Source organism: Rhineura floridana, chromosome 8, assembly GCF_030035675.1.
Source record: "Rhineura floridana isolate rRhiFlo1 chromosome 8, rRhiFlo1.hap2, whole genome shotgun sequence".
Lineage (NCBI taxonomy): Eukaryota > Metazoa > Chordata > Lepidosauria > Squamata > Rhineuridae > Rhineura > Rhineura floridana.
In genome coordinates, this window is record NC_084487.1 from 96,147,197 (window position 1) to 97,300,629 (window position 1,153,433).

The window sequence follows — 1,153,433 nt, forward strand, 5'->3', positions numbered from 1 at the left end:
TCTTAAAACTTATTACTTGTCTGGCTCATTGCGTCAACTGGAATCTAGCCTGTCACTATTCTGTTCTGCATCCTGGGCACCTGCTTGCGCCAGATACAACATCCAACAAGTGGTAGCAGAGGGTGGTTACCTGGTGCTGATGGTTACCTGGTGCTGAGGATTACCTGGAGCGGAGGATTGTAGAAAAGTGGCAGAGAAAAGCCAGGATTGCAGACCAGCGAGAAAAACAGCAGAGAGACGGAGAAACCGAAAGCTGAGCTGAAAGCTGTGAGAGAGCCGTGGGAAAGAAAAAAAAACTAACCGAAGGACAGAGGTGAGAAGCTCTAATTACAAAGGTGGTGAACTGTGAAAAGTGAAAGTATGTCTGTTACGTTATCGGCCGGGATTCCCTTGGGAAGGCTGACAGGGAAAAATTATGGCACTTGGAAACAGAGAATGCAGGCTTTTCTAGTGAAAGAAGACCTGTGGAAAGCTATCGCAGAAGACCCACCCGTCGGGGTGCCTATTCCAGCAGATTGGAGAAGGCTGGATGAGAGGGCAAAGGCGTTAATTGTTCTTGCTATTGATGATTCTCAATTACTGCATGTGCGTGATGCAACAACAGCAAAGGAAACCTGGGAAACTTTAAGAAATATTCATGTGAAAAAGACTGCCAGTTCTAAAATATATCTTGCCAGAAGATTGTATCAGATGCGCTTATCTGGAGATACAACCATGTCAGAGCATTTGTTGGAAATAAACAGACTGTTTACTGAGTTGTCAGAACGTGAAATTGAACATTCTCAAACACAAAAAGTGTATATCACATTAGCTTCACTAGATTCAAGTTATGATAGTCTGGTGAGCTCTTTGGAAGCAATGGACGATGCAAATCTCAATACGGATTATATAGAAGGCAAACTTTTACAAGAATTCCAAAGGAGACAGGAAATGGCAAAGCAGGAAAAGACTGAGTCTAAACACAACGTGGAAAAACAGAACAACAAAGCTGCACAAGAGAGACTGTATGGACAAAAGGCATGTTATTTTTATGGTTCCAAGCAACATCTTCAAAGGAATTGTGAAGCAAGAAGAAGAGAAAGAGGAAGAAAACCATGTGTACAGGTGATCTATGCTAGTAAGAATAAGCAATGTATTAACAATAAGCAGGGAAATAACTGTAAAGATTTATGGGCAATTGACAGTGGGGCAACAAATAGTATAATCAAAGATAAATCTATGTTTCATACATTTTGTGACGTAGAGGATCATGTAATAATGGCTGATGGATCTAAGAAACAGATCAAAAGTAGGGGTACAGTGAAATTAGCAGGTTTTAATACGATTATGACAGATGTGCTGTTTATTCCAGATGTTGAAAGTAACATAATGTCAGTTTCTAAACTTAATGGAATGGGGTTCAATGTGTTGTTTCAAAGGGGCTCATGTCAAGTCATGAAAGGGAACAAAATATTCATGAAAGGGATAGTAAAGAACTCATTGTTCTACCTACACTTGAAACAAACAAATCATGTGCTTATGTGTGCCAATGAGAAACCCCACAATAATTGTGTACATTTATGGCACAGAAAATTGGGACATATAGGATATCAAAATGTGGTGAAAGCAACTGAAAATAGTAAAGATGTGACATTAAGAAATTGTGGTAAATATGTAGCCTGTAACGTGTGACAGCAAACCAAAGCAATTGTGTCAGCAAGAAACACTGAAGCCAAGTCTAGTACAAATGCACCCACAGTACATGACAGAGAAACAGGGGTAAAAGAATACCTTGGTAAAAGTGACAAGCAAATGTTGAGACGTTCTGTAAGGGCAAATGTGAGTGTGCTGCCTGACAGATTTAGGATTGCCACAGTAAAGGGGATTGAAGCACAAACACACAGGGTAATGGATGCTGACACATTATACTTGGAGTGTGTAAAACCCAAAGAGATAAACTGATGATGTTTGTAAAACCTCTGAAAAATAAAGGAACAAAGAAATGTAGAAGTACACTGAACTGAACATGTAAACTGAAAAAAAAGATGATGTATCATGTGGAAGAAAATGATATAAGTAAATGCAGAAATGAATGTAATAAAAATAATGAAACAGAACTGATGTTAATGTAAACAGGATAATATATCATGCAAGAAATGTAAATGTAATGACAAATGGAAGCAAAAATGTGAACAAATGTAAAAGGTGCTGCTTATGGAAAAATAGGTGCGGGGTGTTGGCAAGTAAAAAGTTCCTGAATGTATTTTTCCACAGCAGAGTTACAAGGCCAAGAAGCACAGAGTCCGTGCAGATCTCAAGGACAAGTATCCAAGGCAACCAGCTGGCCTTATCTATAAGACTTAGCAGATCTGGCCAGTCGGTGTGGGGGTCGAGGAGTTTGTACAGAGAGAGAGCTTGTGATATATTCTATTGTCAGTAAAGTGACTCTTAAAACTTATTACTTGTCTGGCTCATTGTGTCAACTGGAATCTAGCCTGTCACTATTCTGTTCTGCATCCTGGGCACCTGCTTGCGCCAGATACAACATCCAACAACATTCACATTTTTGATCCCCCCACCATCTGAAGTGAACCACAAGGAAAAAGGCCAAAGAAAAAGTACCTCCCCTGCCCTTAAAAAATGCAGTATACCTATATACAATGGTCTAGCTTTCCCATTTCATAGTAGCTGACAGATATCAAGAATTTTCCATTCACATAGGAATTTCCACATGATAGTTCTAACTATCAACATTAGACTGGAAATATTTCCCATTATCCACCTTCTACTTCTACCTTCCTGGTTGTTGAATGGTGACAATGTCCCATCTCCATGAAGTTCCTCTGTGTATGTGTTGGAGATGCCACAAGTGTCAAATCTCTGGCTCAAAAGATTACCATACCTGATTGGAGAACCACTCACCCAACAACTCCGGGTTCCACAATATTCAAAATGGAAATTGTTTCCTATGGAAATTTGTCATATTCTGAGCATTATACGTGATTCTTGCTTCCTGGAAGTTTAATATTCTGTTGAGGTACTCACCCCCATTCCTGTGATAAGCTTTAAACCAAATCCTGTTATCTGCCATGCAGGGTGGGGATGGTTGGAGATGGAGCAGAAGTCTCACTCCACCCAGCACAAAATTCTGCTGGCCTCTGCCTGCTGAGTAATGCTGGCATCACTCCATTGGCATGGATCTCCCCTTTCCACTTGCTGAAAGTGAGGGCAGATGGAACTACCACTAGTGGGATTCCCATCAATGGTAGCCCATGAAAAGCCCCAAAACAGGATGTTCAAGTGATGGGGGGGACTGAATTGCCCAGGATCCACTAGATCCCAAGCTCATCCCACTGTCATCTATTATTGTTGTTGTTTCCTGTCATGGCCCCGTCAGAGGACTCCTCCGATGAGGACGACTCAGGAGTAACAGCAGCAGACCCAGGAGCAGCAGACCCAGAACGAGACACGGAGGAGACTCCTGAGAATCCAGCTCCTTCTCCCCCGCAGCTGCAGAGCACCCCAGATACAGCAGAGGCCCTGCAGCCAGACGCAGACAGTGAACAGGATACTCCCCCCTCACCTGCAGAACGTAGACAGCAGAAGGTCAGGCAGAAGAGAGGCAGGCCTGTCCCTTTAAGGCCCAAACGCTGAGGGCTCACACCTGCTGACAAACCTGCTCCTTATAAGGCACACATTGGCCTCAGCTTGTTGCTGACTGCAACGTCAGGCGTGGCTTCATGTATTCCTTGTTTCCTTGCAACGTCTCTTGGACTGACCCCTTGGCACTTGATCCCGGACCTCTACTGACCTCGCTTCTGGACTTCGGACTCGGCAAGTAAGCTTCGGACAGGCCTGGCCCTTATCAGGTTTCCTCCTCATAGACCTGGCAGATTTACGACCAGACTGCCGGCTAAGGACTTTCCTTCCCTGCCAACGACCCAGGAATTTCCAGCCCCCACCGGCACTGCTGACTCAGTGCAGAGCTGACATTTCCCTCCCTTCACCCAAAGGTCTCAAGGCAGGTCACAACAGTTTTAAAACACATAATTAAAAACAGTTAAGAACAACCTAACATCGCAAAAAATAGGATGGGTCCTAAAAATATACATCTCAGGTGTCAAAGGCCAAGGTAAATAGGCAAGTCTTCAGAATTCATCAAAAACGGTACAGTGAAGTTGCCAGGCACACCTTGGTGGGGAGGGAGTTCCACAACTTAGGAGCTGCCACAGAAAATGCCCTCTCCCAGGCCACTACCACCCTGAGCCTCTGAGAGTGGTGGAACTACCGAAAGGGTCCCCTCTACTGATCTCAGCTCCTGATAGGGTCTGAAGGAAAGGAGGCAATCTTTTAGATATTTGGGACCTACTTCATTAAACACTAACTTGAGCACATTAAATTGGGCCTGGAAATGAACTGGTAACCAATACCTTGACACCATCAGGCCCTAGCTAGGCCCAATCTCTGTGCCAGCTCCAGAATTCATTCATTTGTTTAATTAATTTATATTCACCCATCCTCCCAGAAGGAGTCCAGAATGGCATAGCACAGAGCAAAGTTTGCCTCCCTGCCCCATTCTGCCCCAGCTGATATAAGCAGAAGGGCTGGGGATCCAACAGTGATGACCCTACTCCTTCATGCCCCCATGCTGCCTGGCCGGGTTTAGGATTGCTCTGTTAATTGTGTGAAGGAGTCCATGACTTGAACGGGTTAGCAGAGCCCCACTAGTAACTCTACTCTGACATCACACAGATTTCCCAAGGCCATACTCCAATGTGCCCCCAAGACTATGTGAGCTCCCGTGAGACTGTCTTGAGCAGTTGCAGTGTCTTGGAGGACCTCTGGCTGAGGAGATAGCATCACCCACTCCTCTGGAGCTGCTGCACATACTGCAAAAGGCAGCCCCACTGCAGAGGCATGGCAAAGAGCTGCAAGTTCCTGCAAAAGCCTACATGCACAGAAGGACCGGGTGCATAAACTTCCCCTGCTCATACCATGTCAGGAGCACGGAAATTGCATGCCATCATCTGGAGCAGGGGCAGGGGTGCAGACCCACTGCTTCTTTCAATGTGTGTTTGGCCTTTCCCCTCTTATATTAGAGCTTAAGAGGCTTAAGCTGTTTCTTTTATGCTACCTATGTTTTTTTCCTTCTTGCCATTTATCTCCTTCATTGACCATAATAAATCTGGGGTTGATTGAGTCTGTTTGGCACCACAAAGAGCAACATTCTCCCTAAGCCTAGCTTCTGATTTAAACTACAGTTTTAGGATGACAGAAGCTGCCTTGTGGTGACAATGAGTTCTGCATAGGTACACCTAATCCAAATGAGGATGTGAGCTTACTAAACTAAAGTGGACTGTAAGTCCAAATGTTCTCTCTCATAAAAGACCGCTCAATGCAGTGTTTGTTACAGGAAATGAACAGCCACGATGTCTTGTGATGTTTGTGATAAAAGAATCTCTAAATTCAAGCAATTTTCACCAACCCGCATGACATACTTTTGAACTGGAGCAGTGAAGCAAAAAAGCAAATATGTTAATATTACTCATGAATGGAAATGAATACTCACGAACTGAAAAGGCTTGCTTTTGAGCTACCTTGAGTGTTCAGAAATGTCGCTGGAATGAGCCTGAACTGCCTAATTGAATCAGACTTTTGGTCCATCTAGTTTAGTACTCTGCTTTCAACCGCAGCCAGCTCACACAGCTTTCCTGGTGTTTTATCCTCTGAATTTGATGGCTCCAGCTAGCTACTCTAGACTTGCCCTCCACAACTTTGGCTATCCCTTATTAAAGCTTCCTGTGATACTGACCATTGTCTGAGAGAGAGAAACGTAGTGAAAGAAGGATGGCCATGAGCATTCTGACCAACATAGCATACATATTATTAATGGGTTAGGGATTTGGAGAACGGGTGAGTATGGTACTGTCATTCAGGGCACTTGACATGAAGGAGGCAGAGAACAATTCTTTTAGTAGCAGTCAGAGGCAGACTCTCGCACTTTGAGACCTATTGATATATAGACCTATTTGCATGATAGCCATCCGTGCTGTCCATGTACAAACCAGCAAAATTTAGTGACAACTAAATCTCATTCGCTCCCTTCACATGTTAATTGTGTGAAGCAGGAGTTGGAAGACCACATTCCCTCAGTGGTAATCAGGGAACAGGTAAAGCCAGTGGTAAGCTGAAAGTGGTCATTGCCACCACCTGCTCTCTCTCTCTTCCTGACACCCTTCCCTCTCCCTCTCTCTCCCCTTCCAGAAGGTTCCCAGGGGAGGGACAGACTTCTCATGCAAGAAGTCTGAACTGATCACTTGCAGAGCACTATTGCAATCAGGCCAAGGGCTGCAAGCAGCCATAGGACCATCAGTTGCCTACTCCTGGTATAATAGGTGTTCCATGTGATTACTGGGGAGTGAAGACCATACTGTGAGCCCTGTCTCTGGCACTGGGCATGAACCTGGCCGCACCCTTAGATGTCCACATTGCTGTAGATGTCTGCACAGACAAAGCCTACATGTGATCAGCTGCTGTGGATGCACAGCTATGCATAGGTGTCCACGTTTTGGAACTAATGGCAGATCCAGTGGCAAGCCCAGTGCTAAGGCAAGGCAAGCAGCTTGGCTCCTCTCCCAGAGAAGGTTGGGAAGAAATTTGATTTAGTTAACTTTAAAGGCAAATCTACCTAATATGCACTTTCCAAAACAATATGCGAACTGACACACAGCCATCCTTCAAAATCCACACTTCTGCCATGCAATCTCCAGCCAAGTAAGAATGTGAAAATATCATACAAAATACAATGATATCAAGGAAAATTGCTCCACAAAAATGTGCATATTAAGCAAAATTGCATACAAGCATGTGTATGTTAGGAAAGATTCCCACTAAAGTGCTGGTGAATTTTCACGAAGACTTAAAATAAAAACCAGTTTGCAAACTGATGTGGAAATGTGGAGGACTGAACTTAAGAGTAGAAATATGAGAAACCAAAATGGACAGATTTGCACATCCCTACTCCCAGGTAAGCACATGGAGCAAACTTCATGTGATTAACATGTAAAGGGGGCTATTGAAAGCAATAGAATGAGACTGCATTTAGATTCTTATGCTTGACTGAGTGCTCTCCCACATTTCACAGATGTAAAAAAGGACAGTATTACACATAAGGTGGAGTCTGCCAGGTCAACATCTTGCACTCTGGACAATGGCATAACACCACACAACTGACACTCAAATATGCTACCAATGGAAAATGTGCTAATAGTGACCAGAACATGCATTTACCAAGTCTATGTGACTGTAACTGAAGTCACTGTTATTACAATACCTTCACCTTTGGATGCTTCACAGATTTCATTCTCAAGATTACACTGAGCATTTTGTGATGCCTATCCTGAGCTTCAACTATAGCAGCTGTAGGCATTGGCACAATGATGCACCCTCTCCCACTTTGCTTGCAGGTACGGGCAAGTTCCTGCTCCAGAAGAAGGGAGAAGCAAATGTAATTGCTTGCTGAAAACTGGAATATTTAGGGTGTGTGTGTGTTTTTTCCCCCCTATATCAGGCATGTGAAAAGCATGGCCTTCCAGCTTAAAATAGACAGTGGGAGGACAAGGGACTGTCCTTTTCATCTGCTGCTGCTTTATGAGCAAGTCAAGCCACCAAAAAGCTTCTGTTAACCCCACTTGCTCTACCTTCTGCCAAGCCAAGCCAATACTGTGCTATTGCCTGTTGAGATCCAGCTCTCCCAGGAGGGTCAGGGAGGGAGCCAGTTGATCCTCATCTTCCCCAGATGGAGCAGGGAGAGGAATCAGAGGTAGATGAGGTTTTGGGGGACAGTGAGAGAGGGAGTGAAGTTGACAGTCTGCCTGTTCCCATGGGCAGTTCTCCCACCGAAGCAGACCTCACTCCACTTACAGATGCCCCAATAGAGCCTTGGGGGATGACTTGGCATGCGTGCCAGCTCTACCCCCCCGAACTCCTTGCCTGGCACGTCAAATGCTTTCCCACCCCCTGAAGCCGAGCCGGCACCTATCGAGCCTGTACTGTCAGATGAGCCGGCAGAGGCTCGCCCCCCCTTAGCCCCAGGTGAGACACCGCAAGAAGCGGGTCGGTCAGAAGGTGAGACTTCGAAGGAGTCAGAGATTACGAGCAAAGACCTTCCCTACTTAAGGAGGTGCCCCCCTGATTCGGGTGCTGAGTCAACTTTCTCCATACGCTGCAGAGCATGCTTAGTTAGCATAGCTAGCATCAGTAGTGAGACAGACTAGTTAGCTCTATGAAACACGCTGCCTTTGATGTAACAGTGACTCTAATAAAACAGGAATTATTACCAGTCTCACCTCTGTTTCCATTGACGGGCTCTGGGCAGCACATTGCCATGCAGACTATGGTGCAAATCTCAGCTGTGACACACACACACGTACGTAGGAATGTTGACATTGCTGATGCTTTGTTGATATCAGTGTTGTGCGTTTGCCTTGAAGCAATGCTGGATAACATTGTTATGGGTGCTTGATGGCTCCGTAATGGAGCAATTGGCTAGAAAATAGACAGAGGACTTTTTAGAGTGCTCTGAATGAGGGGAGCCATCTGTTCAAGGTTGGTCACTCGTGTTTTCCAATGCCCCGTGACTGGGATGTGGGATATGTGGGTGTGTGCACGCACACCTATGTGAACACAAAAGAGAGAGAGAAGAAACCAAACAAAACTAAGCACTACCCCTGGAACTACTCAGTATTTGGAGAAATGGAAACTGTGTTTCATCATCATCAACAGCATGTTCTTATGACTAATATTACATGTTTTGTAAGATACATTGAGCTTTATGAGAGGGTCTATATATATTCCGTCTCATAAAGATAAACTCTTTATGCATATATGTATCAGTTGATCAAATCAAGCTATTTGCACATAATTTTTTCAACTATAGATTAACAACAACAACAGCCCACCTTTCACCAACAGGTCCCAGGACAGGTTAAAGCAGTCTAAAATTCAGTATCAAAAGCAATTAAAACAAATTACATTCACAAGAATAGGATAGATCTTGAAAAAATACATCTCAAGTGCCAGAAGCCAGGGTAAAGAGGTGCGTTTTTTCTATGCACCAAAAACTGTATAGCCAAAACACACTTGCCACCACACCAAAGAAGACTCATGACACATGAGTGGAATAATGTTATATTTATTAAATATAACATACTAAATCAAATGCAATTCAGCCAATTATGCAAATCTAACATACTTCGGGCAGGTGAGGTTAAACCTAACTGTGAGGGACTACTCCCTCAACTTATACAGGCAATAATTCTCCTCATACTGTAACTCCAGAGTCAAGGGCGTGGGTGAAATCCTCCCTCCTTGCTACTGGAGTCAGTTGTGTGGTTCCAACCTCCACACCATGGCCCCGCTGTACAGGCATTCACCATGATGTGCAAGCCGGTCCCACAAGGACACTCCCCATGTCCCCACCAGACATGAAGTCCGGATGGTTCCCTATGGAGTGCCCCTTTCCAAAATGCCTTAACCGCCTCAATTTAACCCCAATATACCTCACCTGCCCAAATTCCATGACACAGGAGGGGATCAGCTGAAGCTTGGTCCCCTCAACCCACAGAAGAAAACAAACCCCCAAGTCCCTTCATAAGATCCTCCAAAAACCAATCATACCCCTGCTCCGAAAGATGAACACCATCGTCTCGAAACAGGAGTGGGGCATGAAACCTGATCCTATCATGAGGAATAAAAGCCCCACCAAGAGATAAAACCAAAGCCCTAACTTTCCTATTAACCCATTTCCGCGACCTGTCTATCCTATTGGGGTGAAACGCACCCCTCCATACCCGTCTCACAAGCATGTCTGACCACACGAGTATGAGATCAGGGTAAGACTTCATGAGCCACGTGAGATCCCGAATGATCTTGAGCAGCAGATCCATACCGGGCCGCTGCACCAAGTCATTCTCCCCTAAATGAATCAGCAAAATGTGAGGACGACTATCCGAAGACACAAGTCAGCACACTAAAGGCAACAGCGCCTCCCACAACATGCCACGCTGAGCCTCCCAACAAACTGTAGCCCAAGCGGAAAGCTGCAGCTGTGTCCCAGAAACACTTGAAGAAGCCCTTCTGTGAGCCCAAAACAAGATGGAATGGCCACACAAAGCGATCCTCGCGGGGACAGGGAGGCACCGCACACCTGAAGAAAACAAAAAGAAAATCATTTAGTTTAATACCTAACATAAGACTTGAATGCAGAAGAACGCCACCTGCCAATTGCTTGGATATCACCAACGCTCATACCCACGAGGGCTGCGGCCGTGGCCGCTCCAATCCGGAAAGAATGTAGCCCATAGACTCCAGGATCGCGACCACTGGCCAACAAGGCCCACCGAACAACGGCCCAAAATTGAAACTGAGTCAGGGCAGAACCATCCGCATGTATGAACAGGTAACGCAGGCCTACTGGCCGGATAGACAGAAATTGCCGCATGGCATTCACAGGGCATAATTCAGGTACCTGGCAACAGTGTAAAGACACCATAGTGCCACGGCCCCTCTGGTCAGACTTAGAGACTCGTAGGGAAAACCTAACCATATCAGCACCTAACGTGCAATCACCAAAGCATAAGGCCCAAAAGGACACATCACGCTTAAAGGGGACTAATACTTCACCAGGGTGAAAAGCACCATAGAACATCGTCAGAGTTACTGCAGCGAAAAGGTGTGACTCATACCGAGATGAGCACAAAGAAGGAAATAATGCCAGGATCTGGAGGAGGACATCAGGGGTGATTGGCCTCCTCCGGTCAGCGGGCCTGGGAGCGGAACGCAACCAACCCTCAAGGACCTTTCTGACTCTAAAATCTACAGAATGATCCGGCAGTCCCCGTGCCTTGGAAATAAAGGCCAGCGCAGAGAGGTATCCGGCGATAGTAGAAATGGAATTGAGCTGCCCTTTTAAATATAACATGAACTGCAGCAAATGAGGCACGGGAATCGGCCACGCAGGAGGCAGAGCCATACTCTGACGGAAAGCTTCAAACTTCGCAAAAGAACGCTGATACGCCTTTTGAGTACTGGGGGCAAGGGCCGAAACAATAGCAGCCCTGACTTCTAATTGCCAAGGCTCCACAGGAAAGGTGGGATCGGGATCGGATCCGGAGCAGCTCCAAGCACCAGCTCCCGAAAGCGCACCATCTGTAAGCAGGAAAGAGCATCAGCAACGCAATTCTGCAAACCTGGGACATGCCTGGCAATAAAAAGAATATTAAAACGCAAGTATTGCAAAACGAAGGCACGCACCAGGCGCATAACACCGGGCGATTTGGAAGTCTGAGCATTGACTACGCACACTGTGGACAAATTATCACACCAAAAGCGGACGGTGCGATTCCGGAATGCCAACGGCCATATATAAACTGCCACCACAATTGGGAAGAATTCTAAAAATGTCATATCCGAAATAATATCAGAGGCCAGCCAATTGGAAGGCCATTTCTCAGCACACCATTGTGATCTAAATATGACTCCGAAGCCCATGCCCCCAGCTGCATCAGAATGTACCTGTAATTCAGCTTCTAAAATTAATTCTTCGCGCCAAAAGGAGAGGCCGTTAAAACCCTCTAAAAATTCTAGCCACATGTACAAATCTGCTCTCATCCCAGCAGTGACCCTGATTAAATGAAAACAAGATCGAACTCCCTTCATGGCATCACATAGACACCTAAGAAATGCACGGCCTGGGGAAATGACTTTAGAAGCAAAAACTAAATTACCTACAAGTTCCTGCAACTGTGCCAATGTGATTTTTCGCAACACCAATGCGGAACGGAGAAGTCGATGCAGGGTGAGCAACTTATCCTGGGGCAAACTGGAAGACTGAGCCATCGTATCTAAATGAATCCCTAAGTAAATAAGGGAAGTAGAAGGACCCTCGGTCTTTTCCGGAGCTAAAGGAACACCCAATTCGGCAGTTAAAGCAGTGAAAGCCTGCATCAAATGGAGACAATGGGAAGACCCTGCCGGTCCCACGAACAAAAAATCATCCAGATAATGAGCTGAAGAAGAGGAAGAAGCCTTCCTTCGTAAAGCCCATTCAAGGAAAGTACTAAATGCCTCAAAAACAGCACAAGATACAGAACAGCCCATAGGCATTGCTCTATCTACATAAAACTGGCCTTGAAATTTGAAACCAAGCAACTCAACATCGGCAGGGTGTACCGGTAGGAGACGAAATGCGGATTTTATATCGCATTTTGCCATTAAAGCACCCTTACCGGCCCTACAAACAACTCTCACTGCCTCATCAAATGATGTATATCTAACTGATGCATGCAGTGGAGAAATGCCATCATTAACAGATGCGCCTTTGGGGAAAGACAAATTATGGATAAGGCGAAATTCCCCAGGCTGTTTTTTAGGAACAATACCTAACGGGGAAATTCTCAAATTTGGTAAAGGAGGAAAAGGAAATGGGCCGGAGATACGATCAGCAAGTATCTCCTTACTAAGATTAGCTAACACCACCGGGGCCATTTTACTGAGCGAAGGCTGGTTAGCAGAAGACATAGCAACCCTGGGACCTACAAAAGGAATATGAAAACCTTCCGTGAAACCCTGCAGCAAAAAAGAAGCGATTCGCCTATTGGGATAACTCTCCAGCAACACAGCTAAAGGCAGCAAATTAATAGGGCTAGTGGACTTGCGATATACCGCCGCTATTGCCAGTGCCCCGTTTTGGATGTTGGCGTTCACCTGAACCTTGACGAGCCTGTCGGGCACGCTGGCAGGAGGAACTGGGGTGGGTGCCACCGCACAGTCCACAGACTTGTCGGAAGCGACAAGGACACCTGAGGCAGCGGCCTGAACTGTTAAATGTCCAGCAGACTTGCTGGGATTGAACCCAGTGCCCGCCTTGGCTATAGCCAGAGGCGGAAGGCTGAACACGCACTAAAAGATGCCCACTATCGGCCCTATCACCTGGAGTGGGCCTGGCTGGGGTCAGAGAGCGCAACCACAAGCCCGCATGCTCCACATCCCAACGAAGGGTAGGATCCAAAGCCGCCCTTTGCCTGAAATTCTCGTCATACTGCAACCAAGCGGTACCAGAGAATTCACAAAAAGCCCGATGAATAATGTCCTGATATTTTATCATGGACAGGGCCCTAGACGGATACGCCTGAGTCATAACACCCATATAGATTGTATAAGTGTTCAGCCAATTCGGCCACACCCGATCAACCTTCTTTTTTATGACTGCCTCACGCTCCTTTAACTCATGTCCTTCTTTAATTTTTGTCTCATTTTCGCAAAAAAGGAGAGTAAACAAATCAATATACTCCCCACATCAATTTTTTTCCTTTGTTGACGCAATTAAATGATCACCCAATGGAAGGGAAGTATCGCCATGTGGATAAATGCCCTGCGGAAGAGGCAGAACAGCAGAGGATGAGCTAGAGGAAGCCATGGATGGCTGCCAAGGAGACACGGCCGCAGCTGGCCATGGAAGCTGTGTCTGCTGTGGAACTAAAACCCCACCCATGAACACAAAAGGTTGAGCTATATTACCCTGCAACTGAGAACCTGCCGTGTGTGTGGCTTGTGGAATTACACCTTGAGTCTGTGGTTGTGTATCATGCACGTGTGATGCAATTTGCTCACCAGTATAAGCAGCAGGAGAGGCAACCAAAGGCGGTGCCACGAAACCAGGGATATCAGAAGGGAGAGGCAGAATTCCAGATGAAGGGAGCGGAATCTGTCCCTGCAATGGAACAGCAGCAGCCGGGCCCGGGAGCATAGAAGCGGAAATAGATGTCATTGTAGACGATGCAGCTGGAGGTGACAGTGCTGTTGGCGCCTCGGCAGGTGTTGCAGCTTCCAGAACACCAACTCTGGAAACCAAATCAGCAAGAATACTAGACTTAGAACTCTTAGCCGCCAAATGAGCAGATTTCTTACCTGTAGGTGCGGAACTTGGGCCAGCCTCAACATCCTGAGGCTGCCTGCGTTCCCTTTCAAGAGTATCCACCCTAGCCACCAAAGCTCTAATGGTCCCCAAGTCTTCATCTTCATCAGATGACTGGTGCTGCTGTGATGGAGGACGCTTAGAGGCCTGCTTCACCACACGCACCCCTTTTTTTTGCTGTGCTTTCCTGGGCGGCATGATAACACTTTGCTGGACCAAATAACAACAACAAAACAACAACTGTAAAGAACACCAATAATAATTATAAGAGCAACAATGTCAACACAAATTATCAAATTTAATCTCTCCTTCTATTTATTTATTTATTTATTTATTTATTTTTATTTATTTTTATTTTTATTTTTTATTTTTTAACGGGGGGAGAGGGATGGGGGCGGGGTTCCCGGGAGAAAAAGGGGGTGGGGTGGAGTGGGGTTTGGGTTATTATAGAATATAAATAAATTAAATTGCCAAACCTCTATTACCAAGAATTATTCAATAAACAGCAACAAACTGCAATTAATTTAAAATATATGAACAACAAATTTATGGAAAAGCAATGAACTTAATAAATACTTAGAATAAGACAAGAAAAAACATAGAAGCAAATGACAATGACGACGGGACTAAACGAAATCGGAAGCGGGGGGGAATTAAACGGAAACACGGTGAAATGGGGACAAAAGCACAAAATAAAGCCCTGGAATTGGTGCAATAAATAAGAATATCGATACAAGGTTCCCCTCAAAGAAACTGGCTGGGCAAAACCCAAAACAAACGCTACAACACCACAAGGCTCCCCTTATAACTCAATAATAACAACAGCAGGAGAGCCGGTGGGAAGCCGCCTGGCGGGAGGGTGAACGCCCGCAGTCCAGCTGATCAGCGGGGACAACAGCAGCGGGAAATAAGAGAAGCAACAAACGGAATGCAGGAGACAGCAACAGACAATGAATTGGAAATGACCGCAATCCAGACGCCAAAGGAGCCTCTGCCAGGGACGACCAACGGAACGTGCTGCAAGGCAAAAAAGGGAAACGCTGAGGGGAATGAGCACCTTAAATATGCTGCTCAATCCCATTTCTGATTGGCAAATCAATCCCACGTGGCTTACCCTCAAGCTTCGTGAACATTCCCGAGCCTTCTCATAATTAGGGTGATGGCAAACCCGCCCCTTAACAGGAACGCCATTCTGTGGGGAGGAAATTCCACAGCTCAGGGGCTGCTAACAAAGGAGCACCTGGCAGGACTGAACCCTCCATTCACATGTTGATAAGTGGAAGATTGAATCGTGCAGACCCAGCAGGACTGAACTCTGCACCCCACACTGTGATATTACCTGATGGTCAGATAGGCATGATTTTGGGGAATGGCCTCATGGGCCAATCTGGACTCCCTGACAGGCCAAGATTAGCCCACAGGCCAGAGATTCCTCACCCCTGGTCTACACTGACTGGCAGTGGCTCTCCAGGATTTCAGACCAGGTTCTCTCCTAGGCCTACCTACCTGGTGATGCCCAGGATGAACTCAGGACCTTTTGCATGCAAAACAGATGCTCTTCCACTGAGATACAGCCCTGTAGTTTAGTCTCATATTGTTGTCCCAGATACTGTTGCAATTATTTTTCCTAGAATTCAGAAGAATGGATGGTAAGTATGTACATTTTGGGTGACAAAATTGCTTTTATCAAAGATATTGTTTATTGTGTTTGGTTTTGTGAAATAAAAAGATATTGTGCTCACTGACAGCACAGTGAAATGTGACTTCTTAAGCTTGTTTGACCAAGATTTCTAATTAGCCTCATCAGGTAAGGCCTGAGACTAAAATAGAATTCATGTTTGGTTATTGATCTATGTTGAGAACCATACAGTGAACTTTTCTGCATTCCCCAGGTTGCACTGTAATAGCTAAAATACTCATGAATCTGTCAGTTTTGTTTTCTCTCAGTCTCATTTTTCCACTCTTGAATTCAGTTTGTCCCACTTCTGCATACATTTGCAATTTTTAAAAAATTAAACTCTGCTTGAAGGTTTGTATACATTTTCATGTATTTTATGTATTTTTCTATACAATTTTGCCTACCATATGCTTTTTACAATCAATTTCCTCCAGCAGAACATATTTTCCTTTGTTATTTCCACTAAAATACCTATTTTTATATGCATTCAACTACATTGCAAAATTCAGAGAAGTGTCAATTTTGAAGAAGAGTTGTGTTTTGGCTCTCACATTGTCTGCCCACTAATACATTGTGTCAACCTCTCTGCCATTTCCCTCCCCCAGAAAATAACTACACTACCACCACCACTACTCCTACTACTGAAGACCTTCTTTCAATCAGGCTTCTAAGCAGAAACCTTATCCCAGTCCACATCTGTGTTGGAATTGTTTATTAAAGATGTTTTTTAAAAGATGTTTTAAAATATTTTTTTAAATGTTTCATTTTTAAGATGTTTTTAGTATTTTATCACTTGTTTGCCACTCTGGGCACCTTCTGGGAGGAAGGGTAGGATATAGATTTAACAAATAAATAAATGTTATTATTATTACATTTATATCCGACCTTTCTTCAAGGAGCTCAAGGTGGCATACAAACATGGTTCTTCCCTTCCTGATTTTATCCTCCCAACAACTCTGTGGCTGGCCCAAGCTCACCCAGTGAGCTTTATGGTCGAGTGGGGATTTGAACCCTGGCCTCTCAGGTCCCAGTCTGACACTCTCAGCAATATACCACACTGGGAAATGGAAGTATGGCACTGATACATTTCTAACCTCTCACCTGTGTCTCTTTGGAAAGAATTTGCAGAGATTTTGAAAATGGAATGGGACATGTGCTTATCCTACATTCTTCAACTAACCCCTTATAAACCTACCAGACCAGGTTTAAGGTTTTGGCTTGAACCTATAAAGCTCTAAACCAGAATTTCCAAAACTGTTAAAAATCATACAGCATCTAGCATGGCACATTACAATTGCTACAACAGGCTGAAAAATCAGTAAGACATCTGCTAAGACCCTCAGCAATTTTCAAGTGGTCCGTGAGGGGGGGGGAAGCCTGCACTAAACTGTACTAAACAACTTGGGATCAGATGACACAAAATAATTCATCCCTTAGAGCTCTACTCAATCACTAAGATTGGCTGACATGGCTCTCCTACTTCTGTCACAGCCAATTGCACATTAAAAACACATCAATGTTCCCAGGTTTAGATGGGATGTTTAATGGTTAAGTAGGATAGCTTGATTTTAACCCTGCTCTGGGCTTCAGTGGCATTTTATGTCCTGAACGTACAATGCTGACGTCTTTTGAAATTGAAATTGTTGCACACTGCTTTATAATTGCTATGAAAGGAGACACAGAAATGCATTAAAAAAAAGAATAGGGCAACCTTAGCATACAAGATTACAGCTCACCATATTACCAGCCAAGATTCATAGAGAGCTCTCACCTTCCTCCATCCTGGAAGTCATCCTGGTATCTGAAGACAGGTATAATGAATAGAACCCTCCAGAACTGGCAGAGCTGTTAAACCTTTCCTGGTAGTATCTCCCTGTATGAGCCTGCCCGGGCCCTGAGATCCTCAGGAGAGGCCCTTCTCTCAATACCCACATCTTCTCAAGTACGACTAGTGGGGACGCGTGAGAGGGCCTTCTCGGTGGCTGCCCCTAGGCTTTGGAATTCCCTTCCTAGGGAGGTAAGAATGACCCCCTCTTTGCAGTCCTCCCGCCAACAAGCAAGTGCTAGTCTGGCCTCCAAGAGGTTTTCTGTATCTTTAAAAGTTGTGGAGGGGGGAAGGAGAATTCCACATTGTGGTTTTTCCCATTACAGAGTTGCAAGAACACCTGCACTTGGCTGACTTTCTCTTCTCCTAAAGATACAGGATCAGTCTCAGGCCATGGACCTGGCAACCCTACCTGAAAGGGCATTCCAGAGGGTGGGTGCCCCACTGAGAAGGCCTTGTCCCCTGTTACTGCCTGCTAGGGAATCCAGAACAAGGCCTCCGGTGCTGAAAGGAGCAGGCAGAGAGGAACACATGGAAAAGTTGAAAAAGTACCCAGGTTCTGAGCCATTTAGGGCTTTAAACATTAAAAGCAGCATCTTAAATTAGTCTGGAACAAACTGGCAACTAGTTAGATCAAACAAAATGGAGGCCATATGGTTAGGGTTGCCATATTCCAGTTCCACAAATCTGGGCATGTTAATTTGCATATTATGCAAATATTTGCATATTAATATTTGGATTGTCCAGTTGTTTGGGTTTTGTGCCTAGGAATTACCACCAAAAACTGGGGAAAGATGTGAGAAATCTTTTTTTTAAAGCAACATTTTCAGCCTTCAATGCCTAGACTCTAGTTTCCAACACTATGGAGTATTTATTGATTGATTAAGAGAATTTATATCCTGCCCTTTTGCTGTTAAAAACAGAGCTCAGCACAGCTTACAAATATAATAAAAACAATAAAAACACACAATCAATATAAAAACATAATAAAAACACAAAATAGCAACAAACATAAAGTAAGTCAGGGCAGCAGCACGGTTAACCATAACATATACAATATATTTCAGAGATGTGGTGGGTGGAGAAAAACAAGCCAAAATGTTAGGAAAAGGAGTCTTTCACACCACATGCTCAGTTCTAAATACTGTTGCAGCAAGTTTTACAAGTTCCTCCAGTATTCCACTGGTGCAGGCACTCAGACATTCAAAGTATCTGTATGTTTCTTAGGTTTTATAAAAGTTAAGCAAAATTTCTTCTCCCTTTGATCAACCACTTCTACACAGGTTCCATCCTCCATACTCAAAATGAAACTGGGCATGGAAGTGTGCAACAACCCCACACATACCTTGCTAATTAGATTACCAATGCCAGGATGTCTGTCTTATCGACTACTCTCCTGCTCCTCCCCCCCCACCGGGCATCATGAAAGACCCAGTCCTGGGCTCAGAAAGAAAATAAATATCTGGTCCTCTTCAAAGTATTGATAAGCCTCTTGTTTTAATTGAAATAATAATTATAAATTCTTGTTCTTATCACTAATGGGAGTTAATTATCTTGCATATGCTGCTGTTGCTTCTATGGCTGTGAGGTTAAAGATAAGTGAAATGCAAATAGGAAAAAAAACCACAGAAGGCAGTAACACTTTCCTAAATGTAATACCATACCAACCACAACAAGATTCCTATGAGTAAGGCAAAAAACTAAGCATCTCACAACCAGTCAGGATTCCTAACCAAAAACCAAAAATATGATAAATGAAGAAATATGTATATAAGCATGACTATCAAATATATTTATTATTTACACAAACTGTAAAGATTAAAGCTGAGAATCCGGGCCACGTAATGGGCTAGCCGGGCGCTGGGTGGCATGCATAGAATCCGGGTAAAACCCGACTATCCAGGCAATATGGCAACCCTACATATGGTGTTGCTCTCTCACTCCAATCAGCACCCTGGCAGCTACATTTTGCACCTGCTGGAGTTTCTGAAAGCTTTTTGAGGGCATCTCATTGTAGATCTCAGTGCAGTAGTTTAATGTCAAGGTAATAAGGCATGAATAAACAGGCCTGAAATAACTAAAATTATTGTTTTATATTCCAATCTTTTTGCTTCTTATAAATTAGCTCTATGAATATGCTAGCTTAGTTTACAACTTTTAGGTGCCCCCTGACACCAGGGAATTGTTCCTATCCCTATGGCATATATTCTGCAGCTTTGATAAAGATAAAAAGAAAGTAGGAAGACTTTATGATTCAGGGAGCATCCATCAAACCTCTAGCTAAGATCCATTTCTGCAAGCATCAATCATTTTGTTCTAAGACACATTTTGAAAAACTCAGCAGCTGAAAGCCTGCTTTTTATTCTGTGGAAATTTGTATAAATTCATCTCATCCAATCTTTAAAAATATTTCTCTGCAGGTGCTGTGTTTTCATTGATACTGGAAGAATTGTTACATGTAAGTAGCATCAAGCCTTAATTATAAACTCCCATGTGGTCCAACTGGGAGGCGATCATCTACCTGGAAACCTATAATTTCTTTAGATAACTGCAGAAAATTAACCTTTGTGTATGTATAAAATGTCTTTGGAAGATGGGTATATAGGATGTTTCAAAATGATTTGGCTCAGCAGATGCAGCTGTTTGAAAGAATGCATCCTGTTTGTTTTCAACCGTATGCCGGTATCATAAGCAATTCTGAGTTTGAGCTTTGTTGACCCTTCAAAATGGAAAGGAATAACATAATAGGGGAATGAGGTCAGTTACAATATGCGGACTTGTGCCCACAAACAATATGGAATCTACTACAGTTCCTTGAGAGCAGGTGCTACATGTTCTCCCTGGTAAGCTATTGTTATTTGTTCTAGCTGCTGCATTCTGACCCAGATGCTTATGAACAAACTTTGAAGCTGCTGTGATCTTCAACACAGAGTAAATCCATTGACTTCACAGGGATATATCATTAGGGTTTGGTCAATCACTATGTTAAGAACAGAGTATGTCCCCATTTAATGAGAGGACACTCATCCAGCCCTCAGATGGGAGTGGGGACATCCCTACATGGGACGTATGAAGAGGCCAATGGGAGAGAGGATGCCTTAAAAGGAAAGTGCAGCCTCCTCTTCTCCAGAGTGTCTCTCCACCTGCAGAGGCTGAGTAGGGACTTTTTTTTTATGCCACTCACAACTGGCAGACAAGAGCACCTTTATCAACTACATCATGTTGTGGCACTTATGGGGGAGCATCATAATAATTTGGCAGCACATCTTGATCTGGCACAGCTTAGAGATTCAGGATGGGGAGGGGGGGAGGGAGGGACTTAAGCAGCTGTTACCCTGGTGAGAACACAGAGTTCACATCCACACAGTACATTTAAAGGACTCTTATACCACTTTAAGAATTATGTTTTTCCCGAAGAATCTAGGGAACTGTAGTTTGTTAAGGGTGCTTAGAGTTGTTAGGAAACTCTATCACAGAGCTACAATTCCCAGCAAAATGCAAGTGCCAAAGGCATTTGGAGAGGTACACTGTCTATCAGTGTTTAGATGCTAATTCTAGAAAGCTCCATGCCAAGATGGGAGAGCTGGAGTGCCTGGTCTTAGAGAACAGCATTGCTATAGTGGCCATAAAAGGCACCTTGTGGAATGGAGAGAACCAGTGGGACATGGCTATCTCTGGATAGAACCTCTATAGGAAGGGCAAGGATGGCCTTGCTGCAGGTGGTGTCACTGTGTACATCAAAAAGGACAGTGTCCAACAAGCTACAAATCCCAAAAGGAGCAGACTCCTCCACAGAATTGGTGTGAGTGGTAATGCCACAAAAGTAATTTAATATTGGGAATGTGCTATTGTTCTCCTGAGCAAAATCCTCAAGGTGACCTTGTGATGGAGAATGAAATCAAGGAGGATTCCAAAAGGCAAAATGCTTAGTGATTAGGGATTTCAATTACCCTTACATGGGCTGAGTATGTGTGTGTTCCAGTCACAACAAAGAGGAAAATTTTCTAGTTATCCTAAATGACTGTGCCCTAGAACAGTTGATCATAGAAATGACCAGAGATGCTGGACTTAATATGAAGTGCCACCCAGGACCTGGTGCCAGATGCAAGTATTGCTGAATGAAAGACAAAGTCAAGAGGGTCAAATATCTCCAAAATGTTTCGGAGTTGTTTAAAACCACAATATTAGAAGCTCAACTACAATGTACACAGTAGATCAAGAAAGGTACCACCAGGGACAAGAGGATGCCAATATGGTTAACAATCAAGGACAAAGACAGTATTAGAGGCAAGAAAGTTTCCTTTAGGAAATGGAAGTCCAAATGTGGAGAACAAAAAGAAGCACAAACTTTGGCAAATAAATGCAAGAAGACAATAAGGGATGTTTAAAAAAAGAATTTGAGGACCATATTGCTAAAAACATAAAACATGCAACAAAAATTGTTTACATACATTAGTAGCAGGAGACCAGCTAAGGAGGTGGTTGAAACTTTAGTTAGCAAGGGAGTCAGCTGGGGGATAAGAAGATGGCAGAGAAGCTTTACATCTGTTTCCACAGGGAAGATCCCTGTGCCTGAACTAACTTTCAGGAAGAGAGTCTGAGGAACTGAGGTAAATAGTGGTGACAAGAGAAAAAGTTCTAATCCAGATGGCATCCATCTAAGAGTTGTTAAAGAACTCAAATGTGAGATTGCCGGTCTTCTAACAAAAATATGTAACTGGACCATAAGATCAGCCTCCATACCTGAGGACTGGAAAGTGACAAATGTAACATCAATTTTTATGAAGGGATTCTGGGGTGTATCCTGGAAATTATAAGCAGGTCAACTTAACATCTGTTCTGGGAAAAGGTGGAAAGCATTGTTACCGGTAACTTACCTCATTAACTCAAGGTAGTGTGGCTTAATAGATGCATCAGGGTTTTTCAAGAGTTGAAAGTTATTACAGCTGGTGATTAATTAAATTAAGAGGAATCATAAGGCACTGATGGTAGCATTTGTTGAGACAGCAAAAAAAAAGGCTTTGTGCTATCTCAGTTTGAAATAGTGGCTCAAGGCCATAATTTGTGTGATATGCAGCATGTGTGTTATTTATATTGAGCCATTTTCAACTAACTCCTTGCACTAGTGGAAGCCAGCACAAGTAATCCCACTAGTCACTAGTGCAATGGGACATCCCCCCTGCCCTCCCCCATGCCCCCCAATCTGTTCTGGAGGGCTGGGAGAATCCCTAGAACAGAGTATGGGGGGGAAGGATTGCTCTGTCAGGCAAGCAGAAATGCTTGCACTGATGGAATGATCTCCTTAGCGCTACATTGAATACAACCCATCATTTTGATTTATGCCCCAATGGTAATCATAACTGACAAGCTGTGAGCATCAGCTTATTGGTTAATTTTGGTATTAAAGATGATGATCCATTATCTCTCTGTTTTATTGTATTTCAGTCTTTTAGATTCCTAGCAACATGGTTCAAAGGAGCTCTTGAGGAAGTTTTCAACAACCAATTGAATACAAGTATAATTTATTTATGGTTCATTGACAATAAATAAAATGTTACAGAATGTAAAACACACAAGATCATTTGCCTTCTGTTAAACCGGTTCCTGCTACTAAAGATTCACCATCTGCTGTTATATCTTCTGCTCCCAAACAGAGGATAAGCCAAAATCAGAGACAGAAAAAGAAACCTCTCAGGAATACAAAAAACATAAGAAAACCTAAAAACATAACAAATTACAAGTTACCCAGGGGCAAAAAGATGGATTTCCGGAAGCTTTTTAAATTACTGGAGGATCTGTTATCTACTCAACAGTCTAAGAAGAGCTCTGATCAGCCACCTTCGTTGCATGACTCTCCTAAGGTTTCTTTTGTTAAGCAATTACCTCCTGCGCGAGATCAGGTTTCTGTAATTGTATCTCCTACGCCTCCTCTGTCTTTAGACAGGCAGATAGCATCTTCGACTAAGTTTATACAAAATAATATAGACCTCTGGGCTTTACGACTTAGTCAAAATATGGTAGTGCTATCTCATGTTCCATATCCTAGTAGTAATGTACAATATTTAAACTAGAAAATTTATATTTTGAAAGTTCTTCAATCTCTGAATGTAGGCCCAATTAAATTTAGTGATATATTTAAAACTGAAATTCTGACTAAAAGTTTCACTGGCATGTCGATGCTGCTAACTCTCAAATCCTGTGAGTTGGTGACTATGCTGTTATCTAAGAGATCTCTCTTTTTTAGATCGGGTATTTATGTACATAGATATTTTGTTAACTTAGCGAGTCCTCGCCCTCTATGTGTAAAATGTCCCTATGCTTATCTGAGAGCTCAATGTCAGCCATCCACCACTGGGGAATTACCTCAGGAGGATGACATCTCCACCCATTTTGTCACTTCTATGGGTTTGAGAGATGCCCTTAACAATGATTTTACTGTGCTAGACGACTACAGTGCCTCTGCTAGTTCCCTCTCTAGGACTGTTCCATCCCATCTACCATCTACAATTTCCAGTAAAAAAAAAATAGAAAATAAATCATTTATATTGTCTGGTGATGGAACCGAAGAACTATTGGCTAATTTCTCTAGTTTCTTGGATTGTGTCCAGCAAGATATCATTAACGATCTGCACAAACTTCTCGGAACTTTACAGGCCAAGAAATCCTTATATTCTATGGAAGATTCTGATTTAGGTCTTTCTTCTAAAGTTCAGTCAGACTTGATTACTCCCAGACATACACTGTCTTTGGAAGCATTAGTTCATCAACAAGATCCTAACTTGCCTTGACCTCATACAATCCAATCAGGTCTGCCATCTTGTCCACCATTATCAATGTCATGGAAATTAGGTTTGGATCCATTGATGACCTTAGAGGGAAAATCTATAGCAATTATATCTGAAAAAGGGAGATATAATTGGAGAAAACCACTTTACAGCTCCAAAACAAAGGCAGCTCAGCGTTGGTTGTTAACCCCTGTTCGTCTATCCCAGCCAAATAGACAGATATATTCAGAAGACAATGCCCCTGGGTTTCTAGTCCTGCTTTTCAATGCCAGGTCGGTGAATGGCAAGACTGCAATCATCCAAGATCTTATCTTGGAAGAACATGCCGACCTGACATGTATTACTGAGACCTGGTTGGATGAACCCGGTGGGGTTAACCTCACCGGTCTTTGTCCACCTGGTTTCTCTATTCAACAGCAGGCGAGACCCGGAGGTCGGGGAGCGGGAGTTGCAATGGTTTACCGTGATTCTATCTCTCTGACCAGATGCCCTCTCCTACAAACTATTGGATTTGAATGTCTCTATCTAAAATTTAGTGGACGTGATAGAATAGCGATCTTGCTGGTGTACCGCTCTCCCCGCTGCCCATTGGTCTCTTTACCCGGCCTCTCCAAGCTGATTTCAGGGCTGATGTTGGAGTCTCCCAGACTTTTAGTTCTGGGCGACTTCAACATCCATGCCGAATCTTCATGGAGCGGCCTGGGACTTTATGGCTGCCATGACTACCATGGGGCTGTCTCAATTAATTTCAGACCCCACTCATGTTGCAGGGCACACCTTAGATCTTGTTTTTTATGCGGGATTGGATGAGAGCGATCTGGGAGTAGATGATCTGTCAATAATACCATTGTCATGGACAGATCATTATCTGATCAGATTTAAATTATCTATATCTCATGCCCTGCATGGAGAGAAGAGACCTACTAAAATGATCCGTCCCAGGAGATTATTGGAACCTGCCGGTTTTTTATCAGCTCTTGGGGAATTTCCTGTCTCTCGAATAAATGATTCAGTTGAAGCCCTGGTCGATCTATGGAATAATGCAATGTCCAGAGCAGTGGATTCTATCACTCCCAAGCGCCCCCTTGTGTGTTTCCGAACCAGATCAGCTCCATGGTTTTCCAATGAGCTGATGATTATGAAGCGCACTCGCAGAGGTTTAGAGCAACGCTGGCAGAAAACCCGGAGCTTATCTGATAGACTTTGTGTTAAGGAATTTTCTAAGACCTATGCTACAGCTAGGCGTACTGCACAATGAACTTTTTTCTCGGTCTCTATTTCTTCTGCTGACAACCAGCCAGCGGAACTTTATCGGGTGGTCAAAGGTCTGCTTAACCCTGACCATCTTGAGCCCTCCGTCGGTTACTCACCTAGTCGCTGTCAAGAATTTGCCTGGCACTTTGAGAACAAAGTCGCTCAGATTCGTTCCACCTTGGATGCCAATATTGTTGCAGTCTCTAGGGATGTATCTTTGGATTCTGTTTGTCTTATTAAGTTGGATTCTTTTCAGCTTGTTCATCTGGAGGATATAGATAAGCTCCTTGGTGAGATGAGATCTACCACCTGTCTGCTTGATCCTTGTCCTTCTTGGATCATAAAGCAGGCCAGAGGGGGACTAACTAATTGGGTCCGGGGGCATAATTAATGCCTCTTTTCAGCAAGGTTATTTACCTGGATGCTTAAAAGAGGCTATTGTAAGACCGTTGTTGAAAAAACCCTCCCTAGACCCCCTATGTTTAGATAATTTTCGTCCAGTTTCTAATTTGCCATTTTTAAGTAAAATCATCGAACGAGTAGTCGCCACTCAACTCCAATATTTTTTAGAGGATATAGACTACTACGATCCATTCCAGTCCGGCTTCAGGCCTGGCCATGGGACTGAAATGGCTTTGGTCGCCTTGGTTGATGACCTCCGCAGAGAACTAGACAGGGGGAGTGTATCCCTGTTGGTTCTCCTGGACCTCTCGGCGGCTTTTGATACCATCGATCATGGTATCCTTCTGGACCGTCTCTTTGAGATGGGGCTACGAGGCACTGTTTTACAGTGGCTCTGCTCCTTCCTGAAGGGTAGGTCACAGAAGGTTTTACTCGGTGACTTTTGCTCGGACCCTTGGCCCCTAATATGTGGAGTCCCTCAGGGTTCGGTGCTGTCCCCGATGTTATTTAACATCTATATGAAGCCTCTGGGTGAGGTCATCTGGAGGTTTGGAGTTCGATACCATCAATATGCTGATGATACTCAACTTTATTTCTCCTTCCCTCCAGATGCCAGGGAAGCTGTCCGGCCATTAAACCAATGCCTGATTTTGGTAATGGACTGGATGAAGTTGAATAAGCTGAAATTAAATCCAGACAAAACAGAAGTGCTCCTCGTTAGTCGTGGGATTGATCTGGAGATAGGGAATTTACCAAGGTTAGATGGGGTTGCACTCCCCCTGAAGACCCAGGTACGCAGGTTGGGTGTACTTCTGGATTCTGCGTTGAACCTGGAGGCCCAGGTATCAGCGGTTTCCATAAGCGCTTTTGCCCAGTTAAGACTGGTTCGCCAACTACGCCCATTTCTGGAGATATCCAACTTGTTGAAGGTAACACATACCTTAGTTACATCCCGGCTAGACTACTGCAACACGCTCTACGTAGGGCTGCCTCTGAAAGCAGCTCGGAAGCTTAAATTGGTTCAAAGAGCGGCTGCTAGAATGTTAAGAGGAGCGGGCCTACAGGCCCACACAACCCCTTTATTACAACAATTACACTGGTTGCCAATCTGCTTCCGGGCCCAATTTAAGATACTAGATTTAACCTTCAAAGCCTTACACGGCTTGGGCCCTCTTTATTTATCTGATCATATTTCCTTCTATGAACCAGTGATCCTCTTCTTGTAATTCCTTCAACTTTTACAGTTCAGCTGATGGGAACCAGAACAAGGGCTTTTTCCGTGATTGCTCCCATACTCTGGAATTCTTTACCAGTTGAGGTGCGACGGTCTTCCTCTCTTTTAGTTTTTCGACGCCAGGTTAAGATGTTTTTATTTTGTCAAACGTTTAATTTAAGTGATGTATAAAATGTTTTTTAACTTTGATAGGTTTTTATGCTGATTATGTTTAGTTTAATACTGTTTTTTAGTATGTTAATTTTAACTCTCATATCTGATTGCTTTGTTTGCCGCTTTGAGTTCTTTGAAAATAGAGCGGGATATAAATTTTTTAAATAAATAAAATAAAATTTAAAAGAGAGAGAGAAATAAAAAGAAAGCAACCATAGATTATCTATTGCAATGGTGTGAAATTTTGCAACTTGCTTAGTAATTTTAAAAAAACCAGATCCCTTCAATAAAATGAACATTACACACTGAAGATCACCCTGGTAATGGGGATATTAGAATTTCTGTAGCTTTCTGATAATATCTACTGTCATTTTCCCTATTAAGGTACTAAGAATCTTCAGAGCCCCAGACTATCTCTTAAATTCAGAGAGAATTTGGCCCTAATTTCTTGATATAGTATAGCATAAGAAAATAAAAGGCATCACCCTAAGAGAGCAATCCAACTCAGGGGAAGCCGGCAAAATTGGAGCCAGTGGAGGAGGAGCTGGTGGGAAGCTCTACAGCATCCGTTTGCCATTCGGGAGCCACTGGGCTGGCGGAATGTCAGCTCAGCCAGGAGCTGGGTGCATGAACAGAAAAGAAAAAGACAGCTGTCACAAATATCCCTACTGGTGAGTAATTACTCCCCATTAATTTCTATTATAATTATTTTCTTAGACTGACCTGTTTCTTGACTTAACTTTGGCCTGGATCAGGACCCATAGGAGAGCTCTGAACAGGAGTTAGATGTCGTGTATTTTACCCCCTTGGCCCCTTCTCTGACACCCCCCAGAGCACCCCTTTTTCAGGCCTTCTGCTGGCTTCCACCAGCACTCCTTCCACTGGGCTGGGCTTCCCTAGTGGACCCCCAGCTGAGCCAGCAAGTTCCTGGCTATGCCATGGCTGAGCTGGGGCAGGGGGCTTTTGCTGGTGGAGCCCAGCAGAGCTGAGACCCTCCCGGATCAGCTGGGGGTCTGCCACATCCAACTCCCCTCAGCCCAGTGTAAATACGGATTGGATTGCACCCTAAATGTTGAATCTTTATGTTTCTGGGTAAGGAATCTAGTTTTGAAATTTTACATGTTTGCCTGTATACTATTCTCATAAAATTTGGTATATATAAGATATATAAGAACTGGAATGTTTCAATGTTCTTTTAGATTGTGCTTTCTAGAATATGTTTTTGAGTGTGGAGCATTAATTGCTCTCCTTTTAAAATCTGTTGTTGTTATTGTTATTATTATTTATATTTGTATATTGCCCCATAGCCGAAGCTCTCTGGGCAGTTTACAACAATTAAAAACATTAAAAACAAATATGACTTTTATACATACTGTTTATTGAGAAAGTTTTATATAATATATTATTCAGCTCTGTAATTAAAATATGTATTTTAATTGATTTTAGATTTCCCTGAAGAAGGACCAATAGGGTCTGAAATGTGTGGGATGAATAAACATGACTTTTGTGTACCTTATTGTGTTTGCTCCTATTTTCAGTAAATTCAGAGAGAGCCTGAGAGAATCATTAGCACTAGGATTTTAATTCCCTTCTCATCACTGGACCCCTCTCTGTTTTCTGTACTGTACCAGTTCCCTTATCCTGCTCCCACTCTCCTCCATTCTTTTCTCACCAGTGGGATTCTCTCTCTCTCTCTCTCTCTCTCTCTCTCTCTCTGGCTTCCCTTGCAACCACTGCCCCCCTCTCTCTTTTCATCAGCTGTAAATCTTTTTCCTATTCTTTGGTCACTTTGGTCTTTTTCCCCATCTGTGCAATCTGTGCAACCTCTCCTGTAAATTCCCTGGAACCTCCCCCTGACATCCCACCGTCCTACCTTTTATGCAGCTGCTATGATTTCCTGCTCCATGCTCCCAGCAAAGCCTGGGACAGCAGGACATGTTTGTGGCCCGGGATTGAAGTCCTGGCTGCCATTTTGAATTAGGGTGGCAGACCCGGCCATGGCCAGCACTTACGTGCTGTGCTTGGCCACATGGAGGGTGGGGCAACTGAGCTTATTTAAGCCTGCACCACCCATGATCCTCTCTGTTTGGCCTACGACTCTGCATCCCCACAACACTGCATTTATAAAGGACACGTGACACTGATTCCACCTCTTCATTATTACAAGGGCAGAATCTGTTATTCACAGGAACTTTGTTCTATCTACTCTCTAAGAGTTTTGAGGCTAAAGCAGCCTTTCCCAATTAGTGGGCCACCAGATGTTGTTGGACCACAACTCCCATCAGCCTCAGCCAGCATTGCCAATGGTCAGGAAAGATGGGAATTGTGGTCCAACAACATCTGGTGGCCCACTAGCTGGGAAAGGCTGGGCTAAAGCGTGCCTGAGAAAAGACTTTCCTATATTTAGAAAGAGGTAGCTGTTTCAGATAAAGCATCCCAGTCTTAGAACTAGAATGTGGCAAACCCAGCAACCAGGAAGAAAATATGCCCCTGGGCCATGCCATACAGCTCTTGTAGTGTGAGCTCTGTTAGTTCTGTTTGACCATACATTTATTTATTTATTTATATTTTATTTATTAAATTTTTATACCGCCCCATAGCCAAAGCTCTCTGGGCGGTTCACAACATCAAAATATCAACATACAATTTAAAACCATACATTAAGCAATTTTAAAAAAACATGACTCATTGAATTTCCAAAAAACCTATACTAAACTAAAATATTAAAATACTAAAAATACTAAAATGCTAAATGCTACAATACAGAATGCTAAAATGCTAGAATGCCTGGGAGAAGAGGTAGGTCTTAACCTGGCGCCGAAAAGACAACGATGTTGGAGCCAGGCGTACCTCATCAGAGAGATTATTCCACAATTCAGGGGCCACCACTGAGAAGGCCCTTTTTCTTGTTACCATCCTCCGGGCTTCCCTCTGAGTAGGCACCCAGAGAAGGGCCTTCAATGTTGAGCGCAGTGTACGGGTAGGTTCATATCGGGAGAGGCGTTCCATCAAGTATCGTGGTCCCAAGCCGTGTAAGGCTTTATAGGTTAAAACCAGCACCTTGAATCGAGCCCAGAAACCTATAGGCAGCCAATGCAAGCAGGCCAGAACCGGTGTTATATGTTCGGACCGCCTGGTCCGCATTAACAATCTGGCCGCTGCATTTTGCACAAGCTGCAGTTTCCGAACCGTCTTCAAAGGCAGCCCCACGTAGAACTCATTGTAGTAATCAAGTCTAGAGGTTACCAGAGCATGGACAACTGAAGCAAGGTCATCCCTGTCCAGATAGGGGCATAGCTGGGCCACCAACCGAAGTTGGTAGAAAGCACTCCGTGCCACTGAGGCTACTTGAGCCTCAAGTGACAGGGATGGTTCTAAAAGTACTCCCAAGCTATGAACCTGTTCCTTCAGGGGGAGTGCAACCCCATCCAGGACAGGTTGAGCATCCACAATTTGGTCAGAAGAACCACCCACTAACAGCATCTCAGTCTTGTCTGGATTGAGCCTCAGTTTGTTAGCTCTCATCCAGTCCATTGTCGCAGCCAGGCATTGGTTCAGCACATTGACAGCCTCACCTGAAAAAGATGAAAAGGAGAAGTAGAGCTGCGTGTCATCAGCATACTGGTGGCAACGCAAAACTCCTGATGACCGCACCCAGCAGCTTCATGTAGATGTTAAAGAGCATGGGGGACAGAACTGACCCCTGCGGAACTCCATACTGGAGGGTCCAGGGTGTCGAGCAATGCTCCCCAAGCACTACCTTCTGGAGACGACCCGCCAAGTAGGAGGAAAACCACTGCCACGCAGTACCTCTAACTCCCAATTCAGCGAGCCTCCCCAGAAGGATACCATGGTTGACAGGTTCAGTTGTCCATGCTCTGGTAACCTCAAAATTGGACTACTGCAAAATTGGACTACTCTACTTGGGGCTGCCTTTGAAGATGGTTCGGAAGCTGCAGCTCGTGCAAAACGCGGTGGCCAGTTTGTTAACAGGAACTCGGAGATGTGAACATATAACACCGATCCCGGCCCGCTTGTACTGGCTGCCTATACGCTTCTGGGCTCAATTCAAAGTGCTGGTTTTGACTTATAAAGCCTTACACGGCTTGGGACCACAATACCTGATGGAGCGCCTCTCCTGATATGAACCTACCCATACACTACGTTCAACATCAAAGGGTCTCCTTCGGGGACCCACCCAGAGAGAAGCCCGGAAGGTGACAACAAGGAAACGGGCTTTCTCTGTGGTGGCCCCCAAATTATGGAATTCTCTCCCTGATGAGGTACGCCTGGCGCCAACATTGTTCTCCTTTTGGCGCCAGGTAAAAACCTTCTTGTTCTCCCAGGCATTTTAACATTTTAATATCTACTTTTAACACCTACATCTATCACTCACAATCTTAATTTTAGTAATTTTAACATTAACATCTTAAACAGCTTTATATTTTAACTGATTTAATACGTTTTTATACTTAACATTTTAGGATTGTGTCTGTCGTGTCCATGTGTTTAACTATGTTTAGTTATTTTGTTATATTGTTTCAATGTGTTTGATATATGTTTTTAATTGTATACTGGATGTTTTTATGCTGTAAACCGCCCAGAGAGCTTCGGCTATTGGGCGGTATAGAAATATAATTAATAAATAAAATAAATAAAAATAAGATGGTATCAAAAGCCGCTGAGAGATCAAGGAGAATCAACAGAGTTACACTCCCCCTGTCTCTCTCCCAACAAAGGTCATCGTACAGGGTGACCAAGGTTGTCTCCATGCCAAAACCAGGCCTGAAACCAGATTGAAATGGATCCAGATAATCAGTTTCATCCAAGAGTGTCTGGAGCTGGTTCGCAACCACTCGTTCTAGAACCTTGCCCAGAAATGGAACATTTGCTACCGGCCTATAGTTATTTATTTATTTATTTATTATTTCAATTTATATACCTCCCTTAGCAGAATAGCTCTCAGGGCGGTGAACAAACAAGATAAAATAAAATATATCATAGTAAAAAATCGCAAAAACATGTACAAACAAACAACAGAAAGCACAACAAAAACGAAATACAACACAAATTAAGAAGGATACATGTTAAAAGTAGAAAGATTAAGAAAATTAAAAGATTAAAATGCCTGGGAGCATAAAAAGGTCTTTACCTGGCGCCGGAAAGATAGAAGTGTAGGAGCCAGGCATACCTCTTCGGGGAGGCTGTTCCACAACTCAGGGGCCACCACAGAAAAGGCCCTAGATCTAGTAACCACCCTCCGGGCTTCCCGATGAGCTGGTACCCGGAGGAGGGCCTTAGATTCTGAACGAAGTGAATGGGTAGGTTCATAGCGAGAGAGGCGTTCCACAAGGTATTGAGGTCCCACGCCGTGTAAGGCTTTATAGGTCAAAACCAGCACCTTGAATCTCGCCCGGAAGCAAATAGGGAGCCAGTGCAGACGCACCAGAATAGGTGTTATATGCGAAGACTGACTGGTCCTCATCAATAGTCTGGCAGCCACGTTCTGCACCAGCTGAAGCTTCCGAACTGTCTTCAAGGGCAGCCCTACGTAGAGCGCATTACAGTAATCCAATCTTGAAGATACCAGAGCATGAAGAACGGAGGCGAGGTCGTCCCTGTCCAGATAGGGGCGTAGTTGGGCTACCAGACAAAGATGGCAAAATGCATTCCGTGCCACCGAGGCCACTTGGGCCTCGAGAGACAAGGAAGAATCGAAAAGAACCCCCAAACTACGTACCTGTTCTTTCAGGGGGAGTGTAACCCCATCCAGAACAGGGTGAACATCCACCATCTGAGCAGGGAAGGCGTTCACCAGCAGTGTCTCGGTCTTGTCTGGATTGAGTCTCAGTTTATTAGCTCTCATCCAGTCCATTATCGCGGTCAGGCAACGGTTCAGCACATCAACAGACTCACCTGAAGAAGATGAAAAGGAGAAATAGAGCTGCGTGTCATCAGCATATTGATGGCAACGCACTCCAAAACTTCTGATGACCGCACCCAGCGGCTGCATGTAGATGTTGAAAAGCATGGGGGACAAGACCGACCCCTGAGGGACTCCACAATGGAGAGTCCATGGTGTCGAGTGATGTTCCCCAAGCACTACCTTCTGGTGACGGTCCGCGAAGTAGGAGCGGAACCACTGCCAAGCAGTGCCCCCGACACCCAACTCCGCGAGTCTCCCCAGAAGGATAACATGGTCGATGGTATCAAACGCCGCTGAGAGATCAAGGAGAATCAACAGAGTCACACTCCCCCTGTCCCTCTCCTGACAAAGGTCATCATACAGGGCGACCAAGGCTGTTTCGGTGCCAAAACCGGGCCTAAAACCGGATTGAAACGGATCTAGATAATCGGTTTCATCCAAGAGCGCCTGGAGCTGGCCGGCAACCACCCGTTCCAAAACCTTGCCCAAAAAAGGGACATTCGCCACCGGTCTATAGTTGTTCAAGTTATCTGGGTCCAAGGAGGGTTTCTTTAAAAGAGGTCTCACTACTGCCTCCTTGAGGCTACCAGGGACTACTCCCTCCCTCAAGGAGGCATTAACCACTTCCTTGGCCCAACCGGTGGTCCCAGCCCTGCTAGCTTTCACTAGCCAAGATGGGCAAGGATCCAGAACAGACGTGGTTGCCCGAACCATTCCAAGCACCGTGTCCACTTCCTCGAGCTGCACCAACTGAAACTCATCCAATAATGAAGGACAAGGCCGTGCTCCGGACACTTCAATGGATTCATCTGTCACAACATCGGAGTCAAGATCCCTGCGGATACATGCGATCTTATCTTGAAAGTGTCCAGCAATTTCGTTGCAGCGGGCTTCCGATGTTTCCGTAGTATCGTGGGGGCCAGAGTGTAAGAGCCCACGCACAACTTTAAAAAGCTCCGCTGGGTGGCATAGGGATGATCTAATAGAGGCAGCAAAATAAAGCTTCTTTGCTGTCCTTACCGCTTTTGTATACAACTTATTGGTGGCACTTACCAAGGCATGATTGTATCCACTGGGAGTTTTCCTCCATCTGCACTCCAGCCTCCTCCTCTCATGTTTCATCGCTCTCAGCTCCGGGGTATACCACGGAGCTGTATGAGCTCTACAGTGGAGGGGCCGCGCGGGAGCGATCGTGTCAATAGCCCGGGTCATTTCCGTATTCCACAGTGCGACCAGGGCCTCGACAGGAGCACCAGTCCTATCAGCTGGAAAATCTCCCAGAGCCCTCTGAAAACCTGCGGGATCCATCCGGCTCCAGGAGCGGATCAACTTAATAGATCCTCCACCTTTGCAGAGGGAAAGAGCCGCTGTAAGTCTAAATCTCAGCAAGCGATGATCTGTCCATGACAATGGGGTAGATGAAAAACACCCCACCACCAGATCACCATCTCCATGTCCAGTGGCGAAGATCAAATCAAGAGTATGTCCCGACACATGCGTTGGGCCGGTAGAAAATTGAGAAGCCCCATTGTTGTCATGGAGGCAATGAAGTCCTGAGCTGCGCCAGATAAGACAGCCTCGGCATGGACGTTGAAATCCCCCAGTACCAAAAGTCTAGGGGATCTCAAGAGCACCTCCGAGACTATCTCTGTCAGCTCAGCTAAGGAAGCTGTTGGGCAGCAAGGTGGACGGTACACCAACAATATTCCTTGTCTGTCTCCCTGGCCCAATACAAGGTGGAGACATTCCAGACCAGTCGCCATCTGGACAGGGTGCTTGGTGAGAGGGAAAGAACTCCTATAGACCACAGCGACCCCCCCTCCCCGGCCCTCAGATCTACCACAGTGCTGAACCAAATACCCGGGTGGACAAAGCTGGGAAAGAGCAACTCCTCCCTGATCAGCCACCCAGGTTTCGGTTATACATGCCAGGTCGGCACCCTCCACCAGAATTAAATCATGGACAAGTGAGGTTTTATTATGTACCGACCTGGCATTCAAAAGCAGCACTTGGAGATCCGAGAGCTGGCTGATAGGACAACCAACAAACCTGTGGGTATGAGGAGAACCGGAACAAGGCACAGACACAATTTGTCTGGGACGAGTTCCCCTTACCTGGCCTGTTCTCCTCCTAACGCCATACCTCCCATTACCCGTCACTACGTTAATTGGGGCCCCTGAAAGCCCCCCCATGAAGGATGGAATCTTTTCTCCCAGGCACATGTTAAAAAAACACAAACTCACACAGACAAGCAATCATACAATCATTCACCCAACAGTAACGCACACACACACCGAACAAACAACGTTAAAATTAATTAGTCCTCTTCAAACAACAATGGCAGTCTCGGGCCCCCCAGCCAAGAACGAGCCACCAGCGATGGCACCAGGACAGCAACACAGCCCCAAGCAGCGACAACAGCGCCCACACACGAGCAGAGAAGCGGTGAAGGCAGCGGAGCTGCAGTGGTAATATCTTGGGCAGCGGCACGGTTCTCGGCGACGATGAAAACGCCCGCAACCAGCGGCGGCGATGGCGGCAACACGAGCCGCAGCGACGAAGTCCCCGGCAGCAACACGGTCCCAGCAGCGGCGAAAATGCCCCGCGCACAAGCGGGCAAGCGGCGACAACGGCGGTGCGGGCCGCGGCGCAGAGTCCCCCGCAGCGGCACGCCCCACGGCAGCAGTGACAACGCCCGCATGCAAGCGGGCCGACAGCGGCAATGGCAATTTCTGGGTCCAGGGAAGATTTCTTCAGAAGCGGTCTCACTACCGCCTCTTTCAGGCAGTTAGGGACCACTCCCTCTCGCAATGAGGCGTTAATCACTTCCCTGGCCCAGCCGGCAGTTCCATCCCTGCTAGCTTTTATTAGCCAAGAGGGGCAAGGATCCAACACAGAACTGGTTGCACGCAGCTGTCCAAGCACCTTGTCAACGTCCTCAAGCTGCACTAACTGAAACTCATCCAAAAAATCAGGACAAGACTGTGTTCTGGAGACCTCATATGATTCAACTGCTGTAACATTGGAGTCCAAGTCCTGGCGGATGCAAAAGATTTTATCTTGGAAGTGCCTAGCAAATTCATTACAGCGAGCCTTAGTTGGTTCTACCATGTCCATAGGGCCAGAATGTAATAGCCCTCGGACAATTTTAAAGAGCTTTGCTGGGCGGCACATAGATGCTTTAATAGAGGTAGCAAAGTAACACTTTTTTGCCTCCCTCACTGCCCCTAAATACAACTTAGTATAGGCACTTACCAGAGCATAATTGCATCCATCAGGAGTCCGTCTCCATCTGCACTCAAGCCGTCTCCTATATTGTTTCATCACTTTCAGCTCTGGAGTGTACCATGGAGCCGTATGAGCTCTACACAGGAGAGGGCGCGCAGGAGTGATCATGTCAACTGCCCGGGTCATTTCTGTATTCCACAGTTCAACCAGGGTTTCGACAGGAGCGCCAGCCCTATCAGCCGGAAAACTCCCCAGAGCCCTTTGAAAACCATCCGGATTCATTAGTCTCCGAGGGCGGACCATCTTAATGGGTCCCCCACCCTTGCAGAGGGGAGAAGCCATTGTAAGTCTAAACTTCAACAAGCGGTGATCTGTCCATGACAAAGGGACTGATGTAAGACTCCCCACATTCAGATCACCATCTCCATGCCCAGTTGTGAAAACCAAGTCCAGAGTATGCCCTGCTACATGTGTTGGGCCAATAGCATGTTGGGACAGCCCCAAGGTTGTCATGGTGGCCATGAAGTCCTGAGCCGCCCCTGATAAGGTGGCCTCAGCATGAACGTTGACATCCCCCAGCACCAACAGTCTAGGAGCTCCCAACAATATATCCGAGACCACCTCCGTCAGCTCAGTTAGGGAGTCTGTTTGGCAGCGGGGTGGGCGGTACACCAACAGAATCCCCAATCTGTCCCCCTGACCCAACACGAGGTGCAAACACTCTAGACCAGTAGTCACATGGACAGGGTGCTTGGAGAGGGAGATAGAACTCCTATAGACTACAGCGACTCCCCCTCCCCGGCCCTCAGGTCTACCCTGATGCTGAACCAAATATCCAGGCGGGCACAGTTGGGAGAGACTAATTCTTCCCTGCTCACCCACCCAGGTCTCAGTTATACATGCCAGATTGGCCGCCTCATCCACAATTAAATTGTGGATGAGGGAGATCTTATTATGTACCGATCTGGCATTTAAAAGCAGCATCCGGAGATCTGAGAGCTGGCTGATAGGGCAACCAACATACTTGTGGATGCGGGAAGGACCGGAACAAGACACAGTCATTAGCTGCCTGGGTCGAGTTCCCCTCACCTGGCAAGTCCTCCGCACATCATATCTCCCTCTACCTGTCACTACACCAATTGGGGCCCCTCAGATCTTCCCACACAACTCTGAATCCTCTCTCCCAGGCACATGATGCAGACCCACACCCACACACACCACATGCACACACACATACATACACTCACACCACACACACCACACCCCCTACACACAGCACAGCCACTAAACTTGCTGCTGAAATAAAGTGCTGTAACAGAGCTTGGAAAAGTTACTTTTTTGAACTACAACTTCCATCAGCCCAATCCAGTGGTCATGCTGACTGGGGCTGATGGGAGTTGTAGTTCAAAAAAGTAACTTTTCCAAGCTCTGTGCTGTAAGTAGGTGCTGAAAACAATAACAGCAGCCGCTCTTCCTTGCTGGACAGCAACGATGTTCTTCTTCCAGCAGGAAAAGGTCTCCCAAGCCACTCAGCCAGCCAGTCTATACATCCCTCCGAGGAGGAACAGGTGAAAAGATTTAATTATTCAGAGCTGGCTGAGTACCTGGGACCTAATCCTGTAAGATGTCGCTAAGCGGGAGCAGTTCAACAGGAAAGTGCAGTGATGATGACAGCCAAAGTAGAACAGCAGCAGTAATAGCAGACATCAATGGCAGCTCTCGCTCCCTGGCCAGCTGACTTAAAGTGCTATATGTAAAGTGCTGTATGTAGAAACTGCAAATAGCAGTAACAGCTGCTCTCCTCCTTGGGCAGCGGCGATATTCCTCTTCATGCAGGCAGCAGGTCTCCCAAACCATTCAACCAGGAATCCATGTATCTCTCAAAAAGAGGGGCAGATGGAAGACGTCAGCCACAACTGGAAGTTCCTGGGACCTAATCCTGCAGGATGTAACATCAGCCAAGCAACAACAGTTCGACAGTGAAAGATAATGATGCACAAAGCATAGGCGAGGAGGAAAATGCAGGGGAGGACCAGACAAGCCGAAAAAGTCCCCACTCTCCAAAAGTTCCACAGGGAATCACAGCAACAGACCTACGCACTCCAGCAGTTACGCTGGCTGTTTCGCCGATCCCTGGGACGCACCGGAGAGGCGCCAGCAACTGTCGTGCCCATTCCTCTCCTACCACACTCGTCGCCTCTCCGTCGATGTTACCCGTGACTCGAAGAGGTTCTGCTGTAACTCCAATTGGCACAAAAAGTTTTGAGGATACCAAGGCAGACAAGAAAGTAAGTCAGCTCCAACAACCGCTCCTCTTTCCCGGAGCCCACGCTGCAGCGTTCTTTCAGTTTGCCATCTTGAATTTGTTATAGATAACAAATAAGAAGGTGAACACTCAGCTGACACACCTTTTTGCAGCAATTCCTTCATTGCAACAGACTTATAAAAGTCCATCATCGCCTGCAATGCAAAGGAAGGAGGAGCAAGGGAAAGAAAGCAACAAAGCTAAAAGCGAGTGGAATCAATCCAAGCCTAGCAGCACAAAGAATGTAGAGCAGTGTCCAAATTAAGAGCAGCACCAGCAACACATCTAGGCATACCAAATATAAATCTAAGAAAATAGGATTCAACACCTTCTAGAGAAATGTTAAAATGTGGGTGCCAAATAAGTGCTCCAAAAAGAATCTGGGATACACGTTTGGCTTTCAAAACATCCCACTCAGATGACGCTTCAATTTGTAAAAAAAAAAAAAAAAAATGAACTATTGCATTCACATTCTGCTCCACTAGGGCCCTTGTCAAGGTTTTCCCTGGGTTGTCCAGCTGAGCTACTGATGAAACCATATGCCCAAATATTTATATGAGTTCACTTGATCAAGTCTAGGGTTATCCAGCACCCATGAGTATCTGATTTTCCTCTTAGAATATCATAACTTTGGATTTTGAATGATTGATGGTTAAGATTTTTTTAAAAAAACTCACAGCAAATCCAATCAGTAACTGCTTATGACCTAACTGTGTCTGCAAAATTAGAACTGCATCATCTGCATATAGAAGAATAAATATTTTTGTGGAACAGATCTTAGTAGGATGGTAAGATAACATATCCCCAAATAAGGGGAGATATGTCAGGTACAGATTTAATTAAAAGGGGGCAACATTTTATTTTGTTTTTTGTTTTTTGTAACTGCTTGGGCTTTTGTTGATTAAGTGGTATATAAATTTTGTTAAATAAATAAAAATTATTGCCTAATTCCATGAGAAGACAAAATTTCCTCAGAAAGATACTGTAAAATCTAGTGAGAGCAGCTTGAGTGCATTTTTTCCAATTCAGTTTCACAGAGATTTCCCAACTGACCAGCAGATCAACCCATTCCCCATCCAGGAGTGGCTAATGGAAACACGTTAATCTGGCGACTAGTGTGTCAATGATAATACAAAGTCAAGTGATTTGAGACAATCATTAACGTCATAAGTCATCCACAAGGATGACCGTAGCAAACCAGCCCTGAAGTCAGGCTTATTGAGGTCTATTTCATCAGTTTCATCTAGAATTCTTTGGAGCTAGGCCTCCACGGTACCAAGAATCTAGCGTAAGAATGCTAGATTTGAGATTGGCTGATAATTATTCAAGTCCAGCAGATCCAGTGATAGTGCATTTAACAAATGTGTCTCATCCACTTTTCTTGAAAGGAGCCATCTCCTTCAGAAGGACACTCCCCATCCATAGGCCATATTGACCAGTCTTTCTTAGATGGTAAAAACCAGTCAGGATGGGCAAACATGGTTGTCCACACCTTTCCAACAATTCTTTCTCCATCTGCAAGTGAAATCAAGTGGAACTAATCCAAGTATTAGTGGTCAGCAGATGCCATGTATACCTCCTGCACAGGAGTTGTACACCATTGCACATAATTTGTGGTTGCTAATAACTTTATCCACAAAGTGCTTAGCAAACAAGACATTGTGGGATAAACAAATCTGTAGGATGAACTTGTGTATAGTTGAAAATGTAATGTAGAAGGTCATTAACTTCTCAGAAAACATTTTGCTGGATGGTGGGAGTTAAAAAAAGGTAAAACCTCTTTGCCACCATCAGTTACAGAGTAGATCTTTAGATAGTCTGGATCCATTTCAGTCTGGTTTCCAGCCTGGTTACGGGATGGAGATGGCTTTGGTCACCTTGGTAGATAACCTACGCAGAGAGCTGGACAGGGGGAGTGTGTCCCTGTTGGTTCTGCTGGACCTCTCAGCGGCTTTCGATGCCATCAACCATGGTATTCTTCTGGGTCGCCTTGCAGGGATGGGACTTGGGGGCACTGTCTTGCAGTGGCTCTGTTCCTTCCTGGAGGAATGAACCCAGAAGCTGGTGCTGGGGGATTCCTGTTTGACCCCTTGGCCATTGGCCTGCGGAGTCCCTCAGGGTTCAGTTTTGTCCCCTATGCTATTTAACATCTACATGAAACCGCTGGGAGAGGTTGTCCGGGGGTTTGGGGTTCGGTGCCATCAATATGCTGATGGCACCCAACTCTATTTCTCCTTTCCACCTAATTCTAAGGAAGGTGTCTTGGTTTTAAACCAGTGCCTGGCATCAGTGGTGGACTGGTTGAGGGTGAACAAATTGAAGCTTAATCCAAACAAGACAGAGGTGCTTCTGGTCAGTTGTAGGGCGAATCAGGGAATAGGGATACAGCCGGTGCTGGATGGGGTTACACTCCCCCCGAAGACACAGGTTTGCAGTTTGGGTGTGCTCCTGGACTCAGCTTTAAACCTGGAATCCCAGGTTTCAGCGGTGGCTAGGAGTGCTTTTGCACAGTTAAGATTAGTGCACCAACTGCGCCCGTTCCTTGAGCCGTCTGATTTGGCCACGGTGACACATGCCTTAGTTACATCCCGCTTAGATTACTGTAATGTGCTCTACGTGGGGCTGCCTCTGAAGACTGTTCGGAAACTTCAGTTGGTTCAATGTGCTGCAGCCAGAATGTTAACTGGGGCGGGTTACAGGGACCATACAACTCCCCTATTAAAAAAGCGCCACTGGTTGCCAGTCTGTTTCCGAACACAATTCAAAGTGCTGGTGATGACCTATAAAGCCCTATATGGCTTAGGTCCAGGCTATCTATCAGACCGTATCTCCCTGTATGAACCTGCCCCTTCAGGAGACTGGTGGAGACGTGTGATAGGGCCTTCTCGGTGGCTGCCCCTAGGCTTTGGAATTCCCTTCCTAGGGATGTAAGAATGAACCCCTCCTTGCAGTCCTTCCGGCGTCAAGCAAAGACCTTTCTATTCCAACATGCCTTTGGTATTGACAGCTGCTAAAGATAGGGCTTGACAGGAACTGCATTGCTGATGCCTAATTCCTCCATTTTTAAACTGGTTTTTTGATTCTCTTTTAGCTGTAAGTATGAACGGTTTTAATATTGGAATTAGTTTAATTTTATTTTAATCTAGACTCTGTATGTTTTAATTATATGTGTTTTTTAACTGGAAGCCACCTCAAGTTCCAGTTTTGGCAGGATGGCGGGGTATAAATAAAGACAACAACAACAATAGTAGTAGTAGTAGTCTGTCCTTCATGAATTTCCCCCTACATTTTCTGCTAGCCCTCATGGTAGCCATCGTGGTGCATTCCAGATGTTGTTCCCAACAGCCTCAGGCAGTATAACCAATGATCAGGGATGATGGGAGTTGCAGTCCATCAAAATCTGGAGGGTGCCACATTGGCTACCTTCCTGCCAATGTAGCCACTGCACTTTCTGTTTTATTGTCATCAACCGCTTGGAATACAAGGAAGAAAGAAGGACTCTTGCAAGTAAGTCAGAAGTACCATGAAAACCTAAAAAGTCAAATTTGTATTCCAGAAATTGATTAGCAGCTTTGATAGGATTAACAGAGAACAGTATTATCATTGAACTCTGGATCCCTCAATTGACATTCTTCCAAGATTTGGTGCTGGTTTTAACTCTTAGAATATTGGGGGGGGGAATGATGGGCATGGTCTTTAACGGCTGATTGGCTTGTATTAGGATATGGGTAGATAAATATCTGCAGTAGAATGCTTTTTAGCGTCAATGTCATGTGCAAGCTCTGTAAGTATTGTTATAACTTTTAAAAACTATTTTAAAACCTTTTAATTTCATTTTTCACATTTGAGCACAAAGAAATGAAAAAGAAAAGGCACCATTATTATTTTTTTACAAACAGAATTGGATATTTTGCCACCACAAAACAATATTGGCCCTTTACATTTAGACAGCCTATTCTGTCTGTCTGTCTGTCTGTCTGTCTCTCTCTCTCTCTCTCACACACACACACACACACACCAGCAGTATTAGGAAAGGAACCTATTGTATTGTGCTGTGAAGGATTTTCCCCACTAACAAAGTGAAGGAACAATTAATTTCACTACTAATAGCATATTCTAAATTCTGTTCCAGCTGAGCCACTTTGAAATAGCTCATTCTCATCAGGTGTTAAGCGCTCATCCTTCTTGAATTGTCAGCTGGCATATGGTGGGATATGCATCACCGAAATACCTGAATGCTCAGTTGAAAGGCCTCTTTTATCAGGTTCTCATGTGAATATTTTCTTCATGGAAGACTTAAGAAATTCTACTCGCTTGGCCTTTGCTTCTTGGCTCATGTGTTTTCACTAGAATTTTAATTTAGAAACCCACTGTCCAAAGTTGGCTGAGGTGCAAAAAATACCAAATCTTCAATTTGTGTTACATTGACTTTGGCTAGGGCTTCCTATTCTTATGAATTCAAGCATTGTTGCTCAGAAGAATGAGGAAAAGGCAGTCAATGAGGACAGCAGTTTGAAATATAGAGGGGAGAGTTGCAAATAAAGTCAGCAATTCTCTTGCAGTTCATAAAAAATGGGAGAAAAGTCCTCACTTGCCAACTTTCAAAAAATATGTTTCATGGATTAGAATTAATTTCACAGCAAATTTCCATTGTGTCCAGAAATGAAAGAAAAAGTACTGGTAGTAATGACTATTTCAGTGTTGTACCCACTCGGTGGCCATGAAAGGTTATTTGATCCAGCAGAACCTTCAGTCAGTGGAAGAGGGATTGTTGTGACCTTTGATGATTCTTCATCTATCCCGCCCCACTGCAGCCCTCCATACCACCACACGTGCTAATCCAGTGGATCCCCCAACTCTTTGAAGAAGAATTGGGGAGTGATGCAGAAGCCGTAGGTGGGAAGAGAAATCCATTCAATTCCAAAACACAGAGCTAAGCCAAAAGTTCTAAGAAAATATGTCTCTTCCCCCTCCTCCCCCTCAAAATAGAGGGCCACTTTGCAGAATTTCCCCTGAATATTCTCTGCCTTTTTTGTGGTGGCTGCTATTTTCTCCCCTCAATGCCCTGGCATGAAGCTAGGGCTGGGCACTGTGGATGATGCAAAAGAGTGGCCTGCAGTGGAAGGAAGGAAAATAAGAAGGAAGGAAGGAAGCTGTGCTACTGCAGTGGTAATGATCATTCCAAGAAATTGTTGGGATAATTGGCCTTCCCCTGGAGAAATTCTGTGAAATTGTTCTTCACCCTCTTCAATTTTTTATGCGCATAAATGGACTTGAGAGTATTGAGAGGCCATTTGCACATTGATCTAAAGTTGAGCCAAATGATTTTGCCTACAACTGAACATGCAGTTCAAACTGAGACAAAATCAATCTAAACATTTCAATAATTAAGAATAAAATGTGCACTAGATTATATAAATACATCCAATGAATATGAAATGTTTTTTTAAAAAAGAACAGGTTAAAAAGGCATTGCCATAAAAGACATGAGAGTAAGTAGGGAATTCAGCATCTATTAAATTCTCCAATTAATCTGGAAGTCTGCTTAAGTATTTGAAATTTTTCTACAATAGTTCCACTTTGGGTTCTCTGAAGGGAAGATGCAACATGGTCCAACCATAGGGTAAATGTCTACCTTTTAATATCAGGGGTAGCCAATCTGGTGTTCTCTAGATGTTGTTGGACTCCACCTCCCATCAGCCTCTGGTCAATGGTTAGAGATTATAGGAGTCGTAGTCCACCAACATATAGAGGGCACCACATTGGCTATTCCTGTCATACATGAAGTTGCATATATATCATGGGAAGACCCATTGCCCAGAGGTCCAGGAAGCACTTCTACCATTTGTAGCTCCTGGTTTTTTTAAAAAAATATATCTTTATAAAGGAAAAGAAAAATATGAAGAAATAGCTTTTAAAAAAGAAAAGTAAAAAGGAGATTGTTTTTATAATGATACATCTCATACAGCTTATGTATTTGGATGTTTTAATGTATTTGGATGTTTTATTTTGTTCATCGCCCAGAGTGGCTGGATAACCAGCCAGATGGGCAACTAATGAATTCAATAAATAAATAAATAAATGTATAACAAAAAAGCATCTCTCTCTCTCTCTCTCTCTCTCTCTCTCTCTCATATACAGTGTCTTGCAAAAGTATTCAGACCCCTGCCCAATACGCTCATATTACTGAATTACAAGTGGTACACTGTAATTTCATTCTGTATGATATTTTATTTTGAAACACTGAAACTCAAAATCAATTATTGTAAGGTGACATTTGTTTTATATTGGGAAATGTTTGTAAGAAGCATAAAAAACTGAAACATGTTGCTTGCATAAGTATTCAGCCCCTGTGTTGTGTAAGCTCCCAGTTTACACAGATGAAAGAAATTGCCCTATTGAGGACACAATTACCTTACCATTGGCCTCCACCTGTGAACCTTTAAAGTTGGTGTCACATTATCAGGATAAAAACCCCACTGTTGAAGGATAATTGGTCAGGCTGCAGATCTGAAGGAAAATGAAGACCAACGAGCATTCTACTGAAGTGAGAGATAATGTAATACAAATGCATAGATTAGTTTGGATATCCCAGTGAGCACAACTGGATCAATAATCAGGAAGTAGAAGCTGCATCACACCACCCAAGCACAGCCAAGAAAAGGCTGTCCCTCAAAACTCAGTGCTTGAACAAGAAGTAGACTTTTGAGCAGTGCCAGCTTCAAAGGGTGGCCAGATGGGGCCCTGGCCGAGGGCCCCTGGGGCTACAGGGACCCCTGAGGGGCCTCTCCACTCCCTTTCTGCAATTTGTGGCAGGATCACTGCCGTGGATCACAGAGCAGGAGCTTTGGAGCCCCCGCCATTCCCTTGTTCAACCTACCTTTCCCGGCTGTGTTTTGCAGCTGCGCGCACAGGACTGCCCTTAACCAAGATGACGGCCAAGTTTTCCTTAAGGGGCTGAAGCCTCTGCCGCCATCTTGGTTGATGGCATGCATGCTTGCTACACAGCCGCAAAACTCAGCCAAGAAAGGTAGGTTGAGCGAGGGAATGGTGGGGGCCCCAAAGCTCCCGCTCTGCGATCCGCAGCAGCAATCCTGCCATGAATTGCGGAAGGGGAGTGCCAAGGCCTGGGGCAGGGTGGTGCCCAAGGGTCTCGGCATGCCTGGGGCTGGCTCTGCTTGTGAGGGAATCCATAGAGAGGCCAACAATAACTTTGAAGGAGCTACAGAGTTCTGTGGCTGGGGGGCAGTAATGGTGCACCAGTCAACCATATCAAGAGCTCTGCATAACACCGGCCTATATGGGAGGGTGGCAAGAAAGAAGTCATTATTCAAAAAGTACCATCTGAAAGCACATCTAGAATTTACCAGAAAGCATGAGAGTGCCCCAGCCACATCGTGTGAAAAGGTTTTGTGATCAGATGAGACCAAGATAGAGCTTTTTGGCCAAAACTAATGTCACCTTTCAATAACTGATTTTGAGTTTCAGTGTTTCAAAATAAAATATCATACAGAACGAAATTACAAAGTACCATCTGTAATTCAGTAATATGAAAGCATTGGTCAGGGGTCTGATTACTTTTGCAAGGCACTGTATATATGGATAAGTAGCATATTATCAAAACATAAACACAACTACATATATTAGGTAGATCAAAGCAAAGGAAATAATTTGTATGGATACATTCTCCTGATACATTTGTTTCCATCAAATAATAAAAATTGCCCAGTTTTCTATATATTTATTTGCTCATTTTTTCTCTTAAATAATAAGCTACTTTTATCCCAGATCCTGTAAAACCAGTCAAGAATTGATGGTATTTTAAGTAGCTTCCATTGTTTTTCAATTTCAGCTTTTGCTAATGTTAATAGAATTGTAATCATTTCTAAATCTGTTTCCATAATTACAACTTTCAGATAATTTAATAAGATTATGTATGGTTCAAAAGGTAATCTCTATCCAGTTATTTCATGTATGTATCTTAGTATATTTTCCCAATATTTTTGTATTTTTAAACATTGCAAAAAGATATGTAATAATCACCTTTATTATTATTATATCTCCAACATTTGTCAGTATTTGTTTTATATATTTTAGAGATTCTGTGTGGTGTGAGATACCACTGATATTGAAGTTTGAAATGATTTTCTTTTAAAGCTGTAGATATGAGCCTTTGAGGGATTTTTTGTCCATATCCATATCCATTTATCCATTTCTATCTCCTGCTGCAGATCTTTATTCCATTTTTAATAAAGATTTTCTTGATCTTTTCTGCTTCTGTGATTACTTTATAGATTTTTCCTATTAAGTTTTTATTTGTTCCTGTGGATATCAGATATTTAAATTTACTTTTTTTCCCATTAGTGGACCATATTTTCTTAGAAGACTTGAAACTGCTTCATGAATTTGGAAATACTGGAATAGTTGTGGTTGATAGTTCAGTCTATCTGCAACTTCATTATAAGATGTAACCCCTATTTCTGATAGCAAATCTTGTATTATGTCCAAATCTGAAGAACAGCATTCTCCTGAATTTTTTTACAATGAAGAAAGATAGTGAGGAAGGCCACATTCACATCATACATATAGAGTTGTTAGGAGTCCCTATTGTTCTTCCAGAGCTTAAATATCAGAGTGTCAGTCAGTCCCTTTTCCCAGAGAACTCTAAATTGTAGCTCTGTGGGGGGAACAGCAGTCTCCTAACAACTTTCAGCACCCTTCACAAACTACACTTCCCAGGATTCTTTGGGGGAAGCCATGACTGTTTAAAGTGGAATAATAGAGGGGAAAGTCCCAATCTGCTCAACCGAGTGCAGCCTGGGCAGGCAGGGTGTATTTGCGGCCTGGGACTGAAGCCCCGGTTGCCATGTTGGAGGAGGGCAGTAGTCATGCATTGAGTGCACGTGTAACATGCTGCACGACGGAGATGGGGCATCGGAGCTTATTTAAGCCTATGCTGCTTCCCTAATCCTCCTCTTGGTGCGCAGCTGGACAGAGGAGATGAAGCAGCATTCACAGGAGTGGTGGCCATTTTGTGCACCACATGTGGACAGCGCCATTTTGTCAGACGCTGCAGGAATTCATGCCTTTAGCAGTGGCGCGTCCTGGGCCTTCGGATGATCCAAGGGCTTGGGGCAGTCTGGGATTAGGCCTCCCTTAACTGGTGGAGGCTAGGGGGTGAGGTCAACATTTGGGGGGGTGGAGGTGGCCTTTGTACTGGGCATCGCATCTGCTATATAGGTACATTCTTAAACTACAAGGTTTTTTGCCTATTCGTGAATTTCTCTGCTTTTTAATCCGGGAGGTAAGAAATGGGGTCCTGTTCAAGCTTGCCGGGAATGGATTGATCATTTGCATGCTTATTGAGTTCAGTGGGATTTACTCCCCTGCAATCATGTTTACGATAGGTGAAACTGATCACAAGGGAGGAGGGAGGGGAGGAAGGGCAAAGGGGAGGAGGGGGTGGGAGCAGGCAGGAGGGGGAGGGGAAGAGAAGGACAGGTTTGATCATTTCCATGTTTATTGAGTTCAGTGGGATTTACTCCCCTGCAATCATGCTTAGGATAGGGAAAACTGACCGGGAGGGAGGGAGGGATGGCTGGAGTGGGCAGGGAAGGAGGAAGAGGGGAGGGAAGGAGGAAGGGAGAGGAGAGGGGAAGGAGGGGAAAGCCAGGTCTTATCATTTGCATGCTTATTGATTTCAGTGGGATTTACTCCTATGTAATCATGGTTAGGATAGGTAAAACTGACCATGGGGGAAGAGGGGGGGAAGTGGAGAGGAGAGAGAAGGAGAAAGGGAGGGGAGAGGGGAATGGAAGGAGGGGGAGTGGGGAGGAGGGGATTGGAGGGGGGAGCAAAGGGCAGGTTTGATCATTTGCATGCTTATAGAGTTCAATGGTATTTACTTCTGTGCAATCATGCTTAAGATAGGTAAAACTGACCATGGGTAGGGGTAGGGGAGGCGTAGGAGGGGATTGGAGAGGAAGGGGAAGGAAGCGGCAAGATGGAGGAGATAGGAGGGAGGAGAAGGAAGGGTAGGTTTGATCAGTTGCATACTTTTTGAGTTCTATGGGATTTATTTCCATGCAATCATGTTTGAAAATGGAAATGGACTGCCTTCAAGTCGATCCCAACTTATGGCGACTCTATGAATAGGGTTTTCATGGTGAACAGTATTCAGAGGTGGTTTTACCATTGCCTTCCTCTGAGGCTGAGAGGCAGTGACTGGTCCAAGGTCACCCAGTGAGCTTCATGATTGTGTGGGGATTTGAACCCTGGTCTCCCAGGTTGTAGTCCAACACTGACCTGGGGGAGGGGGAGGGAGGAGGAATTGGAGGGGAGGAGATTGGGTGGGTGGGCACTGGGCAGAGGAGAAGCCCCTTTCTTTTCAAAAGGAAAACATTGTGAATAGTATCATTGCTTTTCAGGGTTTCCCCCACCTTTTAATTCTACAGCAGGCATATGTATCCCCCCACCCATATTTAAACCTATTCCCTATTCCCCCTCTGACCCTAGCTTCTGCTCCACCCCAGAAACCCAGGATCGTCATGTTGGCATGAGGCCTAGTAGTTTTCCATCAAGTCTGAAAGTTTTGAAAGTTAAGAGGAGTTATATCTTTGCCCAGTCTGGGAACGGACAGTGAAGGCCGTTGTTATGGTAACCATCAAGATATAGACTGGGAAAGTTCTAACAGAGTCTGTGAGTTGTGTCCTTCTGCATCATGCCTCTGACCTGAGAGGCTGTCTTACTTTTGCTTTCGGAGAGAAATGTACTGTAGAGCTAGGGGGGGGGAACTGCTGAAAAGCCTTAATGTCTTAATAAAGACTCTTAACATGCTCTAATGCTCTGAAGAAGTTTCTTGCTCAACTTAACTCCAACGTAATGTATGCTGTTTCACGCAACAATGCACACACGCCAACAGGGGTTATGGGCCCAGATCCACAGCGCATTACATGGGAGTAAGTTGCTGGTCTGAACGGCAGACGGAGTTCCAGAGAGGGCAGCTTGATTGATTGAACAAGACGGAGGTGAGCAACATGGCTGTAAACCTGTCTGGGGGAGGCTTGCCAATGGAATGGCTTAATGAAAAGAATTATGGCAGCTGGAAGCTGAGGATGCGGGCTTTGCTGATAACAGAGGATGTATGGGACATTATAGATGAACCACCCCCGGCGGTATTGACCGCAGCCTGGAAGCGCAGAGACCAGAGGGCGCAGGCGTTTATAATCTTGGCTCTATCGGATTCTCAACTGATGTGTGTGAGAGATGAGCCGTCGGCAAAACAGATGTGGGACGCGTTGCAGGATTTGTCCCAGGAATGGCAGCGGAGGCAGGAGGCGCAGAGAGCCGAGCTGATGGAAGCTGTCAGGAGGCAAGAGGTGAAAAATGCCGTGCCGAAGGATAATAAACAGGAGCAGCAACAGAGGCTGAAAGCTTGTTTTATTTGCGGAGATCGACGGCATCTACAGCGGGAATGTCCAGTCAAGCGCAACTCCAGGGACGGAGGCTTGAAGCAAGGCAGTGTGAACTTTGTTTGTAAACAGAAGTCTCAAGATTTACGACCTATTGACTGGCTGCTTGACAGTGGGGCAAGCCATATATTAATCAAAGACAGACGTTTATTTTATGTTTCAGAAGAAGTGAAAGACTTTGTTTTACTTGCTGATGGATCACATAAATGGGTGGAAGCCCGTGGACTGGTGAGATTTGATAAACTTGGGATAATGTCAGATTGTTTGTTTGTTCCTGATTTGGCTCATAACATATTGTCAGTCAGCAAACTGGTGAGTTGTAATTATTCAATTTTGTTCCACAAAGACCAATGTTATATAATGAGGGGAGATCAAGTGTGTTTGCAGGGAAGCCTTAATGATTCACAGTATGTAATAAAGAGCAGTCAAGCAGGGTGTGCTGTGTTAAATGCTGAGGCACAGGTACATCAGGGCTGCGTCCATGAATGGCATCAAAGGCTGGGGCATGCAAACCTTGACACGATAAAGAAAACCCCTTTGCACAGTGAAAACATGCGTTTAAAGGATTGTGGACAGTTAATGGATTGTGATGCATGTAATAAAGCTAAAATGACTATTGCACCAATAAACCGGGAGGCTGAGAGAACCACAACAGCTCCCTACCAGCTAGTTCATGTTGATTTATCAGGGCCAATAAATGCTTCACGAGGAGGTGTGAAATTCTTCATGGTACTGGTAGATGATTTTTCAAGATTTTGTCATGTTTTTCTGTTAAAGCATAAAAGTGAAGCTGAGCAGAAGCTGAAACTGTTCATTAAGAGAATCGAAACTCAACACGGCGTCACGGTGGGGGCTATACACTCAGGCCAGGGAGAAGAATTCATGGGTAAAGCATTGCATGAAGTGCTGGCAAGTAAGAAAATAGCACTTAAACCTTCCACCGGGGTTGCAGAGAACAAAAACAGGGTGCTTGAGGAAGCAATGAGAGCCATGCTGATGGATTGCAGTTTAGGGAATTCTTTCTGGGCAGAAGCAATTCTTTATGCGAATTATATTCACAACAGGGTGTTACACAGTGCACTTGGAATGTCTCCTTATGAGAAACTTACTGGCAGAAAGCCTAAAATAGAACACATTCAAAAATTCAGGGCAAGGTGCTGGATCCACATTCCACAGGGAAAAAGGAGGGGCAAGCTTGCGCCCAGAGCACAGCAAGGTTTCGTTTTGGGATTTCAGGATGCATATTTCAGAGTTTGGTGTCCAGAAACACAGCAGTTAATTCTGAGCAGAAGCATTAAAGTCTCAGAAAAGCCTTGGGATCAAAGGCAGACAGTTATTCTTACAGGAACAGATGATGCACAAACACGAACACAATCACAGACATTTACGCCAAATCTTGACATTAAAGTGGAAGGTACACAAATTCCTCTCAGAGATGCTTTGAATGAGCTCATTTGTGGGAAACGCAGTAGAAATGAGAAACGCAAGGCTGAGGAAATAGAATTGGCTGATCAGGCTGTACCAAGTACAAGCAGCTCAGATGGAGGAGCTGAGAGGGCAGAAGTTCCAGCTTTAAGATGCTCTACAAGAGCAAATTTAGGCAAACCGCCTGAAAGATTTACCATGGGATTAATAACAAGTCCTGGAATGAATAAAGTTGTAGATATGGATGCTGAGACACTTTATTTGACATGTGTTCAACCAAAGTTTGAGTGAATAAAGTTTTGAACTGTACTGAGATGTAATTTTGAACTGTACTGAGATGTAATTTTGAACTGTACTGAACTGAAAATGTATGATGCAATGTACTGAAATGTATTGCAAGAGGTATTGTAGAAATGTATTACTGTATGACTATGTATTGTTGAGATTTCTTTGTAATTGACAGACATGATGAGAAAAAGGGGGGCTTGTTGGCATGAGGCCTAGTAGTTTTCCATCAAGTCTGAAAGTTTTGAAAGTTAAGAGGAGTTATGTCTTTGCCCAGTCTGGGAACGGACAGTGAAGGCCGTTGTTATGGTAACCATCAAGATATAGACTGGGAAAGTTCTAACAGAGTCTGTGAGTTGTGTCCTTCTGCATCATGCCTCTGACCTGAGAGGCTGTCTTACTTTTGCTTTCGGAGAGAAATGTACTGTAGAGCTAGGGGGGGGGAACTGCTGAAAAGCCTTAATGTCTTAATAAAGACTCTTAACATGCTCTAATGCTCTGAAGAAGTTTCTTGCTCAACTTAACTCCAACATAATGTATGCTGTTTCATGCAACAACGCACACATGCCAACACGTCATGATCCCTACCAAGATCTGTGGCAGGGAGTTTTAACGAAGGACCATGGGGAAAAGATGCTGATGCTACCATCTAGCATGCCAAGATGGAATTTAGTACTAAACCAATCTAAACTGGTATTAGTCAATTTTCCCAAACCAAAGGGTACAATATCTCAGCACGCACGGAAAAGGCACCTAGCAAAAATACTAAAGGGCATCCCCTCCCTAAGTATAAACGTTCAGGAAATTGCCCTAGTGGAGTACTTATATTACAACGATACGAGAGCTAGGGCTGTGGTCACCTTTGCCTCACCCCAAATAGTGAAACATATATTGGCCCTGAAGGATCAATTGTCCAAATGGGGCATTGTGCTTGCATGGTTCTTTGAAAATAGGGCTGCCCCAGTGGACCTCCTTGCTTGTCATAGACCTAGATCCTTTTCTCGGCAGACCTCTATAAGCGAGAACTTTGGACTGCTTATTGATCTGGAGGACTCAGAGGGCCGCCCAGTGTCTCCAGTGACAGTGACTACACAAGAGAAATCAACAGACATTCAGAGCTTGAGGCAACATCCTGATGGTTGGGCAAATGACCTCCTCGAGGACGAGGAACGAGCCCTGCCCAACTCTTTTGGGGTGCTATCTATGGGAGGTCGGCTCAAAATAATGCATAGACTTGACTACCTAAAAGCTCTTCTTTTAAAAATACATGAGAGGACCTTTTCTGAACCCCCTCCTGTATTGTACCACAAGGACCAATGGGAGAAAAAGGAGGCAGAATTGATCATCATAAAGAAGGGACCCCCAACAGCAATGCAGGGGAATACAAGGGATCAAATCATTACATCAAATCCCAGCCTGATCGCCCTAGTTGAACCCTCTCCATCACGAGCCTCTACACTGGGAATACTTAATAATACTATTTTAAACTTTGCCCCCAAGATAAGGACTTTGGAAGAGTCTTAAAAGGCCCCTACTAAGCGTGCCCATAATCTTAATGGCTCTCCCCCCATTGCCCCCACAATTTTTGGAGAGAAGCAGACCCCCAGCTCTCAAAATGCCCAGAATGTTCCTAAAGTCTTTGAAAGACCACTGGAGAGCTCCAGCGTGGCCCTATAACAAAATCCGTACTCCCTTCTTTATACCCCGAACAAACTGCTGTGTAAGCACTGCTAAGGAACTAGATATGATCAGCCCCGCCTGACAAATATCGATCCTTTCATGGAATATAATGGGTTGGTCGAATAAATACCGTGATGCGGAATTGGACTCCTTTCTGCATGAATCCACGATAGTGTGCTTACAAGAAATGTGGTTGATGCACGCCAACTCACTGTCCCTTAATGGTTACAGAGAATTCTCCATACCAGCCCAGAAGATCAACTCCAAAGGTCATGAAAGCGGTGGCCTTAGCATTTTCATTTCCGTGGACCTCCACGTGGAGATCACCCCCCCGACCCTGAACAGTGATAAATACGTGCAGGTGCTGAGATTATGGGGGGCCTAGTAGGACATCTTATTATTATTAATGTTTATTTTCCACCGAGCATAGCCAAGTCAGTGGGTTCCCTCAGCATCTGGAATGCTCTCTCAGACACCCTGTCACAAATTGAGCATCAATTCCCCGATGTGAGGTTACTCTTATGTGAGGATTTTAATGCTAGAATAGGGAACTCTGAGCCAGTCACGGGTATGTTCTCGAATCATGATGATAGTTTTTATCCCCCCCTAAGGAATAGAGTCTCTCAAGTTCAGTTATCTAATAAACAAGGCCTCAGACTGCTAGAGGTTTTAATGCTGCATCACTTGGAATGTCTGCATGGTTCCTTGCTTGACATATCCAAAGGTGCTTTTACATACCTAACTTAGCACGTGAGCGAGTGTAATAGATCATATATTTGTGACTAACAACCTACTTTCGGAAGTATCAAAATTTGATGTAATTAACAGAGTGGAAAATGACCACTTCCCCCTGCTAATGAAAATGAGGTTATTACACCCTCCCCACTTTTCTCCACAAGTTAATTTGGAAGGCATACAAATCTCTGAGCGGAGAGTTCGATGGTCTACGACCTTGTGGTCTACTGCCTCGGAATTTCTGTATAGTAATCTCCCCGTCTCTATTAGACAAGCAATATTAACACCTGAAACAGATGCTTTGAAGCCATATCAATCAATCGTGTCCATATTGAGACCCATATTGACATCGAATAAACAATTACCGGCATTGGGGCCATCAAATTGCAGGTGGTTTGACCACAAATGCAAAATAGCAAAACGCCATCTAACTAATTATGCCCACCGTGCAGCGAGATGCCCGGAAAATTTCCAGCGTCTACATCTAGTCCATTTGCGTGCTTTGTATAAGGCATTACTAAAAAGGAAAAAAAGACGCATATGCTAGATCCCAATTGCAATTATTAGATCAGGCCATGGGCAAAAAAGACGAATGTCAGTTTTGGGAATTGGTGGCCAAAGGGATGCGCACATCAAGCCCCCTAAACTCTTGGCAGATCCCTGCTGAAGTTTGGCATGCACACTTCAGCAGACTCTATTCACCTCCCATTGGAGCTCCTGAGGTTCTCTTCCAACCAGACTACCCCCTCCCAGTCTGGCCCCCAGTCTTGGTCTCACAAATAAAATCACTCATGTCTACCTTGAGATCGGGCAAAGCCCCTGGAGAGGATATGCTCCCTTCTGAACTTTTTTAAAATTTTCTGGATTGGTGGGCGTCCATCCTTGCCAAATTGTTTACACAAGTAAATAAGACCAGAAGGATGGAAGCAAAGCATTGTCATCCCCATCTATAAGAAAGGGGAAAAACACGATCCTAACAACTATCATCCGATCAGCCTTCTTGATACAGGGGTCAAATTGTACTCTAAATACCTGCTAACTAAAGTTCAAGAGTGGGAAACCACTAACCAGGTTATCTCCCCGGAACAAGCTGGTTTCCGTAAAGGCCAGAGCACTATGGACCGCTGCCTAACTCTTTATGGCAATGCAAGGAAAAGTATCCACGGCCCCACGAAACATCTTTATGCCGCTTTCGTGGATCTGGCGACGGCTTTTGACTGTATAGATAGAGCAAGGCTGTGGGCCAAGTTAGCCAAAACCAATATAGATAAACGGCTTCTCTTTCTTATCAGAGAACTATATTCTGACAACACTGCAAGAGTTAGGGTGGGGCCCACTGGCTCACTTACAGATCCCATAGCCATCAATAAGGGAGTAAAGCAGGGCTGTCTATTGGCCCCTTTTCTTTTCAATTTCTATCTTAACGAAATAACTTCTGAACTGGAGGGCCCTGAATACTCCCCCCCCTGCCCTTGGAAATAGGAAAGTGTCAATACTTTTGTATGCTGACGACATGATTCTATTATCCATTACGCGAATTGGTTTGAGGAGACTCCTTAAGAAATGCAGTATATACTGCGCAAAAGAAAACCTCATGATTAACTATTCTAAAACCAAAGTCATGGTCTTTGGTAAGAGGCCCAGGAACTTCCCTTCGTCCATAGACGGCCACACAATTTTTTTTTTTTTTACAATAATTTTTATTCAAATTTTCATAAAACATACAAAACAAAATCATAAAACATTCAAAGACAAAAAACAAAACAAAACAAAAATATTTTAAAAAAAACAAAAAAAAATATTGACTTCCCATTTGTCACAGATCAAATCAGTTATAGGTCTACAATATATAACAATCCTGTCTCTTAAATCATATTATAAAATCACTTTCCTCCAGTAGTTATCTTAATTAATCATCAAATCTCATAAACATTACTTTATTCTTTCCACAAAAAGTCAAAGAGAGGTTTCAATTCTTTAAGAAATATATCTATCAAATTTTCTCCAAATAAACATGTCAATTAATCCATCTCGTTAATAATTATAATAATCTTATTGTCATAACCATAGTCCAAATAAACATTTCGATTAATCCATCTCATCAAAATCTGTTAGGTTCAATAATTTCAATAGCCATTATTCCATTATCCCTATTAGTTCCATCTTCCATCTTCAATAGTCCTGTTAAGTCCAGTAATTTCAGTGTCCAATCTTCCATTATCAGTATTCCATAATAATCTTGCTGTCGTAGCCATAGTCATATAATAAGAGTCTGATGGGAATTTCCTCTATCCCAAATATTTTCTTGCCATCCATTCTGAATAAGTTGCTGAAATACTGTTGTAAAGTCATATCTCTGTTCTTCTTTTTTACAAAATGCACTGGCTCATCTCTTGAGAGTTTTTCCATTGTCACATGGCTGCAGTTAATTCCATAGATTTTCTCTATATCAAACTCCATCACGTCATTCCAGTCCAAAAGATTATCCAAGCCATTGATAACTTTATCTCTAATATCTTCATTAATTTCTTCAGAGATAACGTTAAATTCCAAACAGTAGATTTTATTTCTAAAATCCATAAACTCCAGATCTTTTTCCAATTCCACATTTGTTCCAATCTCCAGGGCTTGTATCTTCCCTTTATTTTTTCTTTTCTCATCTCTGATCTCATTCTCCTCTCTCACAGGATCCCCTATTTCTTTAAGCTCCTGCGTCATTTTGCTCAGTTCAATTTTCAGCTCCTTACTACCCTGTCGCAGGGTTTGTTTCGTTATCTCAATCTCATCCATTATTTTCTGAAACGTAGTTACTTCCAGATTCTCAGCCACTTTCTTGATTGCCATTTTTTAAAACCACGAAAACAAAGCAAAACAAAAATAAAGAAGAACCACTTCTTATTTCAGCAACAATTGGGTTAATATTCCAGGCTTGATGACATCACAGTATAAACAGAGCAGCCTGCCTTATCTCTCTATGTTCAAGAATGCAAAACAAATTTAGTTCCCAGCATCAAAACAGCTAGTGGCGTCGTGAAGAAGCAGATTCGTCAAAATAAAATAGACCAAAAAGAGAATAGTCCCAGACAATATAATATTCCTCGGAATAGAAATCAGGAATAGAAATCCCTGTTCTGTTTATATCTTTAGAATGCACTTCCAGGACAGCTTTTTGCAACAGAAACAGAGATAAGCTGTTAATTTCGTGAATAACAGAGAAGAGTTATAGTTCACCCAGAAGTTGTCCAAAGCTGATCAATCTGACAAATCTCCTTTGGCTGCAACAATTTAAACCAAGTAAAAAAAAATAATAGAAAGAAGGGTGCTTGCCTGTTAGTCCGTTCTCTCTTTAAAGAAAAGATAAACGTATCGCTTAAACAGATAGAGCTTGTTCAGAAGTCCGTCCGGCATTGTTGGCTGGACCTTATCTCATAAATTAATGAAATCCAGTCCTCCCAACAAAAACAGGCTTTTGAGGTTGATCTCTACGTTTCTCCCTGCCCGGGAGAAATTTCATCAGTCAAAAAAAAAAATGTTCTGACTGATTTATATCTGAATAAGCTTCTTTTGAGGCGGGAGCCCGTCCCAAAAGCAGGCACAAGCGAAGTCACCCTTCCCGGAAGTCACACAATTGAGCAATGCTGTGCCTTTAAGTACCTGGGCATCTATTTCCAGGACAATCTTTCCTGGAATACACATATAAATTATATTAAACTCTCAGCACTAAGATCTTGTGGGGCTATTTTGAGTTTTTATAGAACAGCTGGAGGCAATCTGGTCCTCCCTGCCTTAAAAATTTACATAAATAAAGTTCTCGCCCAGATTTTATATTGGGCACTGGTATGGGGTTGGGAAAGCTCCAATATGCCCAGTCTAGAGGCAATTCAAAATAGTTTCATGAGAAAACTTTTGCGCCTCCCCCAGGGAACTCCAGCGGCCTTTCTTCGAGCAGAGCTTGGTCTCCCTCAACTCAGTGCTCAAGTCCACTATGCCCTGTTTAATTTTTGGGAATCTATAAAGAACACTCCTACTAAACTATGCCATGATATGGCTGCAAGGGATACTTGCTGGAGTGCCAGAATATCGAGCTTATATCACTTGTACCACATAACATCCTCGAACTCAATTGTATTGAACTGAGGTAAATTAAAGGAAGCAATCTTTCAACACAGCAACTGGATTGATTGATTGGCTATCAACATCTCCAAATTCTCAAGGTGGTTTGGTGTAATAAAAATGGATCATCTGAGAGCAAATTATTTGGCCTATTATATTCCACCTAACTTTAAGTATGCATTCACTGCCCTAAGATTCCAAACAATGCTGTCTGCGGTCTTATCAGGCCGGTATAGCCAGATTCCCTGGGATCAATGTGTGTGTATTTGTGGTGCAGACGTGATTGAAGATCTATCTCACTATCTGCTAGAGTGCCCTCTATACTCTCATCCCAGAGCCAAATTTCTTGATACCTTGCTGGTACGGTCGAGTTCACCGCAAGATAATATCATTTATCTTTTATCAGACCAGGACTACTCTGTTACACACAGGGTGGCCCTCTTTGCCCTTGCAGCACAAAAGTTACGGGCGAAGTTTGTCTCAGAAGTACTAAACAAATCTTAGGGGGATTATGGTTATTTATTCCTGTACTACATCCGCTGTATATGGCTAAGGGACATATGGTTCCTATTTTAAAGTTGTTTTAATGCTGTGCTAATGCCGACTGTTTCTGTTGTTTTTAAAATTGTAATTGCAAAGGCCTACGGCTAGGCAATAAAGTTTGACTAAGAATATTTAAACCAAAGCTGTCCCTGGCCGCATCCATACCAGATCTTTATTTCACGTTAGACAGTCATCCCAAAGAATCCTGGGAAGTGTAGTTAGTGAAAGGTGCTGAGAGTTGCTAGGAGATGTCCTGTTCCCCTCCCAGACCTTCAATCAGAGTGGCTGACTGTTAAACCACTCTGGCCACTGGACCTCTGTCAGGAGAATAGCAGTCTCCTCTCAGCACCCTTCACAAACTAGGATTCTCTGAGGGAAGCCATGACTGTCTCACGTGAAATCAAAGTCTGGTGTGTGTGTGTGGCCCCCTGATTAGGCAAGCCCAGTAGCTGTAAGCCTGGCTTTTAGAACACTGACAGTTGGTTCTTACTGAGCATGTCCAACATTATCATATAGTCCAATGCAAAATTTATTAAATTAGTTAAAATTCAGCCAGGCATGCAACTTCTGCAGGGAATAGAAGGTCTAACAGATGATAATGTGGCTTAATTGGAGGATAGGAATAAAGAAGAAAGCCAGATTTACTTAATAGGCTCTTATCCTTATTTGACAGGATCTTAGACTCTTATTGACACAGAGGCTGCCTTTTAAGGTCCAGAGAGAATCTTCCCCCTTTCCTGATGATCTTTACAACAACAACAACAAAACCTTCTTTGTTAGGACTTCTGATATCATTTACCTGAAATCACATATAGCATGCAACTTTTGCATTGGCACATCTATTCTGATATGTGTTGGAAAAACCACAATGAGTGAACTGCTACAGTGGGGCCACATATTAGTGACAGAAGCACATCCTCAGCAACTGTCGCTCTAGGAATTATGATATCATTTACTTGAAATCAATATAGCATGCAAATTTTGCATTTGGAACATCTATTTTAATAGGTGTTTGGAAACCCACAAGGACAAAGCTGCTGCAGTGGGGCCAAATATTGGTGACAGCAACATATCTTCAGCATCTGTGCTTTAGGTGAACTGGGTTAGCTGCAATGAAATAGTAGCTGGTAAAGTGTACTTACTTATTAATGATTTTCTTTCTTTCTTTACAGAAGGATGTGTGAAACAGTGAGATATGAGGCCAGAGTAAGAAGGAGCCCCCAGCAGAAGCTACTCAGGGAAAAGTGTCCCTCCCCAGTTAAGCTTGAGGTACTATGGACCATGCTTGCAGACTGCCCAGTTTATGGGGACGCTCGTTTGTGTTACAGGGTTTTCTTTTTGGTTTCCGGATCCTATGCTCTGGCCCCCAGCTTGCCTTCAGGGTCCGCAATCTTAAATCTGTCTTAGGCGTGGAAGCAATGGTCCAGGGAAAGATTGATAAAGACATACAGTTGGGCAAGGTTCTTGGCTCCTTCCCATCATGCCCTACCCCTGCACTCAGGATGCCCCCCCGGTATAGTGCCCAAAGTGGCAGCTGGCAAATTCCACCTAATTCACCACATGTCATACCCATGGAGTCAGTCAGTAATGGCTTCATACCAGATAGTCTATGAACAGTGCGCCACACTTCATTCGACATGGTGCACGCCTGTGGCAGAGGTGCCTTATGGGCAAGTGTGACATCTAATCTGCCTTTCGTCTCCTGTTGGTACACACGGCGGATTTTGAGCTGCTGGGTTTGGCCTTTTAGGTCAATTCTATGTGGCAGGGCATTTCCTATGGGCTGCTCTGTTTCTCGCATGAACCTCTTCAGCTCCTTCTTGGAGAGGGCAGTCAGGAGATGAGTGGGCTTAGAAGCAGTGGGGCACTATCTGTATGATTTGCTGTTCATAGGTAGGGCAGATTTTGGGGTGCATGTTAGCACCTGATATCACTGTTTATAGCCTGGCTATGTAACTGGGGGTTCCCTTGGCAGCTGGGAAAATGGAGGATCCTGCCCCAATGTTAACCTTCCTGGGTATCAAGATTGACTCTGGGGCCCAGGCCTGCAGGCTGCCTGGGAAAAGCTTGAGCTATTGCAGATCAAGATCCTGGAGTTTTCAGAGGCCAGGAAAGTTTCCCTTTCTGCCCTCCAGGTGTTGGGGGTCTTTTAAGGCAGGTTTATGATGCTATGACAGGGCTTTCACAGCCTTGCTACAGGTTCAGGGTTATGGCTGCCTTATGCGCCAACCGGGCTGTGTAGCCCTCTTTCCTGCGGGGCTTCAATGGTGTTTCATTTTGGTGGGCGGACCAACTCCAGGAGGTAGAATTGCAAGTCCCTTCGGATGTGTCAGGGCATTTGGTTTTGGGGGTTGTCTTTGGGACTTCCGGGTGCAATGGTTGCTGACTGCAGGCCTGCATTCAGGAGGGATTAACTAGGGATTTCACCTTTCATTAACTCTTTCCCAGTGTGTTGGAGGTTAACTTGTGGGCAGAGAGGCTTTGAAACTCTCCTGTCCATTTTTGGTGTGATAGCATGGCCATGGGCCAGGTTTGTAACTCCCTTATATATAGGAACACTAGGGTTATGGACCTTGTCTGTTCCTTTGTTCTCCAGTGTCTATGTTTTAATGTTCTCTTTGGGGTCATGGTACGTGAAGGGTATTGACAATAGTGTCGTTGATGTGCTGTCACGGAATCAGTTGGAGAGGTTTTGACAGTGCTGTGCAAGCCGCACATTGGGAGATCGGGCAGTGGAGTCAGAGAGGGCCTTAAGTCTATCCATTGCCCCAGCATGCTCACCAGCTATCAGAATGCAGGAAGGGACTCCCAGGAGTACAGGGCCAGCAGGGGCTATGTGAAGGTGTGGCCTATTCCTGTGAATCGCATGCTGGAATTCCTCATGGATGGTAGGAGTCAAAGCCTGTCTTTCAGTGCGCTACGAGGTAAGATGGTGGGGCTGTCCTTTAAGGCCAAGGCAGGGGGCTTTCAGGATCATTTAGACAACTTTAGAATATGTCATGTGCTGGCCGGCTGGGCAGGGAAACACCCACATACCCCAGATCCTCACCCCCTTTTTCACCTGACCCGCTACTGTGATTGTTAGTCAGGAGGTGCCCTGTGGTCGTCACCCTTCGAAGCTCAGCAGTTGCATGCAGCAGTCCCAACACTAATTTTGGAGCCTTCTGGATGGGGGAGGGGGTTGCTGGGTCCAGGTCAGACTCTTCCCTATGAGCCTTCCTGTGGTCCAAGGTTAGTTCTGAGGCAGACCAGTGGTGCAAGGGTTGCATCATCATTTTATCCTGCCCCAAGACTGGACACCTGCCCTGTGAGGGCGTTACAGTGTTTCTTGGATAGCTGAGGCTCCAGGTCTGGTTGTCTGTTATTCGTGAGGAGAGATCTCCCCTCACAAAGTTTTGGTTTAGCGCTGCAAAGCCCGAGAGCAGACCCCATAGGGGTTTGGGACATGCTCCTCCAGAATTTGAGTTGCCTACATGGCAGTGGAGTTGCCTACCCAGCACAGTCTATCTTGGGTTTTTGTAAATGTGGGTTTAGGCCATTGGAAGGTGGAATTATGGGGCGTATAGGAAACATTCACCCCTGGGGTGAGACTGGAGGTCCAGGACCCAACTGTTCACAATTGTTTCTGTTTTGGGCAGGTTGCTGGATGGGGATGGAGTGGACGTGCAGCATACTCAACAGCCATGGTATGATTTTATGAGCTGGCCTTGGGGCCACAAACTCATGTTGGTTTGCAGCTGGGCCTCAGACGGTGGGCCACGGTTCAGTGGCTGGGTTGACAGATGTGCTGGGATGGGCTCCTACCCATGTTGTTCCAGCAAGGTTTGGTGCAGATGGTTCCGCATGTGGTGGTCATTCACCTGGGTGGGTTACTTAAGGGCAAAGCCCTCAGTTTGCAGACATGTGAGGACATGCAGTTTGTGAGGCAATAATGGCCTCTGGTCATCTGATCTGGTCAGACATACTCCCTCACAGGATACAGCGTTGCTTGGGGGATCCTAGGGGTAGCGATAGGGCCTGCAAGAGGGTCAACCGGCAGCTTTGGTTGGCCCTTTTGGCACATGAGTGGTTGGCTTTGCATCACCCTGATATAAGGCACACATGGGTTGAACTTTACAGGGCTGATGGAGTTCACCTGACAGATGCAGGGAACACCATCATCCAGATGACCTGTAGAGGTATCTGCTGGATGAGGTTCTCAGCAGTGGGGTGAAGGGGGACTAAGCAGAGATTTGTCCCCCTTTTGTGGCAGCGAGGTGCGGGAAGGGAAGTAGGTAAGGACAGCTAGGTGGCCCCCTTAGGCACCTTTGGAGGTGATTGGTGGCTCCAGAGGCCTGTATGTCAGGGCTTTAAGGCCTGAGGGCAGGATATGGGCTGCTTTTGGGGCCTACTTACCTCATCCACCTGGAGTTGTAGGGCCCCGGGAGGTGGTGACATGGGAAGGCCCCCCTGCTCACCTACAGGTGTTGTGGGGGTAAGGAGTAAGCAGAATGGCTTGCCCTTGCTCCAGCAGGGGCTGATCGTCTGAGAACTGTATGGCAAGCTGCTTGCTTATAGACATTCCCACTAGGGTTGCCAGGTCCATGGCCTGAGACTGATCCTGTATCTTTAGGACAAGAGAAGGTCAGCCAAGTGCAGGTGTTCTTGCAACTCTGTAATGGGAAAAACACAAGGTGGAATTCTCCCTCCCCCCTCCCCAACTTTTAAAGATACAGAAGATCTCTTGGAGGCCAGGCGTGGCAACCAAGAGGTCTTCTGTATCTTTAAAAGTTGTGGAGGGAGGAGGAAGAATTCCACCTGGTGGTTTTTCCCATTACAGGGTTGCAAGAACACCTGCACTTGGCTGACTTTCTCTTCTCCTAAAGATACAGGATCAGTCTCAGGCCAAGAACCTGGCAACCCTAATTCCCACACCTATGTTTTCCCTCTGCAGGTTACTTTAAGGGGTTTTGTTTATAGTTTAATAAAGTGGCCCTTTGTTCAACCCAGCTTGCTGTGTCTGTGTATTATTTCAACCCTCAACCACAAAAGTATGGTGTGAATGTGATCTATTCACACTCAAATGTAGGTTACTGGATCTTTAAATAGGTTGAAAGAGGTTCAAATTGTCAGTTGTTTATGTACTGCAACCAACTTTGATGGTAAAAAGCACATAGACAGTGTTCATCATCAGAACATGAAAGAATCTTGGGCCGAGTCAAAATTTCTCAGAAAATAAGTTTCTGACACATTTTTTTTCAAGGTCCTCCATAGTAGTTGGAAAATTTCAGTCTCACAGTTGAGAATATTCAGCAAAATGCTCTCCCCGATTTTGCCATCCATTCATCTTAGGCAGAACTGTGGATCCAGTTTTAATGTTGTTGAATACTATTTTAATATTGTTGGAGAAAACAATGCACTTGGCCCCAATTCATTCCAGTCCTCCTCTCATATCCCATCACTTCCTTCATTCACCAATATAAACTAACAATCGTTTCAATCCCACATTAAGTGAGCTGAAATCCCTTAGATGAGAGTTTTCTGAGAAACCCTGTTAAAGAATCCTCTTGCCACAAACATTCATTGAAATGTCCACCTCTAAACAGCACAGGAAACTTTGGAAGATCGTTTTTGCTCAGCCCTAGAGGAAAGCAGTTTTACTTTGGTTGAATCACACAGTAATTACATGGCCTGTCCATCACTATGGTTACACTCTCTCCAGTTTTAGAATTGCTTTCTTTTTAGAAATTCCTTTCCTGTAAATAAATCAATCTGAAGACTTTTTTAAAAAGGCATATCAAACTTGTAATGCATGCAAGTCACAGTTAAATGTTTCAACAGCCATCTACTTAAGGAAAGAGTCTTCATAGTCCTTCCATTCCATTCCATGCAAGTGATATAATCCATGCAGACCTTCAGACCCAGGGCTAAAGTCTGTGACTGATAAGTAACACATGCTTTACATCGGTTGATTATGAACGCCAGATTACCTTCCTGATTGTTTTCTTCTTTAATTATATAAAGCCATGAAGACTCAAAAGATGATTATAGAACACTGAATGGAGCAATAATAGTAATTACTAGCATCTGGATTTTAATGTGACATATTTTGAATAATTATTTGCAAAAGCAGTATAAGTGAACTAAGAAGAGCAAGGTTATTTCACTTTTATGTAAATTACAAGTGGATTAGAGAGCTGCAAATGCGCAAATGCAGAGTGGCGAGAGGGGTCTGTTACAGCAGATAGCCTTCCATCCAGCAAGGGGAGCCACAGCAAAAATCTCACCTGATCTCATATCAACTGTTAAGATATAGAACATAGATCAGAAAACTGAGGAAGGATTCAAAAATGTAGAATACCCAGTTTGAAAAGCCTCAATAATGGAAATAAACTTAGATGGAGAACAATCGGGGTTTTAGTAGAGTGATTTGAATAAAGCAGATGGAGTCCAGAGAGAAAAGAAATTACTGGGAAACACTGAACAAGACAGGATATAACTTGAGGAGAAATAAGCAGAAAATTTTGTCTTTCTTACAGGGTTCAAGCCTTGTTCATAGCAGGAAGTTATTCAAACCGCTAAACATAACGGGAAAACTCCCTCAGAACTATACTGCCAATCAGAGCATGTCCTACCTCAATAAACATGCCACCCAGCTTGGTTGCTGGCCAACACCTCCATGCCCCCTTGGTTAACTAGCTAATTGTAAACAGAATTAACCCTTGGGTTACTAACTGAATGATCTCTGCTGTTGTACTTCCAGCAGAAGGCACTGTTAAAATAGGTATGTTAAAAGCCATATGTTGCAATGCTAATTTTGCTGCAGAGAAAGCAAAATCTTAATACAGAATACAACAATACATACAAATACCATGGGATTGATAAAGAACTCACTTGGGATTGATACAGAGCTCACTGGAATCTTCTTACCCTTTTCCAGCTGACTCTCAACTGCACACATCACACCAGTCATCACTTCAATAGGAGACCAATCCATCCATCAGATCCATTTCCCCCACCTGCCCAGTTCCTGGACCACAAGCTAGTCCTGCCAGGAGCTTATAACCTGTAACTACTTCCTCAGTTTCAATTACCTCCCATTGGCCTTTGGCACTTTTTTCAAGAAAGATAAGGCTATCAATGACTACAAGCCATGATGGCTAAGTTCTACCTTCCCTATTGGAGGCAGTATGCCTCTGAATACCATTTGCTGGGAATCGCAGGGAATCTGCTTGTAGGCTTCCCACAGGCATCTGGTTGGCCACTGTGAGAACAGGATGTTGGATTAGATGGGTTTTAGCTTGTTCAGCAGGGCTCTTCTTATGTTTTTAATTACTTTGCTCGAAGAAAATTGCATGCGATTCTAGACCTTCCGGATAAAACTCATCAAGTTCTTCTAGTTCTTTGATTAAAGTCCAACTGTCTATCTGCTCAGATGAACATTTCTCTGAAAGTTCAGCTAAATGTCATTTCATTGTATATTAGAAATATCTTTCATTTCCATCAACATATTTTCAATTAATGTCTGTAGAGATATAAGGCTTATCTTGGCTTTCTATATTTAAGTACATCTTATTAAATTCCCTTGGGAAGTAGAGAATGTCTAATCAACAGATGGTAGACATTAAGATGACACAAAATGCCACCATCATGTACTCTATACTTGAGCAAGCTCAGTTCAGCATTAGCTGTTGTGGAATCAATGTGTCGACTGAATATCTGATCCACTTCCCTAGGCACTACAGCCTTGGCTAATCCACTGAAGGCAGTCCACATATATTTGATCCAGAGCCATTTGGCACAGTCGTATTCATTCAGGGAATAAATTAGGATTCATTTTTCAATAAGCGACTCATATATATTTCATGCATCCTTGGTGTCGTATTTTCTTGTGCATTCAGAATCACTTTTTGTAACTTTCCCCTGTATTATTCTAGTCAGCTAAATTTATCAGCATCACTATTAGAAGTGTCTGATTCATTCTGCTATGCCTAGTCACACAGCAATTATACCTGATAATAGAATTCAATCTTCTCATAGACTTAATAGGTGTGATACGTACATAGTGATACGCACATAGTTCTTTTTGTCAGACCAACTCCTGAGTCAGATTTGATTTATTTTGGGCACTGGGTGCCACTTTGTTCCTCTGCCAGATTAACACATGGAGGAAAATCTCCTTCAAGCTAAGAAATCCAGGTCTTTATCCAAAAGCAATAGATTCTTAGAAAGATGTGATTTGATCATTCTTAGCAAAAACACAACTTATGAATGAACTTTACATTAATTGGTGTTGAACAACATTAATCAATGTTTATTCAGTTGTGTTTGACTGATTATATTAATTCATTTCACAAACACACACCTTTGTGACTAACATACAATCATTTTGCCACTGATGCAAGGATCCCAGCACTCCTAGTCAAAGGAGATCTTTGTTTGGTCCTCCAGTGCCTTGACCTGGCCCTAGTGCAATGCTATATTCAAAGAGGGACAATTTTGTTTTGGAAGAGCTTTCCCATGCAAATGTAATTTGGGTCTTTTAAAGAGAATGAAATGGGGAAACAGGGCAATGAAAATTATCTCATTCTAAGGATGACTAGAGTGACACCATCCAACGAGCACTGCTGCACTCTTGTGCTGGCGAATCACTGTTGCGGTGGGAGGGGGCTGTTCAATGAAAGTGTATCTGGACAGAGCAGGTGTAGCAATGGACCAATCTGTCTCTCTCCAGTCCATGTCACTTTCACACGTGTTCACCCATAAGTCCATTCCATCCTCTTTTCACATTAGTCTGCTATTTTTTTAGAAAAAGCTCTGCATCAAACTCTGCATTAAAATTCATTTTAAATGTATTGTCCTCCAAAATATACATCATTAAATATGCTTTGATATGTTTTTTTAGCCAAAAACTACATCAGAGCATTCAGGACATGTGAAATCCAATGGATAACTAGCCCTGATCTATGCATTGTCCAAGAGGAGCAGAAAGGGTCAGCTTATAATAGAATGTGCACAGATTGAAGCGTTCCTCAGCAGGTGTATAACTCAGCCTAACTGGCCGGATAATGGATATGGTTGGCCCACATCAGTAGTGGCATGTGTGGTGGAGCACAGCCACCAAGCCACCTATCTGACACGTGTGTCACTGTTGCTGAGTGGCTTGTGTGAGGTAGGGTGGGTGAAGTCAGGATCACATGGGTGCACCCTTGGGAGTTCTTGACTGATGGCAGCTATCCCTCCAGTGTACCCACATAACCCTGACCTCACTGCCACCCTGCCCCATCCCAGATATGTTCAGTAAGGAACAGTGACACCAGTCCTGGGAGGGTGGCTCCACGGCACCACCTCACCACAAACTCTACTCCTGGCTACACTGAGCAACCTTGGGCAAATCAATCACTCTCTTCCTAACCTATTATAAGGATAGCGGAGAGCTTAGAAGGACACATTTGTGATGCCAAAAGCCATCTGACAATCACAGCCCTGTCTAGCAGAATACTGGTTTTACATCTTTCAAGCTTCTAAGAGAGAAAGGCAATTGACTATCCCATTATTGTTACTGTTACTAGAAACACCTCACCTGGGATCTACGGCTTTCACACTGCACTTTATTCTGTTATTCCCATGATTTCTTACCTGATAATATGCGTATTATATTTGACCTTTCACACGATGTACAAGCTACTTCTGGAATTCTAGTGGAACATAGTGCAAGTTTAGCATTAATTTTCATCACAAATGATACCAGAAATAATCCATTTGCAAGCCTGAGAACCCGGAAGAATGTGGGAGCTTTCCGCTAGCTACAGCCACTCATGTGAAAGGCATCCTGGCATGCAATGCGTTCCTGCCCTTTAGGCATGCTTTTTTTCCTGACAATTTGTACTGGTATTCCAGCCTAGGCACTAGTAGCAGCATTTACACACCCCTGTTCTTTACAACATCTACAAAATGTCAGATGTTAAAGGAAGGGTTGCATGGTGACGGGATGAGATCTTAGACCTCCTACATAGTGGGGAACTACAATGTGCATTTATATAATGGGTGAGGGACTAAAACAAGACATTGTTCATTGCAGCCATGCGAAAGACATTTGTGCAAAATGCTGGTATGTCATCTGAAAAAGCTACTGCTCCTTCATGCAACAGGTACTGCAGGATGAAAGGAATTTTAGAAATTGGGACAAAGGTGCTTCCATTTTAATCCATTAAACTAATGTAATCAGCCCCATGTGTGAAAGCATCCTAAGAGGCTAGAAGCTTGTTCACATCAGTTTCCATTGGTTCCCACACAAACCTTGAAAGCAAAGGGAATACTTGTAGCTGCACTTAAATGAAGCATTCTTTTTTTAACCATGTGAGGCTAGTATGCATGGCTGCTGTGATTGCCATGACCATGGTGGCAACTTTCTGAGCTATAGTGGTAATGCCCACTGCAATTGCTTTGTGTACAGCCCCCAATGAAGGTGTCATGCCATTTCACACAAACAATGTTTCTGCCTGAGCACCCACTAGCTGTCTAGTGCTCCCACGCAGTTCACGGGCACTTGCATAGTGGGCATCATCAAGTTCAGGAAAATTGCTAGTACTGTGCCAGAAAAGAAAAATCCTGTAGTTTTATTTTCAAACCATTCTCCGTCAGTTCTTGAGAAAAGAAATTGCATTCAAAAATTATCAAAAGGGAGAAATAATTTAGTGAAAATATCAGTGAGATGCAGGTGTTTTGTGGCTAAAGGACATTTGCAAGTGTCTTTTCTTTCATTCAACAAATCATGTTTCCATTAATTTGGATTCTTGTATTTTTATTATTCTTGCATTTTATTATTATTATGAGCTAGCAGTGTCTTACATAGCATTGCTTGGGAATTCAAATAAATAAAAAATTCGGTGCAGTTTTAAAAGAGTCAGTCTAAAATCTTTTTCAAAGTGGCATCCAGCTGTATCCAAGCATAGACAAAAACCTGGTCCTTCATCTCAGGAATCTACAAGCAAAATGTTGTTAAAAACATCTTAAGAGATGCCTAATATGCAAACAAATAATGTGGCAAAATATATAGTAGATTATCAGTGAATTGTTTCATTGTCTTGACTATTTGTTAATATGAGATCTTTTCATTAGCACATTGTTTATATGACTATTTAAATTTGGTTATGTCTTGTAACCATTAGTGAATTAGGTAAAACATTTTGATGTTGTAGGATGATGATGATAGTCTGTGCTCTGCAACCTCTCTGTTGGGCTTCATGTAAATATGGGAAGGCTGAGAAGCGATCTGACAGCTTGTGTGTCTGCGTGCACTTTAACTGAAGGCTTACTTTTAAAGAAATCAGTGTGGAAGACTTATTTATTATAAAGGTAAAAGGAAGGGCTTCCCTTAAAAACAAAATCAGTGAGCACACCAACCTGAGTCAATTTTTAGCTTCCCCTCCTTCAAGTGATTCAGTTAAAACTTGGGGAAGACCGCATGAGCTAACCTCTGTTGTGCTGTGGGGTTATGTTTTTTAGACTGTAGAGCACTAGAAAAATGTTGAATGGAAAGAAAAACACAGTTCTTGGCCAGCTCACAAGGATCAGTTCAATCCCACCAAAACTAAATGAATAAATTCTAAAGCAACTGGAGAACTGGGCAGGAAAACATCTCATTGGAAAAGAAAATGTTTCAGAAGTTGATAGACAATTTTCAGCATAGGCCTAACATGGCTGCCTTATATTGGACAGCCTATTGTCCAAAAAGCCAATATTGTCTACTCTGACTGGCAGCAGCTCTCCAGAATCTTTGGCAGAGATCTTTGCTATCAGCTGTTATCTTATCCTGTTTCAAAGGAGATCCTAGGGATTGAACCTTGATGTATGCAAGTAAACATTGATGCATTCGAATATGTAAACTACCTTGGAGGAATTTAGATTCAGAAAGGTGGCATATAAATGTTTTAAAAATAATAATAAATATTAATATGCTGTGTCACTGAGCTATGGTTCTTCCCTAAGTTTCAACCAGTTCATACTGAAAACCTGATCCAATATAGAGTAAGTCAATTCAATAGGCCAAATTTCACTGACTACAGTGAGTGAGGGAATTATAATCCATTCATATTTAACACTGATTTCTTCCCACATTGCTTTAGATGAATTGTATGTAGCATCTTGAACTGGCGCTCAAGTATTATAGTTCTAGATTGCTGCAATCAAAATAGGACATGATTTGAGTTAAAAACAATTACTTTTTTCTTAATTTCTCCTTCAGTTATGAGATGGCTAATGTGATCACATATCCTCTTCATTGCCCCTTTTGGTGAAAGTTCTCATTCATTACAGAATAAAAATTGAATTTAGTTAATGAAATATGCAAAGTGGTTAGATATTCATTACACACACATGAATTATCAAATAACCTGTCCTACAACTATATTATTATTGAGCTTGCCTTGATTTCCAAATGAGACATTGTACGAATATATCTGCATGACACAGTTTTCTTGAGGTATTACCACTCATCCATTTGAAATGTATCATTTTTATTATTGCTTACACAAATCATTAATAATCACTTTAAAATGAAATACAATCATTCCGAAACAAACATTCATCTTTATAAGCTACCGTGTATAAAGTCAGATCTACGCACTGCAATTCGTAGCAGAGTTAAGCATGCCTAAGCCCATTGATTAAATTGACTGATGATATTTAGCCAGGATTGAGCTGACTGTGTGTATGCACACACACACACACAAGTGCTGTTCTGCATTACAAAGTGGTACATATTATTTTTGTGGGCCTCTATATCTTTGTACCTTCAAAAGCAATAATTTACATATGCAGAGAATTATAGCACTTTGAAATGATGCTTCATTTCCACACTTCTAGAAATGTGCATATAGGAAAATCAAGCAGATGAAAATTCATCACTGTGACTTTCGAAAAATCCTTTTCTGTATTGTTTCTGTTATTTTGCACTCTTTGGGGGACACTTGCCTTCAGACACCATGCCTAAGGCAAATGTCTCCTGTCACTAATGTTAACATGTTCTGAGCCACTTAATGTCTTGTGCCTGTATTAGGAGTGTGCCTTGTCTCTGTGTGGTGGCCAAATAATGATGAGAAATAGGGTGTTGGGGGGTCTTTCACACCCACCTGAGTTGAAGCACAATGTCAATAACCCCTCCCCAGCTGGATCGCCCCCCAAAAAAACCTCAGGTCATTGCTTCTGTCCTTTTCCATTCCATATAGTTCTATGTTGCCCTGTACAGTATATCTCTGTTCCTCTGTGTCCATGGACTTTGTAAGAAATCAGACTGTCCAAAATGTTGCATCTGGAGTACTGAAGAGTTTCAGATTGATTTATTTATTTTGTTAGAAGTAAATTAATTAATAGTATCATTTTTTTAAAAAAATCCAACAATCCAGAACTCTTCATGCAATGTTTTGGACAGCCTCACATGGCAAGGTCTATTGAAGAGCTATAAGGCCTATTGGAGGACATAAGCACAAGAGGGGAAAGTCCAGTGTGAAGCTGCAAAGTGTTTTTTTAAGTACTAACAAGAATGCACAGCACTCACCAACCACTTAATAATTCTAAAGTAAGAAAGAATGAGGACAAAACCCCACCCCCTCCCTTATAAGGGATTATGGAGGAAAGTGAATCCCTTTTACTTCCCAACAAAAAGCCTCTGGACCCATTTGTCTGCAATTTGGCAGATTTAATCTACTCTAGAGGGGGCTCCTGTGCCTGCAAATTTCACCCACTGTGGCCAAGAGGAGAAAAAGTTATAGCCCTATTTAGCTTCTCCATTATAGAGATTGGAACTTTATTTTACATACAGTGGTTCAGAACTCAAAACACACAGAGCACAAATTGGATTTATAAAATGCACAGATACAGATATAAGGTGAATCTTGAGGCTCATTCACACCTCCAGCATATCCCGTGGTGAACCTAGTACTCATTCCGCCATGTTCTCTCATTAGTTTGTGGCTGTGCTGAGTTACTTCCACATTCTTAGCCACATGGGTTTTTCCTTATAAGTTGGCAAACATATATAACTATCTGGACTTACATAGGGTTGCCAAGTCTCTGGTTTTTGTCCAGAGACTCCAGTTTTGGGGGATCCTTTCTGGGTGAGTCACCCCAATCTTTGGGCTCTTAGCTTTCATTTTTGTAAAAAAAAAAGTTTGTAGATGGTCTGGTTCAAGAGATATAGACCAAAATGTCAGCCCCCTGCAACTTCTCTTAGAAGTTGGGGGTTCTAATCCCAGCTCTTTTAGGTTTTCAGCCAATAAGTGAAGTCAGGGTTGTGACTGATGAGAGGTTTGACCAGGCAATAGCTAGAACCCATTGCAAATCCTGAAAACAGTTTCCTTTTTCTGCTTGTCTGCACATCAGAAGTTGAGTGAGTGTATAACTTTCAGCATCAGCAAGATTGCCTTTCTACAATAATATAGCAGGTATTGAGAACTGAAGATCACAGCAGCATCTTGGTAGGCATCCACAGTAAACAATTTCAGTAAATTCAATAAAACTGTACATGCAGATTTTTTAATTACTTGAAAAAATAGCATACATTTTATCTTTCAAATAATTTTTGAACAGAAATTTGAAAAAGTGCTGCAGCTTATGATGCTATTACAATGTGTTATATTTTTATTTATGAAGAGTCAAACCAGTTTAAATTTTACTGGGCTGTTGAAGAGGGCAGTTCATTTGTCTTCAGAGCCTGTTTTGAAAACCTTCCCAATATGAAGCTTTAATGCTATACTCAATTTTCTGGGAGTAAAACTGCAATGCCAATCCCACATACCTGGGAGTAAATCCCATTGAATTCAGCAGGACTTTCTTTAGAGTATACACAATTAGGGTTGTGCTGTAAATCCATGGGACTTTTGAGTGAACATAGCAAAAGATTGTGTTGTAAATCTTTCTCTCCTCTTCCAATTCTTTCTTTAAAGCAATTAGGCAGGGTTTACTTAGATGCCATTGCTTTCATTTGGTAGGAAACTAACACTGATTTTTTAAAAAAAATCTGCAATGACCAACTGGTTTTGACAATAAACTATTATGTACCCTGTGAGGTAGGGTTGGAAACCAAGGCAGCTCACAATAAGAAATAAATCCATTTAAAATCCAATAACCATAAAACAAGTATAAAATAGTTGCAAAACAGCTTAAAATAGCATGATTATGAATTTTGGGTTGGATAAGTGAAGTTTGTTATCACTTGAGATTGCAGTCCTGTGCACACTTCCCTGTTTGAGTAAGCCCCATTGAATACATTGGGACTTGCTTCTGAGTAAACATGCTGTGAACTGCACTATAAATATCTTTACAGGTTGTGTAAATAATAAACATCTTTGACATTCATGCTTATATACATATTTCTTCATACTATGTCTCAAAATGTATCTGATTTTACACTATGATTTTACATTATTATTTCCTATATATTTTAAGTGTGCCCTTCTTCCTTGGAGTGGTCATGGTCCCCCTCTGCTGTTTTCACCCTGGGGGCAGATTAGGCTGAAACATGGTGAGTAGACCATGGTTACCAAATAAATGTTGTATCTCATTTCCATTTTAAAAAATTAATTAAAATGATTTATATGCAGGAAAAGTTTATGAAGTAATGCAGATGCACACAATATGTTTAAAGCATATCCAACTCACATTTAAAGTGCATGACCTCCCCCAAAGAATCCTGGGCAGTGTAGTTTCCCCATCACAGTTGTAGTTCCCATCACTCTTAACAAACCACAGTTCCTATGATTCTGTGGTGGGATATATGTGCTTCAAATGTATATTGAATGTCTTTTAAATGCATGGTGTGGATCTGCCCTAGGTGTGCTGTGCATTCATTAGTGAATTGAAAAGAACAATTTTAAAAGATACTTTTTAATGTATCGTGCTTAATGACATCAACAGGGCCCAACCCGTAACTGTTTGGGATGCTTCTGACCTGGCGACCCTAGACTTACATGACTTACATGGGAGTCATTTCCTGTGACTGATAATTATAGAGTTGCTTGAAGCCCTATGTTATGTCGCAAGCACTTTATTTGGGTGATAGTCCAGTTTTGAAAGGGGAGAAGTTTCCCAAGGCCTACAATGCAAGAGGAAGAAAAGACTCTCGCATCACGCTTCACCTAGAAGAAAACATAACAGTGGAACAGACAGGAAATGAAATGATATGAAGATATCAAGCAGGATGATACAGATCGATCTTATAAGGACTTCTGTAGATAGCCAGCTTCTTCTGCCAGATGACCGTTTATCAGAATAGATTGGCTGAGTTTATAGAGCTCATGCTGAATATCAGGCAATGACACATGGACCAATATACTGAAAAATGAGCCATGCAATCAAAGTTTGACAGGCCCCCTAGGAGCCATGAGATAACATTTGTTTAGCTTTTATCTGTTATTTTGGAAATGTTTTGTCACAAAATCATTTTGAGGAAGATCACTGAGTTTTCAGGTCTTGATTGTGAAGAATAACATTTATTCAGTTGGATTGTCTTGATCTCTTGGTGTAGTCCATCTATTTCAGTTTCTGCCAGGACATGCAGGTCAGCGAAATACATTTTCTCCAGCAGCTTTGCCTTGTAAGCAGTAGCTGATAGACATACACATATCTATTTTATTATTTGCAATGTGAATAACTCAGGAATTCTTCTAAAATATTTGAAAGATGGATGTGGAAAAGCTTTATCAGGGCTAGTACCTTAGAAGCTAGGGAATGGTTTCATGAAAGATCAAGCAAAGAATGAAGAAAGCGACTTGGCAGGTGGTAGGGATAGAAAGATCTGTCAGTTTCAGTTCTCTCAGTTTGTAATTTTCCAGTCTTAAATTTAGTTCTCCACATTTCTGCACCAATTTGGGTTTGTTTGTTTTTTAAAAAAATCCTCATGAAAATTTTCCAGCATTTTAGTGTTAATTTCTCCTAATAAAAACATTTTTGTAGGCGGTTTTGACTAATATACACATTTCTGCAAGCCATTTCTCATCATATAATGCATTTTTGCATATTATTTTCTCTCATATATTCATTTTATGCACACTGTCCCCTGATATCTGAATTTTTGTATACACTGTTTGGTTGGCAAATTGCATCAAAAATTCAAATAAGCATGAATTTCAAAGATGGCTGCATTTCTGTTCTCATACTGTTTCAGAAAGTGCAGATTTGATCAATTCAGCTTGAAATGCAAACTGAATCAAAATTCCCACCTATCCCTAGCAAGTGGAGAAGCATCTCAGTTTGCATGTGAGTGACAGATTGCTCAGACTAAGGAGTCAGGCCAAATTCAACACAGGACCTTAATGGCTCCTTAGGTCCCCTGATCTCTGTTGTCTCAAAGGTGCAATGATAACTTTCTAGTCATCTACAATGGTGGCACAGCAATACAAATGGGATCAGTCGTTTCCACTGCTTGCAAGCAACAATAAGTGGTGCACAGAATAAGGTGTCAGACCCCTGCAGCAATATTCTCTAGTTTGAGAGCTTTAGCATCTTACAAATCTGAGGAAGATCCTAACAGGACAACAGCTAACCACCATGAGGTCCCAACTGGGCTGGAAGGAAAATGGGGAGGTGAAAGATCCAAAGGTCCTCTTTCTGGTGTTATTACTAGATGTCACCCTACCAAGTGATCTGGGTACTTGGTGTTGTTCAGTGAAGCAAGCTATGAGACTCAAAGACAGGGATTTTTAGTGAGAGAAGGAAACCTGCAATAAACGGGTTAAGCAAAGCAGAACAGAGCGCCAGGTTTGCCAAGGTCAGCAGCTGGTGGGCAAGTAGATAAGCAGGAACTTGCAGAAGCTCTGGTGTGGGGGAAAAGGAGTTTTGGAGAGAAAGGACTGTGTTTAGTATTTTGTCAGTAAAGACTCTTACAAGAAACTTGCCTGGCCTGATCTATGCGTCCCTAGAATTTCTTCTTTGTATGATCTCTATACGCACACACCGACACTTGGTTCCACTAGTCTGTGTGAGCATGCCAAAGGTATCTGGCACTCTCATTAAATAAATGAGGGTGTGCATCCTATCAGTCTCTCAATAACGATGTGTGTTTGCACTGAACTAAGGCTAGCCCTTCAATACAGCTGGGTGAATCTACTTACTTCAAGTGGCACATGAGGAAAGGATAGATGAAGGCAGGGACTGATGTCTGAATGGTGCAGCAACTTTTTCCCCCACTGATGGCTCTATACTTGTATTGGTAGTGACGGCACCATTTGGGTTCTGCTTCAGGCAAAATATCTTTGCTGGTCAAGCATCTAATTTATTTTATTTAAAAATATTTCTAGGCCACTTTTCTGGACAATGCCCACCATCCATTTCCTTAACAATACATACGCAAGTAAAACATAGCACGATCAACTCTAGCCTCAGTCCAGCCAGAGAAGGGAATAAAACCAGAATATTCACTCAGTAGAAGGCCAATTGAGACAGGTCTTTAAGGTCTTTTGAATTCCCCAAAATGTGTCTGCTGAAACAAAGGAATCTGCCTTATACTGAGTCAGACCATTGGTTCATCTAGCTCAATATTGCTTGTACTGTGTACTGACTTAGAGACATTCTCCAGGATTTCAGACAGGGATCTCTCCAAACCCTACCAGGGATTGAACCAGAGCTTGGAAAAGTTACTTTTTTGAACTACAACTCCCATCAGCCCCAGCCAGCATTGCCACTGGATTGGACTGATGGGAGTTGTGGTTAAAAAAAAAGTAACTTTTCCAAGCTCTGGATTGAACCCGGGACCTTCTGCATGCAAAGCAGATGCTCTGCCTCTGAGCTATGGCTGTTCCTCTTTGGAAGGGAGATCCAAAGCCATGGCCCAACATGGGAAAAAGTCTGTCTTTGTGACCACCAATGTCACAGGCTTAAGAGGTGGACACTGCAAGAAGGCATCTGATTGAGGTGGCCTTCTAGGTGCAAGCAGTCCAACAGATAGCTCCGGCCCAAAACGTTTAGGGCTTTAAAGTCAAATGCCAGCACTGTAATTGTCCATGCTGTCATCCATTTCACAGTACTAATGCATGCTATATCACAACTTCCTCTCGAAAATCTTGAATTTCAGCTGTCATCACACAGAGTTGTATGGACCTCTAGTCTATGGTCTCATGGGCAACAGCTTCTTTGTGGGCTTCAGAAGAAAGGTACACACCCTACACTTCTGGATGTGAATCACTAACTCAAGAGTTTTCTGCAGCTACTATGCCAACATGCCTCTTGTTGCTTGTTTCCCTTTTCCTTCAGTTAATTATAATTAAAACTAATTAGCTATTAATTACATCTATTAATGAGAACCATATATACTGGGGACTTTATAGCTTCCCTGGCAGATCACTCTTTTTCAGTATCAAACAGAATTCTTTGCTTGCTTCTTTTGGAATATTTTTCACTGATTTGTTTATACAAGACACCAAAAGAGATTGTAATTAACATCATCGCCACTTGTTTTCTTTCATCTTGAACAAATATATGAAAGATGGCCAGTGTAATCAAACTCCAATTTTCCACTTAGGTCTGACTTTTCATCTATGGCCTCCTTTGTTATCTTAGAGACTGAATTTGTTGTTGGTGGTTATGATTTTGTACATATGTTTATTCTGCAGCACACATTTCTTGCGACTCCCATATTGCTGGGGTGAAACATTTAACTATAAGCCATCCCAGCACTATTTTCTTTTTGACATTGCTCATTAAGAAGTTAAAAGACCTCTACACAAACAGTTTGAGCTTGGGGGAATTTAGAAAACGCACATGCATGTGGAGAGGCAAAGCTTGTTTCTTGAGGACTCTCTCATATGCAGATATCTGAATTAACAACAAAGCATGCTTGCACAGCCAGATAGGGAAAAACTAGTTCAAGAACTAGGGATGGGCCAAATTCAGAGAAAATTTACACCATGTGAATATTGGGGGCCATACTCCCGGCTCCAGCAGTAATCCAAGCAGCAGCGGGGACTGGTGGCTCCAATGTCAGTGGGGCAGTGGATCTGCTCTGGGTTTTAGTTTCAGCCTTCAAGAAGAATGCACCCTGGAAAGGAAACAAAAACAATGGGCAGGCATTGAGGTTCAACTTGTGTGGCACTGTCAGGTTCAAGTTGCAGTGGCAGCTCAGTTGCAGCTTGACTTCGGTAAAAAGAAGTTAGAAAGCTAGATCACCCTCATCAGTCATTCACTGTAAGAATCCTCACCTTCCCACCACCAGGAAGGTGCAAGCGCATCTTATTTATTTTAAATTTAATTTGATTGGGAAGGGGCAGTTAATGACTGAATTGAATGGGGGTAATTAAAGGGAAACTGAAACTTTTAGAGCAGGATGTGGAGGTTAAATTAAACAAGAACTGCTTTGGGTGATCTGGGGTACAGGTTTGATGCAAATTAATTAAATTTGGATGGAGATTTGGATGGGAAATAAATTGTCTCATCTTGTGAAATTTAGATTATGTTTAAATGTGCATATATACTTATGAATTAACATATACGAATTCTATGAAAACTGGAGCCTTCTTTTGCCTTTTTTTTCTTGGTGGTAGCCATCCTTTTGGTCAGTGTTTAAGTGGCTACCCTGTCTTAGCGACAGAGCAATTTCCAAACTTGATTTGTTTGTTTGTTTTCAAGCCCCAGATTTTTGGAGTCACCCCACTCCTGGATCCTTTTCAGACTGAACTGAGTCCTCTCCGTTTTGGCTCAGTTCAAAATCTCTTCCCCACTCCACATGCACAGCAATTTCTTGGGAGCTTCCCTACTTCATGTCTCCACCAGTTTTTGAAACTATCATGTCTTCCCAAGAAACCTGGCTTCTTTGTCTTCAGCCAACATTGTCAACATCAACACAGTGAAAACCATTTTAGCATTCTTAAAAAGATGCTGCAATTCTGGGGAATCTGCATACCACAATTCTGTATTATAGTTAAGACTTGCACTGTGTGACAAAATTGTGGCAGTGCACATTCCTAGACCACTAGTTTAAATATATAAAATATTGGCCATTCTCTAACACTAGACCTCATTAAAATGCATATCTGCTGGAAATTGCATTCATATCAAAACCTAGACGTACTGAAGAGCTCAACATCATAATCAGAAAAATTCCCTTCAGCAACAAACACATGGAAGTATTTGAATGACCACATAATTCAATTTAACTTCTGAAAATGCAAATAAAGAATAAGTTTGCTTATATCTAAATATGCTGTGAGAACCAATCTAAAATCTAAAAGAAAAATTATGTCATCTTATTAGATAGAGGGAAATGAAAATAAAATTATTGCAATGTATCAGAAAAACTTGTTGGAAGTGGCTGGGCAAGGGTAAAATAATAGAAACAATATTTACATTTTAAATTGCCATTGTTGCCTGGAGCTTCTTAATGAAACCACTATTCAATTCAGTTCCATCCACAAATAATATATGCAAGTCTCATTTATTATATTCTGCTTGCAACTTGGCAGCCATTCTAAGAACCAATATTTCAGCTTCAATTGGTCATTCCTGACATTTCAAATACATGTGTTCCTTGAAAGCAATAGAAATTCTAGCCATACTATGCATGTCTTCAGACTGAGGGCTTAGCCCTCCACTGAATACATGGATCTGGTTCACAAAGGTCTCATTGTGAAGGGTGCATCCTTCCAGATATTTTTGATTACCTCCCATGTTCCCTGATCCTTGACCAAGCTGGCTGGCTGGAGCTGATGGAATCCAACAACATCTAAAGGGCCACAGGCTCTCCATCCCTGGTCTTGCAAATGGTCAGTGGATCAGTGCTGGCATGGGGATGAACATCTGCTGGTAAAAATGTGCTGGTACTCATACCTTGAACAAAATGCCGTGGGCAGCAGCACAGAACGGTTTCCATGGACAGCAAAAAAAGAGGTAGTGGTACTCCATACCAGTACGTACAGTCACAAAGCATTGTGTGTACACACACATCTGCTGATAACATTAGCAGTGGCACGTGGACAAAAGTATGAAGAAAGGGCCTAGAGAACATAGTCCATGAAGAAATGGAACAAGATATCACTATGGGGTAGAAGTGGCTTAAAAGGTTGCTAAAGATATGAAAATAACAATAGTAACTGGATATAGGTTGCTTAACTTTGGTAAACTCATTGTTGATTAAAATTCACACAATTTTCTGCAGAACTTGCTATATTGGTTTGCTGACATGAATATACTGGTTTACTGACATCGCTGCTTTTGCTTCCAGGACAGTTTAGAGAGTGGGTTGTTTCTCTGGTATACTGGCTTTGCTGAACATAGTATAAAAGGAATAACATTTAAGCAAGAACAGGCTATCACAATTAACTCCAGCCGTACTGATTTATGACAAATGACATTTAGGCTTTCCAAAAGGACTCCTTGACAGGTTATTCCAGAGAGTCCTGCCTGTTCCATTGGAGTGACTAGAAAATATCTAAGTTCAAATTTGGCCAAAGATCAAAGTAATACTTTAGTGAAGGATGACACCCAGCTCAATCTCTGTTCCATCTGAATCAAGAGAGGCAGTTGATATGCTAGATGGGTGTTAGAGGAAGTCATGGGCTGGATGTGGGCCAACAAACTGAAACTGAATCCTGATAAGACAGAGACTGTATTCCAGTTTCGTGAGTCCACAAGTGGGAAGACGGCCTGTTCTGGATGGGGTTGCACTCCCCTGGAAGGGGCAGGTTCGAAGCTTGGGAGTACTCCTTGATCCAACATTGTCACTTGAGACCCAGATGGTCTAACCCATTTCCAGCTCCAGCAGCTTCACCAGCTATGTCCCCTTTCAGAGAGAGATGACTTGGCCACAGTTTTCCACGCCCTGGTAATTTCCAGATTTGATTATTGCAATATGCTCTATGTGGAGCTGCCCTTGAAGATGTCTCAGCAACTGGTCCAAACTGCAGCAGCCAGATTACTGGCTGGGGTTGCTTTAAAAATTCATATAACCTCTGTTCTAAAACAGTTGCATTGGTTGTCAGTTCATTTCTGAGCCCAATTTAAGATGCTCACATTAAAGTCCTAAATGACATAGCCTGCAAATATCTGAAAGACCACCTCCTTCCCTATAGATCCTCTTGGGTGTTGAGATCAGCAGAGGGGGCCCTTCTGGTAGTTCCTCCATCCTCGGAAGCTTGTGGGTTTGTGGCCCAGGACAGGGCATTCTCTGTGGTAGTCTCTTAAGTTGTGGGTTCCCTCCCCACCGAGGTGCATCTGGCCCCTTCACTGTACAGTTTTTGGCAAATGCTAAAGACCGGCTCTTTACCTTGGCCTGTAACATGTGAAAGGTATGTTTTCAGGACCCACCCTATTCCTATGATTGTAATTTGTTTTAATTGTTTTAATATTGAATTTTAAACTGTTGTAATCTATCCTGGGACCTTTGGGTGAAGGGCAGGTAATAAATATAACAACAACAACAAACAACAACAAGCAGTAACGTGTCATTGTCATGCAGTAATATTTCCCAATTGGGCCAGTAACCTAGTGGACAAATTTATTGTAATGAAGCTTTGTTGGTGCAGATATTGTACTGGAATGTAATTGCAATAATTGTGTTGTTCAATAACACTGAGTTGTGTCTTTTCATAGGATGATAAAAAGAGTCCATGGGAAGCCCACAAGCAGGACGTGAGCACAACAGCACTCTCTCCACTCGTGATCCATAACAACTGGTATTCAGAGCCTGGTGATAATAAATCAGATATCTGCAAGCTAATATCTTATCCTCCCTGAATTTGTCCAGTCCCCTTTGATGTTGTTGTTATGTGCCTTCAAGTCGATTACGACTTATGGCGACCCTATGAATCAGCGACCTCCAAGAGCATCTGTCATTGAAAACCACTCAAAATGCTAATCATCACAAACTCTTGCGGCAGTGAATTCCATCTGTATACAGTCTCTTAAATCCTCACACTGGTCTATAGCCCCATCTGCACTATATATTTAAAGCAGGATTATACCACTTCATAAAGAGAATGCTGAGATTTCTTAGGAGACCTCAGTTCGCCTCCCAGAGTCTCAATTCCCAGTTTCCTGGTATGATTATTAAACCACTCTGGGAATTATAGCTCTATGAGGGGAATAGGGGTCTCCTAAGGCCACTTCAAAATGATGAAATTATGTCAATGAATTAAGAACCGAGGCTTCAGCATCCTTCTGTATGTTTGTATAGTAATTTCCAGTACAGTGATCCTAGGCTAACATGGCCTGAAAAATTTGAAAAAAAGCAATCAAACAAACATTTTTTTTAAAAAAAGTTATAAAACAAATCTTTATGGATGAATGCGGTGAATAATGAAATGATTGCTACAGTTTTTGAGTTGCGATTGCTCAGTGAATCATAATTTGTTAAATAAAACAACAAAAAATTGTTTTGATTGGCAAAGATAGGACAGCTTGAGCAACATTGCAAAACTAAAGGAAATAAAGTAATAATTCTGATAGGTGTTTGACCTTACCAACAGGATTACTAACAGGAATGCTGATTTACTCTTCATTACATATCCAAACTATCCATTAATAAGCTACCTACAGGACCATCACCTCAGGGACATTTCTCCCTCACACACACACACACACTTTCTGTCTCACTTCTTATGTGTCAGCAATTAGCAGATTCGCTAAAAAAGACATTGTAAATAAAGAGACGCTCTTGTAATCAGTGCAGCTGCTCTGGAGGAAGGCAGGTGTGACAACCATCATCTTAATGAGCCTAATCTTTTGGTTTGCAAACACTAGACCCCTTTACACATGCCTCACATGAAGAGGGCTATTGTTTTCAGATTGTGAGGTACTTTATGTGTTATTAAAGTAGACCAGTGCAAAATTAAGAAAATGGCATACATTAGAGAAGAAAACAGTATCTTAATTATTCAGGCACCCTGGAGGATTTTCAAGTTTGCCTACAATCCAGATCAAATGTGTGATAGTGCCACATATATGGTATATAAACTAATTTATAAACTTTCAATATAGCAACAGAAATCTATTAGTGCTTCCCAGGTTAATATTTCGGGTGATTATTTTTGTTTTAAATTACAAAGATACACTGCATGCAAACTACTCATATAAAAAATTAATTAGCATTTGATAGCATTCAAAGTGCTTCACAGACATTATCTCTGTAATTCTTCCAAAAACATTGTCGTGCAAGTTAGCATAACTATAGCCATAATTTATACCCATAGGGTGTAAGGCTAACTTGCAACTGTGTGCCTATCAATGGCTTCTAGGATAAAGCAATCAGTAGCTATGAGCCATGATGGCTAAGTCCTGCCTATGCTGCTGGAGGCAGTATGCATTTGAATACCAGTTGCTAGGAATCACAGGTGGGAGGAGTGCTCTTGCACTCAGGTTTTGTTTGTGGACTTCCCATGGGAATTTGGTTGGCCACTGGGAGAACAGAGTGCTGGAATAGATGGGCCTTTGGCCTGACCCAGCAGGGCTCTTCTTGTGTTCTAATGTGGCTACACTGAGAACTCACAAATTACTGAAGGTGCTTTCACCAGAGCTTGGAAAAGTTACTTTTTTGAACTACAACTCCCATCAGCCCCAGCCAGCATGGCCACTGGATTCGGCTGATGGGAGTTGTAGTTCAAAAAAGTAACTTTTCCAAGCTCTGGCTTTCACGCTGCACTTTATTCCGTTATTCTGACGATTTATTTCCTGTTAATTTGCGCATAAAATTTGAGCTTTCACATGATATAACGGGTAGCTCTGGAATTCTGGTGGAACGTAGTGGAAGTTTAGCGTGAAATTCCGCAATAAATGATACCTGAAAAATTCCAATAGCAGGCTGGGAACCTGGAAGATTGCGGGAGTTTTGCGCTACTGCCATCAGCAGAGACTCTTCACATCAATGCTAGAGTAAAAACAAAACTGTTTTCTTACGCTTTTGTATTTGAATGTTATGTTATTAACATTGAAATATGTTATTAATTTGATATGTTTTAATTGATTGATAGCTTGTTTTTTGATGTTTTATGATGATTTTAAATGTTTAGGTAAACAATTGGAGTTATTGTTGGATTGTTATGTTTTGAAATGATTTGAAACAATTGCTATGTTTTTGAATTGATTGCTATTAATGTTGTCATTTGCATTTTTGTATGCCACTTTGAGCATATCTGTATGGAAAAGTGGCATATGAATTCAAGTAATAAATAAATAAATATCTCAACTTATTCACAAACAAAAGTGTGGCTAACCTATGGTGAGATCTACATACAAAAATCAGTTCTCTTAAGCTGAAAAGCACTGGATTCTTTGTGGCAGGCCAAATAAGACACCTGAGATAGAGTATACTACGGTGGAATGTAGCTGCCTTTGATGCTGAACTAGTGCTGGCAAGCAGAGCTAAAGCTCTGCAAAAAGCTACAGAACGCCTGATACAATTGCTTGGAAACTTCAGGTTTTTACCTCCTACAAATCCCTATGTATATATCCCAGGATATCCTTCTTCACGGTCTTTGTTTCTCCAACTATCATTCTAAGTTGTCCAAAGGGTTCATTCTATCTTAGAAGATCCATTCTCTTCTTGCTTCCCTTTATGATTGCAGATCATTTCCAGAGAATCCATGTGGTACCACCCTTCTCTTTTCTTTCCAGCTACTGTTCAGTGCCTATCACTTCAACAAAGATGGCAACTTAACACAAGGCAGTAGTGGTAGGCAGGGGGGAGAGTGGTGGGGTGGCGTTATTCACCTGGATTCCCAACATGGAATGCTGCCAGTGACTAGAAGTGTAGTGACAAATGTAGAAGTGCAGGGTCCCTTCATGTTAGTCACAGCTCCGCCCCCTCCCCCCCTTTTTTGTTGCTGGGCTGAGAATGAGATTCTTGTTAATGCCTTCTCCTGCAACAACAGACATTCCTAGGAGCCCATAAGCGTGAAAGGGGAGAGTGTTAACTACTGAAAAGAGCCTTCTCAGTGGCTGATTTGCCTTCTTTCCAATCAGTAGGAAAGAACAAGAAAGCATGCTAGAAGACTCTTCTCAGTGACTAACACACTCTCTTTTCATGCTGATTGGTTTATAGGATGCTGGAGACATGGGAACCCTGCTGAGACCCTGCTCCCAAAAAAGTAGGGGACTAAGACCCCATGAGACCCAGGACAAAAACAGCCCTGAACATTTCTCTAGAAGGTGTTGAGTCCTATTTGATATGCCTAGATGTGTTGCTGGTGCTGATCTTAATTTGGGCACTGCCAAGAGAGCAATGCTGTCCCCATGCTGCTTCACCCCATCAACCACTACTGACACAGGGGTAGCCAAACTGATGTCTCCCATCAGCCCTAGCCTGTATGGACAATGATCAGGGATGATGGGGGAGCTCAACAACATATTGTTATGAGCATGGGGGTTGGAATGGATGATCCCTGTGGGTCCCCTTTCCAGCCTCTGATTTGGAATCCTATGCCTTGGGGTGAGGGGCTAGCTCTGCTGGAGTTTCTTTTGTTAAGCTAATAGAGTGGCCAGGTAGGAGAATGGGTCTGTCAGTTGCCCAGCAATAATAATAATAATAATAATAATAAAATTTTATTTAGCAGACGCCCATCTGTCCGACTGAACGGACACTCTGGGCGACGTACAATATAAAATACAATATAAAATACAATCTGCTCATATACATAATCATCACATTATTAATATCATAACATCTCATCTGAAGACCATCTTACATTAATACAGTGTAAAACCTAACCCACCCCAGAGATCCCATAGGCGTGCCTGAAGAGCCAGGTCTTCAAGGCTCGGCGAAAAGTCAACAGGGAGGGGGCATGCCGAAGGTCAAAGGGAAGTAAGTTCCAGAGGGTGGGGGCCACGATTGAAAAAGCCCTCTCCCTGGTCCGCACCAACCTAGCTGTCTTAGTCGGTGGGACCGAGAGAAGGTCCTGTGAGGCTGATCTTGTTTGGCGGCATATTTGGTGATACTGGAGGCGCTCCTTCAGATAAACTGGGCCGGAACCGTATAGAGTTTTAAAGGTTAAAACCAACACCTTGAATTGGGCCCGGAATACAACTGGCAACCAGTGTAATTCAATCAACACTGGGGTGATATGATCGCGGCGGTGGGTCTGCTTTATTAAGCGTGCCGCCGCATTTTGTACCAGCTGGAGTTTCCGGACCGTCTTCAAGGGTAACCCCACGTAGAGCGCATTACAGTAGTCTAATCGAGAGGAGATCAGGGCATGTATCACTCGTGGGAGCAGATGTATGGGAAGATAGGGTCGCAGCCTCTGTACTAGATGAAGTTGGTACCAAGCTGCCCGGCTCACAGCAGAAACCTGAGCCTCCATAGACAGCTGGGAGTCCAAGATGACCCCGAGACTGCGGACCTGGTCCTTCAGGGGCAAACTCACCCCATTAAGTATCAGGTCAAAATCACCCAACCTTCCCTTGTCCCCCACTAGTAATACCTCAGTCTTATCGGGGTTCAGCCTCAGCCTGTTCTCTCCCATCCATCCACTTACAGACTCCAGGCACTTGGACAAGGTATCCACAGCCAACTCTGGTGAAGATTTAAATGAGAGATAGAGCTGCGTGTCATCCGCATATTGGTGACACTGCAGCCCCAAACTCCTGATGATGGCTCCCAGCGGTTTCATATAAATGTTAAATAGCATGGGAGAGAGGATAGAACCCCGTGGCACACCACAGTTGAGGGGCCAAGGGTCTGAAACCTCATCCCCCAACACTACTCGTTGATATCTACCGGAGAGATAGGAACGGAACCACTGTAAAACAGTGCCTCCTATTCCCAGTCCCTCCAGGCGACTCAACAGGATACCGTGGTCGACGGTATCGAAAGCCGCTGAGAGGTCCAGGAGGATGAGGAAGGTATGTTCTCCCCTATCCAACGCCCTCCTCATATCATCCACCAGAGCGACCAAGGCTGTTCCAGTTCCGTGTCCAGTCCTGAAGCCCGACTGGAAAGGATCTAAATAATCTGCTTCCTCCAAGTGTGTCTGTAGCTGCTTTGCCACCACACGCTCAATCACCTTGCCCAAGAACGGTAAATTGGAGACTGGGCGAAAGTTGTTTAAATCTTGGGGATCCAAGGAGGGCTTTTTCAGAATAGGTCTTATCACTGCCTCCTTGAGGGGCAATGGCATTACACCCTCCTCTAAGGATGCATTTACCATTGCCTTGATCCCATTGCCCAGTCTCTCTTTACAGCTCATAACGAGCCATGAAGGGCAAGGATCAAGTAAGCAAGTGGTTGGTTTTACAGTAGAGAGCACCTTGTCCACTTCATCAGAGAGAAGAGGCTGAAACCGATCCCAGCAGACCGGATTGCAACTGGCCGCCTCTGGACCCCTACTTGTAACCACGATGTACGGAATCTTGTCGTTTAGGTGCTCGATTTTATCGGCAAAGTGTTTAACAAATGTGTCACAGGAGGCTTTTGATTGTTCCATAGGTTCCTGCGCTACTGGACCGACCAGGCTTCGGACCACTTGGAACAACCTCCTGGGACAGCACTCTGCCGACGCAATAGAGGCAGCAAAGAATTGCCTCTTTGCTGCCTTTGTTGCCCACTGGTAGGCCGCTATTGCCGCTCTAACCAGTGTCCGATCACCTTCAGTGCACGATTTCCGCCATCGGCGCTCTAGTCGTCTCACTTCCTGCCTCAGACTGCGTAACCGTGGTGTATACCAGGGTGCAGTCTGAGTTCTGTTCAGGAGAAGAGGACGTTTCGGTGCCACCCGGTCTATTGCCCTAGTGATCTCCCTATTCCACTCCATCACCAGGGCTTCGACCGGGTGGCCTTCAGTTAGCTCCAGATCACCTGGTGAATGGGCCAGGAAGACCCTTTTGTCATTGAAACTCTTCAGGAGAACCTCCCCCCCCTTCCTGGCGGCTAGCAGAAGTTTGTGCTTTCAGTGTTTTTAGAAGTGTCTAGAGAATGGCTGGGGCTGGAGGCAGGCAGAGAGGCTATCCCTCTGTACCATGGCTTTAGGATGCCTCCTGCAATCCAGATGGAAAAGCTGGATATTGGACTGCTGATGCCTTGAACCCCTCCATCCTAAGCTCAGGATGGAATGTGTGTAAATAAATAAATCATATTTCATAAAGACACCACAGTCTCTGCTGACCTTCTTCCCAAAGGAAACCAAACCTTGGATGAGCGCAGGGACCCCTGAAATCTCACCGCTCAGAGATTGGGGAGGCGCTGAACAATATGAATGCCATCATGTTGGCTACCCCAGCTTAATCCTTACTTACCACCTTCCTTTAAAAAAAATGCCAGTGCTGCCAAAAACTCATGTACAATCATGCATACCTTCTTCTTGTTACCTCATCAACCCAGTCACCATGTCCATCACATTGCATGAACTGTCTACAATATATTTTGGTTCTTGCACAGTGAATGAGTCAATGGATAAAAAGTTGGTCATGGGTCAACTCTCAACAAACCAGGCTCAGATGTTAGCTTTGCCATGGGTTAGCATTAGACAACTCACTATCTGATGTAATAAATTTCTCAATGCATAACTGAAATAATACTGATCTACCATACAAAGTTGATGTGAAGATTGATGTAAAATAAATAAAAATAGTACATTCTGCATAAAGGCAATAACATATCATTAATATCAGCTACCTGAGGGAAAGTTTGAGAGTTGTGAATAAACATTTGGATGTTGGAGTACTGGCAAATCGCTATTCTGTTATATTGTTCATATAATTCTCCCTAGAGTCCACACAGTGAGATAATCTAAATATTTATAAAACTGGGTTTTTGTAACCAAAGACGAGGTTCACCTGCCATCTCCCATAGGAGTTATCCATAAAATATGTCACAAATTTAAAACGTCTTTCACTCCCTCTCCCCATTTTAATCAATACTATATTCCTCTGTTGTCAAGTCATTGCTATTCCCTACATTACCCTCAGTGTGTGTCATGCTATATGGATAGTCCTAGAATAGCAGCAATGGAAGGATGATCTCTTGAGGTAATAGAAAAGTATAAAGTGTCCACAACTGTCCCCTTGAGCATAATGGTACAATCAAAGAAAACAGCAACACACTGAGAACAACTTGACATGACATTACTAATGTATTCCACAAGTGTTCTATGGAATTTCATTCAGTTCACTGGGGAAATGCATTGAAATAACCCCAAAGGCTGCCTGCTGATGTGGTGAATGCATGATTCATGAAATTCTCTTTCCTTTGGAAACATTTTCAGTTCACATAGAAAAATGTGTGCAAATAATTTGGAGCCAATGATGCATCCTGTGGAGTTACAAACATATTATTTTAAGGGCACATCTACATTGCTGGCTTAAGTTGGTTTAATTGTCATTCCCTCTCCCCAGGGAACCATAGGAAAGGATCTCTCCACACCTATGGCAATGTCTGTTAAGGTGTGGGATGCTTACAACAGGGCCAGATGAGGTGACACCATCTCTCTGCCTCCCCAAAAGAAAATAGCAGACTGCTGGAAGAGCAGCTGAATTTGCAATGGCTGGACCAAATGATATTCATTGATTTTCCACAACATTTTATCCACCATATTGCTAAGTGACAAGAGGACAATAATAAATTGCTGGGCTATGTTGATCAAAACACACATTTCTGGCAGACCATATGTAACTATTTTATCTCCACAGATAACAAAAGCAGCTGTTGTTGCTGATTACATTCTGGTCTAGAGATACCACCATGAATATATAAAGAAAGCAACCACTCAGTCCTGTGCTTGCTGTTGATAATAGTTGTGGTCATTTTATAGTAGTCCTCACTGAGCTCTTCATTTTCGGCATTTAATATTTATAGACTGGATTATTAGCAGGAGTACATATCTACCAGAATACTGCCCTGAGCACTGAATTTCCTAGACACATAAAGCTAGCAGATGGTTAATGAAGTACATCCTTGTTATCTTTAATAAATTATGCAGGATTGCTGATCTTAAAATTAAGGCTACTGCTGTTATTTCAAGAGGATGTGTTTGGATCTGAGATATCTGGAGCACATTCTTCAGTCATAATTTTGGAAGCATCCCTCTAACTCCGCAAATGTTGTGACTCACACAGTACACATATTCACACATTTCTGTCTTGCAGAGAGCAGCAGAGAGGCAGCTGCTATTAACACCCATACCATCATAGCTATCTTTGCTGGTGTTCTTATATAAGTCAAATTTATTTGATTCTGTGTTAAGGGGCCATATGTTAGCATGTTAACACACTCAGACTCTGAGGAAATAAGGAATACCTTTCAGTAATATCATGTCATCAGCCTTAATTATTCAGAATAGAGACTGAAGATTTGGGATTCTGAGGAGATGGATCTTGTCAACTCTTGAGTTTTTTATTTTAAAGGAAGCAAAAGCTGAGGTAGCCATACATGTACTCTGGACTTCAGGAAAGCTGATTTTAATAAACTCAGAACAATGGTAAGTAAGGTTGCATTGCAAGCGACCCTAATGAGAAAAGGAGTCCTAAAGGAGTTTCTAAAAAAGGAAATTCTAAAGGCACAATGACCAACAATTCCAACAAGGAAAAAATGGGGGAAGCCAAAGAAGAAGCCAATGTGGCTTCACAAATAGCTTAGAGAAGACCTGAAGAAAAAAAAAGGATGCACACAGAAAGAGGAAGGAAGGCCAGACCACAAAGGAAGAGTATAAATAGTATCACGGAATTGCGAGGATGGCATCAGGGAGGCTAAAGCTGAGAATGAGCTGAGGTTAGCAAGAGAAGCTAAAAACAAACAAACAAAAAGCTTTCTTCAGGTACATCCGTAGTAAAAGACAGAGAAAAGAAATGGTGGTACAGCTACTAAATGAGAATGGCAAAATGATAACAAATGGCAAAGAAAAGGCAGAAGTGCTCAGTTCCTACTTTGGCTCAGCAATCTCCCAGTCATAGACCCTCCTGGGAAATGTGAGGTTGAAGGGGCAGGATTGGAGCTTGAGATTGATAAGACATATGGTCAAGGAATACCTAAGCACTTTGAATGAGTTCAAATCTCCAGGGCCCGATGAACTGCATTCTAGAGTATTGAAGGAACAGGCTGAAGAACTCTTGGAACCACTGTCTATTATCTTTGTGAAATCATGAAGGATAGGTGAAATGCTGGATGACTGGAGGAGGGTGAATATTGTTCCTATCTTTAAAAAGGGCAAAAAGGAGGAACCTGGGAACTACAGAACAGCCATCTTGACATCAATCCCTGGAAAAAATCTGGAGCAGATTATAAAGCAGTCAGTCTGTAAACACCTTGAAAACAATGCAGTGGTTACTAAAAGCCAACATGGATTTACCAAGAACAGATCTTGCCAGACTAATTGTATCTTATTTTTTCATCGGGTAACCTTCCCAGTAGACTGTGGGAATGCTGTGGACCTAATACATCCCAACTTCAGCAAAGCTTTTGACAAAGTGCCCCATGATATTCTGATTAGCAAGCTAGCTAAATGTGGGCTGGATGGAACAACTATCAGGTGGATCCACAGTTGGCTACAGAATCATACTCAAAGAGTGCTTATCAGTGGTTCCTTCTCAAACTGAGGGGAGGTAATGAATGGGGTACCACAGGGCTTGGTCCTGGGAGCAGTGCTGGTCAACATTTTATTAATCACTTGGATGAAGAGGTGCAGGGAATGCTTATCAAATTTAACGATAATGCAAAATTGGGAGGGACAGCTAACACCCTGGAAGACAGGAACAAAATTCAAAGGGATCTTGATAGACTGGAGAATTGGGCTGGAAACAGAATTTAACAGGGATAAGTGCAAAGTTCTACACCTAGGAAAAAGAAACCAAATGCACAGTTATATGATGGAGAATACTTGGCTCAGCAATACTACATGCGAGAGGGATCTTGGAATTGTGGTTGATCACAAACTGAATACGAGCCAACAGTGCGATGTGGCTGCAAAAAAGGCAAATGCTATATTAGGGTGCATTAACAGAAGTTTAGTTTCCAAATTGTGTGATGTACTAATTCCCCTCTATTTGGCACTGGTTAGGCCTCATATTGAGTATTGCATCCAGTTCTGGACATCGCACTTTAGAAGTTTGCAGACAAACTGGAACAGATTCAGAGGAGGGCAACAAGGATGATCAGGGAAATGGAAACAAAGTCCTGTGAGGACAGACTGAAAGAACTGTGCATGTTTAGCCTTGAGAAGAGATATGATAGCACTCTTCAAGTACTTGAAAGGTTGCTACACAGAGGAGGGCCAGTCCATCATCCCAGAGTACAGGATACGAAACAATGTGCTCAAGTTACAGGAAGCCAGTATAGGAAGCTAGATACTTTGGCTCCATCATGTACAACATAGCCATATCACATTCCTACATTTGGGCCATGTTTAATGCCAACCATAAATGTCACTGAACTCTACAACTGTGGAGCAAGTTGTAAATGTGCACTAGATTTGGCCAAGTCTTGAGTCCTAAGAGAAATTGGGCCTATTCAGAGGGATTTGGGCCTTGGCTGAGTTGGACTGAGACAGCCACAGATTGTATGGGTCAGATTAGATGGCCCAGAGCAATCCAAGCCTGTAAGGAGTCAGGGCAACAGGCATGAAGGAGAGGCAAATATCAACCGGGAAAGGGTCAAGACCTACCTGCTCTGTCTTTCTGGGAGAAGTAGGACCAATGCTGCAGCTCTCCTTCGTGCCTGAGCCTTACCTTTTCAGGATCAATGCCTCAACTCAACAGCTGTTGAGCAGTGGCATCAATCCTGTGGGGGTAGGCATTGCCTCCACTCAGCAGCTGTTCAGCAGTAGCAGCAATCCTGTGGGGTACAAGTGCTGCTTTGCAAGTGGCTTTCCTTTAGGAAATAGAAGATTCTAACACTGCCAATCTCCAGAAAACTTGCCAAAAAAACTATTGGTCCTCTAATGAAAATGGGATTGTTAATGTAGAAAAATATATGTATGAATAAGCTTTTGGATTTTGGAATGCAAAGGCAAGCTCTACCATACTAGTATCCCTTATATCATTCAAAATCTTCACGAGTTAGCACCACAAGGTGTCCTACTTCCAGGTATGGTTATATTTTTAATGGCTCAACAGAAAAGAATACCCTACTTGTAGTTTTCCAGACTTTCATAGACCACTCTTGCAGCACTACCCTGATAGTGTGATGTCTTCCATTGTTACTGGCAAGCCTGCAAAAGAGCTAACAGTAAATTGGCCTTGATTTATTGCTAGCTTCAAGTGTTTTGAATGATCAAAAGGCAGTGTTGAGCCACTAAAGATTAGGGGTGTGTGAAATCCCTCCCCCAGAACTTTGATGACTCCTCTTTAACATATTTTAGCTTTCCTTTAAATTCTTAAGGTGAAACTTCTAGGAAATTGTGAGGAAATCAAAGAAGTTCACCTTTTGAATGGATATTATTAACAAAAGTTCTCAACATTTCTCAGGATAGAAGTCCCACAAAATAACATAGCCCTACAAATGTGAACAATGTTAAACCTTTTTTAAAAAAAACACCTGTATTCTGAAAGCTAAGGATAGAAATATGTGTATGATAGTGAAAATGGCATTCTCGCTTTGAGGGGGCGTGTTTGCCAACACCCATATTGAGCAGAAGGCTCGGTAAGGTTCGCGAAGAAGGCAATGGGGATCAGGTGGTGTTTTTAGGACTAATTAGGAGACAGGGATCACCGGGTATATAAGACTGCTCCTCCCTGGAAGACCTGCCTTTTTTGCCTTGGGGCACCCGCCCTCCCGCCCTCTTTCGTCAGTATGGGCTTTGCTAGTTGCCATTGGGGCTGAGTAGGAATTTTGGGGGGGATCCTGATTTCAGAATCCCTTTGGTTTCACCTACTCCGTACTGCTTGGGTTGATTTGATTGGCTTTCTGGGAGTGGTTCAGGTTGTTCTGCTTTGGCTGGCACGGAATTCGGGCAGGTGAGGTATTTGGGGGGAAAGTAAGGAGGCTGAGGCATTTTGGTAAAGGGCGCTTCCTAGGGAAACATCAGTGCTTAATGTCTGGTGCGGATCTGGGGAGTGTCCTAGTGGGACCAGCTTGTGCATCATGGTGAACGCCGGTACGGTGGAGCCAGGATGCGGAAGTTGGAACCACATACCTGACTCCAATAGCAAGGAGGGATGACTTTCCCACATCCTTGGTTGGGAGTTACAGTCCAAGGTGACTGACTTGATTTAAGATTGAGGGAGAATTCCCTACCAGTTAGTCTGCACCTCACCTGCCCGAAGGAGTTAAAAATGGGATTAATTGGATTGAATTTGATTATGGCTTAATATTTGCTATATTTTAATAAATATAACATTATACCATATCTGTGTCCTGATTCTTCTTTGGTGTGGTGGCAATTTGTGTTTTTGCTATGTGTGGATATATCTTCATTGTTAATTCAGCTACTCTAGCCCTAAATCAACAATACTGTGCAGCATATATGCTCTCAGTTTCATTATTATGGATGCAGAAGAGTAAATGTAAAAAGAATTGAGGCTATAAAAAAACCCTGAAGATTTTACTTTCTGAATAGAATAGAAGGTTCTGCCTGTCTCTGGAATGAACACTATCTGTCAAAGTGAGAAGGGAGTCCAAATCAGTGGGAAGCAGAAGCCTAACAACAAGAAATACTGTTGAGGATAAAATAAAGTGAAAACAACTGACCTGTAGTTAATGAAGTCGGGTGTAGGAGAAATAGCAAACAAAGGAAGAAATATCATTACTCCATATACAGAGGCTCAGAAATGAGATGGAAATGTTAAGTCTATTCATCTTTGTGTGCATGATAAACTCGGCATAAACTAATACTAATACTGTAAGACAAAAGAAAAATATCTCCTAATTTCTCCTTAGGGAATGCCATGTATAGCCATTATTTTACACAAAGAGAGAGAAAGAGAGAGAGAGAGGATTTGTGAATAAGTGCCCCAAACAGGTAGCATGTCTGCCAATGTTATCACTGAAATTGCAAACAAACAGAAACTTAATTATGCAATGTATATTATACATGTACAGGTGATGTGTACATCAATAAATCATACCTGGATTAATTTACGCTGCTGCTTGTTCTTCAGCATGGGACATACACTGCACAATTACAGGTAAGAGTCATGTAACGGGCAAATGATTTGGATCTGCTTTGCAGAAATCACATAACTATGTGTTCTGAACATGGGCTGCCAGTGTGCAGGAAAGTGGAAGTACTCATTATAACAAAGTAACCAGTTTTGTGTATTCATGTACAAGAATGGCTTTCCTTGTTAGGTACATTCTGGTTTGTCAAATGTCTGAATTCCAGGTGTCAAATATCCTCACTTCAACGGGTAGATGGCCTTGGGGCAGTATTATCACAAAGTGGATGTATGGAGTCCATCCAGGTGGCTGGCAATGACATCTGCCCCAACAGTTGATATGATCATCTGTTCAACTGGGAGAGAAAAAAGACGGAAACCATCCCCTCCCAGCCTAACTGACAATCATCATCATGTTAGATAGCAGGTGGTGCTGGCACAGTGCTGATCAGTAGGAGATAGCTGCACTGGTTCCAGGTGTCACTTCTCCCAGAATGGATTGTGATCCTCTGCTAGATGGGATGGATGGTACACCATCCTGGGCTCCTTTAGGAGGAAGAGCAGCAGGGCCAGCTCCAGGCATGCCAAGGCCCTTGGGCATCAGCTTGCCCTGGGCCCCGGCATGTGTGTGCACATGCACACGCATGCGGGGCCCCCACCCCCACCTACCTGTCTGCTGTCTTTTACCATTGCCCTTAACAAAGATGGCAGCCATGGTTTCCCTAAAGGGATGACGCCTCCGCTGCCATCTTTGTTGATGGCACGCATACATGCTACGTGCGCATTTCTCTACCATCAACTAAGATGGTGGCAGGGGCTTCAGTACCTTAGGGAAACCGCAGCCACCATCTTCGTTAAGGGCAATGGTAAAAGACAGGATACAGGTAGTTTGGGAGGCGTGGGGGGGCATGGATCACGGAAGGGGAGTGGAGGGGCGGCTGAGGGCCCCCCTGTAGCTCCAGGGGCCATCGGACCAGTGCCCCACCTGGCCGCCCTTTAGAACCGGCCCTGAAGAGCAGGATATAAATTTAATAAAATAAATATCAAGTGATCCACAGGCTATAATGTGATGATATCACTGAAGCTTCCCAGTATCACTGCTTGTACACGGGGCTGTGGTTACCTAGGGAAAGAATCATGAGGAAGGGGAGGCTAGATGTGACCTCTAGCCAACTGGAATGGGGAGGAGCAACCAGTCTTAAAAGGCAAGGATTGCTCTCGTATTGCAGCATTTGACTGGCCACGTGTCTGCCTAGCCTCCACAAAGTCTTGCAATGTGGCTTTAAATTGACTAAAGTCGCTGTTAGGTATCAAGTACAAAGTTTGGAGGCATTGGCCTGAAGAAATAAGGATACTGTATCCTGGTGGGCACTCTGAGCCATCTTATTCGTGAAAGGCCACTTAGCCAACCAACTTCTCATATCCAAAAGGAAATAGGAGAAAGAAGCTACTCTTGCTCCCCGCTGGTAATTTCCTATGTAAAACTGATCAGCCAAATGGTGGGGATGATAAACAGGTGCCCCCTTAGCAAGCCTTCAGGGAAGGGGTGGGGGAACAGCCAGTTCATATTCCCTTGTGGGCGATCTTCTGGGAGCCACATTCCACTGGCAAACAGGGCCAGAGGCAAACATGGGCAAACCAATTAGATGCAATCTTTGCCTTTCCATAGTAGGGTACATTTCAGCCACCCAAAAGCCAGAGGTTGCTACACACACACATTTCATTTTCCTTCATTCAGGAAAGCAAGAAGTATTGTCATAGTTCCAGGACACATTCCAGCCAAGCAAAAGCATTCAAGGAGGGTGCAGGATGGGGCCAATGAAGGGTGTGGCTTGGGCAGACTCCCAAGGGCCAGATAAGCCTGAAGGGTCACATTCACCCCCCAGGCTTGAAGTTTTCCCACCCCTTTTAGCAATTAAATTACAAATCAGTTCACAAGTTTATTTATTTATTTATTTTATTTCATTTTTAAACCGCCCATAGCGAATAGCTCTCTGGGCGGTGTACAAAAGATTAAAAGTACAGAAATACAAAATATCACAATAAATAAACTGAAACAAAGAGATTTAAAATTGTAACATTAAACGCTTTAAAATGCCTGGGAGTATAGCCAGGTCTTAACCTGGCACCGAAAAGATAGAAGCATCGGCGCCAGGCGTATTTCTTCGGGGAGGCTATTCCACAATTCGGGGGCCACTACAGAAAAGGCCCTAGATCAAGTAACTGTCCTCCGGGCTTCCTGATGGGTTGGTACCCGGAGGAGGGCCTTAGACGCTGAGCGAAGTGACCGGGTCGGTTCATAGCGGGAGAGGCGTTCCACAAGATACTGCGGTCCCACGCTGTGTAAGGCTTTATAGGTCAAAACCAGCACCTTGAATCTGGCTCGGAAGCAAATAGGTAGCCAGTGCAAACGGGCCAGAACAGGTGTTATATACGCTGACCGGCTGGTCCTCGTCAGCAGTCTGGCTGCTGCGTTTTGCTCTAGCTGAAGCTTCCGAACTGACTTCAAGGGCAGCCCTACGTAGAGCGCATTACAGTAATCCAACCTAGAAGTTACCAGAGCATGAACAACTGAGGCGAGGTCATCCCTGTCCAGATAGGGGCGTAGCTGGGCTACCAACCGAAGGTGGTAGAATGCATTCCTTGCCACCATGGCCACTTGCGCCTCCAGAGACAAGGAAGGATTGAAAAGAACCCCAAGACTACGAACCTGTTCCTTCAAGGGGAGTGTAACCCCATCTAGAACAGGGTAAGCATCCACCATCTGGGCAGGGAAGGCATTCACCAACAGTGTCTCAGTCTTGTCTGGATTGAGTCTCAGTTTATTAGCTCTCATCCAGTCCATTATCGCGGTCAGGCAGTGATTCAGCACATCCACAGACTCACCTGTAGAAGATGAAAAGGAGAAATAGAGCTGCGTGTCATCAGCGTACTGGTGGCAACGCACTCCAAAACTCCTGATGACGGCACCCAGAGGCTGCATGTAGATGTTAAAAAGCATGGGGGACAAAACCGACCCCTGAGGGACTCCACAATGGAGAGTCCAAGGAGTTGAGCAATGTTCCCCAAGTACTACCTTCTGGTGACGATCTGCCAAGTAGGAGCGGAACCACTGCCAAGCAGTGCCTCCAACTCCCAACTCCCAACTAAGTTAAGGAGGTTGATTAAGAATATGCTCCCTGGAAATCCCAATACATTAATGACATTGCAGTCCTTGTTAATCCCATAACTATCTTGTGTCTTCTTTCTGGGATATGTGTCTCTTTCCCCAGACAACCTTCTCAGGTGTCCTGCTGTGAGATGTGCAGTGCTTTTCAGATGCCTCTTAATAAAGAACACCTAAACTTTCCTTCAAACTGTACCCTTATTTATGTCACAAGAGAGCCCATCAATCTGTTTAAGATATGAAGGAGTCCTGCTACTGTGCCCATAAATTTGTATGTGTTCAGAAAGAAGATTAAGGTTGTCACTCTTCTTTTTACTTCCGAAATGCAAGCTATGGCAAACTTCTCCTGAGCAAATGAAAAGGATGAATAAAATACATGGTCTCAAATACTTATTAACGCTGATTCATATGTACATCACTGGATATCTCATCACTTCTAGTTTAAAGCATGAAGTGCTGCCATTGTCAAGTTTTGCATTTGTGGTGCTATCAGATAATATGAAATATGTATTTCTGGGAATTTCTGTGCCTGACCACAACATTCAGAATGTACCCTAATTAGGCATGTCAGAAAATAGCCCACTTTGATCTGAATGGCTTAAGAAGTGTCCCGTTTAGCTAAGGGTCCGAAGCCAAATCTCATTTCTGCAAAATGAAGTGTCATCCCCCCCCATATTCAATATTAGTCTTTTTAAAAAGAATGTAGAACCTTTTTTCTTTTGACAGAATGGATGAAAATTGCAGACATAGCCAGTTCAGAATGTTTTGTGCAAGGAAATTTGAAATGTTATAGTATCTATGTAAAATGTTTTTATTTTTTGGCAGAAATGAATGAAGTTTGTAGGCAAGATAGTTCCTCCTTCAGAAGGCTAGTAGCAGTAGTATTCCTACAAGAGCATTCTTTACATGCTTTGGCTAATTAAATAAGGATTTGTTTCATCTCCCCTTGTGTTTTGTGGACAATTTGCATTCATGAGAGAGGTGCCCCCAGGTAAGAAACCTGCCCATTATTAACAAATGAGTTCAGAATTTATTTATTTATTGTGTCCTAGGCACCTTTAAAGTTGAGGGCATGCTAAAGGAAAAAATCACTTTCCACCCTGTGGTTTTTGTGGGCAGTGATTCAATGGCATTAAAAGCTATTGTCTTTGGAAGCGTTTGTTAAGGAAATAGGGGCTTTCCATTTTATAGTTCTTTGCATGGACAATAACTCACCTGACAGCATTCTTGGCCATGGCACCCCAATTGTAGAACACCCTCTTTCCAGAGGGTTGGCTGGTACCAACCTTAGTTAACTTTCAATGCCAGCTGAGGTTTTCTCTTTTCCTAGGACTTCTGAATATTATGATAAAGTCACAGAGATTTGCTATAGACAACTATATGGGTTGTTTTGAGGTTTTTAATTGTATATTATTGCTTTATTGTATGTTAAGCTGTTATAACCAACCACACATGATGAAGGGTGGGATATAAATCTTATTAAAAATAAGTAAATATATCTTAAGAACACTTTTTTATATTTGGAAAAAGAATAACTCGGGTATTTCTTTCAAAGTCAGTGCTTCAAGTGATAATGTCAAGCCTCTGATATTACCTCAGTATCCCTTCCCAAATGTACTGCGATTGGAGATCCCTGATAAAATCATTCCTCTGAGTAGAAGCCAGACAGAGTAGAGCAGAAACTCTAGTAGAAGCTGAAAGTGGTTATAGAGTGTTGGAGTAGGACCCGGGAGACTAGAGTTCAAATCCTCACTCAGCTGGGTGACTTTGGGTCAGTCACGGTCTCTCAGCCTAACCTACCTCACAGAGTTGTTGTGAAGATAAAATGGAGAGGAAGAAGAACCATTTATGCCACCTTGAGCTGCTTGGAGCAATGGTGAAATATAAATATAATAAATCAGTCAATCAATAGACCTGTTTATCACAAGAGATAAAGGAACTCTCCATCACCTGCCACCCCATCTTGGCATCCTCTTTAAATGGTAAGCTTTGGGATCAAGTTTTGCTTTTAGCAGACACATTGTCCACAACAGTTTTTTCTAAAAATATATATTTTAGGTACTCCCAAATAGGGCTGGAATGATCTGTCTATTTCAGTTCTCTCAGTTTCTCATTTTTCCAGTCTTAAATTCAGTTCTCCACATTTCTGCAGCATTTTGTGATTTTTTTAAATCCTCATGAAAATTCTACAGCATTTTAGTGCATATTTCTTCTAATAAACACGTTTTTGTAGGCAGTTTTGATTAAGGTACACATTTTTGCAAGCCGTGTCGTATCATATAATGCATTTTTCCATGCCATTTTCACTAATATATTTATTTTATTTATATTTATTTTATAAATATATTAGTGCATTTTTATAAACATTATAAACATTGTTTGGTTGGCGAAGTGCATCGGAACATTCTCATAAATGCAAATTTCGAAGGATGGCTGTGTTTCGGTTCTCATATTGTTTCCAAAAGTGCAAATTTGATAAATTCTGCTTGAAATGTGAACTGAATAGAAATTATTGGCCATCCCTACTCCCAAATAGCTTCAGATGTCCCCACGTTGGTTCAGGATACTTTATAGAGATCTTGCTTCACCTCAGAAGTGCCAAATTTCTCCATATCTTATAAATTACTGTATTCAGAGTTCCATATAAAATAATTCATATTATTATTCTAATTTATATGCACTGAGTGCCTCCCCCATCAAGAAAGGAGACAGGAAACATTACTGGGGTGAATGAGAAACAGCTTTACTGACTTATCTGTATTTGCAACAAGGTCAAAATAGTTAGCAACAAGCACATAGCAATTCACTGTGGGGTTCTGATCTGCAGGTGAAAGCTGGGAAAGCAAACCTCCCATTGTCACCCTATCATAAGCAAATCCATCCTGCCTCTGAGCAGTCCACTGTTCTTCAACCTTGGGTCCCTGGATGTTATCAGACAACAACTCCCATCAACCCCAGTTAGCTTAGCCACTGACCAAGAATGGATAGGAGTTTGTAGTCCAACAACAGCTGGGGACCCAAAGTTGAAGAACAGTGGTCTAATATGTGCTTGTCCTTACCTGCACACCCAACTAGTTTGCTGAGGCAGCCCCAACAGTCCCATGTCACCATGACCGTATTTCCCCTAGATCTGATGAGCTCACCCGTGCCCAAAGGCAACCTCCCTTCCAAATCCTATCTCATTGCTTCAGTAAGCATCCATTCTCCCAGAAGATGCCTCAGACTGGTCATCAAGGGTCTCAGTTTCACTCCCTCCCTGCCTGCACTGATTCTGCCACCTATACCAACAAGAAAGGCAATCAGCCACATTAATTTATTAAATACCCCCCTCCCTGTCAGGACAGCATGAAGTAGGTGGGGAAAGGAGGCATCCTGTTGTCCAAATTCCTACTCAGCCCTAACTATCAGCTGGCTAATCCCATGGCATCACTTGGACAGGTCAGGTAGGTTGCCATTTGGGTTATTGGTAGGGCGGGGCCAGCCTTTAAAGAGTGTTGTTGGCCAGCCCTCATCGGTTGCATTCCTGTTTAACTGGGCAATTTCCCAGCAACTTGTCCTCTTACCTGCATTATGGATAGGTGGAGGCAAACTTACCCCTTGCCTGACAAGGGAGAGCGGAAAACACTGTTCTACTCAAATCGCCTTCCCTTAAAAAAACATTCAGTCCAGTTCTCTAATATATTAAGTTTATCAAAAAGCTTTCTGCATTTTCTAAGTATCTGTATTCTACAAATTGTTAAAGCATGCTCTGCTTTATTTCCCTTGAATCATTCACAATCACATTGTACCCACAACAAACTTTCTCAAAACCTGATGAACAGGTCAGATTATTAATAATTACATTAGTGTGTGGATTTCTGCTATTGTATAATTAAGGCAACAATTTTGGTGTAATGATCCCTCTCTTTGTACAAAGGGTTAGACTAGATGGCACTTGAGGGACATGTCTATAATTCTATGGATAAAAAATGAAGCACGAGTAATCCAACTCAAACATCTTTTAACTTTTTTCTTCATAACAATTTTATTCTGCCTTTTATTTTTTGAAAAATTGATCTTTTCCAATCTCTTGCATCGTTGCAAACTTTGTTGTGAAAATAATTACCATGAATTACTTGAGAAATAAACTGAAAAGCGGGATGTATTTATCAAAAAAGTTGCTTTTGTTATAAAAGAAGCAATTTGAAATTGCTGTCAGCAGCAGGCGTTAATGCTGAAATCCATATGGCTCTAATGCCTCCTGATCTTAGTGATCTTATGTTTGCATCTATGGAGTAGTTCATTTTTTGAGAAAGTGAACAAACCATGTCACCAGATTTATAAGGCTTTAAATAGTGTACATCTGGTTGGGGAAGGGCCGTAGCTCAGTGGTAGAGCATCTGCTTTGTATGCAGAAAGTCCCAAGTTCAATCCCAGCCATCTCCAGGTAAGGCTGCGAAAGACTCCTGTCTGAAAGCCCAGACAGCTGCTGCCAGTCAGTGTAGACAATGCTGAGCTAGATGGACCCAGTGGCATCACTAGTGGGGTGCGGGGAGTGCGGACCGCACCCAGGTGACACCATGAGGGGGGTGACACACAGAGCCGCCCCATTGCGGGGCAGGGCGCCGGCGCCATTGCCCGGCAAAGGAGCCAAGAAGTACTCTGGGTCGGCGTTGGAGCAGCCAACTCCTCCTTGGAGGCAGGCAGGTGGGCAGGTGAGACCAGGAGCAGCGTCGGCGGGGCAAGGGAGGAGCACCGGCATTCCCAGGTCTGCTTCTCTGGCTGGGTGCCCCTCCGGCGTGTGCCCTCCCAGGGGCATGGGTGACTGGCCTTGTGTGCGTGCACGCTCAGCAGGACATTTGGGAGCTCGCCAAGGAGTTACCGCACGGGGTGACACCAACCCTAGTGATGCCACTGGATGGACCAATGGTCAGATTTGGTATAAGGCAGAATCCTGTGTTCCTGTGCTAAGAATATTTGCCCTGGTGGCTGCAGGGGGCAGAGAGAGAATAATACAATTGCTGAGAGAGTTATCTGTTACATGTTTACTCAAGAAAACCACATGATTTTCCTCATTGAGGCTTCCTCGTGGGTAAGTGAATACAGGATTGCAGTTCATACTCAGAGTAGAACTATCTACTCTAATTTTAGTGGGTCTATTTTGAGTATGACTCATGTTAGATATCACCCTGAATCTATTAATCAAAATCACGGATAGCCAATATAGTGCCCCCAGCCAGCATGACCAAGGGTTAGGAATTATGTGAAGGGTAGTCCAACACATCATAAGGGCAACATGTTGGCTACTCCTCATCTAAATAATATGTTCTGGTAAACTTTGCTTCTCTTTTCTGATGGTTCTCCCTTTCTAAATGGCAATCCATGGTGCTCCTCACACACATACAAAGCTATTCTCTAGTTAATTAAGTATAATGGCGATAGTGCTAAGGGTTATTTTAAGCCTTCCCACCTCTCTCTTCCCAGCTTCAGCAATCTCCCAGCTGTAAAATGTGTATAATATAGTCATTCATTCATTCATTCATTCATTGTTTTATTTTTTGATAATGTGTGTTCACCGTGCTAGGATCCTGTGAGATGAGGGTGGTTTATTAATGTAAATAAAAAAATTAAGTATTTATGTCCCACCTTTCTTATGAAAGCTCAAGGTGTCTCAAAACTAAACAGCTACTATTATGAGACCATGGTATTCCTGATCTCTGTGTATGGATGTGAAAGTTGGACAGTGAAAAAAGCAGATAAGAGAAAAATCAACTCATTTGAAATGTGGTGTTGGAGGAGAGCTGTGTGCATACCACAGGCTGTGAAAAAGACAAATAATTGGGTGTTAGAACAAATTAAACCAGAACTTTCACTAGAAGCTAAAATGATGAAACTGAGGTTATCATACCTTGGACACATAATGTGAAGACAGGATTCACTAGAAAAGATAATAATGTTGGGGAAAATAGAAGGGAGTAGAAAAAGAGGAAGACCAAACAAGAGATGGATTGATTCCATAAAGGAAGCCACAGATCTGAACTTACAAGATCTGAACAGGGTGGTTCATGACAGATGCTTTTGGAGATTGCTGATTCATAGGGTCACCATAGTCGTAATAGACCTGAAGGCACATAACAACAAACTATTGTGAAGATGATTCAAAAATATAATAAAATACAAGTAAGACCCAGAGTTATCAAAAAGAAGAGGCTTTACTTTACAAAGCTAGTTATAATACTTCTATCAAACAGAATTCTAGAAGTTTGTTATAAACCTCTGAATTCTAGACTACGTGAACTTTCAAGTTGTGTTCATGTTCAGAGTCCTTTTTTTTAATCTTCAGAGATAGATTTTAAAACTAGCCCAGGAACAGGAAAAGCAATTATCTAAATTCACTAAATGAAACTCAAGGCTATCCAAGTTTGCTACCAAAGCTTCAAGCATGCCAGTTCTTGCTGTGAGTAAATTCAAAATCTCTTGTATGTTTTTTACATTGAAAATGAGATTATGTGGTAATAAGCTTTAGAGAATTATTTACCTCTAGGAAATATTAGAATGAATTTTGTTTCTCAGTGAAACCAACTGTTATAATTTAGAGCAGTTGTTTACAGATTCATTAAAGCCAAAGAAGTCAATGCTGAATAGAAACTTTTTTCTTCAGTCCATATGTATCTAATGAAGTAAGCCAAGGATAGCTTATGAACCAGGGTGGGGAGCCTTGGCCCTCCAGCTGTTGTTGAACTACAACTTCCATCTTCCCTAACTATTGCCCATGCTTGCTGGGGCTTATGGGAGTGGAAGTTCAGCAAGAGCTGGAAGCCAAAGGTCCCCACATAAACAAAGGGTGGACACTTTTTTTAAAATTGAAGTCCACATTGCTCCTATACAAAACTAACAGGGGCTGCAGTTCAAAAGTGGGTGGAGCCAACTCTCTCCCAGAATTATAAGGTCCAGACAGGATTTGTGGGGCCTTGGTAGGGATGAGAGGAGAAATTCAATTCAGCTCACATTTACAGGCAAACCTACCTAATTCACACTTTCCAAAACAATATGTGAACTGAAACACAGTCATCCTACAGAATTTGCATTTTTCTGAATTTTGCAGTGCAGTTCTGCACCCAATAATATGTACATAAATGGATATACTGGGGTAAAGTGTGCATAAAATATGTATATATTATGAAAATAATATAAAAATGCTTTGCAAAAATGTGTATGTTAGGAAAAATTACATACAAAATGGTTATATTAGGAGAAATTTGCACTAAAGTGCTGATGACTTTCACAAGGACTATTTAAAAAAAATGAACTGTTGTGGTTATTTAGAGAACTCAACAAGATGAGTAAAATAGAAAAAGATAATTCACTCACCCCTCGGCCTTGGATCCAGTGTATCATCCACTTGGGCAGAGCTAGTGCCATCAACACAGCAGAACCTTCCCCACCATCAGTGATCCTCTCACCTGATGAAAGGAAGCAAGGAGATGACTGTGCAGCCTACCAGTCCCTCTATCTATCAATATTGAAGAATTAGGGTTGCTCTGTTAATACTGCACAGTCATCAAGTAATAACAACCATTTATGCATTTCCACCACTCTAAGTGTTTTTGGTCTGATAAATAGTTTTTGCAAGAAAATTGACTTGAGTTTGATAAATGGCATCTTTAACAGCCATGTTATAATGGCATTAATTTGTCTGACTTTACAAGTATTATTAATCATAATAATTGGCCTTGCTGGCAATATTTCCATATTTCATTTTTTTCATAAGAGCACTTTGAGGAAGATCACTTTGATTCCCATTTTACAGAAGGGAACAACTTTTTTATTCTTTTTAATTATTTTTTAACAAGTATGCCTGAAGATGAGTAAAAGAACTGCTAGTCTTCACAGTGGAACATATAGGGCAGATCCCTGAATCTGAACTAACATTTGCAGGAAGGGATTCTGAGGAACTGAGACAAATAGTGGTAACAAGAGAGGAAGTTCTAGGCTTAATAGACAATATAAAAACGGACAAATCACTGGGCCCGGATGACACCCGAGAGTTCTCAAAGAACTCAAATGTGAAATTGCTGATCTGCTAACTAAAATATGTAACTTGTCCCTCAGGTCCTCCTCCGTGCCTGAGGACTGGAAAATGAAAAATGTAACACCAATCTTCAAAAAGGGATCCAGGGGGGATCCCGGAAATTACAGGCCAGTTAGCTTAACTTCTGTCCCTGGAAAACTGGTAGAAAGTATTATTAAAGCTAGATTAACTAAGCACATAGAAGAACAAGCCTTGCTGAAGCAGAGCCAGCATGGCTTCTGCAAGGGAAAGTCCTGTCTCAGTAACCTATTAGAATTCTTTGAGAGTGTCAACAAGCATATAGATAGAGGTGATCCAGTGGACATAGTGTACTTAGACTTTCAAAAAGCTTTTGACAAGGTACCTCACCAAAGACTTCTGAGGAAGCTTAGCAGTCATGGAACAAGAGGAGAGGTCCTCTTGTGGATAAGGAATTGGTTAAGAAGCAGAAAGCAGAGAGTAGGAATAAATGGACAGTTCTCCCAATGGAGGCTGTAGAAAGTGGAGTCCCTCAAGGATTGGTATTGGGACCTGTACTTTTGAACTTGTTCATTAATGACCTAGAGTTAGGAGTGAGCAGTGAAGTGGCCAAGTTTGCTGACGATACTAAATTGTTCAGGGTTGTTAAAACAAAAAGGGATTGCGAAGAGCTCCAAAAAGACCTCTCCAAACTGAGTGAATGGGCAGAAAAATGCAAATGCAATTCAATATAAACAAGTGTAAAATTATGCATATTGGAGCAAAAAATCTTAATTTCACATATACGCTCATGGGGTCTGAACTGATGGTGACCGACCAGGAGAGAGACCTCGGGGTTGTAGTGGACAGCACGATGAAAATGTCGACCCAGTGTGCGGCAGCTGTGAAAAAGGCAAATTCCATGCTAGGGATAATTAGGAAAGGTACTGAAAATAAAACAGCTGATATCATAATACCATTGTATAAATCTATGGTGCGACCGCATTTGGAATACTGTGTACAGTTCTGGTCACCTCATCTCAAAAAGGATATTATAGAGTTGGAAAAGGTTCAGAAGAGGGCAACCAGAATGATCAAGGGGATGGAGCGACTCCCTTATGAGGAAAGGTTGCAGCATTTGGGGCTTTTTAGTTTAGAGAAAAGGTGGGTCAGAGGATACATGATAGAAGTGAATAAAATTATGCATGGCATTGAGAAAGTGGATAGAGAAAAGTTCTCCCTCTCTCATAATACTAGAACTCATGGACATTCAAAGAAGCTGAATGTTGGAAGATTCAGAACAGACAAAAGGAAGTACTTCTTTACTCAGCGCATAGTTAAACTATGGAATTTGCTCCCACAAGACACAGTAATGGCCACCAGCTTGGATGGCTTTAAAAGAAGATTAGACAAATTCATGGAGGACAGGGCTATCAATGGCTACTAGCCGTGATGGCTGTGGTCTGCCACCCTAGTCAGAGGCAGCATGCTTCTGAAAACCAGTTGCCGGAAGCCTCAGGAGGGGAGAGTGTTCTTGCACTCGGGTCCTGCTTGCGGGCTTCCCCAGGCACCTGGTTGGCCACTGTGAGAACAGGATGCTGGACTAGATGGGCCACTGGCCTGATCCAGCAGGCTCTTCTTATGTTCTTATGTTCTTTAGAATCAGAATACACCTTTGTCTCAACAGAGAAGAGAGATATACTTTAAAGCTGCTTTTTTAGTTTGGCCTTCCACATGTTCTCTTACTAAAGTAGATACTAGAACATGCATTATTTGAACAGAAGAGCCTGCTCATTCCATACTCTCTGTGCCTGGCTTTTACAAATTTTAGGATATAAATTAAGGACACTGGGTCCATTAAATTAAATGAGAAAAGAAAAATGCCAGAAAGAGTGTATGCCACCATTCATTTTCACAACAGTGTTATATTTTTTAAGGAAATGTTATATTAGGCAATTCTTAACGCCAAGTGATGAATAGGTTTGTGGAGACCCTGTTCCAAAGTCATTTGAACATCCGTCAAGCTGTTTTGTACAGCTGACAGTTAAATTTAGGAAATGAACTTTTGTGCCTCAACCTTGCACCTGAGAATGAGCAGAGCTGTCTTGCATAAGGATTTGGAGTAACACCAACACCACTCCCACCATGTCAATTCAGGGCCTCCTTGTTGGTTAGTCTAAAAGTAGTTTTACTCCACATGTCATCACAAAGTGATTGCAGGGCAGAGGAACAGTGAAAACCAAACATAAAACAAGCAGTCATAAAACAAGCACCAACAACAATCAATCGTACAGCAACCATCATATGAACCACCAGACAAGGTGCTAATTGTTGGAAGTGGTGCAAGAGCAACTGTTTTGTTATTTCGTTTATGTCCCAGAAAGGAGATAGAGCTGTTTCTACTGTCCGCCTCTTGTCTCCTGCATTTGAGTCTTATCCTAGGGAGGTGGGAGGAAAACGTTGATTAAAGCCTAAAACACAGTTTGGACTTCTATAGAAGTATCTGAGTGATTGGGGACCCTTCAGATCTTCCCCCTTCAACCCACCAACAACACACCAAGGTCTTTGGCTTTGTGTGTGACCTTCAACACACTGCGGTCTGCAGGTGAGTGCTGCTGCAGATGCCGTCTCATGGTATCCATTCTGCACAATATAGGAAGTGGACTTTGAGTGTTGTGATCCTACCCTTTGGAATTCACTCCCCTTAAATATTACAAAGGTGTCATTTCCATTCTCTTACATCTACAGCAATGTGAACATTACATGAGAACATTTACATGAATCCAAACATGAACAGTGGCCTAGCATGAACAGTGGCTGCCCTTAGCAATACAGCTTGTTCTTTACACCATAGCTGAAGTCTATTTGTAGTGCATACAAAACATGCCCAGACTTCTCCATATTCATTTAATGTGAGATGTAAAGTATAAATAGATACTAAGACAGGTGCAATGGTATCAATAAACAACCAAAAAAAGTGCACAGTGAACATTTCCTAATAAAACAAAAAGAAACCAGAGACAATTTATATAAGGAAATGGAAAACAGCACTGAAATTTTGGCTTTCCATCAACATTAGTAGTTAGAGAAGGAAATGATCTGTCACTAATTGGCAGAGCTGGCTTAGCTACAGCTGAAATGATCATAAAAAGACCTGATGGGAGAAATTAAAAAGAAACAATTTTTAATATAACTTAATGACAGAACTTCAGACAGAAAAAAAAGACTTATAAGTAGCAGCTTTTGAAAGGCTTCTGTGTTGTGGAGTCTAACTGTGAGCATTCGGAGTCCAATTTTCCACCCCTGCCGTAGGCAGAAGCAGAATAAAGTGCTTCCTGGATGATTCACAAGTGATCTCTCTATACTACCAGGCAAATGACTCTAGGTCCTATTAATGTTGCATGAACAATGTGGGAGCCACTCCCTGTGGTTGCTTCTCACTCACATCTGTCCAGAATAGGGCAGTTCAAATGGAAGGAGCTGACAAAATTGATACAATAGGGCAAACTGACTTAGGAAATAACCTGCAGAAGGTGTTATCCTTCTGCCCACCCCCGCCCCTTGCAAGACACAGCTATACCAGGACATTGTGCTCCATCCAGAGACAACATAGATTGCATTTTAATAGGTGCTACTGAAAATTAAGTGGTAGGCAAGGATAAGAGATGGAGCAGGCATTGGCCCATTGTAGGAGGCAGTTATCGGTGTCTCTTGGTCCCTCTTTGATCTCTCCACATTTATATTGCATCAAAAACATTACCAAAGAATCCAGACTTCCTGGGGACAGGGAGGGCAGCCTTTTTCTTTAAGGAAACGTGTGCTCTGTAATTGTGATCTTTTAATATGGTCTACTATTTTACAGAACTCTTCTGAAATTCGCTTTGTTCCCCTCGTGTGAGAAATCGAGGCAGAGACATGAGGAGGAAGGGGGGAAGGATCTAGACTGGGAACAAATGATCAAAACTGATAACCATTTGAGTCTAATGAGCTCCATGAGTCAAACGGCAGGTTAGAGGTTCGCAAATAGTGTCCATTCCTGCCAGAAGAGTGTAGAGAGAATGCAGATGCAAATGAATAACTCTGTGGCCAATGAGGAGGTGAGCTTCTGCCACTCATTAAGGCAGTTTGAGTATGTGCAGAGGACTGTGGATGCTGCAGATCCAGTGCCCCCCTTGTGGTGGAGAACTAAGAAGAGACAGGAAAGGGGAAAGGACACCTTGCATTTCAGGAGACCCTGTGCTAACAGGACTGTGTAGCTGTTGGGGTAGGTAGTGGTGCAGTTAGGCTATTTTAGACTCTAGAACAGGGGTGGGGGAACCATTTTCAGTCTGAGGGCCACAATCCCTTCTGGGCAACCTCCTGAGGGCCACGTGTCTGGGGTGAGTGGGGTTAGAGGCAAAAGTAGAAGTGACAACAAATGAAGATTTTACTTTTGTACAGTAGACTACTTTCTACAGACATACATACACCCCTCTCCATCCTCTCCCCAGACAAGCAAACCTAAAACTAATTGGTTTGTCAGATAAAGAATTATGAAACTCTTTATGAAAGGGTAATGCATGGAAAACATATTTCTAGTTCCTTCAGCAAGTGAAGAGTTATAGCAATCAACATATGAGCATGTACAAAAAGAGTGGCAACTGACATTTTGTTATGCCGAATGTACATGCACTAAAGTGTTTTGTTTAATATTCTATTTTAAAGACTGTCATTTTATCTTTTGAAGATAAATATATATATATATTTTAAATAGTAATCAAAGACGCTGATTGAGCTAGGAACGCTAAGCTTGTCAGACCTACTTAATACTTAAAGATACACTCGCAGTAGTAAAAGCAAAAGATTTTCAGAAATGGTCCTTACCAGGAAAAACTACAAGGATTTAGGGCTTCAACTTAGCTCTGACTTCCCGCAACCTTGTAGCAAAGTGAAACAGACAAAAATAACCAACTATTACCATACAAGCGAGCGATTTATTTATTTTATTTATTTGTTAAACTTATATACCGCCCAACTAGCAAGCAGCTCTCTGGGCGGTGAACATAAAAACATATACAATAAAATTACAGGATCTGATATAACAAATACATAAAAACCATCTAAAATGAAATTACAACATTTACTTAAATTAACTTAAATTAAAATGCCTCAGAGAAGAGAAAGGTCTTAACTTGGCGCTGAAAGGATAGTAGTGTCGGCGCCAAGAGTACCTCCTCGGGGAGACTGTTCCACAGTTCGGGGGCCACCACTGAGAAGGCCCTTGATCTTGTTATTACCCTCCGGGCCTCCCTGAGGGTCGGGACCCGGAGGAGGGCCTTCGTAGTAGACCGTAGTGTACGAGCCGGTTCGTATCGGGAGAAGCGTTCCAGCAGATATCGTGGTCCTGCGCTGTATAAGGCTTTATAGGTTAGTACCAACACTTTGAATCTAGCCCAGAAGCATATTGGAAGCCAGTGCAGGCAGGCCAGAACAGGTGTTATATGCTCAGACCGCTTGGTTCTTGTTAGCAGTCTGGCCGCCGCATTTTGCACTAGCTGTAGCTTCCGAACCGTCTTCAGAGGTAGCCCTACGTAGAGCGTGTTACAGTAGTCCAAACGTGAGGTTACCAGAGCATGTACCACTGATGTGAGGTCCTCCTTACTCAGATAGGGACGTAGCTGGGCTACCAACCAAAGTTGGTAGAACGCATTCCGTGCCACCGAGGCTACATGAGCCTCAAGTGACAGGGAACAGTCTAAAACGACTCCCAGACTACGAACCTGCTCCTTCAGGGGGAGTGTAGCCCCGTCCAGGACAGGGTATGTATCCACCGTCTGACCAGAGAAACCATGCACCAGCAGCATCTCAGTCTTATCAGGATTGAGTCTCAGCTTGTTAGTTCTCATCCAGTCCATTGTCGCGTCCAGGCAATGGTTCAGCACATCGACCGCCTCACCTGAAGAAGATGAAAAGGAGAAGTAGAGCTGCGTGTCATCAGCGTACTGATGACAACGCACTCCAAAACTCCGGATGACCGCACCCAACGGCTTCATATAGATGTTAAAAAGCATGGGAGACAAAACCGAACGCTGCGGGACCCCATATTCGAGAGCCTACGGCGTCGAACAATGTTCCCCAAGTATTATCTTCTGGAGACGGCCCGCCAAGTAGGAGCGGAACCACTGCCAAGCAGTGCCTCCAACACCCAACTCCGCAAGCCTCTCCAGAAGGATACCATGGTCGATGGTATCAAAAGCCGCTGAGAGATCAAGGAGGATCAACGGAGTTACACTCCCTCTGTCTCTCTCCCAGCATAGGTCATCAAACAGGGCGACCAAGGCCGTCTCGGTGCCAAAACCGGGCCTGAAACCCGATTGAAATGGATCTAGATAATCGGTTTCATCCAATAGTGCCTGGAGCTGGTCAGCAACCACTTGTTCCAAGATCTTGCCCAAGAATGGAACATTCACCACTGGTCTATAGCTGTTAAAGTCCTCTGAGTCCAAGGAAGGTTTTTTCAGGAGGGGTCTCACCGCCGCTTCTTTCAGACAGCCAGGGGCCACTCCCTCTCGCAAAGAGGCATTTATCACTTCCTTGGCGCAGCCAGCTGTTCCATCCTTGCTAGTTTTTATAAGCCAAGAGGGGCAAGGATCCAGTACCAAAGTGGTTGCACGTACCTGTCCAAGCACCTTGTCCACGTCCTCGAACTGAACCGACTGAAACTCATCCAACAAAACATGACTAGACTGTGCTCCAGACACCTCATTAGGACTGACTGTCATACAATGGGGATCTAGGTCCCGACGAATGCATAAGATCTTATGCTGGAAGTGCTCAGCAAACTCATTACAGCAGGCTACCGATGTATCTACCATGTCCTGTGGGCCTGAATAGAGTAGCCCTCGGACGATTCTAAAAAGCTCCGTTGGGCGGGAGAGAGATGACTTAATAGTGGCGGCGAAATGTTGTTTCTTCGCCGCCCTCACCGCTCCTACATACAGCTTGGTAGAAGCACGGACCAGCGCATAATTGCATTCGTCGGGAGTTCGTCTCCAACTCCGCTCAAGCCGTTTCCTATCTTGTTTCATCGCTCTTAGCTCTGGAGTATACCAAGGAGCTATATGAGCTCTACAAAGGAGAGGGCGCGCAGGGGTGATTGTGTCCACTGCCCGGGTCATCTCTGCATTCCACAGATTAGCCAGGGCTTCAACAGGAGCGCCAGTCCTCTCATCCGGAAAATCCCCCAGAGCCCTTTGAAAACCTTCAGGATTCATAGGTCTCCGGGGGTGGACCATTTTAATAGGTCCCCCACCCTTGCAGAGGGAAAAGGCCACTGAAAGTCTAAACTTCAGCAAGCAGTGATCTGTCCATGACAAAGGGAGAGATGTAAGACTCCCCACATCCAGATTACTATCCCCATGTCCAGTAGTAAAAATGAGGTCAAGAGTATGCCCCGATGTATGTGTTGGGCCACTAACATATTGAGACAGCCCCATGGTTGTCATGGCGTCCATGAAGTCCTGAGCTGCCCCCGACAAAGTAGCCTCGGCATGGATGTTGACATCCCCCAGTACTAATAGTCTGGGGGATCTCAACAATACCTCCGAGACCACTTCCGTCAGCTCAGTTAGGGAAGCCATTGGGCAGCAAGGTGGGCGGTACACCAAAAGGATTCCCAGTCTTTCCCTCTGGCCCAACACAAGGTGCAAACACTCCAGACCAGTAATTGCATGGACATGGTGCTTGGTGAGTGAGATGGAACTCTTATAGACCACAGCAACCCCACCTCCCCGACCCTCAGATCTACCATGATGCTGAACCAAATACTCCGGAGGGCAGAGCTGGGAGAGACTAACTCCTCCCTGCTCGCCCACCCAGGTCTCAGTTATGCATGCCAGATCGGCTGCCTCGTCCATAATCAAATCATGGACGAGGGAGGTTTATTTTGTACCGATCTGGCATTAAGAAGCAGCAACTGGAGATCTGAGGGTTGGCTGAGAGGACAACCAACAACCCTGCGGGTATGAGAAGGACCGGAACATGGCACAGCCACTACATGTCTGGGCCGCATTCCCCTTACCTGGCACGTCCTTCTCATAACACCATACCTCCCTCTGCCCGTCACTACAGCAATTGGGGCCCCCTCAAGTCTCCCCGCTTGATAGAAAGGTCTCTTCCCCAGGCACATTGTAAATAATAAATGCAAAAAAAAAATAAATGCAAAAAAAACAAAATAAAAACTCAAAAATAAAAACTCACGTAGATAAAAATACACACTCACTCATAACATACACTCATACAGTCACCCACATATTCAATTCACACTCTCACAACAGACATAGTCCCGCACTCTGTGCGCACAAACGTCAGCTCGGAACCTCTCTTCTTTCAACAAGGAACGCCACCCTCGAACAGTCCAGATGTTAACTATGACAAAGGGGCGTAGGCCGCCAAGGCAAGCACAAACCGCAGCGGCATAGATGGAGCACAAACACAGCAGAGAAGAAGCGCAGCAACAGCAGCAGCAGCAAGGGTACAGCCACGCCCACGATGAAGGACACACCAGCCGCAGCAACGACAGCGGGAAGAAAGCCCACCGCCAGCAATCACCGGCCACAGCTAGGAACGCTAAGCTTGTTGGACCTACTTAATACTTAAAGATACACTCGCAGTAGTAAAAGTAAAAGATTTTCAGAAATGGTCCTTACCAGGAAAAACTACAAGGATTTAGGGCTTCAACTTAGCTCTGACTTCCCGCAACCTTGTAGCAAAGTGAAACAGACAAAAATAACCAACTATTACCATCCAAGCGAGCGATCTAACCCTCTGATGGATAATTCGGACTCGGCAGAGATTTCACATTGTGATGTGCTCAAGATGGATACACATGACTGGACAATAAATAATCAGCCACCCTGGTTGTTGCACAACATAGAGGGGGCTTCACCTAATCTAGGGCAAGAAATAGCAGGTGTTATGGGAGAAGATGCCCCACTAGATTTACTTTACCCAGTGTATGATCTAGAATTGCCATCTCCAAGTCAGCATAGCTCGATGCCCTCTCTGGAGTCCTCAACTTGCTCAGAGGAAGGCTCTACACATGGTCAAAGTAACAACAGGGAACAAAAGACTTGACGACTCCTAACCAACGACCATCTACGGTGAATGAGAATTGGTGTCAAGCGATAACGCAATCTGTCAGCCAATTAGCTAAATTTGTGGAAGAATCAAATTCCTTATTAACAACACTAACAAATCTTATTGTTAGCATGGACTGCCAAATTAGATCTGGCTTAAATAATAAGAAAATACCTATTAACAATACAGTTTCTCAAGGTAGTCAGACTATCCACTTGCTAACCCACCCTCTAGTGGCGAAAACAAAAAAAGACATCGAGCCTATGCCAAAACTTAAAAAAAGAGTAAAAACATCAAAACCTCGAAGATTTGTCAAAAAAATCAGATGAACTTCAACAAACTCTTTAGACTTCTAGATTCACCTACATCGATATCAACTAAGAAGAAAAAGAAAAGGAAAAGGAAAAGAAAAAGGTCCAAGACAAAAGAGATCCCTGAAGTTAGCTTAAAGCAGAGCTCGTCACCCAAGTCTGATTGTGTCCAATCTCATCTAAATAAGGATTACAACCTAGCTGATCGGATTAACAACTATCAAGTGTCTGATATCATTCAGAAGCGACTAACACCAAAACTAACAAAAACCACAAAATTCTCAAACCCTAAGAACAAATCCAACCCATGGGAGCTGATTTTAAATACAAAAAAACTAGCCATTTCTATTTATTTTATTTATTTATTTAATTTAATTTATATACCGCCCTAAGCCAAAAGGGCTCTCTGGGCGGTGTACATAGAGGATAAACAAGAAAATATATGAATAGAACAAATATAAGAAAATCAAAAAGCAAAACAACAAAGAACAAAAACCAAACAACATCAGAATATACCAGTAATGAAATACTGTTGTAAAATACACTACAAAACAATTTTTTTTTAAATACAATATTTAAAAAAAAAAATTAAAATGCCTGGGAGTATAAAAAGGTTTTCACCTGGCGCCGAAAAGATAGCAGCGTCGGCGCCAGGCGTACCTCATCGGGGAGACTATTCCACAATTCGGGGGCCACCACCGAAAAGGCCCTGGACCTAGTCACCGCCCTCCGAGCTTCTCGATGGGATGGCACTCGGAGGAGGGCCTTAGATGTCGAGCACAGTGTACGGGTAGTTTCATATTGGGAGAGGCGTTCCACCAGGTATTGCGGTCCCATGCCGTGTAGGGCTTTATAGGTCAAAACCAGCACTTTGAATTTAGCCCGGAAACAAATAGGAAGCCAGTGCAGACGGGCCAGAACAGGTGTTATATGAGCGGACCGTCTGGTCCGCGTCAATAGTCTGGCCGCTGCATTCTGGACTAACTGTAGTTTCCGAACTATCTTCAAGGGCAGCCCAACATAGAGCGCATTGCAGTAGTCCACCCTATAAGTTACCAGAGCGTGAACAACTGAGGCGAGGTCATCACTGTCCAGATAGGGACGTAGCTGGGCTACCAATCGAAGATGGTAGAAAGCGTTCCTTGCCACCGAGGCCACCTGGGCCTTGAGAGACAAGGAAGGATCGAAAAGAACTCCCAAGCTACGAACCTGTTCCTTCAAGGGGAGTGTAACCCCATCAAGAACAGGATGAACATCCTCCATCTGGGCAGTGAAGGCACTCACCAGCAGTGTCTCGGTCTTGTCTGGATTGAGCTTCAGTTTATTAGCCCCCATCCAGTCCATTATTGCGGTCAGGCAACGGTTTAGTACGTTAACAGCCTCACCTGAAGAGGATGAAAAGGAGAAATAGAGCTGCGTGTCATCAGCATACTGATGACAACGCACCCCAAAACTCCTGATGACCGTACCCAGCGGCTGCATGTAGATGTTGAAAAGTATGGGGGACAGTACCGATCCCTGCGGGACTCCACAACGGAGAGTCCAGGGTGTTGAGCAGTGTTCCCCAAGCACTACCTTCTGGTGACGACCCATCAAGTAGGAGCGGAACCACTGCCAAGCAGTACCCCCAACTCCCAACTCCGTGAGTCTCCCCAGAAGGATACCATGGTCGATGGTATCAAAAGCAGCTGAGAGATCAAGGAGAATCAACAGAGTCACACTCCCCCTGTCCCTCTCCCGACAGAGGTCATCATACAGGGCGACCAAGGCTGTTTCTGTGCCAAAACCGGGCCTAAAACCGGATTGAAATGGATCAAGATAATCAGTGTCATCCAACAGCCCCTGGAGCTGGCCGGCAACCACCCGTTCCAGGTCCTTGCCCAGGAACGGAACATTCGCCACAGGTCTATAGTTGTTCAGGTTATCTGGGTCCAAGGAGGGTTTCTTCAGGAGTGGTCTCACCACCGCCTCTTTTAGGCAGTCAGGGACCACTCCCTCTCTTAAAGAGGCATTTATTACCTCCCTGGCCCAGTCGGCGGTTCCGGATCTGCTAGCTTTCACCAGCCAAGAGGGGCAAGGATCCAGAACAGACGTGGTCGCCCGCACCAGTCCAAGGATCTTGTCAACATCCTCGAGCTGCACCGACTGGAACTCATCCAATAAATGGGGACAAGACCGTGCTCTGGATGCTTCATTAGGACCAACTGCTATAATATTGGAGTCTAAGTCCCGACGAATGCAAGCAATCTTATCTTGAAAATGCCTGGCAAATTCATCACAGCAGGCTACAGATGAATCTATAATGTCCCGAGGGCCAGAGTGTAAAAGCCCTCGTACAATTTTAAAAAGCTCCACTGGGCGGGAGAGTGATGACTTAATAATAGCAAAATATCTCTTTTTTGCTACCCTCACCGCTACTATATACTGTTTTGAACAGGCACTTACCAAGGCATAATTACATTCATTGGGAGTCCGCCTCCATCTGCACTCAAGCCTTCTCCGCTCTTGCTTCATCGCTCTCAGCTCCAAGGTATACCATGGAGCTGTATGAGCTCTGCAACGGAGAGGGCGCATGGGAGCGATCGTGTCAACCGCCCGGGTCATTTCCATATTCTACAAATCAATTTTAAATTATCCAAAGGTAAAAGGGTTCCTTTCTCAAAAGGAAAGAAGCCACCATCTAATGGCAATTGTTTCTAAGATAGGACCCGACCTTATGCATATTGAGGATATTGCTAACATTGAATATTTGTTTTATAATTATATTAATGCTAGAATGATAACATTTCATGAAGAAAGTAAAGCAAAAGCATTCTTTGCATTAAAAGAACAACTCTTAGCCCAGAATCTCTCTGTTACGAGGATCTTTGAAAATGCAGTGGAATCGTCGAAATTAGAAATATATCCAACCAACAACTCGATTCTTGCACACATTCCAAAAGAAAGAACTTATGAGAGCCCAAATCTAAATGATCCTCAGGCTAATTCTAATCGAACAACGGATGCTATTTTAACGCTTGAAAGCCAACAAGAGCTACCTAATATCCAGGAAGTAAGTAACAAGGCAATTATTGAAGAAATTCAATTCTTGCCTGAGGAACGTATGCTCCTTGATACGTTTAATACTCTCTCAGTGGAGATTCAAGATGAAATTATAATCAAATTAAACAAATTAGGGGATACTTTAAAAGAATTGAGAGCCAAAAGAGAAATCAATGTGGCTAGTTCTAAAATCGATTCAGAATTTGAGCCCCTTATGGCTTCCAACGTAAAGGATGCGTATTGGAAAACTGAGCCAAATATCGTTCGACCACAAAAACCCTTGAGTGGTTTTAATCAACAAGGTTTACAAAAAAAATCCACACTCTTGCCGCAAATTAAACCTCCTTATACAAAATCTACTCAATGCTCACCAAATAATAACTGACAAAGATCCAACTCAAGTTCTTGTACCCTAAAGTTCCTCTCCTGGAATGTTGTGGGATGGGGAAATAGAATGACGGATCCCTCATGTGTATCCTTGTTAAAACAATATCATATTCTATTTTTACAAGAAACTTGGTTGACAAATGAGCTTGGGTTAGATGGATTCTCGGCCTATCAGACAATGGCAACCCTTAGTACTAAAGGTGGCCGGCCTAAGGGAGGTATCTGTATACTGATTTCCACCGTGTTGCATGTCTTAATTACTCCCGTCGAGCCTCTATTGGACCTGGCTGTAGCAGTAATTGTAAAATTATCTTCCTACTCTTTACTTCTGGTTAATGTATATTTGCCTCCTACTAAAGATAAACAATCGGGTATCACCAAAATTATTAAATTAGAAAAATACTTACTAAATTTAACATCACAATATCCAGAAGTAAAGCTTGTGCTCCTAGGTGATTTTAATGCTAGAATGGGTTCTTCAGATGAGGAGCATTTTGCTAAATACCACCAGGTGGCCCCCTTTATAGATGGTCCCAGTATCATACCCCCTAGGCAATCTAAAGACCAAGGCATAACATACTCTGGCCTTCGTCTTGCACAAATGATTGCAGAGCTAAATCTAATTCAGCTGAATGGTCGTACTAATGATGATAGAGAGGGGGAATATACGTTCTTGTCAAGTAGAGGAGCATCAGTGATTGACCTGGGAATTGTTTCTCAAGAACTATATCATTCGATCACTAACTTTAAATGTATTGGGAGACCAGAAAGTGATCACTCCCCCATTATGATGATTTTGAACTGTGGTGATTTTCCATTCCAAATAGATAACCAGACCTTCGCTGAGGAGGCATATGAAGCTTGCCCAGGAAGGGTCAAGTGGATTCCTAAACTAGAGACTGAGATAAAGGAAATGTTGAACTCTCCAAATATGCTTGCTTTAAAGAACTCAATAATGACATATTCTCAGGCTGCAACCTCCTTTCATTCTTTTCACCAATTAATGACCCTACTTCATTAATTAATGATATCAAATAGTAAACCTAAATTGAACAAAGGGATGTCCCACTCTAAACCATTGTTTGATAAGGAATGTGTGGAAGGGAAAAATCATTAATATATAAGTTCAAGGTCTATAAAGCAAATCAAAATTCCGGCACGCTCCAAGCATATTGCGAAGAAAGAAAACATTTTAGACATCAGATAACAAAAAAAAAAAAAAGAAATTAGGACTCCTTGATACGCGGCAACGTCTTTTATATGCATCTCATTTAAAAAATTCCAATTTGTTTTGGAAGATTGTCGCATGCAACTGGCCAAAGACTGGTCCCACTATGGGCTGCTATGTTCCACCTAAAGTATGGGAGAATTATTTTACTAAAATATATGAGCGCCCCATCATCCCTGTAGAGCCTATAGATTCCACAAACAATATTCCTGAATGGGACCCTGTGAGTGCAAATGAAATTATAGAAGTTATAAACAAATTAAAAGCCAACAAAGCTCTGGGTTCTGACAACATCCCAGCAGAACTATTTAAAACCAATATGGAATGGTGGGCACCCTTGCTTGCAGCACTATTTACGCACATAGACCATTCAATGCAAATACCCAGTAATTGGGGAATTGCTATAATTGTTCCAATCCATAAAAAGGGTTTATTATATGACCCAGCCAATTTTAGACCCATAAGCTTATTAAACATTGTTAGTAAAATATACTCGGCTCATCTTTGTGATAAATTAATTATATGGATGGAACAAAATGAAATACTCGCCCCAGAGCAAGCTGGCTTTCGCCTTGGGCGTTCGACCATTGATCATGCGTTGGTGCTTCAACATTTTGTCAATAAATATAAGAAAGAAAAGGGGAGTGCACTGTATACAGCATTTATTGACCTAAAAACAGCATTTGACTCTATTTCAAGAGAACGGATCTGGAATAAGCTTGCCAACTCAAACATTGATCCTTGTCTATTGGCCCTAATCCAGGGTCTTTATGAAAATACATTTCTCAGAGTCAGATGCAACAATAAGGGTCAGCTAACTAACCCCATTCCCACCTACAAAGGGGTTAAACAAGGTTGCATTCTTGCACCGCTATTATTCAACATGTATATAAATTCAATTGTTCAAAAGTTATCATTAACTACATCACATCCCCCAAAATTAGTGGAAAGTTCCAGACCTATATTGTTGTATGCAGACAACATCGTACTAATTTCAAGAATTCCTATTGGCTTGAGGCGATTATTATCTACATTAGCCTCATTGATGAATTTTTACTGATAAATTATGAAAAATCTAAAATAATGGTTTTCTCTAATAAAAGAACTAAACATGCTTGGAGGATAAATGATCAGTTAATTGAGCAAGTTAGTGAATTTAAATATCTTGGATTGACTTTTTTTTTTTTTTTTATTTGTTTCATTTTTAAACCGCCCATAGCGAATAGCTCTCTGGGCGGTGTACAAAAAGATTAAAATACAAAATATCGTGATAAAATCAACCAAACAATAATAAACACAACAAGGAACAACAGAAATATAAAAATGAACACATTAAAATGCCTGGGAGCATAGCAAGGTCTTAACCTGGCGCCGAAAAGATAGAAGCGTAGGCGCCAGGCGTATTTCTTCGGGGAGGCTATTCCACAATTTGGGGGGCGCTACAGAAAAGGCCCTAGATCGAGTAACTGTCCTCTTCCTGATGTGTTGGTACCCGGAGGAGGGCCTTAGCTGCTGAGCGAAGTGACCGGGTAGGTTCATAGTGGGAGGGCGTTCCACAAGATATTGCGGTCCCACGCCATGTAAGGCTTTATAGGTCATGACCAGCACCTTGAATCTGGCTCGGAAACAGATGGGTAGCCAGTGCAAATGGGCCAGAACAGGTGTTATATGTGCTGACCGGCTGGTCCTCGTCAGCAGTCTGGCTGCTGCATTTTGCACTAGCTGAAGTTTCCGAACTGTCTTCAATGGCAGCCCTACGTAGAGCGCATTACAGTAATCCAGCCTAGAAGTTACCAGAGCATGAACAACGGAGGCGAGGTCATCCCTGTCAATATAGGGGCGTAGCTGGGCTACCAACCGAAGATGGTAGAACGCATTCCTTGCCACAGAGGCCACTTGCGCCTCAAGAGACAAGGAAGGATCGAAAAGCACCCCGAGACTACGAACCTGTTCCTTCAAGGGGAGTGTAACCCCATCTAGAACAGGGTAAACATCCACCATCTGAACAGGGAAGGCACTCACCAACAGTGTCTCAGTCTTGTCTGGATTGAGTCTCAGTTTATTAGCTCTCATCCAGTCCATTATCGCGGTCAGGCAGTGGTTCAGCACAGACTCACCTGTAGAGAATGAAAAGGAGAAATAGAGCTGTGTGTCATCAGCGTACTGGTGGCAACGCACTCCAAAACTCCTGATGATGGCACCCAGTGGCTGCATGTAGATGTTAAAAAGCATGGGGGACAAAACCGACCCCTGAGGGACTCCACAATGGAGAGTCCATGATGTCGAGCAATGTTCCCCAAGTACTACCTTCTGGCGACGATCCGCCAAGTAGGAGCGGAACCACTGCCAAGCAGTGCCTCCAACTCCCAACTCCGCGAGTCTCCCCAGAAGGATACCATGGTCGATGGTATCAAACGCCGCTGAGAGATCAAGGAGAATCAACAGAGTCACACTCCCTCTGTCCCTCTCCCGACAAAGGTCATCGTACAGGGCGACCAAGGCTGTTTCAGTGCCAAAACCGGGCCTAAAACCGGATTGAAACAGATCCAGATAATCGGTCTCATCCAAGAGCGCCTGGAGCTGACCGGCAACCACCCGCTCCAGAACCTTGCCCAAAAAGGGGACATTCGCCACCGGTCTATAGTTGTTCAGGTTATCTGGGTCTAAGGAAGGTTTCTTTAGAAGAGGTCTTACTACTGCCTCCTTGAGGCTACTAGGGACTACTCCCTCACTCAAGGAGGCATTTATCACTTCCTTAGCCCAGCTGGTGGTACCAGTCCTACTAGCCTTCACTAGCCAAGATGGACAAGGATCTAGTGCAGACGTGGTCGCCCGCACCATTCCAAGCACCTTGTCCACTTCCTCAAGCTGCACCAACTGAAACTCATCCAATAACGAAGGACAAGACCGTGTTCTGGACACTTCAATGGATTCATCTGTGATAACATCAGAGTCTAGGTCCCTACGGATGCATGCGATTTTATTTTGGAAGTGCCCTGCAATGTCGTTACAGCGAGCTTCAGATGTTTCAATGGTATCTTGAGGACCTGAATGTAAAAGTCCTCTTACAACCCTAAAAAGCTCTGCTGGGCGGCAAAGAGATGTCTTAATAGAAGCAGCGAAGTAAGACTTCTTCGCCGCCCTTACCGCTTTTATATACGACTTAGTGGAGGCACTTACCAAAGCATAGTTGCATCCATCTGGAGTTCGCCTCCATCTGCACTCCAGCCTCCTTCTCTCTTGCTTCATCGCTCTCAGCTCCGGGGTATACCACGGAGCTGTATGAGCTCTGCAATGAAGAGGGCGTGTGGGAGCGATCGTGTCAATAGCCCGGGTCATCTCCGTATTCCACAGTTCGACCAAGGCCTCGACAGGAGCGCCAGTACTATCAGCCGGAAAAGCTCCCAGAGCCCTCTGAAAACCAATAGGATCCATGAGTCTCCGGGAGCGGACCAACTTAATAGGTCCTCCACCCTTGCAGAGGGAAAGAGTCGTCGTAAGTCTAAAACTCAACAGGCGATGATCTGTCCATGACAATGGGGTAGATGAAAAACACCCCACCTCCAGATCACCATCTCCATGACCAGTGGCGAAGATCAAATCAAGAGTGTGACCCGACACATGCGTTGGGCCAGTAACAAATTGAGACAGCCCCATGGTTGTCATGGAGGCCATGAAGTCCTGAGCCGCCCCAGATAAGATAGCCTCGGCATGAACGTTGAAGTCCCCCAACACCACAAGTTTGGGGGACCTCAACAACACCTCCAAGACCATCTCTGTCAGCTCAGCTAGGGAAGCTGTTGGGCAGCAAGGTGGACGGTACACCAACAGGATTCCCAGTCTGTCTCCCTGGCCCAGTACAAGGTGGAGGCACTCTAGACCAGTCGCCGTCTAGACAGGATGCCTGGTGAGCGAGAAAGTACTCCTATAGACCACAGCGACCCCGCCTCCCCGGCCCTCAGATCTACCATAGTGCTGCATCGAATACCCAGGTGGGCAAAGCTGAGAGAGGGCAACTCCTCCCTGCTCACCCACCCAGGTCTCGGTTATACATGCCAGGTCAGCACCCTCATCCACAATTAAATCGTGGACAAGAGAAGTTTTATTATGTACCAACCTGGCATTCAAAAGCAGCACCTGGAGATCTAAGGGCAGGCTGATAGAACAACCAGCAGTTCTGTGGCCATGAGGAGAACTGGAACAAGGCACAGACACAACTTGTCTGGGGCGAGTTACCCTTACCTGGCACGTTCTCCTCCTAACGCCATACCTCCCATTACCCATCACTATGCTAATTGGGGCCCCCGAAAGCCCCCCCGTTAAGTGCAAAGTATGCTCTCCCAGGCACATTTTTAAAACACTTAAGCACAAACAATATATTCACGCAACAATAAATAAAAATACACATAAATACATACAAACACATCCACACAATCTCATTAATACACGCAACAACAAAACAAACAAACAATTAAAAACACCCACAGAACAGTAAAAGCAGCCAATCTTCTCCGGTGCCTTCTCTCCACCGCGGTCATTTCCGAGCTGGCTCTCACGGTGCTCTCACCACCACTCACTGCCGGTTCTCCAGGGCCTCTCCGCGGTTCTCACGTCGCCCCCAAGCCGCTCCTTCTACTCCTTCTCGGCACCTCCTCACCACCACCAAGCCAGATCTCCTCAGCGTTCTCCCACCACCACCAGGACTGCTGTCGGGGCTGTCTGTGGCGCTCTCACTGCCACTCACCCCCAGCGACCCGCCGTCCTGCCGTCTGACGCCCACACCTCCGCTCTCATCCAGGCAGCAACGTCCCAAGATTACCAGGACAATGCCGTCCCGGCAGCGGCCTACGCAGAGTCGCAGCTCCAAGCCAGAGGGCGCCGGCGGCCTACACCAAACTACACTGCTATCGAGGCTGGCTCCTATGGCGCTCTCACCACCACCAGGACTGCTGTCGGGGCTGGCTCCTGTGGCGCTCTCACCGCCACTCACCGCCCAAGACCCGCCATCCTGCCGTCCGATGCCCACAGCTCCGCTCTCATCCAGGGAGCAACGCCCCGCCAGCGGCCCGCACCAAACTCGAGTCCAAGTTCTCTAAGCAGGTGAGAAGGAATGGTCCTGTCACTTCATCTGGACTGTTCTGTCGGTTCTAGTGCATCTCTGGACTATGGGCCTTGCATACGAAACAGGCAATTACCAACGCAAAAAGGTCTATGAAGGCTTTATTATCCTTCTATTACAACAAAGGAGGCCAAATTCCCATTGCAGCTATAAAAGTTTTTAAAACAAAAATAATTCCCCAATTGTTATACGATTCTCAAGTATCAACTGATGAGAAATTTGCATCTTTGGAAGTAGTCCAGAATACCTTTCTCAGATCCATATTCGCAGTCCCTTCGTGCGTTCCTAGTTTTATTTTAAGAATGGAAGCGGGACTTCCTTCTATAGAATCTCGGGTCTGGTCTCTCAGAATTAACACTTGGCTCAAGTTGGTATTTAGCCCAATAGGACTGGCGCCTCATATATTACAGGATAACTTCCATTCGTCATGGGAAAGAATGATTACTGATAAAATAGCAAATCTGGGTTTCTCAATACCCATAATTTATTCTATGGGCTACGTAAAAGCCAAAGAGCACATCCTCCTACGAATTAAAGATATAGATCTACAACAACATTTGATGTTGATTAAAAACCACATATATAACACTAACCCACAATTTTCTATGCCATATTTATCTAACTTATCGCTACCTAAACATCGTAGGGCATTTACGTTGGCAAGATTAAATTGCCTACCAACTGCAATTTTGGAAGGTAGATTTAAAAAAATACCTTATGCCGATAGAAAATGTCCTTGTGGTGATGGTGAGATTGAGACAGTAACTCATGTATTATTTCACTGTGCATATTATTCTGAAGCCAGATGCCAACTAATTAAACCCTTAATTACACATCTTCCTGGAAGAAGCGAAACCTTCTATGTTAACTATCTTCTTGCTGATCGATCATCCCATATAACTGAAGCTGTTGCTAAATATTGTGCCATTGTTATTTCCTCTAGAAAAATTTTAACTTCTGCCAATTAAAATGTTAGTAATCATGCTCAATGCTTTTATAAATATATTTTTACTTATATCTGAATATTCTTGTATATATTCATGTTTGGTCATAGACCGCAATAAATATATTGATATAAATATATTGTACATGCACAGAAACTACAAATTAACTCATAATCAATCTCAGTGTATTTGAAGGTATTAAATGTCATGAGAGAGAGAGAGAGAGAGAGAGAGAGAGAGAGAGAGAGAGAGAGAGAGAGATTGAGAGAACGAAAACTAGGCTCGCCACACATCTCGGCACTTTTTTTAACCTAACAGACTTGGCCTGTGAATTGACCAATTTCAATTTTCAGTGGCATTGCTGCTCCCAAAACAAACCACAAATACAGTTGATTACAGAGGCATATACAAATGAATTATTCCTTGGGCAATGGGAAGGTGAGCCTCTGGCACCCACCTTAGGGCTTATCCACATGGGAGCAAAACATCGTATTAAAGACACTGCTTTTACCTCTGTTTTTTGTTTGCATAGTCCACATAGAGGGCTCAAAGCCAGCTGCAAACATGGTGCTTTTCATTCACACTGAAGGGAAAGGATTAATCACACAGCTTCCTAATGACCACACCCTCTTAAGAACAAAAGTTCTGGGTTTCTCTCACCTGAGGAAGGTGAGAGAAACCCAGCAAAACCTACACCTTGCTGCTGTGGCCTCCTGCACAAATCCATCAGCAGGCTTCCTCGGGGGTCAACTGCCACTCCCTGCAAGGCCTTGGGTGCCAGCTGAAGCCAGTTGGGGCTAACAAGGGAGAGAACAACTGCCACGCCCAAAGTGAAGCAGTCAGCTGTGGAACTCCTGTCTATAAGAACTGACATGGAAGTGCTATTGAGAGGTTTACTAAGACAGCAAGTGAAGTTACATAAATTGCGGGGGGCAGGAGAGAGAGAGAAGAGGTGGGAATTAGGTATGCTATTGGGAACTACATAAGAGGTTTTTATTCATTTGTTTAAGTTTTTTTTAAAAAAATTCAGTGTCAGGCTCCTTTCAATATGTGTCGGGGTAGGAGTAGTTGGGGGCTGCCATTGAGGTTATATTAGGCAGGGGACATAATAGCAGTGGGAGGCAGACTGACCGTTACAGGGGAAGGAATACAAGACATCTTCGTACTTGGATCCTTTCTGGTCCCCCTTCCAACCCTTGGGACACTGGTAGCTATGCTCGGAACTCCCTGGATCTTACTGTTCTGCTGATGAATGCAAGGTCAGTGACTAATAAAACCATTTTAATTCAGGATTTAATCCTGGATGAATGCGCTGACCTTGCTTGTATTACTGAAACCTGACTAAATGACCAAGGTGGAGTAGGTTTCTCCCAGCTCTGTCCACCAGGTTTTGTGGCACTCCAGCAGCCTAGATCCAGGGGATGGGGAGGTGGGGTCGCAGTTGTTTGCAGGGAATCTATCTCCCCTCTCAGATACCCTGTCCCTAACACCTCCAGCTTTGAGTGTGTGTGCCTGGCATTGGGTCAGGGAGACAGAGTGGAGATTTTGTTGGCGTACCGTCCACCCCGCTGCCCAACAGTCTCCCTCCCTGAGCTGGTGGACCTGGTCTCGGCATTGGTGTTGAGGTTCACCAGGCTGATTGTCCTGGGTGACTTCAACATACATGCCGAGGTTATACTCACAGACCCGGCTCAGGACTTCATGGCTGCCATGACAACCATGCAGCTGTCTCTAATATCATCTGGACCAACACATGTGGCACAGCACACACTTGATCTTGTGTTTTATTCGGGACAGGAAGAAAGTGAAATGAGGGTGGAGGGGTTCTTAGTGACTCCATCGTCATGGACAGATCACCACCTGACAAGGTTTAGACTTTGTGCCCCCGGTAACCTTCGCAGGGGTGAAGAGCCAATTAAGATGGTCTGCCCCCGGAGACTCATGGATCCAGATGGTTTCCTGAATGCTCTGGACAATATTCCCAGTATGGCTGGTGATACTGCCGAAGCCCTGGTCAATCTTTGCAATACAGAGGTGACCCGGGAGATGGACACTATTGCTCCAAAGCACTCTCTCCCACCAGGGAAGGCCCGTAATATACCTTGGTTTACTCAAACCTTGGGCCTGATGAAACAGCAGAGACACTGGCTAGAGCGACGATGGAGAAAAACTCAATCTGCTTCCGACCGAACACAGACTAGAGCTCATTTTTGAGCCTACAATGTGGCGGTGATGGCAGCAAAGTTCACTTCTCTGCCACCATTGCATCTGCTCAGTGTCATCCGGTGATGCTTTTCCGGGCGGTCTGGGGTCTTTGGGGCTCTGGCCCTACATTAGACTCTGAGCCCTCAGTTGCTCATTGTGACATGTTTGCGAGGCACTTTGCAGACAAAATTGCTTGCATTCGGACTGACTTGGACTTCTCACTAACTACAGTTGTGCCAGATGTCCCTGAGGCTTCCTCTGGTCATTTTTCTATGGATACATTTCAGCTTGTAAAGCCTGAGGATGTGGACAGGATTCTGGAAGAATCGAGGGCTACTACTTGTTCTTCTGACCCTTGCCCATCTTGGTTAATCAAATCTGCCAGAGTGGAAGTGGTTGACTGGTTGGCACATTTAATTAACACCTTCCTAAGGGAAGGTTCTATGCCAACATTGTTGAAGGAGGCTGTGATAAGACCTTTGTTTAAAAAGCCTTTGTTAGATCCTGTGAATCTTAAGAACTTCCGCTCTCTAATCTCCCCTTTGGGGGCAAGGTGATTGAGAGGGTAGTGGCTGCTCAGCTCCAAGTTTTCCTGGATGAATCAGACTATCTAGACTCTTTTCAATCGGGCTTTAGGCCCGGTCATGGGACAGAGATTGCCTTGCTCACCCTGCTTGATGACCTACGCCGGGCATCAGACAAGGGGAGTGCATCCCTGTTGGTGCTGCTGGACCTCTCAGCAGCCTTCGATATGATCGACCATGGTATCCTTCTTGCAGAGCTTGGAAAAGTTACTTTTTTGAACTACAACTCCCATCAGCCCAATCCAGTGGCCATGCTGGCTGGGGCTGATGGGAGTTGTAGTTCAAAAAAGTAACTTTTCCAAGCTCTGCCTTCTTGGCCGTCTAGCTGGGATGGGATTGGATGCACTGTTTTACGGTGGTTCCAGTCCTACCTGATGGACAGGACCCAGAAAGTAGTGCTGGGAAACTACTGCTCGTCCCCCTGGCCATTGGCCTATGGGGTACTGCAGGGTTCCATTCTGTCTCCCATGCTCTTTAACATTTATATGAAACCACTGGGAGAGGTCATATGGAGATTTGGAGTACAATGTCATCAATATGGTGATGACCCTCTCTCTCTCTCCCTACCACCTGATTGCAGGGAGGGAGTGCTCATTCTAAACCGGTGCCTGGAAGCTATGAAGGGCTGGATGTGGGCTAACAAACTGAAACTTAATCCAGACAAGATGGAAGTGTTGTTAGTCAAGGGGAAAACTGCCAGGGATAGGGTTGCAACCTATTCTGGATGGGGTTGCACTCCCCTTGAAGAAGCAGGTCCACAGTTTGGGAGTCCTCCTGGATCCTGCCCTGCTGTTTGAATATCAGGTGGCTGCAGTAGCCAGGAGTGCTTTTAGCCAACTCAAACTGGTCTACCAGCTGCGTCCGTTCCTGGAAGCAGTTGACTTGGCCACAGTGACACATGCATTGGTGACATCAAGGCTTGATTACTGTAACACACTCTATGTGGGGCTGCCTTTGAAAACGGTTCAGAAATTACAGTTGGTTCAAAATGTAGCAGCCAGAATGTTAACTGGAGCATGGTGCAGGGAGCATATCACCCCTGTGCTTTATCAACTCCATTGGCTCCCAATTTGTTTCCAGACTCAATTCAAAGTGTTGATTCTGACCTTTAAAGCCCTAAACAGCCTTGAACCAATGTACCTGAGGAACCGCTTAGGCCCATATGTACCTGCCTGGGATTTAATATCATCTGCCTCGGGTCTCCTCTGTGTGCCTGGAGTAAAAGATGTTAGACTGACAGGCATGTGGGAGAGAGCCTTGTCAGCTGTGGCCCCCAAGCTTTGGAATACCCTACCCCAAGAAGCCCACTCTGCTCCCTCCCTGATGGTTTTCCGGAGACTTCTGAAAATGATCTTGTTCCAGAGAGCCTTTGGGAGGGACTGAAGGTAGAGCCTGACACTGATTTTATGCCTTCTATGTTTATTTTTACCTCAGTAGCCCCTTCAGTTCCACTCCCTATATATGTGTGTATGTGTGTGTATATGTATATATATTATTGTATGTATTTTAATTTATTTTAATGTTTTTGTGATTTTTATTGTGTACAATTTTATTATGTATGGGCTTGATTTTATTGTAAGCCACCCTGAGTGCCCTATTATAGGGTAGAAGGGTGGGATAGAAACATTTTAAATATAAATAAATAAATAAATAAAATTTCACTTTCTCTGGTTACCTTGGCAAGTGGTTCAGTTTGTCCCAGAGTTTCATAAAGTGCAATAATTTGTATTTTCACTGCTACAGTCCAGCTGGAATGCAAATATTTTCTTGAATAGTGTTATGCTTTGGTGCACAAATTAGGGGAGAAAGAAAAATAAAGCACAGTTTGCAACAGGCTTGCACAATGGGAGCCAGCAGCAAAACAGGAAATGAAATGAAAGAAGGGAGGAGGATGAAGAGGGGAACGATTGACACACCGACCTAAAGCATTGGAGTAAAGCTTCTACAAGCACTCAGAGATACAAACTGAAGTTGTTTTTACCTTCCCTTTTCGGATTAAAAGAGGATTGATATACTACGGATCTAGCTGCTGATTGCGTGCAACATCATGTGATTCATGCAAATTAAAAGGGGCTGTGAGTAGCACCAGACCCTCACTAAAGCTATGTGTGAACCAGCCCTAAGGCAGTGTGAGCTTGTGCAGATGACTGTGGGTGCTGTAGACCCAGTGCCCTTCCACAGGTGGAGCAAGAGACTTAAGATATTGGACCAGGAAAGAATAACCACTACAGGACCACCACTCATGGTCTTCTGAGGAGCATCTTTAAAGCTAAAATGGGTCCAACAGTTAAAACCCATCTTGTGGTAACTTTTCCTAAGAAAAGGAAGAGGGTTAGTGGAAAGCAACAGGGCAGTGAAAGGAATACCAAGCAAACTCAGAAAGCAATCTTTTTAAAATAGCAGTCTATGATATGGACTGCATCATATGTGCATGAGGGGAATAACAGGAGAATTAAAGTATCTGAATAAGTTGCAAAGTTTGTATTCTTGAGGGGATAATGAGAAGGTTAAGCAGGGAAAGAATCCTAAATTGGATAGGGGGCATTTTTCTAAATTAGAGAGATAACACTGTAGGGATCCAGCACAATGGAGCACAGATTATTTGCCTCTGAATCCAGCTCATAGATTCAATTGCAAATTACACAAAGGCAGGCAGGACAATGAAAAGGAAGCTGCATATGGAACTATCCGTAACCAGAGGCAGCAGGTGAACAGTGTGCCATTGATAAAAACAGAAATGAGCATTAGCCTGAGCAGTTAGATATAGGACCTAGATTTTAAATACCCAAAGATGGCTTTGGTTGAACATTCTGGCTTGGAGAAAGTACAGTCAATATCTTTCATTCTTGTCCCTTGCTTTTGTTTCTAGACATGCTAGCAAAAATAACTAGATACCTGACAGATTTAGCACTGAATGCAGGAATATTAGTGTAAGATACTGAGGTGAGTGTTGAACCAGACTCTCCAGCAGCAAGTCTTTTGCCCTCCAGCACCAGCACTATGGATTCTCAGGGTGCCAGGCAGGCTAAACCTAATGGTGGCCTTCCCCAACCTGGTACCCTCCAGATGTTTTGGACTACAACTTCTATCAGCCCTAGCTAGCAATGGTGGGGAAAGGGTGCCCTCTAGGTTGCAATTCGATCTTGAAGAGAGTTTGTTGTCCTCCCAGCTTGAATGCTGTGAATTCTCTCTCTCCAACCCAATTGGGACACATCATGCCCTATAATGTTCTTGCAGTCAAAAAAGCTTATTGGTATGAGCTTATCAGTTGTTTATCAGTCTGTGCAACTTGTATTACATGTGATGACCCTGCCTTGTACTCTCTTGTTTCTTCTTCTGCTTCTGTTTCCTTCAACTCTTTAATGCTGCCTTACAGTACCACTTTCTGCCCAGTTTTAACTCTACACTGGCCTCTGGCCTTTTATGCATTCACTGCTTCAACTCTTTCTGTGACCACATCCATCGCCCTTCTGGTCCTCACGTATCTACCTACACCCAAACTGTATCCCAGCTGTAGCCAGGCCAAGGCCTGAAAATTAACAATGGCAAATTGGATAATTTTGATAAGATACAGCATCTTTGACTTCACTTATTCATTCTTCTAAGAGATGTAGTTTCTATGCTACTCTCAGTATGCCTGAAATATTCACCCAAGTGGTTAGGATAGATGGCATTGTTATGTACCATACCACTGACATATCCCCAGAGAGGTGAACATTGCTAGTGTGAGCAACACAATCACAAGGATAGCATTACTTCTATAAAAGTACAACTTTTATAACAAGGAAATGCTGGAAAAATTGTAAACATTGATGCTTCTATATATGTATGTGAATGAGCTGCCCCATGGTCCAGAAATAGTGGTCATAGGTTATGAAACATAAACACAGAGCCAAGCCTTTGGCAGGGTCTAACTCCAAGGACTATTGCTAAATCAGCCAGCGGAAAACAATATGAAAGGGCTTCATCATGGTCCAGCCAGCAGCCACCAAATATTCACATGAATAAGCTGTTCCAACCATATCCACATGAAGAGGCTGTACCATGATTCAGAAATCCTGGACCGACATTATAGGTAATATAAACCATATAACAGGGCCTACCTCAAAGGATTGCTATTAAATTGGCCAGTAGAAAACAATATAGAAGGTCTGCATAGTGACCCCGTCATTAGACACCAAATTGGCTGTAGATAAATAAGGGAAACAACCAAAACCATCATTAAGAATTTGGTGACTGGGCAAGCATTGAGATATAGAAGTTGGAGGAAAGGTAGGAACTTAACACATCAAAAATATACACTGTCTTTATGATGCAGGTGAACCTAACATGCCAAGTTTACACAGTGCTTGTTGGGAAAATTTTGTAAAACTATCAGAGGCAGATGGCTCCCACGTAAGTAAACATCAAAGATATAAATCAATATATATTTACTGAAGCCACACAAAGAACAGAAGACGCACAATAGCAAAATGCCAGCTTGTCTCATGAGACCGTAGGCTGTTATATTATTGTTTAATGTGGGAAGATGGGAAATTGGAAGAAATTAGTTAATAGCAACATAAGAGAAGCAATGGAGTGTAGTGAGTCACTGTGCAAAAATAAAAAGGATTACATATATAAAAACAGTCATCTTTTTCTAGAACCAGGATAAAGGGCCCCTAAAGCCAGGGCCAAAACTGATAATCATTCTGATGTAGTCAAGGAAGGGAAGGAGAAAAGCAAAGGAAGGAAAAGCCCAGTAACATTTGTTCTGCACATACTTACTCTGAGATTTACAAGGTGTATATTTATAACAACTCAAATAATTTTTTTATGTAAAAAAATGAGCTTAGGTGCGAATAATTATTGCTCTGAAAATAGATCATTAGAAAACTGATATGGTAGTTAGATGATGCTGCAGCAGTTTGCTTACCGCTGATTTACATTGTGGGCTGCATCACAGTTAAAAGGTAAAGGTGTCCCCGCACTTGTAGTGCGAGTCGTTTCCTACTCCTAGGGTGACGTCTTGCGACATTTACTAGGCAGACCATATATATGGGGTGGGATTGCCAGTTCCTTCCCCGGCCTTTCTTTACCCCCCAGCGTATGCTGGGTACTCATTTTACCGACCACAGTTAGGAATGGGCAAATCTGTCCATTTTGGTTTCTCATTTTTCCAGTCTTCTATTCTCCACATTTCTACATCACTTTGCATTTTTTAAAAACAATCCTCATGAAAATTCATCAGCATTTTATGATGAATTTCTCTGAACGTACACAAGTTTATATACAATTTTGGCTAATAAACATTTTTGCAAAGTGGTTTTTACCTAATATAATGAATTTTTGTATGTTAGTTTCACTGATATATGTGTGTTGATGCACCAGTATATGCATTTTTGTACACATTACTTGGCTGGAGATCTGCATGGAAAAATTCGGAGCAGTGTGAATTTCAAAGGATGGGGGGCTTCAGTTTTGTGCATTGTTCCAGAAAGGGTGAATTAGTTCCGTTTGCCTTTAAAATTTAAAGTGAATCAAATTTCTAGCCTAATTACAATTTCCACCACATGTAGCCCCACATGTTTCAAATAAATAGATGCAATGATGCTGGTAGTAACTGGATGATATCAAGAACAGGATTTTAAAAAAAAATCAGAGAGAAACACAGATGTGAGGCAAAGATGTATATGACAGAAAAGGTGACCATGAACCCCCTCAGAAATGATTATGTAATCAGCACAGGCTTTGCTTTTAGACATTCAAAGTTCAAAGTAGCAAGTTGCTGCTACCCCAGGAGGTGCATAAATTGGGATATTTATGCAGCTATTAGCCATTTTGGGGGAAATGTGTCAATGAAGGTATTGACCTATTTAAGATCTAGTCCTGTGGGGAAACAGCTGCACTGAAATATTCTGGGATGAGTGTTAAAATAATTAAAATATACTGCTTGTCTCATTTTTTATTGATTTTCTATAGAAAAAAAATGAAGAACTGTAGTCTCTTCTTTCTTGAAAGTGTGAAGACCACAGTGCTAATCCTCAACGATGCTCAATAGCAGGAGAAAGGCCCTGCGGCTTATTTATATGAAAAAGAGAAAAGCTAAGCCAAACCTTTGACATGTCCCTGCTATATTGGGGGCGCTATGAAATACATCATGTCAGATTAAAACATTTCTTGTTTACATATTATGTTAATTATTAATTATTATTTTCTAGGTGCTCAGCAAAATTTTGAAACAACATAGGCCCCACAGGTTTATAGTCTAATCAACAGAACAAAAACAAAGAAAAGGTAAGAAGGAAAACAAAATGTTTCAGGCACCAGTTCTTACATATAATTACATCATTCTTATAATCACCATGTAGAATGACAGTTTTTTGAGGAGAAGAAACGAACCACAGTCCAACCAAGCTAATCGACTGGGCCTTGCTGTCTCACCTCTCCCTCCAATGCAGGTAGCCAGATGGAATGGCTGATAATAGAGACAGTTTACAGCAAAGAGGAGACAAATGACGGTCACTCCCAGCTGACCCAATGGAGTGGGCCTTGCTATTTCACCTCTCTGAAGCAGCCATGTGGAGCAGCAGCCAGTAGTGATTATTATGGGAAAGGAATTCAACTGAGTGGGCCTTACTACTTCCTTTGATTGATTAGCATGTATTGAATCAGATTGCACATGGCTCAACTCATGTCCTGATTATAGACTCTACATATCCTGACAAATCTTCAAAAGCTGGAACACTGAATTATTAGCTGGATGTGTAATGGGGCATGCACAAGACCATCACACACAAAAATACGGAAATATTCAACATGAGTTAAAGCTGTAATGCTCAAGTGTACTAGGCCTTAGAAGGAAGATAATGTCAAAGCAATATGGAGGTAGGTTATTAATACATCATAGTGTTCATTCATAAAAACAGTGCCAAGTTGTTTATAAAAATGTAATGAAAAAGAAAATCAGCCTAGCAACACTTAAGGTAAGAAAAAATGGATCACATATTTCCCAAAACAATATGATGTATTGACTAATCCACCCCATTCTGAGATGTTTGCAAACCTTAAAAAGAACTAAACGCTGCCACTTTCATATTCCTTGACACCTTCTTGAATACAAGTTCCCTTATGATAGGGTAGCCAATGTGGCACCTTCTGTGTTTTTTGGACTACAGGTTCCATCAACCCCAGTCAGCTTCCCTGGTCAGAGATTATCTGAGTTGTAGTCCAAAATGTTTGGAGGGCACCACATTGGCTACTTTGCTTTATACCTCTTTATATAAGAACATAAGAAGAGCCTGCTGGATCAGGCCAGTGGCCCATCTAGTCCAGCATCCTGTTCTCATAGTGGCCAACCAGGTGCCTGGGGGAAGCCCGCAAGCAGGACCCGAGTGCAAGAACACTCTCCCCTCCTGAGGCTTCCGGCAACTGGTTTTCAGAAGCATGCTGCCTCTGACTAGGGTGGCAGAGCACAGCCATCATGGCTAGTAGCCATTGATAGCCCTGTCCTCCATGAATTTGTCTAATCTTCTTTTAAAGCCATCCAAGCTGGTGGCCATTACTGTGTCTTGTGGGAGCAAATTCCATAGTTTAACTATGCGCTGAGTAAAGAAGTACTTCCTTTTGTCTGTTCTGAATCTTCCAACATTCAGCTTCTTTGAATGTCCATGAGTTCTAGTATTATGAGAGAGGGAGAACTTTTCTCTATCCACTTTCTCAATGCCATGCATAATTTTATTCACTTCTATCATGTATCCTCTGACCCACCTTTTCTCTAAACTAAAAAGCCCCAAATGCTGCAACCTTTCCTCATAAGGGAGTCGCTCCATCCCCTTGATCATTCTGGTTGCCCTCTTCTGAACCTTTTCCAACTCTATAATATCCTTTTTGAGATGAGGTGACCAGAACTGTACACAGTATTCCAAATGCGGCCGCACCATAGATTTATACAACGGCATTATGATATCGGCTGTTTTATTTTCAATACCTTTCCTAATTATCCCTAGCATGGAATTTGCCTTTTTCACAGCTGCCGCACACTGGATCGACATTTTCATCGTGCTGTCCACTACAACCCCGAGGTCTCTCTCCTGGTCGGTCACCATCAGTTCAGACCCCATGAGCGTATATGTGAAATTCAGATTTTTTGCTCCAATATGCATAATTTTACACTTGTTTATATTGAATTGCATTTGCCATTTCTCCGCCCATTCATTCAGTTTGGAGAGGTCTTTTTGGAGCTCTTCGCAATCCCTTTTTGTTTTAACAACCCTGAACAATTTAGTGTCGTCAGCAAACTTGGCCACTTCATTGCTCACTCCTAATTCTAAGTCATTAATGAACAAGTTCAAAAGTACAGTATGTTTCAACTGGAACTGTATAGGGTTAGCAGCTGTAACCATAACAGATTATCCTCTGAGCATCAGAAGAGGCAATATTATCACTGTGTTCTGTAAGTTTTACAGTACAGTAGTTAACAGGAAAGGTTAAGCACAAGAATTTAACAAGATTGCGAGCTAACGTCATGTTTATTGTATACCTGCAATATTGTAAAGAATTCTTCCCAAGGCAATGCTAATTGCTGATCTGGAATGGCACACAAGTGACTTAAAAAATAAGAAAATAACATCAGTCAACACAAGTGACCTATACACTGGGAATCTAAAATTTGTGAGGCAAATATTTTTTGCTTCAGCAGGCATTCAGTGTATCACTGAAGGATACCGCCTAGGGCTAGCATGTGCAGCCAACACTTTTGCTGTAAATTCCAATAGCAAAAACAAAAAAACAAAAAAACAAAAACTTATTAGCAAAAACATGTATAACTACCCCATTTAATAATAAAAATAAATATTCATCCTTCTGTCTCCATTGTTGTCCTCCTATGTGGCATTTAATGTATATAAATATTCAATAACAACTTGCTCAAAGAGCAGCAATTGCTTAAGACAATCTGATAATGAAATCCAACATCAAGTTGAACCCTAATCTGCATTTTAATGATTTAGAAATGTGTTCCTCCTCTGAAAGTGGAAGCTGCACATTGCTTATACTGTCCCATTCATTTCATGGTTCTGCAACCCATTATAACTAGCAGTAATAAATCTGGTATACAGAAACATTAAAAGCATTGTGATTAGGTCAAATGCAAGTAAAATGTTGGGCATGCGATGCTAAATTATATCCTAAAGGTTGTCCGTTGCATTCAATTGCTTATTCCAGCTTCAGCCAGTCTTCTTCGTCATGGCCATGATCTAATACTGATTGCAAAGTATTTATATGCAGATCTGTGTGTTTTTCTTTATACAGGGCAACATCCAATGCCATGTACATAGATATCCCCCTTTCATCTGGCAAAGGAATCCATTCCATGAATAGTGTCTATTCTTTAGGTAGGTAGGCATGATTTGATTTCACCCATAGTGTTTCTTATGAATATTTGAGAGGTTCACCATATAAAATATAGCTTTCCAAGGGCAACATTAGCCTAGAAAAAATCTTTTTGATTAACGGATGCTTTAAAAGTCACAGTGTTGGTAATGTCATCTACCCTCTTATTATACAAGCAAACATATCTTTCCATCTGGACTTTTGAACCAAGGAAATACATGTTTACACAATATTAGAATGGGCTAAATTGAGAGCAAAAAAGTCTGTCTGTCCAGAATAAACATATTATAAAAATGTAACAAGAGAATGTGAGCCCATATAACATTCCTTGTGAGATGTAACATCTAACCCCACTTATTTAAAGGCATTTGGGCTCTGAATTAAGACAAAAAATCTTTCCACTGACTTGAATGGGAGACATGCCATTCAGGAAATATGAGGACAAACCCTTCTCAGTAAAATCTTAATGTGTCCTTATATCCTGATTCATGGCCTTAAATAAAAGGTTATAACATAGTTCATTAAATGTGTATGTAGTAGCATATATTTTATTCAAAAGTGGCCCATATTTTCATTACTATATGATTTTGCTGGTGAAAATGTTGGAGGTGTATTAAACTCCAACACACCCTCCCCAGTTCTGCAGCCTAAAATGTGCAACCCAAGCTGTAAGTAGGATAAGCTTTTTAAAAAATGGGAGTGTATTAAGAAACTGGAAGAGAAATCCTGCTTTTCTGTGTTCCCCCAAAACAGCAACTGTTATTGTGAAAAGGTATCCTATTCTTTAATGATCATAGATATACCCACACACATGTTCCTTTTGTTCCAAAAAGTATGTCTACTCAAGAAGATGAAGAACACTGCATGAATATTGCCACAAACATAACATTCATTTATGGAAAGTCCAAAATGTTTCATGGAACTGTCAAGAATAGATCTGTGCATATGAACTTGCATAATACTGAAGACCAATGATGCATGGCTGACTTTTGAAGGGTGTTCCTGCTTTGTTAAAGTTGAATAAATAGACAGAGTGACCATAAAAGATGGAAGGATCTTGGCGTTTTGATTCTCTCTGTTTCTCATTTTTTCTCATCTTAAATTCAGTTCTCATTTTTGCAGCAATTTGCAATTTTTTTAAAAAAAAACCTCATGAAAATTCTTCAACTTTGTAGTGTGAATTTCTCCTGACACATACATTTTTGTATGCAGTTTTGACTGATAATCACATTTTTGCAAGCAATTTCTCAGAATATGATGCATTTTTGTGAGTTATTTTCTCTAAGATATTCATTTTTATGCACCCTTTCCCCTAAAATATGCATTTTTTAAAAACAAAATGGCTGGAGAACTACCTCACAAAATCTGGATACATGCAAATTTTGAAGGAAGCCCATGTTTTGGTTCTCATATTTTTTTGCAAGGTGCAAATTTGGTAAATTCAGCTTTAAGTGCAAACTGAATCAAATTTATCTCCTACCCGAGTAGTCATTCCCATAGGAGGAAGGGCTCCTGTACTTTTAATAGTTGTGATCTGTAGAAAAGAGGGACCTTCACCAAATGCAGCTTTACTCACTGCCAAGACTATTAAAGGTCCAGACGTCTGTCCTTTTTTGCCCTTCCTATTCAGAGCAGGTTCCAGAGCAGGTTTGAGGGATGCTCTGGGAGAAGTAATGGACCTTTTATCTGTCAGTTAGCCCTGGTGGGCTTACGTGACTGTGGCGGTGGCAGCAGTACTCTAAGCAGTACGGGAAGTTAATCTAGACACACTTTAAAATCCTCACAATGCCCCAGAGCAACACTAGGTCAGTAGCACTGTGAAAAATTCAAAGGATGGCTAGATCCAGCTAAATAGCACAGTTTGGGGTGCACGGCCAGGGCAGGGAGAAGATCTTGGTATATATACACTTTCTGTTGGAATTGTGTCTCTGAGGCTACGGCCATAGTAAGATGATAATAACTTTTATGCTTTGGTAATATCATAGTATTAAATGGCAAGCTATTTATTAAGGGATTTATTTTATTATTTTACATTTATCTCTCACTCCATGATCTGGAGCATATAGCAAAGGATTTAAAAAAGCATATAAAATCAGACTAGAATATCCCATTACAGCAGAATAAAATACAATCCAACCAAAATACATTAAACCCCTAGGATAAATCCATATATCATTATATTGTATCCATTTATTGTACAGTTTTTAATAGGCAGTCTGAATTTCACAATGAGAGCAACCAAAACCTTAAACTATTGTGCTGTATCATTGTTTTCCTGTTTCCTGCTTTGTCTCTGTCTAACAATTAGCTGGTGGTGCTTTGATTATAATGTTGAAAAGGGATGTTAAGAAGGAAAGCTGACCCTTCTGAAACAGATTGTACATTCAGCTGATGGGAAAGTAATTCTTTCATTTCTTTATGTGGAAATGACTATGCTCTCTCTGCCCACCACCACCTTAGAGCTAGAAAGTGACTATTGCTCAAAAGACACAAACATGCATCCTGCTAGACTCATTTCTTCACTGTAAAGCCTACACTTTGCTCACTGCATTTGTTCTCTAAATGCTTTTTTAAAGACATTTTTGAATGTAAAGCAGATATGGGGAACCTTTGGCCCCTCAGATATTGTTGAACTACACCTGCCATCAGCCCCAGCAAGCAACATCTGGAGGGCCACGCCTGAGTTATAACAATAAGGCATCACTCACAAGATATTACCTTTACATAAAGGCTCCCCCAAATGTTTTGATGTTATGGCCCCATTACCGTATGTTAGCCAATCACATTCATAGTTAACAAGGTGACTCTTTATATCAGAGGTAGTTAACCTGTGGCCCTCCAGATATTGTTGGACTCCAGCATGGCCAGTGGACAAGGATGATGGGAGTTGTCATCAGCAACATTTGAAGGACCACAGGTTAGCCACACCTGCTCTATGAGATTGGGCTAATCCAATATTATATATCTGTCCAGTTCAGAGCGAGAACCACCAGTCGGAGACAAGGGTGCAATCAATTCTTGTTTTATTAAAGTAATGGATACATCAAAGGCTATGCGCCTCATATAAACCCCTATGCTAACTCACTACAATTCCTAACTGCACTCTAGACATGCTCTGTAACTTGTGAGGAAAGTTGACTCAGCACCCACTTCTGGGTGCGGTAGCCTCAAATAGGAGAGGTCTTGGGGTGTAACCTTTCCCTCCATTGCACACACACACCCTTCTGCCCTGTTCGCTTCTCCCAACGTCGTGAGCGCGGTGAGGGGGAGCGAGCCTCCGAGGGCTCATCGGAAAGCACAGGTTCCTGATCGGCAGGCGGGAGAGCGGAGGGCGGGGAAGCGTTGGGCATTTCTAAGATACTGCTTGGTGAAGGAGGAGTGTCTGCTCTCTCAGGAGCATCCCCCAACAGTCTCGTGGGAGTGCTGGGGGGGCTGAGCGCTGTCCCATTGAGGGGCAGGACCAGCCATGGGAACTGGCAGGGTGGGTGACTCGCTCTCTTCCCCAAGGTTGGGGATAGAGACTCAACAACAGCTGGATCGTCCATGCTCCCTAACAGCTGAGGCTTCTGAAACTCAAGCCTTCCTTCTCCTTCCTCGGGAAGGAGGCTGGGTCCATCTCCCCTGGGCTCAATAATATTCTAACATGGGCTCACCACCATATGGACATGCCTCCCGCTCCTTAAGTATCAGGGCTAGAATGTGAAGATGAACCACAAGTTTGGGCAGCAGGGGCTGCATCTTAATGTCATGGGAAAATCATGGTTTATAAGCTAGCTATGTGTGCACGATTTTTTAATGTGCCGACTTTCTCTGCACTAGGGATGGGATCCGCATTTCAGTGCCCATTTGATTTTCACTGTGTTGAACTTCCTTCCAGTACCACTTTGTCAGGGATCTATGTTCACTATTTGCTGTAAATACTGAATTGGGGTTTCCCCCCACAAAAATATTGATATTAATATTGATTTTTAAATATATATATAATTTTTCATAGATTTTTTTTAGAAAATCAATTTTCATAGATTTTTTTTAAAAAAAGCAATTTTCATAGATTTTTTAAAAAAAATCAATTTTCATAGATTTTTTAAAATATTATTTTAAATGACATATCAATATTTATGTGTTCAGAAGCGCATGTTACCAAATTCTTCCAAGCTACACAGGAAGTGGATTGGACTATGAAAGACCAACCCAAACTGTGTTTCCATTTTTACAAATGTGTAGGGCAGTACAATATTTCAGACAGGAGGTTAGGTCTCCTGCTCCCCTGGTGCATTCACTATAGCTGCCCAAATTCCCTACTTTTTAAAGTTTGATAGAAATATCTGTGGGCTATAAGTACATTCTTAAACTGTTTTTTTGCCTATTTGTTAATATATAAATAACAAGATCTTAAAACTGGCTCAGTGGCTAATAGGCAGTGAACACATCATCCCCAGGTTGCCAGGTTCATGGCCTGAGACTGATCCTATATCTTTAGGAGAAGAGAAAGTCAGCCAAGTGCAGGTGTTCTTGCAACATTGTAATGGGAAAAAACATAAGGTGGAATTCTCCCTTCCCCCTGCACAATTTTTAAAGATACAGAAGACCTCTTGGTTGCCAGGCCCGGCAGTCTCAGGCCATGAACCTGGCAACCCTAATCCCCATTGGGCTGGGCTGCTCAATATGCAATTCTGCTATGGCTTGAAGCCTCTGTGCTTGTTAAAGGAAAGGGTGGAAGTAGAAACGCCTCTGCTACATTGTCCTAAAATTTAGGACCTAAATAATTGCAACTGCACCCACCAGTTGACTGAAAACTAATAGCATTCAGCGAAACCTCAATGTTTTTTACACTTTTTTCCTATTACAATGCTGGTCTTTTTGCCATTCAGGTGTTAAATATAGCACATTTTGGTGCTGGTTCATTTCTCATTTCAATGAACTGTCAGCTGGTTATGGCCATTGTAGTTAGTGCTTCATTATCTTCTGCTGTTTCCTTTTTGTTCTTTTCCACTGGCAAAAAAATTATTGTTTTTGTTTTTTCTCGCAATGGCTTGCCTTTTTTATCATTATTATTATTATTCAGAAGTAAATAAACCAAGTAGTTGTCTGTCAAGTAGGCATCTTGCCTCATGGCTATTGTATGCCCAAGGAACATAGACAGAAGTCTCGTCACACACACACATAATTAAATTAGGCTCATGAAGTTGATTTCCCCTCTAGCTCAGCTATATGATCTAATTTTTAAAGCTGAAAACTGAACCCAATTTATCTTCAAGCCTTAAATGCTGCAGTCTGCTGAGTTCTTGACCTTACAGTTAGCCTGTCTAACAGCTAACCAACTTTTTTGCTTCCTCCTCCCCCCCCCACTCCACACATCGGTCAATTTTTCAGTGTGCTGGTGGTGAGATGTTTTTTTGCCTGCCTGAGGCAACAGACTACTAAAGAACTGTGAGTTTGGCTAAAATCAGAGATTTTTTAAAATGAGATACAAAGGGGAGACAGGTTAAGAATCAAGCAATTAATGTTAATGGCTACCATCTTTGCTCCAATAACACAGAAGTAAAAGGGAAAACATATATCAGCTGTTTGACTGAAGATGTCATTGATAACAATGTCATTATATCCACTACTTTTTTTAAAAAAATCCAGTATCAGGAAAAGCTGTAGAAGCTTGTAGCAAACAAGACGAACCTGCAAAGACAGAGAATGTACAAACCCGGGGTGGGGGGGTAGTCCAATTTACAGTTTGACTTTAGCAAATTTCTCCCCCATCCCTACTCGAGAGTCATGAGCCCAGCTTCTTAACCCTCTCTATCCACAATAAATAAATAAATAAATAAATACCCAAACCCTTAATTCAAGGAGGTTCCATCTTTCTGTACCTCTGTATAGGCTATTTATACATTAAAAGCAACATTTTCCTAATCCAAAGGTTTGTTTCCCAGGGTAATAAATTCCAGAAGTCAATCCTACTTCATAAGCAGCTTAAAATATATTTAAACACTTTCCCGTCTAAATTGTTGATGGTGCACAGTGACCTTGCACCATCTTTTCACTGTGGAATACAGGAGACAATGGCTATGAGCTTTTTGCTCCCTGGTGCCTTAAATGCAGACTGGAGAGGGAGTTGTTACAGCACAGAGCTGTAGTAACTAACCTCCTACCCTTATGTTGTTCTAATTGTAGGCTGCATGGAAAATTAGAAAAATGCATCACATGTTGTCATGTATGCCCCGAAGAGAACTGCAATTCACACAAAACCGATATCCATCAGGTGAATGAACCTGCCTCACTCTAAGGTAACGCTGAGATAAAGGTGTCTGAATTGTTCCCAGCAGATGCTAAATGGCATCTGTCCCGCTCAAAAGGTACCCAATATAGTAATGGTACGATAACCACTAGATTGCATTTGCTGCTAATGCACATTACTTGCACATGTGCAACTCCAGTGTTTAATTCCTAACACAGCAACTTTGATAGCTGAGGCATCTTGGTAACATAATGATCATTTTGCAGTTTGCCAATATAAAAAAGATTAATTGTCAGCAATAACTTTCTGCAGATTGGCAAATCATAAACACCAGGGAAGAAGAACATTAGAACTATGCATTGAGCCATGTAATGTATTTACTAATGTATGGTAGCCGTTGGCAGTGTTTTCTTGTATACATCAGTTACATATGTACTTTATGCCTGGCTTACCTCAAACAAAATCAATATGTAAGAGCAGGTATGCAAATTATCCTTTTAAATAACACATATGATGTGAGTATTTTTATAATTCGTATTGTTGTATTCTCAATCAAATGTAGAGGGGGGAAATCAGCTTTCTTCCCAGTTACTAATACCAATATACCAATGCAATATTTTGTGGCACATTCTCTTGCAGCAACTAAGTAAAGTTTCCTGCAACTTTCCTGAATTCTAGTTTTGTACATTCTCAGAATAACAATTGTCTTTAAGGGTTAACTAGTTTCTGCAGAATCATAAGCCCTCTCTAGCCTCTACTCAGATTAGTAGGAGGCATTATCAGAAGTCAAGTACACATTCCAGCCAGGCAAAAAACAAAACAAAAAACCCTTAGGGTACAAAGCAGGGCCAGGGAGGGGAGTGGCCTGGGGAGAGTTCCAAGGGCCATATAGGGAGGCCTGGAGGGCTGCATTGGACCCCTGGGCCTGAGGTTCCTCACCCCTGGTCTACATGCATCATTGGGTACCCTGCATTTTTCAGGACAACAGATTGCAAGCTGAGTACAGTTTTCTTGAGTACAGCTTCTATGCATGTCAGTGCTTGCATATGGAGTTGATCAACAGGTGAAGACAAGGAACAAGGACAGCGGGGGAAACCTTGATTCTACATATTGTTAGAATATCGAACCAGGATTTCTGTGTCTGGGTACTTCTACTACAGAACCCATTAGGGCTCCCCAGGCATTGTTTTTTCTCAGGTTTGGAAGAGGAATCTGTTCTAAATGGATTTATATATGGAAATTGGTGGTTCTGACCTGATCAAGCTGTACTTGCATTGGACCACCTCCTGCATCGAGCTCCCATTTATGTCTCAGCTGCTTATGTGTTATCATTTAGTGTGTGTTTTTTAAAAAAATCCTAATTATATACACATTTATATGAAAAAAATACTTATAAAGGAATTGAGCCTTAAGCTGTAATATATTTCTGCAGCATAATTTTATAACTAGTATTATTTTATTATTTATTAATTTATTACATTTATACCCCGCCTTTCTTTTCATGAGAGAAACCTAAGGCGGCTTGGCTTACTTATGGTTCCCAGGCGGTCTCCCATCCAGTCACTGACCAGACCCGGACCTTGCTGGCCTCATGTGCCTTCAGACCATAGCCTGGGCAACTATATTTTATATGGTTGAATACATTGCTGCATGCAACTGTTTTATTATTTATTTATTTATTTGACACTTGCTACAAAAAGTTCAACCTTAAAGCGACTTACCATTTTTAAAAAACAATTTTTAAAACCAGTTTATGTACTGGTTACTGTAGGATACCTGGAGTTTATATAATATTTGTATAATATATATACTCTGCTAGACTTGTACAATTTTTTAGCAGAACCAGTGGAAAAAATAACTCCCTTCTCATTCAGATTAAGGAGCAAGATGGGAATTAGAAAAAAAACTGTGCATATAAGTGCAACATCAAACGTTTTAGAAATTTCCATCTCAAAGCTCCAAAAGTGGAATGAAAGTGGTGATTCCTTAATGTTACCTTGAATAAGGTGCTATATATCTGGACACATTCATCCCAGTGGCCACAGTCCTTCTGTAGTATTTACTCAGAAGTGAATCCCGTCAGCAAACATTGACTGCAACTTTATTTAGAAGCGTTTTGCTTGAGCTTTCTCTTCCTAATTGCTTTCTGTTCAGCATAGTCACGACATTACTGACTGGCTTCCCCTTACTTGTCCCTTAGTTATCCAGCTCCTATTCTCTGGAGGGGAGCTTTAATTACGGTATGCTCTTTCTTTGTCTTTAACAGAAAGTCACGTTATAAAGCCCTCCTTATTCTTTGGCAGGATTATTCAGAGACCAATCTATCATGCAGCAAGGGGATATTCTCTCCTTAGGTTGTTTGGTCATCTCCATGGCCACATCATCTAATGTCTATGCAAGGATACAGTAAGTATAAGGGCTGGTGGGAAACTCCTCCCATCATTTGGATAGCATGTGCTAATATCAGTTAGGATGTAACATGGTGTGGCAGCTAGGGATGGGCAAGAATTTTGATTCAGTTCACATTTCAAGCCAAATCTATCAAATTTGCAATTTCCAAAATAATATGAGAACTGAAACAGCCATCCTTCAAAATTTGCACTTATTCAAAGTTTGCAATGCAGTTCGCCAGCCAAACAATGTTTACAAAAATGCATATGTTAGGGGAAAGTGAGCCATAAAAATGAATCCATCAGTTAAAATAACATGCAAAAATACATTATAGGACCAGAAACGGCTTGCAAAAATGTCTACATTAGTCAAAACTGCTTACAAAAATGTGTTTATCAGGAGAAATCTGCAGTAAAATACTGGAGAATTTTCATGAAGATTTTTTTTTTACAAAAACCCTATAAATTGCTGCTGAAATGTGGAGAACTAAATGGGAATCAGAAAGAAAAAAATTGACAGATCTTTCCATCCCTAGTGGCAGCTATTGTGTTCATTTGGTTTCTAAAGATCAGAGAGTGCGGCCAGGAACTGGAAACAAAGTCCCTTCTTGCCTCTATGCTTGTGAATTATACAAACTACCACAACCTAGAATGATTTAACTGTTTAGAAAAGACATATGTACAGCCTTAAAGGGGCTGCTTCACCTGTTACCATTAGAATCTCAATTCATGTTCTAATCTAGCATGTCAGGCACAAAGGTTCAAGCTCTAGTTTCTTTCAGACACATTAGCTCTATGGCAGAACATATGCTTTGCATACGGAAGAACCTGGATTCAGTACCCAGAATCTCCAGTTTAAAAGATTCCCAGTATCAGGATCAGGAAGTACCTCTACGAGAGACCCGGAAGAGATGCTACCAAACAGAGTAGACAATGTGAACCTAGATGGACCAATGATCTGACTGAATAAAAGGCAACTTCATACATTCAAGCAGGAAAACTTTAATCTGGAGGCACATTCAAACACGCAGTCTTCCACACACATTCTTTGTTATTTATATAGCACCATTGGCGCACATGGCATTTCACCACATGCCATAAACGAGCAAACAAATAAATGGGCTCCTGCCTTAAGAAGCTTCCAATATAAATATTCACAGTGGTGGTATAAACCCCATGAAGGATACACAAGAGCTTTCCTTTTTTTTTTTTTTTCAATAATTTTTATTCAGATTTTCATAAAACATACAAGACAAAATCATAAAACATTCAAAGACAAAAAACAAAATCAAAAATAGTTAAACAAAAAGAAAAAAAGAAAAAAGAAAAAAAAACAAAAATAAAAAATAAAGAGTAAAATATTGACTTCCCATTTGTCAAAGATCAAATCAGTTATAAGTCTATAATATATAACAATCCTGTCTCTTAAGTCATATTATAAAATCACTTTCCTCCAGTAGTTATCTTACTTAATCATCAAATCTCATATACATTACTTTATTCTTTCCACAAAAAGTCAAAGAGAGGTTTCAATTCTTTAAGAAATATATCTATCAATTTTTTTTTCCAGATAAGCATATCGATTAATCCATCTCATTACTAATTATGATAATCTTATTGTCATAACCATAGTCAAAATAAACATTTCAATTAATCCATCACATCAGAATCTGTTAGGTTCAGTAATTTCAGTAGCCATTGTTCTATTATCTCTATTAGTTCCATTTTCCGTCTTCCATCTTCAGTAGTCTTGTTAAGTCCAATAATTTCAATATCCAATCTTCCATTATCAGTATTCCATAATAATCTTGCTGTCAAAGCCATAGTCATATAGTAAGAGTCTGATGGGAATTACCTCTATCCCAAATATTTTCTTGCCATCCATTCTGAATAGGTTGCTGAAATACTGCTGTAAAATCATATCTCTGTTCTTTTTTTCAAAATACACTGGGTCATCTCTTAAAAGTTTTTCCATTGTCACATGGCTGCAATTAATTCCATAGATTTTCTCTATATTGGGCTCCATCACATCATTCCAGTCCAGAAGATTATCCATGCCATTGATAACTTTATCTCTAGAATCTTCATTAATTTCTTCAGAGATAACATTGAGTTCCAAACAATAGATTTTATTTCTGAAGTCCATAGACTCCAAATCTTGTTCCTGTTCCACGTTTGTTCCAATCTCCGGGATCTCCTCTCTCACAGGGACCCCTGTTCCAGTCTCCAGGGTCACCTCTCTCACAGGGACCCCTGTTCCAATCTCCGGGGTCTCCTCTCTCACAGGGACCCCTTCCAGGGTCACCTCTCTCACAGGGACCCTTATATCTTTAATCTCCTGCTTCATTTTACTCAATTCAATTTTCATTATCTCAATCTCATCCATTATTTTCTGAAACATAGTTATTTCCAGATTCTCAGCCACTTTCTTAATTGCCATTTTAAAAGAAAAATATAGGAAAACCACTTCTTATTTCAGCAACAATTGGGTTAATACTCCAAACTTGGTGACATCACAGTATAAACAGAGCAGACAGCCTTATCTCTCCATAGTTAAGTAAACAAAATGCAGTTCCCAGGAACGAAACAATTAATGGCAATCGTCAAGAAACAGATTCGTCAAAATAAAATAGACCAAAAAGAGAGTAGTCTCAAAACAGTATAATATTTTCCAAAATAAAAATCTGGAATAGAAATCCCTCTTCTGTGTATATCTTTAGAATGCAAATCCAGGACAGCTTTTTGCAACAAAAACAGAGATAAGCTATTAATTAGTGCGTAGCAGAGAGAAGTTATGGCTCCCCAGTGAGATGTCAAAAACCGATCAATCTGGCAAATCTCTTTTAAACAGCAACAATTTAAGTCAAGTAAAAGAAAAATATAGAAAGAAGGGTGCTTGCCTGTTAGTGCGTTCTCTCTTAGAAGATAAGATGAACGTTCGCTTTAACAGATAGAGCTTGCTGTTGAAAATCCGTCCCACCTTCGTCGGCTGGACCTCGTCCCATAAATTAATGAGATCTGGTCGTCCCAACAAAAATAGGCTTTGAGGTTAATCTCTTCATTTCTCCCTACCCGGGAGAAGTTTAATCAGTCAAAAAAAAAAGAAAAAACTGACTGATATATCTGAATAAGCTTCTTTTGAGGCAGGAGCCCGTCTCAAAAGCAGGCACAGGCTAAGTCACCCTTCCCGGAAGTCCAAGAGCTTTCCAACTCTACATCTTTATCATTAAATCAGCTTCTTATGTTCCTTAGGAGTAAGACCCATTCAAGTCAATGGGACTTACTTTTGAGTAGGCATGTATAGGATAGCATTGTTATTTGCCCAGGAGAACGTCTTGGCCCAAGTTCTGAAGGCTTTAACTACGTTTGAACGGATTCCAACAAATGGACTGAAACTACACTAAGGAATTTCCTTAATAATTGTCACTCTTTCCCACTAGAAAAGAGAACTCTTAAAACACTGGCAGAGTCACATATTAAAAGATACAATTTATATACCAAAAATAAACTTTGATCAATTTGATTTTTTCTTACTTTTCCCATATCTCCCCATGAGTCAATGTCTCCACCCTTCTAACACTTTTATCTGTTTTACACCAAACAATAATTTAGATTTTCCTGCAGACTTTTCTAGTTATCTCTCTTTTGTTTGCCTGGCAGAGATTCAATAAAACACAATATATTATTTTTCTCCTTTTATGCCTGTTGATGTGATTTTTAAGAATAAAAAGAAGGCAACCTTATGCTCACATTTGCACTTTCAAGCAATGTATATTTGCTTTAAATGTTTTCCCACACACAAGAAAAAAGACAGCACTTTTGCATTTTAACTCTCAAACCTAAATATGAAACATTATAATCTCTGATCACTATTACATGCTTGTTAACATAGCTTTCATTTACCAAGAAAACATTCACTGGCCAGAGGAGAAGTACTTCCTGTAGTTCTTGCTGGTGTGATTTCTCAACTTCCCCTTTGGCTATACTTCTAATGTGACCACAAAGAATACTTATAAAGTGAAACTTCAGCTTTTTAGTATTCGGATAAGGCTGTGATCGCTCCAGTGCTCCCTTATCTATCTTAACCAAATTTGTCTCATCAGACAGCTATGCTCAGATACCTTAATACACAAGAAAGGGACAGCTTATTTCGAAACATTCACACCATCTAGGTACTTTCACTAAACCTTGCCTTTTAAAAAGGTGATTCAAGAACTTGTTGAAGTTTACCCCTGAAAACCCCTGATGATGTTTCAGTGAAACCCTGTTCAAGCTGTCCAAGACTCAGATAATTCTGGGATGCCCCATAAATTACATTTTTTCTACACATGACTAAGTTGTCCCATTGGGTTGCATTCAACTAAGTCCTATTCAGAGTTGACCCATTGAAATTAGATTTTATTATTATTGGTTGAGATTTTAATATTTTAATGTAACTATATGTTTTAATTTTGTACGTCGCCCAGAGTGGCTGGATTGCCAGCCAGATGGGCGACTAATAAATTTAATAAATAATAATAAGTAATAATAACCTAAGTTAGTCATGTCTATTAACTTTAATGGTTCTACACTGAGTAGGACTAGCATTGAACACCGCCCATAGATTCAATGGGCCTAAATCAATGTTCTCAATATTTTTCCAATAGCTACCAGAAGGCTTTATGTGTGTGTGACAATACTCACAGTACAGAGTGCCAGCACTTTTTTTTTGCTGCCCATGGGAGCCATTTTGTGCTGGCTCCCACAGCACGTTAATCAAGATATGAGCAATATCACTTCATTTTTTTTTACCAAAAAACCACTGGTTATCAGAGGACCAAATGAGATATAATGTTACTTACGAAGTACACAGCTACCCTTGAAAAAAAGAGTAGAGGAATCTGGCCACTGATAAATGGACAACCATATACTAAAGAATCAATTTAATTGGGAGATCAAAATGTGCCAAGCTGTTCCATTTCAGATGTTTTGGCCTGCAACTCTCATTAGGCCTAACCAGTTTAGGTCCATTGGCCCATAACCAAAAACATCTAGAGGGCAGCACCTTGAGGAATGGTGGTCTACAAAGCCAAGAAAGCCTCAACTATCTTGAAAAACAGATCGTTTTTGCGGGAAAGGTTTATTTAATGTTCCTGTTCTTTCAAAATCATATGATGTGACTAAACATTTTCATCTGTTTTAATATTTTATCTTGAGCGATTTGCTCAGACATTTATTGTGTTGGATAAGTTTAACAGGGTTAATAAGCCTTGGCTTTGCCAGGTTCAGTCTGTGAAGCTGAGTAGCCCTTTTCCTTAGCATCTTAATATCCTGTTGGTACCCAAGGAAAAGTGTTTTTCCAAATGTAATAATTGCTTCCCCGCCCTAACCATCTTTGATGAGAATTTGCAGGTACGAAAAATTTCTGTTTTCTCACCATAAACTCTGCTGAGATTCAGACACAAATATGAATCAGTTTACTCTAAGGAAGGCAGATGGTTTCTGGAAGATGATAGAGTAAGATCACATAGAGGGACGAGTTATTTGGTGATAGGATTAGAACCATCTGCCAGTTTTATTAAGAGCAGATCTGTGCATCTGTGGCAAAGCCTGGTAACTTTGTTACTAGTGAGCTATTAATTTAGTGGTTTTCAAATCCAAAATATTTACTTCATGAAAAATGACCCTTCTGTCTCCAAGGAAAATCCATTTAGAGCATCTGTGATGTGTGGAGCATCAAAACCAGGTGTGCTGGAGAGGGAGCAGAAATGAGGAGATGGAGGCTTTAATAAGAAACCAGCAAAAAAAACAAAAAAGGGTCCAGAGGGATTCTAGCACAGTATGTCATTTCTCTCCTTTGAGGTGGCATATGCTCATTAACTATAGTCAAACAAACTGGGAATTCAGGGCTTACCTTTTAGGGCAATTTGTCAGACACACTGAAAGTAAGATATGATTAGAACAAAACAGAGTGTGCTTTGCTAACAAAAAACCCAGAGGGTGTTTGCACTTCAAACAACTTTTGGGACAAAAAGCAAATATCAAGCAGGAACAATGGGATTATCCCACACCACTAACTAGTAGGGCTAACTGTGGTGACCAGTATCTGTTGATGTGCTCTCTCCCCCCCTCTCTCTCCCCCTCTTTCTCTCTCTCCCCCTCTTTCTCTCTCTCTCTCTCTCTCTCTGTACACCATTGAGCATGGTATCATTCTGCATAGGCTGTCTGGTCTGTGGCTGAGGAGCACCGAATCAGGGGAGATGGTGGATGTGCTAAATTGATCCCTGGTATCAGTAATGGACTGATGAGGGTTAGTAAAACAAAGCTCATCCAGGGAAGAGGAGGTGCTGTTGGTGGTGACTGGGGTGGGGTGTTGACTGCCCACAAAGATAGTGTTCAAATGTCAAACTGTTTTGGACAAAGTTGTGCTCTTCTTAAGGGAGGAAGTTGACAATCTGGTCATGCTCCTTAATCCAGCTTTGTCACTGAAGAGTCTCAAGTGAGCCCTGTGACCCAAAGCACTTTTAACCAACTAAGGCAAGCATGTCTGCTGTGACCCTTCTTGGACAGTGATAGCATGGATATGATGATCCATGTTCCAGACTAGCCTTCGGTAATGCATTATTAGTTCAATTGCCTTGTGAAGACTGTTTGGAAGCTGCAATAAACTCAAATTAGGGTCACTCAGCTGCTAACTGGGACTTTACATTTTCAGACACAACCCAAGGTGCTTCTGCTTACGTGGAAATCAGAGATAGAGACCCTTTTTCAGCCCAAGGGCCATCTTTGCTAACCATCTGAGGGCTGCATGCCAATGGCAGGCAGGGCCAGATGCAAAATGTGGATGGAAGAACAGATGTGGCAGAAGTCAACCATGAAAGAATCTGAGGTTTGTATATACACATCACTCCATCCAGACAAGCAAGAGGCACTATCACAGTTGAAGAATACATTCCAGCCAGGCAAAAGCACTCAGGTAGAGCATGTAGCAGATTCAGTGAGAGGTGCAGCTTTCAGGAGTATGGCCTGGGAGAGACCTAAGGGAAAGCAGCTCAGAGGGCTACCTCTGGCCATTGCATTTGAGGTTCCCTACTGTAAAGCCCACACAACTTGGGCCTTGGTTACCTGATGGTTGAGATCCTCCAACATGAGCCTGCCTATGTAGTTTGATCTTTAGAGGCCTTCCTCTGGGTGCTACTTCTGCTGGAAATGAGGCAAGTGGCAGCTGGAAGGAGGACTTTCTCAGTTGTGGCACTTCATTTAGGGAATCCTCTCCACAAGGGAGGCCTGCCTGGAACCAATTCTGATTTCCTTTCAGTGTCAAGCAAAGATCTGATCTTCATAGGTTTAATTTTGTAAAAATATCTGTGATGGAATTGTTTTAACTTTTGCTTTTATTTTGCTCTCCATTTGTTGTGTTTAATTTTTCTTCTGTTATTTTTACTCTTCTTTTTAATGGGTGTGTGTTTGTAAGCCGCCTGGAAATGTATTTATACTGAAGAACAATGTATATAAATTCCTAAAACTTATATTTATTTCTTTAGGTAATTTATATGCTGCTTCATATTTCAAAATAATCTTTGGGCGCTTTACAACAACCAAAACAAAAGTCAAATACAAGAACCAACAAACTCCCAATATTTTGGAGCAGCACAGAACAATTAGATGACATCCTCTTAAACATCAATATAAACTAAAAATCAATTGCCACCCGTGACTGCTTTGGGAGGAAGGGAAGGATAAACATTGTATAAATAAATAAATAAATAGGAGACCATAATAACAACTAGCAGATCCAAAATAGAGACAACCTGTCCCCACCAAATATACAAGCATGTATGTATAGGTGGCAATAGCACTCTCACTTCAGAGCTTGGAAAAGTTACTTTTTTGAACTACAACTCCCATCAGCCCCAGCCAGCATGCGCTGGCTGGGGCTGATGGGAGTTGTAGTTCAAAAAAGTTACTTTTCCAAGCTCTGCTTCTGAAGACATGTCACAGAGCACTATGTTCTGATGGTTTGACATGTCTGTAGGAATATGTGGAGCCGCCTTTGAGGTTGGTCCAAAAGCTGCAATTGGTGCAAAATGTGGTGGCTCAACTGCTCACTAGAGTAGGATATCACCAAATGTTACCTTGCTGCTGAGAGAATCGCATTGACTGCCAGTTAGCTACGGGTTAAGTTCAAGATGCTGGCTAAAGCACTATACAGCTTGGGAACCCTTGTATACACAGTTGATCACTGCACTGTGCAGGTGAATGCCTCCTGCAGATACTATCTTATCAAGAGGTTCATTGCTTGAGGTGGAACACCAAATGGTGTCCCCTCCCTGCAAAATAAGCTCCATAGTATCCAAAGGCAACCAAGGCTGCAATCCAATACACACTTACCTGGGAGTAAGTCCCATTGAACCTAATGGAGCTTACTTCTGCGTAGCCATGTATTAGATTGCAGCCCAAATTATTTTGGGTCCTGGGACAGAAAATCCCACAAGTGCCTTTCCCTGGGAATAAAACTACAATAATAAATGAAAAAGTAACCATTTCCTGCCCTTTCAAGTCACTCAAAATCAGCTGCCTGGGGTGGCCACTTCACTATATCTAATGGAAGGCCTGGCCATAGCTCAGTTGTTGTTTTTTTAAGAGACTAGTATGAGAAGGGGGTCTAGAAGAATATATTTTCTCGTTACAGAACTCCCTTCACTTGGGAACTTTAAAGCCCAAGTCTTGACTTTTATTTGCCATTTTATTTTTGTATATTTTAGTATAGTTTTAGTGTATAGTGTTGTAGTGCCGTGTATACTCCTAGCCTCTTGGGTTGAAGCAGGCTAGGAATCTAAATAATTGACAGTACATATTCCTGCTTGGCATGAGATCAAGAAGAATAGAGAAAGGACAGAGGACACACATCTCAGGCTAATGCCATTAACAGACACATGTAGTCAGCAGTCTTTGCCCCCCAAATAGTTTGTTTTCTTCTGACACTAGCAGCATAGTGACTGAACTGTACAGGAAAAACACTGTCCTGATGTTGCATTCCTTAAGAATCAAACCTCTGCAAGTTCTGCATAAATGCTTCTGTGCAGATACTGGTGATGGCTCATTCAGTATCAAGCAAATATTCAATGTGGCAAGATTGTGACTTCTCGCCAGCTCACATTTCAGGAATTTTCCACCAGAGATGGTGGAACATCTCTGCTCCCCCTTACACATCTACAACAGACCAGAGCATTGACTTGGCCACAGTGACACATGCATTGGTGACATCCAGGCTTGATTACTGCAACGCACTCTATGTGGGGCTGCCTTTGAAAATGGTTCGGAAATTACAGTTGGTTCAAAATGCAGCAGCCAGAATATTAACTGGAGCACAGCGCAGGGAGCATATCACCCCTGTGCTTTATTGACTCTGCTGGCTCCCAATTTGTTTCTAAGCCCAATTCAAAGTGCTGGTTCTGACCTTTAAAGCCCTAAACAGCCTTGAACCAATGTATCTGAGGGACCACTTACGCCTATATGTACCTGCCCGGGATTTAAGATCATCTGCCTTGAGTCTCCTCTGAGTGCCTGGAGTGAAAGATGTCAGACTGAAAGGCATGTGGGAGAGAGCCTTTTCAGCTGTGGCCCCAAGCTTTGGAATACCCTACCCCAAGAAGCCCGCTCTGCTCCCTCCCTGATGGTTTTCCGGAGACTTCTGAAAATGATCTTGTTCCGGAGAGCCTTTGGGAGGGACTGAGGGTAGAGCTTGACACAGATTTTATGCCTTCTATGTGACTTTTTTACCTCAGTAGTCCCTTCAGTTCCACTCCCTATATATGTACATATGTGTGTATATGTTATTCTATGTATTTTAATTGCATTTTATGTATTTTAATTTATTTTAATGTTTTTGTGATTTTTATTGTGTACAGTTTTATTATGTATGGGCTTGATTTTATTGTAAGCCACCCTGAGTGCCCTATTATAGGGAAGAAGGGCAGGATAAAAATATGTTAAATAAATAAATAAACAATGTGACCAGTCACCATGCCCTCAACACAAAAGTGATGGTGGAAATCTAGAAGTATAATTTTTACTCCAATTTGCATTACAATGCCTACATTACTATGAGAGTCAGAACTTTTGGTTGGCCAACAGAGAGGCCAGTGCTCCAAACTGAATGTGAAACATAACAGCTCCAATACTACTACTGATACCAAGGCATGGATATTGCATATACGTGCCCCGATTTATATATAATATTCACTAATAGGCAAAAAACCTTGTGATTTAAGAATGTATCTATAGCCAACAGATATTTCTATCAAACTTTAAAAAGCAGGGAAATTGGTCAATTATAGGGAATGCACCAGGGGAGCAGGAGACCTCACCTCCTCTCCAAGATATTGTACTTTTCTCTCTCTTTTTACACTTTGAACTCTTGATTCTCTCTGACTGTTTTGTGTATCACCATGAAAATTTAGAGGGTTAAGGAAACATTTCTGAATTCAGGACTATAAGTTTTGTAAGGTTTTGTTTTGAAATAAACTTATGGGAAGCATCAGAATGGCATGGGGGTATTTTTTATTTAACATTGCGGAATGCAAAAAATCCATGCTGAATATACTATACAGCCACTCTCATGGCTGTATAATTATATAAATTCCCAACAGAAACTGGAAACTGCCAGAAACTAGGTACAAATTCTTACAAGTTATTATGCAGAATATACAGTGAATGTATACAGTATTATATGAACTGAGGCACATTATGTAAGATCCATGCTTTGCTGTGCCATGGAAGTTATGATAAAATGTCGGTGATGTTTCACACCCCATTTAAGACATTGCCGTTTTTGTTGGTCAACCAATAGTTCTAACTCTCACAGTAATTTAGACATGATTCTGTTATTCCTACAAGAGACTGAGGAAAAATACATGCTGAACAGTACAACTTTCTAAAACCCATAGGATGTCGGTGTCAGGGGTGTGTTATTGGCAACAGTCTAGGGCAGGGGTGGGGAACAATATGGACAACATTCTGGGCTCACATACCAGTAGTAGGCAAAGCCAGATGCAAAAATGGGCAGAGCATCTTGCCTGTGTACAAGAAGTTATATTCCCATCATGCAAAAGTCAGACGGTTTTACAAACACCACACATCTTTCCATCCTTCTTCCAGGAAAGCAAAAGCAAAAGACATTATCACAATTCAAGGACATATACCAGCCAGGCAAAAGCATCCAGGCCTGTGGAGCACGCAAAGGCCAAATAGAGAGACTTGCAGGGCTGCATTTCGCTCTTGCACCTGAGGTCCCCCGCTCTGGTCTAGGATGAGCCAGGAGACATGGGACTAGCCAGTATTTTGGATCAAAAAGAAAGTCAGGGCTGGAGGACAAATCAGAAGGCAGGACTGAGGAACTAGCCAGCAGTCAAGACCCAAGAGTACAAGAACACATGAGGGCTCAAGAAGACCTTGCTGGTCAAGCAAAGGCTCAATGGGAATAATGACCTATCTCTTTTTATTTTTACACTCCTTTCTCTCCTGAAAGAACCACTGGCCAGCCTGGCTGGATAGAGTCAGTCCATGGCCTGGAGTGCTTCACCATACAGGGAAGCTGTACATAGAGCCCACAGCTCCGGATATTAAGTGTCAGTGGAGTCTAGCCTGGCATTTCTGATACTAAACCAATGTAAACCCAGTCCATTATCTAATTCCCAATAGACCCACTCTGCCATCCATGGGCTATCATGGTCAGTAGTGGCTTTCTGTTCACTACCAGAAGTTCACATATGCACCACTGTTCTTTTTCATAATTGTACTAAGAAGGTGATGACCAACACCAGAAACTGCCTGTCTAGTTCTGAACATAGCACCATCTACTGCTGGAAAAACAATATTGCTCCATTAAAAAGTCCCATTATCCTTTAATGTAATTCTGAATAGGGATGGAAAGATCTGTCAATTTCGATTCTCTCCATTTCTAATTTTTCTAATCTTAAATTTGGTTCTCTACATTTCTGCAGCAATTTGCATTTTTTTTAAAGAAATCCTCATGAAAATTATGCAGCATTTAAATTTCTCCCAATAAACACATTGTGTAGGCAGTTTTGTCATATAATGCATTTTTGTATGTTATTTTCCCTCATATATTCATTTTTATGCACACTTTCCCCTAACATATGCATTTTTGTAAACATTGTTTGGTTGGTGAACTGCATTGCAAACTTTGAATAAGTGCAAATTTTGAAGGATGGCTGTTTCCATTCTCATATTGTTTTGGAAAGTGCCAATTGGAGAGATCTGGCTTGAAATGCAAACTGAATGGAATTTCTTGTCCGTCCCTAATTCTGAACGAATGTTGCTGCTGCAGCTGATCAACTTTAAATCCTAGCCTTAACTCTCTCCTGAAAATTTTATCCTTACCAGTATCTTCACTGAGAACAGAGATCTGGTTCAACACACAAACATTCATTTTCATTCTGTAATATAACTCTAAAAACTTTTAAAAACTACAAAGCATTTGAAATTTGAGTCACATAAGATGAGTCTTTGATCAGTGCATAAGTCTGTCTGGATATAAGGTACAGAAAAATGGCCAATCATGCGCTCTTCAAAATGAAAAGCCAGGTAAGTGAAAAGATGCTCCTTAACATGTCTGGCCAAGTTGTATATAGTTCTCTCAGAAGATCCCTACACTGAAGAATTCCTTTTCATTCTATCAACTGCTTTGATTTCAGTCATTGATTGTGAAAACCTACTTTTACTAGGTTGTATACTATATGTTGTATGTGTTTACTTAGCTGGGGCTTATGGGAGTTGCAGTCCAATATATCTGGAGGGGACCATGTTTGCTCCCCCTGCCTTAAGTGGGCTCATTAAACTGATAGCCTCTCTAAGATCTTCTGGTGAGACTCCATTCTAAAAAAACCCATCCCTCTGAGAATTAAAATCAGTAAGATTTCTCAGTGGGACTTTCTCCACTGTGGCACCCCAGTTGAGGAACTGACTCTTTGGGGAGCCCTACTAAACACGGCTGGCCCTGCCATTGAACAGAGTGAAGTGATCTGCATCAGGCATCACCATGATGTGGGAAAGGACAAAGTGAAGTCATAAATCAGTATCTGAACGGCACAGAAAGGTTTTTTAAAGATTTGGTTCTAGTTGGGTTGAGAACATCATTTGATCTCTGCTTCTGGCAGCAAAATATCTTCAGCCCGCACTGCTGTCAGTGTGCCTCTGAATGACAGTTGCTGGGAATCACAAGAGGGGAGGATGCAGTTGCAGTCAGGTACTGCTTGTGGGCCACTGTGAGAACAGAATGCTGGAACAGATTAACCTTTGTCCAGCAAGGTTCTCCTTATGTTCTTATGCCAGAACCTGCCTTTATTCTTTCACAGAAGCTATTAAATCTTTATTTCTTTCGTTTTATCTTGTTTGAGTTAATTTGATTGGAAGTGATATCAATAGTACCGTCATTTGTCTCGCCATTGTTTTGCTATTTTGAGATCTTTAAACATCATGTCGTTAGCTGCTCTGAGTTTCCATTAAGAAAGAAAGGCGGGGGGGGAATTACTGAATTAAATACAGGAATTTATATCTGAATAAAATCCTGGCTCCCCAACCCCAAGACTAGATGTTATTGCATGATGGTCTTGGAAGAAAATCACGTCATGGAATCAGAATCACCAAATCATTTAGCATAATCATAGATGCCCTAACCAGGCTTTATACAAATCAGGAAAGAGAATATGTAAGCAGGGGTAACAGGGACAAACACACCCCTTCCTGTACCCATTACCTTCCATGCCTCCAGAATTCAAGGACAACTGCTTGAAGTAGGGAACTTCCTTCCACTCCTGAAGGTCCTATATGAAGCAGAACCCTAATTTCCCAGGGTTTACATCACACAAGGTCCCTACATAAGCAGAAATAGTCTTTCCTAATTTGCTATTTTTCATTAAATTAATCCATTTACACCTTTTTGTGTCAGTGATAGTCCATACCCATTATCTTTGTCTACCCTACAGCTTCTAGAAGTATCAGATCACATATTGGAAGGTTTCAGATGTTTCCTTATGAAACCCCCCTTTGCAGCCAGTGCAATCCTATGGACGTCTACTCAGAAATAAGCCCTATGGAGTTCAATGGGACTTAGCCCCTGGTAAATGTGTATAGTGTGGCAGCTTAAAACAGATTTGGTTCTAAAAGAATTGTAACATGACCCTTCATATGTGTGTGTGTGTGTGTGTGCCAAAAATGGGAAAATATTATGGGCCAATAGATGCTCAGTCACATCTAGAAGTATCTAAAATTCAGGGGAAATCGAGAAGATAAATGGCTGTTTTGAAAGCATTACTGGCCATTGCCAGAAAAGTGCCCATTTAGGAAAACTGCTGTTTGCCCAAAACCAATCCAGAAAAATGTTAATTTCTTGTTTGTGCATCAGTGCATTCCAAAAATGGAGTTATAGTTTCTAAAATGACCCATGTACATCCAGATGTGTCCCCACTTCTGGATTAACTTACATAAAGACCTTTTCCCCCCTGTTACCTAGTGTCCCCTTAATGAGAAGTGGTACTTGGCTTAACATCAAGACTGTTATAAGCTTCCACGGCCAGCTGTTGTCCTTCTGTTTGTAAGGGAATTATAGCCAGCATCTGCTACAATTGGTACACATGCTCCCTTTCCATTGTGGGGGTATATCACTGACAAAGCAAAAGATCTGGCCTTAGTCCTCATTCTGCTCAAATACCTAAGCTGAAAGCAATTAGTGATTTTATGCTTCTTAATTAAAAATTATGGCACATACCTTGTGTGCCTGCCAGACAGGTTGAATTAGGAATAATGTATTAATGATCTAACGGTGTATAATTACTGTTATGAAACCAATACACTGTATGAAATGAATGCTGTGGAAAACTCACCCCTTGCCCTCTCCCTTTCCAAAACAAAACAGTACTTATACTGTAGAAATGGCCACCTTTTCTCTCCCACATCTAGATAATAGCAATTCTTCTTTGCTTGTATATTACTTAAGCAAGCAATCTAGAACGTGGCAGGAGAAGGTGGCCTGTGCTTTATAATGAAATAAAGTGCAATTAATCTGCAGAAAGCAGTGTGCTTTACTTTGACTCAGTATACCTTACAATTTCTTATAAGCCAGAAAAGATTGTCATATAGGGCTAATTGTTGGAACAAACTAGAGGAAATCATTGAGAACATACACAGTATGCTGGTTTCTCACTTATGAGAGTCCATGGGATCCCTGAGCAAAATGACAACATCTTAAGCACAGTGTTTAAATAAAGGAGCATGTTTTAACTGAAATACTATATGAGAGCTCTTAATAGCTGCAGGTACAAGCTGTCTGCCATCAGAAAAAGTCTGTGATTTTTTTGATTAAAAAAAATGAGGTGCCAGTACTGTGGATGCTGGCATAAAATGGTTGCCATGGGCAGCTAAGAAAGAGGAGGTCGTACTCCATACTGGTGAGTTCCATCACAAAAAAAGCCCCGGAAAAGGAGACAAATAAATGAACAGGCTAATTCACTTTAACCTGACCTAAATGGTGTTAATATGTCCTGTTCAACAAGTGTACAAACTGTGTACACAAATAGTTGAGAGGTGTACACTCATACAGTTACTTCCATGTTTGTTGTTATATTAAAGAATCTGTGTACCTGTGGTAGGCAAACAGTTGAGCTCTACAAATCAACAAGTGTATCCCCTTGTCACACAAACACTTGTCCATGTGTAGAGACAGCTAATACTTGTGTTCAATGTACCATGTGAACAAGCTTCTATACTTTCAAATAAGATAGGTCCTGAGCTTTTGTTAATATGGAGTATGTTATTGAGTTGCTGTTGCTGCACAGCTGGGTGAAGCAACCTGCCTCAAGAGGCATCATGGGGCAGAGGGTAGCAGAGAATTGCTAAAGTCAAGAATTGATATATGAATGATACAGCAAAACTTTTTCAAAGTGTTGGCTCTAAGGTTGGCCGGAGGACACTTCAAGCAGCAAAATGTCTTGGACTATCTAAAGGTACCTTCAAGGAAAAAACACCATTGCATTGATAATGATTAGGGCTGTGCACTGGATTCAGCAGAGCCCCAAACTGAATTGGGCCAATTCGAAGGGATCCAGGCAGTGTTTGTGTCTGTTTGAGACAGTCACAGATCTCCACGGTAAGGAGACTTAATTTAAAAACGTATTTAAACATTGGCTCCACACCCCTGAACTAATCTGGGACAGGATCCAAGGAGGTAGCACCCAAGTCAGGCTGATTAAGGGACCCTGGATCAGGGCCATGAGGCAGATCAGGGGACTGTTCACAGCCCTAATTATTATCAAATATTTCCTCCTAGCATTAGATACAATATTTGAAGCAAGTAACTGAAGCAAATTGACGTATTCCAGAGGGCAATAACTTGTGCCAACCCAAGGCCTGGAAGTGAAATGGGGCCCAAATGGTGGCCCTCCAACAGGACCAACGCTTTAAGAAATCACCAGTTCCTGCTTTCTTTTAGTCCTCCACTCCCATGGGGCTAGCTAAAGCAAGTTGCTTTTCTCTGTTGCATGGCACGGTGAGCTTTCCTAAAAGGAAGAGCTTGCTGCTTCCAAGTTATGATGGTAGAATCAGACACGGAAAACTAGCAAACTGCAACCTATCTTTCCCTAGTTAATGAGCATAAGGGAAGAGCCATAGAAATTGTGCCACTCAATGCAAATACAAAACTACTACCCAGGTCACAATTCCAGTTGAGGAACAGGGTTCTAGTAAGCAATGCAAAGTCCAGCACAGCACAGGCCAAGTCCAGATAAACAAGGCCAATCAAAGCAGAGGTCAAAGTCTAAGAAGCAAAGAGAATAGCATCCTAGAAGTGCTAATTAGAGCACACTGGTACTCAAAAGCTGGCACTCAAACAAGGCAGACTTGAATATCTCTCTGACAACCAGCAAACTCACTGAGCTTTAAAAAGACCTGCAGCTAGCCCCACTCCCAATGAGTGGATCCTCTACTCTTAAAATGACCAAACCTATTTTAGGACACATGGACTCCAGTGGTATGAGAGAGGCAGTGGCCTCCAAGTGGGCATCCTTAGGGTCAGAAGATGGTAATGTGAGTTCTTCAGGCTGCAGAGGTGCTGGCATAGAGGACATCTCAGGTGATGGAACATCTGAGGAGGCAGGGACATCTAGGGCTGATTCAGAGGGCACATCCTCCTCTTGATCCAAGATGTCCTCTGAATCTATGGCTTCTACCTCCGAGGATGGGAAATCCAAGCCCTGGTTCGTGACCGTTACTGGTATCCTGCATATGTGACATTCTTGAGAATATTCAGAACGTGGATCTGTTCTCTGAAGCTATATATAGCACATGATTAGCCACACAGCAATAATCACTGTCACCTATAGTAAACTGGTACAGTCTAAAGCTGCAGCTGGAATTAATGGAACCTAGAATAGTGAGGCTGGGAGTAAATTCCCTTTCTGTTTATTTATGTTGTTGTTTTGCTTCGACAGATTGCTGGAGGGTGCTGGAGCGGATCAGACTGCTCATTTGTGGGCATAGCATGGTCTTTTGGGCCAGCCAGAGAGCTTCACAAACTGTGATGTGGACCCAGATGGGACTTAGTCAATATGCTAAGGTGCAATTGTTGGGTAGGTGGGACATGAGATGGGATTGGCTCCTGCCTACTTTGTTTGATCCCGTGCTGGTGCAGCACCTTCTGCATGTTTTAGTGGTTCATCTAGAGGGTAATGATTTAGGACTTTTGAAGGGCAACGCCCCGGTCATTCAGGCAAGTATGGATTTTGGGGCCATTAGGCAAAAGTGGCCCCAGGGCCTCCTGGTCTGGTCCGATATGCTTCTCTGGCACGGTTTGGAAGGGAGAAGGGGACCCTAGGTGCCTTAACTGGGCACATAAAAAAATAAATAGGGAGGTCCACCTCGCCCTGTCAGGTTTTCAGGGTGATGTAATTCACCACCCCAAGGTCCTGTCTACACAGGTGGAACTCTACCAGTCGGATGGAGTTCACTTATCTAACTTGAGCAATGATATTTTCTTGACGGAACTGCAGTGTGTCCTGAATGATGTCATTCAGTGCAAGTGGGGGAAGGACTAAGCTGAGGCTTGTCTTCTTCTATGGCAGAAATGTGCGGGAACTGACATAGGTGAGGATATTGGTGAGCACCCTTAGGCACCTTTAAGGTGAAAGGTGAGACCTGAGACTGGCCCATGGGTTTGTGGAGACTTGCGGGATACACATGGTTCACCTTTTTGGCTAACCTGGGCTACCCACTTGGAGTTGTGGGCACCAGGAAGGGGTGAGTCAGGAAGGCCTCCCTAATCACCCTTTTGGGTGGTGCTGGGGAAAAGGGGTGGAGTTAAGGCCACCCCCTTTTCATGCAGCAGGGTGGGTGTCGCCCAAGGATTTAGATTCAATGTTCCCGCATGAACACACTGCAGATTGTTGGTTAGTTTGAACAAAGTTTATTAAAGTTTATTAAGTTATATAAGTTTAATAAATGTAGCCCAAGTTTTCACCCAATTTCAACTGTGTCACGCCTCTTTATTTCCTGGTTATGGGCACAATATTAGCCACACAGCAGTAATCACTGTCACCTATAGTAAACTGGTGCAGTCTAAAGCTTGCTGCCCTGGGCTCCTGCTGGGAGGAAGGGCAGGATATAAATCAAATAATAAATAAATAAAGCTGCAGCTGGAATTAATGGAACCTAGGATAGCTGTATTTCCCACCAGACAGATACTCCACATCTTTAACAGAAGAGAAACTCCATAAAGATACTTTCCCCATTACTGATTCTTCCTGAAAGGTAGGAGTGAAAGATTTTGATTTCCCCCCTATCACACAGTTGTGAAAGGCATGGTAGGGATAGAGGAATCTGTTTCTTGTCTGGGTCACCTCTGCATAGTTTTCTCTAATTCTGTTCTTTTTGCATTAATTTGCCATTTTAAAAAATTCTCTGAAACATGCATTTAAATACATATTTTAATTGGAATTTAAATCTAATCTGCATTTTAATTAATGTACATAGTTAACTGTATTTAACTAGAGATGTTGAAATCTGAACCTGGGACCTTCTGCATGCAAGGCAGATGCTCTACCACTGAGCCACAGCCCTTCTTCTAATTCAGAGCTTTCTATGGAGCTGACCTACAATTTCTGTTGTAATCAAGGGCACTGTCTTTAATGGTTTCTTTAATGTACACCCCATTGGACTTATTTATTTAAAGAAACTTCTATCCTGCTATTAGGACAATTGTCCCACAAAAGGATATATAATCAATGAAATGCATCAAAATGGTTAATACAACAATTCAATCCTTTTCCAGGTAGGGTGGCACTTGTAGAACAAACAAAACTGGTAAAGGGCACTCCTGGCCACCAACACAGCCACTAGGGGTTCCTCCACTGGTGCTAAGTCTAAAAGCCCACACAGGCTGTGAATCTAAGCCATCAAGGACTGACTGAGTTGCACTGTCAGTTTCACCACCCACAGCACTTCTGTCTTATCTGAACTGAGGTTCAGCTTGCTTACCAGCCCAGAACATCCCAGGCACTGGTTCAGAAGTTCAACAGATCCCCTGGGACAACCAGAGGGAAAGGTGAAGTAGGGCTGAATGTCATCCGCTTTCTGGTGACACTTCAGTCCAAACATCTGGATGACTTCTCCAGCAGAGAGAACCTGCTGCCTTATGGAACTGTTTTTCCCCCCATCAATATACCACCATGTCACACTAAACTTCATTCGCACCAGGGGGTGTGAATGAAGACGTCATTGCAGACGTCATTGGCATGAAGACATGGGACAGACGTCATTGGACATATCATCCCTCCATCCTTTATGTGCATGTACACTTCTGTATGCTACAATACTGCCCCAAATTTTGCTCCATGAGGGGTGGTAGCATGATCCCAGGAAAACCACAGGGAAAATAAAACACCAGACTCCCATGATTTTCCAGGCTAAACTGATTTTTTTCTGGAAGCAATTAATACAGGAATGAGTACTAAACTTCCAATTGATTCCACTAGATTTCCAGAAGTGGCTTTTACGTTGTGTGAAAGATCATATAAAATTTAAAATGAACAGTTAAGGAAATGTCAGGACAACAGAATAAAGTGCTGTCTGACTGCAGCCCCAGCGAGCACAGAAGAAGTAGTAATAGTATGTGGATGCTCACAGAATGACTGGTTGCACTGAGGGCAGTTTTAAAATTTTATTTAATTCAGGCTTTTGAACCCTCCTAGATATTTTAGCTGCTGTGAATTTTGTCATTTTATTTTGTTTCAGTGTTTTTACTGTATGCTCAACTGAGGGATAAGAGAGGGATATAAATAACGTTAAATCAATGAATGGATGAATAATTGAATGACAGTCTCTTTATGCAAAGCATATTTACCCGTTGAAATAAATTCAGAAAACTATGAGCTAATTTCAGGGATTCCTAACTATCTGATTAACATAATTTTGTGAGCAATAGGGTGTCACTAATGGTCAACTAACAGTCATCTAATGTGAAGAGAACATGAATTAGAGATACTGCCTATGAGTATGTATATATTCTCCTCTAAGGTTGGCTAATGTGATGGTAATCACACAATTTCTGTCTTTGGCTCTGGCTTAAAAACATGTGTTTCGAATTTTGATCCAATCCATGGAATTTGTTCAAATCCAGCACTATGGTATAACATCCAGTTACATCTTGAATACAAGAGTGTTGAAGGATGGGATTCATCAACCAGAATGGAGAGTGGATCTATCATTTAACTTGTATGTGTCCATGCGCTAATTGGCATCTATTTGGCCACTGTGATAACAGGATGCTGGACTAGATAGGCCATTGGCCTGATCTAGCAGGCTCTTCTTATGTTCTCATGTTTCTAACTGGTGTTGAGCACCTATCTGGTATTTGCAACTAAAGATTAGAAAACATCCCAAGAAGACAAAGAGAAGTACAGAGAAGGCCAAGAGCTGTGCACCAAAACCACTCATTTATGGGATCAAAATCTGACTCACACATGGGACAAATATTTAAAAGCCAAAGATGATGCACAGATCTTTGGATAGACTGTAAATTCTGAGGTTGCTGAGAGGCTCTAATCCCAGGAAGAGCACAAAACTCTTTAGATCTGATTTGCTCAAAAGAGCTCCAGACTCTGCAAGCATATAGATAACAATAACAACTTTGGCCTTGAGGATACCTATATCTAAGGCAGTAGGCATGCAAAATTGGTTTCTGAATTACGCCCCAGTTCTACATTCCACTGACCTTCAAAAAGCTCATCTTTGGACATAGTTCAGTCTCCTTGCATTTGTTTTTCCAGTCCTGTCTTTTGTCTGGGCACTCTCTATAAACAAAAAAGTGACTCTTCAAATAACTGGAAACCAAAATGCCACAGGGGAACAGATGATCTAATATGATGCCCCTCCCAGTCCTAACTATAACATACATACCTCTAACCACGTCCTTAATAACGATATTTGACTAAGATTTTTCTATCTCCTTTATCTATGTGAAGGCTATGTAAATAACTACACACATCCTAAGTATAACTACACACATCCTAAGTATTAGAATATCCAGGGACTGAGTCTTAAATACCAGAATACCATTGCCAATGATGAATGTGTGTATTGGTGTTATTAAAAAAATCAATATTCATTCACTCTCCTTTACACTGCTGTGCACTTAAACATGATTACTGCAAAACAATATTTGTTTCCAGGAAGAACAATACCATGTGAAATAATAGATTCAACATGCACAATCAAGACTTTATCACTGATACAAAAGCATTAAGTCGTCAAGTGTACTGAGAAACAAATGATACAAGGCAGTATGTGTGCATATTCAAAAACACCCAAACTTAAGAAAAGTCGCATTTCCCAGGCGTCTTGACTGAAATGACTCTGTTCTACATTGCTGTGTGACAGGGGATAAGCACATACATGCAGGTGACATTACAGCAGTTCAGCAATAGGTTTATCACAGGGGTGGGGAATCTTTTTCAGCTGCAGTGCTGCATTCCCTTCTAGGAAACCTTCTGAGGGCCACACGCCAATGACGGGTGGGGCAGAAGCAAAACTGAGCAGAGCAAATCATGTAATTTTAACCTTTGTACAGTAGGCTATTTTCTAGGCACATTCACTCACCCCTCTTCATCCACCATCCAGACAAGCAAGAGCCATTGTCAGAGTTGAAGGACACATTCCAGCCAGGCAAAAATGCTTGGGGTGCAAAGCAGGGCCAGTGAGGGGTGTGGCCAGAAGAAAGGGGCTGTGGTTGGGGAAGAGTTCTGAGGGTCATAAGAGAGGACTGGAGGGTCACATTTGACTCCGAGGCATGAGGTTCCCTACCCTTGGTTTATAACATAAGAACCAAGAAGAGCCCTGATAGATCAGACAAAAGGCCTATTTAGTCCAGTATTCTTTTTTCACAATGGCAAATAAGATGCTCAAGGGAAGCCCACAGGCAGGACAGGAGAGCACAAGTAGTCTCCCACTTGTGACCCCCAGCAGCAGCTAAAAACCTGCATTCCGAGACGGACTCAGGCAACCAATTAATGCTCTGTTTGCATGAGAATAAGCTAAGCATGGGTGAAACTTTTTTCATTTGATTCATATCAAAAATACTGTAATCCTCCTTATTAAGCCAGCCATATGGGACCCATAACAGCCTGATCACTTGTCTCTGACACTATATGAGGAGGAACCACAATGAAGGTCCTCCCATGTGGCCCTGGACTTACCTTGTTACCCTGGTGCATGGGAAGAAAATACATCTCAGTAGCTCACACACTGCCAGTGTGGTGAATGAAGGAGAGTCATCAAAGAATAAACAACTATGAAGTCAAGCTACTATGTGATCACAACCAATGGTGTAGTAAAGCAGCAAGGGGGGAGCACAGCTCCAAGACTTTGTTTTAGGCTGGAGCATTACCATCATTTGCTGGATGACAAGGTGATAGCTGATGGACAGGTGTGATTGCAGTCATCTGCAGGAGCACCAGGGTAATTGATGGGCATTCCTTGCTCAGGCAAGTACATGGAGAGAAAATAAAGCTTTCAAATGTTATTATTTGTGACAGATTAGCATAGAAGAAGTCAGAGCATTTTTAAAAAATCAAGCAAAGGGAGGTGCTTCTTTCCTTTGGCTTCAGCAGATACTAGTAACATTTCTTTGCAAAATAAGGCATATTCAGGAGAATGCTCATGGATGGGGGCAGGGATTCACACACAAGTCACGCCCCATCACCTCCATGCTTATCGCTCCACACCCTCAGTTTTTTTAACTTCCTTGGGTTGAATTTCACCATGAGTAAAAGCCCCCTGCGAACCTTCCCCACTCGACATGGGAAAGGTCAGGGTCACAGAGACTGAGTGAGGCACATGGGGATGTTGGAGGCAGGACTAGTGCGTGTCCTCCTGTCTCCCAACCATGAATACAGCATTTGCAAATCCCAGGACACGCCAGTAGTTTGCATTTCTAATTAAAAGCTAAAAGTTGCACTTCAGTGGGCTGATGATCTTTTGTTAAAGGTCAATTTGCTTTACAAGTTGAACCTAAGCAGTCAGAAGTAAGCTAAGTTCAATAAAGCTTACTCCAGATAACTATACTCACTATTCTATGACTGTCAACTGATCCAAATAAATGAGGCGTTCTGCTCTGTACTGCTGTTCTTTAGTATCCCTGTGTTAGAGAGAGAGAGAGGAAGGAAGGAAGGAAGGAAGGAAGGAAGGAAGGAAGGAAGGAAGGAAAACAGCTACCTGCATTTGGGACTTGATTATGAGGGCTGTCATGATGAGCTCCTGCAATTCAAAACTTACCACTACACCACTGATCACAACCAGAGATGGGTGAGATCTCCAAAGCTCAGATACTTTTTCTGAACCAATACAAGGCTTGAAAAAATGGTCTGCCCCATTCATACAGAATGTGCATTGGCTTCAGCATTCATGTCATGGAACACAAGCAATTGCTTAGTTCTTTACCAAGAGTTAACTCATCTAATACACACACATACAGTGCAAATAAAAAAATGTCACGGGGTGATATCCAACTGGTTCCCATGCACAAGTACAAGAGTTTTGATCCAGTGGAAGGGATCTTTTCACATGCCCACAAAATCTGTTCTGAAGAGTCCTCCAACCCTCTAGAACAGATTATCAGGGGGTGCTGAGGGCTGCCATGGGGAGGGAGAATTGGAAAGCATTGCTTCCTCTCCTCTTCCATGAGCAGATGCCTCCAGTGGTGCAATAGTGCTAAGCACACTAATTGGATACCACCAATGGTATTTTTTGTGATAAAGTTTGCCATATGAAAATATGCTCTTAATTGCCCAGAATCAAATGTTTTCAGAATAAGCAGTAAATAATGAGGCACAAACTAATCTCACATGTGTGACTTTGAAATCTGGCACATTTTGTTGTTCTTTTCTTCATTATAATATATTGTAGAGCACTTGGAGGAAACCATATCCTGGTAGCAGCTTGGATAAAACATTGCCATTTCTTTTCTGTCCCTGAAATCACCAAGTGATTAGAGTCTAAAAAGCTTGCAGTGATAATGAGGTGTTGTGGGTTTTTTTTACTTATGTATTTTTTCAGACTGACCCTGGTGAATCACCGAACATTTGGCAGATTTTCAAATCACATATCGACTTGTTTTATCTAAGCATTTCTCTTCCTGTTGTCTGGTGAAAGCCATCTATGAGGCAGCCAGAGCTGTTTGTCAATTATAATATGACACTACTCATTAGAGCATCTGAAAACAGCAGCACAAACTGGGTATATTAAAGGCATCATAAATTAATTAAAAGGAATTCAGGATGGTGGACAATGATATTAGCCCAAAGGCAATAGATTTCTGCAGCAGCTTTTTTATTTGTAGTTTGTTTGCTTTTCAGACAAAGACGGGTAGATGAATGACTTCTGCATTTGGAAATGGAGTCAGATGCCCATCTAATTTACAGTTACAGTTCCTGATAAGTGCTTAGATCTCTTTTTCTGTGTTGAGGAAATTAAACTCTGGTTTTAAGAACTCTTTCAAAAATGCATTCATTCTCAAAAGCCTGCTTAATCATTCTTACTGCTTTTCATCACTGTAATTGGAGCCAGCATCAGAGGGCAGCTAGGTTGGGCACTGGCCAAGGGCCCCTATAGTCCAGAGGGGCCCCTGAAGGGCCCCTCCTTAGGGTGGGAGGGTGGTATTCCTGTTCCGTGATTCATGGCAGCATTGGACCCTACAACCTAACCCTGCTGCGGATCATGGAGAGGGAACTCCCAGGCACCCTCTCAATTAGGGTTGCCATATTGCCCGGTTAGCCAGGTTTTACCCGGATTCTTTGCATGCCACCCGGCGCCCATTTAGCCCCACAGGTGGCCCAGATTCTCAGCTTTAATTTTTTTTAAAAAAAGTTTCTAGGTGGTCTGGTTCTCAAGATATACATAAAAATGTCAGCCGCCCCCCTGACGGTTAAATCTTTCTTTAAACAGTACTGTATAGCACTTCATAGCTTTAACCCTGCCCGTTCAGGATTGCAGCCAATCAGTGAAGCCAGGGTTGCATTTGGTTGACCTGAGGCAGTGTCTAGAAAACCTCATTGCAATGCCAGAAAATGGTAGTTCCCCCCAGTTTATCTGAAAATCTCATATATTGGGTAAGTATATACATTTCAGGGTTTTTTTTCCTATTGTGTGCAGGAGTCAGATCCTGGGCAGTGTTTTGAAAACCTTCCCAATACTTGCTTTTGTAAAAGCAATGCTAATCCCATATGCCCAGAGTAAATCCCATTGAATTCAGTAGCATTTACGTTTGAGTAGACATGGGTTATGAATGTGCTGAAAATCAATGGGACTTTGGAGTGAATGTAAAAAAGAATTGTGTTTGTGTTCTTTCTGTCCCCCTCTCCAGTCCTATTTTAAAGCAAGTAGGCAGGGCTTACTTAGGTATTACAGTTTTTATTCTGTAGGAAACTAATACTGATTTTTAAAAAACTAATAGTGATTTTTCTGCAATGACCAACTGGTTTGACAATAAACTATTATATGGGCTGTATGTATTTATACATCTGCAGTGTGTGTGTGTATGGAGTGTTTCCAACAACCCTATGAGGTAGGGTTGGGAACCAAGGCAGCTCACAACAAGAAATAAAGTCATTTAAAATCCAATAACCATAAAAACAAGTATAAACAGTTGCAAAACAGCATAAAGTGGCATGATTCGGAATTTTGGGTTGTGTGAATGAAGTTGCTTATCACTTGAGGTTGCATGTCTGTCCCTGTTTGAGTAAGTTCCACTGAATACACTGGGACTTGCTTCTGAATAAATAAACCTAGGATTGCACAATAAATATCTTCACAGTTTGTGTAAATAATAAATATATTTGATAGTCATGCTTATATAAATATTTCTTCATTTATCATTTTTTTGGTTTTTGGTTAGGAATCCTGACTGGTTGTGAGATGCTTAGTTTTCTGCCTTACTCATAGGAATCTTGTTGTGGTTGGTATGGTGTTGCATTTAAGAAATCATGTACAAAATGGCCTGAATCAGTATAAGGCAGATTCCTTGGTTCCTAAAAGTGGGAAGAGACTCAAGGGCCACAGTGACTCCAACATTTATTTATGTATTTTTATTTACAACATTTATATACCGCTTTATTGTAAAAAATCTCAAAGCGGTTTACAGAAAGAATTAAAACAATAAAATTATTGGCAAAAGCGTTAAGGACAGATACTTAAAAACATTCAACATAATAAAACCAACAATGAGTTAAAAACAGATTTAAAAACACAATAGCTTCCACATGCCTGGAGAGGCTTGCCTCAAGAAAACTGATTTTAGCAAGTGCTGAAAAGAGGCATCTGCCTAATGTCAATAGGCAAGGAGTTCCAAAGCATAGGTGCTGCCACACAAAAGGACTGATTTCTTACAAGAGCAGAACAAGTACTATGTGGCACCCATAACATGGAAAGCACAACTTGAACTTGGCCTGGTAGCAAATCAGCAACCAATGCAGATTTCAGAGCAGAGATATTATGTGCTGATAGGATCGCACTCATGTCAGCAATTGGGCTGCAGCATTCTGAATTAACTGCAGTCCCCAGGTCAGGTTGTGCTGCACAGGGATTTCTGTGACCTTGGTTGACTGGCTGCTAGGATTTTTTAGTTTGGGTTTTTGGTTAGGAATCCTGACTGGTTGTGGGATGCTGAGTTTTCTGCCTTACTCATAGGAATCTTGTTGTGGTTGGTATGGTATTACATTTAGGAAAGTGTTGCTGCCTTTTGTGTTGTTTTTTTCCTATTTGCATTTCACTTCTCTTTAAGCTCACTTTGTTACAGCCATAGAAGCAACAGCAGCATATGCAAGGTAATTAACTCCCATTAGTGATAACAGCAAGAATTTGTAATTATTATTTTAATTAAAACAAGAGGCTTATGAGTACTTTGAAGAGGACCAGATATTTATTTTCTTTCTGAGCCCAAGACTGGGTCTTTCATGATGCCCGGTTGGGGGGGGGGAGCAGGGCCAGCTCCAGGAATGCCGGGGCCCTTGGGCATCAGCCTGCCCTGTGTCCCTCTGCTCCCCTTCCATGATCCGTGGCATGAGCTGCACCACAGATAGCAAGACAAAAGCTTCCGAGCCACCCGCCACCGCCGCCCACCACCATTCCCCGCCACCATCCCCCTGCTTCACCTACCTTTCTCTGCTGTTCTTTGCGGCTGCACTCACTGTGCATACAGGGTTGCCATCAATCGAGATGGTGGCCGAGGTTTCCCTAAGGGACTGAAGCCTCTGCCACCATCTTGGTGATTTCCTTCTGAAATTCCTTGGTCCGTTCCATTATCCAACGTATGTTTGCAATATGATCTCTGGTGTCTCTTCCCTTGCTAAATCCAGCTTGGACATCTGGCATTTCTCGCTCCATATATGGTAAAGGCCTTTGTTGTAGAATCTTGAGCATTACTTTACTTGCATGGGATATTAAGGCAATAGTTTGATAATTACTGCAGTCCCTGGGATCCCCTTTCTTTGGAATTGGAATACATATTGAACGCTTCCAGTCAGTGGGCCATTGTTCAGTTTTCCATATTTCTTGACAAAGTTTTCTCAAAATTTGGACAGATTCAGTCTCAGTAGCTTGTAGCAACTCTATTGGTATGCCATCTGCTCCTGGTGATTTGTTTCTTCCAAGTATTTTAAGAGCAGCTTTTACCTCACATTCTAAAACTTCTGGTTCTTCATCATATGGTTCCTCCATGAATGAATCTGTCATTCTGGCATCTCTTTTATAGAGTTCTATAAAAGGGTTTAGAATATGTTTTGAGATTCACAAGAGAAGCAACAGAACATTAATTTAGGCATTAGGTTGCCAGAATCTCATCTCTCATTACACACATGCCACTGGGCAGGCAACATCTACCCCTTATCTCAATCAATAAACAAACCAAAATGGATCCTGGGAGAGAAGTTATAGAAAACTTCCCTAACTCTTTTCCCAAGCCTGTAACAAAGATTTCTCATATGTTGCAAAACACCGTTTATATTACTCCCTGCCCATATTTCATCTTTGGTAGCAAGGATAAATAGATTGTAATGTCTCTAAGAACACAGCAACTGCAATCATCGTGGCCATGCATACCGAGGAAGAGTAATTGTAAATGGTCTGGAACTCTTTGAGACACCCTCATAATAGTCTATGTTCATGTGCTCTAAGAATCATTTTATGAATATTGTTTCTTTGTAAACACAGCCCATACTAGATCTCTGTTACATCCTACAGTGAAAGAGCCAATAAAATTGACAAAGCAGGTATTTAGTGCAGAAATAACACCTGCTCCAGCATGGACTTTAAATTTGTTTATGTATCCAGAGAGGAGGCTTAAAAGGCCACCCTAAAGTGTCTGAAATGTCAGACACTTATCTGCATGTCAGACATTCACACCCCGGACAGAGGCACATCATCTCTGTATGCTGTTACCTGCCTGCAGAAACCAGGCTGCTACTTCTAATTACTGCAGGAAAGGACTGCCTTCACCCGCTCATGATGAAGATGCTACAGTTGTGACTGTCATCTGGAAGATTACTAAAAAGCATATTTTATTTTAAAAGGGTTGGCTCATAACAAACTACAATGTAGTTATGGGTTGCAAAACCTGTAATGCAGTTGTCATCATGGCCACCACTGTGACCACATGATGCATTCAGGTAACCTGGACACATTGGGAAATACATTTCATATGGAAGCCAAGTATGACAGATATAGACATACAGTAATAATGTCCGGGGCCTTCAGCACAAGATTTAAGGCAGGGAAGAGGAACCCATGGCCCTCCAGATGTCATGGGACTCTAATTCTCATTAACTCCAGCAAGGGTGGCCAGTGGTCAAAGATGACAGGACTTCTAGTCCATCAAGACTGAGAGGGCCACAGGTTCCCTATCCCTGATAGAAGGATTTAAATAGGGACCTGTCATCCACCCCAGCTACTTCTTGAACAACCAAGTGGGTACCATAGACACTACTGAGTGGGGCAAAAAAGGGTTCCATAGGCTTATAGACCTCTAAGCCTACACATGACCCCATTGATGGCATATGGAGTTCTTGTTGCTCATCATGGAATACATAATGGCTACATGTATGTCCATGCATTTTATCTGTTAATGTCCCCTGCACATTTTTTAAGGAAAGGTGGGCTATGAATGTAATAAATAAATAAATGTGTAACATGGGAATCATCCCTTATTATTATTATTATTTCAATTTATATCCTGCTGTTCCTCCCAAAGGATGCGATCCTGGCAACTGATGGTCAGGTAGGAATTAACAAAGCAGCCAGAGTTTGCCTCGCTGTCTTACAGTTGTTGTTTTTGTTTTGGTCATATTAGCGGAAATTATAATAATAACTTTAAAAATGTATTAGTCACTTTCTTTGCAAATGCAACCCAAAGTGACTTGCAACAACAAAAACACTAAAACCATTTCTAACAAACCATTTAAAAAACAACAACACATAAGTACACATAAAGGCCAGGTCTTGCAAAGCCTGACACACTAAAGAGGCCACCAATACTTGAAGCCTTTCAAATTAAGGGCCAAAAGCCCAGGTAAAAAAGGTTTTTACCTAGCATCTAAAAATAAATAATGATGGCACGAGGCATGCCTTCCTGGAGAGAGCATTCCACAAATGGGGAGCCACCACTGAGAAGATCCATTCTTGTGTTGCCACCCTCCACACCTTCCTCAAAGGGGACACCTATAGAAGGGCCTCAGATGAAGAATGCAGGGTATGGGTCAGTTCAAGCAGGGAGAGATGGTCCTTGAGGTATTGGGGTCCTAAGGTTGTATAGGTCAAAGTAGCTCTTTGAAATGAGCTCAGAAACTAATTGGTAGCCAGTGAAGTCATGCTAGATTTGGTGTTTTGCCACTCATCCGGCCCTAGTCAACAGTCTGACTGCTGCAATTTCCAATCTGTCTTCAAAGATAGCCCTATGTATGATGGCTAATAAATCATATTTGGAGCATACGGCTGAGTCCCCTTACCTGCCCAGTAGGACCTCCCATCTGGTCACCCCCAGTCAGGCTTACCTGTCCTGGGCCTACCTGGGCACCACTCACTCCACCCTGGATTGGTCCCAAATTAGGTCAGGGGCAGGGCTAAGTATACATAGGGCTGGGAGGGTCAGAGGAATGAGACATTGCGTCTCCTTTCATCCCATCCTGACCAAGATTTTGGTTGGTTTCCCTGCAGAGAAGACACTTGCAAAGGAGCACCCAACAACCTGCAAGATCCATTCCTCCACTCAACAGCCATTGCACAGAGGCATCATTTCTGCAGGGTGTTGCTCCAGGGGCAGGGTATCAGACAGGAAGGAGAGTCAGACTGGTCCCAAGTCCTGATCAGTACTATCCAAGGGTGCCTCCAGTCCAGACTGTCAATATTTTGCAGGAGAGATTTAAGTGCATACTAGATATTTAGGTTTGTGCATTTAAATTGGATTAAAGATTTGTGTCACTTTAGCACAACAAATGCACTTAAAAACAACAAAAACAACAACAGACTTTTTGTGGTTTGGAAAGTGACAGAGAAATGCATTGAAATGTGTGCAATGGAAGAATAATTAATGGGAAGATGTGTAAACATCCCACAAGCAAATCAGAAAGAATTCAGGATGAATTTCGTTGCCAGGCCCAGCTTCCAAGAGGTCTTTTGTATCTTTAAAAGTTGTGCAGGGAGGAGGGAGGATTCCACCTTGTGGTTTTTCTCATTACACGGTTGCAAGAACACCTGCGCTTGGCTGACTTTCTTTTCTCCTAAAGATACAGGATCAGTCTCAGGGATTGAACCTGGCAACCCTAGTTCATAAGTAAGGGGGGAAAGAAAAATAGGGCACTGTTGGCAGCAACATAAAAAAGGTTAGCAGAATGGGGGACAGCAGCAGGAAGTTGTTTGTCAGCTTCCAGGAAATAAAATGAATGAAGGAGGGAGTGGGCGTGGAAAGGGACATGATTGACACACCCATCTAAAAGCATCGGAGCACAGCAACTGCAAACACTAGAAATATGGAATGAATAAGTTTTTTCCTTTCCTTTTTGTATTATCAGAAGATTGGGTTAGTACAGATTTACAGGGGGGAAACTGTGTGATAGCTTTTGTTTGCCAGTAACATCATCATTTGAACCATACAAATATAAAGGAGATGTGAGTAGCACTAAACACACACTAAGCCACCGTGTAGATTAGGCCTTTTTCTCAAGAGCAGCAGAACCCAGGTACAGGGGACTTGTACTCAGGTACAGCGTAATGTGAGAACAGCCCCTAAGACAATTTCAAAAGGGAGGTTTTATTACAATGGGGTTGGGGAAATGAGATAATTCAAATACAGTCTAATAAATGCAGTGCAATACATTTACAGGTGCATTCATCTTAATATGCTAATACATTTGCATAGTCCTTAATCTAAAGAAGTAAGAGTCCCTTTCCTATAAGGTAAAACTCAAGCATGAGGCATAAAGAGTCATGCAAAACCCTCAAGCAGACAGGACAGAACGTAAACTTACCTATCCTTTGCCTGGAAAGGCATTTCTGAAGCTGTGTGCATGCATGTAAGGTGAAGTAAGAAGCCAGGATCAGGAACTCTAAACCTTCTGGACTCACAAGCCTGACCTTACAGTCGCTTTGAGTTAGCCAGGGAAAATGAATTTCTTACCTGCAGCCTCTTGATTTGACATTCTGCTGAGATGTCCCTTGAGTGCAAAGAAGAGCTTGTGAAAGGATGGCATGGCTTAGAGTGTGAAGTGCCCAAATCTATTCTTTGATAGGATTCTGGAGCTTATTGGTATGTGAATGTGTGTATAAAAGGAGGGGTGTAGTGATGTGAAAGTAAGAAGGAGTAGTATGGGGTTTTTCCACAATTCTAAGAGGAGGAACAAGTTCACAAGGCTAAGAGATCCCTTCAATATGGGGTGTGTGATTTTGCCATGTTATAACTAAGTCATACTCATACTCAACCCATTGAAATGGACTTAAGTTGGTGATATACATAAATTTCATTGGTTCTTCTCTGAATATGACCCACACCATACATTTAAAGCACATCCAATGCACATTTAAAGCACATGACTTCCACCCCAAAATTCTGGGAATTGTGCTTTCCCTTTCACAGAGCTTCCAATTCCCAGCTCCCTTAACAAACCACAGTTCCATGATTCTTTGGGGTAAGTCATGTGCTTTAAATGTGCATTGGATGTATTTTAACACATAATATTTGGAGACTTTAAAAATGCCAGTTCTCTGCTCTTTGTATATCAGATGGCTCTGATCCAACTGCCATATTCACGTGTAGTACTTACTTCAACTGAAATATTCGCCATGGAACAGTATTTTCTCATACAGAAATAAGATGAAAACACATACCATCATAAATAGCTATTATTTTAAGCTTAAAATGAGCTGCCCTACATGAACTCCGACATACTATATTTTGTGTATATGTGAGCCTCTGGTATAGAAGAGCATGGTAAAATAGAGTTCAGACTCTGCCAGAAAATAATCACAAGTTTTAAATGGTGAGGAATCAGCTCTTTCTAGGCTGATGTATTTGTGATTGCAGACCTCCCAAGTACTTACGGAAACAAAAGAAAATAGTCGGGAGACTATATAGTAAATAAATACTGTATCAAATGGAAATTGACTTTCTAATTTTGAGAGTTATGTCTCCTACGTAATGAGAAGCTGATCTTTATTCATCATTACACAATCACCCACCTACTGCTTCTCTTGAATACAAGAAAAAATTCTGCTTGTAGTTAAAGATTTTGGTTTTCCTTAAGAGCAGCAGAAATACTTAGAAAGCCAGGGCTCTACCAGAGGACCAGTTTATTCAGTAATCATCTTAATCTGCTTGCGCAAAGTTTACATGGTGATTAGACTATATCTGGTCTTTACTGAGCATTTGTTTTTATTTGTTTATGGGGATGTTTTATGACACAACCCTATTGTGAACGAAAACACAACACTGCTCAAACAAAGATTTGTATTTCAGCTGTATTGTGCCAGTGAAAATACAAATAATGGCACTTGCAGGTTATTGGTTTTTTAAAATGGAACTTACTGGTAGAACAAACTGAGCATGCTTGCTTGCTAAGTAACCAGAGGAAGTGGAAATGTTAAATTAGAGACTGTGGTCATTAGGAAACTGCATGATTGATCCTTGCCCTCAGTGTGAATAGAAAACACCATGTTAGCAGCTGGCATTGAGCCCTTACTGTGAACAGTGCAAATATAAAACGGAGGTAAAAACAGCTTCTTTAGTAAAGTTGGTGTGTGCTGGCTCATAGTACAATACTAACTATGTCTACTCAGAAGTAAATCCCAGTAGGACTTATTCCCAGGTAGGTGGAGTTAGTATAGGATTGATTGCACCATCACTTTAATGGAAAGAGAGGAAGAGGGGAAGGTACAATGGTGTAGTGGAGAGGCAGTAATGATAGAAGTGGAGTGGGGGACCTTGAGACTCTGAAGTGGACCTGGGAGGACTCTAGTGGGCTTAGACAAGTGAGAATAGTTTGAGGTAAGGTGAGGAGGCTGGGAACCAGAAAACTAGTGAAGGCGGGGGAGAGACCAGGAATCTGAAGTCACAGTGCAATCCTAACCATGTCTACTCAAAAGTAAGCCCCACTGAGTCCAATGAGGCTTACTCCCAGGTAGGCAGGTATAGGATTTCAGCTTCACAGAAATGAGAACATTATCGGTTTGAGGGGAGATTTGATTTTTTTAAAAGCTAGAGGCATAAAATAGCAGGCATTAGTCTGAAGTTCAGGGCTAAGGAGAGGTCTTCTGTAGCTGCTAGTAGGCAGGGGCATAAACCTGTACCAGACTAGTAGGCAGAGACTTGGAGGACTGTGTGACTCAGACATTAAGTCCCACTGAGTTTAATGGGGCTTACTCCTGAGCAAGTGAGTATACAATTGCAGCTAAAACTGAATTGCAGCTGAAATTCTGTCCTTTAAAGACTAGATGATTTGTCAATAAATATTATGGTGTTTATAATCTGTCTGTTAAATCTTCAATATGTCATCATGGGACTCTTGTTACTGGTTACAGAGAAGCACAGCTATCCTTCAGGATTGTGCTACAAATAGTTTCAAAAAGTCTGCTTAAAACTTGCACCAAACCTATGTGCCATGTAATGAATAACAGCTGCAGCCACAACTACAAAAATAAAGTAACTTACAGTGTAGTCCAATAAATGTCTACTCAGAAGTAAGCTCCACTGGGTTCAATGGGACTTCCTCCCAGGTAAATATGTATTGGATTGCAGCCTTAATGATGCTTAGAAATGATCATCATCAATAAATATTAGAAGTTTTGGAAAATAGTTATTCCTTGAAGCTGAAATGTGTCAACTACCCTGAATTCCCCCAAGCTCACAGACACCTTGTCCCATGCCCACCCAGTGAGTGGCAGTGCTGCCACTACTGGGAGCACACTGCTGTTAGCATAGTCTTGCAGTAACTGCAGTAAAGACCTTGCTTCTTTCTGCATATGTCCTCATTTCACTATCAGAGCTGAGATTAACCCAGTCTTTCCACACATAGAACCATTCCTAGCTTCTCCAAGTTTATTTATCAAATTTCCAAAGGGATGTGTTATTTTGTTACTATTCTTAAACAACTGGAATTCAGAAACCTTTGCCAATCTACTACAAATTTCCCAGGGATCTACCAATAGATTCCAGTCTACCTTCTGGCCACCCCTACACTAAACGATTTGTATGGACACTGGCCTACCTTGCAGGATTGTTGTACCATCGTCTGAAGGAGTGCATGCAAGAATGAAACTACAGCTGCAGACGTAAGAGGGCTTCAAAACATTGTCAAAGAGGGCATTCCCAGATGTGCAATACATCACCTTTCTACTGTGTACCCAGAAACTGAGAAGAAAACAAGTATGGATTTGCTCATCTCTATGCAGATCTCCCCTTCTCGGTCAAGTGTCATGCAGCAAAACTAAACATACCTGACATCAGACACAAGATAATGGCTGCCTCTATTAGAATCTGCTGCCTGAAGCAATGCATCTTATGTCTTTATAGTAAACCATGTCATTTTAACACAAACCAACCTTGTAGGGTTGTTGCAATACTCACGATGGGTAGACTTGGGTAGGTTTTTCATATCTAGGGTTGCCATGTTCTTGGCCTGAGACTGATCCTGTATCTTTAGGAGAAGACAAAGTCAGCCGTGCAGGTGTTCTTGCAACTCTGTAATGAGAAAAAACACAATGTAGAATTCTCCTTTCCCCCTGCCCAACTTTTAAAGATGCAGAAGACCTCTTGGTTGCCAGGCCCGGGCTCCAACAGGTCTTCTGTATCTTTAAAAGTTGTGGAGGGGGCAGGGTGAATTCCACCTTGTGGTTTTTCCCATTACAGAGTTGCAAGAACACCTGCACTTGGCTAACCTTCTCTTCTCCTAAAGATACAGGATCAGTCTCAGACCATGGACCTGGCAACCCTATCCACTAATTTCTTTATGCATTTATTTACAAAAACCCAAGATCCACCAACCAGACCCAACTGCAATACCCTTAGAATTAAATAATTCTTACCCAGGAATTTATTTTGAGTGCAAGGATCAAACTGAGCCCATAGTCCTTCCATTCCTGATTACCACCACCCCAGTTTTCTTATTTTCAGCAGTATAATTGGAGAGGGGGGGCATTTTGTTGTTGCCAGTGTTTAACAATCCTCACTGATCTTCTGTGAGTCACCAAGAGATCTATCAGTACATCTCAATCTACTTTATGTCCACACTGTATCTAAAGTGCTACACAAAAGCTAAATATTATGACATAGGTAATAAGGAAGATGTAATATTGATACTGAGCTGCAAACATTTCCACTGAAAAACCATTAAAAACACATTCCAGAACTTTCCTGAGTGTTTCCCAAATACCAGGAAAGGCTTTCCAGGCAACAAGGTACAGGCATACCCCGCTTAAAGTAGCTTCACTTAAAGTAGCCTTGCTATAAAGTACATGCTCCATACTCCACCATACCCCTCTTAAAGTACGCACGCTTTGCAGTAATGGACACTTTATTGGCATGACGCCGCTGCCATCTAGTGGTGATTGCGTGCAGTACAAGTGAAGATAATTGCTGCACTTTAAGTACATTTTCACTTAAAGTACACTCTCCGGTCCCATTGCGTATGTTAAAGTGGGGTATGCCTGTATGTTCCAATAGGAGGAGCAGGCTGGAAAGCCCAGCTGCATAAACAACCTTCCCCACATGTATATTTTTAATGCAGTTCTTTGTATTAACCTATACGATATCCTCAAGAATAGGGTTGCCAGGTTCTTGGCCTGATCCTGATCCTGTATCTTTAGGAGAAGAGAAAGTCAGCCAAGTGCAGGTGTTCTTGCAACTCTGTAATGAGAAAAAACACAAGGTGGAATTCTCCCTCCCCCCTCCACAACTTTTAAAGATACAGAAGACCTCTTGGTTGCCAAGTTGATGTTCTAGTTTTAAAAAATTAAGACACTGCAGGAAAAATGAAGAGTAAAACTATATTCCACTGTCTGCCACAACTCTTTCTACTGGATGTAAAGCTGTGGTAAAAAACAGTTTCAGGAAGTATAACAGACCCAGCACGTCTTGTCTTGCTGCAAGTAAAAGGGAATTGCTTCACTGGTGCATTTAATATTGTCATTGAAACCATTTTCTTTTCCTGGCAGCAAATGTGTATATAATGGAGACTGTACACTCATTGAACGTTACATGTGAATAATTATACGAGTGTACAACTCAACTCCTTGTGCACCCAGATTAGGAAAGGGGAAGAATGTCTGCTAAATAGGACTTAGTACTAGATTCCAACTGAATTCTACAGTCTGCTATCTTTCCAGACCAACATTGATTTCTCGTGGCAGTCTGCGGCTGTAATCGGCACGGATTTTGGGGGGGCAAGCCATGCCTGTAATCAGCACAGGGTTTTCCCCCCAGATTTTACCTAATTATCTTTGTAATTTCCTCTAAGTTGATGCATTTGAGACTGTAGGTATGATAAACAGGAAAAAATAAAGCACGTGGAACACCATGATCATTTGCATAAGCATTTATGTTAAAAATTATTCAATTACACAACAAAAAAAAAGCAACAGCAGATCAAATCAACAAGTGCCAAAGCAAGCAGGAACAAAAAAAAGGTGGATTGGGGTCAAATGATGGACTATAGGAATGCAAGCATATCGGAACTAGGCAGCGAACCCCATCCCTAACCCAGGTAAGCAGACTGTACACTCATTGAATGTAATGTGTGAAAAGGGCCTTGATTATGTTATGATTATGAATTCTGGTGTTTAGAACTGTTTACTTCTAAACAGTTTCAGAACAGCACACATTTTGACTCACATAAAAAGATCCATCTCACACATATGCATGTTTTGGGGTTCATGAGTAAATCACCTGTACATGTATATTCCTAGAGAGGCATGTAACATACATGGATAGAATCCAATACGACTTAAGCTGCAATCCAATACATGTCTACTCAGGAGTAAGTTTCTTTGGGTTCAATGGTACTTACTCCTAAGTGTGTATTAGACCACAGCCTTAGTTCGCTAGAATCCTATATACAATCCTATATGTATATGAAATGCTTATATGATCATGCCAACACTAAAATTGCCTAGGCAAATTTCTGGGCACAGCTGTACATGAGTGTGCAGATCCAGTTGTGGAGTTTGCGCAGCTGGCCCTAGTGACGGAGGGAGGAATTCCACTGAACTAGGCTCTTGTGAGATCCTGTGAGATCTCGCAGATGGGTGGTGTCTTGGCCTATAAAAGACCTGGCACAGTGCCAGCCCAGCCTCTTTGGCTACCCTCCCTCACAGACTTCAACCCACCCTCAGGATAGAGCTCCCACTGAGGCTTTATGTGATCTCTGGTTAACAGGGCCAGAAAGCCCCCTTCCCCACAGGAGGATTGGTTTGTTTTTCTCTCAGTGATTAGCTAGAATTACTAGGCATCACTTATAACTTGTCACAACTTTTGTAAGGGGCAGAAATGGCACTGGCCAGGATAGGTTATATAAGGACGACACCCTTAAGGGGTCTGGGAATGACTTTCAGAGTATGACCTTAGCTTGGTATACCCGAACCTAAAGCCACATAACTCTCAGATGCTTGGATAGCATCACACTGGGTTTTTCCTCAGTAGGCGTTCTGAGGCGGTTGTCAAACAACAGACATGTTTTTTGAGGGAACATTGATCCTGTCTCCAATACCATACCCACCTCAATTGCTTGCTATAATCAATGAAGGTTGTGGCCTCTTTCAACCCACACCTGCCTAGGGTCTGTTCATTCCAAACCTCACCCTCCAAAGGGCAGCCCAAGTTGTGTATTCCACATAGCTTCTGATAGTGAGGATGGCTGGATGCACTGAGTAGATGCTAAGTGTCTGTATAATAGCAGAGGGGTAGCAGCATAAACCTTTGATTGCAGCAGAAACCTTTAAAGGAGCCTTGGGGCACCTTAGACTAACAAATTTATTGTGGCTGTTGTGAATTAAAAGGGCTTGAGTCCACAAAAGTACATGTTACATATTTTATGTACAATTCCCCTAAGGCTCTAAGAGGGCACTGAACATAAAATACACAAAATGTACATAAAATACCAAGAATGATGGCATGTTCTCAAGAACCATCAATCCAAATGGGACTTGCTATCTTGATTTCAAAGCCCTGCACAATAGCTAGCCACTCTTGGGTGGTTGAAATTGCTTTTAAAAACAGCAAATGAAAGAAGACAGACAGCCCCCAGACTACCTCGTAAGCATTTGCACCTTGGACCACCTCATACATGCATTTTCCTTAATTTTCACATTAAAAATGTATTGCAGATTTTAAAGGCTTTATACAGCTATGTCCTTATAACCCTGCATGCAGGGCCGGCCACAGACATGCCAGGGCCCTTGGGCACAAGCCTGCCCCAGGCCCCGGAGCTCCCCTGCCATGATTCGTGGCAGGATCGCTGCTGCGGGTCGCAAGCCCTGCCATTCCCTTACTTAACCTACCTTTCTCAGCTGTTCTGCAGCTGCACACACAGCACTGCCCTTAACAAAGATGGCGGCTGAGGTTTCCCTAAGGGGCTGAAGCCTCTGCCGCCATCTTGGCTCATGGCAGGGATGTGAGTGCGCAGCACGCATGCGTGCCATCAGCCAAGATGGCGACAGAGGCTTCAGCCCCTTAGGGAAACCTCGGCCGCCATCTTTGTTAAGGGCAGCACTGTGTGTGTAACCGAAGAACAAGGTAGGTTAAGCAAAGGAATGGCGGAGCCCCGAAGCTCTCGCCATGTGATCCGCGGCACACTTAGGGTTACCATTATTTTGTCATTTCAAAAAGAGTACATTTGGCTTCAATAAGTGAAAAGTAAGAGTATGCTGTTGCACCATCTCAAAAAGAGTACATGTACTCTTAAAAAAGTATGGTTGGTAACCCTAGCGGCAGTGATCCTACTGCGAATCGCGGAAGGGGAGTGTAGCCCCAGGAGCCTTCAGCCAGTACCCTACCTGGCCACCCTTTAGAACCAGCCCTGCCTGCATGGAAACAGAATGGAATGGACTTTAGTCCCATCCCATCATGAACCAGTATGGCACAGAATTTGTCCTGAGACCCATCCCTAACTGCCATTGGCTTGATTTGGAATGAACTCAGTATTTGCAAGCTTTCTCTGTGAGAATTCAGCATAGAGGAATTGTCTATTTTCTGTGAGTCCTCTTCTGGCTTGTAATGTTGTTGGTGTATACATTCTGATGGTGCCATATGCACACACATTAATGTATTGTCCTTTGGGTATTGTAGTTTGGCTTTACCTGCTTTCACCCATGGTGACTGTTATGGAAGAGAACTGCTTGGAAAATCAATATATACCCACAAGCACACACATCCAGAAGAAATTGTAATTTTTTATCTGTCTGGAAAGACAACAATCAAAATAACTAAGTCACATAAACAAGCAAGAGATAAAAGTTTGTTTAGTCTCATAGTTCACCACAATCAATGAGAGTTTCCTTGAAAGTAAGTTGATAAAATTAAGAACCTATATGGCTGCATCTACAAAGGTAGGTTTGTAGTCATCAACAATCAATGACATTTTTACTGGGCATCTGGTCTGGCTGAGTGAACATGTACAAAGCCAGAGAAGAATGTCTGGGAAAAATGGTGCTCAATTTATAATACACCTGAGGATCACAAGTTGACAAAAGTAATCACATGCCATGCCAAGCAATCAGGCAAGAGGGAAAGTACAGAGGATACTATTGTATCATATCTCTCCATGAGATTGCCATATAAAATGAGGACAATAGTTGTGATTTTCCTTCTAACACCCTCTGGAGATTTGAAATTGCTAACCTTTTCCTCCTTCCCGATCTTTATCAGAAGACGCACATAGATCCACATTCTTAATAATGAGCATAAAGTACCTTGCTTAATGATTAAGCAGGCCAATATAAATATAAATGCAAATATAAAAACAAATCTAAATTATTTATCTATTTGCTTATTTTTGCTCCAAAGCATTTATAAACCAATTAATATTTTTAACTATCTCTAAGTGGTGTACAACATAAAAACCATAAATATCATTAAAACAAAAAGACAACATAAAACCAATAAACAGTAGTATAAAATATATCAAAGCAAATGAAAACAGGAATTGAAACAAATAAATGTGAGTGTGAAATTAATAAGGCACAATTATAATGGTCAGAAAGCTTGGATCTGATGCTAAGAGATGTGGAGCAGTAACCATTTTTAAGAAACAAACCACCCATTTTTGGAAGCTTCTGCCCCATGACATTTAGCATACAGCCCCTCCCATACGTATGGATTCTGCAGCTTCTCTCAGCCTATATACCATTGGCAGATTCCAAATGTCAACTCACAGCTCTGCTACTCAAGTGGTCAATCACTCTGCTTACCCAGGGCTGGACAAAATATAGTGCTGTGCTGTTGACCCCTCTCCCAAAGTCTCCCAAGCTTCCTCTGGCCCCAACCCAAACATTCATGTGCATTAGCGTGGATGCCTGCAGGGATACCCCAGCATGTGTAGATGTCTACATATGTAGGCTTCTCAGATTCTGGAGAGGCCTATGCATGTTGCTGTCTACTAGTGTAGGCCTTCCTTCTGCAGCCATTCATGCCTAATAGGTGAATGTTGGAGAAAGGTGTGTGACCTCAAGATGGGGCCAGAAGTATGGTCCTGCTGCCCTTTGATGATCAGAGCACCCGTTTGTGCAAATAATGCTTTTGTCTGTTATCCAAGGCTCTGTGCTTTGCTTGGAAGGATTTTTTTTTTTGACAAATGTTTTGTTCACTGAAGAAGTGGCCTTGAATCTGGACCTAGATGTTGTGGATGCACCAGAATTCAGACAAACCATTTACTTGTAACACAATCAATACTTGCCCTAGTATAAAGTTTGACATTCATACATTTGCTGGACATTCATTTCTCCCAGGGAATCATCTTGCTCTGACAACACTCTATCCATGCAAGTGCATGTCACCATGCAAGCAAACCAAATCTTCTCTTTACCATTTCTTCCAAAGTAATGAGGCAGGCAGGCAGGCAGGCAGGCAGATGGGTAACTTGTCCCATTAGTTACATCATATTGCAGGAAACGGAAACACCAGTGGTTCGGTCTCTAAGTAGTTACAATTTATTGAACAAGCCATTTATATGATGCCAGTGCTGCTTGCTGAATAAGGACAATACTCTTTGGAGAAAATAAAGGAGGGGAGGCTTCTTTGAAAGCAATTGTGTCATCTAAGCCAAGATACCATCAGTGAATTTCAGAGCTAATTCATCCATGCATGTCATCACTCCTTGACTATAATATCAAGTGATCACTTCACTATGTGAATTACTCCAGTCACAAAAAATTAACCACTATAGATACTGTCATCAAATGATAAATGTGCATGCACAAATCTGTCTTTACTATTAGCATCTTGCATCTTGTAGCATAGATGTACAGTCTAAGCCATCACATGCTTCCCAAATCCTTGAAAATACCCATCTCTTGTGAACCATGCCACAGTTTAAACTTTGGATAATTAATTTTTATTTTAAGGCTGCAATCCATACAACACATGCACTGGAATTTGGGCAGTTGAAAGAGTGCTGGGCACAGGGCTGGCCTGATATTTTGCTGCCTGTGGCAAAGGAAAACATGGTGCTGCCCATGTTTCATCTACAAAACCCAACCAAACTGGCAGTTAATTCAACAGTGATGATGGGAGTCTTCCATTGCACTTGAAGGCCTCAGGCTAGTTTGGAGTGTATATGTGAGTGTGTGAGTGCAAGGCAGGCCACATGGTGCTCACCGTTATCTTCATTCAATGCCCTCAGCCTGAGGCAACTACTTCACTTTGCCTAATGGCAGGACTAGCCCTGGCAGGACATGTCTCAAAGGTTCTCAAAGACTCTTACACTACTTGGATGATTCCATTTGCCCCCAATTAATAAAACCCTATGAGGAGAGACTGAAAGAACTGGGCATGTGTAGCCTTGAGAAGAAAAGACTGAGAGGAGATATGGTAGCACTCTTCAAGTCCTTGAAAAGTCGTCACACAGAGGAAAGCCAGGATCTCTTCTCGATTGTCCCAGAGTGCAGGACATGGAATAATGGGCTCAAGTTACAGGAAGCCAAATTTTGACCTAAAAACCTCCTAACTGTTAGAGCGGTACAACAATGGAACCAATGACCTAAGGAGGTGTTGGGCTCTTCAACACTGGAGGCATTCAAGAGGTAGCTGGACAGGCACCTGTCAGGTACACTTTAATTTGGATTCCTGCATTGAGCAAGGAGTTGAACTCAATGGCCTTATAGGCCCTTTCCAACTCTACAATTCTATGATTCTATGAAAGAATGTAAGCATGCATATGGACAGTCTCTCTTTTGTGGGAGGGATTTAAGTGCATTCTGGAAATTTAGGTTTGTGCAATTAAAGGGGATTAAAATTCATCAGTATTTTAGTGTGAATTTCTCCTAAAATACACTGTATGCAATTTTGCCTAATATACACATCTTTCCCAAAGGGCTTTTCCCTAATATAATGCATTTTTTGCATACTGTGAGCATTTTATGCATACTTTGCCCTAGTATACGCATTTTTGTACACATGACTTGGCTGGAGAACTGCATATTAAAATTTGGAGAAGGGTGAATTTCAGAAGATGGTTCGCGTGGTGTTTTGGAAAGCAGGTTCATCTTTTATTGCTAATTGAATCAAATTTCTCCCCCCATCTCTAGACTGGGGACACAAAAATAGTACCACTCATTAAATGAACATTCTTTTTCTTTTAAGATAGCCTTACTTGTCCCCAAAGACAAATCTCCCTATCACTAGTGCACCTAAATATAAGTTCTAAGAAGATGGACAAAATAAATTTACCTGTCTGGAATAGCTAGCCGGTATAAATATGCATGCTGGATACACATTCAATTCACTAAACAATCTAGGTGGAGAAAACTGCAGAAATAGCATAAAGCCAACCCTTTAGAGGTGATAAGCAGCAGCAGTTTCTTCTCCAGTCAGGGCATAGTTGCAAATGTTAGTTTCGCCTGGAGAGATTATGTGATAGGTCACGTACAGACTCAGGCTGCATCTGCAAATGTCAACCTGTTTTAAACTGGTTTTAATTCTTCTACAGAAAGAAGTCTGTGAGACAGCGGGGGATCTGAAACCTGTTCTGCACCCTTATGAAGCTACAATTCACGGGGTTACTTGTGGGAAAGCTGTGAGAGTTAAACTGATTTTAAAACTATTCACAGTTGTGGGACAGATGTAACCTAAGGCAGCACAAGTTACACATAGGTATCATTGATTTCATAAGCCTAATTGTTCATACTGCAGAATAAGAAATATGCAAATGTAACACAATGAAGGTGAAATCACAAATCTATTGACTTAGGTGGGATAATTATCATGCTCCAAGATTGAAAACATAATTACCTTGTATTTTCTTTTTTAATAAGCTACATGCCACTTTGGAATCAAAATTCTTGAATACATATCACGTAACTTGAAGCTGATAAGCAATCTAGTAATCAGTTCCAGGCATGGAAACTCTGATGCACGTAGTATTCTCCATGACGTAGCGGTTTCCCCATCCATCTCAGTGCAGGAAGATGATTCAAATATACACATTTCTTTCTATGCATAGATCTGATCTTTATATCAAACAAATGCCCAAGAGATCAAATGCACATGAGCAATTCAATAGACAAGAAACTTCAGGATGAGAAGTAGGACAGCAATTGTGAATCTAGTCCAAAGCTGTTTCCATGGTACATTTACTTTTGCATTTATAGTATATTCTATGCACTTCAAAATACTCCCCGTTTACCCAAGTGTATGCTCAGAGAAATCCTACTGAAGTAGAAGTATGCAGCATGTTTTCCTGATCCTAAAAATGACCACTCGCATGCCTGTTTGCCAGATATATTCAGTGGGGAGTGCTGTACCATGTCTTTTTATGTTGCTGGGACACTTATTTGCTGGAACAGCTGGTTTAGAAGGTGATGTGTTCTGGAAGCAAATACTGTCATTGTCATTTACCTTGACCAGGTACATGGATGGAAGAATCTCTCCGTTTTGGGTCTCATCAGTTTCTCATTTTTCCAATCTTAAATTTGGTTCTCTACTGTTTCTACAGCAATCTGCACATTTGTTTTTTGAAAAAGAATCCCCATGAAAATTATTCGGCATTTTAGTGCAAATTTCTCCTAATAAATACATTTTTGTTTGCAGTTTTGGCTCATGTACACATTTTTGCGAGCAGTTTGCCCTAACAATAGCCATTTTTGTTTGTTCCTTTTACTAATATATTCGTGCTGTCTGCATACTTTCCCCTAATATATACACAGTTGTAAACATTGTTTAGTTGGAGAACTGCACTGCAAAATTTGGATGAGTGCAAATTTCAAAGGATGACTGTGTTTCGGTTCTGAAAGTGTTTTGCAAATTTGATAGATTCGCTTTTAAATTCAAACTGAATCAACTTTCTTCCCCATTCCTAGTCACGAATATTCCTTGATATTGTTCTGCTCTTTATTTTTTCAGCTGTTTCTGGGTGACAGATAGGCTTACCAGGTTCCTGGCCTGAGACTGATCCCGCATCTTTAGGTGAAGAGAATGTCAGCCAAGTGCAGGTGTTCTTGCAACTCTGTAATGAGAAAAACCACAAGGTGGAATTCTCCCTTCCCCCTGCACGACTAGATACAGAAGACCTCTTGGAGGCCAGGCCTGGCAACCAAGAGGTCTTCTGTATCTTTAAAAGTTGTGCAGGGGGAAGGGAGAATTCCACCTTGTGGTTTTTCTCATTACAGAGTTGCAAGAACACCTGCACTTGGCTGACATTCCCTTCTCCTAAAGATTCAGGATCAGTCTCAGGCCAGGAACCTGGCAACCCTAGGACAGAGAATTGGCCATCATGAATATTTCAATACTGAATACACTACTCTGTTGAAATAATGCTTTCTACGTTTGTCCAACTCTTTTGATTACAATCACTTAAAATATTACTAAGCTCATTAACACAATGCAAAACTCCAGCTTAGTCGAGGGAAGATAGGACTCATAAACACGGAGCCTTAAGATGTCAAGACTGGACAAAACTGAATCCCATGGCCTGTTTTAAGGCAATCCAACATTGTGTGATATGTTGTTTTATTTTTTACAATAAGGCACAGGGTGAATACAATCAATATATAGGATTACTTAATAATATTTAAGATCAGATGATACCCTCACCCAATCCAATTCCCCCCAAACCAAACAAAAAACCCCCCAGTAAACTGCACTGTTGTGGTATATACATGTGGGGTTTTATTTAGGCCCAGGGGCTGAATGTGGCCCTCCAGGCCTCTCTGTCTGGCTTCAGTGAGTCTCCCCAGACCCAACCCTATCCCCAGCTACACCTCTTCTCCCCAAGCCACACCTTTCACTGTTCCTGCTTTAGGTGTATGTGTAAATTGGTTCAAAGGTAATATTTTCATTGATTGCTCTGTTTACATTTGCCTCTGGCCCTGTCTACCACAGGCAATGGCCCCCAGAAGGTGATCCAGAAGAGACTGTGGCCCTCAGGCTGAAAAATGTTCCCTACCTTTGCATTAGGCCATATTTGGACATGTTACCTCATGTCAATGACCAGGGCTAGTGAAAATAAGGCCGATATGTAGGCTGAGCAGCTGGCCTGTAGGCTTGCACTGCCTCTTGCATGATGAGTTGCATCAGGGATAGTATTGTCTGATCTAGACCTCTAATATAAGTAATACAATGTGGAACATCCATACCTGCTTACATCAATATTTTAAGTTAAGACCTATCCCAGTCTGCGTCTGTGTTGGAATTGCTTTTAATATTTTTTAAAAAAAACATTTTTTCCTGAACAATATGCTTTTTAACCCTTTTTATTTAAGATGTTTTTAAAGCTTTTTTAAGAACATAAGAAGAGCCTGCTGGATCAGGCCAGTGGCCCATCTAGTCCAGTATCCTGTTATCCCAGTGGCCAACCAGGTGCCTGGGAGAAGCCCACAAGCAGGACCCGAGTGCAAGAACACTTTCCCCTCCTGAGGCTCCGGCAACTTGTTTTCAGAAGCATGCTGCCTCTGACTAGGGTGGCAGAGCACAGCCATCATGGCTAGTAGCCATTGATAGCCCTGTCCTCCATGAATTTGTCTAATCTTCTTTTAAAGCCATCAAAGCTGGTGGCCATTACTGCGTCTTGTGGGAGCAAATTCCATAGGTGTATGGAATTTGCACATTTTTAAAACATTTAAACATTTTTAAAGACTGTTTTTAAAGTTGTTTTGTTTTAATGTATTTTAAGGTCTGTTTTTATGATGTTTTAAAGTGTTTTTACTGCTTTTGTTTGCCACCCTGGGCTCCCGCTGGGAGGAGGGGTGGGATATAAATAAATAAATAAATAAATAACATAAAATAAAATAAGATGCAAATGGCACAATAATTATTGTAATGAAATATATGAAGCTGGAGGAAAAATATTTGACTCATTTCTACATGACACAGCTTGAATTATACCAGACCAACTTTTTCCTGTATTAACATTGATTCTGATATATTTTCAGTTCAAACACAGCAGATCAGCTGTGCTTACAATCAGCTTGAACTCTGTTCGGAGAGTAATGCAGTCAAGCCTTTGGGCATTCTCTGCACAGCTTTCAGTATAAACTCTTCCTGCTCTTTCACAATAAACAAGGGTGCTATAAAGGTCAAGTTCATTCCTGCGTGCCACACAGAAACATCTCTGATGTTTCTTGTTAAATGCTCACCACAGAACATCTCAATAACAGATCACTAAAGAGTTGTGGAAGATGGAAAGGGGGGAAATTAAATGCTTACCCCCGATTCCATAGCTTCAGAGCTGTGTAGGCAGCTTAAAAATGTGCAAATACGAAGAACAAGTAAAGACTTGGACAATTTGGCTGAAAGAATTTGGCTGAAGGAATTTTGATACCTTCACACAGCCTTCTCATTCACACACAAAGCACTAGAACAGAATATATTCTGTTCCCTTTTTCCCTTTTCCCAAATTAACAGCAGGGATCCATTTGCAAGCTTTAAAACCCAGAAAATTGTGGGAATTTTGCATTAGCTGCAGCCTCTCATGTGACAGGCTGTGATGCAGGCTGCATTCAGACATGGGGTTTATTGGGTTCGCTTAACTGGTTGTAATGGTAGCACTTCTGTCCTGGTTTCTAACATTTCTTTCACACTGTAGTACCTGTTGCATTAAGGGACTGCATCTTTTTGACTGATCAGCACCATGTTGCACTAAATTTCATTTAGAATGCAACAACAAACAACAGATTTGTTGCCATTGCCCATCCGTTATACACATGCACAGTGCATTTCCCTGTATACCAAATACCAGCACAATTTTCATCAGGAGAATCAGCGCAAGCCTATAAGGACAGGAATGCATTGTATGGTAAGATACTTCATCACAACCTGTCACATGAGCGGCTACAGGTAATGAAAAACTCCCATGATTTTCTGGATTTTAAAACTTGCAAACGGATTATTTCTGGAATCATTTATCATGGTAATGAGCGCTAAACTTCCACTATATTCGCCTGGTTTTCTGAAGCTGGCTTTTACATCATGTGAAAGATCAAATAAAATGCGGAAATCATGAGTTAAGGAATCATTGGGGAAACCAAATAAAGTGGAATGTGTGAATGCATCTGCAGTATCCCAGCATGCGATGGGTTCCCACACTTTAGGCTTGCATCAACTCACCTGATGAAAATTGTGCTGGTAATTCAGAATACAGGGAACTGCACTGCACATATGCATAGTGTATGGGCAAAGCTCATAAGTCCATTGTTTGTTGTTGCAGTGTGAATGGACATGGCACTCTATCGGTCAAAAAGCCATGGTTTCTTGATGCAAAAGAAACTACAGAATGAAAGGAATGATAGAAATCAGGACAGAAATGCTACTGTTATAATCAGTTAAACTAACTCAATAAACCCTATTTCTGAATGCAGCCCAGGTCTCAGTTTTGCCCTTGTAGAACTTAGCAGTGAGGAAGATGGGGCAAAAGTAGAATTAGTTGGCTCTGCATATCATTATCTCTGGCTCTACCCACTATTGGCCTCCCTCACTTCTGCCCTCCCATTCCCAATGGGCACCAGCCAACTCTGGGAGCAAGCTAGGCATTATACAACATTTGTATATTAGTTCCCTCAATTTTTAAAGCAAAAACAGCCCCTAGCAGGCTGCCAAGACTGAGCAGCGAAATGATATGTGATGAGATGTTGCTTAATCTCCTTGAAGGAAAATGTCGCTCTTTCCAGTGCACTTTTTCATCAGAGGCAGAAAGGATAAAACACAGCCCAGTTAAATTCTTTACCCTCCTGAAAACATTACCCAAACATTCCATGTTAAGCATAAGCTGGTTTTATGAAAATCAGCTCAGGTTAGTTTAGGTAGATATCATGACTATGGTTTTGCACAGATGACCCTGAGAAGGGTTTTGTGTGGATAGTGTCATTATTATATTATATTATATTATATTATATTATATTATATTATATTATATTATATTATATTATATTATATTATATTATATTATATTATATTATATTATATTATATTATATTATATAAGAGTGTTCTTAGTTGCATCTTGGTGGATTGAGTCAGGAGTTTCCTGAGCCTGATCTGTTCTTATTTGAGAGAGGCAATAATGTCCTTATTACAATGTAGCTTCCTGGAGTGTATTGTCTATTCCAAGGGTGGAGAACCTCAGACCAGGCAGGTTCAACGTGGAAATCTGAACTAGGCCCCCAGGCATTTTTATCCAGGTCTCAGGACTTGCACTCCCAGGCCACACCCCTCTATGATACCTCTTGTTTGCCCGGATGGAGGATTGATAATAGTGTGTGTGTAGTCACACCCGTAACTGGTATGCTGCACCTGGAAGGTTGCCCATGAAGCAATGTGGCCCATGGGCTCAAAAAGGTTCCCTATCCCTGCTCTAAGCCTTCCAATAATAGCTTCCTTCCTGCTGTGTGGAATTAGTGCTCCTGAGACTGAAATGAATGTATACATGCTGAAAAAAATCTGCTAGCTCCAAAGAGGCGGGAGCATAAAAATAGTTCAATAACTCACTTTTATCACCATGGAACCCAGAGGTCTGGCTTGGGCTTTCATGTTGAAACAAACACCTTCCTTGGTGCTTAGGATAAGTACTTTGCTGTTACTACTTGGCTCCATGTTCTCCTTAGTTCTCTCTTCCTGGGAGGTGTTTTGTGACCAAGGAGACCCAAAGGAATTAATTCAAACAGCTTGCCTCTACTTTCATTTCCACTTCTGTACAATTTTTCAGTGCTGTGGAAAATAACCAGAAGATAGTCTTCACCGTTTAACATCCTGCATAGCTCTTCTCATGGCATTCTTGGCACCTTTGTGCCAGTTGAAACTTTGTGTAGAAAGTTTAATCATACACAGCTTGTTTTTGCTTTTTGCTTTCCATGCTGACGTGACAGACTCTGTCAAAAGTTCTTTGAAGTTGTCAATTTTTCTGTCCAATTGTCAGTTGAAGATGACTCTTCTTCATGCCATACTTTCCTCTTGCTTTTCTCAAGAGGAGCATAAAAACACATAGAGGTGGAAGCGCGCCCCACACCCACACACACTTTCATTGCATTGTGCATATTATTTCTACAAACAAACTATATTTCCAAACTGGACATTATTAAATTAACTTGCCCTCTTTTAGAGCTTGGAAAAGTTACTTTTTTGAACTACAACTCCCAACAGCCCAATCCAGTGGCCATGCTGGCTGGGGCTGATGGGAGTTGTAGTTCAAAAAAGTAACTTTTCCAAGCTCTGAGAATTTCCTGTTAGAGATAGGTGTATGCCCTATTCATCCCCACTAGGGATGGTGGAGAAATTTGATTCAGTTCACATTTAAAGCCAACGTTATCAAATTCACACTTTCTGAAAAAATATGAGAACCGAAACACAGCTAGCCTTCAAAATCCAGAAGCATCCAAAGTCTGCCAAAGAAAGAACATTTTAAAAAATGCATATCATTAGGGGAAAGTGTGCATAAACTGATGGTATTAGTGAAAGCAACATACTAAAATGCATTATATTAGGGGAGAGTGCTTGCCAAAATCTGTACATTACTCAAAACAGCGTGCGGAAATGTGGGCATGAGGAAAATCCTGGTGAATTTTCATGAGGATTTAGAAAAGAGAGCTGCTGCAGAAATGTAGAGAACCTAATTTAAGACAGGAAAAATTGGAAATGGACCAAAATGGAAAGATCTGCCATCCGTAACACCACCACAATTACCATCACATGAGAAGAGTGAGGGTGCACCCCTTGGCCCAGCCACCTCTGTTGTGTCACTATCACCACTTCTACCACTCTCCATGTGCTGGGGATTGAACTGCTGCAGCAGGGAACCTTCTCTCCTCATGGAGGCACCCGTGCGGTTTAGAACCCTGGAAGACCAGGGTTCCAAACCACGTGGGAAGCCTACATGAGTAGAAAAAGCTCTCCACTGCAACAAGAGAGTTGGTGGAGGGCTGTGGGAATGGTGACAGAAATATGATGGAGATGGTGCAGCCAGGGAGTGCACCCCAGCTCTTTCCCTCACATGAAGCTGGGGAAGGGCCATGGCTCAATGGCAGAGCATCTGTTTTGCATGCAGAAGGTCCCAGACTCATCTTCAGATAGGGCTTGGAATGTACCCAGTCTGGAAACCTGGACAACTGCTGTCAGTCAGCATAGACAATGCTGAGCTGGATGGACCAGTGGTCTGACATAGCATAAGGCAGTTTATTTATTTATTTATTTGATTTATATCCTGCCATTCCTCCCAGTAGGAGCCCATGTAGGAGTTTTTTATAATGCTAACTGTGTGGGATGAAGAACTCCTAAATAGGGCTACATTACATAAACATAGAATACTACTGGTCAAATCAACTTGCAATTTGTATTTTGCCTGCCATTGCAAATCAACCTCCTCTTTCCGAGGTTAGTTCAAATGTGTGAATGGGAACTCTGCATGCTTCCTTTCAATTCTGTATGGGGGACAGTCTGCTCTTTAGCAGATTTCCAGCCACAGTTATGACACAGACATTTAAAAATTGTGTCTGTGGAGAGGCCACAGGGCCACCTCTCCTCTCCCTGGGCTCAGCAGGAACATTTAAAGGGGGATTCTCAGCACATTCTACTGGAAGCAGTTGCAATTCTTCCCCTGATCAGGAATCCTGTTCAATCAAAAGTTCCCAATTGCAGAGAAGATTGTAGCTATGTTCAGTCAACATAGGAAGGTGAGTTTGGAAGGAGTGGATCCTCATGACCCCTTTACAGATATACTTTCAGAATGCCTGAATAGGCTGATCATGCCTCATGTTACAGGTAAAAGGCATAAAATGCACTATTGTCATATTTTTATAATAATGGATGGCTTATATCTAATGTAGTGTTTACTAACTTGTTCTATTAGTGCACTGATTTACACTTGCTCAATGAAACTTCCCCCCATCTCCTTCTCCCCTCCCTCATAAAAATCTTCTGGAGCAGATTTGGGGAGGATGCATGGCACACTTGGAGGAAGAATGTGCTAGCTTTAGGTGGTAAGACAGCTGCGGCCATTTCTGGACCAGGATAGCCTGGCCACTGTTGTTCATGCACTGGTAATCTCCAGGCTGGATTACTGTAATGCGCTCTATGTGGGGCTGCCCTTGAGGTTCTTTTGGAACCTGCACCTGGTGCAAAATGCGGTGGCGAGACTGCTCATTGGGACAGGGTATTGCCAACATGTCACCCCACTGCTGAATAAATTGCACTGGCTACTTATTAGCTACTGGGCTGAGTTCAAGGTTCTGGTTTTCGTGTACAAAGCCCTATACAGCTTGGGACCAGGAAACCTGACAGACCATTTTACCCCTTATATACGCACTCAACCACTATGTTCTGCAGGTGAGGGCCTCCTGCAGATACCATCTAATCAGGAGGTCCGTTCTGCACAACATAGGAAGTGGACCTTTAGTGTAGTGGCGCCTACCCTTTGGAATCCCCTCCCCTTAATTATTAGATTGGTGCCATCTGTTATCTTTTCAGCACCTACCAAAGACCTTCCTCTTTCAACAAGCCTTTTAAGTGGAGACCTTATCCCAGTCTGCATCTGTGTTGGAATTGCTTTTTAATATATTTTAAGCTTTTTTATTTTTTAAACCTTTTTTTTAAAAAAAAAGATGTTTTAAAGATGTTTTGTTTTAATATGTTTTTAAGGATGTTTTGTTGTAATATATTTTTAAATCTTTTTATGATGTTTTAGAGTGTTTTTAGCGCTTTAGTTTGCCACCCTGGGCTACTCCTAGGAGGAAGGGCAGGATATAAATCTAATAAATAAATAAATGAGTGCATTGGATACCACCCATTGGATAAATCTGCACCAAGCTTCAGCCTTCTCTCTATTATGGAAATATTGTGGCAATACCTCGGTGAGTTTCAAGCATCTCTTGCTTATAATGAGGGCATCCTGTGACTTTATAGAAGCAGGACATAGCACACTGTTGCACACATCCCACTTTCCAAGTTCCATGGACAGTAGGTTTGGTTGGTTTTATTTGGATAAGAGAGCACTTGAGACTTGCGATGCTTTTTTGGTTATATTTGTAATATTATCTGCAACTATGCAAGCAGAGCATAAGCGGAGGCTAAGAGGCACTCTTCCGAGGCGTAAGGTCTGCTAAGCCATATCAGATGCATCAGATGTCTCCTCAAGGTGCCATCAAACATCAGCCAATTCACAACTCTTTACCTCAGTCTCTTCTAAACTGCAAACTGTTTTCCTTACATGTGCACACACACACACACACACACACACAAATATGCTCTCTCTCTGCACTTGTTTGCAGGGCCGGTTCTAAAGGGCGGCCAGGTGGGGCACTGGCCCAATGGCCCCTGGAGCTATAGGGGGCCCCTCAGCCACCCCTCCGTTCCCCTTATGTGATCCGTGGCCCCCACGTATCCCTACGTACATCACCTACCTGTCTGCTGTCTTTTACCATTGCCCTTAACGAAGATGGCGGCCACGGTTTCCCTAAGGTACTGAAGCCCCTGCCACCATCTTAGTTGATGGCAGAGATTTGCGCATGTAGCACGCACGCATGCCATCAACAAAGATGGTGGCAGAGGCGTCATCTCCTTAGGGAAACCGCGGCCGCCATCTTCGTTAAGGGCAATGGTAAAAGACAGCAGACAGGTAGGTGGGGGGCATGAGGGGCTTCGTGCACGTGCACACACATGTGCACACACACGCCGGGGCCCAGGGCAAGCTGATGCCCAAGGGCCCCGGCATTCCTGGAGCCGGCCCTGCTTGTTTGGGTTTGGATTCTCACAGGTGTCCCACCGATTCCCATCAACTGACCATTCTGGGCTATGGATCAGCAATAATTTACCTAACAAAAGCAGAAGCATCTCATCCAGTGGAGCAAAGCCACAGTGCTAGCTTCCTGGTAGCGGCAAGGAAATTGGGACTATGTGGGTACACTTCACTGCGTCACTCCTCCCAGTAAGTGGCAGTCACACCACTGCTAAGAAGCAAGCACTGTGGATCCATGCCACTGGGTGAGCTGCTTCTGGACAAAAAGAATGGTCAGTCAGTAGCCCATAACAAAAATATATTAGCTATATTGCATTCCTGTTGTTGAACTTGTAGTGGAATTAACCATCACCAAATGTCAACAGAGCAGTTATCCCTTCACACATGGTGTCACCCTCCCCACAGACATATTCTGGTGGGTTATACATTCATCTGATCCATTTGAAGGGTTCCAACAAACAATCAAGCAATCAGTTTATATAAAGCGTCACATTTCAACACTATAATTAGTTTTAGTTTTTCCTAAAATGTGACAATTATGCAGTGAGAAATTAAAACCGCATAGCACATTTTAGAAGTACATAAATGTAGGTAAATTTGATATTCATGAGCAAGGAATCACAAAATGATTAGAATCACAACATTTTCCTTGTCTGGGTATCATATATTACCTAGAGTAACTGGCCAATTAACTTTAGCTTTGCTTATCACCAAATACTCTAAACATCAAATGTTTGAGCAGATCAAACCCTCGCAGGTTGTTGTAAGGATAAAAATGGGAATGAGAGGAACCATGTATGTCACCTTGGAGGAAAGGACAGGAGGCAGGCAGGCAGGCAGGCAGGCAGGCAGGCAGGCAGACAGACAGACAGACAGACAGACAGACAGACAGATAGATAGATAGATAGATAGATAGATAGATAGATAGATAGATAGATAGATAGATAGATAGATAGATAGATAGATAGATAGATAGATAGATAGATAGATAGATAGATAGATAGATAGATAGATAGATAGATGAAAGAAACACACACACACAGTCACTGAAGAAGACTTTTGAAAACGTATGACTAGTCATTTCTTGTTATTCTTGCATTCTAAGAGCTAGCTCACACACAAGGTAGCCCTACCAAATTTCCAACACACACTTTTTTGAAGATACAATGCCTAAGATAATTTGGAATAAGCGCTGTGAGAATCAGAAGTACATAAATACATCTTGATGGCACTGCAGTGACTCTCAGTCACAACTTTCTGCTTGGACCCTCTACAGTGGTGAGTACTGCTGCAATCCCGAACATATCATTGCATGAGTATTATTTCAGTTCACACAGTACTTCGACTTCAAGGTACAAGAACCTTAGGATGGCTCAGAGGAAGTTTGATCTGATCACCGGGAGAAATTTGGTGGCAATGATTCACATGTTTAAGTGCACTGACAGTAATGTGGTTATTAAAAAAACAGTCACAAGGAGGATTAATGTTAGGCCTGTTTGGAAACTAACCTGTAAGACAGTGTGGGGAACCTGTGGTCCTCTAGCTGCTGTTGTATTCCAGCTCTCATCAACTTCAGCCAGCAGAGACAATGATCAGGGATGATCAGAATTATAGTCTGGAAGACGGATTCCCCATCCCTGATGTAAGTTCCATGGTGTTTTGTTAACAGTAAACAGGAAGTGACAATGGATCAGGGTGAAATGAAACCCATTAAGGCTTCTTTATGGTTCAAAGCCTATAAGAGTAAGAAAAAAGCAAAGCTAAGAATGAGCCATAGGTGTAAATTTGGAATGGGAGAAATTCAGAGACTGAAACCTTTCCCCCTAAATGATCTGAACCCAAACCATCTCGGAAGTTCAGGCCTGAGTTGCATTGACTTCACGGCCAGTCAGAAATCCATTCCAGTCTCCCCCACCTTCATGAGCTTTTTCATGAATTCTCTGAGAAACCTGGTAAAAATCTCATTGTTACTGCTAAGAGCGTCCCTTCGTTTTCATTTATTTGTCTCTCTTCTGCCAACTTTCGTCTTACCCAAATATTCTGGAGAAGAGGAGATGAGAGTCTTCTCATCTTTCCATTCCCTGTAAGGCCATAGCAAAGAGAAGATGCAGCCTTGTCTGTAATAATTGGTTTTGCTGCAATTTGGCTTGGAGAAACTTCCCTTATAAATAAAGCTGCAAACCTACGCCAACTCAAATGCAGTAACAAAGCTCTCTTGTTAATGATGATTGTTCCTTCAGTAATTGTATGTATAGCTCCTGTAATTAGAACTTTATTTATTATGTTAATTTACTACACTATGCACACTAATTAATTATAAATTTGATCAGAGCACTTTGATATTTTCAGCAACTGATGTAGCAAGAAATGATGTAATCCGTGTTTTAATTAAATTGTGGCATCTTGGCACCCATCCAGTTGGAGATTTTAACTGAAATGAGCTGCTACTTGCCATAAAGGGATCATTTAACCCTCACAACACACATTTTCCCCCAGATTGTGAGATATGAAAATGGCCTTGGAATGGCACTGCCATGTTGATTCTAGAAAATGAAAAGAGAATAAAAGTTGTTAAGGTGGAAGTTACTAGATCCTCCTTTGTTGGTGACAATGCACAACATTTCAAGCTTCATGGTTAAGTACTTTTCTTATCCATCTGATGTAAATGCATCCCCTGTTCTATAAAATATAGTATATGGCTGAGAAGTTGAATGAGTTAGTTTTTTTAAAAAAGCAACATCATTCATGTGCAAATCAAGGCAGTGCTCTCTCTCAGTGGATCTGTCTTTATTTTCTGCAATTACCCACTTGCTCTTTCTCTGCCTCTGGGACCAATCTGCATGAAAGGGCAGTTGAGGAAGTCTGCAGTGCAGCTGCTGTTCTACCCCCATAGCTTTCTAGCCCTCATCTTCTGGGCAAGACAGAATGGGTGATCATGTGGCAATGATGTCATTCTTATTATTCAGTTCATTTGTCACTTGCCACATAAGTCTCTCCAAGCAACTAGAACATAAAATCAGAAACAACAATACATTGCAAATACAAACAAATCCAATAAGCAGACCTAATAATACAGCAAAAAATAGGACATCAATAGACAACAAAATCACCATAATCTATTAGATGCCTGGGAGAGGAGATAAGTTTTGACCTGGCACCAAAAGGCTGCTAATGATGACATCAGGCGGACCTCATTAGGGAGAGCATTCCACAAGCAGTGAGCCACAACTGAAAGGGCCCTCTCCATTGTTGCCCCCCTATTGAACCTCTATCAGAGGAGGCACCCAGAGGAGGGCCTCAAATTAAGATAGGGTTGCAAGGTCTCCAGTTTTTGCCTGGATACTCTGGGTTTTTGGGGTCCTCACTGTGTCTCTGTGTGAGTCACCCCAATCTCCAGACTTTCCTTTTTTTAAAAAATCCTAGATGGTCTGGTTCAAGAGATATACACCAAAACATCAGCCCCCCCAACTACTGTTAAATGAGCTCATAGCTGACTGCTATAACCCTGCCCTTTCAGGTTTGTAGCCAATAAGTGAAGTCAGGTTTGTGACCGGTGCTGGATTTAGGTGTAAGCTAAACAAGCTACAGCTTAGGGCCTCACAATCCACAGGGGCCTCAAAAAATTTCAGAATTTTTGGGGGGGGCTTTTAAAATTTTATGTGTACTGAATATATATATATATATATATATATATATATATATATATATATATGGTGTAATTTTTTAACAAAGGGCCTCCAAGCTTTATATAGCTTAGGGCCTCACCAAGTCTAAATCCGGCACTGGTTGTGACTGACAAGAGACTTGCTGACCTCCAGGCAATAGCTAGAACCTATCTGCAAGTCCAGAAAATTGTTGTTTTTTCCTACTAGTCTGAAGATCTCCTAAAATGAGTAAGCTAAAGTTTCTTTCTCTCTTGTGTGCAGGAGATCTAAATGCCATTACAATGTGTTGTGCTTTTCTAATTATGAGGAGTCAAAAAAGTTTAAATTTTCCTGGACTGTTGAAGAGGGCAGTTCATTTGTCCAATTCATAGCCTATTTTGAAAACCTTCCCAATACAAAGCTTTAATCTAGGGTTGCCAGGTCTCCAGTTTTTGCCCAGAGATGCCAGTTTTTGGGGATCTTCTCTGGGTCTCCAGGTGAGTCACCTTAATCTCTGGACTCTTAGCTTTCATTAAAAAAGTTTCTAGATGGTCTGGTTCAAGAGATATAACCAAAACATCAGACACCCTCCACAATTTAGGATTGATTTCTTATAAGTGCAGAGCAAGTACTATGTGCCACCCACAACATGGAAAGCACACCTTGAAATTGGCAAATCAACAACCAGTGCATATTTCAGAACACAGATATTATTGGCTAGCATGGTCTCACTCATATCACCAATTGTGATGCAGCATTCTGCACTAACTGGAGCCCCCCAAGTTGTGCTGCATGGGGATTTGTGTAACCTGGGCTGACTGGCTGCCAGGTTTTTTTTAGTTTTGGTTTTTGGTTAGGAAGTTGGCTGCTCTAATCCCTGCCCTTGCAGGATTTTAGCCAATAAGTGAAGTCAGGGTTGTGATTGACAAGAGGTTTGCTGATCTGCAAGCAAAAGCTAGCACCCATTGTAAATCTTGAAAAGTTTCCTTTTCCTGTTTGTCTGCACATCAGAAGTTGAGTGAATGTGTATATTATACTTTTCTAATTATAAGGAGCCAAACAAGTTTAAAGTTTACTGGGGTGTTGAAGAGGGCAGTTTATTTGTCTGATTCATAGCCTGTTTCAAAAACCTTCGCAATATGAAACATTAATCTATTACCCACTTTTGTGGGAGTAAAGCGGCAGTGCTAATCCCACATACCTGGCAGTAAACCCCATTGAATTCAGTAGGACTTACATTTGAGTAGACAACATTAGGATTGTGCTGTAAATCAATGAGATTTTTGAGTCAACAAAGCAAAGGATTGTGTTGTAAATCATTCTCTCCCCCTCCAATCCTTTTTTTTTAAAAGCAACAAGGCATGGCTTAGAATTATTATTAGAATTTATTACACGCCCTTCACCCCAAGGTAAAAATGCTTTTATTTGGTAGGAAACTAATTCTGATTTTTTAAAAAACATTCTGCAATGACCAACTGGTTTTGACAATAAACTATTATATAAGATGTATGCATGTTTACATCTTCCGTGTGTGTGCATATGGAATCTTTCCAACAACCGTGTGAGGTAGGATTGGAAACCAAGGCAGCTTACAAGAAGAAATAAATCCATTTAAAATCCAGTAACCATAGAACAAATATACAACAGTTGCAAAACAGCTTAAAGCAGCATGATTCTGAATTTTGGGTTGGGTGAGTGAAGTTCCTTGTCATTTGAGATTGCAGTCCTGTGCACACTTCCCTGTTTGAATACATTGAATACATTGGGATTTGCTTTTGAGTAAACATTCATAGGATTGCACTATAAATACCTTTACAGGTTGTGTAACTAATAAACATCTTTGACATGCATACTTATATAAATGTTTCTTCATGCTATGTCTTGATATGTATCTGATTTCACACCATGGTCGTACATTTTTATTTCCTCTACATTTTAAGTGTGCCCTTCTTGCTTGGAATGGCCATGGTTCCCCTCTGCTGTTTTCACCCTGAGGGGCAGATTAGGCTGAGAGATGGTGAATAGCCCATGGTCACAAAGTAAACTTTGTAGCTGATTTCCATTTATAAAAAATAATTAAAATGATTTATACGCAGGCACAGTTTATGAAGTAGTGCAGATCCACACAATACATTTAAAGCATATCCAACTCACATTTAAAGTGCATGACTTCCCCCAAAGAATCCTGGGAAGTGTAGCTTCCCCCTCACATATAGTTCCCACCACCCTTAGCAAACTACAATTCCCAGGATTCTGTGGTGGGATTCATGTACTTCAAATGTATGTTGAATGTGCTTTAAATTCATCATGTGGATCTGCCCTAGGTATGTTGTGCATTCATTAGTGAACTGAAAACAGCAATTTTAAAAGATAATTTTTAAACAGGAGAAGGGCTGTAGCTCAGTGGTAGGGCACATGCTTTGCATGTAAAGCCCTAAATCCAATCTCTGGAAAAGACTATTGCCTGGAATCCTGAAGAGCCAATGCTAGTCCATGTCATCAGTACTCAGTTAGATAGTACAAAATGGCCTGACTTGGTATAAGGCAGATTCCTTTGTTCCTCAAAAAGGAAAGAGACCCAAGGGCCACAGTGACTCTGAAATTTATTTTTGTGTTTTACTTACAATATTTATATACCACTTTATTATAAAAAACCTCAAAGCGGTTTACAGAAGGAATTAAAACAATAAAGTATTGGCAAAACAGTTAAAAACAGGTGCTTAAAAACATTCAAAGTAATGAAACCAACAATGAGTTAAAAACAGATTAAAAGCATAATAGCTTCTATGTGCCTGGGTAGACTTGCCTAAACAAAAATGTTTTTAGCAGGTGTCAAAAAGAGTACAATGAAGGCACCTGCCCAATGTCAATAGGCAGGGAGTTCCACAGTGTAGGTGCTGCCACACTAAAGAACTGATTTTTTATAAGAGCAGAACAAGTACTATGTGCCACCTGCAACATGGAAAGCACACTGTGAGCTTGACCTGGTAGCAAATTGGCAACCAGTGTAAATTTCAGAGCAGAGATATTATTGGCTAACAGTCTCACTCATATCAGCAATCATGCCGCAGCATTCTGCACTAACTGCAGCCCCCAAGCCAGGTTGTGCTGCATGGGGATTTCTATGACCTTGGCTGACTGGCTGCCAGTTTTTTTCCCCTAGTTTTGGTTTTTGATTAGGAACCCTGACTGGTTGCAGGATGCAGAGGCATAGGAATCTTGTTGTGGTTGGTATGGTATTGCATTTAGGGAATCATCACTGTCATATTTTTCTTTCTATTTGCATTTCATTTACCTCTGACCTCACTTCCTTACAGCCATAAAAGCAACAACAGTGGTTCCATGTGCTCAGCTCAACCCCCTTAAACCCACTGATGATGCGCCTTGTTGTTTGCATGATGGCTTTGTCTTGCCCAATAGAGTTAAAAGGAAATTTACATATTGGGAAGTGTGGCTTCAGTTGCTGTTCTCAATCTACTGACTGTGAATGTAGTCCAAACTATGTGTGTTTCCTCTCTGTCAATTATTACTCATTGGAATTGGATTGACTGTCAAAGTGAGTTTATAGCAGCCCACAGGATAGGCAGGAAACAGTTGAGAGTCTTCTGAACTATTACTCATTTTCCAAACCTCTCTCTGCAGTGAAGAGTGAAGGCTGTAAAGAGATTTGGAGAATCCACATTAAAAGGCAGGCAGGGCATTACAGGCAGGGGGTTGCCAACCCTGCTTTGATATGGATATCTTTGCAGAGGATCCATAGTCAAGCCTTACCAACACCATAATCCTAACCATATCTACTCAGAAGTAAGTTCTGTTGAGTTCTCTGGGGCTTAGTCTCTTAGTAACTGTGTTTAGAATTGCAGGTTTCAGGGGCATCCATCTTTACTCCCGAGTGCTCCCGTGTAACATCTCTACAACACAAGGTTCCTTTTCTCCTACAATGGCCTTCTGGTGACTGGGCTGGCCTGAGGGCACTTCAACCCTTCTTTCCAGAAGTGAGTAGGCTAGATGAAATGTTCCTTACCCAGGCTCCCTAAACAGGTGACAAGGAATGATCCCGTCACTTCAGCTGGACCTGGGAACACCCTCATTTAGCTAAGATTTTTATTTTAATTTCCAATCAGATAATTTTTTTTGTTTGAGTGGTATGCTCCAAGCAATTGTGGTTGATGCTTAACATATCACGCTTCATGACATCACTAGGGCCCACCCCTGAAATCTCAGGGTTTGGAATGCTTTTGACCTGGCAACCCTAAATTAAGATAAGGTAAGAGGAACAGTAACAGCTCTAGCAAAGCCCCCCTGACAAAGTGTAGGACTCAGAAGGTGCCCGGCAAGGTTGATTCCTGGCACCAGCCCTGACTCAGGGTTCTGAGACTACTCCACCTGTTCTACCCCAATTACTGCAAGCATATAGTTTGCATTGATCTTTCACTGAGAACCAGATAAGGGGGTTTTTTCCATTCTTCAAACTGCATGTAAACTGTTTTAAAGAAGGAAAAATAGGGTAGCCATGTAAAATAATAAGAAAACAAGTGGCATCCTTTTTCAGAGAATAACTGATTTTGTCATGGAGGCTTTAATTCAAATATTATCCAGCAGATTCTTAGGAACAGTAATAGAAGACTATCTACTGTTTTTCTTTAAATACTGTAAATATGTTATTGTCTTTCAGAGATCACCTTAAGCCCTTTTTTTCCTGGGCTTCCTGAAATGTTGACACATTCATCCATCGTACGCTATTATCGCTTGAGCATAGTTGCTAACAGCATTTGCTTTTTTAAGGGCTTCATTTTTCACTTTTGAAATAAAGGTACCTGTTAAGACCATCATTCAGAATATGAACTGTGAAAAAAAAACACATTTTAAAGGAACCAGAGAATCGGTTGTGTCTTCTGCCTGCTAGTTTCAGCACATTCTTCAAGCTGTCAGCATTTCGGTGTCCTCTGGAACATTCAGGCAAACCTCAGAAAACAAACTTCTTTGGAAGGGAGAATGAGTTATAAAGAATTTATGCTTTTTGATGCTGAAATATGAAGCCAGTGTTATCCAAATAAATATGTGGATGCATGAAAGCCATTTATCAAGATCAAGGGATAGCTTTTCAGAACCCAGTGAAATGGTCTTCTGAAATCTGCATTCCAAGTTAAATCAGTTTTAAACTCATGGTTATTAAGCAGAATTCAAAGAGCAACTTTTTGCAGGGCTTGTGCTTGCCACTCCAGTTTGTTTCTATGTGCAGGAGATCTCCCATGCCCTGTCATAAATTGATTTTGGAACTTCGCTGCATTTCAACTTCTGTCAGGGATTCATTTGCTTCTGGACCACTTCAGGTGCTAGTTAGATGTTATAAGAGAGGGAGGCAGTTTCCCCTTAATGCAGCTGTAACATTTGGAGGCCTTGCTGCCACGTGGGTGGGTCCAGTCATAGGATAGCTGTTTCACCTCTGCTGTTCAACACTTATGTATGTATGTATGTATTCATTCATTCATTCATTCATTCAGAGCATTTATATCCTGCCCTTTAGCTAGCTTCCTGAGCAGCCTAAATATCATTAACAACAACAATAACAATAATTAGCCCCTGCCCTCAGACTTACAACACAAAAGGAAAAGGGGATTGGGAAGAGAAGAAGAAAACAAGCCAACAGCCATCAAATTGTTAATGTGACAAGGTTCTTATGATAATGACCATCTCGGATAGGAACAGGCTGTTCATACTCCAAATATCAGACCTTGTGAGCCCATTCTTGTCAACTGCACTAATCACAGGGGTCTGTATCACCTAATCGTTGCTTCTTGTCATGGCTGGGCAATGATTGCATGGTGATGGCTCATGAGTGGAGTTTTAATACTATAGCAGCATTGATTTTTTTTAAAAAAAACTGCAGAAACATAACTTCCAGACTCACCCCCCCCCAATATTGCATTTTCATGTTCCATCCTCAAATATGTCTGATGCTGTGGCTATTCATTCAATTGGTTTTCCTGTCCATTTGGTCTGGGCTGCAGGAAAGGTATATTTTGAAACTATAAATACTTCTAGGGAACCTATATCCCTTCCAATGTTGTTGGACTCCAGTTCCCATATCCCCAACTATTAACCATGCTTGCCTGGGGCTGATGGGAGTTGGAGTCCAACAGCGTCTGGAGGGCCACTGGTTCCCCACTGCTGTTGTAAGGGGTTCTGGTTGCACATTTTCTATAGGGACACCCCGTGGTGGAGAAACACCAGACTATAGCCGCAATGATGTTACATGGGATGTTTGTCCAAGTGAACACCACAGACATGTTTAATGAGGTATTTCATGGGGTGCGGGGATTAAGAAAAATAGCAATGGAGCACTAATTAGGACTTGAGAGCATATGCAGTGCAGCCATCTCAAGCTATTTGCATACATACAAACAGCTGGGCCAGACATAAGTAGCCAATTAGTTAATTACTGACCTCAAAATTATCACATAAAAGAGAGGTTGGTCATTTAAGTGTCTGATTACAGTCTATTCTCTTACAGAGCTGAGATATGCAGATGCAGGCTGCCTCTTGAAACATCTCATTTAATTTTATACATGAAATGACACAAAATAAAAGAATGGCGGGAGCATATTGATAAGCAGAGGGAACGGAGGCGTATTAATGATTCTGTTAATGTGCTCAGTAATTTCTTTTAAATTGATACATTCAGCATAATTTATTGCTATCCATGAGTACACATGATAGATAGTTCTTTAGTGATGATGTGTTTTATGTGAGCTTTTTCTTTTTTAGGGTTTTTTTGTTTTGTTTTTCGATTCCACTCCACTGTTGCTAAATGAATTTAAAAATATGTCATTCAAGCAGTACAGTATCCTGTATTACATATATTTTTGAGAGTATTTATTGCATGTCAGTCATCCAAGAAACAATCGCATATTGAAACATTTGACATGGAGCATCTAAGGCTGATGCACATGACTACTTATTGAATTTCTGTTCAGCCTCTGCCAACTTCCCCTTGCTCCTCCATTCCAGCGGAATGAGTGCATGGGGTCAATTCACACATCAGTTGGATGTTGTCGTTCCTTGGTCTCTCTGGCATCAGGTGCTTTTGTCTGCCGTTGGGAGGGAAAGAGGAGGGGAAACAGCTGATGCCAAGAAGTGCAAGGAGAGAATAAAGTCAGAGGTGCAGTCTCCTTTTTTTCTCTAACAAGAGGAAGCAATGTTGTTATCATTTCCACTGAGGGGAAGCAGTTATGTAGCTCTCTCATCTCTGAGAACTTAAAGCAAGAAGGAAAGCTAGAAAGAGAACTCCAGCTATGAGCTCCTGTATTGGCTATAAGCAAGGTATGGGGAACCATGGCCACTGGTCATGTTTGCTGGGGCTGATGGGAGTTGTAGTTCAGCAATATCTGGAGGGCCAAAGGTTCTGCACATCTGCTATAAGTAGTGGTGGCAAGTCCAGGCACTTTAAAGCCCCTGTGCAGGAGACATCTCTCTTAGAGGCAAGCATTTGAACTGACCCACCCCAAACTCCAGCATGCGCCAAGCCTCAGCATGCCACATGGCTATCAATAATGTGTCGGAAATGCTAGCTCAGTAACTTAAAATTCCAACACATCCTGTTAGCAGGAGCCCATTCTCAAACTAAACAGATATTGAATATAAGCCTGAAAGAACAGGTGTCAGGAGATTGTTGTTGTTGTTCTTGTGGTGGATGATGATGATGATGATGACACCCACCCTTCACCCAAAGATCCATGGTGCTTATCAATGGTAGCCATGGAAAGCCAAACACCAGGATATTCCAGGGGTTGGGAGGGGCTGAGTTGCCCCAGGATCCACTAGATCCCAAGCTGGCCCCTGTTGTTGTTGTTATTTTCCCACCCTTCACCCAAAGGTCACAACAGTTTTAAAATACATAATTAAAAACAGTTAAGAACAACCTAACATCACAAAAAATAGGGTGGGTCCTAAAAACATACATCTCAAGTGTCAAAAGCAAAAGTAAATAGGCACATCTTCAGAATTTGCTGAAATGGTACAGGGAAGTTGCCACACATACCTTGGTGGGGAGGGAGTTTCACAACTTAGGAGCTGCCACAAAGAATGCCCTCTCCTTGGCCTCCATGACCTGAACTTCTGAGGGTGGTAGAACTACCAAGAGGACCCTCTCTGCTGATCTCTGCTGTAGGAAAGGAGGTGGTCTTTCAGATATTTCGGACCTAAGTCATTTAGGTCTTTAAACACGAACATGAGCACCTGGAACTGGGCCTGGAAATCAGGGTTGGTGCCAGGAAAACTGGGCCCTTGGGCACCAGCCTGCCCCAGGCCTGTGGCACTGTAGTCCAACAATCCCCCACAGAGGCAGCATGGGGCTAAAAAGTCCACCCATGAGCACCACCTACTTTCATATTGTGTGAATGATGTGCACATGTAACATGCGGGCCTGCCATCAACCATGTTAGTAGTGAGGGCATCAGACCCTTAGGGAAGCCCCTGCTGCCATCTGGGGTGCTGGCAGGCATGTGTGCACAGTATTCACACTGATGGGAGTGGTAGGAGGGACATGAGTGTGGGCTTATTTAAGCTCATGCTGTCTGTATTGGGGGGTGCCTGGGAGCTCCCTCTCCGTGATCCGCGGCAGGGTCAGGTTGCAGGACTGACACTGCTGCAGATCACACAATGGGAGAGCCACCTTCCCAAAGGAGAGGCCCGTCTGGACCACAGGGGCCCTCAGCCAGGGCCCAACTTGGTTGCCTCCTGGAGCTGGTCCTGCTGGAAATGTACCTGCAACCAATGCAGCTGTTTTAAAATAGGGGTTCTATGAGTTCTAAAGGAAACCCCAGCCAGTAATCTGGCTGCTGCATTTTGGACCAGTTGAAGTTTTGAGTCCTCTTCAAGGGCAGCCCCACGTAGAGCGCATTGCAATATAGAAGTTACCAGAACATGGAGCACTGTGGCCAAGTCTTCTCTGTCCAAAAGGGGCTGAAGCTGGCGAACCAAACGGAGCTGGAAACAGACACTCGTAACCACTGAGGCCACCTGAACCTCCAGTGACAGTGTTGGATCGAGGAGTACCCCCAGGTTGTGGACCTGCTTCTTCAAGGAGAGAGATAGTCATACAGTAGCTGGTGTTCATCTGCAAAGAAGATTCTCATTCAAATCCAGTGACCTTGAGCTTTATTTAGTGCATAATTCACTTTGCGTTTTTTATATTTATTTATTTAAAGAATAAATAAGGTAATAAACTGCAGAGCAATCCAAACCTCCTTTGCACCAGACTTAGGTGTCCTATTTCTCTTCACTTCCTGCTGGGTTCTGAGTGACACCAGCATCACTCCACTGGCATGGAGCTTCGCCTTCTGCCCACAGAAGTGCTACTAATTGCTGCTGACAGCACCCTCCCTTCCAAGGTGTAACAACTGGGTGGCCGTACCAAACTCTCAAAGTGGAGCTCGGGAGGTGGGGAAAGTCAGAAACTAGCCCATCAACCAGACCTAGTTTCCTGCCCCTGCTGTAGCCAACACAAGGGAGAAATTCTGCTTGGCTTCATACCGACCAGCTAATCCTATACTGTGACCTAAGGTTGGCGGGAAGGTGTTGAGAAATCCACTGAAGACTGAGCTGAGTGGGATTCTCTAGCCTTGCAAGCTCTGCCCCCCACCGATGATGATGTGATAGGTGTCTGCATCATGATCCCTTGTGTGCTCTATCTTCCCCTGGGCTGGACCAACTGAGAAGGGCTGTAGCTCAGTGGGAGAGCATCTGCCTTGCATGCAGAAGGTCCCAGGTTCAATCCCTGGCATATCCATGAAGGACTGGGAGACACTCCTTGTCTGAAACCCTGTAGAGCTGCTGCCAGTGTAGACAATACTGAACTAGATGGACCGATGTTCTGAGTCAGTATAAGGCAGATTCCTATGTTCCAAATCAGTCCCCACTTCAATGCCATCAAGTTGGGTTTATGGAGGTGAAGTTCTTAGACTATACCATAACAGGGGCCATAACAGCATTTTAGACTTGGTTGAAACTATGGTAGTTTTTTAATTCATCTAACATTATGAGCTGGACAAAATCATATTCTAGACTTCGAAATGGTAGTGTCATGATATTGTTAATAATACAGAGTTAAAATAAAATGATCGTGAAATAATTGGAAAACAGAGTAGATTTTTTACAGTCAAAAAGGAATGTGGATTTATTTATTTATTTATTGCATTTGTATACTACCCCATAGCCAAAGCTCTCTGGGCGGTTTACAACAATTAAAAACATTAAAAACAAATATACAAATTGAAAAACAATTTAAAAACTGATTGAGTTTAGCAGTGATATCCTGAGTGTCAGAAAAGATAAATCACATCCTACTTCTGTAATTGCCTCTGAGAAACTCCGGAAAAGAAAGATTTTTGCTTTAGAATCCCCAGTTTTTTAAAGAAACAAAACAATAATGCACAGCACTATTTTCACCACATTGCGAAAAGAAGAAGAGATGGATGGACTGAAATTTATAGTCATTTCTTAAGGAATATTGTAATTGGTGCCTTCTCCTTTGGTTTCATTAGGGCTACAGGAAGTGAAATCTAATACATTAATCAGAGGTACTCATAAATCTAATCACCTAATAAATTAACTGTAGATATTCATAACAAACACCATTGAACAACTATGGACATAACATAATGATACCAAAGAGGGATCTATGGCAACTATATTTCCTTGAAATAAATTTCAAAGGGAGACCTAAGGGGCAATCCTATGCTTCCCAGGAGGGCAGCTTTGGGGCTGCAGGATGCCATGGAACATCCTCTCCACAGAAAAGTATGTGGTCAGAGAAGGAGGTCCATGTTCCTAGGCTTCCTCATTACAGTGGTGGTTCTGTAGCTAGTGCTCCAATGGCAGTAGAAGCTGAAAAGGGGCATGTTAGAAATAGACTGGAGGAGGCCATGGATCTGCAGAACAACAACAAAACCCTTCCATTTCCTCAACACACTTCCAAACCATCCAAAAACAATACCATCCCTGGAGCTGGTGGAATTAATTTCCCTCTTTTGTGGTTAATAATTAGTATCTGGTTAGTGCTTGTATAAAGAAAAGGCAACCAGAGATACCACCAAGAGAACTTGAGATAGCACATTATTTATAATTACTAATAAGCTGCTACCCCCACCTCCTGTCCATGCCTGCACAAGTTGCCAGGACTTAGAAAAATGGGTGGTTTCTCACAAAAGAATATTTCACTCCCATAGGATTGCTCTGTTAATCTGCAACCCAATACCCATTTTCCAGGGAGTAATCCCCACTGAAATCATTATTTTATTTATTTTTGCTATTTATATACCATTTAATCACCAAAGTTTCTAAGCGGCCAAGTTAATAGTACAGTATATAAACTTAGTATATATATGTATGTTTGTACACAGTTTTGATTTGTAATCAGGTGATATGGTCCATGACACTACTCAGAAGAACAAAGGTCATGTATTGTTTTAATTTTTTGTAAGCCAGTTTATAGATCACGTTGATTGAAAAGCAGTGCTTAAATCTAAAAAAAACCCCATTTATTCTTATTTTAATACATTTCTATACTGCCCCAAGGCAGTTCACATAAAATAAAATAAAATATATTATTTATTTATTTATTTATTAAATTTATATACCGCCCGACTAGCAATAGCTCTCTGGGCGGTGAACATAGAAATACAAAGCATAAAAAATACAATAAATAACACAATATGATACAAAATAACACAATCAAAATCAATGCAGTAACATTTTAAATTTAAATCAATTTAGATTAAAATGCTTCGGAGAATAAAAAGGTTTTAACCTGGCGCCGAAAGGAAAGCAGCGTCGGCGCCAGGCGTACTTCCTCGGGGAGACTGTTCCACAGGTCGGGGGCCACCACCGAGAAGGCCCTAAATCTTGTCATCACCCTCCGGGCATCCCTATGGGTTGGAACACGGAGGAGGGCCTTCGTAGCTGAACGTAGTGTACGGGCGGGTTCATATCGGAAGAGGCGTTCCGCAAGGTAACATGGTCCCGCACCGTATAAGGCTTTATAGGTTAATACCAACACTTTGAATCTAGCCCGGAAACATATTGGCAGCCAGTGCAGGCGGGCCAGGACAGGTGTTATATGCTCAGACCGCTTTGTTCTTGTTAGCAGTCTGGCTGCCACGTTTTGCACTAGCTGTAGTTTCCGAACTGTCTTCAGAGGTAGCCCTACGTAAAGCGCATTACAGTAATCCAAACGTGAGGTTACCAGAGCATGTACCACTGATGTAAGGTCCTCTTTACTCAAATAGGGACGTAGCTGGGCTACCAACCAAAGTTGGTAGAACGCATTCCTTGCCACCGAGGCTACTTGAGCCTCAAGTGAAAGGGAAGAGTCTAGGAGGACTCCCAGACTACGAACCCGTTCCTTTAGGGGGAGTGTAACCCCATCCAGGACAGGGCATATATCCACCATCCAATCAGAGAACCTGTCCACCAACAGCATCTCAGTCTTATCTGGATTGAGCTTCAGTTTGTTAACTCTCATCCAGTCCATTATCGTGGCCAGGCAGGCTTAAAAATCACACACAAGCAGCGATCAGTTTATAATGATTTTTTTTCAGGATAGATTTATCCATCACTACTAGCTTTCTAATATATCTAACTTTTATAAATGATTCTTTGAGGTGCACTCACATTAATAATTAAGAATTAAAGGACACATTCCAGCAGGCAAGAACACTCTTGTAGGGCTAGTGAGGGTGTGCTGAGGAGGGGCTGTAGCCTGGGGAAAGGCCTGAAAGACCATACTTAGCCACTGGGCCTGAGGTTCCCCATCTCTGTCATAAATCTCCCTAATGCAATTCTTGATAATTGAGACCAGACAGAATGTAGAGCTAAATCAGGGATGAGGAACCTGTGGCCCTCCAGATGCTGTTGGACTCCAACTCCCATCATCCCCAGCCAGCACAGCCAATGGTCAAGGATGATGGGAGTTGTAGTCCAATAACAGCCGGAAGACCACAGTTCTCCATGTCTAAGCTAGATGGACTATGATACTGACCCAACACGCCAATTATAATGGGGGGGGGAATCAACTTTTACACAGCCTGTCAATTTTCATGTTGATTTCACGATCTCAAAAACCTGTATATAGAGGCCAGATTATGGTAATAAGGTAGTAGGCAGGTGGTTGTTATTTGCACTCCTGGAGTTTACAAAGGCCTTTCCATTTATCTTCCTTATGCATGCTTATGCTCTTTTCCTATCCCATAGCAAGGATTTTGAAAGAGGAAGGCTGTTATCTTCAAGCTGCTTTAAAAGCCCTCCAAGCTTTCTGCTCTAGTTGAAATCTCTTCAGTGGTACATGACTAAGGTGAAGTGACTGACACAACCTGATGTGGCACATCATAGAATGACTTGACTCACAGGAAATTTAAAATGACAAGAGCCCCAAGACTCTACAGTGAATGAAAATGCACTTTCAGTCCTCGTTGACACATTTTTAGAAGGCAGTAGCTTTCTTCCTTCGTACCTCCACCTGCATATAAATAAATAAGCCATCCATTAACAATTGGGAATGGTTACCAAGAATTCTGTTGTCATCATGGTAGAAAATGCTTCACATCCTTCAGCCCTGGAGTACGTACTGTTCTTCAGTCCACCATTACTGAGAAGCCAGCTTCATGGTAAAATGTGTGCCCAGCAACAGTATGGAGTGCTGCTTTCAGTCATAGCTAAACTTATTCAAAAATGCAATTGCTGGAAAGAAACTGACAAAACATTCCAGTCTAAATTGATGTGATCTGCTACACAGGTGTGGTTAGAGCACAGAAAAATTCCCATAGCAAATGCCGCATAAGCAAAGTGACACCCATGACAATATAGGGCCCACCAAGGATTTCATGCTGTTCCAAGGAACATTGTGTACTGCCACCGTGTGATGAAAAGGGCTTCTTTGTCAAGGAGGGAAGTTGGGTATGTCTTGGGTATTGGATATATTTTTCCCCACAAGCTTCCTAATTTGTTTTGCAAAGGGTTCCAGACTGTAAATTAAATATAACATAGAGTAAGTCAATAACTTGTGCCTTGTGAGTGTCGTCATTGTCTTTGGAAGGAGCTATTCTTAACTCCTTTTATTTTCATTTCCTCTTTTTATTTACATTTCTTTGCCATGAAGCTGGGAAAGTTCTAATTAGCTGTTTGCAAAAACTACAACTATGTTAACAGAAACTACCTTTTAGGTCTGGCATCAGCACTCAGCATCCTAGGGTATCTGCTGGAGCTACAGTGGCCCACCAGGACTAAGGCCTGTCCCACTCCCTCCACAATGGGGCATGGGTCTGTGAGGCTCTGCATTAATTTCCACAGTGCTCTGAGGGAAATTAAAATGGCAGTTCCCAACTAGGGATGGATTAAATTTCTGGTCTATATCAAATTCATACATGTTCATTCATAAATCTGTCATAGCCCATTTCCATAATAATCTGTGATTTGTATGAAAAATCCATACAAAAATTTATTTATATAATTTAAATATGTATTTTATCACAAAATTACCATAAAATATGTGTGTTTGTTGTTGTTCTTATGGTGGTGGTGTTTGTGGTGGTCATTATTTCAATTTCTTACTCTCCCTTCACCATAACAGTCCCAGGGCAGGTTACAACCATTTAAAAACAATTTTACAACAATTTTTAAAACAAATTAAATTCACAAGAATAGGTTGGGTCCTAATAATCTATCTCTAAGGTGTCAAAGGCCAGAGGAAAGAGGTGCCTGTTCAGCATATGATGGAAACTACATAATGAAGATGCCAGATGCGTTTTTGTGGGGAGATAATTCCACAACTTAGGGACTGCCTCAGAAAATGGCCTCTTCTGGGGTGCCACCCCTTCCCCTGAACTTCTGAGGGCAGTGGAACTACCAACCAGGCCCCCTCTGCCAATCTTAACACATAAAAGCATCTGTAGGGAAGTGTCCCCCACAAACCCGCTTGGGTGTTGGCAGAGGAGGCCCTCTTGGTCATTCCACTGCTCTGAGAAGATACATTATGTAAGTCAAGAACAGTAGTTATGTCCCAAGACATGTATTAGCTCTAGAGGTGCAAATTAAGTCATTTCTTTTAAAAATGAGAACCAGATGAAATTCTACCCCATTCCTTTCTCCAATCACCCTTCAAGTGAATCTCAGGAAGCCCACCAGCTTAAGAGGAGCCAATCAGAGGACACTTTGGAAAGCCTTTCCCCCCCTCAAATCTGGAGCTGGTCGTGCTGCTTCTATATGGAATTTGAAGGTGATGGAAGTATGCTTATTGTTATTTGGGAAGTAAACCAAACAAGCAGTTTACTATTGTTTAGACACCAACTATTACAACATGCTCTACATGGGGTTGCCTTGGAAGATGACTCAGAAACTTCAACAGGTCCAAAATGCAGAACCCATATTCCTGGCTGGGGTTCCATTTAGAGAGCACATAACCCCTGTTTGTGAACTGTTGCCAGTTCATTTACTGGTCCAATTCAAGTTACTCACATTAGTGTTCAAAATCCTAAATGAATTAAGACCACTGCCTTCACTACAGACATTTTCAGACATTAAGATCAACCAAGGGCTGTCTTGACAGTTCTACCAATCTCAGAAGTGTGAGGAACGGTAGCTCAGAAAAGGTCTTTTTCTGTGGCAGGCCCTAAATTGTGGAACTCTCGCCTCACAGAGGTATGTCTAGCATCTTTGTTATACAGTTTCCACCATATTCTGAACACACACCTCTTTACCCTGTGCTTTGACAATTAAGATATTTTGTTTTGTGGGACTCGCCTCTTTTGCTAAATTTCTCCTCTTTTCTATTTGGAACGGTTTTACTTTTTAATTTTCTTTTATCATTATAACTGCTTTATTTGTTTTTATAACTGCATATAATATTGTTGTAGCCCCTGCCTGCCCCCGGATCTTATGATGAAGGGCAGGCCAAAAAAAATGCTTATAAATAAATAAACAAATATTTGACATATTTTTGGCTGAGCCATGACAATAAAAACAAGTTCTGGCTTCAGAATGAGGAAAGTGTTTGACAAAAGATGGCTCAAATTGGGGTGGGGTGGGGTGGGGTGGAGGGTAGTGGGGAGAGGACAAGTGCAAAGAGGGTATGAATGTTCAATTGCAAAGCCAATGCACAATTTTGGTGTGAATACCTTCCAGTCTGGGCACTTGTTTTGGCAAGCTAGAATCTGTGAAAGGAAACAAGCAATGGCTCTTGTTCTATGCGTATGCTATTTGCTATTGTTATTGTTTTCCTTGAGTTGTTATGCATTTTAAATATTGAAAGCCACTTTAAGCAAGACTGATAAGAAAGTAGGATGAAAGTAGGATGAAACTAAAATTAACACAGTTATTTTTCTATATATTCCTTTATACTCATTATTAAGTGCTATCAAAGAAAAGCAAAAAAGTATATATCTATATTCAGTTTGGGTTTTCTTTTATTGTTTTAAGTTTGTTAAAGTAAAACTCCAAAACCGCTGGGGTTTTAGCCTGTTTTTTCCTAAGTTTCGACATTAGCCTTTTTTCACTCACAGCTTTTAAATTCACATGTATGTAGGCCACTAAATATTTTTGTAACTTTTCCATTTGCAAGGATTCCCTGCATTATTCAGTATTGTGCTTTTGTCACCTTTTAGCTGGAAAAGGTATAGACACTAGCAAAAACTAGAAAAAAACTAGAAAAGTTGTAGCGAGAGTTGAACCCACAAGTTTGGGAGAGCAGCAAAATGTTCATTTGACCATCGTCCCACTCAATATATTGCATAGTCAATTCAAGCAGATAAAAGCATCCTAGCTGATGAGTGGCAATTTGGGCAGATTTAAACTGGGACAAATAAATAGATCTTGTTGCATGTGCTCTTCCTCCAGGTTATACTACTGTTGTTTTTAATGGCATTACTGCAAATTTATTTCAGTGTAAATCAGAGCTGCTAGTGGACTAAGGTTTCTTGGCATTGTATGTTTTATACCTTTTGAGCAAGAAGACCCTGGAGCTTTCAACTTGAATGAAATGTTTGGCATGACGCCCAGAAAACATCCATGCTAGTCTCATCATATGGGAAATGATATTAAAGGCAAATATTTCTGTTTATTACTATTATCAAAATTGAAAGCCCTTTGTGGGATGGGAGGGGGTTGTCACATCTCCTTTAAAAAATGACTAAATGTTTAGTAGCTTATCTTCCTTCTGTGGAGGTTCACTGAAGAATGTAAGATAAATATATACAAACTGCTGGTTCATATTGCCAGGAATATCTTACTCCAAAGAAGAGTAGGCCAAGTATATGGTTGCCATATTGCCTGGATTAGCCAGGTTTTACACAGATTCTAGCAATGCCACATGGTGCTCACTGAGCACATTAGGTGGCCCTGATTCCCAGCTTTCTTTAAAAAGAAAAAAAAAGAGCAAGTGTCTAGCCTTTGTGGATCCAGAGATACAAGGCAAAATATGGTGGCAGTTTTCTGCCCATTTTGTGAGAAATCAGGCTATTCCTGCCTTCCGTTGTTCTTCACCTATGAGGGATACCACAGCCATCCTGGGAAAATCAATAATTTTTGTCTGCCTGCTGCATATGCAGAATTTAGCAGTTTAGAAAAATGTACATGCTCACTTGATCAACACATGTAGCTGCACCCCTTATCCATAGACCTTCTGGTTCAGTCAGCAAGGAGAAGCAGCCGTTTCCTCATTTGCCTCTGTGTCTCAGGGTACGTGTCTTAAGTGGTGAATGCAATGGGAGGGTCTGTCTACCATCATGGAGGTTGGAATATAGGGGTCTGAATTCACCAAACGGTCCCTCCCCTGAACAAATACAAGACATAAAAGCAAATCTCTCTGTGGAAAAGGCAGCACTATCAGCATTTGCATTTTTCAGCCCTGCCCCCACCTCGTTAAATGGTGCTTACTCCCAAGTAAAGTTGCATTGGAATGCAGCCTCACTCACCCTGTTGCCCAACAGAAACTCTGTTCAGCAATTCAGAAAAGGCTAAAAAGTATTTTTTATACATATCCTTCTTCAGAATGAATGGCAGGCATCTCCCCACCAAAGATCACCCTACTTCATTTCATCCCCAGGAATGGATGGGTGTGTGTGTTCATGTGTCTAGATGCATAAATGTACATATATACATACACACAGAGACTATATATATATATTTCAATGCAGTGGGGGTGTATCTTTTCCCCCCTTAAGACCAACAAGAATGGCTTCCCCCCCCCCTTAAGACCAATAGGAATGGAACAGCTGCCCTGTCTAATGCTAGCACAGCTAGCCAGGTCTCCAGAATTCACTGCATTTTTTATTTTATTTTCTAAATAAGAGGTGCCATCACTCAAGTCTCCATCAAGTTCCAGCCTTTATCACAGAAGGCTGTGTTTCCCCTGTCTCTGATCTGGTATGTGAGAATCAGTGTACTGAAGACACGTCTCACATGCTCAGACACTACTTTCTTTAGATAACATGATTGACTGAACTGATAATATGGAAATCTTTATTTTTATCTGTGTTACAAGTTGTAGTGGTGTGTTCATTTCCCATTTCCTAATTGTTGGTACAGGCAACCTCTCAGTCACAATATTATTTTTAATTGATGCTTTGGTGGCTTTTAGATCCTCCGTGGCGCAGAGTGGTAAGCAGCGGTAACGCAGCCGAAGCTCTGCTCACGGCCAGAGTTCTATTCCAACGGAAGGAGGAAGTAGAATTTCCGGTAAAAGGGGTCAAGGTCCACTCAGCCTTCCATCTATCCTTGGTCAGTAAAATGAGTACCCGGCATATGCTGGGGGGTAAAGAAAGGCGGGGGAAGGAACTGGCAATCCCACCCCATATATATGTTCTGCCTAGTAAACATCGCAAGATGTCACCCTAAGAGTCAGAAACGACTCGCACTATAAGTGCGGGGACACCTTTACCTTTTTGGTGGCTTTTTGATTTATGCTGGATTTTTATTCTGCTGCATTGACTTCTTTTATTTTTTTTCTATTTTGTGTTTTATTTTTGTGTATTTTTATTGTTTTTATTATATTTGTAAACTGCCCTGAGGTCTGTTTTTAACTGTGGAAGGGCAGGATATAAATTCTCTTAATAAATAAATATTTCATAGTGTTGGAAATTAGTCTAGGCATTTAAGACTGAATATGTAAGGTTTTTTTAAAAAAAGGTTCCTCACATCTTCCCCTAGTTTTTGGTACTAATTACTAAGCACAAAAGCAAAACAACTGGACAATGCAACCGTTAAGATGCTTAATTTGCACAATTAGCAAATAATTTGCAAAATATGCAAAGCATCTTGGCCAATTTTGTGGAACTGGAATATGACAACCCTAGTCAAGTAATAACCAAGGGTAATTGTACTTGATACTTGAATACTTGAAAGACAACAAATTTAGTAGAATTGCTGTGAAAATTGACAAAAACTGTTAATTTGTGTGGAGTAGTACAATTCATAATGAAAATAGCAGCCATTCCAAAATTCATTTGGCTTTCAGTGAATTGAATGCATGATCACCATGATTTTTTCCTTGTTGCCTAGCATCAGGGCACCCTGTGTGGTGCCTGCCCTCCAGATGCTGTGGACTCCAACCACATCTGCCTCAGCCAGCATGGCCAATCATCAGGCATGATAGGAGTTGTAGTCCAGAACATTTGGAGGGCTCCACATTTGCTACATCATCTCACATCAAGTAGATATGTGGCCAATTAAACCTCAAGTGACAGTAATGGATCCAGGAGTACCCCCAAGCTATGTACCTGCTTCTTCACAGAGAGTGTAACCTCATCCAAAGCAGGCCATGACCTATCTACCCACTAACAGTGCCTCAGTCCTGTCTGGATTAAGCTTCAGTTTATTCATTGGCTCTCATCCAGTCCATTACAGAGGCAAGACACAAATTGAGCACATCCACTACCACACCTGCAGATGTAAAGGAGAAATAGAGCTATGTGTCATCACCATATAGCTGACAACATCCTCTAAAATTCTGGATGACCCCAACTCAGCAATTTCATATAGATATTAAATAGCATGGGGGATAGAATTGAACTCTGTGGGACCCCACATTGAAGGTTCTACTGGAACGAACAGCATTCTCCAAGCACCACCCTCTGAGAACGACTATCCAAGTAGGACTGGAACCACTGCAAAGCAGTACCCCCCCCACTCCCAAGTCAGACAGCCACTCGAGAAAAATACCATGATCGACAGCACTGAAAGCTGCTGAGAGATCAAGGAGAATTAACAGGGGAATTAACATCCCCCCATCTGTCTCCCGACATAGGTCATCATGCAGGGCAGACAAGGTAGTTTCTGCACCAAAACTGAGCCCAAATCCTGATTGAAGTGGATCCAGAACAGTCAGTTTCATCTAAGAGAATCTGGATCTGCAACCACACACTTAAGAACCTTTCACCAAAAGGGGAGATAGGTAATAGTCAGATATTTTTTTCAAATTTTCGGGGTCCAGGGAGGGTTTCTTAAGGAGTGGTTTAACCACCACCTCCTTTAAATAGACAGGGACCACCCCCTATCATAAGGAGGCATTAATCACCTCCCTGGCCAAGCTCGCTGTCCTCTCTCTGCTAGTTTTTATCAGCAATGAGAGGCAAGGGTCAAGAGCACAACTGGTTGCCCGGAATGAACCAAACACCTTGTCCACATCCTCAAGCCCTACTAACAGAGACTCATCCAGCACAACAGGACAAGACAGTGTTCTTGACACCTCTTGAGACTCTTCTGCTATAACTGTAGAGTCAGGTTGTGGTGGATACAAGCAATTTTGCTCTCAGGATGTCAATAGCTGGGGCCATCTACATATTCCACAATCAGCCAGGACTTCAACAGGAGCACCAGTCATATCAGCTGGAAACTCCCCCAGAGCCATATGGAAACCAACTGGATCCATCAGCCTCCATGGGTGAACTATCCTGATAGGTCCCTTGCCTCTGCAGAGGCAAAAAGATGCAGAAAGCCAAAAACTCAGCAGGAGGTGATCTAACCATGACAAGGTTAATATCCCCCACTTTCTGATTACCCTCTTCTTGCCCAGTCAAGAAGACCAGATCCAGAGTGTAACCTGCCACATGCATCGGCCTGATGATATATGGGACAACCCATGGTTGTCATGCTGGCAATGAAGTCCTGGCCCACTCCAGAATTAACAGCTTCAGCATGGATGTTGAAGTCCCCCAGAACTAACAGTCTGGAGGTCTTCAACATTACCTCCAAGACCATTTCTGATAGCTCAGCCAGGGAGACTGCTGGGCAGCGAGGCGGGCAGTAAACCAGCAGAATCCCCTATCTGTCCCAATTACTCAATGCCAGATACAAACTCTCTAGGTCCACACTCAGGTGGAAGCCTGCAGAGGGAAATGGAGTCCCTATAGGCCACAACAACTCCCCCTCCCCAACCCTCGAGTCTACCCTGATGCTGTACTGAGTATCCAGGTGGGCACAGTTGGGTGAGACCAACTCCATCCTCTCACCCACCCAGGTCTCAGCAATACAGACCAAAGAATGAAACTAAAAAACTTCAATACAATACAATACCCCAAAAGCAAAAATATATAGCCCATTTTGAAAACATCTTAAGAGTCAGGAATTTTCACCCTCCCTGTTGCCAAAGTGCATCCTGACTCACAATATGCAATACTCACCCGACTAACACATACACATCACACCCAAATTTTGTCTTACAGTTATACAAAACATGCAGTGCCTACTACTCATGCAATCATCCACTGCATTCTACTCTCACACCTCACGCACACACATTAACACATCATCCACCCAATCACTCCATTATCTCCCACTCCATTACCAAACCTCTGCCACAAATCACTGTTTCCACTCTACTAAAAATGTATTGTAAAACACCAGGATATAATGAAACCATTCACTGGCAGAATTGTATAAAACTGTTTAAAATATTGTATCAAAACAAATTGCCAGCCGTTAATCACACAGATGTACTAGTGTCCTTGACAGCAATCTGTCTCTCACTCAGGTAGCTGTCACCCACACAAGACTGTCATCCAAGGATGGATAGATCGGCACACACATCCCTCCCTGGTACTCCTTCCTCTCACCAAGGAGTGCCCTCAGACATTTCAAATCCCTGCTCAACCACGAACTTCACTGGGTGACCTTGAGGCACTCTCAGCCTAACCCAACCCACAGGGTTGTGAGGATAAAATCAGGAGGGAGAAAACCATGCTTGCATGCTACCTTGAGCTCCTTGGAGGAAAGTGAGACATAAATGTAACCATAAATAAATAAATAAACCCACACAATAGGTTCTCCTCAAAGAATAATAACCTGGCTTAAAGGGGGAGGAAGACGTTCTCACTCTTGTTGGAACCCTGAAGCTGTCATCTGTGGTGGTTCATCAGTGTCAACCCACCCCACTTCACAGGTCTGGTTGTGAAGCTCTCTGGCTGGCTGGCAGTCATCAGCTACACCTGGTTCCACTCACTTTCTCCACAGTTCTGCCCCAGCAAGACAACAGTCAGGGCCAGTAGGGCTATCAGGGAATTGGAGATAATGATGGACATACCTGTACATTTATCATGGCATCAATAGGCAATGTAGTGTACAATATGTACAGCTTATATGTTTATTCCATTGGTTAGAGACAGCAGTGCTCAGAACACAAGTGCACATCTCTGAGCCACCAGGCCAAATGTGTCCCATGGAATTCAGATTTTGGGGCATCGTGCTAGAGGCTGCAAAAACAAACAGTTGAACTGTTAAACACTTAATCAATAGGCTATATTTGGCTTTGTGCAAGCAGTTCACCTAATTTCTAACTGACCAACCTAGTGCCAAGAGCCATTTAATTGATGAGTCAACGACTCTGAAGGCATGCATCATGACCTCTGGCTTCAACACCTAAATGCATTAGGTGCTAACAAGCATTGTCCTGGGGTCTAACCATATGAAATGAAAAAAAGAATTCAGAAATGAGCCAAAGGGAACACAAGAAGCATTTTTTTGTGAGGCTGGTTGAGGGGTTTACAGGCCTGGATTCTTTTGCAGTTGATAGCCAGTCATTTTGGAGGTAGCAAAGTGTCACATTTGGTCTAAGTCCAGTTAATGATGCCAACGTTATTCCTTACAACTAGAGATGTGGGAGAAAAATGATTCAGTTTGGATTTTCATGTGAACTAACCTAGTTCACATTTTCTGAAACAATATGTGAACTGAAAGCTATTCTGAAAAATTCACACTTCTGCAAATGTTGTGATGAAAGCCTCCAACCAAATAATGTGTATAAAAATGCATCTATTAGGCGGAAGTGTGCATAAAAATTCATACATCAGTGAAAATAACATGTAACATCCATTATATTAGGGAAAATTGGTTGCAAAAGTATTATATTGGGATAAATTTGCACTAATACGTTGACAAATTTCGTGAGGCCTTTTTTAAAAAAAAGAAAAGAAATTGCAACCTGATGTAGCAATGTGGAGAACTGAACTTAAGAGTGAAAAAATGAGGAACAGAGAGAAACCAGATTAACACCTTCAAAAGCAAGAAATCATATCAAACCACCACTAGGCAGAGTACTGCAGCTGCCCCAGACAGAAGATTCTAAGGGACGACAGCATGGTGTTGGAGGACAGGGCTGTGTGTGGCATAATCCCTCCCTATGTTCCCTTAAGCTAGCCTGTTGCCCTCGGGTGCAGTGGAGGACACTCTGCTCCGGCACCACCACTAGGGATGGGATCTGTTAGCTGGTGCCACTTCGAAAGCATTTTGTCAACCTAACAGTCAGTTTTGATTCAAGTTTGTTCTTGGTCTGCTTTTTAATGCTTTTACAGGTCCAGTTCCCCCCCCCCCAAATATCAATATTAATCTAAATATTTTGAAGGAAACTATTGATATTTTGAAAGGAATTATTGGTATTTTGAAAGAAACTGTCTTTTTTTAAAAAAGGAATTATCAATATTTTGAAAGGAAAGCAGCTTTGTGTCTTCCTCCACTGTTGTAGGCTGTTGTAGGCTTGGTTAGCTTCCTCCCTGCTCAGAGCTTGGATTATTCAAGCTCAAATGGGCTGACATTGGGTGAACATTCCTGGATAGTGTCACATCAACAACCAACTTGAAACATGTTGGATTGTATTCAGTGCTAGTCCTACTCAGAGTAGACCCATTGAAGTTAATGGACATGATTAACTTATGATCATTAATGTCAGTGGATCTACTCTGAGTAGGACTTAGCTGACTACAACCCACTGAGTTGCAAGCAATTCTCTTCATTATACAGCCACAAGAGCGGCTGTATACTATAGCCAGCGTGGATTTTTCACATTCCGCAATGTTAAATTGAAATATGCCCCATGCCATTCTGATGCTTCCCATAAACACATTTGAAGACAAAACCTTACAAAACTTATGCTCCTGAACTCAGAAACACTTGCTTAACAACCCTCTCAATTTTCATGGCAATAAACAAAACAGTTAGAAAGAATCGAGAGTTCAAAGTCGAGAGAGAGAGAGAGAAATGCCAGAGCCCTTTTGGAGTTTTTTCTGTCACAGTTCTCATAATTGGTTGAAATTCATTAAAAAATCAGCCATGTTCACAGAGTACCCGTAATCCTGTTACTGACCTTGCCCCATATGCTGACCTTCACCTTCTGGAGTTTAAAAGTTTAAAAAATGTCTGGCTGATTTTTAATTAATTTAAGAAATGTTGGCTGGAACCCTATGATAGTGTTGGGCATGCTCAGTAAGAACCAAATGTCAGTGTTCTAAAAGCCAGATTCACAGCGGCTGGGCTTGCCTAATCAGGGTGCCACATCAGGGGGCCACACGCAGATCAGACTTTGATTTCACGTGAGACAGTCCTGGCTTCCCGCAAAGAATCCTGGAAAGTGTAGTTTGTGAAGGGTGCTGAGAGGAGACTCCTCTTCTCCTGACAGAGCTCCAGTGGCCAGACTGGTTTAACAGTCAGCCACTCTGATGAAGGTCTGTGAGGGGGACAGGGTGTCTCCTAGCAACTCTCAGCACACTTCACTAACTACACTTCCCAGGATTCTTTGAGAGAAGCCATGACTGTCCAAAGTGAAATAAAGGCCTGGTGTGGATGTGGCCAGGGACAGCTTTAGTTTAAATTTGGGTGGGAGCCTACATGTGCCTGCTGTGGAATGAAAAGGTGGGGGGAACCCTGAAAAACAGTGATACCGTTCACAATATTTTCCTTTTGGAAAGGAAAAGGGCTTCCCCTCTGCCCAGTGCCCACCCATCCAATCTCCTCCCCTCCCCCAGGTCAGTGTTGGACTATGACCTGGGAGACCAGGGTTCGAATCCCCACACAGCCATGAAGCTGACTGGGTGATCTTGGGCCAGTCACTGCCTCTCTGCCTCAGAGGAAGGCAATGGTAAAACCACCTCTGAATACCATTTACCATGAAAACCCTATTCATAGGGTCAACATAAGTTGGGATCGACTTGAAGGTAGTCCATTTCAACTTTCAAAAATTATTGCACAGAAATAAATCCCATTGAACTCAAAAAGTATGCAACTGATCAAACCCACCCTCCCTTCTCCTCCTTCCTATCCCCTCCCTCTTGCCCCTTCCCTCCCTTCTAATCCCTTCCCCTTCCAATCCCCTACACAGGAAGTGGATTGGACTGTGAAAGACCAACCCAAATTGTGTTTGCATTTTGACCAATTTGTAGGGCAGTGCAATATCTCAGAGAGGACGTCAGGTCTCCTGCTCCCCTGGTGCATTCACTATAGCTGCCCAATTTCCCTGCTTTTAAAAGTTTGATAGAAATATCTGTTGGCTATAGGTACGTTCTTAAACCACAAGGTGTTTTGCCTCTTAGTGAATTTCCCTTAATCAGTGGCCACATTCACAGGAACAGTAATTGCATGTGGGGATGATTCATGTGATATAATCACAACATGCTCAGCAGGTGCACATATGTTCCATGTTCTCTGTTGGTGTACCTGAGAGAACTAGGAATAACAGAATAGGCCATTACCAGGCGCAAAAAACCAATTTCTTATTTAAAAGTAGTATTTCAGACAATTATCAAAAAACAGGAGCTAATCAAGAGAAACAGAAAATAAAATATGATTGGTTCATCTACTTTCTTGTAAAATCTACAATTATTAGTCTGAGCCTCTTGGATCTTCTTGTGCACCATCTGACATTTGTCTGTTGCTAGTACTTGGTCTCTCTAGTCATGTTCTTGTATTCTTACCTACCACCTGAAATTCTCCTGTTTATTTTTTATATAGAACAGGGATTAGGTAAACCTTTACTTAAAAGCATGACCTTTGCAGAACATACCTAGAAACAATCTTTATTCTTCTTTGGATTTAACCTTTAAAATAAACCCTCCTTTCTCCCATACACATCTTTGTAGCAACATTCTTTACTAAGAGTTGCATTGTTTATGCCCTTTCTACATATGCTATTTATTATATAGATGGTGGGTCAGATTATTAACTAAAAACTCAGCAAACATTACCATGACGTTTGCTTCCTCAAGGAATTACCTATTACCTATGAATGTTTACATTTTGAGATAGAAAAACACATTTTGCATGTCAATAACACATATTCCTCTTCAGATGTGCTGTTTGAATTGACAATAAATCTTCAAGAATTTCTGATAGATAGATAGATAGATAGATAGATAGATAGATAGATAGATAGATAGATAGATAGATAGATAGATAGATAGATAGATAGATAGATAGATAGATAGATAGATAGATAGATAGATAGATAGATAGATAGATAGATATTAAAAATTATCACTCGGGAGATAATACTGTGCAGGACAGCATGGTGAAATTTCATGTATTAGAAATCAGAAATATACTGCTGTTGGGGGAATTATTGTTTGTATCTTTGGCATTAGAAGAAAATGCCAAAGCAGAATGGAAGTACAGTTTTTTTAAATTGTCATGCATCTCCTATATAATGCTGTGTTACTGTAAATATATATGTAAATATATGCAAATAAAATTACATGCACACACATAAGCACACACACACTATAATGAAATCACTGCGAAGACCCTTGCTGAATCAAACCAAAGGTAATAAAATACCTTGCTTGCCACAGTGGCCAACAACTGTCTCTGGGAGGTCCACAAACAGGACATGAGGGCCTCTCCTGCTGTTGCTGACCTTTATTTGGTATTTGGTGCCAAGTGTTTCTGGGCTGCAGGTTGAATATAGGTATCATCTTTAAGAAGTGGCATAATTAGAACTGAACATCTGGGATCCCACAGGCCCCAATCAGTGAGGAGTGAGCCCCCCCCCATGAAACACTGGAGCAGCAGATCATTGTGGTTTCCCACTCCTCTCCAGCCATTTCCTCTTTGAGTTTGTCACACTGGTAATCTGACTGGTGGCACCTCTCCTTCATTGCACTCAACATCCAGCTGCAGGTCAATTTAAAAATCACAGGATCTCTTCTTAACCAATTTGAAGATTGGACTGAAAGTGATACAAACAACGTGATTAAGATGTGAGGTTAAAAACCTTACTATTTATGTTGTTCCTAATTCTTCTCAGATCAATCCTTCCATAAATAGGTGAATCTAAGACAATCGTTTGAGTAGCAAACCCAAGATTAAGATTCCTCTATTAAGAATGGCAAGCAACTTGTTCAATATTTAACAGGAAAAGCTAACTTGGGGTACAATCCAACCCGTATGTACATCAGGCTGAGGGGAGTTGGAATGGTGGACCTCCGACTAAGACAGCAGGCTCTCAGCTATGCCAGTAGAACCACATGCTCAGCCATAGGTCTACCAGGGAAGCCCAGCCAGGCAGAACGGGTGCCAGCGGAAGCTGGTGTAAGGCTCAAAAACTGGGCATTCCAGGGGGTGTCGGAGGAGGAGCTGGGGGGGAGGACTCATGTAACATCTAACTCCCATTCAGAGCGCTCCTGCAGGTCCCAATCTGGGCCAAAGTTTGTTGTTGTTATATGCCTTCAAGTCAATTTTGACTTATTTATTTATTTATTTATTTATTTATTATTTGATTTATATCCTGCCCTTCCTCCCAGCAGGAGCCCAGGGCGGCAAACAGAAATGCTAAAAACACTTTAAAACATCATAAAAACAGACCTTAAAATACATTAAAACAAAACATTAAAAATATTTAAGAAAAAGCTTTAAAAACATCTTTTTTAAAAGGGTTAAAATATATTATTTTAAAAAACACGTATTAACAAGCAATTCTAACACAGATGCAGACTGGGATAGGTCTCAACTTAAAAGGCTTGTTGAAAGAGGAAAGTCTTCAAAAGGTGCTGAAAAGATGCCCTTCTCCTCCTTCCTATCCCCTCCCTCTTTCCCTTTCCCTCCCTTCTAATCCCCTCCCCCTCCAATCCCCTACACAGGATGTGGATTGGACTGTGAAAGACCAACCCAAATTGTGTTTGCATTTTGACAAATTTGTAGGGCAGTGCAATATCTCAGAGAGGAGGTCAGGTCTCCTGTTCCCCTGGTACATTCACTATAGCTGCCCAATTTCCCTACTTTTTAAAGTTTGATAGAAATATCTGTTGGCTATAGATACATTCTTAAACCTCAAGGTCTAACTTCCTGTTAGTGAATTTCTTTTTAATCCGGGAGGTAAGAAATGGGATCCTGTGCAAGTTTGCTGAGAATGAATTGATCATTTGCATGCTTATTGAGTTCAGTGGGATTTCCTCCCCTGCAATCATGCTTAGGATAGGTGAAACTGACCACAGGAGATGAGGAGAGGAGAAGGAGGGGGAGGGAGGGAAGGGAGGAAGGCCAGAGGAGAGGAGGGGGATGGGAGCAAACAGGAGGGGGAGGGACAGAAAAGGACATGTTTGATCATTTGTGTCAGCTTCGACGGGGTGAAAGCTGGGCCGTAAACTCATTAGCTGGCAGCTGGCTGGGTTGTAAATCTGACAAGGCCAGGAAGATAATGGGGAAGAAACAAGGGAAGATCAGAGGAGTCTTTCTGAGTACACATATGGAGTCAGTGTCCAAGAAGTGAAGTCAAGGGGGGAATTCTGGGTCCAGTTAGCCAACAGTCTGAGGGTATGGGTTCTGGAATCTGGGTCTAGTGTGGAGGTCACAACCAGCATTGCAGTCAGCAGCCCAATGAAGTCAAGAACTGCCTTTTGAATCCCACTCTTAAGACACGTGAAGGTAATGAGCCCTCCAGCTCCAAAGAGCTTGTTGTCTTTAACGGCCAGACCGGTGGCATTGTTGCATTACTTGCTGGAGTCTTAGCTCTGCAGGGCGGAGGGAAGCCTCCTGTTCACTCTCTGAATCCGACTGAGAGGGTTCAGCTGTGTCCTGAACACTCTCCAGCTGAGGGAGAGCTGGAGCTGCATCCTCTGAGATTCCGATTGTTCCTTCTCCTGGGTCTGCTGCTGCTGTCCTCCAGTCTTCCTCCTCTGAGGACTCATCTGAAGGGGGCATGACAATTTGCATGTTTATTGAGTTCAGTGGGATTTACTCCCGTGCAGTCATGCTTAGGATCGGTAAAACTGACTGGGGGGTAGGGAGGGAGGGCTGGAGTGGGCATGGGAGGAGGAAGAAGGAGGAGGGGAGGAGGAAGGGAGAGGAGAGGAGAGGAGAGGAGAGGGGAAGGAGGGGAAAGGCAGGTCTGATCATATGCATGCTTATTGAGTTTAATGGGATTTACTCCTATACAATCATGGTTAGGATAGGTAAAACTGACCATGGGGGAGGAGGAGGGGGAGGGGAAGGAGCGGATTGGAGGGGGCAAAGGAAAGGAGAGGGGAGGGCAGGTTTGATTTGCATGCTTATAGAGTTCCATGGTATTTACTTAAAGATAGGTAAAACTGACCATGGGGAGGAGAAAGGGGAGGGGGAGGACGGGAAGGGGAAGGAGAGGATTGGAAGGGGATAGGTATGGGGAGGGAGGGACAAAGGAAGGGGGAGGGAAGGGGAAAGAGGGAAGGGATAGGTGGGAGGAGAAGGGAGGATGGGTTTGATCAGTTGCATACTTTTTGAGTTCAATAGGATTTACTCCCGTGCAATCATGCTTGAAGATGGAAATGGACTGCCTTCAAGTCAATGCCAACTTATGGCAACCCTATGAATAGGTTTTTCATGGTAAACAGTATTCAGAGGTGGCTTTACCATTGCCTTCCTCTGAGGCTGAGAGGCAGTGACTGGCCCAAGGTTACCCAGTGAGCTTCATGGCTGTGTGGGGATTCGAACCCTAGTCTCCCAGGTCGTAGTCCAACACTGACCTGGGGGAGGGGCAGGGAGGGTAGGAGGAGGGGGAGGAGAGGAGATTAGATGGGTGGGCACTGGGCAGAGGGGAAGCCCTTTTCCTTTCCACAAGGAAAACATTGTGATCAGTATCATTGTTTTTCAGGGTTTCCCCAACCTTTTTATTCCACCGCAGGCACATGTAGGCTCCCACCCAAATTTAAACCAAAGCTATGCCTGGCCACATCCACACCAGGCCTTTATTTTACTTTAGACAATCATGGCTTCTCTCAAAGAATCCTGGAAAGTGTAGTTAGTGAAAGGTGCTGAGAGTTTACCCTCACAGACCTTCAATCAGAGTGGCTCACTGTTAAACTAGTCTGGCCACTGGAGCTTTGTAAGTGGAATAGGAGTCTCCTCTCAGCACTCTTCACAAACTACACTTCCCAGGATTATTTGGGGGAAGCCAGGACTGTCTCACATGAAATCAATGTCTGGTGTGGGTGTGGCACCCCGATTAGGCAACCCAGCCGCTGTGAATCTGGCTTTTAGAACATTTGGTTCTTACTGAGCATGCCCGACACTATCATTGGGTTCAAGCCAAAATTTCTTAATTTAATTAAAAATCAGCCAGGCATTTTTTAAACTTTTAAACTGCAGAAGATGAAGGTCAGAGTATGGGGCAAGGTCAGAAATACGATTCCAGGTCCTCTGTGAACATGGTCCTCTGTGAACATTATGAGTCCAAAAGGGCTCTGGGTTTCTTCCCTCTCTTTATAGACTTTATAGACTTTGAAGTCTCAATTCTCTCTGACTGTTTTGTTCTCTGACTGTTGTGTATCGCCATGAAAATTGAGAGGGTTGTTAAGCAAGGATTTCTGAGTTAAGGACTATACGTTTTGTAAGGTTTTGTTTTGAAATGAGCTTATGGGATGCATCAGAATGGCATGGAGCGTATTTTCAATTTAACATTGCGGAATGTGAAAAATCCACGCTGGTTATAGTATACAGCCACTCTTGTGGCTGTATAATCTATCTATCTATCTATCTATCTATCTATCTATCTATCTATCTATCTATCTATCTATCTATCTATCTATCTATCTATCTATCTATCTATCTATCTATCTATCTATCTATCTATCTATCTATCTATCTATCTTATCTATCTATCTATCTATCTATCTATCTGAAGATTATGAAGATGTTAATATTTAGAAAGGTACCTTTTTTTGTAACTTTGGACAATATAGTTTAATTGGAACACACAGAATCTTTAATAGCATATGTCACACAAAAAACTTTGATTCCCCCTCCCCACAGCTGCCTAGGAATAACAGGATGTGCATAATCAGATGTAAACAGAACAGAAACATCCAAAAAGATGTCATGAAACCCAGATTTATAAAGAAAATTAGAAACAAATGGAACAGCCTACAAGGCAATATTCTTAAAGCAAAAGCATTAGAGACCATTCAAAAACTATCACAGAAGATGGCATTCTGAAAATTCTGAAGCTTTGAAAAAGAAATACATTTTGATAGGCCCAAAATGTATCTAGGCCTAAACTACATTCTCAATACTTGGATTGTTTTGAGTTGACATGGGAACATAGGAAATTGCCTTATTCCAGCTAAGACCATTGATCTATTTAGCTCAGTGTTGTCTCCGCTGACTGGTAGTTACTATCCAGAGATTCAGACAGGAGCCTTTCTAACACTTTTCTAAAGATGCTGAGGATTGAACCTGGGACCTTCTTGATGCAAACAGATACTCTGTCATTCAGCTACAGTCTCTCTCTGTAATGAATAAACAATCTGTGCTATATAATAGAAATTAATGGCACAATCCACAAGATAATCTCCAGTGTAAACCTCACTGAAATGGATGGGGCAGTGAAAATCAACATGAGCTTTCTTGCAAAGCTTCCATTCATTACATAGGTCTTGTATTGGGAGGAACATTGAGGGTTTTTTAAAAAAGTTTTAATAATGAGAAATAGCACAGATGGGTATAACACAGAAGCTAACACTCAGCTCCTTCTTGCTGTACTCAAAACCTTGCTCAATCCACTCAGACCTCTGCCATTGTATAAAACTGCCATTTTCTCTGTTCCTCAATTCCTGTTTCACTCAAACCTCTGCCATTGTTTAAAACTACAATTTTTCTCTCAGTGTCTCCCAATCCCTGCATACCTCTACCATTGTTTAAAACCACAATTTTTCTCTGTGTCCCTCAATTCCTGTTTCACTCAAACCTCTGCCATTGTTGAAGCCTGCCATTTTTCTCTCAATTTCCATCAATCCCAGCTTCACTAAAACCTCTGCCATTGTTTTAAACAGCCACTATTTTATTTTCTGTATCCCTCCTTTCTTGCTGTACTCAAACGTCTCTCTCTTCTAGTTCTCAACTGCCTCATGTGAGAGAAATAAAGGATGTGGAACCCTCAAATATTCCTTAGTACCTTTGCACAATGTATTTCACTACTGGTACCACGTCTTGTCTTCAACACGAAGTTCCAAATTCAATGTAGTAATTTATAACAAGTATTTTATTAACAAGCAAACACCTATATATGTACAACATCCATCAATTGAACTTAATGTTCTCTTGCTCTGAAGAGTCTGTTCATCTTAAATATACAGTAACATATATCATCATGGATGTATGTGCAAAGGGGGCTGCATGAGAGAGTGGCAGCATAGAAATGGGAGTGATCTATGTGCAAGGGGAAGCTGAGAAAAGAAAGGAAGAGTAAGGGGAGGAAAAAAGGGATGGAGGTAAAAATGGGGATGCAAAGGGTGGTTGCAAAAGGAAGGAGTGGGGGCATGGGAATTGTGATGAAGATGAAAGTGTGGTATGAAAGGGGCTATAGAATAGGAGGGGATGGTGACTTCATAATTGGGTGGAAGGTGAAAAAGGTGCTTAGTAGTTGGAATGTGTGGAGGAGGATGCAAGAGGTTATGATGGGGTGGTCTGTGTGCAAGGGGAAGTTGTACAAAAGAAGGGGGAAAGAGGCACAGGCATGGGGGTGAAGGTGAAAAGAGGGGTGCAAAGCAAGGCTGCAGAATAGAAGTAGCTTCAAAAATTGGGTTGGGAAGGTGAAAAGGGAGCTTGGAACATAGAGTGGGAAGGGGAAGCTCTAGGGGGTAACGTGGGGGCATGCTGAAGTGTTGGTAAGTGTAGCTAACAGTGGCACAGCCCCTAGTGTGTGTATGTGTATTCAGAGCCAATTCTAGTTATAAGTTACCTCTTCTTGTGAACTTCCTATTTTGGTGTCCTCCAAATAATGAATTAGTATACCAGGTTTGCATTTGTACATAATACAAAAATGTAAGCATATAAAAGAAGACCCTCCATGTCTGTAGCATTATTCTTTCCTAAACAAGTTTCTTGAACAGGAGACCTCTTCCTTGTGATAAATGTCTCTCTATATAAGAAATTAAATTTCACAATAGAATTTCCTTCACTCTGAAAGGAAGCCAAACATCTCCAGAACATCATAACACTCTTGAAATAGCAGCTGTCCCCCTCTTCATTAAATTCTGCCACATGTATATAAATTAAATATTGGTTATTTGGGGAGCAAAGGATTTTTCCCCTTCTAACACTCTTCTAATTAAAGAGACACAGAACTGTAAAGCATATGTGAAGTATTTTGAGTAAGAATGATCTGGCACAAACAGAAGATCTCTCATAGTATTGACTAAGAGGAAAATGTTCCATTTGATTTTCTTGATTTTTTTAAAAAAAAAGTTCTCAAGGGAGGCCATAAGGTGTCAGTACCTGGGTCATCGGTAACTGTGCCACAGAAACTAAGACATGAGTCCCAATAGAAAACAGACTGGTCTGATGGAGCAATGGAAAGGTAAAGACAGAAACAGAGGTAGTGGAGAGCAGAGTTGGCTGGAGATTTTTATAGGCCCTGAGATGCAGTGTTTCCATGGCCCCACACTTACAGTTCCATTCCTCTTGCACCCTCTCCACATCATATCAAGGCTCCATTCCATACTCTCTCTCTCTCTCTCTCTCTCTCTCTCTCTCTCACACACACACACACACACACACACACACACACACTGTCCTCTTCCTCCTTCCCTACATATCAAGGCTCTGAAACATAAAGCAAAACATGAGAGGCCGCTCCATTCCTTCCAGGTCCCTATCTCAGTGTGCAATGGGGACATGTTGGCCTTTGCATAATTTTAGGGGCCTTGGAGAAAAGTTCTCGTTTCCCACCGGGAGGCACAATTCAAAGGCCACAGGGCAGCAATTTTCTTGAACTTCCTAGAGCATTAGAGAGCTGCTGCTTTGTTGCTTCCAAGCACCACTATCCAGACCTGAGGGACAACCACCTGTGTCTTGGCTGGAGGGGTGCCTGGGGCAGTTGACAACTCTCTCATGCTTTCAGAACATAAAACATGACATTAATTGTTTTGTTCCTTTCCAGAGGTCCTGAGATGTCACATAGACCTATGAAGCTATCACCCATTTCTCAATGAGAGAAGAACCTAGCAGTTTTGCCTTCCATGTATTCCATTGCCACTAGGGATTTCTCCATCGAGAAATAGTTAATTCACCCAGTGTTTTGTGTCATGTCAATCATGTCAGCCCTTGACACCAGCCTTGGTAGTATGCCACAATCTGCAACTGAGCTGAAGTCAACAAGTTCTGACGCACATTGGAAGCAAAGTCAGGGCAAACTACGGTTGCATCCAGATAAGTAGATAGTCTGTTCCCATCAAGCTGTTTCAGAGAAATCTAGATCCAGGGTCAGGGAAAGCTGGTCAGGAGCCAAGTAGTTTATTCAAGAGGGTTGTGTAACACAGGGAATCAGGAAACACAACCCAGATGCTCAGAACATAGGAAGCTGCTTTAGAGAAGATCAGATCATTTGTCCTTCTAGTCCAGTACTGACTATGCTGACTCACGACAGCTCTCTAGAATCTCAGGCAGAGGTCTTTTCCCGAGGAGAGGGCTGTAGCTCAGTGGTAGAGCATTTGCTTTGCATGCAGAAAGTCCCAGGTTTAGTCCTCAGAATTTCTAGGTAGAGCTTGGAATGTTTCCTGTCTGAAATGCTGGAAAGCCACGGCTAGTCCGTGTCAGCAATACCAAGATAGACAGACCAACAGTCTGACTTATACTCAGGCAGCTTCCTATGTTCCACCAGTCACCTAACCTTTTAGAGTGGAGATGCAAGGATTGAACCTGGAACCTTGTGCATGCAATGCATGTGCTCTGCCATTGTACCACAGTCCCTTTCAGTGGGTATGGAGCTATGCTACGGCCTAGAATAGCAACACTTATTCCTCCTCCACAGTGTACCCTCCTAGTGGCTAACCAAGAGGAAGCACCAGCACATGATATGAAGGTCCTCAGTTCAAATCTGGGTAAGTCCTAACACAAGGTGAACAGCAACCCAGTACTCTAAAGTCTCAAACTGGAGGACACAGAAGAGGAAAGAGTTTCAGCTAAACCACCCAACAGCATGGTGCCACTACATGAAAATTGCCATGAAGAGGAACATCTTCACAAGTGACCTCAAAAAATACTTTTTGCGTCATAAATGAAGGTTGTTAACATGGAACATAATTCAAAAGAGAAATGGAATGCACACCACAATCAATGTAGGTTTTGCATTCATATTAGGAGCCAATTCAACACAAAGCTAAGTTAAACTGATCTCGAGTTCTATATTACTTATAAAAATAGTATGGACAACTGGTGGTATTTACAACAGGGATTGTTAAAAAGCGGGAATGAGGCCAACAATCCAAAGTAAGTCTTTGGTTCTTTCTCAGCTGAATATAAAAAACTGTGATAGAAAGATAGAGAAGGAGAATTGTCCAAAGCTAACCATGGATGTAAGCATACAAATTTACATTTTTCTACCCCCAAGGCATGCTATCTACTGGATATAATTTCATCCTTATGTCATAGTGTAGCTTGTAACCACACAGATGTACAAGTACTGATAAATTCTGGGAGGCTGAGGATAAAAACATAACACTGTTTTAGTATTCAGGTCATGGCAGGAAGTTGAAAATTTAAGGGGCATACCGTAAAACCCAATGTGCTCATGCACATTGGGTTTCGTAGCTGTGTTATAGATGGTGTAATTTTTGTACCGCTGCATTGCTTTCTCCCTCACAAACAACTGAAGTTATGTTTGCAATAATAAAATCAATGCAAAGTCATTAGGGACCCTAAAAGCAGTTCTTTATTGCATACCCCTCCGTGAATGAAGCATACAGAACCAGAAAGATCTGTAGCAGTCAAGGACACGCTGGAAAAGTCATAGCCATGCTCCTGTTCGTGTGAACAACTTGGGAAGAGGCTTAAATTATGATAGCCAAATGTTCATCAAATTGTGGGAATGCATATAGAGTAGCTGTGCTGGTTGCTCACACCTCCATATGCTCACATTTATTCTTGACCCTTGGTTTCCAAGCCCAGTACCTGTGACAGTCTTATCCCCCTTTTTTTAATGCATCACATTATACAAATAGGTAAGGCTGGCTCCAGGCATAAAGCGGCCCTTGACATAAAGGCCTCTAATCGTCCCTCTCTTAGGGCTGTAAACAGCCCCCTTCCAAATTGGGATTATTCAATGGTAACCGCAACACTCTTCCAATTAGCGCTGCAAAGTCATTTAAATTTTCCCCAGTGATCCCAATGTAGTGTTACTCCAGGGCATTGTGGGAAATTTATATGGTGGTGGCCAGGCACTGAACAGTGGGGGGGATTCAAGGGGGGAAGGGAACCAGAGCAGCATTAGTGGTGGGACCTGCTGGGGTTCTGAGGTCCTGGCAGCTGCCTGATGATGGCCTACAAACAGGTCTGAAATGTAGGTGGTGATTAAGGTTGGCAATTTTTTAAATATATTTATTGACGTTCAAAAATACAATGTATATAAAGAAACAAGAATTAAACTGATATACCCTTTCTCCCAATCCCTCCCTCCTCCCCTGTCTTTGAGTGTCTAGATTTCTCATTACCTACATTAAGGTAAGGATAAATTCCATACTTGTTGGCATGTTCACAGAGTGTAACAGAACATATCCTATATGTATCTTAACAGATCCATCCATAATTGTCCATGTGCACTCGGAAGAGGGGCTCAGGACTCCTGGTGGAAGGCATGTGCAGTTGGTAAGACTTTTGTTCTTTCGCTGTTCCGAGTATACTAAATAAAGTAGTGTGATTGTTCGACAAAAGCATTGATATCTGTGTTCTTTGCTTTTAACTGTCATGTTTCAGCTGTTTCTGAATATTATATGCATTATTCTGGTACCGAAAGTGGGCCAGCAGGTAGAGCCCAGAATGGGTCCAATGGTAGTCTGGGAGCAGAGCCCAATGCAAAAGCAATCTATTTACCAAAGGTCTGTTCACCAAAGGCTGCTGCAGGGATGGGACTGTGCTGGGACCATCAAGGGGCAAGCATTTCCACCTGCTTTGCCCCCCACCCCTGCTCTTACTGATGTTTTTCTGGGGACTGCCCTTTACCAGGAAGATGAATGCTTTTGGTTTGCTGCTCCTGTTTTTTTTTTTAGAGATGTTAGGACTTTATTAGTTTGATTTTTTTTTTGTAAATTGTATTGTTTTTATTTGTATTTGTATTTGTATTTGTGTGTAAGCTGCCTTGGGGGCCTATTTGGCTGAAAGGCGGCCTAGAAATAAAACGTAACATAACATAACATAACAAAGGTGTACAGCTTCTGGGGGAAGCTGGGGGAAGACTAGCTGTTCCCCTTGCTTGTCTGGCAACTGGCCTGAAACTAAAATGAATCAGTCAGGCTCTTATTGTTTGCTTGTTTTTCTTATTTGTTGACAACCCTTGTGGGGATTGGTGTCATGACTACTGATGACATATAGACACCGAAGCAGGGGGAAATCACTAAAATTTCCTCTGCATTTCAGAGGGGAAAGGGGACAATTGGGGGGTGCCAAACAGTCTTTTATCCCTTACCTCCGTCTCGGCTTTCTGATAGTTTCCCTCTCGCCTATACTAGCCAAGCATTCAAAAGGGAAGAACAGACGGACCCACAAGTAGAGATGGAATTTTCTGAAATTTTTGATGTTGACCTTATCCACACAGGTTTTTTTTTTAAAAAAATCCTGTCTTGCAAGATCGACCTCCCCGTTCCACTAAAGATATGAAGAATTCTGCATAATATGTGGATTGTTAATCTTTATCATATTTGATGCATGCTATTGTCCTTCTATCATTTATTAATTTATGGATTGCCTTTTACATGCATTTCAAAGCAATTTACAAACATACCATAAAGATAGCTAAAAATGGTTTTGAATGGTACCAAAAATAACAATTAAAGATAGCTTTAAAAACAATACAAAATGAATTCCTTAAGGCAAAGACGTTTTCACCCAGCTGGAAAAGCTTGTTTTTTTTTTAACATTAATTTTTATTCAAATTTTCAAAAACAAAACAAAACAAAAAGAAAAAGAACAAATTAATAACTAATACAATAAAAACGATTGACTTCCGATTTATCATTTATTTATTTATTTATTACATTTATACCCCGCCTTTCTTTTCATGATAGAAACCCAAGGCGGCTTACATATGGTTCCCAGGCAGTCTCCCATCCAGGCACTGACCAGAGCTGACCCTGCTTAGCTTCAGCAGGGAGATGGCCTTGTGTGCTTTCAGATCAGCTATAAGTCTATAATATATAACAAACCTGTCTCTTAATAGATTATAAAATCACCTTCCTCCAGTGGTTATCTTAATTGGTATCAAATCACATTAACATCATATCATTTTATTCTTTCAACAAAAAGTCAAAGAGAAGCTTCCAATCCTTGAGATATATATCCATCAATTTTTCTCCAAATAGGCATGTCAATTAATCCATCTCTTCAAGTCTACTAAATCCAGTAATTTCAATAGCTCTTCTTCCATTATCCGTGTTGATTCCATCTTCCATCTTCCATCTTTGCGCACCCAATAATCTTGCTGTCGTAGTCATATAATAAGAGTCTGATAGGAATTTCCTTCATCATAAATATTTCCTTGCCATCAATTCCGAACGTATCACTGAGATATTGTTGCAAAGCCGCATCTCTGTTCCTCTTTTTTACAGAATGCACTAGCACATCTCTTGAAAGTTTTTCCATTGTCACAAATCTGGAATTAATTCTGTAAACTTTCTCCATTTCAAGTTCCATCAAATCCTTCCAGTCCAGGAATTTTTTCGAACCGATGATATCTTTATCTCCAATCTCTTCACCAATTCCTTCAGGGACACCGCTGAGTTCCAAACAGTAATATTTGTCTCCAGGATCCATCACAGCCATAAAATCCAAATCTTTTTCCAAGTCCATATTTAATAAATCTATTCCAATCTCCAGGGCTTGAACCTTCCCTTTATTTTTTCTTTCATCTCCTTTTATTTGTCCAGTTATATCTTTGGTCCCATCTACCTCCATTCTCGTAGACTCCTCTATTTCTGTCAGCTCCTGTCTCATTCTGCCAAATTCAATTTTCATCTCTTGTCTGCTCTGTCTCATCTCTTGTTTGATTAGCTTAATCTCATTCATTATTTTCTGAAACATATCTAGAGAGGAAATCCCTTCCTGTACATCCAGGGTCTCAGCCACCTTCTTGATTGTCATTCTTAAAACCCAAAGAACAAAACACCTTCAATTTCCAATTATAGCCACTATTCCCAAGCAAAGAACAGTTTATTTCTTTTTCCAGTCACAAAGGAGTTAATCTTCCAAACCTGATGACATCAGTCCTCTAGACAGCACAAACTGCCTTATCTCTTATGTGTCCAAAAGTGCAAAACAAATTTAGTTCACAGCATCCAAATAATTAGTGGCATAAAGAATAAGCAGATTCGTTAAAAAGAAGTAGACCAGAAAAAATAGTCCCAGACATATAAAATTCAAATATCAAATAAATCAAATTTTCTCTCTTCAAATCAGATGCCCCTCATCCATTTATATCTTTATAATGCCCAATTCCATGCCAGCTTTTTGCAATAAAAACAAAGATAGGTTTTTTCGATTTTCTTCCTCCTAGTTCCGAGTGTAGAAGAAAAAGTTATAACTCACCCAGGAATTCTTGTTGCTAATTCCTTGACAAATCTCTTTTGCTATAACGATTTAAGCTAGATAATAATAGACAGAAGAATGCTTGCCTGTTAGAACGTTTTTCTTTGAAGAAAAAAAAAGTCTCGCTTAATCAATTTGAGCTTGTTGTAATCCCTAGCTCCGTCCGACGCTTGCTGGCTAGACCTTCATTCATAGACGATCCTGATGAATTCCAGCCCCCAACAAACACCACGGAACTTCTGTGGATAATCTCTACGTTTCTCCCTTGCCTGGGAGAAAATTTTCCCAGTCAAAAAAAAACTTCTGACTGGTTTTAAAAACTGAAAAAGCTTCCTCTGAGATGAGAGCTCGTCCTAGAGGCAAGCACAAGCAGAGCGATCCTCCTGGGAAGTCTCCCCAGCTGGAAAAGCTTGTTGAAACAAAAAATGTATTTTACCAGTTTTGGCTGGAAAGATAGCTGCAGCCATTTATGGACCAGGATAGCCTGACCACTCTTGTCCATGCACTGGTAACCTTCAGGCTGGATTACTGTAATGCCGTCTATGTGGGGCTGCCCTTGAGGTTGGTCTGGAAGCTGCAGCTGGTGCAAAATGCGGCGGCAAGACTGCTCACTGGGGCAAGACATCAGCAACATGTTACCCCACTGCTGAAAGAACTGCATTGGCTGCCCATTTGCTCTCAGGCTAAGTTCAAGGTGCTGGTTTTGGTGTATAAAGCTCTATACAGCTTGGGACCAGCATACCTGAAAGATTGTCTTACCTCTTATATACCCAGCCAATCACTGCTCTCTACAGGTGAGGGCTTCCTACTGATACCATCTCATCAGGAGGTCTGTTCCATGGACCTTTAGTGTTGTGGCACCTATCCTTTGAAATTCCCTCCCCTTAAATATCAGACAGGCACTGTGTCTGTTGTCTTTTTGGTGCATACTGAAGACCTTCCTCTTTCAACAAGTTTTTAAGTGGAGACCTTATCCCAATCTGTGTCTGAGTTGGAATATTTTTAAAGATGTGTTTTAAGATTTGTTAAAGATACTGTATTTAGTTTTTAAGATGATTTTAGTGTTTTATCACTTGTTTCCCATGGGCTCCTTCTAGAAGGAAGTGTGGCATAGAGACTTCATCATCAACAACAACACAAATATTTAATGCAATGAACGTGCTATCTCTAATCTTCAACCACATATTCATAGATATGCCGTGGACCACCTGAATGAAGCTTGCAGACCACTGACTACAGATCGGAAACCCCTGGTGTAGACAATTCTGAGCTAGATGGACCAATGGTCTGACTCAGTATAAGACAGGTTCCTGTTCCTGTTCCTTCTGTTCCTCAGAACCAATAACTGGGTCACATTAGTGGCTCCACAACTATTATCATTATATAGGGCTTGTTTTGAAGACAAAGAAGGAGAGGGAGTGGGAAAAAGAGGAGAAAGAGAAGAAGTGGAGGAGGAAAACAGAGAGGGGAAGAAAAATAAACACAAACAAAAATGGGATTTTGGGTTAATGATGGCTTCTGTGCCTGAAAATGCCTCACATCCCAGCCCCCTAGAACATATTCAAAACTCTCCTGAAGCTGTACACTGTAAAATGAGTAGGGCTGTAGCTCAGTGGCCAAGCATCCACTTTGCACGCAGGTCCCTGGTTCAATCCCCGACATCTCCAGATAGGGCTGGAAAAGTTCCCTGCCTGAAACCCTGGAGAGTTCCTGCCAGTCAGTGCAGAATGCTGAGCTAGATGGACCAATAGCAGCTTCCTATGCTCCTAAGGCTGAAAGTCAGGTGGCCAGATGCAAAAGAGAACAGGGCCCCTACACCTTAAGTCGTGTAGGAGAGTTGTGTGGCATGACAAGAGAGACCTACTAGCATCCTCTCTTCTACACAACTATTAAAGGTCCAGGAACCCTTTTTTAAAAACAAAAAACAAAACCTGGGAATCCTACCGGGTAGTGATGGGCCAACTATACTCCAGAGAAGCTTGTTCGCCATTATGATCTCCTCACCTGGGGCCCCTGATTATCTTCAATGGGATATTAGAATTCCTTGGAACACAGTGTAAAAACCAGTGAACACACTTTTTCCCCCCACTGAAAAGGTAATTAACACTGTCATAATAACAGATTAAATTCTCCTGCTAGTGCTTCCCTAATAAGTGGTTGCTGTTGTTACTCTTCCTCCTTCCTCCTGCCTGTTGGAAAGAATTAAGCTTTCTTTCTTCAAGTGAATAGATTGTGAGTCACCATCATACTAAACTGTGTCTCCAAAATATACTTTCAGGGCAGCTTTCCCAAACACTCCCTGCTTTAGGCAGTAAACTACCATCAGCCAGGCATTTGAAATAATCATTTTTTAAAAATTTATCTTGCAAATTGTGTACTTCATAGCTGCCATTTGGAGAAAAATACCCTGAATTTTAGATAAAACTAATCATCCTGTCATTCTCAGTTCAGTGTCACGGGAGAGATGATAGTGACGGATGAAAATTCTCACAAGGAATGATAACCTCTGTATATCAAAATGACTGCAACTTGTTTTGTATTGTCAGATAACAGTGGTGACAACGAAATGAAGAAATCAGCATTTAGCATCAAGAAAAGGGGTTTTTTCTACTGGTAAGTTATGAGGGGCGTGTAGAGTCTGATTAAAGCAAATGGGGGCCAGGGGTCAAACCAGTTTTGGGGGCTTCATATGTCTGTCCAGTGCCATCACAAATATCCATGAATGTTGACTTCCTGCAGTGAGAACATCCGAGCTTCTTTTACATATAACTATCTAGAACACAGAGCAGATTTGAATTTATTTGCATGAAATCTGCAAGGGGGGGGCATGCATACAGATGTGTGTAAAGAGTAGATCAGCCTTTCCCAATCTTTGGGTCCCCATATGTTGCTGGACTACAATTCCCATCATTCCTGACCATTGACCATGCTGGCTGTGGCTGATGGGAGTTGCAGTACAACAACATCTGGGGACCGAAAAGGTTCGTAAAGGCTGGAGTAGATGCTTGATAAGGATTCGGATCTGCACTGGCTCCCTGGCCCTTTCTGCAGTTTCAGTTACCATTTGAAAAACTTCTTTTATTGATTGATGACTTATTTAATTACACTTCTGAATCCTTCCCTATGAAACACCTTGTAGCGAACTTACAATAACAAACTTATCCAAAACAATGTAATATATAGAAACAATTTCAAATCCAAAAGGGATACAGATTGGGATAAAATATCTCAATTTAAAAGGCTTTTCAAGCCAGGGCTGTTCCACCCAAGACCTACAGGTCTTATCAGAGTCCCTCAATATGGCTTCCAGGGCCACAGCACACTTGAAGCACTATTATGACCAGAAAGCCAACATTGTTAGTAGGGCAAAGGAGCTGATGCAACATCAGTTTCTGCCATCACCTGCAGTACATTAACAACAATGGGCAGTGCAAAGCTATGCTGAACCTACCTCCACACACACTCCCACAGAGCTTCACAAAAATATTCTCCCTTTGTGCAAACAATGGCCAATATTCTACTGTCTTGTGGTGAGAGGAGAAATTTCTCCAAAATTTCTGGAAGGGGCTTGCCACTTACCTTACTGTGTCTTACCAGACTAGGAAGCTGGGCAGATTATGCCAATTCCCAAGAATGCTTTGGGAGCAATGTGCAGCAACATGCTGTGGCATCATGGAAGCAGGTCTGTAGCCGGGGAGGGGGGAATGGGGGCACCGGCTGCCTCTTCAATGCCTCCAGTATTGGAGAATGCACAACCTCCTCAGGTAATTAGTTCCACAACTGTGTAACAGCTAGGACATTTTTTCTGATGTTCAGTCAAAATCTCCTGCAACTTAACCCCATTATTCTGTGTTCTGCACTCTAGGATGATTGAGAAGAGATCCTGGCCCTCCTCTACTTGAAGAGTGCTATCAAATCACCCCTCAGTCTTCTCAAGGCTCAACATGCCCAGTTTTCTCCTCACAGGCTTTTGTTTCCAGTCCCCCAATCATCCTTGTTGCCCTCCTCTGAACCTGTTCCAGTTTGTCTGCATTCTTCTTAAAGTGTAGTATCCAGAACTGGATGCAGTACTCAAGTTGTGGCCTAACCAGTGCCAAATAGAGGAGAACTAGTACTTCATGCAATTGGAAACTATACTTCTGTTAGTGCAGCCTAAAACAGCATTTGTCTTTTTTGCAGCCACATAGCACTGTTGGCTCATATTCAGCTTGCGATCAACAACAATTACAAGATCCTTCTCGCAAGTAGTATTGCTGAGTCAAGTATCCTGTGAATTTGGTTTTTCCCCTGGGTGTAGAACTTAGCACTTATCCTGTTAAATTTAATTCTGTTGTTTTCAGCCCAGTACAATCCTTCAACTTCTACTTCACATTTGCCAGGATAGTCATAGACCCTCTTTTGGGAGAAGACTGAGCCAAAGTAGAAATTGAGCACTTCTGCCTTTTCTTGTCATCTGTTATCATTTTGCCATTCTCATAGGGTAGCTGAACCACCATTTCTTTTCTATGTCTTTTATTATACATGTACATGAAGAAAGCTTTTTTTTTGCTTTTACAACCTGGGAGACCAGGGTTCGAATCCCCACATAGCCATGAAGCTCACTGGGTGACCTTGGGCCAGTCACTGCCTCTCAGCCTCATGAAAACCCTATTCATAGGGTCGCCATAAGTCGGAATCGACTTGAAGGCAGTACATTTACATTTATTTTTTCTAACTTCAGCTCATTCTCAGCTTTAGCCTTCCTGATGCCATCACTGCAATTCTGTGCTCCCTGTCTGTACTCTTCCTTTGTGGCCTGGCCTTCCTTCCACTTCCTATATGTGTCCTTTTTTCTTTTCAGGCCATCTCTAAGCTTTTTGTGAAGCCACATTGGCTTCTTCTGTTGTGTTCCACCTTTTTTCCTTGTTGGAATTATTTGCAATTGTGCCTTTAGAATTTCCTCTTTTTTTCTTCTTGTTTTTAGAAATTCCCACCCATCTTGGACTCTTTTTCTCCGTAGGATCACTTGCCATGGGACCTTACTTATCGTTGTTCTAAGTTTATTAAAACTGCCTTTCCTGAAGTTCAGGGTACACATATGGCTGTTCTCAGCTTTTGCTTCCTTTAAAATAAAGAATTCAAGTAGTATGGACAAGTTTGTTTTTCAGGTTGGATCTAAAACTGAGATGCCTTAAGCATCATCAAAGCCAAGCTTAGGAGCTCACTGTCTTTACCAAAGTAGTTCAGTTCATGAAGAATGAGGACACAGGGACAGACTACAGGCGAAAGAGGACTATTGCAAAGTGTTTGAGTTTAGTATTCCTGTGGATCTTTCAAAAAAGGGCGAGACAATTCAACATATTAAACCTCATTCATGTAAGTTAACACACTCTCTGGATGCAGGAGGAGTGAGGGAAAAGGTCACTGCCTTTCCCTTCCCCTGGCCTGGCCCTCACATCCTATGTGCCTCTCACCCCCAAGTGCCCCACCTAACAAGGAAAGCTGCCTACAGGGCTGCATGGAAGTGTGGTTAGAGGGAAGTTGTGGAGGGAGCTTTGTGAGTGGAGCATTAGAGGTTGCAACTTGCCTGTATTTTCAACCAAGTGGGAAAGGTCTGGAAAGGGGTGGGGATCCATTATTCTTTCCTCTGTGTTTATTTTTAATCTAGAGCAGCCCTCTCCACATTTCTTTTTCAGCTGGGGAGGGGGGTCATTTTGAGAAGGAAGATTTTGAGCTGAAAGACAACTGAAGGGGGAGATTAAGCATCTTCTCCACTCCTCATTCAGCCTTTATCCATTCTGACTTTGCAGCAAGCCCTGATTGCTTTGGGTTAGAAAAAAACATGTGCCCACATGCTCCCCTCTGTCATGTGACTGCTGCCACAGCTTCTTTCTCCCCATATCTCAAGATTCAGGAATCTAACTATAAGTAAAGTAGGCAGTAGCAGACACTCTGCAGGACCTGGCAGAGTGTCTTTTTCTGCTAAGGATGGGACAGACTGCGATTCCCTGAGGGCCTCAGAAGGCTGCAGAAATAATGCAACAAGCATCTGTTTCCCGCCAGGGATTCTGGAAGCAGCATCCCAGTTACATCCTCAGTAGGAAAAGGAACTTCCTTCAGAGCCCAGAGAGAGACTGTCACCTCTTCTATCATACCTTGTCTCCAAATAAATTTCTTAGCCATCGGGGGTAAAGGGTGAAATGGTGGCAGAGAGCACTTTGTGAGTGTCCCTGATGTGTGTTTTTGGGGGGGGGGAGTGGTTGAAGCAAATGATTTTTAAAAAAAAAAACTTTGCAAACGTTGAATTTTTATTTTTGCAAGCACTCAAGTTCAACCCACTTTGGGAGCAGAAGTGGGATGTTCGTAAACCTCTAGTTCAAGCACATGTTTGCTGCCCTGAAAACAATGCTTCAACAATTTGCGGCCCTGGGAGGAAGGGCGGGATATAAATCAAATATTAAATAAATAATAAATAAAAATGCCATATGTTTATGTTCACCTTATATCTGTCTTCACACTCAGGCTATGTATGCATCATACAATTAAAGCATATCAAAAGCATCTTCCCGCCAACCCACCAACAATCCTGGGAACTGCAGTGTATCCCTCACAGAGCTACAATTCCTAGCATCCTCAGGATTATTTGAGGGGGGAAATATGTTTTTGATGTGCTTTACATGTATGGTGTGTATGCAGCCTCTGTTTCCTTGTGAAAAGCCATTAACCTTTTTGTTTTCATAGAAATGATGAGATGCTGCACATCTGTCAACTTTATCTCCTGATCTGCAAGATTGTTTAGTACCTAAATCTTGATAGCATTTACTAACGCTCAGAACTTAATCCTGGGGCTATGTGAAGTTATGTCATAGAAATGTGATAGCTAGTTTTTAAAACAACAACATCATCATCCTGAAACCATTCCCATAGATCTTTGGCCAATACATTATTTCAGTCTAGATGTTACAAAATGGGAAAGGGTTCGTTAGAGGGTGTGCTTTGGTGGGGAGCCAGAATTCACTGTATGTCAAGACTTCATATCTGAAACTGTCTGCCATTCTGACCCTGTCTAGTACCTAAAATATGATTAAGAAATAGGGAAACACGAGGGCTGCTTGTGGAGGAAAACAAACCCTTTGCCAAGATGTCACACTGGCAAAAGAATATCACCTCCTCCAACCCCCAGTATCTGTGGACTCCATCAGGCAGACACTCAACAGATAAAAATAGGTACATATTTTTTTAATTATTTTTATACAGATTTGTTACTAGGGATGTGAAGCAATCACAAGATTCAGTTGGGATCCCAATTTGATTCAGCTTCGTTGTATTTGGAGGCCACCTGGTTTGGCTCATGGGCCTCAAATCTATTTCATTGCCCCCATACCCCATTCACTATTGGAATTGTTTTTAAGATAGCTATAACTTGTGGTTAACGCCTGCCAAATTACAGACAAATAGGTTGAGGGGTTTTTGTGCTGGACACCTCTATAAAGAAACCATCTATAACATTTTTTTAAAGACCCAAACTGGATGAAATTTGCAAGCAAGGTCCAAGGGCATGATTTCTGCAAAGTTTCAGAAGGACAGCTGTAGCAGTTTCCCTCCACAGGCAGCCATTACTGTTTGGAGATGGGTGAAAAATGAATCCCTTCATCTCCTGTAGTGTTTTGTGGGCAATTGGTCTGAAAATTGCAAACATGGGAGAGGCTTCCCTAGGCAATAAACCTGCCAAACTGCAGAAAAATAGTTCCATAGGCTTTTGTGGTACCTGAGCCTCAAGTGACACAGATGGTTCTAGGAGAACCCCCAAGCTACGAACCTGCTCCTTCAGGGGGAGTGCAACCCCATCCAGGACAAGTTGGACATCCACCATCCGGTCAGAAGAACCACCCACTAGCAGCATCTCAGTCATGTCTGGATTGAGCCTCAGTTTATTAGCCCTCATCCAGTCCCTTGTCGCAGCCAGGCACCGGTTCAGCACATTGAAAGCCTCACCTGAAGAAGATGAAAAGGAGAAACAGAGCTGCGTGTCATCAGCATACTGATGGCAACGGACTCCAAAGCTCCGGATGACCGTACCCAATGGTTTCATGTAGATGTTGAACAGCGTGGGGGACAGAACCGACCCCTGTGGAACCCCATACTGGAAAGTGCAGGGTGCCGAGCAATGTTCCCCAAGCACCACCTTCTGGAGCCGACCCGCCAAGTAGGAGTGGAACCACCGCAATGCAGTACCTCCCACTCCCAACTCAGCCAGTCTCCCCAGAAGGATATCATGGTCGATGGTATCGAAAGCTGCTGAGAGATCAAGGAGAATCAACAGAGTCACACTCCCCCTGTCTCTCTCCCGACAGAGGTCATCACACAGGGCGACCAAGGCTGTTTCCGTGCCAAAACCAGGCCTGAAACCTGACTGAAATGGATCCAGATAATCAGTCTCATCCAAGAGTGTCTGGAACTGGCCTGCCACCACTCGTTCAAGGACCTTGCCCAGGAATGGAACATTTGCTACTGGCCTATAGTTATTAAGATTTTCTGGGTCCATGAAGGGTCTCTTCAGGAGTGGTCTCACTACCGCTTCTTTCTGGCAGCCAGGGACCACCCCCTCTCGCAGATAGGCATTAATCACTTCCCTGGCCCAGCCAGCTGTTCCATCCCTGCTAGCTTTTGTTAGCCAAGAAGGGCAAGGATCCAGCACAGAAGTGGTTGCACGAACCTGTCCAAGCACCTTGTCAATGTCCTCAAGCTGCACCAACTGAAACTCATCCAAGAAATCGGGACAAGGCTGTGCTCTGGATACCTCGCTTGATTCACCTGCTATAACACTGGAGTCTAAGTTCTGGCAGATGCTAAAGATTTTATCCTGGAAGTGCCTAGCAAATTCATTACAGCAGGCCTCAGTTGGTTCTACCATGTCCCTGGGGCCTTTCTCTGCTTGCCTTTCTCACTTCCTATATGTATGGTATTCTTACGGCTCTCTGCTCCACGTCTTTCTCCAACACTGCTTCTGCACTCTTTTCTCTCTCCCTGACTTCTCTAGGCACCATGCCTGCTTCATGTGATTCCACCTCTCCACACATTGGCCACAGCTGCAGCTCCTCCTGATGATCTGCTAGTGGGCATGCAACACATCCCAGTGATGCTATCTTTGGACAATGACGTCCACTGCCACCCCAGCCAGGGACTTTCAGTGATGGAGGAAAAGCAACTGTCAGCAACTTCTTACCTGGCAGTTCCTTAAACAGGGTCTCCTACATTTTGCACTTCGCATTTCAAGACTCTTATGCGAGTCTTCCTGAGAAGGGCCACAGCTCAGTGGGTAGAGCATCTGCCTTGCATGCAGAAGATCCCAGGTTCAGTCCCCAGCATCTTCAGGTGGTGCTGGGAGAGACCCCTGCCTGAAACCCCAGAGAGCGGCTGCGAGTCAGTGTAGACAATACTGAGGTAGATGGACCAACAGTGTGACTCATTATAAGGCAGTTTCTTATGTTCTATGTAGTCTTGTACATTCTGCAGAATTGCTACATGTCAGGACCTTGTTGCTGGAGTGGGATCTGCCTCTCTGGTGTGTCATATGGATGCTAAAATATGATCAGTGGAGGGCTGTTGTGTGTTTTTTAGCAGCCATACAGGACTTCATAAAATAAAATAAAAAGAAATGATATCAAATAGTGTTGGGGAAATTCAGTTTATAATTAACAATGTATGTTACACAGCCAGAATTCACCTAGGAAAGTTATTCTATACACCTCACAGCAGGTGGTGATAATTTTAACCAAGGGCACCCTAACCCTTGTGACTCAGAAAGGGTTGCCAGATGTTACTAAACTAAAAGCTTGACAGGAGCTCATAGCTTATAAGCTTTCAGCTGGAATACCAATGCGCTGCAACTGTTCTGTCAAAATCAGAAAGCTTCAGGTCCTGCCTCCCCAACAAATAAATATCCAACTTTCTCTGAAACTCAGTTGCTTGACACTCGATTTTTCTACCCTCAATACAGCTATTTGCTCCAGCCTAAAAGAATGGTTGCTTGCTGCTGCATTATAAACTCTTACAATTTAAATGATTTACAATGAAAGGGAAGTCCAAACTCATTCCCACTGGAAGCAGCAAAATTTCAGTGTTGGTTGTTGAAACAACAGATGATGGGTTAGCAACAGAAGGCCCGGTGCTAGATTCTACCCTCTAAGATAATGGTCTTCAATGGGTGAGCCAGGACCCACTACTGGGTCACAGCCTGACCTAAGGTGGTCACAACAACAGCACTACCACCATACAAATACGTGGGGGGAAATTAAGAAGTGGGTCCCCTGATGTATGCTTGGGCTAAAGGTGGGTCCTAGCCTGGGTCTGTGAAGGTGGAAAACAACTGCTCTAGGAGATGTCAGCTAATCTACTAGTTGCTGACCTTAGTGCAAAAGAGATGTGAAGAAAGTGGCATCTCCAGAAAGAGAATTTACAGACAGATTTCTTTGGGATAATTGGTTGATTGCTCCACTACCTTTTGCTTGCTGTTCAAAGTGACTCCACAGTGTAACCAATTGTGATCAGGGAAGCAAACCTCAACTAGCAAATTCTGCTTGGGTTCCAAAACCATGCATATGTTTTTGGATGCCCATTCTAAATTTCCTCTTCCTGAACCTGAGGCTTTCAAGGAGGTGAAGGCAAAAATCCCCACATTCTCAGAGTCAAATATAGCTCGGCTTTTTCTGTGCTGGACCACGACCTGCAAACATTTTGCATCCCAACATTCAGCCAAGGACTCAATATTTTCCTTCAAGGTAAATTCAAATCCACATGTACTATATTAAGATAATTTCTTGAACCATTCCAGTCACCAAACTATCCTTTAATTAAGCCCATTGGGTTGGCTCCAAAAGGAAATGCCGCATTTCCCTCTGGGCAACCTTTCAGGGCCCACAGTTCAATGAATGGCAAGGCCAAAAGCAAAGCTTTGAGGAGCACTGGATGTAATTGTTACATTGATGAGGTGCGCCTGGCGCTGACGCTACTATCTTTTCGACGCCAGGTGAAAACTTTTTTATACTCCCAGGCATTTTAAAGTGTATTTTAAACAGCATTTCCATATTTTGGATGTTGTTTGGTTCGTTATTGTTTGTTTGTTTGTTTGTTTGTTTTTAATTATTTATTGTATTTATTGTATTTATATATTGTGCTTGTTTTTATCTTTTTATACACCGCCCAGAGAGCCTTCGGGCTTAGGGCGGTATATAAATTAAACTAACTAACTAAATAAATAATAAATAATTTATACAGAAGACTACATTCCAACCACGAGAGGTTTCTACACCCTCACCCCCCCATATTTCTCCATCCAGGCAAACAGTTCAGGAACACCGTCTAGCTGGGCGAAAGCATTAAAGAACAACATGGAGCGGGTCTGGGGGCAAGGTTTGGCCTGGGGAGAATCACAAGAGTTAGGTTTAGAGGTTCAAGCATCAGCAGAAGAGCACAAAAATATAATGTTCTTCCACTCAGGATTCTTTAGCTCCAACTCAGATTTCTTCTTCTTCTTCTTCTTCTTCTTCTTCTTCTACTACTACTACTTCTACTTCTAATTCTTCTTCTTCTACTTCTACTTCTACTTCTACTTCTACTTCTTCTTCTACTTCTTCGTCTTCGTCTTTTCCAGTCATGGCCAAATTCCAATTGCTTTAGTACCCTGTAGTACCTGTTTTATGATTCACTACATTTCTCTGGCAGATTTGAGAAAATGAGCTGGTGGAGAAATGTTAGGCTGTTTTCATCCTTGCATTCTTTCCTCTTTTGCTTCCAAAAATATATGTAACTATTATTGGTCTGAGAGTTATATTGCACCGTGTATATCATGTGAGTCCCCCCTACCAACACTGATCCCTTCCATCTGATGATTAGAAACCAAAGGTTGTTGTGAATCTCACCTTACTTGCAAACATTGTTGATTTTGGTTTAAGGGGACCATGCTGTTAGCCTTTTTATTTCTGTACTTCCACTTTTGAAAAGCAGGTTAAAAAGCAGGTGGTTAGTTCTAAGCTTACTCCAAGAAAGTGGGGTTAGGATTGCACAGCCTAATGTGTGAATCAGAGCTACATTATCCATTGGTTTTTGCAATCTGTATGTTCCAGATGCAGTTATTGCTTCTAAAACATATCAAATGCATTTAGAAAATAAGTATTTTGTGAGGGAGAAAGTATGTTAAAAATATCTTAGGGTTATAATTTAACTAAGTCCAACTCAGAGTAAACCCACTGAAATTAATGAGCTGAAAGTAATGCCCATTAACTTCAATAGCTCCACTAAGAGTAGGACTAATGCTGAATACTCCCTTAGTACCCAATTAAGTTCTATTCGGAGTAGACCCATTGAAATTAATGGACTCAAGTTAGTCATGTTAATTAATTTCAATGGGTTTACTCTAAGTAGAACTTGCACTGGATACAACCTTTTTGCTATTGTTAAATTGTTTCGTTTGCTGCCCTTGGCTCCTTTGGGAAGAAGGGTAGAATGTACATTTAATTAATATGAATACTACTAATAATTATTATTGTATTTAAATGTCATTTTTGTGTGTGGATTTTTTTTAAAAAAATGGATTGATGAAGAAATGATTGGAACAGGAGTGAACATGGTCTCAAAACAGACTGATAAATCCTTCCCTAGCTCAAATGTTTCTTGCTACTCTACTTACTGTTAATTTCCTTTCCTATGTTTGCTGTTATTCACTTTTAGGAGCATAGTTAAAAAGAGAACTCCCTTGAATACTTCCATATCTAATTTCTCAAAAAAAAAAAAAAAGGGTAACCTAACCCCATCAATAATCCTTTGTAGGTCTTGTGAAGTCAGGGCAACTACAGAGCTGAGAATTGGATTTCAAGAGTTTCAAACCACAGCCCAAGGAAACAAGACTAGTGCCAGGTCATGATTTAAGATTTGCCACATTCAATTTTGACGAGGCTGATGTATGCAGATCCCTATTTGTTGTTCTTAATCCGCCCCCCGGCATGTGTCTTATTTGCAAAAATTGTGCCACATTAAGCAATCTTTCTGACTTAATGTGCAACATGATAGTGAAATATGTCTGTCATATATGTGCAGTTTGAAATTGGATCACAGTGATGGAACACCATAAAACAGGCGTTTTGTGCCTGCACATTATGCAGTGTCTGCCACTTTCTCATCCAGATTGCAAAATGAGGGACACATAAACAAACAAGGTGAATGCATTCCAATTCAATATACTTACAAGTGGGCAACTTCCGACAGTAGCATGTTCAGCCATTTCGATTCCTGGGTTAATCATAACAACCTGAGCAGCTATTTATTGTTGATTTAAAATTACTGAAGTGTAAAATGGTAGTGAATTGCTTCATGAAAACTTAAGCTGTTTTAATACAGCAGTCCATTACACTAGCTCAAAAATCTCTGATAAGTCCTCCCCCCCTTTTTTTTTTACCTGATGCATTCTGTCAGTATATTTCATTGCAGACACTTATGGACTCTGGCTATTTTGCAAGTGAGAATCAATTGCATACTGACTGGCAAATTCAAGTTGTGTAATTGAATTGCAATAAATCCACACACACACACCTGGACTTTTTGGAGTAAGGAAAGTGACAGGCAAGTGCACCAGAAAGGGTGGGATAACCATTGCTTGATGGAATGTTGTACAATGTCCCGCAATACAAATTAGGATGAATATTCAATGAAAAGGTCATCTGGAAGTAGGGATGGGAGAGAAAATTGATTCCGTTCACACTTAAGGGCAAACCTACCTAATGTACATTTCTGAAACAATATGCAAACAAAAACGTAGGCATCCATCTAAATGTGCATGTCTTTGAATTTTGCAATGCAGTTCACCAGACCAGTAGTGTATTCAAAAAAATGCGTATAATGGGATAAAGTGTGCATAAGAATGCATATATTGTTTTAATAACATACAAATGCATTATATTAGTGAAAATTGCTTTGCCAAAAATTTATTTTTGGGGAAATTTATACTAAAATGCTCATGAATGTTCATGAGGACTTTTTTAAAAAACTGCAAACTCATGTGGAAACATGAACTGAACTTAAAACTGGAAAAACAAGGAACTGAGAGAAACCAAAATTGAGATTTGACCATCCTCATCTGGAAGTGACCTGTGTCTGTCTTGTAATCCAATGCCACATCCTTATCTTTAGACATATGCTGAGTGTTAGCCTCAATGACCATATATACAGATACACATATGTTGGGATGCAGAGAAGCTTGGGTGGAAGGTGGCTTTCCTGGCTCATCCTCCCCCGGTAGCCCTCCCAAATCTCTCCTGGTGGCTGAGGGAACCTCCTGAATGGGTGGATACAAGGAGCTGTTGCGAAAAACCAGGCCTTCTGTTTGCATTTCTGTGAATCCTGACACCTTTTCCCCAGTGCTTCTCTGTATCCAAACCATGATAATTGCCTTTTAAATCTAGAGTCTTTCTGTAATCTAAGAAGTAATTTCATGCAGTGTGGTATGCAGAACCGGTGCCTGGCTGTGACAAGTTGGCAGGAGGTAGTGGATCATTGCTCCAATCCAGCTTTTGCTCCCTTGCTAAAGTTGCAATCTGAACCCCACTTACATGGAAGTAAGCCCTACTGAATTCAATTTGATTTCGTTCTAAGTAGATGTGATCAGGATTTCACTGTGAGGTGATGAATTAAAGACTCTTCTGCAAGTTTGTTTGCTCACAAAGGCTTCTGGAAAGTTAGGAGGAGGTTGCAGCGAGTACGTATCCTGAAGTCCCACCCAGATTCCTCTTTCTGCAAGTTTACTTACAAGGGCTTTTAGAAAGTTGGAAGGGGGGGATATTGTGGTCACAAATCTGCTCTCCCATGACCTATCACCTTCCTCTTCTGCATATTTGTTTGCCTCTGAGGATTTGGGGAGGGGCTTTCTACCCTGTACGTTTGGTTGCCCAGGAGAGCCATTGGAAAGTTGGAAGAAGATGGTGAACTGTTGTTCCAGTCCAGCCTTTGTTGCCCTTGCCAAGGCTGCAGTCCTAATCTCATTTCCCTGGGCGTAAGTCCCTTTGGACATACTTCTGAGTATACATGGTTAGGGTTACACTATAAACTGGTGACTTGACCAATTAAAAACTGTGCGTTTCTTTTCAAATCTCTGTCTGCATCAATAATGTTTGCAGTGCATTCCAGTATCTAAAAAAATAAGGCCGAGAGTTGGTAACTGGCCCAAGGCAGGAAGTGAGCAAAAACAATGAGTTTAAAATGTTAATCTGTACATGCTCGGGGTATCTTTTGTAGTCCATGAAGGCATATAGCATAATAAATTTGTTAGTCTTGAAGCAGCACAAGACTTGTTTTGTGGTACTTTATTTTATGTGTTCCTTTCTAGTAGAAGTGGACCCTATTTTGGAAACTGCACCAAGGCTTGTTTTTTAGGGTTTTTTTTTCATGACAAACCTGTACCTCCACCTCAGTTAAAAATCAGGGACAAGCAGGCTGGAAATAGTTGTTTTTATTTTGATTATTCCTTATTTATCAGTATTACATTTATATCCACCCTGCCTTTCTTCTAAGGAACTCAAGGTAGCATTCATAGGTCTTATTTTCTCCATGTTATCCTCACAACAATGTTGCTGTTGCTTTTTTAACAATGTTAATGTTTTGTTACTTAAATGTTTGTAAACTGTATTGTTCTTTTCTGATGTGTATTTTGTATTTGTGTTTATTTTTTGTGAGCCGCCTTGAGTGCCTTTTTGGCCAAAAGGCGGCATAGAAATAAACCGTAACATAACAACCCTATGAGGTAGGCTAGGCCCTAGGTCACACAGTGTCATAGCTGAGTGGTGATTTTAACCCTGGTCTCCCAGGTCCTAGTCCACTTAATTTGCCTGCATTATATTACACATTCTAGAAACATGTAGAAATGGATAAGGGGGGGATATCTTCCCATAGATCTGGGAATGTATGGGGGTCTCTTCTTGACAGTCTTATGTGACACTTTTCAGACTAATCAATTCAGACTGCAATCCTGTACGTACGTATCAGGGAGCAGTCCCCATGGAATCTCTGAGTAATGTACAGTTATTGTGTCATGAATTCACACTAGAAATAGTGACAACAGGGTCAACCAAGGTAAGACACAGGTGGTAAATATTAATAAAACTGGAAGGTTTAAGTGCCCACTGTTTCTTTGCAAAGGAGGAGAATAGGGAGGGAACCCAAACAGGTGGAGGCCACACGACTTTTTTCACAGCAGAGAAACAACTATGACAGCAGGGACCCTTCTGAAACAAAGTAAGACATTTTTCAGCTAAGATGGGTGCTAACTATTTGTAAAACAACAGTGTTTAACAGTATCTTTGCAAGGGAGGATGGGGAGAAAACCAGAATAATTAGACACTGCCTCTGCTTCTCTCTGGCCACACCCTAAGACCTCTCAAGAGCCCCACCAGATCTAGTAGGCACCAGCCACCGCTGGTTAGGTGTACGCCATCCCCAGATGCTGCACTTTTGACCTGGAGATACAATTTTGGTGTAAGAGATAGATTTGCCTTTGCCTTTAAGCAGCCTTTGAGCCCATTTTACAGTCTACTGTGGCCCCATCTGCACATACATTTAAAGCAGTATCATACTACTATAAACAGTCATGGCTTCCCTCAAGGAATCCTAGGAAGCTGTAGTTTGTTGAGGGTGCTGAAAATTGTTGGGATGCCCCTTTTCCACTCAGAGCTGCAGTTCTCTGAGTGGTTTAGATCCCTCTTCCCAAGGTACTTTGGAAATTGTGGCTCTGTGAGAGGAATAGGGCTCTTGTAACAACTCCTAGCATCTTTAAAAAACGGAGGTTCCCAGGATTCTTTAGGGGAAGCCAGGGCTGTTTAAAGTGGTATGATACTGCTTTAAAGTATAGTGCAGATGGGGCCAGTGTTGGGGGGGGAGGATTGAATGAGCTGCCACTCCAGCTCACTATAGGAGGTGCCTTCTACCGATTTGTCCATATGGCCCAGTACGGTTGACTCTGCCTAGAAGATGCTCTTCAGGGCCTCGGGTGAAAGCCCTACTATCCTTTTAACTGGATATAACAGACCCTGAACATGGAAACTTTTACATGTAAAGCATCTGCTGTTCCAAACTGTGGTGTGTGTCATTGCTAGGATGGGGGAGGATCGCATGTCTATGAACATTTCCAAGCATGCTTTGCATCAACTTACAGTTTTTTATGAGGTGGTCTGAGGGTTCTTTGCCTCTTTTTTAAAAATACAATTTCTAGTAGCTTGGAGTAATACTTCCTGCGCTCACTGCAACATTTTTGGTAAAAAGCTCCTGGATGTGGCAGCATGTTATGATGTACCACCCCTTTATGGGTGATTGTATGGAGAAAAAAGACTGCCAGGGACATTGTGTGGGAGGAAAAGATGGCTGTCCCAATAGGTCCATGGGACAATTCTCTATACAATTACCCAGGAAGAGGCAGAGCATCATAACATCCTCACACCACTTTGTAATATGCACATGTGGATTTTGGGGGGATTTTGTCTACAAAATCTGTATGAATATTCAACAAAACGGATTTATGGGCCAACTCATGGGGCAGGGACACGAAGCAGATTAAGACCCATACCATCTTTCCTTAGTCATTGCAATATGGTACAACTGCCCTAGTACAGTTCCACCATACAGTGTATTGCAGATATTAGTGCAGAAGTGAACAGAGAGGAAGGGGAGGGGTAGACATCCTTCCATTGCCTTGAATTCACTAGAGCAGCGAGAAAGGTAAAGCGGGTGTGAGGGGATTTGGAGGTGGGGTGTGTGAATGGATGGAAGCAGGGTGGGTGAAGCAGGGTTTAAATATGAGCTGGGCTTAACAAGTCTCAGTTGCATTAAAATGCAAGCTAGAGAAGAACTTTCTGAAGTCATATTGTTTGTCTTCCATGAGTCAAGAATTACGATGTTGTCGGATTCAGTTTCTGAACTGTGCTTGCAGAGTGTTTGCCAGCATCAATGGTTAAGGGAGGGTTCAAAAACAATAGACCCTTAATTCGCCATTGCGGCCTGCAAAGTCCCTACTACATTGTACAAAAATTACAGCATCATTTACAGGCCTTCATCCTATGTCCTTAGTAGGGCAAAGGGTTTGACTTGGTCATGACTAATACTGGATAGCTCTCTTGTCCTTTGCACTGACATGCATTTTCAATTAGTGACAAAAATATGAGAAGAGCATATGAGAATAGAAGTAAATGCAATGGAGCAAAAAAAAAAATAGCATTTGTAGTTTGCCCATATTTGGAGCCAGGAAGGGGGTGTAAAATGGGCTGGGTGCTGTGTCAGTGGTAGGGATGGAAAGATCTATCTGTTTCAGTTCTCTCCATTTCTCATTTTTCCCAATGTTAGATTCAGTTCTCTACATTTCTACAGTGATCTGCAATTTAAAAAAAAAATCCTCATGGAAATTCTGCACCATATTAGTGTGAATTTCTCCAAATAAACAGATTCTTGTAGGCAGTTTTGACAAAGGTGCACATTTTTGCCAGCCATTTCTCATCATTTCATGCCTTTTTGCGTGTTATTTTCACTCATGTATTCATTTTTATAAACACTTTCCCTTAATGTATGCATTTTTGTAAATGTTGTTTAGTTGGTGAACTGTATCCCAAAATTCCAATAAATGTGAATTTCGAAGGATGGCTGTGCTTTGGTTCTCATATTGTTTCAGAAATTGTGACTTTGATAAATTATCTTGAAATGCAAACTGAATCAAAATTCTCACCCATCCTTAGTCAGTGGTGACCATTGGAGGAGACAAGAATGGTACTGATATTCAATCTGAAAAACTGGGAAGAAATGTTCAGCATGCCAAAGAATTTTGGATAACAAGTGGCATGTGGGAAGAGGATTGGATGATGGAGACCCTGTTGGAATGTATGAGGTTCAACTCCAACTTGGTGGGTTGAGGCTGCATGGGGTTAATAAGGGTAACTAGAGAGCTAGACCTCTTGCTGGTTGAGGCTATACCTATCCCTTTGATCCTGCCCTCTCTTCCCTTCCTGCTAGGCTGATAAGCAAAGGAATGTTGATCTCAGTTCCTTCCCGCCTTTCTCTGTGTTCTCTTTCTCTCGAGAGGGGAGCAGACATCTCTTTGTCTCTCCTCTCAACCAGGATGAGGGTGAGTACTGGGACCAGTGCTTGCTGCTCCAGCATAGCTAGTTAAGCTAAATATAGAACTCTTTCCTATCAAGCATGTACTTCCAGAATAAAGTAGTTTCTTATTTTAAAGCTTAAAGTCTCTGTCTGACTAATTTGCAGGGAAGGTAGAATCTTAGCAAAGATTCAAACACACACACACAGCTTGCTCAATACTCTCCGTTCCGCAGCGCTACACAACTTTGCTATGCATCTCAATAGAGAGAAATTCCGACAGACCCAAGAGCTGCAGCGACAGTCAGGGCTCAAGAAACTGACAATTGAGGGCAGTGGTTGTGTTGCTTGTAGAAGAATTTAGAAATACAAGATATGAAAGAGTATAAACCAAAAGGATCAGGGATTACTTTTTGCGAAAACATTTGAAACCTTCTGCAATTTATAAGCACAAGATGGTGAAAATGTTTGCTCATTCAGAGTGAGGGCAATCTTTCTTGTATCACATATCCTTACTCTTTCACCTCCTTTCAATTTCCCTTAATCTAAATTGGCCTGAGTAATAATATCACATATCCAACTTGGATTGACAATATAGTGTCTTGATAGTGCATGATTCCTGATTGGTTGGGATCAATTCAAGAAGGAGAAGAAGTGTTTTAAAAAGCCCTGAAGGAACAGAAGCAAAGGGAAACAATTGCTACAAACAGCTACGTACAGCACTGGAAAAGATAAATATAAAGAGGTCAGGAGGAGGAACTTTCCCTGAAAGCTTTGATCACATGTGAATGCTCAGGACAGTTCTAGGCCACACTGTATGGTGAGGAATATTTTTAGAAGTTAACCCTAGCACAGATACCCTAATCAAATCAGGTGATTTTTGTGTGTGTGTGAAATGTGTGTGCAGTTTCTGGTCATGTGCTTGGTAAATTGTTCCAACCTTTTTGAATGTGATGTGCCTATATTAAGGTATCCTCATCAAATAAGAAAAGCATAATTTGGTTCTGCAGTGTGTGATGTTCTCCTCTGAACATTAAGAGGATTGAAATATTGCTTTTTTGTTAGTTAATTAATGCCACACCTACAGTAGTTTGTTTGATTATTAAAAATATGTGTAAAATATTTTGCCTCTTATTTTTGATGAACAATTCAATTGTGGCTGCTTGACTTTGGTCTTAATTCTCCGGAAACATCTGGGACTCTCTGTGCATCTGCTTAGTCTGAGACTGGGCATCTGTTTGGTATATGATTAGCTGCTTAGTAGGGTATCTCTGTATTCAAGACTGACAGCACAATCCTACACATGTCTACTCAGAAGAAAGTCTCATTAGGTTCATTTGGCTTGCTTCCAGATAAGCGGGTATAGGATTACCTCCTAAATGCTGCTTAACTTGAAAATAAATGGCTTGCATGATTTTTCATTCATTTTATAGATGGCAGGGAAAGGTGCCTGATGTCCCCCACATTGACCATCTCTGTGCCAACCCAAATATTTCTCAGCTACTCTGTATCTCCTTGATCTTAATCCTATGTCAATATAGACAGGGAGGAAGGTAATAAAATGAAGGACTTCTAGGCTGAAAGTCATTCTCTGTCTTTACTTCCCTATTGAAATAATTTGTGGCCCTGTCTTGCTGGCTTTAGGGGCTTTACAATTAGATCAGTTTCAGAAACCATTGCTCCTGTACTGGATTTGCACCTACCATTTCAAACATTTTATAGCAATAAGGGTGGTTTTTGTTTTTGTTTTGCTCCCATCTTAATTCCAGCAATAAAAAGCCGTTTGCCTCTGTATTGGTTGCACTGCCAGTTCAGTGACAGCAAAATGCTGCTGTTTGTTTCTTTCTGCTTTGCTCCCAAGGTGTGAAGAAAAGCAATGGCCATCCCATGTTCCCTTACCTTGAACAAGGAAGAATGGACAATGCTGCCTTTAAAGGGGACACTCTACCCAACCATTTCTGCTGAGGAGGAGTGTAGCAGTTACCCTCTAAATCATTTGCCTGATTGGGCAAAAGATAAATCATGATTCAACCCCATTGAAAGAAATGGATCTTTGTTCATATGTATTTAAAAGATTGCTAAGCTGCCCTTCAGCGAAACCAGCAAGATGGCATAGAGCCAGTGTGGTGTAGCAGTTAGAGTGTTGGACTATGACCTGGGAGACCCCACTCAGCCATGAAGCTCATTGGGTGACTTTGGGCTAGTCACTGCCTTTCAGCCTAACCTACCTCACAGGGTGAGAGGGATAAAGGATGTGGAGCCATCATATAGGGCCTTCACACAATGTATTTCACTCCTGGTACCATGTCTAATCTTCAACATGAAGTTCCAGTTTTAACTATGGTTTACTGAATCATGCCAACTTCAAACTGTGCTTTATAGGTCTAGAATGTTTCAATAAACCATAGCTCAGATTATTTATTTATTTACTTATTTATAACCTGCACTTTCATAAGAATATATCATGGTAGAACACAACATCTAAAAATAAATGTTCCAACATAGTAATGTCAGGAAAGTAGGGGCAGAGCAGGCCCGGCTCCAGCAGTGGCCCAAGTGGGGCACTGGCCGAGGGCCCAGGAATGCAGAAGGGGCCCTCACTGGCCCCAGCGGAATGGGATCTGCTGCTTGTTGCTGATCCTATCCTATTCCAATGGACAGGAAGTGTTTTTCCCCTCTACCCTCTCTTTTTCTCTGATTCACTAGTGGAGGGGAAATTGAGGGGTTAATACCATGGAGTTGAAAAGCTGAGCTCAGAGTGTCTACTCAACTTGACAACTGTCTCATTCAGTGCTGATATTGAGATTGTTTAGGCAAGTTGCCTCCTAATTCTGTGGAATTAACCTCTTAAATGCCCTCCAGGAGAAGGGCAGAAGGAAAGTGCAGGGGCAACAGCTCCAAGCCAGGCTGGATCATGAACGAGCAAAGGAGGAAGAGGAGGCTTCCTTGCATGGTGTGCTGTGCTGCAGGGCAAGCAGCAGGAACTCTGAAGCCATAGCAGGAATGCTGCCTATGAACTTACAGGCAGAGCTTTGGCATTCCTTCTGTCTCTCTCCTGTCTGATTCCTCTGTCAACCCAGTCTTTCTGTTCAAGTTTTGTTTTGTTTTAAAAGGGTGAGGCCAAGAGGGAGGAGGTGGTTTGAGGAGGAAAGCAAGAGGGCAAGGGGCCCTCTGATTAGGGTTGCCAGGTTCAGGGCTTGAGACTGATCCTGTATCTTTAGGAGGAGAGAAAATAAGCCAAGTGCAGGAGTTCTTGCAACACTGTAATGGGAAAAAATGCAAGGTGGAATTCTCCCTTCCCCCTGCACAACTTTTAAAGATACAGAAGACCTCTTGGTTGCCAGGCCCGGCCTCCAAGAGGACTTCTGTATCTTTAAAAGTTGTGCAGGGGAAAGGGAGAATTCCACCTTGTGGTTTTTCCCATTACAGTGTTGCATGAACACCTGCACTTGGCTGACTTTCTCTTCTCCTAAAGATACAGGATCGGTCTCAGGCCCTGAACCTGGCAACCCTACCTATAATAGCCTTTGCCCATGGGCCCCCACAAACCTGGAGCCGGCTCTGGGGCAGAACTCCTGATCAGCTGAACATGCTTAGAGTTCTGTGATCAGGAATCCTGTAGAGGGTTCCTTATCGTGGGGATGATTGTCAAGTGCAGTCATCAGAATGGACTTGCAATCCTCATTCAGATCTTCCTGCTCAGTGTGGGATGGTCATGGGTGAGGGTGTGGGACCAGCCTGAAGAGGGCTACTATCATCCTTCAAGCAAGCAACATTTCTTCACAGAGCCCCTGTCTGATGGCATCAATCTCCAGTCCTAAGCTTCCTGGGACATTGGTACATTTACCAGTGAAGGCATTGCCCAATCTTCCCTTACCTATATAAACACATACATGCCAAGCATGGTATTGCTTTCCATGCCAAGCATGCTAGTACCTGATGCTGACATCTCCCAGTGCCGCAGCTGCAATTTCCATAGTGCATGTTATCTATCACTTACACTGCTCCTACTAAGCAAATATTGGGAAAAAGTACACCAGGCATCCCTCAAAATGGCAACGAAACAAGTCTCAACATTTGCAAAACATTCCTTTATTAATAGAAATAAATTATTTTGTATAAAAATTTGCATGCGTCAACCATTGCATTTATCATTAGCACAATGCAGGGCTTCAATTCAGTCAGCCATCATCACAAGAAACAAACTTCATCTTCTTATACAAGTTGAACAAGTGTGGAACAGGAATGGAAATTCTCACAATCACAAAAAAGTACTTACAAGTATAACATCAGACATGGTTTTATTTCAACAGCATTTTTTTCACAAGCTAACATTTTTGTTTTCCTTTTGTGATTCACCTTTCATAAGTAAACAGTTTGGACATTTGATACGCAGTCATATAATATAATTCTGGGTCATTTCTTTCCCAACCCACCTGCCCCTCTTGCTTTGGGCTCAAAGTTAAGGGCTCAATCTTTGTCCTTTTACAGCTTAGGATATGCTCTAGAGAGGTCTCAGCCGTTGAGTTCTCATGATATTATAATCAACATTGTTCTTAAGTTCAGGTACTGCAAGTCTTCAGGTATGTTTGGTTTTCCCGCTCAGTTTGCATGATTGTTATAGCTGACGTAAGTTGTCTTGGTGGAAGAAGCTGTAAGAAAAACAAATGGAGATCAGCCAACTGAATGAAGAAGAGCCCATGAAAAGCAGTGTAACAATCCTATGACATGTTTTGTGCTGCTAATATGCCATCTGAATGTCTTCAAAGGAACCGAACAGAATTACGTGTGGACGTTAATTAGGACTGCTGATGGACTTGGTAGATGGGTGTTTTTTCTTTTGTTTGCTCAGGTATCAGATTGATCACAATATTTGTATCCTTTTTTGTACTCTTTCTTTGTGATGAATAATTGATCCCTATTTTTCTACTGTGAGTCCTCTTTTGTATTCTTTTTTGGTGATGCATAAGTGGCAACCCTACATGGGAGAGTAAATGGTATCACACCAGGCTCCTCCTTCCCAACCTAGAGAGCCCTTTCAGAAAAGTCAAATAGGCTTTTTTAACTGATAGTTGATTGTGGGAATGGACTCTGTTGAAAAACTTGTTACAATGATGCAAGGAGTTGCAAATTTTCTGTCAACTGGTTGTTGTATCTGTAACGGTGCAGTCATTCATTTATGCAAGCCTTCATTTGATGTTGCAAGGATCACATAATGAATATGCACTTATATGAAACTGCTCTAGTTCATAGCATAAAGGAAATACTAAAGGTATGCAAAAGCAAGATCCTATAGTAAGCACATTTTAATATGAAAGGGATTATAATTTTTTTGGAGTGGCCACCAAGGATACCTTTGTATCCACAACCGTATTATGAATTTGGCACATAGGTAATATAGTCAAAAGAGCACTACCAGCTGACCTTTGCATTCAGAGTAGTGTTTGAGGGAGGAGACTAAATCTGATGTAATGATACTTTTCAGCTACTTAGGATATTTTTAAGTAGGTAAAAAGAAATAATATCAATTGTGCCCAGTTTTGACACCCTCGCTCAGACATCATACAATCCAATCATGGGAAAATGGGCTTTGAGCTATGTAAATCTGGCCCAGCCACCTGCTTTCTAGAATAACTAAGTAGAGGGACAGAAATAGAAGGGTTTTTATCGCCACACATTATGCAACAATATTTTGGATAAATTTAACTGACAGAATATTCCATGGCAAGTTCATGTTTGTGTTTGGCTTTCTGGAGGCTAACAAAAGATGACTCCAACCCCTCAGGTGCTGCCTTTAAGGATCAACCCACTGAAACAGAAATGCAATTATTTTTTCCCCATATGGAGATGCATAATCACCAAACACCAGCATGAAAAGGACTGCCACACAATGTGTTGTCACCATATACGCAGGTAGATTCAGATGGCTTGGAGGAACTTGCCAGAATCTAAAGATGTCTTGCTCATCTCCATCTGTGTTGGGAGTTAGTCTGGCAACTCTAAGTAGAATTTATCTTCACTTGGTGCTCTAAGGTCATAGCAACCCAACAGAACTAAACTTGTTTAGTAATCTTGTACTAGAGGCTTTGAAAAGCAAATTTACATAATTTGTCTCAGTCCCAGGACCCACGTGCTGTTTTGCCTAGATCACTCTGGAGTTAGGATCCCGCTTGCAATGTGTTCATTTTGGTCCCTCTGCTGCGAGCTCTTGCTGATGCTCTCTTCTATTTCCCAGACTTACCTAGAGAAGGCATGGCTCACGATGGGACCTTCATTAGGCCCTAGAGCCTGCCACACATGCTTGTGCTTATATACAAAATTTTGTACAGGGTTTTTTTCTTTAAATGAATGTGGAAATGAGATGGAACGTACTTATGAATGAGCTCATGCAAAACTGACGCTGACCAGTAACAGAATGATCTGCTGATCCCTAATCACATGCGAGTATTCTCCCTAAGCTCAGTTGTACGCTGACTAGAAGGCTGTTTCCACTTTCCCTTCAGAAAATTTATCTGATTCAGTACCCTTAATTGATGAAATATATCTTAGTCTAATTATCTGACTTTGATTAATCCTTTCCATTTCAATGAAACGACATATTGCAAGCCCTCTAGGTACTTTAATGAAGATCCTGATGGAAATGAACAGTTTATCTTGATATAACCCTCAATTAAGTAAACCAAAATCTGCTAGCCATTGCTAGATAGAAGACCCTTTTAAATGTTTACTTCTCCATCAGCTTCAGAAATATTAATGTTCAATGTTATAATAATACTACGGTGGCCTGAAAATGAACAATGACAAGGGGTCTCTATATTGTGGAAGCAGCAGTTATATTGTCACTTTTGTCAATAGCATATGTGCTGCTTCCAGGGCAGGCCCTGCCAAGTAGCAAGGTGAATCAACTTGTTTCAGGTGGCATCATAGTGGAGGGGGAAGGGTCGGAGGAGGGAGACAAAAGCAGGAACTAGTGTCTGAATAATTCATCATAATCCACTCTCATTCATAAATTGACAATCCAGACACAGATTTACAACCTTAATAAGAACTAGAACTGAGAACTGGGGGCAAAATATAGTCTGTACTGATTCACTGGTTAAAGTTTTCACCCTAATCAGGATCCCTGAAAATGGGAGTTACATAGTATAGAGATTCTGCTCTCAACAAAAGGTATCATGCTAACCCTTTTCAACATATGTTCAACATTTACATTTACATTTTCAATTAACTGAACCAGGAATGGCTAGAGTGGTGGAATGGTGCCTTGCTGCTGCTGCCTTCCCAACGGTGGTGTCACTGCCACATACTGAGATGGGACATAGCGATGGTCAGGTCAGGGATGTGGCAATGCTGGGACTGGTGGAGCCAGTGCAGCAATCCTGCTAGTGCACACATGCAGCCCCAACCTCACCACAACAGTGTCCCCACACTGTCCTGGAAAGTGGCAACAACCCCACTGTTGGGAGCACAGCACCACCCTACCTCGCTAGCCACTCCTGCACTGAACACATGGTAGAACACAGGATCATGTCCATTGTTCCCACTCTTGACCGCCACACATTCATTTAAATGACCTACCCAGTCTCTCTCTGGACAATTGGGAAACAGTTGAAAGGTCTGGTCTTTATTTGTGCACACAGAGTCTATGTGTCTGTCTTAGATCATGCATTTGCTTTGTTCAGAACTTTGGCTTGAAAGCACAGAGATCAGGCAGAGACAGCAATCCCACTACCTCCCATGTATTAATCAACCATGATAGTTGTGTGAACAGGGCTTTTAATGTTCTGTAGCTTAATCACACTTTTTTGACCAGTGTAATTTTGGATGAGTCACAGAACATAAAGAAGTCAACACTGTGCAGCAGGGAAGGCTGTTCGACTTGGGTTACAGACCTGATGGACAAATACTATGTTAATCACAGAGAACGTTGCTATACTTCGACCCCAAGTCTATCATTTGTCAAAATATGATTTATTTGTTGCATTTATGTATTGCATTTCTGCTAAGGCATCCAAGACGATTTACAATGGCAAACATGAACAAGAACAAATAGTATTGAATATTTTCGGTAGGGCTGTGCACCTGATCCAGCCAAATTGGGCCTGTTTGGAGGGATTTTGGCATCAGCTGAGTCATGTTGAGCCAGACATGGATTACTATAGGTCACGTTGGATAGCTCAGAGTGATCAGGGCTGTCAGGGAGCAGGACATCAGGCAGGAAGAAGAGGCAGAGATCAGGTGGGAAAACCCACGACAAGGCTGAGACCTACCTGCTGTATCCAGGAGAAGGTAGGCTCAACATCATGGCTCTCCTGCCTGCCTGACACTCCACCCCACAGGCTCAATGTCTTCACTCAACAGCTATTGAACGGGATGGAGGTGCTGAGTCATGTTGAGCCAGACATGGATTACTATAGGTCATGTTGGATAGCTCAGAGTGATCAGGGGCTGTCAGGGAGCAGGACATCAGGCAGGAAGAAGAGGCAGACATCAGGTGGGAAAACCCACGACAAGGCTGAGACCTACCTTCTGTATCCAGGAGAAGGTAGGCTCAACATCATGGCTCTCCTGCCTGCCTGACACTCCACCTCACAGGATCAATGTCTTCACTCAACAGCTATTGAACGGGATGGAGGTGCTGCTTCACAGGAGACTTTCCTTCATGAGAGCTGCTTGTGAAGCAGAACTGTGCATGCTCGGTGCCTTCACTCAACCGTTGTTGGGCAGAGACATTAATACTGCACGGTATGGGTGCTGCTTCACAAGCAGCTTTCTTTCAAGGTATGCAAGTCTTAAGTAGCCCCAGGGAAGGTGGGGGGCATGCCCTAACACTCCTCTTATGTCACTACTGGCCCCTTTGGGAGCTGATGGTTGTGTGCTCCCTTGCCTAGTAAAATAGCAATTGTAGGGATGATTGCAATCAAAAGAAAAATCTAAGGCTGGACTGAAATCCTCCTCAAGTTTTCCAAAAATATTCTTCTCCGGCAAAAATGTGGGGTTATTTTCTGCTGTATTCTTAGAGGTGGGAGAATTTTCTCTGAAATGTTCAGGAAAAGGTTGCTACTTACTTAACTGGGGCACTTCCCGAATGTTGCTATTTTCTGGGTAGGCAACAGTCACTGGCAAATTCAGGCTGTGCAATGCATGTGGATCTGGTGCATTTGCACAGGCAACTCATTTCCCCTAAAGCCCCCCTAACTTTGGGGGATAAGAAAAATAATGGGAACATGCACTGGAAAGTGTAGGATAGCAATTGCTTGATGTGATGTCCTCTAACCTTCCCATGAACAAATCTGAATAAAGGCTCAGTAAAGCACTGATGTTGTATAACCTTCCCCACAAACTTTGTGTAAACAAATCAAGAGGAATACTCAATAAACAAGTCTTCCAGCAGTGAACTGGATCTCATGACGAAATACGGCTGGTGAGGACCTATGGAGAGAGCCTCACTCTGCTTCCCTCCAGCCACACTTCGCAGAATGACTTGTGGTTCAAGGGCACTCCAGGAAATGCAGCTAGCTGGCAGGAAGCTGTGGTGAAAACCTTACACACTGTGAGCAATGCAAGGTTTCTTTTATCTTTTGTTTAGGAAAAAAGTTTTAAAAGAAAGACAAACCAGAAAACATAGCTACATTGTGAAGTTAAGTAAGATGAGCAGCAACCCCCTTCTGAAAACCAGAGAAATTTCTCCTCCTTTCCTCAGGATTTTTCAGGAGGGTTCATTTCACGCTCACCCAATGAAGGAAATTTTCTGCACCACGTGTATTCAGTTTGCCCATTGAAAAAAGTTTTTAAAGTAAGAAATAACAAGTCCTATTGAGCCTATGGTTTGCTACGGTAGTAATGAGCCTAAATTAACAGTACTCCTAAGAATTTGTGTGCAACATTTGAAAAGTTGATCACATTATTGTCAATTCCATTTCGTGGTTTAAAAAATGGTGGTGCGGGAGGGGGAAATCATTGACTACCAGTATGCTCAGCTTTGCTCTTCTTTCTTGATTTCATGAACATCCTCTCAAGCATCACACACAATTTACTATAATGAGCTTACTGCTTCTGTTTGGGAATTGAAACAGCTGATATCTTGGTTTTAAAGACTGTGGGCAATTCACAGTTGAAATATGAATTGCACTTGGCAAACATAGGTGACCAGAGATGGCTGTATATTTGGCAGAATAAACTCAAGGAACTAACAGACTTTTAAAGAGTTTGGAATAAAATAGACAGATCCAAACAAAAATGATGTGCAGCTCTTTTATGCAGGTTAACTTGAAAGCAAGGCTTTAAACAATTGGGCTTCCTTCCAGGCAAATGTGTAATAGGGTTGTGTGTGTAGTCAGGGAATTGATAACTATATGTATACAGGAGTGGCTAACCTGTGGCCCTCCAGATATCACTGAACTTCAAATCCCATCACCTGCAGCCAATATGGCCACAAGTTCCCAGTCCCTGGTATAATATATCACAGCTACATTTAAAATACCAATGGTGTGCCTTTCTACTTTTGCTCAAATGAAATGTATTTTGTTTCATTGCTGGGCTAGGGAAGGGATCTGTTTGCTGGTGATGCTTTGAAAGCATTCTGTTGACTTAAAAGGTAGTATCAATTCAAATCCATATTTTGTTTGCTATCTATTGCTTTTACGAGCCTCTGCTTCACATGCAAAAGGTGCCAGGTTCAGTCCCCAGCATTTACAGTTAGGGCTGGGGAAAGACTCCTGTCTGAAGCCTGGGAAAGCCACTACCAGACAGTGTCGATAATAATGAACCAGATGACCAATGATCTGACTTGGTGTAAGGCAGTTCCCTGATTATTTTGCAGAGTAGTTCTCAGGGGCATTACGCTACAACTTTCTATGCCATTTCTATTACTATCGATATCAACAAAACAAGCCCTAGAAAGTAAGGTACGAAAGTAAGGACAAGGTGCTTGGACAGATACGTGCGACCACTTCGGTACTGGATCCTTGCCCCTCTTGGCTAATAAAAACTAGCAGGGATGGAACAGTTGGCTGGGCCAAGGAAGTGCTAAATGCCTCTTTACGAGAGGGAGTGGTCCCGGGCTGTCTGAAAGAGGCGGCGGTGAGACCACTTCTGAAAAAACCTTCCTTGGACCCAGAAAATTTCAGCAGCTACAGACCAGTAGCAAATGTCCCATTCCTGGGCAAGATCTTGGAACGAGTGGTCGCTGGCCAGCTCCAGGCGCTATTGGATGAAACCGATTATCTAGATCCATTTCAATCGGGTTTCAGGCCTGGTTTCGGCACTGAGATGGCCTTGGTCGCCCTGTTTGATGACCTATGTTGGGAGAGAGACAAAGGGAGTGTAACTCTGTTGATCCTCCTTGATCTCTCAGCGGCTTTTGATACCATCGACCATGGTATCCTTCTGGAGAGGCTCGCGGAGTTGGGAGTTGGAGGCATTGCTTGGCAGTGGTTCCGCTCTTACTTAGCGGGCTGTCTCCAGAAGGTAGTGCTTGGGGAACATTGCTCGACGCCGTGGGTTCTCCAATGTGGGGTTCCGCAGGGGTCGGTTTTGTCTCCCATGCTTTTTAATATCTACATGAAGCTGTTGGGTGCGGTCATCAGGAGTTTTGGAGTGCGTTGTCATCAGTACGCTGATGACACGCAGCTCTACTTCTCCTTTTCATCATCTACAGGTGAGGCTGTCGATGTGCTGAACCGTTGCGTGGCCGCGACAATGGACTGGATGAGAACTAACAAACTGAGGCTCAATCCTGACAAGACTGAGATGCTGCTGGTGGAGGTTTTCTTTGATCGGATGGTGGATACATATCCTGTCCTGGATGGGGTTAGACTCCCCCTAAAGGAGCAGGTCCGTAGTTTGGGAGTCCTCCTAGACTCTTCCCTTTCACTCAAGGCTCATGTAGCCTAGGTGGCACGGAATGCGTTCTACCAACTTCGGTTGGTAGCCCAGCTACGTCCCTATTTGAGTAAGGAGGACCTCACATCAGTTGTACATGCTCTGGTAAGCTCGCGTTTGGACCACTGCAACACGCTCTACGTAGGGCTACCTTTGAAGACAGTTCAGAAGCTACAGCTAGTGCAAAATGCGGCGGCCAGATTGCTAACTAGGACCAAGCGGTTCGAGCATATAACACCTGTTCTGGTTCGCCTGCACTGGCTCCCAATATGCTTCCGGGCCAGATTCAAAGTGTTGGCATTGACCTATAAAGCCCTATACGGCGCGGGACCACGATACCTGTCGGAACGCCTCTCCTGGTACGAACCGGCCCGTACACTACGGTCTTCTACGAAGACCCTCTTCCGGGTCCCAACTCATAAGGAGGCCCGAAGAGTGGTGACAAGATCTAGGGCCTTCTCAGTGGTGGCCCCCGAACTGTGGAATAGTCTCCCTGAGGAGGTGCACTTGGCACTGACACTATTATCCTTTCGGCACCAAGTTAAAACCTTCCTCTTCTCCGAGGCATTTTAATCTCAATTTAAGTTAATTTCAATTTAAGTTAATTCAATTTTAAATATGTTGTAATTGATTTTAGTTTGTGTTGTTTTTATATGCTCTGTTGTATTGTACTGTGTGATTTTATTGTACTTGTGATTTTATTGTACTTGTGTTCACCCCCCAGAGAGCTATTGCTAGTCGGGCGGTATAAAAGTTGAATAAATAAATAATTAAATAAATAAGGAATAGGGATCTCTCTAAGAAGAGGTTCTCAACATTCTTGTCATTCTCAGGGCATTTTCATATGTGAAGAAGGCGTTGCTTCAGCTTTTGTAATTTGTAATGCAAAGGTAAATCTTATGTTGGTCAGAACACTCATTTACATTAAAATGTCTCTCTTCTTCTATTTCTTCTGCGTGAATAATATTCAAAAATTAATATAAAAACAGTGCACACTGGTCTGCTTATTACTTTGAGGATTTTGCTTCCATTTCTTGGAGGAATGGAAGCATAGTGACATGTTAGGCTGGCAATGCTGTCTTGCTAAGTCTAGACAATCAGGGATCAAGAACGCCTGTTCCATTTTAAAGGCAGCCATGCCCCTCCCAAGATACAAATCCTGGTGCTGTGGCAAACTGCCCATCCACCTGATCTCAGACAGCAAAAGTGGTCAACAGTGAGGACCAAGTAGCAATTTTTCAATTCCCATTCCCAAACTGGCTAGAAGAAGGTAGTCTTTTTCACTTACTCTGCTTTATCAAATTGTTGGGAGTTCTGACTGGCTATAATTGGATTGGACCCTTTTTACTGCTTAAATAAGTCTTAATGGGCACATGAGTTGGAAGGGCAGAATGGTAAAGATCCCAAGGCATCAGAATGGCGAAGGAAGGCTTAATCTAACCAAACTGTCATGACTGGCTTCAGAGGAAACCTAGGCAGTGAACCAACTGCTGGGCCCTAATGATCTCATTAACCCCAATGCTGATTGGCTCGGGGCTGATGAAACTTAAGAACATAAGAAGAGCCCTGCTGGATCATACCAATAGTCATTCATCAAGTCCAGAACTCTGCTTCCCATAGTGGCCAGATGGATGCCTCTGGAAAGCCCACAAGTAGGACATGAAGGCAACAACATTGTCCCAATGTTGCTCCACAATGGAGCTTAAAGGGCCTCAGTTAACATGTGTGGGCTGGGAAGCACAAAAGACTGGTTGTACTACTGATCCAATGCTTACAGCTAGAGGGAGTTTGCCCACCCAAGGGGAGCTACAGGGACTTCACACCTTGGTAGCAAGTATGCCCACACTGGAAGTATGTGGTGATAACTGGCCTTAACTAGTTTATGTTGCACATGTTTAATTAATAAAGTTGTGGATCACAGGTGAACCCATGTGCCATATTCATATCTGTGTCTTCCATTCTGGAGATGTGAGAGCAATAATCAGAGCTTAGAAAGTTCATTTTTAAAAGGAACCTGTTCTAGTTCAAGTTCAACATGTCCACAAAGGAACTAATTCCAGTTCACATTTGTCTCTTTACAAAATGAACTAGTGCATGTCACATTCCGGTCAAAATTCAATTTGAATACATCCAAATGATCCTAAGCATTTTTTTCATCATTCAGAATGTTATAAATAGGCTGTGTACCAGACTGTGTTGAATCCTGGTTCCCAAACAAAATCAGGCTGATTTGAGTCAACCCAGGATTCAGCTGGATCAGGCTCAGGCAGCCCCAATTGCCCTGGGCTGCATCAGCAACACCTGGAACGATCTGGGGCTGTCAAAAGGTGGGGCAGGTGGGCAGGGAAGGGGGAAGGAGGATATGTGCAAGCAGCCAGAGTATTCTCCTACTTCCCTCCATCTTCACTGCATGGTTAACCAGGCTTTTCAACCCTGAAGATGAACTAGAAATCATTCAGTTTTACCCCCAAAACAAACTTAATTCATGTTCAGTTCACTACAGCAATTATGGGAACTACTTTCAGGTGTAATTGAGAGATTCTTGCACTAATTCAGTGAACTTTGTTAAACTGAACAAATTCATTTCAAGCACTGATAATAATGAGATATACAATCCATATTGTGAGAGAAAATAAAAGAAATAATATTTATGTTTGAATCAAAAGCATTTGGGGGAAAACACCCTAGTTTCAAACCAATTTTAAAATGTAGTGTATTGTAAAAATGTATTGTTAAAGTGCTGTTATGCCCCTTAGGTCACATGAATCGTGACAGAGGCTGAATTCTTCTTAAGCACACCCATATGTAAATAAGTCCTGCTGAATCCATATCCCACTGAAATTATATTCTATTGAACATATGTTCAGGATGGGCCTGTTGGGCTTCCTTCCTTCTACCGCACCATACTTTTTCCTAAAATGGTGTCATTGTTGCACAAAGACTAGTGTGCCGTGACTGTCACTGCAAAAGTAGTTTGAGACCTCAGGGTCACCAACTGTTAAAAGAAGGAATATTTTCTAGATGGCATTCTGGGTACTATTATAGCTAGCTAGCTTAAACGAGCAGCTTTAAAGAAACTCAACAATAAGTGTACCAGTGCCTCTCAAAAGTTTCCACAAATTATTTTGTCAGGTGGGAGGAACATTAAGATGGTCTAATAGCTACAGGATGACTTTTGAAAAAGCAGAGAGAATTCTGAGTGCCTGTCTTTCAGGCAAGACAGCTCAATTACGTCGGGGGAGGGGGGCTCCCTAGAGTGGGAACGTGTTGGATTTCTGAATCTCCCTGCTTCTTGAACAGTTAAACTACAAGGATCAACGCTTTTGAAGGCAAAAACTGGAAATGCGCTTTAAACTCATCTCGGTGTTTTAGGACTGAAGCCAGGATAGGACAATAGTAAACACACAATTTGCTGCACATTATGCTACTGGAAGAAGCAGATTTCCTTACAATTGTGGCTGCGCTCGTGAAGCACATTGCTATCATTTAGTGATAGCTCAAGACACAGACTCCTTTAGATACAGCCAAACCTATACATTACCTAGTAGACTCACTGTCTGAGTGTTGATTGTTATGTCACCAAAACAGTAACCAGGACCAGTGCCAAAGGGCAGCCATGTCGGGCCCTGGCCAAGGGCCCCGAGGGCCCCTTGTTAGGGTGGGGGAGTAGTGCTCCCCTTCTGAGATCCATGGCAGGGTCCCTGTCATGGATCGCAGGGAGGGAGCTGCCCGCCTGCCTGCTCACTCACCGGCCCACCTGTGCCTGCTCGCTTGCCCTCCCTGCTCACCCCCACCCGCCTGCTCACTCACTCACTTGCCCACTCACTTGCTTGCCTGACAGCTCGTCCCCACCCTCCCACTCGCTTGCTCACTTTTCTGCTTGGCCTCCCACCCCCTGCCCACCCACTTGTTTACTCACTCGCTCTCCTGCCTCCCTCCTGCTTGCCCACCCTGCCTGCCCACTCTCTCTCTCTCTCAATCACCCTCTTGCACCCCAACCACTCACTCACTCGCCCCCTGCCCTACTCCACCCCACCCGCTCGGTAGGTAGGTAGGTGGGGCGTGCGTGTGGGTGGGCACCAGGGCAGGCTGGTGCCCAAGTGCCCCAGCATGCCTGGTGCTGGCCCTGACAGTACCATCCACACACAAGGAAGGTATTAGCAAGCTTGGAGGAACCCCAAGGTTTGCTGAAACACACACAAAACTTTTAGAAGAATAAACCCAAGTCCTCCCACTCACTGACCTACCAAACAGCCCGATGAAGATGGAACATGCTCAGTGGACATGGAACACTGGTTGAAAACCAGGTTGGGGAACGTAATGGAACAGAATATCTTACAAGAAGGTATGGCTATCTGGCTGGAAACCTGAACAGGAGCCCCCCTCCACCCCACTGTACCATTTTGTTGCAGGTTCCACTTTAAAAAAATATATTATGCAGAGAATTTAAGCTACTTGGTTCTGTCATCAACCAGACTGCATGTTCCTATACCGTTCACAATTCATAAGAGGATTTTGATCAAGAAATCAAGAAATACCCATTATTAGCAACTGTATTGTGATTATTTGATTAATATTTTTGGTTTTCTTTTTGCCTTTTAACTTCTAAGCTGCTTTGAGGGGGGGGGTTCTGACCAAAAAGTGGGAAATGTTTAGAAAATGTAAACAAGCAAAATAAATCCCTATGCTAAGCATTGCCAATCTTCTTATCCAAAAATGGCCCCATTATCTGTAATTCTTTCATGGCATGCAAATGTCCAGAAGGTATAGCTGCTTTCACCATAGTGTGCACTTTCTAAATTGTTGCCAACCATGCAGGTATTAAAGGCACAGGAGCAACCTTCACGATCTGGTGCCACCAACTTCATCTTTGTCCTCCATCTAGACCATAAGTTTATACCTCACTTTAAAAAAAGAAAAGAATGTAATGCCCATTATAATTCATGCTTCATGCTTCAGTATGTGCAGTACTGAGGACTGGTTATTTTGTTTTAAAGCATATCCTTTTCTCATTTCAAATTATGAAACAAAGTAAAGCCCACAAAAGCCAGAGAACAGGAATGTTCAGATTTTGCTAACAGGCTTTGCAGTTTTAGGATTGAGGGTGCTGAATAAAAATGAGGAAAGTACTTTTTGTTGCTTAGACGTTTGTAAAACCATGCTATTAGAAATGAATCTTTTCCATTAAAATACCTTTCTTCCTTTTTTACCATGCATGTAACAAAATACAGACTTCTATGTGGTGAAGGCAAATTCATCTTTTGTATTGAGGCCTTTACTTTGCTCAAATCCATATCACTTTTTAGAGAAGTAAGAGATGTAAATAAATAAATGTCATATAACATGCTATGAAACATGCTTCCATAAAGTGCAATAACTAGCCTCTTGAAAGAGTTATTTAGAGATGTGCCAGGATTCATGGACCGGTTCCAGAAGGGGAAGATCAAGCTTTCCTAATTACATACTTTATTAGTGGAGAAATGTGTATATCAGGACTTAGAACACAGACAAAGGATGAATTACAGATACTCAGTTACCAGTTGGTAACTTACAATGGTGTGTGCGTATGATCACTTGGGAAGTTGCTTGTTGGTGTCATCCTACTAAGTGGCAAAAAGAATCTTATCATTCCTCTGCTTCTCAAGGTGTGGAAGTGTAAAAAGATTCCCCATACCATTTGGCAAGACAATGGAAATCACTGGGTTACCATGTGAGCCCTCTTAAGGCATTCAGCCTGGGCATGCAAAGAAGCAAGTGGGAAAGTTCAGGGTAAGCCTTACAACCTTGATGATAATGCAAATGCCAAGCACACTCCTTGGCTAATGCATAATCAGTGCTAATCTGAAGGGGACTCATTCATACAGTTTCCAACATAAGATGGAAACTCTAAGTTTCCTTTGGGCCACCAGTTACAAGGCAGCATGCTTCCTCTGGAAAAGTTGACAGTATGTGGCCAGAGTTAACCAACATGTTTGAAAACTTTTTATTTTGGGGTTGTCATTTCCATGTTGAAAATCCTACACATGAGTAAGGCAACTCTCTTCAGACTAATGCACATCATCATCAAAGGGGGTGGGTTATATGTGTACATGCCTGAAGAGGGCTTTAGTTACATCCAAACCATGGTAAGATCTCACACTGGAAATTCTTGTTGGTCTTCACTCTCTAAGGGCGCAATCCAACTAGTACTTGTGCTGGGCTGGGGGGAGTTGGATGTGATGGATCCCTGGCTCATCCGACAGGCTCCCGGTGCTACTGGGCTCTGCTGACAGGAGCTTCTCATCCTGGCTCAGCCGTGGGGCCACCGGAGCCCTGCTGGCTCAGCTGGGGGTCTGCCAGGGACAGCCAGCCCAATGGATGGAAAACCGGCGGAAGCCAGTGGAAGGCCCCCAAATGGGGCATTCTGGGGGTGTGGCAGAGGAGGAGCCGAGGGGGAGGACTTGCACATCCTCCTCATGTTCGGAGCATTCCTGTGGGTCCCAACCCAGGTAAAATTTCCGCCTGCCAGCAGAGTAAAATAATTTCCATGGTGGTCAGTGGTGAGTGCTTACTCCCCAGTAGTGGTATTTGCAGAAGCCGGCTTTTACTTTTCCAGTCCCTGCACATGGCTCCTTACTGAGCTGGCGTTCAGCTAGTCCAGCGACTCCAGAACTGGGAGTAGATGCTGGGAGCTTTCTGCTGCCCACCCCCTCCTGCCGGCTTCCCATGATTGGATTGCTCTGTAAGCCAGCATTTTTGTCCTAGAAAAAGATTGGCTACTTATTGCAACACGGAAAAACCAAGGCTTCATGGTGAAATAATTTGATCTTCCTTAAGACGGGGTGTGTGGGAGGGAAAGATGATGCTCAAATTGTCAAAGTATTCAGAAGGTCAAAAGGTGAAATAAGTATGGTATTATCTAAACAGATACTTGTAATAACTATCTGTATGGATAACATCTCCAATAAATGTAATGCAGGAATTTGAAACCAATTCCATATTATCCACAAGGCTTTTGAGCTACACTTTGGCAAAAGTGTAATAATAAGATTACCATCATATCAATATTGAATGCATCAGATCAACATTAAAACTTTTTTAAGTGGAGTATTTTATAAAATGTGCATTGGTTTTTCTGTACAGATGTTTTTTTTAAAAAAAACCTTAAAAAGTGGGTACATGAATTTTGACACATCTCTGGGTTCATGCAGGGCAAGCCAAGAGAAAATTGGGGTTTATTAAACATTCCTGTGAACGTACATCTATTAGGAAGTGCTGCCACTCTTGACCATGGTTAAGTCTACGGATGACTTACTGTTGGTTTCAAGACTTTCACAAAGTTCACTTTTGACCTCGCCATTTGGTCTGTCATTTCCCTTTTGGATCAGCTTGCTTTGCATTGTGGCTGCTGTGACAACAGCCTTGAAACTCCTCTTCCGTTTTTGAACATTTTGCTCTGGATGAAAAATGATAATATAAACCTTGGGCATGTACAGCATGCCCAGAGACACAGAAGCACTTAAACTCATGGACACTGTAAGTGTTGTTGTCTGGATGTACATCTAGAAAAGAGAAAACATGATACAATAATATAGATTAGTGCGGGTTTGGCTTATGGAAACCATTAAGGCAAACACAGAAGCAAACTTGAAAATACTCACGATATATATTGCTTCTAATTGGAAACTTGTGACATTACACTTTTAACAGACTGTATTAGAGAGAGTCATTGTGATGTAGTGGTTAGAATGTTAGACTAGGACCACATCCACACCATAAATTTAAGGCAGTATTATACCACTTTAACAGTCATCCTGGGAACTAACAGAATCCTGGGAACTACAATTTCCAGACAATCAATTCCCTCTTCCTAGGGAACTCTGGGAACTGTACCTCTGAAAGGGGAATAGTGGCCTCCTAACAACTCTCAGCACCTTTAACAAATGTTATTTATTGCCTGCTGAATATTTTGGTTCAATATATATATGTAGTTTATGAAATAACATATCATTTTTACAAATATTCTCCTTAAATGTTTTGTTCATTTGGTAATACTACGCACCCCATTCATTCATCATTCCTTTTTGTTCACGCAATATTGCCAGCTGATTACACATCTCATCCTGGATCATTCAGTAGACTTGCTATTGTGTGTTGTTAATTATACCAGTAATCAAAAAGTCAGTTTTAAACAACATAATTCTGTTTGACGATTATTTTTAAAAGAAGAAAAGATAAGAGTATCTTACTATGCCCTGCATGACTTAAACAAAACTCCCTTTGAACGTCTATATGCCCTGAGACTGATAAGGAGGGCTATTGTGAAAGCCATTCCATGTCCTTATTGATAAAGACTTGCTGATGCTGATATTCCATCTTGTCTGCTGTGTTTTATCATTCAGCCGTACTAGCACATTCACCTAAAACTGCTCTATAAAGATATTCTCAGTAGTAATTCCAATCTTTCTGTTCAGATGCTTTACTAGAGGTGGAGTTCTGTTTCAGTTAGACAGAAGACAAAATAGAAAGCAGAAGATGGAGAAATCAGAGATTGGGGCTGCTTTCACACATGGGGCTGATTGTGTTAGTTTAATGGATTAAAAAGACAGTTCTTCTATCCCAATTTCTAAAATCCCTTTCACACTGCAGTACCTGTTGCGTTAAGGAACAGCAGATTTTTCAGCCGATATGGTGGCATTTTGCGCAACCATTTTTCACACGGCTTGTTTTCATCCCTCACCCGTGCGCACTGTTCCCCACTGTGTAGGAGATCTAAGATCTCGTCCCATCATCATGCAAGCCCTCTCCCTTTAGGATCTGACTTTTTAAATTGTTTGAGTTGTATCAAGACTGGGGTGTGTGGGGGAGATGCTGCTGCTTTTTGTGCCAATGCCGGATACCGGTACAGCGTTCATCAGGCAAAAAAACCAGCAACTCTGCATGACTAAAGGACAGGAACGCACTGCATGCTGGGATGCCCGTCACATGAGTGGCTGCAGCTAGCAAAAAACTTCTGCGATCTTCCAGGTTCCCAGCCTTGCTAAAGGATTACTTTTGGTATCATTTATCATGGAAATGTGCACTAAACTTCCACTACATTCCACTAGAATTCTGGAGCTAGCTTGTGCATCGTGTGAAAGATCAAATATAATGCGCAAATTACCAGGTAAGAAATTGTCAGAATAATGGAATAAAGTGCAGTGTGAAAGCAGCCCTAGCATAGCCACAATAACAGCACATTTTGTAATGTCGTTAGTTGCAAGACCAACAGTTTTCCATTCCATATTTTCAGAGCTTGGAAAAGTTACTTTTTTGGACTACAACTCCCATCAGCCCACTCCAGTGGCCATGCTGGCTGGGACTGATGGGAGTTGTAGTTTTAAAAAGTAACTTTTCCAAGCTCTGCATATTTTATCTTTTGAGATAACAGACCAGTAGCAGATGGCGTGATGGGCCGCTGTTGCTCCACTGACCTCCAGTCGGTTGTGTCACAGTGCTGCTTACTGGGAGGTAGAGGTGGCATAGCTAGGCGACAGTGAACTCACTGCCACTTTGCCTTTCCCCCTCTATCTTCTGGCAAGCAGCAGTGATGTGACCAACTGGAGGTCAAGTGAGTGCTCCCACCCTACCCTACCTCACCAACCACTACTGCTACAGACAATCATGATTCTCATTTCAAGTAGTTAGGTAGAAAGTGTGACCTGCTACATACACAGCCACTTAGGTGCACATTCTTAACATGTATCTATAAAGTGCTGTGCCTGTTTATGTGAGCTGTTGTGCATCGAAACAGAATTGTTAACAGGGTAGCCTTAGAAGCAAGCATAAATTGTCACTTTAAATTATGCTCTTTGCTTTGTGGAAAATCATTTCCATAGATGTTTGTACTAGAAGGTGGTTTTCCGTAGCAGCCTGATGCAAAGTGCCATGTAATTTAGCTTTAACATTTGATTGCATTTGTATCCTGTTTGACTGCCTGACAGACGAAACCAATGTTATGTTTTAGGCTTTTTAATTACTCTGCATTGTAAGTGGTTTTTGTGAGCTCCTTCCTTAGCTTTGTAAATAAGCTGTTTCAGCAAATAACTTTTTTTAAAAGCAAAAAAATCAATAATCTAAGAGCACAGAGCCAGTTCAGTTTAATACACTATTAAGCTCTGAATAACCCTCCTTGGTGTGTCGTACTGTACTGGAGAAGCAGTAGTGTAATTCCTTTATTCGAACCAATTGAATATTGCAGAATAGCAAGCTAGCAGACACACCCTCAGCCGGGATATTAAGCAAAAACGGGAGGGGGGTGGCAGGGAGAAGAGTGAAAGATGATGATGATGATTACATTTACACTCTTCTCCAGGAGGTCCCAACACTTTAGAATTCAATAAAAACAGTTACAACACATTACAGTTACAGGAATAGGGTGGGGCCCTGAAAACACCGTATGAGATGTGTTTGCTGGCCATGGAAGAGATAGGGCCTTCTCAGTAGTGGAACCCAGGTTGTGCAATTCCTTTGTCCGAGGCATTTGGTTGAACCCTCTCACTGTGTCTTTAGGCACCAATTAAATACTGCACCTTCCAGTCATTTGCTCTGAAATAGTTTGTTCTTCTGATTATTGCTGCTTGTTCTTTCTTGCTTTAATACGTTTGCAGTTTTTTATGAGTTGTTTTGCTTCATTATGTGTTGCATGAGTATTATTAGCAGCCATGGGGCTTCTATTGTAGAATCGAAAGGCAGGATATACATATTTTTTAATAAACAGTAAACTAGAAGACAATTTCTCAGTCACTATTAGTTTTTGTACTTTTCAGGTAAAAAAAATAAGGCTCAGATATTATTTTCCACTTAATAACAAATAGCAATTTACCAAACTACTTTTTAATAGAGAACACCAGTTATAATCTACCCACATTCACATCATTAGCACAAACGTGTCCAATAACAATGTGAATTAATTACATTATCATTTGAGGTTTAAAGCCAAAAATGCTTTTGTACCCAATAGGCACTGTTAATTAATCCAGTCTGCAGGTACATGTACTGAATGCTAATTAAAAGTGCTGCCCATAGAGTAAATCAACTAGGAAATTTGGCAGATGGGCAGCCTCTCAAAATAATTTCAAACAGACTGGCAAATCTTCAAATACAATGTAGCTAAAAATATGGGAACTTAACATTTTGAAACATTCAAAATTCAGGAAGTCAGCCTGGAAAGCTTTAAATTATTGACTTCATATTCACAGCCCAAATAATATAGCTTAAGCCTGAGATGTGTTGATAAAATGAAGCTGGTGTTGAGCTTGATTTCTGTCTCCACAATTTAAAAAACATTATTGTTTGATGCCATGATTATTCATGAGACAATTGCTAGAATGTGGGAATGTTGTCCAAAGAAGTAAGTTTCCTTCTTTTGATATGAAACTTAGGACATGCACCTGTATTGGAAATATGCCTTTAATATTTGTCACCTTTGCTTGCTTCCTTACTGAAAAGATAATAATAATAATAATAATAATAATAATAATAATAATAATAATAATAATAATAATAATAATAATAATAATAATTTTATTTATTGGTCGCCTATCTGTCCAGGTTAATGGACACTCTAGGCGACTTACAATAAAAAACAATACATCAAATACAATATACAAAATAAAACACAGTCATAGTCAATTTAAAATCAGTTTCCAATTAAAACATCATAAAACTAACCCTCCCCAATCCCATAGGCCTGCCTGAATAGTCAGGTTTTTAAGGCTCGGCGAAAACCTGTCAGGGAGGGAGTATGTCGAAGATCAAGAGGAAGGGAGTTCCAGAGGGTGGGGGCCACAATCGAGAAAGCCCTCTCTCTGGTCCGCACCAGCCTAGCTATTTTAACCGGTGGGACCGAGAGAAGGTCTTGTGAGGCTGATCTTGTCAGGCGGCATAATTGGTGACTCTGGAGGCGCTCCTTCAGATAAACTGGGCCGAAACCGTTTAGGGTTTTAAAGGTCAATACCAACACCTTGAATTGGGCCCGGTAGACAACTGGTAGCCAGTGAAGATCCATTAACACTGGAGTGATGTGATCACGGCGACGGCTGTGATTGATCAAGCGCGCCGCCGCATTCTGTACCAGCTGTAACTTCCGGACCGTTTTCAAGGGTAACCCCACGTAGAGCGCATTACAGTAGTCCAAGCGAGAGGAGACCAGGGCATGTATCACTTGTGGGAGCAGATGAACAGGAAGGTAGGGACGCAGCCTTTGTATCAGACATAATTGATACCAAGCTGCCCGACTCACTGCTGACACCTGAGCCTCCATGGACAGCTGGGAGTCAAGAATGACCCCAAGGCTGCGGACCTGGTCTTTCAGGGGTAATCTCACCCCATTAAGCATCAGGTCTGTAATACCCAGCCTCCCTTTGTCTCCCACAAGCAACACCTCGGTCTTGTCAGGATTCAGCTTCAGCCTGTTCTCTCCCATCCATCCACTTACGGATTCCAGGCACTTGGACATGGTATCTACAGCCAACTCTGGTGAGGACTTAAATGAGAGATAGAGCTGAGTGTCATCCGCATATTGGTGACACTTCAGCCCAAAACTCCCAATGATGGCCCCCAGCGGTTTCACATAGATGTTAAACAGCATGGGAGAGAGGATAGAGCCCTGTGGTACTCCACAATTAAGAGACCAAGGGTCTGAAACCTCATCTCCCAAAGCTACCCTCTGTTGCCTATTTGAGAGATAGGAATGGAACCACTGTAAAACAGTGCCCCCAGTGCCAAGATAAGGTAACCTCACTTTAACCTGAGAGGAAATCCAGGAATGAAAAATAAGGGCTTGTAGAATACCAATACTATTGGATGCATACTTTTAATTCTGCAATTATTAACCTGGTAAGAGCTTTGGTTTAATGTTATGTGCTTGTTTATTGCATATGGCACTAGTGTTAGAGTTCAAGTGTTTGATACAGAAACCTATTAAATGAAGTACACTTTTTTCAGATGGTAATTTTGTAGAGCATCTTTACAGCATAATAAAGCTGTTCTCTTTTGCAAAATGATGGAAGCTTAAATAAGTAAGAGCTGGTTATCCCAGTGGCTGGATAAATGTGGAGTAGCTTTGGGCTGGCAAAACTGTGCAGACACAACCAATGAATTATGCTAATGGGCATGGCCTCAGGAACAAGGAAATGGCTCAAATAAATCAACTAAGAAAGAAAGAAACAGTGCCCTTTAGCCTTTAGACTTCATTTCATTTTAAATGCGCTCAAGGATCATGCTTAATTGTCATTATGATGGTAAAATCCAGTGCTTAAGTCAGTGGAAATTTATGGAAAGAGACAGCATGGTACTGGAAAAGCAGTACAATTGTTTGGATATATTTTCCCCACCCCCATGGCTCTAGAACAGGTCTAGCCAACATGATGTCCTCCAGAAGTTCTGGACTGCAATTTCTACCATCCTTGACCATTGGCTATGCTGGCTGGGGCTGATGGGAACTGTAGTCCAAAGCAGTTGGAGGGCACCACATTCACTACCACTGACTGAGAAATTGTAAACACTTTCAAACTCTTAACATATGAAGATGATGATGATGCTTTGTTGGAGTGTTCATATGAGGCAGCTTGCAAAAAGTCTTGAAAACATTTCTACAGAGGCCAATCTGAGAGAGAGCTACCCCAATGAGAAAGCTTTCATTAATTTTTCATTAATATTTGTCCATTTGTGTTGAACAATCACTCTGAGGGTCCATTTAAAACAATGTTTTTGGTATTTGCATGATCCTAGCTCTTTTCATGAGACCTTTTCTCATGGCGGGAAGCAGTGTAGAATGAATGTGTGAATGGGAAGCAGGGTTGCACCCACTTCCCTTGCCTCTGACCTCTATACCGAGCTGATGAATGCATAGAAATTAAGGTAGGGACATGGATGCAATTTAATCCCCCACCCATATATTAGTTGTGCACTATTACCAACCATGTGAGAAGGCCTCGGGCAGAGTTTCTCAAACTATGGTCTGTGGAATGCTGGTGGCCAACTGGTTCAATTCAAGTGGTGTATGGACAGCTTAGAGAGCCAGTGTGGTATAGTGGTTAAGGTGTTGGACTTTGACCTGGGAGCCCAGGGTTCAAATCCCCACACAGCCATGAAGCTCACTGGGTGACCTTGGGCCAGTCACTGCCTCTCAGTCTCATGAAACCCCTATTCATAGGGTCGCCATAAGTCAGAATCGACTTGAAGGCAGTACATTTACATTTTTTATGGACAGCTTGCAGAATAGTCAAGAATAACTGTATTTCACCATGCCCCTGATTCATACTTTCCTGATGATCATGGAGATAAGACGCTGTTTTGACCAGGGCTAGAATACTGAACAGGAGAACAAGACCCTGGTCAAAACAGTTGAATTTCACATTACAGTGCTCGTTTGTACAATGATGCCAATGCTGAAGAAAAAGAAATGTAATTAAAAGATCACTTATGTATGTGTTTTGATTTGTAAAACAAAACAAATGTTTATTAAGTGGTCCACTGAGACTCCTCAGAATTTTCAAGTGAACTGCTAGCCTTGTGTAAAGCATGTTATTGATAATCATGTCAGGAGGTGGTTTAAACTAAACTGTTTTTTAAAAGACAATGTTATGTATGAATAACAAGCTTCAGTTCTGCACATCTGAAATATTGTTACAGCAAACACTCTAAAGAAAACGTCGCTTCTCAAAGCATCACTAATATTACTAATGCTGCAATCTAGGCACACCTATGTTGGAGTAGGACTCATAGAACACAAAAGACTTACTTCTAAGTAAATATGTGCAAGATCCGGCTGTACGATAAAATAAAGACAAAATGACTGGCAAATATCTCTCTTGTTGTCTTTGTTGAACTGAATGAGTAAATGGGAAGCAGGAAGGAGCAAAACCACACAGCGCGTTCTAAAGTTCCCAAAAGGAAAGGATTCTAGAGCACCCTAGAGCACCCTAGAGCACCCTAGCGAACACCCTAGAGCACCCTAGCGAGCACCCTAGAGCACCATAACAAGCACCCTAGCAAGGGAGCCTGCTCCATGAGCTAGAGGGAGCCCTCGGCTGATGAAGCATCAAGGCCCCAGCTGACAAAGTGTCAAGGTGAGTTAAGCAGCAGAGCGAGTTCGGCAGCAGGGTGAGGAGGCCAGGGCCCCCCACTTTGCCCGTCTGTTCCCTGACCTCAACTAAACCACAGTCCCCAACCCATTAACGTAATAAACCTTAAACAAAACTATGCAGGCAAGAAGCCAGCAGGGGTGTGGGGACTTTCCAGTGTTTTGCACTGCCTGCAGCACGTACGACTATCTGCCTGTTGGACAGAAGTCGTGGGTGTGCTCTCGGTGCAATGAGCTCCTGGCTCTCCGGGAACGACTTCATTTCCTTGAGGCCAAGGTGGCGGACCCGGAAAAGCTGAGAGAGGCAGAGAGGTGTGTGGAGGAGGCCTTCAGGGACACTATAGCTGTGTCCCACTCCAAGAATAATAGCTCTCCTGCTATCATGGAGAATGATGGTCTCAGGGAAGGAGAGCATCCAGCTGAGGAAGAGGGAAATGATCCCTTAGAAGGGACCCATTCCTTGGGGGATGAGCAGCTATCCTCTTGTGCCGAGGATATATCTCCAGGGGGTGGAGGGATCCTTGTAGTGGGCGATTCAATTATTAGGAATATAGACAGTGGGGTGTGATGGGTGTGTAGACCGCAAGGTGATTTGCCTGCCTGATGCGAAGGTTGCGGATATTGGCCGTCATTTAGATAGTTTGGTAGACAGTGCTGGGAAGGAGTCAGTGGTCGCGGTGCATGTTGGCACCAATGACATGGGAAAATGCAGCCGTGAGGTCCTGGAAGCAAAATTTAGGTTGCTAGGTAGGATGCTGAAAGCCAGGTCCTCCAAGGTGGCTTTCTCTGAAATGCTACTGGTTCCACGCACAGGACTAGCCAGACAGGCACAGCTTTGTAGTCTCAATGCGTGGATGAGACAATGGTGTCGGGAGGAGGGGTTTGGATTTGTTAGGCACTAGGGAACATTTTGGGACAAGCCAGGCCTGTACAAAATGGACAGGCTCCACTTGAACCAGAATGGAACCAGACTGCTGGCACTTAAAATTAAAAAGGTAGCAGAGCAGCTTTTAAACTGACTGAGGGGGAAAACCCGACAGGAGCTGAGGAAGGTCCGGTTCGGAATAAACCTCCCCCCTGGGATAAAGACCAAAGAAATGATGAAATCTTAAAAGGGGTAGGCCTAGAAGTAGGCATTGTGAGAGCAGGGGCACAGGATATAAATTCAGAAGGGCAAAATTACCACAGGCCTAACCACAAGTGCCAAAGACACTTGAAGAGAGACACTGCTTACAAGTGCCTGTACGCTAATGCTAGGAGCCTGCGAACCAAGATGGGAGAACTGGAGTGCTTGGTCTTAGAGGAGAGCATTGATATAGTGAGCATAACGGAGACCTGGTGGAATGGAGAAAACCAGTGGGATACGGTTATCCCTGGATATAAGCTATATCGGAAGGACAGGGAAGGACGTATTGGTGGCAGTGTCACTCTATACGTGAAAGAAGGCACTGAATCCAGCAAGCTCGAAACCCCAAAAGAGGCGGACTCCTCCACAGAATCGTTGTGGGTGGTGATACCATGACCCAGGAGGGATTTAATACTGGGAACGATCTATCGTCCCCCTGATCAAAATGCTCAGGGAGACCTGGAGATGAGATATGAAATTGAGGAAGCATCCAAACTAGGAAATGTGGTAGTAATGGGTGACTTCAACTACCCGGACATAGACTAGCCGCATATGTGTTCCAGTCATGACAAAGAAGCAAAATTTCTAGATATTCTAAATGACTACGCCCTAGACCAGTTGGTCATGGAACTGACCAGAGGGATGGCAACCCTGGACTTAATCCTCAGTGGGGACCGGGACCTGGTGCGAGATGTGTTGTCAAACCGACTGGGAGCAGTGACCATAGTGCTATTAAATTAAACATACATGTAAATGGCCAATTTCCAAGAAAATCCAACGCGGTCACATTTGACTTCAAAAGGGGAAACTTCACAAAAATGAGGGGATTGGTAAAAAGAAAGCTGAAAAACGAAGTCCAGAGGCTCACATCACTCGAAAATGCTTGGAAGTTGTTTAAAAACACTATATTAGAAGCTCAACTGGAGTGCATACCACAGATCAGAAAAGGTACCAGCATGGTTAACAAGCAAAGTCAAGGAAGCTCTTAGAGGCAAAAAGTCTTCCTTCAGAAAATGGAAGTCTTGTCCGAATGAGGAAAATAATAAGGAACACAAAGTTTGGCAAAAGAAATGCAAGAAGACAATAAGGGATGCTAAAAAAGAATTTGAGGAGCACATTGCTAAGAACATAAAAACCAACAACAAAAAATTCTATAAATACATTCAAAGCAGGAGACCATCTAAGGAGGCGATTGGACCCTTGGATGATAAGGGAGTCAAAGGTGTATTAAAGAACGATAAGGAGATTGCAGAGAAGCTAAATAAATTTTTTGCATCTGTCTTCACAGTGGAAGATATAGGGCAGATCCCTGAACCTGAACTAACATTTGCAGGAAGGGATTCTGAGGAACTGAGACAAATAGTGGTAACGAGAGAGGAAGTTCTAGGCTTAATAGACAATATAAAAACTGACAAATCACCGGGCCCGGATGGCATCCACCCGAGAGTTCTCAAAGAACTCAAATGTGAAATTGCTGATCTGCTAACTAAAATATGTAACTTGTCCCTCAGGTCCTCCTCCGCGCCTGAGGACTGGAAAGTGGCAAATGTAATGCCAATATTCAAAAAGGGATCCAGGGGGGATCCCGGAAATTACAGGCCAGTTAGCTTAACTTCTGTCCCTGGAAAACTGGTAGAAAGTATTATTAAAGCTAGATTAACTAAGCACATAGAAGAACAAACCTTGCTGAAGCAGAGCCAGCATGGCTTCTGCAAGGGAAAGTCCTGTCTCAGTAACCTATTAGAATTCTTTGAGAATGTCAACAAGCATATAGATAGAGGTGATCCAGTGGACATAGTGCACTTAGACTTTCAAAAAGCTTTTGACAAGGTACCTCACCGAAGACTTCTGAGGAAGCTTAGCAGTCATAGAATAAGAGAAGAGGTCCTCTTGTGGATAAGGAATTGGTTAAGAAGCAGAAAGCAGAGAGTAGGAATAAATGGACAGTTCTCCCAATGGAGGGCTGTAGAAAGTGGAGTCCCTCAAGGATCAGTACTGGGACCTGTACTTTTCAACTTGTTCATTAATGACCTAGAGTTAGGAGTGAGCAGTGAAGTGGCCAAGTTTGCTGACGATACTAAATTGTTCAGGGTTGTTAAAACAAAAAGGGATTGCGAAGAGCTCCAAAAAGACCTCTCCAAACTGAGTGAATGGGTGGAAAAATGGCAAATGCAATTCAATATAAACAAGTGTAAAATTATGCATATTGGAGCAAAAAATCTTAGTTTCACATATATGCTCATGGGGTCTGAACTGGCGGTGACCGACCAGGAGAGAGACCTTGGGGTTGTAGTGGACAGCACGATGAAAATGTCGACCCAGTGTGTAGCAGCTGTGAAAAAGGCAAATTCCATGCTAGCGATAATTAGGAAAGCTATTGAAAATAAAACAGCCGATATCATAATGCCGTTGTATAAATCTATGGTGCTGCTGCATTTGGAATACTGTGTACAGTTCTGGTCACCTCATCTCAAAAAGGATATTATAGAGTTGGAAAAGGTTCAGAAGAGGGCAACCAGAATGATCAAGGGGATGGAGCGACTCCCTTATGAGGAAAGGTTGCAGCATTTGGGGCTTTTTAGAGAAAAGGCGGGTCAGAGGAGACATGATAGAAGTGTATAAAATTATGCATGGCATTGAGAAAGTGGATAGAGAAAAGTTCTCCTCCCTCTCTCATAATACTAGAACTCGTGGACATTCAAAGAAGCTGAATGTTGGAAGATTCAGGACAGACAAAAGGAAGTACTTCTTTACTCAGCGCATAGTTAAACTATGGAATTTGCTCCCACAAGATGCAGTAATGGCCACCAGCTTGGATGGCTTTAAAAGAAGATTAGACAAATTCATGGAGGACAGGGCTATCAATGGCTACTAGCCGTGATGGCTGTGCTCTGCCACCCTAGTCAGAGGCAGCATGCTTCTGAAAACCAGTTGCCGGAAGCCTCAGGATGGGAGAGTGTTCTTGCACTCGAGTCCTGCTTGCGGGCTTCCCCAGGCAACTAGTTGGCCACTGTGAGAACAGGATACTGGACTAGATGGGCCACTGGCCTGATCCAGCAGGCTCTTCTTATGTTCTTAGAGAACCTCAACACTCCATGCTAAAAGAAGAAAACTGGTCAATCAAGGTACCTGAAATGGCACATGGCAGCCTGTGATATAGTCATTCAGACGAGGATGAGAGAGATAGAAACCTACTCTGCCTTGTCATCCAGACAATAGGTCTCTTCAAGTGTTAATGCTTCCATGTTACTCAACACAGGAGCAGGGAGGCACCAAGTAGCCACACATCCTAGCATTCACACAAATAGCACAACAAATGCTTTGCGCACATCCAAAGGCTCCCACATGACCCAGAATCCCGAGCAATCAGGGTTTAAGGTCACATAGGCCTTCACTAATACAGCTGAATGCATGAAGGCTGCATCAGTACAGACAGCTATGCTGGTTGTGTGAAGATTAGGGGCAAAGTTATTTGGTGCCTCCTCGCTCCCATGCTGAGTAATAATGAAAGATTAATACTTGAAGACAGCTATCATATTCACAGAATCTAGGTGTTATAGGAAGAAATTCAGATAAGACATGGGTGGGGAACCTTTTTCAGACTTAGGGCCACATTTCCTTCTTGGAAACCACCTGAAGGCCACATTGTGGAGCATATAGGGCCGATGATGGGTGGGGCCAGAGGCAAAAATGGGTGGAGCATTGAATGTAAATGCTACATAGTTTTGTATGGTAGGCTAGTTTTATACACATCATTCTCCATCCTGGCAAGCAAAAGGCATTATCAATGTTCCCAGACATTCCAGCCAGGCAAAAGCATTCAAAAGGGTGCAAAGTAGGTGCTATGAGTGGTTGACCTGGTGTTGCTGAGGAGGTAGACTAGACCCAGGCAGAAAAGGCCAGACAGAGATGTCTAGAGAGCCACATTTGGCTCTCAGGCCTGAGATTCCCCACCCTCAAGAAAAGACCATGGTCCTTTCTTTGCTATTGTTTAGCATATTAAGAACTCAAGGTTGAAACAATTTTAAACATGTCAATTGCCCTATCATTTATTGCTAGCACATCAGGTTTAGTGGACACCCATAGTTTAAAATATTCTAATGTTTACACTGCTCATTGCACTAGAGTAGAAAAGCAGCCACATAAGTTGGAATCAACTTTGAAGGCAGTCTATTTCCATTTTCATCAATGTTTAAAATATCAAATAAATCTGAATAATTTCTAACTAGATAAATTGCTTCTTCCTGGTTAGGCAAACATAACTTAATTTTGAATCTCATTTACTTTTTGCGAACAGCTGATTTGAGAACTTATCCTGCACATCTTTGTTAAATGGATACATGAATTTCACTTTCAGTCATCACCACCATGTAGGCATCTTTCTTAAGACAAAGCACTGGGTATGGATTCCATTTCCTCAACAGTTTTGCATTTCAGAGAAAGAGGTTCTTTGACTTTATTACGCAATTGGTTATGATGCTGTACAAGTAGAGCATTTCTGCCAGGTTTAATTCATCACAAAGGGCTCAATTGTAAAGTGTTGACTTAATTCTTGTGCAGGCAAATCCATTGATTTAAATTGGCACTTTGGTGGAATAATTACTTTAGAAATGAGCTTGTGGTTTTTGGAATGTATTGGGAACACATAGTTTAAATTTCAGTGATTCCTCTCTTGCTCTGTCTCCCAACCCACCCTCCAAAGTTAGGCTAGCAAGAGAGTTGGCATTTATTTTTTAATCACACATGAAAAGAAAAAAGTCTTCACGAGAAAAATCAGATCTCTAAGTCTGACTCATTGCAGTTTTATATTCACTAATAGGAAAAAAAACCTTGCGGTTTAAGAATGTGCCTTTAGCCCACAAATATTTCTATCAAACTTTAAAAAGCAGGGAAATTGGGCAGCTATAGTGAATGCACCATAGGAGCAGGAGACCTGACCTCGTCTCTGAGATATTGTACTGCCCTACAAATTGGTCAAAATGCAAACACAATATGGGTTTGTCTTTCACAGTCCCATCCACCTCCTGCGTAGCTTGGAAGAATTTGGTAACGTGCCTCTGAGCATATGGTGAGTGGTGGCAACACCTGCCATCTCCAAAGATGAATTACATTTTTGTATATTTGTTGGTGTTCTCCTTACTTTGCTTCATTCCTGTGTTACTACTGTTTCTACAGAGAATCTAACCTAGAAAATTATATTTCTCTCATTCAGGCTAGAAATCTGTGTGAAATTTATTTTTATTAATTTCAAAGCCTTTTTATTGGTCGATGTCATATGATGTTGTAGCTCAAACTTATGGAAAGCATCAAGTTGGGAGAGGTTGGAATATAGGACTATATGTCCCACCCATCTGACAAATTTGACCTGTATTGGGTAGGAAGGATAAGGATTTGGCCCACTAGCCAGATCAAGTTCCCTACTTTTGCCTTAGACTTTTTTGTAGTTTTAGCCGTTTAACAGAACGTAATAGTAGGAAGAGGATTTTAGTATTCTGGAGTGAACACCTTTTTTCTGCCAATGGTTTAATATTGTCCATTGGGGTTATTATTTTGTATTTATTTAGGCTTTTGCTCAAAGTGGGGTCTTACTGTTGGCGTTTATCTTATAATATTTCATTTATGCCAAGGGTGGGGAACATTTTCCAGCCAGCAGAATGGATCCTGAGGGCCCCCACCCTAAAGAACCACTTTAGTGGGAGGATGCCTGCCTATCAATTACTTGATGTCACTATGCCAAGTGGTCCATTTTTCTTTTGGAGCACAGCTTGAGTTCAAGACATACCACAAAGGAAGATCTGAGCTGATCCAAGTGGGGCTTGAAGTAATTGCTGATTAGCTGACTGACTTTAAACCCTGCTTTCGGCAGAAGTCGGCTGCATGACAGAGTTCCTGTTGGGGAACTCTATAGTTCAGCCAATCCCAGCAGGCTTGCTGTCAGGGCCTAACAGCTGATCGGTGGTGACAGCAAGCCATCCTTGCCTGGAAACAACTGGGCGTGTATTTTAAGGCTCCCAGTTGTTCCTTGACAGTTGCTTTTTGACGTGCCCCACACCTACTGTTGTAGATGACATCAGGTGTGTGTGTGGGGGGAGGTGAGCACTATTTCAGAAAAGGCCTTGCAATCCAAATTAGGACCTATGCTGGGGCCAAAGGCTTCCCATCCCTGATTTATGTCTTTCAAAATTGTATTTGCAATACTGTATGCTTTGCATTAATTGCATGTTCCCTAGAAGCATTTTGTGTAACACGATACATGCATTTAATTAATAATGACACTGCGTGTGTACCAGAAAAATGTGTGTGAGGAAGTCATAGGGCTTTGTGAGCTAGCTCCACCTCCCACCACTGTGCCAGCCAGCCACACATTTTGCACATGCCAGGGATGGAACGATCTGTCTGTTTTGGTTCTCTTTGTTTCTCGTTTTTCTGACCTTAAAAACAATTTCTCCACATTTCTGCAGCATGAAAATTCTTCAGCATTTTAGTGCAAATTTCTTCCAATACATTGTTATATGCAGTTTTGACAAATGTATACATTTTTGCAAGCCATTTTTATTTATTTATTTATTGTGTGATTTATATCCCACCCGTCCTCCCAGCAGGATATTTATCCTAATATCATGCATTTTTGTATGTTATTTTCACCAATATATCCATTTTGTGCACACTTCCCCTAATATATGCATTTTTGAAACACTGCTTCGTTGGAGAACTACACTGCAAAATTCGGATATGTGAGAATTTTGAAGGATGGCTTTGTTTCGGTTCTCATATTGTTTCAACAAGTGCAGATTTGATAAATTTGGCTTTAAATGCAAAATGATTCAAATTTCTCCCCCATCCCTAGCGTGCACTGACCTGAGACCTTCTGCACATAAAGCATATGCTCTTCCTTCTGAGCTACATCCCTTCCTGGATGTACTGAAAATATATTGACCATCTGACAATACTAGGGATGAAGCTACAACTGTAATGAAGGAAATGACTTCTCATGGGGAAACAAGAGTACTTTATTTAGAAGATTAACATTTAAGAACACCAGCCACATATAATCAGATCATCATCGGGTTTATGAACCTCCTGGTTTTTTTTTCTTTTTACTGCAATAATAGGGGACTTATCAAGGTCACAATGCAATGTTCACCTTGGCAGGTCACAAATTATGAAGGCCTGATTTCAGATCTGTCCTTCCACCTCACCTTAAAAAAGCAAATGAAATTCTCTCATCCGCAAACTTCTATGTTTAACTGAATATATTTCTTAGACTGCTATGGAACTCTGACATGATACTAAGTACATGACAGTACAATTGCTAGTCTAATGGGGATAATATGTCATTATAAATAATTAACAGTTATTAGAATGAGTACTTGCAGTTCTAAAGGAGCTTTATAAGGAAGTTAAAAAGTACTTTTGTACATTGCAGCATGCCTTTAAAGTTAGGCACTTTCCCTATCCAAGTCTCCTGCCTGTATATTATTATTATTATTGTTATTATGTATAAACCACCACAGGCAGAGATTATCAAAACAAAGTACAATACATACAATGGGATAAAATACCAAAGAAACAAACTCACAAAACAAGATAAAATAGGAAAGATACAGATTCTTAAACCCAGAAAACTATTTGTAAAAGTAGTTCAGTTAACCTTCCATAAATTACTGAGTCACCCTTCAGGAAAACCTGTCTTAAACAAAAGATGTTCAGTTGCCACCTAAATATCAAGACTGTCTAATTTCAGCTGGTAAATGAGTCCAGAGGGCTGGAACTGCAACATTAATGCCTGGTTTCTAGTACAAACTAAGTGCATCTCTGAGGTATGCAGTACCCTTAGCAATACTCCATCTGAGGAGTGCAGTTGCCAGGCAGGGATATGTGGGGTGAGGTGGTCCCTTACATAACCTGGCCCCAAGGTGTTTAGGGCTTTAAACACTAAAAGCACAATTTTGCACTGCACACAGTTGCATGTTGACAGCCAGTGCAGTTCCCTCGGCAGATATGAGGTAACGCACCACAATTCAGCTAAGGAATTAGTCCGTCTTTCTACATAGCAGCAGCAGTTGCAACCAAAGTAGCATTAAGTACCATGTTTCTTCAGCTCAAGGATTTTTGCTTGCACAGCAGGACTTTCTCCTACTCTCCTTCTGTTCTAGGAGTTCTTCCAACCCTCTGGAGCAGATTTGGGGAGGACACAGGGTGCATGGGGGACAAGGAGGGGAAGAAAGTCCCATTGTACAAGCAGAAATCCTTGCACTGAAGTTGGATACATCATCATCATCACCATAATTCATAGTAGTAATATTGCTGTATGGCACCTATGGTATAGTGGACCACACAGCCCTGGGACTTTTATTTTTAGAACAAGTGGGAGTGATGATGGCATCTTCTGGTGTGCCTAGGATAACCAACAGACTTGCCTTGCTCTGGCAAATGAATGTGGTAATAATGAGGCTTTCAAATTTTGCTGTTGTTTGTGACAGATTATGTGTCAGGGCATGAGGAAAATAAGCAGTGCCTGGACATTTATTTCCATAACTTTGTTCCTACCTACTTCACGTTGGCAATTTAAATGGCAAACCCTCTAGGCAAAATGGTTTGGATTTCTAATTAAAAGCTAAAGGTTAAATATCAGCTGTCTGAAGATCTTTCATTAAAGTTCAGTGTGTTTTACAAGTTAAAACTATACGGTCAGAAGCAAGCACTGAGGTCAATGGAACTGACTCCTGGTGACAATGCACAGTCATGCTGATCCTGACAAATGGGATGTTACACAGTATAGGGATGTGCTAGAATTCTGCCCAGTTAAGATTTGGTGCCTACTTTTCCATTAATTTTCTTATTCGCATAATTGTGAATTGGATTTTTATGTAGTGATTTTCTGCAGCTATTTTCAGAAATGGGTTTTTTAAAAATATTGATATCAATGCTGATAATTTTATCAAAATTTCCTTCAGTTTATCAAAATTTCCTTTAAAAATATCACTATTTCCTTTAAAAATATTGATATTAATGTCAATATTTTTCAGAGGGAAAAAAACTGGACGAGTAAATATAGTGGCTTGCAGACAAAGAACAAACTCGTATCGATTTGATAACAGCCTGTTAGGTTGATGGAATGTTTCACACCAGCACCTGCCAACAAATCCCCACATCTCTCTCTCTGTCTCTCTCTCTCTCTCTGTCTCTCTCTCTCTGTCTCTCATACACACGCACGTACACACAGCTGCCTATATTTTTGTACTCTCTTTGAGGGGATGGCTATGGACTTTCAATATGAGTGTAGGGATGTGGGCTGTCATGATGAGCTCCTGCACTTCCAAACGTACCATTGCATCACTTATGTCAACTAATATTCTGATGCAACTGAATTACTGGCAGGCTCCCACCTACCCTCTGACACAGCTGTCTCCAGCAGGAAATTCAGCAGCACAGTCCTTCATTTCAGTGGTGTAGACACACCAAAGTAAATAGGTATTACTGACTGAGCTGGCAGCACAGATGAGAGGCAAGTTGCTATTAAAGTTCCAACTGGAATAAATTATTGGTGTTTTGAGATTATAGGGAGGAATGTATTCCCCACCCAAAAAGCACCCACTTCTGCTTTGCATGGTTTTGATTAAGTTTCTGGTTCTATCTCAAAATGTTATTTATTAGGGCTGTGCATAGTCCCCCCAATCTGCCCCCTCAAATCAGGCTGACCTGGGGACCACCTACCCCAGGTCCTGTCTCGAATTCACTGGGGATGGGTGGGACTAATGTTTAATTAGGTTTTTAAAATTAAAAACCTAATTTAAAATATGGCGGCAGGAGGGCCGGGGTAGGAGATGCCACATCTCCTTCCCCCCCCAAGAGTAGGGGGGTTCAATTCTGTTGGGTGTTGCTTCACAAGCGGATTCTCTGTGCGGAACACATGCTTGCAAAGGAACACCATGCACCCCAAAGGATCAATGCCTCTGTGCAATGGCTGTTGAGCAGAGGCATTGATCCTACAGGATGCTGCTTCAGGGGTGGGCTAACAGAATGGAAAGAGAGTCCAGCAGCACTGGGCTCCCACATTCTCCCAAGAAGACACAGCTGGTGTTCAGGTAGGTCTCGGCCATTTCACAGGTTTTCCCTACCAATGCCTACCTAGCCTTCCTGCCTGATGCCTGCCCCTGACAATCCTGGACCATTCTGGATCACACCACCTGACCTGTGGCAATCTGGTACTTGACCAATGTCCAAATCTCCCTGAATCAGCCTGATTCAGTTCAGGAGTTGGCCAAATACAGTGCACAGCCCTAGTATTACCACATAGTATCTCATCATATACCTGCAGTGCTAACTTATGTAATTGCTTTAAGGAATAGCAATGGTTTAAGACACTGAGGAACAAAATTTGGCTTTTATCAACCATAAGTTGCAAGTAGGATCTGTTCAGAATACTCTATTTCATTTTCCCACTTGGTCTTCTATAGCCCAGTCCTGCCTAGTTGAAACATCAGCATTATATGACCACTGAGCGTTTGTTTGTTTGTTTGGAATAGACCAAACACAGATTTATAATTTTGGCACAAGACCTTGAATTAACTATTCTATAGCTGCCCATACAAGAACTTCAGAACAAAAGACTATTCAGGAAGTTGAATGGAAGACATTTGGGGTGCAGAGATGCATGCTTGGTAAAGTGTGCAACGTAACTGAAATTAGTTTGGGAAAGAAGGCTGGGGCAATATCTTTCAGAGCTACAACAAACTAAAATGTTCATAATCTCTAAGGTTTTATTGTAGAAACAAGGGGACAAGTAGATACTACAAAGAACAGTGTCCATTACTGCAACAAAGTCTTAAATTGATACTCTTGGGATTGTGAGACAACCTTCATCCTTTTAGAAAGAGAATAGAAATAGATTTTCTTTTGCTGAGTTGAATGAAGTCGTGCTAAGCTCACCTCTCAACTAGAAGACACTTTATGTCAACTTTATGCTAAATTCTTCCCTGCAAAGCCTTGCTAATCTTCTCTTACTGCATTACTGCATTTCATCCTTAGTCATGCTGATCTTTTTTCTTTTAAAAAAGAAAAGAAAAGAAAATCAATAGATATTAAATTTGGACTGCAAGACACATATACCGGACATTAGTCTTCCAGTGGAATAATGCCATTACTTCATTCCAGCAACCAACAAACCCAGTGAGCAAAATGATGTCATAGCTGGATTTTAGTGGTTATTTTAGGCCCCATCTGCACTATACATTTCAGGCAGGATCATACCACTTTAGCAGATGGCTTCACTCATGCTACCACCTGCTATTACTCTGCCTTCAGCAGAGGGAGGTGTGTGTTATCACTCACACACTCTATAGCAATGCTACCATTAGGAACTTTGCCTTTTGCCCACCCAGCCTTTGCTAACAAACGTCCAGGTATACAGTCAAGCCTCAAGCCTCACCCCCACCCCATGTATCTCTATGTCTCTAGAAGATGACAGCCCTGGGTTGATCCGCTATAACCCGTTACAGTTACTCTCGAGGATATACTCCGCTGCCACCATTTGATACTTTTTCCACCTTTGTTTATGTTTTGCCAAGACTTGTACTCTGAGTTTGCAATAGCTGGCCAAGAATCAGGTGTGTTTTAAACCAAACAGTTTTATTTAACAGAAAATATGACTTTTAACTCAGATCTCAGCTGTGTGATTACAGACTGCTGTTCTTGAGTTCATATGGTACTCTCACTAAGTTCCTTTAATAGTGTGAGTACGACCCTGCCTTACAACTCACTACTAACTACCCTTCCAACCCTATCCCTCTCAAGTCTGTGCCCTATCTGTCATTTTTTCAAATATAAAGCAACCATCCCTCATTCTCTCAGCCAATCACACACAGCATTTACCTACATTCCATCTCACTCACTCCCCATCCCTTTACTAACACTTGCCATATATAACCTACTACCAATCAGTACTGTAAATATCATGGTGTATACATATGGAAGCATCACAGCTTCCCCCAAAGAATCTGGGAAGTGTAGTTTGTTAAGGGTGCTGAGAGGATACTCTAATTCTCCTTACAGAGCTATAATTCCCAGTGTTCCATGTTCCCAGAGCTCCCTGTTCTTAAGAGCAATTGATTGTTAAACCACTCTGAGAATGGTTACTCTGTGAGGGAATTAGCAGCCTCCTTACAACTCTCAACACCCTTAACAAACTACAGTACCCTGGATTCTTTGGGGGAACCCATGACTGTTTAAAGTGGTATAATAGGGCTTTAAATGCATGGGGCAGGTGAAGCCTTAGTATACATATAGTATTTCTTTACCATGGCCTTTGACACCTGAGACATATATATATTTAGGTACCAACCTATTTTGTGATTTTAGGCTGTTTTTAATGTTGTATTTTAAAATTGTTGTAACCTGCCCTGGGACCTTGAGTGAAGGGCAGGTCATACATAATGAAGATGATGATGATTTGTTTTGAGTAATTAAGGAGCAACTGTTCAATGTGGAATTTAGCATCCTAATAGTAAAGTGTTGGAAAAGAGAATAAATTGACCCCTGTGGCAAACTATGTAACTGTAGGATAAGATTTTGGATAAATAATGGTAGCAACAGACCCAGGTTGTCCAAAGATAAAATACTTTTACTGGTACAACATAGCTTATAAGCAGAGCTTGGAAAAGTTACTTTTTTGAACTACAACTCCCATCAGCCCCAGCCAGCATGGCCACTGGATTGGGCTGATGGGAGTTGTAGTTCAAAAAAGTAACTGTTCCAAGCTCTGCTTATAAGCATATGTTGGACTGAATTCCATCCCAAAATAGCCACAGCGTGGAAGTGCCCTCTGTCTCTTCTGAACTTCAAACTCTGCTCCTCCTCTCTCTGCATCTGCACTGTCCCCTTTCCTGGGGAGTGGGGTGGCATATCACAGTGCTTAAGCTTTGAATACCAGTTGCTGGGAAATGCAGGAGGGGGCGTTCTGTTGCACTCAAGTCCTACTTTCAGGCTTCTCATGGGCATCTGGCTGGACATTGTGAGAACATGATGCTGGATCAGACAGGCCACTGGTCTGATCTAGCAGGACTCTTCTTATGTTGTTATGATCAATATTTCATTCAAACACTGAGAGAAATTTCAACCATCTCAGCAGCTATAACAATAGTGTTTTGTAAACTAGAGTTATATCTTTGTTCTCCAGAATGCCCTTTCTCACATTAGCCTTCTGCCTTCCTGTCTGATTTTTTCCCCATCCTTTGTGTTTATAGCACCTGTGTAATTTGATTTCTGCACAACATAACTTGTCTGTTCCAACACCTGGTATGGCCTCTATAACGAAAAGCCACCTGGACAGGAAAATTAAGAAAGGCTTTTTAAAAAACAAAAACACCCCTCTGGTTTTGCACAATTAAGGACCAACAGTTGCCAGCCTCTTTGCACAAACTACAGATGACATGTCTTTGAACATGGATCCGACTCATTCCCATATAAACTTAGTGTGTGAGCATGGGGCAGAGGGGGCACTTTAAAAGGCCAAGGTATTGTACAGGCAGGGAGTGCTAAACCTTTACATTGTGTGTCACTATTCCTGCTGTCATTTATATGTCCAAACTTTCCCCCTCACCCAAACAGTTCAGTTCAAGTACTGAAAGTGAATTTACTTTTGAGGAAATCCCAGGAAGGCTGTTGGGTGGAAACCCTTCAAGCAGTGATAATTCAGAGCTGATAAGCTGATAAACAAATAAAAATGTGGCTGCTGTATTTTGCACCAGCTGCACTTTCCTGACCATTCTCAGGGGCACTCCCACATAGAGCAAACAGGAGTAATCTATTTGAGAAGTCATGAGCGCATGGATAACTGTGCCCAGGCTATCTTTGTCTATATAGGTGAAGAACCAGTTGTAGCTTGAAAAAGGCATTCTATGTCAGTGAGGCCATCTGGGCTTCCAGTAACACAGCAGAATCAAGGGGTATCACCAGACAATGCACCTAATATTTCAGGGCGAATGTAACCCCATCTAGAACAGACAATCCACAGTACCCCCATCTTGTCAGGATTCAGCTTCAGTTTATTAGCTCTCATTCAACCTATTACTGCTTCCAGACATAGGTTCAGCCCCTGCCCAGCTTTGCCTGACTCAGATGGCAAAGAGAAATAGAACTGAGGTCATCTGCATATTGATGATATCTCATTTCAAATCTCCTGATGACCACTCCCAATGGTTTCATGTAGATGATAAAGAGCATGGGACACGAGATGGAACCCTGGAGGATCCCACAACACAACTGCCATGGGACTAAACAAATGTGCCTTTCCCCCTCCCTGCTGCTCTCTGAAACCATCCTTGAAGGTAGAAACGGAGGCACCGAAACACTGTGCCTCCAAATCCCAACCCACAGCATCAATCAAGAGGGATACAATGGCCAATGCTATCAAGAGATGCTGAGAGATCAAGGATGAGCAACAAGATTGCACTCCACCATCTCTTTCCCAATACAGGCTATCCATCAGGGTAACCAAATTTGTTTTGCTGCCAAAGCCAGATCTGAACACAGATTGAAATGGATCAATATAATCACCTTCCTCCAGGCATGTCTGAAGTTGGACAGCCACTAACCTCTCTAAATTCTTGGTTTTGTAGTGAAATCATCTAAGTTTAATACTATCATACTCAGGATACAGATTACTCTTCTCTAAAGTACAACAACAACAAACTCTATTATAGTACTATTTGACTAGCAAAAAAGTAATATACTAGAGTCTTATAAATGAAACTTACCAGTAGAGTAGGCAAATGAAATAGCAACACTGAATATGAAATGTGTTTTATTTCTTCCTAAGAAACGACAGCAAATCACACTAATGCTTGCTTTCAAATGCAGAAACTGCAGGACCAATCTTTATGGGTAATATATGAAAATGGAAATAATGTAGCATTAAGAAGTATTTAGGTAAAGTGTGCCTGGTTACGAGAATGGCAAATTTAGCTACCTGCAATATTTACCATTTTCATTCCAGGGACAAAAATTATCTGGGATGCACCTGTTATGTGTTCATGCAGTCAGTCTTACGTTTGTAAATCAGTGGTAGTGCTGGGGCTTAATCCCAGGTAAATTTGCATAGGACTGCAGCCTTAAAAGGACAAAAAAGTTTCATTGCCAAGGAGACCAGAGCTGTTATATTGCATGGTTGCAGTTATATGTACACATTGTTGTGTTGCATATATAATACATAATCAAGCATGCATGTTCATTGTGTTGATAATTAGTAAATATTATAGGTCACAGTGATAAGCTGAATTGTTTTTTTCAGAGGTTCTCAAAATGGAAGACTGAACTTTGTAGGCCATTGTAGAAGGGTGCAAAGTTCCAGAGATATCTACAACCTTGAGACAAATGGAGCCTTCGTTGTCCCAATCAGCCAAGACCTGGGTGAGTTGAATGCCACCTAGCAGAGTACCCTCATGGATACACATTGGATTTGTGGGGGCAACTGAACCCTCACTCCTCTATCATCCCAAAATGATTGGGGAAGAGCTACTACTTTCATCTTTTGGTTTCCTCTTGTGTTTGTATTTAGGGGGGGATCAGGGAAATCCTGTTTAATTCTTACTTGGCATTGAAAGTAACCCAATCCACAACTTCTACCATGCAGCTACATGCAAAAATCTCAGAGCTCTAACCTGTGGAAGAGATGGTTGGTACTGGGTTGGGAATTCCCAGAACGTAGAGTCAACTTTCAGAAGGTGGGAAGACTGAACTCAAATGAGAAATACTGGGTTATGTGAAATAGTCAACTATCGGGACAGGAAAGAACAGTCTTTACAAGGTCTGCATGAATGAATCACATTAAAAATCTAGAGCAAGAGAAATGATTTGCTGGGATATTGGTACTGCTGTCATACATTGTAGTAAGCCAGGGCTCAACAACCATTTTGGGCCAGAGGGCACATTTGGAATTTGGAGAAAGTGCTATGGGCACCAGTTACACAATGGCATAACATAATGTTTTGATTTGGATTCCTGCACTGAGCAGGGGGTTGGACTTGATGGCCTTATAGGCCCCTTCCAACTCTACTATTCTATGATTCTAACACAAATGGCAGACATATCTAAATGAGCAGGAAAAGAGACAGGACCACAAAATGGTACAGGCATGCTCTGCATCCAATGAGAAGAAAGACAAGTGTGGCAGTGGCCACACTTACACAGAGAAGCCATTTATACCTCTCCTTTGTTCAGAACAGAAGGTAGGGTGGGTGTCCAATCCAAGCATACAATGAAATATGGCATGTTTAGGGTGACAGTAACATGTTTGATATAGGATACGGTAAGCCAGTACAAACAGGAACAGTGCAGGAAGAGCAAACATTCTTTTGTGCATTGTGAATTTTTGAGGGGATATTTACTGACACTTTTTGTGGGCACAATAGGAGGTTTTGTTGGGCATGCTGGCACCCACAGGTGCCACATTGGCAACAGCTGGATTAGGCTCTTCTCCTGCAACAGTACAGAGGAAAGCAACAAATAAAAAAACCATTCAGTTATCCAACCGCTTTTGGTTGTCATACATTTAGCTGTTCTCTGCTTGTCAGTTACACTTCAAGTTCTCCTGCACAAATCTGGCAATTGAGATGTCAGAGGGATTTGCCATTACAAATTAAAGGTTTAATGCATGCTCCCATTGACAGAGCATGAGATGTCAATGCTGTCCTCATTCATAGTCTAACAGCCCAGTCCTATTTACTTAAAAGTAAGCAGATCTGTGTTTAATGGAACTATCCAGCAAATGCTAAAAATAAGGTATGTGCCTGAAAAATCAGACACAGTTGTACCATCAGACCAGTTGTACTATCAGTCTAGGAAAATTCTGGAAAATTGTCATTACAATTCCAGTTTCCTTTTTGCAGTCATAGACATTTAGGATTTTTAGTGCAGAAGTGGAGATCTGCTTCTGTACATCTCACTAGCATATTTATTTAGTTCATATATTTATATACTGCTTAAGAACAAAACAGTCTCTAAGCATTCTGAATATCCTAAAAAAAAAAATGTTGTGCCTTTGCTGATATTGGTCTACTGTGCATACAGATTTCACCAGAAAAGAAAAGAAAGGAAATAAGAGTCTAAATAAATAAATAAGTTGGCTGAACAACCATTTTTGAATGGTGGCAATAACTTTTAACACAAACACAGAAGTGTTACTCAATGTTGGTCAAACTAAGAGTAGACCCATTAATTTAAGTTAGTCCATAGATTTCAGTGGGCTATATTAATCCTAAGAGTAGAGCCATAGAAATGAATAAGCCTAAATTAGCCATGTCTATTAATTTCAGTGGGTTTACTCTGAGTAAGACTAGCAGTGAATACCACTCAATGGGTCTATTGAGTAAGATTAATGTTGGATATCATCCTGTTGTAATAATAGTGAGAACATACCACCGCTTTTTTGCTTTTAGAGAAAGGGGAGGGGAGGGAGAGAGAGCTGTATAAACAGAACTATATATAGTTATCTATCTTCATCTCCATAAAGAGCGTCATAGTTAAACTGCTGATGCCACAACAATTATGTCAAATTAGAGAAACTTACCTATTGTGGGATTTAAAAGCCTCTATTAGGGATGAGAAGTCATGCATTATGCATTTAAGAAGGTATCAAATACAGGGTCTTGCATGATCAGATGAAAGAAATGTGGTAATTAGGAGAGTCAAACCTGCAATATCATTCCTTAAGAGGCACCTTGTTGGTATGCATGTGGATGCAGATTTCCTCAACTGAGAAAGCAAATCCATGGAACACCTTCAGGGAAGACCCCCATGCAACTTCCTTTTTCCTAATACAACCAATGATAGCTAACAAGGGATTTCTACACTGCCTCAATCGATCAAACAGAATAAATGAATAAATGACCAGTGCTCACATTTGCAGCACATGTTGCACAAACAGATGGCATCTAAATTGACAAGGACTGTACATTACAAAAGAGTTTCAGAAGCAGTACAATAGCTGTAAGAAACTGCCCACGGGGTACATCATAGTAAAGCCATGCTAATGTAAAGAGTTCAAGAAACCAGCAGCACAACAAAACCTGCAATTATAGCACTTTACAATTGATTTTGTAAAAAAAAAAATCCCTCTCCTTTTGAGTGCAAAACTGAATGTCTTTGCTGCCTGTCCGGGACTAGAAGAACTCTGGGGGAAGGACTCCCAGGGAGTCAGGAACCTGGCAGTCCATGACACTTTGCTGATACTTTGCATTCATCTAGCCAGTCACAAATTGTGGAGACCTGAATGAAAAAATAAGCCATCATAACTGTGCTTATAACCTGGTAGGAAATACATTCTTCTCTCATTTCCTCAGTAACTAGCTTCTATAGAATCTATTGCATTCACGGGTAGAAATTATTTCACCATGTTCCTCTAGGAAGCTATCTGGGACAGGATATTATTAAAAATGTAACAAGAAACTGAGAAAGGGTTAATTGGGACTTGCACAGTGTTATAAAAAGCTGGATCTTCAGCATGCTGCACAGGCCCAATTTAAGTTTTCTCCTTTATCTCTGCTCACCTCATTTTTAGAAAAGCAAATGGAATTCCTCATTTTACAGATGTATACATTTGGGTGAAAATATTTCTAAGGCAGTTATTAAATTGTTATGGAACTCTGACATGATGCTTTATCTACATTTTCTCAGTGTAATAATGTATAATGTGTATACCATATGAATTCATTCTTCACTTATAACAGTTAGTGAGGAGCCACACTATTCTGCCCAGACTTTTTTTCTAGTGGGGAAGGGGGGAAAGGAGTGTGAAAACACCCCCAAAGACTCAATTTTCAGAAAAGAACTTACACGTGTGAAACTCTCAGGATTAGAAACATTTCATGTGGTAGATATTGCACTAAAAGTAGAGCAGATTTGGAAGAAAACTGGTTGATCCAGGGAGCTGTATTTATTCAAAAACTAGCAAACTCCCCAAACTATTACCTGTGGAGACTTGAGAGAACCGTTAATGCTGCCCTGAGCTCCTTTGGGAAGAAGAGCAACAAACAAATGTAGTAAATATTAACAAAAGCAGCAACAACTAACTAGACAAGTCCCATTTTGCAGCCCATTATTGGGCTGTGGGACATAGTTGCAGCCTGGTGGGAGTAGGGGAGGAGAGTCGCTTCTGACAATATTGCATCCTATGCACAATGTGTGCTGGGAGAAAAGGGGTGACTGAGCTCATTAAAGCTCTGGCTGCATTGCTCTCACCCTCCCTTTTTCAGCAGCGCCTACCCAACCTCCTTAGCCCATAGTGTGCCTTGTTGGTTATTTTTAAGGGCCAAGTAATAGTTTTGGCCTCCCCACGGATTGGCACAGGTCATTTTTTGGGGGGAGGGCTACTCCATACTGTATGATGGGAGTAGGGGCATTTAGTGTGTCTGCTTGTTAAATAGGTTAATTTGGTCACTATGGCTTTTCCATCCAGGGGGAGGGAATGTTTGAAAGGGGAACAGTTAAGCTCAGCTAGGTGTCCTCCTTAAGTACCTTTTAGGGTGATAGGCAGGCCCCAAGGCTTGCCACTCTGGACTATGGAGCACTAGGGCACAGTAGGGACCACTTTTGAGTCTAACTTATATTATCTTCTTGGGGTTTTGGGGCCCCAGGGAGTAGTGATTCAGGAAGGCCTCCTTACTCACCTTTGGGCATGGCCGTGGAAAAGGAATAGGCCATATACCTATACCCCTATTTTCTGTTGGCAGGGGTTGTCACCCAGTTGGCTGCAGGCTTGGCCTGGGATGTTATAGTTAGTTCCCCTGCTAATAGTTTTCCCTCTACAGATGGCTTGTATTTAAATAAAGAGGCCCATAGTTCAACCTACACACTGTGTCCAACTCTTTAGTTCCCACTTCAGGCTGCAACAAGCATCAGCAGTTTTCACATAGCTCTAATATATTCTATATGACCAGAACAACCACCCTCTTTTTTTAGTCAGCAGCATATGCTTGTGCACACACTTGCCACTGAAGTCACAGAAGCTCTTTTGAAAAAGTTAATTTAGACTTGTGATGCTACTCCCTTCAGTGTAGGCAAGGGCAGTTATGGCTTTCTCACTGTGGTAAAAATAAATACATGAAGAGAAGTCATATCTTCAATCATCTAACACTTGAATAATTGGTGCAGCTCTTAAGGAATGCAAGAAAGCAGGAAGACTTTGGTAGGAACAGCTCTTTATGAATTTGCTATCCAGTTTTGTTCATTGGGACAAAATACAGGCTTGAACACATTGGCCCTGGCAGGAGGATTCACCTAAGAAACCATACAATGAGAAGACAATTAGCTCCCCAGCCACATATCTACCAGAATTCAATTAATCACAAACTTTTAAAGGCATGTGTGTTGGATTTAGATGCTGTGTTGTTGTTGTACATACGTCTTAAACTAAATCTGTTTGATATAAAGGCCTCCTATGAGGATAGTTTTAGAAGTGATTCCTTTAAAAGCACTTTATATCCATGTTCCTCCCATAGGTTCTTGCCGCATGATTAACCCATCCTAGCTTCTGATACATATCTCCCCAAACATTTTACAGATGAAATTGGGGCATACTGTGTAACTTTAATGCCACTAGTTCACATCAAACACCATTAACAAAACCTCCACTGTTACACTTTCTGTATGCTATACTTCTTTATTCTGCAATAGCCTGTGCAGCACAGCAAATCACAATTAACTAAAGTTAGTCATAATAAGGCTGCAGTCTTAAGAATTTAAGAGCCTGCCGGATCAAGCCAGTGCCCATCCAATGCAGCATCCTGTTCTCACAGTGGCCGACCAGATGCCCATGAGAAGCCTGCAAGCAAGATCTGAGCACAAGAGCATGCCCCCCAAGGTTTCCAGCAACTAATATTCAGAAGTGTATTGCCTCCAACTGTGGAGGCAGAGCATAGCCATAGTGGCTCATAGCCTTTGATACCATTATCCTCCATGAATTTGTCTATTCCTCTTTTAAAGCCATCCAAATTGATGGTACACTTTACTTGCCACATGACACTTAATGTAATAGAATAATACAGCCACAAGAGTGGTTGTATGCTATAGCCAGCATGGATTTTTCGCATTCTGCTATCTTAAATTGAAAATACCCCCATGCCATTCTGATGCTTCCCATAAGCACATTTCAAAACAAAACCTTACAAAACTTATAGTCCTGAACTCAGAAACGCTGGCTTAACAACCCTCTAAGTTTTCATGAGTGATACACATAACAGTCAGAGAGAATCAAGAGTTCAAAATGTAAAACAAGAGAAAAAAATTCAGATACCTTTTGGACTTTTTTCTGTCAGCGGTCTCATAATTTGTTGAAATTAATTAAAAATCAGCCATGTTCACAGAGTATCTGTAATCATATTACTGACCTTGCCCCATACTCTGAACTTCATGTTCTGCAGTTTAAAATTTAAAAACATGCCTGGCTGATTTTCAATTAATTTAAGAAATTTAACAGTGAAGTCAATTATAATGTCGGGCATGCTCAGTAAGAACCAACAGTCAGTGTTCTAAAACCCAGACTAAGAACTAATCAGGTGGCCACATCCACACCAGACCTTTATTTCACTGTAAACAGTCATGGCTTCCCCCAGAGAATCCTGGGAAGTGTAGTTTGTGAAGGGTGTTGTGAGTTGTTAGGAGTTTCCCCTGACACAGCTCCAGTGGCCAGAGTGGTTTAACAGTCAGCCCCTCTTTGGGGCATTGTAGCTCTGTGAGGGGAATAGGGCTTCTCCTAGTAACTCTCAGCACCTTTCACTATCTGCACTTCCCAGGATTCTTTGGGAGAAGTCATGATTGTCAAAAGTGAAATAAAGGTCTGGCATGGACAGCTTTGGTTTAAATTTGGGTGGGAGATTACATGTGCCTGCTGTAGAATAAAAAGGTGGGGGAAACCCTGAAAAAGAATGATACTGTTCACAATGATTTACTAAGGAAAGGAAAGGGGCTTTTCCTCTGCCCAGTGGCCGCCCACCCAGTCTCTTCCTCTCCCACCTCTCCCTCCCCCCTTCCTTCCCTTCCTCCCCCTCCCCCTCCCTGCTCCTCCCCCAGGTCAGTTTCACCTATTCTAAACATGATTGTACAGGAGTAAATCCCACTGAACTCAAAAAGCATGCAAATGATCAAACCTGCCCTCCCCTTCTTCTCCCTCCTATCCCCTTCCTTTTGCCCCTTCCTTCCCCCTCCCCTTTCAATCCCCTTTTGCCCCTACCCTTCCCCTTCCAATCCCCTCCCCCTCCTTCCCTCTCCTGTCCCCTCCATGGTCAGTTTTACCTATTCTAAGCATGACTGCATGGGAGTAAATCCCATTGAACTTATGCAAATGATCAGACCTGACTTTCCCCTCATTCCACTCTCCTCTCCCTTCCTCCCTTCTACCTCCCCTCCCCTCTTCCTTCTTCCTCCTCCCCTGCCCACTCCAGCCATCCCTCCCTCCCTCTTCTCCTCCTCCTCCGCCCCATGGTCAGTTTTACATATTCTAAGCATGATTGCACAGGAGTAAATCCCACTGAACTCAATAAGCATCCACATGATCAAACCTGCCCTCCTCCTCCCCTCCCCTTCCTGCCTGTTCCCATCCCCCACTTCCCCTCTGCTGTTCCTCCTCCTCCCCTCTCCATCCCCTGTGGTCAGTTCCAACTATTCTAAGCATGATTGCAGGGGAATAAATCTCACTGAACTCAATAAGCATGCAAATGATCATTCCATTCTCAGCAAACTTGCACAGGATCCCATTTCTTACCTCACGGATTAAAAAGAAATTCACTAACAGGAAGTTAGACCTTGAGGTTTAAGAATGTATCTATAGCCAACAGATATTTCTATCAAACTTTAAAAAGCAGGGAAATTGGGCAGCTATAGTGAATGCCTCAAGGGAGCAGGAGACCTGACCCCCTCTCTGAGATATTGTACTGCCCTACAAATTTGTCAAAATGCAAACACCATTTGGGTTGGTCTTTCACAGTCCACTCCACTTTCTGTGTAGTTTGGAAGAATTTGGTAATATGTGCCTCTAAGCATATGGTAAGCGGCATCAACACCCGCAATCAGCCCAAATAACAGAAACAAGACATGTGCTGTGCTGATCTTGTTTTAGCAGGAAGGAAGCAATAATATTAAAACAGTTGATATAGATCAGATGGTCACTTTAAATATGTTTGATTTACTTTGCAATTTTAGTGAAGTTTCCTATAGTAAATCATTTTTCTTTTGCTTCTGGTTCTGTGAATATGTGAAGTACAGCAACACTTTGCAAAATTCACACTAAAAAAACTCCAAAAATAATTGTGAAATGATGGCGCTGACTATTCTGCAGAATAGTCTCTAGTGGACATGAGGAGTGTCTCAGTTTGCACAAGATAAAACAGTGGGAGGTGAAATATATTCTAGCAAAGTATCTAGGTGTGTCTTATGTTTTTAATTGACCATGCCCACCTTTCCTTAACTGAGGTGTAAGCATAGCAGGTTGAAAACATGCATCTCGGGCAAGCCAAGTTTGTTTTTCCCAACAGCTTAAGTAGCAACAAATTGTAAGCAGTCTGATTTTACATCATATGACATTGACCAATAAAAAGGTTTTGAAATTAATAAAAATAAATTTGACACAGATTTCTAGGATGAATAATGAAAGAAATATAATTTTCTAGGTTAGATTCTCTGTAGAAACAGCAGTAACACAGGGAAGAAGCAAAGTAAGAAGACAACCAGCAAACATACAAAAATGTAATTCTCCATCTTTGGAGATGGCAGGTGTTGCCACCACTCACCATATGCTCAGGTCTCCTGCTCCCCTGGTGCATTCACTATAGTTGCCCAATTATCCTGCTGTTTAAAGTTTGATAGAAATATCTGTTGGCTATAAGTATGTTCTTAAACCACAAGTTTTTTTGCCTATTAGTAAATATTAATCATAATACACTGCACTTCTCATTCCTATGGGCAAGATCCAGAGTTTATTTAGATGTGCTCCATTCAATTCCAGAAATAGTCTTCCATTTATATTCAACACTTTTAGTCATGTCCCGTTCCTTCCTGGGCATGATATTACTGAAATTAACTCTTTAACTAGTCATTTCCTGTCAGCTTCAAGCACTCTGCAGCCAGATGAATCAGGTCCACTGTTTCTCTTTGCAGGTAGATGAATCCCACTTTACTCAATCATTTTTATATATATTGTGTATCCCTAAGCAGCAACCCTTTCACTTTGGCTTGGTAACTTGCCCAGTGATCCTATGTACATGGGAAGGATGCTCAATGTACATAAATACAATGTGTCATTCAGGCAATGCTTTATATAGCTCACAAGCACTATATTGTGAGACAGAATACTTATACTAAGGCAGAAAAGATGAATCTCTCTCTCTTTTAAACTTTGTTTTGGACACACAACGCTTTAAGCCACTTTAAAAAAATAATTCACCAGCAAAGATAAGTTGACTCTGCTATTTTCAGGAAGTTTGTTATTCTCAGCCTCATCCTTAGACCAATAATATATATATATTAGTGCAACTATATTTTAAAAAATACTTTTTATATCATTATGCTTTAGTGCGTAAACAAGATTTTAAAAAGGGTAAAATTTCCAGCCATAATTGGGCACAAGATATGCTGAAATACCCATGGCAGTGATTACCAACAAACTCAGAAATAAAATAAGACAATGTGATCTGATGTAACATAGGCATGCTGTAGCAGCATATGCAACCTTTGGGGGATTCAAGTTGTGTGCTTGAAACTGGGGCAACTGAAGAGGTTCCAGTTCCAAAAAAGATAGACTCCAAAAGTCAGCATGACATCTCAAAAGAGAAACTGAATTTGGACAAAGTCTTTTAAATTTAACAAAATCAATGAACCCAGTGAAGGTGCCTAAAAAGAACCATCTGGTATGACAACTTGATACTGCAAGATAGTAACAAAAGGAGGGAATGAGAGAATCAGAAACTCCATGATTCAAGGGATGAGGGGGGGAAGTAAACTGGATCCATCTGTTAACAAGGAAGCTTTTTTGGACTGATGAAACTGGGACAACAGAAGAGCATATAGAACAACAATATATTTGGGATAACTGAGAGCAGAGAAAAATAAAATATTGAAAGAGTGTGGGGAGTGATGATGACATATCACTGGGAAAAATACAGAAAAAGATTTTTTTTAAATTATGAACACAGAGGATCACGTATGAAGTTCAAATATTTTATCTCTAGCACTTACAACAACTGTTATGGTGCTGGCTTTCCCCTCTGTCTAACAGTGTATATTAGAATGAATCACTCTTGCAGGTGATTTCATAGGCATTCTGTAGTCACTTTTGCTACATATCAACTTTAAATTACAACACAGACCTAGACCTACAAGCCCCATACCCCAAGAAACTTTAAAAAGATAGTTTCAGGCTTTGATTTTTGCAACATGATGCATTGATTTCAGTGAGTCATAAACATCCGTCAATACTGCCACCAATCAGCTTTAAATTATGACAGTGGGTATGTACTAGACTGCCACTCCCTCATACCCCAAACTCTTCAAAAAAATACTTCAGGCTTTGATTTTTGCAACATGCTGTGTTGCTTTCAATGCATCTTTTTGATGACTGCCGTTTTAAGACATAGATACTTTGACTGATATCAAAAGGCTTCTGTGTTGCAGCTTCTCCCACAGTTAGAAACACATTTTCTGTTTGTGTTTTGCTTTTAAAAGGCCATCTGTAGCTTTCTCTCTCTCTTTAACCTCTGTAAAAGGCAATTTAAACAACCCTGTTGAACAACTGTTTGATGCTCCTGAGTGGCTGTTGCCTTACATAACTCTGCCTTCAAAATAAGAATCTGTGGTAACCTCTTTTAGGTTAGATAATGTACAGCAGGCCAAGTACTCTTAATGGCTTTTTTACGTAGCCACAGCAGGGAAATCTGTATTTTACTCTTCCTGTGTTCTAATGTGCAGTACCTGTAAACTCCACAAGAATTTTCTTCAAGCACAAAGGGAGGCAGACTACAAAAACTGCAGCATTATGCATTTGGTTTAAAGTGGACATCATCTTTTTTTCAAGTACTTCCTCTTATGGCCACCTGAACTTCAGAAAATGAAAGGAGCATTGATTTTAGTTACGGACGGAGGAGGAACCAATTTTAAATGGATTTATACACAGATTTTTCTGGTTTTAGCTTTTCACACATCAGACAAGTTCTTGCACTGAGTGCCCACTTGTGCCTGCCCTGCTCAGGTGTTATTTTAAAAGCCCCAACTGATTATAGAGGTATATAAGGAGTAAAATGGTCTTTCAGGTATCCTGGTCCCAAGCTGTATAGGGCTTTGTACACAAAAACAAGAACCTTGAATTTAGCCCGGTAGCTAATAAGTAGCCAATACAATTCATTCAGCAGTGGGGTGACATGTTGGCGATACCCTGTCCCAGTAAGTAGTCTCGCTGCTGCATTTTGCACCAGCTGCAGCCTCCAGACCAACCTCAAGGGCAACCCCACATAGAGCGCATTACAGAGGTTACCAGTGCATGGACAACAGTGGTCAGGCTATCTCAGTACAGAAATGGCCACAGCTGTCTTATCAGCTGAAGCTGGTAAAAGGCACTCCTAGCCACTGAGGTCACCTGGGCCTCTAGCGACAAAGATGGATCCAGGAGCACCCCAGACTACGGACCTGCACTTTCAGAGGAAATACGACCCCATCCAAAGAAGGCAACTGATCAATTATCCGAACTTGGGAACCACAAACCCACAGTGCCTCCATCTTGCTAGGATTTAGAGTCAGTTTATTGAACCTCATCCAACCCACCACCGAGTCCAGGCAGCGGTCCAGGGCTTGCACACCCTCTCCCGATTCAGATGTTGCAGAGAAATAGAGCTGGGTATCATCAGCCCCAAATCTCCTGAAGACCACTCCCAAGGGCTTTTTCAGGAGCGGTTGGATTACCGCTTCTTTCAGGGTAGCTGGAACCACTCCCTCCTGCAACAATGTGTTGACCACACCCTGGATCCACTCAGTCAAACCCCTCTACAAGCACTAATAAGCCAAGAAGGGCAAGGGTCAAGAGGAGACGTTGCTGGCCGCATTGTCACAAGCACCTTGTCCATATCATCAGTCCACATCAACTGAAACTGATCCCAAGACGTTGCAGCAGACATTGCACTGGACCCCTCCAGATCTACACATCTAGTAGATGTGGATGGGGCAACAAGGTTGTTATGGAGGCGAGCGATTTTACCCTCAAAGTGCCTCGCAAACAATTCACAGTGGGCCTCTGAAGGGTCTAAAACTCAATATGGAAAAGCTCTAGTGGACGGCTACTTGAGGACGACAGTGGCAGACAAGTGGGCTTTCTTCACTGCCCTCACCACCACACAGTGATGTTATACTTGTGCTGTAGCTGTCATCCAGCATGTTTCATTGCCCTTAGCTCACTGGTATATCAAGGTGCAAACCAGCCTCCACAATGCCAGAGAGGGCACTCAGGGGCAAATATGTCAAGAGGCTGACACACCTCGCTGATCCACAGTGTGACAAGGGCTTCAACAGGGTCACCTGCTCTATCTACAGGGAACTCCCCCAGGACATTCAGGAATCCAGTGGATTCCATTATTCAGAAGAGTCCATTAGAGTTGGAGTCCAACAACATCTGGAGGGTGCCATATTTGCTATCCCTGGTATAAGCATTATTTATTTATGTGTTTGTTTAAAAAAGTATTTATGTACCACCATCTCATAAAATATCAGGGCAGTGTACAATAATATGTATACTATTACAACATAAAACACCATTAAAACAGTACAAATGTTAATATACATGTATTTTTATTCTGCTAAAAGCATTGTTTATGTTATCTGTTTACATGCTGGCTACTTTAGGAAACATGGAGGTATATACGTGAATATTATATTTATAATATTATACATATTTAATATTATACACAAAATATGTGAGAATTGTTTATATTTTTAGTGGTACTGGGGGGGTTACATATTGTTAAGGTAAGGATTCAGATAGGAATTAGAAAAAATCCATGCATCAACATCAAGATTTTCAGAAAATGCTATCCCTAATTTATGGCCCCATCTCTAGACGTTTAAAACACTTTTGTAACTCTTTAAACAGATTCCCCCAAAGAATTGTGGGAACTGTAGTTTGTTAAGGGTGCTGAGAGTTGTGAGGACACCACTATTACCCTCACAGAGCTAAAATTCCCAGAGTGGTTGAACAATCAATCCCTCTTCCCAGGGAACTCTGGGAACTGTAGCTCTGTGAGGGAAATAGGTGTCTCTTATCAACTCTCAGCACCCTTAAAAACTACAGTTCCCAGGATTCTTTGGGTTCAAGCCATGACTGTTTAAAGTTATATAATACTAGTTTTAGTGTATCGTGCAGATGGGGCCTTAGTCAGTGAAAGAAGAGTTATAATCCCCGGTTAAATACGGAAAAGTTAACGAGATAAATAATCTTATAGATAGGGGTACAAACCTCGGGGGATCAATTGGAAGGGGGATGGGATTCCTGTGGCTTTTAATAACTGTTCAAAACAGAGAAATATCAACAGGAGCAACTTGCCTTTGCATAATGAAACACGTTTGACCAATTCCCTCTTCCACACATTTATTAAAGATGCAACAGCCCTGTCCACCTTCGCATCTGGTCATCATGGTATGGTCCCAGAATAAAAAATGCCTAATGATTAACTTGACCCATCGTTTTCAGCCAAAGCTAACTTTAGCTGGAACGGAGCTACCAAATGTCTAGATGCTACAGCTTTGCTGCTGCTGTTATACTGTCGATGCCACCAACTTTTAAAAGTTAAAAGAAGGGAGAAGGCAAGACATCCACTGTCACCGTGGTAAGCTCCCTCCCTTTCTCCTGAAACTTGTGTGGTTTGAACCAGAGCCCCTGAAACTGCACCAAAACGGTTATCCCAGGTTTGCAAACTGTGAATGGAGCAGCTAATTGGAGGTGGGGTTGTTTTGGTCCACCCTTAAATTTTGAAAAAGAACCCCACTTAACTCTGGGATAATATGCATGTATTAGTTTAAAAGTGCCACTAGTTGGTCAACCTGTAAGCTTGGTATAACTATAACTATGTAGAGAATGAGTGTGTGTGTGTGTGTCCAGGTCTCTCTTCAGATATTGTAACTAATATGGAAAGAATGGGGGTGTTGCCAAGATGTGGACCATTGTTCTGGACAGGGATAGTTTGGTAATTGTGATTCATGTGTCTATAATCTCATGATTAGGCTACTGTAAGGTGCCCCCATATCGGTCTTCATATCTTCAGACCACATACAGATCTGAAATCTGAAACTGATGCAGAATGATGCAGCCAGGTTGTAGTGTGGAGCACCTGGCTGTGCACATATTACACCTGTGCTGAGGGAACCGCACCAGCTACTGATCAGTTACTGGGCCATATTCAAGGCCCAGTAACATATAATTTTTTTTATTTATTTATAGAATTTATTAGTCGCCCATCTGGCTGGCTGTCCAGCCACTCTGGGCGACGTACAACATAGGCATATAATACCTAGACACTGAAAATCTAAAAACAATGAAGATAAAATCTAGCCCACCCCAAAAGCCTGCCTGAAGAGCCAGGTCTTCAAGGCCCGGCGGAAACTCATTATAGAAGGGGCATGGCGGAGATCATTTGGGAGGGGGTTCCACAGGGTGGGGGCCACAATTGAAAAAGCTCCAAACAACTTGGGACTAGGTTATTTGAAAGGCTGCCTGCTCCTGTATAGACTTGTAAGATCACATAGATCAATTGGGGAAATTATACTTGTGGCGCTGCAGCCTACAGAATATCATAGAGCGGTGACCTAAAAGAAGGAATGTCCTTCTATTGCCCCTTGTAGTAAGCAATGCCCTTCCCTCTGCCATATGTGAAACAGCAGCCACCAGTTGGTTCAGAAGCCATGTAAAGACCTATCTTTTTTTTAACTAGGCTTTTTCTGACCCATAAGACTGGACCCTGTTTTATGTGCTTGAATCCCCTGAATTCCTGATTTATTTGTTTTAAATGCTCTTATGCTGCTAAGATTGGTTTTACCTTGATTTTTTTTTTAATGATATTCTTTGTTTTTATATTGTAAAGAGATTTTAAAGATATTAAGTGGTTTATAAGTGCTTTTCAGTACATAAATAAAAAAAGGAATGAATAAAGGAAAAGGGGAGGCTGGGGAGAAAATGCACACACTTATCCCACCCCAACCCTCAGCCATCTCATAATATTAAGGAACGTTCAACCCCACACCCAAGAAACTCGAAAGCATGCTACAAATGAGGAAGAAAAATGGAAGTCTCGTTTTCAGAACTTTCAGGAAATTGGGGAACTTGTATTTACAAGTGTTTTAGGGCACATTGTCTGATTTACTAATCTAGAAACAGTTACGCAAGCATCAGCTCTGCAGGCCACTAAGCGATCAATGGATAATAGTTTGGACACCAATGAGACACTAATAAATCATTTAAATATGTGTCCAAAATCATCTATATAATATCTTATTAAAAATATTGTGTGTCTCTCTCTCACTCTCTCCCCCCCCATTATAGTACAAATATCAGAGTAGTCAGAGTAGTGCAGAAAAATACTGATGTCTTCCTGCCTTAATAACTTACCTGATTAAAAATTATTCCTTAGTTTCTGAATGGTGGAAAACTTAAGTATCTTTGTGAGTCCCTTTTCTCTTATATAAACTGAAATGCCTCCTTTCTTTTGAAAAACGGGAAACAAGTATTCATCTGTTCACTCAAAACAGAGCTGTGTTATGCACTAATATAATAAATGATATCTTTATTATCTGTTGAATGAACATGATTCATCTACCTGTCAAAACTTGCAAAATGGGTAATGCAAGGAAATTAAGGAAGTTCTTTTTGGTGAATAGGGATGTACTCTAGACAGCCACCTATCCTCAGCCGATTCTAGTGCAGCCTACCATCGTGACTTAATTTTGCCCAGACTTCCATAAAACATCTGTTTTAATCATGCAGCCCATTTCATTCTTTAGGTGACAACTGGTGACATCATGATATTAAGAAAAATCTCTATTTCAAGAAGACCCCCAAGTTGTAATGCCTTGACTTGTAAAATGCAGAGTCAAAGATTGTATTTGACACAATGTTTTCTTCAGAAATGTTCAGGTTTTACTTACAGCAGCCTTTGTGACATTTATCTGTGTGCTGGGGATATGGTATTTATGACATGGGGGCTCAACCTCCCTTTCCCCCGATCAGATGATTACATAGTAGTTTTGAATTGATTGAACTGGGTTCCTTTTCTTCTAGAAATAGCTGTAGCAAATGACAGCATAGTCATGACGTGACATTAGAAGGAAATGGAAAGCAGTTGAACAATGTTCAGCAGTGTGATTGCTCTTTATTGGTCTGACACTTACTGCTGCTGCTGAAGGTTGCTCATTAAACAAACCCACATATCTTATTAATGAATGCTCTTTCATTGTGTCCCATCACCAGAAGCTACCATAAATGGAGATGGTGCAGAAAAAGAAACGGAAAATGGATAGCTTCCTACTCTAATATTTGCATGGGACTGAATGGCCAAGTAACAACAGCAGCTAGTACTGATGATGATGTTGATTATGATATTTACATAGTGCTTTCATCTAAATCCAGTAAAAAATGTATAGGCCATCTAAGAAGGATGGACAAAGAGAGCAGGAGAGTATAGCTGATAAGAGAATCAAAAAGGAGAGGAGTCAAATTAAGATTAAAATGGCTGCTTTAAAAGATATGCTTTCAGAAGTTGTTTGAACAAAAGGAGAAAAGGATTTGTATCAATTCTTGGCAGAAAATTATTCCATAGAAAAGGAACTTCAGGAGAAAATAAGCGGAGATGAGTACCTAAGGATGCATGGCCTTACGTTTATGAAAGGAAAACTAGACTGAAGAAGGGGAGTGGGAGTGCACAGAGAGAAAAAGATAATCTATAAAGAGATTGTAGGACACATGCATAAGCTCATTTCTGCACTGCTATTCTTGACAAGTCTATTGTGTATTATGATTGACAAGGGAATTGACCTGCCTGGCTCTGAATCTCTTAGCTAAGCAACCCCTCCAACCCGGGAATCCAGCACAAGATTGCATCACCTTCCATTAATCTGATAGGTCAATATGCCCAGGCTCTAAATGATGACCATTGTCCTCCACTGTAATTCAGCAGGGCCATAACTGATCTTTGCTGTTGTTTATGGGAAGGTGGCCAGATCCATATAACCCTCCCCCGCAGACATTAGACAAAAGTCCCTTTGAGAATGCCAACCAGAGGATTAAAATAGTTTTTCAAAATCTGAGGAGATGTTTTAGACAATAACCCCCATCATCTCTGACCATTGCCAGGTTGGCTAGGGTTGGTAGGAGTTGTAATCCAAGGCATCTGGAGGATTGTTTGGAGAAAGCTATATTTGACCTTATGTCGACTGTAAGTTTCACTGAAATCATAGGACACTTTCAAGAAATATTTATTTATTTATTATTTGTTTTATATTCTTCCCTTTCTCCCAGTAGGAGCCCAGGGAGGCAAAAAAAGCACTAAAAACACTCTATTATAAAAACATACTTTAAAATATATTACATCCTTGAAAACATATTAAAACATAGCATCTTTAAAAACATCTTTAAAAAAGCTTTAAAAACATTTTTTTAAAAAAAGAAAAGGTTTAAAAATATATTAAAAAGCAATTCCAACACAGACACAGACTGGGAGAAGGTCTCTACTTAAAAGGCTTGTTGAAAGAGGAAGGTTTTCAGTAGGCACCAAAAAGATAACAGAGATGGTGCCTGTCTAATATTTAAAACGGTAAAGGTGTCCCCGCACTTGTAGTGTGAGTCGTTTCCGACTGTTGGGGTGATGTCTTGCGACATTTACTAGGCAGACCGTATATATGGGGTGGGAGTGCCAGTTCCTTTCCCGGCCTTTCTTTACCCCCCAGCATATGCCGGGTACTCATTTTACCGACCACGGATGGATGGAAGGCTGAGTAGACCTCGACCCCTTTTACCGGAGATTCAACTTCCTCCTGTTGGAATAGAACTCCGGCCGTGAGCAGAGCTTTGGCTGCATTACTGCCGCTTACCACTCTGCGCCACGGAGGATCTAATATTTAAGGGGAGGAAATTTCAAAGGGTAGGTGCCCCTAAACTAAAGATCTGCTTCCTATGTTGTGTGAAACGGACCTGATAAGATGGTAACTGCAGGATGCCTTCACCTGCAGAGCATAGTGATCAACTGGGTATATAAGGGGTAAGACAGTCTTTCAGATATCCTGGCCTCAAGCTGCATAGGGCTTTGTATACCAAAACAACAACCTTGAACTTAGCCTGGCACCTATCCTGCCCCAGTGAGAAGTTTGCTGCCGCATTTTGCACTAGCTGCAGGTTCCAGACCAACCTCAAGGGCAGCCCCACATAGAGCACATTATAGTAATCCAGCCTGGAGGTTACCAGTCCATGGACAACAGTGGTCAGGCTATCCTGGCCCAGAAATGGCCCCAGCTCTCTTATCAGCCGAAGCTGGTGAAAGGCACTCCTAGCTACTGAGGTCACCTGGGCCTCCAGTGACAAAGATGGATCCAGCAGCACCCCCAGACAACAGACCTGCTCTTTCAGAGGGAGTACAACCCCATCCAAAACAGGCAACTGACCAATTATGCAAACTCAGGAACCACCTACCCACAGCATCTCCATCTTGCTAGGATTTAGAGTCAGTTTACTGGCCCTCGTCCACCCCACCGAGTCCAGGCAGCAGTCCAGGACTTGCATGCCCTCTCACAATTCAGATGTTACAGAGAAATAGAGCTGGTTATCATCAGAATATTGCTGTCACCTCGCCCCAAATTTCCTGATGACAGCTCCCAAGGGCTTCATATGGATGTTAAACAACATGGGGGACAAACCCTGCGGCACCCCACAGCACAACTGCCTCAGTGCTATTCTCTGAAAATGACCCTGAAAAAGGATTGGAACCACTGTAAAACAGTGCCTCCAATACCCATCTCACCATGTTGGCCCAGACCTGCTCTTTCAGAGGGAGTATGACCCCATCCACAACAGGCAACTGACCAATTATCTGAACTCAGAAAGCACCAACCCACAGCACCTCCATCTTTTTGACTCTCATCCAGTACACCACTGACTCCAGGCACCAATCCAAGGTTTGCACGGCATCTCCTGATACAGATGTAACAAAGAAATAGAGCTGTGTATTGTCAGCATACTGCTGACACCTTGCCCCAAATCTTCTGATGACTGCTTCATATAGATGTTAAACATCATGGGAGACAGGGGCTTCATATAGATGTTAAGCAGCATGAGGGACAAGATGGTAACCTGTGACACCTACAGCACATCAGCCAGGGGGCTGAAAGACAATTACCCAATGCTATTCTCTGAAAATGACCCTGGAGGTAGGATCAGTACTACTGTAAAACAGTGCCTCCAATACCCATCTCACCAAATCGGCTCAGAAGGATACTGGTATCAAAAGCTGCTGAGAGATCAAGTGAGAATAACAGGGTCACACTCCTTCTAATAAAGGTCATCCATCAGGGCAACCAATGCCAATTCAGTCCCATAACTAGTACTGAACCCAGACTGGAATGGGTCGAGATAATCTGCTTCATCCAAGAGTACTTGCAGTTGCTGTGCCACAATCCTGTCAATCACCTTCCCTAAAAAGAGGGTATTTGCGACTGGGCAGTAGTTGTCACAAACCAATGGGCCCAGGGTGGGCTTATTCAGGAGCAGTCAGATCACCGCCTCTTTCAGGGCAGCTGGAACCACTCTCTCCCACAACAATGTGTTGACTACACCCTGGATCCACTCAGTCAACTCCCCCCAGCAAGCTTTAATAAGCCAAGAAGGGCAAGGGTCAAGAGGACATGATGTTGGCTGCATTGTCGCAAGCACCTTGTCCACATAATCAGGCCGCATCAACTGAAACTGAACCCAAGAAGTTGCAACAGATGTTGCACTGGACACCTGGGACTACAGTAGATGTGGATGGGGCATCAAGATTGCTATGGAGGTGAGCAACTTTACCCTCAAAGTGCCCTTTAAACAATACACAGTGGGCCTCCAAACAGTCTAAAAATCCATTTCCTGGATTTGATGTCAACAGACTCCTAGACATGTGCAGGATTGCACTGTAAGAACCCTGACAATATGGAAAAGCTGCACTGGATGACTACTTGAGGATGCGATGGTGGCAGAGACCTCTTTGCCGCCCTCACTGCTACACAGTAGGCACAGTTATGATGCTTTACTTGTGCCTGATCAGCCTCACAGTATGTCTTTCACCACTTGCGCTCTAGCCGTCACCCAGCCTGTTTCATTGCTTAGTTAACTGGTGTACCAAGGTGCACACCAGGCTCCACAATGCTGGAGAGGGTGCTCAGGGGCAACCATGTTAAGAACCCAAAGCGCCTCACTGTTCTACAGTATGACAAAGGCTTCAACAGGGTCACCTGCTCTATCTACAGGGAACTCCCCCAGGGCATTCAGGATTCCAGTGAATTAGTCTCTGGGGGCAGACCATCTTAATCTGTCCACCACCACTGTAGGGGAGGATTGGAGCCGTACGTCTAAACTTCAGCAGGAACTATTCTGACCATGACAATGGAGTGACATCCACCCCCCTATCTCCAGACCACCCCTTCCTCCATCTGGAGCAAAAACCAAGGGTGTGCCCTGCCCTATGCGTCAGGCATGAATGTTAAAATCACCTAGCACTATTGTTCTCGGCTCCTCCAATACCATAATTTACTGTCTCCTTGGCCCAACACCAGGTGCAGGCCCTCACAGCCAGCTCCAAGACAGAGTAGTTTCCTGGTGACAGAGATGGCAGTTCTGTAAACCACTCCTCCTCCCCCATCCCTGCAGCCTGTGCTAGTGTTGCACTGAGTATCCAGTTGGGCAAAACTGGGTCAGAGCAACTCCTACCAGCTCACCCACCCCGGTCTCAGTAATGCACACCAAATCAGCACCTTCATTCATGATCAAATCATGGATGAGTGTGGTCTTACAATATACCAATCTGGCATTTAACAACAGCACAAACAGGCCAGTGGGCACAGCAGATGAGCAATGAGGAACCCATCCATGGAGTGGGAGTGAGGAACAAGGCATTAATAGCTTTGCCCTTGTCTTCTATGGTAGCTCACCACTTCCCCATGGCTATAACTCCCTCTACCCATGATCACTGAATTTGGGGTGGCATCACCCATGTTCTGCCTTACTAAGACTTCTCCTGATATGGACACAAGAGCCCACCAACAAAACCTACCTGAACCAGTTATCCCAGTATGCCTCTGAGAGAATTGGAAACAGTCAGACCCACTCAATATCTTTCACACAGGGCACATCTTCCCCCCCTTCTCACACCTAGGGAGGGCCAGCCTTCTGCCAGTTGCAGACTCTTACTCTGAAGGCATCTGAAAACTTTATCCTATCATTCAATTCACTGCACAGGCTCTCACCCTGCGCAGGAACTACACACGCACCATATGCCCTCCTCACTTCCAATCTCCTCTAGATTGGTTTTTTTAAAATAAAAGAGGCTAGTGCCCTCACCCTCAGGACTCCCTTGGGGTTGCCCCTTCAGTGGCGACACCACTGACAGCAGACCTGCCACCCAAGGGCAGCCAGGCTTTTATGCCCTCTGATCCAGCAAGGAGCTAATGCAAGAGGCTGCAAGATTGACTGCAGCCTCTCTCTGGAGTCAGGTTATACATACATAAAACCTCGTGATTTTATCTGTCTCATTTGGGGATAGGGAAAAGTGTTAATTAGTATCCTTTGGTATGTAGAAGGATGGTGATGAGTAACAGCATTTCCAATAATAGTAAAGAATAAAATGTACAGTTGTATTCCATCCTTTCTTTCATGGATGCAAATTCTGTCCTGATCTTCCCTTTCATTTATTGCAAGATTTCTTCTAAAAAGTATAGGCAAATAATATAGAGATTGTACAAGGAAATGTAAACATGTCTTGGGGACTCTTCATCTAATTTCTTTTGTCACTTCCTTATCAGGCATAAATAGGTGTACAAATTCCAATTAACATATTTTATGATGTGTTAACATCATATAACATGTTTCTTTAGAAGTTTTATATTCATGCAGGGAACTAAAGTAGCCTTGCAAGGAGGAATCATTATAAAGGATGCTATTGCCAGGTACCTTACAAAACAAGCAAGGTATGTAAAACTAAATAACATTAAATATTGGCAATGTGGCCTCCCAAAAGGAGATTTCTTTATGAGAGTGTAGATACATAATTATATTTCTGGAAGTAATCTTTTTTTTAGACATGGCAAATAACATGTCTCAATCCCACTTGATTCTCTTTGTGCTAGTGAGACATTTAAATTACAGTGTGAATTTGAAGAAACTGTAACACTATAAGTAGAGTTGGGATCCACTAGCTGGGCCTGATCCACTTACATTCTGTTGAAATGGAATGAAATTCCATTTCAACTTGCCTTTTTCCGCAAACTTCTGCTGGTTTGATATAGAACCAAAAACCAGAAGTTATGTGTTCCGAACTTGTGAGGGAAAAGAAGGTTGGGACCCCAGGCCTTCCCCTCCCTCCTGTTCCCAGCTTACCACTGGTTCTACTGGGCTCCCTGTGGCTGCACTGGCTGTCCCAAATCCAAATTCCCCCCATCCACCTCTGTGGCATTGGAAAGGGCAGAGAATGCTGTAGCCTGGGCTGGGGAAGTGGATCCCCCTCTGCGAGCAATCATTCTTCTCTGAGTAGGCTGTGGAGAGGCCTGGTGAAGCCATGCTGCATGCAGCTTCTGTCCCATCTTGCGGCTTCTCCCCTATTTAGATCTTCTTCTTCTTTTAGGCGGAAGGAGGTTGATATTAGAGAAATTAACAGGGAATCCTAGAGCATCTCCTTAATGTGAGTGAGACACTCTAGGGTTCCCTGTTAATCTCTGTAGCATTAATGCTTTAATGATATTCAATTTTTTAAAAACCTGGTGTCGGAAAATAAAGCGGAAATCCCATGCCTTCAGGTTCGGTCAGCAAAGAGAACAAATGGGTGGATTTGTAAAAAAAATCCAGTCCCAAGTCCAATTTGGGGGGAATTCTCCTCCATCCCTAATTGTAAGGTGATATTTAAATGTCATAAAGTTGTTCTATTATTTTAAAAAACACACTATGGTTTGTATAGTTAACTGAATAAGAGGGAAAGATTGGCAGTCTACTTCTAAGCAAAGCCTGGAAGATACAAGGTACAGGGTTTTCTTTTGTTTTTGATTTCTTAGTTGGCAGTCTCCCAAGAAAGATGTAGGTAGTTACTAAAGAAGTGACTATGTGTCTTGTGAGGTTTTTTGTTATGAGAGTTGGCAGTAGCTTTTATATGGGTGGATAGAATCCAAAAGATCAAACTGTGCTACATCCCTCGGTGACCATTGCATTTAAACTTATTGGTCCTTAGTTATAGTCCAATGAGACGTGGAATCTTTAAACAGAGCTATGTGACTAATTAGGGGGTTCTGGATGAAGGGGATAAAAGGGCATACACAACCCAAAATATTATGAGACTGAAGAAGACTGTGAGATGATTGTAAGGAGAGTTGATAATCAAAGGGCTGAGGAAGAGACTCAGAAGCTGCTGAAGGCAAGAGTCTGGAGCTCACACTAGGAGCAACCAAAGTAAGTAGCCAAAAGTCAGAGTGGGACTGAGAGCCGAGAGATCCTTCTGTCAGCAGGCACCTGTTCAAGAAAAAGTCAAGACTACAGAGATGAAATCACTGAAGACTGAAGCTGAGATGGTCTGCAAGGAGAGAGAAACTCCAGCAGCAGCCTACCAGAGGAGCAGAAGCCAGATTATCAGTTGTGGCAGTTGTCTCCAAGAAGAGTGAATCCTTGACCAGAAAGAAGACTTTAGGCAAAGCCCTCAGTGAAGCCTGCAAGATAACTGGAGTGAAGAAAACCCAGACCAGTAGAAAGACTTCAGATACAATTATCTGTATAGCGGTGAGGAGAATATAAGGGCTATCAGGTTAGATTAAAGAAGAAAATTTAAGCAACTACTCTACAGAGAAGTCTACAGAGAAACTGATATATCTTAAAGCAAATATCAAACAAAGCATTATCTTACATCCTACCTGGAAATAATCTGACTATATCATATTGTACATAAGTTTTAATAAATGTTTATTTTCACTTTTAAATATGTCTGCTGGTCTGTTTGCCTCATTCCTAAACCCAGCTATCATGTGTGTGTGGGAGGGGAGAGGTAAAGGAATAATTTGAAACTAAATGGTGGCAGTGAGGATATAAAAGGGATAAGGAAAACAGGTACTTTGTAATACCTTAGGTGGACGTGGTGGAGAGCCTACAGGTGATAATATAAAGATGAGATCTTACACCTAAAGATAATAAAAAAGAAAAGAAAAAGTAAAACCAAGGGCTACCATGTAGTAGGGGCAGAACCAGTGGAGATTGGTGGTGCTGATGTCAGTAAGGCAGTGAATCCGCTTCAGGTTTTAGTCTGAACTTTCAAGGCGCTGTCCAAGATGCTGAAACCTGTAGATTCAGCACCTTGGACAGCTCCTTGACAGCCCAGACTAAAACCCCGGGTGTGGTGTAATGGTTAAGGTGCTGGACTATGACCTGGGAGACCAGGGGTCGATTCCCCACACAGCCATGAAGCTCACTGGGTGACCTTGGGCCAGTCACTGCCTCTCAGCCTCAGAAGAAAGCAATGGTAAATCTCTTCTGAATACCACTTACCATGAAAACCCTATTCATAGGATTGCCATAAGTCGGAATCGACTTGAAGGCAGTACATTTACATTATTCATAGGTTCAGCACCTCTTTCAGCTGCTTGAAAGTTGAGACTAAAATCCAGAGGCAATTCACTGCCCCATTGACATCAGAGCCACAAGTCTCCACTGGGCAGAAAACAGTGTGGTAGTACAGCCAATGTGCATCACCACATGAGTGGCAGAGTTAGCAGTGGGATGAGCGGTGTGTCTTCACAGTGAACAAGAGTGTTTAGGAACAAATGTTGAGTTTGTATTATCATCATCATCATCATTGTCATCTTGGAATAACTATCCATATAGCTGGGGGGGGTTAACTTGCCCTCAGATCCTGTTGAACTCCAACTACTATTGTCCTTAACTGTTGTTCATACTGGCTGGGGTTGATTGGAATTGGAAGTCGAACAACATCTGGAGGTCCACCTCCGTTATATGGTATGACAGAAATTTCCAAGCTTACTGAATGCATCTGGTTAAGAAATGCTAGACAACCCATGGTTTATTGGAGGAGGGGAGTCTAGTTACTTTTCAGTAATTTTTGAAGGACCAATAGGAATTTGAATATCTTTGATTGTATTAGTATTTAAATAGTTATGTGTTGGTTGATTTCATTGGTATCACAACAGAATATGAGTAATTATGTATTGCAGTTTATAGGGCTTTTTTCCCCTTCATCTTTTGCCTGTATGATTTGTTTGTTTGTTTTTTGGTTTGGCAGAACATAGCCAACCAGTGTCATATATGCATGAGCACCACTTACTAAATTTTGCTCATTTAAATAAACAATTAACTGGACACATGTTTGAACTCTTCTGGTGAGGGCCACAAAGCTGCGGCAAAACAGATTTTTTTATTTATTGCAGAAGGCTTGAAGAAAATTTGAATTGCAAAATTGTTGAATTAGCATTTTAATTTAGGGGTTGTTTTCTTTCTTTTTAAGTGAAATTCTCAATCTGCTGCATAAATATAACCCATCAGATTGAAAGTAAATCTACATCACTCCAGCATGAGTTACAAAATATTTATTCAATGTGGAAAGATTTATACAGCTTGCCTTATCTCCAAAGGCTCAGGACACATTACCATTTCATAAAGACGTTGGTTGCTCCAAATGTAAAAGGTTAGAGCACACAGTCCACAACTCCTTTTAGTCAAAACTGATGGTCGATCCTTACATTAGTGACAGATAATTTAACACTGCAAAACAACATTTCCAGCCAAAGAAAATAGTGTATTATGGCCTATATCTGAGGCCTTTGCTATGGCAGCACCTACTGGGTAGAACTCCCTCCCATTATACATCAAACAAACACAGTCACTGTTGTCTTTTCAATGCCTATTGAAGACCCTTTTTTCAACATTCCTTTTAAGCAGAGACACTTATTCCAGTCGTAGATGTTTTGGATTAGGATATGTTGATGTTTTTATTGCTGATGTTATTGTTAATCTTTCTGGGATATATAAGGGCAAGTGATTTATGCAGGAAATAAATAAAATTTAATTGCAAAACTGCAACCTTGCAAAGAGGCTATACCTGTAAGAGGTTGACTCCTCATTCATTGCAGGGACACACTTGCTTCTTCTAGCTTCAAGAAATAAGTGTGGCAGCAATCCCCATCAACCTCCACTCATCATTGTTAGGTGTTCCCGCATCTGCAGTTATCCAAAGCACACAATGTTTACTTAATATTTATTAGTGGTGGGCTAAAGAATCCTGAGCAGCTGGATTTTGTAGATTTCAAAGGGATGAGATGAAAATGCCTGAGAAAGGCTATAAGGCAGGATGGTTGGATTTCAGTTCTGTTTGTCTTGCCTTAAACTATGATGTGACAAAAGGTTGCTTTTTTTTTAACCACAAAAAAAAGCCTTGCCTTCACTTCAAGTAGCATCTTGGCTCCTCCAGAGGCATTCTTACATCATGATGTATTATCATTCTCGAGAGCATTCGGGGTGGGGACAGACATGGCTGCTTTCATTGGCCAGTGGGGGAAGTGATATTTACCCCCCCCCCAATGCCTCTGGAAATGATGGTACATCGTGACAAAGTGTCATTCTCAGGGGCATTCAGGTGTGGTGATGAAGATGGCTGCTCCCACTGGCCAATGGGGACAGCCAAGTGTGTCTGCAGGGGAGGGGGCAAGGGGCCCCCTGTCCCTCTGGAATTTTAAATGGAATGGTAGATGGAATGGGATGCTAAGGATCTGTAGCAACAATTCATAGACTTCCCCTCCACCTCCATCTTAGAAATATTTCTATAGACAATCATGGAGGTAGAAATCTTTGAAATTCACTCCGTCACCTAATATCCCCCCTCCACTTTTGTAGGGTACAACTGCTCTAGTGAAATTGGGGTAGGGAATATTTGGCCTAGCTGGAATTATACAGCCATGAGAGTGGCTGTATACTATAGTCAGCATGGATTTTTTGCATTCCTCAATGTTAAACTGAAAATATCCACATACCATTCTGATGCTTCCGATAAGCTCATTTCAAAACAAAACCTTACCAACCTTATAGTCCTGAACTGAGAAACGCTTGCTTAACAACCCTCTACATTTTTATAGCAATACACAAAAACATCAGAGAGTTCAAAGCGTAAAAAGAGGGGGGGGAACCCAGACCCCTTTTGGACTTTTTTTCTGTCAGAGTTCTCATAATTTGTTGAAATTAATTAAAAATCAGCCATGTTCACAGAGTATCTGTAATCATATTACTGACCTTGCCCCATACTCTGACCTTCATCTTCTGCAGTTTAAAAGTTTAAAAAAATGCCTGGCTCATTTTTAATTAATTTAAGAAAGTTTACATTGAAGTCTATTATAGCATCGGGCATGCTCAGTATGAACTGTCAGTGTTCTAAAAACCAGACTCACAGCTGTTTGGCTTGGCTAGTCAGAAGACCAGACCTTTATTTCATTTTAGACAGTCATGGCTTCCCCCAAAGAATCCTGGGAAGTGTAGCTTGTGAAGGGTGCTGAGAAGACTCCTATTCCCGACAGAGTTCCAGTGGCCAGAGTGCTTTAACCGTCAGCTGCTCTGACTGAAGCTCTGTGAGGGAAACAGGGCCTCTCCTAGCAACTCTCAGCACCCTTCACTAACTGTCTAAAGTGAAATAAAGGTTTGTTGTGGATGTGGCCAAGGACAGCTTTGGTTTAAATTTGAGTAGGAGACTACATTGGGGTTGGGGGAAAACACTGAAAAAAAATGATACTGTTCACATTGTTTCCTTTTTGGAAAGGATAGATTCTTCTTCTCTGCCCAGTGTCCACCCATCCAATCTCCTCCCCCTTCCTCCCTCCCCCTCCTGACCTCCCCTCCCCTCCCTGCCCCTCCCCACGTCAGTTTCACCTATCCTAAGGATGATTGCACATGAGTAAATCCCACTGAACTCAGAAAGCATGCAAATGATCAAACCTACACTCCTCCTCCCTCCTATCCCCTCCCTCTTGCCCTTTCCCTCCTCCTTTCTTTGCCCCTTCCTTCCCCTCCCCCATCCCCTTCCAATCCCCTCCTTCCCCCTCCTCCTCCTTCCCCTCCCCTCCCCCCTCCCCCTCCGTGGTCAGTTCTATGTATCCTAAGTATGATTCCATGGGAGTAAATCCCATTGAACTCAATAAGCATGGAAATGATCAAACCTGCCCTTCCCTCCTCCTCCCTCCTATCACCTCCCTTTTGCCCCTTCTCTCCCCTTTACTTCACTCCTCCCCCTTCCAATCCCATCCTTCTCCATCCCCCTCCTTCTGCTTCCCTCTCCTCTCTTTCTCCTTCCCTGTACTCTCCCCTCCCCCTCCCCCATGGTAAGTTTTACCTATCCTAGCCATGATTGCACAGGAGTAAATCCCACTGAACTCAATAAGCTTCCAAATGATCAGAGCTGCCTTCCCCCTCCTTCCCCTCTCCCTTCCTCCTCCTTCCTTCCCTACCCTCTTCCTTCTTCCTCCTCCCCTGCCCAACTCCAGGCCTCCCCCCCATGGTCAGTTTTACCTATTCTAAGCATGACTACACGGGAGTAAATCCCACTGAACTCAATCAGCATGCAAATGATCAATCCATTCTAAGGAAACTTGCACAGGATCCCATTTAATCCTCCCGGATTAAAAAGCAGAGAAATTCACTAATAGGCAAAAAAAATAAAACCTTGTGGTTTACGACCATACCTATAGCCAACATATATTTTTATCAAACTTTAAAAAGCAGGGAAATTGGGCAGCTATTTATTTATTTATTTATTTATTTATTTATTTATTAAATTTATATACCGCCCGACTAGCAATAGCTCTCTGGGCGGTGAACATAAAACAGCATAAAAATACAATAAATAACAAAACAATACTAAAATACAAGCAACAATCCAACACAATAAACATTTTTAAAATTAAATCAGTGTAACTTAAAATGCTTCAGAGAATAGGAAGGTTTTGACCAGGCGCCGGAAGGAGAGCAGAGTCGGCGCCAGGCGTACTTCCTCAGGGAGACTGTTCCATAGTTCGGGGGCCACCACTGAGAAGGCCCTAGATCTTGTCATCACCCTCCGGGCCTCCCTGTGAGTTGGAACCCGGAGGAGGGCCTTCGTAGCAGAACGTAGTGCACGGGCCGGTTCATATCGGAAGAGGCGTTCCGCAAGGTATCGTGGTCCCGCACCGTATAAGGCTTTATAGGTTAATACCAACACTTTGAATCTAGCCCGGAAACATATTGGCAACCAGTGCAAGCTGGCCAGAACAGGTGTTATATGCTCGGACCGCTTGGTCCTTGTCAGCAATCTGGCCGCCGCATTTTGCACTAGTTGTAGCTTCCGAACTGTCTTCAAAGGTAGCCCTACGTAAAGCGCATTACAGTAATCCAAACGTGAGGTTACCAGAGCATGTACCACTGATGTAAGGTCCTCGTTACTCAAATAGGGACGTAGCTGGGCTACCAACCGAAGTTGGTAAAACGCATTCCTAACCACCGAGGCTACTTGAGCCTCAAGTGAGAGGGAAGAGTCTAAAAAGACTCCCAGACTACGAACCCGGTCCTTTAGGGGGAGTGTAACCCCGTCCAGGACAGGGTATATATCCACCATCCGATCAGAGAACCCGTCCACCAACAGCATCTCAGTCTTGTCTGGATTGAGCTTCAGTTTGTTAACTCTCATCCAGTCCATTGTCGAGGCCAGGCAACGGTTCAGCAAATCGACAGCCTCACCTGAAGAAGATGAAAAGGAGAAGTAGAGCTGCGTGTCATCAGCATACTGATGACAACGCACTCCAAAACTCCTGATGACCTCTCCCAACGGCTTCATGTAGATATTAAAAAGCAGGGGGGACAAAACTGACCCCTGCGGGACCCCATATTGGAGAGCCCGCGGTGTCGAGCAATGTTCCCCAAGCACTACCTTCTGGAGACGACCCGCCAAGTAGGAGCGGAACCACTGCCAAGCAGTACCTCCAACTCCCAACTCCGCGAGCCTCTCCAGAAGGATACCATGGTCGATGGTATCAAAAGCCGCTGAGAGATCAAGGAGAATCAACAGAGTTACACTCCCTCTGTCTTTTTCCCGACATAGGTCATCGTACAGGGCGACCAAGGCTGTCTCAGTGCCAAAACCGGGCCTAAAACCCGATTGAAATGGATCTAGATAATCAGTTTCATCCAATAGCGCCTGGAGCTGGCCAGCAACCACCCGTTCCAAGACCTTGCCCAGGAATGGAACATTCGCCACTGGCCTGTAGCTGTTAAAATTGTCTGGGTCCAAGGAAGGCTTTTTCAGGAGTGGTCTCACCACTGCCTCTTTCAGACAGCCCGGGACCACTCCCTCTCGTAAAGAGGCATTTATCACTTCCTTGGCCCAGCTACCTGTTCCATTCCTACTAGTTTTTATCAGCCAGGAGGGGCAAGGATCCAGTACCGAAGTGGTTGCACGTACCTGTCCAAGCACCTTGTCCACGTCCTCGAGTTGAACCAACTGAAGCTCATCCAACAAAACAGGACAAGACTGTGCTCCGGACATCTCACTAGGATCTACTGCTATAACTTGAGAGTCTAGGTCCTGGCGGATACATGAGATCTTATTCTGGAAGTGATCGGCAAACTGATTACAGCGGGCCTCCGATGATTCCACCGTGTCCGGAGGGTTTGAATGGAGAAGCCCCCGGACAACTCGAAAGAGCTCCGCTGGGCGGCAAAGAGATGATTTAATAGTGGCAGCAAAATGATGTTTTTTAGCTGCCTTCACTGCTCCTACATAGAGCTTAGTCGAAGCACTAACCAGCGCATAATTGTATCCGTCGGGAGTTCGTCTCCATTTCCGCTCAAGCCTCCTCCTATCTTGCTTCATCGCTCTCAGCTCCGGAGTATACCATGGAGCTGTATGAGCTCTACACAGGAGAGGGCGTGCAGGAGCGATCGTGTTTACAGCCCGGGTCATCTCCGTATTCCACAGAGCGACCAGGGCTTCAGCAGGAGCGCCAGTCCTATCAGCCGGAAAATCCCCCAGAGCCCTTTGAAAACCTTCAGGATCCATTAGTCTCCGGGGGCGGACCATTTTAATAAGTCCCCCACCCTTGCAGAGGGAAGAGGTTACTGAAAGTCTAAACTTCAGCAAGCAGTGGTCTGTCCATGACAAAGGGAGTGTTGTAAAACTCCCCACATCCAGATCACTTTCCCCATGCTCAGTAGCAAAAACAAGGTCTAGAGTGTGCCCCGATACATGTGTTGGACCACTAACATATTGAGACAGCCCCATGGCTGTCATGGAAGCCATGAAGTCCTGAGCCGCGCCAGACAAAGTGGTCTCGGCATGAATGTTGAAATCCCCCAGTACTATTAGTCTGGGGGACCTCAACAATATATCCGAGACCACTTCCGCCAGCTCAGTTAGGGAAGCCATTGGGCAGCAAGGTGGGCGGTACACCAAAAGGATTCCCAGCCTGTCCCTCTGGCCCAACACAAGGTGCAAACACTCCAGGCCAGTAACTGAATGAACATGGTGCTTGGTGAGTGAGATGGAACTCTTATAGACGACAGCAACCCCACCTCCCCGACCCTCAGATCTACCATGATGCTGAACCAAGTACCCCGGTGGGCAGAGCTGAGAGAGACCAACTCCTCCCTGTTCACCCACCCAGGTCTCGGTTATACATGCCAGATCGGCTGCCTCATCCACAATCAAATCGTGGACGAGGGAGGTTTTATTATATACCGATCTGGCATTTAATAACAGCAACTGGAGATCTGAGAGTTGGCTGATAGGACTACCAACGACCTTGCGGGTGTGGGAAGGACCGGAACAAGGCACAGCCACAACATGTCTGGACCGCGTTCCCCTTACCTGGCACGTCCTTCTCACAGCGCCATACCTTCCTTTGCCCGTCACTACGGCAATTGGGGCCCCCTCAAGTCTCCCCGCCTGATGGATAAAACTCTCTCCGAAGCACATAATACAACTAAAATATACAACAATTAAACGTATGCTATAGTGAATGCACCAGGGGAGCAGGAGACCTGAACTCCTCTCTGAGATATTGGACTGCCCTACAAATTGGTCAAAATGCAAACACCATTTGGGTTGGTCTTTCACAGTCCACTCCACTTCCTGTGTAGCTTGAAAGAATTTGGTAACATGTGCCTCTGAGCATATGGTGAGTGGTGGCAACACCTGCAGTCAGCCCAAATAACAAGACATGTGCTGTGCTGATCTTATTTTAGCAGAGGGAAAGCAACAATATTACAACAGTTGATATAGTTCAGATAGTCACTTTAAATATGTTTGATTTACTTTGCAATTTTAGTGAAGTTTCCTATAACAAATCATTTTCTTTTGCTTCTATTTCTGTGAATATGTGAAGTACAGCAACATTTTGCAACACTAAAAAAAGCTCCAAAAACAATTGTGGAATAATGGCACTGACTGTTCCGCAGAATAGTTTCCAATGGGCATGAGGAGTGTGTCAGTGTACACAAGATAAAACAGTGGGAGGTGAAATTTTTTCTAGCAAAATTCTAGGTGTGCTCCATGTTTTTAATTGACCATGCCCACCTTTCATTAAGTGGAGTAGTTTAAGCATAGCAGGCTGAAATCCTGCATCTTGGGCAGGCCAAGTTTGTTTTTTCCAACAGCTAGAGTCATTGCTTAAGTAGTAACATATTGTAATCAGTCTGATTGTACATCAAACTGCAGCTTCAGATTCAACTGTTAATGCACCCAAAATAGAAATAATAATAATAATAATATTTAATTTGTGTGTCGCCTATCTGGCAGATAGCCACTCTAGGCGACGTACATTAAAATGGGATAAAATACAATAGTATCAAATGCAAATGCAAATGCAAATAGAACATAACCTCCAGTTTTAAACACAAAAGGCTGTCTTCACCATCATATGATACTGACCAATAAAAAGGCTTTGAAATTAATAAAAATAAATTTGACACAGATTTCTAGGATGAATAATGAGAGAAATATAATTTTCTTGGTTAGGTTCTCTGTAGAAACAGTAGTAATGCAGAAAAGAAGCAAAATAAGAACAACACCAACAAACATACAAAAATGTAATTATCCATCTTTGGAGATGGCAGGTGTTGCCATCACTCACCATATGCTCAGAGGCACAGGTTACCAAATTCTTCCAAGCTACACAGGTGGATGGGACTGTGAAAGACTGTGAAAGACCAACCCAAATGGTGTTTGCATTTTGACAAATTTGTAGGGCAGTACAATATCTCAGAGAGGAGGTTAGGTCTCCTGCTCCCCTGGTGAATTCACTATAGCTGCCCAATTTCCCTGCTTTTTAAAGTTTGATAGAATAGCTGTGGGCTATAGGTACGTTCTTAAACTGCAAGGTTTTTTTGCCTGTTAGTGAATATTTACTGTCGCTGTTAGACCACATCATTTAAAAAGTAGCAGCCAAGATAGCAGTGACCACTTGCACATTTAAAGAGAACAGTCATAATCCAGGTAAGCAATCACACAGACACATGAGCTAAACCAGAGGTGGGAAACCTTTTTAGACCAGGGTCTGCATTCCTTTATGGGCAACTTCTTGGGGGCCGCAGAGAAGTGGTGGGTTCACCATGAGGTAAAAAGTTGGTGGGGCAATGGATGCACCTATTACCTTTATACAGTAAGCTATCTTCTAGACAGACATAAGTGAACGGTTTCTACATACCGCCATCCACACCTCTCTATCCTCCATCCAAGCACATAAAAGTCACTATCACAGTTATAGACACATTACAGCCAAGCCCAAGTCTTTCATGAGAGAGCAGAGCAAGGCTTATGAGGGGTGTGGCCTTGGAAGAATTTCAAGGGCCAGGCAGAGAGACCTGAAGGGCCACTTTCAGACTCTGGCCTTGTAGTGTCCCAGCCCTGCCCTAAACAGCATGTATTGAGAATGGAATTTTTCCCTCAAAAGAAACACAAAGAAAATGGTCTTTATTCTATCCCAACTACCCTGACACAGCAGAGGCATTTTTTAAAATTTCTTGGTGCCACGGCGATTTGAAAGCACCCTTATCCCCTTGCTAGCAGGCACATAATCCTGCTCTTTTGTAGATGGTGACAGAGGGGTGAATGGCGGAAAAATATCCACACATAAAAATCACAACATATGTAAATAAAAAGACAGCATAGAAATAAATGGAATGTGTGTCTGAGACCTCCTTTGGCCACAATACATTTCCTTGGCTTTTGTTTGTATCCCTGGGGCTTGCACAATAGCTGTTTCCACTGGTCTGTAACCTTTGCCAGCAAAATTCCTCTGGATCAAACAGAAGCAAGTGGATGAACGTTCATCAGCCCTGCAGTGATGAACATGTATGCATAAACACATCTGCCTTTATAGTTGTCTGTGGACTTATAGTCTGAAAGTGTTTCCCTTTAGCTGTCTCAGTTTTAACTGCCAAAATTCCTCTTCCGCACCTAAAACACACGGCTACCTTTAAAGCTCGGTTGTTTATAAAAGATGCATGCCTTTCACTTTACATAAAAGAGTGCATATAGCGGAAAATCGTTCATCCTTGTTTCGTGGCAACCAGAGTAAGCATGACTTGCTTAGCCTCTTTTACACGGTTCAAAGGTACAGAGGCTATACCCATCTGTAGCAGTGGGGCAAAGATCATGCTGATGACTGCTCCTTTCCTTAGAGGGCTTTATACCAGAATCAGCAGCTGCTGTGCTTCAGCACTCAAACCCTCTGTAGTTGTTGTTTTTTTACACTAAGTGTCTTATCTAACTTCTAAGACCATGAAAGTTGTTTGCAGCATAACTGATCAGTACCAGGTTCTTTGATTCTTTTTATGAAACATATTTTGGGTATATATGTATGTGCATATATATTATTTATTATTATTTATTACATTTGTATATCGCCTGATAGCTGAAGCTCTCTGGGCGGTTTACAACAATTAAAAACATTAAAAACAAATATACAAATTGAAAAACATTTTTTTTTAAAAAACAACACCAATTTATATATAGCTGCAGCACTAGGGAGACTGAAGAAGACCTGCCCTGGGATTGAGTATCTGAGCATCTGGGTGGTTGCTGCTTGCTCCTCTGAGTTTCTGTCTCTTGAGAGAACTGAAGTCCCTGGTAAGTGCTGCAAGGACTGGGACTCCCTGCCTGACCCTGGCTCCAAAGAGAGACTGCAGTTAATCTAGCAGCCTCTTGCATCAGCTCCTGGATGGGTTAGGAGGCATAAAAGCCCAGCTGTCCTTAGCTGGCTGCTCCCCTTAGTCTTGAATGCGCCACAAGTTGGTTGCTGGATTTTCTGCAACAGACTAACATAGCTACCCCTCTGGAAATTGTGCTAAATTGAACTCTTGCCCTAGCCCATCTGCCTGTTTCTGTCTTCTCCTTTCTGCAGTTCTGTCAGCCAAAACATCAAATCAAGTCCATATGCTACTCGAGTGGCACTCTTTTGAACTATTTTAAACTATTTTCAGTTATTCTGTGTTGTATGCTAATTGTTCATTGAATTGTTTATTTTTAATTTACTGACATGTGACTATGTTTTTTGATATAGTTATATTGATAGAAATATTACTTTTTAACGTTTTTATTGTTGTGTACTACTTTGCTCAACACTGTTGCTGGAAAAGTAGCATACAAGATGAAATCAAATTTTAAAAAATCAAATGACTGTTTTGCTGTGGCTCTGATACATCTCCTGTAACATGATGTTCCATATGATGCACACTTTTCACAAGATTTTGCTCTCAGATACAGAAGCGGCTGATACTGCACATCATATGTCCCCTGTGCTACAGAGGCCCAACCAGCCTCAAACAGAAGTCAGACATTTAGGGTTGCCAGTCCTACACTGTGGAATACTCTTCCAGCAAAGATTTAACAGGCATCCTTACTTTTGACTTTCAGGTGTCTCCTGTGCCAACAGGCCTCTGCAGCTGTTTAAAATGTAGTAGCCAGTAATTTTAACGATTGTTTCATATTGCTTTTATTTTATGTTGCTGTACACCACCCTAATGTTTTGCGAGAGGGCAGTATATAAATACTTTCATAATTAATTAATATTTCCTCAATGAGAAAGCCTTCCTCACACTGAAAGTAAGTTTATTACAGTTATGGCTTGTAATTCAAGTTCTGATCCTCTGAACACAGCAAAACTTGATCATAGGATTGGTATCTATTGTATAAATTTCTCACATTGGGTATTGGGCAGGAAGATTCCTACCTCTTAAGTCCTGTGCAGTGGAGGTAACGTTAGCAGTCACTGTATTTTATTTCACTGGCATGTTAGTTATGGAAGAAGCTGCATCTGCAGCTGTTAAATACAACTGCCAAACACTCAGGACTCCTGTCCAATCCTACCAGTATATTCCATGAAGAGTTTGCACTGAAACCAGTAATCTCTGCTCAAACAACGTCAATAAATTTACTTCTCCAAAGGTACATTGTGTACATTTGAGCAGATCACTTGCATGAGCTAAATATACTCAAGAGTTGGGAATCAAACCTATGAACTAGGGTCAGAGCTCTGACATCACTGTTTATTCTGCTGGTGATAATCCTTTTGTCAAAATGTTTGTCATTTCAGTTGCAGGTTTTTTTTGTTCCTTGTTGTGGATGGAAATTGTTTGAAATATTTAAAAAACCACAACGAAACACTGATTCATTGTTATGATATCACACTGTTGCCTCCCCGCCCAGTCTGTAATGTACTTCTGCTATTTCTCACCATTTAAAAAATAACCAACAGTGCTGAGTATCCATTTTCAAAAGCAAAGGTTCTATGAAGATATACCTAAGCTGTACTATGAGATGAGACAAACACTGTTAAAATTGAAAGAATCAGGAAAAACCTAGAGCATGCTCTTGATAAACTTGCTGAACAAAAGACATGCCAATCTGAGTCAAACAGATACAAAGAGAAATTATTCAAGCAGAAAATGCAGGGACTTGGGGTCATCCAATGAAGCTGAATAGCTTTAGGTTCAGAGGAAACAAAAAGAAAATTTGTCACACAATGCATAATTGAATTCATTACCAGAAGATATAGAGGTGTCACTAATTTTGATGTTTTTAAAAAAATGTTTTGGTAATTTCCTGCAGAATGGATCTATCAGTGGATTTCAGTCATCATCGCTAAATGCTATACCTCTCCATATCTATGCATGTCAATAGTGAATCAACATATTATATATTTTTTGTATGTTAGCAGCTGATGAAGGCGGAAGCTGAAACGTTTTGTTAATATAATAAAAACCTCTGTTTGGTTAATCACAATTACGTTTATATATATTTTAGGTGATTAACGGAATCCTTATAGGGATCCAGAACAAGCTTGAGTGAAGTTCTATTTGTTGCTTTCAAAACTGTCTTTTATATATATATATTTAATGGAATCTGAATTGTAACAATTTTCTACTTCCACTATTGCAGGAAAGGACTGGTTTCTTAACAAGGTGAGCCAGGTTGTCTCTTTTTAAGAACTTTATATAAATATTCAGAATGTGGATAATTCCCAGTTTTTTTTAAAAAAGAACCTTTTTGCCATCCATTGGTAAAAGTAAAATACTTTGATTCTAATCAATTATTTTTCCAAACTTAGAAATTCATAAGTGTTTCACATGAGAAAGTGATGCAAGGAGGAAATATGGTAATTTGGTAACATTGACAATAATGACATTTTATGATCAAATTACAATGAAGTCTCTCTTGAAGCATATTGTTTCTAAAGATATTCTAGTCAAAATATATTTGAGATCTAAATTTAGAACAGTCTATGCTACCCAAGTAACTTTTGAATTCAATCTGTATCATAACTTATTTATGACTCAACATAAACATAACAACTTAACAAAAAATTAGATAAAAACAGGTTACTGTCACTCACCTTTTCCGCTGACTGTGCTGTTCCAAAAAAGATTGGAATAAAAGCTAACCAAATGATACAGGTGGTATACATAGTAAATCCAATTGGCTTTGCTTCATTGAAAGTCTCTGGAACGCCTCTTGTTTTGATAGCATACACAGTGCATGTTACCATTAAGAGAATACTGTATCCAAGAGAACAAATGAGAGATAGATCAGAGATGTCACATTTGAGAACCCCTCGGGCATTTTCAGGATCCAGAGTCCTCTGCTCACCATAGTCCACTATGATATGTGGAGGATCGATAGTAAACCAGATGAAGACTCCAAGAAGCTGCATGGAGATGAGGCTGAAGGTGATGACCAGCTGGGAAGCTGGACTGATGAATTTTGGAGCAGTGACAGATTTTTTCCCTTGCTCAAATATTCGATGGATTCGGTTTGTTTTGGTGAGCAAGGCTGCATAACTGAAGCACATGCCGAGCCCTAAAAAGATCCGCCGCAAAGAGCAGATGCCAGTGTCTGGACTTGCAATCATTAAAAATGTGATGGAGTAACAGAGAAAAATCCCAGTCAAGAGAACGTAGCTGAGTTCACGCCCAGAGGCCCGGACAATTGGTGTGTCGTTGTGGCGAACAAACGTCACGATGACAAAGGTGGTTGCAATGATCCCGAGTATTGCTATGAAGACAGGCACAACAGCCCATGGGGAATGCCACTCCAGCTTTATGATGGGGATAAGCTGGCAGTCTGTGCGGTTGACATTTGGCCTCTTATCAAATGGACACATTTCACAAGTGACCTCATCCACTTGGTAGTGGTAGCCTTCACATCGCTCACAATGCCAACAGCAAGGCACTCCCTTTACCATTTTCTTCCTTTCCCCAGGCTTGCACGGTAAACTACAGACTGATGTGGGATGAGTTCGCTCTCTGTTATCCCACTGCATGTCTTCTACCTGTAGTTATATATATGAAGGAGGAAAAATTAATGAGCCTTTCATTTTCTCCCATTTATAATATCCTAATCCTGTTCACAGGTTTGTCATAAATCACCTTTGGGCTGACAGTACAAATGCAGTTTACCTTGATAAGAAACCCGTTTTTCTCTTATATTGACTTTATGAAACTGTTAAATAATTGTACCCAATAAATCATTTGTGCCATTGGCTTGATGAGTACCATTAGTTTCTATTTACCTCTTTACTGCTGACCAAACTGACGTCTGTAAAACGATTTATTGACTCCAGGCTAGTTTTTGAAGGAAGCCACCCTATAAAAAGGAATTTATGAGCTAATCACATGCAAATATAGTTCTCCACTGTTTAATTAGAAAATAATGGCAGCTGTGTTTGGAATTAGTATTTGTATTACAGTATAAAGACCGGGTCAAAATCTTGGTGTGGTGACCTGCAATGAGCAAAGGCTATAAGGGAATTAGTGGTTTTATCTTGATTCTAGAAGTAAAACTGTGGAGAAAGAGAGCTTTAAAAAATAATCAAGAACAAGGAAAAAGAAGAACTTTTCAACTTTGTCTCAGGCCAGTACCAGTACTGCAATCTCTGTTGCAGTATTTCGTGTTTTATCACCAATGGCATTATCACTTGCTGCCTCAGTGCATCAGACTATTTGAGGTTTGTACAGAGTAGCTTGTGAATCTTTTCATTTAAAGTACTTTTGTTGTTGTTGTTGCCTTTCAGGGCAAAACCCTCCTAGGTCAGCTTAAGCAAAATAAAAACAATAATCTTAAAACAACTTGTAAAAATGTATACAACCCAGGTGCACATCAGATGACAGGGTAGAGTAAAATGTGCTCAACTCCCATCAGCATCAGTCAGCATAGCCGATGGTGAGGGAATGATGGGCGTTGAAGTCCAATATCCACCATCCTGGGTGCTATGAATGGAGAGAAGGGACTGTCAGTGGTGCCACTGCTGGGTGTTAAACTGAGACAGGGCTTCCTCAGTGGCAGTTCTTTGTTGGTAAAATTCCCTCCCTGGTGAGGAGCATCTGTCCCCTTCATTACTAATTTAAACATTCCTGCTTACCCAGGCATTCCATGGCTGAAATATGCTGTTCCTGACAATCTAGAAATGATGAGCTGTGACAGTATGTGATTGTTTCACATCTTTTTAATGTTTGTAATTGTTTTAAAATGTTTTAAACATGTTTTTATTTTACTTTTATTTTCAAGGTTCTATCACTTTTGTGTTTGCTGCTCCTGGGCTCTTTTGGGAGGAAGAGTGGGATATAAATTTAACAAAGAAAATATCTGGAGGGTACAAGTTCCCCATCTTGGCCCTAGAGCCTATCCCAGAATCCTTTGTAATATGCATTAGTACCATCTCAGAGAGTTATGTGCTGACAGAAAGAAAACCAATTGAAAATGAATGTTCTAAAGAGAAGGAAGAAACACTGAATGCTGGGTAATTCTTGTGTTGGGTTGAATGAAATGGGCACGGTATTCATTTAATCTTCTACTAGGCAGTATTTCACAAAATTTCATCCAAATATTGTCATTGCACTTAAGGTAAAGGATGCCTCTCAGAATGTTTACAGTTGTTAAATACACTTTGAAATGTCCCACAGGTTACATATTCCAGGGGCAGCAAAGCCAATAAATCCCTGTCTCGAGAAGGTCAGTAGTAATGATTCATATAATAGTTTTCATTCCAGTGCCTCTGACAAATAAACTATGTAACACATAATTCATATTATGGCACCCTACTGGTATGAGTGCTGGAAAACATTCTGGGTGAACAAGATTGCTTCTAATTTCTGGGAATAAAGGGTTTCAACAGCCAGAGGCTGTTATGTCATGAAAAAAGACTAAAATGAGGTGTTTTGAGCAAAATGTGTGAATACAAATAAGAGATATTTAATACTGATGACTGTACTTGGGAAAGGCAACATGAATGGTAATATTTCATGCTTACATTCAGTTTGGGTGACTTTATGAAGTCAGAGGCTCAAAAGACTTGTAGGCTTTCTTTTTACAACGTTCAACCAAAGCCTGAAAAGATTTTACCATTTTTTAAAATGTAATGGGTCTGTTTAAAAGACTGTTTTTTACATTTGTAAACTGAGTACATAATGGTTAAAAAAAATTGTACACAAGTGAGGAGACAGAAGAATGTGGTGACTTGTTCTTCACTTGCCAGTGTTGGATGGTGTCATAGTAAATTCTGAAGTGCAGGAGCTCATCATGATTGTTGTCAGAGCTACACTGCCAAGGAGAATCCAAATATGGAGGCATCTCTCTATCTCTGGCTTTCTCTCTGTGTAGCTCTCTTCCACTCACCATAGATAACATAGAGAGCACCAGGAATGTGTTGTTGACAGGCTGTCTATGAGCCTGTAAACCTGAGAGACACTCCACCCCAACATGGCCAATATGATTTTTAAAATGGCTTCAATTTGGTTCCTTTTGCGAAGATGCTGCTTGAGACCTGATGGAAAAAGTAGCTGAAAGAGTTACGTTTGTCATCTCAACTGAGAGGATGTTGCCAGTCATATGCACAGCACATGGCTTTTGGCAAGCCAATTAATGCAATCCCAAAAATAATTGTAAAAGTTTGGCTCTCAGGAGAGAAGCCTATCCTTCAAAGCTATATATCATCAAGCTAGCTAAAAGGTGAATGCCGCCACCTGCCTTTACAAAAGAAAAGCCCATCACCCTGACCATATGACTCATAATAGGTATGGAAATTAAGGAAGAACACATGCCTGATCCAATCAGTGTTGGATTCTCCTTTGAGACTTTTGTCCAGAAAGATATAAAAACTGGACTCAAGAGCCATTTTGAGGGCTCTGGGCTCTAGGCTCTGGTTGCCCAGTTCCATAAAATCATCTGCTGAATCACTGCGCTGGGTTCAGGTTACCCAGTTCTACTCTGCTGAATATCAGTCTACCTGAAATCACCTGCTGAATCACTTAGCCAGCCAGAACCCGGGAGTCTGACTCCCCTGCTTTTCCTTCACTATCTCTGGACCCCTGCCTGCTACAGCAGAGGTCCCTGCTTGCTGAAGCTGCTTCAGAAGCCCTTTTCAGAGCTCCGCTACTTTTCCTGCCTTCCCCTGGACCTTTGCTAGCTGAAGCAGAGATGCAAGAAGCCATTTCAGGGGCTGCTAACTGCATCTGCTATTTTGCTGGCTGACCCAGGAGTTTCAGTGTGCTCCAGTTCTGCTTCCAGATTACCCACCAGGGCTGAGAAAGGTGCATCGTGCTCTCTATCCTGTTTTCTGGAGGTCCTTTCCCTAGTGCTCCCTTTGCCTATCTTTGCGGTGTGTGTGATTGTATTTCAGAAACCATACTCTGGTCCTCCTTGCCCAGCTGTCATGACTGAGGCCTAGTCTGCAAAGTGAGCTCAGAGAGAGAAAGGGCAGACTAGTGTGCCTTCCTCATTTGTGCTGAACTCAACTCCCCATCTCCCCTTGTGCCTTGGGTGCTTGCTCCTTCATGTGTGTGTACGTCAAGCGTGTGTGTTAATTTAGTTATGACTAGGTTTATTTAGCTAATTCAATTGCACATATTGTTACTGAGCTATCCACACTGAAGTCAATAGATATGTACTGTTACTGAGCTATTCCTCATTGAGTTATTAAATGTGTATATTTTGATTCTCTTTGTGTGTGCTCAATAAATATTCCCATGTTTAAGACCTGTCTGAGTGCAAGTTACTGGGTTAATCTGCCAAGATTCACTATTGCCAATATCTAAAGATTTTAATTATCAAGATTCCTAGAATGTGTGAATGTGAACCATGTGTGTCTACAGAGGAGTCTTGCTAACAGTATGAGTTCCCATTGGCAGAAATACCTTTCCTTCCAGACCAAAAAACAGTATGGGGCTTCTGAATGAGAAGTGGGGGGGAGAGAAAAAAGCCTCATTTGCCCCCCCCATGCCATAGACCCAATCTTGTCCAAGGGCCCGCATGGCTGCTATTTAGTAAAGAAAAAAACAAGCACACCAGAGCCAATAATGTCTTTGACATCATGTATAGTTTGTTCCTCAATTTTGACTAACTTAGGTCCAGTTGAATAGATATTTAGCTGCAAGTAACTTTGATTGGATGGCCACCCATTTCTCTTATTTCAGAACTTTCTGCAGATTCTCCATAATTTTAAACAGACTTACATGCAAATAAGCTCCCAACTGTTCCTTTTAAACTGTGCCTTTCTGTTTTTGCTATGTTTAATTATGATTGCTTCATTGACTAAAACTGAAAATAAAGGAACACCTCCATTTAATAAAAAAAAATAGGACAAGTTTGTCAGAAGGTTTGTGGCATGTGGTTTTCTCACAGTTTGAAAAGGCATCATCATCATCTGAGTATTAGCTTTGATTTGTAATTTACTCTAATTTAAACCCCTGAAAAGTCATATGCTAAACATAAAACATAGACCCCAATGCCATTTAATGAGAAGAATGAGTGGGTCAAGACAGACCTTCCAAATAAAGTGTACAGTTTGATCTTTAATGACAACACCAATCATTTATATTGTGAAAACTGAACAAAGACGAAGGCATGGGCTCAGCATGTAGTGCACAGAGGTTAATAAGCACATTCGCCTTCTGGGCTCCTGTACAACCATTAAATTGAGTAGGAGTGTGGTCACAATATCCAGTGCACAAACAATAGCCCTACAGATAGATAGCCTGTTGGGTTTAAAATAGATGTATTTGTCTTTAAAAAATTGGTAAGATTCCGCTATGATGAACATCTGTGGTGGCCCCCGAGTTGTGGAATAGCCTCCCCGAAGAGGTACGCCTGGCGCCTACATTATTATCTTTCCAGCGCCAGGTAAAGATCTTCTTATGCTCCCAGGCATTTTAATCATTTTAATCTTTTTATCTTTTTAATCTTGTAATACTAATCCTTTTATCATATATTTTGTTTAATTGTATTTTGTTTTCATTGTGTCTTATATGTTTTGTGATTTTATTATTATGATGTATGTATTTTATCCTATTCTGTTTACCGCCCTGAGAGCTACTTGCTATGGGCGGTATATAAATGCAACAAAATAAATAAAATAAAATAAATAAATAAAAGTACAAAGGCTGTTTTTGACAGAGTGGATTTTGAAATGGGTTACACGAACAAAAGTATTTATTACATTGAAATCCTGACATTCTTCCATCGAATTCAAGGAAGCAACGTAGGATTTCAAGCAAGGCAGGTCCAAGACAATTTGCTGCCTGAGGCAAATAGCAAGATGGGTATATGGCTCCCATTGCACATATTGAAGCTGACTGGACTGGCAGCTGAATCTCACTCTAGCACAGGAGACAGGTCAGCATCCTCCACCACATCTGAGGGCAACTGGCTAGTTTAGGGGGCACAGAGAAGGATGTGTGGCACACACCATTCTGTATTCCAACAAAGGGAAATCGCTGCCATCAGACCCCCCTCAACATAAAATATATATGCTATATTCTGACTTAACATCCATTCCCAAATGAAGCAATGACGGATTTCATACATTTGATTGCATATTTATTGTAGGCTTGATAGTCTAGTAATGTGCAGTGCACCTTGTCCAAGCACATAATGCTGACCATTTCAGAAATTAGGTTGGAATCGCTTCTCCTAATGCTAAAGCAAATGTAATTCATTTTGGATCTAAAAAAGGTCATGTACAATACAGTTTTAATATCTCAGGTGATAGCCTGTAGATACATGCTGAAATTACAAATATTTAACAGGGACTGTAGATAGGAAACAAGTCAAGGGCAACCAATCCCACAGAATGCAAGCAGATCCAGAAATAAAAGCTGGATTGACAGTCACTTTTATTCCTGCATTTACCAAGGCTTCTAAGAACGGCCTCAGTTCCTCCACCTGATGTGTGTTTACTGACTGAATATTGGTTGTGATATCCTCACTTTTCCAATCATCCTTCTATGTTAAGGTAATATCCTATTACGTTTGTATCTTCATCTCTTTCTGCACATGAATTAAACAATGTGCCATTGCTAAGCCAAGCATACATGTAAATGATTCTGTTACAGAAGCACTAATATATATATATATATATATATATCACCTATATTTGGCATTTGGGAAAGAAAGCTTCAATGAGTGTTTTTCTGTCTCAAATGGAAAAATTTGGGATCATACTGGAAACTGCCACCAAGATGTGACAATTCTGATCCATTAGGTTATTGTTATGGGAAGCTTTGACCAAGATTACACATGAAATTGCTGCAATGAGAATCATGACAAAATAATTGATCTTCTGCTTATAATACTCCAGTCTGCTAGAAAGTCTTTATAAAATTTGAGAAAAAATTAATAGGTAAGTGTTGTGCATCTTACTTTTGACTTTATTATCTTATTTTTAACTTTCTGATAGTTCTCCACTCCTTCAAATTCTAAGTTGCCATTGTTAAGTTCATGCAGCACAGTGTGCTGCATGTTTAATTAGAAATATAGTAAATGGGGCTTCTTTCAGTAAGTATGCTAAGAACTGTAGCCTTTAATCAGTATACCTCTAATATATTGGATTACTAATTTAAGCCCTATTGATTTCAGCGGTACTAAAGCATAACTAACTTAGTCTGGTTCCTACCCATGGTTCTTTAGTAAGATATACTTTTGATCAGGCAACACTGAGAACTTTTTAACTCTCTGCAAAAGAGAAAAGAAAATCAATGCCATGAAAATAATAAAAGTCAGCTTTTCCCTCAAACATTTCACAGGTCTTCAGAAATTGCTTATTTTCCAATTGTGAGTATTTTGTCCAGGCACAAACCAACAGAACAGAACTTTCCAGGCTTTTCGTTTTGCAATTTTCTATTAAAATTAACTCGAATATCCTTGTGAGAGAAATCTGATTCAGTAGAAGCACCCTTTACAAATTTGACTAATTTTACCAGTTTGGGTAGAGGAAAATGTAATAATCATTATAAATGGAAAGTAGAGTTTATATGCTTCTGCAGTATATAGAGATTATTGTGTAGAACTGCTTATACTGCACGTAATCAAGTAATGCACTGCCACACATGACAATGATCAAAGCCACTATACATTTATTAAAATGAGAGTTCACATCAATGTGATTGGTTAAAAATAAAAAGAATACGGGGTTCTATGTTGTCCTCTATAGTGAGAGATTATCTAGGGATATGGGATACTATCCAACTAACTTGTTTCATCTGCACAAGGATTTCCACTTGCACAAGGAAACTTTCTCTTCTCTTCTCTTCTCTTCTCTTCTCTTCTCTCTCCACATGCCCCCTAAATCTGTTCTGGGGGCTCCCAGAGCAACTTTGATGAGGTCATGCACAGGGACAGGGAAGAGGGAGAGGTTCCATTGTGCAAGTGGAAATCCTTGTACTGATGAAATGAGTTAACTAGATGCCACCAGTTCTCATTAGCAGCCCAGTTAGATCCTTCTCTGTCTCACCCTTCCATGCGATGGAAAAGAGAAGGTGGATGTCCTGAACCATTGCTGGAATCAGTGAGGAACTGGATGTGGACAAACAATCTGAGCCGTAATCTAGATAAAACAGTTGTTTGGGGCTCAGATTAATTACCAAGGGAACATTTTATATACAAATTTTCATTATGGAGCAGGTGCATTGTTTGGGAGTAGGGCGGCCATGTGTCATACTTTACAGAGGACAGTCTATTTGAAGGAGTCAGATATTTGAAGAGCTGTCTGGTCCATGTCTGGTTTAAAGATAAAGAACCATATGAAAGGATAACAGGGGTTTGAAGTTGTCCAGCAACCATTAGCACCTGATCAGCAGACTGAGCAAACAAACAGGTCAACTGGCATGTTCAGGATGAGCTGGGAAAGACCCTCATCTGAAACTCTGAAGACTCACTGTCAGTCAGTGTGCTAGATGGACCAATGGTCTGATTTAGTATTAGACAATTTCCAATGCAGATTGGTTATTGTAATTATTTTAACCAGACCATTCAGCATAAGAACCTAAGAGCGTACTGGATCAGGCAAAAGTCCCATCTGGTCCAGCATCCTGTTCTCACAGTGATCAGCCAGATGCCCAATTGAAGCCCACAAGGAGAACCTGAATGCAATAGCACTTATAACCATCTGTGCCCAACATCGGGTCTGATCCGGACCCAATCTCTGTGCCAGGGATCATATCTGATCATCCTGCCTGCCTTCCACTTTCTGCCATGGCCAATGAAAATGGTAGGGCTCTGGATGTGGTGGTGGCTCTGCCACTCCACAGAACCCTGGTGGCAGTGGCACATAGTTCGGATTACATGGTAAAATATTATGGGTTATATCCAATGCTGGTCATAGTGAGAGTAGATCCATTGAAATTAATGGGCATGACTAACTTAAGTATATTAATTTCAGGGGCATTTACTGAGCAGAATTAGTTGTATGTAGCCTTATATAAGTGCTTAAAATATATGCATATTAGATTGTATCAGCATTTTGTTTATTTCCATGCATTTATATCTCTTCCTTTCTTTAACATAGCTCAATGCAGCATGCAGAAATTTGGGGTGCTTAAGGAATTTGATTTTTGAGGATTTCTATGTGAAAGGACTTTCTTTGCAACTCTGGGAACTTAGCTGTCAAGTGGATTTCACACTTCTTCTAAACACATTGCCAGTTTTAAATGCATTGACATATTCATTGAAATAAGTATTTAAATTTTTTGAAGATTTTTTTTAAATTGCAGATTAATTCCAGAAATAGAATGGATTTATGGGTAAAAACACAGAAAAATGACACAGACTAGAAATGGACAGATCTGCCAATTCCTTATATAGAGTGTTCAGGTGGTCTTTCTGCCAAGCACAAACCACCGGGCCATGACCTCCTTAACTTCAGCCTGGTTGCTGCATTATGTGTTTTAGGACTATATAAAGCCATTCCTGGTGTTTCTTTCAAAATACCTGTCAGTGGCAACTGAGAAAGAATCAAGCCCCCAATCTCTTATGAGTATTTTGAAGGAAGCGCTCTAAATGTATACATGCCTGTGTTTTTTGCACCCTATGTGATGTGTGCACATTTTGTATTTGGGAGGTATCTGTACACTCATGAGATCCTGTCTTCCCTGGATGGATTAACAACATTCTCATCCTCTCCACTTCCTTAGACTCTAGGACTGGCTGTCTCTGGGATTAAGTAGAGCTTTACTGTTTATCTTCTGCTCACAATAAAAAAAGGGTTTGATCTAGGGCAACAGTTGGAGATAACAGCAAGCGCAGAACGGAAGAAGAAACTGAGAAGCAGAGCAAGAGATGAATGAAAATATGGCTGCAAAGTTCTTTGCTTCCAAAACAGCAGCAGCACACAGGACTGTACTCCACTGCTATGCTATTAAACTGTAGTTGAGCACTGTGAGGGATGAATTTGGAAGAGGGAGCACATCAGGGTACTGTACCATTATCTACACCAGCTGCCTATTAGCTTTGAGGTAGAGATTAAGTGGTTGGTTTTGCATGGCACCTAGGAATTAATTTCCATTTGACTCAATTAATAGCTTAGCAGTTGTACATTTTAATTGCCATTAATGCATTTAGAGCCCAGGCTGGGCACATTCTTTTAAATTAAAAGAAATAAACAAACATCCCCCTTTTTTTCTACATTACCCTACATTACTCTTTTCTACTTGCTTTCTTTATAGCACACTGTTTTTCTAATCAGGATCCTCTTGACTCAAGGGACTTAGAGGTTTGAGAGACCTCAGTTTTCACCTGCCCAGTGTTATGAAAACATGCCAACAGATTAAAGGGGGGGGGTTCTTTGTTCTCATAACTTCGAAGAATGAAATAGATGGATCAGGCAATAGATCAATGTAATAAGTGCAGGAGAAGCCTACCAGCACTGAAACAAGCCAACAAGATTTCCAAGGTGTTCAAACAGAGGATTTTTTAAAAAAATCATTATTCCCTCTATTTCTCTGAAGTTCAGTCTTTGAGAGCTACTGCTTATGTAGCACCCAATTAGGGATGAGGTCTATTGACTGGTACTGGTTTGAAACCATTCCATCAACCTAACAGGCTGATATCAATGTGAGTTCGTTCATTGTCCTCAAGCTACTGCTTTATACCAATCCGTTTCCCCCCCTTGGAAAAATATTGACATTAATATTGATATTTTTAAGGAAATATCAATATTTTGAATAGAAATGTTAATCTTTTGAAAGAAGATGTTGATAAATGGAAAGAAATATTGATAAAATATTGATGTTAATATCAATATCTTAGATATGGATTTTTTTAAAAAAAAATCTGTAATCTGCAATAGCAAGTAAGCAAATTAAGTGGCAGTAATGGTGGCAGTAATGGCCACCAGCTTGGATGGCTTTAAAAGAAGATTAGACAAATTCATGGAGGACAGGGCTATCAATGGCTACTAGCCATGATGGCTGTGCTCTGCCGCCCTAGTCAGAGGCAGCATGCTTCTGAAAACCAGTTGCCGGAAGCCTCAGGAGGGGAGAGTGTTCTTGCACTCGGGTCCTGCTTGCGGGCTTCCCCCAGGCACCTGGTTGGCCACTGTGAGAACAGGATGCTGGACTAGATGAGCCACTGGCCTGATCCAGCAGGCTCTTCTTATGTTCTTATGTTCTTAATGGAAAATTCTGTACCAAATCTGAACAGGGTAAAATTCTAGCATATTCCTACCACCCCACCACCACCATCTCAATACAGACCTCAGGATTCCCATAGGCATCTGGATGGCCACTGTGAAACTAGAGGGGCCTTTGGAAAAAAACTCAGGAAGCACCCTCCCCCCCAAAAAAACAGGTCAATGAGGATTGAGCATGTTGTGAGGGATGCGGTGAGTAAGAGATGCAAATGTTGGGTGGGGGAGGGGAATGGAGTAGTGTGAGTGAAATCCTGAACAGAAAGCATTCAGCACCACAACATTTTCTTGCAGGTCCCATTTCTGTTTCCTGTTTCCTAGAGCAAGAACAGCCAGCCTTTGAGGTCTGGAAGTGTATTTGCTTCTTAATTTGACCCCTACACAGAGAGAGAGAGATAAAGGTGGCCATGCTCTATGATTGAGTGGCATTATTTGGCACAGAAAGATTCAATGTCAAGGAGCACATGTGGTTGGAACATAGTCAGGGTATTCCACATAATACCCAAAGTGAGACAACACAAAATACAGAATCTCTCTTTCATGGCTTATGAAATTTTCTTATAAAGGAAGACAGAACAAAATTGTTTAAAATATTGGGGCATAGGACTGTATCTGGTCCACAGACTGGTAGTTGGCTATCCCTGTTTTAGACTATCATCTAGTTGGAGAATTTGTGTATCTAATAAAAGAGAATATTGCTGATGCAACAAGAGACAAGGGTTCAGATAACATCAGAGCTGTGAATTGACTCTTACTATGCTGGGCATTCACCACTTCTCAGCCACTTAAATTGTAAAATGAATATTATGATGGCCTCAATGAAATATGGCAATCAGTTATAGGTTATAATCCTTTATGACAGGGCAGGTTAACAGAGTACTAGATTAAGATACTGTCATGGTATATAGCTGTGTGGGGAGCAAAGAGGGCAGACAAAGCAATAAGGGAGTTTGTAAGGGGTTTTGATCTGATCCTACTGCAAGATGCTTGGGATTTAGATAATACTGATTTTCCAGAATAAAAGGTTTTCTCTGTTCCACAGGGACAAAAAACAAAACAACAGAAGTCACCGCAGTGATGGATTACCCTTACGAATTTCAACATCAATAAAGGTATAGGCCATAAATAGAATGGTATACATTTATTCTCCAGCAAGAATGGTAAAACTTATGGGACCAGACCAGCCATGCACTTGGATGAAGTAACCTCCTTCAAGCATCATCATGAGCGGTGGAGCATAGATCAAGGCAGGAAATGGTGTCTGATGGTGTAGCAAGACTTTGAAAAATGTTGATCTAGTGTGTGAGGTATGCCATTAACATGATGGAACCTAGCAGGCAGAAAAATGTCCTCAGCTGGTACAGGGAAGTTGGCTAAGAAGCCAAGCATCAACATTACAGCACTGTCCAACTACAGAGGGGCTCCAGGAGAGAGAACAAAATTGCTGAATCACTGAGCAAAGCATACCATAAGACAAATTCTGAGTAGTCAATGCTGTAATAAAAACTGGCTTTAAAACCCCAAAACATTGTGACATATGATACAATGCAAAGCAAGAAGGCATCCTGAAGGGCATGCCAAATGAGGAACTGTAGTTTGAAAATGCAAACCTAATTTAAGCCCCTTTTTTCTTTTCTTTTGATTCCCATTGTAATCTTGAAACTGGTTTTATTTTTTGAGTTTATCAATTGCCACTGTAATAAAAGTGAAATTACTTCCTTATTTTAATCTACCTGCCATTTCTTTTAGCAAAAACTCAGCTCTTTGCACAGTCATTAGTTCCCAATCTGTCACTTGTAAACAGATATCACACTGGTTCTAAAAATTGGTGGGTAGGAAATGTGTATTTAAAATATATGTTTCTCTCTCACACACACACACATGCATTGCTATGTTTGATTTCTAAAAGCAGAGGGAGAAAGATATGCTTTTTGTTGTTGTTTGTAAATGGGAAAAATATCAAGTATGGGTCAATAATTGCTTTTCAGTTTGCCTTGCTGGCTTTCAATTAAACTTACCTGGGCCTAGGGATGGTAGGAGAAATTAGATTTAGTTTGCTTTTAACAGTGAATCTACAGAATTTGCATTTTCCAAAACATTATGAGCAGCAAAACACAGCCAGCCTTTGAATTTCATGTTTCTTCAAAGTTTGTGATGCAATTTTCCAACCAAATAATATTCGCTTAGTTTAGCTAAACTGTAACAGCTTACCCTGATTTGTAGCAGCCATCCCAAGTCTCAGGCAGAGGTTTATCCCAGACCTACTGCATGAAAAAAGTAGAGATGCTGGGAACTGAAACTTGTACCTTCCTATGTGGAAGGAGGGAGGAGGAGGAATTTTATTCAGCTTCTACAATATTTAAAGGCAGATCTACCCATTCATACTTTCTGAGAACCAAAACACATCCATCCTTCAAAATTCACACTTATCCGAATTTTGTGATGAAATTCTCCAACCAATGTTTACAAAAATTCATGTATTAGGGGAAAGTGTGCATAAAAACAAATATGTTAGTGAAAATAATGAACAAAAATGCATTATATTAAACTGTTTGGTGTACATTAGTCAAAACTGCATGCAAACGTGTACTAGGAGAAATTTGCACTAAAATGCTGACTAATTTTCGTGAGTTTTGTTTTTAAAAAATGCTGAGGAAATGTGGGAAACTTAAGTGTGGAATTTAAGACAGGATAAATGAGAAATGAAAAAAACCAAAGCTGACCAATCTGTCCAGCCATAACTGGGATTAAACTAACCCTGAATTCCATCTAGTGTTACTCCTACTCAGAGTAAACCCTCTGAAATCAATGGACACAACTGACTTAGGTCTATCAATTTAAATAAATCTACTCTGAATAGGACTTGGTTTGATACAGCCCCTTGTACTTATAACATATTTGTGGATATAAGCACGATCTGGGCATCAGGTTCAAAGGTCTAGGACACTTCAGTTCTCAGTAAACGGTCCAGTTGAGTATTTAGGCATAGCAAGGAATTCTTGACATCAAATGGCTGCAGCTACTCACCCGTTGTCCCTAGTAATGAACCTCTTTCTCAAGCATCTGACTCTGGGGAACTCCTTGGTAGTGTATGGAAAATATATTTGTAGGTTGAGGTGAATGTCAAGGGTAATATAAGAATGTAACATAAGCCAAAACAAGACAGCATTATGCTGTTTAACTGTAAGGTATGAGGAGTTTAACATTCACCCTAAGCCCTATGACACCCTTGCAGTAAGCCAGTGTGGGGATTTAAGCCATGGGATGTTCTAGTTTGGCAGAGGACACTGTTTATGTGCATAAACGGGTAAGTACTAAATCTATACTGCCACAAGAGAAAGCTTACCACAGTGATTTTCCCAGGCACAGTCTAGGTTTAGAAAATTTGCATTGGATGTAACTATTCTTCCCTTTCTGGCCCAAATGAATAATTATCTTTTGAGTATTTTCCTCAAGCTATACATACTGACCTCCTGACAAGCTTTTTTTTAGCAAATCAAAAGGGGTGGAAATCATATTCAGTATAAATTGAATAACAGTTTGTTTAGGAAGGGGTGTTATTACAGTGCATAAAAGACCAAGCACATAACTAGCTGAGTGTGATTTGACTGTGAAGAGATTGTGCCTGCGCATCCAGTATTCATGCATCATTAATTTTATATGCACAGCGATAATGGGTTCCAGAGAAAGCTTCAAATAATCCTTTCATTACTCCTGTCGTAGATCAATTGTCTGTCAGGCTACATCCTTCCTCTCCAAATTCCCCGGTGATGGCTGAATTTGCCTGTGCATGCCTATCATATGATGAAAGCAACATCACCTGACATCACAACACACACAATACCTTTTGGTGGAAGTATTTCACATGTTCACCCCTATGTGACTAGGTGATAAGAAATCAAATTGGGCACATACACGTGTAGGGAATTCTGCATTCAGTACCGCTATGTCCCTGTCTCAAATTATCTATTTACCAAGATCATTCATACTGAAGGTTCTGAGCATACTGGGGAAGATCAGACAGACCCGAAGTTCTTCCTACAGTGTTATGCATGAACCAGCCAAAGCCACAATGATTTCAGTTGGAAAGAGTTAAGTTTAATCCTCAACTGAAATCAATCAGATAAATGTACTTAACTTTAGGCTAATGAACTGTGATTCATATGGGATTCTTCCAGTTACATATGCCTTATAACCCACTGAAAAATCCTTCCATATATTGCTTCCCTCCCCCCCCCCATTTAATGATTTTTAATTTACTAGGATCGTTCCAGGTAGGGAAAACAAATTCAGAACTAAAGGTAATTTAACCAGTTGCCTTATTTTGCCACTGGGTTGAAAGGACAGTTTAATTTTCAATTTAAGAAAACACAATGAACTAGCATCTTCAGTGGCATTCTCAGGCCATATTTCAGCGAAGACAATGGAATTTTCAATTTAATGCCATCTGGAGTTCAAAAATGCTGCTGTTAAAACACTAGTTTGAAACCTGGAAAGTGCTTGTATGAGACAGTACTGGCAAGATCCTTACAGTAGCTTTCCTTGAATCTACTAGCTCCAAGTAGCACTGCCAATGACAGTTCGTGTGTGTGTGTGTGTGTGTGTGTGTGTGTGTGTGTGTGTGTGCATATGCATACACACTGTCAACTTTGTGACTGCTTTTGGAAATATAATAGAAGTTTGGAACCAACTTAACGTTCCCAGTGTGTAAGAATTACAAAGAGGACAGAGCATTCATTCCCCAAGCCAGAACCTTGCGACAAATTCAAAGCTGAAATTTCCACCACATGTACTTATTGCTCCAGGATCCTGTGAGCATCCCTCATGCTTCATTTGAGACACTCAACTCTCATTGACCCTGACATGATAAACGCAGAAATACGTCTTTCTCTTCAGCAGAAACAGGTTTCATTCAGCAGAGATATTTTCACAATCTAAAATATGACTATTTCTAATTATAACAACTTTCTCTTCTTTCCCTACATATGCACGGTTTCTGGGGCTCCACTTGATTACACTTGTTGTATAGGAGGGGGGGTGTCACTTGCTTAAGGAGGGGAAATTGACGATGTAACAAATATATCAATCCATAACACATCTGTCTCTCACTTCCTCTCCCACTGTAGCCCTGAGCTAGAGGTTTATCCAGCTGTTTAACAAATGAGGCTTGGTGTGTAAGTAAATTATCAACCCATGCACTGTGCTTTTCATTGCTCATATTTAATTCCAGTGCATTGTCATGTAAAGGTAACATCTTCAATAACATAGTGAAATGCAGTTTCCTTAGTGTGTCAGTTACTCTACAATTTCTTTTCTCCCTTCTCCCCAGTCTTGATATTCTAACTATAGATGGAGAGATTATAAAGCCTTATTCCATACCACTATAAGTGCTTTTGAAGACTAGCCCTGCAGCCCCATCCTTTGCCTGCAGCTATTGATCAGGCCATTAAGCCTGGCATCTGCACTTCCTGCAAAAAGCTTCACTATTAGAGAAGGAGAACACAAAATGGGTTGTGCTCACTTTTCAGGCCTATCAAACACCCGGGTCTGCCTTATCAGAGAGTACTAATCCTCCTCAATCATCAAAAAGTCTTAAAGTACTTGGCTTGGAGCCAGTGGTGCTGTCAGGGCAGAATTCCAGGGCCCTGCTCAGCAAAAATGAGGAGGGTCCCTAAGCACAGCAAGGCATCACATTTTGAAGTAAATGCAGTAATACACATTGCCATCTAAAGAGTGCCCTGCCTCCCGCCCCTGCAAGACCATTAAGTCCAGAGTATAAAATTACCTAACTGTGCCACTGCTTGGAGCTGTCACATGAAACAGAGAAAATCAGAGGCAGTGCTTTCAAGAATAGATCAGATAGCAACAACACTATACCGTTGTTTTTGCTTTGGCTATTCAATTCTGAAGAAAACCTGAGCAATTTCTCCTGATCCATTTGTTATGTACAGAAATTCATGCTCACATATACATATACATGCAATTTGTAAAGCTGCAATTTGTGCAATCTCTTTTTTCACATATCTGCTTGCCAGCCCCTCTGCCAACTTGCACTGGGCCATCAGGGGTCACTTGTGCCAATAAATAGACATTATAAAATGTCTATACGCCTCCACACACAAGTGTGGACCCACTCATAAAGTTATAGAACTTTCGCATAAAGTTTAGCACCAACAGCTTTTTATCTAGTTATGAGATAAAAATATGTTTGGGCTCAGGTTTCTTTTAGGCCTTCCAGATATTGCTGAACTACAACTCCCATCAGCCCCAGCAAGCATGGTGCAGGGCCAGGGATGATGAGTGTTACAGTTCAGCAACATTAGGCCAAATGTTCTCTACACCCGATCTAGGCATGAGTAGCCAACATGGTGTCCTCCAGATGTTGCTGGACTACAAACTCCCACAATCCCTGATGACTGGCCATGCTTGCTGGGGCTGATGCAACATGATCCAACAACCTCTGGAGGCCATTACATTGGCTACCTCTGATCAAGGGAATTCTATCTTACCTTCTTTGATCTTGTGAATTCACCATTCATGCAACATAGAACTACTCTGCATACATGGAGCATTTCCTTCTACAGAACAGAAAGCTCTGCTCACAAACAGGTTAGGATCACACCCATGAGATATAAAATGTGATAAAATAACATCTCTGTTGGTTTAACCTGGCCACAGAATGCAGCCAAAATAAAATGGTTTCTGGTGCAGACAGATGACCCTCAGACACTGGATTTGGAGAATCTTTAACAGAAATTTCTGTAGTTGTAGAACAAACTGTTTGCCTCTTCTCATGCCGTATAAACTTTGTTGTTGTTGTTATATGCCTTCAAGTTGATTACAACGTATGGCAACCTTATGAATCAGCAACCTCCAGTAGCATCTGTTATAAACCACCCTGTTCAGATCTTGTAAGTTCAAGTCTGTGGCTTCCTTTATGGAATCAATCCATCTCATGTTTGGTCTTCCTCTTTTTCTACTCCCTTCTGTTTTTCTCAGCATTATTTTCTTTTCTAGTGAATCGTGTCTTCTCAATGAACTTAGTACTTACATGGAATTGTAAAGGGAATTCCAGCAAAAAGGAGTTGTTCTTGACTGAATTCGACAAGCCACATGCCAGAACCTAGTAATATACGGTCTCAACCAATGAGCTCTTCCCTCTCTTCTGCAGACATGAGCCACAGAGACCCTCAACGTTGCTGTAACTTTACTGCCTACTTTTCCTAGCCTCTGTACAAAAACAAAAAAAATGACTAGAGATAGGAAGCTGAGACTTGTCTCCAGGTTCTGGGATGCAGGCGGCTTTGGGCAAGCTGCCCTCACTGGGTCCTCCCAGGAGCATTGTGCCTTTCCTCTCCCCCACAATCATTTGTTCTAAATAATTCACAACAGATTCCAGTAAGACAGGGCAGTGGTTGCAGTATTATGGGAATCTCCAGTGAGAAACCTGCTCCAACAAAGGATGCGGGTGGACTGAGAACACATGAATCCCTCCAACCACCACCTGCCACTTACTAGTTGGTGAACAGGTGCAGCACTTGGTGGAACTCCCAAACCATGTGCATATACAGGCCATTGCCACCATGTTAATGATGCCACCTCTGCGCCCAGTGAATCTATGTTGGGGCAGGCCCAGTGTGATTAACCTGGAGGTGCAGGCTAGTACACGCATGTTGTGTAGACCCAGAGCTCCACTTGACATCTGTACCAACCCAACAACCATGCCTTGCTGGCAAACCAATGAAGCAAACAACTCATGTAATACTTCCTTTCCTGTATCTATTTTTTTTAATCTCACATTTCCTCAAAATTTTCATCAAGACTTCCATCTAAGTACAAGTACAAAACTGCCACACATACATCAATGTAGCTCTGCTAGGCATTCATTGCTTTATGTGCACAAGGGTTTTAAGGTGGTGGTGCACTTATAAAGAAGATGTGCTGCAGGGGTGAGACTGTGCTGGCACCATCAAGAGGTAAGCACTGCTGCCTGCCTTGCCCCCTCAACCCCTGCTCTTTCTGACACCTTTCTGGGGACCGTCTGCCAGGAAAACGAATTTGGCTTTTGATTTTGTTGTCTTAAATGTTTGTAAATTGTATGGTTCTTTTCTTACTTGCATCTTGTGTTTGTGAGTATTCTTTGTGAACTGCCTTGGGGGCCTTTTTGGCCCAAATGTGCCATAAAATAAAGCATAAGGTAACAAGGATTCAAGCCTGAAGAGCACAAGGGTTCCAGGCTGACATTGTCTAGTTCCAAAAGAGATGGGAACTTAGTACAACTGAAATTTTTGGACGCAGTTCATTGGTCATTGGTACAACACATGCCTTGTAGGTAGAAGGTCCCATGTCCGATACTTAAAGCAGGAGTGGATAACCTGTGGCCTCCAGGTGCTATTAGACTTCAACTCCCTTCAGCCCCAGCCAGCCAGTGATGAAGGATGATGGGAGTTGTAGTCCAGCAATGTCTGGAGGGCCACAGGTTCTTCACCTCTGCCTTAAAGTATCCTGGGTAGATGCTGCCTGCTGAAGACAAATCACACTAGATTAGATGGACCAATGCTTTGACTTGGTATAAAAGAGTTTCAGGTTTCCCCAAGGAATCTCCCTGTAATGTCACTGAGAATAAATATTTCTTGTATTCTTTCCTCTTCTTCTTTACTGATGATGGCCCATGACAGCAGTATTTCCCCTTCTTTCCATGGTAGCTTTTCCTGGTTACCATGAGGCAAGGTAAACCATCACTAACCCATTGGGTGAGCAGGTCAATTTCAGGTGTGTGTGATTTTTTTTTTTTAAAAAAGTGAGGACAGTAGCAGCCACATCCTACCTTAGGTGGCTAAATAGTTCAGGCAGGCTTCTCTTGCAGCAAACAAATTGTTTGCTGTGAGCAGGCTCTGCCATTTTTTAAAAAAAATCACTGGAAACCTCAGTGTGGATTAAACTCACTAGTGGCAGTTTTGCAACCCTTTCTCCACAGATAGATGAATGTTGTGGTCACTTCAAGCGGAGGGTGGACCAGCTCCTAAACCATCCTAAGTCCAAACAACAGTCTTTACTTTGGCATTTTCTGTCCTTTTATGTTTTGTAGTAGCCTTTTCAAAGTATGTCCCATGAAGGACCTGGAGCTGAACTTACTCTGAAAAATAATGATCCTCCAAAAGTATTTCTTCTCAGCCAAGCCATATTGCCAGCACTGCTGCTGAGGAAACATGTCAGTCAAGATTTTTATAGCACATGTGTACAAAATTCACTGGTAAATGATCCAATTCTAAAAGGAGATTCATTATTAATCACAAAGGGAAGTAAATTTCCTAATTTATAAATGCCAAGGACTGCACGCTTGTTCTTAATAGCTTTCTTTCTGTGGAAATTATATTGCTGAGAACTCAAATTTGCTAAATCCACACATTTGTCATGAATCAATACATGTGACCAGATTGTAGCAAATATTGTAGCCAAATGAATAAAACATGATTTATTTTTATTCTTTTTAAATGAAGATTCTTGTCTATGTGCTTTGTATTCATTATAAAAATCATGATAATTGTTGATATAGGCAGGGACTTTTTATCTTTTTGCATTCATTGTGAAACAATTTATCTGCTAGGAAACAGAGGTTACAGCCTGTCAAGAATCATAAAGCCTAAAAGGCTCAAAATTAGTTAGCCACATGGCAGACATGAACAAAGTTTCTCTGGCCACAGAGGCAAAGGCAGATTGTCCTCTCCCATCAGAGATGGGGAAGCTGTGGCCCTTCAAAAGCATAATAATATGAGTTTGTCTCTAGTTTCAGAGCTAGCTTTCTGCTAAACCGAAGCATGAACTATTAGCTATAGTTACTTTTTTTTCCCCTAAGCGGTACTTCAAGATGAATTTGGAGGTCCTTCTTAGGAAAAACTTAGAAGGAATTTCAAAGAAAGAAAAAAAAGGGTCTTGGTATGACAAGCAATATCATCTGTGTGTGTGTGTGTGTGTGTGTGTGTGTCTGTATTTAGCACATCCTTATCTAGGCCCCACAAAAAGCATTAATGCAGGATGCTACCTAGACTATGCTACAGATTCCATCTAGTGCCAGCACTGGATCTTCTGTCGGATATGAAGGCTGGGAAGAACCTGTTCGCATCGTGAGCAACACTGACAGCAGCTGACACTATAGCTGAGCTATTGGTTATAATTTCAGAGGCAATCTTGCTATAACCCCACTGGGCATTCTAGAAATCCAGAAATACAACCCTTGAGCAGGCACCATGGGGACAATTGCTTGTTCTGTCCAGAGCTTGGAAAAGTTACTTTTTTGAACTACAACTCCCATCAGCCCAATCCAGTGGCTATGCTGGCTAGGGCTGATGGGAGTTGTAGTTCAAAAAAGTAACTTTTCCAAGCTCTGGTTCTGTCCCCATGCCTGTTGCCTTCCTTGACTTAAGCTCTTGGAAAGCAGGCACAGCAGGCATGCAAATCACCTGGTCCCGTTCTTATGCAACATGGTGAGCGTGAGTTGTCTTGTATTTCTATTTAAATTATAATAAAGATTGCTAAAGTTGTATCTCTATAGATAAGTTAGCACATGTGCAAATTTTATACAAATCTGTGTTCTCTTTGGGGATGCATTATTGCATTTCCACTATATAAAAACTCTTTTAGAAATAAAGTTTAATCGAAATACATATAAACAGAAAATAAACCTATTTAAATACATTCTACATAATGTGTCTATTACATTCATCTTTAATTACAAAAAGGAAAAGCAATCTCTACTTCACTACAAAGTCCATAAACAGGCCCGGTACCAGCACACTGCCAGGTCAGGCCTTGGGAGTGCTGGACTGCAGGACCCGGTGACCTGATGCTGCTATGGATTATAGAGTAGGAGCTCTGAGGCAACACACATGCACACATACAAAAGACAGGCAGCCCAGGCTTAAATAAGCCCACCTGCCACACCTACCTCCCACATCAGCGCACCAGTGTACTCCATGCACATGCCTGCCATCACCCAAGAATACTAGTTCACAGACATTTTGCACTTTGCCGCACTCCCATCACATATGAATATATGAATCAATAAAATGGCATCCTCTCCAACAAAGTGAAGACAATCTAAGGTTGATCAAAGACATTTGATGAGGTGTGAGGTACCACTTTTGGGTGATCTTTAAGTACAATTCTCTGGTATTAGCAGACATACCCTTAAATGGAAGCTTGGACCAGACCAGAATCCAGGATGTTTTGCCTACTGAGATACCTAATTCATATTCCCATATTGGTCTACCCCCCTCCCCATAATATTTGAAACAAGCCTCTTTGCACTTGATGTATAATCAAATCCAAACAAGTTTCTTAGTGCACATTCTCTAACATTAGGTTTCACCATGAAAGCTCAAATCTGCTTCCAAGTAAGCCAAGGAAATGGTGTAACTCTCAGCCTATCCTGTATGATCTCATCAGGGACTACACCTCTTTCAACAAGCCTTTTAAGTTGAGCCCTATCCCAGTCTGCGTCTGTGTTAGAATTGCTTGTTAATATGTTTTTTAAAATAATTTTTAACCCTTTTTTAAAATATGTTTTTAAAGCTTTTTAAAATGTTTTTAACATTTTGTTTTAATGTATTTTAAGGTCTGTTTTTATGATGTTTTAAAGTGTTTTTAGTGCTTTTGTTTGCCGCCCTGGGCTCCTACTTGGGAGAAAGAGCAGGATATAAATCAAATGATAAATAAATAAATAAAAATAATAAAATAAATAAATCTCCATTTTCATAAAAGTCATGGAGCCTATATAAATTCTTATATTTCACATCTGTTCGTCTATGTTTATTGAAAAAGATGGGATGATACACCACTGGAATCATTGGGGACAGTTCTCCTGGGCCAAACTTTAAACATTTATTTTGTAAATCTGTGACCTAACCTCTCCAATGATCTAAGTTTATGTTTGTAAAAATGAGTGAGCAAAATGCGAAGCCCTGGCAATCTCCCAGACTCCAGTTTTGCCTATTATCTGTCCTTAGCCTCAGCTACATTGGGGACAATGTAGTTTTTTATTAGCCTAATAGTAGAGAGCTAAACTGGACATTCCCCAACTCCTTTCACTTGTTGGTGTATATATGAAGGCTTTTGAAATACGGGGCATTTTTAGCCAAATACAAACTTGTTTATTTGTCTTTGCCATTTCTGTATCTGTTAATTCTGAATAAAAATAGGGAGCTTTTCAAATAAATATACAGTGCCTTGCAAAAGTAATCAGACCCCTGACTAATGCTCTCATATTACTGAATTACAAATGGTACATTGTAATTTTGTTCTGTATGGTATTTTATTTTGAAACACTGAAACTCAAAATCAATTATTGTATGGTGACATTGGTTTCATGTTGGGAAATGTTTGTAAAAAACAAGAAACTGAAACATGTTTTTATGGTTTACCAAACTGGATGAAAACTCATTGCTTCCACAGGTGCATGTTCTGTGATTTTAATTTGGCCAATATCAGAAATTTTAACTTAGCTCAGTAAGTGTGCAGAACTTAAAATAAAATTTATTCTAGACACTGATAGGTGTCTGGGAGGAAAAAAAATAAAGCTATTGTCAGCTCACTCCAGATATCCCACATTTTACACCATCTCTGTTACCTACTGAAGATCTTTGTCCTTCAACAAGCCTTTTAAGTTGAGATTTTATCCCAGTCTGTATCTATGGCCCAAACTGGGCACATATACAGACCCCAAAACACTCAAATGCTTATGCTTTACCCATCCCTGAATGAAGATAAAATGCTCATTAAAGATATAGGTAGCCAATGTAGTGCCCTTCAGATATTGCTGGTCCTTTGATGATACACAAATATCCACCATACCTTTATCTCTAGTATGCAACAAAAGGAGATTTATCTAGTTCCTAGTGAGACACAATACATACTTGTTGGGAATGTTCAGATTGGTGGCTCACAAATTGTTCAGGGGTTCTTTAAATTTATCTTCCCTTCAAAATAATATACTTTATATCAGGCTGCTAGAATTAGGTTCCATGAGACAGTTTTTTTTCCCTTTCAGAAAGTTGCCTAGGAAATGGTGGGAATTCAATTTTGCTAAGACAAGCCAAACTCTGTTCCTTTAAAAAGACTGATATCTAGGAATTGACATCATTTTGCTCTATGACCTTTCCAAAATTTTGCTTCTCATCAATTGTTATTCCACACTAACAATGCCATTTCAAACATGGCACATTTGGTGGAAGGCAAAATGCCCAATTCCATCCTGTGCAGCACTCTTAAAAAAAAATCCATCTCTTCCTTGAAGCTATATCTGTTCCAGAAAGAATCTGAAAGGTTAATGTGCCTTGAGCAAAGCATTTACATTTCTGAGGACTAAAGGCAAAAACCAATTTCATAGCTGGAGGGAACCCTGAAGTCAATGAGGTCTGGTGACAGACATAGCCTTGGGGACTTGGCAATGTCTTTATCAGGCTAGAGAGTCAGCATTTTTTACCCAAAGGGGAAGTCAGTATCACATCAACAGAAGGACAAGTGGTGAAAGAGCCCCTGGGGAATTAGACTAGATGTCTGTAGAAAGTTTCCAGTAGGAAAAAAAAGGAAATATCTGGTGCAGAGACAAGATATGAAAAACTAAGGTTCGGATGATCTTGAACAATCAAAAACACCAAAGCAGGTGTGTAGGCATTCCTAGCCACTGAGGTCACCAAGGCTTCAAGTGACAATGATGGTTCCAGGAGCACTCCCAGACTATGAACCTGCTCCTTCAAGGGAGTGCAAACTCATCCAGAACAGGCTTTTCCACCAAATCCTGGACCTGCCTAGAGAACCTGAACATATTGGTCCACATCCAGTCCATTACCTCCTCCATGTATGAATTCAGGACCTTCACTGCCTCTCCTGCTACTGATGGGATAAGAGATAGAGTTGGGTATCATCAGTATATTGGTGGTACTTTGCTCCAGGTTCCCTGATGATTGCTCTTAGAGACTTTGTACATATATTAAACAGCATTGGCAACAGGATTAATCCCTGCATGACACCACAGAAAAATTACAATGAAACCATTGCAGCCATCCAGTGCTACTTTCTGTACCCTCAGAGACAGGAAATGAACCACACAGTGATGCCCCCAGTTCCTAAATCCTGAAGGCAAGGCTTGAGGATACATGTGATGGGCTGGACCCTTCCCAGCAGCAATCCAAATAAGCAATTCATTATGATAATACCAATTTATAACATTTTAAATACATTATAAAATAGGCAGTACCAGTCATTAACACATATATTGTGGTTAAAATAAATAAATGCAAATCAGTTCAAAGTTTTCCAGGAATTACAAGAAATAATATTAACAGCAGCCAGTTCCTCAACAGTACAAAGTGCAAGAAATGACACAGATTTCTGAGAGCCCTGCAACAGATTACCTCTCACATTCCCCACTTGCAGTCATATTCTAGTGCAGTTCATGAACCAGGGTAGGGAACCTGTGGTCCTCCAGATGCTGCTGGACTCCACCTTCCATCATTCCTGATTATTGGCTATGCTGCCTGGGGCTCATGGAAGTTAGAGTCCAACGACAAAGCCCTATACAGTTTGTGAGCAGGATAACTGAAAGTTTGTCTTACCCCTTATATACCCAGTTGATCACTGTCCTCTGGAGGTGAGGGCTTCCTGCAGACACCATCTTATCAAGAGGTCCGTTCTGCACAACATAGGAAGCAGACCTTCAGTGTACTGGAACCTACCCTTTGGAATTTCCTCTCCTTAAATATTAGAAAGGCGCCATCTCTGTTATCTTTTCAGTGCCTACTGGGGACCTTCCTCTTTCAAGAAGCCTTTTAAGTAGAGACCTTATATTCATCTGTGTTGGAATTGCTTTTTATGATGTTTTTAAATATGTTTTGTTTTAATATATTTTAAAGTTTGTTTTTGTGTGTGTTTTAGAGGGTTTTTAGTGTTTTTGTTTGCTGCCCTGGGCTCCTACTGGGAGGAAGGGCAGGATATAAATTTAAGGAGTAAATAAATAATAAATAAACAACATCTGCAAGGACTACAGGTGCCACATCCCTGGTTGTACAGGCTTGAGAGACACAGGGAAAGGGTGTGTGTGTATACATATATTTCCATTTGCCCTGGGCAGGATTCACCCTGCAGCAGATGATCTCTTACAGGCCTCACTCTATCATATGTGGTGCAGGCCTTAAAGGCTGAAACAACAGAGACAGGGGATGTTCAGCCTCTTCCCATGTCCTCTGGGTGTTCCTCTGCTAGATATAACTGGGTACAGTGAAAAATCAAATACCCATGTGAATACCCATGTTTAATTCCTCATGAGGAAGGACAAGACAAGCTAGGACTTCCTCATAGCTAGCAGGCCTCCTTCATTGCATTAAACATAATAAGGTAATTGAGTAAATGATAAAGTCATGATAAGTACACATTATCTTGTAATCCTTAGGCCCATCTTGCAGATGGGAGAGATGAGGCTGAAGAAGAGTTGCTTGCCTAAAGCCACCTAATAAGTACATGGCAGAGGTAAAATATGAACTAATTTTACACTAATTCATAATACATAGTGTTATGATCCTACATATGTCTATTCAGAAGTAAGCCCACTGAGTTCAACTAGTACCTAAGACTGCAATCATAACTCCACTTACCTAGAATAGGAACCAATGAATTCAATAGGACTTACATCTGAGTAGGCATGGTTAGACCTGTGCTGTAAGTCCCCATACCACACCAGTTCTCTATGTATTGCAAGTTATAATCTACAAACCTCTTAAACTGCAATATACAGTTGATCTACAAATTCAACCTTGTTTAAAAAAGACAATTTATATCCTTTGTGGCCAGAAACAGTTTGATTCACTACCTTGTTAAAAGAAAGCAATTTACATCCATTGGGATCACTGGAACTAAGTTTGGCTTACATCCAAGACATGCTGGTTTAAACAGGTTGTGGAACAAGTTCCTAATAGTACTAATAATCAATAAGACTAAACTGGCCCCAGTGCATTTTTTTCCAGCTTCAACACCCATCACACAATAAATTTCACAATAAATACTAAGTGAAATAAAAAATGCACTCAGTTTAGGTAATTTGGCTCATTAAATGGACAGAGTATTTGGCTGACTTTAAGGTACATAGAAGTCAGTTGCTCTGCAAAATTTATGGCTGAAGTGCTTTTATGTAGCTGCTCAGTTATTTTGGGAATAGGCTTTCAACAAGTGGGATCTGAAATAAAATGTCCCAGTGTATCACCACTATCATTCTGGTAAAAATGTTCCTGTTCAGGGGTTCTGCCAGCCTGCCATGCACGGAGCCAGTCAGTCAAGGAACTCAAGCAGGGCTTCCTGATTTTATTTTCCAACCTACGCTAAACAGTTGTTTACACTGTGTATTCAGTCTTCATTTTTTTAAAAAAATAATGATCTTCTTGTATATTTCTGCAACTCTTAAGAGTTCTCCCAATTATGCTGATATCTCACTTGTTTCTCAGACTACAATTGTACACCAACTCTTCTGGGAGTAAGCCCACTGGATTCAGTGGGCCGTGTACAGGATTGCACTGTAGGGATGGAGGAGAAATTCAGTTCAGTTCGCATTTACAGGTGAACCCACCTAACTTGCACCCAAAACAATATGTCAACCAAAATGCAGGCGTCTTTGAAACTCGCCCTTCTTTGAATTTTGCAATGCCTTGAAATGTGTAGAAATATGCCTATACTGGGGTTAAATGTGTACAAAAATCCATATATTAGAGAAAGTAACATACATAAATACATTCTATCAAGGAAAATAGCTTGCAAAATGTGTACTACCATTAGAAGGAATTCATGCTAAAATGCTGATGAGGACTTAAAAATCGCAAATTGATGTGGAAGTGTGGAAAATTGAATTTAAGATTAGAAAAATAAGAAAACAGAACTGATAGCATTTTTCATCTCTATTCTGAGTTGACATGTATAGGATTGCTCTTTCAGTGCCCTGTGCTGTCTCGACTTCTGATTGTACCTTGGATGTGCTGGAACTCTGCCCAGTTCTAATTTGGTACAGAATTTTCATTAATTCACTTATTCATAAATTCACCGACGATCGGATTTTAATATAGCGAATTTCTGTGGCTATTTTTGGAAACAGACTTTTTCTTTTTTAAAAAATCTGCCTGTAAAATGCTGATTGTAAGAATGATAATTTATCGATAATTCCTTCAAAATATTTATTTTTAAAAGGAAATATCAATATTTCCTTCAAAATATTGATGTTTCATTTAAAATACTGATATTAATATCAATATTTTTTCCGAGCCAAAAAAACCCACAGATAGGTAAAAGCAGCGGATAGCATATACAGAACAAACTTTAATTGATGCCAGCCTGTTAGGTCAACGGAATGCTTTCAAACCGGCACTAGTCAACGGATCCCATCCTTAGATGGTACTCAGTACCTAAGAATGTTATTACAGGGAGCAATTGCTGTCAACACCAGAGTTCTATTGGGAATCTGGTCTTCAGGAGTTGTCAAAATGGGTCATTGTTTTGGAAGATTCCTGGATATCCAAAGATATTAAAAACGTAAGTGATTAAACGCTACAATTCTAAGCACATTTATTGGAAGTAAACCCTATTGAACACATAACTTCTTTCTGACTAAACATTCATCAGATTGTGCTGCATTTGCTCATTAATGTTTTAAAAAAGGAAGCAAAGCTAACAAGTTATTTATCACAGGAAGTTTCTGTCTTTTTTCTTCTGTGTTGCAGGTGGAGAACCTGTGGCCCTCCAGACATTGTTGGAACTCCAGCTCCCTTCAGCCCCAGCCAGAATGGCCAACTGTTATGGATGATGGGGGCTGTAATTTGGCAACATATGGAGGGCCACAGGTTCTCCACCCCTATTCTAAGGGGGATATGCATAGCATTATTTAACAACAGTGGTACGCAGAACCTAGAAATAGATATGATATGATATATGATATTATACATATGGCTTGAGTGGGAACAAAGGTCCCATTCCTCTCAACTATGTTTTCATTTTGAAACTGAATCCCATAACATTCATTGTTTCTTCTGCATTCTTCTTCCAGTTTTCTTTTCAACAGAGATTTATAGTTTAGGTGCAGAATGAAGACCAGAAAAAGGAACAGAAAGAGCTGCATGGCTGCTTGCCAGGGAGCAGTAGAAAGTGAACGGTAAGGTGGTTCATCACTGTAGCCACTGGAAATAGGAGGCTATTATATGCATTACTGTTGGTAGCACACTGATAATTACAGCAAAGTAGTCTCAGAGGAACAATCATTTGTAAATACTTACACTGTTCTTTTTGTCATTGTTTATCATGGGCCTGTTACACTACAAACCAGAACTATATGAAGCTTGTTTAGTTAGTCAGGAAATACATAGTAATGAGTCCAGCTTTTAAAGGTTTGCATTCCTTTACATATACTTTTTAATTTAATACTTTCAATTTGAAAAAAAAATAGCCAACTCAAAATTCATCTTTGCTTTTATACCTTAACTAGAACATTTCACTAAGAATGCATCTTTGCATGGTTCCTTCTTCTGAAAGAAAAACCCACACATGCTGTAGCTCCTAGGTCAGCAATTTTCAAAATTTCTCCTTTCGGAGAACATCTTCCCATATCATTTAGCCTATCAAGGAAACCCCTTGATAAACCCCTGGTATTGAACCTTTCCACACTGGAGAGGATTCTTGGCCAAGTTATAGATCACGTTAGCCGATATGGTACCCCTTAATACTGATATACTATACAATGCTGAAACACTGTTTAAAGAAGCGCTTTATTTTTCCAAACAAATTTTATTTTAAAAAGAAAAAAACAATACATTAATCAAACACTCATTATAAGATTTATTTTTTTTTTTAAAAAGTAAAGAACACTTTTACAAACATGGGAAGGAGTTATCCACCATCTTGTTTTGTTTTGCATTCCAGTATAGCATACAGCCAGTGTGGTGTAGTGGTTAGAGTGTTGGACTAGGACCTGGGAGACCACGGTTTGAATCCCCACATAGCCATGAAGCTCACTGGGTGACTTAGGGCCAGTCACTGCCTCTCAGCCTCAGAGGGAGGCAATGGTAAACCACCTCTGAATACCGCTTACCAAGAAAACGGTATTTGTAGGGTCGCCATAAGTAGGAATCGACTTGAAGGCAGTCCATTTCCATTTTTCCATACCATAAAACATTCTCCCTCAAACTGTCACCCTCCAGATGTTGTTGGATACCAGATCCCATCAGCCCAGCCAGCATGGCCAATGGTCAGGGATATGTTGAAGGCAGTATGCTTCTGAATACCAATTTCTGGGAATCACAATTGGGGAGAGTGCTATGGCACTTATGTCCTGCTTGCAGGCTTCTTGTAGGCATTGGTTGGCTACTGAGAGAACGAAATGCTGGACTAGATGGGCCTTTGGCTTGATCTAGCAGGGACTATAGTCCAAAACATCAGGATGGCACTGTGTTGGGGATAACTGGTACAGAAGCTCTCCATTTAAATTTTTCATTATGTTCCCCCAATTTTACTCGTAATGCTGATGCTAATTTGCACAGAATAACTGTACTCCATAATTGGACATTTATGAAATACCCAAATTTATTTACTTATAACTAACTAAATAAATTAATTAATATGCAAATGAAACAGAAGTCTTCCAATATTTATCTTATCTCAATCTCATGGCCACAAGTAGCATGAAGCAACATCCTTTCCTTCTCGATACTCATCCTTTTAGGAAGGTTTAGGAAGTTTTTATTATCTGAGTTCAAGGAACACAAATTACAAGAGTTAACAGTCTAAGGTGTTTCCTGTTTTATTGTGTACTTTTTACTTAGGAGTACTTAAATGAGCTAAAGTGTACAATTAAAAAATAGCAATGTGCAGAAACTTACATTTAGATGAAGCTGGTTTGTCCAGTGGCCAATGATTTTATATTCTGCACTTCTATTGGTGAGCTGATACTGGAAGATATCATAGCGTCCAGGTGCATCTCCATTTTCATTGAAAATAACAGGTGTGCCAGCACTGCCTATAACAAAATAATAAACAAAACTTACCCAGTAATTTGAGGTTTTTGTTTTTTCAACAAAAAATTATCACAGGGTGTTCTGTGAATCAAATCAATTGTGGCTGGAAAGCAGGACCTAGTAGTAATGTGATCTCTGCAGTAACTCTGCCACACATCTCTAATCTTTCTAGTTATGAACACTTATCTTATGGCCTATGCAAGAGATCTCTTCCTGGTGACAATAACACGTGTGTTATGACAATGATTACTTCACATTGCTGGAGCAGTATTACCTCACTTCTAGAAATACTTTAGAGAGAATAAAAAAGGGAAGAAACCTGAAAAGTACTCCTTCCTTTAGAAAAGAGAAGCAAAGTCATCCAGTTGCACTACTGGCTGAATCCCTGGATTGCATTTCAGATCAGTTTGAGGATCAATCAAGCATTTTCACTTAGAGCGTGGAAAGACTGTTGTTTTGTTTGAGACTTGTTTCTCACCCCAAGCTTAATTGCCTTACCACACTACTCAGTACAGTCAGCTGGCTGGGCTAGTCAGTCAATTCTGAAGGTTAAAAGGCTATTTCAGGTGTGGGGAACCTTTGGCCCCCCAGATGTTGCTGAACTACAACTCCCATCATCAATGACCATCACTATAGTTCAGCAACATCTAGATGGCCAAAGGTTGCCCTCACACTCAAAATTAGACTCAGGAGACCAATCATTGGTGATCACTTGTGGCCGAGAAAGATTGTCTTCCAAGATAAGGTCTTTGCTTGGAAGACGCCTGTGCGTGAATTTGTTTTATGTGGGGAGATCAGTGCACGACGATCAACACCCAATCTTGACAGAAAAAGGCTTTGATCCAATGGCATGGATACTATGGCGATTGGAAGTCTTTTATCTGCTGCAGCCTTCATTCGCCTTCACAGCCGTTGTAACGTACACATTGTTACCCTCCGCCTGATCTGCCATTGAGGACTTTCTTGGATCTGTTTTTAACTACTTCTGGTAGGGAAAAGCCCCTCCAGACCACCAGGCATGCATTATAGACACTGGCTGTGGGTTTCGAGCAAAGGATGTGGAAGAAATGACCCCCTCCTTGTTAGATGACCCTTGGGTATGAACCCAACACATGCACCAAAGGTCCTGTTGTATCTGCGTTCACCCAAACTGTTTATGCCAGATTGACAGGGCATTCCCTAGATCCCACCTGGCATAGAGCACTAGCAGATCCCCAAAGGGTGCCTTTAACACAATAATGCCTCGGTATACCTAATGATTCCCCTCATTGCCTCACCTGCCTGTACTCTATGCAAAGTGCAACCAAGCCATGCCTCTTCCCTAAGAGCCAGAATTTGCACCTAATTGTCAACCATGGTTTAGTGTTACATGCAGAAGTTGGAAGAAGCCAGAGCAAAGCCTCAGGCTTGCATGCTCACCCTGCCTATTCCTCTGTCCAGACGCTGAGAAAGAATCCTTCAGCATTTAGTTTCAGTTTATATGAATCTGGCTTGTTATGCACAAAGATGGTGGTTTGTAACAAGTGAGTTAAACAAGCCAGCAGGAGCGGCTTGGCTGGTAGAGCAGTACCATTATGCTAGCTTTCCAGCACGCAGGTTGCTGTTGCTTACAAGGAGGGAGAGGGGCAAGGCAACAGGGAGGTCAGTGATGGTTTTCACTGCACTGACCTTCCCACTATTTCACCCCTCTCTTTCCTGGTAAGCAGCAGTGATCCATCTGCCAGGAAATGGTGCATCTGCCACATCAGGTGAGCTGCTTCTGCAAGTCAGCTTCATAAATAATTGTTTGAAGTTGGTTTATTTTGAAACTGACAAGCGCTTCTTTTAAAACACAGTCTCCTTTTCTCAGCCATGCAGGAGGAGGAAGCACCCGAGCCCAAATCTTCATGCACACAGTTTGGCTAGAGTATTGCTATAAACTCCTTGATGGAAGACAGTGTAAAATAAATGTATCATAAGATACCACAGATGTACGTTAATGAAGTCTGAAATTCCTGATGCTTTGAATAGGTATAAAATCACGTATGTTTTATACATGTATTATCCACTTTGCTGTGCATTGTACACTACTATGTATGTTTCATAGGAATTTCTTACTTGTAAGTATACATAGGATCACAGGGTTATCAAAGCAGAAATTTTACGTTTTGGAGAATTACCCAGCTTTGAGAAATTAGATATAGACAGTGGCTGAAAGTGACAGACGCCTATTGATTTTACCTGCAAAGGTGCCTAACATTAGTGCACTGGTCAGCATTCTGTAATGCCAGGTCTGTGGCCCATAAGACAGCACTCATCCATGATATGATCCTGGATGAGGGCGCAGACCTGGTATGTATTATGGAGACCTGGCTGGATGAGGCCTCAGCGCCTACGCTTGAGGCCATGTGTCCAGCCGGTTTCCAATACGCACAGCAGCCGAGGGTGGGTAGGCGGGGAGGGGGAGTGGCAGTCATCTATCGAGGGTCTCTGGTCTTCGCCAGACCCCCTCTCCACGAGACCAAGTTTGTTGACTGCATGTACTGGAGGTTGGGCCCAAAGGGCAGTTTAGGGATTCTACTTGTGTACCGCCCACCCCGCTGCACGACAGAATCCCTGACCGAGGTGCTTGAGCTGGTCGTGGCTGTACGAATGCTCTCCCCCAACCTATTGGTTTTGGGGGACTTCAACGTGCATGCCGAGACCGTCCTCACTGGAGCCCCTCGGGATTTCATGGAAACCATGACTTCATGGGAACTGCACCTTAGTAATGTAGGGCCCACCCATGTAGCTGCTCATGCTCTTGACCTTGTGTTTGTCTCGGGAGGGGAGGGAAGTACTCTGAAAATGGGAGTTGTTCTTTCTAACCCCGTGTCATGGTCAGATCACTATCTGGTGAATATGGACCTCTCAATGCCACACACCCTCTGCAGGGGACATGGACCTATTAGGATGGTCTGCCCCAGACGCCTGATGGAGCCTATAGGATTCCTGAATGCGCTGGGAGATTTGGAGCCTGCTGAAGGCCGCCTAGTTGAAGCCCTGGTGATGGAGTGGAATGGGGAGATCACTAGGGCAGTAGACCGAGTGGCTCCAAAACGTCCTCTCCCCCTGAATAGAACTCAGATAGCTCCCTGGTATACACCACGGTTGCGAGGTCTGAGACAGGAGGTGAGACGACTTGAGCGCCGGTGGCGGAAATCTCGCTCTGAAGATGATCGGACACTGGTTAGAGCAGCAATAGCTGCCTACCAAGTGGCAACAAAGGCAACAAAGAGGGAATTCTTTGCTGCCTCTATTGCGTCTGCAGAGTGTTGTCCCAGGAGGTTGTTCCAAGTGGTCCGAAGCCTGGTCGGTCCAGTTGCCCAGGAACCCATGGAGCATTCTAAAGCCTCCTGTGACATATTTGCAAAACACTTTGCCGATAAAATCGAGCATCTGAAGAGCACGATTCCGTGCGCCGTGGATACAGGGAGTGAACCAAAGTCGGCTAGTTGCATTCCGGTTCAATGGGACCGGTTTCAGCCTCTTCCTTCTGAGGAAGTGGACAAGGTGCTCTCTACTGTGAAGCCAACCACCTGTCTACTGGATCCTTGCCCATCATGGCTCATTATGAGCTGTAAAGAGAGGCTGAACGAAAGGATCAAGGCAGTGGTAAATGCATCCTTGGAAGAGGGTGCATTGCCATTAGCCCTCAAGGAGGCAGTAATTAAGCCTATTCTGAAAAAGCCCTCCTTGGATCCACAAGAACTAAATAATTTTCATCCAATCTCTAATTTACCATTCTTGGGCAAGGTGATCGAGTGAGTGGTGGCCAAACAGTTACAGACACGCTTGGAGGAAGCAGATTATCTAGACCCATTCCAATCGGGCTTCAGGACTGGACATGGAACTGAAACAGCCTTGGTCACCCTGGTGGATGATATGAGGAGGGCGTTGGATAGGGGAGAACACACCTTCCTCGTCCTCCTGGATCTCTCAGCGGCTTTTGATACCGTCGACCATGGTATCCTTTTAGATTGCCTGGAGGGATTAGGAATAGGGGGCACTGTTTTATGGTGGCTCCGTTCCTATCTCTCAGACAGGCACCAACGGGTGGCATTGGGAGATGAGGTTTCAGACCCTTGGCCTCTCAATTGTGGAGTACCACAGGGTTCTATCCTCTCCCCCATGCTATTCAACATCTATGTAAAGCCGCTGGGGGCTATCATCAGGAGATTTGGGCTGCAGTGTCACCAATATGCAGATGATACTCAGCTCTACCTCTCGTTTAAATCTTCACCAGAGTTGGCTGTAGATACTGTGTCCAAGTGCCTGGAGGCCGTTAGTGGATGGATGGGACGGAATAGGCTGAAACTGAACCCTGATAAGACCAAGGTGTTGCTCGTGGGAGATAAGAGAAGGCTGGGAGATATAAACCTGGTGTTTAATGGGGTAAGATTGCCCCTGAAGAACCAGGTCCGCAGCCTCGGGGTCATTCTTGACTCACAGCTGTCTATGGAGGCTCAAGTATCAGCAGTGAGCTGGGCAGCTTGGTATCAAATCCATCTGATACGGAGGCTGCAACCCTACCTTCCTGTCCATCTTCTCCCACGAGTGATACATGCCCTGGTCTCCTCTCGCTTAGACTACTGTAATGCGCTCTACGTGAGGCTGCCCTTGAAAATGGTCCACAAACTACAGCTGGTACAGAATGCGGCGGCACGTTTGATAAAGAACAGCCGTCGCCGTGATCACATCACTCCAGTATTAGTAGATCTTCACTGGTTACCAGTTGTTTACTGGGCCCAATTCAAAGTGCTGGTATTAACCTTTAAAGCCCTATACAATTTCGGCCCAGTTTACCTGAAGGAGCTCCTCCAGCATCACCAATCATGCCGCCTGACAAGATCAGCCAATCAAGACCTTCTCTCGGTCCCACCAGTTAAAACAGCTAGGCTGGTGCGGACCAGAGAGAGGTCATTTTCGATTGTGGCCCCCACCCTCTGGAATTCCCTTCCTTTAGATCTCCGCCATGCCCCCTCCTTGATGGCTTTCCGCCGATCTTTGAAGACCTGGCTATTCAGGCAGGCCTATGGGGTTTCTGGGGTGGGTTAGTTTTTAATGCTGCTGATTACATTTAAGAGTGGGCAGTTTAATTATTGAATGTTGTTGTGGTGGTTTTATATTGTATTGTAGTGTGCTGTTGTACGTCGCCTAGAGTGGCCATTAATTCGGCCAGATAGGCGACTCAAAAATAAAATTTTATTATTATTATTATTATTCTATAGATGTAAGTAACTTTTTTTAAGACAGAGAGAGAAACATGTCAAACTCCATCAGCAGTCTATCAGCAAATTCTGCCACTGCATTTTAATTAATATATGCTGGTTTGCTTTGGATGCTGAACTGAAGCGTGTTGAAGTGTGACACACTGCAAATCCAAAGTCTCTTACAGCTTAGAGCATCGTTTCCATGCATTTCACCAGCAGCAAAGGTATAGCAAATTTGGATGCTGAAAATACTGAAATCCAAAAAAGGCACATATACAAAGAGCAGAGCAGTAGCAGCCAGTGAGGCAGGACAGGTGGCGCTGCTTACCTGGCTTCCCTATGTGGTGGTCACTGCTGATCACCAAGAAGGGAGAGGCAACGGGGAGGTCAATGCAGTATGAGTACAGTAGCGGCAGCAGTGGCTGGGCTCCACTACTGTTCCTGCACTACACTGCCCCTCCCCCTCTTGGTTACTGACAATGACCTCCACATTGGGAAGCCAGGTAAACAGTGCCACCCCACCGCACTGACAACTACTGAAGCAAAGAAATTGTAATGAGTCCCGAGGTACCATCAGGCTCAGGCTTGGGCTGGGAGATGGTAGGGAAAATGAGGAGGGAGAAGAGGAGGATTTAATGGAGGAGGAAAAGACACTGGAACAGAGGTTGGCAGAGGAGAGCATCACTGGGGTCTAGAGAGGGTGCTGCCCCGTCCTTTGGGGAGGATGAACAGGATCTGGAAGGGTGACACCTCTGACAAGAACAGACCCACCCACCTCAACGTGCAAGCATGACATCCCTGCAAGGCATGGAAATCTCACAAGTTGCCTTGCCATGCCTCAACTTTAAAACCTTGGCAGGTGGGCGTGAGACTTTGTTGAGACAACTCCCTAGCTCCCATGTGGCATTGGAACTTCTTGCTCTGTTCCTCAACTCTTAAAATTTACCTCCTGCTCCCAGCCTGGCTAGTCCTGCCATCCTGTCTCCTAATAAGAGGTTAAGGGTTGCTATAACTCTTTGCCTGCTGCTCAGTCTGTACCATTACTTTGCTTCAATAAATATATCCTTTCTACTTCAACATAAAATCCTTTGTTGTCATGTCTTGGGCAGGAGCCAGGACAGAAACATGTTCACAGCTGGGGAATTTTCCCCTCCTCTCGTGAGTTCTACCACTGCATTAGGCTGCATTAACAGAAGTATAGTTTCTACATGAAGTATTGGCTCCCCTCTGTTCAGCAGTGGTTAGGCGTCATCTTGAGTACTGTGTCCAGTTCTGGACACCACAGTTTAAGAAGGATGCAGACAAACTGGAACAGGTTCAGAGGAGGGCAATGAGAATGATCAGGGGACTGGAAACAAAGCCCTTTGAGGAGACACTGAAAGAACTGGGCATGTGTAGCCTTGAGAAGAGAAACTGAGGGGAGATATGATAGCACTCTTCAAGTACTTGAAAGGCTGTCACACAGAGGAGGGCCACGATCTCTTCTCAATCATCCCAGAGTGCAGGACACGGAATAATGGGCTCAAGTTATAGGAAGCCAGATTTCAATTGAACATCAGGAAAAACGTCCTAACTTTTAGAGTAGAACGACAATCGAACCGATTACCTAGGAAGATGGTGGGCTCTCCAACACTGGAGGCCTTCTAGAAGCAGCTGGACAGCCATCTGTCGGGAATGCTTTAATTTGGATTCCTGCATTGAGCAGGAGGTTGAACTCGATGGCCTTATAGGCCCCTTCCAACTCTATGATTCTGTGCCCAAGAGATAGGCCAAAGAAAGGGCTACATTTCAGAAGGCGGGATACATGCTTTGCATGCAAAAGACCGAAGGTTCAATCTTTGACATCTCTTGGAAGGGATGAGAAAGACTCCTCTCTAGAGAACTGCTGCCAGTCAGTGTAGACAATACTGAGCTAGATGAGGCAATGGTCTGACTTCATATAAGGAAGCTTCCTACGTTCTTTGTCAGAGCAAACTGCTGTAGAGAAAAGATATAAGCATGTATAAGCCGATTCCCTGTTGCATGTGTGTGACTACTCTTTTCATCCTGGCTAAGGTGAAAGGCATGATCAAGGTTTTTTAAATCACCGTGAACTAACTCACTTAAAGTATTAAACGCATATCAGAAATATTATTTTTTTAAATAGCAGTGTTCAACGGCAGTGAAAAAGAAAAAGACCATACATCTTGTATCAACAAGAAATTATATACAACTTTCAAACAATCAAACTAAACAAGTGTTTCATTATTGTTGATTCATCAATAAATTTAGATAAAATTTTAGTCACAGCAAACTGGAATCTTTAAATATTTTCAAAATGTCACTTGTAGTGGTATATTGTAACACAGTATGTCTATTTTAACTCATGTAATCATCAGTAGAAAGCAGTGTAGTTCTGTGTAATGGCACAGAAGGATATACGGAGCTGCAATAGCATGCCAAGCTAATGCTGCTTTATCAGCTTCTTTATGAGGCAAGGCAGACAGGTTCCCCACATTATGCTGACTGAATTGCATTCTTACTTTAACTGGTTCTTGTGCAAAATTGCTGACTCCATAGTGTACAATAATCCCCTGAGACAATACACTTCTCCTGAGTCACTCTCGGCTCTGTCATCCTGTATTTGCATATTTCTGTACTAACATTGCATATTAACTTTGTGATCTCCTACAGCTGGAGATAATGCATTTGTCCATTTGTTGTACAATTCCATGATGTGCTTAGGAACTTTAATACGGCTATATAGAGTTTTAACATTGTGTTCATCCTATGAATGAAATAAACTCCAAGCAATTAGGCCTCCAAATTCAGTGTTAATTCTATCCATTTCTCATTATCCATGTCATGAAAAAGCCAAAAACCTAGTTTTAACTCAGAATCCAGCAACTCTGTTAAGCGAGTAATTCTTTCAGGGCCAGGCAAGATGAATTTGGACCAGCATATAAGATCCCTGAATGCCCCACAGATCAAAATAAAAATTGCTTCAAATACAAATCCATATTGAGAGTCTGAGATGGTTTATAGCCTCACCTGTCATCTTCATCAATTTGTATAATCAGTTTGAGTGCCAAGGATCTCATCCTGATTGCTTTCCTTTTTAATTAGTTGTTAAGCACAGCCACAAAATTATCTGATGCAAATAAATTAAATTACAGCAGCAGATAAAACAGAAAAAGAAGAACATTGATATGAATGCACAGGTGTCAGGTGCCCAAAAGACATGGGTGTATCTTTTTAAAATCTGCTTGCCTCTATTGTTCATTTAATGGAGATGGATACAACAGGCTTAAATGAAAAGAGAGGCTTATAAACCATTTAGAGCTCACTTTAAAGACAGAATGCCAAAGAAAGAATTATCAACAATTAAGCATTCTAATTTGAGATTGTTATGCTGGCAGATAAAAGTGCACTTTTCACTGTGTCCAGTTTGGTGATAAATGAAGCTATCAACAATGCAAACCCACAAACAGAAGAACATTTTCCAACAATATGGGATCTAAAATTAGAAAATGGTAGTGCTCCAGCAGCTATTAAAATCTGCATAGACAAAGGATCTTTTGTCAGAACATTATCTAAGGAATACTTTTGGGGGGGATGATGGCTCTAAAAGTTTCTTCTAGCATGTCACAGAATTCTAGCCTACTCTTGTATGAGAGTGCAAAATAGTGCAGAAAGGTAAAAACACTTGTTTGGGAGCTTGCCACACTGAAATGGATAAAGCTTTCTTTCATATAATTTTACTTAAAATTATAATTTTACTTAACTAACATGTGAGGCAGATGATCTATAAAACTGAAGAGATTTACTTAGTGAATCGCAGCATATGGTGCTGGACCCCAGACCAGGACTGTGCAAGCAAGCATACAAATAGCAACTCAGTTCCCTTTTAATGCACTTTTCTGCCACCTGTACAATTACACTGTGCCAAATATCTGCCAAGCCAGAGGAGAGTTCCCAGACAACTTGTCACCTACTCAGCTAGTCCCAAAGTGGTTGTTGGACAGAAACACCAATCAATCAAAAGATCCTTCTGCCCCAAGGGTCTTCATCACTGGCTTGTTATTTCCCTCCTGCCCTAGCCATTTCTGGAGTTGCAGTATTTCCTGCAGTACAATCCTATACATGTTTACACTAGGGATGATCAGTTTATTTCTGCTCCATGTCAGTTTTGCATCTGTTTATTCATCAGTCCATTCTGTCCCATTTCCACATTATCTGCATTGCTTTTAGATGTCCAAACAAAAATCCATATTTGAATACATATTTCATTAGTCTGAGAGGTGCAAATTAGGTCAATCTACTTAAAAATGTGAACTAAACAAAATTATCAATCCCTACTCAGACATCAGCCCCACTAAATTCAAGGTATTTGCTCCAAGGTAAGTGAGCATAAGATTGTAGCCTAAATCCTCCTGTTGAAATTGTTCTTCTTTGATTTAAAAAGGGAGATAGAGAGATTCTACAACTCAGAATACAGCTTGTAAGTAAGAGAGAAGTACTCACATATCTGGAAGTAAGTCCCATTGAATACAAAAAGACTTACTTCTGAGGAAACATATATACCAAGTTAACTATTCAGCAAATTCTTAATGAATTCTGGTCTTTAATTCCTGCAAAGCAGGAGACATACCTAAGCCTCTTTGCAAAGGTTTCACATTTGCTTTTTTGAGAGGACAGGGATTCTTTAACATTCAGCCACACTTATTGTTTAGTAGTACCTGCAGAAAATAATTTCTAGGCACTACCTGATCTCAGGTAAACCAAGTACAAGAACGATGCATCCAGGCTGCTACGGCAAAAACAAGGGCAAATTGTGAAGATTCCAAGGCTAGGAAAAAATACAGCAGCAGGAAAAGTGCTCTATATGGGAAGGGAAAACAGCAGCTCTTTAGGACCCCAGCAATTCCTACTGCCTGGTGTCCATGCAACTCACTTATCACTCACAGCTCTGATTTCACTCATTGGCTATTTAATATCTCTGACAGGTAGGAGCACCAAGCCTGTCTCATTTCACTGAAATCTGCACATTTTGCTTCATAACTTTCTTTCTAGGATGGCTAGAGACTTACTTGTTTAAAAAATAAAAGCTCCAATTCTGGACTACCTGCTGGAAGTGCCACTGAAGACCTTTGTGGGTGCCATGGTGTTCGGGGACAACAGATTAGCAACTCCTGACATAGAGCATGCAGTCTGACCTTATGCACTTTTACTTAAGAGTATGTTGTATGTTCCATTGTATTCAGTGCCTTACTTTAAGGTAATACACAGGACTGTGTCTCAAATGTAATTTCTGCATAAAACATTATATTCATTCTGAACCATACAATCATCAAATAGGAAACACAGAATCCAGTGGAGTTAATACAGAGAAATTACCTCCATAAGCAGCAAAAGCATTCAAATTAAGATGTTTGAGTTTAGTGAACAATTTATGGATTAGAAATGGAGGAATAACAAATTGTTACTGTTCTTAACCATCTTGATCCTTGATAATTAGAGCAACTGTCAATGGATTATTGTAGAGTGCAACAAGCAGCTTTTTACTGGGCTTGTTGCAGGGATATTAATACCCAAAGTCATAAGGCAATACTCAAGCTATCAGTAAAGCAGTAAAAGGGCATTTTAATTTGCCGTGCTTTCAAACAACTTAACAGGCCACAGGTCTATTTAAGAACTGCCTTAAATGCAACAATTGTATACTTATCTATGGAAAACATTATCCTGTCTCTGACCCAACACAAGAGAGGATCGCTTGTAGGCTGAAATGGCTTTTTATGAAATTAAGCCTGCTGAAATAATATTGGTGAAGTTAATCCCATTGGAAATGGGATATTGAAATAAGTGGAAGATTATAAAGAAGCTTCCTTATTTTTATTTTAGTCATTATAAAGGATGAAATAAATAAATAAAAATTCAGAAAAAAAGAGCAGTGGATCTATATACAAACCTTGTCTTGGAGGAAACAAGTTAGTTCTGAACTGGCTATAAAGAAAAGAAATGATTGCCTAGAGACATTTCTTCATATGGCTATGTGTATGGGAATATGAATAATGAGAATTATATCAGTCATAACACATTTCAAAAGGAAGGGAGACCAGAATACCAGGCATCTGGATGCTACCTAGCTGAAACAGACAGAGCCAGCTACAAGTGATTCTCTATATGGGCCAGTGCATGGATTGGGAGACACTCTGATGAGTTTTTATCAAAGGCACTGTTGCAAGGAGCATTGAGGGTAACACGTCTGATGTTGACTATTTTGATGCTCTGTGTCACTGTATGTGTACTGGCTGAAAGGTAAGTGTGGCAACCTGTTCTCCCTACTTGGAGAAAGGCATCAGGATCAGTGGTAGTGGGTGGAGACAATGGCCATATTCATATCTATTACTAAACCATGATTAAGCGCTATGTACCTCAGCTGCAGTGAGGCCAAATAAAGACTTCATCCATGTTCCCCACCTTCTCCTCCATACAACAACAGAATAACATCTGCAGCATTTGGTTTCACTCTAGGGACTTCTGTCTTAGGTTGTGCATTAAATTATGAACCAGACATCATAATTTAAAGCAAACACTGCTCTGTTTCAGAATGGACCAACTTCAAACCATTGGTTAGGAACTAGGCTACTTTAACTAGAGCTTGCCCTTAAGGACAGCCATAGGATAGGGAGCACATGAGCTCAAGGCTTCACTTGGGCTTGCTGCAACACTGAATCATGGTTTAACATTATGCATGAATGCAGACAGTGGTTAATGGTATGTAATGATAAGTCAAGTGGATGTGCACAGGATTGAATGTATGCATCACTGGGTGGTTATTTATGTGCTTTGGTAAAGATGGGAGGATCAGCACATTGTGCCCAGAGTGCCAAATTAGCCCAACAGGCTAATTAATGATAGCCTCTTCACTTTCATCCAGCAAGGAATTAGTATGGCAACACTGAGCCAATTTACAATGCCAAGACTAAACCTGCTGAGTTTAAAGCAATTCACACCTGACTTTTGGCTAGAAGTAGCACAGCATGGGAGCAGCACATATGTGAGAAGCTGCATTTTGAGAATCTCAAAGAAAAATATTTAAAGCCCTTAAAGCATCTGCAGTTCAAGAGAATTTCTGAGCTTAAAAAATTGGGTTATTGAATTTTGTACTGCAAATCTCCCCCCCGCACACCCGCACACACTCTTTTCTGCAGTAGCCTCGCAGCTAACCTTAAGCAGCAGGATACAAGACAAAGGGATTGTGCTGACTCAAACTTTAAGAGGTAATTGTGCCAGATTGGAAACATGAGTATGGCACATTGTTATTGAACGGTATTATTTCCTGATTGGACTGTACTGTTATTTAGCAAGGATTAAAATATTTAATTTATTTTGTTTAGTGATGATGGCAAAAACTAACTAATTGAAAATCACGTATTGTATGAAAACTGGGAGGTATGTTTACTTTATTCATCAAATAGGAATTCACTTTTCAAATGACAATTTCCACATTGCAAAATTAAATTATAGTTAACAATGGATTTGAATGTCCATCTACCATATAGAGTACTACTTTGTATGTGCAAGTGATGTCCATGTGAGAGATTTTTTTGTAATAGTGCTAGTTCACAGTGGCATGATTTCAATATATATTGTAGCAGAAACAATTCCTGAGCTCTGTAATTTTCTCTACCAATGAATCAGTGTTCCTCAGAGAGATGGGTGAGGTCTCTGAAGCTCACTTCCAATTAATTTGGGAATATGAGCTTGGAGAGGGTGACTACCAGAGTTCTAACACTTCTTTTTCATTCCATCTGAATCTTCAAGCCAATTCATAGTCAAGTTCACCTAAGAGGAACTAGGCGTTCAACCACCTTGGTGTGCTCGTAGCTGCTGATGGTTAAAGCTTCCCATCCTTACAATGGATGCTGCATACTAATAGCGGTGTCAGGGTGAGCCAGAATTTGAACTGAATTTGCATGCAGTGCTCCTTATTGGAGTAGAGCATTCAGCTCATTCTCCTCCAGTAGCCTCCTTAATATTCATTTATATCAGTATATTTTGGGTTTTGATAATACCACAAGTCAGCAAGACAATACCGATATTTCTAAAGTTATTATGCCCATTGCAATAACCTCTGGAACATTGTCTTCAGAAAAAATTCCCAAAGTGATACTTTTGTGAAGACATGTGTAAGATGCAGATTCAGTATGAATGGACACATGAACAGATCGATCAACATACTGTATATTGATCAGAATGTTTTTACATTATCTCCAACCCAAGGAAAGAAAAAAGAAGCAGCAATAACTTCTATTCATATATGTCCCTATGGAAATTACTGCATATGAACTTTAATTCAAGTGATCACTGATTGGGACTCAGTTTTCACTGAGGCTACTGAAAGTCTATCCATTTGCTTTTGGAGGAATTGGACTCCTGAGAGCTATCTCAACAAAGTTTTGTGAATGCACTATGCCTTCCTGCTTCAATTCCAGACTGGCAATCGCATCTTTCACAAAATGTTGGAGCTTCAAGGCACTGCAGATGAAACTTCAGAAAGGATTTATTGATGGGGTTATGTTACACAAGTATTAAAGAGTGATCATCCCTTTAGGAGATGTGGGATAGAATTCCACTTAGTAGCTTATATTTCATCAACTGAAGTATACATCAGAGAAAGTTAATCCAAAACTGTGATAGAACTTTACTTTCCAGACAAAGATAAATCATATTGTTTATCTTCTCCAGGTCAGTACCCATAAAGCTTTTCTCCCTCATAACAAATGACTGTTGTAACATCCTGTAGTCTTTACACTGCAACATCTGGAAGCTAGTTTTTAAAAGTACATTAATGAGGAAAATTTATGTAGAACACAAATATTTCCTGGATAACTAATTCCATGGTTTAACCTGTAGGACTGTAGGCTTCAATAGCTGCATCAGAAGATTAATCAATGAAAATGTTAATTGATTACATTAGTGGAACCAATTTTAATCTGTGTACAGCCCTTCGGAGTGGGAGTGGCCTAAACAGTTATACATTTTTGTGTAGTATATTTTAATGTAGATTGTGGTTTTACCTTTGTTGTATCCAAATAACGGAGCAATCCAAACCCAACTCTGGGATGAGTGAAGTTTGGAACAGGTGGATCTTCAGATGAGTTGACTAAGCCTAAACTCGCTTGGGGCTATGATGGCTGAAGCTCCTCATCCCAGCTCAGCCGGAGATCCACCAGCATAACTCCTCCATCTCAGTTCAGCTGAAGTTGGCTGAGCCAATGCCAGAGTAAATCTCGAAAAAGGGGTGTTCCAACTCAGCATGTAACCTAGCCATGCAGCAGATGTTACACTGGCAAAAAGGGTGGTGCAAGTGAAACTTTATTTTAAAGGCTTGTTTTCCTTCTGCCCGGCTCAGGGCTGCTTAGCTGGCATTAGCTCTGCTCCTAAAGCGAGTTTGGAATAGAGGTAAATTACACCTGCATCGTTTACCCCAGCATAAATTATGCTGGCTTCCTATAGGTTGGATTGTTCTGGCCATCACGCATGAGGGTTCCCCCAACTCTCTGGAGCGGTCTTGAGGAAAGGATGGGGAAGTGTGCGGTGGGGGACAAAAAATAGAAGTTCTGTTGCATGCGCAGAAATCATTTTGCTCACACAAAAGACTTAATTGGATACAACCCTTTCTTTTGAATGTTGTATTGTATAAATATTGTGAATTTTATTAATATTATTAGCCTTCCTGGGCTGTTATAAAATCAGAAATAAATGACCCTTACTCATTTTTACATGTCTAGCATCCACCTTAAAGCCATGTTGCTTCCTAGTTGAACATGTTACTGGTTTGCAGCCCAAAGTTAAATTTGTCCAGAGTTCCTCCTGTTGTGACTGTAGTAAGCAAGATAGCTGGGCTGACAGTGGAGGTTACATTATTCTGCATTGAGGTGCCCTTATATAGTTTCTGTAGGCTAGAGATGGGGAACCTATGGCTCTCTGGATGTTGTTGGACTCCAGTCCAACATGGCCAATGATCATGGATGATAGGAGTTGTAGCCCAACATCTTCAGTGTCACAGGCTCCCTATCCCTCCTGAAAGAACTGCCTAATGGGATACCCTTTCACTCTTCTGGATCTGTTTATCCACCCACATCCTCTGCCAGGAGCACAAAGGTCCAGTCACACAGACTTCATGGCTAATCCATTATGAATGGGCAGACTTGCAAGAAATAATTTGCAAGAAATCTCAACTTCCGTGTATTTCCATAATTCGTTTCTACTCTGGTTTATTGAGTTGTTGAGAATCTTACCTCTCCCTTACCTCACAATAAATGAATTATATCACATTTCTATGTCTGATATAAAATATAAAGTCAAGAATAAGTCCTAACAAGTAGTCAAGCCTTTAGAAGTATATTTGAAATAAGTCTCACATAACAAAATTTTGAGGTTCACTCATGAATAACTCAAATGGCACTAGAAGGCTTCAGGTTACGATATTATTATCCAGTGAATACATATCTCTTGTGGATGAAGCTGTCGCTATAATAAATGCATCCAAGGCATGCATTAATGGGCCATTAAACCATGCCTGTTATGACTCATATTACATTATATTACCCAGGATGTCATGTGAACTTTACTTCTGTAGGAGTTCTTTTAAAAATATGAAATCTAGCTTTTTTCAGTTCAAAGTGCTTTAAAGGCCAACAAAAATGACTTTTCTAATAAGTGAAAATTCTGCTCCCACATATATAAATTGCGCACACACACACATATACATATATATACACACACACATTAGGAATTTTACATTTTGTATTTCTAATTATTGGGGTGGGGAAAATAAAACAAAACTTTGTTTCTTCACTATTGGCAGAGCAGTGATAGCGAAGGCTGCACCCCCTCTGACACCGATGGTACTCTTTGGGGAACTACTTAGCCCTATTCAGGCATTCCTTCTCATGCATTTCCCATCCTGTGAAGGAGGGACAGTGAGGCTGTACTTGCCAGTCCTACTCCCTTCTTTGCATTCCTGAAGGCCTGGGCCCCACTACCCTCCACTCGTTGAGGCTGAACATCTGAAGTGGGAAGCTAGCTCTATTCCTGTGCCAATTAGAGTTCTGTGTGATCAAGGTTCTAAATCCTGAAGTGATGAAATCCAGGCCAGGCAGGACACACATTGGACAGAGCCATCAATGACCTGAGAGAAGTGTTGGGGCAGCCCCTCCACCACCTTCCCTAGAGTTATTTAACAAAGACCTGTGTGACCTGAGGGAAGGTGAGAAGAGAGGAAGTTCAGGCCAAGGAGCACATAACCATCAGCTCCTGAAGGGGAATCAAATTTTCAAATAGTAAACTACCTTATGTGGCTTGGCAGAAAGGCAGTATATAAATACAATGTAAGTAAGTAAGTAAGTAGTGCAGAGACCCTCCTTGAGTAGAGCCATCTCTGCACTGCAGACATTCAGCCCTAATGCATAGAGGGCAGCAGAGACAGCAAGTTGTGCTCTCTCTCTCGACACTCGATCAGAAACAAACAAGGTGGAGAATAAGGCTTTTGCCCATGTGTCACTCCAGAGCTGGGAAGTTCTCAAGGACTGCCTACTTCAGAGGGTTAAAAGTGAATTGAAAATGTTCAATATAGACATTTTAAAAATGATAGACAATCGGCCTTTCAATCTCAGCAAAAATGAAACTGGCTAAATGATTTGGGGTTAGTCTAATTTTAAGCTAAATTCCCTAATAGGCAAAAAAAAACACCTTGTGGTTTAAGAATGTACCTAGAGCCAACAGATATTTCTACCAAACTTTAAAAAGCAGGGAAGTTCGGCAGTTATAGTGAATGCACCAGGGGAGCAGGAGACCTGAACTCCTCTCTGAGATATTGCACTGCCCTACAAATTTGTCAAAATGCAAACACAATTTGGGTTGGTCTTTCACAGTCCAATCCACTTCCTGTGTAGCTTGGAAGAATTTGTAACATGTCTGTCTGGTAACAGAGATTTGGTAACATGTCTGTCTGGTAACAGTATAGTTTTTCAGCGTTTCCCCCATCTTTTTATTCTACAGCAGGTACATGCAGTCTCCCACCCAAATTTAAACTAAAGGTGTCCCTGGCCACATCCACACCAGACCTTTATTTCATTTTTTTTTGAGTGTGTGTTAGGAAGTATTGCCCTGAATCTACTGTTCACCCATTCTATGGTCTGATTCTAAATCCAGAATTTTGCTGCAGCAAACATGACTGTTGCTCATCCCCTGGGACATGTCATTCTTTCCTACGTTGCTCCAGTTGCACTGACTACTGATCTGTTTCCAAATTCTGTTTAAGGGCTGGTGATCACCTTTTTTTTTTTTGAACTCTCAACTCTCTTTATTTCATTTTAGGCAGTCATGGCTTTTCCCAAAGAATCCTGGCAGTGTAATTAGTGAAGGGTGCTAAGAGTTGCTAGGAGACACTCTGTTCCCCTCACAGAGCTTCACTCAGAGCGGATGACTGTTAAACCACTCTTTTCCAAACTTTTCCAGTTTGTTAATACAAAGAAAAGGTTTGCCTAACTTGTCTAAGCAAGTGATTAGTGGAGAAACGATGCTAGGATGAGAGAAGGGATTGCAGAAGCATTCATGGAAGAGTTTTAAGCTTTCCTATAGCAGGTAAAAGCACAGTAACATCACCTTTGATAAAAAGTGGTATGGTGAAGGACCCCAGTTCCCATTGCAAAGGGGTAGTGTTAAGACTGTGGTATACAGGATGTAGACAGAAGGATTGAGATACTCAGAAAAACAGTTACAAGAATAAAGAGTCAGTTACTATTTCTCTTGGTTAAGGAATGTCTTGTGGCAAATTAATGGATTAAGGTATTGAGAAAAGGAGAATGTAAAGTCATTACAGGCAAGACATCCTGTGGGTCTACATGTTAAGCCAAAGGGAACATGAGGCTTTTACTCCCCCCCTTCTTTGCTGGTCAGGGAATACTCAAAAGCACCGTCTAAAGCACTGTGAGAAATTTTGCTTTCAATTTGTGAGAACCAAGTGTTATCTTCTCTATGACTGAAACATTGTACTCCATAGCAAGCTTGAAAAAGTAACACCCCCCTTCTTCCTTTGCCCCACTTTGGAATGCAATGTTAAAGGGGAAAAAAACATTGTAAACAGCTTTTTAAATATAATCTGTGAAGTATCTCATAGCCAAATTCTGACTTAGAGCACCCAGTATCTAATGGACTTCTGAGGGCAATTAAGTCAGGCACTGGCACCATAATCAGATAATTCCATGACTACTTTTCATGTGCAATGCTCTGCACACATCCAGAAGCTATGGAATCCCAAAAAGTTCAGAATGTGTTGTATTGTTATGGGTTTGTCTGTCTGAAATCCTGAAAGAAATACTCCTTTGCCTCAGTTGTATGTAATTCCCTGTTATATCTGCAATCAGGCACCTGGGTTTGTGGTATATATATGAGCACGCTCAGTGAATCCTTCTTCATGGTCATTATCAGGGTGAGCAGTTTTGCTGGAGAAGAATTTTTTAGACCCATTTATGTAAGTAAAAATTATTATTTTTTCACAGATGTATTATGGTTTCATGCCGTATGAAATTCCTATACAATAACATGGTGTGTTCTCATGATTTTGTTTACAGCCCCTAATGAAGGCCAAACCACAGAGTGGCCGAAACGCGTTGGGCTTTTGTGATAATAAATATATTTTTTCAAGCATTTTGGGATTCTCCCCCTTTTTTCTTTCTTTTTGCTTTTGGATGCTTGCCACCTTTTGCTGTTAGATTTACATCCAAGTGCAAAGCAGCCAAATTGTTAGTTGCTAATTTTGGTTTTTGTTCTCTTCAAAAGTCTCACCTATGGCCATGAAAATATTTTATTGTTATGTTTTTCTAAGGAAGCACTTCCCCCCCCAAAGGAATATTTTCTTTTTAGTTTTTCTTTTTTGTGCTTACCAGAGAAGATTTTTTATTAAATGTATTTTGACTGGATCCTAACAGATCACTGGCATGAAGCAAGTATCAAAGCTTTGGTTAACCAGGACACAGACAGGGAGCTAGCATGCCATTTTCCTCTGTTGCTACAATAACAGTGAAGAGGTGTGCTTCATTTTGTCCCGACTACAGAAGGTGACAAGTCTACTTTGGTCATCATCCGGCAGTGGACACTAGTACTTCTTTTGGCAAGATGTCCCAAGGCAATGATATTGTGCAAACTTGCAATCTTTTATCACAGTCACTTGGGGGGAGGGGGTTGAGTCTGCTTCTCATTATTCAAGTTTTTTTGGCTAGTATCAATAAACCACAGACAGTTCAGTTCAGCTTCCAATGAACATAACCATCCGGTCTCCTAAGGATGAACTCTTTGCAAGCCACCCTGCAGTATGTTTCAAGATCACAAACATTGTTTTATTCCACAATTGGTGGACATTCATTGTATTATTGAATGTAATTGAATACACATGTGTTGTGCTTTAAGGATTTGATTATCTAACCACTGCGATCTTTCATTACATAATCCAAGTATTATAGAATGGGATTGTGCTTTTCAAACCCCAAGAAAAGTGATGTTCTTTGGTTTTACTTAACAAAGTCTTAAAGAATGGTTTTGCATTGGTGTATGTGGGTAAAGAATGTTTGTATATGACAACTGAGGTTCACTCAGAGTGGCTGTCTGTTAAACCACTCTGGCCACTGGAGCTCAATCAGGGGAATAGGAGTCTCCTCTCAGCACCCTTCACAAACTACACTTCCCAGGATTCTTTGGGGGAGGCTATGACTGTCTCAAGTGAAATAAAGGTCTGGTGTGGGTGTGGCCCCCTGATTAGCCAAGCCAAACAGCTGTGAGTCTGGCTTTCAGAACACTGACTGTTGGTTCATACTGAGCATGCCCAACACTATAATAGACTTCAATGTAAAATTTCTTAAATTAATTAAAAACCAGCCAGGCACTTTTAAAAACTTTTAAACTGCAGAAGATGAAGGTCAGAGTATGGGGCAAGGTCAGGATTACAGACTCTGTGAACATGGCTGATTTTTAATTAATTGCAACAAATTATGAGAACTCTGACAGGAAAAAGTCCAACAAGGGCCTGTTTTCTCTCTCTCTCTTTTTGCACTTTGAACTCTCAATGCTCTCTGACTGTTTTGTGTATCACCATGAAAATTTAGAGGGTTGTTAAGCGTTTCTGAGTTCAGGACTGTAAGTTTTGTAAGGTTTTGTTTTGAAATGAGCTTAAAGGAAGCATCAGGATGGCATGGTGGTATTTCAATTTAACATTGTGGAATGCAAAAAATCCATGCTGGCTATAGTATACAAGGGTGGCTTCATTTTTCTTCCACATTTTGTAGTGTTTTGTGTTTTATTTCTCTGTTTTCAATTGTCTTAAGTTTTTTAAAATTATTTTATTTGCCTTTATACTCTACTTATTCTCAACTCCTCCCCATGAACCACCCACACACCACTTTAGGGAGGCCTACCTCACATTTTTGAGAGCTCTGGGTATAAATAATAGATGGATGATTAGACAGATAGGCAGACAGATGATTAAAATTCCTTATTTAATGATACACATTTTAACATTAAATTTAGGGGAAAGAGGTCTACAAAATCTACAGGAATCTAAAAGTTAAACTATTCAAATATGTTTTCTTCAGTAGGAGCCTGGTGTATGTGTGTGTCCAACCTACAGAGACAATGGACAATCCAGTAGTAGGGATTAGCAATAGCAATCCAACAAAATATACAGTATCTCTGAGGAGGTATTTTCAATTGTCAGCATCCATACTATGCAACACTTACTGCAGAGTTTCCCTGGCTCAGGATGTCCCTGTGGAGGACAGAATCACCTTGTAAAGCACCAAGAAGGTTGAAATAGCCATGCCAGCTGTAGTACCAAGGCATTTTACTTTCTGAGCCAACATGGTAGTTTGCCAGAGGAGGAAGTTCTTCCCCTGTTCTCTGCTGCACTTCAGTGCGCTCCTCTGGATAGTCAGGGGCAGAGCTTGGAAGATTACTTTTAAAAAGTAATAAATTACAGTTACAGTTACATGGTCCCAAAAAGTAGTAATTACCATTACCATTACAATTGCTCTGAAAGTAACTGATTACTTTACATTTCCACCAAAGTAATCAGTACAATTACATTTCAGTTCCTTTTTTAAAAAAAAGCCTACAAGGTGCTGGCCTTGGCTGCTGCACATCTAAGTAGCCTAAAACAACATTAAAAATAAACACATACAGAGGTAGTAGAATAATTTTTTTCCCCATAAGATAGCAGTGGTGGTCTCTCCGCTGGTAAGGGTGGTGGGGAGGGAGGCTGAGGCCACTACTCAGATCTTTGCATGTCAAACCAAGTGCAACCCACCCACTCAGCCAGCCAGCATAATCTCTCTCACTTAATCACCTTCCAGACCGTGCCCTGCCACCAACTAAGGGACACTCACCCAAGCAAACATTTTCCCCTGAGATGCAAAAAAGTTAAAATACTGCAAATACAGCACAGTAGCCAGAGAGGGTGGTGGAGGCCACTTTGTGTGCCAAGTGCAAACACAGCATTCACACACACTCTCTCACACACACACTCACATACACATTGTCATCTTTCACCTCCACAGTTCATCTCCATTCTGCTGCTGCATCCTTCTCCTCCTTTATCCATGTTCTTGACCTCCGGATCCTTTTTCCCTCCACTCCATTCTTCACCACCATTATACTTTTTTTAAATAATTGTTTTCACCACTCCACCCCGTCTCACTCTCTGCCTCCTCCCTCATTGCCTCCTGCCCATCCACAGAGCATGAGGAAAGAGCAACACTGCACAGAAGCCCAGTTTGAGGCACATGATTTTCATCTACAAATCAGAGAAGCAGAAGACTTCCCCTGCTGCCCCCCAAGTAATGCCCAAAAGTAATTCTGGAAACGTTACAATTACTCCACAAAAGTAGTAAAATTACTCCTAGTTCTATTACAATCAAAATGTAAAGGAATTACCCACTCGTTACTCAAAAAAAGTAATGAATTACAAGTAATTCGTTACTTGTAACTAGTTACTTCCAAGCTCTGGCCAGGGGATGGTCCTGCAGGTATTGACTCAGTATGAGTCAGGTGACACAAGGGGCCAATAAAGCTCTACCTCAGGAATGAGTAACCTATTTCAGCTCAAGGGCTGTATTCCTTTCTGGACAACCTTCCAAGGGCCACATACCGGGGATGTGTGAGGCCAGGGCAAAAGTGGGTAGAGCACCAAATACAAATATTACCCTTGTGCAGTAGGCTACTTTCTACACACATTCACACACCCTCTTCTGTCCAGGTATCGAAGAGGTATGATCAGAGTTCATTCCAGTGAGGCAAAAACACTTGTGGGTTGAAGCAGAGACAGTGAGGGGTGTGGCCTGGAGAGAGTTCTAAGGGTCAGATAGAGAGGCCTAGGGGGCCTCATTCAGGTCCCCAGGTCTGAGGTTCCACATCTGTGTTCTTCCTAGTGGTAGAAAGCTATGGACTTTAGCCTGGCTTCTCAGTCTGAGCTCTCTGCTATGAGACTGAGCTCTCAAACAGCTTGACTGCTGCCTGCTTCCTGGCTCCAGACCAGCTTCTGTGACTGTGTGAAAAAGGTAGGTCCAGTCAGAGCTTGGAAAAGTTACTTTTTTGAACTACAACTCCCATCAGCCCCAGCCAGCATGGCCATTGGATTGGGCTGATGGGAGTTATAGTTCAAAAATGTAACTTTTCCAAGCTATGGTCCAGATGAGCCCCATAGCTAGTATCTCTGTAATGAGGCATGGGATTTCATAAAGAAGAAAGTTAGAAATGTAATACCTGGAAGTGTCAGAATGAAGTATAAAGAATGGCAGCTATTTGTGGCATATTTGGGGAGGGGGAGGTTAGGAATGTACAAAAACCAGTTAAGTGCAGGACTGATTGTCTTTCTGATGGTATCATACCCTCATTTCCATCAAGTCCAAGGGCCTGGGTTGCAGTCACATCCATACCCACATTTAAAGCACATGGTTTCCCTTAAAGAATCCTAGGAACTGTTTTTTACACCTCACAAAGCTACAATTACCAGGACCCTTTACAGTTCGCAGGATTCTTTGGGGAAAACAGTATGGTTTAAATGTGTTTTCAGTGTTTCCTTCCTTATCAATGACATTTGTATTGGCTGAAGAGTAGGATAAAAATCCTTTAAATAAATAAATACATAAAATCATAGATATTTAGCATGGACCTGTTGTTGTCATTAAGTCAGTAACTTAAGTTCTGCCCAATATTGGATTGTCATTTGGTAAAATTCTGTTTCTTGTAGACCATTTCAGTACTTATTGACAAGAGTTTAATTATGAACCACAGGTGGTAAAAGAATTGTCTCTGTATTCATTTGGAGAGAGAGAGAAACTTGGCCACCCATCACTGTTGTCACTACTAATCTCTTTTACCTATTCGGGGATAATAATGCCAATTTTGTTGGAAGCTACAGAGAAATGTTTGAAGCAGAAAACCAAATTCAGAACTGCCCCTGGAATCTGTTCTGTAACTGTTCCATTTATCTTTTTTGTTTGGTGTCCTCTGCAGTGCAAGGCAGATGCCTAATTACTGAAGCCGTGTTGTAAGAAAAGTCCAGGTGGAAGCCTGATCCAACTCAGATAAGTCGCAAATGTGTGTGCCAAATCTTTTGCAAGTTGACATTTGTCAGACTGGGAGGTGATTATGATCAGTTTGAAGAGGATCTCAGCTAGTAATACATTTGCTCTGTGTTTCTGTAGCTGGTGCACAGGCAAGAAAGATACATTGGAGAGTGTTGCTTGAACACATGGAGAAAAACAAACATTAAGTTTCTATCATGAAGGACAGAATGAGACGATAATAAAACGTAGCAAATGAGCACCATGCCACTACTAACAGCACAATTAAGTCTTGTGAGTTTCTGCTATCTACTGATGAATATAATTGAGCATCTGGTTTGCACTTTTCCTTAACAGAGCAGACACAATTTGACTGACCCAAACTAGATCACAGCTTGGAAACATGTTTTGTATCTACTAGAATAAAGTATTGTAAAATATGCTTATGAAGGATTGTGTTATCTCATGATTTTACCCTTTTTTTGGAACTGAGCTTTTCTTGATCAGGAATGGCATACCATAAACTGGAATATTTTATATATTCTGTTGCCACAAAACTAAGGTAACTGTTATGGATATGGTGGATGGCAAACCACTGATGATAAATGGCTGTTGGTCATATCTCACCAGCAGTGTCTTTCTGCAAGTCAGTTGACTAAAACCCCAGCATTGATAATGCTCACAGTTGCAATTTATGGTCCAGTCTTCTAAATCCATGACCACAAAATCGGGAGTTTTATCATAGACCTTCTTGTTACTGAGTATTTAAAATACACTGTCCTTACATTTTCAAGCATAAAATGCATGTTGCCTCTTTGTTTGCCTAAACTATCTTGACTTGCTTCACTAAGATTGTTCCCATACCAGCACTCTTGTCATGTTTCCTTTCATTTCACTTTACAATCCCTCACTGGTCTGAAGTCTCTGGCACTTGTGAAAAAAAGACTGATGATCACCTAATGGAATTTCATGATCACTTAAAAAAATCCTATAAGCACTGAATTTGTACAGGTCCACCTGGACATCCATTTTATTAGATTAAATGGTAATCTGATAGGTTTATGTAGTGTGCTCAATGAACTGTAGAAAACATAGTGGACTGCATTATACATCAGGTCCAGCAGCAGTATTTGTTGTAAACTCCTCTCCTTCAGGATGTGACAGAACAGAAGGGAAAAGGAAGGCTCACACTGGGTACAGTGGGCTTAAAGCAGACCCAATTAGCATCAGATCCAGACTTTAGAAGGAATCTCCATTTGAGATTCTGTCCCATAACTAGTTGTTAACATACCCATAGGGATGGGGGAGATATTTGATTCAGTTCACATTTAAAGGTGAATGCCTCTTTTGCATATTCCAAAACAATACACAAACCAAAACATTCTTCAAAATTTGCACTTGCCCACCCAAGCAAACATTATTAGGAGGCAGGCTGGCTAGCTAGCAGTGGAAGTCTCTGCGCTGGTAAGGGAGGAGGGGAGGGAGGCAGAGGCCAAAGCTCAGAGCTTTGCAACCCCCCCACAGACACACATTCTCTCTCAGCAAGCAAGTGTTGGCTCTCTCACTCAACCACCTCCTGGACCCTGCCCTGTCACCAACTAAGGCACACCTACCCAAGCTAACATTTTCCCCTTGGGTTCAAACCAGTTAAACCACTGCAAATGCAAAGTAGCCAGGGAGGGCAGCAGAAGCCGCTTCGTGCACCAGGTGCAAACACAGTATCAACATACACATCAACATCTCACCTCCACAGTGCTTTATCTCCATTCCGCTGCTGCCTCCTTCTCATCTTCATCTATGTCCTTGCCTTCCGACTCTTTTCTACCTCCACTCCATTCTTCTCCACCACCGTCCATTTTTAAAACATTTTTTCTCTCCAATTCACCACGATCTCACTCCCCATCTCCTCCCTCATCACCTCCTAAACACCCTCAGAGCAGGAGGGAAGAGCGATGCTGCGCAGAAGCCCAGTTTGAAGCACATGATTTTCATCCATGAATCAGAGGAGCAGAAGATTTCCCCTGCTCCCCCCAGAAACGCTCAAATGTAATGCTGTTAACATTACAATTACACCTCAAAAGCAGTAAAATTATTCCTCGTTCTATTACAATCAAGATGTAAAGAAATTACTCACTCGTTCCTCAAAAAAGTAGTAAATTACCAGTAGTTTGTTTTTCATAACTAATTACTTCCAAGCTCTGCAAACAGGAATTTGACCCACTTTTAGGGTACAAGCAGCTGTTTTTATATGAACCCAACCAAAAGCTACAAATGGACCCCACTTATAACATATTTGATAAGTGACAAGGTAGGTAAACACCTGGCTGTGCAATTTGGTTGCTTGTGCATTCAGTACAATTCTCTCTTGTACAACTCGGTTGTTATAGATGTAGGGCAGCCAGGAAAGTTAGCTCATTAAAAAAGGTTTCCTAGGTTTTGAAGCCTAGAGCAAGTTTAATTAAAGTCAATGAGTGTTTTTAAAGCGAAAAAGAAAAAAAGAAGAAAGAAAATTAACATAAAGCAGAGAAGCAAAATAAAGCACATTTGGCATACACAAAAATCATTAATTTGTGTGAAATCTTTCCAGGTGACCTAAAAAGCACCTGATGTTAATATTAACTGACAGAGGGGCATACATTTAAACCTAACTCAGAACAGATCTGATTAAGGAAAATCTCTCTTCCGTTTCCTTGCTCCTGCCTTACAGGAGAAAGGCTCTTACTGTTACTGATTAAATAAATAAAGAGTGTTCAGGTCAGGTACAGCCAAAATACTTTCAGATCCCTAAGCTTATACATGCCCCTACAAGAACATAACTCGCTGTGTCTCAGTTATGGTGATGTGTGCAGTATGGAGCTTTGGTGACTGCAGTGATGAAGCTTCTTGCACACTGACTGGCTGAGCTACCCTGATTTCATGGACGCGGCAGATCAATAGAGTAAGAGTTGCCATTGGCTGAACTATTCCTATACTAGAAAGGGGCAAGGTCAGCAGAAGGGCGTAGAGCATCCCCACAACTAGCCTTAGGTTTCTGGAGCTTATGGTGGGTGGGGAAGTACTAACTGAGGGGAGTGGACAGCAATATACAACAGAATATATCCCATCTAGCAACACCCACTAATGTGGATGGGAAACACCAAGATAGACTTCAGAGGCATAGCATTGTAAGTGCTCATGTCTGGATCCCCAGATATTGTTGGACTAAAATTCCCATCATTCTTGGTCATTAGCCATGCTGTCTGGGGCTGATGGGAGTTGTAGTCCCAACAACATCTGGGGACCCAAAAGTTGGCAAAGGCTGTTCTAGTGTGGACACAGCCTAAGAAAGCAGCAGTCTAGTGGAAGCATAGGATTCTATAAGGGAAGAGAAGGGAGGAAATGAGGAAGATGGAAAAGAAAATATTACTCTGTTCTTCTTTGCCCAAGTTATTGTTATTGCTTCATTATTTCTCTTCAACATTTGTTGATTTTTTTAATACAAAAAAACAGAAATGAAAAGGAACATGTGAAAAGGGACCTGTTCTTTAATTTAAAAACTATTTGTAAGCTTTAATATCTTACCACTCTATGCACAGAATGACAGCACTCCCACCCTCCTGTTTCTCCCTTTTCCCACACTGAATCAGAGCTTGGAAAAGTTACTTTTTTGAACTACAGCTCCCATCAGCCTAATCCAGTGGCCATGTTGCCTAGGGCTGATGGGAGTTGTAGTTCAAAAAAGTAACTTTTCCAAGCTCTGCACTGAATCCACTTCTATAGTATGCTGTAGTTTTGATTGGAATTCAGGAAAGACAGAACTGGCCAGGCTCGGGCAAACAAACTGGGAAACTGCCAAAGAAGAGATCAGAGAAATTCACACAGTAAGAGCTCATCAGATTCCAGACTGGATGAGAACTCCTATGAAGAGGATGAGCTGCATCTTAGGACTGTGTTTGTAGACTGGAAAGACAGGGAGGTGTCCCACGCTGCTTAAGGGACAGCCAGAGGCTGCCCTCCAGGTGTCACTCTGCCCAACGATGCTGTGATATCAAGGAAACCTATGTCTCCTGTCAATACCCCTAAGCCAGCTGTCCCTGCCCTCGTCATTCCCCTCAAGGTGTTAGGAACAGCAACACTCACCCAGATCCAGCAATGAAGTGGTCATTTGGCAGTCCAAGGATTCCACACCATCAGCCTTTTTTGGGGGGGGGAATGGGGAGAGAAGGAGCCAAATCCCAACATTGTTAAGTTTATTTAAAATGTGATATGGACTTTCCTTTCCATTTGTTTGCATCTCATTCTAAACCTTATTACTGATATTTCACCATCTTGGCTTGTCTCTATACTTGAATTAATATGAATTTTATGCTTACTCAAGGGCACAATTTTCTCTGCCTTTTTTAGGCTCTGCTTTCCTCTCAAGTCTGGCTAACAATCTTCTCTAGGCTTTAGATGAAGAGCAAGTCTGTCATGCACATGGCAGTAAGCCCACAGGGGACTAACAACTAACCAGAAATCCTTTCACTGTGAGTCTTTATGATATTTATTATACAGAACAATAGTAACTGAGAAACCCCTGAAAAATACTTGGAGGAAGTTCAGAATATGCTGATCACATTGCTTTGATCCGATTCCATCCTCAAACAGAGAGGAACATATATTTTTGTGCATTACATTATCTGACTTCTACTTCAATTAAGGAAAATAATCTTCTAACGCGACAACCACCAAATAATATATCTGTGACTTCCTTTTTAATCACTGGGACTACTCTAAATTGGCTTAAGAATATTTTCTGAGTACCTGCTTGTGGATGGTAAAACCTCAAGATTGTCATACAATGTGGGGATGGATTCTGTAACACTGGGCTGGGAAACTGGGAGACCAGTGAGGCATGCTGGGAACCACTGCCCCCCTTTGATTATTGACACAAGTTCCAGAGCCAGGCTGCCTAGCTCTCTACTTTGGTATGCCACAACAGTACATGAATTGACAGAATAGACTAAGCAAAACCTTGACTCAGAAGGCAGATCCAATCAACCCCAAGAAATAGAATTGCCTTTTGCCAAAGACAGGATCCCCCTAAAATGCAATCAAGCCTTTGAGTTATGATGTATCTGGACAAATAAGATAATACCTTTTCCCATTTCCTGGCAAACCAGGGGCCAGAATACAAACACCCCACGTGAGGCATGACAGTAATTCTCAAAGAAATTTTCAAAGGAATGTTATGTGATTAGGGTTTTGTGTCGGACATTCCTATAAGAACTCCTAGAAAAGGGCGCAGATTCTGGCACACAATAGTATCCTTCCCACCCATTCATCAGACACCATCTTCTCTGCAAGGAGCATCTCTATGCAGGACACCAGAAGGAGAAACCCCAAAGTAGGGATAATCTGTTGCTTGGCTTTCTCTCTTGCTCTGATCTTACTCAGAACAATTGAATGTCAGAGCTTATGAATCCCAAGAACTGAAAATCCCATGAAAATTTTGGGGATAGAATCCCTGGCCCAAGCGTCTGGTACCGGCATCAACACCCACCCACAGCCACACAACATCACTACCCATTTACAGCTGCAAGAGCTCCTCTGAGCACTGGGTAGGTAATCTACTAATCTTTTCCTGTCTTCCGGAGTCAAATGCAAATTGGCATGCTCCCATCTCCTGTTAACAAAGCTCTCTCTCCCTCTCCCTCTCTTCCTCACATCCTATTCTGAGAAATTTATTCTCCACTTTAGGGTTGTGAATGTAGTAGAGTATTATGTAAGAGGCATAAGTGGATTTGTGTTCAATATACTGCACCACATTGCCCAGAGGATAATTGAATTACCCTTCCCCACCCCACTTAAATCTGGTATTTCAGCATTTGTCTTGAGATCTTGGTGTGGGTGTGAATTTCTGAATCCTGGAGTACCTTAAATACATGCCCAGGGTGGCATGTGGTCAACCCATGTAAAAGTTTTCCCTCCTTTTGCAAGCATGCTTAAGGGTCACATGTGAAGTGGTAATACACATGAGTTCCCAGAGACACATGTAACAATCCACACTCTTTAGTTTGCAAGACATCACTGTTTTGCTATAAGTTGTAAGCACAATTCCTCATCATGGGGCCCACTGTATGGAATACAACACCATCTCTCCCTTGTTTATAGTACCATTCCATGCCACATGCTACTGCAAAGTGCAATAAAAATGGGAGGAGTTTTAGTCATTGCCTTTCTTTATTGTACAGTTATGCAGTGAACATCACTATAATTAATTGCAATTGTATGTTGAGTGATGCTTTAAAGGTCACTTAATTTCATTTTTTCCTAAGTACATGCATGTACACCTGTGCTGGAGCACAGACAGTTAATGGAAGTTAATTGAAAAAGCAATCTCTCTTCAACTTGCATAAGGAGAAAGAAGAGGCTGGATCCCTAGAAACACCTGGTGATGGGGAAATTTCACCCTTTCCTGGAAGGACCCTGTTACCCAGGTCCTTGGTGCAGAGGGTGAGCTTCTCCCCCACCCCATCCATTTTCAGAGAACCTTGCAAGTTAGCGGGCATTTCATTAACTGTCAGTCTTTGCCAGCTGCACAATGGTGATTGATGGTGCAATCAACAATTAGCTGGCAGCTGGCCAGGTAGTTGCTGGGTTGTAAATCTGCCAAAGGCTTCGGAATAATGAGGGAAAAGGAGGGAAGATCTGGGGTTGTGTTCCAAGCACCAAATATGTTTGGTTTCAGCAAGCAAGGTCTGGTAGGCAATCCAAGAGTCATATAGTCCAGCAATGCACTCAAGGATTTAAAAGACATGAAAGGGTCCAGGTCATGGGCACAGCTGGCAAAGGTCCAATGCTGGTTTCTGATGTTGCTTCCAATGGAGGGCAAAAGACCTCTCACTCCCTTTTAACCCCCCCTCCCTGGTTCAGGTAATTGCAATCAGCCCTCCAGCTCCCAGGAGCTTGCAACCTTAAATGCCCAGAATGCCTGCATTGCTCTGTTACTCACTGGTGCCTTCATTCTGTAGGGGCCTCCTCTTCATTCCCTGAGTCTGACTGAGAGGCTCCAGCTGTGTCCTGAACATTCTACAATGGTGAAAGTTCTGGAGCTGTGTCTTGAGATTCTGCTTGTTCCCTCCTCTGGTCTTCTGTGGCACTCCATTCCTCCTCGTCCTTCTCTGAGGACTCATCTGATAGAAGCATGACATTAACTTGCATAGAGGAAAAAATACAGTAGAACCTTGCTATAACACAGGGGTTGAGGGACAAAGGACACACCCATGTTATAGGGCTTCCACATTATAATGAAAGCCACATTCTGTAAACAGTATTTTACCCAGAGGTGGTATATCTGAATCCATGGTTCAGTGAGCTGCATTATACAGAGGTTCTACTGTAATAAACTGGTTCCCCAAAAACTGACGGTGGAGAGGTCCACCCCCCTGCAAGGGACCCTTGGGATAATAGCCATGAATCTGAATTTGATACCCCAAAATATCAATTTACCTGTGGAATATAATTATATACTTTCTGATACATGAAAGGTAGGCAGCAACTGTAACTCTTGTCTTCCTAAACAGCAACCTTCTGTTTTGTATATGACTGTATAAACACATGTGCTACAGGAAACAGAGGGGAGTCACTTAGGCCCAATTCTCATTGAGGTGGCAAGGCTATGTCTTTGTCAGGGGTGGCTAAACCGCGGCTCGCGAGCCACATGCAGCTCTTTGACATATATGTGTTTTGACCAGATATTTACTAAGACAAATAAATATCATTAAAATATCTGTTTTTACCCCTTTTATTTGCATATTTTTCTTAGATGTTTCCATAGGTCAGTACCGTATTAAATATGCTCAATATAGTTAAAACAATAATCATTCAGGATTTTGAAAACATTTGGTATAGACATGTGTACTTTGTGATTGAAACTAATACAAATTAACAGTTTAAAAACTACATACATGAATAAATATTATTATGTACATATATTTCTTAATATTTATATAAAATTTTGGTAACAAAATGTGCATGTAACAATAAAAACGTGCGTGTCATATTTGTTCATGTCTTGCGGCTCTCAAACATCTGAAGTTTATCGTATGTGGCTCTTACGTGAAGCAAGTTTGGCCACCCCTGGTCTATGTCATACCAGCTTTAGACTACAGATATGACTTGATGTCGCTCCATACAATGAGAAGAAAGACAAGGTTATGTATGTGGTGGCTCCCCAACTGTGGAATATGCTCCCCAGTGAGGTCTGCCTGGCACAATAATTGCCATCTTTTCGGCGCCAGGTAAAGATGTATTTTCTCCCAGGCATTTGATAGATTGAGATGATGCTTTGTTTTTAATATGCTGCCAAACCTTCCTGTGGCTGTGTGGGGGTGGTACTGATATTGTTTTGTTGTTGTTTATTGTTATGTTTTTATAGTCTGTTTTATTTGTTTTGTTTTAACATTGTGTAAGTCATTTTGGGACCTTCAAGTATCAAACAAACAAACAAACAACAATAGACTGTAATTATGTGAGCCCCATACTTAAAGAGTCTGAAGTGGTATAGCCCAACACAGGCTCACTACATCAGTGAAAACTAAGCCTTAAACAATAATTAAATATTATTTAGATAATGACGTCAAAGTATATGGTATTTTACAGAATATAAACAGGAAATTTCATCAGGGAGGAAACATTTGAAATGACCTAAGCTAGGATGCAAAGATCCTTGTGTGTGATCCTAAAAGATTTCCAGATGCTCACAGAGCTCTTATTTCTAACTTAAGTCCCTTGTACTATCTTGTATGTTGATCCAGAATGTTTACAGGTAGCTTTTTAGGAGCCATGAGGGGTTGCAGTGCTGAATAAGTTCAGATGGTTGTACACAAGCCCATACACACAATCCAATGGATCTCCATTTCCATTTAATAGCCTACACTGAAGTTCTGGATCAGCAGTTTTTTAAAATGAAGTTTCACCATATGATATAGGAGGGATGGATGAAAGCCAAGACATCTTCAGTTTCCCCTCTCGTCTAATCTTTTCCTCAACCCTTACTTTTCTCTTTCTCAATCCATTAATTATTCTGCAGTTTTCCTTCAGGCTCTTTGTCTGTGGCCTCACTGTGCTGGATCTAGAGTGTTCCTTCCACAAACAGAAGGCCTACCTCCATTTGCAAACAAGACTGAAGCCCAGCAGAGACTCCCAATGGTCGAAGAGGAAGGAAATTTTGCTCCAAGAGACTCTGGATCAAACTCCCTCAACCTTAGCTCCTCTCTTTCTCCCTGGATTTCTTCCCACTCAAACATCTCATGTGCAGGTTTTTAGCCATACACTCCCTTCTGTCTAAGAAGTTGGGCTGCAATTAATTTATTCCCTGAACAATTCACATAGAGGGGGCACATGCATTGGAATCAGCTACATATATTCCAGTGTAATGGTAAGCAAACCAGTTACTGATATAACTAGCTGATGAATCAATAAGAACCCTGTCCAGATTTACTAAACTCTCTAGAACCCATAAATCATTATTTTTATTATTGGGCAATACATTTCAGAAGGTATTGCCAGACAGAAAATGCACACTTATTATGTATATACTTATTGGGGAAGAGGGATAGTTCAGTGGCAGAGCAATTTGTATGCAGAAGTTCACAGGTTTAATCCCTAGATAGTGCTGGGACAGACCCCTGTCTGAAATCTTGCAGAGCTGCTGCCAGCCAGTGTAGACAGTGCTGAGCTAGATGGACCAATGTATTTGGCGAGCTGCCCTTTGTCCTAATCTGACACACGACACATAGCCTTTGAAGTGTTATGATTCCACTTACAAGTTATGGGGAAGTATAAATAATTATACAGCCACAAGAGTGGCTGTGTACTATAGTCAGCATGGATTTTTCACATTCCGCAATGTTAAATTGAAAATACCCCCATGCCATTCTGATGCTTCCCATAAGCTCATTTCAAAACAAAACCTTACAGAAGTCCTGAACTCAGAAACATTTACTTAACAACCCTCTAAATTTTCATGGTGTATACAAAGCAGTCAGAGAGACTCAAGAGTTCAAAGTCTAAAGAGAGAGAGAAACCAGAGCCCTGTTGGACTTTTTTCTGTCAGTGTTCTCATAATTTGTTGAAATTAATTAAAAATCAGCCATGTTCACAGAGTACCTATAATCCTATTACTGACTTTGCCCCATACTCTGACCTTCATCTTCTGCAGTTTAAAAGTTAAAAAAATGGCTGGCTGATTTTTAATTAATTTAAGAAATTTAACATTGATGGCTATTAAAGCTCAGTAAGAACCAACGGTCAGTGTTCTAAAAGCCAGATTCATAGCTGCTGGCTTGGCTAATCAGGGGACTACACCAACACCAGACCTTGTGAAGGGTGCTGAGAGGGGACTCCTATTCCTCTGACAGAGCTCCAGTTGCCAGAGTGGTTTAACAGGCAGCCACTCTGATTGAAGTTCTGTGAGGGGAACTCCTACCACCTTTCACTAACTACACTTCCCAGGATTCTTTGGGAAAAGCCATGACTGTCTAAAGTGAAATAAAGGTCTGGTGTGGATGTGGCCAGTGACAGCTTTAGTTTAAATTTGGGTGGGAGACTACATGTACCTGCTGTAGAATAAAAAAGATGGAGGAAAAGCTGAAAAATGATACTGTTCACATTTTCCTTTTGCAAAGGAAAGGGGCTTCCCCTCTGCTCAATGCCCACCCAATCTCTGTTACCAGACAGACATGTTACCAAATTCTTCCAATCTACACAGGAAGTGGACTGGACTGTGAACAACCAACCCAAATTGTGTTTGCATTTTGACAAATTTGTAGGGCAGTACAACATCTCAGAGAGGAGGTCAGGTCTCCTGCTACCCTGGTGCATTCACTATAACTGCCCAATTTCCCTGCTTTTAAAAGTTTGATAGAAACATCTGTTGGCTATAGGTACATTCTTAAACTGCAAGGGTTTTTTTTGCCTATTTAGTCATTCTCTCCTCACATGACTAGAATCAAAGGGATTTGCTTGCTGCCCCCCCATGTCCCCATCATCTGGGCCTAATATTTTCCACATATTTAACAGGCAAGGACTGAAGAGATGACCCAGCTGTACATGTGGAGTTTCCCTGTACATTTTAGAACCCTGTGCAATGTTGTGATTCTAATTGTGTGAATGGAAGTTAGTTGGCAAGGAAACAGGGCAGTGGACAGAGGATGTGGAGCCAAGAAATGCAGCCCTGTTTTCTTTTCTCACTTGATGAGGGTGAATGTTTAAATATGGTTTTAATGTCTGAGAATTTGCCAGATTTCATCTTGCCATTGCTGATGATCAAAAGCTCCTGACACAAATGCCCACAGATTTTCAAATTTGGCCAAATGTTCACACTGAAATGAAATTTTATCTCAATGTTTTGACTTTAAATATTAGTTGCAATTTGATTGTGTGGTAGTTGGCAGGTATATGAAATTAACTTGCAGCCTCAAATGCAACAATGTTTGAGAATTCTAAGAAGCCAAAATAATAATAGTAATAATAATAATAATAGTAGTAGTAGTAGTAGTAGTAGCAGCAGTAGTAGTAGTAGTAATAAAAAGTGCAGCTTTGAAATCAGAGATTAAAATCAGTGCAGTTTTGAAAGCTTCAGTCCACTATCCTGATTTAAAATTGCATCCCATTGTACCCAAACATAGACAAAAACCTGTTCCTTGATTTCGGGAACCATCATGCAAAATTTGGGTATAATATCTTAAGAGATTTCCAAATGCATAGTGAACAGACAAACAACTTTCCAAAATATATAACGGATAATTGTAAAAAATGAAATACTGTAGTTCAATCTAACCTGAGGCTTTGCAATGCCATTTGCAGACAACAAAAAGGGGTTTCCATTTTTGGTGATTTCAGGAGGGACCTGCAAAAAAGGCTGCAAAGTTTTGCCTATCTCACCTAGGAGGAAGTAGTGGCAGCTGCTGCTGCCATACTGCAGCTTTCATTCGTCTGCGTCCAGGCCTTCCTTCCTTCCTCATATCCATCCAGAGTAATGACAACGTGATACAGAAAACACTGCCCTAAATTTGAATTGGCTATATTTGCCTTCTAATGCCAAACTGATTGGATATGTAGATTGCGATGTCATCATGTTCACAACATGCTCACTTATTGGCTGGGATACCAAGATGAAAAATAAGCACTAGTGAAAGACAAGCAAACCATTAAAAAAAGAAGAAGAAGGTACACTTATGGGGGTGGGAAGGATATTTCATCGCCCTGAAAGATTCTTTTTCAAGCCAAAAACATTCACCCACAAACATTTGCTTGTTGTATGTTACATGTCGTCCATATACAGTCACATTCTAAAGAGCACTTACAATATCAAATCTGGCCATATACAAATTATAACTTCATGGCAGCTATCCAATACCTATGGGATGTCAAAGAAAGAGATAACATTTTCTGTAAACATTTGATAGATATTTGAATGGTCAGAGAATCTCTGGTGAGTATTCACCATCAACATTTACAGAGGAGCAAACTCATTTCACCTCACCGCCTAATGTAAATACAGCTCCCATATCCTGTTGATGGCAATGGAAGGGAAAGAGCTGAGAGTGCACTGAGCATTTTCCCTATCCCACAACTAGTGAAAGATCAGCTTTGCCACATCTGTGCTGCAGGCTCCGCTGGAACACTGAGCTTAAGTTTGTAGTCTGTAACAGCAAATTGAAATAGAAACCTTTAGACACAAAACACTTCCATACACATGGGAATGAAAATCTTTTGACAATGGGAGAGAAAAAAGTAATTGATTCTTCTCTCCCTTAAAATTGCTTTACACACAAATCCTGTCACATTTCCTTGCTGGTGATGTATCACATCCAGTTATATCACTATTGCCCTGTTATGTTGCATGACAGACATGATATGAGCTATCTTGATGAGACACAGCAGCCCTCCAAATTTGTACCACAGGCTTTGTTTGTGCTCAGCTCTGCTTCCTGTCCAGAAGAAATATGCTTCTTCATTACTTTAAACTGATATGCAATTAACTGGTATTAAATTATTTTCCTGCTACCCGTGTGCAATTAAGGGTGGCACATCTCTAGTAATTAATATTTCTTCAGTATCTGATCTATTCTAACAGTTGTCAGGTAGCGATCTGCTGTGTCCTTTGTTTATCGATCTTGCTATTTATTTTGACTATTTCCAGTTGCAAAGATTCAATTATTTACAACATAGTGACCCTTCCCAGCTCCCATCCCAAAAGGCGAGCAAGCAAACAAAAATGTCATACATGAAGGCCTAATAACCAGTCCCAATCAAGTTATTCATGACATTTGTGCGACAATCCATTCATGGTAAGGTTGCCAGGTCAGAAGCATTCCAAACCCTGAGATTTCAGGGGCGGGCCCTAGTGATGTCATGGGGGTGGGCCTTAGTGATGTCATTAAGCATGATACATTAAACATCAACTACAGTTGCTTGGAATATACCACTCAAACACACAAAAATCCCTGGTTGGAAATTAAGATAGAAATCTTAGATAAATGAAGGTGTATCCAGGTGCAGCTGAAATGACAGGATCATTCCTTCTCTCTGTGCTTACAAAGCCTGGGTAAGGAACATTTAATATAGCCTACTTGCTTCTGGGAAGAAGGGTTTAAGTGGCCTCAGGCCAGGCCAGTCACTAGAAGGCCATTGTAGGAAGAAAGCCTAGTGGAGATGTTCGATGGGAGCACTCAGGAGTAAAGATGGATGCCCCTAAAGGCTGCAATTCTAAACACACTGACTAAGGGACTAAGCCCCATAGAACTCAACAGCACTTACTTCTGAGTAGATATTGGTAGGATTGTGCTGTTAATAAGGCTTGACTAGGGATGCTCTGCAATGATATTCATATCAAAGCAAGGTTGGCAAACCCCTGCCTGGAATGCCCTGCCTGCCTTTTAATGTGGCTGCTCCAAACTTCTTTACAGACTTGACTCTTCACTGCAGTGAGAGGTCTGAGAAATGTGTAAGAGTTAAGAAGATTCTCTACTCTTTCCTGCCTACTCTGTGGGCTGCTATAAACTCACTTTGATAGCCAACCTAATTCCAGTGTGTAATAATTGACAGACAGAAAGCATACATGGTTTGGTCTACCTTCACAGGCAATAGATTGGGAATAACAGCAATTGAAGTCACACTTCCCAGTATGTGAATTCTGTTTTATCACTTTCAGACAAGAAACAAACCATCATGCAAACAACGAGTTGCATCATCAGTGGGTTTAAGGGGGTTGAGCTGACCACACGGAACCACTGTTGTTGCTTTTATGAATGTAAGGGGGTAAGGTCAGATGTAAATGAAATGCAAATAGAAAAAGAAAAAGAAAAGACAGTGATGATTTCCTAAATGCAATACCATACCAACCACCACAAGATTTCTGTGAGTAAGACAGAAAACTCAGCATCCCACATCCAGTCAGGGTTCCTAATTAAAACTAAAAAATTCCTAGCAGCCAGTCAGCCCAGGTCACAGAAATCCCCATGCAGCACAACCTGACCCGGGGTGCAGTTACTGCAGAATGCTGTGGCACAATTGCTGCCATGAGTGAGACCCTATCAGCATATAATACGTCTGTTCTGAAATCTGCACTGGTTGCCCATTTGCTACCAGGCCCAGTTCAGGGCGTGATTTCCATGTTACTGGTGCCACACGGTACTTGTTCTGCTCTTGTAAGAAACTGATCCTTTAGTGCAGCCGTACCTAAGTTTCGGAACTCCCTGACTATTTACATTAGGCAGAGACTTCATTGTACTCATTTTGGCACCTGCTAAAAACATTTTTTGTTTAGGCAAGCCTACCCAGGTATGTAGAAGCTATTATGCTTTTTATCTGTTTTTAACTCATTGTTGGTTTTATTATTTTGAATGTTTTTAAATGCCTATCTAACTGTTTTATTCCAATAATTTTATTGCTTTAATTCCTTCTTTAAACCACTTTGAGGGGTTTTTTTTACAATAAAGTGGCATATAAATGTTGTAAATAAAATACATAAATACATTTTTGAGTCACTGTGGCCCTTGGGTCTCTTTTCTCTTTCAGGAACAAAAGAATCTGCCTTATACTGAGTCAGGCCATTTGATACCATCTAGCTCAGTACTGATGACATGGACTAGCATTGGCTGTCCAGGCTTCCAGGCAATAGTCTCTTCCAGAGATTGGTTTTTGGACCTTTGCATGGAAAGCATGTGCTCTACCACTGAGCTACTCTGTTTAAAAACGTATCTTTTAAAATTGTTCTTTTCAATTCACTAATGAATGCGCAGCATACTAGGGCAGATCCACATCATTCATTTAAAGCACATTCAACTTGCATTTGAAACACATGAATCCCACCACAGAATCATGGGAACTGTAGTTTGTTAAGGGTGGTAGGAACTATAACTATGAGGGGGAAGTTACACTTCCCAGGATTCTTTGGGGAAAGTGATGCACTTTAAGTGCAAGTTGGATGTGCTTTAAATGTATTATGTGGATCTGCATTACTTCATAAAATTTGCATACATATCAGTCATTTTAATTTAATTTTAAAATGGAAATAAGCTGTAAAGTTTACTGGGTGGCTACACACCATCTCTCAGCCTAATCTGCCCCTCAGTGTGAAAACAACACAGGGGGACCATGACCACCCCAAGGAAGAAGGGCACACTTAAAATGAAGAGGAAATAATCATTTGTAAATAATAATTTACAACCATAGTGTGAAATCAGATACATATCAAGACATAGTATGAAGAAATATTTATATAAGCATGAATATCAAAGATGTTTATTATTTACACAACCTGCAAAAATATTATAGTGCAATTCTATGTATGTTTACTCAGAAGCAAGTCCCAATGTATTCAATGGGGCTTACTCAAACAGGGAAGCATGCACAGGACTGCAATTCAGTGATAAGGAACTTCACTCACCCAATCCAAAATTCAGAATCATGCTACTTTAAGCTGTTTTGCAACTGTTTTATATTTGTTTCATGGTTATTAGATTTTAAATAGCTTTATTTTTTCTTGTTTAGGTTGCCCTTGGTTTCCAACTCTACCTCACAGGGTTGCTGGAAATATTCCATATATACACACACTGGAGATGTAAAAATACAAACACACTATATAATAGTTTATTATCAAAACCAGTTGGCCATTGCAGAACATTTTTTAAAAGTATTAGTTTCCTGCCAAATAAAAGCAGTGACACCTAAGTACAGTAGGGCCCAGCTTTTCGGCGTTCCACTAATACGGCGTTTCCAGTCGGCAATCAGCTGGAGCGTGGGGAGCTCGCATGCTACAGCTGATCACTGTCAGCTGGAGTACGGCGGCTGGAATACAGTAGGGCCCCACTTTCCGGCGGTTTTCGCTTTTTGGAAGGGCCTGGAACCTAGTCTGCCATATGAATGGGGCCCTACTGTAAGCTGTCTTACTGCTTAAAAAAAAAGGATTGGAGGGGGAGAGAAAGATTTACAACACAATTCTTTTCTATTCTTTCAAAAGTCCTATTGATTTTCAGCACAATCCTAACCATGTCTACTCAAAAGTAAGACCTACTGGATTCAATGGAGTTAACTCCCAGGTATGTGGAATTACCATTGCAGCTTTACTCCCAGATAAGCTTAATATTGGGAAGGTTTTCAAAACAGATTATGAATAAGACAAATTATCTTCTCCAACAGTCCAATAAAATTTAAACTTGTTTGACTCCTTAATTAGAAAAGTATAACACTGCAGCATGTACACGTTTTAAAACTTCTGTTCAAACATTAATTGCAAAATAAAATGTATAATATGCCAGTTTTGCAAGTAATTAAAAAAACACCTGCATACACACTTTTATTATAATTATAACTAAAATTATTTACTGTGTATGCCCACCAAGATCCTGCTGTGACCTTCTGTTGTAGTACAATTCTATGCATGTTTACTCAGAAGCAAGTCCCAATTCTATACAAAGGAAGTACTCTTTATGCTACAAAAAGCTTATATTTACTGAATTCCTGATGTGTGACAAGCAGAAACTGCACAAGATGTTAGGCTGCAATGAATAATGGGGATATAATATGGTCTGAAATATGGTTCAGAAGCCCTGTAACATGATGCAAAAACTCTGCAGAATGAATGTTATGAGTATAACCCTCTGCATAGTATACTAATATTTACTATTGAAGAGAAAAGTTCAATCTCTGTTTATATGGTGAAGTTACAATTTACATAATTGATCTTTAATAGCCATGGGGAGGTTGCATTGACCTCTGATGATGTCATCAGCCATATACTTCTAAATACAAGTTCAGATCTTTCCAAAGCTCAGCAAAGTGCTTAGTGGAGCAAATGGAAACATAGGCAAATTGGAAAGTAGAAGTAGTTTCATCTTATGCAACAATATTACTGGCACACAATTACCAGCGAGGAATTTGGGGTGGGGGAGCTAGGAAGAACTTCAAATGCAATCATTTCAGGAAATGAGAAAGAGGCCACATAATCCACAGAATTGTCAAACTCTTTTCTCACATATGTTTTCTGCATACAAAGTTTCTAGGAAAACAATATAAATCCTGTAAAAACCATTCACCGTGAGAAACAACAGCAGTAAAGGAATTTATTAATGGCAGTGGCAACCCCATAATAAAAATGCATCTGTTGTAAAGTGCTCCCTATGGAAATCCAGCTTTTTATACTTTTTTTTTGTTTTTAAAAGGCCTTTTTCCATTGTAGGGGGAAAAACACACATTTGCTTTAACTGTCCATCTAAGACCAATTTACTACTCTATAGATTATCTACATAAAAGGAATGAGAGAGGCAGCTCCACAATTAGCTATTTTTGTTTGATTATTTCTTCTCTCTTTTCACTGCCATCTGTCTAAGGTCAACTCATTTGTCAAATAAAATATACACCACCTTACTAAAGTTGTCTTTTAGTAATTTGATAAAAATACCGTATATTGTGCAAACTGTTGCACCATTAGAGGGAAAATATTTCATGTTATGCATGTATGTGTGACAAGCATCAACTTTATGAGATTGACAACTGGGAACATACAAGGGCTCTATAAATTTACCATTCCTTTTCATAGAAACAAATTTATTGTTATGCAGGAAAATGCACTCAGAGGAAGCTTTCTATGGGCCCTTTCCTCAGTCTCAACCAACCAGCCCCCCCAAAAACAAATCAAAGTCTTCCCTGAAGTGACCATGAGGGAGAAAACTGAATTCAGAGACAAAATGTCAAAGAGTACACTTTATAAAGATTGCAGTTTTAAACAAACACACAAGTGCATAGATAATAAAAATCAGGAGTAGGCAACCTGTGGCCCTTCAGATGTTCTCGGACTACAGTTCACATCATCCCTGACCACTGACCATGCTGAATGGGGCAGATGGGAGTTAAAGTTCAACAGCATTTGGAGAATCATAGGTTCATCCTATGCATCCCATCCAAATACAGTTAATATTTAAATAAATATACTATATTCATTTCTAATGAATACATGTAAATATAGACACTTGTCCTTACATATTTTCAGTCAAAACACTTCATATCTCAATTCTAGGATGGCTAATATTAAGGAGCATTTTAAAACCCTGTAGCCTAGCACTAATTTTTTTCTGGGTGGAATTCAGTTGGTGGCCTTGCGTTTTTGATACTATGGATGCCTCCCCAAGCAGAAGAGGGGAGGCAATATTTGCTGATTTTCCCTTCTCCCTGCATCTAGCTCTGTAGCCAGCCTTCCTTCTTATGTGGGGCAGCCACGTATCTAGGTGGGGAATCTGAAGGGGGAAGGTGCATAGCACCAGCCAACACACACACACAAGTGGAGAGGATGGGCAGGCGAGGGCAGGGTAAGGCGAAGGCAGTGACTTTCTTCCTCATTCTTCCATGTAGAAGGTGTTTTAACTTACATAATGGACTATGTAAAGGTCAAGTTAACAGAAAATTTAGTATGAACACCAGAAATTAAATGACAGTCATACTTTTTGTTTCATAAGAAAAAATGATATTTATGATACCAAAAGGTGTTAACGCCTCATTGAGGTTCCCTCTTTCTAGTCTTGTTCCTAAACTTTAGATTTTCTTTTCTGTTGGACAATCAAGGGAAACCTTTTCAACTGGTTGCTCTATAAAGGATTAACTAAGTGATTGGAAACTAATTGTGGAAAGCAAATGGATTTTTTTCCCTTGTTGCTGGGTTGATTTTTCTGCCCAGAAACCCTGAAAGGGCCTCACGCTGAGCTGCACACATTGGATAAATAAAAAAATTATACCTAAGTTACAGCCTAAGTAGCCAGCCAGGAACCTAACTGTAGCGTGCACAGCAGTGTTTTTATTCTCTAGGACTGTTTTCATCCTTTGCCATTTACTCAAGAAAAAGAAGGAAAAATAGCCACTAGATTGTGAGTACAGTGAGTGCTTTAAAAGAGTAAAAGGTAACATAGGTTAGATATTACTTCAGATCACTTTTAAGTTATCTCTTTATTTCACCATTTAGCAGTAAGCACCCAATCCTGCTAAAGGTAAAGGTAAAGGTGTCCCTGCACTTGTAGTGCAAGTTGTTTCCAACTCTTAGGGTGATGTCTTGCGATGTTTACTAGGCAGACCGTATATATGGGGTGGGATTGCCAGTTCCTTCCCCGGCCTTTCTTTACCCCCCAGCATATGCCGGGTACTCATTTTACCGACCACGGATGGATGGAAGGCTGAGTGGACCTCGACCCCTTTTACCGGAGATTCGACTTCCTCCTCCCGTTGGAATCGAACTCTGGCTGTGAGCAGAGCTTTCGGCTGCGTTACCGCCGCTTACCACTCTGCGCCATGGAGGATCTGCTATATTCATCATAATAACTGCAGAACAAACTCTTACTTACTGCAGGGATACCAACATGCTTCTTTATTGCTGGTCGTGTAAAGAACTCAACTGAAACTGAAAAGCAGAGCAAGTAAAGTCCAAAGGGTGGAGTCTAACTCTATGATGTGACCCAGGTTGGGAGGGGAGGCATCAACGAGGGTGACACTGACTTTGAGGACTGAGGTGATGAGATGGGGAAAGGGATTAGCAGCAAGGAGAGTTCACAGCAAGCCCAGACCCCTGACACTGTCCGTTCAACACCCCCCAATTCTGGCTCCCTGCTGAAGCACAACCTGAACTGTCAGAGACTGCCCCGTTAGAGACTGGTCCATTAGACACACACCCCATGCCCACACCAGAGGCGTTGCCTGTTCAACCTGATGTTCCCCAGCCGAGCGCCCCGCAACTTCCCACACTCAAGCAGAGAGATAGCCCCCACCAGTTGAAGGGGGAAGCTGAGATCCATCCCCCATCGTCCTGCATTCGGAGGCTTCAAAGGCGGAAGTTCAATGGACAGAGTTGAGGAGGAGCCTTCATTTACACATGAAAGCCAAGTCTACTTAAATTGACTCAGGGGAGGGGCTAGTTGCTGAGTCAATGTCTGAGAGCCATGAAGTCAAGCGTAGTCAGTGTTAGTTCAGGGCAAAAGTTCCTTGAAAGCATAGAGAGGTTAATGAATTACACAGCTTTTGATGTACCTATAACTTTAATAAAAGAGGGAAAACTACAGACACATCTGTGACAGAGTCCTTTGATGATGGACAGGACAGTTTGACTCAACCACCACCTCCTCCAACCGATGCCCACATGACGGAAAGAATAAAGTGAACAGTGGAGCACGGCAGGAGCTGTCAAAACCTTGATAACTGAAGTCAGAGCCTCAGATCTGAAACTCAGTCTCTTCAAGCCAAGAATCAAGCCTTGTGCCTCCAGATGACCCAGCTAGTGACCCAGGGAATCCCCACACAGGGGCTTATCCCACCCATGCCAGCGCCCTGCATCAAGTCTCTGGTGGGAATGCCCACCAGCTATAGTAGAAAAGTGGAGCAATTCATCATGTTCATAGCCCAGTGTGAGCTTTACATACGAGTGCGGAAGTCAGAATTCCCTAATGACGATGTGAAGGTGGAATTGATCATCACCATCTTGGAAGGGGAGGCTGCGCAATGGGCCACCCCTGTTGTTTTACAATGACCTAGTCTTGACCTGGTATACCCCTTTCATAGATGCCATGGCTGAGATATTTCAGGACCCCCAGAGGAGAGAGACTGTATCCCACCAATTGGGAAACCTATAGCAGGGAAAGAACTCCATGGGGACATACGACTAATATCTTTCATATCCTGGCCCAAGAGATGGACTTTAATTACTTTGGGTTAATGTTCTTGTATCGCAATGGACTCAATTCAGAAGTATTGGATGAGTTGGTGCATGCACCCAGCAGCAAAGTACTTTCCCAGAGCTGGTACAGCTGTGCCTACAGATAGACAGTTGGCTAGAGGGGCAGCACCAGGAGCACAAAGTGGAGACCGCACACTTTTTACCTCTTTTGCGACTTCCCCGTACTACATTCCCCCCAGCGTGAGAACCTCGGCACCATTGGGAGTGGAGCCCATGCAGGCTGGGGGTGCACCTGTATCTGATGGAAGCGGAGAAGGAGAAGCGATGGAAGGAGGGGCTGTGCCTATATTGCAGGAAGCTAGACACCTGGCCAAGGCATGTCCCTCTAAGTCATCTCCGGTGCAGGAAAACTTCAAATCCCAGCCCTAGTAGAGGTCTCCAAGCTGGGATTGACTGTAAGCCAGCAACCTCAAAATAAGGCTCTCCCGCCAAAATCCGTGTTACACTTGCCAGTCCACCTAGGCTTGCCTGTAGAGCAAGAAGTCCAGGTGTTTGTGATGGTGGTTTCTGGAGCATCTAGCAACTTTATGGATCTGGACTTTGCCAAAAGGCACAACATGCCAGTCATTGAGCTTGAGTTGCCACTGTCACCACTGTTGCCACATGGAGACCATAGACGTACAGCCACTGAAATCAGGGATTGTTGCCAGGGCCACTATCCCGCTGAGGGTGGAGATACTGGGCCATGTGGAACAGATGTCCTTCTATCTAGCCTCCTTGCCCTGCTTCCCTATGGTGCTGGACATTACCTGGCTGGCACGGCATGATCCGGTCATCTCTTGGAAGGAGGCTATCATGACATTTCAATCAGACTGTTGCAAGCAGCACTGCCAGCCCCCTGAGAAATTTGTCCCTATAACGCTGGCAGCTACATTGCTGCCTGAGGAGACATGTCTTTCTGTAAAGTACAAGGACTTTAAAGATGTGTTTGACAAAAAAGAAGCTGACCAGCTATCCTCCCATCGCCCTTATGACTGTGCCGTAGGCTTAATGCCGGGGGCTAGTATCTATTCCCTGTCAGAGTCAGAGCTGGTGGCACTGAGAGAGTTCCTGGACAATAATTTACAGAGAGGGTTCATATGGCCATCCAAATCCCCTGCCAGAGCCCTGTTGCTGTTTGTTAAGAAGAAGAATGGGGAGTTACGTCCTTGCCATGATTACAGGGAGCTAAACCAGATTACCATCCCCAACAGCTACCCCCTGCCTCTCATCAATGAGATGTTAGAGGGCCTACATTCAGCTAAAATCTACACCAAGCTGGATTTACACGGAGCTTACAATCTAGTTGGAATCTGTGAGGGGAATGAGTGGAAAACTGCCTTCAAGACCTGCTACACACACCTTGAATATCTGGTCATGCCATTTGAGTTGACGAACATTGACAAGGGCGACACTGACTTTGAGGACTTGGCCAATAAGTTGGGGGAAGGGACTAGCAGTGAGGAGAGCTTACCGCATGCCCGGACCCCTGACACTGTTAGTTCAACTCGCTCCGATCCTGGCCCCACTGCTGAAGTGCAACCTGAACTGTCAGAGACTGCCCCATTAGAGACTGCTCCATTAGACAGGCCCCCCTCACCTGCACTACAGGTGCTGCCTTGTCAACCTGATGTTCCCCAGCTGAGCACCCACAACTTCCCACACTCGAGCAGACAGATAGCCCCCACCAGTTGGAGGGGGAAGCTGAGATCCATCCCCTATCACCCCACGCTCAATGGCTTCAAAGGTGGGAAGTTCAATGGACAAAGTTGAGGAGAAGCCTTTGTTTACATGTGAAAGCCAAGCCTACTTAAGTTGACTCAGGGGAGGGGCTGGATGCTGAGTCAACGTCTGACAGCCGTGAAGTCAAACTTGGTCAGTGTTAGTTCAGGGCAAAAGTTCCTTGAAAGCATAGGGAGGTTAATGAGCCACAAAGCTTTTGATGTATCTATAACTTCAATAAAAAGAGAAAAAAACACTGACACGTCTGTGTCTGAGTCCTTCGACGATGGGCAGGACACTCTAGCTCACAATACAAAGTCCCAGTATTTAACATTTCAAGAGTCATGATACTATAATACAGGCTGGTTTTTCCCCAGGATCACTTCAGTAATTATAGGGTGATTGTGATGATGAAAAATCCACCCTCAGTCAGGGATATTCTTGAGCGAGCAGACTTTTGGGGGCACTTCCAGAAGAGGCTTTTGTTGTGCACTCACCTTGCCTTATAGTCAGAGAATTTTTCAGAGGGCCCTATACTTAAATTGCTCCTGTTCTTAAAACAAACTGTCATTCTTTAAATGGTGGCTGTTGATGGGTTCTCCAATGGCTGGTAGTCCAATCAGAGTTTTAGAAAATTAGCTGAGTTTAGCTTAGTATAGCTTGTTTAGCGCTTTGTGCTGCATGGGTGTGATTTTATCTGAGAGACAGCAAGCTTTTACCTTGCTTTAAATCACTCCGACTTAGACTGGGTTTTAACATAACAAAATACTACTTTATTAATAGAAATACATACTGGATACAAAAGATGCTACTTCTATCTAGCTAAGTTGGAGGCTGCAGTGACCATGCCTGGACACTGCCCCTCATGCTAGATGACAGGAGACAAAGAGATCATAGCTCCTTCTCCTCCAGTGGTCAGCAGACAAGAGTGAAACAGGAAGGTGAGTCAGAGGTATGAATAGCTCCCCAAGACATATCAGTTTACACGGAAGGAAGACAGACAGAAAAGATGAGCACAGGTCAGTGGCAGCCTAGCTCACTATGAGAACTATATCTCTATATCTCTCCTCATGCAAAGAGGACCAAATGGAAGTTTCTCTTGTCACACTTCTAAAAGCCCTTCTCAATGAGCATTTTGTTCAGGTCACAAGGTTCATCGCAGTTTCTTGAACCTGACTTTTCTCAATGCCTTTGTGAGAGTGTCAGTAGTCATCTCATCGGTTGGACAGTACTCCATCTTCAGCAGACCTTGCAGATAGGTATCTCTAATGAGATGGTGCTTCATGTTTATGTGCTTTGTTCGTTAACTTGTGCCTTCTGACTCCATGAGTCTGATGCATTCTTGGTTGTCTTCATGCATTGTGACAGACCCAAGTATAGAAATGACTAGTTGTCTAAATTGTGAAAGCAGCCATGCTAGCTGTCTGCTTGTTTCAGAAGCTGACACTTACTCTGCTTCTGTGGAAGAGAGTGCTACAGTCTCTTGTTTCTTACTTGCACAACAGATCACTGAATTTCCATAGCAGAAGATGTTTCCACTGGTAGATTTCTGATCTGTGGTGTCTTCAGCCCAGTCAGCATCTGCGTATCCCACCAGCTTGGGATCTTTGGTAGCAGCTAACTTCAGCTTTAAGGCTGCAGTGCCTTCAGGTACCTCACCAATCTCTTGACTGCTTCCTAGTCCTTCTTGGTTGGTGAGCTGGTTTTCCTGCACAAGTGTCCCACACTTACCACCATGCCTAGCCTAGAAATAGTGCTGATATACAGGAGCTTCCCAATGGCTTGTCTGTAGCTTTCATGGTTTTCCCACGGTTGGTTGTTGGTGTCTGGTTTCAGATATGCTACTTCCATTGGAGTAGATGCCAGTTGAGCATCCTTCAGTCCTAGATTCTCAAGAAGGTCTTGGATCTTTTGCCTTTGGTTCAGCAAGAAGGATCCATCTTCTCTTTCAATTTGAATTCCGAGGTAGTGAATGATACCACCTAGGCACTTCACTTCAACCTCCTTGTTCAGATAATTTACTAATTGTTGCTTGTCAAGTGGGTCTTCATAAGCTAACAGCAGATCATCTACATAAATCAAAAGATAAGTCCATATTATCTCTGAATCTACTGTCCTAGCATGGTTTCACTATACCTTGTACAAAGCCTTCTTTCAAGAGTAATTTACTTAGTTTCTCATTCCAGGCTCTGGCAGCCTTTTTAAGTCTATAGATTGATTTTTGTAGTATTCACACTAGGATTTTCCCCCCTCGAACTTCAAACCCTGGTGGTTCATGGATATTTCATATTCTATTTTGCTATGCAGGAATGCAATTTTTATGTCCATGTGCTCCACCTGCATTTTCTTGTTGGCAGCGACACTCAGAAGAGTTCGAATAGTCATGTGTTTTCTTTAGCATCTAACTTTTTCTTGAAGATCCACTTGCACCCCACAGGCTTCCTCCCATGAGGAAGGTGGGCCAGAGTCCAAGTCTTATGTTTGTATAAGGCTTCCAGCTTTTCCTTGGCTGCTGCCTCCACTTTTCAGCTTCAGTCTTGAGTAGGTCTTCAATTTCTTGCCAAATGTCCAGCTCTTGGAGTTCATCTCTCATGAGGTAGGTTAATCTGTTTGATAGCACACATTTGTTGGTGCATTCAGAGCAGCTGGGTGCTGGTGCTTTGGCTGCCTCTTCTTGCTCCAATGCTTCTTCTGACTCAGATCCCTCCTCTTCCTCTGTTTGTATATAACTGCCATCCCTTTTGTTTTGGATGAATGTATCAATTGCTTCTTTGTCATTGCTGTCATCTGTTTGAAATGGCACCCCATCTGGTTGGTTGTGCACTTTCCTTCTTCAAAGGAAACAGATTTGTATACTCCTCCAGTTTTGGGGTCTATTACTCTGTACCCCTTCTGCTTAGCAGAATATCCAGTAAATATCCCTTCCTTTGCAGTGTTGTGAGTTTGGACCTCTTTTCTTTTGCTATGTGCACAAAGCACTTGCATCCAAACACATGTAGGTGTGACATGCTTGGTAGGCGCCCATGCCACAGTTCAAATGTTGTTATGTTAATTGCAGTTGTAGGAAGCCAACTCTACAGGTAGGTGGCAGTAAGCACTGCTTCTCCCCAGTGCTTCTGTTCTAACTGCACATCTTCTAGTAAACAACAAATCATTTCCATATTGGACCTGTTCTAGTGTTCTGTGACCCCATTCTGTGGTGGACAATATGGGACAGTGGTCCTGGTGTTCTGTCCCTTCCATGCGCAAAAAATCTTCCATATTTTTGGATACAAATTCTCCACCATTATAAGATCTTAATATTTTTGGCTTTTAGCCAGACTTACTGGAGACAGCTCTAACACAGTCTTTAAATTTCTGAAGTACTTGACTTCTCTCTTTTAACAGAAAGAGAAAGACAATAATGAAAGACAATAGATAATGATTTCCACCTTGTGAGGGAGTCTTTAAGGGTCCACATACATCAGTGTGAATCAAACTAGAGGCTTTTTAGTTTCCCTCTCACTTTTCTTCGGAAAACTTGGATTTATGCTCTTAGCTTTCAAACAGCATTCACACTTTTCCATAGATTTGCATTTTTCAATTTTTTATGCCTCTAGCCAAACTGTTCTTCTCTAGGGCATTAATTCTAGAAAGATTGGCATGTGCTAATCTTCTATGCCAGACACAAACACAGCCTACACCACATTCATCTCTAACATTGTTGGCTAGCATAGGTGGATAACACTGAAGTTCCAAAAGCCCACATTTGAGCCTTGCTATGCAGCAAATTTCATCTCCATCAAAAAGATTGCAAATGTTATTATAGAAATGCATGAAGATAGGGACACTCACTAAACTGTCCAGAAATTCAGGAATGAACAATGACTCTTTGAGTTCAAACTCTCTAGTCCCTTTTGGTATTTTGCATAACAGCATTACATTCCCTACTACCTCTGCTTCAATGCATTCTCCAGGCAAATAAACTTTTCTTGAACAAGGTCTCAAACCTTTAAACACATTTTTATTATTAAAAACATGACAAGATGTCCCAAAGTCCAAAATAATGCTGTCACTTGTTTTGATCTTTTCCTCATCAGAATTATTAAAACTCTGTTTCCCCTTGTTTTGGATCTGTTTTCTTGTCTTTAAAATTGCCCTTCTGTGGTCAAATTTTCTTGGGCAGTCTTTGAAAAGATGTATATTCTCCCTGCAAGAAAAACATTGTCTGTCTTGTCTCTCTCCTTTACTGCTGGCCTGTTGCCTTAAGGGCTTTGAATTATGACTCATTGTCCTTTGTCCGCAAGACAGTTCATTAACATGTTCACGGTTCACTATTTCTCTGTTTAAAATCAAATTCTTTCAGAGATACTACAGATTATTGGAACAATTTTCCTGATTGTTCCAGAATTCACACAATTTTGATTTTGATCAGTTTCAAGGGTTGTAAATAGAATTGCTCATTTTTGTTCCTCAGCTGTAAATTGGGCACTTCTTTCCAGATCTCAGATTAAAGATGTGCATTTGTCTAGATGTTGTTCAAGAGTCTGATTGGTAGCTTTTCTCAGTGTAAATAGTGTTTTGTACATGAACATATATGTTTTTGAAGACTTTGGATGCATTTTCTTAAGATTTTTCCAAATCTCTTTAGCAGTCTCACATTCTGGGCATTCATTCAGATCCTTATAATTTAGCACGTGCCCACTGTGCTGCAACTTCTTGGCCCTTGGCTCTAGGTTTTTCTTGAGGCAGGATTCTCCATAAACCTTCTCCTTCTAGGTACTTTTTAACTTGAACACTTCACAGGGGATAATTAGTTCCATCCAATTTCCTGAGGGAAACTTTGAAGACTGACTCTTCTGCCATTGTTTCCTATCCCAAACTTTTTCTTCCTAAATTTCCATTGTAAAATCACACGCACAGCTCTCTGCAAAACCTGTTCAGCAGGTGTTAATCCATGCAGTTCAGAATCAAGCTCTGGGCCTATCACCTGTTGGCTACAAGGAGTTGGAGGACCCCAAGAACTGGGTGGTAGATGATGTGGGAGCTACAGAAGACAGGGCAATTTGGGAAAAATCTTTTTCATTTTATTCCATTAGCAGAGGTGCCTGCTGGATCAATATAATTCCAAAAATGCGCTTTTCTACTCTTAATAGATTTTTATAACTATATTTCTCACTGGTGTATCTTCTTTTATGCTGCTATTTTTAAATAATTATTAATAAATCTACCTTTTCTGTTTTGTTGTCGTTTCTTCAAACTGAGCTTTAGTATTAAAACCAGGTCTTTGACCACTTGGTCACACTGCTACTGAGTAAACTTTTGGGGGCTTGGGCCTCAAGAGACAGAGACTCTGACTTTTAGCTCTTGTTGAATCTCAAGTGATGCCCAGAGTACAGCTTGGGAGTCTTCTGGCCAAAGTTGGTTGGATTTAAGGAGCGGTGGCAGATCCTATCTTGCAGGGTTGGGTTTTACCCTGGCTTTTTGGCCTAATTACCCAATGATCATTTTGGAGATTAAGGTATAGTTTCTTCTCCAAATAAACGTGAGGAGAGCAAACTGGGTAGGTCCCTATTTAATTATTTTAAAAATTATGTCTTGCTTTTCTTTATAAAATAACTCAACTAACATAATTTTTTTTGCCACACTCACCCAACCTGTGGCCCAGGGCTTGCATTTATGTGGTGTCCCCTGCTGCAGATAACCCTAGAGTACATGATGGAAATATGCATATACAGCCTTCAGCTAGAGCCACTTTGGGGGAATGGAGGGTTGTTGTAACCCCACTAATATTTTTCTGCAAGGGTAGGGAAGACTCTAAAGCCCTCTTCAGGCATTTCAAATGTTGGGAAGTAAATGGGGGAGGGACATCTGTGCTAGTCTGCCTCCACTCCACCACCATTTTAATCACCTAGCAACTTGTGGAAGGAGACTGTCTGAAGTGAGGAACCTACTGTATCCATGGATGCTCCCCATGTGTTTTGGAATCCTAGAAAATCAGGGTTCCAAAACATATTGGGGGTCTCTGGGGATACAAAAGGCTGCTTACCTCACAAAATTGCCTACCATGAGTTGCAAGGCAACAAGAATGGTGACAGGGGAAGCAGAGTTAGTATGTTCACTCTCACTGACCCCTCCCCTGTTTAACTCCCCATACTTGGAAGCAACCATGCCAACACCCCATTTAGACCCCTCAGGTCTGTATTGAAACATTCTTCTGCACAAATATAGGGAGTGATGTCTGTTCAGTCTGGATAATTCCGTGAAGACCCGCATTAAAATTGTTTTTGAAAAATCTTGAGGTGTCCCGGTACTGTGTATCATCAGAGAATTATACACCTTCCAGACGGAGAAATATACAATTATAATCTGAACCATTTACTTCTGACCTCTTCTAAATATTGCTGTGATGAAGGATGAATGACATCCCCATTTCTCTTTACTCTTGGAAATGCACTTTTAATGCCTTGTTTCTGTGATAGGCCTTTCATGCAAAAGAGGTTGTGAGTATTTTAAAATGTTTCTCCAAGATATGTTAGTATTAATGAGGCAAATCCTGTTACCTAATGATAAGAATAACATTAATTACAAGTGTGGCTTTAAAATCATTCAGCACCTTTTCAAAAATAACTCCCATTATGCTTCATTCTTCACACTCTCTAATCCAATTTTAGTTCTTTGTTCCAAAGATCTGAAATATACTGAGTATGATTAAGTCATCAGGGAAGCATTATCCACTAATGTGTGATTGATCAATAGAGAAAAAAATATTACGATAATAAAAAGCACTGTTATTATAATCTAGCATTTCTATCGCTTTTATACTTTACATTTTGAAAGCTGCCTTAAGCTCTTTTGAAAGGTTGCAAACAATGTGAATAACTCTGATGTAACACATTGTAGTTTTTACCAAAGTAGCTAATATGGCCAAGCTGGGACAGTGGACAGCCATATATGAATCTCAAATTGGATGGCTTGAGCTGGAAGCTAGAGCCTAAAGTCCAGCAAAGAGAAGGTACTGCAGATGCAATAGGCCAGGGATAGGAAACCTGTGACCCTCCAGATGTTTTGGATCATAAACGCTATAATCCCTGATAATTGGCCATGCTGGTTGGGGTTGATGGGCGCTGGAGTCAAACTACATCCAGAGGGTAAATGGGAATGATCTTATTGTTTATACCAAGTCTCTCCAATCAAGCGGCTTCATAATGTTGTTCGACTCTGTTCCCTTCTCTGCTTCAAGAGTCCTGACCGCACAGCCATATAGCTACCCAACCTAGTTTCCAGCCTCAGTTGAGCTGACCTTAGCAACAAAGGCATCCTTTGTGATGTTAATGGGCCGTTTCTACAGCAAATTGTGACTTTACAATATTGTATTAAAGTGCTTTGTGTGTGCCACCCAGAGGACAATATTATCTGGCGGCCTTATACAAATACAGTAACATAAATATAGCAACATAATTTACAATCCCATGCTACTTGACTGCATGTAAAAGTTGTTGTGATGTGTGAATTTTCAAGGGTATGACAGGACCATGGACAGCAGCCTGAGATTCTGAGCTGGCAGCAAGCCACTATGAGGCAAGAGAAGGACAGAGAGCTGCGGGAGCTAGCCAGAGGCAGGAAATGGAGGCTGGAGTATGGATGAATGAGAAAAGAAGATAAGGCTAGAAAATCTGAGCAAAGGCAAGAGTCCTAAGCAGGGGATGTGGCAACAATAGACAGATATTCTGCTTATCAGATAAGGAAAGGGTCCTGGTATTTATACCTGGCTTGGGCAACCCAGAGGCTTATTATTGCAAGCTAATGAATTATTCTGATGATGTGTGTCCCTCTTCCCCATTAAACGGAAGGCAATGATCTGACAACAGATCCAACAGAGCCCCAGATCATTTATCAGGCCAAGGCCAAACCTCCACCCCAGTTCCTGTATTTTGGCCCTCCATCCCACCCTCCCCAGCCCTGTTCTCTGCATACATTTCTACAGCATAATGTTATTGCACTGGTGCTATGCTTCATTTGGCAATCGTGACCTCTGCTAACCTGCAGGGCTAACAACCTGGCTTTGTTTGCAGTGCCGTTTATTGTGACTTTGTGCTGGTCTTGCCCTGCATCTTAGGCTGCTGAAAATGAAGAGAGTGGCCACATACTGATGGCAACTGCTCATACTCAGATTGGCAATCGGTCATAAAGCCATTGTCAGAAGTCAACAAAAATCTGTTAGTCTCCTTAGAATATAACAATGAGAGGAAGAACTAGCATAGCTGGCCACAAATTAACAAACAAAAAGAACTGACATGATTGCAGTAAGTATGCACAAGCATCATTCCTTGAGTGCTTGGAGCGAGTGTCATGGCTGAGTCATAGTGAACATTATCTGCTCTTTTCCTGGCAGATTCAACTACAGAAAGATCTTAGGTAATTGAGCTTGGATAGATCAGTACCTGAGTCCTTGGAGAGCTGCTGCTTGTCAGAGTATATAATGCTGGGCTTGATGGACAATGGTCGGGCTTGATACAAGATAGTGTATACATCAGGGGTGGGGAACCTCTGGCCTGCGGGTCAAACTTGGCCCACTAGGCCTCCCCGTCTAACCCATGAGGCCTTTTGGAGGGTACGACACCCACCTGCCCTTTTCCTGGCATCTTACAGGATATCAGGTGTGGGGCTGTTAAGGGCAAGAATTCAAAGGAACAATTGGGAACTGAAAGTGAGCTCCTGATTGGTCCTTTGCTGGAGCAAGGTGTGCTCCCAACCGCCCATCAGCTGATGGTGGTAGGAGAGTGTCTTGCTCAAGGGGCGGGCACATGCACACCATACATTTATTCCACGAATCCACAGTTGTCAGAGTGGTTTAACAGTCAGTCCCTCTTCCCAGAGAAGTTTGAGAATTGTAGCTCTGTAAGGGGAATGGGGTCTCCTAACAACTGTCAGAACCCTTCACAAACTACACTTCCCAGGATTCTCTGGAGGAACTCATGACTGTTTTAAGTGGGAAAATAGTAGAATAAATGTATAGTGTGAATGTGGCCAGGGAAGTGGCTCCCATTCAGTGTAAACTGCTTCTCCCTCCCAGCACTTCTTTTTGAAGCCACCCCATGTAGCTCCTCTCCAATGTCAGAGGTGCAAAGAAGTGCATGAAGGATTGCAAAGCCCTTTCCTCCGCTCTCCCTTTTTGCCTTTGATGTCACAAGCCTCCTGTGTTTCCCCTTCCAACCGCTGGTGTTGGGATTTTGACAAGTGGGTGGGATAACCTCCCCATTCAATCATGTGATGTCATGTGGACATTAAATAAAGTTCCCCATTCCAGTTATATGTTCACAGCAGTAGATACACACACACCAACCTACTACTATAGTAGCAGCTGGTATCTGGCTCCAAAGTGCTGAAAATCACTACTTCATCCCAGCTCCGCCTTAAGCCCTTGCCATTCAAGTTCTTCCCCCTTGCTTTCCCATCTACTCTGTCCCACCGCACATTGTCACAGGCCCGAGATGAAACAGCTAGTGTGATTGCCTTGTATCCATACCATGTGGAAGCAAGCAGGAGGGCTGCCATATTGCCTAGAACCAATGATTTCATGAAATCAACATAGCAATGAGCCACCCGTGAGTCATAGAGGCTGACTGATGCTTTGATTCCCTCTGTGCAGGGGCCCCTGTGTGACCTTTAGAGGAGAACAGTCTTCTGATAATGAAGAGAGGCTGGAGGAGAAAAGAAAGGAGGGAGGTTGGAGCTGAGCAGGAACAATATAAGAATTTCTGTTTGACCTGGGAGTTAGTGTTTGCTTGCCTGCCTGTTATGAAGAGACAGAGGAAACAGATTGGGAGATATTTGATTAGAGAGAGGAATGAACTTTTTATAATAACTGATTCCTAATCTTTTTAAATTGTTCCTCTCACTTATTGATATATTTTTGTTATTAAAAGAGCAAAACTTGAAGAACTCCAAACTTTACCTTGTTCAGGTATGCTCTATAAAGAGCCATTTTTTCCAAGTGTAGGGCCTTTGTAGCTTTGGGGAAATCTGAGACCCTTGCTTAATTGAGGAAGTCTCCCAAGTTCCACCATAAGGGATTTTTTTCTGCTCATTTAGGAGGCCTAACCTCTGACATTAGCCAGGAACTCTTCTAAACTGTGATACCAAACACCTCTGAGCATGCCCTGAAACTAGCTATAACTGCAAGAGCAGCAGAGAGGAAGCCAGAGTGGCTCAAGCTTAGCATTCTCCTGACAGAGGAAGCCATGTGGTCCCCACCAAATATTTTCTCCACAGTAGCTACACAAGGGAATTTCCCTACCTTATAGCACAGTGGGGAGGAGAGCCTGTCTGGGAGTCCAGAGTCTGTGAGTTCAAATCCCCACTCGTGTCTCCTGGGTGTAAAGGGCCAGCTAAAGATCACCCCCACAGTGAGTGGCTCAGGGGTTACGTGCCCTGCCACCTGTGCAGCCGTGGGCAAGCTGCATAGTCCTAAGGAGCCCAGTTGCCCCCCAGCTGGCAGTTGCAGACAAGGAAGGGGCTGGCTTGTGCAGCTGTGGCAAGCTGAGCAGGCCCTAGCCAGCTGGGGAGGACTAGCCTCAGAGGGAGGCAATGGTAAACCCCCTCTGAATACCGCTTACCATGAAAACCCTATTCACAGGGTAGCCATAAGTCGGGATCCACTTGAAGGCAGTCCATTTCATTTTTTTCAACCAATATGCATAATGGATCGTGCAGGTGCATCTCTAATTATTCTCTGAACTTTGCCCATATCTAATACAAGTATTCACCTCTGCACCCATATTCAGACATTAATCACCTCTAGGCAAAGCTACAGTGGGCATCCTCCAGCAAGCACCTTCCTAAAAGAAATGGACAGTCAAAATATGTGTTACTGTTCTCTCTCCAGAGGCTTCCCTTCGCAAAAATTCTGCTTGGTGGGAAAAGCCACCTCCTTTGTTCTCTTGAATAAATCTAAAATGTCCCAAGATCTGGAAATGATAGCAAACAGCTCCATTGGCGTTCTCAGAAAGAGTTATCAGTTAACCATTTGTATTGGAAATACGTCTGGCAGAGATGGTAAGCACTTCACTGATGCACAGGAACTGGAATGTATGAAAGCTACAATCCTCAGAATAATTACTCCCCAGAGGCTTCACTTGGATTACTATGAAGTAAATAACTGAGTCCCTTTTGTGAGTCATCTTCCCCACCCTCACCCCCAGTTTACAATGCATGGAAATGGAAATGAACAGACAGGGCGCTAAGGGTAGTCTTTGCTAAAAAGAATGACCACTTATTGTACCTCCACAGCTCAATCAAACACCACTGGTGTTCTTATACATAAACATTCAGTGGAGCAATAGTCCAAACAGTGCATGACACTGGAACAGATTTGTAAGGTTCCAGCAGCATGCTGCTGTTATACAGAGTACCAAAGTTATTTGTTATTTCATTCTGTGTTTTCATTTTCAGTGGAATGATTTTTCAAGCCTTGAGGTACAGATGCTGAGGTCTGATTTTATCTCTCACAGTGCTGATGGCAGCTTCCCTTTTAGAGAAAAAAAAAACCTCTATAATGTAAAACATCAGCATACTTTATATTAAATGCTATCCATGCTACAAATATTCACAAATAATCATGCTTCTGCCAAAAGGCAAGATACTTGGGTTCAGGGATCAAACATGAAATTTTAAGCTTGGAAAATCTATAGATGGGCATAGAATGAATGAATGAATGAATGAATGAATGTATTTATTTATTTATAGCCCACTCTTCCTCCCAGCAGGAGCCCAGCATTCCTTCTGCAACTGCCAGGGTGATCTGCTTATATTTAAGGCCATGTTATATGAGCTGCAGGTGATTCATCAGCCATACTACCCCGATCGCGTCTGATCTCAAAAGCTAAGTAGGGCAAGCCTGGTTAGTACTTGGATGGGAGACCGCCTGGGAATATCGGGTGCCATAGGCTTAGAGGAAGGCAATGGTAAACCACCTCTTACCATGAAAACCCTATGAATATATCAAAAAAAGATTCATAGGGTCACCATAAGTCGTAATCGACTTGAAGGCATATAACAACAACAAGGAAGCTAATTAATACTGAGTCAGCCCATTGGTCCATCAAGCTCAGTATTGTCTGTCTTAACTGACATTGCTCTCCAGGACTTCAGGAAGGAATTTGGCCCTTGTCTGCTCCTCTTTTTGACCCTCTTTGCCTGATGTGATGAAGTTTCTCTCCCCTGTGATGAAGTTTCTCTACCCCGCCAGCCATCTGCAAATTCAAACGGAAAATGTTCCTCAGAGAACATTCGGCTCAGCTCTACATTACTCTAGCTTCCTACTTATACAGGCTTGACCTCAGCATTTGGGATTCTGAAATATCAGTGGCAATTCCAACTGTGAATATTGAACAATGAAAATATATATTTAGTATTATTTATTAAGTTTATATCCCACCTGTCCACCCAGCAAACAGGTGATAAAAACACACAAACAATCTTTAAAACATTTTTAAAAACAAGACACCTTAAAAACATCTATTGAAAATTTTTAAAAACACATTACAAAACAATTCCAACACAGATGCAGGTAGGTAGCACAAGAGATTTTAATGAAAATGATTTACAAACTTGCAAACAAATTGCTGTTATAGTTTATTTTCATTTACTTGTATAGTTTCTTAAACATTATTTAATTTTTTAAAAGCAACATGTAAGAGCCTTGCTGGATCTAATAATGGAAGAATCTGTCCATTTCAGTTTCTCATTTTTCCAGTCTCAACTTCAGCACATCCCATTCCTCCATCACTCTGCAATCATCATCGTCATCACCCCCCACAGGAAAATATGTCTGGATTTTCATGCACATGTCTCTTAATACACAGGTTTGTCCAATATGTACATTTTTGCAAGCCAATTTCCCTAATATAATGCATTTTTGCACATTGCTTGTGAACACCGTCCTCTAATATACATACTGTGGTATACATTCTTTGCAACCAAACAAAATATACCAGCAAAGACTCCAAACCCAACATGTACAAAAGTTGAAATAAAAAACTGGGTAAAGCAGTATGCTAACTCAAGTATGAGAAATACATAAATTTGTATTATTTAATAGTTGTCACCATAAAACATAATTAAAACAACTATCTTCATCACATAATATATGTCATCATATATGAGAATGGAAGATTTGCATAACAATCTGTTGCGTGCATATATATCTAGACATACCAACTTCAGAAGACATCCTGGGCTCCTACTGGGAGGAAGGGCAGAATATATATAAAATAAATAAATAAATAATTTCTTAATACAAAAACTTGATAAAAGGTCAACTTAAGAAAATAACGCCCTGCTCGCCACATAGCTGGATGAGCGGGGCATAGCTGCAGATGGAGGTGAAGCTGCAGCCACCATCTTTAATGAAGGCAGCATCGTGCATCGCGGCCATTACGCGAGCACAACCCACCCCTCCTCTTCTCCTCTTTGCCAGCGTGACGGATGGAAGACGGACGACGGAGCGGAGCAAAGAAAAGAGCGGTGGTGGCCATTTTATTGCAGCCGCGTGGTCGGCGCCATTTTAGGCACTCGTTTTTATGGCGCAACAGGCCTCTTTTGTGGGCCTATTTCAGCCTGTTAATTCCCCGTTGGGGGTGGTGACGGAGATCGGGTGGTTGCGTGCCTAGAGGAGTGGCAGTGGCTGGAGTGGGCCTCGTAAAAGAGGCCTACTCAGTCAGATGCGGCTGGAACACCCCCCCCGGCTGGTGGGGAGGGAGGTGCTTAGTGTCCTCCAGCAGCACCGCCTCAAGGCTGCTTTGGCAGCCGGTTAAGCAAGAACACAACACAATTATATAGATTGCATTAAATTAAAATAAATTAAAATACAGAGCTGCGGTGGTTTTGGAATAGAGGAGTCGTACTTTACAGGCAGTGGCTTATAATATTTGTAATATTCTCATAATATTCATAATTAATACAGTATTGGTACTTGTGTTCCAAGGCTAAGGTCTGGGAACAATTGAATTGCTGCATATAGGGATAATAATAATAATAATAATAATAATATCATTTTCATAACTACTACAATAATAATAATAATAATTTTCATAACTGCTGTAGTAATAATAATAATAATATCATTTTCATAACTATTATTATAAGCTAGGCAGGTTTCAGTAATTATACCATCCAAAAAAGGACAAGGGGGGGCAAAAGGGAAGGGGAGGGCCTGTAGACCTCCACAAAAATGCCCCCCTGGTGCCTGGCTCTTCAGGTGAGGAGGAGGTTCCGCCATGGGCTGCTATCTTGGCGCGCCTTGAGGCGTTGGAGCAGCGGGGCTGGGTGGCACCAGATCTTGATCCCAGGTTATCCATGACTGCCACAGAACTAGCAGCCACTCCTGGGACTTCCACTGGGGTGGTTGCCAGGCCAAAGCATGCTAAAGCCAAGGCTCGGGGTGTTTCAGCTATGGGGCATCTGCAGGGTGCTAACAAGGCTGTCCTTACACTGATTTTAGCAAGGCTGGATGCACTAGACACCTGCCCTGACTCAACCCAGATGGGGAGCGAGAGGCCGGTGACTCCTTCTGCACCAACAGCGAAAACAGGAATTGGGGGCGAGGTGGCTACACCCAAGGCTGGCATTATATCAGCGGTGGCGGTGGAGGGCCAGGCTGCAGGTGTGGCTGGGCCGCTGGCGGGAGCAGGTGAGTCTGCCAGGCCTGCTCAGGCAGCTGGGTGGCCAGGTTGGGGGTGGCCTCCTTGGGGGCCAGGGGCCGCTGGACTAGGTACAGCATCCGCTACTCCTTCTAGGATGGAAGCAAGTGGCACATCGCAGCCACCACTCCAGGCTGCATGTAACCAAATATGGCAGCATGCAGACAATGGACAGGTGGCGGCATCAGCCAAGTCACCTGGTGGGCTGGATCCAACAGCCGCACTTGTTGAGGAACAGCCAACTGCAACAACAGGTGATGGGTTACTGTTGGACCCTTTAGGGTCAGTAGCAGCTAATGCTATCCCTTTTGGGGATACATCTGTCACCCTGGGCTTCCACCTGCTCCCTGCGACAAAAGAAAAAAACTGGCGTGGGGAGTATGTTGATGTCTTTTCACTGCTCTATAGGGAACACCCCAAAAAAGATAAAGATAAGGAGGTAGAGGGTGGTGTGGAGAGACCCAGATGATGGAGAGGCGACCGGAAATGGGCCAATTGGTTACCAGCATACCTGATAAAAAACTTGATAAAAGGTCAACTTAGGAAAAGACCATAATGAGTTTCGACCTCTATCAGGTCTTCTTCAGTGATCACTGTTGAAAAATTTATGCTATATAATAATGGGCTCCTTTTAGGTAATAATTGTAGTTATTATAACCTATAGCTAGAATAGAACATAATTATATAGCATTTTACATTTCCAAATATCTATATCTACACCAACGATATAACTATATCTACACCAATGAAACTCACCTATATGATATATTGTCTAAGTATTTGTCTTAATCTTGAAAACTAGGACTAGTCAGTCGATGTGATAAGTTAAAAAGTAAATAATAATAATTAAAAATTACAATTACATTGTAACATAGGGGAACAGTAACATTCACTCTATTTATATCATATCATCTCACCCTTTTATGAGTCTTTCTAATTCAATCTTTTCTTTATATACCAGCCAATTTTCTTACAAACTCTAGCTCTGCTCACTGTAGAGTGAACACATCTACTGACTAGCCCTAGTTTTCAAGATTAAGGCAGATACTTAGACAATATATCATATAGGTGAGTTTCATTGGTGTAGATATAGAGAACTCCCCATTGTATAATTATTATACAGCACAAATGTTTCAACAGTGACAACTGAAGAATACCTGATATAGGTCGAAACACAAATGGTCTTCTGCTAAGTTGACCTTGTATCAAGTTTTTGTATTAAGAAATTATTGTGAAGTTGATATGTCTAGATGTATATGCACAAAACAGATAGTGGCTGTTATGCAAATCTTCACATGTGATGACATATGTTATGCGCTGAAGATAATTGTTTTAATTATGCTTTAATTATGTTTTATAGTGACAATGATTAAATTATACACATTCACATATTTCTAATACTTGAGTTAGCATACTACTTGTCCAGTTTTTTATTTCAACACATTCTTTGCATCACAAAATTCAGAGAAGTGCTAATTTCAAAGGATTACTGCATTTTACTTTGCATATTGATTGGGGAAGTGTCATTTGGCAGATTTGCATTCCAACTGAGAAGCAAAATAAAATTCTCCCCCATTCCTAGCAGGACTGCATTTAATGCCTGTCTGGTGCATCATCCTGCTTCCCACAGTGGCCAACCTTTGGGAAGCCCATAAGCAGAAGAGGACAAGAGGAAGTGATAAATGCCTCTTTACGAGAGGGAGTGGTCCCGGGCTGTCTGAAAGAGGCAGTGGTGAGACCACTCCTGAAAAAGCCTTCCTTGGACCCAGACAATTTTAACAGCTACAGGCCAGTGGCGAATGTTCCATTCCTGGGCAAGGTCTTGGAACGGGTGGTTGCTGGCCAGCTCCAGGCGCTATTGGATGAAACTGATTATCTAGATCCATTTCAATCGGGTTTTAGGCCCGGTTTTGGCACTGAGACAGCCTTGGTCGCCCTGTACGATGACCTATGTCGGGAAAGAGACAGAGGGAGTGTAACTCTGTTGATTCTCCTTGATCTCTCAGCGGCTTTTGATACCATCGACCATGGTATCCTTCTGGAGAGGCTCGCGGAGTTGGGAGTTGGAGGTACTGCTTGGCAGTGGTTCCGCTCCTACTTGGCGGGTCGTCTCCAGAAGGTAGTGCTTGGGGAACATTGCTCGACACTGCGGGCTCTCCAATATGGGGTCCCGCAGGGGTCAGTTTTGTCCCCCCTGCTTTTTAATATCTACATGAAGCCGTTGGGAGAGGTCATCAGGAGTTTTGGAGTGCGTTGTCATCAGTATGCTGATGACACGCAGCTCTACTTCTCCTTTTCATCTTCTTCAGGTGAGGCTGTCGATTTGCTGAACCGTTGCCTGGCCGCGACAATGGACTGGATGAGAGTTAACAAACTGAAGCTCAATCCAGACAAGACTGAGATGCTGTTGGTGGACGGGTTCTTTGATCGGATGGTGGATATATACCCTGTCCTGGATGGGGTTACACTTCCCCTAAAGGACCGGGTTCGTAGTCTGGGAGTCTTTTTAGACTCTTCCCTCTCACTTGAGGCTCAAGTAGCCTCGGTGGTTAGGAATGCGTTTTACTAACTTCGGTTGGTAGCCCAGCTACGTCCCTATTTGAGTAAAGAGGACCTTACATCAGTGGTACATGCTCTGGTAACCTCACGTTTGGATTACTGTAATGCGCTTTACATAGGGCTACCTTTGAAGACAGTTCGGAAGCTACAACTAGTGCAAAATGCGGCGACCAGATTGCTGACAAGGACCAAGCGGTCCGAGCATATAACACCTGTTCTGGCCAGCTTGCACTGGTTGCCAATATGTTTCCGGGCTAGATTCAAAGTGTTGGTATTAACCTATAAAGCCTTATACGGTGCGGGACCACAATACCTTGCGGAACGCCTCTTCCGATATGAACCGGCCCGTGCACTACGTTCTGCTACGAAGGCCCTCCTCCGGGTTCCAACTCACAGGGAGGCCCGGAGGGTGATGACAAGATCTAGGGCCTTCTCAGTGGTGGCCCCCGAACTATGGAACAGTCTCCCCGAGGAAGTACGCCTGGCGCCGACTCTGCTCTCCTTCCGGCGCCAGGTCAAAACCTTCCTATTCTCTGAAGCATTTTAAGTTACACTGATTTACTTTTTAAAATGTTTATTGTATTGGATTGATGATTGTATTTTAGTATTATTTTGTTATTCATTGTATTTTTATGCTATTTTATGTTCACCGCCCAGAGAGCTATTGCTAGTTGGGCGGTATATAAATTTAATAAATAAATATAAATAAATAAGAGGAATAGCTTATTAAGAGAAACCTGCAGGAAAATGCTTGAGAATTTTAATGAAGCTTTTTTTAAAAAAAAAACAAAAACAAATTGTTGCAGAAATGTGGAGAATTTAAGATTGGAAAAATGAGAAATGGAGAGAACCGGAACTGACAGACCTTATCATCCCTACTACAAAGTCAATCTGTAGTAGCAGAGAGCTGAGGGATTTTTTGCACATTTTTATGTGCTATTGTAACAGGTCACGCATAAAAAAGAATAAAAAGGAGAAAGGTGGCTTAGGTAACAAAATATGAGGAGTATTTCTTAAAAAAACCACTGAATTTGAAAAAAAACCTATGGAAAACAATCTGATTATAGAAATGTGCACAGCTGTAGCGACATAAGGAGTAGCTTGTACCAACAAGCTGCAATAGCTTCTGTGTAGGACAAGTGGAACAAATCCATCCTATTATTCTGCCTGTAAATCGCAAACCCATTATAATTGCTTTCTCTTTCTATAATGTAGCAGACACAGACAGGTGCTGACATAGGCTACTAAGATTTGCACATGAGTCAATTCCACCCCCCACCGCAGTCCTCTCCAAATATTTGTAAGTCCTGTAGCAGCTTTTAACATTTCTGCTATTCTATACTTGGCGAAAGACTTTTGTTACACCAGACAAGTATCATTGGCCAAGCTATTGCAGTAAGGTGGCAATAAGCTGGATCAGCTCATGGCTCAAAGGATCAGGCTGTTTTTTTTTTCTGTTCACAGATCAAAATATCCATCTGATTGTGCACCTGTTCCCTAGCCACATACACAATCTGGTATAGTACAATGTGCCCAAAGGATACAGCACCACTAAGCATCAGAGGGCGTGTGTGTGTGTGTGTGTGTGACTGAGCTACAATAGGTTTTCCCCTTCCTCTCTACATTTCAAACTCAGCCACCTTGTATTCATTGGCTTCACCTATAGATCCACCTATAGATCATCCTATTGTGCACCCTTTATACAGAGGAGCTGGATTATGGCATTACTGAAGCCTAACTAAAGATTTCCATACTTGTAGATCAGCTACAAGACAAAGACTGCCCTTTAATTTGCTCAGGAGGATAATTGTGTATTGGCTGATGAAAAAGCATTCAGACAAATCCTTTGCATAGTATGACCTTTGAGCAGTATTTATGAGCAATTCTGTGGAAGATCCATCATTAGCTATCTAGGAAGAACCACTGCACCACCATGGTGATCTGTACATCAGTAAATATAACTCATCTGGTTATACTGAGAATGAGATCCTTGAAGAATTTATTAAGAAATTAATTGCCATCCATGCTAGATGGTTTCACTGCAACAGGGAAATCTAAGAACCCCAAATAAAGTTGTGTGATTGCAAAACAAGATAAGATTGGCATGACATTTTTAGCAACAGTACTAATTTTAGCAGTCTCGTGTTAATCATTACGATTCCTCCAGATAATACATTTTAAATCACACTTGCCAACAGTAACTGCCAGCACTGAAATTAGTTCTTTTAGCTAACACTGACATTTTTCTCAGTATATTAAAAACCAAAACAGGACTAGGTTTTCTGATGAGCTACTTGGTTAAATGAAGAAGTTCTTGCAGTATGCTCAAGGATGCATGATGAGAGCAGAAATATAAGAAATGCTCAAATCAAGGTAATAGTCTTTAAAATATTTTGCCAAATGCTGATAAATTCCAGGGGCAGCACTGCAGGGTTTACTTTCTTTTGGATGAAAGTACACTGAAGATTTATAGCATCTTTGCAAAATTTACAAATACCCAAGCAAATCATAGCAAAAACAAAGGCACACTCCTACTACAAAACCAAACCCCAGACACATACAGGCATACCCCGCTTTAACGCTCGCAATGAGACTGGAGAGTATACTTTAAGTGAAAATCTACTTTAAGTGAAGCAATTATCTTCACTTGTACTGCACGCAATCACCACTAGATGGCAGCGGCATCATGCCAATAAAATGTACGTTATTGTGAAGCGCACAGACGTTAAGCGGGGTACGGGGACGTATGGAGCATGTACGTTATAGCGAGGCAACATTAAGTGAAGCAATGTTAAGCGGGGTATGCCTGTATAGGAAGTGGAAGGAAGGTCAGGCCACAAAGGAAGCATACAGACAGGTAGCACGGAATTGTAGGAATGGAGTCAGAAAGGCTAATGCTGAGAATCAGCTGAGGTTAGCGAGGGATGTTAAAAGCAATAAAAAAGCTTTCTTCAGGTACTTCCATGGTAAAAGACAGAGAAAATAAATGGTGGTTCACTTACTCAGTGAGGATGATAAAAAGATAACAGATGACAAAGAAAAGGCAGACGTGCTCAATTCCTACTTTGGCTGTCTTTTCCCAAAAGTGGGTCCATGACCCTCTTGAGAAATGTGAAGGGGCAGGATTGCAGCTTGAGATTGATAGACAAGTGGTTAAGAAATACCTCATCACTTTGATCGAATTCAAATCTCCAGGGCCTGATGAACTGCAGCCTAGAGTACTGAAGGAACTGGCTGAAGAACTCTCAGAACTGCTGTCTTTTATCTTTGCAAAATCCTGTAGGATGGGTGAAGTGCTGGACAACTGGAGGACAGCTAATGTTGTCCCTATCTTCAAAAAGGGCAAAAAGGAGGAACCCGGGAACTACAGACCAGTCAGCCTAACATCAATCCCTGGGAAAATTCTGGAGGAGATCACAAAGTGGTGAGTCTGTAAGCCTTGAAAACAATGCAATGATTACTAGAAGCCAACATGGATTTGTCAAGAACAAATTCTGCCAGACTAAACTTATCTCATTTTTTGATCGGGTAACCTCCCTGGTAGACTGTGGGAATGCTGTGGACATAATATATTTATTTATTTATTTATTTTTATTTATTAATTATATTTCTATACCGCCCAATAGCCGTAGCTCTCTGGGCGGTGCACAACATAAAAACATCCAATATACAAGTAAAAACATATATCAACAACTTAAAAACAATATACCAAAAGTAGTAAAACATAATTAAACATATAAACAACACAAGCCTAAAAAATATTAAAAACGTATTAAATCAGTTAAAAGTATTAAGATGTTAAGATGTTAAGTAATTAAGATTACTAAAATATTAAGAGCGTAAGTGCAAATGTAGGTGTTACAATAGATGTTAAAAATGTTGTTAAAATGTTAAAAAGCCTGGGAGAACAAAAAGGTTTTTTACCTGGTGCCGGAAGGACAGCAATGTTGGCGCCAGGCATACCTCATCAGGGAGAGAGTTCCATAATTCGGGGGCCACCACAGAGAAAGCCCGTTTTCTTGTTGTCACCTTCCGGGCTTCTCTCTGGGTGGGCCCCCGAAGGAGGCCCTTCAATGTTGAACGCAGAGTACGGGTAGGTTCATATCGGGAGAGGCGTTCCACCAGGTATTGTGGTCCCAAGCCATGTAAGGCTTTATAAGTCAAAACCAGCACTTTGAATTGAGCCCGGAAGCATATAGGCAGCCAGTGCAAGCGAGCCAGAATTGGAGTTATATGTTCACATCTCCGAGTCCCTGTTAACAATCTGGCTGCTGCATTTTGCACGAGCTGCAGCTTCCGAACTGTCTTCAAAGGCAGCCCCACATAGAGTGCATTGCAGTAGTCCAATTTTGAGGTTACCAGTGCATGGACAACTGAAGCAAGGTTTTCCCTATCCAGATAGGGGCGTAGTTGGGCCACCAACCGAAGTTGATAGAAAGCATTCCGTGCCACCGAGGCTACTTGTGCCTCTAGTGACAGGGATGGTTCTAAAAGAACTCCCAAACTACAGACCTGCTCCTTCAGGGGGAGTGCAACCCCGTTCAGAGCAGGTTGAGCCTCTCCCATCTGGTCAGGGGAACCACCCACTAACAGCATCTCAGTCTTATCTGGATTGAGCTTCAATTTATTCGCTCTCATCCAGTCCATTACCGCAGCCAGGCATCGGTTCAGCACCTTGACAGCCTCACCTGAAAAGGATGAACAGGAGAAGTAGAGCTGCGTGTCATCAGCATACTGGTGGCAACGCACTCCAAAACTCCTGATGACCGCACCCAGCGGTTTCATGTAGATGTTAAAAAGCATGGGGGATAGTACTGACCCCTGTGGAACTCCGTATTGGAGGACCCAGGGTGCCGAGCAAGACTCCCCCAGCACTACCTTCTGGAGATGACCCGCTAAATAGGAGCAGAACCACTGCCATACAGTACCTCCAACTCCCAAATCAGCGAGTCTCCCCAGAAGGATACCATGGTCGATGGTATCAAAAGCCGCAGAGAGATCAAGGAGAATCAACAGGGTTACACTCCCCCTGTCTTTCTCCCAACAGAGGTCATCATACAGGGCGACCAAGGCCGTCTCAGTGCCAAAACTGGGCCTGAACCCCGATTGAAATGGATCTAGATAATCGGTCTCATCCAAGAGTGCCTGGAGCTGGTCCGCGACCACTCTTTCTAGAACCTTGCCCAGGAATGGAATGTTCACTACCAGCCTGTAATTGTTAAAAATTTCTGGGTCCAAGGAAGATTTTTTCAGAAGTGGTCTCACCACCGCCTCCTTCAGGCAACCAGGGACCACTCCCTCTCGTAATGAGGCATTAATCACCTCCGTGGCCCAGCCGGCGGTTCCAACCCTGCTAGCTTTTATCAGCCAAGAGGGGCAAGGAGCCAGTATAGAAGTGGTCGCATGCACCTGTCCAAGCACCTTGTCAACGTCCTCGAGCTGTACCAATTGAAACTCATATATATCTCAACTTCAGCAAAGCTTTTAACAAAGTGCCCCATGATATTCTGATTAGCAAGCTAGCTAAATGTGGGCTGGATGGAACAACTATTAGGTGGAACCACAATTGGCTACAGAATCATACTCAAAGAGTGCTTATCAATGCTTCCTTCTCAAACTGGGCAGAAGTAAAGAGTGGGGTACCACAGGGCTCGGTCCTGGGCCCAGTGCTCTTCAACATTTTTATTAATGACTTGGATGAGGAGGTACAAAGCATGCTTATCAAATTTGCAAATGATACAAAATTGGGGGGCACAGCTAATACTGTGGAAGACAGAAACAAAATTCAAAGTGATACTGATAGGCTGGAGCACTGGGCTGAAAACAACAGAATGACATTTAACAGGAATAAGTGCAAAGTTCTATACCTAGGAAAAAGAAACCAAATGCACAGTTATAAGATGGGGAATACTTGGCTCAGCAATACTACATGGGAGAAGGGTCTTGGAATTGTTGTTGATCACAAGCTAAATATGAGGCAACAGTATGATGTGGCTGCGAAAAAGGCAATGCTATTTTAGGCTGCATTAATAAATGTATAGCTTCTAAATCATGTGAAGTACTAGGTCTTCCCTATTTAGTACTGGGTAGGCCTCATCTTGAATACTGCATCCAGTTCTGGACACCACACTTTAAGAAGGATGCAATCAAACTGGGACAGGTTTAGAGGAGGGCAACAACTATGATCAGGGGGCTGGAAGCAAAGCCTCCATGAGGAGAGACTGAAAGGACTGGGCATGTTTAGCCCTAAGAAGAGAAGACTGAGGTGAGATATGATCACACTCTTAAAGTACTTGAAAGGTTGTCACACAGAGGAGATCCAGGATCTCTTCTCGATCATCCCAGAGTGCAGGACATGGAAATGGGCTCAAGTTACAGGAAGCCAGATTTTGACTGAACATCCTAACTGTCAGAGTGGTACAACAATGGAACCAATTACGTAAGGTGGTGGTAGGCTCTCCAACACTGAAGGCATACAAGAGACAGCTGGATAGCTACCTGAAGGGTATACTTTAAGTTGGATTAAAGTATACATTGAGCAGGGGGGGTGGATTTGAATCTACTATTCTGTGATTCTATATAGTCAGCAAATCCACAAACACATCATCTGATTCTCAAATACAGCCCCTGCAGAGTGCTTCAGAAAACAGCTGCCTGAATCTTTCTGCCTCCACATTCAGAGTAAAAACTGCACTATACTGCTCAGTCTGACTGTATGCTGTCACATTCCATTAGCTGGAGGTTGTCATTTTTATTTATTTTATTGATTGCATTTTCATTTTTATTTATTTTATTGATTGCATTTATATCCCTCATTTTCTCCAAAGAGCTCAAGGTGGCATATACGGTTCTCCCCTCCTCATTTAATCCCCACAACAACTCTATGAGGTAGGTTAGATAGAGAGGTGGTGAGTGGGGATTTGAAGCCTGAGCTGCCAGGTCATATTCCAACACTCTATCCACTACATCACACTGTATTTTCCCAAAGTTCTGGCAAGCATTGAATTCTAAAATGGAAGAGCCAGTAACATTGTTACATCTTTGGGCTCTCGTTCACATTGACCAAGCTCATGAGACCATTAGTTATATTCAGGCATTTGCCTGAACACACAATGTTTAAAAGCAAGAGCATGGGCGCACACACAGACAAGCCCTGCCTCCAACATCCCCTTGCGTGTCCATGCCCATATGCATTGCCCCCAAGGGAAGGTCTGCAGGGGCCCTTACTCACATTTGATTGAACGCAAGCAGAATCTGCTGTGAGATCATTGCTTTGGCTTGATCATGGTCTCCAGTAACACAGGTGGTTCTACTTGTGTTTAAGGGGACATAAATAAAAGCGTCCTGCAAACCTCCTTAGCGCAACACAGAAAGATCGGGGATGGAGCGGGTGGGTCATTCTTACACATTCAGCCCTGACTCCATGGCTGCAATAATAATAATAACAATAACAACAACAATAGTAGTAGTAGCTTATTATTGTTGTTGTTGTTTTATATGTTGATTGCCTCATACCCAACGGTCTCCAGGAGATTTACAACAGATCTAAAAACATACAATGTAACACAAATTTAAAACGTACAATATAAAACCTTAAAACCAAAACAAACAGACTAAGACCTGAAGACCTGAGTGAAAAGGAAGGTCTTTGCCTGGTGCCTAACGATGCATAAAGAAGGCACCAGGGGTGCCTCCCTTGGGAAGGCCTGTTATTGTATTGCCACACTCCAAGCCCCTTGTGGAGGGAGCACATGAAGAAGGGCCTCTGATGATGAGCCCAGGGTCTGGGTTGGTTCTTTTGGGGAGAGGTGGTCCTTGAGATGTTGAGGACCTGAGCCGCATAAGGCTTTATAGGTCAAAAACAGCACTTTGGATTGAGCCCAGAAATTAATTGGCAGCCAAGGCAGCCATGCCAGAATTGGTGTTATATGTACCAAACAACTTAGCCTGGTTATCAGTCTGGCTGCCGAATTTTGCACTTGCTGGATTTTCCAAACCGTTTTCAAAGGCAAGCCCATGTAGAATGCACTGCAGTAATCTAATCTAAAATTTACCAGAGCGTAGACAATCGAAGCACTCTGCACCACTGAGACGAATTGAGCCTCAAGCTGCATTAATGGATCCAGAAGTACCGCCAAGCTATGTACCTGCTCCTTCAGAGGGAGTATAAACCCATCCAGAGCAGGCCATGTCTAGCGAATCAGCCACACACAGTGCTTTGGTCTTGTCTAGATTAAGCTTCAATTTATTGGCTCTCATCCAGTCCATTACTGAGGCAAGGCACTGATTAGGACATCCACTGCCACACCTGCAGATGTAAAGGAGAAAAAGAGCTGTGTGTCATCAGCATATAGCTGACAACATTCTCCAAAACCCCGGATGACCCCACTCAACAGTTTCATGTAGATATTAAATAGCATGGGGGATAGAATTGAACACTTCAGGACCCCAAGTTTTTATCAGCCATGGGCAAGGAGCAAGAGCACAAGTGGTTGCTCAGACTGAACCAAGCACCTTATCCACGTCCTCAAACACTACTAACTAAAACTCATCCAAAATAACAGGATAAGACAGTGTTCTGGACACCTCTTTTGCTTAGCATTAGTATTTCATTTTTATATGTCCTGAACAGCACAGGTCAAATCCCAACCAGTGACCCAGCTTTATGGAAATCATTCCCATTTGTGTTTACCCTTTGTGCTGCGCTCACAGTTTGGTGTTATTATTAGGTTTCATTATCCAATTGCCTTTCCCCCTTCCCTATATTTCTTCTTAGTGATGATATAATTCACAGAAAGCCCTGTGCTTGTTGCCTTTAATTATTTTTTTTTAAAAAATCATTATTAGCAAGTCAGGGTCATAAAGATGAAATCATCAACATTTTCAGGAAACATTTCTTCTATTGATCTGGATGTTATTGATTTCGGTGGAAGCAAAAACAGATGGATGATAAAGAAGCGGTTTTGGCAGTAACGTGCAACAAAGCATTACTTTAATTTTTCGTAAAAGCAGCTGTATTGCAGATGATGATACACAATAAACACAGAGGAGAAAATATGTAAGGGGAGTATTAGCAGTTTGGGGCGTGATGGGATTTTATGCAGGGCTCAAGTAGGGATGGACGACTCTGTCAATTTTGGTTTCTTTCAGTTTCTCAGTTTTCCAGTCTTAAATTCAGCTTTCCACATTTCCACACCAGTTTGAAACGTTTTTTTAAAAAAGTCCTTATGTAAATTCATCAGCATTTTAGTGCAATTTTCTTCCGATATACACAGTTCTGTGTGTCATTTTGTCTAATATACACAGTTTTGCAAAGCAGTTTTCCCTCATATGATGTATTTTTGTATGCTATTTTTCATTAATATATGCATTTTTATGTGTACTTTATACTAGTGCATGCATTTTTGTACACATTACTTGGCTGGAAAAGCGCACTGCAAAATTCAGAGAATTGAAAAATTTGAAGGACTGCTGTTTTGTGATTCAAATATGGTTTCAGAAAGTGCAAATTAGGTAGGTTTAAATATGAACTGAACTGAATTTCTCCTCAACCCTACACTCAATCTAAGAGACAGAGGTGAGTGAATTTATGGCAGTTGCAAGAGTTTTGTTTCCTAACACTCTGGTCATAGACCATTTGTTTTAACTGATACTTGCCAGTATGGCCAATGGCTTTCTCATGCTGAATAGCCTGGACATCTAATCCAACTCATCCATTGGGCTAGGAAGGAATATATGTCAGTATCAGCCCTGGGCTGAAACTAGGTTTTTTTCTCATTTTGCTCTTGTGAAGTTTTTAGCAAATCTGTTTCCAAATAACAGTACCTTTTTTCTTGCTTAGGATTTGCCTTAGCTTCCCCTCACTCTGTTACACTTTTAACCACATTCCACCCTGACATCCATTCACAGAGAGATGTCCCAGCTTTCTTAACTATGCGCTTTACTGAATTATGTCCTGCTGTGGCTTCAATTCTATCAGCACAGGTCTCATTTCAGTGAAAGAAAAACAACGTATCAGTGTCAGTCACTTCACAATTACAATCCTGCACCCAGCAAATCTTAAAAGAATTTAAAAGCAACCCATGAATGAGTCAGAAAAACAGAAGCCTCCAAGAACGTGGAGGACAGGTTTCATTCAGCATGGCACCCAAGTAATTTTATTTTAAAATACAGTTTTTGTGCATGACTGCAATAAATGCATGAACAGCTCTAGAACTTAAGAGTTGTGCATATAGCTACTTGTTTTGAACCATGGAACACTTTGTATTCTCTGCTGAGGTTTATTGAAAAAAAATTGTGAGTATAATTTATTATTTGCATAGCTGTTCAGAGATCCTTATTTGGCAGATTTGCTAAGATTGTGATATCATATGACGTTACAGACTGGGGAAATTCGGCACTGGTTAGGCCTCATCTTGAGTACTCCGTCCAGTTGTGGACACCACACTTTAAGAATGCAGACAAACTGGAATGGATTCAGAGGAGGGCAATGAGGATGATCAGTGGACTAGAAACAAAACCCTATGAAGAAAGACTGAAGAACTGGGCATGTGTAGCCTTGAGCAGAGAAGACCAGAGCTTGGAAAAGTTACTTTTTTGAACTACAACTTCCATCAGCCCAATCCAGTGGCCATGCTGGCTGGGGCTGATGGGAGTTGTAGTTCAAAAAAGTAACTTTTCCAAGCTCTGGAGAAGACTGAGGGGAGATATGACAGCACTCTTCAGGTACTTGAAAAGTTGCCACACAGAGGAGGGTCACGATCTCTTCTCAGTCATCCCAGTGTGCAGGACACATAATAATGGGCTCAAGTTACAGGAAGCCAGATTTCAACTGAACATCAGGAAAACCTTCCTAACTGTTAGAACAGTATGACAATGGAACCAATTACCTAGTGAGGTGGTGGGCTCTCCAACATTGGAGGCCTTCTAGAGGCAGCTGGACAGCCACCTCTTGGGTATGCTTTAACTTGGATTTCTGCATTGAGCAAGGCGATGGACTTGAGGGCCTTATAGGCTCCTTCCAACTCTACGATTCTATGATTCTAAGAGCAATAGTCTCAGTTAACTGTAGAACAGTTAAAATGTGTGAACAAAGCCATTATGAAAATGTAAAAGGGGAAAAATTGCAAGTGGGATTGGTTTATGCTGTACCTTTATCAGTGAGCAATAACTGCTAACAAGTTTGACCCAAGGATGTCCTTCTGTTCATGGGACAATATTTGATCTAGCAGAGGCTTCCATTTATACAAGAAGAAAGGAGATTTATCACTCATTCCCCCTTTGCCCTGCAGCCCTCCACAAATCTTCACCAATGGAAAGGGGACTCTCCAGAACAGAGTGGAAGATGGAGGGGGCTATAGGGCAAATCACAAATCCCCTCAAGAATATCATCCCAGCTGTGAAAGGGTAGGGTTGCCATATTGCCCGGTTAGCCGGGTTTTACCTGGATTCTTTGCATGCCACCTGGCGCCCGGCTAGCCCCTTAGGTGGCCTGGATTCTCACCTTTAATTTTTTAAAAAATTAAGTTTCTAGGTGGTCCGGTTCTCAAGATATACATAAAAATGTCAGCCACCCCTGACTGTTAAATCTTTCTTTAAACAGTACTGTATACAGTACTATAACACTTCGTAGCTTTAACCCCGCCCGTTCAGCATTGCAGTCAATCAGATAAGCCAGGATTGTGTTTCAGTTTCATTGACCTGAGGCAGTGTCTAGAAAACAAAATGGTGTCCCCCCCTCCCGTTTATCTGAAAATCTCATAAATTGGGTAAGTATATACATTTCAGTTTCTTTTCCTCTTGTGTGCAGGAGTCAGATTTTGGGCAGTGTTTTGAAAACCTTCCCAATACTTGCTTTTTGTAAAAGCAATGCTAATCCCATATGTTGCTTATTATCACTTGAGGTTGCATTTCTGTCCCTGTTTGAGTAGGCCCCACTGAATACACTGGGACTTGCTTCTGAATAAATAAACCTAGAATTGCACTATAAATATCTTTACAGTTTGTGTAAATAATAAATATATTTGATAGTCATGCTTATATAAATATTTTTTCATTTATCATATTTTTGGTTTTTGGTTAGGAATCCTGACTGGTTGTGAGATGCTTAGTTTTCTGCCTTACTCATAGGAATCTTCTTGTGGTTGGTATGGTGTTGCATTTAAGAAATCATGGTACGAAATGGCCTGAATCAGTATAAGGCAGATTCCTTGGTTCCTAAAAGTGGGAAGAGACTCAAGGGCCACAGTGACTCCAACATTTATTTATTTTTATTTACAACATTTATATACTGCTTTATTGTAAAAAATGTCAAAGCGGTTTACAGAAAGAATTAAAACAATTAAATTATTGGCAAAAGCGTTAAGGACAGATACTTAAAAACATTCAAAATAATAAAACGAACAATGAGTTAAAAACATTTAAAAACACAATAGCTTCCACATGCCTGGAGAGGCATGCCTCAAGAAAACTGATTTTAGCAGGTGCTGAAAAGAGGCGTCTGCCTAATGTCAATAGGCAAGGAGTTCCAAAGTGTAGGTGCTGCCACTTAACAGGACTGATTTCTTACAAGAGCAGAACAAGTACTATGTGGCACCCATAACATGGAAAGCACAGCTTGAACTTGGCCTGGTAGCAAATCAGCAACCAATGCAGATTTCAGAGCAGAGGTATTATGTGCTGATAAGATCTCACTCATGTCAGCAATTGTGCTGCAGCATTCTGCATTAACTGCAGTCCCTAGGTCAGGCTGTGCTGCATGGAGATTTATGTGACCTTGGCTGACTGGCTGCTAGGATTTTTTTAGTTTGGGTTTTTGGTTATGAATCCTGACTGGTTGTGGGATGCTGAGTTTTCTGCCTTACTCATAGGAATCTTTCTGTGGTTGGTATGGTATTACATTTAGGAAAGTGATACTGCCTTTTGTGTTTTTTTCCTATTTGCATTTCACTTATCTTTAACCTCACTCCGTTACAGCCATAGAAGCAACAGCAGCATATGCAAGATAATTAACTCCCATTAGTGATAAGAGCAAGAATTTATAATTATTATTTCAATTAAAACAAGAGGCTTATCAATACTTTGAAGAGGACCAGATATTTATTTTCTTTCTGAGCCCAGGACTGGGTCTTTCATGATGCCCGGTGGGGGGGGAGGAGCAGGAGAGTAGTCGATAAGACAGACATCCTGGCATTGGTAATCTAATTAGCAAGGTATGTGTGGGGTTGTTGCACACTTCCATGCCCAGTTTCATTTTGAGTATGGAGGATGGAACCTGTGTAGAAGTGGTTGATCAAAGGGAGAAGAAATTTTGCTTAACTTTTATAAAACCTAAGAAACATACAGAGACTTTGAATGTCTGAGTGCCTGCACCAGTGGAATACTGGAGGAACTTGTAAAACTTGCTGCAACAGTATTTAGAACTGAGCATGTGGTGTGAAAGACTCCTTTTCCTAACATTTTGGCTTCTTGTTTTTCTCCACCCACCAAATCTTTGAAATATATCGTATATGTTTAACTTTACTGCTGCCCTGACTTACTTTATGTTTGTTGCTATTTTGTGTTTTTATTATGTTTTTATATTGATTGTGTATTTTTATTGTTTTTATTATATTTGTAAGCTGTGCTGAGCTCTGTTTTTAACAGCAGAAGGGCAGGATATAAATCCTCTTAATCAATCAATAAATACTCCATAGTGTTGGAAACTAGAGTCTAGGCATTTAAGGCTGAAAATGTTGCTTTTAAAAAAAAGATTTCTCACATCTTTCCCCAGTTTTTGGTGGTAATTCCTAGGCACAAAACCCAAACAACTGGACAATCCAAATATTAATATGCAAATAATATGCATAATATGCAAATAATTTACATAATATGCAAATAATTTACATAATATGCAAATTAGCCTGCCCGGATTTGTGGAACTGGAATATGGCAACCCTATGAAAGGGACACCAAGGATGCAGTCCATATGTGTAGAAGTGCTTGACTGGATTAGCACCAGGAGCAACGTGATCATTCCAGGACTCACTGTTCAAATTAATCCCTCTTACATCTATGAGCATGAGATAGGTGTTTAAAATTTGAGTGCAATACAGCTGCCCATATTAAGCATGGAAAACACAAGTATTATGTGTTGAACATTGTATTGATTTATAAGTGTCTGCCATGCACTGTGCCTTGAAACTGTGGTCATTATCAAATGTAATGTATATGATACCATTTCTCATTTTATGAGGTAATGTTTCCAATGATTTTATCATCATCATCAGTGCCCTTCTTTCTCTCTCTCTCTCTGAAATTGTTTTATATTGTTTTATGAACTTGTAATGCTAGTTGTTGGAAGCTGTCCCTCCGACCCCACCCCAGCAAGTGATGTTTTTACAATAGAAGGGCAAGATAAAAATATTTCAGGAAAGATGGGAGTAAGTACTTGAAATGTTAATTATTGACAGTGCAAGATATATGTGGGACAGTAACGAAAAATGTCAAAAGCACAGATGCATGAGAGCATGGAATACTTCTGCACTCCTGTGTGCAATGTTCAGATTCGTGCCATGCAGCACAGGTGCTAGAGATTTTATCATCTAAAAGCTAATTCCCCAGGCTATTATGCAACTCTACTTATTACTATTTTTAACTCTCCTTTTGAATGAGTATTGGTTACCCTTGATAATTGCTGTTGTTATACTGTTATGAATATGAGAAATGAACAAAACAGTCAATTTCTATTCCTTTTTGAGTGCACTCACTCCTAAGTCCATACCTCCCATGTCCCCTGGATAAAAATACAAACTGAATAAATATAAATGTGTATTCAAATTTATACTTATATATGTATTTTAAACATTTATTCTTTTAAAACACACTTTTAAACAATTTTCTGACACAATACGTGTTTCTAAATATTTTCTTCCCCTCAAAATACTTCATTTTTAAACACATTGTTTGGCCAAAAACTGTATCACAGCATGCAGTAAGTGCAAAAAGCCCGTGGGTACAATACACACATGAATCTAGGAAGTAGGGATCAGGTCAGTTCATGCTGAAGATAAAATTCATTAAGCATATATATATTTAATATTATTGTAATATCACTCAAGGTTCCTAGGCCCTGCATAAAAACTAAAAACAAAAACAAAGAAAGTAGGCAGTCCTTACACACGAGCATGCATTTTCACTCAAAAGTAAGCCTCATTGAGTTCAGTGGGGCTTAGTCCCGCGTAAGTGGGCATAGGGCTACCGCCTGAATGTTATATAATGGTCCTTGTGATGACCAGTTTGGATTAAAACAGTCAGGAACATAGAAAGCTGCTTTATTCAGGTTAGGCTATTTTTTTCCAATTAGACTAGCATTACCTGACTAGCACCAGCAGGCCAGGGAGAATTCTTCCTCCATCACTTCCTACCTGATCCTTTTAACTGGAGATCCCAGGAATTCATCCTGGGCACTTCTGCATTGCAAAATATGTGTTTCACTACTGAGCTATGGTCTCTTCTCATGGCCAAGGAAGGGCGAAATATGCCAAATGAGAGATAAGAGATACCAAATGACAGATAATATCTTAACTGAGCTGATGGAGTGGGTCTAACTGTCTCATCTATATAGCACTTTTCTAAGGGCTTCAACAATCTTTCACTCGTCCTTGTTACATCTTGTAACAAAGAACAGTTAGCAACAGGGAAGGTGGTTGGGGGCGGGGAGACAGAGGTTGAAAGAGCAGTAAGATCTTCCTTTTCTATACCCCACCATTGATTTATGACTGAGTTGAGATTCAAACTGTATCCTTCCAGCTCCTGTTTATCAGTCCTGTTCAGAACCACTGTTATTTATGAAGAGAACAATGTTGCCCTGTTCATGCAAAGACTTCTGCTTGCACAATGGAATTCCCCTCCCTCTACTCTCACCCAAAATCTGCTCCTGAGGGTTGGGGAAAACTTCAGAATAGATTTTTTGGGGGAGGAGAGGGAGGAGTCATTCTGTTGTGCAAGTAGAAGTTCTTGCACAAACAGGAAGACTTTGACAGTTACTTTGGGTAAGTCATTACTTAGAATGTTGTTTCCTATTTTTCCTTGATAGGCCAAGCTATCATACTTCTGATAGCTTTTTCATGATTTTAAATCAATGCACAGTTATGTGTCCTCAAGGGAGCCCAGCTCACAAGTGAACTGGACAGGTCTCCTGATCAAAATAAGGTAAGTCTCAAGCCTCTTTTGGGGACAGTTAATCCTACAGAGCTTCTACATCAAGATCAGAGCTTGGAAGTAATTTGTTACAAGTAACAAATTACTTGTAATTCATTACTTTTTTGAGGAACGAGTGGGTAATTCCTTTACATTTTGATTGTAATAGAACTAGGAGTAATTTTATTACCTTTGTGGAGTAATTGTAATGTTTCCAGCATTACTTTTGGGCATTACTTGGGGGGGGAAGCAGGAGAAGTCTTCTGCTCCTCTGATTTGTGGATGAAAATCATGTGCCTCAAACTGGGCTTCTGTGCAGCGTCGCTCTTCCCTCATGCTCTGTGGGTGGGTAGGAGGCGACGAGGGAGGAGATGGAGAGTGAGACGGGGTGGAGTGGAGAAAACAATTGTTTTAAAAAATGGATGGTGCTGGTGAAGAATGGAGTGGAGGGAAAAAAGAGTCAGAGGTCAAGAACATGGATAAAGGAGGAGAAGGAAGCAGCAGCAGAATGGAGATAAAGAACTGTGGAGGTAAAAGATGACAACATCTGTGTGTGTGTGTGTGAATACTCTGTTTGCACTTGGCACACAAAGTGGCCTCCACCACCCTCTCTGGCTACTGTGCTGCATTTGCATTATTTGCTTGGCTGAGTGTCCCTTAGTTGGTGGCAGGGCAGGGTACGGGAGGTGGTTACGTGAGAGAGATTATGCTTGCTGGGTGAGTGGGGGTGTTGCACTATGTTTGACGTGCAAAGATCTGAATAGTGGCCTCTGCCTCCCTCCCCACCTCCCTTACCACCAGAGAGACCACCATTGCTTTATTTATTTATTTATTTATACATACATACATACATACATACATACATACATACATACCCCATCCTTCCTTCCAGCAGGAGCCCAGGGCAGCAAATAGAATCACTAAAAATGCTTTAAAACATCATAAAAAGACCTTAAAATACATTAAAACAAAACAGTGTTAAAAACATTTAAAAAAAACTTTAAAAACCTCTTTTAAAAAAGGGTTAAAGATATTAAAAGAAATATTAAAAGCAATTCTAACACAGACGTAGACTGGGATAGGTCTCAAGTTAAAAGGCTTCTTGGAAGAGGAAAGTCTTCAAAAGGCGCTGAAAAGATAGCAGAGATGGCGCCTGCCTAATATTTAAGGGGAGGGAATTCCACAGGGTAGGTGCCGCCACACTAAAGGTCTGTTTCCTATATTGTGCAGAACAAACCTCCTGATAAGATGGTATCTGCAGGAGGCCCTCACCTGCAGAGCGCAGTGATCGGTTAGGTATATAAGGGGTAAGACGGTCTTTCAGGTATCCTGGTCCCAAGCTGTATAGGGCTTTGTACACCAAAACTAGAACCTTGAACTTGGCCCGGTAGCAAATGGGCAGCCAGTGCAGTTCTTTCAGCAGCCGGGTGACATGTTGGCGATACCCTGTCCCAGTGAGCAGTCTCGCCGAGACATTTTGCACTAGCTGCAGCTTCCGGACCAACCTCAAGGGCAGCCAAACATAGAGCTCATTATAGTAATCTAGCCTGGAGGTTACCAGTGCGTGGACAACAGTGGTCAGGCTATCACCTGGGCCTCTAGCAACAAAGATGGATCCAGGAGCACCCCCAGACTACGGACCTGCTCTTTCAGAGGGAGTACAACCCCATCCCAAGCAGGCAACTGACCAATTAGTCGGGAACCACCAACCCACAGTGCCTCCATCTTGCTAGGATTTGGACTCAGTTTATTGGTCCTCATCCAGCCCACCACTGAGTCCAAGCACCAGTCAAGGGCTTGCACGGCCTCTCCCGATTCAGATGTTATGGAGAAATAGAGCTGGGTATCATCAGCTCCCAAAGCTCCTGATGACTGCTCCCAAGGGCTTCATATAGATGTAAAACAGCATGAGGGACAAGATGGTACCCTGCGGCACCCCACAGCACAGCTGTCAGGGGGCCGAAAGACAGTCACCCAATGCTATTCTCTGAGAGTGTCCTTGGAGATAAGATCAGAACCACTGTAAAACAGTTCCTCCAATATCCATCTCATCAAGTCGGCCCAGAAGGATACCATGGTCAATGGTATCAAAAGCCACTGAGAGATCAAGTAAGAATAACAGGGTCACACTCCCCCTGTCCTTCTCCCGATAAAGGTCATCCATCAGGGCAACCAAGGCCAATTCAGTCCCATAGCCAGGCCTGAACCCAGACTGGGATGGGTCAAGATAATCTGTTTCATCCAAGAGTACTTGCAATTGCTGCGCCACAACCCTCTCAATCACCTTCCCTAAAAAGGGGGTATTTGCAACCGGTCGGTAGTTGTCATAAACCAATGGGTCCAGGGTGGGCTTTTTCAGGAGTGGTCAGATCACTGCCTCCTTCAAGGTGCCCAGAACCACTCCCTCCCACAATGATGCATTGACCACACTCTGGATTCACTCGGTCAAACCCCCTTCAGCAAGCTTTAATAAGCCAAGAAGGTCAAGGGACGAGAGGACACATTGCTGGCAGCAGCATCGTAAGCACCTTGTCCACGTCATCAGGCCGCATCAACTGAAACCGTTCCCAAGAAGTTGCAGCAGACTTTGCACTGGACACCTCACTGGGGACTACAGTAGATGTGGAGGGGGCATGAAGACTACTACGGAGGAGAACATCTTTACCTTCAAAGTGCCTAGCAAACAATTCACAGTGGGCCTCCAAAGGGTCTAAAACTCCATTTTCTGGAGTTGATGTCAACAGATTCCTGACAATATGGAAAAGCTCCACTGGATGGCTACTTGAGGATGCGATGGAGGCAGAGAAGTGGGCCTTCTTCGCCGCCCTCACCGCCGCACAGTAGGCACGTTTATGATGTTTTACTCGTGCCCGATCAGACTCATAGCACGTCTTTCACCACTTGCGCTCTAGCCATCGTCCAACCTGTTTCATTGCCCTTAGCTCACTGGTGTATGGATAAAAAGAATTATTCTACTACCTCTGTGTGTGTTTATTTTTAATGTTGTTTTAGGCTACTCAGATGTGCAGCATCCAAGGCCAGCACCTTGTAGGTGTTTTTTAAAACAGTAACCGAAATGTAATTGTAGTGATTACTTTTGAGAAAAAAGTAAAGTCATCAGTTACTTTCACAGCAATTGCAATTGTAATGGTAATTACTACTTTTTGGGCCATGTAATAGTAACTGTAATTTATTTCTTTTTAAAAGTAATCTTCCAAGCTCTGATCAAGAGTTATTAAGGCTGCAATCCTCCACATCTCTGCGCAGTCAGAAATGAGCCCCATTGAGTTCATTGGGACATACTGTTAGGTAAGTGTGTATCAATAGCTGTTCAATTCATTTGTAATTATGGCACATTGATTTTATTTATTTATTTAATTACGCTTTTAAACCGCCCTATAGCAACAAGCTCTCAGGGCGGTGTACAGCAAAATAAAACCACATTTAAAAATGAACAAGTGTGGATTAAAACATACAATATAAAACATATTTAAAAACAAAATTAAAATACAAATAAAATAAAAATACAGTTACAGTTAAGTTTAAAATAAAATTAAATTTAAGTTTAAAATGCCTGGGCGAAGATGTAGGTTTTTACCTGGCGCCGAAAAGATAACAAAGAAGGCGCCAGGCGTATCTCATCTGGGAGGGCATTCCATAATTCGGGGGCCACCACTGAAAAGGCCCTAGATCTAATTGTTGTTCTCTGGGCCTCCCTATGAGTTGGGACCCGGAGAAGGGCCTTAGATGTCGAGCGCAGTGAACGGGTAGGTATATAGCGAGAGAGGCGTTCCATCAGATATTGCGGTCCGATGCCGTTAAGGGCTTTATAGGTAAGAACCAACACTTTGAATCTGGCCCGGAAACATATAGGTAGCCAGTGCAGTTGGGCCAGAATAGGTGTTATATGGTCGAATTTCTTCGTCCACGTAAGAACTCTGGCCGCAGCATTCTGCACTAGCTGAAGTTTCCGAACCGTCTTCAGAGGTAACCCAACATAGAGTGCATTACAGTAGTCCAATCTAGAGGTTACCAGAGCATGAATAACTGAGGCGAGGTTCTCCCTGTCCAGATAGGGTCGTAGTTGGGCTACCAGCCGAAGCTGGTAGAACGCATTCCGTGCCACCGAGGCTACCTGAGCCTCAAGTGACAGGAGCGGATCTAATAAGACCCCCAAACTACGGACCTGCTCCTTTAGGGGGAGTGTAACCCCATCCAGAGCAGGTCTGACATCAACCACCTGGGCAGAGTACCCCCCCACCAACAGCATCTCAGTCTTGTCAGGATTGAGTTTCAGTTTATTAGCTCTCATCCAGTCCATTATCGCGGCCAGGCAGCGGTTCAGTACATTGACAGCCTCGCCTGAAGAAGATGAAAAGGAGAAGTAGAGCTGCGTATCATCAGCATATTGCTGAAAACGCACTCCAAAACTCCTGATGACCTCACCCAGCGGCTTCATATAGATATTAAAGAGCATGGGGGACAGAACTGAACACTGTGGGACACCATATTGGAGTACCCAGGGACTCGAGTAATGCTCCCCAAGCATCACCTTCTGGAGGCGATTCCCAAGATAGGAGTGCAGCCACTGCCAAGCAGTGCCTCCAATTCCCAAGTCCGTGAGTCGCCCCAGAAGGATACCATGGTCGATGGTATCAAAAGCCGCCGAGAGATCAAGGAGAACCAACAGAGTTACACTCCCTCTGTCTTTCTCCCGACAGAGGTCATCATACAGGGCGACCAAGGCCGTTTCTGTACCAAACCCCGGCCGAAAGCCCGATTGAAATGGGTCCAGATAATCAGTTTCATCCAAGAGAGCCTGGAGTTGGTGAGCAACCACGCGCTCTAGAACCTTGCCCAGAAATGGAACATTTGCTACCGGTCTATAGTTGTTAAAATTATCAGGGTCCAAGAAGGGCTTTTTTAGGACCGGTCTCACCACTGCCTGTTTCAGGTAGAGTGGGACCACTCCCTCTCGTAAAGAGGCATTAATCACCTCCTTGGCCCAACCGGCTGTTCCATTCCTGCTAGCTTTTATTAGCCATGAGGGGCAAGGGTCCAGAGCAGAAGTGGTCGCCCGCACCTGTCCGAGCACCTTGTCCACATCCTCGAGCTGTACCAACTGAAACTCATCCAATAAAACCGGACAAGACTGTGTTCTGGACACCTCATTAGATTCAACTGCTACAATATTGGAGTCAAGGTCCCGGCGGATTAATTGCAATGTGCAAGTGTTGTGAAGGCAAAGTGTTGATTTCAAAGGCAAAGCCAGGGCCTTAAGTTATTGCAAAGATACAAGGGACACATCTGCTATGGGTTGGTACTGTGGGTTCAACATTATTAGTACTAAATATTTTATATTTAATTTATTTCTCATGGCACACCAATGCAACTTTCAAGGCACAGGAGGGTGCAGTTTGGAAATGGATCCAAACTTGTCCTTCCATGAAATAAAGAGCTTCTCTTATTTGCAGAAGGTACTAAAATCCAGTGGAGCTTCATACTAGAGAAAGAATGATGGAGACCCCTTGGGCACTTACCACACTTTCTTGGAGGTCCACCAACCCTCCAGAGCAGATTTCCAGGGGGCTGAAGGGGAACAAAGGAATCAATGAAAGTTGCTTCCTTCCTTCTACTGCAGGGAGAAATCCTGAGAGTGAAATTCTGCTCAAAGGAATTTTGAATCCAACCCTATGGCTTTAAGAAGCTGAATGCCCAGCCTTAGACTGGTTGAAAGGCTCGGGTAATATTCACTGAGTTCTATTCCTTGAGTGTTGCACCCCCCCAAAAAAAATTAGCAACTGTCTTTAGTTCTAGATCCCAGCAAACCTAAAGCCTAGGCAGCAGCTAAATGTGATTTGTCATGTGAAAATAAACTAGTGGATGACTGCCACCTGCCTCAGTTTTGAGATATATATTGCAAAACGTCATCTCCCTAGGTCTCTTCTAGGCCTCATTTTCAATACACCCTTGTTTGTAAAGGCTATTGTAACAATCCTTTGTATTTGCAACATGGAATAGTTATTTCTAGAGATGATAATGGTGTAGACTAAGAATGTCTACACTATTAACACAAGAGAACCTCTTTCTTACCTACACAGCACAGCTGGTCTAGGACAGACCCAATCTTTTCAGACCCAGGATCCACTAAGCGCATAGGAGACCTTGTTGAGGACCAAGAGTAAATCTAATCCATCTGTATATCCTCTCTCTCTCTCTCTCAAAGTAATCATGATACACTGGTGCCATCTATTTTAGTTATGGTGTCTAAATCACCAGATTACCCACTTTCATGCAGTAGTGGTGTTTGGGGTGGGACAGAGCTGTGGAGTAACCTTCCCAACACAGTGATCGCTGCCGGATGGAGCTGGAGCAGAGTTGCAATGAGATTAGGGCCATGCAGGTGCTAGACAGGTGGCAGAAGTCCCACCAGTGAAACCATGCAGCCCCAATCTCATTGCCACTGATCCACTCAACCCCATCCAGGTCAGTAATGCAAGTGATAAAGCAACTCCACCCTACCACATGTGCCACTACTGCCTTCCTGAAGTATAAATGTCCTGGCGTACCACCTGTTAAAAGTATGGAAGTATATGCAGCATTTGCATCATCAACTACTAGGGTTGCCAGGTTTGGGGCCTGAGACTGATCTGTATCTTTAGGAGAAGAGAAAGTCAGCCAAGTGCAGGTGTTCTTGCAACACTGTAATGGGAAAAACAACAAGCTGGAATTCTCCCTTTCCCCTGCACAACTTTTAAACATACAGAAGACCTCTTGGAAGCTGGGCCTGGCAACCAAGAGGTCTTCTGTGTCTTTCAAAGTTGTGCAGGGGGGAGGGAGAATTCCACCTTGTGGTTTTTCCCATTACACTGTTGCAAGAACACCTGCACTTGGCTGACTTTCTCTTCTCCTAAAGATACAGGATCAGTCTCAGGCCCTGAGCCTAGCAACCCTATCAAGTACACTGACTACTGGTATGCTTCTGGGCCTAGATTCCCTATAACAACCCTCATATTCCCTTCATTCATCAAATTCATCAAATGCTTCAGTTACCATAAGTTTGCATAATACAAACCTTTGCCACAAGAAGCTGGGCCTTTAGAGCCTTGGCCTTTAGAGCCTTGGCCCCAAGGTTGCAGAACAATTTCCTTCAGAAACTGCGAAACTGCTCCTTTTTCTTAAAGTTTATAAAACATGGGAGGATAAGGCTATCCATGGCTACTAACCTTGATGGCTATGTTCAACCTCCATGGGTGGAGGCAGTATGCTTCTGAACACCAGTGCTGGAAACCGCAGGAGGTGAGAGTGCTGTTGCGCTCAGGTCCTGCTTGTGGGCTTCCCATGGGCATCTGGTTGGCCACTGTGAGAATAGTGTTATGAGTTTGGGGGGTTGGCATGGATGAACCCCGTGGGTCCCCTTCCAGCCTCTGATTTGGAGACTTGCGCCTGGGAGGAAAGAAACTCGCTCTGCTTGTCAGATGAGTCTCTCCTTTGTTAAACAAATAGAGTGGCCAGGTAGGATAAAGGGATTATCGGTTGCCCAGCAACCGGTGAATGGGCCAGGAAGACCCTTTTGTCATTGAAACTCTTCTGGAGAGCATCCTCCCCTTCCTGAAGCCCAGGAGAGGCTTGTAGTTTTAGTTGTGTCTGGAGAAAGCTTGGAGACTGGAGGCAGGCAGAGAGACTGGCTCTCTGCACTATGCCATTTGGGGTGGCTCCTGTAATACAGATGGAAAAGCTGGATATTGGACTGCTGATGCTTTGAACCCCCTCCATCCTAAGCTCAGGTTGGAATGTGTGTATATTGTTGTTGTTAGGTGCCTCCAAGTCGACTACGACTTATGGTGACCCTATGAATCAGCGACCTCCAAGAGCATCTGTCATGAACCACCCTGTTCGGATCTTGTAAGTTCAGGTCTGTGGCTTCCTTTATGGAATCAATCCATCGCTTGTTTGCATTCCTCTTTTTCTACTCCCGTCTGTTTTTCCCAGCATTATTGTCTTTTCTAATGAATCATGTCTTATTATGTGTCCAAAGTATGATAACCTCAGTTTCGTCATTTTAGCTTCTAGTGATAGTTCTGGTTTAATTTATTCTAACACCCAATTATTTGTCTTTTTCGCAGTCTGTGGTATGTGCAAAGCTCTCCTCCAACACCACATTTCAAATGAGTTGATTTTTTTCTTATCTGCTTTTTTCACTGTCCAACTTTCACATCCATACATAGAGATCGGGAATACCATGGTCTGAATGATCCTGACTTTAGTGTTCAGTGATACATCTTTGCATTTGATGACCTTTTCTAGTTCTCTCACAGCTGCCCTCCCCAGTCCTAGCCTTCTTCTGATTTCTGGGCTATTGTCTCCATTTGGGTTAATGACTGTGCCAGGGTATAGATAATCCTTGACAAGTTCAATGTCCTCACTGTCAACTTTGAAGTTACATACACCTTCTGTTGTCATTACTTTAGTCTTTTTGACGTTCAGCTGTAGTCCTGCTTTTGTGCTTTCCTCTTTACCTTTCATTAGCATTTGTTTCAAATCATTACTGAACCAAACCCTGAATGAGTGCAGGTACCCCTGAGATCTCACCGCTGAGAGATTGGGGAGGAGCACAACAATAGCATGCTGGGCCAGATGGGCCACTGTCCAGATCAGCAGACCCTTCAAATATTCTACTAATCTACTGACGTAAGCAAAATTGATATAAGTTGTGGCTCTGTAATACATAGAAATATACTTTTTAAAAAAAACATCAATTTTGGGAATGGTGCCAAGAATCTTTTGGCTTCTGCCTGAAGTCTTAGCTGAGACAAAGAAGACTCAAAATGACAACAAACCTAAGCAAGAAACATAAGATGCAGTTTAATAACATCCATATACTGCCATCTTAAAGCTATCAGCAGCTTTTAAAGTCCTCCTCAAATTAGAAAGTCTCTTGAATTTTCACAGGCTTGTAACTGTGGTATATTAACACAGAGACTATAATATGCTGTTAGGTCTATTTCAGGGGTTCCCAAACCCTAGTCCGCACACCACCAGTTGTCTGCAAGCTTCATTCAGGTGCTCCATGGGAGTATCCATGAAGAACAACAGGAGGAGGAGCTGTTAATGGTGGGTGCAGTACATACTGATTTTTAATTGTATTGTGATTGCTTCTTTTATTTCTTTGAGTGTATTGCATTGTTTGTTGTATTTTATAATGTATTCTATGGGATTCAAATTGGAATACAATGAAATCAAATATAGGAAATAACAGAAGCAATCACAATACAATTAACAAAAATGAAGCACTAGCACTGCACATTACAATTGCTACAACAGGAAGAAAAATCAGCAAGTGGTCTGCCAAGATCCCCAGCAATTTTCAAGTAGTCGGGGGGGTGAGTTTGGGAACCACTGGTCTATTTAACTCAATGGTAAAGCAACAGTGTACTATTCACACCCATATGTATTTTAAAACAAAAACAAACATAAACTGGAATTCCTTTTAATTTCTATTTCTAATGAATATATATACAATTCAAGAGCCTGATCCATATTTGCTTGTATCTATTCTGAGCTAGTAGTGTGTCCATCCGCCAGCAAAAAATGTTAGTAATACACTATGTAAGCCTGATCAACAAGCAATCCTCTGCAGTAATGTTCAACAACAATGGGTTGGATCCAGGCTAAATTGTCAGTTCTTATTGAAATCAATGGGATTTAAGTTAACCATAAATACTCTAGTCAGACTGTTGCCCCTGTCAAATTTACATTTTATTTGTTGTAACATTTTAAAATTGTAAACCACTTTAGTTGCCTTGGCAGAAAGGTGATGTGTGTGTGTGTGCAATAAATAAATACATTAATAATATTTAAATACAAATTTTCATACAGAGTTGGTTTTTAAAAACAATGCAGATAAATGCAGAAAATGGATAGAATAAACTTAGAAATAAACACATGCAAAACTGATGTGGAATAGAAAATGACTGATCTGTCCATCCCAAGATTAGTTTCGTCCAGAGAAACCCATATAGGAAAATGGACTGCCTCCAAGTCGATTCCAACTTACGGCAACCCTATGAATAGGGTTTTCATAGTAAGCGGTATTCAGAGGTAGTTTACCATTGCCTTCCACTGAGCTCATATAGGAAGTGGTACCCTTACAGCAGCTGGAACATCCTATTCACAGTAGCCATCAAAAGTCACTCAAAGTGAAATGTAGGAATTCTAAGGGAAAGTAAATTTATTTCAAAGTATTATTGAAATGTATGGCATGAATAGTGGAGGGGGGGAAAGAGGCTTTTTTCATGAATTTCTGTTAGAGCTGCAGCAATGAGATGTCTAAACTATTAGTGTTCCATTTCTGACCAGGTAGTTGAAATCATGCAGTCTCTTCTGCATTCACAGATTTGGAGAGGGGAGAAAACCCCTAAAGAGGAATATTTTTAAAATACCGAATCAAATGATTTTCGTTAAATACTCATTTAAAAACTAGTTTATGCAAATATTTAGACAAATGCAGCACATGTAGTTTGTCTAATTTCTAGAATATGTTTCAGGAAGAGCAAAATTCTATGGAGAAAATATGTTCAGACTTGATGCCAATCAAGTCAGCTGTATTTAAATCTAAGCACATAACTCAAGGACTTTTCAAGCATGTGGCTGCTCAGAATGGAACCTTTGAGATCAAACGGCAGGTGCTCTTTGATTGTCAATTTGAAAGGCACTTTTACTGTTGTCTTCATAAGAAGTGCTCCAAAATCAAATGTTAAATTAATCCTTATCCAACCTATTTTTCAAGATCCCCGCCCCCCCAATCAGGGCTCATTTTGATTTTATTGTGATCAACAGAAAAACATTATTGTTAGTATGAATCAGAGTGATAGCTAATCAAGCCGCCTACCGTTTTTTAAGGTAGTGTACTGCAACATTTGAATTAAGCTAGCTTTCAAATAGCTTGATATCCAGGAGCTTAACTTCAGTTAGGCAAAATGAAGTGATTGACAGAATAATTAGTTGTCATTATTATTCAAGACAGCTTTAAGCCTATCATGTAATCTTCCATAGCTGCTACCCTCTCATCTAAAGTTTTAATTTCATTATGTAGCCAAACTCTTTAGCCCTTTTCAGATGATGATGGACTGCCTTCAAGTCGATTCCAACTTACGGCGACCCTATGAATAGGGTTTTCATGGTAAGCGGTATTCAGAGGTGGTTTACCATTGCCTTCCTCTGAGGCTGAGAGGCAGTGACTGGCCCAAGGTCACCCAGTGAGCTTCATTGCTATGTGGGGATTCAAACCCTGGTCTCCCAGGCCATAGTCCAACACTCTAACCACTATGCCACACTGGCTCTCTGCCCTTTTCAGAAGTTATTGCTTATGCATAGCAAAACATGCGAGTTGGAAGACGACACAGGGGACAGGGTTAATCAACATGCATGACATCATGAGTGGAAATACTCAAAGTTATCCCAATCAGACCTGGCTGGCCAGGTCAGGCACTGGCTGAAGGCCCCAGTGGCTTACTAGAGCAACCCAGCTGTGTCACCTTACTGCCCTTCTGGTCAGGCCCCAGGTTGTTGTTTAAGCACTAGACAGGCAGAGGTGCTGCTTATGAACAGCAGCCAACGTGTCTCCCATCCACCATGGCCACTCACCATTTTAATTTACCCCAGATGCAATGGTCCCCAGCCCATAGATCTATAAAATCTATAGATTGTGTAGCTCCATAGTCCAGGTAGACCAGCAGCATAGAGAAATAAGCATGGCCACATAAGAGGTGTGTGTGTTGGGGGCCCATCAGCAGCAAAAGGCCCTCTGAAGTCTCTTACCGACCTTAGTTCCACTCGCCGATCACACATTGGTCCACGCATGAGCAATAATTTCTGAATAGGGAGTTTAATTAATGAAATCTTGATAAGGAGGCCATTTTATTGTGATTAAATTCTATTTTCTGATGTCACTAGCTTTATATATAACTTTATAAACACATTTATTTATAAAGTTGAGACTCACATCTAATCCAGAGGTGATAATATGTAGCAAAATATGGAGCTTAACTAGCAGCTTGATACATTGTTAATTCGAATATGTACATCCTAGTTTTCTTATACAGAATTCAAAGTAGCTAACAACAATAGACAATGAACCAATCAAATCAACACAAACACACAGCAGTAGAACAGATGGATATGATCATTTCAGTAGGAACTCAAAAGCCAACAAAAATCAACAACATAGGAAGAATAATCCATGCAAAGTAAACAGCAGAATCAACCAACCCATTCTTATCTGAAGTATCTGATATCTGAAGATGATCAGTGTTGGGGCTTGGCAAGTCTCCTTAGGGAAGGCATTACATGGAGTTGGTGCCACTACTCTGTAGCAACTTTTCAAAATTAGTTTTTTTTCTGACCTAATCATGTATCTTTGATCTTAGAATCATAGAACAGTACAGTTGGAAGAGGCCTATAAGGCCATCAAGTCCAACCTCCTGTGCAATGCAGGAATCCAAATCAAAGCATTCCTGACAGATGGCTGTCCAGCTGCCTCTTGAATGCCTCCAGCGTTGGACAGCCCACTACCTCTCTAGGTAATTGATTCCATTGACATATGGCTCTAACAGTTAGGACGTTTTTTCCTGATGTCCATTCGAAATCTGGTTTCCTGCAACTTGAGCCCATTACTGCGTGTCCTGTACTCAGGGACGATCGAAAAGAGATCCCGGCCCTCCTCTATGTGACAACCTTTCATGTACTTGAAGACTGCTATCATATCTCCCCTCAGTCTTCTCTTCTTCAGGCTAAACATGCCCAGTTCTTTCAGTCTCTCCTCATAGGGCTTTGCTTCCAGCCCCCTAATCATCCTTGCTGCCCTCCTCTGAACCTGTTCCAGTTTGTCTGCAGCCTTCTTGAAGTGCGGAGACCAGAACTGGACACAGTTTTCAAGATGAGGCCTAACCAGTGCTGAATAGAGGGGAACTAATACTTCACACAATTTGGAAACTATACTTCTGTTAATGCAGCCTAATATAGCATTTACCTTTTTTGCAGCCACATCACACTGTTGACTCATATTCAGCTTGTGATCAACAACAATTGCAAGATCCTTCTCACATGTCGTATTGCTGAGCCAAGTATCCCCCATCTTATAACTGGGCATTTGGTTTCTTTTTCCTAAGTGTAGAACTTTGCATTTATCCCTGTTGAATTTCATTCTGTTGTTTTCAGCTTAATGCTCAAGCCTATTGAGGTCCCTTTGAATTTTGTTTCTATCTTCCACGGTATTAGCTATGCCCCCCCGATTTTGTATCATCTGCATATTTGATAAGCATGCTCTGTACCTCCTCATCCAAGTCTTTAATAAAAATGTTGAAGAGCACTGGGTCCAGGACCGAGCCCTATGGTACCCCACTTGTTACTTCTGCCCAGTTTGAGAAGGAACCATTGATAAGCACTCTTTGAGTATGATTCTGGAGCCAACTGTGGATCCACCTGATAGTTGTTCCATCCAGCCCACATTTAGCTAGTTTGCTAATCAGAGTATCATGGGGCACTTTGTCAAAAGCTTTGCTGAAGTCAAGGTATATTATGTCCACAGCATTCCCACAGTCTACAAGGGAGGTTACCCAGTCAAAAAATGAGATAAGATTAGTTTGGCAGGATTTGTTCTTCATAAATCCATGTTGGCTTCTAGTAATCACTGTATTGTTTTCAAGGTGCTTACAGATTGACTGCTTTATAATCTGCTCCAGAGTTTTTCCAGGGATTGATGTTAGGCTGACTGATCTGTAGCTCCCCAGTTCCTCCTTTTTCCCTTTTTTGAAGATAGGGACAACATTAGCTCTCCTCCAGTCATCTGGCACTTCACCAGTCCTCCATAATTTTGCAAAGATAATAGACAGTGGTTCTGAGAGTTCTTCAGCCAGTTCCTTCAATACTCTAGGATGCAGTTTATCGGGGCCTGCCAATTTGAACTCATTCAAAGTGATTAGGTATTCCTAATCTTGTCTGACCAAAAAGGACCATCAAAACATATGGAATGATCAGGCCTGGATTAGGCCCAATGGCAGTGGGGCATTGCATATTAATGGGACATCCTGGGCCAGCTCAGCTCCTCCCTCCAGAATAGCCATTTCAGGGCACTTTGCCCATCTGCACATTCAGTGGGCAGAAGGGGGAACACACTACTGGAGTGATGCTGCTGTCACTTTGCAGGCAGAGGTCTGCAGGGATGAATAAAGTGGCACATCATCCAATTTACTTCCCCCAGCCTCGTACAAAAGACATTTGGATTGTACTAATCTGCAAAAAGTTGCATGTGAGAAAGAAGTTTTAAAGAGAAAAAATTAGGCATGCGATGTTCTTTCACAGATGCAGAAGAGGGAACAATTCTTAATATGGTGCTTGCCATCTGAAGAATTTAAATGTATTTGTTTTAAAAAGCTAGCTGATTAATCAGGGATACCTTTTTAGCAGAACAAAAGGTTTACATTTGTTTAATTTAATAACTATGTAAATGTTCAGTGAAATGCAATCATATTCTAATATGAGGGTAGTATCACCTGTGACCTGATGCAAGATGTGCAAAATTAAATGCACTTTTAAAAAGACATAGTGATGGCTCTGATGCACCTTGCTTAGCAGAACATTCCATACAGTGGATGCCGTCACAGAGACTAGACCTAGTTGCTATCAGCCATGCCTCATGAGGTCAGCCCATCTTGAAATGGCCTCAGTTCATGATTAGAGCATGCATGGGGAAACAGAGACAAAAAGGCTTTAAAGGTTAGGACCAGCACCTTAAACTAAGCCCCAAAACAAACTGGCAGTATATAATATGTATTAATGTTTGCTTTGATTAATTCATCAACTATACTCATTTTCTACCGTGATCCTACTTTTTTCTCCAATTAGCTGTGGACTATTTAAAATATTTATGATAAAAATAAATATAATTAAATAAAAATTATCTTTTAACATTGTAAGACAGCCTCTTTTTGGACATATTTTGGTTTTTATACAGACAGATTTCAGTTAGTGCTGTGTCAACTCAATTTCTCCATTTTTTGCAACTCTTCTCCCCCACCCACACATACAAAAGGCAGTCGTTTTTCTGCCTTTTTTTGTGAGAGGGTAAATTATTTCTGAAAACTTATTGGGGATATGGGGAAGCTTCTAAACATTACAAGGTGGACAAGGTTGTTTGTGTGGTTTTTCTTTTAAAAAATCACAATTCCTTAAATGCATTTCCCAAACATGCACATGAAAAAAAGGGACTGTCTTTAAAGTACCTGAGTGAATTGCAGCCCCCCCAATTCCCATATAATTTCAAGAAAGGTCTTTGAACCACTCTCAGTGGCTTCAAATACAACCTCTCTGACTTCTGCAGACCTGTCCATGGTCATTTTCAATCTCCAGATATGAAATGCAGTGGATTACTCCAAGTCAAAACCAAAGGACCATTTTAGGTTTTCTTAAAATGAAGGGTCAAATAGGGATGAGCTCATTTGTCAATTCTGGTTTCTCTGTGTTTCTCATCTTTCCAATCTTAAGTTCAGTTCTCCATATTAATTTGCAATTTAAAAAACCCTGTTGTTATGTGCCTCCAAGTCGATTACGACTTATGGTGACCCTATGAATCAGTGACCTCCAACAGCGTCTGTCATGAACCACTGTGTTCGGATCTTGTAAGTTCAGGTCTATGGCTTCCTTTATAGAATCAATCCATCGCTTGTTTGGCCTTCCTCTTTTTCTACTCCCGTCTGTTTTTCCAAGCATTATTATCTTTTCTAATGAATCATGTCTTCTCATTATGTGTCCAAAGTATGATAACCTCAGTTTCATTATTTTAGCTTCTAATGATAGTTCTGGTTTAATTTGTTCTAACACCCAATTATTTGTCTTTTTTGCAGTCCATGGTATGCTCAAAGCTCTCCACCAACACCACATCTCAAATGAGTTGATTTTTCTCTTATCCGCTTTTTTCACTGTCCAACTTTCACATCCATACATAGAGATCGGGAATACCATGGTCTGAATGATCCTGACTTTAGTGTTCAATTATACATCTTTCCATTTGAGGACCTTTTGTAGTTCTCTCACAGCTGTCCTCCCAGTCCTAGCCTTCTTCTGATTTCTTGACTATTGTCTCCATTTTGGTTAATGACTGTGCCAAGGTACTGATAATCCTTGACAAGTTCAATGTCCTCATTGTCAACTTTAAAGTTACATAAATCTTCTGTTGTCATTACTTTAGTCTTTTTGACGTTCATCTATAATCCTGCTTTTCTGCTTTCCTCTTTAACTTTCATCAACATTCATTTTAAATCATTACTGGTTTCTGCTAGTAGTATGGTATCATCTGCATATCTTAAATTATTGATATTTTTCCCTCCAATTTTCACACCTCCTTCATCTTGGTCCAATCCTGCTTTCCATATGATATGTTCTGCGTATAGATTAAATAAATAGGGGGACAAAATACACCCCTGTCTCAAACCCTTTCTGATTGGGAATCAATCAGTTTCTGGATATTCTGTCCTTACAGTAGCCTCTTGTCCAGAGTATAGGTTGCGCATCAGGACAATCAGATGCTCTGGCACCCCCATTTCTTTTAAGGCATTCCATAGTTTTTCATGATCTACACGGTCAAAGGCTTTGCTGTACTCTATAAAGCACAGGGTGATTTTCTTCTGAAATTCCTTCGTCCGTTCCATTATCTAACATATGTTTGCAATATGATCTCTGGTGCCTCTTCCCTTCCTAAATCCAGCTTGGACGTCTGGCATATCTCGCTCCATGTATAGTAAGAGCCTTTGTTGTAGAATCTTGAGCATTACTTTACTTGCGTGGGATATTAAGGCAATAGTTCAATACTACTGCATTCCCTGGGATCCCCTTTCTTTGGAATTGGGATGTATATTGAATGCTTCCAGTCTGTGGGCCATTCTTTTCTTTTCCATATTTGTTGACAAATTTTTATCAAAATTTGTACAGATTCAGTCTCAGTAGCTTGTAGCAACTCCATTGGTATGCCATGTGTTCCTGGTGATTTGTTTCTTCCAAGTATTTGAAGAGCAGCTTTCACCTCACATTCTAAAATTTCTGGTTCTTAATCATACAGTTCCTCCATGAGTGAGTCTATCATCCTGGCATCTCTTTTATAGAGTTCTTCAGTGTATTGTTTCCATCTTCCTTTTATTTCATCTCAGTCAGTCAGTGCATTCCCCTGTTGATTATTCAACATCCCTACTCTTGGTTTAAATTTCCCTTTCATTTCTCTTATCTTTTGGAATAGGGCTCTTGTTCTTCCCTTTTTGTTGTCTTCTTCTATTTCTATACAATAACTATTGTAATAGTTTTCTTTGTCTCTACGTACTAGTCATTGTATTGTTGCATTTAGGGTTCTGACCATATTTCTATCTCCTTTTGCTTTTGCTTTCCTTCCCTCTTTAACCATTTTAAGAGTATTGTCAGTCATCCATTGAGGTCTTTCTCTCTTTTTAACTAGAGGTATTGTCTTTTTGCATTCTTCCCTGATAATGTCTCTGACTTCAATCCATGGTTCTTCTCGTTCTCTGTCAACTAAGTTTAAAGCCTCAAATCTGTTCCTTATTTGATCTTTAAATTCTTCTGGGATGTTATTTAAATTGTATTTTGGCATTATGATTGCTTTGTTCTTCTTCTTTAGCTTTACTCTGATTTTCGATACGGCCAGTTCATGATCTGTACCACAGTCTGCTCCTGGTCTTGTTTTTGCAGAAAGTATGGAACTTCTCCATCTTCTGCTACCAATTATATAATCAATTTGATTCCTATATTGGCCATGTGGTGATGTCCACGTGTACAGTAGTCCTCATGAAAATTCATCAGTTGTAGTATGAATTTCTCCTAATGTACAATACACAGTTTATAATGCATTTTTGTATATTATTTTGACTAATATATGCATTGTTATGCACACTTTATAGTAGTATAAGCATTTTCTACACCTAATTTTGCTGGAGAAGTGCATTGCAAAATTTTCAAAGGATGACTATGTTTCGGTTTGTGTATTGTTTTGACAAGTGTGAATTAGGTAAGTTTATCTTTAAATATGGATTGAATTGTTTCCCCCCTCTCCCATCCCTAGGGAGAAAGGGACTTTGGTTGGTTTTTAAAGTACATTACAGACTGAACAAGTTATACGAACTTAAGACCAATTGAACAAAGAACATTTTTTTAAAAAAAATGGAAATATTCATTAAATAATTATTTTTTAAAAATTACAGAAGCCCCCATTTTTGTGTTGGTGGGAATTGAAACAAAATAAAGTGGAATCTGTGAGGACAATGAATCAGAGGGGAAGGAGAAGAATGGTGAGTTTCTGGTTCGACAGCTGGAGAAAAAAGGATTCAGTATTGAGAGGGCAATCACCTAGGCCCCTGAGAAGAAGAGGTTACATTAATAATCCTGGTCACTCTTGCAGATACTGCTATGCGTACCAAGAAGATTACAACAATCAAGAAAATGAATTTTAAGAGCATTTGTTGTCATTGTTTCATAACAACTGGCAATGTATATGTTGCAGATATATGTGGTCTGGATGATGGGGCAGGAATATTGCTGTTCTCTGTTTCCCCTAAGTGGCATCCTGGTCAAGAGCCTTGTTAATCTGAAACACAGTGCGATTGTATGTATTTTTACTCAGAAGTAAGACATATTGAGTTCAATGAATCATATTTCCAGCTAACTTTGTAAAGAGGGGGTGACTAACTTCTGGCTCTCCAGACCATACCCACTGTTCCTGCCCATTGGCCATGCTGGGGGAGGCTGATGGGAGATGGAATTTAACAACATTTGAAGGGCCATAGGTTAACCACCCCTGCTGTATATTATTGGAGCCATATTTACCAATAAAATAAAATCAATTTTTTAAATTGTTTTAAATTGTTTTAAATTTTTAAATTGTTTTTAAAATATGTATTTTAAATTGTATATTTGTTTTAATGTTTTTTGGTTGCTGAAAACCGCAGAGAGCTTCGGCTGTGGGGCGGTATACAAGTGCAATAAATAAATAAATAAATAAATCTGTGAGATGTAGCTCTTTTTAGCATAGTAAAATAACACTTGCATTTACCTGTATTTTTCCCCATATTTTTTCTTCTAGAATGTATTGGCTACCTGGTCTCTAAGTGCAAAGCATATGACAACATGTCCAGAAAGTTATGTTAAAGAGAACAAATCTTGGTAACGTACATTGACATTCTGCTTCCTGCAGTGGCTGAAGATTATATCTGAGTGACGCATCTGTACGCTTTAAAATTCATAATAGAGTCTGGCAGATAAAGCTAAACTGATTATGCTTCCCACATTCTCTTTTTCCTGGATTTGTTTCAGATTTCTATGGGTAATCATGGTTTATCTTTTTTTCCCCTTTAATTATTCTTTTTTCAAATGGCAACTGTGTGAATGAAATAATAAGCATCCATTTAAGGAAGCTACCTCAAAATGACATTATTATTTTTTTGCACTGAATCAACCATCAGTTTCCCTTATCGATCGGTGACTGAGAAATTCACATTTTAAGACTGCGAGGAAGAGCAGACCTGTAATTTTGGGGACTGACAAAACCACCATAAAATATACTTCTAGAATGCACGGCTAAGTAGGAACAAGGGAAAGTATTAAGAAAAAGTGTTCATCAGTATCCAAAACCCCATTTCAGTAATTTTTCAGGATTCACCATAGCGGTGTGCACATGTTATATTCAGTGTGTACAAAATGTATACCTATGTACACAACAGTAGAGTTGTAACTTATACAGTTATTCACATGTAATGTTTAATGAGTGCAGAGTCTGTGTACCTTTGTTCACAATAGTGGAGTTGTACAAATCAACATGTGTATACTCTCACACAAACATTTGTACATGTGTAGAAACTGCTTGCACCTGTGTTCAGAGTAATGTGTAAACAGGCTTCTTAAAAGGACTGCAGAAGTATTAACTTGCTACACTGCTTCTTAATTGGCTATGATTACCGATGTGACCAGTACAGAAAGTGTTTCCTTAATTTAACTGGGTTAAAATTGTCATGTGGCTATGTAGAACTTTGTCATCATCATGTACTTTCTGTGATCACTTATTAGCTGGGATCACTAGAAGTGAAATGAAACAAGAAAAATGCACAAAAGCAGAAGCAAAGTTGGGAAACAGTGGCTGTGAAGTGTTGAAAACTGCCAAGAAAAAAATGTAGAATTAAAAAGGTTTCAGGAGGGTTTCCCCCTCCTGAAATTACTACTTTTGAGACATTACACAAATCATCAAAACAATTGTTGGATGTTGGATCTGGCGCAAGCAGATGCCCAGGATGCAGAACAGTATAGTGACAGGCTAGATGCCAGTTGAAGGTATGAGCCGGACAAGCAATAAGTTTTAAGAGTTACTTTACTGACAATATATCACAGCTCTCTCTGTACAAACTCCTCGACCCCCACACTCACAAGTGTCTGCTGGCCCTCTATATAGATAAGGCCAGCTGCCCGAGCCTAGGTTGCTTAGCAACGTGTCCATGAAGATGGCTCGAGCTCTGCCAACTTTCGCTTCTAAGTCACGTAGCTCACTTGTGGAAATTTAACCTCTCCTTTCTCGGTTTAATAGCCAACAATCCCCCACCTTAAATTTCCACATTCAGCCAGTTACATTTCTCTTCCATTTACATGTGTTACATTTTACATGTCATTACATTTACATCATTTGATTTTATTCTTCTGATACATTTCCTTTTATTTCAGTTTACATCACTTTCATTTGTAAGACAGTTACTCCATTGCAATCTCAGCATTATTGTCATTATATTTCATTACTCTTCATGATTTCCATCATCCCACTTTTTCCAGTCACTGAAGTCTATATGTTTAATGGAATTTATTTTAAATCTAACAGGTGGAATACCTTTTGTTGTTCTCTCTGATCTGCGTGGTTGTATTTCTGCCTTAGTGTCTGTGTCTGTGTCAGGCGATTCCTCTGTTTCTCTCTCAGAGCTAGAACTTGATTCACTACTGCTGCCTGTGTCTTCTTGTTTTATTGGTACTGTGTCTGCCTGTTCTTGTTCATTACTACCTTCAGTGTTTCCCAACTCCACATATGTTTTCTCTTCCCAATCCTGCTCTATTGCTTGCACGCTTCTGCTTAACACTACAGACCTTTGTTTTGGCAGCCATATTCTGTAATACGTGTTTTCAAATCCCAGCATGTACCCTTTGTCTGCTCTCCTTTGCAGCTTCCCTGTCCTTTTATTTTTGGGAACATGTACCCAGCATTCTGCTCCAAACCTAATCAAATGGTTTAATCTGGGTTTTCTGTCATACAATTTCTGATAAGGAGACATTCCAGTGGCCTTATGGAATATTCTGTTTTGAATGTAAGCAGAATACAGAACACACTCTCCCCAGAAACCTTGTGTTAAAGAGGAGTCACATAGCATTGATCTTATTGAGTCCTGAAGCAACCTGTTCCAGCATTCAGCTAACCCGTTCTGATGAGGACTATAAGGGGCTGTTAACTCCTGTTTTATTCCTCTTTTATCCAAGTATTCAGTAAAAGAGTGTCCTAAGAACTCTCCTCCTTGATCTGATCTTATTCTCTGTATTTTGACACCAAACTGCACTTCAATTTTTGTAATAAATCTTTTCAGTTTCTCTGCAGCTTCACTTTTCGCTTTTAGTAAATAAACAGTGCAGAATTTTGAAATATCATCAACTATTGTCAGGAAATATCTTGCACCCCCCTGAGTAGGTTGAAATGGCCCCATTAAGTCCACATGTATTAATTGATAAGGTGCATTTGTACTGGGCATGGCTTCTATGTTCTTTGCAGCCACAACTGCCCTAGTTTGTTTACACACGTGGCAGTCTACATATTTTTCACAGTTTCTCAATGTCACATCATTACTGTTCTCTGTTGTTTTCACCACATTTTCATATCCTATATGGCCTAGTTTTCTGTGCCATAAATGAACACAATTATTATGGGGTTTCTTATTAGCACACATGAGTACATGATTTGTTTGTTTCACGTGTAAGAAGAACAATGAGTTCCTCACTATTCCTTTCATGAATATTTTTCCTCCTCTCATTACATGCACTGAACCCCTTTTGAACATTACTGTGAACCCCATTTCATTGAGTTTCGACACAGCCATAATGTTACATTCGATATCAGGAACAAACAGCACATCTGTCATAATGGTATTGAAACCTGCTAATTTCACTGTACCCCTACTTTTGATCTGTTTCTTAGATCCATCAGCCATTTTTACATGATCCTCTACGTCACAAAATGTATGAAACATAGATTTATCTTTGATTATACTATTTGTTGCCCCACTGTCAATTGCCCATAAATCTTTACAGTTATTTCCCTGCTCATTGTTAATACATTGCTTATTCTTACTAGCATAGATCACCTGTACACATGGTTTTCTTCCTCTTTCTCTTCTTCTTGCTTCACAATTCCTTTGAAGATGTTGCTTGGAACCACAAAAATAACATGCCCTTTGTCCATACAGTCTCTCTTGTGCAGCTTTGTTGTTCTGCTTTTCCACGTTGTGTTTAGACTCAGTCTTTTCCTGCTTTGCCATTTCCTGCCTCCTTTGGAATTCTTGTAAAAGTTTGCCTTCTATATAATCCATATTGAGATTTGCATCGTCCATTGCTTCCAAAGAGCTCACCAGACTATCATAACTTGAATCTAGTGAAGCTAATGTGATATACACTTTTTGTGTTTGAGAATGTTCAATTTCACGTTCTGACAACTCAGTAAACAGTCTGTTTATTTCCAACGAATGCTCTGACATGGTTGTATCTCCAGATAAGCGCATCTGATACAATCTTCTGGCAAGATATATTTTAGAACTAGCAGTCTTTTTCACATGAATATTTCTTAAAGTTTCCCAGGTTTCCTTTGCTGTTGTTGCATCACGCACGTGCAGTAATTGAGAATCATCAATAGCAAGAACAATTAACGCCTTTGCCCTCTCATCCAGCCTTCTCCAATCTGCTGGAATAGGCACCCCAGCAGGTGGGTCTTCTGCGATAGCTTTCCACAGGTCTTCTTTCACTAGCAGAGCCTGCATTCTCTGTTTCCAAGTGCCATAATTTTTCCCTGTCAGCCTTTCTAAGGGAATCCTGGCCGATAACGTAACAGACATACTTTCACTTTACACAGTTCACCGCCTTTGTAATTAGAGCTTCTCACCTCTGTCCTTCAGTCAGGTTTTTTTTTTCCCACGGCTCTCTCACAGCTTTCAGCTCAGCTTTCGGTTTCTCCGTCTCTTCACACGCTTGTCCTCTTTACTCCTCTTTTGGCTTTTCTTCGGACATCCGTCTGCGCATCGAAACCATCCTCTGCTACCACTTGTTGGATGTTAGATCTGGCGCAAGCAGATGCCCAGGATGCAGAACAGTATAGTGACAGGCTAGATGCCAGTTGAAGGTATGAGCCGGACAAGCAATAAGTTTTAAGAGTTACTTTACTGACAATATATCACAGCTCTCTCTGTACAAACTCCTCGACCCCCACACTCACAAGTGTCTGCTGGCCCTCTATATAGATAAGGCCAGCTGCCTGAGCCTAGGTTGCTTAGCAACGTGTCCTTGAAGATGGCTCGAGCTCTGCCAACTTTCGCTTCTAAGTCACGTAGCTCACTTGTGGAAATTTAACCTCTGCTTTCTCGGTTTAATAGCCAACAACAATCAGGTCAGCCATTTGAGAATGTAGTAATATGATAATGATATTATTCAAGCAATCTCCAAAATGTTCTCTGTGAAATTTGACTACAGGGCCAGCATGGCTTTGCTTATTTAATCAGTTCCTATATGTACTGCTGTTTGCAGAACAGGAATTTATTCATGTGTGTTTCCCCATTTCTAAATTAGCTGTGTAAGGGAACTGTGTTGGTTAGGTTTGATCCCATATAAACAGATCACAAGTAGCAGATTCAGTGTCAATCAGGAGACATGGTGGCCACAGGTGAGCACTTCAAGGCATCAGAGTGAGGAACTGAGAATTACCCAAACCAACCTCTTAAGAGGACCTGGAGTAGGGTGCCTGCCCTGCAGCCTGATGGTTTTATTGACTGCAAGGCTCACTGGTTAGAGTGCTGATGATGCTGATAGGGCTTCTCCTGCACACCTTTCCTTGGAGCACTGGTCTGATGCTTGGAGTCAGGTGTCAACCTGGAACAGTGCCAAGTGAAACAGAAGATAGCATCTCCCAGCTCTCGCCTTAGTATAAACCCTTACAAGGTTTGAGAAGGTTGGTTCTCACTAGGTAAGAGTATTGTAGATGGGGCATATAAATTGGCTCATAGATAGTTCAACCTATTTACTGTTTTGTAGTCTTCATTCTAGGGGTACTGGCAACCGTAGAATAATAGAAGTCAGAGGGATGGACTTACTGCCAACTATAGTCTAATTACAGAGGATTTTGTATTGGGACCTGCTCATGCAGTCACCTAGGACACATGCCAGTTATTATTATGTAGGGTGTGATCCTTGCCACATTTTAAGTGGAAGCAAGTTGTATTGAAAGTAGTGAGACTTACTTCGAAATTATGAGGTTTTTGAAGTCAGACATTGCTGGACTACATATCTGATTGAAGGCAGCGAGACTTCCAAATTATGTGTGGGATGTTGTTGTTTTGAGCCAGTTGACAGGCCTGCAATTCTAATCAATGGAACAATTATATTAAGAAAGAAAAGAAGAAAAGACATGGGGGGGGATAGAGATGTGAAGGCCCGGAAAAAAAACTGGAAAATTCAGCGGAAATTTTTTTCCAAAAAATTGAAGGAAAATGAAGAAGAAATGGATTATGGAATGTTTTGTTTTAGCATGATGAATAAAATGTTGCATTGAATCTTGGTCCCCCCCTTTTTCTCAGTTCTTTTTATGGAATTTGCTCCCACAAGACACAGTAATGGCTACCAGCTTGGATGGCTTTAAAAGAAGATTAGACAAATTCATGGAGGACAGGGCTATCAATGGCTACTAGCCATGATGGCTGTGCTCTGCCACCCTAGTCAGAGGCAGCATGCTTCTGAAAACCAGTTGCCGGAAGCCTCAGGAGGGGAGAGTGTTCTTGCACTCGGGTCCTGCTTGCGGGCTTCCCCCAGGCACCTGGTTGGCCACTGTGAGAACAGGATGCTGGACTAGATGGGCCACTGGCCTGATCCAGCAGGCTCTTCTTATGTTCTTATGTTCTTAATGAATGCTTTATATCTGCTTGACACTGTGGAGGACTAGCAGAGACACAAATAATTTTCTTTGTTATTAATGTTGATGGTTTCTTCTCCTTTTTTTAAAATTGTTTTTTGCCTGCTCCCCATAAACTGGCAAAACGAAAGAGGTTCCTTACAGTTCAGGTGTTCCTTACAGTTCAGGATCTTGTAGATCCATTTGTAACATAAAAAAGTAAAAATTTTAAAAAGTAAATTCAATTTGTAATAATTGTTTGAATAAAATGTACTTTTAATATACCAAATGTGATAATTGTATGCCAAACCAACTTGTACCTAATTACATTTGATGTTCTTGAAGTAACAAAGTGACTTTCAATCTGTAAATAGTGCTAATATTGCATTTTCTCAATTTTTCCAAAAACTTCCATTGGGTTTTTTCCATGGCTTCAAAATTTCCGGAAATGTTACATCTCTAGGGGGAACCATATGAAGATCCTTTGGTACATACTAGAACCACCTGACCAAGTGGCAAGTAATCAACAGCAGAGTCACCAGAAGCAAATAATCTGATGAATAATCTGACAAGAATGAGCTGCTAGAACATGGCAGCACAGATGATTTGAAATGGAAAAAAGAGAGAATGCAGCACATGACCAAGATATCAATTTCTTATCACAGCGTGACATTGACTAGTGTTCAATATATGTGGGAACCAATCAGAAGGCTATTGGAATCAGATTCTGAGTTAACAAATTTGCCAAGCAACTGAGAATTTCCAATTGTAGTAGACTTTGAGTATGATTCCCACCTTTAGCTTCAACTGCAGCAAAACGTGTATCTCTCTGAAGGAGTCTTCTTACAATACATTTTGAACTCACCTATCTATCTGTATATAAAATGCAGATGCATCACATCTTTTTTGAAAACACACTCTCTCTTTCTCTCTATAAAATGAATAGAATAGAGCCCTATTGCTTTCCTGGTTGCTATATATTCCTTCTATGTCCAAGGGTAATGTTTTAAAAATTCCAGTCCCTGCATCACCTAATAAAATGCAAGCTGATAAAACTGAAGTATCAAGAAAAGATCATCTCCATTTTCAGGAGCTGAAACAAATGTATTGATTAGATTAGACTTCAACATAATTATAAAAATTAATTGCTTTAAAAGAATTAGCATAGATTGTTTAATGTGAAAATTCACTGGTGCATGTAACCCTGATCCTCTAGAACCAATGGAGAATACAATCATATAATATAATTTTTAAATTAAGAAGGAAATATGAGAATTCAAGGAGAATAATATTATCCAAATGAAAAGACTCAGGAGTGTCATCCTTACTGCATGCCACATGAAACATGAGAATGATGGCTATCCTTCTTTCATCGGGAGAGTCAAACCTGTGTTTTTCATGAGCCACACTTAAAATGTATTTTGCATTCAAAATACCAGACTAAAATTCATAAAGGTGGGCCTTGGAATTACTGAGAGAAAGTCCTTTTCATTTTTGAATAGGGATACTGAGATTTTTACAATGCATAAAACATGCTTGCCAGTCTCATGCAGTATCTAAACTGCTCAATTATCTAGTTTTTAGGAAATTGTATTAAATGTGCTTGCGTATTACAGTTTTTATGTAACCACTTAGATATGTTTATTATATTAAATAATTTATCTCTTATTTAAACAGAGAAGAAATGCCAGGGGCTCCAGATTGTCAGAAAACAGTATTTCTGATCTAGACCTCCTTTCCCTAACTGAAAATTTTTTGTAGCTATTCAAGAATGAGGCAACTGCACCCTTCACCTGCTCAGTAGCATGTTTATCTATTCTTACTTCATAAGTTCCAGGACTGAAAATGGAGAGATGGGCCATAGCTCATTGGTAGACATGTTTTGCATGCAGAAGGTGCCATGTTCAATCCCCAGCATCTCCAGGTAGGGTTGGGGGGAAAACCATGTATGAAATCCTAGAGAGCCTCTGCCAGTCAGTGTAGGCAATACTGAGCTAGATAAACCAATGGTCCGACTCCGTATGATGCTTACCCTTTGTGAGCCCTGACAGAAATTAATTCCTTGTCTTGCATGGAGGTACATGGCATTTGAATGAATTTGTGCTGGTACAGACACAGCCTAAGTCATCCAACTCTCCTTGTCAACCTGTGTTTTTCCCCTTTAATTACATTCATCATCCACCTTTTATCCAAGGACCTCATCTAACATAAATGGTTTCATTCCTCGTAGCAGCCCTGTGAGGCTGACAGTCAGTCCCTTGCTAAAGGGCTCTCAGTGAGTTTCATAGCTGAGTTGAATCTAATCCATTTCCAACATTCTGTCCATCTCAAACACAGCACCACATTCTCCTACGAGAAAATGCTAAATAGTGCATGGCATTGCTTTGATATGGTAGAAATGTTGCCTTGATTCTTGATTAAGGAGATTGCATTTTGGATTTCCTTCCCTTGGTTTTGCAGCTCACACAGTCTGTGAGGCCCAACATACTCAGGCACAAATTTGAAAAGCATTTGACTCTGTAAATGCCAACTTTGCTAGAGCACATAAATAATAATTAAATAACTGTTCCCTGACAAAACAGGCAATGCCTGCTAATTATAAATTTATCCTGCCTGTGATTCTTGCCTTAGAAAATTGTGTCTACCTGAATCCTTGCAACACTAGCAGTGCTGATTTCTCTTCAATGGAGGAACATAGACTATTTGTCACTGTTGGTGACCTGCCTGAAGAATGACTTCCATTGTTTTCTTGAGTTAGCTATCAATTTTCCATTGACATACATGAACTGAGATGAAGGCTCTTTGCACTAACAATCAATGTCCTTCAAAGGACCTTCTGTAGTCTCTCTCCTGTCACATCTGGATGTTCTTTTTTTATTTCATAATGAAGATATTTTCATGAATAAAACACACACAGGAAGCAGGAATGATCCAACATGCACTCCTCCTTTGCAGCCAACCTACTTGCACTGTCAATCCAGCTGGCCAGGATTAAAGTAGTTAAACATACAGTGGGAGCATATATGCTGTCAGATCCCATTCTGCCTGATGCAGGGAGTGGAGCTGACTCTTTGCTCAAAGGTTTACAAATTCCCTGCCAGGCATAAGACTTTCTCCAAAGGATACTGCTCAGTTTGGCCTTTGCAAATAATTATTATCTCCAATGAAATACTTATTGCACTGTAGCATGAACCACATCTTAAAATTATCTAACACAGAGAAACAGCTCACTCGGTGTGGTTGAGCCACTACACTAGCTTCTCAGCAGGTAGGGGGTTGTTGATTACCGGGAGGGAGAGGGGGAATAGTGGGGGGGTCAGTGCAATGCAACTAGAGCCAACCCAGGGCTCCTGCCTGTGCATTTACCCTGTGCCAACTTCCCCACCGACTCTCTCACCACTCTCTCTCCTGGTAAGCAACAGCAATGTAGTTACTAGGAAGCTAACAGCGGTTCTGCCCACCTGGCCAGCTGCTTCTGCAAGACATTAAGAGGTCATAAGCATATCTGTATCATATTAAAATAACTGCTATCACTCCCCTCCCATCCACCCAAAAGTGTTGGGAATTATAGTTTAGTGAGGCTGCTGAGCAAGCAAGATCAATAGACCATGAGTTGGGGATCAATTGAGGGAGAGGAATAGATGAATTGGTGTCTACATAGTGAAGGAATACCTTTCAAAGTGTTAACCAGAGCAGAGGGCAATGCCATTTGGGCTCAACTTCATGCAGCAATATGACTTTCGCCACCACTGATCTCACATCACAGAGCTACACTTCTCAGGGTTCCTTGGGAAATAGAATTACTCTTAAGTTAGCTTGTGGTGTAGATATGCCTAGTAATTCATTCTTTTCTAGATTCAGAAAATCTTTCATCTGAAACAACAGAAAAGGGATTTTCATCAAAAAGTACTACTGGTCACACAAGATAATAAACTCCCTGACGGAACAGCTAATTCTAATGGTCACATTTAAGCTATCTCCCACTTGCTGGTAGCACACTATAGCTGCTGCATTAAGAAATTGCGAGAACCATTTAAAAAAGGGCATGTATACCAAGCAGCGTGTGTCTCTATGTGGCCATATATTTATGCTCAGTGCTGCTAAAATACCTGCCCTCAGCTACACAATGAACTGATTTTAACATTATTTTTGTAGCTGTAAAATCAACATCATGTGGTCTTACCCTCTAGATTTGGCACAGAGAAGATTTCATTTGAGTACTCCATCAGATTATGAGAACCAGTATCGAGCAAGAGCTTGTTCTGGAAATGAGAAACAAATGGCAGTTCTCACCACATTTGTCCACATACATTTATTACACGGGTGGAGAACCTTTTTCAACCAGTGTGCCAGATCATTATCTCCCCAATCCCTGACAGGCTAAATCTGATAAGTGGGTGGGATTGCCCGCCTGTCACTCTTCTGATAATAGTGACTTCGGGTGATGCTGCATTTTGAAGTTCCAAGTGCTGGGATTTAAGGCACAGCGGTGTGTGTGTGTGTGTGTTGCTGTCTGAAAGACCTTTGCTGCTTGTAAATGGCTTTGAAACAAGCCCCGCTGCTCCTTTCAACTTTGGAGCACACCTTGCTTGAGGAGGGGGAATGGAAACCTCTTCCCTATCACAGCTTTTAAATGCAGGCTTTCAGAGGTGTGAAAAGTGCAAAGTTTCCAAGAGCATTGCTGGAACAAAGCCCCTTTCTCCTTTTTAAGCAAGGTGTACTCTGAGGTTTAAACTTTGCCAATGTTTGCCAAAGACACTTTTCTTTCTCCCCTTACCATAAAGTGATGGGGAGGGAAGAAAGAAAGGTGCATTTTGCCAACACAGGCAAACAGCAGGAGTTCTCCTGTGCTCTGCCAATGCAGGCAAAATGTACCTTTGTTTTTCTCCTCCCTCTCATAGCCAATGCCTGCAAAAAAAACAACCCAGGGCTGCTCATCTTGGCTGTGTGTGCTTGTTCCTAGTAAGGACATGCAGTGAGCTAAATCCTGTTTTGGCTGCAAGCACTTGTTTGATCAGCCAAGAGAGAACTGAACCCAGCCCTCAGCTGATTGACAGGTGGACATGGTTTGTGGAAAATGGCCTTGAGGGCCAAACTGGACTCCCAGGCAGGCCCGATGTACCCATCCATGAGTTCTGATTGTTCTTTGGCAGTATTCAAATATGGTGAATTTACCATCCCCAATATTAATTTGACAAATTGGTTCAAAGACATAGGCTAGCTTCTCAGAATGAAGCCTACTCTTGCTACTGAATCAATGGTGTGTGTTTGTGTGTGTGTGTGTGAGAGAGAGAGTGAGTGAGTGAGTGAGTGAGTGAGAGAGAGAGAGAGAGAGAGAGAGAATCACAACCACAGTCCCTGACCCAGACTGCCACACTTTGATTTTCTTAACAACCTTCAGGCACGTAGCTTTCTATATCACTTACAGAAATTGTATGTATGTAGATTCTCTATACAGAATATGTCAGAGACAGCAGGTGTGATCTCATCTTACTTGTGACATTTTCAGTGATTGTCTGAATATTTTCTTTCTCTTACAAGCTATAGTTTTCATCCTCTGCTTCCACCAAAGTATCCAACACACAGAAAACTACATTATCTTCTGCAGAATGGTTTGCAATAACATTCATGAATCTTAAGATTTAGACCGAGAAACAATGACTTTCTCCACATTGCTCTTCTAATTAAAATGCCAAAACTGAAATTTGCTGCCCATGCTCATGTGCCACATTCCAATGAAGTGCAGAGTAGAAAAGATGCTCCACAGCAGAGAATTCATCTGTGAATAAACAGAATTCAACCTAAGAAATGCCTCTGCAAAAAGGAAACACCCCAGCCACATATCACACAGCTTTATCATCATTAAATCATACCCTTTCATTCCAGTTTCCAAACATTCAAGTAGTCAAAAGTATATTTTAACTTGTTTAACTTGCTGTAAACTATTGTAGCACTTCCTGTTACCTATCTGCTACCCACTGAGTTATTACTTGTTTCTATGAGATTTGTCAGAAATTATTTTAGATGTTTTGAGTTTCAAAATAATTTCTAAAAATCCATAGCACAAAAGCACATTGAACAGTTCTCATAGGCAATCTATAACGTGAAATGCCACTTATACTGTCGGTAGAGATTCTGCAGATAGATGACCGGAGATTAATAATGCAGTTCACATTTGCTTTTTGTTAGAATGGGATTGAATAAAAATATAAATTTATTTATTTATTTATTATTTAATTTGTATCCCGCCCTTCCTCCCAGCAGGAGCCCAGGACGGCAAACAAAGCGCTAAAAACTCTTTAAAACATCATAAAATCAGATCTTAAAATACATTAAAACAAAACAGTGTTAAAAACATTTAAAAAAAACAACTTTAAAAAAGGGTTAAAAACATTATTAAAAAAACATATTAAAAATCAATTCTAACACAGACGCAGACTGGGATAGGTCTCCACCTAAAAGGCTTGTTGAAAGAGGAAAGTCTTCAAAAGGTGCTGAAAAGATAGCAGAGATGTCGCCTGCCTAATATTCAAAGGGAAGGAATTCCACAGGGTAGGTGCTGCCACACTAAAGGTCCGTTTCCTATATTGTGCAGAACGAACCTCCTGATAAGATGGTATTTGCAGGAGGCCCTTACCTGCAGAGCGCAGTGATCGACTGGGTATATAAGGGGTAAGACCTTCTTTCAGGTATCCTGGTCCCAAGCTGTATATTTTATTTATTTATTTATTTATTAAATTTCTATACCTCCCCATAGCCGAAGCTCTCTGGGTGGTTTACAACAGGGCTTTGTAAACCAAAACTAGAACCTTGAACTTGCCCTGGTAGCAAATGGGCAGCCAGTACAATTCTTTCAGCAGCGGGGTGACATGTTGCTGATACCCTGCCCCAGTGAGCAGTTTCGCCGCCGCATTTTGCACCAGCTGCAGCTTCTGGACCAACCTCAAGGGCAGCCAAACATAGAGCTCATTACAGTAATCCAGCCTGGAGGTTACCAGTGCATGGACAACAGTGGTCAGGCTATCCCGGTGCAGAAACGGCCATAGCTGTCTCACCAGCTGAAGCTGGTAAAAGGCACTCCTAGCCACTAAGGTCACCAGGGCCTCTAGCAAGAAAGATGTATCCAGGAGCACCCCCAGGCTACAGACCTGCTCTTTCAGAGGGAGTACGACCCCATCCAAAGCAGGCAACTGACCGATTATCCAAACTCGGGAACCACCAACCCACAATGCCTCTGTCTTGCTAGGATTCAGACTCAGTTTACTGGCCCTCATCTAGCCCACCACCGAGTCCAGGCAGCGGTCCAGGGCTTGTACGGCCTCTCCCGATTCAGATGTCACGGAGAAATAGAGCTGGTATCAGCAGCATACTGCTGACACCTCGCCCCAAAGCTCCTGATGACTGCTCCCAATGGCTTCATATAGATGTTAAACAGCATGGGGGACAAGATGGTACCCTGCGGCACCCCACAGCACAGCTGCCAGGGGGGCGAAAGACAGTCACCCAATGCTATTCTCTGAGAGCGACCCTGGAAATAGGATCGGAACCACTGTAAAACAGTGCCTCCAATACCCATCTCACCTAGTCGGCCCAGAAGGATACCATGGTCAATGGTATCAAAAGCCGCTGAGAGATCAAGTAAGAATAACAGGGTCGCACTCCCCATCCTTCTCCTGATAAAGGGCAACCAAGGCCGATTCAGTCCCATAACCAGGCTATAAATAACTGAATAGACATAAAATCAACAACAGCAATACATGTTGCTGCTCCAGCTACTAACTGTTCAGGTACACTCTAGTGCTACTCTAGTGTAGAACAATGCACTGGCACTGCAGACAGATTCACTGGAAGAAACATTTGGAAGTGGAACATGATTTTGTTTCAGGCTTTTGCCAATCTCAAAGAGAGGGGATATGATTCTGGCATAGGCACGATTCAAAGGCCCAGAAGCAAGATGATATGACCAATGATGATGGTTGGTTGTCAGATTCTGGAGAAGGAAGGCAAGTAGGTGTGCAATACAAAAAGAGGTGGAGAAAGGTCGGGAGAGGTATGTGGAATCTGATCAGAAGCTTCTTTCAAGAATGAATTGATCATACTGAGGAATTGGCTTGGATAGCAGGGGTTTATAGGGTCAGGTGGGTCCAGAGTAGGGATGTGTGCAAAATTCAATTCAGTCCTCATGTCCAGCCAAATCTATCAAACTTGCACTTTCCAAAACAACATGAGAACCGAAACACAGCCAGCCTTCAAAATTCACACTCAAATTTTGCAATGCAGTTCGCCAACCAACCAATGTGTGCATAAAAAGGAATATATTCATGAAAATAACATACAAAACTTCATTATATGATGAAACAATGCTTTCAAAAATGTGTACATTAGTCAAAACTGCCTAAAATGTGTTTATTGGGAGAAATCTGCACTAAAATTATCTCTGCTGGAGAATTTTGCAAACTGCTGCAGAAATGTGGAGAACTGAACTCAAAATTGGAAAAATGAGAAACTGAGAACAAAAATTGACAGATCTTTTCATCCCTAGTCCAGAGTGGTCTGTGATATCAGTTGTCAAATCTCATGCTATACCCATGGCCTAGAGCAAGGTTCTTCAACCTTGGGTCCCAATATATTGGTGGATTACAGGTCCAAATATACCAGACCACTAGGTAAGGACGATAGAAAGTGTAGTCCAGCAACATCAAGAGACCAAGGTTGAAGAGCACTGGTCAACAGATCACTCTTGCTTGCTTTGCTAAGGAACCAGAGTTCTGATGGTGCAGGAGGTAAGGTATCATAGGCTGAGTCATGGAGGCACTGGTTTGAGAACTCTCTTGATACCATGACACTCTGATACTATGAATATGATGCATACCATTAGCACAACTTCAATGTGTCTCTAATGGTCTATGTGACAGTTTGAAGGTTAGACTTGTGATCTTGTGTCCCTTCCAGGGGAATTATGCTCCACAGCCTCAGTACTCAATGATCACAGTCACTACTATTGTTTAGCACTGCACACTATGAAGCTTTTTTGTTGGTCCAGTTACAACTAAATATTGCTTTGAAAATTATACTGTAGAGCCAAATCCCAAGAAATACAGGTAGTAACTCAATTCCTGAACTGAGAATACTGCCCCCGTTACTTCTCAGACTCCAGTCTGAACCTCTCCAACTTTGCATGCTTTTTGGAAGGAAAAAAATGTTTTAGAGCTATTTTTTTCATTCATTTTCTAGCTAGCTAGGATTGAACACCATTCCTCATAGCACAGGTAGCCTAATTTTTGGGAGTACAGATGTGAGATATGTTGCTTGCATGCATCACACATTAAGTTAATGTAATTAAAAAAATTAATGCAACATACAAATGCCCACTAATCCTTTGCCTTAGGACTGATTCATACAACCGATTCCATTCCATTGCTTTTGTACACATTTAATTGATCTTGCAAGTGGTTTGCTCACATGAACAGTCAAATGAGGGAGGATGGGATATATGCAAAACCACAAACAGTGACTCTGTTGAGGAACGGCTCAGGAACTTGGAAATCTCCATTCACAAGTATAGTACGAGTTCTCACATATGCCAGAAAGGCCCTATAAAAAGTAAACAATATAATGTATGAATTTGATTATTTATTAGTATTAGATATTTATTAAACTATCAAAGTGGCATACAACAAATATAAAATAACTGAAATTTCAGATGATCTACTAACTGTAAATTTTTTTTAAAAAGTTTGTATTTGATTATTTGAATAAGCCTGATGGCATAGAAAGTCTTTAGCAAATGTTTAAAAATTCATACTGAATATTTAATTTAGTATTCCACAGGACTAGGCCAATAACACTGAAGGCTTGATTTCATGTTGTCACCATGAAATCTTACCAAGTCTTGGTAAGTCTTACCAATTTGGAGGGAAACCAAAGACTTTCCTATAGATGATCTCAGCGATTGAGCTGGGATATAAGGGTTCAGGCAGTCCTGAGATACCCTGGACCCAAGTTGTTCAGGGTTTTGTAAATTAACACAAGAACCTTAAACCTGGCTTGGTAGCAGATGTGCAGGCAGTGCAGATGTTTTAACAATGTTTTCACATGTTATCTGTCCCCATCAGCAATCCACCTGCCATATTCTGTATCAGGAGGAGCTTCTGGACCAGGCCCAAGGGCAGCCCCATATAGAGTGCATTGCAGTAATCCAGCCTTGAGATTACCAACGTATGAACTACTGTGGTCAGGCTATCCTTATCCAGGAACAGTCATAGCTGGTGAATCAGACAGAGCTGGCAGAAAGCACTCCTGGCCAAGTGAATTCTAGTGACAAAGATTTATCTAATGACAAAGATGTAATCTCTAGTGATAAGGCACCCCTCAAGCTTCTATGTTTATAGCTTCTGTCTTTTGTTTGCTTAATTGGTTGGATAACAATGGTTTTGCTGATAAACATACAAGGGTTTCAAAATAAGATCTTGAAAATCTAATTAATTTATGTGAGGAAGTATATAGTTTTACAAATATAGGACCTAGCCAGATTTTTTTTTAGGAGACAGCATGTAGGGAACAAAATATGGAGACTTAGGTATGCTAGAGAAGCAGTCCACTTTTGACATGGAGTTCTCCGCTCTTTTTCATTTTATTTTATTTTAACTCATTTATTATTAAATTTATATCTCACCCTTTCTCCCAAAAGGAACCCAGGAAGGCATTTTCCCACATTTCCCAGGTAATGCTTAACTAACAAATATCAGGGTTTACATTAACGTGGAAATCAGTTTTCCATCTCTAAATATGACAGCTCATGCATGCCTCTCCTGGGTTGGCCCAAGGAGATCATTTAACCACAGTTATTTCTTTCATCCAAATCAAAAACTGTAGTTCAAACACTAACTAAAATTTATGGAGACAAGCCAGGATTGTAAACCATGGTTTGAAGTTTCCCTAAACCATTATGAGCCAGCACAGACTCAGGGAAGTATAGCCCTTTTTAATAATGCATTACTGCACTAATTTTGGATGTTCCACTTGGAGGGCGAGCCTATATCCTTTGAGTGTCCGTTTTGGTTAAAAAATATGCATATGTAGCACTCTATGGCCAGATAATAATAATTATTAGCCTTATTTGGTGTAGTTGCTTTTGACTTTTTCATATGATTTTTCATTGTTTAAAATTGTTGGTTATACTATAAATCCATATTATATATATATAGTATGTCAAACACACAAACACCAGCTGGGTGAACAGAAAAGTTTTTAAATTCCTCCTGAAAGTTAATAATGAGGGATGGTGAGCACTGAGGAAGGTCACAGGGTGAGTACATGTCTGATCATATTCTGTTTTGTTTTATTGAGTGAAGTTATTTTATATTTTGTCTGTTGAAAAGTTGCTGGATTAAAACTTCCATAAGCCCTGATCATTGACCATGTTGGTTGGGCTGATGAAAGCTGTACTTCAACAACATATGGAGGGCACCACATTGGACTACTCCTGCACTAAGCCATAGTTCAGTGCTACATGGAAACCAGGCCCAGAATAGCTTAGATTACCACCGAAAAGTGATAGCCCAGAAAGCAAAGAGAAACTGGCCTTTCAGCAATTCCTCAGCACTGTTTTTTTGAAGCAAGTTTTGCTTCAGAGGAGCAGCTTTAGCAATGGGCAGGCCAATCAATTCTATTGCTGTTTTACTATTGCCCCAAGGAAGTATCTATTCCGTATACACTGCCTGCTTATCCTTGATAAGGAAAGAGGCTGACAGCTTAATCACTTTATAGAACTGCCTTAGAGCAAAATATGTCTATATGAATGAATGTTTCAGTTTTGCCTGAATCCACAGAAGAGAAATGCATACTAAGGATCTCATCAAGCACAATGCTTATACAGGTATGTAATATGCTTCCCTCCCCTCCATCATCCCACAACAGCACGCAGACAGAAGTGTTGCATGACAGCTGCAGTAACACATTTCTCCAATGATTCCAGAGGTCTGACCTTCTATAATTATTTCAGGATTCCTGAAATACCCCCCCCTCATATAAACGTATGTGTCTGTGTATGTATATATCCACCCAAGGGACTAACCAGGTTCATACTTACATAGATGTTGATGTATTTAAATCTTTTTAGTATCTTACCGTTTTATTTGTTCTAAAAATGTTTTAATTACTTGTTTTTACTTGTTTTATTGATATTTTTTTAAAAAAATTGTAAACCTCTTAGAGGATTTTTGCAATCAAGCAATATATAAATTTTGTTAGAAAAATAAAATAAATCGTTTCATCAGTGCTGCAACATCAGATACACCAGGGCTAGTCATCATAGCCAGGGTTACATACCCTTATAACAAATGTTCCGTCAATATGTCCTACTTAAGAGCCGCAGATCACAGGACAGGGGGAGCTTCCAAGCTGCCCACCATCCCCCTGCTTCACCTACCTTTCTTTCTGTTGTTTTTTGTAGTGCGAGCAGGGTTGCCATCAACCAAGATGGCAGCAGAGGCTTCAGCCCCTTACGGAAACCTTGGCCACCATCTTGATTGATGGCAACCCTGTGCGCACAGTGCGTGCAGCTGCAAAAAACAGCAGAGAAAGGTAGGTGAAGCGGGGGGATAGTGGGGGGATGGTGGGCGGTTTGGAAGCTCCTGTCCTGCAATCCGTGGCTCCTGCCACAGATCGTGAAAGGGGAGTGGAGGGGCCTGGGGCAGGCTGGTGCCCAAGGGCCCCGGTATGCCTGGAGCCGGCCCTGGTATTACATGTATGTATTATTCATTTATTAACTGCCCTTCACCCTAATGTCCCAGAGCAGGTCACAGCAATTTAAAGTTCAACATTAAAAACATTTTAAAACAAATTACAATCACAAGAATATGGTGTGTGGTAAAAATATACATCTAAAGTGTCAAAGGCCAGGGTAAAGAGATGCATCTTCAGCATTTGCCAAAAAACTGTAAAGCAAAAGTACAAGATGGGAGGGAGGTCCACAACTTAGGGCTGCCACAGAGAATATCTTCTCCCAGGCAGCCACCCCATGCCCACATTTCTGAGGGTGATGGGACTACCAAGAGGGCTTCTCCTGCTGATCTCCTGAGAGGGTCTGGAGGGTAGGAAGTGGTCTTTCAGATATTTGGGGCCTAAGTCATTTAGGGCATTAAACACTAATGTGCACACCTTGAATTGGGTCCAGAAACAAATTGGCAACCAATGCAGCTGTTTTAAAAGAGTGTTATATGAGATCTAAATGGAACCCCAGCCGGTAATCTGGCTGCTGCATTTTGGACCAGTTGAAGTTTCCGAGTTGTCAGTGGAAGGTCAGTGAAGAGGTCTGACTGGACACAAGACCTGCAAGCCAAGGTCTCAAATAATATTTCAATATTTAGATAGCCTTCTAAACCTTCTCAATACAAATGTGACAGGATCATATGCTACTAGGCCTTCCTTGGCACATACCTGCTTCTTTCTACAGGATTTATATGGCTCTAACATGCTGACTCTTATATGGCTCTAACATGCTGACTCTTGTCCTAATTTTTAATTCAGAAAAAAATGCAAGTAACCACATAGGCTTCTGAACCAAATGACCAGCAAATTTTATTTATAGTCTATTTCTCCCACTAGCTACAAATCTAGGACACCAGCAGCTAAATATATAACATCACAATAGCCTAAGTCTGCATGTTATATAGCGCTAAGGAGTTCCTTTCAGTCATCTGTTTTATCATTTCAATAAAGCACTCTGAAATGTTATAGAAACTGAGGGCTCCCAGGTTTCTATATGAAACTGGATTAGTCACTGAAATACTTCTATGTATAAAAATCAGTTGATTCTGTTTTCAGTATGCCTTGCTTTCTTTTTGATTGCTAGATGCCTCAAAACCAAACGTAAGAGCATAAACTGTTGGATTTATAGTCAGCATAAACTGCTAGATTTATAGCCAGAAAATGACAAATAATCATTCTGTACCCTCATCCTGTGACAAGCACTGATGTGTTATCCCCATTTAGATCGCATTGAGTGAAATGATTTTCTGTGTTCAAATTGTAAGTTATGGAAACATAACTAAACAAAATCCAATGTCATATCAATTATATCGGTTCACTGTGCTATGGAGAATATGATCACTCTGCTGTCATGAAAGTGTCACAGAATATGACATGGATGAAGCCATTGGGGGAATAAAATTTCCCTTAAAACAGAATCACAAGTAAACACAAGGCACTAAAGAAAGTCGCTGTAAGCTTGATAACTCACACAAAACGTGTTAATCCTTAAAGTAAAAAGGTAGGTGCTTCTCTAGTTGTCAACCTTTTTGTGTTCATCCCTGAAGCTTTCTTTGTGCACTCAAAATACAGCTATTTCAGTTTTGCAAGGGGTGGAATTAGAGACCAACTACTAACAGTGAATAGTCAAGCAAAGGATCTTCATTTCAAGTAAACCTTGTTTCAACATAATAAATAAGGAGACAGCAGTTATTGTCCCTTCCTGGCGAAGGTTTGCGAGTTGAGCATTGTTTGCAAAGAGGTTACTACAAAGAGTGGGAAAACAATATGACTGACAGTAGAGGGAAAATTCATGCCTACCTACCTAAGGAAGGAAGAGAGAGATTACTTATTTTTTGCAAAATTGAAAATGACCTTGTGCTTTTTTTTTTATTATTAACAAAAGAAGACTGGCAGCTGAGGTCACTGAAGTGGAGTGTGATCAACAGTGCAAGTCTTTCTGTAGTTTGCAGGCATGTCTGGCAAAAGGAGTTATTCTGTAAAGAACCTTCTGTCATTTGTTTTGAAAGCAACATAAAATGTCTAATCTAGCACAACTCTGACTTTCCAGGAGGGAATGGGAACTTTTAGGAAATTTCTTTCACCCTCTTGTTCTTCTCATCAAACTAATATACATTATACAACAACACATCATATTTCCCTAGCAGGCAGTTGCCAGCTATAAAGTACTTTATGCAATACAGCTTTAAAAAAACAGCAGTAGTCATTGAATATGGCTAAATCACTAAGGTCAAACACAATGGAGTTTAAAAAAGAGAACCGATTTTTCCATTAGCCATCTTTAAAAGATGAAGCCAGTTTCAAATGTGCTTCTACTACAGGGAAATCATTCAGCTAGCTGAAAGGCAATTAAAAAGAGAGAGCTTGCCATCTCTTTTTCCTTAATGAGCATGTTAGCTATCACAGCCAGAGAAGGTTGGTCTATAAGCAGGACTTGCTTCGAGAACAGTCATCTTCCACCTCACCATTTTGATTGACACAGAGACTTATTTTTAACTTCTGCCTTTTGCAGGCAAAGCTTAACATTAACTGGCGGGGAAAAAAATACACTTGAGGTTTCGAAGCTCGGTGGGAAAACATACATTTTAGGGTTTTGTTTTAAGGGAGAAAGTTGCTTCTAATCCTGTGTTTGACAGTGTCCTATACAGAGATCAAAACATATCTGAAGTATATTTAGAAGAGATAAAAACAGTACAGACTTACCATTACCATAGTGCAAACTTACCATTGAAGTTCACAGCCCGAATGTAACCAAGCAGCTCTTTGCCATCAATAGTGCTCATTCGTGGACACAGGCCAATATATCCAGGACAAAGATCTTTATGCATGTTGTGCAATGCGTACGCCATGGAGTACACAGCATCAATGACAAACTGGACCTTTCCTTCTTGCTCATATGCAGAATCCCTTGCAATTCGTTCCAATCCTATGGAAAAGAGGAGGCAAACAGATCCAAACATTATTATTTTTTTCCACAGCTGGCAGCAGGGCTCCAACAGGTAATTCTAGAGCAAGTGATCCAGATCTATGCACTGGAAGAGGGATGGACAAAATCTGTTCAGTTGGGTTTCCTTCAGTTTCCAGTCTTCAATTCAGTTTATCCCATTTCTAAATCAGTTTGCAAATTTTAAAATAAAATTTCATATGACAATCCATACATAATTTTATGCATTTTCCCTTAATACAATGCATTTTTCATGGATATATACATTTTTGTACACACCATTCCCCAAATATAAACTTTTTTGTACCCATGTTTTGGTTAGACAACTGCATAACAACTTTCAGAGAAGTGTAAATTAGGTGGGTTCATATTAAAATACCAACTGTACACATTTCTCCTCCATTCTAGACTGGGACATTTCAAATTCTGCAACAAGATTCTGCAGTCAAAATCCATCACAGAATCAATAACAAAATCAATGTGACATTTCTTTAGTTAACATCCATGGTGTAGCTCAGTTGTTAACTATGAGGACAGAAGTAGTAGGAATTTCCTGGCAAGCAATTATACTGTAGTGCTGGAAGAATAATAAGAGCCTCCTAGGCAACTGATGTCAAATGGTTAGGGGTAAAATTGCTAATGAATGTTGGTTAAAGCAACATTCACAATTAATTTAAAGGGTCTTGCTCAGGAGAAACATATGTAGAACTACAAGAAATTTTCTAGGCAAAAGAAAGGTGATCTCCTATGCAAAAGCAAAACATTAAAGGGCCACAGGATGCTATGAGGAAAGCCAATAGGCATATTTACACTCCTACTGGTGGGATTCTAGAATATGATGAACAAAAAGGGACTTCATTCATGAAGTGCCAGTCACACTGAAAGTTGGGAGGGACAAAGTCATCACATCCAAGTACTAAGGCAAGATCATCCTTCCATAAGCTTCTTATCGACAAATATGATCTAGTCCTAACCACAATGTTCCAAAATCAGACGGCAGATGTACTGCTCGGGGTACTTACGTTGGCTTGGAAAAGATCACTTGTGCAAGCACAAGCATTTCCAGAGGGATCGCTGATTTGATCCTCTATCCCCAGCTGAGGCTTCCTGTATCACATCACACATAGGGTTGCCACATTTCAGTTCCACAAATCCGGGCAGGCTAATTTTCATATTTTCACATTAATTTGCAAATTAAGCATATTAAAAGTTGCATTGTCAATTTGTTTTGTTTTTGTGCCTAGTAATTCCCACCAAAAACTGAGGAAGGATGTCAGGACTTAAAAAAAAAACCCTGACATTTTTAGCCTTAAATGCCCTAGACTCTAGTTTCCAACACTATGGAATATTTATTTATTAAGAGCATTTATATTCTGCCCTTCCACTGTTAAAAAGAGAGCTCAGGGAGATTACAAACATAATAAAAACAATAAAAATACACCATCGATGTAAAAACATAATAAAAACACAAAACAGAAACAAACAAAACAAGTCAATGCAGCAGTATAAATATCCAACATAAAACACCAGCAAAGTATTAATTAAAAGCAATATTATGATTGAGAAGTTGCCTGCAAGGCTGGCACCAGAGGGCGGTCAGGTTGGGCCCTGGCTGAGGGCCCCTGTGATCCAGAAGGGCCCCTGAAGGGCTCCTCAGGGTGGGAGGGTAGCACTCTCGTTCCACGATCCATGGCAGTGTCGACTCCCAACCTTGCTGCAGAATGCAGAGGAGAAGCTCCCAGGCACCCCCCCCATACAGCCCGTGCAGGTTTCAATAAGCCCACATGCATGTCCCAGGTACCTCTCCTGTTGCTATGAATGCTGTGCACGCTGCGCGCACATGCCTACCAATAAACAAAATTGCAATAGAGGCTTCCCTAAGGGGCTGATGCCTCTGCCACCATCTTGGTTGATGGCAGGCATGCGCACTGTGTGCACATGGAAATCACATTAGGCAATGGGAAAGATAGGTGGGGCAGGCAGGTGGGCGCCACAGGCCTGGGGCAGGCTGGTGCCCAACGGCCCAGTCATGCCTGACATCAGCCCTGGTTGCTTGTACCAACAATTCAGGAATGCGAATTGAACAAACCACTACAAAAAGTAACACAGATATAAATCAAGATTTCAATATAGTAGGGCCCCACTTCATGGAACTTCGCTTTACGGCGCTTCACTAATGCGGCGGTCTCAATTATTGTAGACGCAATTAGACTAAAGCCCCACTCATACAGCGCTTGTTCCACTTTTACAGCGGTTTTCTTGCATTGCGTGCCATTCTATTCAATGAGTTCCTTTTTTCGGCAGGGGTCTGGTACGTAACCCGCCATATGAGTGGGGCCCTACTGTATTATCAGTTCAATTATCTTATCTAAAGAGAGCAGAGTCTTAGCAAGTGAGAAGTGTCTTTAGGATACTAATTCTCACAAACCAGATCAGAGAGATGGGATATACAACCTTCTATGATAAAGGACTTGATGAAGACTTGAGTGCTGGCATCTCTTTTAAAAATAATAGTTATAATTCAGCGAATTCTAGCAACTTGGCAAGCTGTGCCAACATTAGACAAGGCAACTGTTCCATTCCTATTGGCATTAAGGGGGAGGGAGATTACACCATCCCATTGCAGTGTGTGTGTGTGTATTTATACACACACACACACATATCCATCCATGGGGAGGAAATGAAGTAGGGTGATCTTTGGTGGGGAGATGCCTGCCAGTCATTTTGAAGAAGGATATGTATAAAAAAATACTGTTTAGCCCTTTCTGGATTGCTGAACAGTGGCTCTGCTGGCAACAGGGTGAGTGAGGCAACATTCCAATGCAACTTTACTTGAGAGCAAGCACCATTTAACAGGGTTGGGCAAGGTCGAAATAAACAAATGCTAATACTGCAGCCTTTTCTACAGAGAAGTTTGCTTTTATATCTTGTATTTGTTCAGGGGAGGGAGCATTTGGTGGATTCAAACCCCTTTATTCTATATGATGGCAGGCAGACCCTCCCATTGCATTCACCACTTAAGACACATACCCTGAGACACAGAGGCAAATGAGATGAACGCTGCTTCTCCTTGCAGAAAGTATCTTGATCAGGGGTGGAGCTGCATGTGTTGATCAAGTGAGTATGTGCACTTTTCTGAACTGCCTGTATTCTGCATATGCAGCAGGCAGGCAGGCTAAATTCTTGATTTTCCCAGCAGAGCTATGGTCTCCCTCATCGGCTAAGAACAATGGAAGATGGGAGTAGTCTGATTTCTCACAAAATGGCCAGAAAACTACCTCTGCATTTTGCCTTGTATCGCTCAATCCACAAGGGTAGAGACTTGCTTTTTTTAAAAAAAGTAATGAAAGCCAGGAATCTAGGCCACCTAATGGGCTAAGCAGGCACCAGATAGCATGGCTAGGATCCGGGTAAAACCTGGCTAACCAGGCAATATGGCAACAGCGGCGTCACTAGCGGGAGTGCGGGGGGGTGCGGACCTCCGGCGCATGCCCTCCCAGGGCATGGATGGGGGTGGCTGGTCTTGTGCACGTGCATGCACGCACTCACCATGCGCTCCAGGCTGGTGGTGGAAGGCCCGTCCTGGCTTCACCGCCAGCGAGCGGGCACCTGCTGTTGGTCTCGCCCGCCTGCCTCCAAGGAGGAGTTGGCTGCACTGACCCGGAGCACTTCTTGGCTCCTTTGCTGGCCAATGGTGCGGGGCGGGGCGGCTCTTGGTGTCACCCCCCTCAGGGTGTCACCTGGGTGCGGTGCGCACCCTGACGCCACTGTATGGCAACCCTAATCACACAATACTGTGGAAGTTTCCTCAATACTCTTGAGCAGCTGAGACTGGTGGCAACAAAGGGAGAAATCTTCATATGTGAATGGGTAAGTGCAGATCTTTTGATCCAAGCCAGTATAACCCTTATATCCCTGCATTTTCCCCTATTTATTTTAAACAGTACTCATAAAATCCTAGTGATTTAAAGTCCCCCAATAAATACAAACAAGAAGCTGACAATTAAAAAAAAGCAGCAAACTCATCTTCAAGTAATGTTATTTGGTACAAGAGACATATGTGTGTGAGTGCACATATGCATGTTTAATTTACTTCTTTATATAAAATATGCATGTCCTGCTTTACAGCCCCACAAAGTTCTCAAAGTGGCTTACAAAAGATTTGGAAAATGCAATGACTTTCAAAAATATTTGCACATATAATTGAAATAACATGGTGCTAGGTGTATTTGGGCAGCATTATTGAACTCTCATTGTCAGTCTTTCCTGGCGTTGTCAGGCAAGCAAGCCCACAGAGGAACTCTGCAGTGAGTGGGACTAAGCAGCTGGACCTCACTGAGCCCATGATGGAGCCAAGTCTTCCTTAGTTGGCATTTGCCAGGCAACAACTCCCATTGAGGTCCTCTGAGACAAGGGTCTGGGGCCAAATATCTGCATCAGGCCATGATGGAGGCAAGTCTTTAGTTAGATCCATGCTGCCTGGTAACACAAGGCTCAAATTTATTGACCAACAAAAATAAATTCTACAGGATAGAAATATGACCACCTCTAATTATTGTCCAGTTAGCCACACTTCTCACCACTTTCTTTCATTCTAGGATGGTAAATAGGGAGAACATTTCAAGGATGAGAGACTAAACAGACGGTTGTTTCCAGAGCCTCCATTTTCAGCTTAGTGACTCTCACCAAACAGCTGGCTAACGTTATTTATAGGATATTTTTATAACATTCTTTCACCCTGTTTTAAATGAAATGGAGAGAATACCTTTATTTTATCTACATCTATGGTCTGATAAACATAACAAACTGGAAAGAAGGTGTATTTCGTGCCAAGTGGTGCCACCATCTGTCATTGTGTTTAAGAATGGTTTCTGCTTCCCTATTTTTAAACAAAACAAAAAACTAGTATGTCAGACTCAAAACTGAGGTCTACGCACAACTATTTCAGTTTAGGGGGATAATGCAAAGTTGTTCATATTTCTGCCAAGCTTCAGTTGACAGAAGTTAAATTCTGATTTTTCGTTATTGAGATACTCATATAAAAATTTTAAAAAACCAAACCTATTAGATACTGAAAAATATAAAAGGAAGAAAAACCAACACATCACAAATCTAAATTACGATTTGATGCAGATTAACTAACACAAAAGTCACAGAGATACAGTTCTTAAATTGTTTATAGTCTGCTTTTCCATCCCAAAATACTATTAAAGGGACTGCATATGAAATCTGTCTTTATTTTGTATCACATGTGCAAAATTAGTAAATTTGATCATTTTAGCTGTTATCCATAATCTGTCTAATCATACCTATTCAAACAGAAGTCTCCCCCTTTTCAGCTACTATGAAAAAGCCACTTTCACAAAAGGCACTCTTATTTTAAGCGCACAGATGCAGCTCCTTCTTTCCTATGGCTAGTCACAGCCCACTTACTTTTCAGCCATGGGCTTGCTGCTAATAAGATAAAAAAATCCAAACAATCTCCAGGTAAATGCATACTAATCATGCCATTGCAAATCTGTGGTATTGTTATGTATGATTATTAGGATTAGCAACAGTGAGAAACTGTTGACCCTCTTATCGTCAAGGATCTAATCCTGTTGAAAGTCCTCTCTATTTCAAGAGTAAAATCCATGAGATGGTATAGCAAAATATTTTCAGATTCCTCTTGCATTATAGAAAACACTATCTAAGATAAGCTGACTCATTTTTGAGCTACAAATTAGTATCAAGCAATTATAGTAGTTTTGTATGACAAAATGTATTTCATTTCAGCATTACCCTTTTTATATTGCACAGTAGCAGATATTTTATATATTTTAAGTATTCCCAACATTTCACCACTGCAGCCCCCATGCACCCTCAAAATCTGATCCAGAGGTTGTAGGCACTCTTTGGAGCAGATTTTGGGAGTACACTAGGAGAGGAGAGGTATGGGAAGTCCCCCTGCATGGGCCAAACTTCACACATAGTGCTGGATTCAACCAATAGTGTCCAGGTTACAGGATGCACTAGTTTACTATTACATCCAATAATAGTTTATTATTTTGTTGCTAGGGTTACTTGTTTAGTTTTTATATCCTGCTCTTCTACAATAAGTATCCAAAGCTGCTTTAAAAAAAGAATATAAGAAATGTTAATATGTAAATTCATGACCAAGAGTTGGTAAAAAAAATTAACATAACACTAACACACTCCTGTAACACACATACCCTATCCAAACCTCAGTTTATCATCAAATTTTAGAGTGACGTATGCCTGTTGTTGTTGTTGTTGTTGTTGTTGTTATTATTATTGTCTTTATTTATACCCCACCAGTTTTCCAAAACTGGAACTCATGGCGGCTTCCAGTTAAAAAATACATATAATTAAAAACATACAAAATCTACATAAAAATAAGATTAAACTATTTCCAATATTAAAACCATACACACATATAGCTAAAAGAGTTCAAACTAGTTTAAAAATAATATAATCGACATTAGCAATGCAGCACCCTTCAAGCCCTATCCTTAGCCTTCAATTCCAAAGGCTTGTTGGAATAGGAAGGTCTTTGCTTGTCGGTGGAAGGACTGCAAGGAGGGGGTCATTCTTACCTCCCTAGGAAGGGAATTCCAAAGCCTAGGGGCAGCCACCGAGAAGGCCCTCTCACGAGTCCCCACTAGCCATACTTGAGAAGATGTGGGTATTGAGAGAAGGGTCTCTCCTGAGGATCTCAGGGCCCGGGCAGGCTCATATAGGGAGATACGGTCTGATAAATAGCCTGGACCTAAGCCGTTCTGGAATTTGCACATCATTCACAAATGTCCCACTTAGACTGCTTAAATCCTTTAGTAAATGTTCATCAGTAGGGGCGCAACAGTTGACTACAGCATGTCGCTTGTCCACACTATGCCACAGCACCATCACTTCAGAGACATCTCTTCCTTTTGTAATTATATATATCAAGTTTGTGCCAGCTAGTCCACATCTGGAGTACTATGTCCATTTCTAGATGCCACATTCTAAGGAGGACATTGAGAAACTGGAGCACCCTTAACAAACTACATTTCCCAGGTTTATTGGGGGAAGCAATGACTGTTAAAGTTGTACAATAATATTTTAAACGTATAGTGTGGATGTGACCTGTCATCAAGCAGTTAGTGCCAATGACTTCTAGCCATCTCTTCTCCCATATGCCTATATCCTCAAACATACCAATCAGCTTTAGTTAATTGGACTGAGATAATTTCCATGAGAAATTAGATGGCTGTGAGAAACGAAATAAACACTACAATGTGTTTTCTGTATTAGACATGATTATATTTTTGTGTTAAAAAAATCTTGAAAATAAATATCCAAAATGCTCTGCCACCTAAAAGGAAAACATGTTTGTTCTTCAGCACTACTAAAAATATGAGGTGTAAAATGTTTCCATTCTGACACATCCATATTGAGTGCTTCCCTTATTAGTCATACATGCATATCTTGTAAACCTCAAAGCTTCAAAACATCAGAATTCTGCATGGTTCTGTTCATTGCAGAACCATATCCCAACGTCATTAGTGAAAAAGTTAAACAAGTCTTGAAATTATCTACACAAATAGAGGACGGAGGGGAAGAGAGAGAGAAAGGGAATGGAGAAAAATTATTCTTTTTGAATTTACATAGTCATTATTAGAACTTGTAACTTAATACAGTAAACACTTATAAAATTATTATTCCCCCAGACTTGATGTAACTTTGGTGATTCCACAATCAAACAAAAAAGGGATAGGATACAAGATACCGGCACGGAGGTATATTTATACAAAGTAGTGGTGGTGGATGGCATGGACTGAAATATGTAGCCTTAGGCTGCATACACACCATATATTTAAAGCATATGATTTCCCCAAAGACTCCTGGAAACTGTAGCTTGTTAAGGGTATTGAGGATTGTAGCTTTATAATGGATAAACAACAGTTCCCAGGATTCTTTGGGGAAATTAATATGATTTAAATGTATGGTGTGTATGCAGCCTAAGGCTACATATTTAAATCCATGCCATCCACCAATAGGAATAGGACTAAGAATATGAATGGGAGAGTTACGTTAACACTGTTTTTGTAATTGACTCACATCACTTGGCTAGTGCCCAGTGAGGAACCTTTTTTGAGTAAGAAGAATTATAGGAATGTCAGGGTCCCAACCCCATCGGAATAGAAATCAAGGGCTCCTAGCTCTTAACGAGACTGTTGAAGGAAGTTCTGATGACTTACTATCAGTTGGAAGCTGCTGAACATGTGAGATGAGAGAAGGTACCCCAACATATCCCTCCACACCAGTTCCTGTAGCCCCTCCCCCCTGGGTCACAGGTTTGCCTTCCCCAACTGTCTTATTCTTCCACAAGAAACAGGTTCTATCTTCTCCAGGCATCACATCACATCTTCCATGTTTCCTCCGATGCTTATAAGCCATTAAGAGGAGTCCAGATGTTTACTGCATCTTACCAGCCCCACCCTTCCCCAACTGCAGCCTGTTGTAGCTGATTGGGTTACTCATGAGTAAACCAGCAGTTTTTCCTTTCCATTCACCAGAAGAATCACAAACAAACAAAACCACAGCAGATGTGAGTATATGCCTAAGTACCTAGCACACAAGTGACATACCATGCATGGTGATGGGGAAAGGGCTTGCTACTTTTCAACAAGGCAAAATGGAACAGGGTTGAACCACGGCAGAATGATCTTGGAGGAAGCACAGTGATTAAATAGTCACTACTGAATCTAATCTGGGCTGAATCACATGGGCTGAATATTAATTCCTGGCAAGTAATTGAGGCATGTAGCCATTAGTAAATTAACACTGGATAGTCCCTAAGCCATACTTAGTGACAAAAATACCTACCTCTCTCCCCACCACAACCAAATAAGGGAAAGGGAATAGGGAGTCCAAATTTACTGCAAGAGTGCCCATCATATTATAATTCAGATTATATAATTGCTTCCTTCATATCATAATTCAGATCTCTAAAGTGGTCAGATTGACAGTGGATTTCTTCTCCTGTTGAACAAAATAGTGGTGGGGTGGATGGGGAAGAGCGGTTGGCAAGAAACTAGCAGGACAGAGTACTATTTTCATTTTTAGCTCTTCAGATCCAGAAATCTGAATGCAGTGGTTGTTCTGTGATAAATGTCCAAGAGTCTTCCATAAGTCCAAACAATTTCTGAGCTTCCATTCCAACACCAGCTGTGATGCAGATGCACTGAACATTCCCTACTGTATGTACGTGGTACAAAGAGCATATTGGCCTAATTTACAGAATAAAGAAAACACATGTAAGAACTAGTGTGGAAGTCACTCACCAGAATGAAGACACAAAACAAGATTGTGGGTATTAAGGGTCATAATTGTTGCTGAACTTAAGGATCTCCAATGAGCAAATAACTATATAACTCAAAATTATGTTTGCACCTCTGTAAGCCATATCATGAGTGGGGGGAACTTGCAACCTTGCTCTGGCTTGTACAAGGGCAATACCACCTTAACTGAAGGCACAGAGCTGCCACCTGATTCCCCATGCCTTTCTTTGCCTGCTCATCTAATGGAGTTATGAAGGCCTCACCCCATCCCCCATTGAGACAGTCTTCATCTCCTATCCTCTTAAGTCAGATGGCAATAAGAACTAGGGGTGGGCAACCATCCAAGTGTCTCAGGGTTCTTACCAGAGATCCCAACTTGTTCCATCCCTGCCCACACATCTTGCCAGTTATGGCCACAACACTGAATTACAAGCCAGTCAACCAAATGCTTAACATCCCCCTCTCTGAATTGTGACCATATGGAATAGGAAAGAGGAGTACTCAAGGCCAATGTGGGAAACCTTCCCAAAATTCATACGCAACCCCCTTAAAGGGCAACTGCCACCACCCAAACAGTGCAGATGCCACACAGGAAGTGAAGAGGGGGTTATGGGGCAGAGCTGCCTTTCATCAGCATTGTGTCCATAATTGGCAAAGTGTGTCATCAGTGCTAGTGTTCCAATGTGCCCAGGTCAAGCACATGTCCCTCTAGAAATGTAATTAATAAATATCCCGACGTGGATAAGAAGTGAAGGGCAAACTCACACACACATCCCTTTAAGTATGGCAGAGTAACATTCTCCCATTTCCATGGGAGCTGTGAAGTTTGGTTCCTTTTGAAAAATCAGATAATGAACCTCTTCCCCAAGCCAACACACACAATGATTTTATCATTTATATTTATATTGTGCCTTATGATTCCATAGTCTAAGTATCGGCAGCATTTTTCAAAAAAATGAAAAATGCTTCTTTTTATCCAAAGGACTCACAGTCTAAGTACTCGTGACATTTTAGGGTGCTAGTGGGTAAAGAAATCAGTTGCTTGAGATCCATCTAATCAAGCAACTTACTTACGCTCTACCAACACGCCAAAATATCATGCTGTTTTCATTCACAATTAAACTTGGTACTTTTCAAATTCTACCTAGAAACAGAGTTCCCTGCAGGCATCTTCACGACCATGTAGTTCTGTATAATCTAAACAAACTGAAAGTAGGCAAATACAAAACTTTTTTTCCCTTGTATGATTTCCAATTAAGGAAAAATGTGTAGTCCAGTTTTTCAGAGTTTTTCCTGTGTGTACCAAGACTCATTATTCAGAGGTCTACTTTCTTGTCAGTGCACATGAGAGTTAGATAGATAACCCTTCATTTGCAACATAATCTTTCATTTTTATCCCTTGCAAACATTTCGCTCATAAATCACATTGCCACATAAATTAGAAACAAGTTTATTGTTTTATTAGCACTATATGTCTTTTCCTAATTAAATACTGAAGGAATGAAACCTCAGCCTTGTGTGCTCCAGTGCTCTCTCCTCCCTCTTTCTCTCCACCCCCTGCTCAAAGTTGCTTTCCTGAAGTCACGTAGCTATAAAAGAGACCATCTTTCCCCTTCATAAATATATACAAGAAACAAGGTTGCTAAGAATGTTCCCAATCTAATTGTTTCAAGAATCTAAAACAGTAATTCACCCAGATGACAGTGACTCATCAAGTTAATTGCCTGTAAAATTTAATTATAGTTGTACTTCCCAAAGTAAATGTTAATGTATAGCTGTAAAATGATGCATATCATAAATGCCATAAATATAAGTCAACCACCCACAAAATAATGTCACACCTTCAGCATTCTTTGTTATGAAGTATGCTTGCACCGGCCACTGGAAATGGAATCGTGACATTTTACAGTGTGAATTTAAGATACAGAGGGACTGTGGTGAAATAACAAGTTTCTCCCATCACTAAAACACTATGGGGATGGGGAACGCTGTATCTGGTGAAGTTTTACTTCTATGCACTTCTTACAAGTACAATCCGTGTATCACTCAGGGTCCGGAAAACCCTCAGCAACTTATGATGCCCACCATTAAGCTATGAAGAAGGGGCAGGAATTCCACAATGAAGAAGGGCATCCACCTTGCATGTGAAAGGCTCCAGGTTCAATCCTGACATCTTTAGGTAGGGCTAGGAATCTCCTCTGCCTGAAGCGCTGGAGAGCTGCTGCCAGTCAGTGCAGACAATACTGAGCTAGACGGACCCATGGTCTGACTCAGTCTGAGGCAGCTCCCTGCGTTCCTATGTTTCATTCCAACTAGCCAGCCAAATCCAACATACGGAAAGAAGAGCAAGGTAAACCCTAAGCCAGATCAGGCTTCAGTTACTCCAAGCAGGTTCTCTCTATGGGGTTAACTATTCACCAGGAAAAAAACCCCAGTTAATTCAGTTTGGGGGCTTCTGGGTTGACGGTCATAATAGATTTGCTGGGCTCTCTAAGGGAGAAAGGGCTGTTGCCACCCTCACTCACTCACTCACACACACACACAATTTACTTTCATTTTTAAATGATGCATGCATGCATTGTAGATACTGGACATGACACTGGAAACTTGTGTGAGTGGATACGGCACCAGCCTGTACAGATAACCTCTGAAATTGCTGCCATGCTGCCCAGGCTCTGCTTGTCTTGTTCCCCAGGTGGCAACTCAAGGAGAAGCCTGGCTGGCTGGACATGAGTTCGTTCACCCTGCCCACCCCCAAACCTCAGCTTCACTTTCGGTGAGCAGCAGTGGCAAGGAGAGATAAAAAGGAATAAGTGGAGGCTGGACAGTATTGACACTGGGCCAGCTCAGCCCAGCTGCTGGGGCTTCTGGCACTGCCAGGAGCAGGGCTAAATACCAGACTACCAGATGCTTTGAACATGATGGGGGGGGGACTGGCAATAGCAGAACATGATGGGGGGTGGTGCTGGTCCAGCAGCTCATCTTCCCGAACAGACTGACTATTTCACAGGTGAGGAAACGTATTCAGCCCAAGGGCCACATTCATTTCTGGGCAGCCTTCCAAGGGTCACATGCTAGCAGTGGGCGGGGCCAGAGGCAAAAGTGGGTGGAGATTGAACACGTGGAGTGGAACAGGATCGTGCTTGTTGGGCTCACCCACCCATCCTCCTCACATTCAGGGGAAGGTGACAATAAGCTCTATGTATGTACATGTAGGGCATTAGGGTCTATTACTGTGATTGGAACCCTGATATGATAGCCCAGGATAGGATATTGTGAGTAAAGATCCTATGAATGTACAGTTGTATAATGTGTTGAGTCCATTGTCACCTTTTGGTGAATGTGCCAGGTCACACCCATGGTACAAATTTAAAGCGCTCTTATACCACTTTAATTGTCATGGCTTCCCCCAATAATCCCGGGAACTGTACTTTATTAAGATGACCTCATGGAGCTACAATCCTCAGCATCCTTAACAAACCACAGCTCCCCAAATTCTCCACAACTGTTAAAATGGTACAAAAATGCTTTAAAAGTATGGTGCACATGTGACCATAGACCAGCCTTTCCCAACCAGTGTGCCTCCAGATGTTGTTGGACCACAATTCCCATCTTTCCTGACCATTGGCAATGCTGGCTGAGGCTGATGGGAGTTGTGGTCCAACAACATCTGGAGGCACACCGGTTGGGAAAGGCTCCCATAGACATTTGGGAGCCATGTCAGTGAGCACAACCCTGCTCCTCCCACCACATGTTTAGTCAAAATATGACATGAAATAAAGGCAGTGGGGTCAAGGAAGAGAATAAAGAAACATGGGAGGGCAGTCTGAAGTCTGATTAGGAAGCAAAGGTAAACGTGAAGCTAGAAGAGGTGCAAGAGTAAAGTATCCAGATGAATGAGCAGAAGAGGAAAAGACAGAATTTGAGAGGGAAAGGAAAGCTGAGAGAGTTGTTGGGGGAGACATGAGATCCAGTTCACATGATCAAGAGCGGCCGTGAGGAAGAAGGCTGGCATTCATATATAAAACTGAAATACCCATCGAATCTTCGACTTCAGTTCCACAGAATATTCAGAGTTATGAAGTATATGAACAGAAGAGTCTGGAATAAACAGGCTGCTGTGCTGCCACATAACTCCTGAGTGAGTATGGGTATCAGAAGTTGAACCTGTCCATAAATTGCAGGGCAAGCCAAGTAATAAACAGTGTCAATGACAGTCAGCCCATTATTCTGCCTATAGACAAAGTACCAAGGAAGAAACCCTCAACAGACTTCTCATGAAAGGGCATACTCCCATGGGTGGTGACTGTACCTTTGCTGCACAAACCTTAGATACAATAAGCAGAGACAATACCTTGAGGGGCTTAGCCACACTTCAAAATTGGCATAGGAAACATTGCAGGAGTGAGATAAAGGAGAGAGGATGCCACTAAAGCACCACCATCACAGAAGGGTGTTACATGTTTATCTAATTGCATTCCAGATATCAAACTATGATCATTTGTAATGCAACTCATGTCTTCCTCAGATTTCTTAAATATTTACATAATCACTTAAACTCCACAAAAATCTCATCTTGCATTTTCCATTCCTGAGCTACAAAACACAATTAATCAGAATGGAGATATGAATCTCTGACTTAAAGGCTGTAGTCTTTCTGATTTCTGATTTTTGTATAACAGGACATTTACGGTGCTAGTGATTCATTGGCTTAATAAATACTGAATTAATATGGGTGGCCTGAATCTGTCTTTATCATAGTGCCACAACTCCTTACGGCTCCAAGTCAAGGATGAGGAACCTTTTTCAGCCTGTGAGCCCCATTGCCTCATGAACAACATTCCAGGGACCATATGTTAGTGGTGGGCAGGGCCAGAGGCAAAACATGGGTAGGGTCAGACATGGAGCAATGAATGTGACCATTATAGAGCTAGGGCTATATTCTAGCACTGTAAAAGTCAGAAGTTTCTACACCCACACCCTCATCTCTCCTTCATCCAGGCAAAACAAGAGACATTATCACAGTCTAAGGGATGCATGAATATATTCCAGCCAGGCAAAAGCAACTGAGAAGGGGGTGGGCCTAGGAGAGACCTGAAGGCCACATGGAGAGGCCTAAATGGCTACATCCCCCCCAGGGGGGTACCCTTAGAGTAGCCTTTCCCAACTGGTGTGCCTCCAGATGTTGTTGGATCACAACTCCCATCAGCCTCAGCCATTGGAAATGGTGGCTGAGGCTGATGGGAGTTGTGGTCCAATAACATCTGGAGGCACACTGGTTGGGAAAGGCTGCCTTAGAGCCTCCTCACCCCTGCTCTAAGTTATCATTCATATATTTTTGTTGAACATGAAAAGAAGTCAGTGATTATACTTTTGGGTAAAAATGAATCAGATTTTGCAGCATTCAAAGATTTGGAATAATGTCAACTTAATAATAATTTGGAACAATGGAAGCACAGGGGCTTCTATAGAACCATCTTGCCCTCAAGGGAGTGAAAAGAAGCAGTAACAGCTTCTAAACAAACAAGTTGCCTTTTCCATTTTATTGTTACTTTTTTTTTAAAAAAAGATGCTCATTATTGTAATAATCTCATGTAAACCGCTTTGTGAGGTCCGCCTGTAAAGTGGCATACAGATACCTTTTTTGTGGTCTGTCTGCCGCATGATAACCACCTCCTCTTGAGAGCTCTAAACAGTTTTCAAAAGGAGCCACACAGCAACATGAACAATTCAAGAGTAGTGGGAGCTCAACCAAACCATTCTGAAAGCCAGGCATATGACATGTAAGGAGACAGGATTTTCTGGAAATAAAATGCAGGGCTGCAGATGTGCATAGCTCAGATACAGTAGCTGAGATGCAGCTGTTTCGAAACTGAATATAAAAGCTATAGGAAGGATGTGCTCTGTGTGTGTGTGAGAGAGAGAGAGAGACAGACAGAGAGAGACAGAATGGAAGCTCATACTAATTCCTTGGCCACTGCTCTCAGCTTGTGGTTCAGTCAACATGAACCTCACATTCCATCTTGGTACAAAAAGGAGCTCCACATAAGACTTGGAATAGCACAAAAGAAACTGACAATGCAATGATTTGCATATCTACTTAAAAGTAGGGCTTCTACAGACTGAGAGGAAGGGCGGGATATAAATCTAACAAATAAATAAAATTAAAAGTAAGTCCTGCAGAGTTGAGTTTTACTCCCAGGTAAATTGGTATAGGATTGCAGTCTGAATATCATATTGTGGAAGTAACAAAAGATAGGCCTTAATTTTGGTTCAGATTTGTGAGTGCAAAGAATGACAGGTAGAATGTTTCTGTTTAATGTACTAAGAAGGAATGCTAAAAAGATATTCTGAGAATAATGTTGATGCTGTAATGGAAGTAGAACAAACATGAGAAGAGCAAACATGTTAAGAAAGCATTTGCAAGTTGTGTGGCCATGTATGTAACCCTTAGACTTTAAACTACTGAAGAGTGCTTCCCATAATTAATGTTTAATTTTCTCTATTCTGTGTGAAGGACAGTAACACATGTCAAGCTGACATACTAAAATCATGACATACTGTAATTTGGGTTAGGTGTGCTTTAAGGAACTATATAGATGTATGCTGTAAAAATGAAGAGGCAGAGAGCTTTGGGCATTCATGGTGTTTCCATGTCTGATGTTCTCTCCAAACAGCTGTTTGAACTTTGCTCTTAAAATAAAGGTGTCTCTAACGGATCTGATCTAAAAACAATGTGAAGCCTTGTTTTCTTCCACAATATGTAGGGCAATGGAATAAACAGAGCCACCACAGTTTGTTAACTACCACGTTAAATGCAACGTTTTCCATATTTTTGAACCTAAAGGTAAAGATGTCCCCGCACTTATAGTGCGAGTCGTTTCCGACTCTTAGGTGACATCTTGCGACATTTACTAGGCAGACCATATATATGGGGTGGGATTGCCAGTTCCTTTCCCGGACTTTCTTTACCCCCCAGCATATGCCGGGTACTCATTTCACTGACCACGGATGGATGGAAGGCTGAGTGGACCTCAACCCCTTTTACCAGAGATTCAACTTCCTCCTTCCATTGGAATCGAACTCTGGCCATGAGCAGAGCTTCGGCTGCATTACTGCCACTTACCACTCTGCGCCACAGAGGATCTTTGATACCTAGGGGCATATTTTTTCCCTAGAATAAATGTGTAGCCACACCTTAGCCTGATCAGCTCATTGAACAATGAGAATACATTTTCCTTGCAATTGTCAATATACCTGTTAATATTGTCTCCTGGTGTCCTACTTTCCTTTGCTTAGTCAGTCAGTGCTTTGGAATCGGGGTAGTTGTTTCTGGGCAATAGTGATGCTTGCAAAATTCCCCTCTGCCATCATGTAGCATGGCCTATGTTAGGAAATCCCAATGGATCCTTATCCCCTGCCCCCCCCCGGTTGTTGTTATCTATATATGGAGAGCAGGAGAAGGGGGAATAAATATTTCATTGGGCACAGTTAGAAACAAAAACCAAACAAACCTATGGCTTCCTGTAAACAAGAGGCATATTGGTATATTCTGCTCAAATCATGCCTGCCCAATCCTCCCTTTGCTGAAACAGAAGGAAACAAATCATAGTCCTGCCTTAGTATTATGTGCAAGCCATTGCTCATAGTGTGTTTGAAGAGAAACAAACCACAAGCGCTGGTTTACAGGTGATGTTAACAGTAGTATAGTGGCAAATTCAGAAGTGCAGGGTCCCTTGATATTAGTCATAAACACACCTCTCCCTCTTTTTTGCTTCTGGGTTGAGAATGAGATCCTTGTTAATGCCTTATCCCACAACAACAGACTTCCCTAGGAGCCAATCAGCATGAAAGGAGAGAGTGTTAGCTACTGAAAAGAGTCTTATCAGTGGCTGACTCACCTCCTTTCACTCTGATTGACTCCAAGCAGCAGGAAAGGTCAAGTAAGCATGTTAGAAGATTCTTCTCAATGGCTAACACACTCCCCTTTCATGCTGATTGGCTCATTGGAAGCTGGAGGCATAGGGACCTGCTAGGATGCTGCTCCCAAAAAAGTATGGGGTCTAAGCCCCCCGAGACGCTGGTGACTACACCCTTGGACGTGCTGTGGTTTGCTTCCTCCTGACTTGGCAAATAGGGCAGGCACTATTTGAGCAGTTTGCCCCAGCATGCTTGTCCTCATTGGGCTGGTTTTTATGTCCAATGTTAGCCCTACTCAGAGTAAACCCACTGAAATTAATGGACCTAAGTTACTTGTGTCCATTATTTTCAATGGGTCTATTCGAGGTACAATCCCTATGGAAAGAGAGAGAGGTGGGCATTTTGTTGTTACAAAACAAACATGTCTACATCCACGAACTGGCAAGTGCAAAAAAAAGTATCATATTTAGGGACTAGCCCTTAAGTTGTACAATGTGTATCCCCCCCCCTTTATCAGTATAATAAACTCTTCTGGGTTGTATGGGCAATTTTTCTTTACATCACTATTTCTGGCTTTTAATTATTTCCCTCCTTGCACCAGATTGAATGTGAAGGTTTCTGGAATGTTGTTTAAGAGACATAATGTGATTATGCTAATAGAAGAAGGTATGAAGCTGATTTTGGTTTACTGTACCAGTTGTTTGATTAATGCATCCAATCATCATAAAGATCAGTGCATAAAATAACTATCACTTGTCTGGTGGAACACAGTCAAACTGCTGTATTTCAGATAATGAGCTTTATGGAATAAATTATAAACCAACTGCAGAAATAATGACTCAGGATTGCAGTGAAATGCACACAGGTGCATAGTTACGCTAGTGTACAATTTGGCATCTAAAGCTGCACTTTTCTTCTATTTTTTTACAACGGCTGTTAAAAATTAAAAACTAAAAATGAAAACATGAATCACAAAGGCTAATGTTTAGTTGGCTGTAGCTATCATTATGCTGTTAAATAGAAAAAATATTGAAGGCATTTTGAAATCTGTTTTCCTTTTTGGAAGATTCAAACAAGACTGTGATAAAATGGCGTCTTATTTTTTATATTTACTCTGTTCACAGGGTTTTCATGGTAAGAGGTATTCAGAGGTGGTTTACCATTGCCTTCCTCTGAGTTTGGATGCTACATTGTTGTACATCTAAATTAAAAGTGGAGTAATTCACCCAATAACTTGGATCCAAAAGAGCCCCTTGAGTGAGTGGGAGCCATATTCACTCAAACACTGTTTATTGAGGGAGCTATTTTTGCAGTATCTCCAAACTTGTAGCCCCCAGTGCTTTATTGAATGCAATTCCCTAGTGACCCCAAACCATCAGGACAACTTGGTGGAGCTGGGAAGGACTCCATTGGGAAGGGGTGGAAAAGTCCCATTGGGCTAGCGGAATTCACACACATATACTTTAGACAAATTTGCTCTTGATCTACAAAGGATGCAGTTAATCACCATAAATTATATTTATTACAATGACTAACAAAACAGAGATATCATAGAAGCAAGAAGTATTTTCCTTTAAGACGTCAATATGCCTGTTAGTCACTGATAGATATATATGAATGACTAGAGTCTAGTAGCTATAGGTGAACTGAATTGAGGTGAATGAGTGATCTGATGAAGAAGGAATAGAGTACTCCATCCTTCTGCCACAGAGAAATAAAGTGGGTTGCAAGAAGGGATGGGTGAAAATTTCAATTCAGTTCTCATTACAAACAGAATTTATCAAATTCGCACTTTCTGAAACAATATGAGAACCAAAACACAGCCATCCTTTGAAATTTGCATTTATTAGAATTTTGGGATGCAGTTTGCCAACTAAACAATATTTACAAAAATGAATATATATGGGGAAAGTGTGCATAAAAATGAATATGAGTGAAAACATGCAAAAAGGCATGATATGATGAGAAATGGCTTGCAAAAATGTGTACCTTTGTCAAAACTGCCTACAAAATGTGTTTATTTGGAGAAATATTCACTAAAATGGTGAAGAGTTTTCATGAGGATTTTAAAAAAATAATAATTGCAGATTGCTGCAGAAATGTAGAGGACTGAATTTAGCATTAGAAAAGTGAGAAACGGAGAGAACCGAAACTGACAGATCTTTCCATCCCTATTTGCAAGAGGAGGGATGCTCTCTCTCTGTGCCTAGTACAGCTCTGTGACCTCCCACTGCCAACCCCAGTAGAGCAGCCTAGTAACTTTTTTGCGGCCTAGTACCTTTTGTGGATTTATTTATCAATCTTCCCAATAAATCAACCATAACTGCATGTTTACATAGTAAATGTCAGGGTTGGGGAGAGGTGGAACTTAGACCTGTTCTGTTTCTTCCCATCCTTCATAATCTGTTAATGAATTTAGATGATCCTTTTTTTTTTTTTTTGCATTGTACTCTCACAGTATGGACACAGTGGAAAAAGTGTTTGTCTCCTGCAATTTCCCCATTCCTCCCCATAGTATTTTACCCTTCATTTTATTTCATGGATAAAGAGGTTTGGGGGAATTTTTTAGAAAGAAAGAACCTACTTAGACTAGCAGATTGCTTCCATCATGGAAATCCCATCTCGGAAATGCAATTAAGAGAAATATTAGAAGACTGTCCTGTGGCATGGTTATTGTGATGTTCCTGCTTATATTGTAAATATGGTAAGTGCTGGTTATATAGAAGACATATGGTAAGTGGAGTGAAAGAGGAAGGGGAGTACATGAGCAGTAGAATGCTGGATGATTGGCTGAGCATTTGAATGGCTGGGAGTATAAATGGAAGAATGACAGTTGAATCTGGGTGGTGAATTGGGAGGTGGATGTTGGAGAGAGGTGGATGGTGTTTGGTGGTGGTGTTGAGAGTGACTCAGAGTTCTGAGGTAATTAGTAAGAAGTCAAGTACATAACAGAATATAGATGAAACCATACGCTTGTGAAACATTCCTTAAGTAATCTTGTTATTTCTAATACTAAATAAATATTTCTTGGTTAAACAAAAGCCTGATTCCTTCAGCTGGGAAACACAAACCAGGGGGAATAGCAAAGTAACCAAGGCTGAACAGTTTGTATCGAATGGTGGCAGCGGCGGATCGGAGGAAAGTGTATCCAGTCCCACAGAGAAACCCAGGGCTGTATGCTTCAGAGTCAAGAGGCTGCAGGGGGGGTTGGGAATTACCTATACCCATAGACACAAGGTATCAAAATAGCCAGGCAGAGACTAGGCACAGTCTATTGGCTAAAAGGGTTACAGAGTGTCGTGTGGTGCTGCCTAGCAGTGGGATCTTTTGAGATCGGTGCTAGTGCTGTAAAGGATAAGAATAAACCTGACAATCCTGTCTGCTGGTAGTCACAAATGAGAGCTTCACAGGTGGTGCCAGGGAAGGACGTCACAGTTATTGATTCTAAAAATCCACTATTTGATCTCTAGCAAGGTTTGTATGGATCAAGCATTTCGGCCCTTAACTGTGTTTAAACCATTAGTGGGGAGGTCTGACACTCTCTATAACAGTTTAGTGTCACATACTTATTCCATCTTTTAAGATCACAATGGGAATCTGATAAGGGGACAGAGATTGACCAATGCTCTTGGACTACCAGACCATTTGTTTCTGCCCACATTAGAGACAACTCCCTTAAAACCTGCCGATGGTACTATACACCAGTTAGTATGGCACATATTACTCAATCCACTAATTCTTATTGTTGGAGGTGTTGTGGAGAACGAGCAGAGCTTGGAAGTAATTCGTTACAAATAACGAATTACTTGTAATTTATTACTTTTTCCAGTAACGAGTGGGTAACTGTACATTTTGCTGGTAACAGTAGTAACTTCATTACTTTTGAGCTGTTACTTTGGGGCGTTACTTGGGGGAAGCAAGGGAAGTCTTCTGCTCCTCTGATTGGTGGATGAAAGTCATGTGCCTCACAATGGGCTTCTGCACAGCGTCGTTCTTCCCTCGTGAGACGGTGGTTTCCTAACATATATGTGTTAACATATCCTCTCTCTTTCTTAGATACACAATGGAAGCCTTGTTGAAAGCTTAAATAAAGACTTAATGAGGACAGTGATCAGTCTTCAGACAAAGACCTGAAAGGAGATGATTTGGAAAATGACTTCTTTAACATTTAGCCCTAAGGCAAGAAGTCAGCAGTGGACACTGCTGATGAGAAATTGTTGAGGTACCTTAGGTCTCCAAGCAGGGAACTCTCATCACTCCATGCTTTCCACATGTGCAGCACAACACAGGCATACCTTCAAGCGCTGCAGTAGAACACCTGTTCAGTATTGGTGGCAGCATAATGACTGTAAAAAGACATTCCTTGTCTGACATGCTCTTTGAGCATCTTGTTATTTTGAGACGTGACAGAAATGTACTGTAAAAGCAGCATTTCAATTGTAAAATTTGATTTCAAGTGTTGGGGTATCAACATTGCTGGGGGGGGATGTGAGATTCTGTTATGCCATTCTATTAATCTTGGATTAAAAAAATATTCTACTACCCTCTGTGTGTGTGTGTTTATTTTTAATGTTGTTTTAGGCTACTTAGATGTGCAGCATCTTGCCAGCACCTTGTAGACATTTTTTAAAAGTAACTGAAATGTAATTGTAGTGATTACTTTTTCTCAAATGTAATTGTAATTCTTCTCATTTGTAATTATAATGGTGATTACTACTTTTGGGGCCATGTAATTGTAACTGTAATTTATTACTTTTTAAAATTAATCTTCCAAGCTCTGACTGCATGAGGCACCTGTTTCCATCTTTGATGGTCCTGCTTAATTGTCAAGAATTACTGGAAGCAGGACATTCATTTCATTTCATTTTTAATTTGTATACTGCCTTTCTATATTACTGTATGGTTTACAACCACAGAAATGACAAAATATACCAATCCCCCTCCCCACTCATCCTGCAACAATTCAAAATATAACTAAAAATAAACAATTGGCAAAATTCAAGGATCCATTTCACATATTATCATATTAACAAAATATTCACAAATGTCAACAAAACAAAAATATCTTCATCAATTACAATAAATTATTTAGGTTGCAATCCAACACCCCCCCACACCCTTTACAATGGGCTACAAGTATCTCTCCTGTTGCTTCAGCCAGCCTCTCACCGCCAACAAAGTGACACATCACTCCACGACTGATATTTGTAAGCCATTCTGACAGCCTTTTTTTAAAAAATATTTTTGGCCGAAGAGAGACATAAAAATATTTTAGATAACAAACAGAGAGGGGGAAAGTCAGCAAGCAACATCAGTGACAACACGAGTCTAAAGCACCTATTGTGCATGATGTTAGAACATTCTGAGGAAGGCTTCACAGTCCTGTTTGATTTTATTTTGTGTTTGAAAGGCTAGCTGTGATTTACCATCATACAGAGTCATCTCGGGTCTCCATACGACGTAATGCCATCCAAGGATATTTGACGGTAGAAGTTCAACACATATATAAGGCACTGGGCCTTTTTTAATGCACATGTAGTCCTGTTTGAGTCTCTGGGTCTTGAAATAGGGTCTGTTTTGCAAATTACTATCCCATATGATCTGGGTTTTTGTATTCTTTCTATATTTCCTGAACCAGGTGTGGATTTACAACCAAAGTATTTAATAATTTTTATGTTTGTCGCAGCTAGATTAGTGATATCCAAGAACTGGAAGGAAGCACATAACTTGTGCACAGAAGCATGTTATAAGAAATTTTTATTTATTGCAGTTGCAGAAAATGCAAAGGACAAAGCTGACCCCAAGGAATTTGTGGCTATATGGTGGCCATTTATTTCTTTTATGTTAGATGAACTGTGCATTGCTCTAGAACCTAAACTTTATTAATTTGTTTGGAATTGTTTATAATCTGCTTTCTTACTTTTTACTGTCCTTTTAATGTGTTCTTGGTATTTCAATATTTTATTTTAATGGGACGAGTGACAATCGTACACACTACTGTATACTGGAAAAGTGTTATTAATGATGCAATTATAACCCTGCATTAGTTTGTTGGTTATAATCTTGCTTCTGTGTATTCCAGCAATGACTACTAATCTTCCTTTCTTTTCTATCTTGTGTTCTTAATTCCTTAATAAAGATTTATTTAAAATTAAATAAAAATGTTCCATTGAGCCCAGTAACTCTATGTCAGATTGCAGTCCCAGGCAAACAACACTGGTTTGCACTGCTAATCTCCAAATAGCAGCAGAGGGTTAAGAAAAATGCCAACACCAATCCCTCTGCATGGGCAAAGTGTTCCTTGATGAATCAGTCCAGGCACATCTCCAATCATATGTTTGCATTGAGGTAGAAGGATGGAAGCCTGGATCTATACTTGACCTCCCCCTTCAGTCAGAGGTCAACAGTCTTAAACAAACTTTATGAATCTGCGCTGGGATTGAGGCCATAGTTATTTTATAAGGCTACTTGTAACTTAGATAGGACTAGCAAAGTAATAAAAAGTTCAACACAAGGGGGGGAGAAAGAGAGAGAATACAGTATCACAATTACTATTCATGGTGGAGAATAGGAATATCTTTACATACCCCTCCAGCGGTAATCAGTTTATAATTATGGCCCTGAAAACAAGGAAACATATAGAACAGCTAGAAACTACCGGCGAGTTTCCACATTATACATTTATGGGTTTTGAAGGCTTTTTATCTTCAGTACCCTGACATACAAATAGAAATCTGTAGTTATTACACTATTGCTCTCTTCAAAAGTAGCACTGGTCTAGAAAAACTCATTTATTTTTAAAATCAAACTCCCAAGATCATGCCATATAAAATAAGCTTTTCAAAAAACAGCTAAGCTGCATTTTTTAAAAAAATGTTTTTGTTTTAAGAAAGGTTTTGTTGCAAAGGGTGCAAGCGTCTTGTTGCAGGTAATTAATTTATCAGCAGGTGCCTAAGAGACCCTGGAGAGCCACTGCCTGTCAAAGTAGATCATATTGTCTAGGTGGGTGTTGGGGACCATGGGCCTAATTAGGCCCATCAATGCTCACCCACCTGGCCTACAACATAAGTTTGTCCAAAACCATGCCCACCTGTCCATCACTTGATGTCATATGACATCAGGCATGGGAGAGGTAAGACTTGGCACCAAATTCAAAAGGAAGAATCAGGAGCACACTCTAAGAGCGCACCCAATGCTTCCTTCACAGCTGAATCTTCCTTTGTAGATTAACCTGGGTCTGCAATAGGGTTGCCAGGTTCAGGGCCTGAGACTGATCCTGTATCTTTAGGAGAAGAAAAAATCAGCCAAGTGCAGGTGTTCTTGCAACCCTGTAATGGGAAAAACCACAAGGTGAAATTCTCCCTTCCCCCTGCACAACTTTTAAAGATACAGAAGACTTCTTGGAGACTGGGCCTGGAGGCAGTTACCAGAGCAGGGACTCCAGCTCCACTCCTCCTTCTATCTTTTGAAAGCCACTGCCTATGACAGCAGCAGTAGAGGGCTTCCTGTTCTCTCGCCCCACCTCCTCCCATGTTGAAAATTCAAGCTATAGCAGCCAAAAGAAGAACTCTGGTTGGTGCCATGAGCTCAGTGGTAGAGCATTTCTTTGCAAGCAAACCGTCCGAGGTGCAACACCTGGCATCTACAAAGAGGGCTGCCTGAAATTCTAGAGAGCTGCTGCCAGTCAGTGTAGACAAGACTGAACTGGATGGGCCACTGGTCTGACTGTCTGACTCAGTGTAAGGCAGCATCCTATATTTCTATGTTCCCTCTCATACACAGATTTACCCAATCGGTTCCCCAACAAAAAAGTGTATTATGAGTCATTATGTCATCTCAGAATGCAAAGGATAGATTTCATTTTTTTCCTGCTTAGATACCCACTACCAAAAACTTTCCTTTAAGACACAGAGATGCACATGAAAGCTGCATTTACACTTACAGCTATATTTCTTCTTACAGATGACCAATGATTTTGTTTGAACACTAAAAACAGAATTTGTCTGTTCCTTTGACGTTGGAAAGGAGTCTTACCTACGAGGCCAAAGGACTTTGGGGTGTTTTATTCTCTCTCCCAGTGTATCAAAACATCTATACCCTGATCTTGACTTTATAAAGTTAGCCAATGGCGATGAAAAATGCTTGGTTTATGCGACTGAATTCACTCAGTTGTGTTTACATTATTAAAATACTTTGAGGATCAGGCTGCGTGTGAGGATGTGAAGTTTACTGATGTACTTTGTGTGTTCCAGGCATAAGCCACAATATAGCACAGAGGTAGGCCCATGAAATTCCATTGATTTTAATGAGTTTGAGCACATCGAACTCTCTGTTGGATTGTGGCCAAAGAGCAAAGTTGGCCATTATAAACAACAGCTAATAAAATGAAAATACAGGCTACAATCCTATGGATAGTTAACCTGAACATAATTTAGCTGGCTTCAGTGGCATGCATATGCATACTACTGTGCATAAGGTATTTATGTGATCAGAAATGGGCTTCTAATTGTCTGCTGAAAGACTTGAAATGATGTTGTGTTCAGCTTGTAAAACAAAGAGAGAGTTGGCAATAGCTCAACTAGAAAGGGATCCAAAAAAAAAAACCAGGGAAATGGGGAGAGATGCCCTGGCAACAGAAAGGAAGATATATATATATACACACATAAATTGATAACTCAAGATGTTTGAAAAGTGCTTAATGATAGACATTCACCCAGACTGTAAACCTGGCTCATGCTTAATGAAGAAGCAGAGTCTGAAGCTAACCTCCCATTTTAAAAGTATGGGCAGTTAAATAAGAACTCTTGAAATCTGGCAGTTTTAAAGTGTGGCAGTGTAGGCAGCAGATGTGCTAATATGTTGAGAGGCACAAGCTGTAGAATGAAATACAATTTATATTTCATAAAATGGGAACCTTATTTTTGTCATATATTGGATAAAAGAATTGGCAATCCAAGAAAAAAAGGTTGGGTAGAAAACCTTGCTTGCTGAAAGGCTAGCAATTTCATATGTTGTGATGAATTCCAGAAAAGATGAATACGTTCCAACACTTTAAAAAAAATACTAAATTTTGCCTTACATTTTATGCATTCCTCTCAATAGGATATGAATTTAATGTGTCTATCATTCCTAGGAACAAAAAGGGAAAAAGCACCAAATGAAGATCAACAAAAGAGAGACAGGCTCTAGTGCTGGCTGTTGATTTACTGAAATGCTGTATGCGTTTTGGAAATACTTTCCTTCCTCAGGAGCTAAAAATATTCAAACAAACCCAAATTAGTGTCATGGAGACAACACAGTAGTCATGAACATAACCATAGCATTTTTAAAGACCACATTCAATATAAATCATTTAAAAAATTATTTTTTTATAGTAATTCATGCTACATCCCTGATCACTAACGTTAAACTAACATATTATAAAACAATAACATATGGCTTAAATAAAACAGAACCTTATATTCACCATTACAAAGCAGCTAAAAAACTCCCCCACCCAGAAACACAAACATTGCCCTGTATTTGAGTTATTTACTGTAAGTACTAGCTGGATCAGTAATGAAGCAATTACATAGCTGAGCTAACCTAAATACTCAGTATGAACACTAGTAGCCTTTAAGTTTGATTCATGTTCAATGTGGTGCTTTAAGTTTGATTCATGCCATCAACCAAGATGGTGGCAGGGGCATCAGCCTCTAAGGAAACCTCAGCTGCCATCTTGATTGATGGTAGGCTTGCACCTGCAGCACAGCCAGCATTTACTTCAAGGGAGTGGTAGGTGGGGCATGCAGGCAGCCTGCGCAGTAATGGGGGGGTGCCTGGGAGCTCTCTCTATGTGATCCATGGCAGGGTCAGGAGCTGATGCTGCTGTGGATCATGGAAGGGAGCACTACCCACCTACCCTAAGGAGGGGCCCTTCAGGGGCCCTCAGCCAGGGCCCAACATGGCTGCCCTCTGGCACCAGCCCTGTGCCTGGGGGTCAACAAGTCACAACCCTGATGTCACTTATTGGCTACAAACCTGAAAGGGCAGGGTTAGAACAGCATGCTACAAGCTCATTTAATAGAAGTTGTGGGGGACCTGCTGACATTTTGGTATATATCTTGTGAACCAGACCACCTAGAAAATTATTTTTTTAAAAAAAAAATGAAAGATGAGAGTCTGGAGAGTAAGGTGAGTCACCTGAAGACCCAGAGAGGATCCAAAAAATCTGGAGCCTTTGGGCAAAAACCAGAGACCTGGCAATCCTAATTGTAAGAGCTGAGAGGAAGAAAAGAATCTTTCTGAGAGAAAAAAGATAAGGAGAATGGTCTTTCACACAGAGAAACCCCAAAACCTGGGATCCTCTCAGAACAATTTATTTCCCAGAAGTATGAACCAAAAGATTATCCTGTCTTTATGTGATTTTTCCCACCTGGGTAGTGAAGATGGGCTGATACATTTTGAATTGAGGGCTATATGAGACCTGGTTTCTCAGCCACCCAGGAATTGAGAATAATTATTCAAATAGATTGTTTTGCTTTTCTGTTCTGTATCATTGCTGAGTTGCTTACACACTGAAGTGACATCAACAGAATAAATTTAGGTGGCCAAGGTATGAGAGAGCTACCATCCCATCTGAATTCTAGGAACCCAGCACCATATATTTTAATCCCTTAATCTCAAAGCATACAATGGGGTGTGGGAGCATGTATTTTACTACAAGTAAGAACCACGTCAACTGGGGAAATGGAGATTGCTGATAAGATTTATTGTCTTTTGTAATGAACCCTTCCAATTCTTCTTCTGTTGCTGTTGTAATATGATTTTTTTCAGCAGAGTTTTCCTCCTTCATGAGAATCTCTAATAACCTCCTATTCAGAGAATCTCAAAAAGGTAAGTCTGTCTAGTCTTTTATTTTTGTTACACTGATACTAGACACATAAAACAACCAGTGGCACTAGCCAAGTTAATTATCCACATTTTTTCCAAGGCTTTCCTTCCTTGAAAAACCAACATGTTAACCTTGCACAGAATGAGATTACTACTAGTCCCAACTATTCTGTGTCAATTTTCCTGATCCTATGGGTTGCCAAGATCATGTTCCTCAGTGGCTAAGAGATTAATTTCCTTTAGAGGGGGCAAAATAACTTCAGGTTAAGTTTACAGACACTATCAGGCAACTCTGAGACATCTGTGGTAGTACAGAACAAATATTCAATTTACACACAAGCAACAGAAAATGAAACATCCATGAGGTGTTTAATAGATCTTGTGCAGAAATACACTGGAGTTTTTTGAGTTGCAAATAAAACAGATGCAAAAGTAATCAAAAAATGCCCAGCCGTGTTTATGCTTATGTGTTTATATTTATTTGAAGAATATGACATTTAATAGGCACACAAACACTGCTACTTTAAAAAGTTCTGCTGGATGTATGACCATTTCAATAAAAAAGCATGGATCATAGCAAGCTGTATCAGAAATAAAGGGGCTGGGAATACTCTAATGACCACTGGATTATCTATGGACCACAGTTTAAGCACAACTGATGTAGATAATACAGCAGGGATATGGAGCTAGAGCACCACTGAGCAGAACAGGAAGCCTGGAACCTGAATATGAGACACCTGGGTTAAAGTCCCAGCACAGGTACTGTCTGACAGTCCAGTCCTTGTATGTCCACTACATCACATTGGCTTAGGGTTGTCAGGTCTCCGGTTTTTGCCCAGAGACTGTTTTTTGAGGGTCCTCTCATGGTGAGTCACCTTAATCTCTAGACTCTTAGCTTTCATTTTTAAAAAATTAAATTTCTAGGTGGTCTGATTCAAAAGATATAAACCAAAATGTCAGTCCCCTACACACACAACTTCTGGTAGTACCAGCTGCTCTAATTCCTGCCCTTTCAGGTTTTTAGCCAATAAGTGAAGCCAGGGTTGCGATTGACAAGATTTGTTGGTCCCGAGGCAATACCTAGACCCCATTTCAAGTTCTTTGAACAGTTTCCTTTTCCTTGTTGTCTCACATCAGGAATTTAGTAAATATATAGCTTTCAGAAGCATAAAGTGCTTTCTCTGTACAGGATTGGGACTTGCTTTTGAGTAAACATGCATAGAATTGCACTACAACAGAAGATCACAGCAGGATCTTGGTGGACATGCACAGTAAACAATTATTTATTGAAATTATTAAAAATCAGTTCAAATATAAAAAATATAATGTACTACTTTTTGAAGTAATTTTTATGTGCATGCAGGTTCTTTTTTAATTACTTGCAAAAAGGTTTTTAATTACTTGCAAAAAGTAGTATACTTTTTATCTTTGAATTAATTTTGAACAGAAATTTTAAAAAGTGTACATACTGCAGTGTTATACTTTTCTAATTAAGGAGTCAAACAAGTTGAAGAGAACAGATTATTTGTCTTATTCATAACCTGTTTTGAAAACCTTCCCAATAATTCCACATACCTTGGACTTAACCCCACTGAATTCAGCAGGACTTACTTTTGAGTAGACATGGTTATGATTGTACTGAAAATCAATGGGAATTTTGAAAGGATAGAAAAGGATTGTGTTGAAAATCTTTCTCTCCCCCTCCGATCCTTTTTTAAAAAAGCTGTTTTCTCCTCTCTCTTTTTTCTAAGCAGTAAGGCAGGACTTACTTAGGTGTCACTGCTTTTATTTGGCAGGAAACTAATACTTATTTTCTTTAAAAAAAGGTTCTGCAATGGCCAACTGGTTTTGACAATAAACTATTATATGGGGTGTATGTATTTTTACATCTCCAGTGTGTGTGCAGATAGAATCTTTCCAAAAAACCTGTGAGGTAGGGTTAGAAACCAAGGCAGCTCACAACAAGAAATAAAGGCATTTAAAATCCAACAACCATAAAACAAGTATAAAACAGTTGCAAAACAGCTTAAAGTGCCATGCTTCTGAATGTTGGATTGGGTGAGTGAAGTTCCTTATCACTGAATTGCAGTCCTGTATATGCTTCCTTGTTTGAGTAAACCCCATTGAATGCAATGGGACTTGCTTCTGAGTAAACGTGCATAGGATTGCACTATAAATATCTTTACAGGTTGTGTAAATAATGGACATCTTTGACATTCATGCTTATATAAATATTTCTTCATGCTATGTCATGATATGTATCTGATTTCACACTATGGTTGTAAATTATTATTTACAAATGATTATTTCCTTCACATTTTAAGTGTGCCCATCTTCCTTGGGGTGGTCATGGTCCCCCTCTGTTGTTTTCACTCTGAGAGGCAAATTAGGCTGAGAAATCGTGTGTAGCCCATGGTCACCCAGTAAACTTTGTAGCTTATTTCCATTTTAAAATTAAATTAAAATGACTGATATGCAGGCAAAATTTATGAAGTAATGCAGATCCACATAATACATTTAAAGCACATCCAACTTGCATTTAAAGCGTATAACTTCCCCCAAATAATCCTGGGAAGTGTAGTTTCCCCCTTACAGTTATAGTTCCCACCACCCTTAACAAATTATAGTTCCCAGGATTCTGTAGTGGGATTCATGTGCTTCAAATGTATGTTGACTGTGCTTTAAATGCATGGTGTGGATCTGCCCAAGCATCATGTGCATTCATTTGTGAATTGAAAAGAACAATTTTAAAAGACACTTTTTTTAAACAGGGCTGCAGCTCAGTGGTAGGCAGAGCTTGGAAAAGGTACTTTTAGGAACTACAACTCCAATCAGCCCAATCCAGTGGCCATGCTGGCTGGGGCTGATGGGAGTTGTAGTTCAAAAAAGTAACTTTTCCAAGCTCTGGTGGTAGGGCATATGCTTTGCATGCAAAGGTCCAGCATTTAATCTCTGGAAGAGACTATTGCCTGGAATCCTGGAGAGCCAATGCTAGTCCATGTCATTGAGGAGGATTCTGGTTGCCATTCCTTCTGAGCAGGGGAGTCACGTAGACAATAGTGAATAGAACTGCTGTAGCAGACTGAATATGTTCCAAGGATACTGATATCGCAGGAATGCAAAGAGGAGGGTGGCTGGTACAGGGGGCAGAGCATCACAGTAGCATAGAATAATTGGATGAAACCGTTGCTATGGCTATGGTGAATGTAGGAGTATATATATGTCTGTACCCAACTGCCATTTTAGTCAAGTTATGTACTTTGCTCCAGTAAAGCGCTTTGCTGAATAAAAAAACCTTACAACAGGCTTTGGCTTTGTTATTGGGTCTCCTCCAAAAAGAACCCAGTCATAAATTCCACGACATCATCATGTCATCTAGTACTGAGCTAGATGATACCAAATGGCCTGACTCAGTATAAAAGAGGAAAGAGACCCAAGGGACACACTGACTCTGAAACTGATTTATGTATTTTATTTACAATATTTATATAGTGCTTTATTGTAAAAAGCCTCAAAGTGGTTTATAGAAGGCATTAAAACAATAAAAAAGAGTAAAGAATTTTCTTAACTCTTACTCATTTCTCAAACCTCTCTCTGTAGTGAAGAGTCAAGTCTGTAAAGACGTTTGGAGCAGGCACACCTCATCTAACATCTCCACAATACTAAGCTTTCTTCCTACTAGGTGAGTAGGTGAGAAGGAATGATCCCCTCATTTCGGCTGGACCTGGAAACACCCTTATTTAGCTAAGGTTTCTATTTTATTTTCCAATCAGAGAATTTTTTTTTTGTTTGAGTGGTATGCTCTAAGCAAATGGAGTTGATGCTTAATGTATCATGCTTAATGACATCACTAGGGCCCACTCCTGAAATCTCAGGGTTTGGGATGTTTCTGACCTGGCAACCCCACACTGCCTCCTATGTGCCCAACTCCCTGCACAGTTCCCTATACAGAGCCACTTTAGAACATAACGTAGCTGGGCAACTGTGTGTAAGAAAGGATGGGAGAAAAAATTGGTTCAGTTTACATTTAAAGGGAAACCTACCTAATTTGCAGTTTCCAAAACAACACAAGAACCAAAACAGCCATTTTGGGAAATTTACAGTTCTCTAAATTTTGCAGTGCTGTTCTCTGGCCATGTAATGTGTACAAAATGCATACATTGTGGACGGACAGAGACCCTCCGGTCCATGTTCATAGGTCTCTGGGTCATTGCTCAGAAGTTATATGATGTGATGTGTACGTGACAGAGGGGAAGAGAGGGGGAAGGTAGAAATCGCAAGATACTCTGAGGCTTGCAACATCTTCTTGCAAGAACTTCCTCCTTTAGCTGGAAAACAGATTTTTCTTCTTGAAGTTGGAATTTTCCACTGTTCTGCTTAAAGAGGAACAAGTTGTGCTCAAAAAAACTCATTTTAGAAACTATAAAACACTGGTAGAGATCCTATGATGTCAGAACCCTCTACACAGCAGCTACACACTGCTGTCATTTGGAGGCTTCTCCATGCATGCATGTTTTCTAATTCACTTGATCTTCAATAAAGAAATTCTTAGTTGACCTGGTCTCCAAATTTCTCTGGTGGATCTTCCACCACACAGTGGTACAAAAGTGCAATGTATTATGCTTTTCAAAAGTGTGTATACTAGGCAAAATTACATATCTATACGAAGAGAAATTCACATTAAAATACCGATGAAGACTTTTTAAAAAGAAATCACAAACTGATGTGGAAATGTGGAAAATTAGACTTAAGACTGGAAAAAAATGAGAAATGGAGAGAAACCAAAACTGACAGATTCACCCGTCCTTAATCTTAGCCTAAAACATAGAAGTAGAAAGCACAGGCATGTGCACACAGGCACAGGCACACACAGAGCAGGGTTTCAAGGCTCACCTCTCCATATTCTCATGAGACCTTCGGACCCAACTTTTCCCCAGGCTGACTGCTGCCTTTCCTATGGCACTCAGTTTAGCCAATCAATGCCGCTAGCACCCCCTTATCCCAGTGACAAGGTGCCTCCTTTTATTCTCTCTTATTTAACTCATAGCAATAGTCCCAAATGAAAGATTTAGCCATATCCCTAAACGAATATTGCTAAATACGTAAATGAGAAGCACGAAAAGGATGCAAAGCAGCCATTGTGTAGGCATCCCGTTTAGCTGCCATCGTTTTGACATGCGTTTCTTCAAAGATGTATGCCTTACAAATGGCATAGTAAGTGAATGTCTTCTAGCAAACAACCTTTGCAAAGAACAGGTTGTTTGACTGTTACTACATTATTGCTTAAGTGCTTTTTTGCTTTGCAGATTTTCTTTTTCAGCAAAATCTTTTGGGAGTTTAGTGCCTTTGGTCCTAAATGAGCGTGGGAAGGAGAAGAGGGGAGGCAGGTGATAGAAATTCCTCTAAGGAAACACAGGCTTTAATTTATGTGACACGTAACTCTAGTCAAATGAAATGTTAACAAGGAGTTATTATCCATCTGACAGCTCTTGCTCCAGAGTACATCTTTTCCATCCATTCAATTCTCAAAAAGGACAACACCAAGATGCTTAGAGCAAACTCTGACCATCAAGGCAGTTGCTATGTAAGGTAGACTCAGTGTCTCATTCCAACTGAAAAGCTGCTAAAAGAGGTATAATATTGCCACAGGATATGAACTGAAACAGATAGAAAGACTCCGTTCAGTTTGTTTGTTTGTTTTTCAAATATTTATTTTTTAAATGAGCAAAATAAAAACAGGGATGGATGGCAACATACAGTGGCATGACAAACAGAGGAATGTGAACTCAACACTCCACCTGCTTCCCACAGAAGAGAAGGTGGGGCTGAAAAGGTGATAGGCACGCTGCCAAGGTTCCAGGGGTGTCAAGGAAAGGCAAAAAGGCAGGAAAAGGGATGGACATATCATTCTGTTCCTCACTGGTGTCTTCAACGTGTCCTCACCCACAAGTCTATTGAATTCCATTTCCACATTACTCTGTGATTTTTAAAGAAACAATCCACACAAAAATCACTTCTACATGCTTATTTAAACAGAATTTTAAAATTCACTGACATTCAAAATAATGCATTTTTAAACATATTTTAAATATGTTTGATACATATTTTGATCCAAGAACTACATCAGAACTTTTTAGAGATGTGAAAGCCTGTATATGTAATTTATTTACCATCCACCAACCACAAATAAAAAGTTACATAGGATCATTAAGGGTGGTGGTGAAATCAATGGACTATAGTGGACTGTAGTCCATAAAAGCTTATGCTATAAAATGTGTTAGTCTTTAAGGCCCCACAAGACACTTATCAATTTGTAAATAATTATTAATGATCTAATCCACTTCTTTTAAACGCACAGCTTGTCAATCCGAAGGCTTCCAGTTCTTGCAGTCTTTTACCCTTCTAAGTCTTGTAACTTGCAGTCATTCAAAGAACAAAGCATTTCCCACACACACAAACACAAATCTTGTGAAATTGTTCGTTTAAAATCCCATCTGTGTAAAACTCCAAGACTTGTGATAATATGATACAAACTTTTAAAGAGACCATTGAGAAATCAAAAGACCTGAAAGGTTTTGCAATTCACGAGCTCACAGATGCTTTTCAGTGCTCTGAGCACCATACCAAATATCCCCATTATTTTCAAGAAACACAGAGCCACAGGAACTGTCAAACACCACATCTGCTAATGCTGGGGAAATGGACAGCTTGTTAACAGTGCCAGGACTTGCTTGTGGAGGCAACTCAGACCAAATGAGCAGTCAAGCCACCCCCCTCCCCACAAAAAATCCCTTTCACCCTGAGGCACTTACAAAAGAACATCTGTAAGAACCTCACTTATAATATAGGGAATGCTGCACTGAAAGTGATGCCCTCACTAACACGGGAAGAAGTTTAGATAGCCCCTGCATCCTGTCCACAAATGGCTGTCTGTGTAAGTTTTTTGTTGGTATGCCATGTACTTTCCTGCTGGCATTTCATCTTGTATAATTGCTGAGTTGTGGCTGGTGCAGAATATAGTAGCCTTGGATTCTGAGTGATTCTAAGAAGTGCAATTATCTGACCCTAATCCTACCTTGCTGCACTGATTACCATCAGTCAAGAGTTTGTATTAGTTATTAAGTGTTCTGTTGACCTAGAAGGTCCTTCAGAAGCAGGGATCAGATTACCTTTGTGAATTACTGACTCCTGCTCATCTGATTGTAATAGAGGTCAGGTAATTCTTTCGGTAGACAAATTTCCAGATATCGTGTTTATAAAGTCTATCATTTTTTATCAGTAGTTAATAACAATGGCAGCGTTAGAGAAATTAGAAGCAATTGTACTTTAATTCCCTCAGTCGAGGTCTGTCAGTAGTAGACTTACAACTCTTTTTCTCAAGGAAAACTCATTGCCTATTCATGGCAGATTGATCCCAAAGTTAACCTTGTTTTAAATGCAAGGTGCTGCTTTTTCATTCTAAATCATGTGACTGGAGTTTTAAATGATTTTTTAAAAATGTACTGAAATGTAGGAAGTGGGGATAAACTGATCATCACAATGTATTTGAAATATACATGTGCAAACATGCACATACTTCACAAGAGCTCAGTGAAATTTGGAAATTTCAAATAACTCTCAAATATGTTACTCCCTGTCCTTCCTCCAGTAAAGTTTTCATACCACAATCATGCTGGCATGTGAGACAAACTAAATAATATATTACATGTTGTATTTTTGTTTTAAAAGTAATGTGTGTGAGAGTGTGTGTGTGATCAGAATAATTGTGCATAAGGGGAGGACTATAAACCCAGATAAAATTGTCCTTCCCTGAAGTGAATATTTGCCGTAGGAAGATAGCTCCCATTGATGGGAGTTACGGTAATGTGTGAAAGGAGAGACATGGAGGAAGGTTCTTCCACCCCCCACTCTCAACAGGTGTCAAGCATCCTGATGCACAGATGCACAGCACATCAGGACATCATTTGAGCCCTACTGACATATAGTTGCTAAGGCACGGCTTGCCAACATGGCATCTGTGAGTGCACATGTGCCTGTAGAGGCCTTCATTGGTCTAGTTCCCCTGCTCCTCCTCCCACTAAAATTAGGCCTGAAAGAAGGTTTGTACTGTAACCAATAGAAGGCTTTCTTTTTTAGCATAATTGCTGGCAGGGGGGATGAGTGTGTGTACATGGTTGCAATGTATGCATAATTATGGTATGGGCATGGTGTTCACAACAGTTTCTCCATTTTGTAAATGTACCCATGAACTTAATAGGATTGGCAACCCCTGCAGTAAAGCATTAAAGTGCAGTTTCCCTCACTAGGCACATTGACTCCCTTTTCGGGAAGTGAGGACTGGTGGGGATGGATACTTGGGAATTCTTCTCTGGCTTGGATTTGAATATGGGCTGGGGAATAATTTCAGGGCTTTAAAAGCTTGGCTATTGTTTGAAATTAACATTGCTTGAAACAAAAAAAAATCTAAGTCAGACTTGCAGAAATATCACCATCATCCCCAGTCAACTCACAAATTTTGTAAATCCCAAATCCCTAAAGTTTTAATTGGGCACAAATCAAACACAAATAAAGAGCCTCTACAATTTCTTTAGAATTGGCATGTATGGTGGAATGCATAAAGCTTTCCTAAAACCCATGTTCAAGTAATGATGCAGGTAGGGGCAAGGAAACTGATGTTAAGACGAGGTTTCTGAAAGCAGGCATGTTTGCTCAGAGCTTGTGGAACTGGAACAAGGAACTTCAACTGGGACTGTTTGATGTCCAGAACTGCTGCTGGTGGTTGCTGCAAATCTAACAGATTGTTCCAATCTATACAAGTTGTTTCAAAAATCTACTCTAGGCTGCAATCCTAATTCCATTAATCTGGGAGTAAACCCCATTGAATTCAATAGGACATACTTCTTAGTAGGCATGGTTAGGATTGCACTGTCGGTTTCTTTCTCTCTACCAAAGTTGGTATGAACTTCCCTCCAACTGGGAAGAAAGAGCAAACAGCTTCAGCAATCATGTTATCAATCATTTTATTTTTTTTCTTAAAAAAACAAAACAGGATGATGACTGATAAAGTCCAGTAAGTGCCAGTACTCAAAACTATCCTCCTTAGAGGTGTGACTGCCATTTGACTCACAGATCTACAATTCCCAGAGTTCCCTGGGAAGAGGAATTGATTTTAAGCCATTCTGAGAACTGTAGCTCTGTGAGGGGAATAGGGACCTCCTAACATCCTTAAACTACAGTTTCCAGGATACTTTGGGGGGGAAACATGACTGTTTAAAGCAGTATGATATTGTATTAAATGTATAGTGCAGATGGGGCTATGCTTTTGGGAGGAAATATTGTTTTATTGTTTATAATTAAGCCAGCTAGACATCACAGGAGATTAAACACAATCGTCCCAAAAAATTGTTTTTTAAAAAAGAATCAGGCTATTTGTGGTGATGAGGCTTTAAAAGAACTATAGTTGAGCAATTATGCCAAAAAGTCATTAATTACTGGAATTTCTAAAGAAAGCAACAGAATCATGGTATTTACTTTTTGTATTAAAAAAAACCCCTCAGGTTTATATGTTTGTGGGTGGCTAATGAAGACCATTTAAGGAACACAAGTTAATATGCTAAAATGTACTTCTCCATCTTTGCAGCTCATAGATACACAAAGAGATAGTTGTTCTGTTCTAGTTTGGGAAGTGTATTTTTGGTCATGTTTATGCCTTTTTCCTTGCTGCATGAAAAATCCTAGTCTGCAAAACTCGGGGAGTCTCCTGCAAGTTGATGTGACATTTAATGCTTACTATTGCAAGTTTCTAGATACATAGATGTGGATAGAAATAAATGGATAACCATTGTCTGATTCTTAAGGTATAGGAAGGATGAGAGAGAAAAAGGATTTTGGAAAAGAGAAAATTAAGGAAAACCCTGCCCATTCTTTGTTCATCCCCATCATCCTGAAGAGGCATAGGCCCCTGTATCTTAATGCAAGCAGTGATTCTCACTGCTTGGATTTATCAGCTATGCCTGGAGTGGTAAACCTGTGGCCCTCCAGACAGGGTCACTGCTGGATCTGGAGCATGGATACATTTGCATGTGCTATTTTTTATGTATACATGCCAATTTTTAGATTATCTGGGGTGATTTCATTTGCACCTCAGCCCAGATGATCCCAAATCATTTCATCTGCCATTCATTTACCTCAAATAATTCCTCAACAGATCCTGCTCCAAATAATTGAAATTACCCGAAACCCATCTCTAAATATAATAATCTTTATTCCTGCAGGAAAGTACAGAGATTTCTTTGTGATAGTCCCCCAAGGCTTTAGAATGAAGGAGCTGTTTTATGGAGGTTAGGTGTATTCTGCAACAGTCATTGACACATTGATAGTGGATTAGTGGTGGATTTATGCTGGACTGTCTACAAACCATTCTGCTTTATTAGTTGTTCTGCAATGTTCCCCAATGTTACCATGTTATTGCCATCTGGAGGGCACTCTTGCAGTATAGTGCAGCAAAAGCAGGACAACCTCCTCCCCCAGAACATCTGTGGTCTAAAAAGCTATGGGACATGCACTGATTGGAAATAAAGCAGGATATCCACCCCAAAACATTTGCAGCCATAAACAGCATTGAAAGCAGCATCATATATAACTATCCCCATACCATCACGAGCACAAATTATCACACACCATAAAAAGGTTGTCTGGAGAGGCCTAGGGATGGGATCTATTAGCTAGTGCTGCTTCTAAGGATACCATCAACCAAACAGGCAGTATCAATTCAAGTTTGTTCTTTGTCCACTTTCTGCTGCTTTTACTGGTCTGATTTTCCCCCTCTCCAAAACTATTGATGTTTATATTGATATTTTCTTCCAAATTATTGATATTAATATTGATGCTTTATTCCAAAATATTTATATTTTCTTTCAGAACATTGATATTTTGAATGGAAATATTGATAATTAAAAGCAAACACCAGTAGTCTGAAAAAAATAAAATATTGATAATTTGAAAGAAAATATTGATGAAAGCAGTTTTGCCTGTGCCTCCTTCTCTGCTGTGACTGAGGCAGGCCAGTATTCACATTAGCAAGCAAGCAGAGACTAGCTGCGGAGGAAAGCAGTTTTCCGTGCCCCTCCCATGTCTTCCTAGAGTCAACATGGTTGAGATTTGGCTTTTTTCTTCCCGTTTGGAGTTTGGATTATTGGAGGGGGGGTAGCAGAGAGAAAGAAAGAGAAATGTAATGCTGTGCTGTGAGTAAAAACATTACAAGAACAATATACTCAAGCAAATATTTGAGGGGGGGGGAAACAGTGTCGGAGGAAAGCCACTGAAGTTTGGAGCAAACAGGATCGCTCCGCAAAACTGGAGAATATGCAGACCACAGAAAAATCCGGTGCTAAATCCGAATTCCATGGAATTCTTGCCCATCCCTAGAAGGGCCCCACCAATTTTTAAAGATACCACAGAGCACATTTTTTAAGATCTGTTCTGAGTTCTTTACTTTTCATATTTTGACTTAATATTTCAAAAATCTCTTAAGCAGTATGTAAACAAAGTGTGCAACTATGGCGTTTTAATTTAACCTTCCCAAATGATTAATGAAGTGGGTTGTCATTTTATTCAAAAAATAAGCACACAAACAAATAATATTTGGTTTGGACATGAAAACATTTGCTCCAGCATGTAACCAGAAACTATAGAGCAGTGGTTCCCAAAAGTTTTTGCCCACGAACCACTTAATTGCTGATGATCTTGGTGGACCACGTAATGATTTTTCTGCCTATTGTAGCAATTGTAACGTGCTTTGCTAGATGCAGTATGATTTTTAACTGTATTGCCATTGCTTCTTTTAATTCTTATACTGTATTTTATTATATTATAATTTGCATTCCACAGAATTCAAACAGTAATACAATAAAATACAATATAAAGGTTAAAAAGCAATAAAATACAATCATAAATCTATATGAATATTTAATGCTGATATGCCACCGCAACAAAGCTCATGGACTACTGGTGGTCCATGGACCACAGTTTGGGAACCTCTACTACAGATGACAGACTTCTCTCTGTAGTTTCATGTGCCCTCAGGTGAGTTTTTCAATTGTAAGCACTCGTGATTTTCTGTTATAACTCTTATACCCAAAAGGTTTAAACCAGGACTACATAATGAATTTGTCATGTGATCGTTTATTCTAATTGTTGTTGTTGTTGTTTTGCTTTGCTTTTTAGAAATAGCAGCTGCAGGGGCATATATTTGTTTTTGCAGAGCTTGTAATGGAAATGGGGTATGATCACTTTTGGGATTACTTTGGATATGAAGTTACTGGATATTTTCACTTGAGCTTTATGCTCGTGTACATGATGTATATTAAATTAAGGAGTTCTTTTAGTTTACTTTTTATTATGTATTGGTGCCATGCTGTCTGCTGATTTAGACTGTCTGCTGTTTATATGAACCATTTTGAGCACAGATGTATTTGTGTAAAATGTGGCATATAAATAAATTGACTACGACATATGCAAAGAGTAATAGATCACTAGCAGCTCAATGTTGGTTTAAGAAAATTATATAACTTCAAAAATAAACTTCACAATTATCTTTCTTTATAAATAAACTCCAACACCCAAGAATAAAACAAATACACGGCTAAGGAATATTAGAATCCAGCACAGACCCAAGGAATTTTACTGCCTGAGGCAAAGGGCAAGATGATGTCATTGCTCTCAATACACATACGGAAGCCAACTGTACCAGCAATTGAATCTTTCTTCAACACTGGTGAGATGACAGTGTCCTTCACCTCACCTGAGGACACAGGCTAATTTAGGAGGAACACAACAAGCTTCAACAGAGGGGCATGATCACAGGGCTGTACACCTGAGGTGCTTGCCGCACTCCCCCTAATGGTAGGGATGGCCGTGTTAGAAGCCCAGTCACTTCCTTAAGATTTGTTTAAAGGAAAAATAGTATCAGCTTTTAAAGTATATAGAACCATTAAAGTCAAAGACACTAAACCATTTCCTTGTATAATTTCACTGACTTCAATGTGCTTTTTGATCTCTCTGCCTGCTGAGTGTTTTGCCACTATTGAAGAAATGGGTTTCAAAGAAAGAATTTTTTAATACAGCGTTTGCTAAGATGATAAAATGCATATGGTTTCAGCAAATATTTGAGTTGCATCTAGAATTCAGCTGTAACAGTCCATAAAACTGGAATAATTTCTTTCTCAGCGTTATTTAAAGAGGTCAGCAGCATGCCTTTGTCCATGATGTCATTCTATTAGCTTTGCATCTTTGGGGGAAATATAAATGAGGACTCTTGATCTCTAAATGGCAATGGGTGTTTTGTTACATATCAGAAGATGTATCAGAATCAGACCGTATTAGATGTCTGAAGAAAGGAACTAAAAGGATAATAACACAGAGTTATAAAAGTTAACAGGGGCCTGGACAAGGTGGGGAAAATAGGAAGCTGTCTTATATGGAGTCAGGCCACTGGTCCATCTAGCTCAGCATTGTCTACACTGACTGGCAGCAGCTCCTCGGGCTTTCAGACAGAAGTCTTTCACAGCCCTACCTAGAGATGCTAGGGATTGAACCTGGGACTTCTGCATGCCAAACAGAAGCTCTACCACTAAGCTACAGACCTTCCCTACTAAATATATCTGGGGCACCACCTGCACTATACATATAAAGCAGTATCATACCACTTTAACAATAATAATAATAAAAATAATAAAAATTTTATTTATGAGTCGCCTATCTGGCCAAATTAACGGTCACTCTAGGCGACGTACATTTACATAGTAAAATACAATAAAAACCAATGAAAACCAAAACAATAGTTAATATACCGGTATTAAAAGCAACCCACCCCAGAGATCCCATAGGCGTGCCTGAACAGCCAGGTCTTCAAGGCCCGGCGGAAACCTATCAAGTGGTTTAACAACCAGTCTCTTTCCAAGGAACTCTGGGAACTGTGGCTCTGTGAGGGGAATAGGGTCTCAGCACTCTTAACAAACTACAGTTCCCAGGGTTCTTTTGGGATTATACGTTTTTAAATATATAGTGCAGATGGAGCCTAAGAAAGAGGTCCTTTCCTCCAGTTTCTCAAAAGATGTATTTTCCTTGTGAAAGAGACTTCTGTTTTTCTCTTTCATTTTTCAGAGTGCTTTCTAATTTCTTCAGAGTTTTGATGGGTGCAGAGTTGAGCTTACATTATCATTGTGAGGTGATAATGTGTGGTTTGTTTGTCTTTCTTTCCCTGAAAAATGTTTCCAATGGGTACCCCAGATAACTGGGTTTCCTTATCCGAAAAGTCCCTGAGCTTTATTTATTCATTTACCATGTTTATATCCTGCCTTACCTCCAAGGAACTCAAGGTAGTGTGCATGGTTCTTTCTTTACACAATTTTATCCTCACAAGCCTGTGGAGTAGATTAGGCTGAGAGACAGCAACTGGCCCAAGGTCACCCAATAAATGGGGATATGCACCTTGATGTTCTTTATCCTAATCTGACACTTTAACCACTAGACCACACCATGGATGCTGGCTACCAAATGCCTGACATTGGTATGGTCCCTGCTTTTGTTTTTGAGGGAAGTCCTTCCTTTTACCTTTTTTTTAAAAAAAAATTCCACACAGATTTCATTAATAATAACAATGAACAACTCTTAAATGCCAATGGCAGCTTTCCTGCTGGGGGCCAAAAAAAGTGGGAGGGGGGATTCATTGAGACCATGGCAGAAAGGGAAAGGGTTACCCCTGTGTCTTGCCACTGCTATTTTTCAAGTAAAAACAAGACATATTTAATGCGCCAAGCACATATCCTCACCCCTGTCCCCACCACCATCACTATGCATACATTTCAAACATATGAATAGGTCTGCTGTTGAATATTTTATGCACAGTGACATTTTCACTAATGTAGTGTCACAGTTAAAATGTTGAATTGGGTTTCTTTAGGTTTATTCGGTTGGCTTTAGGCAAATTTCTAGGTCATCGCCTCACAGGGTTATTTCATGGATAAAGTAAGAATCTAGTGCTCCCTGGAGAAGGGCATGGTAGTAACAATGACTTTTAGTTTAAAAAAGTAAAATGACCATTTTTGGCCTTTGCTGGGCAACAGGGTGTTCTGACAGTTGTCAAACATTGCATCAAAGTCAAGTAATCTCACTTTTACCAGATGAGGACAATTCTTGCAAACTTGTTTTCTAAATGTTTTCTTGTGAAAACCAAGAACTATTAAACATTCATTAGCTATCATCCAATTTGACATCTCCATCTTTCAAGCAGCACTGCAGAGAATCAACGACTTGCAGGGAACCATATTATCTTAAAGTAACATGTCCATGAAGGCTACCTCTCAATGGAACTTAAAAGGTAACAGTTTGCAGCTATTTATAAATTTGACATAGAAAGTGTATTATATCAACATGTCCTTACTAGAGATCTTATCTCAAAAGAATAATCAATCCTACATCTGCAAATATGCAGTAATTCCTATTTTTAATTAGAATTTTTAATTTTAGAAAAAGAGATGTTGGCTGGGAATCAAATCATTCTACAAGCAATAGTCCCTGATATGGAATTCTTTCCCCTGGTCTCTGTTGAGTAGGGACACTCTTACTGGTGGGGAAAATAAGCTTTCGATCTACTCAGAGGCATTGTCATGATCCTCACTCCAGCCATTCAACACTTCAAACAGTTGCCATAGTTGCATCCTGGCTCAATCAGCTAAACCCTGAGCAATTATTAAAAATATCTCTCTAATCAAACATTGGCATACACAATCTTTTCATGGTTGATTGTGTGTACAATAGCATCTACTTATGTCACAAAAACTAAACATTTTACAAAAATCTAAAAATGAAACCCTGTTATTATTTCAAAATCTCATTGACTTTAGTGGAATTATTTGACTTCTGTTATCTTCTTATCATAATTGCTGTTGTCTTTTATTTATTATTTGTTTGTTTGTTTTTATTATTTATTTATATCCCGCCCTTCCTCCCAGCAGGAGCCCAGGGCGGCAAAAAAAGCACTAAAAACACTTTAAAAAATCATAAAAACAGACTTTAAAATGCATTAAAACAAAAAGCATGGTAGTATACCATCAGCTTTAACTTAACACTTGCTAATATTTAGATTGCAAAGAAAAGATCTGCAGCAAAGGTGTAATCAGGACCACTTCACATGCTATGACTTTTAGATAAGGGTTGTTTATGCATATACCTGAAAATGTAATCTAGAAATGAGACATGGATCATACAGGTATACTCATAAGAAAGTCCCTGTGAAGTATACACAACCAAGTTTCTTGTCATGCGATGCGCAGACTAGTCCACACCTCTCCTTCCCTTTTTTTTCATTTACTGGGAGACCTGCCCTATCAGCTAGTATCCTAGCATGCCAATACCCCTAGAAGTCTATGCCAACAGTCAAACTGATGACTCTTGATCACTGGTGCAGATGCATATATGCATATATACACTTTGATCATCCGTTCAATTAAGTTTATGCTTGAAGGACATCCATGACAACAAGTAGGCAGCAGGATATAAGCAAGAACTGGGGATTTAGCCCAAGTGGCATTAAAGGGAGTGCCACCAAAATGGGACATGATGCCAGGGCCAGGACCTAATGCCCAATCCCTGGATCCATCACTTTGGATCCTTTCCTTGTGGTATCAGATTAAAAATCTCAGGGTCCTGATAGCTGGTGACAGGCATCTGCTCCACAAAAAGGTGAGTCTAAGCTGACCTTTCCATTATTTATTTATTAATAAAAATATTTGTTTACCATTATTTTGTTAAAAACATCAAAACAGTTTACAATATGTTTACAATAACAACTATATAATTAAATCTTGTTAATCTTGTTAGCTTTGTTATCTGTAATAAATACTTAATTTGGTTTACCAAAGGCCTGATCCTTGGCTGGGGTTTCACAGACCAGAAGGGAGGGTAAGGTAATGACCAAGGCTGAAGGGGAACTGTAACAAATGGTGGCAGCGGTGAAGAGAATAACAATACCAGTATTCAGAGTCTCTGGGAATACTAGTATTGGGACGTTACTGGTGGTTGCCTAGCAGGGGGATCTGTTGAGATCTGTGCTAGAGCGGATAGGTAAACCATAAGAGAGTGCGGTCCGGACTGGTGGAGTCCCTGGTGGTATGTGGACACCATTTCATTTAAGGAGCTGTGGGAATGAATCATCATTTGCCAACAGCAAGCCGGTGCTCTGCTACTCAAGAATAATGGTGTGGGTTGAAGGAAGCATATAGGATTGGTACTACAAGAAAGCAATAAAGTTTTTGGATATTTAAGTTCTATCATGTGCCTAGGAGAGAGGTTTTCTCGCCCATCGGGGGACTGGAGGGGGCCCCAATTAGTGTAGTGACGGGCAGAGGGAGGTATGGCGTTGGGAGAAGGACATGCCAGGTAAGGGGAATGCGGCCCAGACATGTAATGGCTGTGCCTTGTTCCGGTCCTTCTCACACCCGTAGGGTTGTCGGTTGTCCTATCAGCCAACTCTCGGATCTCCAGGTGCTGCTTTTAAATGCCAGGTCTGTACAAAATAAATCCTCCCTCGTCCATGATTTGCTTGTGGATGAGACTGCTGATCTGGCATGCATAACCGAGACCTGGGTGGGTGAGCAGGGAGGAGTTAGTCTCTCTCAGCTTTGCCCACAGGGGTACTTGGTTCAGCATCATGGTAGATCCGAGGGTCAGGGAGGTGGAGTCGCTGTGGTCTATACGAGTTCCATCTCACTCATCAAGCACCATGTCCATGCAGTTACTGGTCTGGAGTGTTTGCACCTAGTGTTGGGTCAGAGGGACAGACTGGGAATCTTGTTGGTGTACCGCCCACCTTGCTGCCCAACGGCTTCCCTAACTGAGCTGATGGAAGTGGTCTCGGAGGTGCTGTTGAGATCCCCCAGACTATTGGTACTGGGAGATCTCAACATCCACGCTGAGGCTACTTTATCTGGGGTGGCTCAGGACTTCATGGCTTCCATGACAACCATGGGGCTGTCTCAATATATCAGTGGCCCAACACATGTGTCGGGGCATACTCTAGATCTTGTCTTTGCAACTGGACATGGGGATGGTGATCTGGATGTGGGGAGTTTTGCATCTCTCCCGTTGTCATGGACAGATCACCGCTTGCTGAAGTTTAGACTTACAGTGGCTTTTCCCCTCTGCAAGGGTGGGGGACCTATTAAAATGGTCCGCCCCCCGAGACTAATGAATCCTGAAGGTTTTCAAAGGGCTCTGGGGGATTTTCCGGCTGATAAGACTGGCGCTCCTATCAAAGCCCTGGTTGAACTGTGGAATGCGGAGATGACTCGGGCTGTTGATACGATTGCTCCTGCACGCCCTCTCCTGTGTAGAGCTCATACAGCTCCGTGGTATACCCCTGAGCTGAGAGCGATGAAACAGGATAGGAGACGGCTTGAGCGGAAGTGGAGATGAACTCCCGATGGATGCAATCATGTGCTGGTAAGTGTTTCCACTAAGCAGTATTTGGAAGCGGTGAGGGTGGCGAAAAAACAATATTTCGCTGCCACTATTAAGGCATCTCTTTCCCGCCCAGTGGAGCTTTTCAGAGTTGTCCGAGGGTTACTCTATACTTGCCCTCAGGACACGGTAGGGTCATCGATGGTCCGCTGCAATGAGTTTGCTGGACACTTCCAGAATAAGATCTTATGCATCCGCCGGGACTTAGACTCCCAGTTTATAGCAGATGATTCGAGTGAGGCATCCGGAGCTCAGTCTTGTCATGTTTTACTGGATGAGTTTCAGTTGGTTCAGCTCGAGGACGTGGACAAGGTGCTTGGACAGGTACGTGCAACCACATCGGTACTAGATCCTTGCCCCTCTTGGCTAATAAAAGCTAGCAGAGATGGAACATCTGGTTGGGCCAGGGAAGTGATAAATGCCTCTTTACGAGAGGCAGTGGTCCCGGGCTGTCTGAAGGAGGCAGCAGTAAGACCACTCCTGAAAAAACCTTCCTTGGACCCGGAAAATTTCAACAGCTACAGACCAGTAGCAAATGTTCCATTCCTGGGCAAGATCTTGGAACGAGTGGTTGCTGGCCAGCTCCAGGCATTATTGGATGAAACTGATTATCTAGATCCGTTTCAATCGGGGTTTAGGCCCGGTTTCGGCACTGAGACAGCCTTGGTCGCCCTGTATGATGACCTGTCGGGAGAGGGATGGAGGGAGTGTAACTCTGTTGATCCTCCTTGATCTCTCGGCGGCTTTTGATACCATCGACCATGGTATCCTTCTGGAGAGGCTTGCGGAGTTGGGAGTCGGGGGTACTGTTTGGCAGTAGTTCCGCTCCTACTTAGCAGGTCGTCTCCAGAGGGTTGTGCTTGGGGAACATTGCTCAACACCGTGGGCTCTGCAATGTGGAGTCCCTCAGGGTTCGGTTCTGTCTCCCATGCTTTTCAACATCTATATGAAGCCGTTGAGTGCGGTCATCAGGAGCTATGGAGTGCGTTGCCACCAGTACGCTGATGACACACAGCTCTATTTCTCCTTTTCATCTTCCTCAGGTGAGGCTGTCGATTTGCTGAACCGTTGCCTGACTGCGATAATGGACTGGATGAGAGCTAACAAACTGAGGCTCAATCCAGACAAGACTGAGATGCTGCTGGTGAACGGTTTCCCGGATCGGATGGTGGATATACACCCTGTCCTGGATAGGGTTACACTCCCCCTAAAGGACCAGGTTCGTAGCTTGGGGGTTCTTTTAGATCCTTCCCTGTCACTTGAGGCCCAAGTGGCATCGGTGGCACGGAATGCTTTCTACCAACTTTGGCTGGTAGCCCAGCTACGTCCCTATCTGAGCAGGGAGGACCTAACATCAGTCGTACATGCTCTGGTAACCTCACGACTGGACTACTGCAATGCGCTCTACGTAGGGCTGCCTTTGAAGACAGTTCGGAAACTACAGCTTGTCCAAAATGCGGCGGCCAGATTAATAACGGGGACCAGGCAGTCGGAACACATAACACCTGTTCTGGCTCGCTTGCACTGGCTGCCAATATGCTTCCGGGCTAGATTCAAAGTGTTGGTTTTGACCTATAAAGCCCTATACGGCATGGGACCACAATACCTATCAGAACGCCTCTCCTGATATGAACCTGCTCGTACACTACGCTCCACATCGAAGGCCCTCCTCCGAGTTCCATCTCATAGGGAGGCTCGGAGGACGGTGACAAGATCTAGGGCCTTCTCGGTGGTGGCCCCTGAACTGTGGAACAGTCTCCCCGAAGAGGTGCGTATGGCGCCCGCATTGCTCTCCTTTCGGCACCAGGTTAAGACTTGCCTCTTTGCTATGGCGTTTTAATATGTAACTCATTTTAGTTTTAAATTTTGTTGTAATTGTTTTTGATTTCTTGTTTTATATATGTTTATGCTGTATTTATTATGAGATCTGAGATGTTTTGTGTTTTTATATTCTGTTGTTCACCGCCCAGAGAGCTAATGCTAGTCAGGCGGTATATAAATCTAATTAAATAAATAAATAAATAAATAAAAGAAACTAGAAACAGCAGCAGTGGATGGGCAAAGTGTCCTGTATGTCCCAGGTACCCTTCAAGGCACAAGGCATCAGAAATCTTGAAGCTCCTTCACAACTGCCAATACTGCAATATCGATAACAGTCCAGTATGATCATTTCTATTCTATTCTAAGTGCAAATTATTCACAGAGAAATAGTTCCTTAAAGAACAGCACCTAGCTTGTCAAGGAAGACTGAAGGGTAAATATCAGAGAATATATATGCCTCATGACGTGAACTGATTTAGGAGCTGACCAGCAAAAAGAAAGCAAAGCACTGTGGGTATCTTCATAGGATCCTTTAAATGGAGAATTAGATTGTGAACTGGATTTGCTAGCAGTGAGAGTGTCAGTTAGTGCAATACATATGGGATGAAACAAAATCATGCCTGCCTATAAAGCAGTGTCAGCAACACCTGCCATTGAAACAAGCCTTGTTAGGCATTCATCTTGAACTCATAAGGAGTCCACAACTCGTCCAAAGTTCTGAACACCTCTCTGCTAGATCAAAAGAACATCTGTGAAATTGGGCCTGCCAGGCTTTTTCCTGAAACTGAGAGGCACCAGTTTTAAAATATCCCAAATGTCTGATTTTAAGAAATATAGTAATTTAATTTTTCACTATGAGCCCAGATTCCATAAACTGGTATGCATTAGCCACACGGTTGCAACATAGCAATAGCAAGCAGTGAAAGACAATCAATCATAATGTGTGCCACAGATATTATTTTCATTATTATTATTTTAATCAGCTCCTTACATGTTTTACAATCACTCTGAGGGTAATTACTAATCTCATTATAAGATTGTCTCTTATTATGACGAGTTGTTTTGTGTATTTACTACTTGGGTCCAAACCATTCAAGTTTAGCATGATCTTGTCTTTCCTTATTGTTTTATCTTTTCCTAGTATGTCTAGAGTACTGATCGGTGTAAGTGAACATTATCGCTGGGAAAATGCTCCCCTTCTCTCCCGTCTTTTACCAACCTTGAAATGGATCCTATTTGTCAGGGGGGGGGGGTTCTAGGTCCTTAAAAGACTCATGTCATGCACCCAGGTCACACATTTGAATAAAAATTGCATATGGTAATTTAGGTATGCATAGATGCAAACTTAGGCTCAATTGTAGCAAGAAACCTGCCCTGTAAACAAAGAATGGTATCCTTGCACAAGAATTTCTGCTTGTTCAGTGGAACTTCCCTTCCGTTTCCTCCCCCCACATGCTCCCCCAATCTGTTCTGGGGATTCCTCCAACCCTCTGAAGCAGAATGGGGAGGCACAGGGAGAGGAGGAGGTATAATTCCATTGCACAAGTGGAAGTCCTTGTACAAATAGGACAACCTTGCTGGATACAACCCATCATTTTTCAAAGCAGTTTAAAAAAAAAAAAAAGGAAGACTTCCGGGAAGGGTGACTTAGCCTGTGCCTGCTTTTGAGACGGGCTCCTGCCTCAAAAGAAGCTTATTCAGATATATCAGTCAGTTTTTTCTTTTTTTTTTGACTGATTAAACTTCTCCCGGGTAGGGAGAAACGAAGAGATTAACCTCAAAGCCTATTTTTGTTGGGACGACCAGATCTCATTAATTTATGGGACGAGGTCCAGCCGACGAAGGTGGGACGGATTTTTAACAGCAAGCTCTATCTGATAAAGCGAACGTTCACCTTATCTTCTAAGAGAGAACGCACTAACAGGCAAGCACCCTTCTTTCTATATTTTTCTTTTACTTGACTTAAATTGTTGCTGTTTAAAAGAGATTTGCCAGATTGATCAGTTTTTGACATCTCACTGGGGAGCCATAACTTCTCTCTGCTACGCACTAATTAATAGCTTATCTCTGTTTTTGTTGCAAAAAGCTGTCCTGGATTTGCATTCTAAAGATATACACAGAAGAGGGATTTCTATTCCAGATTTTTATTTTGAAAAATATTATACTGTTTTGAGACTACTCTCTTTTTGGTCTATTTTATTTTGACGAATCTGTTTCTTGACGATTGCCATTAATTGTTTCGATCCTGGGAACTGCATTTTGTTTACTTAACTATTGGAGAGATAAGGCTGTCTGCTCTGTTTATACTGTGATGTCACCAAGTTTGGAGTATTAACCCAATTGTTGCTGAAATAAGAAGTGGTTTTCCTATATTTTTCTTTTAAAATGGCAATTAAGAAAGTGGCTGAAAATCTGGAAATAACTATGTTTCAGAAAATAATGGATGAGATTGAGATAATGAAAATTGAATTGAGTAAAATGAAGCAGGAGATTAAAGATATAAGGGTCCCTGTGAGAGAGGTGACCCTGGAAGGGGTCCCTGTGAGAGAGGAGACCCCGGAGATTGGAACAGGGGTCCCTGTGAGAGAGGTGACCCTGGAGACTGGAATAGGGGTCCCTGTGAGAGAGGAGATCCCGGAGATTGGAACCAACGTGGAACAGGAACAAGATTTGGAGTCTATGGACTTTAGAAATAAAATCTATTGTTTGGAACTCAATGTTATCTCTGAAGAAATGAATGAAGATTCTAGAGATAAAGTTATCAATGGCATGGATAATCTTCTGGACTGGAATGATGTGATGGAGCCCAATATAGAGAAAATCTATGGAATTAACTGCAGCCATGTGACAATGGAAAAACTTTTAAGAGATGACCCAGTGTATTTTGAAAAAAAGAACAGAGATATGATTTTACAGCAGTATTTCAGCAACCTATTCAGAATGGATGGCAAGAAAATATTTGGGATAGAGGTAATCCCCATCAGACTCTTACTATATGACTATGGCTTTGACAGCAAGATTATTATGGAATACTGATAATGGAAGATTGGATATTGAAATTACTGGACTTAACAAGACTACTGAAGATGGAAGATGGAAAATGGAACTAATAGAGATAATAGAACAATGGCTACTGAAATTATTGAACCTAACAGATTCTGATGTGATGGATTAATTGAAATGTTTATTTTGACTATGGTTATGACAATAAGATTATCATAATTAGTAATGAGATGGATTAATCGATATGCTTATCTGGAAAAAAAAATTGATAGATATATTTCTTAAAGAATTGAAACCTCTCTTTGACTTTTTGTGGAAAGAATAAAGTAATGTTTATGAGATTTGATGATTAAGTAAGATAACTACTGGAGGAAAGTGATTTTATAATATGACTTAAGAGACAGGATTGTTATATATTATAGACTTATAACTGATTTGATCTCTGACAAATGGGAAGTCAATATTTTACTCTTTATTTTTTATTTTTGTTTTTTTTTTTTCTTTTTTTCTTTTTGTTTAACTATTTTTGATTTTGTTTTTTGTCTTTGAATGTTTTATGATTTTGTCTTGTATGTTTTATGAAAATCTGAATAAAAATTATTGAAAAAAAAAAAAAAAAAAAAAAAGGAAGAGGGGCAGGAGATCTGAGACCCAGTGCAAAAGACCCTTGGTTTGTGCCCCCTTGGCCACCTCTAACAAGAACCCTATTTGTGTTTGCTGCTTTAGTTGCTTTTACTGCTGCACAATATGTTCTGCTCTTCTAGGAACTGCCAAGTTGCTTTCTACCGCATTCTTCTTGTCATTCTCTCTTCCTCTGCCCCAGTGATTAGCTGCTTATAAACTGTGATATTCATTGTACAAAAATTCCTAACAGTCTGCGTCTGTGTTAGAATTGCTTAATATGGTTTTAATAATGTTTTTAACCCTTTTTTAAAGTTTTTTTAAAATGTTTTTAACGCTGTTTTGTTTTAATATATTTTAAGATCGGTTTTTATGATGTTTTAAAGTGTTTTTAGCACTTTGTTTGCCGCCCTGGACTCCTGCTGGGAGGAAGAGCAGGATACAAAATAAATAAATAAATAATAATAATCTCTTATGCAAATGGTCCAAGTGGACATAAGCAAAATGAAAAAAGGAACTCCAAGAATGTCTTTTTGTAAAGGAAAAATGCAATCTAATCCTAAACTGAGATTTGAGTTTAGGGTTTTTTTCCCTATTATATTTTAATCATATACAAAAGCACCCTAATTTAGTATTACGGACAGAATTACAAGCCATATTTATGTATTTCATAATCAGGTTAATCGAACAGTTTTATAAGGTAAGCTTAAATAATACAGAAGTGCATTTCCTTTTTAGTGACTACTTGTCAATAATGGCAATGCATAAAATGAGGGCCAGTGTTTTTCATCCAAGGAATTACCCACTGGATAGTACTGGGTCAAAGAAATTTGCACAAGTGCAAACAGCCCAGTCAGTCCTGCCCAAAAATGAAACATACATTTGCTTGTTTTCTAAGCAGCACATCAGCTTGGGAGGAATGAATGGCAAAAAAAAATAGGCAATAGGCATAAATGGGACCACTATTCTATTTCTGCACTGCCAAGCCAACATACTCCACTGAACAATTGTGCAGTGGGACCGCTCACCTGGGAATGCTGTATAATAGCATGGGGACTTTTTAAAAGGAGAAGCAAGCTGGAAAAGCAGGTATACTTTAGGCATGGTGTGGGGAATCCTTCAGTAGTGTATATTTATTTATTATTTAATTTGTATCCCGCCCTTCCTGCCAGCAGGAGCCCAGGGCCGCAAACAAAGTGCTAAAAACACTTTAAAACATCATAAAAACAGGTCTTAAAATACATTAAAACAAAACAGCGTTAAAAACATTAAAAAAAACTTTTAAAAAGGGTTAAAACATTATCAAAAAACATATTAAGCAATTCTAACACAGGTGCAGACTGGGCTTTGAAGTGTACCTCTCAAATGCACTGGTGTATAATTTCCTATCATACATCCTCAAAGTGGTGTAAATCAATACAGTTTCAATACAGTTGTCAGCTGTTTCCAGGGGGGGGATCAGCCCTGTAGTCAGCCTTCCTTGTTAGGTGGGGCAGACACATTTCTAGATGAGGCATTTGGAGGGGCGGAGAGGTGCATAGTGCCAGCCACTCCACACACCCCACTGATGGAGAGGATGTGAGGGCCAAGCCAGAGGAAAGAAAAGGCAGTGACCTTCCCCTTCACTCATCCTCCATCCAGAGAGTGTGTTAATTTACATGAATGAAGTTCAATCTGTTGAATTGTCTCACCCTTTTGAGAGAACCCCAGGAATAGCAGACTTAAAAGTTTGACTTTGCGTATAGCTACAGTCCCCTTTCACCTGTGGTCTGTCCCTGTTTTCTGATTCTTCATGAACTGAACTACTTTGGTAAAGAAAGTTAACTCCTGAGTTTTTGATTTCACCTGAAAAACAAATATGTCCATACTACAAGTTTAGGGAAGAGCAGAGAGAAAATAAATATTGTAAGTGGATTTGTTAACTCCTCCTTAAGAGTTCGTCCTTCTAGTCTTGTTCCTGACTATTAGACTTTCCTTTATGTTGGACAATCAAGGGAAATCTTTTTAACTGGCTGCTATATAAGGGACAAACTAAGCAATTGGAAACTAATTGTGTAAAGCAATTTGATTGTTTTTACTGATTGCTAGGTTGATTTTTCTGTCCAGAAACCCTGAAAAGGCCTCATACTGAGCTGCACATATTGGGAAAATTAGATATTAGGCCTCAGTTATAACGTAATTGGCCAGCCAGCCAGCTAGCTAACTGTAGTGTACACAGCAATATTTCTATTCCTCTAGGGCTGTTTTCATCCTTTGCCATCAAGTAATCAAGAAAAAGAAGGACAAATAGTCACTCTGATTGTGAGCATAGTGAGTGCTTCAAAAGAGTAAAGGGCAGCCATTTTTCCCCAGATCGCTTTAAGTTTAAGTCCTAATGTATTATAATAACTGCAAAATAAACAAACTCTTACTTCTTACTGCAGGCAAATATCCTTCTTTATTGCTGGCTTGGTAGACAGCATAAGTGAAACTGAAACCAGAGCAAAGGAAAAGTTCAAAGGATGGAGTGTAACTCTAGCCCATAATACAAAGTTCTAATGTTTAACTATTTAAGGGTCATGCTACTATATGGGCTGTTTTTTTCAGGATCACTTAAGTAATTATAGGGTGATTATAATCATGAAAAATCCACCCTCAGTCAGGGAAAGACTTGGGTGAGCAGACTTTTGGGGGCTGTTCCAGGTGAGGCTTTTGTTATGCACTCACCCTGCCTTATTCACTGGAATTTTCAGAGGGTCCTATTCTAAAATTACTCCTGTTCTGAAAACAAGCTATCATTCCTTAAATGGAGGTTAAATGTCATTGTCTGTCATGTCGCAGATTAAAAAGATGATTTCCCCCCAAAATCCTTGACAAAGCACAATTCTGGGGGGTGGCACCCCCATTTGCCCCCCCCAGCTACAGGCCTGAGGGGCTCCCATTCATTCTAATGGAAGTTTCTCTCCCTTCCCCCCATGTAAGTACCAAGCTTGAGGGGATCAATCAGGATTGAGGCTGCAGTGCAGGGCAAAGGGTTGAAGCCCCCCAAAACATGTACTTACAGGCAAACAATGTAATTAGCATAACACATATCATGACCCTCAGTATGCCAAGAGACTATATGGACCCAATTCCCTAGAAACCAATGGTTTATACATGTTAAGACCAGGCAAATAAAAAGCTCCTAGTTTTCTGATTCACTAAGGGCCAAATGACACATTGCATTAACTGTGCAATTCAATTTCACATTTCTTTGTTGGTTAAGAACACAGAAGGAACCCTGCTGGATCAGACAAAAGGCCCATCTAGTCCAGCATCCTCTTTTCACAGTGGCCAACCAGGGAAAACTGCAAGCAGAAACCTGAGTGCAACAGCACTGTCTCCACTTATGATTCCCAGCCAGTGGTATTCAGAGGTATACTGTCTCTGACAGTAGAGGCAGAACATAACCATGGTGTCTAGGAGCCACTTCTGGCCTTATCCTTCATGAATGTATCGAATCCTCTTTTAAAGCGACCCACATTATTGTCTGTCACTATCTCTTGTGGTAAGGAATTCTATAGTTTAACTGAATATTCCAAATCCATTTTCATCGGATGGCCCCAAGTTCTAGAGCTTTGAGACACAGGGGGAGTGCAACAAGAAATGGAGAATTGCTATTGCCCCTGCTGCTGCTTCAGACCTTGGAGGTGACCTCACCTCTATTTCCCTGTAGATTTTAATATTTGCAGGGTTTCTTTTGTAAGCTCAAGTTTGTTCATGTATTATTGTGTAATATCACTGTCCTATTGTTCGCCATTCTGCCTACTGTTTCAAACAGAATCATGAATCAATAGGCAATAAACAGGCCTGCTTGTAACATGTTTTGCTGTGAAAGTGGCCTGAGGATCTGTTCATCAGATTCCCCAAAAGGGTTATTGCATTCTCATTATGCAAAACACATGAAAAGGCAGTGGGGCCCTAGGGTTTTGGGGACCCTGGGCAAGAGAGTCATTTGGTGCCCCATAAAAATATGAAAAGAAGCCAGTGAAATTTCACCTAATTCTATACATGAAACTGCAATAAAAGTATGGATAAATTATCATAATACATTAATTGTGGTCAATTTTTATTACAACTAGAGCAGACAATATTACTTAGCACATCATATCAACACAGCACTGCTTATTTATTTATTTATTTGATATCCCACCCTTCCTCCCAGAAGGAGCATAGTCATAAACAAAAAGTAACAAGTTGTTACCTCCATATGTGATGATCTCACGTAAACAGAAACAGAAAATACACAGAAATCTAAAAATACATATTGTATGATATTGTGATAGGAGGGACATATGGTGAATTGGTGAGCAAAGTCCTCAATCAAGTCACTATAATCCAAACCCTCCCAATTATATGTTCAGTTGAAATCAGTGCTAATCTTACTAAGCATTCTTCTGAAATAGAAGAGTGCAAATATTTTTTTCATCAATTTCAAGTCTGAAAGTGACATCTTGCCAGATATAACAGCTATAGGTACAATATCTGAACATTACACTTATGAATCAGTTGAAGGACGCAGTGCATTTTTCTTGAGGTTGATTATGTAACCTAAAAAAAATCCTCTTGATCTCTGTCAGCAACTCTGTTGAATCAATGTCTTCCTCAAGGTGCAAAAGATATATCTTTGCAGCCCTTTTCAATGTCATCACCTCCTATTTTAGCCAAAGATTTAACATCAAATATGAATCCATACTTGTCCTTAAACTGTACCATTTGCTTAAATCTGTTATCAAAGTGAGCAATTGTTGCATCCACAATGACACTGAAGAATTTTATGTGAAATTTGCCTTTTGAATCAGGAATGGGGTCATCTGATATTTCATCAAGGGAAGGTCCATGTTTTCCTTCTCAGACGCTACTCTGGAAATGTTATCTCTACTAATATCCACTACTGATATATAGATACTAGAGATAGAATCTGCCCACTGCCAATCCACCCAATCTGCCGCATGCCCACCTACTCCCACACCACGAAGGAGGAGGAAACAAGAGAACAGCTCCCTCCCAACCAGAGTGATAGAGCAGAGGCTGTGGCAACAGCCTCCTTGAGCAGGACCAGAATGGAGAGGAGGAAGAGGAAGCACCACCCCATGGGGCAGGTGACAAGCTGCAGGCTGGGATGGGTGAAAAATCCACTTAAAAATGACCATGGGAGGTCATCCCATTAGAACAAGGACTTCTGTTGTGCAACATAACTTCCTGTTCCTCTCCCCCCATGTGCCCCCCAAATCTGTTCTGGAGTTCCCAGAGGGGACGTTCTGTGGCACAAATGGAAGTCCTTGCACTAATGGGATGACTTTGTTAGATACAACCAATGATACACATATGGAAAAACAGGTGAGTATCTGACAGGGTAGCACAGAATTACTTTTAAACTCATGCCCACAGTCTTACGTTTTGATAGTCCCCCCTCTAATTATCAGAAAGCTACTCATAACACAGCTATATGTTTACAGCCATCTCTTTAAATTGCACAGTAACTTTTACATTAAACATACAATTCCCCCAAACAAGCATCCTTATTATGATGTGTGGGTGGAAAAGGTAGGTACTTTAATTGCTATGAATTTCTGGTGCTTTTCTTTTAATGTTTAAACAAGACTCAGTGACAGTGGAGGAAAAAACTGTTAATTTTTTTTTGAAGACTTACAAAAGATTAAGAGCTTATTATTTTTGTTTTTATATCAAGATGCTAAGAGATGACACCTTCAAAAAGAAGATATATCTGTGCTTTTTATCACAATATATCTTCATTATATGCAAATTGCTCATTTTCACATTTAATAAATAGCTCTTAAATTAGTTACTCAAAACAGTACTTTGCAGTGTGGCGGAAGCTTAGCTTGATCTGATATACTTTAAAATTAATCATCCAGTCTACAGTCTGGCACTATTACTCATGAATATGCGGGAAAAATCTATTAATTATAATAACTATAATAACATAGTTGCATCCAACTAAATCATTGTATATGTGGAATTACTTCTGAGAGTCCAACAGAACTTCCCCTCCTTCTCTAGCTCAACCCTCCAAAGCTGATTTGAGGATGGTGCAGGGGGCAGGCAGAAGGAGAGGGAGAGTTCTGTTGCACTTGTGGAAATTGTTTCATGCATGTAATGATTTAGTTGGATACAACCTATGGTAATCATGGCTTGTATTCAACTGAGCAACAATACAACACAGATAATGGAATCAACAATTACTGATGCAGGTTACACCCTTTTTTCATCCTGACCCTAGGCTTGCCTTGATAGAAAAAACTAGAACACTGTAATAACTTTATATGCTAGGATATAAAGTCCTAAATGGATTGTGACACAAGTATCTAAAAGAGTGCCTTCCCAGTATCAACCATCTCAGACCCTATGATCAGTAGGTGAGGCCTTGTCAGCGGTGCTGCCACCGAGGGCTGCCTGGTTGGTGCTGACCCATGACAGGGCCTTTTCAGTGGTGGCTCCCCATTTGCAGAATGCTCTCCCCAGTCTCCTGTCTGTCTCCATCACTATTGACTTTCAAGAGGAATTTGAAAACATCCCTGTTATCCAGGCATTTGATGTCTGAAGGAGACTGTATCTGGTAACCCGAAGATCACTCATGAAATTTTTTTTTAACTGTAATTATGCTTTAGAATGTGTTTAACTGTAACAAACACACCTTTCTTCACTCGCCATTCACCAGCCATTTTAGCCTCAATAGCATCATTCCAGCCCAGACCTAATTTACACTTGATTATAGGATATAAGATTATCCTTACCATTTGGCAGGCTGATACAGATGACCAAGAAGGTTCACTTCATGATAGTTTGATCATCTGTATTGAATTAGAATATTTATATCTTTGTTGTAACCTGCTCTGGGAGGCCAGGGTGATACTGAACACATAAAATAAAACACAAATCATTCTTTTTTTAAAAAAAGTCATTTAAACAATAAAAGTAGCTAAAACTGTAGAGCAGTTTAATCAATAACCAAGAAACAGAATATGCACATATGTGTTGAGCCCCAGCTCTCCAGGTAGACCAGGGAGAGGTGTCAGAGAAGGATGAGGCTTTCGAGGGTGTTGAGGGAGGGGGAGATGCCGACAGCTCTCAAGTTCCCATGGACAGCCTTCCCGTCGATGCAAATTTCGTTCTGTCTGCAAGCGTTCCACCAGAGCCATTAAGAAGCGACCCCGCCCGTGCGCCAACTCCATCCCCCAGGATTCCCCAGCTGGCACGTCAAACGCTTCCCCACCAACCTGCTCCCTGCTCCTTGGGGTCGAGTCGGCACCTAGCAAGCCTGTGCTGTCAGATGTACAGCCAGAGGATCGCCTCCCTTTGCCCTGCGTGAGACGACGCGAGAAGCAGGACAGTCAGAAGGTGGTACTTTGGAGGAGTCAGAGATTACGAGTGAAGACCTTTCCTATTTAAGGCAGCGTCCCCTTGACTGAAGTGCTGAGTCAACTTACTCCACATGCTGCAGAGCATGCCTAGATAGTCCAGGTAGAATCAGTAGTGAGTTAGCATAGACAGGTCTATGAAGCTCACTGCTTTTGATATAACCATTACTCTAGTAAAGCAAGAATTAATTCCAGCCTCGTCTCTGCCTTGTGTCTCATGCTCTGGGGCAGGACAATATGCCTCACAAGCTTCTCTCAAGTGAACACTTCTTTATTTATTTTAAACATATTAATAGGTATTAAAATGCTCAACATGATGCAGTGCCATAAAATGTTGCAATCACACCCATTTAAGAAGATCTGAAGGTTTAAAACAAAGCTCAACAAGAAATACAGTAGTGATATCACTCACTTGTCACATCCACATATCTTTCCAGTTCAGATTAAAAGACCTGAGAAAATTAAAAAATAAATAACAAGATATTCAGCCTTGTAGAAAAATTAACCAATGAAGTGGCCTTGAGAGCTACCTGGGAAAGCAATTACAAAACTGTGGTGCCATCACTACAATGCTTTGCTCCAAAAACTACAAGACGTAATCTATTACAAACACAGGGCCTTGGACAAGAAAGTTGATTACAGATCTCAAATATCGGGGAAGCCCATATGGGACAAGACAAAGAATGGGAAAGACAGTTAGGGCAACACTTAGCAAAATAAGATGTGGATATTTTTTCCTATTGGTCTCAGGTGGTGGCATAAAACCTTGTAACATCCCACATCAGAATATTGGTCTTTTTGCTTACATCAACTAGCATATGTCATCTGGTGGATTTTTTGGCAATTAAGAGGAAAGCTAGTATATTCCTTGAAGAAAATAATATCAGCTAGGTTGTTTAACAGTCATTTCATACACTTGAGAAGAGGGCTTTCTTTTTGTCAACCTGGGAGGCAACTTATTTATTGAGCATTTATCCTGATTTGATCACCCAAAACTTAAGTGGATGTTGGACTATGTCCAGTTTTTACTCAGTATTCATTCTGATTTGTTTGCAGAGAGGTGATACTATAAGCAGCATTCATACAGATTTGATTGTGTGGTGTTTGCACGTCTTCCCAGTAATCATTGGTTCATCCCATACTTTTTGGTGAATTTCCCTGTCACTTTCCTAACAGCACAAAAAAAATCATTTTTTTTTTAAAAATAAGTTGTTTCTTGCACCAGAGCAACAGAGCACTTTAATTCACATTAATTGTGCAAACCTAACGTTCTGGTATGTGTTTAATTCTCCCACAAAACACTGACAGTTTGGAGGCAACTCAGTTCATTTGAACAGGCACCCAATGGAAGGATATGTAAATAGGATCAATCCTGCATGCCACCCTGTCTTTCAACAGTCCTCAGTGAACAGTTCCTGCTGATGAAATAGCCACTGATTGGAATGCTAGCAACCTAAACCCACAGTATACCTTTTGCTTCAACCAGTCATGGTGTGTCAGTTCAAACTAGGTTGCAAAAAGAGGTGTAAAGGAAAGAAATCAACTCAATTTGAAACAACCCCAATAAATGATTGTGTGGATCAGCCCTTAAATTATAAAAGAGAGCAGTCTTTGAGGAGAGTGTTTTGTAAAGTTTCTCCAATGTTTTAAATCTTGTTATTTCTAAAACTCTGTATACTTTTCTACAGGTCGGTTTGATCTGTCAGACAGACAGACCATGCACTTTGGTATCAAATACTGAGAACAATGAAAATTGCTTTAAAAAACTCAAGGGAACCTTCCAGATTTTTTGTTCAGTAAGAACTGCAATATTACCACGCTGACTTCTAGCAGCCTGAATCAATCATTCAAAGCAATCAGCAGAGAGAGAGAGAGAGAATGTGCACAGAGGTTCCCAACATACATTTTTGTTATCTGTTAAGACATATCTATGAATGTTTATATTTTCTAGGAATGTATAAAAGTTAAAAAATTGTCTTATGCAAGAGCCAGTCCTATGTATCAAATTTTATGTACATTTGTTTAGTGTTGTTTTATCATGGCTTTTGTTTTCCAGTGGAATTCTCCACACCAACATCCCAAAATCCAAATCTGTTTCTACAAAACAAAGAATCTTAACTCTTGTAGCTTTTGTAACAAGCTTTAAAAAAGATAGCACCTTCTGGAAATGAATGGCATCTGAGCAGCAGAAGTGCTTGGTGTATTGTATCCAGATTTGTTTGTGTGGTGAATTCCCTCACAGTTGCACTGCTTTAGATGTAAGGCTTAGACATTACAAGAATGAGCTTAGATGTGCTTCATATTCATGCATTCCCCCTTCCTACTCCATCTCTAGCACGACTTACAGAAGTTCAGAAGCTTTTGTTTCCATTGCCTGACAAATGATGATTAATCCTAATTATGGTTTGTTGAAACAAGCCAGCCTCAAACTATAGTTTAAGATAATAGTTTGTTTCAATGAACCATAACTAAGATAAGCCACAGTTTGGACTGTATGGTTTGGATATAACACAAAACCCTATTCAGGTATTCACTGAATTTATGTGTAAGCAATTGTGCAACAGAGAAGGAGTTTGCTTCCAAGCCCTGTCCATTCAGCACATCACTGTTACTGCATTTAGAGCCCTCTACAAGTCTGGAGCTGAAGGTCTGCAGAGGGAGCCACTTCTACTCATGGAGGCTCAGTATACAATTTAGAATTTTGCACAATCAGGGTTTTAAACATGTGAGGAGCCTCCACAAGTAGAGGAGATTCCCCACTGCAGTCCTTCACCATCAGACTCATGGAGGACTTGATATGGAATAAAGATGACATGCCAGTGCCAGAGGGAGCAGAGCTTGGCAGTACACCCTTTCCCTTACATGAGTATGGTGAATGCCCAAATAGGGTTAGTGTCTAATCTAAAAAGGAAGTGGAACCTTCCAATTACCTATATATATATGAACTGTGCCACAGAGTATAGAATTTAGGATGTTGTTGGTCTCTATGCATCTAGTACAATCCCCAAGTGGCCTGTTGAAGCTATTTAAATTGTGCACTGCAGTTTAAGAGATTAAAACTAAAATATGAGATACTGCATTTTTTTTTACCTAAGAGCACCTTGCACCAGCACATGGATCTGCTGTTGGAAGCATTTTGATGCTCTCATTTATGGTGGAAAGATAGCAAACCGCCCATTATCAGTTGTTACATTGCATATGCATATTCCGACAGCTTGGAAAACAAATTACCAACTGCACTCCAGACACACAGACATGCACAAAAGAAATGGAAAATCCTATACAAAAAGCTTTTACTCTGCTTTTCATACAAAACAATCTCTCTCTCCATTACAGATACAAATCTGGCAGAAGTTCTGATATTTTGATTCCTGTCACATGGACCTCTATTGTTGACTTCGCCAATAATAAGGTATTGTGACCATGGTGTTTCCATGGAGTCTAATGCACTCGTTAATCTGAAGGACATTTTGTGGAGCATTAACAACAAAGCCCAGGCCCAGGTGGACATTTGCCAGTTCCATGGCAGAATCATACAGCGCCTCAGATGCTTTACTAAAAAACCTTGCGTAATAACTATGATTAAAACTAAAACTGTTCATTTATCATTTTCAGTGTTGGTAAACATCACTGAAAGGCCAGAAGTGCTGATCAAGCTTGCAAATGGAGTCAAGCGAGCCCCAAAAAGGTGAACAGAAGCATATTAGTAAAAAAAAAAAAGTAAAATTTAATTTTTGTGTCGCCTATCTGGCCGGAACCACTCTAGGTGACGTACACATTGAAATTCAATAAAATACAATATAATACAGCATAAAATACAATGCAGTCAACAATAGCCATTTTAAATAGCAGCAGTATAAAACAATGTAGGGCAATCAATAAGCAATTATAAACAATCACAAAAATTTTAGCCCACCCCGGAGATCCCGAAGGCCTGTCCAAAGAGCCAAGTTTTTAAGGCTCGGCGAAATATATCCAGGGAAGGGGCATGGCAAAGATCGAACGGGAGGGAGTTCCACAGAGTGGGGGCCGCCACTGAGAATGCCCTCTCTCTAGTCCCCACCAACCTAGCTGTTTTCGTTGGTGGGACTGAGAGAAGGCCTTGCGTGGCTGATCTAGTCGGGCGGCTTAATTGGTGGTACTGGAGGTGCTCCTTTAGGTAAACTGGGCCGAGACCGTATAGGAATTTAAAGGTTAACACCAACACCTTGAACTGGGCCCGGAAAACAACTGGGAGCCAATGTAGATGAAATAACACTGGCGTAATGTGATCACGGCGACGGCTGTTTGTGAGCAAACAAGCCGCCACATTCTGCACCAGTTGTAGTTTCCGGACCATTTTCAAGGGTAACCCCATGTAGAGCGCATTGCAGTAGTCTAATCGAGAGGTGACCAGGGCATGTACTACCAGTGGGAGCTGATGAATAGGGAGGTAGGGTTGCAGCCTCCGTATAAGGTGTAGTTGATACCAAGCTGCCCGGCTCACTGCTGAAATCTGAGCCTCCATGGACAGCTTGGAATCAAGAACAACCCCGAGGCTGCGGACCTGATTCTTCAGGGGTAGACTCACCCCATTAAGCTTCAGGTCAACAACACCCAACTTTCCCCTGTCACCCACAAGTAGCACCTCGGTTTTATCAGGATTAAGCTTCAGCCTGTTCCTTCCCATCCACCCACTCACGGATTCCAGGCACTTGGACAAGGTCTCCACAGCCAACACCGGTGAGGATTTAAAAGAGAGATAGAGCTGTGTGTCATCAGCATATTGGTGACACCGCAGCCCAAAACTCCTGATGATGGCTCCCAGCGGTTTTACATAGATATTAAATAGCATGGGAGACAGGATAGAACCCTGTGGCACTCCACAAATGAGGGGCCAAGGGTCTGAAACCTCATCCCCCAATGCTACCTGTTGATGCCTGTAAGAGAGAAAGGAACGGAACCACTGTAAAACAGTGCCTCCTATTCCCAATCCTTCCAGGCGATCTAACAGGATACCGTGGTCAACGGTATCAAAAGCCGCTGAGAGATCCAGGGGGACAAGAAAGGTGAATTCTCCCCTGTCTAATGCCCTCCTCATATCATCCACCAGAGCGACCAAGGCTGTTTCAGTACCATGCCCAGTCCTGAAACCCGACTGGTATGGATCCAAATAATCCGTTTCATCCAAGTGTGCTGACAACTGGTTAGCCACCACTCGCTCAATGATCTTGCCCAAAAATGGCAAATTCGAAATGGGGCGAAAGTTGTTCAAGACTTGGGGATCCAAGGAGGACTTTTTAAGGATGGGTTTTATAATTGCCTCCTTGAGGGCCGGTGGCATTACACCCTCCTGCAAGGATGCATTTACCACCGCCCTGATCCCTTCGCCCAATTTCTCCTTGCAGTTCATAAGGAACCATGATGGGCAAGGATCAATCAGACAGGTGGTAGGCTTTACCGTTGAAAGTACCTTGTCCACATCCTCAGAAGGAAGAGGCCGGAACTGATCCCACTGAACCGGATTGCAGCTGGTCAACTCTGCATCCTCTACTGCATCCACAGCATACGGAATCGAGTTCTTCAGGAGTTCGACTTTATCAGCAAAGTGCCTTACCAATTTGTCACAGGAAGCCTTAGAATGCTCCAAGGGTTCCTGAGCAACTGGACCGACCAGGCTTCGGACCACTTGGAACAGCTTCCTGGGACAGCACTCTGCGGATGCAATAGAGGCAGCAAAGAAATCCTTCTTTGTTGCCCTTATTGCCACCTGGTATGCAGCTATTGCTACTCTAACCTGTGTCCGAACATCTTCAGAGCGGGATTTCCGCCACCGGCGTTCTAGTCGTCTCACCTCCTGTCTCAGACTTCGCAACCGGGGTGTGTACCACGGTGCTGTCTGAGTTCTGTTCAGGGGGAGAGGACGTTTCGGTGCCACCTGGTCTAATGCCCTGGTGATTCCCTCGTTCCACTCCATCACCAGGGTTTCGACCGGGCGACCTTCAACAGGTGCCAATTCCCCCAACGCAGTCAGGAATCCATCCGGATCCATCAGGCGCCTGGGGCGGACCATTCTAATAGGTCCTTTGCCCTTGCGGAGGGTGTGTGGCAATGAGAAGTCAAAGTTCACCAGGTAGTGATCTGACCATGACATGGGGGTGAAAGAAATAGCCCCCAACTTCAGAACACTCCCCGCCACTCCCAGGACAAATACAAGGTCGAGAGCATGACCGGCTACATGGGTGGGCTCAGTGTTACTAAGGTGCAGTTCCCAGGAAGCCATGGTTTCCAGGAAATCCCGAGGGGCTCCAATGAGAGTGGTCTCAGCATGCACGTTAAAGTCCCCCAACACTAACAGTTCTGGGGTCAATATTCGTACATCCAAGACCACCTCCAGCACCTCGGTCAGGGAGTCTGCCGTGCAGCGGGGCGGGCGGTACACAAGCAGGATCCCCAAACTGCCCTTCGGGCCCAACCTCCAGTACATGCTTGGTACTTGGTCCTTGGGAGCGGAGGCCTGGTGAAAATCAAGGACTCCCGATAAATAACTGCCACTCTCCCTCCCCGCCTTCCTACCCTCGGCTGCTGCGCATAATGGAAACCTGGCGGACACATGGCCTCAAGGATGGGAGCTGAGGCCTCATCCAGCCAGGTCTCCGTAATACACACCAGGTCTGCGCACTCATCCAGTATCATATCATGGATGACAGATGTTTTTTGTGTCACAGACCTGGCATTACACAGAAGCAGTCGAAGGTCGGTAGGAATCCTGCATCCCCCAGTTGACTTCTGGTTTTGGGCAGACCCGGAACAGGGGATGGGTATTATGCATCTATCTCCTGTTCCTCTAAATTGATGTGGTCTGCCCCTAGCATCAGTCCAGCGCCTGCCGCCCAATCTTGGTATAGCTTGACCCCCATCCTTCTCTGTGCCGTCCCCCCTTGGTTTACACATGCCCCTATCCCTGCTGCCCAATGGACAGGTCTATCCTAAAACAGTAATAAAAGCAAAGACCCACCTCGGAGACTGCCACTCCTTTGAGACCGCAGTAAAGATACAAACAATTTAAATCATAAACTATCCACACTCATACATTCCAACATGCAATATAAATTATAAATTAAATCATAACTATGCACACTCATATATTCAAACATACATTTAATACTACACTATCACACAATCAACCTAACACACAACAACAACAATCAATTTAATGACTGTAAAGTGAAAGTGGAGTAATAGAGATGATATCAGATGGTATTAGATAGCACGCCAACAAGCTGACGTAATAACAAGAACACGGCAGTGTCCAGTAACAAAGCCAGTGCAAAGATGGTATTCGCATCCAAGCCAGTTAACAGGAAACGTCCCGATGTCCAGCAAGGGGCAGCAACAGCAATGATGGCAACGTCGGCAATGTGAGGCCGTAATGGTGAAGACCTGGGCGGCAGCACAATTCACAGTGGCAGGAGCGGCGACAACAGCTGTAGCACCGGCCGGAATAATAATAATGGCGCCCGGGCACCCCGAACAGCAGCAACCTAGCACGCAGGCAGGCAGGAAGCGGCACAACGGCAACGCAAGCCGCAATGGCGACGGCGAACCCTGGCAGTGGCACAACCCGCAACGGCCGCCGACGGCACCCGCACACAAGCGGCAAGCAGCAGCAACGGCGGCAGCACAAGGCCGAGGGCGGCGCCCCAGGCAGCGACACGGCATGCAAGCGGACAGGCAGCGGCAGTGGCGGCGACACAAGGCCGAGAATGTCTGGAGAATGACGTAGGAGTGAATGCACATTCTCCAACAGAGAATTCTCAACACCTTCATCAAAAGTACATTTCAATGAAGGAATCTGATGTAAATCTGCACTGTAAATTTGCCCAGGGAAGAAAATAAAATCCATTACGGTTCACTGAAAGGAGTACCAGGATGCCTTTTCTTAGCTTATACTAAGGTTCATCAACAGCTAAGGACTGAAGGCTGGAAAACTCCCACCCAGTAAATACAGACTGAGCCTAGCAAAAAAGTTTCTTCGTTTCTTCAGTTGAATATTAGGAAATGGACCTTTAGTGTGATGGCACCTACCCTGTGGAATTCCCTCCCCTTAAATATTAGACAGGCGCCATCTCTGTTATCTTTTCAGCGCCTATTGAAGTCCTTCCTCTTTCAACACGCCTTTTGAGACCTATCCGAGTCTGCATCTGTGTTGGAATTGCTTTTTAATATGTTCTTTAAAAAATTTTTTTAAATGTTTCTAATCTTAGAAGATGTTTTGATAGCTTTTTTTAAGTAACGTTTTTGAAGATGCTTTGTTTTAATGTGTTTTAAAGTTTGTTTTTATGATGTTTTAATCTTTTTAGTGCTTTTGTTTGCTGCCTTGGTCTCCTGCTGGGAGGAAGGGCGGGATATAAATCAAACAACAACAACAGTCTTAAAAGCAGCTTGACAGTGGAATCAATTACCTGGAAGGGCTGGAGATCTCCAAGCAGACTCTGGACAGCCATCTGATGGAGATGCTCTAGCTCTGGGCAGTGGAGGCTGGTCTATTAGGGTGAATGGGGCACTGCCCCACCAACCTGAGTCTGCCCTCACTAGCCCCCACCTGCCTGGCATCTTACTTACAACCAATCCAGAGGATAGCACTGGCTGTGACCCACCTCCTTCCCAGTCTCAGTGTAGAACACAGCAGGAAGGAAAATGGGGACAAAACTAAAATTAATCCTGCCTTTCATTGGCTCTGGCTTCACGTATCGTATGTATGTATGTATGTATGTATGTATGTATTTTCTGCTTACATGCCAGGATAATAATAATAAATAATAATAAAATTTTATTTGTTAGTCGCCTATCTGTCCGAGTTATCGGACACTCTAGGCGACTTACAACAACATATGAAAATACAATAGACAATCAAAACATAATTATCAATTAAGCTAACATAAAAAACATCCAATAATATATCAAAAAGCTAATCCACCCCAAAATTCCGATAGGCCTGCCTGAATAGCCAGGTCTTAAGAGCTTGGCGAAAACCCACCAGGGAGGAGGCATGTCGGAGATCATAAGGGAGAGAGTTCCAGAGGGTGGGGGCCACAACCGAGAACGCCCTCTCCCTGGTCCGCACCAGTCTAGCTGTTTTGACCGGTGGGACCGAGAGGAGGTCCTGTGTGGCTGATCTTGTAAGGCGGCCTGATTGGTGATACTGGAGGCAGTCCTTCAGATAAACTGGGCCGAAACCATATAGGGTTTTAAAGGTCAACACCAACACCTTGAATTGGGCCCGGTAAACAGCTGGTAACCAGTGTAGGTCTATTAACACCGGGGTGATGTGATCCCAGCGGCGGCTATGCTTAATTAAGCATGCCGCCGCATTCTCTACCAGCTGCAATTTCCAGACCGTTTTCAAGGGTAACCCCACGTAGAGCGCATTACAGTAGCGAGCAGAGACCAGGGCATGTATCACTCATGGGAGTAGATGTGTAGGAAGGTAGGGCCGCAGTCTCTGTATCAGATGTAATTGATACCAAGCTGCCCGGGTCACTGCCAAGACCTGAGCCTCCATGGACAGCTGGGAGTCAAGAATGACTCCTAGACTGCGGACCTGGTCTTTCAGGGGTAATCTCACCCCATTAAGCACCAAGTCGATGTCTCCCAACCTTCCTTTGTCACCCACGAGCAATACCTCAGTCTTTTCGGGATTTAGTTTCAGCCTATTCTTGCCCATCCATCCACTTACGGACTCCAGGCACTTGGACATGGTCTGAACAGCCAACTCTGGTGAGGATTTAAATGAGAGATAGAGCTGAGTGTCATCCGCATATTGGTGACACTGCAGCCCAAAACTCCTGATGATAGCTCCCAGCGGCTTCACATAGATGTTAAATAGCATGGGGGAGAGGATAGAACCCTGTGGCACTCCACAGTTAAGAGGCCAAGGGTCTGAAACTTCATCCCCCAATGCCACCTGTTGGTACCTGCCTGAAAGATAGGAATGGAACCACCGTAAAACAGTGCCCCCCACTCCTAATCTCTCTAGGCGAGTCAACAAGATACCGTGGTCAACGGTATCAAAAGCCGCAGAGAGATCCAGGAGGACGAGGAAGGTATATTCTCCCCTATCCAACGCCCTCCTCATATCATCCACCAGAGCGACCAAGGCTGTTTCAGTTCCATGCCCAGTCCTGAAGCCCGATTGGAATGGATCTAAATAATCTGCTTCCTCCAAGTGTGTCTGTAACTGTTTAGCCACCACATGCTCTATCACCTTGCCCAAGAATAGTAAGTTTGAGACAGGGCGTAAGTTAACCAACTCTTGGGGATCCAAGCAGGGTTTTTTCAAGATGGGCTTTATCACTGCCTCCTTGAGGGCTAATGGCATTGCACCCTCTTCCAAGGATGCATTTACCACCGCCTTGATCCCTTCGCCCAGTCTCTCTTTGCAGCTCATAAGGAGCCAAGAAGGGCAAGGATCAAGCAGACAGGTGGTTGGCTTCACAGTAGAGAGACCTTGTCCACTTCCTCAGCGAGGAGAGGCTGAAACCGATCCCACCGGACCGGAATGCAACTGGCCGATTCTGGCCCACTTTCTGTATCCACGGCGTACGGAATCATGCTCTTCAGACACTCGATTTTGTCGGCAAAGTGTTTAGCAAATGTGTCACAGGAGGCTTTAGAATGCTCCAAGGGTTCCTGAGCAACTGGACTGACCAGGCTTCGGACCACCTGGAACAACCTCCTGGGACAACACTCTGCCGACGCAATAGAGGCAGCAAAAAATTCCCTCTTCGCTGCCTTTGTTGCCTTTGATAGAAGGATGGCTTCTAAGCAGTTTACAAGTATCAAATCAATAATAAATTCCATACATAATTAAAATGCACAATAAAACAATTCCAGCAAAACATTAAAACACACATATTTAAAGTATACAATAAAACAAACCTATCAAAAAGCACAGCAATTAAAATAGATAAAAGCAATTACAACAGTTGGATCAGGGAGTTCATGTCTAGGAGAATGCTTACCTAAACAGGTGTCTTCAAGAGTCAGCAGAATGCCAATGTGGATGGGGCCTCTTGTATTTCAACAGGAAGGTCATTCCACAACACTGGTGCCACCAGTGAAAAGCCTACCTTTGTGTTACCACAAGCTGATAAACATCAGGCCATGGCAAAACTATGTTCCATTTGCTGATCTTAATTCCCTTACTGGAAAGTGGAGGAGAAGGCAGGCTTTCAACCTGGTCCAGAGTTGCTTAGAGTTTTATATGTAAGTAACAGGACCTTAAAATTAGCTTAGCAGCTGACAGGGAGCCAGTGCAGGTCCCTTAGCACTGGCATAATATGTGCCTGATAGAGAGCACCATACACCACCGAGGCCTTAGAGTTCTGCACCAGCTGCAGTCACTGGTCTAGCCGCAAGGGACCAGCCACTGGTCTAGCCGCACAGAGTGCACTGCAATAGTCCAAACGTGAGGTTACCAACACATCTGTCACAGTGGCCAAATTATCCTTGTCCAGGAAAGGGTGCAGTTGACATACCAGACAAAGCTGATGATAGGCAATCTTTGGCACAGAGGCCACCTCCATGGACAAAGATGGCTCCAAGAGCACTTGTAAGCTGTGTATCTGTTCCTTCAGCGGAAGTGCAATCCCATACAGAACAGCACTCCCCAATTCTCGGATCTGGGAACCACTTACCACAGTGTCTCTGTCTTAGTAGGATTCATCTTCAGTCTATTGGCAATCATCCACTTCACTACTGCATCTAACCGGTAGATGTTGACCTCCTGTCTTATGCCCCACCAGTCCCAAAGGACATCAGCCACCACTGGCTCTGGATATCCTGAACTGAGCAAGAGGTACTGGCATCCAATGAAATATGTACATGTTTAAGGGGCCATGTTCAATGTGGGAGAGGCTGACCCAGTATAAACAGGAACTGAGCAGAACTAGCAAACAACCTCTTGTGCATTGTGGATTTCTGAGGGTATATTTACTGAGACTTTGGTGGGTATGATAGGAAGGACTGGTGGACACACTGGCATCTGCAGACCCCTTAGAACAACCTCTGGGCCAGATGGCCTACAAGACCCATTCCAACTCTGTTGCCTAATTTTATCCCAGTGCAATCTAATTCACTTACAGCTTCTACTAGAATTATGAAATAAGCATTGTTTTCTCAAACAGATTACCAAAGTACAGTATCAGAAATTGATCTAACTGGATGACTGCTCTTTATAGCTAGACATTTAATAAAACTATGTGCAAAGAAAATGGAGCATGGCACAATGGAATCTTATGAGAGAAACTAGATGCCATCATCAACTAGATGTATCGGGAGGGGGTGTTGGGTAATGGCGCTGAATCCCTGGGGCAGGCTGGTGCCAGCCTTGGTCCCCAATTAGTTACAGAAACTGGGGGGGGCAACCTTTAAAACAAACTTGGAATGGGACATTTGCAAGAGAGAATCAGTGGCCAAGGGAAGCCTAAGTACCCTTGCAAGTGCTTTCCAGGTCCCACATTAGCATTAGGAGAAAAGCAAGGGCTCAGAAACCCATGTAACATCTAGCTCTGCCCTAAGAGTAGTCCCCAGAATTGTTTTTGTTATACAATTCATTAACACCTAGCTTTCTATTTTACATCACCAGTACAAGTGTTAAGATGAAGTATCGCCAAGTTAAAACTTCAGAACAAAATGGGGGAGGCAAGGTGTGAAACACCCAACTGTGCTTTTAATTGCTTTTTATTTGTGACTGTCTGCAAACTTCACAGCTACAGAAGTGAATTGCAGTACAGTGGTAGAAGACAGGAAATGGAGAGTCACCCGACTGCTTAGCCAACCAGGACACTGACCCTCTCTCCCCATGCTATGCTATGGCAGTCTCACAGGGAAGGGGAACCTGTGACCCTTCAGATGTTGCTGGACTCCAGCTCCCATCAGCCCCAACTAGAATGGCCAATGGTCAGGGATGATGGCAACTGTAGCCTAACAATATTGGGAAGATCACAGATTCTCTACCCCTGGCCTAGATAATTAGCAACTCTTCCTTTCCCTAAGCAACATGTGCCTTCCCCTTATCCCCAGCACAATGGGAAAGCTTTCATCATCTCTGAAGATCTCATGCTCTAAATTAATTAATTAATTAATTAAGCCAGAACAGCTTCATTGCACATTAATATTGTGAGCCACCTTGATAATGCTTTAACCATGGATAGAAGGCATGCAAATAAACCATGATGATGATGAAGAGGCTGTAAAGCCAGGTGTAAAGGACTGGCTTAATACATACTCTGCAAAATAGGCCATCTATCTGATTTGCAAAAAAAAAGTGAAATAAAATAAGTCTTCCTCATATCAATCTGAATTCTTGATGTAATTTTGCTCATCCCAAAATGAGGGCATATCTGTAGAACATGTAATATCAGGGTTTTTTCATTGTAAAGGAAAATCAAGCAAGATTCTGAGGGTCACACAACCTCAACACTGAAATAGGACTGGCAGGACAGTGATCAGAAGGCAACATGACTCCCTGTTTAGCAGTCAATCCTTTCCAGGTATCTAGTGCTTTGTCAGCAACCTTTCAACAGAACAATACATTCTATTTATGTGATGCTTTGCATTTTGAAATCAGTTAAGCACTATTAATTAGTCCAATCAACGTGGGCCAAGAGAGTAAGCAAAAGATGGCTTTGGTGTGATTGACTCAGCCTGCACATAAGCTACCAGCTGGCTCAGTATCTGAAGCCACAGAAATCTTGGATACAGGAGAGTGCAATCAGCCACCCAATACCCTTTCAATTTGGGGCTGGGTCTTCTTGTTTCTTACCTAAAGCAAATATTTAATGAGTGCCCCAGCTAAGGCATTAGCTGATATATGTGCATATCCAGTCCATGCAGTAAAAAAGTAATTTACTTTATCCTGCTGTCAAATATTTCCACACTGCTCATCTTTTTATTTGTATTAAGGCTCTATAAATTTGTTGCCCCCTATGTAATCTTAAAGGAATAGTGGCATATTAAAAAGCAAATCAGGTTTGACTGCAGCAACTATGCATGCCCAGTCTGATGGCTACAGAATCCTCAACAGAATTTATCAACAATATTGGGATGCACAGAGCTACAAAGCCTACAGGGTAGTCAATATGGTGCCAACAGATGTTGTGGACTTCCATCAGTCCCAGACAGCATAGCCAATGTTTGGGGATTATAGGAATAGCAGTCCATAACATCTGGAGGCATCATGTTGGTTATTTCTGCTATAAAGGATGGTCCTCCCATCTTACGCTCACAGTCCTCTCAACAAAAGGCAGAGTTGCCATCTCTGTGGAGAAGGGAACATGAGGCAAAATTTGGCTAAGCTGGGCTTGGTTCACTCCCAGTAGACACCATCAGGTTCTTGCCAGTTTTCATGCTTTGTTTTCAATGCAATTCAGAGGAGAGGAGGGTGCGTCAGAACCAGAGCTTGGAAAAGTTACTTTTTTGAACTACAACGCCCATCAGCCCAATCCAGTGGCCATGCTGGCTGGGGCTGATGGGAGTTGTAGTTCAAAAAAGTAACTTTTCCAAGCTCTGGTCAGAACAGAGACCTATGACCTATTAGCCCTACTTGTGCATTTAAAGAAGACGTATGGGCATAAAATGTGGAGGAGATTAGGGCTGCACAAGCAAGTCTCATCCCCTGTCCTCATTGGATCCACCTCCAATCTTTCACATGGGGTCATTGTGACAAATAGAATGTTAAGAAGTGCTGTGGATTTGTCTAGCAGATGTTACTGGGAAACTAAAGTTCTCCAATCATTGCTTAGCCTTCAATATGCATTAGAAACAATTTACAAGACTATTTTTATTACATTTTTATTTCACTTTTTAAAGCCAAAAAAGTGGCTCCCAAAGCAGCTAACAGCAATTCAAATCCAATATGAATGGTGATTAAAATGTAAGATTGCATCATGCTGTTTGGCGATGCGGTAGATAAATCGAAATAAGACACAGACCCTGCCCTCATTCTCACAGTCTAAAAGAAGAGACACACAAGGGGAGGGAAGTTGGGTGATCAGGGGAAAGGTGGAGAAGGGCCACATGCTTCACAGGGTTGGAACAAAGTGGTTAGTTGTTCACAAGCATTTCCTTCCAGCTGAAACCAGGCTGATCTTCCCTTGCTGAAGCTCTCACTGGATGGAAAGCAGACACAAACACAGAGACACACAAAGACTGGCTTTTACATTTTTGTTTGCAAGAAATATTATGCCTTAATGTGTTCTTATTGTTTTTCACTTGGGGGGGGGACAGAAAGGAAATAGAGGAATATAATGTTCCTTGTCAACTTGTCATTTTAGTGCCCATTTCACAGTCACACTTCCAAATTCCAGAGTTACTGCCCCTCTGGCCAAAGCTCTAATTTTGCAAGGTATGCTGCTGAAAATGACTTAGAACGTGACACCCTAGCAAACAGAAGTGGCTTACCAGATGGGATGGAACTGCTATGCTAGCGGTGCTATGCAGGTGGGTCACTGTTGCTTACTGGGAGGAAGAGGGATCAGATGATGGGGAGCTCAGTGAAGTGCACCAGCAGGAGCACCTAATTAGTTCTGCCAGTGTGTTTGCACCACACCAATCTTTCCGCCACCTCACTTCTCCCCATCTTCCCCCCAGGAAGCACAGCAACCCACCTGCCGGGAAACTAACATAATGGCTCTACCTTACCCAGTGAGCTGCTTTTGCTAGCAAAATAAAGATTGACTGCTTACTACTATTTCCTCTACTATTTGAAAGGAAGTGCATCACATCATATGCCCACTGAATGAGGAAAAGACACTCTAATGCTTGAATTAATCTGCCACAAATGTTCCTTCATAAAGAGCAAATGTTTGCTATAGCTAAGAGCTTATCTACATGGGAGCATTACTTCATACTAAAGACACTGTTTTTACCTCTGTTTTCTATTTGCACCGTCCACAGTAAGGGCTCAATAACAGCTGCAAAAACAGTGTTTTCTATTTACATCGAGAGGAAGGATCAATCACCAGTTTCCTAATGATCACACCCTCTAGTTTAACATTTCCTCTCCCTCTTGTTGTTTGGCAACCAAGCATGCTGCAGTGGGTTCCTTTTTAACAAAAACAGGAAGAGCAAATATCTTTGTTTTCCCTGGTAGGATACAGCTGAAATACAAATCTTTGTCTGAGCAGTGTAATGCTTTTGCGCACAAGTTAGGGGGGGAAAGAAAATAAAGACATGGTTTGCAGCAACATAAAAATGCTAGCAGAACAGAGGAGAGCAGCCACAAGTTGATTTTCAGCCTACAGAAAATAAAATGAATGAAGGGAGGAGGAGGCAGTGGGCATGGGGTGGGGAACGACTAACACACCCAACTAAAAGCATCGGAGCAAAACATCTGCAAGCACTACAGATACAGAGTGAAGACTTTTCTTCCTTTCCCTTTTCATATTATCAAAGGATTGGATTAGTACAGGTTTACATGGGGAAAACTGCATGATACCTTCTGTTTGCCGGTAATGTCATGTGAACCATGCGAATTAAAAGGACATGTGAGAAGCACTAAACACACAGTAAACCATCATGTAGATGAACCCTAAACGTCATAACAAAGCAACTCAGCATGCTCAGAGTAAAGTTTACCTCATCAATAATTGTACATCAGAGAAAATTCCTAACTTCAAGGAATATGTGCACATATGTAACATTTATGCAGTAATCTAGGCTGACAATATTCTTTTTTTTTTTTACAATAATTTTTATTCAAATTTTCATAAAACAAACAAAACAAAATCATAAAACATTCAAAGACAAAAAACAAAACAAAACAAAAATGATTAAACAAAAAAATAAAATGTTGACTTCCCATTTGTCGCAGATCAGTTATAGGTCTACAATATATAACAATCCTGTCTCTTAAATTATATTATAAAATCACTTTCCTCCAGTAGTTATCTTAATTAATCATCAAATCTCATAAACATTACTTTATTCTTTCCACAAAAAGTCAAAGAGAGGTTTCAATTCTTTAAGAAATATATCTATCAATTTTTCTCCAAAAAAACATGTCGATTAATCCATCTCGTTAATAATAATAATAATCTTATTGTCATAACCATAGTCCAAATAAACATATCGATTAATCCATCTCATCAAAATCTGTTAGGTCCAATAATTTCAATAGCCATTATTCCATTATCCATATTAATTCCATCTTCCATCTTCAATAGTCCTGTTAAGTCCAGTAATTTCAGTGTCCAATCTTCCATTATCAGTATTCCATAATAATCTTGCTGTCATAGCCATAGTCATATAATAAGAGTCTGATGGGAATTTCCTCTATCCCAAATATTTTCTTGCCATCGATTCTGAATAAGTGGCTGAAATATTGTTGTAAAGTCATATCTCTGTTCTTCTTTTTTACAAAATGCACTGGCTCATCTCTTGAGAGTTTTTCCATTGTCACATGGCTGCAGTTAATTCCATAGATTTTCTCTATATCAAGCTCCATCACGTCATTCCAGTCCAGAAAATTATCCAAGCCATTGATAACTTTATCTCTAATATCTTCATTAATTTCTTCAGAGATAACGTTAAATTCCAAACAGTAGATTTTATTTCTAATATCCATAAACTCCAGATCTTTTTCCAATTCCACATTTGTTCCAATCTCCAGGGCTTGTATCTTCCCTTTATTTTTTCTTTTCTCATCTCTGATCTCATTCTCCTCTCTCACAGGATCCCCTATTTCTTTAAGCTCCTGCGTCATTTTGCTCAGTTCAATTTTCAGCTCCTTACTGCCCTGTCGCAGGGTTTGTTTCGTTATCTCAATCTCATCCATTATTTTCTGAAACATAATTACTTCCAGATTCTCAGCCACTTTCTTGATTGCCATTTTTAAAACCACGAAAACAAAACAAAACAAAAATAAAGAAGAACCACTTCTTATTTCAGCAACAATTGGGTTAATATTCCAGGCTTGATGACATCACAGTATAAACAGAGCAGCCTGCCTTATCTCTCTATGTTCAAGAATACAAAACAAATTTAGTTCCCAGCATCAAAACAGTTAGTGGCGTCGTGAAGAAGCAGATTCGTCAAAATAAAATAGACCAAAAAGAGAATAGTCCCAGACAATATAATGTTCCAAAGTTCATATTTTTTATTTTTTTCTCCTCGGAATAGAAATCCCTCTTCTGTTTATATCTTTAGAATGCACTTCCAGGACAGCTTTTTGCAATAGAAGCAGAGATAAGCTGTTAATTTCGTGAATAACAGAGAAGAGTTATAGCTCACCCAGAAGTTCTTTAAAGCTGATTCATTTGACAAATCTCTTTTTGCTGCAACAATTTAAACCAAGTAAAAAAAAAAGATAGAAAGAAGGGTGCTTGCCTGTTAGTCCGTTTTCTCTTTGAAGAAAAGATAAACGTGTCGCATTAATCAGATAGAGCTTGTTCGGAAGTCCGTCCGGCATTGCTGGCTGGACCTTTTCTCATAAATTAATGAAATCCAGTCCTCCCAACAAAAACAGGCTTTTGAGGTTGATCTCTACGTTTCTCCCTGCCCGGGAGAAATTTCATCAGTCAAAAAAAAAAATGTTCTGACTGATTTATATCTGAAAAAGCTTCTTCTGAGGCGGGAGCCCGTCTCAAAAGCAGGCACAAGCGAAGTCACCCTTCCCGGAAGTCCCTAGGCTGACAATATTCTTCATTGATTTATTCTGATTTTATATTTCCAAGTACTGATATTATGTTGTACGTTTTGAATTTGCTTGTGAGTCATCTTGATATTTTTTTTAAAAAGTAGATAAACATTTAAAATTGGGATATTAATGCAATCCACAATTTACAGGCTTGAAATGCAAGTTTTATTTGCAGCAACCTACCTTCACTCCTTCTGTTACTAAATTTCCAATACATATATGACACCATCTATGCACAAGAGGAAGGCATCAGCAGGCTTAGGGGAACCCCAAAAGTTTGCAGAACTATAAGATAAATCTTTAGGGGAACAAACTAAGGGGGAAATATCCCAGAACAGCCCAATGAGTTCTGAGCATGCTTGTAGCCACAGAACATTGAATCAGTTGACAAGAAACTGTGGAAGGGAAGTGGGTTCAGCGGATTGGCTGGAAGTGTCCAGTAAAGAGGAGGGTGTGGCTACGGCAGCCCAGTAGGCTTCAAAATGTTTCTGATCAGCTGACAGGAGTGGCTAACTGAAAGAGAAAGCAATGAGCAGAAATTGGATAAGGAAGAGAATGAAGGCAAGCAGTTATATTTAGAAGCAGCCAATGTAGTTGGGCAGTGCTGCACTATCATCACCTTGACAGCACCATTGCTGTTGCTTACTGGGATAGTCTGGGGCAGAGCAGGAGGTGGTGAGGTCATGGATGCATGGGCACTGTTGGAAGTGTTGGGATGCAATTCAGCTTGATGGGGTTTGCATTGAGTTCTTAGGCTGCCTTTCTGACCTAACCTGTGCTGACCTTTCTTCAGGTGTGTAAACTGATACTCTTAGGGAAGCTGACCTCATTTCCTGCTTTCCCCTTCTTCATCCCACCTTGGGAAATACATCTTTCCTTTGTCTCCCCTGCCCTCTCTCTGCTGAGATCAAAGGAGCATGCACGGTTCCTTGCATCTCCAACTTAGTTAGAACTAGGGATTCTTTTCTGTACAAGTATGTATTTCTTACAATAAACAAAGCCTTCTTGTTTTCTATAACAAAAGTCTCTATGTGATGGGAACCAAAGGTTGCATTCAGCATACAGCCACTTTCTACGCTGTATTTGCTACCTCTGCTAAGTCAATCCAACAGGCACACTGGCAGGAACACCAGATTGGCTCTGCCAGTGCATCTATACAGCTCCAAACTCACCACCACCCTGCCCCAATCTTGCACTGTCACAGTAAGCAGCAGCAACGCCCCTGTTGGCAATGAAGGGTGGCCCATTTGGGTAAAGGGGGCACCACCCCACCAGCTTCAGTCTGCCTTCAGGCAGCCCCCACCTGCCTGCCTGCTTTACTTACAACCAGCCCAGGGGATGAATGGGCTGTCAACTTCCTCCTGCTTAGTTTTAGCACTGCCCCTTGTAAAATTCAGCAGGGAGGAGGCTAGAATTAGTTATTATTATTATTATTATTATTATTATTTATTACACTTATATACCGCCCGACTAGCAAAAGCTCTCTGGGCGGTGAACAACAAGGAATATAATAAAATACACAATATAATACAATAAAAACATACAACATATAACAATAAACGATCAAAAGTCAGTTACGACAAAAAGAAATCAATAACTTAAGTTAAAAATGCATTGGGAAAGAGGAAGGTTTTAACCTGGCGGCGAAAGGATAGTAGTGTCGGCGCCAGGCGCACCTCCTCGGGGAGACTGTTCCACAGTTCGGGGGCCACCACTGAGAAGGCCCTAGATCTTGTCATCACCCTCCGGGCCTCCCTATGAGTCGGAACCCGGAGGAGGGCATTCGTAGCAGAACGTAGTGAACGGGCGGGTTCGTATCGGGAGAGGCGGTCTGACAGATAGCATGGTCCCGTGCCGTATAAGGCTTTATAGGTCAATACCAACACTTTGAATCTGGCCTGGAAGCATATTGGTAGCCAGTGCAAGCGTGCCAGAACAGGTATTATGTGCTCGGACCACTTGGTCCTTGTCAGCAATCTGGCCGCCGCATTTTGCACTAGCTGCAGCTTCCGAACTGTCTTCAAAGGCAGCCCAATGTAGAGCGCATTGCAGTAATCCAAACGCGAGGTTACCAGAGCATGTACCACCGATGTAAGGTCCTCCTGACTCAGATAGGGACGTAGCTGGGCTACCAACCGAAGTTGGTAGAACGCATTCCGTGCCACCGAGGCTACTTGAGCCTCAAGTGAGAGGGAAGAGTCTAAGATGACTCCCAAGCTCCGAATCCGGTCCTTTAGGGGGAGTGTAACCCCATCCAGGATAGGGTATGTATCCACCATCTGATCAGAGAAACCATCCACTAGCAGCATCTCAGTCTTATCAGGATTGAGCCTCAGTTTATTAGCTCTCATCCAGTCCATTGTCGCGGCCAGGCAATGGTTCAGCACATCGATAGCCTCACCTGAAGAAGATGAAAAGGAGAAGTAGAGCTGCGTGTCATCAGCGTACTGATGACAACGCACTCCAAAACTCCTGATGACCGCACCCAACAGCTTCATGTAGATGTTAAAAAGCATGGGAGACAGAACCGACCCCTGTGGAACTCCACATTGGAGAGCCCACGGAGTCGAGCAATGTTCCCCAAGCACTACCTTCTGGAGACGACCCGCCAAGTAGGAGCGGAACCACAGCCAAGCAGTACCTCCAACTCCCAACTCCGCGAGCCTCCCCAGAAGGATACCATGGTCGATGGTATCAAAAGCCGATGAGAGATCAAGGAGAATCAACAGAGTTACACTCCCTCTGTCCCTCTCCCGACATAGGTCATCATACAGGGCGACCAAGGCCGTCTCAGTGCCAAAACCAGGCCGAAAGCCCGACTGAAATGGATCTAGATAATTGGTTTCATCCAATAGCGCCTGGAGCTGGCCGGCAACCACACGTTCCAAGATCTTGCCCAGGAACGGAACATTTGCTACTGGTCTGTAGCTGTTGAAATTTTCTGGGTCCAAGGAAGATTTTTTCAGGAGTGGTCTCACCACCACCTCTTTCAGACAGTCAGGGACCACTCCCTCTCATAAAGAGGCGTTTATCACTTCCTTGGCCCAGCCAACTGTTCCTTCCCTGCTAGATTTTATTAGCCAAGAGGGGCACGGATCGAGTATTGAAGTGGTTGCACATACCAGTCCAAGCACCTTGTCCACATCCTCGAGCTGAACCAACTGAAACTCATCCAATAAAGCATGACAAGACTGTGCTCCGGACACCTCGTTAGGGTCAACTGCTATAAATTGGGAGTCTAGGTCCCGGTGGATGCATAAGATCTTATGCTGGAAGTGCTCAGCAAACCCATTACAGTGAGCCACCGATGATTCTACCGTGTCCTGCAGGCCCAGCTGAAGTAGCCCGCGGACAACTCTAAAAAGCTCTGCTGGGCGGCAAATTGATGGTGGCAGCAAAATGTTGTTTTTTTGCCGCCCTCACCGGTCTTACATACAACTTGGTGGAGGCACTAACCAGCGCATAATTGCATCCATCGGGAGTTCGCCTCCATCTCCGCTCAAGCCGCCTCCTATCTTGCTTCATCGCTGTCAGCTCTGGAGTATACCAAGGAACTGTATGAGCTCTACACAGGAGGGGGCGCATAGGAGCGATCGTGTCAACAGCTTGGGTCAGCTCTGTATTCCACAGGTCAACCAGAGCTTCAACAGGAGCGCCAGTCCTGTCAGCTGGAAAAAACCCCAGAGCCCTTTGAAAACCTTCAGGATTCATTAGTCTCCGGGGGCGGACCAATTTAATAGGTCCCCCACCCTTGCAGAGGGAAGAGGCTACTGAGAGTCTAAACTTCAGCAAGCGGTGATCTGTCCATGACAAAGGGAGAGATGTAATACTCCCCACATCCAGATCACTATCCCCATGTCCAGTCGCAAAAATAAGGTCTAGAGTATGCCCCGATACATGTGTTGGACCACTAACAAATTGAGACAGCCCCATGGTTGTCATGGAAGCCATGAAGTCCTGAGCTGCCCCAGACAAAGTCGCCTCGGCATGGATGTTGACATCCCCCAGTACTAATAGTCTGGGGGATCTCAGCAATGCCTCCGAGACCACTTCCGTCAGCTCAGTTAGGGAAGCCATTGGGCAGCAAGGTGGGCGGTACACCAAAAGGATTCCCAGCCTGTCCCTCTGGCCCAACACCAGGTGCAAACATTCCAGGCCAGTAATTGTATGGACACGGTGCTTGGTGAGTGAGATGGAACTCTTATAGACCACAGCAACCTCCCCGACCCTCAGATCTACCATGATGCTGAACCAAGTACCCTGGTGGGCAGAGCTGGGAGAGACTAACTCCTCCCTGCTCACCCACCCAGGTCTCAGTTATGCATGCCAGATCGGCAGCCTCGTCCACAATCAAGTCGTGGACGAGGGAAGATTTATTAAGTACCGATCTGGCATTTAAAAGCAGCAACTGGAGATCAGAGAGATGGCTGAGAGGACAACCAACAACCCTGTGGGTGTGAGAGGGACCGGAACACGGCACAGCCACGACATGTCTAGGCTGTGTTCCCCTTACCTGGCCAGTCCCTCTCACACCGCCATACCTCCCTCTGCCCGTCACTACGGTAATTGGGGTCCTCTCAAGTCCCCCCGCTTGATAGAAAAACCTCTTTCCCAAGCACATATTAAAAACTTACATACAAACACGCAACACACACACGTCTAACACAACCAAACATGCACACCACATTCATTCAAAAACCAAGCACACAACACAGTCCCCTTCGGATGTTCTGTTCTTCCTCCTTGGACTACCGCTGCGACCAATAGAGGGCACACCGTGCTGCACCACCTTCAGCGGATGCGCCAAGCAACCCAGCAACGCGGGCACATCCAAAAACCCACGACCCGGTTCCACCACGCCCCACCCGCCGCCACCGCTCCCCGCCAAGCAGAGAGCACTCCGAGACCCGAAGGCCCAGCAGCGGCGGGAATGCAGTAGCAGCGGCGGTGATGGAGGAGGCGCGGCTGCAGCAACAGCGCGAACCGCAACGGCGGCAGCGGAAGGAGCAGGGCCGCAGCAGGAGCACGATGGTGAGAAAGAGGCACAGTCAACGGCGAGGGAAACACAGCCGCCGCGAAAGATGGCCGCGATGGAAAGACAGGCCGTAATAGAGCGTGGTCCGAGGCTAAAACAGCGGCGGCAGAGGAAGGAGGAATCACAGCAAAGCAAAAGGCAGAAGGAACGGCGACGGCGACACCGGAAGGCACAGGAGGGAGAAGCCACAGCAACAGGGAAAAAAAGCAGCAGCAAAAAGGCACGAGCCGAAAAGGAACGTCTCTCACTCAACCTGAAAGCGCCTAGAGGAACGTCTCTCACCCGACCTCACAGCACTTGGCTTGGCAGCCGATGGTAAGCTCATGCCTGTTCCGAGTCGTTCTAGTTGACTGTGCATGTCATTGACTCTGGCTTCATCTACTGGCTCCCTCCTCTCTGCCCCACCAGACCAAGTAGGCACATGCAATCACTGCCTGTGAGGAGGCTGGCACTGTGTCACTCCCCCACTGCACCAGTCACTCCTGGATATGTTACTTTGCATATTCTCCGTCTGTCTCTTTGCTTCATTTCTCATCTTCTCTTTACTCTTCCTAGACAAATGAGCAAAAGTGGAAGGAGAGAGACAGATATACAAAGGAAGATAAAAACTTCTCATTGTCTTGACAGGCCATTTCCTGGTTCACACTGAGAAGTTATTTTTAAATGTCCCAGGGATGCTAGTGAGAGCTGCTCATAGTAATGAATAAAGAAATCCAAGATTTTAATGCAGCCAGGATTAGTCACCACTGTGACCATCCCATCCCATATATATTTTAAAAAGGAAGTTGTCTACTTATGCAGTATTCCTGGCCAAGCCCTGTGTCTAAGACCATCAACTAACTGGCACAACACCATAGAGAAGCCACAATTTCACAGGCCCATAGTGGCAACCAGAACCTCCTCATAGGGATATTTTAATGTAGCCAGGATTAGGCACCAATATATCTACCCTATTCCACACACACACAAAAATCCCAAAAGATTTCCACTGGTGCAATATTTTGTTTATTTCATCAATTTTCTCAGTTGTACCTGAGCAGCAGACATTTGGTCATACATCCAGGTATTGACCCTATTCAGACCTGCTTGGCTTCAGCAAGATGGTGGCCTTATGTGTCTTCAGATTGTATACTGGGACCACTCATGCAACTAAGACCATCAACTGGCTGGCACGAATCAATGAGGAAGCCACAACTAAGGAGACACATAATGGCAATCAGTACCTCCTCACAGGTGACAGCTGCCACCCACCTTGTGACACTGTCGCCTCCATCAGCTGTTACTGCTTATTACATTTCTACACAGCTGCCTCCACCTCCTCTTTCTCTGCTACATACAGCTCCACAATTGTATGTAAACATGGAGCATGTACAAGCATTCAATAAGGGGGTAGCGTATCATGAAGTATTACAGATGCAGATCAAAAGGAACTGCATGCTTTTGTCTTGGCAATACATACTGCCTTCCCCTGCCCAACAACAGCCAAGTAGATAGGCAAAAATGCATCAAACAGTAAAAAAAGAGGAGGAAAGAAGCTAAAATATAACTTAAAATAAGGCAGGGAGGATTTTCAGGCAGGCACAAAGATTGCTTTCAATCGCGGATCCAATTATTCAGGAATTCATATTTCCACCCACTTCTAATTTTAAATAGAACACCCAATGCAATAGCTTTTTTTTAAAAAAAAAAACCACCCCAACATCTACATTTTGTCTTACATGCCTTGGCAACACTCTCAGTGTTTCTTTTCCCTTTTTCCTCCCCCCCCCCTTGTGCAAAGGAACCTGCTACGTTGACAATATAGTTGCTTAGAAATGCATGGAAAATCGTCTTTCTGATTCAGCTACACTGATTTGTTATAGTTTTCCTCATTCTGTTGTGGAGAGGGGGTGTAACAGATCTGAGACAGGAAGAAAAGTATTGATGCAGCAATTTTGATAACCAACAACAGTAATAAAAAGTGAACAAGAAACACTCTGTACATTCCAGTGAGCCTCAAGCTACCTTCATTACTGATCTCACTGGATATGTGCTTCCAGACTTTTGCCTAATTTTGGCCAAATGGCATAACTTCTTTGATTTTTTTATAGCACTAGGGAAAATATTTACATAGTTAACATAAAATGTTTTGTCCTGTTCAGGTGTTCTAGCCATCACACAATAAGAGCTGTACAAGGACAAAATGGGGATGCACTCATAGGCCCTGCCCCCTCTGCCACATAACCATATGACTCCATCTCTTCTATGCACATAGGCTCCCCATCTGATTTATAATCCTAAATTATCAGGATTCTAAATCGTGCAGGGAGCCTACATGCACAAAGCTGGCTCCCCAGTGCTCACCTTTCCTCTCCAATGCATGCAGGGCTGAGGGGATGTGAAGGAAGGATGGGGGACAGTAAGCATGTTCTTGCTCTCTCCTCATGGCATGAAGGCTAGAGTGCTTGAACGGGGCTAATGTCTTTACTGACTATATTACTAAGACAACAATCAATCCTTGTCATTTACAGAGGTGCACGACTGCTATCCTCTCTCTGTTACAAAATAACTCTCAAAAATAATGTCCACCTTAGGTGACAAAAATCATCAAATACAGTGCCATGGACAACTCTTGCTACATGCATTCTAGATTTAGAACACTCACAAAGATTCTCAGCAGGTGTTTTTCAAAAACACACATACACAAAAAGGATGAGCTCGCACATTATACATTTGCAGTGAGTCGCACATTAAAATGCTATGCCTTAATGCTCACATTACTGCAGCCCAACTACCAAGCTACTTCATTTTCAGATACCCCTTCCTCCTATACTTTGTTCACTATCCAAGAAACCATAAATCTTTCATTGCATGGAAGACCTGAAAAGCAAAGCAAACATTCATTTTCTGAGATGGTACATCCTACATTTCAAAACCGAGGATTACCCTGGGGAAGGCTAGAGGTCAGGGAACCAGTTTCAGTAAGAACACATAATTGTGCCTTACACGTGGTCAGATCACTGGTCCATCTCAGGGTAAGCCAGTGTGGTGCCCTCCAAACACTGTTGGATTATAACTCCCATCTCCCCTGACATACCATGTGGTCTGGTTCTGATGGGAGTTGTCATCCATTAACATCTGGAGGCCATCATAAACCAGAGGCTACTCCTGGTTTATCTAAACTGGAACAGCTTACTCTGACTTGTAGCAGCCTTCCCAGGTCCCAAGAAGAGGTTTACCCCAGCAGTACTACTACCTGAAAATGTAGAGATACTGAGGACTGAACCTTCTGCATTCCTACATAGAAGGGGGTGGGGGAGAAATTCTATTCAATTTGTATTTAAAGGCAGACCTACCTAAATCACACTTTCTGAAACAATGCGAGAACCAAAACACAACCATCCTTCAAAATTTGCACTTATCTGAATTTGGGATGCAGATTTCCAATCAAAGAATGTTTACAAAATTGCACTATACTAGGGGAAAGTGTGTATAAAAATGCATATATAAGTGAAAACAACAACAAATGTATTATATTAGGATAAATTGCTTGCAAATATATGTACATTTGTCAAAACTGCATACAAAAATGTGTTTACTAAGAGAAATTTGCACTAAAATGCTGACAAATTTTCATGAGGAGTTTTTTTAAAAAAAAAATCACACACAAACAAAAAAATAATAAATTGCTGCAGAAATGTGGAGAGCAGATTGGAAAAATGAGAAACTGAGAGAATGAAAATGGACAGATCTGTCAATTCCTACATGGAATTTATATTCGCTACCTTTGAGCTATGACCTTTTCCCAACATCACTTCACTTTTCAATCCTGAGAATGAACCCACCTAGCCTCCTGCAGAAATATGATTGGAAAATGAATGGGTATGTAAGCTTCACTTTTAGGCTGCTATCACATTCCCCAATGATTCCTCAACAGCACAATCTCCATTTGTGTATAGGGGCTACATTCCAATGAACTACACATCTTTCCATTTTGCATTCTTAGACTTTTTCAAGCAATGTATTTTCTCCACAAGCCTCCGTAATTTGAAAAGCTTATTCCCCCTCCCTCTCTCCCTCTCCCTCTCCCTCCCTCCCTCCCTCCCTCTCTCTTTAGGGCAAGGTTTATAATATGGCATTTCCTGCCACTACTGCTAATGTTCTTCATTAGCCTCTGATGACTTAAAGAAAACTCATGGCAGTGTCAGATGTCAAGACAAAAACCAAAACAAATAATTGAAAAGGAACCATCCTGAGGCATTACTACACCTTCTAAAGGAATTTGGTATACTGCAGCTATTGGTTGCTTCAAGATGAGATACTATCATCTTCTTCTTTGTAAGTATTCATAGGGGGCAGGGGAAAGCGTGGCAATATTACACCTCACAGCAAAGGCTTCCAAACAGAAAAGCATTCTGTTACAGCAGCTGTCAGTCAGTATGCTTCACCACAGCCCTGTCATAGGTGTCTCAAAATGGAAAGGTTTATAGTTGCTCACTGAGCCATGGATCTTGTTTGTTGACCCTAGTTAACAGCAGAGAATGGACCATTAAATTGTCATATGTGGCATTTTATTTATACCATATGGACCTACTTCAAATGGTTTTAATATTTACAAATAGCTGCTCTGCACAAAGTCACCCAAGGCAACCTAAAATAAAATACATAAAATAATTCAATTCCTCAAACACATACAGACACAAACAACTATGATTAACAAAAGCAATGAAACCAACATTATCGATAGTTAGCTGTGTGTATACTGATTAAAAACTGATGGTCATTTTAAATAGAGGCTCAGTTTGGACCTTAAAATAACGTAACCTGGTTTTGTGAATCTTGAACCGACCACAGGGCTCAGAGTTCCCTTTCTCCCATCCTTCTTTTCTTGAACATAAATTGTTCCCCTGCACTTGTACCTGGTCAGTATGTCCAAGACACACTCAGATCCATTATTAAGGGTGCCTTTCCAGCCCAAAACTAAGAGAGTATCCAGTTTCATTTTAATTTGTGTTGGGGATTGCCAGATGTAATGTTGTGGGAAAGAGTCATAGCTCAGGGAAAGGGATGTAGCTCAGTTGTACAGCATCTCCTTTGCATTTAGAAAGTCCCAGGTTCAATCCTGGCATCTCCAGGAAGGGCTGGGAAGGCTTCCTATCTGAAATCCTGGAAAGTCTCTGCTAGTTCTAGGCATCAGGCCTAAAGGTGTGTCCACACATCCCTGCTCTACCTGTGTTCTATCTACCTTCAGGTGATGACGCTCAAGAGCACTTTAGGAGCATGTATTCCAGTTCCAAGCAATTAAAAATGAATAAAAATGAGTAACAGGGTGGCCATCCATACACTGAAGAAGTTTGTCCTGAAGGAATCCACCTTGAACGAACAAGTGGAAGTCTTTGGAAACATAAATTTAAAGACATTCAGACAACAATTAATTCATGTTTATATAGGAAGTGTGATATTTGTGCACCTTCTGTATTGTGAAACAACAATAGTTTTGGGGGAAAACTATCCAGTATCAAGATGGTTTTTGACTCTCTTGACTGGAAAAGGAAAATGAAAGAAACTGCAGTGACAAAACTCTGCTAGCATTACTAATAGAGAAAGCACACATTTTTCACAGTGAAGCAAATTGTTTTTTGCTCAACACAAAACCTATGCGGTCCAAACAGCAGCAATCCTTGTTTCAGTAGCAGTCTGCATTTATTGCACAGGTGAATCAAACAATACCCCCCCTGAAAAAAAATTATTTTGTTTACCTCCTGGAATTATCTCATCACTGAAAAAAATGACTATTGCAAGTAACAACTAAACCGATCAGTTTAATAACCATTAATTTGCCCTCCTGCCTTGACTAATATTGGAAGAGGGAAAGGTCACATTTATCAAGCATTAATGCTTAGGGTACTGAATCAGAAAAAGATATCCTGAAACAGGCTGCAACCCTGTGCAAAGTTGTTTACAAGTAACCACCCATGGCTCAATGGAAGTTAGCAAGTATAGAGTTGCAGCCACACTTAATATATGCCCGCAACAGTCAGTCCGCATTCTGTGTCTTGTGGGTGCTCAGTTATCATTGGGCGGCTTGGGTTTCCTGCTTCCTTAGGGTTTTTGTTTTTTTTGTCTTTTGTCTTTATAAAGTGGTCATAGCCTTTTCTTCACCGGCCACTTACAGTTAGCATGCCAATTCCACTTCCCCTGCCTCCATTTTCTTTTCCAACTGATTCAAGGTTCCATGCCTACTGATGATGCTCAAAATCTTTATTGGGCTGTTTTTTTATATTCCTCTCCCTTACGTTTTCCCCCCTGCATTCCTGAATATTTTTCTCCTTCTATAACCTTGGGGTTCCCCCTAGTATGCTGATACTTTTTGTGCATGGGTGATCCATAGTCAGAGAATGATATTTGGTATCAGTATACAGCAGCCCTCCCCAACCTGGTACCCTCCAGGTGTCTTGGACTATAATACCTCAATTTTGGCCATGCTGGCAAGGGCCAATGAGAGTTGTAGTCCAAGACATTGTGGAAGGCACCATGTTGGGAAAGGCTAGTATATAGGATGTTACACTTTAACCAACATCCTCTGTATGAGAGTTTGATGGGCCTTAGATAACTTTCACTTGGCTTTCAATAAATATCTCTACTACTGCTAACAGTACTGCCTTCCCTGTCCCTTGGTTGTGGTTGGACACTGAACAGTTGTCTGCTGCTAAGAGGATGCCCGATCCATACCCATTCCACAGGGGGGCGGGAAGAAACATCTCAAGTTGTAAGGATACCAGGATCTAAACATGAGACTGTACAAATTCCCTATCCTTCTATAGTCTCTTGGGAGCTCAGCCAGCATGTAATCAGCTGTACTGAGATATTTGCAGCATTTCTTTTATCAGTTCTTAAAAAAAATCTATAGCATAATTAAACCAGCGGATGCATCCTTAACAAAATGTAAATATTATTAAGGACATCAGTGTTTTACTAAGGCCAAACAAAATGACCTGCAATGAAACTTAAGTCATCATTTCTTTGAGTCATTTTCTTGCCATTAAATCAGCTCATTGCAGGACACGCTGACATCTTGCAAATCATATACAAATTTACAAAGTGGAAGCTATAAAATGGGAAGCTGCTGGGATATATCTCTAATATTTATTGTGTAATTGAATCTTTAACTTAAATGTGATGTGAATAAAACTAGCTTTCTTTATAGTAATGAAGCGGAACTGAAGAGACAAATCTGCCTTTTTCTAGGGCATATTATTCATAAAGACAGCAGTGACAAATCTGACTATATATATCATGGATTTTTCAGAACATTTGACAAGGGTTAAATTAATTAGTTTTATTCATAACTAATCAGGGATGCCACTGGAACCAAGTTTGTTTTGTTAAGTTCCTTGAACATAGGAATTTGTCATATAGCACATTTTGATGCTATACCGGCTCCATTCAGACATCACACCAAACTATGGTTAAGAAAGCACAAATACAGTTTGGTTTGATGTCTGAGTGATTGATGTGCAAACTCCCTCCACTGGTTTCTTATGTAGGCCACTGATAAAGAGCTCCCTCTGTGAATGATCAAGGTAAAAGTAGTATAAGAAAGAAAGAAAGAAAGAAAGAAAGAAAGAAAGAAAGAAAGAAAGAAAGAAAGAAAGAAAGAAAGAAAGAAAGAAAGAAAGAAAGAAATTTTCAGTTGTTTTGTATGATTTCAGCGCCTGCACATTTAAAGTGTCAAACCTGTATTTGGGATGTATCTTTTCATACTGTGATTGATAAGATTACTGTCCCCACTCCCTAAAGGCACACAAAACCCCTAAGCATAGAAAACTAGCATGCCAGGAAGATGACTTGGCCCCTGACATCCATGACTCTTTTTGTTTTGTTTTGTTTTGTTTTGCTTGGCACAGCATTCAGTCATCTCAACCTGAAATAGTACTGCACAGACAAAGGTTCACCACCTTAGTACAACTAGACCTTACTCATAGCACTCTGAACCGCTTCAAAAGAATGCTCTTGGAAAAACATCTTCTGTTTTTATAACTGACTCTATAGATCCAAGGTAGATAGAATTCAGGATGTAGCTTCTGCCAGAGTAAGTGTATTACTGTTGAATTAGGAAGATAAACAGTCTTCCTAATATCTGTGTACTGTGGCATGACTCATCACATGGGGAAAAATATATATCTAAAAGTGATGCATTTGCTGACAGAAACGGAGACTCAGATTCTTGGCTGTGAATATAAATAGTACCAATACTACATAGTTAATAGCAATGTTTTGTTTTTATGCAACTTTCTCATTAGTAGAAGAAGTCTTTTTAAAAGGAAAAAAAAAGAAATAAGATAGGTGACTGAAAGTTGTGTTTCATCAGGAATGCATACTGCATAGAAACTAAGCACTCTTTCCCAAAGAGAAACACAAGCTTTTTCGACACAATGAAAGACAGAAGCTCTGTTCCAAATATCTTTGCTTGCATTAGTGCCTTTCTGGCACCCCAAGAATTCCCCTACATTTGGACCTGAGTGTATGCAACTTGCAAACCAGGCATTTGCCCAACACGTGGTAGGTAGAGGGGAAACAAAATCGATCCATCGGATGCTTAGCACTGTCAAGGCTTCTAAAAGTCAATGAGGGACTTTTAAAGGCTAATTGGCAATTTACACAAATAAAAAATAATTTAAAAAAGCCAAAACAACTATTGGACAGATATGCACACAGTTCTGTTTGCCACTGCTACCACTGGATAAGTATGTGTGGGAAAAGGAAGAGGTAACTATCAGCAACAGGAAGATTTATTTACATTTATATTCTGGGGTCCTCCCCACACACACACACCTTGTAAAATTCAGCAGCATCAATTTTGCCTTTATTATTTTGCCTATTATTATTATTATTATTATTATTACTACTACTACTACTACTGCTGCTGCTGCTGCTGCTGCTGCTGCTGCTGCTGCTGCTGCTGCTGCTGCTTCAAGGAGGTGCTTGGCACATAAGGAGTCTCCAAGTGACTTACTAAATTTAAAAATATCAAGCATGGCATAAAATGAGAAAAAATAACAATGTTTTACAATAAAAGCCATACAATAACTGATAAAACTTCAGCAGCAAAGCATGCCATCAATAGACAGCAAAATCATAATCATTTAAACAATTATTTAGGTGAGAAATTCAATACAGAAGAAACCATATGCTACAGAAGTTCTTTTCTTATGACAGACTGTCATGATTTTAACATAACAGCTGAATGGGGTTTATTCTCATGATGTAGGCACTATGCTTCTTTTAATCCAGATCCACTGCCAATCTTACAGGTTCTTGTGATGCTGAAGGAGACCACAAGATCCTCTTTCTAATGCCATCATGCTACAAACCTTTCTGGCACCCCAAGAATTCCCCTACATTTGGACCTGAGTGTATGCAACTTGCAAACCAGACAACATCTGAATGTTTGGAAAATTTATGGTCTAAACTATCATACAGTAAAAGGTTATGGCTTTTGTGTTACTATTGCCTCCTGGGATATGAATGGTGGTCTAAAAGGTAAAGGTAAATGTTCTTTACCCCCTATGCATTACTGAAGAATATATTTCAATGGCAGCAACTTGATTTACTGTTATATCTGTGGGCCCTCTTGCTTTAGCTGAGTTTATCAAACACAAGTTATAAATATTCTGGGATAATGCCGAAATAAGTATAAGGCAGAGAAGACAAATTCAATCCATTACTGCTCTCAAACCCTTTGATGCCCAATATAACAAAAGCTGAGGTAGCTAAACAGAAAACACAAATAACATCTCCATTCAGTTAGTGCTGGTAATTAGAAATCCTTTACAGCACTTAGTGGATTTTTATTTTTCATTTACTTTTATGTCCAGTTACAAAAACAGAGAAGAAGTTGCAGTGTGAAAGAGAAGGAAGAACAAATATATAGCCATTGGCTAGCCCCTAAGACCCAGTTCATTCCGCCTCTTTACATGTAAAGATTAATGTTTAATGCAAAGCAAACCTGTACATACCTTAGTGTGTGCAGGGTTCATCTATATCCCCACAGGATGGATGGATCACATAAATGGTGTGTACAGGCATACACTGTGCTCTATATGCGGTACAGCAAGAGAATGGTGTCAATCTACAGAGCTAAAATATGCTCCTTACAAGAAGTCTCTGGTTCACAGAGGATGCTGCTATCTACTCTCCATCTATGGTGGCTGCATTATGCAGCTGTTCCCTATGTCTCCACTGCCAGTAACAGCCAGTAGACCCCCCATATTTCCCCAGCATTTGTTGCCACTCATCATGCAGAGCAGCAGCTAAGTGGTGCTTTCATCCATTCCCCCACACACTGTGATGTGTGTGGTGTCTAGAGCATTGGCTCCTTATATGAAAAACTCTGGCTCCTAAAACATTGCATGGAATGTCTTGACTGAAAAGTGGGATACAAAGGATAGGCACTCAAAGCAGCCCATAGGCTCATTTGCATAAGAATTTATTCAGGGGGAGGGGCCAAGAGGATGGGATTTTCAAGTTGGGTGACTTTTCAGTGGTTTTCCTCAGGACCCAGACAGTTTTGAGATAATTTTATCTAAGCACCTCTGAAGATAGCTTATGTGAAGCAAGAGTGTGCAAGGATTGGGGGGGGTCACATCTCTGGAATATACGGCCATCTCTATGTGTCTAATAATTTTCTGGGGAATGCTGAGGAAAGATTTAATTTTTGTAATCTACCACACAACCACATTTCACTGTAAGCATGGCTATCAACTCAGGTCAAAACTTGAAATAAATGATACATTGTCATGAACCCTGCTGGGAGGGGGTGGACAAATGAGAACGAAGTGGAGGAGGAGGATTTAGAGTGGGATGCTCGAGCTGGCAAAGGGCCGAGTGGGAAGTGGGATCCAGAAGGTGCCCCAGCTCTGGACTTGGACAGTTCAACCTCAGCAGCTCCCGATACCCCTGTGGAGAGTTAACCTGACCAGCTGGTTGTTTCCCAGCCTGACACTTCCTCTATCCCTGCGTCTGCATCGTCAGCAGGCAGCTCCTTTCCCCTCGGAGGGGGAAGATGGGATGGTGACAGAAGGTCCACTTTGCCTCGCACCAGTAGGCGAATGCGGCGGAAGATTCAACAGACACAGTTGAGGCAAAGCCTTTGCTTGCGTGCACGCTCCCAACAGTAACAGTTGGCACGTGCAAGCAGGGTGTCCATCCAGACTTACTTAAGCTGAGTGGAGGGGGGGAGTAGTTGCTGAGTCAACATCTTAAAGCCACGAAGTTGTGCCTAGTTAGTCCTAGAGAGATGCTGAGTAAGCCGTAGACAGATTCTTGAAGTGCACTGAATTGAAACTGTCTCTTACTACAATAAAATAAAAAAAACAGCCATGTCTGAGTTCTTTGAGTTCAGGCAAGACACATTGGGTGATATCCAGTTGGTGTCCTTGCATGAACTCAAGGGCTTTTGATCCAGTGGAAGGCATCTGCTCACAGAAGAGGAGGGAATGCAATTTTTGCTAGGTTCCCCTTCCCCTGGCAGCCCTCCCCTCAAAAATCTGTTCTGGAAGGTTGGGACCATCCTCTTCTGTGAGCGGAGGGTGGATGTCTCCGCGAACACAACAGCACTAAGAACCCTACTTGGACATCACCTATCGCTTTCCTTCTCCTAATTGGATTTTACTGCATCTATGGCAGCAATCACTTCCAAAATCTTCCACGGATCATTGTAAAATTATTTATTTCATTTATTCCTGATGTTTTTTACCTGCTATAAAGACTCAAGGGTGTTGATATATATTGATATGTTAGTATTTTTGGATTCAGTGTAAGAAAACAAATTCTTTACCATGTGTTATATATTAAAGTTTGTAAGCTTACTTCAGTATAAGGAAGTATTTACACGTGACTGATTGATGGATAGATATTTCCTTCTAATTATTAAACCTAAAAATTAATATTCCATAAGAGAAGAACCCAAAACAGAAGGATTTAAAGACTGCAACTGAGAAATTCATATCCATCAAATATAGATTTTATATCTACTATAAAGTACCATAAATGTCTCCCAGTGAAACAAATATTATGGGTTGTTCAAGACCTGCACAAATTAGGCAAATCTGAACTTGCTGTATATGGCTCATGAAATCTCTGTTCCATCTCTATTTTTAACACTGCAGTCAGTCATTATAGGCATTTAAAGGCTGATTAGGTTTGCAGAATAGTTAAAACAAAATGCTAACCACAAAGAAACATAAAGCTGCTTCCCTCTCAGTAAAAGGATATGCATGAAGGAATAATTTTAATTAACATTTTGGGTGAGGTTTCAATGAGAGCATCTCTGTGCTCAAAAATTTAAACCACAGTGTAAGATAAGTCCTCTGGGGCACCATTAGATACGTAACTCAGACTTGAGCTTAATGGAGTTCAACCCATTTGTACCACCTACACAATCTGGTCCCAATTTTTCATAACATGAAATAATATATTATGCTTGATAAAGTGCAGAACTGTGGGCGATATACTGTACATATAACTGATTGATTAGGAGGAAACAAACCAATATTTAGCTTATTCCTTGATATGATTGAATATATATATTATTAAATTAAAACATGCATTTCAGTTAGCTCTTTTATTGGTCTTTCACTTCACATCTACAAATCACAATGTGACAGGTTCGCTAGTGTTTTATCTACTGAGCATGTACCCTAACAAATTACAAATTACTACGACTGTCAAATGATTAAGTTTTAATTGATTACCCACATACTTCTTAACATATTAATCAATAAACTGATTGATTATATATGAATATTGCCTGTAATCATTTAGTGCTAGAATGTAAAATCATATTACAATAACAAAACAAAAATAGTTAAAAACTAAGAGTTCCCTTAATTTAAATCAGTAATTAAACTTGGAAACTGACTAATCATCTAAAACCAATTAAAGCTGACAGCCCTACATATCAGTGCATTCTTTTTTAATAAATCCTAGATGCTGAATCTTATTTGTATTGGGAGACATTTCACTGCAGAATTCCCCCAAAATAAAAAACCCAAATAAGAGAAAGTGACAATATATGCTTGGCCTCTACCATAAGTTGTCCTAATATACTTCTTGATCATCACAGATAATAGATTTGACTTAATTATTATACTCTAAGCAAAATATTTCATTCAAATATTTGGGGGAGAGGCTCATATTTATATCCACTCCATTGCTCTGTATAACCATTAAGGGAGGGGGAGGATGACCAATCGCAGGCAATAGATTAGGACTGAGATCCACTGGAAATGAATTCTGATATAGGCTTAAATGATGAAGTCAGTTGCAATAGACTTTCAGCAGATACAAATTGCTCCTATCAATCTAATTAACTGTCAATGGATCTAAAATTTTTAAAAAAGTTAACCAACATACAAGTAAGTGTTCATAGTTCACTTTTCAATTGTTAAATAAAGTTCAGTTTCTTAATAATGTCCCCTCAAAGGACGCAGCAAGTAAAATGGAGAAGGTATGCATTCATGGGGTTACCTGTGCATTTCTTTATATTGCTATTTCTCTTTCCATGAGACCCCAACTTGCATCCAAAATTTTCTTCCCAGAATTCTGCAAACCATACGTTCCTTCTGTTATTCGCTAGAGTTCGGCTTCTAAAATATCTATCAAAACCTATGTTGAAAAACATACATACACACAAAGAACAGGCATTAAATAATTTTTATAAAAACTTGAATCCATTTTTCAATAAGAGTATGCAGTGCAAAAAGTACTATATGTTTGTTCACAAGTAGTTCCCACTGAGTCAAATGGGTCTTAATCCTTAAGTATGCTCAGGATTGCAACCTAACCAGCCTTCATTAGTGAAAGAACAGAGAAACCAAAGCTGCATTTGCCTTCTTCTGTGCATATTCATGCAACACATGAACATGGGGATTTAAAATTTTCAGTACAATGGTAATGATGATGATGATGAAGAACCTCTGCAGTCCAGATCTGGGGAACAGTTATAAATTGCTTTGCCTTAATACCTTTTGTGAAGGGCTACTGACCAAAGAAACTAATATTCCCTTTCTGGGCAAGGTGCTTGAGAGGGTGATGGCTGTTGAGTTCCAGACACTCTTGGTGGAGACAGATTATCTGGACCCATTTCAATCTGGTTTCAGGCCTGGTTTTTGTACTGAGGCAGTCTTGGTCACTGCTGACATCCGTTGGGAGAAGAACAGGAAAAACGCAACCCTCTGCTGATTCTCTTTAATCTCTCAGTGACTTTTGATAACGTGAACCATGGTGTCCTTCTGGACTAACTTTGCAGGTTGAGAGTTGGGGATATAATAGTTCCATGACTACCTGCAAGGCCAATTCCAGAAAATAGCATTGGGGGACTTCTGCTTGGCCCCATGCCGGTCCTGGTTGGAGAAGTCATGTGGGGGTGGAGGGCTATGAAATCCATTTGATGCACTTGGAACTTGTGATGGGGAGAAATTCAATTCAGTTCACACTTAAAGCCAAATTTAGAAAATTTGCATTTTCCAAAACAAAATGAGAACCGAAACACAGCCATCCTTCAAAATTCACACTTATCCAAATTTTGCAATGAAGTTCTCCAATCATTTACATAAATCCATATGTTAGGGGAAATGTGCATAAAAATGAATACATACATGGAAATCATATACAAAAATGCATTCTCTTAGAAGTTGCTTGCAAAAATGCATACATTAGTCAAAACTACAGACAAAAATGTGTGTATTAGAAGTGATACACATTACAATGCTGAAGAATTTTCCTGAGGATTTTTTTTTAAAAAAAATGCAAATTGCTGCAGAAATGTGAAGAACTGAATTTCAGATTGGAAAAATGAGGAAGTGGGAAAACCAAAATGGACAGATCTTTCCATCGCTACTTTGATCCAAGTGGCAAACCTACAGAGAATGACACTGACTAGTCTAAAGATATTTAAACTACTGTTCTTTGCAACTCTGCATTTATGTAGGCTGCAGGATTTCTGCCTTTTGTACCACTGCTTCAGAATCTGGGAGTAAAAATGACTATATACAGGAATACCCCGATTTAAGTACCTTCGTTTAACGGACCCTCGCGATAACAGACATGCTCCATACGCCACCATACCCCGTTTAACGTATGCACGCTTCGCAATTACGGACACTTAATTGTATGATGCCACTGCCATCTAGTGGCGACTGCAGTGCAGTACATGCATAGATAATTGCTTCACTTTAAGTACATTTTCACTTTACATACACACTCCGGTTCCATTGCGTATGTTAATGCGGGGTATTCCTGTAGTCTATTCTCCAGCCATAAGTATTGGGCTTATCAGATAACACAAGTAAACTGGCATGGAGGGTGGAACATCAGAAGAGCCTGCTGGATCAGGCCAATGGCCCATATAGTTCAGCATCCTGTTCTCACAGAGGCCAACCAGATGCCAATGGGAAGCCCACAAGCAGGACATGGTAGTAGTATTGACTTTACTGCTTAGCCATAGGCCATCGCATAACCAGAACAAGTTTTACAGTAAAATTTTTGACACTTAAAATCTGATACCAAGTTATCTCTATTAAAACCCACATCCCATTACGTGTCGTTACTAGAGTGTTAAAATTCATTCCATAAAACCATAAAATAAAATGTCCTGAGAGTAATGCTTTCCTTCAGGACTCAATTTATAATGGTAAATGTTCACCCCTTAACTTCGCCCATCAATTATTTAGTCTCTAACTTGAGCTTTGCGTGGATCTTTTGAGCGGCCAAGGCAAACAGTGAAACCCTATATGTTATAGAAGAGTCCGTATTGGACATAAGGTGATATATTTTGTGACGGTCCTGCACTAAGTGTGGATGAGCCAGCAGGTCTTTTAGGTACTTGGCTTGTGGATGGGAGTACAGTGGGCAGGGCAATAAGTAATGGGGCAGATCTTCCACCTCCAATGCACCACATATACAAAAGCGCTGGTGCCAAGGTGTTTGGGAGTAGCGGCCATCCATTACTGCATTCGGCATGATTTGGAAACGTAGTGCCGTAAAGGCCTGCCTGAGTTTTACTGATGTAGGTTGAGCCAAATACGTTACTGTAAGAGCATCATGTTTATATCCAGTACTATTTGGAGAATTTTGAATTTATGATAGCCAATCTATCAATGTGGGCTCCAGATTGAATAATTGTGTCCCTTAGTCTCGTTCTGTTGTTTAGTGAGGAAAGGACCTGTGGCAAGATATGATAGGTCTGATACAGCCTGCTTATTCTTGAGATCCAGTAGTTTTCCTCCAAGGCCTGTTCGTAACAGAGATTAAGTATTAACCTAAACGGAGCATCTTTTATAGATCTCCAGAAATTAATCAAAGTGCAATGTATGTGGGCTCTGAGTGGAGGGAGGCCCAACTCTGCATGAAGCAGTGCCTCTGGGGTGCCAGGGGGAAGTACTAGAAGTCTTCTCATAAAGCAATTTAATTGCCTCAAGACTGCCTGCTTGGGCTTCATCCCATCCCCAAACTGCCACACCATATAATATCTGCAGGAGGACTTTGTATCTGAAGATTTTTAGCGCGGGGGCAATTAAGTTACCCCCTGCTGAGCGATAAAATCTGACTATAGCTCCGCTTGTTCTTAATGCTATTGCCTTGGACATTTCCGTTTGTTTCTTCCAGGAAACATTGTCAGAGAAGTGTATGCCCAAATATTTAAAGACTCTGCATTGTTCAATTGTACTGCCTGCTATTGACCATTTAAATTTAGCATGCCTTTTACCAAAAACCATCACCTTTGTCTTCTTATAGTTGATCTGCAACTTTCCCCTAGTACAATAATCATTGAGTCTTAACAACATCCTCTTTAATCTGTTGCGGGTAATAGAAAGTAATACCATATCATCCGCATATAGTAATATAGATATTTTCCTGGATCCGATTGAAGGAGGAAAGAAGGCTGGATCCGATAGTTCTAAAACTATATCATTTAAATAAAGATTAAAGAAGAATGGGGCCAGTAGACATCCCTGCTTCACCCCCTTATTTGCGACAATAGGGTCTGTTAGAGAGCCAGATAATCCCACCCTAACTCGGGCATTGGTGTTTAACTTTCCGAAGGAATCAATCAGCATTTGCTCTTCCTCATCAAAAGTAACCTCAAGCTTACTGTAGGGTTGGTCACCTCCCTGATGCTCGTTTGCTATATTCCCAATGTGTTTAACTGGTTCTTTAACACCCTGGCCCATACTTTCACTTTCTAGCCCCAGTATTTTATTAAGAGTTTTCCTGCTTCTCCACCATCTCTTCTTTCGAAGGTCCAGCACGTGGATTGCTGCAGAGAATTAAAGCTACTGGGAGGGACTTGTTCTCAAAGTAGCAATTCCAGCCTTAGCAAGAAGGATCTTGCAGTTGAGAATTCGATTCGCCACACTTCGAGTGGCGAAGGAGATCACGGTGTGGGCTCTTCTGCCGTCATAGTATAGATACTCTATCACTTCAATTTCTGAAACAGCTGGATTGAGAGGAGTTTCTTTAATATTTCCTGTAGATGTAGTTTACGCTTGAACTGAGGCAAGGAGCCTTTAGGTTTGGGGAAATTTGCCAAAACCAATTTAAAAGGATTCAATATCAGATTCCAATTTGAAACTTTTTTAGGATCCACTTTTAACAGCTTCGTGGTCTCCTTTATTTGGGCATCCGGCCGCAAGTTTCGAAGAGCCGGAAGAGACACCTGTGATGGTGAGGATACTGGGGTATGAAGGGGGAGGGCAGATATAGATATAGACCTCACAAGCAGGACATGAGAGCACTCTCCCCTCCTGCGGTTTCCAGCAACTGATATTCAGAAGCATACTGCCTCCGACCATGAAGGCAGAGTATAGCCATCATGGTTAGTAGCCATTGATATAGCAATATCCTCCATGAATTTGTCTAATCCTCTTTGAAGTCCATCCAACTTGATGGCCGTCACTTGTGGAAGCGAGTTCCATAGTTTAACTATGCACTGTGTGAAGAAGTAAGTACTTTCTTTTGTCTGTCCTGAATCTTTCTTTCAACATTCAGCTTCATTGGATGTACACCAGTTCTAATGTTCTCAATGCCATGCATAATTTTATACACTTCTATCATGTCCCCTCTTACTCACCTTTTCTCTAAACTAAAAAGCCCCAAATGCTGCAACCTTTCCTCATACTCCATCCCCTCGATCATTCTGGCAGCCCTTTTCTGAATCTTTTCCAACTCTATAGTATCCTTTTTGAGGTGAGGTGGGGAAAGAGCATAAGGAAGGTTATGGATGACAGTGCAAGAATGTGATGTGATTGGTGTGTGGGAAACTGGGTATGGATCTCAACCAGTATATGGAAAAGAAAGCTTACAAATACAGGTGGCACTAGAAGGAACTTTCCCTGTATTTTGCTTTGGCTCAGGGTTGACATAAATTGGAGGTGCAGTGAAATCTGCATCGACTGCTCCACACTACTGGTTTGAAAAACCATTTTACTCAGTAATTATACATGAGGGAACCAAAAGATAATGCTGCTGAAGAACACACAACACATATATAAGTCAAAGTATCACTCTGTGTCAGCATCAAAATACCATAAAAGAGGTTTAACTCCTGAAGTACTGAGCTCAAAGGGCCATAAAATTTGCATTTTAAGGACTCCAGGGACTAGAGCTGATAGGATTGCCTTACCGTCGATGGAAGCTCTTTTCGGCAAAATGGTGACTGCTCCTTCTGCAATCTCCTCTTGCTGATAAACAGGTGAAATTTTAGACCCCCAACTGTCTGAGCCTATCCAAAGAAAATGTCCACTTTGATTGGTTTTCTTAGCTGCTTCTAGTATTCGTCTGTAAATAAAGAAAACACGTTCTGTTAAAATGGATGCTGAAAATGGCTATTCATAAGAGACCCATAAAACTGGTTGCTTGTTACTGGTTTATCAAACATTTTTTTCTGATAGACCCAAGTATCCCCCCCCCAAAGCAGAGTGTAAAGCTACCTCTTTTATACTGAACATGGCAAACTGGTCTTTAACATACTTTCATCTATCATTCTTTTCTGTTTCATTTTCAGTACCCTGTGCCACTTTAGTTGCCAGCAGAGTTCTCTGAAGCACAGATTAGATACAAATCTCTAGACGCTCACAAAAGTCCACTTTGAATGAGAGTGCAACGTCTCCAAATGCTTCTCTGTTTTGGATCAAAATCTAAGCCTGAGAAGAATTCCTGGCTTTTACCCTGCCCATCCCTGCTAGCACTTGCCACACACACCCACTCCCAAAGCAATCCCTACCAGTTCTCTTTCCCCAAATCACATTCACCCTTTTGATTTACTCCCTTGCTAGAGCAACAGTGCAAGCAGAAGCAGTGGCACAGATAAAGAAGAAAATGGAGATTTCTCCCTTTCATCCATCTTTCTGTGTCACCCTGATGTGCTGGGTAGATTTCCATAGTAGTTCTTTCATTGTCCCCTGGGCTTTTTGGCTGTTACCCAGCATATCACTGAGACAAAGAGAAAGGGAGGAAAGAGATAAACATGTCCTTCTCTCCTCTACCTTAGCTCTACAGCTGCCATTCACATCACGTTTAGGAACAGCAAGACTGTAGGTACATTTTTTTTAAAAAAAACTAGTATATTGGCTCAGAAAATTGATCCAAGTTTTTCTGACTTTTCCCCCTGAAAAACATGGATCATTTCCAGGTTAATCAAAGGGAAGCTCACCCATCTTTAGATGCTAGGAACTACCAACTGGTTATTCTTGGCAACCTGAAATTGTTGTATCTTGGTAGATGCTATACACTGTAAAATTGCAGCACCCCACACCCCCGGTCTCAGAAGTCAGCAAATGAATCTGTACCCATTAAGATAAGCAGCATGTGTGACTAAAAATACGACTTTCAGTAACCAGTTGCCCGTCCTACGCAAGACTGAAATAGAGAAAGAAGCAAGCACCTGATATCATCCTCATTTGCAAACATGATCACTGCGCGAGCATTTGGAGTCTCTATCAAGCGCTTGACAATCTTGCCAAATTCTCCCGGTCTTGGTTCACGGGGGATTTTTAGAGACTGAGCAATGCAGACACCACCTAAGGATGGGGGAAATAAAAAAGGCAAGGTAATTGGTGACAAGCTCTAAAATATTGTTGGCATACTATCCCCATATTCACTGCACAACAGAAACAGCATAGCGGTTTTGCAGGAGACTGCCAAGCCAAACAGACTTTAGAAATGTAATCTTGCAACTCCAGTATGCCCACTGCCATCCACCAAAATAAACCATAGATGGCTGCCAAATACTCCAAATCCTTTGGTCTTTATTTTGTTGCAGACTGGCATCTATGGTCAAAAAGGACCAAGTGGTCAGCAAGTTCTCAAGGTTCAGTATTTTCCTTGCAGCACTTGAACATTGTGACTTACCAAGCATGGCAGTAAGAATGCAGCTCACTGAAAATATTGTGGTGGGTACAGTAAAGTGGCAGTGAAAGTGAATACTTCTGGGAATCACAGGCTTATCTATTCTAGTTGCTAAACACAACATTTTAATTAAGTTGGCTTCGTTATTTAAGCATCTGATTAAAGCAGTGTTGTGTCATCAATAAAACTTACAAATTACTCACATGTGAATTAGCAAAAGCCCAATGAACATACCTGTACATTTTCCTGACAAAATCTGGGTGTGGACGTTAGGAAGACTATATACTCTCTATTGTCATATGTAGAGACCGTTAAACACTGTTCAGCTTATTGGAAAGGCAGTATTTCAAGACAGTGACCCCATCTGCATGATACATTTAAAGCAGTATTATGTCATTTGAAACAGTCATGGCTTCCCCCGAAGAACCCTGGGAACTGTAATTGTTAATGATGCCGGGAGTTGTTAGGAGAGTCCTATTCCCATCACAGAGCTGCAATTCTCTGTGTAGAATTATACAGAGTGGCATAATAATAAATCCCTCTCCCCAGGGAACTTTGGGAACAGTAGTTCTGTTAGGGGAATAGCCGTTCTCCTAACAACACTCAGTACCCTTAACAAACTAACGTTCCCAGGGTTCTTTGGAGGGAGGAAAACCATGACTCTTTAGAATGGTATAATCAGTGGGTTTTTGTGATTGTACTCACTGGTATAGAATACTGTCACTTTTTTTCTTTTCCTTTTCTTTTTGCAAGATATGAGTCCCTGCACCTCATTTTTAGGGGGGGGACACTGGGTATAACAGTGTTTTAAATGTATAGTGCAGTTGGGGCACCTGCTTTGTGTAGTTAAGGTAACCTTGACTTCTTTCTCTCTCTCTCCTATTGTCTGTTTAGGTTTCTATCCCCTAAGTGTGTGAGAGGTAGGGTTGGTGAGAGCACCCTTTTTTTAATCCTCTAGCTTGGGAAGGATTTCCGCTGTCCTCTTCTGCTGTGATTTTGCTATCTTATAGTCTTTTGCTTGCTGATTGATCTATGACATTTTATTGTATATATTGTTTTAAAATGCTGTTTACCATTTTAGGCATGAAAAGTGGTGTATAAATGAATTGTAATCATAATAATAACAACAATAATAACAATAACAATATTATCTGGATCCGTTTCAATCCGGTTTTAGGCCCGGTTTTGGCACTGAAACAGCCTTGGTCACCCTGTATGATGACCTTTGTCGGGAGAGGGACAGAGGGAGTGTGACTCTGTTGATTCTCCTTGATCTCTCAGCGGCGTTTGATACCATCGACCATGGTATCCTTCTGGGGAGACTCGCGGAGTTGGGAGTTGGGGGCACTGCCTGGCAGTGGCTCCGCTCCTACTTGGCGGATCGTCGCCAGAAGGTAGTACTTGGGGAACACTGCTCGACACCCTGGACTCTCCATTGTGGAGTCCCTCAGGGGTCGGTTTTGTCCCCCATGCTTTTTAACATCTACATGCAGCCTCTGGGTGCGGTCATCAGGAGTTTTGGAGTGCATTGTCATCAGTATGCTGATGACACGCAGCTCTATTTCTCCTTTTCATCTTCTTCAGGTGAGGCTGTTGATGTGCTGAACCGTTGCCTGACTGCGATAACGGACTGGATGAGAGCTAATAAACTGAGACTCAATCCAGACAAGACTGAGACACTGTTGGTGAGTGCCTTCCCTGCCCAGATGGTGGATGTTTATCCTGTTCTAGATGGGGTTACACTCCCCTTGAAGGAACAGGTTCGTAGTCTGGGGGTTCTTTTCGATCATTCCTTGTCTCTCGAGGCTCAAGTGGCCTCGGTGGCACGGAAAGCGTTCTACCACCTTTGGCTGGTAGCCCAGCTACGCCCCTATCTGGACAGGGACGACCTCGCCTCAGTTGTTCATGCTCTGGTAACTTCTAGATTGGATTACTGTAATGCGCTCTACGTAGGGCTGCCCTTGAAGACAGTTCAGAAACTTCAGCTAGTGCAAAACACAGCAGCCAGACTGTTGACGAGGACCAGCCGGTCCGCGCATATAACACCTGTTCTGGCCTGTTTGCACTGGCTACCTATCTGTTTCTGGGCCAGATTCAAGGTGCTGGTTTTGACCTATAAAGCCTTATATGGCGTGGGACCACAATACCTTGTGGAACGCCTCTTCTGCTACGAACCTACCCGGTCACTTCGCTCAGCAGCTAAGGCCCTCCTCCGGGTACCATCTCACCGAGAAGCCCGGAGGACAGTTACTAGATCTAGGGCCTTTTCTGTAGTGGCCCCTGAATTGTGGAACAGCCTCCCCGAAGAGGTACGCCTGGCGCCTACGTTACTATCATTCCGGCACCAGGTTAAGACCTGGCTATGCTCCCAGGCATTTTAAGGTTTAATGTTCATAACTTTTAAACTTTTATATTTTGTTTAACATATTATTTTGTTTTGTTGCTTGTGTTTATCATTTGTAATCTGATTTTACTGTGTATTTTTGTATTTTAACCTTTTTGTACACCGCCCAGAGAGCTATTTGCTATGGGCGGTTTATAAATGAAACAAATAAAATAAAATAAAAAAATAATAGTGTAGATTTGTATTAGCGTGCCATAAAGTTTTAAACCATAATGTACTTGCAGGGATGTTCTAGAATTCCTCCCAATTCAGATTTGATACTGAATTTTCCATTAATTTGCTTTTTCGCTATTGTTGTGGATTGGATTTTTATGTAGTGATTTTTCACAGCTATTTTCGGAAATGTTTTTTTCCTAAAACATCCATTTCTACAATATTGATATTAACATCAATATTTTTATCAATATTTCCTTCAATTTATATTTCCTTTAATTTATCAATATTACCTTTACGAATATCAATATTTCCTTTAAAATATCAATGTTTATACCATTTTCTTTACAAGGACGGAAAAAATAGATGGTTAAAAGCAGTGGCTTGCAGACAAAGAATGAACTCAAATCTATAGCCTGTTAGGTTGACAGAATGCTTTCAACTGTCAATGGATCCCATCTCGAGTGCTCTGTCAATTCCCATGGTCTTGCTCTATATAACCCAACATGCTCTGAAGAGACTTAACAAATTTGAAATCGTTAAGACAGCATATTTTCATGCGGGGGGTGGTGACACACTTGTGCAGCTGCCTCCACAATTACACCCAAACAGGAAGAAGATTCAAAGTTGCCAGAACTTCAACCTTATTCAGTAATGAGTAAGTGTGCAATTGACATTCCGTACTACAGTTATTAGGAACAGGTCTGACAATAAAGTTGCTCTTTTTACAAAGGCTTTATATAAAACTATGATGCAAATGCAATTGAATGCTGTGTACAGATCTAATGTTCTGTCTCAAAAAGATATTTGAAAACTGAAAAAGGTGCAGGAGAGGGCAACCAACATGATCAAGGCTGACACAGCTTCCCTATAAAGGAAGAGGAGAGCACAGGGCCAGCTCCAGGAATGTCAGGGCCCTTGGGCATCAGCTTGCCCTGGGCCCCAGCATGTGTGTGTGTGCACATGCATGCACGCACATGTGCGCACACACACACATGCGGTTCCCCCACCTACCTATCTGCTGTCTTTTACCATTGTCCTTAACAAAGATGGCGGCCACGGTTTCCCTAAGGGGATGACGCCTCCACCGCCATCTTTGTTGATGACACACGTGCGTGCTACGCAGATCGTGGAAGGGGAGAGGAGGGTCGGCTGAGGGGCCCCCTGTAGCTCCAGGGGCCGTTGGGCCAGTGCCCCACCTGGCCGCCCTTTAGAACCGGCCCTGGGAGAGCAATAAGTTGCAGCAACTTCAGGACAAAGAAAAGAAAGTACCTCACACAGCACAAATAGAAATATGTGATGATAGCCACTGGATGAGTCAAATTTATGGATAAAAGTCTATCAATGGCTACTTGTCAGCCACAAGAGCTAAATGGAGCTTCCAAGTTGAGGAATAGTATAGTATATCCCTGAACACTAGTTGTTGGGTGGCAAACAACAGGGAAGGTTTTTGTCTTCATTCCCTGACTTTGGGCTCCCTGGAAACCTCTGGTTGATATTTATTGAAAGAAGATGCTGGATTAGATAGACCTTTGGACTGATCCATGTTGTTGCTTTTATGTTCTTATCACTGATATGTTCCAACAATGTTAAATATTGGTTAGGATGGAATGTATAGACCCCTATCACAGCAAATACAATTCCAAAAGAATCAAATATATCTTGACCATACTGAAGAACTGAGATATCTGGGATGTATGAGCTAGCAAACTAATATAGTATTCAACACTACCAATAGCTTTGCTGATCTATGCACACCTTTCTTATATACTAGGGCTGTGCATTGGATTTGGCTGATGCCCAAGCCAAATCAGACCTATTTGGACGGTTTGGGTCTTGGCTGAGTCACGCTGAGATAGCTACAGATCACTCCAGGTCAGGTTGGATGACCCAGAATGATCCAGGACTGTCAAGGAGTGGGGCATCAGGCAGGAAGAAGAGGCAGCCACCAGGTGGGGAACCTGCAAAAAGGCTGAGACCAAGAAGGTGGGCCCAATGCTGCAGCTCTGCCTGCCTGAGCGCCATCCCACAGGATCAACGCCTCCACTCAACATCTGTTGAGTTGAGGGAGCGATCCTGTGTTGTGTGGGTTCTGCTTTGCAAGCTGCTTCCCAAAAGCAAAGCTGCTTCTAAAGTACCACCGCAGGATGGTGCCCTCCACCTGTCAGCTGTTGAACATAGGGAGCAATTCTGTTGGGTATCGGCTTTTCTTTGCAAGCAGTTTCCCTAAAGGAAAGCTGCTTGCAAAGCAGAAATGTGCAGTATTGCTCTCTCCACTCATCAGCTGTTGAATGGAGGGAGAGATCCTGTGGGGTGCGGCACTCATTCCCCAAAGGCTTTCCTGTAGGAAAGCTGCTCAAAAAACAGCACTCTGGAGAATTGACCCATGCTCTCGATCAGGAGTGGGGGAAGGAGATGCAATATCTCCCCCTTCCTGGCTGTATGATTAATTAGGGTTATTACCCCAATGAAACATTAGCCCACCCCCAAACTTATTTGGGAGTGATTATCATGAGGGGCAGGTGGTCCCTGGGTTGACCCAGGATGGGTTGGCCTGATGTCCCCCCCCCACCCAATTGGAGCCACACAACAGATTGGGGATATTATTTACCTCAAGTGGCTTTCCAATCTACTGCTTACCTCTTTTCATACTAAGTCAAGAGCAATATAATTTCAATATATTGCAAGGTTATGCACTTTACACCAGGGATAAAACAATCCTGTGAGACACAATGATCTGTTAAATAAAATTAAGATTTACTCAGCATTGCAGAAATTCAGGGGCATCAATAAATTCTAGCTAGTAATACTTTGCCTTGACATATATGTTAATTTTTTTAGGGAACAACCATTGAGAGTTAAAAAGAATCTACACTTTGACTCGATTATTTATTTATTTATTTATATCCCACCCTTCCTCCCAGCAGGAGCCCAGGGATTATGAAGATGGTGGGAAGTCCTGACTGTTTCATTAATCCTAAAACTGTCAACAGGTATATTTATACAAATCTGGGCAGTCAAAATTAGGCAAAGGTAATTTTTTTTAACAATAAGTCCTCATGAAAATTCATCAGTATTTTAGTGTGAATTTCTCCTCTTATACACATTTATGTAAGCAATTTTGCCTAACATACACCGTTTTGCAAAGCAATTTCCCATAACATAATGCATTTTTCTATGTTCACTGATATATGCATTTATATGCACACTTTATTCCAGTATACAGAGCTTGGAAGTAATTCGATACAAGTAACAAATCACTTGTAATTCATTACTTTTTTGAGGAACGAGTGGGTAATTCCTTTACATTTTGATTGTAATAGAACTAGGAGTAATTTTATTACTTTTGTGGAGTAATTGCAATGTTTCCAGCATTACTGTTGGGATTACTTGGGGTGGGGAGCAGGAGAAGTCATCTGCTCCTCTGATTGGTGGATGAAAATCATGTGCCTCAAACTGGGCTTCTGTGCAGTGCCGCTCTTCCCTCATGCTCTGTGGGTTGGTAGGAGGCGACGAGGGAGGAGATGGAGAGTGAGATGGGGTGGAGTGGAGAACACAATAGTTTTAAAAAATGGACGGTGGTGGAGAAGAATGGAGTGGAGGGAAAAAGGAACCAGAGGGAAAGAACATGAATAAAGGATGAGAAGGAGACAGCAGCAGAATGGAGATAAAGAACTGTGGAGGTAAAAGATGACATGTGTGTGTGTGTGTGTGTTTGTGTGTGTGTTTGTATACTATGTTTGCACTTGGCACACAAAGTGGCCTGCACCACCCTCTCTAGCTACTGTACTGCATTTGCAGTATTTTAACTTTTTTGCATCTCAGGGGAAAATGTTTGCTTGGATGACTGTCCCTTAGTTGGTGGCAGGGCAGGGTCCGGGAGGTGCTTAAGTGAGAGAGATTATGCTTGCTGGCTGAGTGGGGGGGGGTTGCACTTGGTTTGACACCCAAAAAGACTTTGTTAAAAGGAGTTTCTTTCCTGGAAGATTTGTTACCTGAGGTATTACTGTATAAAATCTGCCCCATACTGAATCAGACCATTGGCCCATTCACCACAGCACAGACTACTCTGGCTAGTATTGACTTCTTCAGAAGTCCTTCCCAGCCCTCATCCCTGAGACCCTTTATTGGAAATGTCAAGGATTGTTTCTGTGAATTTATACAGGCAAAGCCTGTGTTCTACTGACAGGGAATGGTGAGACAATCCCTATTTTATTCATCTTTGGCCTTCCTGCAATTTCCGGTGTAATTTTTCAACTTCCCACGTACCAATAGAATGTTATATTATCACTCAAGGCTCTCCAAGTTAGCTTGATTATTTTTGTCTGACCCTGACCCAAGGAACTGTGACCAACATTCATTTGGATTCTACTCTATTTCCTGTTGCTGGTTACTCTTCCGGAGCCTTAAGAAACTTTGACATGTGGGCTTTCATAGTGTCATACATTTTAAAAGACAGGTTGACATGAATGTATTTAAATAATACTTGAATAACTTTATCACTCTGACTAAAAGAACACTAAGACAACTAAACGCCTCCTACAGAAGAATTTCAAAATAATTAGAAATAAGAATGGTGCTTACCAGGAATGCATGTAACAGACTGGGAATCTCCCCCTCACTTGAATTAACAGCAGCTGCCACCGTTTGAAAGAACAATTGCTGCTGTGAGCACTGAGGGAAAGCTACAGGCAGCTGGGCACTCAGCAACTGTAATTATTCCAAAGCAATTCAACGTCGTTTCGGCCTTCGCCGCTGCTGTTGTGTGTGTGTGTGCATTGTTGCGGCCTGTTTGGGCCCTGCTGCCGGCGGTGTTGCGTTGCCGCCGTTGCTGCTGCCTGTTCGCCCGCCCGCCATCGTTGTGCCACCGTCGTTGTCATCGCCGGCCCGCTTGCGTGCGGGCGTTGTTGTCGTTGCCGGGGGGCGCGCCGCCGCTGAGGACTCCGTTGCCGCGGCCCGCGCCGTCATTGCCGTCGTCTGCCCGCTTGGACGCTGTCGCTGCTGCTAGGGGGCGTGTCGCTGCTGGGGACTCTGTCGCCGTGGCCCGCGCCGCCGCTGTCGGCCAGCTTGCATGTGGATGTTGTCGCTGTTGCTGAGGGGTGTGTCGCTGCTGGGGACTCCGCTGTGACCCGTCCTGCTGCCATTGCTGCCGCCGCCCGCTTGCGCGCGGGGCATTGTCATCGCCGGGGGGGCCATGCTGCTGCTGGTGGACTTTGTCGCTGCGGCCTGTTGTCGCCGCCGTCGCCGCCGCGGGTTGCAGGCATTTTTATTATTGCTGACGGCCATGCCGCTGCCCAGGACACCAACATTGCGGCTTACATCTTTGCTACCTTCGCCGCTTTTTGTTCGCATGTGGGTGCTGCTGTTACTGCTTGGTGCTGTGCTGCTGTCCTGGTGCCGTTACTGTGGTTTGCTTTTGGATGGGGGGCTCGAGACTGCCATCGCTGCTTGAAGAGGATTAACTAATTTTTAATGTTGTTTGTTGGGGTGTGTGTGTGGGTTAAATGTGGGGTGAATGTTTTGTATGTTTGCTTGTCTGTGTGGATTTGTGTATTTTTAACATGTGCCTGGGAGAAAAGATTCCATCCTTCGTGGGGGAGCTTTCGGGGGCCCCAATTAACGTAGTGACGGGTAATGGGAGGTATGGTGTTAGGAGGAGAACAGGCCAGGTAAGGGGAACTCGTCCCAGACAAATTGTGTCTGTGCCTTGTTCCGGTTCTCCTCATATCCACAGGATTGCTGGTTGTCCTATCAGCCAGCTCTCGGATCTCCAAGTGCTGCTTTTGAATGCCAGATCGGTACATAATAAATCCTCACTTGTCCATGATTTAATCCTGGAGGAGGGTGCCGACCTGGCATGTATAACCGAGACCTGGGTGGCTGATCAGGGAGGAGTTGCTCTTTCCCAGCTTTGTCCACCCGGGTATTTGGTTCAGCACTGTGGTAGATCTGAGGGCCGGGGAGGGGGGGTCGCCATGGTCTATAGGAGTTCTTTTCCTCTCACCAAGCACCCTGTCCAGACGGCAACTGGTCTGGAATGTCTCCACCTTGTATTGGGCCAGGGAGACAGACTAGGAATACTGTTGGTGTACCGTCCACCTTGCTGCCCAACAGCTTCCTTAGCTGAGCTGACAGAGATAGTCTCGGAGGTGCTGTTGAGATCCCCTAGACTTTTGGTACTGGGGGATTTCAACGTCCATGCCGATGCTGTCTTATCTGGCGCAGCTCAGGACTTCATTGCCTCCATGACAACAATGGGGCTGTCTCAATTTTCTACTGGCCCAACGCATGTGTCGGGACATACTCTTGATCTGATCTTCGCCACTGGACATGGAGATGGTGATCTGGTGGTGGGGTGTTTTTCATCTACCCCATTGTCATGGACAGATCATCGCTTGTTGAGATTTAGACTCACAGCGGCTCTTTCCCTCTGCAAAGGTGGAGGATCTATTAAGTTGATCCGCTCCCGGAGCCGGATGGATCCCGTAGGTTTTCAGAGGGCTCTGGGAGATTTTCCGGCTGATAGGACCGGTGCTCCTGTCGAGGCCCTGGTCGCACTGTGGAATACGGAAATGACCCGGGCTATTGACATGATCGCTCCCGCGCGCCCCCTCCGGTGTAGAGCTCACACCGCTCCGTGGTATACTCCGGAGCTGAGAGCGATGAAACAAGAGAGGAGGAGGCTGGAGTGCAGATGGAGGAAAACTCCCAGTGGATACAACTATGCTTTGGTAAGTGCCACCAATAAGTTGTATACAAAAGCGGTAAGGACAGCAAAGAAGCTCTATTTTGCTGCCTCTATTAGATCATCTTTATGCCGCCCAGCGGAGCTTTTTAAAGTCGTGCGAGGGCTCTTACACTCTGGCCCCCACGATACTATGGAAACATCTGAGACCCGCTGCAATGAAATTGCTGGACACTTTCAAGATAAGATCGCATGTATCCGCAGGGACCTTGACTCTGATGTTGTGACAGATGAATCCATTGAAGTGTCCGGAGCACGGCCTTGTCCTTCTTTATTGGATGAGTTTCAGTTGGTGCAGTTCGAGGAAGTGGACAAGGTGCTTGGAATGGTTCGAGCAACCATGTCTGTTCTGGATCCTTGCCCATCTTGGCTAGTGAAAGCTAGCAGGGCTGGGACCACCGGTTGGGCCAAGGAAGTGGTTAACGCCTCCTTGAGGGAGGGAGTAGTCCCTGGTAGCCTCAAGGAGGCAGTAGTGAGACCTCTTTTAAAGAAACCCTCCTTGGACCCAGATAATCTGAATAACTATAGACCGGTGGCGAATGTCCCTTTTTTGGGCAAGGTTTTGGAGCGGGTGGTTGCCAGCCAACTCCAGGCGCTCTTGGATGAAACCGATTATCTAGATCCATTTCAATCCGGTTTCAGGCCCGGTTTTGGCACTGAAACAGCCTTGGTCGCCCTGTATGATGACCTTTGTCGGGAGAGGGACAGGGGGAGTGTGACTCTGTTGATTCTCCTTGATCTCTCAGCGGCGTTTGATACCATCGACCATGGTATCCTTCTGGGAAGACTCGCAGAGTTGGGTGTCGGGGGCACTGCTTGGCAGTCGTTCCGCTCCTACTTCGCGGATCGTCACCAGAAGGTAGTGCTTGGGGAACATCACTCGACACCATGGACTCTCCATTGTGGAGTCCCCCAGGGATCGGTCTTGTCCCCCATGCTTTTCAACATCTACATGCAGCCGCTGGGTGTGGTCATCAGGAGTTTTGGACTGCGTTGCCATCAGTACGCTGATGACACGCAGCTCTATTTCTCCTTTTCATCTTCCTCAGGTGAGTCTGTTGATGTGCTGAACAGTTGCCTGACCGTGATAATGGACTGGATGAGAGCTAATAAACTGAGACTCAATCCAGACAAGACCGAGACATTGTTGGTGAACGCCTTCCCTGCTCAGATGGTGGATGCTTACCCTGTTCTGGATGGGGTTACACTCCCCCTGAAAGAACAGGTACGTAGTTTGGGGGTTCTTCTCGACTCTTCCTTGTCTCTCGAGGCCCAAGTGGCCTCGGTGGCACGGAATGCGTTTTACCATCTTTGTCTGGTAGCCCAACTACACCCCTATCTGGACAGCGACGACCTCGCCTCCGTTGTCCACGCTCTGGTAACTTCAAGATTGGATTACTGTAATGCGCTCTACGTAGGGCTGCCCTCGAAGACAGTTCAGAAGCTTCAGCTGGTGCAGAACGCAGCTGCCAGATTAGTGACGAGGACCAGTCCGTCTTCGCATATAACACCTGTCCAGGCGCATCTGCACTGGCTTCCTATTTGCTTCCGGGCGAGATTCAAGGTGCCGGTTTTGACCTATAAAGCCTTACACGGCGTGGGACCTCAATACCTTGTGGAACGCCTCTCTCGCTATGAACCTACCCGTTCACTTCGTTCAGAATCTAAGGCCCTCCTCTGGGTACCAACCCATCGGGAAGCCCGGAGGGTGGTTACGAGATCTAGGGCCTTTTCTGTGGTGGCCCCTGAGTTGTGGAACAGCCTCCCCGAAGAGGTACGCCTGGCGCCTACACTTCCATCTTTTCGGCGCCAGGTAAAGACCTTTTTATGCTCCCAGGCATTTTAATCTTCTTAACTTTTTTAATCTTTTAATCTGTATTTTAATTTTTGTAGTATTTATTTTGTTTTTGCTGTGCTTTTCGTTGTTTGTTTGTATATGTTTTGTATTTTTATTATGATATATTGTATTTTATTTTGTTTGTTCACCGCCCTGAGAGCTATTTCGCTAAGGGCGGTATATAAATTGAAATAATAAATAAATAATAATAATAACAACCTTATCTTTTCTGAGATACAGTCAATCAGATACAGAGGCCAGATATTTTTGAATTAATGGGGCTTCAAAACTCACAATGTTTGCTTTGGGTACTTTGGGAAATACTGAACAAACAAATTGTTACTTTTTTGTTACCCAAGTATTCAGAGCAATATGAGACAAAAAAAAAGTCTCCAAAAAGAACATTAAGCCTTCACCTATCCTCTAAAATCATCCATGCACAGAAAAGCAAACTGATTCTTAAGGAAAAGTGACAACAGAAGGACAATATGGTACCTCATAAATTTCACTAATAGGATTTTCAGCTCCTGCTAGTCATGCAGTGGCTTTTGAGAAAACCATTCCCGGTGCATGTAATAGACCCTGAAAAGTTACAAATGCTTATTTATTATATACTGCATTCTGCCATCCAGAAAAAAATGATATCTAGGAATGAAGGGGGGGGAACTTGCAGTATCTAAACAGTTGTTTTCCTAGAGTTTAGTGACACCAGCGAAATGCAACTTCCATCATTACAATGGTTTGTTCAGTCATGACTACACTGGGCATCTCGGCGTCTCTGCTTTGAAGAATGTCTTTGACACTAATAGAAACAAATCAAAATGCACTTCAGCCTTCCCACTACATTCATAATAAATTCTGCAAGCTATCGCCTGACAAACAGAGCACTTGGTTTATCTCTTTATCTGTACGCTGCCCACCCTGTGTGTTGGATGCAAGTAACTGTATATTGACTTCTAGGAGCCAATCAACGCTGGAAATAAGATGACAGGGAAATATTAAGCACCGTATTTAAACAAGGTTTGCAAGCCTAGTCCACAAACACATCTATTATCCTTGACTGGCAACAGGAAAGTGATATCATAACAGGATAGGTAGGACTATTAGATCAATTGTTGGAGGCGGGGCATTGGAGCCTTGAGCAAGCCAGCTTTTCTTAGCATCAGCTTCCTAGCTATAAAACAGGGATGATGATGAAAAAGAATACTTATTTGTATAAGAATGTTGAAAGCTCTTTGTATGCATTTTCAGCATATTATTTATTTCTTGCATTTTTATTCCCCTTTTCTCCAAGAAGCTCAGGGTGGCATACATGGTTCTCCCCCTGCTCATTTAATCCCCAGAACAACCCTGTGAGGTAGGTTAGGCTGATAGGCAGGAGTGACTGGCCTAAGGTTACACAGTGAGCTTCATGGCTGAGTGGTGATTATGTTGAAACTGGGGCCAAGCAGATAAGACTGAAGAACTAATGGGTTGCCTAAGCTAGCTGGGTGAAGATGTCATATAGACTAAAGCAGAGGTGAGGAAACTGCGGCCCTCCAGGTGTTGCTCAATCACACCTCCCATCATTCCTGACCATTGGCCTTGCTAGCTGGAACTATTGGGAGTTGGAGTCCCGCAACATCTGGAGGGCCATAAGTTCCCTACCCCTGTTCTAATGTGTGGTGGAAGTGACCTGAATTCTGAGACAGTTTATTATAGGGTAGCAAATGTGTGTTCTGAGTACTTCCACAACACCTACAACCTCCCAAATGAGATAGGCTAAAGTTTAGTAGCTAAGGAACTGCACTATGTATCAGGAAGTTAAATAATTACTTTAAATTTCACCTCTGCTACCAACACAGTTGGTGGCATTTGGCTAAGCACTATTTCTCAGCCTCAGGTTCCCTTCTTCATTATTGGAATAATAATTTTAGTCACACCAGACTTACAGGGCTCTTCTAAAGGTTACAAGGACATTTCTGTGAAGCACTTGAAATTTCTTACAGTGCCATAGAAACGCTTAGTATTATTAGAACATCTGTCTGCCTTCACCCTTAGTGAAGGTGATTTTTAAAATCTTATTATTTTGAAAAAGTACAGAGTGTGTTGTATAAAAAAAAGTTTTAGGTCACCAGCAGATTCCAATGAGTCCACTTTTTATTTCATCTTAATTCTTATAAGCAGCCACAGGAATAAAGAAAAGCGGGCTGTAGCACTTGTTACACATTACATTGAACATATGTGTGTATAGAGATCATCTGTGTCGTCTCTTCCCGTTAAGTTCACTTAAATGAATGCAAAGATCTGTATATTCATACGGCAGTTTCTGTGGAAGCCAAAACGTTGGGAAAATACAACTGTTCACAGATAGGATCCACCCATACATTGAGTTTAATGTGTGGATATGGGGATGGCGTCAGTATCCTGCTTGTCCACTAAGGCAATGTAAGGTATCAAAAGTGTTAATGTATTCATTATGAGGGTTAGGGGAAAGAGTTGGTTAAAAGCTACAGCAGAATCTCTTCCCTGCCTAGTAACTGTTTACAGGAACTGGTGTTCAGATTCAAAGGCTTCCCTACTCCTTGGGTATAGGATTGCAACCCAAGTGACATATTATGCAGGCCTGGCACCAAAGGGCAGCCAGGTTGGGCCCTGGCTGCGGTACAGAGGGGCCCCTGAAGCCCCCCCCTTAGGGTCACACCACATATCACAAAGAGGGAGCTCCCAGGCACCCCTCCCCGAGGCAGTGCATTGGGCTATGGTGTCACAGGCCCAGGGCAGGCTGGTACCCAAGGGCTCAGTCATGCCTGGCGCTGTCCCTGATATTATGTCTCTATAGTGGTTGCTGTTATTGTCTGTTCAAACACTCCGTCTTGTTCACATATCTATATTACTTTAAGGCTCATAGATTCCACATTTGGTACGTGAGTATTCAGATTGTCCTTTCTATCCCTGTTTATAGTTCAGATATATATTGTACGTAGAGATTTGATACAGACTATCTACTGATTGTGTTTTATATTTATTTGTTTTAGCCCCTGACGAAGGCTGAGATTTGTCTAGCTGAAACGAGTTGGGCACATTTCTTTTTTAAAAAAATATTAAATCCATTTGGAATTTCATCATCTATGTTTTTTCCTTTTGACATCCTGGGGTTCCCCCCTCCTTTTCTCACCTCTGCCTCTTTGGATGCCATCCACTCCTGCTAACCACCCCTATTTGAATGTATTGCCCTATAGCTAAAACGGCAAACTTATTCAGCTAAAGGATAACCCAATAAATATGAGCACCTTTTTAGTAACTTTAAATAGCATATAGAAAATTGTTAGTAAGACATTAAATGTCAAAAAAGCAAAACAAGCTAGACATTTATTTTAAAATAATGTCACTTTCCCTCTTGTATGGAGGTATTTAATATTTTCCTCACAAATATACAAAGAAAAAAATAAAGGGAACATGTGCATTCACTCATTCTTAACTGAAACTGCTAGCACAACTTCACTACAAATCTTGCCCTAAAAATAACTTCAAAAGATTTCTTAAAAAAAAAAAAAAAAGAAGCTTCTTACATGACAAATATATTTTTAAACATCCCTGATTTTGTTCCTTCCTGTTCCAGTGAACAGATTTCATTCATCCCCAGTAAACATTTTTTAAGTAAGGATGCAGGAGAATCTTGATGTTTGACCCCCAAAAGTCAAAGTTCTACAAGCACCTCAACTGAGCACTGTCAGAAGACTCACAGACATTCAGAGCACTGGTCACAGAATTTTCAGTCAACTTTCCCTTCCCCAGCCTGAACAATGTATTTTGGGATGTGGAGAAAATGTTTGGCAGCTCCTCAACAGTGTCTTTACCTAAAAGGGATGAAATTGGGACGAGCAGTCCCATCGTTCGTGGATGAAAAATGACACTATTTACATCATTTTTCACTTAGAGGACCTTCTCTGGAGCAGAAGTAACACAAATAGCATCCTTTTCCTGTCAAGGATTATGAAACTTATAGTTTCAGTTCCATCTAGGGAAAGACTGATCAGCCTATTTCCATTTCATTGGTAGCGTTCAATGAGCCATTGAAGTTAATAGACATTACTAAGGCTGCAATTCAATACACACTTACCTCGCAGTAAGACACATTTAACTCAATGGAGGTTACTTCTGAGTATCATGGATTGGATTGCAGCCTAACTTCGCTTCAGTAATTTCAATGGGTCTACTCTGAGTAGAAGTTGAAGCCAACCTCGTGTTCATTTTGCCTGCATTCCATCATAAATGTGTTCTGTCCTGTTTCTTTGAAAAAGCACACAAAAATACTCACTTGAATTGTATTTCCCCAAAAGTCCACAGAGCCACTGTGTTAGCTTCCTGGCAGGCTGGTCACTGTTGCTTACCAGGAGAGGGAGGACAGTACTTTGTAAATGCACCAGCAGAGGCACTACATTAGCTGCACTGGTACATTTGCACTGCACCAACCTCCCAGTGGCCTTACTCCTTCCCTTTTTCCTTCCGGGAAGCAACAGTAAGCCTTCTGCTGGGAATAGGGTTGCCAGGCTCAGGGCCTGAGAATGATTCTGTATCTTTAAGAGAGAGAAAATTCAGCCAAGTGCAGGTTTTCTTGCAACACTGTAATGGGAAAAACCACAAGGTGAAATTCTCTCTTCACCCTGCACAACTTTTAAGGATACAGAAGACCTCTTGGAGGCTGGGCCTGGCAGGTGCTCTCACAGGAGCTCTGGAGCATCAGAACTACTTACCCTGGGCACAAGATAAGTAATTAGGAAGGAGGTGGTTGTGGCCATTTGCTACAAGGAGGGCTCTGTTTGCCTCGACCATGTTTGATGGCATTCAAACAGGGTGCCCATCTCTTTTGAGGGTCACCATTTGAATGCTTGTGACATGATTTTTAAGTCTTATTGACTCCAGTGGCATAAACTCTACCAGAAGAAAATGGCCATGGAAATGTGCCACTAAGGTGAGCTTAGTTCATTTGATGTGTCTGCTTGAGAAACTGGCCTCCAGCTGTCTCCAGTTACCAGATATAGAAATACCCATTGAAAAGGCTTTTGTTCCAATTATAAATCATAATATGATTTAACCATGTGTGGTTCAAGTAACACTAAGCTGCTAATGGGACTAAGAATATCTGTTATCAAGCCATCTACCATTGTAAGTGGCTCTTAATTTTCCCCATATATGAATTGTGAGTGAGTAGATGTAGCTCATTACAGCTGCAAACTAGTCTTATAGCCGCTAAAAATAGGTGAAAAAACTCAGGCTACATGAGGCATGTTACATTTATTTTAAAAATCCAGTATTTTGCCTCAGTTCCTAACCAAAGTATTTTAATTCTATTGTCCATGAATAATATCGCTAAGATTCTTACACTATGTTTGTAATGCACGGTTCATGCAGTCATGGCGTGGACAATGAGCTGTGCACCTGTAAAATAACCCGGGAGACCAAGCAAAGTATTCAAGAGAGGACCTATGGAGCATTCTTTGTATTTAAAAGCATGTAGAAGGATGCAGTACTTGAGCTCTCAACCTACATTGCCTGGGAAACATGATGCTTACATATGCAACTCTGGTATTACAGAAAATAACTCCTAAAACAAACATTTTCCATTTGAATCACAGCAGGAAGGGACAAGGTTAAGTGAATATTGTCTGGGATCTTTCATTTCTTACTATATTATATTTTTGTAAGCATTACACTACCCATAAATGCTTCTGTGCAGGTGTGTGCCTGTGCTGAAGCGTTCACAGGTAGTATGACGCTTACAAGTGAGAAGGGCAATAACAGGCAAATCTTGGCTGAAATGGCAGTGGCAAGGAGGAGAAGGCAGCAACGATGAAGACAGGGGCAGCAGGATGGAGCCTTGTGGGTGGGACCTAGCCGGGGCCTAGAGAGCAAGTGAGTCAGCAGCAGAAGAGCCGCATCAGCATCAGATAAGTGGGGAATGGAGGGTGGAAGCTTGGAGACCTGTGGAGAGTGGAAAGAGATTTGGAGACCCTTGGAGAGGGAGGGGAACGTTTGTAGATCCATGGGGTAGGAGGGGGGAGGTTTGGAGACCCATGGAGGGGGCAGGGGCAGGTTTGGAGACTCTTGGAGAGAGGGGGGATGTTAGCAGACCCATGGAGAGGAAGGGAGAGGTTTGGAGACTCACAGAAGGGGAGGGGAAGTTTGGAGACCCATAGAGAGGGAGCTGGAGGTTTGAAGTCCCTTGGAGGGGGAGGTTTGGAGACCCTTGAAGGGGGCAGGGGGGAGGTTTGGAGACTTGTTGGGGTGGGAGAGCTTTGGAGACCCTTGGAGGGACAGGAGGAGAGCTTTCGCGACCAATGTGAGCAAGGCGGGGGCTCTGGTGACCCATGTGTGGTAGGGTTGGGATGGGGTTGGGGAGGGGAGGGGGTATGGCTAGCTGCACCTAGCAGACATAGTAGGGGAGTGGTAGGGGGCAGCATGGCAGAGGGTATGGAGGGATGGCTAGGGGGAACCTGGCAGAGGGGGTGGGGGAGGCCTTGTGGATGTTCTGGGGTGGGGTATGGGTGGGGTGTGTGAGTGAAGTGAGCAGGGGCAGCAGTCCCTAGTCCTCTTCAAAACTGAGAGGGACTATCTCTTCAAGTGGTGGCACTGGCATTCGATGGGGCTGTTCAATGTTCTAGAGGACGTACAACTAGAGATGGGAGAGAAGTTTGATACAGTCTGCACCTTTTCAAGACAATATGCAAACCAAAATCCCACAAACCACTGAAGTTTGCACTTCTCCAAATTTTTCTACGCAGTTCTCCAGCCAAGTAATATGTACAAAAATGCATACATTATGGCGAAGTGTGCATATGAATGCACACAGACACAAAAACAGCATACGAAAATGCTTTGCGAAAAGGTGTGTATGAGGCAAAATTGCATTAAAATGTGCATATTAGGAGAACCTTGCACTAAAATGCTAATTAATTTTCATGAGGACTTTTAAAAAATATTGCAAACTGATGTGGAATTGTGGAACATTTCAGAAACCAAGAGACCAAAATTAACAGATTCACCCATCCATTCCTACTTCTAACCCAACTGGATATTACTCTGCCTTTTTTCTTGTTCTTTGCCAACTGCATCAAGAGAACCCTCTGACTGCATGCACTGTTTTTCACCCAATGGATCCCTGTGGGAGGATGAGGAAGTAGCAATCTCTATGCATGATTGTGGATGAAGGCCCAGTTTGTATATTTCTTTTACACTGTGGCTGTTATCAGTGCTTGGAAAAGTTGCTTTTTTGAACTACAACTCCTGTCAGCCCCAGCCAGCATGGCCACTGGATTGGGCTGATGGGCGTTGTAGTTCAAAAAAGTAACTTTTCCAAGCTCTGGCTGTTACTGTTATCTGCTTCTTCTGGGCTAGACATAGATCCAGGCTACCTATATAAAAAGTATTGATGATGTGGGTAGCCTGGTCACATGGGTACTACTTTCTGTGTCACTGTCCCTTCTTCATCTGATCTCTTCAGGGCCACTGAAGTTGTTCTGGAAATACCTATGTAATCCAGCCTCTCCTATGAGCCAGTGTACCCACTTAATAGAAACATCACAATGTTGGACCCACATACAAGATATATCAGTTTTGTGGCATCAACCACACCAAAAAGGTAATGTATGAATCTGCCGAAAACACCATATGCGATGCCATGTTTTGACAACACATAACGCCAGGTATATATAGCATTGTTAACTCCTTAACATTATTGCTGCTAACATTTAGGGTAGAAACACACTCATTGTTCTGCCAATTCTCTCTGTCTCTCTCTTCTGAAAATGGGGGCACATGATGCTAGTCAAACCATGCCCCTTTTTACAGTAAAACCTGGTGGGAGCAGCTTGAGTGCATTTTTTTTAATTCAGCTTCAAAGAGATTTCACAAATGATTGGCAGATCAACCCACTGCCCCTCCAAGTGTGGCTAATGGAAATACTTTGCTCTGGCAACTAATGTGTTCACAGCCTTATGCTGAAATGCAGACAAGATGTTTTGAACTGAGGGACCACATTCAATCAGGGGAAAGTGGTTGGGAGCTGTACTCAGGACCGGCTCTAAAGGGTGGCCAGGTGGGGCCCTGGCTGAGGGCCACAGGGGCCTCTGAAGGGCCCCTCATTATGGTGGGGGAGTATTGCTCCCCTTCCATGGGAGACTGCTGTGGATTGCAGGGAGGGAGCACCCCACCCTCCCCCCTTGCTCGCTCGCCCGCCATCCTGAGGGCCCCTCGTTATGGTGGGAGAGTAGCACTCCCCTTCTGCAGCAGGCTGCAGTGGATCGCAGGGAGGGAGCTGCCCACCCAGTCACCGGCCCATCCATGCCTGCTCGCCATCCCAAGGGCCCCTCATTATGGTGGGGGAGTAGCACTCCCCTTCCGCAGCAGGCTCCAGATATCAGGGAGGGAGCTGCCCGTCCTCACCCACTCCATCTCTCACCCTCTGCTCCACCAGCTCCCTCCCTCATTCGCCCTCCCCTGTTCGCTCATTCTCTCCCCCACTCACCTTCCCCTTCTCACTCACTCACTCACTCACTCACTCACTCACTCCCTCGCCCTCTGCCAGCTCCCTTACTCGCCCTCCCCCCCACTCACTCGCCCTCCTGCCAGACCTTCCGCTCCTCCGCCTGCCTGGTAGGTAGGTAAGTGGGGCCTGTGTGCATGTGCCAGGGTCCAGGGCAGGCTGGTGTCCAAGGGCCTCGGAGTGCCTGGGTCTGGCTCTGGCTTTACTGGCTGTGGGCTGAAGGGGGAGTAGCCAAATGTGGGTGTGTCCAAAGCCAAATGTGAGTGAGAACACCTCTTTCAGCCACCCCTTTTCTCTCTTTTTGATGCCCTTCTTTCACTTCCCTTTTTCATCATCCATTTATTCTCTCCCACTCGTACTCCTTCCATCCATTCACACACAACCACACACTCCATTTATCCATCATCTATCCATTCAAATTTTCTCTCTTTCTCTCTCTCACTCATTCACACACGGACGCACAAACACACTAGTAGTAAAGGGGGAAAAGACAACTCTTGGGAAGTTTTGAGAACAGGGAAGGCTCTGAATCAGTCTCTCCCTACTACAGTTCTTTATCTTTCTTTTTATTTTGTTTAAATAATATTTGTTTTTCACTACAAAACCCCAAAGGCTTTCATACACCTCGAACTAAACCACAAAATCCAATAAAATAACATTAAAATACATTACATATAAGCATTACAAGCTAAGAAACCAGAAATAAATAAAACACAGACAGGGTAATAGGACTAATGAATAAATACTTCACAGAAGGTATTAGAGGAAGAGAGGTGCTATTTAGCTAGAAAGATTACAGGTGTTAGCTGCTTTCCAGTCCAGAGGGAAACACAAGGAAAGATGTACATTCCATGATTCCTTCTATTATAGCTTTTATAAATACAGCACATTTATGTTTTCTAACTATGTTCTCAAAACGTAGCTGGCTTGTCCCCAAACTTCCATGAGAATATTACTTCAGGCTACTAATTTCTGGTTTCTTGTGGTCTTCTGGTTTTAGCTGTATTCTAATCAAGTTGCTTCTGTGTACTAGTATCCAATATACTCTTACACCTTTTACACTGAATGGTTCAGACTCTTGCTTAAGCAAATATTCTTCCTTTGAAGGAAGAAACAGTTTTAGTAGTTGCATAAAACCGGCTTGGACATAACCATCTTGGCTTAACAAATCATGGTTTATTAAATAGGGAGTGTGTATCATGCCCAAATGCTTCCTCTTTCACACACACCCTTCTTTTGTGTGCCAGTTTCAACTCTTCTATTGTGATTACCTTAAACCAAGAGCAAAAACTTTTCTTTCTGTTGGGGGGCTCATTCCCTAATGCAGTGGTTCTTAACTTTTTCCACCCTTTGGATTTCCAAAATATGCTCTCGCACCCCCTGAAAAGATATTGTTCATTTTTTATTTAATTTTAATTTAATTTAATTTTAATGTGTGTTTTAGCCTAACTTAGCTACAATAAATGACAGTTTTCCAAAATCTTTGGTTGTATAGTTAATTTTCTGCTTCTATTTAAAGGAATTTTTAAAATCTCTTGAACAATGCCTCGCACCCCTAGAAAAAGTGTCTCACACCCCCGGGGGTGCATGCACCCCAGGTTAAGAACCACTGCCCTAGTGGATAATCTGTTGGGGGCTGTGTACCAGTGGTGAGTTAGGAGACAAAAGCACCTCTTCTCTCTCTCTCTGCCTCCCCCTTTCTCCCTGCTTGCTGTCCACATGAAATTAGGCCAAAGATCACTACCCCTGCTTTAAACCACAATTTCCTATTACTGGGTCTTGGCTTAACCTTAGACACCAATCCACATGCTGGTTTCAAATCATAGTTTGTTGTTCAAGACTAAATCAGTTTTCCAGTACAGGTATAACAAAAAAATATGGTTTAAGTAACTGTAACAGAAGCACCAGAGCCACTATGTGAGAGGGGGAAGGTCAAAGCAAGGGGAGACCTTGAATGCCTGGCACTCGTTAAGCCAGGTTATTATGTCCAGACTGACCCTTTGAGGAGGAAACACTGTACAGAATTTAAGTCAGCCTCAGGAGTGCTGTGTTTCCATATTGGGAAAGAACACAACATTGTAATGAGAAATGGGTTAGGAATCCGCGTTTTTGGAATGTGGCTCAGATTTCTAGAGAATAATCTTTTCCCTCTAGCTGGTTACCACTCAGTCCTCAGTCCTCAGATATTGTTGGACTACATCCCCCATAATCCACAGCCAACATGGCCAACGGTCAGTGGTGATGGCAGTTGTAATAGTCCAACATTTGGGGACCCAAGGTTGGGAAATGCAACTAGTACTACTCAGATGTTTTCCTCCTCTAAGGATTCCATTTGGTTAAGCCATACTCTCAAGAAGTCAGTGTAAAGGGGTTAACACAGGACCTTAGCTCAAGGCAAGCCAGAATTGCCTTCTCATGGCTAAATTAACCCTGGTGAGCAAAGCTCTAGAAGTACTGGAGCCTTTTTCCTTGTTGCTGGCTGCAATTACAGTAGCTGATCAAAGACAGTGAAGAAGAATAACTAGGCCAAGAAGGGTAAGGCTCTTAAGGGAGGAGTTAGCAAGCAAGTGGACAATCAGGTTTCTCAGCAGCCAGCAGCAGAAGCTTAGCAGAGAGAAGACAACAGGGCAGGATAACTCAAGTAGACTATTTCCTTGCTACAAAACAGCAAGTGCGCATCCAAACCCTGATGCAGTTTTAAAGCTCCAGAGTGATCCATATTTGGGGGGCGGTATCCTGCCACTCCATAAAAAAATCTTAAAGTGTCTAACAGCCCTGATCCTATGACTCTCCGCCTTCCCCTGCCACAGTGGAAAAGATACACCCTGAGCTGGCAAAGAGAAAGGCAGGGGGAAAGCTGTGGACGCTCTCAGCCCCCGGAAGAGCATGTACATGCATCAAGGACTGGGAAATGATACTGAGAGCATCTCATCAGCGGTAGCTGTGTGTGCAGCATCATTTTGCCACTGGGGATTTTGGAAATTGGCAAAGGGTTGCTAAAGCTTTAATTCAAACTATCCTGCTACAACATAAATGATTCTCTCCTGATCTCTCATAATATGGTTGCAGTTACCTGGTAACCTGCTACTTCACGTAGCCACCCACAAAGGCTGCTTCTGACTTTTCTATTTCCATGACAATCTGTAATTGCACGCACAGCCTAGAACAATGAGGCAAGACACAGTTGTGGGTTAACTACAGGCCACAACTTTATATTAAAGTTCAACAGGAATAAATCAAAAGAGAGAGAACCTGAATAACTGTGTAGCCATAGGCTGAGGCAAGGGTGGCCTTGCCACCTCATCCTAGCCTGAACATTCTGTACATGCTTAATTCTGCCCCAGGGCAAACAATAGTTGTCCTCACTTGCACTTAGGGATGAAAGAAGGCACTGTTCACTGTTCAGCCCTGAATCTGTCATGCGTAGCACTATTTCCATTCCCCTGCATTTCATCTCAACTTCCACCAAAACCTACATTATTAATCTTACCGTCTGCTGTGATGAAATTACATGATTTATGTAATTTACATAATTAATTGTCATTACGTTATTCCACCGCATTCATTTCAATGTAAAGGAAACAAAATCCATATGGAGGGGGGGAAGCATAATCTACATCTCATTTGCAGACTAAGAGCAACAACAACAAATACCAATTGTATTCGCTGGATGGATTTGCATTCCAGACCTGAGGTGAATAAATGAATACTGGCAATTTCCCCTTCTGTTTCCATTTTTGACAGAATTCTCTGACATCTCTACTTGCTCTGAGCTAGCCACCTCCTGACTGAGGGAGGCCCTCCAAACTCCCCATCCCCTCAAGCACAAGATGTTGAGTATGTGGTTTGAGTGGATCTCAGAGAAGATCCTTTTCCTAGCCCCAGGTTCCGCATTCCTTTAGGCCAAGTTTAGGGACCTCCTTTTCAAAATAAAGGTGCCTCTGGGCACTCACCAATGGTTCTCTTCTTCTTTGCAATTCCCAACACAGTTCCACTGTTGTGAACAAACTAATGACTCTTTTTTAAAGGGCCAGCTAAAGATCACCCCCACAGTGAGTGGCTCAGGGGTTACGTGCCCTGCCACCTGTGCAGCCATCAGCAAGCTGCATAGTCTTAAGGAGCCCAGTTGCCCCCCCAGCTGGCAGTTGCGGACAAGGAAGGGGCTGGCTTGTGCAGCTGTGGCAAGCTGAGCAGGCCTTAGCCAGCTGTGGAGGACTAGCCTCAGAGGGAGGCAATGGTAAACCCCCTCTGAATACCGCTTACCATGAAATCCCTATTCATAGGGTCGCCATAAGTTGGGATCGACTTGAAGGCAGTCCATTTCCATTTTTTAACAAAGAAAGAAAGAAAAAGAAAATTAAGAAAAATAATCAAATAAAATAAAAATACTGAAGGTACAAAAAATAAAGATATAATATGCATGAATACTAACAATAACAATAAACCACCATCAGTTTACATTACGGATGCGGTACCCATCAGTACATGCATCTTGAATTAAGCATGTAAATTAATATAAGCCCTCCAGATGTCCAAATAGATATGCACTTAAAAATTGACATCTATGTGATATCTATTCAGATGTAGCAGGAGAGTGAGGTATTCAGTCTGTTGCATAGTAGACGGTAGGTAGGTATCCTTCCAGGCTTGAAATATAAATCTCTTAGCAACCAAAAGGTTGCAAAGTCCACTTTTGTTGTCCTGCTCTTAACCCCCATGCTACAGGAATATAATTTAAACAACTGCAAATATCAAGGAGTTCACCAGTGCAAAATTCATATGGATAACAACTTCAGATCAGAAAAAAATTATCACTAGACAAGCCCACAAACTAATTACTCTTGGCCTCCGCCCTATCGCCAGTTATCAAAAAACCTTCTGAAGCAGTAGAGTGAAACCAACCAAGGCCAAACACATGACCCAGGGGCCTGCCTCATCTGTATTGGATTGTGCATGCAAGTTCTCCCGCCCATCCCCATTTGCCTAAAAAAGCTTGGAGGGATGGCAGGTAATATTCTACTACTATCACAAGAAAAGCTACATGTGCACAATTAACAATCTCATGGGTTGATGATCCTTATAGAACCTTTAGCTAACGCCCTAACAAAGAGTCTAGCTAACAGCATGGTATTTGTTGACTGTGCAGTTCATCAAGGCAGTGCTCTGATGTAGTTAAATGGGAGGAAAAAAAATAATAATTCATCATACTTTTACTTTGAAAGCATCAAGAAGCGCACAACATCTAGGATACTGAAATATATTGGATTTTGATTGATGATAGACAGTGCTGGTATCATGTTTTTAAGATTGATTCCAAGACAGCACAGAGCTTTGTTGAGTGAAACACTCTTGGTTAGGGTTGCCATATTGCCCGGCTCCCGGATTTTACCCAGATTCTTTCCATGCCACCCGGTGCCCGCTTACCCCATTAGATGGTCTGGATTCTCAGCTTTAATTTTTTTTAAAAAAATAAGTGTCTAGGTGGTCCGGTTCTCGAGATATACATCAAAACATCAGCCGCCACCCCCGGACTTTTAATCTTCGTAGCTCTAACCCCGCCCATTCAGGATTGCAGCCGATAAGTGAAGCCAGGGATGTGTTTGGTTGACCTGAGGCAGTGTCTAGAAAACCTCATTGCAATGCCAGAAAATGGTGGTTTCCCCCTGTTTATCTGAAAATCTCATAAACTGAGTAAGTATATACATTTCAGTTTTTTTCCCTCTTGTGTGCAGGAGTCAGATCCTGGGCAGTGTTTTGAAAACCTTCCCAATACTTGCTTTTGTGGGGGTAAAAGCAACTTTTGAGTAGACATGGTTATGAATGTGCTGTAAATTAATGGGACTTTTGAGTGAATGTAAAAAAGAATTGTGTTTGTGTTCTAAATCTTTCTGTTCCTCTCCAGTCCTATTTTAAAGCAATTAGGCAGGGCTTACTTAGGTATTACAGTTTTTATTATGTAGGAAACTAATACTGATTTTTCTGCAATCACCAACTGGTTTGACCATAAACTGTTATATGGGCTGCATGTATTTATACATCTGCAGTGTGTGTGTGTGTGTGTGTGTGTGTGTGCGTGCGTGTGTGCGTGCGTGCGTGTGCAGAGCTTGGAAAAGTTACTTTTTAAAACTACAACTCCCATCAGCTCCAGCCAACATGGCCACTGGATTGGGCTGATGGGAGCTGTAGTTCAAAAAAGTAACTTTTCCAAGCTCTGTGCATGTGTGTGTGTGTGTGTGTGTGTGTGTGCATGGAGTTTTTCCCATAACCCTGTGAGGTAGGGTTGGTGATTGGAAACCAAGGCAACTCACAATAAGAAATAAATCCCTTTAAAATCTAATAACCATAAAGCAAGAATAAACAGTTGGAAAACAGCCTAAAGAGGCATGATTCTGAATTTTGGGTTGGATGATTGAAGTTTATTTATTTATTATTTGATTTATATCCCACCCTTCCTCCCAGTAGGAGCCCAGGGCGGCAAACAAAAGCACTAAAAGCACTTTAAAACATCATAAAAAACAGACTTTAAAATATATTAAAACACCTTTGAAAACATTTTTAAAAGCTTTAAAAAAATCTTTTTTAAAAAAACAAAAGGCTTAAAAACATATTAAAAAGCAATTCCAACACAGACTCAGACTGGGATAAGATCTCAACTTAAAAGAACAAGCTGAAAGAACAAGTTCCTTATCACTTGAGGTTGTAGTTCTCTGCACACTTCCCAGTTTGAGTAAGCCCCATTGAATACATTGGGACTTGCTTCTGTGTAAACAAACATCGGATTGCACTATAAATATCTTTACAGATTGTGTAATTAATAAACATATTTGATACTCATGTTTATATAAATATTTCTTCATACTGTGTCCCAATAAGTATTTGATTTCACACTATGGTTGTAGATGATTTTTTCCTCTACATTTTAAGTGTGCCCTTCTTCCTTGGGGTGGTCATGGTTCTCCATTGTTTTCATCCTGAGGGGAGGATAGGCTGAGAGATGGTGAGTAGCACATGGTCACTCAGTACACTTTATAGCTCATTTCCATTTTGAAAAATTAATTAAAACAATTTACATGCAGGCAAAGTTGATTAAGTAGATCAACACATTTAAAGCACATCCAACTCACATTTAAGGCTTTCATGACTTCCCCTAAAGAATCCTGGGAAGTGTAGTTTCCCCCTCACAGTTATAGTTCTCACCACCCGTAACAAACTAAAATTCCCATGATTCTGTGGTGGGATTCATGTGCTTCAAATGTGTGTTGAATGTGCTATAAATGAATGATGTGGATCTGCCCTAGGTATGATGTGCATTCAAGAGTGAATTGCAAAGAACAATTTTAAAAGATCCTTTTTTAAACAGGGGGAGGGTTGTAGCTCATCGGTAGGGCATATGCTTTGCATGCAAGGTCCAAAATTCAATTCCTGGAAAAAAACTATTGCCTGGAATCCTGGACAGTCAATGCTAGTCCATGTCATCAGTACTGAGCTAGATGGTACGAAATGGCCTGAGTCAGTATAAGGCAGGTTCCTTGGTTCCTAAAAGTGGGAAGAGACTCAAGGGCCACAGTGACTCCAACATTTATTTATGTATTTTTATTTACAACATTTATATACCGCTTTATTGTAAAAACTCTCAAAGTGGTTTACAGAAAGAATGAAAACAATAAAATTATTGGCAAAAGCGTTAAGGACAGATATTTAAAAACATTCAAAATAATAAAATCAACAATGAGTTAAAAACAGATTTAAAAACACAATAGCTTCTGCATGGCTGGAGAGGCTTGCCTCAAGAAAACTGATTTTAGCAGGTGTTGAAAAGAGGCATCTGCCTAATGTCAATAGGCAGGGAGTTCCAAAGCATAGGTGCTGCCACACAAAAGGACTGATTTCTTACAAGAGCAGAACAAGTACTATGTGGCACCCATAACATGGAAAGCACAACTTGAACTTGGCCTGGTAGCAAATCAGCAACCAGTGCAGATTTCAGAGCAGAGGTGTAATGTGCTGATAGGATCTCATTCATGTCAGCAATTGTGCTGCAGCATTCTGCGTTAACTGAAGTCCCCAGGTCACATTGTGCTGCATGGGGATTTCTGTGACCTTGGCTGACTGGCTGCTAGGATTTTTTTAGCTTGGGTTTTTGGTTATGAATCCTGACTGGTTGTGGGATGCTGAGTTTTCTGCCTTACTCATAGGAATCTTGCTGTGGTTGGTATGGTATTGCATTTAGGAAAGTGATACTGCCTTTTGCGTTGTTTTTTCTATTTGCATTTCACTTATCTTTAACCTCACTCCGTTACAGCCATAGAAGCAACAGCAGTGGTTCCATGTGCTCAGGTCAACCCTCTTAAATCCATTGATGATGCACCTTGTCAGTTGCATGTGGCTACAATTGTTGTTCCCAAGCTGCTGCCTATGAAAGTAGACCAAACCATGTGTGTTTTCTCTCTGTCCATTATTGCTCACTGGAATTGGGTTGGCTGTCAAAGTGAGTTTATAGCAGCCCACAGGGTAGACAGAAAGGGTAGAGAATCTTCTTACTCTTACTCATTTCTCAGACCTCTTTCTGAAGGGTCAAATCTCTTAAGAATTTTGGAGCAGCCATGTTAAAAGATGGGGCAGGGCACTGCAGGCAGGGGGTTGCCAACCCTGTTTGGATATGGATGTCTTTGCAGAGGATCCATAGTCAAGGTTTACCAACAGCACAATCCATACTATATCTACTCAGAAGTAAGTCTTGTTGAGTTCTATGGTGCTTAGTCCCTTAGTAAGTGTGTTTAGAATTGCAGCCTTTGGGGGCATCCATCTTTACTCCTGAGTGTTCCCATCTAACATCTCCACAACACTAGGCTCCTTTCTTCCTACAATGGCCTTCTGGTGACTGGCCTGGCCTGAGGACACTTAAACCCTTCTAGCTGAAAGCAAATGGGCTAGATTAAATGTTCCCTACCCGGGCTCTATACTTTAGCTAAGATTTCTATCTTAATTTCCAATCAGAGAAATGTTTTCTTTTCATTGTATGTTCTAAACAACTGTGATTGATGCTTAATGTATCATGCTTAATGACAGCACTGGGGCCCATCCCTGTGACATCACTCAGGCACACCCTCTGACATCACTCAGGAGTACCCCCTCTGGCCCGCCCTTGAAATTTCAGGGTTTGGGATGCTTCTGACCTGGCAACCCTAATTCCCGCCTTCCATTGTTCTTAGCCAATGAGGGACACCACAGTTGTCCTGGAAAAATGAAGCATTTTAGTCTGCTTGCCTGCTGCATCTGCAGAATCTAGCAGGTTAGAAAACTGCACATGTCCACTTGATCAACACATGCTGCTCCACCCCTTGCCCATACAATTTCTGGTTGCGTCAGCAAGGAGAAGCAGCTTTCATCTCAGTTGCCTGTTTCTCAGGGTATGTGTCTTAAGTGGTGAATGCAATAGGAGGGTCTGCCTGTCATCATGGAGGATGGAACAAAAGGGTTTGATTCCACCAAACACTCCCTCCCCTGAACAGATACAAGATATAAAAGCAAGCCTCTCTGTAGAAAAGGCAGTGATACTAGCATTTGCATTTTTCAGCCCTGTACCCACCTTGTTAAATGGTGGTTACTCCTAAGTAAAGTTGCATTGGAATGCAGCCTCACTCACCCTGTTGCCTGACAGAGCCTCTGTTCAGCAATTCAGAAAAGGCTAAAGTATTTTTTGATACATACCCTTCTTCAGAATGACTGGCAGGCATCTCTCCACCCAAGATCACCCTACTTTCATCTCCCCAGGGATGGATATGTGTGTGTGTGTGTGCACGTATACCTACAGACACGTATACATATACATACACACAGAGGTGCTCCCTCTCTCTATGCATATATTCAATGCAGTGGGGGGTGTAACATTCCCCCCCTTAAGTCTAATAGGAATGGAACAGCTACCCTGTCTAATGCTACCACAGCTTGCCAGGTCTCTAGAATTCACTGCATTTTAATTTTCTTTTTAAAAAAAGAGGTGCCAGCACCCATCATGTTCCAGCCTTTATCATAGAAGGCTCCATTTCCCCTCTCTCTGATCGGCTATGTGAGAATCGGTGTACTAAAGACACTTCTTACATGCTCAGACATGCTCCCTTTAGATAAGATGATTGACAGAACTGATAATATTGAAATCGTGATTTCCATCTGCGTTAAAAGTTGTATGATTTTTATAGTGCTGCATTGTTTTATATTTGTTGTGTTTTTATAGTTTTTACATTGATTGTGCATTTTTATTGTTTTTACTGTGTTTGTAAGCTGCCCTGAACTCCGTTTTTAACAGTGGAATGGCAGGATATAAATCCTCTTAATAAATAAATATTCCATAATAGGCATTTAAGGTTGAAAATGAAGGATTTTTTTAAATCTTCAAATCCTCCCCCAGTTTTTGGTGGTAATTGCTAGGCACAAAACAAAACTGGACAATGCAACTTTTAATATGATTAATTTGCCTAATCAGGACATGATTTGCATAATATGCAAATTACGCAACTAATTTATTATTTGCATAATATGCAAATCAGCCTGCCTGGATTTGTGGAATTGGAATATGGCAACCCTACTCTTGGTGCCATAAAATGTGTGTGTGTGTTTTGAAGGATACAGTTTATGTACTAATTGTACACACACACACACAGAGGAGTTTCCAAAAAAGGTTTTTTCTTCCTCTGAAGAAGCAGCAGCGTAGGATGTGTCACCATGAGCAACTGCAGATGCTGAGACGTAACTGCAAGAACTCTTCTCTCACCACCAGTAAAGCTAATGACAAATATCATTTTTGCAACTTTGCAGAAAAGCAAACACCCTTTTCATTCCTGTTTGACTTCTCGCTGTTTGTGAAAATGAGAGCCAACTTTTGCAGCTTGGAAGTGAGAGGCTGAAGAAAGACCTCATTGGCACCGAGAATCAATGTGTATTGCGAAAGTGTAATGCAGCCTGCAAAAAGCTTCCATCTGCTTCTGGAAAACAGTGACATAATATGAGTTATGAGGTGAAATTCTCCTATGAAGGTCCTCTACCCTTCATTAGAAATATATACAGCAACAACAGTCCCAGGATGTTCAGGATTTTGATTGTACCACAGAGTGGCTTTGTCCCATGAGACCCAGCAAGCATGATAAGGAGTAATGGGAGTTGTAGTTTAGCAACATCCGGAGGGCCAGAGGTTCCCCACACCTGTTTTACCTGGTTGGGATTCCCTTTCCGATGGCTATGAGCCTTTCCCCTAGTTGTCATTTCCAGTGATGATCCCTGACCCCTATTCAAACTGCTGCCTCATTCGGCCTTTGAAGATTATGTTACTCTTAACAGTGTTAAGAAAAGAAGGGGCGATCACAACGCTTGTGTTCTTTAAGAGTGTTCTTAAAGAACAAGTGACAGTAGTTATGTGAATGCAAGATTGCCAGGTACATGATGGAAGGCACGAGGGCCAGCTGTTACTACATTAATCCTTTTTTTCTGAACTTTACTCACCTAAATAGCCTTTGCTGCCTCAGAATCTCCACAAAACAATCCTAGCACAGTATTATTTTTTACCACTTAACTAACTTACTTTGCCTTGTTTTTATTTTCATACCAACATATGAGTGACCTTTCTAAAGCAGACCAAAGTCCATGTACATAGGAACAAAAATGGCTGCCTTATACTGAGTTGGGCTAATGGTCCATCTAGCTCAGTATTGTCTGCACTGACTGGCAGCAGCTCTCTAGGGTTTCACATATGGGACATTCCCAGCCCTACCAGGAGGTGCCATTGATTGAACCTGGAACCTTCTGCATGCAAAGCAGATGCTCTACCACTGAGCTACAACTCTTCCCCAAATGTAGTGAAGCCATCATCCCATATGTAGCTGATGCTAACTAGATGCTTCTCTGAAACCCATACACAGGGCATGAAAGCAGCATTTTTCTCCTGCCATTCGCCAACAAAAACTGGAATCCAGAGGTATGTTGACTCTGAACCTCAAGGCTTCATTTAGCTACAAACCTTAACAACATTGTTGAATCTAGCCTCTGAATTTGCCTAATCCACTTTTAAAGCCATCTAAGGCCATGGACTTCAGCAGCAGAATGCCTTAAAAAAATTTTATACACTGAATGAAAAAATATTTTCTTCTGCCTGTCCTGCTTCCACTTCTCCTTAATTTCATTGGTCCTAAGTTTAATGTCATGAGGCATGGAGAAAAATAAATCTCTCTTCTCATTTTTTTCCACACTATGTGTAACTCATACATCCTACAGCATAGATTAATTTTTACCCACATAGCATACCATATGGTCTCTCTCTCTCTCTCTCTCTCTCACACACACACACACATACACACACACACACACACACACACACAGAGAGAGAGAGAGAGAGAGAGAGAGAGAGAGAGAGATGCATAGTCTCTCACATATATGCAAACATTTCCTACAACTGGGCCTGGTGTGAGGAGCACCAGACTGTACTCTTTTGTCTTTGCTGTTCCCATATTCTTCTTTGCATCTATAGATTTCAGAATTTCCTTTGAGTGATTCACCAGTTGTGATAGGGCGTTGCCACACTGAGTAGACTTTCAAGTTGTGATCATGACATGTCAAGAACTACCCGTTTAGTTGAGTGCATAGTTTTGAAGATTCAAGTTGAACTGGGCTGCATTAAGGTGCATTCCTATGAACAGCAAATTAGTGGGGCTTCCTTCTGAGTAGAAAATTCATAGGATTGTGCTGTGAATCTTATGTAAATCAAGGAAATATCAGTCCAAGTTTCAAAGTCTCTTGAAATTGAAAATTATAAATAAAATTAGGACAGGATCCTCTATTATTTACAAACTACTTGCTTATAAAATCAACTTTTTAAAAAATATATGGAAAACTACTAATAAAGGCATATTCTTTATTTCATGTTTCAGGTCATTGCACTTCCTCACTATATATTTATCAGTTACTAGGATGGTACAGATCCCAGTTTACTGGTATAAAATAAAAATCAGCAGTAGTCATCCTAATAGCAGTTGTAGCAAAAACTCTAATGGCGTATTGTTTAGCCATTGCAAATACACTATGGCTAATGCCTACCATCCCACCATCACAATCATCATGAGGCAGTCACCCAGCACTCCTGCCACCAATAATTCTCCTCAGACACCAGGCTGTGCATTTCGAGGGATCTAAGAAGGTAACTGTCTACCACACAGCCATTGTCCTCAATCCAAAGGTCCTTCTGCCACCCAGGGCCAGCACCAGGTATGACTGGGCCCTTGGGCATCAGCCTGCCCCAGGTGCATGGCTCCTGCCTGTTCCACCTACTTCTCTCCTCTCTTCTGCTGCTGCACACGCTGGACTACAATCAACCAAGATGGCGGTGGGGGCTTCTCTAAGGGGCTGATGCCCACGCCGGCATCTTGGTTGATGGCACACATGCACAATATGCTACATGTGTGCACATGCCTGCTATCCACCAAGATGGCAGTAGGGGCTGAGGGGCTGAGAGGCTAAAGAAGCCTCTGCTACCATCTTGGTTGATGGCAACCTTGCACACACAGCAGCAGAAGACAGGAGAGAGGTAGGTGGAGCAAGCAAACAGGCAGGTGGCCTGGAAGCTCCCTCCCTGAGATCCATGGCAGGGACCTGGTGCAGATTAAGGAAGGGGATTGCTACTCTCCATCTTAACCAGGGGCCCCTCTGGGATGCAGGGGCCCTCAGCCAGGGCCTGACCTGGCCATCTTTTTGCACTGGTCTGCTGCCACCCACCAGGTAAAGATATCTAGATGAAGTGACTGGTGGCAGCAGCTGAGGTGGTGGTTCCTATCATGGTTGGGGGGATGGCAACACCGAGTCAGCACCAGGGGCTTATCTGCAGCACTATACCAAGGGCCTACTAAAGCCAGGAAGTATTCTTTGTTCTTTATTCCCAGGTCCTGCAGTTATCAGCAACCTGCCATCAAGATTCCATCAGCCCGCCATTAGAGAATAACTGCAGTATTCCAGCTCTGCAACATCTTAGACTGGGATTTATGGCAAGATACCTTGATAGCACATCAAGTTAGCATCCTACACAGGCTTTTTGGCTACCATTCAAAATCCCCACTATAAACAGTAGATGACTGACTGGGATTAATGTACTTCTAAATTGCAAATACCCATAATCTGCATCCTAACTGGCATGTTTTCGCTCTTGTATTTTATTCACTGCCTAAGCTACATACCTAAAAGGAACTGGAAAATAGATCTCTTGGTTTTATGTGGGGGTCAGGTCATATTTGTTCCCAAAGTCTTTCACTGTAAGTACACCATTTTTCTCCCTCCCTTGAACCACCTCATGCTAATTTATCTCTGATTGATTTGCTTTCCTCAGCCATTTCTTTTTTTAAACTCCCTTCTCTTGTTTCAGTTTTAATATTTAATTCGTTATGTAGCACACCTTTGTTGTTTCATTTTACAACTGCTTGTTAGTAACGGTTGTCTGGGTGACCCATTTTTCTCCTGCAATGTTCCTCATGTCTCTGTGATATTAAAAAATTGCCTCAAGTTCTATCTTTTAAACATTTGTGGGTTTTGTTTTTTTTAAAAAAAGTAAAGCAAAAAAGATGGTTCAGCTTATCAAGGCCTCGGCCATTCTGATGCCATTTGACTAAACAAAACAAAAGGCATTTTTGCCATTCTTTCATTCCTTTTCCAACTTTCCCCAAACTGCAGCTACTTTGGCATACAAACTAAAGAAAGGGCCTGTAAATGTGGAAGAGAACAGAATGCACAACCAGAGGTCTCACTGCCAAAGAGGCAAAGTGCTCTGCCATTAAAAAACAAACAAACAGCAAGCCTCTTTAGCAGCAGGGACTTGCAACAGCGAAACCAGAAGGCAAAGTGTCTGTAGTTCTCTTTGTGTGCAAATCTCTTTCTTGAATCAAAGTCAGTAATGCCAGTCAAGAATTCTAATCACTGTAATTCATTCCCTTAATGCAGAAATAGTAGCTAGGAAGGAATTGTTTTCTGTTGTGAAAATATCAGAACTCAGAGCCGACCTCCTTAATTGAAAGGTTTATTCAAAACTATTTTGCTCACACCTTTCTACACCAGCATCAGTAGAGGACAGCGGGTGAGGGGGCTGCGACGCTCACCTGACCTCCCTCTAGCTGAGATGCTGCTTCATACTGGGATGGAGAGGAGGGGGAGCAAGGCAACAGTGAGGTTGGGGCAGTGCAAATGCAGCAGTGGAGCCAATCTGGTTCTCCTCCTGGCCCTTTGTACTACACCAGCGGTTCCCAACGTGGGCGGTAGCGCCCCCCTGGGGGGCGTTACAACCTTTCAGGGGGGCATTGGTGTGACTACAAACTTTAGGGGGGCGTTTGGGTTCATTAGGGGGCATTGACATTTGGCGGTCTGATGCGACAGTTGAAGCATTTAAGTTTTTATTTAACACACAAATCATTAATTTTTAAACTGTTTTGTCCCCAGTTAGAATGTATTTAATAGTCTCAATTCATGGAAATAACACTATAAATAGTGTGTGCTCTTTAGTAAAGAAATTCTGAATAGCGGCCAGTGTCATATCAAGGAATGGGGATATTAACCACGCCCCGGCACTAGGTAATGTTCTGATGCTGTCTTGAGGGATGTTGGAACCAATCACGAGACAGTGTTTGATAAGCTGGGTGTATTGGTGGAGGGCGCATTCTTCCAACGGATGAGTGCCGTGTGCAAACGGGTGAAGCAGACAGTCAGTTATTCGCTGGTTTTATTCAGGAATGGGATGCACTCGCTACCCGTTGTTTCTGTGATGTTTAAATGAACTTGTTTAACGACATAATGCCAGTAAACTGAATGAGTTTGTTGTTAAGTATATTAAGTATAATAGGAAGCATTGGCATATACTTAATCTGAGGGGGGCGTTGGGCACAAAAAGATTTTGCAAAGGGGTGTTGGGTCAAAAAAAGTTGGGTAACGCTGTACTACACTGACCTCACCACCACCTTGTTCCTCCCCCTCTCAGTCCCAGTAGGCAGCAGCAAGTCAGCTGAAGAGAGGGTGAGTAAGCGGCCCAGCTTCACCACACTGTCTACTACTGTTCAGGATCCAAGATGGCTACAGCAACAAAAAGGCTTAGCAAAAGTGCCCCCCCAATGAAACCTTTCCCACACTATTTGTGGGTGTCAAAATGGGAGAGGGGATTTTGCTGAACATTATTAGAGGGAAGTTGAAATTCTCCAGTACTTTGCAGTGGGGGAGAAAATGAACAATCCCAGAAATTGTCTCAGAAAAGTTTCTTCTGGGAAATTTCAACAAAATTCTATCATTAGTACACGTTGGTGAGTAAAGAAAGCAATGGGCTAAGAGATGAGGAAAGGCTAGAAACTGGGAAAGCCCTGTTGCTGAATATTCATCAGGGGAGGACTGGAATTCTCTAATTGTTCAGGAGGTGCTCTAAGAAAGGATTTTTTTTAAAAAGACAATTACTTTCTGAGCCCTATGTACAGGAGCTGAAAATTGTTAGGGTAGGACATGGTTAACCTACCAGTATGTAGCATATGAAGGATAGCATATGAAGAAACAGTTTATATGGCTTGTTCAAAAGTATTAGAGGTATCTTCCAACTACTGTGAGAGCTGACTGAATACCACATGTGTACAACATACAAAAAAGAGTGGTTATCGTCATCATAATACTTTATATTATATATTATTTAATTGTAATCTTTACAACCGTGTAAGGTGAGTTTCATTGTTCCCAATATTGTAGGAGGTGTGGTAGACACTGAGGCCAAGAGTTGCTTACTTAAGGCCAATGAGTTCATGGCAAGTTTCTAACTAGGGATTTGCTGATTCATAGCTCAGTTCCTTTGTCACTGTGGTACACCAGCTGTCCATCATATGCTGTCTGGGATTTCCAAGGATGTCTTGAAGACAGAGAGCTGTACCAAATGATTGCTTAGTCTGACCCAGCAAGACAATTCTTATCATCTAAAGCTGAAGTTAACTCTTTGACACAGTAGCTCATTTCTTGCAGAGCTTATCTTATTTTCCAAGAATATCACCAAGGTAAACTTAATTTTAAAAAAAACTTTTGCAATTGTAAATGAAGCAGATCATACTCAAATGCAAATTCCAAATTTACAGATAAAGGTCTAATGTGATAAGAAATAGACTGATATCAAGACAAACCTTTCTCATAATAGCCTCAAATCCCCTGAGTTAGAATTGGCATGTCTGTTGATTTGTACAATTTCCTAGTAATAATAGAAATGCATGGGGGGAGGCTTTTTTATATAGAGCATACTAGAGAATGACCTAACTGTCCCCACAGTGACTGTTAATATTAGCAACTGGATAAATTCAATAGTTTTCATTTTGTGGGGGTAGCACACCTAAAGTTCACTGCCAGTTGAAAAGGAATGGCTTTAAGCACAAGGTTGACCCAAAACATTCTGTTGCCTGAGATGAAGGACAAGATGCCCCTCCCCTCCCACACACACACACATCAAAGCCAACCAGACTGGCAGCTGAATCTTACTTCAACACTGGAGTTGGAACAGTGTCTTTCATCACACCTGATGGCAGCTTAGGGAGCACAGGGCAGGAGGTGTGGCACACATGGATCTGCCCTCCAACACCTCATCCCCACTCCTTGCCCTTGCTTTTGCATACATGGAGCTTTCTCTGTGAGAGAGTAGGGCCGGCCCTACCATTAGACAGTTGCCTCATTCTGTCTAATAGTAGGAACGTCCTTGCTTCCCCCACAGAGCTCCATGTATGTAGTCATAAACAAGCACATCAGGATGACAGTGTTAGTCTAACACTCTCTGTTGTACTAGTTAATTCCATGCAAGAAGGTTTCACACAGGGGACAGCATTCAAAACTATGATCTCACCCCTTCACTTACCATCTTAAGTGGCACCAGTCTAGAATTCTGCCACCTCCTGCTGAGTGGTGCATGCTTTCAGCTTCAGATACTTGAAATAAACATGGGGAGAGGACACAGCATAAACTATTGCTTCCTCTCTCTGCTCCCTATTTTTGGAACATCTGAAGCCAAACTGAGGGTAGGATTAGATGTTGCAGAAGACACGTGGTTGTCACTGAAAAAGCACTGGAATTCCAGTTTATTCCAGATTTCTGTAACTCCTAATGAAACTCATAATTGGACATCATCATCATCACACGCTTTCCCCACCCCTGTTCTACATTATGATCAGCTGCCAAAGGAATGGAGAAACTCATGCAGTAATGAGATGACAGAGATGCTCTTTGCAACAGGAGCCCCATGCTCTCTGTGTTTACTTCCATCCTAAGGCAGTTGCTTTCAATCTATTTAACACATGACACCCAGTTGACAAAGAATTTGATTAACCTGCACAATTGCATTGCATAACATTGAGCACTTCACAAATACATCATATAGGAACAAAGATTATGCTAGGGTTAGAAGAAACTAACACATCTCATGCAAGAGGAGATTTTATGAGCTGCAGATAGGACACATAGCAGCAATATATCAGTGTTCCATGAACTAGCTTCATGTGCATGTCCCTAGAACAAATCTACATGTATTGAAGTAACTGTTAAAAAAAACCCGACTTCTAGATTAGAATGCTAAAAACAACAACCCTGTTCTTTCATTTAAACCACATCATTATCTCTTCCACCTCCAACTGAGCCAAGTTTGACAGGTGGACAGGGCCATCCCCCTGTCTATCACCTGATGTCACAATGGCATCAGATGACCTCCCCCCCTGCATGGTTTGAAATCACACTTTGTGGGCAAATGTACAACTCCCAGAGCCTTGTGGAGTGCTTTACAGGAGCTTCACAAACCCACCAATCAGCTGCGCAAGACCAACCAATCAGCTGATGGGAGGACTTAGTTAGGCCCCTGGGCTGGAGGTTCCCCATCCCTGATTTAAACCATTGGTATTCCACAGAAGTGCTACTGGATAGATCCAAGGCATTTTTGCTTTTTGTTTTGTTCACTTATGAGCCTCCTCTACTCTCCACTTATTCAGCAAAAGAATAGGAATCTGGCTAAGAAATACCTTTAGAGCTGATGGCATTAGTCCATTTCCATCTGTTCAATTCTCTCCCATTGTAAAATATGAAGAGAATAAAACTAAATCTTGTGTACTACTTCAGTTGCTCACATTGCCGGGCACCATTTGAGAGTTTAGTGATATTAAGGCATACCAATACTTCTTCCATAATGGAACAGCAAAGAGAAGAATGAGTTAGTCAGTGACCAAGAAGTCATTTGGCAGTCCTTGCCTTAAATAATCCTACTGAAGTCAAACTGAAGAAAAAAAACCTGTAATCATGGAGTTGGTTTTATCACTGCAGCAGCTTTAAGAGAAGCCTGGAGGGTTTGGTTATGAGATTCAGTTCAGAAAATCAGGCTTATGAAAATGGCCTGGTGCCTTTTAAGTGTTGAATGCCAAAAGGTGAAATATCTTTGGGGGCAGATGGAATTTCAGGAATGGATCTGTTAATTATCCTTGACTGTGTCATGGAAGAGCAAACTATTTGCACAAATAACAAAGCCCTTAGGAGTGGGTGCAAAACCAGAGGAAGTGGGGAATGACAAAATGTGTTTTGGAAGGATAACACAGTCTCTGAGACATAAGGAGGAAATGCTCAACCAGAGAAATGTACAGGAATCCTACACATGGCATTTCTTCAAGAGCTTGGCAATGGGATAAAAGCATGTCACTGTGCTTTGAGGCACTGTGTGCTAATTTTAAAAATGGGCCTTTAGAGAAGATATTGTGGGACAGCACATTTAAGTGCGGAATAGTACACTTCCCTATTGACAGATGAATCCTGAAGGTGAAAAACACAATAAAAAATACAGAACAGATGTTACTGGGTTGGGAGATAGTCAGTTCATATCTAATCTTTTATGAAGGTCTATGAATGGGAAGGACCATAGCTTAGTGGTTGAACAATGCTCTGAGTGCAAAAAGCTCCTGAGTGGCTGTGAAAGACCCTGGACATCTACAGTCAGGTGTAGGGAACCTTTTGCGCTCCAGATGTTGCTGAGCTACAAATCCCATCAGCTGAAGCTGATCATTGCTAATGGTCAGAGATTAAGGGAGTTGCAGTACAGCAACATCTGGAGGGCCAAAAGTTCCCCGCATCTGGCGTAGGCAATAGTGAGCTTGATAGACCAATAATCTGACTCAGTATAATGGTGCTTAAGTGGGTTCTCTTTCTGCAGAGATACACAGTGTCTCACTTTGATTACAGATCAGATGGAATAAGGACTGTTATTGAGCACGTACCAGAAAACTGCCACATGAGCAAAGGTAAATTTCACCAAGGTTTCCTGAGATTGTTACAGGATTCTGGTAAAACGGGTCAAATGTTTTGTGCTCAGGTCCTGCTTGTGTGCTTTCCATAGACATCTGCTTGGCTACTGTAAGAACAAGACACTGGACTGCATGCTTCTTATGTGGGATCCCACCCAACTAGGGTTGCATGGGCCTTCAGAATCTCAGCAGGATCAGGCACCTGCTTGTCAGGAATAGAGGCAAAAGGAAGCAGGGGGTAGCAAAACAAAACTCCCTTGGAACAAATGTACAGCCGTCCATTCAAAACACAAAAGTTGTGAGCTATAAGAAGGAGCTGCCTTCAGCTCTTCTATCCCAGGTCATGAGAATTTTAAGCTGCTGTGGAGCTCTTGTGGTGGTCAGTAGGCATGAGCGAATCTGTCTGTTTCAGTTTCTCTCCATTTCTTATTTTTCCAGGCTTAAGTCCAGTTCATAACTTTTTAAAAAATCATTAAAATTGTCAAATTTTAATATACATTTGTCATAATATTTGCCTGATATTCATATTTTTACAAGGAATTTTCCCTAACCTCAGTGTAATCCTGTGGTGGTGTCTGGAATTTAGCAAACTCCTTCTGCTGAGGTCCCTTCCTGTACTCTGGCTTCCTGCTGTGGCTGCAAGAAGGAGAGTTTACAGGCACGTGCCTGAAAACATCTTTTTTTCACCCTCTCTCCCCTATCAATCTTTGTTCAGCAGCTGCCCACTGTTCTGTGCTTTATTTGTGTTGTATGGTGCTGCTAGAAGAATGCCTAGATATCAGTATGGGCAGAGATGAAGGCATGGCTTGTTAGGTAGTCAGTATTTTAGGATGTGTAAGTATTGGAAGTTTGGTGATGACCCCACAGGAACAAAGCTGGTCAGGACTCAGCTCCAACAACTAGGAGTGAGTTTTAGATTCTCATTCCAATGCTCTCAAGTTCTGAATGATATTACATCATATCTCCAAGTCCACAGAAACACTGCAAATTTCACAAAGACATCCCTATAAGACCTATTTCCTAGAACATCAAACAGCATTTCACACAAGCTTGCTCAGGATGCCTTTTGGGATTTTTTAAGCACTGAAGTAATACATTTGGTACTGTGATTAACAAAATAGATATTTAATTTCTGCTGCAAAACATTTCAGCTTCCACCTTTGTCAGCTGCCCTGGTGAAAATGAAAATATGCTCTGGTGGCGTTTTGTGGATGAAATGTTCAGAAGTGCTTTGCTGCAACTAAGTGATGATGGGACTATCCTCCAGGTTGAGGCCATTTGTGTTAATGTCTCCAGTATGTATATCCAGAAGTTCTCTCTCGTAGCTAACATTGCAGGATCAGTTGGCATCACTATTGCAGTTATCAATAAATCTGACAGGCTGTAGTTTTCAGAACTGAAATGCTTGGCACCTGGGTGTTCTACTTTGGGGTTAAAATTGCAGATTTCTGGTTTCTAACACACGTGCGTAGGTCAGTCGTAGTTAGGGATGAGGGATACATTTTATTCAGTTTGCATTTAAACTCAAATTTGTCAAATGTGTGCTTTCCAAAACAATATGAGAACTGAAACGCAGCCGTACTTCGAAATTAGGGGGAAACGTGCATAAAATGATTATATTAGTGAAAATAACTGACAAAATGCATTGTAGTAGGAGAAATTGTTTCCAAAATGTGTTAATCAGGAGAAATTTGCAGTAAAAAGCTGAAGAATTTTCATGAGGTTTTTTTTAAAAAAAATTACAAATTGCTGCTGAACTGTGGAGAATTGAATGTCAGATTGGAAAAACAAAAAACTGAGAGAAATGAAATGGACAGATCTTTCCATCCCTAGCTACAATTTTACCTAATGGATATGGCATCCTGGTTGTTTGCACTCAGTGATATAGACTACATTGCAGGACCTACTGGTGATGTTCTGTTTGATGTGGTATGTCCTACCTGTGTCGGTGCTTTTGAAGGAAACTGAGATACACACAGGTGATACTGTGCTGTGTGATACTTTTTTAAAAAAGAAAATTCAGGTAGAAATCTTTTACGTTACCTGCTACTTGATCCTTTCAACTGCAGGCATCGGGGATTAAATCTGGGACTTTCTGTATGCAAAACATGTGCTCTGCCACTTATCTATGGTCCCCATCAGTGCTGTTAAAACAGGGCATAGTGTACAAGCACCAGAGCCAGCACCAGCTATGACTGGGCCCTTGGGCATCAGCCTGCCCCAGGCACGCGGCTTCTGCCTGTTCCACCTACCTCTCTTCTGTCTTCTGCTGCTGCATGCGCTGTGTGTACAGGGCTACCATCAACCAAGATGGCGATGGAGGCTTCTCTAAGGGGCTGACACCCCCACCCACCATCTTGGTTGATGGCACGCATGCACAGTATGTCTGCGCACATGCCTGCCATCAACCAAGATTGCAGTGGGGGCATCAGCCCGTTAGAGAAGCCTCTGCCACCATCTTGGTTGATGGCAGACATATGCATGCAGAGCATGCAGCAGAAGAAGACAGGAGAGAGGTAGGTGGAGCGAGTGAATGGGCAGGCAGCCTGGAAGCCCCCTCCCTGCGATCCATGGCAGGGACCCTGCCGCAGATCACGGAAAGGGAGAGCTACTCTCCCATCCTAACGAGGGGCCCTTCAGGGCCCTTCAGCCAGGGCCCGACCTGGCTGCCCTTTGGTGCTGGCCCTGACAATCACTGTCCTTATTCTATTGGTCCTCTGTGATCTTTCTTCTTTGCAGACAGAGCTATTACCTACTTTGCTTAGTAAAGTAAGCAGCAACATTTCTCGCAGGAATTGTGTTTTTCCCTCTCCGCCTATCAGGAGTGAAGAGACTGCATTATTCTTTCTACCTGTGCAAGGATAATTTGCCAAATGATGCAAGTTTTCTCTCTGGTATACATCCCACCCATAAAGGAGGAGGGAGAATGTCACCCCCAATAAGATAATTGCCTCCTCGAAGAATGTGGTTATGGTATCTTCGGAAAGTAATGAGGGCAATAAGGATTATACTCAAAATATTGTTTTCTTCTGTCTGAGACTGAGAAGTATACACAGCCTTTCAGCAGCGGTTTTTAACTTGGAGGGGCCATAGCTCAGAAACAAAATACAGGCTTTGAGCATAGAATGTCACTGGTTCAATCTCTAGTATCTCCAATTAATGGATCATGGGTAGCAAGGCAAAGAAAGACCTGTCTCAAACCTTAGAATCTAAGAAAGGCCTTTGTCTCAGACCTAAAAGAGTCTAAGGCTTATGTCTCAGACCTTAGATGGGCAAACTGGCAATCAAGGAGTATAAGCTAGCTCCATACATAACCTTTAACAGAAGTAGCAGCATGGGTACAATCTGATTTTAACCCTTTTCTCATGGATGAGTATTCCTTTGAATTTTTATGTTTACTTCACAGCTCCTTTCCAAGCATTTCTTTTGTGCTGCTGATATCCAAGCCATTTTCAGCAAACTGAGGATGCTATCAACTGCAAAAACCACATGTTTCTACTTCATGCAGGATTCAGAGACCCCATGGGAAAAAATGATCATGTGTAGGATAGATCCACAAGTTGGTTCATCCCTAGTTAGGGTTTGAAAAAATATCTGCAGATGAGAATTTGTAAGTATCCATTTCTATGTTGAAATGTAGATTATCATTTTACCTCTGTTTTAATCACTTTTGATGACTTAATAAATCCACATTTGCTTGTGATTGGGGTGGGAGGGAGAGGAGGCAGCAGTTTCCCCTTGGAGGGAGAAATGCACTCACGGGGATGGGTATGGAAGGAAGTGATGGTGATGGTTGAAGGACAGGGTAGAAATTATTTTCTTAACAACTTAAATTTAATCAAGACAAGATCAAGGCAGTGTGTAGTGTAGTATTTATCTGTGCTTCAGCCCATCTCCATGGAATTATAGAGAACCTTGAATTCCTTCACTAGCAAACTCTTAATTGGGGTGTCTCTGTGTCCCTCTTATATGAGAGCAGGAGAAAGAAATCAACCGTTTTGTATCATTTGCCTCACATGTATCTCATGCACATGTACACGCATGGCTGTAGCAACTTTGGGGATCCTCTGCCTTTCCCCAGCTAAAATCCCAGCCCTCCCCAAGACAGAGATCAAAGCTGGAGAACCCCCAAACAGCATTATCTGTCTTGTAAAATTCACATAAGGAGGGACAATATTTTGCTTCACCCATCAAGGACCCAGCCATAAAGATTTCCAGCTTTAGTGTGCAAGCAATGCTTTCTGTCCTGCAAACACAACTGGGACATTTCTTTACAGTTTAATGTCTGACAGTTTTAGGAGCGCTCCTACCCTCAGAATGCCCTACCATACAGCTGTTTAGAGTCTGCAGGCTGTGCTTAACCATCTGTTGGCTCAGTCAGTGAGTAAAAGCTTAAGCCAAATTTTAAACTGGTGTGTCTGTGCTTTATTTTTTTATGGCATGTATATCTGCCCCATAATTAAAGTGTCAAGGTGGCTTACACTGAAGATGTTAAAATACAATTCAAAACCATAAAAATACCTCCCCTGCTATTAGGCTAGACGCAGCCTTTCCCAACCAGTGTGCCTCCAGATGTTGTTGGACCACAACTCCCATCAGCCTCAGCTAGCATTGCCAATGGTCAGGAAGATGGGAATTGTAGTCCAACATCTGGAGGCACACTGGGTGGGAAAGGCTGGGCTAGAGAATAAAATCAATACATAGAACAAAACTCGAAAACAAAACAACCATACATGTTCCCCACAAGAGCCTCTGAAAAGTGTACACCTGGTACCCCCCTCAAAGTGCAAAGTAGGCACCAGATGAGCTTCTCTGGAGAGGGCATTCCATACCTGTGGTGCTACCACTAAGAAAGCCCTGTCCCTGATAGCCACCATCATACCATAGTTGGGGGGGAGGGCAAAGAAGCTGCTACTGTTCCTCCGAGAGAAAAAAGGGGGGAACCCCAAGACGCTGGGAAAAAGTTTTTTTAAAAAAAAATGAAAGCCCAAATAGGTTTTATTAAAATGAAAGCCCAACACGTTTTGGCTACTCAGTGACTTGGCCTTCATCAGGGGATATACAGGTCTAAAGTTTTCTTCTCCAACAAATCTATACACATAGATATCGACCGCATGGAAGCATACATAAACAGGTCTAAATATTTTCCAGCGTATCTGTACAACTGGATAGTGACCATTTTAGACCTGAGTTGCCGAAACGTGTTGGGCTTTCATTTTAATAAAACCCATTTGGCCTTTCATTTTAAAAAAAACTTTTTTCCAGCATCTTGGGGCTCCCCCCTTTTTTCCTCTTGCTTGTTCTTGGATGCTTGCCACCTTTTACTGTTCCTCCTTCTCCTCCTCCTCATCACCACCAACAACAACAGCAACAACATCTAGAATTAGCGGGTGCTCCACACATTTAAAGCACATGGTTTTCCCCAAATAATCCTGGGAACTGTAGTTTGTTAAGATTACTGGGAATCTTAGCTCTGTGAGGAATAAACTAGATATGACCTGAGATAGTTCCAGATGTCCAAAGTAGCAAACGAAAAGGGATGCATATGATACAAGGAGTTTTATAAGAAGATTTTAGTTAGGAAAACAAATAGGAGAGGGAACAGAGAGAATGAATAAATAACAAGACCTGTAAACTTTTTTGTAACTTTTTTGTTCAGTTGTTGAAATCAATCCAGCAAGCCAGAAAGGGCAATAGTTTGAAAGTAATAATAGTATATTCCACTATGTGTTGGAGGTAAAACACTTTGATCTTTATGTCTCTCCTCCACAGCCTTGTCTTTCCCTTTTTAGTTATTTGTTTTAAAGACACTTGAAAACAAGACGACTTTTGCCAGAGGAAGGTTAAGATAAACAATTGAAGTGAACATGGATGAATAAAACAGCATCTGTTCCTCAACTATTGTTCTACATTAACAGGGCCTGGCTTGATTGGCTTGGAAGTTATTCAGGGATGGAAGATACATTCAGTGGGAATTCCATGACAAATAGAAACACCACCCCATGGTTAAGTCCAGACATACCCTGACTATTTTGGAGGTGCTTCTCACATAGATTAAGACCACCACATTGTTGATTTCCATACCTTCCCTCACAGACATTTGGAACATGGTTCAATGAGTATCTCCAACAGTATGTAGGGAAGGAGGGCTATTTCAATAGCATCCTCATGGTTGCTCTCAAGCACTAGGTTCTAATTAGTGTAGTCATGAGCACTAAGTTCTACCCAGGCCCTGGGTTCATCATCTGAGGCTCTTCTTCATGATACCTCTCTGAGGGAGTTTCAGATGGTGGCAACATAAGCACAAGTCTTTTCACTGGTGACTCCTCGGCTGTGGAATGCTCTTTTGAGGGAGGTGTACTTGGCACCATCATTATCAACTTTATAGGCACTAAGCAAAGATGCTGCTGCTTGTCCATGCATTTGGTTCTTATATTGGGATTACATGGTAATGATAACCTAGTCTGTTGTGGTGTTAATCTTTTAGTAGAGTGGGGTAGGAGTCATCCTTTTTATAATATTGCAGGACAAGCACTTTTAGTAAATTCTGTTGTTTCATTCTTTTCATGTTTGTTTTAAACTTTGGGGTTTTTTTACAACTGTAAGATGCTTTGAGACATTTTATGTAGTATGCAGCAACAAACAAATGTAATAAACAACAATAATGCCCATTAGTCAAGAATCAAAGAAATTGGCCTGTCAGAATAAGTCTTGGCATTTTAGCAAGGAAGAATAAAGTGTGTTGTGGATAGGGATGTAATAAGGCACCATTTCCCATCCCATCCTGTGTTCGTCACAATCAGCTCTGTTCCCATTCCACTGCAGTTTGTCTTCTGCCCATAACTACATTAATTGTCTCACTGTACACTGTAGAAAAATTGTGTAACTTCTGTAATTTATGTAACTCGTTATGTAAATTACGTGATTATGTTGTCATTACATTATTCCACCCCATTCATTTCAGTGCAAAGGAAACACAATGGAAATGGGGGGGGAAAGTAATCAATTACGTATCATTTGCAGACTGAAAGCAATAATAACAATGAATACTGATCAAAAACTCTGGATTTATTTCCATTCCAGACATGGGACAAATGAACAGACATCAGCAATTTCCTCTTCTATTTCTATTTTGTTGTTGTTGGACTTCTCCAACATCCCTACCTGCAGACCTCAAGTATCAAGAAACACAGCTGACTGAGATGTTTTCTGACATGACTGTCTTTCAAAGAGAGAGGGAGATAAAAATATGCCTGGCTGCTCAAAAAAAAATGATACAGAGAAACGACAGACCTTAGTTTAAAACATTTTTTTTTGCAAAACTACTCTCCAACACTTACTGGAAACACTGTCCTTCTGAGACAATAACGTTGGAAAAGACAGAAGCTTCTGAAAAGTCTGCAAAAGTCTGCAGGTATACAATTAACTTCACCACAAAATGTGAACACTGTGCATTAGTGGACATCATTATTCCTGTAAAACATGTCACAAAGAAAAGCTTGTTTTATTGTGAATCAAATTTCCTTGTAGATCATTCATCAATAACCTTTCCTTTATATTCACTTGATTGATAGACTTCTCGACAGGAAAATGGCTAGAAGTTCTATGTTTTTTGTTTTGTTTTTTTAAGCAAACTACAGTAATAAGATGGGTTTCTTTCTTTTTAAAAAAACTGTTTTTAAAATTGATACCAAAAACTATACTACACAGAAATCTATTATCCACAAAACATTATCAAAGGAAAAATACATACGTATGTATTTTCAGTGTTATTAACTTCACAACTGTTGTTAGTCATTCAAGCTTGGCCCAGGCATAATGGAAGGCAAATTAAGCTACACCAATAAAGGCATCTAATAAAGCGATATGATTAGTCCAGTAGGACCTTGGGAAACAAACTTCAGGTCTGAAACACTAATAAAAGGCACATGCTTCTTTCCTGAAAGAAATATGTTCTAAAGGATGATGAATGAGGTCAAGAATAGAATTGAGGAGGGTGTCCCTACTGATTCTCCTGGGCCTTTCCTTGTCCTTTGATACTTGACTAAGTTATCCTCCTGGGATTGCTGGGCAGTGCTGGAAGGAGGTGGCACTGCTTTGCAATAGTTTAACTCCCATCTGTTGGCAGATTGCAGATGGTTGTTTTGAGGGATTGCTTTTCTGCCTGATGAAATTATCCTGTGGTGTTTCGCAGGACAAGAACGGCTAAGGGCGGCCAAAGTAAGATAGCTCAGCCAGAAGGAATTGTGGGGAATATTTTGCATAGGTTCCTGGGATGATCTGAGCTGAGAAAAATTAGGGCATCTCATACCATCCAGCTGCAACTTGTTCTGAAAGGGAGGCAGCTGAATGTTATCTATACTGCCTAGTACCAAGGTCAGGAGGCCTGAGTAGCTTTCAATTAGTAGGCCTGTCCTTGTGGTGAACTTTTAGGCTATTCCATCATCAAGAGATGTCATAATTGGCTAATTGCTGGGCAATTGCCCATAAAAGAGGCGTTCCTGTTTAAGGGGCATTTTTTGCCTCCACCCGAATTGTATAGGAAGACTCGGGAATGATCTCGAAGTTTTACAGTTGCGCCACGTGGGATCTATGGGCCAATCAGGTCTGGGTCTGAGCAGCGTATATAAAGCCGCTCCTGCCCTTAGCGTTTGCCTTTTTCGCCTCGCGGCAACTCTCGTGGTTTCTGTTGGCAAGGGCTCCGCTTGTTGGCCGTTTTGCATTGAGTCTCATTGCTTCTCCTCGTCGTTGCGTGCTCCTGGCTCCGTTTCTATTGAATTGCTCTGCTGGTTTGTTTACCGCTGATCAGCTGGGCTCCGGGCGTCCTCCCACGCGCCCGGCGGCTTCCTGCCGCTTGCCAGCTGATCGTTCCCTCCTGAGTACCGGCGCTTCAGCGCCCGTTTCAATCAATTTACTGCAGTTTCCTTTGGGGTTGGGCAGTTGGGCTCCTTCCTAGTTTGTATTTATAGTTTCGTTGTTTGTGGTGAATTCTTCCGATTGCTTAATTCCCCCCTCCAAATTTGAGTTGTTTGCCTTTTTTATCGTCCCTGCAGGCTGCAGTTTTAGTTTTTTCTTTTAGAGCTTGGTGTTATTATTATAGCTTCTCCTGTTATTTCTATTCCTTGTTTGTTTGTGGTAGTAGTTGCTTTACTTTTGTTTATGAGCTTCTGTTCCCTAATTTAGTTAGTATTATTAAAAAAAAAAAAACCACTTAGCCTGTTTTACCGCACCCCACATCCTCTCTTTAGTCCTGTATCCTAACCCTACTGTTTCCTTCTGCTCCCCCTCCCTTTTAAAATAAATAAATAAATAAATAAATAAAAATAAAAATAAATAAATAAAAATAATATATCTATATATGTATATAGATATAGATAGATATATAAAAATAACAAATAATATATGGTACTAAATTTGTAAAAAATAAAAATAAAAAATAATAACGAAAGTGAATATAGTGGTGGGGTTTTTGGTGCTTCTTCTCAGTGTTTGATCTGGTGGCTGTTTTGCCTTGGGGTTTTTAAATTTTAATTGTTGATCAATTAAATTGTTGTTTCTGCTGTTGCTTTTTCCAGTGCTGTGGTTGGAACATGCCGCCCAAGAAGGTTCAGCAAAAGAAAGGCGTTCGTGTTGTGAAGCAGGCTTCTAAGCGCCCTCCAACTCAACATCACCAGTCATCTGATGAAGAGGAGGATATGGGCACCATTCGTGCTTTAGTGGCTAGGGTGGACGCCTTCGAAAGGGAACGTTTGCAGCCGCGTGATGCTGGGGCTGGGCCAAGTACCACCCCTTCAGGTAAGAAGTCTGCCTGCCTGGCAGAAAAGGGTACTAAGTCGAGTATTCTCGCTGCTTTGGTTTCCAGGATTGGTGTTCTGGAGGCTGCAGCACCCGTCCAGGAGCCCACAGTTGTCTTGTCTCCAGTGGTTTTGCCTGCGGTTCCGCCTATGTCTTCCTCTTCCATGCCTCCATTTCCAGCTGATGCTGGGCCAATTCCAGGACAAATTCAGCCTCTTCAGCCCAGAGGCCTGCCCGCGTTTTCTGCAGCCTCTGCATGTGTGACTTCTCCACTAGTTGCTTCTCCAGCTGCTTACGCAGGTGAGTCAATCGCACCACATGCTCATGTTACACAGAGTCATGCTACAGGTGTCATTCCTTTAGATTCACCCTCGGTTGGTCCTCATCAGCCAGGAGTCTCCCAACCTTTGGTGTTTATGGGTGGGGTGTTAGTTCTGCATCAACCCCAGCTCCCTTGGCCTGCTGCTGCTGTGACTCCTTGGCAGCCGTCCGCGGCTGCCTCGGGTCTATCTCCTTCTTCTTTGCCTCTCCCCCAGGGTATCTACCCTCAAGGTGATACCTCTCTTCCTTTGGGTGACCATTTATTAGTCACAACAAAGGAAAGAATCTGGCGTGGAGAGTATATTGATTTATTTACTCCCCTGTTTCGCGAGAATGAGATTAAATCTAAGGAAGGTCAGGATGTAAAGGAACGGGAGGCAGCTACAAAAGAGAGAGTTGATCGCGTATGGCCTAACTGGCTGAACGCCTATACGATTTATATGGGTGTCATGACTCAGGCTTATCCATCTAGGGCCCTATCCATGATAAAATATCAGGATATCATTCACCAGGCTTTTCGCGAATTCTCTGGAACCGCTTGGTTGCGGTACGATGAAAATTTTAGGCAAAGGGCGGCATTGGATCCCACCCTTCGCTGGGATATGGAGCATGCTGGTTTGTGGCTTCGATCCATGACCTCCGCCAGGCCTACTCCTGGCGACCGGGCGGATAGTGGACACCTGTTAGCGCAAGCGCAGACTCCCGTTGCTGGCTCTGGCCAGGGCGGGCAGTGGGTTCAATCCCAGCAAGTCTGTTGGACGTTCAATAGCACTGGCCGATGCCTCAGGCGTCCCTGTAGGTTCTGACATGCTTGTGGACTGTGTGGTGGCAACCACCCCAGTTCTTCCTGCCAGCGTTCCCGGCAGGCTCGCCAGGGTACAGGGGAACACCAGCATACCAAACGTGGGTCTGGCAACAGCGGCGGTACGTCGCAAGGCCAGTAGCCCTGTTAAATTGATTCCCCTGGCTGGATTGTTGGCGGGTTACCCTAATATGGGTGCTGCTAATTTTTTGCTGGGAGGTTTTACTGTAGGTTTTCGCATACCCTTTGAGGGTCCTAGGGTGGCTGTTTCGACAGTTAATCAGCCTTCTCTTACGACCATGGCCTCGGTAGTGTTGGCCAAACTCCATAAGGAGATAAGTGCCGATCGTATTTCTGGTCCGTTTCCCATCCCTCCCTTGGAGAATTTGAGGATTTCTCCTTTAGGCATTGTTCCCAAGAAGCAGCCGGGCGAATATCGCCTTATACATAATTTGTCATTCCCTAAGGGCGTTTCTGTTAACGATGGCATTTCCCCAAGTCATGCATCGGTTAGATATACATCTTTTGATGAGGCTGTGCGAGTAGTCCGCAGGGCTGGTAAGGGCGCTTTGTTAGCTAAGTGTGATATAAAATCTGCTTTCTGTCTCTTACCAGTGCATCCTGTTGATGTAGATTTATTGGGTTTCAAATTTCAAGGCCAGTTCTATGTAGATAGGGCCATGCCGATGGGCTGTTCAGTGTCCTGTGCTGCTTTTGAAGCATTTAGCACTTTTTTAGAGTGGGCACTGCGAAGAAGAACTTCTTCCCTTACAGTTCATTATCTTGATGATTTTTTGTTTGTAGGGGCGGCAGGGTCTTCCCATTGCCTATAGTTGATGCAATCCTTTCAGGCCTTAACCACTGCACTGGGAGTTCCCTTAGCTCCTGAAAAGTCTGAGGGCCCTGCTTCTTCATTGACCTTTTTAGGTATTCAATTAGACATTCTTGGAATTTTTCCCAATTGTGGTGGCAGTTTATATCTGGCCGCTGGCATTCCAAAACCGTACAGTACGTTTTTGGTGCAATAATTTGTCCACAGTGTGTGTCATCAATGCTCAGACTTCTAAATCTCCTCGTGTTATGCGCTTGGTGCGTACTTTCATACTGCAATGCTTGCAATTTAACATCCTCTTCATTGCTCGACATGTTCCAGGTTTACAAAACTGCGTTGCTGATGCTCTTTCCCGCTTACAGATGGCGCGCTTTTGGGAGCTTGCACCTGGAGCAGCTTTGGACCCTGTCCCGGTTCCACCTTTCTTATGGAATCTTGGCGATTAGAAGTTGGGGTGGCTATTGCTTCTGCTCTTGCTCCCAGTACTCAGAAAGCGTATGAGCGTTCTTTTGCGAAGTTCCAGGCTTTTCGGCTTAGTAATGATCTACCTATGGCGTGGCCCATTCCTGTGGCTCATTTGTTGCAGTATATGTTGCATTTGAAAGGGCATGGCTCTTCTGTTTCTACTATCGCGGGGCACCTCTCTGCGCTGGCCTTTATCTCCAAGGCACGGGGACTGCCGGATCATTCTGTAGATTTTAGGGTCAGAAAGGTCCTTGAGGGTTGGTCGCGTTCTGCTCCCAGGCCCGCTGACAGGAGGAGGCCAATCACGCCTGATGTCCTCCTCCAGATCCTGGCATTATTTCGTTCTCTATGCTCATCTCAGTATGAGGCGCACCTTTTCACCGCAGTAAGTCTGACGATGTTCTATGGTGCTTTTCGACCTAGTGAAGTGTTAGTCCTCTCTAAGCGCAATGTGTCTTATAGGGCCTTATGCTCTGGCTATTGCACATTAGGTGCTGATATGGTCAGGTTTTCCCTACGAGTCTCTAAGACTGATCAGAAGGGCCGTGGCAGTATTGTGTCTTTACGCAGCTGCCAGGTTCGGGAATTATGCCCTGTGGCTGCAATGCGTCAATTCCTGTTTATTAGGCCAGCGGGCCCGCGTTATCTGTTCATACATGCGGATGGTTCTGCCCTGACTCAGTTCCAATTTTGGGCCGTTGTTCGGCGGGCCTTGTTGGCCACTGGTCGCGATGCTGGAGTCTATGGGCTGCACTCATTTCGGATTGGAGCGGCCATGGCCGCGGCCCTGGTGGGCATGAGCGTTAGTGATATCCAGGCGATTGGCAGATGGCGTTCTTCCGCTTTCCAGTCTTATATCCGGTATTAATGATATATATTTATTTTTGTTTTCTTTAGGTATTGTAAGTCTTCCAGTCCCTGTGAGGATCGTTCTGTGTGGCCATTCCATCTTGTTTTGGGCGCACCAGAGGGCCTCTTCATCGTTTTCCGGGACACAGATCCAGCTTTCTGCCTCAGCGACTGTTAGTTGGGAGGCACGGCGGGGCATGTTATGGGATGCGTTGCTGCCATTGGTGTGTCGAACCATGGCGTCTGCGTCCCGGCCTCACATTTTGTTAATTCATTTGGGGGAGAATGACCTTGTGCAGCGGCCAGGTATGGATTTGCTGCTCAAGGTCACTCATGATCTCACGTGGCTTATGCGGTCTCATCCTAATCTCATATTGGTGTGGTCAGACATGCTTGTGAGACGGGTGTGGAGGGGCGCGTCACCCTAATAAGATTGATAGGTCTCATAAATGGGTAAATAGGAAGGTTAGGGACTTGGTTTTATCCCTTGGTGGGGCTTTCATATCCCACGATAGGATTAAGTTTCATTCCCCTCAATTGTTTTGTGACGATGGTGTCCATCTTTCTGAGCAGGGGTGTGATTTGTTTCTAGAGGATCTTAGGTGGGGTATTGGAAGTTTGTTTTCTTCATTGGGTTGAGGGGACCAAGCTTCAGCTGATCCCCTCTTGTGGCATGGAATTCGGGCAGGTGAGGTATATTGGGATATATTGAGGCGGTTAGGCATACAGGTAAGGGGCACTCCCCGGGGAACCATCAAGGCTTTATGCCTGGTGGCGATCTGGGGAGTGTCCTTGTGGGACCTGCTCGCGCTTCATGGTGAACGCCTGTACGGCGGGGCCATGGTGCGGGGGTTGGAACCACAGCTGATTCCAGCACCAAGGAGGGAGGTTTTCGCCCGCGTCCTTGACTCTGGAGTTAAGGTCTTGAGAGACTATTTGCCTTTAGAAGGCGTGGGAGTATTCCCACATAAGCAGGAGGCCTCACCTGCCCGAAGCAACTTAATCTGATGAATTGGCTTATCTGCATTTGATGTAGAATGTTATATTTAATAAATATAACATTATTCTACCTTGTGTCACGAGTCTTCTTGGTGTGGGGGCAATGGCGTTCCTGTTTAAGGGGCGTTTTTTGCCTCCACCCAAATTGTATAGGAAGACTCGGGAATGATCTCGAAGTTTTACAGTTGCACCATGTGGGATCTATGGGCCAATCAGGTCTGGGTCTGAGCGGCGTATATAAAGCCGCTCCTGCCCTTAGCATTTGCCTTTTTCGCCTCGCGGCACCTTCCCTCCCACCCTTGTCAGCATGGGCTTTGCTAGCCGCCATAATGGGGCTGAGTAGGAATTTTTTGGGGGGGATCCTGATTTCAGAATCCCTTTGGTTTTGCCTACTCCATGCTGCTTGGGTTTAATTCAATTGGCTTGTAGCGTTGGGTTGAGGTGTTTCTGCTTGGCTGGCATGGAATTCGGGCAGGTGAGGTATATTGGGTTATATTGAGGCGGTTAAGGCATACAGGTAAGGGGCACTCCCTGGGGAACCATCAAGGCTTTATGCCTGGTGGCGATCTGGGGAGTGTCCTTGTGGGACCTGCTCGCGCTTCATGGTGAACGCCTGTACGGCGGGGCCATGGTGCGGGGGTTGGAACCACAGCTGATTCCAGCACCAAGGAGGGAGGTTTTCGCCCGCGTCTTTGACTCTGGAGTTAAGGTCTTGAGAGACTATTTGCCTTTAGAAGGTGTGGGAGTATTCCCACATAAGCAGGAGGCCTCACCTGTCTGAAGCAATTTAATCTGATGAATTGGCTTATCTGCATTTGATGTAGAATGTTATATTTAATAAATATAACATTATTCCACCTTGTGTCACGAGTCTTCTTGGTGTGGGGGCAATTCCAGCTTAGGCAAGGTAAACTTTGTTATTTTGTGTTTTTGTTGAACTTTCTCATTGTATTTTGGTTAAGTGTTGACTATGCCTAACTGTGCTTTAGAGTATTGGGCTTAAAGGAATTTGTATGCTGTTCTTTTATATGTGCTTTTGTTATATTTAATAAACTACCCCATATTACTTGGCGTGTGTTACTTGGGGCTTTGGCTCTGAAACCAGTACCTTGACCACAAAGCTACTGACTACTGATTTGGGTTTGGCTGAAGGCTCCAGAGCAGTTAGTGGAACATTTGGTTGTTGCTCTTGGGCATGTCTGCCAGTCTATTGGTTCTCTGAGTTCCCCTTGATTCAAAGTAGGAGACCAGGTTAAGGGGTGGTGGCAGTCTACCTATCTTACAGGGTTGGTGTTGGGTATAACTCCTCCCTGGTAAGGAGGGGCACAGGGAGTGCCTGCACAGGGACAACTGCCTTGGGGTCAGGGGGATGGACCCAGAGTCTGACATTATATAGCCTATGCTTTAAAACATTTACATCAGGTTCAGCCAACATGTTACTCTCCAGATGTTGCTAGACTACAACTCCACTCTGACCATTGGCTGTGCTGGCTGGGACTGATGGGAGTCATAGTCTAACAACATCTGATCTATATGAAACTTCAAGGGTAAGTTGTCAAAAGGATTTGGAGTACAGTATCATCAATATTTTGATAAGCTATATACCTCTCCTTTTCCTCAAATCCCAAACAAATTCTTGTCTGTAATCATTAATGGGCAGATGAGGACCAACAAAATGACAATAAATCCAGATAAGGCAGAGACTATGGTTGTAGTTGGGATTTCATTCAGGGAATCGGTAAATGACCCTACTCTAGATGGGACTGCTCTCCTCAAAAGGAGAAGGTCCACAGCTTGTAGATTCTCCTGGACACAGGATTCTCAGATGGCAACAGTGGCCAGGAATTCATACTCCGCTGCATCTTCTCCTTCATAAATAGAGCCATGCCTACATTGTATCTTAATATGTCCCTCTTAAGTTGAATTAACTGTTGTTATCATTTGATTCCATCCTTCTACCAAGGAACTCAGGATAGTATATCCCCCCCCATTTTATCCTCAAACAATCTTACAAATTAGGTGAGGCTGAGAGATAGCGAGTGCCTAGGAGTATCCAATGAGTTCCATGTCTGAGTGGGGATTTGAACCCAGGTTTCCCTGGTATTTGTCTACTAGTTATCAGGAACTGAAAATGGTACCATTTCCTGTTTTATCTTCAAACAATCTTACAAATTAGGTAAGACTCAAGTTCTTGCTTCTAATCACCATTCCAAGAGTTGCTTATTGAGACACCAGTAGTTCCTCCTACCTATGTGTTAAGGAAGCAGAACACTGGTTGAGATTGGTGACCCCTGGTATGATTTCAACTCTCCTTTCAAGAATGCTTGTTCAACGTAGAAAACACTGATGTTACATGAATTATAAGTGCCTCTTTGTGTCACTTTGGCCATGTCGTAAGATAAGTAGCCAACATGATGCCCTCCAGATGTTGTTGGACTCCAGCTCCCATCATCCCCAGCCACTACGGTCAATGGTCAGGAATTATGGGAGTTATAATCCAACAACATCTGCCGGGCTCCATGTTGGCTAGCACATCCTAAGTCTTCATTGCAGTCGAGGGGCGAAATAAGGCACAGAGACATCAGCTTGGGTTGAACAAGGGCCGCTTTATTAAATTACAGCAAACAAAACCCAATTTAAAGTGACCTGCAGAGGGAAACCTAGGTGCGGGAACTGTCTATAAGCAAGTAGCTTGCCACACAGCTCTCGGGCGACCAGCCCCTGCTGGGGCAAGGGCAAGCCCATCTGCTTACCCTTTACCCCGGCCACACCTTGTAGGTGAGTAGGGGGGCCTTCCCACATCATCCCCACCTGGGGCCGTATAACCCCTGGGTAGATGAGGATAAGTTGGCCCCAGAAGCAGCCCATATCCTGCCCTCGAGCTGTAAAGCCCTGACAGACAGGCCTCCGGAACCGCCAATCACCTCCAAAGGTGCCTAAGGGGGCCACCTAGCTGTCCTTACCTATTTCCTTCCCGCACCTTCCCGCCACAAAAGGGGGACAAATCTCTATTTATTCCCCCTTTACCCCACTGCCGAGAAGCACCTCTCGCAGACACCTCTGCAGGTCTCCCAAATATGTCGTTACCTGCATCTGACAGGTGAACACCATCGGCCCTGTATCGTTCACCCTTCTAATGGTGAATGTGGGGATGCGGAATGGCTAACCCCCCATGCCCAAGAAGAGCCAACCGAATCTGCTGGTTAGCCTTCATTCGCCAAACCCGATGTGGGAGCATGCCCTTAAGTACTGAGGCCGTCGTAGCCTCTCTGCTGCATGTCACACATGCTTGCCAACTGAGGGTCTTGCCCTGAGTAACTGAGGCCATCGTAGCCTCTCCGCTGCATGTCACACATGCCTGCCAACTGAGGGCCTTGCCCTGAGTAACTGAGGCCGTCGTAGCCTTTCCGCTGCATGTCACACATGCCTGCCAACTGAGGGACTTGCCCTGCACAACTGAGGCCGTCGTAGCCTCTCCGCTGCATGTCACACATGCTTGCCAACTGAGGGACTTGGCTTTAAGTAAGTGAGGCCGTCGCAGCCTCTCCGCTGCATGTCACACATGCTTGCCAACTGAGAGACTTGGCTTTAAGTAACTGAGGCCGTCGCAGCCTCTCCGCTGCATGTCACACATGCTTGCCAACTGAGGTTCTTGCTCTTAAGTAACTGAGGCCGTGGCAGCCTCTCCGCTGCATGTCACACATGATTGCCAACTGGGGTTCTTGCTCTTAAGTAACTGAGGCTGTCGCAGCCTCTCCGCTGCATGTCATGCATGCCAGCCAACTGAGGGCCTTGCCCTTACATAACCGAGGATGTCATAGCCTCTCAAGCTGCATGTTGTCCCATGCCTGCCAACTGAGGGTCTTGCCCTTAAATAACAGAGGCTGTCGTAGCCTCTCAAACTGCATGTCGTCACCTGCCAGCGATCTGTGGGTCTTGCCTCAAGCAACTGAGGTCATTCCCACCCGGGGGAAGGACCACCACTTGTGAAACTGTCTGTACTGAATTATGCTGGAACAAATTGGGTAGGAGCCTATCCAAACGCATTCCTCTCCAGCCAAGCCACTGTATTGCAGCCCAACTGTGAGCCCATGCTTGATTTTGAGGCCCTCCTGGCTGCCCAGAAGACCATGCTGTGGCTGCCTATTAGGATGCGCATCTGCTCCGTCCCCGTCCAGCAGCCTGTCAAAATAATTATAACTTGTTAGGCTTCCGAATTCCCAGGCCCTCTAACAGGGGTGAATATAGCCCTTATAAACCTGAGGACCAGCGTCCAACAGCCTGCACCTTTGCCTGGGAAAACCCAAGACCTGCTGCCGTAGAAGCAGCTGTAAAAGCCCACTTTGTGAGCACCCAAAAGTGGTATTTTGTGAGGGGGTCCTCGCTTGCATTGGGGAATAAATATCCTTTTCCAGATCCCCCTGGCCAATCTACGGTCTGCCCCATACATCTCTGGTCCATCTGAGACCTTCACAATTGTATATGGGCACAACCCCCCCATCCACGGAGACATCTGATAGCTGGAGGGCACGTCGAGACAGGTCTCACTTGGATCCAGCCATCACCTTACCTATCCTAAAAGCTCCAAAAAAGCCCAGCATAAGGGCTACTGCCTGGAAAATCTGGCTTCATAGCCAGAGGAGCATACTGTATTCCCACTGGCTCACCATACCCAATAAAATGTCCAGTGAGAAAGGGCGACGGGGATAGGGAAAAAACCACCAGCCTAGCTATGAAGGAAAGTCCCGCCAGCTTACCTTGAAGTGCTTGGACTAACAGGCCCCTACTCCTGCCATCCACTGGGAATTTCAGCAGGTGACACAACGGAAAAGGCCATTCTGGCACATAGCCCTTGCCGGCCCAGAATTCCTGAATCGCCCTACCTGCACTGTGGTAGCTGGCGAGCCTGCTGGGGGCAATGGAATCTATGGGAAGTCCAGCACATAGTTCACAAGAATAGGCCATCTTTGCACAGCCCCTACAGCCCTTTCAGCATTCCGATAGCTGGTGATCACACTAGGGCAATGGATAGGCTATGGCCATCTCCGATTGGGGCAGATCCTCACTACTCCCAGCTGTCAAGGGAATCCCCAGGTACATAGCCATACTATAAGCTGTGACCTCAGGTGCTAACATGCATCCCAAAATCTGCCATATCCCTGAACAGCCAATCACACAGATAGTGCCCCACTACTTCTGGGCCCACATGTCTCCTGACTGCTCCCTCCCAGAAGAATCTGAAGCACTCCATGTAAGAAATATAGCAGTCCATAGGCAATGTTCTGCCGCATAAATGCATAAGGCACCTCTGCCACATGCGCGCACCAGGTTAAATGAAGTGTAGTGCATGGTACCTAGACTATCAGGTATGAACCACTTACAGCCGAACCCCTTCAATAAGACTGGTGGTGAATCAGGTGTAATTTACATCTTTACACTCTGTTCCTGGCAAATTACTGCCATAACGAAAACAGATCAAAGATTGTAGGCCATGAAGGCCAGCCTGGAGTTGGAGGCCATGAAGGCCTGTCGGGAGTTGGAGTATGGGACTAGGAAACCAAAAGGAAAACACCATAACACAGACAAACCTTCCCTTAAACCAGGTAGCCAGCAAGCAAAGTTCGTAGTACCTTGAGTCTAACCGGGGAGGGACACATGTCCTTGAGCAGCTTATGCTGGGGGCTTCTTCTTACCCCTTTGAAGGGCTCTTGCCTCCTATCTCACTGTTGCATATATCCTTCTGCAAAAGGGAAGGAAATCATTTATGAGTAAGTACACTTTACCAACTACTAGTTCATTGCAGCTAACCCAGTTCCCTTAAAGCAGAGACTTCAGGTAATTGTTATCAAAAATCCCAACAAAGAAAGGTTTTGTTATTGTTGTGAAGTCATCAGGAAAGGGTGAAGAGTCTGCCTGGATCTTAAAATGCAGCCTCTGTGTCAAAAACAGAGTCTAAGCTTGCATCAAGGCAGCCCTTGTTTCAGTAAAGTCCAAGATCTTGGAAATGAGGATAAGATCCTGATAAGTGATCTTTCTTTCCTCTTTATTGCTATCCACCCATCCAGCCACACTATCATCTGCGAGACCTGCAATTCCCTGCAGAAGTTTGCATGTCCTTCTGTAAATATAACAAATGCCATATGCTTTGTTTTTGATATGAGACCAAATTCAAATAAATGCAACTTCTGTCTCAGAGTTAACAAGGAATGTGTAACTGACACTTGGAAAAGGATCACTGTCACCTAAGTAGTGGTTGTGATTTAGACATTTCCCAGCAAACCCTGTCATCTGTGCACACCATTAGTATCCAAATATGAAAGGCCCAAAAGGCTCACCTGGCCCCTCAAAGGCCACATGTAATATAATAATAGAATTAACTACCTCAACCTACTATATTCCTGGGCCTAGCAGGAAGTCAGAAGCCTAACCAAAGAGCTCCACCCCCAAGCAACCACGATGTAATAAAATTAATAGAATAAAGTACCTTGAACCTAATATAGGCCCGAGTCAAGCAAAGGCCGCAAGCCTAACCAAAGAACCCTTCACAACGGCCAAGAGAGGCTGCCAAGGCCTCACCCACATCCTTCACTGTCTTGCGCCCCCTACCTAGGCTGAACTCACACCCAGCCTTGGCAACCAAAGGGGGGTAAATAGGGCCTGTTGAGACTCGAAAGGCTTCTGCAGCCTCCTCTCCCGTAATTAGTTCTGAGCCTGCAGCCCATGGCTGTTGGGGAGATTTGAACCCCAATCTCCCGGATCGCAGTCCAAACACCTCAACCACTATCAAAACCTATCCCATGCGTATGGGGTGGTGGTGGTTTAAAATTGGCCAAAGGCCTGCATTTTATGAGGGGACCTTTCACACACACCTCTTTTCCTTGCTTGGTTGGCATGACTACTTAAATCCTCCCTGGCCTATAATAAGAATTATGAGACCAATTATAATAATAATTATTATTATTATAAGCCACCAACCGCAGAAACGCCAGCACAAATACCAGTATTGTAAGCTACTAACTGTAGTAAGTCACTGTCTGCAAGGTCTGATCCTTTTATTCAAAACCCTGCAGCTCTTTTGCTCTAATTTATTTTAATTACTGATTTATTCCAATTACTTTATATTATATCGCTGCTCTTATACAATATTAAATGTGTGTGTGATCTTGTTTAACTGGCTAGCAATAGCCCTAAGGTGGCGCTGCTGGAGGACACTGAGTGCCTACCCCCCCCAGCCAAGGGGGAGGGGGTTTCTACAGCATCCGGCCCAGCAAGCCCTTAATAAAAGACCCACTCCAGCCGCCGCCACTCCTCCAGGCTCATGACCGCCTGCCTGCTCAAACTACCCCCACCGAGGAAAATAACTGAGGCCTAATCGGCCCACAAACATGACCTAACTGGCCCGTAAACGCGGCCTGTGCCGCTGCAAACAAGCGCCTCCAAAATGGCACCGACCACGCAGCCGAGCCAGAATGGCTGCTGCCGCTCTTCTCCTTGCTCTGCTTCAGCCCTCGTCGTCCTTCAACGTCACACTGGCAAAGAGGAAGGTAGGAGGGGCGGCTGGACTTAAATAAGCCCAAAAGCCCCACCCCTCCACACTGCACATCGGACGCACCCAATAGGTGCAACGCGCGACGTTGCCCCAAACAAAGATGGAGGCTGCAGCTTCACCCCCATCTGCAACCATGCCCCGCTCGTCAGCTGCGCGGCGAGTGAGGCATCAAATGTATTATACAAAAAAAGTAATTTGTATAGTTTGTACAGGATGAATAAACATGATGCTATGATGACAATCAAAATATTTGTCTAGTCTTTTATTAAAATCTCATTATGTGTAGCTTTTAGCACTAAGAGGCCAGCTACCTTAACCTTTCTTCTTCTGCCCTGACTTCAGTGTTGTCTTCTTCCACCTTTGGCACTAGCTGTCTGGTTTGAATTTGATCCTTAAATGGCAGCAATTATTTTCCTCATTTAAATGAAGCACAGCTTCTTCACATTACTTCCAGGCAGGTAGTTGCGTCGAGCCGCAATCCTGAAAAAAGTTGTTTGTAGTAAACATTTATGAGGTGAGGGAACAGCTATGTGAAGCAGAGGCAGCTTCAAGTCTCTCTTTCTCTCTCTCTCTCTCTCAAGTAGCCAAGCCCGTAAAAAGAGACCTCTATGTGGTTCAACACAATAAATGTGCCCTACAGATATTTATCAACCATCTGTGCAGCTTCGGCTTGTGCTCAGTTTGGCAAGAAAGGGAGGGCAGGTGAGCCAAAGCCAAAGGCATTTTTGACAGGATCCTACTTATTCTGAATTACTGCTGTCACAATACTATTTCTATCTCTCTATATATGAGTGGCATACCTATCCTCAGCTCTTTGAACAAGATTGTGGCAAATGGTGGGTGTGATAAGTGTGATTTAAAACTTTTGGATAAAGCCTGTGTCTGGAAAATGTGGGTTCTGCTGCCAAACATGAATAAAAAAATATAAGGAAGCATTCCAGGCAAAATACTAGTATGGAATCAATTAAAATGGACACAAGGAACTAGAAGAAACATGGATAAAATGTGATAGCCAGCTATATGAAGAGGAGATCCAAGTGATGTTTTTTCTTTCAGAATAAACAGACTTAAATAATGAGTGTATAGGATAATAGCTGAGAAATCAGACAGACAGACACGCACATATCTTCCCACATGCCCCCTCCCAATATGCTCCAGAGGGTTTGGAGAAAACCCAGAACAGATGGAGGGGTTACAAGTGGTGCATGGGGAGAGGAGAAGAAGAGGAAATCCTGTTGCACAGGGATAAGTCATTGCACTAATGGGACAACTTCATTGGACACAACCCAATATTTCTCATAATTCTCTAGGTCATTTCTTCCTCAGTGTACAAATGCATAGTCTGTAATTTTCTTGACAATTTTCTTTGCATCCTCAGTTCGGGATTTGCTTCATCAAATGAGCAGATAAAAAGAGCAAGAGAAAACAGAACAATGCAATATGTTGAAAGGGACATAGCCACATAGTTTGAATGGCAACTAAGATTTTAGTGTGCATTAGAAATGAGAAGCACAGGACCAGCACTGCCAATCAGCAAGTAGAAGGCAGCTGCTTCATGTAGCAGAATGTAGGGGACAGGTCAAGGCAAGAGTTGTTGTCTAAACAGTGCAACAAGGATGCTTAACATTTTGGCCCTAGCATGAGGGATTTTCAGACAGCAAAATGTATTGGACTAACACTGAAGAAGCAACTCTGGAAAAAAAATTACAAACTTTATATGGACCCATTCCCCAAAGCAGAAAGGCAGGTTAATTCCACTGAATTATTATTAGTGGTGGTGGTGGTGGTAGTGTGTGTGTTGGGTCACCTTTGATACAAAGCCAAAGATGAATGATAGTTTAGGCTGAAGGTCTCCTCAACACCCTAAGTAGCTTCCCATGGATGTGAAGTGCATTATTTAAACTTACATTTCCTTTGAGGATATATTTTTTAGGTTCTAGCTGCTGTTTGGATCTTGATCAAAGTGAATTTGCAAGAATGTGCATTCAGTGAGCTTGTTTCTACTGAAGGTTGGCTGGTGTTCCATATTTATGACCATCGGTTTAGAGGCTGCTGTTCATCTAGCTCAATCTTTTTTTTGGGGGGGGGAACTAGCAGATTTCTTTGCCTCAATTATGCAGAAGACCATGACAGTTGATTTGGGGGGAGAATGCAAGCTGCCTTTTCCCCCCACAACAACATTTATTTTGACACTCTGAATATATTTATTTCCCTTTGTCCTTTTCCATTATGTCATGCCTAAATTATATAATTTCCAAACTCTTCTTGAGTCAATGTGGTACTCATGTGCCTTTGTATTTTTCTTCAGTAAGGAGTATTATCCTGATGGGGTTTGATTCATAGCCATTTGTATGGAGTTGGGCAACACAGTATCCAAGAGCCTACATGCACATCTTCATGGCCAAGTCATTAATTCCTATTTTCCTAATTTTAATGGGTTTGGATTTACAGAGCCTTTACTATAAGAACTTCCATGAGTGCAAAGCATAGTGATTTAAGTTCTAAAGACTTGCTTTCTGAAAGGAAAGAACTTCACAAACATGAAGAACTTCAATGTTTGTGGCTAGATGGAGTCAAAATCACTTCTAATAAACCTTTGGATTCAGACTAGGCGAAGGGATCAAGGCAGTGGTAAATGCATCCTTGGAAGAGGGTGCAATGCCATCAGCCCTCAAGGAGGCAGTGATAAAGCCCATCTTGAAAAAGCCCTCCTTGGATCCCCAAGAGTTGAATAACTTTCACCCAGTCTCTAATTTACCATTCTTGGGCAAGGTGATTGAGCGAGTGGTGGCCAAACAGTTACAGACACACTTGGATGAAGCAGATTATTTAGATCCTTTCCAATCGGGCTTCAGGACTGGACATGGAACTGAAACAGCCTTGGTCGCTCTGGTGGATGATATGAGGAGGGCGTTGGATAGGGGAGAATACACATTCCTCGTCCTCCTGGATCTCTCAGCGGCCTTTGATACCGTTGACCACAGTATCCTTTTAAATCGCCTAGAGGGATTAGGAATAGGGGGCACTGTTTTACGGTGGTTCCATTCCTATCTCTCAGACAGGCACCAATGGGTAGCATTGGGGGATGAGGTTTCAGACCCTTGGCCTCTTAATTGTGGTGTGCCACAGGGTTCTATCCTCTCCCCCATGCTATTCAACATCTATGTGAAACCGCTGGGAGCCATCATCAGGAGTTTTGGGCTGCAGTGTCACCAATATGCAGATGACACTCAGCTCTATCTCTCATTTAAGTCCTCACCAGAGATGGCTGTGAATACCTTGTCCAAGTGCTTGGAGGCCGTAAGTGGATGGATGGGAGAGAACAGGCTGAAGCTAAACCCTAACAAGACCGAGGTGCTGCTTGTGGGTGACAAGGGAAGGCTGGGAGATTTAGACTTGGTGCTTAATGGGGTGAGATTACCCCTGAAGGACCAGGTCCACAGCCTAGGGGTCATTCTTGACTCCCAGCTGTCCATGGAGGCTCAGGTCTCGGCAGTGAGCCAGGCAGCTTGGTATCAATTACATCTGATACAGAGGCTGCGACCCTACCTTCCTGTGCATCTGCTCCCACGAGTAATACATGCCCTGGTCTCCTCTCGCTTAGACTACTGTAATGCGCTCTACGTGGGGTTACCCTTGAAAACGGTCCGGATATTGCAGCTGGTACAGAATGCAGCGGCACACTTGATAAAGCATAGCCATCGCCGGGATCATATCACTCCAGTGTTAATAGATCTTCACTGGTTACCAGTTGTCTACCGGGCCCAATTCAAGGTGTTGGTGTTAACCTTTAAAACCCTATACGGTATCGGCCCAGTTTATCTGAAGGAACGCCTCCAGTATCACCAATTATGCCACCAGACAAGATCAGCCTCACAAAACCTTCTCTCGGTCCCACCAGTTAAAACAGCTAGGCTGGTGCGGACCAGAGAGAGGGCATATTCGATAGTGGCCCCCACCCTTTGGAATTCACTTCCTTTTGACCTGCGACATGCCTCCTCCCTGATGGGTTTTCGCCGAGCCTTAAAGACCTGGCTTTTCAGGCAGGCCTATAAGATTTCTGGGGTGGATTAGTTTTTTTTGATGTATAAATTGAAGGATGGTTTTAGATAAATTGTTGATTGTGGTTTTGATCTGTATATTGTATTTTATATTGTTGTACGTCACCTAGAGTGTCCGTTAGTTCAGACAGATAAGCGACTAACAAATAAAATTTTATTATTATTATTATTATACTTTATGAAGACCGTTTTGCAGATCCCTGTAGTTGCTTCTATATTATGTGCCTCTAGCTTCAAGCCCAAACTCTAAGGCAAAGGTCAAAGGCAAAAAATTCAGAGGAAAATTGCCCATCCTATTTACACTGTTAGCCAAAGGTAATGCCAGTACTAGGTAGGGATGGGGAAAACAATTGATTCAATTGACATTGAAAGGTGAATCCACCAAATATGTACTTCCCCAAACAATATGTGAATCAAAACACAACTATCCTGCGGAATTCACAGTTATCTGAATTTTGCAATACAGCTCTCCAACCAAACAATTTTTACAAAATGCATTTAAACAGCCAGTGTGGAGTAGTGGTCAGACTGGGACCTGGGAGACAAAGGTTCAAATCCCTGCTCAGCCATGAAGCTCACTGGGTGACATTGAGCTAGGCGCAGTCTCTCAAGCTAACCTACCTCACAGGTTTGTTGTGAGGTTAAAGCAGGAGGGGGAGAACCATGTTTGTATGCCACAAGGAAAGGTGGCATCTAAATGTGATAATATATCAGGGAAAACTGCTTACAAAAATGTGTACATTTAGTCAAAACTGCATACAAAAATGAGTTTATTAGAAGAAAAACAGTAAAATGTTGAGTTTTCATGAGGATTTTTTCATCTAATTTGTCTTTATTGGTTTGAACTCATCATCATCACAAATTGCTACAAAAATGCAAAGAACTGAAGATTAGAAAAATGAAAAACCGAAATAATCAAAACGGTCAGATCCTTCTATCCCTAGTACATGGGTACTGTGAAAGCATTTAGGTTATCAGGCGGGCAGTGAAGAGTAAACAGGGGGAAACAAAGTAAACTCCGGTGAAGCAAGTCACAATTTGCCCATCTGTGCGATTATTTATGACTTGTTCAACAAACCATACTCAACAGACCAGCCTTTCCCAACCTTTGGGGGCCCAGATGTTATTGGACTGCAACTCCCATCAGCCTTGGCCAGCTTGGCCAATGGTCAGGAACTGTAGTCCAGCAACATGTGGGGACCCAAAGGTTGGGAAAGGCTACTCATGCTATGTGTGAACATAACCATTGATTCCTAAATGCTGGGTTTGGACAGAGTTATTGGCTCACATGCATCTATTAGATTTTGAAAAAGAGGTTTAATATTAGGGCCTATTTCGACATTGGCCAAGTTGAGTTGCAACAGCCATGGATTGGAACAGGTGAGACAGGTTGGATGGCCCACAGTGATCCAGGGTTATCAGGGGGTGGGGCAACAGGCTAGAAGAGGCAGGCATCAGGCACCATGACCTACCTTCTGTGTCTTCCTGAGAGAAGGTAAGCCCAATGCCACAGCTCTCCTTCCTGCTTGTTGTCCCACCATGCAGGATCAATGCCTCCGCTCAACAGCTGTTCAGGAGAGATCCTCTGCGGTGCCAGTGCTCACTCACAAGTGGCTTTCCTGCAGAAGGCTTTGAGCCTTTTCATCAGAGATTTTGATCCTGCAAGGTGCAGAATGCTCACTTACAAAACTGACTCCCCTGCTCTTGGTCAGGAGGGGGGAAGGACACAAAATTAATTAAATAGCTCCACCCACAAACCTATCTGGACTGGTTCCAAGGCAGAGTGGGTGGTCCCCAGGTTGACTCAGAGAGGTCAGCCTGATGCATCTCAGCCTGATCAGAGTCACAGGGTGAATCAGGGGGCTGTAAGCAGTTGTTATCATCATCATTATTTATTACTTGCCCGTCACCCAAAAGTCCCAGGGTGGGTTACAACAATTTTAAAATACAGCATTAAAAACAAATTTAAAAATCCCAAACCACAAAATAGGGTCGGTCCTACAACTATATGTCTCAGGTGTCAAAGAGTTAGACTGACACTAGTAGATATACAAGGCAATAATGTCAATATCAAAATACACATAAAGAAAAGAACAGTGAAGACCTCTAGAGCAGGGGTTCCCAAAATGTGGTTCGTGGATCCAGTAGCATGTTCACATTAAAGATTAATATTGATTTTTAATTGTATTTTTAGTGCTTCTTTTCTTTCTTCAATTGTATTTTATTGTATTACAGTTTGAATTCCATATTGGAACGCAATAAAATACAAAACAAGAAATAAAAGAAGCCCTAAAAATGCAATTAAAAATCATGCCGCATCTAGCACAGCAGATTACAATTGCTACGACAAGCAGAAAAAAATCATTAAGTAGTCCACCAAGACCCTCAGCACTTTTCAAGTGGTCTGAGAGAGGAAAAGGTTGGGAACCGCTGCTCTGGATTCTGGCATGTCTGGGACTAAAACAGATCTTTTCAAACAATCAAATACATTTGCAGTTATCGAATATGCCAATGGGAGCTACCTGGATGAACAAAGGGCCAAGCCACACAGAATCACATAATACAGTCCTTTCCGCACTGTATCATCTCAGACTGCCAAGAGAAATTGCATTTTAATAATCTCCCATATCTTTAAAGAAATAAAGTAATACAGTAAGTTATTTTTGTGTGTATAGGGAATTGGGGTGTCTTTCTATTTAAACACAATGGGGCATTCAATAATATTTTCCCCTCATCACTAACAGTGTGAATTGGTATAAACCCAGACTCTACCACATTCTTGTAAATATGATGATCATTCCTATGATTAATTTGGAGTACTACGCAATCCAGAGAACGCACATATTTTAAAGCTTACATTAAAGATTCTTTATGTATACATGCACAGTTGAACAAGAAATGTTAATTCTGTTCTTTATTCTCAACACACATTATAAAACTAATAAAAAGGCTGTAAATTATCTACTCCCCTCCATTTAATGCGGAGTTGTATAGATATATCACTGTGTCCAAACCATGGAAATGTTCAAATGTCTAAAAAGGTATTGATCTAAATCATCCAAGGCTCACATTAAATGAAGATAAGGAAAATCCTTTTTATATAAAGGTTAAGCACATAAAACATGTAAGATTATTTAGCTGGCTTTTAACACACTTTGTAGAGGGAAAAATTACTTGAAGAAAGCAAAATTCATCTGCTATAGTTGCTGATCAAACAATTTCTCCCCATAATTCTAGAATTAATTGTTCCAACAATGTCATTAGTCTGGCCATCTTTTTTATTTCAAAGCTACTTTTAATTTACTTTGCTATCATTTACACTATGCATTGCTATTTCATTTCATTAGCGATTCACATTGGCTTTTATTGAATTTCATACACAGCAACTGCCTAACCCTGGGGAATTTGCCTTTGTCTTATAAGAAGCACTGAATGCAGACATGTACACTGACAGTTCCTTCAGCAGAGCCGGTAGGAGGAATTTCTAAGTGAAAACCTTGGACATACAGATATCTTGGTGGTCCTATTTAGGTACAACCCATTTTGCAGTCTTTTCCCATTTGCAAGCAGGAATATAATGGAGGGTTTACAACAGCTACACTATCCTTTCTTTATACCTCTTTGTGTTTAGCCTACCTTCCTGCCCAGTTCATGTGAGGGTACAAACTATGCTGAGAACACAGGGCTTGGCATGCAGATCCTGCTAATGTCCACAATGTCTCACCTTGCCTTCTTCACTTCTGACCTTCATATGCTGGGTGCAAAGGTCTGAAGAGCGGATCTAAGAATGTGCTTGGAATTCACTTGCAATTCTTCCTTCACTCAGAAAGTCAGCACAGTCAAGAAAGGATTATAAGCATGTTCAGCCAAAAGAGAATCCACCCTTCAGACCTTTCCACTCGACATGGGAAGGTCAGAAGTGGTTACGGGTGAGGCTGGCATATGCAGGGACCGTGGAGTCGGCATTAGCACATGTATGCCTGTGTTCCTTGTACAAGTTCTTCTGAAAGCCTGAGTAGGGCTTTAGAAAATTGCGAATCTCCCTCCCTTGAGGAACTGTGTTAGGGATGGGTGGGAATTTCAATTCAGTTCACATTTCATGCCAAATCTATAAAAGTTGCAGTTTCCGAAACAATATGAGAACCAAAACACAGCCATCCTTTGAAATTCGCACTTACTGGAATTTTGTGATGTGTTTCACCAACCATTGTTTTTAAAAATGTATATATTAGGGAACAGTGCATAAAAATGAAAAATGAGTGAAACAAACATGCAAAAATACAATATATGACAAGAAATTGCTTACCAAAATGTGTACAATTAGTCAAAACTGCCTACAAAAATGTGTTTATTTGGATAAATTTGCACTAAAATGTTGGAGGATTTTTTGAAAAACCTTCAAATTGCTGCAGGAATGTGGAGAACTGAATATGAGGTTGGAAAAATGAAAAACTGAAACTGATGGCTAGTTCCATCGCTAAACTGTGTTACAGCCTGCTCCCAAGACATCCTTTTTATGGTTCATTCATGATTATTTGTGCTCATGATGATATCGGGGTGGTTATATGCAATCCCAGTTTCAATAGTGTTTGCAACTGCAAAAGTTTTGGGGTGGACATACTGCTTTATTTTCAATCAGTGTATGTCCCATAGCTTCTTGCTGAAGTCCTATAACTTTTTATACCTCAAATATTCCAGATTTTAGAGTGTTTGTGTTGTGCAAGCGTGCCCCTCCAGATGGTAATAATACGGTAAGATTGAGGAAACATCACAGAACAATTAATAAAGTGGAATGATGGTCCAGTATAATCTACCACTGGTGCCCAATTATTGTATCAATGACAAGTTGCAGTGTACAGTCACCAAAAAAAAAAAAAAATAGTCTGGAGGGGCCAAGTAACTTCCCTTAAAATTATTACAGGTTTGTTTGTGTACAACATGCCATTCACCTCAGGTTTCATTTTAGGTATAATCCTATTATCCAGCAACACTGATTTATAGGAAAGCTTTCTACTAAGTGTAACATACATTATAACTTTAGTAATAGACCAAGCTGGACATTACCCTGATATAAGCAGCAGTTTAAAATCTGAGCATGTACCATAACAGAGCCAGTGTGGGTTCAAATCCCAACTCAGCCATGTAGTTCACTAGGTGACCTTTTGCCAGTCACTTGCTTTCAGCCTAACCAACCTCACAGGGCTGTTGTTAGGGTAAAATGGAGAACAGGAAAAAATATGTATGCTACCTTGAGCTTCTTAGAGGAAAGGGAAGATATATATGTAAAAATAAAAGTTCCCCACATCTGACTTAAGAGCCTAAAGGGCATCCAAAGCCCAATGGGGATAGATGAATGGAAGTTCTGCATTCATTCCTATTCTGGGAACCTAACATCTCTACCCATTTGCTCACACATAAATTTAAAGAGGCAGATTCCATTTTTCCTGTACATGGAAAAATAGAATATTGCAACAAGCATATTGGATCAGTTGCTAGTATTTTTAGACCCATCCGGCTGTCAACCACAGACCTTGAACAAATACCCCCTTGTTGCAGTCATGATAATGGTGAGAAGCAGGAAATTTTCCATGAGAACACTAGAATCTAGGATAATCACACTTACGGTAGAGTCCTTAATTAAGATATTGCTTTTTTTAAAAAAAAATTACATATAGCACTAAAATATTAAAAACCGGTTCATTAATTAAGATAATTGCTTTTTTAAAAAACATATTACATATAGCACTAAAATACTAAAAACAGTTCATTAATTAGAATATATATATAATGCATTGCTTAATGGATCAAAATAACTGTTGCTCAAGGTCTCAAGGGTACGGAAATAAGTCTTCATGTTGATATAAAGATAAAAATGGAAATGGACTGCCTTCAAGTCGATCCTGACTTATGGCGACTCTATGAATAGGGTTTTCATGGTAAGCGGTATTCAGAGGGGGTTTACCATTGCCTCCCTCTGAGGCTAGTCCTCCACAGCTGGCTAGGGCTTCCTCAGCTAGTCACAGCTGCACAAGCCAGCCCCTTCCTTGTCCACAACTGCCAGCTGGGGGGCATCTGGACTCCTTGAAACTATGCAGCTTGCCCACGGCTGCACAGGTGGCAGGGCACGTAACCCCTGAGCCACTCACTGGGGGGTGATCTTTAGCTGGCCCTTGACACCCAAGAGACACGAGCGGGGATTTGAACTCACAGGCTCTGGACTCCCAGCCAGGCTCTCCTCCCCACTGTGCTATTCCAGCTGTAGATAAAAGAGGAACATTATTTCCTAAATTCACAAAGGTAGGTAAGAATCCAATGCATAGGAATGGCTGTAGCTCAGTGGTAGAGCACATGTTGCATTCAAAAGGTCACAAGTTCGATCCCTGGCATCTCCAAGGAGAGCTGGAAAATACTCCTATCTGAAATTCTGGGTTGTCACTGCCAGTCACCAGTAGACAATACTTAGACCGGGAATAGCTGATGTAGGACCCTGCAGATGTTGTTAAATTCCAACTCCCATCAGCCCCAGCTAGTATGGCAATGGTCAGGGAGGACAGGAATTGTAGTCCAATAACATCTAAGCACCAGGTTGGTGACCTTTGACTTAGACAATACTAAGTTAGAAGGACTACTGTTTGGACTTGGTATAAGGTAACTTCCTATATTCCACCTAGGGAAACAGCATTTCAAGGTCAGAAATGCATATCGTCTCCCATGTAACTGAACAGTTGTCACACACTTCCATAGGCAAAAAGTAAAGAACTGTATTTGGAGACTATCTGCCCTCTGTCTATTACAAGGGGTAGTACCAGGGCTGTGGAGTCGGTACGCCAAACCTTCGACTCCGACTCCTCTATTTTTCTACTGTCCAACTCCAACTCCGACTCCACCCAAAATTGCTTCCAACTCCACAGTCCTGGAAAGGGCTGTAAATGTCTTTTTAAATTGGAAGCTGTCATAGGAGCATTTTTATCGCTGCCTGAATATGCGCTGATCTTGGCATCACAGCATTTGTCTTCACCTGGGTCCTGTGTCATACACTGACACACAAAATGTTTTCCATCTTGAGTTATGGTGAAATGCTCAACTACAGCTGACTTCATGGGAAGCTTCTTTGACATTTTGAATTTATATTTTTAAAAAATTGTCAATCAAAATTTATTTTGAAGTCGGAGTCGGTACATTTCTACCGACTCGGACTCCACCCAAAATTGCTTCCGACTCCACGACTCCGACTCCACAGCCCTGGGTAGTACATGTATCCCACAAGGTGTTGAACCCCTTCCTGTGGTTTTTACACATTCCACCCATTATAATGATAGGCACTGTACAAGCACCAAATGAAAAGAGAAAGATCTGGAAAATGTATGTTTGCATTGCCGCCCAAGTCATACTTTGATTCAGGAGCACTCACTGCTGATTTCGCTCCACGATAAGAATGGTAATTGCCAAGTCAAGGGTAGCCTTACCTGAAATTGTTAAGTTGCAGGAGTCTCTTATGTTATGGTACCAGAGGGAAGAAAACCACCACAGTGGCTGCCACCTTTTCAAGTGGCTGTTAATAATGTAATAATGTAAAGTGCTCTCTTTAAAAGCTTTGTAGAATAATTGATTTTTGCATACTGTGTTTTAACTCATGTTAGCAAATTCCTACTGCAAGCAGCCTTTTTCCGTAAGTGCTTACTGAGAACATATAACAATTTTCTTTGAATGCCCGTGGTTAGAGCAAATCATGCCATCTACAGCAGCCTGCTGAGATTAGACCTACGGTAGGCATTCCCATTTAAGCCTCCTGCATCTTCTGACTCTTCCTCTATGGATCTGACAGGCAAGGCTGAGGCATTTGTGTAACTACATAGTAAAGTACAAGTAAAAACCATCTACTGTGGAGGAAAACAGGCAAGTGTTTATTCTTCAAACCCGGTTGTTTTCCCCATCTTCCATTTTTGCTGAGACTCTTGTTTGCCTCTCTAATATTGACAAGTGGATGCTCTCTATCAGGGCTTCCTTGTCCTGGGGATAAGTATGTATGTATGCATGTATGTATGGGGGGGTATGAAAGAGAGAGGGAAGTCACAGGAAATTACACCTGGCTTTCTCTCTTGGCACCACAGGAAGCTGTGGGTGGGAAGGGCAATACAGAACAATGACTAATGGCAGTGGGAAATAATTACAAGGCTTAGCTATCAGCACACTATATACTCCAAAGCGGGAAATCAATGCCTGTTGCCCAAAGCCTTGTGGTATTTTCTCAGTCTGTCAACAGAATAATTCAGGGTAGTAAGGCTTTGCAAATCTGACTACACTGGGGTTTCCACATTTTAACTGTCCGAATGCATTATGGACACCCATGCAATTTAACACATCAGTGGTGCAAAATTAAGGAGCCTTATTCCAGTCATGTATGACTCACATGTCTAATCACTAACTTTTTTTTAAAAAAAACATACTATTTAAAATATTGTTCCAGCAAAACCAATAAATAGCAACCTATGTAAATATAGAAAAATTCATTCTTTGTAAACCAAAATGTCACATCCAATATATAATAAATGCTTGCAATTTAGAGGGGGAAAAGACTCTCAGTGCTATTTCTCCATTTTTTCTATGGCTCAAGTCAGCTGAGGTTTTCCATTTGAGCAATCTCCAGTGCCTTTATTAGCAATTCCTTATCGTAGGTGTCACATGATCTCAATTATTTCTACTACTTCATACAGAGGCTATTAACTATATCAGTAAATAACAGTATCAGTAAATAACATATTGATAAATGTTACATTTACAATTCATAAGCCATGTGAAATTCACTATTTTTACTAGGATTTTCTTTTTAAGCAATAGTTCATCTTAGCAAAAATATGAACAAACTTCATCCCTATTAAGTTTTTTAACTAAATATATGAGTAAACTATGCACAATTCATAATAGTTATGAATAGTGACAACCCAAGCTATGGTTGTGCATTGAATTTCCACTGATGCAAAGTATTTTCCATTCTCCCCCCTGTAGCTCCTTGGTGCCCCCAAAATCAACTCCACAGGGTCCTCCAATTTTCTGAAGCAGATTTCAGGGGTGCTCAGAGACTGTAGGGGGGAGGGAAAGGGAAGTCCCATTGTGCAAGCAGAAATCCACTTGCAAAACATAGGATGTCACCAAATGTTAGATTTACAATGCATGTATCACACAGAAATCCAGCTGTCCCAATACATCTGGTTCTTCACACATTTAGCTATGAGAGACAGAAAATACCTTCTTTACAAAAGGTCCACAAACCCCAAAAGGTAAAAGGAAGGAAACTGAGTTTAACCAACCCCAGAACTTTAGCTTGGTGATATGTGTAAAAGTATATGTGGTAAACCTATACAATTCTCAAAACCAAATGGAGGAATCTATAAAATTCTAAGGCATGGTGCCCTTGAGATATTTTAGAGAACAATTGGCTGGCATACAAGGAAATGACTGAATTGGAAAGGCTCATTAAAAAGGAGTGAATACATCAATTGACTAGCCTTAGATTTCCAGATTAAGACAAATGTCCAGACAATATATCATATAGGTTATAGTAACTACAACTTGGACCTAAAAGGAGCCCATTATTATACAGCAAAAAAAAAAGTGACCACTGAAGAAAACCTCATACAGGTCAAAACACATGTGGGTTTTTTGCTGAGTTGACTTTTTGCCAAGTTTCTGTATCAAGAATTTATTGTGAAGTTGGTATGTTAAGATATATAAGTACACAAAAGATATATGTAATGCAAACCTTCTATCTTCACATATGATGACAAATGTTATGTGATGAAGATATTTGTTTTAATTATGTTTTATGGTGATAAATATTAAACTATTAAAGAATACAACTGTACACAATTAAAGACTAAACTATATTAATTTATACATTTTAATACTTGAGTCAGCATACTACTTTGCCCAATTTTTTAATTTCAGTTTTTGTACAGGTTGGGTTTAGAACTTTTGGTGGTATATTAGACTACAATTCCCATAATTCCTGATTATTAGCCATGCTGGCTAGGGCTGATGAGAACTGGAATCCACCACATCTGGAGGGCACCACATTAACTACCTCTGCCCTAAGGACAGGGAAGGGAAAATCACAACTTGATGTGTTGGAGGGGGTGTGGAGAGCTTGGAAATTATTTTCATATGTGGTTGACGTATAGTGCTGTTCAGGCATTTTGTTTTTCATGAGATTGGGTTGATTACAGGGCAGAACAGTATGTTCGATCCTGTTATGGCTCTCTCTGTCTCAGTAATTTATCACTGCACTCTAAGGATTTGATAGTTACTTTACTAGTGGTAGCAAGAATTGTAATTGTTCATCATTGGAGAACGATTGACTACAGATTTATGGTATTCTCAGGTATGGAACATAACTTTGATTGAAAACTTAACACAACAAAGGTTGGCAAGGCGGGATCCAAACAAAAAAGACAATTTTCATATTAAATGGTTTATGTTTATAAGCTATGTAGCAGTGGGTGAGCATAATTTCTATCAGCCATCAACTCATGCCTCATTATGGAGGGATGTCTTTGGGTAGTCTCTGGAGTTTATTGTGGCTAAATCCTTCTACTAATAGTGAATTTTTAAATCTCTGTTGCATTCTATGTATTAAATGTTATGCTTTTTAAAGCTGACATTAATCTCAGTAACACTTCCCCCCCTATTTATTATTTATTTATTTGTTATTTTGAAACATTTTTTCTTGGTGTTTTTTCCTTTTCTTAATTTATATGTGTATATATGCTTGTATAAGCTATATTAATAGGCATCTAAATTTCTATGAAGAAATTATATATAATTATATATATTGGCAACTGCCCTCTATACATGGACCTCTCTGAAAAGACTGTATAAGAAAACTCAAAACGAAAAAAAGAACAATTACAAAACAAGGACAATCAACAAAAAAATGGCTTCTTTAGATGCTACAATGCAATCAATGCTCTTTATTTCTTTTGTTGTGCATTATGTACTGTTTTATACTGTACTGAGATTTGTATACCAAAAAAGAAATAAAATATTCTTGGGGAGAAAAACTTGAGGCCACCTGACCTCTTTCTTGAACCATCCCCATATGCAGGCTGCCTTCAATGGCACCCTGGCTGTAGTCACAGAGGATGCCCATACTTTCTCTGCATCTCACCTAATAGTCACAATCCACATCTTGCAAGACAGAGAATTCACAAATCACATTATTGATCAAAGCACATAATGGATATCCCGCTGTGTGTGAAGAGTCATATGTGAACTGCAGAAAGGTTATCGTACCAATATTCCTGATTTGGGGGTGACATTGGCCTCATCGGCACAGTGGTTTAGTGTGTGTTTGGTGCTACTCACATCTCCTTATAATGTGCATGGTTCACATGATGTTACTGGCAAACAAGCCATCACTCAGTTTTCCCTCTGCAAATCTGTACTAACCAAATCCGCTGATAATATGAAAAGTTTAGAACAATGTGGCTCCACTCTGTTCCACATGTCTTTGAAGACAATTTGCTTCAATCGTTTTTAGTGGGCGGGTGAATCGTCACTTTCAGCTATTCCCCTTTCTCCACCCATTAACTCTCCCGTGAATTCCGTTTTGTTTCAGATGGTTTATCTAACACCTTCCGACTGCTCTGTCCTCCCCCCTTCAGAGTTTGCTGCAGCCCTCACTTCTTTCCTCTCTTTCTTCCTGAGTAAACTTCCTTCACTCCTTGTAACTAGAGATGGGAATTGCCATAGGATTTTATCATTCTTTCCAGTGTACTTTAGATTTTTTAGAAAATATCACAAACCAGGCGTGAAGAGATGTTACTTCAAAATTCTTTCTGCAAAGATAGAGAATATTTATTTATATATTAGATTTATATCCTGCCCTTCCTCCCAGTAGGAGCCCAGGGTGGCAGTTTCTGAAAGGGAAAGGGGTAAAGCATATCATTTTTCTTTGTTCTCCATCCTCACCCCCCAGGCCCTCCTCTGTTGTGTTATAGAGTGCCAGAGCACTCAGATTTGGGGCTAGCTTCCACAAGCAAAAATGAACAATTTATAGTTGTATAGCAGAGAAGGAATCTGTAGAGTGGGAAAGGAAAAAGAATGAAAGCTGCTTTCCCCCTGATTTTCTTCCTCCTGAAAGTGCAGGAAGAAGAGTTTTGGGTGGTGATTGTTTTTAACCTGATACCATGCATGCATCCCATCCCAACTCTATTTGCCTCCATCCAAGATAATGTAAAATAAGATTACAGGATACTTACTGTAAACTGTTAGGAGCTTGACTGCACGTTCCTTCCCCCCCCAAAAAAATGTATACCATACCATTCTGGGCCACAACAGCTCTTAACCACAGGGGCAGGGCAGCACAGGCAGGATGGCACTGCTCACCTTCCTTTCCAATGCCAAGTGCTGCTGTTGGTTCCTGAGAGGGGCAAGGCACAGGGAGCTCAGCAAGGTGCAGCATGGTGGTGGGAGCATCAGATTAGCTCCACCACCATGCCTGTGCCACACTGAGCTCCCTGTGCTCCTCCCACTCTCCAATACCAGCAGGGATGCTCGGTAATGGAAATGCAGATAAGCAGCAGTGCCCTGCCTGCACTGCCCCACTGATTACCACTAGTGTGCCCAACCTCTGGCTCCTTTAGACCTTTTATTTCTCTTCCTCAAGATGAAGCAATTACTGCCCATAGAAAACATTGGAGAAAACTAAGATTTTAGGATAGCTATGACTGGGTAGCAGTGTGTCCCCCCCTCTCCAAGCAAGAGGTATCAGCACAAACAGAAGTTTTTGTCTTTGTTTTTTAATGTGTACCCAGAAGTTCTCTCTCTCGACAATGAACTGAGTTACTCTTGGATTTCTTATCTCTCTATAGGCTCAACTGCCATCTGTCAAGAATAGCTAACTTTGGTCAAGCTGAAATGGATCAACCAGAGAGAATTCTGGGAGCCGGTGGTTCCCTAGGACTCCCTACTGGGGGAGATCTGAAGCTCAGTGTCAGACAATCAATTTGCAGCCTTATTTATTTATTTTATTTATTTTATTAAGCTTATATACCGCCCGACTAGCAACAGCTCTCTGGGCGGTGAACATTAAAAATACAATAAAAATAACACAATACAGTATATCACAATACAAAACTGTACAAAAAACTGTACAGTCTAAAAGCAAAATATAATAATTTAGAATTAACAGGAATTAAAATGCCTCAGAGAAGAGAAAGGTTTTAACCTGGCGCTGAAAAGATGATAGTGTCAGCGCCAGGCGCACCTCCTCAGAGAGACCATTCCATAGTTCGGGGGCCACCACTGAGAAGGCCCTAGATCTTGTCACCACTCTCCGGGCTTCCCTATGAGTCGGAACCCGGAGGAGGGCCTTCGTAGTAGACCGTAGTGTACGGGCCGGTTCATATCGGGAGAGGCGTTCCGACAGATATCGTGGTCCCGCGCCGTATAAGGCTTTATAGGTTAATACCAACACTTTGAATCTGGCCCGGAAGCATATTGGAAGCCAGTGCAAACGGGCTAGCACAGGTGTTATATGCTCAGACCGCTTAGTTCTTGTTAGCAGTCTGGCTGCCGCATTTTGCACTAGCTGTAGCTTCCGAATCGTCTTCAAAGGTAGCCCTACGTAAAGCGCATTGCAGTAGTCCAGATGCGAGGTTACCATAGCATGTACCACTGATGTGAGGTCCTCCTTACTCAGATAGGGACGTAGCTGGGCTACCAACCGAAGTTGGTAGAACGCATTCCGGGCCACCGAGGCTACATGAGCCTCAAGTGTGAGGGAAGAGTCTAAGATGACTCCCAGACTACGCACCTGTTCCTTTAGGGGGAGTGTAACCCCATCCAGGACAGGGTATATATCCACCATCCGATCAGAGAAACCATCCACCAACAGCATCTCAGTCTTGTCAGGATTGAGTCTCAGTTTGTTAGTTCTCATCCAGTCCATTGTCACAGCCAGGCAACGGAGATGCAACTGATCCTTAGCTGTTATCCCTTATCGACTTTCTGGGATTAAAAGTCAGGAAGAGGGGGTGTTGTAGATCAGGACCCCTGGGTGAGGCTGTCTAGCTCCCTTATCTTCAAAAACTTCAAAGGAGTACATCTCGGCAGGGGTGGGATATGGCTATTTGATTTTTCTCCTCCTTATTGACCAATAAGCCCTATAAAAATGAAGGATGCTCTTTCAGACTGAGTTCCCTTTTTCCATCTACCTGAACTTGCTGAAGCTGACAGAGAGGAGCCATTTGGGGAACCAGGTAACTCTGCAGTAAGTATAGGATCTTAGCTTAGATAGACCTTTGTTGTATTCCTTCATCTATATTGAACCTCTCTCCTTTGTTATGCCAATGTACCTCATGTAACCCGTCTGAGGGTGATTAGCTTTAAAGAAACAAACCGATGCTCACTCTTTTGTATATACCATCTCATTTACTTTTAAATAAACTATATTTTTTATAAATGGTGTGTATTGGCTTGGAACTAAAGATTCTAAATCTAGTCCTTGATTGCTGGACGTTACCGTTTACCTTTATTAATGAGGGTTAATCCCGTCAGTATTCACAAAGACCTCTGAGGTCCCTTCTCTCAGAGAAAGGAATCAGAAGCAAGAAGGGTGGTGGCAGTACTACTAATTAATTACTCCTGAAGGAGGAAAAAAATTTGCCTGGGAAGCAGAGACCCAAAGGAGTTGGGACTGTTCTCGGAAGCAAAGGACCCCCTTGGGGAACTAAGGACAAGGGACCCCAGGGGGATAATTCTTTGACACCATCAACATTCCCTAAGTCCTGGAAGCACACAGATCTTGTCAGGTCAGTTTAGGTTAATTAGTTAGTTTGTTTTTTAAAAAATGCTCCTTTTATTTTAAATTTATATACTTGTTTTCCATATCTACACACCCAAGTATGTAGAAATCACGACCTTATTTTCCCTTACAAAGTGATGACATTCTACCACCTACGTTTGCTGTTAATAATGTTTTATAACTGCTTTGTTTGCGCTAAATACAACTAACATTTCCCCTCATTATTTCTGCCACTTCATGTTGCTTTTATGGCCACCAACAATGAACTACTGTAATCAATAGTTTTGTTTTATGTGTCATACATTTCACCTCATGGCTTGCCTCACTACTGTTTTATGGCAGAGGGAGAGGGGAAAATAGGATGAGGAAATGTCACATGCAGCAAATGACTGTCATGATCAGCCATATGTGTTTCACAAGGTATCAGGCAAAGACAGAGAGATTTGGGGATTCGTAAGAAAATGTGTATCAAAATTATCTTCATGTGGCATGCAAATACCAGTAATTCTGAGTCTGGTATTGCTGACCCTGAAAAGCTGTTGTTTTTGCACACTGAGTAGCAAATGCTAATGCAAACACCTGGGAAAGAAGTACTTTTCAGAAAGTAAATAATCTACCCTTCTTCCACCATTAAAGCAGAAATGTTTCCTTTGCAGGAACCATAACTGCTACAGTAATCCTGAAGGGGAATAAGCCCGAAATAAGAAAATGAAAAGCAAGATCTTGAACTCTCAATATTACTGCCCTTGGGTAAAATAGGGATGGTGGCAAAATCAAACACACAAAAAGTGGGTGGATTTTTTTCATCCTATATCATTACACTGAAGAATAGACATTTCTGTTCAGTGTTACAAAATCAGCTTGTGCCTAATTTAGCAGAGAAGTATGCAAAACCCACTGGGTAATACAAACATGATCTCAAGAGATCTAGGGTGACTACAGACAACCATTTGCCAGGTGGTAAATACAAACATGATCTCAAGAGATCTGGGTAATGCAAACATTATTTCAAGAGATGTAGGATGAATACAGACAATCATTTACCAACATAGGATAATGTGCGTGTAACCTCTTGGAAAGCTGATTGTTTCCATTGTCCAGTAGTGAACAGCAAGGTACACATTGCTCCTGTTTACCAGGAAGTAAAGGAGGGACAAGTTGGTGGTGAGGTCGGTACAGTGCAAATGCACTGGTAGGAGCAAATCCAGCACTCCTCCATTTGCACTGCATCAATCCCTGCTACCTCACCCCTATAGCACACTGGTCCAGTTGCAAGACATTTGGCTGTTGGAAAAGCCATTTAAGCCTCAGACTCTCATTCCAGTGCTTTAACTGTTAAAAAGAATCAGGACCAAACTTTTTGCACGCAGTAACAGGACACTGGCCTCAAATGATCTCACTTCTCCATGACTTTGCCCGAGTCTCATTGTCTCTTCAAAACACACACACACACACACACAGAGAGAGAGAGAGAGAGAGAGAGAGAGAGAGAGAGAGGCTCAGAACCAATTTAGTGGAACAGTTTAAAAGTGCTAGCTCCCAAAGACAGCTGATGGACTTGGTCCAGAGGATCTGGTCTAAGGTTAATGGGATGGTTGTGTGTGGGGGGTTCTCTGTAAAGCTACATGCAGCTTGGAGATTTCACTCTGTGCTATTAAGGATTTCCTCCCTGGGTTTTTTTCTTTTACATTGCCCCAAGTGATTGTGTTTACCAAAAATGTACATTATGGTTTTTAAAATAAAAAAATTCAAGCAATTCATTGAAAAAGAGGCTAATAAGCAGGTTTCAATCAACTAGTTCATGCCTCTGCACAGTAGCACAGACAATGAAGCCACCTTTTCCAAAATTAAATCCCACCTTTCCCTTCCTCCACGCTAAAACTGCTCCATTTTCATTCTCCATCTCTTTCTATTTCCATTCATTTGTACTGAAACTGTTTTACCCCAGCTGCCCCTCTTCAATCATCCCCTTTCTCTCTTTTTGCATGGTTAGCAAGTTGCTTGAAATGCACACAAAATCCTCGGAGAGAGAATACTAGCACTGCATAATTTAAGAGATGGGCTCATTACCCCACTCTTTCATTTTGAGTGCTTGAAAATTCTTATGCACCTCAAGGCTTAGGTGGGAACTTCCAAACTGTGGTGCCTAACAACCTTGCTTACAATACGCAGCTCCTTCCCTTGCATTTCTCAAAAGAAACACTTTAATGCCAACACTCCAGGAGCTAGCGCTAACAAATGATAATCAAGCAAAGAAGAGTTTTCAGGAGAAAGAAATCCATGTGGCAGATTGCTCCAACTTGACAGTTTTCTATCATATGTTTGTAATAAATTGGCCCTGGAGAATTGTTATTGGGTCTGCATCTGTGAAGAATTCTGGTCCAGCAGCGCTGACTCAACTTAAAATAGCCACTGTTCCTGTCAGTATGCAAAAGTTCAAGGCCCTATTTGCCATTTAATATGTTCATAACTAAAAGGAAATTGAAGATTTATGTGGTCAGTGTGTGTCATGTTTCTCTGCTGCTATCCCATGTGCCTTATTGTGATGGTCAGATATATCACAGACACGTAAATGAACTCTAGCCTCATAACAGGAAGAAGCCAGAAAAGACCAAAACCTCTGACACCATTAGAAAATGCATCCAGAAGGTTAGAGAACATTCACTATTGCCAATTAATTCTCCACTGGCAATGTCTTCTATGGGTCATCTGTATGAACATGGTGTTGTGAGGAAGTAAAGACATTTCAAGTTCATTAAAATGTAAACTTGAATGCTAAAAGATTAAAGGTACATTAGTCAGCAGCATATGGATCGCAAGCCTCTTCGCATTCATTGTTATATGAAGAATTCTATTCTCCAACTTTTTGCATCAGTTATAGATTCTGGCGCACAGAGACTGGACCTCATTCAGCGGCTTGGATAAATGGTGGCTCAGAAGATTCTGTTCAATGGCCTAGTTTGTGTGTATTTAGCTGGTCTGCTCATGCAAAGAAAAGGGACAGTATTTGATATATCCTGGGTTTGATTTTAGAACGGGGTAGGAGGCCCCAAGCCTTAAAGCTACAAAAATACAACTGAATCTGTGTGAGCAATATTCATCTAGTGAAATCTGTGGATAGACTAGTCACAGGCTGCTCACTCAAAAAATCATCAGGCCCTTTGATCAACCCCAACGAACACTGAAACTCCTCAAGCAGCACTTTTAATGTTGGAGGAGACCACTCTAGGGAGCCCGAATCCCCTTTCCACCTCCAGACCTGATTTACTCCCCCACCCACATACCTGTCATCTCATCCACCCAACCCCCAAGTAGGAAAATCCTACTGCTAAAACATTGGGCCAGTCTATTGGCCATTCCCACCGAGAATCATGGGAGTTCTAGTTCAACCTCCGCCCCGATCCATACTAGAAGTAGACACTGCAGCATCAAGAGACACAGCAAGTTTCTCCGCTGCTTCTGAAATTTATTTATTTTATAAAACGGATAAATTTCCAAAGCAAACTCAAGGTGGCTAAGAAATCAAAATGTCATAAGAGTATGAAAATATACCAAAACAACCAATTCCAGACCCAGTCATAAAGTCTAAACCACCACAACAAAAGAAACAGGGGGAAGGAGATGAAAGCCAGATAGACCAAGGACCTGCTGAAATTAGTGTGGTCATCTGCCTCACACAAGGTAAGCTTTTCCGCCTTGGGCAGGCTGGCTGAGGGAATGGGCATGGGCAGAATCAGGACAGGTAGCCCAGTTAAGATGGGGTGACCTCTGCTTCCCAATTCTCCTTGTAGAAACAGAGCAGGAGAATTCATCTATGCAAGGTGCCCCATCTCAGTTTCTTGCAATGCCCCAAGGCTAAGCCTCAAATAATGACACTTGGCTCTGGCTGGATTGCAGCTGTAACCTTGCACCTCCTCAGAAATAATCAGTAGCAGAGTAACCAACTGGGCATTTGCTTTGTTCACCTATTTTATACAAGTTGCAGAATTCAGCTTGGGCTAACATGGTATAAAAGTTGTACTTTTTTGTGCAAAGTACACCCCTCCCCAATGCTTATGGCCACCAATTCATCCATATTGTCTGGCATCTGACACAAAACCCTCTTAACTGCAATAAGAGGGTCGAGCTGTCCTAATAGCCCAAGTTGTAGTTTAAGAGCCTATAAGAACATCATTAATGCAATCAGAGCTTGGAAAAGTTACTTTTCTGAACTACAACTCCCATCAGTCCCAGCCAGCATGGTCACTGGATTGGGCTGATGGGAGCTGTAGTTCAAAAAAGTAACTTTTCCAAGCTCTGCATGCAATTAGGTATGATGCCTTGACATGATAGGTCTGGCGCCAATAGTTGGCCAGGTCGAGCACTGGCTGAGGGATCCAGGGGCTTTGAAAGGGCCCTGAGTGGCCCACCTAGCTGTGCTGCCATTCACCACCAGACCCCCCTGATGGTATTCAGAAGTGGGCAGCGGTACCATTTTTAAACAGGAGACAAGCTTGGCTCCCATCTGTGGTAGCTGCCTGCCATTTTAAGTTACCTCCTTTTTGCTTACAAATTGAATTCCAGGTTCCTCCAAACTTCAGGCTCATGTTACCCATCTTGAGATCCATTCTGAATTCTCTTAAGGCTATATCATGGTGATCTGGGAGCACAATGCAATCAGGCAGAATGAGACAGAGAGGAGATCAGATCCAATGGAGGACAGGACTCATGTACCTTTAACTGTTGTGGGGAAATGGCATGGCATAATGGCTAAGAGACTGAGCTATGAAACAGAAGTTTGAATCTCACCTCTGCTATGAACTCACTTGAAGGTGTTAGGTGACCTACTCTCTTTCAGTCTCATCCCCACCACCATCTCTCCATCTGCAATATGGGTGTTAATAACACTGACTTGCTTACAGGATGTTGGAAGGATTTTAACTAGACAGGCACAGTTTGCCTGGTAGGGTAGAGCCATAGCAATAGCCTCCCCACATCAGCATTGCTGCTATTACTGGGAAAGAGAAGAGTGAGACAACGTCAAGGTTGGGCTGCATGGAAGCACTGGAAGAGTCAATCCAGTGTCCCTGCTGGTGTTGCCACGCAGCCCCCCTGATACCACAGTCCTCTCATGGAAGCAAGCCTTGCATGACTTCATTCCTCCTAATTGGATGGGGGCCAACACATTCCTGTGCAAAGTGAAACGGCGACATGCAGATGGTACTTTGGAAAGTTCATCCACATCCTCATTTTTTAACTTTCCTGAATTATTTTTCCCCATATGACTCAGTTTAAACTCTTATATTAAGCTTGTCGAATGAAAACTTCAATCTTGAAGTTTTTATTTTAACAGCATGCTTAACTTTGTCTTCATGTTAAAAAAAAGATTCCTCTGGGGTGTTTTTTAGGATCAATCAACATTATGCACTTACAGCACTGAAAAGGCTAGGAGAGTTAGCTATTTAAAAAACTGTGTAATTGAATGCCATCTTGCAGCATCAAGTACAAAAGAAAAGCTGCTTTAAAACCACACCAGGAATCTATTTTAGCTCTAGATTTTCAAACTTGGTTGGCAGCAGGACTCACTTCAAAGTTTCAGAGAGCACTTCATAGTGTCTTGAAGAGCCCTTATGTAATTCAGCCACCAGAGTTGTAGGAGATGGAGTGAGCACAGACCTCAGGATGGCAACAGACAGACAGACAGAGACAGATCATGGGGAACCTGTACCCTTCCAGGATCTTCTTGAATTCCAGCTCCCATAAGTCCCAGCCAGTATAGTCAGAGATGATGTGTTCCTGTTTATGTTTTTTTTAAAAAAAAAACTATGCATGACTTGAACTACAGAGAGCAAAGCCTTTCCATGTTCCTGTAATAGGTCTGTGATCTGGATTCCAATTTTAAAAGTACAATCACTGTTAATTTCAGGAGGAACTGCACATGCATAACTGTATGCAGAGATGCAACTAAATACCTTCATCCAAGAATCTTTGGTGGGTGAGAAATAGGGATGGGGAGAAATTCAATTTAGTTCACATTTAAAGCCGAATTTATCAAATTCACACTTTCCAAAATGATATGAGAACTGAAACATAGCCATCCTTCAAAACGTACACTTATCTGAATTTTCGGTGCATTTCTCCAACCAAATAATGCTTACAAAAATGCATATATGAGGGGGAAATGTGCATAAAAATTAATATATTAATGAAAATAGCACACAAAAATGCATTATACTAGAAGAAATTGCTTTAAAATGTGTACATTAGAAAGTAATACAAAATGTGTTTACTAGGAGAAATTTGCACTAAAATTGTGAATTTTATTTTAAAAAATTAAAACAAAACAAAACAAATTGCTACAGAAATGTGGAGAACTTAATGTATGACTGGAAAAAATGAGAACTGAAATTGACAGATCTTTCCATCCCTTGTGAGAAATGGAAAGGTCTTATGCAAACATCCATTTGACTGGCAGCCGCAACCACCTCCTTTCCTCTTGAGAAATGAAATACTCAACACCTGCTTGCCCCAGACAAGAGGAAGGGATAGCCTTTCTTTCCTAGCATCAACAGGATCAACAGGACAAGGTGGTATCAGCAATAAGGACTGTCAGATCAGTATATTTCTGGTCCATGACAATTGCACACGTGTTCATTCATAAATTTGTTCTGTGGGGGGGGATTAACATCTGCACAAAAAAATTGTATTTGATTGCTATGTACTAACTTCTAAATGCATGGAGCACATACTTCAGTCAAGGTGAATGGTGAACTTTCCGGTATGACAGAGAAGCAGGACAAGTTTGCTGGTTTCAAACTTGGAATCAAAGTTATTTACATAGCATAAATATCCAAAAGTGTGTAAGTGTGAACAAGAATGCATGCAGAAACAGGGTACTTTGGGTGCCCTGTAATCCTCTGAATCCCAGCAATTGCTTTATTTTGCTTAAATAAGCAATTTGTTTATGATCCAAAATGCTGACTAAATTCTCTAATCAGCTTTTGTTCAAAAACTATTTATTTCCATCTGAATTACAAATGCTGGATTTTAAGCAGCCTATCAACAGTGCATAATCCAACAAGTTATCTTGTCAGCGTGTCTTTTCCTCTCTAGATGCAGTTACTGCATTCTGTACTTCCAAAAGAAGAGTTTAATAGGATTAGAGAAACACTGAGGAGAGGAGCAATGTCAAACAAAAGAAGAGCATGCTGCCATTCTAAAGTATTCTGATGGCACACTGGGAATTGTAATCCATTCATTTGCGCTAAAGACTTGTGTGCAGTCATTATGCAAGGGACATAAACGTCTGGCATGTTTTGATACTGTAGTCTGGTCTACTGGGACCCGTAATTAAAACACGTTTCAGCAAATGCGGTTTTAAGACATCTAGTGACTGAAAGTATGGACAGCTTCGCCAATATGGCATTGCCTGAGGATTTCAGTGTGCAAAACAGCCAGCCACAATCTAATCTTTATAGGTAAGATTACCAACCACAAAATTTGGGAATGGAAGATCTGTGTTGCGTGCCTGGAGCTACTTTTCATGTGAATATTCATATCTCAGAATGGTTGGGGAAAGTGGGTTATTGCAGTGTTTTCCCTTCCTCTGTATGATCCTTCCCTGCTGTTGCTTGAGTCACCCCATGGTGGAGCTCATGCTTGTGGTGCTCAGCTAAGCTCAGCTCCACCTAGAGGCCAGGGTGGGTAGTCAAAGAGAGGAAAAGGAAACACAGCACCATGAGCCTGAGTAGGGATGGAGAGAAGTTGTTGATTCAGTTCACATTTAAAGGCAAACCAACCTAATTCATACAAGCCGAAACACAGTCACCCATTAAATGTGCAATTCTCTGAATTTTCCAATGCAGTTCTCCCACAACGTGCTGTGTACAAAAATGCATATACTAGAGTAAAATGTGCACAAGAATGAATATATTAGTGAAAATATCATACAAAAATGCTTTACATTAGGAAAAATTGCTTTGCAAAAATGTGCATATATGCAATTTGCATATTATTTTATATTTTATATGCAAACTTGCATATAAAATGTGTATTATTAAAATGCTGATAAATTTTCATGAGTTTTTTTTTTAAAAGATGGTAAACTGATGTGGAAATGCAGAGAACTGGAATTAGGATTTTAAAAATTGAGAAATTAAAATATGCAATGTTGGAATCCAAAGTATGAAATGTATGTTTGTATTCTTGGCAATTATAAATGAGAGAGAGAGAGAGAGAGAGAGAGAGAGAGAGAGAGAGAGAGAGAGAGAGAGAGAGAGAGGAAACAAAATTGACAAATTTGCCGTCCCTAGATTTGAGTAACTTAAAGGACAACACAACAAACTGTCCCCAGCCATGGCTACTTTTTCATTGTAGCTCTTTGTACAAGAGTGGGACTCACTCTAGCCCTGAAGAGAGTAAAGACAAGACACACAGAGACGCCTTTGGGAAATATGGAGGAAAATTGCTGCATAATGTAAGAGCACAGAATAAAAAGTCGAGTTTCCTGGCAGTGGGGAGGTGCTCTCACTCTGCTATGAAAACCAGAAGTCTCGCAAGAATTTAGGGCAGGATAAGGAACCACGCATGCCTTTGAAATCAAGGGAAGACAGGCTAAAGAAGAATTCTTTGAGATTCTCTGTTGATCAAGGTTTTCCCTGAGGGGTGATCTAGCAATGTTAATATATTAATCTGGCCTACTGACTTGTGATGTATTTTGTACTTGTTTTATGAAAGTAATTTCATTGTTGATTTTAAACAGTTCACCACCATGATATTTATTTTTCTTTTATGTTTGCATTTTTTAAAAAATAAATAAATAAAATTAAATCCTGCTCTGACTGGGGAGGGGGATTCAGGAAAAACTCAACAGCTTAGGAACTCCCCTCCAGCTGAAGCCTACACTGTTGTTTGGGGAGATTGGTTTAAATATCAGCCCTATTTTAAAACTGAGACACAATTTTCTGGTTTGGCCTTTACTATTGTTGTACAAGAGTTAAAATTATTATTATTATTAGGTACCATTTCTCACCAGGTGACCCAAAGTGACTTATATAACCAATTAAAAACAACCGAATCCATAAAGCCTAAAAACATATCTGACAATTAAAAACCAAATTAAAACAAACACAATCAATACAAATAAAGGGCAGGTATACAAGTCCCGCCCCACTAAAAGGGGTTATTCAGGGCCAAAGGTCTGGGTGTAAAGGAAGGTCTGCGCCTGGTGCCTAAACATGGATAAAGATAGTGCCAGGTGTGCCTCCCTGGGGGGAGTGGTCCACAGCGAGGTGCACCACTGAAAATGCTTTCTCATGTGCCGCCCTCCGAAACTCCCATGGAGTAAGAACACAAGAAGAGCCTCCGATGACAATCGCAGGGTCCGGATTGGTTCATATGGAGAGAAGTGGTTCTTGAGGTTCTGGAGTCCTTAGCCAAGTAAGGCTTTATAAGTCAAAACCTGAACTTTGAATTGAGCCTGGAAAGTAGCCAGTGTAATTGTATAAGAATTGGTGTTGTTATTATTATTATTATTATTATTATTTATTTATTTATTTATTTATTTAATTTATTTGTCGCCCATCTGGCTGGTTGTCCAACCACTCTGGGCGACGTACAAGATAAAACAATACATTAAAACATTAAAATTTAAAACCATAACAGTAAGAAACCTAACCCACCCCAAAAGCCTGCCTGAAGAGCCAGGTCTTCAAGGCCCGGCGGAAGCTTATCATAGAAGGGGCATGGCGGAGATCATTTGGGAGAGAGTTCCACAGGGTGGGGGCCACTATTGAAAAAGCCCTCTCTCTAGTCCTCACCAGTCTAGCTGTTTTAACCAGTGGGATCAAGAGAAGGTCTTCTGAGGCTGATCTTGTTGAGCGGCATCCCTGACGATGCTGGAGGCGCTCCTTCAGATAGACTGGGCTAAAACTGTATAGGGTTTTAAAGGTCAAAACCAACACCTTGAATTGGGCCCGGTAAACAACCGGTAGCCAGTGCAACTCCTTCAGCACTGGAGTGATGTGATCTTGCCGGCGGCTGCCTTTAATCAGATGAGCCGCCGCATTCTGTACCAGTTGCAGCTTCCGGACCGTTTTCTTTTTTTTTTTTTTTTTCAATAATTTTTATTCAGATTTTCATAAAACATACAAAACAAAATCGTAAAACATTCAAAGACAAAAAACAAAATCAAAAATAGTTAAACAAAAAGAAAAAAAGAAAAAAAAAAACAAAAATAAAAAATAAAGAGTAAAATATTGACTTCCCATTTGTCAAAGATCAAATCAGTTATAAGTCTATAATATATAACAATCCTGTCTCTTAAGTCATATTATAAAATCACTTTCCTCCAGTAGTTATCTTACTTAATCATCAAATCTCATAAACATTACTTTATTCTTTCCACAAAAAGTCAAAGAGAGGTTTCAATTCTTTAAGAAATATATCTATCAATTTTTTTTTTCCAGATAAGCATATCGATTAATCCATCTCATTACTAATTATGATAATCTTATTGTCATAACCATAGTCAAAATAAACATTTCAATTAATCCATCACATCAGAATCTGTTAGGTTCAGTAATTTCAGTAGCCATTGTTCTATTATCTCTATTAGTTCCATTTTCCATCTTCCATCTTCAGTAGTCTTGTTAAGTCCAGTAATTTCAATATCCAATCTTCCATTATCAGTATTCCATAATAATCTTGCTGTCAAAGCCATAGTCATATAGTAAGAGTCTGATGGGAATTACCTCTATCCCAAATATTTTCTTGCCATCCATTCTGAATAGGTTGCTGAAATACTGCTGTAAAATCATATCTCTGTTCTTTTTTTCAAAATACACTGGGTCATCTCTTAAAAGTTTTTCCATTGTCACATGGCTGCAGTTAATTCCATAGATTTTCTCTATATTGGGCTCCATCACATCATTCCAGTCCAGAAGATAATCCATGCCATTGATAACTTTATCTCTAGAATCTTCATTAATTTCTTCAGAGATAACATTGAGTTCCAAACAATAGATTTTATTTCTAAAGTCCATAGACTCCAAATCTTGTTCCTGTTCCACGTTTGTTCCAATCTCCGGGATCTCCTCTCTCACAGGGACCCCTATTCCAGTCTCCAGGGTCTCCTCTCTCACAGGGACCCCTGTTCCAATCTCCGGGGTCTCCTCTCTCACAGGGACCCCTTCCAGGGTCACCTCTCTCACAGGGACCCTTATATCTTTAATCTCCTGCTTCATTTTACTCAATTCAATTTTCGTTATCTCAATCTCATCCATTATTTTCTGAAACCTAGTTATTTCCAGATTCTCAGCCACTTTCTTAATTGCCATTTTAAAAGAAAAATATAGGAAAACCACTTCTTATTTCAGCAACAATTGGGTTAATACTCCAAACTTGGTGACATCACAGTATAAACAGAGCAGACAGCCTTATCTCTCCAATAGTTAAGTAAACAAAATGCAGTTCCCAGGATCGAAACAATTAATGGCAATCGTCAAGAAACAGATTCGTCAAAATAAAATAGACCAAAAAGAGAGTAGTCTCAAAACAGTATAATATTTTTCAAAATAAAAATCTGGAATAGAAATCCCTCTTCTGTGTATATCTTTAGAATGCAAATCCAGGACAGCTTTTTGCAACAAAAACAGAGATAAGCTATTAATTAGTGCGTAGCAGAGAGAAGTTACGGCTCCCCAGTGAGATGTCAAAAACCGATCAATCTGGCAAATCTCTTTTAAACAGCAACAATTTAAGTCAAGTAAAAGAAAAATATAGAAAGAAGGGTGCTTGCCTGTTAGTGCGTTCTCTCTTAGAAGATAAGATGAACGTTCGCTTTAACAGATAGAGCTTGCTGTTGAAAATCCGTCCCACCTTCGTCGGCTGGACCTCGTCCCATAAATTAATGAGATCTGGTCGTCCCAACAAAAATAGGCTTTGAGGTTAATCTCTTCGTTTCTCCCTACCCGGGAGAAGTTTAATCAGTCAAAAAAAAAAGAAAAAACTGACTGATATATCTGAATAAGCTTCTTTTGAGGCAGGAGCCCGTCTCAAAAGCAGGCACAGGCTAAGTCACCCTTCCCGGAAGTCCAGCTTCCGGACCGTTTTCAAGGGTAACCCCACGTAGAGCGCATTACAGTAGTCTAGGCGAGAGGTGACCAGGGCATGTACTACCGGTGGGAGCAGATGGTTGGGAAGGTAGGGGCGCAGCCTCCGTATCAGATGGAGTTGATACAGTGCCACCCGGCTCACAGCCGAGACTTGAGCCTCCATGGTCAGCTGGGAGTCAAGAATGACCCCCAGGCTGCGGACCTGGTCTTTCAGGGGCAAACGTACCGCATTGAGCACCAGGTCCACATCCCCCAGCCTTCCCTTGTCTCCCACAAACAGTACCTCGGTTTTGTCAGGGTTCAGCTTCAGCTTATTCCTTCCCATCCATCCACTCACCGACTCCAGGCACTTGGACAGGGTTTCTACAGCCAACCTCGGTGAAGATTTAAATGAGAGATAGAGCTGCGTGTCTCCGCATACTGATGACATTGCAGCCCAAATCTCCTGATGATTGCCCCCAGCGGCTTTATATAGATGTTGAACAGCATCGGGGAGAGGATGGAACCCTGTGGCACCCCACAAGTGAGAGGCCAAGGATCCGAAACCTCATCCTTCAATGCCACTCTTTGGTACCTACCAGAGAGGAAGGAATGGAACCACTGCAATACAGTGCCCCCCATGCCTAACCTCTTCAGGCGGTCCAGGAGGATAACATGGTCAACGGTATGAAAAGCCGCTGAGAGATCAAGGAGGACAAGGAAGGTGCATTCGCCCCTATCCCACGCCCTCCTCATATCATCTACCAAGGCGACCAAGGCTGTTTCAGTCCCATGTCCAGGCCTGAAGCCCGATTGAAATGGATCCAGATAATCTATATGTTATATGTTGAGATTAACTTACCCTGTTCAACAATCTAGCCACCGAAACAACATACATTGGCAACAAATAACCTGCATTGCACAGTAATAATTTCAAGGACACATTTTCTATATAAATATCTCACTTTCAACTTTAATAAGACATTTAAAAATTATTTTAGTAAGTTTATTATACAGATGACAGCTTGCATTATGATGTTGTTATGTGCTAGTGGGTTTTACCTGCTCTCTTTGTTCCAGAGAGATAAGCATCATTGTTTTCTTTTGAAAGTCCGCTCTTGGCCTTGCCACAGTTTCTTTTACCAGAATATATATCCATGTCCTTAAAAATAAGAATGTCCTTCAATCTTTTTTTTAACTATAGAAAGCTGTCTCAAATTGAAAAACAAAAACCACTATACTCTATGCTGAACATCAACATAAGAAGAGGAGAAAAATGTTCTTGACCCTTATGAAAAAATGTTTTCTATTTCAAGTCCTCTGCAAACCAAATGCAAGGTTGTGGCTGAGATAAACCACTCAGAGTTCACCCTTTTCTTATAAATTTGAAATGTTGATAGAGGATTTAAAAGACAGCCAAAGTACTTAATGTCTACTTTGCTTTCATCTTTACAAACAAGGAAGTGCTAGAATGCATTTAGCAACACCGACCAAACAGGAAAAAGGGAGATAGTTCACAATAAAATCATAGTATATTGCCAAACAATACTTTATAAAATGTGAATGAATTTGTGTCACATTCTCTCAAGCCGTCTTAAGTTAGGTGAAGAAGTTTCATAACTACTAGGTATCATGTCTCAAAACTCATTGAGAAGTTGTGCAATATCACAATATAGCACCTAACTTTGTGAATGAGGAGATGACTTTTCCTAAGAATCACAGTCCCAATAGACGGAACAGGGGTAGCCAATGTGGTTCCCCCCAGATGTTGTTGGACTCCAACTCTCATGGTCAGTGGTCGGGATGACTTAAGTTGTAGTCCAACAATACCATGCAAGGTCCCTAAGGAAGTGGAGCTGTTACTAATGTAACATGTCTTCATCAAGAACAAACTGAGCCAGATCTAGCTGATAAGGAGAACAAGCGATATAATAAATTATCTAGATTTCATTATAAAAAAGCTTCACATAATCAGATGAAATATTGTACTATGTGTACAGTGCTCATCTGGTTGTAAATGTCAAGGTTATCAAGAGATGTTCTAAAACAGCTTTCATCAACTGGATGCCTCCAGATGTTTTGAACTAAGTCTGCATGGCCACTGGTCAGGGATGATGTGAATTGTAGTCCAAAATTTCTGGAGGCACCAGGTTGGGTAAGGCTGTTTTAGAGAGATCAGTACTAGGTCTGGTGTCAATCAGTTATCTTCACAAATGAGTTGGCTGAAGGAGGCAACAGTACACTCATCAAATTAACAGATGATACAAAATAAAGGAGGACTGTAGAGACTTTAATACCAAGGAAGAAAGGAGGAAAGTCTGATTAAATTAGCATAAATTAATTCCAAGAACCATTCAGAATTTAAAAACAAGCAGTCAAAAATGCTATCCTGTGGTGTTAGACATAGGTAGTTTGAGACTGTATTAACATAAATTTCATTTCCAAAACCTAAGAGCAAATACTACAGCTTTATGGACAGATGGTTGGATCTCAGCTGTAGTACTTGAATCAGGTCTGAGCACCACAAAATACTGAAGAGTTGGAAAGAATTCGGAGGAAAAACAAAAAAGCATTAAGAAAATGAACCACACTCTGAAATACTTTCTTGGAGGTATTCCAAAAAGAAAAGAAAATAAAAGGAATTCTATCATAGATATTCTATCTTGGAGCAAATAATTGGAGTAAGAGAGCCAACCTTTATGATTCTACAAGATGTTTAAGAAAGGACTACCTTTTCATTGCAGAAGGCAAAGCTGCCAATTTTGTTCTTGTTTTTTAAACATTCTGAGCAGAATCTGAGTGGCAACTTAGGAAACAAGCAGACCTGCATGAACACACCTCCATTTACTAATGCAGGGCTCCACAAATCCTGTTTGTAGTCCAATTTCATGCCTCAGATTGGACCTGATCCAACCTAGAACAATGTAGACCTGAACCAATCTGGGCCCTGAACCAAACTGGGGGCCTTTTAAACCCTAATTAAACATGTGGTCAGGGCGAGGAGAGGGAGAGACAGAGACGCAGGCAGAGACTCTCACCTGCTTCTATTCCCCTTCCTCTCCCAACCACATGCTTAATCAGGATTTTAAACCCCAGTTAAACATGCTTTGGTGGCAATGGGGGTGAAGAGGGAGATGAAGGCAGTCACTCTCACCTACATTTACTTCTCCCCCCCCGATTGGATGTTTAATCAGGGTTTTACACCCAAATTAAACATGTGATCAATCGTGAGGCGGAGGGGAAGGACAGGCGAGAGTCACTGCCTACACTTCCTTCTTTTCCCCATCTCACCACCACTAACTGCATGTTTTATTGAGGTTTAAACCCTTAATTAAACAGGTGGTTGCCTGACCCCACCACCCCCTTTTGACAGCTCCAGATCATTCTGGGCAGACGCGATCCAGGGCTGCCTTGACCAACAAGACATAGTAAGGAACCTGAAGGGGGACTAAATTTGCCCAATGCAGTTGAGAATCTGGGATTTGTCCAAAGCTGGGGCACAGCCCTCTAAAAGGCTTCTAATCTCTGCACATTGCACAGGAGGCAGATCGCCATGCTAGGATGCAGAATGCATGCATCAGTGTATAAACATGACTGGAACCACCACTCTGAGAACAGCCTAAGTGCAAATGTGCCACATATTTTCACTAACAGTAAAAACAATTATAACACACATTTTCTGGCTTTATATCCTCTTGCTTTGGCAACTGGATAGGAAGTCAAACGTGTGACCACTTCAAACAACATGGAGCCTTGCTGCATGTGAAAGACTAATAAGATTATTAAGAGATAAGCGTTTGCAAACTACAGTCCATTTATGCAGATGTAACTTCTGCATCTCATGAAGTGGACTCTAGTTCACAAAACGCTATGCCATAATACATTTGTAATAAATAACTTACAAGACTCCTTGTTGGTTTTGCTGTAGACTAATATGGCCACCTGTCTTAGACTCCTTTGTTGAAAGGCTAAAAAAAAAAGTATGCAAGTTATTAAATATTAGCCATTTCTGACAGTATTACTCAAGTTAAACATTATTTTAAAATCATGAAATGTTGAATACTGAAAATCATGAAATATTTCCTGACTCATTTTAAATGCAGGTCAACCAGAAGTCAAGGCTTTAATCCAACTAAGTCATTGTGTGCAGCGGCATCACTAGGGGGGTGCGGACCACTCCAGGTGACACCATCAGAGGGGGGAGACACCCAGAACCGCCCCTAGGCACCTATCTCTATCTTCAGCCCTGCAGCGGCCATCTCGCCAGCCACTTCCCTCTTGGGGAATCTCCTGCTCTTCTGCTGCTCTTCTGCTTTTCCCATCCTGCCTGGCCTGCCCACTCATCAGCTGTGAATTTTAGGTGGGAGGTTTGAATCCTCTGCCTGCTCTTGGGCTGCGTGCCTGAGTGGCTTCTCAGACAGGATGGGGGGAAAAACACTCTGCAGCCAAAGAGCGGGAGATTCAAACCTCAAGCCCAGGCAAGCACTGCCTCTGTAAACCTGCTGCATGCTTCAGTGGCGTACCAAAGGGGGGTCGGGGTGCAGTCAATCAGGGGGTGCAAAGATGGAGTAGGGTTACCAGGTGTCTGATTTTCGGCTGGCATTTCCAGTTTTGGGGGGTCCCCTCTGGGTCGCCAGCTAACTTACCTTAATCTCCGGACTCTCAGCTTCAATTTAAAAAAAACACTAAGTTTCTAGGTCGTCTGGTTCCCGAGATATACACCAAAACGTCAGTCCCCCCGTGACTGTTTAATCTGTTTTTTAACCAATCTGTATAGCAGCTCTTAGCCAGAGCTTGGAAAAGTTATTTTTTTAAACTACAGCTCCCATCAGCCCCAGCCAGCATGGCCACTGGATTGGGCTGATGGGAATTATAGTTCCAAAAAATAACTTTTCCAAGCTCTGGCCTCTAATCCCGCCCTTTCAGGATTGTAGCCAATAAGGGGAGCCAGGCTTGTGACTTGTTGACCCAGGCAGTGCTTAGGCTTCATTACAACGTCAAAATGGTGGTTTTGAGGTCTTCAGTTTGAGTAAGTAAGAATATGGGTTAAAGTTTTTTCTCTCTTGTGTGTAGCAGTCAGACCCTGGGCTGTTGGAGAGGGCAGTGCTTTGAAAACCTTTCCAATATGAAAGCTTTAATCCAATACTTGCTTTTCTGGGAGTAAAGGAATGCTGATCCCATGTACCTGGAGTAAACCCCATTGAATTCATTAGGACTTACTTTTGAGTAGACATGGTTAGGATTGTGCTGTAAATTAATGGGACTTCTGAGTAAACATAACAGAATTCTATTGTTTTCTTACCGAATTTTCACTTTAACCACATGAAACTATGTAAATGTAAATACATTTAGGTTGTGAGTATGATATTGTAATTTAAAGGTGTAATTTTAATTTTGCTAGCTGTTTATGTCAATACTATTGCCATTACATTCAGTGATATACGGGAATTACGATTTACGAGTAACATTAGTACAAAAAACATTACTAAGGATTCTGTATGGTCTGGTACGGGAGGAGGTCCATGGGGGTGACACCATGAGTTACCGCACTGGGTGACACCAACCCTAGTGACGCCACTGATTGTGTGAACAGAATAACTTCCACTCACACAACAGAACTTCTCCTCCCTCTCCTCCCACCTCTGCACATCCCTGAACTGCCCCCAAATCTGTTCCAGAGCACTAAGAGAAACCACAGAGCATATCTGGGAAGACAGGAGAAGAAGAGGGAGGGGACTTTCTACTGTCTCATACAATGACTTTGTTGGGTATAACCCCAAAACATGATGGGAGGTTCACTGTTAGATTCACCTAATCCACCCCTCCCCATATCTACCAATCTGCTACAAAAAACCAATCTGCTACAAAAGATAGCAACAAAAATATCCAAAGAAAAATTTCCCTATAGTAAGTGAGGTTTGGCTCAAGTTTGCCAATTTTAAGCGCTCCAGATTTGAGTTATGCATACTTTCATTTTCAAAAGTAACCTGAACTATGAATATCTTGAAATTTCCCTATTAATATTTGTCATCAGTTATTTGGCTCCTTTGGAGAAGAAGGATGGAATATGTTTATTATTATTTAATAATAATAATACTAATGAGAAGAAGAAGAAGAAGAAGAAGAAGAAGAAGAAGAAGAAGCAGCAGCAGCAGCAGCAGCAGCAGCAGCAGCAGCAGCAGCAGCCAAGGACATACCTCACCCAAACTTTTTAAAAGTAAAATAAATAAAAGGAAGCTCATTGATGGGCATCATCCAATGCTACATGCATTCAACGTGCTCATTCCCGTACATGCACAACTTTCCCCAATGTATGCATGTAGACAACAGATGTGTGCAGTGATATTTATACACAACCTAACTGCAAACATGACATATGCTATGTTTTTGAGTTATTTTTGTTTTGCTCTGCAAGATAGTTTCAGGTTAAGCATTCAGACTTTAGCTATTGTTAGTGAAGAAAAAATGTCCACTGGGATGAATAAGAGTTATGGCTTTGTCTGCAGGACTGAACTTTAGCATCAAAGGTGAACACTGTCCCACCATGTTTAAGGTTCATTTGCTCTACAAAAAAAAATTATATTGTAGAATGAAACCCACAATGGTGCCTGTCTTTCCAATTTTTAAAAGATTTTAACACACACTGGAGCAAAAGTTCAGCATGTAGCTCAAGGATATGTTTTTGTATTGCATTTCTCTGTGTACCCAAGCCTATGTGAAGTATTCAATGCCTCACTTTCACTTTCCAGTCTGTAAATGTGTCTAAGAACCAGTTCAAAAAGTTTTAAAAAGTGATATAGCATAGCTAGTACTCCATTCCCCCACATTCAAAACTTTCCCTGTATTGCACAGCTAGCAAATTAGGAAGAAGGGTTTTAGCCTAACCTTCTTCCCAAATGTGTCAGATTTCAACATATGGGGCGTGACTGGTATGGGAGGCCATTTGAAACATGTAATCCACCACCTGCATTCTGAACTGATACAATCTTGGACAAATTGTACCAAGTACTGTTTCTGAAGGTCTTAATACAGCAGTTCATAGCTATACCCTATCCTTAGGCAGAGTGAGGCAGCCACCTCAGACAGCTGATTTGGAGAGTCCTGAAAGGGCACCAAAATGTTTATTTAATGTATTGTATTTTTGCTATCAAAATAAGGGTAAGTGCTTGTGGGACTCTTTTGGTAACAAAATAATTTGATCAGCCTTGAATACTATTTATTTCATTTTATTTCAAAGCATTTCTAAACCACTTAATGTTTAAAATATTTTGAAATTTTCTGAGCCATGTACACTATGTTTTCCATTATCAAAACAAAAATACATCATAAAATCAATAAAACAATATAAAAACATAAAAGCAAATAAAATAGGCTCAGGGGATTCATACACATAAATCAAGATCCAAAATCATGGGTCAGGGAAAGTCTTCACATGACTGAAGCAAGTAGTGGTTGCTGGTTCAAGTATGGCAAAGGGTAGGGCATTCCACAGAACTGAGGAAACAGCAGAAAGTGCCCATTTTCAGGTCACCACCCTATGCTACTCTGTAAGGTACAATGCCAGAAATAGAATTTTCCAAGATGATCTTAGTGATCTTATAGGTCTATACAGCAGGGCCCCGCTCTTACAGCAGGTTCCATTCCAGACCACCGCCGCAAAGCAAAATCCACCATAAAGTGGAACACATTGACTAACATTGTCTAAAATGGCGCCTGATGCCCGAAATTTGCCGTAAAAGTGGAACAAGTGCCGTAAGAGTGGGGCCTTCCTGCAATTGACAACCGCTGTATCGGTGGAACGCTGCAAAGCAGAGCGCCGCAAAGCAGGGCCCTACTGTACAGGGGCAGGTGGTATTTCAGGTATCCTAGTCTATGTACCTTGACTTTTGACAGTTGTGGTGCTATTTGATCCTTCACCACAGGCAGTAAAATTTGCAGGCTAGGTCTGATCATTTCTGGCATTTAATTTTCTCAAAGGTTTGTCTTCAAATATTTATTAAAGTGTACATAGCCCACACTTTCTTTCCAAGGAACATTCAGAGCAGCTTAACAAATAAAATTAAAACAAGCATAGATCCATAAAAACAGTAAAAAGTGAAGGAAAGAATAAAACCACATCAACACAGAACAATCAAAGAGATCGGCATCAAAATGAATGGAAAGGGGCTAAATTATGGGCTAAAACACTTGCAGAATGACACAGTTTTTATCTTGCACCAAAAAGTCAGCAAAGAAAGGTCCAAAATGACAGGATTGTGTAGGGCTGAAATGAGTATTCAGGAGAAGGTGGGGCTTTGGATATCTCAATCTATTGCAGGCTTTCAGTATGATCATTCACACATTACACTGAACACAGGTACAAGCTGTCTCTATATGTGTACAAGTGTGTGTATGCTTGTTGATTTGTACACCTCAGCTGTTGTGTACACAGACTGTACACTCATTGAACATTACACAAGATTAACTGTAGAAGTATACAGCTCAATTATATGTATTCGCAGATTGTATACTTGCTGAATGCATGTGAACTCTGTTGCTACTCCTATAAAAGAGTGGCATGACACTAAATATCTACTCTCATATGGCTTAGTGGTTAAGGTGTTGGGACTATGACCTCGGAGACCAGGGTTCGAATCCCCACACAGCCATTAAGCTCATTGGGTGACCTTGGGCCAGTCACTGCCTCTCAGCCTCAGAGGAAGGCAATAGTAAGCCCCCTCTGAATACTGCTTACCATGAAAACCCTATTCATAGGGTCACCATAAGTCGGAATCGACTTGAAGGCAGTCCATTTCCATTTCATTATCTGTAAAAAAAAGAACTTGTGCCCATTTTTCATCCTTAGCCCTGACAATCTAGGATTTTGCTGCTAGAACCTCTCTCCTCATGGACCAAAACACATATCAATTTTTAATTCTGGCATGGATTTTGAATCTCTGATTTTAGCATCTTAGCATAACAGCAAAACATGACCTTAGGATTTGCCTTATTTTCTGTTTTGGGGGATTTTTACATCTTTGCAGTCTGGTAACACTTTGCACTTCTAAAGAGACAGTGGGATGTGTATTTTGATTGTTCACACGTACGTACAGATCTGGTGTGATGCCATTTAGTTTACACCTACTGCTTCCAGAAGCTGCTTTTATTAAAAACAGGAGGTCTGTACGTGTCTTTTGTTTGCCTATAATTGCTACTAAAATCAATGTCCGGCACTGCTTGACCGCGCAAAGCCTGGATGGGCGGCGCTTAGTTGCAGCTAGAGCATGAAGCCGCAGCCGCCATTTAGAGGAAGGGCAGCGTTGCACGTCGCATACAATATGCACGCGCGACATGCTGCTTGAAGGGGTGGAGCAACATTGGGCTTATTTAAGCCCGCTCTGCACCCTCCTTCTTCCTCTTTGCCTCGAGACACCCACCCCACACTCCCTCTTTTATGGTGTGATCAAGGTCGCTTCGGGTCTGAGTAGGAATTTTTATCCTGCCCACCCTAGTTGGCAGGCAGGTTTTTTGCCTGCTCCACACTATAGGAGTAGGAGGGAATCGGGTTAGGGGGAGTCACGGTTAATAGGTTGAATTTGGCTAATTTGGCTAATTTGGTATGCTAAAATTAATTACCCCAAATGGGGTAAGTTTGGGGTACTGATGCAGGAAGGTACAGGAAGGGAATTAGGTAAAGATCAGCTAGGTGGCCCCCTTAGGCACCTTTGGAGGTGATTGGTGGTTCCAGAGGCCTGTCTCTCAGGGTTTTACGGCCCGAGGGCAGGATATGGGCTGCTTTTGGGGCCAACCTACCTCATCCACCTGAGGGTTCTACAGCCCTGGGGGGCGGTGACATGGGAAGGCCCCCCTACTCACCTACAAGGTGTGGCCAGGGCAAGGGGTAAGCAAAAGGGGCTTGCCCTTTGCCCCAGGAGGGGCTGGTTGCCCGAAAGCTGTTGGGCAAGCTGCTTGCCTAAGATTTAGTTCCCGTACCTAGGTTTTCCCTCTGCAGGTCGCTTTAATGGGTTTTGTTATATATTTAATAAATTAGCCCTTTGTTTCAACTATAATTGCTGTTGTCTGCGTTTTATTTCACCCATCAGCTGCAAATAATTACAACATGAACACACCTAATGTACTGCTGGCAAGTACAGTCCCCAAATGACCAAATATGTAACTCTTATGGGTCCCTCTCACCCCCGCCGTTCAATTTACTATTTGCCAACAATCTTCCTTCCTATATGAAAGTCAACAAAATCTTTTCACTGCAATTCATCTGGCTACATATAATTTCAACCACAAAATCCACTTTAGTATCCTATTGCATGATGTCAAATTGTCACATATTGATGACACAATGTAAAGGTTGTATCCAACTGTGCAATGGGACTTCCTTCTCTCTGTCTCTCTCCTCTCCATGTGTACCACCCATACACCCAAAATCTGCTCCACACACCCAAAATCTGTGGTTGGGGAAAGCCTAGAACATTCATTCATTCATTAGATTTATATCCCGCCCTTCCTCCCAGTAGGAGCCTAGGGCGGCAGGTATAAAGAAGAGGAGAAGGAAATGTCCTGTAACAACTGACTGTTTCTTTTGATACCCTTGCAGTGAAATCTTATGCATGTTTACTTTAAAGTAAGTTTCACTGTTTTCCGTAAGATTTCCTTCATAGTAAATGTGTTTAGGATTATAGCTTAAGGCTGCAATGCTACCACCACAACTCCACAGGGTACTTAGGATATCATGGATTTTATTCTTCATTGGCCTCTGCCAGAGGAGGGAGTGGGGGACTCAGCAGAAGTGGATCCCCAGCTCTTCTCAAATTGATGGTGGTATGCTACCACCGGTGGTCATACTACTAGAAAGCCCTCAAAATGGGGAAAGGAGAATGCTTGGGATCTGTTGGTTCCTAAAACACATGGATCTCCTGAGGATCCCAATCCTCAGACTTGAACTGGTGTAGCGAACCAAAGAAAAAAATAACTCCTACCTTCTACTCTGGCTGGGAGGAATCAAAAGGGTTTTGGATGTGGTGGAAGATCCTCCCCAGGCCCTCAGTAGTATTACTCAATAAATCTTGTATTAGTCCTATTAAAACCACTGTTGTGCTTTTGTTTTTTGTTTCTGCCACTTATTTAATATTTTAACATTTATTTTATTGTAAGTCTTTTTGGGAAGATGCTATGTTTTGAGACATAGAATATTTGTATCCTGTTGATGCCAAAGATCTCAAGTTTGCGTACCTGGAACCATCACAACCCTGTGAGGAAAATTAGACTGAAAAGCTCAAAGTTAGGGCCAGACCCAAACATTTTGCCTACTGAGGACAAGGACAAGATGGTGCTCTCTCCTTCTACATACAGAAGCTAACTGACAATTGAACCTTAATTCTAGACTTGCAACAAAAGAGCATTGTTCAGCACACCACATGGCAGTAGGCTAGTTTAGGACAGGGGATGTGGCATCCACAAAAAGGAATGGCTAAGAGACATAACCCGGATGCTGACATCACTGCCCCCTAGCATTTGCCACCTGAGGTGATTGCCTCACCTTATCTAATGAGAGGGTTGACCCTACTCAAAGTCATCAACTTCATGGGTATCTGAGGATTTGAACACATCTTCTAACAAGCTCATTTATTCTGTGCAATACATTTGCATGTATACTAGTCTCTTATAAGGGGAGTAGAATATATATTTGTTTGATGAATAAGTTAGTACATAAATATTATATATGCAGTGCTGATGAAAGAAGTTTCTTTCAACAAAGATGGGTACATAAACACACATATTCACAATTCATTTCTTCACTTAATACATTGTTAATTCATTACTCAATGATCCTTACACGTTTGTTCACCAAATAAAATTCCAATTGACAACAAGTGTTGTTGAAAACTAACACATTGGGCTGGTAAGGTATCATATTTAAGGAATGCATAATAAATGTGTTTTATAAAACATATGCTGCATTTCAAAGCTAACTATTAAACTCTTGCATGTTTCAAAAATAGGGTAGCTTTAATCGTAAAGGAGAGAGAGAGAGAGAGAGAGAGAGAGAGAGAGAGAGTCTCGAATGCCAGAGGCATCGGATTGAATTCTATTGAAATACTGCTGGTCTAGATTAACCCAGCAAACATGTTCTTATGTCCTTGTTGGGTGCGCAGAATATGCAATGTTGGGTGTGCATGAAACAAGAAGAAGAATAAGAAGACATTGTGAGCTAAGTAGATTTACACAAACAAAACCTATAGTTCCGTTTCTTCAGTGATTTCTCAGAATACTTTCACAGGCCTCAGGATTGGATGAAGATGATCTGGGTTACAACATGATGACACACTAAATAGTAGGCCCCTGTTTAGGCTGAAGTATTATATTGTGTCAGAGGATTTCTTTTTTATTTTATTTTATTTTATTTATTACATTTATATCCCACCCTTCCTCCCAGAAGGAGCCCTTCTTATCTTATTTCCACTGCAGATTTTACAACAGCTAGAACCCCATGAGATTCTACATCCCCAAATCATTTTTGCCTTTCAGATCTCCAACTATCTGATTTTATTTTATTTAAAGGAACTTATCAGACACTTTTCAAGATATCTTCCCCAAGGGATACAATATAAAATAAAACATTTTATAACAAACATCTAAATTCATAATTTGAACTGCAAGATGGAGGCAGGCTTTTTTTGTTGGTGGTACCAGTGTTACATGATCCTCCATGATGCAGAGTGGTAAGCGGCGGTAACGCAGCCGAAGCTCTGCTCACGGCCGGAGTTCGATTCCAACGGAAGGAGGAAGTTGAATCTCCGGTAAAAGGGGTCGAGGTCCACTCAGCCTTCCATCCATCCGTGGTCGGTAAAATGAGTACCCGGCATACGCTGGGGGGTAAAGAAAGGCCGGGGAAGGAACTGGCAATCCCACCCCATATATACGGTCTGCCTTGTAAACGTCGCAAGACGTCACCCTAAGAGTTGGAAACAACTCACACTATAAGTGCGGGGACATCTTTACCTTTTTACCAATGTTACAGAATGTGGTCCCTCATGAAAGTCAAAGGCATCCCACCAGCCTTTTAAGACATACCTGCCTACAACAGCATTTCCTTGATCTCTCAACCTCAGCCTCCCATTTTTATTGCTGTACTGTTTTAATAGGATTGTTTTAGTTACAGATGTTCATATTTTAACATTTTAATGGTATTGTTTTATTGTGCATTTTAATTATTTTTGTTTAGGTGTTAATGTTTGTGCAATTGGTTTTTATCCTTGTAAACTGCTTAGAAGCCTATTTTGGCATGCATGCAAATTTACACAACACAACTTAAATTTACAAAACATGGTGCAAAACCTCCCATCACATATCAGAGACACCAATGACTTCTTATTTACATTGAATCTCTAACCAAGCAGTATCAATTCCACAGCAATACTATACTAGCTAATTTAGATGTCACATCTCTTTACACTAATATATCACATAATGATGGGATTCAGGCTTTAAATGAGTTCCTCAAAATCAGAAATTCTAACAATCCTCCAACAGAGGTTATCACAACTTTAGTTACACTAGTCCTGTCTTGCAACAACTTTAAATTCAATGGAGAACACTACCTGCAGCTGCAAGGCACAGCTATGGGGACTCGCAAGGCTCCATCATATGCAAATCTATTTATGGGTAAACTGGAATAAGAAATCTTCAAGGCCATTAACAAACCACTTATATGGTGACAATGACATCTTTGTGGTCAGGACAAATGGAAAAGACAGTTTAGAACAATTTAAAAATTACATCAACTCTATTCATCCATTTTTCCCACCATCGTCAGTCCAAGGGCTCTGGCAATGGTGGTCTTGCAGCCATGCCGGAGAAGACCTGGCATGGCTTCAAAAAACCCCATACCTTTGTGTAGGGGGCAGAGCAGGGTGGCTATTTAAGCCCTGCTCCACCTCCCCCTGGCCTCTTTTCAGCCTCACACGGCACCAGAGGAGCAGGTCCTCACCTACCTTTGGCTGGAGGCCTGTTCTTTTGGTGCATGGGGGGGAGGGAAAGAGGCTGATCATGATCAGCTGTAGCGCGGCTTGAAGTGTGATCAGCTGAGCAGTGGTGGTGGCGCAGCAGCAGCACAGGCTGTGATTTGAAGAGTCTGGCGGTGACTTGCAGAATCAGCTGGGCAGCGGCACAGCCGCAGCACAAGCTGCGATTTAAAGAGCCCGCCAGCGGCTTGGAGGGTCAGCTGGGTGGCAGTGACGGCGGCAGTGCAAGATCTTGCAGTTTGGTGACAGTGGTTGGCCCTGGCCCCGGGGTTTCTGAAGGCGGTTGGGGCCTGGCTGCATTCCTGGAGGGGATAGGGGTGGCTTTTGGCCCCTGTTAAGTGGGCTTTTGCTTGTCTTCTGTTCCTGGGGGGGTAGTGGGTGGCTATTTAGACCATTCGGCTATTTTCCGCCAATTTGTCCTTTCCTTGGGGGTGGGGGCCATTTTGGAGCACGTTTTGCTCCTTCATGTAGGCAGCCATTTTGAACACATTTTGTATGGTGGCAAATTTGGAACACATTTCACTCCTTTGGGGAGGCAGCACTTTGAATAATTGTCTGCCTTGTCTGAGACAGACATTTTGGGGCACATTTGTTTAACCATTCATTGAAACATTATGCCTCCCAAGAAGGGCACCAGGAGTTCTAAAGGGAAGGGGAAGGCAGTGAAGCGGACAGCGCTGAGGCCACCCATGCCACCTCAGGAATCCTCATCCTCAGAGGAGGAGAGCCCTGATATGGCTTCTGTATTGGCTTGCATTGAGTCGTTGGAGAGGTGGATACGCAGGAGGTGGCCTGGGACCATGATTGTTTGGTCCGATATCCTCCATAGGAGGATTTGGAGGGGTGGGAATGATCCCAGAGGGCTGAATAAGGCTAGTCAAAAGGTAAATAGGGAAGTCCAGCTTGCCCTTGCTGATCACCAGGGCGAGGTAATACATCACCCAGAGGTGAGGTGTGAGAGGGCCAATCTTTACCAGCCAGACGGTGTGCATATGTCTGACCTGGGTAACAATCTATTTCTTTCTGATCTGCAGAGTGTCCTGCGTGAAATAATTAGTCACAGGTGGGGGAAGAGGGGCTAAGCTGAGGCTTGTCCTCTTCTGTGGCAGATAGGTGCGGAATTTCACAAGGTAGGGTTTGGTGACCACCCTTAGGCACCCTTTAAGGTGATCGGTGGGTTCTGAGACCTGCCTTCCAGTTTGTGCAGGATAAGGCTCACCTTTGGGGCTAACATGTAACACCCACTCTGAGTGTCTCTGTAGATCATTATACTATGCAATCAAGTATGTAATTGGCTTTATTCCAATAAACGTGGCCCTTGATTTACCCACACCTGATCTAGTCTTGCCTCTTCATTCCCCAGCTATGCGCTGCAAATTAAGTTTACATTCAGTGGTACAAATGATAATCCACACATCCCTTTTCTTCATGTCCTTCTCACCACTGAAAAAAATAAAATAGCCACTGATCTCTGCAGCAAACCCACTGATGCCCACACCTATCTAAACTGGAAATTCTGCCATCTTAAGCATATAAAGAAAAACACTGTCTGTAGCTTAGCTCTCAGAATCAAACATATTTGTAACAAAGACAAATACCAAAGAAAGATTAGTGAACTTAAAGAACACCTTCTTCTGAGATGATCCACATGTAATCGATTGCAACCTTCACTGAACCTCCATTTTGTCCAGAGAACACATCCATCATAATGAGGTTTAAAAAGACCAAGAACAATGTATTCCATTTGTGGTAGACTTCTATCCAACATCTCCTAATTATTACCTAACCATCAGGGAGAGCTCCCCATTGCTAGCAAACTCTGAACATCTTGCTGGAGCCATCAACAAGCCTCCTGAATTTTGCCAGCCTCCTAATTTACATAAACAATTAGTGAGAGCAGCGCTTAAACCACCTATCAGTAATCCTGGATCTCATCCTTGTCACTCCAAACGCTGTATCACTTGTGCGTAACTCATTTAGACAACTACTTTCAAAAGTGCTAGGATGGGCAGAACATATTACATCAAACAGAATATCACCTGCAGGTCCTGCAACATGATCAAATGCAAGAAACCAGCATGTTATATCCAATACGTAGGAAAAACTATAATTGACCTATGCACATGCTTCAGAAACCACAAATCAGCAATCTTGACTAAAAAAGTGGAGCAACCAGTTCCAAAACATTTTAACACCGAGGGCTACAGCCTGTTGGACTTTTCTATAACAGCTAGAGAGATGCCAACAGATCCAACAGCATTGACTAAGAAGGAGAATTTCTGAATATGCTCCCTGGACACATTGGTACCACGTGGCCTTACCTAGTGGACAGTACAAACATCACTTAGCTTCTGTAAATGAAGCCCCCTGAGCATTCCATCCTCAAAGCTCTATAACAGCTACCTTGGTAACAGCATTTGTATTATACTAGCAGCTGATGAAGGCAGAAGCTGAAACATTTTGCTAGTAAAATAAAAGCCTCTGTTTTGTTAATTACAATTACGTGTGTGCATATAAATTAAATACTAAATATTGCAGCAACAGAGAGAGAAAAGTATAACCACTTCCTTTTCAAGCCAGCCGATTACATATAGCAAACAAAAATATTTACCTGCCTTCCTAATAAAAACAGACATAAAAAAATTATTTAAGGTCTGGCTAAAAGAATATAGGAAGGGCGACAAGTTTACTTCTCAGGGGAAGGAGTTCTACAGATGTGGGCCCACCATCAAAAAGGCCTTATCGCTTGTGCCTCCCATCCTAAGTACCCCTTCTGGTAGGCATACAAGCACTGCCTCTGTAATTGATCTCAAAGTCTAGTTGAGATCATATGGAGGTAGGTGGGGACATACTGAACATTCAAACAGCATTTTGATTGAGATGCAGGTATCGATCAGTTTCAGTTACTCTCAGTTAATGATTTCTCCAGTTTGGCACATTTTCTCATCAAGCTGCATTTTTAAAAAACTAAAAAGCCCTCATGAAAATTCATCATCATTTTAAAATATCAACATTTCACCTAATATGCACATTTTAATACAATTTTACCAAATGTATACATCTTTGCAAGCCATTTCTTCTGTTTGTTATTTCCACAAATACATGGATTTTAGGCACACTTTCTCCAAATTATATGCATTTTTGCACCAGTTTTTTGGTTGGTGAACTGCATAACAAAACTGGGAGAAGTGTGACTTTCGAAGGTTGGCTGTGCATCTGTTTGAGCATTGTTTCAGGAACTGCACAATTCGCATTAAAAATATCAACTGAACCAAATTTCTCTCCCATCCCTATTTGTGGATATGAGAAAAGAATCCAGCACTAGCACTCTTGATACATACTGAATCAGCTTTATTGAGGCTGACCTCAGCGTATGTAAAAGGCCTTGTACTTCATCCTCTGTGTAATCCCTTCTAGATTTCTCTACACACCAAAATACTTCCATTGTGTCACCTGCTTTCTAGGCTTCCTCATACTGGGTGTCGCCTTTAGCACTGTGTCCCTTCTATGGTTGCCAGGTCAGAAACATTCCAAAACCTGAGATTTCAAGAGCCACCCCTAGTGATGCCATGGGGAGGGCCCTAGTGATGTCATTAAGCATCAACCACAGTTGCTTAGAGCATACCACTCAGGCCATGCCAGTCACCAGAAGGCCACTGTAGGAAGAAAGGAGCCTAGTGTTGTGGAGATGTTAATGTGGAGCACTCAGGAGTAAAGATGGATACCCCTGAGGGCTGCAATCCTAAACACACTTATTAAGGGACTACGTCCCATAGAACTCAATAGGACTTATTCTGTTTATTCTATTTATATCTATTCTGAGTAGATATTGTTTGGATTGTGCTGTTGGTAAAGCTTGACTAGGGATCTTCTGCAAGATACCCATATCCAAGCAGGGCTGGCAACCCCCTACCTGGAATGCCCTGCCTCTACCTTTTAACATGGCTGCTCCAAACTACTTTACAGATTTATCCCTTCACTTCAGAAAGGGGTCTGAGAAATGAGTAAGAGTAAGAAGATTCCCTGCCCTTTTCTGTCTACCTGTGGGCTGCTATAAACTCACTTTGACAAACCCAATTCCAGTGAGTAATAACTGATAGAGAGAAAACACCCATGGTTTGATCTACCTTTAAAGGCAGCAGCTTGGGAACAACAATTGAAGCCCCAGTATGTGAATTCTCTTTTACTCCTGTTGGGCAAGAAACAAACCATCATGCAACCAACAAGGTGCATCATTAGTGGGTTTAATGGGGTTGAGCTGATAGCATGGAACCACCGTTGTTGTTTCTGTGGATGTAAGGAAGTGAGGTTAAAGGTAAATGAAATGCAAATAGAAGAAGAAAGAGAAAAGACGATGATTTCCTAAATGCAATAACATACCAACCCCAACAAGATTCCTATGAGTAAGGCAGAAAACTCAGCATCCCACAACCAGTCAGGATTCCTAACCAAAACTAAAAAATCCAGTTAGCCAGTCAGCCACGGTCACAGAAATCCCCATGAAGCACAACCTGACCTGGAAGCTGCAGTTAGTGCAGAATGCTATGGCATGACTGCTGACATGAGTAAGACCCTATCAACACATAATACCTCTGCTCTGAAATCTGCACTGATTGCTGATTTGCTACCAGGCCAAGTTCAAGGGGTGCTTTCTATGTTACGGCTGCCACATAGTATTTGTTCTGCTCTTATAAGAAATCAGTCCTTTAATGTGGTAGCACCTACACTTTGGAACTCTCTGCCTATTGACATTAGGTAGACACATTCATTATGTTCTTTATTTGTGTGTTTTTCATCTGTTTTTAACTCATTCTTGGTTTTATTATTTTGAATATTTTTAAGTACCTGTCTGTAACTGTTTTTGCCAGTAATTTTATTGTTTTAATTCCTTCTGTAAACCGCTTTGAGATTTTTTACAATAAAGTGGTATATAAATGTTGTAAATAAAATACATAAATAAATTTTGGAGTCACTGTGGCCCTTGGGTTTCTTTCCACTTTCTACTTTTAGGAACAAAGGAATCTGCCTGGTACTGACTCAGAAACCTGAGATAAAGAAAATATTCCTTGATCAAAAAACAAAGAGAAAAAAACAAAAATCAAGGTCTAAACAAACTTAATACAATGTGAAAATAAACATATACCTGGTATAAAAATACGATGTGAAAATAAATATAGGCCTGGTATGAGACAGAATACGCCAATTTGCCCAAAATAAAATGCATAAGCACTTTTAATAAAGGGGTATGCTGTGCATGGTTACTTTAAAAACAAAACATGCACATACCAACCAATATCACAAGAAATTGGAAAAAGTGGGGGATTCTTTTTCTTAATTTTCCCAGGCTTTAACAGGAGCACAACAACAGGCACACATTTTGTAAATTGCTGTAAAATATCTGGACTGTGTAATGTTGCAGTTAAAGCAACCGGAGGGGTGCCTTTGTGCATGTTTTCCCCCTTCCTGCATGGTATATCAATATGACATGATATATTTGCACTCCACTTTTCTTCCTGGGTCTTTCCTCTCCCTTTTATCTTGCAACAAATTTGTGAGGTAGGTTAGGATGAGAGTTGGTTCAGTCAAGCTGCACATTTTTTTCAGCTCCTCCTTATTTTTAATGTTATTTTAATGTTTAGATGTTATTTAATAATTATATGAAAATAATGCCTCATGAGGGCAAAACCCTGAAAGGCAGGTTAACAACCTGTTAAATAAATACATCTTAAAGCAAGACTGTGGTTTCACAACAACAGTTCATACTGGTAATATATTGTTGTGAGTTTGGGGTTGGAATGGATTGTTCCTGCGGGTCCCCTTCCAGCCTCTGATTTGGAATCCTGTGCCTTGGGGGAGGGGCTGGCTCTGCTGGAGTTTCTTTTGTTAAGCTAATAGTGTGGCCAGGTAGTTAATGGGCCTATTAGGTGCCCAGCAACTGGTGAATGAGCCAGGAAGATCCTTTTGTCATTGAAACTCTTCAGGAGAGCCTCCTCCCCCCTTCCTGGTGGCTAGCAGAAGTTTGTGCTTTGAGTGTTTTTGAAAATTGTCTGGAGAAAGGCTGGGAACTGGAGGCAGGCAGAGAGGCTATATCTCTGCGCGATGGCTTTAGAATGCCTCCTGTAACACTGACTGAAAAGCTGGATATTGGACTGCTGATGCCTTGAACCCCTTCATCCTAAGCTCAGGTTGGAATGTGTGTAAATAAACAAACCATATTTCATAAAGACACCACAGTCTCTGCTGACCTTCTTCCCAAAGGAAACCAAACCCTGGATGGGTGCAGGGACCCCTGAGATCTCACCGCTCAGAGATTGGGGAGGCACACAACAATATGTACATAAGCAACAGTTCTTGCCAGTAGATTATTGGGAGGTGGGAACAGTATACATAATGTGTACCAGCTCCAAGAAATCCTGTTGGCACCCTTGCAGGAGCCCTCCAGAAGTTGTTGGACCATGAATCCCATCATCCCTAACTACTGGCCACTGTGGCTTGGGCTGATGGGAGTTGGAGTTCAACAAAATCTAGATGCCACCAGGGTGGGGAAGGTTGCATATTTGAGGAAACAACAAATGTGAATAAGCTCTGTGTTCCACCATTATTTCTGAATAGAATTTACCATTTCCATTTTTTTCTTAATTGCTCAAGCAATTAGAGCAACGTGATGCATCAGGCAATACTGGGATTGGATATTAAAGGTCTCTTCTTACTGCCTCTTGGCTTCCTAGCCCATAGTTATCTGAGTCAGTGCAAACACAAAGAGCACCATCTATCAGAAGCTTTAATACTTCTCGGAGTGCTAACTCATCATGGCAAAGAATTCAGAGGCCAATAGCAAGACACTTTGAAAGTGTATTTAGTTACCAACTTTTTTTTAATTAACAAGGCACACGTAATGGAAATACACCTGGGAAGAGGATGCTGAGAAAAGATGTGATTTCATCTTCAACCAAGGCTGCTACCTTGTGTTTTCAAATATCCTGGCAACTTGTTGCCTCAGAGCATGCACAGAGTCCCTTGTCATTGTGAAAGAACCAGGTTTTGCTTTAAAAAAAAATGTGGGCCCAAACAGATATGTGGAGGCTCAGGAAAAAATGGAAAAATTAGGAAAAAATATTTTCCCCTGTTTTCTCTGTTTTTTTCACCAATTTTTATGGTGGGGGGAATGGAAAATTTTGAAAACAAATGGAGAGATTGTGTGTGTGTGTTTCAATTTTTCTGTTAATTTTTCAGGCTTTCACATCTCTAGGCCCAAGAACATAGTGCCTCTAACCATGTATAGACTGCATATTAGAACATAAACACAAGTCATTGCACACCAATCTAGGCAGCTTGATGGAAAATGGCATTAGCCACCTCTGTATGATTCTTACAAAAGGCCGACAGCAACACGGCAGAGCAATGTGAATGCATTCACTTTAATAACATATGCATGCTACCACACTAAAAATGAACCCACTATCATCATAGTGCACATATATGTACAGCAACCACTCACACTTGTACACTAACAGAGAAAGCATCAGAGACTTTTTTTCCTTCTGACTTTACATAGCCTCCTATTCTGGCAGCCACCAGCAATATCAAATTCTGACTATGCCAGTAAAATTCTAGCCAACTGGCAATTTCCCTAAGATTTCTTTGCTCCAATATAACATAATTTCAGCATGCACCACCACAGAAGGATCTAAGGTCAGATCACTGGGAGATCTACCCTCTGCCCTGGAAATCCTCTTCCCAGAGTCCAGATGTGCAAGAGGTAACTGTAACTATTCAGCAATGAACTCTCTACAAAACAATGAAAAACGATTCATTCACTGGACTGAGTTTGGGTTTTGAAATAGCCTCTAAGGCTAAGCACTTGTGAGTTGTGGCTACAATTCTGCTTGAATTGCACAAGAGACTGTCTTGTAAAAGGGTGAAGCACCTCCAATTTCCTTTTCTTTCTGCAGCACCAACAACAGGAGGTAACTACTACAGAGAATGATTAAACAGAGGGTAGCAAGGAAATCAGGTGAACACATTTGTCAGCACTGTACAAGCTCACAGCTACATGCCAAAGTCTCACATTTCTAACCAATGCTCATTCCAGCACCTTCTCTTAAGGTGTGAGAGCTCATCCCAGTTTTATCATTAGTGAGACTTAAAAAAAGGCTCACTTTTGCCTTACAAAATGAATATGGAAACTTGTTAATGAAACTTAGATGGATACCTACTGTTCAGATTTTCTTTATGTTCATCATTTTATCTGCGGTTAAGAAAACTGGATTCTTTGCTCAAGTTTTTCCAGGGACATCTAAGCATCTATTCACAAACAGAATTGCAGAGACCGTTTGTTGTTTTAAATGGGATGCACAGCAAAGCACAGCTTTTTCCCCATAAGCTTTACATCAAAAGCACACAGTAGGTAAACAATTGTATGCTTCCACTTTCCATCTACAGTGCAAAGTCATTATAGGAGTTACTAGACTGCTATACAGCACCAGGCATCAAAAAGACATGTCACATTCAGCAGAAACACTGGAAGTAGTATATGTCATATTTTCACAGACAGTTCCAGCCTTCCCAGGAAATCTGCCATACAGCAGCATGCATGAATTCACAAAAGCCAAAGCATACAGCCTACCACTCCTGTGGCTTAAAAGAACTGGAACACTACTTGATAAAATAACTTTTCATACTCGAACATCAAAAGGAGAGGAAATGAAGTACTGCTAATGACATCATGCAGACAGTGAGGAAGTTAAGCTTGGTCTGCCACTTCCCACGGTTTCCTCCTAATCGCCATTGTCAAAACCTGATTTCTGACATTGATTTGGTTTGTGATCATTTCAACCATCCCCATTCTCTCTAGAATATTTGTGCAGAAAACAAAACACCGGTGAATTGTAGAGATGTAGATTGGGCAGCCACAGGTTCTACTTCACAGATGACAGTTCTCTATTTGAAGGGCTATCAGAGGACAGTCTTCTGGTGAAGGCATCCTCTACTTGAAGGGCAGTCATGTGTAAGTCCAGTGTAAAGGTAAAGAGTCATAAGAAGGGAGAGCAGAGATCTTGAAGTTGCCCATCAACAGTTGCACACCTGGAGAGTTGACCAAGCAAGCATCCAGGTCACCTGTTTACACTCTTTCCTGCTATGGTGAGATGTATTTCTATTTAAATTATTAATTATTAATTTATTAGATTTATATCCTGCCTTCCTCCCAGTAGGAGCTCATTATAATAATTACTTCTAAATTTACATCTATACAGTACATATAAACGAGCATATTCATATATTGTGCAAATTGGTCTTTTTATGTGTGGGGGTGATACATAAGCGCCCTCGCCCCGACATGAGATATTCTGGTTCTGATTCAGAATGGGCCATGATATTTTGTAAAAAAATTACACTCATGCAGCGGATTCATATGCTTTCCACTGCAGTACATGCTGGTAATCAGGCAAGCAACACACACGTTTAAGCATAACACACACCATCTGTTGTAGGGACTGGAAGCAAAAACTACAGACATGTAATTGCCTGTTCTTTGGCTTGGCAAATAATTCCATAATGAGTAACTGCTTCTTTGGATCACAACTTAGTAAAGATCAGCAGCCCAGCAGTGTCTGAGCAGCTTTGGACAAAGAATAGTATGAAGTGACCAAGAAGAGAAAGTGTCTTGAGCTTCCTGTTCCTCTACAATGTCAACTTATAAAATAACATTTTCACACATGTCCAGTACCTAGGAGATGCACATGCTGTGCCAGCATTGAGTCTCCCCTAAATAGGAGATACAGAAGTTGTGTATTTGATAACAAGAGGAAGCACAAGGCCTTTACCCTTCCTGCTTCACGCACACTGTAATGTCCCATATTTTATTGTATTATTTATTAAATTTATATCCCTACCTTTATCCCAGAAGGAGCCCATGTCCAGCTACCACAGTCACTTTTCAAGCAAGGACTTTAAATGGACATGACCTTGTAATGTTTGCCATAGTCTCTGTGTAAGGGCTGGGAAACCTTTTTTCCCCCTGCTGAGGGACACATTCACTTGGGGGTAATCTGATGGAGAACGCATGCAGAGTCAAGGCCATCAGTGGGCAGAGCAGAGTTTGGAAGATTACTTTTAAAAAGTAATAAATTACAGTTACAATTACATGACCCAAAAAAGTAGTAATAACCATTACAATTACAATTGCTCTGAAAGTAACTGATTAGTTTTTCTCAGAAGTAATCATTACAATTACATTTCAGTTACTTTTTTTAAAAAAACACCTACAAGTTGCTGGCCTTGGATTTTGCACATCTAAGTCGCCTAGAATAATTATTTTTATCCATAAGATAGCAATGGTGGTCTCTCCGCTGGTAAGGGAGGTGGGGAGGGAGACAGATCTTTACATGTCAAACCAAGTGCAACCCCCCCCAATCAGCCAGCAAGCATAATCTCTCTCACTTAACCACCTCCTGGACCCTGCCCTGCCACCAACTAAAGGACACTCACCCAAGCAAACATTTTCCCAAGATGCAAAAGAAATACTGCAAATGTAGCACAGTAGTCAGAGAGGGTTGTGGAGGCCACTTTGTTTGCCAAGTGCGAACACAGTATTCACACACACATGTTGTCATCATTCACCTCCACAGTTCTTTATCTCCATTCTGCTGCTGCCTCCTTCTCCTCCTTTATCCATGTTCTTGACCTCCGACTCCTTTTTCCCTCCACTCCATTCTTCACCACCACCATCCATTTTTTTAAACAATTGTTTTCTCCACTCCATCCCGTCTCACTCTCCATCTCCTCCCTCGTCGCCTCCTACCCACCCACAGAGCATGAGGGAAGAGCGACGCTGCACAGAAGTCCAGTTTGAGGCACATGATTTTCATCCACAAATCAGAGGAGCAGACCTCCCCTACTCCCACCCCAAGTAATGCCCAAAAGTAATGCTGGAAACATTACAATTACTCCACAAAAGTTATAAAATTACTCCTAGTCCTATTACAATCAAAATGTTACTTGTAATTACTTCCAAGCTCTGGGGCAGAGCCACTTTTCCCTCTCTCTCTTTCTGCTACCCCCTTTCTCTCACTTTCTGCTGATCCCTCTTTTCTCTCTTTCCACTCCCTTTGGTCTCTTTTTCTCTCCGCCTGGCAGGATGCAGGGGGAGAAACATATTGACCTGCCAGAAGTCTGATCACAGGAGCTGCAGGTTGCCCACCCCAGTTCTAAGTCTACAAGCAACAAACACAGGGAAGGTGACTCATCACTATTCAGTCTTTAATTCTTGCCTTTTGCTGTAGGACTGTTAGCGTCTATGGCTTCACAGCCACGGCCAAGGCCACGAACTGCAGAATATCAACAGCAATAAGACACAATTAAAACTACAGAGAAAAGGGGAAGAAGTTTATTAAAAGAGAAATTCTACTGTACATTCATTCTACACACCCGTGAAAATCAATGGGCAATGATTTTGTTCTAAACATAAGAAGTTAACGAAACAGTTGCACTCTAGCAAAAAATTCTAATCAATTTATTGTTTGGGTCCAAGGGTGATGAAAGAATACAATCAAAATGAAATACTCACAATATATAGAATGTAGATGTTCCTCTGTGTATTATTCATTCTTCACATCAATGCCTGTATTTCTCTTTAATGAGTTATTTTCATTCATCCATCTAAAGGCACACTGTGAATACTGTGCATTCAATTTAGAAAGCTATTGACTAAAAACAAAGGCTGAAGTCCCATGTGTAGCAATTGATTCACAATTCCTACTGGAGCCAATGGGGCTCAGGTTTCTTAGTGCTGTGGAAGCCACAGTTCCTCACACCACTCCAGGAATGCCAGTGTGAAAAGAGCCCATCCTTCCTATGCTAGAGCTGGCTGAAATTCCAGCAAGGACAATGTTCTGATGTTGGCATCAGAAGAATCCTCAACAATGACACCTCGAACAGGATCTTGGATGTTATCACAGTGAGGCAGGAAATACACATTCGGGGCCCACCATGACAAGGACCACAGCCACTGTGTAACACATGCCCCCAAGCCCCACTTCAGAGAAGTGGTCCAGAAGGATACAGCTTAAAAGAGTTTAACTCTCTCATCCATTTCCCAGCATAAGTCATCCACTGCCAGTCTCTGCTGGCTGCACCGAGGTGACATATGGTGCTGTAAAACAATTAGCCGGCAGCTGTCTACACAGGGGCTTGGTTGTAAAGCAGATAAGCAAGGGACAGGGTCAAGGGGTCTCAGTGAACATACCAGGTTGTCTTCCAAAAGACAAAGTCAGTGAACAAAGCAAGGTCCAATATCCTAAGAAGACAATCTGGGTTTCAAGGTGTGGCTGGCAAGGGTCTGATACTGGCATCTTGACGTTTCTTTCGGCAAAGGGCATCTCAGTGCCTTTTAAGCTCCCCTCCCTGGTTCAGGTGCTAGCAATCAGCCCTCTGACTCCCCGGTGCTTGTACCCTTAAAAGGCCAGAACGCCTTCATTGCTCTGCTACTCACAGGCATCTTCCCTCTGCAGGGAGTGGAGGGGCCTCCTGTTCACTCCCTGGGTCTGACTGAGGGGCCCCAGCTGTATTCTGAACATCTTCCAGTGTGGGGGGGTGTCTAGAGCTGCTTCGGGGGGGTCTACTTGTTCTCTCTCCTGGGTCTGCTGTGCTAATCCCCTGCTCCTCATCCTCCTCTGAGGACTCATCCAATGGAGGCATGATATCCACCAGGTAAAAGCTGTACCAGAATGGATCCAAGAAATCAGTCTGGAGTTGAGAGTTCATAACATTTTCCAATACCTTGCTTAAGAATGATAAATTTAACACAAAACAATAGTTAATCAGGTCAGTAGGGACTGGACTGAGTTGGTTTAGCAGAGACTGAACTACTGCCTCCTTCAGGGCAGCCAGAACCATCCCTTCCCTTAGGGAGGCATTGATAACCTCCAAGGTCCTAACTGAAATCCCAGCCCCAGTTGTTTTCAGTAGCCAGGATGGACAAGAATCCCAAGAACAAATGATAGACCCCAAACCTTCAAGTAACTTGTCCACATAGGCTTCACAAATCGAAAGTATGTTCTACTATTAGTTATATATGGGAATATAAGCATAATTTAGTATGGATGTATGGAGTAGCTCAACATGGTAGATGTTGCTGGACTTCAACTCCTATCATCCTAGATCACTGACATGCTGGCTTAGGCTGATGGGAGTTGGAGTCCAACATCTGGCAGGCACCACATTGAGCTAACCCTGGACTAAATATTCCAGTGTAATCACATGGATCCTGGACCTTATTGTTTCAATCTTAGACTTCACTTCTGCAAAACCCTAGCCCAGTATTAAATCTATTGTGTAAAATTATCAGCCATAACGGCTGTAAATTAAATTTCCAGAAAAAAATTCTTTGTCATGTAAGTATTAAGTGGACTAGGTGGTCTGTGTGAAGGTCATTAATCATATGTAAAAGGCTTACAGCTCTCTGCTAATTCAATGAAATGGGAACATATGGACTTCTGTTATTATCATTACTGGTTTATACTCTTCAGGGCCTACTCAAAGAGAACTAGTTAGAAATGAAACAATATCTGTTATTTCCATTTAATTATCTGGATTCTGTCTTTAGCATGAACCTCATTTTATTATCTGAATGCTAGTTAGGTGGCAAAAAATGGAACATAAATAATGCATAATGCAAAAAAAGGAAAATATTGTCATATAAAATTACAGACTACAATTTATCAGATGGGTGTTGCTTTCATTCTTTTGTGTTAGAATGGGATCCTGTCACTGCAATAGAACAGCAAAAAGATTTTGGATTTAACAAAAGTGCCTTCCTCCTGACAAAATCCCTAAGACAATGCATGCGGCAAATACCTCTGAGTACAAAGCAATGATAAGAAAAATCCTTGTAAAATATGGATGAAACATTGGATGAAATATGGATCAACACTGAATTAGATAAATGAAGGTTGTTCACCACATAAGGAACCTTTCTTCCGCCTTCTGCTTGCCTTTCTCTGACGACCTTCCTCATTATTAACGAAAGACTTAACAGTCAAAAGCTTTCATAACTGTATGAGACATCGTTCTTGCAAAAACATTTACAGGACCTTAGGCCAGTTCTTTAGGCGGGAACATTCTAATGTACAGTGAACAAAACTGCTTATGTACCATAAGGCTTCCAAGTAGGCCTGGCATCAGCACCCCATATCTCAATACTGGGGCATTTGCTGGTACTCCTGTGTCCCAACAGGATTCACTGCGCAGACGTTTTGTCTCTCACTCCATGTATGCTACCACTTGAGGGGTGATGCTGTACCCACCAACCTTACACTCATGAGCAGGAATTACGATGTAATGGACCAGTGTGATTTAATTCTAATATCCACATTTTTGTATTCGATTATGCCTAGTACACACATTTTTAAAAAATACTTTCCCTAATATAATGTAACTTTGTATGTTTTTCCCCACTAATATATTTCTTTATTAATTTATTTATTATTTAATTTGTATCCCGCCCTTCCTCCCAGCAGGAGCCCAGGGAGGCAAACAAAGTGCTAAAAACACTTTAAAACATCATAAAAAATGGATCTTAAAATACATTAAAACAAAACAGCATTAAAAACATTTTTAAAAAAACTTTTAAAAGGGGTTAAAAACATTATTATAAAAACATATTAAGCAATTCTAACACAGACGCAGACTGGGATAGGTCTCAACCTAAAAGGCTTGTTGAAAGAGAAAAGTCTTCAAAAGGTGCCGAAAAGATAGCAGAGACGGCACCTGCCTTAATATTCAAAGGGAGGGAATTCCACATATATGCATTTGTATGCACACTTTACCCCAATATCTGCATTTTTTGTACACATTACTTGGCTGGAGAACTGCATTACAAAATCTGGAGGAATGTGATTTTGAAGGATGGCTGTATTACATTTTTTGTATTGTTTTGGAAAGTATGAATTAGATAGGTTCACCTTTAAAAGTGAACCGAATCAAATTTTTCCCCAACCCTATTCAGAAGTAGCTGGCTGCAACAGGTGTCTTTGACCCTACACCATCTTAGATCACCTGAATAAGCATCCTTTCAATCATTCAAACGAGCAGATTTAATAAAATAATGCTATTAACCCTGCACTTTAGAATCATAGAATAGTAGATGTGGAAGGGGCCTATAAGACCATCGAGTCCAATGCCCTGCTCATTGCAGGAATCCATTGTGATGTCCCTATAGTTTTATAACTGTAAATATGGTAAGTGCGGGTTTATGAAGCGATATATGGTGACTGAGTGAGAGGGGGGAGTACATGGGCTAGAATGCTGGAGAATGTTGGATGATGATTGGCTGAGTGTTTGAATGGCTGAAGGTATAAATGAGAGGATGACAGTTGAGTCGGGGGGAGTTGTGAGAGTCATTAGTGGAGAGTTATTTGGATGAGTTGGTTAGCAGAGTTCTGAGGGAGGCTTGGATTATATTTGGCTGGTATTTAGGCATAATATATAAGACTGGAAACAAAGAGTGACACTAAATGAAACCATACGCTTGTTGAACATTCCCAAAGTAATCATGTTATTGCCTGGTGTTATCAAATAAATACTTTTATTGGTTTACCTAAAGCCTGATCCTTGGCTGGGGATACACAGACCAGAAGGGAAGGAATGGTAATTACTAAGGCTGGAGGGAAACAGTATCAAATAAATGGTGGCAGTGGTGAAGGGAGATATTGTAACATCGTCAAGTATCCAGAGCAACCCAGGATTGTATGCTCGTATGCATAGGGAGACTAAGGCGAAGTCTCTAGCAGTATTATTACAGGAGTGACTGGTGGTGCTGCCTAGCAGTGGGATTTTGTGAGATCTGTGCTAGAGCGTCTGAGAGAACAAATAAAAACCGAGATCCTGACAGGTGGTGGCCCTGGTGGGAGTATCACAGGTAGAGCCAGCTGGTGGGATCGTCACATCCATCTTAAAGCTTATCCAGCAGCTCTGATAGTTCTTCAGCCAGTTCCTTCAATACTCTAGGATGCAGTTCATCGGGCCCTGCAGATTTGAACTTATTCAAAGTAATTAGATATTCCTTGACCATTTGTCTATCAATTTCAATCTGCAACCTGCCCCTTCAACTTCACATTTGCCAGTTGGGTCATAGACCCTCTTTTGGGAGAAGCCTGAGCCAAAGTAGGAATTGTACAACTTCTGTCATTTTTTTGTCATCTGTTATCATTCATTCATACTCATTGATTTAGCTGTACTACTATTTCTTTTCTCTTTTACTATGGATGTACCTGAAGAAAGCTTTTTTGTTGCTTTTAGCATCCCTTGCTAACCTCAGCTCATTTTAGTCCATTTCATACTCCTAAATTGTTCAGTCTCCCTTCCCCCACTCCCCATCTCCCTGTTACAAAGCAAACAAAGTTACATCTACAACGATGAGTCACTTTGATTCTCCTTTGTTACTCTCAGTTATATTATCTTCATATTCCTTTAGCCATCTGGTTTGATGTTGACTTCTGCCCATCTTAATAACACCTACTCTGGGGCAGGTGAATTTTAAATTTGTTAGCAGGCTACCATTCGCAAATAGCCCAATTACAGAGATTATAATAGAAATTAAGCCCAGGGCAAGGTTACCTTGTTTGCAACCGCAACTTTTTGTTGTTGTTGTAGTTTTCTTTTTGTCTTGTACACACAAACCCTTTTCACAAGTCACCCCTTTGTCTGCCAGCCCACCCATGACATTATGTGCCAGTCCTTAACATCCATGCATTCAATGCAAGACCAATGAAGGAGCCAATAGGTTATATCCAACTAAGTTCTACTCAGAGTAAATCCACTAAAACGAATATTAAATTAATCATATCCGTTAATGTGCATGGCTAATGTTGGCTACAGCCCTATGAGAATAAATCACTACGTACATAAGCTTTTCTTTTTCAGATGTTGCACAAAATGTATGGGACCACAAGGGTGGGAGTGGGGCCCAAGAAGTAAAGCTCTCTCTCTCTCTCTCTCTCTCTCTCTCTCTCTCTCTCTCTCTCTCACACACACACACACACACACACACACACACACACACACACAAACACACAGAGTTTACTCATGAATCTGACTTGTGAAAATGGCTACTGACTTGTGAAAATGGCTACTGACTTGTGAAAATGGCTACAGTTGTTCTTCAAAGCAGCAAGAAACAATCTGTATCTAATGCTGTCATTGTTTCTTACTTCTGCTGTGCTTAACTGTTGAATTAGATCATTTAGGACATGGACAAAATTACAGAGCTCATAAATGAAAGGTATTTACTTGCAAGAGGGCTAAGTTGTCTCCTTTATAAGTACAAAATACATCATTTTTTCCTGATATATATAACCATTCTTCCAAAGCAGCAGGAAAGGGATTTGTATCTAATGCCACTGTCTTAAATTATGTTATGCTCAACTATTGTATTAGATAACTGATGACATTAAAATGGGGTGATGGGGATATAAACTTAATTTCACTGTAATATTGAATGCAGAAACTAAAACCATGTCTGCTAAAATTATAAAACACTTAATTCCACATATTGGCTCCCAGGAGTAAAACTTTGCCCTTTCAGATAATTTCTTGTTAAAGGGCATGACAAAAATTTCTGCTGAAATATGCAAGTTATAAAAGACCAGCACAATTAATACAATGGTGTCTCCTTTGATTATGCACTAGCAATGAATGCAAGATAAATTTCCTTGTGTAGGAAGACTAACAAAATTAATCCCTAGCTGAGTTCAAATTAATCAAAGACAATACGTGGGGCAAAATAGCCAATACAACAGTCCAATAGACAAATGACATCTTTCAAGATTTCTGTAGATACAGGAATGGCTCAAAATCTTCACAGTCTGTTCACAACTGAAACATGAATTTCACAGCTAACAGTTCCACCAAATCACATCATACAGAAAGATCTATGTATGCTGGAATTCCTTCTGGTATGTTGGAATACAATGTTATGTCCAGAGGTGAGATCTATATGTTAGCATCTCATACCACATTTCTCCCATATGCACAGATGCAAAAACAACTACCACAACATCAGTCATTATTTAGAAATTCATTGTACCTAATTAATTGTACCTGACTGACCATTTCAGCCCTGCTTGGAGCCTATTTATAAAATATAAACAAAATCTTTAACATTACTTTTGGGGAGCTTTAAACTTAGATGCTCCATGGCTTTGTTAAGACCAGATTTATGAATTCTTATATATTATTTAGAAGCTACCTAAACACTCATATCATGCAATTGCTTTTACAGGGACACTTCTAAAGGAGGCTCATCGATTTAGGCTGCAATCCTACACACACCTGGATGACATAATTCAGTAGGGCTTGCTTCTGGGTATATGTACAAAGGACTGCACTGTCAATGTATTAGTTGGAAAATATGAATTTGGGACAATCACTACCTTTTTAAACTTCTAGCTGCAAAATTCCTTTTTTAAAATATGAAATATTCATTTCAGTTTATCACAAACCACTTTAAAGCCTTGTTGCCTTCTGTTCACGGAATAAGAATCGAGCAAACCTTTTAAATACCAGAAAGGCAGTATCTTCTGTTTCACAAAACAGTCCTAATGTTATTGTGTGTTTATAGGGAATTCTAAATATTGCACTATCAATAACTGTACAGCACGTTGGAATTTTCACTGAAAAAAATCATTGAGATTCAAGAAATGCCAATGTGTTGCAGATGATTTTGCAGTGTTCTAGGGGTGCAGGCTCGGTTCATGCAGAGTGCTTCCCAGGCTTATTGAACCTAATTTTTATCCTGTCAACTGAAAGTGCACTCCAGAGCATACTCAACAACCCGCAGCAGCTGTACATTATCAAGGATCATAGCTCAGCAACAGAGCACATGTTTTGCATGCAGAAGGACCAAGATTCAATCCCTGGCATTTCCAGTTAGCATATCCTGTGACCTGCTGTCAGACACTGTGAACCAGGGCTGGACTACAACTACATAATCCCTGACCACTGGCCATGTTAGCTGGGGCTGATGGGAACTGGAATCCTACAACATCTGGAAGGTATCACACTGACTATCTCTGAGTTAGGACATGAACAGAGAGTGACATATAATCCATCTAGCACTGGAGTTGTGTTTTCTAAGTTAAATAGGATTTCTAAGAGGAGAGATGGAATTATAAGAACATAAGAACATAAGAAAAGCCTGCTGGATCAGGCCAGTGGCCCATCTAGTCCAGCATCCTGTTCTCACAGTGGCCAACCAGGTGCCTGGGGAAAGCCCGCAAGCAGGACCCGAGTGCAAGAACACTCTCCCCTCCTGAGGCTTCCGGCAACTGGTTTTCAGAAGCATGCTGCCTCTGACTAGGGTGGCACAGCACAGCCATCATGGCTAGTAGCCATTGATAGCCCTGTCCTCCATGAATTTGTCTAATCTTCTTTTAAAGCCATCCAAGCTGGTGGCCATTACTGCATCTTGTGGGAGCAAATTCCATAGTTTAACTATGCGCTGAGTAAAGAAGTACTTCCTTTTGTCTGTCCTGAATCTTCCAACATTCAGCTTCTTTGAATGTCCACGAGTTCTAGTATTATGAGAGAGGGAGAAGAACGTTTCTCTATCCACTTTCTCAATGCCATGCATAATTTTATACACTTCTATCATGTCTCCTCTGACCCGCCTTTTCTCTAAACTAAAAAGCCCCAAATGCTGCAACCTTTCTCGTAAGGGAGTCGCTCCATCCTCTTGATCATTCTGGTTGCCCTCTTCTGAACCTTTTCCAACTCTATAATATCCTTTTTGAGATGAGGCGACCAGAACTGTACACAGTATTCCAAATACCAGAACTGTACACAGTATTCCAAATGCGGCCGCACCATAGATTTATACAACGGCATTATGATATCGGCTGTTTTATTTTCAATACCTTTCCTAATTATCCCTAGCATGGAATTTGCCTTTTTCACAGCTGCCGCACACTGGGTCGACATTTTCATCGTGCTGTCCACTACAACCCCGAGGTCTCTCTCCTGGTCGGGCACCGCCAGTTCAGACCCCATGAGCGTATATGTGAAATTAAGATTTTTTGCTCCAATATGCATAATTTTACACTTGTTTATATTGAATTGCATTTGCCATTTTTCCGCCCATTCACTCAGTTTGGAGAGGTATTTTTGGAGCTCTTCGCAATCCCTTTTTGTTTTAACAACCCTGAACAATTTCGTGTCGTCAGCAAACTTGGCCACTTCACTGCTCACTCCTAATTCTAGGTCATTAATGAACAAGTTGAAAAGTACAGGTCCCAATACCGATCCTTGAGGGACTCCACTTTCTACAGCCCTCCATTGGGAGAACTGTCCGTTTATTCCTACTCTCTGCTTTCTGCTTCTTAACCAATTCCTTATCCACAAGAGGACCTCTCCTCTTATTCCATGACTGCTAAGCTTCCTCAGAAGCCTTTGGTGAGGTACCTTGTCAAACGCTTTTTGAAAGTCTAAGTACACTATGTCCACTGGATCACCTCTATCTATATGCTTGTTGACACTCTCAAAGAATTCTAATAGGTTACTGAGACAGGACTTTCCCTTGCAGAAGCCATGCTGGCTCTGCTTCAGCAAGGCTTGTTCTTCTATGTGCTTAGTTAATCTAGCTTTAATTATACTTTCTACCAGTTTTCCAGGGACAGAAGTTAAGCTAACTGGCCTGTAATTTCCGAGATCCCCTCTGAATCCCTTTTTGAAGATTGGCGTTACATTTGCCACTTTCCAGTCCTCAGGCACGGAGGAGGACCCGAGGGACAAGTGACATATTTTAGTTAGCAGATCAGCAATTTCACCTTTGAGTTCTTTGAGAACTCTCGGGTGGATGCCATCCAGGCCCGGTGATTTGTCAGTTTTTATATTGTCCATTAAGCTTAGAACTTCCTCTCTCGTTACCCCTATTTGTCTCAGTTCCTCAGAATCCCTTCCTGCAAATGTTAGTTCAGGTTCAGGGATCTGCCCTATATCTTCCACTGTGAAGACAGATGCAAAGAATTCATTTAGCTTCTCTGCAATCTCCTTATCGTTCTTTAGTACACCTTTGACTCCCTTATCATCCAAGGGTCCAATTGTCTCCCTAGATGGTCTCCTGATTTGAATGTATTTATAGAATTTTTTGTTGTTGGTTTTTATGTTCTTAGCAATGTGCTCCTCAAAATCTTTTTTAGCATCCCTTATTGCCTTCTTGCATTTCTTTTGCCAGAGTTTATGTTCTTTTTTATTTTCTTCATTCGGACAAGACTTCCATTTTCTGAAGGAAGACTTTTTGCCTCTAAGAGCTTCCTTGACTTTGCTCGTTAACCATGCTGGCATCTTCTTGGCCCTGGCGGTACCTTTTCTGATCTGCGGTATGCACTCCAGTTGAGCTTCTAATATAGTGTTTGTAAACAACTTCCAAGCATTTTCGAGTGATGTGACCCTCTGGACTTTGTTTTTCAGCTTTCTTTTTACCAATCCCCTCATTTTTGTGAAGTTTCCTCTTTTGAAGTCAAATGTGACCGTGTTGGATTTTCTTGGCAATTGGCCAGTTACATGTATGTTTAATTTAATAGCACTGTGGTCACTGCTCCCAATCGGTTCAACAACACTTACATCTCGCACCAGGTCCCGGTCCCCACTGAGGATTAAGTCCAGGGTTGCCGTCCCTCTGGTCGGTTCCATGACCAACTGATCTAGGGAATAGTCATTTAGAATATCTAGAAACTTTGCTTCTTTGTCATGACTGGAACACATATGCAGCCAGTCTATGTCTCAAACCCTGCTCTACAATCTCACCCAGTGTTCCATTTTCTTAACAAAGGATGGAGGTGCTACTGATGTTTCAATAAGCAACTCCTGCAATGGCGATGAGAAGTAAGGTCTTGAGCACTAAGGAAATGGTATAGCTTTCATTTCCTGATAAATAGTATTGTGTCAAATGGACCAAGGAATCCAACACCATCTGCAGTCCAAAATATGTAGGACACTACATTTGTTGCCCCATACTGGGCTAGATGGACCTGTGGGCTCTGACTTGGTATAAGGCAGCTTCCTATTACACATCAAAAGTGTTGGGCAAGCAGTCTGTGAAGGAAATGCATCTACCATTCTTGATCTTCTCATTGTGATATTTCTGATAAGCTTCTGAGAAATCAAGGGGTTCAGAGAACTAAGAATTCAGTTCCAATTTTGTGTGCCTGAAGTAAAATGGGAGAGCTGAAAATCCTGGATAAATTTAAGGAGAGCAAACTGAATAGGTAAAATTCACTACCCTCTGTGGAGCTCTTCCCAGGAGCTATCAGCTGCCATTTTTCTCCCCAAAGGTGGGACTAATGTTTCATGATGACCTTTATTTTGGGGAGGTGATTTCCCCACACACACACATGCACACACACTCAAATCCACATCAGAGTACTTCGTCACATAAGTTTACTCCCAGGCGCTTTAGGGGGAAATTTAGCTCTCACAACAAATCAGCCAAAATCCCCTCTCCCCAATTTCACCACCTGAAAATGAAGTAGAAATACAGAGAATACTTTGTTTCACCCTGGAACACAGTTAGAAAACCACTGGTATTAAGCATTACTAGTACATCACTGTATCAGTGTCATCAGGTTCTGGACCATATTGGGAGCCTTTGTGACCTGAAAAGCAAGTCATAATCAATCAGTTTTCCTCCAACCCAGTAAAATATCCTGGGACAAGCATACAATCAATCTAAGAGCACAATTATTTGAAGAATGACACTTTTATGCTATTATCAGTATGGGCTCTTTCTTGAAACCCTAAGAATAGGTTTGCCATGAAAGAGCAGAGGAGTGTTAGTATTCAGCACCAGCTCCCACTTTTTTCAAGCCCATCTAGGTTCAGAATAAGGATGACGCAAGCAGTATTACAATGCTTACCATTTTCCCTCGTCAGTGTCAATATGTTTAGAAGAGCCAACCCATGCACAAAGAGCCACTGAGAAAGTTGTCCATGCCAGAAGCTTTTAGGGGTACATCTTTCACCTGCCCCCATTGTCTCTGTTCCCACTGTATCCCATTTCAGCTGCTAGCTGCTATCTTTCTTAGCTTTGGGGTGCAATCTAAGGAAGAACACTTCTTTGTGGTTATCCAGCAGTCACAAAAAAAGACTTCTGGAAATACTCCCTGTTGATCTTACCAACCCAGCCCCTTCCTTTAGAATTCACAACATAGCCAGTCAGGAGACGGAAACACTGCTGAAAGCAAGTATCTATTTGTAGATAGCAGTCTTTAGTTACTCCTACACATCATCAACTCTTGTCCAGAAAGGCAATGTTTGTGCTCCCTTGTCATGGTGAAGTAAGTTGGTATATTAGCTTAACTGCCTGTGCAGTAGTTATTCACACATCCATCCAACTCCCATTTAAATCTCATTAAACGATTTGATTCAATTTCCCCGTAGGAGGGAATTCCATAGATTAATTATGTTGTGTGAAGGAGTTCGTTATCTTTTCTAAATTTATCTATGGTAAATTTGCTACCAATCTATTCCAGTAAGTGGCCACTGATTCGCTATATCCTTTTCAAGACTGAATACAAGGGAACTAGCCATCTGTCTTCACTAAATTCTTTCTGTCATGCCTTTTCTTACTATTCTTTCTAAACTAAATGATCCAGATCTCTCCTCATATAGAAAACCTGTCCCAGCCTGTAATACTTCCTTCCCTGTGAACCATTTCAAGGGCACCAGTATCCTTTCAAGTGAGGTACAGTTGACATGAAAAAGCCATAATCTTGTTCTTTCAAATGCTCCTTTTTCACATTTCTGTTGCCAACTTGTCTCAAGTCTGCACCTTATTAATTCCCATTCTGACCTAATGCAAAATGGTGCTGAAAGTAGATGTGATTATTGGTTTCCTCTACACACTTGTCTGTTTGAAACAGAATGCTACCCTATTGGAAATTTTACCACAGATCTCTTTACTCCTTTCATCCACAATGTGCTGCATTGCATGTTCTACCAGAGGGGTGGAGAACCTATGGCGCTCCAGATGTTGGCTGATAAACTCCATCATCCCTGACTATTGGCCGTGTTGTCTGGGGCTGATGTGAGTTGAAATCCCACATCTAGAGTGACACATGTTCACCATTCATGACCTATCAGCTTCCTCCACTTGTTTACTCTTTTATGACGAATTAGATTGATATACATACACTCATATACTTGGAATTTCCATTTCAAGCATTCATTTATATATGTTACCTACTCTCTCATCACTTGATGACTCTAATTGAGGGACTAGCCCTCTAGATGTTGCGGGACCACAATTCCTGTCATCCTAACCATTCAGCATGCTGGCTTAGGCTAATGGGAATTTGAGTCCAACAACATCTGGAGGGCCAAAGTTACATGAGACTTTCTCCACTCAAGAGGTATTTTCTCCACTGAAGTATACTGCCTTTAACCAGGTATTGTGGGATATGAAAGTTCTAGCCAAAGTGATAGATCTGTCATGGCTCGTTCCCACAAACACATCAACATGACGAATATGGATGTATGAACCCAACCCTTAGCAGACCCATCGCTTTCATTCTTAGAATTTCTATCCAATTTTTCAACCAACTTCAAACAAACCACAGACCAGTCTTTACAAAATGCTGCTAAGACAACTGAATCAGATGTGTGCAGGAATTGGCAGAACAAGGCCACCATACTGGCATGCCGAAAGTTACATGGGAGGAAAATTGTAAGGCACCTTCCATCTGTACAATAGGGATAAAAAAGAAGCAAGCTTGTTTTTACACGCATCAGTGGAAGTGCTTGCATTCGTGACTGCAGCCTCTTGCTTCCCCCCACAAAACACATTACAAATAAGGAATTTTGCTCTCCATAAAAGAAACCAAATCTGCAGTCCTTGTGCAGGCTTCTTCAAGTGTCATCTGCAAACACTACATCCAGAGAAACCGTGTGGGCTAGAAATGCAGTCCTCATTGACAATCTGAGATAACCAAGGGCTTTATTGATCCTCTTCGCTTCCTCCTTTTTCTCCACTAAGCAAAAAGAATGAATGGTAAAGAGCCATTGTTGAGATTTTTTTTTAAAAAAAAACCTCTAAAGAACTCACGGCAAAAGCGTCAGCCATGGAAACAATGAGTACAGGATTATCAGCACTCTGAACTGCTGCAGAACAATGTATCCTTCCTTCCTCATAACTCTATCTACAGGTAAGTTCTCAACATCCAGCATTATTTCCCCACAAACAATATAACTGCAGGCATTTAAAAAAAAAAACATCTAGAAGACCCAAGCAGCCAAAAGATTTTATCAATGTGCTATGTGTATGCAGCTCTGTTTATAAAATAAACTGTTATTTCTATTCTTCAGTGTTTTTCATTGGTATAAAATTCATCACTGTAGGCAGTGAAATCACACTGACATAATAAGAAGAGAATTATGTCTGGTGGCATTTGAAAAGTGTTATCCCTCTCCTGCCTTCTCTTCCTAGTGTCACATTCTCTGGGGTTTTTTTTAAAAAAATCTAAATGAAATAAATGCTAATGACACCCTATGCAGTCCAAATATAAGAACTCACAACTGGACAATTAATGCTCAATAGCATATTGACGCAGCAGTTAAAGGTTGAGATTTTATAAGCTGGGAAATAAATGACTAGCAGCCAGTCGTAAGATTAATTTATTAGCAGACACTCCCGGGAGTTTAAAGAAAGGAAGGTTGTTTTTTTATCTTTAGAGCAGATCCTGAAAAGGAATTGCACAATTATCATTTTTTTAAAAAGATTTTCTTCTCCTCTTATGCTAGTTTTAAGGAGAGTCCATGAATTCAAACATATGTGAGATCAGGGTAGCCAATATAATGCCCTCTAGATGTTATGAACAACAGATCCCATCAACGCCAGCGAGCACAGCCAATGGTGGGATGGTGGGAGTTGCAGTCCACAACATCTGGAAGGCACTATGCTGGCTACCCCTGTGTTAGATCATGCATTCCACAACTGTGGAAATATTACATTGCTCTTCCAATCCATTTTGGATACGTTCTGAGGTAAATAGGCAATTACAAGTTAGGCACAGTTTAGTATGATTAGGGGTGGATGAGAAATTCTATTCAGCACGCATGTCAAGCCAAATCTATCAAATTTGCACTTTCCGAAATAACATGAGAACTGAAGCAAGCCATCCTTTGAAACTTGCACTTATTTGAACTTAGTAATGTGGTTTGTCAACCAAAGAGTGTTTACAAAAATGCATACATTAGGGGGAAAGTGTGCATTAAAATGAATACATGAGTGAAAATAACATACAAAAATTCATTAGATGAGGAAAAGTTGCTTGGGAAAAATGAGTACATTATTCAAAATTGCCTATAAAATGTGTTTATTAGGAGAAATTTGCACTAAAATGCTGGAGAATGTTCATGAGAATTTTTTTTTTTAAAAAAAATAGCAAATTGTTGCAGAAGTGTAGAGAACTGAATTTAAGATTGGGAAAATGAGAAACTGAGAGAACTGAAATTGACAGATCTTTCCATCCAAAAAATGACTGACAGTGAATATTGTATCAGAGATGCATCAGCACAAAGCAGAGCTATCAAAGATTTAGTAAGAAGACCATAGGAAAGGCCTAAAAAGAAGTAAGCTTAGGAGAGGCTGAGCGGTAAAACACATGTCTTGCATGCAAAAGGTCTCAGGTTCAATCACTGCGACTCCTGTCTGAAATTCTATAGAGTCACTCCAATTATTGTAGACAATACTATAGAGAGCTAGCATGGTGTAGCAGTTAGAATGTTTGACTAGGACCAGACAAATCCAGGTAAAAATCCCAGTTCAGTCATGAAGCTCACGACTTGTTTTATTCCTTTTATCTCACAAGGTTGCTGTGAAGAGCTATGTATGCTGTCCTGGGCTCCTTGGAAGAAATGTGAAATTTAAAGGAAATAAATAAATCCTGAGCTAGATGGTCCAGTGGTTTGATGTGGTATCAGGCCACTTCCTGTGGTCCTATGTTTATTTACACAGCCGTGTGTGAATCTAAAATGGAAGCAAATTAAAAGCAATGAAAAGGTACCTTGGGTAATCAGAAAGGTTATGCTCACCTCCAGGATACTAGAGTTGGATGGATAACCGTGTACACTATATAAACTGCACATGAGTGCAAGACACACATGTGCAGCCCACAGCTATTGTTTGAATCTCAAGGATCTAGGTTTTCACTGAAAAATGTTCCTAGTGGTTTAGAACAGGGATAGAGCCAGTGTAGTGTAGTCATTAAGAGTGTCAGACTATGACCTGGAAGGCCAGGGTTCCAATCCCCACATAGTCATGAAGCTTACTGGATGACCTTAGACCAGTCACTGCCTCTCAGCCTCAGAGGAAGGCAATGGTAAACCACCTCTGAATACTGCTTACCATGAAAACCCTATTCATAGGGTCGCCATAAGTCAGGATCAACTTGAAGTCAGTCCATTTCATTTCAGGGAACCTGTGCCACTCCAAATGTTGGGACTGAGGTTGATGGGACTTGGAGTACAATAGAACCTGGAGAGCCACAATTATCCATCCCTGGTTTAGAGAGAAGCTTGCCAAATACTATGAAAATATGGCAAATTGTAAGTTCTGCATACATTTTAACTTAAAATATAAATATAAGCCACCTTCTTACCAAATACTTTTTTTCACAAATTAAGGCAGCCTTTCCCAACCTGATGTCCTCCAGATGTTGTTGGACTCTAACTCCCATTGACCCCATGGTCAAGGGTGATGGGAGCTGGAAGGTTGGGGCGGGTTGACTGAAGGCAACCAAATTCATGAAACTGAGTCACAAAGTCAGCCTATGACCCAGATTTTGCCCTCCTCTGCTGTTTTAGAGTAACTGTATCATGTAAACTGTACAACAGAGGTAGCCAACGTGGTCCCCTCTAGATGTTTTGGACTTCATCTCCCAGCATCCCTGATTATTGGCCATGCTGGCTGTGGCTGATTGGAGTTGCTGTAAATAACATCGGGAGGGCACCACATTGGCAAGCCCTGCATCACAATAATCCATCTGCTTGAAAAATGAAGTTGGGTATACTAGCTGTTCATAGATAATATTATTATACTCAAGTTAATGGAATTCAGTACTGTTCTCTCCTACCAGCTGCTTCCAGGAATACTGCACGATGTTGTGTCTGATGGCAAACATACATACCTTCAAGAAAATTAACTTGGCATAAACATTTGAATTAATCAGTGCCTATAAAAATCCCCTGAAAGCTCATCGTCAAAACAGGGTGAATTTCATCAGCCATTGACTGGTTCATGTTGAGAGTTTATACTGGCCACTGGAAAAGTGAAGTGGGCAGACTGAAGCAACGAGCATGCCCTGTACAGCCAGTGGACATGGCTTAAAGAAGAACATCAGCTAATGTGTTTACATATGCCTCTAAGGCAGGGGTGCCCTCCAGATGTTGCTGGACTACAATTCCCATGGTTCCCAGTCAACATGACCTATGATCAGGGATGATGGACGTTGTAGTCCAACAATACCAAGAGGGCACTACATTGGCTTCCCTTGCTTTAGGGATTTTTTAAAAATCTTTTTTCTTTAGCTGAGGCATACACACTCACTCACACCACAAACTCCTTTTGCAACAGCCCCAAGTGTCAAACAGTTCTGATATGGCACATGGGAGATCACTGTTTGAGAATCACATGTCCAAAGCTTCACAACTGGTATATGGAACTTGACAGCACTTGACAAGATACTAGAATTAACAACAAAGGAGAAAAAAATACTGTACCATTTAAGAAACCCTTAAGAATGCACTGACACCACAATAATACTTGGATCCACATGCAACAACATTTTGAATGGATTTGATAATAGTTTAGCTGCCAAATTACATGCATACTCATAGCAAAGTTTGTGAAGAGTCTGACAGCTCAAAGCCAAAATGATGTTGAATACATTCTGAAATCTATCAGAAGAGAGAACAAAAATTACTTCAGGATGAGAAAAATGTCCTTGTGAAAATTTGCCACCTTTCACCAAAACAAAAACCACAAAACTAAAATAAACTTCAGCCTCTGCAGTGTCAAACTTTTAAAAGACTGCACAGCCTTTTAAAAAAGATTCTGCCCTCTTAGATCAGTATGATCAGGGATCTTTTTCAGACCAAGGCTACATTCCCATCTGGGCAACCTTCTGGGAGGCCAGTGGTGGGCAGGACCAGAGGAAAAATAAATAAAACAAATTTAAATTTTGCCTTTGTACATTAGGCTAGTTTCTCCTCTCTATATCCTCCATCCTGGCAACAAAAGGACATTATGAGTTTAAGGACACAGTCCAGCCAGGCAATGAGGTATGAAGTGGAGCTGGTCGGGGTGTGGCCTGAGGAGAGGGTGTGTGGCTGAGTAGGAGTGTTGTCTTGGGAGAGTCCCAAGGGCCACACAGACAGGCCTGGGAGTCCACATTTGCTGCCTCCGGGCCTGAGGTTCCCCACCCCTGACTTGGTTTTAACCTTATGCACACATTCCTAGCAGCAAGCCTCATTATCTCATGCACAGTGAGAAGTGCAAAGCCAGCTTCTTTGACAGCTTTTCTGAGGCAGCTATTACTACTGGGACTGTCCTTAAGGCTATGTGATCTCATAATGGCAGATGACTCGCTGCCCAGCTGATCCCAAGTGTTTTTGGAAAGATACCAATATTGGAAAGATTTATGCACCTCTTCCTTCCTTCAGATATGCTTTGAATTATCTGTCAAAGTGAAGCAACACTAGGCAAGGGAGGAAGCTTTTTAGGTTAAAGAAGTGAGCAAGTGCATGAACTACACATTTGATACATTATCACATTTAGAATGGAAATAAGACGAACGACTTTAACGTAAGGCTGTAAAAAGAAGCACCCCAATCAATCAGGCTGCAGATGTTTATTTAAGTATTATTTTCATTACAAGTGCTTCTAAAAACTGCAGTTGGCAAATGCTATCTTGAAAGATGAATTTCTTCTTTTGTCTCACAAAGGAAGGAACTGGCATCTAAGCATCCTGCTACAACACATATGTATGTTATCTAAAAGAACAGAAGGATATCTCCTGCTTTTTTGCTCATGTATGAATTTAATTCATCGCTTAACTAATTAAAATTAATTAATCAACTAAGATTCCCTTCATCGAGTGACTGGCCTATTTTAATTGTTAGATCTATAATGTTTTAAAATGCTGCATGAGAAGACTTGACAGATGGCATTTACCCTCAGAGAAGACCTGCTACTGATACTGACATTTGGAAATTATTCATTATTTATTTGTTTAATTAATTTTATATATTTCTACCCAGTTTTTTAGGGCATGTCCTCACAACAGAAATTCTTGTTATATGCCTTCAAGTTACGACTTATGGCGACCTTGTGAATCAGCGACCTCCAATAGCATCTGTCATGAACCACCCTGTTCAGATCTTGTAACTTCAGGTCTGTGGCTTCCTTTATGGAATCAAGCCATCTCTTGTTTGGCCTTCCTCTTTTTCTACTCCCTTCTGTTTTTCCCAGCATTATGGTCTTTTCTAGTGAATCTGGTCTTCTCATCATGTGTCCAAAGTATGATAACCTCAGTTTCTTCATTTTAGTTTCTAGTGATAGTTCTGGTTTAATTTGTTCTAACACCCAATTATTTGTCTTTTTCGCAGTCCATGGTATGTGCAAAACTCTCCTCCAACACCACATTGCAAATGAGTGGATTTTTCTCTTATCTGCTTTTTTCACTGTCCAACTTTCACATCCATACATAGACATCGGGAATACCATGGTCTGAATGATCCTGATGTTCAATGATACATCTTTCCATTTGAGGACCTTTTCTAGTTCTCTCATAGCTGCCCTCCCCAGTCCTAGCCTTCTTCTGATTTCTGGGCTATTGTCTCCATTTTGATTAATGACTGTGCCAAGGTATTGATAATTCTTAACAAATTCAATGTCCTCGTTGTCAACTTTGAAGTTAAATACATCTTCTGCTGTCATTACTTTAGTCTTCTTGACGTTCAGCTGTAGTCCTGCTTTTGTGCTTTCCTCTTTAACTTTCATCAACATTCGTTTCAAATCATACTGGTTTCTGTTAGTAGCATGGTATGGTCTACATATCTTCAATTATTGATATTTCTTCCTCCAGTTTTCACACCTCCTTCATCTTGGTCCAATCCTGCTTTCCATATGATATGTTCTGAATATAGATTAAACAAATAGGGTGATAAAATACACCTGTCTCACACCCTTTCTGAATGAGAACCAATCAGTTTCTCCATATTCTGTCCTTACAGTACTCTCTTGTTCAGAGTATAGGTTGTGCATCAGAACAATCAGATGCTGTGGCACCCCCAATTCTTTTAAAGCATTCCATAGTTTTTCATGATCTACACAGTCAAAGGCTTTGCTGTAATCTATAAAGCACAGGGTGATTTCCTTCTGAAATTCCTTGGTCCATTCCATTATCCAATGTATGTTTGCAATATGACCTCTGCTACATCTTCTCTTTCTAAATCCAGCTTGGACATCTGGCACTTCTCGCTCCATATATGGTAACAGCCTTTGTTGTAGAAATGTTAACAGCAAAACAATTGAACAAACCAAAGAAAAACAACATCAGATTAAAAATGTAGGTAAGGGGCTGACAATAAAATAAATAAGACGCTTCGAAGAATTTTTAAAAAATTGTTTTGGAATTGCTTAAAAACCAGTAGGCAGGAGGCCAAGTGAAGGTCTTGGGGGAAGGAATTCTACAGTTGTGGAGCCACCACTTAAAAGGCCCTTTCCCCGGTACCCACTAACCTGATCAACTTTCCAGGATCTTCTTTGCCATTCACATATCAAAGACTTGCATTTAGCCATTCAAACAAAGACAAGCTTTGCAGCCAATTTCTTCTTGTAAATATTGTTGTCTTTACAAGCTTTACCTTAATTAGCTTTTCAAGATATTGACTATTCCCCTGGAATACACATGTACATAAGCAGTTATGTGTATTTTGGGAGATGATATGTATTATATGAAAGATAATATTAATCACACTCATTTCAGGCCTGAACTAGCCACCACTTCCTTCTTAAATTGTTGTGTTTCTAATTAAACAACTAGCTCTGATCAGCTTCATCAAATAGATTCTTCTTTCTTTTTTCAAAAAAACCCTAAGGATTTAGTGAGGCAGGTCAAATAATCCTACTCCTGACAAGTACTTCACAGTTAGAACTCAGGTTTGCTTCTCATTAATATAATTTGTGATGCTCTGAAGAGTGGGTTTTTGTTTGTTAAGTGCTGCTGCAGAGCCAGTAGGGCAAAACAAAGCAGTTTTTGTAGGACCTGGCAAAAGAACCCAAGCTGTGACACACACACCCAACCCTACCTGAACAAAAAGTATTTTTACAGTTGAAAGCGCAATTTAGGAAACAATAAACTTGAGCATATGGGGAAAATGTGTAGCCTTTTGGAAATAAAGGCACTTCTACAACTACCTGTGGCTTTCAAAAGCTTGCCAGTCTAACCCAGTCAGAACAATTCAAGGGAAAGACAAGTGCTATATAAAACCCCCATCACACCAAGTGCAGTAGAATAACTAAGAAATGCTAAAACATGTGTCACTCATTCTGAATTTTAACAGTGGGCACTTCCAGACTGTTGCTGTTTTCAGGTCAGATTCAATCACATACCAGTAAATCCAGGTTGCACAATTATAGTTGTTTGGGAGGCCTTGCACAGCAAACCCGCTTCTCCCAAAGACTGGACTTTTTCCTGTAGGGAAAGTGATGGGAAAATGCACTGCAAAGTGTGGGATAATACTTGCTTTGACACAACATAATCTAGCTTCACCACAAAATATCAGAATGATTGTTCACAGCGAATGCTGGTGCAGTACAGCACCTTGGACAGCTCCTTGAAAGTTTGGACTAAAACCAAGAACAGATTCACTGATCCACTGATATCAGAGCGACCAGCCTCCACTGATTGCTCATTAAATAGCCAACATCATCTAATTTCTCTGCAGATAAAGCGGGATGAAAATAAACAGGGCATCTGGAAGCAGCCATTATAGGGACATAGTCCCACAGTGGGGCTAATCATTTTTTTTTTAATGAAAGGGAAACTCCATTGACTCTAATTCAAATTCTGTATTTCATTGGCATTCATTTAAAAGTTGGCATCTAAGCAGCTTTAGCAGCAATACTAACTGGTGATGGCCATATCCTCTGATTTACATTTTACAGCACACAATATATTAGCAATGGCTCCCATGTGGATCTTGAGACATTTTTGATGTGTTCAATGTAAGATTTTGAGCATTCAGACTCCCTTTTCAAGTCTTACAGACCCTGTAAAATCTCAAGACATTATTTAATATTTAGAAATCATAACCAAAAGAAGTTGGGCAGGGGCAAAGGTTGTCCAAATGTATTCATGCTTCTCAAACCTTTTGATTCAATAAATCAAGACAAAGGCCATTTTCAGAAGTGATCTCATTCCTTTAATCCAAAGATAAAACCAACATCGGGTAGGACGTACATTTTGACTCTCGCTTTCTATGCCATTTTGGCAATGTTCTCAATTGACACAATCCATTGTTTACAAAAAAAATTAAAACATATTGTGACACCTTTAAGACTAACACATGTATTATGGTATAAACTTCGAGTGATGTAGTGGTTAAGTTGTTGGACTACGACCTGGGAGACCAGGGTTCAAATCCCCACATAGCCATTAAGCTCACTGGATGACCTTGGGCCAGTCACTGCCTCTCAGCCTCAGAGGAAGGCAATGGTAAAACCACCTCTGAATACCGCTTACCATGAAAACCCTATTCATAGGGTCACCATAAGCCGGGATCAACTTGAAGGCAGTTCATTTCCATTTTTTGTAAGCTTCCATGGAGTACAGTTTCCCCTGTTTAATGGCTTAGACACTTTCTAGAAAGCGTGTGATAATCTCAAAAATTTCTGCAGTGAGAAACTTAAAGGTGGGTATCAGCATAGAAGAAAATAAGGTCTTTATTTTCAGCCCTTCACATTTCTGGACAGGGTTGAAAAAAAATCTTGTCTAAAACTCCGGAGAGCCACTGCAATGTAGACTAGGAATGAGGAGCTTGTGGCCTTCCAGTTGTTGTTGAACTTCCACTCCCAGCAGCCCCAGCCAGCAGGGCCAATGATGAGAGTTGCAACTCAGCAATATCTGGAAGACCAGAGGATCCTCATCCCTGGTGTATACAATATTGAGATAGATGAACCAATGGTCTGACTTGGTGTAATGCAGCTTCCTATGTTCCTGGATTTGGAGGATTATTAAATTTCTATTGTTCTCTTGATATCCCATTGCCAAGCCAACAGAACAAGTATTAAGGTCCCAGCAAACAGGTTAAAATGTTGTTAATTATACTCAGAGGGGGGAAAAAAACTCAGTAATAAATTATTAGAAATAATACACTCTTGAAATGCTATTGCTCCCTGTCTGCGTCTGTGCTGGAATTGCTTTTTAATGTTTTTTAAACCTTTTTTTAAAAAACCAATATGTTTTAACCTTTTTTTCTTTTTTAAGATGTCTTCAACGCTTTTTTAAAATGGTTTTAAAGATATTTTGTTTTAATGTATTTTAAAGTCTGTTTTTATGATGTTTTAAAGTGTTTTTAGTACTTTTGTTTGCCATCCTGGACTCCTGCTGGGAGGAAGGGCGGAATATAAATAAATAAATAAATAAATAAATGATGCCAAAATACATTAAAGAAAAGTGAGTCTCATACTCTGTTAATGTTCTTTTAGTGTCTTAATGTGCGATCCTTATAAAGAACAATAGCCATCTTAATTCCCACTAGGATTTAGCAATCTAAACTTATCCAACGCATAAACAGGCTAAATCTAAGTAAAAATATTAAAACAAAGTAGCAGGCTATAAGTCATTCCCTTTACAATTAACTATGTCCCCTGATGCCTAGAAGACATATGAGGTTTGTTTCTTTCCTGAATGAAGTATACTTTAAAAAAAAAATCACTCCACACTAAATGTGTAAACAGCTTTTCAAGCACTTTTGTCATTCAGTCCACCTCTTTCTCTCTCCCTCTTGTGCTCAGTTTCCTTCACCAGCTCAGCCTTGCTCCACTCATACAATAGCACTGAGCCAATCCCACCTGCTTTTCAATACCTGTTGCCCGCTTCATCCTAGCATGGTGCATCACTGAGAGGCCTCCTAAACCTGTAGCTGCCATGGTGGGTACAGCTCACCCACCCTTCCAGTTCATTTGCCTTTGCAACCATGCTGGCGGCTACAAGACACAGAGGCTGGCAGCACCCAGCATGGAAGTTATCTCCTCCCTACAGAGTCCACCCGTGGCAGCCAATGTCTTGTCTCCCTGTGCCTTTTGCTTCACACCTTCTTTCTTTCCTGACAAACTCTCTCAATGCCCACTACCAGCAGCATTAAAGGGGCCCAGAGACTGTTGTCAGGAAAGACTAGTTATTGGTGACCAAACCCAAATAAATAAAAATACTTGCCCAGGACCATAGGCAGCTGTCTGTCCCTGAATCTAGACCTAAGGTGTCTGCACTCCAAGCCAATGTAATGGGACCGCTGGCTCTAGGCACCACATTTCCCAACATTCCCTGCTATGACCTGCGTCTCTGACCGGGAAAAAGAGGGTGAACCTTTCTGAGGGAGAAAAACAGGAGAGTAGAGGCTGGAAAAGGAGGAAAAAAGAAGAAAATGAGAGAAGGCTACATCCTGGAAGCAGATTTGCATGCATGAGGTGAAGCACCAGCGGGAACCCTGAGTTAGGATGGAAGATATTAGCAGATTGGAGACCAATGTGGCTCTGGCATTGTGGCTACAAAAAAGCTGCTTCTGCTTTGGAAAACAGCCCATTGAACTAAGGGCTTAATTTACTGCATTTTGAATTTATTTCTTACATGCCACTCCCGAAGTGGTTGCAAGTTTCCCTATTAAACCACCTGCTGTTGATAGCCACAGTAAAGGGGGTTCACACAAAACCTTTTACATATTAAATCCCCATATGATGAGGTTGTGGATTTGAGCCAGTTAGCCATGTGCAACGGCCACACACTCTGTGCGTTCAACGGCCACATGAAGCAGTCTTCAACCTGTAGAAATGTAAATATGCAGGGCTCTTGACCCAAAGAGGAGTCCTGGTTGGGCCAGGATTCCCTCTTGTGTGGAGGAACCCTGTGTATATACAGCTGAACACACACAAGGTTGCTAATTATGCAGCTGCTAGTAGGCATAGCTGGTGCAAATGATGAGGGAGGGGCTAGCCTATGGAACCCTGAAAGCCCCTCGCAGGTGTTTTTAACAAGGTGCTTGCTGGACCCCACCAGGGCCGGTACAGAACAAGCTAACTCTACAATGCCTGCATAGACATTGCACTGCAGTTTTACACATCACAATCTCATCCTACTGATTGATAATCTCACGACACCAGGGTCCTTTGGTGAGGCTCAAGAATTGGAGACAGAAGGTAGTACTGCACTGTTGACCAAGAACAGGTAGACAGCCAGGCTCCTGGCATTTACAGTATAACAGGCTTGGCCAGTCCAGAGGTTTTCTATTGCGTGCCCACAGGAGCTGATATTGCACATCCCTGAAGGCCAAGCCTACACAGTTCCAGGCAATGTACCAGGCTAGGTAGAAGCCCCAAGCTTTGTGCTCACAGTTCAAGACAGTTTCAGTGCAATGGAATGTAAAGAACCAAACTGTGCAAGACTGCAGCCCAGTGTCCATGGGGTTCATCATTAAAGCCCAGCATCCCTTACATTTGGCTTGATTCTTTAAAAGCACAGTTTGCTGCCTACTTTTCTGGCAGAGATGGGACGACAGAGCATCTGGAGCAAGATCCAGTGGCAATGCTGGGTCCAGTGGCAATGCTGGGTCCAGTGGCAATGCAATTGGTCACCTTTTTACCCTCATCACAGCAGCACTCATCATGCCCCACCACTGGGCCTTCATCTTAGGGCTGTCTCCTTTTCACGGGATGTGCTGCTGTGCCTTTAGCAGCAGTTTGACCCCCATCCCCTAAAATTTGGTAACTGAAGCTTTTCCTATATGGACATAGAAAATGGGACAAGCTTTAGTTGCCAAGTTTCTAGGACTCAGGCTGCTATAAGCTCAGAATTGGGGCCATTAAAGAGATGACAACCTTGAGTATAAGCTTATCCCTTTGTATGCTATTCGGCAGAGAACCTTCTCTAATCATGGCTATACACTTTCTTTCATTTCATCCTGTTACTCCAAAACATTGGAAACAAATTAATCAGCTCCCTACTGTCTTAATGCCTTTCTCAGGATTTTAGTGCATTTATGTCATAGATTAATTTATATCATTTAGTTCTTGACTTACAAATCAATCTCTTTGGTTCCTATCCTTTTTCAGGAAAGAAACAAGGCTGTTCTTTGAATCTTAACTTTTTTGCTGTTATCACTTCAGCACCAACATATCCGCATAATGTATGGAATTGTAGAGATGGGGGAGTAATTAGATTCAGTTCCATTTAAAGGCAAACTTACTGAAATCCACACTTTCTGAAACAATATATGAACCAAAACACAGCCATCCTTTGAAATTAGCACTTTTCTGAATTTTGCAGTGCAGTTGTCTAGTCATGTAATGTGTACTGAAAATCCAGATTTTAAGTCTCAAGAGATATCATGTATTCATGACATCATAACATTGCTGCCTTTTCTAAGGCATTTCTTGTCTGACCACATATAAAAACACCAATGCAGAGATGCCGGTGACAGGCCTGATAATTCTTGAAACCATGAAAGCACAAGCATAAATGTGCTCATAAGTGAAAAGGAAAGCCCCTTTTCATTTCCATGGTATTTGTATAGTCAATACTCCCATTATCTACTCTACATAAATTCTATTCTAACAACTTGTGGAGGGGTAGCCGTCTTCATCAGCTGCAGCAAAGCAGCAGTCTTGCGGCACGTTAGAGACTTAGGGTGATATCCAATTAATGAAGTGTCAATACAAACTACTGAAATCAATTAATCTACCTCTGAGTATCACCCTAAACATTTTTATTATGACATCAGCTTATCCTCACTTGCAGGATAACATGGTTGTAATGGAGTGGGAGTGGAGGAAGCTGGAAGCAGTGAGATCAGAGGGAGTGCAGATACTGACCATTTAATTAGCGGTAGAATGTATGGTTAATGAATATTGCCATTTCTAACAAAGGACACAAATATGACATGAGAAATGGCAAGATTCACAACCCATTAAAAGAGCATTTCAGTCTGCCAGGACACTTTGCTACTGATCATAAGGTAGCCATACTTCAGTTTAGGAATTTCAAAGGGAAGCTCCAGCAGGAAACTGCTGAACTACAATTGATCAAGAAATTTTATTTTATTTAATTAAGAAATGTATAAACCCATCTTTCACTGAAAAGCATCAGGGCAGGGTATAACTCTACTCAGTTGGGTCTGAATAGAGACAATGGCTTCCTTTCCCACTACAGATGTCAGTTAACTCAGCTTTGCCAAGTTGACAGTTTTAGCACCTATCACTGTTCATTTCAACCATCTGTGTATATATACCTGCAGTTGAGGATTATACTTCATGTGTCTGATAAAGTGGACTCTAGCCACAAAAGCCTGTGCAATAATAAAATCAGTTAGGCTTTCAGGCACCAAAAGACTCTCTTTTTTTAACCTAAATTCTAGAAACCCATAATATACATCATAGACCCTTAAAAATTTCCCCATTTAAAGAGGGAAAAGGCAGGTGGCAGACAGCAAGCCTCACCCTCCCTTTAAGCAGGTTCCTATCCTACTGAAGGATCTGCAATTTATTTCCTATTGGAAAGCAAGTACAGTTCTCTGAGGAACAGAATGTCCCACGCCTGGTTTCTGAAACTATGAGCAGATGCAGTGGTACAGATGGAAGACGTGTCAGGAGTATCCTTGGCAATATCCTTGGGGCAAAGCTACCAGATGTCCCCAATTGTCCAAGATAATAAAGAAATAATGCCACCTATTCCAGGAAGATGGCAGACTGGAAGTGATCATAATGATTATGCATTACAAAACATGGCCAGAACTGCTTTGCCAGCCAGTGCTGCACACACCATACTAAAATTCTCATCACAGCCACCATTTGAAGAAGACATACTAATGGTGGCCATGAATGATAAATAAATACGCTGATAAATAAATAATACAACAGCAAGGTTCATTGTAGTTAAACATGAATGTCAATAGCAGCTATTCACCTTCTACTTCATTTCTAGCTTTCCCTTGTTTTTTCAGCTGTGGAAGAATTCAGGAGTTTTATAAGTGATACCCATGTACCTGAGCAGTAGCAAGGGGTTATCTAGGGGTCTGCAAAGGGGTCAGCACAGTGTCACTGTGTCAACCCAATGCAACAGAGCACAGGACTTCTTTATATTTATATTTATAGGTGTACAGCATACCAAATGCATCTCCCTCCCTCACCCTTTGCAGAAGGTATGGCATCCTAAGTTCCACCAGTTAAAATTGCCCCTGTGGACTTCTATGAAAGATTCAAGAGCTTTCTCCTTTATTGCATTTGGTAAAGCACCATAGCTCATGCTAATAAAATAGTTCTGAAATGAGAAGTGCAGTGTTTTCAATCCCAACATGCAAATAGAGCTGAGCCAAAAGTATTATTTTTATTTATCAGTCACTTTATACAATTTCTTTAAAAATCTCAAAGCAACTTGACAAAATAAAATACATAAAAACAATTTGAAACCAGAATTTGTTTTAAAGGCATGACAATGCAAAATCCATAAAAGGGTCATCCAGCAATATGTTAATAAGGACCAGTCTTACCCAGCCCACAAAAAGATGAGCACTAAAGTAGGAGGCAATATTACCTGAAGACCTAGGTGAATAAAAAGAGCCTGGTGCCTAAATAATGATAAGGAGGGCACAAGACATGTTTCCCTGAGGAGACCATTCCACAGATGTGGGGCTACTACTGAAAAGGCCCATTCTCATGTGGCCACTCTCCACACCTCCCTCAGGTTGGGCACACAGAGAAGGGCCTCTGATGAGGACTACAAGACATTTTTCTATATGTATAAAAATGTAAGGCTCACACCATCATGACATGACAGTGGGGGTGGGGTAAGCCAGCAAAGGTATGCAGCAGCTGCAGCAGCTGGGCCTCAGCACCTGCAGCCTGAGCAGGAGGCCGGCTGAGAAGCTGTGCGGGAGGATAGTGGCTGTGTTGGTGGCAGCAGCAGCAGCAGCTCGGAAGCCAGGCTTTCTGACCCATGGGGGAAGGGGAAGGGGAAACTCTGGCAACTCGTGGCAGGAATGGGGAGCTTTGGTGCCCCTTGGGGGGAAGGGGAAGCTTTGGCAACCTGTGGGGGAAAGGGGGGCTTTGGAGACCAGGGGGACGGGGGCTTTTGAGGGAGATAGTTGGTGATGGTAGGTGGGATTGGCACGCAAAGCGGGCAGGGGCAGAGCCCCTAGTATGAGAAAAATTCTGATATGATCATGAGGATGAGAATGTTGATGAGGATGAGGATGATTAACATGTATTATCCACCCTTCATCTAAAGGTCCCAGGGCAGGTTACAACAATTTTAGAATACAGAATTAAAAACAGTTGAAAACAAACTAAAATCACAAAATAGTGTGAGTCCTAAAAATATATGTCTCAGGTGTCAAAGGTGCACCTTCAGCATTAAACAAAAACTGTAGAATGAAGTTGCCAGATGCACCTCGGTGGGAAGGCAGTTCCACAACTTAGGGGTCACCACAGAGAATGCCCTCTCCTGGACCACCACTACCCAAGCTTCCAAGGGTGCCAGAGCTACCAAAAGGGCTCCCTCTGCTGATCTCAATACCTGAGAGGATCTGTAGGGAAGGAGGCAGTCTTTCAAATATTTGGGACCTAAGTCATTTAGGGCTTTAAACACTAACATGAGCACCTTAAATTGAGCCTAGCAACTAATGTACTCATTTTAAAACAGGGGTTAAATGAGATCTAAATGGAACCCCAGCCAGTAATCATTTTGGACCAGTTGAAGTTTCCAAGACGTCCAAGACGCTGAAGATGGCGAACCAGCTGGAGCTGGAAAAAAGCACTCCTAGTCACTGATGCCACCTGAGCCTCCAGTGACAGTGTTGGATCCAGGACTGTAGACTTGCTCCTTCAAGCAGAGTACCATCCTACCCAGAACCTGCCGGGTAGTGACCATAATTTCCCCTCCCCACAAATGCATATACACCCACAAAGCCTTAGAATGACTCTAGGTCTGGGGCACTGCAGAGGATGCAAAATGATGGCCTGGCTGTTAACACAACTGTTGCTGTGGCAGCACACACAAACACACACACACAAAAACCTTAAGAAAAAAAAGATGTACTACTGTTAAAGGTGAGCTCTACCGCTGGAGAAATGGGGTGAAATTGTCCATTCAAATAGGATAAAGAATTTTGAATGTCCATTTTGTTTATAGCTGTAGTATAAAATGATTCATAAGTGATAAATCACCAAGGCCGGACAATACTGCATCAGAATATGCCAAAAAGATAGTGTACTCATTTATACAAGTCAGCCTACATACAGGTCACTCCCTGTAATATGCAACATGGAATTATTGTATTGGGGTTATGGGTGGTGGTGCTGATGTTTACTGCTATTTTAATAGCATTTTTTTATATGATGTAACCTCCCTTAGGCTCTTCTGGTGCAAAGCAGGTACGGAATATAAAATAGTAGTAGTAGTCATCATTGTTATTGTCGTCGTCGTAGTTAGCACTTCTAATGTCCTAGCTGCCATGTGTCTACCATATCAAAACCAACCTGCTATTATAATTACAGCATGAGCCGGAGTTTAGGACAGGAGAGGGGGAACCTGTGGCACTCTAGATTTTGTTGGACTCCAACTGCCCCAGTGCGCACAGGCAATTGTCAGGGTTGATGGCAAGCTGGAGTCTGGCAACATCTGGTCTAGGACAATCAGTAGAGAGACTATATACTGAATGTTCAATTCCTTCCAGTGGAGTTCTCATGCTTCAAACAGATTCCTTCCTCCACCACCAAAATATTCACACAAGAGGAAATTATATCTTGGGAGGCATGGCTGTTCCTTAATATTCCACCTCCATAAGATGCAGAGGCTTAATTCTAAAAGCTCAATGGAATGGGTGCTCTACTCCCTGCAAATAATTTGTTCAGAATGTAGTGATTCATTTAATTGTTTATGTCAAGTCTGATGTTCTTCATTGTATCCAGCGTTTTCAAATAAGCCCTTATTTATTACTTATTATGTTTATATGCCACCTTTTCAAAGATTTCTGTTTCCAACCAAATTGGAACAGTTTTGGATGTTACAGTAAGTACAGGTTGAGATGGAGGGATTGGATGATGATGATGATGACTTGTTAGTCACTTGTTACCCAAAGGTGTCCAAATGACTTACAACACATTTAAAACATAAATATAAATACATTATACCATAAAAACAGAATAAAACCCAGTAACTGCCACAGAAAGCTTTGGCAGCACGCAAGTGACAAAACAAAATCATCTTAGTTTATCAAAAGCCTGGGGGAAAATATATGTCTTTACCTGGCGCCAAAAAGATGTGAACGAAGGAGCCAAACAGACCTCACTGGGAAGACATTCCACAGTTAGGGAGCCACAACTGAAAAGGCCCTGTCTCTAGTCAACCCCCTCTGGGAGGGGTGCAGAAGGGCCTGAGATATTCTATATATTACACTAAGTACATGATGGATGCAAAAAAAAAAGGTGACACTAACATCCACTTCTTGAACTTTCAGTGTAGTATCCAAAGCAGTGACTTATGCAATAAGAAGTCCAATGGTTCTTCTAGGAAAGATGGCAATTTGCATGGACTCCTGTTAATATACAAGATGAGGCCAGGAAAGCAGATACCATGGAAGAAGAGGAGATTATCAGGATAATAAAACACATCTTGAGGCAGATGGGGAAAGTTAGCATTGTGTGCTTCCTTAATATTTGCAGCAGTTTAGCCTATTTTTAATCCAAATTGCATGTCACTTCCCTTCAAATCACAGCATTGCATTTGTTAAATCCCCCTGATTTTAATGTAACAACATATCAGTGCAAAAACCCAGTCACTTTAGTTTTACTTTGCATGTCTGATCCAATCATCATGGCCCTTATTCATTGCCCGGCTGCCTGTTTTAATAGTTCTCTTGCTCGCCTTGGTCTTGGCAATAGTGAAGACAACTAAGAATATATCATGAAAACAGGAATCACAAGGTTTGTTCTGTGAAATACATTTCAAAGAACAAGATCATAAATAAATCCAGCAAAGCTCGGGAAACAGCAACATTTATGGCGAGGTAAGAGAAACCCTTAGGTACAAATGCAAACCTTTGCTTGGGGGAAGATATTCTCAGTGAATATTGGCCACATGCCATGCAATTTCACAGGGAACTTTCAGACTATTTTATTTTAATGGCTGTCTTCAAGGCAATGTGTACTGGGGAGGCATCAGGATAACACAGTGCATAGCTGAACTATGGAATTTGCTACACAATGTTGTGATGGCCGACAGCTTGGATGAATTTACAAGGGAATTAGACAAATTCATGAAGAATGAGGCTATTGCTGAAGCACCCTGCTTCCATTTTCTTGATTGGTTCATACAATTATTTTTGGATGCTGACATAATTTCTTCCGAATCACAGTGGTGCAGGGTGCATGGCTCCCCAAGTGCTGCAAAAATGGCCAAGGACCATCACCCTTATGACTACCTTATGGTGAAAGCTAGTAAGGTGTTCAGCAATTGTTTTATTTAGCACCACAGAATGTATAGCAGCAGCTTGTCAGTTAGTACGTGTGTTGTAATCATGCAAATAGGTGTGAAAAGAGAAAGGATTCATATAATGTGTTGTTGCCACAAAAGTACTGGAACACAGTGGTTTTCACCTCTGTAGTTCCAGGGATGATTTCTCAACAAGTAAATTGTCTCAGATGGAGCAAACTGAGGCTATGAATTTTTTTCTACCTCTGAGTTTGCCTGTCTTGCCTGGGTTGATTAAGTGGTTCAGGAAGAGAAAGTGGGCCATAGAGACACTTATAAATATAAAGTATAATGCATACATGCATATTTCCTGCTGCTGTTTTTAATTTTAAACATATATCAAGTTCTTATTTTTCCATCAAATGAGAGCTTGTTCTCCATGGCACTTTGGTGCAGCTGCGGCCCATGGAATCAAAGTACATGCTGACTACTGTAATTATCCTTTACAAGAATAAATTCTAAGGAATAGCAGTTATTTGTAATTTATATAATTAAATGTTTGCCTGAAAGATAAGGAACTCCAAATTAACAATGGTGATTTATTTAGCAATGCAACTCTCAAAAGCAAACACACTTCACTGCATCCTTACTCTTTAAGCCAATTGTGTCCTTCCTTTCCCAACCAGGCAATCTTCTCCATCAATCACACAAAACTTTCAATATCTGTCACTCGATTAATCCTGAGAGAACCACAAAGCAATCCATTCACATAGCTCTGACAAAATGATGCAATATTTGCATCATGATGTTGTGGCAGCAAGACAAATTGACAAGAAACTCATAATTCCTGAAGATGCATTTCTTCTGCCAGTACCTACCGGAAACTAGTTTGCTACATGATCTACTCCTCATTCATTAGTCTCAAGAGTGTGCTCTCCAGGTGGCTGTGGAGAACATAGAGGAATAGCCTCCTATGTCAACAGAGAAAGGGGCTATGAAGATGGACTTCTTGAGAGAGGAGACAGAGAAATTGGAAGTTCTCTGAGGCTGCCATTAAATCTAACACAACACCTCAGACAAGTTATCTGCCTAACCTCATACCTTGCCATCTGCATTTAATCAGACTAATCATCTCCCAATGCAGCTAGCATGTAGGGGCCATGTGTACTGTCTTCACATATCTGGCACTTTACACTATGAGCTGTTTCCTGTCTGCTGTGTCACCATACAAAGCATGCATTTTCATGCTGTAACAAACTGCTTCCCAGGAACATTTGGAGAAGGCAATCTACTGGTTGGGGGATGATCCACATTCTGTCCCAATAAACTTGGACTGACACACAGTTCAATTGTGTGATAATGAATACAATTATCACACACTCCTCTATACAGAGGTTACATGCCATTCATAACATTCTCTGAAGGAATTTTGTCACATTTGAAGGGATCTTATTCTGAACAGTGGCATGAGCTAAGCCAACACTGTTGAGAAGCTGTTTAAGGAGGTTTCAAAGCAAACATAATACCTGCAGATGCACTCTTCGGAGATTACTCTTAAGGCTTATTTAGAGGCATAGCTTACCATTAAACACCAATGATAATGGTGAATAGAATAACTAGGCAATTTGAGGTGAGCAATGTGGAGCCCAGTCACTGCGCAGAAGTAGCTTTGTGTGGGAAGGCATTCCAGATGAATCTTTCTTACATTTCCACTGAAATCAATGAGCACAAGGAGGTCTAGGCAGAAATTGAATTGCAACCTCTTTTAAGAGCAACAGTATGGTGTAAACTTTACTCTTAGTGTAGTGGAGAAAAAGTCACTTCTCCATTCTGCTGGTTGAAAATCCCTTCTCTTCCTCAACATTCTTCCCACACTTCCCTGAGCCAAATATGATTCAAGCAAAGTAGGAGTTTTGCCGCTTTTGAATCAAAGGTCTTTGCCTTAACAAAGCACAAAGATTTGGTTATTATTACCTTTTTTGAGAGCAACAGAAGGTAAATGTCATAACACAGAATTGTGCTGGTGAGTTTGGTTTTGCTTTTTGCTTGTTCATTTGGGGTAAATGATTCCTCCCTTGAGAAAGCTAAAATCAAGACATTTAATCTCAAGACAAAGGAATCCAAGGCTGAGGAAAACTCCCTGAGGAACCTAGCAGTGCTATTCTTCCCTGAAGCCATATAAAAAATTCCAGCCCTGCAGGTATTCTAAGGCAGGCACTACAGAGTTCTCATCTCCCTGAGTGGCTGCACGTCAGGTCCAGGAAGCCGAAACTATACAGGAAACAAGGAAATGCTTCGGCCACTGCAAGCGTTTCTTTCCCTTTAAATACTTATCTCACTTCTACATGTCATTAGATGATGTTTAAAGTAATTAGTCAGGGTGCGCAAAAGGGGTAATAATATCTTCTGTTATAAAAATATATTTAAAACTGCTTTACTTGGAAGAACCCACAAAGGTAATCAATGTTTACTTGAGTCACCAGAAACAAACCATAATTCTCCTGAAAAACACTAAAAATGAACCGGGCTAGCTCTCTCAAGAAAGATAATCTTGCGGGTACAGAGGTGTGCTTTTACTGGACTACAGTGCTCTCAACTCATTTGTTCTTATGTGCTTTCAAGTCAATTACTACTTATGGTGACCCTAAGAATCAGTGACCTCCAAGAGCATCTGTCATGAACCACCCTGTTCAGAACTTGTAACTTCAGGTCTGTGGCTTCCTTTATGGAATCAAGCCATCTCTTGTTTGGTCTGCCTCTTTTTCTACTCCCTTCTGTTTTCCCCAGCATTATTGTCTTTTCTAGTGAATCAGGTCTTCTCATGATGTGTCCAAAGTATGATAACCTCAGTTTCGTCATTTTAGCTTCTAGTGACAGTTCTGATTTAATTTGTTCTAACACCCAATTATTTGTCTTTTTCGCAGTCCATGGTATGTGCAAAACTCTCCTCCAACACCACATTTCAAACGAGTTGATTTTTCTCTTATCTGCTTTTTTCACTGACCAACTTTCACATCCATACATAGAGATCAGGAATACCATGGTCTGAATGATCCTGACTTTAGTGTTCAGTGATACATCTTTCCATTTGAGGACCTTTTCTAGTTCTCTCATAGCTGCCCTCCCCAGGCCTAGCCTTCTTCTGATTTCTTGACTATTGTCTCCATTTTGGTTAATGACTGTGCCAAGGTATTGATAATTCTTGACAAGTTCAATGTCCTCGTTGTCAACTTTAAAGTTACATACATCTTCTGTTGTCATTACTTTAGTCTTCTTGACGTTCAGCTGTAGTCCTGCTTTTGTGCTTTCCTCTTTAACTTTCATCAACATTCATTTCAAATCATACTGGTTTCTGTTAGTAGCATGGTATGGTCTGCATATCTTCAATTATTGATATTTCTTCCTCCAGTTTTCACACCTCCTTCATCTTGGTCCAATCCTGCTTTCCATATATGTTCTGTGTATAGATTAAACAAGTAGGGTTATAAAATACACCCCTGTCTCACACCCTTTCCAATTGGGAACCAATCGGTTTCTCCATATTCTGTCCTTACAGTAGCCTCTTGTCCAGAGTATAGGTTGTGCATCAGAACAATCAGATGCTGAGGCACCCCCATTTCTTTTAAGGCATTCCATAGTTTTTCATGATCTACACAATCAAAGGCTTTGCTGTAATCTTATAAAGCACAGGGTGATTTTCTTCTGAAACTCCTTAGTCTGTTCCATTATCCAATGTATGTTTGCAGTATGATATCTGGTGCCTCTTCCCTTTCTAAATCCAGCTTGGACGTCTGGCATTTCTTGCTCCATATATGGTAAGAGCCTTTGTTGTAAACTCTTGAGCATTATTTTACTTGCATGGTATATTAAGGCAATAGTTAGATAATTACTGCATTCCCTGGGATCCTCTTTCTTTGGAATTGGGATGTATATTGAATGCTTCCAGTCTGTGGGCCATTGTTTAGTTTTCCATATTTGTTAACACATTTTTGTCAAAATTTGGACAGATTCAGTCTCAGTAGCTTGTAACAACTCTATTGGTATGCCATCTGTTCCTGGCGATTTGTTTCTTCCAAGAATTTTAAGAGCAGCTTTCACCTCACATTCTAAAATTTCTGGTTCTTAATCATACAGTTCCTCCCTGAATGAATCTGTCATCCTGGCACCTCTTTTATAGAGTTCTTCAGTGTATTGCTTCCATCTTCCTTTTATTTCATCTTGGTCAGTCAATGTGTTCCCCTGTTGATTATTCAACATCGCTACTCGTGGTTTAAATTTCCCTTTCATTTCTCTAATCTTTTGGAATAGGGCTCTTGTTCTACCCTTTTTGTTGTCCTCTTCTATTTATATAAAATAACAATTGTAATAGTTCTCTTTGTCCCTATGTACTAGTCACTGTATTGTTGCATTTAGGGTTTTAACCGTGTTTCTATCTCCTTTTGATTTTGCTTTCCTTCTCTCTTTAGCCATTTTAAGAGTTTCTTCAGTCATCCATTGAGGTCTTTCTCTCTTTTTAACTAGAGGTATTGCCTTTTTGCATTCTTCCCTGATAATGTCTCTGACTTCACACCATAGTTGTTCTGGTTCTCTGTCAACTTAGTTTAAAGCCTCAAATCTGTTCCTTATTTGATCTTTATATTCTTCTGGGATGTTATTTAAATTGTATTTTGGCATTATGATTGCTTTGTTGGTCTTCTTTAGCTTTACTCTGATTTTTTATATAACTAGTTCATGATCCGTACAGCCATTAGCTCCTGGTCTTATTTTCGCAGAAAGCATGGAACTTCTCCATCTTCTGTTTCCAATTATATAATCAATTTGATTCCAATATTGACCATTTGGTGATGTCCACGTGTACAGTCATCTTTTCGGTTGTTCAAAAATTGTGTTTCCAAGAGACAAATTATTGGCTTCACAGAATTCGATAAGACTTTCTCCTGCTTCATTTCTATCTCCTAAGCCCCGTTTTCCCACGATTCTTAGTTCTTTTCTATTCCCTACTTTTGCATTCCAGTCCCCCATGATCAACTTACAATACATACAGTATATGCATATAATGGAAAACAACCAATAACAGCCAAATACTAGTATCAGTTAGCCACCAATGGCAAGAGATGAGGTTACAATACCATTTTTGACTGGGAAATACTGCAAGAAATGTCATTTCTCCATAGTGAATACTTTTTCTGAACATATCCAACATACAGTCTGATACATATTTATTTACAGCATGTCATGCATTAATTTTCCAATGATTTTCAAAGGCATGGTTAAGCATCAGGTTTACTACACAAAGGATTATTCAGACAAAATTGTTATAATGGGAGAATGACCACACAAAGCTGGGTTGTGGTTTGGTTTCATTATTTGAAATGATCTCATAAGTTCACGCTAAGGCCAGAAGTTATACAATACACTGTCCATTATATTCTGTTAATTGAAATGAGTATTTCATCTGTATCATGGTAACAACAATCAAGATCTTCCTGGACCAAGCATGGTCACCAGTCTCACTTCAAGAAAGCTTACAGATCAGGGGTGGGGATTACAACTCCCATCATCCATATGGGCCATGCTGGCTGGAACTGCTGGGAGCTAGAGTCCAACAACACATGTAGGGCCACAGGTTCCCCACCCCATTATTTTATTTATTATTTATTTATTATTTATTTATATCCTGCCCTTCCTCCCAGCAGGAGCCCATTATATTATATTATTTAAACAAATGTTGTCTTTCCATCTACACATTCTACTAGTATAGTATTCTATTCTACCAAGTATAGCATACTATTCTACAAGTATAGTACAGTATACTAGTGATAACAGAAACAGGCCTGTAAAGTAGGGCTAAGGTTCTTTTATCTGCAATATTCTCTTATACTTGGATCATTTTTCAAGATATTTGTACTCAGATTTCGATACCAAAATACAGTACATTGTCTCAGTTATGCTGGGCACTGCAGCTTAGGAACAAAGGAAACTGCCTTACAATGAGTCAGGCCACTGGTCCGTCTAGCTCAACACTGTTCTGATTGACTAGCAGCAGCTTTCCAGGATTTCTGGCAGGAGTCTCCCTCAGCCCCACCTGGAGGCATCAGGGATTGAACCTAGGACCTTTTATATGCAAAGCACATCCTCGACCACTCAGCTATGGCCCTAAGCTTTTTCCTTCTGAAAACACATGCGAGGACAAAACAAGATGTGATCATAAATGTGTCTTTGTATTAAATACACAGGTGTGTTGGGTTTTTTTTAAAAAAGATGAAAATAGCATTAGCTGGAGGAGCTGACTGCAGCAACTATGAAATAGGGGAAATCCTGTGGTCCTGAGGAAAATCCCTTCTCTGAATCTGGTATTTGATTTGGGGAGAGATCCCTTATTGGCCCCAACAGGGAATCCCCTCATAATGTAAGTGCCAGCTTCAGAGGACTGTCAGTTCTGCCCCACATCACAGGCTGGATGGTATAACCATCTTAGAAGCCATCAAAAGTACCCAGAGCTTTATGGAAGTTTGGTTTGTATTTTGTTAATGGATATGAATGCATGATTCTGTGAGTAAGGGCTGGTGCAAGAAACTGTGCCACCTGAAGCAGGCAGACTACACTGCCACTGCCCCCCTCCCCTCCCGCTCCAGCATACCTCCTCCAGCAGCAGTACTGACACTTTCAAAGGTCCTTCTTCAGAATAAGGTACTGTGAACAACGTCATCCAGGAGAGTGCCTGCAACACTGCGGCTTTGTCACCATGGCAGCAAATATTGTTTAAAGTCACTGAAAACAAAATTTGCCACTATCATGACAAGGTGGCACAGGTGCTGTCTGTGGCTACCTCACCCGCAATGCCTGACTGTAAAGAAGGACCCCTTCTTCAGAGTGAGGCATAGAGTGGACACTCAGGAAAGCACCTGCACCACTGCTAATTTACTGGCACCAAGTGGGTCAGCTAGCCAGCAGCAGCACCTGGGTTGCCACTCAGCCAGCTGTAGCCATAGCAGCCACAGGCAGTGATAGCAACAGATGGCAGATGGGGGTCACAGCCTGTCATTCTTTCCAGTCCACCACACTGAGCCGTGTAGCTCACCTTGGCTGAGGGCAGGACTCTGTGTGAGCAGCATTAGTCGACAACGCTATTAAAACTCCCTTATTGTGTTGGCCTCAACTCTGAACCTTTGCCTGACAAATTTATCATTTCATAAAACATCTATTAAACATTCATTAATGCTTTATAAACTATTTATACATGTTCCTTTTCTACGAAGTGTATTGCAGACATTTCTGCTCAAGGACATTGCCTAAAACAGTATTTTGAGACAGCCTAGCTGCAAACATTGTCAGCTGTGTAAAAGTACCTCAGATTCTGTGTGTGTGTGTGTGTGCGTGTGTGTGTGCATGCATGTGCATGGGTGCCCATGCTTTACTTTCTTATAGCAGTATGGAGAAAAGTCTAGTCAGCTTTAGCGTGAGGTAGCAAAAAATCACACAGGGCAAAAGCATACATAGCTTTGGAGCCTTGACAGTGAAAACACTGCTCAGGCTCGCCACCCAATATTTTCCGAAGAATCACTCGTTTGTCTTCAAGTTTATCTCTACAGCAGAGGTGAAAAATCTCAGGCTGGGGACCAAATGTGGCCCTCCAGGCCTCTGGCCCACAAAACTCTTCCCAGGCCACATCCCTCACTGGACCTGCTTTGCATCCTTATTGTTTTTGCCTGGCTGGAAAATGTGTCCTTGGACTTTGACAATGCCTCTTGCTTGTCTGTATGGAAGATAAAGTGGGGTATACGAATGCGTGTAGAAAACTAGGCTACTGGTACAAACGTGACATTTACATTTGTCTCTCTGCCCACCTATGGTTCTGGGAGTTCCCCATTGGCATGTGCCTAAGAAGGTTGCCCAGAAAGGAATATGGCCGCCACTGAAAAAGGTTCCCCACCCCTGCTCTACAGCCCTGAAGGCTAAAAAATTGCTTTTAAAAAATGAAATCCATGGCCCTCTGACTGCTGAATTTCATACAATACAGCATTCCACAATTCTGAAAATACAGAATACCTAAAATCCTATGTATAAAAATGTTACTAAGAAATACGTCTTATTGTCAATCCTTTTATAACATATAATAGGCAAGTCAAACGATAAGAAACAGCTGCAGAGTGGAGCAATCTCCCTCTATGTGTGGAGATGGGGGAAAAGATCTTTACCTCTGCAACACAGCCTGCAGGGCGGTGGATGACTGCAAGGGAATGAGGGTGGCCTGCAAATTCTTAATGGTGCCAGTCTTGGCACAGTGTCATGAGACCAAGCAAGAAGCAGATAACTGCCGATTAAACTAATTCTAGCAATTCCTCTGGGTCCATTTGGTGAGGCAAACAGTGTGAGGGACTCACTGGGGGTCACCTAGGGTCATGGCTAGTCATCCTTCATGGGGAGCTAGGGAAAAATGGTTCTTGCTGCCCTGTTTGGTCTGGTTGGTTTTTTTGACCTTCCCTCGGGGGGGAGGTCACTTCACTTCCTAGGCAGGGTTGGCAAATGGATTTCACTTGGCTCAGCTCAACTGATTAGTTGCATTAATTGTTTCACTTGTCTCAAACTTTAGGAAGCTGATCATTGTGAATATTGAGAAGGCCATTAAATTGGCCCCTAAATCAGCAGATGTGTGGAGAAGACCCCCTACCTAGGTAAAAGTCACAGGGTGAGTCGGTATTTCTGGTAGCGCTACTGTCCAGGATCATATGGGGAGACCTCCTGTTCACATACCCAGTTGAGATATAGGACTACCAGCTAGTCAGGTGACTCAGCCTTGAGTCCAGAGGGCTAATAGGAGCATTGAGACAAGCTAGCCAGGCCAGTACTCCTGTGCAGAACGATATTTAGGGCTTAAAGCAAGGGTGGGGAACCAGTGCCACCCCCAGATATTGTTGACTCCAATTCCCACCACCCACCATGGTCAGGGATGGCAAGAGCTGTAGTCCAGCCACAGGATTCCCACTGCTGGTTTAGCATCTACTCTCCACGGTAATCTTAGTTGTAGTTATATCCCATTCAGTTTTAATAAAATTATGGTCTAGGTTAATTCCACAGTGTTGTCCATTTCTTAATTCTTCTCCACCAAAACACTTCTGTGTATTCCATCCTTATTGATGAAGAATCAGAGTCCCTTTCTCCACATTGTTATTTTTTCCAATTATTTCTTATAACCCACTTTCCAAGAGAAACTCAAAGTGGCTAATAAAACCAAAAAGAAAGCCCAATTAATACAAAATATCTGGATGGTAATCAATAAACAAAACATTATCAGGAAGCAAAACAAGTCAAGAGCCAACTTCATATCCAAATGTATCAAATCACTGCAAGAAGTTTGTTCCTTTTCTTATCACAGCAAGCAGCAATTCTGTTTTAATCTGTTTGTTGCCCAGAGCACTTTGGTTATTTGGTGGCTGATCAACGAAAATGAGAAATAAATAAATAGTTTGCCTTAAGCTTTTTTTAAAAAAAAGTAGAGTAGCCACAGTGGGCTAGAAGAAACTGGCACATTATTCCCAAATCTAAGGGAAAACGTAAGAGATGGCTTAGCCCATGGACGCATTAAAATGTGGAACAGTAAAAACCACTGGGTATAGCTAATAGGAAAACATGGCCAAGTGGTATATATAGGTGAGAGAAATGAAACATCGGGAAGGACAAGGTAGCTATATTGTGCTGTTGTTAAGAGATGAGAAACTCATTAAAGGACAAGGTGGCAGACGGGTGACATCTTAGTAAAGCAAGCGACAGTCTCCCAGAAGAATGAGACCGGGGAGGGAGGAACTAAAGCAAGCGTTATAATGGAGTGGTTGAAAAAGGAGAGACTGGGTAAAGGACAAATGAAAGAGACATAAGAGATGTCATAATAGAGACTTAAAAGAGGAGGAGAAGGAATGGGATTTCAAGGAGCATGTGTCAGAATGGTATTTTTCACTAGTAATGGGCTGCAGAATGAAGAAGCGGCCATAATGTAGAAATGAAGCTAGCAGCAGGTGGGCACTTTTCTTTCTCGCTGGCAAAATAACAGAAATCTAAGAAAAAGCATAAAGACGGAGATCCCGGTTATTCATTAATAAGGGTGGAATACAGGAAAGTTCTCCTTCTCCACTTCACACATGCATTCTGAGCTTGTGTGTGTGTGTGTGTGTGTGTGTGTGTGTGTGTGTGTGTGTGTGTGTGTGTGTGTGTGAGAAAGATCAGCCAAACTCCAACCACAATTTATGCCTTTATTTGTTTAAGAATTTGTATCCTGCTTTTTCAAATTCCACTCTGCAAAACAATCATAAATAACATGAAATGTGAAAAGCCATAAAGTACCCCGTTACATACAAGTCAGTCCAGAGCTTGGAAAAGTTACTTTTTTGAACTACAACTCCCATCAGCCCCAGCCAGCATGGCTGGGGCTGATGGGAGTTGTAGTTCAAAAAAGTAACTTTTCCAAGCTCTGCAAGTCACCATGAGATTAGGAATCAGTCAAATCCCATAAAGTTATGGCATAAATAAACCACATGATAATAAATAATAATAGCTATCTTTACAAAAGAAACTTAGATTGCCCACTTCCAGAAAAAGTGTAGAGGCCGTATTTAGGGTGGATGTCAATGGGGGAGGATTCTGATTTTTGCATGTGTGTGTTTTGACATTTTAACATATGACTAAGCTCCGTGTACTGTACATTTTTGCAGAATGAATCTGCTAAATGATTAAATCCCAGTTTACCAGCATAGTAATCAAATAGTTTTCTCTCAGGAATTGCACTGTATGTTTGCTCCAACTTGAAAAAGATGCACTCACTCCCATCACATGACTTCACATAATATCATTAATGGAATCAAATTTGAACAAAAACATGGCCATACCACAAAGTTAACCCAGCGAAGTGAAGCCCTCTCTGAGTTTCCCCACCAAAACCACCACCACCTGCAATTTTAAGCTGCTTTTAGCATTTGTTTTCATTTTCACTCATTGACAGTGAAATGATCATTTACACTTCTAAAAGACTTTTCATTAAAATCAACCCATTACTGCATTTCAAATTACACTGCTGTGCTGATAATTTACTTAGTGATGTTATTAACATTTTGCTCGTGCAAAAGAGGCAGGCTCAGCGAAACCTATCCTTCTGCCTCCTTTTCCTTGTTTTCTATCCCTCGTTCATAGCTACACATCTCAGAACAATATACCAACAGCTATGCCTGTTGAGCAGCAGCGGGTAAACCGTGCTGATGAAACACTTCATCTTGTTACTTCCCAGGGGACTTTCCTTACATACCTTTCCTATACAGGCTACAGGAAACCCCATTGTATAGTAGGGGCAATTAAAATGTTGACATTTACAATCCACAGTAGTTGATTTTACAGTGGTATTTACACAATCCCAGACAAGAGAGAACAGAACACTAACAAAACTTGGCTGGCAAGGTAAATAGAGCAGCAGGATAAATGTGGGAGCATTTTGGGAGTCTTAACAGTACATAGCTGCTGAATAATTCATTGACAATTTAAACCTTGCACATTTCTTAGTCCTTCTCCCTCCACAACTGATATGGGCAGAGCTTGGAAAAGTTACTTTTTTCAACTACAACTCCCATCAGCCCCAGCCAGCATGGCCACTGGATTGGGCTGATGGGAGTTGTAGTCCAAAAAAGTAACTTTTCCAAGCTCTGATATGGGGGCAGGTAACAGCCTCACTACAGTGGTCTGTAATGCAAGTATGTACATGAGGGGAGTTAGGTGCACCAGCAGATCACAGGGCACTGGGGAGAAGAGCCATAGGCAAGAGTGAAGAAATGGACACATGGCAGAAACTGGAGTAGAAGGACAAGAGAGAAATGGAACAGGAAGGTAGGGGAAAACATACTATAGGAGGAGAAGGGAAAAGATCTGGTTTGGCTATTTTGGCCATCGATACTGTTGGAACAAGACATATTAGGGTGTTCTGGAATCAACCCATTCCTAAAGCCATCTCAATCTTCTTCCTGAGGAAAGATCCTACTACTACTTCTCCCAATTCTCCTCCTAAAGGGTAAATAACACTTTGAAGCATTTTAGATCTTTGATAACCATTCTGACTCTAACAAACTTTATGAATAAATAAAAAAGACACTTTTAAAAAATATTTGTAGTTCAGTATGGTTCTCTGCACACATAGGTTCCAGTTCACAGAATGATGTTTTTTCTGTGATCCACACATAATACTGCCAAGTACAGAGAATTTCCCTTTCATTTCAATGCCAGCAGTCAACTTTCATATGGTGAGGCATATACATGAAAATCTGTGCCCCTCCCCCCACTGAAATGCCTGATATTGCACTGCTAAGCTCATAAAAACATGAAGGCATAAGAACAGCCTGCTGGATCAGGCCAATGGCCCATCTACTCCGGCATCCTGTTCTCACTGTGGCCAACCAAATGTCTATGGGAAGCCCACAAGCACCTCAAGAGTGTCATGTGCTCAACAGAGCTCAAATGCTCATCAGATATGGTTGGGTCATTATGACTGATTGTGTTCATTGCTTTTAATTTAAAATGTTCATAAAAAGAAAATCCAGCCAGTCCCATTCAGCCAAAAGATCCCATCTGCATCATATAGATAACAATGGCAAGCAGCATTTGGCCATAATCCTTTAAAAATAAATTCTGAAAAAGTTCAATTGAGATGAACGGCAGCAGTGCAAGAGTCTTGATAGGGATGGAGAAATCTGATTCAGATTGCATTTAAAGGCAAAGCTACCTAATTCACACCTTCTGAAACAATATGTGAAAGAAAACACAGCCATCCTTTGAAATTTGCACTTCTCCAGATTTGCAATGCAGTTCTCTGGCCAAATAACATTTTCAAAAAAGCATATACTATGGTAAAGCATGCACAAAAATGTACATATTAGTGAAAATAACATACAAAATTCATTCTATTAGAAAAAATTATATCTCCTAATATTACATTTCCTAATATTTATTAGGAAACATATGCTTTGTAAAAATGGGCATATTAGGCAAAATCACATACAAAAATGTGTATATTTAGGAGAAATTCACACTAAAATGCTGATGAGTTTTCATGAAGACTTTTTTTTAAAAAAAATCAAACCGGATCTGGAAACGTGGAGGACTGAATTTAAGACTAAAAAAGAAAGAAACTGAGAAAAAACAGAACTGACAGATTTGCTAATCCTTATCTTCCTGGAAGACTGAGAACACTGAATTGAATATCATCCAGGCTGCATTATCCACTTTCAGGTCTCATGAACCTGGGACAGCCTCTGAAGGACCAGCCCTACCATTAGGAAGTGTAAGGATGCTGCCTCAGGCAGCTGACTTTGGATGTCATGAAAGGGCAGCAAATTATTTGATATTATTGTTGTATTATTACTACCAGGGCAGGGGAGAGGCATTCGTGGGATTTTATGCATCATATAGTTTCACAACGTTGGGAAATCTGTCCCTCAATTTGGAGGGGAGGGCAGAAGGCCATTTGCTGCTCTGCCATAGGCTGCAAAATGTCTGGAACTGGTCCTGTACCCCAATAGTCATATGGGATCAAAATGCTATTTGAATGAACACATCCCTGCCTGTCCTCCCATATAGCAATAGCGTGAACATTTTTACTCTCCCCTTTACAAATGATATCCTTTATGATGTTATACATTTATATTTCTGAGATAAAGCAATCTTTCTTTAGTGGAGTATCCATCACAATTCTTAAGGGAAGCATTCCTATCCAAGAATGGAGCTCTTATGGTCTTATAGTAAATCACCCAGATTCTCCATTTCGTTCTTATTCCTCTCCCTCTCTCCTGCCTCAAAGTAAAGCTTTTAGTTTGCCAAGAGCTTAATGGCAGACTATATATGACACTGCATTCCTTCCCCTCCCTCATCTACTTCCAATAGCTTTCAAACAAGGAGATGTGAATATAATATTAACAGGTGTCATAGCCTCCCTGCCTCTGCCCCATCTGAGTAATGTCTGCAATATTTACAGTGAATTCAGAATAAAACAGGAACTCTATCAAATCAAGAGTGGTACAGCATCTAAAAATATCACACACAAAAGATGCTGTTATAAACTCTGATGTTATTAGTGGTGGATGCTGGAAAAGGTGCATCTAGCAATTAACGAGATTAATGGACAAAAACAGCAGGTCTAGGAAAAAATAATTTGTTATGCAATCTTTTTTCCTCTACAGCTGCTTTTGATGAACGAGCCCCACACTTCAGCTTTCTACTTAACCTATCACGAGTTCACTTTACTTATACAACAAAGGGATGGTTTTAATAAATGGCCTACTGAAAATTCAAACTGTGGGTGTATCTGGGAACAATACGTTAGCTGACATTAGAGTGCAATCCCCACAGATGTTCTCCTGTGCAGGACCCATTGAAATGACTGGGAGCTGAACAAAAGCACATTAATACTCTTGCACAAGGCCCATTCATTTCAGTGGAACTTGCCCAGGATAACTTTATAGTGGGTTATGTGTTAAGTCAGGGGAAACCAATGTGGTGCCCTTCAGATGTTGTTGGACTACAACTCTTATTGTCCCTGACCACTGGCCATGCTGGCTGGCACTGAAGGGAGTTGGAATCCAACAACAAATGGAGCAGAACATATTGGTTTCCCCTGTTTTCAGTCTATTGTTGGCCTATGTGGGTAACCTGCTGGTCTGTGGCTGATTACATACATTTGCTCAAGCATCTCATGTTCTGTTTTGAACCCCAAACTTTATTTTGGAAACTACTGTTTTAACACATTTCACTCAATCTGCAGTTATATCCAGAAGTATTCTCTGCCCAAAGAATGGACCTTTGGCCTCCAAAACCTTCTCAACTCCTGGAACCAAGTTAGCATTCCCAAAAGCAAGGCCATCTAATGCTTGGCAATCCACTGCTTTCTCATGCACTGGTCTTGCATTATCCTTACTCATCGAATCAAACAGCTCAGGGTAATCATTAGTTTAGGATATAACAGTAAGCAAGATATTGCTGTCTTTTTGCAGTTTTAAGTTCTTATTTCAGGATTGCTTTGTGTAAACCTGAATTTAAATTGGGACTTAGCATCTGGGAATTTGGAGATTCTTCCTCCACCACAAGGACTGAACATTCTGTTGCTCCCTCAGACTGGACACCAATCTTGTCTGGAGCACAGATGATACACTGATTTTAAGCTGACATCATGACCTGGGTTCCTGCTGCATCTAGATCCTGATCCTCAATTAATGCCTTCCTTTAGAATAGTGTTGCCAGATCTCAAGTTTTTCCCCGGAGACACTAGATTTTTGAGGTTCCCTCCAGGACTCCAGGTGAGTCACCTTAATCTCCAGACTCTCAGTTTTCATTTAAAACAAAATTTAGTTTCTAGGTGGTCTGGTTCAACAGATATACACCAAAATGACAGCCCCCCCCAACTTCTGTTAAATGAGCTCATAGCTGGCTGCTCTAACCGCGCCCTTTCAGGTTTGTAGCCAATAATTGAAGTCAGGGTTGTGATTGACAAGGGAATTGTTTGCTTGTTTATTTATTTATTATTTGATTTATATTCCACCCCTCCTCGTGTTAGTTTTGTGTGGAGCTGGATAAAGAATTTGAACTGCGCAGACAGAGAAAAAGAAACAGATCTCCATTGCTCCTGAGGAAGGATTACTCCGAAACGTGTTGAGCCTTAATAAATCTACCAAGCACCAGAGCCTGCCTCTCTTTTTTGTCCACTGCCATACTACAGGACTGATTTCTTATAAGAGCAGAACAAGTACTCTGTGGCACCCATAACATGGAAAGCACACCTTGAACTTGTCCTGGTAGCAAATCAGCAACCAGTGCAGATTTCAGAGCAGAGATATTATGTGCTGATAAGGTCTCACTCATGTCAGCAATTGTGCCACAGCGTTCTGCACTAACTGCAGCATTTTGTTTTGGTTAGGAATCCTGACAGGTTGTGGGATGCTGAGTTTTCTGCCTTACTCATAGGAATCTTGTCGTAGCTAGTATGGTATGGCATTTAGGAAATCATCATTGTCTTTTGTTTTTGTTTTTCTGTTTGCATTTCATTTACCTTTAACCTCACTTCCTTACATCCATAGAAGCAACAAGAATGGTTCCATGCTCTCAGCTCAACTCCCTTAAACCTACTGATGATGCACCTTGTTGGTTGCATGATGATTTGTTTCTTGCTCAATAGTGGTAAAAGAGATTTCACATACTGCTGTCTGTGAAGGTAGACCAAACCATGTGTGTTTTCTTTCTGTCAATTATTACTCACTGGAATTGGGCTGGTTGTCAAAGTGAGTTTATAGCAGCCCACAGGGTAGGCAGGAAAGAGCAGAGAATCTTTTTATTCTTACTCATTTCTCAGACCTCTTTCTGAAATGGAGCAGCCATGTTAAAAGGCAGGGGCAGGGCATTCCAGGCAGGAGGTTGCCAACCCTGCTTCGATACAGATATATTTACACAGGATCCCTAGTCTAGCTTTACCAACAACACAACTGAAATGATATCTACTCAGAAGTAAGTCCTATTGAGTTTTGGGGGGCATAGTCCCTTAGTAAGTGGGTTTAGAATTGCAGCCTTCAGGGACAACCATATTTACTCCTGAGTGCTCCCATCTATCTCCACTACATTAAGCTGCTTTCTTCCTACAATGGCCTTCTGGTGACTGGCTTGGCCTGAGGGTACTTAAACCCTTCTTGCCAGAAGCAAGTAGGCTAGACCAAATGTTCCCTACCCAGGCGCCATCTTTTAGCTAAGAATTCTATCTTAATTTCCAATCAGGTAAATGTTTTTGTCTGAATTGTATGCTCCAAACAACTGTGGTTGATGCTTAGTGTATCATGTTTAATGACATCACTAGTGCCCACCCCTGTGACATCACTTGGGCCCACTCCTATGACATCACTAAAGCCCACCGCTGTGACATCACTCTGGCCTACCCCGTGACATCACTAGCACCCGCCCCCAAAATCTCAGGGTTTGGGATGCTTTTGAACTGGCAACCCTTCTTTAGAGTGTTTTCTGACACTAAGCATGTATTGATCAGGTGTCAAAGTCTGCATCTGTAACACAACAATACACCCGGGGAATCCACTCAAGGGCCACTGAACCTCTACTCTGAGGTACAGGTGACCCTATCAATGCTTTTCTGGGGGTGGGACAAAAAGTGTGATGAATTATTTTGGCATAAAAATGGTGCTTCCTGTGGTAGCTGACAGGGTGGATTTCTTTCCATTTTGAAAACAAACACAATGTTGTTATTTTTAAACCTTCAACCCACTGCATGTGCCATGTCTTCCCCACTCCATAAGTGCTACTTTTAGCATCACACATATGCAGTGAGTTAATAACGCATTTAAAAAATAAAAAAGGAAAAAAGCCATCACCAACACAGCAGGCAGCATTTTAAAAAATCAGGGCGGGAGGGGGGGGAGAGAAGCCACAATAACCACTCTTCATATCATCCCAACCCAAGCCCCATTTTAGGGGCTGAAATGACCATATCCAAATCTAGAACAGCCTGAAAGTGAATGAATCTACCCCGGACATACTTTGAAGGCCACCAATAACACAGAAAAGAGGTGACTTTCAATGCAGCTGCTATTTACAATAGTGGGAGATTTTCTCCTGGGGTAAGTAGAGCTTTGGGAGGGGGTGATTTCTGTCGGGACCACAACATGGTTAGACAAGATTCAATTCCTCCTCCACATCCCAAATCCCAGTCCGAATCAGGATGAGGAAGCAGCTGTTATTTACAATTCTGAATAGATTCATACAACTTCAAGTGATGAGTTTAGAGTCATGCTGAGTTGGGCCCCACACTCACCTCACTCCATTTAATGAACAATCCATTTAACAGCTTCAGATATGCCAATCACCTGAAGGGTTTGTGTAGAGATGAATAGAAAGACTGAAACTAGTTACATTAAGGGTTATGAGCGTTCCAAAATATAAAGCTTATCTTCTCCCAGATTCTTATTATGCCAGGCATAACCATATTTTTAAATTTGGGAGAAAATCTCAGCTACCAATTCATCTGACATTGTGAACCATACTGAATTAATATTGTCTTTGGGACATGAACAACAGTTTGGCTTTCCCAGGAAAAATATCCAAAGCCCCTAAATGTAAATTAGTATGTGTCACCTTATCAAGATTTGAATTCCTTTTCGAAGGTGAAATATTAGTGTATTAAGAAATTCATTATGAGATTCATGATGGAGGGATAGAGATTAACAAGAAAGCCAGCAGCGCATGCAGCCAGGGCCAAATTCTTTTCCTTTGCAACTGCATTGATCTCAATAAGCTAGTTCTACGTTATACTGAAAGACTTCCTACTACATAAATACATGATGTCTTCTCACTCAGCAAATCTGTTCCAAGCTTGGATTCTGTATTTGCTAACCCTAGTCTCACTAGTGAGATAAATATATTTTCAGTGAAAAAGCATGATTGATTGATTGTTGTGTTCCAGTGTGCCATTTCAGAACAGGGTGTTTTAGAACCCATTTAAACCAATCACTCCAAAATTAGGAATCAGGTCAACTGCTATCTCACAACAATCCTATGGAAGACTTACAAGACGACAGAACATCTTAAGAACAATATAGGACGGGGTGGAAAACACACATACTATGCTCATCCCACAGAGGCACAAAAATCTCAGTTTAGGACTGGTGTTGACAGTGTCCAGAATCACAGTCATCACTGACATCAGGCAGTACAGAGTGAGGTATTAACTCTTAGGACTAGTTGACATGGTCAGCAGAATCATGCAGTAAAGCTTTATTTTAAAATGAATGTAACCTTTTCTCTGCAAAACCATTGTACAGTCCTGGGAGTGGGGGAATTTTACCATTTGATTCAACTGTCTACGTAAATAAACCAGCATCTGGGCCCAGAGGTTGACTAGGATTGATATATTTGCCAGTGTGCCATTACCAGCAAAGATTCTACTACCCCAAGTGTGTCATCATTCTTAGTTTGCAGGATATGCCCAAGAAGACCAGGAGCAGCATGAGAAATTAAGAGGGAGAATTAAGAGAGAACTGATGGGTGGCATGAAGAGGACCCACTGATGATGCTTTGCCCCAGGGTTCCTTATACCCTGAAACTGGCACTATCAGAGACTTTGCAAAATACATGCATCTGGTTATTTACATATAACAATAATGCACATTTGTAGCTACTGTTTATAGCCATCTTGACGTGTAGCAGTAGCTCTGAGCTTCAACTCTTTTCTTCCCTGTTGAATGTGCTGTTATTGAGGGGTGTAGCAAACATCCTTCCCACTCTCAATTTTATTTCCCAATAGCCCCTATGTACAGAAGAATATGGTCCTTAAAAAGTGTGTCCTTAATTTCAAAAAAACCTCCACCTTGAGGAGCCACATGTTTCTGATATGAACGGAAAGCCAAGGTTGTGTTGTATGTAGAATGTTGACCTAGGGCTAGGGAGAAACCATGCTCAGATCCCCACTCAGATATAAACTATGGGCCAGTCATAAGAACATAAGAAGAGTCCAATGGCCTATCTAGCCCAGTATCCTGTTTTCCTGGTGGCCAACCAGATGCCTACGGGATGCCCTAAAGCAGGACATGATTGCAAAAGCGCACTCCCCACCTGTGCTTCCCAGCAACTGATATTCAGAGACACTACCTCCGACAGTGGAGGTAGAACATTTGGGAGGTTGGGGGGTAGACCAACCCAAATTGTGTTTGCATTTTGACCAATTTGTAGGGCAGTACAAGATCTCAGAGAAGAGGTCAGGTCTCCTCCCCTGGTGCACACTATAGCTGCCCAATTTCCCTGCTTTTTAAAGTTTGATAGAAAAATCTGTTGGCTATAGGTACATTCTTAAACTGCAAGGTTTTTTGTCTTAGCGAATTTCCCTGCTTTTTAACCCGGGAGGTAAGAAATGGGATCCTGTGCAAGTTTGCTGAGAATGGATTGATCATTTGCATGCTTATTGAGTTCAGTGGGATTTACTTCCCTGCAATCATGCCTACGATAGGTGAAACTGACCACAGGAGATGGGGAGGGGGGTGAGGGCAGCAGGCAGGAGGGGAGGTTTGATCGTTTGCATGTTGATTGAATTCAGTGCGATTTACTCCCGTGCAATCATGCATCGCATAGGTAAAACTGACCATGGGGACGGAAGCCTGGAGTGGGCAGGAGAGGAGGAAGAAGGAAGAGGGGAGGAGAGGAAGAAGGGAGGAGGAAGGGAGAAGAGAAAGAAAGGAGAGGAAAGGCAGGTCTGATCATTTGCATGCTTTTTGAGTTCAGTGGCATTTACTCCCCTGCAATCATGGCTAGGATAGGTAAAACTGACCAAGGGGGATGAGGAGGGGGAGGGGTGAGTAGAGGGAAGGAAGAAGGGGGAGAGGGGAGCAGAAGGAGGGGTGAAGGAAGGGGGAGGGAAGGGGCAAAAGGGAGGTGATGGGAGGGAGGAGGAGGGGAGGGCAGGTTTGATCATTTGCATACTTATTGAGTTCAATGGGATTTACTCCCGTGCAATTATGCTTGAAAATGATATGGATTGCCTTCAAGTCAATTCCGACTTATGGTGACCTATGGATAGGGTTTTCATGGTAAGCGGTATTCAGAGGTGGTTTACCATTGCCTCCCTCTGAGGCTGAGAGGCAGTGACTGGCCCAAGGTCACCCAGTGAGCTTCATGGCTGTGTGGGGATCCAAACCCTGGTCTCCCAGGTTGTATCCCTAGGATAAGTAAAACTGATCATGGGGTAAGAGGGGGAGGGCAGAGGGGAGGGGGATGAGGATGAGGATGGGGAAGGTGGATATTGGAAGGGGATGGGGAGGAAGGGAGGGAGAAGGAAGGGACAAGAGGGAGAGGATAGGAGGGAGTAGGAGGGAGGGCAGGTTTGATCATTTGCATGCTTTTTGAGTTCAGTGGGATTTACTCCTGTACAATCATGCTTAGGATAGGTAAAACTGACCTGGGGGAAGGGCAGGAAGGGGGAAGAGGGTAGGAAGGGGAGGGGGAGGGGAGGGGAAGAGATTGGGTGGGTGGGCACTGGGCAGAGGGGAAGCCCCTTTCCTTTCCAAAAGGAAAACATTGTGAACAGTATCATTCCTTTTCAGGGTTTCCCCCATCTTTTTATTCTACAGCAGGCACATGTAGCCTCCCACCCAAATTTAAACCAAAACTGTCACTGGCCACATCCACACCCGACTGTTATTTTACTTTAGGCAGTCATGGCTTCTCTCAAAGAATCTTGGGAAGTGTAGTTAGTGAAGGGTGCTGAGAGTTACTAGGAGATGCCCTGCTCCGCTCACAGAGCTTCAGTCAGAGCAGCTGACTGTTAAACCACTCTGGCCACTGGAGCTCTGTCAGGGGAATAGGAGTCTCCTCTCAGCACCCTTCACAAACAACACTTCCCAGGATTCTCTAAGAGAAGCCATGACTGTCTCGCGTGAAATCAGTCTGGTATGGGTGTGGCCCTGATTAGGCAAGCCCAGCAGCTGGGAGTCTGGCTTTTACAACACTGACAGTTGGTTCTTACTGAACATGCCCAACATTATCATTGAGTTCAAGCCAAAATTTCTTAAATTAATTAAAAATCAGCCAGGCATTTAAAAAAAATTTAAACTGCAGAAGATGGAGGTCAGAGTATGGGGCAAGGTCAGTAAGAGTATTACAGGTACTCTGTGAACATGGCTGATTTTTAATTACTTTCAACAGATTATGAGAACTCTGGCAGAAAAAAGTCCAAAAGGGCTCTGAGGTTTTTCTCTCTCTTTTTAGACTTTGAACTCTCGATTCTCTCTGACTGTTTTGTGTATCGCCATGAAAATTAAGAGGGTTGTTAAGCAAGCGTTTCTGAGTTCAGAACTATAAGTTTTGTAAGGTTTTGTTTTTAAATGAGCTTATGGGAAGGACCAGAATGGCACGGGGTTATTTTCAATTTAACATTGTAGAATGCGAAAAATCCATGCTGACTATAGTATACAGCCACTCTTGTGGCTGTATAATACTGTTGTGTTTTTAAAATAAGTAAATGCCAATATGGGTGTGTTGCACAACAGCCTTCGATGATACATGGAAAAGAATGAATGTTCACACATTTGTGGAAGCCAAATGCTTCATTACATGATGTGCAAAAAACCAGGAAACAAGCTTGATTTACAAGACTCAGATGATGTTTACATTATAAACTAAAGAAGTCTTATTTGCTTCTAAACTTTGTGTGATAACCAGTATTAATTATACTTTGAATAAGCCCATTGAAATCAATGGACTACAGGATCCCAGGTCCACTACATTCCGTGGGTCTACTCTGACTTAGTTGGATATCGCCCTTTATATTTGATCTATAGTTAAAGAAAGCCAATGAATTAAAAATACCATTAGCACCAGTGTGAAAACCAGTTCTTTACTTACTTCCTCTCTGACCAGATCAGGGGGAGGAAAGTAGAGAAGAAATCCATTTTTCTCTGAAGATCATTTACTGAGGAAATAGAGACTCAATTTCTGGACTTGAATCTAAAATGCCTGATGGGAATTTGAACCAGCTATTATGGCTTTTTGTGAAAACTGCCTATTCCACTCATTTCTTCTTTTTTTATTGAAATGAGCCTGGTAAAATGTGTGCTATGTGTATTCATTTCCCTTTTCCTAAATCTTTTATATGTCATGACTTCTTCTCCTATTGATTTTTAAAAACACGGGTTTATTCTTTCAGAAGGAACACACTCCTTGAAGGAAGACCTGGGTTCTTCCAAGACAGAGACATCAGAGTAGGGATAGGCAGATCTGACAGGTTCAGTTTCTCATTTTTCCAGACTTGAGTACAGTTCTCCACATTTCCACATCAGTTTGCAATTTAAAATAAAAAGATTCCCCTAATATAAGGCATTTTATGATAGCTATTTTCATTAACATATGCATTTCTATGGACACTTTACCCTAGCATATGCATTTTTGTACCATTACATGGCTGGAGAACTGCACTGCAAAATCCGTATGAATTTTGAAGGAAAGGAGCATAGGAAGCTCCTGAGTCAGATCATTGGTCAATCTAGCTCAGTACTGCCAACACTGACTGGCAGCAGCTCTGTGGTGTTTCAGGCAGGTTTCTCTCCCAGATCTACCTGGAGATGCCAGGGATTGAACCAAGCATCTACGGCATGCAAAGTACATGCTCTATCACTGACCTCCAGCCCTTTCCCAATGTGGAAGTGTTTCAGTTCATTGTTTCACCTTGAAAAGTGAACTGAATAGAATTTCTCCCCCATCCCCACATCAGAGCTACAATATTCTCAACTGTATAAAGATAAAGAGTCGCATGACAGCTATGCCAAGTTCAATCTCCAGCATCTTCAGGTGAGGTTGGGAAAGACTTCTCTTGGAAATCCTTGAGAGCTGCTGCCAGTTAGTGTAGGTCAGCGTTCCTCAACAACAACTCCCATCAGCTCCAACCTGCATGACCATGGGGCTGACTGGCGCATGGGCAGAGTGGAGTTGTAGTCCAAAACATCTGCAGAGCACCTTGGACAGGGAAGGCTGGTTTAGGCAATGCTGAACCTGAGACAGACTCTGTATGAGGCAGTTTCCTATATATTTTAAAGCATTTCATAACAACTAAATGCACATATACACAAACAATTTAAAACAATATCCAGGAGCAAAACAAACATGCCTTTTCTTTTAAGAAAACCTTCAGGTTGGCTTTGATCTCTCCGCACCCTGGAGAGAACTGAGGCTAATATAAGCCCCACAGGGAGGATTTGACCTCCCCGCACCCTGGAGAGAACTGAGGCTAATATAAGCCCCACAGGGAGGTGAGCCTACAGCACACATACAATCAGAAATCCACCCTCAACAAATTCTGTAACAAGGACAATACTTCTCATTTCAGAGTTTTTAACGGCAAAAAGAAATCTTGGAGTTTAATTAACTGTTAATTTCAAACACAGAGAAACCAAGGAACAGAATTAGACATTTGGTCAACTGAGCACTGACAGTGCATTCTTAAGCATGTTTACTCAAAAGTAAGGACCCCTCGATATGCCCTTTTTATTGTACGTTCATGATGGTATCAGGGCAGTTATATGTAATCCTATTTTCAATACTGTTGGTGCTTGGATGGGCATTCTATTCTATTTCCAATCACTGTGTGTCCCATTGCTTCCTGATGAAATCCTAAAACTTTTCATTTGTTCCAGGGGGGTGGAGCTGTTCTACTTTTATTGTACTATTACACAAGTGTGTCCCTCTGGACAGCAATAATGTGATAATATTTGGGAAGTATTTCAGAACAGCTAATAAAGCAGAATGATATGCAGATGGTCCAGTATGAATCCACCGTTAACACATTACTGTTGCATCAGTGACACATTGCAGAATGTACCTGCAAAAAAAACACCAGATTGTAGGGACCCTAATTGTGTTTAGTGGGGTTTATTCCCTAGGATGAGTGTTGTAGTTACAAGCCTTAGAAGACAATAGAACTATAGTGCTACTCAGGTACTCATTTCCCTGGTGTGATGACAATCACAGGAGAGGGATGGGGCATCATCATAGAGGGGGCTCCATGACCAGAGGGGGCTCCTCTACTCTGGGGACTCTGAAATGTTGGGGGGGCTGGCCAGTATGCCCCCCTCCCTAAAATGTTTGTCATTACATGATGGGGGAAAATCCCAAATATGATGTAAGTGATCAAATATCACAGCACTTGTTTATTTTGCATTGTTCAAATAAAACAAAACTTCCACATGATATACTTTACATAAATGTATTACACTAGGGACTGCTGCCCCTAATTACTTTGCTTCACTTGCCAACCCCACCACCTAACCCTAGGAATGCCAATCCCACCTACCCTATCCCCTCACCAACTCCCCATTTCCCCCAGGCCTTGTCAAACTCCCCCTCCCCTTAGACCTGGCCAAGCCTCCTCCCCCGACAATCTGCAGGTCACCAAGCCTCCTCCACTCCTTTCTTCCAACAGGTCACCAAGCCGCCTCCTCTCCCCCACACACAGGTTGCCAAGCCTCCTCCCCCACTTTAGACCTTGTCCTGTAAGGAGGAAGGAAACAGAGGAGGGAAGTGGCCAGCCAAGGCAAGCCACACAGGAACAGCTGTCCTGTCCTGTCCTGGCTGTTCCTTTGTGGCTCATCTGGAGCCACTTGGCTGTCACCTCTCTTGCCTTGCTCACTATTCTGCCCCCTCATTCACTCCTCCACTCCCCTGCCTTCCTCACTTGCTCACTTGCCCCCTCGCTTACTCTCACCCCTCTCTTGTTCACTCCTTCCTGCCCCCTCACTCAATGACCTGCCTGCAGAACCCTGCCCACCACCATCGAAGGCTATCATCATAGTGCATTATGACAGCCTAACACAAAATCTACTGGAGGAAGTCGTGGCAAGGGCCGACACTGATAGCATTTTAGCACTCGTTAAGAACCCATTCGTTTCCCCAAAGCTTTTCTGGCAGTTAATACGTTTGTTCTTAACAGGTTATGGTGGCTTCCTTTTCCTCTGCTTACTGCTACGCATCTGTTGCTTCTCATTGCCCTTTTGTTTGTATGTGATTTTGTGATTTTGTGATTTTAACATTTTGTGATTTTAACAAAAAAGCAGTATCATATTTTGAATGAACGAATAAAATAATCCATTCATGCACACATGCCTAACCCAAATCTACACTGTTCAGTGCGGACTAAACATTGATGAATATGATTATCATTCAGCTCATTCAGTTTGTGGGCAGTAACAATAACAGCATTTAATAGTGGGGTGGTAAGAGTAATGTTCAATTTACTAAATGCAAAAACTCTGTAGCAGAGTCAAGACAACAGAGGTAGCATGTATACTGTATCCTGATGAACTCATCAGAACTACTCCTCTGGCCCTAAGGTTTTGGAGGAAAAACTGCACTCTTTTCTTACAGTTTCTGAGACATTTTGAAAGAATGCAATTTGTAAAGCTAATTAGCAAAGGCCTCTTTCTTAGCAGCAAAGACTAGGATGACTAGATGACATCTTCATCTGAAGGCACAGAAATGTTATGAGAAACCCCAAAAGAGACTTGTTCTTTAAAATAACTCTGGCCTGAAAGCCTTGCTCTCTCCCCCAGTTTTGTGTCATTCTTAACTTTGTGGTCCATGGCCCCTTAAGGGGTCCATGGATGGGCTTCAGGGGATCCGTGAACTGGGCAGGTAAAAAAATCAATTTCCAATGCAACAAAAGAAATTGTAGGCAAAATTTTGTGTATACATGCTTATATGCATTTTTCTGGGGAAGGGGTCCATAGCTTTCATCAGATTCTCAAAAGGGTCCATGACTCAAAAAAGATTAAGAACGGCCTCAGATTCTATATGCTTCCAAGGACATGAAGGCACCAGTTGATCTATTTATTGAGCATTCCATCTTATTTGCTTACACAAAGCTTTTGTGTCCAGTTTCTATTGAGCATTCATTCCGATTTGTTTGTGGGGAAAAGTTATATGACAATAAGCAGTTATACGACAATGAGCATTCATCCAGAATTGCTTGCAGGGTGCTTGAACACAAATGCGGCTCAAGAGTTAGTGAGTCCTCCTTGACATGAGGAGAAAAGTGCAGATTTGTTAAAGTGAAATAAAACATAGCAGGATCACAACAATGCATTGAATTTATAGGTATAATTACTCAGTAGCAAGTCCCATTGTTTTCAAAGTATGCACTATCTAGTATATGTGACACATGATTGCTACCTTAATGTAACACATTTAAATAAACAACGGCTATTGCATTTGGGAGTGGCATCTGCTAATCCCCAGACAAGACTATTTTCCCTACAAGATATTTCCACAATATTAGGATACTTTTTCCTACACACGTTTGCTCAGAAATCAAACCCCCACTTTTTTTTTTAGTGGGGCTTGCTCCTGAGCAAGCATGCATAAGAGTCCATCCTTATGTTCTTGCCAGATTGGATTTATAAATTAGTTTTACTAAAACCTGTCACTAGGTTAAACATAGGTTAATAATATGAGTCGATGGATCAAATATGCATATGGAAAAGAATAAATAGTTCTGAAACAAAGGGTCCAAAAATATATTCATGAGTTTGCCAGCAATGAGGGGGTTTTTCTCTTTTTGCTCTGCCGAGAGCACAAACCTTAATCCTTCATCTGTGTCTAGAGAGGCATGAAGACTACCTGATGCCTACCAACTTCAGAAGAAAAGAGAATGGATTCCCCATGCGTTGCGTAAAAGGGCAGGATAGAAATATTTTAAACAATAATAATATATCAGAAGACTCCTGTACCTTCCCCTCTAGGTACTCTAGGTGTTGCCCCACCCACCTGTCAAAATCCCAGCATCCAAGGTTGAAAGGAGGAGCAGGGGAAGGCTGGCAAAGTCCACCCTGAGATGATCCTTTCAACCCTTCGTGATTGTTACCCCACTTTTTGTTTGCACCTCCCATGTCCTTTGCACCCAAGAACATTTCTTCTACTCCACACCCCACATATCCTTATCTCCCTTTCTCTACCTTTTTCCTTATCTCTTGCCCCCACACCCAACAAATTATTCTCTCTCTCTCTCCAGCCAAGACAAGGGCACCTCTTGCCCACCCCACATTCTTCCTTTCTCTCCCCAAGAGCACCGCTCCCCCATTTTCTTCCCTTTTCTCTTTCTACCCAAGAGCATATCTCCCCCCACACAAACACCCTACACATCCTTCTCTCCCTTTTTCTGTCTCTAACCAAGAACAAATCTCCCCCAGTTCCCCCATCTGCCCACTTGCTTGCTTGCCTACCAGACTGCAGGCCAACCTTCCTCACACACTCGCCAGTGTGCCTTGCCTGCCAGCGCCATGACCTCTTCTCCCTCCCTTCAGAGCTTCTCCTGCAAGGATGATGGAAGCAAAGGAGGTAGGCGGCCAGCCAAGGCGAGCCAGACGGGAACAGTCAGGACAAGCCTTGGCAGGTCTTCATCAACCGCCCTGCTCTCTCACTGCTTCCCTCCTCCTTGCCCTCTGCCAAAACAGCGTAATCAGTCGGTGAGGTGGGTGGTGGTGGTGAAGGCGGCAGCAGCAGAGCAGGCTGATTGTTAAGGAGCTGCCCCTGCCTACTGTGACTTCCTCCAAAGCTTGCCCTGGCCACCAGGGCCGGTTCTAAAGGGTGGCCAGGTTGGGCACTGGCCCGAGGGCCCCGGAGCTACAGGAGCCCCTGAGGGGCCCCTGAGGGGCCCTCTGCTCCCCTTCCGCAATCTGCATCCCCACACCCCCCACTTACCTGTCAGCCAGCTTTTTAGCATTGCCCTTAATGAAGATGGCAGCTGCAGCTTCCCTAAGGTACTGAAGCCCCTGATGGCAGAGATGTGCGCGCCATCTTCATTAAGGGCAATGGTAAAGACTATACAAGTAGGGGGGCCATGGGGGGCCGCATACGCACACACGCACACACACACACACACACTGACCGGTGGGCCAGGGCAAGCTGATGCCCAAAGGCCCCCACATGCCTGGAGCCGGCCCTGCTGGCCACCACCCACCCACCAGCCTCCCTCGCTCCCTCCCCCACTTGCCTGCCTGCCACAGCTGCAATAACCCTGGGTGTTTGTTTCTCCACATGCCCCCCTCAAGTGCAGGGCCCTAGGCAGCTGCCTATTTTGCCTATATAGGACAACCACCTCTGCTTGAATGTCACTTGTTAATCTTTTGTTCCTCCCATATTTTCCAGTGCATTTCCCGATCACTTTCCCAACCAAAAATTGTGTAGGTTTTAAAAGGATTTGTTGCCCTAAGATGACGGAGTGCTTTGATCCACTAATTGTGCAAACCTACATTTCTAGCATACACTTGAATTCCTCTTGCAAAATAGTGACAGTATAGAGACACTCTAGGGAAGCCTTTCCCAACCAGTGTGCCTCCAGATGATGTTGGACTACAACTCCCATCAGCCTCAGCCAGCATTGCCAACGGTCAGGAAAGATGGGAATTGTGGTCCAACAACATCTGGAGGCACACTGGATGGGAAAGGCTGCTCTAGGGCTAGGTGAATGTAGGGGGGAGGCAGCCAAGATTGCATACAACACACTAGATGTTGCTTGTACAGAAGTAAAATACTAAAATAAAAATATTCATTTCAATATCTTTAACTTGAAAACATGCTTCTAAAAGCATTTATTGGGAAGCTCAATTTGGAAATCTAATGTACAATGAAAAAAAGTGGGAAGGGAAAGGGCACAGTGCCAATTTGCAAATCTATTGTCAAAATAAGCTTAGAGCTTTTATTTACAGTACTTCTAAATGCTCTATATGGACAAATGAGTTGTCCTGATTTTAGAAAGATCCATATGGATTACTGGGAATAATAAAGAGAAACCCCAATGTTTTAGGTATAATTTCAGCATTTGAGTTTTAAATGAATTTTATGAAACAGAAATCTGAAAATCCTAATCATTCTACCAAAGGGGGGGGAAGCAAAGGAGAGAACTTCTAAGTAAAAGAGAAAGATCTGCTTAACCGGAGAAACCATTTGTCTTCCAGCTTTTTTTAAAAAAAATCTACAAAATATGCATATTGCTGCAAACTCAATTTATAATGATTGTATCACAGCTTGTAATTTGCATTTAAATCAGGCATCTTTTTTTTTTTGCAGAGAGAGAGAGAGACATAGTAGTCTTTCTACATATTACCGAAGCACAAACCAATGCCCATTTTTCTCAAATGAGTAATGAAAAGTGGTGCTTCTACTCTAGAATTAGCGCTGATTTCCAGCAACTCTGTTAAGTAGTTCTCTAGGTAATGGAAATTTAAGGAACATTTGGGTAGGTAAAAGAGGAAGTTCTTATTACAAGTTTTAAATTGTTCCTGGTCTCAGTACAAGTCCAATGGATTTCCTAAGCAAATCTGAAGTGCAATTTCACTGTGATCAATAGAAAACAAGCAAAATGAAATGCAAAACGTAAAATTTTATATCGTACACACAGATATCCACAATCTGATATCTGTTCGGCTGGCACAGCATGGCAAGATAAATAATTTATTGAAAAAATCAAGCATGGTACATATAAGGTGGCAATGCTTACTTGACCCCATACAGCCCTTTTTCAGACCAAGGCTACACTGCCTTCTGGGCAATCTTCCAGGGGCTGCGCAGGAAGATGTTTGCCATGTATTTATGTTGACTAGCTAGGACAGAAATTAAGTTGAGTCTGAATGCTCAGAGAACTTACGGTTTTATTCAACTAAGTTCTACTCACAGCTGACACACTGAAATGAGTGATCCTAAGTAATAATGTCCATTAACTTCAGTGGGCTTACTCTGAGTAGCACTAACACCCCAAGTGGTATATAAGTTATACAAATAACTAAATAAACAAATAATGTTGAATGCCACCCTTAATTCCTGGCCAACTGCATGTAACTAGCATAGCAAAGGAAACACCAGCCCAGTAGCCTCAGCAAAAAGGACATGTTCACTTTTTTCTTGAACAAACTGTTGAGAACAGTTTGCACCTTTTCACAGAGGGGCATGAAAAAAATCACTGAAATTGGGCATGAATTTATGAATACTGAAAATGTTTACAAAATGAACATGCACACACACAATTCTGCTCACCACTAATAATAACAAAGTACACAACTGAATTATTTAATAATTATTGGCTAAACACCATCTGGCATTAATAGCCTATTATTTCACTTGCCTATCTGTTCTCGAATACTTCAACTAAAGGTCATTGAATGAAATTGATTCACACTAGACTTCAAATGGAGCATGGGGGGCAGGGGGAAATTGTACTAATGCAAAGCAAAATTAACAAATAGAATGAATTATCGTAAAATGTTGAGTGAACCACTAATTTGGGTCTTTAGAAAGGATATGAAAAATCCTTGGAAGCTAGCTGGCTATTAACCACAAAAAGTGAAAATGGAATCTTGATGTTCAAAATAGTTTACCTTTGATGATCATATGCTGGAGGCATCTGCATGGCTACTATCACTGTCAAAAGTTACATATACCTTGATCTAACCCTGTATGGTATTGGTATTATTAAATACAACTATTCATATTAATAAATAATAGCTGTAATTACACATAGTCAAGGGGTCAATAGTGTTGGTCCAAGCAGTGCCCAAATGGTAAACCTACAATGTCTTTAAGTACCACTGGTAACAGTTACATGATTCTGCTGATGTATTGGCCAAGGGAAAATGTCCTATTCAAATGCAAGCCTCGTTCTGAATCTTTTAAAGAAAGATACAAAGATCATACTCAGATTTTTCCAGATTTTCCTTCATTGAGTGTACCCTTCTGGACTATTTAAAGAAATAGGGATCTGCTTTATACAAATTCAGAACACTGATCCATCCATCTCAATATTGTCTGCACTGCCTTCTGCCTCCTCTAGATGTTTTGGACTATAACTCCCATCAGCCCCAGTCAGATTGACCTATGGTCAAGGATGAAGGGGGTTGTAGTCTAAGAACGTCTAGAGGGCTACAGGTTGGGGAAGGCTGGTCTACACTGACTAGAAGTGGCCCTCCAAAATTTTAGACAGAGGTTTTTCCCAGCCCTACATGAAGATTTCAGGAATTTATTTATTTATTTATCGTATTTATATACCGCCCCATAGCCAAAGCTCTCTGGGCGGTTTACAGGAATAGAACTTGGGACCTTCTGTGTGGAAAAAAATATGCTTGATCACTCAGTCATAGTCCTTTTTTCAAATATATATGAAACAGGTGTCAGAATATATGAGGAAATGATTGGAAAATTAAATTCAAGGTATCAGGATGGCATTTTATAGATTGTGTGATCTTACATCGAAGTGGCTGTGCTGCTCTGATAATTCTTTATTTAAAAAAAGAATCAGAAAAGCTTGCGAAAGGGATTATAATACAGTTAAGGCCTAGATCAAGAAATGTTGTGAAACAATATGCAACTGAAATCAAAATATTTGATGATGATGATATTTCCATTTATAGACCACTTACTATCTGAAAGATGTCAAAGCTGTTGACAATAGAATACATGAGGTACAATAAAAACCATATCATATTAATTTACAAAGCAAAATACATGAACAATATATATGTACATAAACACAATATAAAAGTCAGAGTATTACAAGCAGTATAATATAAATAACAACCAACATAGCACAATACAACCATTCACCATCTATTCCATGCAACCACTGCCATCATTCACTACCTCAAACATTCACACATTATGCAGATTATGCAGACACAAGGCTACATAAAGAATACAATGCTTAGATAACCAAGAGATTCACATAACCATTTCAGATACTGGAAAATCTGTAGCCTGATCCTATGCAGAGGCTTAAGCATGCTCAGCTCTGCAAAGAATTGCTCGCAGAGATCTCATTTTTTGTGAGTGTTCTTAGGGATAATTATGTTTCATGAGGAGCTGAAGTGGATTCTTCTTTCAAAACTTAATTAGAAGCATTATGGACACAGTATTGTAGCATTTCTCGGCCCTGGTATCCCCCAGATGCCTTGGATTACAGCTCCCACCAGCCCCAGCTAGAATGGCCATGCTGGCTGGGGCTGTTGGGAGTTGCAGTATTAAACATCTGGAAGGCACTGAGCTGGGGAAGGCTGCATTATTACATCACCATCTGTACAAAGTTTTTTCCCTGAATTTCTTTCCCAATTAAAAAAACCGCTTTTTTGCACACGCACACGCAGCGGTAAGACCCCTACATTCTTTTCGCTTTTTCCAAGCTCCGCCTCTAAAACCTCCCCCATCAACCAATTCGTCAGCAAAAATTTACGTATGCTCCTCTCCCCCTTTGCAACAAAGCACAATATGGTTGTAAAGGAGTTCTCCCCTCAGAAGGAAAGGCTGCTGGTTGGTTTCACGCCTGCCTTCCCATGCAGAATGAAATTGACACCCTTTTCTTGTTTGCATTTGCGATATTACACTTAAACGAATGTATGCTTTTCTGCCTTTATTGATATTTAAGGAGATACACACGCTGGCAATGCACTTATTTCTCCAAAAAAGCAAGAAACGTGTCCCCCCCCTCCTTCTCCCTTTCCTTCCCACGGAGAATGAAATTGACAAAGCTTTCTGGAGTAGGCTTGAAACGACCAGAAGCCCTTTTCTTGTTTGCATTTGCAATATTACACTTAAACTAATGTATGCTTTTCTGATTTGAAGCAAAAACCCCAGCAAGTAGAATGAAATTGACAAGGTTTTCGGAGGCAGGCTGAAACCGACCACCCCCCCTTTCTCGCTTGCTGTGCATTGCAGATCTCACCCAGAGCAGCCGCCCAGTTTGCAGGCTGGCAAAAAATAAAATGCATCTGCGCAGTAGTTGCAGACCCCCCCCAACACCCCACCATTGCGATGATTGGTTCAATTTTCCCGAGCTTATTCTCGTACATGTGCAAAAGTGCAAATACGTGATTAGCTGGAATGAGGAGAAGGGGCAAGGGGAAACGCCCAAGAACCGCCCATCAGCTGTAAAGTCCGAGGTATTGCATCCTAATTCCTGAAGGCACAGCGGATGATTCCCGATTTTAAACAGCAAATCGCATTTTTGACGGTATTGCAAGGAGCGGATTTAACCTGCGAAAATGCATAACATTTGGACAACCGAAAAATAATGAACACACATAGCGGGCGTGTCACACATTTTGCAGTCGTCTGGAGGAGCCCTATGTGGAGCTGCCCTTGAGGTTAGTCTGGAAGCTGCAGCTGGTGCAAAACATAGCTGCTCACTGGGGCAGGGTATCACCAACATGGTACCTTACTGCTGAAAGAATTGTCCTTTTGCTACTGGGCCAAGCTCAAGGTTCTACCTTTGGTGTGCAAAGCACTTATGCAGCTTGGGACCAGGATGCCTGAAAAATTGTTTTACTTCTTATATACCCAATCAATCACTGCACTCTGCAGGTGAGGGCCTCCTGCAGATGCCATCTTATCAGGAGGTCCATTCCACACAACATAGGAAGCAGACCTGAAGCGTAGTGGCATCTACTCTTTGGAATTCCTTCCTCTTAAATATTAGACAGGCACTGTTTCTGTTATCTTTTTGGCACCTACTGAAGACCTTCCTCTTTCAACAAGCCTTTTAAGTAGAGACTTTATCCCAGGCTTCACCTGTGTTGGAATTACTTTTTAGATGTTTTTAAAGCCTTTTTAAAAGATGGTTTTAAAGATGTTTTGTTTTAATTAAAACATATTCAAACAAATCATCTTTAAAAACATTTTAAGACTAAATATTTTGTTTTTAAGATGTTTTAGACTGTTTTTAGTGTTTTTGTTTGCCACTCTGGGTTCCTTCTAGAAGGAAGGATGGGATATAAATTTAATAAATAATAACTAATCTGGTGGACAAGCTACAAACTCATTTTCTTTCTAAAATGAAAAAACATATAGTATCATGCAAAGCTTTGGGCATGTTCTTAGATACATGTGTGGGGCTCTGCACACCAACAGTCTTTTCCATTGCTATCCATTGATGAAACATGTTCATCATGCACAAAAAATACATAAGTCCTTGCAGGAACAAAAATTACACTTGTGCATTAAAGAAACTGCAAGCATATTGCAATCACTAAATTAGGGTTATTAGGTATTTTTTTAAAAAAAATCCCATTTTTCTTCTGACTCAAAGGGTGAAGAAATCATATATTCTAATTAATTCAATTAATTAATTTTTAGATCTTGATCACAAAAGTCGAGGTTGTCAAAACTCTATTTCCTAAATTAATAGAAAGTGGGTATCTTCATTCCCTTAAGTGAATTTGAAAAATCTCAGCCTTCAACATTGCCATAAGGATGCAGTAAGAAATCCAATTAAATGAGCAGCAAAGTATCCTTGTGCATAGATTTTAATGCAGATGTCTTATGCTCAAGTAAACAGTGGGGGGGGGAGATGAGCCCCTTGCTGAAGTAGCAGAACATTATGTTTATTAACACCAGTAGTGGTAAGAATTAAAATAGTTTGTTTGGTAATAAAAACCTGAAAAATATGTTGTGTTTTTAACAGGTTCTGCAGCAACTGGTAAAATTTCTTATTTTTTTCCCTGGAATCCTTTTTAATGCTCCTGCAATGTTAATGTACAGAAGAGTCCTGTGTTGCAATGTTTCAAACATATCTAAGACTTTGTTGCTCACTTTGAATACTTACTATTAATTACAGTTTGCAAGCTAAAATATACTTATTGATGGAGTTCAGCTGCAGCCTAAAGGTCCAGCCTGGAGCCGCCTCGAAGTACTTTGATGTTTTATGGAAAGAAAGGCTATTCAGCAGCACCACTAGGGTCAAGAGAAATGGGATTTGCTGAGAGTTTTCTCAGAGTTTAATGCCAAAGATTCAGTTGCTGCTTCTTATGGCTATCCCAGTCTGCAGTCAGGAAAGAACAAACTGAACCTCTGACCTGGTAATGGCTTGGGAAGCTACCATGGACAGAGACTGTGCAGCAGCACATAGCTTGCTGCCAGGATATTACTCCCAGGAAACTCCAGCCATTCATTTGGGCAAAGCCATGCCTTTAGCCCAGGGATAGCGAATGTGGTGTCCTCCTGATGTTTTCTGGATTCCAACCAGTAGTGGTTTGTGAAGCAACACAAGTAGGGCTGTGCTTCTGATCGGACTTCCACTGCTGGTTACCAAGAAGGGGAGGGGCAAGGCAGCACAGAGCTCAGCCTGGTGCAGACACAGCGGCAGAGCTGATCCAATGCTCCTGACACTGCACCCGTACATGACCAAGCTCCTCGCTGCCTTGCACCCCTCTCTCTTGGTAACCAGCAGTGACGCGTGGTGTTGGGAAGCTAGATCAGCAACACAGTCCCATCCACACTGCTCCACTGACCGCTACTGATTCCAGCTCCCATCAGTCTCAGCCAGCAATGGTCAATGGCCATGGACTATGGGAGTTAGAGTCCAGCAACATCTAGAGGACAGCTCGTTGGCCACACCTGTTTTAGCCTGTTAGGACCTGAGGGTGGTGTTATCAGTTCTATATCATTACTTAAATGCTCTGGCAGTAAGGTTTCTGTTTGTCTCCTGTGTGGAACCCATCAAGCTTCTAATAACATTCCAATTTAATAAGCTTGCTTTTTTTTTCCTAACTAGGAAACTGTTCAACTTACACATCCAAGCTCTCATAACAGAGTGTTTTTCCCTAGGCTATTTTACTCCAGTTATCCCACAAAGTTTATCCCACAGGATATATAGTAATACCAGGGTCACCAACCCATCCTCCTGGGCACCAGGGGCCCACAGGCAGGGACCCCAGACATTAACTTTTCATTTTAAAAAATCAACAAGTATCTATCTCTCCTAGAAAGTTATGAAGGAAAATATGCAGGTACCCTTCTAAGTGATTTCTGTGAAATGGCTGCTCCCAGCTATCAGCATTATTAACCAATGAGTGAAATCAGAGCTGTGATTGATAAGTTAGTTGTTTAGTCACCAGGCAACAGGAATCCCTAGGGTTCTGTTTTCCCCTCCCCTTTAGTGCACTTATCTTGCTTCTGTCTCATTTTTTAGTCCTTGGAATCTCCATAGTTTGCCCTTCTGTTTTCCCTAGCAACCAAGATGCATCTTTCCTGTGGTTGGTTTGCCTGAGATCAGGTAGTCCCTAGAAGGTATTTTCTGCAAATATGACTAAACAATAGGTGTTGGTGGATGCTAAACAATCCCCCCTTCCCCAGAAGATAGATGTGACAACTTTGCAAAAAGGGTTAGGCATGTCTCCTGTTGTGCAGGATCTAAGGACTCCAGGAGCTAAAGAATTTCATTCACTGTAAGGTTAACTTACAGTACAATGGTATACATGTCTACTCAGAAGTAAGTCCTTTTGTGATTAATGGGTCTCAGTCCAGCTAACTGGACATAGGATGGCAAACTAGACTTTGGTTTAGGGTTGGCATTGGGGAGGGAAGAGTTCTTGTGCCTTTAACAGGTGCATGGCTGGCAGAAATTCAACAGGTCAACACTTTTCTAGTATAGAAATGCAATTATGGGGAAAGCTTCATGACTGTACTCTCTGTGTTATGCCCCCCATGGCAGCTATTTTGTGACTGGCACCCACAGCACTCTCCCAAATTCAAAATATGCTCACTGATTCAAAAAGGTTGGCGACCCATATAGTAAGGGCTGCAATTTGTGAGCTTCTTTTATTCTCCTTGTATTATTCTGTGATCTTCCTCTTTCTTGTCTCTGGGTGAATGCAGACCTGACCTTCCATGCATGGAAGAGCTCCTACCATTCACATAAAAGACCATGATCCAGTGAAGGGGGGGGAATCTCAATTCCTACTTCTCCTTGCAATCCCAGTCCCCACTTCCCACACTCTTTTGGAAGGTCTTCTGACCCTCCAAAGCAGCGTCTCAAGACACAGGGAGGAGGGGGAACAGGCAAAAAGTTACTGCTCATTCTACTAGTGGGAGAACTCCACTCACAGGTAGTACAGTTCCAACCCTATATTTTTACCTTTATTTCAAAACATAATTGCATGGTGTTTTCGCTTTTTTTAAATGGACAGTCCTAGGCCTATAGTTCTTGCTAGTGCAACACCTCTCATTTATCCACAAATGACTAGCTTAGTCATGGCCTTACTTAGATTCTGACCTATACTGTGACTTCTGAAGTCCCCACTGTTCCTGACAGACCTCTGTTCCAGATCTCATACACAGTCGGGAAAATATATATATATATATATATGTTACATTGGCATTGTGCTAAAATGCTTTCCCTTTGTAAACTAATTTGTTATGCTTGAATTCAATTTTTTCAACCCTAACAAATACCATGGAGAAGGAAGATTACAAGGTGCATAGACTGTTCCTTCAGTTACCACCAGGGATTTGTTTTATTACTGAAAGTTTGCCTTTAAAAGCATTTGGGCCAATAACTCACCTATCAAACTAAAAACAATATTTCATGCTAAGTGCAAAATTGCAACTTATTGTGAAGTATGTATCATTGCGACATCTAATATTAAATATCTCCTGATATTAGATTTTTGAAGGTATGTAGGCTTTTTTCAGCCATATATTAATACCAAATATTTCAGATGTCAACCAGTAATATCTGTTTGCTGCATTCTGCATAGCTTTGGTTTCTCATACACACATACACTAAAACGCGTTCTCTGAAATTGAAGCTTATGTTTCATGCATATACAATAACTCCTTAGTTAACAAATCCTCCAGTAAAGAAGCTTCTTTTAGCAAATCCTCTTTTGGGACGTGGTGAGGGCATACACTCTGACACAGTCAGAATGTGTCTCCTTGTCTACTGGACTGTGTCTCCTGCAGGCAACTCTCTCACGCGTAACTGGAATGGCGCTCCTTTCCAGGCGGCACAGGTGCCTTCGCAGAAAACAGTATTTTGGGTGCCCTGCTCAAGTCTAGGGGAGGATGGCAGAAACAGCGAGAGATGTCCCTTGCCTGCCTGCTGGAGCACAGAGAGGAGAACTGTGTTTATAGCTTCAGACTGCTATAGCAAGATACTACATGATAAAAGGAAAAAGGCAATGCAGGCGTCCCTGGATGCATTTTGGAAGAAGCCTTCAGGAGGTCTGTATGAAAGGCTTACCTGACCTGGTTGTTTCATTTCAGACATGTGTATTCTTAGTTTTGAATAAAAAGTTTGCTGAAATATGTTGAATTGCTCTTCTTTTCTGTGGTGTAGGAACCTACCTCTGTTGTTTCCATGTTATTCCTACCTCTGGTACCAATGTTTCTGTTAAAGAAGTAATGTCCAGGAACTCATCTGCTTCATTATTATTTATAGGTCACAAAGTGATATGAGAAGTGGCACAACAATGTTCAGAGAGCCACTGTGCAGCTTTGTTTCCTAGGTTTGCTGTGCTACACAGCAAGTCAATCATGTGCAGCAGCAGCTCAGCAAAGAGACCCAGCAATTCTCTCAGATCACAACAGGACCACAGGATGCTGCCTTATACCAAGTCAGGCCATTGGTCTATCTAGTACAGTATTGTCTGCACTGACTGGCAGCTCTCCAGGATTTCAGACAGGAGGCATTCTCAGCCCTACCTGGAGATGCTAGAGATTCAACCTGGAACTTTCTGCATACGAAACAGATGCCCTAACACTGAGCTATGGCCCTTACTCACTGAGCTATAGGCCTTTTGTTCCTACACAGCTTCCTCCCCTTTTTCTTCCACTCCCACTGCCAACCCAAACTACCATCCACGTTCAAGACTCTCCTCTATATAGCAATCCTGAAGCAAACCATTTCCCAATCCCACTTAAAACCTTTCCCACTATTTCTCTTGCTCCTCACTTCTGGGAGGTTACACTTCCTTCCTTCATCTCACATGGAAAGTTTTAGAGTGGCCTAGATCTTAGGCTTGATACAAGCATCAGCATCCCCATTGTGAGTTTTTTTTTCTTGCCTCCTGGGTGTAGAATTTTGTACAACTCAATGTGTAAGCCATGTCCCATGTGCTAAGAATTTCCCTACCCAACATCCACAGCAATGGCCAGTTTGCTAGTGGAGTAAGAAAACCTCATAACACATGGTTTCAACCAGCACAGTGAATTCCACTAAATCAAAGGTGGAGAACCTTTTTCTGCCTGAGGGCTGCAATATTTTCAGGGCAAACATTTGGGAGGTGGGAGCCTTGAGAGTGGGGTGTGTGGTCCACAGCAAAAGTGGGCAGAGCCACAAATGTGAATTTTACCTTGTGCAGTAGACAATTATACACACATCCCTTTCTATCCTCCACCCAGGCAAGCAACAGACATCATCAGAATTCAAGGACACATTCCAGCCAGGCAAAAACACTCAAGGAGAGTATAAGCAGGGCTGGTGAGAGGTGTGGCCTACAGAGAGGGAATGGCTTGGGGAGAATCCCAAGGGCCAGACAGAGAGGTTTGGAGGGCCACATTCAGCCCCTAGGCTTGAGGTTCCCTACTCTTACGCTAAATGATACAGTGGGATAGGGTTGGAAAGGATGCCTGAAGGATGACATGTTGAGTGCACGATCTGCACTGGTTTATAATAATTGCCACCACACCAAAGAAGACTCGTGACAAGGTTATGGAATAATGTTGTATTTATTTAAATATAACAAATATTAAACTTCAGCCAATTACATCCAATTAACCATACTGAAACCATTTTGGGCAGGTGAGGCTAAACCTAGCTGGTAGGGAGAATTCCCTCCAGTCCACTGGGCAAGTCAATCACCGCTGACTGTGACTCCCCAGCCAAGGATGTGGACAACTTGTCCCTCCTTGCTGGTAGAGCCAAGTATATGGTTCCAACCTCCGCAACCTGGCCCTGCCGTACAGGCATTCACCATGATGTGCAAGTTGGTCCCACAAGGACACCCCCTACATCCCCACCAGTCATTCATTACTGGTATTTCCCTAGAGAGTGCCCTTTACGAAAATGCCTCAGTCTCCTGCTTTTAACCCCCTACTTTCTCACCTGCCCGAAGTCCATGCCAGCCAAAGCAAGCTAACCACGAAGGCCAATTGAATCAACACAAGCAGTATGGAGTAGGTAAAACAAAAGGGAATCTGAAATCAGAGTGTCCCCCCAAAAAAATTCCTACTCAGCCCCGTTTGGTAACTAGCAAAGCCCATACTGACAAGGGAGCGCGGGTGGGTGCCGCAAGGTGAAGAGAGGCAAGTTTGGAAGGAGGAGCAGGCTTATAAACCTGCTCATCCCTCATTCAGATTGGTTGTCAGACCTACCTGACCTCCCCCCCCCCTTCAGGGCCATTCCCGAGCCTTCTTGGAACAGGGAGGGGGTGGCGGCAAACACAAAATGCTACACCCAGGAGGCAAGAAGAAGAAAAAAGCACAAGGCAGGAAGGCCATTGCTCTAATCTTCTAAACTCTAAACTTCCAAACCACAGAACAATTCCTCCCCCCAAGCACACACACAAAACCTCTTTCCACAATTTTTAATCCTTCATTCAGCCCTTTCTATCAACCCCTTAGCATTGACAGATGATTCAGTTTCTCAATATTATGAGCAGAAAGTAAGAGAGAGTTCAAAAGGTGCTAAATGTTTCCCCTGAATAATAAGCAAGAGTGTTCTGCCTTGTCGTTTTTATTCCCTCCTTTAACTGCCTGTCATAAGAGGCAGCTACTTCTCATCAAGACTCATGTTGATGCTTCACTGGCCACTAGCAGGGATAAAACCTGTCCTCCAGCATTCCACATCCCATTAAGGGGATGGATTGAATTTTGTAATAAGAATGTCGCAATAACCGAACCAAGCAAAAAGCCGGCACCCTAGAGAGACTTTGTTTAATCATTCTCTGCTGCCTGACTTTGAGAAATGAAAGGCCGATGCTCTCTTCCCTACTAGTAGCCCAAGATCTGGCTGTCACTTCTTTGGGACCCATGATGTTTGAAGGAGCAGCAAAAATATATATGAGGAAGATTAGAGAGAAGGAAGCCTCAATTTACCAACAAACATTTTGATAAACTGGTAAAGGAAGGAAATACTGGAAAAGGAGCAAGGCTGACAATTCAGTGGGAGCTTGGTAAAAATGCAATGCTTCTTCAAGATGTCTTGAGCAAATCCTTGTTCCCATCATGCCAGAGGATGACAAATGGAGCAACTTGCCTCATCACACTTAAAAGTGACTGCTCCTCAGGGCCATGAAAAAGCCTCTACCTGCCCTGGTGCCTGTGTTTAATTTTTTTTCCCTGGCTTGACACCTCAAGCAACACCAGCAGCTCAGTCTAGTTCAGGGCTGGGGAACCTTTCTCAGCCCAAGGGCCATATTCCCGTCTGGGCAACTTTCTGAGGGCTACATGCCAGTGGTGGGCAGCCAGAGGCAAAAAAGGCAAGCATTTCACACACTCACCCACCCCTCTCTATCCTCCACTCATCCAAGCAAGCAAGAGGCATTATCAGAATTCAAGGGGAAATTCCAGGCAGGCAACAACACTGGCCTGGGAAGTGGTTCTGAACATTTTGACATTTTTAGAATCTGTGGTTCCCCAATTCCATTCTCCACCATTGCCTAGGAAACATTAATATTCAGCTCAGTTGTGTACTACATACAATCTTTGCTGATGCCTAATATAAACCTGTGACATGTTATTGTGGTACTGTGTTAACCTTTTAATTATGCTGCATTTCAGTCAACCATTCATTCATTTCTCTTCCACATATTTAAGGAAGTGACAAGTAGAAAGGACAGTTAAATGCATTTGCAACATTTTTTAAAGGTTCAGATTATCATAACCTAAAGCAATATAGAATTTTCTTTTTCTTAACTAAGAGTTGATTTTTATAAGCTGCCAGAGCAGTATTTGAATCTGTTCTTATTCTGTTTATAAGCAAGCTAAGAAATATTTGGAGGATCTCAAAATCTTTCCAAAAACTACAGAACTTTGTTCAGGTGTGGGAAATTTTTTTTAGGCTTGAGGTCCACATTTCTTACCAGGCAACCTTCTGCAGGCTATTTGGGTGGAACCAGAAGCCAAATATGTCACTTTTACCCTTGTACGCTAGGCTGCATTCCAACCATGCAAAAGTCAAGAGGTCTCTTCCTATATGCTCATACATACCTCTCCATCCTCCATCCAAGCAAGCAGATGGCATTAGCAGAGCTCAAGGACACATTTCAGCAAGGCAAAAGTACTAAAGGAAGATGAATGCAGAGGATGGCCAGTGAGAGGTGTGACCTAGGGAGAGGAGGCATGGCCTGGACAAAGTCTATAGAGGCAGACAGGGAGGCCTGCAGAACGACATTCGATCCACAGACTGGAAGTTCCCAACCCAGCTTTAAAAGCATGGTTTTCTAAACATGACCCTAAGGAGTATTTGCATTTGTTAAGAATATGTTCAGAATTGTGATGTCCAGAATTGTGATGGGAGAGCTAGATTCTTAAGCCTGCATGTGAAGATGAATACAAATTACTGGGCTATCTTAGGACATTTGAGCAAGTTTTTCAGCTAATGAACTACACTTCAAGAGACCTCACAACTCCTGCTTTCTTCAGGAATAGCCGGGTTGGTGGTGCACAGCCGTCCTCCTGACAGTGATGCTGTTGCTTAACAAGATGGGGCAGGGCAGGAAGGCAGTGAGATCAGGTCTGTGTGGGCACACTGCAGGAGCACTAGATTGACTCTGCCATTGCACTTACACGGCCCCAACTTTGTCATCATCCTGGCCTGCTACCACACTAATCTGATAAGTAGCAGCAACACCACAGTCAAGAGGACTGCTCCATACCTCCGCCATGCCCCACAGCCTCTCCTGGTCATCTTTGTTGGAATCCTTCATCCATAATTTGCAGTCAGTCAGATGACTGTTGCTGCAGAGTCTACCCAAGTTAACAGGTGAAGAAGATCATATTGAAGTGTGCACAGGATGGAGGTAGTTTGTTCCTGGTGGGTCTAATATGGACCATTCCAAGCATGATTCATAGTCTACCCATTTGTGCATGCATACATTTAACATAACCTAGAGTTAACTTCCATGTAACACTCTTATAAGAAAAGCAATATACACCTCCATTTGAGCATTCATAGATTGCAAAATGAAAATTGCGTAGTCAAAATTTCTCAAAGGAAAACTTACAAAGATTCCTTCCAGTACTTCAACTGAACGAAAATGTTTTACAGAACTTTAGGACTTACTGCCACACTAAGAACCATTACAGTATAGTTAACAGAGGTTGGACTTGGACTAGGGTGAAAAATGGACTGCCTTCAAGTCGATTCCGACTTATGGCGACCCTATGAATAGAGTTTTCATGGTAAGTGGTATTCAGAGGTGGTTTACCATTGCCTTCCTCTGCGGCTGAGAGGCAGAAACTGGCCCAAAGTCACCCAGTGAGCTTCATGACTGCGTGGGGATTTGAACCCTGGTCTCCCAGGTCATAGTCCAACACCTTAACCACTACACCACACTGGCTCTATGAGGGCTCAAATTCCCACTTAATCATAAAGATTGCTAGGTGACTTTGGGCCAATGTGCCCTCTCAGTCTGGCCTACTTCACAAGTTTGTTGTGAGGATAAAAAGAGATTTCCTATGCATGTCACCCTGAGGTCTTTGGAGAAAGGGCAGCTTGCCCAGACTGTCGCCTTTGGGATTCTGTGGATGGAGAAGTCACAAGTATGTTGAATAATTTTTGGTACTCAGATTTTCACTTAGAATATCTTGCATATGGCATTACTTAGCAAGTTTATTGCCAAACACTTACAGATGCAATGACCATCCCACCTCATATTCACTGCTTTCTTTTCATCATTTAATGGAGAGTAAAAATCTATTGTTCTTCAAAAAGATCCAATTTTCAAGACAAAAAGTAACTACGCTAATGAGAACAAGATGGATAAAGTTCAAAGAGATGGGAGACACACCTCATACTAATGACTGTATTTATAGATCACATTTCATCCTAAAATTAAGAACTAGGGTATGCCAGGAGTTAGTCATGTGAGGGGAAAATGTATCGACAAGACTAAAAACTTTATATACCACAGTGGAAATGATTTACCAACTCTAGGGATTAAACTCCTAAAACATGATTATCACACAATACAATTTTTTCTCCCTCTTCTCAATGAGGGGTATTTTTCAAGTGGAGTTTGAAGTACCTTTTGTCAATATAACAGCACTGAAAGGCAGACTCACAGTAGGGGGATGGGGAGCTGCAAAGTGGTTGGGTATCAGTTTTGCCACCTTATGGGATTTGCATCATGTTAAAGCTCCAGTTCAAAATTGACCTGCAGGATCCAGTAGACAAACAAGCATTATCACCTGTGGACCACATCACCAGGGCTCTAGACATCCTTGAGTGGACTACACTGAAGGATGTGGTGGTACGCTCCCTCCTTAAGAAGACTTCCTTGGACCCAGAAGTGTTGAATAACTACCGCTCAGTGATAAATAGCGATGGGGAAGAATATCTGCTAAATCGGACTCAGTACCGGATTTTGACTGAATCCGACAGTCCATTATCATTTTGGACTGGCACTGATTTCTTGTGGAGGGCTGCAACTGTAATTGGCATGGATTTTTTGCGGCAGGCCATAGCTGTAATCAGCATGGATTTTTTTCCAATTTCCCCCCCGATTTTACATAATTATCTTTGTAATTTCCTCTAAGTAGATAAGTTCATAACAGTATGTGTGACAAATAGGGGGGAAAAAAACATGTGGAATACCGTGATAATTTACAAAAGCATTTACGTTAAACATTATGCAATTTTTTCACAACCAAAAAAACCCAGTGGATTAAATCGACAAGTGCAGACACAGCAATCAGGGAAGGGAGACAGATGGATTTGCTTGGGGAAACACGAGAGGAGTGACAGTTAGCCATCTTGCAGCTCTTCTAAAGCTTTTTTTCCCCTGCCAGCAACAAGGAAAGGGGGAATTCTGCTGAGAGATTTTCCATTCTACCCTAAATCCTCTATGGCAAAGATACAGTAGAACTGGCTCACTAGCTTAGAGGGACCTAAAGAGTATCTAGTCAGAGTACTGTTAAACTGGTCATTCCCATAGCCTGGAGAAAGGGGCTACTGTGGTGTCACAGAGGTCACAAGCTGCAGAGATCCTAATACCAACCCAATGGGACCTGATGGACCTGATGGAACTCTGAGTGTCTACATCTACCACTTTGGGAGAGGACCCTGGAACAGCAACGTGGAGTGGAGTGCAGTTCTTGTGTAGAAACAGAGGACAGAAAAATTGAATAAGCAAGCCAAAGACATCATCACAGTGCAAAGACATGTTCCATCCTGACAGAAGCACTCAAGGAGGGAACAGTGCAAGACTGTGTGGTGTGTGGCCTGGGGAAAGGGTCTCGAGGATCAAATAAAAAGGCCTGGAAGGCCCCATGTGGCCCCCAGGCCTGTTTCCCCATCCCTAGTTTACAGTTTTCTGTGTGAACTGACCTAATAAATGTAGAAATCGCATCTTGTGAATAGAATCCTGAAAAGACAGAGGTGTTATATGTTCCAAGTTTTCAGGAGTCCAGGAGTTAGGAGGCGGCCTGTTCTGGATGGGGTTACACTTCCCTGGAGGTTCATAGCTTAGGGGTACTCCTCAATCCAACATTGTCACTGGAAGCTCAGGTAGCCTTGGTGGCTAAGAGTGCCTCTTTCTAGCTCTAGCTGGTTCATCAGTTATGACCCCTTTTTGACATGAGATGACTTGGCCACAGTACTCCATGCTCTGATAACTTTCAGGTTGGATTATTGCAATGCGCTTTATGTGGGGCTGCTCTTGAAGATGACTCAGAAACTTCAACTGGTCCAAAATACAGCAGCAAGATTACTGACTAGGGTTCCTTTTAGAACTCATATAACCCCTGTTCTAAAACAGTTGCACTGGGTACCAGTTCATTTCCAGGCCCAATTAAAGGTGCTCATGTTAGTGTTTATTTTTATTTATTTATTTATTATTTGATTTACATCCTGCCCTTCCACCCAGCAGGAGCCCTGGGTGGTAAACAAAAGCACTAAAAACACTTTAAAACATCATAAAAACAGACTTTAAAATACATTAAAACAAAACATATTTAAAGTCCTAAGTGACTCAGGCCTCTAATATCACAGAGACTGTCTCCTTCCCTACAGACCCTCTCGGGTGTTAAGATCAGCAGAAGGGGCCTTCTTGGTAATTCCACCACCCTCAGAAATTCGGAGGATGGTGACCCAGGAGAGGGCTTTTTCTGTGGCAGCCCTTAAATTATGGAATTCCCTCCCTATAGAGGTGCGCCTGGCATCTTCTTTGTACAGCTTTCAGCGAATGCTAAAGATGCACCTCTTTACCCTGGCCTTTGGCACTTGAGATGTATGTTTTCAGGACCCACTCTATTCTTATAAATGTAATGCATCTTAATTTTATATTTTAAATTTTTGTAACCCACCCTGGGACCTATTGGGAAAGGGCGGGCAATAAAAATGATAATGATACATTCTGACAGGTATAAAGGTATCTCATGGTGCTACCTTATTAAACATTGAAGCCATAGGATGTACAGGCACAATACATGTCAGGGCTGGGAAATCTGTGGTCCTCCAGGTGTTGTTGGACTACAGCTCCCATCATCCCTGACCACTGACCATCCTGGCTGGAGCTGATGAGAGTTGGTGTCCAGCAACAAAACTGGAGAGGCCACAGATTCCCCATCCCTGCTATAGGTCATTTGTCAATCATCAAAGGTTTAATTGTCATCACTACCTTCCAAATCAGGCCTAGGACACTAATATAGCTTTTGTTGTTGCTATTTTCAAGTGTTCTGCCTTTTTGTCAGAACTTTTCCTTCTCAACTGGGCACAAAAATATCACACTGAGAGACAAATGAGAAACAAAACAAGCCACAACATACACAGCTTCCATCAAAAGGTATCTGCAGAAGCTAATTGTTCCACACAGATCAGGCAGGCAGAATCAAATGATGCTCAAGAGTTCACCAAGTTATCAGCCCTAAATACAATTTTTAACAAAACAGATGTCCGCTTACCAATTTCCCTTGAGATCTGCATGAACGCTTCAACACCGCTTTCTCCATAATTCCCCTCCGAAGCCAGTGTCGACACATAGTTCCATCCAAGTGCTGTCACAATATCAACCATGGCTTGAGCTTGATAGGAGTCAGGTGGGACCACACGAGAAAAGAAGTCGTACCTGGTGTTATCACTTAACTCGGGTGCTGTAGATGCATAGCTGATTTGAGGTATCTGCAAATAAAGAAGACCAAAGGTACTTTTCATATCTCTGAAGTGTTAACTATAAACAAAGAGTGATCTTCAATGTAAGTCATGCTCTGCGTGGGCCCACTGATTTCGACAGATCTACTCAGAGTATAACTAACATAAGATATCACCCCAAATGGTGATTCGGAGAAAGCCTGTCTTAATAAAAGCAATCAATCAATACAAAACAAAACCCCAAACTGCAAATTATCAGTAGTTTGGGGAAAGATAAAGTCTAATAAATAAACTTGAGGATTCCCAGATGTCATGGATGAGATGCTAGATTAATTTTTTTCTAAAAACTGAAGCAAACGTGTACACATGCTCAAATCTTAAATACCAAAGCTAACTGTAAATCTCAGAATTAAATGCTGCCCTAGTTTATAATTGTTTTTAAATAAGGCATATCTTTTTGTTGTTTAGTATATTAATGTGCACAACTATATTGGCACAGCAGGTAGTTGAACTACGGAATCTAGTAATGGCCACCAACTTGGACGGCTTTAAAAGGGGATTTTATATATCAATGGAGGATAAGGTGATCAGTGGCTACTGGTAACACTTTGCCTTTATGACAGAAGGTACATTTTCCCCTTTGTTTTTGTGTTGTGTTATAAGAGTTGTTTTCATTACCAAAATGCATTGTATTGCCTACTTTGTAGTCAAAGACATTGAATGTATTGTGAAACTTATCTAATAAAATAAATAAAAAGTAAAAATAATACTTGAACAAATTCAATCAATGAAAATAATGTACATAAGTTTCTAATGACAGAAAAAGTGTTCTAAAGAAATGCAACTTTATATTGGTTGACTATTTCCAACAGGAACCAGATTTATTTGTATGCAACATATTTTGCGGTCCCCAAAAGCATGAGCATTATTTCATTTCTGCAAATTCATTTTCCTTAAAAAGTACCTAGAAAATCCTGCATCCCTCAAACTTGGTATGATCTCTGTATTGTTTCCAAAGGGACTAACTACCGGCTAAGTACATTTCAAGAGATTTTATTTATATTGTCAATAATGTGTGCTGTCGGTAATGTTATTAAAGATTACAACCTGAAAATTATTTTTCACTTCAAGCTGTAAATTTAACTAGTTTATTTTGACATTAACAGTCCTATAAACCCCTATAAAATATTCCAGTACATTAATAATGAATCTTGGCCCTATGTGCATCATACATTACATCAGTGTCATACCACTTTAAACAGCCATGGTTTACTCCAAAGAATCTTGGGAACTGTAGTTTGTTAAAGGTGCTGAAAGTTGTTAGGAGACCCCTATTCCCCTCAAAGAGCAACTATTCCCAGAATAGTTTAACAATCAATCTCTTTTTCTAAGGCACTGTGAGGATTGTAGTTCTGTGAGAGAAATAGGGATCTCGTAAGAGCTCTCAACACCCTTAACAAACTACAGATTCCAGGATTCTTTAGGGGAAGCCACAACTATTTAACTATTTAACAACTATGATACTGCTTTAAATGTATAGTGCAGATGGGGCCCTAAGCCCATCAACAGGTCTATGAATGAATTGCTGAGCACAGGACTTCAGTCCAAACCAAGCCACACTGGAAATAAAGTACATCAAACCTACATATTTTTCTTAATTTAAAGAGTCCACAGTGTAGAATGCCTATGAGGCATGAGGAACCTGTGGCCTGTGGGTCTAATTAGGCCAAGGAGGAGTCCTAATTTGGCCGGCAAGACCATCTTCCCCAAACCACACCCACCTACCCCACACTGACGTCGTGACTTCAGGGGTGAAGCAGGTAAAGGCATGGCTGCCATCACTTTGAGATCTATTTGCAAGCAGTTTGTATTGAAACCACTTGCAAAGGGACTTCAAAACAATCTCTCTCAGTGCCCATCAGCTGATCAGCACGGAGAAACATCACCTTTAAAGTCTGCTTCCAAGCAGTTTGTATTGGAACTGCTTGCAAAAGGATTTCAAAGGTGAGCTCCTGTCAAGGTGTCATCTGACATCATAATAGCTTCAGGTGATTGACAGTTGGGTGACCCCTGAAAAGCCAAACCTTAGAAACCAGCGGCTCCCATCTTACTGAACCCAAATAGGTCCTAACATTTTTGTCATGCATTTATGTTCATTCATTACACAGGGAAAGCAACAAAGGAAAAGCCCATTCTTAACAGACCAGGTGTGCAATTGCCCTAAAATCTCCATCAGGTCTACTAAACTGTGTCACAACACAGGAAAATAATAGGACCAGAAACATAGTTAATAAACATAGTCCCATACCTGTCATTGACATTGCACAACCTTAATCAAATCTTTCCTTTACTGCCTCATCTCTTTTCAGTGCCATTTTAAGGTCTACTTTACTGTTTCAGCTGTTGTTGGGAGGCATAACAATTTAGAAGTGAAGAACATTAAAGGTTTAAGTTTAAAAAGATAGAACGCCCTCATAGATTTCATAGATTTCATATGTGAGATCCAGCCAGAGTTCAGAGCAATGAATTAAGAACTAAATTAGCACCTTTGTGGTCTGAGAAGTTGATAGCAAGGTAGACAACTAGAACAAGGAGGTGGAAGACTTTTGATAATACTGATCAAACACAGACTAGGGTTCATTTTAGAAACTACTCTGTGGTGGTGACTCCAAAGAAATCTTACTTTTCCATGACCATTGCTTCCACTCAGCGGGTTTTTACATCTTGGCTCTGAGGGTGGAGAGGAGAACTGCTCAATTTGCTAAACACCAGCAAATGTATCTTTCACATCTGCTTGTCCAGGAAATGGGAATGGAAATTGCCAGTGTCTACTTATTCATCCCATGTCCAGAAAAGAAAATCAGGCCAGTGAATAAGATCAGTACTTCTTGTTGCTTTCAGTCTACAAATGATACATTATTGATTACAGTATTTTTCTGCATTTGCATTGTGTTTCTTTTGCACTGAAATGAATAAGGTGCAATAATGTAATGACAACAGAACTTACGTAATTAATTATATAAATTACATTATTTCTCCACAGCAGACAGCAAGACAAATAATATAGCTTTTTGGCAGAAGACATACTGCAGCGGAACAGAAACAGGGCTGCATGTGGAATGGAAAATCATGCCTTCTTACATTCCTGGTTATGCGAGATACATTTCCATTTGTGCAGCCGAAAGATGTGGGCAGAATTTCTGAAGAGGTGAAAGTCCAGATGCCAGATACAGGGCAAATGGGTGTAGATTGAGGGATATGGCCTTGCAGTCTAAATTAGGACCCTTCCTGGGCTTAATTAGATCTAGAGGTTCCCCACCATCATTTAAAACTACAGCTCAGATCTATCTGATTGGTTTTTGGTGGACTATCAACGGACAGGAGAAATGCACAAAGTTGTTTGTTGTGTAAATGCAACTGAAAAGAGTGTATTCTCTCCTTTGCTGTATCAAGGAAGTTGTATGGGGGTATTTAGGCAAAAAGTTACAGTACCAATTTATGGTGGTCCTGTGCAGATGGGCATGGTCCGTAAACAGCAACATTGGCGGGCCATGTTTTTGGCATAAAAGCGAAGGCATTTTCCATCAGGAGAGTCAAAAAAACGAAAACAACTAGGATTATTGTTGTCAGTTACACATGCTGGACACTCAGAACGAGCTGCAAACTAACCGTTTTTTACGCAAGGGCAATATGTAATATTCATGTGAATTAGATATATTTTATAACTCATATTCTTTTTTTGTTTTGTATATGATTCACTTTGTTTTCATTTTATGTACATTGTTTAGAGATTTATTGCTCAATTATGTTACTTAAAATGTGGATTATTGTTCTTATGATTAGCAACTGTATTGAATGTAGAATTTATACTGATTTTTGTTGAGATGCAAACCACTTTGAGATTTTTTGAAATATAAAGTGGTATACAAATTAAATACATACAAATACATACATAAAACAAAAAAAAGACCCATTGATTGCAATTGGGAGATATAAGCACATGCCAAACTCATTCATCTCAATTTTGTTTAACTTTAGCTGGAACATTACATACATATATATACCATCTGTCAGCCCTAACAAGGGCACACAAGGTGGAAAGACACCAAGACACAAAACCACTTTAAACAATAACAGAATTGATATAGAGTATTAAAAACCAAAAAGTGCAGAGTTAAAATCTTCAATCTCAAATTAGAAGCCATTAAAAGCTAAGCAGAATAAAAAAGTGTTTTCTGCCTGCCTGAAAACCATGAGTCAGTCAAGGGAGAGAATTCCATAACTGAGGTGCTACCACAAAAAGACCCTATAACTTTGCCATTATTGACTATGTGGTCATTGCCAGCATGTTGAATGCGTTCCGCACCCTTCCCATGCCTACTAGAAATTTACAGCAGGAATGTAGAAACTCATATAATAATTGCTCTGAGCCACATGTTGAGTACTTCCAAATATTGCTTAGCCTGAGAGCCACATTACCTTCTGGGCAATCTTCTGGGGGCCATATGTCAATAGGTAGGTCCAGAGGCAAAAATGGACAGAGCAGTGAATGTGAATTTTATCTTTGTGCAGTAGGCTGGCTTTACCCATGCTCTCACACCACTCTCTATCCTCCATTCAGGCACATTCCTGCCTGGAAAAACCACTCAAGAAGGGTGCAAAGCAGGGATGATGAGGGTGTGGGCTAGAGAGAGGGAGTGTGGCAGGGTAGGAGGTGTGGACTGGGGAGAGTTCTGAGGCCTGGAGGGCCACCTTCAATCCCTGGGCCTGAGGTTCCCCACATCTGCATTACAGTATGGAGGGGAAATCCATCATTATGGGGAAGCCATTTTTGACTGTCTCTTTATGCCCAAAGTAAAACTTGCTCCAGTCCTAATATTTGGTTACTACGTTAGATGTCACCACTGAAAAGTTTGTCATTTTTAGTATTCAGAATGTCACATTTTTTCCAAAGCAAGCAAGATTGTTCACCAAACATTCATTTTTGCCACGCTGTCTTCTCAGCATGTCACCCTGCAGCTCCTCAGGGGATGCTGCTATCTGGAACACTAGTCTGGCAACACTGGTTTCAGCATCAGTAAAAGCTATCATTCTAGTTTTCAGGATGGTTTTCTTGTTACAGAGGATAAGGGTTAGATTAATGGTTCCCCTTTCACTGTCATAGACTAGATGATGAACAACAGATCCACCCAGCTCCCCCAAAACAGACCTGCATCAGATGTCTCATGGGGCCAATGATGTACTATGCATATTCATTAACCCATCTGGCAAATATTTAAAAACTGCTATCAAATGGCAGACTTTTTGAGAAAATCATCCATCACTGCCCGCGACTCAATTGCCATTTTGTTAACTACATAATCAGTGACTACACACATAGGATAAAATTGGCAACAGGATGGCCTAGTAATGAATCAGCCTAATAGACAATTAAAACATGACAGTGGCCATGCAGAGGCTGCTAAAAAGTGCAGAACCATCTAGATGTTCTGTGAGGCTGGCACCCTATTTTAAAGGCTGTCAGTCAATGGAGAGGCCTATAAACATGCACAAGTCTGCATTCCAAAACAGCGTCTGTCTGGGCCACAGTTCACCAGTGTGCAACGCACAGCAGCCAATGCACATACTAGCAAATGTTCAAAACATGATACTGGCCACAATGAGTGACAACCTGGGTAGATGTTTCTTTGGTGGCCACTGCACAGCCATGGTCACTTTTAGACTAACTCAAAATGTAAACAAGTCTAAGCCAAGGGAAGGATTGTTGATTGACAGTGGGTGAATCAGAGCTTGGAAAAGTTACTTTTTATAAACTACAACTCCCATCAGCCCCAGCCAGCATGGCCACTGGATTGAGCTGATGGGAGTTGTAGTTCAAAAAAAGTAACTTTTCCAAGCTCTGGGGTGAATGAAATGTTGGGTGGAGCTAGAATGTCAGAAAAATATCAGAGGGAGTTAGACATTCATGGGTTGTGAGAGATCAGTAAAAATGTAAACAAAGTTGGGATAGTAGCTAGGGGCAGAGGTAGTTGTATTAGGGCAGAATCTTGAAGCTCTGGAAACCAGAAGGGGTTTTTTTGACAGTACTCACTGGTATGGAGTCCCAACACCTCTTTTTTGCTTCTACCCTCTGCACTTTTATCACCATATGGCACCTCATATTTTACCCCCCAAAAAGTACTGCTGGAAACTATATAGTGTTATGAGCATGGGGGTTGGAATGGATGATCCATGTGGGTTCCCTTCCAGCCTCTGATTTGGAATCCTGTGCCTTGGGGTGAGAAACTCTGCTCTGCTGGTCAGATGAGCTTCTTTTGTTAAACAAATAGAGTGGCCAGTTTCAGCTGCCCAGAAACTGGTGAATGAGCCAGGAAGACCCTTTTGTCATTGAAACTCTTCAGGAGAGCCTTCCCCCCCCTTCTGGCGCCTAGGAGAGGCTTGCGTAGAGAGTGTGTTTAGAATTGTCTGGAGAAAGGCTGGGGACTGGAGGCAGGCAGAGAGGTTATCTCTCTGCACGATGGCTTTAGGATGCCTCATGTGATGGATATTGGACTGCTGATGCCTTGAACCCCTCCATCCTAAGCTCAGCTTGGAATGTGTGTAAATAAACCATATTACATAAAGACACCGCAGTCTCCGCTGACCTTCTTCCCAAAGGAAACCAAACCCTGGATGAGCACAGGGACCCTGGAAATCTCACCGCTCAGAGATTGGGAAGGTGCGCAACAATATGTATTTAAAGTTTCCCTGTTCCAAATGTTGTAATTAAATAGATGCTTACATTTAATTATCTGTGTTCTGGTCTGGGTGATTTAGAAAGCATGTGTGAAGTGTGACAGGACCTGAGCCAAATGGGGAGACCTGTTCCTCTCTGCACGTCACTAAGTGGCAGCAGTCAGTATCTAAGGAGAGTTTGAACCAAATGGAGTAACCTTAGGGGCAAGTTGGTGACAAGCCCTTGTGAAGGACCCCAGGAACTCGAACCAAGGAACTCCACACTGATTATTTTGTTTTGTTTATTTAAAAATAAAGCTAATAAGAAGCCTATTTTCAAAAAAAGGTGTTCAAAGTAACTGACAACTGCAGAATATCAAGCAGTATAAAAACACAAACAAAAAATACATTCAAGCATCATCATAACAAAACAACAATTAACAAAAAAGCAAAAAAAAAAAATCCAGCAAGCAGCAGAAGTAGCAGTCCATAAGACCAAAATTAGATTCCCCCTTATAGTGAATCAGGAACCATGCAGCTTCATTTATGCAGATCCGCTCAGAATCCGAAACGCATATGAAAATGGAGAGTGACTGACTCAGAAGCAGTTTAGGATGTTTTTTAAATGCACGGCTACAGAGACAAGGTGAATCTTGGGGCCTGTGCACACCCTTAGTACACTATAACAATATGGCAGTAAATGCATGTAGAAGGAGGAAGAGGACCTATGCATGTGCAAACTCTGTCCATGTGACAGGGGCCATGCCTATTAAAAAGTTACCTGTGTTGGAAGTGCAACAGCAGGGATCATTCAGTTTGTAACTTAAGAGTTAGTGTTACTGTTAAAGTCAACTATCCAAGAAGGGGATGAGTAAAGGTGCTCCTTAGCAAACAGGCAGGGTGGCATGATCTTCAGTGAGGCAGCACATGCTCTGATTGACTCTGTAGTACAGAGGAAGTTTTTCTCTGTAAGTTTGGTTGCATATCTCCCTGCTATATACAAGGCCAAGTATTGAAAGACAAAATCTCTCTGTTGCTTTCTCATTATACTCAGCTGTTGTTCAGTTTGCTCAGTAATGTGTTATCAGGACTTTTCTCTCTCTGGACCCCATCTGTGTTATTTAAGTGACTTTGCTAACCCCCTGAACACAGACAAAATGGACACGTGTACAAACTACATGCCTAGGCCTTTTCAGATATTTCTCTGAACGTACCCCAACCACAAGCACAACCCCACTTTGCCGTCCACATTTGTTCAGAAGAACATTTGAATACTAGAGCTCATCTCCATTAAAAAATAACTTATCCACTGTGAAATCTGATCACAGGGAACGACTTATCAAAGTAAAAGAAGAAAACCCAAAGCAAAACAATACATCACAAGAATGTAAGCAAGTGTTAATCAAAAGAATTACTTTCACCATTTTGTTACAGTTTTCTTCATTATTTTAACAATTAATTGGATTGGAGACTCACAAGAAAACACTCTTAGTTATGTTCCCAAAGGAATGACAAGAGAGCAATTTCTCCAGTTTTCCAAAAATAAGCTCTAAAGAAATGGACAAAACCATGCAAAAGGAGATCTTTGCAATGCCATCTGTACTTATGCCATGCCACTGCTCAAGTCAGATCTCTTCTGTTTTGAACCCAACCTTAGAACACTAACGTGTGCGCACAGAACATGTGCCTTCTAGTTATGGGCCAGCTACAAGCCCTCTTGAGGCATTCGTTCCGAAAACACCAGCCTTCCTCAACTTGGTGGACCCCAGATGTTGCTACAAGTCCCATCAGCCCCAGACAGTATGGCTAATGGTCAGGGATGATGGGAGTTGTCGTCCAACAACATCTGCAGAGCACCAGACTGGGGAAAGCTGGTGCACATGTACACACGCCCACACAATTTATTATGTCCCGCCGTCTCCCCCTTCTCAAACAGTATCAAAACCTGCCAAAGGGCTTCAACAAAAGTTGAGATGAGAGCACAATCTTTTGTGTGACCCACTCTTCAGTCTTGGGGATCACAGCAAGGGGGGGGCAGGGGTTGTCTCCAGCCTTGGACCAGCATTGCACTTACTCCCCTCCCTATGAGCAGGGTTCCACCCATCCTTCAGTCTAGGATCCATACAGAAAAATCTTTGCTGCCTGTGAGAGGAGAGCCCCTGATAGCGTCTGGCACTACCTCTGCACACTTTCCCTCCTGGCATCTCCCAACTCTCTCCTTCATTCTCTTCTTCCCAGACCCCTGCCAGCCATTTGCCTTTGTGTCCTCACTCCCAGCCCAGTAGCATGGTTGCCCAGCACTACCTCGCTCATAACCCTTTTATCTCTTGCTGCAGCTGACACCTCTTTTTCCTCCTAGGTGCCTGTCTGCCTGCTGCCAAAAGAGGAGCCAAGAAAGGGACAAGAGTATGATTACACCTCTTTTGCACAATTAATTGGGAGCCGCTCTTGAACCCCTGAGCCTCACTGAGTCTGGGCTGCCTCTGTGATGTACAACACTGATTTCAATATGGGAGATAGCGATGGCGTTACCAAGTCCTGTGGATAGCCTTGCTGTTTCTGGAACTGGAGTAAGGGCCACTCTTCTCTTATTGCAACCCTCCCCAACCCGCAGCCTTCCAGACATTCTGAACCACAACTTCCATCAGCCCCAGTCAGCACAGCACAACACTGGGATGGATGGGGTTCATGAGTGCTGAAGACATCTGGAGGGCACCAGGTTGAAAAAGGCTGCAATACACAAAGGGGCTTGTGGGAGCGTCCTTACTGATGCCATGCGCACCAGGATTTGAAGGACGCACCTTTGATGTGCATAGAGTTTTCAATAAGGAGACAGGAAATCCTGACCCATCTCCATATTGGAAACCCTATGTGCGATGAAGGTTGCAGGCTCAGTCATTGTGCATCACCATGGGATTGTTGCCAGCTTGTGTAGCATCACTGAAGAGGCAGAGGTTGCCCTACACACATTCCTACAGGCCCTTTCATGTGTACACAACAAACACATAAGCTCATCCTTGAGCACTCGGATAATGTACTTACCTGGCAACATTGATGAGTGGGTGGGAAACTGGCTCCTGCTCTAACTTTGTTCATGGGTAGAAACACAGTCACTGTTCTGCCGGTTCCAGTGCATCTCCACCTCTCTCTTCTGATAATAGGGGCACATGACGCTAGTCAAACCCTGCCCCTTTTTACTGTAAAACCTCAGCTTCAAAGAGATTTCACAGCTGATTGGCAGATCAAGCCATTCCCTCTCCAGGCGTGGAAATGCTTTGCCCTGGTGACTAGTGTGTTCAACAGGCGATGTCAGTGCCACATCATCCAGAATGAGAGGCATGCCAGAATCTTCAAGGCATTTCAACTGAGAGAGCAGCAAAAGCATATAGATTGTTTCACTTGCTGGATAAAGGGGAACCTCTCTCCCACGCAGCTGTCTGGAAAAAGGCAAAACCAATCTCACTTGTGAGTATCTATGATGACTTCACTTCCTTCCTTAGCCAGCTTCACGTGAAGGAGGGAACCAAGCACTCACCCATTTCTTGAGAATCCTTCATAGCTGCTACTGTTTCCTCAGCTACAGTCTGGCTCATCTATTTATAATATCCTTCAAATGTCATTTTTGGTTGACATCCCTTCCTGTGTACAGCCATGGGAGAGTAAATTAGATGCATTTTTGCAGGAAGATAATTAACATTACATCCTGACTTCTTTTGCATCCTTATCACCTAGCATAAATCGGGAGGAATCACAGTGCAACATTCTCATAAGAACATATGAAGAGCCCTGCTGGATGGGCCCAAAGACCCATCTAATCCAGCATCATGTTCCCACAGTGCTCAACCAGATTCCTGTGGGAAATCTGCAAGCAGGGTCTGGGTGCAACAGCAGATGGTAGAAGGCACTACTAGATGGTACATTATTACCCTTGCAAGGCTTCACCTAAAACATCCAAACTGTGCAGGTGTTTGGACTGACTGGTTTATATTTTCACCTTTGATGGAAATATCCAACAGTGTGGGAGCCCTGGAACATGGTTGCTGACTACTGCCAGGAATTTCTCCATATTAGACTGTCCACAAGGAACTCCTGTGCTATGCTTCTTCATCATTTTATACCTAAGGACCCTGTATTCCTGCATAAAGGCCATCTTAAGCACATGTATACAACAGCATGTGCAGCACGTAACTGGAAGTCCAGTTTGTGGGAAGGTTAGACAATGTTGGCTATTTATTGAACATTCATTCTAACTTGTTTGCAAGGAGGCTAGACAACATTGCATCAAGTAACTCTTATCCCACATGTTCCAGTGTATTGCCCTGTCACTTTTCTTACCACAAAAAGTTTGATTTGGGTGGTGGGGAGTGGATTTCTTGCACAAATCAGCTCCAAATCAACTTTAATTGCACAAACCAAATTTGCCAGTACGTGATTGAATCCCACTCAAAAATAGCAACAGCCTGGAAAAACCCCAGGATCAAGTACAAGCCTACTCAACAAGAAATTCAGCAGGCAAAGAATTCCTGCTTTTAGTACTAGTACTACTAGTAATAGTAGTAGTAGTAGTAGTAGAAGAAGAAGAAGAAGAAGAAGAAGAAGAAACAATTATGATGCACATTTTTAATCCCCAACATGGAAACCATTCTGATCACATTCCAAACAAATACACAGATGCGTATATTTTTTCCTGACTATGATTAAGCTACATAAATTACATATTCAAACTTACATATTCAAATTCTATCAGTAGTTGGTTAGCTTTTTCTTTTCTTCTCTTAATTAGTGATCTTGTTATATCATTATACAAATGTTCTGCCTTTTTCTTCCCAATATTTTAACTTTATTTCAAAATAAAATCCAATGTGGAGATGGTGAACAAAACAAAAGAAATTGACCAAAAAAAAAAAGACAAAACAGAAGGCAGCATAGCAGCCACAAGCTGCTGGAGAAGTAGCTAGGAACCAGCCTACCAAAAAACGCATGTGGAGAAATTTAAAATATCATTGTAGGGTCATTCAGGAATAAGGATGGGGAAGAAATTTTATTCAGTTTGCATTTAAAGCCAAATCTATCACACTTTGCAAAACAATATGAGGATCAAAACAAAGTAACATACAAAAGTACATTATATTAGCAGAAACTGCTTGCAAAAATGCATAGTTAAGACTGCATAGAAAAATGAGTTCATTAGGAGAAATCCACAACAAAATGCTGAAGAATTTTGATGAGGATTTTTTAAAAAAATTGCAAACTGTTGCAGAAATGTGGAGAACTGAAGATTGGAAAAATGAGAAAGTGGGAGAACAGAAATTGACCGGGGTCATCAAACCTTGTCAATCACAACCCTGACTTTACTTACTGGCTAAAAACCTGAAAGGGCAGGGATTAGAGCAGCAAATGTCTAACAGAAGTTGCAAGGGGGGGGAGGCTAACATTTCGGTGTATATCTCTTGAACCAGACCACCTAGAAACTTAATTTTTTAAATTTTCAGAAATTGGGGTGACTCAACCAGAGACCAGGAGAGGACCCCCCAAAACCAGAGTCTCCGGTCAAAACCCAGAGACCAGACAATTAATTAAAAAACCCTTTATGTACACATTTACGCCTACCAAGATCCTGCTGTGATCTTGTTGTAGTGCAATCCTATGCATGTTCACTCAGAAGCAATCCCAATCCTCTACAGAGAAAGTACTCTTTATGCTGCTGAAAGCGATATATTTACTGAATTCCTGATGTGACACAAACAGGAAAAGGAAACTATTGCCTGGGGTCAACAAATCTTGTCAATCACAACCCTGACCTCACTTATTGGCTAAAAACGTGAAAGGGCAAGGATTAGAGAAGTCGGTAGTAACAGAAGATGCAGGAGGGGAGCTGACATTTTGGCTTATATCTTTTGAACCAGACCACCTAGAAATTTAATTTTTAAAAAATGAAAGCAAAGGGTCCAGAGATTAAGGTAACTCAGCCAGGGACCCGGAGAGGACCCCCAAAAACCAGGGTCTCCGGGCAAAAACCACACACCTGGCAACCCTATGATGCAGTCTGCTTCCAGTGACACACAATTAAACATTTTCACCATGTTTTACAGATTTTCCCTTGTGCCATGCTATTCCAATAGGCAAAGGAATTACACAAACAGGTCCCCCATGTTTTGCCTTTTAAGGTATTTATGAAAATTATAAGTACAAACTGGAGGTTGTGGAATGGAAAAAAGGCCTCAACTGACTACATACTGGGTACATAATGACATACTGTCATTAAGAGGGCATTGTGACTTGTATCAAAATTCATGAGAATATTTTGGTGGTTAAAAAATGCCACAATTTACAAGCTCTATTTTGTAAGGATAAAGAATTTAGACACTGTATTCATATGCCTGTTAAAAAATGCATTACTTCAAGTGCATTTTTACATGTATGGAATATGATGCTTCCTAAGCAAAGTAACTGCAACAGTCTAGCAAATTCAGTACTATATATTTTATTTCACAAAACTCACTAAATTTTGTCTACATACCCAGCATAGATTGTTGGGTACTGCAGTATAAATTGGCATTGGATGCTTTTTTTCCCAACTATCATTTAAAGTTTATGAAGGTGTTTATAAAAGTATGTTTATCCTATTAAAATCCTGTTCAGGCATGGGCTAAAACAAGGTTTCTAATTTCAGAGAGGTTTCCAAGTGCATTTATCAGAACACTCACTGCAGACCCTAGTGCTGCTAAACACATAAAGGTCTAAAGAGGAGCCTGTCACACCTGGAGATATTGGTGGCAGGACTTGTGTGCATACTTGCACCACACACACACCCCATTTTTTAGTCTTCTCCTGTTCAGGTGATCATCTCAAAAGGGCTTAAGTGTTAATTTTTAAAGCTGGCAACAGCCTCAGAAATACCAGTATAGAACTAGAAAGGCACCTCTAAAACATTCCAGATGTTTATGGTGCTCCATTATACCATTGTTACTCTTTTTTCCTTACACTCCCACCCCTCCATCCTCTTTGGTCCAATTAATAGCTATGAAATACCATCAACTTTATTTCAGTCAAGTACAAGCTAGCACAGGTAAGGGCAACAAAAAAAAAACCTGCCTAAAGATTTACAGTACAATAGGCCTGTGATAGAATTTTTATACTCAATTTTCTTTCTTGTCAGAGTCTTGTAGTAATTTATAGCAGATGTTGTTAGGAAAGTTCCCTGGTATTTTTCTGCTCCTGTGGTGCAGGCTAACACTTTAAAAGCCCCTAAAGATTTGGGCTTGCATGATTTGAAACATGTTTAATAACTCCCAAGGGGAGCTTGGCAATTGTTGCACCATATTAAAGGAAAGTCAAAGCAATAACTCCCTGACACCAGAAAAGGCTTTTAAAAATAATAAAATAAAATAAATCTACTGAGCTTGCAGATACCAATTTTCAAAGAGTGATCAGAAGTTTAGATGAACATTAGCATTCACAAGCACTAGGGAGATGTTTTAGTGGCATGAAGATCTGAATACACCTGAAGAAAAACAGGGCAGCCTCTGTAATGAGTAGGTATCCTATGAAAGAGTGGGTGTCACTTCCAAATGGTGACAAACCAACTTTCCACTATACATTCCATCACAGAAAGGGAGTGGGAATGTAGCAACTGGTTGCAAGCCTTGACCTCTGTGATGGCACCATCCCTGCCCTCCACACACTGGATGCAATGTAAAATCATATTGGGACATTCGAAGACACACACACATACACAATCACATCAGAGAACATTGGGATCAGTGCACTAGCTCAGTCGCCCAGCTACTGTTCAGGGTTCTAAGTTATGGAGGGAGGCAATATGAGTAAAGAAAGGCTCCCTGCTCCAGAAGGTATCCCTAAAACCAGCCCTGTAGCCACCCCTCCTTGTTAGGTAAGGCAACCACTTTTCTAGGTGGGGCATTTGGGGGCGAGGTACATAGTGCCAGCCAATCTTTTCCCCATCCTCACTGGTAGAGAAGATGTTAGGGCCAGGCCAGGGGAAGGGAAAGGCAGTGACCGTCGCCTCACTCCTCCTTCATGCAGAGTGTGTGTTGATTTACATAATGGGCTATGTAAAGGTCAAGTTAACAGAAAAATGAGGGTGAACACCAGGAACTAAATAACTGGCTTTTTTTTTGTTTCATAAGAAAAAAAGGATATTAAGGATACAGTGAACAAGGGTATACCAAAAAGGTGTAAGGCAAACAAAATAGTTTATGCTACAACTAAGAAGTTAAAAAAAATTGTGCTTAAATCTTGTATCACAACACCAATATAAAAACACAAAAATACAGGTTTACAAATGGAGTAAGAGCACATTACAATGCAACCATATTGAAACATTTAGGGAGAGTGGTGCTGAGAACAATGTGCATAACTTTCTTGTTGAAGTCAATCAGATTTCAGTCCTTAATTCTGTAAAATATTTACTGCATAATAGACTTCCTTTCATAAACTTATATTCCTTTCATAAGCTTGATAATTGTATAAGAAAGTGTTCTGAATAGCGGGTTCACAATACACCTTTTCAGGGAGAAAATAAATATATTAGGGTGTGTTTGTTAATTCCTCCTTCAGGATCCCTCCTTCTAGTCTTATTCCTGATCTTTAGGTTTTTCCTTCATGTTGGACAATCAAGGGAAAACTTTTAAACTAGTTTCTATATAAAGGACTAACTAAGTGATTAGAAACTAATTGTGGAAAGCAATTTGGATTTATTTATTTATTTACTGGCTGCTGGGTTGGCTTTTCTGCCCAGAAACCCTACAAAGTCCTCCTGCTGAGCTGTACACATGAGAAAACCAGAAATTAGGCCTGAATTACAGCTTAGATGGCCGGCCAGCCTGCTTAATGTAGTTTGCACAGCAGTATTTCAATTTCTCTAGGGCTGCTTTCATCCTTTACCATCAAGAACTCAGGGGGAAAAAAGAAATAGCACTATGATTGCAAGTATAGGGAGTAATAAAGAATAAAAAATAAAGGGTAACTTAAGGTAGATACTTTTTCAGATCACTTAAAGTTATATCTTTATTTCACCCTTTAGTAATAAGAACCCAATCCTGCTCTACTCATCATAACAACTGCAGAATAAGCAGCTCTTACTTCTTGAGGCAAATATGCTTCTTTATTTCTGGCCGTGTAGAGAACACAATTGAAACTGAAAAGCACAGCAAAGGAAAGTCCAAGGGCTGGAGTTTAACTGTAGCCCATAATACAAAGTTCTAATATGTAACTGTTTTTTTATTTTTCAGGATACTTAATTATTATAGTGCAATGGTGATCATGAAAAATCCACCCTCAGTCAGGGAAAGTGTTGAGTGAGCAGACTTTGGGGGGCTCTTCCAGATGAGGCTTTGTTGTGCACTCACCCTGCCTTATTCACAGAATCTTACAGAGGGTCTTATTCTTAAATTGCTCTTGTTTTTAAAACAAGCCATTCTTTAAATGGAAGTTGTCATTGTCTGTCATGTTAGAAATTAAAAAGACAAGTTTTGGGGGGGGGGAAACCTAGGAGGGTGAAGCACAGCACCAGAGCAGATGTTGCACCTATTTGCACTGAAAACAGCAGTCGGGGTGTGTTGCTAGTGTGCTCATCTCCACTCTCTTTCATTGTTCAAGGGATTAGAATGCCTGAATGATGCTTAAGAATGGGCCTTACATACTAAAAATGGTCTGGCTTGCATGCAACATTAAAATAATAGATTGAAGTAATCTATGATGTAATGAGGATGAACACTTTCCACTCCTCACTGTGCCATTTGGAGGATAAACAGGCCAGGAGCATACCAAAGATTGCCTTGTTGTGATGTGCAAACCCTTGAACAAACCTTGGCTTCTATATGTGGTTTGTTTGGAGAGAAACAAACCGTAAGTCCATATGAGCCCAGGTTTGCACATTATTATGACCAAGCAGAAGTACAGGAAGAAATTGATCACACATCCAAACAAGATGTGATGATAATCATGGGGGACTGGAATGCAGATGTAAGGAACAGAAAAGAACTAGGAATTGTGGGGAAATGGGGCTTAGGAGACAGAAATGAAGCAGGAGAAAGATTTATTTATTTATTTATTTATTTATTTATTTATTTATTAGATTTATATCCCGCCCTTCCTCTCAACAGGAGCCCAGGGCAGCAAACAGAAGCATTAAAACAAAACAACGTTAAAAACATTTTTTAAAAAAAGCTTTAAAAATATCTTTTAAAAAAGATTAAAGGAGGCGGTAATAAAGCCCATCTTGAAAAAGCCCTCCTTGGATCCCCAAGATCTGAACAACTTTCGCCCAGTCTCTAATCTACCATTCTTGGGCAAGGTGATCGAACGCGTGGTGGCCAAACAGCTACAGACACACTTTGAGGAAGCAGATTATTTAGATCCATTCCAATCGGGCTTCAGGACTGGTTATGGAACTGAAACAGCCTTGGTCGCTCTGGTGGATGATTTGAGGAGGGCGTTGGATAGGGGAGAACACTCATTCCTCGTCCTCCTGGATCTCTCAGCGGCTTTTGATACCGTTGACCATGGTATCCTCTTGGATCGCCTGGAGGGAATGGGAATTGGAGGCACTGTTCTACGGTGGTTCCGTTCCTATCTCTCTGACAGGCACCAACGGGTAGCATTGGGAGAGGAGGTTTCAGACCCTTAGCCTCTTAATTGTGGTGTGCCACAGGGTTCTATCCTCTCTCCCATGCTATTTAACATCTATGTAAAGCTGCTGGGGGCCATCATCAGGAGATTTGGGTTGTAGTGCCACCAATATGCGGATGACACTCAGCTCTATCTCTCATTTAAGTCCTCACCGGAGTTGGCTGTGGATACTATTTCCAAGTGCCTGGAGTCCGTAAGTGAATGGATGGGAGGAAACAGGCTGAAACTGAACCCCGACAAGACCGAGGTACTGCTTGTGGGAGACAAGAGAAGATTAGGAGACATTGACCTGGTGTTGAATGGGGTAAGATTGCCCCTAAAGGACCAGGTTCACAGCCTCGGGGTCATTCTTGACTCCCAGCTGTCCATGGAGGCTCAGGTGTCAGCAGTGAGCCGGGCAGCTTGGTATCAATTACATCTGATACAGAGGCTGCTACCCTACCTTCTGGTCCATCTGCTCCCGCGGGTGGTACATGCCCTGGTCTCCTCTCGCTTAGACTACTGTAATGAGCTCTACGCTGGGCTATCCTTGAAGACAGTTCGGAAATTACAACTGGTACAGTATGCGGCGGCACGGTTGATCAAGAACGGCCACTGCCGGGATCATATCACTCCAGTGCTAGAAGATCTACACTGGCTACCAGTTGTCTACCGAGCCCAATTCAAGGTGTTGGTGTTAACCTTTAAAGCCCTATACGGTTTCGGTCCAGTTTATCTAAAGGAGCGCCTCCAGCACCACCAAATATGCCACCTGACGAGATCAGCCTCACAAGACCTTCTCTCGGTCCCACCAGTGAAAACAGCTAGGCTGGTGCAGACCAGAGAGAGGGCATTCTCGATTGTGGCCCCCACCCTCTGGAACTCTCTCCCATATGACCTTCGCCATGCGCCCTCCCTGGTAGGTTTTCGCCAAGGATTAAAGATGTGGCTGTTTCAGCGGGCATACAGGATTCCTAGGTAATTTTAGTTTTATAACGTACAGATGTGGGTGGGCTGATTAACTGAAGACTGATGTTATAATTGTATTTATATGTTTTATCTTATTTTAATCTATGTACGCCACCTAGAGTGGCCGTTCATTCGGCCAGATAGGCGGCCTAAAAATAAAATTTTATGATTATTATTATTAAAAACATTATTTAAAAAAACATTAACAAGCAATTCTAACACAGACACAGACTGGGATAGGTCTCAACTTAAAAGGCTTGTTGAAAGAGGAACATTGAAAGACTTATTGAAATCTGTGAAGCCAATAATTTGTTTCTTGCAAACACATGTTTTGAGCAACCAAAAAGACGACTGTACATGCGGACATCACCAAATGGTCAATATAGGAATCAAACTGATTATATAATTGGTAGCAGAAGATGGAGACATTCCATACTTTCTGCAAAAACAAGACCATGGGCAGACGGCGGTACAGATCATGAACTGGTCGTATCAAAAATCAGAGTAAAGCTAAAGAAGAACAAAACAATCATAATGCCAAAATACAATTTAAATAACATCCCAGAAGAATATAAAGATCAAATAAGGAACAGATTTGAGGCTTTAAACTTAGTTGATAGAGAACCAGAAGAACTATGGAGTGAAGTCAGAGACATTATCAGGGAAGAATGCAAAAAGACAATACCTCTAGTTAAAAAGAGAGAAAGACCTCAATGGATGACTGAAGAAACTCTTCAAATGGTTAAAGAGATAAGGAAAGCAAAAGCAAGAGGAGATAGAAACATGGTCAGAACCCTAAATGCAACAATACAGTGACTAGTACGTAGGGACATAGAGAACTATTGCGATAGTTATTGTATATAAATAGAAGAGGACAACAAAAAGGGTAGAACAAGAGCCCTATTCCAAAAGATTAGAGAAATGAAAGGGAAATTTAAACCACGAGTAGCGACGTTGAATAATCAACAGGGGAACACATTGACTGACCAAGATGAAATAAAAGGAAGATGGAAGCAATACACTGAAGAACTCTATAAAAGAGGTGCCAGGATGACAGATTAATTCACGGCGAAACCATATGATGAAGAACCAGAAATTTTAGAATGTGAGGTAAAAGCTGCTCTTAAAATACTTGGAAGAAACAAATCACCAGGAACAGATGGCATACAAATAGAGTTGCTACAAGCTACTGAGACTGAATCAGTCCAAATTTTGACAAAAATGTGTTAACAAATATGGAAAACTAAACAATGGCCCACAGACTGGAAGTGTTCAATATATATCCCAATTCCAAAGAAAGGGGATCCCAGGGAAGAGCCCTATTCCAAAAGATTAGAGAAATGAAAGGGAATTTAAACCAAGAGTAGGGATGTTGAATAATCAACAGGGGAACTCACTGACTGACCGAGATGAAATAAAAGCAAGGTGGAAGCAATACAGAGGCAGGCAATGGTAAACCACCTCTGAATACTACTTACCATGAAAACCCTATTCATAGGGTCGCCAGAAGTTGGAATTGACTTGAAGGCAGTCCATAAGGAAGCAATACACTGAAGAACTCTATAAAAGAGATGCCAGGATGACAGATTCATTCATAGAGGAACCGTATGATGAAGAACCAGAAATTTTAGAATGTGAGGTAAAAGCTGCTCTTAAAATATTTGGAAGAAACAAATTACCAGGAACAGATGGCATACTAATAGAGTTGCTACAAGCAACTGAGACTGAATCAGTCCAAATTTTGACAAAAAATATCAAGAAATATGGAAAACCAAACAATGGCCCACAGACTGGAAGTGTTCAATATATATCCCAATTCCAAAGAAAGGGGATCCCAGGGAATGCAGTAATTAGCAAACTATTGCCTTAATATCCCATGCAAGTAAAGTAATGCTCAAGATTCTACCACAAAGGCTCTTACCATATATGGAGCGAGAAATGCCAGACGTCCAAGCTGGATTTAGAAAGGGAGGAGGCACCAGATATCATATCGCAAACGTACATTGGATAAAGGAACGGAGCAAGGAATTTCAGAAGGAAATCACCCTGTGCTTTATAGATCACAGCAAAGCCTTTGACTGTGTAGACCATGGAAAACTATGGAATGCTTTAAAAGAAATGGGGGTGCCACAGCATCTGATTGTCCTGATGCACAACCTATACTCTGGACAAGAGGCTACTGTAAGGACAGAATATGGAGAAACCGATTGGTTCCCAATTGGAAAGGGTGTGAGACAGGGGTGTATTTTATCACTCTATTTGTTTAATCTATACGCAGAACATATCATATGGAAAGCAGGATTGGACCAAGATGAAGGAGGTGTGAAAATTGGAGGGAGAAATATCAATAATTTAAGATATGCAGATACCATACTACTAGCAGAAACCAGTATGATTTGAAACGAATGTTGATGAAAGTTAAAGAGGAAAGCACAAAAGCAGGACTACAGCTGAATGTCAAAAAGACTAAAGTAATGACAACAGAAGATTGATGTAACTTTAAGGTTGGCAATTAAGACATTGACTTTGTCAAGGATTACCTCGGCGCAGTCATTAACCAAAATGGAGACAATAGTCAAGAAATTAGAAGAAAGCTAGGAGTGGGGAGGGTAGCTATGAAAGAACTATAAAAGTTCCTCAAATGGAAAGATGTAGCACTGAACACTAAAGTCAGCATCATTCAGACCATAGTATTCCCATTCTCTATGTATGGATGTGAAAGTTGGACAGTGAAAAAAGCAGATAAAAGAAAAATCAACTAATTTGAAATGTGGTGTTGGAGGAGAGCTTTGCACATACCATGGACTGCGAAAAAGACAAATAATTGGGTGTTAGAACAAATTACACCAGAGCTATCACTAGAAGCTAAAATGATGAAAATGAGGTTATCATACTTTGGACACATCATGAGAAGACATGATGCACTAGAAAAGACAATAATGCTGGGAAAACAGAAGGGAGTAGAAAAAGAGGAAGACCAAACAAGAGATGGCTTGATTCCATAAAGGAAGCCACAGACCTGAACTTACAAGAGCTGAATAGGGTGGTTCATGACAGATGCTCTTGGAGGTCACTGATTCATAGGGTTGCCATAAGTCATAATTGACTTGAAGGTACATAACAACAACAGATTCTGACTTGTTCCTGGCTTGTCTCCTCTTCCACACAGCAAATTTAGAAGTAGGGGAGGAAGAAAGCCCTTTGCTTGTTAAACTATAGTTTATGTTAAATTATGGTTTAGCATAATGAATGAACTGGGCCAATGTACATACATATGTCCTGTCTCTGTAAGCAGGAACCACTGTTGCTCCAGGTTTCTGAATTTCTGCTTGTCATAGAACTTTTCAGGGCACAGAAATCCTGCTGCTATACCCACCACAAAATATTTGCAGTCCTATATCACTTGTTATCTTTGAGAGGTGGGGTAGAAGACATGATACTACCAAAGCACTATAATGAAAGGGAGCTCGCAGCTCTCCATGCCCTTAAAATGTTAATCATAGAAATTCAACAAGTGAAGACTCTCTGATCACTGAATGTCCATATGTTGAATTCCTGCTTGTCGTGAAGCATTTAAAAGAACAGGAGTCCATCCAGGAAAAACATGTGAACCCCTGCCAGGTAAAAGAATTAACCTTTTCCAAGCTTCTTGGTCAATGTCATGATTGCTTCAGAATGCTGCAATAAACGAGTGTCCCTCTGACTCCTCAAGCTTTTACACTGATTCCTGTGTTTATTTCCACAATACTTACCCAGCATATGGCTAGAGGTCCCAGCAGAGATCCATTAAGGTTACAAACTTTCATTCCTTTGGTGCTCCATGTTGAATAATTCAGGGCCATTCAGTGATTCACATCTGGTCTAGTATTGTGATAACAGTCCCAGCTTTACACATTCACTTTGTGGATTTTTTAATTTTTTTTTGCCCCTCTACTACATGGTACTCCCCAGCACACACAAACACCTATATGTGAGTACTGGGGTGCCAGATCTGTTTTTTCCAGAATCCTTCTTTCTGGGGACCAGTGTGGAACAGTGGACAGTGTTGGGCTAAGGCCCAGCTCATATGCACAGAAATCTCCCACACAGAGTAGTCCTGCAGTTGCATCTTTGTGGAAGTTGTTTCAGCACTTTGATTTTATTTCGTTTCCAAACTAGATTTTCACAATTACAAGACATAAGATGAATGTTGCATTAACACAAAGATTTATCTTTGTCCAATGGAATATTCTCCCCCTCTCCTCCCCCTCCCCCCCACTCACCCCCTAAATCTGTTTGGGTAGTTCCCCCACCTTCCCAGGGTAGATTTGGAGAAGGCATGGGGTACACGCAGGGGGGTGGAGGAGAGGGGAGGAACCCACTCTGCTTGTACTAATCCTTGTGTTAGCACAAATATTTAGTTGAATACCACCTAATAGCTGCAATCAGTCCATCATTTGATCTATCTTTCTGTCCCTTCATATTTGTTTTGTTTTATTTTTCTTCAGATGACTTTGAGCGCTTTCCAGAAAATTTTCACTAGTTTCTCAGTTTTGTGTCTCCTGGAAAAAAACCATTATGATTATTTAAAAGTGCATATGATTATTCATAAAAGTGCAATTTAAGCACATCTTCCAGATTACACTTCCCTTGGTTCCACCCACAGCTTACCACCTGATCCGTTAAATTTGTGGTGGGTGTGGTTCACACACTGGAAGGCACTTCTGACAGTGCACCACTGCCCATGCAGATGAAATGTGCATGTGCAGGATGGGCCATAAGGGTGAGGGGAGGAGAAGATGCAGCCGAGGAGGGGAGGAGCAAATAGTACTCCAATCTGTCACCATCAAGCCATGCCCACTAGTGTGATTGCATAGACATGTGGGTTTTTTGTGGGAAACCCCAGCTTAACAACACATGGTGTAAATGCATAAGTAAAAACTACTAACAAGAAAATGTGAAAAATTTGTGCAAAACAGCTTGTGTCTGAATATACTCATAAAGAACAGCAGGACAAAAGATCCTTCATGCTTCTCAGCAATGTTTTCTCAGTAAAGCTATCCAAAGTCATACCAGACCAGCTGTGAATCACTAATATGTCATTCAGTATTTACGCTAGCCATCCGTGGCTATCTTTGCCATTGGAGACCAGTGCAAAGCAATTTCCCTATCTCTGCCAGTAATCTTGTCACTCCCTTTGTCCAAAAATGAAGATTACATTTTTGTCAGAAGCGGGAAACTAGCCAGTTTGTTTTAATGTTCTAGGTAACAAATTTCTGCTAACAGACCTTGGGGTACAAGTACTGGCACTTTCTCGTATTGCCTTATTATATATTTTTCAAAACTTATTAAGAGCCTTAGTGCTCCCAGATATTTATCACCTCCTTTTGTACAAGAGAAAGTTCTTTGTGAAGATGAGAGGGCTTCACCAGAATTAAATAGATCCTAAGGGCCTTGAAACTGCACATCTCCTGCAGAGTGGGGGTCTCAATTCCCAGCTATTAGTCATATCTCGAAAGACAAGCCTAGAGCCTCAGCACGGGGCGCTAATTGTGGGGTGGAGCGTGCCCCAGGCAGCGATGGGAGGGAGGAGTTAGAACCCTTCCATCTATGACCTGGCTCTCGCAAGATCACCCACAATCCTGGGCCTCCAAGAGGTCTTCTGTATCTTTAAAAGTTATGCAGGGGGAAGGGAGAATTCCACCTTGTGGTTTTTCCCATTACAGTGTTGCAAGTACACCTGCACTTGGCTGACTTTCTCTTCTCCTAAAGTTACAGGATCAGTCTCAGGCCCTGAACCTGGCAACCCTACCCAACATGGAGGTCACTGCCGGTAACTGAGAGGGGAAGGGGTGAGGTGGCAGGGAGGTTGGCACAGCTACAGAGCCAATCTATCTGACCCCATTGGCATCCACCCATTCTTAGTGAATAGAAGTACTTGCAGAAAATAACTTGTACCTGATCTCAGACAAACCACCAAATGAAATGTATTTTGGCTGCTAAGATGAAAACAGAACATGACATGGACTGCCTTGGATCCCGACTTATGGTGACCCTATGAACAGGGTTTTCATGGTAAGCCGTATTCAGAGGTGGTTTACCATTGCCTTCCTCTGAGGCTGAGAGGCAATGACTGGCCCAAGGTCACCCAGTGAGCTTCATGGCTGTGTGGGGATTTGATCCCTGGTCTCCCAGGGCGTAGTCCAACACCTTAACCACAGAAAACTGTACTAAATCAGAGAGAGATGACAGTTCTTTAGGACCCTAGGCATTTCTATCTATTGCCTGGTGTCCAAACAGCTCACTGATCAATCACAGCTGTGTCTTCACACATTGGCTAAAAACCTTGAAAGAAGGAAGCAGCAAGAATGGCTCATCTTAGAGAAATCAGGAGGTGCTGCTGAATATTTTAGTTCATATCTTCATTTTCAGGACATGTAAAAACTTAACTTTTTAAAAAAGCTAAGAGTCCAGGCTATGGACCAGTGATATCTGTACCCCTACACCCACCTCTGAGTGGTTTTATTAGCAATAACAACACTCACATTATGTAGCTAGTATGTGATTTGCTAGTGTAAATTTCTTTTAAAAAAAATCAAAGTCCAGAAAAATTGGAAGAGGTCTGACTGGGCTTTGGTGGTTTGTTTTTTTCCATTTCTTTTATACTAGTAACATTTTGTAAATGTTGTTCAACACGTATACGTGTTCTATAAATGTGATGCTTTGCTGTTAGAAGTAGATTTTAGCAAATTTAATTCTGGCCCAAGAATAGAGACAAATGTATCACCACATTCAGCTTCCTGGCATAAATCAGGCAGCGATTTTATCAATATATGCATCATGTGCAGCAGCAGAAGAGGAAACAGTTAGGCATACCAATACATAAACCAAGCCCTGCTAAAGCTAGAAAATCAGTCCACTCTTATTCAAATAAATGTAACGTTCTGGTGCGCACGCATGTGCATGTGTGATGGAAGACAAAAGATAAACTGAAAAAGGCATCAATGTTCAACCTTAACCAGCAAGTAAAAAAAAACCCTGCAACTGGAGTTGGGGCAAAACTGTCATCAGGTAGTAATTTAGTGTCAATTGATACAGTTTCTTATCTCAAATGGCTTACAAAATATGATAGGCATCCTAGGCCCAATCATTCAGAAAATGTGCTATTACTGTGTTCCTAATGTGGCATTGTTTCTGCTCCACTCATATTTGGAACACAAAAGAAAAAGATGCAGATAACACATCTGTTTTCAAGTTCCCCAGTCTGGGTAAAATGTTAATAGCTCTTCTCAAAAAACGTGCTAATGACACCAAAAGAAAATTGGGAAGCAATTCTAACTTCTCTCCCCACCCCCAAGTACAGCAGTACAGCCAGTGCCACATCCCCAGCCATGCCATGCATGGTGGCTGGGAAGATCGTTGCACCATCCTGAAACTGGTGCAGTGATTGGGCCTCCATCTGATTCTGGTCAGATGCTGTCACATGATGACAGCAGGGGTGACTTGGGACCCCATACCCCCTCCCTGCCACTGGAATACCCCATGTTCAGTAGGCAGAAGTGGGAGCTTTGCATCAGTAGAGTGATGCTGGCATCATTCAGCAAGCATCAGTCAGTGGGAGGCCAGTAGAGTCCAGCAGGGCTGGGCAGAGAGGCATCTCCCCCCAATCCATCCCAGCCACCCACCCCAGCCTGGTTCAAATACATTTTGGATTGCTCTGTCCAACACTATTCAAAGAAAAAACAATTCCAACAATTGGTATCAGGATACAGACTCATGGGATATACTCCTGATGTCCCAAAATGACATTGGGAGCAATCAGAAATGCATGTGAACAGGATTCTGATATCGAAGCACTGCATCATGTGAAAACTGCTACAACACCTGAGATGTAACATGTTGCTTACTGAGAATTTGTTTAGTGCAGGGCAGTAGGGGAGTATCAAATTCAGAAGTGAAGGGTCCCTTCATGTTAGTCATAGCCACGCCCCTCCCCCTTTTTTACTGTTGGGATGAGAATGAGATCCTTGTTAATGTCTTCTCCCATAATAACAGACGGAGAGTGCTTGCTACTGAGAAGAGTCTTCTCAGTGGCTGACTCAACTTTCACTCTGATTGAATCTGACCAGCAGGAAAAGACAAAGAAGCATGTTAGACTCTTCTCAGACCCCCCCCCCGAGACCCTGGACAACTACACCCCTGGTGCAGGAGTGGGAAACCTTTGGCCCTCCAGATGTTGCAGAACTGAAACTCCCATCAGCCTCAGTAAGCATGGCCAATGGCCAGGGATGATGGGAGTTGTAGTTCAACAACATGTGGAGAGCCAAGGGCTCCCCACACCTGATTCAATGGTTCGTCTGTGCAACATTCTCTCACAATATGATTTAGCAAGACATGAGTACAACAGAACAAGGTGTCACTTGCCATTCAGTGCTCACCTTCTTATAACTTCTTTATTATTTTACCACATGAAGAAGGGAAATCAATGATATATTGGGTCACTTACAAGAAGAAGCATTATGAATACTAAACAAGATGAAGCCTAACTTCACCCAGGTTTACACATTCCCCCTTCCATTTTAACTACAGCCTGTGATCCAAACCCATAAAACCGCAGTTACTCTTATCAATGGTTAGAAACAACAAGCTAACTTCGACTCAAACCATAATGGTTACAATGTTGGAGTAGGACCGTGGAGACCCAGGTTCCAATCCCACTTGGCCACGGAATTCACTGGGTGACCTTGGCCCGGTCACTTATCTCTCTGTCTAAACTAACTCACAGGATTGATAGGAGGATAAAATGAGGGAATCTTGAGATCCTTGGAGGAAAGATAGGATACAAATAACATGGATGGATGGAAGAATGGATAGATGGATAAGCAATTCTAAGAAGAATTGGGCACTAAAAAATGGAACAACGTAGATATGGAAACTTGTGAACATACAGAAGATTATTTTGTTGCTATAATCCACAGCTACAGGAAGCAGACATCTCTAAGTTGCTTGTCAGCAGCTGTGTTTTATTTCAAACAGCTCTTAAGTGCTGATGAACAGGCACTCCTATAATTCAGTAAGTGATTAGTCTCTAGCAGAGTATGTTAGTTTGCATCCCCTCCTGTGCCAATATACTATATAAACTAAAAAAAAGATCCTGTACAGTGTGGAGTACTAGAAATTCGGTGCTGCTTTTTAAAAAAAATGGGATAAAGGTATGTGAAGAATTCATTAAAAGTCCTTTCATGAGAGATGTTGCAAAGGAATGTAATCTTTAATACTGGAATTTGGAATTGTACATTAGAATGTAGAATGAACGAAACAAAATGGGGGAAAATGTCCAGCTCTGTACTCTGCAATGCCACACTTGATGGCAAAAAACATTAAAAGGCACTTTATGCATTATGCACTCTTTTACATCTAAAGCTCATCTTGTTATGCTGTGCACTGCTTTGGAAGTCAGGGAAGATGAGAATGTACCTAAGGACAGCTTGGGCTGTCACAACAGAGTTTCCCTCCACAAGAGATCCTGCTGATAAATATTTAACAGTTGCTTTTTCTCAGCAAGGGATCTGTGCTATAATATTTCTATCACTTTAAATCCAGCTTCTTGCTTCTCTCTTAAAAAAAAAGCTACATTAAACAGTTGCACATTACATTTCCCACCATCTGTACACAAGGTTTATCTAAATATTTTAAATCCAACCAAGGTCCATCTGCAGTAAAAGATGAAGGTGCCAAAGATCAAATGAATGATATTCATAGGAAGAGTGGAGAAAAGAGGGTAGAAAGTTGAGTTTGTGAAGAGCTTTCAGACTCTTCCTTTATAGTTTTACAGGTCTCCCAATCAACAGATCAAAAGGAGAGCAAAGATGATCAGACAGCCTAAGGGATTTCTTATAACATTAAAATTCTGTTTCTACTTATTGGGAACTCAGATTTTATGATGCCACTTGCTTTGCTTGAACCTGGAACTTCGCTGAACTCATGTGGGTATGTTTGTGCTCTAAGATTCTGAAACACACCTAACTTTGCTGCCTCCATGAAAAAGGTCTTCCATTTTAGGGTTGCCAGGTGAGAAGCATCCCAAACCCTGAGATTTCAGAGGTGGATCCTAGTGATGTCATAGGGGCATCCCCTGGTGATGTCATGGGGGTGTCTTAATGATGTCACAGGAGCAGGCCCTAGTGATGTCATTAAGCATGATACATTAAGCATCAACAACAGTTGCTTGGAGCATACTACTCAAAGAAAAAAAATTCTCTGACTGGAAATTAAGATAGAAATCTTAGCTAAATGAGGGTGTTTCCAGGTCCTGCTGAAGTGACGGGATCATTCCTTCTTACCTGCTTAGAGATCCTGGGTAAGGAACATTTAATCTAGTCTACTTGCTTCTGAGAAGAAGGGTTTAAGTGCCCTCAGGCCAGGCCAGTCACCAGAAGGCCATTGTACAAAGAAAGTCTAGTGTTGTGGAGATGTTGGAGGTGGGAGATAGGAGCACTCAGGATTAAAGATGGATGCCCCTGAAGGCTGCAATTCTAAACACACTGACTAAGGGACTATGCCCCATAGAACTCAACAGGACTTACTTCTATGTAGATATTGTTAAGATTGTGCTGTTGGTAAGGCTTGACTAGGGATCCTCTGCAAAGATATCCATATCAAAGCAGGTTTGGCAACCCCCTGCCTGGAATGCCCTGCCTGCCTTTTGACGTGGCTGATCCAAACTCCTTTACAGACTTGACCCTTCACTGCAGAGAGAAGTTTGAGAAATGAGTAAGAGTTAAGGAGATGTTCTACTCTTTCCTGCCTACTCTGTGGGCTGCTATAAACTCACTTTGACAGCCAACCCAATTCCAGTGAGTAATAACTGACAGAGAGAAAACACACTTGGTTTGGTCTACATTCACAGGCAGTAGCTTGGAAACAACTGCAACTGAAGCCACACTTCCCAGCATGTGAATTCTCTTTTACCACTATTGGGTAAGAAACAAACCATCATGCAAATAACAAGATGCATCATCAGTGAGTTTAAGGGGGTTGAGCTGAACACATGGCCACTGTTGTTGCTTCTATGGACGTAAGTTCAGAGGCAAATAGAAAAAGAAAAACAACACAAAGTGATGATTTCCTGAATGCAATACCATACCAACCATAACAAGATTACTATGAGTAAGACAGAAAACTCAGCATCCTACAACCAGACAGCATTCCTAACCAAAACTAAACAAATCATGGCAGCCAGTCAGCCCAGGTCACAGAAATCCCCAAGCAGCACAACCTGACCCAGGGGCTGAAGTTAGTGCAGAATGCTACAGCGTGATTGCTTACATGAATGAGACCCTATCAGCACATAATATCTCTGCTCTGAAATCTGAACTGGTTGCTGATTTGCTACCAGGCCAAGTTCAAGGTGCGCTATCCATGTTATGGGTTCCACACAGTACTTGCTCTGTTCTTGTAAGAAATTGATCCTTTAGTGTACCTACACTTTGGAACTCCCTGCCTATTTCCATTAGGCAGGCACCTTCATTGTACTTTTTTTGGCACCTGCTAAAAACATTTGTGTTTAGGCAAGCCTACCCAGGCATGTAGAAGCTATTATGTTTTTTTCTGTTTTTAACTCATTGTTGGTTTTATTATTTTGAATATTTTTAAATATCTGTCTTTAATTATTTTTGCCAATAATGTTATTGTTTCTATAAACCACTTTGATAAAGCAGTACTGTATATAAATGTTGTAAATAAAATATATAAATAAATTTCTGAATCACTATGGCCCTTGAGTCTCTTTCTTCTTTTATACTGAGTCAGGCCATTTGGTACCATCTAGCTCAGTACTGATGACATGGACTAGCATTGGCTCTCCAGGACTCCAGGCAATAGTGTCTTCCAGAGATTGAGTTTTGGACCTTTGCATGCAAAGCATGTACTACAACCCTGTTTAAAAAAAGTATCTTTTAAAATATTTTTTTCATTTCACTAATGAATACACAGCATGCTAGGGCAGATCCACATAATACATTTAAAGGACATGAATCCCACCACAGAATCCTGGAAATTGTAGATTGTTAAGGGTGGTGGGAACCATAACTGTAAGGGAGAAACTACACTTCCCTGGATTCTTTGGGGGAAATCATGCACTTTATATGTGGGTTGGATGTGCCTTAAATGTATTATGTGGATTGGCATTACTTTGTAAACTTTGCCTGCATATAGATTATTTTAATTAAATTTTAAAACGGAAATAAGATACGTTTTCTGGGTGACCATGGGCTCCGCACCATCTCTCAACCTAATCTGCTCCTCAGAGTGAAAACCACAGAAGGGGACCATGACCACCCCATGGTGCAATCCTATGAAGGTTTACTCAGAAGCAAGTCCCAATGTATTCAGTGGGGCTTATTCAGACAGGGAAGCATGCACAAGACTGCAATTCAGTGATAAGGAACTTCACTCACCCAATCCAACATTCAGAATCATGACATGTTAAGCTGTTTTGCAACTGTTCTATATTTATTTTATGGTTATTGCATTTTAAATGGCTTTATTTCTTGTTGTGAGCTGCCTTGGTTTCCAACCCTACCTCACAGGGTTGTTGGAAAGACTCCATACACACGCACACTGGAAAGGTAAAAATACATACATCCCATATAATAGTTTATTGTCAAAACCAGCTGGCCATTGCAGGACTTTTTTTTTAAGTATTAGTTTCCTGCCAAATAAAAGCAGTGACTTCTAAGTATGCCCTGCCTGTTTTTTTTTTAAAAAAAGGATCAGAGGGGGAAAGGAAGATTTACAGCACAATCCTTTTCTATGTTCATTCAAAAGTCTCACTGATTTTCAACACAACCCTCAGGGCCGGTCCGAGGCATGCCTGGGCCCTTGGGCACCAGCCAGACCTGTGCCCTGGCACACACACGCACACCCCACCTAGCAGGCAGGTAGATGAGCAGGAGGTCGGGCGGGAGGTCAAGTGAGTGGGGAGAGGGCGAGTGAAGGAGCCAGTGGGGGCAGAGGGAGAGCGAGGGAGGGAGCCGGTGGGTGGGCTGGCGGGTGGGTGAGCTGGCAGGTGGGTGGGCAGCGGCAACTCCCCCTGCGATCCACAACAGGAAGCTTGCCACAAAAAGGGAGTGCTATTCCCCCACCATAACGAGGGGCTCTCGGGCCGGCGGGCAAGTGAGTGGGTGTGGGTGGGCCGGTGAGCAGGTGGGCAGCTCCCTCCCTGAGATCTGCTGCAGCCTGCAGTGGAAGGGGAGTGCTACTCCCCCACCATAATGAGGGGCCCTTGGGACGGTGAGTGAGCAAGCGAGCAGGGGGAGGGCAAGCGAGGCAGGGGGCAGGGGGAGAGCAAGTGGGTGGGTGTGGGCGGGTGGGCCAGCAAACAGGCAGGCAGCTCCCTCCCTGTGATCCATGGCAGGGACCCTGCCACGGAAGGGAAGTGCTACTCCCCCACCATAACAAGGGGCCCTTCAGGGCCCTTCACCTGGCCACCTTTTAGAGCTGGCCCTGACAATCCTAATCATGTATACTCAAAAGTAAGTCCTACTGAATTCAATGGGCTTAGCTCCCAGGTATGTGGAATTAAATCAACTGCCCTATTCCAGCAAAATTTAAACATGTTTGACTCCTTCATTAGAAAAGTATAACACTGCAACATGTACACTTTTTAAAACTTCTGTTCAAAAATTATTTGAAAGATAAAATGTATAATATGCCATTTTTGCAAGTAATTAAAAAACCCTTTATGTACACATTTACGCCTACCAAGATCCTGCTGTGATCTTGTTGTAGTGCAATCCTATGCATGTTCACTCAGAAGCAATCCCAATCCTCTACAGAGAAAGTACTCTTTATGCTGCTGAAAGCGATATATTTACTGAATTCCTGATGTGACACAAACAGGAAAAGGAAACTATTGCCTGGGGTCAACAAATCTTGTCAATCACAACCCTGACCTCACTTATTGGCTAAAAACGTGAAAGGGCAAGGATTAGAGAAGTCGGTAGTAACAGAAGTTGTGGTGGGGCAACTGTCATTTTGGTTGATACCATTTGAACCGGACCACCTAGAAACTTAATTTTTTTAAAAAATGAAAGCTAAAAGTCCAAAGATTAAGATGAGTTACCCAGAGACCCGGAGAGGACCCCCAAGAACCAGAGACTCCAGCCAAAAACAAAGACCTGTCAACCCTATTCCATTTAACTTGGACTTTCATCATCTGTTTGTAAGCTTGCTTGTAAGTTTGTTGAAAGGTAACATACAGGCATACCCCGCTTAACGTCACTTCACTTAACATCGCCTCGCTATAACGTACATGCTCCATACGCCGCCATACCCCGCTTAACGTACGCGCGCTTTGCAATTACGGACACTTAATGGCATGACACCACTGCCGTCTAGTGGCGATTGCAGTGCAGTACATGCATAGATAATTGCTTCACTTTAAGTACATTTTCACTTTACATACATGCTCCAGTCCCATTGCGTATGTTAAAGCGGGGTATGCCTGTAATCGGAAGTGATGGGTCACTATTGCTTACCAGGAGGAGGAGGAGGAGGGGCAGTGGGAACATTGGAGTGGTGCAAATGCACCAGCAGGAGTGCTGGATTGGCTCTGCTAGTGTGTTTGCACCATGCCAACCTCCCTGCCATCTTGCCCCTCCCAGCAACTAATAGCAACCTACCTGCCAAGAAGTTAAAGTAGCAACTCTGTTCCATCCAGCAAGCCACTTCTGGCTATTAGAATGAAATCTGACACACATTCAGAATATCATTCTAAATTTTCTGTTCAAATCCCAGCATGATTCCTGTACCAATTTCATTTCTTTAAATGAAATTTGTTTCTTTAAATTTGTATTTTAAATACCCCATTTCTGCACCCAAGGGAGCTAATAATTAAATATAAATATGGTATAAAAGGAAATATTAAAAGAACAAACACAAAATCCACAATTAAAAATGATAAATAATTTTCTCTCTTGATCTGCAGGAAGCAGAAGTGGCCTCATTTGTTGAATGGATGCCACTTCTGCTCCAGTACATTCAGATCAGTTATACTGATAGCCACTCCTGTATGTCAGCATTGTGGGGCTCTGGACTAGGTGGTGCTGTGCCAAAGCCTGTCCTTCCATTTCTCAAAAGTTTTCTTTACCTGTGAGATTGGCTTCTATTCCGGCCTCCTATTCCAGGACTGCCTCTGAATTTCTTTTCAGTTTTCTCCAGCATTTTGATCCATGCAGGGTTGAGCTTACTTTATCATTGTGAGATCGCCATGGGGTTGTGTGTGGTTTTTTCCCCTTTTCTATGAAACATTTCCCCAGTGTTCTGCAGTCTCCCCAGTTATCTGTACTTCTTGATCTGAATAAGCCCTGTGGTAGAAATGGCTTCCATGAAATCTTCCTTTGAGCTTTAATTGAAGCACAGTAAACCGAGAAGACTGGCTACTTAATGCCTGATTTCATTTGTTGATTTTGTTTTTGAGGGAAGTTCTTCCTTTTCCTTTTTTTTAAAAAAAAATCCACACTGATTTCTTTAAACGTTAAAAAAAAAAGCTTCACTTAAAACAACAATGAACAGTGTCAGGTGCACAGTAGGCAGCCTCCCCACCTTCCTGTGCTTATACTAAAGCCCAGCTAAGGATATTATGGAGTTTTCAGGAAAGGCAACACACAGGGAGGCTGCAGAGTGCAGTGCACTGGAGAGATGATTTATAGCAGGTGTGTCTCAGAACTCTCCCCTGGCCACACCCTCTCCCCCAGGCCACACCCCTCACTAGCCCTGCTTCGCACCCAATCTGCTTTTGTCTGGCTGGAATATATCCTTGAATGTGCCACTTGCTTGTTTGGATGCAGAGAGGTGTGTGAGTGTGCATAGAACCAAGACTACTGTAGAAACGTAATATTTACATATGTTTATCCACTTTTGCCTCTGGTCTTGCCCACTACTGGCATATGGCCCTTGGAAGGTTGCCCAGAAGGGAACATGGCCCTTGGGCTGAAAAAGGTTCCCCATTCTTGATACAGAGAATGGAAGAAAGGTCACTAGCAAACACTCCTTGGCCACACTGAAAGTAAGCTAAGTGCAACAAAAAACGGACACCCACATGCTTTGATAATTTTTCTAGCACAATTTGTTTTCTCATTAATTGATGGAGAATGATTGAAAAAAATGTGGGAGAAATTTTTGACACACCTCTAGGAAAAGGGATAGAGCTGGCAGCAATGAATTCCAATAAACTTTCCTCATTGTAGCATTAGGAGAGTCCATAGGGGGTGCAGACTTGTCTATTTGCCATTTTTGGATATATATTCTTTCAGAGAAAGTTTCTCAAAGGAAAGGGAACTGCTCTTTTCTGCTTCACAATCTGCACGGCCATTCCCTCGTCATCTTTGCACAGCCTTTACTCTCTTCCCAACACTTTCCATGCTACCTCCATCTCACTCTCACTCTCTTTTACCATTCTTAAATCTTACAATTGTAAAGTTGGAAGGGGTCTTGCAGTCCATCTAGTCCAACTCCTTGCTTGATGCAGGAAATCCAGAGCTACAGCATCTCCAACAGATGGCTGGGGATGGGAACAAAACTAGGCCCTGTCTTTTTTGACTCTAGCTCCACCTACAGTTGGTTTCCCAGCCTTCTGCCCTACTAGCACCAATGATCCCTAGCAACCACCCGCTCTTGCTATCAAGAAGCTTCTCCTAATGTTCAACTGAAATATACCCTTCTATAACCCAAGCCCATTAGATCAAGTCCAGGGGGAAAGCAGACGAGTCTTTGCACTCCTCCATGTAACAGCCCTTCAGGTTTTTGAAGGGTGTTGTCATCTGAAAGTCTGTCACACAGCGGAGGGCCAGTATCTCTCCTTAATCATCCCAGAGTGCAGGACACAGAATAATGGACTTAAGTTACAGGAAGTCAGATTCCTCTGAATATCTGAAAAACTTTTTCACTGTTGGAGCGGTATAACAATGGAACCAATTACCTAGGCAAGCAGTGGGCTCTCCAACACTGAAGACATTCAAGACAGCTGGACAGCCACCTGTCGGGTAAGCTTTAAGTTGGATTCCTGTATGGAGCAGGGCATTGGACTCAATGGCTTTATAGGCTCCTTCCAATTCTACTATTCTATGATTCTATGTCTCCCCCCCCATTTTTCTCTTCTCTAGGCTAAACTTAATCTACTCCCTTCAAGCTAAATTGACCTAAATTAATCCTTTCTGTTCCTGAATACTTTTTCCTGCCATTTTGATCAGCATTGTTGGCTTTTGCCTACTAATCTTCTGAGTTGCTCCTGCTCTAAAGTATATTGTTACCTTTAAAATTCAATGTCAGCCACTGTATTCCTGCTGCAGAGTACCTCAGAAAGCCTTTCTAGTGAGTCAAGCAAGACCCCTACTGTATTCCTGCAACAATTACTGCAGCTAACCTCATTTTCAGGTGAATGACATGCAACTGAATACAAAGAGGTACTGCCCACTGTAAAAAGCTGATGTATTCTTCTATATCTCCTCTTGTGTATATTAAACTAACTTGTCACTTTTTCCTGGTAACTAGAATCCAGGAGCCCACATCCAGAAGTAGCCTGGGGTTTCAGGGATCTGGCTCAGAACTATCATGTAACAGAGACTGGATATGTTAGCTTTCCAGTAGGGAACGGGGAAATCCTAAGGATTTGCTAATCTGAAATACCCTCTCACAATAAGTTGCCTACTAGTCTCTTCCACCTAGAAGAGATAAGGAAAGGAGAAGATCCATCTCTCAACACTTCAGACTACACACTTCTACCTCCTGCTGAAGTTTTAACTTTGGGCAGATGTAGAATCTCGAGGTATTTTTTTGCAGGATATTGTTACCACTATGAAATGAAATATGTGCAAATGACAGTGACTTGTCTGCACTTCTCAGTATTCTAAATGGGAGGACAATTGATAGGAATCATTGTAAGATGGACATATTGACTTGCACACACAAGACGTCACTGGAGGTACAATGGCATGCACTGCCACAGATATATAAAATATATACAAATATATAAAATATATTTGTAGGATCAGTGATCCAGACACAAATGCAGAAATCAGAACAGTGGATAATTGAATGACATTCCATTTCAGCCTTCCTCAACCTGCTGCCCTCCAGATGTTTTGGACTACAACTCCCATCATCCCTGACCATTGGCCATGCTGACTCAGGATGGTGGGAGTTGTAATCTGAAAGGCTGCCCTATTTTAAGGTAATTTTCCAGACAGAATTTGGCCTCATAGAATAATAGAATAATTTGCAACTGGCATTGTTTTCTGTTTTACATGCATTGCTCCAAATCTTTATAAATCCACATGACTGCTGATTCAAAGCTTTTCACCTTAATAATAATAATAATGATAATAATACCTATCCTTTAAAAGGACTTAATCATTGCTTCAGTGTACTGCAGGCAAATTAACACTAAATTGCTAAGAGAAGATTGAAATGCTGGCTTTATATGCACAGATGTCACAACAGTCGGAAGCTAACAGAAAGGCTGGCTGGTTTTAAACATACTTAGAATTCAGACTAACAGATGAACACAGTGTGCAGCGTGGGAGCATAAAAACAGGGCGATATGGTACTAATCCTATTCCATTCACTGAACTACCTACCAAGGATTACCTGCAAGTGATGAATAAGTCACTATTATATATTGTGGACATTTAAACTGTATTTCCTCATGTATAATTAAGCCTACATATTGAGGCCATTATAAGATTTGCCTTCCTTTGGAGAAATGTATTTTGCCTCAAGTTCCTGAGACACATTATCCAGTGGAAAGGTCTGTTTTCTTTTTATTCAGATACTTAGGAACCTATTATTAATTACTTGTTATTATTAATTACTTGCTTACCTATTATTAATTACTTACTCGTCTGATTTCAAGTATCTATTAGAATGAGTTGCAATAATTCCACCCTGTAGCAGCTCTTAGGTTGCCTCCTCACACTGCCAGAAAAGGAAAGAAGGGGGAAGCCTTCCTAGCTAAGGATGGAGTATACATTCATTTGGTTCACAATTTAATGCAAACTTAGCAAATTTGCCCTTCCCACGGTGTAAACTGAAAAACACAGCTCTTCTTTGACATGCACACTTTTCCCGCATTTTGCAATCCAGTTCTCCAACCAAGGAATGTACAGAAAATTGCACAAAAGCGTAAAAAGTGGATACAAATATACATATGAAAATAATGTACATAAATCCATTGTATTCAGGGGAGACTTGTAAAAATGCATCTGCTAGGCAAAATTGTGTACAAAACTGAATATTGGGGAAAATGCCCATGAAAATGCATACAAATTTTCATGCAATTTTCTTTTAAACACACACACAGGTAGTGGTTAGAGCAGCCTTTCCCAACCAAGTGTGCCTCCAGATGTTGTTGGACCACAACTCCCATCAGCCTCAGCCAGCATTGCCAATGGTCAGGAAAGATGGGAATCGTGGTCCAACAACATCTGAAGGCACACTGGTTGGGAAAGGCTGGGTTAGAGTGTTGGACTAGGACCTGGGAGATCAAATCCCCACTCAGTCATGAAGCTCATGGGGTGACCTTGGGCCAGGTTGCTCCGAGGATAAAATGGGGAGGAGGCGACATTGGAATATAATTAATACATATGTGGAAAAGGGGCAATCTTAAAACTGGAACTTGACAGATTTGTCCGTCTATATTCCTGACCAACCATGTTTCAAGAACCTGTTGTATACCTAATGCATACAGTTCTTTACTCCTTCACTCACTCAGTGGCCTGGCAAAGAGTCTGGGAGCATCTGATGCAGTAATATTGTTGAAGCTCAAGTGGTATGGACCACATCAGTGCCTGGCAGGGAGCCCTATGGGAGTTCTGAAAATTAAGTATAATATATATTAAATTACACATTCCCATGGATGACTAGGCTGCATGGATGCCCATGACTCGTAGTCAGCCTGCGTGGAAGGAAGAGATTCCTTCTCCCTGTATCCCCTGTAGACAAGAGGTTGAAGTATAGGAAGAATGAATGAATGGGTGGGTGGAGCAGCTTTGGAATGGAAAGAGGATGCTTCCTTTTCATAGTGCTCCATCTTTATCAATAAAGAATTAGGGATGGGATCCATTGGCTGGTGCAGGTTCGAAAGCATTCCATTGACCTAACAAGCTGGCATCTACTTATGTTCATTGTGTATCCACTAGCTGCTGCTTCTACTGATCCGTGTGGTTTTTTGCTTGGAAAAAATATTGATAATAATGATATTTTAAAAGGAAATATCAATATCTTGAAGGAAATATTATTTTGAAGGAAATATTGATATTTTAAAAGGAAATATGTTATTCTTAAAATCGATGTTTTAGAGGTGGATTTTTTAAAAAACAAGTATGTTTTCAAAACTAGCTGCAGAAATTAGCTACTGAAATCCAACCCTCACCAATTGAGAATAAGCGAATTAATGGGAAATTTGGCACCAAATCTGAATTGGACAGAATTCTAGCACATCTCTATAAGAAATGTGAGTGTTGGAATTCTAGGCATCATTCACACACAAAGGCAGATGCTTCACTTGTCCTCCTATTACGCTACCTGAAAAAAGGTGCACCAAGCAGAGCCGAGTCATTTCTCCCTAAACTTTCCAATATACCTTTTGCAGGCATATTTACTGGAGACCAGCCATGCCACTTTAGCATTCAACTTAGTTCTCATTAATTCAGCTTTCAAGTAAAGCATTATTTATACACAACTTTTCGTCTCTTTCATAGCTCATGCACATGACCACTCTTCTCTTTGACCTGGCCCACTGCTTTCTCCTTGGGTCTCCTTTAAGGAGCTTGCCTGAATAGTTTCACATAAACAGACACTGCAGTTTTTCAAACCACTGCAATGTGGGTTTAGCAGTTGTGTGCCAAACAAAAGGCTTCTGCCTATGGTTAGCAATGACCCTTTCACTAAGAGTATGGTTGAATGGGAAACCTGTCATGTATGAATGGCGAACCTGCGGCCCTCCAGATGTTGTTTATTATTATTTGATTTATATCCCGCCCTTCCTCCCAACGGGAGCCCAGGTCGGCAGTTGTTGGGACTCCAATTCCTATCTTTCCCAGCCAGCATTGCCAATGGTCAGGGATGGCAGGAATTATATCCAACATCTGAAGAGCCACAGGTTCCCCATACCTACAGTAAAAATTACTACCCAGAATAGGTCCTTACAATAAAGCATTTACATCAATCCTAGCTTTGAAATCTTGGGGTTGTACGTTATTTAATGTAAAAAACCCCAAAGGCTTCACATTGCAGTAACAAACTATCCATGTCTATATTAAATGAATGTGCTCATATTGGTTCTAATAATGAAAATCTATCCTAACATTAATTTACACTTCACAAAATTTTAAACCAAATGGGCTTCTAAACTAAATTTTCAATTTTATTTTTGTGTTCTGAAATGTGAACATTAAGGGAATGCTGTATTTTGTTCAGATAAAACATACTGTACTTTCATATTATCAGATAAGCCACATTCCCACTAGGGCAATTGTAATGTATACTTCTTACCATCATGAGGATTTGTAAATGTTTTGATCGGAAATAGGAATAAGAATAACAGTTATGACATTTGAAATGTCCATGTAAAACCGGACAATCTGTAATTCTAACAAAGGGGAACAGCTGCAGCATTGGGGACTGAAGAAGATCTGCCCTGGGAGTGAGTATCTGAGCATCTGGGTGCTTGCTGCTTGCTCCTTTGGGTTGCTGTCCTTTGCTGTCCCTTGAGCACTGTAAGTGCTGCAAGGACTGGGACCCCCCTGCCTGACCCTTGCTCCAGAAAGAGGCTGCATTTAATCTTGCAGCCTCTTGCATCAGCTGCTGGCTGGGTCAGGAGGCATAAAAGCCCAGCGGCCCTTGAGTGGCGGGTCTACCACCGGCGGGGTTGCCACTGTAGGGAGCCTCGAGAGCAGGGCACTATCCCCTTCTATTACCTTTTTTTAAAAAAAATGTTTTATTATTTTTCTGTTAAACCAATCTAGAGGAGATTGGTGGTGGGGAGGGCGTGTGGTGCATGTATAGTTTCTGCACAGGTTGAGAGTCTGTGCAGCGAATTGAATGAGAGGAGAAAGACGCCACATGCCTTCAAAGCGAGAGTCTGTAACTGGGAGAAGGCTGGCCCTCCCTGGGTGTGAGACAGGAGGGGGAGTAGATGGGCCCTGTGTAAAAAAGTTTGAATGGGTATGACTGTTCCCATTTCTCACAGAGACCTACTGGGATAATTGGCTCAGGTAGGTTTTGTTGGTGGGCTCGTGTTGGGTCTATATCAGGTGTTTAGGAGGAATCCTAGTACAGAGGAACGTGGGTGATACCACCCCAATTTCAATGATCACAGGTAGAAGGAAATATAGCCCTGTCTGCAGGGAGCTTTATATGGAAAGGGAGATTTGGAGATATGATTTTTCATGCACCATTTTTTCAATTAACAGGGGCTAAAATTATAATTGGGAGGGGGTCACAAAACATTTTGAGCTTATAAAGAGGGTCCTGTACTCATAAAGGTTGGGAACCACTTATCTACACAAAAATGAAAGACTCATCTGTAGAACTACAGCAAACTGCAGTACCATTTGTCATGACCCAGAGACCTAGTGTGCAGTAGAGGACTCTGATGATGGCAGTGTTCAGTTTATTTCCTCGGGGAGCGAGGGAGAAGAAGACCATCAGTATCTTATTCGGGGTTGTCCTGGTCAAAGGGCATAGTCCCGACACCATCCTGATTCATAGGATGAGTCCTCTGCAGTACCTTGGGTTATGCAGGGTGACAGAAGTCAAAGGCCACAGAATAAGGCAGTGAACCAAATGGAGCCGACCGCACTTTCGGTATTGTCAGCCTAAATAAGGATTCAGTTCATTTCACCTCCCTGAAGAGGTAGCATCTTCTCTAACTGCTGCAGAAGGTCAATGCCTCAACCAGTAGTGTCCCCTTGAAACTATCCAAAGTCCTCTTCTTGTCTGCTCTCTGCCTTGACTTAATGCGGACAGGACTTTGACTGCACACTGCCCACTTCCCAGGAGCACCACAATGTCCCGCAGATCTGGACACCATCACTGAATCATAGCATTAGAATATCCTTCAAAGGTCATCTAGTCCAGCCCCCCATCCTTCAACTGATTACTGGATGCCTCCACCCCCATGAATAATTTGCAACATTTAGGATAAAAGCATTGCCAATTGCTACTCCATGGACCTATTAGTAAAACTGATATCTAACACATCCTGTATTGTGTTAAGCCTCATATTTCTGGCTCTGACGTTTAGACTCACTATCTACTGCACATTGCCCCTTGTACCCTTGGTATTTTATTCCATTTATTTATTTTGTTTAATACAAATGTTCTCTAAGCTGTTTCTATACACAGACAAAATACAGTAATACATTTGTTAACGAAGTAGATGCATTCCTGGATATTACTTCTTTAACACAAACTTTGATACCAGAGGTAGGAATAACATGGAAAGAATAGGGACATGTTCCTACACCACAAAAAAGAAAAGCAGTTCAACATATTTCAGCAAACTTTTTATTCAGAACTAGCAATATGCATGTCTGAAATGAAACAACCAGGCCAGGTAAGCTTTGCATACAGACCACCATCCAGGGATGCCTGCCTTGCATTTTTTCTTTTATCACGTAGCATCTTGCTACAGCAATCGAAAGCTTTGAGCACAGTTCTCTCCATATACTCAAGCAGGCAGGCAAAGGGCAGCTACCACCACCACCCTGTGCTTGGTCTCTCTCTGCCATCCTCCCCTACACTTGAGCAGATGTGTCTGCAGTAAACAGTGCTTCCAGGGCACCCAAAGCACTATTTACTACGGAGGTCTTTGTGCCACCTGGCAAGGAGCACCATTCCAGCCACATGTGAGAGCACTACTTGCAGCAGCCGCAATCCAGTAGACAAGGAGCCACATTCTGACTATGTCTGACTGTGAGCCCCGCCCACGGCCCCCCCAAAAAATACATTGCTAAAAGAAGCTTTCCCGGAAGAGCAGAGGTGTTACTGTGCTGCAGCTCAATAAAACCATAAATCCATGGTCTTATGGTTCTAATGTGTTCCAGGCAATAATTGTGACATTTCTACCAGATCTCAACCTTTTTCCTTCAGTGACCCCAATTTTATCCAAGCACCGGTCTCAACCCACACAGTCAGTGGAGGATTCCATAAAAGGAGGGGAGTTGAACCCGTAGAAGGAGAGGAATTATGTTCAATACTTACCGTGGGAAATCTCTCATACAGAGAGACACTTTTGAGTTGTATGCTAATGTTGGATCCTTTTGAAGATAATGAAGAAGGAAACACATCACTGTTGTTTTTTCTTCAGCTGGCTCAGTAGGTCCCTACTCAGATATCAATGTTTGACCAGCCTCGAACAATCTGGATCAGTGTCTATGCATCAGACAAAAAAAGCCATCTTTTGATCTTTACCAGATTAGCACAGAAGCTAGCAAAGTACTTCACACCATCAATTTCCTTTTAACTTCTAAAACACACGCTCACAATATTCTCAGAAAATGAAAGCCACTCGAGATTCTTCTCAAACTGCATCACTTAATTGCATCGATTTCCACATCTCATCCCTCCACTTGTTCATATCTATGATAGAAGGGAACCAAAGAATAAATAAAATGTGTCAAAACCTTCCATGAAATAACCAGCCCTGATTACACATACTGCATTTATTCATTTTATGCAGGGTATTTCAGACTGAGATGGCATCAGGCAAAATGAAGTCAAATACATTCTTCTGAAAAAGTCAGAATATAGCAATTATATCTTTTCTTTCTTTTCTTCCCTACTATTAAAATTGTCTCTGGGAAATTGTAAAATTGTAATATTCACCCTGACATAAACTGTGGGAGATCCAAATGTGTTATTCTCCTGATGTTTGATAGCTAACTCCAGTAACTGGAATAAAATATAAATAGCTGACAACAGTAATTCTAAAACCACTCCCTCTCTAGATCAAGGCCCTTTACATCTAGGGATCTTTCCAAAAGAAACAGTTTCATCATCAACCCACATTTTTCACCAGTGCCGGAAGCCATGGTTCCAAATATATATAACTGAAATTTATTTTAGTAGAAAATTCAGTGCATTTAACTTCCTCTGGATAAATGGGAAGATTCTGCATCTTCCCTGATCCAATAACTGAAATAAATCAAGCCATATGTAATAATTTCCCTAACGTGCTAATTTGTACACATTCTGTAAATGTGGGCATTTTGGAAGATGTAGCATATTTGTACAAGGATATAGATGCTGGAGGGTGGAGCTGAATGAGATTCATGGGATATTATTAGGCATTAAGTATGTAAGAGGGGAGTGACAAACACTACCTGAGAGAAGATTAAGGAGCTATGCACTAACAATCAGAATTGTAGCAGTCAGTTGTTCACTTAGGTAATTTTAGACACTGGACTTATAGAATCATAGAACAGTAGAGTTGTAAGGGGCCTATAAGGCCATCAAGTTCACCCCCCTGCTCAATGCAAGAATCCAAATTAAAGCATACCTGACAGGAGCCTGCGCAGGTGCCTCTTGAATGCCTCCAGTGTCAGAGAGCCCACCACCTCCCTAAGTCATTGGTTCCATTGCTGTACCACTCTAATAGATAGCAAGTTTTTCCTGATGTTCACCTGAAATCTGGTTTCCTGTAAATTGAGCCCATTATTCCATGACCTGATCAAGAAGAGATCCTGGCCCTCCTCTGTGTGACAACCTTTCAAGTACTTGACAAGTGCTATTATATCTCCCCTCAGTCTTCTCTTCTCAAGGCTAAACGTGTCCAGTTCTTTCAGTCTCTCCTCATAGGTCTTTGTTTCCAGTTCCCTGATCATCCTTGTTGCCTTCCTCTGAACCTGTTCAAGTTTGTCTGAATCCTTCTTAAAGTGCATTGTCCAGAAGTGGACACAATACTCAAGATGAGGCCTAAACAGTGCCAAATAGAGGGGAACCAATATTTGGAAGCTATACTTCTGTTAATGCAGCCTAAAATAGCATTTGCCTTTTTTGAAGCTACATTGCTTTGCTGGCTCATATTCAGCTAACAATTCCAAGATCCTTCTCTCATGTATTATTGCTGAGCTAAGAATCCCCCATCTTGTAACTGTGCCCTTGGTTTCTTTTTCCTAGGTATAGAACTTTCCACTTATTCTTGATAAATTGCATTCTGTTGTTTTCAGCCCAATGCTCCAGCCTATCAAGATCACTTTGAATTTAGTTTCTGTCCTCCAGAGTATTAGTTATCCCTCCCAATTTTGTATCATCTGCAAATTTGATAAGCATTCCCAGCACTCCTTATCCAAGTCATTCATAAAAATGTTGACGACCACTGGGCCCAAGACCCAGCCCTGCAATCCTCCACTTGTTACATCACCCCAGTTTGAGAAGGAACCATTAATAAGCACTCTTTGCATATGATTCTGTAGCCAACTATGGATACACCTGATAGTTGCTCCATCCAGCCCACACTAGTAGTCTATTAATCAGAATATCATGGGGCACTTTGTTAAAAGCTTTGCTCAAGTCAAGATGTATTATGTCCACAGCATTCCCACAGTCTACCAGAGAGGTTACCCGATCAAAAAAATAAGATAAAATTGTTGGAATAGGCAAATGTTGCATGTTCCCTTTAAGGGATATTAGGGGAATATCCCATGTACCTGTTTTACCATGATGTAACTTCCTAATGGGTGGGGTTACTTACCTGACTTCCTCCTCCTTTGTTCTGGGGAATTTTTGGATATTCTCCATTGCTGATCTTCCACCATTGAGAGAGGCCGCATGGCACAGATGCTCTCTCTGAGAGCATCAATACTAAACCACTAAAATGAACTGAGACTCCTATTTTCTTTCTTCTAAGCTAGAGCCTATGTTCCTAACATATGAGGTCATAAGTAAACATTATTTTCTTTTACCTAAAAGATTGTGTCTGTTGTTGTTTATATAGAGAAAGGTGGGGCTGGTTTATTCTCATTCTGCTGCTTGTATTTTTATACCTCTGCTAAGAAATAGGACCAACCAAATTAGTTCTTTTCTCTCTGGTATTTTTATAATACCGAACAAAAATTAGTGTGGCAGGATTTGTTCTTGACAAATCCATGTTAGCTTTTAGTAATCATTGCATTGTTTTCAAGGTGCTTACAGATTGACTTCTTTATAATCTGCTCCAGACGTTTCCCAGGGACTGATGTTAGGCTGACTGGTCTGTAGTTCCCAGGTTCCTACTTTTTGCCCTTTTTGAAGATGGGGACAACACTAGCCCTTCTCCAGTCATCCGGCACGTCACCCATCTTCCATGATTTCATAAAGATAATAGAAAATGGCTCCAAGAGTTCTTCAGCCAGTTCCTTCAATATTTTAGGATACAATTCATTGGGCTCTGAAGATTTGAACTCATTCAAATTGGTTAGATATTCCTTAACCATTTGTCTTTCAATCTCAAACTGTAATCCTGCCCCTTCAACTTGTACTTCACATTTGTCAGGAGAGTCATAGACACTCTTTTGGGAGAAGACTGAGCCAAAGTAGGAATTGAGCACTTCTGCCTTTTCTATGTCATCTGTTATCATTTTGCCATCCTCACTGAGTAGCTGTACCACCATTTCTTTTCTCTGTCTTTTACTATGGATATACCTGAAGAAAGCTTTTTTGTTGCTTGTAGCATCCCTCGCTAACCTCAGCTCATTCTCAGCTTTAGCTTTCCTGATGCAATCCCTGCAATTCCGTGTTACCTGTCTCTACTCTTCCTTGGTGGCCTGACCTTCCTTCCACTTCCTTTTTTGTTTTCAGGTCATCTCAGGGTTTTGTGAAACCACATTGGCTTCTTCTGCTGTCTTCCACCTGTCTTCCTTCTTGGAATTGTTTGCAATTGTCCCTTTAGACTTCTCTTTTTTTAGAAATTCCCACCCATCTTTGACTCCTTTTCTCATTAGGGTCACTTGTCACAGAACCTTACTTATCATTATTCTGAGTTTATTAAAATTGGCTTTCCAAAAGTCCAGGGTACATGTATAGCTACTCTCAGCTATTGCTTCCTTTATCAAGAACTCAAGTATAACATGGTCACTTTCTCCCAGACTTCCTGTAACTGCCACTTCATCCATTAAGTCATCTCTATTGGTTAGAATCAAGTAAAGGATAGCTAATCATCTAGTTCCTTCCTCCATTTTCCATAGGAGAAAGTTATCAGCAAAGCAAGTCAAGAATTTCTTGGAGGGGTTGTGTTTGGCAGAATTTGTCTTCCAATAGATATTGGCGAAATTGAAGTCCCCCATTACTACTACATCTTGCCTCCTTGAAACATTGGCAATTTGCTTTTCAAAAGCTTCAACCTCATCTTCTCCTTGATTGGATGACCCGTAGTAGACTCCAGCCATCTTAATGCTCTTATGTGGGGTGTGGAGAGTAGGCTTTTTAGATGGTAAGGTGTATCACATCAGTTACTTCAAAGGGGACCCTCTGCTAAATGGGTCCATGGACTTCAGCAAAAAAATTCTGCCTTATTGTGGCATCACTGAGTAAAACAGGGCTGGGGAGCTGAATCTAGCCTGTCTCCTCATCCCCCATGGGCTGAGTTTGACATGTGAGCGGGGCAGCCCACCTGCCAATCATCTAACATCAGAACAACATTAGGTGTCACACACAGAGACAATCAGCTAATTGTCGGAGCTTGTAAAGAGCTTTGGCCCAGCCACATCTTTACCTGATGTCAGACCTCTGCAAAGAGGGCGCAGCTTGTCAAAAATGGCCTCATGGACCAAATGGGGAAGCCTGGTAGGCCAGAGATTCCCAGGCCTGGAGTAAAGTGTATACAAAACTATCTGGCTATTTGAGGGTTAATGCTGAAGAAGAGCCATCTGCCACCTAGTGGTCTCCAGGAGATCAGAAACTGCTGGAAAACTGTTGAGAAGGATCTCTGAGTGGTTTCGGTCAGGGTTTTCTGGTATAGCTCTACATAGTTAACAGAATAAACATGATTTCTTTCTTCTTACTGGGTTGAGTCAAGCCAGACTTGCACTGCACCTATAGCATCTGGGTAGGACTGTTCAGACAACCTATCCACAGAGCAGAGCCTGGAAAAGTTACTTTTTTAAACTACAACTCCCATCAGCCCCAGCCAGTATGGCCACTGGATTGGGCTGATGGGAGTTGTAGTTCAAAAAAGTAACTTTTCCAAGCTCTGCCACAGAGTGCCCACTTATGTATCACCAAAACAGAGAAAATACATTATCAAAAAAGGGGAGAGGCAGAGGTTTGCCTATGTTAACATGTACTGATGAAAATTTAGAAATACCTTTGATAATTTAAATCTCACCAATAGTGGAGGAGACTGTAGCCAGGTGACCTGAGTACTTCCTCAGACTGCTATCTGTGGGTTAACGATTGATGGGCAGCTTCAATGGGCAACTTCAAGGACTCCGCTTTCCCTTTTTATGGTTTTTTAGTTGGACCTGGACTGGACACCCCTTCCAAAAGAGGACTCCTTTAAACAGAGGACTTACTTCTGTCTTCAAATAGAAGGCTGTCCCCTGTAAAGTAGAACATGTGGCCACCCTATATATCCAGGTACAGACAATGATTTCCATGTGCTGACTGGGTCATCTGCACTGCTTGTATATGCACAGTCTCTGCACAGGCAACACGGTCAATGTGTAGATGGAAAAAGATGGGGGCTAGTAGGAGTACACCAGCTTCCCCTTCCAACTTCTATTTTTGTTTGTGTGTAGAGATGTTGTCTGAACAGTAAATATATAAGGACCATGTGGTCAAGGCAAATAGCATGGTTCCTTCCCAAGTGAACTTCGCTTAGACTCAAGAGAGGTCAGTGTTCATGTGAGAAGGAAACACACCGTTCTCCCCAGCCCTGTCATCACATTATGTGCTACTAGCCATGATGGCTATACTCTCCCTCCGTAGTCAGAGGCAATATGCTTCTGAATACCAATTGCTGGAAACCTCAGGAGAGGAAAGCGCTCTTGTGCTCAGGTCCTGCAAGCAGGCCTCCCATAGGCATCTGATTGGCCACTGTGAGCACAAGATGCTGGACTAGATGGGCCACTGGCTTAGCCCAGCAAGCTCTTCCTATGTTCTTATACAGATAATATTGCGATACATGTGTGAATTCACAGGCCTCTGGTTCTAGACTTTGCAGCCATGGATACTACAATTTAGGAGCTACCACAGAGAATTCCCTCTCCCATGCTGCTATTTCCTGCATTCCCGAGGGTGACAGAACTACCAAGAGAGCCCCATCTGCTGATCTTTACACCCAAAAGGGCCTGTAGGGATGGAGGCAGTCTTTCAGATATTTGGACCCTAAGTCGTTTAGGACTCTACACACTAGCATGAACAAATATAATACTTTGTCTTCCTCCTCACAAGGAATACTTCAAAGGCTCTTACATCACAGAACTGGCACTAAAGCAAGTTGATGCCTATTTTTGTTCATTGACAATCATTACCCTGGATTTTTAACACAGGTACCTCAGGACCTGTAATGAAGCTGAATCAATAGATCTCTTGCTTTCCTAACACAACTGTTAGGAAACTTGCTGTGTTACAACAGGAACATATGCCTTAATCAATGTGTCCTTAGGAGACATATTTATATTGAATGATTGTTAAAACACCTCCTCAGAAGAGCACAAGGAAACACAGTTTTCAAGGTAACTCTGAAATATATATGATTTATTATTAAAAATAATAATAACAGCAATAACAATAATAAATACTTAGAATTTATATAGTGCTTTAGAATGCTCTAAGGTAAAGTTAAATGACATTACCTTCCCCCTACACACACTCTCAATACATTCAGGTTTTCTGAAATTTCTGCAATAATTCTTGGAAAATAATTCCAAGGAAAAACAACATAGTGAGGTCCTCATTTACCCTTTCTGCCACTCCTTTCCTTTTCTCAGATCAAGTTAACCCTGTGAAGGGGGTGAACCAATCACAGGAAGAGCTTTCTGGACACAAGAGAGGCTTTGCAAATCTCTTCTGAATTTGCCTGGATCCTTTGAAGCATTAGCTTATTTTCCAAGTTACATGGGGGATATATTTTCTTTGTGCTTTCCAGTACCATTCCTCCCGATCCTTGGCTTCTACAGCAGGAAAAGGAAACCTGTGGCCCTCCAGATGTTGTTGGGGTTACCACTGCCACCATCCCTGGCCACTGGCCATACTAGCTGGGGATGATGGGAGTTAGAATCCAACATCTTGGCGGAGGGACACAGGTTTCCCATCCCTGTATATATATCCCTGACCGTGCATATATATTCGGAAGGGGTCCCACTGAGTTCAGCAGAACTCCCAAGGATGTGAATGTAGAATTGCAGCTAATCCTCATTGTAATTGCTATTATCACTGTGAATAGGAATATTAAAAAAAAGATTATTGAATACCTTGGCAAAGAACATCTAAAAGATAGCTTGCAAATTCTTCCACAAAGTGGCATCAAGCTCACCTAGCCCTAACTGGAGACAAAAGTCTAGGGGGTGTGAGAGAGAGACTAGCAAAGAGAGAAGCTGAGAAAGACCCTCTCATTCTCATGCTAGCAGAGACATAGTTTGTGATCTTTACTGTGTGATGGGGCCCACTCTAATGCTGCCTTCTATTAATGCCATTTAGAGCTGGCCAATGCCGATTTCCATCCTCACTGAATTTCCTGGGGTCCTAGGGCCCTAGGCTCATCTACTTAGGGAACTGGGCTTAGTTCAGCTGTAGTAACCTGCAGTCCCATGCCCACTTACTTAGAAGTGCAGAAACACATAGGCAGTTTGGCTGCCCATGGTATTTTGTTGAAGAATGGAAATATTCCTTGTTGCAGTTTCCCATTTCAGATAAGTTCAATAAAATCTTTCATTTATTTGCCCAAATGCACAGACTAGCAAACATCAGAAGTGTAAATAACTGTGGGTAAGGCAGAGATAGATGGGTGGTTTGCACAGTTTCCCCAAGAATTAAGGGAGGAGATGGAATAGGGAAAGGAAACCACTGAGAGATATAATCAGTGGCAGCTGGTGGCTCCGATGTCAGTGGGGCAGTGACAGCTCCTTGAAACTTCAGATTAAAACTGCCCCACTAACATCGGAGCCACCAGCCTCCACCGTGGTTCCAGAAGACAGGTGATTCATTGGTTATAATTCTTTCCCATATTTGACCATTAGTGCATAAGATAACTGATAGCACCAGATCAAATTCCCTTGACAGCACAAAACGGGAGCAAGTTCGCTTGTAGTGCAGACCTGATTGGACAAACTAGAATCAAGGTTTCAGAGAAAATTCTGGGGCAGGGGTAGGGGAGACACACTGCTTGTCATAACTCCTTTGCAGACTCATGCACCAACAGCTACATGTTTATTTGAAGCTAAGCATCCTTGCCCAGCAAAGTAGACCCCCACGTACAAACAGACATTGTCATGCAAAACAATGCAGATGTCATTGTGAACATGGATTAGGGATGTAGAATTTCACAAAATTTGAATTTGACATCAGATTTCCTTTTTATTCACTTTTTTGTCCTCATGGATTGGGTTTTTTTCTAGTGGTTTTCTGAGGCTTGAGTGGATTTTTTTTTAAAAATGCACCTAAAATATTAATATTGATATTAATATTGCTATTTTCCTCAAAATATCAACATTAATATTGACATTTCCTTCAAATATATCTATTGATATTTTGAGGAATTTTTAAAAAAAATCTATGAAAAAACTGGTATTTTTTAAAATATCGATATTAATATCAGTATTTTTGTGAGAAAAAACCGAAATCAGTATTTATCGCAAATAGCAAACATTGATCCCTTACGAAGCGGTATTGGAAGGAAGTCTGACACAGCAAAAATTGAACCGGCACCGAAATGCAGATCCCATCCCTAATGTGGATTTATATTCAGAATAAAACACAACCCATTAGAGTACTCATCCAGGTCCCACTGAAGTGACAAAATTCAATGCATCTTTTGATGGAGATAAACATACAGATCTAGTCCAAGCTCACTGCTCATGGCAAGAGCTGGATCAAAGCCATAGTTATTTAATTTATTGATGTTTATTATTGAGTTTTATAACCCACTCAGCTAAGCCTCAGAAAAAATATTAATAAATAGTTTTTGAAAATACAAATGAAATACTGTTAGATGAGCCCCATTACATTCCCAACTAAAAAGAAAAAAAAGCTCTGCCTGACATGAATAATTATATCTGTGCAGAAGCACCTGATTTTACATTTGCCCTTCTCCAAGTCTTTTGCAATGGTAAGTACATAGAACTGGCTCTTCCATCTGCCCACAAAACTGCTGACCCACTACAAGCTGCAGGTGTGGCATCCTCTATGACTGCACACTCAGGAATTCAATCTCTAAGGGTATTTTTCTTCAAGTTGTTCCAATGAAGCAGGAGTAAGTCAAATAGGATTCAACAAGACATAAAGTTCTGGAAGGGGGGAGGAAAGCATAACAGGTCTGTTACAGAATAGATCTCTAGATGAGACAGAGATCTGAGCTCTGAAGCCATTCTGTTGAGCACTTATCCACACTGAACAAAATGTGTTTGTCAAAGGGAATCCACACACTCAGGGATTCAGGGAGTGTGCGACCTGTTATTATTCTATTAGCAAAAGGACCATCATTATTATGGGATGAAAAGAAGTCCAAATACATTGCAAGGGTTGCTGGAGATTTGGTAGCCGCTATAATGCTATCCCCAGGTGCAGTTGTTTCACTTTCCCCCTAAGAGCAAATTACAGCCTCCATTTCCAAAAACTGCACCTTAATTGCAGCCTGTTTACTTTATCTCACTGCACGCAATGTTTTTTTTTCTTTAAGCTCTATAGGGTAAGATAAAACTGCTTTCAGAAACACAGATGCAGGGAGGGGGGACCCTCTCCTTGCTTTGCTCCATCAGACACAGAAGCAGTCTGCCTCCAGAGCAGAGGCTGGAGACTGGAAGTGGCTCTCCACAGACAGGAGCTGCAGCTGTTCATCAGTGTATCTCCACAGTCACAGGGTGACCAATGCACATTAAGTCTCTCTGTGTATGTGCACGCGCACATATGCATGCACAAATCATTTCTTCAGTACTACCAAATGTAGTGAAATCTGTGTCTAATGTTATGTTCCTAACAACTTTCTGAGATCAGCTAGGCCAAGGAATCAGTGCAGGGAGATCAGCCCAGGGAAGGGGCAAGACAGGATAAGTTCAATTGGAGCATCACTGTCATCTTTGCAGGACAAAAGAAATATTAATTTGAAAACGTGTGTCCAGTGTTAAGAACAACACTCCCTACAGCACACATAATGTTGGGGCTGGGGCTGGGGCTGGGGCTGGAGTGCCAGACCAGTCCACATATTGAAGGAACACATGAGGGGATAAGGTCAATTAGTCTAGCCCCACCGACCCCACTACTGATATGTATCACACCCATGCCCTCTGCGGTCCATGCATTCGGCTGGCATGTGAAGAGGTTTTATATGCATACTGACTTATTTGTGTAGAGCAGGGTAGAGAAACTGATTTAGGCCAAGGGCTGCATTAACCCAGTGGAAAGTTGTCAGGGGCCACATCCCAGTAGTGGATGGGACCAGTCCCAGAAGTAGTGGACGGAATCAGACCCAAAAAGGGCCAGACACTCAACACACAATTTTAAGACATAAGCATGCAATCATACAAAGCTCTTTTCCATAGAAACAGAGGCATATGTTTAATTCTTTGTCAATCTTTATTAAAAAAAAAAGTTTTCCAATACCTTCTATCTGTCCTGACTATGCAAAAGGCAAAAAACCTCAGTAATCACACCAGAAGAATGCAAATAAGGTCACTATACAGCTCAACCATAAGCCTTTACAACTATCCAAATCCTCAAACTTCAGAATGCAATTGCATTCCAAAAATTGCATGTATGTAATTGCAAAACATATGGCCAACAATCTGCATACTGGCAAGAAATTCTTAACCCTTCTGGCATGTATGTTTAATGTTAAGATTTTTAGAATTGATAAGGGAGGCATGACAGCCATCAGACTCTCTGGAAGCAGCTTATTACTACACTCTGAGCTACTACCCTCCTAAATAATATTTTACTTTTTTAAAACATTGATATATCTAGGAACATAAAGATTGTGTGAGGCAAAAGTGTATGCATTTGTGTATCTATCTAGAGATATTCACCAATCTATATTATACTACCTTTTTGTCTCACACTCTGCTTCTAAGGTGCCTGACAATGTGAAAAGTAATGCATAAATAAACCCAGGGCTTGATCTAGACCAAGATAGTTCCCCTGAGGTCCCACTAAAATCAACAAGAAACTTAAGTTAGTTGTGTAACTTTTACATTGGATTTAAGAGTGACTAACCTGTTCTGGATCCAACCCATAATAGTCTTTTAAAAGGCAGCAATAAAATGGTGTTTCTGGAAGGGGTGACAATGATTAAAAAATGTCCAGTCCCTAGGATTTAATTGTTACTCATAGTGTCTTCAAAAAGTTCTGTGCTTTTTAAAAAAAAATTATTCTCTCTTTTATTTTATTTTTGGAGGGGGTGACCAGAGGAGCAGATATACACACAGACCACAATGTGTGCTATCTAGAAAACAGGGAGAGACCATTGGGTCCCTGGGCACCAGACCATCTTCTTATCTAAGGAAGGTGGACATCTGTGGCTTCTTCTCCCTGACAGGGGTAACCCACTGAAGGCTCTGAAGGCCTTCAATCAAATGTCCATTCTTCAGCCACAGACATTGTGGCTCGTGCTAGTATGGCTATTCTAACTGCTTGCAATATATGTATTTGGTTTTATGTCTCTCAGCTGCATACTGACATATACATTACTACAGTCCTTTTTTCTTTCATTCATTATTTCATTGCTTGTGGAGTGCATGCATGAATATGAGCATTCCTATTATATGTCAAGCCAAATATTTAACACACTGGAAAATATGCAAGTTGTGGTTTATGTTAAAAATCTTTACTCCCAGCAGGCTAGAAGGATGTGTTTCCACTCTTTCCTCTCTTCTGTTTTACGTTCAGTTCAGCTATTTACAGCAGAAGCCACAAAATTCAGAATTAGGCTAGAGATTTGTAAAAAACAGCTTGTACATGAGACTCAAAGGCCACTGCTTATGTTTTTCAGACCTGATGACTGATAGCGGCAGATTGTGTGGGAATGTGTAGATAAATGAGGTGCATACCTGGCTCCTAAAGAGATCTGTGGACCACATAAATTGTTTCCAAAGGGATATACAAGAGTTATTCCTTACATGAGAAATGCAAAATGACAAGTAGATCCTATTTTTTTGTGAAGTTCAGTAAAAAAATAATAATAAAACATTTGCATATCTTTAAATCTAATGTCCCATCAATGTTTCCATCTCCGAATAACCTTGCTGGATCAAAACAAAAGCCTATGTAGTCTAGCATTCTATTCCCACAGTGAACAAAAACGTTCCTACGACAGGTCCATAAACAAGATATGAGCGCACGCAGCGGAACATCAGAGCCCGGGAGCGCGCCACCGCCTCGTTGTCTGCCGCCGCTTCCACCTCCTAACAGATGAGGAAGGCAGCTGGCACGCCACGCGAAGGCTCTCATTGGTGCCTAGGTGGTGCTGGGGGGGTGGCTCTGGGTGTCACCCCCATCTGGAGGTGTCACCTGGTGCGGTCCGCACCTGCCGCACCCCCCTAGTGATGCCCCTGTTCCCTGATATGCAGAGGAATGTTGCCTCTGACAGTGGAGGTAAAATATAGCCATCATGACAAGTAGCTATTGATAGCCTTATCCTCCAGGAATTTCTTTTTTTTTTTTTTTTTCAATAATTTTTATTCAGATTTTCATAAAACATACAAGACAAAATCATAAAACATTCAAAGACAAAAAACAAAATCAAAAATAGTTAAACAAAAAGAAAAAAAGAAAAAAAAAAACAAAAATAAAAAATAAAGAGTGAAATATTGACTTCCCATTTGTCAAAGATCAAATCAGTTATAAGTCTATAATATATAACAATCCTGTCTCTTAAGTCATATTATAAAATCACTTTCCTCCAGTAGTTATCTTACTTAATCATCAAATCTCATAAACATTACTTTATTCTTTCCACAAAAAGTCAAAGAGAGGTTTCAATTCTTTAAGAAATATATCTATCAATTTTTTTTTCCAGATAAGCATATCGATTAATCCATCTCATTACTAATTATGATAATCTTATTGTCATAACCATAGTCAAAATAAACATTTCAATTAATCCATCACATCAGAATCTGTTAGGTTCAATAATTTCAGTAGCCATTGTTCTATTATCTCTATTAGTTCCATTTTCCATCTTCCATCTTCAGTAGTCTTGTTAAGTCCAGTAATTTCAATATCCAATCTTCCATTATCAGTATTCCATAATAATCTTGCTGTCAAAGCCATAGTCATATAGTAAGAGTCTGATGGGAATTACCTCTATCCCAAATATTTTCTTGCCATCCATTCTGAATAGGTTGCTGAAATACTGCTGTAAAATCATATCTCTGTTCTTTTTTTCAAAATACACTGGGTCATCTCTTAAAAGTTTTTCCATTGTCACATGGCTGCAGTTAATTCCATAGATTTTCTCTATATTGGGCTCCATCACATCATTCCAGTCCAGAAGATTATCCATGCCATTGATAACTTTATCTCTAGAATCTTCATTCATTTCTTCAGAGATAACATTGAGTTCCAAACAATAGATTTTATTTCTAAAGTCCATAGACTCCAAATCTTGTTCCTGTTCCACGTTGGTTCCAATCTCCGGGATCTCCTCTCTCACAGGGACCCCTATTCCAGTCTCCAGGGTCTCCTCTCTCACAGGGACCCCTGTTCCAATCTCCGGGGTCTCCTCTCTCACAGGGACCCCTTCCAGGGTCACCTCTCTCACAGGGACCCTTATATCTTTAATCTCCTGCTTCATTTTACTCAATTCAATTTTCATTATCTCAATCTCATCCATTATTTTCTGAAACATAGTTATTTCCAGATTTTCAGCCACTTTCTTAATTGCCATTTTAAAAGAAAAATATAGGAAAACCACTTCTTATTTCAGCAACAATTGGGTTAATACTCCAAACTTGGTGACATCACAGTATAAACAGAGCAGACAGCCTTATCTCTCCAATAGTTAAGTAAACAAAATGCAGTTCCCAGGATCGAAACAATTAATGGCAATCGTCAAGAAACAGATTCGTCAAAATAAAATAGACCAAAAAGAGAGTAGTCTCAAAACAGTATAATATTTTTCAAAATAAAAATCTGGAATAGAAATCCCTCTTCTGTGTATATCTTTAGAATGCAAATCCAGGACAGCTTTTTGCAACAAAAACAGAGATAAGCTATTAATTAGTGCGTAGCAGAGAGAAGTTATGGCTCCCCAGTGAGATGTCAAAAACTGATCAATCTGGCAAATCTCTTTTAAACAGCAACAATTTAAGTCAAGTAAAAGAAAAATATAGAAAGAAGGGTGCTTGCCTGTTAGTGCGTTCTCTCTTAGAAGATAAGATGAACGTTCGCTTTAACAGATAGAGCTTGCTGTTGAAAATCCGTCCCACCTTCGTCGGCTGGACCTCGTCCCATAAATTAATGAGATCTGGTCGTCCCAACAAAAATAGGCTTTGAGGTTAATCTCTTCGTTTCTCCCTACCCGGGAGAAGTTTAATCAGTCAAAAAAAAAAGAAAAAACTGACTGATATATCTGAATAAGCTTCTTTTGAGGCAGGAGCCCGTCTCAAAAGCAGGCACAGGCTAAGTCACCCTTCCCGGAAGTCCTCTCCTCCAGGAATTTCTCAGATCCTATTTTAAAGTTGTCCAAGTTGGCGGTCATTAGTACAAGATTAGACATTTTCATGAAAGTTAAGCCTAACAGTGGCTACTAGCCACAGTCACTACATTCTACTTCTGTATACCACTTACTGGGAATTACAAGTGGGGAGAGTGCTATTGCCCTCATGTCCCGCTTGCAGGCTTCCTATAGGCACTGTGAAAATATGATACTGGAATAGAAGGGCCTTTGATCTGATCCAGCAGTGTTTTTCTTATGTTCTTATTGAACCAGACCATTGGTCCATCTAGTTTAGTATTGTCAGCACTGATAGGCAGTAGCCTTCCAGTTTTTCAGCCAGGAATATTTCCCGGCCCTACCTGGAGATGCTGGGTACTGAACCTGGAACCTTTTGCATACAAAGCATGTGCTATACCACTGATCTACAGCTCTTACCTTTTGTAAAAAACTAAAAATGCCCAGGTAAAGTATGACATGTGTTCAGGAGTTTCAGTGTTGTGGTTGAGAAATAAATGTTCTTCTGTATTTTAACTGTGTCTTTTGATGATGTTCCTGTTCAAGATTAGGGAGAAAATCCAACAGGCAGAAATACATTTGTTAACACTACATACAAAGATTTGGGGGCACAAACACAGTTCCAGGCTTTGTTATGTGTATGTGCCACCAGCATCCTAAGTGGGAGAGAGAAACAATTCTTGTAGTTTCAGACTTCTGCTTCAGTTCTACAAATCTTTTGATGACCCTGAATATTATCAATCCCACTTCCTAGTTACATCAAGCCAAAATGGAAAAGATGTAGAGGGAAACGTAGCAAAATGCAAATCCTGCCATAAAAATGATTTCTGAAAAATGAAGGGAAATTGAAACATTATCAATTAATGTGCTAGTACAGAAGGTCAGGCTTTTTGAAGAAATGCTCAGATTGCCTGAGAATCAACAAAGATTTAAACCATTTCTACTCCTTGTGGATTCCTTTAAAATGTCAGCTGTTAATAACTGCTGGCTATGCTTAATTAAAAGGGAATTTATTAACATGTGGACTTACTGGCACATAGCCCACAGCTATTTTTGCCAGCACAAGGAACTGGAGTTTGTTTTGCCCCAGTAGTGAGCATTTACTGGACCATCTTTATTAAATTTGGACACTCCCCTTCAGCTGAAATTATCGTCCTGAATAATATGTAATTTATTACCCTGAAAGAGGCAATAAATACCCATGATGTCTATGTTCTACCTCCACTGCCTCTGGCAGTTACTGGGAATCGCAGGTGGGGATAGCACTGTTGCAGTCAGATTCTGCTTGAGGACTCCCTGTAGGCATCTGGTTGGCCACAGGATGCTGGACTAGATGGGCACTTGGCCTGATCCATTAGAGCTATTCTTATGAGGGTTGTTTAAGTCCCTCACACTGATTGTGCTGCAGTACAAAGGCTTCCTTGTTCACTTCAAAAGAAAGAGCAGCCCTGCATGATCCATGGGGTTGTGTGTGCAACAGACTGCTCTTTTAAATATTTTAAGCATTTAAATATCAGGGATGACAAGAGGTAATCATGTATTTGGTTGAGAGAAAGAGAGGACATTTCCTCGCATGCAGCATGCATGCAGTTTTCATACAGGAGCTGCCATGTTTTTCCCTGTACAATTCCCTCTGAGAGTGACAGAATGTCACTAAGTCCCATCACTCCAAGGGGAGACTTGTTCTACTCTATTCAAAACATGCAGCAGCAGGAAACCATGTGCACTAGCCACTTCAGGCTATGAGTGAGACCCTGTCTGTTCTGAAATCTGCGCTGGTTGCCGATTTGCTACCAGGCCAAGTTCAAGGTGTGATTTCCATGTTACGGGTGCCACACAGTACTTGTTCTGCTCTTGTAAGAAGTCGATCCTTTAGCGTGGCAGCGCCTACACTTTGGAACTACCTGCCTGCTGATATTAGGCAGGCACCTTCACTGTACTCTTTTCAACACCTGCTAAGAACTTTTTTTTTCTGAGGCAAACCTACCCAGGCATGTAGAAGCTATTATGCTTTTTATCTGTTTTTAACTCATTGTTGGTTTTATTATTTTGAATGTGTTTAAATACCTGTCTAACTGTTTTTGGCAATAATTTTAGTGTTTTAATTCTTTCTGTAAACCGCTTTGAGGATTTTTATAATAAAATGGTACATAAATGTAAATAAAATACATAAATTAATTTTGGAGTCATTGTGGCCCTTGGGTCTCTTTCCTCTTTTAGGAACAAAGGAATCTGCCTCATATTGACCCAGGCCATTTGGTACTATCTAGCTTAGTACTGATGACTTGGACTAGCATTGGGTCTCCAGGATTCCAGGCAACAGTCTTTCCAGAAATTGAATTTTGGACCTTTGCATGCAAACCATGTGCCCTGCCACTGAGCTACAGTCCTTCTCCTGATTAAAGAAATATATTTTTAAATTGTTTAAATATCTTTACAATTCACTAATGAATGCACAGAATACCTAGGGCATTTAAATAAAATTCAACATACATTTGAAGCACATCAATCCCACCACAGAAACATGGGAACTGTGGTTTGTTAGGAGTGGTAGGAACTATAACTGTGAAGGAGAAACTATACTTCCCAGGATTCTTTGTGGGAAGTCATGTGATTTAAATGTCAGTTGGATGTGCTTTAAATGTATTATGTGGATTTGCATTACTTCACAAACTTTACCTGCATATAAATAATTTTAATTAATTTTTAAATGGAAATCAGCTTCAAAGTTTACTTGGTGACCATGGGCTATCCCTCAACCTAATCTGCTCCTCAGGGTAAAAACAAAAGAGGGGGACCATGACAATCCCAAGGAAGAAGGACACACTTAAAATGTAGAGCAAATAATAATGTACAACCATAGTGTGAAATCAGATATGTATCGAGACATAATATGAAGAAATATTTATATAAGCATGACTGTCAAAGATGGTTATTATTTACACAACCTGTAAAGATATTTATAGTGCAATCCTATGCAAGTCCCAATGTATTCAATGGAGCTTACTCAAACAGGGAAGAGTGCATAGGACTGCAACCTCAAGTGATAAGGAACTTCACTCACCCAACCCAAAATTCAGAATCATGCCACTTTAAGCTGTTTTGTAACTGTTTTATACTTGTTTTATTGTAATTGGATTTTAAATGGATTTATTTCTTGTTGTGAGCTGCCTTGGTTTCCAACCCTACCTCACAGGGTAGCTAGAATTTATACACACACTGGAAATGTAAAAAAAACATACACCCCATATAATAGTTTATTGTCAAAACCAGTTGATCACTGCAGAACAATCTTAACCATGTCTACTCAAAAGTAAATCCTACTGAATTAAATGGGATTTCTCCAATGTATGTGGGATTAGCATTGCAGTTTTACTTGCGGAAAAGTGAGTATAGGTTTCAAGCTTCATTTGGGAAGGTTTTCAAAACAGGCTATGAATCAGACAAATAAACTGCCCTCTTTTATACCCCAGGAAAAAATTAAACTTGTTTGCCTCCTTATAATTAGAAAAGTATACCACATTGGACCTGCTGCAGCTTATGATGCCATTATACTTTTTCAAATTTCTGTTCAAAAATTATTTGAAAGATAAAATGTATAATATGCTATTTTTGCAAGTAATTGAAAAAAATCTTCATGTACACTTATAATCATAACTGAAACTGTTTATAGTGCATGTCTACCAAGATCCTGCTGTGATCCTCACTTCCAGATTTCCTGCTATATTATTGTAGAAAGGCAATCTTTCTGCTGCTGAAAGCTATACACTCACTCAACTTCAGATGTGCAAACAAGGAGGAAAAGGGATCTGTTTTCAGAATTTGCAATGGGTTTTGGCTATTGCCTGGAGGTCATCAAATCTCTCATCAATCACAACCCTGACTTCACTTATTGGCTAAAAACCTGAAAGGGCAGGGATAAGAACAGCAAATGTCTAACAGAAGTTGCAAGGGGGGGGAGGCTAACATTTCGGTGTATATCTCTTGAACCAGACCACCTAGAAACTTAATTTTTTAAATTTTCAGAAATTGGGGTGACTCAACCAGAGACCAGGAGAGGACCCCCCAAAACCAGAGTCTCCGGTCAAAACCCAGAGACCAGACAACCCTACACATATATGAGATTTAAACAGTTTGGGCCTTGTATACTGGAGACAACCACCTCATTTCTATTGCAGTGTTAGGATTAGCCTCCACGCTATCGTTATTGCACAGAGGAAACTGGAAGCCAACTTTGCATGATGGTTTCCCCACACTGCTTCCATAACATGAAGCTTCAGCATTCACATGCTTCTTCCACATGGAGAATTTCCATGCCAGTGGTGCTCATCCTTGGTGGCAGCTTATGCTAGTGTAGAAACTCTCCATGCTAGGTGGAGGGAGCATGCAACCAGCTGTGCTACACATCCTGGAGGCATCACTGATAACCTGTTACACTGAAGCCATGTTTAGCTTCCTCCACAGTATGATAGTAACATTTCAATTGTGACCCTGACACCTAACCAAGAATATCTCCTTGGTAATTCTGCGCAAGCACCATGGGCAGAAAGGGCATGGAGATGCATTGTTGGTTTGTCTGTTCCTCCCACCCACCCCATATATCAAAGCAACCACGGCATGAGACAAATTAAGCAGTTTTGAGGTTACCTCTCCTGTGTTCTGTGGCAGATCTTAAAAAAAATAGTAATGTCATCAAATGTTTTGGTTGGAAACATCTGGCTAATCATCATCTTGTCAGAAAGCATGCCATCATCAAAACTGAAATTGCCTATGGAATGAGATGCATAGCTGGCTAAATCTGCCACTTGGAGAAAACTATCCAAACTGCAACAAGAGATGCATAATGTTTTTCATTCCCCTCTCTGGCCCCCTGTTGACAACATACTGTGAAATTCCTTCAGTACACAGCATTCTAAGCCTTAAAGGATCCATGAACTGTTCAGGTGTTGATTCACTGCAGCTCCTTTTCCTCACTTTATCGCTCTACTAACACTCATTAGAGTGAAAAGGATTCTACTGGTCATCATTCATTGACTTGGCCCCTTTTAAGTTAATATCGGCAGTAATTTGAAAGAATATGAGAACAAACATTTTTGGTTTCTTATGGATTCTTAAGGGCACACATCATTTTTTCCCTTTCAATAGCCAACCATGTCACATTAAAAACTTACTCCTCTGGAGACTACACATGTGAATACAGCATCTAGCTATCCATCACTCTGTGGCACTATACAGGCATTTCACCACATTGTCAGATGACCAAGAAGCAAAACCTAAGGATAATCTATTCAGACTGGAGCAGGCCTGAGTCTCATTGGCTAGAATTACAGGGGACAAGGAGGAGTTTTTGTTCCCACTCCAGTGTTTTCGCAGAATACATTTATTATGTCCCCACCTCCCTCCCTCCCCATAAGAAAAACCTTGCTGATCAGACCAAAGGACCATCTAGTCCAACATCCTGTTCTCATAGTGGGCAACCAGATTATTTATTTATTTTATTTTGCTTTGTTTTATTTTATTTTATTTATATCTCGCCCTTCTTCCCAGACGGAGCCTAGGGTGGCAAACAAAACACTAAAAACGCTCTAAAACATCATAAAAATAGATTTTAAAGTATATTGAAACAAAACATCTTAAAAATATCTTTTAAAAAATACTTTAAAAATATCTTAAAAAGCAATTCCAGACACAGACTGGGATAAAGTTTCTACTTAAAAGGCTTGTTGAAAGAGGAAGGTCTTCAGCAGGCCCCAAAAAGATAACAGAGATGATGCTGCCTGTCTAATTTATTATCTATTTATTTTATTCAATTTATTAGTCACCCATCTGGAGCGACGTACAAAATAAAAGCATATAAACATCAAACATAAAAGTATATAAACATCAAAAAACAAGCAATAAAACTAAACAACAAAGTAGAAGCTATCCCCCAACCCACACAGCCCAACCCAATATTTAAGGGAAGGGAATTCCAAAGGATAGGTTCCACTACACTAAAGGTCCGCTTCCTATATTGTGCAGAACAGACCTCCTGATAAGATGGTGTCTGCAGGAGGCCCTCACCTGCAGAGCGTAGTGATCGACTGGATATATAAGGGATAAGACTGTCTTTCAGGTATCCTGATCCCAAGCTATATAGGGCTTTGTACACCAAAACCAGAACCTTGGCTAATGGGTAGCCAGTACAATTCTTTCAGCAGTGGGGTGACATGTTGGTGATACCTGCCCCAGGGAGCAGTCATGCCACTGCATTTTGCGCCAGCTGCAGCATCCGGACCAACCTCAAGGGCAGCCCCACATAGAGAGCATTACAGTAATCCAGTCTGGAGGTTACCAGAGCATAGACAACAGTGGTCAGGCTATTCCGGTAAATAGCCACAGCTGTCTTATGAGCCAAAACTGGTAAAAGGCACTCCTAGCCACTGAGGTCACCTGGGCCTCTAGCAACAAAGATGGATCCAGGAGCACCCCCAGACTACAGACCCACTCTTTCAGAGGGAGTACAACCCCATCCAAAACAGGCAAGTAAACAATTATCCGAACTCGGAATCACCAGCCCACAGTGCCTCCGTCTTGCTAGGATTCAGACTCAGTTTATTGGTCCTCATCCAGCCCACTACTGAGTCCAGGCAGTGGTCCACGGCTTACACAGCCTCTCCCGATTCAGATGTTACAGAGATATAGAGCTAGGTGTCATCAGAGTACTGCTGACACCTCACCCCAAATATGCTGATGATCACTCCTAAGGGCTTCATATAGATGTTAAAAGACATCAGGGACAAACACTACAATTCTCACAGGGAAAATTACCTCTTATTGCTGTACCCATCAATGTTTGATCCCTACTGGTTGACTTAGGTCTACACATACTATGAACCAGTATATCTCTTAGGTTCCTCTGTCTTCTATATGCAAATATGGGGCCATATTTGTGAGAACTGTAATAAAGGGGAATTATTTGTGAACCCAATTAATCATTAAAAAAAAGATTGTTTCTTTAATTGTAATACAAAAGGGGCTGTTTAGGCTATTATTTACCCTTGTAAATATATATATATTGGGATGACAACTAGAGCTATTAAAACCAGAATATGTGAACACAAGAGCTGTATCAGGACTTGAAAAATGCAAGCCCCTCTGGTCCACACTTTGTGGAATGTGGACACAATGTGCAAGATCTAAAATTTTGTTGCGTGGAAAAGATACAAGCCCAAGGACACCAACTACATCATAGACTACAGCAAAGAGAACTGTTTTGGATCAGATCAGCTCCTCCCAGCTTATCCACCCAGGTCTTGGTAATGCACACCAAATCAACACCCTTATCCATGATCAAATCATGGATGACTGTGGTCTTATTGTATACCGATCTGGCATTAAACAGCAACACAGTGAGCACAGCAGATGAGCAACCAGGAACCCATCCATGGGAGGAGTGGGAACGAGGAACAAGGCATAAGTAGCCTTGCTGTCGTCTTCTATGGTAGGCCATCACTTTCCCATGGCTATACCTCCCTCTACCCATGATCACTGAAATTGGGGGAGGGAAAGAGACATCACTCATGTCCCTCCTCTCCAAGACTCCTCCTAAACACATGATATGGACACAGCAAGAGCCCAACAACAAAACCTACCAGAACCAGTTATCCCAGTACACCTCTGAGAGAACTAGAAACAACTAGACCCACTAAATATCTTCACACAGGGCACATCTACTCCCCCGATCTCACACCCAGGGAAGGCCAGCCTTCTGCCAGTTGCAGACTCTCACTCTGAAGATATCTGGTGACTTTCTCATTCAGTTAACTGTACAGGCTCTCAAACTGCGCAGGAACTACATATACGCCGTACACCCTCCCCACTACCAATCTCCTCTAGATTGGTTAAAAAGGGGGGGGCTAGTGCCCTCACCCTTGGGACTCCCTAAGGGGCTCCCCAAGCTGCATCTGCTCCCAGGGACCCAATGGGTGTGGACAGAGAAGCACTGCAACCCTCCAGGATCACTTCAGTGGTATGAGTCCTATCTTCCACCATAAATGATGCTACTACCCGTGTTGTTTCAAGCCCATTACTTAGAGTAATTGTTGTTACTTGCCATTTATATTGGTTTGGCTTATTTCTTTAGTGGCTACAAGGGTTCAAGGTGGAAATTAAGTATGGAAAAGCTTTGCAATTACAAACACAGCAGATTACACTTAAAGAAAATAATTAAATCATTCCTAAAGATGAAAAAATATCCACTTCAAGTAATGAATTAGTTATTTTCAAACATAAGTTTGTAATATAAATACGCATGTTCCAGTTATGTCACTCTTCTGTTGATGCAATGCATTTTTATTTCTTAATTTACAATAATTATTCATCAATCAAACTTTCTTGCCAGCAATTTTAACCTGTATTTCTAGTACACATCAAACTAAATTAGAAACAGGCAACTTAAGTGACCCACATTCATGGCATTTCTCGATTAAAAAAAGATGTGGGGGTTAATTTATTTGAGAACTGATAGCCATTACCTCAATATAAATATTAGATCACAATAATCACAAGACAAAAACTGACTTATTAAAAGCATTTGTCATTAAGAGTCAAAGAATAATATATATCTTTGTGGGAAATATTGCACACTTAAGCTACCACTGGGCAAACATTTTTTTAAACCACTTTATGCTTTATCGTTTCATTAAATTATTAACTATATGATAAATGTCATGCTTCATAATTTGGACTTCATATAGTTTGCTCATCCTGGAATCAGATCTCTTTTGTACAAGATACAAAAAAAAGAGAGAATGTTGCAATCTATTTGCAATCTGTGCCGACGATTACAGATACCCTTGGTATATGGAAACTGTCAAGAAACTCAAGCAGCTTTTTATAAATTCCATCACTTTATTGTGGCATTTACAAGAAATAATAGAACAAACAGCTATCACAATCAGCAAAAGAAAGAAAGAGGGAAATGCAAGCCCTTTGTGTGTCTTCATACCTACAGCTGCAGTATGGGTCTGACTAATGCTGCCACCTAACATAAAGACTTTCTAATAAATTTGCCCTGATTACTCTATGCATCTCAATAACTTGATTCACACATCATACTAAGTTAAACCATGGCATAGCATAAGCATGTGAGCTTCCAAGGAGGAGAACCCAGTCGCTTCACTCTTCCCTGGTTGTTTTACTGCAGTGCTGAACTAAGCCATACTTTGGCTTTGTGCATGTCATCTCTCCAAACTAACCATGAGCATTACCAATGTTTGTTCTTGGTTTACAGCTCATGTTTAATCTAGCGACAGGTACACCAGCTTAGCTCATCATGGCACAGCATCAAAACAAAAGGGGAAGAACAAAGCAGCTGTGATCTCTTCCCCAGAAACCCATGTATTCACACTAAGGTTTGGCTCAGCATGTGCAAACCAGGCAGTGCCATGTTAACCTGATTCAGAATTAAATACAACACCCTGCCACCCAGGCTCCTACTGGGAGGAAGGGCGGGATATAAATCTAATAATAAATAAATAAAATAAATAAAACACAGTGAAGCGTTGCACTCCCTGATCAGGGTCCAGGCCTTGACTCAGGCTGCAAGGAGCAATAATGGCCAGATAGTATCACAGAATAGTACAGACGGAAGGAGCCTACAAGGCCATTGAGTCCAACCCTGCTTAATGCAGGAATCCAAATTAAAGCATACTCAACAGGTGGCTGTCCAGCTACCTCTTGAATGCCTCCAGTGTTAGAGAGCCCACCCCCTCCCTAGGTAAATGGTTCCATTGTCGTACTGCTCTAACAGTTAGGAAGTTTTTCCTGATGTTCAGTTGAATTCTGGCTTCCTGTAACTTAAGCCCATTATTCTATGCCCTGCACTCTGGGATGATCAAGAAGAGATCCTGATAGGAGCTCATGGGCTGGGATCCTAAATCCAAAATACTTGGGTTTGCCACCATAGATAATTCAGGCTTCTGGACTGGTGCTAGATAATCTTTGGGACTTTGGGGAAAGGGCTACAGGGAGATAGCCACATTCCCTAGGGAAAGAGCAGGGATGACTCCAAGGGATTGTCGTGTGTGGGTGCAGGTACCCACCCAAAAGTATTCCCTACTCCCCCATTTGGTCCCCCAGATTTTAGGCACAAAAGCAGGACTACAGCTGAACGTCAAAAAAACTAAAGTAATGACAACAGAAGATTTATGTAACTTTACAGTTGACAATGAGGACACTGAACTTGTCAAGAATTATCAATACCTCGGCACAGTCATTAACCAAAATGGAGACAATAGTCAAGAAATCAGAAGAAGGCTAGGACTGGGGAGGGCAGCTGTGAGAGAACTAGAAAAGGTCCTCAAATTTATTTATTTATTTTATTTATTTAATTTAATTTATATACCGCCCTAAGCCCAAGGGCTCTCTGGGCAGTGTACATAAAATAAAACAGTCAGGAATATATAAATACAATAATACAATAAAATCAAGCCAACAAAGGTAAACAAAAATAATCAAACAGCAGCAAAATACAATAATACATATAATAAAACGCATTAAAATGCCTGGGAATATAAAAAGGTTTTCACCTGGCGCCAAAAAGATAGCAGCGTCGGCGCCAGGCGCACCTCATCGGGGAGACCATTCCATAGTTCGGGAGCCACAACCAAAAAGGCCCTATTTCTAGTCACCACCCTCCGAGCTTCTCGATGGGATGGTACTCGGAGGAGGGCCTTAGATGTTGAGCGCAGTGTACGGGTAGTTTCATATTGGGAGAGGCGCTCCACCAGGTATTGCGGTCCCATGCCGTGTAAGGCTTTATAGGTCAAAACCAGCACTTTGAATTTAGCCCGGAAACAAATAGGAAGCCAGTGCAGATGAGCCAGAATGGGTGTAATATGAGCGGACCTTCTTGTCCACGTCAACAATCTGGCCGCTGCATTCTGGACTAACTGTAGTTTCCGAACTGTCTTCAAGGGCAGCCCAACGTAGAGCGCATTGCAGTAGTCCAATCTAGAAGTTACCAGAGCATGAACGACTGAGGCGAGGTCATCACTGTCCAGATAGGGACGTAGCTGGGCTACCAATCGGAGATGGTAGAAAGCATTCCTTGCCACTGAGGCTACCTGAGCCTCAAGAGACAAGGAAGAGTCGATAAGAACTCCCAAGCTACGAACCTGTTCTTTCAAGGGGAGTGTAACCCCGTCCAGAACAGGGTGAACATCCACCATCTGGGCAGAGAAGGCACTCACTAACAGCGTCTCGGTCTTGTCTGGATTAAGCTTCAGTCTGTTAGTTCCCATCCAATCCATTATCGCAGCCAGGCAACGGTTTAGTACGTTAACAGCCTCACCTGAAGCAGAGGAAAAGGAGAAATAGAGTTGCGTGTCATCAGCGTACTGGTGACAACGCACTCCAAAACTCCTGATGACTGCGCCCAGCGGCTTCATGTAGACGTTGAAAAGCATGCAAATGCAAAGATGTGTCACTGAACACTAAAGTCAGGATCGTTCAGACCATGGTATTCCTGATCTCTATGTTGGACAGTGAAAAAAGCAGATAAGAGAAAAATCAACTCATTTGAAATGTGGTGTTGGAGGAGAGCTTTGCACATACCATGGACTGCAAAAAAGACAACTAATTGGGTGTTAAACCAGAACTGTCACTAGAAGCTAAAAAGATGAAACTGAGGTTATCATACTTTGGACACATAATGGGAAGACATGATTCATTAGAAAAGATAATGGTGGGAAAAACAGAAGGGGGTAGAAAAAGAGGAAGGCCAAACAAGAGATGGATTAATTCCGTAAAGGAAGCCACAGACCTGAAATTACAAAATTTGAACAGGGTGGTTCATGACAGATGCTCTTGGAGGTGATGATTCATAGAGTCACCATAAGTCGCAGTCAACTTGGAGGCACATAACAACAATATTTTTGTTTAATATCCATAGCAAAATTAGTGTCCCCCCTCACTCCTCCAAACTAGTTTTTTGGGAGTCACCTGTGCATAAGAACAGGAAAAAATCAATGTGAGGAACTAAACTTGATGAAGATATCTTACATGTTAGTAGCTTCCAAGCAATATAATGTGCTTCATGCAACAGGTCTTTAGGATGATGTAATATTTTACAGAGAAATGGAGGCAAACACATAGGCTGCTTTCACACTGCACTTTATTCCATTATTCTGACTTACCTGGTAATTTGCACATTATATTTAATATTTCACACTATGCACAAGCTAGCTCCAGAATTCTAGTGAAATGTAGTGGAAGTTAATGCAAATTTCTGTGATAAATGATACCAGAAATAGTCCATTAGCAAGGCTGGGAACCTGGAACATTGCAGGAGTTTTTTGCTAGCTGCAGCCGCTCATGTAACAGGCATCCCAGCATGCAGTGCATTCCCACCCTTTAGTCACGCTAGTCTTTTTGGGGGTTTTGCCTGACGAACATTGTACCGGTATTCCAGCACCGGCGCAGGTAGCAGCACCATTTCCCCCACACACCCCTGTTTTGATACAACTAAAACCATTTAAAAAGTCAGATCCTAAGGGAGAGGGCTTGTATCACGATGGGACAAGATCTTAGACCTCCTACACAGTGGGGAAGAGTGTGCATGTGTATAATGGGTGAGGGACAAAAACAAGCCATGTGAAAGACAGTTGCGCGAAATGCCAGCATATCGGCTGAAAACTCTGCTCTTCCTTAACGCAACAGGTACTGCAGTGTGAAAGGGATTTTAGAAATTGGGACAGAAGCGCTACCTTTTTAATCCGTTCTAACGCAATCAGCCCCATGTGTGAAAACAGCCACACACACACATTAAGCACCAAAATGAAACACAAGATGCTGGACCTTATTTCTTTGAGCACATTATTTGGAGTAGGTTCCTTCCCCCCCAAAAATAACAAAGATCAAAAAGGCCATTGATGGCAAGGGCAAAGGACTTAATACTAGTCCAGCCTTTCCCAACTAGTGGGCCTCCAGATGTTGTTGGACCACAATTCCCATCTTTCCTGACCATTGGCAATGCTGGCTGAGGCTGATGGGAGTTGTGGTCCAACAACACCTGGTGGCCCACCAGTTGGGAAAGGTTGGACTAGTCTTTCAAGTTCTGCTTTAGTACCTAAACCATTACGATACCTTTCCTCTTTCTGGCTGAGTACAGACATTAACATCTTTCCATGTTCTTGAAACAGTCAATGGTTACACTTTTTCTTGCCAATATCTTTACACAAAAGACTAATCCTGGCAAGGGAAGCTTAACAGCACCTGGCCCCGCTGTGCATGCACCTGTGTCCCAATGTGCAAGACTGAATAAAAGCACAGTGCCATAGAGATGCATACTGAAGTGCTAGAATATGCCATTCTGAACAGCATAGAACATAAACACACACCCAAGTGCACATAGACAATAGCAATGCGGTAAGCAGAAAGACATCAGCGGGAGCAGCAACAGAGTGTCAGCTTATTCAAAGACAGCACCAATTGTAGAAGTCACCTCTGAGCCACATGCAGATATATGCACAATTTCCCAAAGTGTGTACATTTATTCCAAAAAAACTGTATATGTTTTTTTTCCAAAAAAAACCCCAGCTTATAAACTCTAGGATACATAAAACACAACTAAAATACAAAATATACTGTTGTCCCTGCTATACTTCCAAGAGTAACTTTCTGGTCTTTTATAAACTTTTTCCTACTGCTCATGGTGGCTGCTAAGAATTTTTCAGTTTTCTGTAACCTGGTTATCCATACAAACCAATAATGATATACAGATTGCAAAAGACTGACCCCTGCAAGGAGTTGGCAAAGAGGATATAAATCACCATCATGAACCCTTATAAAATATGCAGTCTAATAATTCATCTGCCACCACTTCTTCACCAAACCACCACATGGGCAGAGTCTGTCAACATGCTCCAAAAATGTGCTCCAAAAATGGTTAACAAAAATGTCCAAAGGAAGCACATTTAACCATGTCAAACCCTCTTCAATGTATGGGGATTGTTAAAGTATAAAAATATTTAGCTGCTTGACAACTCAATTTAAAAGCCAGACTGAGACTTTTAGGAGAACATATCCTAGATGTCCCAGCCAATGAATTCAGTAGATCAACACCTTTGATTCTTTTGCTTTAATAAACCTTGCGTCCTAATTTCTTGTATTAGGAATGGATCTGATCATTTACTGTTTTGATCAATTTACTTGTACGTTAGTCCAACAGAACTAGAGGTAGCAAGTCACAATAAGCCATCAGAGATTACCTAAAATTTGCTTCCATTGAAACCATACCAATTTTGCATCCAATGAGGCCACAAACTAAAGGCTAAACTAGACATTAGCTTCAATATGCACCTATGTCTCTTACAGTTGTGGGGGGGAGGGATTCTTACTAGGAAGACAGTACACAGGGAGGGGAGACTTGTATCTTCAATCTCCCACCACAATCAGAATAGAAATCTGCCACACATCCCAGTGCAGCTAGGATCCTTAGAAAAAAGTCTCTGTCACCACCACTTGAAATGGAAAAAATAAGATACATAACTGCATGTTGTGCATGAAGCTAACACCAAGTTTGGCCCTTAGGAACTCTCAAGAAAGCTCTCAGAAAGCTTGACTATATTCTGATAACATCCTGATTGAATCCAAATTTGGGACCAAGAGAGTAATTGTGCTTAAGGCTTTGCCTTAAAGACCTGTACAGCTGATGAAACATAGTGTCTTCCTTTTGTAAAACAGAAACTTGTGATAGCTGTTGGACTCACTCTGGCATTAAAAACTGCAGCTTTTCTATACACCGCCCAACTCAAATTTCCATCTGTTTTGTGCTCCCTAAGCTTAGTCTGCTTCCCCCAGATGCAGTGGAGGATTCTGTCCCAACACCAGTGTTGAAATAAGAAGAATCAGCTACAACCCTGGTCAGTTTCTGCATGTGGAATTGGAAGGAGGGCACCATCTTTTCTTTCATCCGAGGCAGCAAAATGTCTTGGGCCCACCGTGGGACTACGTATTTAACATGAGTGACCTGTTCAGTTGGATTATTATCAAGCATCCAATTAGAAAAATTAACTGGCATCGAGGGTGGGCTGGGGAATCTAATACTGAAGTATTTAATGACTAGATTTGTGATTATTATTAACACATTTTGAAAACCTTTGGATTTTGGAAATGTAAAGCCAGATCTTTAGCCAGTTACATAAAGCCCCCTTCTCCTTCCCATTCCTCCTACTTCTCTACATAACTACCCTGATTCCAAAGACCTGTTAGTTATCCATTCCTGTATGTCAACCACCCAGATTTCTGCCATCCCTGAATCCTACGTGAGAGTTTCCCCAAGGCTCCCTTTCTTCTTGGCCCCTCATTGCTTCAACTTCCTGACTCTACCCCACCCTTTTACCACAGGCTCTCTGTTTCCCCAGATCCCTGGTTCTCACTTTACTGCATATTCTGTTTTTCGTCCATCATATTGTCTCTGAGCTCTGTATCCTTCTTAATCCCCCACCTTCTGGGCCCTCTCAGCTTCAAGTTCTCAACCTCCTTGTATTGTCAGCAATCTTTTCAGCTGCTCCTTCTCCCTAAGCCTTACGTTGTATTTCCTAGAATATACAACATGTCCTGTTTGTCAGCATTGCACTGGGCAATAGTTAGAATGTTCATGAACATTCCATTCTCTTCACTAAAGTGCAATTAATGCCAAGACTGATAGCCAGGCAACAACTATTTTGAAAATCAGTGTGATTTAGTGGTTAGAGTGTAGGACTGGGACCTGAGAGACCAGAATTTAAATCCCCACTCAGCCATGAAGTTCACTAAATAAGCTTGATTCAGCCATTGTCTCTTAGCCTAATCCATCCCATAGGGTTGTTGTGAAGATAAAATGGAGAGGCAGAGAAGCAGGTACACCACACTGATTTCCTTGGAAGAAATGTGGAATGTAAATGTAAAAATAAAACAAAAAAACTATTTTTGGTCTATGCATAAGATTAGGAGGACTTAGTTGTGATGTATGATCACTTTGTGAGAATATAGGACCCTCACTAATTATCCAGAATCACCAAACTATCCTGTTCTCACTCCTCTGATCTGGCTACATAGGGTGCAATAATAATTTGATAGCATGTGGAGTAAGACAGACTTGCTATAGATCAAACACCATCCATACAAACTATGAAAATTCATTTGCTCCACATAACAAAATTAATCAGTTCTCCAGAGTGGTAAGAACATCCTGATCCTAAGGATATACGGATAAAGATTTGAATTAGGACCAGTAGATGTCTGACTTCAAACACTTTGAAGTGCAACTGAAAAGGCTCTAAATAGAATTGCTGCCCATAGTTTTAACTGTTATCTTTTAAGAGCTCAGTTGTGTTAGCTTGTTAGCTAACTCTTGATTCTAGAATGTAAGTTGCTTTAATCAGAACACATAAAACAGTCTTGCACTATTTCTTCTATAAATTATGATGTTCCAGGACTTGTCAGTTGAAAAATAACATGGAGTACAGAACATTAGCTTAGCACGTCCAAAAGTTACATGTTTCAATACTGTCAATTTGGCAGCACTTACAGAACTACGCACCTCTGTTGTAAAGGAATTGGTAAAAGTGCAGGGAACTGATTCACACAGGTCACATTGATATAAAGCACATGGCTTCCCCCAAAGAACCCTGGGAACTATAATTTACCCCTCAGAAAGCTACATTTCCCAACATCTTTAGCAAACTACAGTTCTCTGGATCCCTTGAGGGAACTTAATGTGCTTTAAATGTATGATGTGGATGTGACCACATACACATTCATCCTCTAATTCAGGGAGAGGTAACATGCAGCTCTCCAGATGCTGCTGACTGCAGTTCCCATCATCTCTGAACACTGACCAAGCCGATGGGAGTTGGCAGTCCAACAACATTTGAAAGGCCACAGGTGCCCTACCTCTGCCTTAATGTCTCCATCATAAAGTGGTAACTTCCATGTGTTAATGAGCCTTCCCAGATGAAATACTAGAGAGATGAGCTTTCACTTCAGGCCCCGTCATGTGTTATGTATTTGCTCCTTGCAATTAACAGGAAGTGGAGCCATTATACTGGAAACATCCCTGATGCTGCCCATTCTCCTGGTCACACATAGGTTTCCATGCAACCTAAATCATAAGGAAGCCCATGCATATAGAGCTCTAGGTTACCCCTCTTCAACAATCCACACTCAATGCATGGATACTCATCACAAATATCATCTATGACTTATTGGCCAAGGGTACTACTCAGCCCACATTGAGCGACTAAGGCTACAGACAAAGGCTGCAGTCCTAAGCTCACTTCCCTACCTGCAAGCATCACTGAAGGAGCGCCTGCTGGGAGCATGCTTCACCTGTCCCTACCAGAAAGAACACTTAGCTCCAAATGACTGCTGCCCTGCAGCTAGAAAGCTGAAGAGCCTCAGCCATCCACCAGGAGGCCAAGGACCATAGGGAAGATGTTCACCTATCTCCCAGGAAAAACACAGTGGCAAGATGGAAACCAACCTGACCCCCCTCCTTTGGCCAAAAAGTAGTGGCAGGAAGCTTGCTTCTCTCCCCCTCCCACTAGAAAGTAGACTTATAAGAACTTTGTAAAGCAATATAATCTGCGCCAGCAGTTGGAACCTCCAGGAGATTGTGGAAGAGGACTTACCACTATCACCCTCCCCAGCATTTTCCTTTTTGCTGCCGTTGGTCTCCTCTGGAGGAGAGAAGGAGCCAGGAGTCATCTAGCCTGGTGAGAGGACCTTCCCCTCCAAACTATATTTATACCACGCAGTTAAGGCTCCTTGAAGCACAGCATGATAAGCACCAGAGTGCTAGTGGCTTTCTTTTTGTACTTTGTACTTATACGTTTAAGTTTATATTACTTCTTTTGTAATATTGGATTTATTCTGTCTTTGCTAAATTGTTTTTGCCCTATTTGAATTAATTATATTTTGTAAACTGACTTCTCTACCCAGGGCTGGCTCCAAAGGGTGGCCAGGTGGGGCCCTGGTTGAGGGCCCCACAGCCCATGCGGGGCTGTGAAGGGCCCCTTGTTATGGTGGGGGAGTAGCGCTCCCCTTCTCCGCAGATCGCAAAGAGGGAGCTGCCTGCCCACTCGCCAGCCAGCCTGCCCACTCCCTTGCTCCCTCACCCTATGCCCCAACCAGCTCCCTTGCTTGCCCTCCCCTCGCTTGCCCTCCTCCTGCTCACCTTCCCCAGCTCCCTCACTTGCCCTCCCCCTGCCCGCTCGCCCTCCCCCTGCCTATTCACTCGCTTGCCCTCTCCCCCGCCTGCTCGCCCGCCGTCCTGCCCCCCACTTGGTCGCTCACTTGCCTGCCCACCATCCTGCCCCCCTGCTCGCTTACCTGCCCACTGTCCCACCCCCCATTCGCTCACTCACTCGCCTGCTCGCCTGCCCTACCTCCCACTCCTTCATCCACCTGGTAGATAGGTAGGTAGGTGGGGTGTGCGTGTGCCAGGGCCCAGGGCCCAGGGCAGGCTGGTGCCCAAGGGCCCCGGCACGCCTGGGGCCAGCCCTCTACCCTACCACAACGCTTTGTGTTTTGGTATTTTGAATGGAGTAAGCTGCTTTTGGCCCAGCACACTGTGGAAAGGCAACATTTAAAGAAAACAATCAAGAACTAGTCCTGAGGGGTTTTTCCCCTTCTCCATCCCAAGCCCGTCTCCTGTTGTGTCATATTGCTTACATGATAAACCTGAGGACAGGAACAATTTTATAATGGATCATTGTAAACTGCTCTGGGAGCCTTTTCAGGTGAAGAATGGAGTAAAAAAACATTTATATCAATAAATAAAATAATCCTTCCAAGGAAGCATGCAAAAAAATGTGCTGTAAATAGTGATACCCAAACTTTTTCCCCCATGAACCACTTGAAAATTGCTGGTGTTCTTAGTGGATCACCTAATGGTTTTTTTGCCTGTTGTAGCAATTGTAATGTGCTGTGCTAGGTGATGCATGAATTTTTAAAATTTGTGTTTTTATTGCTTCTTTTATTTCTTACATTGTATCTTATGCATTGCAAATTGTATGCTATTCCCATTTCATAGTATTCCATAGGATTAAAACTGTAATACAATAAAAGACAATTTAAGAAATAAAATAAGCAATAAAAATACAACTAAAAATCAATATGAATATTTAACGCAGGTATGCCGCAGACCACCTGAATGAAGCTCATGGTCCACAGACCACAGTTTAGGAACCCCTGCTGTAAATCAGAATAGTAGGCCTACTGGCCCTGACATCGATCATTTTTCTGGTCAGATATGTGAAAGAAAGAAAAACCTTGCATTTACAAGTTTTTTGGAATTGGTCTATATTGAAGCCATCTGGGTTTTTTTGTTATTATTTTGAAATTCCTTATTTTTGTGTGTGTGTCCCAAAGGCAGCCATATAGGATGACACATTTCCTTCACTCTTGCCCTGCTTGTGACATGCTATAATGTGGATGCTTTCCGATAAATTGTAGGTGTAATATACAGGATTGATGAAGGCTAAAATATACAGGATTGTGATCAAGGGACTAGGCCAGCCTTTCCCAACTAGTGGGCCACCAGATGTTGTTGGACCACAACTCCCATCACCCTCAGCCAGCATTGCCAATGGTCAGGAAAGATGGGAATTGCGGTCCAACAACATCTGGTGGCCCACTAGTTGGGAAAGGCTGGACTAGGTGGTCTTTCTGACATCCTTTTTAAAATATCACAATAAAAAAGCCCTTTCTATTTACAGAGTTACCATTTTCACTCGTCCTTCAAAAAGCATGGAAATTGTAAACTAAGGCATGTATGTTACCTTCTGCACCCCTGAGAATGTTAAAATCTTTGTACGTATTATTCACACTGATAAGTTAGGCTCCATGCTGCCACCACACTTCAATGGTCAAGTACCTATCAGTTTGGAAATAAGCATGGTCACCACAAATAGGGAGTGACTTATGTAGGGGCTCCCTAGATATACAAAAGAACATAAATTTGTAAATTTAAAGAAAAAGGGTTTGGTTTTTAAAAAGGCCTTAAAAAGGCCTGTGAGCGTCCAGGACTTACAGAATTCCAATGGAAATTGAGTCTACACATATAATAAACAACAGAGTGACTTATGAGTGTCTGGAACTTCTTGGTTCATTTAGACTGAATGGTATTGTTTTTCTCCCTCAGGATGGAAATGAAAGCTATCCACTGAAAAGAATGGAAAAATCCAGGATTTTTAATAGCTGTGGTTGTGCAGGAAAAAAAAATGTTAACAGCAAAGAGGAGATTTTCCAGTCTATTTAACTTGGCTCTTATTTTATGTGTGTGGAGAGAATGTGCCTGTATGTTCCAAAGAGGGCTACAAGGTTCTTGTTCCAAGCTTTCTGTTGCATATCTTCTCTTGTCCAGTTCTAGTATTCCTACCAGCAATCCAAACATGACTATCTCCAGGTAAGATTCGGCACTGACATACGGCTGTGGGCACCAATGACATCATAAATATGTGAATGTAATCACAGTTGAAAACAGGTGCTGCTGAATGAAGACAGAGAAATCTTGCCAAAATCCTGTTGTCTATAATAAACTAAACAAACATGCCATTAGTAAGTACTGGGGGGGAAAGATCACCATACACTGGAAAATGACAATCCAGTCTCAATCTCCTTTAAAAACAAAATACTGCATAGTATCTCACAGCTGGGTGAACTGCATTATTTGAGTCTGTTGTTCCAGCAAAAACAAAACAAAACAGGGGGTGAAATCCACATCACTGATATGTACTCAACTGAATATGCCAACAAAAATATTGGGCATTGTACAACAGATTACAAGGGTGAGCTGTGACAGTTAGTCAGAAATGAACATTTGTGTATGTAACTCCATCTCACACAGAAATTCAGCCCTGCCATCCTATGACTATTGGCCTGTTAATCAGAAAAGCAGGATGCCAGAACTAATAGAGTAAAAATCAGTCCACAGATCAGCTAGACAGACAATGAAGCAAACAAATCATTTATGTTGCTGAAATTGTAGTTACAATATGACACATTGATTTAGGAATGGAGCAAGATCACTCCAAGTACAGCAAAAAAAAAAAAAACCAACAAAAAGGTTTATGATTATTCTAAAGTAAAGCTCTAGCTCCAAGTAATTCACTTGGGAAGACTCCAGCCAAAGGCTGCCCAGCTTCAAACTCCCCTGTAAGTGCTTAGTCCTCACAATAGCAATGCTTTACACAATGCATCCATCACCACCACCCATTGAAACCACAATTCTGCCATATTTCTTGTGCATACAAGAGTGGTACCAGAAAAGGGGGGAAAAGGTAGAGGAGACAGATATGGGGCATAGTACAGTTTTGGAATAATAGTGTATTTTCACATGAACATTCTCATCCTAAACATATTTTCTCTGAAGCCCTGTTGATTTTGATGGAGTTAACTTTCAAGTACATATGCCTAGGTTTTTGGCCTTGTTTTAATTTCCAGTTTTTATTTATTCCCTCTATTTCCAATGTTCAGACTATGAGTGACGTCAATTATGTAGTCAAAAAAGGCATAACCCAATCACAAGAGGGAGGTATCAGCAAGCTTGGAAGAACCCCAAGGTGTTTATTTATTTATTTATCATTTATTACATTTATATCCTGCCCTTGCACCCCAAAGGAGCCCAGGGCAGCAAACAACAAGCACTAAAACACTAAAAACATCTTTTAAAACATCTTAAAAACAAAATATCATTAAAACATTTTTAAAACATCTTTAAAAACACATTAAAGGTATAAAAATATTTAGAGAGGGGAAAACCCTAAAGGGGAAGGTAAAACCCAAATCCCCCAAAAAAGCTTAATGAGGATTGAGCCCCTTTAGTGGCCACATAATTTTCTGTCCACTCTAACCTCCAGGGGCCCTCAGCCAGTGCCCAACTTGGCCGCCTGCTGGCACTAGTATATAAACATTACATGAGGTGGAGGTAGTATTGCAGTGTGTTCCTATCTTTGGGTTAATTCACTATTGTCCTCAATAGATCTCTAATTCCCAGGCAGAAATAAAATTGCTTAGAGGCATCCAGATTTGTCCCAGTAAATTACACTGATTGCATCATCTGTCTTAAAAGTAAATCTCAGACAGCCTAGAGGTCAGGCACATATATTTTTAATGAAGATTAACTCTGACTTCCTATTTGTATTCTTTCCTAATTAGCTTTTGTTTTCAAAAATTAAGGGGACTAGAATAGACAGACTTGAACATTAAGATTTGCTTAGAAGCATGTGCCTACAACCATACCACAAATAACATCTACATACACAAGTAGCAAGAGTTGCCTGTTTCTGGCAAAAGGTTCCAAGACCATTCAACCAACATGACCAACAGATTGTTCAGAAAATAACTGTACAATATTTATTCTGTTTAATTTAATTTAATTGTCTAATGTGTCTCAGACTTCAGATTCCAAGGCTTCCACATTCAGTCTAAACAGCAGACTGCCTGCTGGAATGGAAGCCAGAGTGATTATTATAGTCTTCTGCCCCCAAAGTCCTGCCCTCACAGCATTACTGCCATCAACAGAGGTGGAGCAGGCAAATTGGTCAGAGGCTCAGGAGGATATGACAAGAGTGAGGAAGTCAGAACATGAAGAGGGGAGTGCTGAGCCTTCAAAAGAGAGGTTACATCAGCAGGCCTCCAGCTATTTCAATTATAAACATATATCTACGCAATATACACTTTTGTTCCCCCTGAGAATTCACTCTTTCCTGAAGCAAGCAGGCATCCATACACTATGGACAAATCATCCTTATCCCCTTGGGCAAAATCTCAGGCACAGGAATAAATGCAGGCCTCTCTGCCCAGCCCTCATGACTCCCCCTGGCCATGCCCCTCACTGGCCATGATCCGCATGTTCCTTGAGTGCTATTGCCTGCTTGGAATGTGTCCTTGAAATGTGATAATGGCTCTTCCTTGCCTGGATGGATAATGGAGAAGGGGGGGAGAGATACTATGTGTATGGCCTGCCGCAGAGGTTCCCAAACTGTGTCCATGAGCTTCATTCAGATGGTCTGCGGGTTTGTGGTTGAAGATGGAAGATGGCAAATCCATCACTTCAAGTATTCATATTGATTTGAATTGTATTTTTATTGCTTCTTTTATTTCTAATATTGTACTTTATTGTATAGCAACTTGAATTCTATGGAATACCATACAATATATAAGAAATAAAAGTAGAGGTAATAATACAATTCAAAATCATGCAGCATTTAGCACAGCACATTAATATTTCCACAACAGGCAGAAAGATAATTAAGTAGTCCGCCAAAACCATCAGCAATTTTCAAATGGTCCATGGGGGAAAAAAAGTTTAGAAACCACTGGCCTACTCTATGAACATAAGAGTCACCTCTGTTGCTCCACCCACTTCTGCATCTGGGCCTGCCCTCTACTGCCATGCAGCTCCTAGAAGATTGCCCACAGGAGAATGTGGCTTCTGGGCTGAAATGTTCCCCATCCCTGGATTAAATGAAGGATTTTAAGAAAAGGAATGCTTTAGCATGTTAACACACTGGGATCCTTAGAAAAGTCCAGCTTCTTTGTTTGAAAATTTCCTGGTATAATATTTTAATGTCGAAAACTGAGCATCCTTCTTCAAAGGTTATGATGTTAAAGTAGACTGAGGCTGCAATCCAATACACGTCTACTGAAAAGTAAGCTCCGTTGGGTTCAATGGGTAAGTGTGTACTGGATTGCAGCCTTAATAGAGCGCAGACACACAATCAGGATGCACCTCCTACGGCAATTTAATCATGCACATATGAAGCAATGTTTGGTTCAAAATGCGGGATCAGTGCATTACTGGAGCTAACTGGAGCTAAAGCTGTGGCTGGGTATATTTATGAACCACAAAAGGCAACACCTGCATATGAACCAGAATGTGGAGGTTTCTTTACGTGAATTAATGACAAGTTGTGCTAAGTTTATCCAACTTGGTATTACTCTTGGCATATTTTATAGTGGCAGTAAAGCTTAAGCAGGGAGGACAGCACAAACACAAATAACATCATTTATTCGCGATAATATAATTTAGAGTTTGAGTTAGTTTTCTTCTGCACTGGGCTAACAATTTTTGTTGTTGTTGAAATGTGGCCGATTTTAGGAAAATTAGCCTCTACTCCGAACCACATTGCCCCTGACAGAAATCTCCCCATGCCCTCCTCTATGTGCATATAAAGCTTAAAGGAGGGTTGTAACTCAGTGGTAGAGCATTTGCTTTGCATGTTCAATCCCTGGCATCTCCATGAACAGCCCTATGTGGTAGCCTTAGCCTACATCAGAATCATACATTGGTTATGAATTTATGAGTGTGCTCAGAGCTGTTTCCCTGAAGGCCAGACCATCTGATTGGGTGCCAGAGAAGCAACAGGGCATGTTTCCTATTGACCTTACCAAGTCAAGATGTTACCAGCCAACCACTTCCTGTGGCCTTCTAGATGTGGTTGGATTCCAACTCCCATCAGCCCCAATCAGCATGGCCAATGGTCAGGAATGATGGGACTTTAGTTCTACAACATCTGAAGGGCCACAGGTTCCCCTTCCCTGGTGTAGACAATGCAGGCAGCTTCCTGTACATTCCTTTTGGTTCTTAAATCGTTACAATGGCAGCATTGCTACGAAAGCCAAAAGTGGACGGGCTCTCTCTCTCTCTCTCTCTCTCTCTGCATGACCTCTTCCCCTCTCTCTCTACAACTCTCTTTCTCCCCATTTTCCCCTCCCTTGCTAACTTCATAAAATTGGGCCAACCCCTGGGCCGCAGGTTACCTTTTAATGATATAAATGATAGAGTAGCTCTTACAATAAGAGCTCTGTGTATGCCTCCGATTTTTCACATGCTTAACTAGAGATGATGCAATTAGCAATTGTGTGATTTTTTTTTAAGTAAATAAGCAGGCATGTGAGTCTGATCCAAATCAGAATCCTTTACACCCACTGTGGTCCTGAACTGCCTTTACTATTTGGATTGGCACAAATGGGAGCTTTCCATCCAGTGTAAAATACCACATTAAGGGACCTTGATCCAGACTGGGACCACAGCAAGGGGCAATGTGTTAAAGTCTTATTTATTAGTTAGTTATTTGTTACATTTATACCCCGCCTTTCTTTTCGTGATAGACAAGGCGGCTTACATATGGTTCCCAGGTCGTCTCCCATCCAGGCACTGACCAGACTTGACCCTACTTAACTTCAGCAGGGTGCTGGCCTCATGTGCCTTCAGACCATAACCTGGGACTTCCTGCCTGACCCAACAGGTCCTAATCTGGATTGGGGGAGCCCCACAGCTGCCATTTATTTCTGGAGAACCATTCATAAAATAGCTGAAAAATAGCTAAAATAGCTAAATTCACACATAATTGTGTGAATGGGGCTGTAGCTAATTTGGCCAAATTGCTAGATTGAGGCCACTGACTCCACTTGGCTGGTTTTAAATTAGCTAAACAGGTAGTTTGCTTCTGTGGTTTTCTAAAAGGTCAACTTCAGTGCTATTTGCCGGGCAATTTTAAATATGGCAAGTCAAGTTTAATGAAAGTCAATGAGCAATTTGAAATTTGCATACAATTAATGGAATTAGATAAGTGGTGTCATTTTCATTCCTCCTGAACAGATGACAGCCAAAGACTTGTGTGCATGTTTTTTGGCTTGGGGCTTTCGTTTCAAACATTGCCAAGTGATTTCCTTACAAAATTTGTTTTTCTGTGATACTGGGCAGCCTCATCCATAGATCAAGACTGCCAGAGTGTTTGGGTTTCCTACTAAACTAAAGTATTTGGGCTCATGTCAAATTAGTCTGTTGAAAAGTGGAAACCAGTGACATGAAATCTTAGCATTCTCTGTTGTGACAGTCATGCAAAGGGCCATTTAGGGGTAGAGCACACATTGTGCATGCAGAAGATCCAAAATTCAATCCCTGCCATCTCCAAGAAGGGCTGGAAGGGCCATAGCTCAGGGTAGAGGAACATACTTGGCATCCAGAAGGTCCTAGGTTCGGTCCCCATGTAGGGCTGGAAAAGAGTCCTGTCTGAAACCCTAGAGATCCATGACCACTCACAGTAGATAGACCAATCATTAGGCTCAGTATAAGCTAGCATCCTGGGGATGACCCTATATTGAAGAGCACCATTTTCAGCAATGCTTGTTTCATCCTTTAGCACAGCAAAGCCTACATGGTGAACATGCTTTAAAGCAGACTGAGTGTTTTCTCCACACCTTCCTCCCTCCCTCTCTCCCTAGCTCACTGCTTTCAGTTAAGAGTCTGTTGAGAAAGCAAATATATCTTATCTGAACTAAACCACTTGAAGGAGAATATAATTCAATGGCTTGCATACAATTTCCCTTCACTTTCAGTCCCAGAGGTAAAGTCAAGTCAGTACTTGATTTCTAAAAGTTTGAGAGGCACAATAAGAAGGAAGGCTATAAATATAGGCTCAGAGAGAAAGAAATACTTTCCAGCTAAGAAAAGATCCTTGCTTTTGAGACAACAGGTGCTTTAATGGGGGAGGGGGAGGGGGAGGGGGGCAGCTTAAGCAATTTTTCCAGCCTTGCCATTTCTTGTGATCAATTGCAAAGTTTCTATTTACATCTTGCTTTCTTCAGCTTTTTATTTTGCATTGAGAGCCAGGAGCCGATTAGGCAACTTAAATGGTTTGGGAATTAATTTCTTAAGAATTACATTCTTAAGATTTAACTTCCTAAGACCACACAAATTTAGAGTCTCTCTGCTTTGACATTCCCCCAGGAACTCCCAGGAACACAAACCATTTCATCACACAAACGCACAATTGTCACAATCAATATGAATTCAGAGTTGGGAATCTGAAAAACCTGGGCATAGAATTCTTTCCCACTTGAAATGTTTCATTCAAAATCTCCATCTTAATAGCAAGAACAAACAGAGAAGTAAGATGATCAGTTCCAAGACTATCCCATACTAGTTTCAGCCAAAGCTCTATATATTGGGTCATTAAATAAAGAGAAGTGAAAAGACAACAGATCCTTTCACCTCATCACGAGTCACTAATTCTCTTTTAAACTGCCACTAGTGTAAATATACCTTTGGAGTGGAACTACTCTAGATCTGCTACGAGACTATTACAAAAAGAAAAGAATGCAAGCCCAGCAGAGGCTTGGATACTCCCAAATGACAGGTAAATTATCCCATGCCAAGTTCTTTTCAATTGCAAATGAATCCAGCAAATTTTTCTTTTAAGAAGTGGTTTAATTTCTTTTACAGGCTGATTTGCAATTCGGTTTTTGTTGCCCTGTGGATACATCTCCTACATAAGAACAGTTTCTGCTAAGCTTTCTTGGGGAGGTGCCATAAACTCAATGGACATTTAATCCCTAAAACTGCTAGCAAAAAATAAAAAAGAGCACAGGTAGCAATTGGCTTGGAATAGGCCTGAAGGGTCAGTAATCATCAGGAGCCAATACTTGTCTAGATGGACCAGTGGTCTATTATTGCTACCTTACTCATTGTATTGTTGTTCCCTACCTTGGGAATATTTTACTGAAAGGTGGATTTTAAAAAGTGCAATGCCATGTTTCTTTCATTACACTTTTTAAAACACACATTTCAGTAAAATATTCCCAAGGTAGGGAACAACAATATGAGTAAGATAGCAATAATAGTATCAATAAAACAAAAACCATGTATCATTTATTATTCGTAACTGAATTTATATCATGCCCTTCCTCTCGAGGTGCCACAAAACACTTCTTACCTGCAATGGTAAGTACTAGCAGTTTGAATTAGGCTTAGAAACAAACTGGCTGCCAATGGAACTTAGCAAGAATTGCAGTTATCATCATTCTCTGTTTCCAAAGTGCAGAGGTGAGCAGTGGTCCTTGTGTAGCCAAGATGCTACAATCCATGGACAGGAGTTCAGTAGGCTTGGGGTAAACCCAAGGTTTACAGAAGTACAAAAAATCATTATTAAAATATCCTAGAGGGGGAGCCTCAAAAGCCAAATGAGGACTGATTGATTGTTGTGGGGGGAGGAAAACTAGAGGGGAAGAGAACAGAGTGGAGTACCCTGAAAGATGCTATGATGGCACTGTCATGAACCTGTATATGTTCATGAGTTATTAAAAATCTCATAAGTAATATCTTGGCTCAAGCAAGGAACTCTGGGAGATTTCACAGTAGAAAAAGACAGGCCTCTGACAAAGTAAAAAATCTTGAGTTTCACTTTCCAGCTGAAGATGGTTAGGGAGAAGCCTCAACAAGCTGCACCTGGTTATCTGTGCTGATTAACAAGTGCTTGGCACTCAAGGTCATCCCTGGCCTGTGAAGTTTGAACATACAGTTGGGAGGGGGGCCTGGAAGGCGCGAAAAAGTGAGAAACATCTAGAAAGAGGTTACATCAGCCAATTCCTGATTGGTCAATTAATCTTGGACCGTTAGGATTCCTTTCCTTAAGTATAGGGCTGAAAACCCCTAGCCTTTGTTCCCTGAAGTTGACCTAAAGGGTTCCTGGTTCCCCAAGTGTTGCCTATGGGAGGCAACTACACAGGGTTCCATTCTTCTTGTTCTGATGCCAACCTCTCTTAGGAGAGCAGCCTTTGCAACCATCTACCTCATGTGTAAGTATTAGGCTAGAAAAGGTTGTTATTTTCCTGTTGTGTCTTTGAATCCTCTTGTTTGTACCAAAGCCCCTGTTGGGTGTATGGTCTTAAAGGATTACTTGCTGCTATATGTTTTATGTGCACTTATATATTTGAATAAAGCTACTTCTATTTAACTTGGTGTGTTCATTGAGAGAAAGGGTGGTTCTGGATTCAGTACCTTGGCCATTCTCAGTCACGTAACTACCAAAGAGGGAAAGGAAGTTAAAAGCTTAATTCTAATTGCCGAGATTCCCGGCAAGGAGTGTAACTGTGGCTCTTGCCTCATAGGATCTTGGTTTTACCTATTTTCTGGGCTCAGAGATCCCCTGGCTCTGAGTGGACCAGTAACAGGGGTGGTGGCAGCCTACCTTCTACCTTGCAGGGTTGTTGTGAGCGTACACAGCCTTGGCAAGGGTGAAGTGGTATTTTTTTTTCCGGTTCCAGTCCCATTTCCCTAAGGGTGCGGTTTGGGCCTGACGCATGGTCCCTGTGCCTTGACGGTAGGGATCCATGACAGGCACGACATACCAGAACAGGGAACAGAATTACTCCACGCTACAATATTGTGTTGCAGGTCTCCCTTGTTCCTTCCAATGCCCATGTTCAGAAATAAGGGGCAATGCTTATATAACCAAAATGGCACCATCCACACACTAGACAGAAGCATCATCCGGTCCCAAGGTTTGCGGAAGTCCAGAAAAGCTTTTAGGGAAAAGCACTAAAGAATGGGCCTGCTCAGTGTCCACAATATGGGGAGGTGGGGGTTGAAAATCATCTGTGGCTCTCAAGTGATGTCGGCAGCCCCACACCCAATCCTAGTCCTCCTACTGGAGAACTAGGGGATCCCAGGAAGCTCTGTATGCTGGAGTTGCACTGCAGATAGATGCAGAGGTTGTTGTTTAAAAAAGGTTAAAAGAATGCAACAACCCTGGGATGGAGGGTTATACTACCCGTGGTATAAAAAGCTGCTAAAGGGTCCAAGAGAATTACCAGAATCCAGAGCTTGGAAAAGTTACTTTTTTGAACTACAACTCCCATCAGCCCCAGCCAGCATGGCCACTGGATTGGGCTGGTGGGAGTTGTAGTTCAAAAAAGTAACTTTTCCAAGCTCTGCCAGAATCACACCCCTAGTCTATCTCCTGGTGAAGGTCATCAATCAGGGCAACCAAAGCAATCTCATTCCCAAATCACTGGCTGAAGCACAACTGAAATGGGTCATTAAGCCTAGATAATCTCAGAGCTCTTAGGGATGTCTGGCCACTGCCATCTTAAGCAAAGAATGTTTGACACTGGCCTGTGAGAGCAATCAGACAAACCCCCGCATTCCTTCTCTCAGGAAATATCATTCAGTTCTTCTGCTGCCTGTGAAAGTGGCAGGAAAATACACCCTGCTTTCTCAGGGGCAAAGGATTTCACAAAATCGAGGGGGGGTCAACCTAGCAATAGTATAAATTGGGGGGGTACCAGGGCATGCATTACAATAGTTAAATTACAGTGGTCAAGGAGGGGCATATTTGGTATACTATCTGAAGTTGGTAGGCCATGACTTCTGGTCACTGGTTCAGCCTAGAAATTCAGGAGAAATCCTGGACCCATAAAAACTCCCCAATGATAAACCTGTTCCTTCGGAAGCAATGTGACCCCATCTAGAACTGGCATGCCCACCACATCACCAGAACTGGCATTGCCTACGATGTGTAAATCCCTCTGATCTCCATTGATTTTCAACTTATTCACCTTCAGCTAGTCCACTACTGACCTCAGACAACCATTTGGACACAGAATCACTGTGCCTGGGCCAGATGGTAAGGAGAAATAGATCTGGCTGTCTCATTCAAAAACTCTCGATAATTTCCTCCAGCACTTCATGTGACACTAAAATGCACTGGAAACAGAATAGATCCAGGGGACCTCCCAAGTGAACTTCTCCTGGGAACAAATGTTGTTGCTGATGTGGTGTTTATGATGCTGTTTTCCTGCTGTTGTTTGTTTTATTTTATTGCTAGAATCATTTAATTGTGCTGTCATATATATATGTGTATGTTTGTGTTTGATTTTTATAATAGAAAGGTATAAATGTTCAGATAAACAAAACAGTTCCCTAGCATCAGCTGTCAAAATTTTCCAATGTGAGACTATAATATCTGGGAAATAGTGCCACTCCCCCCTTCCCCACCCACAACCCTACTATTCAGTCTGAAAAGATACCATAACCAATGGCATAAACCTAGGGTTAGGAACCTTTTCAGCCCAAGGTCAACCTTCTGGGGGCCACATGCCAGGAGTGATGGGTGTTTCCAAAGGCAAACGTATGTATGGTCAGAGGCAAAAGTGGGCAAACCAATGAACGTGAATATTAACACTGTACAGTAGGCTGGTTTCTACACCCCTCAGTATCCTCTATCCAGGCAAGCAAAAAAAGCATTATCAGAGTTCGAGGATACCTTCCAGCCATCAAGAGTGCAAAGTAGGACTGGTGAGGGGGATAGCCTGGGAAAATCCCAAAGGCCAGATAGAGAGGCCTTGGGTGACACACTTGGCCCTTGAGTCTGAGGTTCCTTACTGAAGGTACAAAAAGCTGCTAAATAGTCTAAGAGAAATCAAGAGAATCACATCTCCTACCTATCTCCTGGTGAAGGTCATCAAATCAAACTCCTAGCTGAAGCCAGACTGCAAATGGTCATTGGGGCTAGATAATCACTTTTATCCCAGAACATTTAGGGTTGTCTGGCCACTGCTAGTTTAACCAAGGAGAGTTTGACACTGGTCTGTAATTCCCAAAATCTTGAGGGTTGAAGGGAAGGTTTCTTTAGAAGAGGGTTCACCACTGCCTCCTTCAAATTTGAAAGCATGTTGCCCTTCCTCAGAAATACATCAAGACATAAACACACCTTTAAAATTTCCTGATTCACTTGGGGAGGAGAGAAGACGGACAATGGCCAAGCAAACACATTATGCTATGATCATATCCAAGTATCCTGCCCACATCCTTGACTGTCCAACAAAATCCAACCAGAGGAGGACTTGGATACCTTCAGTCTTGACTGTTTCAACAAAGAAGTCAAGGCTGGAGCAGACATAGGTGATTTAAACCATAAAGCCCTTTACAAAAATGCTGCTGGTGGCTATCAAGGGTTCCAAACTTTCCATCAAAATACAGTAAAGATTTAAATGCCCCCATATACACTCCCCCCCCAAAAAACGCTTCTGGATGAAACTGTTTGGATATTTATTCATTTATTTAAAATATTTCTATCCTGCCCTTCTACCCTATAATAGGGCACTCAGGACGACTTACAATAAAATCAAGCCCATACATAATAAAATTGTACACAATAAAAATCACAAAAACATTAAATTAAAATACATAAAATGCAATTAAAATACATAAAATAATATATATGCATATACACACACACAGACACATATATGCATATATAGGGAGTGGTACTGAAGGGACTACTGGGGTAAAAATTAACATAGAAGGCATAAAATCAGATATGATGGTGTTAGAAAAGCAAGACCTATTTTGTTGCTGCCAGGACACCAACATTCTCCACTCTGGTTCTGAAGGGCTGCATTTTGTTTGAAAGGAAAGCTAGAAAGACTTAGCTGTACAGCCCAAACCTCACTGTCTCTCTTCACCGAATGAACAGATGAGACAATGATCCACAGACGCTATATGGAACCTCCTGAGATTGTAAACACCGTACATGTCTCCAGTTCCAATTTAATCAAGCTTCATAGGACATCGGAAGCTGCCTTATACTGAGTCAAACCTTTGCTCCATTTAGCTCAGTACTGTCTACTGTCTACACTGGCAGTGGCTCTCCAGGGCTTCAGGCAGGGGACATTCCTGGCCCTACCTGGAAATGCTGGGGTTTGGACACGGGACCTTCTGCATGCAAGGCAGATGCTCTACTGCTAAGTGACCACACTACTGATTGACTGTAAGAGCCATGAGAAGGAAAAGATCCTGGATACAAAGTACTGTAAATCCCACTCTAAAATCCAAATAAAAGCCTAATGCCCCCCTTTGTTAATCAGGCACAGGGCAATAATCTTTCTTTGTGTTCACATGAAAATGTTCTTCCAGGACCACCCTCTTGTACTTCCAGTCTCTTTCCACCCAGGTCTATAATTATCCTGGAATGCCAAAATTCCTCTGAGTTTATCCCCAGAATTCCTGGATGCTTCTATACCCTTCCCCTCAGTTTGTCCCTTGAGTTTAAGTTCTCTTCCTCCGAGGTCTATGAGCTCGAGGATTGTGTCTACTTTGCACCCTTGAATTAATATCACCTTTCTCTGGTTCCCAGTCAGAAAAATAAGAAATGGCTGGTAAAAAAAATATATCAGTTTCATCTCTTCCCTAAATCTCTTTCTTGCTTTCTCTATGTTCCACTGCAGTTTTCCCATATATCTCCCTCTCCTTCTGGGAAGCTGTTCATAGCTGACAATTTACTTACTATCTTGCTATATTCTTTTCAATAAAACTTCATTTTCTGAACCCTCTGCCTCCAAAACCTTACTCCAGTACCCAAACTAAACATTATCCATGCTTGGCTGCTATGTATTTTGTTTAGAGTGCTGGGGTCAGCCAGCTCTACCAGACTGACAGCAGCCTGTTCCTGGTGGAAGATTGCTAGGAGTCACAGTGAACAGTTTAGCACAATGTTTGAGCTAAATTACTCCAAATATTCATGTTCCAGAAGGCCTTATTCCCTGAACAGAGGGAGAAGCAGTCTGTCAGCTAAACCCCTCTTGATGCTTGTCTGTGGATCACAACTTTATTATACAAAGCTTCTTGGTTTTGCTAGGATATTTATAGGGAGGCATCTATTAGAAAGGCTCAGGAAGAGCTTTAATGTTTTTAATAATTAAAGAGCTAAAAAATAATTGTCTTAAAAGAGAATACAAGTACCAGACGACTAAGCAAGCAGTGATGTAAGGAACAACAGTATAAGTGAGCAAGAAAAGAAATCTTTATTGCAAAATGAAGACTAAACTTTTCACTGATTAACTCTGAAATTCAACTAAATGACACACTAAACACCAAATGTTGTGTTGTATTTCATCTACACTTTTGCTTTGTAAAGACGAATGTCGTTTGAAAAGCACTTTGGGGAGGAAATTATTTTTCTTTCAGAGCAATTTAACCCAAGAGTCATCCCAAAAACTGGCATGAGAACTATAACTGATGGTGGTGGTGGTGGTGGTGATGGTGATGATGTTAGATCATGGTGAAATAAATTCTCAATAATTCTACTTGAGCTCTACATTTCAAATTGTATTTGCTGGCTTCTTCTGTGCCATCATATTGGTCTCATTATTTCCATCTTCCCTAAATTTCTTTCTAATGAACTTGCTTAGAGAAAATACAGTAAACCGTCCCAGGTCTTGCCTTCTGACATTCACCAGTCTCTACCATGAACAACTCGGCATGTAAGTTAACATGCAGCAGACACTGCCCCAAACACCACAGTTAAAAGCCCTGAGTAGCCTCATGGGTCCAAATAGGGGAAGCTGTCTTTGATTTATATGCCCTCTTGAACTTTATCCTATGCATGGTTCACTTAGAGCTAGAGCTCATCAGAGCTTAGTCCATGAACCTAGTTTCCATGCCGGCACATGTAAAGCAGCAATCCATCTCCAACAGAGTAAATCAGTCCAGGTCCAATACACTTGATACCCTCCAATATTTGATAAACAAATTTACACACACACACACACACATATGCACAGCTGTGAGAAAAGTCTCTAAATCACTACCTATTGTCCCATCTGGGATGGATATAAGAAAAACCAAATGAACTTCAGTATGAGAGTCTCAAAAGTCACCCTGTGAGTGTGATGCCAGTGTGGTATAATGGTTAGAATGCCGAGATATGGCTGGGAAGTCCAAAGTTCAAGTACCCACTTATTCATGAAGCTTACTGGGTGACTATGGGCCTCCTGCTATTGCTCAGCCTAGCCTACCTTACAGGGTTGTGGTGAGGATAAAAGGGGAGCCTGACGAACCTTGAGCTTGTTGGAGGAAAGGTGGAATATAAATGTAACATACTTCCAGACGTCTTACTCCCTTCGCTCATAGTCTTAAATTATGTGATTTTCTATCAAGATTGTATATTTATTTATTTATTTATAAATATTTCTATGCCACCAGTTCATACAATAGAACCTGGTGGTATACAGCAGTATATACAAAAAAATATAAAACAACATAAAAACACCAGACCAGGCCTACGGGCAGCCTCACATAGAGCACACTTGCAGTAATCCAGTCTCAAGGCTACCAGTGCATGGACTACAGTCACCAGATTATCCCAATGAAGCTCTACAGTAATTTTCTAACAAGTTAAAGAGAATTTTTAAATCAAAGGCAATTGGGAGTGGACAAATACCACTATGTTTGACACAGTTACACAACACATAAAAGAAGCCTTTGAAAACCCTTGATGTTTCTTTTAGGGAGACAGGTAAACAGCCCATAAGCTTCAACATGCGGTAGAACTGGATGTGTGAATCAAAATATTGTTCTGCCAAAAACACACATCTGCAGAAGGAAAATGTTATGCTGCCTTTGAAAAATTCCCAAGGTGGAGGATATTTTGAAATACAAAGCATGCAAAAGAACTAATAAATAGAGACAAGCTTTATGATACAGTTTACTAGATTGTTCTGTCCCACATAAGTAAAGGGACTTTATATGAACCTGTGCATCAAGATAGTCCACAAAATATCCCACCTCCTAATCATTTCCCTCTAGAACACCAAAACTCAGTACACAACAGTAGAGCTATGAGTTCCAGTCTGAAAGTGGTGTGTCTGTGATACACTTACAGCACCATCCTAACCATGTCTACTGAGAAGTATTATTGAATTCAATGGGGCTTGCGCTCAGGTTAGGTTAGGCTAGTATTACAGCTTTAGCCGGTAAATGTCAGTATTAAGCAGAAACTGTTCATAGGCAAGCAACCTGTAAATATGGTCCAGATCAGCTACATGCTCAGCAGCTGGGGCTATGTAATGTGCAGTTAAAAAATAAAAATAGCACCAAACAGCTTAGGGGGGAATAAATCCAATCCTATGTCCCCACTCTCAAACAGGTGATTCATGCTTTCATAGATTATTTTTGTGTTTATGGTTTCCACTTCCATGCATGCATGCCCCCAGCTGGATCAGGGTAATAGTGAGAATCTAGTATAACTGAAGAAAATTACATCTCCAACTAGGGAGTGGGGAACAAGGCATGATTTCCAAATTAAGCTCAAAAAACCCTAGCACTTCTTATTTTAGAAATTAAAAACTGATACTGTAGTCATTTATAGCTAATTTCCCATGATTTATCACATTATTTCCTGAATGGTCTGTTCCGAAGGACTAATCCTTGGAAACCACGTGGAACAATTAAACTGTCTATTGGTTATGAGAGCCAGTGTGGTGTAGTGGTTAAGGTGTTGGATTACGACCTGGAAGACCAGGGTTTGAATCCCCACATAGCCATGAAGCTCACTGGGTGACCTTGGGCCAGTCACTGCCTCTCAGCCTCATGAAAACCCTATTCATAGGGTTGCCATAAGTTCGAATCGACTTGAAGGCAGTACATTTACATTTTATTGTGGTTATTGTTTTCATTATCAGAAGTAATGTTATTTGGAGAGCAAATGCGATATAGTAAAGAGCACGTTGGACAGGACAGAGGAGTTCGAATTCCAACTAACCAATGAATGAACCCAAATGCACATAGGGTCCATGGGAAGATAAAATAGGTTAACTCCATGTACCCTTTTCTGAGTTCCTTGAGAGGAAGGGCTGGACACAGATGTAGAATAAAATTACCAGTTGTGGCAAAGACTGTGGAAAAGGCAGTGGTTTCCTTTTAGACCAGCCTGGTGTGCTCCAGATGCTTGGAACTACAAGTCTCATCAGCTGGCTGGGGCCAATGGGAGTTGCTGTACAAAACGTCTAGATGGCACCAGGTTGGGGAAGTCTGTTTTATACCTTTATTGCTTATCAGAGCAACCTCTTAAATCTTGTTGTCAGTTGTCTTATAAGTTACTGCCAGTCTCAAAAGCTGCCAATTGTCAGACATCTTGTTTATGTGGCCTGTGATTGATCTCCCAGATCCAGAAATCACTTGATTGATAGTTAGCCAAAGGGGAAAGAGGCATCATTATATTCAAGTTAATGGGAACTTATGACTTTGGGGTCTAACTTTCTGTGATCTGTCTGGTTTGTTATTGCTGCTGCTGCTGTTTAATCTACATCAATGTGTAACTTGTAGCCAAATGTCCTTAAATAGGTGGAGGGTGGAGGTTGGCTAATATTTCCCCTGAACTTCTGCTAACAGGTCTGACTAGGTGTTTACTGTCAGCCAATAAACTGGTCCAGATACAGACATTGACATGAATAGGCTTTTTTTGCAGGTACTTAGCGGGTTGAGACATCTGTCAAAGTGGTTAGTTTAGGTTTCTTCAACAAGCAGCAGACTCAGAAGCAGAGCCAAGAATGGAACACTGAAATCAAAATCCGATGCTTGCTACAGGGAAGGGGGAAAGTATAACTACTTCTCTCTCTCTTCTTCATTCATGCAAGGCGAGCTGTAATCTATCTTTCAGATCAGATGAAAACTGTAGTCACTGAAATATGGTAAGATTTTCATATGAAGCCAAAGTGAGCCAACGGTGCAGAGTTCATGTTGTAATCATTTTATCCAAAGGCACCAGCTATCTGACTGGATGAAGTGCTTTGCTTTTTGCACCTGGGGCAGGTGTTTAGGCCTTGCCTGAAGCCTTAGGTTAATATGGTTAATAATTCCAAGTTAGTCTAAAACCAACCCCTTGTAAAGATCAATGCAGGCATACAGAAGGGAGCACAAACTGAGCTAGGATAGAAAAGAACAGTCTGTGGCCAAACAAAATGGAAGAGTTTATCAGATCTAGGCTCTCACTCATCTATTGCTTTTAAAAGTAAAAAAAAAAAAATATTCTGTTTTGTCTTAATGTATTTTAAGATTTGTTTTTATGATGTTTTAAAGTGTTTTTAGTGCCTTGTTTGCCGCCCTGGGCTCCTGCTGGGAGGAAGGGCAGGATACAAATTAAATAAATAATAATAATAATAAATATTTTTGCGCACCTCCCCAATCTCCAAGCAGTGAGATTTCCGGGGTCCCTGTGCTCATCCAGGGTTTGGTTTCCTTTGGGAAGAATGTCAGCGGAGACTGTGGTGTCTTTATGAAATATGGTTTATTTATTTACACACATCCCAACCTGAGCTTAGGATGGAGGGGTTAAGGCATCAGCAGTCCAATATCCAGTTTTCCCATCTGTGTTACAGGAGGCATCCTAAAGCCATGGTGCAGAGGGATAGCCTCTCTGCCTGCCTCCAGCCCCAGCCATTCTCTAGAGACCATTCTAAAAACACTCAAAGCACAAACTTCTGCTAGCCGCCAGGAAGGGGGGGAGGCTCTCCTGAAGAGTTTCAATGACAAAAGGATCTTCCTGGCCCATTCACCAGTTGCTGGGCAACTGATAGACCCATTATCCTACCTGGCCACTCTATTATCTTAACAAAAGAGACTCATCTAACCAGCAGAGCGAATTCCTCATTCCAAGGCACAGGATTCCGAATCAGAGGCTGGAAAGGGGACCCACAGGGATCATCCATTCTAACTCCATACTCATAACAATATTATTTCATATACAGGGAGCATACTTCAATTCCTCTATCATTTTGTTTTCTCTTATCCACTTTTCCCCAGCTCTGCAGATAGGCAATGAGAACTACACAAAGTATTCAATATGTAACTGCATCATAGATTTATATAAAGGCTTTAGGATGCTGGCCATTTTATTTTCAGTCTATCTCCTAATAATTCCTAACATGGAACTTGCCTTTTTTTCATTGCCACTGTGCATTGACTTGGCATTTTTCACTTAGTTCCTTATCCACCATGGCCACAGATCTCTTTCCTAGAAAGTCAGTTTTAGATCCCATTAGTGTACATATGAAGATGGGATTGTCACCGTACACTTTAAAAAAATCTTTTTTGCTATTTTGTTGTCCATTCACCCAGTTTAGAAAGGTCCTTTTGGAGTACTTCACATTCATTTTGGGTTTTTACCATGCTGAATACAGATCCCTGGGGGATCATATTGCTTGCTTCTCTCAACTATGAAAATTACTGGTATATTCCTACTCTTTGCTTCCTTTTAAATAGTTTTATCTGCTATCTAAATTCAGGTAAGTTCCAGAAGTGGACAGGATCAGTGCAACTGTTCCATCTTGAAGAGCAGCATGCTCATTTCTCCAAGGTTAATCAAAGGGATTTCATAGTGACACCACTAGAAATATTGGGGGAGAAGCATAATGTGATGTTATTAGTTCTCTTCAAGTGATCAAACATAGTGTGATCAGGGAGAATGGAAATGAGGCTATTGTCCCCAATCTTTCCATCATGCCCCTGTTAGTGGCCCCAGCACGTGCTGGGAAGATAAACCCTGCTGCAGAAGGTCACCTTCCCAACATGTGAAAAGTGATGAAGGCAGTGATAGGAATGGAATGGAGGAGACTGAGCCAACAGGCTTGTCTCCGCTCTCCCTCTCATGCAATGGTAAGTGCAAGGAAAGAAGAACAACTGAAGGTGGTACCTTTGCACAGTTTGACAGCATCTATAAATCAACAGTATGTGCATCCCATAGTGGTTGGGGGCCAACATTTCCTACTTTTGCTGCATTTTTAGTCCGCTGTGTGATAAAGCTCTGCAGTGCTCTCTCTGAAGCACTTCAGACCACCAAAATATGAACAAACACCAATATTTCCATGATGGTTAAAGGAAATTGTCATAATTGCATCATAATGCTATATGGAATTTTACATAGTATGTAAGTGAAATGGTACCCATTCCAATCTGAATATTTGCCTAGGGAACTAAAACCAGCCAAGTACTTAGGATTTGACTTGACAATCTGAAACTGCTCACTGCAGATCTCCTCACTGAGTATATTACAGTGAAAATCTTTGTAAATGTACAGAACAAGCCAAAGCCGAACAGAACTTATCAGAATGGCAGAACCACCACCATACTGGGAATCTTTCTGTTTGCGCCAGCCATGGCAGAAGGTGGGATGGCAGGAAACTGTTGGTCATTTCCACCCACAGTTTAGGTGGGCCCAGTCAGGAGTTCCTGGGTGACAGAGCGCATGCTTCCCCGCTAGCAGAGTTGGGAGGTGGGACACCTTCCTCTAATCTAAAACCCCTCAAGCACAGAGGATCAGGGGACTGGATTGCTCTGCTCTTACTTACTGTGCAGAAAATATTGAACGGTTCCCTCTCAAGTAGTATTAAGACCATTGTTTCTACCTATCAGGCTGGACTTTTGAAAGTTTGAATACAATTACTGTAACCAGTTAATATTATCTCATAAGAGAGGTGCCATCATTACAAAGATTTATGAGCAGAGCACTAAACATAAAACTGTGGTAATTGCTTGTGAACTGCTGGGCTATTTTGCTAGTTAACATACATTATATAATTCCCAGAATAAACCACCCAAAAGGCATTATGCTTAATTCAACTCCTCACCTGCCTCTCTTAAATATTTTCACTATAAATATGATGAACAATGTGTTGTGCAGCAATACATACAAGCATATATTACTGGGAGGAGGAGAGATTTAGTTACCTCCAGCAGCCCAAACAATCTGTTATTTTGCTTTGTTGCCACATTACTTTGATTTAGGGCTGCAATTTTCAACTCATTTATAGAACACAAACTTATAATTTATTAATTTTCCCACTACTAAAATTCCTACTTGTTCAAATTTCCAAGAGAGTTAATCAAAATTGTGTTTATTTTACTTGAGTTTTTTTAAAAAGAAGATATGTATAAACAAGAAATTTAAAAGTTATAAACAAGGAGAAATGCAGAGTTCCAAACACACATGGATAATATAGTCCTAGCTGACACTATTGTCAGTGCTTTCAAATCATTAAGAAGATAAGATTATAAGAAAATATTATTATAAGTAAATATTACATTGGTTAGTCTTTAAGGTGCCGCAAGACTCTTGTTGATTTTGCTTCAGCAGACTGACTGCTACCCCTCCGGAAAAAAGATTATAAGAAGAGCCCTGATGGATCAGACCAAATGTCCATCTAGTCTAGCATCTTGCTTTTCACAGTGGCCAGGCAAATGCTTATAGGACATCCACAGGCAGGACATGAAAGGAACAGCCCTCTTCCACAGGTAGTGGTTTCTTGGTTACCATTGGTAGCTTCCACCAAATAAGAAGAATAACCAGAAGTTAAGGGGATAAATTAAATTCCAGCTATGCACAATCCATGTGATTCCCAAACTTTAACGCTTCAGGGAGTGGACCTTCAATCTCTGATCTGCTCCTAAAACATTAATAGGAGGCTTGGCCCACAGCTTCCCAATCCACCCTCCCTACTTTCTCTTTGATAAAGGTTAGTTGCCAGTAGACAGGCCAATGAAGGAAATTTACCTGCTTCCCTGTTTGGGCTTAGCATTGTGAGGGTTTGGGATTCCTCAGAGCAACATTGCTTGTTTGCCATTGATTATATTACACCAGGGGTGGCCAGCATTTTTTGCTTTGTTTTACTGAGGGCCACATTCACCCTTAGCCAACCCTCGGGGGGGTCACATGCCAGTGGTGTGTGTGGCCACCCCACAGTCTTGCATGCATGTGCACACACAAACAAACAAACAGAGGCATACAGTCCCTCCTCCTTAACTGATCCATGTGTTATTGCTCCCTTCCTCCTCATCAAATGATCAGTCTACTGAACAGGGAGGGGACAATTTACATCCCTATCAGGGGGCTGGGCTGGGCTGGGCTGAGCAGAGAGAGATAAAGTTCACCCTAGAGCTGTGCCTACTTTAATTTGTTATTTATTTATTGCCCCCCCCAAATAAGTGGGGTGTTGCTGGGCCATATCAGGCCCCTGGGATGGTGATTTGCCACTCCTTCATTAGGTTACATTTCAACTTCCCACTGCAAGTGCTGGAGGCATTGTAATGAGGGGGTGGACATCTTGCTGCCCATAAGAGATCTCTGAGTGTTGCTTCTAGGCCTCAGCCCCAGCTTGAGAGTCCAGCATAGATGCCACACTTCCAGGTTAGAGCCCACAGTATTGGTCTGTACCATGATTCATGCAGCTAATTGATGGGAGTTGCCCAAGATTCATGTAACTCCCATCAATGTTGTCCCAGCACTTGGGCTGGGATGGTGGTATTGAGCAGCAGTCAGGGTGCCTGATGACTGCATCCCTACCCTGTGCCACACCAAATTATAGCCAGTAAAAGTTGTGGCCATTTTAACCCCACTTCACCTTATATATAGTTCTCCCACCCCCTACATTCACATGCCACACTGTAGACACAAGTCTAATACACACATATGCATACACTATATATATTTATTTAACATAATGTATATTAACACTTGATCATAAGAAAACCTATATGCGGTTTACAAGAAAATATTAAAATGACCAATAAAGACCATTAAAAACAAGTAATTAAAACATTTAAAAGATTATTAAAATTAACAGTAAACTAAAAAGAGATTAAAACACATCAAAATCTCAGTGTCTGGATAGGTTTGCCTAAACAAAAATGTTTTAATCAGGTGCTGAAAAGAGTACAGTGAAGGCACCTACCTGATGTAAATAGGCAGGGAGTTCCAAAGTGTAGATACTGTCACACTAAGGCTGCAATTCAATACACACTTACCTGGGAGTAAGTCCCGATGGAGCTTACTTTGAATAGACATGTATTGGATTGCACTGTTAAAGACTGATTTCTTACAACTATGGAAAAAGTATTATGTGGCACCTATAACAGTGCCAGTTCTGCAGGTCAAAGTAGTTGAGTGGGCACATATGGGGTAAGGCAATTCCATAAGTAAACTGGTACCAACCTGTTGCAGGCTTTATATACTAATAGCAGCACCTTGAAACTGGCCTGATAACAAATTGGCAACCAGTGCAGATCCCTGAGCAGAGTTGTTATATGCTGACAGGGTCTCACTCCTATCAGAAACCATGCTGCAGTATTCTGCACTAACTGCAGATTCCAGGTCAAGCACAAGGGAAGCCCCACACAGACTGCATTGTAATAATCTAATTGCAGTAAATATATGAAGGCATTCCCAATATTTCCCCCCAAAGGCAAAAGAGAGAGAACTGGGAAGGATTGCATTTTTTCAGGGGCAGGGAGGAAAAAATAGGAACTCTGCGGTAAACAGAAACAGTTGAAGTGTTTGGGAGGGTCAGAGCTTCAGAAAGCTCCAATTCAATCAGAGATTTGCCTAAAATTCCACAACACCACAATACCATTCAAGTGCTTTTGAGTTCAAGGCAAATGCTGCAAAGATAGTCTAAATAAGACAGCATCAGTTCAAGACTGTAGCCTAAACAGAGATTCTAGATATACTTAGTGTGTTGGTCCGAATTTAGGCAGCTCTTGTACAATATGAGGTTTGAAAGCTTCATAGACCTTAAGCACTTAAAACACAACCCTATACCATTTCTAAAGTTGATGTGTTCATAACCTAAAATATATCATTCAGAACTGTTTCAAGTGTCACACAGCATTTTTATTCATTCAAGGATCAAGGCTAGGCATACAACTTACGTTTAAAAAACAACACTGCCAATTCATTGTTCCGTGAGGGAGAATGGATATCGCACAATCAAGACATTGTAGGGATGGATGCAGGAAATTCACATCTCTTTCATCTAAAATGCTGGTACATACTTTCAAATGATTCACATTTCAATAGTCATTTCAATGTGCCACCCTTGCTTTTGTTAATACACACTCCCAAACAGCCTGTTGTACTAGTATATTTTCTCAGGAAAGAAAGTAAATCTCAGATATCCCTTTTGAATATTCTTCCACAATGCCCTGTTGTTGTTTCTTATTCACTTTCAGGGCTATATGCAATATGGCCTTTAATTTTAAATTGTGTTTCATTGTGGAATTATCAAATTGTAGAGTTAGAAGGGGACATTCAAGGCCATCCAATGCAGGATACAACTAGAGATGTGAAGGGCTGGAACAAACGTGGAAAAATTCAGGGGGGAAAGGGTTTTTCCCCGTTTTCCCCCCCCCCAAGCTTTCACATCTCTAGATATAACTACAGCAACCCTGACAAATACATATCCAACTTCTTCCTAAATACCTCCAAGTAAAAGAGAGCCACAGTCTCCATTGTTGAACTGCTCTTACCATTAGGAAGTTTCCCTTACTGTTAAGCCAAAATCTCTTTCCCTGAATGTTTCTTATTCTGCCATTTGTGTATTTGGTGCTGGGTATCGATAGACTGGGTTCTCTATAGTTTTTGTTTTGTAATCCATAAGGTGATTTTACAACAGTTATTACAACTGTTGTAAAGGTAACTGGTGTTCCCAGTAGCTGGGGGATGCCTGAAGCTAGTCTTCGCCAGCCAGATGTCCTCTGGCTGTTTTGGTCTAGAACTCCCATCAGGCTCAGCCAACACTGGCTATTCTAAGGCACTATTCTCTTCAGAAAGTATGTAGAGAACAGTAGCCAAACCCCGGAAATGCAGAGGGGCTCAAGTCTGAGGGATAAACTACATGCTATGTCAACTGTGTGACTAGCAGCAAGGATGTACAAAAATCTAGGCATCGGAGGCCTTCAGTTTTCATCAGGACCACAGCTGTGATCTTCACAGAAATCAACCCTCCCACCGGCATGCCACAGTTAGATGGGGGAGGGAGGCTTTCATTGGCACCAATAGAGGCTTTTTATCTTAAGGCTAACGGCAGTGGAGGGACATTTTCAGGGGGGTTGTGGCAGGGGAGGGAAGGATTAACCTTTCCCACCCCATGCACTATGGTCCTGATGAACATCAGGGACATCTAAGAAAACTTGACTTTGCTACTAGTCATGTCGTTAACTGCAATAAACATGGCATAGATCCTCAGAGCTCTCATAGGAAAAAAGGCATCTGCTCCCTGGGCTCTGTCTGTGGTCCTGAAAGGCCTGTCTCTGACCTGGCCTTGGTTACTGGTGTTCTGATCTCAGATTCCGTCCTTTCTGCCTGTTTTCTGCTCCTCCTCCCCTCTGCTTCAGAGCAGTTATGGGATCTGTATCATTACGATGCATCCATGGACTTCATCTCATGAGGACACTATAGGAAAAGTTTAGAAGTTGCCCCTCTGCTATACTGATTTATTTTTACCCTGAAACTTTTTTTTTTTTTTTTACAAATAGTGGCTGGGATCCAAAGAACTGCATGCTCAAGAGAACTTCTCCCCCCAACTCCTCCTCAAAAGCAAAAGTCCTCTCCTCACCTTATATGGCAAACAAAAACTGAGAGACTTTCAGAAGCAGATTGTGTTATGGAAAAGGAGTCTCTTGCTTTGTTTGTAAACCATAAATGCCACTGGCAACGTCCAACCTTTTTATAGCATCTGAAGTAGCTCTCTAGATCTTAGCCAGTGCTTATACCTTTGTACTGTATTGTAGATTCTAATTCATATAGTCCCATGGAAATATAAATATCCCACCTGTTAAGCACTGTTCTTTATATCCAAGGTGGGCAACCTGAAGTCCAGGAGTTACATGGGCCCCCTGATTTCATTTTATACCTCTCCATTGTCCCATCAGAGTTCTTCCTTTCCTGCCCTTTATTTGATAAAAATTAATTGATTGTGATACAATTAAAAAAATGTTTTTCTAGTTTTATGACTTGGGGAAAAGGCTTCCCCCCCCCCAAGCTAGTTGAGAACAAAATGAGAGAGGTCTGCGCTCTTGCTCTCACTCTCTCTCTCTGTAGCAAACTAAAGTAAAAAAGCAATTGTGTTCACTTCTTTCCAAAAGAATTGCTGTATTGGTCTATTGTACTTTTAAAATATCATCTGTATACTTATTGAAGTGTAACCCTATCAAACCCAGTGGGACCTACTTCTAACCCAGTGGGACCTACTTCTATCAAACCCAGTGGGACCTACTTCTAAGTATCAAACCCAGTGGGACCTAAGTAGACTTGCATAGGATTGGGAATTTTACCCTAGTGAAAATTGAAGCAGGGCAGTCTTCATTCTGAATTAATTAATCCAGAAGTATTTTCTCTCTGTCTCTGCCCATCATTAGTTCTGGCTTTTGCCACTGCTGACTTGTGACTCCCAACAGAAACTGCAACCCTTGACAGCAAAAAAAGATTGTCCACCCCTGCTTTAGATATATTATACCTTTATATGACTAGGTGAATCTCACTAAGGGCAACCCAATTCAGACAGCACACCTGTAGCTGTTTTACAAGATGTATCAAATACATCTTTGTGCTCCCTTTGGGAGGGAGGGTGATATATAAATTTAATAATAAATAAATAAGTAAACTACATGACTATGAACAAAAGGACCCTAAGAACCTGTAAAAGAAACATGTGCTTCTTATGGTAGAAAATAATCTTTCTCAATTTCAGAATTGTTTTAAATGGGACAGAAATTCAATGGGTGATTCCAAAATAACAGTAAACCTGCTATCATTATTTTGACAAGAGGGAAAGGAAAACAAGGCTGATGCATCAAACTTTCATATACAGATTGCAAAAAAAAATCATAAAACCTGAGTTGAAGTTCATAGAATTTTTAAAAAATCACCATGACAATATAATTTTAACAAGGAATATTCCATCCCGTTCAAACTTGTGGTGTGTGTAATTTCTTCATTAAGGACTGGGCAGATAGTGACACTGATAGATGATGCCCTTAACTCTTGTGCACTGGTGGGAGCTGATTGCATAGATTGCAGGAGATAGGAAATGAGCATGTTTTAAAATGAATTGTTATGCTGAGCTAAATTCTAGGAGTTTGGAGCTTTTCAAAGTTACCTTTGTGCTGTGCAAGCTGAACTACTGTAGCTAACCATACATGTATTGCTGTTAGACATACAATACTCAAACAGAGCAAATACATATCTTCCTTCTTTGTATTTTCCTAAGCCTTGTTTGTTTCTTCCATTTCCAGCAGAATTGGAATGTCTCATATGTTCTGAATAGCGCAGCTAAGCCACTCCAATCTTCAGAGTCCTCTAATGGAGCATCTCTAAGTAAAGCAAATGAGACTGTAGACTATTGGGAAGATTGGACCAAGGAATCTGCGTGGACTGAAAAAGAAGCCCAAAGGGAGAGGTAGTCATGTGTAACAGGCATGAGAATTTTTAAGTTTTGTGAATATTGCCAGCAGATGTTTCGTATTAAAACTACAACAATGAGGTCTAGAAACTTGATTTTTAAAAAAGCAACATTGCATTCTTTGCAAGTTGATGAATACTATTCTAAAGCTAAATTCCATAGCTTGTGGGTTGACAGGAGTCCCAAAATAAAACAATATTTTCTTCTATATACATCTACTTCAGAATAAAAGCCAGCACCAGCAGGAATCGTGCAGCGCTGTCCTAGACATGTTTACTCAGAAGTAAGTCCCCCCATGTTCAGTGAGGAACAAATAAGCATGCATAGGATTGTGTCCTAAGCAAGAATATAAATGGAATATATTATAAGAAAGAAAGATATGGCCAGATATTGTCTAAATGATGCTAAATGTAAAAATGTATGGTTTAAACACACCAGAAGGAAAGCATCAACAATGTTTATGTTCAACATAACTCATCACTGCTGGGCAATAAAAAAAAATGGTTGTATGATTACTCCTACAAACTGCAATTGAAATCTAAGTGCACAAATCACAACTGCGATCTCAGAGCTAGTTATTAGCAATGAATAACTGATGGCAGAGTTGTACTCTGTGACTGAAAACCTATTCCTTTCCCATACAAATGTGTCATCATTGACCTCTATCTATATATGCTTTATGTTGCACTAATTTATACATCTGCACCTAAAGATGCCCCTACTGTGCACATGAAAGAACATTTCTAATATTGTAAATGTCAAAATGATTGCTGGTATGGAGGTTCATGCTATGATGGAAGGTCTTGGCTGCATTATTTAATATTCCTAAATTATAGTGCATGTTGGAGAAGCAAATAATTATACCCATTGCTCTTGGATTTAAACTTACACCTATAGCACTTGCATGACAGATGATCTTTTCAGCGGTCAGTGAGTAAAAGCTAAATAGATTGCAGGTTAAAAAAGGATCTGTAGCTTTGTGAAATAATCTGAGGTGCAGGAACCTGCTGCCACTCTACATTAATAGCCATGGCCAGAATATTGTGACGCTATGAACTTCAATTTTTTTTAAAAAAAACAACAGCATTCTTGAGCTGAAGCCAGGGGTACTGCTAGATATTAGGCCTAGTGTGATCATTATCGACTTTTAGGTGCTGCCATCATTATCAGCTTTTGGGCACTAGACAAAGACTTTCCAGTACACTCTGGCATTTGGGTCTTAATTGGGGGATACAAGCCTGCGCTGGTGTTCATCTTTTACTAATGTGGGGTATGATTTGTCTTTTTTATGTTATTGCAGGATGAGCACTTTTAATCAGTTAATGTTCTTTTATCTTTTTGGTGTATTCTAAATTTTGCATCAAGTGTGCTTTTCTAATTGCCAGTCGCTTTGAGACATTTCTGTGGCATATGATGAATAAATGCGATAAATAATGATGATGATACTGAAAGGAACCAAAAATGTGCATATATTAATTTATATGTATAGATGTCTCTGGGCAAATTGGGTGGGTGGGTGGAGTCTTCACTTTCACAAACTTCACTTTCTAGTGTGCCCAGGCATGCTATAAGCAAAGTGTTGTTTTTTATTGTTAAAAAAGTTTTTTTTAAAAAAAAAAGCCGGGGGAGAAAAGGTAAGGAGATCTAGTGCTTGGTCCAAAAGGACCAGAGGCTTGAGTCTTCTGGACTACTTCCTAACAATATCCTCAGTGGTGATTGCTCCATTAGGGCAAATGGGGCACTGCCCCACCAACTTTGGTCTTGATTCCTCTAAGCCCACCTGCTTTCTTACTTACAACCAGTTCTGAGGGTGGCCTTGGCTATCTGCTTCCTCCTGCTGAATCTCAGTTTTGCCCTTGTAGAACTCAGCAAGGAGGAGGAGGAGGCAAAAGCTGAATTAGTTGGAGCCGCCTTTCATTGCCTCTGACTCTGCCCACTGTTGGTCTCCATGCCTTCCATCCTATCAATTCCAATGGGCCCCAGCCACCACTAAATATCTCTGGCTGGGATCTGCAAATGGGGTCACCAAGAGTGGCTATAGTTTTGAGTCTGGTGGTTCCCTGGCCCAACAGGAAGTGAAAGATGAATAGAGTCTCAAACTAGGCTTTAGAAAGTCTTAAAAGCTGCTGGAAGTCTTATAGCTGCCAAGCTCAAGACAACAGCAGAGACGAGACCACATTCATTTCCTGTGTCTAGAACTTGGCAGAAGCATCTGCTCATCTCTGATTCTAGTACCAAGTTTTGGATGCACTCAGAAGCCAGATGTCTCACTGCCTCCAAAGCTCAGTGCAATGTAGAAACAAGGCAAGAGCCTGAAACCAGGGGAAGTGTGTGGCTTCATCTCTGATCTGTGCTGAGCCTCAGAGACAGAGAAAGATACATCTTGCTATTTCCATGTGCCTCCACAATTCAGCACGGCAAGCTTCATTTGCTGAAATTACCTCTTCTACACAACTATTAAAAGTACAGGAACCCTACCTCTGTCCTCTTTTGCATCTGACCACCGAGGTTTTCCGTTTCCTCAGTAGAAAGTATTTCTGAGTAAGCATGTGCAGAATTGGGTTGTGCAGCTCAACTTCACTGAAGCATCATTGATTTCAATTGTTGTGACTACCTTTTGCTAGATTTCATCTATGGAATTTTGTCATCTTCCTTTTTTTTTTAAGCCAATCCACACTCTTCATGAAAGCAATGTGATTTCACTTACTGTGATGTACACTTAAACAACCCCTTGTTTTTCAGTCAGTGAGTCTGAAAGGCATCCCTGCTTAATGTCATAACTACTATATACTTTCATTATGAGCTTGAAATATCTGTTAGATATATGGCTGTGTTTTGGTTTCCCCTCCAGTCTTTTGAAAGCAAAAAGGGTCTTCGGACTTTAGTTACAAAGGCCTGGTTACAAACACCTTCTCTTAGATAAGGCTTTTGAAACTGCCAAAATATTCTGTGTTATCTGTGCACGTGACATTAAGTGTTCTGGCTCATTTGGTCCACGTTTCAATATCTTAATGGTTCTGACTTTGTTCCAGTAAGGAGCCTACAGGGCTGCAGCAGATAAGTGTCATAAAATGGAAAATTATTTGCTATCATAATATAGGCACCAAACTCAAGTAATGAATACCATTCATAATGACTACCAAGGAAGCCAACAATAAATGCCATTCTTAATCCCTGGGATATAAAACATTATAAGTTATCATGTACTGAAGAACTCCGTATGGTTAAACAAAAACACAGCACATGTAAGTTCTCTCCCTCCAGACAAAAACTTATGACTCATTCCAAAACAGAGAAAACATTACAAATGTCTACATTTCTTGACATGAACTGGTTAGGCATCCTGTTAACTTATCTCCCCAAATGCTTAAGCATGAATTTCATTATGGACATCACAAATATAGCCACAAATGTCTTGCACCAAAAGTTTCTTTTAAATATATATTGCCCATGATAGCCTTACATGTAATTTACATTGTCACACCTGTGAACAACTTCAGTACTATTTTAAAGAAAACCCTGCACTGTCTAGGGCAGTGTAATACACTGGAGGCATGGAAGTGTCAGGAAGAGGGGCTGTGGACACAGAAAGGAATGGCTGTAGCAGGTGTGGGGAACCTTTGGCCCTCCAGATGTTGCTGAACTAAAACTCCCATCATCCCAGGGCACTGGACATACTTACTGGGGCTGATGGGAATTGTAGTTCATCAACATCTGGAGGGCCAAAGGTTCACCACTCATGGGTTATAGCATTCTGGAACATAAATCCTGTGCTTTCCTATGTATGTGTGATCAAAATCTTGATTACTGAAATGTGTGTAACTGCAAAATACATTTTCACTATTCAGGTATTTGAGGGGTTAACATTATCTCTCATCTGTGATAGCCCTAGTCAGGCATTTGCCTGTGTTTGTGTTGGCTAGAAGTGGGTAGGTGAAGGAGTGTACACATAAACCCTGTGCCCCAACATCCCTGTGGGTTCTGTATCCACTTCAGATCTTCCTGTGCTGACAGGCTCCGCTTGGGACCTTCCCATTTAGTATCCTCCCCTGCCAAGAATGGTATCAAGAAACAAACTGGAAGACAGTGCAGAGTTTTTTAAAGCAGCAAAATATGTTCAGAACAGTGAGTCCTGGTTAAAAAAAAAAAAACCCTGGCAGCTGTATTCTATGGGAGATGATTATATGACTCATTGTATAGTTTTATCATGCAAGTTATCAGATGCTCTAAAAGCAAGTTCTGAAGCACTGCCTAAACAGTAATTACAGATTGTATATCCTCAAGAGAGAAGCGTGACAGTCAAAGCAAAAGAACTCTACATCCAGAGGAGAAGGGGAAAATTATATCCAGATTACTGTCCCTTCAAAATTAAGAGTGTTAAAACTGGAAGTCAAAATCTATGCGAAAATGACTGAAGAAACAAATGGCTGTCATTATTGCACCAAAGCCTGGTATTAAATAGTGGGTGATAAAAGAAGATTAAGAGAGGTGTGTTAGAAATTACATTAATTCTATCTAGGTGAGGGGATTATTTTCCTCCTCCCTCATAAACACTTGAGAAAAATGACAGCCAAATGAGATTGGAAAATGACTTGCAGAAGAACAATTATTTTTCCTTAATACTTTGGGAAACTTTTAACACTGATTCGTAGTAAAGGTTTGTGGCTGCTCTTGTGTACCTGGGAAATTAACTCCTACAGAGCACCCAAAGGTATGGCATATGAAGGTCAGTCAATAATCCCGTCCCGATGCACACACCCCAACAATTTGTCAAAATGGAATACAACAATCATGGAGATTTTTTAAATTTTTATTTTTTAAATGATTGTTTTATTTATTTTCGTCACAATTGCATCCCACCTGAAGAGCTCAGCATGCTGTACATGGTCCCCCTCCCATTTTATCTTGGTGAGAGCTGGGCCAAGTTTACTCAGTGAACTTCATGTTTGAGAGGGGATTTTTCAAACCCAGACCTCCACCCATCCCAGTCCAGCTCTCTTTCCCTTCTCCAAACTGGCTCATTTACTTTATATTAACTTTCCCCGTTAATATTATCAGTACACATAGTATAGTCAAATACACATTGTTAAGAAAGATGAATCCTTATTGTCGTGGAAGGCTTAGAAACTGCACCACCAGGAAGCTGGATACAAACGTTATTATCCCTCTTTAAACAAGCACCAAGGAACACCTGACTCCACCCAGATACAACTAAATCCAGTGCTACCTAAGCCTGGAAGGTCTGTGGTCTTAAAGAAGGGTGTGGTGGGAGTGCACACACACTAGCCTGGCCCCTCATATCCTCATGTGTTCTAGCTCCACTTCAGACCTTCTTGCATCAGGGTTCCTGATCATAGTGGAGATTCAACACATGTTCACCTGAACACAAATCTCCCTTCAGGCGTTACCTCTTCACACACAATGGTCTGAAATGGAGCATGTATTGCATGGAGACGTTGGGCTTGCACACCCCTATGGCCTCCCCATTTTTAGTCCATATGCATTCAGGTGAATGCCTGAACTGGGCTACTGTGACTAGACTATTTAGGGCTGCGGTTGAAACATGGCACCTACAAGCAGCAATGTGCCTGATCATACTTCCTACGGCACTTGCAAAAAGACTCAGTATATATCCCATCAAAAATCCACAGTGCATGAGACAGTTTTTGCTCTTTCTGCTCAGTCTCTCTCACACTAACTGAATATGCCCACATTTCACTGGATACCAGGATTGGACATCCACCCGTCCATCCATTATGGACAGAGGACAGGTGCAAATAGATTCTCTCTGGGAGTGAGTAAGGCAATGGCCGACGTAGGTGCCTTTTTCCCAAAGATGAGACAGCTAATGGAGGGGAGGGATACCTGCACCATTTTGTCCTGCCTCTTTTTCTGCTCTTTTATATGTGGCAGCCATTTTGTACATGCCACAACAATCATTTTGTGTTATGCCACACCCCCACAGCAAAGATTTTGTGGTATGCTACATTGCAAATGGCAGCCATTTTGTAATTAGTGCCCACAACACTTACTCAAAATTCCAAATGTGCCCACTGGCCCAAAAATATTGATGCCCCCTGATTTAATGGCATTATCCACCACATATTTTATATTTAGTCTCCAGAAATCATAGAATTTGGCGATACTTCCAGATACTGGATTAACTTTGGCCTTTTTCAGACCCATCCAAAACTGGCAGAAATTGTTGGGCCAGACACTTCAGCCTAGCATTATTTCTGTCCCATTCAGAAAATTTATGGTAGATCCAACTATTGGGAAGAATCAGCAAGCTATCTAACAAAATATATGGCCTGGCAACTTTGCCGCTGATGATTAAGGAATTTTCAGCTGTCCTGTCTCCATTAGCCCTCTAATAGCATCTTCCCCCCAGCCTTAGAACAGTATAAATTGACCCTTGTGGATAATGTCCACAGGCAGAAAGTCTAGACCTGTCATGGGACCCTGATAAATGGTAATTCTGAAGACTGGTTGGTGTAGTAAATTTCTCCATGTGATAAGGTGAATGTGAATTTGCCACAGCAAAATAGGCACAGTCACAAAGATGGATGTCTGTGTTATGTTCCTCTGGCTTTCACAACATTTTCTCCATAAGTTCATGCATTTGATTTCTTGAAGAAATTATGTAGTACAAGGGTAGCCAACACAGTAACTGCCAGATGCTCTTAGACTCCAACACCCATCAGCCTAAACAGCATGATCAATTGTCAGGGATTATATGTTGTGGCCCAGGACAGGGAGGAGGACTCTAACCACGAGGACTTGACTGAAAGTTTGAGGGAGGAGGGCTTACAGCATCCCCAACTTACCACTGTCCCCATGGAAGCACAGAGAGAGCTGTCAAAGGTCGCCGCCAAGATCACTCCCCCTTCTCCAGTGGCACAGGAACCACCTGTCCAACTAGTAGATTCCCAGCCGGGCGCCCAGCAGATTCCCACACCTGCCCAGCCTACTAGCCCCCCTCAGTTAGAGGGGGAAGTCGAGGTCCAGCCCCTCTCTCCCCGTTTTTGCAGAATCCAGAGGCACAAAGAGCAACGGCCGGCAGTTCAAAGGTGCAAACATTTGCACATGAAAGAGAAACCTACATAAGTGGGTGGTGACAACGAGGGGGTGCTGAGTCAACCTCTGTGACCGGAGGGAAGCTTAGTCAGCGCCAGTCAGGGAAATAGTTCCTAGAAAGTATAGTTAGTTGAATGAGTCAAAAAAGACTGATGTAACTTTAATAAAAACATAAAACTTTACTGAACCGTGTGCACCTGCGTTCCTTGGCTCCGAACAGCACAGTCTGACTCAGCCAACAGCTTCTCCCTCCAGCGCCCCCATGACCAAAAGGATGGAAGCAAGTGACGGAGCAGGGGAGGACTTTCAGTAAGCCATGCAAACCATGCTAATGGAACTTCAAAGCCTTCGGATGGAAACCCAGGGCTCATCCTGATGACTGTATAATCTGTGATATGATCGCTTTGTGTGGTCATTAATTTTCCATGGTCCATATGACATCACCTGTTAAAGCGGACTTTCTCACTGTTAAATCTGCTTTGGCATTACCGCAAAAAATACGATTTGCTTTTTTAAACCGGGAATCATCCTCTGTACCTTCAGGCGCTAGGATGCAATACCGCAGACTTTAGAGCAGGAGGCGTTCCATGGGCGGTGCTTGGGCGTTTCCCCATACCCCTTCTCTCATTCACAGCCAATCATGTATTTCCACTTTTGCGCATGTTCGAAAATGACAAGGGAAAGCCTGGGAAAACTGAACCAATCAGAGCAATGGGGTGGTGTTGGGGGGGCTCTACAACTTCTACTGCACAGAAGCAGAAACAGCCGTTAATTTTTAGCCAGTGTACGTACTGGGCAATTGTGTTTGTTTGTAAGGCCCCCTTTTTCCTGGCTGGTCTCACTCAAGTGCGGCTGGTTGGTGCAGGGAGCTCGCTTTGCTCTTTCCTCCTCGCTCGGAGACAGACACGCACAGGCACACACAGCGGAGAAAAGTGAGAGCCTGGCGCTTTGTACAGAGCCACAGGAAGGAAAGGGAGAAGGAGGGGGTGAAGGCAACGGAGCATCAAGTTTTGCCCAAAGTGGTTGGGAAGTCTCTCTCAGTAGCTTCCCTGACGCTGCTGACGCCGACGCTGCCTACACAGAGAGGGGAGGCAGGCAGAGAGAGAGAGAGAGAATGGGGAGGAGCTGTTCTGGAGAAATAAGGGGAATGGCCAGCCATGTGTATCTCCAGAAACGTTAATATGCATAAAGGCAGAAAAGCATACAGTTGGTTTTGCGAAATATCGCAAATACATCCAAAAAACCCACAGGAATTATTGGCATATAAGTGGTTTGCTAGATGGCCACCCACAACCATCTAAGGAGGCTCTGGAAGGAGAGCGGAGGAAGGGGTCACTGGTGGCAAGGGCCAGCTGGGGAGAGAGCGGGCAGTGATGCCAGGCCACCCCCATGTGGAGGGAGACCCCAGGGAGGCTCCCAGGCAACCCCTTTCCTCGCAGGCGCCTCTCTCCCACAAGCTGCTTGAAGCTATGTTCTCCAGCCTGAGGGAGAGCTGGGCAGCAAGTGGTGAGGGAAGGGGGCTGCCGAATCAGCTGTGGGGTGCTCTGACGGCTCAGCTGTCAGCCCAGCTGATCAGCGGCTTGGCAAAGGGGGGGAGAACGGCTGCATAATGTGTAGCAGCCGGAGCAGAGAGAGAGCAAAGGAAGGAAGCAGGCGGTTGCAGTGCAAGCCTGGCTGTTGGGGAGGAGGTGGTAGTGGAGGGGGAAATGGGGGTGGTGAGGGCTCTCAGAGGGGTGCCCCATCCCCCGCAAAGCCCCTGGAGCCCTTGGCCCCCTCCTCGGGAGAGCTGCAGATAGTTTTTGCCACCCCTTTGCTCCAGCCGCTTGTAGAGTGAAGTGGTGGGCTAGAGCACCCTGGAAGCCCAGGATTGGATCAGAGAGAAGCCAGCCAGAGTGGCGAAAAGGCGAGGAGAGCTCAGGCAGCCCGGCAGCAGCTGGCAGGGGGTGCTGCCAGGCAAGGCGCCAAGCAAAAGAGGCAGCAGGCGATGGAGAAGGAAGGGGTGCCAGTTGCCCAGGTGCCCCTTCCCCCTCTCCAGAGTGCATTCAGCATCCTCTGGATAGGAACCCCTGGCTCCAGGCCAGGATTTCATTCTTGCCTGCAGCCTTCTGCTCTCTCTGCTGATTGAGACTTGCCAGCCCTGTGTATCGCCAGAATGTTTACTATGCATAAAGGCAAAAACACATACATTCATTTTTGTGTTATATCGCAAATACATGCACACAAAATTACAGGAATTATTTGTTGGAATGTATGAGGTTCAACTCCAACTTGGTGGGTTGAGGCTGCATCGGGTTAATAAGGGTAACTAGAGAGCTAGACCTCTTGCTGGTTGAGGCTATACCTATCCCTTTGATCCTCTGCCATCTCTCCCCTTCCTGCTAGGCTGATAAGCAAAGGAATGTTGATCCCAGTTCCTTCCCGCCTTTCTCTGTGTTCTCTTTCTCTCGAGAGGGGAGCAGACATCTTCTCTTTCTCTCTCCTCTCAACCAGGATGAGGGCCAGCACTGGGAACAGCGCAGGCTGCTCCAGCATAGCCAGTTAGCTATAGGACTCTTTCCTATCAAGCATCTACTTCCAGAATAAAGTAGTTGTTTCTTATTTTAAAGCTTAAAGTCTCCGTCTGACTGATTTGCAGGAAAGGTAGAATCTTAGCAAAGATTCACACACACACACACACTAAGCTCGCTCAGTACTCTGTTCTGCAGCGCTATGCAAATCTGCTACGCATCTCAATAGAAAAATTCCGACATTATTGGCATATCAGCCCTGCTCCAGAGTGGCAAGTGGCAAGGAACTCCATTACGTCCACAGGAAATTCAAACTTTTGCGCTGTTACAGTCAAGCGCATGCGCGATATTGTGCTTCGTTGCAAAGGGAAGAGGAGCATACATCATATTTTGTGGACCAATTGACTGATAGGGGGAGTGTTATGGGCGGAGCTGGGAAAAAGCAAGAAGAAGTACGGGTCCTCCCACTGCATGTGCGGGCGCAAAAAAAATGGTTTTTTTTAATCAGGAAAGAGCGAACAAACAGGCAAAGTGAGGACTGTCAGATGACGAACCGGATATGGAAAACATGGATTATTCCGCTCCGTTTGGGCTCTTCAAGCCGAGAATTAAGCATTGCACACCCAGATGACTCATCTGGTCACTCAGGGACTCCATATGCAACAGGGGCTGGGAGGCGCTAGCCCCAGCCAGCACCCAGGAGCAAAGCCCCGGTTGGAATGCTAGCCCGTTATGAGGGGAAAATTGAGCAATTTTCCACATTCCTTGCCCAGTGTAAACTGTACATGCATGTACAAGTCAGAATTTCCTAACAACGATGGAAGGTGGCATTCATCATCAGTCTACTAGAGGAGGCTGCTCAGTGGGCTACCCCGCTACTGCTTTGAAATGATCCTGTCCTGACCCAGTATACTGCCTTTGTTAATGCCATGGCTGAGATTTTCAAGGACCCCCAGGGCAAGGAAACAGTGTCCAGACCGTTGGGGCGCCTGAGACAAGGAAAAAATTCAGTGAGAACTTACACCAACTCTTTTTGCATCCTGGCTCAGGAGACAGATTTCAATGACTTTGGACTGATGTTTTTATACCGCCAGGGACTGAACTCAGAGGTTTTGGATGAGTTGGCTCGAGCCCCTCCACCGAGCACTTTTGTGGAACTCATGCAGCTTTGTTTCCAGATCAACAGCCAGCTAGAGGGTCACTGCCAGGAATGTAGGGCAGAGGCAGCTCAATCCTTGCCTCCTTTACCACTTCCCCACATCCGCAATCCACCTAGTGTGGGAACCCCCTCACAATAGGGGGGGAGAGTCCATGCAAATTGGAGGGCCATGACCTCGTTTGTTGGAAGAAGAGAAGAGGAGACACAAGGTGGGCTTATGTTTGTACTACAGGAGGACAGGCCATATGGCCAGATCCTACCCCTCCAAAATGGAAAAGGCACCGATGCAGGAAAACTACAAATCCCAGCCCTTGTAGAGGTCCAAGAGCTGGGATCGACTGTCAGCCAACAACCTCAAGTTGAGCCACTCCCTTCAACATCTGCCTTACTACTACCTGTCCGCTTAGGTTTGCCTGCTGGGGAGGACATTCAGGTGTTTGCCATGGTTGATTATGGGGCTTCCACAAATTTTATGGACTTGGACTATGCTCATGAGCACAAAGTGCCTATTACTAACCTCCAGAAACCACTCCTGGTGGGAATCATAGATGGAAGGCCACTGAAGTTGGGAGCGGTACCCAGGATTACTGTACCGTTGAGAGTAGAAGTGCCTGGGCACGTAGAACTGATGGCTTTTTATCTAGCTGCCTTACCCCATTTCCCAGTGGTGCTGGGTATGCCCTGGCTGGTTAAACACGACCCTTTCATTTCCTAGAAGGAGGTGACTGACATTTCAGTTGGATTATTGTGAGCAGCATTGCCAGCCCCCTGAGAGGTCTGTGCCTTTGTCACTGGCCGCCACGACCCCATCAGCAGAGACACCCCTGTCTATGAAGTATCAGGAGTTCAGGGATGTGTTTGACAAGAAAGAAGCTGACCAACTGCCTCCTTGCCACCCCTATGACTGTGTCATAGACTTGTTGCCGGGGGTGTGCATCCAGTTGGGGCATACCTACTCTCTGTCAGAGCCACAGTTAGCAGCACTGCGAGAGTTTCTGGATACCAATCTACAGTGAGGCTTCATCCAGCCATCTAAATCCCCTGCAGGGGCACCACTGTTGTTTGTCAAGAAAAAAAGTGGGGAGCTCCATCCATGTCAGGATTACCAGGAACTCAATAAAATCCCCATTCCCAACTGGTACCCACTCCCTTTGATTGGAGAGATGATGGAACGTCTGCGCTCTGCAAAAATTTACACCAAGTTGGATTTACGTGGAGTTTACAATTTGGTCCAAATTAAGGAAGGCGATGAGTGAAAGGCAGCTTTCAAGACACATTATGGGCACTTCAAATATTTAGTAATGCTGTTTGGACTATCGAAAGCCCCTAGAGTCTTCCAAAATTTAATGAATGACATATTTCAGGACTATCTGGACCATTTTGTGATAGTTTATTTTGATGACATACTCATTTTTTCGGACTCCCACAAAGCAGCATGAGGCGCATGTAAAAGCAATGTTACAGAGACTCTGGGAGCATCATCAGTACACCAAGTTGGAGAAGTGCGGGTTTGATTTGACCACTTTAGACTTTTGGGTTACCGCATCTCCCGCGCTGGAGTCGAGATAGATCCAGAGAAGGTGTGTTGTGTGCTTTTGTGGCACCCCCCTAAAACCAAGAAGGACCTTCAGTGTTTTGGGGGCTTTGTCAACTACTACAGATGCTTCATCACAGCTTTTTCCCACAAGACAGCCCCCCTTATGCCTAAAGGGGCCAGGGCCATTTCACTGGTCTGAGGCAGTGCAGAAAGCATTTGAGGAGTTGAAGCAGTTGTTCACCTCAGAGTCAGTACTCCAACACGCAGGTCCTCAGCAGCCTTTCATGATAGAAAGTAATGCGTCAGACGTAGCCATTGGAGCGGTGTTGTTGCAGCCAGCTTAGAGGGGGGGGGTTGCGTTCCTGGGCCTACTTCTCTAGAAAGCTGTCGAGTGCTGAGCGCAATTAAAAGGTGTGGGAGAAAGAGCTCCTGGCCATTGGGGATGTTTTCAAGATTTGGCAGCATCTGTTGGAGCGCAGCACGAAGTGGAGGTTTGCACGGACCATTGGATTTTGGAGAGCTTTCAGATGATCCATAAGTTGAATCAGTGTCAAGTGCATTGGTTGCAGTTCTTCACCAGGTTTCACTTTCACATTCACTACATCCCACAGGCACAAAACTGTCAAGCAGATGCCTTGCCTCACAAGCCCGAGTTCAGGGTGGATCAACCTGTTGATTTGTTATGTGACATTATTCCACTGTAGAAAATGGTGATTGCAGGTTGCCCAGATTCTTGGGTGGAGGAGTTGTGCTACTAAGGAAAAAGACCAGTTCATGCAGGAGCGTGTGTTTGAAATGGAGCAAGCTGCACAGAATTTGCCCCCCCCCCCAGATACTCCAAAAGGGAAGATCTGTTTTATCACTATGAGGCATTGTATGTGCCTCCTGGAGAATTGCGATCTAAGGTCCTCCGCCAGTGTCATGACATCCCTATTGCTGGTCATTTTGGGGTCTTTAAAACCTTGCAGACTGTCACACAAGACTTTTGGTGGCCTGAAGTAAAACATGACGTGGAGAGGTATGTCCAGTTCTGCACAACTTGCATGAGGGCTAAGCACTCACCAGGGGGACTTGCAGGCTTATTGGAACCTCTTCCCATGCATGAGGGACCATGGCAAATGGTGACTCTCAACTTCATCACAGACCTTCCCGCATTGCAGGGAAAGACAACAATTTTGGTGGTCGTGGATGCCTTCAGTAAAATGGCTCACTTTATCCCTTGTGTAGGGTTGCCAACTGCCCGAGAGACCGCCCAACTCTTTGTACAGCACATTTTCCAGCTCCGTGGACTCCCCTCTAGTTTGGTCTTGGATCGAGGATCTCACTTTACAGCCCAATTTTGGCAAGTGTTATGGCATTTATTGGGAAGTGAGTTAAGACTGTTATCTGTGCGTCACCCTCAGACAGATGGTCAGACGGAGAGGGTGAATGCTACTCTAGAACAGTATCTCGTTGTTATGTAAACTATCAGCAAGATTACTGGGTGAAACTGCTACCTTTGGCAGAGTTTGCGTACAACAACTCTGTACATGCCTCAAAGCAAAAGACTCCCTTCTTTGCTAACTTGGGGTACCGTCCATGCACTTTTGGAGATCCCAGGGCCACTCTGATTGTACCGCCGTCAGCTGAGTTTGTGCAGGTGCTACAGGCTATGCAACAGCTGCTACAAAAACAGCTGATGTGGGTAAAGCGGATTACAAGCAGCAGGCAGATTGGCACCGCCAGCCTGGCCCAGAGATTCAGGTGGGGAGCAAGGTGTGGCTGTCCACGCGCTATTTGCCCACACGGGTTCCTAGACAAAAGCTGCAATCCTAAAGATTGGGACCTTTTGAAATGGAAGCCCAGGTTAATCCAGTGGCATTTTGTTTATGAGTATGAAGTGGAGCAGATCCTGGGCTCCTGACAGCATCGGTGAAAACTACAGTACTTAATTCAGTGGTTGGGTACTCTCCAGAGGATCATTCTTGGGAGTCAGTGACTGATGTGCATGCAACAGATTTGGTGAGAGAGTTTCATGAAAACTACTCGAACAAGCCCAGGCCATCGGGTTGGGGGGAGTCTGGGCATGAAGGGGGAGAAAGATGTTGTGACCCAGGACAGAGAGGACTCTGACTTTGAGGACTTGACTGAGGGTTTGAGGGAGGAGGGCTTGCAGCATCCCCAACTTCCCACTCTCCCCGTGGAAGCGCAGAGAGAGCTGTCAGAGGTCGCTGCCGAGAGCACGCCCCCTTCTCCAGTGCGCAGGAACCACCTGACCAACTGGTAGATTCCCAGCCGGGTGCCCAGCAGATTCCCATGCCTGCCCAGCCTACCAGCCCCCATCAGTCAGAGGGGGAAGTCGGGGTCCAGCCCCTCTTCCCCTGCTTTGGCAGAATCCAGAGGCGTGAAGAGCAATGGCCGGCAGTTCGAAGGAGCAAACGTTTGCACGTGGAAGAGAAACCTACTTAAGTGGGTGGTGACAAGGAGGGAGTACTGAGTCAATGTCTGTGACCAGAGGGAAGCTTAGTAAGTGCCAGTCAGGGAAATAGTTCCTAGAAAGGGTAGTAAGTTGAATGAGTCAAAAGGGTTTTAAGATTGATGTAACTTTAATAAAAAGAGAAAAGTTTACTGAACTGTCTGCGCCTGCGTTCCTCAGCTACGAACGGGACATCATGGGAGCTGTAGTGCAACAACATCTGGAGGACACCACTTTGGCTACTCAAGATCAGAGCTTGGAAAAGTTACTTTTTTGAACTACAACTCCCATCAGCCCCAGCCAGCATGGCCACTGGATTGGGCTGATGGGAGTTGTAGTTCAAAAAAGTAACTTTTCCAAGCTCTGCTCAAGATGTAGAGTGATCCTGACTTTAGACAGACAGGTTTGAGGACAACAGTTTCAATACGGTCAATCTGGGCAGAAAGGAGAGGTCTTTCTCCATAGCAGCTCCCTAAATTAACTCCCAGCTGACCTCCAAAAAGCCCCTTATTTTCATTGCCTTATTCATGAGTGATTCTCTGTGTTGCTATTGAGCTCTTAAGGATTGAAGGACTTATGACAAAAATGTTTTTATCTTTCGACTGGATGCGTATTTCTTATTACTGGTTTAGCTAATGCAGTGAGTGTTACAGGAGGCTTTTGTATGGTATTCTATTTTATTAATTTTGGGGAACTGTATTTTTATCTGTCATTGTGTAGGCTGCCTTGAATAAGTTTTACTCATAAAGGCGGCCTATAAATATTTTAAATAAATGCATAGTAATAAAAATAAAATATATTGCCAGAGCAGTGGTAGGGGGTAGAGGAGGCTATGTTGCTAAGCAACCACAATGAGATTATTTCCTCACTTCTGTGACATGGCAAAATGGCCTTCTGAAGCTGAAGAAAATGGTGATGACAGCTGCAACAGGTAGAAGGGAGTGTGAACTGCCCTCACACTGGAGCTCGACTATCAGGGAATAGAAAAACTGAGGGGGTACCAAACCTTGGAGGAATTGAGTTTCTGACAAGAGCTGTTGCACTACATTTGATCTTAAACTATTATGCAATAGTCTGAAGACCTTAGTGCCCTTGCTATATTTGAATGTACTTTCTATAAACAACAATTTTGTTTGGATACCTATTTGGACATCTGGATGGCATATACTGATTAATATGTATAAACTAAGATGGATGTATTGATGCTTATTTTTATTGTCATTGTGAGCTGATAGGGGGTTCATTTCCCCCCCTGGCATTTTCTCCTCTGTTTTTCTCTTTTGTTTTTATTTTCCTTAATAAATTTGCAACAAAAAATCAATTAAAAAAGGAACTGTTTTTCTAATATTTGGGGATGGCACTAAACAATGCTACCTACCTTCTTTTCTTTGCTTAAGCTGGCCTCTTAAAAATCTCTCCCTTGCAATAAACCTCTTCGATATATTGAAATTTTTAATCTCTAGGACTGTCAATGTGGCATTTTTCACAGGCATGAAATTCTTCTTGCATTAAAAGAGAGAAGTGGGAGTAGGGAGAACCATATTGATGAGCTGCCAGCTTGGAGAGAAATGGTCCACATTAATTTCACAGTAGAAATAAGAACATTATACAGGCATTTTACCAGAGTTTGTAAATAATTGCATGCAGCACTTATATTTTTATATATATATATATCTCACAGACACACAGACACAGACACAGACACACACACACACACACACAGAGAGAGAGAGAGAGAGAGAGAGAGAGAGAGAGAGAGAGCAAACAATCATGTGAATGATCTGCTCTTCGGACAAAGTATGCTGTATTCATTGATCCCTTATTCCTCACAGAGCTACAATTTCCAGAGTTGTTTAACAACCTATCCCTTTTCCAGGGAACTCTGGGAACTGTAGCTCTGTGAGGGGAAAGGGGGTCTCCTAACAACTCTCAGCATCCTTCACAAACTATAGCTCCAGGATGTTTTGGGGGAACCCATGACTGTTTAATGTGGGATGACACGGCTTTAAATATATAGGGTAGATGGAACCTTAATGCAAGAAAGCAAAGGTGTGCACACTGCAGGACACTGTTGGGATGCCATATAAATCTGCCCTCTGCTTATGATATTCCCAGTTTCTTGGGGCATGGAGGGAGTAGTTTTTTCCTCTTCCTCTGGTGCAGGTTGGCACTCACTGAGAGCTATTGACAACTAGGCTCACTCCTACCTGCATAGTTTAGTCCCTTCATCTATAATCTGGGCTGTGAACACACAAGTCATCAGATCAAAGCATTTCCACCAGCTACACCTGGAGCGGGAACAGACTGATCTGCCAATCAGTTGCAAAATCTCTTTGAAGCGGAATTTAAAAAAAAACACTTAAGCTGCTCCTACCAGGTTTTACAGTAAAAAGGGGCAAGGTTTGACTAGTGTCATGTGCCCCCGTTTTTAGAAGAGAGAGGTGGAGATGCACTAGAACCAGCAGTTTCTATGTTTCTGCCCATAATCAATATTGTCCCATTCTGGTTTATGTATCTCAATCATGCAGATGTGTGATGTCTAAAATAGAACAAAGAGACTGATTGTTAGCTCAAGAGAAGAAAATGAAACATAATGGGGCATTAATCCTTCCCTGCTCTGGATTTGGGCATAAATTCAGAGGAATAATTGCTGGACAACTAGATCCTTTTTAAACATGAAAAATGTGCCATGCAACAGTTCAGTGCTGACATCACTCCTGATATACCCAACATCATACTTCACACTGAAAACCTTTTCACTAATGGATGGGTATTGAGTGTCACAGTGCAACCTCCCCAGATTGGATAGAATGATTCCAAAATTTCTTTCTACAACTCCCATCAACCCAATCCAGTGGCCATGCTGGCTGGGACTGATGGAAGTTGTAGTTCAAAAAAGTAACTTTTCCAAGATTTGGAAAATAGGCAATGCAGACTCACTCACTCACTCACTCACTCACTCACTCTCTCTCACTCTCTCACTCACTCTCTCTCACTCACTCACTCTCTCTCTCTCACTCACTCTCTCTCTCTCACTCTCTCTCTCTCACTCACTCTCTCTCTCTCACTCACTCTCTCTCTCTCACTCACTCTCTCACTCTCTCACTCTCTCTCTCTCTCTCTCTCTCTCTCTCTCTCTCTCTCTGTGTGTGTGTGTGTGTGATATCACCCCACCCCTATATGTGCGTATAAATGCTATACAGCTTGAGAAAACAAATTCCATCATTGTTCTTTAAAAATGTTGCACATGGCTTAAAGCCACAGAAGGTCCCCAGACACAGTTCAACAAATGGAAAAATTATTTGGAGGAAGTTTCCAGATCACTCTAGCAGGCTGGATTTTATGATCATGAGATCCCTCTCGTCAAAGCCAGGCAAGCATTGTAAGCAGTAGTGTAGTGGTAAATTCGGAAGTGTAGGATCCTTTTATGATAGTCATGCCATGCACCCTCACAGCCATGTGCCTTTTTCCACTTTCCCTCATCTCCTTTGCTATCCCTGTTGTCTCACAAGTCCACATTCCACTGTTACAGACTTCCCTAGGTACCCATCAGCATGAAAGAGAAGGCTGTGTGTTAGCTACTGAGAAGAGTCTTCTCAGTGTCTGACTGCCTCCTCTCACCCTGATTGACTCCAATCAGCACAAAAGGACAAGGACTTTTCTGAGTAGCTAACATGTTCCCCTTTCATTCTGTGCGCGCATCCCTACCATGAGCCAAGATGGCGGCAGAGGCTTCAGCCCCTTAGGGAAACCTTGGCCGCCATCTTTGTTAAGGGCAGCACTGTGTGTGCAACCACACAACAGCTGAGAAAGGTAGGTGAAGCAAGGGAATGGTGGGGAGTGCGATCTGCGGCAGCGATCCTGTCATGAATCACAGAAGGGGGCGCCGGGGCCTGTGGCAGGCTTGTGCCCAAGGGCCCCGGCATACTGGGGGCCGGCCCTGCCTATTAGAACCCACAGTTTATTGATATTGTTATGAGCATGGGGGTTGGAATGGATGATCCCTGTGGATCCCCTTCCAGCTTCTGATTTGGAATCCTGTGCCTTCGGGCTGGCTCTGCTGGCCAGATGAATTTCTTTTGTTAAGCTAATAGCATGGCCAGGTTGCTAATGGGTCTTTCAGGTGCCCAGCAACTAGTGAATGAGCCAGGAAGATCCTTTTGTCATTTTAAACTCTGCAGGAGAGCCTCCCCCTCCCTCCTGGCAGCTAACATAAGCTTGTGCTTGGATTGTGTGTAGAGAATTGTCTAGACAAAGACTAGGGACTGGAGGCAGGCAGAGAGGCTTGCTCTCTGCATCATGGCTATAGGATGCCTCCTGTAATACTGATGGGAAAGCTGGATATTGGACTGCTGATGCCTTGAACCCCTCCATCCTAAGCTCAGGTTGGAATGTATGTAAATAAATAAACCATATTTCATAAAGACACTGCAGTCTCCACTGCCTTTCCTCCCAAAGGAAACCAAACCCTGGAGGAGCGCAGGGACCCCTGAAATCTCGCCGCTCGGAGATTGGGGAGGCTCACAACGATATCTTTCAACATAAACAAAATCATATGCTTTGTTTGATTAGACAAATAATACAGTTCTAAATCTGGTAGAATCCAACCTCCAACCTTGACTGAAGTAAACAAATATTTCTTACTAATTCAGGGAGGGATGTTGCGAGAAAATGGAAGGACTAATTTTTATTTGCCATAATTTTAGTTGTCAAGTGGGAACCCAAATTGGAAGGGTTTGGGGAAAAAAGTTAACGTGGGGAGGGTCACAATTCTAATAATAGCCAATCCATCCACAATAGTCCACACAGTCTTACTCCACCTCTTCATCTCTTACAAGTTTTTTCTCCAAATAGGACCATAATTGTCTATAAAGAGTTTATTCAAATTATGAGTTACACATACCCTAAGTATTGCATTGTGGTATGACGCAACTTTAAATTCAATTGCTCTGAAAATAACTTCTGCATTTTGGGGGGAATTTCCTCAGCCTTGCTAAAATTAACTCCCAGGCCTACTACTATTTCAAATGCATCAAGTTCATTCTGCAATGCTTTTGCTGTCTCCAGTGACTTAGAGGTTGTCATGATCATATCATCTGCATATAATCCCAGTTTATACTCTTTCTCCATAATATGAATTCCAACAATATCCACTGCCTTCCAAATGCAAATTGCCAACAGTTCTATTGCCAAAAGACAAAGAAAAGGGGCCAAAGGGCATCCCTGTTTTGTTCCTTACCAAATATTAATTGGTTCTGAATCCGTGCTGTGAATTCTAACTGTTGCCATAGAACCTGAATAAATGTGGCTGAACACCTGAAGAAATATTTCTCTGAAACTCATTTTTGTAAATATTCCAATTAAATATTTCCGTTCTAAACAATCAAAGACCTTGAAGACATCCAGGGCCAATATTAAAAAGTGGATCCAGACTAGGGTTGCCAGGTCGGAACCATTCAAAAACCTGAGAAAATGGGGGCGGGCCCTAGTGATGTCACGGGGTGGGCCCTAGTGACGTCATGGGGTGGGCCCTAGTGATGTCACGGGGCGGGCCCTAGTGACGTCACGGGGTGGGCCCTAGTGATGTCATTAAACATGATACATTGTATCAACCACAGTTGCTTGGAGCATACCATTAAAAAAAAAAATCTCTGATTGGAGATTAAAATAGAAATCTTTCCTAAAATAGGGTGTTCCTAGGTCCATCTGAAGTGACAAGGTCATTCCTTCTCACAAGCTTAGGGAGCATGGATGCAAAATGGAAATGGACTGCCTTCAAGTGGATCCCAGATAGGGTCTTGATGGTAAGCAGTATTCAGACAGAGGTGGTTTACTATTGCCTTCCTCTGAGTCTGAGAGGCAGTGACTGGCCCAAGGTCACCCAGGGAGCTTCATGGCTGTGTGGGGATTCAAACCCTGGTCTGCCAGGTCACAGTTCAACGCCTTTAGGGAACATTTAATATAGCTTACTTGCTTCTGGCAAGAAGGGTTTACGTGCCCTCAGGCCAGGCCATTATTGGAAGAAAGAAGCTTAGTGTTGCAGAGATGTTAGATGGCAGCACAGATAGATGCCCCTGAAGGCAGCAACTGTAAACATGCTTATTAAGGAACTAAGCCCCATAGAACTCAATAGGACTTACTTCTGAGTAGATATGGCCTGGACGTCTTAGGCGGCGTTCACTCACTCACTCCTGAACTCTTTCCTCAGCAGGCCTGGAGTTCTTTCTATGCCAAGAAAAAGCCACCTGCTCTGCCACAGAATCCCTCCTTAAAGCCTTCCCTGTTTTGTAGTTGTTCCTATCTTTTCGTAAATATTCTTTATTTCAGAATATCCATTACTTTTATCTTTAAAAATAATGAAGAAAAATTATAAATAAAAAAGGTATCCATTTGGTATCTTACAGCTTTCTTTTATTATTACTTATATATTGCTTATAGCCATTATAGTATTTGAACTACTCAGTAGCACTGCCTCAAAGTAAAGCTGTGTTCCACTGATTTCCACCCAGCACAAATGACACCAAAGTAGAAACTAAAAAAGGAACATACTATTAAAGCTAACTAAAGGAAGATCATTTTTGTAGTTGGTACCCATATAACCTTGGGGGGGGGGAAAGGTTACAGACACTTGCTTTCTACCACTCTAGCTCACAGTACATTAAAAAACACATCCACTGAGCTCAGCTTAGGGGACCCTTCAGCTCGGCACATCCCTCAGCTTGACTTGGTGCCCTAAGCTCTTTGACTCCTAAGGCTGGCTGTGGCTAAGTGATCAGGCAAAAAGCTTGTGTATATTTCAGTTTAATAATCCAACAGTATTGTGCGAATGTGGACAATGGGTCCCCAGGACGGCATCTTATATTAGCAAGCGATTATATCATTAAATTATTTGACACTAACATGTCCATTAGTAGCCACTTGTATTTTTTTTAAAAAAACTTCCACCTTTCTTCTGTGCATCCAAGATGTTCTAACTAGATCTAGAAGAACCAGAATTGGCTTCATAGACATTGCTGCTCTGAAATTCACTGTTTTGTAATTGAGGTATATCAAAGAAAGATATTGCAATCATATTCAAGAGAAGCATATTCAGCATTACACTTAATTTATGGTATAATATCAAGTTTTGCTATGCCAACAGATTAGTGCTTCAAATGGGGTGTACTGATTGTTGTGCCAGTACAATATCATAGGTCATTTCTTTATTCAAGTGGTGGCAGACAGATATATCCATTTAAATATTTAAGACTGGCAGGTAAATATTGATTCATTTCTGACAGTGATGTGATGATTAAGATTTCTTTTTCTGTACAACGATGTCTAAAATTACAAGTTTGATAGAATATGTACAAATAATACTTTAGCTGCTTTTCTAAGTCATCAAAAAATTGGCTGAGCATACTTTTAAGCTAAGGAATTATTTAGGCAGCAGCTACATTAACACTTTAGGGACACTACTGAAGAGGCACCAATTCCATAAAAGCACATAATAGCAGAATACATTTAACAGCTGGTATGTTTTAGAAATACAAAATAGTTCTTGCTTTTGTCTCTCTCAGCCTGTCAAGACCTATTAGTGCAGTCTACAAAAAACCTTGCTTTAAAATAAGAGATTACAAGTTTTTTGTTGGGTATTTTAAGTACTTTTGACAATATCTCTTATGGGCAGATCATTTTACTTTTGAAGAAGAAATGGGAAAACCTAAGTAAAATGGCAATTCTACATTAGTTCACATTCTGCTACTGAAGATTTAATAGCTAGTTAAAAATTAAGCAAGGACTACATCCCTAAATATAATCTTTCAAAGGCATCTCCCTTCAAATTTTACATGCAGAAGCATCGATTAAAGCATTACATCTAATCCATTTACAATTATTTCTGAAAATTTGTACAGGTTCCTCCCTGACTATAACCCTTATTTCTACTGACTTCAGTGGGACTGATGGACTAAGAATTGCACCCTTAGTAAAATAAAAAAAAATACAAAGCTAGTTAATCGCTGAATTTAAAGTAACGAATGATGACTGAAAGAAAGCTGTATATGCCAGTAATTTTAATATAAAAAACAAGCAAAAAGGGATAAATATAATATAAAAGAAATTGCAAATGGTAATAAAAATCAAGCTCTTCAAGGGATCTTTAAATTTCCTATGTTACATGACATAAACTTTTCTGAATTTAGTATGTCTAGCAATTTCTACAAACCAGAAGGTATCGGAGAGAAAAAGGAAGCTGCAGTTTTTTATAATGCTTTTGCAACTGAAACAGTTTAAGACAGATGCAATCTTGAATTCATTTATTTATGAAGAGACCACCAACACCCCAGGTTTCAACTAAGAAACTAAAAATGTGGCTTCAAGGTTTCAGAGTAGAGTATGGTTTTGAAAATATATTTCTTTGAGCCAGTATCCAAACAGCAATTAAACTATATATTAAGTCAAACACATTAAGTACAGACTATAATCTATATGTTAATACACGCACACACACACACCTATTTTCTTAAAAACACAATACTGGCTAGCATACTAAATAGCAATTAATCTTTAAACACTTCTAATCCATGTGTAAGTTGTGAAAGTCAGTCATAAGATCTTTTAAATTAAAGAAATGAGTGCATTTTGCTTTTAGCATTAGGTTCTGAACTGTATAATTGAACTCCATTAAACAAAAATTTAAAGCGTGGGCAAGTGAAAGAAAACGTTACGTACTGTTCAGTTTCACACACACACGCACACACGTTACTTTTCTGGTTTGAAGCGTTTCTTAGAAAAAAGGCAGAAGATTAACACTTAAAGACGTTTCAATGAAACACAAGAGCAGGAGGAAACAGTACATTAGAATTTTTAATATAAAAATGTCCTGTATAGAGTTCAGTCACTTCTACAACATTTAAGAAGGAGCCGGCCCAGCCTTGCTGCCACTGCCTCTTCAATCACGGCTCCTGCTCAGACTGTGAAGCCGCGTGGGCACCGTCTCAGCAGCGGTTGCTAGGAGACGGCGTCCGAGCAGCCTTCCAGCCTCAGCAGGAGTTGAGGCCTGCCAGGGCTGGCTCCTTCTTAGCCCGGGAGTCGGTTCCTCTGCTCCGGAAAGGACGGCCAGCCCGGCGTCTTCACCCCTCCTGCTGTGGGTGCCACTGGGCGGCAGCGGCCGTGATGGGGCTCAGGCTGGGGGCCCATCGCGGCTGCTGCCGGCCAGCCGCAGCACCCACAGCAGGAGGGGTGAAGACACCGGCCGCCCTTTCCTGAGCAGGGGAACTGGCTCAGGGGCTGGGCGCCTAAGAAGGAGCCGGCCCAGTCTCACTGCCACCACCTCTTCACGGCTCAGGGGCTGCCAGGCCAGCCGGCTCGGACACCGTCTTCTAGCAACTGCTCTGTCTCCCACGGGGGCTGCTGCTGGGGGGGGTCCCAGGGGCGGCGGCTGGACAGAGCCCACATCGGGACGTGGTAGCAGACGCGGGCCAGGAGGCTGCCCTCGCAACGCTCAGCCAGGCGGCTGCAGGCGGGGGCTCCACGTCCAGCACCCCTCACCTGAAGTAGTTGTGTATGGGCGGTGTGGCTGCTGCTGCAGCTGTGGCTGCCTGTGTACCACTCGCTAGCAGGCAGGGGCTGCTGCTGGGAGGGTCCCTGGGGCGGCGGCTGCTCAAGTTGGAAGTCCTCCGTCCTCGTGCAGTCCCTGCGGCGGCGGCCTGCCTGACTGACAAAGGGCGGGAACGCCGGGAAGGTGGCCCTCCACAGCCCAACGTATGCATGCGTCAGTCACGCATGCGTGGCTGAGGGGGCCAATGAAAAACCGAAGATCCACCTTTTTAAATAAAGTATTGCCGGAGGCCGGAGACGGCCCCTTTTTGCCGGAGACTCCGGCAGAAAGCCGGAGACCTGGCAACCCTAATCCAGACCTTTTACAGAATTCAGTAATATTCAATAATTTCCTAATTGGGTCAGAAATATTTTGGCGAGGAACAAAACCAGCCTGATCAATATTCACTAATTTAGCTATGAAACACTTTAAACAATTTGCCAATAATAATGAGAACATTTTATAATCCCTTAATAAGTGAGACTAGGTGACAGGATTCAGCTTTTAAATGAACTTTATATTGTTTAAGAATGGATACTATTTTAGATTCTAATCATGCTTTTGGAATTTCAGCTCCATTATGTTCCTGAAAAGTCTTGTCATATAGGGGATAAGACAATCTTTAAACTGTTTATAAAACAATGAGGCAAGTCCTTCTCACCCTGGGGCCTTGCCCACTTTTAATTCCTTTATAACCTGATCCATCTCCTCCACTATTATTGGACCATCCAGCATTTGTTTATCTAGTTCCAAAACTTGCAGAAGATTAAGCAGACACAAACGTTTTTCCACATCTTCTTCTTTGGGTTTTTTAAATTTATTTAAAGAATAAAATAATGCAAAGTCTTTATTGATATATGTTGTAGAGCTAGGGCCTTCTTAGTGGTGGCCCCCGAACTATGGAACGCCCTCCCTGATGAGATACGCCTGGCGCCTTCTTTGTTATCTTTTCGGCGCCAGGTAAAGACCTACCTCTTCGCCCAGGCATTTTAAAAATTTTAAAATTTGAATTTAAAAATTGAAAAATTTTAATTATGTTTTATTGTGTATTGTATTTACATCCACTTGTATTTTAACCTGTTTTATTATGCTGTACACCGCCCTGGGAGCTTATTGCTATAGGGCGGTCTAAAAATGTAATAAAATAAATAAAATAAATAAAAATAAATATTCTTGTCCTGTCCTGCTTCTGAATACAATACACCTTTGCTTTCACCCTTCTCTTTCTACATCTCATTGCTAGTAGCTTTCAATTCTTTCCCCCATAGTCATATATTTATTTATTTATTTATTTATTATTTGATTTATATCCCGCCATTCCTCCCAGCAGGAGCCCATAGTTATAATATTTTTGTTTGGTGTACAACAAATTAACTAAGCTATTAATAGATTCACTTCCTTTTTTGTTCCATCTGCCTGCAACGGAGCCTATATCCTTATAACATTGGATTAATAAATGTATTTCCATTTCAAATTCTTTGCTTCTCTGTTTGCCTCTTTAAATAACCATTTTCCTTGATGCAAATTCCTCTTATTACAACTTTCAAAGCTTCCCAGAATGTCCCACTAGAAGCATCTGAGATCACTCCCTCTTAAATAATTCTGGAGGGGCAGATGAGGTCTTTCTGAACAAATGCCCCAGTACAGGTGCCTTGAGCTATTTTAAACCAGGCAGTTGCCATGGGTGCAAAATCACTGCTCATCATGTGCTACCAACACAGTCCAAAAATGAAGCAGTACACATTATCATAACTTCATTGATAGATCCACACTCCACATTTACACTTCACACTGTCCTCCCACTACACAGCTGGCCTATTTTAAGTGTGTTTTAATTGTCAAGGCCAAAGGAACACTGTAGTTATGTGATGACACCATCCATCAAAGGTGAGAACCCTTTCTGTTCTCGGGGTGGGGGGTGGAGAGTGGGGTGGAGAGTGGGGTGGAGAGTGGGGGGTGGAGGGGGGTGGAGCAACGACAATTAAACCAGTTAAAAACAGGCCAGTTTAACAGCAAATGGAACATTCAGTATAAATAAGGACTGCACATGGAAATGTACAGATATAGATGAAATTACAGTTAGGCTGCAATCCTAACCCCACTTTCCCAAGAAAGGCCCACTGAATGCAACCAGAGTTTCTGCTGAGCAGACATGCTTATGTTGTTGCAGTGTTCTCTCTCCAGCTCAATCACTCCTTTCATTGCTGGAGAAGAAGATTGGGGATCCAAGCCCACTGGAATCAAAAGGAGTCAAATGCCAGCTTGCATAGGCCCATAAATAGGCTCAGTGGGCCACTTATTTCCCCCTCAGTGGAAACCGAGTATACACAAATGTAATTCAATTGCATTTTGTGGAGCAAGTGCCAGTTAACAGTGCAGAAAGCCTCAGCACTGGATTTCAAATTTACTGTGACCACCAGAAACAAACTTTTTTTTTTTGCTGAGGATACAGGAGCTTGGGGCAGCTCCCTGCCCTGCATTGCTTATTGTCGTCAAAGGCTAGATTTGCATAGTAGCTCAGCATAGCCCTGGAACAATATTAGCCTGTACTGAATTCACAGAAGCGCCCGCATCCACAGGTTTTACGGGTCCCTTATCTCTTCTCATTTTTGCCACAGATAACAGCCCATCTGTTGCTATTCATTTGTAAGTCAGTGTCCCAGGTAACTATGCTGCTGCTGATAGACCCAGTCCATTGTTCCCAAAGTGGGAGCAGGAACAATTGCTTCCTGGTTCCAGTTCAGAATTCTGTAGTAGTTCAGTTTATTGCATTTCGGCCATAAGCCATTGCAAAGCATACAATTTAAAAGAAACATACAAACAAGCATAAATAGTTAAAATACATAGAATAGCTCAATACGATAAAATTTTCTTCCTGAGTTATCCCTTAAGGGTTTTGAGGTATGTAGCTCTCAATTTCCTTGCAGCCAAAGCGAAGTTGGCTGCAGCCTGCGTGGTAGATCTATCTAGATCCACCAGAAGAAGAAGCATTTGCTCCTCTGGAAACAGGTCCCTGTAGGAGTTTGTGATTGGGGCTAAGAATTTCCTCCTTGGGTCATCATATAAAGGGCAGGTCAACAAGTAATGGATTACATCTTCGACCACCCCGCAGCCTCGAATGCACAATCGCTGGGAATAAGGGGTCTGGGAATATCTTCCCTCCAAGAGAGCAGATGGAATTGTTTGGAAACGGAGTTCTGTAAAGGCTTTCCGGAGGGGAGCGCATGTGAGTGTTTCAAAATATTGAGGTGGCGTGGTTGGGTTTAAGGGCCGAGAACCATGGGGAAAAGGGAGAGGCAACTATTACGGCCCTGTCTTGGTTCTCATCGAAATCAAGGACTCTATTTCAGAGCGCATTGGGAGGAAGAGATAGTAGGTTCTCCCAGTTGAGCTCATATGAAGACAGTAGGGCTTGGCACCATTGCACTCAGCTCTCTAATCGAATCTGTTCCTGCCAACAAAGTCGGACCAAAGAGGATTCCTCCATTTGGAGGATTCTCTTCCAGAATCTCATTTGTGCCAGGTCAACTCTGGCCACCAAAGAGGGCTGTCCTAATTCAGCTCTCAGATGGGCCGAGGGCACGCCGGGGGAAAGACCGGTGATCTGTCTCATTAAGGAGTTTTGAAGCACCTCTAACCTTAGCTTAACCGTTGGGGCCCATAGCTCTGCGCCATACAGGATCATCGGTAAGACCTTGGCCTGGTAAATTTTCAGCATGGGATTTACCAGTTGGCCCCCACGTGAATAAAAGAAATGGCGAATTTGGCCAGAGATTCTGGCGTTTATCAGCTTAATTTCCTCAAAATGCTGCTTGCAGATGGCATTGTGGCTGAGATGTAGGCCTAGGTATTTAAAGGAGTGTACTTTTTCTAATGGCTGCCCATTTATGACCCATCTGTGGGTAGATCTCCTATTTTTCCCACAAACCATAATTTTGGTTTTAAGGTGGTTTATTGCCAAGGAGTGCTCCTTGCAGTACTCAGACAGCCTTGCCAACGTTCTTTTCAGGCCGATTTCAGTTACTGATAGTAACGCAAGGTCATCTGCATAAAGCAGGATGGAAATCTTCCTGGCTCCAATGGCTGGGGGAAAGAAGACTGGGGAGGAAAAGGCTGGGACTAACCCGTTCAGATAGAAATTAAATAATAAAGGGGCCAGCACACAGCCTTGTTTTACTCCCCTACCCACAGGGATTGGATGTGACAGGGCACCGTTTAGACCTAGGCGTACCTGGAGGAAATTATCCTGGCGGAGTGACTTAATTAGCCAAAGAAGCCTTTTGTCCAAGTTTGATTGGTCCAGCTTGGCCCATAGGAGATTTCTATCTATTGAATCAAATGCCATTGAGAGGTCCACAAATGCCACATAAAGTGAGTTTGATGGGGCAGTGGTTGTCTTACTAATTAAATGGTGTAAGATAAACACCTGGTCTATGGTGCTTCTTCCTTTCCGGAAGCCTGCTTGCTCTTGGTGGATTACCTTATTGTGGGCGTCCCATTGCAAAAGTTTGTTCAATAGGTAGCGGGCATACAGTTTAGAGGCTACATTTAGAAGGCTAATCGGCCTATAGTTTCGGGGGTTGGTAGGATCCCCCTTTTTATGTATTGGAACTATGATGCTGGTACGCCATCCCCTTGGGATGTTGGCAGTAGAATTAATCGCTGAGAAAAGAGTTGCTAAAATAGGGGTCCACCAAGAGGCTTCCACCAGATAGATCTCCAGTGGAAGCATATCCTCCCCGGGAGCCTTACCCGGCCTAAGAGTTGCTATTAGCTCCTCAATCTCAAAGCAAGAGACAGGGGGCCAGATTGGTAAGGGAACGGGGGGCAGGCCTTCCTGGGAACTGGGGGGGAGGGGTAAGGGACTCAAAGATGGCGCGAAAATGTGCCACCCAGGTATCCGGGAGGATGGGAGGGATTTATTTTTATTTATTTAATTAAGCTTATATACCACCCGACTAGCAACAGCTCTCTGGGCAGTGAACATTAAAAATACAATAAAAATAACACAAAACTGTACACAAAACTGTACAGTCTAAAATCAAAATATAATAATTTACAATTAACAGGAATTAAAATGCCTCAGAGAAGAGAAAGGTTTTAACCTGGCGCCGAAAAGATGATAGTGTCGGCGCCAGGCGCACCTCCTCGGGGAGACCATTCCATAGTTCAGGGGCCACCACTGAGAAGGCCCTAGATCTTGTCACCACTCTCCGGGCTTCCCTATGAGTCGGAACCCGGAGAAGGGCCTTCGTAGTAGACCGTAGTGTACGGGCCGGTTCATATCGGGAGAGGCGTTCCGACAGATATCATGGTCCCGCGCCGTATAAGGCTTTATAGGTAAGTACCAACACTTTGAATCTGGCCTGGAAGCATATTGGAAGCCAGTGCAAACGGGCTAGCACAGGTGTTATATGCTCAGACCGCTTAGTTCTTGTTAGCAGTCTGGCTGCCGCATTTTGCACTAGCTGTAGCTTCCGAATCGTCTTCAAAGGTAGCCCTACGTAAAGCACATTGCAGTAGTCCAGACGCGAGGTTACCATAGCATGTACCACTGATGAGAGGTCCTCCTTACTCAGATAGGGACGTAGCTGGGCTACCAACCAAAGTTGGTAGAACGCATTCCGGGTCGCCGAGGCTACATGAGCCTCAAGTGTGAGGGAAGAGTCTAAGATGACTCCCAGACTACGCACCTGTTCCTTTAGGGGGAGTGTAACCCCATCCAGGACAGGGTATATATCCACCATCCGATCAGAGAAACCATCCACCAACAGCATCTCAGTCTTGTCAGGATTGAGTCTCAGTTTGTTAGTTCTCATCCAGTCCATTGTCGCAGCCAGGCAACGGTTCAGCACGTCGACTGCCTCACCTGAAGAAGATGTAAAGGAGAAGTAGAGCTGCGTGTCATCAGCATACTGATGACAACGCACTCCAAAACTCCTGATGACCGCCCCCAGCGGCTTCATATAAATGTTAAAAAGCATGGGAGACAGAACCGAACCCTGCGGGACCCCACATTGGAGAACCCACGGTGTCGAGCAATTAACATAAGGGTTCTGGGAAAGCCCCTCGTGAACTATTCTCCAAAATTTTGCATCCTTATTTTGGGATAAGGCAAGGCCGAGTGCGCGCCAATTTTTGGCAGCGAAGGCCTGCTTCTTATCCCTTAACAGGGCCTTGTATTGCTTTTTAATTTGGATCAGAGGCTCGATCATCTCAGGTGATGGTTCACGTCGTACCAACCTCATATGGGCCTGTATTTCTTTTTTCTTTGCTCTACACTCTGCATCGTACCATGACCTTGGGTTTGCTAGGTGTCTTTTATGTCCATGGGTAGTTACCAGGGATTTCAAACCTTCTACAATCTGTCTATAAGAGTTATGAACGGTTGACAGGCTAGCCGCAGCTGACTGGCGAACATCTAACATGGGCTGAGTCTGAAGGTGCTGGGAAACATTAAAACCTATAGAGATCGACCATTTGAGATGGGTGGCGCCGAAGAGGCAGCCTACAAAGGAGTTTGGGGGCGGGTGTGATATCTGGTGAGTTGTATTTAGTGATAGCCTAAGTGGGAGATGGTCACTGTCGGCTCGGAAGTCAACAAAGACCTCCTTGACCAAGAGTCCCAAAGTTAGAGAGCCCAGGAAATAATCCACAACACTCGCCCCTTTGTCTGTGATGCAAGTGAAGAAGCCTCCAGAGGTGTCGAGCGCTGAGCCATTTAGGCACAAGAGCTGAAAGTTGGCTAGCCATTGTACCAGGGCTATTTACTGTTTTGTCCCATGATTGTCTCTCAAACTGAGTTGCGGATACTGTGGCGGGCCAGGGATCGATGCCGAGAGTCTTAGTGGAGCCTATTTGGGCATTGAAGTCACCACAGATAAGCAGCTGGTGAGAAGGGTATTGGCTTAGCAAGCCTTCAATGTAAGCCTCCATTTCCCTCCACATGGACGATGATTGGCCATGTGGCAAAGGGGGGAAGTATACATTGAGGTAGATGATGGGAGGTAAGCCCGGAATGGAAAGGATTAATGTTAGGCAAATATCTGGGGAAGTGCCCGATGGCGTGGCTGCATAAATATTCATAGCTGTAGTGACCAGAGTTGCTAGGCCCCCACTCCCCCGGCCCTTGGCAAAAGAGTTTTTTTCTAGTTTCTCCCACACTTTATATCCCTGTAGAGAGGGGGCGGCGGGGTCTAAGAGCCAGGTTTCTTGTAAACAGATAATTTGAAAAAGTTGGAGGTAGTCAAGAAACTCTTGGTCATTTAACTTATTCCTCCATCCGGCTATGTTCCATGACAAAAAACTCACAGAGGAGGATGAGTAATGGGCTATGTCCTTCAGGGGGCAAGTTAAGAAGGGTGCAGGGGCGGAATCTAGTTTTGAATGCTCAAGGGCCGCATTTGGTCACATAATGGTGCCAATCTCCGAGGAAGTCCGCATCAGGGGTGTAGGCCGAACATTCGCATCATTTGATGAAATGTCGAGACGGGAGCTCGAGGTTGGATGCTGCGTTGCCCGGTCACCTGATGAGTGCGGATCCTCACAGTCCAATGTATCCACCATTATCCAGGACTCCCCAGCAAGATTTGATCCCGCATGGGAGGGGCTAGAAAGCTGTCTGGCCGCCGGGGACGATGGTTTGCCTGCGATGTCTTGTAGGTAGGACTCCTTCTGCATGTTGTTCAATAGAAATTTGAGGCGTTCAAGTCGTGTTATTATATCTTCCTGCTCGTTATTAGGTAATTCTTTGAAAACCTCAATTAGCCTGGCTTCTTCAGGGACGGATTCGGTTTTCACAGAAGGTAGTGGGCATTCTGGCACTCTCTGCTCTCGCAGCGAAATTGCAGATGTTTCCAACGGGAGTGAGCGATCTATCCCATTCTCATGGGCTTTAGAGATGTTAGTCCTTGGTAGGCATTTCAACAGCTGCTGTGGGGGAGCGTTGTTTATGAACAATTTCCTAACTGTAATGCCATATTTTAAGAGGCTCTCTCTGTTGGCATATACTCTTTTGATGTATGTCAAGTCTAAAAAGGAGATTATTGAGCATTTTAGAATGTAATTTGTGGCTAAAGGGATGACGTGGGTAATATAATCCGGCTGGAACCATCCTGGGAAGATGGATTTCATCAGGGTCACAAGAGGATGCTTTTGGACAAGTTGGACTTTAGTGTCGAGTTGTTTCGCAGGATGCTCAAACACCAGCTTATCTGGAATTAAGGAGAGACTCCAGGTCGAGCTTGCAATGCCCGTCTGTTTAGATTTTGTTACGAGGGGCATTGGTGCCTTATATTCTCTGCTTTGGTTTTGACTTAGAAGAGAGAAGGTCGACGTGGGAGTTGGTACGGGATCCAAGCGTGAAGGGGCCTCTTTTGTTCCTTTTGTTGTCTCCAGCGGAGCTGGGTCTTGCATTAACTTTGTAGTTTGAAAGGTTTGGAGTTTTTGAATTTGCTGGGTCATCATGGATAGGAGTTTAAAGAGTGGCCTGTAGTCCATTTTTTTATAGCGGGGGAATTTAGGGTTTTTGAGGTTTTTGGACTTCTTAGTTTTGTTCCCCTGGGCTTTTTTGCCCCGTGATTCCAAGGGGCTGATCTTTTTGGGCGCTCCTGTGATGGTAGAGCAGCAGACAGGCATTTCCCTCCTATATCCAGAGTTGGTGGGAGCAGTCGGCTGCTGGGGGAGCACCCCTCTATTTACTCCTGTTTTTAATCCACTTGCAGTTACCAGGGTGGTTAATAGGCTGTTTGTTTCCTCCAAGTAGGATTTGATACGGTCTACTTCTTCTAGCAACAAAAAGGTCCAGCCCGCCAGGGAGGCATCCTTACTTGTGGGGGAGTGGTAGTATTCCCTCCTCTGAGCCTTGGCTACTCCAGCATTTCCCTGTCCGATAGTGTCATTTGGCATTTCTGGCACGTCGCTATAGGGGAGTTCTCCAGCTGGGGTGGCAGTGCAATGCTCAGCCACCTCTATTTCTTCTGCTAAATTAGTCAGGGAGGGGCTCTCCATTTGGCCCCAGTAAGGACTCTTGTAGTCCAAAGACCAATCCCATATGGGTTCTGATGTCACAGAGAAGCCCTGGGGTGGCTCTCCAGACTGAGTGTTGCATTGTATAGTTGGGAAAAATTGAGTGATTTTAGCTTGGGAGGATGAGGTGAGTGTTTCCTGTGTTACTTGGATTCCAGGGTCTAGCCCTAGGTCCTTTCACCTCCTCCTTGTGAGCACCATTTTACTAGGGTGTACAGTCGAAGAAATGGATGTTCTGGAGGTCGTGTCTGGAGCCAGTAAAGGCTTTAGTTGTTACAGTGTTTAGATCTGCGGCTGCAGCGAGTCTTTATCAGAGGAGAGATAGTGAGCTTTTGTTGCTCCCCCCAAGCATAAATCAAAGTGTGCGAACGTGCTGGGCAGCTCAGCAGTATAGAGGGTAAGTGCTGGAAGCGTTTAGATTGTTTTCCCCTGTGGTCTGTCCTTATCACTAGGGAGGTTTTAGTGATTTTGGAGGTCGGTGAAGTGCAAATCACTAAAACTTAGGGTATTTAATCAAAGGCATTTGGTCAAGGGGGGAGAGAGGGAGTATAAATGTTACTTGCCATGCTCGTGACCGGAACCGGAACCCAGTTCAGAATTCTAGAGTGCATCTTCTTTGAGTCAAGAAGCAGAGTCCCAATCCCTAGATTTCCTAATCAAATGAACTGATTGTAAGATATGCTGCAGCAATGCTCAAAACATGCTATCCTACATGAGGGCCGCAAGCAGATGGAAAGGGGTTGGTCTACAGTCCTTGGTCACATGGTGAGCTAAAAAGTGACTACACTCTCCTCCAGATTACTCAATGCCTTCTTGGTTGTTTGTTCAAGAGGATGGGAGGGAAAGCATGATTCTTCATAAATGAGGTCTGTAGCTCAGTGGTAGAGCATCCACCTTCCATGCAGAAGGTCTCTGGTTCAAACCCTGGCATCTGCAGGTAGAGTTGGGAAAAAGCCCCTTTCTGAAACCCTACAGAGCCACTGCCAGTCAGAATAGACAACAGGGAGCTAGATGGACCAATGGGTCTGACTCATTACAAGGCAGCTTCCTAAGTTGCTAGGATTCATTTCAAGGACTCACTGAATGGGTACAGATATATATCTCCTCAATGCCTAGCAGGGAATGATAATCCTCTCCCTTAATATGTCCAATGTAGCAGAGCTACCACTGCTATCAGTGCAACATTGTCTCAATGACAATTATATTTCCTATAACAAAGAGTTCTATGGCCCCTTAAACTCCAACATGAAATGCAATCCTAACCATGTCTACTCAGAAATGAGTACTATTGAATTGCAGCCACATTTATTATGGCATACATAAGCTTTCATGGTCTACATCATCAGATGCATGAACCGCTATCCTGAGTTATAGGTGGACAGACACACACACACACAATTATTTAACACTTGCAGGATAACACTTCATGCATCTGATAAAGTGGACTGTAGTCCACGAAAACTTATGTCATAATGTGTTAGACAATGGTAATCTTTTTTTGGTTTTGCTGCAAAAGACTAACATTGGCTACTTCTCTGGAAATTGTTACAATTCAAGTTTTATTATATTGTCTTCCAGTCTCTAAAGAACTATCTCTACCCATTTCACAAATGGATGATTGTGACTCTGGACTTATTGTAGAGCTGGAAGTTACAAACTGCCACCTCTCCATGTGGTTTTAGCCATGGTCATCTCTTAAGCATCTTCCACAGGGTTCTTAACCAACTGCTTCTGCCTAAGCCATTCAAGGTTAGGCTATTTGCATATATATAAAATCTGGGCAAAATAACTCATTTGAGGGATTAATTATGCATCTAATAAAGAGTTATCAGTTCACTCTATGGCAGGGGTGGGCAACCTGCAGTCCTAGGGTTGCATGTGGCCCTCAATCCTTGACCTATTTTCAAAAGCCCTCTACAAGCAATTTCTTTGGGCTTCTTGCAAGAGCAATCTTTTCCTCCCCACTTCTTCATTTCAGATAATAACAAAGGACTCTTAAAAAGGCCAGGACTGAAGTACCCAAGCTGATGCATGAAGGAACCAAGAGGACAGGGAAAAGAGGAGTGTGCAGGCCTGACATTAATTCCTACATTCTCAGCTTGCTAAACCAGCACTTGCTTTCATTATGAGACTGTAGCTTGTGGACTGCATTATGCTCATGTATCTGAGCCAACATCATCCCCAGATACTGCATGTTCTGTTGCTAACATGAGTTTTGCTAAAGAGCTAAATGACACTGGACAGCCTCTGAGATCTGAAAGCAACAGCCACACTTTTTTTGCTTATCACCTTTGTCCAGCTGACAGCATGTTTCTCCTGAGGAGTGGAGAGGGGGAAATCTGCTTAGCTTCTACTGTACCATGCTGGACTAGTAGGTAGGGGGGAAATGAACATAAGGCAATGAACAAAATATAGGTTCTTTTAGTTACAATACATTCACCAGGGAGCTGGTATTGTATCTGTAGAGCTCTGCAGCACCAGCAAATAGAGTCTTGCTTTATTTACTTTTATTTATTTAACTTGTATACCACTTTATATTTCAAAAAATCTCAAAGTGGTTTACATTTCAACAAACATCAAAAGAAATTCTGCATTCAATGCAGTTGCTGATAATAAGAACAATTATCCACATTTTAAGTAACATAATTGAGCAATAAATCTCTAAACAATGTACGTATAATGAAAGTGAATCATATCATAGATATGATAGATGAATTAATCATAGATGAATGTTGCTCTTAGATGGAATTGCAATCAGATGTATTTTCATCTATACTGTAACCCAATATAGGTGCTTTTGGAGCTGACAAATGACAGGGGTCGCCAGCATCTTTGGACCAGTGGACACATCTCAAATTTTGAGAGTGTGCTGTGGGCACCAATCACAAAATGGCTGCCATGGGAGGCATGGCCTAACACAAAATTAGAGGGTACAGTCATTGCTGCTTCTCTCCCTACCACCACCAACAACAACAGCCCCATGCTTACCATGGGAAGTCAGCTATGTCCTGCTGGTTCTGATTGTGGAAATATAGCTCTTATAGACACACAAGAACCCTGCTTTTCCCAAGGCCAACCCTAAACCAAAGCATAGGCTACCATTCTAAACCCACATAAGCTCTATTAAAAACACCACTGAGTATGCATGTATAACATTTGCAGACAGGAACCACAACCTCAGAGGACCGGTATTCTGTTGCATCTCTGTATTGGCTTTAAAAAGTGCTGCATATGAGCAAGCATTGGGAAAAGGCCTGTAAGTTAACCATACAAGGAACTCATGAGTGCCTGACATTAGGTCCTGCACAGCTGGAGACATGCCTAATGTCAGCTCTGCACCGAGATAGCAGTGCAGGCGGGGGCTGGAAATTCCTGGGTATTTACCAGGGCGGGAAAGTCTTTAGCTGGCAGCCTGGTCGTAAATCTGCCAGGCTAACGAGGATAAAGCGTGATAAGGGCAAGGCCCTTTCCAAGCTTATGTACCAAGCCAGAAGTCCAGAAGCAAGGTCAGTAGAGGTCTGGGTTCAATTGCCAAGGGGTCAGTCCAATATAAGGTTCAGGGAATCTGGAAACACACGAAGCCACGCCTGACGTTGTCAGCAACAAGCTGAAGCCAAGGTTTGTCTTTTAAGGAGCAGGTTTGTCAGCAGGTGTGAGCCATCAGCATTTTGGCCTTAAGTGGACAGGTCTGCCTCTCTTCTGCCTGACCTTCTGTTGTCTACGTTCTGCAAGTGAGGGGGGAGTATCCTGTTTACTGTCTGTGTCTGGCTGAAGAGCTTCAGCTGTGTCTGGGGTGCTCTGCAGCTGAGGGGGAGAAGGAGCTGGGTTCTCAGGAGTTTCCTCTGTTTCTCCTTCTGGGTCTGGTGCTTCTGGGTCTGCTGCTGTTACTCCCGAGTCATCCTCGTCTGATGAGTCCTCCGACGGGGCCATGACACCTAAGCATATTTGCGAAGCCTCATATTTTGCATTTGCATTTGAGGAGGGAAATATTTAACCTCCATCCACACTTATAGTGTAATAGTATTTACAGAAAATAACTTATAGGATCTACCTGATCTCAGATGAACCCATAACAGGAAAGATGCATCCAGGTTGCCGGGGGGGGGGAAAGGAAGGGCAAACTACAGAGATTCCAAGGACTACTAGAAAATATGACAGAAGCAGGAAAAGTACACAAAAGGGAAGGAGAAACAGCAGCTCTTTGACCTCAGGGATTCCTATAGTCTGGTGTCCAAACAATTCACTTATCAATCATAGCTTTTACTTCACTCATTGGCTAAAAGCACTGACAGGCAGGACCAGCCAAGCTGGCTCGTTTCACAGAAATGCACATTTTGCTTCATAACATTCTTTCTAGGAGGGCTAGAGACTTGCTCTTTTTACATGAAAGCTCAGAGTCTGGGACCCCTACTCAGTGGCACCAACAAAGGCCCTCACAGAGACCATGGTACCCACAGGTGCTGGGTTGGTGACCCCTGGTGTTTGATGAACAGAATCAGAGTCCATGGGACAAATAATAGCTTGGAGGTGAACATCAGGAATACCCAATATACCACCTCTGGGCAAAGTTGCATTAAAGTCATAATAATATAAGAAGAGCCCTGCTAGATCAGACCAAAAGTTAATCTAGTCCAACATCTTGTTCTCTCAGTGGCCAACCAGATGCCTATGGAAAGCTTACAAATGGGAACTGACTACAACAGCACTCATCCCACTCATGTTCACCAGCAACTGGCATTCAGTAAGGGTGTTCAGGGCTCCAAGATTCACCTTGTATCTTCTTTTTTTTAAAAGAATCCAGTGACCAGTCACTCTGCTCTCTCTCTGCTTCAATCTGTAACTGGGTTCCAAGCCACTCTGTATAAAATGTGTTCTCCATTCCCTATAATGGGTAATATAAAAATGGCTACTGCCCAGAGAGCTTCGGCTATGCAGTGGTATACAGATGTTGTTGTTGTTGTTGTTAACAACAACAACTTTTTCCCCTTTTGACAAAGTGGACAAATTTTACAGGCACAGGAGGCCCTTCAAAATGGATTGCACCTGCCAACTTGCAGACAAACAGGTTCATTGGCTTTTGTATGCAGGAAGTAAAAGGAATTCACTTTGTGGTAGAGAATTCTGTAGTTTCACTATGGCTGTGTGAAGAACTACTTCCTTCTGTCTGTCCTGAATCCTCCAACATTTTAGCTTCATTGGAAAGCCCTGAGTTCTAGTATTATGAGAGAGGGAGAAAGAAGTCATCCCATTCACTGTCTCCACACCATGCATAATTTTATACACCTCTAACATGCCCTCCGCCGTTACTCATCTTTTTCGAAATTAAGAAGCTCTTAATATCGTAACCTTTCCTTATAGGGGAGTTGTTTGCATCAAAAGTCTTCCCATTGTGCTTAACAAGTGTTCCTCCATTCACATAGTCTAATCCTCACAAACAGCAGATGAGATGGGAAACCTGTGGCTGGGCTATGCCACTTCAAATGGCAGGTCTGAGCTCACATTACTGAATGCTCTCTCATACAAAGAGACAATTCCTATGTATAGAAAACTAAATGTCAAGGAGAAGCTTTTGCTGCAGCAAGCATGCCACATAGCTAATGCATAAACTGGGCCTCAGCCAGAGAAACTCAGGTTTCTCCACTTCGTTTTTGTGTCTCCTTGTGCAAAGCAGTGTTTATTCTGCACTAAAAAAACTTAAATTCAGCACCAAATCAATAACAATTCTGTGTTGAGAGAAACTTAATTCTGTGACCTGTATTATAAACAGAGTCTACTTCCATGGTCCCTCTTATTTAGCATAATTTATTTTGCATGATGTATTCTGGTTTTAGTAGAAATGTAGAACAGTAAGGAGCTGTGCCGGACCCAAACCTTGCTCCCAACCATGGGAAATCTTCTAGCTTTCGAGACTGATGCAGGCAATGCCCACAAACTTTCAAGCCTATATGTACAGCTGGCAAGAACTAGAAACAAAATCAAGACATGTAAAATGAGAGTTTGAGGTCATTTAGACCTCAGAGTCTTGGACATTTACTTCACCTGGGAGAGTCTAACTAACTTCAAAGGCCTCTTAGTGAAACCTTCAAATTAAAGCAAAATAAAATCACAGTAAGAAAGGTGTTCCTTTCCCTTAATATAGGAATACACATAGAGAATGAAATGCACTAGTCAGAGAAAAAAGGTGTAATATAATTTATGTTATGACACCAAATGCACATGAGAGTTAATTCTGGAGTGAGAACTATGTTGTGTGGTTTCTAATTCATGCATCCTTTAAATTTTTCACTCAATTTTACACGATAACAGTTTTGGACGCATCTGGATGTTTAACTTTCCTCTAAGCACACAATAAAATCTGTTCTCATTATTATGGTAGAACATCAAGCATCAGTTGCATCTGCCTGTACATTTAAGCTTTATCAATACTGCCATGAGATGAACTGAATCATGATGCATCTGCAAAAATGAGCAACTAGTACAAGACAACCTAGCACTCACATGATGACTATAGTGCAGACAAAGTGTCATTGTTGTGCATGTGATGTGCAACAAATGTCACTCAGGCTGTTCAGGTTGAAGCCAAAGTAAAGAGATGACTGGAGGAAACATTAATCTATCCCACCTTCTCTGCAGTATATCATCTGGGACAGTAATCAGATTCTAAACCTGAGAATCCGATGTGTGTTTTTCACTCCCACTCATAGCACTGAGACACCCTTCGACTCTTAGCAAACACCAGAGATGGTGAAACCTGTTCATTACACCTAGGGTGTAAAAGTCTACAATATACTGCAAAACCCCAAATTAATGCACTGTTAAGTTGACACTCCTTCAGTTCAAGGAAATTAGCACAAATTAATGTTGATACTAATCAATCCAAGCAGCGTGAATGGAATTTGAAAATCAATTATCTCTTCCAACTGCAGTAAAATATTTACCGCAGTATTTTGGTACTGAGAGTTGGATTGTGTTTCCTGAACCCTTTGCTATGTGAACAAAGAACGTTTGGCGGCAAACCTAGGCACACTTTCTTTGGAGGAAGTCACAATGAACTCAGTGAACTTACTTCTAAGTATTCATGCACAGGACTGAGTTGCACTCAAGTCCCACTGACATAAATGGAGTTTAAGTTAGTCACAACTAACTTACTGGGCAAATTTCAATTGAACTTTAGCGGGATATACTTCCACTAGCTTTGGACCACTGTACCTCTCATTGAAAGCTAATTGGACACTTACATTTATTGTGTGTGACATTTAAATATGTGCTTGCAAAAAAAGCAAAGAAGTTAACAGGTTTCAGACAATAGTCTCTCTCTCTCTCTCTCTCTCACACACACACACACACACCGAGTAGACTCTCACACATACATGCACAAACACATGCACACACAATTGAGTAAAAACAAAGTTTCCTTCTTGCAAAAAAAAAAAAAGCCAGTTGTAGTAAACCAAAATTAGTAGCACACAAAGACCCAAACACTAATTGCTGGTTCTTGTTCATGCAACATAAAACTTGCATATCCCTTTTCACATCAAAAAAGGCATACATCCAGTTCAAGAGAGTTCAGAGTAACACCACAATGTAGCCAGATATGCATGTTCATTCACATAACTCTTTCTTGATAAAGATGAAAGTTTTATTATTGACCAGTTCAACCTGGACTTCTGTCTGTACAAACAGTCTGATATGACATGTGACATTTTCTCAAGGGTTACAAAAAGAATTTTGAATTATCAGCTTGCCTATACATGAAGACCATCTGAGACCCAGCTTCAAGTGTCTCCATTTTGGTAGTTAGGTGGGTTGCTACTGGGAACAGAACATTCTCTGAGCTGGCACCCCAACAATGGAATACATTCACCTGGTCCTTTTTTATCATCTTTTAGGTATCAGGTAAAAACTGTTTATTTTTTCAAGCCACCTTGCTGACAATGTCAGAAAAGTGGAGAATTTATTTCTTAACAAACAATAAATACATGCAACATACCCCTCGCTGAGCTTGAACAAGGATTAAATGTATACATCAGCTGATAAAAATAATGACTGAATAGACTCAAAGAAAAGTGGTTCAAAAGCCCTGAAATCAAGTTACCAACCTGGAATCAACAATCTTGGCAAGAACCTCAGTCTCCCCAGATCATGTACCCAAGCCCTTTTGGGACAAATTCAAGCTAGATACAATGTGGTTGTACAAGAAAGGAGCAAAATGAACAATCTCCTGCACTAACTGGAATGACTGCAAATTGGATAGTTGGAGGACTGACTGATAAGAAAGGCATATCCAGAAGCAACCCAAAGTGCCGCCCTTTCCCTGTGAAACTCTAGGTTGTATATAGATTAATCACTGGACTTCACTGTTTCTGGGAGGAGTCGGGAAATTCCTATTGCTGTTATGTAAGTTCAGCAAAGATACTAAGGTTTTTGTCTAGCTTTGTGACTGGTATGTCTTCTAAGCCTTCCATGACATCTAAGAAAGATCAAGAAAGCCTATACATTTTTGCCCATCTAAATGATGTAATTGGAGCAATGATATTTATATCTCACATTTCAACCACATGATTCTCAAAGCAGCTTAAAACAAGATATAATAAATCAACATCCATCACCACCACACACACACACACACACACACAAAAACCTTAAACAGTACTTAGTCCTCTGGCTGATAAATGGGGTCAGACCATTCTTCCCTGTGGTTCAGCAGTCCCAGGACATCTAAAGTAGTGTTTATCAACCATGGGTCCCCATATGTTGTTAGACTACAACTCCCATCTTTCCTACCGATTGGCTACGTTGGCTGGGGCTGATGGTAGTTGTAGTCCGAGATCAGACAGGCACTCTCCTTGATGAACTTCAGGGGTTTGACTAAAACCTTGTTCCAGGCAGCAGGCATTTAAAGGTAATGCTTGGTTTTATTATGATTTTATTGTTCTATTGTTTTTATGTATGGCTTGTTTGTATGTACACCACTTAGAAATGCAAATTATTAAGTGGTATATAAACATTTAAAACAAATAATAAAAGAAACATTTGGGGACCTAAAGCTGAAAAACAAAGGTCTAGACTAGAGTGTTCTTTCCGGGAGAGATGCAAAAGCAACTACCCTGTAGCTGCTCCTTCTATGGCCTACAGATGGGAGCAGCTTGATCTTCTTGCCATTCTGGGGAGGCAGGAGGGGTGCAGCCTAGGGCTGTGCAGTGCCCCCAACCAACCAACCAGCCTGGGGACCACCTGCCCAACCCAGAGATCTCCCATCCTGTATGTGTTCCTGAATCAATTCAGGGGCACAGCTAATTAAACACATAGTCGGGGAGGGGGGAAGAAACACTGCATCTCCTGCCCCTCCCTCCCCAACCAATAGCAAGTGGTGTTCAATCCTGCAGTATGCTGCTTTGCCCAAATCAGCCTGATTTGGTTCGCACTTCAGCAGAATTTGGTGCACAGATGTAGTGCAGCCTCCCAGTGTCCCAAGGTCTCCTGGTCAATAGGAGAGGCCAGAACATGCTCTCTGTCTGCTCTGCTAGTCTTATTGCAGCAAGCGGTACCCACCAAGTATAGGACAATGTCAGAATTCCAGACCTGAATGCCAAACATACATACTTTTATCATGATTGTTCAAATCAAGTGAATCACTGGAAGAAAAATACTTGCCCACCCTGCTACCTTTATTGCTGGGCATATACATGTTGCAACAGATTTGTTTATCAGTATATCTGCACAAGATAAGTATCTGAAAATTATTTAATCTCTGCTAGAACTCAGAGTCACATAAGAAAATCAAGTTTCAACAGAAAAAGAATGCATACAGCTGCAATCTTAAATACACTTAACTTGAGAGTAAGCACTATTGAACTTAATGGGACTGACTTCTGAGTAAACCGTCATAGGATTGTGCTGCACGGCACTCTCTCTCTAAGCATGCTGGCTCACACCACATGTAATCCATAGATATCAAAGGAAGTATAAAGGCAAAGCATGCATCATTTGCATGATCAAGAGAGGCAGGCAAAATCTTACGCACTGAGGGTAAGGGATGCAAAGCATCCACCCTGTCATTATAATGCTCCCACAGTAGGAACTAAAGGGTGTTGTTCCATGTGCAGCTGCAGCTAAGGAAGCAGGTCTGTGGAATGCACCGCAAGCAATAAAAACCTAGAGTGGCAGCCATTATGTTTTATCATTAAGGAGTGAATTACAGACTGTCTATATGTGAACAGGTGTTTAGCAAACAGCCACTTCTTGCGGGGAAAAAGCAGCTTCAGAAAAGAGTGGTTTGGAATGGAAAAGCAGTAGGAGTGCATGCTTAATTTTTCTCTGCCCATTAATCCACCCTCCTAAAATTCCTGCTCCCAGCTACTCACCCTCCCCATGAGGATGTGGAGATGGGAATATGTACCTGAAGCCTGGGAAAGGGTGCAGTTTGAGGAGCTGATGTTCAGCAGAAAATAAGCAGGCAGGCAGAATTGTTAAACATCTTAAAGACACTATTGGGATTGAAACTACACTTGGTCTCTTTTCTCTAGTGACCCAGTTGCTGGGAATCTCACATGGGGAGAGTGCTCTTATATTCAGGTCCTGCTTATGGGTGTCCCATAGGAATCTGGTTGGCCACCAGGGGAACAGGATGTTGGACTAGGAGGGCCTTTGGCCTGATCCAGCAGGACCCTTTTTATATTCTTATCACCCCAGACATTGTCCACGTTCACACATAATGGTACATAAGCCAAGAAAGTTGGCTTAATAACCATACAGTGCATGAGCTGTGTGCTGGTGCACGCAGTCCATTCCCATTTTGCTCCTCCTCTGGAACAAGCAAGTAAACAAACTAGGAAGGTGATAGCTTATGTTACATCTGAACCTGGGGTCGTGGCTTGTTGCTCCTTAACTACCCACTATCTGTAGGCAACAAACAAACCATGCGTTAAGAAAAGCTAGCAATTGTGGCTTGTTAGGGAGAAACAAATCACAATCCTGGGTGTGGATGTAATGCTAAACAATCTCCTTACTAGTTTGCTTATCCATTTTCATCAAGGTAGGAGTGCAACAGGAGTGATCAGGCTGTATGCACTAGCAACAGCTTGTGCACAGCTTGATCTAGTAGCCAATCTTCTTGGCTTACCATTATGTGAGAATGTTGCCACTGAATATCAACCTGGCTCCTAATGGTACAGCAATAGCTGGAGTTATTTTTCTTGGTCATAGTAGAGTATGGTGGAATGTTGGGAAATGGCTTTTACAGAGAGAGGGGTGAGGTGGGGTGGAGGAAGAGGCTGAGATAGTGAACTGTCCAAGACCCTTCAGTGAGTTCTGGCTTCAGCTGGAACTCCCGTGAAAGGTTTCCTTCTGACTGATTGCTAAGAACTGAATGTTGCTTTCCCTCCCTCCAAAGGAATTTTGTGTACTTCTCAGTTCTCACCCGTTAAGGATTAACTCCCAAACACCTACAAGCACTAGTTATATAAGTCCCTTCAAACAGATCCAAATTTAACGTTCTGGGTTTCTCCCCCCACTCTCTTATTAAAGATATTTTGCATGATCTATAATTAAAACCTAAAAGAGACGTCTCCCCCTTTTGCCAGCAACTGTGTTACATCAATTAAATGGGTAAGTAGAAGCTTTCCCCAGAGGGGGGTACCATGTGACTCTATATTGATTAAGACTGCAGTGGAATGTTATTTGCAATCTCATTGCATAATGGAAATCAGGAAGTAGCTGTCATGCTTTCAGAAGACAAATTGCTGCTATCTGAGACAATTCATAGGCTCTTTCCTTCTTGCTGTTCTCAATGTGCAGCTAATGCATGTTCTACAGGGATTAGTTTCTAAAATCAGTCGACTTTGCTGTCTCCAATAGTAAAAATGAGGCAGAGCTGTAATCTAGGTGACCCTGCATTATAGAGGAAGTTAAGTGCCCACGATGTCTATCAGTACTTCTGATTTATGTATTATTTAATTGGGTAGAAAAGACTTGAGAAAAAAGGAGGCAATTAAAACTTAGGTACATACAACAGGCAGTGTGACTGTTACCTACAAAAACAGGAATGCAATCAAGAGTGTCTCAGAAGAATTTTTTAAAAAACTACTATCCAGATACAACATTTTCATACAATAATTTCTGTAGCATCGCTTTTAATGTACAAAATACTGATTTCCTGCACGCCTCTGGGCTAATTCATATAACCCATGCTAGAAAGAGAGGCGTGCTTTGAGAATGTTTAGGTGCTTTATTCCGTGCTACACTCTGAGCCATTAAAAGGGGGGGGAATTCCACTATTCAAGCACTATATAATGTAAGAGATACAGTAATGGAGAGAAAAATACAGCTCAAATCCTCAGTGAGCTATGCTGTTCACTGGTTGACCCCAAAAAGTCACCCTTGTTCATCCTTATCTACTTAAAGGGGTTGTTGCATTCTCTGATGCTCAAGAGGGCAGAACTAGATCTAATGGGTTTAAGTTATGAGATTTACCTTGAACATTGGAGAAACGTCTTGATGGTAAGAGCAATTTAACCATGTAAACCAATTACCTAAAGGGATGAAGACCTCTCCCTCACTAGAAGTCTTCAAGCATAGGCTGAACAGACATCTGATAAAGAGACTCTAGTTCTGGATTTGCAACATTAATCAGAGAGTGGTCTTCAAGGTCCCTTCCAATTCTGTTTCTAAAACACTTTATTTATTTATTTATTTATTGCACTTGTATACTGCCCCATAGCCGAAGCTCTCTGGGCAGTTTACAGCAATCAAAAACATTAAAACAAATACACAATTTAAAAACATATTTTAAAAACAATTTAAAACACAATTTTAAAATTCAAAACAATATAAAAACAATTTAAAAACACATGCTAAAATGCCTGGGAGAAGAGGAAAGTCTTCACCTGGCGACAAAAAGATAACAGTGTTGGAGCCAGGCACACCTCGTCAAAAAGATCATTCCATAATTTGGGGGCCACCACTGAGAAGGCCCTCTCCCTTGTTGCCACCCTCTGAGCTTCCCTTGGAGTAGGCACCCAGAGGAGGGCCTTTGATCTTGAACGTAGTGTACAGGTGGGTTTGTATCGGGAGAGGCGTTCCATCAGGTATTGTGGTCCCAAGCCGTGTAAGGCTTTATAGGTTAATGCCAGCACCTTGAATCGAGCTCGGAAACATACAGGCAGCCAATGCAAGCGGGCCAGAATCGGTTTTATATGTTCAGACCGTCTGGTCCCTGTTACCAATCTGGCCGCTGCATTTAGCACAAGCTGCAGTTTCCGAACTGTCTCCAAAGGCAGCCCCACGTAGAGTGCATTGCAGTAATCTAATTTGGAGGTTACCAGAGCATGGACAACTGAAGCCAGGTTAGCCCTGTCCAGATAGGGACGTAGTTGGGCCACCAACCAAAGTTGGTAGAAGGCACTCCGTGCCACTGAGGCTACCTGAGCCTCAAGTGACAGAGATGGTTCTAGGAGAACCCCCAAAGTACAAACCTGCTCCTTCAGGGGGAGTGCAACCCCATCCAGAACAGGTTGGACATCCACCATCTGGTCAGAAGAACCACCCACTAACAGCATCTCAGTCTTGTCTGGATTGAGCCTCAGTTTATTAGCCCTCATCCAGTCCATTGTTGCAGCCAGGCACCGGTTCAGCACATTGACAGCCTCACCTGAAGAAGATGAAAAGGAGAAATAGAGCTGCATGTCATCAGTGCCTGCAGTGCCTGCAGGAAGAAGGAGAACATTGCCACCCAGGGAAGGAGAGCCTGCTGTTGCTGCTGCTGTTGGAACACCACCTCCACCACCCTTCCCAGTGGGACTGCTGCCTGGCAGACGTGCCTCCTGCAGGACCAGGTCCCAGGTACCCAGCCAGCTGTGACTAATTTCCATCACCTGTCCCTCTTTGGAGGGATACATAAGCCGGCTGGCTGAGGTGGCCTGGGGTTTTGTCTTTTGTTTTGTTTTTGTTTTCTTTTGGGTGCCATTGGTTTTAGCTATGGGTGGGTTCAGTTTCGTTTTATATTGTAGTTCTTGGGTTTTTATGTAGTTTGTATGTTGTATTTTACTTTATCTTGTACGCCGCCTAGAGTGGCCGCTTGTGCGGCCAGATAGGCGGCCTAGAAATAAAATTTATTATTATTATTATCAGCATACTGATGGCAACGCACTCCAAAGCTCCGGATGACCGCACCCAACAGTTTCATGTAGATGTTGAACAGCATGGGGGACAGAACTGACCCCTGCGGAACCCCATACTGGAGAGTCCAGGGTGCCGAGTAATGTTCCCCAAGCACCACCTTCTGGAGGCGACCTGCCTAGTAGGAGTGGAACCACCGCAATGCAGTACCTCCCACTCCCAACTCAGCTAGTCTCCCCAGAATAATACCCTGGTCGATGGTATCAAAAGCCGCTGAGAGATCAAGGAGAATCAACAGAGTCACACTCCCCCTGTCTCTCTCCCGACAAAGGTCATAATACAGGGCGACCAAGGCTGTTTCCGTGCCAAAACCAGGCCTGAAACCTGACTGAAATTCAGAATTCTTCAGGGAATGGCAAGATACAAATATCAACAATATGTCTTACATGCTGTGACCGATTCTTTTCTCTCATCGTGCCTGGCAATGACTGGAAAATGGAAGACAAACAAATTACTGAGTCTCCAAGAAAAGCCATGAGAAATGGCTGAAAGCAGCATGGCTGAAAGCAGCATCTCTTAGGTGTCTCATTTAGGGACAGATGAGAAACTCAAATCACATGTAAAGGTGAAACTACCTGATTCATACTTTTCAAAACAATACTTGAACTGAAACACAGCCGTCCTTCAAAATCCACACTTCTTCAAATATTGAAGTGCAGTTTTCCAGCCAAGTATTGTGTACAAAAATTCATATACTTTCTTATTTGTATACTTTGTTTTGTATGTGATTCATTTTGTTCTCATGTTATGTATATTGTTTATTGTTTAGTTATGTTTACTTAAAATGTGAACTACTGTTTTTTTATTATGTAGAATTTATATTGATTTTTTATGTTGTAAACCACCCAGAGAGTTTCGGCTATGGGGCAGTATACAAATGTAATAAATAAACAAATATACTAGGGTGCAGTGTGCATACAAATGCAAAAATCAGTGAAAATAGCATTTCCAAAATGCATAGTATCAGGGGAAATTGCTTTGCAAAAACATGCGCATTAGGCCAAACTGCATACACAACCATGCAAATTAGTATTAAAATGCTGTTTAATTCTTATGAGAACTTTAAAAAAACTGCAAACTGATGTGGATATGTGGAGAACTGAAGTATGGAAAAGGTAGAAACTGAAACTGACGTTTTTGTCCATCTCTAGACTCAGTGCAGTAGATATTCCCTTGGCAGACTATGCAGAGTTGCTATGAGAGATTCAAGCTCTTTATTTTCCTCTATATCTTGACCAACCCTGAATGTTTAGTGCCATATCAATTGCCAGTTTGGGACAACTCCCCCACTCTCCAAAAGAAGGGCTTTCCTTGGAAACCTAAAGAAGCATTCCCATCTTTTCTTTGAAACTTCTCCCCAAGCTGTTGACAAAATTGATCACAGTCAATGAATACTATGCCTGCATGTCTAACATTTGCATGTGTGAATAAAAAGGATAGACATTTCATACCACCTAATTCAAATACTGTATAATAGGGTGTGTGTTTTCAAATGGAGACAGTTTACACATCTGGCTGTGAGTCATGTAGGCTTCATTAAAAGCGTGATCATTCCCAGCAGAAGTTTAGCAGAGTTTGGTTTACCACCCCCTCTCCCATAAGCAAGAACCAGGATAATAAGGGTCAATGTGAACAATGAGTTTCAACAACAGACCAATATCCATGGTATGTACTGAAATCATGTTTTATCTAATGCACCATTATTTATTCACCATCCAGCAAGATTTAAAATTAAATGCTGGCTCCCTAATCAGTTCCAACCGAGTTTATTGATTTGGACTCTGTCATCTGTCCACTGTGCTTGACAAGTTTACCTTTCCACTGTTTATGCTCTAGGATTTAATAAAGTATATGATGAAGGCAATCAATTAGACGTCAACACAACTGTTGTTCTGAAGCAATCTGCTGGGACTCCTCTGGAAAAAATTATAACCTGGTAGAAATCAAGGAAGAGACTAAGTTTCTTAAAGAAGTAATGACACTTCATTATATTTAATTTAGTTAGACACACAGATCAATATTTCCAGCATTCCTAGTATATCTGTCCATTAAAAGATCCTCCCTGGCCCTCTTACAAGCCGATTTGTGTATAAAACATGCATCTGATTGCCCTGTAATTATATTGTCAGACAGAGGTAGTCTAGAAGAATATACAGTTAAATGCAGAAGTAGTCTAAGCCACAATAGTGAACACACTTAAGTATTAGTAGCTGCATCTGCATCAGTTAAATGATCCATTAAGCTCATAGATGCATAATCAAAGTTCTGCAGGCAAAAATTTGCACTAGCAATTGTTAAGAGTGCTTAAGTTCAAATGGCTTCTGTTCTCTGCAGTGATTCCATTCCACTTCTGGATACACCAAACCAAGCACAATTCAAAGCACCAACCTGAACCCTTAAAAAAGAGGTGGGAAACCTATTTTAGACCAAGGATCCTTTTCCCTTCTGGGTTATTTCCTGGACGCCACATAGCAGTGGAGGGCAGGGCCAGAGGCAAGAGTAGGTAGAGCAATTGATGTAACATTTACCTTTGTACAGTGCACTAGTTTCTACCCACTCACACACCCCTCTCTGTCCTCCATCTGGGCAAGCAAGAGGCATTATCAGAGTTCAAGGACACATTTCAACCTGGCAAAAACACTCAGAGATGATATGATGGAAGAGGGTGTGTGGCTTTGGGAGAGTCCCAAGGGCCAGATGCAGAAGGTTGGAGGGCCACATTTGGCATTTCAGCCTGAGATTCCCCACCCCTAGTTTAAAGCATAAATAGCTTGGGAGCCTAAAGGATCACGTTTCCTCTCTCACAGCCTGCCTGAGTATCAAGATCATTCTCTTAGGCCTGTCTCTAAGTCTGCACACCATCAGATGTAAGGTGGGTGGTGACCAGAGAGAAGGCAATTTCAATTGTTACATCCACATCTTTGGTTTGGAACTCTCTCCTTGCCTAGCACCATCTCCGTTTTCTTTTCATATCCCAGCAAAGACTTTTTTATCTGCATAGGCCTTTTAAATTTATTAGCTTGTAACTGAATCTTTAACACTGGAATTGAACCTTCCCTACTGCACCAGTGCATAATTGTTCCTCAATTTTATTATATTTTATTTTTAATCCCATCTAAGCCAACCTTAAAGTTCTTTGGCTGAACTTCCACTTTTAAGTTATCTAAATAAATAAATATTACAAAATATCCACACACCCATATATGACTTCTAATGTGATCTCATTTTAACGTTGGTTAATCAAATAGTAATAAAAATAGTGAGGTCATTCATCCCCAACCACAATGAAGTCTACATTTTCATTCAACTCCCATTACTATTCTCTATCCTCTTCCCACTGGGAGATCTTAGATTATAAGATTCTTGGGCAAGGGACATTTGTTTATCTTGTGAACCCCTACATACATTTCTATATGGTACCATCTATAATGTTCTTTTTTTTTCTTTTCTTTTTTTGCAGTTGGACCTTTCCTTTCCTTTAAGGATATATATATGTACATATATTCCAAAACTGATATTTCCCTGTCTTTTAAATTGTTTTTATATTGTTTTAAATTTTAAAATTGTGTTTTAAATTGTTTTTAAAATATGTGTGTTAAATTGTATATTTGTTTTAATGTTTTTGATTGCTGTAAACCGCCCAGAGAGCTTCGGCTATGGGGCGGTATACAAGTGCAATAAATAAATAAATAAATAAATAATATATGTATATATCACATACACACAATCACACACAAATTTAAGCTATGAAATATTTTGAATCATGTGCCACAAATATAGACTTTTTTTGCTAAATAATTCCCCCTAATATTTGAACTATAGTTTTGCTCAGTGGAGTCTCAACAATGGCATATTATATTCAATGGATGTTTCCTTAGCTCTTCACAAACTTCGTTCTTCACAAACACTCCCTTACACAGACATCACATTTATCAATTCACTGGAGAAAGACTGGCTCTTAGAAGTGTCAATTCTATTTTTTGTGGGTTTTTTCCTTGCTGAGATATCCAAATCACAGCTGGATTACTTCTTACTTGCTTCATTACAGTTCACATATCTGATGAAGAGTTAAAGCACACCTACCTTAAAAAGTCTTAGAATATTAGCCACCATGATGGACACTGAACTCGCAGCAGCACCTATTACTCCTGTTATCTTGTCTGGCTTCGTGAAAATAGGTGGGTCTCCATTAGCACATTTCACATCAGACCCATCTTTCTCTATCAAGGCTTGCACAAATGTTAAAGACTGCTCCAAAGCGTAAGTGTCCCTGGAACAAGTGTCTAGTATCCGGACCCCCAGAGTGACGTTGGCAAGAAGATCAGGGTCCTTGTTGATCTGATCGATTGCATATAGCATTGCCTCCAGCCGATGGATTCCCTTTTCCTTTTTGAGCTCCCCACAAGGTACTCCTCTGTCCCCCTTTGAATGGACAGGGAAGAGTCCCCCCAAGATGACATCTCCATCGAGTCGAATGGAGTGGGCATATTCCTGGCCGTGAGTTCCTCGCATTATAGGGAGCATCCAACAGAGTTTGGCTGCAAGTAGGAAGAAGCAGTGGCAGGAGGCTAGACGCTTCTCGCCGTATACCATTTTTTCTGAAGGTGGCGTTGCAATCCAAGAACCAGATTTTTTTCTTGCTAGAGGTGAAAGTGGACAATTTGAAACTGCCCCTTCTGAAGGCTACCATCAGTGCCCAGTGAATCAAAATACAGGACCATGCAGTAGGTAAACAAGAAGGATGATTGGGTGGTGGGGTGGGTGTGTGTTTAACAAAAATCCTTAAGAAGTCTTTCACAAAAAGAATCCATTTGGATTAACTTTTCCATCTGTTACCTTTGCTTGTGGAATGTTTTCAGCGACAGTAGGTTGACATTAGTATTAGTGCCTCCAATGCTGGGAAGAGGTCAGCAGTTCACATCCTTGGATGGCATCCTGAGACTGAGATACTCCTGAAATAGCAGAGAGAGAGAGAGAGAGAGAGAGAGAGATGGAAAAACTGGTTAGATCAGCTATCTTAATTTTGTTATTACACTAATATTATTTCTTGGAGCAGAGCTTAATTGCTGAGGTTTTGCCCTTCATTTTCTGATATTGTTGCTTTTCATCAATAATATACACATATGATTGTACTTTGATAGAAACTTAAAAGCAGTTGAGTAACATTACTTTAGGGTGATAACTGAAGGAGTAACTCAAACATCTCCTCAGCAGGGAGAATTCAGAGTTACCAATGCTCATGCATCTCCCCCAGGGGGGAATGAAGGGAAATCTGCCACTTCAGATACTACCCAGTATTATGGAAAGAGGATGCACAACTCATTCACAAGTCTCTTTTTGGCAGTTTCATATAATGTCCAAAGCCACCCCAGAGAGAGAGATTACATTAACAGAGCCGAAACAGTAGAAGCCCCATCCAATGTGGTCTGAAATGGAACCAACATTTCTACTGAAGAAAGATACTTTTGCATTCTATTACTCACTGGCATCCTTTGGGTGGCAAGGAAATAAGGTTTGAAATTTGCTGCTTATGATTTTGAGTTAATACACATGTTTTATGTTTTTATGTAGCGTTTTATATTACATCAGAATAAAGGGATTTCTGCCTGATCATGTTTGTAAGAAGAGGATTGTATAATCATTGCCATTCTGCTGTGTTGTCCTGCACTTTCATCTTTCCACCTACATCTGGCTTGTGCAAGACCTTACATGATACAATAACAAATATATATATATATTTCTTGAAGCTTGCCCTAGGTTCTGATACTCATTGAATGATGATTCCTGGCTACTGTAACTAGAATATGTTGTTTATAGTGAATTGCATCTTGGTGGTTTTTTATTATTTTGTATTGAATTGTTTTATTGTATATCTCCTTGGTATTATTTTAATGAGAGGTGAGGTATTAAAAAGAGGAAAGAAAAAAGAGACTTGTACTTGATCTGCCCATTTCTTGTCCTATGTGGCAGATCAGATGATCAAACTGCATAAAAGCTCAATCTTTCATAGGGCTTAGTCCACAGCTAAAAACTAAGTGCTACTTTTGGATGACTACAGTTAATTAATTGTGTATTGTATTAAATTGTATTGAATCCACTACACTGCAATGACTTGCAATCAAGCTTTAGATTTCCAAGCAGATTGGCTGGCAACATAGTTCAATGAAAATGGGAGTCATATATTCCTAATAATTATATTACCTCTATAGGTGATTTCTAGCTCTTATCTTGCAAAGAATGCAACTCTTCTCATTTTACAGATGGAGAACTTAAGAACCTACATTACCTTAGTAACATGGAAGTACTATCTCCAGTGGGCAGGCAGCACAGACATGTGAAGCAATCATGTGATCCGCATCACTTCACATGTTCTAGCATTACTGGAGTGACATGGTAAAGGGCCTTGTGGAAGCAATTTTTGCACTTCTTAGGAATGTATGTCACCTAAATCTCAGAGCAAAAACCAGCTGATAGGTGAACCCATGATGTAAATCTAAAGTATGAATCAAACACTCTATTCAGTGGACAACCAAAATGTGATTTCTTTACCAAAACAATGTTATTCCATGCTTTCAATTTAACTCCAACATGATTTCTTGTCAGTCTACCACCTCTCAATGAATTCTGTTTGGGCATCTAATATTGCACTAGCTAAAACATAATGGGGCATAGACCTAACAGGAGAATTATAAAAGGCTAAGCGTTTCAAAGCCTGTGAAAATGAGTCAGGCTGAAATCTCATGCGTTCATGGTAAAAATATCTCACTGTGATGCCAAAACAAAGACTTGAAAATGAAACCTACAGAGGTGGTGCAAACAAGAGAATGTACTTATTAGAAATATCAGAGAACAAAAGTGTGCAATGAACAAGGTTTATTATTATTATTATATTATTATTATTATAACAACAACAACAACAACAACAACAATAATAATAATAATTTTTTAATGATACCACAATTCTCCCTGCTATTATTTGAATTTAGTTTAGGTGAAGCCTCTGTGAGCCAAAGTTCATACTAATTTACAGGACACCAGATGCCATCAAAGAGGCACATCGCAAGACATTGTTATGATTTGGGATTGAGATGACTGATTTCTATAAGTCCCTTCCTAGCCTCTGATTTGGAACCCTGCACCTGGAGGTGAGAAATCTGCTCTGCATTAACTGGGCCAAGGAGATCCAATTGTTATTGAAACTCTTCAGAAGAGCTCCCCCCGCCGCCGCCTGAGGCCAAGGAGAGGCTTGTGTTTTTTGTTGAGGCTGAGGAAAGTCTGGGAACTGGAAGACTGGCTGCCTGCACCATGGCTTTAGGGTTCCTCCTGTAACTCTGATGGAAAAGCAAAATATTGGACTGCTGATGTCTTCTTAAACTCAGGTTGGAATGTGTGTAAATAAAGAAACCATATTTCATAAAGACACCTCAGTCTCCGCTGACCTTATTTCCAAGGAAACCAAACCCTGGGTAAGCGCAGGGACCCCTGGAGATCTTTCACCTCTTGGAGACTGGGGTGGTGCACAACAGTATAAATTAGGGCACATTCTGTTTCATTCAGGTTACCTGTGACAAGAGACTAGAACACATACTGCTCTTAGTTCTATATAAGTAAGTGTGAAGTAGCTTCACTGGTTAAATATATATCCATCTAGATTTATAGTTGTGTAACTCAGAAATTAGAATTTGGCCTGGCTGATTATGAATCACCCTTAACTTCAAGTCACTAGAATGTTAACATCTATTGGGTCTCCAGGCAGAAAACATTCAAATAACAACAGTATTGATAGTTAACAGTAATCCCCAGATATCATGTTGCATATGCTGAGCTGTTTGTTCATATTATAAACAGGGCATATGCATGTTTTAGAACAGAGCTTGGAAAAGCTACTTTTTTGAACTACAACTCCCATCAGCCCAATCCAGTGGCCATGTTGGCTGGGGCTGATGGGAGTTGTAGTTTTAAAAAGTAACTTTTCCAAGCTCTGTTTTAGAATTTTAAAAAGTTGCAGAACTGGTTCTTTTTATACACATGATTTAATGTACCTTATATTTTATTTTTAAAAATCAACTGAAATCAAAGACGAACGAGTATAGAGCTTTTATTATACAGCCACAAGAGTGTCTGTATACTATAGTCAGCATGGATTTTTCGCATTCTGGAATGTTAAATTGAAAATACCTCCATGCCATTCTGATGCTTCCCATAAGCTCATTTCAAAACAAAACCTTACAAAGTTATAGTCGTGAACTCAGAAACGCTTGCTTAACAACCCTCTCAATTTTTATGGTGATACACAAAACAATGAGAGAGAATCAAGAGTTCAAAGTGTAAAAGGAGAGAGAGAGAGAGAAACCAGACCCTTTTTGGACTTTTTTCTGTCAGAGTTGTGTCAGAGTAATTTGTTGAAATTAATTAAAAATCAGCCATGTTCACAGAGTACCTGTAATCCTATTACTCACCTTGCCCCATACTCTGACCTTCATCTTCTGCAGTTTAAAAGTTAAAAAAATGCCTGGCTGATTTTTAATTTATTTAAGAAATTTAGCATTGAATGATAAGGCCGGGCATGCTCAGTAAGAACCAACTGTCAGTGTTCTAAAAGCCAGATACACAGCTGCTGGGCGTGTCTAATCAGAGGGCCACACCCACACCAGACATTGATTTCATGTGAGACAGTCATGGCTTCCCCCAAAGAATCCTGGGAAGTGTAGTTTGTGAAGGGTGCTGAGAGGAGACTCCTATTCCCCTGACAGAGCTCCAGTGGCTGGAGTAGTTGAACAGTCAACTGCTCTTTTTGAAGCTCTGTGAAGGAAACACGGTGTCTCCTAGCAAGTCTCAACACCCTCTACTTGTGAAACGCCCCCCCTGAGGAAATACACATTTAGCCCCTTCCTTATCAGCTTCTAAATGGCCCCTGAAAACCCTTTTGCTTCGCTCTGCTTTCAGTTGGAAGATGTTGCATCAGTTGTTTTATTGTTTACATTGTTGACATCTCGGTTTCAGATGATTTCAGATTGTTTTATTGGGCTTGATGTTTTGGATTACAGAGTATTTTTAGACAGCTGCCTTAGGGCACAATCCTAACACCAGCCAGGCAGCAGCGGGACTTAACAGACTGGTGGAGCCACCCCCACATTCACAGCTTCATCACTCACACCGGCCAGCGAAAGCAGGCAGTGCTGCTATGCCAGCTCCAGAGGTGGTACAGCAAATGGGCCTGGATCCCACCATCACCCCAATTTGCAGCTCACTGGGCCAGCTTAGGATCCAGCAGATCCTTTGCCACCCAATCTCTGCCTTCCCCACCTGTAAAACACCCCATTTCATGGCTTTGTGGATACTGCCAACAGTAGCTTCTGCCCCACTGCACTTTTGGCAGGGGCAGCTACAGAGCCTCCCCACTGACAAAGCACAGCACATACGGACAAAGCTAGACAGAGAAACACCTCGGCTTCATCCAAATACCACCAGACATGGCAGGTTGGGAGCTGGATTGCTCTGCCTGTTGTATCTTCTTAATGACTTGATTTTTATCTGCATTTTCAATTGTAGCTTTACATTTAAGCTGCTCTGGGAGGGCTTTGGCCTTGAAAGCCCCCCCACACACACACACATCTGCTGCTGGTGCTGGCTGGGACTGGTGGAATGGAAGGCAGGGTGGCCAACAGCAGGTAGTGCCAGAGCTAATGACAAGCAGAGCCAATGACAAGCGGAGCCAACTCATTCTAGTTTTGTCCCCATCTTCCTCCCTAAAAGATGCAACACTGAGACTGAGGAGAAAACTAACAGGCAGTGGAACTCCCTGGAGAAGGCTAGCAGGTAGGGGCTGGCTGATGGCAAACTGATGTTGGTGAGGCAGTGCCCCATTCACCCTAATGGATCAGCGTCCACTGGTTGCTGGTTTGCTAGAACTGGTTCTATGCAATGTTGTCTTGATTGAATAGGCCCATGTGTGCTGTGTTTCTGGTAGCTAACGGTGCAACCCTCTCCACGTTCAACTCAGTCTCATGGGACTTATCCCCAAGTATGTGTGCATAGACTTGTAGACCTAGTCACACTTCCTTAATTAAAGGTACACTCAATTTAAAATTACGTTCTTTTATACATGCCAAAAGATTTATTTTGAGAGTGTGTAAAAGTAAAAACTAGTTAACTGCCTTCAAAGGAGTCAGCCCGCATATCCTTTCTGTTTGAGTTATGGTTCTAGGAGTGGCTTTTCTGAGGACAGGAAATCCTGCTTTGCCTCTGTGCTAGGAATGACTCATTGATCCAATCATCATTGGAACTGCCCTCCTCAAGTGGATTTTGATTGGACCAAGACACAGGCCGCACCTGCACTATACATTTCAAGCAGTATCATACCACTTTAAACAGTCGTGACTTCCCTCAAAATATCTTGGGAACTGTAATTGGTGAAGGGTGCTGAAAGGTGTTAGGAAACCCCTAATTCTCCTGACAAAGTGACAATTCCGGGGTGATTTAGCAGTCATTCCCCCTTCCCAGGGAACTCTGAGAATTGTAGCTCTATGAGGGGAATAGGGGTCCCAGCTCCCTTCACAAACTACAGTTCCCAGGACTCTTTGGTGGAAGTCATGACTGTTTAAAGGGGTACAATACCGCTTGAAATATATAGTGCTGATGGGGCCACAGCCAAGTAGTCAATCGTCCAGAACCACATTAAGCGGTCTCTTTTGAAAGTTGCTACTTTGGCCTTATAGGAGGCTTTCATTATTTCATGTATTTATTTCTCATGGCACCCTAGTACATTCTATCCCAGAGTTTGGAAATAAACCATGTAGGGAGGTGGGGAGGGATGAGATTGATGAGTGAAAACTCCTAGCTTCAGAAAGGGGGCTGGACTATGAAGTTGCTGACCTGCCCTGCCCTGCATACTTATATATTTATTACATGATGTTTTAAGCCTGCAGGCCAATGCATAGTTTAATTATTTTGTATGGTGTAATATTCTGTATGCCACCCTGCAATTTTTGGATGAACAATGCATTATAAGCAATTCGTCTTCTATTTTCCAGACAGGTTTTAACCACTAACAACAATGAATCACATGTCCCATCTTTGACAGTACAGAGTGATCTAACCTTTTGATGCATAGGCATCAAAATGCACATGTAGTACTTTATTCTGCTTGTGGGATTTCTTTATGCTTCTACACGCTATAAATGTCTCTACATTTATAGCATGTGGAAGCATAAAGAAACCCCATAAGCAGAATAAAGTACTACATACACATTTTGATGCCTGTGCATCAAAGGGTTAGATCATTCTCCACTGCTGAAAAAGGGGGGCATCCAATTCATTGCTGTCAATGGTTAAAACCTATATGGAAAAGAAAAAATGGATTACTTGTAATGCACTATTTTTTTACTACGTCACAGTCCAATGCAATGAAAATTACATTACACTGAATTACTTTTAGGCTCTTTATGTCACTAAATAAGGAAAAGCCTCCATTATATTCACTGGCTTATTCAAACCACATCACTTTTGCTCTATTGATTAATATTAAGAATTACAGCAATACAAATGCAGTCTTGTGAGCTCCTGCAGCTATCAGAGAAATAATTTCATAAACATTTATTTTCATTGTTATCAATGCATTTTAGACAAATGAAAATATATTGACCTGCTGTGCTATAAATCCAGACAGCTTCCTTTCCATGTCGCTAACTGAATGTGTGTGTACAGGAAGAAGAATATTGTACAGCAGTATTCCCAACTTGGGGGCCACAAAGTAATCCAGAGGGGGCCGCAAACAGTAAAGAAATGAATTATTTATTTATTTATTTTTAAAAAGGCTTCACTACCTGGACGCTTTTTGCTCCCCACTGCTGCGGCAGATGACACATCCTCCTTGCTCCAAACAAGAGGGGAGGACTTTGCTGAAGTGCCGCAGCGTCTTTCAGGTGCGCCGAGGGTAGGCATCTGCTTATACCACACATGGCAGATGCCAAAGGAAGCTGAGGGAGGTGCTACCAGGAAGAAGAGGGGATTACTATCACTGACTCCCATCTCCTCGCATTGCCGCTGCTGCTGACACCCTTGCTCAGAACGAGAGGAGAGGGCTTTTTGTGAAGCAAAAAGAAGGCTGCAAGGAAAGGCTGTTTCCCCCCTTCCTTCCTGACATCCAGCCTGCCTGCCTTTCTTGACTCCTGCTTCACTGCCACCACCTTTAAAAAATTATTCTTATTTGCCAGGCCGCCCAGATCTCACCTTCAGTCCAGACGGAGCCAAGGAGCAGTGAGGAAGCTCAGGACTTGCTGGCCCCCCACCTCTGAGGCTAAATATGTGTGCCAGTGTCCCCCCTTTCTTCCACCTACATTCTACCCCCCCAACCTCTCTCCCCAAGATGCTGCAGCAGTTGAGGGCTTCCCCCCTCTCACGTGCCCAAATGCATGCACGCCTGCAGATGCTTGCAGGAGGGGCAGGTGTGTTTGTGTGTGTGTGTGTGCATGCAGTGATTTGTCTTCTGCTCCGCTTTCATTCCCCAAGTGCACACTAACCAAGTCATCAGTTCTGATGGTCATCCCAAGGCCTAAAAGCACTAACCCCCTCCTCAACCTATCCGCCCTTTTGTCTTCACAATCTAGCATCCCCACCACTACCATATTGCTGCTTCTTGATGACGATGATGATGGTTTTAAAAAGCTCAGCACGTTGGCTAAGGCTTGGATCCGCATACTGCAGCTGAAATGTATTTATTTACTTAATTATTATTGCATTTATATCCCATCTTTCCTCCAAGTTGCTCAAGGTGGTGCACATGGTCCCCTCCTCTTTTCCATTTTATATTTACACCAACCCTGTGAGACAGGTCAGACTGAGAGACTGTGTCTGGCCCAAGTCACCCAGTGGGCTTCATGGCTGGGTGGGGATTTGAACCTGGATCTTAGTCCAATACTGTAACCTACTCTTGTTGGGAGACAGGACTGTGCATCTTCAGACAGTCAGAGAATCCCAATTTGATTGGACCTTTGCATTAAGAAAAGAAAGCAGCACCTCCTTGTCTGCAGGGAGCTTTTAATGGAAAGGGATATTTGGAGGTGTGATTTTACCATGCACCATTTCTTCAATTAACAGAGACTAAAATTACAATTGGGGAGGGGGGGTCACAAAAAGTTTTGAAGTTACAAAGGGGATCCCGTATTCATAAAGTTTGGGAACCACTGTTGTACAGCATACTTTGGGCCTAAATAGTGGATCTGAATTACATTGCATTGAATCAGTTCTTAGATACACTTGTGCACTGATCTTCATCTGGTAAGTTGTCACCTACAGCCAGGTGGTGTCACCTACAGTGTGTTGAACCACTGGCACACAACCATTTTAAGGTTCTTAAGAAAGGTGAAACAAAAGAAGAAGCCTGGGGGGGGGAGGAAAAAACAGAGAGAAAGAGATGCCCTGATACAACTGAGGAGATCCACACACAGAAGCAGGCTTTCATACATACAATATTTGCTGGATTAGAAACCACAGGTGTAATCAGAAGCACATTCAAATGCACTGTGGATTTTGTCTTTATGTATGACATTGCTTTCAATGAGATGTGAATTCAAATGCACATTCCCATTCTGGAGAAATCTAATCACGCGTAAATACCTTTCTAACAGCATATGTTAGCAGTAGTGGTGGTGTTTGTGGTGGGGAAAGAAGAATGCGGCTGCAGTTTGAATGAAAGGTGAGCCTTGTGTCCAAACAGACTATAACTCTAATGCTAGAAAATCTAGTTACGTATGAACAAAAGAAGAAACTAAAATATCTTTGCCAGAAAATAAGAACACGTAGCTCCCGCAAGTCCTGCCTTCACTGGTTATCATGGGCTGCAATCCTAATTACAATTCAATGTGTACAAAGTTGCCTTCCGTGTCAGTGGGACATAGACTAGCTATGCACAGGAATGGCTGCATCTTACCATACATGGCTATAGTAAGTTCTTGCTCAGTATGCAATTCCATGTTGACAATAGAAATAGTAGGGAGAAAAAGAGGCTAATGGGACTAGTCATTATTCTTATTACAAGATCATTACTTCTTACAGAAGTCGCCAGTGTCAGCTCTAGTGTACTTTATATTAATGAACTCTAAATAATGCATTGCAGTGCTAGTTCGGTGCAAGCTACTGGGTTCATTTTGGTAAGGAGACTGCTGGGAGTTTTGTTTATAGCAAATGTACTCAGATGAATACAAATAGGAAGCATTTGGCCCTTTCACAACATGACTTTAAAAAACTCTGCATTCCCTTATGAGGATTTTTAAAGAGGCTTCTGCATGCATTATTTGCTCATCATAGGATGCTGCAGATTGAGCCTCTCTTTTGCCGGAAGTTTCTGAGCAGAGGCTGGACAGGGACACTGTAATGGCTTCCCTCACTGCGGATCCTGTGCTGAGCAGGGGGTTAGACTAGATGACCTCCCAGCCATCTGTCAGGGATGCTTTAGTGGCATCCTACACTGCAGATCCTGTACTGTGCAGGGAGTTAGACTAGATGGCCTCCAAGGTCACTTCCAACTCTAGAATTCTATTTTATGAGTACATGTTTGATACCTATGTTCGGGGCTGCAGAGCTGGGCTGTGGCCTCTGCCACCAGCCAGGGCAGCTAAGGCTGCACCCATTGCCTCCCAAAAAAGAACATAATGGCACAATAAAACCAGCCTGGCCCATCCATTAGCCAGATTAGGAGCATCTGTTCCTATATGAACACAGGAATCTGCCATATACTGAATCAGGCCACTGGTCCATCTAGCTCAGTCTTGTCAACACTGACAGGCAGCAGCTCTCCAGGATTTCAGGCTGGGCTCTCTCCCAACCCTACCCGCAGCTGTTAGTGATTGAACCTAGGACCTTCTGTATGCAAAGCAAATGCTCTGCCACTCAGCAATGACCCTTCCATATGCTTGCTTTCATCTTCCCTCCTCATTCCATTTTCTTTTTCTTTTGTGTCCGTTAGATCATGTGCCTGCAGCGAGGCACCTTCTTCTCTTTAAGTATCTTTCCAGCACCTTTTGAAGACTTTCCTCTTTCAATAAGCCTTTTAAGTTGAGACCTATCCCAGTCTGCGTCTGTGTTAGAATTGCTTGTTAATATGTGTTTTTTTAATAATGTTTTAACCCTTTTTAAAAAGATGTTTTTAAAGCTTTTTAAAAAATGTTTTTAACGTTTTGTTTTAACGAATTTTAAGGTCTGTTTTTATGATGTTTTAAAGTGTTTTTAGCTTTTCTGTTTGCTGCCCTGGGCTTCTGCTGGGAGGAAGGGCGGGATATAAATAAATAAATAAATAAATTATCTGAACTAGTTCTGTGCCAATATCTGCCCTCCAATTTCTCAAAAGTTTTCTTCCCCTACAAAATAGACTTCCATTTTCTGGCCTCATTCTCGGGACACTTTAGAATTCCAGGGCAAGGGGTAGAACTAAAGTGATTGATGCAAGGTGGCCATGGGTAGGATGTGAGTTTTTCAGGTAAGTATTTCTCCAGCACTTTGCAGGGACCCCCCAACTGCCCATGCTTTGTGTCTGAGAAAGCGCCGTGGGAGCAGTTGTCATGATGTCTTTTCCTATACTTTAATTGAAGGAAAATCACCCAGGAAGTCTGCAGAGTCACACTATTGGTCAGATATTTGTACAGGAGTGACTGGTGCCCACTGGGACTGGTAGGGCAGCAGACAGGTGGTCAACAGTTGGTGGAGCCAGAGACAAGGATAGGTGGAGCCAGCTAATTCATTTTGTCCCTATACTCCTACCTGCTGAGTTCTATAACAGCAACACCGAGAATAAAGGGGAAGAAGGAACAGCCAGTGCCACCGGTTAGTGTTGTTGATCATAAGCTGAATATGAGCCAACAGTGTGATGTGGCTTCAAAAAAGGCCAACACTACTTAAGGCTGCATTAACAGAAGTATAGTTTCCAAATCGCAGGAAGTACTAGTTCCCCTCTATTCCACACTGGTTTGGCCTCATCTTGAGTACTGTGCCCAGTTCTGGATACCCCACTTTAGGAAGGATGCAGACAAACTGGAACAGGTTCAGAGAAGGACAACAAGGATGATCAGGGAACTGGAAACAAAGCTCTAAGAGGAGAGACTGAAAGAACTGGGCATGTTTAGCCTTAAGAAGAGAAGAGTGAAGGGAGATATGATAGCACTCTTCAAGTATTTGAAAGGTTGTCACACAGAGGAGGGCCAGGATCTCTTCTCAATCATCCCAGAGTGCAGGACGTGAAGTGATGGGCTCAAGTTACAGGAAGCCAAATTTTGGCTGAACATCAGGGAAAGCTTCCTGTTAGAGCAATACAACAGTGGAACCAATTACCTAGGGAGATACTGGGCTCTCCAACATTGAAGGCATTCAAGAGGCAACTGGACAGCCATCTGCCAGGTATGCTGTAAGCTGGATTCCTGCACTGAGCAGGAGTTGGACTTGATGGTCTTACAGGACCCTTCCAACTCTACTATTCTATGATTCCGTAAGTAAGGAGTAAGGTTTTAAGTAAGGAGGAGGCAGGTGGGGAATTAGCTGAGGGTAAACTAAGGTTGATCAGATAGTGCCCCATTTCTCTAATGGACCAGCCTCCAGTGGTAGAATGAAAGAAAAAACACTCAAACACCCCTGAAGAATTTCACCAAAGTTTTCTCTCCCCTTTGATAATTTTTAAATGCAATTTCTTTTCTCATTAATTTATGAAAAATTGTTTAAAAAACAAAAAGAGGACAAATTTTCAGCATCGCATTTAGAAATATTAGATATTTTATAAGTAGTAGTAGTTGACAACATAAACAGCCTTTCTTTGCCTGCTAAGTAAAATGCATTTGATCTATGCTGTTTTTTCACTGATAATGTATGTCACTAATTTAAGTACAGTACAGAACTATGGCAACCCTCTGGCAACCGTATTGGTTTGAAGAGAGGAAAACTTCTCCACCATCTTATTTCAGGAGCTGACAATTCACCAACTGCTCCTCCATGTGGAGCATCCCTTAGGATGCAGGTGGATAGTCGTGATGGTTGATCCAGCACATCCCAATTCCAGCTACCACTTTCCAGTGGTAAGTCACTTGAAAAACATACTCCTACACTCACATGAGCATTCATAGCTTCCTTATACTGAACTAGACCTTTAGACTATCTAGCCCAGTACTGTCTACTCTGACTGGCAGTAGCTATTTCCAGGTCTCTGTCTTAGTTCTGCTACTTAAGATTACCTTAATTGCAGATGCCAAAGATGGAACCTGGGTTTTTCTACATGTAAGCACACCTCTGGACTAAAGCCCTTCTCCATGAATTGTTGCTGGAAAATGATAGCCAAAGAACCAGAGATGCACAGAATCACATGTTACTTTTCCCATTAACACCTCTATTGGTCTGTCCCTTGGGACCCTACACATAAACATCTTGGCAAAAAACTGACCCATTCCAACATGTAACACAGGAAGCTGGCTTATACCAAGTCAGATCATTCGTCAGGAGTGCTCACTTAGTGGCGTGGAACCGCAACAATAACCTCCCAGCAGCAGTGTCATTGCTACTTACTGGGAGATATGAAGCAACAGTGAGGTTGAGGCTGCATAAGCACACCGGCAAAGCCAATACGGTTCTTCTGCTAATGAGCCCACATTGCTCCAAACTTGCTACTGCCTAGTCCCTCCCAGTAAGTGGCAATGATTCTGCTGCCAGGTAGGGATTATTCCGTTAGCATTTAAAGCTGAATCTATCAAATTTGCACTTTCCAAAACAATATGAGAACCAAAACATAGTCATCCTTCCAAATTCACACTTACTCGAATTCTGCAATGCATTTCACTAACCAATGTTTAGAAAAATGCATATATTAGGGGAATGTGTGTATAAAAATCAATATTGTTGCACTCCCCCTGATCTACATTAGGTTTCATGGGGAATCCCCAAAGCCATAGCTTGGAGTTCAGCACACAGAGCAAGGCTCTTTCTATCTTTCAAGCTCCCATCTCCACATAAGACTATGGGCCACCTCCTGACCTAGGATGGGGAGGGGGGGAAATCACTCTCCTGCCAGAGTTCCTACAGCCACAGGATTTTTCTGGACCACATCTTTTAGCATGTAGACCGACCTCTCCACGGGCCCATTAACTCACAGACTGATTTGGCTAGAAGTATTAACTTGTGAAAGAAATGTGTTTGATCAGTTGAGCAGGCTTCTTTCCTTGCAGATCCCAACTTCCAGATACAAGATTACATGCTTGAAGGGTACCCACAAACATAATCCATCCCAACCCCACAATCCTATAACATATTACTGAAAACAACATACCAAAATGCATTACATTAGGAGAAACTGCGTGCAAAACTGTCTACAGTAGTCAAACAGAAATGTGCTTGTTCTGAGAAATTCACAATGGAATACTGAAGAATTTTCATGAGCATTTTTTAAAAAAAGTGCAAATTTCTGCAGAAATGTGGAGAACTGAATTTAAGATTGGAAAAATGAGAAAATGAGAGAACCAAAACTGACAGGTCATTCCATCCCAGGGGGCTATTGTTGCAACCCTATCCCAACAGGTGGGCCACTTCTGCCACGGATTTATCTAGCTCAGTATTGTTGACACTGACTGGCAGCAGCTCTGCAGAGTTTCAGACAGGGATCTTTCCCAGTCATTACTAGAGATTCCAGGGATTGACTCTGGGACCTTTTCTATGCAAAGCAGATGATCTACCACTGAGCTACAGCCCGTGTGTGGATGAAAATCCTACAAAATGGATACATGTCACATCTTTGGTGAGATGACATCAACAGTGGTGATTGTGAAAAGATGCTTGCCCACAAAAACATCTTACACTCATGCTTTAGTAGTCATTAAACACGTTCAAGTTAAAGAAGGCAGGGTGAAACACGGATTGCGGCTATATGAGGGTTTGTTGTCCCTCCTCCATGTGGATTGCAGAATTTGTGCCATAATAACCCAGGAGCCCTGATATCTACCATACACAAGGATGGATGATCAGAGCAGACTGGGGATGAGATGAATGTACTGCCTAAGGATCCTAGTACTTTGATGGGCACACCTACACCCCAGAGAAACTTCAGTGCTTAAGCAACTTTACCCACCTCCTCCAGCGCTGAACAGGAATGATTTCATATCTTTATTCTGTACAGCATCTAGCACACTTCTGGTGCTAAATGAAAGTGAGATAGAAACAGCAGTTCCAAGCCACTTCATGGACATTATTTTCAATTACATTTCAAAGAAAATTAAAACCCATCTGGGCAACACCATTCAGCGATACATTTTGTCTCTCTACAGAATACTTAAATTGGTCATGTCCTGACAGCTGATCTCTGCTGGGCATTCTTTTTTTAAAAAAAATTGTATTGTCATTTGGAAAATAGTATGTGTAAATGTTTTTGTTTTTAACATGCCACTGTCCAGCACATTCTTATTTTGCTGTATCTCAGATAAAGAGATAATGGCTAGGAAAAGATATGTAAAAATACAATAGAATCTCAATGTGTCAAATGACCCAAGGAGATACAGTTTTTGTCCCAGCTTGGGGGGACTGACTGGGTGGAAGAGGAAGGGGAAGTTAAAGAAACCCTGTTCCCTACTAATTGTATTCAGAATAAAAACGAATTCAGATAACAGAATTCTAGATGAACCAAGATTTAACTCTTAAGTCATGTTGACCTTCCTGCAGAAGCAAATTAGTTATCTGGTTGATGGTGTAGATGAGACATGAAGGTGTGCATAAAATGCTTTGAGTTTTTTGTTATAATGTTGTGATACTGAGGATAGGAGGTGTTATGATCTTATTATGTTTTATGTAAACCACTTAGGAATCTCACATATTAAGTACTATATACGCCTTATTAATAAATATATAACACACTATAGCATGGTGTGCTGGAATAAGCAAATCTCAAAAGACCAGTGCTTTACTGATGACCAAAAAGGATTCAAAAAGTGATCCGGATGATTCAGGTGTCATTCCAAGGCAGTTTAAGAAAGTAAATACAAACTGAATTGGAAGAAATGGCCTGCAATATCTGTATATATTAGGGGCACAATTTTTTAAAAAAACCTTTCCATTCCCTCTCCACCTACATCCTCTTACCACATACATATGGGGAGCTGAACACTTTCAGCCAGAGAGTCTAATGCACAACTGACAGCACAGGAAGTACTTCTCAAAGCAGCACAGATAACTTTGCCATGACACTCACAACAGAAAGCCTACTGCACAAACCGCACAGTCCAAAGGGGTCCTTTAATGCCCCACAAACATGTGGACTGACATGACCAATTTTGACTGAAGGACAAATACACCGGTTCAGTCATCAACACTTAGACCACACATCTATTCAAGTCCCTTAAACTAATCCTGAAATACAGATTGTTTCTGGGAGTCAAGCATGGTAGTGCTAAGTAGCAGTGCCATCTGTCAGGGTCCCTGTGCTAAAGGTCTGACTGGATTTGTCATCTAAATGTGTACAGAAATGGAAATGATTGAATACCTCCCCCCCAACTCTTCACTCTTTGTTCTGCATAAGGAGATGTGAATTATCTATACTGTTTTTTACAACAGAGTTTACCAATATTTTTTTTCTTTTTGTTGCTGTATCTTTACAGCTGTTACTAGAAACTTTGTGAATGCCCAGTGACATTATGTGAGGAGATCCATGTCTCAATATGTGGAGGGAGGTTGGGGGGGGTTCTATATTTGATCAAAGCAATGCCACTGAGCACATAAGAAGGACAGCCTTGCTGGATCAGGCCAGTGGCCCGTCTAGTCCAGCACTCTGTTCTCACAGTGGCCAACCAGATGCCATGGGGAAGCCTGCAAGCAGAACCTGAGTGCAACAGAGGATGGGGAGAGGCTGTTTAGCCTTTTCCACCTAGTGGTTTCCTTATCTAAATGCCCCTCCCTCCAGGTGTTATTATCCACAGAACAGTAGAGTCTGTTTTTCCTCCCTATTGGGCGAGCAACAATTTTGAAGAGGGGCATATTTTGATTAGGTACATGGTGTAGGGGAAGATTGCTTTGGGGAGTAACAGAACTGTCTTGGAAGCCCATTCAAGGGGAAAAGGCCTTCTAAGAAAGCTGTTTTGGACAAATTGTGACAACAGATTTTCTGGACAGAAGTAGCCCAGTGAGTGTTGCTGAACGGTGTTGGGGACAGAAGAGATGCAAGACCGGAAACCTATTAGCAGGGCATGAGGAAGGCAATCAGTAGTGGATGTAATAAACCTTGCATCTCTTGGCTGTATTAAGAATTTTGGACGTGGCTGCATCTTAAGAATGTTAGTCACCTGTGGTCTGATGCCTGCAGTTAGCCAGGGTGCACCACATCACATTATTTCTGGTACAGTAACTTACTATAGCCACTCTCTCTATCCTGTTTCTTTATACCATGCTCCTAACATGCCCCCCCATTAGTCACCTTTTCCCCTAAAGTAAAGGTCCCCAAATGTTGCAGCTGTCCTCAGGAGAGAACATATTCCAGCCCCTCCCAATCATGGTGAGGTGCCATATGAGAAATCTAGAGGGCTGGATTTCGACTTAGTCGTGCTTAGAATAGGCTTATTGAAAGCAATGGCACAAGTTAGTTCCAATGATTTCAATGGGTCTACTGTAAGTATTATGGAAACCAATGGGATTTAAGTTAGTCTAGGTTAAGGTACTGGACTACGACCTAGGAGACCAGGGTTCAAATCCCCACATCGCCATGAAGCTCACTGGGTGACCTTGGGCCAGTCACTGCCTCTCAGCCTCAGAGGAAGGCAGTGGTAAACCCCCTGTGAATACCGCTTACCATGAAAACTCTGTTCATAGGGTCGCCATAAGTTGGGATCGACTTGAAGGCAATCCATTTCCATTTTCCAAGTCTGGATCCAACCCAGAGAATTCAGCTGCGTGCTAATTCAATTTTGTACCTCTGTACACACAATTGTGAAATATGAGTAACTAGGCTAATGGCAGGATCCAGTCCTGGGACTAGCAATAGGTGAGTTCCTTTATTCCAGAAAATATATTTACAGGTAGTTCTTTCTTAAAGCAGCCTTTCCTTATCCTTGTACAGAACTATTTACAAGAACAAACTCTTCATTGCCAAGTGACTGTTCAAGTTGAGATTAGGAGAAGCTTCCTAATGATAAGAGCTGTTTGACTGCGGAACAGTCTCCCTCCCTCAGGACATGGTGAACTCTCCTTTGCTGGAGGCATTTAAGGAGAGGCTGGATGGCAATCCATTAGAGATGCTCTAGTTGCACCCTGCAATGGAGATCCTGCATCAAGAAGGGAACTAGGCTAGATGGAAGGTATCTTCCAACTTCGGGATCCTAATAAAAAACCTGGAGCTTTGCAGATAGTTAAGAGTATGAACTGGGCAGTCCCAAATTCATAGCTGTGCTGCCATTCATTTAGTGGGTGATTCGAGGCAACTCACCCTCTCTCTAAGCCCCCTGTTGGCAATGCGAGGAGAACAATATTCAACTGTCTTACAGGCTTCTTATAAGGAAAGCAAAAATGTCGATGGCACGCAAGCAGCATGCTACATTTTTACTCACCATTCTACCAGCATCAATGCTATGGAACATGTGTTCCATTGGAAAAGCTTAGGGAAACCATATCTTTCCAATAAGACTGTTCCCAGACTATATTGGAACATCAGCTCCTCATAAAAAAAGACACTGCTACATTCTCTTTTTATAATATTTTGCACAGCTCCTCCCCACACATTGATATATATACATATGTGTATATGTATATGTATAAAGAACAACCACATTCGTATGCCAGGAAGGGGTGGGATCTTCCAAACAAGATTTTGGAAGTGGAAAAGAGCCCTACAGCACTCTTCTCTGCACCTCCCTGATATTTCAAATGCAGCATCTTCTGTGTTGCAGCTGCACATCCCAGTCTCCTTTGTGAAATTCAAGCAGATTTTCCAAATCAGCCTAGAGGAGTCTCTGCTTCAGCCAACAGATTGCAGCAGCTCCAGTTTATCAGAAGTTCCTGTTCTGCACCAGTGATCCAAAATACTCTGCTCGAAAGAGTAGAGAACACATACCTGAAGAAAGGAGGAGGTATTTCCTCACTCTGCCTATAATAAATGCATTTGTCCGAGAAAGATAAAGGAGATGGAATGGAACGGAGCACCGATCTAATCTCAGGCCGGATCTCCTTGTGCCTAATGCACTGGAGACGCTCAAGACCGATTCCTCCAAAAGTGAACATTAATGCCGCCAAAGTCACTGTCGGCTCAGGCTATGGTTGTCTGGCTGCCAACTTCACACCGGCAAAGCTGCCAAAGAGTAGCTTTCATTGGCTCTGCCAATTCTTCATACATTCGGCTGATTCAAACATTGCCTCCCATTTCCCTTCCTCTCTCATCCCAGAGTCAGTTTAATATCAAACAATTCACTGCACCTCCATCCCCAATACCAATACACATCCATTCATATTTACAAAGCATTCTAACTGTGGAAGGTGTCCTTCACTGTAGGGAGTTGTTTTTTTACCATCACCCTGAGGCCACTTACTTGAAAGTGACTGCCACTGAAATCTATGGGACATGCTTCCAGGTAAATTGGTTTACAACTGGGAAGCCAGTAAAATCAGCTAGTAGGAATTCACCACTTTGGTTATAAAATTGAACAAAAATCTACTGCTATTTCCCGGATAGTAAACCTACTCAAAAGGGAGCCCTCTGTTGACAGCTAGGTTTTTTTGTGTTTTTTTACTTGCCTCCATATAATTTCCTTCTGTTCCTAAGGAATTGCAAGACTGCACAGATGAAAGGAGATGAGGTATTCTGCCACAAAACTGCTAGCAGTACCCTTCTATTATCTTACTGCAATTCAGTCTTTTGTAGATTCTGAAACATTAGAATGAAATGACTTAGTTCATGCTCTAAATATCACGTTCACAAGACGTGATATTCTATCATTTCCAACTGTCCAGTGTGTGTGTGTGTGTGTGTGTGTGTGTGTGTGTGTGTGCACGCACGTGCAGACAACACCGCCTTTTCTCTTCAATTAATCTTTTTTAAAAAAAATAAGTAATTGCTTCCCCCTGCATAGAAATCCCCTTATGAAAGTGTAACATTTTTGTAAGGAATTTCAAACCCCCAAAGGTCAGGAGCTTGCTTGTAATGGCAAATGTCAATAGGCTGGCTCAGTCCTTTGCTTCCCCAAATCCATCATGGTTCTTGATGGTTAGAAATGGCTATTGAGTGCATGTGTTTCCAGTGTGAACCATTTGCCTACTTGTCTTTAAAATACCTGCCCCAGAAAGAAAGAAAACCAGATGAGACATCTCCAAAAGGATGAGATTCCATTAGCAGACATCTCAGATTCCTTTCTATAAATAGCTTGCTTTTTGGTTGGGGAAGCATCAAGAGGGCTTCCTCTCTTCCCCCTCCTCTAAGCCACAAGTCTAGGGAATCGATTGGTGTGGACTCCCAGGGGCTCCCCTCATGTCTTGCATGACCTGACAGCTAAAATACCCCCTTCCATACACTTACAATTTACACCAAGAGGCACCCGTGTCAATCCTGAGCAGTTTTACCAGCTTGAATAAGCCTCTAGGGACCCCCCCCCCTATTCCTGTACACAGTAGGGTGGGCTTGCTGATCCGCATCGGTCTTAAAGCTCTACTTCATTCCTCAGGGCCATGGGGTGGGGGGTAAAGGAGGAAGTGGATCAAGCTGCTTACATTTAAATCCTGAGATCAGAGGAAGAAATCGCACTAGGAAGTTTGGGAAAGCCCCCAGGTGCCCAGCAGGAATGGTTCATTACTCCAGATTAAACCCCAAATGGCTGTGCAGGCTTCTCTCTCTCTCTCTCTCTCTCTCTCTCTCTCTCTCTCTCTCTCTCTCTCTCTCACACACACACACACACACACACACACACACACACACACACACACACACACCACACACACACACACACACACACACACACACCCCCTCTCCGAGAGCTGAGAAGCATATGCAAGTTTTTTTAAAAAAGTAGATGTGATGAGGAGCCATAACTAAAAAGGGGTCGAAATCTCTCTCCTCTCTCTCCCTGGGGTGTAAACTGAGGGTGGGTTTGGATTTCAGCCATGCCCATTTCATATACAGAGGCAGGACGCCTGTTTCACCAGAGTCACTTCACGCTGCCAATTCATTTCAGAGCTCCTTGTCAGGTGTCTTTCCAGATCCAGAAGCTCGATCAAGTCCAGTACAAACAAACGCAGACAGTTCCTATTGCTCAGGCAGACAAGGTCTAGCTAACGAAGGGGTTTAAAAAACAAACAAACTTGCAGTAACCCATCATTTCTCCACTTGCCCCTCCAGGGTTACCCCCACCGATTTCCCCTTATATCATTCCCTCCTCCCGCCCTGCATTCCAACAAAAAAGACCGTTTTAAAAAAAATACCTCGATTCCCCCAATCGATCGGCAATACTTGCAGCTCCATCGTGCCGGGAAGCGGCGGAGGTCAGTTATGGAATTAATAGAAGCCGCCGCCGCCCGCGTACGGAGGATTAGGTAATTTCAGTCCACAACCCTCTCTCTCTCTCTCTCTCAAACCGACTCCCCGCCCCCTCTCCACACTCTTCCCCCACCCCGTTGGAGATCGGGACAGGCAGGATGATTCCGGCACTGCTGCAACGCACTGGGGACCCGCCAAACAGCGATAGCCTTGCGGCTCACACCCCCAGTCGTCCACCTCCTCCTGCTCATGTCTAAAACCCTTCCAAACTTGTCCGGAGCCAGAGGCTCTCGGACTTTAGTGGCGTCTCGGCCCCGGGCTAAGGAGCCGAGCTTTCTTTGCAGCCAAACCTGCAGAGCGCGAGAGACCCGCATATTCGTACCGTCCGCGACGGCTCTCCCTCCCCTCCGCCAAACTCTCCACCGGGTCAACTTGATGCATGCAGTGCTCTCCCGCTTGCTCGCCAACTTGCCACTTCTCTAGGGGGTCCCTTCCAGTCCCGACTCACTCACTCACTCACTCACCGGGGCTGGAGAGGAGCCCTCCGGGCGCCTTCTTGCGGCTCCATTGCCACGCACGTTGGCTGCTTCCAAGGCGGGGACTCGAGGGGGGGGGAGAAAGAGAGCTTCACTTGTAGCTGTTCTTGGTGCTGAAAAAGAGCCAGCGATGCCCGAGTCTCTTCCATGTGAATAACAAATACTCCCACTGGCAGCAGCTATTGGTCTGTCTCTTCAACTCCCCTCCTAATCCACCTCTTACCAGTCATTCAGCCTGGCCATGGGCAAAAAAGAGGAAAAAAGAAGTAAGGGAACCTCTCCCCGCCCCCACTGTCAAATCCCGGCCAGTTCTACACACACACACGATAGTGTGTAGTTTTCAAGCGTCCAAACCGAATTCACTTCTGAAATGCCGCAGCCTTTAAAACCCAACAAAATCGGAAACCTCCTCGCTCCGCTTACATCGGGAAACCCGCCCTCTTCTTTCTTTCTCTTCCCACTTTTTAAAAAAAACAAATATCTGGACGGGAAAGATCACAGCAGGCTCTTGGTCCCCCCTCCCCGCCTCCCCTGTAAAGCTTCCCCGCGCTCACGCTTCTCTCCTCCCGCCCTCCTTTCCCTCTTTTCTTATTCCGATCTGGCACCGCAAACGGTCAGGGAAACAAATGTTTCCATCAGGTTTTATTTGAAAGCAAAAGCTAATTAGGACTCGATGGGAGAGGAAAACATATGGGGCTAATAAGGAATGTGGGTATTAACTGCGGCTTCTCTTGAATGGAGGCGAGTCATTCAAGAGAAGCCGGGAGGCTCGGGGCGGGGAGCGGGGAGCCGAGGAGCAAGCCTCTCTCGCCAGGGTTGTGTGTGCGAGCGAGGACTCAGGAAGCGACGCCCGTCGCCTGCGATCGAGGCACCAAGCCCCGCCAGGGTCCTAATGAGCCCCTCGTTGAACTGGCTTGGCCAGTCAGGGGGAAGCCCGGAGGCGGGGACAGAATGCCGCCGCTGTCACGCTCGTTGCCCGTCAAAGTTTGGAGACGCCCGCCGCGCCTGCCGCCCGGAGTTACCTCCGGTCGACGGGGCGTTTTCCCACCATTCACCATCGGCCAAGGAAGTTGCGTTCGGGTCCCAGAGGCACGCGGCGGGCTTTGCTCAAACGGCCACGCTCCGATTCCGTCCCCTCTCGTCGGAGGAGGGGAACTGCCGGCAGGTCGCTTTGGAGCCGTCCTTTCTTTAAATGGTTTGAGAAAGATCGGATTTTGTCCTGTCTGGTCTCTCCGGAAAACGGACCTGGAGGGGATCTGCCGCGCCCGTTTCCCTTCGTTCCCAACATGTGGCGCTGACAAGGGTTTCTCCTTCCTCCCTTCCGGATGAGCACGCCCGGTTTCTTGGTGAAAAAGTTCCATCTCGAGGAAACTGCTTGCAACTGCAGGCTCTCCTAAGCTGGGCTGCTCGAGTGGAATGTTTTTCACCTTCTCGCTTGGGGGAGAAGATGAGTCACTGACGATGTAGCCCGCTTGCAAATAGAGCGACGCCGGTACGCAAACGGGGAGGGGGGAGAGAGAGAGAGAGGTAAAACAGAGATCTCGAAGGTGGTGTATTCGATGAAAGAGAAAAGGCTGAAGTTTGGGGGACGTGGCAGATGCGGCAAAAGAGGAAGGAGCCTCGGAGAATAGCAAGGGTGAGTGCGGTGCGAAATTTGGACTGTCCGGCGTTGGGATCGCGCCACGGAAGAGCCGAAGTGGGAGCAGGCGAAGAATTCGAGAGCCTGTCGACCGCAGCCTTTATTGAAAACAAGCTAAGAGTGCGGCATTGATTCATCAGGCTAACTTGATGTCAAAGCTGTGGATTAGAACTTTAGGGCTGCAGTTAACCTACTCAGAGTAGACCCACTGAAATTAATGAACCTCGGCTAGTTATGTGTATTAGCTTCCATGGGTCTAGTCTGCATAGGACTAACATTGAATACCACCCTTTCTTCCCCCCCCTCCCTTAATGGGACAACATTGTTAAAAACAGAGCTTGGAAAAGTTACTTTTTTGAACTACAACTCCCATCAGACCAATCCAGTGGCCATGCTGGCTGGGGCTGATGGGAGTTGTAGTTCAAAAAAGTAACTTTTCCAAGCTCTGGAAAGGTAATTATTTTTAGCACAATTACTTACCAAAACCACAAGTGGGCAGGTGCCATCTTCAAAGAGGCATTCTGCTTCCCCCCCCTCTTCTAAGAAGCTGTTTTCTGTGACACATCCTCAAAAAACAAAGGTTACCCCCCCTTCAGAACCATTATTTTATTCATTTGCTCATTTATTCAGATTTAACCAATTAGGTAACCAGCTAAGATGCCCTTCAGTCAACTAACAACCCTAAAACCAAGCTTCTAAACCTCAGGGCAGCAAATAAAAGCTTGTGTAGATGGGGCTTAACTGGTGGGCCATGCTTAGTGTAATCTCCAAAACTGGGAAGGGAGTTAATAAAATTTGCAAATATCAGGGTTCTGCTTAGCTTTTTGCCCTTCCCCCAGAGAATAGATCATACAAATAGGAAAACCCATGTAATTCCCCATAATTTAGGCACGTGGAGGAAATGATTATAGTTTATCTAGATCTGCAAATTTTTGAGTTGGGGGTAACAGTAGAAAAACTGGGGAGCAAAACATGGCAAAGATAATTATTGAGTAAAGATTAGTCCATGCTACATTTAGGCTTGTGGAATCTGCTTTGAATTTTATTGTTGTTATTAAAACTCCACAATCCACTAATCAGAGCCAGTGGCTCAAGTGAGGGGTGGGTGGGAACATACTCTTAGAATTAAAGAAGAGGGTACCTCTGAGCCTAATTTAGAGAGTGGGGTGAGGGAAACCTTTTTGTTTGTGCTATTGTTAAAACAATTTGGTTATTCAGAATCATGTTACTGGATTTACCAGGAAATTAGGATCTACCTTCTGCCTGTCCCTGGTATAGTAAATAGAATTTTAATATACAGTGACTGATAGCTGGTGCAGCAAATGGGAGAGCAGGAAATCTTGTGGGAGGAGCCACTAGCCCTCGGTGACATCCCTGGGGTTGAGTACACTGTATACATCGCCCTGTTAAACTTGAATTCATTGCATAGCCTTTGGGTTTTATTAAGATGGTAAAACACTTCAGTGCCAGACCAGTATATAAGTTATAGTGTCCCTAGATATGGTGGAAAGTGGGGCTTCCATTGTACTGTTAAATAAAAGATTAACATTTAATTGCTATCATTAAAAAATAATAAAGAGAAAGGCTGTGGCATCCTGGGACGCGTGATCTAAACATCTGGGAGTCTGGGTTGAAGTCCTTCCCCATTCATGCAGCCTCTAGTTCTCCATCACTACATATCTTGTTAATGTTGCCCACACAGGGAGAAGGGCAGTAGCAACCTTGGATGGGTCCCTCAAGCCTGCAATCCTTAATACAACCCATTTTATAATAATCATGAGGTACTTTACGAGCCTACACTGCACGTTCCAAAAGGGTTATCTGCATCTAGCTTCATGATGATGCCCTAATCATAAACCAGCTTTACAGCAAAGAAATGTGCTCTGCTTGATTCTATAATAAAGTTAGATGCAACATGCAGCACCTCTATCATGTAGGGAAATCTCAGTTACTAACCCAAAGAATTTGGCCTCATACAGCTATTGTCGCCCTTGATGGGCACATTCAACTTACTGTGAAATTTGCTGCTAAAAGAAGTAGAGAAGCCCATAGGTTTGAATGGGTTTAAATGGGATTAGGCAAATATATGGAGGACAAGTCTATCCATGAGTATTAAGCAAGAGAGGCAATGGTACTTCCATGTTCAGTGGCAGAACACCCTGGAATATCAGTTGAAGATAGAAGGAGGCAACCAACAGGGAAGTTTATGTATGTGTGTAATTCCATTTTTACCCCACCTTTCTCTTTCTATTCCCCTATCCATTTTATCCTCACAACACCCCTGTGAGGTAGGTTAGGCCAAGTGAAAGAAGCTAGCTCAATGACACTGAGCAAGCTTTAAGGTTGGTCAGAAAGGATTTGAACTTGGGTCTCTTCAATTCTAGTCTGACATTCTAACCATTATACCACACTGTCTCAGTGGCTTTCATGCCCTGCTGTGGACTGCCCAGAAAGATCTGGCTGATTTGGCTGAGTGAGAAAGATTCCCTAAGTCTTGTGCAGCAGACCTTTTCTTGTTACTTTTGCCCCCTAACAATTTTTCAAATTAAAAACAACAGCTGGTCAAAAGACATGAGGGCATATTTACACCACAGGGAGCAATGGCTCTCATACCACCTTCAACTCTCTTGCAAAAAAGAAAGAAAAACAGACCTCTAGCCTCTGTGAGCTGTGTATCATTTTTTAGTTCACTATTTTTCCTGAATTTTCCTACCTTCGGGGCATTCTTCCCAGCTTGAGAAACCGCTGTGAATGTGCCAAGGAACCCCTGAATATTGTGGAGGATTCTGGGAAATGCACTCTCAACATATTGACCAGATCAATTGTGCCTCAGCATTGCACCAGGAGAACTATAAAGGGACCTCCGGGTGTTGCCAAACAAAATGGGATGTTGGGGATGTGTGATTATGCCTGTAGAATAGGCAAGGACATCAAAGCCCCAGGCACAGATAACCAGCCAAAGGGGGGGGAGGGCGCACATATTTCAAAGTGGCATGTGACCACAGCACTGTACTCCTACACTATGTGATCATGCACAGGGAACACAATGATTCTATTCTGACATTATACAAATGGGGCTTTCCTGCCTCCCCTTCCATCTGCAGCCCCTGCAACTCCCTGAAAATTTAGTCCTATTGGTTGCAGGACCCTTGGGAATGATGTGGAGAGCTAGACATCGAGGCGGGGACCTGGTGGAAATCACTCCCTCCCTTTCATGAATAGGGAAGTAACTCTGGACCCAAGAGAATGTGCCAACAGTTGGAAACAAGTTGTAAGTACATAAGAGAGTTGTAGATTGGAAGGGGAAGTGATGACAGGAGAGCAACAGCCAAGCTCCAAGCACAGGGATTGCACATGTTTCCAAACCAGGGAGTAGCCTATACGCATAGACCAGGCCCCTCTCTTTGGACCTTCCTCTGATATGAGGATAGGCAGAGGCAGAAGGTGCAGTCCGCACTCCTCCACTCCACGCAGTTGTAATCACGTGGGTTAGAATGCCTGAAAAGACCTTAAGTGGGAGGGAAAGGAATAAGAGTGCATGGGATAGATTTTGTGATAAGGAAACATTGAGTGCAATGCTCAGATTCAAGGGAAGGCAAATACCTTGGATGAGGAGGAAGGCCAAAACTGGCAACGTAGCAATTCAGATGGAGAATTTGGTGGCCTCCCTCAGCCACAAGACACACAGACTGAACAAAGGTAGCAGCTCTGCAAACTTTATATCAAGCAGCAACATCCGATAGGCCCACTGGCACCACTTGACTCCACAGGCCAGGAGAATTCTGGACTCTTGTTTGAAGGTCCCAGCTGGAATTGCTACATTTCCCTCCGCTGATCAGTCATCCCAGCCAGACTGGGAGACAGAGCTTGATATGCCGGCTTCACCTTCAAGGTCTATGACACTTAATATGAGGTGTGCAGTGACCACAAGATTTGCCTTGCATCTGTAGGTGTTTGGAAGCACCCTGATCTGTTTTGGATCTGTTTTGTGTCATTCCAGTTCGATTCATTATTTGATTCCGTTTACATTCAAAGGCAAATCTACCTAATTTGCACTTTCCAAAATAATATGCAGCCATCCTTCAAAATTTACACTTCTCCAAATTTTTATATTAGAAGAAATTGCTTTGGAAAAATGAACTATAATTCTTGGGTTCTCAGGTGTTCACAGCCAACCCTTGTTGAGAGAAAGAAAAAATAAGTATATTACAAGGTAGTATTTCAAAATCTGACTTTCCATCTCTTCCATGCTTACTGGAATATATCCCTAGCACTGTGTCTTATAGTTTCCAAAGGCACACCAAATTTCAACTGCCAGTCTTAAATATCTCAGTTCAACGTGAAATATCTCTTTGCTGCAACAGTGAGAACATTAAATATATGTTTCACCATATGCTTCAAATCTGTGAGAATGACCCATTCCAAAGTGCAACATAATGGCTAGGAGAAACTGAGTGAAAGGCATATGCTTGTCATGGATCTAAAATCATAGTAGTTTCACAATACTGAAGGTGAACTTTATTAACATTTTGCTTCTTCCCATCTCGAATTACATTAAAAGTTAATTGTATCTGTCTTGGGATGCCAGATGTCATGGGCAACTATTCATACACTACAGGAATACCCCGCTATATGGACCTTCACTTTACAGACACTCGCGAGTACAGACATATTTACAGTAGCACCATTCCCCTGTTTACGTACTCTCACTTCGCAAGAACAAACACTTAACGGCAAGATGCCACCGCCCAATCAGTTTCCAATTACAAACGTTTTCTTAAAATAAAGCCTATTGTGTTTATTTTAGTTATAAATGCGTTATTTACATCAGTTATGCCCATATATGACGATTGCAATGCAGTATATGCATCGATAAGTGAAAAAAGGTAGTGCTTCACTTTAAGTACATTTTCGGTTTACGTACACGCTCTGGTCCCATTGCGTACGTCAGCGTTACCCAACCTTTTTCAACCCAACGCCCCTTTGCAAAATCTTTTTGTGCCCAGTACCCCCCTCAGATTAAGTATATGCCAATGCTTCCTATTCTTCCCTAAAAATATGAGTAATGCATAAAAGGTATTTTCAATTATTATTACTGATAGTTTTTATCATGCCTTTTTATTGCACTTAGATTACACATTGAATTCTTAGTATGATTTATTAATATACATACATAGTTATAGAAAAGTAAATAAAATGAATTTATTATTACTAGTGTGATCCTTGAGCTTGATGAGTTTTGGCTAACTTCACAATATCTGAAGTTTATAAATCCATAAAATACATGCAACAAACAAATTGCAGGTATAGGAGTTTTCTTATTTCACAAATCCTAAAAACATAAGCAAAAACTAATTAAGTCCACACAGTATGAACCAATAGAATACATTGTGTTACTTAACAACAAACTCATTCAGTTTACTGGCATTGTTTCGTTAAACAAGTTCATTTAAACATCACAGAAACAACAGGTAGCGAGTGTGTCCCATTCCTGAAGAAAACCAGCAAATAACTGACTGTCTGCGTCACTCGTTTGCACACGGCACTCATCCGATGGAAGAATGTGCCCTCCACCAATACACCCAGCTTATCAAACACTGTCTCGTGATTGGTTCCAACATGCCTCAAGACAGTGCCGGGGCGTGGCTAATATCCCCATTCCTTGATACGACACTGGCCGCTATTCAGAATTTCTTTATTAAAGAGCACACACTATTTATAGTGTTATTTCCATGAATTGAGACTATTAAATACATTCTAACTGGGGACAAAACAGTTTAAAAATTAATCATTTGTGTATTAAATAAAATTAAACTTAAATGCTTCAACTGTTGCATCAGACCGCCAAATGTCAATGCCCCCCTAATGAACCCAAACGCCCCCCTAAAGTTTGTAGTCATGCCAACGCCCCCCTGAAAGGCTGTAGCCCCCAGGGGGCCACTACCATCCACATTGGGAATCGCTGGCGTACATTAATGAGGGGTATTCCTGTACACTAAACCTTTACCCATTTTGATCCCCAGACTAGGGAGCTCCTAACACCCCTGTCCCAGTTATAGCTTTGAATATCAAGAGCAACTGTTCAAGTAACAGCAAATCTGAACGCTCCCTTCCACAGACCCTTAGGTGCAAAGTAATGATATATGTAGAAAAATCAAGTGAGCTATGATCAATTTGTCCAGCACACTGAGGGCATTTCAAAGCTAGTCCAGTCTTGTGCTTGGTATTAAGGTTAATGAGTCTTGCCTCATTGTAGCTTACTCTTATAACCTAATGACTAGTAATCACTGATGGTGTACTTAGATCGGATTTATGCCAGAGATGTATTGAAAAGGCAAAACAATTCTTAAAACAAATTGCAGAATTTATTATTATTAACTGCTACCTCATCTGGCATCATAATGGGGTGCTAGCAAAAAATAAGGATCCTGTTTTCTGTCTGATAACAGAGATAAATCCTATTGTAGCAGCGTAGTAGGGTTTTTTCCAAGGAATTTTTTTTGGGGGGTGGATATTAATTTCTGAAGCAAGATACAAAAAAAGAATCCTTGGGTTTGCTGTTCATTTTGTTTCCAAGTAGGACATCCCTATCCTCACACCAACAGAGAGGTTGGGCATCCTGAGAGGGGTGGGTGGGAAGGCTCTAAGGTGTTACAGTTAGTTCTCCAGGGCCAGAGGGTTCAGTTTCTATGCACATAATTCAATATCCCCTGAAAGCTTTTGTTCCTTGTATAAGTTCAAAGGAGTCTTTTGAAATGGTTGTGCAATTCAAAAGATTTCTTTTTTGAGTTGCAGTCAAAACCATTCCTTAAAGCACGTATTTTCATTGAACTTATACAGCTTCCTCTGACAGTTTGAGGATCACCATTTTCCAATTGACAGTGTGTGTGTATGTTGCAAGACAGAAGCATGGCAGATGCAAGACAGAAGCGTGATTCAGCGCGGCAAATGTGTCACAGCCGTTTCGATGATTTGTATACTAAATGTGAAAGAATGGGTGCAATGAGATACAGGATCGTGTAATTAGTGGAGGTCGGTCCATTGGGACTAGTGGGACACCTCCTTCAGCCAGCCTCTACCTGCCTGCCTTCTTACTTACATCCAATCCAGGGGATGGCACTGGCTGTCAGCTTCTTCCTCCTTAGTCTCATTTTTGCCCTTGTGGAACTCAGCAGGGAGGAGGCTGGGGACCAAACTAGAATTAGTTGGCTCCACCTGTCATTGGCTCTGGCTCTCCGTACTGTTGGGCTTCCTGCCTTCTGCCCTGCCAGTCCCAATGGGCACCAGTCACCACTGGATGTAGTGGATAACATACTAGTCTTGGAAGAAGAATGAGGTGAAAATCTCACTCAGCCATGAAGCTGCCTGGGTCACCTTTGGGCCAGTCACAATCAAACCTAACCTACCTCACAGGTTTGTTGTAAAGATACATTGAAATAACCCTGAACTCTTTGGGGGAAATCACAGAATTAAAATGTGATAGATATAAGATATAATGGGTTGGATGAGGGTGTTTTCACCTACATAAACCTGCTCAGGGTCCGAAATCAGCTTTGGAGGCCCTCCTCGTAGACCCACCTATTAAATGGACGGGCACAAGAGACGGACTCTCTTGTGGGCCCTTTGATGCAGGCTGTTAAGAAGGTCTTAAAGCCCCACTCATTTTGGGTAGCTTTTTCTTAAGTGATTTTATGACACAGCTGTTTCAAATGGCTGTAGGTTGTAAATTGCTTGTAGTCATTCTACAGCAGGGGTGGGGAACCTTTTTCATACTGGCAAAGTTCCATGGGCACTGCATGCCAGTGATGGATGGGACCAGAGGTAAAAGGGTGCAGAGCAATGGATGCAACTCTAACTCTGGCTACATTCCAGCCACACAAACAAAAAAAGTGAAAGGTTTCTACACCCATCCACCCACTCCCACCGATCACTCCATCCATCCATCCATCCATCCATCCAAGCAAGAGGCATTAGTACCATTCAAGGATACATTCCAGTTGACAAAAGCACATATGGCACTTGATCCTGATCAAGGGCATAGTTGTCCAGGGTGTCAGGGGTCTTAGATCTCTTACTTTTTTGGCAGCCAGGTCCCAGCAGGGTCCCTATGTCTCCAGCATCCTCTGAGTCAAACTGCATGAAAGGGGAATGTTTTGGCCGCTATGAAGAGTCTTCTGACATGCTTCCGTGTCCTTTACTGCTGACTGGAGCCAATCAGAGTGAAAGGAGGTGTCAAATGGTGACAGTGACAAAGAAGCAGAAAACAGTATTCAAGCCTGGCCCATTTATTCTATAATTTTAGAAGGCTGTATAATCTTAAAAGGGAACGTGGCTGTAACGGTCATGAAGGGACCCTGCACTTCTGACTTTGCCACTACACTACTGGCTCTGAGGTTTCCCATTCCTGTTTTAAGGAGGCATGGGTGCCTGCTGGAGATTGGTGGGGACATGAAATTATGTTTCTGAACTTCCTTAAGTCTGCTTACCTTAGGTGTCAGTCATTATGCCCTGATAACCTCGCTCCTGGTACTGGAATGAATTACACTGTTTAGAAAATCAAGAGGAAAAAGCACTGAAAACATGTGAACAAGCTGGAGCCTTTTGGTGGTAGCTGATGCTTTTGATTGCTGTATGGAAACTCACATTTAAACAAAGCATTTGCTGGAACAGCCAAAACTTCCTTATCATCATCTGTTTATTTGTATACTGGTTTTCTACAAGATAATGCCCAAAGCAGCTCAAGCAGCTCACAACATATTAAATGAACAGCAATAAATATAACAATTCAGAAATTGTTTGAGCAATCAAGAGTAAACATAGTGTCAACAAGCAAACACAAGAATATGAATCTACATGTTATACCTCTTTCTGTAAAACAGAACAAATTTATCCAATCTAGTATCTTAAAGCAAGCAGAATAAAGCTGAACACAGAATCCCTCAAGTTATCTTGGCCAGCAGCATCTAGAGCTTTCTGAAAATTTATTTATTTATTTATTTATTTATTCATATCCCTTCCAGCAGGAGCCCTGGGTGGCAAACAAAAGCAGTAAAAACACTTTAAAACATCATAAAAACAGACCTTAAAATACATTAAAACAAAACTTAAAACATTCTTTAAAAAAGCTTTAAAAACATCTTAAATAAAAAGGGTTAACAAAACATATTATTTGGGGGGGGAAAGGTTTTTTAAAAAACATATTAAAAGCAATTCCAACACAGACACAGACTGGGATAGGTCTTAACTTAAAAGGCTTGTTGAAAGAGGAAAGTCTTCAATATGCACAGGAAAGATAACAGAGATGGTGCCTGTCCAATATTTGAGGGTAGGGAGTTCCAGAGGGTAGGTGCCACCACACTAAAGGTCTGTTTCCTATGTTGTGTAGAACGGACCTCCTCATAAGATGGTATCTGCAGGAGGCCATCACCTGCAGAGCGCAGTGATCAACTGGGTATATAAGGAGTAAGACGGTCTTTTAGATATCCTGGTCCCAAGCTGTATAGGGCTTTGTATACCAGAACTACAACCTTGAACTTAGCCTGGTAGCAAATGGGCAGCCAGTGCAATTCTTTCAGCAGCGGGGTGACATGTTGGTGATACCCTATCCCAGTGAGCAGTCTTGCCGCCACATTTTGCACCAGCTGCAACTTCCAGACCAACCTCAAAGGTAGCCAAACATAGAACGCATTACAGTAATCCAGCCTGAAAGTTACCAGTGCATGGACAACAGTGGTCAGGCTATCCCAGTCCAGAAAAGGCCGCAGCTGTGTTATCAGCCAAAGCTGGTAAAAGGCACTCCTAGTCACGGAGGTCATCTGGGCCTCTAGCGACAAAGGTGGATCCAGGAGCACCCCCAGACTATGGACCTGCTCTTTCAGAGGGAGTACAACCCCATCCAAAGCAGACAACTGACCAATTGTCTGAACTCGGGAACCACCAGCCCACAGTGCCTCCGTCTTGCTAGGATTCAGACTCAGTTTATTGGCCCCTGCCAGTTCAGTCAGAGAAGCTGCCGGGCAGCAGGGTGGTCGATACACCAGCAGCAACGTAGTTTACTGTCTCCTCGGCCCAACACCAGGTGCAGGCCCTCACAGCCAGCTCCAAGACAGAGTGGTTTCCTGGTGACAGAGATTGATGTTCTGTAGACCACAGCAACTACTCCCCCCCATCCCTGCAGCCTGAAATGCGATACTATGCTTAGAATTGGGAGCCTGAACACAGAGATACAGGGACACGGTCTATCTACATCCTAGAGAATCTTAATATTCAGAGCATAGGAAGCTGCCTTATATTGACTCATAGCATTGATCCATGTAGTTTGGTACTGTCTGCACCTGCCTCCTCCATTCTAATGCCCTCTAGATCAGTAGTTAGTCTTCAACTTTTGCAAATCCAGGACCCTCTTTTAATTCAAATGTGCATTTGCCAACCCATTCCTTCCTTCCTTCCTTCCTTCCTTCCTTCCTTCCTTCCTTCCTTCCTTCCTTCCTTCCTTCCTTCCTTCCTTCCTTCCTTTCTTTCTTTGCCATACTGTATGTTTGTATAGCGGTAGTACTGCTGTTGTGACCCAGGTTAGATGAGGTCATGACATGATAGCAGGTCCCAACCCACCAGCTGAAGACCAGTGCTCTAAATATTGTTGGGCTATAACGCCCATCAGCCCCAGCCAACACAACCTGTAATAAGGGATGATGGGAACTGTCATCCAAAAACATCTGGAAGCCCCAGGCTGGTCTAGTATCTCTCCAGGGCTATAGGCAGGCGTCCTTCCCAGTCTGGAGATACCAGGGATTGAGCCCTAGACATTTTGCTTGCAAAGCATGTGCTCTACCACTGAACGATGGCCTTTTCCCCAAGATCATTCACTATCTACCAAGAAAGTGGCCAGGATCCACTTTAGATGCGGCAAGGCCATAAGCATGCTCAATGGATTTTTTTTTTTTTTTACTTTTCTCTTTAGCTTAATAGCCTCTATTATGGAAGGGCCATAGCTCAGCAGCAGAGCATCTACTTTACACACAGAAGGTTCCAGATTCAGTCCCTGGCATCTCTGGATAGGGCTGAGAGAGAACCCAGCCTGAAACCCTGGAGAGCTACTGCCAGTCTGTGCAGGCAATACTGAGCTAGAGGGATCAATCCTCTGATGCAGTATAAGGCAGAGCTGTATTTTCTTGTGTTTTTACAGCTCCCTGCACTTCCAAAATGGTTTACTACATGCTTGGGATTAGAGGTGGCTTCTGTACAGAAAAAGATGGACATGAGTCCAAATCTCATTGGGTATTGGCGCAGAGTGGTAAGCGGCGGTAACGCAGCCGAAGCTCTGCTCACGGCCGGAGTTCAATTCCAACGAAAGGGGGAATTCGAATCTCCGGTAAAAGGGGTTGAGGTCCACTCAGCCTTCCATCCATCCGTGGTCGGTAAAGTGAGTACCCGGCATATGCTGGGGGGTAAAGAAAGGCCGGGGAAGGAACTGGCAATCCCACCCCATATATATGGACTGCCTAGTAAACGTCGCAAGACGTCACCCTAAGAGTCGGAAACGACTCGCATTACAAGTACAGGGACACCTTTACCTTTTATTGGTGAATTAGTTGTGTAGCTCGTTGGACTGTGGTTTTTGTCCTGAGTATTTGGTTTCTACTGGGTTTTCTAGCTGCAGTTGCTGGAAGCACAACCCACTGGTGTTGTTAGCTTGGATTTTGGGACTGTTTCCACATCAGAAGATGTTGACATGAAAGGCACCAAGAAAGATGAAGTGAGGACTGGGCATTAGCTTGAAACCCACAGCCTTAAACTATGCCCTTGCTTAACATTCTTCCTTCCTGGAAAAGTACCCTAGAGCAAACCTGCCTAATTTTTACCAAGAGATTAACACTTGCTTCAGTAGAAAACCAATTTTCTGCTAGCATTACATTGGCTCAAAGAGAGGACAGACCTATTGTACCTTATGGCTGGTTGACTTTCCAGAAGAAAACTGCAGAAATTTAGAAAATTTGGTCTGACTTCCCAGACACTTTTCGCTAGGCATCCGCCAGAGTTCAAAGGCATCAGTCAGCCATCACTGTGCCTCCTTATTCTTCTGCCATATCTCCAACTGACCTCTCTTTTTCTGTTTGTTCTTATAATCTCTTGTGCCCTGCTGTTCTGTTTTGTTTCGCTCACTACAAACCCTTTTCTCATTCCTTCCTCTTCTTTGGTTTTCTTTCTTGAAGTCATTGAATTTAGTCCTAAAGTGAATTCCAACAGCGTATAAATATATTGGTATTAGAGCTAGCTTGTCAATATTATTTGTATTATGGTCTGATTATTTGTATCCACTTAGGGTTTTTCCTTTTTTTGTTTCCCATTGATGGCTATGCCTGTCACAATACAGTTTTTATCATCTCTGTTTTTATTAAAATATTCACAGTATAAATTAAAATATAACCAGTTTCCTTTCATTTTCAATCTATAGGCAATTATATTGTTAACTTGTTCCCTTGCCCATCCAGCAGGATGGTCAGTCCTCAAACTTTACTTAGACTGTGTACATATTACCAGCTTAAATACAGAGAGCTTATCCTCCCCCGCTGCATTTCAAATCACATTTGCACATTGTTTTTGGGGTCATAGCTCAGTGGGTAGACCATTTGCCTTGCATGCAAAAGGTCTCCAATTCAAGCCCCGGCATCTCCAAAATACCACCCATGCCATTTTGCTGCTTCCCATAACCTCATTTCAAAACAAAATCTTACAAAACTTAAGAAACTGAACTCAGAAACGCTTGCTTAACAACCCTCTAAGTTTTTGTGGCAATACACAAAACAGTCAGAGAGAATCTAGGGTTCAAGTATAAAACAAGAGAAAAAAATCCAGACCCCCATTTGACTTTTTTCTGTCAGTTGTCTATTTGTTGAAATTAATTAAAAATCAGCCATGTTCACAGAGTACCTGTAATCCTATTACTGACCTTGCCACATACTCTGACCTTCATCCTCTGCAGTTTAAACATTTTTTAAAAATGCATGGCTGATTTTTACTTAATTTAAGAAATTTAACATTGGAGTCTATGATAGCACAGGCATGCTCAGTAAGAACAAACTGTCAGTGTTCTAAAAGCCAGACTAACACCTATCTGGCTTGGCTAATCAGGGGGGCACACCCACACCCACACCAGACATTTCCCTCCACCCCTCTCTTCCTCTTCCCCTCTCCCTCTCCTCTCCCTTCTTCCTCCCTCCTCCCTTCTTCCTCCCTCAGCCTTCTTCTCCTCCTCCCCACCCTTCAGTCAGTTTCACCTATCCTTGGCATGATTGAATGGGAGGAAATTCCATTAAACTCAATAAACATGCAAATGATCAATCCATTCTCAGCAGACTTGCACAGGATCCCATTTCTTACCTCCCAGATTAAAAAGCAGAGAAATTCACTAATAGGCAAAAAAAACCCTTGGGGTTAAAGAATGTACCTATAGCCAACAGATATTTCTATCAAACTTTAAAAAGCAGGGAAATTGGGCAGTCGTAGTGAATGCACCAAATAATTTACTATAGGAAACTTCACTAAAATTGCAAAGTAAATCAAACATATTGAAAGTGAATATCTGTACTATATCAATTGTCTTCATATTGTTGCTTCCACCCTGCTAAAACAAGATCAGCACAGCACGTCTTGTTTCTGTCATTTGGGCTGATTACAGATGTTACCACCACTCACTATATGCCCAGAGACACATGTTACCACATTCTTCCAAACTACACAGCAAGTGGATTGGACTGTGAAAGACCAACCCAAATTGTGTTTGCATTTTGTAGGGCAGAACAGTATCTCAGGTCTCCTGTTCCCTTGGTGCATTCACTAAAGCTGCCCAATTTCCCTGCTTTTTAAAGTTCATTAGAAATATATGTTGGCTATAGGTACATTCTTAAACCTCAAGGGTTGTTTTGTTTTGTTTTTTGCCTATTAGTGAATATGACAGATTTTCAAATTGGATTGAAGCTGGGGTGGGGGGACAGGACTCATCAAAACTTTATATTTCTCAAGAAACTACAAGACAGATGTGGATTGTGGCCAGTGTTGCGTGTACATGGCTTCAGAAACCAGAAATGGGAGCTCTCTGGATGCAGAGTAAATGGGAGTGCATACACAGCCTTACAGTTATTTATTTATTATTATTTATTTATTAAACTTTTATACCGCCCGACTAGCAGAAGCTCCCTGGGCGGTGAACAACAAAAATACTAAGATACACAATATAATACAATAAAAACATATAACAATAAAACAGTCTAAAATCAATTACAACAAATGAAAAATCAATAGCTTAAGTTAAAATGCATTGGGAAAGAGGAAGGTTTTAACTTGGCGCCGAAAGGATAGCAGTGTCGGCGCCAAGCGTACCTCCTCGGGGAGACTGTTCCACAGTTCGGGGGCCACCACTGAGAAGGCCCTAGATCTTGTCACCACCCTCCGGGCCTCTCTGTGAGTCGGAACCCGGAGGAGGGCCTTCAAAGCAGAACGCAGTGAGCGGGCGGGTTCATATCGGGAGAGGCATTCCAACAGATATCATGGTCCCATGCCATATAAGGCTTTATAGGTCAATACCAACACTTTGAATCTGGCCCGGAAGCATATTGGCAGCCAGTGCAACCATGCCAGAACAGGTGTTATGTGATCGGACCGCTTGGTGCTTGTCAACAATCTGGCAGCCGCATTTTGTACTAGCTGCAGCTTCCGAACTGTCTTCAAAGGCAGCCCAACGTAGAGCGCATTGCAGTAGTCCAAACGCGAGGTTACCAGAGCATGTACCACCGATGTAAGGTCCTCCTTACTCAGATAGGGACGTAGCTGGGCTACCAACTGAAGTTGGTAGAACGCATTCCGTGCCACCAAGGCTACTTGAGCCTCAAGTGAAAGGGAAGAGTCTAGAACGACTCCCAAGCTCCGAACCTGGTCCTTTAGGGGGAGTGTAACCCCATCCAGGATAGGGTATGTATCCACCATCCGATCAGAGAAACCGTCTACCAGCAGCATCTCAGTCTTGTCAGGATTGAGCCTCACTTTGTTAGCTCTCATCCAGTCCATTGTCGCGGCCAGGCAATGGTTCAGCACATCGATAGCCTCACCTGAGGAGGATGAAAAGGAGTAGAGCTGCGTGTCATCAGCGTACTGATGACAACGCACTCCAAAACTCCTGATGACCGCACCCAACGGCTTCATGTAGATGTTAAAAAGCATGGGAGACAGAACCGACCCCTGCAGAAACCCACATTCGAGAGCCCACGGAGTCGAGCAATGTTCCCCAAGCACTACCTTCTGGAGACGACCCGCCAAGTAGGAGCGGAACCACAGCCAAGCAGTACCTCCAACTCCCAACTCTGCGAGCCTTCCCAGAAGGATACCATGGTCCATGGTATCAAAAGCCGATGAGCGATCAAGGAGAATCAACAGAGTTACACTCCCTCCATCCCTCTCCCGACAGGTCATCATACAGGGTGACCAAGGCCGTCTCAGTGCCAAAACCAGGCCTAAAACCCGATTGAAATGGATCTAGATAATTGGTTTCATCCAATAGCGCCTGGAGCTGGCCGGCAACCACACGTTCCAAGATCTTGCCCAGGAACGGAACATTTGCTACTGGCCTGTAGCTGTTGAAACTTTCTGGGTCCAAGGAAGGTTTTTTCAGGAGTGGTCTCACCACCGCCTCTTTCAGACAGTCAGGGACCACTCCCTCTCGTAAAGAGGCATTTATCACTTCCTTGGCCCAGCCAATTGTTCCTTCACTGATAGTTTTTATTAGCCAAGAGGGGCACGGATCAAGTATCGAAGTGGTTGCACGCACCAGTCCAAGCACCTTGTCCACGTCCTCGAGCTGAACCAACTTAAACTCATCCAATAAAACATGACAAGACTGTGCTCCGGACACCTCGCTAGGATCAGCTGCTATAAATTGAGAGTCTAAGTCCCGGCGGATGCATGAGATCTTATGCTGGAAGTGCTCAGCAAACTCATTACAGCGAGCCACTGATGGTTCTACCGTGTCCTGCGGGCGTAACTGAAGTAGCCCGCGGACAACTCTGAAAAGCTCTGCTGGGCGGCAGAGAGATGAATTGATGGTGGCAGCAAAATGTTGTTTTTTAGCCGCCCTCACCGGTCTTACATATAGCTTGGTAGAAGCACTAACCAGCGCATAATTGCATCCGTCGGGAGTTCGCCTCCATCTCCGCTCAAGCCGCCTCCTATCTTGCTTCATTGCTCTCAGCTCTGGAGTGTACCAAGGAGCTGTATGAGCTCTGCACAGGAGAGGGCGCATAGGAGCGATCGTGTCAACAGCCCGGGTCATCTCCGCATTCCACAGATCAACCAGAGCTTCAACAGGAGCGCCAGTCCTGTCACCCGGAAAACCCCCCAGAGCCCTTTGAAAACCTTCAGGATTCATTAGTCTCCGGGGGCGGACCAATTTAATAGGTCCCCCACCCTTGCAGAGGGAAGAGGCTACTGAAAGTCTAAACTTCAGCAAGCAGTGATCTGTCCATGACAAAGGGAGAGATGTAAAACTCCCCACATCCAGATCACTATCCCCATGTCCAGTCGCAAAAATAAGGTCTAGAGTATGCCCCGACACATCTGTTGGACCACTAACATATTGAGACAGCCCCATGGTTGTCATGGATGCCATGAAGTCCTGAGCTGCCCCAGACAAAGTCGCCTCAGCATGGATGTTGACATCCCCCAGTACTAATAGTCTGGGGGATCTCAGCAATACCTCTGAGACCACTTCCGTCAGCTCAGTTAGGGAAGCCATTGGGCAGCAAGGTGGGCGGTACACCAAAAGGAGTCCCAGCCTGTCCCTCTGGCCCAACACAAGGTGCAAGCACTCCAGGCCAGTGACTGTATGGACATGGTGCTTGGTGAGTGAGATGGAACTCTTATAGACCACAGCAACCCCACCTCCCCGACCCTCAGATCTACCATGGTGCTGAACCAAGTACCCCGGTGGGCAGAGCTGGGAGAGACTAACTCCTCCCTGCTCACCCACCCAGGTCTCGGTTATGCATGCCAGATCGGCTGCCTCATCCACAATCAAATCGTGGACGAGAGCGGTTTTATTATATACCGATCTGGCATTTAAAAGCAGCAACTGGAGATCTGAGAGTTGGCTGAGAGGACAACCAACAACCCTGCGGGTGTGAGAGGGACCGGAACACGGCACAGCCACTACATGTCTAGGCCGCGTTCCCCTAACCTGGCCCATCCCTCTCACAACGCCATACCTCCCTCTGCCCGTCACTACAGTAATTGGGGCCCCCTCAAGTCCCCCCGATTGATGAAAAGACCTCTTTCCCAAGCACATATTAAAAACTTACAAACGGACACACAACACACACACATCTAACACAATCAGGCATGCACACCAACATTCATTCAGAAACCAAACACACAGACACAGTCCCCTTCAGATGTTCTGTTCTTCCTTCTTGGACTACCGCTGCGGCCAATATAGGGCACACTGTACTGCACCACCTTCGATGGGGCGCCAAGCAGCCCAACAATGTGGGCACATCCAAAACCCCCACGACCCGGTTCCACCGCGCCACACCCACCGCCCGCCGCTCCCCGCCAAATAGAGAGTGCTCCGAGACCCGAAGTTGTGTCACAGAAGCTGTTTTTTCCCAGTAAAACTTTTATTGATTAGTAGTGAGTTTCTCATAAGAATACACTGGTAGAGACTGGCTGAACCACCAAACGCTATGCAACTCACCACACATATCAAAGTAGAACTTGAAGCCCACAGTGCATACCACTATGTTTATATCCATAACCATTCATATATCTAAGCTAGTTTCAGACATTCGATCACACTGTTGTGTACCACAGAAATACAATCTCCGATAGAGCTTTACAGCAAGGAACAGATTTGCTTCTCAGTTCCTGGAGTCACTATGGACAGAGCAAGTTTAGTTTCATCTCAGTAGCATCCCAAATAAAAAAAAATGGACTGCCTTCAAGTCGATTCTGACTTATGGCGACCCTATGAATAGGGTTTTCATGGTAAGCAGTATTCATAGGTTTACCATTGCTTTCCTCCGAGGCTGAGAGGCAGTGACTGGTCCAAGGTCACCCAGTGAGCTTCATGGCTGTGTGGAGATTTGAACCCTGGTCTCCCAGATCATAGTCCAACACTCAAAAAACTACACCACACTGGCTCTCATAGCATCCCAAATAGCATCCTATTAATTTATTCCATTAAACAAAGAGTATTGTGCACAGAGGAGCATAGCATGGCCAGGGCCAAACTATGCACCACAGACCACACAATTACAATGTTGCTAGCATTCACTTTATCAATGGTTCGGATGCGCAAGTGGTGCTTATATATGATCACACTGGCAAGATAGTACATGGGTTACAGAAAATGAGGTCAGATATCAGAGATTTTCAGAGAACTGAGGTTTGCAAAACACTTTAATAAAGCAGAGTGGGTGAAAATGTAGAAACACAAAATCATGCCGATCTCCATGCCCAGTTTTTCCCCCAAACAGAACATATGCAAAACAAAGCCAAAATGCATTACAATGGCATACATTTCAAACACATTCAACTACACAAACCAATGCAAAATAAGTAAGTTCTTCAATTAGATTATGAACAGAGGCAAATTCAAAGAAGTGTATACAGTTAAGATATTTATTTTATTTTATTATTAAATTACTCTCCCATGCATCCTCCCACAGGGAGCCCAATGAGAATCAATATTGTGCAGTGTATTGGTCTTTGACAGTGGGTTAGGAGGACCAATGACCATGTCACACCCTGATGTAAGGTGATTTGCCCATGGCTCCATCAGCACTTTTTCTTTCTCTTTGGATTCTTAAGTCAAGAGGGAGGGAGGCAAACTGATAACAGTAAAAAGAATTCAATTTGGTGCCAGCACTTAAGGAACTATCCTGTTCTGTAAGCACAACGTATCCCAGTCTCTTCAGCAGGGATGGTACTTTGAGGACTTAGAGAACTATCCTGTCCTCAGATTAGGGAGACTGCTGAAGGAGCATACAAAGGCCAGTGTGGTATAGCAGTTAGGGTGTTGGACTGGGACCTGGGAGACCAGGATGCAAATCCCCACTCAGCCATGAAGTTCACTGGGTGACCTTGGGCTAGTCACTGTCTCTCAGCCTAACCTACCTCACGGTGAGGATAAAATTGGGAAGGGGAGGGCCAGGTTTGTATGCCACCCTGAGCTCCTTGGAGGAAAGGTGGGATATAAATTTAATAAATAAACAAATAAGGGCCAGTGGGGATGTGACTGGAGAGGAAGTGTTGCCTGGGGGAAGTCCTGAGGGTCAGAAAGAGAAGCGTGGAGGGCCACATTTCCCACCACCGACTGTTGAGTATCACCCCATATTTTCATATAAATGTTCCAAAAGATGAATCATCTTGCTGAGCATGGCCACACAGTGACATTTCTTTTAAAGTGCCTTATAAATCATACAGGACTAATACCTGCTAAACTCTCACACTGAAATCAGTCATTCTTCAAAGTGCTTGACTTTGGGTGGTCCATGACCCACAACAAAAGAGTTTTATTGATTGCTGCTCAATATGCAGACCTCCAATCCAATCACTCCAAGTAAACACAAAGTGCCATCCCTGCTGAAGAGACTGGGATATGTTGTGCTGAACCTATTATGGTGTGCAGTTTGTACCAACACATTGAGGGAATCATATATATGATCAAAGGTGAAGGTTATATTCCCAATTATATATGGCCTTAAGTCTTGGGGACAAATTAGTTCATCTGGGAGACCTATGATTGATTTCCTTTTGCCACCTTTTAAAAAAACCTAATTGGAACCATGGAGAAGGGAAGCACTGCTAATTTGTTCAGTCAAGCATCATGCAGGGTTGCTTTAAACCAAATGCGGGAACATTTGGCCTTCCAGATATTTACTGAACTCTAACTCCCATCAACCCCCAACAAGCATGGCCAATGGCCAGGGATGATGGGAATTGTACTTCAGCAACATCTGGAGGGCCAAATGTTCCCACACTTGTGTTAAACGTTGCCACACTTGTGCCAGAGGTAGCCAATGTGGTGCCCTCCAGATGTTGATGAATTACAACTCCCATCATCCCTAAGCCAGTGTGGTGTAGTGGTTAAGGTGCTGGACTATGACCCAGGAGACCAGGGTTCGAATCTCCACACAGCCATGAAGCTCACTGGGTGACCTTGGGCCAGTCACTGCCTCTCAGCCTCAGAGGAAGGCAATGGTAAACCACCTCTGAATACAGATTACCATGAAAACCCTGTTCATAGGGTCGGCATAAGTCAGGATCAACTTGAAGGCAGTCCATTTACATTTTACATCCCTAAGCGCTGGCCATTCTGGCTGTGACCAATGGACATTGGAGTCCAACAAAATCTGGAGGGCACCACACTGCCCTATACTATTTTTCTTATCTAACTCACACCTGTCAAGCTACCATCTGCTGGGCAGGGAGCGATTATAGGCGTCTGTCTCATGCTTGTATCCCCTCCCCCACAGAGAGAGAATGAGAATGAGCCCACAAGTAGCAAGGATGACATTTAGTTTAGGAAAATGACACAGAAAAGAAACTGCCGTGCTGTTTTCCTGATCAAATTAGCTCTTCCCATGTCCCCACACACTCCCCATAGGGCTGCATTTAGATAAACAAAAAAGGGGGGAGAGATCAGTCATGGATCTCCTGGCATCCTGTATTGTAGGATTTTATAATTTTATGATGTTTTAATGCTTATGTTGTAAATCACCATGATGGTTTTTGACCGAGTTGGTGGTTTAGAAATATCCCTATAAATAAATAAAAGTATACTTTGGACCAAGTGCTATTTCAAAGATGAAATATGGCTCATTATGGTTCAGCAACTACTGCATTTATTAAGAGAAAATGAAGAACCTTGACAAAATGATTTTTTTTTAAACGTAAGAGCATGTAAATTCATGTTTAAATGTTAAACCCATATTAAATAATAAGTAATGGAAGGTATTTGAGAAACTTTAATTTAGACTTTGCATATACTAAAACCTACATTTTAATCTTCCATTGCTTTTAATAAACATCTTAGCTGCTAAAACAGAGATTAATTTTTCTGTTTGAAAACAAAATAGCTTTTTTAAAAAAAGAAAAGGCTTTTGATGAAAACATTAATTTTCTAGGAAGACATACATGAAAAACCAAAGTACCACAAAATTAATTAAATTATATAGATCTGTTTTAAAATCTCTTCTTCTGTCCAGGAAACTGTACATCCCTTTGGGTAAAAAAAGAAAGAAAAAGCTTATGAGTGCATGCTTATGAGTAAAATGGTAGTCCCTGGATGGTGTCCAACTGAGTCATACTCAGAGTAGGCCCATTGAAATGAACAGACTTCAGTTAAATCCGTTGATTTCAATGGGTCTACTCTGAACATTAGTCGGACACTACCCCTTCTCCATATTAGTGGTTGGGTTTTAGGTAAGATCGGAAACGCTTATTACTTCATTATTCTGTATTTCTCTTTAGTACTTTCTTATATTTAAGAATTGTTTAAGCTGGGTTGGCTCTCTTGTACATGTCTTCCAGAGGGCAGAGCCACACCATCCATTTAAAGTACCTCCAACGTGCATTTAAAGCACATGATGTCCCCCAAAGAATCTCGGGAACTTGCTTACCCCCTCACAGAGCTACAAATCATGGGAACAAACTACACGATTCTTTGGGGGACATGTGCTTTAAATGTGGGTTGGACAGGGTTGATTTGATTTAAATTGCTTCTCTGGACTCAATTTTAATAATTTAAATCACTAGTGAGGAAGATTCTATTTAATAATCATTTTTAGTAGAAGTACATTGCTGTTTAATATAACCTTAATACATATTCAGAGATGTAGATTTCATTAGGAGGTAGGTTCACACTAAACAATTATTCTGAATTGTTTTCAGATTAATTTTCATCAAAAAATGGGATGATAATTTGGTCATTTTAGTACTAAAGCAGAATGAACTTGTGAAATCATTCAGATGAACCAGCTCCAACTTTTCAATTAATCATGATATTTTTGTCATGATGTGCCATGACCCAGTGTGGCGTAGTGGTTAAGGTGTTGGACTACGACCTGGGAGACTGCGGTTTGAATCCCCACACAGCCATGAAACTCACTGGGTGACCTTGGACCAATCACTGCCTCTCAGCCTCATGAAAACCCTATTCATAGGGCCGCCATAAGTCAGAATCAACTTGAAGGCAGTATATTTACATTTTTTTGCCAGAATCAACACCACCAAATAAGTCTTTTAAATTGTACTAATAAGACTGTTTATTCTTCTGGTTAGATATATTCTGGTTAGATTTTTGAACTATTTCAGTTTTTAGATAAATGTAAAGTTCTTTAAAAAAATAAAATTTAGGCAATTTCAGTCAAGTTAACATGAGAAACTTAAAATATTGGGTGGTATAGTTAACTCAGTTTTCCTCTTCACCTTTGTCTTCCTTGTTTATTGTGTGGAAAAGAAATACAAGCTTTCCTGCTTCTTCAGTTCCCTACTTATTTCTCAATTTAGAATGAATTAGTCCAAAGGAAGAAAAAAATCTCTCTACACCTGAAGAGGCTACTGCTGTTAAGAGCTGAATTACTACACCAGTGGTCTCCTTGTTCAAATCTATTTCCATCATACGGAACACTACAAAAATATATTGTAGCCCAACACTTCCCACCTTCTCCCAAAGTCCGATTGTGCCAAAGGAAGTGTGTCTAGGTCTCACAGTCAATTTGATGATGCAGCTAGAGTGGCATTCTTCTGGACACAGATATTGAGAGTGTTGCAATATTTGCAGCTCTAAGCCAATAGGAATGGTGATGCCAAGGCCAAGGTACTAGGGTACCTCTAAGCTTCCCCTCCTAGGTGTGATTTCAGCAAGTGGTGATTCAGCCAGGAAAGCTTAGGAATTCCCTATTTCAAGCATTCCCCAGGGGAACAATTCAGTTCTTCACCCTTCACAAATGGAAAAATAGTCCCAGTCTTTTCTTGTCCAGATCTGTGACTCCTGCTCTGTAGAGGTCACTGCAGCTTAGGGTGAACCAACATCCAGCAGCACACCTACTGAGGGTATCTAGCTGACGAGAAGGCACAAGTGGCCTAGGCACTCTGTTCATTTTTTCCAACACTTGCAGTAAAACATAAAATGCAACTCTATCCAACATGCAAATGAGTGTTGCATGTTGGATTTGGATGCTAAGCTTTCTCTGCACTTTCTCTTTCCACCTCTTGGTGGAATGTGTTCTCTTATACGTGCTTAATGGGCATGCCATCAGGGAAAAGCATGAGATAATGGAAGGATTAAGCACCTCTTATCCATTATTTCTCTTCAGCAAATGTCATCTTTGCACCCTGCATTGCAATGGAAAAGGGGGTAGTGGTATTCCCAGACCCATGTTTGCTAATGAACCCAAAGATTGACTCTAACCCTGGTTAATGAAGGATTATGGGACTTCTGTTTCTGAGCTCAGTGTATTTGTGTGTGACCTAGCTGCTTGGAATTTAGAGAAGGTGTGGGAGTTCCACAGTTGCAGGACAGCTTCCAACAACATCATTCTATAGCCCCTTGTTCTTTAAAGTTGATGTGCACAGATGGTACCATCAAGGCTGGAGAACCTGAGGCCCTCCAGATTTGTTGGACTCCAAATCCCATCAGCCCCAGACATGATGGCCAGTCGTAAAGATGATGAGAGTTGTGACCTAGCAACACTTGGAGGGCCACATGCAACCCACCCACATCTTAAAAATAACATGCTGGGTATAAACAAAAGTTATGAATCTAAGTTCCATTGCTTCTGCTGGAAGAGATAAGCCTCCCTGACTCAATATTTCCCATTTAAAATCAGTAACACTTAAAAATTCTTAACGGTGGGCTAAAGCATGCCTATATAGTCAGCGGGATGCCATCCCACTTTTTTCAGGTGGACACAATCAAGTATCATCTAACCATCCCCTTTCCTTTCTCTTTGAACACTATCCTGGAATTTGATAGAGATTATACAGACACACCCCCACACCCCATTTGGTTATCTCAGAGCAATCACACTCACGTATGTGGGTCTCAAATATATAGTGGCAGCATGTTTAAAAAAAACATTAGATCTGTATCATTTAAAAGCACTTCATGGGCCATTTAATAATTCAATGAGAGAAATTTTGATTTGAAAAAAATCATGTGTACTCAAGAAAATTAATCCGCAACTTGCTTTTTGAAATATGTGTGCTAAAAATCCATCAAAAACAGAACAAGCTAGTTGTGTTAAATTCAATGAATTTTTAAAGCTAATGAAAGTAATTTTTTTAAATTAAATTAAATGAACAATTAATAGAGCTATCCAAAGTTTCTTATTTCATATATGCACTGCTTACTGTTTGGGCCAACAGTAGAGCAACCATTTACATTCCTGGATTCCCCCCCCTCCGTGGTCTAATTGAACACCGTCTCTGCCCTATTCTGTGGTACACAGTTCCTTACTATGTGCGAGATGCCTCATTATTAGCTTTACACATGGTTGTAAGTTCTGATTTGTGATTTCCTTAGGGTTTATATTAGGGTTGCCAAGTGTCCAGGTTTTGCCCGGAGACTCCAGATTTTTGGGGTCCTCTCCAGGTAACTCACCTTATCTCCGGACTCTCTGATTTCATTTTTTTTTAAAAAAAAATTCTAGGTGGTCTGGTCCTCGAGATATACTCCAAAACATGAACGCCCCCCCCAACTTCTGTGAAATGAGCTCATAGCTGCCCCCGCCCTTTCAGGCTTGTAGCAAATAAGTGTTGACTTCCAGGCAGTACCAATACCACATTGCAAGGCCTGAAAACTGTTGTTTCATAAATTGAGTAAGTACATAGTTTCAGTCTTTTCCTCTCTTGTGCGCAGGAGTCAAACAAGTTTGGAGTCAAACAAGGATGCATGTATTTTTACATTTCCAGTGTATGTATGTATGTATATGGAGTCTTTCCAACAACCCCATGAGGTAGGGTTGGTGACTGGAAACCAAGGCAGCTTACAAGAAATAAATCCCTTTAAAACCCAATAACCATAAAAACAAGTATAAACCATTGCAAAACAGTTTAAATTGGCATGATTCTGAATTTTGGGATAGGTGAGTGAAGTTTATCACGAGATTGTAGTTCTGTGCATGCTTCCCTGTCTGAGTAAGCTCCATTGAATACATTGGGACTTGCTTCTGAGTAAGCAAACATAGGATTGCACTACAAATATCTTTACAGGTTGTGTAAACAACAAACATCTTTGACAGTCATGCTTATATAAATATGTCTTCATTTAAAGCACGTGACTTCCCCTAAAGATTCATGGGAAGTGTAGTTTCCCCCCCCCACACACACACACAGTTATAGTTCCCACCATCCTTAAATTAAAGTTCCCAGGACTGTGGTGGGATTCATGTGCTTCAAATGTGTGTTGAATGTGCTTTAAATGAATGGTGTGGAGCTGCTCTAGGTATGATGTACATTCATTAGTGAACTGAAAAGAACAATTTTAAAAGATACTTTTTTTAACAGGGAAAGGGCTGTAGCTCAGTGGTAGGACACATGCTTTGCATGCAAAGGTCCAGAATTGAATTTCTGGAAAAGATTATTGCCTGGAATCCTGGACAGCCAATGCTAGTCCGTGTCATCAGTACTGAGCTACATGGTACCAAATGGCCTGTGTCAGTATAAGGCAGATTCCTTTGTTCCTAGAAGTGGCCACAGTGACTCCAACATTTATGTATTTTATTTACAACATTTATATACCACTTTATTCTAAAAGAATCTCAAAGCAGTTTACAGGAGGAATTAAAACAATAACATTATTGGCAAAAACAGTTAAAGGCAAGTATTTAAGAACATTCAAAATAATAAAACCAACAATAAGTTCACAACAGACAAAAACACAATAGCTTCAACATGCCTGGGTACTTGCCTAAACAAAAATGTTTTTAGCAGGAGCTGAAAAGAGTACGATGAAGGCGTCTGCCTAACGTCAACTGGCAGGGAGTTCCAAAGCGTAGGTGCTGCCACACTAAAGGACTGATTTCTTACAAGAGCAGAACAAGCACTATGTAGCACCCGTAACATGGAAAGCACACCTTGAATGTGGCCTGGTAGCAAATCAGCAAGCAGTGCAGATTTCAGAGCAGAAGTATTATGTGCTGATAGGATCTCACTCATGTCAACCATCGTGCCACAGCATTCTGCACTAACTGCAGCCCCTGAGTCAGGTTGTGCTGCATGGAGATTTCTGTGACCTTGGCTGATGGGCTGCCAGGATTGTTTTTAATTTGTTTTTTTGGTTAGGAATCCTGACTGGTTGTGGGATCCCAAGTGTTCTGCCTTATTCATAGGAATCTTGTTGCGGTTAGTATGGCATTTCATTTAGGAAATCACCACTGTCCTTTTCTATTGCATTTCATTTACCTTTAACCTCACTCCCTTACCTTATAGAACCTTATAGAAGCAACAACAGTGGTTACATGTGCTCAGCACAACCCCCTTAAACCCACTAATGATATATCTTGTTGGTTGCATGACAGTTTGTTTCTTGCCCAACAGTGGTAAAAGAGAATTCACGTACTGGGAAGTGTGGCTGCAATTTTTGTTTCCAAGCTGCTGCCTGTGAAGGTAGACCAAACCATGTGTGTTTTCTCTGTCAGTTATTTCTCACTGGAATTAGGTTAGCTGTCAACGTGAGTTTATAGCAGCCCACAGGAGAGACAGAAAAAGGTAGAGCATCTTCTTACTCTTATTCATTTCTCAAAACTCTTTCTGCAGTGAAGGGTCAAATCTGTAAAAAAAAGTTTGGAGTAGCCATGTTAAAAGGTAGGGGCAGGGCATTCCAGGCAGGGGGTTGCCAACACTGCTTGGATATGGATATCTTTGCAGAGGATCCCTAGTCAAGCTTTACCAACAGCACAATCATAACCATATGTACTCAGAAGTAAGTTCTATGGGGCTTAATAAGTGTGTTTATAATTGCAGCTTTCAGGTGCACCCATCTTTAGTCTTGAGTGCTCCCATGTAACACCTCCACAACACTAGGCTCCCTTCTTCCTACAATGGCCTTCTGGTGACTGGCCTGGCCTGAGGGCACTTCAGCCCTTCTTGCCAGAAGCAAGTAGGCTAGATTAAATGTTGCCTACCCAGGCTCCATCTATTAGCTAAGATTTCTTAATTTCCAATCAGATTTTTTTTTGTTTGAGTTATATACTCCAAGCAACTGTTGTTGATGCTTAATGTATCATGCTTAATGACATCACAAGGGGCCACCCCATGACATCACTAGGGCCTGCCCCTGAAATCTCAGGGTTTGGGGTGCTTCCAACCTGGCAACCCTAATTTGTATGGATATTCCAAAACGTATTAATGTCATTTTTCACCTTTATATATTTAAATTTATGCTTAATCAGGGTGATCTGTCATTAACCTTTGAGAGTTTCTTTTTAGTATTTACTTCATTATATATTATTTACAGGCCTTAATGGCTTCAAAGCAGTTTTCAAGCATAAAATCAATTATAAAATCCATACACAATTAAAATACACAAGAAAACAATTCTGTCAAAACATTAAACACACCCAAATTTAAAATGTTTCAATAAACAAGCTTATTAAAGGTATAACCATGAAACAGTTAAAGCAACTAAAACAATTGGATCAAGTAGTTCAAAATTTTCCGTTTGTCATTTTGATCACTGGATTGCATCCAGAGATTTACAGGTGCGGAGTAGGGTTGCCAGGTCCATGGCCTGAGACTGATCCTGTATCTTTAGGAGAAGAGAAGGTCAGCCAAGTGCAGGTGTTCTTGCAACTCTGTAATGGGAGGTGGAATTCTCCCTCCCCCCTCAACTTTTAAAGAAACAGAAGACCTCTTGGAGGCCAGGCCTGGCAACCAAGAGGTCATCTGTATCTTTAAAAGTTGTGGAGGGGGGAGGGAGAATTCCACCTTGTGGTTTTCCCCATTACAGAGTTTATTTATTATTTATTATACTTGTATACCGCCCCATAGCCAAAGCTCTCTGGGCGGTTTACAGTAACTAAAAACAAATACAATATAAGATACATCTTTTTAAAAAAAATTAAAACAGAATTAAAAAATTTAAAACAATATAAAATACATGCTAAAATGCCTGGGAGAAGAGGAAAGTCTTGACCTGGCACCGAAAAGATAACAGTGTTGGCGCCAGGCGCACCTCATCACAAAGATCATTCCATAATTTGGGGGCCACCACTGAGAAGGCCCTCTCCCTTGTTGCCATTCTCCGAGCTTCCCTTGGAGTAGGCACCCGGAGGAGGACCTTTGATCTTGAACTTAGTGTACGGGTGGGTTCGTATCAGGAGAGACGTTCCATCAGGTATTGTGGTCCCAAGCTGTGTAAGGCTTTATAGGTCAAAACCAGCACCTTGAATCGAGCTCGGAAACATAAAGGCAGCCAGTGCAAGTGGGCCAGAATCGGTTTTATATGTTCGGACTGTCTGGTCCCTGTTACCAATCTGGCCGCTGAATTTTGCACAAGCTGCAGTTTCCGAACCGTCTTCAAAGGCAGCCCCACGTAGAGTGCATTGCAGTAATCTAATTTAGAGGTTACCAGAGTATGGACAACTGAAGCCAGGTTATCCCTGTCCAGATAGGAGTTGTGCCTAGCCTGGCACAACCTGTGCCTCCCTTACCAGGACTGAGTAAGCCAACACTGACCCTGCAAGGTAGGTAGACTGCCACCATCCCTTAATCCTGACGACCCACTCTGGGCCAAGGGGAAACCCAAAGTGCCAGAAAGAGACCTGCCAATTATTCCAAAGACAAGAACCAGAAGTACCCTCCTTGTCCTGGAGCCTTTAGGCAAAATATCCAAATATACTGTAGTCCGTGGCTGATTGGCCAAGGTGCTGGACTCAGAGCCAAATCTCCCCTGCAATGAACACATACTGGTAAATAAGAAGTAGCTTTGTTAAATAAAATATAACTGCAGAAGTATAGCAGCAAAATAATTCCTTAAAACCCACACCCCTGAGGACCAGGTAAAATACAGAGAGTTACAGTCACAGATAAAAATAACAAAACTGTCTAGCCTAATCTGGACTTACAATAGAGATAAGCAGCAAACCACCTCATGGTTGCACATCTCCCCAGAAATGCATAGCCTGGATAGCAGATGGAACATGGAACCTCAACATCAGGTAACATCAAGAACATTGAGGAACAAAAGCTAAGGTCTGAATCCTATTCTTATGGGGAAATGCCCAGCAACAGCCAGAAATTAATTAGCCAGTCAGGGGACTGTCTCATGAGTGATTGATTGAGTTTATTTATATGCCACCTTTCTACAGCATGCTGTGGCCAAAGTGGCTCACAACGAACATTCAAAATATCAAAATACAAAGCGCTGGGGGTGCGGAGAGAAGCAAGTTTACAAAAGCCAACATTAAATTCAAATAAGACAAAACGCAACATTTTTTGTTGATGTAGAATAAATCATATTACAAACTGATAGCTAAATTGGATCACCATGGCAGTCAAGCAGCTCAGCCAACACACATGCATCTGCTCCAGCTACAAATGCAGATTGCAGAGTCCATCACATTTCAAAGGTCCTGGTGCAGTCTGGAGTCATGGGAATCCTGCCAATTCAGAAGTTCCCAAGAAAGGACTGCAAGTGGCCAGATGATGCAGGCCAGCATTCAGTAAATTTTGAAGATGTAGACAATGTAGAAAATTAGAATTATAGCTAAGTCATACATGGAGATAATTTCAAAGTAGGTGTATGTACTGTGATCTATCCACCGTGAAGATCTTATACAGATGAATAACATTTGGGCCACTTTCAGCATGGCTGAGTAAGAGCCCACATAGCCTCTATCCAGCAACCCAGAGTCTGGCCCGAAGGCAGAAGACAGTGTGGAGGAGGAGGGCGTCGAAGCGTCCCCGCTGCTGACGTTGGTGAGGATCACCCACACCCCGTGAGACATATTGCTTGCGCCTTTTCTGGCTGAGGAGACGGGGCGAGCCCCCCTCTCTTTTTAGCCTGCTTTCGCTCGCATTTGTGATGAAACCATCTAGAGTTTTCGTGCCTAATGGTCACACACTCACCAACCTTCCCAGGCCAATTGGCCTTGAAGTACCAGTGTCGACTAATAAGCAGGTGTTCTTGCTTGTAGCTTAACGAGCTTCAGCTGTGAAGACTGCAATCTCATTGCCTTCCCAGAGGCCCCATTTCAGGCAAGATGTTTTCTCCCACAATTCCTTGCCTCAGAACCATTTTAGTTTTTAAGCTTTCAAACCAGGCATTCTTGACACTTTATATAATATAAAGAAAATAATCATCATCATCATACAAAACAAATACAAAAACATCAATTCTTACCACAACCTAGATCAGGGACAGCCAATGTGGCCAGATGTTGTTGAACTACAGATCCCATCAACCCCAGCCAGAGTAACCAGAGGCCAGGGATGATGGGAGCTGTAGTCCAACAACATCTGGAGGAAACCATGTTGGCTATCCCTGAAATAAATACAGGAATTTCTGCTTTTATATATACTTTCTTTAAAATTATTGATCGTCTAATGCAGCGATTCCCAATGTGGGCAGTAGCACCCCCCTGGGGGGGACATTACAGCCTTTCAGGGGGGTGTTGGTATGACTACAAACTTTAGGGGGGTGTTTGGGTTCATTAGAGGGGCGTTGACATTTGGCGGTCTGATGCGACAGTTGAAGTATTTAAGTTTAATTTTATTTAATACACAAATCATTAATTTTTAAACTGTTTTGTCCCCAGTTAGAATGTATTTAATAGTCTCAATTCATGGAAATAACTCTTTAGTAAAGAAATTCTGAATAGCGGCCAGTGTCATATCAAGGAATGGGGATATTAGCCACGCCCCGGCACTACGTAATGTTCCGATGCTGTCTTGAGGCATGTTGGAACCAATCACGAGACAGTGTTTGATAAGCTAGGTGTATTGGTGGAGGGCGCATTCTTCCATCGGATGAGTGCCGTTGTCAGCTCTTGTCGTATCCAGGTTGGGACCCAGGAACCAGACCAGTTGGTGAAAGCAAATTAGTTTTTATTAGAGTAATATCCAGACAAAGACTACGCCGTCTCATGAAGTTTCACTACAAAACATAACCTGTGACTAGGAAGAGAGTTGACAGAACAAGGAACCACTATTCCCCCTGTCCCTTAAGAAGGGGGCAATCGAGCGCGAATTCTCTCACTCCACCTCAATGTGCTCTCATCCACACCCCTCCTCTCCCCCTTCTTTTGCTGCCTCTTTTGCTGTCTCCTTGTATGTGGTGAAGGGGGTGCCACTGCCCCCTCCCCTTCTGAGGACTCTGATTCAGGTATGGGGGAAAGCGGGGGGGCAAGGCCTAAACCATCAGGCTGCTTCTCCTTGGTTTTCCCTGGATCAGGAGGAGGTTGGATTCCCCCTTGCCCTCCCTCCTTCTCCAACTGCTCTAAGCTCGAAGGGGGAGGAGGCATGGGAAACTCACGGGAAGGATATGTGTCTGTTGGACATTCAAGGTCTTTGCTGCCAGACAGTTCTATCTCAGAGATTCCCTCCCCCTCCTCTGCGTCTTCTTCACACGGCTCTGGCCAAATGACCCCCTCCCTCTCCTCATCTTCTGAAACATCAGGGCCCCAATCCTGCATCCTGACAGCTCTTCACTGAGACAACAGTGTCGGTGGGGGTGCAGGCAGGGCTGGAGATTCCTTGGTAATTGCCAGGCCGTAAGTCCTCAGCCAGCAGCTTGGCTATAAATCTGCCAGGCTAGCAAGGAGAAAGCAAGATAAGGGCAGAGGTCATTCAAAGCTTAAGTGCCAAGCCAGAAATCCAGAAGAGACGTCAGTGAAGGTCTGGGTCTAGTTTGCCGAGAGATCAGTCCAAGTCAAGGTTCAGGGGATAGGAAGACACACAGTGGTCACGCCTGACGTTGTAGTCAGCAACAAGCTGACGCCAAGGTTTGACTTTTAAGGAGCAGGTTTGTCAGCAGGTGTGAGCCCTCAGCGTTTTGGCCTTAAGTGGACAGACCTGCCCCTCTTCTGCCTGACCTTCTGCTGTCTATGTTCTGCAGGTGAGGGGGGAGTATCCTGTTCACTGTCTGTGTCTGGCTGAAGGGCTTCAGCTGTGTCTGGGGTGCTCTGCAGCTGAGGGGGAGAAGGAGCTGGGTTCTCAGGAGTTTCCTCCATTTCTCCTTCTGGGTCTGCTGCTGTTACTCCCGAGTCATCCTCGTCTGATGAGTCCTCTGACAGGGCCATGACAGCCGTGTGCAAACGGGTGACGCAGACAGTCAGTTATTTGCTGGTTTTCTTCAGGAATGGGACACACTCGCTACCTGTTGTTTCTGTGATGTTTAAATGAACTTGTTTAACAAAACAATGCCGGTAAACTGAATGAGTTTGTTGTTAAGTAACACAATGTATTCTATTGGTTCATACTGTGTGGACTTAATTAGTTTTTGCTTATGTTTTTAGGATTTGTGAAATAAGAAACAACTCCTATATCTGCAATTTGTTTCTTGCATGTATTTTATGGATTTATATACTCCAGATATTGTGAAGTTAGCCAAAACTCATCAAGCTCAAGGATCACACTAGTATTTTATAATAAATCTCATTTTATTTACTTTTGTATAACTATGTATGTTTATTAATAAATCATACTAAGAATTCAATGTGTAATCTAAGTGCAGTAAAAAGGCATGATAAAAACTATCAGTAATAATAATTGAAAATACCTTTTATGCATTACTCATATTTTAAGGGAAGAATAGGAAGCATTGGCATAGACTTAATTTGAGGGGGGCGTTGGGCACAAAAAGATTTTGCAAAGGGGCGTTGGGTCAAAAAAGGTTGGGTAACACTGGTCTAATGTATTCAGTTAAAATGGCTCAAATCTGAAAATATTCAAACTATAGAGGCATTGAATCATTTAGCTTCCTCTTTATCTGTATGTAAGACAAAATGTTAGTCTGATACAGAAAATCTTTATATCTAAATAAAAGAATAGTATTTTATTTCAAGATTTTGAAACTTAAATTTACTCCTGAATTTATTACTAATTTTATTGGTGATGGTGGCAGACTCAGTAATGATCAGTATTGGTTCCATATTCTCAATACATTATAAATTAGCACATTTGATGTTGCAATGATTGTTCTAGAGTTATTACTTCCACCTCATCTCAGTCTTCATCCACATTTGGAATGAAATCTCATCCACTGGGATTGAGATTTAGGAGTTCCATGCTTCTTGCAAAACCCACAATGATCTATCATCTTCTGCTCCATGGTTAAGGATTCCATGGTAGACAGAGGGAGGGACTGCGATGGCTGCCTCACCACTCACCATCGCTGGTGATCTACCCTCAACCGTCATGTGGTAAGGATCCTGATGTGTTTTCAAAATGTTAATATTTTATTGCATTTTAATCCCACCTTTCCTCCAAGGAGCTCAATGTGGTGTACGTGGTTCTCCCCTCCCCATTTGATTCTCACAACCACCCTGTGAGATAAGTTAGGCTGAGAGGCAGTGACTGGCCCAAGGTCGCCCAGTGAGCTTCATAGCTGAGTGGGGATTCATAGCCTAGTCTCCAACCCCGTAACCATTACACCACATTGGCTCTAATTGATCTTTATATCAAAGGTGGGATATAAATATAATTTTTTATTATTTGATTTATATCCTGCCCTTCCTCCCAGCAGAATAATAATACAGCAAAATCTTATGTCCCTTCTACAGTCTTTTCAACTTCTCGTGGTCAGTATTCTTCAGACCCTCTCTTCATGTTCATGTCATGGCTGTGGTGTCCATCAGCAGCAGCTGAATTATATATACTTGTCACATCACATCAGCAGATGTTTACCCCCATTCAAGTCCTGATCTGCTGATGAAAGGTTTTTGGCACACTTTGAACACAAGGAGTGGTGGCATGCCAAATTATCTGAGCATCCAGACACTTTTTGCCATGAGTGCTTTGTGATTTTGAAAAGACTTTTTAAAAAGTATCAGGACAAACAGAATAGTTATGTGACCTGGATGCTTAATCAAAGTCATGTGTTAAAATTATGTAAGAACAATTTGTATTTGGGATTCTGCCCTTCAGCACTACCACAATGAATGATATAGGTAGCTGTATACTAGTAAATCTACCAGTGAACCAATGGGAGCCTCACCTCAGTTAAAGTGTCACAGGTAATGGAAGTTAAATATCAGATCAGCTGCCTGTAAAAAATATTGGCAAACAACACATGGGCTTTTGAAGTGCTTGTGTATGGGATTAAGATTACAATCCAGTACACACATACCTGGGAGCAAGCTCCATTGAATTCAGTAGGATTTACTTCTGAGCTGGCATGTATAGAATTGTGCTGAAGTCAAAAGGAAAGTCAATCACAACTATCGTAAATTGATTTTCAGTGGGGCTTAGGCCTAACTAACTGTTTGGATCAGGACCTTTAAAGCCCTTTTTAACATAAAAGTCAGAGACCCTTAGAAAACTGTTGAGCCAATGCTAGTCTACTTCCACTGCGTTATAGCTTTACAGAGTAAAATCAGTATCTTAATTGAAAGCCAGCAGACTTTTGGTCCAAGCCAAATACTGTTTTCCTTTCCACTCCATTTCTTATCTTATCTTACTATATTATATTTTTGTAAGTGTCACAATACCCATGAACACTTCTGTACAGGTGCATGTCTGCTCTGAAGCATTCACAGGTAGCATGATGCTTATAGGCGAAGAGGGTAAGGAGAAGCAAGCTTTGGCTGTGATGGTGAAGTGAGGAGGCGACGATGACGATAGGGGCAGCAGGGGGGCCTGGCAGGCAGGCAGGCGAGTGAGCAGCAGCAGCAGCAAAGCCATAAGGTAATGGGGGAATGGGAAGAGGTTTGGGGATCCATGGAGAGGGAGGGGGAAGTTTAGAGATCCATAGAGGGGGAGAACTTCAGTGACCAGTGTGTGTGACCGTGTGTGGTGGGATTGGTAAAAGGGGGGGATGGCTGGAGACACCTGGCAGAGATGGGGGAGGGGGAGGGGGCAGCATGGCAGAGGGGATGGAGAAATGGCTAGGGTGCACCTGGCAGAAGGAGTGAGGAGAGGCTTAGGGGTGCTGTAGGGTGGGGTGTAGGCAGGATTGATGAGTGAGGTGAGCAGGGACGATAGACCCTAGTGTTTCTATAACATCATGTATACAGTTTTAATTGAAGTCAGATTTTGACATGATGCCTTTCAGAAATACAAAATGATTATACAGCTGCAAGAGTGGCTATTTATTTTAGCCAGCATGGATTTTTCTCATTCTGCAATATTAAATTGAAAATACTCCCATGCCATTCTGATCCTTCCCATACGCTCACTTCAAAACAAAAACTTACAAAACATATAGTCCTGAACTCAGAAAAGCTTGCTTAACAACACTCTAAATTGTCATGGTGATACACAAAACAGTCAGAGAGAACTGAGAGTTTAAAGTGTAAAAAGAGGGGGGAAACAGACCTTTGTCTGACTTTTTTTCTGTCACTGTTCTCATAATTTGTTGAAATTAATTAAAAGTCAGCCATGTTCACAGAGTACCTGTAATCCTATGACTTTGTCCCATACTCTGACCTTTATCTTCTGCAGTTTAAAAGTTAAAAAAAAACCTGATTTTTAATGAATTTAACATTAAAGTCGATAAGCCTGGTCAGTGTTCTAAAAGCCAGAGTCACAGCTACTTGGCTTGGCTAATCAGGGGGCCACACCCACACCAGACCTTTATTCCACTTTAGACAGTCATGGCTTCCCCCAAAGAATCCTGAGAAGTGTCATTTGTGAAGGGTGCTGAGAGGAGACTCCTATTCCCAACAGAGCTCCAGTGGCCAGAGTGATTGAAGCTCTGTGAGGGGAAAACGGTGTCTCCTAGCAAAGCTCAGCACCCTTCACTAACTACACTTCGCAGGATTCTTTTGGGCAAGTCATGGCTGCCTAAAGTGAAACAAAGGTCTGGTATGGATGTGGCCAGGGACAGTTTTGGTTTAAATTTAACTGGGAGACTACATGTGCCTGCTGTAGAATAAAAAGGTGGGGGAAACCCTAAAAAACAATGATACTGTTCACAATGTTTTTGGGTTTGAAAAGGAAAGGGGCTTCCCCTCTGCTTCATGCCCGCCCACCCAATCTCCATTATTCCACAATTGTTTTTGGAGTGTTTTTTTTAGTGTTGCAAAGTGTTGCTGTACACATATTCACAGAAATAGAAGCAAAACAAAATGATTTGCTATAGGAAACCTCGGTAAGATTGCAAAGTAAATCAAACATATTTAAAGTGACTATCCAAACTATATCAATTGTCTTAATATTGTTGCTTCCTCCCTGCTAAAACAAGGTCAGTACAGCACATGTCTTGTTTCTGTTATTTGGGCTGACTGCAGGTGTTGCCACCACTCACCCTATGCTCAGAGGCACATGTTACCAAATTCTTCCAGGCTACACAGGAAGTGGATTGGACTGTGAAAGACCAACCCAAATGGTGTTTGCATTTTGACAAATGTGTAGGGCAGTCCAATATCTCAGAGAGGAGGTCAGGTCTCCTGCTCCCCTGGTGCTTTCACTATAGCTGCCCAATTTCCCTGCTTTTTAAAGTTTGATAGAACTGTTGGCTATAGATACATTCTTAAACCACAAGGGTTTTTGCCTCTTAGTGAACAATATACCAATATATAAACACTTAAACTGCATTGTACAAACAAGAAAGGGAAAACATAATGAGTTATTGCTTCCATGCATAGAGAACCCTGCTTTTTTTCATCCACCTTTCACCATGACCCCCCCCCAGTTTATTATTTCTGGTCAGTTTCTTGTCTTTTTGTGCTTGCAGTATAGTAGATTATGGATTTTACACTCCTTCACATATACAGTGCGAAGCAGATGTCTCTTTTAACCTCATGATATGCTGCGGCAAAAGAACAGGGCTACAGAGCGACAGCTTCTCAGGGTGATCTATGGAAGACACTTTTATTTGATGGTCATTTTGAATGGAATTGCTTTCATTTAGACATGATATGCTGTACTCATCTGTGAGGGTGTGAGAGTTATTAATGTTCATGTTTATATCTGAAATGGAATCAAACAAAGTTTTTTTAAAAAAAACAATAAAAACAAAATGAAGAAAACTAAAAGCAACTTCTCAGATGACTTCCCCCCCCAAGCAGGGGTTACAAAAACACAAGGGGAAGAGCTATGTGGGGGGGGAGGATGGATTGCCTTCAAGAAGATTCCCACTTACGGTGACCCTAGGTGGTACACAACAGATTAAAGCCACAGTATCAAATCCAAAAACAAGCACAAATCATCAGCAGACATGATTAAAATGGACATAGAAATGGACTGCCTTCAAGTTGATTCCGACTTATGGCAACTCGATGAATAGGGTTTTCATGGTAAGCGGTATTCAGAGGGGGTTTACCATTGCCTTCCTCTGAGGCTGAGAGGCAGTGACTGGCCCAAGGTCACCCAGTGAGGTTCATGGCTGTGGGGATTCGAACTCTGGTCTCCCAGGTCGTAGTCCAACACCTTAACCACTACACCACACTATTTCCCCATGTATACTTGTTCTTGGAGATTTATGCTGTCCCACAGGTTCCAAACACAACCTTCACACAGAACAATTTGCATTATTTCACACGTAACTCATGTAGGGAAAACACCATGTACAGTAGGGCCCCACTCATACGGCAGGTTACGTTCCGGACCCCCGCTGTAAAGCAAAAACCGCTATAAAGCGGAACCCATTGAATAGAATGGCATGTGATGCCCGAAAACCGCCGTAAAAGCGGAACAAGCGCCATATGAGTGGGGCTTTAGTCTAATTGTGTCTAATTGAGACCACTGTATTAGCGAATCACTGTAAAGAGGGGCCCTACTGCACAGGAAAATGGCTGCAAGAGTTATTTACTTGAAGATAAACATCCACATGTAAAGCAGAACAGAAAACCCGCAGTTATTTCTGCTTCATATAGAGCTGAAGTAAGATGTCTTCACTGAAGAACTGTCATGTGGGTTGGAAGGAGCATGCTTTACAACACCTCTTTGATACATGGGAATGTTTTATTTGAATCTTTTCCTTCTCTATGAAATACAGATTGAATGTATTCAACAGGAGAATCACTCTGTGGCAAGACAGCAAAATAGGGGCAGTTGATAGCCTTTTAATCAAATTCATTCTTCTCCACAAGTTAACAGTTAATGTAGGCCATCATTTCATTCTCCCCCACCCGGTTTGTGGGCAGACAGAAATCAGGATGAAGTCGATGCTGATTTATCTTTCAAAGAGCACAGGATTGCTCTTTCAATCAGCACAGAATTGTCCCTGAGCCTTAAATAGAGCTATTCCAAATTACACTCTCGGAGCATGTATGTCAGCATGTAAAAAGATTTGCAGCTTTACAAATTGTATCACTCTGAGATGCAGCAAGCCTGATGAGTCTCCATGTGTCATGTGGAAGGAACCTACTGTTATCATTTCTGGATAGCTATTTAAAATGCCATCTTTAAAATGCCCGAGGACAGACCTAACAAACAGCATCTCCTCCCATCGTGATATGCAATAGTTTGAGAAGCTGCACCTGCCATTTATTTCTGTACTGGAGATGTATTAAAGGCACATATTACATTCAGCAGCCCTATCCCATGACTGCTCCTCTCAGCTCCATCCTTCCCCCAGCTCATTCCAATTACTTGATCCCTCCGTTCATCATCCTACTCACTCTGGAACTGCTGATTTATTAAGTGGTGAAGCTACTATTTATGTGACCTCTTCGCATCTCACTGTTTACATCTCTGTGAACATGTTTGCTATTCCTCAATAGCCCCCTAGAATGGAAGGTGCTCTATTGGTTATAGCATGATCCTTGGCAAATCCTGGCTGTTTCAGCCTCTTTCCTTCCCTCTGATCATTGCCATGCTATTCTCCTTTGCCACATCAGTGTTTCTCATCAAAAGGTATAAAGCAAAACTGATAAGCGTTTGACGTTTGTTACAATCAGTGAAGCTATGCTTTGCTGTGTTGCAGCAAGGAAGATCTCACACTCTTTTGAATTTTTAACTTCTTATGCTAAAGTTCTTCTAACATGGCAAAGCATTACATGCAGCAGTTTCTTTTTTAAAAAGTCTTAATTCACAAATACCTTAAATGCAAGAGGATATCAATTAAAAATAGTTAAAAATAGAAAAAGCCCATGAAACAACAGGGACATGGTTGTGGAGACAAGACAGTTTTGCAGTTAGTCTAGAGTGGTATAATAGAATGAATAAAAACAACAAGGTTTTAAAAAGATGCACAAAGAACGCAAGTGTAGAAGGGGAGATTGGTGCCACTTGGCACGAAAGAGATTTTACCTTCTCTCTAAGTCATTGTCCTGACCGCATTATTAAATTTGTTATCTAGTTTAAAAGGCCTTAATCCAAAGAGCCTCACAACTAATTCAATGTGCCCAAGGGACGCGGGGGGGGGAATACCAATCTCACAACTCAACATATGCACCAAATGACAAATTTCTTTTGAAACCAAGACTTTCAAAATCAGTTTGTAATATAACATTCCATCATTAAAAGGGGGAAAGTAAAAAAAACAAAACACTAGGCACACTCAGTTCTAAAATAGTTATTTGCATCTTGTTATGTTTATATTACAAAATGCGAGTTTGTTTCATCATGAATACTGGGAAGGTATTCTTCAATATACCTGCCCAGTACTTGTAAATATCACTGACAAAAAAGACATGATCAGTCCTCCCTTCCACAATCACTTCACAGAGCATGAGCGTTAATATTTATGGCTGTATTCAACCTCTTGTGCTAGCGGAACATTTCAACTAGCACAGGGAAATCCCCTCCTCTCCTCCCCCCATGTGCCCCACAACCCTCTAAATTTGTTCAGGGATTCCCCCAGCCTTCCAGAGCAGATCTGGGGGGGCATATGTGGGAGGAGGAGGAGGAGGAGAGGGAATACCCTTGCACTAGTTGAATCGTTCTTGGGGTCTCACCTTCAGCTTTCTGGTGTCTTCCGCACTGGCAGGCTCCTGGACAGTCAAGACCTCTTTTTCCTCCTCCGCACTGACAGCAACTCCTTACAGTCCAAGCCCTTCAAGTTGTCCATCGACTCCAGGGATCTCTTTGGTAGGCTTGCCAGGTCAGAAGCCTCCCAAACCCTGAGATTTCAGGGGCAGGCCCTAGTGATGTCATGGGGTGTGCCATAGTAATGTCATTAAGCATGATATATTAAGCATCAGCAACAGTTGCTTGGAGCATGCCACTTAAACAAAAAAAATTTCTCTGATTGGAAATTAAGATAGAAATCTTAGCTAAATTAGGGTGCTTTCAGGTCCTGCTGAAGTGACCGGGTCATTCCTTCTTACCTGCTTAGACATCCTGGGTAAGGAACATTTAATCTAGCCTACTTGCTTCTGGCAAGAAGGGTTTAAGTGCCCTCAGGCCAGGCCAGTCACCAGAAGGCCGTTGTAGGAAGAAAGTCTAGTGTTGTGGAGATATTAGATGGAAGCACTCAGGAGTAAAGATGGATCCCCTGAAGGATGCAATTCTAAACACACTGACTAAGGGACTAAGCCCCATAGAACTCAACAGGACTTACTTCTGAGTAGATATTGTTAGGATTGCGCTGTTGGTAAGGCGTGCCTAGGGATCCTCTGCAACAATATCTATATCAAAGCAGGGTTGGCAACCCCGCCTGCAATGCCCTGCCTGCCTTTTGACATGGCTGATCCAAACTTCTTTACAGACTTGACCCTTCACTGCAGAGAGAGGTTTGAGAAATGAGTAAGAGTAGAGAAGATTCTCTACTCTTTCCTGCCTGCCCTGTAGGCTGCTATAAACTCACTTTGACAGCCAATCCAATTCCAGTGAGCAATAACTGACAGAGAGAAAACACACTTGGTTTTGTCTACCTTCACAGGCAGTAGAATGGGAACTTCTGCAATTGAAGCCACACTTTCCAGTATGCGAATTCTCTTTTCCCACTATTGGGCAAGAAACAAACCATAATTCATGTACTCATTTTGGCACCTCCTAAAAACATTTTTGTTTAGGCAAGCTTACCTAGGTATGTAGAAGCTATTATGTTTATCTATTTTTAAATTGTTGCTGGTTTTATTATTTTGAATGTTTTTAAATACCTGTCTTTAACTGTTTTTGCCAATAATTTTATTGTTTTAATTCCTTCTATAAACCATTTTGAGTTTTTTTTTACAATGAACAGTATATAAATGTTGTAAATAAAATAAATAAATTGTGAAGTCACTATGGCCCCTGGGTCTCTTCCCACTTTTAGGAACAAAGGAATCTGCCTTAGACTGACTCAGGCTATTTGGTACCATCTAGTTCAGTACTGATGACATGGACTAGCATTGGCTCTCCAGGATTCCAGGTTAGTCTCTTCCAGAGATTGAATTTTGGATCTTTGCATACAAAGCATGTACCCTACCACTGAGCTACAGCCCTGTTTTTAAAAGTATCTTTTAAAATTGTTCTTTTCAGTTCACTAATGAAAGCGCAGCATACTAGGGCAGATCCACACCATGCATTTAAAGCACATTCAGCATACGTTTGAAGCATGTGAATCCCACCACAGAATCCTGGGAACTGTAATTTGTTACGGATGGTGGGAACTATAACTGTAATGGGGAAACTGTGCTTCCCAGGATTATTTGGAGGAAGTCATGTGCTTTAATTGAAAGTTGGATGTGCTTAAATGTATTATGTGGATCTGCATTACTTCATAAACTTTGCCTTCATATAAATCATTTTAATTAAATTTTAAAATGGAAATAAGCTACAAAGTTTCCTGGGTGACCATAGACTACGCACCATCTCTCAGCCTAATCTGCCTCTCAGGGTGAAAACAACAGAGGGGGACCATGAATATCCAAGGAAGAAGGGCACACTTAAAACGTAGAGGAAATAATAATTTGGAAACAATAATTTACAACCATAGTATGAATATCAAGACATAGTATGAAGAAATATATATAAAAATGAATGTCAAAGATGTTTATTATTTACACAACCTATAAAGATATTTATAGTGCAATCGTATGTATGATTACTCAGAAGCAAGTCCCAATGTATTCAATGGGGCTTACTCAGACAGGGAAGTATGCACAGGACTGCAATTCAGTGATAAAGAACTTCACTCACCCAATCCAAAATTCAGAAGCATGCCACTTCAAGTTGTTTTGCAACTGTTTTATACTTGTTTTATGGTTACTGGATTTTAAATGGATTTATTTCTTGTTGTGCGCTGTCTTGGTTTCCAACCCTACCTCACAGGGTTGTTGGAAATATTCCACACACACACACACTGGAGATGTAAAAATACATACATCTCATGTAATAGTTTATTGTCAAAACCTGTTGGTCATTGCAGAACTTTTTTTAAAAAAAAAAGTATTACTTTCCAGCCAAATAAAAGCAGTGACACCTAAGTAAGCCCTGCGTAACTGCTTTTTTAAAAAAAGGATCAGAGGGGGAGAGAAAGATTTACAACACAATCCTTTTCTATGTTCACTCAAAAGTTCCATTGATGTTCAGCACAATCCTAACCATGTCTACTCAAAAGTAAGTCCTACTGAATTCAATGGGGTTAACTCCCAGGTACGTGGAATTAGCATTGCAGCTTTTCTCCCAGAAAAGCTTCATATTGGGAAGGTTTTCAAAACAGGTTATGAATAAGACAACTGCGTTCTTCAACAGTCCAGTAAAATTTAAACTTGTTTGACTCCTTAATTAGAAAAGTATAACACTGCAGCATGTACTTTTTAAAACGTCCATTCAAAAATTATTTGAAAAGATAAATTGTACGATATGCCATTTTTGCAAGTTATTAAAAAACCCTGCATGTATACTTTTATGCCTACCAAGATCCTGCTGTGATCTGTTGTAGTGCAATTCTATGCATGTTCACAGAAGCAAGTCCCAATCCTGTACAGAGAAAGTACTCTTTATGCTGCTGAAAGCTATATATTTACTGAATTCCTGATGTGAGACAAGCAGGTAAAGGAAACTGTTCTCAGAACTTGAAATGGGGTTTAGCTATGGCCTGGGGGGTCAACAAATCTTGTCAATCACAACCCTGACTTCACTTATTGGCTAAAACCCTGAATGAAACCCTGAATTAAATGAAAGCTAGGAGTCTGGAGATTAAGGTGACATACTCAGAGACCCAGAGAGGACCCCCCACAACTGCAGTCTCTGGGCAAAAACCAGAGACCTGGCAACCCTACTCTTTAGCCACCCTAGGCTGGGTGCTCTGCAGGCAGGGCTCTCACCTCACATAGGACCTCTTTTTCTCTTAAAAGATGCTTTCAAGCTTCTCCAATCCCTGGGTGGACTGCTGGTACATTCTCTCTCTCTCTGCTGCTGGTCCTGCTGGCACTCCCCTTGCCATTGCTCCAGTATTCCTGGCACTAATGTTCCCTAAGCACTGGTAGTGCTCCTGGAACAGCAACTTGATCTGTTCTAGGAGTGCTGCTGTTTCTCCCTCCATTTTAACTTAGGCACACTTTGCTCCCAAATCTTCCTCAGGAAACTCAGTCCCACTGAAAACACTACTTTTGTGTGTGAGACCAGTGTTGGTTGTGAGACTCTCAATCTCTGAGCAATGTGAGACTTCCTGGTGTTCCAGCACTTACCCAGGGTTCGGTTTCCTTGGAATGAAGGCCACCAAAATGGAATGAAGGTCACCAGAGATTGTGGTGTCTTTAGAATATATTGTTTTATTTACACATATATACAACCTATGCATAAGATGGAAGGTTCTCCGCATTAACACTCCAAAAGATCTTGTTTCCCAGCTAGGCTTCCAGAGAGGCGCCCAAACCATAGTTTTGGATTCAGCACAGAGGGCAAGCCTTTCTGTGTCTTTCTAACTTCCCATCAGACTCAAACACACACAGGCATCTCCAGGCCATAGGATGGGGAGGCGAGGCCTACTTCAGTTGTTCCTATGGCAACACATCTTCTCTTGACCAACTCTTTAGACATGTAGATTGGGTATTTGACAGACCCATTGACTTAACAAAGAAACTGGCTTGACCAGTACAGCAGATTTCTCTGCTACCATTCCATCTCTTTGAGTCAAAACCACAAGCTAGAAGGGAATCCAAAGACATCATCCAGATCAACCCAGTGCTATATCATTATCCTTTTTACAATGCAGGCCTGTGATAAATACTGCTCGTGTTTGCTAACAAGCATGCATTTTCGGGGGGGGGTGATTAAACTAAGGCTGGCAGAGAAATCAAAGTTGTACCACAATGTCATAGGGTATTTTTCTATTTCTAGTGAATATAGGATATATAGTTTACTCTATCTCTCTTAATCACATTAACCCACAGAACAATCACTAATCATATACCAGATTCCCAAAGAGCATCAGTTGCAACCTTCCTACCCAAGGCTGAAGTGTAGTTTTGACTAACTTTAGTTTAAACTGACAGCTCTCTCTCATTCAAATTCAGGTTGCCTCTAGCTGTTTCTGTGTCTTGTTCCCAAACTCTGATGGGTCCCACATCCCAAAGACTGCAGAAAGATTCTAGGTCATTAAAGGCCATCCAGCTCCTTTTGTTAAGTGGCTAATACTTGAAGCAAAACCATAGTAATGGGCCTACTCACAATAAGAGAGTGGGAAAGAGAGATGAACACATAACAAAGCTGATGTTAGTGAAGTGGATGGCATTGAAGCAGCACCCACTTATCATTAAAATCTTAGCATGTCACAATGAAATAGCCCAGCAGAAAAACTGCAAATATAATTAAACTACACAATTCTCTACTAAGAAGTGTCAGTTCACAGAATGGCATCATAAGTTTTAAAAGCCATAAGTTGTATAGAAAAATTAGCAAACGTGGTTCAGACAGGGCCTCATTTATAACAGATTGGAGCAACTAAAGTAAGCTTTGTGACCATGATGTTATACTCTATTTAAGACAGCACACAATTGACTCACTCCATCACTATTATAAATCATATGTATTATAGACTATTATAGCTACCTCCCTTTTTTTAACCAAAAGGTAAAGTTATAGCAAATTATTATGAGGTGCTGCCACCTGTTCACTGAATAATATAATAACTGCTGAAACAAAGGAAAGGGCAGCAGTTTTTCCTCATCTATTTATCCACTAATAATTTTATTTATTTATTTATTTATTTTATGTCATGCCCTTCCTTCCAGTAGGAGCCAAGCTCCTAATAAATTCAGGTTTGTGTTTATACATCCTTCAACAGGCTTAAGAGTCAAATAACATCATTTATTTGTTTTATTTACATTGGCTTGGATCCAAAGGTATCTTTCATGAGCGTGTACTGTACCCCCACGGGGAGATTGGGCATGTCAAAAGAGGCATATTCATATCTTCCATGGGCCCATGCCTGACTAAGGGGTCAAAGAAGGCACCAACTCATGTCTGGCCAGCTGCAATTAAGGCTTTATTTCAGAGATGTTGCTTCACATGGTCGTTTCTGCCCATATCCCAGACTACTTTCACCAATAAGTAAAGGGGTTCAGTAGACCTCATCTCCTGAGGTTGCTGCTTTATCGTAGTTCCTTCTCCAGAGCTTCCAGTTCTCCTTTTCCCATTTCACTCTCCTCAGGAGTAAATTCCAAATCCCAAAGACAGTCAGATCCTCTCACAGTTGCCTCAAGGTTCAGGGGGAGGGGCTATCACCAATAAGAAATAGGGGTGTCCTGCTTCTGGCTAATAGCCTGGCTAAGTCCAGAACTCCTACGCCTCCCTGTGGAGGAAGGGGGCTGAGTAAACCTAGGGCGCTGGTATTCCCTCTCTGACCCTGCCCAATGGATCTTAGGAGGAGGGCCTGAAGATGACCTGATAGAAGATTGAGGATCACATTTCCCCTCTCTCCAGCTTAATACATCCCAGATTCACAGTATCTCCACATCCTACAGCAAGATTCCCATGCAGCACCATTCACTGAACCCATTATTCAGATATGAATAACTGAATGACCTCATCTCTGATATCAGAAAGGCCCTGATTCCAAGTGTTCTTGGTGCCATAAATAGAGGCAGAAACCTACACATATAATAATCATTCTAGTAGTGAAGTGATCAAACCTGCGAAGTGAGGACAAGATGCTTATGTGAAAACAACATAACACTGAGGCAAGGAAAGAAAGTCAATTGTCTGGGGATAAGTAGGACATGATTTTCTGGAATCCAATCATCAAATATATGGCTTGGGAACTCTTTACCCTCTTCAACAGAGACGGGGGAAATACCAAAGTAATCAGAAATATAATTTTAAGTCATTTGAGTTTGGTGCTTCAGACACTACAATACTATGTTATTTAGACAGTACTGGGAAACCTACAAAGGTGTAAGATAGCACTAAATATGGAACATAGTACAAATTAGTCTAAACCTTGCAGTTAATTTGTATATGCTATGCTTACATGCTTTGAGTTATGATCTGCTAAGTTGGGACTTAATTATATACTGATGGTGCTCAGCAGGTCTGCGCAAATTAAGTATTCATGCATTTTTATTAGCTCTCTTCTGTTTAATACACAGATATATGTAGTGCCGTCAAGCACAACTGAAACATGCTGCATTCGTATTTTGATACTAGAAATTAGGTGTAGGAACACAGTTCTTTATAATGAAGCTCCTACGTCAAAATGAGAGTGAATATTGATCTACTCTTGCAAATTCTGTCTTGATTTTAAAAGACTGCACCAAAATGTTTTTAATTCAGAATACCAAAATTGGTTTCCATGAAAACCAGGCTGGAAAATTATAAAAATCTGAAAAAGTATCCTACAACATGAATGGAATGGGACAAGGAGAAGAACAAGCTTGAGACCACATAGTTTACATATGTCTAGCATAATATCCTTAAGGTGCATTAATTTTCCCTTTTTTTCTGCCAACACCTGATGCAGTGACTTAGAGGGAATTCAGTAACTAAGCTTACAGAAGGCAATTGGATCTACAGTCTTAAAAACTTTTTTAAAAAACCATTTCCATTCTGCAATGGACAGGATCTCCCAGTTATTTTGGATCAAAAATCTAGTTTCTATAGATTTTGTCCAGACAGAGCAAATTCATCCAACTATTACTAGGCAGGACAATGATGGCACCATAAGGCTCTCATTAACCATTACCCATTCTAGTTAAAAACAGGTTGCTTATCTGTATTAATAATGTGATTATCCAGGTTCCCTTGCAACTTCTTCAGAGAGATTAGTGATCTCATATGCATTACCTTCAGTGATGGTAAGTACAAGAAGTATAGAACGGGAAAGAATAATTAACATGGACTAGGGAAATGGAGTTTATCTTAGAGAAGGTAAGTCTGACCTAGGTCCTAGGAATTATACAACCACGAGAGCAGAGAAATTCACTAATAGGCAAAAATCCCTTGCAGCTTAAGAACATATCTATAGCCGACAGATATTTCTATCCAACTAAAAAGCAGCGATACACTAATGAATTGAGTTGGTCAAGGTGAGTTTTCTTCTAACTGATGTAGCAACTGAAGAAACAGACTAAGTCACAATGGCTACACTTATGGGTAGAAAAGAGTGAGCATCCTCTTGCTTGGCTTAAAAATAAGTTCTTTTGCTCAGCTGTTCAAATCAAAGTTTTAAAAAAGCATTTGACTGTTTGCCTTGAACAGTCAAGCAATCTAATTCCACCTTCATCTCCAAGCATCCCTGCATCTGCTCCCCCATTGTCTCTGACATCCCCCCACAAGCCGGCTGGATCTTGATCAAGGTAAGATGTGATATTAATTTCTAATTGTAACTTGGCAGTTAGAAATCTACAGATAGGTCAACTATATCCATGTATCCAAATTTTCATCTTTTGCCAACCATGACTACAGAACCTGATGCCTCTTTCCTTGCAATACCTCAAGAAAAATCAAATTAGGAGCTAGGTGGTTAAGAAAAGAATAGCTTTCCTGCTGAATCTTCCAGGTGCTGAGAAGAGGTGTGGTAGATGACTTGCCCCAAGAGTCCCTGGGCACTGAAGTAAAGGCTGGTAACAGGTGTATCTATTTATGGGATACTCTCAGACTGTGCCAGTTTGAAAACTAGGTAATTTACTTTAAGGGAGCAATCCAAACCCAAGATCCACCAGGATGAGCAGTTTTTGGAATAGCTAGATCTCTGGCTGAGCCATTTTGGAATAGCTCAACTGGAGATACACCACTGCAAGTCCTCCATCCCAGCTCAGCAGAGGCGAATCCCAAAAAGGCAGTGTTCAGAATGTGTGGTGAGGCAGGGGACACTTGTCCCCATTCCAAGTTCCTTTCAGCTTAGTCACATGATCTAGCAACCCAGTAGAAGTTACACTGGCAAAAAGGTGGTGTAAGTCACATTCTATTTTAAAGGCTTGTACTTCCTCTGCCAGGCTCAGGGGCTGGCTCAACTGGCAGTAGCCCTGCTGCTCAAAGTTTGGAATGGGGTAACTTGGAAAAATGGAAATGGACTGCCTTCAAGTCGATCCTGACTTATGGTGACTCTATGAATAGGGTTTTCATGGTAAGCGGTATTCAGAGGTGGTTTACCATTGCGTTCCTCTGAGGCTAGTCCTCCCCAGCTGGCTAGGGCCTGCTCAGCTTGCCTCAGCTGCACAAGCCAGCCCCTTCCTTGTCCACAAATGCCAGCTGGGGGGCAACTGGGCTCCTTGGGACTATGCAGCTTGCCCACAGCTGCACAGGTGGCAGGGCACGTAACCCCTGAGCCACTCACTGTGGAGGTGATCTTTAGCTGGCCCTTTACACCCAGGAGACACGAGCGGGGATTTGAACTCACAGACTCCACTGTGCTATACTTAGGCTGGCATAAATTATGCTGGCTTCCTGTAGTTTGGATTGCTCTGTAAGTAGTATTGTGCAGGAAGAACTGACACCATAACAGGCAACATACTGCCTATCAGGTTGTGCTCACAGAGGTATAATGCAGGCTGATGTTAATAATGCAAGCACTGGTGTTCTCATAGGGACAAATTGTCTAGATGCCACTGTAGTAGAGGGGTTATAGGAGCACTAGATAACTGCAGCTGATAGTTGAGAGCAATCTAATCTCAAGAGTTCCAAGAAAAAGGGAACCGCAGTTATAGCTTGCATATCTAGCAGAACAGTAGTACAGAAGATAATGGAATTCAGGGTCTTAACCAGACCTTTGGAAGTAGGGTGCACACTACTGTTGGAAGCAGGGCATTAATTCCATGTAGGAGATGAAGCTCCTACAGCCTGAACATTTATAACAGTTCCTGGAACTGATAAAAGGGCCAATACAAAACAGATTTTTCTGTATGCACTGTCTGGGGCTCTAGGGACTGGCAGGAGATCATAGCTACCTATTCCCCCCCCCCTCATAAGGGTACATAAACCTTCAAAGAGCAATTGCTAAGCATTTATTTGGCAAACTTTAATCAATGCAGAGAATTTACTTTGCACTTCTAACTGAACAAATCAAGCAACAATCCTATCCATTGTGGGGCACTTTCCCTCCACAACCAAGTCACATTTTGTAATATACTGGAGTGCCATAAGACAAAAATGAGTGTAATGCCCCAGTACATAAGCAGTGAAATAAAAAAGGGGAAGGGAAATTATATAGAAAAAATAAAAGTTAGAGGGAAAACCCCAGATTACTAAAACTCATCGTGGAAATGACGTCACAGTGTTCCTTGAGATGTCACTAATTTGGCATTTTAAAGAACCATTACTTGAGGCATGTAATGTACATCTTAACAGAAGTAATGGTTCCTTCCAGAAATTTAGGCTGTTCCAAAACTTGCTCTGTACAGAAACAGAACTTCACATGTACGTGTTGCAAAGAGACTATAAAGAATGTCTACCCTTCGGAAACAATGGGAGGAAAATGTGTTTTTTAAAAAACAGAATAAAGGGGGGAAACACAATTTCCCCTCCGTTTTGCTACACACCCAGCAGGTGACCTTCCAGTAGGACTGCCCTGGTCAAGGGCTCTTAATTGTAGTTCTACTAACTTCAATAGCTAGCCCTTCTATAGCATGTATGTCAGTGAAGAGGTTCTCCCCATGAACACATGATGAAAAATCCCTACCCCCATTTTATTCTCACAAATTATAAATGTGAAAATTTAACTAATAAAAATCAAGAGCATTCAAGTACATTTACCTCAAATAACTTCCAGTCTGCTTTATTTCCAAATAAAGTACATTTATCCAAGACCAAGTATATTCAACACAGAACATTTCCAGCAACAGTTACAGTCTATTTCCCATTCACAGTTTTTTTAGTGCAATGCACTAAAAGGCCAAACACTTACTTATCCATAAAAGAATATTTTATTTATGATCAACATTTTAGATATATTTTATACAAAAAAGTTTATATGGACACAATGCATTCCCTAAGCAAGGGAGTCAACCAATATTTAAAAATGGCATTTCTTCAGTTGTACATCAGGTTGGATCCAGAGTGCCCCTTTCATGAACAGAAGGGCTCCTTCCATTCATGGAAGGGACTGAGATCCAGTGGAGGCGCCAACTAGACAAAGGGGGGAGTGATTTTAGACAATTCCTGTTCCCTCTGAAGCCCTCCATGCCACCTCCCACATTGTTCAGGGGAGAGGTCCCCAATTCTCCAAAGTAGCTTTTAAGGGAGAAGGAGTAATCAGTGAAAATCTCCTCACCACCCTTCCTCCAGTAGGGAATTCCTGTGAGCCGAATCCTGTTCACAGGAACTCTGGATCTAATCCATCATCTTTTAAACTATGGCAATTTGACACAAATCACTAAAACATTTTCTAAAAATTAAAAAAGCGCAGAAACCTGCCAAAAAATTCGTAATGGTAGGTATACTATGTTTTGCTATAGAATTGATTATAAAATAGACAATAAGCAAGGATTTTATAAACTTTACAGTGAAAGTCAAGTGCTATCTACAGTGGTCATTCAACATCTTGTGGGCAAAACAAATGTCCTTGTACTATCTTCCTTTTAAACAGTATTTAAGGAACTACAAACAAATGGTTGTATATGAATTGTCTACAAAAACCATCTACTATCTTCACATGAACATTAGTGTACTGTCTTTTAAAAAAATAACTAAAATTTTAAACTGCATCTATTAAAGTGCTTGTGTATAATTTTTTAAAAAACAATTAAAATAGGGGAATGTGAATTGCTTGTAAACTTCCATATGAAAGACTGTCCAATATGCTAACCATGCAAAATTACTATGGATTTTTGCAGCAAGTTCAGTACAGTCAAACTTAATACTCCCAAAAATTATTCAAATGTGAATTGAAATTAGCACAAATGCTAGAATTATTACAATTCAATTTACAATTCATTCAAATTATACTAAGAAACTGCTCATATACATTCATCTGTAAAAAAATATTTTAAAGTACATCACACAGCAAGTGTTTACTTAGTAGTATATCACTATGAAAATCTGTTCAGCAAAATTAGGATTAAGTAGGGGCCAAGTCTGTGGAACGCATGCTCCAATTTCCTTTAAAAAAAAAAAAAGGTCTTTGAAAAGTGTTTGCAAAATTTCCTTTTTAAAACATTCATTTCCTGTTACCAGCACTACTGAACACATGAACTAAGAAAGCTGGCTTTTAATTCAAAGTGTTATTTTTAATGCAGTTTAATTGTTGTTGGAAAAGTCAGACAAGACGTTACCTTTTATGAACAATCAATACATTTAGTAAGAAAATAGCTTATAAAAATATTTCCTCTCATAGCACTATTTCAAGACAATAGTGGTTTGAATTCCAAATTTTACCACATCATCTGATGTTAAGGAGAAGTACAAATACCAATAAAACCTTTAGTCAACTTAAAAATGGGGTTTTATTTGTAGACAGCATGAAAGCTTTCCACACAAAAATCCAAAAGAATTTTTTCTCTTTCCAATAAACTGATTGCGGGTTTGGTAATAATAACCCATCTCTTTATTATGTAGCCTTAAAACAAAAGACAACATTCCACCAACTCCCCTCTAGCAACCTGAGGGCAGCTTCCAAACACCTGGAAGCTTGTCTACATATAATCTTTTCACATTAAAACCAGAATCCACAAGTGGTTTAACTCTGGGAAGCTACCTTCACCTAACAGGAACTTTGGGTCTCAATTATCAATGTAGATATACTCTTAATAAACATTTATTAGAGATTAAGAATCTTTTGTATATAGTAGTAATTTAAAAAATTATTCTCTTCTTGACTGATGGTTGCCAAATATTTCTGTTCAAACAAGTCAATTTCCATAGAATAAATGGAACTGTAGAATATCTAATCCCCTCCCCACAATTTTAAACAGGGTATATGGAAACAAACATTATGGTTAAAACTCTCATGTATAAAGGACCAGATGCCAAAAAATCTAACCCAGGAAAACAGGATTTTTTTTTCTCTAAAAGGAACTGGCATCTTGTGTCAAAGGGCATCTTAATGCAGAAGTGTTAACTCTAAGCTATAGCTTAATATAGCTATAGAGTTATATACCATAATTTTATAATCATTGTAATTGTATTAGCATTTATGTGAAAACTCTACATGCCAAAAACATTTGCTAACAGGCTAAACCACAGTTAGATAACACAGCACTCACAGGCCATATCAAGCCCATCAAGGCTTTCCTCTAGCTGGTCAGTACCAATGAAGTGCAAAGTTAATTTTAAAAACATTTGGAACTATGGCACCTACTGCTACACATTATGCCAAAAAGAACTTGTTACAGAATATTAAAGTTCGAGGAACAAACCATGTACAGTTTAAACTGTACTAAGTTCATTGTCTTGAACGAAGACAGATTCAGAAATCAAACTCTGTTTTATGCTATAAAAATTGGCTGAAGAGAATAAATGCAATATTCTTTTATCTTCTACAGCATAGATCTATGAAGAAAGGTGTGTTTGAGCTAGAAGTACCAATGAAAAATGTAGGCAAACATTGAGAAAGGCACTAGTTGTTCCTCACCAGACAAGAGCTTTAGATCTTGTACTTCTGCCTTTGGTTTTATTGTTTTCTTCAGGTGAATGTGATACGTTTGCCTTATGAGTCTTCTTATGATGTTCTAGGAAAGTCTTTTTAGCAAATGCTTTCCCACATTTATTGCATCTGTGCAGAGAAAATTTTTTTGTGACTTGTACTTCAATGCCAACATCAGCTCCTTCATACTTTTTGCTTGGTGAGTTAGTAGTGACATCCTGTTTTGAACCATTTTGTTTACTTTCATCCCTCTGAGGGCCCCTTTTTGTCACCTTATTTAAAACACAGTCAATGGGTTTTTTTATTGCTCTGATTTCTAAACTTGCAGTTATCTTACCAAGGTAACGCGAAGACTTTTTATGTACTACAGTTATGTGTCTTATGACATCACGCTTCCGCCGTGTTTCGTAAGTGCAGAGAGGACACCTGTAGAATTTAACATATATGTTATTTCCATCTGTGTGCAACTCAATGTGTTTTGTTAAGTTTTGTTTAGAAGTAAATTGACGTTTACAGAGTTTGCAGTAAAGCTTTTTAAAATCAAAGCCAGCTGAAAGTCTTGGCTTCCTGGTCTTTTTGGGACCACCTGCAATAGCCTGATTACTTGACTTAGAATTTTCAGTGCTCTGCTTAACTTTGTTTTTCTTTGTAGATGGTGTGTTCTTTCTTTCAGTAGATGACATGCTTTTCCTTTCAGTGGATGATGCATTCTTTCTTTCAGTGGACACTGTGTTCTTTCTCTCAATAGATGATGTATTTTTTCTTTCATTTGAATGATTTGTTCCCTTCGATTCATTTTGTGAAGAACTGATGGGAGGCACAGATTCTGCAGATTCTGTTGGTTCAATTTTAACCTTCACTTCTGTGCTAACTGTATTATTAGGCTTTTTCTCTCTTTTACTATTTTTTGTAGAAAGCGTTATCTTGTGAACAATTTGCATATGCCTTTTCAGCATTACCTGGGAACTCAGTTTCCTCTTGCACAAGAGGCATTTACAGGCAGTTAAGTTGTATTCGGCCTTTGAAGCCTTTTGTTTTCGGGTCTTAAGAGATTTTTTAGCAGAAGCTGATTCCAAGGACAAAGGCTGCCCAGGCTTTGTAGCTATATCAGGAGTTATGGAATCCCTCCTCAGTCCCCTATGAACTTCATCAAAATGCCTCCTTACGTTGGCTTTTGTAGCAAAAGATTTAAAGCATACAGGACAACTCCTACCCAATGTTACAAGAATGTTCTTATTGCGGCCCCTTCCAGATGTCTGATTTGGCCTTTTTTTAATTTCAATAAATTTCTTCAGTTCTTCCATCTTTTTTTTGTGTACTTTTCTAATATGTCGGCGTACACTGCGTCTGGAATGAAATTCTTTTTTACAGAGACAACAAATTAATTGATGACCAGAATCGGAATGATTGTATTCCAATTCAGGCTTTGAGGATGGAGTCGGTTCTTCTGGAGTCAATATTACCTTGTTAGTAACAGCAAGAGGAATCTCTACAGTTTCTGCTTGTGAAGGACTAGGAACTGCTTTAGGAGGTTCTGTAATAGGTTCTGGTGTTTCTACAGGAGCTGGTTCAGCAACAACATTCATCTCAATGTTCTCAACTGAGCTATCAGCCTTTGACACATATTGAAACACAGCATTCTGGTTTGTTTCTATAGGTTCCAAACGGATTATATAATCTTGCTTGTCCACTCTAGGATACATAGCCTCCAAGAGATCACTTATGGCTTGACTTTGTTTATCATTTACATCAGGCGAGTCTGTAAATATAAATAATGTTTAAGTTACATGATTTAACAGATGCCACTCAAAACAAGACTTTTAAAAAATAATAATCTTGTTTCAAGATTTTTCATTAGTTGTTGCATCAGGCAGAAGGCTACCAGACCTAATTACGCATTTCTAACACAGTGTTAGAAGGGGAAGGAGAGACAGCACTGTCTATTCCATTGACCAACCCAGGCCAGCTGCCATTCAACCCCTCCCATCCAGAGTGGAGTCCATCAAATAGCCTACACCAGCAGAAATAATGGGAATCACACCAAGGCCCCTCCATCAGCTTCATGGGTCAGTTATCCTTCCCCTCTGTTGTATTTCCTTAGATTGTTAGCTCCTTGGAACAGGGATCTCTTTTCTTGTTGTGTCCCATGGTTGTATCCAAAGCTGTGCCCAGTGGAGTTCCAAAGGCACAAGAACCCTTTTGTTTCCTCTCTTCCCTCCATGTGCCCCCAAAATCTGCTCCAGAGGGTTCTCCAACCTTCCAGAACTGATTTTGAGGGCATGTGGGGAGCTGGAAGAAGAGAGAAAGAGGACGTTCCAATGCATGCACAAAAATCCGTGTGTTGGCTATGACCCATATACATTGCTGCGGTAAGGCTATGTCAGTAATAAGAAAAATGAATACATATTGTCATGCACAGATAGTTAAAAATGTTCTGAACAGAGATTTAAGAGAACAAAACTTACTGTCATCCATCCGGAGACTTGGAGGACAATAGAACTTTTTATGAGTTATTAAATTTGGTAGTCCTCTGAAGAGACTTCGGCACAATTTACATTCAAAAATGGTATCCACATCTTTCAGCAAAATATGTTTAAGTTGTTTAGTTCCTGAAACAAACAAAAAAGTATTTTTTGTATAAGTATAAAAGAATAGAACGGTCATTTAAGATGCAATCCAGGTGAAGGACTTTAAATTCTGAATTAAGTTAGTGAGAAAGTTAAGCATATGCCTAAATCTCTCCCACTGAAATCAGTTAGACTTACAGTGCAATCTTATACATACTTATCAGAAATAACACCACTGAATTCAATGGGATTTATTCTCATATAAGGGTGTACAGGATTGCAGCCCACATTCACACTTCACCGACACATGTCACAGGTGGCTCTCACCACCCCACTTGCACATGCACGCAGGGTTATCAGTCTTCCCTGCTCATTAAATGATCCATCTGATGACCACGGAGGGGGTGATGAAGGTTTAAACCTCACCCCCTGGCCCAGCAACATGTCTACTTTTTTTAAAAAAATGATTTTTGTTACTGCTCTTCAATTCAGTGGGGCCTTAGGTAATCACAAAAAATTGCTTGGCTAGCCTCTCCTGACTTACTTATTTAAAGTGCTTATAGTCCTCACAAGTCAGCTAACATAACTTAATTAAAACCATGTTAACAATTTTTAAAATACAAATAGAGTAATTTACAGAAACTAATAACAGGAGTTTAAAACCCAACTCAAAGCAGTTTGGACAAGTGTTTAAAGTCTGTTTAAAGAAAGGTAAAGGTAAAGGTGTCCCCGCACTTGTAGTGCGAGTCGTTTCCAACTCTTAGGGTGACGTCTTGCGTCGTTTACTAGGCAGACTTTACTAGGAAAAGTCACCGCTATTGTTTTTGTTTTGATTATATTTAGTTGTATATGCAGGTCTGTCAGTTTATTTGGAAGAGTTCACTCCCTGGCTATTTCCAGTGAACACCCCAGCTCAATTGGGAAGCAAGCACTGCAAGCCAGCTGATTGTATCACTATTCCAAGAACCGCTTCATACAAAAATGAACTTAGAACCCATTCACAAATTGTCCCACCAACTTCAAAATAAAATTTTACTGTAGGATCCTTAACAAGCAGCAAGAAACTCAGCCTCTGACTCGACTGAATGTTGGATATCTTCAAACTACTTGGTTCTTTGTGAATCCCAACAAGAAGTGAACAAATTAGTCCTTTGAATCTATGTTGTGAGAGAGGTTGAACTAGTACCATATGAGGGGAGAGAACTACATTCAAAATAACTAGCAGCAAGTATCAAACTTTTAGGAACATAGACACTTGGGATTTTTCCAGACCTTTAGCAAAACACTCCCCCAGCCGCAATGCAATTTTTCATTCAATATGACTCTTTCACTCCATTTATCCAAGAGTCAATACTCCTTCACTCAATTTATAAGAACATAAGAAGAGCCTGCTGGATCAGGCCAGGTGCCTGGGGGAAGCCCGCAAGCAGGACATAAGTGCATGAACACTCTCCCCTCCTGAGGCTTCCGGCAACTGGTTTTCAGAAGCATGCTGCCTCTGACTAGGGTGGCACAGCACAGCCATCACGGCTAGTAGCCATTGATAGCCCTGTCCTCCATGAATTTGTCTAATCGTCTTTTAAAGCCATCCAAGCTGGTGGCAATTACTGCGTCGTATGGGAGAAAATTCCATAGTTTAACTATGCGCTGGGTAAAGAAGTACTTCCTTTTGTCTGTCCTGAATCTTCCAACATTCAGCTTCTTTGAATGTCCACGAGTTCTAGTATTATGAGGGAGAAAAACTTTTCTCTATCCACTTTCTCAATGCCATGCATAATTTTATACACTTCTATCATGTCTCCTCTGACCCGCCTTTTCTGTAAAATAAAAAGCCCCAAATGCTGCAACCTTTCCTCATAAGGGAGTCGCTCCATCCCCTTGATCATTCTGGTTGCCCTCTTCTGAACCTTTTCCAACTCTATAATATCCTTTTTGAGATGAGGCGACCAGAACTGTACACAGTATTCCAAATGCAGCCGCACCATAGATTTATACAACGGCATTATGATATCGGCTGTTTTATTTTCAATACCTTTCCTAATTATCCCTAGCATGGAATTTGCCTTTTTCACAGCTGCTGCACACTGGGTCGACATTTTCATCGTGTTGTCCACTACAACCCCGAGGTCTCTCTCCTGGTCGGTCACCGCCAGTTCAGACCCCATGAGCATATATGTGAAATTAAGATTTTTTCGCTCCAATATGCATAATTTTACACTTGTTTATATTGAATTGCATTTGCCATTGTTCCGCCCATTCACTCAGTTTGGAGAGGTCTTTTTGGAGCTCTTCACAATCCCTTTTTGTTTTAACAACCCTGAACAATTTAGTATCGTCAGCAAACTTGGCCACTTCACTGCTCACTCCTAATTCTAGGTGATTAATGAACAAGTTGAAAAGTACAGGTCCCAATACCGATCCTTGAGGGACTCCACTTATCCAATTTATCCTTATGTTGTTGATAGTTGCAGGAGATGCAACTAATCTGATGCAGAATGTATGCCTATTTTTGGTTGTGCCCAAATATACAAACATTTTGGAAGGAAATCTTGATCAAAATTCAGTAAATAACTGGATATAATGTTCTCCCTTACATAAAGGGGATACAAATACAGTAGATTTAGAACTAATTCACAACTAACAGCTACACAAACATGTATAGCAGCCTATTGGAAAATGCCATATATGCCAAGTATTTCAGAATGGCCAAAAATATGGCACATTGCCTCATTTAAAATAACATTTTTTCAAAAAGTTATTTTAGATAGCAAGTTGATAGAGCTGTTGAGAGATGTTTGAGGAATGGCCTTTGTTTATACGTTTTTGAAATAATTACTCTGAAGATAAGAACCAACCATTATCTTTCTACGTTATAAATTCTGTAGATTTCCCTTTCTTTTCTTTTTTCCTATATTGTTTTTCTTTTTTATTTAAACATGTATCTTTTCTTTTTTGTTATTACTCTCATTAACACTGTATTTTTTATAACTTAGGGTAGACTCCCCCACTCTCTTAAGCCACTGTTCTGCAGTAACTTTCTCTTTCTCCAATAAAGCACACACTTCCCAACACTAACTTCTGACAACCCAGTGATGCGTCACAAAACTCCAGATATCTTGGACCATGCATCTTAACCTATATGTTGCCATAATCTACATACATTATAGCTCTGAAGATCACAGGATATACAGCCAATACTTACAGCATACCTCATAATTAAGATTATGCTTACTATAAAGCTTACCTACTAGAGGAGCCCCTTTCTTCTCACAAGAAAACATTTTTAGAAAACAGACTGTCCCTTTTGATTTGTCAAACATCCCAATTCAGCTAGGCAGAGAAACATTAAGCTCTTGCATTCTGACAATACTGGTGAAGACATTCTGGAAGTGGCTTCAAATCAAGGCAGATTTATTTAAATTAGGTCACTACCATCAATATGCTTCATGCATGATAAAGGCCTTATGCAGTCCTAAACTGTCTTCATAAAAGCCAGCTAAAACTTTTACCTTACTGCACATTTTCACAGACAGAACATTGAAATACAGTAGAGAGATGTACAGCAGATAACACTGATAAGCTACTAAATTCACAGATACTTGGACACCTAATACAAAAGCCTCTGGATTTTTTTCCACTGGGATCTGCAACAAAATGTTTATACTCCTAGAATCGTAGAATAGTAGAGTTGGAAGGGGCCTATAAGGCCATCAAGTCCAACCCCCTGCGCAATGCAGGAATCCAAATCAAAGCATTCCCGAAAGATGGCTGTCCAGCTGCCTCTTGAATGTCTCCAATGTCAGAGAGCTCACTACCTCTCTAGGTAATTGGTTATATTGTCATATGCCTCTAACAGTTAGGAGGTTTTTCCTGATGTCCAGTCGACATCTGGCTTCCTGCAACTTGAGCTCATTATTCTGTGTCCTGCACTCTGGGACGATCGAGAAGAGATCCCCGCCCTCCTCTGTGTGGCAACCTTTCATGTACTTGAAGGGTGCTATCATATCTCCCCTCAGTTTTCTCTTCTCCAGGCTAAACATGCCCAGTTCTTTCAGTCTCTCCTCATAGGGCTTGGTTTCCAGTCCCCTGATCCTCCTTGTTGCCCTCCTCTGAACCTGTTCCAGTTTGTCTGCATCCTTCTTGAAGTGCGGAGACCAGAACTGGACACAGTATTCAAAATGAGCCCTAACCAGTGCTGAATAGAGGGGTACTAACACTTCACGTGATTTGGAAACTATACTTCTGTTAATGCAGCCTAATATAGCATTTACCATTTTTGCAGCCACATCACACTGTTGGCTCATATTCAGCTTGTGATCAACGACAATTCCAAGATCCTTCTTACATGTCATACTGCTGAGCCAAGTATCTCCCATCTTATAACTGTGCATTTGGTTTCTTTTTCCTAAGTGTAGAACCTTGCATTTATCCCTGTTGAATTTCATTCTGTGTTTTCAGCCCAATGCTCCAGCCTATCAAGGTCCCTTTGAATTTTGTTTCTGTCTTCCACGGTATTAGCTATGTCCCCCAACTTTGTATCATCTGCAAATTTGATAAGCATGCTCTGTACCTCCTCATCCAAGTCGTTAATAAAAATGTTGAAGAGCACTGGGCCCAGGACCGAGCCCTGTGGTACCCCACTCATTACTTTCGCCCAGTTCAAGAAGGAACCCTTGATAAGCACTCTATGGGTACGATTCTGGAGCCACCTGTGGATCCACTTGATAGTTGTTCCATCCAGCCCACATTTAGCTAGCTTGCCAATCAGAATATCATGGGGCACTTTGTCAAAAGCTTTGCTGAGGTCGAGATATATTATGTCCACAGCATTTCCACAGTCTACAAGGGAGGTTACCCGGTCAAAAAATGAGATAAGATTAGTTTGGCAGGATTTGTTTTTCATAAATCCATGTTGGCTCCTAGTAATCACTGCATTGTTTTCAAGGTGCTTACAGATTGACTACTTTATAATCTGCTCCAGAGTTTTTCCAGGGATTGATGTTAGGCTGACTGGTCTGTAGTTCCCCGGTTCCTCCTTTTTGCCCTTTTTGAAGATAGGGACAACATTAGCTCTCCTCCAGTCATCCGGCACTTCACCAGTCCTCCACGATTTTGCAAAGATAATAGACAGCGGTTCTGAGAGTTCTTCAGCCAGTTCCTTCAATACTCTAGGATGCCGTTTATTGGGCCCTGCCGATTTGAACTTATTCAAAGTGATTAGGTATTCCTTGACCATTTGTCTATCAATCTCAAGCTCCAATCCTGCCCCTTCTACTTCATGTTTCCTGGGAGGATCATAGACCCTTTTTTGGGAGAAGACTGAGCCAAAGTAGGAATTGAGCACTTCTGCCTTTTCTTTGTCATCTGTTACCATTTTGCCATCCTCGTTGAGTAGCTGTGCCACCATTTCTTTTCTCTGTCTTTTACTATGGATGTACCTGAAGAAAGCTTTTTTGTTGCTTTTAGCATCCCTCGCTAACCTCAGCTCATTCTCAGCTTTAGCCTCCTGACACCATCCCTACAATTCCGTGATACCTGCCTGTACTCTTCCTTTGTGGCCTGGCCTTCTTTCCACTTCCTGTATGTGTCCTTTTTTGTTTTCAGGTCATCTCTAACCTTTTTGTGAAACCACATTGTCTTCTTCTGCTGTTTCCCCCCTTTTTTCCTTGTAGGGATTGCTTCCCATTGCGCTTTTAGAATTTTCTTTTTTAAAAACTCCCACCTATCTTGGACTCCTTTTCTCATTAAGGTGGCTTGCCATGGAACCATACTTACAATTGTTCTGAGTTTACTGAAATCAGCTTTCCTAAAGTCCAGGGTGCGCGTATGGCTACTCTCAGCTTTTGCTTCTGTTAAAAGCAAAAATTCAAGTATGGTGTGGTCACTTTCCCCCAGAGTTCCCGTAACTGCCACTTCACTCACCAAATCATCTCTATTGGTTAGAATCAAGTCCAGGATAGCCGATCCTCTAGTTGCTTCCTCCACTTTCTGTAGGAGAAAGTTATCTCCAACACAAGTCAGAAATTTCTTGGAGGGGCCATGTTTGGCAGAATTTGTCTCCCAACAGATATCGGGATAATTGAAGTCCCCCATTACTACTACATCATGACTCCTCGAAACACTGGCAATTTGCTTTTCAAAAGTTACATTCTCGTCTTCTCCTTGACTGGGTGGTTGGTAGTAGACTCCAAGCACCACATTCCTTTTATTACTTGCCCCATTAGTTCTAATCCAGATACTCTTGATGGAGCTACCAAGCTCATCTTCCTGAATTTCTGTGCAAGGATATATATTTTTAAAATATAGCGCAACTCCACCTCTCTTTTTATTCCTTCTGTTCTTTTTGAACAAGTTATATCCTTCAATTGCTGTATTCCAGTCATGGTAGTCATCCCACCAAGTTTCAGTTATACCTATCAAGTCATCATTGCCCTCCTGTATTAAGAGTTCAAGTTCGTCTTGCTTGTTTCCCATGCTCTGCGCATTAGTATACAGTCATCGAAGACCATGTGATTTATGGCTTGGCTTCCTTACTCCTTTTTTTCTGAGGACTGTTACTAGGCCCTATTAGAGCTGATCTCTCTGTTCCCATTACTGTGCACAAGCCTTCATCAGTCGTTACCACCAAGTTTATGTCTCCCTCCCCCTTAGGATTCAGTTTAAAGCCCTCCTGATGAATTTCTCCATGCTGTGGCCAAACACATTCTTCCTAGTCCTTGTGAGATGCAATCCATCACTTGCCAGCAGTCCGTCTCCTAGGAAGCATAGCCCGTGGTCCCAGAATCCAAATCTCTCACGTCGGCACCACCTTCGTAGCCATTAATTCACACTGAGTATTTTCCTTTCCCTTTCTACTCCTCTTCTAAGTACTGGAAGGATGGATGAAAAAACTATCTGGGCCCCAAAGTCCTTGAGTTTCCTTCCCAGAGCTTCATAGTCTGATGTGATTTCTTCATAGCCCCATTTGTCAGTATCATTTGTTCCCACATGGATGAGGAGAAAGGGATACCTGTCGGTGGGCTTGATGAGTGATGGCAACCCTTCCCTCACATTTCTAATCCATTCTCCTGGTAGACAGCATACCTAGCGAGTCCACGGATCTTCTCGGCATACTTGGGTTTCGATCCGTCACAGTAGAGAGTCTCCCACTACTTTTCTCTTCTTGTTGTGGGACATGGTTTCATTGTCCCTGCTTGATTGAGCTTCAGCCCCTTGCTCGTTGTCACACGGGGTCCCCTGTAATTCTTCCACTACAGGCTGTCCTCCAGTCTCATCCTCGAGTGGTTGAAAGCGGTTCCATAGTTCCACTGGTGAAGGGTGTCTTCTAGCCCTTCTGCTCCTAAGTCACCCTTTCCCACGGAGTTTCCTCCACTTCGTTGTTCCTCTCCAAAGCAGCCTCCTCTTCTGCTACCACATGCTGTTGCTCTTCCACCTCCACTTCTCTTTGCTGCTGTTGTTCCAGCATTCTGTCTGAGAACTCCTCATCTTCTCTTATAGTCCTCAGTGTGGTCACCCGCAGTTCCAGGCCTCTCACTTTTTCTTCCAACAGTGCCACAAGCTTGCACTTGTTGCACATGTATGCCATGTTGTTCTCAGGCAAGAAAACAAACATGGCACACACCTTTCAGGTCCCAACCACTGGAGTATCCTTCCTGTTCATACTCTCTTCTACCTTTTGTTTCTTTCTAACTACTTGTTTTGGAGTGGCCTGTGCTTTGTCCTGTTCTACTTCAGGGTAAACTTGAGAGTCCCACTGGTATGCGATGCGCTGTACAAGGAGAATTAGTAATTTATTTTTTTTAGGGACCTCCCCTTTGACCTCCCCTGTCGAACTCCTTTGTCAAACTCCTGTTTGCTCTGCCTGTTCGTTCGCTCTCTGAAAGCTGGCTTGCTTATATGTCCTCACCTGTAGACCAACTGAGACAGCTCCCTCTGCTCTGCTCTGTTAGGAGTCAGGAAACAAAATGAAAGTCCCAGCACACACAGTTGCTGCTTGTTGCCCTCAGCAGTTCTCAGGCCACACCCTTAAGCCAATAGCTGTTCTAGCCTACCATACAGTCATGGTCTTTTCCAGGATACTTCATTCTATTCTCCCTTCTCATCCATTTTTTTCATTTTCTTCCTAATTTTGAAGACTGGAAAACATATACATATATACATACATACAAACATACATACATACATACATACAGACAGACAGACAGACAGACAGACAGACAGACAGACAGACAGACAGACCACGGTACAAATGTTGTGCAATATAAGTTTACAGAATAACTCATTATTTTAAACAGTTGTGTTTATTTTATTTATTTATTTATTTTATTTTGTTCAATTTATATACCGCCCACAGCCCGAAGGCTCTCAGGGCGGTGTACAGCATAGAATAAAATACAATAACATCACAAGAACAATAGAACATAAATATAAACAATAAATAACCTCATATACATTAAAAGCTTAAAAGGTAGATTAAAATGCCTGGGAGAATAAAAAGGTTTTCACCTGGCGCCAAAAAGATAGAAGTGTAGGCGCCAGGCGGACCTCATCGGGGAGACTGTTCCATAATTCGGGGGCAGCCACTGAAAAGGCCCTAGATCTTGTTACGACCCTCCGAGCCTCTCTGTGATTTGGAACTCGGAGGAGGGCCTTAGATGTTGAACGTAGTGAGCGGGTAGGTTCGTATCGGGAGAGGCGTTCCGCCAGGTACTGTGGTCCCGCACCGTGTAAGGCTTTGTAAGTCAAAACTAGCACTTTGAATCTAGCCCGGAAACAAATAGGAAGCCAGTGCAAACACGCCAGAACAGATGTAATATGCGCGGACCGCCTGGTCTTCGTCAGCAGTCTGGCTGCAGCGTTTTGCACTAACTGAAGTTTCCGGACTGTCTTCAAAGGCAGCCCCACGTAGAGCGCAATGCAGTAATCCAGTCTAGAGGTTACCAGAGCGTGCACAACTGAGGCGAGGTCATCGCTTTCCAGATAGGGACGTAGCTGGGCTACCAACCGAAGGTGGTAGAACGCATTCCGTGCCACCGAGCCACCTGCGCCTCGAGAGACAGGAATGGATCGAAAAGAACCCCCAAGCTACGAACCTGTTCCTTCAGGGGGAGTGTAACCCCATCTAGAACAGGTTGAACATCCACCATCTGGTCAGAGAAGGCACTCACCAACAGTGTCTCGGTCTTGTCAGGATTGAGCCTCAGTTTATTAGCTCTCATCCAGTCCATTATCGCGGCCAGGCAGCGGTTCAGCACATCAACAGCCTCACCTGAAGAAGATGAAAAGGAGAAATAGAGTTGCGTGTCATCAGCATACTGGTGACAACGCACTCCAAAACTCCTGATGACCGCACCCAGCGGCTTCATGTAGATGTTAAAAAGCATAGGGGACAAGACCGATCCCTGCGGACTCCACAATGGAGAGTCCAGGGTATCGATGCATGCTCCCCAAGCACTACCCTCTGGAGACGATCCACCAAGTAGGAGCGGAGCCACCACCAAGCAGTACCTCCAACTCCCAACTCTGTGAGCCTCTCCAGAAGGATACCATGGTCGATGGTATCAAATGCAGCTGAGAAATCAAGGAGAATCAACAGAGTAACACTCCCTCTGTCCCTCTCCTGACATAGGTCATCATACAGGGCGACCAAGGCTGTTTCAGTGCCAAAACCGGGCCTAAAACCGGATTGAAACGGATCTAGATAATCAGTGTCATCTAAGAGCACCTGGAGCTGGCTGGCAACCACCCGTTCTAAGACCTTGCCCAGGAATGGAACATTCGCTACCGGTCTATAGTTGTTCAAATTATCTGGGTCCAGGGAAGGTTTCTTCAGGAGTGGTCTCACTACTGCCTCTTTTAAGCAACTAGGGACCACTCCATCTCTCAAGGAGGCATTTATCACTTCCCTGGCCCAGCCGGCTGTTCCATCCCTGCCAGCTTTCACTAGCCAAGAGGGGCAAGGATCCAGTACAGAGGTGGTTGCACGCACCAGTCCAAGCACCTTGTCAACGTCCTCAAGCTGTACCAACTGAAACTCATCCAATAAATGAGGACAAGACCGTGTTCCGGATACCTCATTAGATTCAACTGCCAGTCCCGGCGGATGCATGATATTTTATCTTGGAAGTGCCCAGCGAACTCGTTACAGCGGGATTCAGAAGGTACTATAATATCCTGAGGGCTAGAATGTAAAAGCCCTCGGACAATTTTAAAGAGCTCCACTGGGCGGTTGAGAGCTGATTTAATAGTGGCAGCGAAATGTCGCTTTTTCGCTGCCCTCACCGCTTCTGTATAGAGTTTGGTGGAGGCACTCACCAAGGTGTAATTGCATCCGTCGGGAGTACGCCTGCACTCAAGCCTTCTCCTCTCTTGCTTCATCGCTCTCAGCTCCGGGGTATACCACGGGGCTGCATGAGCTCTGCATGGGATAGGGCGCGCCGGAGTGATTGTGTCCACAGCCCGGGTCATTTCCGTATTCCACAGTTCGACCAGGGCTTCGACAGGAGCACCTGTCTTATCAGCCGGAAAATCCCCCAGAGCCCTTTGGAAACCCAAAGGATCCATTAGTCTCCGAGGTCGGACCAACTTAATGGGTCCTCCACCCTTGCAGAGGGAAAGGGTGGCTGTAAGCCTAAACTTCAACAAGCGGTGATCTGTCCATGACAATGGGGTCGATAAAAAACTCCCCACCTCCAGATCACCATCTCCATGTCCAGTGGCAAAGATCAAATCAAGAGTGTGCCCCGACACATGTGTAGGGCCAGTGGCAAATTGAGACAGCCCCATGGTTGCCATGGAGGCCATGAAGTCTTGAGCTGCCCCAGATAAAGCAGCCTCGGCATGGATGTTGAAGTCTCCCAGTACTAATAGTCTGGGGGACCTCAACAGTACCTCCGAGACTACCTCTGACAGCTCAGTCAGGGAAGCTGTTGGGCAGCAGGGTGGACGGTACATCAACAAAATTCCCAGTCTGTCTCTTTGACCCAGCACAAGGTGGAGACATTCCAGGCCAGTCGTCACCTGGACAGGGTGCCTGATGAGCGAGAGAGAACTCCTATAGGCCACAGCAACCCCACCTCCCCAACCCTCGGATCTGCCACAGTGCTGAACCGTATACCCAGGTGGGCAGAGCTGGGAAAGAGCAACTCCTCCCTGATCACCCACCCAGGTCTCGGTTATGCATGCCAGGTCGGCCCCCTCATCAACAATTAAGTCATGGACGAGGGAGATCTTATTATGTACCGACCTGGCATGTAAAAGCAGCACTTGGAGATCCGAGGGCTGGCTGATAGGACAACCAACAGTCCTGCGGGTGTGAGAAGGACCAGAACAAGGTACAGACACAACTTGTCTGAGACGAGTTCCCCTTACCTGGCATGTTCTTCTCACATCACCATACCTCCCATTACCCGTCATTACGTTGATTGGGGCCCCCGAAAGTCCCCCCGGTCGAACTCTCTCTCCCAGGCACATGACAAAACACACATAAATATACGCTCATGCACTCACACACTCACTCAATCCCATTCACACCAAACCCGAACCACAAATCAGCCACACAAAAACCCAGACAACACAGTCATACAGTTCATACAATAACTCAAACTCATCCACACCAGACAATCACAGCTAAAACAACAGTGGCAGACGTCAAAGCATCCAACATTCAGGCATGCGGGCCAGCAGTGTCTGTCTTGGGCCGATCCACAGCCAAGCAGCAGCGGCGGCGACAACTACAGCGGTAACCACACCCAAGCAGGAGCAAATAACAGCGGCAACGGTGGCGCACCTCAGAAGAGATAGCAGCAGCGACCGGGCCTCGTTGATCCACGCCCAAGCAGATGATGATAAATGACAACAGCGGGCACGACGACAATGACAGCAACAGCATCCGCATCCGTGCACACAACAGCGCCCACTCGAACAGTAATGACACAGCACCAGTCTCGCACTCCGGGGCAGCCCAGTGGCAGCAACAGGGGCTTCCACGTCCCGGGCAGTAGCTGCGACCCAACCCGGCCCGCAACGCCACGGGAATCAGCTGCAGCAATGGCCGCACCCGGATCGACGGCAGCAGCGGCAGCCAAAATCTGAAGCCGCGGCGCCACAGCGCCCAAGGCCGCAACGACGCCTGGGCTCGGACTCGGGCAACTCCCAGAGCAGGCGGTATGGTGAGGCCGCCTCCTCGCTGCCTCCTGGGTCTTCTTCGCCTCCAAGGCCCCACAGAGCCGCGTCATCCACCGGCGACGCTAACGAGGAAAGTGGGCCGTCGAACAGGGGCCTCCAGATGGAACAACAGGCCGCACTCCTCTCCGTCTCAAACCGGCCCCGAAAAACGCCACAGCAGGCAACACAACGGTCAGACAGACACAGGAGGGACCACATCGAACAACACCAAGCCAGCCTGCCAGCAAATGCCAAGGTATAGTCCTTCCTCCCCCTTTATCCGATGTTATATTAGCGGAGCTCTCGGCTCGGCGTCTTACTAGTTCGCCATCTTGGACAATCTTGCTTCCTTGTCTGACATGCTCTTTGAGCATCTTGTTCTTTTTAGAGTTGTCCCTCTCCTCCTTCTCTGTCTTTAGCAGTTGCCCGACAGGTAGAAATGCAACTATCAGAGCATTCCCTCTTGACCACGCCTCAGTGACGGGAAGAGCTTTGCCTGCAGAATTTCTGCCCAAGGTGCAGAGATTACAGGTATAGCAGGCACATCATGAGAGAAGTCTTTCCAGAAATCAGATTACAAGGATCTGAGGATGTTGACAAGATCCTTGGACTGGTGCGGGCGACCACATCTGTTCTGGACCCTTGCCCCTCTTGGCTGGTGAAAACTGGCAGGACCGGAACCGCCGGCTGGGCCAAGGAGATAATAAACGCCTCTTTGAGAGAGGGAGTGGTCCCTGACTGCCTAAAAGAGGCGGTAGTGAGACCACTCCTGAAGAAATCCTCTTTGGACCCAGATAACCTGAACAACTATAGACCTGTGGCGAATGTTCCGTTCTTGGGCAAGGTACTGGAACGGGTGGTTGCTGGCCAGCTCCAGGGGCTCTTGGATGACACTGATTATCTTGATCCATTTCAATCCGGTTTTAGGCCCGGTTTTGGCACCGAAACAGCCTTGGTCGCCCTGTACGATGACCTTTGTCGGGAGAGGGATAGGGGGAGTGTGACTCTGTTGATTCTCCTTGATCTCTCAGCTGCTTTTGATACCATCGACCATGGTATCCTTCTGGGAAGACTCACGGAGTTGGGAGTTGGGGGTACTGCTTGGCAGTGGCTCCGCTCCTACTTGGTGGGTCACCACCAGAAGGTAGTGCTTGGGGAACATTGCTCGATACCCTGGACTCTCCATTGTGGAGTCCCGCAGGAATCGGTACTGTCCCCCATGCTTTTCAACATCTACATGAAGCCGCTGGGTGCGGTCATCAGGAGTTTTGGGCTGCGTTGTCATCAGTACACTGATGACACGCAGCTCTATTTCTCCTTTTCATCCTCAGGTGAGGCTGTTAACGTGCTAAACCGTTGCCTGACCGCGATAATGGACTGGATGGGAGCTAACAGACTGAAGCTCAATCCAGACAAGACTGAGACGCTGTTGGTGAGTGCCTTCTCTGCTCAGATGGTGGATGTTCATCCTGTTCTTGATGGGGTTACACTCCCCTTGAAGGAACAGGTTCGTAGCTTGGGAGTTCTTTTCGATCCTTCCCTGTCTCTTGAGGCCCAGGTGGCCTCGGTGGCACGGAATGCTTTTTACCATCTTCGATTGGTAGCCCAGCTACGTCCCTATCTGGACAGTGACGACCTCGCTTCAGTTGTTCATCCTCTGGTAACTTCTAGATTGGACTACTGCAACGCGCTCTACGTGGGGCTGCCCTTGAAGACTGTTCGGAAACTACAGCTAGTCCAGAATGCAGCGGCCAGATTGTTGACGCGGACCAGAAGGTCCGCTCATATAACACCTGTTCTGGCCCGTCTGCACTGGCTTCCTATTTGTTTCCGGGCTAGATTCAAAGTGCTGGTTTTGACCTATAAAGCCCTACACGGCATGGGACCGCAATACCTGGTGGAACGCCTCTCCCAATATGAACCTACCCGTACACTACGCTCAACATCTAAGGCCCTCCTCCGAGTACCATCCCATCGAGAAGCTCGGAGGGTGATGACTAGAACCAGGGCCTTTTCAGTAGTGGCCCCCGAACTGTGGAACAGTCTCCCTGATGAGGTGTGCCTGGCGCCGACGCTACTATCTTTTCGGCGCCAGGTGAAAACCTTTTTATACTCCCAGGCATTTTAAAGTGTATTTTAAACAGCATTTCCGTATTTTGGATGTTGTTTGGTTCGTTATTGTTTGTTTGTTTGTTTTTTATTATTTATTGTTTTTATTGTATTTATATATTGTGCTTGTTTTTATCTTTTTGTACACCGCCCAGAGAACCTTCGGGCTTAGGGCGGTACATAAATTAAACTAAATAAAATAAAAATAAATAAAATATTCATTTATATTTTATTCCAGATATTTCTGTACTGCCTTGCAACTGTATTCTCAAGGAGGTTCACATTACAATGGAACCAATTACCTAGGGAGGTGGTAGGCTTTCCAACTCTACTTTTCTATGATTCTATGAAAAGATATAAATATAATACGACAAAACAGCAAAGATAAAACTAGTAACAGACAATTAAAATGCTGAAGGGCACAAACCCAAGTAAAATGTAAAAAACAACGTACAAATACCTAAAATACCTATATCCTCAGCTGGTAACATACACCTACATATTTCACCACCACCATAACCAGAAAAGATTATCCTAATAGAAACAATATACTATTGTGCTGCTTGACAAAGTAAACCCGGAATCCTTTTTCTTTTTTTCAGAAAACAAGATAACACCAGACAGTATTACTAAAAAGCAGAATTCACACTACGACATTTCTGAAGCAGAAATTCCAAATTTTTGAATTCAGGCTAAAGAATTACTTCTTCCCTACACCACATAATAAACTTATGAATATTACTACAAGGTAGGGCAAAAGCCACCAGCTTGTACAGTTTTACAAATGGATTGGCCAGATTAACATGAGAACACATTTACCATTACCAATTTACCATATCTAAAATATATTTATTTATATTTTATTTATTATGAGGGTATCTCAAGACAGCATATAGCAATATCCTACCTAATTAAAATTAAGTAAAACAAACAATCAGGCAAACAGTAAAAATGTTATGAAAATCCCATAAAGACTGCTATCAGTAGCCAGCAAAAACTCTTGATAAAAAACCAAGAGTTTATAGCCTGAGCCAGATCATCATCATTGTGGTAAATAAATAATTTATATTATTTATTTTAAACATTTCAATCCCTCTTTTTAAAGTGTACAACTTTAAAAAGTGATTTACAAAATTTGAAATGGTACAGTCTCAGTTAAGATATACACAGTACAACCAAAGAACCTTCTACATTTACACACCTAAAATAAACCCGCCAGATTAAATATCTTACATAAAAAGCTCCACAGAGCAGTACACCTACAGGTACCCAATACCCAGGAGTACCAGAAGCATCCGACTAAATACTGTTGGTAATAGTGGTTTTAGAACAGTGGTTTAAGTGAACCTATTTATTTTGAAATTTTCTAAATCCTGGCATCATCCAAAACATGAGATTCCAGGGTAGTGTGTTTGAAACTCAAATATTAATACAATAATAAAAATAAACATAAAAACATAGGGCTGTGTCCAACCTAGCTTTACTCTGAGTAGACCCACTAAAATGAAGAACCATGTCCATTAATGAGTTGTATCCAAGTAAATCACTGTGCACACAGAAAAACTTCTGTGAGTGAAAGGGAACTTTACCTCCCTCTTCCCTCACATGTCCCGCTAAATCTGCTCCACAGAGTTGCGGAAAACCACACAGCAGATGTGGGGGAGCATATGGGGGAAGAAGAGGTTCTGCTGGGCCTCTGGAAGTAGTTCTGTGTGCACAATTTAGATGAATACAACCCAGTGAGTCTGCTGTGAATATAACTAACACTGAATACAACCCACAATCAAATCCAAGAAATATCTAGGAAAATTTAATAATGCCTTTTTTCTTAATACAAAAATAATGTTTTTACATTGTTGAGCAAATGTCATTGATGTCAACGTGAAAGTATTCTAAGCATTAAAGCCAAAGAATTATTTAAAGAAGTAATTCATACCTGATCGAAAACATTCAATAATTTGTTGAATGCCAGATTTTGATGTTTGAAGAGGTTGCTGCAATAAAGGAGGATCTCCAGGCTCCAGCACATGTACTACAAAATATTTAGGATAAATAGTTTTAAAAAAAACAGCTTAAGGGACATGTTCACAAAGAAAGCACTACACTGACTGCCAATGAGCTACCAGGCCCATAGCATATAAAGCCCTAGATGGCTTGGGACCCAATTATCTAAAAAAGAGCCTTCCCCAGTATCAATCATCTTGGACCCTACGATCCACAGGTGAGGTCTTGTTGGTGTTGCTACCACTGAGTGCTACCCAGTTGGTGATGACCCATGACAGGGCCTTTTCATTGGTGGTTCCCCGTTTGTAGAATGCCCTCCCCAATGAGGTGTGTTTGTCTCCATTATTATTATGAACATTTATTAGTCACCCTTCACCCAAAGGTCCCAGAACAGGTTACAACAATTTTAAAATACAACATTAAAAACAATTTAAAAAACTATCCATCACTATTAACTTTCAGAAGGAATTTGAAAACATTCCTGTTTATCCAGGCATTTGATGGCTGAAGATGGCTGTTCCTGGCAACCCAAAGATCACTGATGAAATAATGTTTTTAACTGTGTTTTAGAATATTTTAATTGTAATTGTGCTTTAGAATTTTTTTAATTGTTTTTAATATGTTTTTCTTCTTTTTGTTAAATGGTTTTGTTTATGTTTGCCGCCCTGGGCTCCTTCGGGAGGAAGGGCAGGATATAAATTCAATGAATAATAATAAAGTAAGAAATGTTCATTGCACCGAGGCTATGCCCATATATATGAAAGTTCTGTTAACATACTGTAATATACTGCTGCACTTGTCATCTGGAAGTCAACACTGACAATTAAGTAGTTTTTTATATCTATGTCCAGAATAATTGTACTGTCTGTAACTGACCTACATAGGCTATAAGCACACATACACACAGAGCCTATCCATTTTTTATTCATTTATTTGATTTATATCCCATCCTTCCTCGCAGTAGGAACGCAGGGCGGCAAACAAAAATACTCTGAAACATCATAAAAACAAAATTTAGAATGTATTAAAACAAAACATCTTTTTTAAACAAAAACTTTAAAAACATTTTAAAAAGCAATTCCAACACAGATGCAGACTGGGATAAGGTCTCTACTTAAAAGGCTTGTTGAAAGAGGAAGGTCTTCAGTAGGCAAAAAAAAGGTAACAGAGATGGCACCTATCCAATATTTAAGGGGAAGGAATTCCACAGGGTAGGTGCCACTACACTTCAGGTCTGCTTCCTATGTTGTGCGGAACTGACCTGATAAAATGGTGTCTGCAGGAGGCCCTCACCCGCAGAGAGCAGTGATCGACTGGGTATATAAGGAGTAAGATGATCTTTCAGATATTGTGGTCCCAACCTACATAGGACTTTGTACACCAAAACCAGAACATTGAACTTAGCCTAGTAGCTAATGGGCAGCCAGTGCAATTCTTTCAGCAACGGGGTGACATGTTAGTGATACCCTGCCCCAGGGAGCAATCACGCTGCCACATTTTGCACCAGCTGCAGCTTCCGGACCAACCTCAAGGGCAGCCCCACATAGAGCGCATTACAGTAATCCAGCCTGGAAGTTACCAGTGCGTGGACAACAGTGGTCAGGCTATTCCGGTCCAGAAACAGCCACAGCTGTCCTACCAGCCAAAGCTGGTAAAAGGCACACCTAGCCACTGAGGTCACCTGGGCCTCTAGCGACAAAGATGGATCCAGGAGCACCCCCAGACTATGGACCTGCTCTTGCAGAGGGAGTACAACCCCATCCAAAGCAGGCAACCGACCAATTATCCAAACTCTGGAAGCACCAACCCACAGTGCCTCTGTCTTGCTAGGATTCAGACTCAGTTGAGTGACCCTCAACCAACCCACTACCAAGTCCATGCACTGGTCCAGGGCTTGCACAGCCTCTCCCAATTCAGATGTTACAGAGAAACAGAGCTGGGTATTGTCAGCATACTGCTGAAACCTCGCGCCAAATCTCCTGATGACTGCTTCCAAGGGCTTCATATAGATGCTAAACAGCACAACCCTCTAAATCACCTTCCCCAAAAAGGAGGTATTTGTGAGGTAATAGTCACAAACCAATGGGTCCACCCTGGATCCACTCAGTCAAACCCCCTTGGCAAGCTTTAACAAGCCAACAAGGGCAAGGGTTGAGGGTCACAGTGGTGGCCGCATCATCATAAGCACCTTGTCCACATCATCAGGCTGCATCAACTGAAACCGATACCAAGAAGCTGCAGCAGACATTGCACTGGACACCTTACTGGGGACTACAGTAGATGCAGATGGGGCATCAAGATTACTATGGAAGCAAGTAACGTTATTTATTTATTTGATTTATATCCCGCCCTTCCTCCCAGCAGGAGCCCAAAGTGTCTTGCAAACAATTCACAGTGAGCCTCCGAAGGCTTCATTTCCTGGAGTTCATGCCAACAGACTCCTGACAATACGGAAAAGCTCCACTGGACAGCTACTTGAGGATGCAATGTTGGCAGAGAAGCAGGCCTTCTTCACCGCCTTCACCGCCACACAGTAGGCACAGTTATAATGTTTTACTCATGCCTGATCAGCCTCACAGCAGACTTTCGCCACTTGCGCTCTAGCCATGTCCAACCTATTTCATTGGTCTTAGTTCACTGGTGTACCAAGGTGCAAACAGGCTCCACAATGCTGAAGAGGACACTCGGGACAACTGTGGTAAGAGCCCAATGTGCCTCGCTGTTCCACAATGTGACAAGGGCTTCAACAGGGTCACCTGCTCTATCTACTGGGAACTCCTCCAGAGCATTCAGGAATCCAATGGATTCCATTAGTCTCCGGGGGCAGGCCATCTTAATCTGTCCACCACACCTGCAGGGGAGAATCAGAGCCATAAGTCCAAACTTCACCAAGAAGTGGTCTGACCATGACAATGGGGTAAAATCCAGTCCTCCATCTCCAGACCACCCCTTCCTCCATCTGGAGCAAAAACCAAGTTGAGGGTGTGCCCTGCTCTATGTGTCAGGCCAGTGACAACTTGAAATATAACCCATGGTGGTCAAGCAGGCCACAAACTCCCGAGCTGAAACGCTAGAGACAGTCTCAGCATGGACATTGAAATCACCCAGGACTATCATTCTGAGCTCCTCCAATACCACAGCTGAGACGGCCTCCGCCAGCTCAGTCAGAGATGCTGCTGGGCAGCAGGGGGGATGATATACCAGCAGCAACCCTAGTTTGCTGTCTCCTTGGCCCGACACCAGGTACAGGCCCTCATAGCCAGCTCCAAGACAGACTGATTTTCTGTAGACCACAGCAACTCCTCCCCCCCTTCCCTGCAGTCTATGCTGATGTTGCATCAAGTATCCAGGTGAGCAAAGGTGGGTCAGTTCAACCCCTCCAAGCTCACCCAACCAGGTCTCAGTAATACACACCAAATTGGCACCCTCGTCCATGGTCAAATCATGGATGAGTGTGGTCTTATTGTGCACTGATCTGGTGTTAAACAATAGCACACACAGGCCTGTGGGCACAGCAGATGAGCAATAAGGAACCAGCCCATGGGAGGAGTAGGAGCAAGGAAGAATGTGTAAATAGCCTTGCCCTCATCTTCTATGGTAGTTCACCACCTCCCTATGACTGTACCTTCCTCTACACATGATCATTGAAATTGGAGTAGCATCACCATGTCCCTCCTTATTAGGAAGTACAATTTATGACTAGAAATCACAAATCACTTTTTGGAAGGACAGCATACACATAACTGCTAGAAATCTGCCACAAGAGTATTACCAACATTCAGTCAAGCTATTCCTACGTTCATTTGGTTATTATTAAGGGATTATTGTTATGCACTCTATGTGGGCTGCCCTTGAGGTTGGTCTGGAAGCTGCAGTTGGTGCAAAATGTGGTGGCACGATTGCTCAGTGGGGTAGGATATTGCCAGCATGTCATCCTGTTGCTGAAAGAATTGCACTGGCTGCCCGTTAGCTACTGGGCCAAGTTCAAGGTTTTGGTTTTGGTGTGCAAAGCCCTATGCAGCTTGGGACTATGATATCTGAAAGATCGTCTTACCCTTTATATACCCAGTCTGCAGGTAAAGGCCTCCTGCAGACACCATTCTATCAGGAGGTCCGTTCCGCACAACAAAGGAAGCTGACTTGTTAATCGTGTGGCATCAACACTTTGGAATTCCTTCCCCTTAAATATTAGACAGGCACCATATCTATTATCTTTTTGGCACCTACTGAAGAGCTTCCTCTTTCAACAAGTCTTTTAAGTAGAGACCTTATCCCAGTCTGCATGTGTGTTGGAATTACTTTTTTATATGTTTAAAGCTTTTTTTAAATGATGTTTTTAAGGACGCTTTGTTTTAATATGTTGTTGAAGTCTTTTTGTTTTAGAGTGTTTTTAGTGTTTTTGTTTGCCCCCCCCCCCGCTCCTTCTGGGAGTAAGGGTGTGATATAAATTTAATAAATAAATAAAATTGTTGGTTTGATGTTGGTTGTTGTTTTTGCTTGGTTGCATTAATCTCACTTAAACAATGGATTATGCAAGTGTCTATTAAGTCTTACCTGTTGAGTCAGTCCAGACTCAACTAAACACCCTTCTAAGAAAATTAATTTCAATGATAGATTTTTATTTGAAAAGCTTTCTAACAGACCTGTCATCCAATTAAAGAAATATGTTGATTAATCATATGAGATTTAGTAGAGATTCAACTGATCAATTAAATCGGCATATGGATAAAAACTCTTCCAAAGCAACTTACTTTTTTGGGTTGTACCCAGCTAAGTCATACTCAGAGTTGACATTAATGGCCCCAAATTAGTCAAGTCCATTTATTTCAATAGTTCCACCATGAGTAAAATTTAGTTGGATACAACCCCTTTGTTTTAGATGATACATCACATACATCATATTGAGAATCAACTTAGAAAAGATATTCCAACTATATGAGAGAAAAGGGGAAATGCTTCTTAAGATAATACTTGCCATCTGCAGTTTTTAGATTTTTTAAAAAATATATATCAACAGAAGCAGAGTTCAGATCAATTTATGAGGAGCATGTTTTAGTCAATTAAAATGTTTTTAAAATCTATTAAAAAAAATATTGTAACCAGTACCTGCTTACCTAGCAATTATATATATACATACACACACACATATATATACTTACACATACATACACACACACATATATATATACATACACACACAAGTGCAGTATACCAATCTGACCCTATGCTTGTTCGCTTGGAAAATTAGTTCCACCACATTCAATGGGACTTACTCTCATGGGAGATAGGAATGCACTGTAAACAAATTGGAATGCAATCCTATACAGGTCTTCTCAGAAGGAAGTCCCGCTAAGTTCAGGTAAGTAGGTATGGGAATGCAACCTCAGTATTATTATATGTATAGTTGTCTTGTCTTAAACTGAAGCACATACTCATGTGTATATCCCTCTTTATCTTCTCCTTATTTCATATGCTTTTAAATTATGAACCATTTTTGACAAGCTCATGCGTGTTTTATTACAGTGAAGTACCTACATTAAAATACTGTTATATATCTTTATATTGAGTTATTTGTTCACAGAAAAAAAATGTTTCACATAGTTTCTGAAAAAAATTTTTCCCTGCCCCCCTTTAATTTAGCGTATAAGGCCACACAGATTTAACAATAACAGCAATAATTTCCCTGAAGCAGTTTTATGTCATGGTTCTGTGATGCTTACCCAAACATTTACTGAGGATATAACTTAATATCTGAAGATGTCCTAATTCCATTACATTATGTAATCCTGTCTCTCTGTCTCCAAATGCTTCTTACTGCAACTTTTTTTTTTTTTAAAAAGGAGAAGGTTCATTTGTACAGTACTATTACCTGGTTCACAGCATCCATGGTGATGGTGGTCAGTCTGACAGCACTTGTCCCTTAGAGGCATTTTTTACAACGACCTGTTTCCTTCTACATTTAGTAGCTCATTTCTGCTAAAGCAAGCAAATTCTCTATCATTCACCAAGAAATATAATGTTTTGTGCTGTTAGATAAGATCCCTATAAAACTGCCATTCTGAGAATCAACAATGAATATTGAACATATACAGAGAACAATTCTACATATGGAAGAATGAAGTCTTCTCTATTCAGCAGTTATTATGGCATTTTGTTTTAGAAATAGCTGTTACAGTTAGAGGTGGGTAAACTCCCACTGTTGCATCAGATTGGTCAGGAAATGAGGCTGCACACTTCCTCCCAAATCAGGACAGGGCTCCTCTAAAACTTGGATTTCAGGGCTAATTCAAATTGGCTGGCTTATGCCTTGTAAGCCCCCAACCTCCTTCTCTCCCCACCTCAACCCCCAACCTCACCTATCTTCCCTCTAACCCGTTACATGGCTGATGCAGCCAGTTGCCCTGCTCCAACAGAAGCAAACAGCCACAGCCATGGGAAGGGAGAAGGAGTGAAGTCTCTCCAGGGCCAGCAGATTGCAGTGGCCCCTGGGAAATATACTTTTCCCAAGAGTGCTATGGAACAGTTTGCCAAGGCCTTCTTCCTTCTTTGTCCCCATTGCTGTTTGTTGCCACTGGTCTTTCCAGCTGGGTAAATGGAATTTAAAAGGATGCCACCAGCAATACGGGAAGGGAGATTAGGAGGGGCTGGATAGCAATTATTACCTGACATGGATTTTAATCAAAGAAGATAGAGAATTCAAGACTCTGAATATTCACTGCTTCTTTCAGGAGAGTGATACAAGCCCATCAAATGCATACTGGAGCCTCAGAAATAAAAGTTTCACTCTCAGCCCTATTCACAATACACTTTGTAAAGTGAACTAAAAGTGACAAAAATATTTTATTTATCTAAATAAAAAATGCAGAAAAATAGATGATGTCCTACTGTAGAAAGGGCTATTTGTTTGTGGTCCCAGTACATACCAGCACTCCTTCAGCACCCAATGGTCTGCTTCAATCAAAATGGGAAAGGGGAAAGGGATAGCAGAGCCAATTTTAAAAAGTCCAGAAATGCACTACTTAGAATTAAAAACGTTTAACATATTTATGAGCTTATGGAGTGACTCCTCCAATCCAGTAGTTTTACACAACCTAATTCTGAATATCCTTCAAAGACACGTTTCAAATGGTATATATCAGCCACCACAATGCTAACTTATATACTACTAGTCTCCTTTGGAGCCTCACACATTTGAGGCTACTTCCAAGCACACTGCAGGGGCAGGTTCCCTTATGTTAAAATTTAAGGAGAAGAGCACTATAAATGTCATTATCTAAAATGTTTAAATTGTTTGCCGATATATAACACTTGCTCCTTCAAAACAGCAAGCCACAAGAGCAACTTCAGGAGCAACTAATGGAAGTTGTGCCTTAACACTACTACACACAACAAACAGTAAAAGCAGTTACTTTGCATTCCAAAAACCCCCACTATGTTATCCAGCAATACTAGCTCTTACTCATGGAAAATTCTAGACACTTACAGCTCAATCCTATGCATGTTTACTCAGTAGTAAGCCTCATTTTTTTCAATAGGACTCACTTCCAAATAATGAATGCCTTAGCATTCATTAAATGATCATATTTAGTATCCTTGCATAGAGTACCAAAACAGAAGTCTGTCTCTTGTCTCTAAGTCTATATGCGGATGACAGAAGGTGCATAATGCAACTCTCAGGTTGTATAAAAGATCTATGGTTGCAAATTGGTATGATTTCATTGGCATAGCAATAGATATATATGCTTGTTGAGGAAATATTTCAATATGGGAAACTAAGTCATTGATTTAACCAGACTTTTCATGGAAATTTAAAACATTTGGACTTAAACCACCCATTTGCATTCAGATATGCATCTTACCATGCCATAGGTATACAGCCTACATGTCTAAATACATGTCCACAATACATGTCTAAATACAGCACTACATGTCTATATACTATTTCTATCACTTTTCACCACCATCTGCTGCTTCTCCATGTATCCAGCTACAAGGCTGGAAAATATGCCTAATACTTTGTATCCCACATTGTGTTTGTAAGTGCAATGACCACGCACCAGGAATTTCTGAAGCTCTACCATTCATAACATTTTGTAATTTCCATACAAATATCTCCAACAAGGAGTCATCCTACAACTTGACAGTTTGCTATATATACACACACCAAAACACCACCTGAGCAACTTAACTAGGCAATTTTAGGACTTAATCTCCAGAACCCATTTTGATTGTCAGGAGTCGGTATCACTGTGAAAAGAGACATATGACCACATGCAGAATGTCAACTGCAACAGAACAGCCAAAACCAGTCCTCTCTTTCCCAAGGATGATATGCAAGGTTTAGTAGCGCACGCCATGCAATCAAGAAAACTGAAATCCTACTTAACATGCAACCGCATTCATCATAAACCAATGCCAACCAGTGGGCATGGCCCAGGAGGCACCTGTTTCAGCTCTCAATCAAAACTAAAGCAAGAAGTGTCCCGTGAATGTCTCGGCCTCAAAGGTGTGAGGATGCAAAGGAGAGTAGCAGCTGATGCATGTTATTTGAATTATGCTGTTGAGAATATTTAGGATCAAGTTGTTGCCCCAATGGCAGCAGATGTTGCAGGCCACAATAGGAGACTGGGAGGGGCAACGACCAGGCACTGGCCCACTATCCTTAACTCACTTCTCAAAGTAGCCCCAGGAGATAAGTAGTGGCTGATCCCAGCCATATACATGAACACCAGCCTGGCCAATACAACTATTATGACACCTCCAACACCTACCATTCTCTCCCCTTCACACCAGCAGTATAGGAACGAGCATTCCAATACAGAAAGAAACATTCCCAAATGCCTCTCTTTCTCCCGCACACACGAGTTCCTACCATCCTCTCTGCCCATATGCGGGTCCCTCTCCACACCCCTAGTGCCAGTGGCCAGGCACCTCCTTGCGCGCTCTTCCGGTGCCACCTGTCACACCGCCCGCCCGCCTCTCAACCACCCAGCATTAGAGGGGCGCGCTCAGCTCCCAGCTTCAGCGCGGAAGGCATCCCCTCTATCGGGACGGCAGCCCATGACGGAGGACAGGCGGAGTAGCTGCCTAGCTGTCTGTCTGAAGGAGTTCCAGCGACGACCACACTTACGGAGGCTCCTGTTGGACGGGGCGGCCACCAGCCCAACCAGCGAGTCTTGATGGCGGGCTGAGGAGAGGGGGAAGGAGGAGGGTGACCCCACCGAGCAGCCCGCTCTCCCTGTCTGTGACTGTCCCCACCGGCCGGCAGGACGCGCGCGGGAGGGGAAAGAAAAAGAAGCCGCTCGCTCTGCCTGTTTTGGTTCTCCGGGCGGCGGCGGCGGCAGCAGCAGCAGGTGACAGCGAGCGCCAAGCGAGTCTCCACGAAGGCACACGCAGAGACCCTACCTCCGCCGGGGTGGAGGGGGGAAGGGGAGCGCTGTCGCTGCGTCCCGACTAAAACTTGCCGTCGCCTGTCCCGCCCAAGCGGCCCGCGACGCGACCCCGGAGCCGGATGGGCGCAAGGGCAGGAAGTGACTGCGGCCGCGGCAGGCCTGGGGCAGCGCACCGCGCATGCGCCGCACCCGGCTTTTCCCTCCTCCTCCCCCCTCCCCGTTCCTCTCGCTCGCTCTCCTCCCACCGAGCCAAGCGTACAGGTGCCTCCTGCTGCAGCTGGCTACTTTATTCCCGCCCGAGGAATAGAAAGTTGGTGGGGGGACCCGCACGCGCGCGCCGCTTGCCTCTTCCACGTGCCCCTCAGCCAATCGAAGGAGGGCACTGCGCGGCCCGACTGGGCAGAAAGCTTCACATGTAGGAGCATCGGTGGCGCTTGCCTGTACGGTCGTCTCCCTCCTTCAGAGCTGTCGAAAAGTTGTTGCGCGGCGCGTATGCCTAGTGCAGGGCGCACGGCAGGGCTGGGACGGAGGAGCGATGCCATGTCTATCCACTACTGCTTGCAACACAAGCACCGCCCTCGCGCGGTGTGGCGCACAGAGCTGCGTTTAGAAAAGGCTTAGGAAATTCGATGTGGGCGCAACTCGCTGCTTGGATGAGTGGCACTGGGTAGAAAAGCAAGCTTTCGTGTTGTTGAGGAGCTGCCTCGTAGCGCGCGCGCGCGCGCGCACTGTTGCCACAATTTTTACGCACTTGCAGAGACGCGCTGCGAAAAGGGAGGACGAGTGAATCATCTCCATCCCAAAGAGCGCGCGGAGAAACAGAAAGTTCCTCCACACGGTAGTTCACTTTGGAGAAACATCGGGATCTCTATATACGCTTTTTCGCTAGCAGGAAAATGCCAGCTCGATAGGACAGTGGTGGTTCGGTGTCCTGTTATTGCTTGGTTTGCCTTCAGGCTTGGCAACAACGGGTCGCTTAACAAATGCTTAGGCTTTAAAAGTGCGGAGTTACACACAGTCTAGGACAAGCTCGCTGATGGACCCGGATTGATTCTGCTTCCTCAATCTAAATTACCGCTTATTTTATCTATCTGTATTGTCACCATGCCTGTGTTTGCAAAAATAAATGATCCGCTGGCTGTCGTTTCTCAAAAAACAAAAAAACTGCTTACCGGGATGGGCGTGTAGATGATTCTGTGGAAATGAGGAAAAGGTACAACATGCTGAATTCTGAGAATCTCAGGTTTTCATTTACAAAACTGAAAAGTGTTTTTAATGTTTCATTTTGCCCTTATGGCTGCAAAGATAAAGAACAACAGTGTCTGATAAAATCTGAAGCAGGACAAGGGGACAGTTGAATACTGGAGGCCAGGCTTTAGTTGGCAGTACACAGAAGCAGAATAGATTGTGGGAAAGTGAGCAAATATAAGCACATTTACACCATTTGCATAATTTATACAGATAATGAAATTCTGCTGTTTGGTCCAGCAGTTTGAGAGCTGTCCTGCACATTTTACATTAAAAGAGCTGTTCCATACTTTTAAGTCATTTCAGTTGAAAACTGACTTCAAAGTAATCAAGTTTGGAGCAAAATAAATTGAGCCATCTTCAGGATATAATTTAATACCTTTCTAATTTCCACAGAAACCTCTAAACAGTTTACAAATCCCAACAACAAAAAGTTAAGATGAGAAATGCAATGCAAATTCCACATTCAAACCAAGCAGTCATAATCTCTCTATATTTTAAGTAATATAGTTAAATAAATGTCCCTCAACAATTTTATTTATTTAGCAAAAGTTATATACTGCTTGATTGTAATAAAACCTCAAAGTGGTTTACAAAAAACATAAGAGTGCTATACAAAAACAATGTTTAGTAAAACAAGAACCCAAAAACAAATCACATACAAAATATCAAGATAAAAAATGCAACACAATATATTATACAGTAGCGCCCCGCTTTGTGGCGCTTCGCTTTACAGCATTCCACCGATACAGCGGTTGTCAATTGCAGAAAGGCCCCGCTTCTATGGCGCTTGTTCCGGTTTTACGGCATTTTTCAGGCGTCGGGTGCCATTTTTGTCAATGTTAGTCAATGTGTTCCACTTTACAGTGGCGGTCCGGAACAGAACCAGCCATGTGAGCAGGGCCCTACTGTATAAAAAATATTGCTTAAAAAATCTTTTACCCACCACATCATTCCATCCAATTCTCACTTTAATTAACGCTCCAGCCTTGAACTAACAAATAACTAACCAATAATCATGTACAGAAAAATAGGCCCTCTAAATAAAAACAACCCAACAACAGCAGAAAAAACAAACATCCATTTCCTCCCCATCTTTCACCTAGGGCAATCTCATTAACCAACAAGCATGCTCTCCCCATGTGGGGAGTTTGGGAGCAGCCACCAGCACACCTGATGCCTCCTTACAGGGAGTATCCTATTATTATTTATTAAATTTATGTCACACCTTTCCTCCCAAGGAGCCCAGGGTGGCAAACATGTCACTACTGAAATAATATAATTGAATTTTCTAAAAAGTTTAAAACAACCTTCTAAAAACAGTCAATTCTCCTAAAAGCCATCACCTACTCTTAAAACATAATTTCAGGCTAGTCAGGGACTACCATCAAATGCTTGGGGAAACAGGGAGGTTTTTACATTTATCCTGAAAGTTAATAATGACAGATGGGGAACTACCACTAAGGAGGCCCTGTCATGGGACACTGCCAACTGGGCAATCCCTAATATTCACAGTGCCTGAGATGGTTAATACTGGGCAAGGTGCTGATTTAGGTACTAGTGTCCCAAGCCATTTGGGGTTTTGTATGCTAGTATTAATACCTTTAATTGGGCCTGATAGCTCACTGGCAGCCAGTGCAGTACTCCTGGACTGGTGGCAAATGGTTCCATTGGGTTGCACCACTTACCAACCTAGCAATTGCATTTTTCATAGCTACAGCTGCATGTAGAACACATTGCTGTAGTCAAGGCAGAAGGTTACCAGAGTATGAACAAGGCTATCCTGATCAGGGAACAACCCTAGCTGGCAAACCAGCCAGAGCTGGGCACAAGCACTCCTAGCTACAGGTGCCACTTGAGACTCAAGTGACAAGTTGGAATCCAAGAGTATTCCCAGACTACAAACCTGTTCCTTCAGATGGAATGCAAATAGCTGGTTGTACACCTAATTCCTTGACACAGGAGCCACCCACCTATAGCACTATCTTATTAAAATTCAGCCTATTTATTGGCTTCCAGCCAGCCCACCACTGCTTCCAAACACCTGTCCAACACCTTCACAGCCTCTCCTGAGTATGAGGGAATAGAGAGACAGAGCTGTGTGCTCCAAATTCCAGGATGATAGCTTCCAACAGTTTCAGACAGATGTTGAATAGGTGACAGAATGAACCCTTGTGGGACCCCACAACTCAAAGGGCATGGGGACAGTCCCCTAGTACTACTTTCTGCTAGTGACCCTGAAGGTAGGAGTGGAACCACTGTAATAGAGTGCCTCCCATTCCCAACCCCTTGAATTGCTCCAGATGGACACCATGGTCAATAGTGTAAAAAGGTGCTAAGAGATCAAGGAAAACCCAATAGGGATGCCTATCTCTTTCCTAATAATGGTCATCATAAGGGCAACCAAGGTTGTTCTGGTGCCAAAACTGCCCCTGAAACCAGAATGGAATGGATCTAGATAATCTGCTTCCTCCAGGCATACCTGTAGCTGGTCAGCCATTACCTTCTTGATCACCTTGCCCAGGAAGGGAATATTAGAGACTGGATGGTAGTTTTGTAAAATCTCTGGATCAAGGGAGGACCTCTTCAAGAGGGGCCCCACTACTGCCTCTTTCAAGGTGGTGAGCATAACTCTGCCTCCCATAATGAGGTATTAACCACGCCCTGGACTTATCCTGTCAATCAGACAAAAATAAATACAAACTATCTCATAAAAAACAATGGCCCAAGAGCAAACAAGTAAAAAAGGGGGTGGTGTCCTGAAGCAATAATTCCAAAGGAATTATTCCCATCTAGGTCAAACCCATTTGCCTCCAGTTTGGCTTTTTTGTGTGTGTCCTTAGATCTGGTAACAGATTTTGTGGAGTAAATTCCCATAATGCCCTTCGCCTGCTAAAAGGTCTGCTTTGCAGAAGTGGTTGGGGCATGGCCATTGACTTATAGGAGCAGCAATTGTATTATTGCCATGTGTATTTGTGCAATTTGGTCTCAGACTATAGTCTGAAGGCCCATGAGGCTGCCACCTTGCTGAAGCTAAGCAGGTCTGAGTCTGGTCAGTGCATGGATGGGAGACTGCATGGGAACTACATGCATGCCACCTGGGAAGGGCATTCCACAAATAGGGAGCCACCACTGAAAAGATCCTGTCACAGGTCAGTGCAAACCGGGCAGTGCTCGGTGGCAACACCACCAACAAGGCCTTGGGGACTTGAGACCAGTGGAAGCCAACTGTAGTTTGGGCCATTGGAGAAACAGGTGCCACTTACTTCTCTTAGTTCGGGAGCCAAAGGGAGATATGATAGCACTCCTCAAGTACATGAAAGGTTGTCGCACAGAGGAGGACTGGGTTCTCTTCTCCATCATCCCAGAGTGCAGGACACGGAATAATGGGCTCAAGTTGCAGGAAGCCAGATTTCAACTGGACATCAGGAAAAACTTCCTAACTGTTAGAGCCATACGACAATGAAATCAATTACAGTAGGCCCCCGCTTTTTGGCGCCCCGCTTTTTGGCGTTCTGTTAATACAGCACCAGCGGGGAGATCAGCTGGAGGGGGGGCTGGAGCTCCCCGCACTCCAGCTGATCGTGCCAGAGGAGGGGAAGATCAGCTGTAGTGTGCTACAGCTGATCTCCTCTTCTGGCGCGGTCAGACTCCCCTGCTTGAGCTGATCTTTTCCTCTTCAGGGGCGGTCAGACTCCTGCTTGAGCTGATCGCACCCGAGGAGGGGAAGATCTGATCTTCTCCTCCTCTGGTGCAATCAGCGGGTTAGGTTCCAGCCCCCTGCGCTACAGCTGATCCGCTTTTCGGCAGTTTTCGCTTTCCGGCAGGGGTCTGGAACCTAACCTGCCGTGTGAGTGGGGCCCTACTGTACCTAGAGAGGTAGTGGGCTCTCTGACACTGGAGGCATTCAAGAGGCAGCTGGACAGCCATCTGTCAGGAATGGTTTGATTTGGATTCCTGCATTGTGCAGGGGGTTGGACGTGATGGCCTTATAGGCCCCTTCCAACTCTACTATTCTATGATTCTAAGTGCAGGGAGGGAAGGTGCACGAGGAAGGAGGGTTTTAGCGCCCCCTTTTCATGTGAAACAAAGATCCCCAGTACCTATGTGAATGGCAGATGTTCTCAAAGATGAAAGAAATGTGGGGTATAAATGTAAGAAATAAATAGATAAATGTGGTGGCTGGGAATCCATCTATGCAGACATTTAAATCTTACGTGCAGCACAGTGAATAGCACTGCACTTGCTGTAGATTTGCTTTGATAGTGTCATAGTTCATGTTATTGAGTAGACTACTGTCCTTCAGCATGGCTTTCTGGATACTGTAGATGTGCATGCTGGCAATCATGGACAGCTTTTATTTCATTGCTTCTAGGTTTTTTTACTACTCCAGGCCTTGTGGTATGTGTGTCCATTCTGAATGAGCTGTTCTGTTTGAGTTATGATGTTTATATGTTTGTTGTGCATCACCCCGAGCTCTTTTGAAGGAAGGGCATTTTATAAATGTCCTTTGCCAGGTAAGCATTCCAATCTGGCTTTTGAGGATAATTCACTTTGTTTGGTTCATGAATCCCCCCTCCAAGGCTAAGAGATCTATTAAATTGCTGCTAAAATTTCCCAGCTGAACTGTTTTGAAGGCATGACTTGAAGAAAGGAATCCACTTATAAAGTTGTGGCCAGGTAAATACTTGCTAGTGGGCTGATGAAAGAGCTTGGGTTATGCTAATTTCTCATTAGCTTGATCCAGCTTGCTTTCCAAAGTCCTCCTAATTTTTAATTCTTTCAAACTATAGGAATATAGCCCAAGTATACTCTTACATCTCTGGTATTAAGACAACTTCTGAGGTCTTTTCCTCATTTTGTACCTGTGTTGTAATGCACTACAGGCCAATAAATAATGTGGAGAGCCAGATGAGATACTGAACTGGGCAAGCCAAGGGAATGGTTCCACCCAGAAGTGGCTTACCACCACACTAGCTTCTGGGCAGTCAGGGGCCTGTTGCTTACTGAGAAGGGGAAGGGCAAGGTAGTGGGGTCAGTGTGGTGCAAATGCATTGGCAGAGCCAATTTGGCACTCCTGCCAGTAAGTTTGCATCACACACCATTATCCCCAGTGTCTCACCCCTTTCCCTTCCAGTAAGCAACAGCGACCCATCTGCCAGGAAGCTAGCACAGCAGCTCTGCCCCACCTGGTGAGCCACTTCTGGTCCCACTTTGTCCCATCATTCACCTGGTGCTTTTTCTTTCCCTATCTTCATTATTAAAAGCCCAATACAAATTGGGAGTACCTCATCCTTTCCCTCTATAGTCCTGGGCTCCTACTGGGAGGAAGGGCAGGATATAAATCTTATAAATAAATAAATTTATCAGAGGCAGTGGTGCCAACAGAGCAGGACTTCAGAGCTGAAGTCCAGAGCTCCACTCTGAATGAGCAGGAGAGCACCAAACTGAAGCAGGGCTGGCCAGGCTTACCACATTTTGGAGTGAAGTAATATACACTACCATCTGAAGTCCTTCATCGTCTGGTAAAACCATTAAGTCCAGGGTCTAAAATTATTTAACTACACCATTGATCAGAGGAGTCAAGGGACTCTCATTTTGCACTGGACTCCTGAGAAGATAAGAGCCAGTATGGTGTAGTGGTTAAGGTGTTGGACTACGTCCTGGGAGACCAGGGTTTGAATCCCCACACAGCCATGAAGCTCACTGGGTGACCTTGGGCCACTCACTGCCTCTTAGCTTCAGAGGAAGGCAATGGTAAAACCACCTCTGAATACCGTTTACCTTGAAAACCTATTCACAGGGTTGCCATAAGTTGGGATCGACTTGAAAGCAGTCCATTTCCATTTTCAAACATGATTGCACAGATATAAATCCCATTGAACTCAAAAAGCATGCACATGATCAAACCTGCCTTCATCTCCTCCCCCTCCTGTCCCCTCCCTCTTGCCCCTTCCCTCTCCCTTCCTTCACCCCTTCCTTCCCCTCCCCATCCCCTCCCCTCCTTCCCCTTCCTCCTCCCCCATGGTCAGTTTTACCTATCCTAGGACTATGACTTGGGAGACCAGGGTTCAAATCCCCACACAGCCATGAAGCTCATTGGGTGACCTGTGACCACCCACTGCCTCTCGGCCTCAGAGGATGGCAATAGTAAACCACCTCTGAATACCTCTTACCATGAAAACCCTATTCATAGGGTCGCCATAAGTCAGAATCAACTTGAAGGCAGTCCATTTCCTTTTTCCTGAGAAGATTGGGGGAGCATTGCCAGTCTTTCTCACAAGGAGTCGTATCAGCAAATATATTAAATACTTGACTGTACCAGTACTATATACCATTGCATTATTGATTAAATTATTTCTAAAGCAATCTCAGCAGCATATTCTTGTAGAAGATGACAAAGTGAAAGCAATTTAACTCAGATGCACACAACTGCTTTTGGACTTGTTCTGCGCTCAGTTTCAAAGGCACTATGGAGAAGCATCTTGCTGCTAGGAGACAGGGAGAGGGAAACGTGCTTCTGATGAAAATCAGACTGGGCAAAGGAGCATGCCAGCTAATCTTTACCTTCAACATAATCCAGGATGTGCCAACTAAGGGCAGTTTCTGCCCCCTTGCGTGAGAGACAAGGGGGAGCGTTTGGTATGAATGTTGTACTTAGAATATGTGTGTGCATTATTTGACTCTATGTAGATTTGAGTGGTTCTCGTGGTATGGATATATGAGTATGCTGTTTTTAGGATGTGAGGTTGAATTATGTGAGTGCTTGTGGAGTGTGATTTGAGGTAAGCGTCTGCTGGTGTAGAATGTTGATATGTTTAAATACGAATGTGTTGATCTTGTAATGGTGTGTTTCAGTAAACTAAACAATATCATTTTTCAACTTAGTTATACAAAATTTTGTTATAAAGGGGGCCAGCTGTTTTAATTGTTTTGCTTTTTATTATGAAATGAGCTGATTGGTTTAATCTATTATGTTTAATAATAAGATTGTTTTAACTTGGTTTTTTCCCTTGAAGCTTAGGGAATATTCTGATTAGTCTTTTATTTATTTATTTAGTTAGTTAGTTAGTTAGTTAGTTAGTTAGTATCCTGCCCTTCCTCCCAGCAGAAGCCCAGGGTGGCAAACAAAGCACTAAAACACTTTAAAACATCATAAAAACAGATCTTAAAATACATTAAAACAAAACAGCATTAAAAACATTTTAAAAAACAACCTTAAAAAGGGTTAAAAACATTAAAAAAACATATTAAACAATTCTGACACAGATGCAGACTGGGATAGGTCTCAACTTAAAAGGCTTGTTGAAAGTCTTCAAAAGGCGCCGAAAAGATAGCAGAGATGGAGCCTGCCTAATATTCAAAGGGAGGGAAATCCACAGGGTAGGTGCCACCACACTAAAGGTCTGTTTCCTATATTCTGCAGAACGAATCTCCTGATAAGATGGTATCTGCAGGAGGCCATCACCTGCAGAGCGCAGTGATTGACTGGGCATATAAGGGGTAAGACAGTCTTTCAGGTATCCTGGTCCCGAGCTGTATAGGGCTTTGTACGCCAAAACTAGAACCTTGAACTTGGCCCAGTAGCAAATGGGCAGCCAGTGCAATCCTTTCAGCAACGGGGTGACATGTGGGTGATACCCTGCTCCAGTGAGCAGTCTCGCCGCCGCATTTTGCACCAGCTGCAGCTTCCAGACCAATCTCAAGGGCAGCCCCACATAGAGTGCATGACAGTAATCCAGCCTAGAGGTTACCAGTGCATGGACAACAGTGGTCAGGCTATCCCGGTCCAGAAACGGCAGCAGCTGTCTCACCAGCCGAAGCTGGTAAAACGCACTCCTAGCCACTGAGGTCACCTGGGCCTATAGCAACAAAGATGTATCCACGAGCACCCCCAGGCTACGGACCTGCTCTTTCAGAGGGAGTATGACACCATCCAAAGCAGGCAACTGACCAATTATCTGAACTCGGGAACCACCAACCCACAGTGCCTCTGTCTTGCTAGGATTCAGACTCAGTTTATTGGCCCTCATCCAGCCTACCACCGAGTCCAGGCAGTGGTCCAGGGCTTGCACAGCCTCTCCCAATTCAGAAGATATGGAGAAATAGAGCTGGGTATCATCAGCATACTGCTGATATCTCGCCCCAAAGCTCCTGATGACTGCTCCCAAGGGCTTCATATAGATGTTAAACAGCACGGGGGACAAGATGGTACCCTGTGGCACCCCACAGAACAGCTGCCAGGGGGCAGAAAGACAGTCACCCAATGCTATTCTCTGAGAATGACCCTGGAGATAGGATCGGAACCACTGTAAAACAGTTCCTCCAATATTCATCTCACCAAGTCAGCCCAGGAGGATACCATGGTCAATGGTATCAAAAGACACTGAGAGATCAAGTAAGAACAACACGGTCGTACTCCCCTTGTCCTTCTCCCGATAAAGGTCATCCATCAGGGCGACCAAGGCCGATTCAGTCCCATAACCAGGCCTGAACCCAGACTGGGATGGGTCAAGATAATCTGTTTCATCCAAGAGTACCTGCAGTTGCTGCACCACAACCCTCTCAATCACCTTCCCTAAGAAGGGGGTATTTGCAACTGGTCGGTAGTTGTCACAAACCAATGGGTCCAGGGTGGGCTTTTTCAGAAGTGGTCGAATCACCGCCTCTTTCAAGGTGGCTGGAACCACTCCCTCTCACAATGATGCGTTGACCACTCCCTGGATCCACTCGGTCAGACCCCCTCGGCAAGCTTTCATAAGCCAAGAAGGGCAAGGGTCGAGAGGACACATTGCTGGCCACATCATCGCAAGCACCTTGTCCACGTCATCAGGCCGCATCAACTGAAACCGTTCCCAAGAAATTGCAGCAGATGTTGCACTGGATACCTCATTGGGGACTACAGTAGATGTGGATGGGGCATCAAGACTGCTACAGAGGTGAGCAACTTTACCCTCAAAGTGCCTTGCAAACAATTCACAGTGGGCCTCCGAACGGTCTAAGACTCCATTTGCTGGAGCTGATGTCAACAGATCCCTGACAATACAGAAAAGCTCCACCGGACGGCTACTTGAGGATGCAATGCAGAGAAGTGAGCCTTCCTCGCCGCCCTCACCACCACACAGTAGGCACAGTTCTGATGTTTTACTCGTGCCCGATCAGCCTCACAGCACGTCTTTCGCCACTTGCGCTCTAGCCGTCTTCCAGCCTGTTTCATTGCCCTTAGCTCACTGGTGTACCAAGGTGCAAGCCAGGCTCCATAGTGCCGGAGAGGGCGCTCGGGGGCAACCGTTTCGAGAGCCCGACGCGCCTCACTGTTCCACAGCATGACAAGGGCTTCAACAGGGTCACCTGCTCTATCTACTGGGAACTCCCCCAGGGCATTCAGGAATCCAGTGGATTCCATTAGGCTCTGGGGGCAGGCCACCTTAATCTGTCCACCACCCTTGCAGGGAAGGATCGGAGCCATAAGTCTAAACTTCACCAGGAAGTGATCTGACCTTGACAATGGGGTGACATCCACCCCTGCTATCTCCAGACCACCCCTTCCTCCATCTGGAGCAAAAACCAAGTCGAGGATGTGCCCTGCCCTATGTGTTGGGCCAGTAACAACTTGAGACAGCCCCATGGTCGTCACGGAGGCCATGAAGTCCTGAGCCGGAACACTAGAGGCAGCCTCAACATGGACACTGAAATCACCCAGCACTATCGTTCTGGGCTCCTCCAACGCCACAGCCGAGATGACCTCCACCAGCTCAGTCAGAGAAGCTGCTGGGCAGCAGGGTGGATGGTACACCCGCAGCAACCCTAGTTTACTGTCTCCTCGGCCCAACACCAGGTGCAGGCCCTCACAGCCAGCTCCAAGACAGAGTGGTTTCCTGGTGACAGAGATGGAAGTTCTGTAGACCACAGCAACTCCTTCCCCTCGTCCCTGCAGCCTGTGCTGGTGCTGCAACGAGTATCCAGGTGGGCAAAGCTGGGTCAGATCAATCCCACCAAGCTCACCCACCCAGGTCTCGGTAATACACACCAGATCAGCACCTTCATCCACAATCAAGTCATGGATGAGAGTGGTCTTATTGTGTACTGATCTGGCATTAAACAACAACACACACAGGCCAGTGGGCACAGCAGATGAGCAACGAGGAAGCAAACCATGAGAGGAGTGGCAGCAAGGAACAAGGTGCAGATAGCCTTCCCTTCGCCTTCTCGGGTAATTCACCACCTCCCCATGGCTATAATTCCCTCTACCCATGATTACTGAAATTGGGGTGCCATCACCCATGTTCCTCCATACTAAGATTCCTCCTAAACACCTAATATGGGCCCAAACAAGCCCACCAACAAAGCCTGCCGGAGTGAATTATCCCAGTAGGCCTCTACGAGGATTGGGAACAATCACACCCACTCAAACTTTTTCACACAGGGCCAATCTACTCCCCCTCCTGTCTCACACCCAGGGAGGGCCAGCCTTCTGCCAGTTACAGACTCTCACTCTGAAGGCATCTGGCAACTTTCTCCTCTCATTCAGTTCACTGCACAGGCTACCACTCTGTGCAGGAACTACACATGCACCACATGCCCTCCCCACCACCAATCTCCTCTAGACTGGTTTAACAGAAACAAATTTAAAAATAAACAAGAAAAAGTAATAGAAGGGAGGTATCGCCCTCGGAACTCCCTAAACCTTAAACCTTAGAAGGGAGGAGTATATTTGAAATATGGGAGGCCCCCTCATTAATATCAGCTGGCTCTTGAAGAACTCCTAGATAGGCATTCCTCTGATCTCCTGACTTGAACATTTTATTCTCGTAGGAGCCCCTCGGGATTTCCTGGAAACCATGGCTTCCTGGGAACTGCACCTTAGTAATATTGGGCCCACCCATGTAGCCGGTCATGCTCTCGACCTTATATTTGTCCTGGGAGGGGAGGGAAGTGTTCTGAAGTTGAGGGTGGCTTCTTCCACCCCTGTGTCATGGTCAGACCACTATCTGGTAAATATAGACTTCTCGATACCACACACCCTCCGTAGGGGAAAAGGACCTATTAGAATGGTTCGCCCCAGACGCCTAATGGATCCAGAAGGATTCCTGACTGCGCTTGGGGAATTGGAACCTGCTGAAGGCCGCACGGTCGATACCCTGGTGATGGAGTGGAATGAGGGGATCACCAGGGCTCTGGACCGCGTGGCGCCGAAACGTCCTCTCCCCCTGAACAGAACTCAGTTAGCACCTTGGTATACTCCACGGTTGCGAAATCTGAGACAGGAGGTGAGACGACTAGAACGCCGGTGGCGGAAATCCCGTTCCGAAGATGTCTGGACACAGGTTAGAGCAGCAGTAACTGCCTACCAAGTGGCAATAAAGGCAGAAAAGAAGAGGTTCTTTGCTGCCTCTATTGCGTCCGCAGAGTGCTGTCCCAGGAGGTTGTTCCAAGTGGTCCGAAGCCTGGTCGGTCCAGTTGCTCAGGAACCCTTGGAACAGTCTAAGTGACAAATTAGCAAAGCACTTTGCCGACAAAATCGAACATTTACGGAGCTCAATTCCGTACGCCGTGGACACAGTAAATGAAACAGAGTTGGCCAGTTGCAATCCGGTCAAATGGGATAGGTTTCGACCTCTTCCTTCTGAGGATGTGGACAAGGTGCTCTCGACTGTGAAGCCTACCACCTGTCTAACTGATCCTTGCCCATCGTGGCTCCTCGTGAGCTGCAAAGAGAAATTGGGCGAGGGGATTAAGGCGGTGGTCAATGCATCCTTGGAGGAGGGTGTAATGCCATTAGCACTCAAGGAGGCAATTGTAAAGCCCATCTTAAAGAAGTCCTCCTTGGATCCCCAAGTTTTGAATAACTTTCGCCCAATTTCGAACCTACCATTCCTGGGCAAGATCAATGAGCGAGTGGTGGCTAATCAGTTGTCGACACACTTGGATGAAACGGATTATTTGGATCCATACCAATCGGGTTTCAGGACTGGACATGGAACTGAAACAGCATTGGTCGCTCTGGTTGATGATATGAGGAGGGCATTAGATAGGGGAGAATTCACCTTTCTTGTCCTCCTCGATCTCTCAGCGGCTTTTGATACTGTCGACCACAGTATCCTTTTACATCGCCTGGAGGAATCGGGAATAGGAGGCACTGTACTACGGTGGTTCCATTCCTTTCTTTCCAACAGGCATCAACAGGTAGCATTGGGGGAGGAGGTTTCAGACCCTTGGCCTCTCAATTGTGGTGTGCCACAGGGCTCTATCCTCTCTCCCATGCTATTTAATATCTATATGAAGCCGCTGGGGACAATCATCAGGAGATTTGGGCTGCAGTGTCACCAATATGCGGATGACACTCAGCTCTATCTCTCGTTTAAATCTTCACCAGAGTCTGCTGTGGAGACCATGTCCAAGTGCCTGGAATCCGTGAGTGGATGGATGGGAAGGAACAGGCTGAAGTTGAATCCTGATAAGACTGAGGTGCTACTCGTGGGAGACAAGGGAAGGCTGGGAGATGTTGACCTGGTGTTTGACGGGGTGAAATTGCCCCTGAATGACCAGGTCCGCAGCCTTGGGGTTGTTCTTGATTCCAAGCTGTCCATGGAGGCTCAGATTTCGGCAGTGAGCCGGGCAGCTTGGTATCAATTACACCTCATTCGTAGACTGCAGCCCTACCTTCCTGCTCATCAGCTCCCACTGGTGGTACATGCCCTGGTCACCTCTCGGTTGGATTACTGTAATGCGCTGTACGTGGGGTTACCTTTGAAAATGGTCCAGAAATTACAACTTATACAAAATGCTGCGGCTCGACTACTTACAAACTGTCGCCGCCGGGAACACATCACCCCAGTGTTGTTCGACCTACACTGGCTCCCAGTTATTTTCCGGGCCCAATTCAAGGTGTTGGTATTAACCTTTAAATCCCTATACGGTCTCGGTCCAGTTTATCTGATGGAGCGCCTCCAGCGCCACCAACCATGCCGCCCAACAAGATCAGCCACACAGGACCTTCTCTCAATCCCGCCAACTAAAACAGCTAGGTTGGCGGGGACAAGAGAGAGGGCATTTTCAGTGGCGGCCCCCACTCTCTGGAACTCCCTCCCGTATGACCTTTGACATGCCCCTTCCCTGAATGTATTCCGCCAAGCTTTGAAGACCTGGCTCTTCAGACAGGCCTTTGGGACTTACGGGGAGGGTTAAATTTTTACGACCAATAGCCTACTACTCTGTACTGGAACTGTTTTATTGTTTTATTGTTATATTGTATTTTATGATGTATTTTATTATGATGTAATGTATTGTTGTTAAATTGTACGTCGCCTAGAGTGGCCATTGGCCAGATAGGCGACCCACAAATTAAATTATTATTATTATTATTATTTTAATTGCTGTTTTAACTGCTTTAATTGTTACTCTGTTTTAATCAGTTTGTTTATTCTGAATTTTAATGATGGATGTTTATTTTAACATATTGATGAGATGGTTTTAGTGTGTATTTTAACTATGTGTAGGTATATTTTTATAAACAGCATGTTTTGTAAACTGCTTAGAAGCCATTTTGGCAAGTAAACAGTATATTCATAATAACAATAACATATTTACTTCCTGGGGAAAATTGTTCCCTAGGATTAAGGAAACCATTCTGTGAAGGCTGTAATGATCTGAACTGGGAGAGCCTGGAGGTAGAGCTCTTGAGAAGGACCTCAGCTGAGGGGGCAGGGTGTGGACATATGGGGGCGGAGGTGCTGTCCAAGGTACGTGAGTCCCAGGACATGAAGGCTTAAAGCCAAATATGAAAGCCAGTACTTTTGAAATGAACTTGGGACCACACTGAACTTGGCAGTCATTCAGTTGGTATAGCCCTGGCTGGGTGTTTTGCTACCTGCCTCTCCCTGCTAAAAGTGTATGTGCAGAATGTTCTCCGTAATGGTCAGTAAAAACCAGTATTAGTGTCCCTGAGGCTAAACTTTGAAAAAGCTTCAGCCACAAATATTGCTGATAAGTGACAGGTTAATGCAGTATGTGTTTAGCCAGTCACAGCAGCATTTTAAATCATCCTTGTCCTAGTTCCCTCCTTCCAGTTTTCGCCACATGATAACACCACATTCAGAAGAATGGGTCACCACTGGAAAAGGCAGCAGGGAGAAAATGTTGTGTCTTTAACAGGCTTTTATCTCTAAAAACCAATAAACATGTTTACTGGCTCCTGCAGGCTCTGTCTGACTGGAACGCAACAGTAATTTTGTAATAATAGGGTGCACCAATTGACTTACATTAATGTCACATTTTATAGCTGAATTGTGTTTCACCGGAACTAGCAACAAATCTTGGAAAATACAGTAAATTACAACCCTAGTTATGATTTAAAACAAGTGTAGCCAGCATACCCTCCAGATGTTGTGGATTGAACTCTCATAATCCCTAACCATTGGACATACTGACCAGGGTTGATGGGAGCTGTAGTGCAAAACATGTGACTAGGGTTGCCAGGTTCCTGGCCTGAGACTGATCCTGTATCTTTAGGAGAAGAGAAAGTCAGCCAAATGCAGGTGTTCTTGCAACACCGTAATGAGAAAAACACAAGGTGGAATTCTTCCTTCCCCGGCACAACTTTTAAAGATACAGAAGACCTACATGACGATTACCTATTGTTGAAAGCTGATCTACACTAATTCAAATGCGTTTCATCAGGTGGGATCTAACACATCCTAACCTAGATCAATACGGGCATCTTAAATTGGGCCCAGAAAATGTAGTGGCAGCCAAGCCCCATCTGCACTATACATTTAAAGCAGTATCATACCACTTTAAACTGTCATGGGGGGTTATGAGTTCCCTAGGAAGAGACATTGATTGTCAAACCGCTCTGGGAATTATAGCACTGTGAGGAGAATTGGGGTCTTCTAACAACTCTCAGCACCCTTAACAAACCAAAGTTCCCACTATTCTTTGAAGGATGCCACAGCTGTTTAAAGTGGTATGATACTGCTTTAATTATATAGTGCAGATGGGACCTTATTCCAAAGTGGTGACACATGCTTCAACTGCCCCGTCCCACTAGGATGCATTTTGCACCAGTTGATGTTTCTGGACCATCTTCAGGCAGCCTCATACAGAGTGCATTTATTTAGTCCAATCCTGATGTCACTAGTGCATGGATAACTTGAGGCTAGCCTTTCATAGGGCTTAAGGTGATATATAAGACTAAGCCGCTAAAAAGCACTCCTAGCCACCACTTACCACCTGTGCTTCTACAGATGTAGGAACCCAGAACCTCTACCACTCAAGTAGCCAAATTTGTGTATGTGGCTCAGCAGAAACGTACTTCTATCACTTGTTTTATTTAGTTTATTCTATGTTGTTTTCTGTAATTCGGTGTAATGAATTTTACATGTACAGTTTTTTTTAACTTTGGGTCTTTGACCGTAAATAAAATTTGACTGACTGACTGAACCTCTACACTCTGAAGTGGCTCTTTCAGGGGGAGTACAACTCTATCCAGGATCAGTTGCACACTACAACCAGATCAGTCTGTTACTCTGTCCATAACACCATCTTTTCTGGATTAAGCTGCAGCTTGTTTGCCCTCATCCATACCAAAAATGCCTCCAGATACCAGTTCAAGAGTTCTATAGCTTTCCTGGGATGAGTAGTTGGAAATAAGACGTAGAGCAGTATGTCATCTGCATTCTGATGACACTGCAGCACTGATCTCCAGATGACTTCTCTAAGTGGTTTTCACATAGATGTTATATCACATAGAAGACAAGGCAGGACCCTGAGTCACCCAGTAAGGCAAAGGCCATGGGGTTGAACAGAAAACACCCAATAATACTTTCTGAGATTGACCTTCCTGGAAGAGCTAGAGCCACTGCAACACCATGCCTCCCAAGCAGCTCAGAAGAATGCTGTGGCTGATTATTAAATGCCTCTGAGAGATCCAGAACCAATAGGGTTGCACACACACCCTCCAGTCCCCATATAAGTCAACCACCACAATTACCAACAGCACAATCCTAACCATGTAAACCATGCAATGGGGCTTGCTCCCAGATAAATTGGGTTAGGATTGCAGCCCAAGGCTGCTTCCAACAAACCCTCAGCCTAAACTGAAATGAATCCAAATAATCAGTACCATCAACCCTTCGCTTTTGCTGCATACTTGTATGTATTTCTGTTTTCCTGTGAATCTTCCAGATTGCTCTTTGTGCAGATCAATAACTACTGTTTTGTGTAACGATTCAGTTTAAGGCAGAAAGCATCTAGTCACCTGTATAATGCTATATGGAAGTAACTGTCTACAGACACCCTGTTGTAGTCTCCTGTCTCTTTCACATCCATGTAGTTATGTGTTAAACAATGCAATTGTGGCTTCTCACAATGAATCTGGGACTCTTATCTGCTTAATTGTTGTGGCTTTTTCCAAAGAATCCTGGGAACTGTCGTTCAGTGAATTCAATATACTGTTCCTTTAAATCTTACCCTTCATTGCAGTTTTACTTCCTGTTTCCTGTTTGAGTTTTAGTCTTAAAGTTTACCAAGGTTGTTGGGCTCCTGAGACTTGCTTTAAGGCTGCATACGTAAGAGTGAGATCAGAGAATTATCACCATAGCTCCTTCTCTCAGCAATACAATTCCTTGGGAAGAACAGTTTAACTAGTTTAAATCTGAAGTGTGGGTATTTCCTTAAAGCTTTGCACTACTAACAACAGAGATAATTTAATTATCCTTCCCTAAAACAAGTGGAGAGAGCCAGTGTGGTGTAGTGGTTAAGGTATTGGACTATGACCCAGGAGACCAGGGTTCGAATCTCCACACAGCCATGAAGCTCACTGGGTGACCTTGGGCCAGCCACTGCCTCTCAGCCTCAGAGGAAGGCAATGGTAAACCCCCTCTGAATACAGCTTACCATGAAAACCCTGTTCATAGGATCACCATAAGTCGGGATCAACTTGAAGGCCGTCCATTAAAACAAGTGGAAGGGCAGAGTAGGTGACAGGATTGAAACAGTCAGATGTAGCCAAGCTGCAAAGTTTTTTCACAACTGCCAGGAAATAAAAGGCACAGAGCATTTTTCTGGATTATAACCTGACAACCCTGTAGTTGGAGTACCTATTTCCAACTATGACTGGTTCACCAGCCACAGCCATTATTGGACTGGGATACACTGAACATGTTAATGCATGCTCTAGTAACCTGATGATTAGACTATAGCAATGTACTGTAAATGTGGCTTCCCTTGAAGTTGCAGATTGTGTATAGAGTATGGTCATCAGACTAAAGAGTGGCAACTGGACCGCTACTCTTATTTATTTATTTATTATTTATTTTATTCAGCTTATATCCCGCCCGACTAGCAAACAGCTCTCTGGGCGGCAAACATAGAAACATATACAATAATAAAATTACAAGATCAATATAACAAATATAAAAGTACATCATCTAAAATACCAATTACAACATTTACATAAATAACTTAGATTAAAATCCCTCAGAGAAGAGAAAAGTTTTAACCTGGCGCCGAAAAGATAATAGTGTCGGCGCCAGGCGTACCTCCTCGGGGAGACTATTCCACAATTCGGGGGCCACCACTGAGAAGGCCCTAGATCTTGTTACTACCCTCCGGGCCTCCCTATGGGTCGGGACCCGGAGGAGGGCCTTCGTAGTAGACCGTAGTGTATGAGCCGGTTCATAACGGGAGAGGCGTTCCTGCAGGTATCGTGGTCCCGCGCCGTATAAGGCTTTATAGGTTAATACCAACACTTTGAATCTGGCCCGGTAGCATATTGGAAGCCAGTGCAGGCGAGCCAGAACAGGTGTTATATGCTCAGACCGCTTAGTTCTTGTTAGCAGTCTGGCTGCCGTATTTTGCACTAGCTGTAGCTTCCGAACCGTCTTCAGAGGTAGCCCTACGTAGAGCGCGTTGCAGTAGTCCAAACGTGAGGTTACCAGAGCATGAACCACTGATGTAAGGTCCTCCTTACTCAGATAGGGACGTAGCTGGGCTACCAACCGAAGTTGGTAGAACGCATTCCGTGCCACTGAGGCTACATGGGCCTCGAGTGATAGGGAAGAGTCTAAAACGACTCCCAAACTACGAACCTGATCCTTTAGGGGGAGTGTAACCCCGTCCAGGACAGGGTATGTATCCACCATCTGACCAGAGAAACCATCCACCAGCAGCATCTCAGTCTTATCAGGATTGAGTCTCAGTTTGTTAGTTCTCATCCAGTCCATTGTCGCGTCCAGACAATGGTTCAGCACATCGACCGCCTCACCTGAAGAAGATGAAAAGGAGAAGTAGAGCTGCATGTCATCAGCGTACTGATGACAACGCACTCCAAAACTCCGGATGACTGCACTCAACGGCTTCATATAGATATTAAAAAGCATGGGAGACAAGACCGAACCCTGCGGGACCCCATATTGGAGAACCCACAGGGTTGAGCAATGTTCCCCAAGTATTATCTTCTGGAGACGGCCTGCCAAGTAGGAGCGGAACCATTGCCAAGCAGTGCCTCCAACACCCAACTCCGCAAGTCTCTCCAGAAGGATACCATGGTCGATGGTATCAAAAGCCGCTGAGAGATCAAGGAGAATCAACAGAGTTACACTCCCTCTGTCTCTCTCCCGATATAGGTCATCACACAGGGCGACCAAGGCCGTCTCAGTGCCAAAACCAGGTCTGAAACCTGACTGAAATGGATCTAGATAATCGGTTTCATCCAATAGCGCCTGGAGCTGGTCAGCAACCACTCGTTCCAAGACCTTGCCCAAGGTCTTACTCTTCTAATTCAAGGTGTTGACTTTAGCATATAGAATGTGCAGCAGCTACGTGAAGCCAAAATTATGAGGCAAATAAAGATGATTCAGGTGAGGTTTTCACATGCCTGAGTTTTATTATTATTTTATTATTTATTTTATTTAATATATTTATATATGAATATGTAGTGCTACTAGCTCCTTAAGCCCTACTCACTCTAAGGACTCAGGTGCCCCCAAAACACTGTTTTTTTGCCAGGTTGGTTTCATTATTAGGGAAATGTCATGAGCTGTGGGTGGGGAGAGGATCTTTCATTCTGACAGGTCTAGATATTAATCACTGCAATTATTTTTCCAGGACACTCCAATCATACTGAATTGGGAGAGGGACATTGGTGTCCTTTATGTTTCCTAACAAACAATTACTTCAAGCAAGTTGTTTTCACTCTGTTATTTTTCTTTCTTCCTCCTCCGTTTGCGTTATTTTGCTTCTTAGTTTGCAAACGTATAGGGTCATTCCACTTTCCCTTTCCTACAGTTCAATTATTTGTGTATTTTATCCAAATCCCTTTCTGTTTTCCAACAAACTGCTTTATTTTTCATTCTCTTTGTTTTCTCTTATTTTTCCTTAGCTTTGTGCAAACAGTGTCACCTCCACTGCTGCATGGGTGTTTTTTTTGGGGGGGGGGTATGCTTTTTATTTGTTTCCAATTGTTTTTGTTTTTTTGTTTCCCAGTTTATTTTGATTGTTCAAAGTTTTATCATCCTCTCTCCAGTTTCAGGCTATCTCTGATTTCATTATGTTGAATTCTTTCTGCCCAGTATTCTTAATATTTTAATTAAGGTTTTCTCCCCTCCGGTCTCTAGGTCTGGTATCCCCCCCCTCCGCTAAGCCTACTAGTCCCTTAAGCACGCTCCCAGTTGTGTTGCTCATTGCTAGCCTATTATTACCTACTCACTTGGGGCATTTTCCTCATATTGCCAATTTTCAGACTGAAAAGCCCACAAAACATTCAGGGAGGTGGAAGTGATTTCTATTTAACCCACCCCTTAATGATAAAGCCTTGCAAGAGAACCACTGCACTCATCGTTATGAAGTTAGCAGGCTTCATCCCCTCAAAAAGCAACCATGCCTGCAAATTATATCCATTCTGGCAAAAAAAACCCAGAGATTTCTTTTCTTTTTTGGCAGGCTTAATCCACTCTGGAGGGAATCCTTCACCTGCAAATTTCATCCACCAAGATGAAAAAGGGAGAAAATTACAGCCATTTCTAATTCCCCATCATACTCAGTGGGGGATAACAGAGCTTCAGATTTAACTGATCTGATCTGGACCCAAATAATAAGTCAAATAAGAAAGGCACAGAGTGGAACTGAAAAAGATTAGGTTGCTTCCCAGTGTTTCCAGATACAGATACAAGCAAATCTTTGGCAAGTGCACACCCCTGATATAAAGTCCTAATTGATTTGGGACCCCAGTGTTTGAAGGAGCATGTCCCCCAATATCTGTCAATCCAGGTTTTGAGATCTGCAAGGGAGGCTGTTTGTGGTCCGTAGTATGGTGGCACAAGACAGGATTTTCTCTGTGGTGGTGCCTCAGTAGTGGCGTGGAACTCCTTTGGAGGCTTTATTGTCCCCTTTGTTAACAGCTTTTCATTGTCAGTTAAAGACACATCTTTTCCTTTAGGCTTTTGGGTGTTAAGTAAGCCCAATGCATGAATTTATATATTGCTGCATTGTATTTTTTTGTTGGATTTTTTGTTGGTGTAAGGTTTCATTATTATTAATTTATATATTTGTTGGATTTTTATGTGATTGCTGCGTACACCTCAATTTGAGTTTAGGCATGGCTGGAGAACATGTCACCAGACAGAGCCATGGAATATGTGAAAATTATAAAGATGATGCCTTTGAGCAATTGCAGAGTGCAGTCTTCTCACCAGTGAGAAACCACAACTAGATTCCTTCCAGGTAGGCCCTACCACCTTTAATTTGAGAATTCAGTTACTGGTCTTAGGGGTTGTAACTGAGAAACCCATGGAGTCAACTGAATAATTTACATGTGACTGTACCACAACTCTGTGGTAGGAATTAATTGATATGACTCATGACATCTCCTACCTGTGCGCTTTCATTATGAAATGTTGTCCTTGTCCACATGGATACCAGTGAAAGCCCCTTTACAAATTCAGCTTACCACCCACCAATAAGCTCCTTCCCTACAACTAACCCCACTTTGCCTCCTCAAGTAGTTCAGCTTTTGGGGACACATTGAGAAGGCTGCTTCACACTTTTCTTTTCCAAGATGCTTCAACCCCGTTGATTTCTGTAGGAGCCAGCTCCTTTTGTCCTGTAGCTTTAGCTACTATCCGTTCCTTGCCTTCCATTCCTGATTCCTTGCCTCTGATTTTTGTTATTTTCTTCAGAATTAGTCAGGACATTTCATAGGAAAGGACAAGCCAGACTTTTTACAAATGGGGAGGTTTTCTATTTTTTAATACCGTAAAGGAGGAAAGGAAACTGAAAGAAAAAAAAAAGTCAGAATCTGGGGTTAGTTTGCTGGCCATCCCTTTGGGACTATTATTTTGACAGATGGAACAGCGATGCCCTAGCAACTCTCTAGCTGTGACCGTGTATCAACACATTATGGTGAAAATCCATTTTTCTGATTCTTTGCATTCTGTAGCCAACTAGATGGAAGCTCACAAACAGTATGATGGTAGTAGCCATTCCTTGTTTTTTGTCTGCAACATCTAATATCTAGCAGTATACTTTTTTGAACATGACAGATTCTTTTAGCTGGCATCTGCCTGGGGCTGATGGGAGTTATAGTCTGACATCAAGTTGGCAAAAGTTGCCTAGTTGCATATAATCCAATGAGTCATGAAAGAATCATTTCTATTTTAATTCTGAAATCACATTTTCTAAATTTCTGAAGTTACCCACTCTGAGGGTTTTCTACCATGATCCCAAACATTTCCCTTTTTATTTGTTTTTCTTGTTCCCCTCCCCTTTCCCCTCCTCCTCCTCTTCTTCCCATTTTGCTTTTGTTTCACAGCATCCTTCTTAAAGAAGAGTCATTTTTGGAACTTTTTACAGAAATGTCCTGAGCAGACCTGTACAGTGTGTATGTGTGTGTGTGCTGTGTGTGCGTATATGCGGGGATTTTCTCAGATTGTCTTATCAACAGCCAGCAGTAGAGCACCAATTTTCTTTCATGGATAGAACAGAAGCCTAAATGGCTTTATCCCTTCCCAATTTTTCCCTGTTCCCAATGTGGATGTCATTTAAATAAGCTACAGGCTGTTAATTATTCTGGCAAGTTTTCAGTTATTTTTATTTGTTCTGAAATGTAAATGCAGCGAGAGGAGCATAACACAGTATTCGTCAAACATGTTTTTTAATTGATTTATTTATTTTTTCTTTTAAGTCTCATTTGCCTCTTTTGATTGCTTGCTACAAACTGTGATTATTTCAAATACTTTCTATATGGATGCAAAATGTCTTCATATTTTCCAGTGCTACCTTCAACATCAAACTAAAACATTGAATTGCTCAAGTGAAAGAGTAAGGAGAAAAAAAAATAACTCTGTAACCCAGAATGAAATAGTAACAAAACACTTAGCAATAATGAATGCTTGGTGTAGAAAATTACATGGAGTGCAATCACTATCTCTAGATAAATTATATATATTGTTCTTTTCAGTGGCTATGTTTACATTAACTAAAACAAATGCTGCAGTACATTTTTATTTGTCAAGTTAGTAAATGATGGTATTGGTGTTTTGGTGCCATTAGAAAATATTCCTACAAGTAAGACATATTTTTAAAAGATATTACAGTATTTCAGAGATGTCATTTCTTTGACATTGTTTCTTTGAAACAGCTAGTATTCTATCAAGCATTACAGATTGCCAAATTAAACACGGGATATCAAGAGGTACATAGACATAGTGGGCATAACGCAAACCTGCTGGAATGGAGACAAGCAGTGGGGTATGGTTATCTCTGGATATAAACTGTATACCAGAAAGGAGAGGAAAGGGCATACTGGGGGTTCAATACATCAACGAGGGCATAGAGTCAAACAAACTAGGGATACCCAAAGGAGGTGGATTGCTGTGTGCAGCACTACCAGGCCCCCAAATTATTTAGTACTGGATATATATTATTGCCAGCAGCTGCACACACACACACACATACCAACCAACATGCTCAGGATGATCTTGAGATGGAGATTGAAATCAAGGAGGCATCCAAGAGAGAAAGTTTTGTAGTAATCAGTGACTTCAGTTACCCTAATACAGTCTTGGCCAAGTACATGCCTGGTCACAACAAAGGTAACATTTCTAGAAACTCTAAACTACTATGCTGTAGAACAGTTGGCCATGGAACCAACCAGAAGGGAGACTACCCTTCATCCAATCTTATGGTTCTGTTTGGACCTGAGGTATACTTTTTATTGTGTAATTTGCACATAAGTAGACCTACAAGAGTGTCCTCCTAGGATGTTGTCATAAAATTTAACCTGTACAATGTCCCCAAATTTCAGCCAGTTACCTCTTATCGTTTGCCTTCTGGAAACAAAAAACCACCTGGGGTCAAAATATACCCCAACAAAAAGCCTTGGGGGGAAAATTCTGCCTTTTATTGTGTAATTTACACATTAATAGATCTACAGGGTTGTTCTTGTAGGACAATGTCACAAACTGTCACCCATACAACATCCCCAAATTTCAGCCAGTTACCCCTTATTGTTTTCCTTCTGGGAGCAAAAAACACCCCAGCAAAAACCCCTGGGGCATATTTCTGCCTTTTATTTTTTTATTTTACACATGAGTAGACCTACAGGGCTGCCGTTCTTGGACATTGTTACAAACTATTGCCCATAGAATGTCCCCAAATTTTAGCCAGTTGCCACTCACCATATTCCTTCTGGAAAAACCCCCCACTGGGGTCCAAAACACACCCCAGAAATTGTGTTGCTTACTCAATATGCATGGAGTAGGAGCCAACATACCTCATACCTCCTCTGAATAAGTGTTTTTGCCTCAAGGTGCTTTGGTAGTGTCAAGCATATCTGTGGTAACCAAAAAATATGGTCTCTGGGGAACAAAGTGACGCCATCCTTCCATTGGAAATCTCATTGAGGTCCAAATATACCCAGCCAGTGTGATTTTTTTTTAACAGTCTGGATGAAGGCTACCTTAGACTTTGATTCAGTTCACATTTAAAGCCGAAATTATCAAATCCACACTTTCTAAAACAATATGAGAATCAAAACACAGCTATCCTTTGAAATTCATGCTTATCCAAAAATTGTCATGAAGTTCTCCAACCAAGCAATGTTTACAAAAATGCATATATTAGGGGAAAGTATGAACAAAATGAATATATTGGTGAAAATAACATACAAAATATATTACATTAGGATAAATTGCTTGCAAAAATATGTACATTACTCAAAACTGCATACAAAAATGATTTATTAGGATAAATTCACGCTAAAATGGTGAAGAATTTTTATGAGCGTTTTTAAAAAATATAATGCAAATTGTTGCAGAAATGTGGAGAACCAAATTTAAGATTAGAAAAATGAGAAAATGAGAGAACTGAAATTGACAGATCCTTCCATCCCTACCTTAGTGGTCCCTAGGGCCTGTTTCAAGTTGTAAGTGTTGCTGTTGAGCTAATTGGCTACGGTGACCACAGCATATCAAATTCAGCATACCTGTAAGTGGACAGTTGCCAAGGAAGTCCAACACAATCATGTTTTTTTGAGTTCAATGGAAACTTTTCAAAATAGGGTCAAAGAAGCAGGCAAGCATGGAAGGGTCAGTGTGCATACTGGGATGCATTACAAAAGAGTAATCTCAGTCAGGTTAGGGAGCAACAAGCTACCCATTTGAGAGCTAGGCCCCATCTGTGTTATACATTTAAAGCAGCTTATACTATTTTAAACAGTCATGGCTTCCTCCAAAGAATGCTAGGAACTGTAATTTGTTAAGGGCCCTGAGAGTTGTTTGGAGACCCTTGTCTCTCTCACAGAGCTATAATGACTTGTATTCACTGGGAAGAGGGATTGATTATTCAACTCCTCTGGGAATTGTAGCCCTGTCAGGGGAATAGGGGCCTCCTAGCACCCTCAACAAACAACATTTCCCAGGATTCTTTGGGGAAAGCCATGACTGTTTAAAGTAGTATGATACTACTTTAAATGTATAATGCAAATGTGGTCCTAGCTGTAATCTTTGTTTCAGTAAACTGTTATTTGGAATTTTGGAATGTTGTTTAGCTAGCTAGAAAGGGATCTGCCTGAAAAAAACCTTTCTTATAAATAAGCTCAACCTGGGAAGCTAGGAGCAGTGCTGTTGGCAATTTCAGAAAGGATTACGGGCTTATTCTTTGTGGCTGGTTGAAACCTCCTGGGTCCAGGGGCCATGGGAAGGTGCTGTGCCCTCCTCCATTGGAAGGTTCCCTCCCATCATCCTGTACCCCTTTCATTTTATATTTTACCTTTAAAAAAAAATCCTCTGGCAGTTGGTAGTTGTTAATTGCTATCAATTTGCCCCAGTGATTGTAATGCGAGTTATTCCAGCGTTGGAGGTGGGAAAGGGAGGAAGACGGCTCCCACCACAAAAAATGGCAATATGGTTTTATGGCAGCAACTATCTCTCCCCCCTCCCCACTCCTCTTTTGCTTAATGTGTTGAAATAAATGTATGATTGATTTTATGGTACTTGAGTGTTGTTGCAATAGTAAATTCCCAGATTTGAGGAGGGGACTCAGATAGGTGGGTGAAAACCACCCTTGCAGTTTATGAATGCAGCCCGTGGTTTAGCACTTGCAGATAACATGAAGCTTCATAATTGATGTTTCAATGTTTTCAGTGTAATACCACAACTGATGCCCTACTGTACCATATAAGAATAATTAAGAGCCATTCAAAAGGGCAGCCTAAAACCTTATTGGCAAGAAAAGCTGTGATACCATAAAAAAGAGCCTTGTGTGATCAGACTAACATTTCCTCTAGTAGTGCATTCTGTTTCCTAGTACCTCTAGGAAGCTCACAAGGAGGACACCACTTTTGAAGTACAAGAGCTCAGTGGCAAAAGTCCCAGGTTCAACCCCTGGCATCTCCAGACAGAGGAGCTCTAAAAGCCTGGAGAGCCTCTACCAGTCAGTGTAGACCAGTCTTCCCCAATCTGGTGGCCTTCAGATGTTTGGACTACAATTTCCATCATCCCTAATCATTGGCCACACTGGCTGGGACTGATGGGAGTTGTAGTCCAAAACACCTGGAGGGCACCAGGTTGGGAAAGCCTGGTGTAGTTGATACAGAGCTAGATGTACCAAAAGTCTGAATTGTTATAAGGCAGCTCCCTATGACACCATGCCAACAGCCCTCTCTTCAATGGTGGCTGGTGCCCATTGGGACTGGTAGAGGCAGAAGGCAGGGAGGCCAACAGTAGGTGGAGTCAGAGCCAATGACAAATGGAGCCACCTAATTCATTTTGTCCCAGCCTCCTCCCTATTGAGTTCTACAAAGGCAACACTAAGGGCTCATCCAGACGACTGTAAAATGTGTGACATGATCGCTTTGTGTTTTCATTATTTTTCGGTCGTCCATATGACGCCGCGCACTTTTGCACATTTTTGTGCGGTTAAATCCACTCCTGCAATACTGCAAATCATGCGATTTGCTTTTTTAAACCGGGAATCATCCGCTGTACCTTCAGGCGCTCGGATGCAATACTACAGACTTTACAGCTGTGAGAGTTTGATGGGCGGTTCTTGGGCGGTTCCCCATCTCTCTTCCCTCATTCTCAGCCAATCACATATTTCCACTGTTGCGCATGCGCGCGAATGTCTGGGGAAAGATAGGGAAAAAGGAACTTATCAGAGCAATGGTGTGGTGTTGGGGGGGGGGCCCTGCAACTTCTACTGAGGAGATGCAAAAAAGCACATTTGCGCAGAAGCAGCAACAGCGGTTAATTTTTAGCCAGCCTGCAAACTGGGCAGCCGCTCAGGGTGAGATCTGCAATTGTGGTTGTTTGTAAACTTTTTCAAGGGAGAAAATATTTATCTTTGCCTAACCTCCACCTCCCACCCCTCACCCCCTGCATCAAATGCCCTTCTTGAACGTATTGGTCTTTGCTTCCAGGCATCCAGAGGTGAGGGAGAGGGGGGGAGAAGAGAAATAGAGGCTTTCCTCTTGGATTACAGACACTCACACACCCTTAGTCAATTTCGCTTTCCTGCCTGCAAGGCTACTCTCTTTGAGTCTTGTCAATTTCAGCCACAGCCTGCAGGTTCTCCGCAGCCCAGCTGAGCTGAAAAGCATACAGTCGCTTTTGCGAAATATTGCAAATACAAGCAAAAAACCCACAGGAATTATTGGCATATAAGTGATTTGCTAGAGCGTTTCAGCCACCCGCAACCATAGAGACTGGTGGTCTACCTTCCTAGACATGACACATCCTTACTTGCTGTTCTGGAGAAATAAGTGGAATTGCAATCGTGTATCTCCAGAAACATTAAAGGTAGAAAAGCATACAGTTGGTTTTGCGAAATATCGCAAATACAAACAAACAAAAATACAGGAATTATAGGCATATAAGTGGTTTGCATGTTTCTTTTATCAGAGGGAACACCGCAAAGCCTGTGCTGGTCGCTTCAGCGCAGATTGACACAACAGCACACAGGGCTGTTTGCCCACATTCCCTGCCCAAGCCAAGAGCGGCCACCCATGGGGGGGGCTGTTTGCTTCCCTCAGGGACAGCATTCCTGCCGCTGAGCCGCATAACGGTCCAGGGCTGAACCCTGCAGTGAATGAGCCCCAGGGTTACGGGGGGATTTGCACGGAGATTACAAGCGCTGATCCCTTGCACTGCCCACAATCCCCCTGGATGGTCAGGGGCACCTAGATACACCCCCCCAGCCGGCGCTGCTGCAGAGTGGTGAGCGACAAGGAACTCCATTACAGCCACTATCAAACCATCAGGAAATTCAAACTTTCGTGCTCGTACGTTCAAGCGCACACGTCTTGTTGTGCTTTGTTGCAAAGGGGGAGAGGAGCATATGTCATATTTTTGTGGACCAATTGGCTGATAGGGGGGAGTGTTATGGGCGGAGCTGGGAAAAAGCGAGAAGAAGTACGGGTCCTCTCGTGCGTGTGTGGGCGCAAAAAAAGTAGGTTTTTTAATTGGGAAAGAGCGAACAAACAGGCAAAGTGAGGACTGTCAGATGATGAACTGGATATGGAAAACGTGGATTATCCTGCTCCGTTTGGATGAGCCCTAAGAAAAAGAAGGAAGAAGCTGATAGCCAGTACCACCCTCTGAACTAGTTATAAGAAGGCAGGTTGGCTGAGGGCAGGTTGGTTAGGCAAATGCCTATTCACCCTAATGGATCAGCCTCCATTACCTCCCTTGTTTGTCCTTGGCATCTGATGCTTAGTAATATGCTACATTTGAATAAAGACCTATTTTGTCATCATGGTCAATAGCTGTTGGTAGACCTGTCCTCCATGAACTTGCATAATCCTTTTCAGAAATCATTTGTCACCAGCTTAGTGTTGCTTCAGATTCTTGCAGCAATGAATTCCACAAATCATTTAGATAGCTTGGCCGCTCCTGCCCTTCCCATCCATGTTTTTTGTTTTTTTCCTGTGCACCTCTGTTGCGGCACTATGCCGCAACAGATTTTGCTTCATTTTGCAATGTGCTGGGGAAAGGACTTTATGCCAATTTGTTTTATCTCCAGTGAGTGGTAAGCGGCGGTAACGCAGCAAAAGCTCTGCTCACGGACGGAGTTTGATTCCAACAGAAGGAGGAAGTTGAATCTCCGGTAAAAGGAGTCAAGGTCCACTCAGCCTTCCATCTATCCGTGGTCGGTAAAATGAGTACCCGGCATATGCTGGGGGGTAAAGAAAGGCCGGGGAAGGAACTGGCAATCCCACCCCATATATACGGTCTGCCTAGTAAACGTTGCAAGACATCACCCTAAGAGTCGGAAACGACTCTCACTACAAGTGCGGGGACACCTTTACTTTTACCATCAGGAAAATAACCTTCAAGACAGTTTTCCTGCAGTGGAATTTGTTCACTTCAATTGTTTTGGGGGGTTCCATAATATTCAGTATGTTAAAACTAAAGGTTATAGCAAGAGCGGATGTAAGCAAGACTGGAAAAATACTGCAAGACTGACATCTGTTGGCCAAAATTGTGCTGAACTATAACAGACTTATTTTTAAAATAAAATTATTTCCTTTTACTGTAAAATTCTTGGTACCTTTCCCTAATTTATAAGTTACGCATTGTTGCAGAAAGTTCTGCAGCTGAGGTCAAGTGCCAGAAGTTGATCACTTTTCATGACCAAGGAAAGATGGTCTGTTGCTTTAAAGCAGTAGTAGATACTTGAAGCCTCAACCAAAAGGGCAATGGGCCTGATCCATGACTTCTGTACACCTGGAAGTTTGCTTTGGCAGGCATGAATCAAATCTGCAGCAGTATCTATAGATGTCCATTAAATACAAAGATAGTTGGTCCAAAGGGAACTGGCTGACCGTGCACTAGTTCCTCATGTTTATCAGTATGTATCCACTAAGACAGTGGTTCCCAACCTGGGGGCCTTGAAGTAATCTGGGGGGTGGGAGCTGCAAACAGTAAAGAAATGAATTATTTATTTATTTGTTAAAAGTCTTCCCTCCCTGGATATTGCCTGCTCTCCACTGCTGATGCAGGTGACACCTCCCCCTTGCTCCAAACAAGAGGGGAGGACTTTTGCTGAAGCGGCAGAGTGTCTTTCAGGTGCGCCAAGGACAGGTGTCTGCCTATAAAACACATGGCCAACGCTGAGGGCAGAGCCGTCTCCTCACACTGCCACTGCTGACGCCTTTGCTCAGAACGAAAGGAGAGGGCTTTTCATGAAGCAAAAAGAAGGAAGGTGCAAGCAAAGGCTCTTTTCCCCCTTCCTTCCTGGCAGCCGGCCTGCCTGCCTTTCTTGACTCCTGCTTCACTGCCACCTCCTTTAAAAATTGTTCTTATTTGCAAGGACGCCCAGATCTCACCTTCAGCGCAGACAGAGCCAACAAGCAATGAGGAAGCGCAGGACTTGCTCACCCTTCATTTCTGAGGTTGTGTGTGTGTGCCAGCATCCCTCCTTTCTTCCATCTACATTCCACCCCCCAATCTCTCTCTCCAAGATGCTGCAGCATTTGACGACTTCCCCACTCCCACATGCCCAAATGCATGCAGGCCTGCAGGTGTATCCGTGTTGTGTGGTGTGCTGATCTGTCTTCTGCTCCACTTTCATTCCCCAAGTGCACACCAACCAAGTCATCAGTTGATCATCCCAAGGCCTAAAAGCGCTAACCCCCCTTCTCAATCTGTGCATCTTGTTGTCTGCACAATCTAGCATCCCCATCACCAACACATTGCTGCTTCTTGATTATTATTTTTTTTAAAAAAAGGAAAAAAAGCTCAGGTTGGCTGAGGCTGGGATCCATGTGTTGCAGCAGAAATGTATTTATTTATTTATTATTGCATTTATATCCCACCTTTCCTCCAAGTTGCTGAAGGTGGTGCACATGGCTCCCCCCCCCTTTCCATTTTATCCTTACACAGACCATGTTAGATAGGTCAAGCTGAGAGACTATGTTTGGTCCAAGGTCACCCAGTGGGCTTCATGGCTGGGTGGGGATTTGAACCTGGATCTTAGTCCAACCCTGTAACCCACTGGTGTTGGGAAACAGGACTGTACATCTTCAGACTGGTGGGAGGGAGGGGAATGCCAATTTGATCGGACTTTTGTATTAAGAAAAGAAAGCAACACCTCCCTGTCTGCAGGGAGCTTTTTATGGAAAGGGATATTTGGAGATGTGATTTTGCCACGCACCATTTTTTCAGTTAACAGAAACTAAAATTACATTTCACATGGGGGGGGGGTCACAAAAAATTTTGAGCTTACAAAGGAGGTCCCATACTCATAAAGGTTGGGAACCACTACACTAAGAGCTTTGACCATATTTAGCTCATCCATAGGCTTACAGTGTAATCTTACACATGTCTACTCAGAAGTTAGCCCCTTGGAATTCAATGGGACTTACTCCTAGATAAGTGAATATAGGCTTGCAATCTAGTCAAGTAGCCTGATCTGCAGTGTTATAGGCTAATTTCTGCTGGAGTTGCCTGAACCTTTAGTTTTAGTAACCGAGCCTTTTGAGTCATGTAGCAGAGCCATCAAGCAAATCCAAATGATGTCAATTCCACTGTGGCCCGCTGCTTGAAGTTTGGGGATGCCTTCCTTTAGTCCCGGGGTGGGGAACCTCTGGCCTATCAGGTCTCCCCGTTCGGCTATCACAATTGTTTTGGGCAAGCCACACCAACCTGTCCTACATCTGAAGTCATATATGACATAGTTGTGAAGCAGGTAAAGGCAGGGTTTGGCTGAAAGGGGCACAGCCAATTGGCAGTGCTTGAAGAGCCCATTGAGCAATGCTTCCAGAGTGCCCAACAACCAGCTGTTTTGGAAGCGCTGCACAAGGGACTTTGACAGGTGTCAACCCACCTGATGCCATTATGATGTTAGGTGACTGACAAATAGGTTGTTCAACCCACCTGTCAAAGTTGGCCTGCAGAGAAGGGGGAAGTAAGGGTCCAGGCCACTGAGCCAAAATGTTTACCACTCCTGGTATAATCATCTGAATATTGTGAACCTGTTTGTGGCAAGGTGGCAGCAGTTATCATCAGAAGGCTAAACAATGCTGCATTAATTGTAGCTGAGGAACCCTATATATTGTAAAAGTTATTCTCACTTTTTGAAGCTGTGAAAAATTCAAGGGCAGTGCTCAGGGTTTTGTTTTTCTTTGGATGAAGACCATTGGAAACTAACAGAGCAATCTGGTGGCAGGTAGGAAGTTGATTCTGTTGTTGAGATACTGCCATTTTCAAAGCACTGCCAGCAGCTGACCAGAGTGGGAGGAGTTTGGGGGCTTTTCCCTACCTTTCCCCCCCCCTGCTGCTTCTCCTTTCCCTTTTCCTCCTCCCATTGAGGTCAAGCTCCTGGGCTTGTATAGTTCAGGACTCCCTTTGAGGACATGTTGGGGAAATGAGGGTCTTATTGATATGCTTTCCACATACCCCATTCCATGTACTTCCACTGTGGGCAGAACACCACTGTTATGACATATTTGACTGTGGAGCTTGCTTCAGGGGTACCAGGGACCTCTGGTGACATGAGTGTTCTCTTGCTGGTGGGCCTTATTCTCTGCCAGCAGAGTGGCACTATCTTGCTGGCTTCAGGATTGCACCTTTACAGTGTTTCTAATAGTTGTTTTTCTTACAAATAGATAAGTGGAGCATAAGTGCGACTGTGTTGGAATTGCTTATTATGATATTTTTTAAAAAAATTAAAAGTTGTTTTTAAAGATGCTTAGTTTTCATATATTTTAAAGTCTGTTTTTAAAATGTTTTAGGGTGTTTTTGGTGTTTTGTTGCAGCCCTGAGTGCCTTACTGGGAGAAAGGGCTGGATATAAATTTAATAAATAATAGTAGAAGCAAATAGATTCCTTCAGCAGGCAGCACAACCACTAATCTTGCATCAAATCCCCCCAAAGCCTAAATACACATGAAGGATAACTTCAACCAGTTTATAGTTCTCTCTGCCTACTTATCGAGAGAACCAGTTTGAGTTGGGTACATCTATGAAACGATGTTCTATATGGGCCTTGATGGTTCAGTACATTTTTTTTTCTTCAGGATATTAGTGGTATATCAGATAGAAATTTATCTTCCATCCTTTATATAGGTGTCTTTTGTTCATCCTATTTGTCCCAAGGAGCACTCTGATTAACGTGAATGTTTTCATTGCAGTTGTTTGTGTATAAACTTTTCTTAAAACAAGGACTACAAGGAGAAATGACCTTTATACAGACACTTATTAAGGCACTAAACGGCTTGGCTACATTCATCTCTGCTGCATATATATAATGATCAGAACAATGACAGGATCAGCAGCTGCAAGGGGCTTGAATTGAATTCTCTAACAATGGCAAAGTTTTTTCAGGACCAAAGGACCTGGGGGGGGGGGAAGAGCAGATAATCCAGAAGAAAGAAAATAATATGGAGGGGGATGCTAGCCAACTTTGCAGCAGTTAGCATAAGGTTACCATCTGAAACATGTCAGCTTAAGAGTGGCCCACAGCACTACCCATTCTTTTACACAACTGTGGCATTCATAGCTGGTTTTTCCTCAAATAATCCCAGATGGCGTGGCCACAAAATTTCAATTCATTTTTTAAAGCCTTCTTTGCTGTTATTATGCAATTGAGAGTGCAGAAGCAAGTTGCCATTCTCATGGCACTATTTGCATTGACTATTATCCCTTAAAATCCCCTTTAAACAGCTACATTGTCAACCCTTAGGCCCCCATTTAGGACTACAAAAAAGCTCAGATTAATTTGATCAAAGGGACAGCCAAGTACAAAATGCACTTTTCAAACTGCATCAGAGTGGGTTCCTTTAACAGATCGCTGCATAGCCAGAACAGTGCAAGAAGTGACTGGGGTGAGGGAGAAATAGCTTGGGTGGGTGTTTTTTGTTCCCATGATTCCTACCAAATGTTTATAAAATGGACTCTGGTACGACTCAGCACTGAGATGTAAGAGCCACTTTTGCATATTTGGCTTTCTGCCACTCCCCCCCCCAATGGTTTTACCTAGCAGCAGTTGTGACACATCTGAATTGAGGACAAGAGCTTTCACTCTGTTGATGAAAAATTGCTACACTACAGAACCATCAGTTATAAGAGTGTGTATTATGCTAGCATCAATTTTGTGGTGTAACCCATTTCAACATTCAGGTTCTCTGAAGAAAATATAACATAGGTCTGGGTTGCTTCCACCAATTTAGCTTTCTGAGATGGGCTTATAGAATATTAGCTATTACACTAGCGAAGGCTGAACCTCATAATTTTGGCGTCTTCTCCTAACTGAGATCCTCTGATGAATATCTGGCCTGTTCTGACCGTAGTGCATCTGAGGGTAATAATAAAGCATCAGGTCATGTCAGTGGTGGCTGGTGACCGTTGGGAGTGGTGGGCAGAAGGCAAGGAGACCAACAGTAACTGTAGTTCACCCTCCCTTCTTTGCGTTCTAAAATGGCAATACTGAGACTAAGGAGGAGGACACTAACAGGCAGTACCACCTTTTGGTCTGTTTGTAAGTAAATGGCAGGTGCAGATGTGTGCTGAGGGCAGACTAAGGTTGGTGGGCACTGCCCCCATTTGCCCTAATGGATCAGCTTCCAATCAATCATGCAAGGTCAAAGGTAAAGTTTTTTCATTAATAAATGATCAATGAGATAATGGTCAATACATTTTGTGTTAAGGAATGTGTACACAGGATAAACTGAATGAAAAAGCTGAATATGCCATGATAAGGATAGCTGTGAAACTTGATGTATCAGTGTTATGATTTGATGATAGCAGAGCTAAGATACGTCAAATTAAATCCATAAATTTAGAAGAAATATATGTGTCTTCTGGCTTATGTTAAAGTCTTAGACTTTAGAGAGAGCAATTTAATAAATAGATTTAATAAATTATTTAATTTATAAATAAATTAATAAATCAATGCTTTGATTTGGATTCCTGCATTGAGCAGGGGGTTGGACTTGATGACCTTATAGGCCCCTTCCAACTCTACTATGCTATGATTCTATGATATAAGCCTCCTTTGTATATTTTAATTTCAAGAAATAACAAACAATACTTCAGACTGCACCAAATATATGGGGCAGTTGAGTTGTTCCCCCTTTTTACTTTTACCTCTTTAATCCCCTTAAATATCACTCACCTATATTTCTTAAGTGTATTTTATGTATTTTTATCTATTTTAATGTTTATTGTGCATGATTTTTTTGTGTATGATTTATTATGAGCTGCCCTGAGTGCCCTATTGTAGAGTGGAAGGGCAGGATAGAAATATTTTAAATAAATAAATAGTTATCTGCACGTGATATGATCTTCCAAAACTATATAATGCTCTGAAGTTTAAACATATTTCACATATACACTCATGGGGTCTGAACTGGCGGTGACCGACCAGGAGAGAGACCTCGGGGTTGTAGTGAACAGCACGATGAAAATGTCGACCCAGTGTGCGGCAGCTGTGAAAAAGGCAAATTCCATGCTAGCGATAATTAGGAAAGGTATTGAAAATAAAACAGCCGATATCATAATGCCGTTGTATAAATCTATGGTGCGGCCACATTTGGAATACTGTGTACAGTTCTGGTCGCCTCATCTCAAAAAGGATATTATAGAGTTGGAAAAGGTTCAGAAGAGGGCAACCAGAATGATCAAGGGGATGGAGCGACTCCCTTATGAGGAAAGGTTGCAGCATTTGGGGCTTTTTAGTTTAGAGAAAAGGCGGGTCAGAGGAGACATGATAGAAGTGTATAAAATTATGCATGGTATTGAGAAAGTGGATAGAGAAAAGTTCTTCTCCCTCTCTCATAATACTAGAACTCGTGGACATTCAAAGAAGCTGAATGTTGGAAGATTCAGGACAGACACAAGGAACTACTTCTTTACTAAGCGCATAGTTAAACTATGGAATTTGCTCCCACAAGATGCAGTAATGGCCACCAGCTTGGATGGCTTTAAAAGAAGATTAGACAAATTCATGGAGGACAGGGCTATCAATGGCTACTAGCCGTGATGGCTGTGCTCTGCCACCCTAGTCAGAGGCAGCATGCTTCTGAAAACCAGTTGCCAGAAGCCTCAGGAGGGAAGAGTGTTCTTGCACTCGGGTCCTGCTTGCGGCCTTCCCTCAGGCACCTGGTTGGCCACTGTGAGAACAGGATGCTGGACTAGATGGGCCACTGGCCTGATCCAGCAGGCTCTTCTTATGTTCTTAAACATACCACCTTCCTACCATCTGAAACTCTCTGACATCTGAAGTTGTGGTTTGCTGTATCCTCCACAACATCTTTGAAACATTCTGCTGGAAGAGGGCCCAGACCTGCCCAGCCCAAGGGAAGAGGGCATGCTGTGTCCATGTTCCCAGGCCAGGTTCAAATATTAATTTACAAGACCCTTAGCATGGGTCCAGGATATCTTAAGGACCATCTGATCTCTTATATCCCTGCCCAGTCACTGAGATCATTGGGGAAGTCTGTTGGGTGATCCCCCATGGTTCATATGCACAGCTTGTAACTATTAGAAGCTGTTCATTCAGTGCTGTGGGCCCAAGCCTATGGACTTCTCTCCCAGATGAAATTAGGCAGGCATTCTCATTTCTGAATTTCAGATGTATGACAAAAGACCTGCTGATTCCAACATTTTAAGGTGCTTGTAAGGAGCTGTTGACAGGTGATTCCAGTCTTCAGCCCTCTCTGGCTTCATCACTGCCAAGTATGAACACAGGTGGACCAGAAATGGGCTGGCATGGTGATAGGAGTGTCCCCCCCTCACCTTATTGGCAGATAAAGGCCCAGGCAAACAGTGGGAGGGTGAGCAGCATCCATGTAATTGGGACATTCCATGGACTAAGGAGGCTAGCAACTGGAAGCCTTTGCTACCGCAGGGGAACAAAAGGTAAACAAAAGAGAAGAGATAAGTATTCTGGACTCTGTGGGGAAAGAAGTTGGGCAGAGACTGAGTGACGAAACTCCACAACACTGTTGAAGGGGATAATAGAGGAAGTAAACTTTGGGACTGTATAAGAATTGATTAAATGAAGTGGCTAAACAATGTAATTTGAAATGTAAGTTCCTCATGATGAGAAAAGGCTGGGACTTCCTGTAGGGATAATAACCTCACCAGGCCTCCTCTAAAGCCCTGAGGCAGACTTGGGACCTGGAGGAATCTAGGCTGCTGAAGGTGGTCAAACCTTCTTAAAGAGGAAGTAAACTGTAATAGTACTGTGCTGGTTCAGTTTTATGATGATTTTTTATTCTTTATATGGTTTATTTTTATGTGCACCGTTTAGAAATGTTAAAGATTAAGCAGTATATAAGCATCTTAAATTAATAAAATGGTCAGAGAGCAGACAAGCACCCTCATCCATTTAATTGCTAGCTAGCAAATACAGGACATCTTCACACCAGGGACATCAGGAATGCAATATCCCAGTTCATGTGGGACCATTAGCTCACTTTCCCCAAGTTTCAGGATCTTATTGACTTATGCCATACACCTTTCCTCACACCACCAGTAGGTGCTGGACTCGTGCCCTATTCAGATGCTCCTTGATCACCCCTTCCCTCCCACACAGTCTTTCCTTTTACATGCAATCACATGAATTGCTGCTTGCTTTCACTTGTTTTCCCAATTTTGTCACCAATAAAATCTGGTCATTAGTCAAAATATGTCTTCATTGGCAGAAAGGGTGGTGTTGTGGTGGTAAGGAGGAGCATTTTGGTTATCTGGCTGGCTTACTGGAAATGCATACTGATAATTAAAATTGCATACAGATGGGGCTGCTTCATAGGTAATTTCCCAGGGTGCTGGTGTGGGCTTGGGTGTGTGTTTTTTCCATTGGAAGCTGAAAGGGGAACACTTGGTAGCTTTCAGTACTTTGGTGATTAATGACACAGATCTTCTCTCCAAGAGAGGATTAACCAAGACTCTCATGCCATGGTTGGGGGAAAAAGATTTGTTCTCCAATTAGGGGAAGACATATTTCCCTGTGAGCAGGTATATGTTTTGGATATTTGTTGGTATATTGTAAAACTGTGCTCCTATACTGTTCCTCCCTCCAAGACTTATGGTTTTTTCCAGGAATTCATTTCACCACAAGATAAGTTGGAGTTACAAAACAGACATTTGATTCTTATGGAGAGAAAAACTTTCTTAGTAGAGCTGTAGAAAGAGTTAAGCAGCCTCTTTGTTCTGGAGAACATTGAGTGTTCCTTTAATGGGGGAAGGGAGGGAAGCCTGTATGGCTGCTAGAGTGCAGCAAAGGCACTCAGGATATCGGGCAAGCAGTGAAGAGTAGGTGGGAGGAAAACAAATCAAGCTTTCATGAAACAAACCATGGTTCATTTGATCATCTGTGGGACAACTGGTGCAGACCTTGGAAGATTACTTTTAAAAAGTAATAGATTACAGTTACATGGCCCAAAAAAAGTAGTCATGACTGTTACAATTGCTCTGAAAGTAACAGATTACTTTACTTTTACTCAAAAGTAATCACTACAATTACATTATAGTTACTTTTATTAAAAAAGTGCCTGCAAGGTGCTAACCTTGGCTGCTGCACATCTAAGTAGCCCAAAATAACATTAAAAATAAGCACACACACACAGAAGGCAGTAGAATTAAAAATATATATTATCTGTAAGTTTAACAGAATGGCATAACAGAATCTCACGTCCCCCCACCCCAGCAATGATGATACCCCAACACACATATAATTCACTTGAAATCAAATTTTACACTTGAAATGCTGCTTTTGCAATACATTTCTGTTATGTCTCAAAAGAACAGGATGCTCAAAGAGCACATCAAACAGGGAATGTCTTTTTACAGATTACGTCGCCACCAGTACTGAACAGGCATTCTACTGCGGTGCTTGAAGGCATGCCTGGGTTGTGCTGCAAAAAACAATGCAGCATCCCTTTCAACTAAAACACATTTTGATTAATATGGCAATCCCCCATCATCAACGAAAAATGCAAACATTCTACATTGCTTGTTGTGCATAGATGCACATATCCGTTTTGTGTGTCCACAAGAAAATCCATTCCAGGCAGAGTGCAGTGACATCTTGAGGACACTCTCCCCTTCGCTCAGGTGAATGATATTTCATGGCCCACAGCAGATTTTGGAGTGGTCATCCCAAATTACATATTTTTCTCTACTTTTATTTTAGTTCTGCACAGATGGTCTTATGAGTGCCCTGCACCCAACAGAAACTATAGGCCAGGTGGGAAGTACTGGCATCTTGTAGAAGCCACCCTCTCCCTTCCTAGGATGTATTATTTGTCCTGGCAGCAGGGATGTAGTTGTCCAGGGGCTCAGACAGTCCTATTCCCCTTACTTTTTCAGGAGCAGGGTCCCTATGTCTCCAGCATCATATGAGCCAATCAGCATGAAAGGGGAGTGTGTTAGCCACTGAGAAGAGTCTTCTAACATGTTTCCTTGTCCTTTCCTGCTGATTGGAGCCAATCAGAGTGAAAGGAGGTGAGTCACCCACTGAGAAGACTCTTTTCAGTAGCCAATACTCTCCCCTTTCATACTGATCTTCTCCTACAGACATCAGTTGTGGTGGGAGAAGGCATTAACAAGGACCTCATTCTCAACCCAGGAGCAAACTAAGGGGGGAGGAGGGTTTGGCTGTGGCTGAGACTATCATGAAGGGACCCTGCACTTCTGAATTTGCCACTACACTACTGCCTGGCACAGTGCAGGTTTTTGGGTGGGCACCCCCAGTTTCCTATTGTTCTCTACCTATTTCTGTTGCTTTGGGTTGTGCATAAATATCCTTAACCCTGTCCTGCACCCAGAAAAAGCTCTGGGCCAGGCGGTATGCACTGGCATCTCATAGAAGACACCCTCCTCTTCCCTGGGGTTTATGAGTTGTCTTGGCCCAGAACAGACTGTGGGGTGGGCACACCCAGTTACTTATTTTTTATAATTTTATATCATTATGCATTTATGAGCATTTCAGAAGCCTGATAATTTTGACTGAATAAATTTGTTATTCTTGATGGGGAGAGTCCCCAGATCACAGTGATATATGATACGGGGTACCCCAACATATATTTTGGGATTCGGAGACATGTTAACTTTGGCTTGGAGTTACTGTAGCTGTGAACTTTTCTTTTGTTAGTGTTTTTAACTTTCAACCAAATAAGGAACTGGGAACCAGGAACCAACTTCAGCGTGTTATCTGAGACTGATGGGAGTTGTAGTCCAGTAACATCTGGAGGGCACTATGTTGAAGACCCAATTAGATTAACACAACTCCCTTTCAACCTACCCATCTGTTTCAAACACATCCAGAAAAGTATGTCTCTTAAATTCTATGTCTGACAGTGCGTTCCTTTCAGAAGTAAAAATTAATCTGCAATCTAATATACTTATCCATTTAACTCAATGAGGCTTAATTTGGAGTAGATATATATAGGACCTGACTCCACCAGAATACATTTCAGCATTTCAGGGGCTATACTTTATTAATGCTGTACCAACTACAACTACCAACTGCCACTTATGTACATATATTGTCTCAGCCTAAACTACCTCCCAGGGTTGTTGCAAAGATAAACAGGGGGAGGGAATGGCAATGGTCATGGCATTCACAAATCAAAAATAAATCGGGGGAGGAGGGCACACACAAGTAATAAGATGTCTGACAGATAGAATGTTAACAGGTGAAGCTGTCCCCATAATTGTATTTTCATACAAAAAAGGCTTACTCCATTTAATTTCTACCTACCCCACAGCTGTCCATAAGAGTCTGATTTCCTGCAATGCCACCCCTAAACCATGCAAAGAATTCAAGTAAAAAAAACCAACCACAGAATTTGGGCAATTTAAAAAAAACCATCTGTAACAGTATGAAATACAACATTCTCAGGCAAAAAAGTTATGAGACAGTACACATAAAAACCCACACACAAAGACTTGACAAAGAGTGACAAAAATACTCTGAGCATGAGCATATTCACATTTTAAATTTTTACTCATCATTGTTTTTGCTTATTTATTGCCTTGGGCCATTCCCTAACTCTCAGCCTAACCTACTTCACAGGGCTGTTGTGAAGATACATAAGGCAGAATTAAAATGGGGGAAAAGGAAACTAAGGCTGCAATGCAATACATGTCTACTCAGAAGTAAGCTTTATTGGGTTCAATGGGACTTACTCCCATTAAACCCAATGGGACTTACTTCTGAGTAGACAAGTACTGGATTGCAGGTTAGTCTTTGTATTACATGCATCAAATTTTACTTGCCTTAACCAGATTGATGCATCTTTGTACTATAAAAGGTCATATTTTTTCTCCCCTCCCCACAAATTGGTACAGCTTCAACTAGTCCTTATCTTGCCTAATTAGTGCAATCCTATACCCAGTTTGATTTACCTGGGAGTAAATTCCATTGAACATAAAAAAATTACTTCTGAGTAGACTTGTATATATTCTACTGCAAGTCAGCTATACAATAATTTTTAACAAGTGCCTGTTTGAAACTCTTTGCATTTGCCATGGGGAGGAGGATTTGCACAAAAGAGCTTCCAGGGAATAGCTTCCTCACAATAAGGGAAGGGCAGGAAAGAAAACTGGAAGCAGCAGCTCTTTAGGATGCTGTCTGCTTGCTGCTGCAACTTCTGCCTGCCCCTTGCTCACCCTGAAGCCTTGGCTTTTGGCTCACATCTCTCTGCTGGTAAGAGAGGAGTGGTGAAGCCACCACTCAAGTTTTGCACGCGTGCCGCACACACACACACGTCATTATCGCTCACCTCCGCAGCCAGTTCTTCATGTCCATTTTTCTGCTGCCTCCTTGCCTTCCAGCTCTTTTCTCCCTCCACTCCTGTCCATTTTTAAACAATTGTTTTCTTCATCCCGTCTTGCTCTCCACTTCCTCCCTCGTTGCCTCCTAAGCACCCACAGAGCACAAGAGAAGAGCAATGCTCCACAGAAGCCCAATTTGAAGCACATGATTTTCATCCACAAATCAGAGGAGCAGAAGACCTCCCCTGCTCCCCCCCCCCCAGATAATGCCCCAAAGTAACTCTGGAAATGTTACAGTTACAGTTCAAAAGTAATGAAGTTACTATTCATTCTATTACCAGCAAAATGTAATTCAGTTACCCACTTGTTACTCAAAAAAGTAATAAATTACAAGTAATTCGTTATTTGTAACTAGTTACTTCCAAGCTCTGAATTGGTGGTTTCTATGAAGTTTGTTAAACAAGTCATGGTTTGCATAAACCAATGGCTAGCATAAAATATTCAAAATGGGCCTAGGGCTCATTAGATATTCTCCTTCAACTGTTCAAGGTAACTTATAAATGTATTTTATAATATATTTGGATGGCCAGATACAAAAGGGGACAGTGCTCCTGTACTTTTTAACAGGAAAGGGAATTCCAACAGGTATAAGAGTCATAAGAAAAGAGTAAAACCTGTGGTAGAAATTGTACCACACACTCTTTATGAATGTATTTCCCTAGTTCATAAAAAATACTTGTACTAAACTAATGTTTGAATGAAGCTGTTGTGAAAAAGAGCTGGAATTATACATTAAAACTCCCCATTCATAAATGCAAACAAAAATAGTGCCTCACCTTAGTGTACTTCCAAAGCATAGCACAGGTACAGGCCATTGAGTGTTGTCTCTTAGCCCAAGCGTTCCACCTGTTTCCAGGTCATTTTAGCTCCTTATTCTGCCACAACGTCAAACACAATTGCTGCTTCTTGAGTTGGCAGCAAACAGTTCATCCTTTGCACAGTGAAGCTGACACAATGGGAGAACATAAGAACGTAAGGAAAGCCCTGCTGCATCAGGCCAGAGGCCCATCTAGTCCAGCATCCTGTTCTCATAATAGCTAACCGAATGCCTATGGGAAGCCCACAAACAGGACCTGAGTGCAAGAGCACTGTCCCCAGCCCTGTAGCCAGAGTGGGGCAAATAGGTGCTCCCACCCCAGATTTTTTTTGTTTGAAAATTGTCTTTTTAAGCAATTTAAAAATAGGACCCTCTGAAAAATTCAGTTAATAAGGCAGGGTGAGTGCACAAGAAAAGCCTAATCTGGAAGAGCCCCCAAAGTGTGTGCACTCAATGACAGAGGGTGGATTTTTCAAGATGATAATCACCCTATAATTACCAGAGCTTGGAAAAGTTACTTTTTTGAACTACAACTCCCATCAGCCCCAGCCAGCATGGTCGCTGGCTGGGGCTGATGGGAGTTGTAGTTCAAAAAAGTAACTTTTCCAAGCTCTGATAATTACTTAAGTGATCCTGGAAAAAACAACCCAGCCTGTATAGTAACATGACCCTTGAAAAGTTAAATTTTAGAACTTTGTATTATGGGTTAATTGTAGACTCCACCCCTTTGTTCTGCTTTTCTGTTTCAGGTTCAGTTCCAGTTGTTTTCTCTACCCAGCAATAAAGAAGCATGTTTGTTTGTCTGCAGTAAGAAGAAAGAGTAAGTTTATTCTGTGGCTATTATGATGAGTAGAGTAGGACTGGGTGCATATTGCTAAAGGATGGAATAGAGAGATAATTTGAAGTGATTTGAAAACAATCTACCCTAAGTTATCCTTTACTCTTTTAAAGTACTCACTATGCTCACTATCATAGCGGCTATTTTTCTTCTTTTTCTGGAGTAGTTGATGGCAAAGGTTGAAAACAGCTTTAGAGGAACAGAAACACTGCTGTGCACACTATAGTTAGCATAGCTAGCTGGCTGGCCACCCAGGCTATAACTCAGGCCTAATTTCTGATTTTTACCATGTGTACAGCTGAGCATAAGGTCTTTTTTTCTCTCTGAAAAATGTATTGTGAACCTACAATTGAGAAAGCATTCTTGCATGTTTATTAAGCATTTTTATACATTTATGAAAGGACGTCTATTATGCAGTAAATATTTTACAAACTTGAGGACTCAATCTCATTGACTTCAACAAGAAAGTTATACATATTGGCAGGCCCAGCACCAGCGGGCCATGCCACTTCCAGCATTGCTGCATCAGCTAGCATGCTGATGCAGCCAGGCCTATTTGAGTAGTAGTGCTGTTTCACCACTGCCTTTGAGGGCCTGCTGCAGTCTGGTGCTCAAGAGCCCACTGCAGTCTGGTGCTGGCCCTGCATATTGGTCTCAGGACCACTTTCCCTCAATGCTTGACTATGGTTGCATTATAATGTGTTCTTTGTTTCTAAACCTGCTTTTTGTATTGGAGTTGTTGAGAAAACAAGCTCCACACTAGTTCCACACTAGTTTTTAACCTCTTAGTTTTAGCATAAACTATTTTGTTTGTTTTACACCTTTTGGCTTGTTCACTGTATCCTTAACATCCTTTTTTTCTTATGAAACAAAAGGTATGCCAGTCATACTAAAGTTTCTGTTAACTTGACCTTGGCATAGCCCATAATGTAAGTTAACATATTCTCTGGTTGGAGGAAGAGTAAGGGGAAAGATTACTGCCTTTGCTTTCCCCGGCACTCATGTTCTCTTCACCAGTGAGTAGGGGGGGGATGTGCTGGCACTATGCACCTCCTCTCCAAAAATGCCACACCTAATGAGGAAGGCTGGCTCTACCCGCTTGTGATTCTCAGCAACTGCTATTCAGAGGCATACAGTGGAGGCAGAACATAACCATTGTAGCTAGTAGCCACTGACAGCCTTATTCTCCATGAACTTGTCTAATCCTCTTTTAAAGACATCCAAGATGGTGGCCATCACTACATCTTGTGGGAGCAAATTCCAGAGTTTAACTATGTGCTTTGTGAGGAAGTGCTTTCTTTTGTCTGATCTGAATCCTCCAACATTCAGCTTCATTGGATGTCCCAGTGTTCTCATGTTATGTGAGATGGAGAAAAATGTCTATCTACCTTCTCCTTGCCAAAAGGACAGGGAACATCTGGCTGCATACCAAAGAGACAAGGCAGCCTGAGTCATTAAGTGACTAACTCATGGCGTCCCTTGCCTCTGTCTGAATTACTGAAGTACATATTGAGGTGTCTCTGACATTGGTTTGGTTTTTTGGATCCTCCTACCTATTACATACCTGGGCAGCCAGACCTCCCCCAGCCCCCCCCCCAATATCTGGATAAAAAATGCAGAGAGAGATTTCCTGAGTGCTTCTGTTTCAGTTCATTCTTTTTTGTTACTTATAGTAATATCATGGGTGGTAGTAGACAACAGTTTTCATTCACTGCTCATCTTCCAATGAAATATATGCCACCATCTCCAGTACAAATGGAGAACCAGTGAGAACTGGGGTCTGTGGTGTTAGTGTATTCTTGGTCAGCCCAGGAAAATACCGATGGGTGCCAACATTTGAAGAAAAGTGTCTCAGTTGTATAAATGTTTTGGAAATAAAGGAGCTACTTGTACTTTAGCAGAAGGTGCCTTAGCAGACTTTGATTCTATGATCTGCCAGCAATGCCCTTCTGAGTTCTACATAGGACAAACAGGCCTGGCCCTGTGCAAAATAATCAATGGACAGACATAAATCTGACATCAGAAATGTCAATATTCATAAGCAGGGAAAATTTCAGTCAACAAAACACTCTGCCACTGATCTTAAGGTAGCCATAGTTGAACAAAGGAACTTCAAAGGGAGCCTCCAGCGTGCAATTGGAGCATGAAGCTCTATTCATTTGGGTCTGAATAGAGACAATGTTTCCTTTCCCGCTACAGATGTTAATTAACTCTGCTTTGCCAAGTTAATTGTTTTATCACCTATCACTGCTCTTCTAAAGGGTCACTGTACTTATTTTGCATACATTCTTCTAGCTCCAACTGAATTGTCAGTATCTGTACTTTTGCATTTCATTTTCCCTCTGATGCCACTTACTATAATGTCTGGTGTACACACACAGATATGCATCTGATGAACTGGATTCTAATCCATGAAAGCTTATGCCATAATAAAATTTGTTAGCTTCTAAAGGTGCTACAATAGTCTTTGTTGCTTTTGCTTCACTAACATGGCTACCTCTCTGCAAGCTTTCACCAAGTCTTGAGTTTTTTGCATGGAGAGAGTAATGTTTTGCCAGGTGATTTAAAGCATTCAGGAAAATGGAACAAGTGTCCTTTTCTCTTGCCTCCCTCTGCTATGAAGTAGCAAGCAAACTGCTGATTTTATAATTTGCTTTATATTACTTTGCTTATAAGGCTCTTTGAGGGAGCATTTGTCAACCAATTTAAGCGCCAGTGTGGTGTAGTGGTTAGAGTGTTGGACTTGGACCTTGGGAGAACAAGGTCCAGATCCAAACTCAGCCATGAAGCTTGCTGGGTGACCTTGGACTAGTCAGAATCTCTCAGTTTAACCTACCTCACAGGGCTGTTGTGAGAATAAAATGGAGACGGAGGATAACCATATGCACCACTTTTAGCTCCTGGAGTCCAGGTGGGATATAAATGTAATAAATAAATAAACCAACTTGTAAAACAGAAACTGTGAAGCCAGTCAGCATTGGCTCACATTCTATCCTTCTTTAAACTTGGAAGATATTCTACCTGTTCCAGACAGAAGCTGGTTGTGATTTGTCAGTGGTGAAAGAGGTACACCGCATATGGTCACAGGTTATGATTACTTTGCATTTCCAGAACTAGTCCCACTTACCTGGGAATTAAATAGGACTTACTTCTGACTAGACATGGTTAGGCTTGCAGCCTAAGCCATGGCATTGAAAATAGGTCCTGATGTGAAGCTCTAGGGAGGGCCTTGACTCAAAGTAAATTCTTAAACATAAGAACATAAGAAGAGCCTGCTGGATCAGGCCAGTGGCCCATCTAGTCCAGCATCCTGTTCTCACAGTGGCCAACCAGGTGCCTGGGGGAAGCCCGCAAGCAGGACCCGAGTGCAAGAGCACTCTCTCCTCCTGAGGCTTCCGGCAACTGGTTTTCAGAAGCATGCTGCCTCTGACTAGGGTGGCACAGCACAGCCATCACGGCTAGTAGCCATTGATAGCCCTGTCCTCCATGAATTTGTCTAATCTTCTTTTAAAGCCATCCAAGCTGGTGGCCATTACTGCATCTTGTGGGAGCAAATTCCATAGTTTAACTATGCACTGAGTAAGGAAGTACTTCCTTTTGTCTGTCCTGAATCTTCCAACATTCAGCTTCTTTGAATGTCCACGAGTTCTAGTATTATGAGAGAGGGAGAAGAACTTTTCTCTATCCACTTTCTCAATGCCATGCACAATTTTATACACTTCTATCATGTCTCCTCTGACCCGCCTTTTCTCTAAACTAAAAAGCCCCAAATGCTGCAACCTTTCCTCGTAAGGGAGTCGCTCCATCCCCTTGATCATTCTGGTTGCCCTCTTCTGAACCTTTTCCAACTCTATAATATCCTTTTTGAGATGAGGCGACCAGAACTGTACACAGTATTCCAAATGCGGCCGCACCATAGATTTATACAACGGCATTATGATATCGGCTGTTTTATTTTCAATACCTTTCCTAATTATCGCTAGCATGGAATTTGCCTTTTTCACAGCTGCCGCACACTGGGTCGACATTTTCATCGTGCTGTCCACTACAACCCCGAGGTCTCTCTCCTGGTCGGTCACCGCCAGTTCAGACCCCATGAGCGTATATGTAAAATTAAGATTTTTTGCTCCAATATGCATAATTTTACACTTGTTTATATTGAATTGCATTTGCCATTTTTCCGCCCATCCACTCAGTTTGGAGAGATCTTTTTGGAGCTCTTCGCAATCCCTTTTTGTTTTAACAACCCTGAACAATTTAGTGTCGTCAGCAAACTTGGCCACTTCACTGCTCACTCCTAATTCTAGGTCATTAATGAACAAGTTGAAAAGTACAGGTCCCAATACCGATCCTTGAGGGACTCCACTTTCTACAGCCCTCCATTGGGAGAACTGTCCGTTTATTCCTACTCTCTGCTTTCTGCTTCTTAACCAATTCCTTATCCACAAGAGGACCTCTCCTTTTATTCCATGACTGCTAAGCTTCCTCAGAAGTCTTTGGTGAGGTACCTTGTCAAACGCTTTTTGAAAGTCTAAGTACACTATGTCCACTGGATCACCTCTATCTTCTCTTTATTCATGTGGTTGAAGCAATTAGACGCTTAAGGATTTACTGATGTCTTCAAAGCTTTGATGCATTTGTGATTTTGGGTTTTGGAAATGTGTGTTCCTCTTTAAAATACATGAATTAAAAATGTGTCGAGTGATATCTATTATATATTTTAGAAAGTTGTTCATTATGCATCTGAACACCTCTTAAGATACTGTAACCAATCTACCCCTTGAAGGCCAGGCTGGGGCTCTTGGACATAAGTAAGGGTTTCCCTCAACCCCCATGGACTCTGGCGGCAGAGTCTGCTTTGTTGGGTTAAGTAATATAATATGCAAACTGAACTATCACGGAGAACTTTAGACTCAGGGTCAAACTGCCCTATAAGACTTTTCCTATGTCCCTCAGTCTCACCCCTGATTCCAAGGTGCTTTTTCTGTTATGTACCTCAGCCATTTTGCCTATGCCTTGGGTTGTGAGACAAGGCCTGACAAGTCACTGGCAAAGCTTCTGTTACATTTCATGCTGCACCAGAAGGAGTTAAAAAGCCCTTTGCCAGTGCCTCAGTTTGGGAGAAAATAAGGGTATTTTTTTTCTGTTGAGGACTGCATTCCCTTTGGGGCTATCTGTAGGAGGCCACTTGCCATCAGTTGGAGGTCACATGCCAGCAGACAGCAAGAAAATGCCCTTTGTATCAGGAGGACGAAATCAAATTAGGCTGCAGGCTCCTGGTTGCCCACCATTGCTTTTGACCCGTCTCCCTACAACAGGCACAGCAACAGAAGCTTTGCGGGAGCCATCCTCCATTGTAAGCACTACAGCTGCCTACTGCCATGTACAAGGCAAGGTCCAGAGAACGGGCAGCTGGCAGGCCTAGAGGAAGAGTGTAGCCAAACCCTTTGTTGATGACCATGCTGGGCAGGAAATGGTTAAAGAACCTATGCGTTGGCTTCTGTGGGAATAAGGGCCCCTCCAGATGTATTTTTTTAAATTGTGCATTCATGGTTTGTGTTCATGGTGGTATTGGGGCAATTATATGGGATCCTGCTTTCGCTACTGTTTGCAAATGTTTTACTTCATTTCCAGTTGGTGCAACTGCTGTAGCATTCTGCTGAAATCCTGTAACTTTTTATACTACAAATGTTCTGTGTTGTTTTTTGTTTCTTTGTTTTTGCCCTGCTGTTGGTGCACTATAGCAGCCTTTCCCAACCAGTGTGCCTCCAGATGTTGTTGGACCACAATTCCCATCTTTCCTGACCATTGGCAATGCTGGCTGAGGCTGATGGGAGTTGTGGTCCAACAACATCTGGAGGCACACTGGTTGGAAAAGGCTGCACTATAGTATAAGAGTTCCCCTCCTGGTGGCAATAATGGGGAATCATTGGCAAAGCAATAGGCAAACATTGGGGAAGCATTGCAGAACAACTAATAAAGCGGAATGATGTGCAGATGGTCCAGTATCAACCCACCATAAACGAACTATTATTGTGTCAATGACATGTTGCAGAATGTACCCACAAAAATCCACCAGACTGGAGGGGTCCTAAAGCAATGCTAGATCTTGAGCCCATCTTAGCTGAAGGTATAGCTCCAGTTAGGAACAAGATGTTGACTAGGAACATAAGCAAATAGTGAGTAGAAGTAGTTTCTTGGATACAGAGTTGCACAACACTGCCACTTAGTGGGGTCTGCTGCATATTTGTTGCTCCAAGAAATGCTACATTTATGATGAGCTGTGATTTGTCAGTGCTAACCTTTAGATTCAATGCCTGATGATCCAGGATGCCATGGATCATGGAAGAGTAGAATGAGATCTGCAATGTGATCCCGGTCTTGTTTGTTAGAAATGCATTTTCTATTAATATTATTCCATTTTTTCTTAAATTGTGCCATTTATATAAGTATCATTGTCAGCAAAACCTGTCAGCTGTATGAAAAGCAGAAAAGGAGACAGCATGACATTTCTTCAAGATGCCAAGATGGTGAATTCAGTGCCAAGGAATCCTGCAAGACATTCAAAAGTGAGTTTAAGATTAATCTTTGCAGCTTCTTATAAAAGCAAAAGCAGGAACAGCTTGCAGATACTAAATAGAATTCATTGTTTCCTTTTTGCATTCCAACCAGTTTGTGGGATCTAAAACCAATTAGTAAAATTAAATTAACAAAGGCATCTTGGGGGAGAGGGGAATTCCAGAAACAGAGCGCTACCACTAAGAAGTCTCTCTCTCTCTCTGGTCGCTACCTGTCTTACCTGAGATGGCAGAAACATCTGGAGGAGATTATTCCAAAGATGATCCCAATGCACAGGCAGATTGGTATAGGAACAACGATCCTTCAGGTATTTGGGTCTTAAGCCATAAAGGGCTTTAAATACAAGTTCCAGCACTTTGAATTGGGCTTGGAAATCTTTCAATACCGGCATAATATGTTCCCACCAACAAGTCTCATTCACCAGTCTAGCAGCTATTTTGATTTACCTGAAGTTTTTGAGCACTCAGTTTTCACCTTGCAGGGAGGAATTAACAAAATGTATTGTACATAAAATCCTTTGAGCCTCAAATACCTTTTGTGTCCACAACCAGAAGTAGTCAACAGGGTTCCCCTTCATATGTTCTTAGATTCCAAGTCCAACACCTAGGACTGGTTATGGGACCTATGCTTTTTAACTTATTGGTTAATTATCTAGAGTTAGGGGTGAGCAATGAGGTAGCTAAGCTTGTTGATGATGCCAGATTGATTAAGGTGGTTAAAACAAAAAGGGATTGTAAAGATCACTCCAGACTGTCAATGGACAGTAAAATGGCAAATGCACTTCAGTGTGAGCAAGTGTAAAGTCATGCACACTGGGGCAAAAAGTCTTAATTTCACATATCCACTCATGGAATCTGAACTGCAGTGACTGATCAGGAATGAGACCTTAGGTTCATAGTGGATAGCTCAAAGAAGATGTCGACCCAGTGTGGAGCAGCTGTGAAAACAACAAATTCCTTGTTAGGGATCATTAGGAAAGAGATTGAGAATAAAACTGCCAATATCATAATGCTGTTACATAAACCTATAGTGAGACCACACTTGGAGTACTGTGTATAATTCTGGTTGCCTCACGACAAAAAGGATAGTGTAGAAATGTTTCAGAGATGTTCAAGGAGTTGGAGCAAGTCCCTTATAATGAAAGGTTGCAACATTTGGGAATTTTTAGTTTAGAAAAAAGTGAGGGTGGGGGGGACATGGTAGAGGTGTATAAGATTATGCATGGTGTAGGGAAAGTGGACAGACGTTTTAATCCCTCTCTCATAATACTGGGCCTCTGAGCCATCCAATGTTGGACCAATGATAGCCCCTCCGGACAGCAATAATGTGGTAATATTGGGGCAGCATTGCAGAACAAAAGAAAGTAGAACAAATCCACCATTAGTGCATTATTGTGTCAAGAAAATGTTGCAATAGAACACCAGTCTGGAGGGGTCTGCAGTAAAAGGGAGGTTCATATGTTCATGTATCTTGATTCTAGGTTTTGTCAGAATCCCTGCCCAGTTCAGGAAATCTAGAGCTGGAGCACCCCAACTTCTGCTTGAAGACCTGCAGTAAGGGAGACCTCACAGTCATTATCAAACTACTCTCACCATCACAACATTTCTCCTAATGTTCAACTGAAATCTGTCCTCCTGTAACGTAAACCCATGAGACGTAGTCCAGCAGGGAACACATATTTGGTCTTTGTGATAGCACTGTTCAGATATCTGAACGCTCAGTCTTCTCTTCGACAAACTAAACATACCCACTTCCTTCAGCCTTGTCTCTCAGGAGTTGTTTTCCATACCACCTTCATTACCCTTCTCTAAACCATTCCAATTTGTCTATCTCAGGGGCAGGGAACCTTTTTTAGCCCAAGGATCTCATTCCCTTCTGAGCAACCTCCTGCAGACTACATGCCAATAGGCAAAGCAGCAGATGTAAATTTTACCTTACAATAGGCTAGTTTCTACACACACCCTACTTTGCCGTCCATCCTGGCAAGCAAGAGGCAGTACCATAGTTCAAAGACACCTGCGGTATGAAGCAGGGCCAGTGAGAGGTGTGGCCTGGGGATAGTGGCTGTGGCCTGAGGAGCGTTCTGAGGGCCAAACAGAGCAGACTTGGGGGCTGAATTTGCCCCCCAAGCCTGAGGTTCCCCACCCATAGTCTATATCCTTCTTTAACAGCAGCACCCAGAACAAGATGCAGAGCAAAGCTCTGTGCTGAGAAACCAGAAGATCAGTTTCTGTTAAGTGTGCTGAATGGTAGGTAATAACCAAGCCATAGGAAGTCAGTTGCAATGAGGCTTGCTGAAATTAATGGGGCTGAAGTTAGTCATTAGTTAGTTGTACCTTTGATTTCAACAGCACACAAGGATGACTTCCACTGGATTGAGTGTCAGAATCAGGAGAGGCTTGCACACATCCTTGGGCTGCCGTTCTGCAAGCGTTTCTGTACTTCAAGAACACACTTTTCAGGAGGGGATAGAGAACTGCTGTCAGAAGTGTAGAGCTGAAAAGCCCCTACACACATGTTAAATATTGGATGTAGATACTTAGAAGCCTAGGTCTGTAATGAAAGACTCCCAATATGCTCAGCTCTTAAGGACCTGTCAGCTCATTTTCTACACTGGTTTAGCTCATTTATGCTAAGAAAATGATCACAAATGTTATACTGAGAGGATTTTTAAAAAAAAAACTGATTTCAAAACAAATCAATCATTTTTTGTTCAAACCTTCACTTGAAATATTATTGCTGTCACTGTTCTTATATATGAAAGACTTGCAGAGTCTTTGCCACTTTGGACAGCTCCCATTCTGATAGTTCTAATAACTGGTTGAACAGAAAAAGCACATTCATTTGACATTGAATTATGCAGTTCTTGTGAGATCAAGAAACCTTTTCAAATGTATCACAGTGGAATACATTCCTTTTGAGATGCCTTTTCTCCTCTGCCTGCCTGCCTTCCTGTGCATTCATTATTTATACAATGTAAAGTTTTCTGAGTCTTCTGTCTTCAGGTGCTCACCTTAGTATGAACTATCAGCAATAGGAGGATGTTTTCTCTTTTTAGATACAATGTGATAGTTCTGGGCTGCTTGTGCTTATTATCTACAGCAGTGCCCTGATTTATGATTTTCCTAAATAAATTGTTCAATGTATGGATTAAGATCCATGCACTGTTTTCTTCTTACCTGACTGAGCGTGGACACGTATCTGACTATGGCTGCTTTCACACATGGGGCTAATAGCACTAGTTTAACGGATTAAAAAGGTAGTGCTTATGTCCTGCAGTAGCTCTTGCGATAAGGAACAGTACTTTTTCAGCCAATATACCGGCATTTCGCGCAACTGTCTTTCACACAGCTTGTTTTTGTCCCTCACCCATGCACACTGTTCCCCACTGTGTAGGAGGTCCAAGATCTTGTCCCGTCACCATGCAAGCCCTCTCCCTTTAGGATCTGACTTTTTAAATTGTTTTAGTTGTATTAAGACAGGTGTGTGGGGGAAATGCTGCTGCTATCTGCACCGATACTGGAATACAGGTACAACATTCGTCAGGCAAACAAACAAACAAAAAAACACCCTGTGCTACTAAAACGTGGGAATGCACTGCATGCTGGGATGCCTTTCACATGAGCAGCAGCAGCTAGCAAAACACTCCTGCGATCTTCCGGGTTCCCAGCCTTGCGAATGGATTATTTCTGGTATCATTTATTGTGGAAATTAACGCTACACTTGCACTGCATTCCACCAGAATTCTGGAGCTACCCGGTATGTTGTGTGAAAGCTCAAATATAATGCGCAAATTACCAGGTAAGAAATCATCAGAATAACAGAATAAAGTGCAATGTGAAAGCACCCTAAGAATGAGTGACACACTCACTAGTCTTCAAGCATCCAGAAACCACCACACACATCATTTATAACAACCCTGCAAGGTAGCATGACACACTTCAATGTTTCAACCATCACAAGGTCAAGCATTGAGCTTTATGGTTGCATGTGCATTTCTGTTTAATCTTTACCAAACACTGGTTATGGTTCCAAAGCATAAATTGATTTGAATTTCATTGAAGCATTGAATATACATTATGTAATTACCCCTCAACATCTAAAAAAAAGAATTTTTCATGTATTGCGAGCACTCATGTAGTTGCAGTCCTGGGTTCCTTCCAGAAGGGAGGGAGGGGATATAAATTAAATAAAAATAAAATAATGTGGTGAGGATCAGTTGAATAAAAAATAGTTCAGCCATTCTGGAAGGATATACATGGCAATGACTACTAACCAGAATTCTAACAGCATGCACTTATCTTCAGTTTTATTTAGTGTATTTAATTATGGAGATTTATCTACCTATATTATATTTTTGTAAGTGTCATGCTATCCATGAACGCTTCTGTGCAGGAAGTGTTCATGGGCACCGTGATGCTTACAGGTGAGGCAGGCAAGTACAAACTGTGAGGCTCAGAGTGGCACTGAGGCCCAGAGCAACACCAGGCCTGTGCAGCAAGACCCGGAGCTCAGCCTCACCAGATGGGTAGGAGGCCAGCCAGGGGTGGTGGTAATGGGGAGAAGGGGGAAGGGAGTTTTGGTGACCCCTGGGGTGGTGGGAAGAAGGGAAAGAGGAGTTTTGGTGACCCCCTGGGGTGGGGGAGAGAATTGGGACAGGAGCTCTGGCAACCCCTGCAGTGGTGGAGGAAGGCGAAAGGGAGAAGAGTTCTGGAGACCCCTGGGGTAGGGTGGGGAAAGGGGAGGGAATAATGGGAGAGCTGCAGTAAACTATGGGGGAGGGGAGCTTTGGTGGCCCAGTGGAAGGGAGGTTGACGACAACAGGCAGTAGGCAGAATTGGTGACAGTAGGTGGGGTTAGTGAACTAAGCGAGCAGGGATGGAGCCCCTAGTATTTAAATGTTTGTGTAATTTGTTTTCATATGTGTAAACTACTTAGAAGCCTATCTTGACATTAAGTAGTTAATAATAATAACAATAATGATAATGATAATAATAATGATGATGATGAATTCTTAAAACCTCAAAAATCTATACTGAGGCTAGATGCAGTTCACCAGCACAGAATATCATTTTGTTGACTTTTATACTTCAGTTTCTCTCATTCCAGGCCAGCTCTAGACACTCTTGGATGAGACCAATTATCTGGATCCATTTCAGTCAGGTTTCAGGCCTGGTTTTGGCATGGAAACAGCCTTCGTCGCCCTGTATGATGACCTCTGTTGGGAGAGAGACAGGGGGAGTGTGACTCTATTGATTCTCCTTGATCTCTCAGCGGCTTTCGATACCATTGACCATGGTATTCTTCTGGGGAGACTGGCTGAGTTGGGAGTGGAAGGGACTGCATGTTGGTGGTTCCGGTCCTACTTGGTGGGTCAACTCCAGAAGGTGGTGCTTGGGGAACATTGCTCAGTACTCTGGACTCTCCAGGATGGGGTTCCACAGGGGTCAGTTCTGTCCCCCATGCTGTTCTACATGAAACCATTACGTGTGGTCATCCAGAGCTTGGGAGTGCGTTGCCATCAGTATGCTGATGACATGCAGCTCTATTTCTCCTTTTCATCTTCAGGTGAGGCTGTCAATGTGCTGAATCAGTGCCTGGCTGCGACAATGGACTGGATGAGGGCTAACAAACTGAGGCTCAATCCAGACAAGACTGAGATGCTGCTAGTAGGTGGTTCTTCTGACCGGATGGTGGATGTCCAACCTGTCCTGGATGGGGTTGCACTCCCCCTGAAGGAGCAGGTTCGTAGCTTGGAGGTTCTCCTAGAACCATCTCTGTCACTTGAGGCTCAGGTAGCCTTGGTGGCATGGAGTGCCTTCTACCAACTTCGGTTGGTGGCCCAGCTATGCCCCTATCTAGACAGGGCTAACCTGGCTTCAGTTGTCCATGCTCTGGTTACCTCCAAGTTAGATTACTGCAATGTGTTCTACGTGGGGCTGTCTTTGAAGACGGTTCGGAAACTGCAGCTTGTGCAAAATGCAGCAGCCAGATTGGTAACAGGGACCAGAAGGTTCGAACATCTAAGACTGATTCTGGCCCACTTGCATTGGCTTCCTGTATATTTCCGAGCTCCATTCAAGGTGCTGGTTTTAACCTATAAAGCCTTACATGGCTTAGGACCACAATACCCAATGGAATGCATCTCCCGACACGAACCCACCCATACGCTATGCTCAACGTCAAAGGCCCTCCTCCAGGTGCCTACTCTGAGGGAAGCTGGGAGGATGGCAACAAGGGAGAGGGCCTTCTCAGTGGTGGTCCCCAAATTATGGAATGATTTGTTTGACAAGGTGCGCCTGGCGCCAACACTGTTATCTTTTCGGCACCAGGTCAAGACTTTCCTCTTCTCCCAGGCATTTTAGCATGTGTTTTTAAATTGCTTTTTAAAAATGTGTTTTTAAATTTTTTATATTTGTTTTTAATGTTTTTAATTCTTGTAAACTGCCCAGAGAGCTTCGGCTATGGGGCGGTATACAAATGCAATAAATAAATGCATAAATGAATAAATTCCAATTATATGATGGGGTGAACCTACACATACACTTCATTCAATGTGTTCAGACTTTTTGCTTCAGACATATGAATTCTAAACAATATTCTTCTTTTGACATTTCATTGACTACATTTATATCCCGCGCTTCTCCCAGTAGGAGCCCAGGGTGGCAGTGCAACAGACACCCGTAGAAGTGGATGTAATGTAAGTGGAATAAAACCAATGTAAAATTTGACCTCATTTCATTAATGATGTAGAGCTTACTAATCTTTTTTTTTTTTAATGTGGCAGAATCTGTATTTGAGTTTGATTGGAGATGGTTTCTCCCCCATCCCCAGCTGAGGCTCCCTCCCCCCTTCTTGAGGAGCAGTGTGTGTGTGTGTGTGTGTGTTGAGGCTTCAAGTCTTAAGAGTGAAAAAAACAAAGCCTCAACATGCACACACTCAAGATGTATGTGTGTGTGGTAAGCTATGTAACTTTATTTAACTTGATTTTTTAGTGTTGTTCTTTGGCCCCACCCACTTGGCCCTCAGATCAAAAAAGGTCCTCACCTCTCTTTTAAAGGCTGGCAAACGGAAGGGAAAAAATCTATCAGGAATTTTTATTTTCTGTAGTATATATGGATATGAAAAACATCTGAGAAGTGTATTGGGTTTGGCTCTGACTGAATATCTGTCAATCTTTGTTCAGGGCTTTGTAATACAATACATATTGATATGTTTTGGAAAGCACTGCAACAAGCTGTCAGTAGAAATATATAACACAACTCTTAATATGGTACTTTATACCAAAGTACCTCCTGGAGTCATCTGCTTGCTGAGAGAATATATATTGTGGTTGATGGGAAGTATATATGTTACATTTTAAATTATTCCCCTTGGTAGCTTTTTACCATGTGGTAAGCCATTTCTGTGCAACAATTCAACATTTAGGTTGGGTGTTCCTCTCCACACCATCACAAACAGCACCTCACAAAGGATAAGTGATAGTGAAGAGAAAATTGCCCAGTGTAAATGACTCACCACAACTATCAAATGTCATGATTTACAATGGCTGCCATATTAAGGCAATAGCCCTAAGTCCAATTACTCTGCCTCTGTTGGAATATTTTTAGTAAGAAAATAGAAGTTCTAAAGGACTGAGGAGAGTCTTTTGAAGTGCATATGTTGAAGCAAACCCTTTAAAAAATAGCTCAGAGGTTAAGACTGTGTGTTTAATCTCTTTCCTAAATGATAGGCAGTGAATTTCTCTTCTCTGAAAGCATCTCATTAATCCTAAGAAAACTGTATGCTTAATATTAATATAGTAAGTTGCAGGTTCACATATGGCTCTTCTGAACTTAGTGAACTGACAAGAGCTTGAACTCTGTTTAAACATTATTTTTATTTTAAACATTATTATTGGAAACATGTCAATGGGTAAGATTTAATCTCCAATTTTAAAGCATCATCCTACCCCTGACTATGTTCGACCACTTATAAAGTGATTTAAATATGGTTTGGGGACTTGGATATTATTGTGCAGATATTAACCTTTAAGATGTTCAGTTCTAAGGATGGGATTTTCTGGAACTCTCAGTGTTGACCTTATCCACATGGATTTTTTTTTTGTTTCCTTTATCACTCTTTGATCTTCATGAGAAGTGAGTGATTTTGACCAGTTCCTCTAAAAATGCAAACAATTCTCCCATATCATAAGCATTATTATCCTCTTTATTATACATATAACATTATACACATTTTGTAAGCATATACACTCCAGGTTTCCTAAAGCAACCAGGACATAAACAGATACGTGTAATGATACATACAAATTATAAAAACACTTATGTATTAATACTTATAAAATTATATTGTAGAGATATAGAACTGCATGAGGCTTGTTTCTTTTATATAAGTTATACATATATGTAATTTTTGTGTATAATTTTTCATATAAGTAGTCAGGCTTTAAAGCAACATTAACAATGCACAAGCAGCTGAGACATAAGCGGGCAGTGCGGGCATTCAGTGCAAAAGGGGGTCCAATGCAAGCAAAACTTGATTGGGTCAGAAGTGCCAAACTCAATGTATAGACCCATTTAAAACAGATTACTTCTCCATTCCTGTTCAGGACTGAAATAAAAAGAATAGGACTTTTAGAAAAGACATATTAACTTTTCTTAGCTGTTGTTATAATATCTGTACTAGTTAACTGACCACTAGAAATACAATGTGCACAGTTTTAATACGAACCCACTGGATGGCAGTGTAAGAGCAGGAATGAAATTCCTTCTCAGCTGGCCCTCAAATTATTTCTGAAATTCTAGCCTCAGGTTGACTGTCACAACCGTGTCATGCAGGAGATTTCACTGATCTCATGCTAACTTCTACCCACATCAGTCTATGACATATTCCTGTATCCTTGGTTGTACTTTTGTCCCAACTTCTGGCTTGTTCCTTTGATCATCTGGTCCTGATTTGCAGTTTATCCCACAGTTTCTGGTTCCCCAACTCATCCCAGACTCAACTGTCATCCATGGCCCAGCCTTGACAATTGGGAGCCTTGGTGGAATTGCAGTTCCTTCCATGATCAGAACCCTTCTGTTCACTCAAGAGCAACTCTGGGTCCAGCCCATAGGTAGAACTACTTAGGGTTGCCATGTCTCCGGTTTCTGTTGGGAGACTTCAGTTTTTTGCGATTCTCTCTGGGTCTATGGATGACTCACCTTAATCTCCAGGCTCTCAGCTTTCATTTTTTACAAAAATTAATTTTCTAGGTCTGGTTCAAGAGATATACACCAAAACGCCAGATGCCCCCTGCAACTTCTGTTAAATGAGCTTGTAGCTGGCTGCCCTAACCCCACCCTTTCAGGTTTGTAGCCGTTAAGTGAAGTCAGGGTTCTGGTTGACAAGGCAGTAACTAGACCCCATTGCAAGGCCAGAAAATGGTTCTTTTTCCCCACTTATCTGAAAATCCTTTTAACTGAATGAGTACATTATATAGCTTTCAGTTTTTTTCTCTCTTGTGTGCAGGGGTCAAGTTTAAATTTTTCTGGGTTGTAGAAGAGGGCAGTATTTTGAAAACCTTCCCAATATGAATCTTTAATCCAATACTTGCTTTTCTGGGAGTAAAGCTGCAATACCCGGAGTAGACCCTGTTGAATGCTATGGAAGCAGAGGATTCTGGGTGTCTAAATCTTTGGTTCTGTTTGTGGATGTATATAGAAGGTCAGAAGGTCGGTTTATGTAGGAAGAAAGCAATAAACTACAAAGCTAAGGAAAACAAGCAAAACAGCAATAAACTGCATTGGCATGTCTCTGTTAAATGTCTGTGTTAGTTCTCCCATCCTTGCAGTATCAACTTCTTGGTGTAAATCTGCCAGCTGGTACTGGTTGGGTGCGTGAAGTTCCTTTTCACTTGGGGTTGCAGTTCTGTGCACGCTTCACACAATATGTTTAAAGCATATCCAACTCACATTTAAAGTGCATGACTTCCCCTAAAGAATCCTGGGAAGTGTAGTTCCCTCTGACAGTTATAGTTCCCACCACTCTTAACAAACTGCAGTTCCCATGATTCTGTGGTGTGATTCATGTGCTTCCAATGTGTGTTGAATGGGCTTTAAATGAATGGTGTGCATCTGCCCTAGGTGTGCTGTGCATTCATTAGTGTATTGAAAAGAACAATGTTAAAAGATATTTTTTTAAACAGGGGAAGGGTTGTCGCTCAGTGATAGGGCATATGCTTTGCATTCAAAGTCCAACATTCAATCTCTGGAAAAGACTATTGCCTTGAATCCTGGAGAGCCAATGGCAGTCCATGTCATCAGTACTGAGCTAGATGATACCAAATGGCCTGAGTTGGAATAAGGCAGATTCCTTTGTTCCTAAAAATGGAAAGAGACCCAAGGGCCACAGCGACTCTAAATTTATTTATATATTTCATTTACAACATTTATATACCCCTTTATTGTAAAAATTCTCAAGCGGTTTACAGAAGGAATTAAAACAATAAAATTATTGGCAAAAACTGTTAAAGACAGGTATTTAAAAACATTCAAAATAATAAAACCAACAAAGAGTTAAAAACAGATAAAAAACACAATAGTTTCTACAAGCCTGGGCAGGCTTGCCTAAACAAAAATATTTTAGCAGGTGCTGAAAAGAGTACAGTGAAGGTGTCCACCTAATGTCAATAGGCAGGGAATTCCAAAGCGTACGTGCTGCCACACTAAAGGACTGATTTCTTACAATATTATGTGCTGACAGGGTCTCACTCATGTCAGGAATCATGGCACAGTATTCTGCACTAACTACAGCCCCCAGATCAGGTTATGCTGCATGGGGATTTTTTTAGTTTTGGTTTTTGATTAGGAATCCTGACTGGCTGTGGGATGCTGAGTTTTCTGCCTTACTCATAGGAATCTTGTTGGGGTTGGTATAGTATTGCATTTAGGAAATCATCACTGTCTTTTCTTTTTCTATTTGCATTTCATTTACCTTTAACTTCACTCCCTTTCATCCATAGAAGCAACAACAGTGGTTCCATGCACTCAGCTCAACCCCCTTAAACCCACCGATGATGCACCTTGTTGGCTGCATGACAGTTTGTTCCTTGCCCAATAGTGGTAAAAGAGAATTCATATACTGGGAGTGTGGCTGCAATCGTCGTTGTTCCCAAGCTGCTGCCTATGAAGGTAGACCAAACCATGTCTGTTTTCTCTCTGTCAATTATTCACTGGAATTGGGTTAGCTGTCAATGAGAGTTTATAGCATCCCACAGTGGAGACAGAAAAGGGTAGAAAATCTTCTTACTCTTAGTCATTTCTCAGTCCTCTTTCTGAAGTGAAGGGTTAAATCTGTAAAGAAATTTGGAGCAGCCATTCCAGCAGCAGGGTATTCCAGGCAGGGGTTGCCAACCTTGCTTGTATATGGATGTCTTTGCAGAGGATCCATAGTCAAGCTTTACCAACAGCACAATCCAAACTATTGTTGCGCGCCACCCCAATCTCCGAGCGGTGAGAGATTTCCAGGGGTCCCTGCGCTTGCCCAGGGTTTGATTTCCTTGCAAAGAAGGTCAGCGGAGTCTGTGGTGTCTTTATAAAATATGGTTTATTTATTTACACACATTCCAACCTGAGCTTAGGATGGAGGGGTTCAAGGCATCAGCAGTCCAATAGATCTTGCGTTTTCCTTACAGGAGACACCCTAAAGTCATGGTGCAGAGAGCCAGCCTCTCTGCCTGCCTTCAGTCCCAAGCCTTCTTTCTTCTCCCCCTATTCTAAACTACAAGCCTCTCCCTGACCTCAGGAAGGGGGGGGGAGCTCTCCTGAAGGGTTTCAATAATAGGATCTCCATGACTCATTCGCCAGTTAATGGGCACTTGATAGGCCCACTAACTCACCTGGCCACTCGGTTAGACTAACAAAGGAAGATCTGGCCAGCAGAGCAGATTTCTCACCTCTGGGTGCAGGGTTCCAAATCAGAGGCTGAAGGGGACTCATAAAAATCATCTATCTCAGTCTCAAACCCATAACATGATATTGACTCAGAAATAAATCCTATTGAGTTCTATGGGGCATAGTCCCTTAGTAAGTGTATTTAGAATTGCAGCCTTCAGGGGATCCATCTTTACTTCTGAGTGCTCCCATCTAACATCTTCACAACACTAGGCTCCTTTCTACCTACGATGGCCTTCTGGTGACTGGCCTGGCCTGAGGGCACTTCAACCCTTCTTGCCAGAAGCAAGTAGGCTAGATTAAATGTTCCTTATCCAGGCTCCATCTTTTAGCTAAGATTTCTATCTTAATTTCCAATCAGAGAAATGTTTTTGTTTGAATTTTATGCTTCAACCAGCTGTGGTTGATGATTAATATATCATGCTTAATGACATCACTAGTGCCCACTCCTGTGACACCACCATGGCCTGCCCCTGAAATCTCAGAGTTTGGGTTGCTTCTGACCTGGCAACCGTAGACTACATCATTCATAAGCAGACATATTTCTGGGAGTAGGAGAGGCATTATTATGGCCCATGTAATTGTGAGACATAAATTTCTTGCTTTCTGCTGGGAAATTTGAACACCGTGGAGGGATGTGCAAACAGGCAGACACAGTGCTTCAATTTAAAATTCAGATTTTAGCATCCAATTCACGTACTCTTGCTTAAGTGGATTGTGGAACACGCCGAAAGAATAATCTCCATATATTGCATGGAAGTGAGGAAGGAAGGAAGAAAGGATGAATCAGAAAAGCAAATATATGGTGTTACATTCAAATATGATCTGGAATCTGATCCTAGATGGATGCAATCAATCATTGGGGTTGGGGGAATAAATAACTGACAAAATAGAAATAAGCTTAAAATCAGATCCATAAACATTTCGGCTTTCACCTTCTTCAGTATACAGTGTTGTTACATAGAATAGTATCCACTATGGGCATGTATACACACACACACACACCACAACACACCAAAATGCTTTCTCGCTCTTTTGCAACATTTTAATTGGTCCTAATAAAAAGTATTATCCTACGGGCACTTTTGGATTTTTTTCTTCTAATGGACTAACATGGCTCCCTGCAATATTTATAGCAGCTGATAATTTTGTTTGCTTTTTGTTGCTGGTGTGTTAAGTAAATGATTGGCCATCTGTTTTATCAGTTGTATTTGCACTCACATGTATTGCTTTATTTTGTAATTAGCATATCAGCAGATAGTGTATATATTACAATATTATTATTAATATACTTAGAAAAAAATGTCTGACAGATGGGATTCTATGTGTATGGATGTATATGGAAAGCATATATGCTAAGCTGTCTCTGCTTTGCTTCATTCTCTCCTCTTAAGTAAAGCTCAGCATTCATAGTTTAGCAACCCAACTCTGACACTAAAAGTATGCTAGGGACTGGAACGCAACATTGGCTGCAGTGGGGTAGCTTGGTTGACCAACAGTTTCCATCATGGTAGCCTCTGGGGACCCAAGAAGTGATGGCAGAAGTCTGGTGGCTGCAGGACTTCAGAGTTCCCCAAGAAGAGGGACCAGCTGTTAAACCACTCTAACACTTATAGCTCTGTCAGGCGAATAGGGGTCTCCTAAGAATGGTGAATTGTCAGCACATTTAATCAATTGCAAATCCCAGGATTCTTTGGGGGAAGGCATAACTGCTTAAAGTAGTATGATACTGCTTTAAATGTATAGTACAGATATTCAGAAAGAGAGAAAAATCCAAATTCTCCCTCTGTCTAACAAACATGAATCTCAGCAAAGTGGCCAGCCATACAGCTCTGCATTTCCCTTCCAGGAAGGCAGAACAGGATTATTGGAGAAGGGTGGCTGTCCTCAGTCATTCTCCTACTGAAGCACACTGTCTCCCTCTTATTCTAGTTATGAGCATTTTTGAAAAAGCAGAGCTGAGGCCTAGTGAACATACAAACAGGTCTGTTGGTGAGGTTAGTGTTAATACCTGGAGGAGAGGCACCCTAGTGGAGTGTGGGGAACAGCAGGGCTGTGGAGTCGGTACGCCAGACCTTCGACTCCGACTCCTCTATTTTTCTACTGTCCGACTCCGACTCCTTCGTAAATGGCAAATGTATATTAACTAGTAATAACAAATTTAATGTAGTAAAATGGTAGCACAAGGCATTTCATCACCACCACGTGAATCCAGAGCTTGGAAAAGTTACTTTTTAAAACTACAACTCCCATCAGCCCCAGGGATTGGGTTCGTGGGAGTTGTAGTTCAAAAAAGTAACTTTTCCAAGCTCTGGATTCACGTGGTGTTGATGAAATGCCTTGTGCTACCATTTTACCACAGTAAATTTGTTATTACTAGTTAATATACATTTGCCATTTACGAAGGAGTCGGAGTCAGTACATTTCTACCGACACTGACTCCACCCAAAATTGCTCACGACTCCGACTCCACAGCCCTGGCGAACAGCACTTGCTGTGGTGCTTAAATTGGCTGTTGGAGTTAGCTGTGCTGTGAGAGTCTGGGGCTGTAAACACACTAGTTGCCAGATCAAAGTGTTTCCATTAGCCATACCTGAAGGGGGAATGGTTTGATCTGCGATCAGTTGCAAAATCTCTTTGAAGTTTTTTTTTTTAAGGCACTCAAGGTACTCTCACCAGGTTTTACAGTAGAAAGGGGCACGGTTTGACAAGCTTCATATGCCCCTGTTTGCAGAAGAGAGAGGTAGAGATGCGCTGGAACCAGCAGAACGGTGAGTGTGTTTCTACCCTGGGTCTAGAGCTAATTAGATTCCATCCAGAACAAAAGGCCTAGTTTTTTTTCTTAACAAAATCTGGTGTCTGTCCTTTGGTTGATGCAAGAGAACACCTGTGGAACTCCACAGCAGCTCTATATGGAGGAGGAATGGCAGCTCTGTCTCCCTATTCTTCAGAGAAAGCAGCCACCTCATCTCTTTCCTGATGAGGCACAGGAATGTGACAAAGAACTGCTTTGAGGCCCAGCAGTTTGTGGAAGCACAAAATGGTAAGGAAGGACAGCTCTAACTCCTTCCTCATGAGCAAATTACACCCTTTTCCCTTATGAGGTACAAGAGCAAAATGGTAGCAGTTAACCATTGAACTGAGAACAAAATAGGGAGAAGGAAACTGTTTTAACTGATTTTAATAGTGTATTTTTAGGGATGGGGTTTGTTGCGTAGTTCCAATCCACTTGTATTCCAATTGTCCATCGTTTGTTCCCGATCCACCCTTTTTTCTGTTCCCGCTTGCTTTTGCACTTGCCAATTTGATTGGCTATTTTTTAATTTACAAAAAAAATTACATGATTTTAACGAAAATGCTTAGAACATGATTACGATGTTCCACATGTTTGTTTTCCTATTTACATATCAATTAGGCAGATAATCGTTTTTGAGTCTGTCTCTTGCCTCAGGCTAACTGATGTGCTGCTTAATGATTCCCTCCTACCCTTTTTGTTATTCGCTAGTCTTGTTTTCCAGTACTTTTGATTTTTACTGTGAAAAAGTCGACCACCACTGGAGTGGTGCCTATAGGATTCTTGAACTGGTAGCAGCACAGCCTAGAGGATTCCCTCTGATGATGACATTGTGGGGGCGCACGCGCGCTTATGCCATATAGTAATGGGATGGGCAATGCTAATGGCGGACATACGCACACACACCATGCACTTCAGTACAAATAAGCATTGTCATCCCCCCTCTGGCAGCAGCACTAAGGAGCTTATGTATATAACTTAGAAGAGAAAGCCAAAGCAAAACAAATTCGCTTGCTAAGGAGTAGCTCCAATTGCATTATTTTCATAATTGACATAATGGGCAGACCTGAGCAATTTATGTATAGCAAGGAGAAGCAGTCGATTTTTTCATTTATGTAAAATAGCATAGCAATAAGTCACTGCAATCTGCACATGCACTCTCTGCAACAAAGCATTATTTAAGGTCCTAACCTACAGAACACCCACGCAGAGTGTCTGCTGTGCTGTGTATGGTATCCATGAAGTTGTCATGTAGAAGAAAAATCTACATAGTCTTTCATAGACGAAAATGAAAAACATTGCATTGCATTAACATCATTGGGTAGAATGAAAAAACTATGTTTTGTTCTGCGATTTAATTTGATACTGAATAATGACTAAATGATTACTTAACCTAAACATTATTTAAGGAACAGAAGAATTAGAGAACAGAGACAGCCTAAGAAGAAAAACTAACCTTAACGTTAGTGGACATTTCTGAGAATTAACAAAACAAATAGAAAATTAGAGGGAGGTTAATGGATATTAATGGCGATCGTTATCACCTAGATAGCCATTATGAATGCATCAGCTTAGAGGAAATACAATTACGAAGATAATTATGTAAAATTCGGGGGAGGGGGAGTGCCAATGACAGCTACGGCCCACCACAAGAAATCAATGCCAGTCTGAAAAGACAGCAGACTGTTGGATTGGGTTGAAATCCAGTATTAAGTCCGAATTTTGCAGATTTCTCCCCCCATCCCTAGTATTTTTATATCGTTTTAACCTGCCTTAGGACTTTATGCTGAAGGGTGGGTAAGAAATTGATAACAATAATTGTTGTTGCAGCTTACCCCCACCCCCAAAATAAACATAGATTGGAAATGCCAAATAAAGATGCATTGACTTTCTGACTAACTCTTTAAGATGTACTTATTAAATGTTCCAGGCATGTATTAAAGCTGCACCCCTTTAGTTAAGGTGAATAGCACAAGGGAAAGAGAAGGAAAAGGGGTCCACCATTTGTAATATTTTTTTCTGATGTATAAAGGATATGTTTGTTTGTTAACTATATTCTAAAATGTGGGATTTTCATTTTATTTTTGAAGTTGATTTTCATGTGCAAAGTTTTTTCTGATGCTTAGGAGGATGTCTTATTTGTTGTGGGGATTTTCAATGTGGATTTTTTTCTAGTATTTTATTTACAATATTTTAAGATGTGTTGTAAACCACTTAGATATTTTTTCCCCAAAAGTGTCTATAAATTGTCTAAATAAATAATGTGTAAGGTGGTTGTGAAAATAAGCATGGAAGGGAGAAGCACATAAACTGCCTTGAATACTTTCCTTGAGGTGGGATAAAAATATAATATTTATTTATTTATTTATTACAATTAAATCACACCCTTCTGGCAAACAAAACCACTAAAAGCACTCAAAAACATGTTAAAAATAAAAGACTTTAAAACATATTAAAACAAAACAGCTTTAAAAAGCAATTCCAACACAGATGCAGACTGGAATAAGGTCTGGCCTTCATAATAAAAGAAGTAGGAGGAGTTCAATGTGTTGATCCTTGGCACATTTGTTTTTATTCTCTGCTTATAGTTCCTTGTTCATTATTATTATTTGAAGTTAAGCATGTCCAGCAAGGAAAGCTGCTCTTAAAATACTTAGAAGAAATAAATCACCAGGACAGATGGCATACCAATAGATTTGCTACAAGCTACTGAGACTGAATCTGTCCACATTTTGACAAAAATTTGTAAACAAATATGGAAAACAAAACAATGGCCTACAGATTGGAAACGTTCAATATACATCCCAATTCCAAAAAAAGGGGATCCCAGGGAATGCAGTAATTATCAAACTATTACCTTAATATTCCATACAAGTAAAGTAATGCTCAAGATTCTACAACAAAGGCTCTTACCATATATGGAGCGAGAAGTGCCAGATGTCCATGCTGGATTTAGAAAAGGAAGAGGTACCAGAGATATCACAAACATACGTTGGATGACGGAATGGACCTCGGAATTTCAGAAGGAAATCACCCTGTGCTTTATAGATTACAGCAAAACCGTTGACTGTGTGGATCATGAAAAACTATGGAATGCTTTAAAAGAAATGCGGGTGCCACAGCTTCTGATTGTCCTGATGTGCAACCTATACTCTGGACAAGAGGCTACTGTAAGGACATAATATGGAGGAGCCGATTGGTTCCCCATTGGAAAGGGTGTGAGACGGGTGTATTTTATCACTCTATTTGTTTTAAAACCCTATTCATAGGGTCGCCATAAGTTGGGATTGACTTGAAGGCAGTCCATACATACATATGCAGAACATATCATACGGAAAACTGGATTGGACCAAGATGAAGGAGGTATGAAAACTGGAGGGAGAAATATCAATAATTTAAGATATGCAGACAATAGCAGAAACCAGTAATGATTTGAAACGAATGCTGATGAAAGTTAAAGAGGAAAGCACAAAAGCAGGACTACAGCTGAACGTCAAGAAGACTAAAGTAATCTTACAGAAGGTTTATGTAACTTTAAAGTTGACAACGAGGACATTGAACTTGTCAAGGATTATATCAATACCTATGCACAGTCATTAACCAAAATGGAGACAATAGTCCAGAAACCAGAAGAAGGCTAGGACTGGAGAGGGAAGCTGTGAGAGAACTAGAAAAAGTCCTCAAATGCAAAGATGTATCACTGAACACTACAGTCAGGATCATTCAGACCATGGTATTCCCGATCTCTATGTATGGATGTGAAAGTTGAACAGTGAAAAAAGTGGTAAGAGAAAAATCAACTTATTTGAAATGTGGTGTTGGAGAGCTTTGAGCATAACATGGACTGTAAAAAAGATAAATAATTGGGTGTTAGAACACATTAAACTAGAACTATCACTAGAAGCTAAAATGATGAAACTGAGATTATCATACTTTGGACACATAATGAGAAGACATGTTTCACTAGAAAAGACAATAATGCTGGGAAAAACAGAAGGGAGTAGAAAAAGAGGAAGACCAAACACGAGATGGATTGATTCCATAAAGGAAGCCACAGACCTGAACTTGCAAGATCTGAACAAAGTGGTTTATAACAGATGCTATTGGAGGTCACTCATTCATAGGGGCGCCATAAGTCATAATCGACTTGAAGACATAAAACATGTCCAGAAAGAATCGGGCAGAGATGGATAACCACCATCCAGATATCATATATTCCCCTCTCCCTCCCTTTTGTTTACCATCTACCCTGATGAAGAAAGAGTTCTGGAGAACTTGAAAGCTTGCACAAGATTTTGTAACATTTTGGCAGGCCAGATAAAGGTGTTGTCCCAATAGGGATTTTTTAAGCATCCTGATAAAATCAGATCTTGTATGCATACCAAGAGACGCAGCAAACTGCACCTGTTGGCTTGCTAGATTCCTTCTTTGAAATGTTCAGTGTACCACCATGATAATTATACTGGCATAGGAGTTACCCCAATGTAAAAATTAAAGCTTTTTTTGCCGAGACATTTGGGGTTAGGAGAGAAACTTTGTGCTGCAGTCCTGGGAATAAGCCCCATTGAGTTTACTAGGACCTACTTGTGAGCTGACATAGTTGGGGAAACAAGATTAGGGAGATCCAAAACTATATATTTAACGAGTTAGGTTAGCCGTTATGAAACTTACAACAGACACGTCAGATCAGAAAACTAAAACTTTAAGAACTCTGTATATGAAGACTACTTCTTCTGAATGTCGTGTTCCTTAATCAAATGTGTTTTTAAAACAGTGAATGTGTTTCCTGTTAACCGGTTTTTCACTGCAAGGATGTGGGTGAGAAAACCATGTTTGTAAGATAAATGACTCTTGACTAGCCTGTTTCCATATCTTGAATAAAAAACTGAAAATGTGTTTCCGGTTAACAGTTGCTTTTTTTCCCTGCAAGTGTGTGGGTAAGCAAGCCGTGTTTGTAGGAAAAACATATTAAGCTTCTCAACCTGCAAAATCTTGTGGGAAGAGAAAGGAGAGTGGACCTCCCTCCAAGATGAGCTATTTAATGGCTCTAGACTGGTTAATAGTCTCCACTGTCCTGTATCAGCCTCAAGCAGCATTGCTCAAATTGTCTCCAGTTCCCAAGCATAGTGCTTCTAGGCTCCCCTTCTACCTTCTACAGCAGGGATTCCCAAGCTGTAGTCTGTAGACTACCAGTAGTCTATGAGCTTCATTCAGATGATCCATGCCATGTCTGTGGATTTGTGTTAAAGATGAGAGACTACACACCTATGATATTAAATATTCATATTAATTTTAATTGCATTTTATTGTTTATTTCTTATATTGTATTTTATTGTGTTACAATTATAACTCTATGAAATACAATAATATGCAGTATGTAAGAAATAAAAGAAGCAATAAAAATACAATTCAAAATCATACCGCATCTAACTCAGTACAATACAAGTGCTACAACAGGCATTAAGTATTCTGCCAGGACCTTCAGCAATTTTCAGGTCATCCGTAGTAAAAAAAATGGTTGGGAACCATAGTTCTAGAGGTAGCTAGGGTGCAGTCTTATGGTTTTCCAATATCACCTTGGTAGTCTGGGGCAACTGTTAGGACAGTAACAATTCTTCCAGTTCTGGTATGATTCTAGGGGTTGCCTCGGACATGATTCTATAGTAGGATTATAATTTTATAGAGCTTCCCTCCATTTTCCATTGGTTTCTGAGCAGCTTTCTCTCTCTTGTTGGAAGGTCAAAAGTTTTCCTAACACAGTACTCTAAGACACATTTAGGGAGATGTATTTTGCTATGTATACACAGCAGCCTTAGACAGGATATTGTTGTCCGTGAAAAGTAACAATCACTATTATCCGCTATAGATAGGGGGCACATACATGTACTCCCCATACAATTTTGTGTATCAGTCTTACAATGCTAGAAACAAGAATCAATCAGCAAGAATGATTAAACAGTTAAACCATACAAGTGCTGGTAATTCATATTAAACTGGTAATTCATATTTTCCTACAGTGGTGTCATAACTCTGGGGTTGAGTAGTCAGAAGGGGAAGGGCACACAGGACCAGCCCCAGAAGCACTTCCACAAGATGAGCTGATATTGCCAGTGTCCCTCTGGACCAAGGACGTTGCATTCCAATAAAATAAATCCAATAAATAATAATAATAATTGCCATCCTCTGACTCAGAGGACTGCATTTCGGAAGACCAAACACAACCAGAGTCTTCCCTGCTCTGTTGAAGTAAAAGACTGCTGGAGCAGCTTGGGGCTCTTTAACTCAAAAGGCACATTTTCGGCTATATACACACCATGCCTTTAAAGCACATTCTCTCCCCCTCCCAAGAATCCTAGGAACTGTGGTTTGTTAAGGGTGCTGGGAACTATAGCCCTGTGAGGGGTAAGCTACAGTTCCCAGAAATCTTTGGGGAAAATAATAATATAGTGAAGTCAGAACATGCAATTGGGACAGAACTGCTGCTCCTACATAGAGCTCATTCTAAGGTTGACTGTTGCTGAAGTAACATCAGGGTTCTGCTCTTCTTTAACATTCAACCTTTTCCCCCCTTTGCCTGGTACCTGTGGATATGCTTTACACATACCAGGCAAGGCAAAAAAACCACAAACAAACTGACCACAGGGGAGGAGAGAGAAAGGGCTGGAGTGGGCAGGGGAGAGGGGAAGGGAGGAGGAGGGGAGGGAAGGTGTGGGAGGGGGATATGAGAGAGGAGCAGGGGAGGGCAGGTTTGATCATTTGCATGCTTATTGTATTCAGTAAGATTTACTCCTGTGCAATCTTGCTTAGGATAGATGAAACTGACCTGGGGGAGGAGGAGAGAACCAAGGGGGAGGGGAGAGGGAGGGGAGGAGATTGGGTGTGTGAGCAACTGAGCATGCCTAAACTATTACAAACTCAATATTAATTTTCTTAAATTAATTCAAAATCAGCCATGCATACTTTAAACTATTAAACTGCAGAAGATGAAGTCAGAGTAAGGGGCAAGGTTAGTAATAGGATTACAGGTACTCTGTGAACATGGCTAATTTTTAATTAATTTCAACAAATTATGAGACCACTGACAAAAAAGTCCAGCAGAGGTCTGGATTATTTTTCTCGTGTTTTAGACTTTGAACTCTGGATTCTCTCTGAGTGTTTTGTGTATCGCCATGAAAACCTAGAGGGTTGTTAAGAAAGCGTTTCTGAGTTCAGAACTATAAGTTTTGTAAGATTTTGTTTTGAAATGAGCTTATGGGCAGCATCAGAATGGCATGGGGTTTTTTTTCACTTTAACATGGCGGAATGTAAAAACTCAATGTTGGCTGGAATCAGGACCAAGGAACCAGAGATCTATTTTGTGTCCAGCAACTGGAAGGCTTAAGAGGGAGACCTTAATATACTCTGGTCTCCCAGACCACGCCCTAACCACAGCTGCTTACTGAAAAGGAGACTCAGTGATTGCTTACTCATGGGTAGACCCCTTATTCATGAGCCATGCATTGACTCTGGATCTGTAGATGCAATCTTCAGCCTGGACCTTTTGGCACTGATTTTCTGAAGGACTAAGGGGTGCCTGTACCTCTTTCTCTGACAGCTCCAAGGGTTGTTCAGCAGTCTCCCACTATAAGGTCCCTTGAGGGCATCCTCAGTACAATACTGGTTCCAGCGGATCCTGCCTCCTCTTCACAGTCCTCAACTTGTGGAGTGTCTGGTTCTTCCTCTGAGGACTCAGTGTCTTGGCACCAGGTCAGGGCTAGGCATGACAATAACTCTACAAATTTAGAAATCCCCACTCATGTCTCCTGGGTGTCAAGGTGCCAGCTTAAAAGATCACTCCCACAGTGAGTGGCTCAGGGGTTATGTGCCCTGCCACCTGTGCAGCCATGGGCAAGCTGCATAGTCCCAAGAAGCCCAGTTGCTCCCCAGCTGGTAGTTGTGGACAAGGAAGGGGCTGGCTTGTGCAGCTGCGGCAAGCTGAGCAGGCCCTAGCCAGCTGGGGAGGACTAGCCTCAAAGGGAGGCAATGGTAAACCCCCTCTGAATACCACTTTCCATGAAATCCTTATTCATAGGGTTGCCATAAGTCGGGATCAACTTGAAGGCAGTCCATTGGCATGGAATCCTAAAAATATACATTTATTTCATCTTAACAGTTACTGAGGTTGGTGTGAAGCTACTGGTTGACAGAAAGATCTCTCAAAGAGGAACAAAAAAACATAAAATATGGCATTGATGAGTGATCTATGTAGAGACACTGACATCTATGCTTCTCCAGTAAGGTAACTGCAAATCATCATGAGATACCCATTACCAAAGGAAATGGAGTTATTGTGACCGGGTTGTATCTAATACTAGTCCTACTCAGAATAGACCCATTTAAGTTATTGGACATGACTAACTTAGATTTATTAATTTGAATGGGTCTACTCTGAGTATAACTCAGTTGGATACAAGAGATAGCATGATAACTAGAGAGTCAATGTCTGGAAATGCCTTAAGATTGTGTTGCTGACCAGCCTTTACTAACAGGGGTGTCAGCAGTCAAGTCCAAAGCATGAGTGAGTGCTGTTGCAGTGTAACGTAGAGCATAATGCAGCCTGAAATGTGTCTCTGGAGGAACACAGGTCATGGGAAAGAGCTGGAGCTTAGTGGTAGAGCATCTGCTTTGCATGCAAAAGGTTCCAGGTTCTATCCCTGGGATCTCCAGGTAATGCTGAGAGAGACTCCTGCATAGCTTCCTTTGTTCTTATGATTTATCTTTTATTTTCAATTTATATACTACCATAAGAATTTTGCAGCAGTTGCTTAAACTTTATTTTAGTGTTTTTAAAAATCAAATGTTTCTCCAGAGTATTAAAACTGGTCATACCCTCTTCCTATTTTTCCCTGTAGGCTTTATAAAGAGTCTATAAATGGCTTGAGGAAGCCCAAAACTTAACCTGTAATTTCTGGCTGCTGTCTCACATGCTACTATCTGATTACATCAGTCCTCCTGCTTTGTCTCTTAGGAGCTCCCCAAAAAGCTGGTAGGCAATAAGGGGTGACTTGAAAGTGACTTTCACCTAGGCAGTGAGTAGCAGTTTCCATCATAAATACCTTATAATGATCAGCATCAGAACTGCAGTAAACTATATCATCATAGCATGAAATATAATGCTGTGGATAAATCATTTGTTGAATTTAACTGAAAATGTGTATTGATTATCTATGATCATAAAAACCTGTTAAAGTAAGAACTGAGGGGGTTGTTTTCTTTTATTCATGGTATCAAAAATCAGTTATTATATATTTGGAATTATTATGATGAACAATATTTATTTCATTATTAATGTATTACTACATTTATGTCCCATCTTTCTTCCAGTACATCTGATATATGAGAACTTTATTAATTGGTCAATATGATAAGATTAAAAATCATAGTCACATATTCAAGAAACAATTATATTTTGAGTTTAATTTATAAAGATATATTAATGTTATAATGTTACTTGGTGATACAAAAACTGAAAGATTAATAGAAAAAACACAAAAGTAAAATACGAACAACTTTATACGGCTGTTGAAAATATTTATCAGTTAAAGTTCATATATGGTTACAGAATAATGTTCCATAATTATAAAATTTGCTGGGGGGAAATGGTAACTACCAGACTTAACTATGAATTATTATTAGTTTTCCATTATCCTAAAATAAAAATATAGAAAAAATATCTAAAACTGGTTTTCTATAAATCCAAACTGTTTTTGTTCGTTTTTGGCAACTACCCTTGGTAGCACACTGAAAATCAATTATATGGAAATATTGTTTCTTAAATAGAATACAATTGCCAGATCCCCATGTGTGATCTGATGTGGAAATGGGCATCTTACACAGACAGAGTGACCTATTCCTTTCAGTGGAGGTGCAGATCCTGTGCATGCAAATAAATAAGAATATGAATATGCTGCTCCTGTTGAAAAGGATAGAACATCTGAGTTCTGTGCTTTAAAGAATTGGCTGGATTAGAGCCATAGCACTTAGACACCCCCCAAAAGCAATGAAATGTAAATAACCTAGTAAGAGTCCATGAATGTTGGCAACACATTAATAATTTTCATTCACAGTTACTGACAGTTCATTTTATACAGCTGTGGAATAACGACTTTGAAACAATATGCACCCACAAACTGTATTTTTAGCAATGCATTGGCATTCACTCTTATCTTGTAAAAGAGTGAATGAAGGGCTCTTCATAAATGCAAGTTTATGTTCACTGTTGCAAATTGGAATGTTACGTCTCCTAAGAAGATGTGGTTACCATAAGGTAGAATTTATGGGTCTGACACACTGTTTCCATAAGTAGTTCTGAGAACTTGCATATTTGGAAAAGCTCTTGCCCTGATCAAGTTACATTCATGTGTATTTTTACAACCTGACTAGCTGTGCCAGAATGTGGTTGGAGAATCAAAATGCAATGCAGATAGACAAAATCCACATGTAGACACACATTTGGATGAGTATTTGATTTTCTCCTGCCGTTTCTGGTCTAGAAAGTGATGTTTCATGTGCAGAGCTTTTTCTTCTTAATCAAGGGCATCTATATATATTTGCATTGGGATAGGGGCTTCCCTTTTGTGTCTTGGTCTGTCTCTGTATCTGTCTATCTATGTATGTTTTTTGTTCATAAGCTAAGGCTACTTGTCACATTTATAAGGGCAGAACGTTGTCTTAAAAGTACCCAGCATTCCCTTTCAGATACCCGTGTCTCACCTTTCAAATAAATTCAGGCTTACTATATAGGGATATGATGACTTCTGACGAATGCACACTTCTTTATAGAGATATCTAGCAACCTTACAAAAGACCGCAGTCAGATTTGCTCTGTTTGAAATCCTGGACAAATCCTGAAAGATGATATTTCTTCATCCCATAGCATCCCAAGGTGGTACACAACAGATTAAAGCCACAGTATCAAATCCAAAAACAAGCACAAATCATCAGCAGACATGATTAAAATGGACATAGAAATGGACTGCCTTCAAGTTGATTCCGACTTATGGCAACTCGATGAATAGGGTTTTCATGGTAAGCGGTATTCAGAGGGGGTTTACCATTGCCTCCCTCAGAGGCTGAGAGGCAGTGACTGGCCCAAGGTCACCCAGTGAAATTCATGGCTATGTGGGGATTCGAACCCTGGTCTCCCAGGTCATACTCCAACACCTTAACCACTACACCACACTGGCTCTCCATGATTAAAATACCTATATCCAAATCTACCCTTGTCCCACAAACAGAGGCCAGATCTTTATCTTCTTCCACCCACCCTACAGTCAATTTCGGCAGGTTGGCAGGACTGCCCACCTGTCAGAGTTGGCCCGGTTGGGGGATGTTCACTGTGATGTTCCTATATATTAGTGTATATATGGTAAGTGCTGGTTGTTTAGAGTATACATGGTAAGTAGTGAAACAGGAGGGGGAGTGAATGGGCAATAGAATGCTTGATGATTGGCTGAATGTGAAAAATGGCTGACAGTATAAATGAAAGGATGACAGGTAAATCTGGGTGAATGTGAGGTGGTGAATTGTGGAATCTGGGGGGAGAAGAGAAAGAGTGGATTGCTTGGTGGGGTTTAGAGAGTTGTTTACCAGGAAGGAGGTGGAGTTCGGATTAGTATTGAGTAAAACCATATGCTTATGTGCCTTAAGAAGAAATCTTGTTAATCTTGTTAGCTTTGTTATCTGTAATAAATACTTAATTTGGTTTACCAAAGGCCTGATCCTTGGCTGGGTTTTCACAGACCAGAAGGGAGGGTAAGGTAATGACCAAGGCTGAAGGGGAACTGTAACAAATGGTGGCAGCGGTGAAGAGAATAACAATACCAGTATTCAGAGTCTCTGGGAATACTAGTATTGGGACGTTACTGGTGGTTGCCTAGCAGGGGGATCTGTTGAGATCTGTGCTAGAGCGGGGAGAGAAATCATAAGAGAGAGCGGTCCGGACTGGTGGAGTCCCTGGTGGTGCCTAGAGACAGGCAGTAACCACGAGCAGGTAGGAACCTGACAGGGAGAGCCAGGGAAGGAAGCATCACATGTGGTGTCAGTAGCGGTGGGATACGAACAACAGAGAATCCAGATACGAACCAAAGAGAGTCCCAAAGACACGTGGTGACAAAGGAGACTACGTCACAGGTGTTGGCTGTAGCAGTGAGATACGAATACTAGACAATCCCTAATAGTTGTGTGGCAAACAGAAATAACAAAACAAGATTTCTTGTGAGAGTGACTGGCAAAGAGTGTGTGGCAAAGAGTGAGTGAACTCAAACACCATGGCTGAATACATAAAAATGAAAAGAGAGGAGCTGGTGGAGAAGTGCATAACATTCAATTTACCTCATGAGGGTAAAGGGGTAGATGAATTGAGGGTAGCACTTATAGGATTTGCAACTGCCCAGCAAAAACAACCTGTCAGAGAAGAGACCCCAGAAGGATATTTAAGCAATCCCGCTTATATAGAGTACTTGAGAGAGAAGTTGAGGATGGAAGGTGCAGAGAAGGAAAAACAGAGAGAGTTGGAAGCTGAGAGATTGAGGATGGAGCCTGAGGAAAAAGACAAGCAGAGAGAGTTGGAAGCTGAGAGATTGAGGGTGGAGGCTGAGGAAAAAGATAAACAGCGGGAGTTGGAAGCTGAGAGATTGAGGATGGAGGCTGAGGAAAAAGACAAGCAGAGAGAGTTGGAAGCTGAGAGATTGAGGATGGAGGCTGAGAAAATGAGAATGGGGTTTGAGGAGAGGGAGAAACAACGAGCAGTGGATGCCGAATTACAAGTAGAAAAGTTAAAATTTGGAAGAGAGAAGTTTCATTCTGATGAAACAAGAAAGGACAGAGATGGAGCAAGAATAAAAATTACTCCAAAGGACTTTGCTGTCTATGAGCCTGGTCAAGATCCTGAAATTTACCTCAGTACGTTTGAAAAAGCAGCTCAGTTGTGGGGACTACCTGAAGATAAATACATGCAGTATTTATCAAACCTGATTAAAGGGGAATTGGCTGAGGTATACCAATATTTCCCCTCAGACAAGCCCGTCACCTATGCTGAGTTTAAAGAGGCAGTATACAAAAGGTTCAGACTGGGACCTGACTACTTTAGAAAATTATTCAGAAACTGTCAGATACAGACAGGGAGGTCTTTTGTGGAACTGGGAGCAAAGTTGATGGATATATTTGGAAAGTGGATGAGTAGTGTGTGATGTTCCTATATATTAGTGTATATATGGTAAGTGCTGGTTGTTTAGAGTATACATGGTAAGTAGTGAAAGAGGAGGGGGAGTGAATGGGCAATGGAATGCTTGATGATTGGCTGAATGTTTAAAATGGCTGACAGTATAAATGAAAGGATGACAGGTAAATCTGGGTGAATGTGAGGTGGTAAATTGTGGAATCTGGGGGGAGTAGAGAAAGAGTGGATTGCTTGGTGGGGTTTGAGAGAGTTGTTTGCCAGGAGAGAGTGAAGAAGGAGGGAGGTGGAGTTCAGATTAGTATTGAGTAAAACCATATGCTTATGTGCCTTAAGAAGAGATCTTGTTAATCTTGTTAGCTTTGTTTTCTGTAATAAATACTTAATTTGGTTTACCAAAGGCCTGATCCTTGGCTGGGGTTTCACAGACCAGAAGGGAGGGTAAGGTAATGACCAAGGCTGAAGGGGAACTGTAACAAATGGTGGCAGCGGTGAAGAGAATAACAATACCAGTATTCAGAGTCTCTGGGAATACTAGTATTGGGACGTTACTGGTGGTTGCCTAGCAGGGGGATCTGTTGAGATCTGTGCTAGAGCGGGGAGAGAAATCATAAGAGAGAGCGGTCCGGACTGGTGGAGTCCCTGGTGGTGCCTAGAGACAGGCAGTAACCACGAGCAGGTAGGAACCTGACAGGGAGAGCCAGGGAAGGACGCCTCACATAGTGCCAAAGCTCAGTCTGTGGAGGAGGTGAAAAACCTCATGATATTGGATCAATTATACCATCAGTTACCACCAGAAATAAGGCTCCTGGTCAAAGACCGTTCCCCTACATCGGTGCAGGAGGCCGCAGAGCTGGCGGATCACTTCGCCTCCAATAGAACTGGCTGGGTGGGGAAAACATCAAGAGAGTTTAAACCCAGACCATATAGTGCTGGCAGAAGGGATGTGGTACCACAGCGAGTGAGTCCTCCATTAAAATCTGAAGGGCACAGGACACCCCAGAGAGGATCTGTGTACCCTAAAAGTGAGGAGAAATTATGCTACAAATGTGGTAGACCAGGGCACCTACATTTTCAATGTGAGGTTGCCAACCCCATTAGTAATCCTGCTCAGACAAGGGCAGTGAAAACAGAGCCCAAGGCTTTAGAAACAGCGAAAAAGGTTCAGTTTTGCCAGATAAACTGGACAGAAGTAACAGACCTTGATTCAAGTCTGAGAGAGGAAGTGAGAGTACAAGGGGCAAATTATTGGGCATTGCTTGATACTGGTGCCGCTCAGACATTACTGAGGCCAGATTTAATAAAATCTGAGGTAATATTACCTCAGGAAACTGTGACTATCCAAGGAGTGAGGGGTCAACCAGAAAGTCTGCCTGTGGCCCTGGTGGAAATGACTTGGAGAGGCCGAGAGGGCCGATATAAAGTAGGCATTAATGCCCAGCAACAAGAACCAGTAATACTGGGAAGGGATGTAATGGGCGGCCAAGGAAAGATCTATGTAGTGACCAGACAGCAAATTGGCAGAGAAAAAGAAGCCATATTAAGGGGGGCTGAAACAAACAGGGTGGAATCTGTTAACCAGCCTCAGGTCACCATAGCAACCACTAGCAGGCCTGCTGAAGGAGACAAACTATATCAGGTGGTCTCTGGGGAAGAAGAAGAGCAATTCAGGGAAGAGCTGCATCAAGATATAAGTCTGAAGCAGATAAAGGAACAAGCTCTGACCCAACAGATTCCTTTCACTGACAAACTGAGGAATCAAGTTGTGTGTGAGAATGGGATTTTATATAGACTGTGGATGCCTGCTGAGAGAAAGGATGAATGTGAACCAGTGAAGCAATTGATAGTACCTAGCAAATACAGAACCAGATTGCTAGAGGTAGCCCACGATGTCCCATGTGCAGGACATCTGGGAATAAAAAAGACCAAGAGGAGATTGGCAGCACACTATTATTGGCCAAACATCTCCAAAGATGTAAAACAACATTGTCTATCTTGTGGAATATGCCAAAAGGTGGGAAAGAGTGGAGTAAAGACCAAGGCACCCTTAAAGCCCCTTCCTATAATTGGACAACCCTTTTATAGAGTGGGAATAGATTTGGTGGGCCCTTTTTCCAAACCCACAAGGCATGGCAAGAAATATCTAGTGGTGGTGGTGGATTTTGCCACCAGGTACCCAGATGCAGAAGCACTGAGATCTGTAGAAGCCCCTGTAGTGGCAGAGGCTTTATTAAAAATCTTTATGAGGCTGGGTTTCCCTCATGAAGTGCTGACGGATCAAGGCAGTGTATTCATGGGAGAAGTGATGCAATGTATGTGGAAATGTTGTGGTCTAAAACATCTAAAGACCACTACTTACCATCCCGCCACTAATGGGCTAACTGAGAGATTCAATGGAGTTTTGAAGGGCATGATAAGAAGCTATGTTCAAGATCACCCACAAGACTGGGATGAACGTTTGGGATGCTTCTTATTTGCATACAGAGAAGTCCCTCAGGAGTCAACAGGCTTCTCACCCTTTGAACTAATGTTTACTAGAAAAGTGAGGGGACCTTTGGAACTGCTAAAAAATTCATGGGAAGGAACTCTGGGAGAGTACAAAACTTCTGTAGTAGATTTTGTATTGGAATTCTGCAATAAATTAACATCAATGATGGAAGTAGTGAAAGAGAATTTGAGTCATGCACAGGAGAAGCAAAGTTACTGGTATGACAGAACAGCCAGAGAACGTGTGTATGATGTGGGAGATATGGTTATGGCGTTCATACCCAGGAAACAGGACAAATTACAGGCTAACTGGGAAGGACCATATACCATCAGAGAAAGGCTTGACACAGTGATGTATGTAATTACCACAGACCAATTAAACAAAAGCAAAGTGGTTCATGTAAATATGTTGAAGCCTTACCATACCAGGGATGCACAGGTGTTGCAAGTTACCTTATTCCCTGAGGGAAGTGAGCCTGAACTTCCAGATTTGGTACAGGAAAGCAAAGTCAAAGGAGGGGTAGATCAAGTGGAATGGTCAGAGGAGGTGAAGGAGGAAGTAAAAGAAGAGATTCCGAGAGTTTTGAAAACCTATAGGAATCTCTTTAGCAACAAACCTGGCCGAACCAGTATAGTTATACATTCCATTGATACTGGAGATCATGCCCCAGTCAGATCTGTACCATGCTGTGTGAATGGGAAAGTAGTGAGGGAAGTAATCTATGTAGGACATAAGGTGGGGAGTGGGAAAATCACCCCCTTATGGAGCAAGGTAGAGGCAGTGCAATCATGGCCTATCCCCTTGCATGAATTAACAAAGAAGAAGTGTTCTGAGCGTGTGGTATGGACGGATGAATGTCAGAAGGCTTTTGATCTACTGAAGCAAGCCTTGTGCCAAGGACCCATATTAATAGCACCAGACTATGAGAAACCATTCATCGTGGCTACAGATGTGTTAGACCTCGCGCTGGGAGTCGTCTTGCTACAGGAGAGAGAAGGCACCAGACATCCAGTGGCGTACCTGAGTCGCAAGCTGACGCCGAGGGAGAAAAACTATTCGTCGGTCCAGAAGGAGTGCCTAGCGGTCGTGTGGGGACTGAACAATTTGCGCCCATACGTGTGGGGATGAAGATTCACAGTGACTACGGATCATCGGGCCTTGTTATGGTTGCAGACTATGAAAAACCATAACACTATGCTGCAGAGGTGGTCCTGGGCCCTACAGGACTATCAAGTGGACTTCCAGTTCATCAAAGGCAAGGACAATGTACTGGCCGATGGACTTTCCAGGCAAGTGGCTGGGACTGCAGTGACGTGACCAGACAGAGGAACAAAGAAAGACATTTTCCCCATAGAGACTTTTATTTGTTAACGCGACGTATAAATCCTGGAACAGGAATAATACTCTGCCGTTGTTTAAGGGGGGGAAATGTGATGTTCCTATATATTAGTGTATATATGGTAAGTGCCGGTTGTTTAGAGTATACATGGTAAGTAGTGAAAGAGGAGGGGGAGTGAATGGGCAATAGAATGCTTGATGATTGGCTGAATGTTTAAAATGGCTGACAGTATAAATGAAAGGATGACAGGTAAATCTGGGTGAATGTGAGGTGGTGAATTGTGGAATCTGGGGGGAGAAGAGAAAGAGTGGATTGCTTGGTGGGGTTTAGAGAGTTGTTTACCAGGAGGGAGGTGGAGTTCGGATTAGTATTGAGTAAAACCATATGCTTATGTGCCTTAAGAAGAAATCTTGTTAATCTTGTTAGCTTTGTTATCTGTAATTTGGTTTACCAAAGGCCTGATCCTTGGCTGGGTTTTCACAGACCAGAAGGGAGGGTAAGGTAATGACCAAGGCTGAAGGGGAACTGTAACAAATGGTGGCAGCGGTGAAGAGAATAACAATACCAGTATTCAGAGTCTCTGGGAATACTAGTATTGGGACGTTACTGGTGGTTGCCTAGCAGGGGGATCTGTTGAGATCTGTGCTAGAGCGGGGAGAGAAATCATAAGAGAGAGCGGTCCGGACTGGTGGAGTCCCTGGTGGTGCCTAGAGACAGGCAGTAACCACGAGCAGGTAGGAACCTGACAGGGAGAGCCAGGGAAGGAAGCATCACATTCACCAAGCAGAATTGAATTCTCTGAGCATCAGCTGATGCACAGGGAGTTCAGTCCTGCTTTCTGTAGGGCTCGTGTGCATCAGCAAGATCCCAATGGGGAACTCATTCACACACCTGAATCAAGCAGGATCAGCTGATGTCTAGGAAATTCAATCCTGCTTTTCAGCCACTGGATCTGTCTATGGGTAGAAACACACTCACTGTTCTGCTGGTTCCAGTGCGTCTCTACTTCTCTCTTCTGAAAAACAGGGCACACAATGCTACTCAAACTACTCCCTTTTTTCCTGTAAAACCTGGTGGCAGCTGCTTGGGTGCCTTCTTTTAAATTCGCTGCTAAGACATTTTGTAACTGATCAGCAGTAAACCCATTCCCCCTCTTGGTGTGGCTGACAGAAATGCTTTAATCCAGCAACTAGTGTGTTTACAGTCTCTGTCTCCACCCACTCTGTACCTGACATCTCATTTGATGTGTTGTGTGGTGCAGGTGGATGTGGTTTGGGGAAAATGACCTCATGGGCCAAATGGTGAGGACTGGCAGGCCAAATTTGGCCTGTAGGGTGAAGGTTTCCCACACCTGTAGTAGAGTATCTGGGGAGGGAGGGTGTCTGTCGGGGTCAAGAGAGGATAGGGGTTACCATAGAGGTCATCATGGGTAACAGGTACTATGGCAACATTCCCTTTTGTTTTGGCATTGTCTACCACTCACCTGCAGGTCCATGTGGGTTGGTTACAAGGAAATGCAGTCTTCCAGCTTAAAAATGTTCTCAACTTCTAGTGCAGGAAGTCTCATAATTTCAAACAGCATTGCTTGTTCCAGTAAGGATGAGAGTGTTCCTACCTATATACAACACACCAACAGCCCTATGCTTTGTCCATTTTCTGGACAACCATGTTTACTAACTGCAACTAATTACTTTTAGGATCCTAAATCTTACATGTCTGGACTAGGTAACCTTCTGATCCCTTCCAGTTTAGTTCGTAAGTGATGTTTATATTTAATATATAAATATAAATATTGTTTATGTTTAATACTAACTGGTAGCTCATAGTTTGAATTTTTAAAAAACCTATTGGAAACAGCAGAGCATGGCTGAATTTTAAAAGTCAGTGCTTTTATTCACAACTAAGGTTAGAATAACTGGAAAAGGGACAGAGAAAAGAACTGAGAAATGTGGTTTTTTGTACTAATACTATACGAAGCTCTGCTCGCCGCGCAGCTGAGGAGCGGGGCATGATTGCAGGTGGGGGTGAAGACGCTGCCCCCATCTGTTAATGGGGCAATGTTGCGCGTCGCGCCTGTGACGTCAGCGCGACATGCAGCGTAAGGGGCGGGGTCTATAGGACTATTTGAGTCCAGCCGCCCCTTCCACCTTCCTCTTCTGCTGCTCGACGCACGTGGGCCTCCGGAGGCTTTCTGAGGCCAGGCTGACTGTGCGGCGGCGAGCCCCCCCCCAGCCTCATCGGGAGACAGGGAGGCAGCGGCGGCGAGGTGGCGCATGGCGAGGCTTGGTGGCTGGCACCAAGGCCTACACGGTGAGGCTCCTGGCCTTGGGAGGCCCTGCGGCGGCAGCGGCAGTGCAGTCACTACGAGGCGGCAGCGCAGGATCGGAGCCAGCAGCGGCGAGGACCACAGGCGAGACGGCCTTTGGCCGGCAATTTTTAAATTTTAATTTTAATTAATGCGGGGGTAGGTGGTGCACGACCCCAACCATCAATCCTTGCCGCGTGCAGGCCAATTAGGCTCCCCCCCTGGATAATTGGGTGCCGGGAGGGGGTATAGAATAAGCATGCGGGCCCCTTCACAACGTTTTGAAATCACGTCGTTTTGTAAGCAGGGCCCCAATCTCCCTCTCTAGACAGGGTTGGGCCAGGGAGACCCAAATCAGCTAGATATGCCACCCAAGAAAGGACAAGGGGGGCCAAAAGGGAAAGGAAAGCCCCCCAAAGCGGGGGGGAGATGCCCACCCCCAGCGGTGGTGGGGGCAAGGAGTGGGGAGGGGCCACCATGGGCGGCCATAAGCAGAGAGTGGCAGATGCGCCACCCAGGGCGACAGAGTGGGTATAACAGGAGCCCTGCTGGATCAGGCCAGAGGCCTACCTAGTCCAGGGCTCTGTTCTCAAAATGGCCAACCAAATGCCCAGTATGGGAAGCTCGCAAGCAGGTCGTGAGCCATGGGCGTCCCCAACGGAGAGGCCAAGGGGGCACTTGTTCCTTCCTGGGTGAATAATGCTCCCAGCTTTCATTTAAAAAATAAAAATAAAAATAGTACGTTTCTAGCATTTGTAGAACCTGAGACAAAACGTACAAGGGAAAACAAGTGAACAGGCAGAGGCTGATCTCTGGCAGCAGCATAGGGCCTAGTCCTCAGCATGTGTTGTCTGGGGTTATACTCTTTTCCCCTGCCTCCTTTCTCTCTAGATGCCCCTTTGTTCCAAGTTCTCTTTGCCATGCCAACTGGGGGGGGGGGCAGAGGCAAGAGCAGTTGCCACCTCCTCTTCCTCATTTGCATTGTCTCCCGTGGCAGTTCAGTGCTCCTCATCCTTGCTGTTACACAGCCAGGCCTAGAGCAAGAGGGCAGGCGTGGCACTGGAGGCAGTGGCAACTGCTCCTTGCAACACTACTCACTTTCTGAGGCGCGAGAGCAGCAATTGCCCTGTGCCACCGGACTTCTGAGAAGGAGGTGTTGCTGTGCATGGCACAAAGTGGGGGGGAGGCATAGCAGACAACCACCCACCCACGCAATGGGGCTTGTAACTCCAAGGAGCTGCTGCTCCCAAGTAGTGTCTGTGAGTTTACCTGAGGCAGTGAGATCTTAGCAGCTGCCTTACAGTGCCAAACCCTGGAAAAAAGGGTTGATGCTAGCACCATAGAATCATAGAGTGGGAAGGGGCCTTGTAGGCCATCGAGTCCAACCCCCTGCTCACAGCAGGAAATCCACAGCTGGAGCATCTCCCGCAGATGGCTGTCCAGCCTCTGCTTGAAGACATCCAGCGAAGGGGATCCCGCCACCTCCCTAGGCAGTCGGTTCCATTGCCGAACTGCCTTTACTGTCATGAAGTTCCTTCTACTGTCCAATCTGAATCTACGCTCCTGCAACTTAAAACCATTAGACCTAGCCCTACCCTCTGGGGCAGCAGAGAACAAATCTGTACCCTCCTTCGTGTGACAGCCCTTCGGGTACTTGGGGAGTGCAATCATGTCACCCCCTCAGCCTTCTCTTCACCAGACTGAACATGCCAAGTTCCTTCAACCTTTCCTCATAAGACTTGTTCTCCATACCGGCTATCATCCTCGTTGCCCTCTTCTGAGCCCGCTCTAACTTGTCTATATCTTTCTTAAAGTGAGGCGCCCAGAGCTGAGCGCAGTATTCCAGATGAGGCCTGACTAATGCAGAATATAGTGGGACTATTACTTCCCTCGACCTGGAAACTATGGCTCTGTTTATGCAGCCCAAAACCGCGTTTGCCCTTTTTGCTGCAGCATCACACTGCTGGGTCATGTTCAACGGATATGTGCAACAGGGAGATAGGAGGCAACAGGCCTTCAAAAGGGTAAGAAGGAGCCACCGGCTGCTTAGGGACAGGTGTCCCTTCCCCAGTTAGACTCCGGGTACTATGAACTTGGTTAGCAGGCTACCCGGTTTAAGGGTAGGTTTGTTATGTTATGGTGTTTGCCTTTTGTTTCCCAGTCTCATACCCCAACTCCTGGCTGGCCTTCATGGCCTCTAACTCACAGCTGGCCCTCATGGCCTACAATCTTCACCCCGTTTAGTCATGGCAATAACGGCTGTGGTCAGAATGTACAGAAGTACACTTGGTCACGCCAGTCTTATTCAAAGGGGCAGGCAGTGAGGGGTCCACACTAGTTAGTCTAGGATCAGTGAGCTGAACTCCATTATCATAGTGCGCGCATATGCCTTATGCATTTGTAGTGGCAGAACATTACCTACGGAATGCTATAATTCTCGCATGGAGTGCTTCAGAGCCTTCCGTGAGGGGGCAGTCAGGAGACAAGTGGGCTCCTAAGCAGTGGGGCACTATCTGTCTGAGTGGATGTTCATAGGTATGGCAGCTTGTGGGAGGCATGTTAGCACCTGAGGTTTCAGCTTATAGTATGAAGGATCCTGCCCCGGTGTTCACATTTCTGTAACAAGATTGACTCTTGCCCAGGGCTGAAAGCTGCACAGGGGCAAGCTTGAACCGTCCCAGATGAGATCCTGGATTGGGACCATGAAGTGTTTCCTTTCGGCCCTCTTGATGTTAGGGGTCTTTTAATGGGGTTATTATGCTATGATGGGGCTTGAACACCCATACTACGAATTCAGGGTTATGGCTGCCTTATGCACCGACCTGGCCTTGTGGTTCCCTTTCCTGCAGTTGCAAGCCTGGATTCGGGAAGGGGTTTTAACTATGAACGTTACCTTTCATTAACTCTTTTCTGGGGTTGGAAGGCGACTTTTGGACAGAAGAGCTCATGGCCTGGGGTCGGGTCTCATAACTCTCTTATAATTAGGAACACTAGAATTCATGGCCCTTGCCTGTCCCGTTGTTCTGGGAGAAGTTTATGCAGGGAGTCAGAGAAGGCCATAAGCCTATCTATTGCCCTAGCATGATCACCAGCTATCAGAATGCAGAATAGGGCAGCAGGGGCAGTGTGAAGGGGGGCTAATCCCGTGAGCTGCGCGCTGGAATTCCCTTGGATTCAATGGGTTACATTGCCCCCAGCATGCTCGCCAGCTTCCAGAAACAGGTATTCAGGAATTCTGGGCCGGCAAGGGCTATATGCCAGAGTGGCCTTTCCGGTGACTCACCTGCTGATATTCCTGATAGACGGCATGGCAGGAGAAGGGGCATGGCAGTGGGAACACTTAGAGGTAAGCTTTCTTAGCCAGGCTGGCGGTTTTTTCCCTATCCCCATCGACCCTTCTCGCTGGACATTTTATGGGTGTAGTGGACCAGGGGGAAACGGACTGTTCCTTCAGTGAAGACCCAAGCTATTCCAGGCAGTGGCTCATACACTGTTTTGAGGCTTTCAGGAGAAAAGAGGTGGTGGCTGGCTCTACGTGAGACCCCTCTCGACATGCCCTCCAGTTTTGATGTTTCCAGGGAGGGGGGGTTATGCTTGCTCAATGTGAAAGGTCTAGAACGGACCAGAGGTGTAAGGGAAGGCACGTACGGTTGACCTTGCCTCAGCGCCCAACCTCTGCCGAAGGATATTTATTCACCCAGGCTAATCTGGACCCCCTAGCTATAGGCCATATATGCCTGTCTGGGTCAACAATACCAGTTTTGGCGTTAACAAAACAAGCATTGCAGGGGCTGGGGTATGACCCCTTCCAGTCTGGAACCTATTCAATTAAAATGGGAGCTGCTTCTATGGCAGCAGGTTTTTGGTTTCCTCCCGGCACTGGTACAGGACGTGGGACTTTGGGCCTCTGATGCATATAATGGCTATATTCCCCCCTTTTAGAGGGCAGGGGGATGTGGCGGCCTCACAAACGAGCATTGTAGGGGCTGGGGTACGACACCTTACAGTTGGAACCTATTCATCTCGAATTGGGGCTGCTTTTACGGCAGCAGGTTTTAGTTTCCCACAGGCACAATCTTCATTGTTTTCACAGGTTGCTGGACAGGGATGGAGCAGATGCACATCCTAATATGCGGCCACAGCATGGTTTTCCGGGCACCCTGGAGGGCAGCGAATTCAAGCATGGGCTCGCAGTTGGGCCTCAGTAGAGGGGCTGTTGTGCAGTGGCTGGACCAGCAAGGAATGCATGGGGAGTGGCTCCTACCCGCTCTGTTCCAGCAAGGTGTGGTGCAGATATTTCTGCAGGCGATGGTCATCCACCTCGGTGGTAATGACCGCGGCGTGAAGCAGGGCAAGGCCCTCAGCGTACAGGCATGTAAGGACATGCAAGTGATAAGGCAGCGTTGGCCTTTGGTGCGTCTGATGTGGTCAGACATGGCGCGGCATAGGGAATCCAGCTGGAATTGATCATGCATGGAAGAAGGTCAACCGGCAAATTCGGTGGGCTCTTCTTGGGCAGGGGGGGTTGGCCATTCCGCATCCCCGCATTCAGCACTGGAAGAGTGAACTGTACAGGGCCGATGGCGTTCACCTGTCAGATGCAGGTAACGACTTATTTTGGGCGACCTGCAGGGGTGTCTGCGAGAGATGTTTCTCAGCAGTGGGGTAAAGGGGGACTAAATAGAGATTTGTTCCCCTTTTGTGGCGGGAAGGTGCGGGAAGGAAAATAGGTAAGGACAGCTAGGTGGCCCCCTTAGGCACCTTTGGAGGTGATTGGCGGTTCCAGAGGCCTGTCTCCCAGGGCTTTACGGCTCGAGGGCAGGATATGGGCTGCTTCTGGGGCCAACTTATCCTCATCTACCCAGGGGTTATACGGCCCTGGGTGGGGATGATGTGGGAAGGCCCCCCTACTCACCTGCAGGGTGTGGCTGGGGTAAAGGGTAAGCAGATGGGCTTGCCCTTGCCCCAGCAGGGGCTGGTCGCCCGAGAGCTGTATGGCAAGCTACTTGCTTATAGACAGTTCCCGCACCTAGGTTTCCCTCTGCGGGTCACTTTAAATTGGGTTCTATAATTTAAATAAAGTGGCCCTTGTTCAACCCAAGCTGACGTCTCTGTGTTTTATTTCACCCCTCAACTGCAACCATAGTTTCCTTTTCTATTTAAAATGTTTTTACAATTTGCATAATATAGCTGCATTTAAATACATCACACTTTGAAAGTTAGTTACTTTGGTTGCTCTGGTACTTACTGCATAGAAGATGGAGCAATTACTGAATTTCCAAGTGTTATTGAATCCTCTCTAGGACACACTTAGAGAATTCCAAGTAGCATTGTTATTTAGTGTCTCTTGTAGCCACTGGAAACTCTGAACAGTATGAAATCCAATATATTCCTTTTATCCTTTGTCTTGTTTTATCAATGGTTTCACAGCTAGTATCTAAAGTTGATGGATAAGGGTTGGAATCTAATGACTGGCTTGCTGCTGGTACATTTAGCGAGCTGATCAGTAATGGAACTGATTAACACTTTGAGCTCTGTATTGTTGTGACACAGAGAGCTTGCCTTTCAGTACATTACAAATTGGAGAAAGTTTGAATGCTACTTTTTGCAGACACAGGAGTCATTTTCGGTTCTGCACATACAGTAGGAAAAAATATGGAATCAATTGATCAGACAGGAAGGTCTCCCTTGCAGCCTTGTGAAACCCAGAATTCTAAAATGGACTTTTAGAATTTCACTGGCCTATTTGAGTCAGACTAAGTGCTCAGTTCAAATGATGGAATGTGTGAGTGCACATTATTAAGCCAGAATAAAAACACCAAAAATGACTTTCATCAAAGCTTGTGTCCTCTATGAGAGATATGTCCTCTACATTAAAAGATATGGGGTATACCAATGGATTATTCATTGCTGAGCATTCATTATACAAGAACCCATGCTAACTTTCTCTGGCTCTCAAATGCTGGATCAATTGATCATGTTAATGTATTTTATCTGCTAGTGTGGGAAGCAGACTCTGGGACCTCTTCCAGGCATGGGGAGATCAAGGAAGTTCTCCAGAGGACAGTGAAAGGGCTTTGATCTGTAAAGATGAGTGAGTGGAAAAAACCAATTTCTCTGATGAAGGGAGGTTGTGATGCAAAATGGGGTGAGGTAGAGGACTGAGAAATGTTTCCAGGGGCTTTCATGGCAATAGGAAGAACGTGTCCTCCCCCTCCTCCCCCAGTAAGTAGACTCTGACAAGATGGTGGGATTAAAAGAAGGGGAACAGATCTGTGGGTGGAAGAACAAATAAAGCTTATTGGACAGAGGTTCAAAAAGGGATTGGGCTTGAAATTTCCCATTTCAAAAGTGGGATTATGATGGTAATGAAAACATAATAAAAATATAAAAGGTTGGATTGGATGGGATCACATAGTAGATCCCCATATACAGGCATACCCTGCTAAACGTTGCTTCACTTAACATTGCCTCGCTGTAACTTACATGCTCCATACGTCCCCATACCCCGCTTAACGTTCGCACGCTTCACAATAATGTACATTTTATTGGCATGATGCCGCGGCTATCTAGTGGTGATTGTGTGCAGTACAAGTGAAGACAATTGCTTCACTTAAAGTAGATTTTCACTTAAAGTATACTCTCCGGTCCCATTGCGAACGTTAAAGTGGGGTATGCCTGTAGTTACTGACTCATGGCCCATGGACTGTGCAGTGGAGGACTCTGATAAGGACAAGGTTCAGGCTTTCTCAAGGGGAGAATCATCTGTATCTTATTCAGGGCTCTTCAGGTTGGAGGCCATAGTCCTATAATCATCCCCTGACATAGAGGATGAGTCTTCTGCAGTACCACTATCTGCTCCATCTTGCAGAAGTCAAAGGTTTCAAAATAAGGCAAGGGCCCTTTTACCAGCAAACTACCAAACAAACAGGTTCTGGGCTCCAGAGTAAACTGAGAATTAAACCAGATTTTTCAGGATTTTATTTTGCGTATTTTTAGCATGTTTGTTTTCCCCTTTGCTCTGTGTCAGACACTAGTTTTTAAAGAGATTTTTTTGGCTGCTGTTTTTCTCAGTTGTATTAGCAAACCAAAGCTCTTCTCAGACCAGCAAGAAAGAATGTATCAGCATAACAATAAAGGCCTTGCCAGACTGCCAAAGCTAACTGCTGTTAACTTTCAACAATGGAAAA

The 1,153,433-nt window shown here is 42.2% G+C and overlaps 2 protein-coding genes across 4 annotated transcripts; both read right to left on the minus strand.

Annotated features, from left to right (window-relative positions):
- Positions 1-269,699: 269,699 nt before the first annotated feature.
- GRM8 (glutamate metabotropic receptor 8) lies at positions 269,700-957,089 on the minus strand. Its single transcript, XM_061640177.1, has 10 exons — positions 956,580-957,089; positions 800,812-801,028; positions 602,660-602,795; positions 601,400-601,554; positions 596,245-596,382; positions 499,324-499,524; positions 378,280-378,416; positions 346,820-347,755; positions 284,737-284,983; positions 269,700-270,211 (listed from the first exon to the last, which is right to left on the minus strand). The coding sequence occupies exons 1-10, from the start codon at positions 957,087-957,089 to the stop codon at positions 270,162-270,164; spliced, it is 2,727 nt and encodes a 908-aa protein (XP_061496161.1). The 3' UTR covers positions 269,700-270,161.
- Positions 957,090-1,030,353: 73,264 nt separating this feature from the next.
- On the minus strand, positions 1,030,354-1,103,942 carry ZNF800 (zinc finger protein 800). Of its 3 annotated transcripts, none has more exons than XM_061640180.1 (5): positions 1,103,883-1,103,942; positions 1,057,889-1,057,992; positions 1,051,952-1,052,047; positions 1,035,640-1,035,783; positions 1,030,354-1,034,933 (listed from the first exon to the last, which is right to left on the minus strand). In XM_061640180.1, the coding sequence occupies exons 2-5, from the start codon at positions 1,057,947-1,057,949 to the stop codon at positions 1,033,159-1,033,161; spliced, it is 2,076 nt and encodes a 691-aa protein (XP_061496164.1). In that variant the 5' UTR covers positions 1,057,950-1,057,992; positions 1,103,883-1,103,942; the 3' UTR covers positions 1,030,354-1,033,158. The 3 variants fall into 3 exon arrangements, with proteins under 3 accessions (XP_061496164.1, XP_061496163.1, XP_061496162.1); XM_061640179.1 differs by lacking the exon at positions 1,103,883-1,103,942 and adding an exon at positions 1,061,150-1,061,647 and having other exon boundaries at positions 1,057,889-1,057,995; XM_061640178.1 differs by lacking the exon at positions 1,103,883-1,103,942 and adding an exon at positions 1,061,150-1,061,646.
- Positions 1,103,943-1,153,433: the final 49,491 nt, after the last annotated feature.

What these genes read in the sequence shown, in the direction of transcription:
- ZNF800 (XM_061640180.1), bottom strand. Translation starts at nt 1,057,949, where the DNA reads ATGCCTCTAAGGGACAAGTGCTGTCAGACTGACCACCATCACCATGGA. An exon ending in CCATGGATGCTGTGAACCAG is followed by an intron (nt 1,052,048 to 1,057,888) that starts GTAATAGTACTG and finishes AATATTTTGTAG; the next exon opens with TACATGTGCTGGAGCCTGGA. An exon ending in TATTGAATGTTTTCGATCAG is followed by an intron (nt 1,035,784 to 1,051,951) that starts GTATGAATTACT and finishes TGTTTGTTTCAG; the next exon opens with GAACTAAACAACTTAAACAT.
- GRM8 (XM_061640177.1), bottom strand. Translation starts at nt 957,089, where the DNA reads ATGGTATACGGCGAGAAGCGTCTAGCCTCCTGCCACTGCTTCTTCCTA. An exon ending in ATATTCTAAGACTTTTTAAG is followed by an intron (nt 801,029 to 956,579) that starts GTAGGTGTGCTT and finishes CTTTATTTGCAG; the next exon opens with ATACCTCAAATCAGCTATGC. An exon ending in CAAACCAGCTTCATCTAAAT is followed by an intron (nt 347,756 to 378,279) that starts GTAAGTTTCTGC and finishes ATATAACTACAG; the next exon opens with GTAGAAGACATGCAGTGGGA.